The following is a 952,713-nucleotide window of genomic DNA, read 5'->3' as shown; positions in this document are numbered from 1 at the left end:
ACAAGTGAATATGAAATTTTACTTAAAAATTTCAGTTTAATAATTAATGTGTAATACTTTTCTCATTTAAAAGTTTCTCAAATAAATAAATTTTATTTTGTGATAATTTCGCATCGAATGATTAAAATTATCCCAAAAGTCAGGGTCAGCATTCAGAATGGTCAAAACCCCACTGAGGCCGTCATGTGAATTCGTTTTTTCCAATTAAATTAACCATCCACACCATCTGCTGATTAAAAGAGGACACCGCCAACTGAAATGAAATGAAAAAAACCGGCTTGGTTCTTTCTCTCACGAATTCTGCGCTCTGCTAATTAGACTAGCAGCCGAATTGCTTTCGAGTGAAATTGGCCAGACCATCATCGATTTCTTCATTACTTAAGTTACTGGTCGCTTTCGTCACGTTTTTTTACGCGCGTTCCTTTACATTTTCACCTTTTTTTATCGTAAACGCCGCTCTGCTGGTTCCAGTCCCCAATAAAGGAGGGCGGCTTTATTAAGCACGGACGCATTAAGGGTGCTATTGGGGCTGGCTTTTTATCATCAGTCGGTTGGTCAATATCCTCTGCTGATGTTCTCATTGTCGGCGTCGCACGAGACGAAATTGCACTTTGGCACACATTATAAATTTCCACCTCTGTGCTAAAATGAAAAAGGCTTTTGCAGCAAAAACGCAAAATTTTAATTAAATCTTCCTTTCGGAAAAATCAAACCCTGCTGCTGTGACCAAACGACTTTTTTATGATTTATATATGGTGGTCTGGAAGTGCGTAACACATGCTTTTAGCAGCACAAGTGTCGCGCGGTTGAGCGTGTAAATTTTCGCGAGACTGGCTGGTCATAAAAACGTGAAGGGTGTCATAAATTTTGCTGTGATTATTCAGCCAATTAGTGAGGCGGACTCGCGAATCCATGAATTAGGCCAAATGTATTAAAATCAAGATTTATTTCTTCAATTTTCAAAACACGATGTACAGGAAATTCAACATTTAGAGTTAAGTGCAAACAGTACTTCATCAATGTTTCGTTAGAGCAAAATACAGAATTCACAAATCAGCCAAAAGTACCTTCATTAGGAAGACATTTAAAATAGCTCTCAAGCAGAAAATTTTTAAGATAAAACTGTTCTTGAGTAAAACAACTATTTTTTTGAAAATTTATAAATTTGGTAAAGAGCAAAGTTCATAATAAATGTAAAAATTGATTGCCCGAAAAGCTCTCACTCCAGCTCTGCTTCGCCTTCAATTTGTCAGCAGGGGTGTTAATTGAGTGAGTGGTAATTGGCCTGAATTGCACCCCGCAGACATTTAGCGAGATGGACCACCCTTTGTGCTCTCGCCACCAAAGCCTCTCCACCCCACATCCAACAAGCACTCTGGTGCGTCCCGCAATTCCTAGAGAACGGCTGCAACAGATCTGCCACCAAAAATCATTCCGCACAGCCCACACGCTCCGACGGCACTTTTCACGCCGCTCATGAAAGTTAAACGACCTGTTTATTTAGCACTGCGAACAACCCTTCCAAAAATAATCAAACTCTCACGTGTAGACTAAAATTAAACGTTTTGCTGATGCCAAAAAATCCCAACGAAAAAATTATCGTTTTAGTGGTTGTTTACTATCAATGATATAAAATTGAGTTTAAGTACAAATGCGTAATTTAATTTTATATTATTTATTGCTCTTAATCTGATTCCGTACCTCATAATTTTCACATAAAATTTAAACTGACTTCAATTAAAAAATTTTACATTCTTAAAATTTTGAAATCTAGTGGGGTTTTTTATCTGGTTAAATTAGGAAAATTATAAGTAGTGTTGTGTGGAAAAGCAATTTTTGTAAGTAGTTGCGCAACGGCTGGCTTTGCAAACGCGCTGCGCGGGTCATTAATTGAATTATCCGGCAATTGGCTCGTTGGGCAAATTGATATTGGGCCGCAAACACACAAAGCCATTAAATTTCACACCCTCTTAATGTCTGATGCGGCAAAGCATTATTGCAGCAGCGAGCCAGGAGTGCACTAGCGGCGTTTTACTAAAAATTCAAAATTCGAATGCGGAGATTTTCGTCAAAAAGAGAAAATTTATTATTTCACCAAGATTTTTTTCAGCGACATCTGCCTGGGCGTGATTAATGATTTTAATGAGTTGTTGAGACGAATTCAAAGCGAAGTGATAAATATAAACAGCGAGAGCGAGCGCGGTGGCTTCTTTCAAGTTGATTAATTGGAGCGTGAGTCGAGGGGGCATTAGTCAAATTATTTGGACGCTAATGGACTGAAAAACCGAGTGGCGATCTTCAATTAACGGGTACCTCATTGAATCCGACTTGGGTCTCTCACTCATTCTGGCACTCTCTTTCGAAGCAAAAGATTCTGATTAAATCTTGCGCTAAATTTATTTATTTTTTCTTTGCAAAAATTTATTGCAGCGAGCTGTTTTAATTTCAGTGACACGTCTGTCGCATATGTTTCTGCACTAACGCGTATGAAACGCATACCATTTTTAATTTGAAGCAAAGTGGTGTGCTGATTTTCATTTCACACAACACCTGTGTTGTACGTCTCTCTTTCATTGCTGGCTGGCATTTTGGACCGTGGCATTTGCACCACCGTAATTATGACTGGTCGCAGTCAAGCTGACCTTTGCTTGGCATTTCGCAGATGAGCTTGGTGCTCGCTTTTTTCACCCCCTGCCTAAAAATGAAACTCGAAACTCCCTCCTTCTTCTTGGCATCCACTAATGAAGAGAGAAGCGTGGTGTATTATTTTTTATACATCAAGTCAATTTACGATAGAAGCCCCGAAAATGTAGGACGATGCTCGAAGCGTGTCAGAAACGTGGTTGAAGGGTTTCCGATGCCAATCAAATGGGGTATGAGTGTCCACAATTGTTCATCAAAGTGGAAAACTTGTCGTTTCAAGAGTTTTTTTAATCTAACGTGTGCTAACGTGTACTTGGATTGGATTATACCTTTTCATGCCATAAAATTCGTTTTTTTTTCAATTGTTTTGAGTAAAATTAATTTTGTATAACAAAAACTAAGGAAATTTCTTTTAAGCTCTTTCATTAAAATTTAAAAAATATGCATTATGTTTTAAAATTATGTATATTATAAATCATATCTCTTTATGGACATGAATGTACCACTAAACTTTAAATTTAAAAGAATGCAAAGAATGTAAAATTAAATTCTTTGGAACTTATATAGTTTCTTTAACAAATTTGTATTGGTGAAATAATAATTTTATGAAATAAATTTACCAATTTGAACAAAATTCGCAATTCAATATAAAATAAACTCTTATAGCCTACAAAATGAGAAATTAAAGAAGATCACTTTATTTTTCTGCTTTTATGAAACCAACCCTCCGATTTTTGTGTGCATTTTTCGGCGTGGACAAAAACCATCGGCACAAACGGGCCATTTAGCCATGCGTGCGTGAGTTCTCCGCAGCATAATAACACCAGCAGGCAAGCATATGTAAATGGAAAGGGGCTGTGAAAACGTTCGTATATTGTGCGCGGATGATGATATCCAGCAAATAGTGATATTTGCGGCGGTGCAGGTGTTTGCTCTGCTGTATTTTGCGGCGGATACGACCCATTTGTTTTTACTCATATTTCCCTGTGCCTGGAAAATATTGCTATCGAACCCGGCTGGCTGCATCCACACATGTAAAATTCACGGCTCGCAATGTTTTGAGGCGCCTCAGGTGGAAAAATGATTCCTAGACAAACATCAAATGATATTTTACGCGCGACCGAAGCCCGCCCGAGACTGAAGTATGGATCGTAAAGTTGGCATTTCACCATTATACGGCGTGTATGGGGAGCAAGATAGATTTTTCTTCAAGGACCAAACTGAAGATGGAAACAAATTTTTGTTCATTAAAAAATTTTGCAGACAGTGCATTAAAAACACGCATATATTCAAAGCAAAATTTTTCATACTTTAATTAAAATAAAAATAATTGAATCATGATACATAACACAAACAATACTTCAAAATTACTAAAGAAATTTTAAAATTAAAATAAATTTGTTATTTAATACATTGTGAATTTTTGAATGTACTTATATATAATTTTGCATCATTTCTCTAAGTGAAAAATGGGAAAAATGTTTGATATCAGCAACCCGCAACACAACAAAATACTCATTTTCGACGAAAAATTCATCAACGAGAGCTGGGAGCTTGGATTTGCAGCGCGGATTACGCAATTCGTATTAAGAACCACCCACGCGTGTAATTGGAAAAAATAAAGTCGCATCTCAGTCGGTAGTGTTAATATACTCTCCGCCACTCTCCGCATTTACACCTCCAAACAAGCCTTGCTCATTTTGTTCCCAGAGAGATTTTTCACACTTCGATTACAAGTCCGAGATTTGAATAGAGGGTGGCGCCGAGGGTGGAATATAGGATTAGAGACGCAACGGGGGTGGCATTTATATTCAGTCTCCTGCCGGAAATAAATTTTCAAAGGTCAAACTTTCGTTGAACTTGTGTGACAGAAAATTCAAAAATTGACGAATTTGATGGCGAATTTCCCCTTGGCAAACGGCGCCATAATTGCATGACGCGTAATTGCAGAGGGCACATCCTAGGGTGGTGCAGCATAGTATAAAGCAAGGGGGTGCAGAGAGGGATGATATTTTGTTTTATGTATAATAGATGATGTTTGTGCCTGCTGCTGCGGGGTTTTAATTAGGAACGCTAGTTGTGCTGGCGAGTCACGCGATTCACTGAACTACCTGACTGAATAAATGAGACAAACGTCAACATTAAGTCCTACAAGGACATGCACACAGGCGAGTATTGCTCAAACACTCTCAACAAATTTACGACTTTGAAAACAAAGGGCCAGAATTTTGCCTCCCTGCGCATAAATTTGGCAGCGCTGACATGATCTTTTATTGTTTTATGGTCGTCGCAATAAATTCAACTTTCATTGCTTTCACATTATTTGTCAAAACTGCTTTCCTCCGTGGATAAAAAAAACTTTTGTCTGCTCCCTTGAGAATTTTTTAGAGAAATTTTAAGATTTTATTTAATTTGTTCTAAAAATATGATACTTTTTTCTGCCCGCATCTGTCAGCAATTTGTCCGAATTTCAGCGGGCCAATAAATAATTTCAGGCCAGAATAATTTGCGTGAGGAGCGGACCAGAAAGATTTGGAAATATGAAAGGCGCACACGAGTCGGCAGAAATAAAAAATGAGGATCTCTTCCGCCGCCGCGAGCTTGAAAGGCCTTGAAAAAGAAGGATGGATGTTTATCTGCGAGGAAGCCGCAGCTCAAAGTCGCATCTGATAAACTCTGAAACCAATATCATCCCTCTTCTTCAAGCAGAATAAATTCATCATCGCCGCTCGAAATCAAAATTTTCTGCCCAAGCCCCAGCAACTAGACTCTAGGGAAAATTAATTTTCCGCGTGGCCTCCGTTTGTGACATAATCTCTAGCATCGCATGTGGATGCTGCGCATAATTAAGAGGATTCCTTATGCTTCATAACAGGCGAAGCAACAGGATTCTACAGAGGTCATAACAAAATATCTATGCAAAAGATTTTTTCAAAATATTTTAAGTGTATTAGAGCTTAAAATAAGTGGATGAAGAGTAAAGTTTGAATTTTAGTAGATATTGATTTATTTTTATATAAACTTGAAATTTTAAAAAGTGTTAACTTGATTTAAATTTATAGTAAATAATTAAATAAATACTAATAAAATAACATACAATAACGCCAATTAGTAAATTAAAATTGTATTCAAAATGTGTTCTCAGAATGCAAGTAAATGGCAGACTGGACTGAAGCAAAATTTTCTCTCATTGCAATGAGGACATTTGCCGCAGGGTAGACATATAAATTCTATTTCAACATGAAATAAAGTGTGATTTTTATTTCAATAGCGCTGATTTACAATTTGCCTCGCCGACAATACCTGTAGCAATTTTAAACAATCACAATAGTATGTCAATTGAATGTGTAATTACCAGCCCATTTCTCGATATGCTGTGCGTTTAGAGAGCGTTCAGAAAATAGGAGATAGGCGCGCAGACGAGCCGTGGACCAAATGCAATTACTTTCTGCTATTCAACAGAGTTGTCTGTTGTAGAAATAATTGCGTTCCATCGACTCATGGCAACAACAAGAGTTCCACAAATAAATTAACAAGAGAAGGCGGTGGTGGGATGCTCGACAATATGCTGATGGGGTATCTCAAATGTGTCTTATTGTGGATACTAGAGGGGAATATTATGCAAATTTGCTTCGTTGTCGTCGTCGCGCGCATTTATCGCTGCGGGCCTGTTTGGCGATATTATTAATTGCGTGCAGTTGATAATTTGTAATCCGAACAACAATGAATATTCATCGGCATCTCCGCTCTTGTAATGAATAATTATCCTCTCGTGATTATTAATTCCAGGTATTAATTACATACCACTGTCTAGCTGCAACAAGAAACCTCGGCGACTGAGCAATTGACATTTTTTTTTAATTTCTTCAGTCTGAGCGATTTTCTTGCTTTTTGTATTCAGACGCACTCAAGTGGAAAATTCAATAAATTCAATAAGTGAGCATCTTCTTGCGAAACGAGAAATGAATTTTGTGATTTACAGGCGAAGAGTGTGATTTGAATAACGGACGCTGCGTTATCTATCGCCTGCTCGGGAAGGAAGCCGTGCATTTTTGTCGAAAGAAGTGAGAAATCTCCGAATTAATAGTTTTTTTTTCACTTTCTTTTATTTTCCCGAGCGCAGACGTATATGCAAGAATTATTCACAGAGACATCTCTTATTCTGCCATTTTTCGGCGCCGCTCGTGCGAAAGTTGATTAAAAAATTTAATCCTGCAGTGAGGGATGAAGAGAGCAAATTCATTTCCTCGCCAGCCAGCGGCAAGGAAAGAATGAGAAAATGCATGCAGAAATATTCCTTGAGGACACCGTCGAGAGATGTAACGTTTGCTCTCGAGCTCGCATTTTAATGCATACCTAAGTGAGGCCCGCACCTTTGCAAAGTGTGCATTTACAGCCCCATCCTTTTACATTTCTATGAACTTTTACGAGACGTGTTCTTCGCAGTGTTTCTCAGCAAGCTGCAACCCCAGATGTAAAGAGATGTGAGCTAAAACTGTCATTGCCCGAAAAAAATTTATGGCTAGTAAAATTAGTGTATAAGTATATTATAATTATACATATATGACGTTTTCATAATAAAATATATAAAATCATCTGTGATGAATATTTAGTAATGGGGGATTTCAATTTGATAATGCATCAGTAATAAATTTGAATTAAAATTAAAATTATCTATTATCTGCAAACACTAAATTCCTGTTGACTTCAAAATCTGATGGAATAAAAATAAATTTTGTTTAAGTTAATTATTTGATTAAGTATTCATTTTTAATTTCCTAGCCTTCAAGTAAAATAAATTGCTTTTATAATTGAAGAGCGATTGAGCCTAATAGTAAATTTTTAAAAATTTATAGATGTCTTTTATGTATTTTGCTATTACTCGTAGTGAATGTTTCTAGACGTAAAGATTTTGATATTGCTAAAATAATGTTTTGATGATTAATAAACTGTTTGATTTTAACATTTTTTTTTTTAATTGTCAGATATTTATTTGAAATTAGCAGAAATTGATTAAAAAAAATGCAAAGCAAGATCAAAACATCATTTAATTTTATTATTATTATTTTAAATGTTAATGTGAGTAATAACATTTTTAAAACTTTTAAACTTTTGATAAGATTATGGCATTGAAAAACGTTTTAACGAATACCAGCTTTCATGGTATTTAGTTGCAAAATGATATAATACATGATAGTATTGTTCTAATACAGAGGCAAAGACTAGAGATATCATTTTGTCAGTTGATTAGAGTTTAGTTTGATAGAGAGAAGAACACGAAAATTACAGAATATTTAAACATCACAACTTTATATGATAATAATAACCCAGTTGGGAAAACGAAATTCATAATTTTAACAATTTAGAATTGAAAGTTGAAGGCACTTTTTCGTAATCCGAAACTGTTCGAAAACGAGGCACCGGTCATGCAGTTGTCCTCTCGCTATAGAAAATTACAGGCGTGTACCTTTAGAGGCCGATCTGAAATTCCCTTTGAACTTTCGGGCCAATTGTGCTGCCGGGAAAGCCGCCCGCTATTTTTCCTCGCATACAAATACTAGGGGCATAATGCAAACACGTGTTCACTCATTCCGTCTCTTATACCGGTGTATTGTGCGACTGTATAGAGTGGCTGTGTGCGCGAAACGGGCCTGACACTTTTAATAAAACAGCTTGTTAGTCGGCTGCGCGCGAGTTGTTTAATTCCCATCAGTGCCAATTCTCGATTCGTTCTTGCAAATTTCAGCAGACGCAGCCAGACACACGCACAAAGAGAGAGACACGCACATTGAAGCTTTTTTCCCTCTCGCTCCTCTTTGGCGCACAAACAAACAACTAGGCCCATTGGCGCGCACTCAAAACATTTCCATTTATTATTTCGCGAGTGTCGCCCGCTCGCAAATTGCAGATGAAAAACGCGTAAATATTTGCAGCGCGCCCAAAAGAGCTGCCCCCGTTTTTGTTTTTATTTTCACCCTTGTTGTTGTTGTTGTTTCTGGTGCTGGATTGAATGTTTATTTATGCGTTCTGCTGGACCTGTTGATGGTGCAGGCGGAAAAAACTCAGGCGCGGGACAATCAAATGAATGAATTGCAAGCTCATGCATTTATTTATGAGTCGTAGGCTCTTTTTCCACCAAAGGGAAGGGCGGAAAAAACGCTCTCAAGAGTTTGTGGGGATGCTGGAATTGGAAATTGCTCCAAGTTTAGCAAACATTAGATATCTTTCTGCAAGGAAATGGTGTGGCGAGGCGGGTAACTGGAAAATTTATCAGGAGAGAGGACAACGAGCTCGATAGTTTACATCTATTAAAACACATAATAGGCGTCCTTCAGCGCTGAGTTACACTTCAAACATTTATTTCAATTCTAATTTCAATCGATGCAAAAATAAATTATTCATTTCACGCTCTAGAATGTTTAAATATTTTTTAAATATTTTGCTTGCAAATTATTACATATCATACATCACAATTAACTATTTCATCAACATAGGACCCATAGCAGTATAAGATATATATCTTTTTACTTGTAGAATACATGCTATCTTACATTATGTAGTAAATTTTATTTTTAAAATAGGTATAAATAAAAACTTATTTGCATCAAATTTTATATAATAAAGTTGGTGAATAACAAATATATTTATATTTAATGATTAAAGAAAAAATTAATAAATTTATTAAAGTTTCAAATTAAAATTAATAAAAAAATTAATAAAAAATAAATTAGCATTTTAACAATTAACAAATTTTATTATATTGTTTAAAAAATTCCTTTAAATATGTAAATTTACTACAACTTTTATAAAAATATATAATTTTTTTTGTAAATGGATTTTAAAGCGTTGTTGAGTTGGGCCAAGTGCACTACTTGTTGGTGAAACTTGACATATTTTTATTTTAACTACTAACAATTAAGATTATGTAAATAATGAATGGTTTGTCACAATTTTTTTGCTGCTGGCAAAGTCAAATTAAAAATCAGACTCCAGCTATTTTTATTCTTATTGTTAGAATGCGCTTTTTTTTAAATACTGATTTTAATATTTTTTTATTATTAGTCATTAAAAACTATAACTTAACTGCTAAGAACCCATATAATCTATAATAACAGGATAATTACGCCGCATTTCAATTCATAGGTTGTGTGGCGAAATTGTGTGAATCGACAAAATTAGTTTCATCATTTTCTAAATAATGCGCGGCCAAAGAAATGTGTCGCGCGGGTGAGTCACTTGAAGCTGCCGAGCTGACTCGGGCGGACGAGAGCACGAGTGAATCATCTTTTTGTAAAGGGTTCGGCTTATTTGTTGTGTATTCACTCGCGCGGAGTCTATTTCGGAGCGCAGGTGAGCTCGAAAATCCGCAAAATTTATCATGTGCTGGCAGCTAGGGTGGTTGCGACACGCGACTCTCTCTAAAATTTGTTAGATCATCTCTTGAAGCAGACGCTGAGAATAAATAGGGCCACTGTTCGAGCAAACTATTATTTCAAGTACCAACTGGAAATCAAAATAGGTGCCAATTCCCAGAGCAGCTTTTTTATATTCAATTACACTTGCATGCAGAAAATGTAATTCTGCAGCGTTTTTGTGCTGACGTCAATTTGCGAACATTTATCTGCATTCTAGCCGGGCTCATTTGCATGTCTTGTTAGTAACACAAGATACGGCCCATGTGAGAATTGTATTGCAAATTGGACGTCTTCGCGAGATATGAGCTGCGCTGGAGCATCTCTTATTTGCATCCCGTGCCATTTTTATTGTGCGCCCCCGTTCGTCCTCCTCTGCTAGAATATAATGCGCCTTGGAAGTGTCACTCCGCTTCCCTATGGAGATAAATAATTCTAAAAAAAAAACTCTCAAGCTAAGCTTTAGCTCTGATCTCTGATTCAAGTTTAAACTCGATATTTCTATTTTCTGTTATGTCGTTGTCAATCTGACTACATAATCCAATAATTGGTCAGAGATGTTTTTCGTCTTGTGTTAATAAATCAATAATCCAACATAATTTGGTGTCCTTAGAAACACCTAATATGCCAATAGTAATGGTTATAGGTCTTGCTCTAAAGAAATACTGCTCTCACATTTCAATCCACATTAATTCCTTTATTCACTCACAAGTCGCGCAAAAATTTTCGGGGGACTTTTTAATTTTGTTTGTAATTATATAAAAAATATCTCCAAAATTATTCCTACATTCGTTTAAAACTTTAAATATACTTGCTTGAATATTTCTGACTTTTAATTTCTTTTATTAACTCGTCTCATGTTTTCGTACATATATAAATAATAAAAAAGCGATCTAAATTGGATAAAAATTCTGTCAAACCAAACGCCAAGCTCAAAGAAAAGGATTTTTGTATGCGGAAAATTTTTTTATGCTGATATTATGAGGGTTTCTTATAATATATGCTTTTGATAAAGTTCAGTACTTTTTTAAGTCATGATTTAATAATGAATATATTGAATGACGAATAATAATAAAATTTATTAAAAAAATTTTAATTAATGATTGAAAAAAAATTTGTGAAGTATCAACAAGTTTCTTAATGAGCTTTAAAATGATATTTTTTGTCACCTTTTGTTGAGCTTGGCGTTTGGTTTGACAGAATTTTTAGCCAATTTAGATCGCTTTTTTATTATTTATATATGTACGAAAACATGAGACGAGTTAATACATTAAGCGCCGTGCATTAAACGCTTTATGGCCGCATCATAAACTGCTCGTCTCGTTATCACCACGCAGATTATCTTAGGTGCTTTTGCAGGGTCAAAGGTTACACCAGGTCAAAGTCGCCGCTGGTGTGCAGAGCTTCGCCCACTTGCCGTCCGCGGCTAGCAGACACTGAGGCACCGCCTCTAGCTGAGACGGTGAAAGGCGCCTTCGCCAGGTACGGAAGAGAAAGCACCTTTTGACGTCACCAAGGAGGTCAATCCAGCGGTATGTATTCTACGCTTACATTACTTTTAATATCGGCGGCTCGGTGGTCTAGGGGTATGATTCTCGCTTAGGGTGCGAGAGGTCCCGGGTTCAAATCCCGGCCGAGCCCATCATCTTTTTACTCTCATCAAACAGTTTGAATAAATGGTAGCTCCATGTCTATTTAAACAAAATTATTTTTTTAAAAACTTGCATTGGTTAATTTATAATAATTTATTTTTAATTTTATTTAACAACAGTTATTTTAAAAGTGATAATTTATTTAACAAAATTTAATTTTTTATATCAAATAAATTAAAATTTAATGTATAAAATTATAAATATTTTAATAAATCATGCATTTTATAAAGTAGATTAAAGTTTTATTTAAAATAGTAGTTAAAGTATTTTTAATTTAATCAAAAATCTTAGGAAAAAATATAATATACACAGCAATGGGCAGAAGTTGAAACTGTGGAAATGAATGAAATGCTTGCAGATTTGAAATTAAAATTTGATCAACATGTACTCTAAATTTTTCTGTTTAACATCATGGTTGAGTGTTTCGTCCACGTTAGTCGCACAAAAGCAAAAATTCCATTTCCCCTTTCTCACTAAACTTTTTCCGCTTTTGTGCAACTGCAATGAAAACAAACAAGCACTCGCCCACAAAAGATCGATTTAAATATTAATGAGAGGCGAAAATTAAATTCATACAGGTATAGAGAGCAGCGCTCTCTGTGCATTTTAATTAATTCCGTCCTCAGGTGCTCAGGCGATATTAATTTAAATTGCTCGTGCAATTTCGCCTCCCCCTAAATAAAAAGCAAAAATCCCACTGCCATCCCCGAAAATAAAATTCGTTTGCGCAATTCCGCAGCTAATCTGCACGTAGGAAATTTGCATACATTTGACCCCTCCACGCTCATCATTTTTGGCTCGATTCGCACAAATGAAATAAAAAACTGGCACGGGTCAAAAAGCAGCACAAAAAAAGTGTAATAAAAGCAACATTGCAAAAGGAAACGGAATAAAAATATAGAGTTTGTTGTAAAAAAATCAAAATACACACAAGTGTGTACGGTCGTTTTGTTCTCGCTCCAGAAATGCTGGTCCCCTGGAGTGAGAGCAAGAGCGAAAGATGATTGAGAGCCGGAATTCAAAACAAAGGCGGGCAATAATCTCTTGATAGCGAGAGGAAAAACACGCAGAGTACAATGCGGGCAGAGTCGGAGAGTTGGAAGCTGAAAATTTAAATTTATTTATTCGGCGGTCCGACTGCGCGCGTCTGCATTGCTGTATTTTTTATTTTTTTATTCCCAGCGTATACTCTTGCGGGTACCACACACTGCTGCACATTTTAATGGCTATGTACCGCTTTTTCTCCTCTTTCGATACACACACGTCTTTTTTGTACATCTCACTGATACATGGGAGCAGCACTGTTGGCAGCAGCGACCATTGAATCGCGGCCAAATCTCGGCACAAAGTAGATCCTAGACAGTTTGCGCTTTGAAATTTGGTTTTTGAGAGGCTTAACGGTTCAGAGAAAAGGGACGAGAGCTGTAAATCTTATGCACGTATAGGCACACATTGTTTGAGGCGCAGAAAAACATAGGTTTAATTGCGATGACGGATTTTCAAAGGGCTTTCACGGCTGAAAAATAATGTTCTCATCAACTAAACTTGAACCTCGTCAAATTTAAAATGTATGCATATGCTCATTCTGAGAGGCTGACGAAACCTTATTTTTTGATCCAGTAAAAAAAAATTATCAATTTAAGTATTTAAAGAAAGGAGAAAGATTAAAAATTAAAATATAAAATAGATTTAATCAGATTTTTGAACTGCAATATTCATTCCACACAAGATTTAATATAAAATCTATTATTTACTTTCTTACGCTATTGGAATTGGAAGTGTTTGAGATGGACTAATTTCTCTGGTAATTTTTATTTATTCATTCTTTACATGATTAATTATTATTTTGTTAATAAATATAAACGATAATGTTATATTTAAATAAAAAATAATTATTGTTGCGTAAATGAATTTTCATATTGCACTATATTTTGGCTGGTTTCCAATTCGCCATTACGTTATTCGTTTACGCATTACGTTGTTCGTTTTGCCAAGGAAATCGTATAAGCCGTTTCCAATTCACCAAAACGATACACGTAAACGGAATCCGAGTACAGCAAAACGTAAAAGCGGTTTCCGATTCGCCAAAACGTACTCCGTAAACGTATTACGAGTGCCGACAGTGGTTTCCAATTCTCCAAAACGTAGTACGTTTACGTGCAACTCGTTACGAGCACCAAACGTGCTTCATACGTGATACGAACGTCGTTTTAATAAAAGTGCCACTTTTTGTTTCCGCTTCTGAATCATTATAATTGGTGCTTGTAATGAATTCTTAATTATCTCATCCATTTGAGTATAAAGTCCTTCAATTAGAGTTAATTTTCCACCAATCAAGTTAATTCGGTTATGGGGGTGAGCGGGGGTGAGTTGAAGGAAATTAGTTTTATGTCAAGTGCGTAACATGATTATAGGCTAAAATTTTGTGAGGAAATCAATGGTGTATTTGATTTTAATGAAAAATGTTAATTTCAACCCTTAATTAGCAATTAACTCAAAAACAAACAAATTGAAGTGCAATACATGACTTTATAGGGTAAAATTTGAAGCCCAAGCGATTGCCAGCATCAATTTTGCGCTATCAATTTAATTTCATCCCCTAAATTGAAATATAATGATGTTCACACAAATTTTAGAGCGAGACATGTTTAAATGGTAAAATTTGACACCAAATCGTTTGCCAGAAGTTATTTTGCTCTAAAAAAATAATTTCAACCCCTAATTTGAGATTATGTGAAGTAAACAACAATTTCAGAGCGAGACATGTATAAATGGTAAAATTTGACGCCAGATCGTTTGCCAGAAGTTATTTTGCTCTAAAAATTTAATTTCAACCCCTAATTTGAAATTACTCAAAATTAACAACAATTTCAGAGCGAGACATTTTTTATTGGTAGATTTCAAAGCCAGGCCGATTGCCAGGGAAAATTTGGAAAATTCTACTTACTTAATAAAATTTCATCCCCTTATTCGTAATATTATGGAATTAACAACAATTTAAGAGATATAGTTGCTTTATGTATGTAATTTTAATGCTAGATCGATTTTCAAATGTTATTTTGCACTTAATTTGCTTACAATTTTAATTTCAACCCCTGATTTCCTTATTTATTAACTTATGTTTGATTTTTTTAGTTAAGTATGGCAATCAATGTGGCTCTAAATTCGCTAAATTCAACTCATATCAACAAGTCTCGCTCTTAAGTTGTTGTTAATTTCATATAATTTCAAATTAGGGGTTAAAATTATTTTTTAGAGCAAAATAACTTCTGGCAAACGATCTGGCGTCAAATTTTACCATTTAAACATGTCTCGCTCTGAAATTGTTGTTAATTTCGTGACATTTCAAATTAGGGGTTGAAATTAAATTTTTAGAGCAAAATAACTTCTGGCAAACGATCTGGCGTCAAATTTTACCATTTATACATGTCTCGCTCTGAAATTGTTGTTTATTTCACATAATTTCAAATTAGGGGTTGAAATTATTTTTTTAGAGCAAAATAACTTCTGGCAAACGATTTGGTGTCAAATTTTACCATTTAAACATGTCTCGCTCTAAAATTTGTGTGAACATCATTATATTTCAATTTAGGGGATGAAATTAAATTGATAGCGCAAAATTGATGCTGGCAATCGCTTGGGCTTCAAATTTTACCCTAAAGTCATGTATTGCACTTCAATTTGTTTGTTTTTGAGTTAATTGCTAATTAAGGGTTGAAATTAACATTTTTCATTAAAATCAAATACACCATTGATTTCCTCACAAAATTTTAGCCTATAATCATGTTACGCACTTGACATAAAACTAATTTCCTTCAACTCACCCCCGCTCACCCCCATAACCGAATTAACTTGATTGGTGGAAAATTAACTCTAATTGAAGGACTTTATACTCAAATGGATGAGATAATTAAGAATTCATTACAAGCACCAATTATAATGATTCAGAAGCGGAAACAAAAAGTGGCACTTTTATTAAAACGACGTTCGTATCACGTATGAAGCACGTTTGGTGCTCGTAACGAGTTGCACGTAAACGTACTACGTTTTGGAGAATTGGAAACCACTGTCGGCACTCGTAATACGTTTACGGAGTACGTTTTGGCGAATCGGAAACCGCTTTTACGTTTTGCTGTACTCGGATTCCGTTTACGTGTATCGTTTTGGTGAATTGGAAACGGCTTATACGATTTCCTTGGCAAAACGAACAACGTAATGCGTAAACGAATAACGTAATGGCGAATTGGAAACCAGCCTTTATCGACTTGCAATGTACCTACATATGAAGTTTGCATCTGCTTTACTTTGCTTTATTCCCATTGTTACTTTTACAAAAACTAGACGTTCGCCCTGCAAATATATAATACTATTTTCACCCCAGGAATTTCACCCCTTCTGACTCGACTCGTTCGCTCTTCCGGTCGGCCCCCTGCCGATCAGCTTTATTTTTCCGATTTTCTTTCTTGCTCTCTCCCATGTGCCATTTCTTTCAATATTTTTTTTCTCTTTCTCGGCGCGACACGAGAAGTTGCAGTTGGAAAATAATAATTGGCAAGTCGAAGAGCCGTTCGGCGGCGGCGACCGCCTCCGAGGGCCGCCCCCGGGGACGGTGGTCCACCTGTGATCGTGCAATTTGTGCCATTCAAGGCAAAAGTCGTCTTGCCTCCCGTGGGAAAGACGGCGGAAAATAATCAGTCCAACAGAGGAGAAAAATCCACTCCAAAAAAAGAACTGCTAAATCTCCTGGTTTGTTCCCCGGCTCCACGTAAGTAAATTTGTCAAGCCGGAGATCAAGCTTGACAAATTAAAAAGAAAGAAATGTCCACTGGATCGCACCAGAGAGAAAACTTTTCTTATATAAAAACTGCGCGTTCAATTCAGTGTTGTTTATTTCAAGCAATCAAAAGTAATTTCGTTAATCCTGCTAATTATCAGTTAGTGGGTGTTGGTTGCAATCAGCGTTGAAAGGGCGCGTGTTTTTGTTTTGCGGTGCTGCAGCAGGGAGGAATTTATGGGGTTGAAAGTGTCCTCCGGATGGTGCATTTTCAATTTAGATAAAAGCCCGGCGCGGCTGCTGCTGTGTATTTGTAAGTACGGTTGCGCTCATGTCTCGGCGCGCAGTCACCTTTATTGGCCGCTGATTTAATTTTATTGCCCATCTGCTGCTGCGGCTAGCAGGTATTTGCACTTTCCAACGTGCACAACCGATCGCCGTCGCGGAATATCGCGTGGAGTTATGCGCCATTTGCATAAAACACAATGGAATTCCAAAACGAATGCATCAATTGAGTCTGGAAATCGATTGAAACGGCGTCGTCTGCAAAGGTCCAATAATTCCTGAAGGGGCAGAATTTTTTGTTTGGAAAAATGCAAAAATAAAAATCATGATTTCCATGATTGTTATTTTTCTATGAAAATCATAAATACACAATAAAAGCATTCTTATTTTTTAGTTTAATTTCATAATCCTTTTAAAACCATTTCCTCTAAAAAAGTTTGCAAGTGATCACTGAAGGAATTGACCGTCAGCTTATTTTCTCTGATTCTGCACTTTATACGGTTTTTACCTTTTGATCGAATAGACCAATCACGCCCCTAATTTTTCAGCATTCAAGTGACCAGAAGTTCTCTCAAGCAGAGAAACATTTCGTCTTTCTTCGTTTTTTTTTTTTGCGTCCCCCTGATGAGTGCCTCTCTGCAAGGTGTGCGAGTGAGTTAGTGCTAGTGTGGCGCAGTGTGATGAATTATAAATAATTGCCGCGTCGGAGGCTCTGCCGGTCAGTGGAATTATTTTTCTTCCTTCAAGCCGCTTTTATAAACTGACCGCGCGTGAAATAAAACCGACCCTGATCGAACGTGACCCCCCGTGCGACGCCACGTCAAATGGGCGCCCCTAATTCGCCCCATACACGCCGAGCACACGTGACCGAATTTCGTTTAATATGTGTCTATTTCTGCCTCAACGTGCGTCCAAGTGAAAATTGCAACCCTTGGCATTTATCAATTTATTCCACTGCAGCAAATTTACTCTCTTAGTTCACAATGATGAATTTACCAGAATTTTCTTCAAAATTTTTCTCGTGGTACAAACATTTGTTTTAAAGTGGCATATAGTTGAAAAAGTTTTGATACCATTTTATTGTATTTAAAATTTAAATTAACCTTATTAAAAAAGAAAATGAATTTTACTATCAGAAGTAAATTTAATATATTTAACATTAAACCTCATTTGTTAAAAACAATAATTAATATGATCGTGTCAAAACCAAAAGGGTTCTGTATTTAAAGTTTTAAAAAGTTGTTTGGCTTTGATAATGCAAAAGGAATAATTGATTTTTATTACTTTTAATATGTCTTCAGTATAGTAACTTTTTATATTTTTAATATTCGTTTTTAAAAAATTCATTTTTTTATCGTTCATGTTTAATTTCATTTTTACCTTCTCAAATAAATTAGATGTGTTGATTTTTATTAAGTGAGAGTGGAAATTTACATATACTGTAGTTGCCAGGAACGTCAACCTTCTCAAGAACGCACAAGACCTTTTCGATCGGAGGCTAATGACAATTTGTAGAAGACTGATTGTGCCAATTGACAGCACCGGCAGGCAGGCAGGCAGGGATGATAAAAGACTCGGCACAAAGTATGTGCTGAGAGGTAGCGCGTGATTGGAATGGCGTTTTAATTAGCGACTGTTTTATTGGAAATGTCTCTCGGGGATGTTTTCGAATGTTTAAATGCGCGCGGCCCTCCTTCTGCTTCTTCGGCAGCCGACGAATAAATAGATGAGGCACAAAAGACGCTCGAGAGCATCATTCTTCATCTGCTCATCAGCCCCTTCCCATAGCGTACAAGTTAAATCAGTGCTTCATCTTGAGAAAAGAGAAAATCTGGCAAGACTGCAATCAATTCTTCCGATCGCTCTTGTAAAATCAGTTTAAAAGTAAAAGCGAAAGAAAACATGAATGAAGTGATGGTCGAACGGAACACGAATGTTTGAAAATGCTTTTTGTGGGCAAAATTTTATGTAATTATCTTATATAGGGTAATTAACAAATTTTAAATTTCATTTTATTGCGTTTATTGAATAATATGAACAATTATTATCATTGTTTGCAATAATAAATTTGTGTTGTTATTTTTTTTAATATTATTAATAATTGTTTAATAATACAGTTTTACTTTTTAAAAATCATTAAAAATTATTAAGAAACTATAAATTTGGAAAATAATAATTAATTCATAATCAATTAAAAATGATTCATTTTATAAAAATTATATTTTTTTTTCTAAATTACATATGTTTTTTTCTATTTTTTTACAATTTATTTTTCTTAAAGATTGTAAAAAAATTGCTTAAATTTATATAAAAATCATTGCAGTGTACCTGCTTCTAATTGTACAATGTATTTTCAAAATAAACAAAAGTTATTTCTTAGTATTTGTATACAGCAATTTTGACCCTTCAAGTCATAAATGAGGATCGACTAAATCAATGATGCATCACGCATCACGTGCTCACGGACTGTGATTATGTGTTAAATTTTGCTAATTAAATACGTTCCAGGTATTTTTTTTTTATACATACGATGGTTTTCATTTGCTTTTAACTTCATAAAACTTGAAGGTTTTTCCGCATCAATCAATATTTTTTTGTCGAAACATAATTTTAAATTAATTAAAATTTTTTTAATTTCTCATATTTCTTTTACTGATGATGATACAACATTTACTATCAATAATTGACTGACGCCAGAAACGTATTCTTGCCACTATTAACCTTCAGTTTCAAATTCAAATTTGCAACTTTATTTTCATTTTATTTTAAACGGTGATGGCACATTATGTTCTAGGTGTTGCCCGTCGGGGTTAGGCCGGCCGCTCCAGAACAAGGCAAGAGCCGAATTCGCAAATTGGCGTCAAGATTGTTGGCCATCAAGGTGGTGCTCTCAACAATGGGGCGTGCGCTCACCAACGAGAGCACCGGAATGCGCGCGGCTGGGTGGGGAGCGGCGGCGCTGCGGTCGTCGAGGCCACCCCTCCGGGCGCCGAGGGTGCGTTTGGTGTGTCAGTGCGACACTCACCCCCTGACAAGGAGCACCTCTCTCGCCGGCGCGCCGCTCCGACAAGCACGAGACTCCGCTCTTCACTCGCGCAGCAGCTAACAGGTATGTCTGCGTTGTCTGCTATTTTCTCGCCACTGACTCACCACCCGCCAGGTGAATCACACCATTGTCTTCTTTCGCTTCACGCAATTCTGTCCGTCCGAGATGCAAATGAACCAGTACTTGGCAAAAACAAACTTTTAACACAACCGCGTCAACGGATTGCGATTGTTTGAATTGAACCGAATTTAGATTTTTAAACAGGTTCCGAGTTTAAATTAATGTTCTTGTTAAAATAAATCACGTTGGAAATAAAAGAAGCAAGGAAGAATCTAAAAATAGATGCTTCAGATTTTATATGGCTCATTTCCAGCGTGTCCGTTTACAAACTGCTTATAAAAAGTTGTTGAAAATTATAAGTATTATTATACAGTTAAAAAACTCTTTAATGCCAATTTCTGGTTAATTTTAAGTCATTTACTCGAGTTAAGAATTTAAAATGTAATTATATCAAATTTTACATTAATTTTATTTCCACTATTAGTATTTTTCAAATATCAATCGTTTTTAATTTAAATTCTAAAATTGTCTGATTTCCTGATTTTGTTCTAATTTAATGTACTTGCCATTTTGTAGTGAGTTTACTTATGCCAACTTTGATCATCAACATGACTTTTTTTCAGTTTGAATTTTAAGGAATTCTACAAAAGGAAGTTAGGTCAGAATTAATTAAATTTAGGATTTAGGACCAAGCTGCATTTGAAATAAATAAAATAATGAAAAATGTTAAAAAGTCTTAAAAGACTTGTCTCTCTACAAAAATCTTAAAAAATCCGGGCTTACTTTTTTTTGATTGGTTGAAAAAAAAATGATGTAAATATTGTCTGATATAGATTCTAAAAATAAAATAAAATTTCTATATTAACTACAATTCAGTTTTGAGGTAAACTTTTTGAAAAGAAATTAAGAAATTTGTAATCGATTTTCTTGCCATAATTACCTCAAAGTTATCGGATCAGATTTGTGGGGCGGAGAAAGAGGAACCTGTTGTAAAGGGGTTGATGATGACGACGCTTTTTGCCCCGGGGTGAATTTGATAAGGAGACAAAGGCCGGGTTGAAGACATTTGTAATAAATCTTGCACGCCGTGTCATCATCTCTTGAACCAACTACCAAGGTTCGTTGTCTCCCATCATTTGCAAATGCAAATTAATTAATTTCAATGCAAATCGATTTCAGAAGAAGACGGTGGAGCGAAATTACATTTTTACACTGTGCGAGACTTTGAAACAAATTTTTCTCTCGTCTCCATCGCACAGCCGGTCTTTTTCTTCTCGCGCCCTCGCCAAGTGGCAGAGATCATAACACACCGCCGCGCGATCGGTCCGAGCAAAGGAATATAAAACAACAAAAGACGTGTCTCTTTGAAATATCGGCTATTTTAAATTCCTCTCTCGGCTGATTGATGTTTATCGTGCGCTTTGTTTCTGCGGGAAAGTGAGCTTTTTTGGCTGAAGACCGCAGTGAGCGTAAATTACGCTTGATATAATAAAATGAAAAACTGAAATATTCTACAAATAACGTTAAGAATTAATAGCTTCTAATTTCAGCAGTGGGAACAGATTACTTTTTTTAAACTGGAGTTTTTACTCCATTACGTAGCTGTTAAGTTATTAATCAATATCATATCTATAAAATTATTACACCTGCATCAAACATGTTAAACAAAATTAGGAATTATTATCACATTTCATGATTATTTCATAGATCTTCGTGTCCCCTGAACAAATTTATATAAAATTTTGGTGCGCTGATCATAATTAAAATTTGTATACTGAGTTATGCGATGCCATACACAGGGATTAAAAACATTATTTCTGAAAATTATAATAATATTTTATATAAATAATCATATTATAAGATCTGGTAAATCTGGTAAATAAAAAAATAATAATAATATAATTATGTAAACACTTAATTATTTAAAAACTTAACTATATGTAAAAATAATTTTTTTACCATTAAAATATTGCCTTAAGCTTTTCCCAATAGATATGTGGAAATGCCGTCATGCTTACCATTTTCTATCTGCCTAAATCACAAGAAATCAGCTCAAATTGCAAAATAACTCGCGAGAAAAGCATAATATCTATTGTTTAAGGCATGAGCTAGAAACGTCTGAACAATGGCAAAATAGCAATAAAATTATTATATTGTATATTTTAGAAACAATAATTGGCGAGTTTTAATGATTATTTCTTAACAATTTTTTTCCATGGTATATTGGATTTGAAGTTGAGTAAATTACATCTGCATTAGGAAGTTGCATTTTCTAATTGGACAGGTGCCTGCAAAAAGTGTGCCAATCAAAGTGGTCAGTGGTGCGGTTGCCACTCGGACTGGCCGGTGCGGCTGTGATAAATCCATCGCAGCAGTGCCTGCGCCCGACAAATTAATGCAAACGCCTCGGATGCAATGCGTATGTAACCGCGACAATTATGCAGCTTCGGGATGTCAGGGGTGTTAAGTGGCCATCAGGGGTGTGACCGGCGGACGTCGTCGGCGAGAGAGAGAGACACTGACGCGGGATTTGTAATTTGTCAGCGGCGATGGTGCTGCGACAAAATAATGCCCAGCAAAGACAATGACGAGAGCTTTTATACTTTTTGCCTTTATTGCCGAGAAACGCCAAAAACACGCCCGTCCTCTCGTCCAATATATAAACACACACAGGCTTTTTTTATCCGCTCTCTCGGCCTAATGACCACACGAAGGAGAAGTAGTGAAATATGAAAGAATGCCGGGAAGAGCCGGCGCTCTCGGGCACAATGCAATAACTCAAAATAAACGCCGCGCGTTATATTCTTGTTGGCGAAATGGCTGTTTGCGCCGGCTGAAAAATTGCGTTTTAGTTACTAGAGGCCCCTTTCCGAATTGCGCAATGAGTCTGCTCGGGGAGTTTGAAAGTGCGCCGTGGTGATTTATTTAGCGCACTTTCTTTCCTTCGATTGCGAAAGTTTGTGAAAAATCGTGGACTAGCTCAGAAAACTACGGTCAAACTGAACAAGGAAATCTTTTGTTTATTTCTTGTTATTTCATCAAATGAACAATCGCAGTAAAATAGGCTATTGTTCCGAAAAATCCTCAAATAAATAAAATTAAAAAGATGCACTTGTCTAATACATTGTTCAATTTATTTATATTAGTTTTTATTTTACTTACATATTATATCACTATTTATTATTTTACTCTAAAAGATTGCTGGAATTGCAATAAATCAGGAATACTAAAGCCGGAGAACAGAATGGGGAAAATGCGGTAAAAATTATCTAATTCAATTGTTGAAGCTGCTGAATGATAGTTGATAAAAACTTGAAATGCATCGAAAAGTAATTTAAATTTCCTTAAAGTATCTAATTTTTTCATTTAATTGTAGGTGCAAAACATGATTAAAAATTCTTTGATTAGTCGTTTAGAATTCCCAATCAATAAACAGCTAAAAATTAGCACAATTTTTATTTCTCGAGTTAAAAAGCAAAATTGTTTTCAAATGAAATTTATGGAACCTCCAAGAGTATTAATTATGTATTTTAAATTTGTACGATCTGGGCGGAGATTGCCTTGTGGTAAACTTTATAAATTTCACTTGCAACTAAATCTCTAAGAAACGGCAGAGAATTTAACATAATATATCAAAAAATAGTTTTAACTTCTGTAAGTGATAAAAAATGTATAATATGAAAGCAATAAAAAATGATAAAATTTTCAGCTCTAAAGTTGCTTGTGACCTACCTATATGCCGTTTTAAGCCTTTTAATGGGCCACTGTGATATTCCATATCATCATCCACACCTTTACCAGCCACTCATGCATGAAAATGCCCGTCTGAATTTTAAAACATCCTGCGTGAAAAATAAAAACGCGCGTATATTATAGCGTGGCTGTTGAGCGGCGGACCAAAATTTTTACGGTCCCTCCGCGTCGTCAAGAGCGAGAGGCCATCGAATTCATTAATCTCTTTCGCATGCATGATGGTGTCAAAATTGATGGCGCCTTTGATGCGAGATAAAATTAATGCACCCATTCATTTTGGCGAGCAAAATATTCAGCAATGCATTTTTTGCGAGGCGAACAATATAATGGGGCCTCGGCGCGCTGCAAGAGAGAGAAGAGAAGAGATCTGTGCTCTCTTCTCCGGCATGCATGTACACCCCACGTATATAATGGGTACATACGCGGCGGTATTGATCGCAAATGGAGCATAATAAATAAAATATTTAAGGCCGTCCTATCTGTGGCAAAAATAAAATACAAGCCAGGCGGCAGCCACAAAAGGCCCTTCGCACCTTTATCTCCAGAGTAGCCCAAATGTGGCGGCGAACTACTTTTTTCGCATTCCTCCGGCGCACACACCGGTGGAAAGGTTTCCGTTTCCATTCTACGGTTCTCCTTCAAAATATTTATGACCATGCAAATGTGCCCAATAAGCGAAAATAGCTTTGTTTGTTTTTATGTGGAACCGTCGGAACGGATTTTTTTATGTATCTTGGTTTGAATAATAATTTTTCTAGTGAATTTTAACACTAGTATATTAGAAAAGTTATTTTTTATTTTACATTTTAGTCGGACCTCGGGAGTTCTAGAAACAAGTGAAACTCATGCTTCTGTTAAGAATTGGCTCGTGATTCTAAACTGAGGATGAAAATAAAAATTGGATCAACGCATCGTGTGCCAGGAAGCATAAACGTCCCCTATATTTTAATAAAACTGAGCGCAGAACAAATTTCTAGGATTTGTTTTGAGCTCTTGGATTGGCCGCGTGAAATTTCACCCGTTTTCAAGAGGCCGTCGCATTCTCTTCACTCACTACGGCCGCGTCGCAAAATAAACCCCAACTGGCTGGAACAATAAAAGAGAATTTATTTGAACAGTTGGTGGCGGGCCAGAAATAAAAAATCGCTCTCGGCCCGTATTTTTTGGGGGAATTCTTTGAAAATATAAAACACGTCGTGAGTCGTGACGAAAGAGAAAAATAATTTGCATCTGTCAAAAGTGAAGGATGCAGCAGTCAGTCCGCCTCGAAGATCGAATCTGAACGAGGACGTGAGTGAAAATGAAGCTCTGTCTCTTGGTGACACAATTCAAACGGAAAATTTTCACTTTCCACAAAAAGGTTTGAGAAAACGGGTCAATTTCGCCGCCGGAGCTGGAGTTTAATTAAATTGGAGAGCATGAATTTGAAGACGGGCAAAGTGTCCGCACCATTTCACTCTCATCCTGCGGCTCTGTACGTGAAACCACTGACCTATTTTGCCGTGAACGAGAGCAAGAGAGAAAACGACTGCCGTTTGCAATGGCCAACTCGTTGCGACTGTTTTAAATTGTAGATCACCTCTATTTGCTGGAGCAAAGTGCAAATTTGAACACACATTGTGGGTAGGAAATTGACATTGTTAAGTTAGACACGAGGTTACAAAAGGTTTAAAGTTAATTTAGTTTTAAAGTAAAATAAAGTTTTATACATATTAAAAATTTTAACTTTTTTTTAAATTACATATGGTTATTTTTTTAATCATATAAAGTCGTTCAATCATCTAAAATTATAAAAATTTAAAACCAAAAGGGAGTTCCTTTAAATTTATTATTTATATTATATATATATTTTATTTTGTAATTGGGCTTGGTATATAGGGTGACGTATTTAGGTGTCAAAAAATTAAGTTTTCAACTTTGGAAAAAAACCATAAAATTTTTATATTTAAATATATTATACCGGCAAGATTCCTAAGGTCACACCTCACTTTATACTTTTTTAGAGAGAAAGGAATCCAAAAATAGTCCATTCCTAAGCGGTAATTCAGCCAGAGCGCGTAATAAAATAACACAAGAAGAGAGCGGCTCGCCTTATGGTGCGCAGGGGTGCATTATATCATGAGCGTTGCTCTGGCAAAAAAGCGATGAAAAATTCAGCAGCAGGAATTGTCACGTATCTGCTGTGGTGGGCCCGTTTGTCATTAAAGCAGATGCATCCCCTAAATTTCAAGCTCCGTGGCTTTTTTCTACATGCGCCTGTTGAATAATTCCAACGTGATTTATCGCGTCGCGCCCACACATTCGCTGATCATTGGCGATTAATCGCGAACGAAATGACGAATTATTATGGGCTTGATCCGTGCAGATCGGCCGCGCTAATTATTATTCAGCCATCAATTATTCATTGCACGCCACCGGTTGCGAGAAACAAGGTAGAACCCAAATCAGTTCCAAATTAATTGCGCTTGTGTTTATTATGGGTGCTTTTTCATTTTCAGCTGTTATGCAACCGGGACGGCATGTGTGTCGAGCGGATTGCTTTAAATATCTCCATCAGGCGTCCGAAGTGAGATCTTGAAACCAGAACTATTAATATTCATATCACTATTATAATATTATAATTTTAAGTTCTAATGATATCATTTAGGCTATTTGACCGTGACGAATAATACTGTCCAAATTTATAATTTTCACACTTACCTAATGAAACAAAAAGTGTCATTAAAATTAAATGCATTAAATTGATTTAAATATTAAATAATTAATTTTTTTAAATATCACCTATCTGGACACTTCGACTTAAAAATTTTTTGTATTTTTTTATTTCTTGGAAATTGTAAATGAAATATTTATGAATTTATTTTTTTCTAATCTTTTAACTTCTTTTGTAAAAATTTCACCTTTCATTGTTAATCATGTATTCCCGCGAGTGCCCTGAATCTTAGGTCTCTACGTTTTCATCTTTCTAGGTTTTACAATCCAGCTCCTCTGATGGAATTAATGCCTCTGGCGCACATACAAAATTTAGTGCCGAATCATTAATTTTAGCGTACCTGATCCACCGGCTAATTAAAAAACGGGTAACTTGGTTTGCACTTGTGCCTGGGTAATCCGGGCGCAATTAATTTTTTGACAGACTTCACCTCCGGGGGCCACGATCCGACCTTGTTGTTTCGCAGTTGATCAAATTAAAATTCGCACTTTACGACGACGCCGCCGTAAAATATTTTACACGCGCGGCCGTAAAATCAGTCAAGAAAACCAACCGACTCGACCAAAATAAAGCTGGTGCCGCAAGATGAAGTGAAAAAATTTGCTGACGGAAAAGATTTTCTGTGATGGCTCTTGAATTGGAATTGGAAAGAGAGCTAGATGAAGATGATGCAGAATTCGCTGATAATGAGGAGTATGCGTATCACAAGAGTGCGCTACTTTCGGAAATAATGCAGTAAATAATAAAAAAATAATAAAATACATTCATTCTTATTAATTAGAACTCAAGCAAAAGCCTTTAACACTAGAAATTTTATACTTTAAAAGCTAAAATTAGATTTTACAAAATATTGTTTTACCTTTATTATTTAATAAATAATAATTTTTTTTAATATTTAATTATTCATGTTTTTTTATTTTAAAAATTAGCAAAATTAGTAAATGTTAATATTTTTAAAGCCGAATTTGATTTTATTACTAGACATACAAAAACTATTGATATTTTTTTTTATTATATAAAATGACTGCTTTTACCAGCAAATAAATTCTCAAAAGATGATCGCAAAGTTCCATTTTTAAATTGTTTTCCTTCTGCATTTTATTAAAAGAATAAGTAGGTAGATTATAATTATTATACTATAAATCAAGTAATCGAATTAAACAAATAAATTAAATTTCAACTAATTATGTTTTCTGGTTCAAAGGAGAGGCTGGTCGCAGGTCAGAGTGAACTCACGTGGCGGCGAGTTTGCCGCATGAGTGACACAATTAGGGTGAAAAATGTGGTGGTGTTGCCGAGAGTGCGCGTTGATTTACTGTCGCCTTGCGCCTCTCTCGCGGAGGTGCAAATAAAAATAGCCACTCTTCTGCGAATCAGCTGCCGAGTCACTCCGCAAGCGTCCAGACCGCGAGGGAAAACAATTCGAAATAATTTCGATATGAACGTTTCGGGGCAGCAGCAGCAGTTAATCCGGCAACAAATGGGAGCGGATCGCGGCGCCGATAATGACGGTGCCTCGCCGAGTGTGAAATCGCATTCCAATTTGCATCAAAACGCGTCTGCTGCCTCCGACGGAGGGTCTTATTTGCAGGGCCAAACTCGACTGATTAACGCCCAATTCAATCAAACTCGCTCTCGCCATCGAGAGACGAATGCTTGTGCGCCTCTCTCTATCTCTTCGCAAGATTTCACAATGTGAATCGATGATTGCGAGAGGGCGCCCCCTTCTTTCGTGTGCGCTTTCTTTCCGCCGGATTACGTTATACAATTATCCCCGCGATGGCACTTCATTATTCACGATATCCCGCCGTAATATATTTCCTCGTCTTGTGCAGCAAAAATAATTTCCGTTTCACAACTACTGCCAACTGACGCAGCCAAAAACACTTTCTCGACGACGTAACCCTCCAAATTGAAATTTAATTTTACGAGGGTGCTCAGTTTAATTCACGAGCATGCTAGCTTTCAAATGAGCACGTAATTTTATTAGAAAAATGTAAATCTCTTTCAAATTTTTGTCCAGCTACTATTCACGAGTTTAATTTTTAAATGTTTTATATAATTTTAAGTTAACTGTAAAATGAGTAATAGTGGCTGTAATTTTTTTTCATTTTTTTTTTTTTTAAATATGGAGGAAAAAACCATTTTAATAATTTTAACAATTAAAATTATTTGTTTGAAGAAGTTGACACTCGAGAGATGATCATGGAAATGAAAAAGTTGTAACAACGAGGACAAGCCTGACTTCTTCATTTCCAATAAAAATTTTATTGAGGAATAAATTAAACAGCAACAAATACAACTAAGAAAAAAAATGTGTACTAGCTTTCACCACGTGTCTGTAATAACCCTAGCAGCAATAAAATCACAATCTTCTCATCATGGAAGAGCTGAGTTAAATTAAATTCAACCAACGCAACTACATTGTTAACTTCTTCAACAAATAAACAAAAATTTCCTATTAATGACATGGAAAAAATACATAAACATACCTATCTGAAGAAGATGAAAAATATTAACATTGAACGAGTCAATCCAAAGATCATTTGCCTTAGTATGAAACATAAATAAAGTGTAAAAAAATTAAAGTGTTCTTTGTAAATGGAAACAAATGTAATAAAAAATACATAATATATAATAAATGTTAAAATATTTGAATTTATATAAAAAATAAAATATTAGATGTGTTATATTAATTAAAACTTAAAAATTAATCAGTTACGTTAATCATTTGTTTATTATTTTTAATTGCAATTTTATTTCAACTATTTTATTTATTATATACATATAAAAACAAATTTTAAAAGCATTTTTACTTTTTTTTAAAAGTGCCTCCTTTTTCCTAGCGGGTCGAAGAATTCATGAGTGACAATTATTATGCCAATTATTTTTATCACTAAACGATAAAAATATTTTATTTAACGAAAAAAAGTAGCCCAAAATATGTGAAAAATGGCTATCAACATCTTCTTAACGAAAAGTAGGAGTCCTTTCAAATTTAAATTTTCAATTCAGACAAAAATAGGGTGTTAATTATTGTAATTGAACTGCCAATGCTGTTTTTCCTATTTTTGAGAGCTTACAGGAGTGGTATGAACATTTACCAGAGAAAATAATATTTTTGCTCTAATGTTGAACTTGAAACTCAAGAGTACCATCTTGGGTCGCAAACGAATTTTGTTATTAGCTCATGAAAGTTGGGCGTCGAGTGTGTAGGTGCGAATGGCACTTGTGTCAGCCTGACAGATTGGCGTGGTAATGATTTGTTGGTGTCAGTCACTCGCCCGGCCAGCGAGGAATTTCCAATACGGAGCGGCAATAATTGCCGGTTATTAATAGCACTTGGGCAGCCGCGCGCAATAATGAATGACGTTTCGGGGGCTCTGCGGCTCTTCCAACTTATTTTCCACCAGCGAATTCACGCGATACCCCATGTTCCGGCTCTTTTTCGTATTTATTTATGCAGCCAGTCGTGCACGTTCTACACGGCCCCTCGCGCCGTCCGCCCGCGCTCACGCACCCCTCACATAAATATTTAAATATCCGCCTGCTTTGTTTGGGATTTCGCCGACAATCAGACTTTTTACGTCGTCAATCGATTCGAATTCATTTGCAACCGACTTAAATCAGCAGGCTTTACGACTGTTGACGGACGGCAACCATATCTTAAATTACTCGTTGAGGGCGAACGTAAAATTACTGTTTATTTTCGATAATTTTAATGCTGCTTTTATTTATTCCTTTTATCGTGTGCTAATATTTTTCCTAATTTAATCAACTGAATTGATTGTTTTGCAACATTTAAATATTTTACTACACTTAAAATAAGAATTGAGAATTAAACTGCTCTTTAATTGATCTGAAAAACATATTAAATTAAATTTCATGGAAGGCTTCAAGAAAAATCCGGAAAAATCAATATTCTTAATTAATTTCAATATTGTTAACTAATTCTTTCTGTATAAAATAAAAATTAAAATGAACTTTTGCAAAAACTCCCATCTTTGCCATCGAAATGTTTTTAAATCTAAAAAACTTTGAAGCAGGGGTTTTATGGGCCAATTTTAAGTCACTTTTAATTATGGAAATATAATATATATAATAAATTAAGTAATTAAATGTTAAAGGGAAAATGTAGCTTCAACCTTTCAAAAACTTAGGAAAATAAAACATTCCTCAGAAAAAAATTAAGTCATCCAAGTTGTAAAGGAAATTTTCAGAGTCTGTGCGTGCCCCAAGTGCGATTAGATTTCGCGGCGCGCAGAGACAAAAGGCAAGCAAATCTGGCGAATTCCGAACAAGGCGCGCGCGTGTCTGCTGCGCCGGTCTGACAGATTGAATTTTATTTATGTTGAGAGTCTCGAGGGAGTTTTTCGGCAACACAAAATCAAATTTCGCCGCCCCGTGCCTTCGTAGCACAATGATAAAAATACGTTCCTCTTCTGCAGACGGGCGGGCTAGGAAAATAAAATCATATTTCGTGGCCACTTCTGCGGACCTGCGATAAAAATGGGGGTTTATTCTTTTCGAGAGGGAGAAGCCTGAGGAAAACTGCGATTTGGTGCTGATGATCAAAACAGCTTTAGGGTGAGGGAGGTTCAGATTTTTGGAGGGGACCAGTTGAATCTACCATAAAAAGGAAAATCGCAAAATAATAATCTCGTTCGACATTCAATATATTTCATAAATTTATTGTTGATGGGAATTTGTGTTATCTTTTAATTTTTGAAAATACAAATTACGAGTTTAGATAGTTAAGAACTCGAAATAAGAACGTTCGTGGAAAACTAAAATCTACTTTATTCATCTTGTAAGGATTCATGGTGCCAAAAGTTAATAATCTCATGCTTTGATAATTAATTAATCTCCCATCAAGGGCCCCGTTTAATATGACACGCACTTTTACCATCCCTTTGACTATTAACTTGCAAAAGGGCCCATCAAAAATGATGCAATTAAAATCCGACAGAGGCGACGAGGCGAGAAAAGAGTTCAAAGGGCGGATATACTCGCTCGTCCCTGAGAGATAAGCAGCTAGGTTTGGCAATTACGGGCCGGAAAGTGATTTTCAGGCGCTATCACGCCGTGAGTGCATTAATTAGGCGCGATAATTAGCCTGCAGTGCGACACCATTTTTGTACTTTTTACGGCGATGGATGAATAAATTTTTTACGATCCGGCCGCCTAATTAGCAGGGGTGCTCGTAAAATATTGCACTTTCACATGCGAGCCTCCGTGGAAAATAAAGAAAAAAGGATCCCTCCTGGCTCGTAATGTGCTGTACGGTACACACCGGTCGCCCGCCTGAATTATTGCCGCATCAATCATTTATGCAAATCTGACCTCAAAGCAGTGCAAGTGCCGTTGGATTTCCTTTTCGCTCCACCGACGCGGAGAGTCTAGGCCATATAACTTTTTATTGTAGGTGGAAAAGGTCGAAAAACATTCTAAAAATAAGAAGAAAAATATTTTTAAATTAAATATGATTATTTATAAAATGTAAATTGAATAATTTTATTTCATCGATCAGATAACAAATTGAATTAAAATAATTATTAGAAAAGAAAAGATTTTAAAATGGATAAAAGATATAATTTTTGTCTCATAAAACATAAACCCTTTTGTTTGTTTGGTGGTTGCATTTCTGATCTTTAATTCAATTTAATTTTCTTATTATTGTTAATTAATTTTACAAAATGGTACTTTAAAATATGAATAGAGAAGAATTATTTTAATAAATAAATGCATTTTCTATAGAACTAGAAAACAATAGCATTCTTCTTCTCAGAATCATGTAATACATTGTCCCTTAACCCTGCAATTTCGGCCCCTTCTCTTCTGCGGAGGACAGCATAAGATTTTTCTCTCATAGCTCTCGTCAGTGCCGTTCCCAAGCGCTGCCCATCACTCCGGCACTGAATAATTAAATGAGATTCTCTCTCGCCGACCATGCTTTCCCTCTGAAGCTCCTCTCGCCAGCCACAAGCCACAAACATAAATTGTTGTTGCCTTTGAGTTTTGCCCGGCATGAACGGGCAAATAAATGTGCACATTTGCCGCGCGCTCGGCCCGCCCCGAAACGCGGAGAAGCAGACGAGAGAGGTCTTCTTTGATGGTGTGCGAATTATGGTGCAGTGCCTCGGGCCAGGTGTAACTGAGTTATCATTTAAGACGCGGCGATCCGGCATGACTTGGCCCCGGGCCGGCTCATCCCCATCCGCCCCTTTGCGCGCTTGCAAAGCAGAAAATTCCACTTGTTCCAAAGTTTGCGAGGAAGAGTTTTGATTGAAAAATTTTTACCAACTATTGTTAGCATGTATTTCATTTTTACTATTTACCTTCGAAATTAACTACAGAGAAAAATAATTTTCCAGAGGTAAAATTAGGCTGGATTTGATTACAAATACTTTTGATTGAAATAAAATAAAAGTATGCATGTAAATGTAAAATAATATGTCAAAAAATTATAAAAAAGGAGTTCTAGATAAACTTTCATTCCCCCCTTTATCTTTTATGAAAATCTAAGTCAAAATGTCTAAATTTTTGCAAATTGAAAACCTAGAGATTTAGGAAAAATTTATAAACAAGTACTCAGTAGACTGGAACGACGGAGAATTGAATTTAATTAAGAGGTATTAATGTTCTTCTCCATTCAAAAGATGAAAAGAGTAGAATATTTGATAAAAATTAAAAAGGCAATCTGCAAAAAGTTTTCTCGGTGAAAGTTTTCCTTTCAGAAATCTTTGAAGAGATGAGCAAAAATGATAATCAAATTTTCGCAACACACGATTTTTCGGTTCACTTGGAACCGCCCACTCAAAGCAAGGAGGCGGCGAGATCAAAGAAAGACGAGGGATGAGTGATTTATTTTGCCGAATCCACCGCGGCGCATCATATTTCTCTCGGTCGAGTTGAAAGAGAGCTCGCAGTCAGTTATAGGAGGCGCATCTCGCACATAACACAAGTTGCGAGCGTTTAAGTGTGTATTTATAAACAGACAAGAGAGAAAGAGCAGAAAGGGCTGCGCGATTCATACCTCGCTACACACAAGTGGCGCGTAAGAATGTATTTATTTTGGTCGCTCGCCTGAGAATGAGAAAATAAGAGGCTCTTTTGTGGGCCCATATTTTGTCTGGCGACGTTCTAAATTCGTCTAATGAGCTCTGCTGCTGGACGCTCGCGCGACCTGCTAAGTGCACCCGAAATACATTTAATTAGGCTGCACCCCAAAAATAATATTCACTTCATGCAGCAACAGCACCGGATTATTAATAATTGTTGAAACGCTCGGCAACAAAATGCTCTTGAGATTTATATCTGCTGCCTGGTCGCAATATTTCATCTTGGCAACTAATTTCAGTCTTTCATCAATTGCCAAAATGACAAACTGCAGCCTAGAATATGTAAAATTTTCCACCTAATTTATGGTAGAAACCCTCATATTTTACTTTCTATTTTGACAAATTTGTTTCTCTATTTGTCAAAATGGACTTAAACTATTTCAATGCTAAAAATAAAAACAAAAGTCATTTGAGAGATGGTTTTTTTTAGAGCACTAAATTGAGGAAGAAAACGATAATAATTCGGAAGGGCCACAATTTTTTTCAGGCTCAATTGAAAAGTTAAAAAGAGCTGATTTGGCTCAACGGTTCAGTGAAGTATCTCGCAGACGCACTGAAAGGTGAAAATTTTAAGCTTCTCCAGCCGTTTTCGGGCGAACGGAGAGTAGAATTTCCGCGAGTGCTCGCGGCTCCATTTTTTAAGCCGCTTTGCCGCCGCCAAATCCTCGCTGGAATTAAAATACCGAAGGTGCCTTGGAGGAATTTTCGCCCCAAAATAATAAAAAAGAGCGTGGTGCGGAGATGGATACGCGAGTTTTTTTCCCATTCTGATTCCGACGCGTCCGGCCACTGCTGGAATTGCGTCCTATTGTCAGCCCTGGCTTTTTTTATGCCAATGCTGATACGCAGGACGATAAATTGTTCATCACAGACGTTGCTGCTGCTTCGATTCGCCATCAAAACAAACACACGCGCGTCGACCTTTTTCGAATCTTCCTCTCTTTGTTTGTTTATTTATTTATTTGTCTGCACCTCTGCGAAATGATTCAAAACATCCACTAACTCTCAGCCGATGGACGGATACGGACCCAGTTGTTTTCCATTCTCTCGCACACCTGATGCTGATCAAATGCAGCAAAGAAAAAGCAAAAGCTGATGCAAAATTGAATGGCAATAAAATGACATTCACTTTCCATCGTTGTAGATACCCAAATTTAAGGAAAAAGTAGAAAAATTGTATTTTTCGTTCACTCATTTTTATAAAGCCTGCAATAATCTTTATTTTAGTCTTGTTTAGTATTGTCCTCTATTAAGTTTCCAAACATTTCTATTATAATTGTATTTAAAATTGGCATACAAAATCGATAATATGTGTTCACGCAATTTCGGTTCCTGATAATTGATTTTTATTAATATAATAAAACTATGTTTAATGATATGATGGTTTTTTTGTATATAATTGGTAAACTAATTTAAAATAATTATGCAAAATCTATTTAAAAATAAGAAAATATTTTATAAATCACATCAAATTTTAAACTGCATAAAATAATTTATTGAATTATTATTTTTTTTTAAATAATAACATACTTACCAATATTTAAAATACAAACTTTTGTGCATGCAAAAATTAATTTTTTTAATTTGTAATAATAACTAACTTTGTCTACAATGTTACTATTATTCAAATAAGCAATAATAATAATAAAAATTTCTAGTAATTTTGCTCTCAAGCAATGCAATCTGTGTTAATATCAATAAACATTATTTGCAACTAATATAAGTCATGTTGTTAATTTGTTAATATGTTTTTTTATATTTTTTTTCAATACACATATTGAGTAGTTCAACATGAAGAAAATTCTGAGTAAAAATCTAAACTGATTCTTTTGCTTTTTTTTTGCAATAAACACCAACTTCTCACCTAATTTATTTTAATGTTGGCAAATAAGCGAAACTTGGTGATTAAATTTTGGTTTCGAGAACTTTGCAATGCACTTAGCTCCCAGTTGAGCAGATTTTTTGGCTAGAACGGCGACGATCGATAAAAGGAGAGTGTAAGCCGGAAAGCCAGCATGGCAGTTTTGCATGCGAGAGATATGAAATACACGCAAGACAAACACACACGCGCCCGTCCGAGAGTAATCCAATTTGAGAGGCAGAGCAAGGAATGATGCAGCAGCAGCTCTGCTCACATCTCCCTCGAGTGTCGCGCGTGTGTTGTTTCGCTCACAATTGTAATTTGGCCGGCATTAAGCGCAATTTCGGCGCCTCTAATTAGACCTGTTGAGCGCAAACGGCAGAAACGGCGCGAGTTGCTAACCCAGAGCAGTAAGAAAGCCAACTCGGTCGCCCCATGCATATACAAGAGGGAGGAAGGTGTGCACGGCAAAAATTTCCGCGGCAACTGCAAAAGTTTCGAATCCGCTTTTTCCAAAGCGGCTTTGTTCGCTGCGCTGCTGCCAGCAAGAGGGAAAACTTTCTTTTCTTTCTCCTGCAGCGGCAGCAGTCAAGGAAGACACAATGTAAACAAAAGCAACTCACCTGACTCAATTATAAAATACAATTTCTGCCAAAGTTTGCGCCGCGAGTGAGGAGATTCCTATCCGCTGAATTTCACAAAAACAAGTGAAATTCATCTCTTCGTCTTGTTCCTGTTTTGCTTATTCCTGATATTCTTCAAAATATCTTGAAAAACAAATGTAGGTTGATTTAAATTTTCCACAGGTATAAGTTCAGAATAAAATTTTTAAAGGTATTTAATATTTGACATTTTGAAAATTAAATATATGAATTAGAAATTTCCACATTACGTTGGTTATTTTATTAAGGCAAGTACAGAATATATGTACATATTTTAAGGATTGTTAATAGACATAATCGATTCAAGTTTTTAGAACAATGGTGTGATAGAAATTTCCAAATGTCTTCCAATATTTGCTAAAAATAGCTCACATTTTTTAAAAGACTTTTATTTGAATATGCCAATAAGGACTCCTGAAAAGCAACAACAAGAAGAAAAAAAAACGATTTTCTTACATAATATTTAATCCTTTGTTTTTTTTTTCAAATGAACAAAGAATGAAACTAGAATTTCATGATAGAATATAAATTTTTTGCGGAATCTAAAGCAAAACGGGCGTGTAAAGCTTCTAAAACATCCTCTCTCGTAATGATATTGACATCAAAGAAATTATTTTTTTATTCGTCTCGCATAAAAGTAAGGTGCATAAAAATGATATCTCTGCCTCTCTGGTTGTTTATTACTTTCGTCTCCGCGCGCTGCTGATTCTCTCGTAAAAAATAAAAGGCACAATTTGTGCGGCCGTATACGACACGCAGTTTCACTTTCTTTCTGTGCAAGAGAGCGCAGAAGCTCGGCAGAGAGGAGATCCAAGCCCAGATTGGGCCACTTGGCTCTCTCTTTCTCTCTCTCTTGCACGAGTAATGACGAGCACTTTGTTATCAGCGTGCGCGATACATAAACATGCGCGCACCCGAAATAATAAACCGCCCGCATCACCGAATATCACATTTCTCTCTCTTCTCGGCATCTGGTTCTCTTTGGGTGCGGGCAGATGATGTTCAATTTCAGGAGAGCGAAAACAAGAAAAGCTTTCGGGAGAAAACACGTAATTTGAGAGCTAAATTAAATTGTATGAAATCAGAAAATCACAATGATCCAGGTGATCATTGCCAGAGAAATCACAGTATTTGGATTAAAAAAGCTAACTGACAAAAAGCATATGGAGAAAAAAAATACACGCTTCTGGATAGGAGAGCGATCAAAAATTTCCTCTTAAAAAGTAAACAAGGAAGTCAATCATGGGGTCAAAAGTTATTATTGACAAAAACTTGTACAAAAATAACGTTTTATGTTTTGTGCCAACAATCACACCGTGGCCATCAGTGATTCAAAGATGCTTTCCTATTCCAATTAAGAATATCTCATAATCGTAATACTGCACTGGAGTCGGATTTTTGGAAGGATATAATTATAAATGGACTTATTATTATTATTGTTGTTATTGTTATTGATTTGTTACATCACATTGTTTACTTGTTTTACTTAATTCTTTACATATTTTGAAATAGAAAAACTGACAGTAAAATTATACATATTGTATTGAACTTTAAATCAAGTGTTTATAAATCACTCTAATTTTTTTACTTTTGATTGATATAAACCAAATTTCAAAATACAAAACAATGCAGTTAGCTCCACACGTAACTCTTCGTTTAATTCAGGGAGTGGCGCAGGACGGTCCTGTTGTTTGCGTTCCGGCTAATTTGAAGGCGGCGTGCTTTCTCTCTGCCCGGCCGGTGCGGTTTGAGGGTCAGTTTAGTTTCTTTGTGCCTGCGAGATGAATAAAAATAATGTCCCGGCCCATTAATTACACGCAGGCAGTTTGTTTGCGGGCGCTGCGCTTTTATTTTTATTTGCCGCGTTGAGCAGCGGCGTGCGGTCGTCGGCCGCTCCGTTGGTGTGTAATTCGAGACACTGGCCCGAGCTAATACCCGGCATTAATCCATGCCAAATAGGAATTTGGTCGCTGCCTGTGTCGGCGTCGCCACGGGACAACACTCTCATCTCCCGGCTCACGGCACTCGTCAAAACTAAAACTTTGCTCTGCCTGCACGCAAATGAGTTTTGGATTTCGGCCTCGTCGCGTTTCCGACCCAGCTGTTTTGACGACGGCCGCCCTGCGTGCCTACGATTTGCCTATTAGAAAAGGCAAGATTACTTTCATGCTCATTTTCTATTAAATTTCATCCGAGAATTAGCTACTCTGATTTCAGTCTTTGAGTATGAACATGGTGTTGGTAATGAAATACGTGATTTTTTTGTTTCTTGTAAAAATTCATCTGCTAAAATTTCATCAGGTATACAAACGCAAATAAAGAAAAGAAAATGACAAGAAAATAAAATCAAATTTATGTTTAACATTCTTTGAATATGACAAAAATTAAGTAAAAAGCTATGTTGTTGCTTTCAAGATCGTTCGATTGAAAATTTACCAAAATTAATAATAAAATTGTGAAATAAAGCAGCCTTACGTAATTTCAAGACTATTAATTCAAACACACAAAAAAAAATTCCATTTTTATGTGATTTAACTGCATTAAAAACTATAAATTTCTCTACAAACAAATAAAAATAGTTCGAATAGTCTGAAGCATTATTGTTAGGTCACGAAAAATAATATTAGTTTTAAGATTGAGAGGCTCATGAACGTGACCTGCCCTCTGACAATGAGAAACTTAATTTGACAAAAAAATTCTAGTTTGGAAGAATGCATATATGTGCACCAAAATGGTTCTTATAACACCTATGGAACCAAAGTCGATTATTACTACATTTCCGGTAGAGCGACTCCAGAGACGAGATGTCGAATTGTCTGCGCCACGCACTTGGCAAAACTCGGCTAATGCACTCAATTAATCAGACTGACAGGCTAGAAATGAATGGAGGGCGTGTGGGTGCGGCTGAGTGCGTACCCGTGAGCCGGCGAAAACACCCTTTAATTAATCCGCCTAATTAGGCCCTCGGATCGTTTCTCCGCACAAATTCCTCACCTCTCTGTTCTCGCACCCAACTCACAAGTTCACTTCATTTGTTCCCACACCTCCCACCCATTGTCAAAACGGGTAGGCGCAAATAATAGGAGAACATTACAAAGTTATGGAAATTCAACTGACTTTATTACGATTTTTTAAACTTTATTGTGGAGCAAAACAAAAACTGCTCATTACACAGATTCATCACGATGAAAGGAATAAAATTGAATGCTCTGTATCATCAGCGGAATGAAACAAACAGCATTATAAAGTTATTCTTTTCCTAGTCGCCGAGCAAACACCAATCAGTCATCCGAGTGAACAGGGGCTTACTGAACTTTATTAAATTTTCTATTTGCACAAAAGCAGGGCGTCATTATTACGACCCTAGCCGAGGATCGATAAAACATATCAAATAAGTACACAGAGCATATGCAACCCGCCCGTCACTCACGCCGGTCGCTTGCATAATTGCCAATATCGCCGGCCAATATTATCCCGCCGGCAGCTAAGCCTCGGTGCAGTCGTGGAATTAAAGCTGACGCGAAATCAGGGCTTAATTTCGGGCCAGGGGTCAAATCCAATTAGGGCGCGACGAAATTGTCAGCAAATTGACAATCAACATTCGAGAGCGGGCCGCAGATCAGCTGCGCTCGAAAGGGTCGCCGGCAAAACTGCAGGGGGCGTGTGAATTTTGCATGCACTCGGTAGCCAACTTTTTAATGGGATTTCTGTAAACGCGTGAAATTTTGATGCGCAATTGTGCGAGTCTGGCAATCTCTCGCCACCGGCCCTTTAAAATTGCACGCCTTCATCAAATTTGGACGCGGCGCCGCTCCTGAGAATTTGCCTCATGAGATTTCCCTAAAGTCAAGGCAGAGCAACAGTTTTATTATTCGGATTTTTCTCCGCGCTTTGAATAAATTTTTGAGGTTTGTGTGAAAATTATTGAACCAGTTCATTTATGTTATTTTTAAATTCACATTTTCAATTTAGTTTGTTTTTATCAATTATTTGTGTCTTATACATGAACTATAGACTGGATTTGATGCTTTAATTTTTATTTTGTTTGAAGGGGGTCCTTTGATTTTCCTTATTACATAATATTATGTACATCTAATTTAGTACGAAGCGGAGACAACTTCCTCTAAAAATAAAATTAAGTTCAACACAAAAGGAATTATAGTTTCAAATTATGTAATATGTTTATTGTACAGTAGGGTAGCTCATCATATGTGATAAGAACCATCAAATCAAAATTGAAATAAGCTAGCTTAAAAAATTATTTTAACAACTTTATTTAAAATATTAAAAATTTTTAATATAAACATATTTATATTAATGATTGTTTAAATACTATTTAAAGTTTTTAAATAATTATATAACAAATAAAATATAATTGTTGAAATTAATTTATTTAAATACACATTATTATATGTTTTTATTTAAATTGCGTTTATTTTTTATTTTTATATATTTTGGTTTGCAACTCGCATACGTCCAATTTATAAATTATACATTTTAATATATTTTGCTTTGATGGCGCAGTTTTAATTTTAAATTTCAATTGGGTTAAGTTAAAACCATCAGCTTATTTGTTGGCATTCCTCTGCTACATCAGTCCTTTGTTTAACATGGAGTGTGTCCGACATAGATGCGCTTTATTCGCGACTTTTGATAGCGTCCATCCAGTCTGATAATTGGAAAGTGAAAAGAGAACTGCGCTGGGTGCCGTCCCTGCATTATTTCACTCTCTCTTTCTCCCTCTCTCAGTTGGGCATATTTTCCAGCCGTGTAGTTTCTGTGAGCGGCTTTTATGTTTGCATTGAGAAAAATTTATAGCCCTTTGTGTGCGTGTGTCAGGCCCAGTTACACTCTCTGTACGCTTAAAATTCAGCGCTCGCTGCGCAAATGTCGATGCGTAAAAAGGAAAGCCGTTGGCCGGCCACTTTTCTCTCTCCGAGAGGGCACTTGTCGCGCGGCCCTTGTCTCTAATCTCTGCGGCTGCACGGCCGATTTTTCAATTAATTTCCTCCCCGTTCAACAGCTATACTCGAGCTCTCCGTCGCACCCTTTTGGCACAGAAATTCTTGGTAGTATAAATTTTGATTAAAAAAGACTAGACCTATCAATTGCTACTATTTATTTAGCAATTTATACGTCATATTAAATTTTCATAATCTCTTAATTCATTAAAATTTGAAGAGATTTCAATTGAAAAAATTCTTTAAGCCAGTTAAAAAACAAAATTGGCAAAAATAAGCACATCTTGTATATTTTCATCCGAAATTTTCATAATTTTTGCTAGCACAAAACAGCACAAAAATTAATTTTTTTTAAATTGACTGAAATAAATTAATTTAAACCTCGCTTGAATTAGAAATGCAGTTTTTTTTTCATTTATATCAGTTTGACGAACTGATAATATTTTGTTGTTTTACTTAAATTTATTTGTAATAATTTTTCTTCCCTTGCAACGTTCTTTTGATAATTTTTAGTACTGGTTTTATTATTTTGTTGATTTTGTATCCGTTTTTACTTGATTAAAGTGGTGCAAGTGCAAATAATGTCAATGCATGGATTACACGGATTAATTATTGGTCGTGATGCCGCTTTTACTATACAAACATTGAGCACGTCGGTCAAGTTGGTTTCGACAGAACTCAACCCTAGAGCTCCGATGTCGGACGCATGCATCGCCACGCCGGCCACACACTCTTTGTCCCCGCGTCAATGAAAACAAAGCAGTTCTGGTTGCATACGTTGCAGGCGGCTAATTGGCGCAACCGGGACAATAATCAAACGAGGCCAAATGGCCAATTAAAAGTTGTTGAGCGCGTTTTAATTAAAAAAGTTGAGCGCGTACGTGTGTGTGTCAGTGCGATGGAGATGAAAGGAGCCAAGGCATTAACACAAAGCGCCGCGCACACACCAGACGCACGCAGAAATAAAAAATCTTCTTCCTTCTGCTCTCCCTGTCTCACCTGCAAACTTTTCAAATTAGCTGTCACGCGTTTTAATTTGCAGCTTTGTTTATTGCTGGGGTGCGCGCGAAACTCCTCTCACTTTTCTTTCTCTCTTTCTTTCTTATTTCGCACCCCCTTCTTGACAGACCACCTGTCTGAATGGGCCTCGAAATTTAAATCTCCTGGCTGCGCGAAGATGCAAACCAAGAGAAAAAGGTCCTTTTCAGGCAGCACAGCAGAGCGGATTTGGGAAATCTGACGCGTATTTCCTTGTGTGTCACTCTGGGGTGCAAAACGAGCACTTTTTAAGCAACAGGATTTAAAGAATTCCGTCTTTTCTTCCCTTCATTTTGACCCAAATAAATCGGAGAATTTTTGCGGAGAAAAAAGTTATCTTTTTTAACTGCAAAAATTTCTGTTTCCTTCATCCTTAAGGCGCTTACGTTTAGCACACACACACACACACGCACACACTTGCTGATCATAAAAAGTTTGTACAGTTTTTGTTATGACTGCTTGTAGACTCTCTCTTTCTCGCTGTACAAAGTGGCTGCTAAAGAAAAGAGCCTTTTCAAAACACGCTTGTCACAACATTTGTGCCGATCTTTTGTTTGAATTGCCACGCCTAGAGCTGTCTCAAATTTCTTCTCGTGGATTTGCCAATTAGTTGTTGCTAGAGGATTGAAAGAGGAAGAGCGAGCAGAAATACAATATTTATATTACAATATTTAATTGTTTCTTATTTTGCATAGACGGATAGTCTTTATTTGGCTCTGTTTACAAATAATATATATTGGGGGATATTAACATGCTAACAATAAGCTAGTTTATTGGAATTGCTGGTGCTCTTTTAGCGTGTAAAATATGTGAATATCGCACATTTTATTCATTCAACTATACCCCACGAGTTTTATTTAAATCAAAACTTTTTTTAATTTTGCAAACTAAATCTTATATCTTTATAGATTCTGAACCAATTATTATTTATTTCCGAATTTTTCAGGATAAACGGTTAAAAAATACAAATCAATGAAGTTATTTCATTTTCTCGAGCAGAAAGGTAAAAAAAGATGCCAATTTTCAAACTTAGTAGTTTTAACCACAAAGAAAAAAGGATATTAAATGTATAATTTAATTCTCGAACCAACTTCAATATCATTTTTAAATAAACAAATCAAGAACATTCAGCTTTAGTCGGTGCTTCAGTTTTTTGGGATGGTACTTGACAAACACAAATGTTTGCTTTTGAATCGCAAAGGTTTCCCGTTCTGCTCTCCTCTCTCTCTGGTTGAAGCCAAATCAAAGTTTGAAGAGCAACTCGCGCGTGGTCGCAAAAGGATTGTATTGTTGATGTTTTGGTAAACGCGAGTTTTGCTGTGTGATGTGCATCGGAAGAATTTGCCGATGCGAGTTTCGGCGAAAATTAAAACGTTCGTCGGCCGCTTGGCCTGGCTTGGCCGGGGAAAAATGCGAGGAATGGGCCTGGCCGCCGGCATTCGGAATGTATTGATCTGCAATAATGACATCAGCGGCGCGTTATTACGGGCATATTTCACGCATGCACAATGAAGGGATTAAAGTGCTCGTCGAAATAATAATGCCGCTCGCCCTCCACCCATACACATGCAGACGCGTGTAATTCCCTTTGTCGGCTGTTTTATCGCGCGCTGGCTGCTGGTTGGTTGGGCGCTCGTGGCCGCTCTGAGTGACTGCAAAATAAACCGCCACTTCTGGCCTTTGCACCCCATTTCGCAGCCCTTAAATCACCCCCGCCGCTCACACCCCCGAATATGAAAAACACGCTGCCTCTCTGTTTTTTATGCGATTTTTTTAACATTTTTTTGTTTGGTGCTTTTTCTCTGGCGCGTTGAATTGAATTAAATTGACTAGCGGGACTCAAAACGCAAAAGCCACGGTTTTTGCAAGCCAAATCAACAACTTTTTTTTATTTTATTATTTCTTTGATCCCATTTCTTCTTTCATTAAAGTCGCTAACTAATATAAAGTTTAAAAACATCATAATCTTTACTCTCTGCGTGTGCTGCTATTTAAAAAAATCATATTTAACTCATTTTAACATTGGCTGAAAATGGTAATTATCAGTGGAATAATTTGTTTTACGCAACTCATTTTTGATCTACCAAAAACTTAGCTTCATTTTTTTTAAAAATTTAAATTACAAAAAATTAAATTATTGAATTGTTTACATACAACAATGAAAAATTTGAGCTATATTTTTCACTTAATGTGATTAAATTTTTCAAACATAATTTTTCTTCTCGAAATTATCATTGTGCAAATTTTATTTTTATCATATAGCTTCAAGTAAACTGATAAATAATTGCAGTTCGTGTCTTAATAATTTTAATTGTGTTCCATTTTCCATATATCCCTGTTGTCACGCTTAACTATATCATCTAATAAATAATCTTTGTATTAATTGTAAATTTTAATTTAAGTTGAAACAAAGAGAAAAATATTTAGAAATATTTGGAAATCCTTAGCATCCAAGATTAAATAGAAATGATCAGAATAAAAATGAAATTATTGTAATTTCTATAAACTGTTTAGTGCTGTTTAGTTACCATAAGAAAAAAACTTTTTTTTAGCAAAATATGGACATTTTGAAATATTTTTACTGATTTATTGAATTATTTAATTAATTTACAAGTGAATTATTTTACCTCTCAAACTTTGCAAAATATTTAGTTCTTCACACTTACGTCACTAAGCAGTTCGCATTTGCAACAATGAGAACAACAATGCGTTCCTCGGTGCGGAACAGTGGTCTGATCTGGCACAGGTGGGCCCACTCAAGAAAATTATTCTGCTCTCCATCGCTCTCCTGTAAGCCGCTTACTCTCAATTCCACTTTTGTGAGGAGCAATTTTAGAGATGGATCTCTCGCTCGGTCGACCGCCGCGCGCCAGACGAGTGTTTTTACCAATTGTCGTCCAATTTGGAATATATCACTCGCACAACCATGCACGCTTTCAATTTCGCAGAAGAGAATTTGCTGCTTTTTCAACCCCGCCGGCACTCGTCGTCGGCGAAATGAGGCGTGGGTATTATTTTAATTATTCGCCCACCACCGCAGCGATGGGAAGCACAATGCGTCTCCGCTTTTCTTTTGGCAAGGCCACGTGTCCTCCTGTGCGAAATTTTGCGTGAAAAAGCTCTTTCGATTGTTCACTGACGACTGTGTAGGTTGAGCTTCTTGAAACAGAATCCTCAGAGTTGAAGTGAAGGAAATTTCCGTTGGGTGTCTTTTTAAAGTTATATATATAAATAATTTCTTTGAAGAAATTGACACTCGAGGAGATGATCATGGCAGTGTAGAGATCGGGCCTTTTTCCTTATTGTGAAAATTTTGTATTCAAAAACAACTTTTACTACAATAAATTATTACAGCTATTGTTAATTGTTAAAATTTTTTAATTGACACTTAATTGCATGAGATTTTTTTATTTTTGTAGAAAATTTAAAACTTTCCACATTTTAATTTTATAACAAGAATTTTATTATTTAATAAAGAAATAACTTCTTTTTAAATTTTAAACCTTGAAACATTAAACTTCAACTTGAGTCTTTATCAAAATGCTTTTGAACTCACTTTTTAAGTCATTCCTTTTATGATAAGTAATCAAAACTTCTTACTTTTAAAATAATCAGCTTCATCTAAAATTGCTGTCAAACGGTTAAATTTATTATTATTATTTATTTTTTTACTCATTTGGATGAGTTCATAAATAAAATAAATCAAGACTAACTATGTCAATTCAATCATCAATAACTTTTATTATTTTAAATTATGATTTTTTTGCATTCATACCAAGAGACTAGTTTATCTTTTGGACCGAAATTAGAAAAAAAAATCATGAAGCTGAGGTCTTGCAAGTTTAATGTTAGTGTTAAAAATAGTTGAAAATAAAAATCAGTAGCTATAAAAAGCAATTTCCTCTTTGCTGCGTTTATAAAGCAGTTTAAAGAAAGGGCTGCACGTTTTCGCGCCCCTCGCGCGAATTTCGGTGTGCTCGCCCGAAGCCATTGGCACGTTCGCCTGCTTGGTAATCAAAGCAGGTGTGCGAACGGGCGAGATCGAACAGGTGCAATTAAATCGAGCGATAAACCGTCCGGTCAGCTGGAATAAACGCGCGGCACACGTTTGTTAAACGCCGCTCATAAAACAAAACACGGCGCGTCCCTTCCATACAAAATAGAATACACCGCTTACTTTTGCCGCATCGCGCGCTCCGAGACTTTTCAGCGCGCAGGGCCAGATTTAAACTATATGTAAAACAACACAAGCCATAAAAACGGCCGGGCGAGCCGATCCAGCACAAATCCGAGCGCGTGAAATAACAATCGGCGTGATTTACGAACATGTGCTGAGGCATGCACGGCGCTGGGTGCTTTGCGTCCATCGGTCGCCGGATCATTTGCATAAAAAACACGCGCACAATGGCCAATTGATTGCATTGTGTCGAGATCGAATTATTTAACGCAATCACGCCGGATTATTGAGCCGAGCGATGCGTGATTTCGAGTACAACGGTCTGTCAAACGTCATTAAAGCGCGCATCGACTTGCTGGCGAGGGATTTTATTGCATTAAATAAATCGTACAAAATATTATGTTCAACATGAATGGATATTCAGTTTTATGAAATTTTCAAATTTTAGTTATTATTCAAAATGATTTTCCGGAGTGTTCTGCGGAAATTATTTTTCAAGCACTAAGAGATAGTCCTTGCATGCGCGCCTCAATTTTTCAAGTTTTCTATTATAATTTAAGTACTAAAAATAGTATTTATTAAATGTAATTAAAAAAAAATAATCTTTTCTAACAGTTACGACAATTAATTCCATATTATTCTAATCTTAAATTTTGGAAAAAAAAACATTTCAATTTGGGATAACATCAAAACATACACTTATTTGAGTGAAATGGTTGCAGACAAGGTAATTCCTTAAAAATATTATTGCAAACAATTTAAATTTAATGTATTTCAATTATTTATAATTTTCTAAATTTTTGCTACATTTAAATTATTTTACTTGCATTTAATATTTAAATTTTTTTATAATAAAATATTTTTGTTTATTAACAAGAACCATTTGTTATTAAAGACCAATTGTTCTCAGAATAATTAATTTATTTATTCTTATTTGCTTAAATAAATATATATTCCTGACAACAATCCCATTGTAAAACCAAACCCTGCTCATCAGCTCTGTTATGTTGGCCAAAAAAAAAGATGTCTACCTCCCAGAGCCATAAGGCCCCATGTCTCTGACGGCTGCTGTGTACCAACATAATTTCGGGACAAGCAGGGTTTGTGTAAAACGATTGATGTATTCATTTCTTCACGAGCGACCAGTTATATTTCATACATTGAATCATTCAACAACGTTATATAATAATAAATTATCATTAGGAAATAATTACCTCCATAAAATTTGCTATGCTCATATGCTCAGTACCAGGTAACTCCACATATATTATGTTGAATACAAATTTAAAGTCATATCATGGTTTTATAGTTATTTTGCAAATATATTTTTGTGCTATTTTATTAGTCTTCAATGGCAAAACAAAGAAAAATATCGTTTTTTGGCATTCTCTTCAAAATTTACAGAAAAATCTTTCTCCGGTTCAGTCTTGTAAAATTATTCAATATATTTGGTAATTTTGAGAATTTAAATTCATATTTCAATGTTTGAAATCATCTACATATCAATCTTAATGAAACCATAACTGCTGCGACTCGGATATTTGTGTTGCATCTCTAGCTTTGCAATTAGCGTTGCCATCCGTTTATTACAAATGTGTTGTTGAAAAGCGACGGACGGACAGACAAAAGACGAAGCAACCGGTGTGCTTGGTTGGTTTCTGCTCCTACCTTTCCAGCCGCGCAGAGTTGAAGTGACTATTGTGTATAACAACTGTTTTGGTTTTGCTGTTGACAGGTTGGCGGGGGCAGGGTGCGTGGGGGCCCTGCTGGAGGCCACCATGAAGATGAGCAAGGTAGGCAACCAGACCAACAGCCAAGACCCTCAGGCGGTCAACTCGAGGGTCTTCGTCGGCAACCTCAACACATTCCAGTGCAGCAAGACCGACGTCGAGAGGATGTTCCAGAGATACGGACGCATTGCAGGTGAGAAAATAGGACAAAAATTGTTTAAAAATTTAATTTTGGTTAAAAATCCAACATTACAAGTTACAATGTGACTCTTGAGGTTAAATTTGTTTATTTGTTTTCGTCTATTCCATAATTCCATTGATATAAAAGAGTGTTTTATGGTCAAATATTTTTAGGGCTGTATTCCGTGCAATGATTCTATTTTAGTACCTTTCTGAGCAGCATGTGTTGCATTTTACTTAATTTTTATTTGGATGATCTCATTCACTCCTATATACTTAAGAGTTCAAGTAAACTGGCATTTTGCTGTCAGTCAATCGTAAGGCATGAGATATTTGAGCATTGTAATCTCTGAAAATGAGTGTTGAGAATTCTTGAATGCGAGCCAGGAGTGGAACTCGTGTCGATGCAGATCATTTAAAAGGGCCGCAGGGCTTTCAGAACGTATTAATTAGAGCGAACGAGACTTTCGCCTCCTTTTGTTATTGCAAAGTTTGATAGTTAATTAGGTCTATGATATACTTCCAAGCGGAAAAGTTACAAAAGTTAGGAAAACTCAATGACGCAGGAATACAAATAAATTTGGTTTCTTTACTCAATTTTAGTGATCAAAATATGTTTTCAACTGTAAATAATGTTGCTATAAATTTTACTTAAGAAAAGAACTAGGCCACAAATAGAGAATTAGTTCTCTTCCGTTTTTTCTTTTTTTTGCACTCGCCATTTTCCGCAGTCATTTATTAGTTCCCATAAGCCGCATGTGATAATAAGTGCAGCGCACATGCTGGTTAGAGGAGACTATAGAGGAGACGGACGAGTATGCGAAGAGAGCCGGTTTTAATAATAAAAATTTATCGATTCAGGACTGATAAGCAGGCGGCGGGATTTTTGAGCCGTTTTAATTAAAAGGGGCAGGAAAGTATAAGCAGCTTAGAGCATTGTTTGAAATTGGCTGGCTGATTGAAAGCGCCGAGCTAGGTACGTAAATATATTGTATATACACGCATAATAAATACACGGGCGCATACGGTAGGGATTAGCGGCGGGAAATTGAAAGTGCAAGGTGAAATTCGAAAACACGGCCAGGGCAAACAGATACACCCGGGAGAGCACGCCAATATTGGCTGAGCAAATTTTATTAACCGCGCGGTGGCGGGCGAGAAAGTGCAAACACTCGCTCAGATTATCTCGGCTCAAACACACACACCAAGCCATTTGTCACACCCCGCGCGCGCACTTAACCCGGCAGCCCCCGAAACCAACCCCTTTGGCTTCTTCGGCAGGCGTTCGCAGCCGACGCGCGTGAATTGACAAGACAAACCGCAGACACGCTGTCTTACGCCGTTCGCCGCCAGAATGAGCCTAACTCGCCCTTTGAACTGTCAAACTCGCAGGGCCGACCCTTAGCACGCGGTGAAAAGTTGGAAAGTAAATTTCGCGCGAGACGAACCAAATGCTCGAGCTTCCCGTTTTAATTAGTTTTTGCTAACATTACTTTGCAGAAACTTGACTCTAAAATTTTAGTTGCTTTTGCGTTATGAGTTACTAGGTGGTCTGAGATTATCATTATCAGCTTTTTTTAAACAATTAAAATTTTCTAGGTCTTTTCAACGCGACATTGTGTTAAGTAATCAGAAACAAAATTTTATTCAAGAAATGATTAAGGATGTAAATAAATTAATGTTCAGGAATTGATATATTAACTTTTTTTTTAGACAATCAATTTCCTAATATTTAATTTTTGGACATTTCAATGTGCGAACCAATTTGAGACGCTCGATAGCTATAGCTCTAAAAGTTTAGTTAATGTTGATAGTTATTTTTTATTTTCAAACGAGTATTAATTTGTTTGTAAACGAATCGATTGAGTAACTTCAAGTAAGGAAAGAAATAAGGCTGACGCACAATATATGACAATAAAGTCAATACAAAAACTAAAGTGAAATGATTCGATGGTTTTTAGTTTGTTCCTTTAAAACAGATCATCAGATGTAAATGATTTAGGGAAATACAATGGAAATTGATATAATCATCATCGTCATTTTTGAAAGCTTCAAATCGTTTGGAAAAGCCGGAAAAGCATTTGTATGCTTTAATAAAAAAGGCAGCAAGATGGAAAAGCGACCAGATTTAACAAGATTTTATAAAAAATAAATAACTTTTTTTGTTAAATTTAATAAAATTTATTTTCTCTTTTCTATTCAGATTAATCTTAAAGCCTTACAATTAATGTTTTATAATTATGTATCTATTTATTCATTTTTAAATTTAGTGAAGTAATTTAATATTTATTTTATTTTAGTTAATTTATTTGCAACCATAACATATTTATATTTAGGCTTTTTTTCAATTAATTAATAATTCTAAGCCATACTGGTGAGAGACTAAATGTTAATTTTGTTTAAACTGATTCCACATGGGTGAAAAATGAGTTTATTACTATTAAGTCAATAAGAATATGTTTAAGCATACAGTCTAAAATGTTAACAGCATGTACTCAACTGTATTTTTTTTTTCTGCGTAAAATCGACCATAGTTACAATCAGTAAACACCACGTTGGATTCTCTTGCAGCGCGTGGCTGCCGCTGGCATATGTGTTGATAAAAAAAGACATTTATCAGCTCGCAAATTGAGGGAGCTGGAATCAATACGACGGAGATATTTGTTGAGCCGCCGAGATGTGATTTGTCGATACGGCGAAATTGAATCCAGCAGCCCTGCATCACTCACTCTCCAGCTCTCGGCGCAGGATTTGATTATTTGATTCGCCTCTCTCCTCCCATATGCATTACGCGCGTGTGTGCGCCTGACTCTTTGTTTGAATGATTTGCATAATAATCCAAATGCAGCAGCCAGATTGATCGCCTCTCGGCACCAGGTGATTAATTTCACTGGCTGCGCTGGAGTGAAAAAATAAATTTTTCTCGTCCTTGGAACGCGCGGTGAAATGCTCAGCCTCAATCAGTGGAGCGAAAGATGGGTGGCCTTTCATTCATCCCTGCGTGTCCTGCGAGGATTACGACCTATCGCACCCTCAGACTCTTTCGCTAACAAGTATCTCTCGCTTCTGCACCAATCGTATTTCTATGGCCACATACAGACGAGCACAAGTTGCTCGCTCTCATTCCTGACGCCGCTTCAAAAACTCCCGCACCGATTTATCAATCACCCTCGAACACCAAAGATTGGAGGTGGCGAGATTTTTGGGAAAGAAAGTGTCATGGGAAGGTCATTGAATTTGGGAATTTCTCACTTTGATTGGGAGGTGAATTAAATATTAAATTAATGGGCTGAAGACATTACACAAATTTGGGATCAAAAGTTTTTGATTAAAAGATTTCTTACATGCAAAAGAAATTTAGAACAATTTCAACTAAAGACACAATACATGCCTTCTGAATAATTAACTAATATTCTAATAAAATGCGATGAAGAAAAATGAAATAAAAATCACTCAAAATTATATTTATTTACATCTAAATTTTTTTTAAATGATGACGACGAAATTAAATAACTTAAACGATTTTCTGATAAAAGTTTCCATTTCTTTGACTTTGATTTTATTACTGCTGTTAATTTTCAATTTCCAGAATAAAAAATTATGATCAGAATTTAAAAAATTCTAGTAAAAGAATGAATTTTTTTATATGTATTTCTCACTAATTTTCTTTTATTTTATAAATTGAAGTTTGGATTCACAAGGAGATCGATCTTCTTCGTTTTCCGAATGTCTGAAAATCTCTACCATGTCCCTCTATGCTGAAGTTTGGATCCGGCAACATTAAAATGAATTTTATATCTCTAGGAAATTGATAAGAAGGGGATGAAAAAAATCTGTCGCAAATCGTTCTTATTATTGCGAAGCTCATTTCGCCGAGATCAGCGAAAACGCGCTCTTTCTCGTTTTGCACACACAAAAAGTAATTTCGCGTGTTGCGGTTTTTTTAATCTGCAAGTGCCATATAAATTTCTGAACTCTCTGCTCTCTCTCAGTGGCGAGAAGAAGTGTCAATATGTGCGCTCGGGAGGGAAAAGTCTTCGCTCGCGCTTCTTCTTGTTCGTCGTCGGCGGCTCGACGCTATTTGGTTATTTCCTGCTCGCTCGCGCTGGCAGGTTTCTCATTTTAATATTTGGCCCGCCGCTATATGCTCGGTGTGTCTTATTAAAGCGAGTGAGGAAATTGAGTGCGCCTTATCTCACTCACTGCATGCTAAACATACACTTGACTTCACTTAGTCCCCTGGAATTATGCAAACCAGTGATTGGCACACTGGCGTATGGTCGGGGCGCCGCCACTCACCACTCGCTCTCCATCCCCAGTCGCCGGTTTTAACCCTCGACACGAAAATGAGAGAACGTGCGCGACGCTGCGGCAGCCAAATTGGAGCGGATGAATTTTGGAATAAATTTGTTAGCATTAGTCAACGCTATTTTTTTTCTTTCTGCATTCAAACGCTAGAATTTAAGTTTTACGAGAAACTGTAAAATTCTAATTTGTTCTTTTTTACTTTTTTTTTAAACATTTATTCAAAGAAATTTCTTTATTTTCATGAATTTATCCTAAGTGCTAACGATTTTATTATTCGGATTAGCTAAAAAGTTTCTTTTTTAAATTTAGTCCCAGTTTTCTGCTTCTTTGAGATGATGCCTTTAGTTTCGGCATATCATGGATGTTAATAAAATTATTTGAAAATTTGAAACTAATTTTGAGATATGTTATTTTATAATCAAGAATAAAATCTATTACGCATGCTCGTGACATTGCTGAATTTATAGTATACTGATGGCTAGAAATAAGTGGTAAATTGTTACACAGACACATTTCTGAAAAATAACAGGAAGAATTAACCAAAAATGAATATAAAAGTTTAAATTTTTGATTGACATCTTTTTGTCGTGCCGTCAGCTTAAAATTAAATGAAAATATAAGTTTTGCATTGATTAAAATTTTAAATATATTTAAAAAATAACTTTAATTAATTTTACCAAATAATTTTTACTTTTAATTTAAATTCATTACAAGATTTTAAAAATTAATAAATACATATAAATATTATTTTTTTATTTCATAATTTGCCTACCCTTGTGAGCAGAATAAACAACAACAGTAATAAGAATGAAAATTTGTTTATAAATCTTACGCGAGACATTATGAAATTATTGAAATATATTTAAAATAATAATCGACGGTCTTGGCACAGGAGGTTGTACCTGGGTATCACGTATTTATATCAAATATTTGTTTTGATAATTATCCACTTGAAGATAAAAAAAAATGCGATGATTAAATATATGTGACTATAAATAGTACGCATAATTATGTATATAGGGTAGTGTGATTTGTATTTTACATTAAAAAAAATTTTTACAACATGATGCATTTTGATAAATATTATATTTTATTTATAATAAATAGGATGCGAGATTTTTTTATCACACTGCATAGCTTATAATTTAAATTCAAACAATTTTAAACAAATTACAAATTAATCAATAAGGTGCCCAAATAATTCGTAGAATTATTCTTTGTTATGACCTGTTCGGACGAACAATGTCGCCACACCATAAAATATGAATGTCAGGTGCATCTTATTAGGATAAGCGGCTCTGTTCTGAGCAACAAGCCTGGCGGAACAAACCATTACACTAATCCGCGTTTTAAGAACTTGCAATGCCAACCTTCCAAGCCCCTGCCTGCACCTCGGAGCGGCCAAAAGAAACAAACAGCCCCTCATCGAGGGCCCTAGTAAAACATAACTCTCTCGCTTCACCTATAAATAAAAGCCGGGACTGATTGAAAAATAAATCGTACAACGCTTTTGGCGCGCGGTGTTTGCAATAAACGGGTCTGCATTACTCAGCGGATTGAATCACAGCCGGTGATAAATGCGCCGGCAGTGTGTTTGAGCGCAATAAAACAGCGAAAACGCGGCCGACTGCCCGCGGCCGCCTGCAAGAAACGGCTGCATTAGCCCTGTAATAATGCTAATAATAACCCTGGTAATAATAATAGTCGAGCAGAGCAGCCACGACGAACCGAGAGAGTAACAATAACTGGCGCGCGCCGAACACCAAGCCATAAAATATCCAGCAGGACAATTGTCGGGCCGGATCATTTGCAGAGATTGATGTGCAAAATCACCCTCCGAGCTCTGCTGCAGTGCATGCGTATCTACGTACATGGGTGGTGTACATACGCCTCCCGTTCTGCCAGCGCCAATCGATAAATATACTTGCAATTAGGCTGCGAGAGAGATGTGTGCGAATGTCGTCACCCAATTCACACGCCAAAATATGCTGCAGGCAACTTTGCGAATAAATTTGAAACATTATTGAACGATAGAAAACTATAATTGCATTTAAATTTTTTCACCAAAATTTTGAAAGATGAGGTTTTTTTATTTATGATATTTTTTAATCGTCTAATTTCGGTTCGGATCATATTGTTAAAATTGAAAACACGCGCAATTGAATTCAAAACTATAACATCTGCCGATATCTGCTAAAAGGAAACTCTTAACAATAAGCAGAAAAGTTCATAATAATAAAAATATATTCAAAGAATAAAACTAAAAAATGCTGTCAAAACTTTAGTTTATACGCTCACTAACAATATTACAAAATATTTTTATGTTGTCGAAACTCACATCTATTATTTATATTTTATTTTAATTTTTTTCTTTTAAAATATTTTTAAATTTTATTATAGATACTATATTAATAAAATAATAGCTTTTTAATATTTTTTATTGATTTCATTTTTATCATACATAAATTAAAACAAAAGTTATAACAAATTATAACTTTTCCTATGCTGCTTTTCAGATATATTTAAATTAGCTTATTAAGGGCAATTTTTGGTAGACAACATGTTGAGGGAGCAGGGTTGTTCAAATCAAATATCAAATTGCTCACATGTAATTTAATTTTTTAATAATGACAGTTCATGCGAATTACACTGATTCAAAACTTGACCACAACAATTGGTGTAGTTATCTTAAAATTGAATTGAAATCCGTAAATTTTAATTAAATTCATGAATTTAAAAAATTTTTGTTAACGATTCCTTTTGTTTAAAATGATTGGGTTTCTCGATTTGATAATTTTGTAATCATTGCTGGTTTGGAGAATAATAAAGACATAAATTGTTTGCTCAAACACACATGCTCAACAAAATTAATTTTGAAACCTTATAGGAGATGTATTGATTGTTTTCACGCCACAGGCCGACAAGACTTTGTCTTGGCCTGACCCTAAGAAAAATAATAATAATAAAATAAATAAAATACGGTTGGGGAAAAATCAAGCTAGAAATACTATAAATTATGTGCAAAATCATTTTAAAATGTTTCCCTATTTTATTTTCAGGCATTTCGATGCACAAGGGCTATGCTTTCGTCCAATTCACAAACCCTTTCGACGCTCGCAGTGCCTGCCTGGGCGAAGATGGACGGACAGTTCTCGGACAGATTCTCGGTAAGTTCTGTTTCATTATTTCCTTTTCATCAAAACTCATTTGTTTGCCCCTGTTTCTTTTTTCAGTGCCAAAACTTTTCTGTTTTTTTTTCTCTCTCTTCCATTCTTTCTTTTACTTTGCCCTCTCTCGCCGAAGTTTGGCGAAAGAATTTTTAATTTGGCATTAAAATATTTGCAGCAATAAAAATTCCTCGGGTCATGCCAGTCTCTCTCTCGGCCATGCTGCAGTCGAGTGTTAGTTGTGCGGAGAAAAGCAAGGGGTGTTCGTTCATCGGGGCTCTTCGCCCTTACTTAACCCTGTTCTGCACGCCAGACTCCGCCAGGCACCCCCTCCGCCTTATTGCCGCCCCCAATTAACGGCGGCGAACACACAAACTTTGCTTTCGCTGCTCATAAAAACGGGGAACATCATTTTTATTTTAAAATTATTTGCAAGAAAAAAAGTAAAAGTCTGCATGTTACTATCTTGAATGCTAAAAAATTACAGATTTTAATTTAATTGAAAAGTAAAATTCTTTACAAATTCTTATCCAAACGTTTTTTACTTTTTTTTTAATCACAAGTGTGGAAGTGAAGAAGTCAGTTTTTATTTAATTTCAGCCACTTCATTACCTCATTTATGGCTTGAACTGCCTTTTTTATCGGTGCTTAATTTGTCCAATCACCCGCGAAAATCGCTCGATCTCGTTGATGCGGAAAGTTCCCATAGTCGAGACAATAATTTGGCCCCTTCGCAGCACGGCTCGCCCCTGAGACGATCAGACTCCATTAATTTGAGTTTTCCGACTTGTAATATTGGATACGTGCCCCGACTGCACGCGGAGTAAAAAGCGTGCGCACTCCCCTTAAATTATCAACACATAGAGTAGTTGTGCCGCAGACCGGGGTGGGGGTGCTCGAGGGATGATACTCGGCCGGCCCTTTTACGAGGCACGCAGCCCGCAACACACAAATATAATATTTTCCCATTTCTCGACGGCGCGCCCCGCCGCCGACATAAAATCGAGAGAGCATTTTTGCCACCCTTCTCGCCTTTATGTGCTCGAGATGCCTTTTAAATGGGCTCCTCCGCTGCCTTTAATGGAAACTGACTTATTTAATAAGGGGAAAACATTCTTCTTACTTAATTATTATTATGATTTGCGTATAAAAGTGTGCTTCCTTTTTTTGTTATAATTTTGATACGTTTCTGATTAAATCGCGCTTTGACGGGAGCAGGATGAGTTTTGGAACAAAGAGAAGTTCACTCCACTCGAAATCGTATTCACGCGTTGAAATAAATGGAAATTCTCCGGCGGGCGTTTTGAATAATTAATTCGCTCCGTGTTCTTGCATGGCAAGTCTCGCGGGAAAAATTAAACGCGGCCTTTCTCCACGCGAATGGGCGTTTTGGGGCGAATTTGCATGTGGAGAAAAGGCAGCCCTTGACCGCTCGGTTAGCGCTTTGATCTCGGACCGACCAAAGTATTGGCCGCATTTATTCCTTGTCAGAACGAGGCGGTTGCGCTTTTGTTCTTTAGCAAAAAGACGTGCTCATATATTTAGGTCTCACTGCTTCTAACTGCGGAATGCGTTAGATGATTTGCGCAGTATTGAAATTAAATGTTGGGAAGATGAGTATGTAAAAAATATCGAATTATATTATTTTAATAATTATTGGAAGAAGAATTAGGGTCAATGTTAAATATAAAACTGCAGATTTAAAAAAAAAACAGTCAGCATGTTTAATATTATAAGTATTTTATTAATGAACACACAATATAAGAAAATATTTTTTTTTCGCATAAAATGAAAATATGTAATTGTTTATTTACCACAAGTGTAACGGCAAGAATTTTCTTTTCTAGCATAATTTTTTTCGAAAATATTTCAATTTAAACACAATAAGTCTGCTACATGGGGTCAACAAACCACTTAAAGAGATTTTAGTTTTAAAGATTGAAAAAATCAATATCCATATCATATTTTAGGTAAAAGAGATGATTATAATTTATTATAAATGTTTATTAAATAATTATTTTTTTCTATACTATATTTTCATTCAAACAGGGCAGAGAATCGCATTTGTTTAATATTTAATTAAGTAATAAAAATTGATATTTCTTGCTGCTGATGCTACTGTTAGAACCCATCACCGTCACTGAAATTGACTTCAATTGCATTCGTCTTGGTTGCATATATTAAGTTAATTGGTCTACCACAAGGAAATATTCTAAATGTAGTTATGTAAGTAAATATTAAAAAATCATGTACGTACAAAACTAGAAACATTTTATTGAAAATGATTCATTAATTTTTTTAAAGGCTTGCTATAAAAAGAAATTAATTTTACACAATATTTGTGAGATCCTAAATTTTAATTTTGAAATTAATTTATATCAAAATTAATTTAATGCAGGCATCGGTTTCGCTATTGAAAGAGAAGTCATTAGAGATGCTAGAATTTTTTGAATGGACTGATTTTTGTGTGCATCGCCTCCTCTCTGTCTGCACAAAGCATTCAAAGCATTTTTTCGCATCAACGGTGGTGTAAGTTATGCAACCTGTTCGTGTGCATTGATTTCCAGCTTGATACAAAAGCACTCTCTGGACGCGCGAGCAAAAAGGAAAAATATACCGCGCCGCGATCGAGCGTTGCAAAACGTGCACGAATATTTATTTCACCCCATTCAATTGCGGGACTGAAATCTTTCCATCAGATTTCCCTCCATTTTCATTTCTTGCTGCGTTTTTTCCTCCATCCCTGCCGGTCTCTTTTCTCCCATATTTTAACGTTCGCTGCTGCTTTTGTGCTGCGTTTGATTCAAATTCCGCGGAAAGAGAGTGAAAAGAAAGAAAGACCGACCGACGAATTCCTTTTCTTCGCCGCCTTTGTTCCACCGCACCCGATGAACACTGTGAATAACAACTCGGCGCACTTATTCATATTGAAGGAACACGCAGAAATTTTCACCAAAGAGAGAAAGAATGGAAAAAAGGGAGTGCGTGCGTATGTCCTCTCGTGACCGGTGCAATTCACATAATTATTATTCGCCTCCTCTGCGTTCCATATATAGAAGAACTAAAATTCTGATCGTAAAGTATCGGTATATAAAACTAAATTAAATTTTTCAGAAAGTTTTAGATTTAAAAGTTTTATTATAGCTGAATTAAACAATGTCTTTCGAAAAATAAATTAATAACAATTAATTTGATTGAAATATTTCACACTAACCGATCTCGAGGTTCAATGTTTCCTATGTTATGAAGCGTATTTAAAATTATTTTGACAAAGTGTAAATATTGTAGTATGCTTCATAGTAGTAAATAAATTTTTACTACTTTTAATTTTATATAAACTGTTAAAATTAAATTAAAATAAAAAAATATATTAAATATAAATAACATCAAATTATTTTATTTATTTATATTTTAATTTTAAAGATTAACATATTATAATATTTATTTAATTTTTTTTTTATGAAATTCTAATATGATAATGATAAAACAAAAAATAATCAATAATTAAGTAATTATTTATATAAATATATGGTTATCAATACACTGAATGGTAACTTCAATGCCATTAACAAATAAATTTTGTTTTCTAAAAATAAAGAAGGAAGAACTAGAAATTTAAGTAATGAATTATAATGCCTACACTAAAAAAAAAAAAATAAATAAATAAAATAAAATAAGTAGAAAGTGATAAAAATGAATGAAGCAGCGTCAAGCTGTTCAACCACACAGAGACGCAAAATTTTTTTGCCCATTATCCAGACTGTGGCGGAAGGAGCATAATAAACAGGGCATGCATTTAATTATTCAGCCCATGTGGTGCACATTCGCTCTTGAGCAGTTACAAACCAGCTTGCTCTCTCTCGGTTTGTGTGTGTTTACAAGGAGTGAAATATCTCAGGCCGGGTGGGCCTTAAGGTAACAAAGTGCGGCAGCCGAGAGCTCGGTGCGTGCGAGTATATTTATGCCCTGTTGGTATGCTGTAAGGTTGGGCCGTAAAAGTGATGCTAATTAAGCTGCATGCGCCAAGAAAGAGAGGCCAAGATTTTGAGCCTGCAGTGGAGAGTGAATTTCATTATTATTAGCATTACTGTTATTATTATACCGGCAGCACACGCGCCGCGCCTCAGCGGAGAAGCGAGACCGCAAAACACAAAGGTGAAATACGGCCAGACATCTCTGCGCGCTGCTTTCTTACCTGCGGGCCAAAAGCTGGTCGAATTCCTTGCTCTCGTTCTCCATCCTATGCTAAGTACACACACGCAGACAGACTTTATTTAAATATATAAACTGCGTGGCCGCGGGCTTTCATTATTTCTGGACCACCCTCGAGAGGAGCCTCATCGTTTGCGTTGCGTGAAAAATGATGGGATTTTCCTAGCCGGGCAACTTTCGCTGAAATTTTAATTAGGTTTGCCTTGCTTCATACTACGCATAAACCGCTCTCTGCCGGCTGTTTACTCAAAAGGAGCCGCAGCAATTTCTAATCCACCGCACTTTTGCAAGGAGTAAATTCTGTTTCGCAGGCAGTTTAATGAGCTCAAGCTGCCGTTAAGAACTATAAATTTTAAATGATTTTCTTTTTAAATTTTTTCATCAATTACTCAGTACTTAAATCGTCTATATTGTCTTTAATTAATATAACATTTTATCAATTTAAAAAATCTAATTTTTTGAAATTTAATCCTGTGAAATTTTCAAGAAGTGGGTGAACGCAATTAATTATTAAAATCGAGGCGGATGGGGTCTTTTTGATCTCACCATCAGAAGTTTAAGCAAAATACGCTCAATCAAAGCATATTTCCAAAAGTTCTTAACGTACATTATGTCTTTTTGAAAATTTCCCTTAAATTAAATTCAAATAAATAATAAAAGAAAAATTTATGAAGCCATTTGATATCATGTGAATAAACAACCTGAGCTGTGTGAATCAGTACAAGTCAGCTAATTTGCCACTTAAGATCGCCGTTGCGCTTTCCTTGTTCAGAAACAGGCGGCACCCGCTTTTAAATTTGCGCAACATTTTAAGGGCTCCCTGGCGCTCTCACATTATTCCGAGAGCGTCGTTATGCTCTCGCGAAGAGAAGCCACGATTGTGCTCTTGAGATAGCAAATTAGGTGCAGAACTGTTCTCGGCAGCCAGAGGGTGATCTATTTATTTATTTGTTATCAGATGTTGGCACAGTCTGCCTCCTCTTTCTTCTTCTTCTGCCGCTTCTCTCAAACGCTCTATCTTTGAATACTTGAGAGCAGCGGCGAAGAACACAAGATGACGCACGTACCGGTTTGCTAGAGCTGCTCAAAAAGATGCTGTGTGTGTTTTGTTGGCTCAGTTCTTTTCACACGCCGTCGCTCAAAAGAAGCAAACGAAAGCAAATTCAATCTGCAAACGATACACAGCCTGCTAATTGCTTTTGCAACAAAGTCAATTTCAATTTAAATGCTTCGCTGCGAAATGAGAGAAGCTCTCTAGCTTTTGTTATCATCAATGGAATCAATTAAACTAAAAAACTTTATCTATATAGGTGGTAAATAGATTAAAATTGAAATAGATGAATGAAATTATATTTTTAATCAAATAAACTGGCAAATTATTGTGACAAAAAAAATTTAAAATTCGGCATTCATAAAATGAATTTGTTTTCATTTTGCTTCTATTTCACTGGGACCTCCAAATTATAAAAGAACGTAATATATTGTTGATTTTCGTGATACAAACGTAAAAATTATATGATTATTTTTATATTACCAAAGGATTTTAATTCTGAAATCGCTTACAAGTTTAAGTTTCTTAACAAGTAAGATAATCGAGGCACCAAACAAACCGCAAAATTATCGGAAAAGTATCGCCTTATTGAACTCTGATATCTTTCCTTGCCATAATTCAGAGGAAGATGCAGTTCATCCTGGCAGAGACCGTTCGTGCGAGCGGTTGCACACGTACGTTGTAAAAGACCTACCAAGTTGGAGGTCCGGGGAGGAAGCCGAGAAAATAGCAATTATTGTTGTTGGCAGGCTTGAATGTGAAATATTCGCCAAGTTTGCCCCCGAGATGCTCTTTCGCTCTCGCTTCGTCCGACTTCCAAAACTTTGACTCTCCGCCTGACTGGACGGCAAAACGCCGCCGCACATTTCATTACATTAGGCTGCACACGACTTGTCCCGCCGCCTTTATTGTAATTGCCACACACGGCCGACAACACATTTTATGGTAATTTCCTACACCTAATTTTGCCGCCGTGTTTATCCCCTGCGGGCGTTGCTGCGCTGATTCCAAATTTAATCGCCTCGTAAAGTGCTGTTGGACGCACATTGACTTAAATTTCCGCTTTCCTTCAATTTTCCTTTTGGTTATTATCAAAATTGTAGATTTTAGCTGAGGTTCAAATTTTACTTTGAGCAGTTATTGTATACAGTGTTCTGATTTCATAACTAAATTTATTAAAAAATAAAAGTGATCAAATATATATATTTTTTTAAATAATTTAAAGTTAAATGACTTTAATAAGAAGAAAAATTTGAAAGTAGATAAATTTGAGCACAAACATTAAAATTTGAGTTTTGCCGCTAAAATGGCTTACTTATCTCAATTTATTTAATGCCATAATATTTTGTGTTTAATAAATGAGCTATCTTTCTCGGCAGGCAAGGATTTTTTTCTTTAGTCGATAGATTATGTGCGACAGCGAAAATCAGTCAGGCGCTGATTTATACGCGTGGCGTTCTCGCCCGCCACCGCGCTGCAGTCATAAATAGTCATTTTTATGTGACTTGTGTGTCTGCCAAATAAATATTGCTGCTTCTCGCCCAGGTGTAAAAAGCCCCTCCTTATGCTTGTTTATTTACTCCTGCTATTCTCTAGAAAAAAATTTATCACAAAGCCGATTTATAAAACAAAGTTGGCTAATGTGTTCCCTCGGCTGGCAGCGCGTCTGTCGCTCACTTTTTTAGTATATGTCGTCAACTCAATTAAAGTCGACCGAAGGGATTTGCGCGGTGAGCAGTCTTTTTTAATGAGCGCCGCACCTACTGGGTGTCGATGACCTCACGCGTCGACCTAAAAGTGCAACAAGCGGCTAGACTGGCGCAGAATTTTCTCTCCAAAGTGATTAAAATTTGTTGCGAGTGCAATTTTTATACACCTTTAAATTTTAATTTGGGTATTTATCACAAAATATTTTAAAATTGATAAAAATAATAATAAGTACGTTTATACTTCTTATTATCTTGGAAACATCTCTAGAATTAATGTAATTTTGTGATGTTTACTGAATATTTAGTTATTGGCAAGGTTTTAGACAGTTTTAGTTATCATTAAAATTCCTAATCACTCTTTTTAAGATGCTTTAAATATTTCCTAAAACGAACAGTTTTTAAAGAGGAATATCAGAGGCCAGGAATGCTGCATAAATAAGAAGGCAGGCGCGAAGAGCCGCATGTTTATTTATTAGCCGCGGAATAGAGGAATGTTGGTCGTCTGCCAGCCTGGCTAGTCTGTCCCTCTTTCTGGTGCAGCGTTCGCTCCTTTCGGAAAAGAAACACCCATTGATCAGCTGCACTCTCTCACTCATTCATCCGTCCATTTATTTATTTGCTCATTTGTCCGGCCATTTATTTATCCCGGGGCCGCCGTAAAAAGGGACACGACTCGAGCATTAGCCCAATCAATTAGACCCGGCCCGCGATGACGTGGCTCGCATTGTTTTATTCCTTTCGCTCTCTCACTCTAGTTCGATTAATCGGACCGCCACCGTAAAAGCAGCAGTGCAGATTCGAGAGAGAGATATAAAATGTAGGCAAGGGACGTAAAAATAAAATAAACCACCCGCAGCAAGCACGGCCCGACAATAAAAAATGCGCTCAAAAGCCACGGTGCCGGCGAAATACCGAAAATATCCTCTCTCTCTCATCCTGTTTGCCCTCGCGCTGGTTTGGCTTTCTTTGTTTCGACCCTGCAGGCTGAAAATCTGGATTTGTGACGCCGAATTTGCGGCGCGCCTGCCTTTTTTGTTTAATGTATAATGAGGTCGGAATCGATCTTTTGCGCGCGGAAAAAATGCGAAGCATGTGAAACTAGAAAATAAAAATGCTTTTCGGCGATTTATGCGCCAAACAGTGAGGTTTGTCAAACAATACTATTTATAACTGCTCAAAATATCTATATATTTGTTGTTTTAAATTTGTATTTAATTATTAAAATATTCAGTCCTAATACTTTTTGCATTTTTACATGCGAATAAAAATTATATCTAAAAATAAAAAATATAAATATTTTTGTGCAGACAAATGATTTGATTTAAGTTTTATATTATATAAAAATATTTAACTAGAGAAAATTAATCAATAGTATATTAGTTTTCTGATGGTCAGTTTCTACATTTTTGATACCAGTTTGCAAAATTTAAGCGTTCCCCAAAACCGGAAGTTTCTTTTCACCTCAGCAGAGCAATAAACTTGGCCATCTCACTGGAATCTGTCTGCCGAGAGCCCGACGGCACCAGGATGCACTGACGGTGTGTGCCAAGGGAACTAACTACTTATGTAGAATAGCATTCTCACCTCGACAGATGCACTTCGGGACGACGGCACCAAAACAAACAAATCCGAAAATAAAACATCCTTGACGCCAAGTGCCTTCCAGTCACGAAATTGTTTTAAATAGCTGAACAACGCCTCTTTTAATTTTGGTTTGGCGAGAGCGACATTAACATTGTGACGTGCGCCTGGCGCATTGCCGCTTATGCAACCCGCTGAGTGCATACGCCGAGCGGGCTGCATACAACCAAACGCCGCTGGTCTTCCCCCATCGCCAGTCAGGGCTATCGATTTTTCTGCAACGCAACGAACGTGCAGACGAGCATAAAATAATAAAAAGCATCACCATAATCATAAAAGCTGATGTCAAAGTTCTTTAAAAGAACTATTGATATTTAAAGACTTATCTTTTTTGTAATGAAAAAGAAGGCTAAGAAATACAAACAAAAATGTTGGTAAAAAACACATATTTACATTTGAAAATTATTATACAAATTTGCAATATTTCTTTTGCTTTAAAATAAACATGCTGCTATTTTAGTTCTTATAATTTTATTCAAATCTTTAAATGGGAAATTCAACTTGTATTCATAAAAAATAACAACATGTTAATAATGAAATTGTAGATAAGCAAAAGCGGTGAAATGATTCCAATATTTGATTTTCTAAACTGAAAACAAGGAACTAAAAGTCCTGGGTGAATTATGCCCATGTCGATTATTGCGAGGTGTCAAAGTTGTCCTTATTTCTCAAATAAAAGTCGTTCTCAAGGAAAAGAACAACAAGTCCAATATCAATTTTTTTCTCCGCAAAACTTGGTACGTGAGTGCGAGAGGACACGGCAGAACGTGACGAGATCAAAACGGACAGATCCTTTTTATATTTCCTCGGCTCTCCTCTGCTCCGGCCGGTTAACGCGAGTTGTAAAGTTGGCCGCGTGCTAATAGCAGGTTTTATTCGGGCCATCACGTCTAATTTCCAGCCTCGTTTTATCTGTCTCGGCTGAATTGCCGATAATTGGGCAATAAAAATTAGGAGCACACACAACTCGGCAGCAGCATTTCTCGGGGACGGGCTGTAAAGTTGGCCGGTCCTGTTCGAAAAAGCTATCCATCGGCTTGGTCGGACCTCCCAGGGGCCCCCAAAGGAAAAAAAAGAGCGCGTACAAGTTTAATTGGCCTGCAGCTCAAGGCCAAATTAATAATATCGGGCCACCTGCAAAAAGTTTTTCAATTTCTCGCAGCCGAGTTGTGTGTTTATGACGCATCAGAAACTAATTTAAGTTTTAAATAACTGCGACTACTTGATTACGCGCCGACGAGTGCCGGCCTCGCCCTGCCACCCCCTTGTTTTCGCTGCTGCGAAAACTTTTTTATGTGGCTCGCCCGCTTACTCGCTCGCTTCATTCGCCGGCGAAACACCAGCAAAAATCCGAAACGACAAAAACACACGCCGGAATTATGAGAACGGAGGCGTCTTTTCCCGCTTTGCGACTTTTAATGTCGCTCGAACTGACACAAATTTATGCGGAAAATTGCCCGGCGCGCGTCCAATTCCGACGGCGAATTTACTAACTCCGTGCACGATCTCCCTCCCTTTTCATACCATCCGCCTTAAAAAATCATTATGGCGTGTATGATAAATTTCATGTTTTATAATGATTTAAAACTTTATAGTTCTCTTCTTCTCACAAAATGCCGTAACAAATTTCAATTTTAAATTAACGAGATGTAAATTATTTGTTCTGTAAAATATAATAAAATTTCATTATTTGTAAATTTTATTATATTTGATATGATATATATCATATCATAATTATAAAATTGTTTATTTCAGTTTTTTAGTAATTGTAGAATGTGTAAAAATGTTATTCTTCTTTCTAATTGGTATTGGCACGCGTCATTAAGCTTAACCTAGTAAGCTGTTTGTCGTTTCACTCCTTTTTTTATTTCCGACGAGAAGCCAAAGAAGTAGAATTTGCTCTTCTCATTACGGCTGGGGTGTCATCCGGATTGCGGCTGCTGCGGCTAACCGGAGGCTGCTCAAGGCTGGCTAATTACGCGAGCAGCTGCTGCTTAATTGTGCTGCTGCAGTCGCGCAATTTCGCAACTGCAGGATTAACAGTTCCGCACGAGAGACTTAAAAGGGATTAAATTTGTCGCCGTACACGTAAATCACACCGCGGGTTCAATATCCGTCTTCAGTTTTAACGAACCAAAAGCTCGGGGTCTCTAATTAAAGCTACCACCCGGAATAATGTTTGACTTTCGAATGCGAGTGGAGAGAATATTTTCATTTTCCGACAAGCGGCAAATCGCATGTTGTGACGCTAATTGAATAAATTGCTGCTCTGCGGATAACAACCCGCGTACACGCCCGTGCCTTTTTTCACAGGGAACACCTGAAGATTTTCCGAATGCAAATCATTCCGAGTTTGTCGCGCAAATTGGAGACCGTCTTGGAATTAATTTCAGGTTGCAGTACGGAGTACTTCTTGCTTTTAAAGTGGATTGCAGATAATGCGGCAGTTAGAATATTGTGAATCTCTCCGTAATTTATTTGAATTATTTATAAAACAAAATCTACATATTCTTTGATACAAAGTTTACTTGTTTATATCTCAAATTTTTAAAAATTTCTCACGAATTGGTGGTTTATGCACTTTTGGTGAAGAATTCATCTTGAGTTGATAAGTTGAATCCGCTTTAAAGATTGCACGTCTTGGTACTCTGACAAGCAGTAATAACGGTACTTGGAGCTGGTGCGTTCTTCCCACGATAATGACACACGACAGTATATTTTTCTTGAGGGGGCGATAATGGGAGAACTGGAGCGAATCGATTGGATATAAATTGAGCCAATCCAAGAGCTGAGGACAATTAAGCAAATGACTAAAGATTCGTCTTTAATGCGACATGAACGGGTCATTAATTTTGAATTTTGTGCTCCATTCCGTATCATTAGAAATAATTATCTCTAGCTGAAACAACAGCTATTAGGAACTTATTTTACTAATGCATTATTATTATTAAGGAAGATATGGATTATTAGGTTTTGACGATATGTTTGATTTAATTTGATTTTGAACAATAATGTATTTTCTCTTACACACAGCATGCCATTCTTCAAGACCTCTTATCAGATTGTAGTCTTTTATTATTATATATAAGATATCAAATGCACAAAGTTATAATTATTTGTTTTTATTTATTGTGCTTAACTAGTTACACTGAAACAGAGTTTTAATATAACAACTAAAATTTTTATCTTTAGTTTAATAAGATTCTGAAAAAATATAATAAATAATGCAAATTATGTTAATTAAAATATTAAAATTATTAAAACATTAAAAAAAAGGTAAAAATTTATTATTAATATTTTATTTTGTGTTGTTAGTATATAAAAACTTTAAATGTAGAAGTAAAACATGACATCAAAAGAAAAATTTCTAGTCAAATTGTGAATTACTTTTCCATATTGAGTGAAATTAACCTAGATTCTTCTTTACCTAAAAATAATTGTGCTTCAATTTATATAAAATAAATGAAATAAAAATCCAACACTCTCCCTCTCATTTTAAACACCTGCAAGAGATAGGAAGTTATTTTCCATCCACTATTGACTCTGGCAGTGAAAGTCTCACAGCCATGTCGAAACATCAGTCCACGCACGCCGAGCAAACATTAAACTACGAAAGCAGCACTTAAACAAAACTTGATAGAGATCGATGAGCCCCACTTACGTGCATGCGATATCTCCGGTCGAAAAAGAAGATAGTCAGAAAGAAGGTGCCAGTGAAATTCGAGAGTTGCATGGTCGGCCATTAATTTTTACAGCGGCGGGCGAGAGGGCATAAATTACAAGTGCGTCAGTTCCGATGATTTTCGGGTTATCTGCCCGTGGCCTTGATTAGGCCCAGACATGCGAACAGCCCAACTGTGGGAGCATTTGCATAGGTCTCTGGCTGATAACACACTGCTCTCGCAGGAAGTTGTAAATTGCAAGGGGAGCACACCATACACACGTATCTAATTACAAGATAAAAACATACGCTAGAGAGGGGAGAAGAACCCTCTCATTACTCTTACTGGCGAACGCTCGTCTATGTGTTTATGTTTGCATTAAATTTGTGCTCGCGCAAGATGCACACCTTTATCTTTTGGCTTTACGGCTGCGATCTGTTTTCACGTCACCCCTTCGCTGCACACGACGATGCGAGGTGTAATTGATAATTTGCAGGTGGTGATTCAAATCGATCAGGAGTAGAAATGTGCTGCTTTAAATGTTTTAGTTTGATAGATTGACAAACATGAAACATCACAAGTTGTTAAAAATTGAATATTAATTCTCCTGAAATTATTAATTAATTTTATTTCCTTGTAGAACGTTAAAAAAATTTGCTCATTTTATTTGTTTTCCTTTTTTAATTTTAGGATATTTTCCATTTTCTATATATTAATTTTAGGACACCTTCTTCCTTACCAATTAATTCAATCTGTTGATATTGTTTAAATCGTTTGGACTTGAAAGTGGAAAAGTGTTAATTTTTCCCTTTTTTATTGTTTTATAATCACTGCCCAGTTTAGATTTTGGCGTTTTATTATTTTTACTTGGAGAAACTTAGAAGAATATTTTCCAATGGAGCTATTGAAGAAGCTCTGCAAAATAAATAATTTGTAATTCTCTTACAATTTAAAAAAAAAAGATAATTTATTAATTAAACTGGAAGTTGTCTTATGGTGGTTGTTAAAAGTCAATAAGTTGTGTCAAATTGGATGAAATAAATTCTTCGAATGAAGCCATTCATCGCCTTCGCTGAATCATCTTCCCAATAACCGTTTGTGTGGTTTCCTCCTTCTCCCCACAAATTTATTCCTGACGCTGTTTCTGTTTCTTATGTATTTTCGGCGCTGAACACAAAAACGACGCCTCGGCCTTAATGCGGCATAAGTGCGCACATAATTCGCTTTCCTCCGCGCTGCTGAAGCCGAGCCAAGCCGAAAATAATTTTCCCATTGTCTTATCTATCACTCTTCCGTAAGCACGTTTTGGCTCCGTATTCCCTCTGCGCGTTGTGTGTGTTTTGTTTTAGTGGCTCCACTTTTTACAATTTTGCGGTATCAGCAGCACCGCCATCGCTGCTGCCGCTGATTTTATTTATGCGCTCATTTTTCTATCTGATCCGCAGCCGCTGCCAAATAACAATAAAATAAAAACTTACTTACTTTGCAGCCTGCGAAATATATTAAAAAATGAGGCGCTGGCTCCCATTTGGGAGGAAAAACTTCTCACTCGTCTCTCTGCGTTATTTTTATTCGAGCAGCCATCTGCTCGCTCTGCGGGAAGACGTCGCTCCGCGCAGATGAGAAAAATAATTCGCCGCTTGCACTCAATGTGGCTTATCTTAAAAAATTAGCCTCATATTTTAACGCGCCGGCAGCAAAAGGGAAACGCGAGATCTAGTGGTGGTGGATTTTTTTTTCGGAGCGCCGCCATATCCTTTTCGTCGCGGACTGAGTGACAAGTCCAAATTTAGACGACACAACACCTCATAAAGCCGCTCATTAATTATCAAGCCAACTACACTCGCTCACCTAAATAAATTTATTGCTCCTCGGCCAACTCGAAAATAGCACATTACTAATCTGCCCGTCTCAAATGCATGACTTCGGGCAGAAAAAAATAAATTCATATTCGAGCAAATGAAATAAATTGAGAAGATGGACGTTCTTCCGTTCAGAGTTTAGAATGGTGAAAAGTTTTCTGGGGCGCATTTGAATCGCTCTTGCTCTACTTGGCATGATTCCGTACTTCCCCTGTAAGCTTCGACCAACCGAGATCAGACCGGAATAATATTGTTTTGCCGCATCAAACTGACTCTGTTGTGCAGCAATAGAAACTTGTACTAACATTTTTATTAGACTTTTTCAAGAGCTTAAAATTACTGGAAAGTTTAGATTTTTCCAAATGAATAGTTAAAGTTACCTAAATAATATAATATTAAAGTCCCTGTATAAATTTAAATAATCTAGAATGCACTTAGCAACAAATAATTTTATATATTTAAATTTTCTTGTCTTTAAACTGACGCTACTTATATTTCCTTATGAAAAAAAATTGAGTGTGAATTTTTTTTTAACATCACTACTCATTTTATTCTTAGTGGATAGGAAATTTTGTTTTAACAATTTGCTTTCAGTTTTAAAGTGAAGAGTAATGTTTTTAAAAGGCTCGGTTAAGCTAAAATGCAAATTCACCCCTATAACCTCTTTTTGTACACGGTTTGTCTGCTTTGGGTCCTCTTGAGAAGGAGTTTGGAGTTAGGAAAAACGCTGCAGCTCCACTTGTGTTTCCTCCGTTATATTTTTTGCGAGCTGACAATTGTCTAAATTGTGTCACACAGCCAGCTCTCCGGCAATAAAATTTAAATGCAAATGCGCGCCGCTACTTTCTTTCCCTCGCGTTTTCCTTCTTCTCAGACGCTCGGTGTGTTTGTGCAGCCGGAACGTTGTTTTGGTTTTAGTGTTATTATCATAATAACAGCTCGCTCGCCCGCTTCCCAAATTTATTTATTTGTCAGCCAGCGCAGCGGTGCAAAATTGAATTCCAAATTGCGCCGCAAAATGCCCTTCTTTAATCCCAGGTAAAGTCTTGGGGAAATGGAGCTTTTCCTCTTAAATCTCTTCGCAAAGTCCCGGGGCATAAAAAGTCAGCACGCCGAAGCCGTCACCACCACTAGTGCTGCATTTATTTTCAACTCTGGCTGGCCCACAAAATCAAAACAGCAGAACAAACACCATCATCTAGACCGAGCAGGCACTTCTTTCTTAATAAATCCTCGACGAAAGCCACCGGCGACGAAGGAGACGCACGCTCCAGCTTTTCTCTAATTCGTTCGAAAACAGAAAAAAATACCATGAGCTTTCTCGTTAAAACAAATCATGCTTTTTCTTACTTCGAGACTCAAGAGCGGAGATTCTTATTTAAACGGGTTTTTTTTCTATTCAACAACCCACATCATAAATACACATGTTTCATTGCTGATTTTGGGGATTCTTTAAGTTTAATTCCTGAGTTTTGTAATTATTACTCATTTAGCTAAAAAAAAAAAAAAAAAAACGGAGAATTTAGAATAAGAATGTAATTTTAGTTTCAAAGTGCGACATGTTTTAATTTATATGTACATACTAATACTAGAGCAACAGCGAGTTAAATTTATAAATGCTTAAAAAGAAATAACATTGCATTGCATCACACAATATGACATTTTGAATAAATATTTGAATAAAAACAAATAATTTCAATAATCTAAAAAAATTAATAATGTTACAAAATATTTTTTAAAGTATAAACCGGTTTAAACTATTGTTTTAAATTTATGTTTTAAATGATATAAGTAATGAATATAAATAAAATATCTTATACTACAAAATTTGAATTGACTAGCACAATAAAAATACATTTATGTTGTGTTAATTTTTGTTTCAGATGTGAACATGGTGGCTGAGCCCAAGGCGCACCAGACCGGCCGCAAGAGGCAAAACAACGCCAAAACGGGCAACGACTGGTGAGTTTTGGCCCTGAATAAATGATGCTGTTTGCCGTAGTTGATTCCTTATTCTTAACCACAACAATGGCTGAGCAGTGAACGCGCGCAACAAAAGAGCCCGCTCGAGTAGCGGCTGCATTGAAATATGCAAAAGAGCGGCGCTCATGAATAAAACTGGCGCCGCAACAAAGCCCCCGAGTAGCATTGTTGCCGCACACAAAGCCGCGCTCATTGTTATTTTGACCCCATCCGCCAAATTTGTTCGTTCGCCGTGTGTATGTGAGTTTTCTCTTTATTTTCTCTCGAAATATCAACTTACCTTCGCCGCCTTCACGGCAGCATGGCCCCATTAAACATTCACCACGTATGCTCGCAATTTTCTGCAGCAACAGTTGGTTTTATTTGTTGCGATTTTTATGAGTTCCAAGAAAAGGGATAAACAATCAAATGTATTTTCCACCGTCGGTACAAAGAACCAACAAAACGTGATAATGGGATTTATTCGTTTTATGAGTAAAAAAAATTGTATAGAAAATTTAAGAAATTTTAAAAGAATAAATGATAAATTAATTTTGAAAATTCACACAACTAATTAATTGGGGCAACCTGTTAAAACATGCGTTTAAATTAATGGAGATGAGATAACATTTTATTTAAAATAGCGATAAGTGATAACAACATCTACTTTTGAATAATATTGAATAAGTAAAGATGCTAAATATTTTTATTCATTTTGGCATAGAAATACGGTTTCCATACATGGGTGATTTTGTAGGTAATCAAATAAATTCTGAAGAATTTTAAATCTATTATAATCAATAATTTTTATGTTGGATATTGATTTTATATTCTTCTGATTGTTTTGTATTCAATTTTTGAAAACAATTTATTTGAAAAAAAAAAAAAAAATTGTTGGAAGAAACAGCAAACAGCACCACCAGCAATAATTTTGAAAAATTTCAAGATCATGAAGACCCATCCTCCGCCTCGGTTGACTTAGGTTGATTGCAATAAATTTTTGTGCATCAATTTTTACTGTCTTTAAAAATCCATAATATCAACGTTTTATAAAAACTAAAACTTAAAATCGTTAATACCTTCAACCTGTGTATGACGCTGATGAAACGTGACCTCAATTTTGAAGAAAACCATTACGCTTTTCATTGTTTAAAAAACAAATTCATGCATTGGTATTAAAATATTAACAATTTTTAAACAGAATTTTGGTCCTAAAATTTTGTACCAGCCTATATTTGGATTATCATATATTTCGCACAATTTTTACTATTTTTCTGAGGCAACACACTCATTTCACCTCCGCACCTTTCCTTTTCCTCTGCGTGTTTGACTTTGGTATCACCTCGCTGCGTACACACGTTTGCCATTGATTCCGAATCGACCGAGGCCAGCGTGCCGAAATGAATATGTAGTGCGAGAGCACAGGTGCGCAAATCACACCTGACAAGGTATGCTCCCGAGATGACACACGCCGATTTTGTTGAAAGTTGGTATGCAACTTGCACTACCCTTGGGTGTTCTGGAATGGCTATCAAAAGTTGCCCAATTTCACAAGGGAGGGTAGTTTACATTAAAACGCATGTTAAAAACTATCAAATGTAGGCAACAAAAGCGTCCTCTGTGTATATAATTTGCCTACATCTGATTTCTCCAATGTAATTCAAATTACATGGAGTTTAAATGGCAAAAATTAAACAAGGAAAATTGGGCAAAAATTAATGACCGTTCTGGGGTACCAATGGGTAGTAGAAGTTGTACACCAATTTTCATTGAAATCGGGGTGTGTCATCTCGGGAGCATACCTTGTGAGCATAAATCTCGCCGAGATCAACTGCTCACCAGCAGCAGCCGCCCATTCTTTTTCGTCATTCCGCTATCGCGAGCGGAAAATTCACTCTCATGGAGAACTTTTGACTCCTTCCAAATGTTGTACTTCTTTCTTCCCTTTCCTCGTCCGGAAATTTTTTCTTTTCAATTTATATTTCGCAAGTAAGGAAATTCTTAGGCGGCGTCTCATTTTTTTTTCTCTTTTGTCACGTGTACTGCAGAAAAGGGGAGCGATTGGAAAATTATTGATCACCAGAGCTGTGTGTTTACTTTCAATTAGCCGAATAATTGAATCCATTTCGTCGGTGCAGCGCAGAACTAACAAAAATTCAGTGCTCGCTAAAATCACAGCCGCTCTTCTCCAAGCTTGCTTTTCTTTTTTAAATTTCAGATATATATTTCTCGGATATTTTACTCCTGTGACAAATTGATATGGCGACGCAAACACAAACATTTGACAAGACACGCGAGCTAGCAATATTTCAAGCGGCTGCTTTTGTGGGTTTATGAAGCTTTCAATGCCACTTTTCAAAGTTCGGGAAAACAAAAATCCAAGGGTTGTTTGATTAGTCATTTCGCTTTGTCTCTTTCTCCTCGGCGATCGGAGCAACAGTTCCGTCGCTGGCTGAGCCTCGTGCATATTTACTTTTTACACTTTAGTGCCTGTTTTCACGCATGATACGCTTCGAGCCTGACTGAGAGAGTCAATATGCAATTGATTTTCATCGAGTGCCACCACCCGAGTGGAAAAAGGAGAGAGAGAAAAAGCGCAGGGTGTGCTTTTACCCCGTGTTAACACCACCCCATTCACCCCTAATCGAGCCATTTTCGCAGCCATTCATTCTCGCTCTCACACTCTGCTGCTGCAGAGATTCAAACGACGAATAGCATGCACGCCCAGCTAGAGAGTGAGGCACTCAAAATCGCCTTTTATTCATCGTAATGCGGCGGCGAAATTCAAAACGATATCGTTTCGTTCAACGAAACTAATTTTATGTCAGCAAATCTTTCCCTTTTTAATATTCTAATAAAATATATAAATGTGTTTTGAGAATTAATAAAAAAAAAATCATGATTGAAAGTTGATAAGCTAAAAACTTTTTTTTAAATTAATCCCTTAATATTTGCCTTATAAAACTGATTATAATAGAATGCGTAATTAGGACATAAATAATGCTTGAATTAAAATATTGTTGCAAAAGGACACACAGTTTAATGATATCAGATAGAGTATATTGTTATTAAAAATAAATTGATTTTAAATTAATTCAGTACATTCAAATATTTGTTAAAATGATCTTCAATATTTTAATATCATTCTTTTCAACTTACGCATAAAACACAGTTTTTTGCGGTTGGATTACGAAATTCTAGGGTTTTTTGTTAAAAGTTGTATTGTGTTTTAGTTTTGAATTTAATTGTAAGATGATGATGTTTCGGTTGATTAATTCCAGTTGGCTGCGAGCGAGAATAAAAGTTGGCAGCGGGAACACGCGACGCGAGTTGTGTTTGTTACATAACCTCGCTACACATAATATAAATATTCGTACACTTTTGATGCGGCGCGAGGGTGGACGAGTGAATGGGCTGCGCCGAGAATGAAACGAATAAAGTGCCGGCAGCGGTGGAAATAAAATGGATGAGCCACTTTTATGGCAGTGTTGCGCGCAGCTCGAAAATTAAAACTCATTGTTTGTTAAATAAGCAAATAAATAAGAAAAGTGGAGAGTGGGCTCTGCAGGAGATAAGCGTTGTGCAGCAGAAGGAAAAGTAAAACAGGCTTCTTTTGCACCTCGTTTTATTCGCGTTTGTTATCATCTCTTCTCTTTTAATGTTTATACTTGCACGTGCTGAGATTTGTCACTAGAGTGTGTATTTTCTGCAGCATTGGCCGCTAAATTGCAAAATTCCGGACATGAATTTTCATTATTTTATAAGACCCCATCAGCTTTTTTACTGAAAGTAGACATAATTTAAAAGACCTTTTAATCGTGATAAAAAAAAACACAAATTGGACTCCTAAACTTCGAGCCGAGAAATGCACCTTTGCCCGCCAAATGAGACAAAACCTGAAGATGATCGGAATTTGGTTAAAGCAGTAACTTTTGGTTAAAAATATTGAAAATGGTGGAAAACCGATACTCAATTTAAACGGGTGTGATTTTAAATCACAAATTTGTCAACTTTAATTCACATTGAAGAACAGTAAAAATTTGAAGGTGTGATTTTTTTAATAGCTGAAAAGAATAAAATTTCTATGATGAAGATGAAAAATTAATTTCCTTTTGAAATGTAAAATATGATACTTAAAAATAATTTAATGAATAAAAAGTTTCTTTCACATCTCCACACAATAAGAATATGTAATCTAATTGAATCGTTTCAGCTTTCAATAAATAATCTATTTATGTTGTATTTTTGGTATTATAAAATATTCCTTTCTCATCATAATACCTTTAATAATTTGTTTTCCTTCCCTTTCCTTTATGTATTATTTTCGTGTCCCTATGTTGTGTCTTCGGCGCTGCTTGACCAGCCAAGAAAGCACTGGAGCGCGGTGAATAATTGATGGCGCGGCTGCTCAGCTTTCTGGTCATGCCGCCGCACCCCAAGGTGTTTGCGCCGCCACTGATTTCGCTGGCCATAAAAACTGCTTGCTTTGTATCACCCTCTGCTCCGCTGATAATTGTGATTCGGGGCAGGCTGCACTTCAGAAAAGAGCAAACACGCCGCGATTCAGTTTGTGTAATTGCCGCGACGTGTCCTGGAATAATAATATATGAATAATTATCATTTCATTCTCGCTGCGAGCGACCAAACAGAACGAAATAATGATGCCGCAAGTTTACTGAACATTGTCTGCTTTTTCTGTTGCAGGGACTACTATTACGACAGGTGAGTGCCTTTTTGACACGATTTGAGCACGTCGGTGAGTAATTAAAAAAATTGTCTGCAAACGGATGCGACGGATGCAATTAAAATTTCCGTTCGTTTAATGTGTGTTCGTCAAATGCGAAAGCATTTTGAATGCTTTTATAGGAAAGTATGAAAGAAAAAACTCCAATTAATACTAATTAAGTATGGATTAAATTCAAAACTTAATACATGCCAAATTCAAATCAAAATAATTGCTGATGATTTAAGATCTAGCTTTTTCAGAAAAAATAAACGGCACAAAATAATCTTTTCTAAATTCAGTAAGTGCAGTAAATATAAGTAAATAATATTTATTTCGTTCATTTATTTCACTCTAACAAAAAATTGATCGTAAATTTAAAATAATTGAATTATTGAACTTGAAAATGATAATAAAATCGTTATATTTGTTGTTTCTTAAATAAAATTAAATAGAATTGAAATTTTCACTGAATACAAAATTAGTTTTGAAAGTGCAAAATTTTCACTCTCATAATTCATATTTTGTACAATTTGAGTAGATTGTAATCAAGGCAACGTCACTTTCCAACAAGAGGGCGTTAATGAAATGAGCGTTGATTAAAGTGGACGCGGCCGGCGCCGACCACCAGATTATCGCGCGCGGATCATTCCTTCACACTGCGTGGAGATGAATCTCACGCGTTCGTACACACAAATCTCGGCGGCCTGCTTATTAATTACTTGATAATATAATTAGCGGAGCCGCCGGCGTGTTTAATTAAAACGCGGCGGTGGCCACCGCCATCAACCTACACGGACTCTCACATAGCACAGGGATAATTAAAATTCCATCCATTAATAATTATTAGGGCGTGCATGAAATGTTGCACGTGGTGCGAAAATCCGGAATTATTAGTTGTGTCCCCAACCGCGATTATCATCAATCTTGGCACTGGCAGAAGGAAGAGAAGCAGATACATAGCGGATTTGGCACTTCTGTCGTGATATCACGGTGGTCTTTCATAACATTCGTAAATCTTAATTAAGATCATTTAATTTTTTATTTCAAGTAGTTTGATTTATTTTTACAAGGGGAAACTAAGAGTGTAGAATAAACGTAAGAAAATATTGCTATTCTCAAGCGAATAATTATTAATTTTTGTTCATAGCTCTGATAGAATTGGTTAGTAATACAAGTAAAAATTTGTAATTTAGATAATTATCACAAACATATTTTAATATTATATTTTAATTTGATTTCTTAAATTATTTAATTAAAATATTTTTAATTATGTTTTAAATTTTAAATAGTTATTAAATTCTATATTTCTACATTTTATTTTGGCACATTTTTTTTTTAAATTTTGCATTCAATCAAATATAGATGAAATAATAAGTAAAAGCCGAGATTGATTATGATTATTTATAATGTGAGTAGAAGCTCTCATTGCACAGAAGTAATATCTTATATTTCACTGACTAGAATGATTTTATTAAGAAAAATGAGACTGCAAATTAATTCAACTAAAATCTGAAGTAAATTTCTTTTGTTTAATTAACCATGTGGGCTTTTAAAAAGTTGGAGGAACATGGCAAGAAAGAAAATTTGTAGTGAAAGAGAAATTGTATGTATAGTCGGTAGCAGGTTGGTAGTACATAAAGCGAGAGTCTATTCTATGTTCCAAGTTACAAATTAAATTTACGAGCTACATCATCTGCGACCGGTCGGCGCAGACAGGCAGCGACGGCGAATAATTCGAAGAGACCGAGAGTCACAGCGCGTTAGTTGTTGATCCCAAATTGGACATGAGCGATTGCACGCGCCGCCAAGTGCGAGAGAGAGAAAGAGCTTTTCGGTGCGAACAGGGTGGGCCAACGAAAATAGTGCATCGCGGTGATTGATGGCCGGTGTTTATTAAATGACACGTGAAATTCGTGGCTGTCGCGATCAATAATTAAGCACGCACTTCTGCAAGTACACCTATGTGGCTGAGCATACGTTCGTGCGAGGGACGGCACACGGGAAATGACTAGGCGTGCAGCGAGAGAGGGTGCGTCGCGCCAAATTTCCATGCAGATGACGTCATATTTACATACATATGAGCCAGAGACGTGCACGCTCGTTTAATGGCACTTATCGTTGCCGTCGTTCTAGATCAATGCGAGGGAGAGTTCCCTACAATTCCTGACACAAGAAAGAAACTTTATTAAAAGTTGAATATTCAGAAATATTTTTTATATCCAATAAACTTTCGTTGTTTAATAAGCCACAAAGGTATAAATTGTTATTAATTAATATTAAAAAATAAAGAGGCAAACTGAATTTACTTTAATTTATCATATTTAGAAAAGAATACTGAAATGAAGCAGTTTCTTTTTTTTATTGAAATTTATTTTTTTAATAAAAGATAATATAGAAGATTTTGAATTGAAATGTAATACTAATATTCTTTAACACGGTTTAGAAGCAAATTATTGTAAAATTGTTCAGAAAAAAAATGATATTAGAGAATCTACTGTTGAAGGGGGAAAAGTTAACTTTTATTTTTTTATAGACTTATGAGCATTTTCCACTTTCCAACGGATGTAAAATGCATATTGTTTTTCACTCTTTCCTTCATTTGGCGAAAAATTCCAGCGTCAACGAAAGCCAATGAGGAATGCACGCTACAAATGGATAAAAAAATCACAAACACGCGCAGCGCCTTTAATCCAGCCGAGAGCGATTTGCCTCTCAAAGAACCGCCCCCGCCGCATGCACATACTGTCCGTGGCTGGGAGCCGAGCGAGAGAGAGAGAGCAATAAATAATCAATGTGTCTGTACCTGTTGCTGGGAGCCATTGAGATGAGTATTTGTGCTGCTGGATGGATCTGCTACCTACGGTGAGCCGAATATCGCCCGCAAAACCGCACAAACACACGCCACAATGCCGCTCTCGCTCGCCACTCAATCACGCTGATTTGATTTTAATTGACCCCATCGCTAATTGCACTTTGATTAAAATTCGCAAATCGAAATTGCCGAATCGCTCGGCCTCCCGATTTGATCGCGCAAATTAACGTGAGTGTGATGGCCGTTGGAAATTGCTTGCGTTAGCAAAACTCATCAGTCTCATCTATTTTTAGCAAATCCACAAGCACATATTTGAGAAAATGAGTAATTACCACAATTAAATTGTTATCCCTCAATTACTTATAATTGCATAGATTATTGACCTATTATGAGAATTTCTATTCACTTTAAATACATCAATAACGTTTATGAAGCAATTCCATTTAAATAAATAATAAATTAATAATAATTGAATGTTTTAATTTTTTGTATATCGAACGAGTGCTATGCAACCAGCAAGGCAGCATAGATTTGCAAGTTGCCTATAGTTTGAAAATTCAGGTGCCAGAAATGCGTGTCATTAAATTCATCTATTCTAAGATGATAAAAAGCACTTTGATATTTAAATTATTTGTATTAATTATTTATTTTCGTGATTTTGAAAATTCATTTTTATTCAGAAAATTTGCTGCATTATTTTAAATTTAATTCGATTAACTTAAATTTACTCATCATTAGCTGTGATAAGTTTAATTGATTACAAAATTAAATTATTAACTTTTTGAATGACAATTTAAAAATTTCTAAGAGACATTGTCATTCATTTTCTTGGTTCATATGAAAGTAAGAAGAATTCACTTTGCTGCAAATGTGCAATTGTGTCCATTATACCCAGTGCTGCAGCTGTCACTGAGATAGGCAATTTGCTTGACGTAGATGAACTTCTCGGTTGCGTTCACCCCTTTCATTTTATATCCCGTGCGTTTTCGTTCGACAGCCCGGAAAAAGCCAATCATTCAATTTGCCGGCGATTTGCGGGCGGAATCGGTGAGTTATGTTATTAGGAACGAATTGCTGATTTGCCCAACTGCTGCACACGTTATTGAGATTTACGGCCGCCGAGCGAGTGTGTTACTTATTGCTTATTTATTTATTTATTTGTCCGTTGCAGAATAAAAAGGGCTCAGTTTGTCTTGCCGAGAAGCCAATAATGCTCCGGGCTGGCAAATAAATTTCAAACGGTCCTGCATTTCTCAATCGTCCCTCGGCGGAGAGCTAGAGGCGCATCCTGCCTTGGGTGCACCAAATGACTTGGGGGAAATATTTTTTACGAAAAATCTGAAATATTCAAAAGCAATGAAATCCATTTGGTAATTCAATTATTATTATTATTTAAAGAGACAATTTAAATTATTCCTAAATTTAATTTGATAAATACGTGTTAAAATTTCTAAAAATACAATACAAATATGATTTTATATTCTTCTCAACTTTCAATTACTAAACAGTAGTTTTTTCAACTTTGAAGATCTATAAAAAAAAGTCTGATACTCAAAATCCATACCCTTCAAATTTATCCTCAAAAGTAGATTCCTATCACCTTCCCTTGATATTAAAATTGCACAAAACAACTAAATTTAGACAAAAGCCAATGTGATGCAAAGGTTAAATAGTACTCGTTTGATCATGCATTGTGCTCAGAACGAGCCGCAAACCAAGACAAACAAACACCCCATCGGAGCGCAACAATGATAAATGGTGATTCGGAAATGCGATTCGTCTGTAAGTAGTGTGCAGGTGTAGCGCCCCCACCTCTGGCGTATCCGAGTGTAATCAAGTAATGGGGAGTGTAATTGTGATTTGTAAATGCGGTGGAGGCAGCCGGCGCGCATTTAATTAGGCGCTACATGGATTTTGAATCACCAGAGGAGCCCCCGCGCGCAGTAATTAAATTCACGCAGGCAGCAGCGCAGACCGGCTCATTTGCGCTCGGCGAGGGCGGAATAATAGGCCATATTGTTCGGTGAGGGAGACCCTTCAAAATCAGAGCCAGTTTGACTCCTGCCACTTAGGCAGCAGCCTGCGCTTTTTTGCTCGCTGGCTCATCGATTCATCACTGGGCGGCAAGAAGTGCGCCCGAATATATTCAGCACACCGATTAATTTTGAGTGATTAATTGAACGCAGGCAAGCCGCCGTTGTACTTACAAATTGTCAGAGAGAACTATCAATTAGTCAAACATAGCTTCGGCAATGAGGTAGCTTTTTGCTCCTGCGAGAGGAAGAAGACTTTTTTGCACCACTCATGTTTGGCAACTTAGCTGAAGAATAATTCTTTTCAAAGATAATTGAATGTTGAACTAGTGTTTCAAATACCTGACAATAATCGGATTTATCATAAGATGTATGAATGAAAATAAATATATTTTCAAAACCCAATAATTTTATAAAGAAAAATTATTATTCTTCTTAGAATTGTTCAATAATTTTAATACAATAAGATTCTTAAATGCTAAAAAAACTAAATTAAAAGTTAATAATTAAATCTAAATATATATAATTCTGTAAATTAAAAAAAAAATTAAACTATAATATTTTATTTCGTCTTAAAATGTTGTACTACTAAAAACATAATTAAAAATATTATTTTTAGTAAATACTTTATTTTTATATTAGACGTGTCAAAAAAGATTAAGATTCTTAATTTAATAATATATTATGGGATATAGAAATCTGTTTAGCTTTAATCTACTTCCATTTTATGGTTGAAACACTGACAAAATAATTTCATTCTATAGATAGTTGTTCTCTCCTTATTTCAATAAAAAAAATGCATTAATTTTCATTTGAACGAGAAAACTGCAATTTCAGATGCTATTATTCGCATTGTAAGGAAATTGAGCTGCATTCTGGATTGAATTTGTTATGAATGGAGAATAAATAAATTAGTATTTTTTTATACAGACTAAAGTGCCTCCAAGAACTGGATGCATGGCTTGTTCAGAGCGATTTCTATTCTCTGCTGCAGCAGAGTATCAAGAAAATGCAATTTTTCTCCATCACTCCCGTTGTAGTTTCGCGAACGTTGCACTCTCTTGGTGCAGGAAATGGACCATTTTGCTCCGAGTCGTAAATAATGCAGCTTTTCGCCACCAATCCGATTGGTCAATTTGCGGTGGTGCATCAGGTGCAATTACCAAGCAATTAGGACCACAATTACTCAGCCAATTACGCTCATTGTTGCCTCTCGCAGAACTCAATTAGAGCACCAATCGTTCCGAGCAATTAGGCCACGCGGCGGTCGAACACGTTTGGTCCGTTTGTTTGCTTGACTCTTCAGCACAGCGCACTCGTTAATGGCACGCTTCACGGATTATTATCTCTTAAAACCCGCCGTCTCAAACAATCAGCAATGGAGGTGATTATCTCCCAAGAGCTCAGGAGCAAAATAATGGCGAGGGCGAACCATTAATTTATCTACAGATGACTGTCGAAAAAAAATGATTGAATTCAAACTATTTAATATTATATTGATCTTGAAATTTAGTAGATGTGCTAATTAAAGAATTTTTTCAATTCAAACTATTCAAACGTTAATTGTAACGTCTGAAAGCTGATAATTCGATAAAACGTATGTTTAATTGATTTTTATAAAATTTATTTTTTTCTTAAACCTACTTCAAAAATTTCACTTGAATTAAAACTTGTGTCGATTCAAAAGAAATTGAAGCAGAGGAAAAAATTAAATTGATAAATATTTCTTTTTTCTTTTTTTATAAAGCAATATTTTGCCAATGCAATTTATTATTAATAAACAATTATTTTTAACATTAACATTTAACAATCTTATTGTTTTAACAATTTCTTGCACCTCTCTAACGTTTTTTTTTCTCTTGGAGGAGTAAACTCGAGTTGTCCGATATCGTATTTTTAATGACACATATGCATCAAAATTTCACTTGCAAAGCAGCGGCTCTTTCATTCCTCCATCCGTCCGTCCGCCGCCGGAGTCGGAAAAACAAAACCAGAGCGGGGCCATTAATAATTCAGTGCAAAAAGTGCATCGGTGGCTTTGGCGCATGCATGCATATGCATGCAGTGCGGTACGTGCGGAGGTGGGCGCGAGAATTTGAGCGTTTCATTTGCATGGCCGCGACACAGAGCCGTGTGTGGAAAAAAGCAGACGCTGATTAGGAGGGCATGCATAAAAGATGAAATCAGCGTTGGCTCGGCTCGCCAGCGGAGAGTAATGAGGTTTGCTATTTCAGCACCTGCCCTCTCACGTTAATCAGGCTGCAATCACACATGTGTCAGGTCAAAGGAGTAACGAGTGGCGCGTTCTTCTTTGTTGTCTCAAAATTTCCGTTTGTTTATCATTATGCTGGGTGGGCTGCAGGTGATTATGTCGAGTGCAAAACACACAATCATGCAGCTCAGTTAACGACCCTTTCGGCGCAAAAAGCCCCGAGAATTGGCCTCGTCTCTTTTTCTCTCCCTTTCTTCCCTTTTTCGTTTCTTTTCTCTCTTTCTTTTGCCCCCGGCCTTGGCTCTTGAGCACTCTTAGCTGAAAAATACTCTCGGCAATACGTACACTTTTACTCTATATACGTGACTGTCTTGCAGTTGCTCCAACTCGAGTGGAGTTGTGAAACACTCGCCGTCTCACCTTCCGTCTGTATATAGTCCGAGGCGATGAAGAGTTAAGCAGTTTTGCAAGTGGTCCTTTAAAAATAGAGCTCTCTGCTCAACCAAGTGAAAAAATACACAGTTGTTGCAACCGTCATTAGCAGCAAAATTGAAAATTTGAGTTGATTTTCTGTGGAAGGCAGTACCAGATATATATTTTATAGCAAATATCACCTTTCAAAACTAATGTGTATATTTCTAAAAGAAAAATTAATTAATGTAAAATCATTATCAATTGCTCTGCAATTTTGATTCAGGAATGGCAAGATTTCATGTAAAGTGTAAAGGATCATAATTTCGGCCTTGATTTGACAGTGAAAGCGAATAATAATATATTAACCATTAACTAAACATCAGCTATAATTACACATAAAAATTTTAAGTCATCTAAAAAGACTAAAACAAAAAGTTTCAACTCTCTTTTGTTAAAGTATATACAATAAAATTTAAAAACAAAACAAGAGGGTATAAATTATAATTTTTTTTAATTAACTTAAATTTAGTTATTATTCAAGTATTTTTATATTAATTAATATATTTGTTGATGTACTTAATTCTTTTGTAATGTACGTTTAAAGAAGTTCAGAAAAATCTAATTTAAAAATTGTTAATGGAACATAAATTTGTATACTCACTTGCTCAGATCATCTATGAACATTTCTTAATAAATAAATACAGTACACTGACCCATGTAATGACATTAAGATTTTGGTAAGGTTATTGATTGTAATCATTATAACATATAAATATAATAAAAATGATTAATATAATTAAGGTTATTTAATAGTAAACAATTTTAATTGAAAAGAATAGGAATTTTTAGAAAAAACGGCACCACCACTAACAAGAATTTTGCTTAAACTTCCGAGATCAAATAGATAGCTTGGATGACTTTTATTCATAAATTACTTTTTATAAATCTTGAAAAGTTTAAAAATTTTGAAGAGCAAGTATCACCCACACTTGCGCAGACCTCACGTGTATTTTTTACCAAGAACTTGGTGTGCCCAAGTTGCTGGATTTTCTATTTCATACATACAAGTTGTGTTTGTTTTTCCATCTGCAATGAGGCGTGCAGGTGAAGATGAACAACACGCAGTACAAACAAAGCACACTGTGCGCAGACTGGCAGTTTGCGGCACAAAAACAAATTGCTCCAGCTGGAATGCGTAATGGGCGGTGCGGGCCAGGAATTTTGATTCACTCCGTTTTCGTCCCGGCTCCTCTCTCTGTAATTGCAGTGCATAATGAGCCAGGAAGCGTGCTGTGCACTCTCCTCGATTTAACGAGTCATTTGCACTCGGCGCTCATCAACTCGCCGCTCAAAAATGAAGTCACGTCCGCCTGCCACTCTCGCTCCAGTTTCAATTTCGCCGGCGACTTCAAACAAATGAGCCTTAACTGCTGCTAAAGAAAAAAACTTTTTACTTTCTTTGTCAGCGGCTGAAACAATTGCAGGCCCTCAACTCCAAAGGCCCTTTTCCCGAGTTCTCTCTCGCAATCAGTAGCGTTTCTTCCGCCACTAATTGCGCAACGTGACACTAATTGCGCTGCAATAACAATTGCAGTTTGTTTCCTTACTACATTCTCTGTTTATTTTGTAGAATTCATGCTGTTGTTTCGTTTTTCTTCTTTGTTTGCAGCGGGTTTGCATTGCAGTTTTTTATTTTTAGATTTATAAGTGCTGAAAACTAGTAAAGAGTATGGCAAGGCAGCTTTTCTATAATAAATTGTTTTAGTGATGCTTATAAGATTTTTCTTTTATTCTTTTCTGGAAAGTAAATAAATACTATATTTGGTGCCTGCTTGTTTATGGATTTAAGTGAATTTTTATTGATACGTCTCGCTATGGGTAGTGGTTGCTTTTGTTTTGTACAGTATTAATAATATTATTTTTGCAACTAAATTTTTTTGCAGAAAGAAAAGATTCAATTCAATACTTATCAGGGTTATTCCATGTTCCCTGAAATTTTAACCCACTTTTTATTTCATAAGATACTTTTAATTATTTTATTTAATCATCCATCTATTTCTACAGACTAATTCTGTAAAATATTTCCTAAATCAAGGGAGAGATTGAAATTTATAAAAATTTATTTACGATTAGAGATAAGGATAACACATGTATGGCCTGTTTAGTGTGTTTCACAAAATTTATTTAAATAAATTATTTTATACGTTTTTAAAATCCAAAATTCATTAAATTTTAAATTATGGAAATAATAAATTTTTTAGGACTAAAAGTAAAAAAAATTATGAATCAATAGTTTTCTATCCTTACCATTGCCTAGTATGTTGATAAAAGTGTTAATCAGAGATTATATTACCAAGCCTGAGTTCTGGCCTTGAGATTTAAATGTACATTCAGGCTGTGACAACTTTTTGCCTCGTGCAGGAGCAACAGATGGGGGCTGCTGGTCGCGCGCAATCAAATTAGTGTGCGGCGGATGTGTCGCGCGGGAAAGAATGAGTGTCGGTGGACATGAAAGGCAGCACTTAGGGCAATCTTCAGGGACGAATCGCAGGATAAACATATGCACTTAAGGCGTCCTCGAGGGACGCGCCGGCCGCTGTCTCATTATTGATCACGTTGGCCGGCAATCGCAATTCCGTCCACCTCCCTTGCTCGCGTCCAGGGAATTCTCTCTCTGCTCGCGCACTTGACGGAGCTGCGCCTAAATAAAAAGACAAAACAAAAAATACACACGCTTTGTTCGAAAAGTTTGAGGAAAATTTTGTTCTAAAATCTCCTCTCCACCACCTGCTTCTATTTGTATACCGAAGTGGAAATTCGTGCCCTCTGGTTCTCCGACTTGCCATTTGTGGATTTTGTTTGCTGCTAGTTTTGTTTTCGAGAATTTATGTCGGCTGAGGTGAGGCAGTTTGCAAGTGTTCAGCCCCTGGGGGTGACTTTTGCCTGAGTTTTGCACCACCTGCGACCGAACCGCCGGCCCTTGCTCTCTGCCGGGCCGGGGCGGAATCGTAGGCAATTAGACTCGGATCGAGGCTCAATAACCGCAAATGACGAAAGTCCTTAATGACGACTTAAAATGAGTTAGTGCGTCTGCCGTGGAACTGATAAAGTACACGCACGCACTTCGCCCACCCGCAGAGCTCGAGGGCCAGGAACCAGAATCACTTTATTTTGAGCTGGTCATTCTGCAGAATGGGCTCGGAAACATTTCATACAAAATTTTCATTGCGAAACTCGTTCAATTTTGGGTAATCAGCTTTACTTAAGTTCAATTTAATGCCAAAAATAAATATTCAAAGGAGACAACAAATTTTTTATTGTGTATTAGTGTTTTATTCATCACCTAGCTGAATAAATTTTCCTACAATAAAACTTTGAGGATTTATTTTATCAGCAACCAAAATACTTTTCAAGCGAATTTTAGAGGCTTAAATCTTTTAGGAAATTTGACTTCTTTATGAAATTTTTGAAGATCAAAATATCAATTTGGATTGGAACATAAATTCCTTTCAAAGAATCGTCTTGATTTATTCATAATTTTCCAATTCTTTGGAGGAAAAAAATGATTCCACATTTCTACGATTTTGTTTGGTAATGTGACGAGCATAGTTACCAATATTTATGACGCATTTTAGGCCAGTATTTTAATTTTTCGGTAGTTAGTGCTGTAGTACTTTATTTTGCATTTTGCTAAACAGATTTTGAATTTTGACCTTTTTGTTTCAGCTACTACGCGAGCGCCGCGTTTGGTTCAGCGGCGCCCGGGGGCGGCACGCGGCTCGTGCCCCCACTCAAACGCCCCCGACTGATGGTGCCCCCCGGGGCCAGGCCCATCTTGAAAGCGGCAGTTTCCGCGCAGAAGGCCCCCGCGTCGGCCTCCGTCGGACAACTTAAAACTTACAGTCAGTATTTTTTTTCGTTGATTTGAAAGATTTTTGTTCTGCAAAATCAGAAACAAAAGCAGAAGTTTATTTCGAGACATTTGAGAGTGCAAAGTAAAACGTGATTGATGTTGCGCCGCCAACAGCACTCGCTGAATATCACAACAGAGAGTTAGTCTGAGCGAAATAATAATAATATCTTGCATCGGCAGCAACGCAGCAGGCTCAATTAATTAACTTGTCAGGCTTATCTCTTTGTAATTTAAATCAGCGGCTGGCGTTTTGTTAATGCAATTTTTTATGCGCCCCTCGCGTTTCACGGCCAGCTAATTAATTGATCGCTGGCTGGCGTGTCGCACGAAACGATATAAACAATAGACTCCTCTTTCTCTCTCTCAACTTCTTTGAACTTCTGATGTCAAGTGTTATTCAAAACTTTTTTCGGGCCTCTCACGATATTTGGTCGTTTTCGCAGGCAACCCAGACATCCTGATCTGCGGAAATTGCAGGGAGATGTTCACCGAGTTGCAGGAGTTGCTTGAGCACAAGAAGACCTACTGCAAGCTACGGTTCACTTGCAAGTGCAGCCTAATTAATGGACTTAAGCCAGGTAATTGTCAAAAAGAATTCAAATTACGTCTTATTATTAATCAAAATAAAAAAAATTTAAAATATTTTATTTAGATTGTTCAGAAATCAGATTGATTTATTTTTCTTTCCGATTGCAAAATTATTTAGATAATTTTTAATTGGGATATTTTTACTGCAGCTGGCGAGTTGTTCAATGGGGCAAGTGAGACAGAAGGGTCAGGGGTGGCGTGTCTGTTGTGTGTGCAGTGCAAGGACGCGTTCCACAGTCCCTGGGACCTGATGGTGCACGTCCAGGCCGCGCACATGCTCAACATCTACGAGCTTGGTGTGCCTAACCGAAAGGAGTCTTCAACCTCGCCCCCGCCTCTCCAGGAAACGCCGCCCCCACCGACCGCCGCCGTCTGCCCTTTGGAAACACTCAATGATGATATGGTGAGCAAAAATATTATTTTAAGACAATATTTAATTGTTGCATTTACATAATTAAATTAGATAGACCGTTTCAGTGTAAAATAATTATTTAATTTTCACAGAATCCAAATTTTTTTAAATTTTTGTTTTTCTACAATATAGCAAAAAAAAATGCCAGTTTTCTGGTTGAAAATTTGATAACTAGTCTCGATTAAGAAATTATGAAGTAATTTTAAATATCAATTATATAAAAAGTGTGGATCTTATTGTTAATACCACTAGAAAAATTTCCATTACACTCTTGCCACGCCAGAAGTAATTTTGCGTTGTGCAGGTCTTGCTTATGCGCTCTCTCACAAATTGAAAAACTAAACATAAGAATAAGAAAGGTGTGTGCAGTAATGAAACGGCAGGTGCTGCGCGCAGTCGGTTGTTTGCGCCTGCTGGGGGTGTAATATAGTTTGCACACACACATACACATGACAAGAACGATTTCACCCGAGTGATTTACCTTCATTATTTCCTACTCCGTCAAAGCGAGTGTAATTAAAATGCGTTCTCCTCCGATCTGATCTTTCCTTCAGTCGCTGATTCGCGATTAACGATGATGAATAGATTGGACGAGTGATAGAGAAAAATTGATTAAATTAAAACTGCGAGCGCCACGCCCCGGATTAATCAATCAATCATCGGAGGTGTGGCAGGGGTTCGCGCACTACGGATATGTACATACTGATATTATTCCATGTAATGTCAGCAACTTATCGCATCACTCATCCATCAACACGTGTTCAAACCCATGTGACTTTTTGACGAATCGACTCCTCAAATTTCAAAATTTCTTACCATCAGGAAAAACTGACAATGTGATCCCATCTACAATCTAGTACAAAATTTTTTGGTGTGAAAAATCGGGAAAAAAATTGATGTGAAAATTTGCATAATCTCTGATATCATTCAAATCAAAATCATAGAGATCATCTTCGTGCGTGTTTGTGCGTAAAACCTTCTTCAATAAATTTTTTGCTCATTATTTTAGTTCTTCAGAGTAATTTTATATTTATTGCAAATATAATAGGCAACACATTAAACCAAATTTTTAAGATTATTTCCCTTTTAGTTAAATAAATTTTAGCTAAATTAAAAATTTAATTAAACCGCTAATTAATTTCATTCTTTTAAAGCAAAGTCATATATCAACCATAAAAAAAAACTACTGAAACAATGCTTTTGTGTGCTCCGAGGTGCACTGTGCCAGTAAAGGTATTAAGATATTTTCAATTTTATTTACAATATCAACTCCCTCTCCGGTTTATGAGGATTCGATCTCTGGCCATCTGCCCACCAAGTAAAAGAGTAAATAATTCATTTCGCACTGGCACGCCGCGAGGTCTTTTTCTTTTCTCTTTCCGCCTGACGTGAGCGGAATTTCGCGAGTGCAGCTGCAGCATCTCGGTCGGAATATAAAAATGAAATATACAAAAACGCACACACATGTGTGTTTTCTCCGTGTAAATATGAGTGTGCAATCGTGCTCGCCCGGAGGCGGGGGTGGCCGGGGGCGGCCGGGCTCTTTAATTAAAGACAACGACGGGCTGCATTTGCAATTTAAACCACCATTATCGCCAACTGCCGCCGCCGCCACCGCCCTGTGCGCACCAACAATATAAATGAATACTGCCTGCATGCTTACACACGCTCATTGACTTTGGTGTGCAGCGGGATGACGGCGACGGTGCTCTCTGCTGGTGCCGGGGGCGGCAAAAAGTCGGAAATGGGCTTCTCCAGCGGGAATCTCTCGCTGATGAGAAAAGCGGGCTGAAAATGCTTGACAATCGTTCCAACCTCGTTTCAGATTTTTTTCACTCAAAAAGGGGAGGAATGTTAAATAACTTTTTGGGTGAGAGCACAATATGGAAAAATGGAAAAGACACAAGTGGTTATTCGATTCAATTTTTATGCCAATTGATTTTATTCTGAACAAATTTCTACTGTAAAAAGGGATTTAAAACTTTTCAAATACTTGGAATTCTTTTTTCTTAATTTCTAAATAAAATCAATAATTTTGTAAAATTTCAAATTTGTCTCTTCTTAAGAGAATTTTTTTTCCTTATTATCAAAATAGATTTAGAATAATATTGTTTTTGGAAATCAAATATTTTTAAAGACCTAGAACAATAAGTAACTATTTTTACGGTCTCTAGATTTTAAAAGAAATTTGAGGATTTTCCCCTCTAGAAGATACTGTGCGTGTTTCAGGAGGGAGGTTCTCCAAGGGCTGCGGCCGAGGAGGCGGCCACCCCGCCCGAGGGCGCGACCGTGGCCACAAGCATTGAAGACTTGGACGACGACGACGACGAGATGGAAGAGGAACTGCTGAACGATTTGCACCCTAGGCGCACCAACAACAACATAATCGATCCGAAAGGGACCCTCGAACCCAAAGGACAGCTGGAACAGGCCCACAAGCAGGCCCAGCAGCAGAACTGCATAGTCAGGGCCGTTCGCCTGGTAAGCAACAAGTTTTTCTTTGCCTTTTATTATTTACATTTGAAATTTAAAACCTGCTGAATTTTCTAATTTCATTAGGTATTTTTTTTTTTTAAATTTTAAATACAACTTTGTGGCGGTTAATAATTATATTAATTCAACATTTTCTCTAGAAAATTATATATTAAATTTATTCTTTGATTTGACCAATTTATTTACCAAAGAGTCTTCTTTTTGTGTTATAGAATGTGAATTTGTCCGAGGCACTGAAGTCCGAGCCCACTCTGGTGGCCGTGGGAGAGCAGGAGTGATGGCCTGAGGCCGTCGCTGCGGCCGCCCACACATATCGGCCGGTGCGTGAGCGAATCGAGACATTCGCTGTGTGATACTGCCAACCCACCAGGCGGCCAGAAGGCGGCCATCGAAGGCGGCCACTCCACTCAGTTGTTGCTTCTTTTCTGAATAGCGCGTCCTTATTTGGTCATTTCTGTTTTCTCTGTTTGTTTTTTGTTACCCTCCGTGGATGAGAATATAAATAAGTATAGCGGGCGAGGGTGTATTTCTGTCTCATTCGCCGCCGCCCGCCCATAATTAATAAATATATTATCTCTCTTGCTATTGTTTACCTTTGTACACTTTAATTAACCGAGCAGCTTCTTCTGTATTCGATTAATATCATTATTGACTATGTATTAATCTGTATCTTGTTATTGAGTCTCTCCGCAGTTGATTAATTTACCTTTCGATAATTATTACGGAATTGGATACCTTGGTCAGTGTACAGATCTGTAGTCTTTAATCAATGTTACCGACAAAATCTACTCTAATTATAAACTGCAATAAAACTACACCAGAACTGCATTTTATTCAAGATGACACTCCTAAATTTTCTAATCAAATGATTTTCCATGTCTTGTTAAATAAACAAGAACTTATTTGTACATAATTGAAAATCAAATTATTCATAAATATTTCAATTTTTTTAAATTTTCTTTGAAAAAATCAGAAATTTTTCACCAGAATTTTCTTGATAAATTATAGAAATGCAATATTAAAAAAAAAAGATTTTTCCGTTCAACTCTTTTTGGAAATTTTACCAAATAAATGACTATTAACCTAAATTGTATATTATCAATTAACTTTTATTATGAATTATTATGAAATTATTGTTACATTTTTTTTAACAAGTCAATTTAAACTGAAGGTTACTAGCTATAATTAGATTCACAATCAGATCAGCTGGCAATAAGTCGAAGCACAACGCCATTCTCACAGAATAATGGGTCGTTTCGTTCAGCATACGAGGGCACAAAGCTCGTCATTTTCAAATCACGACGTGCGAGTTAATTGCCAGTTTAATACTGCCAGCCGAGTCGAGAGATATAAAAAGAGAATTGTGTGAGAACTGAGTGCAGTGCGCGCCCATACCATATCCAGCAAGGGCAAATTCAAACGTAAGAAGAGGCAATTAATGGGGTCGAGCCCTCGGTGGTGCAAAACTGGCGTGACACGTCGAAAAGCCACCCCCATAAATAACCCGTCGCTCGTCTCCTTTGAGCAGAGGGGCGACTTCGGGACACCGGCCGGAGAGCGCGCCGCCGAGAAGTGTGCCGGGCCCTCGGCAATATTTTGCCAACTTTCAACTTGCAGGATGAATATATGGCGAACCCGGACTGAATTATGGAGGGACGACAGAAAGGCATTATTATTCATTCCTGCTGCTTAAATGAACTTTAAATTAATAAAGGTCTATATAAATAAACGTATTTTTATAATTATTTATTACTGTATTTATAAAAGTTTTTTTTGTTTAATAAAACTTTATACGAATATTTTAAATTTATTTATTAATTATAAATTTTTATGTATAGTTATTTCTGTTTATTTATAACTATGTATCAGATGGAGATTTAATAAATATATATTCCTAAAATTTTTTTAAATGTATAATTTTAGTTCTTGAAATTTGTTTCATTATATTCTCTGACAACTGACATGTAATATCTTTACAGCACTTCCAGGAAGTTTTTCACGGCTAATTATGAAATAATTAAATATTAATAATATGAAATATGAACAGAATAATTACACTTGAATTTTATTTTTGATATTTTTGATTGGAAACAATAAAGTCAAATTCAAAATAATTATATTTAACCACGCGAATTAATTGTGTAAATCTTACTAAAGTTCCTAAATGGCCTTTTTAATTGTAAATTGCGTTTACTGCGGTCGAGTAATAAAATAAACGTTGCGAGACGAAATTCTAAAAATTGCGTCTGCCCACCCCGCTCGCGCTGTGACTTTTTATGTCTTCATGCACGCGCAGTTTTGTAGGACAATATTTCAAGGGCGTCGCTCGCACGTTCGCAATTATATGCATAAAAATGAGGAGCAAACAATGGAAGGGCATTTTATTATTCGCACCCGGGATCATTTTTATCGCTTTCGGCACATTGTGTTAAAATTCACGCCAACACTTCATGCAAAGCCACAAAAGTAGTGGTGAACATTTATTTATTGGCCACAATTGCGGCCCATCAGCCACTTTCAGTCAATTTGCACTTCAAACAAAATGCGGCCGCCGACTCACAAAGAGCACAAGCAAAAGAGCACCCCTGCCTCTGCGGTTTTTATATTTAATGCAATCATTTCGGTGTTGGCGCTGCTCGGTTTTCACACTTCATTAAGCACCAGCAACTAAAAAAACTCTACCAATTTAGAAGCAAATAAAAATGTGAAATCAACAAAGCAAACTGAATTTTTTTTACATATTTTTATTTGTGTCTGCGCTTTGAAGGTTGAGAACTTTGTTATAATTTTTTTTTCTCCAATGAATGTGAATAATTTGAAAATGTTATTGAATTTTTCGAAGATAAAAGTTAATGCAATAAAACTGAACTTTTTAAATGTAATTCTTCATAAGTATATCTTAATCAGGAACATATCAAATGAATTTTAGAGACTAAAAATGATCTTTGTGAAATTGATTCTTCTGTTTATGATTGTCGCAGAAATTATTGAAAATTATATCAAAAATTCAATAATTACTTAGAACATAAACCTGCCAAAAACTCTTTCACAATCTTGAAGTACCTTCCATGGCTCGCTTTAAATTAATTACGATCTACTGTATTAATTGAAAGATACCTTCAAACTGTAAGAAAGGTATATTCGCCACAAGGGTAATCAGTAATCTGCATGCGTTGATTGCATTGCAGTCAAGGACCAGAGGAGCTCTTGTCTTGTTTTGAACACATCCCCAAGGAGCAGCCGCAGGGGTGTTTGCAGGGCGATATTATTTATTCAGGCGGTCATGCATCGGCCATTCGGCGCCAAGACAAGACACAAGTCATTTCCAGCCGACGTGCACCGCCGTATCGGCTGCTGCGACTCGATAAATTGTCCCGGCAGGGCGTCCCGAGGACACGACTCAATTAAACCGGCGGCCCACACGTTCTGTACCCCGTGCAATTTACGACCTCTCAATAACGACGACCCGCGTTTACTTATTCACAACTCCTTGCGCTAATTAATTGCTTCTCAACTTCATTACTGCTCTTGCTGCTGGACCGACACGCAACTTTTCGGACACATTTCGGCCTGCCCGATATAATTTATTCAAATTTTACGATTCCATAATAAAGAGGAAGGTAAATTATGAGTCTGGTAACGTATGGGATTTTGTAAAGAAGAAAACTAGGGGAGAGGAAGTTATTTGGTCTTTAATCTCTAATATGAGTCATATTTACACCCAGAGACGTGGTAATAAATCCTCAGAAAAATACTCACACATGTAATAGAAAAGCAAGAATTTATGTAACCCTTTTCATCTGATACTCTTGGTCAAATGGCTTGATTTCTTTTATATATTCAAAGTGTCTTTATTAATTTATCGGAAGGCAATTACTGCCCAAATACATTTAAAAAATAATCAATTGAAATCATGGGAAATTCATTATTATCCAGGTCAATTATTTTTTTAGAAATCTACTTTAATAAACTGACGTTATCCACAGAGATGAACTGAAACAAAATCATCAAATTTCCGAAACAGCCAATTTCCGGTTTGGCAAATTGGAAAATAATTGAACGGCCACGCATGCACCCCTTGCTTTTAATTCTGGCCGCGCGATAACGAGCGATCGCATTTCCGTACTGAGAATTGCGCCCTCGCTTCATTGTACTCCTCAAAATGGACAATTTCCTGTTTTCCAAACAGTACGAACCCGGCGCCGGTCAGAAGTGAGAATGGGAAAGGAGCGTGTTGGCCGGGGACTGACGTGCCAAAGCGGAATTAAGTACAGATTTGTGGGAGAGCGACAGTTGCTGCCGGCCTGATTACAATTATTATCTCTCTCACAGTCAGTTGGCACCGCCAGTCGCCGCCGTACCAAATTTCCGTCCGCTCACAAAAAGTACAAGAAGGAAAAGAGGCACATAATGCAATTAAAAGCGTGCTTGATAAATAAAAGCGCGAGATTTGAAAGGCGAGAAGAAAGAGAAAAGCCGTCGTCAAGTCCGTGTTGTTTTTGCCGCGTTTTATTGCGACGGCCCTTGAGGCGCAATATGTCTCTTGTTTCTCGCGCCGAGGCTCAAATTGGAAATGCGACACCACCCTTTGACGAATCAAATGCGATCTCGCATCCACTTACCATCCAGAGACAAAGAAAGAAAGAGAGAGACATAATTTATTTGGGCTTGTGTAAACGGCAGGCGCGAGTGAGCGAAGGCTTTGATGCAATTTCGCGTTTGGTATCCGAGAACCATGTTGGTGTTGAATTTCAATTTTGACTTTTTACATTTTCCAGAAATTGAGACATTTGATATTGAAAAGTAAATTTGGATTTGTTGGAAACATTGCAAATTTAGTGATGCTATTGAAAAAGAGGGGGGGGGCTTATTTGAGCTAATTTAAAGTTTAAGAAAATATTTGAATCAGAAAAGACCTTCACGGGGGGGGGGGGGGGGAGGGGGTCATAGAAGTTTCCTCGTTGATGAAATTGGTTTTAATTATTATGAAAATGAAAAAAAAAACAGTAAAGCTTTTTTAGTTATGAAACAGAGAGACTGTCGCTCAAAAGACCTTTCTTTAACAACTTTTTATTTTAGTAGAGAAAATGTCCCGCACGTGCCCTCTTTTATACAAATTTTTAAAAGAAAATGTCACGCACAAGACCTCTCTTTTAAAACTTGTTATTTTTGTTAAAAATATTTTTATTTATTATTTTTAACGTTATTTTTCATATTGTGTTTTTACTGTTTGAAAAAAAATACATATTATAATTTAATATAAATGAATAAATATAATTTAGTTTTCATATTACATATCACATTATGGTGTAGTATCGTTTAAATTATTAATCTTTAAAAATTCTTAAAGCAAAGTTTGATTCAGAAATTGTAGATCTTACTCTAAATGAATGAAATAAATATTTTCTCCGTGCAATGTAGTTAACTGTATTTTATTTCATAAAATCAGTTTATAATGCAACTGATGTTCTTTATTTTGTAAACTTTCCACCACTAACTGAAATAATGGAAAGGGGGAAAGATGAAAGATCTTTAAAATAAATCCACCTTTTTATAAATTTCCTTGAATATTTTACGATTTCCCCTTTTATTTTGTGCCTTCCAATGTGCATTTTCCTTAATTCCAGGCAAGATTTTTGCTTCAAGAGGCAAGCAAATAAATTCCTTTCAGAGAAAAGTGAGTCTCGCGGCGGCAGTGGAGAGGCGAGTATTATGAAATATTCTTCACTGGCAATTCCAGGTCCACCCATAGATATAAATATCGCGTCCTGCGGAATTCGTCCCTTGAGCCCGCTGGAAAAATAAGTGACGACGAGCCAGAAGTCTTTTCGCGGCCAGTTTTCCTTCTCCCTTTTCTTATATTTATTTTTTTCCGGAGCTGTGAGTGTGTGTCGCACGCGGGAGCCTTTTTTATTTTTGAGCTGCTCTCTCCGCACAAATCTGGCACTTTTTCTTAAGCCAATCTGGCAAATGCCGAACAAATTGCTCGCCACAAATCTTCATCTTTCGGCAATCCCGGCCGCCGGCAATTCTTTCTCATTTGTCCGCGAAAGCAAACACAGGTGACCGAAGGGGTGGCTCTTGCTCTCCCACGACCCTACGGTCTCTCTGCTGTTTGACTTCTCCGCTTTGTGTATTTACATGTGTGCCGCCCTCGCCGCTTCTCGGAGGAACACAAAGGACGATGGGAAAGAATCAACATCAATACCTCTGCACCCCAATCATACGCACATCATCCCTTAAGGTCACCGAGTGGAACTTTCTTGGGCAATTTCTGTTCCTTTTGAATTAAATACTCTAAATTAAGTTCATTGCAGTTTCCATGGCCTAGCGATTTATCTGGACTTAAGGGGTCAATTTTACTGGGATGCAACCAATCCGTTATGAGTTCCTATCAGAATAAAAGAGGGTTAGAATAAAAGAATGAAAATGGAATTGAGAACTTCATGGAGATTTATTATAATCTGAACTGTCGATTGCCAATACGAAAGCCTGGATTGTGCTATAAAACGCTATCAAATATTTGCGAAGAGCATCCTTGTGATGGAAATTTGCAGTAAAAATGGAAATATTTTTCATCAAGGAACGCCAAATAATATAATTCAATTGTTTTTTTTTCTTTCTATCCACTTTCATCCTCCCAATTTTGATTTTCTTCTTATTGGTGACAATTTTATGATATCAAGATTCTTAATATAAACCCCATTTTTAGGCCACAGTGCAAACTAAACAGCTACCAACTCCCACGTTTTCTTTTTTTGTATTGATAATTATTTTTAAATTTGCGAGAAATTAAAAAAAAAACTGACAAAATGCATCTTTTCTGCAATTTGACCTTTCCACTGGAGTTTATTGTATTCTCACTGATTAAATTATTTGGAGCAAGATTTATGTTTTCATTTGCGAGGAGCGGCGTGTGCGTGCCGGGGTGTGATTAGGGCTGTGTTTTCCGAGCCACACCCTGTGTGACTCTGACTTGTCCGAACGCGGCCTCGAGTTCTACAAAAGCAGCCGGCTTGTAATGTAATAACGCTTCCTTCCGCGCACGGACACAGATATAGCAGGCCGGCCATCAGTCCGAATTAAATGCAGCCGTGCTGATAAATGTCAGGAGGCGGATCATCTCTTCTCTATTTCTCTCTTTGTTTTTTCGCTTTGCCTCGCCCTCGATATATCAGCGAATAAATATTGACTCTGGCCATTTGCGGGGAAAAATAACACACTCATCAAAGTAAGGCGGCACTCGCGACCGATCTCTTCGCCGGATAAAATTATATTTGATTGGGGAAGAGATCGACAGCAGCAGACTTCATCTTCTTCTATCTCTCTTTCACCGGCCGGAACTAACTCGCAGCGGGAGGGCAAACAAAAACATCGACTCTTGCTTTGACTTTTCAACTCTTCAACTTGACGCAAATTGATTGGCCGCTTTTAGCTCAAAAGAGAAAAAAAAGAGTCTTTGTTCCCGAAAGACGTTAGACTTTTTCCGTAAAAAAAAACACGAGGAAAACAATGAACCTTTCATTTTAATCGATCCCCTCCGCATTTGAAATTCTAATCACCTGCTTCATAATTAGATAATTATTTCATTTTAAATTTTCATTTTGTCGAGGAGAACAGTTTGTGGTCGAAAGCGGATTAGAATAATTATATTATGTAGAAAATTGAATATTAAATGTTTTGACTTTCAAAAAAATGTTTTTATTTTATTAAAATTGAATTAAATGATATTGAAGCGATCCTGAAATTATCTAAAATAGGCAACTTGCGCAACAATTCAACTGAACTTCTTCGGGGCTTATGAAGAAATTTTCCTTGTTATATTTTGATCTTTTGTCCCTGTGGTTGGTGCTATATTTGTAAAGAAGAGATCATAAAAAAACCAACCGTCTTTTTCTGCAGGAAGAAATTAAGAGGAGTGTCCTGTGAAAAATTGTTCGCTTGACTGCACCAGTTGAAAAATGGTGCCCGAGCTGCAAAAAAGCGATTCCCTGTGGGGGCCGTGTTCATGTATATTTTGTAAATGATAAATCACCAAAATCGTCTCCCGAGGGGGAAACTCGATCGCGTCATTTTTAATTAGATCGGGCCACGAAAAATAAAACCGCTCGAACTCTCGATGGGCTGCAATTCGAGCTGCCGGTTGCATGCGTGTCAATTAATGGCAAAGCAGGTCGACAGCCTTTTTAATTGAGCCTCAGAGAAAAAGACGGCAGCGGCCCTGAGAGGAAGCGCAAAATATTGGAGACATTCCTCACCACATTCCGATCGCAGATATGAAGCCATTGGAATTCGGCTGTTTATCAAATTTTATTTCACCTCTCACTGGCTCATTTTGCCGATGGATTTTTTCCAAGCAATAAAACAGACGTCTTAAATGAGAGTAGAGTGGCTAAAGTTCTTTTTTTTATTTAACTAAAAAATTGTTTGAACGCTTAATATTCAAAAACACAAGTATATAAATAGATAACCTGTCAAATGTATAAATATAATTTAGTGCTTTTTTCCGATTTAGTCTAATACAAGATTAAAATTTAAAAAGTTTATAAAAAAAAATTATAAAAATAAATTGCAATTTAAATAAAAAAATTTTGGAAAAAAAATATTTGAAATCTCACAAAATTTATTTCCAAAGAAATGTGACTGTAGCAGAATGTTAGTTAAAATACTGTTTTTAGTTACTCTATTTTGTCTTGGGAAATGGATGCTCTGTATTTGTCGGGGAGTAAATATCAAGTGAGAGCCGCTGGCGTGCCAGATAAAATTCCTGCTGGGTCCCTCGAGTAATTGGGAAATACCTTTTGCCAGCTGAGCCGAAGGGCGCGCGCGTATAAATAAAGTATTTGCCCCCGACAGAATCACTCAATTAATTTCAATGACCCAGAGACTCTGACGCCTCCCAAGGGAATCTCAAGTACTCAAATATCACGGCACACCGGCTTCATAAGCGAGTATTAACACTTGTGGAGTTCCACGGCAAGTCGCAAATCACCATGTAAGATAGTTAGTGAAAAAAATTAAAATCTTTATTGTTGTGAGCCCTCTAGCGGCAGACAAATAAATTACTTTAGTCTTGATTTTCCTGCAAGAACACGAGTTGTTTCACTTCAGAAGTCCGAGAGATTTTAGTGAAAAAGTCAGGGTAGAAACCCTCAGGGCCATTAAGTTAGGGCCAGAAGTCTTCGAGACTAAGTAAGAAACATTCAGGGCTGAACTACAGCAAAGTGGCGACGAGTCTAAGGGAGAAATAGCAAGAAAACTGAACCTCGTGTGGCCGCCATCATCGTTAGAGAGAATTCGCGTGTGTGGAAGCAGGATTTAATCGTTGAAAATCAAGAAAGCAAGCGGTCATCCGGGTTTTCCCAGGGTATTTATTGAATCCAACATGAGTGATAAAGCGAAAGTAATTGGTTCATTTGACCCCAAAGGGGTTCTGTCATTCAGCCAGTACCTGAGCAGGTGGAAGTTCCATTTCGCTGTGAAGAAGGTGACAGAGGACGCAGACAAGAAGAACATGTTCGTTGATCATCAAAGTGAAGAAGCGTTTGAGGTCTTCTGCAAGGTGAGTGACCCTGAAGGGATTGAGGCCATCACCTTTGCGAAGCTGACTGAGAGGTTGGCAGTTTATTATAGACAAACAGAGCCGCAGACTATTGTCTATAAAAATGAGTTTAACCAGAGAGTCCAAGGACCTGATGAATCAGCTGCAGTATACCTAGCTGAGCTGACTAGTTTGGCCAAGAAATGCAAATTCTCAAAAACGGATGAGTTGCTAGTGCCCAAGATCATTTCAGGGTTGCGAGACCTGCGGCTGAAGCAAACGCTGCTGGCTGAAGAGGATGCAAAGTTGACTCTAGATTTTGTAAAGACAAAGGTCCTCGCACATGAACGAGCTGAACTGACCGCAAAGGCTCTTGGGCTGAGTAGCTCGCAGGGTACAGTGAACAAAATTGGCCAAGAAAAAAAGTCCCAGTGGAAAAAAGGTCAAGGTCAGCAAGGTAGTGACCAAAAGCAGCATGGACAGGTCACCTGTTTCGCCTGTGGTAAAGACGGGCACAAATTCTTCAAATGCAAGGTCAGAGACAAATTAACCTGCAAGAAGTGCAAGAAAAAAGGGCACGTTGAGCAAGTGTGCAGAAGTTCTACTCAGAAGGCAGCGCACCATCTGGAGGACCAAGAAGAGGGAGAAGATGAGGCCAGTGGAAGCGATGGCCAAGAACAATTGCAGGCAGTGACAAATTACCTGCTAAGAGTGGAGTCCACAAGCAAGCCACCAGTTTCAGCAGACCAGAAGCTGATGTTGGAAATTCTGCTGAATGGCAAGCCCTTGATGTTGGAAGTGGACACTGGTGCGACATTTTCGCTCATTGGACTCTCCACTTATGATAAATATTTCCCAGACAGAAAAGCGTTGCTTCCAAGCAATGTGCGGATGAAGGCGTGGGGTCAGCAAGGGGAAATTAGGGCAGCAGGAAAAGTTCAGGTGAAAGTGACTCCAAAAGGTGGCAAGCCGGTGAACCTTGAACTGTTGGTCATGGAGCAGAGTGGACCTTCGTTGCTTGGGAGGAACTGGTTCAAGCAGCTAGGAATTGCAGTGGAGTTGCCCATTATTCTGAAGACAGTGGACCTGAAAAAGGAGCCACCTGACCCTGAAAGACTGCCGGAGATCTTCAAGATGACACAAGTGCCGCCAGAATTTGAAGATCTCAAAGAAGTTTTTGAACCGGTGCTGGGAAAATGGAAGGGAGAACCGGTTCACATTCCGCTCAAGAAAGGAGCTACACCGGTGCGGCACTCCGCCAGACGTGTGCCGTTCGGACTGCAGGAGAAAGCGAGTGCTGCAATTGATGAGTTAGAAAGAAGAAAAGTCATCGAAAAAGTGATGTTCAGCGAGTGGGCTACACCGGTAGTGTATGTGGAGAAGGGGGAGGGAGTGCGCCTGTGTGCTGATTACAGCGCCACCGTCAACCCTTTGTGCTCAGCAGCTGATTTTCCGCTACCCACTATTGACAAACTGCTCGCCGAGGTCAAGCCGGGGTGCTTCTTCACCAAAATTGACCTGGCAGACGCATACTTGCAGTTCCCTGTGGATGAAGCGTCATCGGAGGTGCTCGCAATTGCTACTCACAAAGGTACTTACAGATTTTTGAGATTGCCCCCAGGGCTCTCCGTGTGTCCCCCCATTTTTCAAAAGAAGATTTCGGGATTAGTTTGCAAAATCTCCGGAGTGATTGTGTATTTTGATGACCTCCTGATTTTTGCATTTACCAGAGCACAACTGATTCAGAAAACAAGAGCAGTCCTGAAAATTTTTATAGAAAATGGGCTGAAAGTGAAACTGACCAAGTGCTCATTTTGCGTTCCAGAGTTGGAGTACTTGGGATATTCCTTCACTCAAGAGGGGATCCAGCCCAAGAAGGACAAGCTGGAGGCGCTGGAGAAAATGCCACCACCACAAAGTATTGAAGACCTTCGAGCCTTGCTAGGGTATTTCAACTACTACGACAGATTTGTTCCAAACAAAGCTCAAATTCTTTTTCCGGTCTACAGGTTGTTGAAGAAGGGCGTTCCATTTGATTGGACCCCTGAGTGCCAGCAGTCTATGGACAAGATGACTAAGTTGCTGGTCAACTCATTCAGCTTGGCGTACTTCGACCCAAAGAAAAGAATTCGGTTGGCCTGCGACGCCAGCAGGAAGGGGCTGGGCGCCGTACTGAGCCAGCTGGAGGACAGAATGGTAGAGGTACCAGTTATGTTTGTGTCACGAGCACTGAAGAAAAGTGAATTAAATTATTCGCAGGTTGAGCTGGAAGCACTTGCGATTGTCTGGGCCGTGAAAAAGCTGAAGAATTACTTGTGGGGACAACAATTTGAAATTTTGACGGATCACAAGCCGCTGCTGGGGATTTTTGGCAAAGGAAAGTTAATGTCTGATGACCTCTCCAGCAAGCTGAAAAGGTATTGCTTGTTCCTGAGAGAATATAATTTTGAGCTGAAGTTTTGCCCTGGAAAAGAAAACTGCAATGCTGATTGTCTGTCTAGGCTGCCACTGCCCGTCCTTGAAGATGAAGAGGAGGAAGAGGAGGCTCGAGTAGCTTTCTTGCAGGCTATCGAGTTGCCGCAGAGCCACATTTCGCTGCAAGAGTTGCGAGAGTTCACTGAGAAGGACGAGCAGCTCAGACGTATTCAACAGAAAATCCTTCAAGGTACACATCCTGATAATTTAACAAGTGAAGATGGAGAATTTGGAAAAAGGTGGAGAGATTTGAAATCCACTAATGGTGTGATTACCTTTGTAGGAAGGGCAGTGATTCCCCGAGACTTGAGGAGCAAAGTCTTGGGACTTCTACATTTGAATCATTTTGGCCAGACGAGAATGAAGACTTTGGCCAGGACGTACTTTTGGTGGCCAAACATGGACGAGGAAATCGAGCAGGTTACGCTCTCGTGCATGCCTTGCGCCATCACCAACAGAGCGCCATCGAAGGCGCCCATCATTCCGTGGTCGGTGCCCCATCGTCCATGGAGCAGAGTGCATCTGGACTTCTTCGAAGTGGTGCATGGCAAAAGCTACATTGTTGCAGCTGATGGACTCTCCAACTGGATTGATGCCGAGAGAACGAACAACTTGGAGACTGAGACGGCTATCAAGTACTGCAGAAAGCTTTTCCGAGTGCAGGGCTTATGTGACATTTTGGTGTGTGACAATGGGCCTGCATTCCGAGCTGAAAAGTTTAAGAAGTTCTGTGAAATGAATGGAATTGAACTAATTTACTCTCCTCCGTACAGCCCCCAAACTAACGGACTTGCAGAGAAGACTGTGCAGACTGTGAAATATTTCTTGAAGAAAGTGCCTGAGAAAGAGTGGGAGCTAAGACTGGACAGTTTTCTGTTGGGACACAATTCAACTCCAAGTTCTGCACTGGGAGGAGTGTCACCTGCAGAGTTCAACCTGGGTCGACGACCGCACACCCTTCTGGACAAGACTCGTCCAGCGTCGGCTGTCGTAAACCAAAAGGCAGCTCGGGACAAGAAAGTGGCAGCTGCCGTGGCAGAAAAGCCTTTGAAGTTGGTGCCAGATGACCAGCCAGTGGTCCTCCGGAGCTACCGAAACCCTAAAGTGAAATGGGAAGCCGGAGCCGTGGTGACCCAGCTGGGTCCTCGACGAGTGCTGGTGGAGACAGAGGCAGGCTTGACTGAGCGACACACTGACCAGATCAAGAAAATCATCAGACCTGCCGAGACACCGCCAGAGCCACCTCAAGTGGTCCAAGAAGTGCCCAGAGTCCGCCCCGACGTGGCCCCTGATCCTGTCCTTGATTCGGAGCAGAAGGATGGACCGAATCAGGGCCCCCTGGGAAGTGGATTGGCGAAGAGCGAACCACCAGACAAATCACCAATGTCGGTGCCGAGTCCCACTCGAGTCCAACCAACTCCACCTAGGCGCTCTCAAAGAGCTGCCGGATTGCCTGCTAAATTCAAAGATTTCATTGTGACCAAGAAATAATTCAGTTAAGTGAAGTGAGAAATTAAATTTAATTTTGTAAAGCAAGAAACACATCAAGAAAATAATACTGTACAATTTCCTGTTCGAACTTCTAAAATTCGTCAATAACTTTTCAAGTAATTGAATTAAATTGATTTCCAATTTTTATTTCCATTCTCATTTGCATATTTGTTCAAATCTCAGGAGGGAGGTGTTGTGAGCCCTCTAGCGGCAGACAAATAAATTACTTTAGTCTTGATTTTCCTGCAAGAACACGAGTTGTTTCACTTCAGAAGTCCGAGAGATTTTAGTGAAAAAGTCAGGGTAGAAACCCTCAGGGCCATTAAGTTAGGGCCAGAAGTCTTCGAGACTAAGTAAGAAACATTCAGGGCTGAACTACAGCATTTATCACATTAATTTTTTTAGTTTTTAATTAAAAGTTATCAGATCAGATTCAACAAAAAGAGAATCTTATAAAAATATCATATAGTTTTATAATTCTTACAATTGGAGTTAGTATCATTTTCTAAGCCCTTTCATGTCCAGAAAATCAATAAGTCAAATCAAAGTTAGTTTGAGTGAGTGAGTCTCTTATTTTATTTCTCATCGGTGTTTGTAGAAACGAGTGGCCTGCAAATGGTATTGACTTTCACCCTCAACAATTGACGTTTCACCTACTTTGATCGGTCTCAGAATGTTTGACTTGGCCGACCAATTAGACGGACAAGAGTGGCCTCCTCTTTTTCTTTCGGCGCCACCCCTGTGCTTCTCTTCATTATTCATGGCTTTCTTTCGATTTTCTCGTCGGAATCCGGCTCAATTTAAGAATGCAAATCGGCTCGGAGGAATTATTTAATTTGATCCGCCTGCGGGGCAGAAAAAAAATGCAATCTTCCTTTCCTGCTCGCTCACGCGGCGGCGTTTTCTCTCTTTCTCTCCGTCTTATTTTTTCCCTCCTGCTCTCCGTTTCCTTTCGTGCAGCACCAGCAGCAGGATAATCCAATTCGGGAGGTGTGAATTTTAATAAACCTCTCTTCTGGGCGCTGAAATTGCAGACGCTTTGTTTTTCGCAATTTGTCTTGCGCCGCCGAGGCACTGCTGCTTTTTTGCGAGCGTACAACTCGCGGCCGTTTTGCAAAAACTCGGAATATTTTCTAGCGTTGGCAAATATTTTCAGCGAGAGAGTTGAGTGGAAAAAATATTTGAACAAACCCATGCAAATATCCGTTAAGCGCTGACTGTCAAAATATCGATGAAAATCAACTTTGATATGGATTTTTTTTATTATTCAAGAAAATCAGGGGTAAATATTTTTATCAAAGATTTTTGAGGATTTATTTTGTTTTATGTGATAAAATTTGGAAAACAATCAAGTGAGTTTATATCTGGAGTACTTAAAATTAATATAAAAATTTATGGAAAATTTTAATTTATATAAATTACAATTAATTTTCTTAATATTCCAAATAAAAATATCTAAAATCATAAAAAAAAATTAATTGCTTCAAGCCTAGAGAATTTTAAAAGCAAAAATATTTATTGCACAATCATTATGCAAAAATCAGATTTAAGAAAAAAATTGAACTTACATTGTATTATTTAAGAAATTTACATTTTATAATTATTTCAAAGAAAAAAAAAATTGTTGTTTTCCGTGCTCACTTAAATCAGCTTTGAAATCTGATGCGTAATTTTGTATTCATACTTGCACATTATTTTTATGGTGTTAATCGCAGGCCATTTGTCAAATTATTTGCAACTCCGCTGCACTACTTGTTTGCTTTCATGCGATCCCCTGCTAGCGCGCAAAGTTATGCAACCGGTGCGTTATCTGTGAGGAGAGGGTTGCATAAGGAGTTATTATTATGGACTCGGCGAGGCCGAATCGACCGTGCCTTATCTCTCGAAACGAAAAAAGCTGCGCACTCTTCGCGGTCTCTCTGCAAATTATGCTTCCGTCTCTCTTCGCTCCCGACGATCTGCAGCAATAATACTTATTCGCTGTGCAAAGAGCGTTAGTGGATGATTAATCACTGCGAAGTGCCACAGGATGGTTTTAACCTTTGAACACACACCATAAAGAACCACCACAAAACTCCAATTTCATCAAGTTTGCCGAGATTTGCTTTTTATTAAAAAGTATTTGAATATTTTGAAATTTAAATTCAAAGGTGAAAATAATTTGCAAGAAAAATTTGTTAAAAAAACCGTCTCCCTCCTACACTAGCTAAGATTGAGGATGCCTCCTTAAAAAGTCGCTGGCAAGATGCTGTGAGGTGTAATTAATTTGAGGGCAAATCCGTGCTGCTGCATTTCGAGCCGGAAAGGAGCGGCGCGAGAATTATTCAGCACCACGCCTGACTCATTAATCACGTCGAGCTAGCCGAGTTATATGCATAGTATGAGAATCGAGTCCTCGGCGGCCCAGATGGCGGGCCGAATCAAAATCACACTTGCCACTCAGGACAATCCGATTTGCCCTCTTGATGCCTCTCAATTCCACACGACGGGACACGCGAGAGCGCGCCGCTTTTCAACAGAGGCTAACTGAGTGCCTTTGAAATCGAATTTTCTTGTAATGCGACATGATTGGTTTTGTTTGTCCTCTGCAGTTTCAACTTTTAATTCATTTTGTATTTTACAAAAGGGCCAGAGAAAATCACGTAGAAAGCTTAATTCATTATCAGTAAATTTTAGTTGGAAAAAGTTTTTTCAACATCTACATACGCATTAAATACAATAAAAGTCAATAAATATCATTTACAAGGACTTCAAAACTGTATATAAAATTTTACAATTCACTGCTCAATTTTAAGATGAATATATCATATATTCACAACTTTGTAATTAGATAGCTTTTTCGTAATCAAATTTTTCATTACTGTATTCTAATTCACAAACTTTTCGGCACGACAAAAGGCGCGAATCGCATGCAACTGCTGAACGTTTAATTTACTCTACCGGCGCGTTTTAACTGCAGAGAGAGCATAATAAAATGGGGTTGCATGCGGACTTTTTGAGCAGCAGGAGAGAGAGAGAGGAAGGCATTTGAGTGATGTGTTTTGGCTGCATTGCCACGTATGCTGGCCGGGGCGTTAGTAGTTGTAATGAAACGAACGTGCAGAGTGTATTTTAGCGGAGCGAGAGAGAAGACATGGCATTATATTGTGTTTGGTATAGTGTTGCGACTTCCTGCTGCAGGCCCTAATAATATGTATGTGCAATAAGTCTGGTGCGTGACACCTCGCGTGACCTCACGCCACCGTTCCGTCCGGGCATTCACAGACAACCCTTTGGCATCACGAACACAATTATCGGCCAATCTGCGCCAAAAGACGCCCTCCTCGACATCTGAGGACACCGCTAAAGCACTTCCGGCCCCCTTTGTTAGGGGTGCAAAACACGCCCCCTTATCGCCGGCCACATCTACGCCAAACAAAATTAGCATTTTCTTTTCACGCTCTCGCCGCACATGCAGAGGTGTATCGGAGTTTTCATGTTAAGCATATACACACAATACGCGGAGCGGCTCAGCGGGAGATGCGGAGAAAAAGCAAAGAAACCCTCTATATCACGTCACTTCTTTAAAAATGATAATTAGGCCGCACTGACAGAGACAATCAATATTTTAACTATAGCTGAATATTATTTTTGTGTGTACTTAAATAAAAGGAAATAATAATTAAAGGATTGGACAAACTCTATGCTATTAACAATAAGAAGAGCAAAATTCAACAAGTAAAGGGAGCATAATTTTTATAGTTAAATTCTTCAAACAATTTTTCCAAACCAGGATCAACACTAAAACGCTTTTATATTTTTTCTTTCAAGATTTATTTAAAATATGCAACCTACACACCGTGTGTGTTAAGTGAAGATTGCCTAAATTACGATTTTTTATTAATTATATCTGATGTGAATCTCACTTGATTAGCGTGTTTCTAGCAGGCCATATCTTTCCCCAAAAGATTATCACCACCTTCAGCCATTCTCTCTGTTGGCTTGAGGCATAATTTTAATTTTTCTGAACTTCATTTTACATTCACATTTATTTGAATTTCGAAGCTTCTTCCAACTTGACAGCTTTCCAGTGAGCAATCTCTCTGTATTCTCCACACAAAGCGCCAGGCCAAGTCCTCTATACCTTCACATTATATTAAATTTAGCTCAACTTTGCTAAACAATAAGGCAAGCACCCCTAGCTTGAACCGGAAGACAACGATTCCTTGAGACGCAGATCGGCTTTGCGAGAGAGAAGTGAAGCACAATCACACTTGGTTCTCTTCTCTCCACAGGTGCCTTTTCTGGATTTCAGTCTAAAAGCATTTCCTGGTAATCCAGAGGCACACGCTTGACTTTTTCTCCCTCGTTTTTTTTTTTTTTTTGCTGCGGTTAGTTTTCGTCTTTTTCACTCCTTTCAGCAGTCAGACAGCGAATCGATCAGGCTAATTAGCGACGGACCTCCTTGAGGGTTCGGCAGCCTGCAGGTGCAAATCCTTTGTTTCCGCTCTCGTTCGCATTTAATTAGTGGTGCTTCGGCCACAGATTAAAAATGAAAAAGCAGCAGCAGAGATGAGAGGGAAAACGCGCGCGCGAGCCTGCCGGCGCAGAGATGACGTAAAAACCCGAAACAAAAGAATATTATTCATCAACCATCAACTCTCGTGCGGCGCTCTGCCGGATCAAAAATTACATTTCAAGAAATACAAAGGAGGGAAAGGGCTCGCACTTTGCCATCTCTCTTTCTCATCCCTCTCTCTTCCGCCGTTTATTTTGCTTTTCGCCGTCACGCTCGGATGAAAATTTACTCACCCGCCGGCGGCGCCGCGTTTGCACGCAGCCAAAACAAAATTATATATTCCTAAAGCATTCGGCATTCGCAAGTCTCTGGCAAAGTTTACCTGCCACAAAACTTCTGACCTGCCTATAGCATATTCTCTTTCAGGCTTAGTGATATTTAGTCTGAATTGGATTATTAACTGAGAATATTTTACCACTCACGAATGAAATAAAATACTCTAGCAATTTCCTCTGAGGTAAATCAATTAGGAAACATAATTTGAAAGGAAAGTGGTAAATTTTTTTTTTTTATAACAAAAAATACAATAAATTTTTGTTTTTAAAGTGTGGCTAGAATAATATATCTGTATTCATCTAATCTTGATTATTCTTACCTGGAATCATGAGTTTTATAAATGATTGCCACAATGTATCACGAAGGACTTAAAATAACTGAAAAAATCATATTTTCTTTCGTTTTTATTTGTTGTTGTTTGTCTTTTCTGACTTTATACCGTATTTATGCACTTAGTTTTGTGATTTACTTTAAGCAATGTGTAAAATAGAAAAATGTGGAACGAAGTCCGCAAAATATATATATTCATACCATGAGTGTCTTCGGCAAAAAATTTCAGCAGTCTTCAATTCCTCTCTGACTCTTGACCTTCTGACTAATGTAAGAAGCACACAGGGTAATGAAATTCCTCAGCAATAACAATTTATTGCCTTGGCCTTCCTACAGAGCGCTTAAGAGAGAGACAGATGGACGTATAGAAATATTTTCCAAAGCTGAATTTCGAGAGGAGCAGAACAAAGGCGGTCGGCAAATGCAATTTGGCCGTTGGCTGCGAAATAAATAAAGAGAGCCAGGGCCAAATCAGGTTAGGCGAATGCAATTTTCCATTTCATATCTTGGGCAGCCGGGCGTGATTAGATTAGATGCGGCGCGTGTGTGTGTGTGTATATGTGCCGCGGCGGGCCAAGCATACTATATAGGCGAATCCCCGCCCGCCTCTTTGTTTAATGGAATTTTTAACCTGCGTGCAGCCTCACCTGAGGGCCCACGCGCTGCCATATTTAATTCACCGACCCTCTAATTTATTGCCTCAACCGGCCTGACCTGATGCGACCCAAGATCGACTTCGGCGCAGAGATTTGGTTGTTACGCTCGGGAAAATTGCCGGCAAATCGAATCGAATTGCTGACGAGGAAAAGGTAAACCTTAGAATGAGTTTTCAAGATTTGATTTGGCACCCCATCGACAAAATTGCTTTTTCTTCCAAGGGTCAAAATGGTCAAAGTTGTAAATATTTAGAGGATGCTTAATTATTGTTTCAAAATCTGTATTTATAAATAAGAAATATATTATGAAATCAATTTCCAAGAAGCAAAAGAAAAATATAATAAAAAAAATACTATAAAAAGACGTAATTTCCTTATGCTTTAAAAATCGAGTAGACTAGGTATAGTTTTTGAGTTTATGACGGGCTCTAGTCAGTATTTACTCTGATTTCTCTCTTACTTTAATGAGTAAACAAAATCAATTAAAAAAAAATTCTTTTTACTATAGTAATTAATTAATTATAATTTTTGTCTCATGTAAGTAGCACTTTTTTTAATAAAAATTCTCATGTTATGAAAAAAAAACACAACTTTCACTCTCTTAACCCCCCTTTCCCCTCCATGACCTTTTTTGCTCATTTAGCTAAATTGAGTATGATTGCAGCGTCCTCAGTCTTTTAAAATGTTAGTTCATAGGTTGGCTTTTAAGAGAGCCGCCGCCTCTGATGTGGCTCTGAATAATTGATTGCGCTACAATATTCGCGGAATTAAAAACAAGCCTCTTCTTTTAACCTTTTATTGCGTTTTTTTTTCAATTTGCGTTCCCGGCGCTCTTTGTGTGCCGTTTGTTCTCTCAGCTTGCTGGTTGCTGCGAGGGAGAGCTAAAGTTGCTGTAAACAATTTGCATGTAATGCAAGCTGAATAAAACATAAGTCGGCTCTCCCGAGGACCATACAAAGAAATGTCCCCGGCATGCATTTCGCTGCTCATATTGTTTGTGTTCTTTTACACACCTCATGCTCTCGCGCTCGGCTAAAACGCCTCTCTAAATTTGTAATGCATCGTGTGCTCTTGCAACTGCCTGTGTGAGCAAAGGGAGAACACAATAAAAAGGAAAAACGCCGTCTCCAAATGCTTTACACTTCAATTGAGAGAAAAACAGATGCTGTTGATTCTCGATTAAAAGCGTTAAACTCTACTTTACTCGCTTGAATTCACCGCAACAGGTTCGATGACAAATAAATAAGTTCGATAATTGCACATGAAAAGGAGCAAATATTGCAATTTAATCAATACACTTCATTTTTCTTTCTTTATGCTAACGGTTATTACAAAATTGATGAAATGCAAACTGATGGATCCATAAAATTAGGTGGGAGCTTCTTGTCTGTCAACCTTCAGTCCGCGCCTACCTTCTGCTGTAGTATCTTTCGCGCTCATCGCGGCTGGCCCTCTCCCTCCTGTCCCTGTCACGCTCCCTTCTGTCCTCCCGGCGGTCAGAGGTTCTTCGAAGGAACTCGTCCACGCTTCGATCATACTAAAACAATGAGAAATTTCATTAAATACATTTCAAATTTAGTTAGACTGTCTTACAACATGTGAATCATAGTCAAGCCTTGAAGATCTTGAATAGTCTGGAGGGCTGTCGTAGTACCTCGGTGGAGGTTTGGGTGCAGATTCAAATGGCGGCTGAAAGAACAGTGAAATTCAATACCTGCTGAGATTTTCATTTCTAGCAAACTTACAGGAGCAGGATAGGGCAAAGGTGCAACTGGAGCTGATCTGTGAAGTTCTTGCATATAGTAAGAGTAAGGAGAAGGCTGGAAAAATAAAAGAAAATTATGTGAATTTATTGAAAGGTCAGGAAAATTCAAATTTTAATGGTAAATGTAGGAAATAAATTTTTCTAACAATTTTAATGTATTTGCAATACGAAAACTCACAGCTGTGTAAGATCTGTCTGAGAATCTAATTGGAGATCTGTCACGCATTTCTGCTAAGTCCACCACTGCCAAGTCTGGAAAACAAACAAGAGCTACAAAGTGTATCACTGCACAAACTAATCCCATCTCTCTTATAGTCTTGACTAATTCTTATGAAAATCAAATTAATACTTGCGACTTTTTTTAATATCATAAAGGCTTTATATAATATTTATATCACTAAACAAAATTTCTAAATATTTAACTTGCCAAAAAAACTTTCACTCTTTTTTCATGACTCATTTAGATCCGTAAATTACCTCGAGCACCTCTACGAGGTCTGTAATCATCATCGTCATACCTGCTGCCTCTGCGCGGCATCCTAAACACACAATAGAATGAAAATTGGGTCAAAGGGCACCAGGTGTGACAGAGAGAGATGGACAGAAGACTGCGGGAGGGCCAACCGGAGGCTTACCCTGCTTTCTGCGGGGTGCACCACACAACTCAAAATCCATATTTTCTTTCTCATATTTGAACAACTCAATAACATTCTAAGCACCACCAAGTCTTTTTCTTTTTGCCATAAAAGTCAATTTTTTCAAACCAGTTCTTAATTTGTTTGCACTGAGTCCGCACCTCCCAAACTCCGCAGGTCGGCCGCCGCCGCCGCGGCGCCGACCGAGACGGCTGCGCGGCGGTGCACGCCTCATCCGAGTTTCCAGCCGCCGAGTCTGCACTTCTACGCTGCCGCCAACACGTTTTGAAGCTGCTTTTGACTTGCGCAGGATCGGAGTCATGTCGATGTTGGGATCCTCTGGAAACAGCCGACAAAGCTCCTCAGCCACCCTTGGCTCAATTTCCTAGAGAGAAATGTCATATTTATTGCTTTATTCTTTAATAACATTTAAAAAAAAAATGGCATGGTAAAAAAATCTTGATTTAATAAATCAATAGCTACAAGACTAACAAAATAATCATGTGAACTATTGTCTTCCACCTACAAGTATATACTTAATAAATCAGAATTTTCCAAGGAAAATCTGGGAATTTAAATTGCAGTAAATTATTACCTGTCCATCTCTGCCAATTTTGACAGCCTTGCTATCATTCCAAGGGTTGTAAAGATGCAATGTTTTACTAAAAGGAAGCTCCTTCCTAAAATTTTAATTTTTAGGACCTTAAGCACCCTCCTGCACCGCTCTGAACAAGCAAAATACTTTACCTGCAAATCCAGTCCACATCAAAAACCCCTCCCAATGCCTTTGCTGAGAGCCCACTAGGTAGCACCCAAGAGACCGGAGCAACGTCTCTCTGTGATTCAGTGGCCAGTCGGGCAAAACCTTCAATGAAAAAGATGTAATATAATAATAAATAAAATTTAACTAAAAAAATCTCACCTGCAAATTTCCCCGATTCTTTGACGGAGTAAACAAGCAAGACATTCCTTGATTCTCGAAAAGCTTGATTAAGTTTAGTCTCGTTAATAGGTAGGGTGGACCAAACACCCTTGGCTTTGGACAGAGCAATGTTCTCTGCATTGTTGCTCTTCATCAAGAAAAATCTAGCACCTCTGAACAAGTAATTCAGCTTTGTGGCATAATCTAAAAATGAATTTAAAAAAAGAAAATTTAATATGACTGCAAACAAAATCTGATTAGCTACCATAGGATTTTGAAGAGACTGCTGTCCTTTTGGGCGAGGGGGTGCGCCTTGAATCAACCACTGTAAGTGATTTAAAATTGCTAAATTAAGTAAAAATGTTTGTCTTTACAATTTTTTTTACCTATGGGACTTCTTTTCTTTGATGGTGGAGGGCTGCCTTCCTTCTCGGAGAGGCCATTGTTTTTCCCAGACCGGAATGAACCTGCTTAGGGGTAAAATAAAATTATTGTTCAGCTAAAAATGTAACATATATTGTTTAGTTTAAAATATCATATATATTTAAAAAAGCAAATTATGTGTACCAGAAGAGAGTGAATGCTGAGATGCATTAGAAATTTCACTCCTCGTATCATAGTCTTTAAGAGTGTCCTCGTCCTTCAGGTCAAGGTGGTCGTTCGGAGACAGTTCTGCCTCCAAAGCAGCGTCAGCCGCCTCCTCATCCCCAAAAGAAGTAGCTTCTGCTAGGGAAAACTATGTCAATTTGTGAAAACCAATAATGAATTGGTGCGCACCATCGGCCTTATCGTTTTTCAACAACAGGTCCTCCTCCGAAGTATCCAGGTTCTCGGACACCGCCTCTAAGGCGACGTCCATGTCTGCTGATACTTCCTCTCCCTCCAGGTTGACAAAGTTTCGCAAATATTGTAGCAAAAATAGCCGAAAATCAGCTTTCGGTGTCACACAGTAAAATGTACGAAAAGTGCTTATAAACAAGACAAAGACAAACAACGCACGTAAATCGAAATGCAGACCAAATAACCGGTTGTACAATTGAAATCGGTTATGAACATTACAATTATTTATATATTTTTTCAAAATTTCCCCAATAATTTTAATTAATTTCAGTTAAATCGAAGCTATTTTGCCAATTTAATGATTTAAAAAAATCTTAGCTTCAAATAATCAGAAGGGAACAAAACGTGAGAACGCGTGAGAATAGTGAATTTGTAGAAACCGGTTTAAAAGTGCCACACCTCTACTTCATTTGTTCTCATATTTGAACAAAAAAGTGAAATTTGCGCGAAAATATCTGAACATTAAATATTTAAAATTTGACTTAAATCAAATAAATTTTTTTCAACTAAATACCATTAAAAACTAGATTTTCATTCTGCTTTTAGGATTATTGAAAAATGAAACTATAGAAGTCTGATTCTTTCTGTTTTCACATACCCCGCCCAAAGTTGAAGATATCATTATGAGATTTTCACCACTTCACCATCTTAGTTTGGAAGCGACTTTCCTAAATTTTTGACTGAAAATTTTCAAAATTGCGGGTTTTGCGGGACATTTTGGAAAAACAAAAAAACGTGATTATCTCAGCTTCTAGTGGTCGTAGAACAATTTTCCGGGTACGGCTGAACTCGTCTCAGCAAGATTTACAACTTTGATGTTGAGCGTAAATTTTTAGGTCAAAGGTCAAGGTCATTTTTGGTGACCCGAAATTTTCAAACTCAAATTTGGAAATGTGCTGCATGATGAAAATCATTTTTGAGATTGCCATTCGATTCATCATGAAATTTTACATAATATATGTCAAAATTGCGATGTTGATATTTTTAGTTTAATTTAAATAAAAATAAGAATATTAAAAAATGTGGTTTTTCGCACCTCGGCAGGCAGTGTCAACAATATAATCGTCTGTAACTTTTGTTCTGATGATTTTAGGTACAAAAGAGTAATGACCAATGTTAATCTCCACTTCAAGACCAATCGATTGGTGTGTATGTCAATGACCTTTGGTGACCTTGAGGTCAAAGGTCACTCAGGTCGGTGACCTGGGGTCACGCGACTTAAATGTGTGATACGTACTTAGAAAGGTCTTGTCAAGAGGATAATTTTAGTCACCAAATTTTTTACTTTACGTCTACTACAAATCGAATAATTATAATTTTTCCTAATTAAATGCAGTATTTTGCGTGAAATGTTTTGGAAATTAGAGATTACTTGCTTTATAGTAGACGTAAAGTAAAAAATTTGGTGACTAAAATTATCCTCTTGACAAGACCTTTCTAAGTACGTATCACACATTTAAGTCGCGTGACCCCAGGTCACCGACCTGAGTGACCTTTGACCTCAAGGTCACCAAAGGTCATTGACATACACACCAATCGATTGGTCTTGAAGTGGAGATTAACATTGGTCATTACTCTTTTGTACCTAAAATCATCAGAACAAAAGTTACAGACGATTATATTGTTGACACTGCCTGCCGAGGTGCGAAAAACCACATTTTTTAATATTCTTATTTTTATTTAAATTAAACTAAAAATATCAACATCGCAATTTTGACATATATTATGTAAAATTTCATGATGAATCGAATGGCAATCTCAAAAATGATTTTCATCATGCAGCACATTTCCAAATTTGAGTTTGAAAATTTCGGGTCACCAAAAATGACCTTGACCTTTGACCTAAAAATTTACGCTCAACATCAAAGTTGTAAATCTTGCTGAGACGAGTTCAGCCGTACCCGGAAAATTGTTCTACGACCACTAGAAGCTGAGATAATCACGTTTTTTTGTTTTTCCAAAATGTCCCGCAAAACCCGCAATTTTGAAAATTTTCAGTCAAAAATTTAGGAAAGTCGCTTCCAAACTAAGATGGTGAAGTGGTGAAAATCTCATAATGATATCTTCAACTTTGGGCGGGGTATGTGAAAACAGAAAGAATCAGACAGAATGCATTTTTGAATTTTAAGAAAACAATCATTTGCATTTTTTTTCCCATCCAACTCACTAAATTTAATATGGGCTTTCTCTGGAGTATTCCCACTTATGCTGCTTAAATTTTGCATGATTCATCACTCTCACTTAGTCAGAATCAGAAAAATTACTAGGATATCCAAGACAAAATAACACACAAAGTTTCATAATAATTTAGTTAATAATTCATTTTTAATCAGCTTTTAATTTAAGAATAAATAATTTAATCATTATTAGATCATTTAAGGCATATCCTGCAAAGTACAAAATTGACATAGCTCAAAAATTTAATGCATTTACAGATATTAAAGGTTCTAGATTAAATTTGGTCTGCAACTTTCAAAGCAAAGTGCAAGTCATCAGGGTTGACATTGAGAGATATCCTTTGCTTGAGTCCAGCTCTGTCTTGTGCAGCCAGGATTAAGCGGAATGATGCTAGACGTGCACAAATTTCCATTACTTTGCTGCTCGTAAAGTCAGTCACTCCTATCGGTGAAGCATTTTTAAAAATCTCAATCAACATCACTGAAGCGAATTACCATGAAATAGTCCTTGAGCTTTCATAGAGTTTTGTACCTCGGACAAGGTTGTTTCCTCCACTCCAGTTCTTTGAATTTCACTGGCTATACAGTTCAGGAACAATTTTTCCAAGGGGCCAAGAATCCTTTTAATAGTGAAAGTTTAAAACACAATATTTTAAACAGTGATGTTATTACTTTATAGCAAGAACAGTTGGTGTTTCCAGCATCTCTTTTAAAGCCTCCAAAACATGTGTCATTTTGACAGCGGAATTGTTGGCCAACTCAAGGGACCGGCGGCAAATTTCCAGAGCCCTTCTTGCATCACCGCTGAGTGAAGCCACTTTCCTAGTTTTAAAAAGATATTAACTCATATAAATAATACTCATTTTTGTTATGTAGGTACCTTGCTACTAGCTGCCTGGCATCACTTCCAAAGTCACCTGATTCTCCAAGTTTGACTTGAACTATTTTTTCCAATTGATCATAGGTGTAAGGGCGGAAGGTCAGGCGAGTCAACCCCTGATAGAAAAAATACACCATGATTTAAAGAAGAATAAACATTTTAATCAATTTACCATTCTGCTGGTGACTTTTCCCTGCAGAAGTCTTTCTGGAAGATCCATTGTGTTGGCAATCGTCAAAACTATAAGCCTGGACGTTGCTTTAGTTGGCCAGTCAAAGAGATGGTAGACAACATCTTGCTTTCGGGTGCACAGCATGTCCAACTGATAAGTTTTTGGTAAATAAGATCTATACTTGTAAAATAAGCCTTATTACCTCGTCAATTATTAAAATAGTAGGCGGCCGCTTCTTGTCTTTGTTGTTGAAATATTTGGTCAGACTGTCCAGGGCGATTGACGCAGTCATATTGCTCCGTTCAAGAAGAACTTCTGCCATGCGGCAAAACACCTGTTGTGGCTGAGTCAACTCCATGCCACTCACTTTGATCAGCTGGAATGGCATTTTATGATGAACAAAAACTAGAATTGCTTTATCAAAAATTACCTTGTAATCAAGTTCGCCGCTTTCCCTCCTTTTGGACAGATTTAGTAAAACTTGATTGACTGACGCTGTTTTTCCAGTGCCTGGAAGGCCACTAATGTACATGCACCTAAATGTAAAAGAAATACATGTTATTTGCAAGCAAGTTTTTGTTCATTACTACCCTCCGGTCAGATCTTCTATCCTGGACTCAATAAAGTCTTGTATATTAGCCATTTGTTCTTCCCTGCCAGGCATTTCTTGTTCTTCAATGGCAGTGCTTTCCTCTCCAACTTTCACATACTTAAAAATTTTCATTAAGCTTGCATTTGGTTTAAATTTTTTTTTTTTTTTTTATTAATTACCTTTCCTCTAGTTCTTTTAGGAGTTGCTGGAGCTTTGCTGGGAGTAGATCCAGACTTGCGGGTCCTTCCTCGGCTCACTTTGGGGGTCTGAATTGACGTCTTGAGAGCAGGTCTGAGCTGCTTCTTAGGGGTCTTCTTGGTTGTCTTCTTAGGTGTCTGGTCACTGCTGCTTGAATCGTCATAACAGACTGGTATTTTTGCTGAGCGACCTCGTCTTCCTGGAGTATCTGAAACAAATTTGCACAAAAAAAATCAATATTTTCTCAAAAGATTTTTTTATTTCCGGCTAGTGCTTCGTTTTTAAAAATAGTATAATATAATTTTTCCAGGAAGGAATTTCTCAAAGCCAAGGAAACAAACAGGTTATGAAAGTGAATAACAAGTATAACTTCTGAACAGAGGCAATTTTATTACCTGTTGTAGTTTTCTTTGTACTGCGCTTCACTTCTTCTTCACTGACCGCTTCAATCCGTGGTGCCATGGACACCCTCCTTTTACTTGGAGTCCTTTCCGGTCTAGCAATTTGCAGACTTTTTCTCCTGAGACTTTTGGATGGAGATCCTTCTGGTGATTCTGTTTTCTTGTTGGGAGTTGACTTTTTCTTCTGCGAACTTCCACGTTGTCTTGGTGTTGAAAATCCAGCTGTGGTTTTGGGACGACCTCTTTTGCCTGACAAAGGGGTTTTTGGTTCATTTTTCCTCGGAGATTTTGAATCAGCGGTTCTTGTTGATGTTGCAGCCACATTCTTCGGAGGCCTTCCTCTTCTGATTTTACTTGGCGTGTCTTCAACAGGAGTGTCTTTAGGTTTTTTGTTAGCAGTTGGAGTTTTAGGTTCCTCCTTTTCATCAGCTGATTTACTTGTTGTTGCCACTGCACTATTTCGGGGCCTTCCTCTTCCTCTTTTGCCCGGAGTGTCTTCAGATTGAATGTCTTTTCCAACTTTTTTTGGAGATGCTGTTGAGGCCATTCTTGAGCTTTTCTCTGGGGAGGAGAAAACTTTAACCCCTTTGTCTGGAGAACGAATTTTCATCCTCAGGCTGCCGTCCTTGGCGGGGCTTGCAACCAAAGGCCTTGTAAGTTTCCGACCATTTATTCGTATCTCGTCTATCACCTTTGGAACATGTTTCTCCTTTCTGCTCTTTTTCCCTGAGACTATTGGTGAGCTTGGCACAACTGGGGCATTCTCTGACATTTCTTTGCTCTTGGTACAAAGTATAGCAGGCACCACTTTTGTCTCTCCAGTTTCCTCGTCAGAATCTTCCACCTCACTGGCAGTCTGGTCGCTGTCATCGATTGCATCAAACAGGACACTAAGCTTTCTAGAAACTCTATCTTGAGCTGGTGTGAATTCTGAGGGCTGATCACAAAAGTCCATGGGAATTTCTTTGGCAGAAATTGATACATCAGGTGATTCATCGTCACTGCCATCTCTTGCGACTTCATTGAAAAGAGAGTCCATGCATTGGCAATCAATTCTTTCAAATTCAGCATCAACTTTCTTCATATAATAATCAATATGGAATTCATTGTCAGTAGCTGATGCCTGAGAAGCACTACGAGTTGTTACCTTTGAGCTACAATCTGCTGGCCAACTGTTCTTCCGTGGACTGGAAATAGAGTTTGAATGTTTTTCACTCTCTTTGGAATGTTCATTTTCAGCTTCCGCTTCCTCCTCTTCTGAAAATTCCATCTCCTCAGCCTGGTCTAATTTTTTGTCACGAACAGTTTTTCTCTCTTGAAATTTGTAGTGCTGCTCTTTGTAGTCAAACAGAGCTTCGGCCAACTGTGTGCTGAGGTCCAGTGAATTGTTTGAACTCTTTTCAGAAGGTTTAGATTTTACAGGTGACTCACACCCATGGAGTTCACGCATTTTTCTGAAGAGCGTCTGGTTCATTGACTGGAATGTTGTTTGTAGTAGACTCGGGCCTTGGCTTTCCTCCTGCTGAGATTCCACTTCTTGTGGACTGCCAAAGGGAGTTGCGTACTCTTCTGACGTAGCAGGTGACGGAACACTGTTTCCAGGTTTAATCACACGACATTTGGACCCAATAGGAGCTCCTGGAGGTCGAATTGTTGGTACAACAACCTTATCTGATGATGTTGATGATGCAGATTCTTTCTTGACTCTTTTTGGTGGCAGAGTCTGACTTACATCAGAAAAGACTTCTTCAATTGCAATGTCTTCCTCTGGAAGATAACAAGCAGACTTTGTATGGCTCTGAGAACCTGCTAACTTTATAGTTAGAAAATGCTAATTGCTAAGCCAAAAATAAACACACATAACTTATACTTTAATTTGTTATTAGTGTTTCTACAGTGTATATTAAAGAAGAGCTAGATTTAAAATTAACTCTTATATGGTTATTAAGTAAAAAAAACTTTGGTTACCTTCAGTGGTTCCATGGTTTGATTCAACTTCAGAGATGCGATTTTCTGCCTCTTTGTCATCCGTTGGTTGTCGGTGAACCATTAAGTTATCTTCCATTTGTAACAATGATTTAACTACTCCTTCCAACATAACCTTACGTCGATTGGTGCTAGAAGCGTCCTCATTCACTAGAAAATAGGTAATTAGAATTTTAATTGATGGTATATTGATTAAAAAATACCATGGACTTTTTTAGCATTATTGACAAGCAGGGTAGACTGTTTGCGCTGGTTAAGCTTCGAAGGAGTCTCTTTTTTATCTAATCTGAGACTTATCTTTCTAGCAGATCTTGAAGGGCTTTGAGCCTCCAGCCTGTTGCTAGGGCCATCTGAATCCGAATCAGACATAGTGAAGACATTCCTTCTGATTTCCAATTTTGGCCGCTTCACTTTCTTGCTAGCAAACTTTTGAATGTTCGATTCTTTCACAAATCCTTCAGAATCACTGCTTGAGAATGGGTTTGATGATCTCCTTTTAGTTGCTTTTGCCACTGGATTCAGAATTTTGGTTCCTTCTTCTTGGTCAAGGCTTGGCTTGGGTTTCTTTGCATTGGGCGAATTTTTGTTTGCCCTCGGTGACTGCGTTGAACTTCTAGAACTGAGGTGCTTACTTTGCTCCCTTACAGGTGTTGCAACTTTCATTGGAACTCTGTTCTCGGGTAAATTGCTGTCAGATTCATCATCAGATTCTGATCCGCTAGTCAGAATCTTAGTTGATATATTGATTAGCGATTTGTTCTCCTTTTTCTCTGCAATTTGGGCATCTTGACTGAATTCGAACAGCCCATCATCTTGAGATTTTGTTTGCATATACAGAATAGCAGCCTCTTTCACTTTCAACAACTTTGAGCGTGATTGAGCAAAAGGTTGTGTATCCTCATCCTCTTCAGACTCGGCAGGCACATTGGACAAAAGCACCGAGGTGGCTCTGGTTTTATCCTTTGTAGTAATGCCTCTGCTCATAGGCTCATGCAAATTTTCAGTATTATTTTTTTGGCTCCGGATACTGATGAAAGTGGAATTTTCAACGACCATATCTTTTCTAGTCTCTCCTTCGTCTTTACAAATGGAATCTAAAAAAGATACACGCAAATTAATAGAAAATAAAAAATGTTTGAATCGATACATGATTGGCCTTTGAACTCAGTTCTATTCATTGTTAAAAGTCAATAATTAAAATAATTAAGTGGGAGAAAAATTGAAATGTTGGTTCGATAAATTACCATTGACAAAACTAAAATAATCTAAATGATCCTTAAAAACTTTTCTTAACTTGAAACAAATTATTAATTCTTAAGACTATTACAAAATGATATCTTTAACATAAAACTAACCTGAGTGTGACGTAAGTTTCCTAGGATCATAGAGCTTCTTTTTCTTGGACTTTTTAGGCCAGAAGGCAGGATGATCAAAAGCGGTATTGCCCTCATGTTCAGACTCAGAGTTTCCTTTTTGGGTGGCTGGTTTCTTTTTGGGGTTTCTTTCAAGGGTGGATTTCTTCTGAACAGATGAGACATTCTTAGGATTTTCCTCCTCATCATCTTTTTCCGAAGACAAATCAAAATCTTTAGACGCTTTTTTTGGAAAAAATTGTGTCTTCTCAGACTTGTCCTTGTGATCAATTGTCTCACTAGTTGCCGCAGAAGCATTTTTGTTCACTTTAAATTCCTTCACAAATATCTCATCATCTTCACTGGATTCATCGGAATCAGGAGCTCTTGACGGTTTATTATTCACAGCAGGTTGATTCATCTTCGACTTACTAACACTTGACTTCTGACTCTGAGCCACACTTTTAGTTTGGGCTCTACTTTTTGAAAGCAACTTCAAAGACTTTGCGTCATCCTCCTTGGAATCATTTGAAATGGAAGGCTTTTCAGCATGTTTCTTCATTTCACGTTGATGTTTGTGATAGCTTCTTGTCTGGATAACGTTCTTTTGAAGTCTTGTCTCAAGGTTGTCCTCGTCTTCAATTAAGACAGGTGTTCTTGTATTGTTTGAAGTAGATGGTGCCAAGTTGTCCTTGTTTGTTAGTCTGTCACTGCTTTTCTGTCCAGTCACACTTGCTGATTTAGAGTCTATTGTTGAAGGTGGAACCGAGTCAGTTTCACACTTTTCCTGAAATATATTAAAATAGGTGCCTCAATAATAATCAAGAAACAAGCACTGTTTACCTTCAAGGTTTCATTGATTTTTGCTGCATCAACAGGGTAGACATCATTCTTCAGGTCAGTTTGTTTTAAACGAGGAATCAAGATTGTTTTATCATTTTTGTACACAACATCAAAGCGCTGGATGAACTCCATTCCAGACTCTTCCAGTATCTCCATTGGGTCATCACGAAAGTGGACTTTAACAAACTGGTGATAATAAGGAACCATTAAAAATTAAGTTAAACCAATTTAAGATTTTTCCAAACCGATCTGACAGCTGCAATTTGATGATAAGTCACTGCACCATAGATAACTGGAGATCTCCTATCCAAAATTACGTCCTTTGAGGAAAAATCTGGAAATCTGAAGATTCTGTCCTTGGGAGGAGCAATTGGTAATCTTTTGAATTCTTCACACATGGGGTGGAACCAAAATATCAAAAGATATGGTCCTTTTTCTATAAAAAAATAAATGCACGAGCCATTATTAAAGATCAATCTAAATTTCAAAAGGATTTTTACCAGTTTTTAAAATCCTGAAGATTTGGGCAAATTTAGGTGGAGGAAGATTATCCTCCGACCCAGGAACTTGAAGCCTTTCAACGTCTTGCAACTCAACAAATGAACCAATGGTAATCTTCATCTTTTTCAGAGTAAGAAACCTGCAAAAGTTTTGTTATTAAAACAAATGGAATTTAATATTACTTTATTACTTGTACTGCTGGAATTGTGCGAATGCATGATGGTACAACTTATCAGTGACGGGGACCTCTGAATGATAGCGATATGAAGGGCCATGCCAGCTGCTTGTTTTAGGCATTTTTGGGCTGGTTTCTTGTTTTTACTTTATGATCAAAAGCTAAACTAATAATTAATGGACGTTGACGATTTGTATTGAATGTTAAAGTTTGTGTATTTTCAATGGCAAACCTGTGTTGTGCAGTTGCTTTTAAGCAATTCTTTGCGCGCGCAAAGAAGAGAATGCCGAATCGCCAAAGATTTTGTTTGATTGACTTTCCATCGTTTAGCAGATTTGCAGACCAATGCAGTTGAATTGAATGCCTTGCTCGCCCCTTTCGCTACTCAATCTTGAGGTAATTTCCAGCAATTTTAAGTTCTCAAAACTAAAACAGCGACAAAGCGCCCAAAGCGGGACGAGAAAAAATAACGGCGAGTTGAGTTCGTATGTGGTTGTGGTGTGGTGTGGGTTGTGGGAAAAAGTAAATGGGATGGGCCGAGAATCTCGGGAGGAGTGCACTGAGGAGTCACACTGTACTTTATTATGATGTTTATGTTTTGTAAGGAAACGATATTTTTTGTATAGGTTTAGTAAAGTTTTTAAATTTTATCGTTTTTAATTGAAGACTCTTTGGTAATTTTTTATTTAAAAACCGAGGGATTTTCAATTTCAAAACTTTAAATGGAAAAATACTTAACTCTTTTGTCAACACTCCTGTTAGGGCAGGAGAAAAATAATAAGAAAATTGATGATGGCCGCCCTACGAAATACAAGCCTCGTGCCGGTGAGGTTGATAAAACACGGATTATTCAGCCCTGTTGTGAGGAGAGCTCGGGCAAACACTTTCAGCTCGCTTGTCCAACGATGTCAGCCGACGTTCAGCTACCTTTCGTTCACAAATCACATCTCTTCAAAATTCTACAGCACCACCAAAGCCACCACCGATGCCAAAGGCCTTGCCGAAGAAATCCTCAAGTCCCGGCTGCAGGCCGATGGTGGCGGTGGAAAGGAGCAAAAAGACGAGCAGAAACAGGAGACCGAAGAGGAAAAGAAAAAGCGAGAGGCCGCCTGGAGGACTATGAAGTACACTTTTATCGCTTTCGGTGTCACATTCACCAGTCTCGGCATTTGGGTGTTAGTCGAGTGTGGTATGTTTGGAGCCCCAGTAAATTTTCTCTTTTATCTCAATTTTCAAACAAAACGTTTTAGGCGCCCCGTTAAAAGACCCTGATGGCAATGACATAGAAGACGAATACAGTGGCATGCCAGTCGTCCAGCAATATATTGCCCGATCGTGGAGAGAGTTGGTTTCATACAGAAAGGTTTGCATAATTTGTTAAGTTTCCTTAATATATCACTAAATATCTGAATTGCTGCAGATGATTCAAGAACCTTCAAGAGACAAACTGCTCCCCGACCCTTTAACTGAGCCCTATTATCAACCGCCATACACGCTAGTCCTTGAAATGACAGATGTTCTTGTCCATCCAGATTGGACAGTATGCTTGTTTTCTGTAGTAACTTGAATAATTTTAATAATGCCTAAATTTAGTACCAAACTGGCTGGAGGTTCAAGAAGAGGCCCGGCGTCGACTTTTTCCTTACCCAAGTTGCGCCTCCTTTATTTGAAGTTGTTATTTACACTGCTGAGCAGGGCTTTGTAAGTGATTCTGATTGTTATTTTGCAATGTGATACTGAATTTTTGTGTTTTACCCTCAAGACTGCATTTCCCATTCTTGACGCATTAGACCCACACGGTTGCATTTCCTACCGTCTGTTCAGAGATGCCACCAAGTATGTGGATGGACACCACATCAAAGACTTGGAGAGTTTGAACAGAGATCTGAGTAAGGTCATAGTTGTCGACTGGAACGACAAGTCCATCAAAGAAAACTACAGCAACGCCTTGCTGCTTCCTAGGTGGAAGGGAAATGACGATGACCAAACTCTCATTGAGCTTGCGGTCTTTTTGAAAAGTGAGCTGAATGCTTTTTTTCAATTTTGGTTTTGCTTATTAAAATTTAATCTTGCAGCAATTGCTACTTCGGAAGTTCAGGATGTCAGAGAAGTTTTGAATTACTATCACCAGTTTGATGATCCCTTGGAAGCTTTTAAAGAAAACTTGCAAAAACTCCAGGTATTATAAATTTGACGTAGTTATTATGTTCTGATTTTAATAAATACTTGTAGGCACAAGAGGTAGCAAAACAGCAGCAGCTAAGTGAAGAAAAAAAGAAGAGCCCGCTAGCAAATACTTTCCTGAAAAGAAGGTAGCACCAATGAAGTTTCCCGGAAATATAGACAAATGAACATACTGAAGCCTCACTTTTTCCATCTACTTAACTTCTCGACCTTGGCTTTCTCTGCAAATATGGCACCTTGGTCTGCAGCCTGTGATTGTAAGAGAAGGCAGGAATTGCTTTTGCTGCTGTGTGGCTGACTTTAACGTAATGCTTGGCAGCAAATTACAAATTTCAATTCACTGAAATATCCTGGAATTAAAAATAAAAATGCTCATTTCATTGACTCGCAATGAGCTTTAATGTTATTTATTTAAATTTTTTCCAACAGTAGAGGTGACCTTTCTTTACCAACAATGAACAACGTACATCAGTCATTTTTTTTTAAATTTGTACATTTTCTAGAGATTTTAGATACAGGATAATTATAATATATATTCACAGTTGACATGTAATAATGATAGTGAGTCTAACCGTGTACATACTAGTTGGAATGCAAGACATACGTTGAAAGTTTGAACAAACTGTCAAAGTGAATTTCCTTGACAGAGGTTTTATTTTATAAAAATGCTCTTTGCAAAGAGCTTGTGAATGTTTGCTGAACTTGCAACAACACTATAAATTTTTAATATCTCTGTTGTTCCATAAATGTAGAGGAAAATTGATTAACTCGCATATACCAGTGGGGACTTTGGTAGTTGATGTAAATAAGTGCTGATAAGACTTAGAGAGTGGGACATTTTAGAGCAGCCTTAGAGAAAATGTTGTAGAAATCAAAGCTGCCTTTTGCAATTTCAAATTCGCACACACATAAGTATTCTGGCCCTGAATCTAGAACATAGGGGCTGAAAAAAATTGTAATCCAAAAGAATCACTTTTTGGCTTGCGTGGGGTTCCTCAAAACTCCTGCTTGTGTCAGTTCAACTTGAAAGATTTGACAGCCGGTTTCGGATGCCACCTGAGGTGCGATAGTCTTTGAATGACCACTTTTTCCATTAGCAGCGACGCGGCCATCCACAAGGGGCCGTACTCAAGGGTAATGAGACCGTTGATGTTGTAATCGAACGCTGAGTAGTCCCACGGGCAGGCGTTGAGAGAGCGTAGGACAAAGCCGGACGAGTACTCCCAGCAGTAGATCCAAACTAGATAGACGAGGCCGCGCCATGGCCAGACCAGACCTCGGGAGAGCATTTTGTCGGCCAGGACTTCCATGACTAGACCGGAAATTCCGTAGATGGGAAGGGACCAAATGTTTGAACAGCCTGTTGATGAGAAAATTTACATAAGATTTTATTTGCGTGGATGACGAGTGTTGGGTAATATGATATACCTGCTAACGTCCATTTCTGCATCAAGACAAAGTCCCAAGTGGCCGAAAATAACACTTCAATAAGGAAGCCATGCAGAGCATAAACATACAGCCTGTCAGCCACTGTCAAAGGAGACCCCATCGCGACGCTCATCCTGAAATAAAAAGTAGTTCAGCCCTAATTAGATTTTTGTAAGGAAACTAATTGCCTAAAGTAATAAATTCTTGAACATTTTTTAGCAGATCTCTGCTAGTTGTTATACCCTTTTGCTCATTTTTTCCATTTAATTTTTTTTTATTAACTTCATTGATTCAAATAAACAATTATTTAATAAAATAATCTTAATTTTAAACAAATATCAACATAATTATTGAAGATCTGGAGCATCAAAAATGAAAATAGAGCCAATTATTGAGGCTTGCTTATGTTCACTTAAATTTTAGATTGCCATGATTGGATGTATAAGGGACTGTATTGAAACAGACAGTTGAAGAAGATTGGAGATTTAAGATCAATTTAGGCTATAATATGTTTATAATTACATTTATTTTTATTTTGGTAATAAATATTTTTATATCACGCGGCAACTAAAAGCAAAATCAGTGTTAACATTTATTATCAGCACCAGCAGTAGCAAACGATGAAAATGCGTGCATGCAAAAGCACTCTGCTGTTATTGCCTCTTTCATATTATTACATGTGTGCGGTCGTTCGCATTAATATTATCAATCGTCATATCCGTTGCATTAAACAAGCTTCATTTATATGTGCCTTGACATTTTTAACTTTACAATATATTGATCCTTGATCGATTGGAATTTTTTAACGTTAATTCTGCTTTTCAACAGGATCTCGTCTCTATTAGGGTTTTATTAAAATTTAAATTGAATTTTAATTTTCTTTTCTTCTCTTCCGCAGAACAAATTTAACAAATTAATATAATAAACGTGGTTGGGACAATGACTGCGGCTGCTGAATGATTCATTGTGACTTATTATTGCAACTAATGCAATGAAGCCACAATTGAATGCATTATCTTGTTGTCCCAATTATGTTTAGTTGCATGGTAGAGAAGCAGGCAAGTGCAGAGCGCAGTTTCAGAGGCGTATATAGCTGAGCGCAGCAAAAAGTTTAATCTCTCTACTGGAAATTAAAGACTTATCCGTTGGACTTTTGAATAGAAAAAAAATGAAGATGTCAGAAGACCAAGGGAAAATACCGTCTTTTAACGTTGCGCAACTATTGATACAAAAAATGTCGTATATTTTTATACACAGCTTGATTAAAGTCTACATCACTATTTTTTATGCACACTACACTCAGCTATTTATACAAATTTTGACGACTTTTGACGTCATATAACAGGTGCTGCTGAAATAAGTTCCTATAAATGTATTCCTACACTTTTAGCCTATGAATTTCTAGCGTGTCACATCCTTCGAGGGCGAAAATCGTGTAGATCTCTCACGAAGCACCCACCCCCAGACCGATCTATGAATTAGTTATAATAATATCATGGTATGGTGTGCACATAAAAAAACTAATAAAATTTTAACCCATCTTCTATGAATATCAAACCTTGGTACTGCCTTTTCTCTTTTGATGTGAAAAAACACTACTATTTTTAAATCAAATAGGAATAAAGGCTCAAAGATCAAAGACGAAACTTCAATAATTGTACTTTAGTTAATGATCAATTTAGACGCTGCAGTTTTTGCTTCTGTTTTGCGGTGAGCTAACTGATCATCTTCCGTTCGTCAAGTCTGCGTTTCGCAAGATATATATCATACGCACACTTGCTGGTCATTGCTCTGCGGTGTTTGCCCGCAGGTGCTCAAGTGCGTTTTTTTAAAACGGCTGACTACATATTATTATGCAGTACGCAGCACTTTTATAAGGATTGCTGAGATTTAAACAAATATAATACATTAATATGCGCTACGACTTGCGACTATGTTCAATTATAATCTGCGTGGAAATTTGTGATGAAATATTAAAAACAATTTCTTTTAAAAAAAAAATCATTATTATTAGAAATTTAGCATATTTATTTTTTTTAAATGTAGAAATTTTTTGCATTTTCCTCCTTTAATATTCTCAAATTAATTTGAATGTTTAATTGAATGAAAAAAAGCAAACTATATCTTTTGATTTATTTTAAATATAGCACAAAAATATATGGTGATGCAATGACGGAACATTTCATTGTTTGAAATTTCTGAGATATTTGAATGAATAAATGAATTAAATTTTTTCGTTAACTTTACTATCCTTTTTGTATGGTAGTTTATTACTCATTATTAATTATTATTATGGAATAAAATGAAATTTAAATCAAATTCTGATTTATTCGTCTTCTCACGGTTTTTCCAAGTGATGAAAATTTAACTTGCCGTGGCATTTTCTCTGATAAGATGTATGCAACCCGCTACAAATGCGAGATACGCGGGTTGCATCTATCGCTCGCAAGGGGTGCACGCGTCAAAACGACCTCGCAATAGACACACATGTGTGGCTGCAACTGTAAATGTTGCGAAATTGCGAATTGCGCACCCAGCAGGTCACCGCGTGTGACGCTGCAGCTGACTTGGTGCTTTTCTCTCTCAGCACAGCGTTCTAATTCGGTGATCAGCAGCCCTCGTCACATCTCCCTCTCGGCAAATCGATACCGACAGGGCTGCTCTGCTAGTTCCCGCATAAAATCCAAAGCGAAAAAAATTTCTGCACACGTACCTAAGTAATAAATTTGGCGCCGGAGGACACTCGCACGTTGGCTTGTTTTGGTGTCGTCTCGAGTTGGTGTGGTGCCGACCTAGGACAGCAGCTTTTATCGCGCAGTCGTTCGCCGGCCAGTGGCACCGCGAGCCGAGCGACTCCTCCGTCTCTCTCTCGCCCGCCGCTTTTCCGCCGCAAAAATCGTTCCGCCGCCGCTCTCGGCCTCGCGAGCCGCCGCGGCGCGAACGTCGCTGCACTTGCCGTCGCAGAGCCTAGATGGAGGATCGAGTATCTCGCTCGAACCATCTCTCCATCTCAATGTCGCACTTCAAAGCTCTGCTATCTCCATCTACCAGAACTCGCTTTCTTAAAAACCTGCTGCTGAATGAATAGATAATGAAAAGCAGGTTGAAATATTTTCTTAAGCAATCTTGAAAAGTGTAATATTTAAACGAAAAAAAAAATGAATTAATAATGAAAGCAAAGTTAATGTCACAAACAGAATAAAAAAAAAAAAAAAAAAAAAAAAAAAAAAATGAAAATTTCTGAACAACTTTTAAATTAGTAAATTGTGAACACTGCTGAAAGCTGAAAATATGTAGAAATGGTAATAAAATTAATTGGGATTTAGATAGTATAACAGAGCAAAAATTATCAAAAAGCTTATAAAAAAAACAATAATTATTCAAATAAAATACTGACTGCCGTAAATTGCTTATTTTACTTTGAAGTTTATGAAGAAAACAATTTGCAAATGAGTATGGTTTGCACTGGGCGATGCTACTCTTTATAAATAAGTTGTTTTGGAATAAAAAATTTAATTGATTTCAGTTATAAAAAAACGTAATGCATATTTGAATTATTACGAATTTTCTTTTAATCTAAATTTTAATTAAAATAGTTAAATGATAACAAAAATTCATCTACTATGTAGATAATGTACAAATTCTGCCCCATTTGTTCAAAATTACATTTTATTTTTTAATTTTTTCAATTTTATAAGACCAAACCTTGGCCTGAACAAAAATTATGAAAAATATTAAATTGAATGGTTGTTGACAAAATGTTGAAATTTTTTTTTTTTTTTTTTTTTTTAATATTGTAATCATAAATTTTTTATTATCAATGGGAAGAATTAAATTTTTTAAGTCGATCACACTTCAAAGTTGGATAAGCATAATAATGCTACCAGAGGGATTTGTTTTAATTTTTTTTTTAAATTAAATTTTTAATAAAATAATGAAATACCTGAATTTGAAACAAAACTGATGATTCTTTCAGTTTCTTTTATAAAAAGTTAACCAAAGATAAAATAAGTATAATAAGTAATAAGATAATTTAATAATTTTTTTCAGTCATGTGGTAGTTTAAAATTTCTGTGTGTGATTTATTTTTTATTTATCTTTGAAATTTATTCACGAAATTATTATTTTTAAACATCAAACAAAATAAAGCACTTAGAATGCCACTTCACGCATACAAGTTGCGACTTGCGACCGCCCTGGGCACTCAATAATTTGTTAACAATTGGAGCAAGTAGCGTGTTTTGTCACGCTGCAGCCACACTGTGTGCGCCTCTGATTATTGTGGTCTTGACGAGCACCAAAGTTTTGGCTCTCGATGTAAACATTTTTATTAAGCCGAGTTGACACTTGGCTCTTCTCACAATTCAACTCGCTGACACTTTGTTCATCGGCAAAACCCATCCGGAAACGAAACTGACGTGAATGCTTATTGCCAAATATTCAGCTTAAAAAAAACGCGACAACCAGCTAAAAGGAATTATTTGCTGTGAATAAAAAAATATAATATCATATGACTGCGACTATTTAATATTTAACGCCCACAAATTTTGGTCTCGGGGCTGACAAAGCCGACGGCCGTAGGATCCAAGTCTATGATGGTGAGGGTCACGACGACATCGCCCAACTCAAGTGTCCACGATGGAGTACCGCATGTCACGGGCGACTAGCTCGATTTTCTGGAGCAGGCGACCCGCTCGCTCGGGGTTGATGGCCTGGTCGCCGACTATCGTCAAGTACTTGAGTTTTTTGGCGAACCCGAGCCGTGTGGGCTGCACTCGGACCGACTGCCCGGTGTTGACGCGGAGTTTTTCCAGAATCCTGGGGTTCATAGCCGCTGCCAAAGGTCCTATGTTGTTGTCGCTGGTTTTGACCACGCAGTATTCGTGAAGTTGTGGGTTCTCCACTGAGTACACTTTCACCACAAATTCCTCGACATTACGGCGCCCAGGAAACAGTGCATTGCGATTTTCTACGGCAAGGAAAATGGAGCCTAAAAAAAATCAATTTTTAAAGATGTAAAATTATGATGTTCAGTTTTAGTTATTCACTTACTGCTCTGGTCGTGCAAATACTTTGATTTGATAGCGCACAGTTCCATTTTGAGAAATGTTTTAATCGTGTTCGTTTAGATTCCTCTGAATTTAAAATTTGAAAATAGCTTAACAATGCAAATTTACAACAAAGCACTTATCATGAGCTACACCTTTCAAATTGTTGGGCCTCTGTGTATGTCTTGCAAGAATCAAAAATATAATAGAATTCATAAACGCCCGTTGAAAAATCAGTTAGAATATTAAATGAAATAAATATATTTAAGACTCTGCGTTTAACAACTTGTTGGCCAGAGGTGCTGCCGTTTCTTCGCATTTTATATTTTTGATCCTTTCTCCTGACTTGATTTGTGATAAATGAACAATGATACTATATAGTTTAAGATTAAATTTAATTTTAAAATAAACATATTGATTCTAGAAATAAATGAGTAAACAAATGAATTAAATTTGAGAGTAATTTTAATTGGCATGCCCGCCAAATTAAGTAGAAAATTGCCAGTAGTTGCGAGACAAGAAAACAGCGGCCACGTCCGCGAAGAGGATGGTTCGCACACGGCAGCTCGACGACAAAGTCGGAGACTTCAAAATCAGCAGCATCATCAGTTCATCAGACAAAAAAAATTTGGTTCCCTTTATGAATACTATAAGGGTCTGCTGGATCAGACCTGACGTGCAGGGTGATTTTTTTAAGAAAGAAAATGTAAATTAGAAAGTTTTGCAGCAAAAGAAATTTACTTTCTTTTTGTAATTAGTCATTTTGATTCCATTATTTTTATACTTAATCAAAAAGTGGTTTAAAATTAAAATTTAGTGTTTTTAATAAGAAAATTTTTTTAGAATTTTTTCAATAAAGCCAATCGATTGTACGTCTAATTTTACTACTAGATCCAAATTTTTGTACAAAAATATTCAGCGGTTACAAAATAATCAGTTGCAAAGGTCATGAGCCTTAATGAAGGCCGAGCGGCACTTTTTGGTTAATATTTTCTAAATAAATAACCGCTGAACATTTTTCCACGAAAATTTGTTTCTAGACGTAAAATTAGACGTACAATCAATTGGCTATATTGAAAGAATTCTAAATTTAAATTTTTTTTATATAAAACACTAAATTTTAATTTTAAACCACTTTTTGATTTAGTATAAAATATTGGCAGCAAAATGACTAATTACAAAAAGAAAGTAAATTTCTTTTGCTACAACTTTCTAATTTACATTTTCTTTCTTAAAATATCACCCTGCACGTCAGGTCTGATCCAGCAGACCCTTATAGTATTCATAAAGGGAACCAAATTTTTTAATGGCATACTAAGAAAAATATTGCTCAATTCTTCTACTTTCGTTGTGGAAATTTCCATGGTCTAATTAAACGTGATATAATTATTTATCAAATTTGAGCATAAATATGCACCTCAGAACCGAGGCTATAAAGTGTGATGCTGCCGCCTCATCAACACGGGGGCGCCACTGTCGCCGAGCTACTCTTAATTGACGAAAGCGCCTCTAGTCAATTGAAAGTTTTTTAACAACAAGATTGTTATTCTACTCAGGTCATTAAAAAATATATTTTTTTTTTTTTTTTTTTTTTGTGAAAATTAGTAATAAAGACTAAGGTGAAAATTCTAAAAAGATGGGGCAGTAAAACAATAATTATACATTATCACCTTTATCTCCCAAGAATCGTTATCTCTCGCGGCAGCGATAATTTGCCACATTAAAATTTAATAAGAAAAGAGAAGTCCAATCGTGGTACGCGCAAGCAGCACGTGGTTTTCACAGATAGTGAAAAGGAACTTTAAATATCCTTACTCAAGAGATTGCGAATCAATAATTCACCGCAACAGGTAAAAATTTTAGTTGCCAAGCATATCAAATTTTATGATAAATCAGCAAGCAATCACATTATAAATTATAAATCAAGTTATTATTTTTCAATTCTCAAGAATCTTATAAAATTTCTTTACCTGTAAATAGTTTTTAATTAAGTAAAAATATTAACTTATTTCAGCTACGCAATGTAAATTTCGCCTTTGAGAAAGCTCATTGCTTTTCATTTACGTCAGAGTAGCGCACACAAAAGACGACGCCTCAAGTGCACTGCTAAGCCGAGCATTCTCAATAAACCTCACAATGTCATAACAATTAACATGCACACAAAATGAAGGGGTTTCCCAATCCCAATATAGAAAGAAGTAACGTCATAAAAGTTGAAAGTGCTCAAAACCGTGATGGACGTGATTTAACCGAAATTTGTTTTAAAACGAAATGCGTATGTAGCATTAAAACATTTATCTGATAACTTATTAGTATCATGAATTGTTTGTATATAAATTGACTTTTATATTTATAGCGCATTATTATTCCTTTATCAAATTTTGTGTGCAAATTAACAGGGTCGTGTTTATTTTACATGCATATAGCGCTGTCAAAATGAGGCAAGGACATTATGACTACCTTAATGTTCAATTGGCTCCATTGCTTTACTTTCGCGTGCGTCATATGTGCATACCTACAAGTAAATTTTGAGTTTAATTGATACCGAGTGTTGTTTTTGTCACTGTTATGCTCCCCTCCTCCGCCCGCGCTGTCCGCACTCGGTGCCTTTAGGATGATCGAAATGCATTTCATTTGTGTCATTCCCTAGAACCCCACATTTCGGTAGTCTTTCTCAAGTTGAGCAGCCGGACTCACCGAAATTCGTTGCGCTGCCTAAATTTCTTGCTGAAAAGGTAAGAAAGCTGTATCAGCCTGTGAATATTTAGCATTTTTATTATGGACACTATTTTAATTTCGGGTTTTTCAAATAATTTTTTTAATAACTTTAACTTTTTCAAGTAATACAAACTATTTTGTTGTTGTTTGTTAGATAACATAATTGCTGTGAGGCTTCTTGCGTTGCATTGTTAATTATATTTTATTTTCGGCAAGGTCACTGTTCACAAGTAAGAGTTTTGTAAGAATTTTGAAATAGAGGTAAATTAAATCTCATCTCCAATTATGTAACTATAACTTAACCAATTGTACTTTCATTTATTAGTGCAGAATTATATTGTTAATATGAAAAAAGGATACAATTAATTAGTAATATCTTGTTAAAAAAAAATAATACTAGAAACATTTAGAACTTATTCCTGCTTTTTAATTTTCTTTAGAAGAAAAAAAATTTAATGCTGAACTTAATATAAAAATTTATTATGTTATATTATCTTCTGTTTAAATAAACTTTGCAAGTAGTAAAAATTGGTAAATTAAATAATTCTCACCTCTTTAATATTTACCTCAGATTGCATCAGATTGTACTGGATCAACAAAATGGGCCAAAAATATAAAATTTCTCAAGAAACAGATTTAAAAATCGGGTATTATAAAAATTATTCTCTAATTATTTTGGATTTATAACATGATTTTCAATTATCCAGCAATTCCAAGCTCTCGGAAAGTCATTTAAAAATAATCGATGATTCTGATGATGAAAAATCAAAGAGTTTCTTTGTCAACTGGAGAAACTCAAAACTAGAATCATCCAACAAGAAAAAGAATAAGAAGGAAGGATCCCTTCCGCCAGTTTCCTACTTCAAACTGGTTTGATACGTTACAATTTTTTTAGACCCTTATTTTACTATAAAAATTAATTAGTTCCGATTTGCGTCCACTTGGGACTTACTGTGGATAGGGGTTGCCTTGGCGGCGGCAATGGCCACAGGCGCTCTCATGCCTCTCCTGATTGTCCTTTACGGCGAGTTCACCAACGTGCTGGTCGACGGAGCACTCGAAGCGTCGCCAAACGTCACCAGACAGTACAATTCCAACATTTTCATCACCTTCGACGAAAAAGGGGCGCCGTCTTCGGACGATCCTGATTTCATGACGGCGGTGGCTACGTTTGGTATCAGTTGCTGCGGCCTCGGCCTCTTGCAAATGATCCTCGACTACATTTTCGTCGCCTGCCTCAACTTTACATCAGAAAAACAGGCAAATATAACAAAATATTAATTAAAAATTTTCAAACAATTGAATGAAAAAATAGCACTTCCATAAAAAATTAAAGTATTGCAATTATTACAAATAAAAAAATTAAAATCCCTAGATTTTGAGTATCCGCCAGGCGTATTTGAGGGCCGTGCTGAGGCAGGACATTGGTTACTACGACACAAATCAGACCGGAGATTTCGCAAGCAGGCTGACTGAGTAAGTTACTCTCAGACTATTCACTAGAAAGACCCTCCTCAAGGGATCAATTCTATCCAGAGACCTAAAGAAACTGCAGGACGGAATCAACGAAAAGCTTGGAATGTTCATCTTCCAGTTGTTCTCGTTCATTTTTTCCATCGTCCTGGCGTTTCTCTTCGGATGGAAACTCACCCTTGTCGTTCTGAGCAGCATGCCACTGCTGATTGCCTCCACTGCTCTCGTAACAAAGGTATGCTTAAAATAATAAATAGGTAAACATGCTTTAAATTAATTATAAGATGCAAGCGTCTTTGACTGAAAGAGAGCTCAAAGCCTACGCGTCTGCCGGCGCCGTTTGTGAAGAGGTGCTGACAGCTGTCAGGACTGTGATGGCCTTTGGAGGAGAAGAAAAAGAAACTAAACGGTTTGTGCTATTTAATTAATTTTTCCTTCGTGTAATGAAATAATTCGCTGCCCATTATTATAAAATTATACGCTGGGAAAAAATGATTAAAATTTAAAAATAAATTTCATTGAAAAAATAAATATAAAATTATTTTTTATACATTTAGTTATGCCCAAAACTTAATTCCTGCTCGGAAAACGGCCATGAAGAGAGGCGTCTACACCGGAATAGGAAACGGCGTAATGTGGTGTGTCACTTTTGCCTCCTACGCCCTAGCCTTCTGGTACGGTGTAACTTTGGTCCTAGAGAGCAGATTAATGGAGGAACCAGAATACACTCCCGGCTCAATGGCTATAGTAAGATTAATTTTAATAAACTAGAAAAAAATTGATGCATTTTTTTAAATCAGGTATTCTTTTGCGTTTTGTATGCCGCCACAGTTATCGGCCAAGCCGCTCCATACCTGGAAGCATTTTCAATGGCCAGAGGAGCGGCGGCGATGATCTTTTCGGTCATCGACCGAACACCTCAGATCGACAGCCTCTCCGAAAAGGGCCTCAAACCGAGCAGCATCATGGGAGAGATCAAATTTCTAGGAGTCAACTTTAGCTACCCCTCGCGGAAGGAAGTGCCTGTGCTGAAAGGGCTCGACTTGAAAGTGAATCGCGGCGAAACAGTGGCGCTGGTTGGCACCTCTGGCTGTGGAAAGTCAACTTGCTTGCAACTGGTGCAGAGGTTTTATGATCCCGACGAGGGACTGGTATGATTTCTTTTTTAATTGATAGAAACCTATTTATTTATTTTTTTTTAAATCAGATTGAAGTTGATGAAGTGGACATAAAAGAATTGAACATAAGTTGGCTCAGGAGCAATATTGGAGTGGTCGGACAAGAGCCAGTTTTGTTTGATGCAACAATCGCTGAAAATATTAGATACGGAAATCCGAATGCTACTTTTGAGGAAATAAGATTCGCTGCAAAAGAATCCCAAGCTGATGACTTTATCATGAAGCTCCCAAGTGTAAAAATTCATTAAAAAATTAAATTTGGAATGTTAAAAATATTTTTATAGAAATATGACACGCTTGTTGGAGACAGAGGAGCTCAGCTGTCAGGAGGTCAAAAGCAAAGAATCGCCATTGCCAGAGCCCTTGTTAAAAAACCAGCGATTTTGCTCCTGGACGAGGCGACATCAGCCCTAGACACAAGCAGCGAAGCTCAAGTCCAGCAAGCTCTGGACCAGGTATTTTTAATTAAATCTTTTTATTTTGAAAATAAATTTTTTTAAGGCGAGCAATGGAAGAACCACAATTGTGGTGGCTCACAGATTGTCAACGGTGAAGGGAGTAGACCGGATTGTGGTCTTCGAAGGGGGCAAAGTGGTGGAGGAAGGCACCCATAATGATCTGATGGCCAAGGGTGGTGCCTATTACAACTTGGTCGCAACTCAAACTGAGCACCAAGCGTCAGACCAGAGTATTTTGTCAGAGGCAGTTAAACGAGGTATGTACCAAAAATAAAATTATAAATAAATGCGCTATATTTTTTTTTTATCCAGAGGAAAATGAGGTTGATGAAAAAGAGAGGAAGGCAATCGCATTTAGCAGACAGGAAAGTATCCTGGAAAATAATAAAGAGGAAGGCACATTAGGATACCCAATAGAGGTTTAATTTTCATGATAATTTTTAGAATATAAAAATAAATAAAAAAATCCAAATAGGGTGATCCTGAAGATGTAGAAGCACCAGTTTTGGCGATTTTAAAACTGAACAAACGCGAGTGGAAGGAAATAACTTTTGGTTGTATTGGAGCTTTCATCGTCGGGTGCAGCATGCCTGTTTTTGCAGTGCTTTTTGGAGATGTTTACGGAGTCCTTTCCCTCCCCAACCCCGAGGACGTCAGAGAGGGCACAGACTATTTTTCACTCATGTTCTTACTTGTTGGCGTTGTGACTGGTGTGGGAGCATATTTACAAGTAATCACAGATAATTAAACCGTTAGTAGTAAAATAATAATTAAATTCAAATTAAGATGGATATGCTGAATCGCGCTGGAGTGAAAATGACAATGAGACTTCGTGAAGAGTGTTTCGCAGCTATGCTGAGGCAGGAGATCGCGTGGTTCGATGACCCCAAAAACAGCACTGGTGCTCTTTGCGCGAGACTCTCTGGAGATGCTGCCAGTGTCCAAGGGGTACGCAAACTTGAAAATCTAGGAAAATTTTCTCATCAAATTTTATTTTAGGCAACTGGGTCTCGAGTTGGAACTGCCGTCCAAACATTCGCCACTTTGGCGTTAGGTCTTGGACTCGCTTTGTTTTTTTCCTGGAAATTGGGACTTGTGACCGCTGCTTTTGTGCCCATAGTTTTCTTCGCCGTTTATTTAGAAGCGAGGATTCTAAGAATGCAGAATGCCTTTGCCAAAACGTCTCTCGAGAGAGCCAGCAAGGTAACATTTTTTTATCTAAACTATTTTAGACCATTTAAAACCAATTTTAAACAATAAGATGATTACTCTCTAAATTATTATTTCATTAGAAAAAATTATTTATTTTGTTTTTTAAGCTTCTTTCGTGAAACAATCACATTTTTATAACTTCAGGTTGCAACCGAAGCGATTGGAAATATCAGGACGGTGGCAGGTTTGGTGAGAGAAAGAGCCGTGATTGAAGAGTATTCAAACCTTCTGAAGGCGCCTCACGCCAAAGCAATGCGAACTGCCCATATACGAGGCCTTGTTTTTGGATTTGGGCAAACCATGCCTTTCTTTGCTTATGGCATTAGTCTTTACTACGGCGGGTGGCTAGTCCACTACGAAAAACTCCCATACGAAAACATCATCAAGTGAGTAAATTGATATTAATAATTATTATTAAAATTTAAAACAGGCACACTTTTCACTATTAAGTTGAAAGTCTCAGAAAAATCATAACCCTTTGAAATAAACATTTTTCACAAAATTAATCATTTTTGTGAGCAAATTTTATACAGACGATTTTTTTCATTTGATAGAAAAATTAGAACAATCTATTTTAAATTTTTTAAACAGAGAAGAAACATCGAATTTGCTTCTTTTAAGCGCCTGCGATAATCCGATTATGCAGCCCGCGCGATAAACCTGCTTTACAGTATGCCTACTTTCCAGGGTGACAGAGGCACTTATTTACGGCACCATGATGCTCGGCCAGGCTCTCGCTTTCGCGCCCGACTTCAACCAAGCCAAAGTTGCTGCAAACAAAATCATGAGACTCTTGGCAAGACAGCCGAAAATTTTCCACACTTCGCATGATCCGCTCTCCGAAAAATCGGTTTGAAATAAAAATAAAACAAAATCTTAAATTTAACAAAAATAAATTCTAGGCTGCGATTGGTGACGTCAACTACAACAACGTTGAGTTTGCCTATCCCTCGAGACCGAACGTCAGAGTCCTTGGGGGAATGTCCTTGCAAGTGAAACCTGGCCAAACAGTGGCGCTTGTCGGCGCTTCCGGCTGTGGAAAATCAACCTGCCTGCAACTCCTGCAAAGACTTTACGATCCACTCTCAGGCACCATTGTATGAATTAAAAATTAATTTTATGTTTTTCCTTTTCCGAAACGCAAAATTTTAGAAACTGGATGAAATGGAGGTGAGCAATTTGCCTATTACTAGGCTGAGGGCCCAGCTCGGAGTGGTATCGCAAGAGCCAGTGCTGTTTGACAGGTCTTTGGCAGAAAACATCAAGTATGGGGACAACGCCAGGGAGGTCAGCATGGGCGAGGTCTTGGAGGCGGCCAAACAGGCCAACATTCACAATTTCATATCCAGTCTTCCAAACGTAGGGAAAAATTTAATACGACGACGAAATGAAATTTATTCTAAATAAATCAGGGATACGAGACTCGTTTGGGAGAAAGGGGTGCCCAGTTGTCCGGTGGCCAGAAGCAAAGAGTGGCCATCGCCAGGGCGCTCGTCCGCAACCCCAGGGTGTTGCTGTTGGACGAGGCCACTTCCGCCTTAGACGCTGAGAGTGAAAAGGTATTAATTTTATTTTTATTAATCTTATATAATTAATTATTTTTATTTAGGTGGTGCAGGCGACTTTGGACGATGCCCGCCGTGGCCGAACTTGCATCACCATCGCGCACAGATTGAGCACTATCAGAGATAGTGATATGATTTGTGTGGTTGAAAAGGGAAGGGTAGTTGAATCGGGAACTCACTCGCAACTGCTTGCCCTCAACGGTGCCTACAGACGGCTCCACGCCTTTCAAGAAGGATAAATAATTAAATCTATCATTTTACATACAAAAAAATAAATTTTTATTCTTGAACGCAGTTGTACATTTTTTTTAAATTCTTTCACCCTTTTCTTTTTATCATTGAGTAACTTTAATGATAACTTATAACTTAATTTAATGCACAATTTAATAATGTTTCAAATAACTGATATTACTTTTAAACAGTCTAAGATAGTATTAAAATATTTGCGCACGTGGCTAATTAGTATTTTTTTATTTTTTTATTTTTGTGTTTTGAGTTAAAGAAAGTCTTAGTAGGCGTAAGGAAGCATTTCCTGATGTGCACACGAACTGCAAATTTTCATCACAAAGCTTAATGTGAAAATAATTAACATGTTCTCTTTTCCCTGAAGGCTTTAAAGTTTGAGGAAGCTGACGTGGTTGCGTTCTAATCAATTTTTCATTATCCTGGTCAACCCAGCACCTCAGATTAATTATAGTACATACATTTAACCAAATCAAAAAGGCAACCAACATTTTCCTCGGTCACTTGTGATAACCGCAATCTTTTCCACATCAGTAATTAACAATAATTCAAAAACCATTACTTTCTTTAATTAATTAGCCGCAGCTCTCGACCGCGGGAAGTTCAGATAATAGTTTGATCTGACGTATCGCGGCTTTTAACCGATCAGATCAGCGTTTTCCCTATAATTAAAAGTAACTTGCTCCATCCCGTCGTCGTCAGTCAGGCTTTGACAACTACAGAGATGTTTTCTCGTCAGCGCCTTTTCCTGCTTGTAGCAGCGGCTGCCCAGATTGCTGTTGCGGCTGATCGTAGGTGAGTTATCTTTTAATTTCAAATTAAAAATAAAATATCAAATTCATTTATTCATGGTGATTTTTCTGTGCAGCCGACGAGGTTCACCATTTCAAACGGAGGTAGTCGACGCGTCCAATAAATGTTGCGAATCCTTGGTATGCCTCTTGAAAAGTTGTTAGACCCCTTTTTTTAATTAGAGCAAACTTAAATTATTAAGAAAAACGCCACTGACAATATGGATGCGTACCTTGACCAGCTATCAGGAACAGTGAAAGCCCAAAATAAAGTAATTCAGGTGAATTTCCATCTTCGTATTTTTTTTTTTAATTTAAATTTATATTCCTATCAAAAGGATCTGAAATCAAGTAATGATGGCACCATCTTGAAATTGGGCAAACTTGAGACGACCCTTGCTGCAGTTCGTCAAGACTCCGACCTGAAGAGTAAAAAATTCTTAGAAGAACTGAGCAAAATCGTTGCTAGTCTGCAGAAAAACGTAGTTTTTGAAAATAATTTAATGAAATTTGTTTTCAAATAAATTTTTTTAGGACGCCAATCTGTCCAAGGTGCCAGAACTGAGCGCAAAGTTGACAGAGCTTTTCAACAAACTTGAGCAAAAAACTAAAAGCGACGCGGAAAAATTCAGCAAAATTAAAAACGTAAGTAAAATTGTTCATATATATTTACAAAACTTTCAAAATTTTTGATTCTTAAGTCCCTGAAAAATGCTGAGGAAAACTTGAAAAATCAATTAACTACAGAAAAGCCGCAATTAAATCCGGTAAGAAATAATTATTTTAATGACACAATATACCTATTACAATAATATTATTCTTTAAAAACACTTTTATTTCAGACGGAGCCTAGTTTATTTGGTAAGTAATTAAAAGATTTGTGTTAAATTTGTCACAATCTAAGATGTAATAATTAAATGCAGATGAGTTTGAACGTATTAGGCTGAGCACTGGAGAGTACTTGTACAGTCACGGCGCGGTAAAAATTAAGAGGATCAAAATAATTAAAACCAATAACGGGGCATATTTTTAGGAAACCTGGGCTGATGCTCTCGCAATCTGCACAAAATTGAGCGCCCAGCTGCTGATTATCGAGTCCGAAGAGCAGATGAAAGAGGTTGCAAGGAACTGTCCTGAACGGAATTGTGAGGAAATCAGAGATGAAGTCAATTAAGTTTTAATAAATCCTCTAAAACAATGCAGCGGCCTATTGGGTTGGCGCCTCGGACATAGGAAAAAAATTCGGACAATTCACCTGGACCAACGGCAAAAAATTGCCTAAGTCGAGCAATCTCTGGGACAAGGTTTTGTTTGGTGGACAACCAAACAACATGCAAGAGGGGCAGGAAACTTGCGTCAGTGTTGAAGAGTTGGGCAAAAAACTAAACGACTACAAGTGCTCAACCACCAAGCGCTTTATTTGCAAATTATGAATATGATCATACTTGCCAATATATTTAAAATAAAAATTAATCAAAGTTTCACTGGTAGAATTTCAATAGTCAGCATAGTCAGCATAATTATTAAATTGAATTTTCTGTTTCCATCTTGTTTTTACAAATATTCGCTTCTCCTTGTTTTAAAAAAGCATTATAAACATTGTTCAATATTTTGATTATCAAAATAAAATGTTTTCTATTGAAATCTTTAATATTTTTGATCGAAATCTATGTTTTATTTCATGAACCTTGAAATTTATTAATTTTAGAGATAATATCATTTTAATGACATAATATTAAACTTGGCGAGAATAAAAAAAATCATAAGAGTTTAAAAACGTGGAAATTCTAGAACCTACAGACATTCCTAATATGCAAAAAAAAAACGTGTCATGTGCTGTATGACAAGGATGATTAATTAGTTTTTGGAAGTGTCCAGGATGATGGAAATCATTAATCAAGAGAAAAAACGGAAAAAAAACTATGGTTACCACTAAATTCAGCCAAAACGTATCCATCTATAAATATATAAAAAATTAAATTGATATAAAACACTAAATCAGTTTTCTTGACAAAATTTGATCTCTGTGAATTCGGTAAAGATTTATTCATGCGAAATAAGTGATTCGATTTTTCGCCGTTGAAGAGAATGGGGTGAGCACTTGGCAAAGGTCGGGCAAAATGAACCGCAGGACCGACCCTGCTTTTATCATAGGGAGCTGCATTTGAATAGCGGAAGAGCGCGGAGAGCGAGCGGCATTGTGGTTGAGAACAAAAATGAGTGCCCGGAACGGGAGGAGGTCGGGCGGGCGGGCGCGCCTCTTCCATTTTCCGTCGCTCTCTGCTGCAAGAGAGTGAGTGCCTAGCTGCGAAACACAATGCGTTGCGCGAATGATAAAAAACGAGCTGCGAGAGCGCAATAAAGAAAAGAAAAAGGCCAAAAGCGACGCCGAATAATTCACTCTGCTTTTACTCAAAACCACCCACTGCTTCCGCCCACGGACACATTTGCGCCCCCCTCAGATCCTCCCTCGTAATGCTGAATCGCAATTTGGCTGCGTCATTTTAAATATGAATTGATGGATGAGGTTTAACGTTATTTCCAGGGATGAAGAAAAATGAAACCAGCCGTGGAATTTTGTTTTACGAGATGTATAAAAATCCACGAAATACAATCTTGATTTATTATTCACTCTTTTAGTACATAGGCGGAGAACACACAATAGTAGCATTTTATTAAATCAGCATCATTAGTTAAATTTTTTAGTGGATTTGAACAGCAACTAAAAATACTGGCAATAGGTTTGCCAGCCTTAATATTTTGTTAAAAACAGAAAACAATGTGGAAGTTTGTTTAGGCCAATCAGATTTGTGTATAGCAAGATTGAAGAAAAATATTCTGTATAAGTACCTGAGGGCCTATTAGCTTTCAACCAGAAATATTTTTTAGCTGCCCTATGAATAAAATTATATTTGCACTTGGAATTAGTCAATGAAAAATGTAATTCAATTTTTAACTTAAACTTTTAAAATTGGGTTGCGCCGTTGATATCTAATTTAATTTCAATCCAAATGTGTTCAAATCCACTTTAAATACACTTGCATTAACCAACAAAGCATGCAGTTTAACAAACAGACTGAAAGACAGCCAGGCGCTCAGTTGTTTTCAATTTAACTATATGGATTTTCATTAGGTTGAAAATTGAAATAAATAAGGGGCATTATTACATTTACATGGCACAATACGTTTGGAGCCAAAAATACGTTGTTCTGGGGGTAGGCCTTGCTGTTTGCTCTGCTCCTTGTCGTATACAGTCTCCTTTGAACTACCATCTACAATTTCTTTCCTTTTAGACAGGCCCTATTTTTTGGTAAATTCCTTTTTAAGTATTAATATTAAGTATTTTTAACCAATTATTCATTGTTATGAAATTCTGTTACACTTTTTAAAGTCTTGTTGCACTCTTTTTTAACGAGTATATAGTATAATTATTATATAAATTCAAGCTTGCAAGAACAATTGGCCCATTTGACTAATTGGAACAAGCTGATGAATTTTAGTTTTTCTTTTCAATTTCACACTTACGATTCTGTAACAAAATTCAGATTCAAGTGATTTTTAAAATTCAATTAGATCAAATTAGGCCATTGATTACACAGTAATTGACAGTTGCACCATTTTAATTTGAATGTAAATTTTGAAGAATGCAAATTCTATGTCACGACATCTAGATGTTCCGGAAAGTCTACAACAACTACTATGACGGAGAGAGAAAGAGAAACACCGTAACAATTTACGTCATTTGAAATCTTTGACCAATATTGCAAAATCACGAATACATGTCTTGGTGGTTCACAAAGCCAAGCTGAATATTCAATATTATATTCATATTATTTACTCCAACTAGCGATTTCCCAACTCAAGGGCGGGTTTTGTTTGTTGTTTTTTCGTCTTCCAACATGAAATTGTTTATGCAACATTTTTGCAATGCAAATGAACAAACGAGGCCCGGTCAATAAAACAGGGTTGCGACGCGGCTCGGTACTGAAGTAATGGAAATGAGCGCATGTTTAGTGATTGTTTAATTAAGGCCCCGTCAAAAAGCAACGCATTCTTAATGTAAGGCCTGCCACGAAAATAAAATTCGATTTTAATGAGCCTCCGAGGACCGCGGTGAATAAATTATCATCTGCTTAAATGTCTCCTTCATTCTATGTCGGAACTAACAATAAACTCTATATTTAAAGGGTCCGAAATGTTATTCATCAGTTTTATTTTTAAGAGGAGTCAAACATATTCTAATATATTATCCTCAAATTTATTTATAAGCAAAAAATTATTTCAATTCTCCCGGAAATAGAATAAAGGTTCAACATAAAATTTTGATTTCATGATGGTTTTTGGACCCTTTTTGAGGAAAATTCATGGCACAAAATTACTTGGAAAAATGGGTTCCGGGCAAAAAGAAACCCAAATTTTTAAAGTTCAACAGGGGTTTGTTCGGACAACTATTTCAAAGCGCAATATGTTGACTTTTCTTTCGTCAACAACCGTAAATTTTTAGCAATCAATAAGTTTCAAAATTCGTGTGGCGGATTTTTCCGATGATCGAAATCGTCCTGCCTTTTTACAACGCTAACACAGCCGAGTCGAACGAATGAAGCTGCAAAAAATGTAATTTTTTTCTCTCTCTCATGAGTATAAAAAAGTAGAGGGTGTGTCTAACTGGCAAACTAGCGAAGCGCGAGTTGGTCCAACGTTATTTTGCAATGGAAATGGGCAAGATTAGGGGTTCACTCGTCCCAGAGGCAGAGCTGCTTCTGCCGGACGGGGTACTCGAACAGGCGGCACTTGCGACACGTCTTGATGCCGCACCGGTACGAAACCATCTTGCCGCTGCTGTCCTTGCTTTTGCAGAACTTGAGCCCGCACGGATACCAACCGATGCACAACTCGAGGTGGCAAGTGCAGTGCCGCTTAGTGTCCGACACGTGCGCGCACCTCGGCGCCCCCTCGGCCCCCTTTTTTGGCACCATCTTCAACAGCTGCGTTAGGTCCTTACCTGCGACAGAAAGGACAAAAAATGAATATCTTCAGGTCAACTTGAGGGTTTTTGCATGCTGCGTTAATGCAAAATTGAATGAAATATTGTAATAAATTTTGAATATGCATGGATAATTTAAAAATGTTGTGTTCTTTTAGAATTCTTTTTTTTTAGAACTCGAAACGAATAGGAAAATTGCATAATATATGGTTTATGTTTGCTGTCCAATTAAAATCACCTTAAGAAAATTAGTTGCAAATTGTGTTTATTGATCTATCACAAAGGCAATTGCTGCCCATAACGGGATACATCATTTATACATTAGTCTATGCTAATTATTTTTTAGATTTTTTAATTGTTGAAGATTTAAGGCAAGATTTTCAGTAACAAGCAATTGTTGGAAGAAGAACGTTAATTTTAAGAGGAAAAGAAGAATGGATAAAAATAAATAAAAAAGTACTAAAAACTGGTGCTTTCAAAAATTGAAAAATCTTCCTGAAATATTAGTAACTAATAAATAATATTATATTTTTTTCTTGAAACTATTAGTAATTTTTTTATTTTTTAGAATATACTCTGATGTACTCGTCAATGAAAGTAATTTTTATATTCATTGCAACTCCAGTAAAAAAAAAAAAATCGAAATATAACAATACATTTTCAATTTTTAATATTATTTCACAAATAGAAAAATTCAAATTTTTTCCAATTTTATGAAAAGAAACGCTATGAAAATCCAATCTGGAAGTCCAGAGGGTCAGTCAGGGCTATTCGTTCTGTATAATACAAAGTTTTAATTCTGTCGACATTTTTTTTTAAACACATTCAGTGGATGAATATTTTTTCCATTTAACTTTTAGGTCAATCATGAAATTCCACATTAGCCTAGATAAGAATGTAAAAAGAGAAGCTTGGAAATGCTATCAACGATATATTTTCATTTTTATCTGATGCATCAATCTCATAAAATTTGAATGAGCGTCGTTTGTTATTAAAAAAGGAACAAAAGAATCCTCCCTTCAGCGCACGTTTCATATTAAAAGTCAGCTTTTCCCGACGCCACAAATTTTCATTTTTCTGTTGATTTTTCCGGAATATTTTTTTTTATATATACCCAAATTACTTTCTGATATGCAAATCCCAGCTGAGGCAGCAAGTTTAACGAAAACAGCAGCCATCGGCATGCATATGCATGTTACTGCTCGGATTTACACAAGCACGTGTCCCAATTTGAGGAGATAAAGCCGGTCAATCTGACTGGCGGTGCATTTTGAGCCAGGATAATGAGCACGCACGTCTGCAAAAGGACGGCGGAGGAGCGCAGCCTAGACATCTGGGCGTCGTGCCACCCGGTGTGAGGCACGTCCAAACGAGCAAACGCTCCATTTCGCGAGAGGGCCGCCTCGTTGTGCGTGCTGATTAATTAACGAGACGCTAACAAATGACAAAAGCGGAAGGGTAAACAGCGTTAATGGAACGCGCACGGCGCATTCGCTCTGATGAATCGTTTTGCGGATAAACGGCTGCAGGGGTGGCTCTCATTCTCATGCCATCGTCCCACGCAATTTTCAGGCCCCATACCAGAACAAACAAACAACTCATAACTGAGCAAATAAAGTGGGCGCAGAGGGAACAAGGTATTTGTTGGAACCACAATTCATCCGAATATAAATGCACGAAAATAAATAAATCGTGGGCGTATTTATAGAACTGTTGAACAAAGGTAGATATCGATTCATTATACACCGAAAACTCTTAACTCTGCAAATTTTGAGTTCTGATTTCTGATAAATTGTTGTTTCTTAAATCTTAACTTTTTAATTTAACTCTTGGAAAAAATTCATTGGTTTATCGATTTTTTTTAATACAGTTTAGTCTCAGTTGCATTTTTTTTAAGCCATTGTTTAGTATTTTACTGAAATTTTTTAACATAACGCCACTGTTTACTTGTGGTAATGTGATACATATACTTATTATTTTACTCGATACTCTTCTCAAATTTTACCCAATATGTATCCCCATATAATATTTCTTTGTAAAAATTGACTAAATTATTTTTATAGTAGAATTTCACGATCGAGGGTTGACTTTAAATTCAAATCACCATTAAATATTATTGTATAATTCAAACTTGCGACTTCTGAGAAATCTCAACTTATGACCGAAAACAAAAAAATTGCTTAAAATTATTATTACCTTAAAATTAATAATAATAATGCAAAATAATTCTCTTTTATTTCAATAAATTAAAATTATTGATGTAATTGACTGATATGAGGAGAGCAATATTCAGACATAGAATTTTTCAAACTTATAGTTGGTTTTTTATCTCGTTTGGAAAAAAAATGAAAAATTTTTTTACCTGCAAGTTGGCTCCAGATGCGGAGGTCGGCAAGAGGCGCGTAGGTGGCGTCCTTGGCCTCGGCGCAGACGGAGGGCAGCAGTGCCGAAACGCTCTTGGCGCCGGCAAACAGATCAAGGAGGCCGTCCATGGACGTGTTGTGTCGGCCGCGGTCCTCCTCGGGGGTGCGCACCGTCGACGGGTTCTTCTGCCGCAACTTTGCCATCGCGTCGGGGGAGATGAAGCCCTCGGCCTTGTCAAAGTGCGACACAAAGCACATGACCTGGTACTGACTCTGGCCGCGCTCCTCCTCGCCCAAAATCAGCGCTTTCAAGATTTCCACTTGCTGCAAACAAATTTGTAAAGTTTCCATGTAAATATCTTATCCAAATGTATAGAAATTTAAGCCAATTTATAAAATCAATAAAACATGAAGTATTTTGAAATGAGGAGCTAAAATATAGAAAGAAGACTAACGTAAAATTTTTGCGAGACATTGAAACACAATGATTTTGAGCAGAACTGATTACCGTTCCTGAATTCTTGCATTTCATCACATTAAAAAAAATCCTCAAATAAAATTTTAAAATTCATTTTAAGATCCGTAACAAAATATTTCCCGCAAGAGATTGACAATTAATTTTTTAAATAATTTTTATAACTTAGGTGTTATTGTAGTAGTGTCCTGAAAAAATAAATTTGCACCTTCAAATTAAAACATTCTCATAAGATAATGTATTAAAATACAATTGAAGCAAATTTCAACTTTTCATCTTCTATTAGATGATATTTGTTAGAATTTCTTCATCCAATTTTTGTGCTTGAAGTATTAGCTCTACTTTTTCCGCAGTTCCGAATCCAATTTAGCGGGTGTCTGGGCAAGTCGCGAGTGCGCGTCTCTTTTATTTGCATTTGCACGTCAGCGCGGCTCAACAAAGAGTCGTGTGTGTGCAAAGCCTTTTGCTCCAGAGCAGCGACGGGCAGGCAGGCAGGCGAGGAAGGAAGGTTGAATCGATCCGCGCGTTCTTTGCTCGGCATGGAAATTTTTACGTCGGCCCTAAAAAACGGACGCGCAAAGTTTTCGGGGCGCAAAGTGTCGTCGCTCGTCTTTTCGCACTTAACGAACGAATAAAAAGGCTCAGCTCTCCAGCCGCACATGGGCCCGGTTGGCTTCGCAGGGCAGAAAGAAAGGCACGCAGGCAGCTTGCTTATTCAGCCCGTCGAGCACCTACGTGTTGCGGCTTGTCTGAGTAAACAAAATAAGAGACGCGCGCTTGTGAAATTGCCACCAGCAGGGCCGACGGGCATCTGCTGAATTTTTATAAGCCACACGCTCTTGCAAAGCAAGAAAAAGCAGCAGCCCGACTTTTCGCCATTCTGCGAGACACCGAGATTTACTTTCGGCCGCCGGCACGTCCTTTCGCCGTCGCTCAGCATGTGTAACCGCAACCCTTTCTAACCAGGGTCTGATGGCAAAAAATGTGTCTCTTTTTCGCACAAGATTTGCCATGCAAAACCTTGCAGATTCAACTGTCAGACTGTCAAGGAGCCACAAACATTTAACATTTATGTGAGCTTTTTTTATAAGTTGCACCTAAAGAGAAAATATTAATTTGAAAATCAATTAATTTAAAATTTACTCACTTTCCAATAACAAAAATTAGTTTTATTGTGAGTCTAAAAATCATGTTAATAAAAATAAGAGTTCAAAACTTGGACAAAATTAAAAACGTTTTATGTGAGGCAAAACAACAGGCATCAATTTAGGAGTAAAATGAGACAACAAATCTTCATTTTCGTGCTTAAAATTTTTTTTCTCATCCTATTAAGTTTAAAACAAATTTAAGTTTTTGCACAAATTTAAGGAATCTAAGGAACATGTTCAATTCAATAAACGACAGAAAATGAAATAGGAAGTCGGGAAAAATATCACTTTTTAAAATTATTTTGCCTAGTTTTTAAATGATACTAATTTCCAGGCATGGGAAAATCAATCGATCTATTTTTCAGGAAATCTGTGAAAGTTTCCATTGTGGACTTTGGTTCCAGGCTGAATCGTGAGGGGTCGCTCGTTCGTTGCACGCGCGTTGATTCTCAGCTTCTGATGGCTTTGTAAATTATTGAGAAAGCCCATGAGAGGGAGAAGAGCGAGCAACAAAGGCGGCGCCCTTTAATTCTTAATGGCCGTGTAGCTCTTCCATTTTACATCGACATAATGTCTTTCTCTCGTTCTACCCGCCCGCCGTTCTGCGAGAGGCCCAACAGCAAATACAAAGATATACCCACTTTTATCTGCCGCACCCCGAAGACAACTTCCTTCCTGTCCCTCTTCTTGACTTTTGCCATTCTCCTCAAACAGAGTGGTCGCCGGCGTCTTTTTGCGCCGCCGTGTTCATTACTTTTGCGCCGTCCAACTTTGATACGGCCTCCAGAGACTCTCAAAGTGCAAAGAGAAAAATAGATCCGCAGAGACGTAGGAAGTAAAAAAAGAAAGAAAGGGTACAGAAAACTTGCTTCTTCGGCTGCAGATCATAAATTTTTATTCGGCCCACTCGCATAAATCGACCAACCACCGCTCGTGGGAATACAATCTGTATCTGGTCAAATTTCAGGCACGTTTTCTGATCATCTAAAAGCAGCAATCTGATGCTGGCGTAGAATATGATATGAGGACTTTTGTCGTGTTTTTGATCAAACAGAATAAATCAATACTATTCTTTTCATTCTTTCATGGACTCCCAACATAAAACAATATTTTTTAAAGAAACAACTTTGAGCAAGAGTAAAAAAAATATAATGAATTATAATTTTTCAGATCTGTATATTGGTGAGTATTTCTATTCATAACTATGTTTTTGTACTTTTCAATGTTTTTAATTGGATTTCTATTGAGTTTATGCAAGATATTGTGTTATTTCAAATGTATTAGAATTGAAAATAAGTAAACAAAATTTCATTTGAGCACTGCCAAAATGAAAACAAGGTTTCCGAGAAAGAGGATGTTGTTTAAATAATTATCAACGCTCCCAAGAGGAAATTCCGCAATACCGCAGGAAGTCGCTGCGGAGAATTTAGGCGGGTTAATTTTTGCATAATTTTTCCGTAATGAAGTTGAGCGGAGGCTGGCGGGCGAGATGTTCGTGCGAAATTTCATTATTTCTCGATCAGATAGCGCGCGGCAGCAGCGCGCGGAGAGGCTCCTTGAACAAGGCCGAGCGATTTCACAGCGGCAGACACTCACTCGAGTGCTTGGGGAAGCAATTATAACTCGGCTAACGAGACGCTTTGAAAGCAGCCAGGGTCCCGTCGCGTTTTTTGTTCGCCACTTCATTTCCCGCCACCGCTTTCTTTTGCAAATAATTACAGCTCCGCGCCTCGTTAGCGTATCATAATAACGGGCCTCCCCACCACCACCAGCAGCAGCGGCTCCAATTACTATGGCATCCGGGGGGACGAATTTGCGGGCCGGAAAATGGCCTAATTGTCCAGCAGCGCAGCGAACCGACCGGAAAGCGAATATGAAAAGGGCTTTTCGTGGCGCGCGGCCCATTTGCCTAATCGGCTTTTAATTATGTCTGTGCGCGGTGGCGATCGACGGGGTGGGTGGTCGCCGCCCGTGAGAAATCTTCATTAGAGGGAATGGGCGTGGGCGCGGAAAAGCAAGCGCTGCCCGGGGAGTTTCGCACGCGCGCGACACAGCAATATCCAGATTAAATGGGCTCGCGAAAGCACTCGAATCGTTATTACGCTCCGTGAATTTTAACAGAATGAGATAAGAGAACGCTTTCAATTGCTCTCATGCAGAGAAGTGGAGTTTCGAAATAAATTGATGAAAAGGGGTAGGACAATGCTGTTCGAGTGGAAAAGCGGAGAAAAGTTTGCATTTTCCTCGCTATAACCTCCGGCATTCATTTCGCGAATCGTTTGAATTCAAAACGTGGCGGTTGTAGGAGAAAAGATGGTATAGAATTCAACAGACACGCACAGTTGAAAGAAAAAAATATATAATGATTTCGTATTTTTTCTCTTTCTAATTAGCGATTTGAACATTTTAAATCAGAAACTTTTCACCGTCTACGCAAGTTGAATAAAATATAAAAAGTTTTCAATGATGGCAAAGTTTGGAATTAATATTAAGATAAAAATACATTTTTTTATCTCTTGAATCTTTACATTGAAGACGCAGAAAAATATAAGTAAAAGGTGGTTTAATCAACTTTTAGAAACTTTTTAATTTCAACTCCGTTTAATTATTCATCACAGTTGGAGAGCAGAAGAGCTGGAGCAGAATTTTTAGTGAGCCAGGACGTGCGGGCTGCATAACCGCTCGAGTCTGCAGGCGTTCCCTGGTCGCAGCTTCCCACGCAGGATGGTTCTGAACGCGTTTGCAGCAACGCTCGCACAATTCTCTTTGAGCCGAGGTCGATGCTGGTCACGCAGGTCAAGCCGATTGCATACTCAATGACCATTGAAGGGCTTAACGTGCGGCCGTGTGTGAGCTTTATGTGAATATACAATTGGATGGCCTTTTTATAAAAATTCTGTTAGTGCTTTGCATACAGCCTGTACCAGGAAATTTTTCCATGTAATCAAATAAAAATATTTGTATATACTTATCTGCCAAAATTAAATCCTAATGAAAATTACAGCAATAAAATATTTAAGCTACCATCCAGTCTGTACAAAAATCCGCCGCAAAATCTGGTTTCTAAACCGCAGAGGGATTATATGTTTTTTGCGGCGTACGCTTGTTGGACTAATGAGCAGCAACAGAGGCAAATTTTTAAAACCCGGGGGGATGCGTGGTGGAGGAATGACCACTAATAAGCGATTCGTTTTGCTGAGTTGGTTTAATGAACACTGGAATCCCAGCAAATCTATTTTCAACCTAGTTCAATGGATGAATGACAAGTTGAATGGAACTTTGTTGGAAGTTTCTCACGCAGTTGTTTCTTGTCCTCGGAGCTTCAGTTCTAAAGTTAACTTAACAGCTTTAAAACAATTGAAATTTCTTTTCAATTTAATTTACTCTCATCTATTGAATAATTGGAGTAATTTGAAACATAAAAACTTGTTTTTTAATTTAAACGCAGCTTACACATATTTTATGGGTGATTTTTTTTTTATCCAAGATTGACATTTTACTTTTTGCCTCCATACCTAGAACGAAAAATTCGGCGAATCCATTAAAAGCTCAGCAGTTTTCCGTGACGGTGCAATCGCCTGTCAAAACGACGAGACGTGCAAATCTCGCCTGAAGCCCCAGTCAAAATTTACACCGTCGACTGGTCACGGTAACGATTCTAGGAGCGGCTGTTAATCGCGGCTTGAATGGAAACGGGAAATCCGGGCTGGCACCGGTCGGCCGGCCGGCAAGCAGGCAGGGTTGCTTGTCAGCGGGAATCAATTTGGCAGCGAGCGCTGTTCATTTCTTGCCGGTTTGGCTTGGCATGCGTTCAAACGGGCCGCCGCGCAAATTGAATGGATGCGCCCCGATCGGTTTTAATCAGCCGGATCAACAGAGCGCAAGTGGAACGAGGTGTTGCGGATTAGGGCGCGCGTTTCTCTCCAAACAGGTTGGTAGGTTGGTTGGCACGCGAATTATGGATGGCTGCAGGCGCTGCTTAAATGTTTGAAGACGCCGGTAGACTGGCCGGGGCTCAAAGGCACTCGCTCGAGTGCTGTTTGCTCACAACTTCTTTGATGCCATACCTTTCCGCCCTACCTGCATGCCATGCATAATTCACGCGCGCCCCACCGCTTGTTCAAACTTTTCCACTCAGACAGACAAGCGATCGGGATCTGCCGGCAGGCGCAGACCACCATCTCCAAATTAAAATTTTGACCTCGCGCCGCGTTTGTGACGGCAAACTTTTGCGGTCGGTTTGATTCGTGAGGTGCAACTTGCACGCTTGCGGCTGGGGATGATTGATTTTGAGGTTTGCCTTTGCAGATGTGGGTCACTGAGCAATAGTGACTGAATCTTCATCACTCACTAGGAATTTCCTTACGAAACATTTCCTTATTTGTAATTATCTTGATTGTGTTGATTATTGAACTTTTTGAAGTTTTATACTCTTCTATTAAACAAGATTAATTCTAAGATTATTTTCAATTTATAAAAAAACATGATGATGTATTTGGGCAGAGAATGCCGGGTGAAACATTAATAAAGACAATTTGCAACTAAATAAATTGATTTTGAACTCAATCACTATTCAACTGAATTAATTTCAAAATAAATTTATTCAATTAAACACCGATTATAAATAATTGTGAATTTTTGAACAATCATAATTTGCATTTATTTGAAAAAAAATTATTATGATTACCTATCTAATCTAAAGTATAAATACATAAATAGTAGCTAGAAAAAAAAGAAAATAAGAACCCCGACAAAATAACTGATATTTAACTGGCCTAAATTACGTAGAAGAAAATCTACTAAAAGATGAGTTTATATATAATTTTGTGAAGTTACCATGCAAAAAGTTTCCTGTAATTTAACTTCCGCACGAAAACAAGGTAAGCGCCGGGAGCAGTTTTTGCTTCCGAAATTGAGTTTTTGCCCAATTGCATCAAGGTCTCAATTAAAGTCGGGCTTCCGTGCGGCAAAATTAAGTCATCTCACGTCAGAAAGCCGTAAAAAGGAAAGAAAACCGATCGGCCTCCTTTTCACTCGGCCGGCTCGTGGATAAAGCGGGGAAATATATCGAGGGCGCAATTTGATTGTGCGTCGAGCAAAAGTGCTTGCTTGCTTTCCAGCCGGGGAATAAAAGGGCTCGAGAGATCCAATTATTGGCAGAATTCTGCTCGGTGCAAATTCGTTTTATCCTCGAGCAGCGCGAAATTCGATCAAGTAATCCGAGGGCTGTTGCTTTTCTTTCTTTTCGTTCGACAGGGAACTGGAGGCGACTTTCGAGTCTTCGGGGAGAAGAAAAGAGACGGCGGCCTGTTGTTGGGCTGAAAAGTACATCTCAATGTGCAGTCAGTAGTGTGTGTTGGCATTGCCGAGTCAGTTCGCGTATATTTATCGATCGCGGGGCGCGCGGGCGCGGGCTCCACTCTGCTCCTCTTTCCCCAGACTGCCTTTTTCTGCGTGTAATCGCCCTCGCCTGCTCTCTAATAATATGACTACTGTTGGTTGCTCGTTCGTTCGTTCGCTAGCCCGTCCTTTCTCTTTCTTCTCCACTGTAATCGGCCGCCGGGGCAAATTGCGAACGTGCTGATAAAAAATTGCTCTCCTCCGCAACGTCGGCGAGGGAAAAAATTCCATATTAAAAATAACGCACGCTCATTTCTGCGCCTCACGGGAGCCAAAGTTTCATCTTCGCCGACAAGACGGGGAGGCCTCTTTAATATTTTACTTTGATAAAAGCGCCGGCCTTTTTCCCAAATCGCGACGTCTTTTCCTTGATAAATTATTCCGGAGCCCAAGGTGCTGCCAAAGTACGGAAATCTGTTTTCCTTTGTAGTCTCACGCTCGATCAGTCTCTTTGATCCGTCAAATCGTTGTTTTCCTACTGTTTCTTTGGGCGCCTGCCAGCCAGAAAATGGAAGTCTTAAAAGAACTAGCGGGCTACATCTCACAAACAATCTACAATTCTTGCTTTTTTTCCTTGGGAAGGAAACTTTTTATACTTTCTTGACTAGCAAAAGGACAGAAACACACATTTCATCAAAATTTTAATATTGTATGCGGGGAAAAAATTAGTGCCTGATATAAAAGAGATATTGAAAGGAAAAAAAGTAAAGTAATTATTTCCTCTAAAGATGTACTGATTTTAAAAAGCTTGTATGTTAAATTACATTTGTCTTACTAAAATATTATTTTCAAAATAAAAAACGGTCTCATATCAGTCCAATATACACAATTTTTTTAAGTAGCAACTTATTTAATTGGGAAAAAGAGCGAATTCATTGAGCCAGATATAAATTTTGATTAACAAGGGAACAAAAAGTATTAACCTTTCAATGAAATTAAAATATTTTTATATAAATCACTCCACTTAAAATTAAGACTTCAGCTTTTAACTAACAAGCTAAAATGAATGATCCTTGGAATGATTCATTCTTTTTATATTAAAATCAATATTTAATTAAGTGTGTATGTTTTCTTGAAGGTAGTAAATTTTCACAATAAAAGCGACCCAGCAGCACTTTTGTAGCCCATAAAGCATACAAAAAAGCCTTTAAATTTCGTAAAGTATTCCCCCCACGCAACTCACTTTTTGTTGTGTAAACAAAAAAATGGCATTGCCTTACAAAAGGAACTTCTCGATCGCGGTGTTTACGTTTCATCAGGATAATAAATCAAAACGAAATCTCAATTGGCGGTGGCGCGCCGGCAATTTAGCAATAATTTATTCCGAGATAATTTATTCACGGACAAAAATACCCATGTCGACGAGGTTTGATTGGATCGGGGCCGGCTGTGGAGGAAACGATAGCGCGTTTTCCAAGTGCTCTCGCCCCCGCCCGCGGCTAGGGTTGAGAAACGAGAGAAAAGTCGCGTGTCGAGCGTATTATAGCCAGCAGCACAAATAAGAGATTGGATCTGATCAAATCTCGCTTCCGTTGCAGCTAGCGAATAATTCGATTTGAGCGCAAAAACGCAATCAAATAAATAATAACACGGAACGCCGGGATAAACGGGTCGCGTGCACACTCGCTTTTTGCATGTGAAAGGAAAATGCCTGGACGCCCGCCCGCCGCTTTGCCGGCGAATATTAATAAAATATGAATGAATGAAAGAGCAACTTACGTTTTTGAAGTCGAGCATTTGGGTGACGAGGGTGCCGTCGGAGCGCTGGAACTCGAGGCTCACCCACTCCTCGCTCACGTTCGCAGCAATCGTCTCTTGCAAAACGTCGCCGCCCTGGAACAAAAGCAAAGAAGGAAACCATGAAACTTTTCGCACCAAAGTTTTTTTAAGAAAGGAAATATCAAACTTTTTTTGGATTTTCATATGGTATGCTCAAAATTTTTTCAACAATTCATCTTGATTCATCTTATGCAATGTAGTTTTTAAATATTCTTTACCTTAATTTTGGTTAGAACTCCGTGTCCGTGGCCAAAATTTCGTGTTATTTGAATTATCTCGGTCCATATTTTGTAATGCCTTCATTTTAACAAAAATATGTTCAAATTAAGATTTTGAAGAAATTCATTGTAAAATTTGACACAAGAAATTTTCATTTTGAATAAAAAGTTGAATAAACTAGCAAAATTTCTTACTATTGATGCAAAAATTCCAAAGTGTTTTTTATTATTATTTAATTTTTAACGACATTGTAAGAATTGTTGTTATTGTTATATATTTTTTTAAATGAATTATATAAAATTTGTCAATCGATAAAAAGAAGAGCAGTCCCAAAAATTAATCAATTTTCAAGAGATAAATTGAGTTTGTATTAATTTTTATAAATTAAAAATGGAATTATTTGAATATAACAAAAATATATTACATAAATCGAAGGAAATAAAATGTCCTTTTTTAGTAAAATCGTTATAGTTTTCGTCCTTCCCATGACAAATGTGTCACTCTCACGGCTTTATTACGATCAAGATAACGCAGAAATTTTGTGTTCATTTATATTCAGCGGGTGGAAAAGTGCTGGATGTTAACGTGCGCGTGGAACAAGCGAGCCGAGTTGTAATAACTTGATCGAGCAGGGAGGACAATGGGCGCCGTAAAACGAGCGGCGAGCAAGCAAGTGTTCCTTCTGATCCTCTTCTTTTTGCACTTTTCCTTCTTTTTCTCTTGGGCCCGAATTTACTGCCGTCGCTCGCTTTCCAGCTCCGCCGCGAAGAAAAGAAAAGAAGGAAGAGATAAAGAATGAAATTCAAGATCGTGACCGTATTTATTACTAGAGCGGCGCCATTCATCCTGCTGCTCAAAAAATGCAGAAATACATACATTGGTATAAAAAAGTGCTCAGCTGCTTGCCAGTGATGAATTTTATTCCGCTCGAGACGCATCAGCTCCGATTTTTATACGGCGAATAAGAAAATCTTTGGGCGATTCAGCAGTTTACGTTTCTCAATATTCTGGCCGATGTGGAGATAAAAAAAAGGAGAATCTTAAGGCTGAGCAAGAGGAAATTTATCAGGCTCACGTCAGCGTATAAACTTCCAAGGGTGAATTTGAATTTCTCCGTCTGCTTAGAGATTAACCTGGGACGAATCAATATGGATAAAAAAGTAGATTATGTCATTTAGAATTGAGTTACTGGAGTCATGAGATAATCTCAAAAACAAAAACTTATAATTTAATTATACGTAAATAATTAGGACAAAGTTTCAGGTGGTTTTATGATGCCTGTTCGATATTCATGCGGAAATGTTTGATCGACTCTGTTTGCAAGTTGCTGTTGGCCCTGTTGCAAATGTAATCCGCTGGAAAGTTGTTAGCGTGGAAATTCACCTCCGACGCAATTAGCTCAGGCAAGATCTGCTGCGAAGAAGTGCCGCCGCGTCGAGAGCAAAAAGGGATAATCCGGTTAATCTGCAACACAACTCGGAGCCCATGTACTTTTCTCGCGCCTCCCCGTCTACCTATGTAGTGATGTACATGGGGCGTACATGGCGCCCACGGACGAGCCGACGGTACATGCAAGTTTGTTGCGAGCATCCAATTGCATTAGGCGAGCTAATAAAATTAAGCGGGGCGACAGACGCTGAGCCAGAAAGTACTACATGTTGCAGCTCGTCGACCGGGGTGGGTGCCTGGGCAAACCAACGGTCGCTCCGACTTGCGAAGAGAAGCGCCGCCGGCTGGATTATGTACTTTTGTATAATATCCAACGTTATTTGCGCGTTACACCGTTTCATTGCGCCCATTAAAAATTATCAACCCGCCCGGGGCGAATGGGACATTACGCGAGCGCAAAATTATTTCTTGCCTCGCAATTAAATGATAACCATTATAATGAAAACAAAGTGCGATTACAACCACCACCGGCGATGGTTAGATATTTCTAAAAATACAACCGTGTAGATTCATGAAATTAAACTAGTACATTTTGTCTACTGTTCCATTGCATGATTTTTTTATGAATAAATGTTTTGTGTTAATAAAGAGTTCAATGAGCAAAAAAAAAGGGAAAGAATTGACTTTGATTGCCATCAGAGTGACATAAAGCAGCTTTTGTGCAAACATAACTTTTTTTTGTTGATTTTTTATTCCATTCAAGAAGCGCCATAAACGATTTAAAATAAATGGTATTCATTCAAAATCAGCAAATTTAAAATAAAAACTTCCAATCCAGGACCAACATTAATTGAAATCTTTTTTGACGCAATGCATAATTATAATTATTATTATATTAAGTACCAGTTAAATTGCATTTTAATAAATACAGGGAAATTAACACTACTTCACATTTCCATCTATGCGAAAATTTCCAAAACCAATCAAGCGATGCTCGAAAATCTGTTCAAAATTTTAATTTCTTGCAAAAAAAATTGAAAAAAATCGTAAAATTTGTTATATAGTTTTTTTTTTAATTTATATGTAACTAAAAAATATTAACGTCTCAAAACTACATTAAATAGATTAATTTGTATTTTCTCGCAGGGAAAATGTTTTTGTTTTGTTTTATAAAAATTGAAAATGATGTAAGCAAGTTAGTGGCAAATCAATTTGTAGCTGTTGAAAATTATTAATTTTTCCTTAATATATGTGAATTATGAATTGAATAATTTATCAAATATAAGAGAAATAATTATTCAATTAATTTTCACGACTTTCAAGACAAACTTCTGAATATTATTTATTGAAAATTTCGAGGTCAAAATACTTAATAATCAACTAAACAGTTACGAGCTCATGAAAAATTAAACAAAATCAGCAGGAGTAAATAAAGAGAATAATTCCGTGCAATGATTTCCCAATCGGAGCCTAATTTAATTAAAATCCGGCATTGGCACTGAGATTGTTGATAAAAATTAGCTGCCCATCCCATTGTTTGCTTTCTGAATCACCATCCGATTGCTCAATCAAATAAACTCAATAACACGGATCACGGCCAAACGTCGTGACCTGACCTGAGATTGAAGGTCACCGTTGCTGGACGGTCACCTGGAAGTCGTACGCACCTGGTTTTTCACGTTGATGAGCAGCTGGGGTGCGACACCCTGGCAAAGCGCCACCAGCAGCCCTGCCAGCAGCAGCCACCACGAGGGTCGCATTCTCGGGCCAGTCGGTCGTTCAAGCCTCGGACAAGCTTGCCATGGAGCCTTCTGGTTGCAGGAACGACTGCCACGGCCTGATCTCTCTGAGCTGTTCCGTACACCTTATGATTCTGCTCCGACCTGCTCCGACGGGAACGCTCGCTGATCGCTCACCAAAACTCTGAGCTCTGAGTGGCCTTGTCCGCTACTGCCATCTTCGGGGACGGCCGTGAAAAACTTTCCCCTTCGCCCGCAAAGAGGCGCCACCGACAATAATAAAGAAATCACGAAAATCATAAACGGCGAACACTACATTATTTATCAAGCGGAAAATCCATTTTAGCAAATTTATTTACATTTCTTGCACTTATTTTTCGTTGAACAAATTTTTGCGCCACTTGGTTAAAAAATGTTGGCCAATTCTCAGCGATTCCGAGTGGTAAAACTGCTTGCAAGTTATTCCTCCACTGATGCGGCAAACACAGGTTTGATTTAATTTTTATTTATTTTCATTTTCTAATATGAAATCACAGATTTCCGAGTCCTCGACCTGAGGAAAGGAGCCGGAGGCGATGGCTTGACGTCTAGAAGCAGATTTCAACGGCGTTCCGAGGTGGGACCGCAACTGCTGCCTCCTCGAGAAACCCGCATGCCCATTGACCAGGACTGGCCCAGTGTGTGGCCAGGACCGAGGTCATTCCACCCTGCCTCGGTGCCTCTGCCTGTGCGTCAGGGCTACCCTGCCAGGAGACTAGATGCTCCCCCAGGCAAATACGCCAACGCAGAGCTCATGAAAATTCCCAACTTCCTCCATCTCACACCGTTGGCTGTCCAAAGACACTGCCAAGCAATCAAAAGTAAAATTCTGTTGTTTGATACTTTTGTCAAATTAAATTTAACTCAAAAATTGTATTCAGAGTTCTGCACGCCGTGGCCAAAGGTGCTTGAAAATGACGATGCCTGCGAAAAACATTTTCCAATCGAAACAACAACCTCTGATTACTTACATTCATCTCCTAGCATTAGAGATCCCTTGGGAAGAATAGTCACGCTCCAGGTACTTTTAGAGTCTCAAAATGTGTTTTAAATTTAATTATTCCTCCTAATTAAATCAGGTCAAATTGTCGAGTATTCCTGTGGAAGGAAGAGCCAGAGACAAGTTTCTGCGGCTCATTAATGAACGATATGATCCAAAAACAGACTTGGTGACAATTGTAACTGACAGGTGCCCAACAAAGAAGCAAAATTTTGACTATGCTAATTTTCTGCTCACGGTCGTCTACCACGAGTCATTGGTAGGAGAAATTTCTTTTAGAAGTATATTCAATGACTAATTTTCAAAACCTTTTTCTGCAGAAAGAGGAGTCGTGGGAAAGTGAAAAGTGTACCTTGGACAACGAACTTTTTGATTGGCAGACTAGTGCATCTAGGGTGTCTATTGAGCAACTTTCTTCAAGAAACAAAAATCTGGAGCCTGAGCATGTTCAACTCTACTCGGAAGCGCTTACTAAATTGATGGACAAAGGTATGAATTTGAGAGTTAACAGATTTGAAGTCTTTAATCTGCTCACATCCAATGAGTATACAAATATACACTAACAGCTGATAATTAACTTATTCCAACTTGAAAATATAAATTCACATGAGACAACAAAAGGTACTTTTGAGAAAGGTTTGCACTAAATTAAAAAAATAAATTTAGGGAGCTTAATAGTTCAAGTCAGTTTCAACAGTCCAATCACAACTTTTGCTTCCTAGAATTCAGAGCAATATAAGAAAAGAAAAAAACTTTGAAGATCGTGTCTACGACAAAGTGATTCAATTATTTAAACCAGTTAGCCTGATCATCATAAAATTTGATTCATAAAAATTATCCTGGTGGATCTTTTCAGTTATTCACATTCAGTCATGGTTTTGCAGGTGAAGACCAGGAAACCTTGGCCGACTATAAGGAGCGCACGCTCCGCATGTTGGGTCACTCAAGAAACTGAGCAGAGACGTTCCGAGAGCACTCGCCCTTGCTGTTGAATGTGAATTTGTAGTAGCTACCATCGGCGCAGACCACTGGAAATAAAAAAAAATACAGTGTAGTGAATTTTACTTTTTCAACGGAAAAACGTCATTTTATTACCTATTACTGAGTTGGCCTCCGAGCCAAAGGCGCACATGCACTGAGTGCTGTTTGGCACCTGGAATTTGCAGAAACTCCAGCTCGAGCTGAAGTACTTTGGCAAGAATGTTGCTGACGCCAAACTGCAAAATCAAAAATATTTGGGTTTTTTTAATAGCAATTAGGCAGATAATTAAATCAATGATTTTGTCTCAATAGGAAATTTTTTAAACTGACCTAGAATGTTTATTCTGCTTTGGATCTTCCACTGCAAAAATGTGAACGGTGCCATGATCGCTTGCCACACAGATGAGACTCGAGTCTTTATTGAAATTGATACTAGAATACAATGAAACATTACTTAATTGAATATTCATACATGGAAAATAGAATATATTACCAATAAATATTTGCTGCGTTGGCCCCTCTCCGCAATTCATTGACCATTGTCCCTGTTGCTGTGTCAAAAACCCTGATCAAGGTTCCCTGGAAGAAATAAATTATTAGCCACTTTAAGCCCAGCTCAAAACATAATATCCTATGAATTACTTTTTCAAACCCAATTTTTTTAAGGTTATTTTGTTATATGGTTGTAAACTAGAAACCTGTTCAAAAATTGTTTTTTTATTTAAAAATAACCTTTTCTGAGGCTGTTGCTAGTCTGGTGCCTTGGAGATTAAGCGCGATGCAGCTGAGGGGCGTCTCGTGGGCCGAGATGTCCATTGGCGGACTGTCTGTGTTGGCAAGGTCAACCAATTGGACGTGGCCAGTTTTCCGACCAGGAAAAGCCAGAATGGAGTTGCTCGAACTTGGGCACAAAACGCAGAGACCACGAGGATTTGGACTCGTCTCAAAGACGTGGACCTGCTGCGGACTTTGGGTGAAGGTGTAGACTTTGATGACACCTTCGAGGACCACAACAATACGGTCTCGTCGGAGCCGGACACCTTTGACGGGCGCACTGAAATCCAGGGAGATGGCCGCCTCCTTTTTCAAATCGTCCCAAATTACCACTGCAAACAAATTATTGAGCAAAAATGTATTCATAATTTTGACATTGAGCGCATACCCCTATTAGGAGGGTACTTTGGTTGGAGGCCGCCACCGACCAGCGCCACGTAGTTGCATCTGAAGAGCATCTCGACGTGAGCGAGGCCGCCGTCGTCAAAGTCTTGTCTCTCTTTTTCCTTCAAAGGGTCGCAATTGAAGACCCTAAAGCCGTTCCGCATGCCGCACGCGAAGCAACCTGGGAATTGGATTGTTAAATTGGAGACTTCAGCAAACTTAACGGCAACTAACCTTGGTCCTGGTTGAAACCGGCAAACAACAACCCGGATACCCCCTCATCGACGACGTTCATCTCAATGAACCATCGGACGCAGAACTTCTTGGGAAATACGGTTTGTCCTCAAAGTCGAAGGTTCGGGACAGGTACGCGGAGTCGCGGAGACAGCAAGCCGGAACAGCTGGGCGAGAGAACCAAACACTTTTCGCAACACCCACTAAAGCTCCAATCAAATTCAATCTTGCCCCGGTAAAGCGCGGGTTAACTACAAACGTGGAGTGTTTTGCAACACGTGGTGCGGCTAATCGGCTATATATTATAAAAGTTATCCATTTTACTAAACTTTCCTTCTTTTATAATTTTAAAGAACAAAATTATACATTTCCTTGGTACGCGTTGTACCATCAATAATATAATTATTGAATTTTGAATCTATAAAATAATATAAAAGTTTTAGAAACAATAATTGTAATTAGATTATGGAGAGGAAATTGTGGGTAAATAATTTTAATATAACTAGTTTACAAATAAAGTGCACACAAGTAAGCTATTTTATTTTTCTGAAAATCCAATATAATAACGTAAAGTACGTAAAACAGGAAAAATTATTTAATGCAAATAAAGGATGCAAAAATGGAGAAAATTGCAGGTCAAGGTTAATTAACATATGAATACATAATCTTTTTTTTACTTTTCACAAATTAAGTTCTTGGTGGTATTGCAGCTGAAATCGTACAGTTTTGCAGTATCAATTTTCAATGCACCGCAAGTTTCCAATCCTTCGGCCGCATTATTTGGTTGCCCTCCGAAGAACACCTTGTCCCAAAAATCGCTGTCCTCGGCAGGGAGAGCACGTCCATTGAGCCAAGCAAAATCTCCAGTAGACCTGCCAATATCTGAGAGCCCAACCCAGTAATATTTGCCTTCTATTAAAAAAAGAAAATTTCAATTTATTTCTTTGATAAATACTATAAATAGTTAGAAAATATATATACTGTCATTCAAAAGTCCTGCTGATGACACATCTTTCAACTCATCAACATCCTCAAAAGTCGCGAGCGTGGCACCCAAATTGACGCAAGTTTGATTAGCTTCTTTCCATGTCACCTTTAATTTTTGAAGATAAAATATGGTAAAAAATTAAAAATAGCAGTCAGTAAAATTATTATAAATACCGGAAAATAGCTGAACATGTAATCACCCTTAGGCAATGAGATTACTTTGAATTCCTCTGAAATGACAAACGACTTTATTGATACTAAATTAAACAATAAAAAAAATTGTTCGATCTGCATAATTTTATTTACTTTCACACCTTCTGTTTTTGGATGAGAAGCATCCTCTTTGGTTGGCTCCTGTATAAAATTGAGTGTTAAGTTTTCTTTTTATTATTTTTCCTTACATCATTTTGAACAAACTCGGCATAATCGTACTCTCCTGGATTCTTAGACTGTTTTTTGTGTGTTGGAATTTTCAGAGCGTCAATCGCCTTTATTTAAAATATATTTTATTTGTAGAGCATTAATTTTAAATAACTTTTACAAACCTCTTCAATCTTCTGAAGATCATCTACAAGCAGATTGCTCTCATAAAACTTAAGTTCAAGTTCATTTAATTTCCCATTTGCTGCGTTAAACCACTGAAGAACTCTCTCCTATTTTTTCAATAATGCTTATAGATTTTTAATTTAAAATTGTAATTTTCGTCTAACCTGCTCTTTAGATTTTTGGAGGATTTGTTTCACGATTTTCTCGTAATTTTGATTGATAAAAGCAGATTCATTTCTCAGTTCTCCAACTCCTAATTCCAGTTTTTCAAGCGAATCTTTCGATTTTGTGTGAAAAATCCCCTAAAATAATTTGATAAAATATTTGTATAATTGTTTGAAACTACAAGGTTGTAAAAAGGACCTCGATGATGGATGTGTTGTTGCTGAACCTGAGCGCAAAGTCATCCAAAGCCATGGTGAAATTATTTGCCGCGCTTAACTATCAGAATAATAATATGACTTCGTAAATTTTTTTTATAAATTCACGCTAATAGCATCACCATTAATGAACAGCATGTTTTGACTTTTGCAGTGACATAATCGTACTCTCCTGTTGTTGACCCTTTTTTGTGAGCTTGTGTTTGAATTTTCAGAGCGTCAATTGCCTTTAATTAAATATATTTCATATTTTATTTGTGGAGCATTAATTTAAAATATCTGTTACAAACCTCTTCAATCTTCCGAAGATCATCTACAAGAAAATTGCTCCCATTAAACTTAAGTTCAAGCTCATTTAATTTCCCGTTTGCTTTGTTGAACCACTGAAGAACGCCCTCCTAGTTATTCAACGCTTAGAATTTTTAACAGAAAATTGTTATTTTAGTCTAACCTGCTCTTTAGATTTTTGGAGGATTTGTTTCAAGATTTGCTCGTAATTTTGATTGATCAAATCAGATTCATCTTTCAGCTTTCCAACCCCTACTTCTAGTTTTTCAAGCGAGTCTTTTGATTTTGTGGCAAAAACCCCCTGAAATAATTTGATTTTTAATTTTAATAATTGTTTCAAAATAAGAGGTTGAAAAAAGGACCTCAATGATGGATGTGTTGTTGCTGAACCTGAGCGCAAAGTCATCCAAAGCCATGGTGAAATTATTTGCCGCGCTTAGCTATCAGAATAATAAAATTTGGATTTGGTAAAATATTTTTTATAAATACGCTTTTATAATGTATCACCATTAATGAACAGCAATTTGTTTTGACTTTTGCAGTGACATTGTATTCATATATGATATCAACTGGCTCAATCTCGTCAAAAGGCGTATGCCTGAGAAACATAATATTTCTGTCAATCCAAAAATAAAATAGAACAAGAAAACTCACGTATAAACGTCCTCATAGATATCATCATAATAGTCCTGTTTTAAAAAAAAATGAGTATAAAAATATTAAATATGTGGAACCTAAAATAATTAATTGACCTCGGCAGTGCCAAAATGACTGGCCAGGAGCAGCAGGAACGAAAACGCCAAAAAATTTTGGAGCATGATTGATTGCGTACCAGCTACGAGCGACATTTTCCTGACACTAAGGAAACTATTAACAAAACTTCATCAGACTCATTATAACTTTCATCGGTTCTTTTATCTTGAACCTTTAACCTCACGTCAGAGTAACCACATCGCATAATTTTCCTCGGTCATTTACCGCATGAAAATGATTAAACGCACCATTTAATTAGAGGTTTTTCGGTTTAGTCTAATTACTTGGTGATAAGAGGCAGTCATTAAAATAAATCACAATCTTTTTTTTTGTATTATTATTCAACAGAAAAACTATTAAATACCATTAAAACATTCATGGTAAAGGTGTAAAATCACATTAAAATAGAGCAGGAACAGATCGGCTGAAGCGGCTCTTGACAAAACCACTACTCACTTATTTATCTGCAAATATGCAGTGCCCTTATCGAACAATTATCTAAATTTTAATTAAACATGCAACAGAGATCCCCGCGTTACAAAAGGGACACGTAGTGTTGATATTATGTTACAGTGGCAATTAATTTAATTGCAGTTGAGCTTAAATGTGGCCTCATATGGCATGTATATATTTTATTCGTTGTCCTACTGGTGCAATAAATGATTATTACGCAGTATATATAAATTCTTTGTTACATTTGTTATTAATTTCCCTCAAAAATGAAGACATTCATGAATGAAAAGTTGCATTAAGTAAGCTGCATTATTAAATTGGGAAAAATCTCAGTGCTCTAAAAAGATCATGTAATAGTTAAAAAATGTCTTCCAAGCCGAGAAGTATTATTGATTCCAGTATATGACTGCAAGCCAAAAACATTCCTAACTCCCCAATAAAAGAGAAAATATTTTTTTCTATGATTAAGTTTCAAGGAAGTGAAAGACCAGATGTTAAGCAGGGGACTAAATTTTGGGCAGCTTGGGCATCACTACCAGAGGGTTAGTCTGGCTGAGGTACTTGCGTCCGTCCGCTTTGTAGTCGAATGAGCAGTCGTGGGTCTCGGCGTAACGATGGGTGGCGCAAAACAGTCCCGAGCACCGGCACGTATGGCTATTTGTAATGTTGAGTCGGCGGCGACACACCTGAAATTTTAACAAAGAAAATTTTTTACGACTTAAAACTTTTTTCAAAAATACAAAATAACAAAACAAAAAAAAAGGTTTTTGCGTTCTCCTAAAAAGAAAAAAAAATTTTTTTAACGAGTTGAGCAAAGCTAATAGTCCTTTCAGACTATTATTAAAACATTTGCTCAAAAAAATTTTTTTTAAGTTTAAATTAGTTTAAATAATACTAATTTACTTTTCTATCCTTATAAAATAAAATGCAATTAAAATTATAGACACAATTTAATTATTTTTCATTTTATGTTGTATGCAAAGGTCCCTCCCTACCTTGCATCTCTTCTTAGCTGGTGGCGGTGCAAGGGAATTTGGCTCCTTGGTCACCTCTTTTGTCCATTGGCGACGTCGCACTTCTCCCAGAAGCCGGCACATATCTTTGGCCTCTTTCTGAACCGCCTGGTTCAGATTGTGGCCAACCACGTACAGCGTCTCAGGACTTGTTCTTGGCCTGTTGTCCAGAACGAAGTGGTTCAGGTGGATCTGCTTGACAAGCGACGGATTAGTTAAAGGGTCGGGGTTGGGAGTAGTGAGCTTCTGAGGGCCAATTGGCGGCAGCAGGGGTTTGTGATTGAAGTCGGACGAGGTTGCTGTTGGAGTTTCTGCTGGCGCCTCTAGCTGGCTATTTAGCTTCTTGAGCTGAAAGTTGAATTTCACAAGGATTGTGAATTAATCATAATATTTTGAATATCGTAGATAAAAACCTTCTTCTTTAGAGACAGCAGCTCAATTTTCTGTTTCAAATCCTCGATTTTGCTCTTTGTGATGGCGTTCTGCATTTCCCAAGAGTCAGTCGACAGGGCAGGCATGATCAAAGGCAAACGTTGGTCATCTCCGAAATCACTCGAATTACTTTCCCTGCAAAAATTGACAGATTTGAATATTGTTCCACTCTCAATTTTAATAGCCTTACATAAGCAGGTCAGGACTAGGCCAGTCTTCTTTCAGGGGAGAGAAGCTCCCGTCGTCATTTTTTACCATCTTCAGCAGGCTGAGGTACTCGCCCTCTTGCGTCAGCAAAACAATGTGGCTGCCCGAGGGGACTGGCTCAAAATCCCTTTTTAAAAAAAAAAATGGAAAATTTTACTTTCAATCTGCTTAAAACTTTGAAAAACCTACTGCTCAAAATCATCTCCGCTGCAGGCGAGTACTGGAAGTCTTTTAGTTGAGATAGGCCCTCCTCGCAATGACAAAACCAAACGCAATTTGGAACCATTTTTCAGACCGCACTCAGACAAAGTTGCAGTGTCGTTTTGCAGCTCTTTTAAATTGTAGATTAGGTGCTGGTGAGCCACTGGTATTCCTAAAAGGAAACAAAAAAATTGAACATTTTTAAACTTTTATACCATTTTCGGAATGACATTTATAATACTAAAAAATAAAAATCAAGAAGGATTTGTATAAATTTGAGGGAAATTTGACCTTTAAAATAGCCGCGAGCCAAAGATTTGAGGGTCAGATTGGCATAGGCCAAACACAATCGCGATTAATAGGTGGAAATAAAAATGAATGCCGAGAAATAAAAGCGAGATGTTTCGTGACTGCCCAATTATCGGTGGCGTGGAATAGTATTAAAGCGTGTCCTTGACCAAACGAAACGCACCCTCAACGTGTTGGATCTTCGATTTTATGGAAAGCAGCGTCTCAGAGGGCGAGGCGGTCATTTCGAAGGCCGTTCCTGACAGCGTCTCGACGATGATTTCGATTTGCTGGTGCTTGGAGGCACCAGGTGTGCCGGGACACCTGCTGGCCCGGTAGTTCAAAGGCTTCCTGCGGCTATTGCTTCTTGACATAATGTCCTCTCGCTCGCGACAAATTATAAAAAAAAAAACTGGTGTCCTTCGTTATTCAGACGAGCTCATCCTACCTCGGCTCGGCCCGTCAAACCTGCGATTATTTGCTGAAAAAAAGCAACGATCGAAACGAATTTATAGATTTGCAATCAGGAAAGAACCACGGATGGACGTTACCTAAGAGTGAAGGCGCCGTAATCAGGGGTGGTGGCGGTGGTGCTCGGCGAACGGCTCAATGCTAATGCATTTTGTGTTTTATTATTATTTTTCACACTCCCATATGATCGAGCGGGGTGCGGGTGGGGATGCGCAGGGGCCACGGCGCACGCGCTTTTGCCCGCGGCGCCCTTTAGGTACCTCATTAGTTCACCATAGCGGCGGGCACGTGGTCGTCCATTAATTTGTTTTTCAAATCAAGGAATTTCTAAAAATTTTCTGCAATAAATTCAGCGTGATTATTTTGAATTAAAAGCTCTTCTAATCTAAACTGTTCTATTTCTGTCTGCAAATTACCTTGAATTAAGTGTCCTAATATTTAACGAAAATTTAAAAGACGGCGTGAAGTCATAATATAAATTTTTTGGTTTTATTGGTGTTTAATTCTGTAATTAAATTTTTTATTTTTACAATTATCAAAATTTGAAATTTACTATGCTATATATTTTTCATTTTTCTTCACAAGGATGACTCTCGCAAATATAGAAATGCTGTACGTCACACTTATTATCGTTCCACAAATGGTTGTCTGCAGCCGAAATCTCTAAGCAATGCTCACTCCCAGATTGGGCGTTGTCTGGTTGACCTGGAGCCCAGTACTTGAAGCCGCTCACGGCAAGTCCCGTCGCCTCCCAGTAAAAATTACCCTCGTGTCCCAGGTCAGAGCCCGACGTCCAGAAAGAATCTCCAGGTCTTAAAACTATCATGAACCGATTCAATAATATCTCCAATTTCCTTTCATTATAAATTAATATGCGCACCGATTTGCTCCAGCATGGCATTGTTTTCCTCCGCACTTTCAATGCTCAGCAGCTTCATGCCTTTTGATCTGCAATCGTTTTTTGCTTGAACCCAGCCAGCCTTTAATAAAACATGTTATTAGGCACGTGCTATACAAAAAACTTTTACACGCACGTACCATACTAGTTGAAATCTCATAAGTTCCATTTCCAAAGGTAAATACTCTATTAGCTGCTCCTTCTAAACATTTTTAAATAGCACTATTTCAATTATTTTTATTTTGCATAGGAAATTCATCTTACTTGTCAATCCCCTAGTTTCAATCAAGCTCTAAAAATTCCAATAATCAAATTATCTCTCAATTATAGTAAGAATTAAAAATAGAAATACCGATTGGCCAGGTATGAGTGCACAGCTAATAGCAGCCAAGAAAAGAATTTGTGCTTGCGCCATTTTTTCCATTCGTGTCCCTATTAACACTCTCATATGCATCAGTTAGGTAGGAAGAGTAAAGTAAGATATTTTTTAGATAAGTGGTATTTGGCGAGAAAAATTGAGTGACACTTGAGAAAACTTTAAGATTATAATAGGGGACGTGTAAATAACATTATCAGCAGGATTGCTTTTTGTGAAAAATCGGTCAAGAGAAGAAGTGGCAATCAAAGCAGCTGAAATGTACTCTATAGTTAAATTTGCATTTCTGTTTGTAGCAGTTCAATCAGTGGTAATATTTAAATTTTTTTTCTTTGTTTTTTTCTTGTTAGCAGCTACGTAATTTAGCAAACATTAAGCATTTTGTTAAAAATTTCACATTTTTTTCAGGTATCTATACCAGCGAACGGCAAGTTTTAATTTTAAATGGAAATAAAATCAAAAAAATTCTAATAATATATTACAATTTTAGAAGATGAGAAGACATTGGATTTGCGTTTTGAGTATGGCAATGCCACTTACCTAATTTCGTCCATGCGAGTAAAATATTATTTGTTCTAAATTATGGATAATGCTGGGATAATGTTTTGCTTATGAATTTTAGCTTGACTGGTATCATGCCCGAAATTATTGCAAAGTTCAGGGAATGGATTTGGTAAGCATTGAGTCCGTCGGAGAGAACAGTGCCGTCATGAACGCAGTTAGTAAGTAATTAAAAATATGAGAAAAAAAGCTTTTCATCAAATGATTGCTGGGCATTCTTACTTTCAAAGGTGATATGTTGACTGAGTCATTTTGGATTTCCGGCTCTGATCTTTATCAGGAGGGTGCCTTTTACTGGGACTCGACGGGACGGGCCATTGGGCCCTTCCAAAATTGGGCCCCTAACGAGCCATCCGGCGATCGCAATGAGCACTGCGTCGAGCTTAACATCAACGTCAACCACTTGTGGAACGATGTTAATTGCGATCTGGAAAAGCTTTTCATTTGTGAGATGAACCCTTGCGTCTGATGATGATAAAAGCTTCAAGCTATAATAGAAAGAAAAAATAATATAATATATAAAAATATTTCCGTTTGTAAAAATAAATAAAGTCTTTTGCATTTCATTATGCCTATATTTTCAATATATATTATTTCCTTTTTTATTTTCAATAAGCAAGCAGGCATATTTTGGACAAGCTTAATTCCTCTATTAGAATCAATAAGATTTGCACTTAAATGCGACACATATTTGGGTCATAGTTCTTGACAAAAATGATTCTAAAAATTTCCAGGGCAAACAGTTGAAAAGTATTTAGTGCAGGAAGCATCGCAGTTTCCACCGCCATAATTTTACTTTTTGTATAATTTTTCCCTTTATTGTGTTAAGCGAGTCTCGCCCTCACATCTTGCACTAGCAAATCTTTATGTGACGTTAGATCTTTTTGATCAGTTAAGACTAAATTAATATTGATTACATGGAATATATATTTTCTCAAATTAAATGCACGGAGCTAATTAAGAAATTTTTCTGTGGATTATGGGGAATCCAATTAATAAAAAATATATTCATGCTCCTTGAAAACTTTCAATTGAGTAACAGATGGCAGAGTCGCTGTTAAACTGCACTTTGTTAGTGAGAACGCCAGCAGGTCAGTGACTTGGACTTCTAACTTGCGCGTCCAGACAAAGAGAATAATATGAGAGTGCACCGCTTTTCTTTTCTTTCGTTTTCTCTCTTTCTCTCTCTCGCTTGTCCGCGGAAGAGGCACGATTTTTACGTGCGAGGAGCGCAATACAGATCACAAGAGAGCATTGAACTAAACTTTACTTGCCGATCTGCACGACTTTTGTTTCATCCAAGAACCCCTACATCAAATTTCAAGCGTTTAAATCTCCAAAGGCGTTTTTGTTGTTTGCTTTTGATTAAATAATGAAATTCTTTGCTGTCATAAAAAGTCGAAATTGCGTGCTGCCTATTTCGGGTTTATTATCATTAGAGCGCCTGTGTGTCGGTGATTCACTCGCCCGCCTTGTGTGATGTGCAGATTGACGAGCATCCTCCCACTCTGATATTACGCGGCGCACAAAAAAGTCTCCGCGAACACAATCGCGATTTTTTGCTCTTCATAAGGATGCTGCGTACTCTGAAATTCTTATAATTTAAATTGCCACTGAAAGAACGAGAGCAGATGAAAAAGTGTAAATTAAATTTACTTGAAAATCGCATCAAAACTCAACGGCTTCATGATCAAGTGACTATTTTTTGCTCATCTTAAAACGTTCAAAATTAGTTACATAACAACATAACTCTGAACTACCAGCTTTTCCAGGAAGGAAGTAACTGAAGTACATATTTACAAAATTAATTTATTATTAAAAAAATCACATAAGATTAGAAATGATGCATATAAATAAAAAAAAATGAAATAAAATAATTAAAAAAATTTTTTTTCCTATTTTTAAACACTGTGGTAGTAAAAATTTTAATAAATAAATTTATGCAGTTGCTAATTTTTTTTCTTTACAATGCAATTGGAAAAACTGATAGCGCATATTTAGAGGGTGGGTGGTTGTCACGGTCTGCGGCTCCGCGACGCACACCTGCAATTCTGCCACTATACGTACCTTTGTAATATTTTGCTCACCGCCGCTTTTTAGCTTTTTTTATTCAGGGTGCTGTGCTGTTGAGCGTCACGAATTGCAACCGTGCGTCGGCGATGGAGCGGAGGGGTCCGCGGGGAGGGCCGGGTTTCCAGCCAACTTCCAGCGTTGCCGGCCGCCAAACAGCCGAGCCAGCGAACGCGAAACGCGAACAGTGTCGGTCTGCGCCTTGTTTGTGATACTCGCCCGCCAGCTGAAGCGCCGATCGCGGCTGGATTTTCGCGGAAAAGCGGCGAGAGCAGCTGATTTTCCACTGCCGGTGAGTTGATTTCGGTTCGCAAAAGATTCCTCTGCGTGATTTTTCAATAAGCCACTCGCAAATTTACCGCGTTTTAACACAAAGTCGCGCGATACTTCGAAAAAAACTTCTTTCGCTGCACGCCAGCTGATTCATCTACAGTGATACCGCCTTTTTCATATTTATTTACTTGCCTCCTCAACTCTTTAATTCCAGTGCTGATTCATAATAATTAATATTGAGGTATTTTTTATTTTATTGCGTTTGACTTTTCTACTCAATTCTATGATTAAATTAATTTTGTATTATATGTTTAATTTTCCATTGTCCTCAAGTACAAAAAAATATTTATAAATAAGCGTCTCAAGTTTAGCTAAAACATAATTAAACGCCGTCAATTCATATCAGTTTAATAGTTAATTTTGAATTATTTATGGAGCAAAATAGTATTTGTTTGAGACAAATTTTCTTCTACACATTAATTTCTGAACATATAATTTTGAAATTAATATGATAAATTATCAATGCTAAAAATGTTATTAAAAAAAATTGTTTTTGTCGGTTCAATATAAAATATTTATATTATTGGTACAACTAAAAATTATTTTTTTTTTAGCAAGAAAAACGGTATAAATTTGAAGTTGAGATTAGTGTATTTTTTTTTAAATTTTAATTCAAATTTTTAACAAGGAACAAATGTTGAATGAGAAACAACTTGTTAAATTTATAAATTTTAACAAATAAAGCAGCACACAATTGTGAGTTGTTTAATAAAGTGTGTAATGAAAATATTATTTTATTATTTTTAACTTTATTTTACTTTAAATTTGAAATGCAAAAGTGTTGCCATTAATTTAAATCAAACGTTAAAAGTACGCCTTTATTTTTATCGAAGTTAATAAAAGTGGTCGAAAAATTCGGATTAATCATCAAATTGATAAGTTTTGATTTCACGACTTCAATAAGCTTAAAATTTATCCCATGGTTTAATTTGGATGCTTCAGAATAATTAAAATTTAGCCTCCCATGGTGTTGATTAGCATCAACAATTACTGATTAGCATTGAATAGGGGCACTACTGGTAATCAGCAAGCAATTATCATCATACTCGGCTCTGCTCTTTTCATCTTTAATCAGGGGCCTTGAGGTGTCGATGAGTACGCGTCTGCGGAAAAATTCCCCTCGCAATTATGCAGAACCGACAAGTTTCCAATTCAACGCACACGCTGACAAATAACGAAAAGCAGAGTGCAATTACCGCTTACTTGTACCTAATAATAAGTATGCTAATTGCGCGTGAACCTCCGAAACAAGAGCAGCAGCTGCTCGGTCTCTTCCCTCTCAATGCAGATTTATTTCTCGGTCGAGGGCACGCGCGACTTACGAAATACCGATCTGAAAACGCGGAAGCGACACTTGCACGAAAAAAGTTAAATGCAATAACCCGTTACACTCCTTGCAACTCATTGCAAGGCAGGTAAAGATCTTCCGAAACCTGATTGCAACCGTATTATTTTCGAACTGGACTTTCCTCTTTTTTTAAATTCCGAAAAGGTCATCGATGTTCAGAATGTGCTGAGCACGGTTTATTTCCCTGGCAATGAATCTCTCGTCGGGGCGAGAAATTTTCATGAAAATCGGTGCCAGTCCTCGCGTTTCCGGTTTCGGCGCCGTTTCCGCTCCACGCCCCCGCTGCCGTGAAAACGAATCACCCTGACCGCTCCACCTGACCCTGAACACTTGGTCATCTCACTAGACTTAATTTTAGGGCAAGTTTTCAAACTCTCTTTTTGATCCTTGTTTAATAAAATTCATTAGATTATATTCTTTATGTACGATAATATAATATTGCTTAACATGGGATGAAAAACAAAAGTTATACATGCAACATTGGGTAGGAAAAAATGGTAAAATATAGGAAGTTGATATCATACTAAATAAATAGTAAAATCGGTTTCAAAACTCAGCAAAGTTCAGAAGGAATTTTTACTTTTATTTATCTTTTCAACTGTCGTCAGCTCCAACATGACTTTTTACACTCCTTTTTCTATTTCACACCTGAACAGTTTTTTGTGGAAAGGATTAGTCATGCACACACGGAATGCTGTTCGCACTCCATCCTGCTCGGTCAAATACTTTGTTTTTCATTTACAAATTTTTGTCACTCCGGGATTCCCATGCAGTGCATCAATCTCTCTGTATCTCCTTCTCACCGCCATTCGTCGAGTCAAAAAAGTATATAAAAAAAATTAGTGCGGCTCACTTTCTCCGGTCGGTAGCTCGGCGCCGACGAGAATGAAAAATTTGCACGCTGAGTTGGCCACGGCAACAATCCAAGCACATCAAACTGCCGCTTTTTACTTTTTCCTCGGCTGCATCAAAACGTATCTAGAAATGTTGAGAGACGCGTGAACTATTTCCAAAACCACTTCTATTGTTAGAATTTATTATTCCTTCGCACCTCAAATCGAACGGCCGTTAGATGCGTAAATTGCTGCTGGCTCATCATCGGTGATTGTGCCGTGCCGACTTCCCGCCGCAAGGGTAATGACGATCATTTCACTGTTTTCTTTTTCCTGCAATGCTCATTCTCACGTGGGACCCTGCACATATAAAAAAAAACTCCGCGGCCCCGTTTACACGAAACACATTTGAAAATTTTTACAGCGCCTTTCCTATATACTCGGCTCGATAATTGCTGGTGTGGAAAATTATGGCAGGCAAATCGCGGTACAAAGAGAGACGTCGGGACACACTTTTGATTTTGTAACCAATTCACACTTTGCACAATAATCTGCCCGCATAAGCCTCTGCAGTAATTCATGGGTGTCAGAATGGCCTGAATATTTTTATTCGATCAGATCATATTTACATTTAATTTAATTTTATTTCACTTTTTATTATTAATTTTATTCTAATTTCAACAGTAAATATTACTTCTTTCTAAGGAAGCATCTATTAAATTACACCTAAAAATATGTTTAACTATTTTGTTTCTTCTGAAAGTTATGTTTAATTATTAACTCTTCTTTCTTTCAGAAAAATTTTATTATATTTTTAAATCATTTTCAATCTATCCAAATTGTGTGTTTAAATTATAGGCCCAATGAAATAGAAACAAATTGCAAAAAATAAAATAATTGTCTATTAATTTTTTGTGCTCCTAATCTAGGCATATGGCAAGGATAGCTTAACAGCTTATGAAATGAAAAGCTCTGAAATAATTAATTATCTTTAGTTTTGAAGTGTGGTCCTGGGCGTCTTTTTACATTCCAATCAATCTGTCCTGATAAAAAAATGTCCTAATCAGTAGCTTTCAGATCAATTACGCGCGTGCGGTCCCCAATAAACGTTTAATGTCGTCACATTGCGATAACCATTTTTCTTTGAAATCCGCCTAAAAATTCTTCCCTCCCCAATATTCGGTTGACGCACACACGCCTTCTAATCAGCCATCGTGTGTACACTATTTTTACTGTTAATGACAGTGTCGGTGAATTCTTATGTTTTTACGCAAAAAGAAATTCCATTCCAATCTGATTTGCGGTTTTGTGGCGGCGCATCACTTTCTTCGGCCGAGTTTTGAAATGAGCTCTTATCATGAGAAGCACCTAAGATACATTATATTGTTATTAAACGCCATTTTCGCTTTTGAGAGGAAATTGAGCTGCATAAATATATCATCCGTTTAAGATAATGGGTTAATTTGGTTCCAAACGCTGCCCCTGCATTGCAGGATGCACGCTTTGCTGGAGAAATTTCTCGCTTGTACATTTCATATTAGAGGGGTCGTGTTATCAAGAATCAAATTTAATAGTCAGGTGCAGTGATCTTATTAAAAAAGAAAAGTGCAACTTATTTCTAAATGTAAATAATTTTGAACCGAAATATTGTGGAAACTTTAAATAATGTTCATTTAGAAATTGGTGAAAAATTAAATCTCAGAATGTTTTGCCTCAAATTTTGTTTATTTTTTAATTGAACTAAAAAAAATCTTTATTAACATTCTAGCTGTTTCTATATCCCCAAAACTGGAGAATGCATATTAGGCTGCAGAAAATTCCACACACTTGTAGAGTGAGCCGCGCTCGCGCCCTTTTTTGGACCAGATGAGTCACTTATTCAGGCTCCTGACTCCCATTCAGAAAAAAAATCGACCTCACATCAAGTTATCAGCATGGTCGTTGTTAATTTTGTTCTTGGAGTATAAAAAAAATCGCTGCGCCTGTTAAAAGTTCATTTCTCGCGCTTCGAACGTTCATTCCCGTCAAGTCACGAAAGGGAAGCCGCACAAGGTTTAACCTGATTAGCAGGGTGTTACGTGAGCGAGAAATGGAAATAACTGTTACGTTGGTTCATTCGCTTTTCAGCCCCGGCGTGACCACGCTTCGGCGTGTGATTTGTATTGTGTGAGCAGCAAATTTTCTTCTTTCTTCCGCTTTGTTCACCCAAGCGTTTCGCGTGCCGTTTTGGTAGAGTCAAATAAAAATACGCCGCTCAAAATGTTTATAAGCAGTTTCGAAAGTATAATTTTATCACTCGCACCTCCATGCCGTAATCAGACCGCTTTAATTAACTACAGTGGTTGACAAACTTGTTATTCGCGTGCTACAACAAATACAAATTACAGTCTGTCCGCGATATCCTACCGACTTTTCGTGTTTTTGGGGGAGGAGCCCAATTTTAGGAAGCTTCGCGCGGATGTGCAGCTGGAATGCATTCCAATGCAGTGAGGCCTGCACGCGTGTCTCCTTTTGCTACCTTGCTTTAGCCTCCTTGCTCAGGTAGGCCGAGCTAAACCGGCACTCTGTGAGATTTTGATAAATTTTAATTTCTAACTTTGGGTGAATAGATGATCACAAAACTACTATGGGTAAATATGTTTTTTCAAAATTTAAATAATGCGGTCTCACATACTTTTTTCAGAATTAAATTATTTTATTTTTTATTAATACTTGAAGGTATTTATTTTTTAATTTCCAGTTGTTGATTTCCATAAATATTAAAATTATTTTTATTTTATTATCTTTAAATGATGATTATAATTATTATGGTGCTGAACTGGTGCTGAAAAAAGGAAAATGAAGAAACTCAAATTAAAATAGGAGTTTATATCCATTTCTATTTTATCGTTATTAAAATGAAAAAAAGGAAAAAATTGTTTTTTTTTTCAAATTTTAATTAATTCTAAGGATAAAAGAAGTTTTAACTTAACAAAAATATCTACTTTGAAAAATTATTTTTTGAACAAATGTCAGCATTTTAGTAAAATAGTTATTAATATTTTTTTATTTTTAAACAGACTGAAAACTTTTGAATCAATCAATGTGGTACTATGTTTGTAATATAAAAGTCAACATCGTAAAATAATATTGTAATACTGAATTAAATAATAAATAAAAAATAATAAGGCTAGTTATGCCCAAATTATCCAGGGTTAATTGAATATTTAAATTTTTGTGATGCAAAAATATTAATTTTTGGGTCATTTAAAATTTAATTCCTCAATTAGAAGTCAATATTTTGGTACGTATTCCAGCCTTTATAGCCGAGTTTTTCTCGCACATAGTTTCAGTAAAACCGTGTAAAAACCATTAAAAAAATAATTATTTATGGTTTGAAAAAAAAACAGAAATTTTAATTTTTTTAAGCCTCTATATCAATTAAAGTCATTTTTTTTTAAATTTATATAATTAATAATATTTTTTTGTTCATATATACTTCTCATCTATTCACCCAAAGTTAAGAAATTAAAATTTATCAAACCTACAGTGTGCCCGTCTTATTGTTAGCTCGGCCTACCTGAGCAAGGAGGCTAAAGCAAGGTAGCAAAAGGAGACACGCGTGCAGGCCTCACTGCATTGGAATGCATTCCAGCTGCACATCCGCGCGAAGCTTCCTAAAATTGGGCTCCTCCCCCAAAAACACGAAAAGTCGGTAGGATCATGGGTAGGATATCGCGGACAGACTGTACACTCTGACGCGGTGCTCACAATTAGATTACAAAATGATTTTTTTTAGCACTGAAACATATTTTTTATCATTTATATTTTATTGCATTCAGAAATCCGTAAAATACCGTCTATAAAAAACATTGCAAAAATAATAATAAAATTTTGTAAATCAACCTATATAACTAGAAAGAAACAACTTATTGCATACGCTCTCAGTGGCAACACCATTTTTTCGCTTATCAGTTGATGAGCTCATTTCCAAAATTATCTTATCACCTGATATTTGAGCGACTGGCAGACCAAAAAGTCGTACATTAGTGCTCCCTTTTGAAGTGCAGCTTGATTATTCAGGGAAAATTTTCCGTCTTGTCCGCAGGCATGTTTGAGCGGCAGAAGGTGTGGGTGCCTGACCCGCAGCATGGCTTTGTCCAGGGGCGCATCCTCGACCTGGGTCTGGACGAGGCCACTGTGCAGCCCTTTGAGCGATCAAGGAACGCTTTCGTCTGCGGCCTTGACCGAATTTACCCGGCCGAGGAGGATGACAACAAGGAGGTGGACGACAACTGTAAGTTCCTGCCCATTAAAAACGATAAATTACTATTTTTTAATTCAACTGATATAAAACCACAATTTATTTTAATTATTTTATGTTTGAAGGTGGTTTGATGTTCCTGAATGAAGCCACCCTTCTGCACAACATCAAACTCCGTTACAGCAAGGACAAAATTTATGTATGTTATTGATAATCTCTTTATTTTAAATTAAAATTAATTTTGTAAATGAAATTCTAGACGTATGTAGCCAACATATTGATTGCGGTCAATCCGTACATTGAGCTGAAGGGACTATACTCAAGTGAGACCATCAAAAAGTACAAGGGCAAGTCCCTGGGAACAATGCCACCTCACGTTTTTGCCATAGGTTTGATTCAAATCTGCTAAAATATGAGCTATTTTTAATTAATAAAAATTTTAGCTGACAAAGCATTTAGAGACATGAGAGTTTTGAAGCAGTCGCAATCCATCATTGTTTCCGGCGAATCTGGAGCTGGAAAGACAGAGTCGACTAAGTATTTGCTGCGGTACATGTGTGACCACTGGGGCTCTTCTGCTGGACCGATCGAGCAGAAAATCCTTGACGGTCAGTTGGCTATAAAATTGATGGCCACCATAGATTTAAATAGTACAAGTGGAAGTGGAATACTAAATAAATGCAAAATATTTTGTAGCTAACCCTGTTTTGGAGGCTTTTGGCAACGCCAAAACGACGAGAAACAACAACAGCAGTCGATTTGGAAAATTCATCGAGGTTCACTTTGACGCAAAGCACCAAGTGGTTGGTGGATTTATTTCTCACTACCTGCTGGAGAAGTCGAGGATTTGTTTCCAAGGCCCTGAGGAGAGGAACTATCACGTCTTCTTCCAACTCTGTGCCGGTGCTTCTGATAAACTCAGGCAGCAATTGCACCTTACCAAGCCAGATGACTTTCATGTGTGTTAAAAATTGTTAATATAAATTTTGCCCAAATTTCATTTGTTTAAAATTTTTAGTATTTGAGGAATGGATGCACTCAGTATTTTGTGAGCGGCAAAAGTAAACTCAGTAGCAGTGTACTGAGCCAAGCTCATCAGGCCAAAGGTGGGCTCAAGGACCCAATGTTGGATGATTCCAACGACTTTATCGAAATGGACAAAGTAATTTTTTTAAACATTTCTCAATTGTTATAAAAGACTTCCAATTTCCTTTCAGGCTCTGTCTCGTTTGGGCCTGCAGGAACAGGAAAAGTTCTCCATTTACGCAGTTGTTGCAGCCGTCCTACACCTTGGGAACGTTTCCTTTGAGGAGAATCCTGAGGACACAAAAGGTTTAGGTTTTAATAGGTATAAAGTGAAAATTTCAAATAAAATAATTTTTAGGTGGCTGCCGCATTTCTGGCTCCTCCGAAAAGGCACTGACCCTTGCAGCTGGTCTCATTGGTGCTGATAGAGAAGAACTCCGGCAAGCTCTTGTGTCGAAAGTCATGCAGACTAGCAGAGGGGGCGTCAAGGGCACTGTTATTATGTTAGTTTTCCTATACCCATGAAAATGAAAATAAAGTAAAAACTTTTTTCCTTTAGGGTGCCTTTGAAGGTTTACGAGGCTAATAATGCGCGGGACGCATTAGCTAAGGCCCTTTACAGCCGCCTCTTTGATTACATTGTTGGCAGAATCAACCGAAGCATCCCCTTCAAAACGTCAAGCCACTACATAGGTGTGCTTGACATTGCTGGATTCGGTTAGTTTTTCTCTTGCTAGTAGAAATTTTAAATTTTTAATCAAGAATATTAAATTTTAGAGTACTTCACTGTGAACAGCTTTGAGCAGTTCTGCATCAATTACTGCAATGAGAAATTGCAACAGTTTTTCAACCAAAGGATTCTCAAGGAGGAACAGACTTTGTATGAAAAGGAAGGTCTCAATGTCAAGAAAATTGAATTTGTTGACAATCAAGATTGCATTGGTACCTGAATTTATTGTCATTTTAATTAAATACTAAATTGTTTATTGTAGATTTGATTGAGGCCAGGGGCAATGGAATTTTCAGTCTGCTAGACGAAGAGTCAAAGTTGCCAAAGTCAAGTGGCAGCCATTTCACCACTGAGGTCCATTCTCGTCTAGGTGGACATTTCCGCCTTGCTCTTCCACGAGCTTCCAAGCTCAGGTAATTTTGTTTAAGCTAATGCATTCAAAATTAAACAAAACCTTGTTACAGGGATCACCGTGAGGTGCGAGATGATGAAGGTTTCCTGGTGCGCCACTTCGCAGGTGCTGTTTGCTACCACACAAGCCAGTTCATAGAAAAGAACAATGATGCTTTGCACGCCTCTCTTGAAGGCTTGGTCCAAGAGAGTCAGAATCCTTTTGTTCAGAACCTATTCTCCAATGCCTCTCAAAGTCAGCAGAAAGGAAAACTCACTTTCATCAGCGTCGGCTCCAAGTTCAAAACACAACTTGAGGAACTCATGGAAAAACTTCGAAGCACGGTAAGCTGAAATGATTTTTTTAATTGTATCATTTTCACATAACCATATGTTTTTAGGGGACCAATTTCATCAGGTGCATCAAGCCCAACATTAAAATGGTTGACCACCAGTTTGAGGGGGGCTCGATTTTGTCTCAGCTCCAGTGCTCAGGCATGACATCAGTGCTGGAACTGATGCAGCAAGGCTTCCCATCAAGAGCGCCTTTCTCTGAACTCTACAACATGTACAAGAACTATTTGCCACCCAAGTTGGCTCGACTTGATCCTAGACTTTTCTGCAAGGTCTATTACAGAAAAATATTTTTTCTATGTTTATTTATAAAAATTTATTTTAGGCTCTCTTCCAAGCTCTGGGTTTAAATGAGAACGACTTTCGATTTGGATTGACGAAGGTGTTCTTCAGGCCTGGCAAATTTGCTGAATTTGACGAGATCATGAAGTCAGACCCTGAAAATTTGGCTATGCTGGTAGCCAAAGTGCAGAAGTGGCTGATTCTGTCTCGTTGGAAGAAGGCGCAGTACGGAGCCCTTTCTACGATTAAATGTAAGTTAATAATTTGTGATATATTAGTTTTTCTTAAAAATCAAATTAAATTACATTGCAGTAAAGAACAAAATCATATATCGAGCAAAGAACTTGGTGGTCATCCAGAAAACTGTTCGAATGCACTTGTGCCGCAAACAGCACCAACCACGTTACCGTGGCATTGCAAAAATCAACAGCCTCAGTTCGATGTTGACTCGTATGGAACAGTGCATTGGCCAGATGAAGAAAGACAAAGAAACTAGTGCTGCTGAGGTGACCAAGCTGAAAAAGGATATGACGGCCGCCATTCAAAAAATCAAGGTCAGTGCTCTCATAATTAAAAAAAGGTATTTACATTTTGGTGTGAAAGTGCAATACTCACTGATAACAATTTTTGGTTCACACTAGGCTAATCCAAAGATAAAGCCATCTGAGGTTAGCTTGCTGCACACTCAGTTGATGAACCAGGCTAACACTTGCATGGCAACTGTGCAAAAGAGAGTTGAGACACAAAAAATCGCTGAGGAGCAAGAGAGAATTCGCAAGCTTCAGGAAGAGATGGAAAGAGAACGAAGGCGCAAGGAAGAAGAGGAGCGCAAAAAGAGGGAGGAAGATGATACTAGGAAGAAGTACATAATCATTTTATTTTTATTTTTTAATTTTATTGAGGAATTTAAATTTGAATATACTTGCAGAAAAATGGAAATGGAGGCCAGAAGGAAAATTGAAGAAGAGGAAAGAAGGAAGCTTGAGGAGGCTGACAAACGTCTTGCTGAAAAGCTTCAAGTAATTAAATTTTTTCACCATTTAGTAATAGTGTTAAATGTATTTTTTGTTTAGGCTGAGATGGAAAAGGAAAATTCCAAATTCAGGGAGCAAATTGAACAGGAGCGCAGAGATCACGAGTTGGCCTTGCGATTGGCTCAAGAAACCCACAGTCAGGTCGAGGATATTTCGGCGCCTGTCAGGAGGTAATTTTTTTTATAAATCTCATGCTTCAAAGTCAATGTAAATAAAATCAAGGAGAGGGAATTTTTTACAAACCGAGCACAAAAATGCACTTTTTGCAATAAATAATGTTGAGAGGGACAATTTTCACAGCAATTTACTAAATTAAAGGAATAAAATAAGTTTCCTATTATACATCATATTAGTGCTTCAACTTGTGGGTAAAATGTCTTGTTTCTTGTGAGTGTGCTTTCTGTCTCTGACTGTGTGGTGTCTCAATGTCTGTCCACAGCTCGAACAGGTTGGCTGATCCCAAGAGCCCCAACAACTTCAGACTCAACAGGTAACCAATTCTTTAAGAGAATGTCTGTAGCTTGTTGCAGTTTTGTACATATGTTTAATTTGTTAATAGTTTTTTTTAATCTTTGGTGATAGGCAATCTTATCAATGACCATTCCTCATATCGCATATATTTGGCAAAATGTTTAATTCCTGGACTTTAGTCAACTTGAAACCAAGCCTCATTGTGGAATAAAATTTCTTTTTGGTCTTGATTTTTTCCTCGAGTGGCAGCGCTGTATTTTGTCTAGAGACATTTTTCCTCTTACAAAAAGCATTACCCTTTTTCATTCCATGATCTCTTGTTTTTTTCTCATTAGTTTAAACAGAATGGGGCAAAAAATGTATTTAGTTACTCTCAATTAGTGAATTAATGTAAATTCTAAAATGATAATTATCTGGAACAGGTCCGAGAATGTTAGAGCGCAACAGGCGGCCAACAAGGGCAAGTACGACCTCTCGAAGTGGAAGTACTCTGAGCTGAGGGACACGATCAATACCTCTTGTGATATTGAACTGCTTGAGGTAATGTTTTTCACCAATTATTTGCAGATAAGAGAGTAACATTGTAATGACGCAGGCGTGCAGGGTTGAGTTTCATCGCCGCCTTAAGGTTTACCATGCTTGGAAGGCCAAGAACAAGAGACGTAGCACCATGGAAGAGAACGAGCGTGCGCCTCGTTCCATCATGGAACAAGGTCGGAATTATTTGCTATTTTTTAATATAAAAAATGTTTATTGAGTGTCATTATCTAAATTTTAACAGCAAACAAGCCTTTGCTGCATGTGAACAACAATTCTGCTGCCAGAGTGCCCATCAACACTGAGCAGCACCGCTTCTTCCGCATTCCTTTCATTCGGCCAGGCGCTGGTGTCCAGAATGACCAGAACCACAAGAAGGGCTGGTGGTACGCCCACTTTGATGGACAGTACGTTGCCAGGCAGATGGAGTTGCACCCTGAGAAACAGGCCATCCTTCTTGTAGCAGGTCAGTTTTTATAGAAGTTTTTTTATTTCATAAATCAATTATAAAACGGATTTGTAAAAACACTCAATTTGGGATGATTGTTGTCCAGGGGTGGATGACATGCAGATGTGCGAGCTCAGTCTTGAGGAGACCGGGTTGACCCGCAAGCGAGGCGCTGAAATCCTCGAGCACGAATTCAACCGCGAGTGGGAGAAAAACGGCGGGTCTCCCCACAAGCCACGCGCCAAATAACACCATTTCTTTTGAACCTGGACCGACCCCTAGTCAGCTGCTTTCAAACTCAATTTTTAAATAGCTGGCGGAAAGAATTTTCTTGTAATATTTGGGGCGCCACAAACTGAGCATTCATTTCCACCAATGTCAGCATTACTTTTTTGTCGTTTTTATTCCAAAGTTGTGGCTTGTAGTGAGCTCTGAGCCTTTCTTCGTATGAAGGTAGTTTAGAGTGTCACTTGATTTTTGTGAATTAATTTAGCACAATAATTAAATATTAACTTATATCTGCAGCTTAGAGAGAAAGAAAAATTTATTTAAATTGATGTTCAATAGTTTTGATTACTGAATGCTTAATCCATGTTTTGTGAGTTTTAGAATAATTGTTGATTGATTCAAATTATCTACTTAGTTGTGCAATATTATTACTTGTTTGTTTTTTTATTTTATTTTTTAGATTTAGCGTTGGGAAGAATAGTGTATTTGGAAACTATGTAATTGAAGCGTCCACCGTTTTTGTAGTGAATTAAATTTATTTGCACGTCCAATGAACAAAAGCTTTATAATTGCATTTTACTATTTTTTTTCCATTTCACATAGATCTTTGGTTATAAGTTTAACACAAGCAGGAAAGATTGTGAAGGGGACGCCGAGAATTGATTCCTTTAAGGCTCAGATTATGCGACCAGTCCAGTCTGAGGAGGGTGCCTCCGCAGGGTGGGTTGGGCGCGGAATCAACTCAGCAAGCGGCCATAACTCAAAAATTTTCATCTGATGTGGCCGCTTTTGAGTGTATCAAACGTGGTTGTGTTTGCTGAGGATAGGTCTCAGCAACAGACTCTTAGTCAGCTTCGAGAAATGAGTTTGGATCTGTAAAAAAAGCAGGTTAAGTGTTTGAATATTCAAATCGGTCAAAAACTCTCTTTAAATTGGTTATTTAATTGATCAGTTTTTTTTAATTCGCAGTCCAATTGGATTTTGCTTTATATAGATTTGGAAAGGTTTATTGATATTTTTCTTCTAAATTGGAAGCGAAACAAAATGAAATTACCAAACGAGAGAATGTAGTTGGTATTTACCACACTGTAGAAGAGACAGTGGGTGGGCAACTCGTCTTCACCATTGGGGCAGTCACGCATGTGGTCGCACAGTTGAAATTCTGTCACACACCGCCACTGTCCATTTGTGTCCGGGGTGGGACAGAAGAAGCCTGGACTGCCCTCTTCAGTATCTGGACATTCTGTAGAAAAATAGGGAAAATATCATAAGAATGCTGCAATGAGACTAAATTTCAAAAATTCTTTTTGCACTTTATTTTTATTTAATTATTTGGTCAAAATAGCAATCATTATAATTTTCCTTAGTAAATGGACAAATGGAGAGCATTTAGTAAATTAAATTTCGAAAGGCAAGAAAATTTTTACTGTTAATGGAAAATATCCTGGGATCAGCAGCACAGAACGCCTTTTGTTCTCTTCTCTGTGCGCAGTGAACATTTAATTTGGTCAAGGGAGGACAAAATCGAGGGCTAATCGTCGCCGGTCCTATTATTCGCGGCAAATTTTGCGCCAAATTAATTGCGCGTTTGCCATCGTATCCGAAATAATGGGTTGAATGGGAGCGACGAGGCACGTATACGTTGCTCGCGCACCCAGAGGTCTGCCCTCTGAGAGAGCTGCTTGCCGGTAGTCGGAAAACGAACAAAAAGAAGCGAGAGGAAAATGCAAAGTGCGTGGGGGCATTTTTCTTTGGGGCTTCTCATCAGCTAATTGAGTTAAATCCGCGCCACTCAAGCAAGAAGATATGTATCATAATGTTTTGGAAACATGATTGCAAATTAATTGAGTTATAGCGCCGCGAAAGTTTGAGCTCTAACTAATTGGTGCAGCAACTGCGAACCATTTTTCCGCGTTCATCTGATTCCCCTCGAACAGGATTATTATTATTTATTACATTTTTTCCAATTAAAATTTAAATAGTAGATCGTCAAGTGCCTGTAGCTTAAATCAAGAAAATAAAAATATCAAAAATAAAACATTTGGTACAACTTTTGTTAATTGAAATTCCGCATACTGGTGCGTAGATTGCAGGATTAATTGTCTTCGTCTAAAGAATACAAAATGTGGATTGCTTACTAGATTGTTACGGTAAATAATTCTGGGCAATAAATCAATGAAAAATTCGGCTTTTGATTTAATTATTAGGAAATTTTTTAAACTGACATCAGGCCGGCGCCAAGCATGAGAGAAGTTTTCCCAGGAAGCGCCAAATTAGCGCCAGTCTCTATTCAATTTCCTGCCTTGTCTCTTGCTTTGTAGGCAAATCAATTTTTAACCCTGCCGGGATCAGTTTTATTTTTTAATTAGTTATGAAAATATGAGAATACATCATTTCCATATTTTTTAAGGCATTATTTAATTATTGAACAACATTGTATTCCTGACAATCCTCACTGACAATAATTTCTAAATGATCAGAGACGCTTATAAAATTTAAAAATATTTAAAAAAAAGATGATGAAAATGAAATAAATCTTTTCTGTTATTCACTCTACTCATCTACTGCGTTTGTTTGTAATTTTAGAAGGAGAGAATCAAGTGAAAAAGAGTAGTATAGCATCGTTAATTTTTGTGTGTATTTTTTAAATAATTAAAACTTGATCTTGAGAATTGGAAAAATCTCCACACACTTACCTCCAGACCGTAGCCAAAATAGGTATTCGCTGTAAGGATGGTGTTTTGAGTGACGTTTTTCATCCTGAACCTCCTCCTGGTCGTCATCTTTCTCTTGCTGCACGCGCTGCACCAAGCCAGGTGACAGTAGAGCGCCTAAATCTGGCATCGAGGCTTTGGAAAAAATCAAAGGAAATTAAATCTATTTCACATTTTTATTCTTCACTGAAGTAATGAATAATGATACAAAATATGTATACACAAAATAAAGCGGAAATCGCTCAAGAATTTAAGATTTTTAATTATGGTCTCGCTAGGATTGAACGTAATTTACTAGTAAAAAATAAATTATTCTATACACTTTGTCCAAACAAATAAAGAATTTCTGCCATACCTATGCTTCGCTTGGCCTTTGACGACTCGGAGGTCGCAGGGGTTGAGAGGCCCCCGATGAGCAGCAGCGCTGTCAACACCACCGCCTCTCGATGCATCTCGCACTGACACAACAACCCACCCCTGGCTGCCCGCTTTATACCCCTGAGGAGCACGCGACAGCACCCCACCTGTTGGCCCGCCCACGTTGCTATGGAGGCAGCGCCGCCTCCGGTGCCCATTCAGCAATTGGGCATGGGCATCCCTTACAACAACCAGTAATAAGCAATTTTTCAAATAAATTTTTTTAACGCAGTTTTTGATATTAAAATTTTCTTTGTTTTATCATTCTTAAAACAACAAACGCAAAAAATGAGTAATAAATATTTATTATAAAAAATATCCTAAATATTTGGGCTGACGTAATTTTTTGCGTTTCAGTTTTTCTTTATTAATTTAGCCTGTTCATTGGCGGGCGGGTTGATGTGCTGCAAAAAAGAATTTGCGCACTGACAAAGGACTTTTTTCTCTCTCTATGCATAACTGTTGGACTCCTGGCCTACCATGCTGTGATCGCATTTAAATTCTTTTGATACGCACCTAATGGAGCAGCGGCCTTTTTTGCATCTCCCTTAGCTTTCCACCGCTGACATGATACTCGTACCTTTTTCCACTCGCTCCGGAAAAGAAAGGAGCCAGGTAAAATCTCGAGGGGGCAAATTTCGACTCTATTTTGAGCCACCATGTGAGTAGGCGTTGTTTTTTTTTTGTAAAGGAGGAAAAAAGGAAAAACCACTCATTTTCTTTTCATTTCAGAATTTTTTATTAAAAAATGTCAGCACTTCGCAAGTCTTGTGATTTTTTCACAAACATAATTGTTTAAATGCAATTTAATTCATGTCTTACTTAACACTTAAAAATAAGTTTCAAAATTGATTTGAGCAATAACGTTTTTATTGAAATATTTTGGGGAGAGCGACAAATATGTATATTTAATTTCCTATAGCACACTGGCGATTGTTCCCATCATCGTCCTACACTTAAGGGACTGCTCTTTGTCAACTATACAATTATCTGGTGAAGTTTTTTTTCTGCATTTTTACTCTGTCAGTTCTCTGTAGTGATTGGACAAGCATAGTTCTGAATAAAAATTATTTAATTAATATTTGTGATGTTTTCATAGAATCTTGATCGGTTTGGCAAATTATATTCTCCTTCTGTTCACATCCAGAATGCCACTAACAATGACAAAATCGTACAAAATAAAGCTTATACAGTATTTATTTAATTAAAGGCACGTTGGAATATTAAGTATTTTGGGAGCGATTCAAATCACATTCATGACTAAAATAAATAAGAACACACTTTCTCATTTAATTTAAATATATCATGATTATTTCTAATTTGTTTTCAGATTTAATACTTACGTTGTAAAATGTGCTGAAAAAATAATTAATTTTGATTTGACCAAAAAGCTATAAAATGATTCTGTGAATCGCTCTCAAATATTTTAAATAAAACTATATAATGAGCGTAACAAGCACTGTAGTTTGTTTCAGTAACATTACAAAGTATATAATATAATGCAGGACTAAATTTAATTACACAGTTTATTTTGTCCGCATCACTAATCAAAACTCTAACTCTCCAAACATAAAAGTTTGACTATAATTGTAAGGAAATCTGCTCATTTTTTTCCACTCGCACCCCTACACCTGGATCGAGTTGTCATCTCTTCATATATTGTAATTATTAGTGTCAAAGTCCGACCCGACACTGATTTCAGAATTTCGGCACTGCGGTTCACGTTGATTTTTTCCCGCGGTACAGGACACCCGCCGCACGTTGGCGCTCCTGTCTCGAGGGGATTGAGTCAGTCTTTGTTCAGCTCGGATTGTGTCTCCGGACTTATTGTTGGATGACGAATTTGTGCCAATTTTCCGTCGCAATCAGTGGTGATTTCGTGATTCGTGTTTCCACTACTTGCAAGTGGTGCCAGGAGGACTCCAGCCGCCCATCAGACGTTGCAGTTCTTGGGCGACGGCGATGCTCAGACGGTCCTGGTTTGGTCCGGCGACCACCTGTGGGCAAAAACAAGCTGCGGCGTCAACACAAAGGTATGTAATTATCAGTGGTGAAGGGTTGATTGCGATCGTTAGGCTCCTATTGAAGACGAGGTGGTAAACAAAAATTATTCTATTGATTCGTCGTTGATTCTTCAGTTCCATATCGGTCTCGAAAATTTGTAACGTTTTTTTAGCTTCAGACCTTATTTAGCTTTTGGAGTGTGAATAACATGGTTTGATTGAGGGAAAATATTTTACTATTTGTTTTGCGTGGGTCACGAGCTCAATTTTATCGATTTGAATCCACATATCGTTTACATTATTTTCAGACAGAAAATTTTTATGAATTTAAAAAAAAAATTATCACTATTTTCAAGAGTAAAATATGAAATGGAATTAATTTTATTCTTGCTGAAATTTTTTGTTTTGTTAATTTATGATAGAAAAATTAATTTTCAGTTTGATAAAGAACTAGATCGACATAAAAATTTTAGTCATTGAAAAAGTAAAGATAGCTGATTTTTTTTATGAATATTTTCAAAGATTTTAAGTTTTTTGTCATATTCTTAACACATATTTTGGAGGAAAAAGTTTCCAATACTAATTTTATAATTTAATTATGCATCTAAAATATTTCTGAAAATTAAATCCAAGAGATCATTTGAAATTTTAGTAGTTATTTGCAAGGTCAATTTGGAGAGCCACCGTTAAATTGTATTATTTTATTTTTTTTAGTGTTTAGATAAAAAATTTCATTGATTTATTTTTTGAAATGTTAAATTTTAAAACTAGATTACATATACATTAATCAATTAATTGATTTAAAAGGAAATCTTATTTAAATTTAATAAAAGTTTTTTAGTTTTTTAAGATAAATTGTTTAAAAAATTTAAGCTCCTCAAGTTATTATCTCTGGCAATTTAATTTAGATACGACTTTGATTTAATTACAAATTAAGATCCGGAACTTATTATTTAAACGCCCAATATACATTGAAAATATTTTTGTATGATCTTAAAGTTTATATAAATATAATATGTAAGAGTTAATCGCACCTGGAAGCCGAGTGGCAGACCCTGCGAGTTGAAGCCGATGGGCACCTGCGTGGAGGGCAGGCCAAGCGTGTTGATGGCCATGGCGTAGAGAACCCCTGAGGTCTTGACGTACATTTCGTGGTGGAAGCCGGCAGGCGTGGGGTGAGTGGGGTAGAGGAGGACGGCGTCATCGCCGAGCATGAGACTCAACTTCTTGCTCAGGGCCTCGTTCTTGGCCAGGTAGTGCTGGAACTTGCCCTTCGGAATGAAGCAGTTGACGTCGCGCAAAAAGTAGAAGGCCAGCGTCGAGAAGGCCAACTTGGACAGGCCGAAGCAAGACTTGAGGATCTCCACGTACAGGTTCAGACTCTGCTTGGGGTTGTACGGGTTGTTCAGCAGGTCGGGGATGCCGTCCATGCCAAAGAACACCGCCGAGCTGATCTCCAGCGATTGCCCGAATTCTTTTAGCTTCGCCTGCGAAATTTCAATTTAGTTATCATCATGACATGAATTTTTAATAAAAAATCAAAATGTGTACATCTGGTACATACTTTGTCAATTGCACCTTACACAATTACTTTACCAATTGTTGAAATTATATAATTCTGCTGCGGAGAGAAATCAATTTGAACTTTGAATTTTTTTCTTGTTTTGCTCCGATCGGCTCGAGTTTGTTGTTTATATTGAAGAGTCATTCATTTTTTTCCCATGAATATTTGAAAGATTAGTTAAAAACCTGCAGTTCCCTTAAAAATTTATATTGGTTTAGCTTTATAAGCTCTCAAGTGTTATTAAAATCAACATAAATAAATTACTTAATTTATGTGGGTAATTTTTTGGCACATGCATAATACTGTAAATTTGTAAATTATTTCTTCACGATTTAGTGCACTTGAATTTTAATTTTTAATTGGTGTTTTTTTTTCTTCAATGTGGGTGGGCTTTTGAACTATTTTGGACTTCCAACCTTCTCCACGTAGACATTATGCTCCTTCCTCAAAGCTTCAGCCGAGTTCCTGATGCACTTTTTGATTGACTTGTCCACTGGCAGCACAGCCATCGAAAACCCTGCGTCTTCCATGTAGTAAACTCTCAACTTTGATATGTCCACCTGCACAGAAATCACTCAATTTCAATATTGAAATTTGGAATTGTCACTTTTTTTGTCATCTTCAGATTTGATTTCTTTTTGTTCAGCCAAATCTTTTTCTATTCTATACCCACTTTTTCGTCCAGTCTGAGCTTTTTGGCGTTTTCCCCTGAGAGAACTTTAACCATAGGGTTGAGGTCTTCTGCGTATCTGGCCATTGGACCCACCACAAGGTACTTGAGGAAGTTCGGGTCTTCATCCACATAGGGATAGTGGCCCATAATAGGAATCACTCCTGAAAAAGCGGAATTCAAAATGTCAGTAGAAGTTAAAGGTTTAAAAATTTGGGAAAAGATTTTTGGACTTTGTCCATATTTTATTTATACATCGCCTCATTGCTGCTTTTGTATCAGGGGCAGGACTCTAAATAAAAATTCAAAGAACTTCAAACAAGAATTTCAAAAAATATGGAACCAAGAAGCAAGCGGTAAATAAATTGCTTACAAACAAAGCAGTAAAAAAAATATTTAAAATAAAATGGCAAAAAATAGCTATTTGAAGGATTTTGATCAAAATGCCACATACCAGGGGTGGGTTTGTGACCATAGATTCCATTATACATGGCTGGGATGCGGATGGAACCGGCAATGTCAGACGCGAGGCCGATCACCGAGCCCGCGGCGCCAATTATGGCCGCCTGCAAAATCCAAAAAAGTCAGAAATTTTTAACAACTAACAAAAAAATTTATTCTTGAATCTGAAAATTTGTGCAAATTAGTTTAAATTGTTCATTAGTTGATACAAGACCTCGCCGCCTGAAGAGCCGCCTGAGGTCCTGCGCGTGTCGTAGGGGTTGCTGGTGGAGCCCATGACCAGGTTGTTGGTCTCCCAGCTGAGGCAGAGTTCGGGAGTGGTGGTGATGGCCAGCACGATGGCGCCGGCCTTTTTCATGTTGGCCACGGCGCCGCCGTCGCGCTCAGCACGACGACCCTTGCGACCCACAGAACCCACCTCGTAACTCATTCCTGTGAAATATCACAAAATGACAAATTAAAAGTAGCAATGAGGAGTATAAAATTGAAGCAAATTGTGAGTTCCTTTTTACATTAGGAATCAAAATTTCAATTATAATTATATATACATTTTTAACAGGTCAATAAATATCATAGCTTTAACAACAAAAAAATATCTTCTTTAACATTTAAATTATTGACGTTTAGAGAGCTTTATTATTAATTGTATAAAAATATTAGCATTTAATCATAATATATTTCAAACAACTTGTCATGGTCAGAGATAATAAATCAAGAAAAATCCACGCTGTTTTTTTTACAGTAAATAAAATAGCAGTTTTCCTCCTTTTAATTTTGATTGATAGCGGATTTTGTAAGGTTGGGGACCCAATATTTTTTTGTTTCTCAGATTGCTTCACGCTTTCATTTGGAAGTTAGAATGTAATTAAAACTGTCTGGTCAAGCTACGAGTTACTGGATAATTTGAAGAACTCATTTTGCACACTCTGTTCTCGCTCAAGGCTCAACGCATTGTATAATTGCTTTGCGTTTGCTACAACTTGCATGAGAGATTTGCTCAAATTGGATAATGAACAATATCGTCTCAAAGCTTTTTGAAGCATAAGGATGACGATTTTGGCATGCGGGGCCTAAACTCCAAATAATAGAATGTGCAAAATTGATGCTACCAAGAAAATATAAAAGAATTAAAAAACTGAAATGATTTATAATTGCACTAAATTTGCACCTTTTTTCATTCCACTTAATTACAATAAAAAAAGTATCAAGTATTTTGTGTTAAAAAGAAATATTTAATTTAGTTCATAAAATAGCAAAATCTCTTGGCCTCTTGGCCTCTGAAAGATAAAATTAAAGGCACCCATGCCAAAAACTGATTAACTTTTCTTTATATCCCTGTATAAATTTAGGTTCCAATATCCTTGATAATTAAAATCCCAATTTTAATAAAAACTACCAAATTATGCAAATTTCTAGAAATTAAATAACAGGTTAAGAAATCAACAAGGTAGAATTAAATGACAAGTCAATTAATACAACGACGTCAAACATAATAAATTCGGTCATCCGAGCCAGAAAATACGGACCTTGTTGGCCAACAACACTAAATTATCTAATGCTACTGAACTGTGACGTCACGGAGAACCGGTTTTGTGCCGTATCGGAGTAGCTTGTTGTATAATATGAGTGCATTGGCTCTCTCGCTCTCTCACCTTTGACTGAGCAGCTCTCTTTGACTGTGAAGGGCACACCGAGGAAGGGTGTTTCGCGCTCCATCTGCTCAGGGCTCTTCTGGCCGGAGGCGACCAGTTGGTCAACGGCGTCGGCCTCCTCCAGGGCGGCCGCGATTCGCGCCTCCACGATACAGTTGAGCACAGGGTTGACCTCGGCAATGCGTCTCGCGTACGCCTGCACCACGGCGCGGCTCCTCACCTGCGGCACACAAGGAAGTCAAAATTCAAAAGCCCCTACAAGGCTGGTAATAAATCAAATCACAATTCAAAACCGTCCACGTTGATGAAATTTATTGAGAATTTACGCAAAAATGAGACAAAATATCATGTTAAAAAGACAAAAAGAAAATTTGGCAACAATTTTCAGGCTATTTTTTTTATAATTTTAATAAAACTTTCAATATTTTCTAGACAATTTGAAAGTGACCTCTATAATTATCCCTGAAATAGGTCTACATATAATTTAACTTGACACTTGGCTTAAATTACAGGTAATTTTCCCCAGGAGTTGATTGACCTTATAACAATAATTGAAAAATTGTGCCAGAGAAAATTAACCAATTATTTAATTAGCTTCACCAATTGGTTCCAAGTTTTCCTGGTTTGGATTAGGCGTGATTTAATTTTTTAATATTTACTAATTGTTGTTCTGTCAAAAGGGTACTAAAAAAACTGTTTTTGTTTTATCGTTATTTTTGTTTTGATTCGTGCCGCGCGGTTGAAAGTTTTAAACGCGAAAAACAAAGTGGGTGCGAATGTGTTAATTCGCCTTGAGATTTTGTGCGGAAACGATGCTGCTAAGTGCTCCGGGAGACAGGAAATCTATCTCGTGGGCTGCTGTCTCCCGCGTAAATTGTTGCTCCTGTCAATTCTTCCTTTCCTTACATAACAGCAAATGTCAGGGTCTGAAAAAAAGATGTTGTCTCGCGACGCCAAGGCTACCTTTTAATAGAAGCGCGCGACTTTTTTTTTCAATCGAAATTTATAAAAAGGAAATAAGAAAATTAAAGAATCCATACTTCTCCCTGAGCTTAAATTAATAACTAATAACCTTCAAGATATTCAAATTTTAGCACTCGGAAGGCAGTCCACATTAAATAATTTGTGTTCTTAGCACTGCTCATCATCATTTCTTATGAATATTCGGTTTGGACATAAGTTATTTACCTAGAACTAAATATAATATGGCTCAAGAAACTGAAAGATTTTTATTTAATTGGAAGTTGCCACCAAAGAATTGTAATGCCATTAAAAATGCCATCTCAAAATCTGCTTGATAAATTTTCTTTTGATTTAATATCGACGTTTGATTTTTGAGCAAAATAATATATGATTTTCAAAAATTATGTATTAAATTTGACTTGACCTCATATATACGTTTAAAATTAATAAATTCCCGTTTGAAAATAAATTATTAAAAATTTAATTGGTTCTGTCCCAGATTAAAAGAAAAAATTATTGATGTTGCAATAAAATTGTGCCGTTGGAGTAATACAACAATGCAAAGTGGAGGTTAATTGACAATAGCGTGCCAAGCAAATAGAAAAACTATTATAAGTATTTGCTTAGCAGACGATTGTTTTTACTCAAGTGCCTTGCAAAGGTAATTTGGGTCAGGAGTGCTCGACGAGAAATAAAAAACCAAAGAAGAATCTCCAGTTTTCCGCGGGCACGTCGTTTGTTCTTTTGATTGCGAAAAGAGCCGATTTTGGGAGGCGCCGACTTAGGAACGTGAGTGGCTGGCAAAAACTTTCATTTTTTCGCTTGAGCATCTTTGCGTGCTGCCGGCGACCCAGCGAGTCAATGAACGAACCACTTTTGGTTTGGCAATCGTTGATAAACGTTCTAATTAACTTTGTTTCAATTCAAAACATTTTACGGGGTAATAAAGATTTGTAAATTTGTGCAGTTCAGTCTGCGATTTTCGGTGGCAACAGCCGGGAGGACCGAAGGGGATTTTTATTTTTTATTACCTTTCGCCGCACAGGCATGTGGGCCAGCCAGGTGATATAACCGCGTGCGTTTGCATAATAGGCATCAAACTCGTCAGACGAGCGTTGGCGAAAAGTGCAAAAATTTATAGTTTGGCTGCAACTTACCTGTCCCGTTCGGATTTTGCGCGCTAATTCGACGGCGCTCATGAAGACCAGGGGCTCTTTGATGGGTGGACAGGGGGGTGCGGGTCGCAGGTTGATCAGCCAGAAAAGCGGCCCCGTCAGGATGCGAACAAGCGACTGCACGGCCGCAAACACCCTGAGCAACACCTCCATCCCTGAAAATCAACGAAAGGTTCAAAAATTGCGAATTTTAATAATGACGTTCGAAATCGCCATCGCCGATCTTTAATATGTGCAATTTTTTTATCTCTGCTGGCCCAATTTTTGCAGATTAGATCACCATCAAGGCTGCTCAAGTACGTGGCCCGTGACCTTCATATTATGCGCGATTCCTCACGCTAGAAAAGCTTCTATTATAGTCTTGTGTCTATTTATAAATTAGAAACTCGTTTACATATTTTACACACAACTCAGCTACTAAAAGCTATTTTTATTATTTGGTATCATAATGATTGAAGTTTTTCATGCCAAAGTTTGTGTTTTCAATTGGAAAAAAATTGAGCTGTAATAATGTAATAAAAATGATGCAAACATCCAAAGAAAATAATTAAAATCTTTTAATAAATAAATTCTTAATTTGAACTAAAGTTTTACAATGGAGGAATGAGTTAATGATAGTTTATAAAACTGAGTGAATTAAAAAAAAATTCAAGGTTTTATTTAATTAAGCCTCAATAATTTAAAATCATCTTTAATGGAATATTGAAAAGATTTGTATATTGCTCAATTTAATTCATCTATAAAATAATTTTTAATTGAATTAAATGCAATGGAATGAAAAAAGCTTTAAATACTATTTTAAACTGGAAATTTTCACCTTGTACTAGCTAAATTCTCAGACCTAAAATTCTTCTTAACCTAATATAAATTTTTAAAGATGAATTAATGCGACATCGAATCTTCTCTAACTTCTAGAGGAATTTCAATTTGCAACGTTTTATTTTTAATTAAGTAACTTTTGAAACCAAATTATTGCACCTTCACAAAGATACACAGTTTTGTGTCATCTATAAAAAAAAATTTCAACAGAAATCCGCAGATTGTGCGTGCGAGTTTTGTCTGCGAGTGCGAAAACAAAGAAAGCCATCGAAAAACGCGAGCACCTGCGACATTGTTCCGAAATTAGAGTTAATTGGCTCGACGCAGGAGGAAGTAAGTTTTACTATGCAATTTCCGAGCATAAAACACACATTTTTATCTCTTGGAGCAATCAGATTAAATAGACTTAAAACAAGACGCTTAATTTGATTCGCCTTGATCTTTAAGGAAGCAAAAATTATGCACATCTCATGATTTTTAATCAATTTAAAAGTCAATTCTTCAGAGCATACGGTGTACGAGCGGCAGTATTGGATATGAATGTGCTGATGCTCTTCACCTTGAACTTGGACCGCGAGTGCAAGGGAGTACTTGCTGTGCATTTACATCGAACAAAAACTTGATGCAAAGTCTCGTTTCATCTTATCTAACTCCAAACGATGGTGTGTAAACACGCTTACTCATTTCTTGCCTCTGTATCTGAAATGCACGACGAAAGGTCGAGAGTGCGGCCGCGAGCGTTGATCCCGAAAACGTTGCGCAAATTATGCACTTGTTAAAATAATGTCTGCATTCCTTCAAGACGCTTGACTAAGCAAAGAAAGAAACAGGTTCCGATTGCTCAATTTGAAACTTAATCAGCTGTATCTTAAAGTAATTTAAAGCCGCATCAAACAAGCACTTATTTGAAAATAAAAAAGAATTGTTAAAATTTAAGATTATTTTATAGGGAAAAAACAATAAAGATTTTTTTTTTAAATCTATAAATAGGAAAAAATCTTATAGAATAGAATATTAAGATTTATTAAACAGTTTTCCTGGTATGATGATGCAATATTTTGAAGAAATGTTTATCTTTTCATTAATTTTAAGCGTTTTTCTACAATCCACAGTGATTCATTCCGGAATTCACGCGCGCCCTCGCTGAATGCAGTGAAAGTGAGTGACCCAGTCCAGCCAAACCCAAATAGAGACGCTTTGACGCAGAAAAACTTCTAGATGCCTTTTTTCACACCAGTACATTAATGAATATTATTTCCAAATAACATGTATTTTCTTTTTTTCTTATGAGAGGTAATTTATTAAATTTATTGGATAAAATGCAATTATGGACTTTTTGTTTAACAATTTGTAAATAAGTCTATTTTGTATATAGCAAAGTCTGAAGTCAAAAGATTGAGCCCTTATATGACGTTACTAATTTATAGCTGATTAAAAATGAAACAGTTGAATTAAAAAAAAATATTAAAATGTTTAAACTAGTTAAATAATTTTTTAATATCAATAAATATTGATAGCTCAAATTCTTCTGCAGAAAATTGCAGAGAAAAAATTAGTAACAAAATTGATAATTTTTTTTTTTTTAGATAATAGGGGAATTTTTCAACACTTAAGAATATCATTTAGATTTTTCGTCTTTAAATTGCTTGAAGGTACCAGTTCCTATGATCAAAATATTTAAATGTTGCACCAGGGCTCCAATTGAATCTGTAGTTTGAATTTCACGGTTAAATAAATTTGATATCAATGCGTTGTTCGCAATGCATATTTTGCGGCGAGAGAGGAAAGCTGGCGATTGTTGTTGCGAGTTTTGGAAGTGCGAAGACCTTCAGGGCTGGCCGCACTCTTCGGAGAGACCCACAAAAGCTCCTTTTTTTTGGGTTGTGCAAAACTGAATAATAATAATCTGCCGGCGCGAGCGAATAATGCAAGCGAATAACAACATCTCGCTTGCTGCTTACCAGACCAAATAATTATTTCAGAAAAAAATAACCACGAAAAAGGCAGGGTTTCAAAAATGTATTCTTTAATGTCTTATTTCTGTGTTATTTCTTCTCTTGTAAAGTTACTTGTTGTTTCCTAGTAAAAATTAATTAATGCTCCACAGCTATTCTCAAAGAATTTTGAGTGCGTTGCTTGTGTTCTATTGTAAAAGTGTGAAATATGGCTGTTTAATGAAGCAATAAAATTTGATGGGCTATTAGCTTTTATCGAGCCGCACGACTTTCTCCCAAAAATAGACGCGTGCTGGCGTATTATTGCTCTAGGAAGTGGAATTTCGATCACTTCACTTTTCGAGTTTGCACATTGTGCACATCTACACCCATAATGCATCCCAAAGTAAACACGGAAGTACAGCTAGATGTTAGTTTTGAAAGTGAACAACCTAAATATTATGCAGCGTTAGTCCAGCCCCAATATTTGACTTTTTCATTTTTGATTCTCACAGGTGTGCGCGCTTAAATAAATGCACAAGGCTATTTTCAGAGACCGAATTCAAATTGATTGTAAACGCTGACGTGACAGGAGTAAACCCGCAAAACATGTTTAGTGCATGTAATTAGCAGTACTAACGAGAAATAGCAATCATGATAAATATCATGATTCAGCGCTTTGCAAAACAAAAAAAGAGACAAGTTTTAATTTTTTCATAGTAGCACACTCAGTGGTGTACAATAAATTCTTTATTCATTCCTTTAATTAAAATATTTATTGTTTTGTTTTAGAATTAAAAATCAAACGCAGTTCACTACCTTCTCCAACATGTTACGGGAAGCCTAATTTTCTTAATTAAGCCATTATGAATATTTTGAGTTATTATTTGTTTCTGAATTGTATGAGACTTATATTAATTCTTTTGATCAAAATCAGCACAAATTTCAACCTTCATGAAGTTACTTTAGGAAATTAAATAAAAATTGGCTCACTCAAAAATTTTCCTTTTGAATAATAACAGGCATCGACCATTTGTACAGACATATATAGAGTACCATACACGATTTTCCAATTGTGATAAAAACTGACCAAGTGAGTCACATCCAGACAAACCATTTTTATCTTCAAACCGGTCGGGTTTCCAGCAGCCAAAATTGCAGAATGTGTTTTTGCGCAAAATTGAATATAGTACTCACCCTTTTGAAGAAGTGTCTAGCGCTTTTTACAAGAGTGCGTTTATTGCGATTAATTTTTCAATTGGACGCAGTAAAGCTTGCGTCTGTCAGTCTGCTGCTCTGCATTAGATAAACGCAAATAGACCGATGCAATAAGTGCAGCAAATTATTATAATCTTCGATAACAAGAAGTTTATGCCAAGATGTTTTCATTTATTTAAGCTGACGTCATATCATAATAATATATAAATGCACCGCAAATCACATCTTTTTTAAAATCACTTGGTTCTTTTCACACAATGATTCATATATTTTTATAATATAAAATTGAAATTTCAATTTCACTCACTCGCTCAAGGTCAAAGTTGTGTTTGATTTATTTTTTTCAGAAAGTGTGTATTTGCTTAATTTTTTGTCTTCCATCTGCCATTTCCTTTTTCCGGCAAGTGTTAAATTTTTTTACGTTTTAGTCTTGAAGCTGCAATCAAAATTACGATTGAACGTTCAATTTTGTCTCAGGGCCGACCCTCCTCTCACGAAATCCACGTGAATTTTAAACAGTTGAACCTACAAAACCATTTCAGAGTGGTTCCGCTCGTATTGAACAGATAATACGTTTTTGAACACAAGATTCGCGAAAAGGTCAACAAATTAGCAGGCCTGTTCACCTTCATTGGTTTTTTCGGCACGTGAATCGCCACGCTCTGGGCTTCTATTAATTATTACTTTATTTTCCTTTGTGCCGGAATTAACCTTCCCACCTGTTCGGGCGTCCCTCGGTTTGAACGAACAGGCGATAAATTTGTTCAACCGGTGTTGAAGAAAAAATTTAACAACAAACCCGTCGAGTTTGCGAAAGGTGATTGAGGTCAAGTGCAGCTGTAGGAAAACATGCTCGTCAAAGACTCGATGCCCAAACAGTGAAAAATTTAGCCGGTCGCGTCACTCTCGCCTCAACTCATCTTTACCCTTTTTCAAATCCGACGGCAAAGATTTATCGTCGGTCAAGGCTCGCGAAAACCCGTCAAGGCGAAATGAAAAAAATCGGATCGACTCGCCACCATGTTATGTCAATGCGGAAAGAGAAGATTTCGTAATCGCTCGTCTGCCCATGAAAGGTCAGAATAGGTTTGTTTGGGTGGGTATGCGAAGATGGTGATTTATTGATTATTGTATTGTTAAATACAAAGTTGTTTTAAGATAAGACGGAACGGACAAAACCGAAAACGAGTTTGTTGCTGTTAGGAAGAAATAGGACAAGATACTCATTTAACAGAAGCTAAACAACATTCACCTGTTCAGTGATTAAAATGAGGAAATTTATTGATTAAATAATAATTTAATATGATAGATAAAACGCTCCAATTAATATCTTTTTTTTTTAAATCATGCTAATAATTATATTAGGTAACTTATAAGTTCTTAATTAAAGTGTTTTGAAAGGTTTGTTTACTATAAATATTTCAATATTTTGTATCCTAAATAAAGTTTTGATAATCAGCAAAGGTTTTCAATTTCTAAGAATTTATTTTTATATTTAAAGCGTTATTATTCAATTGAAATGCAATTTTATTTTCAAGTCTCACATTATTTTGAATTCCTCAAGTAATTTTTTTCCATTGTAAATTCTAAAGTCTAAAATGCAGAAAGCAATTGAAAACTTAATTGCATGGGATTAAACTATAAAGTGTGAAACTTCCGGCAAGAAAATAATAGCTGAACCATAGACATAAATATTGCCAAATTTTTGTAGGTGTGAAAATTTTCATTACTGCAAGCATTTACGTTTGGGTGGGCTTGGTCCATAGCAATAATAATTCCTATGGCAGTTCCAGTTTGGTGAGCGTGCTGTGTGCAGCCCGCCGAGATTAAAGCGCGGCGTAGTGTTGCGCGCGCGGGCCAAAATTACACAACTCCTTTGGTGCAATAATGTTTTAAAAACACACGCGCTCACTGCCGGGCTTGCCTACTCCTCATCTTTTTGGCCGGTGATCCATCCATTATTCAACGAGAAGAATTGCGGCGAAAGACGTTTCGTAAGCAAATAAAATGATGAAAAATGACAATCAAGATTGGAAGGAAATTAGGTGCAAAAATCACCTTAGAAATGAAATCGGCGTTTTGTCCAAAAACTGGGTCACTTGAAATTGAAAGGCTTTCGATCGTTACGGAAATAATACAAAGATGTATTCATTCTTTTTAAAGCTATTTGATATTTTGAAGATCAGTAATTTGATTATTTTTCTTTTTACTTACTTGATGGGGTGGAAAAAGGGGTGCTTCAGAAAAACAGGGTTGTCTCAGCTTATTTGTTTATGGAAAATCCTTGATAATAGGACAAAACCAAAATGCACTTTCCAGAACCGGGTCCTTTTGTTGTTCGAAACAGCACTCGCGCCCGCCGAATCGGTTTTCACAGGCCAAGTCGCGAGGTAAGACTGGAGAGTCCCCACCTGAGCTGGGACTCCCTTGCTCAGGTATCGCGGAGGCGCCCCACTCTACTCGCACATTTTGAACCGCATCTTCGCCGAATACCCTTTTTGACCTACCATGACCGCAAAATCTGCAAAAAAAGTTGTTCAGCTTGGAGCTCTTCTTGTTACAAATTTGATCTCCATCGTTTTAATTTTTTGTGCTATAGAATTTGTATGAAAATGTAATTTTAAGTTATAATAAGTCAGCAGGAATCCCCTCTCGGCTGTCAAGAGACTGACAGGTTATATAATTGCTCTTCTCTTCTTCGTTGCGCGCAATTACGCTAATTACCGATCATCAAAATTTGATAATAAAAAAAGACTGCAGAGGCAGAAAAATAAAAATACGAATATTTGCGCCCTTTTTAATTTTTAGAAACCTCTAGTTGTTCTGTGGTCAATTACGGATTCCCCAGCCTTCAATTTTTATATGCGTCGTTCGCTTTGATTTTTTTTTGTATGATAATAAGATGGATGTAATGTGAACTGCAAAAAATGCTAATGATCCAATGCCAAGTTCAGCATAGTTGGCGTCGCGCTTTTCGCAAAGTCACCTTTCTTATCAGATTAATTTACCAAATGCAATCGGCATGTGTTTGTTTTTACTTAGCGCGGTGCTTGCTGGTCTCAAAGCTTAGAGAGACACGCACGTGGATTTTTTTGCATACTTGTGGTATTTCAACCGGATTTTCCTTACGATGACCCTAAAACGTGAATAAGTAGAATCATTCTTTTAAAATTGAAACTTAAAACAAAAATTTACAAATTTATAGTTTCATTTATGTGATGTATTAATCTTAGGTTCCATAATTCTTATCAATCAGCGCATTTCTGAATTTCAAGTAATATTATTACAGCTTTTTGTACATAATTGATTTATTTAATATTTTATATAGAAGTAAGAGGCTTGAAATAGCTTTCACGTCTATTTTCAATAGAAATAAACAAAAATTCCATAGCTAATCAATAAACAATTCAAATCTTCCTGGCTGAGTTTTAATTAAAATATCAGTTTGTATCTCGAAAAAAGCGACAGATTGCTTTATAATTTTTGAATTTATAAGCGAGAGGGAGGTGGAAAAATGATTTATTTAATGTGACGTTGCAATCAAAGAAATCGAATCTTTATAGCATCCGGATGGAAATTGTGTGCAATGCAAAGAGGCGTTTGCATGGTCATTTGAAGGGCAGCAGTTCGTTTGCTTTTGTTGTCGCAGTGTTGCGTAACTAGTTTTTTGTGATCTCTTTATGACGCACGGTGCAGCGTCGTCTGGCACAAAGGAAAAAATATCAATCTCGGCGGTTCTTTCCTCCTCCAGAGCGCGCGAATGCAAAAACATAATTTCATCTTGTGCGCCTCACACAATGCACACACTCCACAATCACATCCTGCTGCTAATTTTTTTTTCCAAAAAGAAAAAAACCCTTACGTCATTTCATGTTTTGACGCCCTTCTGCTGCGAGCCGTAAAAATCAACCATGCGAAAATATATTTTATGTTTTTTAGCGCTCCAAACAAAACGTGTTAATGATACGAAATATAGTCTTGGTGGTTGGCCGAAAAAATCTTTGGTCTGAACACTGAACAGTTCTGAACTTGACCTTTCTACCTGGAAAATGATCACATTTGATTGCCGTTATTTTGTCCCCAATCAACTTTAGCGCAGCAAACGAACACCATTCACAAGCGGGGGGAGCGATTGAAAGAAAACAAACTTTATATAGTTAACGACGACATTTATTTATTCACTTTATCGTCAGTGCGTGAAAACACTTGTATTTATGTAGAAAAATAATAAATATCGACAAATCAGGCACACACGTGTCTGGCCAGGTACTTTATTTTTCACCATCCTCCACTCACATGAGACCATTTCAAATCTATGCCTATTGAATATAATAATAAACGAGCTACTGAATTTTCGATAATCCAATCCAAGCCAAAATATGACCTCTGATTGGAAAATCAACATTCCGCGTTCGTGAATTAAAATTTTCTGCCAAAGTGACCAAGGGATCGGCACCACCTCGGCCACAAACAATTAGGCAATCAAAATTTTTCTCAATATTTAAAACTTCACGTTAAAAATCTTGAGCTGCGGAATTTTTGAATAGAAACTCCAATCCAAGCCTTTGGCCTCTGATTGGAAAATCGACAATCCGCCCTCAAAACAATAAAAAATCCAGTTGAAATCTCAGAGGGATCGGCACCACCTCTGGCTTTTGCGACTGGAATTAAAATTTAAAATCATTTTTACTTTAAATTTAAAATTCGGTCCCATGTTCTAGAGTGAGGAGGAGGCCTTGAGGGTAACAGATCGCCCTTGCAGGTTCAGGTGCGGCGGGCGTGTTTCTCACACAGTCTCCTTCTGGTCGGCAGGGGGAGGCGTCCATCCTCCGAAGGCGCGTTCAAGTTCTTGAGCAACGGCGATGGTCAGTCTGTCCTGCAGAGGGTTCGCGGCCACCTGCAACAAAACAATGGGTTTGACATTCACCTCGAGCCAAGGGCATTGATGAAAAAAAAATATAGTCTGATGCGAGTGTGATTGATGGTAAAGTTTGTTTGAGCTGTGATTTTTTGCCGGTGCCGCCAGCAGCGTCGAGTGATGGACCAACTCAAGGAAATTAATCGAATTTGCGCGGCAAAAAACGAAAAGGCGAGCAGAGGCAGAGATAGTTCCTATTACCTGGATGCCGATGGGCAGGCCTTGAGAAGAAATGGCGACCGGACAGTTGGTTACTGGCATCTCGGTAGCGTTGAAAGTGACCAGGTAGGAAACGTTGAGGAACTTGTAGTAGATCTCGCGGTGGAGGAGTGCCGGCTCGACGAAGGACGGGAAAAGTACCACGCCGTGCTCGCCAAGTTTTTCCTGCGTGAAATCAAAAATTTATTTATTATTTTTACTTCTTAATCAATACATTTTTTTCCTAATTGGAGTAGTAATGGCTTGAATTTACAACAAGCAGATGTCTTTAAAGCGCCCGATATCAAAAGAGATTCGGACGCCACGGCAAACTCAATGCAGTTTATAAATTACTCAATAATTTTAAAATTTCTCCTTTTAATTAAAAAAATTATTTAACATTTTATAATTTTAACCAAAAATTATAATGATCCATTTTCTGCGTATTTCTTTTATCACATTTTTAAAATTTTTATTTACAAGCCATTCTTTGTAACTGAACCCATAAAGGATTTATAAAAATTGTTTAAAATTTTGATCACATTCGAAATGATCTTATCTGGGTGTATATCATGATTAGGTGGAATATAATAGTAAAAGTTAAATATTCCACAACTTTTACTCTCCGATCATACATATTTTGCAAAATTAAAATTATGTTTTTCAATTTAAGCACGAGAAATCCAAAATTTCTTAATGAATTTGATCATTTTTGATCAATATATAATTTTTGACTGCCTCACTTTGGTCTTGGTCTCTTGAGATATAACCACCTCCATTTGATTGCTTCGTACAGATCAAACATTACGAAATAAATAACTTTTACAATTTTGGTCAATATCTAATACTTAATGGGTAATGCTCAGTCACTTCGTCATTTATTATTTAATTTAAGTAACAGCTATTAATACTGCTAATCTTCAAACAAACGAAGTTTCGAAGGCTGTGATCTGTCTGCGTATTTGGGCAGAACATGTCCAAATATGACAAGTTTTTTATTTGAAGAAAAAAAGGAGAACGTTGTGTTTACCATACCATATCACGAGCGGTGAAAGTCAAGGCCAAATGTTAGAAATTATATAACACACAGATTTTTATTGCATTGACACCTGCTATAGCATTTTGCAAATAATGAATTCATCGACTTGGAGAGGCTTATTTTAGACAATTTTAGTTGGTCCGTTGTGATTAAATTTCGATTACCTGAATGCGGACATGAAAGCAAAATTTGATTCCAAGGCAAGAATCGAGAAAATGTGGCGAGAGGAGCAGCAGGTTTTCTCAGATATCTAAAATTTGGCCTTGCGTTTGGACCGAAATACCTCCATAAAACGTATGTATGTTTGCAGAACCAGTACATACACAAGTACCTTCGAATCCCCTCTTACAATAAATAAATTCTTTTGCATTTCTGTCGCCGCCGCATTACCACCGCGTGACGGAGCTTTTCTTCTGACCGACCGCAAAATTTTTTACTTTGCGCCAAAAGCGAACGGTGTTGGTATTAGCAAAAACACCAGACAGATCGATGGATGATGCAAATATTGAAAAAAAGCATCAGTTCTAGACGTATACGTAACCTTGACATTGTAATAATAATAATTTAGCATTAATTTTAATATAGTTTGTAAAAAAGTCATAAAAAAGTAGGGACTCCAAAAAAGCATTGTTTTCATCCAAAATAAATTCGTTTATTTGTAATTTTTAATCCATAAATTTAAAGTTAAGAGACAAGAAAAAGATCACTGCTAGATGTTGAATTCTCAAATAACTTTAAATAAATAATTATGTATTATCATCATTCTTAAAATTCAAGAGAGGCACTGACTAAGAATTTTGAGCCAAACTTTCCTGAATCGTCTAGATATGTCAAATTTCTATCTAAAATTTAAACGCTAAAGAAAGAAAGTATAATTATATATTCCCTTCAGAAAACAAACTGCAATGAAGTTTGACAATGAATAGCAATGAGTACAAAGACTTTGATCATAAATGCTTTAAGTGAGATTTTAATCGGCGCATGTCGCAAACCAAAATAAATGGCGAACAATGCAGCAGCTCAAGGCGGCGGATTGGTTCTCCACCTCTTATTATTATCATTTATCATCAGATGGCCTAAACAATGGAGAAGGTGAAAATTGCGCCGCATTTTGCAACAGTCTCGCGTGTTCGGGGGACCTATTCATTAGAGAGGCTCGGCCGTCCGATGGACGCGCGACCTTGTCAACGCTGCACCTGATTTGCTATTAATTTCTTCATTAGAGCTCGATGGCTCCGTCAATCTTTTCTCCAAATTGTATATAATATAATTGTCCCTCTGCTCCTAACAAAACTCTGACCCGACACGCGGAGTGTGTTGAGCAAGACCCCTTGTTTCAGAGGGCCACGGCCTGCGGCCTCGGCCGTTTTAGTGAATCGCGCATTTCGTACCTTGAAAATAGTCTTGATCCTCTGGTTGGCCGCAACCATCTCTCTGAAATCCTCCTCGGACACGCGGTCGGCGACGCGTTTCAACATGCCGTACAACAGGGGTGGAAATGTGTAGTCGGACATGCAGGCGAAGTAACGCACCCACTCCCAGGTCACACTTTTCCATTCCTGAGAAAAAAGAACAAATAATTTATAACATTTTCAATTACAAATTGAATATTGTTAAAAAATAAAATATTGGAAAATATTTAAAATGCATAAAAATTATTCTAATCAATTAAAAACGTCAAAGTCTCTTATATATTACTAAATATTTTGGGAGATTGAGCAAGAATTGGATAAATTAAGAGTAAAATATTGCTATTTTCCATTAAATTAAAATTGCAGGAATTAAAATTAATGTTTGATTTTTATAAATTAATTGAAGATGAGCATAGTGGCTCTCTGCTTGCAGTTTAATTAATAGTATAGTCGTCAGTTTTCAGCATTCATCAAATTCTTTGCTAAACCTGCGTTGATCTGGCGAATTAGCCTGAAATTGTGTAAATGTTGGACCACGACGACGACTGCAATCAAATGAGCCCATATCAAACCGCTGCCTAGAGCGATATTCACAAAACTGCCGTGTCGCGAAATGGGAACACTCGGCGCTGCAAACTCTCAGGGGTCACAACGAAAACTCGTTTTCATTCCAAATAAACTTAGTAATTTTTTCTTAATTAAACAGCATACCTTAGAGCCGGGCTCGGCCTGGAACATGCACTCGACGCCGTTCATTTTCAGCAAAATCGTCGACGCGATTTCGAAAATGTCCTTCAGCTCGTCTATGCACAACTGAGCAAAGAAATAAAACCATAATTAAATATCAATCAATCTGATTAGAGTTCAAAGGAAATTAAAACTAGTCGCACCTTTTCAGCCTTGACGCCGCAAGACTTCTCCAGATGGTTCACAGCCTTCCTCAGGGCGGATTTGACCTCGGGGTTGAGCGTCCTGGTGAAGACGCCGCCGTCATCCTCAACATAGCAAATGCGCATTCCTTTCAGGTCCACCTAAAATGAGTAAGTACAAAAAATTTGTTTTTATTTTAGGAAAAAATTCAATTAAATTAAATTTATATTTCTTAATTGAATAAAAAAAGACACCTTATTTCAAGTTTCAAAGTCACGTTCTTCAAATATACGTCAGTTATTTTCTGTTTGCTATAAGTTCGCAAATATCTCCGGTTTAGAATTTAAATCGTCGATTTAAAATCGAGATTTTTTTCTGAATTCATTCTAAGTTAGTGGAGAAAAATTTCCTATTTGAAAATAAAAAAATGTTCATTTACAACCGTTAAGATCTACATCACGTGACATAATCTGATAGAGAATTTTTATTGCAGAGGAAAATTAACTAAAAAATTAATCTCTGCCTTTTATGGCTTTACAAGAAATTACACATTCAAAAACGGCTCGTAAACGCCAACGACTTTTTTATTGCCAAGGCGTGTTAAATTGCGGAAAATCCGTCGTGTGCAAACGATGCAACAAGCGCCGAGGGCGAATGTATTTCGGTGCCTCTCCTTATCTAGCATTACAAAAGAGCAACAGGTGTGTCCGCCGGTGCAATTTTCATTTTTTAGTTCGCCGATCAATTGCTCTAGATTAGGTTCACCGTCGAGATGATCACAATCTGGGCGAGGGAAAATTGCGACAGAAAAACGCAAGAAAAATGCAACGAATTTGCTTGGAGAGATAGAGAAAGTTCCACTTTCGTTGCCATGCAGCTCCAACAGAAGGAATATTATTCTGCGTTGTATAATAGAGGCGGCACGCTAGACAAGATCATGCGGTGCCGGTGCCAGTGGCGTAACATACGAGGCGCGCCACCCGAAAAACGCTTTCTTTCGTCACGCCTTGCAACGCATTGACACTAATACCTTGATTAATCCTTTTGTCCATCAAAATGAATTTGTGCAAGAGCAGTGATTCAATATCAGTTTGATCTTTTTTAATGCAACTCAATCAATAGAGCACTTGGAAAATTCTGAAGTATTTTACACAAAGAATAAATTTCCAGATTTTCTTTTAGCATTATATTGATGAATTTTAAATTAAAAACAAAGACAATTTTTTGAAACAATTGTGAAATAAAAACAATTTTGCAATTTAAATAATTGAATTGTATGAAAAATTAGTATAATAAATATGATGAAAATAGCTGATATTTGGAAGAATTGAAAAAAGTACCTTGCGGTCCAGGTTGAGTGCGGGGGCGTTACCTCCAGCCATGACTTTCAGGGTAGGTGCCAAATCTTCGGCGTACCTGCCCATCAGAGCAACGCTGAAGAATCTGTCCCAGTTGGGGTCGCTGGAGCTCGGGCAGTGGCCCTCGTTAGAAACGAATCCTGCAAAAAAACCAAGGTTGTGATTCTGAATAAAAGAAGTGCCTAATCAATCATTGTTATATTTGGTTCCGCGCCACGTGAGGAAAAGGCGAAATAATTAAGTATTTTCAACTGCTGGCGTTCAAATCTCCGTCGGAATATACTGACTCGTCCTCACCATCATGCACCAGCTTTTAAAACCCTCTCATCTTTGAGATGCTTTTGGCAATTCAAAATCATACAGTTAATTCACGCAGCTAATTAATCAATTAGGAGATTGGCACGTTAATTGTTTTGCAAATAGAAAGCAATATATGGTAGTAAGAGAATGCAATTAGTGCAGAGTGCAAAACTATGGTAGTATATTATGATTTGAAAAATCGTGTTTGATAAATTAAATTCATTAACGGAGCAGTTTCATTCATTGCAGCGATTCATTTCTTTTCTTTTTCAAATAGTTTTATTTTTTATTGATTAATTTTAGCTCTTTTCATAAAGAGCAAACATTATAGAAGGACGTAAAATTTTATAATATTATAATAACCTATGGATTATATCTTGAAACTTTCTTTTGCATTATGCAAATATCACTAAAAGCATGTAGACGTGTTGGAACAAAAGTACCGAAACTAAAACTCTTTCACCGCTGACGAGATTAAAATCAGATTAACCACGCGTGAATTCGTAAACACCATTATTTTCCAGAAACAGCAGCTTCCGCGATTTTATTCGTTCCTATTCAAGTCCGAGGCAATTAAGTTGCTAGCCCATTGTTTCTGCCGCACAGACAAAAAAAAACTGCACGACGGCAAGTTCAAGGACGGCGTTCTCTTTTAAACCGCGTCTTCTGTGTTTAAATCATAATTTCCCTCGTGCAATTATAAGCGCATCAGGTTAAAATTACTCTTTTTAACATTAACTCGTGAAAACCTCGACCTTTAGGAAAAATCAAACTTAAAAGCCTGAGACTTTTGGTGTGTATGTAATTGTATAGGAAGTAAGTGGTCAATAAATTTGAAGGTGCAGTGGCCGGGGGGCGATCGTTCATGTAATGCTCTTTTAAGGTGCGACTTGGAACAAATTCTTCAGCAATTTGCGGAAACCATTTGCTTGTAAATTTTAAACTGAAGTAATGAGCGTCTTACCTGGCGATGGTTTGTGGCCGAAGATGCCGGTGAAGGCGGCGGGCAGTCGCGCCGATCCTCCCACGTCAGATGCCAAACCGACCACCGAACCCGCCGAGGCCAAAAGGGCAGCCTGAAAAACAAGTTTCTGTATCATTAAGTCACGATCTTCATGTATTTATTTGCAAGACAAAATATCAAAACAATTGCTCTTCACATGAATACTTCCTCCAAGGTCTTCCATATATAGACATGTTCTAAAGTGGTTTTAATGAAGCTAAAAAAAATTGTTCGATAATTTAAAAAAAAATTATTCTGTTATCATGAAGCGTATCAATTTTTTTAATGTTTTTTAAATTTCTTTAAATAATTGAATCTAGAAAAAAATAAGTTTATCCTTAAAATGTTCTGTTAACAATTGCTCATAAAGTCTGCGGACTAAAAAGATTTTGAAATCCTTGTAGAAATCTCCTCTTTTAGGCAGGAAATCGTCTAACTTTTCAAAACCCATACCAAATCCTACATTATAATGCAATATTATTCGGAATAAAGGTTGTTGTGCTCTGGGCGATGCAATTAGCGAAGTGTAGTTAAGTAACTTGTTTGGTCACTTTTTAACCATATCAATTTGACGATTTGGCGGCGCCGGGACCGAAATAAATATTAAAATGTAATCATAGCGTGTGTGAGACCGAAAAAAAATGCATTAGATGTGTGGCCAAAAGTGTGCCAAGGTCGTGCACTGGTCACCAAATTATTTCTTCACTGGCTCGTGTAGAGGAACAGCCAAGTTCAACCCAAAATTCAAGTTTTTTTATCATCGAGATATATTGGCCGCGTAATTTGCGTACGAGTTGAGTAAGTGTGCCTTGTTGGCCATTCAACCGTAATATGCAGCGATATGGAAGAAAGAAAAAAAATTGCCAGAAATCTAATGAACCCCGACTACCTTGAAGAGAGCAGTCACCCAAATTTCCCAGAGGAAACTATATTTTTAATTCGTTTATCCTCTTAACGTGAGCAACATTTTCCCACCAAAAGAGTTTGTCAATCAAGCGGAATGCGCGATGAATGAATGCGCCAAAAAAGAGAAAGCGGTGCTCGAGCGGCCTCTGGTGCTCGTTCTCCGAGCCCAGGGTTCCTTCGGTTTTCTCACCTCGCCGCCGGAGGAGCCACCGGGCGATCTGCGCAAGTCGTACGGGTTGTTGGTGCGTCCGGTGTTGTTGTTGTCCGTCTCGTAGCACATGCACAGCTCGGGAGTGTTGGTCACCACGAAGGGAATGCCACCGGCTGCGCGCACCAAGGTCACGGTGTGAGCGTCCTGAGATGCGATTTTCGGCGCATGGAGCTTCTGGCCAGATGTGTTGCTCAGCCCTATTAAATAAAAATTTTATTACTTGACTAATAATTTAATCTAAGATTTCAATTTTCAATAAATAATATCTTTTTATATTGTATTGAATTTATGCACTAATTTAGAATTAAAGTATTCTTTTTTCATCAAATTGTATTCTGCACTGCAATAAATAATTAATTTTGTTTTACCTTGGACGGCGATGCTTTCCTTGACAGAAAAGGGTACTCCGAGGAAGGGAGTTTCCTGTTCCATTTGCTCAACGGTTTTCACCCCTGAGCGGATCATTTGGTCCACCTGCTGGGCCTCCTTCAACGCGTCTTCGTACCTCTCGTCGACAACGCAGTTGAGCTGAGGCTGCACCTCTTTGGTGCGCGCGATCACCGCCCTCATTACCTCCTCGCTGCTCACCTGCAAAATAGGGTTGTTCGAGGTTAAAACTTTGGTGCCGCTCTTTATTGAACGAGTGTTTACAATTGAGTTAGTATATCTAAAATTTGTTTGTTACTTTTTAGTTTAATTTCATTTAGTAAAAAGACGAAGAGATTTTTTTAAAACACACGATTGAGGGTTGATTCGTAGTGATTTGAATTAAAATCGGCTTTTCCTCGATGGGTTTTAAGAGTTGTTTATTGCTTAAAAGATCATATTCAGTGTTTAACAAAAGACAAACCGCTCACAAGACCGATCGAGGAAGAGCCGATTTAAATTCAAAATCCCCACGGATCAACTCTCAATCGTGAAATTCTTTCACGATTATTTTAAATAACAAATTGACAAGGACGATTATTTTATTTATCAATTTCACTTTTATATTCTTGTTTTTTTTAGTTTTTTTTTTATATAATTTATTCTATGAGGAAGAATATGTTTTTCCTTGTTTGCAAATTTGTGACCGAAGAGACGATAAATAACGTTGAGAGGTGTAAAGGGTCTCGACCGTGGCAGGAAACGTGCTAGCTAGGAAGTGACACGGCGAGATTGAAAGCGAATGAATATCAAACACACTCAAAGTCAATGGCGTGCAGATGCAAGGGACTTTGTTCTTGATGCACGGCTATGTTTCATTCTAAGTGGGAGAATTCAAACGAGGTTATTTGTTTGTGTCAACCAGTGGCTGCTGCTTCTTAGTTTTATCTCCGGCAAGGTCACCTTAATCTGCACAAGACCCTTCCTGAATTAATATTTCACAAGTCTTTTGTCGTTTTACAACCTATTCTAAACTACTTTTAGTTTATTGTTTTACAACGTTTCGATTTTATTTGAATGTTTATGTCTAGCAATAAAACTAACAAAAAAAGGACGCGTCAATTATGAATGGTCAGTATTTTCTTACTTTAGTTTGAAATTTTTGTGTTTTTTTTTTTTAAATTTGAATAAAGAAGTAAAATTATCTCTATTTATTTATTTATTTGAAATAATCTAATTGGGAGTTTTCTTACCTGTTGAGTTCGGATCTTCTGCGCAAGCGTGGTGGCGCTCTGGAGCAGGAGGGGGTTGCGGATGCGCGGTAGGCTTTTCGGTCGGCGGAGGCTCTTGAGCCAGATGAAGGGTGAGGCCATCACGGCTGCCATCCACACGAGCAGCCACAAAAGTCGTTTTGCGCAAGCGCTCAGCATTTCTGCAAACACATTTTCCTGGTTGATCAAAAGCACAACGTGCAAACCCAGGCAGTTGCCCATTTTTTTTAGTCTCGCGCTCCGAACGCAAGATACACTTTCGGACTGGGCTCGCTGCCCAGAAGGACTCACGCAGGCGCCCCTGCTAAAGCACGCCTTGCCAACTGGCGACGCTTCTGATTAAAATTAGCGATTAGCACATTTCCAGCAGCAGTGGCATTGTTTGTTTTGCAAGAGAAATATGACAAAAAAGAAAGACTCGTCGCTCGACCTCTGCCACTTTATCACGCCGGTCGTGTCGATGCAACTCCAATTAAAAAGCGAAGAATGCTTTTGCGAAAATGTGAAGAAAATTGTTGCTTTCTGCCTTTGTAGTTCATGCACGAGGCAATTTTACGTCACACCACGTGCTCAGTCTATCAAATTATCTTGCTCCTCAAGAGCCAGCGGTGATTATCAATTCTGCCGTCGTATTTTTTTAATATCATGAAAGAAATTCTATGTATTATTTATTTTTTATGCATGTGAGGTCAGCTCATCTTTATATTCTTGTTGTTTCTCGCCAAAAGTGCGTATTTCGAAACAAGTTTCATTCCATAATTTTCTCTTTTTCAGCCTAGACAACGTTGTAATAATACAGATTATCAAGATTGCAATAATAGTATATCACGATTTTTGCACGAGTGGATTTAGTTCTTAAGTAATCCATAATCCACACTATTCTTTTTTTATTATCTTTTTTCCATTCAAAATTGAGTTGATTTAACCTTTTATTATTGAATTTGGCAAATTATAGGCTTCAGTTAATTTTTTTCACTATTCTTCAATTAAAATAATTTAAAGCGGCTATGCTAAATAAATGAAATTCTGAATGTTGTATTTTTCTTTGCCGAGTCCTATTTTTGCAGATATCCTCCTCTTAATTGTTAAGATTTCATAAAACCGTATGATTTAATTTATATATTTTTAGAAAAGGAAAGACTCCGCCAGGAAGAACAATGCTTAATGCAGCGTGCAATTTGATCTGGTTTGCATTGAACTTGGCAATCGAATCTTCCAGTGCGATGAGCAAATTCATTTCCCTGTTTGCAAACTTGCTCGACCGGCTTAGAAGTAACACCGCTGCATATAATTAATCCGTCCCACTTGCAACTTAACGCAGCAGGAACTAGAATAATTATATTTATGTGTGACACATCATCGGGCGGTGATCTTGTACAAGGGCACACACGGCACAGCTAAAGACCTCATTTGTCTAGGCAAGCAGCTATGACCACTTTTAGTGAAAGGGGGCGCGTAAACAAGGGCTTTCTAATGCAAGTTTGTAGCACTATCATCAGAATATAATTTCTTAATTTAAAATCGTAACGTCCTTTTTGCACTTTGTGTTTTACATTAAATAATTTTCTGTTCAGTAGCCGTGATTTTAATAATTATGAGCGTTTCCGAGTGAATTTGAAGGGCGATTGGACGATTTTGGACTAGGCAGAACCTGTGTATGATTTTTATACATGTTTGAGAGGGTGCCCAGGGGTGTCCACACACAAATTTTCAGACCTCTAAAAAGGGGCGTTTCCCAAAATTTCGGGACTTGAAAAATGGGCAAAAATTATTTTGGATTTGCTATAACTTTGGAACGGATAAAGTTATATTGACGTTCTCAACTGTTCCTGACGTAACTTTTTACGCTGAACAACTTTGCTGTTGACACCAAAGTTGTATTGTTAAGGGAAATGTCACTTTCAGGTGACCTCTGACCAAAATATCAAATTTTGACAGGGAACGCCCCCTTCGATTTTTTTCCAGGTATAGGAAACAATGTAGCCCATGAAATTTTACATCACATATGTCAAAATTAGAACAAGGTTATTTTTTGTTTTCGAGTAATTAATCGTTGAATAAGAAAAAACGCGTCCGAGGAGGGTCGAAAATTTTGAGGTTATTTCAAAAATCGAAGGAAACTGTAAAAAATCGTGTCGTGTATGTTGCTTTTGCCTTACTTGAATATTTATGATACAATGGAACATTGCTGACTTGATTTAGTTATGTTTTTGTTAATTCTTTAATTTACCTCTAAATTTTCGACCCTCTTCGGACGCGTTTTTTCTTATTCAACGATTAATTACTCGAAAACAAAAAATAACCTTGTTCTAATTTGGACATATGTGATGTAAAATTTCATGGGCTACATTGTTTCCTATACCTGGAAAAAAATCGAAGGGGGCGTTCCCTGTCAAAATTTGACATTTTGGTCAGAGGTCACCTGAAAGTGACATTTCCCTTAACAATACAACTTTGGTGTCAACAGCAAAGTTGTTCAGCGTAAAAAGTTACGTCAGGAACAGTTGAGAACATCAATATAACTTTATCCGTTCCAAAGTTATAGCAAATCCAAAATAATTTTTGCCCATTTTTCAAGTCCCGAAATTTTGGGTAACGCCCCTTTTTAGAGGTCTGAAAATTTGTGTGTGGACACCCCTTGGCACCCTCTCAAACATGCATAAAAATCATACACAGGTTCTGTCTAGTCCAAAATCGTCCAATCGCCCTTCAAATTCACTCGGAAACGCTCTTATTTAATTTTCTATATGAAAAATTAACGACATAAAAGTTCGAGCTAAAATTAAATCTAAAATAAATCATGGTAAAATTTTAATTTATTTAAAAAATTATAAATGTATAAAAACATTAAAAATGCTAATAACCTTAAAATAAATAAAAAATAATTAAAAATTTTGTATAAAATAGTAATAACCTTATTATGCGAATTTTAGTTTATTTCTATGTAATTTGAATATTTGAGTGCAAAAATGTTGAATTCATGAACCTAATCAATTGAATATCAGGTAGTAAAAATAAAATTGTGACCTACCTTTTGCTTTAGAATCAGACCTTTTGGTGTAGAACAGCATTTTGTTGATTTTTAGTGTGGTTTCACAGAATAAGTTAATTAAAATAAATTATTAGAGAAATATTGATTTCTGCTTGCACTCTGGTTTTCGCTAATTTTTGAGCCACCAACAAAATAGTTGGTTTGCTCTCGTCTGCTTTCGACGTCTTCTCGCGAGAAACCAGCAGCACTGAGTGCATTTTCCTGCTGTGCCGCTATTTATACCTTTAGCTCAGGTTCTCAGGGCACCTGCAAGGTCACCTGTCTCTGCTACGCTTGCTCGTCCATTACGAAAATCCAACAATTGCCACTATTGTTGGTTGTTTATATTTTTGATCGGTTGTTTTGGTTTGTTTATGTTTTGTTTTAACAGGAAGAATCAAATAAAACCGTGACTTTTATTAAATAATTTATTAACTATCATGATGGTACTCAAAAGAAGTAATTCACTTTTTTGTTTAATTGCCATGACTTATAAAATTCGCATTAAATTCGCACAGACTTTTTTCTTACGATACCGTTTGTTGTGGATGTGAAATCAAAGTATTCTCATCGGCTGCAACGATGTTTCAATTTCAAATGGCAAAGTTACACATCAATAATGGTAACATTCAGTACAACAACAGCATAAAGATTTTCTTTTGCGGTAATTCAACCTTAAGAACTCCGACATTACCAGGAGAAGAGCGAAAACATTTATGTAATTGAGAAAAAGATTTTTTCGGAAGAAAGTGAAATTAATTGCAAAAAAAGAAAACAGTTCACGTTAAAAAGGTCACATTTGAGGGAAATGTGCTTTCCTCGACATTTCATTCTGTCGGAAATGCGTCGTGGTTTGTTTATAAATTAACTTATTTACGCGTTTCATATTTCGGCGCTCGCCATGGACTAATTGCTTTCTAACCTCGCGACTGCACTTGATAGTTGGAGGCCCTGAACTTGACTCTCTGCTTGTGAATGTAAATAATAATTAACAGGGAAATTTCCAAGAAACAATTAATTGTTGATTTCAAGCGTTGCATAAAATTCAATCAATTAAATGTGGCTTCATTAAGAAAGAAAAAGAACAGCAGAAAAATCAGAAACTTGTTTTGCAGTTGAAACGGAAACGAAAGTGCAGGTAAATAAACAAGTTTTCGCAGATCAGCTCACAACTAGCATTACCAGTAATCATCTCGATGATGCGATAGCTATTAAATAAATTGCAGAGTAAAGAGATCATCTTATAAATAAGGTACTGAAAAATACTTGTGGTCTTTTATTTTCTCAAAGAAAAATATCTAAAAAATTGGTGAATTCTAGAAAAATTAAAATTTTAGTATCTACCTTAAAATATAAATTATTTGTGAAATTTTGCTAGAAAACTATTAAATAGGAGTTCAAAATTATTGTCTTTGTGATCAAAAAATAAACACCATTTGCAACTAATTGTGAACACTTAAAAAATAAGCAGGCTTTAGCATTTTGTTTTATGTAGTTTAAATGATCAGTTAATTTTTATTTTTAAGAATAAAAAATAATTAACCTTTAGCCACAATATTTTTTTACTCTCATTTAAAGTAACAATTGAAGAGTTGTCTTTAAAAATATAAATTGGAAATAATTTTCATGGGCCAGTACAACCAAGTTGAAAAGTTTGCTTATTTATAGTTAATCCAGAGTCAAAGGCACGAAAGTATGATAGATAACATAGCAGTAAAAACGTACTTTTTTCTTAACTGTGGTGTGCAGTAATGCAGGCGAATCTGGCCGCTATCAGTGCGATAGCGCTCCAGCCGAAAGTCCTGCTGCTGGCGACGGGTGCGAACAGACTAACATCGTCTCGTCTCAGGGTATCCCTCGTCAGGTGCCCTGTTGGCGGCAAGGTCGAAGCCAGTTCGCTTTTGCACGTACAACAGGAACCGTCTTACCGAGAGTGGAGGCAGAAATCAGTAAATAAAAACCAGTTCAGCCTGATAGACGAAGGGAAGCTTCTTTGAACTTGAAATTTACGATTAGACCTGAGCGAGTTTCCCATATCGCGCAAAAGGAAGTAGATATGAATAAAATTATGATTTCCGAGAAATGAAAACACGTTTTAATTAATGGCACTAGTATGTCAGCTCCAGACTGAATTTTTTTATCCTTCAAATAATAATTTTTGAAATGGCTTTTTTGTAAAAAAATTAATAGAAATTTTAAAAAAGTTGAACAAAATTATTAAAAAACAATTATTTTTTAAAGCACGCGTAATATTTTATATTTATCAAGATAGATTAATGGATGAAAATCTAAAAAAGAGCGAATATTCGAGAAATTTTATTTTTATGAGCCCGTATTTGTTTGTAATTTTTTTAATAACATATCATTTGGGCGTGTTTTGCGTTGCGTAAGTAGGCTGTTGGCCTTGCTCGTCCAAAAAGCCGGTGCCCTTGCTTCCACGCTTCTTCGTAGTAAATCGAATCATCGCTAGTTTGTATGAATGCGGAAGAGCCAGAATTCAAATCAACACCCTCTGCTCCAATTGGTGGTGGCCTCTGGCGCTCGAAACGCAAACACAAGGGGCCACTTCTAGCCCAGAGCGAAGCAGCTTGCGCGATTTAATCTGATATTATCCGCGGAGGTTTTTTGCCTCCAACGCACGATCCTTCCTTCGCACCTGCTCGAATGCAGAGCGTGACTTTTTCTCGCCGAAACCCCTGCCACGGTGGCCCCTCTGCAACCGGCGCTGCACGCATTTTGAGCGGGTTGCCTGCCGAGTCGGTCCGCAGGCGCCCCCGCGCTGATGAAAATGCGGGGAGCATTTATTTGGAGGAAATGCATGCGTGCGGCGGCTACGGGTCGGCCAAATGGATTTTCATTATTTAAGGGCTGGAGTGACTGTTGAGAAGGAAATTGGATATTTTGTCACTGTGGAGTCGGTGATTTCATTAAAAATGGAAGCTAAACCTGAGAATGCTGATTTCTAGTCGTTTTTATTTTGCTATAAAACACTAAAAAAATTACAAACAATTTATTCAATGATTAGTATTAAATCTAATGGAACGTTTTTTAAATTGATAAAACTTTGTTGTAAACATTCTGATTTCAAAATAATGATTTAGACTAAGCAAATTAAGATGTTATAAATGTCAACCAAAATTTTTTTATAATATTGTTTAGTCACATATGAGTTAAAATAAACACCTGCTAAGACGGGCAAATTAATAAAAAATTAATTATAAACCATTCTAAATTATAATTGTCTGATTCTTTCTGTTTTCACATACCCCGCCCAAAGTTGAAGATATCAATATGAGATTTTCACCACTTCACCATCTTAGTTTGGAAGCGACTTTCCTAAATTTCTGACTAAAAATTTTCAAAATTGCGGGTTTTGCGGGACATTTTGGAAAAACAGAAAAACGTGATTATCTCAGCTTCTAGTAGTCGTAGAACAATTTTCCGGGTACGGCTGAACTCGTCTCAGCAAGATTTACAACTTTGATGTTGAGCGTAAATTTTTATGTCAAAGGTCAAGGTCATTTTTGGTGACCCGAAATTTTCAAACTCAAATTTGGAAATGTGCTGCATGATGAAAATCATTTTTGAGATTGCCATTCGATTCATCATGAAATTTTACATAATATATGTCAAAATTGCGATGTTGATATTTTTAGTTTAATTTAAATAAAAATAAGAACATTAAAAAATGTGGTTTTTCGCACCTCGGCAGGCAGTGTCAACAATATAATCGTCTGTAACTTTTGTTCTGATGATTTTAGGTACAAAATGGTAATGACCAATGTTAATCTCCACGTCAAGACCAATCGATTGGTGTGTATGTCAATGACCTTTGGTGACCTTGAGGTCAAAGGTCACTCCGGTCGGTGACCTGGGGTCACGCGACCTAAATGTGTGATACGTACTTAGAAAGGTCTTGTCAAGAGGATAATTATAGTCACCAAATTTTTTACTTTACGTCTACTACAAATTGAATAATTATAATTTTTCCTAATTAAATGCAGCATTTTGCGTGAAATGTTTTGTAAATTAGAGATTACTTGCTTTGTAGTAGACGTAAAGTAAAAAGTTTGGTGACTAAAATTATCCTCTTGACAAGACCTTTCTAAGTACGTATCACACATTTAGGTCGCGTGACCCCAGGTCACCGACCGGAGTGACCTTTGACCTCAAGGTCACCAAAGGTCATTGACATACACACCAATCGATTGGTCTTGACGTGGAGATTAACATTGGTCATTACCATTTTGTACCTAAAATCATCAGAACAAAAGTTACAGACGATTATAATGTTGACACTGCCTGCCGAGGTGCGAAAAACCACATTTTTTAATATTCTTATTTTTATTTAAATTAAACTAAAAATATCAACATCGCAATTTTGACATATATTATGTAAAATTTCATGATGAATCGAATGGCAATCTCAAAAATGATTTTCATCATGCAGCACATTTCCAAATTTGAGTTTGAAAATTTCGGGTCACCAAAAATGACCTTGACCTTTGACATAAAAATTTACGCTCAACATCAAAGTTGTAAATCTTGCTGAGACGAGTTCAGCCGTACCCGGAAAATTGTTCTACGACTACTAGAAGCTGAGATAATCACGTTTTTCTGTTTTTCCAAAATGTCCCGCAAAACCCGCAATTTTGAAAATTTTTAGTCAAAAATTTAGGAAAGTCACTTCCAAACTAAGATGGTGAAGTGGTGAAAATCTCATATTGATATCTTCAACTTTGGGCGGGGTATGTGAAAACAGGAAGAATCAGACAATTGCAATTTTAAGAGTGGATGGATTTATCAGTGAACATAACTTAAATAAATCAGCTTGAAAATATAAATGCTTTGCTTCAAATCAAAATTCGTTACAATAATTTTAATTGATTTTACAACTAAAACCAATATGATTTAAAACCCAATAACTTATTTTAATTAATTCAATCTTATTTATTTGATCTTAACTTATCGCTAATTTTGGGAAAGTGAAAATCATGTAACATGTTTTCCGCGGAACACAATTTTGGATCGATGAGCTTAAAAGCTGACTGTGAATACACAAAATTAGTTTTCCCCATTTCAAGGTATTTGAAAAGCGAGAGCCACTTTTGTCGCGTCGCCATACAAAGCCTTTCTCTGGCGGTTAGTTAAAAAGCTGCCGGGAAATTTCGTTGTGTGGTGCGAAAGGGGCAGGAGGTGGAGCGCGAGAGGCACTCGGGTGTGCTTTATTCAAATGTTGCGTGGCAGGAGAGCGCGAGCAAAGAAGAAGTCACGTTGCTGGTGCAAAAGCAGCCGGTCGGTCGGGCCCGCTGAGAAAAGGAGACACAAAGTTTATGTTTCGCACGCCTCTTGTGAATCAATAGAGAGAGAGAGAAAGAGAAGGGAAGGCAGGCAGGCAGGGGTCTCGCTCGAAATAAGATTTCTCCTCCAGAGATAAACTGCGAGAGATGAGTAATAATGCCGCCACCGCCGTCCCCCGACTCAACAGCATCCCTTATTCCGCATCAACCCCTTGCGTGGCGCCAACTCGGCCAATATTGCGCGGCGCGTGTCTTGTTGCTGCTGCTCTTGCCATTCCGCGCACACACATACACTCTCTGCCCTCTCCATCTCTCCTCCGCGCTCTCTCTGCGCCCCGTCAATTAGCATTCAAACGACTACCCCGCACAAATCACCCCCCATTCAACAAGCAAATTTCGGGGATTCTGTAATCAAAACCTGCAATCACGCTCAATGACGCTGAAGTAAATTTGTAAAATAAATCAAATTTAAAAATTTAATATGATTCAATAAATTGCCAGTTTGAAATCAGAAAAGGGTTATCTAGTTGCTATAAATATAATTATATAATTATTTTAAATTTAAAATAAATTATTTATTAAATAATTTTTACTTTGAAGAAATTTTTAATTTCTAATTATTAAAATACCTTATTTTTTATTGTTTTGGAGCTGGAAAATATCTTTATTTTATTATTATTATTATTATTATTATGATCCTGGTAATCACCTTTTTTTTTATCTTAATAGCTGTTTAAACCTCAAACCGCTTATCACTTTCACTTCTTAGAATCTGCGCTCTAAGCCCGTCCATCATACTCGGAAGTGAAACAGCGTGAGCAAAATTGGGCGATTAGGTTTGGCCGGGTGAGATTTAAATTAATAATTAAGAGGCGGCGGGGTTGCTGCGAAGTGTCCGACCGTTCTGCGCGAGTGCACGACGGGGGTGACCTTTAAAGGCCAAAAGCAAGTCGGTGGGTGTCAGCGGGGGTTGGAGATGGGGCGGCATCGCCATGGCAACCAAGCAGCGGCGGAGAGGGTGGTGGCTCTGGGGTGGGTGGCTGCGAAGATGGATGGCTGACCACAGCTATGCCGAGGCAGGTATTAGGGCCCGCACGTGATAATGCGGAACTGGGCTTGCGCTCTCCACCCTTAGAGAGTTGCAAACCCTTGCTAGTTACATGTTGAATTTGACAATTGATTGCGGCGAAAGCAATAGTAATAATTTTAAACGCATATTTCCATTATTGGTATCAAAATATCTAAAGCAAAAGAAAAAGTAGAAGTCAATCAATTCAATTTTAATTTAAAAAAAGTTCTTTGCAATCCAACTGATGTAGAAATGTAAATTACCTGAAAAACATACTTTTATCATTTACTTCAATTATTTAAAAAAAAAATCTAAAAATATTGGTTGCACTTTTTTTTTTAATAAAATATATTTTATCGTATAAAAACAATATAAAAATATTAAAAATCTTTATTGCTTACTTCATTTGATGCCATAAAAAGAGAGTTACTTGATTCTTGATTTCCTGAGCTAATTGGAGTTTATAAGTTTTTGGTGACAACTCTTCGCCTCCTTTGCAGTTCTCTAGTCTGTTTTCGCAGTGATAAACTCGCAGCGTTTAGTGTATCAAAGTTCTCTCCGGTGGCGGAGAGGGAGCGGAAAAGAAGAGAGAGAAGAAAGGGAGAAGCCGCCACCGCCTTTGTAACTTTATTCCTAATCTGCTTTTGCAAATAAAATAACATCACACCAGCAGCTTGTTCCTTTTGAGCCGCGCTTGCTCCTCTCTCTCTCTCTCTCTCTCTCTCTCTCTCTCTCTCTCTCTCTCTCTCTCTCTCTCTCTCTTTTGCACCCCTTACAACGCAATGTCCCAATATCTTTGACTCTCCCGCTCCGTTTCGCGTCGCGTAATCGCGATTTCTCACCGCACAAAATTCGGTCCGCACGGTCGATGCAGCGCCCCTTAAAAATTTTTACAACGTGACATTATGCTAAAAGGCAAAGAAGTGCGCGGTGAGATGATATTGATTTTCCGGCCGAGGAAAAGCGAAAGTGATGGAAATTGTGATTTCTCGCAGCAGTGAGCAAAGTTTGCAGGGGCGTGGGAATTTGGGCTCTCTTACTCTTGCTTCAAACAAGTGGAGACCCTCACCCCTTAAGGCTGACGCGTGCGCTGCTGGTTGCTTACTTTTGTTAGTGATGCTGTTTGCAGTACCGCAATTTCTACTTACAATTAGCCCCGCCCCGTTGTGTGGAAAAATTACAGAAAATTTGTCGATTAACGAATCTTAAATTTTATTTTCTTTTATCCTGGCATAAATAGGCAACAGATTTTTCAAACAATAACATTCTACATTAAAAAAGTTTACTGTGGACAATATTTGCTATTTTAATTATGATGCAAATTTCAACAAAATAAATAATATTTTCTGCAAATGATTTTTTTCATCGCTTACTTTGGCAAGTAGGATTTTTTTTAGTCCCCTTGTTGGAATGTTCCTTCTGGTGGACCTGGCGGGAATTGTCCACCTTGTTGTGGCGGTGGCCCCTGTCCTCCTACAAACACGAATTGACCCTGCCCTGGTGGTCCTAGCACTTGTTGAAGGAAAAATCCTTGAGGAACTTGTCCTGGAAATCCTTGTATTTGTCCAAAAGGTACTGGGAGAAAACCTGGAGGAAAAACAGCTTGGCCTGGTGCAAACAATGGAGGAACCATTGGAATTAATGGTTTGAAGAATGGGTTCAAAAACGGCGCCTTCAAAGAATTTAGGTTTCCGATGGTTTGATAAAGATTTGACAAGGCTTGTGCGTTGATTGCTTGGTTGGCCAGAATTTTACGCAGCAAGAGGCTTTGAGCGTCTGCTGACGCCGTCAGCAGCAAAGTCCACGCAAGTACCTAAGTGTGGTAGGAAATGCTTTAACCAAACCATTTAACCGAAAATAAAAAAACTCACCAAGATAGCCCTATGTAGAATCATCTTGTGCCAATGGTAGCAATGAGTGGTGTTAAAAAAACATACACAGCTCTTATATGCAATTTTCAAGCAGCTTATTTTCTTACAAAAACGCGGAAGGGCTTCAGGGCGTGACCATTCATAGAATCATGACGGTCCTATCTACATGGTTTTATCTTTAAATTACCAAACAATGGCATATTACAGTTTTTGTTATATTATATTTATTTTTCATTTAATAAATTATTAACATGCATATTAAGAATTGTATATTTAACCTGATATGATGATCAATTTGGTCAAACAAAGAGCTAGAGAAATTGGTTTTTTTTATAGAGCTACAAAAAATATTCATTCAAACATTTTAAGTATACATATATGTATATTTTAGATGAAATCAATATGTATTCATAATCCAGGCACTTTTGTAAATTTTACATTACAATTTGCAGCTCGAAAATAAATTAATTAAATGTATAAGAAAAAAATCAAGTTTTAAGAATTATTCAATATATAATTTTAAAACTTCAAATTACAATCTGCATGCTTTTTTTATTTGTTTTGGTACAAACATCCAAATAACTGAAGACCCTTTAGAACTGAGGTCATTCTATATTGCATTCAATTTCATTTCTCTGTTATCTGTTATCTTGTATTATACATTATATCCTCTTGCACTAATTTAGCAAGGAATATCGGCCATCTTTACATTCCTGGTGGGCCTCTTCCGGGGGGACCTTGCATTCCAGGTGGGCCCCCTCCTGGCGGCCCCCCTCCTGGGGGACCTTGCATCCCAGGTGGGCCCCCTCCTGGTGGGCCTCCGCCTGGTGGGCCTCCGCCTGGTGGGCCTCCGCCTGGTGGGCCTCCGCCTGGTGGGCCTCCGCCTGGTGGGCCTCCGCCTGGTGGGCCTCCGCCTGGTGGGCCTCCGCCTGGTGGGCCTCCGCCTGGTGGGCCTCCGCCTGGTGGGCCTCCGCCTGGTGGGCCTCCGCCTGGTGGGCCTCCGCCTGGTGGGCCTCCGCCTGGTGGGCCTCCGCCTGGTGGGCCTCCGCCTGGTGGGCCTCCGCCTGGTGGGCCTCCGCCTGGTGGGCCTCCGCCTGGTGGGCCTCCGCCTGGTGGGCCTCCGCCTGGTGGGCCTCCGCCTGGTGGGCCTCCGCCTGGTGGGCCTCCGCCTGGTGGGCCTCCGCCTGGTGGGCCTCCGCCTGGTGGGCCTCCGCCTGGTGGGCCTCCGCCTGGGGGGCCTCCGCCTGGTGGGCCTCCGCCTGGTGGGCCTCCGCCTGGTGGGCCTCCGCCTGGTGGGCCACCGCCTGGTGGGCCTCCGCCTGGTGGGCCTCCTCCTGGTGGGCCTCCTCCTGGTGGGCCTCCGCCTGGGGGGCCACCGCCTGGTGGGCCTCCGCCTGGTGGGCCTCCGCCTGGTGGGCCTCCGCCTGGTGGGCCTCCGCCTGGTGGGCCTCCGCCTGGTGGGCCTCCGCCTGGTGGGCCTCCGCCTGGTGGGCCTCCGCCTGGGGGCCCACCTCCTGGGGGACCTTGCATACCAGGGGGACCTTGCATACCAGGGGGACCTTGCATACCAGGGGGACCTTGCATTCCTGGAGGACCTTGCATTCCTGGAGGACCTTGCATTCCAGGAGGACCTTGAATTCCAGGGGGACCTTGCATCCCAGGTGGGCCACCTGGTGGCCCAGGAAGAAATGGAATAGTTTTGATTGATTTAAAGAAAAGTGGAACTGGCAATTTAATTTCTGAGGGAGGAATTTGAACTTGTAGTGCTTGACTTAGTCGATTCAATCTGGCGATTGCATTTGCCGTGAGAACTTGATTCGTGAAAACTTTTTTCAATAGGATTTCTTGGCCGTTCAAGCATGTTGCCAAAAGCGCCGTCAGCCAAAGGAGCTGCAATAACATTTTTTTTGTAGTTGCTACAAAATACCTTTTGTGGTTAAATTTAAATTCTTAATTTTAATGACTCACCGAGATGAACATCAAAAGTGTTTAGAATTGCTATGCTTCCACTGTGCGTACCATTGAGCAATGCTGTATCTATTTTAAAAGCATGAGAATATATACCTGACAATAGTGGAGTTGTTTATCTTTGCTCAACAGGCGGAAAAAGTAGCGACTGTATTTTTTAAGTTTACAAACTTTTGAACTGTTGTTAGATTTTATTACGATAGCTTTGTTTGCATTTCGAAATGTTAAATTTCTAGCTATTTCTTGCCATGAATGAAATTCTGGAGTAAATTAAATTTTAATTTGATTTGTTTTCACATTTTTCTTATATAAGATTTTTAAATAATTTTAACAATAATATAATCATTAAGCTTTTTCAGTATTTATTTTTTAATTGTTAATGTTTTTGAAATGATGCTATAAACCAGCATTCGCGTTGAAACTGAAAGTAGGCAAAAATGGTAGGGTCGGTACTGTTTGGGCATTGATCATGAAAAATGGTAACGTGGGCAATAACATCATTTGCCCATTTCCCATCATCATCATCATATTTCCAGGGGGCATCATAACCATGGCTGGACCAGGCGGTGGAGCGGGTAAATTTTGAGTGAGCGCTGGCAAAATTAACGCAGAAAGGGCGTTCAAGGCTATCAATTGTTTACCAGGGTCAAAAGCCTCTGCAGTCGACGTCATAAGGACTAACGCTCCTAACAGTACCTATAAATTATAAATATTTCAAATAATCATAGTTAATTCAATGTCCATGAGAAAATTAAAATAAAAAGGCGAGGCCTTATCTTACAAAGAACATTATCTTGAATGAACTGAGTTTCTTGAATGAACTGGAAAGTAAAATGCGTGCGTTATTTTATACTCACGCACTGACTTCCTTGTTTTAAGTGTTACAAATTGAATAAATATATGCAAATGAATAAATTAACAGACTAAAATTATGAATTATGAGCAAGATTATTTCCAATCTACTAATCCTATTCATTAATTGATTGAACTGTAGCATTCAGTAGAGAGAGGAAGTAATTTGACTTAATTATAAATCTATAAGATAATGAAAGCATGAATTGAATTTCTTACACGCCACTTAATGAAAGGCATCCTATATTTATAAACCACTTTTGAACAAGTAACTTGCGAAACTGCTGAATTCGCACGTTTCGACTGCTGATGTGGTGAGAGTGAAATTTATTTTAAAATTTTTTGCTCATTACGCTTTTTTAAAAGTATGTGAAAGAATTTCCAAACTTTCTGTAAAAGCATGGACGGCGCTACCAAGAAACCGGATTTATTTGAAGTGAGCGCCCAGATATGCACAACAGACTTTTTTTGTAGAAAAAAACTTGACTTTGCATAACATAACAGTCCTGTTTATTTTTTGATTCGTTGCATTGGTTGCTCGAGCAGCGTTGGCGAAATAGGTGCGGGGAAGGCGAAAGGGTGAGAGCTTTGTTGTTCTGTTGATCTGCGAGCGCTGATTGCGAGTCAATCAATAATTTTCACAGCCTGTGTGTCGCCTTTTGTTTGTTTTGTAGCGACGGCGGCCGCTTTTCGCGTGCTCGTTATGCGAGTGCCTGTTATTTACATGGCAAACGCCGATATGACATTATGGGAAAATTTTGGAAATTTTTATTTTTATTTTTAAATGTATATATAAATTTAAAAAAATCTCATCATTATATCTGAAAAATTTTTGAAATTAAATTAATTGTTTAATTTCAACGTATTATTTATTTTGATAATTGAAACCAGATTAAAACTTAAAAAGAACACTTCTTATGTTTGAATTAAACGAGAGATTAATGTAATGCATTAAAATTTTATAAGTTGGTCGTTTTAGAAATATGAAATATTTGCCAAAGATTTTGTGATTTACATGTTTTTGAAAGTTATTGTTTCCTTTGCTTTCATTTTATTCTATTTGCATAAAATATAATAACAACAACAAGTTATATTATGAAATATTTATTTATTTCTTCAAAAAATAAATAGTAACAATTTCATTACAAGAGCAAATATTTAGAATCTAAAAAGCTCGCGACCGTAGGAGCGGCCAGAAGAGAGTCCTGCCTGGCCTCTGCGTCCCTCTTCGCCCTGGCGTCCGGCGGTCTGCTGGCCACCAAATCCGCGCCTAGCCTCCTGTCCGAAGCGGCTATTTTCCTGTCCAAGCGCCTCCTCGTTGTTGCCTCTGCGCTGTCCCTCGGCGATGTTTCCCTGCTCGACGCGACGACTGCCCTCCTGTCTGCCAAAGTAGTTCAAATTGAACCTGGAGTAGAAATCGCCACCACGACGATTTTCCTCTTGCCTACCAAAGCCGCGTCCGGCAGCACCAGCCTCCTGTCCGGAACGTCCAGCTTCCTCCTGGGTGTTGAAACCGCGCTGAGCCTCCTGTCCGATGCGTCCACCTTCTTGACCAACACGGGACTCTTCCTGTACATTACGTTCAGCTTCCTCCTGGCGACCTCCTTCCTGTCTGAAACGTCCAAAAGTCTCCTGGGCGTTGTAACCACGCTGAGTCTCCTGTCTGACTTGTTCGCCTTCCTGTCCAATACGGGCTTCCTGAACATTACGTTCACCCTCCTGTCCAGAACGTCCAGCTTCATCCTGGGCATTGAAGCCGCGCTGCACTTCCTGTCCTACGCGTCCGCCTTCCTGTCTAAGACGGGCACCTTCTTCTCCATTACGCTGACCCTCCTGTCTGAAACGTCCAACATTCTCCTGGGAGTTAAAAATACGCTGCGCCTCCTGTCCGCCGAGTCTGCCTTCCTGACCAATACGGGCACCTTCCTGTCCGAACCGTTCACCCTCTTGTCCAGCACGCTCGGCCTCTTGTTCAAAACGGTTAGTGTCTTGTCCTCGCTGGCTTTCTTCCTGACGAGCAAAGCCGCGCTCAGCCTCTTGTCCGAAACGACTAGACTCCTGTCCGAAACGTCCAGCATCCTGACTGAAGCGGCTGCTTTCCAGCCCAGAGCCACCGAAGCGACCGAAGCCAAATCTTCCACCCTCCTGCCGGTCGCCAAAGCCACTACTTCCAGCAATGTCTTTCTGTAAAATAAACAAAACTTAAATTTTTATACTCTGCAGTTTAAAAAAAAAATGATGTTATTGGTTAATTATTTTTATCAAACTTAAAATTGATTTGAATTAAATAAAAAAACTTACCCTGAAGACGTAGGAGTACGACTTGCCGATCGGCTCTAGGATGAAAGCGCCGTGGACGAGGCAGACGGAAACCGCCAGGAAAGTGAAAATCTGAAATTGATTTTAAATTTATGAAAAAATTTGAACTTAAAATCGTAATATCAGTCTCCATACTTTAAATTGGTGAGCCATAATTGAACTGATCCGTTTGACGATAAGTGTGGAAGTGACAATCGTTGGGAAGTGACCGGCTTTTATACAGTCAACTGGAGCAACGTATCGGCAGGTAAAAGGTCTGTCGCGTTTATTTTTAACTCAATCACAGAGGTCGGTCTGCTTGTGCGGTGCCTCTTTTGGGAAGGAAACAGGTGCTTTGCTGCAAAACATACCTGTCGATGCGTAAGTGCTCTTGCTATATTTTTAAACAATTGGGTCACGCATTTCGCGTTGCACGTCATTATCCTTGACTATTTTTGCACGGGCCAAAGTCGCCCTATAAATTTGACTACGGAAACTACTTTCTCAAAATTTGTACAAAAATAGCGTATTTGTATAAAAAAATCTCCTTATTGAATATGTGGCAACAAGTAAGTTTGAATATGCGCTGAAAGAATCCAAGTAAATAAGAAAAGCATTCGTCCCTCTTTGATCGGGGATGACTCACCCCTGTCTGAAGGGGTCGTGGCCGTAAAGAGAGAAAACTGTAAATCGACCCTCTCGGAATGCTGTGCAGGAATGTTCAAAGGACTCTTCATATTGCACTGGACACAAGCACCTCTCAATTCTCTCAATATAGAAGCATAAATTGCCGGAGAAATGCATACAACATTTAAATTGAAATTATAATTGTTATCATAATATCATTAATTATATTTTAGAGATAAAAAAATCAATGAAAAACTAAAAAAGAAATAAAAATTAACAAAAAACCAATATTATCATCTTTCCTACTTAACAGCGTTAAGTAATGACAATTATCAAGAAATAATAATTACATTAAATTAAAATAATTTAAAAACATTCAATTTAATCCAAATTTTTTATTATTAATATAAGAAATATCAGAACGATATAATGCCTTTTAAACAAAATTATTTAATATAAGGACGTTGTCGCAGGTAATCCTCAATAATTGTCAGATGATAATATTCTTAAAGAAGAATGGAGTGGATTTCCATTTATTTGATATTATACGTAATTATCTGCGATATTGTATATTTCCAAATAATAAATTTATATAAAATGAAAAAGTTTAAAATCGAGTAATTTTTTTATTGATTTTTTTGTTTTTCAATTGCATTCCTTCTAAATCACACCTCATTAACGCGTAAAGTAATGGAAAAGTCGTTCGAGCAGACGTTTGAGCTGCCAAAAGGTTTGCGCTTTTTAATTGCTGGCAGCAGCGTTTATATCAACCCGCAAATAATTAGTGCCGGGAATTGAGTTTAATTTCCTTAAGTCTGCCGCTCTGCACAGCGCCAACGGCGGCGATTTCTTCATCGCTCGAGAAGGCTCTTCGGTATTTTTTGCACGTAAGTGTGGAGAGTGCAGAGCGCGCGCGGGAATAATATCAAACTCGCGAAACTTTTCCACCCCGCCATTTTCCTCCTCTCTTGCTCGCTGGAAACGCTGTAATGCGTTTCGGGGAGAAAAGAAGAAAAATAATGGCAGCTAGTTGCGGAAAAGCGGCGACGCTCGGCTCGGACGAGCAACAGGATTTATTTATTTTGCGCGTTGCCCGGAAATGCTGCGAGGGGCGAGAGCGGAAAAAAGGTCTACGACTTCATGCAGCAGCACCTTGGATGTGATCTGGTAACCAAATGAGCAGCCCCAGATCAATACGCCCTCCCTCCATCCCTGCGGGGCGAAAAACTACCCCTTCGGCACCCCTTACCACCTATGAGGCCAAGAGGGCATTAGGAAAAGAAACGTGGAGTTTTAATTAATTTGATTAAGTTTTATTCTGTGGAAGTGGGAATATTTGTTTATCATAAATTTTTTGCGTTTTAATAATTAGAAAAACTTAAAATGAATACATGTTAGTGAAAGAAATATATATAAATAATACAAATTTGAGAGTCAAAAAATTAAATCTCATCCATTTCATCCAATAGTTTATACTTCTTTATACACTATTTAAATTATTAAGTTATTATCTTAGGTTTCAAAATATCTTAGAGAGTGTTATATTTATTTAAAAAGAAAAAATCTTGGAAAAAGAGCCTACAAATAATAAATAGTAAGTAATTTTATGATATTTAAATTTATTTTTTATTTTTTCCAATTATTATGATAACATTACAAAGTGATTTTCAGTAATTATACATTGAAACCACACAAGTATCAAGCATGCAGATTCAAGCGATGTAAGTGATTAGTGCGCAACAAGCATGCAACTTTACTAGCGTCCGAGTCGAGCCGGTTGCCTAACACAAGTGAGAGCCTCTCCATTTTTCACGTTTAGCCACTTCAATCAATTCTCTCCTTCGGGGATTTGCGAAAAAAAATCGCCCCCTCTCAAAATGAAATATTCGTCCGGCAGGGAAATCCATCTCTTTGCCGCCTTATTAATTTCCGGCGGCATAGGAGACCGCGCAATCCAAACGGTTGTGGTGTTTGGAGAATTTTCAGTCTGTTTTTGCCGCTCACTCTGCTCGACACTGCGATGAATAATTGGGCAGGCACCGCCGAAATTAATTCCCCGCGGAACGCGCCACCAATTGAACGAGCGCCGCACGCACACGTATTCGGCGCCATGAATAAATTGGCAAAATCACAATCACCGCCCCTTCCGCAAAATTAGTGCTGTAAAATCTGTCCTGCTGGTATAGAGAAATTCTCGGTAGCAAATTACACACAGCTAGTATTGTTATTCCTCCTAACTAACTCTTAAGCTCGGGAAAATATTTTCCAAAATATGTATCAGAGTGTGTAAATTTGTAAATTGGAATTTTTTAACTTGCCTCTATCCTGTTTGGTGAAATTTCAAACAATTTTGTGTAAATTAGAACTCAATATAAACCATTTTCATTCATTTCACTTAATGAAAAAAATTATTTGAATGATTAATTAAAACAACTCTTATACAACCGGAATAGCATTCTTGTTCGCCCGGTTGCATAATTTTGGTGAATGTTTGTTTAATTCTAACTATTTTTCAATATCTTTTAATAGGGGAGTTTGTTCATTGAATGCATTACCGCCATCGCTAACCCCTTTTTTAAACCCCAAACTGTGAAATACGAATGATTCACCCTTTTCAAGACCCCCATCTGTCGCATCGCGTATGAAGCGGCCGAGTGAAGTATGTGCTTGTGGAAATAAATCACTTGAAATCGTGTGAGCACCTGCGCAGTTTGTATTTCGAAAGCACCTTGTTACTGTTAGTCAAAGGAGCCGCTTTGATTGTCATTATAGTAAGTGGGGTCGAGACAAATGTGTCGATTAAAAGTATCAAATCATTTGTTTGGAAACCGCATGTAAAATTTAACTATATTTTCCTTCTCCAGGCCAAGCTAAACTGAAGGAAATAAATTATCTAATTTAGCATTTCCTTTGATAAAATTGTTTGCGTCAGAAGCTATGAATTTCCTTGAGTCCTTTTTATCCCTATATAGATAACTACATAATTATCTAATAGTTACATTTTTTATTTTATTTTTTTCTTTTATTCATGGAAAGTGAACTTTAAAAAATATTTTTTTTTTGTATTGTTAAATATTGCTGTCCAACTGCAAAACGGTTTATTTTTTATTGATAATGTTGCACGCAGGTTTATTTATAAAGCATAAATTTTTTGTTTTGATTACAACTGCCATCGTGCTTGGCGCCTCACTGTGAATCTTTCTGTCCCAAGGACCAAAACACTTGAAAACAGACACTCATTTTTATTGTTTTTCAAGCTTCTTTGTGTTTTTTATTTTTCTTCTTGAGTTTCCACATTTCAAAGGAGGGCAAGGAAAATATCGTCTCAAAAATGCACATAAATTTCCAAGCGCTAGAAATTAATTCTCGGCCGTGGCAACAAAAAGTTCATATTCATACATATGTTTCTCTCCTCCTACTCATCCTCTCTTTCTTGCAGAGGATGAAATTTTCATTTGAGAAATGCTGGAAGAACGTCGCCGTCCGTTTTGGCGGAAAATTTATTTATTTATCGGCGGGCATTACGAGATTGAGTAATAAAAATAAATCACTCTTTATTACCCGAAAACATTTCTTCTTTTTTCCACGCACTATAGCTGGAGAGAGTAAAAAGTGCCGCTCGAATTACTCTCCTAACTCGGCGCGCGACCCGGGCGGGAATCAACAATAATGGACTCTTTCATTATTTACTCCTGATCTTTCCGATCAATACGGTTCGGGAGGCAAACCAAGTGCCAAAATTAGCCAGAGATTGAGTCAAACTGCGGTGGAAATTTCTGCGGTCTTCAACGCTTAATAAATTGCAATCAAAAGTGTGAGTTTACACGGCAGTTAGGGTTATGGACCAATTAAATTTTATTCCTGCCATAAACAAGTTAAGTTTTCTCCAAACTTGGGTCATTTTTCGCCGTAAAGTTAATAAAATTTAACTACATAACAAATTTCAATCTGACTCGTATAAATGTGATTAGTAAAAGATTTATTCTCTGAAAAAAATTGCACTCTAAAACAACAATTTTAGAAAAAAAAGGCTGCGAATTTTATGGACGAGTAACATTAGTGCTATTTTATTTATTTATTTATTTCGTACCAAAATAACGTATTTCAAATTATAATTTTCTATTAAATGCTGAAACTCATAAAAAACTATTAATAATTGAATAAAATAATTAAAATAATCACTCATCTATGAATTGTCATGTTTTAATCAACAAACGCAATTTTATTTTAAGTATTTTGTTATTTTATTTGCTGAGTTTTGTCATACGTCATAGCAGAAATGACAGGCAGTTTAGTTAGGTGCGTCCAACGCCAGTTTCCACAAATTTGGTCTGATGTCGTCTGTGTACGCTTTGTGTTTCTCGCTCCTCTGTCTCTATTCATTTTTATTTGTGTATACGTATTTATATATTAATTGTCGTTGGAAGAGCGATTATTCACTGCTTCTCCTTTTGTGGCTGTGGCTTTTTCAAGGTGTGTCTCGCTCCTCTCTCTCTCTCTCTCTCGCTGCCTATATGCCCGGCATATACATATATTGTTATTATTTAAACAACCTGAGCGGCAGCAGAACAAGAAAGAAAGAAACCTCTGGCTCTGATACTCTCCATGGGAGCTTTTGGTGCCCTCGCGCAAGGTCAAATACTTTCTTGATGGGTGCCACGCATTAATTCGAGTTAAAAAAATCATTCTCTCTGTTTATCTTCTCTCTTTAAATTATCTCGGTAGTTAATGAAAGGGAAATTTTTCTGTAAAAACGAGCAGAGAATTTCTGGCAATGAATCCACTTAAGACAAATTGATAAGACTTTGAAAAATTCCTCTCGTTTTATTCGCAGCTGAAACGGTTGACTTTAGAAATTAATCTGAAAATTGTTGAAGTATAAAAGTGTCTCTCTATGCGTGTTTATCTTTGCTTAGGGATGAGTCAGTCGGGAGATCGGAGAGCGATGATGTTCCAATTTTAGCACTCGCAGCTCTGCTGTCTTGAAGAATCCATCTCTATCTGTTTTATTTGGGGCCTCCACGGCGCGGCCAACCGCTCCTCTTCCACCCTCAAGATGAGAATTTTTCTCTGGCTGCTCGCATTGTACATATATGTGAGCGGTTAGAAAATTTACTGAGAGCTGCACCCGAAATAAAACCTCGGCGAGACACGCGCGTTTGTTTTACAAATTCAGTCTGGAGGTTGTTTCGTTTCTCAAGAGAGAAAGCGGCCAAGTAGGAATTGTGCGCGGCTGATTTGATTCTCTTTGATTTGGGCATAATTGCCCATTATTCCAATGAGGAAGGGTGAGGCAATTATTGTTTGGATAATTGCGACTGTCACTTTGTCAACCTCGCGAGTTGTGACATAAAAAATTAATTCCCTGTAGATTTATTGTGTAATGAGATTTTGCCAGTCACAATAATTAATTTATCTTAACTTCAGATCTTTGAATAGAAAAGCACCATCTATGGGTACAAACAACAAATAATCAAACTAAAATATTTAACTTCACATAGTACAATTTTTGTTTCACATGAACATAAATTAATAAAATTAAATTGTTTTGTTATTTTATATAATTATTAATTAGAATTAAATTTACTTCATTTCAATTCTTAAAATTTCATTTTTCTTTTTTTAATTTGTAAACATAGTAATTAGATTTAACTTGTTTCTATCTCTACCCAATCAGCCTAGAATTGAGTTTGTTAATTACAGGTCCCTCATCTTTTTATAATTTTTGCATAAATTTCACCACAAATGATCTTTATTTGAAAGATTTGGATTAGCAACATCACCGTTAGTAATTCATCAATGCACTTGATTTATTTGCTCTCCCTGCCCTGCAAAAAATGATCTGCCACCACTCGGCGTTTATGAAAATTACACGTCAAGAGTCGATGATTATTATTTTTTTAATAATGGTAATGTGCGCACATACTGCGCGCCTCATTAAATAATGAAAAAATGGCGGATGCAAGGCAGGGTCGGGATTATCGCTTTTTTTACCCCTTCGCCAGAGTGACGCAATTTTACATCGCGTGCAAATCGAAACGGACCGGCTTTTTGGCACTCACGAAAAAATAAATTGCATTTTGAAGGTGACGTGAATATGTTTGCAAAACGCAATTACTTTCGGGGGCAGCCAGTATAGACAGTACTGAAATCAATCAATCAAATTATGTGATTTTCTTCGTTTGAAGTTGAAAGGGAAAAAAATAATGTTTTGCCTGGTTTGGCAAACTGATGTTATAGCATGGCAAGGTCCTGGTTTGCACATTGATGGTCGCAGAGAAAAAAGTTTAACGAGAGCCAAGGATCAGTGTGCGGTTTGCTCTTGCAAGAATAAGTATTATATGTAGCAACTGAAATTATGTAATTTATTTTTCTAATACTTAGTGTTCTTATAATTTCACTATTAAAATTTCTATATTTAAAATTTATTAATATTTCTTTAATTTTACGAAATGCTAAATTCTACTTTTAAATTTTTCATTTGCACACATTGATTAAAAAATTTTTTTTTGATAATATTAAGAAAACGATAAAGATCAAGTTTATTTACTCATTTTAAATTTCCAATGAAAGTTAAAATTGATAGGCAAATTTTCAACGTTACTGCATGTAATTTTTAATTTATTCGTACAAAGAAATTTAAAATTTAAAAACACCCACTCCTGCAGCGAAATAATTAATGTAATGAGCCGTACACGCTGATATTTTCCGCTGGATACAGAAACGTCCAGTGCAAACAATTTAATCAGAGTCATAATTCCCTTTTAACGCTCGGTGTTATTCAATCCAGAGCGTATTTCCATTTCGGTTTGCGTTTCAAATCCTCTCTGCCCTCGGTGCTCTTTGTCTGTGAACAACACGCGTTTTAATTTCATTTCCGCGCGCAATTAAGCCAATAACAACTCTGAAAACGTATACGCACATGATGGTTGCGTTTGTATAAATTAATTGCATTTTCCCTATCTGGGTCGTCAAAGCCAAGGGGCAGGAGTTTTTGTTTCCAAGCAGAATCTCCCCTAATCGCGCCTCTCCTGTATAGACGTTGCTTTTCTCACTTGCGTTTTGTTTGTTTGCATCCAGGTATATATATTTTGAACAAAATAGGCTACGCGGGGCCGCCGAGCAGAAGAATGAAAGAAAGAAAAGGCCAGCAAGAGGCAGCAGTCAATATTCTAATGAATGTATCATCTCAGAATTATCTGCAGCTAATTTGCATGACCGGTCCTTTGGCTCCTTTATCCGAGTCGACCGACACGGCGAGCGTGTGCGTCACTTGCTCGCTAGCTCTCGCGCTTAATTTTCGTGTTTGTACCTCCGGAGCTCACATTTACAAAGCACCGCTTTTTGCTTGTCCGCGTCTCTTCGCCTCGCTACCACTTAGGCGTTCGAACCAGAGCCATTTGGTGGCTTTCGTGACACGTGCTCCTCAATGAAAATCCAGACAAAGGGACCTTCAAACTGGACGAAATAAAGTAACAACATTTTGAAATTTATTGTCTTGATTTCTTCAAAGTTGGTTCGATTGTAAGCTGATCTTTTATACTTTGGAATAAACAGATTTGCATTACAAGGGGGGACAAAAATTTGGTCCCTTGGAAATATGTAAGCAGATATACATCATTGATTGCCCTCCTTTTAATTTAAACTTGCAAAAGGTACATCATTTGATTTTCTTTCACAGCTATTTATTAAACGATGCTCATAATGATTAAAAATATCAAAAAATATACTCCTAAGTTGAGTGTTATTGGGTGTTATGAAGAAATAAACAATTTAATTTTGGTGTATGGATTTGATGAACAATAAATGAAAGAAGCGAATGGGGATTCTTTAAAATATAAATCATCCGTTTTATTCTGAAGATTATTTCTTAATCCTTCTTTTAAATACCTAAAAAAAATTCAGCTAAGAAAATCATTTCTTTATTGATTTTTATTATTTTAAAATAACTATAAGTAAGGCTGAACGTTTTACAATTAGTCTATTTTTAAGGTCAAAATAGTCGACTATTTTTAGTCGATTAAAAAAATTAATAGCCTCTTTCACACTATTTTAAAGCTTTTTTTCTAGATTTTGAAGCAGTACGAGCTATACTTTGACTGAGACCTCAATATTTAAGTAATACCATGTTTGGTGCTAAATACGAGCGGAGCAAAAAACTCAGCTATTGTGCCGTAAAAGTAAGAGTTAAGGCTGCTCTTTCACACTATTTTAAAGCTTTTTTTCTAGATTTTGTAGCAGTACGAGCTATACTTTGACTGAGACCTCAATATTTAAGTAATACCATGTTTGGTGCTAAATACGAGCGGAGCAAAAAACTCAGCTATTGTGCCGTAAAATTAAGAGTTAAGGCTGCTCTTTCACACTATTTTAAAGCTTTTTTTCTAGATTTTGAAGCAGTACGAGCTATACTTTGACTGAGACCTCAATATTTAAGTAATACCATGTTTGGTGCTAAATACGAGCGGAGCAAAAAACTCAGCTATTGTGCCGTAAAATTAAGAGTTAAGGCTGTTCTTTCACACTATTTTAAAGCTTTTTTTCTAGATTTTGTAGCAGTTCGAGCTATACTTTGACTTAGACCTCAATATTTAAATAATACCATGTTTGGTGCTAAATACGAGCGGAGCAAAAAACAGCTATTGTGCCGTAAAATTAAGAGTTAAGGCAGCTCTTTCACACTATTTTAAAGCTTTTTTTCTAGATTTTGAAGCAGTACGAGCTATACTTTGACTGAGACCTCAATATTTAAGTAATACCATGTTTGGTGCTAAATACGAGCGGAGCAAAAAACTCAGCTATTGTGCCGTAAAATTAAGAGTTAAGGCTGTTCTTTCACACTATTTTAAAGCTTTTTTTCTAGATTTTGTAGCAGTTCGAGCTATACTTTGACTTAGACCTCAATATTTAAATAATACCGTGTTTGGTGCTAAATACGAGCGGAGCAAAAAACAGCTATTGTGCCGTAAAATTAAGAGTTAAGGCAGCTCTTTCACACTATTTTAAAGCTTTTTTTCTAGATTTTGAAGCAGTACGAGCTATACTTTGACTGAGACCTCAATATTTAAGTAATACCATGTTTGGTGCTAAATACGAGCGGAGCAAAAAACTCAGCTATTGTGCCGTAAAATTAAGAGTTAAGGCTGCTCTTTCACACTATTTTAAAGCTTTTTTTCTAGATTTTGAAGCAGTACGAGCTATACTTTGACTGAGACCTCAATATTTAAGTAATACCATGTTTGGTGCTAAATACGAGCGGAGCAAAAAACTCAGCTATTGTGCCGTAAAATTAAGAGTTAAGGCTGCTCTTTCACACTATTTTAAAGCTTTTTTTCTAGATTTTGTAGCAGTTCGAGCTATACTTTGACTTAGACCTCAATATTTAAATAATACCATGTTTGGTGCTAAATACGAGCGGAGCAAAAAAACTCAGCTATTGTGCCGTAAAATTAAGAGTTAAGGCTGCTCTTTCACACTATTTTAAAGCTTTTTTTCTAGATTTTGAAGCAGTACGAGCTATACTTTGACTGAGACCTCAATATTTCAATAATACCATGTTTGGTGCTAAATACGAGCGGAGCAAAAAAACTCAGCTATTGTGCCGTAAAATTAAGAGTTAAGGCTGCTCTTTCACACTATTTTAAAGCTTTTTTTCTAGATTTTGAAGCAGTACGAGCTATACTTTGACTGAGACCTCAATATTTCAATAATACCATGTTTGGTGCTAAATACGAACGGAGCAAAAAACTCAGCTATTGTGCCGTAAAATTAAGAGTTAAGGCTGTTCTTTCACACTATTTTAAAGCTTCTTTTCTAGATTTTGAAGCAGTACGAGCTATACTTTGACTGAGACCTCAATATTTAAGTAATACCATGTTTGGTGCTAAATACGAGCGGAGCAAAAAACTCAGCTATTGTGCCGTAAAATTAAGAGTTAAGGCTGTTCTTTCACACTATTTTAAAGCTTTTTTTCTAGATTTTGAAGCAGTACGAGCTATACTTTGACTGAGACCTCAATATTTCAATAATACCATGTTTGGTGCTAAATACGAGCGGAGCAAAAAAACTCAGCTATTGTGCCGTAAAATTAAGAGTTAAGGCTGCTCTTTCACACTATTTTAAAGCTTTTTTTCTAGATTTTGTAGCAGTACGAGCTATAATTTGACTTAGACCTCAATATTTAAATAATACCGTGTTTGGTGCTAAATACGAGCGGAGCAAAAAACTCAGCTATTGTGCCGTAAAATTAAGAGTTAAGGCTGCTCTTTCACACTATTTTAAAGCTTTTTTTCTAGATTTTGAAGCAGTACGAGCTATACTTTGACTGAGACCTCAATATTTCAATAATACCATGTTTGGTGCTAAATACGAGCGGAGCAAAAAAACTCAGCTATTGTGCCGTAAAATTAAGAGTTAAGGCTGTTCTTTCACACTATTTTAAAGCTTTTTTTCTAGATTTTGAAGCAGTACGAGCTATACTTTGACTGAGACCTCAATATTTCAATAATACCATGTTTGGTGCTAAATACGAGCGGAGCAAAAAAACTCAGCTATTGTGCCGTAAAATTAAGAGTTAAGGCTGCTCTTTCACACTATTTTAAAGCTTTTTTTCTAGATTTTGTAGCAGTACGAGCTATAATTTGACTTAGACCTCAATATTTAAATAATACCGTGTTTGGTGCTAAATACGAGCGGAGCAAAAAACTCAGCTATTGTGCCGTAAAATTAAGAGTTAAGGCTGTTCTTTCACACTATTTTAAAGCTTTTTTTCTAGATTTTGAAGCAGTACGAGCTATACTTTGACTGAGACCTCAATATTTCAATAATACCATGTTTGGTGCTAAATACGAGCGGAGCAAAAAAACTCAGCTATTGTGCCGTAAAATTAAGAGTTAAGGCTGCTCTTTCACACTATTTTAAAGCTTTTTTTCTAGATTTTGTAGCAGTACGAGCTATAATTTGACTTAGACCTCAATATTTAAATAATACCGTGTTTGGTGCTAAATACGAGCGGAGCAAAAAACTCAGCTATTGTGCCGTAAAATTAAGAGTTAAGGCTGCTCTTTCACACTATTTTAAAGCTTTTTTTCTAGATTTTGAAGCAGTACGAGCTATACTTTGACTGAGACCTCAATATTTCAATAATACCATGTTTGGTGCTAAATACGAGCGGAGCAAAAAAACTCAGCTATTGTGCCGTAAAATTAAGAGTTAAGGCTGATCTTTCACACTATTTTAAAGCTTTTATTCTAGATTTTGTAGCAGTACGAGCTATACTTTGACTGAGACCTCAATATTTAAGTAATACCATGTTTGGTGCTAAATATGAGCGGAGCAAAAAACTCAGCTATTGTGCCGTAAAATTAAGAGTTAAGGCTGTTCTTTCACACTATTTTAAAGCTTTTTTTCTAGATTTTGAAGCAGTACGAGCTATACTTTGACTGAGACCTCAATATTTCAATAATACCATGTTTGGTGCTAAATACGAGCGGAGCAAAAAAACTCAGCTATTGTGCCGTAAAATTAAGAGTTAAGGCTGATCTTTCACACTATTTTAAAGCTTTTATTCTAGATTTTGAAGCAGCACGAGCTATACTTTGACTGAGACCTCAATATTTCAATTATACCATGTTTGGTGCTAAATACGAGCGGAGCAAAAAACTCAGCTATTGTGCCGTAAAATTAAGAGTTAAGGCTGCTCTTTCACACTATTTTAAAGCTTTTTTTCTAGATTTTGAAGCAGTACGAGCTATACTTTGACTGAGACCTCAATATTTCAATAATACCATGTTTGGTGCTAAATACGAGCGGAGCAAAAAACTCAGCTATTGTGCCGTAAAATTAAGAGTTAAGGCTGCTCTTTCACACTATTTTAAAGCTTTTTTTCTAGATTTTGAAGCAGTACGAGCTATACTTTGACTGAGACCTCAATATTTCAATAATACCATGTTTGGTGCTAAATACGAGCGGAGCAAAAAAACTCAGCTATTGTGCCGTAAAATTAAGAGTTAAGGCTGCTCTTTCACACTATTTTAAAGCTTTTTTTCTAGATTTTGAAGCAGTACGAGCTATACTTTGACTGAGACCTCAATATTTCAATAATACCATGTTTGGTGCTAAATACGAACGGAGCAAAAAACTCAGCTATTGTGCCGTAAAATTAAGAGTTAAGGCTGTTCTTTCACACTATTTTAAAGCTTTTTTTCTAGATTTTGAAGCAGTACGAGCTATACTTTGACTGAGACCTCAATATTTCAATAATACCATGTTTGGTGCTAAATACGAGCGGAGCAAAAAAACTCAGCTATTGTGCCGTAAAATTAAGAGTTAAGGCTGCTCTTTCACACTATTTTAAAGCTTTTTTTCTAGATTTTGTAGCAGTACGAGCTATACTTTGACTTAGACCGCAATATTTAAATAATACCGTGTTTGGTGCTAAATACGAGCGGAGCAAAAAACTCAGCTATTGTGCCGTAAAATTAAGAGTTAAGGCTGCTCTTTCACACTATTTTAAAGCTTTTTTTCTAGATTTTGTAGCAGTACGAGCTATACTTTGACTTAGACCTCAATATTTAAATAATACCGTGTTTGGTGCTAAATACGAGCGGAGCAAAAAACTCAGCTATTGTGCCGTAAAATTAAGAGTTAAGGCTGCTCTTTCACACTATTTTAAAGCTTTTTTTCTAGATTTTGAAGCAGTACGAGCTATACTTTGACTGAGACCTCAATATTTCAATAATACCATGTTTGGTGCTAAATACGAGCGGAGCAAAAAACTCAGCTATTGTGCCGTAAAATTAAGAGTTAAGGCTGTTCTTTCACACTATTTTAAAGCTTCTTTTCTAGATTTTGAAGCAGTACGAGCTATACTTTGACTGAGACCTCAATATTTAAGTAATACCATGTTTGGTGCTAAATACGAGCGGAGCAAAAAACTCAGCTATTGTGCCGTAAAATTAAGAGTTAAGGCTGCTCTTTCACACTATTTTAAAGCTTTTTTTCTAGATTTTGTAGCAGTACGAGCTATACTTTGACTTAGACCTCAATATTTAAATAATACCATGTTTGGTGCTAAATACGAGCGGAGCAAAAAAACTCAGCTATTGTGCCGTAAAATTAAGAGTTAAGGCTGCTCTTTCACACTATTTTAAAGCTTTTTTTCTAGATTTTGAAGCAGTACGAGCTATACTTTGACTGAGACCTCAATATTTCAATAATACCATGTTTGGTACTAAATACGAGCGGAGAAAAAAACTCAGCTATTGTGCCGTAAAATTAAGAGTTAAGGCTGCTCTTTCACACTATTTTAAAGCTTTTTTTCTAGATTTTGAAGCAGTACGAGCTATACTTTGACTGAGACCTCAATATTTAAGTAATACCATGTTTGGTGCTAAATACGAGCGGAGCAAAAAACTCAGCTATTGTGCCGTAAAATTAAGAGTTAAGGCTGCTCTTTCACACTATTTTAAAGCTTTTTTTCTAGATTTTGTAGCAGTACGAGCTATACTTTGACTGAGACCTCAATATTTCAATAATACCATGTTTGGTGCTAAATACGAGCGGAGCAAAAAAACTCAGCTATTGTGCCGTAAAATTAAGAGTTAAGGCTGATCTTTCACACTATTTTAAAGCTTTTTTTCTAGATTTTGAAGCAGTACGAGCTATACTTTGACTGAGACCTCAATATTTAAGTAATACCATGTTTGGTGCTAAATACGAGCGGAGCAAAAAACTCAGCTATTGTGCCGTAAAATTAAGAGTTAAGGCTGCTCTTTCACACTATTTTAAAGCTTTTTTTCTAGATTTTGTAGCAGTTCGAGCTATACTTTGACTTAGACCTCAATATTTAAATAATACCATGTTTGGTGCTAAATACGAGCGGAGCAAAAAAACTCAGCTATTGTGCCGTAAAATTAAGAGTTAAGGCTGCTCTTTCACACTATTTTAAAGCTTTTTTTCTAGATTTTGAAGCAGTACGAGCTATACTTTGACTGAGACCTCAATATTTCAATAATACCATGTTTGGTACTAAATACGAGCGGAGAAAAAAACTCAGCTATTGTGCCGTAAAATTAAGAGTTAAGGCTGCTCTTTCACACTATTTTAAAGCTTTTTTTCTAGATTTTGAAGCAGTACGAGCTATACTTTGACTGAGACCTCAATATTTAAGTAATACCATGTTTGGTGCTAAATACGAGCGGAGCAAAAAACTCAGCTATTGTGCCGTAAAATTAAGAGTTAAGGCTGTTCTTTCACACTATTTTAAAGCTTTTTTTCTAGATTTTGAAGCAGTACGAGCTATACTTTGACTGAGACCTCAATATTTCAATAATACCATGTTTGGTGCTAAATACGAGCGGAGCAAAAAAACTCAGCTATTGTGCCGTAAAATTAAGAGTTAAGGCTGCTCTTTCACACTATTTTAAAGCTTTTTTTCTAGATTTTGAAGCAGTACGAGCTATACTTTGACTGAGACCTCAATATTTCAATAATACCATGTTTGGTACTAAATACGAGCGGAGAAAAAAACTCAGCTATTGTGCCGTAAAATTAAGAGTTAAGGCTGCTCTTTCACACTATTTTAAAGCTTTTTTTCTAGATTTTGAAGCAGTACGAGCTATACTTTGACTGAGACCTCAATATTTCAATAATACCATGTTTGGTGCTAAATACGAGCGGAGCAAAAAACTCAGCTATTGTGCCGTAAAATTAAGAGTTAAGGCTGCTCTTTCACACTATTTTAAAGCTTTTTTTCTAGATTTTGTAGCAGTACGAGCTATACTTTGACTGAGACCTCAATATTTCAATAATACCATGTTTGGTGCTAAATACGAGCGGAGCAAAAAAACTCAGCTATTGTGCCGTAAAATTAAGAGTTAAGGCTGATCTTTCACACTATTTTAAAGCTTTTTTTCTAGATTTTGAAGCAGTACGAGCTATACTTTGACTGAGACCTCAATATTTAAGTAATACCATGTTTGGTGCTAAATACGAGCGGAGCAAAAAACTCAGCTATTGTGCCGTAAAATTAAGAGTTAAGGCTGCTCTTTCACACTATTTTAAAGCTTTTTTTCTAGATTTTGTAGCAGTTCGAGCTATACTTTGACTTAGACCTCAATATTTAAATAATACCATGTTTGGTGCTAAATACGAGCGGAGCAAAAAAACTCAGCTATTGTGCCGTAAAATTAAGAGTTAAGGCTGCTCTTTCACACTATTTTAAAGCTTTTTTTCTAGATTTTGAAGCAGTACGAGCTATACTTTGACTGAGACCTCAATATTTCAATAATACCATGTTTGGTACTAAATACGAGCGGAGAAAAAAACTCAGCTATTGTGCCGTAAAATTAAGAGTTAAGGCTGCTCTTTCACACTATTTTAAAGCTTTTTTTCTAGATTTTGAAGCAGTACGAGCTATACTTTGACTGAGACCTCAATATTTAAGTAATACCATGTTTGGTGCTAAATACGAGCGGAGCAAAAAACTCAGCTATTGTGCCGTAAAATTAAGAGTTAAGGCTGTTCTTTCACACTATTTTAAAGCTTTTTTTCTAGATTTTGAAGCAGTACGAGCTATACTTTGACTGAGACCTCAATATTTCAATAATACCATGTTTGGTGCTAAATACGAGCGGAGCAAAAAAACTCAGCTATTGTGCCGTAAAATTAAGAGTTAAGGCTGCTCTTTCACACTATTTCAAAGCTTTTTTTCTAGATTTTGTAGCAGTACGAGCTATACTTTGACTTAGACCTCAATATTTAAATAATACCGTGTTTGGTGCTAAATACGAGCGGAGCAAAAAACTCAGCTATTGTGCCGTAAAATTAAGAGTTAAGGCTGCTCTTTCACACTATTTTAAAGCTTTTTTTCTAGATTTTGAAGCAGTACGAGCTATACTTTGACTGAGACCTCAATATTTAAGTAATACCATGTTTGGTGCTAAATACGAGCGGAGCAAAAACTCAGCTATTGTGCCGTAAAATTAAGAGTTAAGGCTGCTCTTTCACACTATTTTAAAGCTTTTTTTCTAGATTTTGAAGCAGTACGAGCTATACTTTGACTGAGACCTCAATATTTAAGTAATACCATGTTTGGTGCTAAATACGAGCGGAGCAAAAAACTCAGCTATTGTGCCGTAAAATTAAGAGTTAAGGCTGCTCATTCACACTATTTTAAAGCTTTTTTTCTAGATTTTGTAGCAGTACGAGCTATACTTTGACTGAGACCTCAATATTTAAGTAATACCATGTTTGGTGCTAAATACGAGCGGAGCAAAAAACTCAGCTATTGTGCCGTAAAATTAAGAGTAAAGGCTGCTCTTTCACACTATTTTAAAGCTTTTTTTCTAGATTTTGAAGCAGTACGAGCTATACTTTGACTGAGACCTCAATATTTCAATAATACCATGTTTGGTGCTTAATACGAGCGGAGCAAAAAACTCAGCTATTGTGCCGTAAAATTAAGAGTTAAGGCTGATCTTTCACACTATTTTAAAGCTTTTTTTCTAGATTTTGAAGCAATTTCGAGCTATACTTTGACTGAGACCTCAATATTTCAATAATACCATGTTTGGTGCTAAATCCGAGCGGAGCAAAAAACTCAGCTATTGTGCCGTAAAATTAAGAGTTAAGGCTGCTCTTTCACACTATTTTAAAGCTTTTTTTCTAGATTTTGAAGCAGTACGAGCTATACTTTGACTGAGACCTCAATATTTAAGTAATACCATGTTTGGTGCTAAATACGAGCGGAGCAAAAAACTCAGCTATTGTGCCGTAAAATTAAGAGTTAAGGCTGCTCTTTCACACTATTTTAAAGCTTTTTTTCTAGATTTTGTAGCAGTTCGAGCTATACTTTGACTTAGACCTCAATATTTAAATAATACCATGTTTGGTGCTAAATACGAGCGGAGCAAAAAAACTCAGCTATTGTGCCGTAAAATTAAGAGTTAAGGCTGCTCTTTCACACTATTTTAAAGCTTTTTTTCTAGATTTTGAAGCAGTACGAGCTATACTTTGACTGAGACCTCAATATTTCAATAATACCATGTTTGGTACTAAATACGAGCGGAGAAAAAAACTCAGCTATTGTGCCGTAAAATTAAGAGTTAAGGCTGCTCTTTCACACTATTTTAAAGCTTTTTTTCTAGATTTTGAAGCAGTACGAGCTATACTTTGACTGAGACCTCAATATTTAAGTAATACCATGTTTGGTGCTAAATACGAGCGGAGCAAAAAACTCAGCTATTGTGCCGTAAAATTAAGAGTTAAGGCTGTTCTTTCACACTATTTTAAAGCTTTTTTTCTAGATTTTGAAGCAGTACGAGCTATACTTTGACTGAGACCTCAATATTTCAATAATACCATGTTTGGTGCTAAATACGAGCGGAGCAAAAAAACTCAGCTATTGTGCCGTAAAATTAAGAGTTAAGGCTGCTCTTTCACACTATTTTAAAGCTTTTTTTCTAGATTTTGAAGCAGTACGAGCTATACTTTGACTGAGACCTCAATATTTAAGTAATACCATGTTTGGTGCTAAATACGAGCGGAGCAAAAAACTCAGCTATTGTGCCGTAAAATTAAGAGTTAAGGCTGCTCATTCACACTATTTTAAAGCTTTTTTTCTAGATTTTGTAGCAGTACGAGCTATACTTTGACTGAGACCTCAATATTTAAGTAATACCATGTTTGGTGCTAAATACGAGCGGAGCAAAAAACTCAGCTATTGTGCCGTAAAATTAAGAGTAAAGGCTGCTCTTTCACACTATTTTAAAGCTTTTTTTCTAGATTTTGAAGCAGTACGAGCTATACTTTGACTGAGACCTCAATATTTCAATAATACCATGTTTGGTGCTTAATACGAGCGGAGCAAAAAACTCAGCTATTGTGCCGTAAAATTAAGAGTTAAGGCTGATCTTTCACACTATTTTAAAGCTTTTTTTCTAGATTTTGAAGCAATTTCGAGCTATACTTTGACTGAGACCTCAATATTTCAATAATACCATGTTTGGTGCTAAATCCGAGCGGAGCAAAAAACTCAGCTATTGTGCCGTAAAATTAAGAGTTAAGGCTGCTCTTTCACACTATTTTAAAGCTTTTTTTCTAGATTTTGAAGCAGTACGAGCTATACTTTGACTGAGACCTCAATATTTAAGTAATACCATGTTTGGTGCTAAATACGAGCGGAGCAAAAAACTCAGCTATTGTGCCGTAAAATTAAGAGTTAAGGCTGCTCTTTCACACTATTTTAAAGCTTTTTTTCTAGATTTTGAAGCAGTACGAGCTATACTTTGACTGAGACCTCAATATTTAAGTAATACCATGTTTGGTGCTAAATACGAGCGGAGCAAAAAAACTCAGCTATTGTGCCGTAAAATTAAGAGTTAAGGCTGATTTTTCACACTATTTTAAAGCTTTTTTTCTAGATTTTGTAGCAGTAGGAGCTATACTTTGACTGAGACCTCAATATTTCAATAATACCATGTTTGGTGCTAAATACGAGCGGAGCAAAAAACTCAGCTATTGTGCCGTAAAATTAAGAGTTAAGGCTGCTCTTTCACATTATTTTAAAGCTTTTTTTCTAGATTTTGTAGCAGTACGAGCTATACTTTGACTGAGACCTCAATATTTCAATAATACCATGTTTGGTACTAAATACGAGCGGAGAAAAAAACTCAGCTATTGTGCCGTAAAATTAAGAGTTAAGGCTGCTCTTTCACACTATTTTAAAGCTTTTTTTCTAGATTTTGTAGCAGTACGAGCTATACTTTGACTGAGACCTCAATATTTCAATAATACCATGATTGGTGCTAAATACGAGCGGAGCAAAAAAACTCAGCTATTGTGCCGTAAAATTAAGAGTTAAGGCTGATCTTTCACACTATTTTAAAGCTTTTTTTCTAGATTTTGAAGCAGTACGAGCTATACTTTGACTGAGACCTCAATATTTAAGTAATACCATGTTTGGTGCTAAATACGAGCGGAGCAAAAAACTCAGCTATTGTGCCGTAAAATTAAGAGTTAAGGCTGCTCTTTCACACTATTTTAAAGCTTTTTTTCTAGATTTTGTAGCAGTACGAGCTATACTTTGTCTGAGACCTCAATATTTAAGTAATACCATGTTTGGTGCTAAATACGAGCGGAGCAAAAAACTCAGCTATTGTGCCGTAAAATTAAGAGTTAAGGCTGCTCTTTCACACTATTTTAAAGCTTTTTTTCTAGATTTTGAAGCAGTACGAGCTATACTTTGACTGAGACCTCAATATTTCAATAATACCATGATGAGGTGCTCAAATGAGGTGCTCAAATGAGGTGCTCATATGTGCACCTGAAATGAGGTGCTCAAAAGAGGTGCTCATATGTGCACCTGATATGAGGTGCTCAAAAGAGGTGCTCATATGTGCACCTCATATGAGGTGCTCAAATGAGGTGCTCATATGTGCACCTGAAATGAGGTGCTCAAAAGAGGTGCTCATATGTGCACCTGATATGAGGTGCTCAAAAGAGGTGCTCATATGCGCACCTCATATGAGGTGCTCAAAAGAGGTGCTCATATGTGCACCTCATATGAGGTGCTCAAATGAGGTGCTCATATGTGCACCTGATATGATACCATGCTAAATACGAGCGGAGCAAAAAACTCAGCCAGCCTCCAGGGGTGAGGGGTAGAAAAATTTGTCAAAAAATATAGCTAGAAAAAGATCTAAATGATTTGTCCGAGATTTTTAGATGGTTGCCAAAAACCATTTTTTTTTTCACTTGGAGCTCAAATTTAAAAAAAAAAAATAGACTTTTTAGCTTTTTTAGTCGGTTTTAGTCGATTTTGACCCTAGCTTAATCGAAATTGCATGATTCGTTCTCATTTCATATCCCTAACATCCTGCGAAGATCAGAAAAAAATAGTTGATCGACTAAAACGCTCAGCCCTAACTATAAGCCTGATTCCATATGTTCATTATTCAATAAAATTACAAGAGTCAATCTAAAATTCGAGACCACTCCTGACTTTAGGTTTTCAATGTTTTAAAGTAGTCTTGATCTGATAAATCTTGGAAATTGTTATTCAGCACTTTGATCCATTCAGCATAGCAGCACCGGCCACTCGGGCCCAGAATGAACAAATCGCGCAGAGCCGTTTTTGTCCCCGAGAGCGAGCTTTCAAGGCGAACAAGAAAGCCATCCGAAATGTACACACACGAAATGAGAATGAAAAAAATCCTTCTCGGGCCAGACTGGTGCTGCTGCTGTTGGAACACAACATATTAAATGTACCCGTTTGCTGCCGTGCTCCCTTCGGCCAGGATTCTGTTTCATTTTCCAAGTATTGGGTTGCGACTCGCGAGAAAAGAGTTTTGTGAAAAAAATAATCTTCTCGCTCCGTTTTGTTTCGGGGATTTGAACGCTCGGCGGAACAGAAGAGAAAGGAATTAAGCTCGGACGTATCATTTATAAAAATATATGCAGTGGTCGCCCCTCTTGAGAAGTGCATGAGCCTTCTCGAAATGCAGGTTTGTGCGCACATTATCTCGCACAAAAGTCGACGAGCACGTGCGCATCAAATCAATGAAAGGGTCATTTGATTTGATTCATTGCGACCTAAAAACTTCATAAAAAGAAGTGCGCATCAGAAATTGTTTTGTGCCTATTTCAAAAGGCGCGTAGTTTCTTTCAGAAAAAAAATACAATACCCAGAAGTTAAAAAAGTGATAAAAATCGTGGATATTCAGCAGCTAGTTTTATGAAATGATCGAAAAAATTCATCTTTATCCCAACACACACATAAATTTTAACTCCTCTATATTCCGTTTTGCCAAAAATTTATTTTCCAACACAGATTTTTAGCACTGGTTGTTTACATAAACAATCGTGATCTGAATTATTATAAATTGCGATTAATTCTAAATTTAAACTAATAATAAAAAATATGGGATTTCTGATAATGTGAGACGTAATCCTTGAATATTGTTAAGCGCCCCCGCAGAAGATTAGCCAATCAGATTATAGTAAAACGGCCGGTTTTTCTTTCTCGCACTCGTCAGATTTCCTTCTGGAGCCGCTTTTTTTCAATTTCACAATGCTCGAGTATATTCTCAGCTTGTTTATTTATCCGAGTCCTTATTTGCGCTCTCGTCCTTGTCAGTCGTGGCGGCACATAGCGTTATTTTCCCCGAGAGCCGTGTGTGCATGTGGATGCGAGTGCTCCATATAATTAGAACGTCAAGTGACGAGAGGAAGAAAAGCACCCACGTGCGCCTTGTCAGTCGAATTAGATTTGAAAAGTATTCGTGCCCTCTGGAAACAAACGCTCCAGATTTGAGGAAAGAAAACTTGTTTTAATTAATTTACATACGCACAATGTATGTGGATCGGGTGGGTCGCCGCTGGGGAAAGGTCAGTTCTGGCGGCAGGTTGGCCATCCTGGCTGTCGGCTGCCTTTTAAGGAAGCTTCGCCTCGTAACATTTTATTGCTGCAACAGTTGCAAGGATAATATTATTCGCATGTCGCGCCAGCAGCACTAATTGTCTGTCGGTGAAGTCAGCGATGATCAAAGAAACGGCGATCTTGATCAAATCGGGCACCGGGGCACCCACTCGATTGTAAAAGTTGGAAGAAATAAGGAAATCGAGAGAAATACAAGATGGCAATAAATTTTTTTTTTACATTATTATGAGATTTAATGAAGATTTTTTTTACTTCTTATGAAATAGAAATTTTTAATTCCTATACACACAAATTAGAACATTATTAATTTTTTTATTGATATATGAAAAATGATTTTTATCTGGTTTCAATTGGAAAAAAATGTATTTATTTTTTAATTTTATTTATTAATCAAATTAATACTTTCCGTTTACAGTTTTAAATTATATTTCACTCTAGTGAAATCGAAACAATTATAGTAACTTTGTTGTAGTTTTTTTTTCCAGATATCAAGAATGCATTCTGTATTTCAAGTACGTTGATGACAATGATGACCCCTTTGACGACCTTTGAAATTTTCAAGCAGTCCGTGTTTGGCTGATGAAAGTTGGTAATTTTCTCAAGATCCATTTTACAATACCCGAGAGTGAATGAGGAATTAAGTATATAAGTAGTGAACCTGTTTGATGCTGCGTCAACAACTAGACGTGACTCAAATCAATAAAAGCTGCGGCAGCAAACGTACGACTTAATTACAAGCGAGTGAATCGGAAAGAAATACGAAAACATCAACACAAGAGCGCGTCGACGACGAGCAGATAAAAATCTCAAAGGCTAATTGACCGACTCGAGAAAAAGAGACTGCGCCGCGCGTAATTGAGTTTTCAATTGAGCTTTTTGCCGGACCCAACGCACTCTCGTAGTTAGAGGCGAGACAACCTTGACAGCGATTTGCGGTTTCGTTTTTGGACACCGAGAAGGGCGACTTTTTGCCACCGTATAGTTGTTGCGCCGACAAATTTGCGAGACAAATATTGTAATTTAATATTGAGTTGTATAGTCGGCTGAATGCTCTTTAAGTAGCAAATAATTCCTTTTCGCCAGTCAAAATCTAGTTATAAAAATTGATATTTTGAATTTAACACCTATATTCAAAAAGTTCTGAAACAGTTAAATGAGTTAAATAATCTTCAAGACTATAATTGAATAATTAAATATCATATAATATATAAAATAGAAAATTATCGTTTGGAATTTTTATATTTTAAAAGTTTTATTTCATATTATTTTAATAGCTTGTGGTGTGACTGAAAACTTATAATTTACATCAATTTGAATATTAATGATGGATAAAAATGTTATTTAAAAAAATTAAACATTAAAAATATTTCCTTGAATTTGATATCAAATCTGTGAAACTGTAAAATTTTTATAAAATATAAACTTCCGCTTCATCATCAGCCTTCCAGGAAAACGGAACGAGGAAAGGATTATTTGCGTTCTCCGTAGGCGAATTTCGAGAAAGTAACGTAGCGGGGGTGGGTTTGGGCGGAGGGTGGGGGTAGTTCTTAATGCGGCTGTAAAAATGCAAAAGGTGGTGCAGGTCAGTGCGCTGGCTGGCTGCTGCGGGGGTGGGAGGGTTAATTGCGGCTCTCGCTCGCTCTCTTGTGACCCACTGAAGACGAACAGGGTGCGCTGGTGCGAGGGGGTGCGTGACGTCACTCGCGCGCGCATATTGATCGGCGCCACCCCACCCGCGCTCTGCAGAAAACGAGGGAGGACGCGCGCAGACGGTCGGAAGGACGGATGCGGACGGGGACAATCGATGATGCACCCCCGCCCCCAGACCGGCCGCAGACGAGCCAACCTCTGTCCATCTGCGTGTCAACAGGCGCCCCCGCCGCCGTGCCACCCCCGATAATCAATCGTGCTGGCGGAAATGAATTTGTGTGTGGGTTGACTCAAATGATGAGCTGGCTTGACTCTCAGAACTTGAAAGCGGTATAGATTTTGGCAGAATTATTTAGCAATCGATTAAAATCCAGACTAGCACATTAATTATATATTGCGGTATTTAAATTCGCACGATAATTCAAGATAAATTCATTATTTTATTTCAAAATTTCTTAATTTTTGGAAATATTAAAAAATAAAATTATTTTCTTTTTAAGCTTTACAATATTAAAGTTCTAATTAACTTCTAATGAAAACAATAAAAAAAAATCTCTGAAAATATTCAGTATGCACTTCAAAATTGCAAAATGTGTCTTTTGGTTATCATCCCAAATTTTAAACTAAGCAAAAAATTTAAGATTTCTCTTTAAAAAACCATTGCTTGAAAGCATTTAAAACAATTATTCTATACAAATAAAAAAAAATGAATTATTCAAATAGAAAAAGTACAAATTATTTCATGCTTACAACAAAAATGATATATTAAATAATTGGGAAATAAATTATAAATGGTTATTTTTCAAATTGATTTTGTACGTATTTTTACATATCATCAGATGTCATAATTTTTTTGTTTTAAGTTTAGAACTTACAATTAGACTAAGCTTTTTAAATGTGATTCTGTTTTTATTATTATTCTTAATTCTCTGAAAACTGTTGTTCTGCTGTTTAAAATAAATACTTAACATTTTTTGAATTTCTTTTCATAAATAATGGGGCTTTTGAGTGTGTAGATTGTTTTCAACTTGGGGTCGCGGTAATTCCCGCACATACAATCGTCTATTTGAAGCTCCGCTTGTAAATCTGAAAGCCTCTCCGTTTTCAGTGTGAAAGAGAGCTTTGCAGTCAATGGAGCTTACACAGGGAAAACGCACTTTTAATTGGGGAGGCCCTTCATGATGGAATCCGGGCGATTTACAAACAGAGCGTTTGTCACTCGCATGCAAGACGAGAACCGGGGCCGGTGTGTTTTATTTTTAAAGAAAGAGAGACACGCCACAAACCAACACATGTGTGCGCACCCACAACATTTCCTTTTACTCTCCCGCAGCTGGAAATCAATCTTCTAAAAATGGAAATAAATTTGTTAAAAAATATGACTACTGATTTTGAATAAGACTAATTACTTTATATTTTATTGTTTAATCTTCATGAAACTTCTGTGATTTTAATTTGGTTCATTTTGTTGATCCCTGCGAGCTTACATTTGGCGCCACTTCCAGCGGTTTCGAGAGCATCAATCAGCAGCAACTCGCGCCTGTGGAGGGTGCGAAGGGGGTTGCCAGCACGGGTGGGTGGCCGGGGGATGATTGTCACTCGCTCGCTATCCCAGCTGTCAGACGGTGAGCTGCATAAAAATGTGTTATTTTTTATTTTTAGCAGGGACACAACCTCCATAGATTTTCCTCCCTCAGCAGATTTAGAGACCTTGTCAATTGGTGCGGTCGGGATTTTCCTTCCGGTCTGTATGCCTTGTCGCGCCGCAAGATAACGATTATTATCCTCAAGACCTCAAATTTTAAAACCAAGTTTAAAGTCTCTTTAAACTCAAATGCTTTCATTCCTTCCATAAATGTTCTAAAACTACGTTTTTTTTTTATCAGATTGAATATTAAAAATTTTTCAAAGTTAAACAAATCATAGCTTTTACTGGATTTTACATGAAGCTTTTAAACTTTTCAAATATAATTTTTTTTTTTAAATTTAATGACAAAGCTATTTTAAATGTATTGTATAAATCTGTATTCAACCATGAAGCAGCGTTGATGTTTCATTTAAAAAAAAAAACTAATTTACTAATGCCAAAAAGTCAATTTTTATAGTAATTCTCTTTTAACTTTCTATTTATATTACTTTTCTAAATTAAAGAAACCTTTAATTAGAATTTACAAAAAAAAAGATGTTGGTAACCACACTTTTGATTTAAAGTCATCTAGTTGATAAGAGAATGAGCTTTTAGTGACTGAAAAAAGTTGCATTATAATTTTCAATAAAAACCAAAAGCCATAATTTAATGTTAAACTTTTTTGCTCTTTTTTACATTTTAGATGAAAATCGTAGGTTGGTTATGAAAAACAGTAGGTGGCTGATGGACGACACTGTGGAGATTAAAAACATCCCATAGCTATTATTTGTCGAGGATGAGGCCGAGGCCGCGTGTGCCGTCGCGTGGGCTCAGAGGCCGATTATCAGCAGCTTCCTGGTAGTTTTATTTTATGGAACAGCCCAAGAGCATCTTCAGCTGGGCCCAATTTGATGCATGTTTCAATGAGGAAGTTGAGAAACAATCAAGGGTCAATAACTTGCCGGCTATTTTCCCTTGACGCGGGTGCATATAATTTTTGTACAGCTGCTTCTGTTTCTGCTGCAGTTTCTCGACAGTGACCCTGAACGCCCAAAAGCATGCCTGTGCTCGCACGTAGGTAGGCAGGCAGGGGTAGTTGTTGCAGGGGGGAGGGTTGGGGTTGACGGCCGAGTGCAAAGAAAGAGTTCATCGTCCCTTGTTCTTCATTCTTTCTTCGCCACCCCTCTCCCTGAAGCAGTTTCCCCGCGCGCCTCTTCCTGCCTGCTGCAGAATTAACCTTTTGAACAAGGGGAGGCAGGCCAGTCGCAGCAACAGGGATGATCGAGTCGGTCGTGATTTATAAACAGTGGCAACAAGTTGCATTTTACCAGCATGCCCAGGGACAAGGTAACCACCATTAGGAAACTCATCACCGTAGCCGAGGTAGGAATTTGGATTTTTTTTCAAAATAGTTTGAACTTTTTTTAATTAGTACTGATGTTCCTTGCCGACTCATGTTAAAATTAATTTTGCAGCAAGATACTTCTATCGATATTCCTACCCTGACTTTTTTTTTCAAAATTCTAAAATTTTACTTTATTTATTTTTAAAATTTGGAATTGCGAACAATAAATAGAAACCCCATGTAGCACGTGGCCTTTTTATTCCAGAATTTAAAACTTAAACTTTGATAAAATACTACAGGCATGGAAGGGTGTTCAAAGTTTGGCTAACTATGGAATTTTTTATAGTACTTTAATCAAAATCTACCTTTTTACACATACATATAGATATTCAAACAGTCATAATGATTGTAAAATTTTTATTCAAATTAAAACTGTAAAAACAGAAATTTTTCCGGCTTTTATTTGTAAATTATTTAAAACAATAATTAACAGCAACGTTCTATGAGTGAATTTTTAAACTTCGTGAAAATCAGTTCCAAAAAAATTTATTGGCATATCACAGAGGCATTCACTGATCGTAAAGTGATACGTCGATCGGTATTTCTAAGTAAATACATTTTGATTTCATTAAGAAAACAAAGGAAAATTACAGATATTTCTTTTAAACTATTTTGCAGCCCACAATTATTTTATTATTTTTAATAATTAATATAAAATAATTAATGCTTTACTTTGCAAGGATATTTACTAAAAAACAAAACAATAATTTTATAATTTCTGAAACATTGTTAATAATTTTGTTATAATTTTAATAATATTGTTCTAATATGACTTTGCTTTTGTGGCCTTGCTAATCATTTCATTGTTTCAAGATTTTTTTTTTAAATTAACAGAAAATTAAAAAATAAAATATTTAAAATATTTTATGCATTTAACAAATTCTTTCTTATAATAAGAATAAAAATGGTCAGTAGTTGGCCTAAATTTTGCCAAATACCGCAGTGGGCATAAATTTTTGCTGTTGGGTGTTTCATTTTGATGTGCAAGAAGTGATAGCAGCTTTTTGTCCACTTGCGTTCTCCTCCGGCCATAAATTTCTTTCTGGAAAAATTTGCCGCCGGCCGAATTTCGTTTCCGCTCATTGCAGGAAATTAAATTCGCGCTCGGCGGGAAGACTCGACGCGAAATGAAATATATCGCTCGCCGAGAATTTGTGTGTTGTGCGGAACCCAATCTGAAGGGAGAAGCCATGCAACTCGCGCGCGCGCCATTTATCGCATTTTGAGTCTGCAATTAAAACTCGTGGGACGAAACGAGCCGATGACAAAAGTCACGCCTCGCGAGCAAAACCCCTGAAAGCTGTGGAATGAAAAACGGCAGACAGACACGTCGCCTTCCGATTTCTGCAATCCGAAACCCAAAACTTTCCGCTGAATTAATCTGCGCGACTGCAGCAGCGAGAGAAGTGCCACAGATCCTTTTAGTTCGTACCCGTCCGTCTGCACATCATTTTCATAAACGTCCTTCTGAATTTATCAACAGGAGCTTGTATGTTTTTTTTAAAATTTGCATATTGCAAAAAGTTGCAGAATAATTGTTCAAAGAAATACAATAATGTTATCCTCTTACATGATTGCAACCATGGATTTATTTATGGAATTTGATTGAACAGATTTTTGTATTTATTTTTATGAATTGTAATATATTTTTACATCTGATAATATGCTAAATTTAGTACAATAAATATAATGCAAATAGTTTCAAATTATTTAAAGTTACAGCTTTTTGATTGTAACCAATGAAAAATAATGATAAACCCCGTCTATGCTTCAGTGATCAAATGCTTATCTGAATTAAAATAAATACCTTGTCAAGTTGGTGGATTTAAAAAATGTTTTATATATTAAATAAATAACCATTATCACCATTATTCCAAGCCTCAGATTTATAAAATAAATATAAAATAACAATGATATTTTTGTGGTAGAATTTCACGATCGAGGGTCGATTTATGGTGATTGAATTAAAAATCGGCTTTCCTTGATGGTTTTTGTGAGTTGCTTATAGTTCAAGAAAATAAGAGCAGGATATTGTTTTCTCTAAACAAATAAACAACTCACATAAACCCATTGAGGAAAATCCGATATTAAATTCAAATCACCAAGAATGGCTTCAATATTCAATATTTTGCGTTTATAAATTAAATTCTAATATGTTGGTTAAAAATATGATATTTCTATTTTGATATGAGAAGGCTTACTTTTTAACTTCCATTAATAATTTGAGCCTTGATATTTAAATCGTTTTTGAGCAACTTAATCATTTAGTTCCTTAAATTTCTACAGAGAAGTTCTTGATGGGACAAAACCCACCCTTTTGTTACTATAGGTGCTATGTGGCTGCAAAAAAACTGAAAGCTCATTCGGAGAGTGCGTGAAAAATCGTCACAAGAGGGTTGCATTTTTTCCAAGCTCACGCTTTCCATGCTATATTCTGAGCGAGCTATGCAGATTTCCAAGCGTGTTTTAAGCACATGTATTAGCGCGCAAAAAGCAGTTTGTTTCTGCTGAATGATCCGCCGCCACTCTGTGCTGAAATGTGGCGTGTATCAGAAACTGGTTTGCTCGCGCGGTGACTTACAGACTTACACCGTGACTTGCACACGGGGGCTCATTGAAAAACTTGAGGCTGCGGCTCTCGGCGCTGCACCAGATAAAATAATATGCACCTCATGAATATTAAAAGCTGACAATAAGAATCGACTGCGCACATGCATAATAATAATTGTCGGCTGCATGTGCACCACCGTACCGATTTGGCTCCTTTGCTCACCACACACTAACCAACTTCTTTGTGCAATTTTACATTGGAAAGCTCAATTTTTTGGTATTATTTACCATTTTTTGGAAAAGAAATATTCCTATAGTATTGGATGTAAAAATGAAATTTTGAAACAAATAATCATGATTTTTAAATAATAGAAAAATTGAAGAGATCAATTTCATACATATCAGATAATGGTAAAAAGAGAAGTAACGGAACAAGACTTATTTTTTAATTTACGTGATTCATTAAAATTCCTTAACTTTTTAACATAAAATAAAATAAGAGCAGTTTAGATGAGCGAAACTGTACTTTGAATGAAACCAAATATTCAATTACAATTTCTTCCAATATAAATCAAGCAACACAATTTAAATTCTAATCGTTTTGCAATTGAATGAAAGGCATTTCAACCCTTTACAAAAATTCAGCCCCAAGGGCAGAAGGGCGCAATCTGGGAAAATAATCATCAAGAGTCGATTTGCGCCGGCGAAAACACGATTACAGGTCAATTTAAAATGGGAATAGGGGGAATGAGTGTTTGCCAACTAAGCGTGTGAACAGGCGGCCCACGGGGTGGCTACCCCTAACCTGGCCGCCGAAGCACCCCTCCGTGCGAAAATCTGACGAGCACAAGAAATAGTATAAAAGAAACCAGGAAAGTCGGCCAAAAGCCAAACTGCTCTTGAGCAGCCGCTTTTTTCATCATAATGGGCCGCTGCTTGTGGCGGGGAGTGATTTTTTTCGTCCGATTCCATTTGTTGTGCAAATGTTTTGTTCAATTGGCCATGTGGAATGTCTCAATACAGGCGGTAATAGTCCCTCTAAAAGAAAACCGTTTAACTTAAATCCTGCTTTTGAAAAAAATCAAAAAGAATATATATTTTTATAACTTAAACTTTGCAAAAAAAAGAAACAAACACAAAAGTCAGTTTTCTGCCAAATTTTTAATAAAATCAAACGATCTTACAAAGTAAAAATTGGTTTCTAATTAAATTCGAGATTATAAACCGCTAATAATCAAATTCAATTAATCAAACCTATAAAATGAATAATAATTAATTATTTTCTGGTGTTTATTATTTCTAAAAAAAATTATAAGATTATCACACTTCTCATGTGGCAATGCGTAAATTTAAATTTTACGGATGAAACAATTTTTCCCCTAATTCTTATTGTTTCTATGATTCTGTAAAATTATTAAATTTCATTACTTTTCCTTCATTTACAGATATTAAAAAGTAAAGATAAAATTAATTATTTTCTCGATCTTAACTTTGTTTCCATTAAAAACAATTTTTTTGCGGTTACAGAAACTTTCCTGCTCGTTTTCCGCCCATTCGGCAGTTGTTATCACTGGCAAAATAGAAGTTGGATTTTTCGTTATACATACGGATGTGTGCGCGCGCGATCGGTACATTATGCGTTTGTGTGTTCTGCTCTCTCTATGCATTCGGGAAGCGTCGTCTGGGGCAGCGGAGGGAGAGAGGGGTCGGGGCGGCCCTTCCCCTCCGCGAGCCGCCCCCGAGCCAGAGCTGCCTCTCCGGCGGCGCTCTAGGAGTGTTCCACCGACCAAAACATACCGGTAACCGTATACCGCGGTATTTAGGAATATACCGGTATTGATTATCGGTTTCTTTGATTTTTTTCGGTACGGTAAGTTACCGGTAACTTACCGATACCGATTTTTTCCGACGGTTACCGTAAGTTACCGTTTCCAAAAAATAAAAATTTTTCGCTACGCATTTATTTTTCTTCCTACGTAAGTAGGGCACAGGCCATCCGATGTAGATACAAATTAGCAGGCTGATTTCTAGAGATAAATTACCTAAGGATAACATGAATTTCTCAAAATTGCCTACTTTACAGGGGCTTTATTGCCTTTATTGGAGATTTTCTTTTAGATTTTATCGAAATCACACACCGCGCTCAAAATTTATAATACAGATCTGATAATTTCAAATTATATAATATTTATTTCTTCTATAAGGGAACGTAACTAAATTTTCATCAAATAATTCAGAATTGTGGATTTTACGGGACGTTTTGAAAAAACAAAACATAAAATTACAATTCTCCTTGGTTACTCATCAGGTTACAAGTTACTGTTGGTCGTAGAAAAATATGGGTATATAGTTGAACTCGCTTTGTCGAGTTCTCCAACTTTGCCACTGATAAAAAAAATAGTACGTCAAAGGTCAAGGTTGGTTCTGTTGGCCTTGGGTGTATCATATCTGCATTATCTGCAAGACGTTTTGAAACTATGAGTTTTTCATTTGATTTCACGTAAATTTTAACATAAATTGTTTCTTTTAAGGCGAAGAAAGGTTTTTTGAAGTAAATTATTTATATTCAATTATTGAAAATGTATAGTTTTTTTGTTCTTGATGGAGCAAACGATAAAGAAAAATTGTTTTCTGTGCCAGAAAGAAACGAAAATATTTTTTGCATTAAAAGAAATTGTTTTGGATTTTTTAAATTATATAAAAACTTAATAAAGTATTATTTCCTCCTTATTTTTAAAATAATTTGTAACTCGATTGCAGGAGCTAAACCAAAAAAAGTGAATATCGAGAGCAATCGAGGGATAGATTTTTTATCTTACAATGAAATCTGCATGTCCAATTGTCCATACCTTAAAATTGAGTCTTAATTCTAATTCTAATTTTTTTCATTCATCGAAATAATTGAAATTATCATTAAATTATATAAAGTTAACTTGTATTATATGTTAAATACTTATATTTTAATCTTGCCTACTTGAGATTGAGAAAGCCGTACCAGCCGGTTGCTGCTAATGACACACGCAATTCCTTTTACTCTAAACGAGACTAGACAGCAAAATTTTTTAATTCCTTTATATCTGTTTCCTCCTCAAATAGTTACGTTACAAAAGAAACCATGAGTCACAAATTAGACTACTGCAATGCCGGCGTCTCGTCATTATATTTTATCATTTAATTGTTAAGTTGTGAGCTCAATATGTGGGGCAAAATTTATTTAAGCTGGAACCCATGAAACAATTTTATTTTCACCTTAAATAGTCGCAATAAATAATATCAAATGCATGAAAGATAATATGTATTACAAACAAAGTTTCTTTTTTGATTTCAATGGGATATTGAGATGAATTTATTAATAGAGCTAGATCTCAATATCCCATGTTGAATTAAATAATTTTAAAAAAAAATCCTGAGTAATTCTCTAGAACAGAGCATGAACATATTTGCAAAAAGAAAAGAGAATTCGTTTATCTTACAAACCTCACACCCTGTCAATATACAATAATACTGAATATTCTCTTTTTTATTATTTTAAATAATTTCAAACTCACCATAATATTGAAATCATGATTTCATACAAAAGGGAGAAAATTTGGATTATCTTTTGATTTGATTATTATCCTTTTGGTTATTCGTTTCATTGTTTTTTCACAACAGTATAATATATTAAATTTTCATCTTTAAAATACAAATAAACTTATGTTTCTAAAAGCCGGAGGAGCGAAATATCGCGTGTGAATACCCATATTGGCCATCGCTTTTGAATATGCCCGATTCTGGTTACTTACACACGTTTATTATTACATTGATGTGATAAAATAAAATAGTATCTTTATAAAAAAAAACAAACAAAAAAAAAACAAAAAAAAACATAATTATATAACAAAGGCAAGTTTTTCTCTTTAATTTTATTTATTCTCAAAACATCGCTCAAATATGCGTATTAAAAAATCACACCCACCCTGTATATGCACTCTGCTTGTGTCAAATCAATTTTATGTATACATCAGTATATACGTGAAATGTTGATGGTATAATTGATATATAATATATGCATATATATCAATTATAAGAGCGCAGTGAGTACTGCACAGACTATATATAGCAAAAATTTTCGGCTCGCTTTGCTCGCCGATATAATTATATCAATCTGACAAAAATTTTGCGGCTCGCTTCGCTCGCCGATTTATAAATACCGAAAAATTTTGCGGCTCGCTTCGCTCGCCGATTTATAAATACCGAAAAATTTTGCGGCTCGCTTCGCTCGCCGATTAATAAATACCGAAAAATTTTGCGGCTCGCTTCGCTCGCCGATTTATAAATACCGAAAAATTTTGCGGCTCGCTTCGCTCGCCGATTTATAAATACCGAAAAATTTTGCGGCTCGCTTCGCTCGCCGATTTATAAATACCGAAAAATTTTGCGGCTCGCTTCGCTCGCCCATTTATAAGTACCGAAAATTTTGCGGCTCGCTTCGCTCGCCGAAAAATTTTTAAAAACCGTTTTACGGTATCTGAAAAATATACCGGTATATCCGATATACCGTAACCGGTAAAAATCCGGTAAGTTACCGGTAACCGTGATAAATATACCGGTTAAAAAGTTACCGTCATATACCGGAACTTCCCTACGGCGCTCATTCGCATTCGTGTGTCGCGCGGCGAGCAGCTGTGTTGGTCGGTCGGTTGTGTGCGTCGAGTCAGTGTCAGTGTGTCCAGGTGTGTCTCGTGTCCTGCGGTGACAGCCGCCTCCGATGAACAGACGCCCCAACCGCCTCCGACTCTAAGGTAGGACGTCAACCACGAGTGCAAAAAAATCAGACAAATCTATATGCAAACCTGGCCTCTTTGGCGTTTGTTTTCAATGGTTTGTTTTCACTGGGGGCGGCACCGCCTCCGACACGTGCGTCTTCAACCCCCCCCCCCCCTAGGGATGGTTTATAAATTAATTGTTGTAAATATTATGATGGAATAACTTGTATTATTCAAGTCAGTAGAATCAAAATTAAACACAGATCATTAAATCACATGAATTGACTTTCGGAAATTCAAAATCACGCTAAAAAAATTCCTGTTGAAAAATTTTCAATTCGTTTAATATTTTAGGGTTTGTTTTGGAACCGTGGAGGGGGCGTGGTCGAGGTGCAATTAAACGTGCGCCACTTAATGAGCCACTTTTCTCGACACCTGACGGCCTCTCATTCATTCATTCGCTAGGCAGGCATTTTACGCACACACGCAAAAACTCACTCACGTGTGGGGCGCATCCGAAAAGCCCTTTGGCGCGCTCCACCATCATCCGAGACCTGTGGAACCTCTGCCAGATTGTCTTGTGTGTGATCGCAGCGCATCCTGAGACGCACGATATTCAAATAGATCCGGCTCGCCGTTTGCCTGGACAGCTGTTTAACCCTTGTCAAGACGGAAATTGCGATTAATTGAATTGTCAAGTTGAGAATGTAATTTGCGTTGAGGAAGGATCCTACAGTATGAGATTTTATTTTCCCTAGACAAGCTGTAATCGATTTCTGATAAATCTTTTAATATTTTTTCATAATATTTTTCTCTCCATTGACTTGAGCTCTTGAATCACGCAAAAACTGAGTTCCCCGTGGATTAATTAATTACACCCAATCGAGTTATGATAAGATAAATTAAGTGTTGAAACAAATTTGCTTCGTTGCAACACTTTTTAAAATTATTTTTTATGTACTTGGTACTTAAAATTAGAGCTTCGTGGTATGTAGTCTAGTGTAAAGATTAAATTTCAATGTTCTTTGGCCAAAAATGATGACTTTGAAAATCCACAGAAAAAAGGTGTTCAAAAATGTACATTACAAAGAGAACAAAAATAATGTCTCTGATAACTTCCACTCTCTACAGTATATAACTATAAATAATTTAGACCAATAGATTTTTTCTCTCCAAAAATACAGTTTTTTTTTAAAACATTCTAGTCACAAATCTATTTAATCATCGACAAATTTAAATTAAATTATTAAATAAAATTAATAATTAAAATACTTCAACAGAGAGAAAAGTCACATATATTTCTGTATTGTTCGGAGAGATAAAAAAATTAATAAAAGCTGATTTGGCAATTGGTTGGATAACCAATCTGGAATCTATTTCCTGCTGCGTCAAGCATCAGTTCCCAAAGTTTCCCAAGACGTTGTTCGAAACTAACCAGCAGCAATGCTAATTCACGCTGCGTGTGCTCCCTGACCTGAAACGGCGCGAAATATAGATAGAAAAAAACTGCAGAGTGTGTCAGCAACTCCCTCGGCTCATGTATGCGTTTCCATTCCGCAAATGCATATATAATAAACGAGCCGATTTTTATTAGGAGTTTTTTCTGCACCCGAGAGTGCAGCAACAATCAATCGGTGGGTCGGCCGCGTTTTCCCAGAGTCGCTGCTGGTCGTGCAGCTGTTTGAGAAAGAGTGACGTGAGGCGTGGGAAACGCATGAGTTTCAGGGGCGGCCGCCGCCGCGCCGAACGAACAAGGGTTGTTCCCAGCGAGCTAGGGTGCCGGCGAGACACACACACGCAAGGGGATGCTGGCTGGCTGCAGTGACTCAACCAGCATCACAATATTTTCGCTCTCCTCCGCCGCCGCCTTTTGTGGCTGTTTTCTCACAAAGTATTTATTCAAATCGGTGGGGAGAGCATGGCAGTCACTTCATATTCGAGAGCTGTGCTGATAAAATAATTTCCATCGTCCTTCCTGCTTGCTGGATTTTCCGTTTGATAAATAATAGACCAACTGAGATTAGAGTGTGTGGTGATAATGCTCAACCGTCAAGACTTGATCTCTGGTCTCTGGGGAATTGTGAATTTTTCATTTATTCCCAATCAAATTTTTACTGTAGGTTAGTTTTGTCGGAACATAATAATATGATCATAAAATCGCTCATTTCCCGACAATTTTTTTTTTAATCCTATACACTCTTTTTTTAAGTTATAATATTTAATACAAAATTTTATTGTTAAAATAAACATTCATTTCAAACTAAAATCATGCAAATCATTTTTTTTTTACATTTTTAATTCTTCTTTATTTGTCCACATTGTTAAAAATACATTTTGTAAATTTTTTAAACGATCTATTTAAAAAAAATTATTGCTGGAAAAAAACGGCACCACCAACAGCAAAAATTGTTGCAAAAACTTCCGAGATCAAGATTAACTTCTGTAGAACGTTTTCAAAGAAATATTACACAAATTATTACGCTATTGATTATGATTTCATATGAATTTTTAGCAAATCTCATTAAGTTTCTTACAAAACAATAAAAAAAATTCCTTTGTTAGTAATACTTATTTTGTTAGATGCCAATAACTATAAATGTGATTTAATGTAATATTAAAAGGAACTGTCTTTCATAATAAATTTTTTAAATGCAAATTAATGAATCTTTAAATTTTACGGTTATGCCAATAACATTTTCTCTAAAATTGTGGAAATTTAATTATTCATTTCAAAGTTCCACTCTTTCAAATGTGGTTTTTCCAATATTTTTGTTCTCCAAAACGCCTTAATCTTAATTAATTGGAGTTTGGAGCTAAACAATTTAATAAACGCACTTGAAAGTAAACTGCATTTTGTCAATTACACGACTGCAGATTTTGACTTTTTCCTCATTGTTGAGACTTGCCGTGCCGACCTGCCCCCTTGTTCAGGTGCGCGTGCAGGAGATCATTTGGGGGTTGTTTTGGATTCCGGAGAGCGCGCACGGCGGCGGCGGCGGGTGTTTGGTGCGGCGGCGGCAGCGGTGGCGGGCGAGTTGTTGAATTTATGGTGCCGCTTTTGCCACTGCAAGAGGGGTTTATTGATCTGCGGAGGGAGCAAAGCAAAGCCAAGGCATGACCGACCGCCTGTGGTTCACTCTCTGCGAGTGCCTTTTGCACTGCCATTTACTCTCTCGTGCCGCTCGCTCGCTGCTGCTGCCCCCGCCGCCCCCTCTCGGCTCGTCCGCCCCCGCCTCCCCCGCGGCCCTCCGCTGCAGCCAAGTGAGCACCGTCGCCGAGCCAGCGAACCGACCAACTTTCCGCAACTTTTCCTTCTTTGCAAATTCGTCCCGGAATAAACTTTCTGATAAGCGACACCTTCTCTCAAATAGGGCCGCAAGTAAAAGAACCAAAGAGTCCTAGACCAAAATTTCCTTGCCTGATGCGGTCGAGTTTCAACAAATTTCTTTCTTGACCAAAAAGACCAACAAAGAGTTAAAAAAAACTGTAGGAATTCAACTGATTTTTTAATAATAATTTTTTACAAGCTTGCATGCCAAATTTCAAACAAGTCTAAAATATTTTAATTTGTAAAGAAATTATAATTTTTATTAAAGCATATTATTAAAAATAAAAAAATTAATTTTGAATAACTCACGACCATATATTATGAGCTTAAAACTGTAAGTTGGATCTGTTTTACTGATATTAGAAAAAGTACAGTTTTTTTCCTTCACGTCTGAGTTCATGTCCATATTTATTTAATTTCAAAGTACTATTTTAATGTGCTTCATTTCCGCTTATTACGTGACGACGCGTGTGCCACCGTAGAGAAAATAGGTCAAACAAACTCCTAACAAAACAATCAAAATATTTACTTTGAAATTCATCCTTTGGCTGAAAAGGGGAGCGCTCGAAATAATTCGCGGTGGCATTAATGGAAAAAACTTCTCTCCGAAACAGTTGAGCAGAGAAACTTCCTTCTTCTTTCTTTTTTTTCTTTGTACGCGTCGAAACAGGGGTTGATTTTCTTATACGCCGCCCCAAATCATCGTTGGGGTGAGATTGCTCACCCCTCGGCTGCACGCACTCGAAAGAAAATAACCACCCCTCCGCAGCATACCTGTGCATCCTGCGCGCTCATATTTGAAACCGAAACTTTAGCTCGCCCCATTATAAATGCTCGGCAGCAATCAATCGAAACCGAAAGCAATTTCGCTCTGCGGTTATCGAGCGGATTAATTAAAAATAAAGTTGCTCAACCGCTTGACGGCTCATCACATATATGTTATTGCAAACATGACGAATCCTTGGCGGCGCGATCGAAGAAGCAATTGCTATTATGATCATTGCACTCAGAGAAATGTTTAGTTGATTTTCAACTAAAACCTTTAGTTGAGCTTCAACTAATGCGTTTTAGTTGATTTTTAGTTTTAAGCAATAAACTCAACATTTATTGAAACTAAAGCCGAGAAATTTTGTGACTTAATACAAATAAATTATTTAGTTCCTGAAACTCAACGTTTTATTTGCTATGAACAAAGCTTTATTTCATTTGACTAATGTTTTAGTTGATGTTACTAAAACCAAGAAAATTCGAGCGTCAAAAAAAGCCCACGCTAGCAACTAAATAGTTTATTTGTGGTAACTAATCTTTTAGTCAATGTAAGTAAAAAAGACCAAAACGCCTCCTGTCGGACGCGTCGGTCAAACTTGCCGGACCACAATTGTAAATACACTTGTTAGTGAAACATGTAGTCACAATAGTCTCCTGGATTAATCTAGAATAATCATCTCATAATCAAGCCATCAATTTGAAAACCATCGTTTGCAACATTCTTCATGTATTAAGGAATGCGCCGAGCGCATTAAATTTTGAGGTGAGTTGATTGTAATCGAAAAATTTTGAAATTTTGTTTGTCGTTCCCACTGGTAGTTTTTCAATTGTGCAGTTGGGGATGAAGTTAATTAAGACTCTTTAAAAATGGGTTAAATTATTTTCAGATTTAAACGTGAAGGATTGATCGGACCAGAAAAGGAAATGATATCATTATATATTGACCCTGAGAGCGCTGCCCTGGCTAAACCATATACATCATTATACTTCAATTAACAGCGATAAATTTCAAAACGGTAAATTGAAATTTTATCAACTCTGATTTCCAAATATTAATAATAATAAATTATTTGCAGTATCGGCAAGACAGCTGAACTTGGGGGATTTCAAGATATAGCATTTTTTTGGCGTGGAAGTTGGAAGTTTCATTTAGTGAATGTGTTAAGTGTGGACACTATATATAGTTTTTATTTTTGTATACGTCAAGACAACATGAACAAAAACCCCTGGATGGATTCTGCATATTGCGTTATTATATGTGAGTCAAAATATTTTTTTCTCTTTTCCTCTATGTTTACCTATCTTGCAATAAAGACTTTCGAATTTACCAAACTAGTATGTTTTTTCTTGTAAAATTGAGCCCCTTCAAAGAAATAAAATAAGAATTCATATCAACTAATGAAGAAAAATCAAAACAACTAAACATATTAGTTAAAGCGACTAAAAAGACCCTGCAATGTTTAGTACAGTCAACTAAAACCGACTAAAAGATTTAGTTAGGGCAACTAAATAAGCGAGTTAAATTTTAACTAAATAATTTAGTCGCAATGAATAACCATTTGAGTTGGACCAAAAATGACTAAAACCTTTAGTTGCAAGAACTAAATTTTAGTTGGAACAACTAATCATTTCTCTGAGTGTGTGGATGCACCTGCTGACCTCAATTATCAAATGAGTACCACGCAACAATCGCACGTATGCACGGCACATGCTCACAATTTCAAACCGACTCTTAACAATTCATTGAAACTGTACCATTACCAAAATTAAAAGAGAAAATTTTAAAGAATTAATGAAAAAAATTTAAATTAATATTAAATAATTATAATTCTTGCATTATTTAAAACGTAATTTTAAGCAGATATTTTACATAAAGTGACTATTTTTTTTAATTATTACATTAAAAGAAATTTTATTTATTTATAAATTATAAAAATTTAAACGACTAAAAAATGTATCATATTATAATTTCAAGCTTAATTTCTCTTAGACGTGGATAACTGCATTTCTAATTTTTATATAGTCTTCTTGAGCAATGTATTTTGCATGTTTATCAAACAATTAATAAGTCCTGTAGCTGTCTTTACCAGTTATTCATTAAAATGAAATTACATTATAAATTTATTCAAACATTTTTAATATACACACAATTCCAAACAACAATTGACGATAAACTTTTAATTCAACATCTACCAATCCTCTCTTTTTCTTAAAATAATATTATTACACATTAATTGTCTTGATTTCAGTATCATTTTTCGCCCTCTTTAATTTTTTTTCCATTGCTCTTTAGTATATAATTTATTTTTTGTTGAAATCTGCTCTGATCGCATTCTCAAGGCTGACTAATACTCTTACAAATAATGACAGGAGTTGTTTATGTTGTCACCTGGTGTGGCGCGGTTTTTGAAACGCTCTCATGGGCGACAGGTGAGATAATAATTTCTAATTTGCCTACGAAATGTGAAAGTGTCCGCCGGAGTGCAACAACTTTGCTTTGTTCTCCAAACGGCGGCAGCATCTCTCTTGGATGAAACTGTGTTTGCGTGATTATCTTAATTTTGTCTCGCAACGCCTGGACATTATTTTCAACAACTCTCTCTTGCATGAAAATCATCCGAATTAATTCTTCAGTGTTTTTTTATGCGGTGGCACAATGAAACGGAAAATAACGCGCGGAGAGCACTCTCGCGCGGGTTTGTGTTGGCGGCGCCTATTTCTAAAATTACCCGCGCGCGCGGCCATGTGAAAGGGGTGCGCTGGCGGCCGCGAGTATTTTGGGCAGGAACGCCGATTATTTCGGTGTGACTTGCCTTTCTCACCAGCCCCGCCGCACTTGAAATACCACCACAGCCTCCTCGAAAACGTTTTCAATCCATTTTCTTGACTCGTTGACTCCCACTTCAAATCGGGCGAAGATGCGGGGAGGACTAAAAATAACAATAATAATGCGCACTCTTGAAAATTTGGGCTGCGGAGATTTCCTTACCATTTTCTTTTCTATATTAAAACTGTGCAAATTTTTTCTCTCACATATCGGTTTCCTCTGTAGTTTTAAATTAAAGCAAGATGCAATACAAATTTGCATGAAAGATAACAGAAAAAATGATTGCCAATGATTGAGTTTGCCGACAAAATTTGATTTGAAAACGAGAGATAGGGAAGATTGTGCAATGCATATAAAAAAAAAAAAAAAATTGTGATTTGATTAAAAAATAAAGTTTGAAGATAAAATCCCATGTAATTTGAAAATTTTTATGAGAAAAATTATTACAAATTCCATAAAATAAATCATTGCAAAAATTATTCCATGTATAAGGGAGCCACTAATACTGGATTTTGTCTGGAATTTTTAAATATTAAAATATTTTTTTAATTTAAAAAAATTTAAATAGTTAAATAATAATATAATTAATTATTCACTAATCAAATAAAAATATAAGAGCAAAGATTTGAAATTCATCTTCTGTCCTCTATATATAATTATTCTGAACAAATATGTGACATTGAATGACCTGTCCCAACATTTGAAGCGGTTTTGGAAGTGCAGGCAGGCGAGACGTTTGAATGTTTGGATGCAACGTTTGACGTTTCGGTGTCAACGAGGCTCGACGGCAAATTTGTCGCCGACTTGTGAGGATTAAAAGGGTATATGCGTGCGTTTAGCCAGTGGCTCGGGCAGGCCAACTCACTTTGCTCCAGCGCAGCAATTGATTTAGGAGGGCCGTGTTTTGACTGCGGGCGCGCCGCGCTTAAATATCAAGAGCTATGGTGAGATTAATTAATTAATCGCCCAATGAAAGAGCAAGGTGGCCGCGAAACAAGCTGGCTCGCTCGCTCGCGTTCGCCACCAGCGCGGCGGCCATTTATTTCTCTGGCTGCCCTGCCGCCCGCTAATGTGCCAGCAAATCTAAAAACAACATGCGCGCACTCAAAAAAGCCGCTCAACACCCTTGTTCTCGCAATTGGGCTTCATTTTCCACTTGTGCCAACAAAATCTGAAAGAGAACCAGGGAACTAACTAACTAACAACGGGTGTCTTGCTCATCTGTAATTTGGACATGGCTTTTAGAAACTTTGAATGTTTAGAAACATTTTGCACACTTAAACATTTTTTTCTTTTCTTTGATTTCTACAAAATAATTATTCCTTGGTCTGCTACTTAATTTGATATAGAATGATTTTCATTTTAAATTGGAAAACTTTAAATAAATCGGTGTTACTTTAAAAACGGAATTTATTTTTAAATGTTTACTTAATATTTTATTTCTTTGAATTTATTTAATTAATAATAAAATTAATTTGAAGGGACTCAACTCAGCAATTTTAAAACATATTTGAAATTAAAGTTTGTAGTTTTTCAAAGCAAAATAACACCAACAAAATTAGACATTGACGACTTTTTTATTGTTATACTTATGTGTCCACATTGTTTTGAATTATTGAAAACAATTTATTTAAATAAGGAATTGTTGGGAAAAAAACGGCTCCACAACTAGCTATGGATATTGGAAGTCTCTAATATCTAATAAGTCGTCTAATATCTATAGACTATAGCAAGAATTTTGCTAGAACTTCCGAGATAAAAAAGACCCCATCCGCGGCAGTGAGCCTCGATTGACTTGGTTTTTGTTCTTATCACGGATCACAAATTTTGCCACAAGTATGCCTTGAATTATATATTAAATTATGAATCTTAATTCGTTTCAGAAGACAAATCTGCTTGATATCTAATTTTTTTTATTCTGTTCTTTAATTCATGCAAGTTTTTGTTCTACTGAAAAATGAGTCAGAAAACGGGGATTTACGGTTTGCGCAAATAGCCCTGGAATCGTGAGCGTTGTAAAAATATTTCAAAATCCGGATTCTCATATGTACAGCATACTTTTGTTTCTTTTTATTTCACCGTTCGGCCATTCAGGTTAACGCAAAGAGGGCAATTGTTGCTGCGAGGCAGCAAAAGAAATGTTGCGGCTTCAGCTAATGAGCGTTGAAAAGACAAAGAGCGCCGCTTAAAGTTTCAAGAGTTGCAGATAATTAGTCGCCGATAGCCACGGCTTAGTAATTGGACCCTTCCTTGGCACCTCTAAGCCAAACCGCCGAGTTCCTTTAAAGTAATTTACAAGAGGGATGGAGCAAAAGTTTTCCTTTTTACCGCATTATTCTCCAAATATGCATGCAAAAAATTCTAAAATTTTATTTGATTTTTATTTTGCACAATTCATACTTTTGAGCATGAGAAAATTGTGCTGGCAACAGCCAAAAATTGTGTCAGAGTGAAGCGATTTCCCGGAAAGTTTTCAAGGGCCGGCGCGGCTAATCGATTTAGGAAGCGGCCGCGCGCGAATTTATGTCACCTGCAGCGGCCGCGGGCGTCACGTCCAAATAAATGATTTCCTCCGCGTTGCGCTCTTTGCCTCGCACAAAAACCATCATCAAATAATAAAAATGTCCCGCATCTCTCGGTGGCGCGGCGGAATTCTCGCTTGGTGGGCGGGTGGGGGCGGCGGGGCAGCAGGGGCCACGTGCTCCTTCCTGAGGAGCCAGTTGGCCGGTGGCCAATCACCAAGAGCACCCCATCATCGGCAAAAGATGTCCGCGCGGCTATTATAAGAAGAGGAATTTATTCAAACCCCCAACGGGAACCTCTTATTTTTAAATGCAGCAGCCCAATTTGGAGCCAACCGAGCTGGAATCCACAAACAGACACACACACACGCGCCTGTCCGCCCGCTAGGTGCTATAAGTTGTTACAAATCCTGCTTGGGCTCTCCAGCAAAGTATATTCGCGTCTATTTCCGTTGCGCTGACCCAATACAGCTTTTGCCCTGCTCCGAGACACGCACGGGTCACTCAACGGCTGGACCACATGCGAAGTCGTCACGTCATGAATCTTCAGCAGAAAGGCTAATATTTTGAATATTTTGAGCCAAGTGTTATCTAAAGAATTTATCAGATACATCTTCATTTTTTGACATTGCCGTGCAGGAAATGTTTACGGATTAGATTTTGTTTTAAAGATTAAATTTAAAACAGTTATAATTTGCACAAGTTTTTTCAATATATATGTTAAATAATAATTTTTAATTTTTACACAATCGATAAAAAAAATTTAAAGAAGAAATATCGCAAACTTAACTTTTTATTTTTATTTTAAAATTAATCTTGCAAGATTTAAATATTGAATGAAGTTTTATCATAATTTAATAGTTACAAAATAATTTTCCTTTAGTTTTTTAGATTAAAATTGCGTTTAAAAACCAGGCAAAATTTTAGTATAAAATTAAACACTGAATCAATAATTTTATTAACATTTAATTTTATTGATGGTTTTTTTTTTCAATTTAAAATTTTCGAAATCAAAAAATATTTATTTTTTCATGTTTAAGGAATTGTGTACCATATGTTGACACTTTCTCATTCAGGATGTAAGAATGGCGAAATCAATATTTATGTAACCAAAGTCTGTTGTTAGCGAAATGGACCACGGGGGGAGTTTCCGGCCAGGGTGCTAATTGAGCCGCGAGCCGAGGCGTATAACTCGCCGCGGCTGTCAGGCGGCGGTTTTGTTTGAGCAAATTCATCCTCGGCTAACTCATTAGTTACATGATGAAACTATCTGCGCGGCTATTACGAGGCAGCACACCACTTTAATTTTAGCCGCTGCCGCCGCGCGACCCAAGTGATGAACTATTGCTCGGCTGAGAAAGAATTAAAAAGAGAAGAACGCCGCCGCGCCGACGGCCGCCGCCACCGCCTAGAAAAATAAATAATAATGCTAAAAATTTGCAGCCAGACTAAATTCGCGAATTCTGTTTCGCTCCCCCTTTTCATGACGAGCGCTCTGTTGGGTTCTTTCGAAATAAAATCAGAGAGTGAGGAAAATTGTCTAAAAATAATCGCAGACCAATTTCATTTTATTTAATTTTTATCGCCCTGCTGGGAATCGAATCGTTTCCGCCCCACCAAAGAATCACACGGCTAGAAAATAATCCGCCCCGACCTGCCTCAAAATTAATCTGGTGCGGCAGCGGCTGCTGCTGGATCGAAAAGCTGCACGACCTGGATTCCTCCCTCCCTGATCAAAGGGCGATTCGCCGCGCTTCACGCGAACCGCGAATTTTACTTGTCCAACCGCGCAAAGAAAATATTAAACCGTAAAAGAATTTCTGTCGGTGTGATCTGAAAACACTGAGGGAAAAGTTATAGATCTATCGGATTGGATTTGGGCTGGAGAGGCGCCCCAAGACCACCCACGTTTTTCAGCAGCCGCATGTGAGAATAAGAACTTCTGGTTAGATGATAATCATGAACCATTTGAGAAGCTCTTATGAACACTTGGGCCAGATTTAACCTTTTTCAATTCGATTTATTATTGGTTATTTTTTCTTGTAAGATTAATTTGCATATTCTGCAAATTTTCGCTTATATCAAATTGGAATTGTTTTTGTCAACATTTTACCAAGTTTCATTATTGTAATTTTTTGCTAACAATAAGATTTTTAAAATGAATATTGTTTACACGTAATGATTTAAAAAATTAAATGTCTTTAATTTAAATTTATAATCTCTCAATGGAACAATTTTTAAAAGTATTACATCTAATTATTTTGGAACTGAGCATTTTTATTATTGAAAATTAAAACAGGGATAAAAAAAAAGGCGCCAATGCTTGGAGAGGCGTTTGCTTGACCGAAAGTCGAGGGAAAAGGTCGAACACTTTGGAGTAATATGGATTCATCCTTGGGAAAACGAGTCAATTTGTTAAGTAGACGTGAAGAGGGTCGGCAGAGGTGCAGCTCGTCTCCGAATTTCCGTTCCTCCACAACCCGACGCGCAGACACCATTAATAATATTAATTCCAGAGATGCCGAATTCGAGACGGCTTGCCCAGAAAATACTTTTTTACGCTCCTCTCCGGCGCGGATAGAGAGAAAGAAAAAAAAGTCCTCCCACCGACGTGCACACACAAACACATTATAAATACACATTTTGAAAAGGAGCAGACTGATTGTGTCTTTGGGGGCTTATCTGGCCGTTTAATCTCGAGCTGCGCCGCTCAATGAAGAAAAAAACCAAACGAAGAAGAAGAAAAGCAGAGGAACGGCGGTGCGGCCGTGACGCAATCATTTTGTATCGTGGAATGTCGTTATGGATTTTTCAAAAGGGGAGGAATGAAAAAAAGCTGGTTGCTTTGTTGCTCTCATATTCTCGAATATTATTCAATCCTTGCTTCTCGCTCTTAACGGAGCATTTTTCCGATCTGGACCGATCTGCTCGTAAATCTGTCGGCGCGCGAGAAAATGTTTCAATTTGTTTAACTGATGTTCTGTGTGGGAAAATAGATCTCTGGGCGCCCCCTCTCTTTCTCTCTCAATCTCGTAAATTAGGACGAAAATAATCAGCGCGTCAAAGGAGTTGCTTTTCTGCCTTTTGGACCCGAAAATAGACGAGTGTGGTTTTATTTTCATGAACCCGCTACGAAATCATTTGTTTTCTTCTCATCTCGAGGGATTTTCTTCAGCTACACAAGGGGTGGAATTATACACTTTTTATTTTCACGCGAGGATTCGTTTCCAACTGGTCCGACGACTGGTGGAGGAAAAATGAATCGGAGGCTCACCCCTATTCCGTTCCGGCGGCGCAGCACGTGCTGCAGGAAGTCGTAAACGACACCAAACGCGTCGTCGTCTTCAGGTACAACACCCCAAAGGGTCCGCTTCCGCTGCCGTCGCGCAGACGATACCACTTTTTTCCTCTTCGCGCCGGGAGGAAAGCGGCCTGCTTCTGATTAGTCAGATTTTTTCAAACTCGCGCTAGCGTCGACACAAAGAACGCGTTTTGTTTGTGTTTTGCGCTGAAGCAGCGCAAACGACGCGAATCGGACCGAAATGCTGGACGATGACTCATCTTTCTGATTGAGATTTTAATAAATCTGTTGAAAGAGAGCTTTTTAGTATTTTTTTTATTCCTTTTCTATAAGCTTATTATGCAAGGATTTGTATAATCAAACGCTTTATAAGACTCAAACATTAACTCTAAATAATTTAAAACCTAAAGTTATTGTTTCGCGCTACAGAAAAAAACAAAATTAAATTTATTTTGGTGACTAGTTCGCCGTTTTTTTTTTTTGGAATGGTTAAATCTGCCAAAAAATTGTTTAATTTATCAAAGCAAAATCAGCATTATGGACACATTTACTGCTTTCTAAAGATTTATTTGCATTTTGTATGAAATTCCTCCGAACATCATGATTTAATTATTATTATTGTCTTTATTAAACACAAATGTGTACAACGTCATGAATTGCTGGTCGAAATCAATAATAAATCTAAATTTAATTATAATTATCATTTAAGTTTTATCTTTATCTTGTGTAGCATATTCGGTTAGAGATTTTACTCTTTTAGAACAATTAAGGAGGTGATACTGGGAAATCTCCTTTTCATCACAGAGTTTACATACACAATTTGCTCTCGCAGTATGGAAAGTTTTATCTTTACAAATACAATGATGGAATCCGTGCATTGCAAACCGGGTTTGAACATGTCTGTTTTTAAACAGAGGCTTTTTCCAATTATTATTTAACATTGCTGGTGTTTGGTATATTTCATCGTTAAAATCTCTTTCTTTTCTCACCCGAATATGTGTTAGAAACTCATCATAAGCTCTGGTATCACTTAAATTAAATGTATTCTTAATTTTAGTTACAAAAGGCTCTTCATCATCAATCAAAAGATACAAGTATGAGCTTCTAGAAAATTTGCTTACTCCTAAAACTTTTTTGAAATATCTGGTCATTAAATTTTCATAAGTGACTAAGTCACACATTTTTAAATGCGGCCAAATTGCTTCCACGCCATATATAGCCATGGGCACAAATTTAAGGAAAAATAGAGATTTAGCACACTCAAGGGATAGATTCCTCAAGTTCCCACCATAATGCATAGCTGCGAGTGACTTTTTACATCTTTCTGTTACATGTTTTGAAAAGGATGTGCCACTTTTCTGAAAAGTGACACCTAGATATGAGAAACTGGATACAAATTCAATTTCTTTTCTTTCACACATTATATTATCTAATTTTCCTTTTGGCCCTTTTCCTTTATTTGTAAATTTCAAAGCTTTTGTTTTGGATACATTTATTTTTAAACTATTTTCAGAGCAATAAATCAAAAAATTTTCTAAAGCTTTTTCCAATTTTTTACAGCTATCGCTTATAAAAACCATGTCATCCGCAAAGAACAAAAATTCTACTCCTTCAATTCCCTCGAATATTTTAATTATGTCATGAATATAAATATTGAAGCAGATTGGACTAGAATTCATTCCTTGTTTAAAACCATTTGATTGGACAAAAAATTCCGATAAAGAAACTCCATCGTCTAGCTGAATAAAGTCTTTTTCTAAAAACTCTGAGAGCAACAAAAGCTCATTTTTTGAAAGGATATTTTTATTAATTAATTTATGCAAAAATAATTTTCTATTAGTCAGGTCGAATGCTGATTTTAAATCAATAAAAAGGGCATACTTTTTATAATTTTTCTCTCCCATATTTGTGGATATTAAAGTTTGAAAATGTTTTATTGCATCAATTGTGCTCTTACCCGGCATGAACCCATACTGTTCCTGTGGAATGAAATCTCCGAGTTTTGCTAAGAGTCTCGTTGCCATTATTTTATCCAACAATTTACATACAGTGTTGCACAATGAAACCCCCCGATAGGAATTTAAATCATCAATCTTGCCCTTATTTTTATATATCATTTTCATTTTAGACTGTTTCCACTGTTTCGGAATGGTCCCAAGCTCAAGGCACTTGTTAAAAAGGCGAACAAAAATTTGAGGAATTAAATCAAAAAGCGCCTTAATATGCTCGTTTGTTATCAAGTCTGGGCCTGGAGACTTTTTATTTTTTAATTTCTTAATAGCGTGGTTAATTTCTGCTTCCGAGATAAGTTCGCAAGTAAGATTTTGGTCGTAGTTTTCTAATAGTGATTTTAAGTTTAGGCCCTCCTCTGAATTAACTTTTAAGTTGTCTAAATTCAGCATTTTGTGCATATATTCTACACATTCCTCCAGTGGTATAGAAAGTTGAACTTTATTTAATGTTACGTCTGGAGGTGGCCTGTTTTTGAGGTGTTACAAGGGCGGCCACTTGCCGGCCCTGGCGGCCTCTGGCCGCTTGTAGAGTGCGGAGAACGGAATAACACGTCCGGTCGGTTCGGGTTCCAAGATAATTCTGACCTTTATTACAGTGTTACCAACGGTACAATATATACAGTAGTCACCAACATAACATCTCCCGCCTAAGATAAAAACTCAATTATTTTATTTTAAGACAATTAAGAAGATGTCATGCCATCAATCAATCAATCAATAATTCAATTTTGTGAAAATTAATGCACAAGATTTTGGTTTCAAAAATGCAAATTGTGAACCACTTTAAATTCACTCTTGAATTGGAACTACAAATTTTACACTTTTGAAATTTACTTGAAATTTTGAATTTACTTTCAACTTTTGAATTTTCAAATTTGCTCTAAACTTTCTCAACTCTGAACTCTTAAAATCCTTCTCAATCTCAAATATTCACTGAACTTATTTTCACCGAAAAATGTTCACGCAATCTGGATACGGCCTGAAATTCCAGTTGCTGCTTTTCTTCTTTTTCTCTCCTCCTCGTCTCAGGAATTTTCACCTCAGGCTCTTGTTCGCCTGGCACTTCTTAAACGACCCCTGAGGAGATCCCCTCAACTCAGGTCGAAGGCTCGAGGATGCGGTTGCACCCTCCGAGTCACTCACACGTTGGCCAGAGAAGGCGGCTGCCTCCTCCTGGCGTCTCTCTCGTACGAACGACAGCGCCACACGTCCTCTGTCTGGTGGCCGCTGGTTTTCCCTGGACTCAACTTGCCCTTCACTTTCCTCTTTCTTGCGCTCAGCAGACTCTGCACTTGAAGACAAGACTTGGCTCGTGGTCTCTCTCCACTCGAACTCACGATGACGAGCCCAAGTCCTCCTCCTTCCTCCTTTCCCTTCTGGCCCTTTTTCTTGAAGGTGACGAACACGGTGAGCTTCCCACCCTGGGAGAGCTCTTCACTGGGTCGCACTCTGACCCTTTTCGGCGACGCCCTTCTCTGACGCCCCGACACACACCGTCCTCTTCCCTTGTCCGAGGAACGGCTGTCACGCTTCGTACTCTGCGGCAGGTGACTCTGCTCACCCTTCTCTTGCCGCTGCGAATTCGCTCGCAAACACTCTGGGCCGCGGGTCTCTTGATCGTATCTCGTATCTCTGGCCGAACCGACTTTCACACTTGGCCGGCTGGCCGCCTCGACTTGAAAATGTCTGCTGACGCTCACCTCGTTTATGGCTGATGTAACGCCCGGCTTTTCGCAGCCTCACGCGGAGAATTTCTTCTTGCCCGACTTTCCTCCCGCCGGAAACTCTTCGTTGGCTCCTTCGAGGTCTCTTTTGGTGCCGGACAGGTCCGCCTCCGGACACCAACCCAAGCCAAATTTTGGGGAATCACCACACGCTGCACGTGGTCGCCGTTCTCGCACTTTTCTCGCTCCGCTCACCTCTTCCTCCTTCACCGAAATTAGTTTTTCCTCGTCGCCATTTGTTACGTCTGGAGGTGGCCTGTTTTTGAGGTGTTACAAGGGCGGCCACTTGCCGGCCCTGGCGGCCTCTGGCCGCTTGTAGAGTGCGGAGAACGGAATAACACGTCCGGTCGGTTCGGGTTCCAAGATAATTCTGACCTTTATTACAGTGTTACCAACGGTACAATATATACAGTAGTCACCAACATAACATTTAATTCATCCTGAGGTTGCCTCAGAAACAAATATGATTTTTCTTGTGCTGCTAAAATAATGTTTTCTTCTATTTTTCTCTGGTGTTCTTGTTTTTTGCAAATAATCAAAGTTTTATATTCTTTACGCGCGCATTTAAACTGTTCAACAAGGCGTAAATTTCTAAAATTTCCCATTATTAACTGGTGATATAATTTTAAAACTCCATTTCTGACAATGAAACATTCTTCGTCAAACCATATCTTACTTTTACGGTTATTTTTTCTAGGTACTTGTTTACTCTCATTAATAATTTGTAAGATGTGCAAGTAAAAGTCTTCTATATTATTGCTATCCAGAAGCATATTTAAGTTGACATAATTGTTTTCTACTAAAAATTTAAGTCGGTCAAAATCAATTTTATTACAAATTACTTTTTTAGTGTTATTTGTAGCCTTCGGGAGTTTGCATTCTAATAATGCTGTGCACTCCACTGGGTGATGGGCTTTAATTAGCGTTGTTTGGTTAACTGCTAAGTTTGAAATGTAGAATTTTTTACTCAAGAATATTAAATCAATAGTACTTCCATGCAAATTATTTCCGTAAGTCCTAATCTGAGTATCATTAGCTAATGATAGCCCGAATCTTTCTGCCAATTGCAATAATGTTTCCCCCTTTTCGCAGGATTTGTCTACTCGGCAATTAAAGTCTCCTAGTAAAATAACATTTTTGTCGTAGAAATTTTCGATTAAGTTGAATGCTTCTAAAATCTCATCATAAATATCTTGTGAACTCATCTTTGGATGAAAATAGCATAATACGGTAATGAAATTTTTAAAATATGTTATAATAGTACAGTCTTTGATGAAAAATTCCTTTTCTATTCCTCCCAGTCTGTTATTAAAATAAACTGATAAACCCCTCTTAGGTCTTCCCCCATCCCCTTTACTCCCTAATAAGTTTACAGAATAATACCCCGGAATGTTAATAGTTTTTTCGACACAGAAAGTTTCGGTAAAACATAAAAGATCAAAATTTTTAAAATAATCTGAATAATTTAAATGTAGCTGTTGCAAAGTACCACGAAGGCCTTCGGCATTCCAAAGCATTAACTTTAAATAAAGAACGTTACTATTACTATTTTCTTGGGTTTCAAGGGTGTGGGGACTTAGGCAAAATCCTCCTCGTCCGATGTTCCGGGTGGTCGCAGTGGCGCTTCGTCGTCGGCCTCGCCGTTGACTAGCCGGCGCTCGATGTCTTCAAGCGCCCGGAGTCGGTTGGTTCTGGGGGTGAGTGCAAGCTGCTGCGGGGGCTGCGGTAGGGCGCCTTGGGTACGTGCCCTCGGCGGCTGTCCTCTTTGCTGGTGGTCGTTGGCTCCTCTGCGCCAGTGGCTGCCAGGCGTGCGATTGGCGCGGGCGCGCCACCACTGGCCTGGACGATTGCAGATGACAATGTGTATGTCTTGGTTCAAGAAGACATCCCAGATCTGCTGCTCCATCCACTTGTCCGGGAGGCCGTCGGTGCGGCAGCCCATTGGAGTTATGGCCAACTGTTTGACGCCATTCTTGTGGCACCAGTCAGCCAGGCCCTTATAGCCGGCCCTGTAGTTCTCGACGAAGTTGCCCATGGTATCTTGGAGGCGCTCCGAAGACCTCTCTTTGCAGATAGTGTGGAGCAGTGTGGCCTTCGGAAATTTGTTGTTGCTCATTGGAACTGGAATAACGCAGCCGGGGGCACCGTCAGCATCGTACGGAAGATTTACCCATCCGTTGACGTTGCGAATGTGGTGGGCGATACCTCGGCCCATGTTTCTGTCCCCGCCGATGGCATGTGCCACAAACGGGAAGCCCAGGCGGAGGACGTCAGCGCTGCGCCACTCGACCCTGCACCGTGCGTTGGGTGGTCGGTTGACGCCGCGCTTTTCGATGGTGGCAGCCTCGGCCTGGAACTTGTTGTAGGCTTCATCGTGTTCGACTTGCACCGGCAGTTGGTGCCACCTCATCCTTCTGTCTCGAGAGTCTCGCCCCGGGTGCTGTTGCGGACGTTCGTCGCGCTGCCGGTGATTTTGGCCTTTGCTCTGATGGCCGCCTCGTCGTTGTTGGGGGCCGCGGCCGCCGTCAGTCTGCTGGTGGCCACCTGGGTGGCTACCGCGACGCCGCCGAGGGGTGACGGTGTTCCAGTCATCGTCGTCTTCAGTTCCGGTTGTTGTTGTTGTCGGCGCCGCTTTGTTTTGCGCGCCGTTACTTGGGGCGCGCTGATTGGTTGCTACGTTTTGAGCCGCTTCCTGATTGGTCGCCATATTGGATTCTGAAGAAATGGCGTTGGCCAAGGCTGGAAAATCGGAAAAATCGACGGAACAGGCATAATTCTGGCGGATAAACCTGAGCACGTCTGATCTCAGTTCCGTGAGCTCCTTCTTGACGTCAAAATACCCCTGCTGGAGGCTCTGGACGGTGAGAACGACCTGGTCAAAGGAAGGCCGCTTCCCGCCAAGGGGTGGGAATTCTCGCATGTCAACATCCATACTCAAATCGCAATTTCCCATAAACTGCTGGACCTCGGGCGGATCCTTATCAATATAATCACAAAGCGATATTTCCTGCACAATTTGGTACCAAATTTGGCACCGCAAGTCCCTGCAAGCGGCTGAAATCTGGCGGAAGTCAGGAGGGTTCGCGGAGACCGACCTGAAGTTCAATACTATTAATTTTTTTTAATAACATATATTTCTTTTTTAATATTTGCAAAGCGCGATCTTTCTGAAATTTATAGATTTGGAATTGAAGCATTTTATTTTTTTAAATGCTTTTTTCTGTCACTAGCAGCATTAATAAGAGAGTCAAAATAAAAAATTCTTTCGATTCAAAATTATCCTTTCCTACTCGATACGTTTCCATTATAGCGATGAATTTGATTTTCGGCGCCTGGCGTCTCTCCCATTAGCGTGCACAAACTTCACATGATTACACAAAGAGTGGCTAATTTGAATATAAACAGAGTGCGAAGGGCGATCGCACGCGCGCGTGGAGCACAACAGAAGGAGTTAAGAGAGCAGCCGGCGTTGCTGAAGAAAGGGTTAATGCGGAGCAGATTATTGATCGATTTTCCCGCACCTCCGCCTATCTGAGTGAGTGAGTGCGGGAGACCCGCCCACCCCGCCGACCGTGCACTGCACACCCTGCACACTCCCACCTTGTGAATTAATTATTTCGCCGACCGGCTGCCGAGCTGATAACAAAACACGCCGACTCACTTTTCCAGCAGCTCGAGCGGCGCCGGCAAAACCAACAGCGCCGATGCCCTCCGGCGCTTTGACCTCGTTGCCCAAATTTCCGACTTTTCGCCATTACGCGCGCGCACGTTATTAAAATTTGATTCGCGCTCTATGATATTATACGGTGCCTCGTAATAATGAAGTTCCGAAGGCGCAAGTACTCTGTTTGCTCGGCCAAATTCTGTTAACCTCATTGCCCATGAAAGCGTATGTTAAGGTGAACTTTCAGCACACAGACTTTATTAAAACGGCTGAAATTTTTCGATTTAACTCTTTGCAAATTTATATTTGATTTTTACAACAAAAAAAAAATAAATAAAGAAATATAAATAAATAATTATTAAGTACTTGGTTTAGCAGGAATTTTTTTTATATTAAGAATGCAACAATGATGTATGCAAATGGTAAATTATTAATTTTTGACCAAACTATAAGTATACAATTCTATTTTAAAATGCTGCATATGAAAATTTGCCACGCAATGAATTATAAGTTTTATCGTTAACAGGCACCCCTGGCCCTTTTCCCCAAAAATCAATGCAGCCAACTTTGAACTTAGTGGATAATGCGAGGGAAAGGGTGAGTCGTCAGAACTGGGTGAATTTTGTGTATAATTTGGTTTTGCGTCGCGTAATTGGTCTCTGAGTAGCCAGTGTGTCAGGTGTTTTGACTCGCACCGTGACGACGGCGAGGGTGCGGGGACTGGCACCAGCGACCGACATCAATACGGTCACGAGATATCACTGCCTGTGATATATAAGCGTGTGTCCTCTCGTTCTCCGCGGCATCGATCTCCACCCGCCCGCCGGCCGAAAAGTGTACAAACTATTATTCGGTCGCGGGCAAACAACTCATCTTTGCCGCGTGCCGCGGCTTGGAATCTATTAATAGGGCAATCGATTTGGTGAGGCTCATTTTTCACGAGAATCCAGCGGTGCTGGGAAAAGATGGAGCACCTCTACTTGTGTGTGTTTAGTTGCATGCCGAGAGTGGTTGTCAAGTGGAGATTGGAAAAAAAGCAGAGGGTGTTCGCGCCATACGCCGCTCATAGCTTTCCCGCCTACTCGATGTTCACTGGCGACGACTGGAGTTTTCCGTTGTTTTTGCGCACAGTTTGCTGAGCACATTTGAAAATGCGAAATCCAAAAGGCACTTGTTGTTGAGAGACTTCAAATATACAAGCTTTATATAGAGTTGCAAGCAGGTTGATCTAAACTCGTTTGATTTGCTGATTTATTTAAGACTAAAAATCCCTAAGTTCTCACTTCTCACTGGTATTAGGTAAAAAGGCGAAAGATCTATCTTAGTTTTAACTTCATCTTTGGACCGGTCTACTACAAGAGTGCACAATTTTCGGCCAAATTCCATTTTAACCTATGGGTTTGGAAATGCGGAACTCGTTCAGAGGGCACAAATAAAAATAACTTTCATTAAAAAATAACTATTAATTATTAAATACCATGAAATACTATTGTAAGAAGAAATTCCATTTATTTAGTCTTTCCTACAAAATTAATAATTTTTTTATTTTGTATCTTTAGAGACCACATAATATTTATTGATATTGTAAAAATTAAAACAATATGCAAGTCATGAGTAGAGTCCTTTGGAGAGTGGCTTTCTGAATTTTTTATTCTTGCTTGGAAGTTTGAATAAAAATTAATTAAACCATGAAAACTTATCTGTCCCAAACAAGTTATGGCATTTCCAAATTCCAAACCAATTCTCTGCATATTTCAATTAAATCTTCCAAGAATTATTTATCCTTTTTTTTAACTAATACCAATAACTGATTGAGAGTGACAAGTTTATAAAAAATTAAATACAATAAATCACTAATGATCAATATATTATAATAAAAAAATTCAATTCAGAGATATTGATACTAACTGAAATTGTTATCACTTTCGATCAAATTTGTATTCTGTGGTGTACTAAACGTAATCAGGTCTTTCATAATTATGATAAAAGGGTATCAACAGTGAATAATGAATTCAAATTTAGAGATTTAAAAAATTTTATTCCGTTTTCATAGATCGATTTTTTTCATAAGTTACAGTGATGTTGATTATTCATGATTCATCTGAAGATTTTATTTTTGAATTTTATTCTGGAAGTAGCGCTTGCGCAGCGTGGACATTGCGCATCTTGTCCACGGGTGGCTCCAGCAAAGTTTTGAACACCGCCGGCGCGGAATGCGGCGCGAACGTTGACCAAAACAATCCGAATGCCGCACGGTCGCTGAATTCGGAGCAGATTTGCGTCGCTCACTTAGGGTTCGTTCCGCGAATGGATAGTGGGTGCGAAAAGAAAAGGGACGAGGGAAAAAAGCTGCTGGCGAGGGATGACAAAGGCTGGAGATTGATCTTTTGCAGGCTCGCCAGGCAGGCAGGCAACCCTCGCCGGTCGGTCGGCCGGTCGGTCGCGGCAACTCGGCACAGGCAGTCGGGTGTAATCTGGTGCTACTTCTCGCACTGACTCTATTGCCCGATCAATAGCACACCCAAATACTCACTCACTCACAATGCTCTCTCTCTGCTCACTTTACGTGCTCAGCCGGCGCTTCTCGGTTTGCCCGCCTGCCTTGCCTGCAAACTCGTTATCGTTGCTCGCTCGCTCGCTCGCTCCAGCAGCAGCCGCTTTCCCATTTTTCTTCCAGCGGGCCTCCCGACCCAACTTGCGGCTTTTCCCCTCCGATGCAGAGAGCCCAAGTGCGTCTTGCTACGAGATGCTTCTGTCGCTTTCAACAAGCACATAAAACTCTCAAACTAACATAACCTATTCAAGACACCAAATTTATTCAATCATCTCAAATTAACCTTTACAGGTCAATTAATTACTTAACTAATAATTTCCTGGTTCTTAATTATATTCTTGTTTTCTTCTTAATTGTTTAATTTAATAAGACTGAAATTTTGAAAATATTTTTTCAACGCAGAACACATTGTATTATTTGGTTAAAGTTAAAAATTACAAAAAATGAATAAATTGTCATTTTTTTCTGTTTGGAGAACTGTTTGCGATTTTTATATGTTTATAAATCTTAAGCCAAGCTTACCAGAGTTAATAAAATTGGTAATCAATGCATTATTTAAAAAAAAATCAGTTGCTGAATTTTTTTGTCAATATTAGATTTAAAAGTTGTAATCTGACGTTTTATCTGCACTCTGCAAGATTTTCCTGAATGTGGTTTTTGTGCTTCCGCAAGTTAAATAATATCTTTCTATTATGCGGTCGCGCCGGCCTAAAGTGAGAACATTTGATTTATTTATAATGGTTAAATTATATCTCTTGTATTTTAAAAGTAAATTTTATTGGGTTCGTAATCCAGGGGAACTTTGCCACATATACTCATCCAAATTTAATTAAAGCGGGTGAAAATTTAATTTGAATTAAACATTTACGTAGAGACCTAAGCTTGGAAAAGAAATTTGCATCAAATGAAAATAATTGATGTTAAACTTGTACATACACTAATAAAACTACATTATTTGCTAAATTCATTTTTTTTTTAATTTTAAATTCAACTTCATCTCAAATTAATTTTTAAAATTCTAGTGTAATTTTAACATGTGACTGAATAATAATGCAAACAAAAAATTTTGAGACCATTATTTTCCTTATTGCCACTTTGTATTCTCACAATCACAGTTACACGCCATGTGGATGAGTAAAGCTTTCCTTTTTGCGCGTCTCTCCGCTTTTAAAAACCGTGGTGCGTGAGAACAAAAGTTTTTTCCCTGAAAGCCGAGTCCTTCTTTGTGCGTTCAATTAATTAAAGTCCATCGCTCAATGAGGATGACGCGTTGGCCGTTTTTAGACAGACTGGCGTGCTGACTTCATTTTAATTGCTCTCACGCATTCATCAGCAACCAGCAAAAAAATTATATCGCTCTCCTCCGCAACTCCATTCGCAGCTAATAAACTTGCATTGACCCTTTGCTCTCTTTCTGTTCGCAGGTGCGTACTTTATATTTGGCTCCGGAGCAACCAAGGGCGACGCCAACCGTGCGGTGTCAAAACAGGCGCAGTGAGCTCTTTGATTGTTGTAATCTGCTTTGGGGGGCAACAAGTGCGCGCGCGACAATTTTTAACCCTTCCGCATCTGTTGCGCGCGTGCGAACCACCGCGTCCGAGAGAGATAAGACAAAAGAAGGCCAAGCCAGGGGTTAATTTCCACGGCTGCAGATTCGAGAGTATTTATTTGGTATCGATTGGAAAGACGGCGCCCTCGGTGGTTCGGAAGAAAGATAGGGCGGCGTTGCCAAATGGTGTGGCCATATATTTATCCGGCTGTCCCCCATCATGTGTGTGTTTTTATTGAAATCACGCATTGTGCTGAGCGAGAAGGGCCACTTTGACTCGCCCACCGCGACGGATCCACTCGAAATATTGATTTCTGAAACCCCAAATTACTGACTCGCAGTAGAGGCGCTTCTTGAGGAAGTTCCGCCGCCACCGCTTTTTTAGTCCTGGACTTGCAGCAAGAGGCTGCCGCTTGGACTTTTTGGCCGCTGGTGATTTCTTACAAAAAATTGAAAAAGGCTTTTAAGTATAAGAAGTGTTTCTTGATGAGAAGTATTTTCGCCGAATTTAATATTCCGATAACAATTTATTGCTAGATTTAATGATTATAACTTTTTGTCAACCTATTTCTGGGAGGGTATTTAAATTAAATTGAAATAGAAATTATAATTAATATATCACTTTTATAATACGTTTCTAGATTTGGTGTTTGGAAAACAAGAATTTAATATTTCGTAAATATTAAGTGTGTAATAAAACAATATTCTATTACAAATTTTATATTCATTTAACAAGATATTTTAATGTAATTTTTTTTTAACACGAAATAAATATTTGAAAATTTTATTTTGTTTTTCAAATCTCATTGATAATTTTATTCTTTTTATTGCAAAATTCACGATACTTTGAACTTCTCCTGATTATTTTATGTATTCAGGTACTATGTCTGTATTAAGTACTGCATACGCAAGTGCTGACAGAATTAAATGGCTTGTCTGTTAACTCTCATTCCTCTATAAAAAAATTGAAGGGGTTAAAAGTCACCCTTCCTCCCCTCGCCTTTCGCAATTAACAATCCAACTTTAATCAAGGCGGAGGAAGAGTTGGGAATGAACTTTCTTTTCTTTCGTCCCTTTCTCTCTCGCGCGAGTCGCGACAAAAATGCCGCGTCGTCTCTCTTCTTGCATCGAACGGGGGCGCCGAGCGATGATCCCCGCGCGCGCGTGAAATCAACCCCTTGAGCGAGTGAGTCGCTGGTTAATCTGTTGACGCAGCCAGAGGGTTGCAGATGAGATGATTTTCCGGCCGCTTCTTTAATTCAGCTTGTGCCCCATTAACGCCGCCATGCAACTTCCCCTCGCGCGGCTGCAGCACGTGCTGCGAGGGGCAGCAAGGGGGCGGAGGGGCGGCCACCCATGTGCCCCGACGCACCCCATCTGTCTCTCGACGATTCGCATGCAGTGCAACAGCGTTCGCGAAAATGATGAGCAATTGAAATGAATCGAAAGAGGAGAGAGAGAGAAACGGAGGAGTGGTGTTTGCGCCACAGAAGTGGAAAAGTACAACTTTCCAGTGATTTTCGTCTCGCCCTCGCTCCGTTGCCAACCGAACGACGAAACTTCCCCACGAATTCGACTTCCTTATTTGGAGGGTAGCTTGCTAGAATAACAGGAGGGTGTCTGAACGCAAAACTTCTGTCATGAACTTTGCACTGCAGAAATGAAAATTGTCAAAAAATACTTTCTAAATATCAAAGTATTAAATAAAATAAAATTAGCATCCACTAAACTTTTTTTATACATGTTTTTATAAATTTCTAGGGTTTCACAATTCAACCAGATTATTGAAAATACTTCAAATTCTTAGAAAGCAAACTTTCATTTGGATTAAATTCCTAAGGAAGTTTCATATGGATCAAAAGAACAGAGAAACCTTATTTGTGGTTTAAACACTAAGTCACCAACACCAACTATTTGTTTATTTTGTTTATTAGTGTTATAAATTTATAAATAACAAAGGTCAAATTTATTGTTTAGGCTAGTTTAAATGTTTTTATATTAATATATCAATTAATATTTAATATATTAATATTATTAAATTTGATTTTTACTTATTAAGCCAATTTTCCAATTTTATTTTTAATTAAATTTAAAACTAACTCTTCAGCCATCGACTCGAATTAATTTACAATTCTAGAATAAACTTAGCAATTTCACTGATGCAATACCCTTAAAAGTGGAAAATTACAAATTTGATTAAAGTTGGCTTAGCCTCACTGTTTCACCATTTCCAGTTTTTGCCAAACAGCCGCTCGTCCGTTAATTTCGCAACGGTCATTTCCATAATAGCATGCGAATATATATCGAAGTGGCGCGGAATTGTTATGTTTGACCGGTCGGTCAGCAGTCGGTGGGCCTCGCCGACGAGTTGATGATTTTCCGCAGCAGCACACCACTTTTGGCCAGATTACCGCTCTTGCCAGGGGGTGGCGGCCAAGGGTGGGGGCTGTTTATTGGCCGACTGAATCACACACACTAGCTCGCGCAAGGCAATAAAATGAACATGAAACTCTGCTCTCGGCGGCGTTGCTGGCTGCTGTCAAAATTGCACCCTCCGAATAAATTATTCCCGCACACACTCACATACAAATAAATACATATCTATCCGTCCATTTATATATCGACGAAGAGAGAGAGAGGGACGAATAATCTCCCGGTTATCCATTATCTGAATTATTGATTGCCGCGAACCAAACTAAAACATTCTGTTGCGTGAATGTGCCAAAATCAATATCAAATATGACGGCCTGAAATCGAAACCTCAAAATTCGTAAATTAATAATATCATTTCGCTTCAGAGGGAATATTTTTTCAGATTATTAATTTTGTTTGCGGTAATTTTCACGGTTGCGAGACACACAGGAAACCCCCGAGTGGCAGCTGTTTTCACCACTTTTGTCCGATTAGAGGTGGTTTTATTTCCACCTCCCTCCCCCTCACCGCTCTCTGCGTGCTGTGTACGTAATATTATAATGCACTCAACCATTATTATGTAATATACCTGGCGAGAATTTAAGAGCGGTTAATTTGCCAGCACTATCTGATTTCCCAATAAAGTGCACTTAAAGTTCCGCCACGCGGCGCAGAGGAAAAATAATTTGAGAGACGATAAAATCTGCTGCGAAAGCGCGCAGACTCGGCAATTAAATTACTTATCTCGGCTTGTTAACACTTACTTAATTTGCGTGAACTTCGTCTCCAACGCCCTGATTGTTATCAGCGCTGGATATCTGAAGCTATTGCTGCTTCTATTTCTTAAAAATTGTATTCCAAATATTATGCGAAATGCATTGACAATAATAAATTTAAATTTTTTAATTTGGAATTTGGTATAAAGTAAATAATAATGAATAATCAAATTATTATAATTTAAAATAATAATTTTTAGTTGAACTTTGTTCTATAAACTTGGTACGCAAAAAAAAAATGGGCAAATTCAATAAGAATTTTATTTACTTAGCCAATTATCCGTTTTTATAATATTTAAATTTTTTGTTTTATTCACTTTCAACGCACTATATAATTTATTGGCGAAATACCTAGTTTGCTTTAAGGCATAATTATAAATTGTTGGTATCGCATATTATTGTTATTGCCAATGTTTCTGACAAGCCTCTGGTGATCAAATTGAAATTTGCGGCATAAAAACTTATCTGTATTAATAATTAGCAAGTGCTGGCTTTCGCTGCTTATCCTTTCACTTGAATGCCACCGAAAATGCCAAACCTTTCACTTCGAAAACAAACCCAGTCGGTCGGCTGCACGTGCACACAAATGCATTTTGGTGCATTGCCGTTGCTGCAGCGGCGAGATCGGGACAAAAGATGGAATTGCACGCTTTCGCCATATATATGCACAAGTATAGGTTTTTTTATTTGACCTGCTTGGAAGCCAAGATGGAATTTATTTTATCTCGACTGCCAGAGATGAAAAGAGAGGTAGCCCTGTAATAAAAGCGCTGTTGACAACCGCATTAGCCCGACCCTGAAAAAAGGTGCGCGCGCCGTAAAATTCGCAAACATGCTGACTGCTGGTGCCGAGTGACCCTCACGGGATCAACTTTGAACCAGGAGTGTTGATACGAAAACTGCTGACTGCGCGTCTCGGAGCTAATTATTTAATTGACCAATTAATTAGAAATTGATTAGGTTCATTAAAGTCGGATGATCTCAGAGAAATGAACTGTTGCACAAAATTTTCCATTAGCCTCAATTTAATTACCAAATTGAAAAAAAAATATTTAAATCTTTTGATGCTAATTTTTGGAACAGCATTTTTTAACCGTGTCATAAAATATTTTTAGCGTCTCATTAATTGAATTTAATAAACTATAATAATTTTATAACTATTTATTCTTCTCGGTCAATACAAATTTGATGTCAAATCAAAACAATATTGGTTATTTATGGGGTTAAAAACTTGAATTTTATTTTGAAATCCAGTTTTAACCCTAAAAAATTCAAAATACATTAAAAATAATTATGAGAACTTTTTCTGCTCCAAAATCGATTTCAGTTTTGACACTCTATTATCAATAAATAAACCAGTCTGGACTTTTTTTATTTATTTGATCATTTCTTCCAGCTGCCAGATAAAAGTTTGGCCTGATGTTTTAGGAGCTGCACAAAATAATGAAGTAGAAATCGATCCAAGCAGTCACTGGCCCCAAATTAAGCCGTCGAGCCGGACTATTTGTCTCACGCTTACTTTGGAAAGAAGCCTGCGTGTAAATTAATTAAACGGGTGGGTGGCAGGGGAGGGTGGCCTGACAGATGGCCGCTGATCGCCGGGAGGGGGTGGCCGGGCTTCCCCCGCAATGATGTATCAACACCCCGCGATTAGACAAACCATCGCCACCCATCGGCCCTTTAAACGCAATAATAATAATCTTTTCTTTTTGATTACCGAGAGCGAACTTTGTTCACCGATTTCACGATCACTTGATATTGTTATAAATTGTGTTTTATTTGGCCGAGGCCTTTCTGCGGTGACAATTAGGCGCGGTTGCCAAGCCGCACAATCGGAATAATGAAACACGCCCACGCTCTTTGGGAAATAAAACAAGCTATTATGAAATCAGAGTGCGTGAACGACGAAACCCGAAAGTTTCTTTCCATGCAAATCTCCTTTGATTACTTTGTGAGGTCGTTGACCCTTCACCCAATGAGTGCGATTCGACTGCCGTTGTTAGCTGAAGCAGAACTATTCCTTTTTTTTTAATTTTTTTTTTCTAATTCTTTTTGTGGCACGTATAGGCTTAATGAAACGGCAGCGGCAATTTTGCGGGCGTCGGAGCTGAAATGTTAATTAGCACGGGCGATGCAGCAAAAGCGGCGGCGCCTCCCCGACCAGACTCGGGTGCTCGTCATCCCTCTCTCCACTCTCTCTCTCTCTCTCGCGTAAATATCCGCCAACCATCCGTTTGTCCGCCGCGTGGAACATTGCGCGCCTTGCCTGCCTGCAATCCATACGCTCCGATAGGGGAGCCCCGCCGCGCGGGCGAGCAACCACCGCACGCGTTTTTTGCCACTCGCGCTGCGTCAGGGTGGGGGAACCGGCAAACAGGGCCGTCTGCCTTGCAGGGTTGGTTCTTTTCAATTTTTTTTCTTCCAAGTTCCGTTTGGAATAATATACAGGAATATAGAAAACGATGTTCCAAAATTTATAAATAATCACAAATAATGCTGGAAAACTTAATTTATTTAGAAGTTTCAATAATTTGGAAAATAATTAATAAATAATTGAAGCAGAATTGAAGTTCTGCTATTATCACAGTATCAAGTGGATTTAAACACATAAAGTGAAATGAGTCATGACTTAACAAAGGGTGTGGGAGAGAAATAATGAATCGCAAATTATCAAAATTTAGAATGTTAGCTATAGACTATTAAAATTTGCCATAACGTCTTACTTATTAACCACAAGAAATCTTAATTAGGCAGAATGCTTCAATAAACAAGAATCATAAATATTTTTGCTTCTTCTGCTTTATTTGTAATTTTGATAGAATAAAGTTGAAGTATAAACGTGCTGCTTCTACAAAATGCTAGGTTAATGTGGTTAAGGTTAATGTTATAATTTGTTTGCTAATTTTCGTTATACTGTTATCAATTAAATAAGTATATTGTGATTCTTTATTCTTCCCGGTCAATACAAACAAGTTTTAAATTGGGAAAAATTATATGACATGTAGTATTATCGCCACAATATTCTCTTACTGGGACAATTCCATATTTCAGACTAAATTTTTACTTCCGGATTATTTATTAGAATTAAATGCAGATTAGTCCATTTTGATTTAATTTTAAACCGGAAAGTATTAAACAAAGATTGCTGATAATAATTTCAATTAGAAGCTTCACACGCTTAATATAGATGAAATATCTTATCGGTGATCAAAATAATATTTTGCACAACAGCCCGCCAGCAAGAAGGTCCCGACGCCGGCGACCTATCTGGCTGGTGGATATGGCCAAGTGGCTTGTTGAAAACGGCTCTGGCTGCTCACCGTGAAACGAGCCGAGTCGCGGTTGGTGGAGCACCCTGGTGGCGGCCTCGCCAAGCTGCGCGCACCCACGATTGAGCGGAGCAAGTGCCAGCGGCGGAGTGAACAATCTGCGCGCTGCCTACCTTCCAGGCGCACCACTCGTTAGCCGCTTATCGGATTTCTGGAAGCTGCACTCGGGAATACACATTATAAATCTCAACCTTTCAACATTTCATCCAGAACATAATTTCCTCAGTACTTTGATTCAAGAAGTTGTTTCCTTCAACTCGAAAGTTGTGCATTTTGAGGTCGGGGCTTTATAGTAGACCGCATCTGACCCAATATCAAGAAAGACAATTTCGCCGGCGCAACTGAGCTCTCGGGCGAATTTATCGCACTCGATCATTGCGCGGCACTTTTTGGGTCACAAAACGAACTCTCTTGCCGCTTTCGCGGGGGGCAACGAGGTGCAAAACATTGCGGTCAGTTGATCGCGGGGGACGCCGGCGAACCAAAAAATATTTATTTTGTTGACGCTCCTGTTAACAAGGGGCAAGGCAACAAAAGGAATTTTTCCAGCGGCGACGCGCGGCCGGCCGAATGGGGCAGGACATTTCTTTCTTTCTTTCGCTGCTCCTGCCTGCACCAGAGGGGTGTTTGTTTAGCCAAAAGAATATAATGTTGTGAACGCGCAGGGATTGGAGAGAGAGCTGCTTTTTGACACAAAGAATGGAAAGCATAATTTGCTCTCAGCGCTGTACCCGAAACAAAATTCATTGTGTGGCCCCTGGAAGAAAAATAAATCGCCGGGTCAGTTCGGCTGCGACGCCCAAACTTTTCACTTGGTTCCTCTCTCGCGCGCGCGTGAGTGCGTGTCCGACGATCGAATTGCGCGATACCATTTTTTAGGATTCAAATGATCAGCGGCGACACGGGCCAGCAGGAGGCGAATCCGCCGAGCGCCCGCTGGGGCAAGGCCATTGACATCGATGCCGTGAGTTTTGTTCTCAGCTCGCCAATCCTTTATCAATTATTCATCCTCAGCTTCAGAAAATATCTCTGGTGCCAAAGAATGCCGAATTTATTGACATTTGGGCAGAAGTTCATTGAGGACAACAGTTGTCAAAATGAAATTTTTTTATATCAAAACATTCCTCATAGTGTGCTGAACATTTCTCAATAAAGAAAAGCCGGCGCAAATGAAATGGGAAGTAATGAGAGTTGAAATAAAATTAGGCGTTTATTAACTACTTTTAATGCATACAGATGTAAAAACGCCACCTAGACGGGAGTTTCCTCTTAAAAAACCGTCACGCCACATGTAGTGTATTAATGAACTAGCATAAAATGGGACAATTTTATCGATTTAAGGCATTTAAGGGCGATATCTTTTGGTACTCTACAATCCTGATTGAATTTTGAATTAATTGATTTTTGCAAAACTCCCACGTGAGGGGAAATTGCACGCACACCACGAACCAGACCACCCCACAAACCGGCAACTCGGAGTTGGGCAACCCCCAAGATTAATTTTTGCAGGGAGGTGCGAGCGAAGCTCGCAAACGCACATGGGACTTGGGGCACCCCACGAACCGGCAACTCGGAGTTGGGCAACCCCCAAGATTAATTTTTGCAGAAGCCGCGAGCGAGGGGTGGAGGCGCAGCGAGGTCGAGGACGTGGGGAAGGCCGTGCGGAGGGCGAGGACAAAAGGGCGGCTGTGTTCGTGGGGGGGCTCCGCAGGAGCCCCCCCACGATCCCTGCCCTTTTGTCCCGCCCGGAGCCGGCCTTCACCACGTTCTCGGGCGAGCGCGCCTCCAGCCCGAAGCTCGCAAACCCACAACGTAGTTGCCCACAAAAGGAGTTGTCTGCAAACGGACTTGTAAGCAATAGAAACATAGATATTTGTACTTTTCATTACAAAAAAATCTGATTTGATGTACCTAGCGACCCTGAGCTGAAGTGTATCCTCTTTTTTTAGCTTCAAATTGTGCGGTAAATTATGCTGCTTTTTTGGCCGTCACCCTTAATTTTGGAAATATTTTCGTGATTCACAAATCGATATTTTCGTAAAATCGTCCCTTTAAATGCGACGTCCTTGCTCTTTAATTCGTCTTTCATCCGCCAGGCATCGCACACGCAGCCTCAGTGCTGTGCATAATGGCAAATAACAATGGGAATTTTCAAATTTAATTTCACGATTTTTTTTACTTTCGGAACGTTTGCGCGCACAAATTTCTTTTGGAAACTCATCACAATTGGCCCCTTTTTCTATAGAAAATTTTCATTTCAAAATTTACAACTGTTGTCCTAGGTAGCCTTGTACCTAATTTGATTAATATTAATTTTCTTCCGAGTCTCTTCGCAGGGGCAACTCAAAACGTTGGCGCGCATATTCAAATTAAGGCCTTTGTTTCATTAGTCATGCGTCTCCCTTCCACTTTCTTTGTAGCCAATAACAATGAAGTGAGGGTGAAATAATCCTCAATCATGTACCATAGTTCTGAATTTATTTTTATTATTATAGATTGCTCTGATTGTTTACTTTTTCTGTCACGAATTTCAGTTGGCCTTTGTGAAAAGAAAAGATTCCAAATTATTTCATATTTTCGAACAAGAAAATTTTATTTTTCTTTGAAAATTTTGCTTATTTGTAAATTTTTTTTTTTTATATATATTTTCCATTTTCTCTTTTTAAATGTCACCAAAATTACCATACTTGTGAAATTTGAAACTGACTCTTTAGAGAAGAAATTTTTTTTTAAAACTCTTATTATGCTCCTTCAATCGTTCTTTTATTTTTCTCGCAATTTGCGAATGTAGCAACCAAATGTGAACCCTTTTACAGACCAAGCGGTGCCTTACATTAAGATTCCCCGTTTGTCACGTTTTTTCCTACGCTTCTCTTTATTTTTCGCTCCGTGAGAAAATGATTTCTGGGAGGCATCACTGTCGGACAAAAGATGCTCGCTCGCCTCGGCTCAGCTCGCTCGGGCTGCCAGCAAGGAGCAGCCGAAGGAGTTTATATAAAAAAAAATGATATTCGGCAGAGGAGAGGAGTGAGTGAAACATCCTGTTAGTGGGCACATTACCTGCTCGCTCTCCGAAATTAAAACATTTAGAGGGGAGAGAGAGAAAGAAAGAGCATCTTTCCTCCTCTCTCGTTTGCCTCGACCGCTCTGCAGCTCTTCGAACAAAAAACTGCTCCTCTCTTGGAATATGTACAAATATGCGCGCATGAAATTTATTATTTGATACCGACTAACAGCGACTGCGGCGTGACCAAACATTATTACAAGATCGGCCGGCAGAGTCAATATTGGCGCTGATCTCCGCATTTTTTGTCCGCTTAATCTCCAAATTTACTCGCGTCCACACGCGTTTAATCGCAAACTCACACAAAACGTGCGCACCTTTATTTGGCGTTTCGCTCGGCGACCAGCCTAATCCTCGACGAAATGAACCTGAAATATGATCTGTACAGGATTATGGAGGATAAATAAATATTTATTTATTAATAGAATAAATGAATTTAATGATAAATTAAATCTTAATTTAATTCTAATAATTTCAATACTTAAAAAGATTAACAACAAAATTTTTTCCAATCTAATGTTAAATATTGTTTAAAATCAATTTTTATTCAGCTAAAATTAATTTTTTTTCCAGAGATAATGAGCTTTGCAAAGAATTTAGTTTGGGAGTGGAGTGAAGGCGGAAAATTCGAGGTGGTTTTTTGGATTGCCGCGGGGCAAGCGGAGAGAAACCCGTGCACATCTCTCTCTGCAACTCCCACGCCTCCACAATACCGCTGACGAGAGCCAGTGCAATCACGCTAAATAGGATGGATTTCTCTTTAATAACAACGATCCGGAGCGGCGGCCGCTTTTTTCTCCGCCGTCTCTCGCCGGTATATTCAAATGAAATCGTCTCTCGCTCACTCGTTCATAATACAAAAATAACAAATTCGTCCCTCCCTTTCACCCGGCACACACACAGCTCGAAAGACAGACTCCCACCTGTTGTTCTCGGCGCAAACGTGTGTACTTCTTCCTCGACTTGCCAATCATTCATTTGCATTTTACGATCAAACACTAACACCGAATCGATTATTGCGTTTTCGTGATTCCGAAATTGCCCCTTTGTTTCCGCCTTTCAGTTTGAACTTTTTTTGTTCTTCGCCGCGCGCAGCGTGGAAAAACATGCAACTCGTTGAGAATTAACTTTGGCAACAGGTTTTGCTTTTTGCGCCCGGACCTGAGATAAAATTCAAATCAAGAAGTCTGACGGGGTGTTGAGGTAGGCCGCGCAAATTCGGCCCACTAATAGCGCAATTCGTCGTTCGGTGCGAAACTGAATGAAAGTTTCTTTCTCTGCGCCTTGTATGTAGAGAGTGTAAATGAATTGTGCTGCAGCGCAGCAGTGAGTTATTGGGCAACTGGATCGAGCGGCGAGAGATTTGCGCTCCACTTTCACTGACGCGGCCGCCGAGTCCTCCCTCTGCAGTCACTCAATTCGGTTGCTCCATTGTTGACCTTTCCTTTTCTTTCTGCGACAGCTTTATTAAATAACCACCGGCCGACTTAACTTCCTGCATGTCTTTACTGCGTACTTAAATTTCACTCCGTACTCAAAAATTTCAATTATTGAAGTTTTCCAACTGATCATTTTTAATTTGCAACCAAGGACTTTCCCCTCTCACAATTAATAAAAACAAATGAGAAATTGCGTGCGATTATTTTATATTTGATTTTTGGATATTTATAGAGAAACCTCATTTAGCAACTATTTTTGGATAAGTAATTTAATTAAATTGAATTCTAAAAAAAATCATATTTGTAATAGAGTCCAGAACCTTCTCAGAGACTTGAATGAACGGTTTTCAATTCTTCTCTCCCATTCTCTTGATGTTTGCAGAGTTTATAAAAAATAATATTTAATCGTGACGAGTGTCTGATTGACGTGATGCTTGCAATGCGCCGGTTCTTACCCTGAAAGCCGGACCCTGAGATACACCTGGCAAGGGCACGCTCGGTGCTGGCGTCCTCTGTGCCTTTGTTTCATTGCGTGGAATAAATAGGCTATACTTTATATACTTTTTCATCGCGCATTGCTTTCAAACAACTCTTTCCGCCCCGATGCGAACAATCAACAACCTCTGAGAATGCGCTGACTTGCTCCCAAGAAAAAAAAGCAATATAGAAAATCCTAGTATTCTTAATCCAATTAGCTGCAATTAATTTATGCAAACAATTATTTTGTATTTTTTCAGAAATCAAAACAATTTATTTGATTTTTAAAATTAAAATAAATTTTAATTCTATATTCCTATCATCAATATTTAGACTTATTATGGTGTTTGAATGAACAGTTTATCGTGGAAATCCTTCTACAAACTAAAAATTATTTTGGAATGGGCCTCAAACATCTTCAGGAAAGACATCTTGCCCTTGGAACTAAGAAAAGCCCCCAGGTTTCTTATTTTTTCATTGAATGGGGCCTGCGTATCTTTCTTTTTTTTTATCTTTTATTGTGCGTGCATATCATACGGGAGGACTGTGTGCCGTTTTCAAGAAGGCTACGGGTGCAAGATGTGATGATCACCTGTCTGACGTCCCTGCTGTGTCTGTTTGTCAGCTGCCCCCTCGATCGCAGCTCCTTTGGCTCGAGCCATTTTTTTCTCTTTCTCGATCCACGTCTTAACAAGCGGGGCATTATTTTTCACCCACCTGGGACGATTAAAGAAAGAAAAGGGGATGCACGATACAATATTATAGAGAGCTGCTGCGGTGGCGCGCCTCCATCCCCTCAGACCTCCGACCGCATTCCTCTTTTCTTTGCCCACCGCGCGGCGAGAAGCAAATATCGATTTCAGTCGCGCCTCTTTATTCATTCTAATTGCTGTTTCCCGTCAAACGCAACCACCATAACCACGTGTCAATTTGCAGTCCACAGAAAACTGTTCAAAACTGAATTAAATTCGTTTTGAAATGAAACAGAAATTAATGTATTAATGAATTTAGTAAAAGGTGATATTTTTATGTTATTTATGGTCTTCTCTGATGTGCTCTGACGGTGGTTTTCATTTTACCTTCCACGTATTTATTATTTTCCATTTAAGTACACCGGCCCATCTTTTCTCTCGGCGTAAACCAGGAGTTGGGACGCGACCCTGATGTCTCTCGGGGGAGAGTTTCCTTCTTTACGTGGGGGTGTTCTTTCATATATTTTTTTAAAGGTCGCGCGGTTGATGCTGAGGTATGCGCTTGGCCTGGGAAACTGACGAGATGTCAGTTCCCTGCTCTTTGCTGCTCCTTTTGTCGCTGCTCAAAGCGAGCCCCAATAAAATCACAAAACGCTCCTGCTTCTTCTTCTTCTTTCGCATTCACCACCTGAAAATATTTTCCTTATTACCCTGAAAGAAGAAGAAATTCCTCCCAACTTTATCTCTGCTCGCTTTGATCGTAGCGCCTCAATTTTTCCAATAAGAGCATTTTTTTTGCTCCGCAGAGACAGATTTGAACGCTCAATTTTTTCTGCCTCAACCAGACCTACCTCAACTCTAAGAACACTGACGAGGGTTGGCCAGGCACTAAATCATTCTGAAAGCACCCTTTCTTTCTTTTTTGCCTCATTCGAGTCGGTCATATAAAATTAATATGGAGTTTTGTTCACCCTTTGCGGTCAGGTGAATCTCGCGGGCAGCTGCCTATCCCCATCAACATATTCCATGGTGGAAATATAATAAATAAATTTTAGGCATTCACGCGATGGATGGCGCAGGTGCCTCCCTGCTTTTGTTCCAGTTGCTTTTCTCTCGAGGCGAAATTTTCTCTAAATGTGAGAGAAGTGATGACTGCGGAGAGATGAATTATACCAAATTATCTGGCGGGCTGGCGGAATAGGCTGTTAAATAATTAATTAATTAATTATTGACTAATTGCGATGGTATAATGACCCTTGTGCCTTGTTGATTGAGACGACGTGCTTGATAAAGAAGCTGAGCGGTGCGGCCTCAAACTTGTTTACATCTCTAATTGATTGTAAATATTTATCAGCCACGCGACAACGATTTTATCGCGAGCGTGAACAAGAGAGAAAAGTCAAGGTTTGCAAGGGCTGAACGGCGCTTATAAGCTTGTTAACTGTTTCCATGTCGTTTACTTGGATTAACCCTTAACTAAAGTTAAATTCAGTGGAATCAATTTTTAACTCTGATTTAAATTGAAGGTTATAAAATAAAACAACATAATATGTATATTTTATTTAAATTAATAATTTTAAAATGTTTTAATTTAATTTTACATGCTTATTATACTGACTATATCTTAAAGAACAATGCCATTATCTTAAATGATATGTAAAAAAAATTCTTCAAGACCACTTAAGATTGAACTGCGACCTGCAACATGAGGTCGGAAGGTCAGGGTCAAGACCCCTCAAATACTAATAGAGATTTTAGAAACATTATTGAATTACCATTTTGTACAGCTTCTTATTCTTCTCTCAATTTTGATTTCAGATTTTGAGTCGCTTGGATGAGAGCGAGGGGTTGAGTGGCCCCGAGCATCAACAGTTTAACGCAGGCGGGCCCGGCAGCAGGGCCACCAGCAGAGCGGCGGCGCCGCGGAGACGTCGTGGCTGCTCAAAGGGCGCCGACGACGGCAGCGGCGGGCTCCGCGCCTCCACAATTATGCACCAGCAAATCTCGTCCAGCACGATGAACAGCAAAATGGGACCTCAAGGGTTAGTACCAATTTTATTTTGAGATCATTTTTTGCCGAAGAAAACTTACTTCAAATTTAGACAATAAACTAGACATTTTTAAATTTAGATTGATACTAAGAGGATTGAATTAAAATAGGACATTTGCATTATTTGCAAAGGAAAACAAATTTTCCCAAGCCAATGCGTACAACAATGAATTTTTAAGTAATGGGAACCGCTTCGTCTCTCATCACGGCGTTCGGTCATTATTAATTAAGTTTACGGCTTACTTAGCGAAAATTTTTGTGTTGCTTCTCTAACCAAAGATTGGTTCTGTGTGAGAAAAGCCCACCGGGGAGGGAGAGAGAAATCTGAATTGAATCTCTCAATAAACGTGAGAGACAAGACAAATAAAGGCGACGTGTTTCTGTGGTGTGTATACATATATAAAATAATAAATAAATGCAAATCGTGGGAGAGAATCGGCTCGGCGAAAAAACTTGAGATTATTCTGCTTTCTCACTACCGCTGCGATGCACTCGCGAGCATTTCGTGCATGCGCGGAACAAATTGCATAAATAGAGTCGAGAGAGCTGCACTTATTCTTTTTATATTGGAGCCGCTTGCTGACCTCGATTGTGACCTTTCTGCACTCGGCGGTGGCGGCGGCGGCGCTCACTTCCTCGTTGCCAATACGCACCGGCCGGCGGCGCTGCCGGAGAAAATAATATTGAATACATCTCGTGCACTCGCGGCAATGCTTTTCTTTCACTTTTCGTCACCACGTCAATCAAACCGGGAAGCTGCACGCCGCGTGAATGGATTAAATTCGCTCCGCAAAAGCAGCGGGCCGGTTTCGAAATCATATACAATATACCATTTTAAAAGCCTTTTAAAGCATTTAAAAAAAAAACTTCACTTTTTATGTAAATATTTGTGCTCATTTGCGCAAAACTGATAGATAAATATCTTTCTTTTTTGTTAAAATCTTGGTCAGGCAAATTTGAATAAAATTTGTATATTTTTTGTGTAAGTTAAATTTAAATATTATTGAAATTATAATTTTTTAATGATATTGCTTGTTTTGCTGATTTTGATTATCTGCAAATATCACAAGAAGCAAATGAAAAATCATCAAGTAGTACAAAAAGTGGTGATTTAAAACGGTAAAAAAGGAAGTTTGAGATTTTTATCTCCGGTGTTGATTTACTGGCCACCGTTCACAACTCAATTTCTTTTCTAAATCAGTTTCGGCATCCAACACAGAGCCAACAAAAGTTCTGGAATTTTATATAATTAATTATGAAGCGCGTGAGAAAAGAATTCTTAATAGATTCAAAGCAGTTTGTTTGGAAAATTCGTCGAACGCATGCACTTGCACGTGTAGGGGGCCGCGGAATGCGTGTAAAGCTTTTTTTCCGAAATTAAACCGGCGTCGCCGCAGATATACACAATCAACTATTGTTTTGACCTCCATGAGAAAATGCAGTCAAGCGCATAGTGCGCTCTAGCTGGCTGCCTCCTCCTCCTCCTCCTCCTTGCTCTCTTTAGAGGCACATACGAAAATTTTGGAGGCAAAAACTGCTGCTCATTTTATTTAGCAGCCATCCATACACGATGTGAATCTTCTCTTGGGCGCTTTTTATTCATATTCTCATCGGTGTGCTGCTGCGAATAAATAATTCATTGTTGAATTCACACACACCAAACAACAAGTCTTTGTAAATATACACTTTTGGCCTGTCTTCTTTTATATATTATTCCCTCCAGCAGAGGGTAATTGCTCGCCAAAAGGAGAGGCAATTTTCATTTTTTGACCCCTCTCGGAGCGCGTCAATTACTATCATCCGCCTCGTGCGAAAATGACGCGCCTCTAGATTTGTCGCAGCAATTTGAAAAACAAAAAGCAGTTCGTCAGGAAAAAATGTATGATAGCTTCATATAGGGAAATTTCACGCGTGAAAACATCTCTGCCAATCGATAACATGCCAAACATGGCCCGGCGCGGTAAGTCACACCTCATTTCCTTACCCTGATGCAGACCCTGAGCTAATCAAGGGCACTCGCAGTGATATTATAATAATATTGCGCGCTCCTTTTTCGTCGGCGTGGCGAGCATGACCACTCCATAAACCAGAGGCTGCAGGACTTGTGTGGCAATAACAATTCAAATTTGTTAAGCTAAACCGTATTGTATACTTATTTATCCAGACACTTTCATTAGTAAAAGTTTTGTTCAAATCAGATGCAAATGAAAATTATTTTTATAAAAATTTTACTTTTTTTATAAAATAAAATGTTTCAAAAAATGCGCAGACTCAAATTGCTGTAAAAGAACTTTAATATAAAGAAGTAAAAAAAAATTCCAAAGAACCAGTTTGAAGTCCAGTGATCACATGGTCAAGTTTCTCAACAACATAAAGGCCGCTCGCTTTTCGCATTTGTGAATAAATTCTTATCAATGAACTTTTTTATCGAATATTATAATGTAATGAAATAATAAAAAAAAATTAAACAGGAATATTCATTAAATAGAGGTTTTTAATCTGAATAGGAGACATCTAATGAAACAAAAATGCGTCTGCTGCTGGGGAGCGGGTTTTAATTGCCAGATCACATCCCACGCACGTCTCGAGTTGGTCGTCGTGTCCTTCGGCAGGTTTGAGGGTCGGGCGTCCCGATTCCGGGCTGCTGGAAACCGGAGCAGATAATGCTTTGATTGGGCGACGGTTTGAGTGAGTAGCGTGCCGAGTACCGATATTTGATCGGCGGCATCGCGCGAGGAGCGTGAATAGTTGGTCCTTGAGGCCAACGGCGTCAGGTGCCGTTAGGTGCGTACTCTCAGCCTCCTAGGTGCCGTATTAGCCGCAACACACCGCAATCTGCTCCACAATAATACTTTTTATCAAGGGCACTATTTACGCTGCACCTCAATTACCCAAATCGCTCGCTTTCTTTCTCTCTCTCCGCGGCTGCAGCGGGGTCTCTGCTCTCTCAAAATTAATAGCATGAAAAATAAAGAGAATTAATAAATAATTTTCCCCGGGGGCCGAAAAGCGTGACGACTCGGTTTTCGTTCCTTGAGCCAACTGCTTTATTTTTCTTATTAGAATAAACTCGGTGTAATTAAGTTGGTCGGTTTTCGGTTGGATTTGGCACACAGGAAACCAAGCCGGCAGCAAGCTGTTATATCACGAGAAAACGTATTACAAAAAGTACGAGCGCGCCGGCAATGTGTTGTCGCTCCCGAAATTAAGGCACACCTTTCACAAACGGACCGACCGATCGAATAATTTGTGCGATCGGCGGCGGCGACAGGTGAGAGAAACGGGCGAGGAGCAGACGCGCATTGGCAGATGCACCCGCCACGCACAAATGCTGGGACCGATGGACAGCACGCGTCCGCCCGACACCGCAGCCGCTTCTTTTGCCCTCGGCACGCGACCCAAAAGGACCTGGTTAGAGAAAAACTAATCAAATACATGAAACAAGACACAAAATTTAACCATATTTATTTACCAATTTTTGAAAATGCGTGCTTTTTATGTAACATTCAAATTTTTAAATCCAGAAAGTGATAAAATAACAAAAAAACACCTGTCATTTATTTTGGGTCATGGATTTTTTGATCTCTTTAGCCTCTGTGCTTATGTGTATGTGCTAACAAAGCGAAGAAAGGCGCACTTATTCATTGCGGCGCCGAGTGGGAGGCGTTAACCAGCCTATCAATTATCTCGATCGAAATCTATTTTATACGCCATGGCGGGCGTGCGAGCAAGCAAGTGTGAATGGCGCTGCAACTTTTTTTATTTCCATTCATCGCCCCGGCTCAAGCCAGAGACAACTAACACGCCCCGCGAAAATGAGCCGGTGACAATTACTCGTTTGCTTTTAATGTAGGGGTTGTGTGACGCCCCAGGGCTAAGAATAGACCAGCTGTGGGGGGATACATAACTATCTGAAAATTTCAGACTTCAGGCACGTTTTCATAAAAAAATTGTCCTTTGATTTATTTCGCTGAAGTCTGGTGCCAGCAAGGGTGGCTCGTCTGGAGCCATAAGATGGGGAAGCAAAAGGGTGAGAGGGGTGATCGACCCGTGGAGCGTCTCGTTCATAAAACATGTCCCAAGGGGACGCGATCATTAATTTTGCAAAACCTTGTGATGAGATGAGGAAGCTCAAGTAAGCAGAGACAGATTGTGCCATTTTCTTGGCGCTTAAATTAACAGCAAAGTTTTAAATTAACAGGGGGAGCATCCAAAAAATGTGGGAATTGCAAAATTCACCCCCACATAAACCCCATTATTTATCAACAGATATATTTTTTATTTAATTTCATTTACTCATTCATTGAGCAGCAAATAATAATAAATTATTTGATTGGTTTATAATAATAAATAAATAAAATTTAATAAATTTACTAAACAAAATTTCTCATTGTCAGTTTTTAAAATTATTCATTTTTTTTTTAAATCAGAATAAATCTTGTTGATGAATAAATAATTTTAATTTTAATGCGAGACAATTTTTGTTTCGAAGGAAATTTTTCGTCACCGAATTTGGCAATTTTCAAACTCATTGCACCGTGTCAGGCCAAGAAAGCACCATTGTTGGCTTTGTGTTGAAACCCAATGAGCACGAGCTGCCGCGCTTTTCATTCCCGCCGCGGTGGATAGATAAAAGTTGAGCAAAACTTGTGGGTATTGCTGGTGAAAAACGTCTGAGAAGATGTGCCAATTTTGATAAGGCTAATTCCGAGTTGTGAGTGTGTTTGCCTTTCTCATGGCAGAGAAAAATAATAATTGCGACTCCTTCGATCCCATCGCCGCAAAATGTACTTCCAAGTACGGTAAATTTTTCGAGAGCGGTGGCGGCGAACAGTTAGTTATATAGAGATGGTTTGTTCCGCGATTTGGCGGCTAAATTCGCGCTTCATCAGGTGCAGCGGCCGCTCGGCCAGAAAATCGCCAATATATCGGCACGGTGATCTGCTCAATTTATCAGTTGCAAGTCTTGAAATTGCGCCTTAAGCTCATGGAGTATAGAAATTACAGAAAGATTAACAAATTTATGGATTAAATATTGCGGGTTAATTTCGGCGTTCCATAAATTTTTATTATTATTCAAGCTGTTATTGTTTGAAATGCTTTCTTGTTTACAAAAATGAAATTAGTTATATAAGGAAAAAATTAATAAAAATTTACTCCAAAAGATTTTAAATATTTTTTTTTATTAATTAACAGAAATAATTTGCAAATATCATTTATGATGTACTCAATATTTTATATTTTATTTCATTTTACAAATTATCTATATGCATTACATATTGTATGAAAGAATCTGACATGTTTTATGAGATTTACTTTAAAATTCAGGGCCATCAAATCGGTTCAGGGTTGAATTTAATGGTAAATTCCACATGTTCAATGTTAAAAGAATTGTAACCAGACTCTAATTAATTTGACCTGTGTGCAAATTTCATAAATGTACAGAACAAGATTTCGTGTGCAGATTATTTCTTCAAACAAAATATAAATTGGCTTTTGTCGCTTCCGGAGTTGTCAGCAGCTGATTTCACCAAGCGTTCTGAAATCGACCGGAGGAAGCTCTCCATTTTTTTTTTCATAACTGGAGTTTCGCAGTGTGCACGCCGCGGCTGAGCGTTCGTTTAACAAATAAAGAGAGAATGGATAGGCTGGTGCTGGCGCGCAATAAATTCATATTGGAGCCCGCGGGCAACTTTTGACGGGAGGTGCATATTCATTGTTATAGGCCTCTGATCACGGTGATTTCTCCTCGATAATCATAATAATAAAGTAACGGTCGCCGCTTTGCCCGTGTACTTTGTGGAATTAATAGGATGTGCATTGACATTAATTCGCCGCTCGCTCCCGATTCGCGAGAATTTGCGTGCAGCACATCTGCTGACCTGGAAATATTGGTCCACAATTGACAAATGAAATTCCAAGGAGCTCCGAAGCAATTAAATTTTGATAATTGCTTTTTTATGTTCCTTTCGTATTAAATTTCTTAAATTATTCAGACTAATTTTTAAGAATAAATATATTCATCACACTCTTCCATATGAAATATAATCAAAAGTAAAAAAAGCACACATTTATATATTTATTCCACTCAGTGTTTGCTTTTTTAGAAGTGGAGCCGAAGGGATTCCAAAATTAAATCAGCACCAAGCAAACAAGATAAAGGGCTCAGCGAGGCTCGTTTGAAGCAGCGCCGCTTACGTTTGCTGATAAAATTGTTTTTATTCAGATTTTTATTGCCGCGCGTCCGCGATCGAAATTTAAGCGTCTCGGCGGCGGCGGCGGGGCCACGCGGGTCCATTCATCAGCGGCGGCAGCAGCCGGACCTGAGCCTCGCTCGGAGCGGGCAGGCACCTGAACCTGAGCTGTCCTCCGTGGCAGCCGCTAGGTGGGGGTGACCGAACACAAAAAATCAAACTGCTCTCGGGAGCATTGTTATTGGAATTGCTGTGTTGTCGCTTCTTCTCGGCCTCTACTCGGGTTTCCTCTCCGCCTCTCGGCCGCTCGCTTTTCACGCCGGCCGAATATTTTATTCTTTTTCTTTCTCCGATCGAGTGAGCGAGCAAATAAAACGAGACGATAATAATATTGAGACGCGCGCGTCACCACCGATTTTCGTCAGCGTGCGATAACGCTACGGCCCACACCACCCGCCCACGCCTGACCTCCTTCCTCCCTATCAGATCCATAGCGTGTACGCAAATTCTATCGCTTCCTGCCACAATTCGATTAATTCTCAATTTATCCTTTTCCAAAGGAAGAAGCGAATTTGTATCGCGAATTTATTTGATTCGAGAAATATAAATCTTAAAACGTGATAAATCTTATTTTCTCTCTACATTTGTTCAAAAACGTAATAAATCAGACTTTTGAATTATATTTATATTATTTTAAAATCGTCATCGCTGTTTATTGACGCTGACATTTTTTATTATTTTAAATTATCTTGTATTTAGTTCTCTGTTGATTTGGATTCAAGCCGAGATTGCCCAGATTCAGGGCTAATTTTTACCCAGCTCGGCGTTAATCTCGTTTGCGAACAAGCGAAGGAGAGGCAGGCATCAGGTGCCTTCCTTGGAAAAAAAATAACAGTGAGTTATGTGTCTGCGAACAGGCCGAGCTCGATTATTTTCCATTGCTGCCGGGACGACGAGAGCAAAGGCGTCCGTCACCAAGGTCGTCTGCCTGTCCCTTCGGTGGCCTCCCCTCCGCCACCCTTAAGAGAGCGGGGGCGAGGGGTGTCATGGTCAGGGTCCGTTTTTCAGGGAAGGCCATAAATCTTGGAGCAATTTTGTGCGTGAAATGGGTGCTATGCCCATCATCACCCGTTCGGTCGGCACGCAGGGAGGGGAAGGGCGGCAGGCGAGGAGTGGCCGTGCGAAGGTCAACGCCAAATAAAGCGCTCGAGGAGAACTAACTAACCTGTGCATATGAGATCGGTATTCGCGCGGGGGAGACACTTGTTTCTGCGCCGGCCAGACAGATCACTCGCTCGCCCTGCCTGCCCATTCGCAAGGGTCGCTCAGGGGAGGGGGGGGGAAGGGCGGTCGGCCCGTTTGACGGATGCGGCACGAACTTGACCTCTCGCTGCGTTCCCACGAGAGCCTCTCTCGCGAGAATTCCTCAGGTCCCTGATCCGCCAGGGTACGATTTTTAAGGGTTGAGGAGGAAAAATGGTTTCGTCATTCCAAATCAAAGGAATGCAGCGAGATGTCGGTTACCTTGGCACCCCTCCCCTGCTCCAGGCGCGATCAAGGATGGGTGATCGACTAGTTCTTTTTTTATTTATTTTTTCTCTCTCTCTCGCCTCGCCCGCATTAATAATAATTACGCACGTAAGAAATCAAGCCCAATCGGTCGGTCATTTAAATTTAGTCGGTTTTCTCTCTCGGCGAGTTCAGCAGGTTGTCTACCTGACGAGAGCGGCCGGCCGGCCGGAGATGCCGATGGACCGGCGGAGGGGGGTTGGGTGCCTTGCCCTTACGAGCCTGCCTCCTACGCTGCATCACGCACTACGCGCGGCCGAATATCACCATATTAAGCGCGCCTTTTGTCCTAAATAGATCTTTCTCTCTCTCTCTGGCTGGCTGCATTGTTGAGCTGGAAACAGTTAGTTCGGTCGGTGCACCTCCTTTTCACATTATACATTTAGTGTGTTATGAGAGAGAGATTTTTCTAATAGTAATAACCAGCGAGATGGATGGAATTTTATTCCATTTCAGGACGCTTTTAATAACTACGTGTGTACCCAACTGACTAATTTTCTTGTCCAACAGCGGTTGCTGTCGCATATTTACGAGGTCGACGCATTCCTTGTTCTAATTGCTGTTTGGAGAAAGAGTTGAATATATTTTGGAGCACATTTCTTACTATTCCTGATTTGCTTTTTAATGTTCTCCATAGGTAAAGAATGATCAGCGTTGAGTTTTGGGTACTTTTTTAAGATTTGACGGATGTTGAGAGAAGAGTAATTACTTTGAATCAGATTGTTCTCCTTAGATTTTGTAATGAAAATTTAAAAAAAAAAAACTTTGGTCAGGATTGTGATGGTAATTTTATATTTTTATTGTATATAATATACGTGTTAATTTAATTAAATGATGATGATATTTTAAATAGTTTTAAATAAATTATGCGACTCTATTGATTGCATCATTGGTGATTTGCATTTAGTTTTTGGTTGGAACCAATTTTGATGCCGTTGCGACGCAGGGCTCGGGCGTTTGAGATTATTGAGTCTCAGAAGCCCACCTGTTGGACTCGATACGCGTTTGGCTTGGGGATAGATCGAGTTAGTTAGCGCTTATGTAAGCAAGAAAGCAAGCCGGAGCAAGCGGCCAGCAGCGAGTCTCGAGAAGAAGACAGAGCGCGCGAAGGTGATGCCCTCCCACTGTCGAGTGGAAGGAATTCAGTGGTGTCGGCGACCCATCCGCGCGCAGCCATATCGCCGCTTTATTGTCGAGAGTACACATTATTTCATCTGCTTGTTGTTCATCAGCAAGTGTTCTCGCCCGCCGCCGCCGCAGCCAAACGAACCGAGCGAACGAACCGCTCCTTCTTCTTCTTTATATATATATTTTTTATTTTAAAGCAAGAAAGGTGAACTCTCTTGTAAATCTCGTCTCTCAGCCGCGGCTCTTCCCCCGGATCTCCCTCAAAATAATAATGATCAAATGTGATCTCATCTCCGTTCTCGCAGCTTCTCTTCGGATCACACGCTCTCTCTAATAAAATAATGCCCACCGAGGCGATTTATACGTTAAACCGAATCGGCGGCGCATGTGCGAAATTTGCCTTGTCTGATTCTCTTCTCATGAATAAACAAATAAGTCTATTCTAAAGGGTTAAACAGAACAAATTTCACGTAATTAAATGAAAATCCAACTGTCATTTTATTGCGCAAGGATATATCTTTTTCTGAAAATTTAAAACTTTATTTATTTACTATTATTTTTATTTTTAGTTTTTCATTTATTGGTAATTATTATCTTTTTTAATTTTTTTCTTTTTGTATTGAATTTAGTAGAATTAACAATAATAATGGAATTATAAATAAAGTGATCTTTTACTTTTTTTTAAGTATATATCTTATATTTTGATTTTTCCCCCCAATCATTCTCTTTTACATGCAAAAATCTGTACTACAGAAACCTATCTTACTGCTGACTTAAAGCTTAGGTTACTCTTTAAATATTCATTATTATTATTGCTATTAGCGCATGAATAATCGGCGCCGGAAACGGGGTGGAAGACAGGAAGGCCCGTTCCTTCGGTGGCCACGGACAATAATGGCCGCGCGTGTGCTGCTTACTGGGCGGAATCTTTATTTTTTTTTCATCTACTGCCGGTAGCCCACCCACCTCATTAAATCCATAATAATTTTCGGTGCGCATCGCGTGTAATTTGAATTGGCCGAAAATCACAGTCCATGCTGACTCTGATGGCGAACCTCCTTTTTGATATATATGGCAACAGAGCCGAGCTGACTGAGTATAAAAAAACGCCACACACAATCCTGCTGAAATAAAAAGCAGCAGCTTTATATGTGTATACGTTTGATTGTGCGGCGATCGAGTGAGAAAACGAGCAGCTACCCACACCACGCCGCGCCGCGCGCACCAGCCAGCACTCGACCGGCCAAAGCCAGCGACGCTCCATTGACTGACCTTCACTTGACTCATCATCAGCAGCCGCTAATTAATTAATTGGACCGAACCACCGCTGCCCAGCTTCAGGGAGGCGTAGTGCAAACTGATGAATTGGAAAAATTCATTGTATAGTTTTATGTTAAAAATATATCGAATATATTTACATTACATTATGCAGTGATAAAAATTGAAAGTATTAAAAAAGCATAATATCAAAAGACAGAAATTTGTAAGGTCATTGATATTTTCATTGAATTAGTTGATATTGTTTCCTTTTATACAATAAAAAGGAAAAATTTATCAAAATAAACATTTTAAAATAACCTATCAAAATTAATGAAGATAAAATCGAATCTAATTATTTCGTCAAGTTTATAAACTAACATTATCTAACTTATTATTAACACTTAAATTCTTTTATTATCAAAATAATTCAGGTTTCTCTGTTCAAAGATGTTGGACTCATTCTTAAATTATTTTCAACGGAAGTCTCTTGACACTTTTTGGCAATCGATTCGCCCAGCCTCATTTTAATTATAATCGCGAGTCGCTTTGTCCGCGAGATGATTCACCCCTTTTCAAATAGCGCAGACTATATCTTTCTCACTTGTCGGCGGCGGCGACTTCGCAGAAGTGCGTTCGTTTCGAACCGATTGCCCAAGAATAAACACGCGCTCGGTCGTGAGATACAGCGAAGCGAGTGCGCAACACAAGTATGCAGCAGCAGATCGGGGCAAAAATACAAATGGCCGGACTCTTACTTGTGGGTAATGATATTGAAATGAGTGGCTGCGCTGCTTCTTATGCAGCGCAGACCATTCTGAAAAGCAGATTTTTATCACACAGCCTCGGCCTCAGCATTAACAAGACTCGAAGAATCTCTTCTTCTTCTTCTTCTTCTTCTTTTTCTTGCGCTCCGCATCGTAGTCGTCGGCCGCCGCCGCCGCTTTATTTGCACGACTCGAATGGACTTGTTGTGTTCATGACCCCTCATGCAGCGCCGGCCGACGACGACGGGGATAAATTTATAAATGCATGCACTCTAAAACGCAGCACGACTGCATTTACTTACGAGCACCACTTCTTGCAACTTTGCTACCAACTCAATCCAGAGAATGGCGAAAAAAGATTAACCCGGGTATATTATCTGGATTTCAAACTTATGCAACCCCCTGACACTGATAACAAGCCGGTTGCATAACTAGAAAAATGTGTAGGTTCAGAATATGGAGGAAATAATTTAGATTAATTCCTAAAATTATTTAATGGCTTATTTTTTAAATCACTAAAGATTTGATAGTACAATTAATATTAAAATAAGTGATGCTGTACAGTGGTAATTATAGATTTAAAAAAATTGTAATTCATTGAAGCTTTATTAGTGAGGAAATTTCATTCTTTTCTGAAACTGGATAAACGGTTTCCGTTTTAATCTACAAAAATTGTTACCCCTCTCCAATAAGCAACTGTTGATCAACCCTTTGCGCCTAGATTTATCGAGAAGAGCAGCTGCGAGAGGGTCGTCCCTCCTTCTTTCCGAGCACGCGGTTCGCACTCGGCTTTTCTATCCTTCAGTCCGTGCCACCTCCATATGATATGCCCATACCTTGGCTGCACGCGCCCGTCGCGCCAAGACAAGGGCAGGTGCTGCCGTTTTTTACATATTTTTTTTCTCCACACCGTCCCGCATTGAAGCATTGTGCGGTGGCGAGATGGAATTGAGCAGAAAGAAATTGAGCATCTGCATGCCGCCGGCAGATGGACCGAGCGCCAGAGCGAGTGCGCGCCCAATTTGCTAGCACGTGCATGTGTTGTGTATTTGACACCGCGAGATAGTTTCGCGCCGCACAGTTTGTTTCCGTGCAGTCTCCTCCGAGTGAGAAAGAAAGAATGAATGCCGCCGCCGATCTCGTGACGCCCGGGCAGAGATTCGCGGCGGCTACTTGCGTTTTCCTTCTTTCTTCCTCCCAACAAAAACACCTGCCACCCTCGAAGAGCCGAAAAGGACCACTCTCGGCTCGTCCTTGGCCGCGAACACACAACAAAAAATTAAGATCCACGCAAGCATCGGGATTGTTTCTCGGCCGATATGAGAGGAGCAGAGTCGGTTTCGCGCAGAGGTGCGAGGGAAAAGGATACGGCGCCTTTCTGGGGAGGGCGGCCTGATGTCTATTAATTTGTCTAGACATCAATCCTTTGCATTCCTCTCCAGGGGAGCTCAATAATCAACCCGCGTGATTTTTTTATGCGTCCAAGGCAGCCACCACGGTCAGGTATCGGCGTTTTATAAAAAGTGACCGACAAAGAGAGGAAACCTCTCAACAAAAAAAGGAAAGAAGTAAAAAAGAATTGAAAAAATTACAAGACCGTAATTCACAATCTCCTCCGATCCAAAAGGTGAATTCTACCATAATATACAATTCTATATATTTCCATGAAAATTATAAAGACAATTAAGATTTTGTTTTAAAAAATTTATTGGTAAAAAAGATATGATTGCAAAAAAAAATTAATGTATGCCATTTTTAGTTTTAATTTTAAATCTGATTTAAAAGAAAATTTTTATATTAAAGGTTAGAATAGAAGGATGAAATATGAATAATTTTAAACAAAATCATTCCATTTACTCTAAATTTAAAATTATTTAAAGATTAAAATATTTAAAAAAAATGGAGTTGTAAAAAATTGATATTTTAATTTATTTAAATATCTACAATTATAAAAAAATCTTATAAACTTGAAATTTTTTCTTGTGAACGAAATTTGCCTTGAAATAATTTGAACATTTTAAAGGCAAGTTATATTTGTATCGTTTTCATAAAATTCAAAGCCTTATTTTTAATTCATTCACATTTTTACTGATTAGGTGAACATGAGATATGGGTTCGAATGGAAAATTCCGGAAAGGTGCGGAGTGGAGGGCCTCGCGACTTTCCAGGAATGGCCGTAAAACGGATCGAGAGGCGAAGGAACAATAAAATTACGGCGGCCAGGGATTAGCGAGAACGAGTAAGAAAAGTGAGGAGGCGATATTTATCTGCGAGAGGGGGACTCGTTCGTTCTTGCATCTTTCTCTCTCTCGCTAGTGCGCGAGCATGTAAATAAGCGGGAATAAAAAGAAGAAATAATAAACAAGTAACCTTCGCGAGAGACCTCCAAGCAGGCGAGCGAGAGAGCGCGCCGGCGAACTCGAAATAAAAATGCAAAAAGCAGTGAGCACCATATTTACTCATTTATATTTATTGGAGGTGCGTAGCGCTCGTTCGCTTGCTGCCTTTTCTTTCTCGCTCGATCTGCCTCCCACCTGCCTGCCCGCCCTGCGCCGACAGCCGCAGCCATCCTCTCGCTACTCAACAATCGCACAAATCTGACGGAGAAACCGAGGAATTTTTTATTATTGCTGCTCGATTCTTGCTCGCGATCAGGCCAAGGTCGCACGCGCTTCGATCGGCCACCGTCAGTCGACCAACTTGAAAATTATCATTTCGGCCGAACTTCGAAAGACCACTTTTGCAGAATTTCAGCTCCGGCGGCGATCGCATGCAGGTCAAACCTCATTCCAGCGCGCCGCACCGAAACCGATTCCGCCATGCAAATCGGCGCGCGCGGCAATTGCGCAAAATTGTTATTGCACGAAAATAGGACGGAGTTCCTCATTCGAGTGCCCTATACCATTGGAGAGCGCGAGTTGTTTTGCTCGTGGGTATATATTTATTCAGAAATATGAATCTCAAAAACTCTTGGCTACGCAACAGTTTTTTCTAGAAACAATTTTTAATGAAAATTATTGCTTTTTAAACAAAAATTGAGAATAAAAGCTTTTGTTTCAATATTTGTGTGCTTTAATTTGAAATAAATTAAATGCATTTTTTATTTTAGCACTCAAAATATTATGTTTTATTACTTTTATGAATATAAAATGTTAATTCATTGAACTTATAGAACTCTCAAATTTTCAAGATTCTGTAACAGAATCATTTCACATCTATCGCGCTTGTCAAGTCAATTTAATCTACTTGCAAATATCCATCAATATCCATCTCCCTGTGATTAAGTTGCCGAGGCATTGGATCCACTTTGCATTAAACGTACCGAAATGACGTCAGCCCCGCGCGCGCACTTAACTTTGCCCCAATTACGTCACAATTAAACAGAATATCGCCCCCAAGGTGAGGCTGCCGCATGCCGCCGACGCCGCAGCAGCAGTTCTGCTGCTTCTGTCACAACATTAAACACCTTCTTATCATGAGCCAGCAGCGTTATCGGAGATTTGCTCAGGCAGCTCTCGCTCTCTTTTATTGCACTATATTCGCACTCTCTCCCCGCACTACGGCAGCCCAATTTGCACAACGAACAAACAAGACGCGCGTGCATATAACGCACATAATACATTCAACGTCAAAGTCTTCGAAGACTCTTGTATCTGTTATTTCAGAAAAAAATTGGTGTTTATTAATTTCACTTTTCAGTTTTTATCAATTTTTTAGACTGGAATAAACCAGCTAGTTTGAAAAAATAATTATATTTTTGCAACATGCATCTTAAAGGGATAATTTTTTTCAAAATTATAAATATGCAAGAAATATGAAACTTACAGCATAATATATCTCAATGATTTTTTTTAGCATTAATTATGAAGTTTAAAATTTTATTTTTTGGTATGTAAAAATATTCTTTAAGTTTTTATCCCTGTTTTCCCTTCCCCTTTCTAGACAACAGGTGGTTTATGGAAAATTTTGGGGAAAAATCGCAGCATAATTTCTTTGCCTTGAACCACTAATTTGCATTTGTATATTTATTGCTATTTACAGGCTTTTCAACATTTTTGAATGCAAAATATAATTTAATTTGAGCAACGAAACTATGTGGAGCTTTGTTGTGAGCTCAAGCGAACAACTGCACGGGCCAGCAGCAGCTGATTTACCAACAACCTGGTGCAATCTGCGTGCGTCGCATGTGTCTGTCGCGAGCGCGAATTGCTCTCAACATTCGAATGTGAACGTTGCGACCTAGGTGTATAGAAGATTCGCGGCGCGTTGCAGCCAATGACTTTTTCAAATTTAGATTTGGTCGGTGCGCCTGCCAAGTGCTGCTACTGCCGCTTCTTCTTTTATTTAAATGCCGTTTGTTTTGCAACGCAGCCGAGCGATTCCGCGAGAGAGAGAAGCGCGCGGCTCGCGAACGGGGAGCTGCGGGGTTCAATATTTCGGCAGCGGCCGCTTTATTTAGAAGAGCGTGAGCTCATCAGGCGCGGGATCAGCGTAAAAACGGTCTATTTGGAGCGAGGAATAAATGCGTGCGAGGGCGACGATCATCGCCGCGCTCTCCGCCGCGCTTATTTATAGAAGATGGACTTCCAGAGACCTCCGGTCCAGTCGCCCCCCTTATGGCAGACGGACGCCAACCCCCTGTAGGATATACGCCGAGATTTAGGTCGCTCATGTGCGTGCAGCGCGTGTGCGACAAACTCATTCACCTTCAACGCAAATAGAATATTATTGTGAACATATCCTAGTCCCCAGATGCACTCTACAATTAATTCTTAATTAATGCGGCGACGCCAGTCCAGCGCTGGCTCCAATCTTTCCTCACTCCAAGATCTACATTTATCTTGTCCTATTTCATCCCTCTTTCTACAAATCTTTATTCTCCTCTCCTCCCTTTTTAAAGTCTTTAAATTTTGGCTCCTCTGCTATAATCTTCCTCCCTATTTAATATTTTTAGGGGTTTAGGAGACCTCACTTGTCTCCCATTCCCCACCCATCAAATCGTCTCACTTCCTCTGTCTTAGTTGAGATATTTACAAAAAATTGTGATTCTTCTCAAAATAAAAATTTAAATGCATGAAATCCTGGCAGAAACACGAAGAACAAAATATTATATTGGAATTGACAAAATGATGTAAATTTGTGGATTAGTTTAAACTATAATGGCTTATGATATACTCTTGGAAGAGCAAATCTTCTTTGTCCTGAACCTGCTTTTCCTAATTTATAAGATAAATCTTTGCTGAATTTGAACTTTCAAAGAGAAGCTGAAACTTTTTCGCAGTCTCTCGTCTCTCTGCGCTGGGCCGTCATTCACCCGACGTGCTTCTTGCTCTGCCGTGCATGGGAACGAACTCTGCTGTGCAAAATGAAAAAAAGTATTCGGGTTGCGCGCAGCGAACAAGATTAATTGTTGGCGGGTCTGGTGAGTGCGAACGTCGTCGTTATCTGCAAAACGCTATCAGGCGAGCCGCCGCAAAAATAATGCTGCTATAGGCTATGGCTCTGGTAACCTTCATGACCTCATTCTCGATGCTCATCACGCGTAAGTCGTGATTTTTCAATGCGCGGGACACGACCAATACGTTTGTCTTCGGCGCGGAATCGCACAGTTTTGATTGAGTTCAGAGCAGGAATCCGGCAGCCTTGAAAATGGTCATTTTTCGTCCTGCCGAGTATCGGGAAAGGCCATTAGCGGCGGTTTGCGCACGTCAATTTCCACGTGCCAATGGAAATGCCCGCCAAACAGAGGAAATGAAGGGTCCCCGATCGCTAATGCCGTGCGCGAAAAAGCAATCACGGAACAAGCCCCCGTTTTCTGACGCGTTTAGTTTCACACTCGGATGGGCCGAGATCGGACTTGTTGCTTCTGTTGTCAGTAAGTAACAAAATTAAATTCGCACTGGGCCAGAACATTGATCAAAGTAATTTCTATATATCTCTCAATTCTTTCTTAAATCAAAAACCAAAATTGCATCTGCCCAAAATATTAAATTATTTCGGAATACCGAGAAAATTTGTCAACTTCTGTTAAGCGTTTTTAGACTTTCTAATTATTTTGTGACTTTTATATAATTGTTGACTCTTAATAACTAAGCACTTTTTGTTCAATATGATCTGATTCCAGACCTCAACTTTTTAGTTCCCGTTTGCTTAGCTAGGGAGACACTATCGCTTGAGTACTAGTCAAAAAACAGTAATGAGTTTCCTTTCCCCGCTTTTCGCACTAATCGAGGCAGGAACTCTTTGTTTCTGAAGTTATTCACGGTCGAATCGCACGGCAGCGTTATAATTTTTGACCGCGAATGCTTTTTTACAGGTGGAAGGAATTCACGGTCGAATTTGCGTGGTGCGCGGAGGAGGAAGTTGGCTTTTTCTCTGTTGTATATGTTAAAACAGAGAAGTCTGACTGCACTCTCATTACATAAATGTGCCATTTCTGCGGATGTAGTGGCCGATTTTGCTACTTTGACTGATCTGTTCCGTTATTAAAATTACAAAGCAAGCCTCCATGCAAAAAGAAAGAAACACTTGTTTGATGAATATAGAGGTTTCCATATTTTTTATTCCGTTCAGTGCACTGTGTTAACAGCTAGGTGAAAAAAACCAGCGACCGATTCCCATAGCTTCTAATTTACAGTAGACGAAAATCCCCCGACTTTCGGGCGAAAGAGGATTATTGTGTCTGGCGATGAGGGCGCGGACGGGCAATCATACTATTTCCTATGTGTGCTCCATTTGTTTGTGTTCGCCGCTTCCGGCCGGCGACTTTTCTCACGCGTTTGGATCACAACTCCAGCGATTGATAAAAACGGAGGAACCCTATATATGAATATGCATGCTAAAAGGCAATTATCTTGTTCTGGGCCCGCCGACGAGCCGATTATGAAATTACCAGACCAGCACTGCAAACTGACTTTTGTCGCTTGATACTCGTCGCGACTTTCAAGTGTGTGCCCTGCAGACCCGAGCGTAAAAGTTTCCGCTTGAGGCTGCTTAAAAACATTATCAGTAGCATGATAAGCGAGGTGCCTACAGACTAAAAAAAATTCTTGATAAACGCACCGAACGCACGTGTATAGTAAAAACCGTCCATTTAAACACAGATTTGCGCGTTATTTGTTGCATAACTTATAAAATAATTATTTTCATATTAAATGATTTTTACTGTTTCAGTAAAATTCTTGCTTTGATGATTTTAACATTATTAAACAAATAAAGAAAAACAATAATAAAACTTTTTGCAAGTTTCATCAATTAAAATTTTAATTTAAATAAATCTTATCACCTTTGATAATTAAATCTTGTTAGAACTAAAAAAAAAATCGTATTTCTTTTGTGTTTGAATTAAAGTTTTTTTTTAAATATGCAATGAAAATTGTAGTGATTTATGCTTTTTGTATTTAGCTAAATTTACAAGCAGTTTTGAAATGAAAAGAGAGATTCTTTCCCGGCCACAGTGTGATTGATTTGAACTTGATCTGCCATCTTGCCGGATTTCAGACTGATTCCAGTTCGCAGAGTTCTGATTTTTCTTCAGAAACAAAGAACAATCACGACCGCTATTAAAGAGCAATAAGGTTAAAGTGCTGTTAACGCGGCCGAGGGAGAAGCGCGCAGGAATTTCGAGCTGGCGCAATTTGGCGAGGCGGCGTAAATAAATAAATAGCGGAGTGACGCGCGCGCGGCGGCGCACACGGACATTTATTTTGAATCCTAACTGCTCTTTAGAAATGCACAATATATAATAATAGTAATAACAACAAAACACAAGGAGGCGGCCGAAATGCGAGGAAAGAAGTAACACACAAATCGTATATCTGCGCGTCCAAGAGTCACGATCTGTGCAGTGCGAGGTGCAGCCGCGGTGCTTTCTCTTGACGCGCATCACACGCCCCAAATATTTTCTGATTGTTCACCACGTTCTCCAATGCGAAAGAGGAAAACTTCATATTCAAATTTTTCAAGTGTTCCTTTTAAGGAGAAAAAGTGACAGCGCTAGTCATTGTTAAAAAATAATCGCCTCAAATAGACTGAAAATAAATCATTTAAAGCTAATTTAGTTTATTATTAACAATTGAAGAAATTAAAAGAATAATAAATGCAATTATATCTAGCATGCATCATGAATGAGATTTGAATCCGTACACCATTAGAATCGCTGTAAATTTGAATAATCTGGAATTAATTTTAATTGTAATGATCAAGATAATAAGAAAATTTAATTTTATTCTTGTATAAAAATCAAAATTTTTAATTTTTTTCTCCCTTAAAGTATTTTTTTCTCCAAATTTTAATGAAAATTAGCTTTTGAATGGAAACAATTCATTAGACGCGTTTAGAATTTCGTGTTGAGAACAATGGTACGTGCTGTCTGCCGGGACGTATGTGCACGATCGACGGGCGGACGAGGGTCGCCCCTCCCGCCACACGGCGTCCCCCCTCCCGCGGGGCCGCCGAGTCGCTCGACCGCCAGCAGTCTGGCCGCGACCTCGGTTCGGAAAGGACGATACACGTGCATACGCAAGGATAATATCACAGTTTTCCAATTCAGTGGCCGATTGATGTTCGGTGCTCAGTGCGAACAGCAAAGTGCAGTGAAATGAGTGTCCAGACAGGGCGGTGACCCCGGCCTGACCTATGACCCCTGATGACCCAGCTGCTCAGACATATCCCTCCAGCGATGCACTATGCGCCATTCGCGAGACAGTGCCCCACAGCCGCCAACAGGTAGATTTAAAAACACCCGAAAATACCAGAGGATTTCAAATACGAGTTTATTGTTAGTTTTAAAAAAAGGTTGAAGAACGAGCCTTTTTAACCGCTCTTGATTTCCATTTTCCTCAAACTGATAAAAGCTGGCGTACATTATAATGTCCAAAATAGGCTGCCACAGAAGCGGAAAACGCACAGGTGCCGCTGATAAAAGTAATTCCTGCATTGTAGGAATTCTTTTGTAGAAAGAATTACTGAAAGTTCAGGAAACTGCGGCCGGCGAATCAGAGTTGTACCCGTGTTTTGCCCAGCCACGAGCAAAAGAAATATTATCAGCAAACAACTCTTTAATCACCCTCTTTTCTTGAAAGTTATCAACGGTTGGCCCTTTCCGGCTGCAATTTTCCTCGTTCATATAAGTACACCGCTGAAAACTTTCCTCATGAAATAAAAAGGAAGGTCTTCAAAAATCTAAAATTTAAAAAATTAATATTATTCTAAAATTCGTCTAAAATTAAATATTCAACTAAAAAAATGTCAAGGTATTTTATTTAAACGTTGCACGTTAATAAATGAAAATTCTGATTTCTGTCAGTAAGTCGAAGTAATCTCTGGATTGAAAATCCTTTTTACTTTCCTCCCCCGAGCGTGTCCTTATCTCGCTGCTGCTTATCGGAAGCAAAAAAACCCACTGATAGGAACCGCATCAAAAAAGATCGGCATTGACATTGAAAGGGAAAGTGATTTTTGTCTAAAGTCGCGGCTTCGAGTCCCGATCGGGTCGGTTCGACTTGGACTGTTGTCGGGTAGGACTGTTTGTCTCGAGTCTCACGTGCGGCTTCGTCTTGTTTCAGGGAGTGGTCGCCAGGCGGCGGCTCTGCCCAGCAGCTCTCGGTGGTGACCACGGTGTGGGGTGTCACGGCCACCAGCCAGGCCGGCCCCCACCACACGACGGCCGCCTCTTACGGCGGTCCGGCCGCCTTTCCCCAGACGGCCGCTGGAGGCGGCCACAAGCCCGGAACCTTCACACAAGGCTACCACCACAGGCAGCCCACGCAACCGCACCCCAACAATGGGTGAGTAGCAAATTTTTCCTCTCGCAATTAATTTCTGATAAGAGTTCAGTTATGTCTTTATTTAAAAGACAAATTTAATGTGAATGATATAAACGTCTAAAAGGATCCAAATATATTTTAAAAAGAAAACTTAATATTTTCTATCCCTTATTATAATTTTTTTAATTTCATTAAATTAACACCCTGATTTAATTTGTTTTTATATTATAACATAATTATACAGAAAATATATTGAAAAATCAGTATTATCCATATAACCGTGGAATTCTAACAATGCCATTAAGTTCAAAAGTCGCTTTATTTAAAAAATAAAACAATAATATTTATTATTATATTTTTATTATATTTATTATTATTTTTATTTTATTTATTATATTTTTACAATATAATATTAATTAATAATATATAATAGTAATACTAATTAAATAATGATTAAATTAATATTTATAAATCAAAGCAAGTTTTGGAATAATGTGAAATTATTTCATTACCAATTGATTAATTTGCTGCATTTAACCACCAATGAGTTATTACACATTTTAATTCATTCGACTGATGATAATATATTCTCATTTTTAGCAATTCGTCACAAGATTTGATTATTTTATTTTACATAGTAAAAGATTTAATTGGTTCAATTTTTTGATAATGTTTGCAAATACCATTTCTATAACCTTCCGATGAGCTTATTTATTTTAAGGTTTAAACTGAGACAACTTACATGAAAAAAAAAGTCTGAACGTGGGTCTTATCGGACAAAAGGCAAGTGGGCCTTGGCGAGAAAGCTCCTCTTTCTCTCTCGCCCGCGGAATCGTAATAATTATTGCGCTACAAGTACTCATACATTTGCACAAATTCGCGGCCCGGCGTGCGAGGCCGTGCGAGAGAAACCCATCGTGAGCTTTCCACTCGTTTTGACACGCTTCTTGCCCTTTGCGCGAAGAAATGCCGTCTTCTTGGTCTTGGCCGAGAAATGAGACTCTTTCTTAATTTTCACCACGCTCCGACCTTTAATTCGTCTGCCAAATTGAAATCAATCCATAAAAATTTGCAGCAATAAAAGAGTGCAAAATTTGTTCTCAGGTACGGTGGAGGGCCTAACGGTGTGATGAGCAACCCTCACATGGGCCCCAACCCTGGGGACGCTTCCGGGGCGCAGTACGGCGCCCCTAACTCGGCGCTCAGCACGGCGGCCATGGTAGCGGCGGCCACGGCCACTGCAACGGCCACCGCCAGCGTTGTTGCTCTGCAGGAACGACAAGACATGAGCCAGCAGTATGCCCAGGTAAGAATTTATTTTGAAAATAGTCTTATTTGCTACATAAAATTCAAGTAAAGAACCTTCCTGTAGATTTTTGTGTCATATTTGACTGATCGATGTTTTTATAAATTTTTAAAAGGGTATTTTTCCCAACTCAAATAAACCTAACTGGCATGTCCTTATAATTGAAAATTAAGTATATTCTGTCAATTTTTTAATTCTTTATATTAATTTATGACATTTGTATAACGAGTATTTCAAGCTTCTTTTCATAATTTTTTTTTTTTTAATGCAATTTTATTTTGTCTTCATAGATTTAAGTAGATGAAAATACAGTTAATGATTTTCTTAAAAAACTGAAATATCCCAAATCAATTAACTATTTTTCTATTTGATTTTTCCTCAGTATTATTTTAATTGCACTTATTATTGAGTAATTTTGTAATGCAACCTTGCTGCATTAAATGTCAATTAATCTTGGGTAATGTAAAGTTAACCTCTTTTCAATTCTCTTTCAATTAGCAAGTCAGAGTTTTGAAAGCAGCAATAATTCGTGTGTTGTGCGCGCGCGGTGTGATTTGGCGAAAATTAGCAGTCGGGCATGAAAAAATTAATTATTCATTTTGCAATCGAGCGGCGGCGGCGGCGGCTAAATAGTCCATTGGAGCAGCTCAGCCGATTGCACTTGCGAGATTTTTCAGTGTTTAGGGAGTATTTGAGGAATGATTATTGAGCACAAGGCCGCCGTACGCGCGCGGGAGAGCACCAAGTGTGCTTTATGGCTCTTGCGAGAGAAAGTGTGACGCAGACGAGACGAGAGCGGCTCTCTCATTGTTTATCAGTGGGCTTTATTTAGACGGGCGACTGCCGCTCGCGACCGCGCCAGAGAGCAGCGCCCGACTCCACCCACGCTCATGCCCCTCAAGAGGTGCTCAATTAATCAAAATTAAAATAGACAGAAAAAAATAATATTTATTTACTGTAATTAATTTTGGATCAACAATGTATCAAGTCAAATATGAATTAAACGCTTTCATGAACAAGAATTTAGCATTTGAATTCAAATAAATCTTAAATTACCAAAATTCATTAAAATGCGATTGGAAACAAAGAATTCCATATTCTGACATTTTATCTTTGGTGTCTTTTCATTGGGAAATGTCATAGATAACTTTATTATTGCGATTTAATGAAATATTTTTATCAAACTAAGAGTTGAGTGGTTAAAATTTAGAAAATTCATGAGTTTAAGTGAAGCTACAATTGAGTTTATGGTTGTTACAGATGCACGGTATGTCGCATGGACAGCAGCAGTACCCAGGCATGGTACAGTACAACCAGCGCGGCATGCCCATGGGCAACCCTGGCATGGGTCCCAACATGGGCCAAATGAACCCCGGCATGATGATGGGCAGCCAAGGCGGATCGATGCCTCAAAATCCCAATATGATGCAAAATATGGCTGGAAAGATGGCCATGCAGGTGAGTGTTGAGTGTCTCTTTTGACAAAAAATTGTTACATTTTATTTCTCCTTCTAAAATAATTGCCAAAAACTAAAGAAACAACAACTGAAATCAGTTTTTGCAATATTGAATATCAATTATTAAATTAGAACCAAATTTCAAATGGTTCAATTGTAATCAAATTAAATATTCTTATTTTAAAATTTTTGAAATTTGTTTATTTTTAATTAATTCTGGCATTAACCATGGTGTTTCTCATTCAAGCAGGGTCCACAGAGTGGTGGTGCCATGTATCCTGGCACCAACCCCCGCCGGATGGCTCCTTACCCCTCGGCCGGCATGCACATGTCCCAGAAGCGGCAACAGCAACAGCATCAACAACAGCAACAACATCAACAGCAGCAGCAGCAACAACAACAACAAATGGCCGGCCAGTACCCCGGAGGCTTCAACGGCGGCCCCCAACACTACCCCTTCCAGCAGCAGCAGCAGCAACCCCCGCCGCAGCAGCAGCAGCAACAACGGTTTCCCAACCAGTACCCTCAGGGCCATCCCCAGACCCACCCTCAGGGTCATTCCCAGGCCCATCCGCAAGGTCATCCTCAGGGCCACCCTCAGGGTCCTCCGCAGGGCGGTCCAGTCGGACAGCAAGGCTTCGGCATGAGCTCTCGAGGAAGGCAAAGCACACCCCCTTACCCCCACCAGCAGGCTAACCAGGGCTACTTCAGCGGCGGCCAAATGGTAAGTACTAAAATTATTCACGCTATTTTTCAAAATCAAAAAGTTAATTTTTGCCTGATTTTTTACTGATGAGAAATCAATCATGTTTCTATTTTATTTTAATTAAATTAAAAAATTGTGCCTTAAAAGTGCATTGCATATTTTTATTATAATTTCAATGCTCTCCTTTAGGTGAGTAACGGTCAGTACAGCCAGTACGGGTCGCAGCAGCAAATGAATGCCCAAATGGCAGCGCAATTAGGGCCCCAAATGGGACCACAGATGACCCCGCACCCGCACCCGACGCCGCAGCCCCATTCTCAGCAGCAGCAGCAACCACCGCCACAACAGCAACCTGTGTTCCAGCAATTCCAACAGGAAATAAGCCAGCGCTCTGTCAGCTACCAGCACAGCCCCATCCCCGGCAACCCGACGCCCCCTCTCACCCCTGCCAGCAGTTTGCCACCCTACATAAGCCCCAACCAGGACGTCAAACCCAATATTGGGGGTGACGTCAAGCCGGTCAGCGACATGAAACCTCCCCTTCCTGTGCAAAGTGAGTCCTGATAATTATTTTGTATTTAAATTGTGACATATTTAATTTTGAAAAATTTATGTATATAATAAAAATAACATTTTAAATCCTCGACCAGGATATAATCATATAAGACTACATCAAAAATTTTATTAGAGAAAAAAATGAAATTATTCTTTTTACTAATTCACTTTCTAATGTGATTGTTGATTTTACTTCTTGATTTTACTTTCAATAAAGTAAAATTTTACTAAAAATCAATATTTTTCTGCCTTGCTTCCATCATATTTATAATTTTCACTAATTTCCTACAAATTTTGTGCGTTGTTTTAGCAGACGATGAACTGCGGCTGACTTTCCCGGTGCGCGACGGCATCATCCTGCCTCCATTCCGGCTGGAGCACAACCTGGCTGTAAGCAACCACGTCTTCCAGCTGAAGCCAACTGTGCACCAGACGCTGATGTGGCGCAACGACCTGGAGCTGCAGCTCAAGTGCTTCCACCATGAGGACCGGCAGATGAGCACCAACTGGCCAGCGTCGGTGCAAGTGTCGGTGAACGCGACGCCACTCAACATTGACCGCGGCGAGAACAAGACCTCTCACAAGCCGCTGTACCTAAAGGACGTGTGTCAGGCTGGCAGGAACACAATCCAGATCACAGTTTCCGCCTGCTGCTGCTCGCACCTCTTCGTCCTGCAGCTCGTACACAGGCCCAGCGTGCGCAGCGTCCTCCAGGGTCTCCTCCGCAAGCGGCTTCTCACCGCCGACCACTGCATCTCCAAAATCAAGCGCAACTTCAGCAACTCGGCCTCGAACGTAATGGGCCCGTCCGACGGCGTGGAGCAAACTGCTCTCAAGGTAATGAAAATAAAAATAAATTTAATAAAACGCCCGATTAAAAAAAAAATATCTTTTCCTAACTGTTTGTTCTCATTCAAAGGATTCAAAATAGATCTAAATTAAATAAGCATTTTATTAATTACATTTTAAATAAAAGAATAATCCTAAATCATCAAGAATGTATTAAAATCTATGTTAAAATTTCTGTTAATAGAATTTGCATTAAAATTATTTAATTTTTAACCAGTCAAATTAAATGCCTGCTAATTTCTTAATTATTTATTTACAGGTCTCACTAAAGTGTCCCATCACCTTCAAAAAGATTGTGCTGCCAGCGAGGGGCCACGATTGCAAACACATACAATGTTTTGATCTCGAATCGTACCTGCAATTGAACTGCGAGCGCGGCTCGTGGCGATGTCCAGTGTGCAAGTAAGAATTTCTAAATTCTAAAAAACGGGCATGTTCTAATGTGTACATTTGTTACTTTTAGCAAATCTGCACAGCTGGAGGGTCTGGAGGTGGACCAGTACATCTGGGCCATCCTGAGCAAACTGGGGCCCAACTCGGAGGCAGACGAAATCACCATAGACGCTCAGGCCAACTGGAAAACGGCCAAGAGCAGCAGCGTGCACGACGTCAAGGCTGAAAACGAGTCCGAGGATTCTTGCGGCGCCAAGAGGCACAACAAGATGATGTCTCCAGGCAGCCTCACCTTACCCACCATGAACAACTGGGAAATGCACCAAGTCATGTCGCCGTACATTCCTCCTGATATGAACAGTAGTGTTTTCAGGATTAAAATTTCCCAGAAGAAAATTAATAAAAAATAATTGTGTTTATAGGTATCGCCAGTGGTTCCATGATGAACAGCGCACAGTCAGGCTACAACTCGACAAACATGAACAGGCCTGGCTACGAGTTTGCAGCAGGTGGGCCGAGCAGTGCCGGACAAGAGTTCGGAGGCCCCCTGTCTCACCTCAGCGAGTCGGTCAGCTTGCTTGACCCGCTCAACGCCATGGAGAAGAGTCTCAATGACCAGGTTAGTTTCTATAAAAAAAAACTGTAAAACCGATATTTTATTAAATTTGAGATGAAATTCACCTAATTCAATAATAATTTGTTGTTTAAATTGCTATACCTCATTATTTTTGGAACGGCTCAATAATAATTGTATCAATTTTGTTGCAGATGCCGCATACACCTCACACTCCACACACACCAGGGGCAGTGGCCAGCACGCCTGGTCAGGCCAACACCCCCGGAGGCGGTAACAGCGGCCCACCAAGCGTTCCACCAAATGACCCTAACCTGTCGAGTGGCGGTCCTGGCAGCAACAACACATCTTCAAACGCCCTTCCGCCGGCAGACTCAGAAATCCCCTCCGACCTCAATTTTGACCCAGCGGCAGTAATCGATGGAGAGGGCACTGGCCAGGAAGCACTTAATGTGAGTAAAATAAAAATCAACGTAATATCAAAGCTATCATTTATTGATTCAGAAGGCGTAAAAAAATATAAAAATGTTTAAAAATTAATGACTGGAGAAATAAAAATGTTCTGTTTTTAAACGATCAATAACATAAGTGAGATACTGTGAGATTTTTCAATTGCTTCAGAACAATCAGAACGTTTTCAGTTTCTATTTTATATTTTGTAAAATTTTAAGTTTTGCTAATTTCTATTTCATTTTGTTGGATTCAGTTGTTGCCGGACAACGTGGTGGACCCAATGGAGTTGCTGTCGTACCTGGACCCACCAGACCTGGCGACGCCGCCGTCGAGCGGTGCCAGCAGCTCAGGAGCAAGTGGAACGCCTGGTGGCACCACCAGCGACGACATCCTTGCCCTCTTCGAGTAGACTGCCCCTGAAAATGGAAACAAAGAAAGAAAGACTCGCAAGTGCGCGCGCTATCTTTTTGACTCTGACCAAAGCTCCTACTTCTTCTTTTATACCTGCTGTGTGGACTTGCTCGCTCGTTCTCATTCAGTGCTTTTCTACCTGTACATAGCGCGGCCAGTAGTTCGGTGGACACTTCAGTAGCAGACTCTCTTCGTCGTTCTGCGTCCGGCCCGACTCGTCGGTTTTTCTCTCGAAAAGAACGAGGTGTGATCCGAAAACCATCTTCGGCTCGGTGCCGGAATTTGAACGCCTGCGTGGGCTTGTCTGGAACCCAAAGTGTGCTCCCCCTTTATATTTTGACTTTCATATTGAAAGCTTAGTTCCTCTTTTGAATCTGATGTTCAAAACGCAAGCCGGGAAATAAAAACTTGACGAAAAGTACAAAACTCGAATTCGCATTTTTTTCCTTCAGTAAATTTTGGTTCAAGTAGCAAGAGACTGTTATTCATAAATGTTAATTACTGTGTAATGGGTCTTTTTGTTTTCGACTTTCGTCCGGCTTGCACAGTTCGTTCAACCTCTCCCTTAAATGTTGAGCAACTTTGGGCGCCGCAGCCCCTCTCTTATCATTTTCTGTCCTTCCGAAAGGAATGTGTCCTCGTTAGTGTATAAAAATATATATACGAGAGATGATTTTATTTGAAGAACAGGGATTACTTAAATAATAATTTGACAAGTGCAAACCAACTAATCTTATTGCCATTGTACAGAGAGAGGTCTTGTCTGTCTGTCTGTGTTTGTTGATTGTGTGCTGTTTTTTGTATATTTTGTGTAAAGCCAGTCAATACAAAATGTGATATAATTATTTCAATGAGACGATTATATATTTTTGCGAGAGGACTAATTAAAAAAAAAACACTTAAGAGAAAGCAAATAATAATTACGACTCAAGCGCCGAGTGTGTGTTTCCAATAAACCTAACGTGCAAGAGGGCCTTAACATTAATCGTTAATTAATTTTGTTTCAATGCAAATATAAATGTGTACTGAGCTCCAATGGCAATGAGATTACCACTGACCAGGTTGATTGCTGTGTGCGCTCCGCACTTGATAATGTTTCTCATAATGTGTAACTTTGTTTGTTGAACGTCACAAAAATTCAAAAGTACAAATTTAAACAAAAAACGGTTGGACAGAGTGGCTCCTAAGTGACAACTTTCGAAGGCAATCAAAAAACAAATCAATTAATAAAAAAATGCAACTGCGAGAGTCACTCTGTCACGTTGGTCACAAAAACGTTTTCGGTTTCAGGGTTTTGCATTTTCTTTTTGATTTTTTATTTGGCCAGACTCTCATCACTTTTTGGTGTGAAGCACGTTCTATTTGTCCTCGTCTAAATTTTCAAGTTTTTTTCTCCGTAGCTCTACATCTTCTCAGATTTTATTTTATTCACACTAGAAATTATTTCTGTAAGATTTGTGACCAAAATCGGCATTGTGCTGTATAATAAAAACGCAACTTATTGTTAGAAAATCAAAGCTTGTGCGGCGCATGGAAAATTGATTTCATACTTCATACATAATTATACCACCGTTTAATAACTTTGATGGAACATAAAGAGAGCACACCCACGCATCTACTAAAACATGAGAGAAAATATTTGTAACAACGTAAGATTACGAAATATATATATTTATTAGCAAAAAGAGAGAGAAAGAAGGGAGAAAGCAGGAAAAATTACTTATGAGAGAAAACTTCTAAAAAAAAAACAAATTAAATGCAGAGATGTTGATCAAAAATTCCTTTTTATGTGTCAAAGTGGTCTAAAATAATGTTACGAAGGAATAGCCTCCTAGACTCTGAGTTTAGTGCAACACAAAATAATTAAGCATTAATTCTCATTCTCATCCATCATGATGAAGCAGTAGAAAAAAGCGAAATGACGGAAATGAAAGGTCTTGCAGAATAAAAATGATTTGTCGGAGGAAGAGGAAAATAAAAATGAATGAAAATCTGTAAATAAAATACGAATGAAATTCTGAAGAGTGTATATCTTGCAAAATAAAAGTGAAAAGATTATATTGTACATTAAAATAAAAACAAACACATGTCCTACGAGAAAAAAAAATGAAAACTAGATCACCAATCAACCAACCACAAAATCATGTATAAAAATAAAAAGCATTAAAAATAAAAAAAACGTGCCGTTTCTTATTAAAACAACTCAACCTTTGAACATTAATTCTAAAAATTTAATAGCTAAATAGAATTATGCAGACGGATTTTTTTTTCACAAAAATTCAAAAGCAATTTAAGTTATGTTCCTTACCACTAAACCTGAAATTTAATGCCCTATTATACATATTATATAATATAGGTTTTATTTGTTTTTGTGCTTATGAGGAAAATGGATTATGGAAGTCTACAAATCAAGATGAATATTTTTTGTATTATTTGTCTTATATAATATGCGTAATTCACGATTAAAAAAAAATTAATTTGAGAAAAATAATTAGCAGAAATAGTTTCACAACCAGCAGAGGTCTAATAAAGCGACACCTAATAAAGAGGAAGAAAAAAATTAATTGAATTTTTCTTTTTATTTCATTTTGAAATCATTTGAAAGAAAGTCAATTTTGCGAGCATTGAAAGACAATGAAATTTTAACTTGATTGTTATGCCTAAAATTAAAAAAGACGATTGATGGACAACAAACAACAACTAAATTTTAATTTTCCATTCACATTTAATTGTTGAAAATTGCTGAAAGATTTTCTGCTTTTATAATTTTGCATTTTCATCGCGTTCGTTGCGGTCTGACTGTTTAATTCTCTCGAGATCTCTCTGGCCGCGGCCTTGTGCGTTGCGTACGTGCGCCTCCGGTTGCTGGCTGCGATCCTGCTCCCTCTTCTTCCACCTCCTCCGCGTTCTTTCTTTTCGCCGGCCGCGAGAAGAGAGGAGCGACCGCGACCGAGCCCCCAAGCAGCCCAACTAAAAATTCTCTCCCTCTCTCTTCTGTCGCTCTTTCGTCCGCGAGAAGGCTCGCTCGTGAGTTGTCTTCATTCACTTGCTCCTATTTATTTTTTTCTATTTGCTAACACGTCCGCGCTAAGTAATCGCTAATTACCCAGCGAATGCAAATTAATCATACACTTTTGCCCCCTGGCCGATTTTCGCGTCGGCCTCGCGAGAATACGAATTGATTTGTGTATTTTTCTGCCTCCCAAGGTCTCCCTCCCGCACTCAACCAAGATTTTCTCTCTTCACATTAATTTCACAAGAGACGATGAACGGACTCAGGCATCTCGGCTCCAGAGGGGTGAGTTTCTCTCCCGTTGATTTATTTTTTATATTTTTCACTCCACTGAAATGTTTTGCTTGGGCAACGTATTAAGCAAAAACTTAGGCGCCCCCAGCAGGCGCCTAAGTGCTCAACAACTGTTACTGGGGCGCTCAACCCCAATCAACACGTATATTGTACAGTCATTACATAATTTAAAAAAAATTCCACAAATTTAATTTTTTTTCTTCATATATTTAAAAGGAAAACTCATCACGAAACAAAAATTACTTAATAATCCGCACTAATCCTGTTATATAATTATTTTCATTTGACTGTTCCTGATTGCAACCTATATTTTGGAATAAAAATTAATTGAAAGCTTGTCCTGAAAGATAACAGTGCGGCGGCGTGGTGTCATAATTCTCATTATCTTCAGCGAGCGCTAACAAATTGCAGACCCCTATATGTATTTATTTAGAAACAGAACAAGCCACATAGCAACCTGCAATCTCTTTAACAGAAATAAATATTTCGCATTTACTATAAAAGCAGTTCAAATTCCACCTGACAAAATTTTTGCTAGCTCTGCACATTTTTGAATCGTGTTTCGTCTGCGCGAAGTTTATTCGCGGGGCGCTGGCGAGATTTTTAGCCACGCGTGTAGAGTAGAGCTTCTTATTTATTTCCAAGATCAAGGTCGCAAGGTTTTGCTTCAAGTTCTCAACTGTTGCGAAGGCAAAATACTAAGCAGACGAATAAGAGATTTCGAAAAGTTAAAATTTATGATAACTTTTTTACTGATCAATTAACTTCAAATCATGCACTCCAGATCCAGAGGTTATCAAAACTGCATTAAATAATTATTCAGAGAATTATTTTAGACATGAAATTCACAGTATTTCATTTCTGCATTTTGTGTCCCATGAAATTGATGTGAAAGTACAAAAAGATTAATAACACGCACAAATATGAGAATGCTTTAACTTCAGCTTTATCTTCCTAATTTTAATCCTCTCCCTATCAGCTTAATTCTCTTTCAGAACATATACACACAATAAATACTGCAATATTTTAATATATTATTATTTTAATTTGTCACAAAATTCTGCAAGAAAAATAAATGGAATTATGATGATTCCAGACTGCTCTCCTCGTGGGCAGGCGGGCTGTGAGCGGCGCTCTGGCCAAGAGGAACAACCACACCGTTGAAAAGGGCGCTCCACTCACCCACTTCACTGATGAGGAAACCATGCTCAGGGATACAGGTTCGGAAATGTGCAATTTTCTTTTTTGATCCCAATGGTAGTTTAATATAACTCGATGCAATTTTTAAACTTGAAGTTTGTTTACTGACGTTAATGAAGCTGTGATAATCGGTAATAATTTCAATATGTGTTCTTGAATTGGCAGTGCGCAAATTGGCAACAGAGAAAATTGCTCCGCTTGTGAAGAAGATGGACGAGGAGGAGAAGATTGACGAGGGCGTGCTCAAGTCTCTCTTTGAGAATGGAGTAAGGCGATTTTTCAATGCTCACTCTTTAAACTGTTAAATGTTTTTGTTGGTTTTTGTTATAATGAAACTCAGTTTGTTGCACAATAATTCTTTTTACTTTTTTATATATGCAGAATGTATAGGATAAACAATCAAATTTAAATTTTAAATAAAAATAATGATTTTTTTTTTAAATTTATTCTAGAAATCTAGAAATATGTTGAAAGTTTAATTATTCTATTTATTTCTTAATTTTTAAGTTGCACTGGATTACTAATACTACTTTTTTTTTATAAAAGATTATAATTAATTTATTTTGTATTACTTTATAGCTGATGGGAATTGAGGTACCTGAGGAGTACGGTGGCACCGGCGCCTCCTTTTTCTCCTCAATGCTGGTCGTTGAGGAGTTGTCCCGCATCGACCCTTCAGTGGCTGCTGCCTGTGACGTCCACAACACACTCGTGGTCAACCTGATGGCACAGCTGGGCAACGAGGAGCAGAAGAAAAAGTACCTGCCGCGCCTCTCGCAGGACATGGTTGGCAGCTTCTGCCTTTCAGAGCCTCTTGCTGGCTCTGATGCCTTCTCCCTCAAGACCGAGGCCAAGAAGGATGGAGACCACTTCATCATTAATGGCGCCAAAATGTGGATCACCAACTCAGACGTCGCTGGGGTCTTCCTTGTCATGGCCAACGCTGATCCTTCTAAGGTCAGTTATTTCAAAATTAAAATATATGGAAGTTTTTAGGCTTATTTTTTTTTCTTTGATAAATTTTTCAATTCATTTTCAGGGCTACCGTGGCATCACTTGCTTCATTGTGGACCGTGACACGCCAGGCGTGAGCGTTGCCCCCAAGGAGAGGAAGCTCGGAATCCGCGCCTCCGGAACCTGCATGGTCCACTTTGATGGCGTCAGGGTGAGTCCCTCGTTTTAGGCTCTTTAGACGAGATTTTAAATATTTTCTGCAGGTCCCAGAGAGTAACATTCTTGGCGAGTTTGGCAAAGGCTACAGATATGCCGCTGGAATGCTGAACGAGGGCCGTATCGGCATTGGCGCTCAGATGGTTGGTCTGGCCCAGGGCTGCTTTGATGCCACCATCCCATACACACTTGAACGCAAGCAATTCAAACAGTCGATCTATGACTTCCAGGTTGGAAAACTTTATTTTATTTAGGTTTTTTAATTGAGATATAATTTTTTTATCTAATTAAACTTAAATTGAACATCCAATGAATACCAAAATTGGTAAAAATAATTTTTCCTATCTATAAATATACTTAAAATAAAAAAAAAAAAATTATGAAAACCTTCCTTGGAAGATGAGAAATTTCAAAAAATCAACATGGCAAGCCAATTTTTTCTATTGATATGTATAATATTATATAGAAAATCTAGTTATCATGAAAATTTATCTTTTTTAAGGGCATGCAACACCAAATTGCCCAAGTGCACTCTGAGATTGAGGCTGCGCGCCTGCTCGTCTACAATGCTGCCCGCATCAAGGAGGCCGGTCTGCCCTTCATCAAGATTGCATCCATTGCAAAGTATTTTGCGTCAGGTCAGTATCATTACACCAATTTCGAGGCATTCAAATTAAATTAAAAAATTTTCCTTACAGAGGTGGCAACAAAAGCGACCTCTCGCTGCGTCGAATGGATGGGCGGTGTTGGCTTCACAAGAGACTTTCCCCAGGAGAAATTCTACCGTGACTGCAAGATTGGCTGCATCTACGAAGGCACCTCCAACATCCAGCTCAACACTGTGGCCAAGTATCTCAAGCAGGAGTATTCTTAAGTAATGAAATTAACAAAAATGTATAAGTGCCTTGCGAATTTTTGACGACTGTTCGCAAAACCTGCAAAAAATTGAAGCCTCTGCATTTGCCTCCTCTCTCTTTTAGTGAGTTGAGTGTTTTAGTCAAACTTGCCAACTAACGCAATAAATCAATGAAATGAAACAAGATGCCATAAAAATGAATTATTAATAAATATACTGATTGTTTAAGAGGAAGAATCTTATTTTGTCTATGAATAAAAAGTTTAAGAAGAATGTTACTATTTTTAGATACTCTCTCCTTATATCAAAATATGAATTGAATTGTATTGTGCAATAAAAAGGATAAAAAGTGCCCTAAACAATTGATATTTATATATGTCCTGGGTTGAATAAAAGTAAGTAATATTTAGTAAATAAAAAACTAAGAATTCAATTCTAATAGTAATGTAAATAATGCAAAATAATGTAATGTTCTATTTCTGCGATTTGATAATAATTATTACATATTTCATTTCTTTAGCATACAGGCGATGCAGCAAAATATCGGAGCTTGAAAATCCGCGCGTTGTTAGTTTCAAATTCTGCCAATCCCAACTCCTGATTCATCCAATCCAATGGCTAGACTGGGCCAAACCCCCTTTAATGCAGTAAACAAAATTTTTTTATCCGCAGGTTTTTTTTCTCAATAAATTTGCTAAAATTTCAAAAATGAGCTCCGATGTATTAAAGATTTCAATCCATTTCAGGTAGGTCTAATTTCTTGTTAATATGCGAGTTTTATATTCCAATTCAAACATGAATCGTTGCAGTGGCGGTGCAGAAATTTTGTTTGACAACATAAAGAAACACGAGCTAAGTTTACAGAAGGATGACCTGACATGTAATTATTTTAATTGGTTATTATCGCTTCTTTTTAAAGCCAGAGTTTAAATTGATTTTCAGGGGATCTGAGGAGGTTAATCTCATGGATACGGGACAATAAAATGAAGAGTAGGCAGGAGCTATTTGCAAAAGGCGACTCAGTGTAAAAACAAAAACTTTCGCAGAGATTTGAAGCTCAAAATTAATACTTTTCTTTTTTGCAGGAGGCCTGGAATTTTAGTTTTAGTCAACGACACTGACTGGGATCTACTTGTAAGACTTGCTCTGAACGTGAGACTTTTAAAAAAAAATGCTGATCTTTAAATTTGCAGGGGCAGACTGATTACGAACTTTGTAATGGAGACGAGGTTCATTTTATTTCAACACTACACGGAGGTTGACTGTCCAAAATTGGTTGGGAGGGCATTGATTCATTTCATCAAATTTAGATGATAAGCAATTGATTTGTTTCATATTTTGAATAAATTTCCTAATATTTTGTAATCAATTAATTTTAAATCCTATGCATTTTTATATTTATTTGTAAACTCAAAATATTACTCTAGGAATATATAAATGAACATCACAAAATATTGTTACAATAACAGCGACAATTTTAGCTTTATTGTTTTTTTACTTATTATTATATATTTTAATCCAAAAACACTTAACTTACAAAGTGGAACCTAGTCGTGCTTCAAACCTGCGAGAGCTTGATTGTGAACCTTGACGACTTCTGCATCAACCAAGTCCTGCAGCAGTTCACCATTTGAGTCGAAGAAGCATGCCACAGACTTTGTCAAAGAAGCCTCGGAGACATTGTTGGTCCTTCCATCAGTGCAGGTCAGCACCAGCAGATATTTGTCATCATACCTAATTACAAAGGAAGAATTAAATTTTGCAATGATATAATTTGTAAAATTTATTACTTCTTGATGTACGAGCTGGCCTCCCACATGTTGTCAGGCTTGAAACCAGCAGGATCTTTCTGGGTGGCCTTGACGAAGATGCCCTTTTCTTTGAAAGTTGTATAAAGAGTCAACAGACCCATCAGGATGAAGTACGACGCCACACAGATGATCAAAACAGGCCTTTAAAAGTCCACTATAACTATAAATTTCAGGAAAATAGAAATAAATACTTAGACTGAGGGAAAGGGTAGAGGAAATCCCAGAGCATGGCAAACATGGCCACTCCGACGGCAACACTGCACATGGCGAGTCTGCCGTCCATTAGGGCGTAATTCTCTTGGTAATCAAACTTTTTCTGAAGAGCCTTTACAATGCAAAGACATATTAAATCTCAAATATTAAGTACACAAGTATAATTATTACCAATTTGACAGCATCATCCAATGAATTTTTGACAGCGCATCCATCCCACTTATTAACTTTAATAGGCTGAAAAATACAATTTTTTTCAGGTTTCGCAACAACAATTAAAAATAATAAGAGTTTGAATTTGCAAAAACGGTTTTGGAGTTAAACGTTTAAAATAAAAAGTACGATCAAGGCTGAATTTATGAATAAATTATATATCAAACCTCCTCTATGAAGATGTCGTCATTCTTTAAAATATAAAAAAGTATTCTTGAAAATGAATTAATAATAATGGTATCATCAAACCTCCTCTTTGATGATGTTGTCCTTTGCTGGTGCAGGTTTGCTTGCCATTGTTCGTCTCCTAGAGAATTCACCAGGATAAAGCCGACTATCCAAATATAGCGTCAATCAACCTAGAGAGAAGTTTTGTCATTATAATTATACTTTTAATTTATACCGGTGGATAAAGTTTGAATTTTTTTTAAACAAAAATTTAAAAACTGAAATCTGTTATTGTTTGGTTAGTTGTCATACCGGCTGTTTAAAAACCAGTTTACAGACGCCAATAAATATTTTTGGTTGAAAATCTAGCACCAAATCATGATGTGGTTTGAATAAGGAAGAACGGGTTAAAATTTTCTCAAAAAGATCGCACCAATCAAGGGAAGAAAAAGAGATCTTACGGACAAAAAGAGGACGTGGCGGCTTCTGAACTGGACACTAAGTTGTTGGACCAGCAAAAGGGGTTGGGTGTTGTGTTTGGATTGGCTCTCACTTCCCCTGTCGGCTCACGACTCTCCCCTTACCCCCACCTCTAAATTTGGCAATTTTTGTTACATTTTCCGCCGCTGGTTGTCGCCTCGGCCAGATCCGCCATGGCCATGGTCATAAACAAAGATGGCCGTCGCCGCCAAGTTAATCTAATCGGCCCGCTCCCGACTTTTTCGACGTCAATACGTCTATAGTTTGAAGTCGGCCCAAACTTTTCTTTTCTCTGGTTTCCTGTAGGCTGGAAAGTGCAGTGCAAGGTTGGAAGTAGCGCGATTCTGACTTGCGGGACACTTTGACCGGTAACCGTGTTTTCTCGGGCTGATCGTGCATCCGCAAGTTTGCAGTGCAGCTGCGGCCGTGCGGCCGACTCAGCCCATCTACTACACCGTAATTTATTATTTTGCCGGTGCAGGTTGAAAACCAAACCAGGTAAATGCAAATTTTAAATCTTTGCACTAAAATTCGCCCCTATTTATCGATCCCTGTGTGATTTACTTAACCCGCTTATGGAATGGAGAACGGGGAACACAATTTTCATCCGCACGTGGTACAGATACATTAAGCCGCCCTACGAAGTAAATTAATGCAAAGAATTTTCTCTGCTGATTTGGAAATTATTGATCTTAAAAGACTTTGCATAGCTATTTCATTTTTTCGGCTCTTAAATTTGATTAAAAATTATTGATTATCTTCCAATGCAGTAGGGTGTTAGTGATTGTGTTCGTGGCTAACTTCAGCGTCATTGTCAGCCTTGACACAAATAATAACAAGAAACAACCTGCTATTAAACTAATGAAAAACGTTAAACGCCTTGTCTTCATGAAACGTTCTGAAATAATATTGCTATTTTTCTTAAATCTATTTGTTTTACTTTAATAATATAAACAAAATGTTACATTTTTAGAGACAAAATGCCTGCTTCGGTGAACGAAAGCATTTCGGCCTCGCTGCAAATGTCCATCTGGTCATCGAACAGCAAACTGGCCGCTTTGGAGAACGGTGGCGGAGAGTCCCTCATCCAGCACCGCATGGCCTCGGTAGCCAAGATGGTGCCTGACATTGCCTATGAGACTTCAAATGACACCTACTACTCCTCCGTGCTGCAGAAGCTCAAGGCAAAGTACAATGCCTCCGAGTTGAGCAGTGCGCCGGCTGCTGTGAGGAACGGTGGTCCAGAGCCCAACAAGGACAATGTTCTTGCTTTGCCGACTCGAACGCTCTTCCAAATGGATAAGGTGCAGATGGTCTGGCAGGCAAATAAGATCTGCAAAGTTGGCTCAGGCTTCTCTAACGCTGGCAACACCTGCTACTTGAACTCAGTTTTGCAGGTAAATTATTAACTATAAAATTTTGATTATTTTATGATTATTTATTCTTATCGGCCAATAGAAAAATTTTAAATCGGGGGAAAAAAGAGATGCAATTGTAAATAATAAAAAGTAACCTTTACAACTTCCTTTTTAGGCTCTTTTCCACATCCCTCCTCTCTTTAACTGGCTCCAATTTGGAGATCAAGAGCACCAGAATTCCTGTGCTACCTACAGTGAGTATACATTTTAATGTTAGGTGGCAAAATAATAAATAATTAACGAATGTTTTATCAGGAAACTGCGGCCAAGACTGCATTGTCTGTTGCATGGCTCTTACCCTGAAGAACAGCCAGGTTAGGACGGGTGATTCAACAAGACCTGTGCTCATCCTAAATAAACTAAGGAGTGAGTTAATAGAATATTAATCTAATTTTATTTTTAAACGCTTCATACTTTTAAAATAAATTTTCTTTGGAGCGCAGAATGTATCATTTATAAAGTAATATGAAAATTATTAATTTTTAAAGGAATGAGATGTAACCATGCAAGCTTTAAAATAATGTGAAAATTATTTGCAGCAATTTGCAAAAGGCTTCAAGTTGGTCATCAAGAAGATGCAATGGAATTTCTCAGATATCTACTAGAATCAATGGAAAAGTCGTACTTACAGAGACACAATGGACTGAAGTAAGTCTTGTTAATTTTTGTGAACTATTCCTTACTTACAATCGCGTAACTCTTTCAGGCTTGACAACCGTTCAAAAGAGACAACTCCTCTGAACCAAATATTTGGTGGCTACATCAGGACAGAAGGTGATTGATTATTATTATTATTTTTTTTTTCAAAAATATAATATAAATAACTGACTTGTTGCAGTCACTTGTATGTCATGTCATGCTGTAAGCACCACCTTCCAACACTTCCTGGACCTCACTTTAGACATCACCCGAGCAAATACGTTGGACAATGCCCTGGACAACTACTTTGCTCAGGAGCGCTTAGAAGATAACTCGTACAGATGTGAGAAGTGCAAAAAGAAAGTGCCGGCAACCAAGCAGTTTTTCGTGGAAAGACCACCTAATGTCCTGTGCATCCAGCTGAAAAGGTTTTTATCAGAATCTGAAAGGTTGAAATTAAAAAAAAATATATTTTTTTCTTCAGATTTAGCATAGAAGGAAAGAAAATAGGAAAGAAGATCATGTTGAACGAAAGAATACATCTTCATAAATACAAGCCGAGGGCAAACAACTACCATCACAATAATTCCGTCTATCGTTTAGTAGCTGGAGTAAACCACTTGGGTCACTCCGCCCATTCAGGGCACTACACAACAATGGCCTATGCCCATAACAACAACCTGTACATTTTTGATGATACCTGTGTAAGTTTTGTAATACAAGTTCTATGGTATGGTTAATAAACTGCTGTTTTTATTCCAGGTTCAGCAGCAGTATCAAAGAAACTTTTCTGGCACAGATGTCTATGTGTTGATGTACATTTTGGAACCAAAGAAGCAGCTAGCCGGACCGTCTAAACCTCCTACTGCAGCCTTGTCCTCGCAGCCCATGAACCAACACATGTTCATCCCTAGTTCGCTTTCGGCTCCTAAGCCAGTCAAGTCATTCACACCTGGAACGATTCCTGCTCCGAAACCTGCAATCATCTTTTATCAAAAAGAGAAAATCATTCTCCCTCCAAATCAAGCGTCAAACAAAGTTGTTTTTAATCCAAACCATCCATCCAAAAATTTGGTCAACACCTATAGTTACAACAATGCAGAGAAAACAAATGGCTCCACTAACAAATCTGAAGGGTAAGCTGCACATTTTTTTTATTATTTTTTAAGTAGCTAATAATTTTTCTTAAATTCAGACTTCAAAACAGTATTTCAAAATCAGTCTCACGTCTCCCAAGCTTGCCAGTTCTTGTTCCTTACCAAGATGACCATTCAAGCGATGAGCATGAAGATGATAATTCTAGGACCACTCCAACTAAATCAAAGCCAAATCCTGCACCAGGACCTTTGTGTCCAGAAGCAAGCTTGCCAAAGTCTGCTCCCCGAGTTGTGGAAACAAAGTCATCCTCTTCCGAAAGTAACCCAAGTGCAGTAAATGGCTACCACTCCTTACCACAAGTGGAGCCTCCTAAAGATTCTCAGACACGTCCGAATGTAAGAATTAAAAAAGAAAGCTCAATTTTTGAATGAAATAACACTGTGAATTTCAGGTCAAGTCAACCTCTTCTTCGTGGAGTGTATCGTCTGCTGACAAGACACCTCCCAGTCAGACAACCATAAAGGTGTCCACCAATCCTAGTTGGGTAGTCACAGAAGCTCAAGCAGCAAAGGCTCTTGAAACACAGAAAGAGAAGCCCAAGGAAAACCTCAAGAGAAAGTAAGGGTTTCCTTTTTTTAATACCAGTTGTTTTACAATTTATCTTTAGGCATGACGCTATTGAGAATGAAGAAATGGAATGGATAGAGAAGCCAAAAGACAAATTGAAAGTCGACACTAATGCTAGTAGCGACTACGTCAACACAGTCAGCTCAACCTCTGCGTTCAACAAAAGTAAACAGCATGATTATTACGGCCCTTTGCTACCGGGTTCCATTTCCTCAGTAACACCTAAGCATGGTCTCAAAGGATATGGGGGTGCTGATGGTAAGCATTTTTTTTTTTGTATAATTTTTTTTCCGACTTTTGCCTGTTAATGAAGTATTGTTATTGATTGTTCTTAAATTTCAGTTAGGTCTTGGAACGGCACCAAAAGTAATATTGATAAGCAAGTCAGTGAAGATTTTTGGATGAGAAAGAGGGATGAGGAAAAAGATAATGATTATGATGAATTTGATGGTGGAAAGGTAAGACAACTAGCAATAAAATTTTTTCACTTTATCTAATATTTTTTTACAGAGGAAGAAGTTTAAGAGCTACGATCAAGATCGCCAACACTCTCACCATGAGGGGAATAAATTCCAGAGAGTGGCAGATTGGAGAAGAAAGGAGGATCGGGACTTCAACAGGCATTACGACAGAAGTTATGACAACGATCGACGGCCCTTCAAGAAGTACAATGGTGACTTTGACCGAAACAGGTCGCATGGCTCGCATCAATCATATAGGGGAAACAACAGCAGGCCCTTCAATAACCACTATCACCGTGGAAACAACAACCGACACGACAACAGAAAATTTGGTCACAAGTGGCAACGGAACCATCATTTTAAACGTTAATTGAGAGAGAAAGTTGTATATTATCCTCCTATATTGATAGATAGAAATGTGACCCTGTTTTAAGGGCCGAGTTGTTGAGTTTCTTAATGTGATTCTGAGAAAAAATGCAGATATTTTATTTCTGTTTTTGAAATTAACAAGGCTTGTCTGCGATGAACTTGGTTGACAGTTCTTGTGTCATTTCTTTTCGGGGAACACTATGTTGTTCCCTCTAATCTATTAAGATGATGATTGTAAATACTTTTGAAATGTACTATAAAAATATAATCAATTATTCGAACTATTCATTATTAAAATCTTTTCATATATAGGATACACTGACTTTAATTTTATGAAAAAATACCACCATGTATAAATCATGGTTATGGTCATTCATGAAACCAAGACAATCAGTCCCATAATGAAACTCCACTAACTGCAGCAAAAGAAATTTTTAATGATTAAAATAATCCTGATTTTGAAATAATTTGAATTGAATTTACCTCACAATTTTAACTGGTGTTTGAAACAAGCATTCATAAAAAATTATTTAAAAAGTTAATACTGTACCAATCAGCAGAAACACAATGAATTTTTAAATACAAATTAATTCATTTTACATAAAATATACCATTTTCTCTTGGGTGGCTTTACTATTTCACTCTCTAATCAAGATTGACAAGATTTCTTTGCTCTGCAGTCCGCAAGTGGAATGTTGTCCTGAGGAGAAAGCAAATAAAGGATTACTTCACACTAGCAGTGATAAAACCTGTGCTCAATTATAACTTTTGGATAGGGGAGTCACACACTGCACCGCCCGTGAAATAATAGCAATTTGCAAACGGGAGCACTTTCTCTGATCTGACCAGACTGCAATCACGTAATCTGCAAAACTAGTTTTTATGACAGGCAATTTATATCATAAATTTTAATATTGCATGCATCTTTAAGAAGAGAAAAAAAACTAGGATGTTAGGTGCCAACTCAGCTATTTTTTAAGAATTATAACACAATCGAATAAAATAATAAATTTAATTCTTTTATCAAATGAGTATATAACACGTTGTAAGGTTTCCTTTTAATAAAATTGCATTTTATTTTTATTTTTTATATAAAATTGGTACTTTATTAAAAATATCCAGTAGTATAAAAATCACATTTATAGCAATATGTACAAATCAGACTGATTTTGTTCTGGCAATTTGATGAGAATAGAAGACACAGGCCAGAAGAAACTTTTAACACAATTCCACGCTGGTGAATGAAAAGATGGAGATGGGGGTAACATGTTTTTGAATTTTGAGAATGGACCATGGGAAGTGGCCCTGCTTAAAAAAAAGGATGTCTAAAAGTTTCAGTTGATGCATGTAAGCGCGTTGACCCTCAGACTTGGGCTTTAAAGAGCTGTTTACCACCAGCCAGCGTGGAAGTCCTTCTCAATGAAGACGGGCTTCTCAACATAGACGGGGACGGGCACCTTAGAGATAATGTGGTGGTTGACAGTGTGGATGTGCTGGGGCACGTGGATGATGTGATGCTCACTAAGAAAATACAATCGATGGTAAATATGAAGTTTTAAACAATATATCAATATAAATTCATGGTTGGTAGCTGAATATATTAATATAATTTTTTGACATTTGGATTAATTTTAAAAACAATTTATTTGCAAATAATTTATATTTTGCATAAAATAGGAATTTTAAATATAATTTAAAAAATTATAAAATATGTAGTGCTGACTATTTAAAAAAAGATATTATTGATTTGAATTATTTTTTATCTTCAATATAGTGATAAGGGTACTCACTGCTTGGGTCCAAAGAAAAGGGGGTTGGCAGCAGCCATAGCGACGGCGATCAGGACCAGGAGGACCTGAAGTACAAATTTTAAAATTTAATAAAAATAAATATTTCACTTAATAATGAATATTTTGTACTCACAATGAATTTGACGGAAGCCATTGTTGTTTGTTGGTTTGTGATTGCTTTGAATCCTTTGAGCACACGATTGAGTGACTGATGGCAAACGCAGGGCTGGCGCAGGTTTTATACCTTGGACGCGGGGTGGGGTGGTGCTCGGTGCTCGCGGGTTTCTTTTCCTGAGCGGTGCGTAAGTTTCGCAGCTCGTCGCGCGGCGATCCCGCGAGCAGAATTATTGCAGGTTGCGTTTATGACATGCGGTCATTGGGGCGTCGCGAGTACCTTGATGTTCGCGGCGTTCGCGCCGCCGAAAAACATCAACACGTACGCGCGGCTTCTGGTGCGAAAACGCGATCGAAATAAATGGTCGCTTCCTTCCATGCAAAAGTTTGACACTTGCTTAAAATAGTGAGAGTTTCTGTGATTGCGTCAGTGGTTTTGCTATTGTTTACTTTTCGACATGAATGCTCGTCCTTTAATCAGGTGAAAAAACTGCGTGCCAGTTTTGAGCTAATTTTTACGCCAACCATTTTTTGATTTTGCCAATTTGTAAGCAAGAAAAAAATATTTTAGTTTTCCGTTACATATTTTTATTTTAGAAAATTCTAGAAATTTATTCTTCGTTAATCATTATTTTCCCATGACAGTCCGTTTTCTCGGATGTCTATGCTAAGAAATTGATAGCCTCGATGGACAAATTTATTTTCGAGGAGATCACATTTAAAGTTGTCATATTCAATTAAGTATTTTCTATGACTCCAGCTGCCAAGATGAAAGTGAAAGATTTTGCATTTATTATATAATTTTTTATTGCTCACCTGTTTGAACCAGAGAGGCTTGCAATTTTTTAGTTCGTTGCACAATCAGCAAACAGGCTAAACATCTTATTTGGCCACTGGGTGTTTTTGCGCGCGTGTACCTTCTGCTCTCATTATGCAAATAGTTGTGCCGCATACAATTAACTATCAGGCGTGCATTTTTTGCACAGTACCCAAACACTCTGCAGAATAAATTGTCTGCGGTTACGCGCACAGCAGTTGAAAATATTTTTAAAAACAGTTCCACAACATGTTATTGTAACATGTTTTGAAAATTTCATTGGTAAAAATAGAAATTTTATAAGCCACTGTAAAATAGATAGATTCTTCAGGCGCAAATAATTTTTTGGGGCATTGAGGCTTTGCCGCAAGGAACGGAAAGATAGGAATTAGATTTATTGGTCTCATAAAAGTGTTTTCATGTTTTGCTGCAAAACCTCCGATTGTAAACAAGCAATAAAACAAGCGGATTTGATTTATTAGAAACAATTTGTATTACTTTAAAGCGCATGGGATGTCTCACAATTGTAAAAAAAAAATAAATTATAATCTATATTCAAATGATATTGTTTTGCTATGCTCATGATAAAATTCAGATTCTCCATATATAGTTTTTAGTTGCAAATAATTTTTACCAAAAATATGGTTAGGAAATAATTTATGCATATAATATAATATTTTTATCTAACTGCATTATTAATTACATAGATAAATTTATCAAATATGTAAAATAATTTTTCATGCAAGGAAGTGCGTGATTCTTCAGTTTATATTTTATTCGAAAACCATTTCGTATTGAATGCATTTCTCTGGTAGCTGGACGTCTCATTATAAAGCTTTCCTCAAATGCGGTAACGAGAGCTTTTAAATTAATGTCTGCAATTACAGCAGACGCGCACGTAACGCATCAAATTACATCAGCACATCATGTCATACATTTCATTAATAAAAGATCACCAAGGTATTGCAGCCTGTAGGAAGAGAAATTTATTTTTGAAGCAATATTAAAAAGAAAGGAAAAATTCAACATTCCTCTCTGGAAATAAATAATTTCAAAGTAAAAGAAAAGACTATTTTTGTTTGACATTTTAATTCAATTTAATTTAAAATTGTTTTTATTGTTTTATTTATGTACCGGGGACTTTACTCCATGATTTTTTTCCCAAATAATTGCGATTTTTTCTGAGCAATGTTAAAAAATTCTAAGAATGTGATTTTGCCCAAACTTAATTATTACCATAAATATTTATGGGGCATCATGTACAAGTTAAGCTGCTTTCAATGAAATAGTAATTTTCTGTATCATGACCAGTTGCATTAAAAATGCACGTATTTGCCTCAGGTTATCCCTCCCGAGTAGAGAATCCATTTCCGAGAGCACACCAGATCGGGTAAGAGGCAAGTCCGATAGAAAGCAGCGCTCCCTTTTCCAATAAAAATCGCTATCCCGGCGGTCGTCGTAATTTAACTCGATGCGCGTAAGTCCGTTTACCATATTACGAAACAGTTTTGTTTTTTGTGATGAGAGAGCCGCGCCACACCGGAATCAAAAAAGTGAAATGCAATCTTCGGCTGTTATTTAACACTTTACGAGGCTCATGTGTTTGTTTTGCCGTGGGAATGCAATTAAGATTGTAAAGCTCGCGCGTAAGGAAGTAAAAAGTGAGTGCGTTTTCACAGCTGGACACTCGCGCAGCCTTCCCGTTAGAGATGCACACGCGGCCGGTCAGTCGGCTGGTGCAAGTGGTGCACGCAATTTGCACACGGTAATTGCTGCACGCGGTTTATCAGCTGAACGATCCGGCAGTTATCTGATTTTACAAATTAATTATCATATTGTTGCATTTGTCTACTTCTCACGAATTTTGGAGGAAAATTTGTACTATTTTGCAATTTGGTGTACTAACTTCAATTTTGCTGTTCGTGATGTTCCAACAATGAAAACATCAAAGCATAGAAATGTTTGTTAAGATATTTATTGAATACTGTAAAAGATTTGTTTATAGTTAAATTATAATGAAGTCAATAAAAATTTTAATAATTGAAATAATTTTGGAAACGTCGTTTTATTTTTCATTTGTCGATGATTAAAATGGAAAAAATTAATGGTTTTTATTGCCTAAAATGTAAATATTATAAAATGATAAATCATATTATAATAGTCTATAAATCGATCAAATGTGCTTTCTTCATCAAAGCAATTTCAAACATTTTTCTAAATAATATGAGAAAATAAAAATAAATTTTTGTTTAGCTTATTTGTGACTTGTAAGTAGTGCACAATAGTGAATTTATGGATCCTTTTATTTACCAATAAAAAATTAAAAATAATATTTAGGAATTTAGGATTCATAATTAATTTTCAACCAATTATAACATGTTACATTTTTTTTTGATGAAAGAAAGAAGTATTCATTTTACTTTTTTTTACAAAAAGAGAATTTATTGTTGCAATATGCAATTCTAAAGGCGTGAATGCAAACACATGTGCGGGAGTCAAACACGCATGCTATTTTGGCTGACGGATTTGCCATGTATTTTAGCTTTAGCTAACCATTTGTTTGCCCTATAATTATGCTGTGTGAACACACGCACGTTCTTGATGACACATCCCGGTGCCAATTAATTTGATTTACAATCCATGGCGCGAATAATAATGCAACTGAATTACGCCGAAAGGACACATAGTGAGAGGGAACGCACGTTATGAACACGAGCCTAAATATCGCTCTTGGCTGACGAATTAATTAATTGAGCAACTAATTAAGCCGCACATTAAACAATTTCTCCGCGCGTCAACTCGATCCCGCGGGTGAAATTGCAATAAAAAAATATACATTCGTCGCCGCAAATTATTGAAAGAGAACGCGTGTGCGGAGTGTAATCGTCGCCAAAACACAGTGTAATTGACGTTAACTGCGTTTTTATGCAAATGCGGTGGCACTTGGCTGAGAAATTTAATATTTGGCATTCCCAAAATGCAGCAAGGAAGCGTACGAATGTGCCCAGCTTTCCAAATTAAATTATTATACTTTGAAATGCAGCAGACATACAAAAGATGCATTTTGTTCAGGAAGAGGCCAGGTGCCGTATAATTGCTTTCATTTCGTCGTTACTTATTTTTGATCGCAACGCACGTAACTTGAAATTACGACGAGCCCATTCTTTATTAAATGGAAACACGCCTGTCTGCTTATACAATGGATAGGAAACGTATTTTCGCTCTCGAATCCGTCTGCCTACGAGAGGAAAAGTTTGACTCGTCTGACCAGTCCTGCTGCAAACGCCACGCCAGGTAATTAAATCCTTATTGAATGCGTTCCTTATTATAGGATGTGAAGCGGCGGTTCCGAGAGCAAGCAAAAGGGCGTTCGTCTCCACGCTGCACTTGTTACGAGATATTTGCAGAGTGCATATACGCTGCACCAATTCCGGTACTTGCAGTGAAAGTGGTCTTTATTCATTTCTGAACCTGCATTTCCTTTTGCATCAAAATCAAGAAATACTCACAGAAATCGGTTAGGTACCCATCGTGTTTACAATTGCGATACTTCTAGTATACTTTTAGTATTCATCACGTCTCGCGGTCTAAAACGCTTATTTTTCGGTCCCGCACGCATACATTTGCAATACTCTAGGTTTACTTTTGACAGCTCGCCTGCTGCGCGACCCTTGCCGGCCGCGCTCTAAAATACATGCGTTTGCATCCCTCCCCCTCCTTTCTTTACAAAACACAATAGTTTGACGAGCAGGTATAAAAACCCTCCCTCATAAGGCCCGTGTTAAACAGGTATACAGTTTTTAAAAAGTAAAGCAAGTGAATAGCAAAAGTATAGCTGAAGTATCGCAAAAGTAAACACGATGCGGATCTAAATTTTTTCTGTGAGTATTAATACTGCCATAATTTTCTTTTAATATTACGATCTCTTTCCCCTCATGGTTTTTATTGTAAAATAAATGCATTGGAAAAATGAAGAGGAAAAATAAGATAATAATTTAAACAATAAATTATTTTTGTTGTAAAAATAAATTTTAAATCTTCACAGCGTAGAATTGAAAAGAAATCTGTAGCTGTAAATTTAAAAAATAAATTAATATTTCCAACACAAATTAATATTTTTGAGCATTGGTTTTCTCCCCCAGTTTCTGAATCCATGTTAAATTTATTTAGGAAAATATATATGCAATTCAGATTATTAATTTATTATTTTGTTATTACGGGAATAAAAAGCAGCAACAAAATCAATATTAAATGTTGAGCAAATCCACCATCGTCTGTAAACTCTCTTGTGTGCATGCGTAACAAATAATACATTATGAAGTAGAGTCTCTTTGTATTATTTATTGCATATACGCACGTGTTCTAATTCATGTTCGTCATGCGTGTCTGTCTATAACTTTGACAAACGGCGGCAGCGACTATGTGTTTCAAACAGTACTAACCGCGGCGCTTGGAGCCTTTATGTCTCGCGTGTATTATGTATTGCACCGCCCGGTTTTATTTGGGATTTGCGCGCTACATTTGCATACGTAAGTGCGCTTTCGAAATCTTTGCCGGCATAATGCACGAAAATGTGGGTTTTAAAACACGGAACCTTTGTCTCTGAGGGCATTCATGAGATTATGCAAATGTGGTGTGCGGATCCATAAATGATGAAATCATTCTAACAACAATAAAGCTACTTCTTGTTTACGATACATTAAAGAATGTTGAATTTCTGTTTTGTTTAGTGTTTGTGAATTAATCAAATTTGAGAAACTATGTATCTGATATGGGGTAAATTTATTAATCTATTGGCGATTTATTTCAATATAATAATATTCTCTCAACACAAGTTTTCGATCATTAGTCATTAGCAAACCATGCAAAATTCATGTTTTTCGACCAATTCAATTTTTTTTTTTTTTTTTTTTTTTTTTAATAAAAATCTAAAAAGATTTAATTCTGAAATTTTTAAATGTTGACTACATGTTAGAATTTTTGCAGCACATTCAAAGGTGGCATTTTTTTTAACATATGATTATATATGACCTCTCGAACACTCTCGAAAATGACGTTGAATTCTTAGGCTTCAAGAGAGAAGAAAAAAAAACATCTCATATGGTTCTAGTTGTACATTTCTGTATTTTTAATAGAACCCGTGACATCCAATTTTAAAGTTGAAAGTAAAGTTGATGCATTTTTCAGGGAAAGTTTTTGATTTTTCAAAGTTTTTCTACTCATAATTCCACCAGAGTCTTATTATTGTGTATTCTTTTCACCTACTTTTGTGTAACTAAATCAACGACCCCTTGCCAACTGACATATGTGCTTTTTTATTAAAAAAATTGAAGTGAAGAGGTCAATTATGATTAATATTTTTTTTTAGTAATACTTTACTTCATAATATTTAAACAATTTGAAAAACAGATTTTCGCCCTCTATTTACAACTCAAAATTTGATTTTATTAAAAATAATGCTGCATACTATTTTGGTTATACAACATAAAATTATTTATCGGCATTTATTTGTATGCTTGTACTTTTTTATGTCGATGCATGATTCCGCTTTTTTTTGTACAGTGTACTTTTTTTTGCGTTGTATGTACTATGAATGGAGAATAAATAAATAAATAAAATAAATCATAAATTTAAAAAAAAGTTAACTCTTTATTTGCGTGATTACTGATTATGAATATAATATATGTCTTCACCTCACTCTAATCTGCAGCTTATGCAACACTCGTGTCACAGTAATAAAGCAGGTTGCATAGATTTCCTGATTTGTATATAATATCTCATTATTCTCATTGGCTGATATACTCAGCTGAGGCTGACCAATAAAATTGTGAATTTTATATAATTTAAATCAAATTCGGCGCGAAGACCAAAGAAAAGAAACGCAGGCCGATCAGTCAGAGCATGTTATCTGTGGCCGATTTCCACCGATTTCCAACAAATTTTGATTTCGGTGATGGATATTAAGACTTTTTGACATTAAAATTCGATTAACGATGAAGTAGCCTGACAAGTGACACATAAAAAACGACATGAATGTATTGATTCTTGAGCCGCATAAACGTAAATAAAAGTCGAATATATAATTTCAATGAAATATTCCCGATTAAGTTTAATGAAGTGAGGGCTTAGCTGGAATTTTTCTAATGTGATTTCATGTCTCATTATCAATTATAAAAATTTAAACAATTTATACCAGGAAGTAATTTAAATCCTCATTAATAATGCTACACTATATATCAGAATCGGAAAGCTAATTGCTGCGGCACAGCACAAAATTATTATGCGCATTTAGGTGAGTTCACCTGCAGAAGTGCAGCATTTATAGTGTTTTACAAAACGAATTATTTTGTTCCTCTTTGCGTCACTGCCATGGAACGCGAAAATGCACCAGCCCGCTTCGCTGCAAATGCATTTCATTCCATTCCGTTTGCAAAATAGCGCGAGTCGTTCTATTTGTAATTTAATACAAATTATTTGTTTGCATTGAGGAGACATCAGCACCGCCGCTGAGCAGGCGAGATTTCATTCAAATATTATTCAAAGCTTAAAGCACTTTTCACACGCTCAGCACAATTCCACTGTGTGATACTATTAGCTTTTTGTTGTGTACAGTGTTAACAATTTGCCGAATAATTTACATTCCTGTATTTTATGGCGAGGTGGAATTAAAATATTCCAATAGTACTTATTATTGCATTTGCACTTTTTACTTTTCTGGTTAATTTTTTTAATTTTTTAGTATGATACATATAATAGTTTTGAAAACAATTTTAATCCAAAAATATTTCAATGATTGATTATGTGCTTGCAAATTAAGGATAGTTCGTTTTCGTCTCACAGAGTGTGTGTCTCGGGTGTAGAAGTGAAGTATGTGGGTTGTTATGTACGATTGTCATATGTAACAAATCTGCATGTTAAACACGAGGTGAACTTTTTAGATTACACTCCTCGACTTTGTTTTTATTGACTGGCAACTTTTAAATCTGGTGCAGACACCCAGAGAGTGATAAAATAGCTCAAGAGCGAACGACGCGAGGTTGAAATAAAATTATGCCTCGGCTGCAATAAAAGCTGCATTATGTAAGTACACAGAGAGCAGAAGCAGTAAAAGTCGAGCGTCTGCTGCTTGTAGAAGCAGCAAGATATAAAAATCTCTTCAGTTTCACTCGTGAGTTAAAAAATATATCTGCCACTGTAAGCATCTAGACTGCATTTTTGTTTTTAAATTAAAGAAATAAGATATTTCAATCATTTCTCAATTTCTTTGCCACTCGTATCATTTCAAGTCATTTGAAATTAGATATGGGTCTACAAAAACGACGTTTTGTATACCAAAGCAGTTAAGTTAATTTGAAATTCATTTGCTTTGCGTTGAGCATTTAAATGAGGATTTAGCATTTGTAATGAATAGCACAGAAAAACAATAAAATATACTTGATATTTTAAAATAATTCCTTAGAAATTAATCATGTAATTAAAGATCAGCCCATTTATACGGAAATTTTTAACAAAGATGGTATTTTTCTCAGATAATATTTTATCAACCGGGATTATTATTTGGAAAAAGGATACGCCAGTTTCTTTCCATTTGCAAGTGGAAGTAGGTAATTCACACACAGGTCAAAGATCCCATTTTAATTATCTCCTGAACTTGAGATAGGGCTTAAGTAATGCTCAAGTTTAATGAAAACGTGGTAACTACCATTATCCTGCTATTATATCAAATTCAGAGCGTCGAGTTACCAAGTTGGGACGTCGCGGGGCTCGGGGGCTCCCGCCAGCTTTCAAGAGCTAAAAAACGAAGAAGGAAATTCCTTCATTCTTGAGAAGGAGGAGGTTTGACGCTAGTGATGGAGCTCGAGTTTCATTATCGCGCTGCAACCGCCTCTCTCTCTCTCTTTATTGTCCTTCATAATTCAGGCCCAGGAGTGCAATGCTCCGACCAGAAAGTGACTTTACATCCCCTAGAGAAACATGCCGGCGCACACATTTGCGCTCGAACAGGAATTGCAAGGTGCTGGCTGGGGAAACAATGGGCCTAATAACGCAGAGCGACGTTTTCCAAGACGCCAACGGAGGTTGGTGTTTTATTAAACGGAATTATTCACTCCACTTTATACAAAGTGGGCTTTCAATTAAGCCTCACTCGCCCCTCCAAAAAGATGACGAGTGCTCCATCGATCAAAAATAAGTTCAAGTCTCTACTTCTCATCTCCCAAATTGATTGAGAGCTTTTCTCGCGCGGGAGAGAAAGCTCTCGTCGCATTGATTATTGAAATGGTTGATGAGACAAACGGAAAGAGTTCTTTTTAATTGATTTTTGCTCCTCTGGCCTTTGACTCCAGAGTTGTTGGTGCGCTCTGTTGGATGTTAATAATAAATCAATGTGTCTCTCTTCTTATTCAGCACATCTAATATGATGGGGAGCAGAATGACCATCAGAGTATTTTTTAGATCTAAAATTCCGTAAAATTCATTCTTTTTTATCCCGCTTTAATTAACAATATGGATTCCTCAATAGTGTTTCTCCGTAAAAAGAAACAATGGAATTTTTTATGATTGATCTCTATTTTATTTTAAATAATTTTATTTTAAAATTTTCCCCACTGTGGTACTGTGCACTTGCTTTTAAGGGCGTATTTTTCGTGTACATTCTGCTACATACTTTTTTGCTGTCCAAAGTGAATTTTGGAGCACATCGCATACCGCATCAACTCTTCAACGCCCCACTCAAAGATATGATTTTTCCGGCGATTTACTTTTTACGCACCACCAGCAGAATTGAAGCTGTGCGATTTTTGTGAATATAAGCACGTGAGACGGAAAAAGAAGGAAGGAAAGCAACAATTATTGTTTCCCCTCGGGGGAAAAAATCGCGCTGTCCCAAGCTCGCAGCGTCGACGAGAGCAATTTTTATCTCGGCGCTCCTTGAATAATTATTCAAAAACGTTGAGCAGGCAGTTCTCTTTGCCTCTTGGTGCGAACCGCAGCTGTGCAATTATTTTCAAAAAAACCTTTCCGCCGGCCGCTGTTCCATTCATTTTGGTCGCGGGTGCGCGTGAGAAACATCATCAGCAGAAATTTGCATACAAAAAAGCCCCTCGCAATTTGTGGAAAATATCACCGGCTCAGTGATACCTGATGCCCCCAGCAGAAGATTTATTTTCTACCTCTCAATTTTCTGCTTTTGCTAAAGTTTTTCTGCTCATTTTAAGTGCTTTACAGCACAAAACATCGGCATCAATTATTTCATTTTGGACCTCCTTTTAATATAAACTTTATGTTAAATTTCGTCATTTTGGCGCATTTTGAAATTATTTAGAAATTGTGGAATGAAGCTTCTGTCATGATGAAAGAGAAACTAATTATTTTCACTGGTTTTTACGTCACGTTGCAGCTGGACTAGTTATTATTATAATTGTTATTTATTCTTCTCGGTCAATACCTTTTTTTCTTTAATTGGAGTGATTTAAAAATAAAATAGAGATGAGGCTTTCTCAAATTTGAATTATAAACATGCATGGGATATTATGTTCATTTTCAAAATTGGTATTTGAACTGCTTTTAACAGAATTCCATCATGTGTGACGTTGACAACAATGAAGTACAAAGTTAACAAAAATACACCATATTGTACAAAAAATTTATTTGATGGAATTATATTAAAAATGTATTTAGTTGTTTTTACTTTTTTTCAAGTTTGTCTTTGTCAGCGCGTGTCGCGAGATTTTCCTGGATCAGCAGTTGAAATTATGAAAAACCTTTTGTGCTCATCTTGCATGTTGTCGTGCCCCCTTGATCTGCGCCGAGTGTGTAAGACGCTACCCTTTCATGAGCTGCGAAACTCGCGCCTCGTTAGTCACAGGTAACAAACACCGGCGTCAAATGAAAGCGAAACTCGCAGGGGCTCGGCGGCGAGAGACGCAATATACACGCGACATCCAAACACACGCATATGGAGAGGCATTAGGGTTACATAAAGAGGGCCTCTTCAAAGTCGACGACTGGAGGCGGCGTGCTCATTACCATAGGCCGGCAGCAGAGGCGAATCGGGCGCGATTAGTTTGTTTGCAGGCGCAGACAAAGGCTATTGATTGAGCCGAGGGCTTTCGGCGTGCCTCGGCCAACCGGCCAAAGGGTTACGTTTGTGAAGAGAACGTACGGCTCTGCATTGTCTCCTTGGCGATAAATCACCCGTCGCCGACGTCGCCCGCGCTGACGTGTCGGACCCCCGTTGTCCTGGGCCTCCCCTTTCTTCTGACCAAGAGGCGAATTCCGCCCCAGCAAAGCTGTGCGCCGGACAGCGAATTACATTATGCCGAGATTAATTAATTAAAGCTTGGAAATTAGTCAGACGTTGGATTTATTTTGATAATGGTCGCGGTTTTCACTAGAAATTCAATGTCAGGTTTAAAATTTAAATTTCAGTATACTTTTTTTAAACATCTTTTAAATTAAATTTATATACAGTTTTTATGGCCATGAAAGTAAAGAACCTTAAATAATTTTTATTTACGATAGTAATATTTCTAATTATTAAAATTGCATTTTCTTTTTGAATGAGGCTCTTCCTCTTAATTAAAAAAAAACTTGCTTAAATATATTTTAGTCCATAGACTTTATCGTTTGCTGCAGGGCGGACTTAAAAATTTATCACGCTCGACAAGAAGGGTTTACTGAATAACTTCAAGCCGTTTCTTGATTGTGGTTTTGGACCTCAATGAAGAAAGGAATCCTCCCCAACGCAGTCAATTCATCTGGTCACTGCTTAATTAAATTCCATCTCTTCGAGTTCCATTCACCATCGCCACCAAATTCAATTCTTCTCACCCCTTTGTGTCTAAAATTTCTAACTAACAGCATAAGATTTCAACTCATCCACTTTAATTCCTGTAAAATTAATTTGCAGAGACCTTCTCCGAATCTTTGCCCTGATCAGCATAATCAATTTTTTTTGTCCTCATTAGGGCGAGCGCTGGCTTTTCTTGACGTTGATAAATCCACCCAAAATTAACCCGACTTCATTTGCGAAAAAGCGCAAAAAATGTCGAGATAATCCAGCAGCCTCGGCGGACGGTTTTAATATATTTTTTTTCAGTGCTGTAAAGCAGCTCGTTGCGGGAGGCACTACTATATTAACTTTCATTGCTTCCCGTGCCAAATTTGGCGCGCGTACTGGAGAAAAATTGCCACCCTGAATGGATCGGCTCATTTGCAACATAGTCCTAATGTTGCCGTATATTTTCCAGCCCAAAGAGGAAATTTTATCATTCCGCCGGCGAAGCTCGGAGAAAGTGAACAGCCCTTACTTGTTTATCGCACTTTATACTTCGCGCTCGTTATTTTTAACGGTCTTTTTTCCAGCTGATGAACAAACATGCACATCCATCCATTTGTTTGCTAAGCGGGGAGATAAAACTGTGGCATTAAAAAGGCCCTTGAAAATTCCTTGCTCTGCCCAACCACAAGGGAAATTTAAAAGAAAAAATCCGATTACATATACAATTTCTAGAAAAGTGCGAAAATCGCTCTTGTGAGAGTGAATTTAAAATGCAAAGCACGCCTTCTTTCTAATTTTTCTAATCGGGTTTGCTTGAACTGAACGATTCACTTCAGGTTAAGCTTTGGAGCACGTTTCTCATTGGCAGCGCATGTTCATGCAAAACAGGTCTCTCTGTGCGATGGTGATTAAAACTGCACCCGACGCGCATATTGATAGTTTTATCTGGCTGGAAGCATCCGGCAATCTGCTTTCCCTGTGCACTCCGCGTCGTTTGTCAGCGGAAAATTCTGCTGCTGCTGGGAGCGCTTTTTCCGCTTTTCTTTTTCCTGTCGTTTCCCGGCAGCTACGTGTGTGTTCTCTTCGCGCCAGTTAATTGCATACACACGTCTTTTTATCCAGAGATGAGATGAACAAAATGTGTTTGCCAGCACTCTTGTTCTCACTCAGAGCAAGAGCACTCAAGTTTTAAAAACAGATTTTTCTCTTTCTATGGTGACCTTCGTTAGTTTGTCTGTAAGCTAGAGCTTATTTTTTTGCACCGTCTTATAAATTTACTTATTCATACTACTTTTTTTTACTTATTTATTTGTTCACGATTTTCGCATTTTCGCAGGGAGTGTATTTAAGTCTTGAATCTTGAAGTTTGAAATTCATATTTATTTGCTTGGAAGCATTTATTTGAAATATATTATCATTGTTTATTCTACTTAATTAAGTCAATGTAAGTTTACATACAACATATAAAATAAATTTGATTATGTGCATCAATCTTTTTATTGGCTGGTGACCTTTGGTTTCAAAATTTAAAAAAGTATTAAAAAATAAAAAATAAATTTATAATTAATTTTCAAATTTTTATACATTTTGCTTAATTTTTACGTTTACTTTCATTTCATTAATTTACTAATGCATAATTATCTAGTTTTTTATAGAAAGATTTTTTATTTAATTTCTAAACCATAAATCATGCTGAAAGAGTGAAACAAACATAATGCTAATTAATAACAAAATTAATTATAATTATTATTTTTTAAATTTAATGAATTTAAAAATGCATTAATACATAATATATAATATATCATAAAATTAATTCATTACATTATTGCGTATTATATTTTTCAAAATTCTCATAAAATTTGGGAAAAAAGTATCCTTGTCCATTTTTTATATAATGTTGTCAAGTAAAATAGTTTGAGATTATTTATGCCCAGATTAAAAGAATCTAAAAAAAGTCATGGAAAGAGCTTTAAAAGATACCGCAAAATTAATTCCCAGAACAAGAAATGAGATTACGGCTCAGCACTGTAATCTGCCCATAATTGTTTCAGGCCGGCAGCAGCTCCTCACGTTAACTACATGGTCGTCCGTCGTCTCGTTCTCAACTTCCTCTGAGAATGTAAAATATCATAATGCACAAAGTTGGAGAGCAGCGAACTTTGGACGAGAGAGCGGGAAGATATTTTCTATCCTCTTATAATGAAAGAAGCAAAACTGCAAGGCAGAAATGAAGACGCAAAAAGGGCTATATAGATTTTCTATTAAAATACAATGCGATAGTGCAAAAGAAATACATAGATGACCTTTTGACGGAAGATTCAAAGCATTGTTAATTAATGAAAATTAAGCGTTTCTGAATAGAAAATATCAAAACTCTATAGATTATATTAAGAAAAATAAAGAGAAGTGAAGTTAAAACGACTGTAAAGAAGCTGGACAAAAATTATGAATTTGTATAATAATTTTCACAACAATACTAAATTAATTGTTTCAGTTTAATTTATTATTCTCCAAGCGAGTGAAGGAAGAAAATTTGATAGGGAGAAAAATAGGCACACAGTGCTTATGAACAGCTCACTGAGCAGATTTTATATTATCTAATTTTTAATTTTTCCCAGTATCAATAAAAATTTTGTAATTAAGTCAAATAGAAGATGGGCTAAAAAGATCATTAGCAGCATTTTTAGGTTTATAAGATTTTTTCAAACTTTCTTCGAGCAGATTTATGAAAACCCTCTTTGCTATTTTATGCAGGACTAAAACTGCGAACAAAGTTGATTGAAGGCATGTCTGCGGCTGACAAACTGCGGATTGATTGACGGGCGCGTATTTTAAAATGAGCGACGTTGAGAATTCGTGGAAAGATCAAACAATTGGGCGAGCGATAATGAGTTGACAAAACAACGTGCGTCGCCCTGCGGCAGGCGGCTGTCGACGGCAAGTCAGTCCTTCGCAGGCGCGCACTGCTCCGTGTTGGCGGCCAACGGGGGTTGCATACAAGCGCCGTCGTTCAGTCTCGTCTCACCCTCTGGTGCACTAACTTCGCCGCTCTTCCGCGATCCGGCGAACCCCCAACATTTACGCAGCAGACAAACTTCTTTCTCGCGAGACTGACCATTTTGGAAAAAACGATCCGCAACCCTAGGTAGGAAATATCTTTTTTTTGTCAAGTTCTCATTGGATATTTTAATTACTGGCACGGTAAAAAAGTAAAAAAATATTTTCATTTCTAATTAAAACGTTTTTAAGACTCTCATATCACATCCTTTTTCTTTAACTTTTATTTCAACTGATTGAAAAATATATTTTTATCAAAGAGAAATTTACCTGAAATTTGTTTCAATTTGAAAATTATAAAAAGAGCTCACGATGAAAATGGTTTAATTTTTACTTTCAATCCATGCTGTTTTCCAAATTTAAAAAAATCTTAACAAAGAAAGCAGTATTGAATGTTAAGTTACAATTTGGAATGAAAATGCAAGCAATCACAGTTGAAAATTTGATTTTAATGTCTCACAGTTTTTTTTTTTTACTGATTGTTAGTATGTTGTATCAGTTGAATAACTTTTCTGTTGATCAATAGCCAAGAAACTTTAAGGAGCTAAAATATTAGATGTATTTTTTATTTAACTAGAGTTGACTTTCATAAGCCCAGTAGGTCATAAATCAAATCGATCAATCAGCTGGTAGGACGGAGTAAAAAAAATTGCGTGGGTGGGACTTGAGCATCAGACTTATAAACTGGCTGATATCAACACTTCAATGAACCTTGAACCTGAATAACCGATGGATGCCATAAAATCTTTTCACAAACTTACTCCTTATATTCTGATAATTATACTATTATGAAAAATTGCAGAAATGTTAAAACTATAATTTAAATTTTTGTAACAATACTAATTGAATATATAACAATTGGTGTAATGATCTGTACCATAATATTATCATTTCAATTGTATCAGTTATGGGTTGGTCATTTTTTGCGGCACATGTGGAAGTGTTACTGCACAATTATAATTAGAGCTTTAATTATTCAAATTCATGCAGGTGTGTCGCCATCTCCCAATAAACTATTTACGAACCCGTTCTCATTACTGGCGGCTCATGGAGATATTGCGGTCTTGGGTCATTGTATGGTGCACATTACGTCCCTCTCCATGCAATATTGATTGAGCCGCCGAGACTCTCTTCGTGGTGCATGCAATTAAACTTTTCTAATACCAAACCGACATGCAAATGTTAAGGGTGCGTTGTGAGGAATAATCTCGGCGCTTGGATTGAATCAAAAGTCGACTTTGCATTGCAAATGAGCACGGATTTTGCTAGACCATATTTTCCGAGAGTGAGTTTTATTTCAGGGTTAATGAGCGCGAGCGCGACGAATGCCGCCGCGTGGAGTGTTTTTATTATTATTACGTGGAGCCGGTCGGTATTGAATTATTATGTGTATAATGCTGCGCGACTCAAGTGGACGAGACGACACTTCTAAAAGTGCGGCGTTCGCTAAAAAGTCTTTTGTACTGCAATAAAGTGTGTCAACCAGGCACACCGAACTCTTGCGTGCCAGCCGCAAACACAACGACACAACGTAATCGCTTTTCAATTTGATTGTTGGATTAATTGATTTGGAGTCTTGATAATGTCGGTTGTTTTTCAAATAGAAATTTAACTTACTATTGAAGTTGCGTGTTTCATAAGATTGTAATTTAATTTTCAATATACTTTTCATGATAATATATTTTTCTTCACAAAAATTCTGCAATTGTTTTCTTTAAAAAAAAAAACTTTCAACTTCCGGCAGTTACAATTAAATCATATAAAAAATAATTTCTAACAAAAGCAGAAAATTAAAAGTTATTTTAAATTTGTTACCTGCATTTTTTTATATTTTATTGTAAGATGAATAAAACTGGCTGGGTGCAAGTACAAAGTTCATAACGAGGGTTGAAAGCAATGTGCTGTTAACAATTAGAACCATTAGTCGGCGGAAATATTGTCCCAGTGGCGGGAGAACATGCCCAATATCATGAGTGCGCTCGCTCCGTAAATTAACTCTGAGATTTTGTTGGCACCGAAGTTGGGAGTGCAGGCACAACTTGGGCTGCTGCGATTATGAGATGTCTAGACGCTCATGATTAGCCCGAGCGTTTGTTTCAGCGCTTGCAGACCCGTGTGTCGTGCGAAGACAAATTGCCTTTCCAAGTTTTGATTGAAATCCGCGCGTATGCAAACAAGCAATGAGTGCATTCAATAAAATGCAAATAGAGCAGCGAGTGTTTGCACGCCATTGCTCATGACAATGATCGGCCGCTCTCGCGATTTCATTTCGCTCTGGCCGCGTGCAGACAATTAGGTTGTTTGCAGGCACAGACAGAAACACGCTGGGCCCTCACACATTTAATTAGCACCGGGAACGAATGCTTTCTGATGGCTTTTCGAGGGCCCTCGGCAGTGCCGTTTTGTTTGGACAGCGGCTTCATGACGGCCAATAAAGGGTTGATTTATATACGCCCACTCGTTATCGGCCTCGTTACTGTCCTTTTTCAGCTGGGGAAAAAGTGGAACGCGTTTCCGTTACGAGAAACCAATTATCGACTGCGGTTTGGAAAATGCCACTTTGAAATTGTGGTTATTAGGGCCATTCAAAGGTTCCACCAGATGCAAAAAAGTTAGGAGTAATCAATTTTTTAAATTGAAAAGCCTGTTAAAAACGGGCTTGATTTTATTGGTGCACACGTGCAGAACTGTTCAACTGGGTAGACTCATAAACTTACAATTTAATTCTATTTCAAACAATGTCTCTAATTCTAATATTTAATATTAATTCAAGAAGTTTGCTAAGGCGGGACTTCCAACTCTATATCAAGGCTGAAACAGCCCTGCAAGAAATGAAACCAGGGATCTAATTCTGTAAGCTTTTTCGTTTCTATTTCCTATTTCCATTTCTATATTCATTTTCCATTTGCTTACCCATTCTATTTCGTCGCCTTTTTCGATTACGACTTCTATTTCGCAGCCTATCCATTTCCATTTCTAATTCGTCGTCAATTTTAATAGTTGAGCCATATTTATATATATATATATATATATATATATATATATATATATATATATATATATATATATATATATATATATATATATATATATATATATATATATATATATATATATATATATATATATATATATATATATATATATATATATATATATATATATATATAAATAAATATATATATTTATTTATATTTAATTTAATTATTGCATATGCGCTTAAAGTAATTTTCAAATGATTTTTAATATACCCAAGTCAATAAAATGTATAAAAAATTATTTGAATAAGGCGTTTAGTCAAAAGTACCTCAGTGTGGGCGGAAATTGTGGTACCACAGTGTGGGCGGAAATTGTGGTACCACAGTGTGGGCGCAAATTGTGGTACCACAGTGTGGGCGGAAATTGTGGTACCACAGTGTGGGCGGAAATTGTGGTACCACAGTGTGGGCGGAAATTGTGGTACCACAGTGTGGGCGGAAATTGTGGTACCACAGTGTGGGCGGAAATTGTGGTACCACAGTGTGGGCGGAAATTGTGGTACCACAGTGTGGGCGGAAATTGTGGTACCACAGTGTGGGCGGAAATTGTGGTACCACAGTGTGGGAGCAAATTGTGGTACCACAGTGTGGGCGGAAATTGTGGTACCACAGTGTGGGCAGAAATTGTGGTACCACAGTGTGGGCGGAAATTGTGGTACCACAGTGTGGGCGGAAATTGTGGTACCACAGTGTGGGCGGAAATTGTGGTACCACAGTGTGGGCGGAAATTGTGGTACCACAGTGTGGGAGCAAATTGTGGTACCACAGTGTGGGCGCAAATTGTGGTACCACAGTGTGGGCGCAAATTGTGGTACCACAGTGTGGGAGCAAATTGTGGTACCAAACAGCGCACACGATGAATTAAATAATATAAAATACATGGTTGCTAATTTGCTAAAAAAAAATATTATAATTGTATTTGAATTCAACCAATTTTTAAGAAATTGATTTAATTAACTTTGTGAAAGGAAAAATTATCTTGATCCCCCCTAATTATGAGCCAAAAAAAGATTCGATAAAAATGGGGTGCAAGAGACATATAAGAATTATAAACATACATTTTCATTAAAAATTAAATAATTCATATAATTTTATCAACCTGAATATTAAAAACCATTCGAAGAGCACTGTAAGCATAGGGAATAATTAAATTAAATATAAACAAATAAATGGCTCAACTATTAAAATTGACGACGAAATAGAAATGGATAGGCTGCAAAATAGAAGTCGTAATCGGAAAAGGCGACGAAATAGAATGGGTAAGCAAATGGAAAATGAAATAGAAATGGAAATGGAACGATTCTATCTTACAGAATTAGACCCCAGTTGACCGCGAGTTTTTAACAAGTTTTTTTTTCTTTGTAAAAATTGAAGCCATCCAATTTTTATATGATAAATTTACATATGAAAAAGATTTTTGACAGTTTCAAATCATTATTCTTTAAATTACACCTGTAACGAAAACACGTTTTTATCACGAGAAAAACTGGTATTTTTGATACGAGTTATGTAAAATCTGTTCTCGTTAAAGAAATACCAGTTTTAAACAAGTTATAAACTGGTAAATTTTTAACAACACTTAAAAATATTTTTACAAATCAGAAAAAAAATTTATTGTTAAAAAAAATTATTGACGTTAAAAAATAAAAAATGAAAAATTGTGAAATACTTTTTCAGTAAAATTTTTATTAAATAACATCTCAATTTAAAAAAAAAAATATTTATGTGATAAAAATCTACTTAAAATTAATATTGAGGCAAGAATGTTTTAAAATTAATCTAAAAAAATTAATTTATAATTTCCTTATTCAACGGAGCAGAGCTTTGTAGGTGAGGTCGAGATGTGGCAAACAGGTGGCAAGCTCATTTTAATTAAAAACTAGTTCAACATTATTTGCAAGTCAGCTCTCAGATTAAGAAATATTTTTTTACATATATATATTATAAAAAATTTTCTTATAATATAATTGCAATATTATTTAAGCTTCTGAAAAAAATAATATGGTGTGTGATTTATTTTTCAAACAATTTGACGATAATTTTAGGGAATAATTTAACTAAAAATTAGGTATAAATTAAATTTATAAGTAAGCGTTTTCATCAAATGTTAATTTTTACTCAAAATTCATTAAAGTAAATTTCTTTACCAAATATTTTAATTTTTTAATTAGACGATTAATGTTGTGGTAAAATTAATTTTTTAAATAAGTGTTTTCATCAAATAAGCAAATTTTTCTCAAAAATTCTTCATAGTTAAATTTCTTTCATTTTTTATAAAAATTATTTTTCTTTTTAATTTTGACAATTAGTTTTGGAAATATATTTAAAAATTAATTTTGTAACAATTTAAGTAGGAAAAGTGTCAGAATAGAGAAATGTGTCGTGTGTTTTGAGCGTACCCTTCTCGTTGAAGGTCGTTCGAGAGACATCGAGACATCTATAGTTATTTTTCGCTTTATTTTTCACGTAAACGCTCAAAACACTATTCTAACCAAAATAATTAAAAAAAAAAATTTAATATGTAAAAACATTTTTCACAGAAGTTGTCAAATTTGGAATAAATTTTTTGATGTAAAAATTGTAATTAAAAAATAATTTTTGAGAAAAAAATTTATTATTTGCTGATAACACTCTCGTTATGTATTAATTATATTAATTTTAGTAAAAATAGTTTCACAGCGTTATGAATTGTAGCTGCCGACTTTAAATTAAATTCACCCATGTGATCGTGAAATTCTACTACAAATTTAAATAAAAATAATAATTGTACAAAAAAAATAATTAGTAAATTGCATAATAATGCCAATGTATTCGGAAATTTAATCAAAGAGCAAAGAGTAGAGCGTTTCACAAGCGCACGCACCGCGAGATAATTTTTTTTCAAATTAGAGAACTTTTCCTTAAATAGAAGTTGATTAAGTGGATTAAATCTCTTCTATATATTATTAATTTAGGGCAGGGTATGTAAATTTAGAAAGAATTATGAGCCCCAAAATTTTAATAATCTGTTAAATTAATTTGTAATAATAATTATTTTTTATCAATTGATATATTTCTTTCCATTTTTTAATAACTCATTACTTTTTTTAATTAAATATAAAATTAAATGTATATTTTATTTTCTCTTAATTTTTTTTTTAATATAATTCATTTTATTAAAAAAAGCTGAATTAATCATTTTTTTTCTAAAATTTATTAGACTAATATTCTTTTAATATATTTTTAGGATCCGGATTTTTTTTATAATTTGCAATATTATTATTGTGTTAGGAAAAGTAGCTGATAATTTTTTTGGTAAAAATATTCTCAATTATATAATTTTTATTACAAATCTTAAATAAATCCTTAAACGACTAAACGTTCTAATGTATATATGCATCTCGAATCATATTGTGAACGAAAAAAATTTTGGTAATATATATACGCAACAATTTCAAGGCCTTGATGTTACATCTCATGGTCTAATGGTTAAAGCTTTGTCACAGATGCAGAAGTATCCAGATTCGAATCTACCCTCAGGCAGACTTTTCACTTGATATACAATGTCTACGTCATTCATGATCAAGTTACAAAGACCGCGACAAATTGAAAATTATTTTTCTTTTGCGTTTTTTAAACATTTTTTGGCTTCTTTTTTTTATTGAAGCAGGCGAGTCAGTCGAGTCAGTCGCGTCAGTCGAGTCAGTCGCGTCAGTCGCGTCAGGCGAGTCAGTCGCGTCAGGCGAGTCAGTCGCGTCAGGCGAGTCAGTCGCGTCAGGCGAGTCAGTCGCGTCAGTCGAGTCAGTCGCGTCAGGCGAGTCAGTCGCGTCAGTCGCGTCAGGCGAGTCAGTCGCGTCAGTCGAGTCAGTCGCGTCAGTCGCGTCAGGCGAGTCAGTCGAGTCAGTCGCGTCAGGCGAGTCAGTCGCGTCAGGCGAGTCAGTCGCGTCAGTCGAGTCAGTCGCGTCAGTCGAGTCAGTCGCGTCAGGCGAGTCAGTCGCGTCAGTCGAGTCAGTCGCGTCAGTCGCGTCAGTCGAGTCAGTCGCGTCAGTCGCGTCAGTCGAGTCAGTCGCGTCAGTCAAGTCAGTCGCCGGTGCAAAACTGTTTGATAAAATTGTATAGCTTGTGAAACTGTGACTGAGGGGCAAAGATATGCAACATGCTGCGTTTTGCAGTTTAACAGGTTGCATAACTACAATTGTTTGTTTCTAGATAAATATCCATACCATTATTTTTCTCAATCTCTGTGCAAAATTACGTGAAGCTGATGATCTTTAATCATTTAAAAATTTCTCTCTTTGTTAGAATAAATGGTATTTCTAGAGATCTGTAGCTTCCTAAACCTAGATCAAAACAGTTTATTTGAAATTGGTCTGATCCTACACTTTCCATAAAGCCAATATAGTACCTTAAAAGAAATAGTTTGGTTTAGTTATCGCGATCAATAAACATGAATTTTCCATTTTTTGGTATTGTCAGTTTACATAGATTTAATTATCATACTTTTCTAGTATTTTCATGCATCTCCAACCTTTTAAAATAGAGGAAATTGCAGAAATTAGAAGAAAAAAAAACTTAACGCAATAATGGAATTTGTCTCTTTGCATTCCACGGAGCATACAGTGGAAATCGTTGTTGTTTTATGCCCCTTGAGGTACTTTGGTTTGTTTAACAAAAACAACCGCTTTTTCTCTCTTGACAAATTCCCCATCTTGTGCCGCTATCTGATGCGATGAAATTGTTGAGAAGCAGCAGAGTGTGTGCCAAACGCCGTGTCTTTGTGCCAGAGAGCGCGAATCTTTTGGCTTTGCAGTGAGTTGCGAAGCCTTATTCAAAGTTTACGAGGCGGGCGGCGTTTGTTGTCGGAGAGAATGATTCTCGCGGCTGCTGCGGCCTGGGTCGAGAAATAAACGCATTACCAAAATATTTGTATTTACAGCTTGCGGGGTTTCTTTCGCCAGTCGATTTAGACCGGCAAAATTTTGTTTACGAGTCTCGGAGGAAGGCAGCTCGCTTTGCCAGATCGAATCGTGCCGTGCAAAGAAGGAAAAGGGTTGCCCAGGGCGTTTTAATCAACGGAACAATCGTGGTTATTGCTCGCCTACTGAAGTGATGATGAAACCGAGGCGATTCGTCAGTCGACCACTACGTCGTGATTTCATTGGAAGGTTTAAATTAGACCTCAAATATTTCGTCTCTTCTCGCCTCGCAGCAGAATTCTAATCGCCTTTTCGTTTAATCCGAGCTGCAATGGTCAAAGAGGACAAGAGGCAGATCGGAATGTTGGAAGAAGGTGACGTTGAAAAGGATTCACATAAAGAGACATGCAAAATTTCGTGATAATCAAATATTTTTGTCTGAAATGCATTTAGTTGATTATTTAAGAATCATAAAATTTTACAGTCAAAATCCTTTTTTTAAATTGATTATTGAATATAAAGAAAAAAACGATTGTCATAAAATTGAAAAAAAAAATTAAATTAATTAAAATAAAGCAATTTCAAAACATATTTAACTTGGCTACAACTGGTTTGCGAATAAATATAATTTTCTGTGTCAAAGTTTTCAAAAGAAATATTTATGAAAAACAAAAAATTAATTTTAAATTTAAACTTATCAGATGTTGACATAGTTAATTATAACATTTAAAATTTAGGTTTTGACGCAAAGTTATTATATTTTGTTAAAATTTTAAGTAAAATATTTTAGTACGTAATGAAAATTTAAAAATTAATGAATTTAAAATTGTAAACTTTTATGGAAACACTCATTTTAGAATACAACAAAATTCCTACCGTGAAACTGCTAATGGTGGTTCCCATTACGCAAAGGCGTTATTTGTCTTTTTCACTTTTCATGCTAATGCCGGTTAATGCAACTTTCGAAAGTGGCGTCGCGCACTAACTTTTTATCCTTCTTTTCCCGCCCCTATTCGCTGGGGGGAAGCTCGAAGATTTTCTTTCGCGTTCACAAGGGAGTTTTAATTACAAGCGTCTTCCCTCAGCCGCACAATTAATTTTCACGAGATTCTGCAGAACACGACGCCTATTTCCTGGATTTTCATCATCATCATCACCATCTAATGATAACAAGGAAAATTTCCATCCATACTACAAGTTATTTTGATAACTTTCCTCCTCTGAAGGTTGCAAACACATAACCACTCACGTAAATTATTTATGAATCGGATAACGAAAGTTGATTTGAAAAAGGAGGTCGTAAAATCGCGGAATAAAATAAGAATAAAAGGACGGCTTGGTGAAGGCAGAGGGGAAAATTGCTTTCCGCCGAACGCCTTCTTCTCCTTCTTAACCTCAAGATTTACAAGTGAATAATTTATAAGATTGTTTGTTCCCCGTGAAGAGGCTCGTTGAGCGTCTGCCTTGGCTGTTGAATTGAAAAGAGCGAGCGCCCTTGTTATTATTTTGGCACAATATGCGTAACCTGAGGATCTACGAACACGTGGTCGCGGTCTTTTGACCTACTCTCATTAACAATATGATTTCAATCATTTTCTTTAATTCATCTTTTTCAATTGTATAGCTAAATGCTGGTGATTAAAAAAATTAATTATTAAACTAGATTAAGTTTTTAATTAATTTAAAATTTAAATAAATCTGCTATAAAATATAAAAATGTAAAAGACTTTCCTCAATCCCACAAATGCACCTAACATCATAAAAATCATCTTTAAAAAAAAATAAAAATCAAACCCTGCAGAACATTCAAATTATTTAATGTTATCAAAACTCTATATTAGTGCAAAATTTAATAGGAAAAATCATTTAATTTGCCAGAGGTCTCTTTGAAATTGAAAAACACAATACTTTTTCTTCTTCTGAAAGTTTCAACATCAGATTTTGTGGAAATTTCATGTCGATGAAATTTCCAAAGCGGTTGTTGACAGGTTTTGACGATGTACACGAGTGTGTCAGCGAGCAGTGTTGTTTTCGGGGCTCATTATCCGCGCCTGCCACCATGGGAGGATGCTGGCTGAAAAGTTCCGTGCGCGATCATTAAACATGTAGGTGGCAGCGAACAAAGTCACCGAGCCCATTGTGCAACTCGCAATATTAATGAGGCGCTGCAAGGTAACGGTGGAAGGACGAGCACTTGCCCCCTTTGCAACTGAAATTGTTGCTCGTTGCGCTGTTATTATTATTTTTAATTAAGCAGTGCATTAATTATTCACGAGGTGGTGTGCCCTAGACAGAAATTCATCCTCGTCTAGCATTCAGCTGTCTTCAAGAACGAGAGAGCTGCCTTAATTGGACGCCTCTAACTAGATAATTATTTCTTGTCTCCGAAGTTCTGCTAACGATTGTTTTGTTCCTTCAAGTAACATTCAAGTCAGGGCTTCATAATTATCCCTCATTGCCAATAAGATAATTAATAATTTTCATTATAAGAAGGAAAAAATCAGTGGGAGGAAAGTAGAAACATTAAATTTTATGATAAAACATAATTATATAACAGTATAATTATATTTAACTTATTCTAATTATCATTAACAACAACTACTGCAATAAAACAGTTTTATTTGGAAAGTAAAACAAATCCATACTTTTACCTGCAGTCAAATAATTTGGATAAAATAGAGAAATTTTCATGTATTAATTTATAAATAGTTTTTGGTATAATACGCTTAAAAAAATTGTTAAAATGACCTGTAAGAATAATGCTATATTTTGCAATATATTTGTAATTGCTTAAAAACTTAAACCAATAAAAATTTTATCATTTTAATTTAAATTGAATTTTTTTTATCTTTGATATATGTATAATGAATGATCAGCTGGAATTCTTTGTTTCCTTTAATGCGTTCGGAGAACACACTGGCGCCCATTTCTCCTTGCCCTTGCCCATTCAAAGTTAAAACCAAGAAGTTATGTGTGACAGAAAAGTACTCCTCCACCTCGGAGCTGGTCGGCGGCGTGTTTCGCCACCAGAGCCATTAGAGTGAAGAACTTAAGAAGACTGCTTTTTTGCCCCTCTGCTGCGAGTGAGAGAGAGTGAGGTTTTCATCGTCGCTGGCAAAAGCGGCTTACATGCACATCAGAGGGTGGAAACCCGACTATGATAATGCGACCGATTCGGAATGGCGACTAAGATGTTTCAAGCTCTTAATTGTTCTCGGCCTTTGTCATGTCCCTCTCGCTCTGTTTCGGCGATTTAGCCGCGAAAACAATGCCTGCGCGTAAATAGGGTTCTCTGCTCACCCTCTGCACGCCGGCAGTGGGGCCAAGTGATACAAAAGTGATATCTTCTGACGGGCTTTTACTGGAAGCACTCACACTGGCGGCGTTCCCACGTTGCTCGACAATGTCGTGTCGACACTATTGGATCGCAAAATCCCGTCTCAGCTTGTTTGTTTGAAAACCTTTCTTGAAGGAGAACATAATTTAGAATCCTATTATCTGAAAACATTTGAATTTTTTTTAATCTGTTCAAAACAAAACAATTTTTCTCTTTTCGGTCTATACGTTTGTCAGAAATAAATATTTCAGATCAAAACGAAATAAATTTATTTAAAATGAAATTTTTTTCTATATTATAAATTCTGGAATAACACTTAATACTTAGAACTTATTTTCTATAATTAAATTATTGAAATAGAGTTTGAATTGAAAATGAAAAAAACTATGCTAGCGTTTAAACTTGCTCTCAACAAGTAATAATTATTAATTTTGCAGTCTCTGCTCGGTTTTCTAAGTTCGTCATCCCTCTCCTTTTTGAAAGAAGTAATCACATTGCACAACTTGGTTCATAATTTCTGAATGCGCGCACTAGAGTTGTGCGCATTGAAGAGTCCTTAGGAAACTTAATTAATGAAGACCGTTACATTTCTTACAGAAGGTATTAAAATAAATAGCGCCAGTACATTCTGCGTAGAATCAAATTAAATTTCTATGCTTTTTATCGCCTGAACTCTTTGCAATGAGGTCAGCCGACAAAGAGTGAAACTCCAGCAGCTACACTTCAAAAGAATCGGAATTATATTTAGTTTCTCTTGCGCTGGCCCATAGACGGTAAAAATATCCTGCCAAGCTCGTTTCGCGAGAAATCGATCACGGAATAAAATGCTGCAGCGGATAATGAGCGAATTGCGTGTCAACGTGGCTTTGCAAAGGGAAGTGTAAAAAAGGTATAAAACATAAAAATCGATAGTCGTGTCCTTCAAGAATTACTTCTGCGTCTCTGAAAGCAAATTGCAAAAAATACGCTGCCAAAATCTGAGGTCAGCGCGTGCCTAGATGGCAAATTTCGCCACAGGCTTGGCTCGGCACTTTTTCGTTACAGCAACTCTAGACAAAGAAAGCAGACTCGAGTAGAACTAGAGCCTATGGAGAACTATAGGGATCCCTATTCGCATGAAAATGGTGTCGTTGAAGTTGCAGTTAATTGATGGGTGTTGTCAGTGGTTGCAGTTTATCCAGCGACTGCAGCCATCCATCTACGCGGAACATGATTAATCGCAACTAATTAAAATTTTGCCCCGCTTGCATTTGGATTTGTAGTGCCTGTGAAACCAAACAATACGGATTTGCAAAATGGTCTGCAAACAACCTTTCACCATTACAGTCAGTCTTGGTTTCAATGTCATTTTGCTTGCAAGATTTTAAACTGCGATTTTGAATAATTTAAAATTTTGAAATAAAAAAATCACATACTCAATGAGAGCTTCCTGCGGTAATGATTACTTTAAAGTTTAAATTAAAAACTTATTTCCATCAAAACTTTAAAAACTTTTGCGGTTTAATCGAGTGGAAACAACCTAACAAAACTAATGAAGCCACTAATTTAGCCTAAGTGGACTGAATTTAGTGCCAGCCAGTGTCAGGTATCTAAACACAAACAAATTTATCGCATAAACTTTTAGTTCGGCTCGATGGGGATAATTGCCGAGGCAGGCTTATTGCGCTTAATACGGCCGAATATCCCATGCATGAACAGGACAAACAGATTTAGCCACCCTGCCGGCGCAAAGTGCTCGGGTAAATTTTCAACTCACCTGCATGTTTGTATTGCTTGTTTGTGTCCTCTTGCATGTGCTAACCCCGGTTCCGCTGCTTCGCGTGTGTTTGAGCTGGCCACGTAATTCCAGGACCATCATTAATTTACTGGTGGAGAGAAATACAAGAAACGGGGGATCTTGATTGGACACACACTCGAGTCAATATATATCTATTTTTTCAGGCCAATATTTTTTGTTTAGAGAGTTTTTATTCTTAATACATTTTTGAATTAAAAAACCATTGAGAAAAAACATAATACCAGTGAAAACATCATTTTATTTTTGCAATTACTCAATTTGAAATGAGTTTTCCCACAGTTATTATTTTTTCAACTTATATTTTTCCAGTTTAATTTATATTAGAACACAAATCTCTGAAAGACTTGAAATCTACACAAAAAAATTATATAAAATTTAATAATTCTGTATCCGTTGAGATTAAACAGTTAAAGATAATTAAGCTATGAAGCTAATGAAATTATTCTTGCCAATCTCTCATTTTTATCTGTTTTGCCATTTGGTCGTTTAATTGAATATTTTAGAATCGATCAAATTCATGTGATAATGCTTTTAGATTTCAGCTAAACGTTTAAAAAGTGGAACCAGCAGAATATTTTCTTTCAAAAAATATTATAGCAATTCAAAATATAACTCGTGTTTTCTGCCAGAAAATTGTGGAATTTTTTTTAATCGACTGTGGCTATAGCACAGCTTGGCTGCTAGTTTGCCTAACATTCAAATTCACCCAACGTAAAGAATCACGCAAAAGCACTTCTTGATTATTAATCCGTTTGACTCCTTCTCCAGAGGCGAAAAGTGCGCTTGTACAAAAAGCAATAAAGGCCAGATGAATATTCAACGGCCAGATTTCGTCTTAATCTTTTATTATTATGCTAACCGAATCGGAATTTCATTGAATTTGCATGCAAATCAAGTTTTCTTCATCAGCCAAAGAGCAGCGCGAGATTAATTTCCTCGCGGCATCTGGATCCGGTGTCCCCGCCGTCCAGTCTGTTTTTGAAAGGTTATTCGCCGTTCTGGACGTTCTACCAGGAGATTTCAAGTCAAGTTATTACACAAAGGCAGGGGTGGCAAACAAAGGGGTTGTTTGTTTCGCTTCTGTGTTGCTGCTGCTGACGTTATAAATTCTCCTATTACTGCACGTTGCTATATTATTTTCATTAAATGCGAACGGGGTGCGCCGGCGGTGTAAATAAAACTGCCATAATAAGCAGCTTGACTTTAAATATCGACTACATGCGAGGAAATTCTTTCACACTGTATACACGCTGGAGTTGAAAACAAACTTCAACTAATTTTTTATGCATAAAAAGTTGCTCTTTACCATTTTTATTTTAAATTTAATCAAATATAATGATGCTGAAAAAAAATTATATAATTAGGAAAATTTTCATCAATGGTTGCGCTTATATAAACACTCATACTTATATGTATGTCAAAAGGTGAGACAAATTTTCACTGAGAATAAAATCCACTTATATTTTGTCGAACATTTAGTTTCATTTTAGAGCGACTAATTGTAAAAAGTGAAATGAGCCAAGGGTGCAACATTCATTACGGTGAAAATTAATTTAGGAAAAATTTGGCCAGACACGTGTCAAATTAAGGCGCAGTGTGTTGTTAGGCTACCCGTAGGTAGAGGTCACACATTTTGGCCCCGGATAACCAACAACAGGCATAATTAATCCACTCATCTCTGCGCTCGCGAGCATTAGCACGCGCATAATGCGATGAAAGCCTACGCGGGGGCAACAAAAGCCAAACGGGTAGGACAAAAAGCTGCGTACCTAAATTTTTAATCAGGAAAAATGAATATTACACGCGCGTACGCATCCTGAGCTGAGAGGGTCTTGCCTGCTTTTAATTGCAGCGAGAGAATTAATGAGGCCCGATGGTTTTGGCACCAAGGCTGCACAAGGCTGCTTGCCCAGGGTTACAAAAAATGGTTAAGGATAGGTCTACCAATTTATTGTTAATATTAATTTTTTTTGCAAAATAAATTTTCATGTGAAATTAATTTATTTTAAATTAATTCAAATATATAATTATATATAAGAGTATTATAAATAAATTATTATCATTTTTTATCAATTTTTTAATTGTTATATAATTTTTGTTGAAATTATTTTTTTTAAATTGTATGATAAATATTTTCTTTCCTATCACTGTTTTGTAAAGTATTAATAGTAATTTTAATTTCTTATATGTAAAATCATTTATAACATGTATTGCAAATACTGCATACTAGATATGAGTTAGGATTTGAACAAAATGACCAACAGACACACATTAAAAAAAGGATACGCCAATGAATCATTTTGCTTTGGCATGCAGTGCGATCTTTTGTTTTAAAAAAGGAGGTGCTGGATAGCCACGCAGCATCGTTTATGTGCGGTTTATTATTGCACAATTCACGGCGCGCGCTCATTATTTCTGTCGCCCTCCATTCTTAATAGCCGCCCTCCGCCCATTATTAAATTACGCACTCCGATGCGGTCGCCCCGCCAACAGCACTCTGCGGTAATAATAACTGGGATTATTGCAAATGCCATCCAAGAGTGGCCGGCGAAGCTAAATTTGCATGCATTGGCCCTAATTCAATGAGCGCTGGCTTGCGTATGACTGAGTTTCGAGTGGATCGTAATTGCAAGTAATTATCATTGTGTAATTTACTCTTGCAAAAAGAGCTAGCAGGTGGTTTTTCTTGCTCGACACCAATTTAAAAAAATATGGAAGTAACTATAATAATTTTTATAGAAGGCAGAGAATGATTAAAAAGCATATTTCTAAAGTAATAAAAAAAAGTATTAAACATTTTGAAATTATGAAATTGGAATAATTTTAAATTTTAACCCTAAAAAACGATTTATTACAAATATGAGACTGTAAAATTTTGAGTACTCACATCACATGCTCCCTTAAATAATTAAATATTATATATTAAGCAATTAAATCTGGACAAATGGCTGGATAAGTCTCAGCTGCTAATAAATATATCACAAGCTTTATTTAAATGTCCAATCAAAAAGCTTACCGAGTTGAAATCCATGGGTAAATATCCCGTTTTTGGGCACTCTGCATAGGGCAGTTGTTTCAGTCAATTCAGACCTGATCATCATCAGCTGATTTTAATTATTTCTTGAAAATTGAAAATCTAATTTTTTTTATGAAAAATAAGGAAACGTTTTCCCAGTGGAAAAATAGTTAAGCCTTTTTCTACTGTTATAATTCTCAATTTTATTCAATTGAACGTTTTCCATTATTAAATTCATAGTTATTCCCAGAAGACTTGGTTTTTCTCACTGCCCTTTTCTTCTTTCGTTGCAGTTTCAAAGAAAATTAATTTTCCCACTCCTTTCAAACTCGGTCTATCATCAAAGAAGAAGTTTTCCCGTCGCACAAAGAAAACAAAGAGGTGGTTTCCGAAGCAGATTAATTTTTCTCCGATCCGCCTCCGGCCTGCTTTGAGAAAAATGTCTCCATCGCTTGGGCTTTATTAAAAAGTCGCTTGCTTCAACCCAAGTTTCCCTCTAATTCATAATAGCGAACGCCCTGCGTGAACTTGTGCTTAAGAATCAGCTTCTCATATAAAGTTGATAAGAAACTATTCAGCCGACGCAGTGACGCCGCGAGCCTCGTTTTGGTTTTCGTCGGCGCTAAATTCCATGTAAAAATTGCAACGAAGAAAGGCGGGTGGTAACAGAATAAACTCGGGGTTTTGCAACTGCTAGAAAATACGAAAGTGAGACGCAAGGCAAAATCCAGCGTTCTCTTTTCCGTCTTCTCGCCGCGCATTTTTATTAAGTAAAAAAACGCCTCCGAGCTCCGTAGCCGTCGGCACTGGCGGAGAAAATTTAGCATTCTTTTGATAACGCGGCGACGGGACGTGTAGGAGGAAAGAGGGGGTTAATATCAGCAGGTGCCCTCCGCGTTTTTAGCAAAGGTTATATTACGCTGGAAATAAAACCACGCGCCTTAATCCGGCCGGGTGAATTCAAATGAGAAAATTCCTGCGTCGCCCCTGAGCAGTGAGGCAGGTGTGGGAATTTAATTCTTATTTTCACTTGCTGATAATTGGCCCGCCTCTAAAGCGACCTAGTTATTGCCGACTCGAGAAAGCGAAAAGAAAATAAGACAGATGAAGATTGAGTCGCGCTGGGACGGAGATCAAAAAGATAGTCGGCGAACGACTCCTTCAAGCTCTGCCTGAATTGCCCGTGCATGTATAATTGTTGCAATTTGAACCGCTTCCTTTGCTTCAAAGCGCAGAACGCGATAATTAAAGGTGGCAGAGGTCGTTAATCTCTTGACTGAGAGACACACCAATCTTTAAACTGCTCAATCAATAGATGGAAGGAGGTATTTCATCACCCCCTTAAGTCTTAAACAACTTCAAATATAAGATCAAACAAATTTTGAATGATAGTGATAAAAAGAAATTTTGCCTCAAAATAAAATTTAAAGACACAAATAGTTTATATCAGAAAATTTAGGCTGATAACTAAAAAAAACGTTATTATGTTAAATCAAATTTTATTTAAATTATATGTTATAATGTTATGAAACTTTTCAATTTAATGTGTTTTTATTTAAATCATTTAATACAAATATTTTCTAAGAATGTTAACTTATGATTTGTCTCTATAATAATAAATAATTTTCATTCTTAAATAAAAAGTATAATAATTATTTGTAACCTGTAAATTTAAACCTACGATCTCTTTTAAAGAAGAAGACAAGCATCTATGTGCTTAGGTGGTAGTTGCGATAATTTATATACTATTTTATCTTTAAATCTAACCACTATATAAATTTATTTTCCACACAAACTACGTAATGATTAAATTTATAATCGTTGAATTCATTGAAGCAATATGCAATAATTTTGCTTTTTTCAAGATCACCTCGGTTTGCTGGGAAGATTAATGAGATTAGAGACGACTCAAACTTTTAAAATATGCAAATGTACGTTGGATTTCCCGATTAATATGCAGCAGCTCTTCTCCGTCTCTATTTAACCAAGAAATCCTTTATTTGATTTTATCAGAAACTTCTCGTTTCCTGTATAATCAATTTAATGGAACCTGAAAACGTTTCCAGAGCTGATCTCGCATGCAAAGCGAAAAAGAAGACTGGCTTTTTGAAGAAAGAGAAAGTACAATGTGGAGAGTTTTGCCCGGCTGTGCTCGCTCTTCTCATACTCACCCTAACAATGTGTCAGTCGTGCCGCAAAATAAGAAGAGATAGGAAGAGAGACCATAATCTCTCTTCTTCTTCCAAAGCGCAATTTGCGTGGAGACGTACAAAGAGCGGCCGAGTTTCATTCCGGGAGTGAATGAAAAAAGAAAAGAGCCTTTGGAATGCGCGAGGAAGCAAGATGGGTGAAAGATCAAATATTGAAAACGCACTTCTTTTTTGCCGATGAGACTCCATAATGGCGCAGGGAAGACCAAAGAATGGCTTTTTTATCAGAGGTGGCGCAGTCGGAAAAATCTTAAGCAGAAATATAAATATATTACGCTGGCACGAGAAGAAGAGTGGCAGAAATTGAATTTAGTGGCGCGGCTGGTTATAGATAGGGAGTGAAATTTCGGCGAAATTCTTTTCGCGGGACGTCAGAGCAATATTAATAACTTGGTGCCGAGTCTTTGATGCGAAAGGGCAGAAAAGAGTGAACATTTTTAATATTTTTTGCTTTGGAAGTCAAGTGGTGCTCTTCGCAGGAGCACTCGCGTGGAAACATCTGGCTTTGAGAGCAATATTTGGTTTCTGCTTCTCTTGTGTTTGCCCTGACGATTATTTCTGCAATGAAGATGCCCGCGATATTACTCAGAATTATCAACACTGCAAGAAATGAGTTTCCTGGACATTTATATGATAAGACAGTTAAAAATGACGTTTTTTTACTTTTTTTTAGCCAATTTTGAATGAATTTATAAATAATAAATTTGATTCCCTTTTTTGCTGTTAAATTTAGAGGATATAATAATCACTTATCACATCTAATACATCAAATTTGGAATTTTCAACTAGAAAATTGAATGATCGTAAGTTGATTGCATAATTTGTAGTTTGTTGCAAAAATACAGGATATTACAATTTTCATGACTCATAATGTTTCCTGCATAGGCAGTTAAGGTTTTCCGAGAACAGTAGTTAAAATGTGCAGAAAATTAATGACTTTTCAACTGGTTTGATTTTTCACCCATAATTTGATACTTTACAAAATTTGGCACGCTGAATCGATTGGCTATGCCAAAAAATTCCCAAAAATATTTTCTGTTCTAGCAAGTGAACTTGAATTTTTATTCCTTTTTTCAGCGGTAACAAATTTTCCAAAATAAAATGACAACTGCGAAATAAGTTTCATTCATTGCCTTAAAACTATTTCACAGTGATTATTTATTTAAGAAGTTTCTTTTTACAAAAATTAAGTATTAGCAAATCCTTAAATATTTTATATTTATATTACTGATAAATATTTGGAGTTCTAAAATATTATGTCATTGCATTCAGAATTAAAATTCCTTTTCTGCCATTAAAAAAAAAATAATTTAATCGGGGAGCGCTACCTGCAGCAAAACATTGAACTAGGAAATCACGCCCCTGTTGTGCTTTGAATGAGGGGGAAATTAGGTGGGCGGAGTCAGTAATTGTTTACAATTTGTTTATGTATGTCATGTGTCGCTTTTCTGTCCGAAATTCGATTGAAATGAGGGTTTTCGGGCGCAAATCAAGAGAAAATCTGGTCCAGCATGGCGACACGCATCGGCCGAGTTCAGTTAAAGCTTTATTTCCAGCTAAAGCATCAGGTTTGTTTCAATTTTAACCCAGCTTTTTATCCTCGCCAAAAGTATCAAATTTTTCCATTTTTAAGGCAATCGATTTTAGCATAAAACTGATTTTAACTGAAAAACACAAAAATCATCCTGTACAGTCGTTGGAATCCTGCGTTTTAAAGTGTCAATATTTCCTTCAAAAATTTCAATTGCGTGGCGATAATGCAGCTTCCTTATGATGATTTGTACAATATTTGGAACTGTACAATAATTTATCCAAGAACCAAATTAAATGTTGATTTTTTTTTGGAATGATATAAATATTTTTGAAGTTAAAAATATTCTATCTTGATATCTAAACTAAAAGTTATGTTTTCCTCATCAAAATTTATGAAGCGTCAACGGTTGAATAATTGGCATTTTCAATTTGAGTGAAGTTTGGAAGGTTAAATCAACACGATCTTTCTATATATTTACTTAATTTTCCATTAAAATTGATGGGTTCTTTTCCAGTGTTTACTAACAGGCTTTTAAAACTGTGCCCACTGCTTTTCAATGAACTCGATGTTAATTAGTGACGCGGGAACCGCGCGGAAATCATTTGCAGCCGTAATCTGCTTGCGGTGCCAACCACGACCTTTTACCGCGAATTTGCATTGCAAATGGAGGGATCTATCCTTGCATCGTTTTAGCCTAGGCGAAGCAAACAAACCGACGCTAAGTCGAAACAGCAGACGACGTTTGTCTATCTTGCAAAATTAAGCCGCACATTCAAAAGTCATCGTCGACGTCATTATCTGGCGCGGGCGTGCCTGTTTCGCTGTCTCATTACGGATGCACTCGAAAGGCCTTCCGCAGAGACAACGATAAGCAGCGCACAAAGGCTAAATACCAACTTGCAACCCGGCAGCTGCTGCACTCAAGCCGAGGGCAGAGTGCATTCCCGGAGTGGGTTATTTCACTCCGACGTGTCACACGCTGGGTTATATTTCCTCATGCAAATTCAGCACCCTCCCTACCGCCTCTGATAAGAATGTAAGAGGAGCTTTCTTCGATTACACGCACAGCTTAAAAGGTCTCTCGCCTCTCTTGGACTGCTTTTTGCTGCGGGTCTCGTTCCGTCTTCAAGCCGGAGAAACTTTTGGACGTTGTTACATTACAGTTTATCACACCCAAGGAAGCACTGTTCTGAGAACTACTTAAATTTTGCTCCACAATCGGACTAAAATAATTGAGCAAAAAGCCAAAGATCCTTTGTTAAAAGAAAATTAATACTTGCAACCATAAAACAAAATTAAATAAGAAATTATTACGTTACAACTATTTTGTTTTACTCATTTATGAGGTTAGAAACATTAAAATCATAATTTTTTTATTTTAATGTAATAATATAATTTATTATTAATTATATATATATTTTTTACTACTTATTTTTTACCACTTAAACTATCATGTCAAAAAATTACAATTTAAACAGTATTTTCTGATTTAAATTTTCCACTATAAATATTGTGCTTCAATGTAAGGTATTTTAACACTCTACCAGTAGATGCTGATTACTACCTTTGGAAGCATTGGAGATAAATTATATCTATATTAAATCTATAACAATTTTTTGAATAAGCTAATATTTGTAACTATCAAAAAATATAATAGACGTGACACGTCATCACGTTTCGGCAAATTCTGTGGTTTTCATATTTTTCCGTGTGTTTCAGCTGGCCGGCCATGTGGTCGGGTGTGCTGCTCGTGCTCTGCGGGTTGCTGACTCCTCCAGGGGCCCACGGTGAGTACTTATACCTTGCTTCCTATGCGTGAAACACCACCCTCGCCACCACTCACCGCACATTTCCAAAAGCGTCAGCAGCCCAAATGATTAAGTGCCGCGAAAGTCAGCAAATTCTGTGTGAGAGTTAGTGAGTAGTGAGGGCTGGTGGGTGCGCCCGGTAATAATCTAATAATAATGTACGTACCCGCTCCGTGTCAGCAGCCTGCTCATTAAACGAATCCGCCCTCTCTCTCTTTCCCATTCACTGATTCTGCAGAGAGCAACACTGCGGCAGTTGAGCACGGCGGAGCTTTTAGGACAAAATACACCAAGGTTGTAATTACGGGATCTTAATAGCTAGTTAACGACAGCTGTTTTTTTAAACGTTTGAAATATAAACAATAGTCTGATTCTTTCTGTTTTCACATACCCCGCCCAAAGTTGAAGATATCATTATGAGATTTTCACCACTTCACCATCTTAGTTTGGAAGCGACTTTCCTAAATTTTTGACTGAAAATTTTCAAAATTGCGGGTTTTGCGGGACATTTTGGAAAAACAAAAAAACGTGATTATCTCAGCTTCTAGTGGTCGTAGAACAATTTTCCGGGTACGGCTGAACTCGTCTCAGCAAGATTTACAACTTTGATGTTGAGCGTAAATTTTTAGGTCAAAGGTCAAGGTCATTTTTGGTGACCCGAAATTTTCAAACTCAAATTTGGAAATGTGCTGCATGATGAAAATCATTTTTGAGATTGCCATTCGATTCATCATGAAATTTTACATAATATATGTCAAAATTGCGATGTTGATATTTTTAGTTTAATTTAAATAAAAATAAGAATATTAAAAAATGTGGTTTTTCGCACCTCGGCAGGCAGTGTCAACAATATAATCGTCTGTAACTTTTGTTCTGATGATTTTAGGTACAAAAGAGTAATGACCAATGTTAATCTCCACTTCAAGACCAATCGATTGGTGTGTATGTCAATGACCTTTGGTGACCTTGAGGTCAAAGGTCACTCAGGTCGGTGACCTGGGGTCACGCGACTTAAATGTGTGATACGTACTTAGAAAGGTCTTGTCAAGAGGATAATTTTAGTCACCAAATTTTTTACTTTACGTCTACTACAAATCGAATAATTATAATTTTTCCTAATTAAATGCAGTATTTTGCGTGAAATGTTTTGGAAATTAGAGATTACTTGCTTTATAGTAGACGTAAAGTAAAAAATTTGGTGACTAAAATTATCCTCTTGACAAGACCTTTCTAAGTACGTATCACACATTTAAGTCGCGTGACCCCAGGTCACCGACCTGAGTGACCTTTGACCTCAAGGTCACCAAAGGTCATTGACATACACACCAATCGATTGGTCTTGAAGTGGAGATTAACATTGGTCATTACTCTTTTGTACCTAAAATCATCAGAACAAAAGTTACAGACGATTATATTGTTGACACTGCCTGCCGAGGTGCGAAAAACCACATTTTTTAATATTCTTATTTTTATTTAAATTAAACTAAAAATATCAACATCGCAATTTTGACATATATTATGTAAAATTTCATGATGAATCGAATGGCAATCTCAAAAATGATTTTCATCATGCAGCACATTTCCAAATTTGAGTTTGAAAATTTCGGGTCACCAAAAATGACCTTGACCTTTGACCTAAAAATTTACGCTCAACATCAAAGTTGTAAATCTTGCTGAGACGAGTTCAGCCGTACCCGGAAAATTGTTCTACGACCACTAGAAGCTGAGATAATCACGTTTTTTTGTTTTTCCAAAATGTCCCGCAAAACCCGCAATTTTGAAAATTTTCAGTCAAAAATTTAGGAAAGTCGCTTCCAAACTAAGATGGTGAAGTGGTGAAAATCTCATAATGATATCTTCAACTTTGGGCGGGGTATGTGAAAACAGAAAGAATCAGACAATACAAATTTTAATTTGTAACCACTGCACTTAAAGGGTGTTCTCTCTAAAAAAATGTTACTTCTTTGTGTTTATTGACAGACATGTGGGAAAATATTTTTTTTACAGATAAAGTCATTATAAATTAAATTATTATACAATGATCTTCATTAATTATGTATTCAATCGCTTGCCTTTTAAATTTTCTGATCTTTTACCTTGTTCTTATTATTACCCAATTCCATTTTGAATCTCCTCAAAGTGCAATGATTATTTTAAATTAGCAAATTAAGTTAAATTACTTAGGTGCTCACTCTTATTTTGATTTAAACCATAGATTTTGCCTATTTTTAATTTTTTTCAAAATCAAATCTTCATAATGGAAATTTGAAATGAGTCTTGTTGAAAACGCATTCCTGAAAAAAATCAGCATATTTCACATAAAATTGATAGCAAAATTTATAGATATAAATATTTTTTTATCTCCATCTATAGATAAAAATCCATCCAGTGTCTTCTTCGCTCCATTTGAATTTCCGTGGCCGCGCATATTTTCTCTCGGCCATTGATTTTAACATCCGTAATGAAAAACGATCTGATCGCGCTTCGGGTTGCATTTTTATATTCGCAAACAAATCAGGTTTCATGGGCTTGGCATCAGACTGAAGCACTCGATCGCCGTTCTATGAGGTGGAAGTGCATTAAAACTGAACTCGATATTGAATGTTTGACGAACCCTCATTATTTTGATGCAAACATTTGGCGGAGGGTGCAATAAATTTTGTGGTCGTGCGAAATCAACGTCAAGCCCTCTCGATTTTCTCTCCTCCACGTTTTTCGGCGGCGCCATTATATTTCGTATTAGGGAAAGAACTATGGGGAAAAGCCTCTTTCTAGCTCGGCACTGCCAATCTCGGTTATGGCTGGGTATTTTTATTAAGCCACTTGACATTTTAGATGGCGGTTTGAGAGGATGAAATTGTGTTTTCCGCTCCGAGCCATCTACGTCGCCTGTATATATTTCGTCCTCCTCCTCGAGTGTGTAATACAAAATATCACCAGGCTGATTTTTTCCTCCTTGTTTTTTCGCTCTACAGCACAGACAGAAAGTCGAGAGGAAAAGTTTCTGTTTGTATCACATGCGTGTATCTCTCTGCGGCGACCGTTATTATTAAAATTATGGTGAAAACTTTTAGGCTGGTGCGCGCGTGTGGCATTTCGGCTGCCAGTTTGCACCACGCATTGCTTTGTGATCGTGCAGGCGCCGCAAAAATTAATAAAACACTTCGCCCAGAAAGATCGTTTTTAGACCGCAAAACATGTGGTTTGCTGCAAACTTCACAGGGTTGCCACTGCCGCTAATTAAACTCTCGGCCAACTCGTGAGGAAATTACACCAAAATGGCACTGAAATATGGAAATTTGAGGAAAGCACACTCACCATTAGAACTTTGGGCGTCAGAAGTACTTGATTTTAACTTCTCTGCCTAATTGAGAGGAACAAATTTGATTCTAAAATATAAAACAACATTTTGATGTATTTTACACAAATTTCCACTCATTTTTTGTAAAAATGGCAAGACATTTTTACAAATCAATCCATGAATACTGCAACGACAACAAAGTTTTTTTTTAATACTTATTTTGAACTGACAATTTTAATTACCTTTTGACCTGAAAAGAGCTAATAGCTCAAGATTTAATTGCCTTGAAACAAAATTGAGCTCCAGAGAGAAACACATAATAACGTGCCCTCTGGCCTGTTGAAACAAAGGGCCTCTCATCTTCGCACAACACTCACTTCCTGACAGGCAGAACATGATACAATTCGACGTGTGGATGCCAAAGATCCGCATAACTTGATTTGCATCAAATTTGAATGCTAAAACAGCGCCGGCTTTTGCCAAATATTCATGCCACCATGTACATATAAGGATGTGGCGCAGCTCTCTTGTGAAAATGCGAAGGGAGGCCGCTCTTGAAAAATTCGCTTGCTCGGCAATATGTAAACAAAAGAGGCAACTTTGCTCTCCTTTTCTGCGTCCGCCGCAGTAAACAACGACGAGAACAAAAATTGCGACGCTCGCTGTCATGGCGGCTCGCGATGATTGGGTCCTGGTCAGCAAGCGCCAGAATATCCATGCCAGCCTCCTCGGGGGTTTCGTTTTTTATATGCGAATGTGTAATCCTCGCTCGAATATATTGGGCCTTCTGCCCCAGGGATGTTGAAGGGAGACGTGCCTTTGGGAAAATCAATAGACACTATTTTTCTAGGAAAAGTGTGAAAATGGGTTCATCCAGACCAATGTAGAATAGGTTTTATCATTTTTTTTCCAACTTTCTGACTTCCTACTTTTTAAACTAATTTTTTTCACAAAATATTCATATTATGAATCATTGTAAAGAGAGTCAAATTGATTTTATTTTATTTTTTAATAATACAATGAATACATAATGTACGTATATTTAGCATGATTAGAGCAAAAGAAAAAAATATTAATTTGTCTGGGTTTCTCGTTCCATCATTCCCATTCATATTCATATTTTGTTGTTGTTATAATTGAACATTATATTCGTATCTTTGTTATGGTTGTTTATTCAATACAAAACAAGTCGGTGGAGAAATTTTTATTTTTTAGTATTTTTGTGTGTTGGAAATTTTACCCGTTTGATTAATTCTTTTTTCTATTAATAACTACAACCAACAATAAAAAATATAAGGTAATTAAGAAATTAGAAATGTTAGAAATTTTGTTATCCCAGCTTTTAATCCTTCAAATTACTCTTTTTTTTTACATAAATTGCATTTTTAAGGTTTTATAATTTTAAAATGTTAGTACTCCCGTTTATAATTACCCAGTGCCGCAAGTTCAATATTCTTCTCGTAAGTAAATATATTACATGCGTTTTAGTAATTAAAAAGTTACATGGTTATTTTGGAACATATATTTTTTGAGAGCGCATCTCCCTGCAAGATTCTTTACTTGCTTTCCCCTCTGAGAAAAAGTCAAAGTCCCATGTCGTGCTCCTCTTTTCCTTCGGGCAAGAGACCGGCCGAAACAAGGTCAAAAGTTCGACTCCCAGGGTCATTTTTGTGCTAATTGTGAAAAATGAAGGAGAGAAATGAGTCCCCGCTGCCATTCGCAGGAGCATCGCCGAGGGTGTCGTGAGCGCTGCACTAAACTGCTCGAGCCGCCCTGCGTGCTCAAGTGAAAAATATACAACGGCCGCACGAGTGTCAAGGGATGCATCAGCATGTGTTGTTTGTTTGTTTGCACTATGTTTCGGGACGCGGTGCACGGTTTTATTTTTATTTATTTCGCTCCCCCGTTTCTTCTGTGCCGCAGCATCTTTCGACTGCGACTCTCTTTCGCCCGCGCGTAATGAGATTTCTCGCACACCGACTCTCGTCCCCAGACACTTTGCATATCTCCGCGTGTCGCTCTTGATGCATGTTTCATTCGGCGGCCGGGTGCACCAAGCGGATTTGCATTATTTCCCAACTCGGAGAAGTGCTTTACTTTGGTATTGTTGAGACAAGTGGCGTGGAAACGTGAACTTTACCATCTTCCCTGGGATGGAATTTTTCTGCTTGGATTGCTGCAAAATAAATACAGGATAATCTCATTCTTAATCCTTAAAACCAAACTTATTTCGTTGATTCAGCAAATCATGGATAGTGATGATTAATTTGATTAATGAGTTATAATTTAAATTTTGATTTAAAAAACAGAAAAAACTATTTCAACAAATTTCACTTATAATGTAAGCTACAAAATAAAATAAGGAAACAATTAAAATTTTGTTTTTGATTTTTAATTTTATTTTAAATAAAATAATAAATCATTTTTATTATTAATATTTTAATAATTAAAAATAAGTTCAATCCTTTAAATTTTAGAATCACCAATGATTAGTGACTCATTTCCAACATCTTCATAAATGCTTCAATTTTTAAAATTAAAAATAAAACTGTTCAACAGTTTTTATCAATAGTTTTGTTCTTCCAAATATGTTTTGATTATGTATCTTTGAATATTTTATTCCACTGACTATAAATTTAAACCTATGCCTGGAAGGGTTTTGCCTCACTCGAAAGTTCCTATCCACTTGAAATCCAAATTCAACGCTTTATTCATCCATTAAATGGAATATAATTTCTGCTTAATCAAATCACCCCAAACTCGTAATCCCCTATTTGAAAACCCTCGAATCTTCAAAGCGTCGCGACCCAACCCACTGATGTGAGCTAATTAATGTTCAAAACTATTTTCGGGTCAACCAGCGTCAGAGGAATCAGCAAACAAAGTGGAAATTATGCGTGCGAGCCTCTTCACTGCGATGCATTATTAATCCAGCGCGTTGTCGCAGGGGTGAATATTCATCACGGCATCTTTTCAAGTGGTCGGCAGACGGAAGAGTTGCGGTCTCGTAATCGCTCTGCGGCTCCTGCAGCATAATCTGATTGACGGACGACGACGGTCGGGACACAATGGCTCGTAAAAAACTCAGGCAATCAGATTCACCAGCGCTGTCTGCTATTGCATCACCAAGCTATTGAAATTCTCCCGCAAGCTCTTGCCGGCGAAACTTAGGCGACCCCTTTTTTACTAGCAGTTCAATTAAAATTGCGTTGCTCGCTGTTGATAGAAGAAACTGGATTCTAGCAATATATATTTTATAATAATAGATTGGAATAAATTCACAAATCATTCAATAAAAATTAGCCTTTTCCAAAATGAGAAAAATTTTCGCCGTTTACTTAAATTATATATGCAATGGATCAAGTGAAAATGAACTTGTAGATATGATATGATATTTATTTCCGTTTATTTCCACTCGTTTTAATCTATAAAAACCTTTTTTGACGGACACTGGAAACAGCTCCATTTTATAAAATATTTTGCATTTCATTTTCTCTGTTTTCCATGTCTTTTTTTCACACAAACTTTGTTTAAAAATGCACTAGAAAACGTGAAAATTGACGGTCGTTGTGTCAGTTTGAATGGGATTCGAGTGGCGCTAGAAATTTCCCTCGGGAATATTACGAGGCAGTATTTCCGAGGCATCGAACCGTTTGGTTTTTTGGTCAGAATGAACAAGAGCCTTCATGCAATATATGACGCGGTCGATTTTTCCGCCTGCATGAATATTCCATGCCGTATAATTCTCTTAGCAAAAATTAATCCCGCAAACAAGAGGCAGCCCGACGCTTTGTTGCCCGGCGCGCTTAGCATGTTTCGCGTGTACGGTGCAAAATTTACGAGTTGGCGCCGCTCCGGTATATAAAAAGATTTAGTATTTTCATTATTATTCGCGCCGGGTGCTGCGTGGGGTTAAGTGCGCTCACACACCTGCACGGACAGATAGGGCTACTTATGAATAAACGGCGCCCGGCCGCTCTGGCGAGTTCATGCTATTGACCCAAGGCGCCGACGTTTTCGCACGGCCGTGCGGCCTTTCAAGAGGGTGCTTTTCTTTTCTCTTGAGTGAGGAAAACAAAAGAAAAAACAATGGGAAGTAAAAGTAATTTTACAGTTTTCCAAGGATGAATTCAACAAAATTATGTTTCCAAAAATTGTAACAAAGAGAAATGGAGAAGTAAGAAACATAAATTTATAAGGAATTTAGTAAATTATTTGAATTTTTTTAAATGCGTCAATGGTGTTACATGAATATTTTCCATGAAAAATTCTTATTGAAATACATATTATTTTTCTTAATCATCCATAGCTTCTCGCTTATTGATAATTACTCCTTTAATAATAACTTCATTCAAAATAGTTTGTGCTATTTAAAATTAATTAAAAAGAAATAATAAATTTAATAAATAAATAAATTGTAAATTAAAAAAATATATACGTATAAGCTCTATTAATCAATTTTAACTATAAAATAAATTAGAAACTGTGGACAAGATTATTCTTTGAATTAAAATGAGTTACATATATTTTTTCCTTATTGTTAGCTTTGTGAATCTATTTCACAACTCCTTGTGACCAATTTGATCTTTTACACACTCTCGCAAGAAAATTTTAAAAATATATATATGTTTGTGCGTATTTATATTATTTTTTTGAATAGTACTACCTCTATTGGTGCACAATAAACTCTATACTTGGAATGAAACGAATAAAAATAAATATGAATAATTTCTCCAGCTGAAAATTTCAATTACGTGATTGGTAGGTTGTAATTCAAGTACCTAAAAATGTGAGTCGTTAAGCGTTTGAAGACCTTTTAAAGCCATTTATTACAACAGAAATTTTACCTTTCTTGGTTTAAATGGACCACAATTTATAAAACTGCACTGCTCACAATTCCGATAAAAGAATAGAGCTTGTCAAAAGAAATCGTCCGTCTGGAGATTTATTTTCCAGCGGCTGCCAACAAGCTCCTGGTCGTCGCCCTGTGAGAGACACCACTCTGCCTCTTTCCACATTGTGCAACACGTGCTGTAAAAAAACACAACGCGTCACAAAATGCACTTGCAGCGGCCAGTCGTGCGGAGTCTAGAGCACATTTGCACTCACGGGTACAAATTGTGCCTCTCGCGCGCAGCATGCGCCAGCCAGCAGTCTCCGGAGTGTGATTTATTTTTTTCTCGGCCGTGGAGAGTGCATCGCTCGTTTGTTCGGCTCTCTTTCTCTGATCCATCTCTGTTTGCATTTCCTCCGCACAAAAGAAGAGCCTTCGCATTCGTTGCACTGACGGCGGGCTGACCCAGATGCGGTGATGGATGCATGCAATCTGCGTGACACGCCGGCCGCGCCGGTTGCATAAGCACGCCTCGCAGTTAACCATTAATTTCGGGGGTGGTCGGATACATCGCAGATTAATCACGTGACGGCCGTTTATGTGCGGGTGAAAAAAAAATGTAAGGGTTGATGGTAAAAGATATATTTGGTGAATTATTGGCACGCTGTTGTAAAAAATGAGGACTATGCAAACTCAGGAAGGCCGTAAGCCAACAAAGGGGCAACGTAACATTTCAATTTTGTTGCATTTTTTTTTTTAGCTTTTGAGCATAAAGTATAATGAAAGTTATTGATTATTGGTAGTAAATGTTCATGAATTAAAATTTCAGAAATTTCAACCTCATGAACTTTAAATATTTCAAAACTAATTTTTTGTTTGCTCCAAAACACCCCATAAAAATTATTATTTTTTAATTAAATATAAATCAAATGAGCGCATAACAATAAAAACATATTTCTTATTAATTTTTACAATGAAGCTTTGAAGAAATAAATAATGTTGTTAAATTAATAACGATAAAAAACAATCTAAAAATATTAAAAAATTTATATTATTAATAGTTAAATTTATTGTAATACTTGCATTTGAGGTGTGCTGGGAATTTCACATGTGTAGAAATCCAAGCACTTGTAAAAGAAAGTTAATAAATCCTAAGATGAAATAATAATTCATCTTGAGGAATTTTGATGATGCTTTGCAAATTTAACTTTTAAATTGCTACCAAGAAGAGATCAGGAATCATTTGGGCCACAGCCAAAAAATCTGGGTGCGAGTTAAGGGATTTGAACCTTACCAGATAAATTCCACCCTACTTGGCGCGCGAACTCTTAGAATCAACAGCAAAAATAAATTATCCTTCCACCGCGCGAGTCTTCTTGTTAAAAATTATTGGCGGGAATAACAGACCACCGGTCCTATTTTGAGGGATGCACCTTTGCTTCTGAATCTCAAACTTTTAATGCGAAAACTTTTTGCCCTCCTTTATGTACTACACACAGCTGAGGGAGAAATACAAAGTTGCTCGTGCAAATAACCGCAGTAAATATTGCTGTCTATTTATCTTCATGAAGCAGCAGAGCCACAGACGGAATCACAAAGCGAGTTAAAGAACAGCCCTCGAGCGTTTGAAACATTCTTCACTCAAAACTACACAATTCAAGGCGCGTGCGGACGCTAATGAAGCGAATACCCACTGCTTTTGTACACACAAATTATCAATTCGCTCAATGCCGACGATCAACAACCGGCCTTTTATCGCTAATTTACAGAGCTACTTGAATGGAAAGTAGCAGGAGGACAATGCAAGATCGATAACGGCCCGCGTTTCGAAACTATTTGAGCCTGCAGCAGTCAATGTTCGTGCCAATTAAAGCAGACGTAATTACAATTGAGATGTAATCAGACCACGCTGCCGATACACGTTCCGCTCCGATGACTTGCAACTCTGCTGATTCGTGTGATCGATTTCTCACAAACAAGCACTATGAAATATTAAAAGGAAAAGTTTTGGGCAATATACAAAATTAGCGAAATTGCTTGCCTGACTTTTAGCTACGGTTAAAATTTCTAATGGTAACAGTTCCAGCTTGGCAGGGCCAGAGAGAAAATGAGCTTCAGGCTGATCCACACGTTGAGCAAAATCAGCTGCGTCATGCCGCTGAAAACCAACGCTGAAGGATTTTTAGAGGAAGACAGAATTTTTCTAGGGATCAGCATATTTTGTTTGATCCTGGCGGCAGTCGAGTCAACCTACGCTATCTACAGTCTATTGTTGACCATCCTAGGTAAAACGACCTTTCACCACGCAGAAAAAGTCAGCGCTATGTTGTCAGTGCTTGCGAAAATGGTCACCTTGGCCCAAATCACCGCCATTGGTGCAAAACTGATCATCGGCCGGAGGAATGTGATTTCGTTGGTAAATAAACTGACGAAGGTGACGAAAGACCTTTTTGGAAAGGGGAAGAAGATCAGCTATGAGGTGTTATTGGTGAGCTTCACCCTGAGCAGCGCTACTTTGACAACATTCTTCGCCTACCTGAGTCCGCTGGATCTTACAGTGTCAAATTCAAAGATGGTGCTGGCCTATTTTGCAGTGTCGCTCATCAAGTTTGTAAATTGTTTTATCTTGTCTGGGGTAAATCTTCAGTTTTGGGGATTTTGTCAGGTAATGAGTTGTATTAAAATATATTAAAATCATAAAAATACCATATATTCACTTTTACAAACCAATTTATTAAATTAGCCAAAAGCTTGGAAGTTAAAAGCACACCTAATTTTTTTTTCGATGAAATAAATCTTTTTTAATAATAAATTTCATTATAATTGTATCTAAACCTGAAATTATACATTCATTTCAGAATTATCAAAGTTTTTAATATTTTAGTATTATATGTGAAAAAGTTTTGAAAAAATTTATCCTCTAAATTATTAATTTTTGATAATACACATGAATTAAAATAGCGTTCCTTTATTTTAAAATTAGGTAATTAGAGAAGGAGTGAATGAGATCAATGACCAGCTTGAAATCATTTGTCAAAATTTCAAAACAAAACAAGTGGAGAAATACGCGCCCATTATGGAAAAATTGGGTTCTTTGCGCGTGCATCGAAGTCGTCTTTGCGAAGCAGTCGACGAACTAAACCAGCTCCTCGGCATCTGCGTTCTCCTAGCACTCATTTTCTACAACATTTACATCCACGTGGTGGTATACCTGGTGCTCACTGAGGTGATCGACTTCATTTACAACATCGCCAACGAGATGGACTTCGGCACACAACTGGTGTGGCTCGCGATCGATATTCTCTTTATCTCCACTTATTTCCACGGCTGCATCGCAACTTCCCTGGAGGTTTGTTTGAAGGAAAAATATGACCGACTCAATTCTCACACAATCAATATTTTTTTGTCTCGTTTTCACCGTTGAATCTATTTACCAATTTGTTTTTTGCCGTAGATGGAAAAAACGTCGAAAATCCTAAGCAATATGTCACACTCCCTGCCAAGTGGCAGGCTGCGAGACAATGTGAGCAAAAACAAAGTTCGTTTCTTTCTCACGCACTTTTTTTTCTTTCTTTCTGCGCCGGCAACCTGCAGGTTTATTGGTTCTTGACGGAAGTAAACTCGAGGCCAATTATTTTCTCGGCGTGCGGTGTTTTTCGCATTGATCTGCCGCTGCTTTTTATCGTAAGTGTCAAACGGATCCGGTCCTACTCGGGTCATTAAGAACTTTTTTGCGCAGTCGGTGGCTTCTTGCGCCGTCAACATGGCCATTCTGCTGCAGAACTTGGATTGAGAGGGTGAAAAATGGGCACGCCCGTCCGATGCAAGAAGACGAAGAAGCCTCCGGATCGGAATCAGCATAAATGAAATTCAGATTAGTTTATTGGATTTTCTCATAATGTGCGGCAGCTATTGAATTACAATACTTTTCCAAGAGCTTAAATTAAATAACCCAAGAACGCAAATTTCAGTATAATAGGGAGAGCTGCTAAATTAATATTTATATGTGCGTGATTTGAAAGTCGGGAAGCAGAAATACGAAACGGACGCGAAAAGTTGGATTCTGCATATTGGATGGCGAGAGGACGACGACGTTCGCCACCAAGCAGTCAGTCCTCTTATATTTTATCTTCTCTCTTTCTCTCTCTTTCGTGCGCCACACATACAAACAATCTGCTAGCTGGCAAAATGTCGACAATTCCTTACGATATGAATAAAACATAAAGGCGATTCTCTTCTTCTTTTTTTCCCGTTGTGCCGCCTCCACTCATATTTTTCCCTTTCTTTCTTTTTTTCTGTTGTTTCCATTTCGAGATGCAAAATACGTAATGCTCGGATAACCAATCATGTCGAGGCATGTTTGCATTTTAAAAGCTGTGATGTCGGGAAAATTCTTTTACGGCTCCATAAAACCAACAGCATACTTTTTTCTATTGGCACCCCGCGTCCGTGCTTAGTTCGCTTTTTCGTGAGTGTCCTTTGCTGATTTATGAAAATTTCTCACAAAGGACGTGTGATAGCAGGGGTCGTCTTCTGATGAAGTTGAGCTGCTCCTTTTTGGCAATGCGCAATTGTCCAATATCAAAGCGGAAACTGCTCTCCGATTTTATGAGGAACCATTCATGCCCATTTCTGATACGTGCAAAGCACCAGAGAACCTAGAGGTGATAAAACCTTTTTTAGCATCATGCGAAATCATATAAAAGCTTCTGTGTATTTAAAAAATATTTCACACTTTTTATTACCTTTATCATAATAAAAAATGAGCGTAAATTTTAAAAAAATCCCCATTTTTCAATTTTGATAAATAGCTCATTTTTGAAAAAATTAATTGTATATTTCACATTTCTGTCTAAAAAATTTGTTCAGATCCTTCTTTAAAAAAGAAGAGGAATAACATTAAGATTATCTTCAATGGACTAAAATTCGGTCAGACTCTTTAAGAAAATATCTAGTTCAATTTTATTTTCTCCATTCCCGGTTCTTTTGTGAAAGCTCGTCGTTTTCCGCCTTCTTCTTCAGGTGAATGCGAGTGGAAGGCCAAGCGGCCGTTGAGTGCGTCTAGATAAATTATTGCACCCTCCAGCATAGTTTTGTCTGTGGCAGAATGCGGGACAAAATGGATGGCCGACCGGGCACTTTATAAAACTGCTGACTGAAATTATCCCCTCTGCTGCTCGGTGGACCGCTCGCGCCTTGGCCGACAAAATAAAAGGGGTAGTTGTTTGCACTGCTGTTTGTTGTTTGCTGATAAAAGACGTGCCGGCTGTTATCTCACCTGGACGCAGAAAGGAAAGAAAGGGGCATTATTTTTTTTCGCGCCGACGCACGTGCTTCGCATTTCCTCTGCGAAGGCGATAAAATCGGCCGCCAACTGGACCTTGAAATAAGAAAGCAGAAGGGCAAATAAATAAGAAAATATTTATGCAAGTTTGCGAATTTTGATAATGTAAATCATTTTCAGAAAGGTATATAAAAATTTGAAAACAATAGAATACACATGATTTTGGATTTTCCCCCATTTATTTTCAGCTACAGTATTTTTTTTATTGTTTACGAAAAAAATCGTTCAAAATTTCCATTTTCTTTTTACATAATTATTTTTAAAATGCAAATAACATGATGTCATGCAAATATTGGTTTGCGTTTTAATTTAGGCTTCACGTTACTTTTTTGCATTGATGAAAACTAATTTCAGGATTTTTCCTGCTTTTCCAACATATTATGTGATAGCGTGTGGGATTCCAGACTTCGCCTGATGAGTGTTTATTTTCAATAATACTTGTTTGGAACAAGTTCAATTAAAACCGCAGACATATCACATTACACATTCACATGTATTCTGCCATTCAACTAACAAAGTTCCGTCCAAGCGGACTAAACAAACTGTGGTTCCCCATGAATTTGTACAAATCTTTCTGCACGGCTAATTTTTTGAACACAACCTAATCATATTAGCCGAGGATTGGTATGTTTAGTCGAGCACTCTAAATTGATGGAAATGTCATGTTGCTCTCAATTAACATGTAATTATCGGATATAGTAAAACTACATACATGCGCATAGGAGAGTTTTACTACAAAATTAGAAAATCAGTACTACTAATAATTGTTTTGGATTTTTATTTATGTTAAAATTTTGAAAATTTTTAAGTATCATTTTTATGAAATTTAATTGAATAAAAACCATAGTAAAATTATGAAATAAAAATATAATTGTATAATTTTTTAATTATGGATCTAATTAATTTCATAATTTATTTTTATTTATTCAATTAAAAATTTAATTGTATTTATGTTAAAATTTTAAATATTTAATTAATTTTTGAAAGGTAGTCTTGTTACATAAGAATTTTGTATAAATACCTAAATCCATTTGCTAGTTAACTCTTATTCAAAATAATCATTCATCAAAAAAAAGTTTTTTCATTTTGTTTAAAAAAAAATTATAAACGAATGGGGCGGCAAAACAATGGAGCCAAGAATAAGGTTAATCTTAATTTAAAAAAAAATTAAATTAAAATTAAATTGCTCTTTTTTCCATGCCTTCATCAAAATACTTTTAAAAATTAAATAAAAATCTAACAATAAAGTGTTTGTAAAATTATTCTTTTCATTTAAAAAATCTTTGTTTCCGCTATCAATGAATTCCCGTGAGATCACTACATTTCCGCTCACTTGTTATATCAAAGTGACATTATTTTCTGTTTCACAAGAGCAAAGTATAGCTCTCCATAGCATGGCAATTGAAAAGAGGCGATGGCGTATTAAGTTACGCTGTCGCGTGTTCGTCCTGTTGGAAAACAGAAATCTCGTTTTTCGATCGCGAAAAGCGAAAACGGCGGGAAAAGCATGATACGTCAGGCCGAGCGAGTTGAAATGTTTTTCTCCAGCGGATAATTTCAATTGACAGCCAAAATTGATCAAATTCCGGCGAGAGTCGGAGTGGTGAGGCAGACGATCCAAACACACTCACTGGGAAATATTATTTGAAACGATCCATACTTGGCAAAAATGTTGGTCCGCAGCAGAGGGCGGACGGGAAAAGCTGCTTTTTCCAACGCGATATGAGAGAGCGGCGCGCGTCACACACGAATGCCTTTCATCGAATTTGCGCCATTTTTATCGTGGAATTCCGTGCGACTTTTGGCAAAGCTGCAACACCTATGGTTTTGAATAGCTTTTGATTTTAGCGATATTTCTGTTTTTGAATATGTATTATATACAAAAGCAGATATTTTTTCATTCATTTTGTTTTTTTTTTTTAATATATCGCAATGATGTTGGTAAATTGCAAAGCACCAGAGTATATTTCAGCATTTATGATGAAAACGAGCTTTTTGAAAGCTACCACTTCATGAATTGATTTCGCGCGAATGTAAATTGAAGCTAAAAGCTCTTTAGACAATTTTTAATTGCTGTGTGCGTTACATGTTTTCTGCAGATGTATTAATATTTTATTAAAATCAAAAAGAATAATTTTTCCTTGTGTTTTTGAACTTCTGACTTATTAGTATATTGGTTTGAAAAATATATGTGTAATAATGCTGAGGAAAATAGTTTATTTTGTATTCAAATACAGAATATTTACTGTCTATATTTATGAATATTCAAGTTTGCAAGAGAAATTGAGAAGGCGGCTTTTTCAAATTAAAATTATTTTATTTCAAATTAGAAAATAGTTAATAATATTTTCTATTTAATTCCACAATATTAAATTAAAGAAAGGTTTAAATTTATTTTTCAAATCAATTGATGTTGTATAAGCAATATTCTAAGAATTAACTTTCTCGCGAGCATCATATTAGTAACCATACAATTTCAAAACGCTTAATCAAAATCAAATTTGTATTCTAAAATTTCATTAATTGCATTCATTTGGGATAGAATACAGCTCAAGAACACAGCGGAGGTTTTGTGAATTAATTATAGAGCCCTTGATTTGATTACAAACGACCTGGAAGGAGCAAAATCTCTATGTGGGTGTTGCTGTTTCTCTTGGTCGCTGTCGTATCAAGTGCCATACGTTTCTGGCTAAAATCCGACCGTTGTGACAAGTGAGCGGGGTCAAAACGATAATCTCTCGTCCGACATCGACGTCCACTTGAGGGTGGCGCACATAATATTGCATTCGCTCGCTGGATTTTCGCTTTGAGAGGAGCGCTGAAACTCCCCAAAGATTAGCAAGAGCTTAAACACAACTGCTCTCCCAGTCAGTCAGTACATATAGACACGAGTGCGGTGTTTGATGAGCAAACAACTGAGTGGATTAGATGAGGGCGACAATTTCTATTTGCCTTGTGCCTCCACATGCTAATTCAACTACAACAAGCAGCAGCCGCGTTGCATGAATTAGACATGAGAAGGGAAGTATGGACCGCCTAGAAAACTGGTCAGCACGATTCACATTCACGACGATTTCAGTATAATCTCAATATTTAATTATCTTAAATTAATTAAATTAATACTTTACTTTCTTTATTTTATTTCTTTTCTTTTAATGTGCTTTCTGTAAGATTTTCTAAAGAAAGTATAAAAGTGCATAATTTTTCTTTTTAACTAAAATTTTTCAATAAGAATAGTATTTATTTAAAAAAAATTGCCCTCTTAAAACATTAATTCTCTCTTCTGACGAAAAGATATTTCTAGACGTCCCCTCAAAACGGAGAAAATATTGAGGTTGCTCATAGTCGTTTTGATCCTGAAGCTTCACTTAAATAGTCATGACGTATTTCTTTTGTATTGATTCAAACCTCATAAATTTTGGATTAGGTTTAATCCACTTTTCCTTTCAAGAAGAACAAATGAATTATTTCTTACCAAAAGTTTTGGCGAGCGGGTTCTAAAGCAAATAATAATTTCCTCCGGCCGCCGGCCAGTCCCCTTCTGTGATAACACCAGCAATTTCCTCTGGAAGCATCATTAAAGAAATTCTCAGAAGCTTGCTAGAGAAGAATGGATGCTGTGTCTCACGGCATAACATCATCTAGCGAAAAAGTTGGGAGGGACCGAAAACTTTCTGCCAAAAGTAGCAAGCGAGTGGCTTATTAAAAGTTTCTCGTGTGGCAGCAGACCGGACGGATAAATGCAAGGCGACGGCCGGATTCGGAAAAGCATTAATAACGAGAGAAATCGACGGTTTGATTTATCGGGCGAGTGTTGCGAATATATTAGAGGCAACTTTTAATACAATATTGGTGGACGGGCGTCATTTTTCACGGTGACAAAGTGGAGAGAGATGCACGCGGACAAATGACGTTGCCACGGTTGCTGGCAACTTTTTCATTTTTTCCGCCACCATTTGTTGTAGAAGCGATCATGCAAAATGCGGCTCTTTCTGCAGAAAAACGCACCCTGCCGACATCAATCACCCATCCATTATTCATGCCGAGGGGTTATCTACCGCAAATTTTGTTTGTGCCTGAACGTAATGGCGAGCATCTTTTGGTGCCCGCACGGCTGCGGCTGACATGCGTGCGTCCCTTTAATGTACCCTGCTTGAATCCGCAAAAAATAACTAATTTTTTTGCCAATACGCGTGGCCCAGGTTTATGTACTTCAAGACTAGATAACGTCAGAAACGATTGAAATAAATTATAAATTAGTTAAGAGGCTGTTTATATAATTGAAAGATCATAGTAATAATTAATGAGTATCTATATGCACCAGTAAACAATTATGTGTGGATTTGTATGATAATACGTCATGCCCTGTTGTAATAAAATAATTTTATTCTCTAATCATGATTATTTCTCAATTTGCCCCTATGCAATAAAAATATTTATTAACTAATTGATTGTGTACAACCAGAATTGAAAATAAAATAACAATTTTATTTTAAATAGCACTATTAAAACAAATTAATCAATTGCTATAAAAATTTATTTATTATAAAACCTAAAATAAAAAAATCTGAAAAAAATTAATAATTTTTAAGATATATATATATTTTGTTTTTATGTTTGAATTTTTTGTCAACTATTTTTTTTTTTATTAGAAAGAAAAAAACTTTATTTGACAATGCAAAGAAAAACAAGATTGATTTATTAATATTTTACCACATATGTATCTAATAATGATGATATAAATATTTTATATTAAAGCAAAGGAATAATCACTAAGACCAAAAATTAATCCTATTGTCTCGAAAGCAATAAAAAATATACAAATTAAACTGCTTTTGGTATCAACTTGTTTGTTCACACAGTATACTGAACTACGCCAACATTGTACAAACTAAAAACAACATTACTCATCGAGTGGTTCGTTTTGTCTTGTTTGAACTGAAACTGGAAGCTGAAGATAAATAAATCATATGCGAGATCAAATGTCCTAATTAATGCCGTGCTGAACAGAGTATAAATATTGCCTTTTCTCGACCGGCGAACCTCAAAGCCGTTATGTATATGAACAGCATGAAGAGCGCGAGCTAAAACATTCTGAACGTTTGCACTCGTTCGCCAGCAATATATCTTTGATCTCTTATTCTTAGAGGCCGCGAGTGCAAATAATATTGCCGCGACTAGAGAAAAACCTTTTCTCTCTCATCTGAATGAGAGAGAAACGTTGCTTGCATGCTCTGGCACAGAAATTAAATGAATGCTGTCTACTTACGGATTCTCTCTGATGATGCTCCGTAATTAACTTTTTCTCCGCAACGACCAATACACTTATAAATCAGCCTTGTTTGACGGTTGCTTAAATCAATTCGTTGAATTCGTTCTGCTGAAAAAAAATTATCGAGGTATTTTATTTATTTATATGGAAGAAAATATCAATTTATAATTTACACTTTACGTTGTTTTTGCCGCTTTAAGCCGATTTGATTATGAAAAGAAATCCACTTAGCAATAATATAAGTGATCCTGACATGGTACTTAAGACGATTTAAATTAATGCTATTTTTCAGATTAACGCACTTCCAGTCAAAATCAATTTGAGAATTTTTGTATTAATTAGCGTGCTTGACGTTGCTTGAAATCAGGCAGATTCATGAATATTCATGTAGGCACAAGAGGCAAAGTTAAACGGCTCAAACTTAACGAGAAGTGTCACATCTTTCAAAAGCAAACCCGACGCGTGAGTTTCTAAACTCTGGATTATAATTCTTGGAGATACCCACTTGCAAAAGTCTGCGATTGGCAACTGATTGCTCCAAGTAAGAAATACAATGAGAGATCTTCATGTGTGTGCACGAGCAGATTTCTTTGTGACGGGTGGATACAGTGATTTTAATTAATTCTCTTTCAAAGATCGCAACGCAAAATATGAATGGCCCCAATTTGCGAATTGAAATAATTAGGCCATATTTGTGTGCACTCTGCGAGTCGGCGCTAAACAAGCACTTGCCAAATGAGCTTTTTACCGTGATGATTTAGAGTGACATTTTTCCGCTGCTCGCCTGTTTGATAAATTACGACATAGAAAAAGGGGCAGGAGAGGAGGGAGGAAAGTCTCACTAATTGTTGATTAGATTAGGTCCTTAAGCCAAACATTTTTATTCAATTCCAGGGCGTTTTTTATAATCTTACAAGGAGGAAAAGGAAATTATAAAATTCATCCATTTTTATTAAATTTTTGAGGATTATTATCAAGTTTGATTAAATACTAGTTTTGCTTTATTTTTCCATAGACTAGAAAGTTAATTTTTATATAGTAAAATAATTTTTTAATTAACTTCTCGTTGAATACTATTGAATTTTTTACTGAACTAGATTTCATTAAGATGAGAGAGCGGTTTAAGGAGTTATGACTTTTTTAACTTCGTCTACACTCTTATTCTCTTTATTGGACCTTACTTGGATTGCTCGAAGACAAATTTAATGGCAGGGGAGGCTCTCGGGGATTAAATTACATTGGTGTAGACGCGTCGTCGAAGAAACCCTCGTTGTTTTTCATTGTTATTTGCCCTATCAGCGTGAGCCGAAATTGACGACCGTCTCGTGGACTGTATACGCGACCGTTTTCAATCTCAAGACGTACATGTGCTGATGAAACGACGCGTCGTTTGTTTAATGGCGGAAAGCCGATCATCGCCAGTAATTAAAGAGGCGGAACGGATTCTTCGCAAATAGAAATTTGTGCAGAGTAAAAAATGGCGCACCACGCACCATTTAAGTTGAGGAAAACAATTATTTATTTTATCGTGGTGAATTTAGTCGGCTTATCTTAGCAAAACTCAGAAGCAAAAAGCACTCTCCATAAAAACAAACAAGCAAACAAACGAATGAGATTCTAAGCACATTTCTCGCTGATTTAGCAGTCTTGAAATCGCGTCAAAAGGATTTATTCATGTGGCACACGCGGGATTTGAAGCTTGCGTGAATTTTTCCAGGCGGCGCCCACCCAGCTGGCGGTCCGACAGCGCGGAAAATGGCAGGCACAGCATTTTTATCTCGCCAGCACCGCGTACATTCGCGTATCACGACGTAATAAAACGACGTGCCTATAACTGTTTAAAGGCTGCTGTCCCATTCCGCAAGAAAAGACAAAAAACAACGTGCACCAAGGCTTTTCACGTTTATTTTTACGCATCGTTTCGCAAAACCTTTCTAACAAGTCGGTAACCCTTCATGCTTTTTTGGTAAAAAAAAATCCTTACGTTATGAGAGAAGAATAAATAATATCTTTTTTTCTCTTTGACTTAAAATTCAGCATTTTTTTTGTTTAATTACCATGACTTTCTAAATCCTTGCTAAGCCAATTACCAATTCCATTGCAATTTGCTATGCAGATAATAGTGTTCCCTGGTGAGAAGATAGCGCGAGAGTCATTGTAAATGCATTAACTACTTGTTGTTCTGCGCTCACCGCAGTCTTGCGCGCGCGATTTTCCAGCTTCATAATGGAACAACTTGCTAACTCTTTATCAATTGTTTGCAAGAAAGAACCATAAGATTTATATCTAGTTCTGAAACGCCGTTTTAGTGGCCGTTAAGCAAAACTTTCGTTGTGACATCAAAAGAATTAATATTTTATTTTTTATCATTTTTAATCATTATTAGAATGGCAGCGATTTAAAAATTACGTTACCTTTTAATTTAAAACGAGTTAAAAATCTTTTTTAATTTTGTGTTTTCTTTTAAGAATATGTTGACAGGAAATTCAAAACACTGCATAATCAAGTAAATAATATATCGGTCTGTATTTTTTTATTTTTTTTTTTATTTTTAATAAATCAGTTTTATTAACATTAATTATAATTATTTAATAGTAATGATAGATACATTTATAATAATTATTATTATAAATTTCAATTTTATTTTGATGATATTTTAGGTTACTTTTTATTAATTCCGTCTTTTACCAGTGTATATACACATATTAACAATATTTTCTTTATTTTAATCTAAATATGAGTTATCAAGGATAGATATAGACTTCATATTTTAATAAACCTTATGGTAAATTTTTTTTTATTGCACTTAGGGGATTCTCCAAACTCTGATATGAAATGTGAAATTATTTATAATTCCTGAATAGTAAGTTTAAGAAATTCCTAGTAAGAATGGAAGCAACTTCACAAAAATACAATAAAGTATATATGCAAGTTATTTGCAGGCTGACTCGAAAGAGAAGCAAATACAAAAATCAGCTAAATAATATAGTTTGATACCGATTTATAATGTAATTCCCTAGATCAATATCACATCTAACAAGTTGCCTTTCCCCAATTAATTCAAAGGGAACGAGGCTGCCTGAGCCGAAAAATACAGGAAATACTCCCCAGCGGACGTCACTCAAAAGTTGTATTAAGGGAGTGGATTACAAGGAAAGTCGTATTAGGGCCAATTTATGGGGCTTCCGTGTGCTTCTCATTGCTCTTGTGTTGGAGAGAGAAAGAGAGAGAAGCGAACCTGAGATAATAAATTGTATCCTTATCCATCATGTAAGCAAGTTGCAAGGGGCGGTTCCCAAAAGCGGCAGCAGCAGACTGTCCGTAATCCCGCGTGATTCGGAGCTTTGCGAAGTTTCCCTGAAACTTTTCAACCCTTGAACTTTGCAGTTGCATTCAAAAACTTTGCCCAGCTGTTTCGATGCTCACTCTAAAACTCGTCACAAGTAATTTTCATTTTTCCATAACTTGCATGAAATGTTCACAGACTGGCTGGTGCAAGACAATCCCATCCCAGTTGCTCAAGGAGCGTAAAAGAGCAGAATGCCAATTTATTTTTCGATTCGCGTTTTCCCTTCAACAACTCTATAAGTGTGTTATCGGCGAGTGAAGTGACGCGCGTATTTATTTTCCTCAGTCGCTACCGTGGCGCTCGGCACTTTTTTTCTTCTCTCTCGCCCTCCGTTCTCCGCAAGAGATGATGAGTTTTGAGATGTATAAAGTTTCTGCATCAGTAAATATGAAAATTTTATCTCGCAGTGTGGCAAGCGGCAGGAAAAAGCCGAGAGAGAAAGAAAGGAAGAAACCCTCTTATTCTCCGCGCCGAACCATTCGAGTGAAGCGAATTGCGCTCCGGCGTAATGGCTAGAGAAGAATCGCCTTTTCTAGAATAGCAGCTCTTTTCCATATACAAGTACGTCCCGCCGGAATGCCCGTAATTTCATAAGAGCGCATATTGAATTTTCAACCGAGAGTGCTGCTTAGCGGGCAGACGAGACGGAATTGCAGTAATAGCCTCCCTCTGTACTTTCCGATGCACTTCTTCGTCTTGCGGATTTCTTTCTTTGCATGCTGATTACGACCATTATTGCCCAAGAGAGGTCTATAAAGTTTCCTTGACAAGTTGTCTTTAAAAATAGTGGATATATTTTAATAATATTGGTGTTGTTTTGAATTTTAATATTAAATTATAAATTATGAACAGGCAATTATTGTAAAATGAGTTCATTTCGCAAAATCCAAAGCATATTTCTGAGCGTTTTATCAAAAAATTCCATCCCCTCTTCTTTTTCAAGCCATTATTATTCTTGCAGTATTTACAATAGGATGAAAAATCCTTTTTTTTTCAACGACTTTTAATTAATAACAAGATAATATATTTGCAAACTAGTAGTTTTAATAATTTAAAAAATGTGTGATTTCATTTGCATTGTGGTTTTATTCTATCATTTTAAGAAAAATTAATATAATTTATTGAATTATTTTTCCATTTCAAATTTGGAGCTGCTATTTTTTTTTTAACTTTTTATTAACAACGTTTAATAGAAAAATATACATTTGAAACGTCAAAAGAGAGCATCGTTCGTATTAACAGAGAGCAGCGGAATTTTACAAAGAAGAAAATCCTTTGAACTAAATTAACTAATCCTCCAAAGTCAACACAGCGCTTGCAAACGCACAGGGATATATAAACACAGTTGGCCGGCGAAAAGAAAACAACCCGAGGATAAAAATAAATAAATCCATGTGATTCACGAGCCATAAAAACCGCCCGTTTGCTGCGTCTGGGCGCTTTTCCGACTGCAAGCTTTGCGCCGGGTCTAAACATAAACAAACAGTGGATAGACGAAGACAATTTCACGGCTCGACTAAGCACGCAAGTAGGTCACATTTGAAGTTGCGGAAGGAGGTGACATTTGCACCGTCAGGCCAAAACGGGCGCCGAAAATCGATCCCGACGGCCCGCTAGCGTTTGGCGACAATGAGCCGCGCGCGTTCCATCTCTTTAATTTCCGTGCATGCGTTTTGTGCAGCAAAAGCAGAGGCACCGCCGAGACTGGCAATAAAAGCAGATGATCCGCTTGTTTGCTCCTCTCGCATTATAAAGTGCCCTCGCCGACTGTAAAGCCATGCAGAGCTTTGCCAACCAACTCTTCTATTTTTTCACTCCTGCGCTGGAGGAGCGACGAGGAAAATCAAATTTGGCCAAACGGGTGCAATTTGATTCGGAAAATTCGCGTTCATTATTTGCTTCCTGCCTGGTAAACACTCGGAGTAAATTTGATCAATCTTCGTTCGCGCGCCGCTGCCTTCGCCTCTGCTTTTTTCCTCATGAAGGAATTCTGTCCGTATAAATTGTGAGTGGTTTTGGGTACACAATTGAAAAGAAGCAGGGTTTCATTTTAAAAACGCTTTCCTCTTTTTTTTTTGTTCGTGGGTGCTAAAGAAACCGTGAATGTGAGGAGGAGCGCAATATTCCCTTTTATTCATACAAGACTTCTCAGTTTGAAATATTATATATTTTAATTTCCAACATTTCAAGTATGGCTTACAAAACGACATTTAATTTCTTTGTTCGCTACTTCCTTGTATGCTTTCCGCAGGAAATTAATGGAATGTCTTGTTTAATTTTAGTAAAGCTTGTTTTTGTCTCATTTTATGCAAGCAATTAATTTTTACTGTTATTTTAAAGTAGAAAAATCTGATTAAAATTTGAAATAAAAAATCTATAAAAGACGGAGATTAATTTCAGGAGAATAAAATATTCTTTAGGTCGACCTGTTGGTATATTATTTTCATTTATTTCCAAGCGAAAAAGTTATTTCTGGCTCTGCCTCTAGTGAACTCCGCCCTGCTGAGAGAAAAAGAAAGAATTTAATAACTCATCATCAAAGACTCGTCGGACCGTCCTTTATTTTCCACCACGTCCTCCCTTTCGCACCTTCTCCCACCCTGCGAAAGTTGATTGCAAGTCTCGGCGGAATAAAAAGTTGGCGGGTCTCTCTCGTTACTTTCGCATTTCGCTCGACGCCTAATGTTGCAAACGACAAGAAAATGGGCGCAGCGTCCAACTACTCCAACTTCTTTACATCTGCTGGGCGCGAAAAATGTCAAAACAAGATTGCCGACCCTCGAGTTGGAGACCTACCGAACGCGTGCTCTTGATAGCTCAAATTTTTTGCCCATCGAAAGGACACGAATTTTGTCGATGGGTGGATTATCCCGGAGATCTCCTGGGCAATTCGAGAGAGTCCGTAATCGCATTAGGCGCCCGAGCGCTTTTCTGACAAATTGCCTTTTCCGCCAGTCATTATATTTTTATTCAATTACACACCGATGACTTCGTCAGTTTAATTCGCCGATTAAAAGCGCGGTTTCCCCTGCTTATTGGTGTAGTGAAAGTATTTTTTTACAACCTTCCGGCACCCCTCGTTAGGGGCGGTCTGTGAACTAATTTTATGCGCGAGGAATGTAATTAAAAACCGGGAAAAAATTACACACCCTCTCTCCTGAGACGCGCTGCACAAAACACCTGCCCCTAATGAAACGAGCAATTAAATAGAACTTTGGGCGGCCGGAGGTAATTATGCGCTTTTTTATTAAATGTGTCGGGTGTGACGCCAACACTGCCTGCTTGTCAACAGGCCTTTTCCACCTCTGCCTCCAAGGATAAGCCTGACGTGAGCGGGAAATGAGAGAGGATTGCGTAATGTAAAATACTTTATGCAGATTTATGCAACAGCCGTTGACTTCATGGACAATCATTTCTAGCGATTTTTTTCTTATTTATCATATTTCTCTCTGGGCTAGGCCGGAAAATTTTACCTGTGCTTTTGATAATTTTAATTTAAATTAAATAAAGACATTTATAAAAAAGTAAAATAATTTTAAAAACTCATCAGTTCAAAATTTTACTAACTAATGTTTTTAACCACTCAACTGATATTTCATTTCTTACAGATTATTGGTAAGCAAAAAAATTATATAGGTATCTCAAATTGTAATTATAAATAAATTATATTCTTACTTAGAATTTATTAAAATTTAAATTTCTTTACTCGAACCTAGAAGGAGAGCATATTATTGAGGCAAAATAAATTGGAAAAATTGATTAATCAGATAAAAGACCAAAAATTTATAATTTTTATGAGTGCGTTTCATAATCAAGAGTCAAGATCGACTCTCTTGTCGAGTTTTGAACGCAAGCAAGTTATGGCACGAAGACGAAATTAATGTGGCAAGGGAGGAAGTCATCGACCGTTGCTGCGGTGCTGCGAAATAACGCGAATCAAATAAAGTGCGCCGCTTCCTCAACCAAATTAAACGCCAAGGTGGTTAGCGAGCTCATTAAAGCCCCCCACACACACATCCCTCTTGCTTCTTATCAGCAGCAACCACGTACATGCAGTGCTAACTGAAGGCGGCTCAAATGCACTGCTGTCCGTGCCTCTCGTTAGCAGCTCGAGAAGTTTCGCCGTTCGCCAGCCGTAAAAGCCCCGTGAGTCGGAGCAGAGAGCACTACAGCTGCTAGTACAGCGAGATGGCTAATAACTCGCTGGGTTGTTACACACTGCATGAGTGAAGTGCAAATATCGTCGGTCACAATTTGAACTCGGAACTGCAAGAGGCACATAAAATATGATTTAATCAATTTTAAATGCGTTGGTTAAAAAAAATTCAAATATTAGCAATTTATTATGCGCCCAAAGTGAATTTGATATATTTTATTGTCAGTTTTTCCCAGAAAAAATTGACTATTTTTAGTTAAAATTTAGAAAAACTATTTGCAGATCTAAGATATTTATTTTAAAGAGAAATTTCACAATGAAAAGAGCTATATTATTTTAAAGTTACAAGCAATTCATTATTTTATGATTTTTTTAAATTTTTAAGTTTGAAACATAACTATTGAATTTTTGCTGGCAAGATAGTTTCATGTTTGAAGTTTGAAGGCAATTAGAGTTATAAATTCGAGTGGTGCTTCTCTGTCTGTACAGAGCTAATCAATCTTCAATCACCACGAAACTCGAGATCAGCCTGTCCAAATACTCGGAAAATCGCGATCGCCTTTTCTAATCTATCAGACGCGCCCAGACCTCTCATCCACCCTTTGATACGCAAGTTTGAGATTTCGCAACGCGCTAAGCCGGCGTGATCCACTTATTCAGACGGTCTCCCTCGCCGCCAAAATTTGATCTGCCCCTGGCGGGCGCCACCACTCTGGAGAGCTATCGGCTAACACGGGCCGCTGTAATTTGGTTTCCCGTGTCACGCGAGAGCCTAGCTTTCGAGCGGCCCTTACGGACATAATAATTCACGACCAGCAAAACTCGTCTGGCTTTGCTGGTCACGGAATAATGTGGTGGCGCCGACAGAAATAGCTTGCATTCCGTGACGACGACGCCATATCAAATAATCGCCACCGTCCATTGCTTTTCAAACCGTGTCCGAGCGATTTCTCTTCTTGTCAACGACGACAGGAAGGGATGTTGTTTGGTCTTTATTGTTACTGCATCGAATGGACAGCTGGCTTTCGCCACTCCCGATATCTAATACATGCGAGATGAAACTAAAAAGCTACTAAACAATACAGGCAGCGTCAAAATTTTTCCCATTCCTCAAATCTATTTTGAGCAGTTTAAAAGATGAGGGTAAAATCCAGAACATTTTGGCATATTTTCTCAAATAAATCTTTCATCATTAAAAATTTTCATAAGTTATTTTCTATTTATACTATTTAAAGAGGGTTTAATAAACTTTGTCCTAAATTCCAAGAAGTTATGGCGTACAAAATTTATATTTCAAACTCTTTTCAAATGCAACAATAACTTTAAACATAAAAAAAATCAAATTAATATTTACAGTTCTAAATTGAATTAAACGTATTTTTTTGCTCCGATTTATTTATTATTTTTATAAAAATAGTGATTAATTTTAAAAATAACAATTATTGTATTTTTCGTAAAAATTATCAATAATTAATATATTATATTTATTTTATCATCAAGGCTATAATGTAAAGAATAATTTCAAATCAAAAGTTGAATGATTTGCTTTCACAATCGTTTTGGCTCTATTAAATTCATTGGTATATTGATAAAAAATCAATTTATTAACTCGGTAATTAAGTCATTAATATTGCATATTTTTGCAGAATCAAATCTATTATCTACTTATTATGGTATGTGCAAAACGGAATTATTATTAAAATGATAAAAAAAATTGCATGCATTAAACTAAAGATTAACGTTTTCTTTATGCTCAACGATTTCAATGAGGAAAGGTGAAAGACATTAATATATTATTAACATTTAAAAAATTATTAATTTTAATGTTAATCAAAATAATATTATAAATCTTGTAACACTGGTGCCTCAGATTTTTAGCGTCTCCATTTCCTAATATTGACTCTCCGTTAAGCCGTACACAAAGAGGCGCTTAATTAATTTCTGTCTCGCAAGGAGCTGCGAGTTTATTTTTGGCAGACGGATGGAAAAGCAAATTATACTTTAACGCTGCGGGAACGAGCTGCCTTCACTGGATAAACACACACGACTCGCGGCGGGCGGAAACAAAGCAAGATCGATAAACAGAAACTTCCAACGCACTCTCAAACGCAAATGGAATAAAACCGACAGCCAGGCAATTTCAATCCGCATAATACTCGCAACCCTTTTCTTTTCACCTGCCCGCCGCTGGAGCTGAAATTTTGTTTCGGAAGGGGAGATAAACGAAGAAAGTCCCTCCGCCTGCTAAAAGATGCAGCAGCCCCGCGAAATAATCTTTTATCTGCAGCATAAATAAATCTCCTGAATTGCTCTCTCGCACTTTATGCCCCAAACTCGGCCGGAATGCTAAGCGCCACCGAAACACCAGCAATAAATTGAAAAATTCCCGCGGCCCATTCATAAATAATGAAAAGGTGGTTCCCAGCTGCAACGAGAAGCATTTCCGGCCCCGATCACCTCGCAACTTTTGAAAATTTGATTCTTTTATTTCAAACTGGGGTGCTTTCCAAAAATATCGTTTCAAACTGCCATAAATTATTTTGTAACAAATCTTTCTACAACTCAAAGTCATAATAATATATGCAATCAGACACAACTTTCAAAAATTTAGTTGTAATGGATTTTTTTAGATCGTTTTTTCTTCTATTGTAAGATTGGTATCACATAATTAACAATGATTTTGAAAAATGTAAATATACATCTTTTTATAAGGAAATTTAATACTTGAAAATTTATTGAAGATGTTTAAGATTATATTAAATATATGTATTTCCCCCCACAAAAATGAGACATTCATGAACTTTATCTTTTGCTTTGGCAATGCAAGTTACCACTAAAAGCCAAGGAATTCAGGCTGCCTACTTTTTAAATATGCAAGCGAGAGGCTATGCTTTATGCTCCATCAGCCCCTGCAGTTTTGCCATAGTTTGCAACCACAGGGGGCATTCCAAGCCAGTAGTGCAAAGTCCTTTATACTCGTATATTTACTATAAAGCGCTTTGTATGCTGAATAATTTCTACTCAAAAGAAGTAGGTTAAAAGATTTCCACGTTGATTGAATAAGAGAAAAAATCCACTCTGAAGTAATTTAAATGCTATTAATTACATTTGAAGGTATAAGAGCATTTTCAACTTGAGTTTGACGTCCGCAATTCATTAATATTAAATTTCAGATGCAAATGGTGTTTTTTTTTAATTACATAAATACCTGATAAATTAATTTATTCATTCTATCAAGAATTATTAATTTTTAATTAATGATTTTAAATTTTGTTCGAATTCTGATTCGCAGGTGCTAATTGGCAGGGCAGCGGCCACGCGTCCCAGAAGCACGCGGTGGCTGGCGAGGACGCGCTAATCACGTGCCTGGTGAGCATCGCCGACTCGTCGAGCGAAGGTTTGCCAGCGAACGGCGTGATTTGGGCCAAGCTCAAGACCAGTGACGGTGCAGGTGCGAAGAATGGCGAGGACCGCAGGGAGATCCTCACTGCGGATACGACAAGGGTCACCACCGATCGCAGATTCAGCGCCATCCGCAGCGATGGTAAGTTTCTTATTTTTCAGCTAATTTAAATCGTAAATTTTTTCGACAGTAAAAACTTTCGGTGATAAAAGCTGGAAGGCATAAATATCGAGTTGGTAATTAATACACCGCCCGTCGACAGTTTTGAATTGCAAATTGATCCTGTGCGCGCTTTTTGGCACGGTCTGCGAACGATTGGGAAATTAATACGATTTGCGCGCCAGCAGAGTTAATTGCATCAAAAGCGTTGAATTCGTTTCCTCGGATGAATGCCTTTCAATCAGGCCATTCGTTTGCTAAAAAAGATTTCATGGTCTTGTCAAATGCGACAGATTGATTTTTTTATTATTTCATAATGTACAAAAGTATGAAATTTACACAAAGAAAATATATCTTTTACAAAATACTGGGGATTATTGTAGAATTTTTCCGAAACAGGAAGAAGTCTTTTTAAGACAATGATGTAAGAGAAAAATAATTGTATTATTATGTATATGAAATCAATTATAAGATTATAATTGAATTTTAATCCTAATTGCAGTTAATTTTGAAAGCAAAACATTTAAATAAATATCATATCATTTAAATTGAGTAACAAAGGAATTGGAAAGTACTTTTTTTAATTTTTTATGTTAAATAATTAATTTGGCACATAATTGAAACAAATAATAATTTATTTTGCTGCCAGTTTTTGTGCCAGATGAAAACATTTTAGTTTGGCCATAAAAAGCAGTGAAACAATGACCGCAAACAGCTGCCGACAGAAAGAATTGAGCGCACACGTATACCAAATTGGCCTAATGGGAGCGATAAATTGCGGAGCGCGAATTGGCGGTACCGCTTGGAGCGACGTGCGGCCGACTTTTCATTCGCCGATCGGCAAATAAAAAGGATAAAAGCGTTGCCATTTCATTTGCATTCAATGGTGTGTGTGGTAGAAAAATCAATTGTGAAGGCAATGCCCAGGAAATAAATAAGCAACGCCGTGCAAATAACAAAAGCAATGCCAATTTTGCGTTTACAATAAACATGTGTGGCGGTTTTAAACATGTCCAGTGGTGGATTTGAAATTTTAGGCAATAAATCTGCTCCAGCTGCGTTTGACCCGGCCACGGTTTCCAGTTTGGGTCGACGGCCAATTTCACCGCTCGCGCTTTGTTTTTAATTGGAAAAGTGGTGAGGATTATGGGATTGGAATGGAAGGGTTGGAATTTTATTGCCAACCGCCTGCAAATGGCGACAGTTTGTTTTCCATACAAATTATTCCCTCCTGATTTTGCATCACTAAACTTTGAGGAATGCACTGGAAATATTTTTGAAACATGAATAGCCAGAATTTTTTTCAAAACTCGTTAGTTTGAATGTCCATATTAATTATCATTATTAAAATTATATGCGTCATAGTTTCAAAAGAAATAAACTTGTTCTGATTTGAGAACCGTGTTGCTTAGAATGAAATGATGAATAATACATAATTATATACATGGAAAGTATTAAATTTATTATTTGTCCTGACTGGAAAATTATTTTGGGTACGTTTTCTTTTTCAATTATAAAGATATTTTAAAAATAATTTTTTCCTCTTAATTGAGCAAGTTATAAAATATAAATTGCGTTATTCGTGACAAATTAATAAACACAATAACTCAAGTAATGGCATGAATTTCATAATTTTCTTGGCAACTGCAACGTTCAGTAAAAATTAACAAGAGTTTTGTAACTTACAGGGAAAGTCTCCCAAAAACGTAAATGCAAAAATGTGATTGTTTCTCAACTTTTCAACGCCTGGGAAAGCTTTCCCCGAGTTTAATTTAAACTTCGGTGAGATAAAATTTGCACTTGGAAGTTTAAGCCGCCCCTGTGAAACGGTCTTTCGCCTAAACTGCCAGGCCCAGCAATCGACTGCAAAAGTGCCTCATTCGAAATAAAAGCGGGCGGGTGTTGGAATAAATCGGCAAATAGGTTTCGTTGGCGGATCGTCTCGGCCTTAATGCCGCCTTAATGCCCGGAGAGAAGCCCTTGATTAATGCGTCTTTGTTGCCTTTGCAGAGGGAGACCACTCGGTGCTGGTTATCCGAAACGTGCAGCCCTCCGACGCCGGCATCTACGTGTGCGAAGTGTCCAAGGAACAGGGACCCGCACGCTCCTTCCACGAGCTCAACGGTGAGTACTCTACGAAAATATAAAGAAAAAAATTCTTTCTTCTCACGTGGCGATTTCGGTCGCAATCAGAGAGGAGGAGCGTCTGGGAATTGCAGGGAAACGGATACTTTGGCAGCGTGTGGAGATGTCAGCGCGTCACAATTTGATTCCCCACAAAAACGCTGGCAAATTGATCGGTCGGCAGGTTTTATGTTTCGTAAAGAACTTCGGCATTTGAAAAATATTATGTAAATTTGTAGTTTGCATTAGTTAAACATAATATTTAGATTCAATATATATTTGATTTTACATTTATTTTAAAACATTCACATTATTGAATCATTTTTGCCTATAAAAATATTTTCAATCAAATTTTAAATAGTTAAAAAAAACGGCAAATTTATAGATTAATTTTGTCTCTTTTGTGCTTTCTGCCAAGTCAAAATGTGAGATTTAATTATTATAAAATAATGAATACCAATTATGCCAAGCCAATATTTCCAGTTTACAACAATTTCTTTTTAGGTTGAGCGTTCTTCTTTCAATCTCATTAATTGGTCACTTGCTTAATTATAATGTACAGCCTTGCATATTTTAAGGTTGCAAGTTTGAGGAGCATTTATTGCATTTCACATTACTAGCCTAATCCCCATTCGTCTGAATAAAAAACGGTCTAGACTGTTTTATTGCTGAGCAAATAAATATAATCCGCCATCAATCAATATGCCACCGCCGCGGTACTTTGCCCCCAAATCGAATGTTCCCTCCTAGCTGCTTCTTGGTTATTGAATCAAGCCGTGATCAAGTTGTTCTGTTGTTGATGTCTGGTCTGGATACTCCATCTTAAATGAAATAAAAATTGATCCCCGTGGCTCGCTCCTCCTCACAGCTTGTTTCTGTTTACTGCGAAAATTCCTCTGGTCGTTCTTCTCATTTTTTTCTTGCAACGTGCCGAGAAAATAAAGACGAAATAAAAACGTGCCTTCTCGGTCGCACGCGCCTCCGTTTGAAAATGAATAAATGGCATTGTTTATGCTCGCAGTGCTGGAACTGCCTCAACTGCACAAGAAAAATAATAACGACGCCTCAACGGCAACACCCACGGAGGCGTCCAGGGTGGCCAGACACAATTTCACCGAGTGCTGCGTCCAGGCCGACGTGTCCAAGAGGTGCCTCGGCTTCTGCAACCTGCAGAACATCGTCGAGGGAAATACCGGCGAGGACGTGCATAACTGTGAAGTTGACTTCCCGCACATCATTAACTGCATGGCAGGTAGGAATTTTAAAATTATCTTAAGAATCCAGAATTTAATTCAAATATTAAAAAAAAATTAATATTTAACAATAAATTGTTGAATTCATTTCCTTGGTAAATTATATAAAAAGAAACACAAAATATATGTATTAATTTTCCATGATTTGATTTGATTGCTTTTTCAGAAGTGAGCAAAATTTGGCACGCTTTACAAAAATAACCTTCTAGATTTATTTAAAATCTATATTAATTGATGCTTATTGTTAGCTCAAAAACATATCGCGGTCATAAAATTAATTTCTTCAATTGACAAGATTTTAGTGAAAATTGAATTTAAATACCTTTAACCCTTGGACTCTTGAGAGATGCCACACAAAAAAGAAATTTCCCAAACAATAGAGTTAACACACAGCATCCCGACGGAAAGGAGAAGTGTCATTTATTTTCAGCAGATCGATTGGAAGTATAACAATGTGCATTGAGCTGTCGCCCGTCACTTTGTCAAATGCGCGTGCGAGAAAAGAATTCGGAGGGACACCATCTGTCCAATTCTCCGATTCGGCTGATCAAATCGATTGAGCCCTTATTGGAAATTCTATCTCTGTGCCGCGGAGAAGTGGCGGCGGCGAATCAGCCAGTCTGTCAATTTTTGCCACTGTCGGCTCCATTAGCCCTCGGCCGGATGAGAAGACACACAAGGGGGAGGCACTCGAGCAGCAACAGCCCAAAATTAATCCGCCAATTTTCCTGCTCAGTTCACCTCGCCGCCCTGATTTAGTCGCGAGAGGAAGAGACAAATCAGACATTACATCTACATTCAAATTGTATTGCATTTTTTTTTTCTTGACAAATGTCCCATGGCTGACGTTTTGATATGAAATGAAAAAAAAAATCGTGCATTGATTCTTCAAAGAAATTTTTTCCGACTTTTATCAGATGGCAGGGACCACACGGCGTGCTGCGCCAGGGAGGGCGTGATTGATCTCTGCATCGACGTGTGTCGCGGAATTTATACACCCACCTCTGATAAGATCAAGACGCACTATTCGTGCGACGAGTACACCGAGAGGGCTTTGGCTTGCGTCGCTGAAGGAGTTGGTGAGTTGAACTAGATTTAAAGTGCAGCACAACACAGGGCACATATTAATGAGCGTGAAATTATTATTTAATAATTATGTTTTATAAAAAATTATTGTTACTTTTTTAATCATTGCTTAATTACATAAAAACAACATGAAATTTATAAACCTTAAAATAACAGTACAGTTTTTAAATGTTTTTTTAAATAATAATTTTTTGTTTTAATATTTAATTTATAAAGTTGTTTTTAAACTATAACAGAAATAATTTTATTTGTTAAACAAAAGATATTCATAAAAATTTTATGTTGCAGTAGAGTAGTAATTAAAATTAAAACAAACAATATTAGTGCTTTGCAGTAATTAACCATTCAGGATCAGGAGTTCAATATTTGAAGTGGAAGTATAAGTATTTATTCATTAAAATTTACAACATAAATAAACCATTAAGAGGCCTGGGTTCTTTTGCCAAATTTGCTAGCTTTCATAAAATTTATTACGATCTTTTAGAAGGAAATAAACAGTTTATAAAGTTGACAGATCTGTCTCCTACAAAAGAAAGCGCGTCAAAAACAACCTTTGCATAAAAAATGTGCTTTTAATCCACTATTCCCCCTCTTTTCGTGCAGTTGTATTTTTTCCATTTCTCCCCATCTGTCAAACGCATCTCGCCTTTTTTGGAAGGAGACAACAGCAAAAAAGATGGGGATCGTCGGCGCGCACGACTGATTGCTTTTGCTTGCAGAGATTCTTCCGAGCACGCCGCGCCGCGTCAGAGTGGAGGCGCTGTCAGAGCATACGCTACAGGTGTCCTGGCGCTTTCCCGAGCATAACGCCGACTCGGTCACGCAGTACGAGATAAGTGTGCAACACGTCACTTCGTTCGACCCGCCCAAAACCACCACTGAAAGCGACGCCGTCGACGTGTCGGCGCTAACGCCTGTGCCGACGCAGGGGCCATTTAATCTCCAACTCAAAGTATGCAGACACTCTCATGACCATTATAAACATTAAAATCTTTTTGATTCAAAAAGTTTTGATGAATATCTAAAAATGTATAATAAGAAAACATGATTAAGTATAAAAGAAGTTTAAAACCAGAAAGAATGAAATTCATTTTCGGATAGTTTCTGAACTGTAAAAAAAATACTTAGGGGTCGTATAAAAAAAAATAGTAGTAGTAATAAATTTGAAAATTATCTTAATTATTATTAAATGCGTTGAAACAAAATATAAACATAAATAAAATTTATTTTTATAACGATTCATTTCTTTATTTTCTTCAATGAAATAATTTTATTTTATGACTCTCATTCACATTAAAATAATATTGATACTAACATAGTAAAATAAAATCAGGTTCCAGCCACTTACAATTCGAGCCTGATAAGTTCTCTCAACCCCTTCTCTATGTACGAAATCGCGGTGATTGCGGTCAACAGACATGGCAAGAGTCTCCCCTCCCCTGCGATCCGCACTTTGACACTCGTTCCCGGTCAGAAAAAATCCAAATCTCCAACATCAGGAACTCTGCCACCTCTTCCAGATGTGAAAAAATGCTGCATCGAAGAACACAAAGTGGAACCTAAGTAAGAACAATTTACTTTGTGTAGATTTATATTGAAAGCTATTTCATTGCTTACTGAAAAAAAAATAAGTATCTCCTCAGAGAAAAGACTATTTGCTTTGAAAATGCTATATATTATTCTCAAAGCTGTGATTTCCCAAGCTCGTGGATAAAGGGATGGCACCAGACTATTTATTTTTTTCTCTTTTTCTCACTCGCGCAAAACTCTAATGCACTTCAGCAGTAAAAACGTGTTGGAAGTAATTCGTGTCATTGCGCCGAGGCTAAAAAAGAAAGAGATCAGCGCCTGCACGAGTGGCAACTAGGCAACCGGTGCCGTCGATGTGCGCTGCGAATTGCATACTCGCGATATTAAAAATTCATTTCGAGCACATCATGGTCGGAGTGCAATATCCATAAATTGCCCGTGACACTTTGCTGCCGCTGTTCATAAAATGGGAATGACACCGGCACTTCTACTTGCATCAATCGTTAATTTGCTCTGCTTCACAATAGTATAAAAGAGCTCGGGAATAATTTTACATTTTACAGCGAGCTTTATTATTTCTGTGATGAAATGCAACTCGGCTGGGTTCACTGCACTTTTCAGTTGCAATGAAAAGAAAATGTTAATTAATAATTATTTTTTGTTTTTTATCAGATGCGCTGAACGACTTTGCAACCCACATCTGGAGGAGCTGACCGATCTTTCAGAGCTGTTCGAGTGCGCGCCATATGCGACTGCTGCCTTGCAATGTCTGACTGGCGGTCAAGACCACACGGCCTGTTGCAGAGCAAGGGGTGTTCCTGACCCCTGCAGAGATTTTTGCAGGGCGGGGAATGAAACGGTTACTTTTGACTATTCACATATCAGGTTAGTTTGTTAATTAATCTTAAATTCAATTGGAAAATAGTCAGTTCAGATTAATTTTTTAAAGTAAATTGAACAAATTATATTGAGCACTTAAAAAATCGTATTTTTTATATTTTATACTTTCAAAAAAAAAAAAAAAAACTAATGCAGGTCTTACATTTTTTACAATTTCCTAATTTATTAAAGCTTATATTTTATTATTAAAAGAAATATTTTTTTACATGATAATTTTAAGAATTTATATATTTATTTTGCTTTATTTGTTATTTAATATATTAAAACATTATTTTACTTTGCAAAACAATAATTATAAAAAATTATTTAAAGAAGAATTACTAAAAATACATTTATATATTTTGTATGGTAAATGTCAGTTTTAAAACTTTAGTATGAAAATGTATTAATTCTTGTTCATTGAGTTTAATAATTAAGGTTATCAATTGTCAGTGACACTTCCTCACTTCCACCGATTTAAAATAATTGTTGACTACTTTTGTTGCAGATGTATTGAATACAGTGACATTTACTCGTCGTGCCTCTTGCAAAGCTACGGAATTTTGCCCAGCGCCCCTCTGGACATTCAGGTGACCAACATCAACCACGATTTCGCCATCATTCACTGGTCTGACCCGGAGGTGCTACCGGAAACCATCCACCACTTCGTCCTGCACTACCACAAACTAGACCAAACCGCCGTCGACGACCTCTTCGTTTTCCGAACGGTGCTCAACGTCAAGTCGCCCTATCTCCTTTCGAGGCTGAAACCTGACACCAGATACGAGGCTTATGTCCAGGCGGTCAACGAGCACGGAACTGGAGAACCAAGCCAGAGGATCGTGTTCACCACCCTAACTGAAAAGATGGAGGAACAATTAGAACAGGTCAGATTAAAGAATTTTTTTTTTTTTAATATTTTTCTTTAAATATTGCATGATTATTTTAGGGCAACTTACAATTTATATAAAATAAAATTATCCCAATTTTGGTGCTACGAGGTGTAATTGAAGGGCGTAAATTTATCACGTTGGGGCAAAATAAGTTGCGCTCACTTGACCCAATTACTAGCCATGAAGCTGCGAAATGATTGATGATGTTGGCCCGCCGGGTTAGCGCGGCAGATTAATAATGTGTGCCCTGCAAACAGATTGGCTTGCTGTTTGGCCAGGCGGAGAGCGTTATTTAAGTTAATTGGTGCCTGGAAGTGATGAGAAAAAATGAATCTGGTAGCTCTTGGGAAAATTACTCTCGTGCAGCATTTCATCTGGCTGATTTGCGGAGCGTGGGATTGAGGGTTCATGGAAATTGTGATGGAATTCCAAACAGCCCTTATTAGCTTTATGGAGCGTGAGGGGAATGAATTTGTACCCACTGGCTTATCCATTTTTGGCCTGGAATCTCAATCAAGCAGATTTCGCTTAAAAAGCCTGAAATGAAAATAGTAAATGTTTTATCCCTGAAATTCCAAAATTTCTTGTTATTGGATCTCAAAGAATGCCCCATCAGCAAATATAATTTTGGAATTTCAATTTTCAATGTAAATGCCATAATTCTAAAATTCACAGAATTAATTAAAATGCGCGTGGGTCCAGAAATATAAACAACCCTGATATGAACTTTTTATGTGCTTGTCTTTAACCGAATATATGTATTAAAAAATACATATTGAATTTTCAATCAAAATAGAATAATTTTTATTCTGGCAGAAGTAAATAAAAACGGTAGATATTTCTTTCAATTCAAAACATTCTGAGCATTTTCACAAAATAAATGTGTGTGTTTTTTTTTAATGAAAGATAATTTATTATTTTATTACAAGTCCAGCAAATTTCCGAGGAAATTATCGGCTGTTGTTGTTGCCTTTGTTGTGAATATTTAATTATTTTCTTCTCCTTTCATGAGAAACAATAAATCAACAATTTTCACAAAATTGATACACTTAAAACACATCGCAATTTTTTTTTACTCCAGTTGTTTTCTATTCAAATTTGTATAAGTTTGGCTTTTCTTTTCTGCAGGAAGAGGTGGTGGACATCTATAACTCAACCGAGTGCTGCGTTTCGGCTGGCTTGAGTCCACTGTGTCTGCCCCTGTGCTCGTACGACGCGAGCATCCACGACGTGCGCGCCCTTTCGACGGTGTGCGCGCCCTACTTCCACACGCTGCTCCGGTGCGGCGCCGGCGGCCGAGACCACCAGGTAGGCGCGAATTTATTGCCTCACTCGTTTCCCAACCAAAACCATTAGCCGCCTCTTGATTAATCGCTCTAATTACCGGATAATTGGACGACCCCCACACACAAATCATCCAAGCAGCTGTCGACAAGTGTGCATGCGGTCAACATGTCCACCGCAAACCTCTATATTTTGCCGATTATTACCCTGACCATTTGAAAAGTGAAATCTCATTCTAGCTGTGTAACTATGCTGGTGATATTAAGTTTGACAGTTGAGGGAAAAATATATATTAAAATTTATTTCCATTTTTCTTGTTTCTAATTACTTGTTAAGAATATTAATTATAAATTTTTAGACTTTTAAGTTAATTATAAAAAGTAAAATTTAGTAATAATAAGTTGTGCCTGGATAAGCAATTTTACTTAATTAAAAATGCTTGTCGCGTATCATATTTTAAATTAATATTCTTAATCCACATGAGTCTCAAAATTTATAATTTAATGTTCTAAACAAGTATTTATTGCAGAATAAGAAAAACGGAAATGAAAGTTTTCATTTAAATATTAAATAAATTTTTCAGCGGTTGTCAATTTTTAATTCTATTTCTCTAAATTTTTTCCATTCTATTATTTTTCAGAGCAAACGTGAATTTTAGCTTGTAAGTTAAACGCGCAGTTTGAAGTTTGCATTCATGCGTTACAAGGTCATACACCGTGTATATTACTTCCGACTTGCAGCCGAGACTGCTCGCTGGAAATTGATTTGGAGCCGCGTCGTCACATGTCCCACACAATGGATTGCGGCCGCCGCTAGCACTCCTTCCAGGCAATTAATGGGAGGAAATTTCCATCGGCGTTTTGTATCGTAATGTGATTTTTATGTCGGCGCAAAGCCATAAAGCCGTTCGTTCCTCTCTCTGCGTATCGTAAAATCTACGCAGAGATGCGCCCCGGCCGAAATGTCCACCATAAAATTCGCAGAGGCTGATTTTTTTCTCCACGCACCTTTCCAGATGCGGATCCAGGGCTCGTAATTCAAATTTTATGTCGTCGTTCAGCTTTGACCGTCGCGTTGATTGATGGCTGCACTGATGGAAAATCAGCCCTGTCAAGCCCTTTATCAGACACAAATCCATTTCCGTCCTAACTGGGCCCCATTGTAATCAGATCTGGGCTTTTAGGGAAGAAAAAAAGTGCAACAATAAATATTGGAACAGAGCAAGTGCATTGTTAAATTCAAATGCAATATGGCAATTATAATTATTATGTAATTTTAAAGTTTCAATTTTTTAATATATCTATCATTTCAAAATGACCTTATAAAAAATTTTAACATGTCTCTTTTGTTTGAAAACTTTTTTTCTGCGCTTAGATAATAATGGAAAACGCAATCTCAATAAGTCAACTTTCCGAAGCCAATTCACGCCGAGCCAATTTTGATTTACTGCTGCTGGCACACAAATTTTCTCCCCACCAGGGCCAAGTCGCGTAGTTTGGTACAAAGGAATTATCCGGTGGCCAAATCGAGCCCGAGAGAAAGAGCCTCCTACTTGCTTTCCACTCGCACGCCGAGTAAGTCGTAAATTTCTTCCAAAGTGAGTGCGCTCACCTACGAAATTCGGTTCACGTTCGAGGAGGACCCAATCGATAAATCGTCTTCCACCGCCGCGTTTATTCAGCTTTTATAAAATGAACGCCTTTGGCATTCTCGTTCCATTAATTTTTAAGACTTTTAAAATCGCATAAAGAATAAATACAGCTATTAGTAAAAAAAACGTAAATTTCAATTTAACTGCAAAAGTTTTCTTGTTCAATTGCTCTCTCTAGGCGAGAAACGATTTTCCAGCTCATGACTACCCTAGTGCTAAACGTGCCTTACTTAAGACCATCAGCAAATTGCTTAAACTTGTTCGTCTGTGTTTGGGGTCTTCGGGAAAAAAAGACCGTCGTCTATACTGAAGCGCTCTTCTTGCGAAACTTTGATTGCAAGCGAAACGGCTCATTGCTTTGGAATGGCTTCTGCCCAGAACAATACTGCCGCTGATAACCCCCAATACTGTCCGAATAAAAGTGCCTGCAATTGTCCTTTGGTACAATGCATTCGCAGTTTGCGGCGGCCGTAAATCGCGTGCCGTGCCAGCTGCGTCTCCAGCACACCCCACTTTTCGCCGCACAAGGCTGATCATTATCTGCACTCTCCGCATATTTATTCAAAGCTCTCCTTTATTCATGGAACTGAAAAGGTTCATTAATCCTTCCATTCGACTAGATGAATTTCCTTCTCGCGATTCCTCATTTTGTTAACAAGTTGAAATTCCGCAGTAAAGGAAATTATTTTTTTTAGCTTAGTTCTTCTCTCACTAATGAGATTTATTTGCTTTTTACGAATTAAAAAGCTCCACTTTCAATGTTATTTAATTAAAATTCAGAGTAATTTATCAACAAGCCTGCTCAAATTTTTCCCAGGCATGCTGCAAACGACGAGGAGTTCCTTCTAGATGCCAAAGTCTTTGCTACGGCATCTTGGAAGACTCGATTCCCTACACAGCAGCTATGTGCAAACAGTACGTGGGCAACATCATCCAGTGCTTTGAAGAGGGTAAGTTAATTTTAAAATTATTTTAAGAATCAAGCACACCCCATTTCATTTATAATTATTATTATTTAACTAATAATTCTGAAACTTCAAACTTGTCTTTAATATTTTGCATAACTGATTTGAGCAATATAAATTTGTAAAATTTAAATAAGGTTAAGTAAAGGAACTTAACCATTTCTACGCAACAAAAGGCATTAATAAATTCAAATGCAGAATCAAGGTCCGCTCGTCAGAAAATTTTTATTGTTGTCGAGCTCTCTGATTGGGTACAACTTTTCTCTTAAATTAATATATTGTTCGATAGTCGTGTTTGTTTGTAATGAAATATTTTAAATATTGCTTATTAAAAACATTATACTTAATAGAGCTTATAATATTAAAGTGCTAAAAAAAATTAACCTTTTTTAATTTTTATTTTTGTTTCAAACAGGCGCAGGAACTCTTCCAGGGCCCGTTCGAGAGTTGCACGCACTTGAGGTGACCAACCACTCGGTGAGCCTGACCTGGGAGCAGCCGGAGGAAAACGCTGGCCCAAAACCGACCGGATATGAAGTTCGCTACATAGAAGTGAACGACAGCGCCGAGACGAGGGAGCCAAAGGTTAGCAAAAGACCCTTTCTTTATTTTTAGAAATTTTATGAGTTTCAATGGTTGGCCGACGAGACTCGGAGCGCATTAATGTTGATGGAAAGTATCAGCTTGAAAAAGTGAGATTACGTTCCGGCCGCCAGCTTGATGGCCGGCGGGGGACAACTTTTAGAGGGGAGAAAGAAATTGATTGGAAAATTCGCTCATAATGTATGACACGATAAGGAACAAGAAGAAAAAAGGGTCGTGATATTCTCTTTGGCTTGTTTTGGCACCGCTCTCGACAGAGGAGAGAGACACGTCAATTTGCGGGCGCCACAGCACCGACAAGTGTCGAGATAGACTTTGGGAAAATTGGGAAAAGAATCAAGAAGGGCTTTCGTTCCAGAAAAAAAAGTGGAGACAAGAGAAGGTTTTTCTCTTGCTTGTTATTATCTTCAACACAAACCGCTTAAGTGAAACTAATTTTATTTAAAATTTATAAACAGGAATGTTTCAGTTTGAATTATTGTAAAAACGTAAAAATGCATTTTTATCAGATATATAAATATTTAAAATTATTTAAATATAATAAAAATGTTAAATTAAAATCAAATAATTTTATTGCTTCTGTAATTCACAAAGTTTTATAACGTCATTTTTTGTGTGACAATCGCCATTTATTTTAGTTTGTGGGTCGTACGTCATACGTAATCTATATATTATTATTGATTTTTTTTACAAATTTCGAAACCCATTTCGGTGAGTGACGTGTGTATCAATCTTTTTGCTCGTTTATTCGCGCTACACCCGACGTTGTTAGTACCACGCACGCATCCGTGCTGCGGAACAAAGTTGCGGCTTTTACCCTGTCACATCCATTGTTTCTGATTTGTATTTCTGCCAAGAGCCGACAAAGGCCTCGTGATGCTGCCAGCACAAAAAGAGTTAATTTAAAGTGGAATAATTGGCTGAAATCTGGCGCTCGCTGCATAGCTGCCGCTGCTGTTTTTATCGAAAGAGCACATGGCTGGCTGGAGCGCGAGCTGCGCACACAAAGCGTTGTAATGACACAAATGAGCCTGTTAGCCCGCCATTGTGTCAAACGGGGAAAATGAGTTTCGTGCTTCAGCACCGGGAAAGTGCTCCGTTCGGTTCGCTTTCGGGCAAAATTGATTGCCGAGAATTTCTGGTTCGAACACATAAAATCCGTTGAAGCGTCAAAGAGGAGATACAAAAATTACGAAATGCAAATTATGGTCCACAGAAACTTTCACAAACCCAGAAGTTAAATAATGTACTTTTACAAAAAATCAGAAAATGCTGTCTCTTAAAAATTATTTTACTATTAATTAATTGGATCGAGTAAAATAGGAGAGATTACTCAAAGTTATTTAAATGTTTTGAAAAGTAAAATTTATTTATTACCTACAAGCTAAAAATTAAATTTAAAAAAAAAATTGTCTTTAATTTTAATTTTTAATATATTATTACATTTTAAGATAATTTTTTATTGTTTATCAAATTAACCAAAATTTATAATTTTTTGAGCCTAAATATATTTAATTGTCCTTTGCTTCTTATAGAAAAAAAGTTATTTTTTGTAATAATTAAATCCACTTAATAAAAGCCTATGAAAATTAATAAAATGCCATGGAAGCAAACTTTTAATATGTATATCGTTGTCTTTGACTATCACAATTAGATTATTAAAGCTTTTTCTAAAACCTTTTATAATTATCGCAAAAAAAATGCATTATATCAAAAAAGCGTTTGGGGTCCAATCTGTAGCTTTCCTGGCAGACTTTAGTTGGCTCTCCGCGTTCTTTGAATAACGAAAGCCAAAGCTTGATTCCCAATAGGCAGGCCTCTGTTTCGAATGGCTGGCTCTTTTGTTCTCCAACCCGCTTCTTCATTCACCACTCAAAATTCCATATTACACAGCATCTCTGTGGAACGTAGGCATTAATAATTAATTGCGACGCTTTCATCTCTCTTTTTGCCAGCGAGTTTATAGTTGAAAGAGGGAACAAAGCCCATCACTGCGCATCAACAGCATCCGCGCTTCTTGTGCATTTTCTCCGCACTTTTTGCTACATCTTTCTTATCATTTCCCGCCACGTCAGTTTTTACGTTTGAATTATTATATCGTGCAATATTCCTCAAAGGGAGAATAAATTAATCGTGCGCCAGTGAAGTTGTAACAAATCTCTGCGCAGTCCTTTCTCCTTGCTCTCTCGCCAAAAAGAGAACGATGAGTTATGCGACGAGAGATAAAAAAGCAGCTTTTGCCGCCCTTTTTTTCAAATCTCAATGGTGCAATTAAGCTCTCGGTGCAATCGGATTAGGCCTTTGTCTCCGGGTCATCGCGATGGAAAAAAGCAAATTCGCGGAAAATCCACCCTTTTGCGAATAATATTCTGCCGGTCCTATTCAACCTGCTGGCTGGGGAATAATTTATCTGCAGGGACTACTCTTTTGTGTCGCTCCTTAATCAATATAAATGATTCTTTCCTGCGCAATTTGGCGGACGGAGAGAGAGAAAAACGGCGGGCGCCAAGCACTTTTGCTGCTCGATCAGCAGGGAATCGAAGGGCGCTGGGAAATAAGTTTCTCTTAACTCCCTCTCGTTTTGATTGACGATTTTTATTAATGTGCTCCAAAAAGGGTTCTCCCGCCTCGCCATCCGTCATACTTCTTTTCCCAATCTCAGTAGTTAGTTCATGATAGAGGGAGATGTCTTTTTTTATTTCTTCTCAAATGATAATCCTTCACTCTGATATCTGATGAAACCTTTATCCATGGATAGGAATTGTTTGTGCAGGTGAAAAGCGTGTCGAACACCAGCGCCACCATCGAGGGCCTCGTGCCTGGAAAAGTTTACGACTTTTACGTTTTGTCAGAGAACGAACATGGAACATCACTGCCATCGGCTATGCTGAGGATAAACATAACTGCAACAGGTAAAACTTCTGATATGTATTTTAGCCCAAAATAACTGCTACACAAAAGTATTTCATCTCAATTTTTAAATTATATGTCAAAAAGTTATTTTATTATAGTGAAATATTATGTAAAATTAAATATCTTTTATTTTTTCTTTTTAAAATTTTATTTTTATTTAAATAATTTAGAATTATTAAAAACAGACAAATTAAATAATGTATTTTTAATACTTTTTTGAAAATGTAACGGGGATATAATCAAAGTTTATTAATTTATTATTTTTCTTTGCTTCAATTTAAATAATTATATGAAATGGAAGTTAAATACACTTTGTTCATTGACCTTTTTGTTAAACATGGATTTTATTGCATCATACAAATTGAGTTTTTTATGAATATATTTTTTCCAAAATTTTTGCAGATGTCGGTAGTGGATTGGCAGGGATGACCTCATCACCGCGCGGACTGTCGATCGCAGGCCGCGGCGCCAATTTTCTCACCCTAGCGTGGCAGCCGCCGTTCGTGAGCCACCCGTCCGACCCCATCAAGTACAGGTAGGCCAACTTTTTAATCGCCCGTGCGGAAAATGCACGCACGGGTCGTAACAACCGCTCTTTTGAATGGAAGTGCGGTGTGTGCGCAAAATATTAATCAGCGGCCGTGAATGGCCTCGATAAAAGACCTTTAACAAAATCGGTATGCTCGCTGCGTGTGCCTCTATCTAATATCGCGTGCCTGCATCAGGCGCTCTAATCACGACTGGCCTTCTGTTGGGAGTTGAAAAAGATTTTATTGATAAAAACAAAATAATGTAACGTTGGACTCCTGTTTAACTTGTTTGGGGTCAACATTGTTTGAAAAAATTTTTGGGTTTAGACAAAAACTTTCACTGTACAACTCGTACATATTGTTTTACATAAAGATATGGTTAAATATAATAATTATATTTTATGAAAACAAATTCGAGAATAAATATATTACACATTTAGTTAAATATTTTTTTTATCAAGCTGTATCAAGCCATGGTGTTTCTTATTAATTATTTTTATTTATAACTTCATTTATTGTAATTACTTGGAATTGCATTTGCTATACTTTTTTGTTAGGTCTGGTGTAAGACATTTTAATTTTGTAGTAAAGAATTTTCAATTAACGACGGCGCCGCTTGCAAGCTATGCAACCCGCATTGCAACAGAGCGGCACAAGTTGCAGTTCTCGCCTTGCACGGAATTCACCGCATGAAATCGCAGTGACGGAAGTTACGACTTTCAACGCTGCATGCAATTCCTTCCTCTCAATCGGCTGCAAATTGACTCGGCTTGCGAGTCTATAAAATTAATCCGCCACCGACGGCGTCACTTTTCCAGAGCAGGTCAACAAACTAATGCGAAGGAGCAAACAGCCATTAAATGCAAAATTAACTCGGCGAGGGTGAAGTGAGGCTCTTACGCGATGAATTTTCCCATCTCCGAATTTAATTATCAGAGCCGGAATGTGTTTGCTTGCAGTGTTCATTACCGCGAGAATCTACCTGGCGAGCAGCGCGTGCCTTGGATCCGCACCAACACTTCCATCACTTCAGCCCTTCTGGAGAATCTCAAACCCAATACCCAGTATCAAACCCGTGTTGTTGCCATAACGGATAAGGGCTCGAGTCTGCCATCGGAGACGCTGCTCGTCTGGACTGACCCTGCCATGCCAGCCATTGTGGAGGTTTGTTGTTGTTTTTTCAATATTACTTTTCAACGTCACTATTACTTTTAATAATCTGAATCCCAAAATGAGGTAATATCCATATCACTACATATTAAGTTCTAATGTAATTACCCTACTTACTATTGAGTGATTTTACATCTTATTTATAGTATTATTTAGTACATAAAAAAACCAAAAAATAAAATTTTCAGGATAACACTTGACTCATCTCCCATTTTTATTTGCAGTTGTGCAGATAAAATTGTATTGAACAGTAAAATTACTTAGTAAATTAACTCTATATTATGCAACATAATGAACTTATTTGTTATTAAATACTTAAAAAATTTCTTGTATGGAGTAAAATACTTAAATTGATAAAATGAGAGATACTAATAATTAATAAAACAATTTTAATATTTAATTTTTTGTGTAACATACTTTTTAATTAGAGTTGATATTCTCCAATTTTTTATTTAACGTAGAATAATGTTAAAAAGTGACACACTTATAAACACTTAAACAATAACAAAGTACAGAAATTTTGGCTGAAAAATTATTTATTTAAAAAATCATTGCTAATTGATTGCAAACTTTTACTGGTGGCAGGATTTGCTAAATTGTGGCAGGAGGCGCCTTTATTTAATTGGTACTACCGACAGAGAGACACAGACCGCAGCTCCCTGCCAACTTTAAATTGGTGCGATTTGCATTGGCACTTCGCTCGCGGAGTGCATTCACGTGTTAATTGCTCTCAGCACATCGGCACGCTTTTGACGTGTGCAATATTTACAGAGGCACACACTATACACTTTGATTAATTACCCGCCAGCCGACACGAGCGAAAGATCCTCCTTTTCACTGACTACCTCTGCTGAAATTCGGTTTAATTGCGTCTGGCATTATCTCCCGCAGAGTTAATTAACACACGGCTGAGCACGTTGACGTCTGCAGCCGGGATTATCGCAGAGAGAAGAAAGGGAAATTGCGGAAGCAAATATTTAGACAAGATATAATATGGCCTGTTCATATTTGTTTGCCGGTTTTACTTAATCTCCTTGAGTGAAGATTGAAGTGCCGCGCGCAGGTGTTGCTTGTTGCTTTTCCGAGCAAAAACGCGAGACATTTTTGAAACTTTTTCTTTGAACACGCGCTTGAAATTTCAGCGACGCGGATCAAAGGAAAAGAGAAACGTCGAAGCGGAGCCCCGGCGTGCTGCGGTCGCGCTTTTCTCTTTTGAATATGTATGAGAAGAAAAAGATGATGAATGTTCGTGTAAATACATTTTTGCATTTTCGGTGCGCCTGTGTGTCTTGCGTACATGTGAAAAAGAGAGGAAATTATTCTGTTCAGGCGAGGGGTGTGGGCGGACGTGTAATGTACGGTGGACGGAAAAGCCAGCGTTTGAAAATGTCTCTGATCGCGATAAAAGTATTGCACGGTCTAAATGTCCACGGGGACTCGTCATTTTCGATCCGCGCTTCCACATTTTGCCCGGGGACATAAAAAGCATGCAGGCTGAGTTAAAACGAGCCGACTCTGTGGCCTTTTATTGCAGATAACTCCCGCCACCGGAGAACAAATGTTGATGATGTGGCTCTGGGCTATACATTTTTGCGACTTTTACGTCTTCAAGGACGAGACACTTTGATGTCACTTGGTAATGCTCACTCTAATCTTGGGCAGAAATTTTTAGGCTTCAACCGTCTAAAGAAGCTCAATAATTTTCTGCCCTGTGAAATACGTCTGTCTTCTACCGGAAGCCAATAAGGGTGTTAATAATTTTTCTGTTGAATCACGCCCATTTTTAGTATTTAATCTTTCTATTTGATGAGTAATTGATATTTGTTTTTGCTTATTGCTGAATTCTACAAAAATCTTTATTACTCAAAAGTTAACTAGTCTCATTAATTGTTATTTTTATGTAATAAATAACTATTATTTCTAATAAATTCTTTTTCCTATATATTTTTTAATATAATATTTCAAATCATTAGTTTTTCAGAATTTTTCAATAAAATTAATTAATATTCACAATTGTTAAAAAGTCTGAAAGATTCAAAATTAAATCCAATGAAAATCAATCACCATGAATTTTTAGAACTTAAATCGAACGCGCTGGCCAAACCGGATCAATATTAAAAGTTGGATTCTTGGTGAAAATTATGAATTTAATTTTTTTTTTTTTTTTTTAAAGATAAAAGATTTAAATAAAAAATTAACATTTTTTTATTAATAATTGCCGAACCTTGGCCTGATAAGTCTTAAAATAGTAGTAATTTATTATATTTTAAAATATTTTGATTCGTAGCAGTTTTACAAATAGAATTTAATTTAAAAAAATAATTTCCCTTGTAGACGTTGACCTGGCCTTTTTCAAATGGTCTTGAAGATTACGGCTGAGATGTGTTTATTTGTAATATAATTTTATTCTTCCTTTGATTTTGTCTTTCCCTCGGTACTGCCCTTGAAATTTCGCGTCTCCCGAATTTGGTTTCTGAACGACTTAGTGCCGAAACTCGCTGGCAAAGTCGTAAATTCAACTAACACACAGGTGGAGGGTGCAACCCCTTTTCGTAATAAAGCTGGGAGATTTAAGACCGCGTTTGCTTGCTTGCGTGTGAGAGAGAATAACGCTCTTGGCCATTAATGTGTTTCAGCCGCCGAAAATCCAGCCGGGGGCCGTGGTTGAGGGCGGCAGCATCACGGTGCTGTGCATCGCCCTCGGCACCCCCGCGCCCACCGTCTCGCTCTACGTGTCCGGCAAGCTGGCGCACTCGGAGAAGGACACTCGCCACTTGGTGGTCACGCTGCACAACATCACCAGGCACATGCGGCAACTCTCGTGCTACGCGGACAACGGCTTTGGCACCCCCATGCAGGCCTCCAAGAGGATCGTCGTCAACTGTGAGTTGCCCTCCCCGTCCATTAATATAGGGTCCCTGCCTCCACTCGTTAATTATCTATCAGGGCTCGACAGGTGCAACACGCGTATAGATTTTAAGCGGCTTTCGCGTGTGCTGTGAATGAGTTAAGCCCATTCTAATTAACATCTGCGTTTACTTCCATATTGACGGAGGTTTTCAGCAAGCTTAAACAGCTTCATAGGAAACCCCAAATTTAATTAAATATGTTAAAGCTTTAAATTGGGGAATTTAAAAAATATATATTTTAGAATGATATATATGATATGTTTGTAATGTTGCAATTATACATATTTTTACATACATCGAGGTTAATTGAAATCAAAAATATAAAATCAGTAACAAAAATAAAAACTAATATTCAAATCTAGATTATTTATTATTTTAATTAACCGGCATTATTTATTTAATTTGTTAAATCCTTACTTTTTTCCGTCAATTTCAGACAGTTTATTTGAAAATCAAATTTTTTATTTTATTAGGAGTAATATATTTTGTTTGTAAAGGTTTATCTCTACGAAATTTTTCATTTCTGTCTTTGATTGTGTGACTGATTGATAATTTAACTATGCTAAATAATCACGCGTCATTTAAAGTAAAATTTTATAATACAAAACACCCATTTACTATTAGATCCACCAACTTTGAGTGCCTCGTCCGCTCCCTCCCTTTCATTGAAAGGCGGCACTGGTGTGCTGGAGTGCAAAGTTGAGGCGCAACCAGAGCCACAAACCGTCTTCTGGAGGGACGCTGGCGGAAGGGTGCCCGTCGTCCAAGGAGGAAGATTTGAAGTCACAGTGAAGGAAGTCAAAGGGGTGGGTTTTTCTAAGCGTTTTACTTTAGCATTGGAGTTAAAGTAATTGATCCAATCAATATTAGGTTCCTGACACCAAGGTCATGACCCTGACAATTAAAAATACGCAGCATGAGGATGAGGGCGAGTATTTTTGCCACGCTGAAAACTTTCTGGGGAGTTCCACGCAACCTGTGACCCTCAAAATACGCCCAGCAGTAAGAAATTTTTTAAATAAAACATTTACTTATTTAAGTATGTAATATTTTTTTTCTGAATAATTTCTAATTTTGAGTTTAATTGATCACAAAATCCCCTTCATTTAAAGGAATCTCTGCCGATGAACGCAAGCAGTTGTTGTGAAAGTCTGAACGTGAACTCTGCCTGCCTGGACGCTTGTTCCGCCGGCGCCTTTCTAGACCTCGATTCCGTCCTTGACCAGCCCGAATGCGTCAACGACCTACCCAAAATTATCAGATGTGCTGCAGGTAATCTTGGATTCTCTTACATTAATTGGGCATTCGTTAAATGGAAAAAATTCAGATGGATCCGATCACCGCAGTTGCTGCACCCAACGTGGACTGCCCCAGAGTTGCCTGAATTGGTGCCGGGGGGAAACAATGGACATTTCAACTTCGACCTCAGCGTCAGCTCCGAATAATCACAAATTCTGCCTGCTCGTTTACGGCCAGCACATTATGGCTTGTTTCCAGCAAGGACAAGGTGCATACTCTAAAAAAATTACATTAAAAATCAATTATTTTCATTGATAATTAGACGAATCAAAGACGAATCTTCGTAATATTACATTTTGCTTAAAATTTTCATTTTTTGTCTGATTATTATTTCATATATTTTTCTCAATTTAGTTAAAATCATCAAAAACAAAACATCCATTCATCAGATCAGAGCTAGTTTGGAGTTTTAAATTAAAAATTTGAAGATAAAAAAAAATATACTCACAACGGCCTGCGAATCCCCTCTGATTTTCAAAAGTTTTCAAATCATATAAATTGCAACTACCAATTTTAGACCGACTGCCTGGGCCACCTCAATCACTGAAGGCAATCATGATCGGTGCCAATTTCGCAGACATCTCATGGGAACCGCCCACCAGGAATCCAGACGCAGCCCAAACTTACAGGTATGCAATTTGCACAACACACAGAGGCATAGCAATTTGCTTTGAGTTTGACTTGATATGTCTCCAACTAACTAACCCTAATGAGAATTGTGCTCATCGCTATCAAACGTTTCGATGGCGACTGCGGCTTTAGTTGCTTTGTACATCAATTGATGATGGTTTTCGACACGCACTGCGCCGAAAAAGTTCCCTTTGATGGATATTTGCGTTTGTTGCTCCTTTCGGTTGATATACGGCCCAAATAAACACGAGCATGGGCTTATAATCATAGCGTCCTCCGACTCAAATCCAGCATCAAATGCATGCAAATGAGCCCGGATATTCCATTCAAGCCGATTTCGATTTGGCCAAAGAGAGACGCATCCTTTGAGGGAAAAAGCTCTCTCGTCTTTTTGAAAAGAGATCTTTGCCAAAGGTTCTTTTGACATGAACAAATCAGCTCATTTTTGTGGCGGATTCGCAAAAGTTGGAAATAAGCTGCATTTTTTTAGGTATTTGATTTCAAATAGAAAATTCCACAAAAATGAATTATATTGAATTTTTTATTGGGACGGTACTCTTTGTGCTCCTTAAAAGTTATAATATTTTTATTTAAGGTTGATTTTATGAGACTGCTTTCCATTTTAACTTTTTTTGAACGCCAAATTTTTCCCTTATTTCATATTTTCCTTCATTTTTAATGTGTTTCAAAAAAATAAAAACACCCCTTTTTAATATGCAGGGTTTTCTGGCGAGAGTTGGGCTCTCGACTGGCTATGAAAAATGACTCTCTAACAACCGAATTGCGCCTAATGGGGCTCAAGCCGGCCACTTTCTATGAGTGTGTGGTGAAAGCAGGCAACCAGTACGGCACCAGCATGCTCTCCAAGCCGGTCAGGTTCAAAACCAACACTGAGGACTACATCACAACGCCATCCAGTCTTGGTAAAAATAAAAAATAAAATGCTAAAAAGGGCGAACCCTCCAAGCACTTAAAACTTTTTTCAGCCGGCTCAAGACTGGTCGGGGTCGCGTGGCCTGTGGGAATTGCTGTGGGCACGGCGTTGATCGGGGTCGTGGCTGTGCTCGTCGTCCTGGCCGCCGCATGGCTGGTCAGGACCAAAAAGGTGCCTTCGAATGCTGGCGGAAGGGTGGCGTTTGAAAACCCAGGGTACTTGCGTGAGCTGCACATGGACAATATTGCCTCAGTAAGTTAAGATTAAAATGTTTTTTTTTTTAATTCTACAATATAGATAAATAATCAGGGATATGCATTATGCAAATTTTTAGCCTCTTGGGAATTCTAGTACTAAGTTAGTGTTTGAATATCCCCTATTATAATATTTAATATTATTCAAAAATTATAAAAAAAATCTTTAAATATTTAATATATTACAATTTTTATTTATTTTTCAAGTGGATTCATATTTATTCAATTTTACAATTAATTTGATATTTTAAAATTATTAGAAAATTGTGGGGAAAAAGTAGTAGTCTGCTCTAGGAGACTTTTGAATAATTAAATTAATTTAAAATTTCCTTAGCTCTTTTGTTGCTATTCTTCAAAGTAATAAAACGTAAAAACGAAATTATAAAGATAATTATTTGCAATAACTTGGAGTTTAAATTTAATTTAAACTATTTGCATTGCTAATAAATTTTGACTGAATTTTGTATTTCATTTTTTCTGCATTGTATCCTCCAGGCTGTTGGGGATGGACAAGTGAGCTGGCGCCAAGAAAGTCTGCAAGTGGCCACAGTGACTGGTGAGGAAGGTTTGATCAGCGAGTTGCAGCACAGGACGGCGCAGAGCCAGCATGGCGACTAGTTGACTGGCGGACGAGGCAATTCGTCCTTTTAGAAAGAGAGACAGAGAGACAATCAGTGCCCTTATTACTACATTGCTCTCACGCACCGGGAGAGCGAGAATTGTGAGAAAAGACCCAAGAAAAGGCTGTTCTATCACACAAGATTTTGTATATCAAAAACACGGATATTATATAAAGAAATAGAGTTGTTGCGTAATCTGATTGTGAAAAAAGAAGGAATTTTGGTATTTAACACTGTCAAGCATCTGTTCTGTACCCGAGCAAAATGGAAAAAATAATATTTATATGAGGAATCAAAATGCTGAGCACACCCATGTTGAAAGAGTGAACGACCGCAATTAACTTGTGTAATTTATTGTGTAAATAATATTTGTTGAAAGTATTTAAATATTAGAAAAATGGATATTGAATTCTCGTACCTTCAGTCCATCAGACAATAGACCTCTGAGTATAAATTGAAAAGCACGCGCTGCTAGAAAATCAGTTTTAATTGTTGTGCAGGCGTATATTGGCACTAATTGTTTTGATTTTCTACAACTAATTTGGAATTTAATAACCACGTCATAAACAGGCCACACACCATACAAATACCAACTATATGCTGATAAGGGCATTTTGTAACTTGCAAAACTGTGTATCTCATTTTTCCACATTCCTGCTGTTATTTTTGTCAGAAATAAAGATTTAAGAAATGTTTAATATAAAATTGTAATGCGTGATTAATTGGAGAAAGGTTTAAAAATTAAAATATTGATTCTTTAATACTTCATTTTATTTTATCTTATGCTTCAACACAAGATGTTTAAGTAGGCGTACAACTTTAATTAAATGCAACGAAATCGGCAAACGATGCGTCCTGCATCTTCATAGAGATATAGTAAGTGTCCAGCTCAATGATAAATCATCCTCTCTGAGCCCTGCGCAGCTAGGCCAATGCATATTATTTTACTTCCAGAGTTTCCGAACATGATTTTATTTTTCATTCCTGATGAATAAACAACATAATTTCCAAAAGCGAACAAAACGCCTCAAACACGCAGAGGCGGTGACATATATGTATATATTGAGTTAGTTTCAACATTCATATTAGTTTCCGGCGTCTTTCCAACAAATTTCAAAGCACTTAATACAATTGCAAAAAGATTTATAGGAACAAAAGTAAGAGAAATTGCATGATAGGTTGTTAATTTATTCTAAAAGCTTAAGTAAAATTCATTAAGTTAGCCTTCTGAAACTGACAATTTACGATTTCATCTTCAAGATAGGCACTTGAACAGTCTGGATTAAATTAAACACAACTATATTTCTAAAATTCTGCGTACAAAAGCAGTATAAAATTATGTTTTGTTTTGCAATTCATTTGCGCTTGATCAGACTTGTTACACCAGTCCAATTAAGCTTGTAAATTTTGCATAGCAACTGTATCAGTGCATTGAATATATCATATATTTTTGGCATGATTTTTTAACTTTTCTTGTGACAATTAACGATTTACATTAAAATTTGGTAGACACTCTACTCTTATATGTAGAGGTCAAATTATTAGCACCAAAATTATACTTCTCGAATGGATATCTTTTTCATAAAACAGAAAAAATGTTGAAATTTAACTTTTGACCTCTACAATAGTTGTGGAACAGAAACATACAGGTGTGCTACGGGCTGAACTGAACATGACTAGCTTATAGCCTCTTCGATAGATAAATTTTGACAATTTTTTTCCCATAATTAACATAAATTATATAGAGCCCAATTTGGTTTTCAATACTCTCAAAACGCAAACGAGCCTGGCAAATCCATTGTGGGGGCTCCTCCAGTTGCAATTTTGAGAGAGGCTATATTATACTTTTAGTAGTAATCTACATATAGGAACAATAAGAAAGGAGCTTGTCAACAGCTAGTACATAACATTCTCAATATAGACTAATCAAAAGCTCTAACAAAGGAAATTTCCATTTCTACACGTCACAGATTTATTTTTCGTCAAATATTGTGCTTTTTTTTCTTAGAAATTTCGCACCTACGTCATTTTGGAAAAATGTAAAAAAATGGCACCATTTCAATGCGATGTGTATGTGTGTCATGGACGCCATAATTTTCCCTCTCTGAATACAAATTTGAGAGCCAAAAAGAGAGTCTGGAGAAGTTTTTGCTACAGAAAATTTGACAGCTCCTTGTGTTTTTCAAAGACGAAAACTCTTCAGGAGCAATTTATAATGGATAGGAATTTTTTTATGAGAACGACTAAAAAAATCTTTCTCCAAACTCTCAAAAAAATTCAGCAGAGATCGAAAAAAGAGTGGGTGGAAATCATGCACTCAGTCGAAGAGGCAGGCGATCAGAATAATGAAATAATCACACGTTTTGGAGCAGCAAATGGGCTTTTCTGACTTGGGCTGCTTGTCCTGCTGTTGCCTCTTCTTCTTGGCCTCCTTGGTGGGCTTCTGTTTGTTCCTCCGGCACGGCCACCACCACCGCCAGCACTTGCTCTTTGACGACTTGCAAGGACTGCCCTCGCAACTGCCAGGGTACTGATGGGTCTTGATCGGGAGGTAGTTCGGAGAGCAAGGAACTCTCGGCCGCGCCAGTTGCTCCCATTCGATGTAGTCCAGGGGCTTTAGAACAGCGGCGTCTTGCGTCCACGGATTGTTGCCAACCAGGCGCACCAACATTGTCTTCTGCTCCTCAGCAGTCAGCAGAGGACTCCTAAGATAAATTAACATAAATTTCAGACTAATAGATAATAAAAAATAAAAATAAATAGTATTAAAGCACAGGGAATTTTTGAATAATATAATTTATTACATAAAAATTAAAACAGATGCAAATTTTAACTTATTTAAATCAATTCTGCAAAATTTTTCAATTTTTTATTTATTCCTTCTGGCTTTTTATCTCTAAATTTTAATTTTCCCCAATTTAAAACTCCAAAACTCGCAATTCATATATGCAGCCTGCAAAACATTCCTGTGTTGCAGGTTGCATAACAACTTCATCTTCAGTCAGCTAGGGACTCACCTCACTGGTCCTTCTGCAAACTCCTGAGGGCTGAGCAGAAGCAGGCGTGCCACCTTTCCACTGCAGATGACGGCAGATCCTCCGAAGGCCTCTTGCAGGTGTTCGGCGGCATGTGGCAACTTTCGGCGTTTGCATTCGCACTCGGCCCATCTTTCCACGGCGTTAAAAAGGGACACTTCAGAGGTCACGGCAAAACTGTCTCGGCTAATGACCGCCAGAAGGGACTCCAGATCCAAGTCCTCCAACTGTTTCGGTCGGAAGAGTTTTATGTAAATAAGGTGTTGCAATTGACAAAGAAGGAAAAGAAGTTTCACCTGCTCGAGTGCGAGGACGTCGTTGGCATGCTGGTCGATCGTCTGCAGGCAGTTGTGCCGCAGCCGAGTGCTCGCCTCGCCCATCGCCACGTTCCAGTCCGAGTTTGAGCGTCGGCCACCATCACCAGCAGTGGCCATCAGGGACCGTCTGCGCGGACTGTCCATCAGACGACTGCCTTCGGTCTCGTCAGCCTCCAAATCTTCAGCTGGGGGCGCTGTTGGTTCCAGCACTTCTTTCATCTGGAGAAAATTTAATTAATTTAAAACAAATAAATTACATTTTATTATAAAAAAATTAATTGATTTAAAAAAAGATTATCTATGAAGTTGTAAGTGCGGAGATGGATGGCGTACTTGACAATAAAAGCTGGTGGCCTGAAAGACCTCAAGGGCGCAGTCGGGTCGCGTTTGCACCTGCTCGTTGAGGAAGGCGGCACATTCCCACTCAAGGCCCGGGCACAGGTACTTGTGCGCCACGTGCAGAGTGGACAACGCGGTGGACAACGTTTGGAACTGTGGTGGATGACCATACGCATATCTGCAACAGGAAGTGGGAATTTTTTTTATCAAAAAGGAATATTTCAACTCAAATTAAATCATTGCAATTTATGAGAGTATAAAAATATATTATGCATTATAAGTAAAATAAATTAGCTTTAAAAAATTTATTCAATTAAATAAATTATACTGGAAATTTAATCACATAATAGTCCACATTACTCTCCTATCGGTTTATTTAATACACATTTGACATTTAATGTCATAATTTTATCAAAACAATTAAATTTCTTTATCCTTTATTGTATTTAAAAAGTAAAGAAAGTACTTAACCGGACCCAAAATTATTACTTTAAGAAAAAAAAGCGCCAAATTAAATACATTTTCTATATTATTAGTGGATTTTTTTTATAAATATACTAACCTAAGAAGACAATCAAAGGCGCGCGGTTCAATATCCCTGATCTCGATGGTGCTGCCCCTTTTATGGGCCAGAGGCCCAAACACCATGGCCCTCAAAACAGGACTGCAGGCCGCCAGCACTCGGCGGTGTGCCGTCAGGCGCCATGCCTGACCTTCGGGAGGACCAACCTCGAACTCGACATCTTTGCTACGTTCCTGTTGGAAGAGGCACTGGAACGAGAGCCTCTCGGCACGCAGCTCGCACTCACCCATCTTCACCTTTTCTCATCAGATTCTGGAACAAAAATAAAATTTAAAGTTAATATATATTAACTTATATTCTCTCCACTCTATTTAAAATTTTTTTAGTGAAAACCATCGTGTTGTCATAAATAAATCATTCTTTAAATGCTCGCGTTTTTCTGGTGCGTCACAAAGCGCTCCAGTCATTGAAAGTGAAAACGGAAGCCTCGGGCCAAATTTAGCCTTTTGTATTAGCAAAAAAGTCTCTATTTGCCATTCAAGTGGAATTTGAAAATTCACAGACCACTACACTGGGCGCCGCGGTGAATGGCGAGGCTGTGTGTTCAGCGCGCGCGGCCTAAAATAATAATGATCTTTGTGGCTCTAGTCGCGCGCTTTTAGCAGCGCGCATGAGAGACATCTGCAAAGACAGAGCGCTGTCACACAATTCGTCAGCACTGCGGATGGGAAACGCATCTTTTGCAGAGGTTAGCTATCGGGAGCCGCAAATAAATACTGACGAGGAAACTTTTCCAAAAAGTAATAAAGTCTCATTGCAGTAAAATTGAAATCGCAGCATGACGTCATTGAAACCATGCACAATCGATGATATAATTATAAGCAGAGTAAATGCGCAGCTTTATAACATTAATGTAAGTGGTGTTGAAGAAATATCATGAAACCTCAAAAACGCAATGACAAAAGTTGCCTCACATTGTAGAAAAAAAATCATTTTTTGATCATTTCAAAATTTTTAATTGCAAACAAAAATGTTGTTTTAATTACTTAAAATTTTAGTTCATTAATTTCATTATTCAATAATTTAAGTGATTGCACATTATCCCAATAGAAAATTTCTGAAAAGGATGACAAATTTTTAAATAATTTTTTTATGTCTTTTTTTAAAGCGCAATTGTAATTCTTGCAATTTTTTAAATTATTTTAACCCTTTACTTGCAATATTTTAAAATAAAGGGGGGCGAAATCGCAACGGTAGCGCAAGTGATGCGTATATATGCATGTTGTGCTATCAAGTGCTGTCGTTTATCATCATCTCCCTTTCGCCCCATTCCAAGAATGCAATCCAAGCAGATTTCAGAGCATAATATATAATATATATTATGCAGTCACCGCGGTGTGAAAAAAGCACGCCTGGTTACAGAAATCCTTTTTCAATTTAATGAGCCTGCAAAGGCATGAAGGTCAGTAACTTAAACTTGAACGAGAGTGTGTTCTAGGGTGTATTATTTCCAGTGTCACAAAACAAATTCCGACTGAGCAGAGAGAGCGCGAAATGCACTGGACCATTTGAAAGTCGTAAAGAGAGAAGAGAAAAAAACAATTAGCGCCCGCTCGCGCTAAAAATGTCACGTCAATATTGTAATTTAGCATTCCAATAGGAGCGGAGAGCCTGCGAGAAAACGCAAACACATATTTTATTTTCCTTCCTCTGTAAAGTGTGGGAATATATTTTTCCCAAGCTCAATGAATTATGCAAAAAAACACTGCTTCAATTACTTGCCGGCTGGAGTGTTTAAATGTTTTCATCTTGCCAAACGATTTTTGTTTATATCACGCTTAAAAGTTTCAAAACATTAGAGGATGTAGATTGAATTTCAATATTTTGTTTTCTGATCAGATACTGTAGCGCTTATTATTCGATCGTGAGCCGCTTCCTGTCCAAACGAAATATATAAATAAATGCAACAAATTGAGAGCGCGGTCCGATCGTGCATTCTGTGCCGCGCGGCCTTGATCGTTTTGATGCAAATGAGCGTTTGTTTGCCACCGATTTACAAAATGTATACAACACTGCACGACAAGAGTGGCGGTTTATGCGTTTGAATTATAATTTTCCTTGTCTCGTGTGTGACAAATTTATTTTTCAAACGAGATTTGAAAATTAACATCGTCTATGCAAGAGACCTTGCTTTTTCCGCCAGCACAGTTTACGGGTCTTTTGTTTCAAAGGAAAATAAACACGTCTCATTTCGCAAAATCCGCCGTCGCTATTTTCAAATGACGTCTGCTTTAGAGGAAAAAACGACTTGCCTTCAGAGGAAAAATGAGCCTGCACAGCACCTAAGGAGCAGATTACGTTTCAAAGTCGCGAAAGCATTTTCTTTTCTTTTTTTTTACAAAACAGCTCAGTAAGAGCAAAAAAATTAAAAATCTAACGTTTCATAAAACATTTAATGGATGGCTAAAGGTCACATATTTGATTTTATTTCAGTTCACGCTTGGAGAACTGCAGAATAATATGGCACCGGGAAATGCATGATTGACTCGCACACAGGGTCAGCATCACGCTTGCTGGCCGGGAAACCCAATGCTCTATTTTTAAATCCGTGCCCAAGAGCACAGCACACGCGGTTTCCCAACCAACTCTGGCCAAATCAAATGTTGGCGTGCAAATTATTTAGAGGCGCCCAAATCAAATACAGTTTTATCAGCGCGCATCTCAAGTGGTGCTTTTTGGCTGCAACGCCAAATTGATTTACGACGTGCTGCTTGCACGCGAGAGCTTCTTGTTATTGCTTTCATTATTTGCCTCGCGCCTGACGTTTGGTAATAAATTGTTGGGCCTATTCAACCAAACTGGAGCCCTGGTCAAACAAAATCTGCAGCGTGCTCAATGGCACGTTATTTTATTGCTAATGGAAACTGGAGCTCTTTTCAAAACAAGGGTTTAAAACTTTGAAGCAGTTGAATAAATTTCAAAAACAATCTTAGATAATTTTTTATTCTCAAAATGATCAAATACTAACAGCTGGAGTTATTTTTGAAGTGGGTATAGAAATAAAATATAACAATAAATCCCTTTCATTATGCTTTAAATTAAATTTTAAATTTATAAAATCACAAAGAAGAAGTAAAACAAAGTAAACAAGCAATATAATTCACTTGTCACTATTCTTGTATTTATGATAAGATAATGCTCGCAAATAAATTAAATCTGCTGAAAATCAGAGCAAGATTGAGCAAGATATAAAAATGTCCGTGCGTGGTCATATAATTGTAAAGGACTTATAAATGTGTACTTTGACAATCAGTGCTTAAGTTTAGTCTAAATTTAAACAAAGCTCCTCCTATCATACCTTATAGAATTGGGTTATCCAAATTTATCAAGCCAGAGATAATCATGAATCCCACAGATAAGATAATTTTAAGACAGTAGCATACATTAAATATTTCACTAACCATAAGTTTCTGTTTTATAATTGCAAGATAACCTACTCTATATTCATTTGAGATTGTGGAATGGATAAATTTCAGCCCAAAAATGAACTAAAATAATTTTCTGAAATATACTTTTAATGAAATCGAACTGACAATTAATATTTGACGTCAGTTTGAAGAAACGTTTTGTAATAAGAATAACGAACCGAGTAAATAATTTTTTTGATTAGTGACGCTTCGCTTTTTTTTTTTCTCTCCAGCACATATGCAACATGATTTTGTCTAGCTGGCAAGCTATGCGCATGTGACAGTCATTAATAAAAACTGCTTTTTGTGTCTCAAATTTAATCCGGCGGCGCATTTTTTAATCTCGGGGACCTAAAAATAATACCAAGTTGGTAAAAATAGCAGAGGCAGTTCAGTGAACCAGCTCTTGGGGTGCTCTGATATTTTAATTGTCTCTTTTTTCGGCTGGACTCAAAAGTCTCGCTGCCGATCACGTGATTTTGTTTTTAAAAGAGTCAGTAACCCGAAAGAATGAAGAGCCGGGGTGGAAACTGGATTGAACGCACCAAAGCCCACTGCCCTAGACCTGCTGGTGTCACTTTTTCCTCCTACGCTCTGCAAATGTACGGCAAAAAGTAGCAGCGTGTGCGTCAGTTTCGTGAAATTCAACACCACCCCTTTTGCAAGGAGGAGTCGAACGACGGCAAGTCACTCTGCTTAAAAAACAAAAACAAAAGGGAGAAAGATTGAAAAATATCAAAAGTTTTTCTACAGTAAATATTCGTTTTGTGAAAAGATATTTGTACATAATCAAAGTAAATAAAAAAATAATAAATGGATTAAAATTCTACGATATACTTTTGCAATCTGTAATTCCCATACATTTTTTACATCAAATCACGTCGAAAGTTATGAAGAATCAAATTTAAAATCATAATGATAATAATAAGGAATCAAAAGCAAGGCTCTTGTTTTCTTTAAATAAATAAATAATAATATGGATCGAAATAAATATATCCTTAACTCCCAAAAAGAGCCGCTGAAGTGAAATTTTGAGATTAAAATATCAAATTTTTTTTTAATATTTGGTTGCATAATTTTGTATGATTTACAAAATTTAAATGTACATATAAATTTTACATGGTGTTATTGAATTATTTATAGCTCAAATATTTTTATGACGCTTATTTAATATAAATATTGATAGATAATTATTATTTTAATAAAAATGATCAAATTTAACCAATCTCCATCTGACGCACCTTTCTATTATGATGCTTCTCATCCCCAGCTGGTGAAGTGCTCTCCCCACACTGCTCTGACACTACTAAAGCAAAAGTCTATTTTCAGTTCGCGCTCCACTTTGGCTCTTTCTTTGGCCACTCGCGGACGGCAGGCAGGAGGATGGAGCATTTCAAACAAATTCCAGCTGGCTCTGCAGCCTCCTGCCAAATATCCGCAAGTTTAAAGAGCGGAGGCCAAAATTAGAAATGACCGGCGGGGAGCACCGCGGTCGCAAACGTGCGCTTCCTCTCGCCGCGGCACTCGAACAAAAGCAAACAATTAATAATATGCTGGTCACACGCGGCGACGCCAAATACGTTATATTTTTCAGATTTCAATCTGGCATGGGGTCGAAAACATTTCCATAAATAAATGTGGCTTTAAAAGATATCCCTGCCAATTGTGAAATGTTTTCTTTCTTTCTTTCTTCGCCCGGCAGCGACAAGTACAATGCACCCTCGTTCAGTGCGGGTTGACTAAGGTTAAAGGCGCGACCGGAGCAGCTTTGTGTGCGAGGAAAATAGAAACACACCCAGAAACGAAACAAATAACGTTGGCCGACCTTCGAAAGGCACACTCAGGGCCGTGCTCTGTTCTTGCGATTCCTCCCCTTAGCATGAAGGGTAGCCTTGGTACTGCTTAAGTGCACATTTGCCTACTCAGCCGATTCAAAACATTCTGTTTTCAGCTCATTGATTTTGCATATCTACCTAACCAACGAGTATTATTTTATTCATTGAATTATTGCTTCTCTTCTTTTTTCATTTTTTGTCTACTTGCCTTGAATTAAATTAATATAAAGCTTGACAACTTAATCAAAATATTTTTTCAAATTCAAAATTAATTTTTACATCCTTCTCTTGAGAAACAGCAAAGAAATTATTTTTAAATGTTCTCATTCATTTCATTATTGTCAAATAGGCTTTTGCGCAATTCAAGTTGGTTGAACTCTTCATTTCTTTCAAAGTAAACCAAATTTACAAGAGATAAATTTTGTGAATTGAATGTTATCTAGATAAGCTCTCTCTGCGTTTTGGAACTGTGCTCAACCCTTTTCCACAAACACACCTGGGCTATAAAAGGATCAGTCTGCGATATTTTATTTTTGGATCGGCAAATATCCAACGGAAAGATCAATATAGGCGGGCGAGTTTTAGACATTATGCAAGCCGTTCGTCAAATGCAAGCGCTTCCCTCACGCGCTTACTTGGTCTCGGCGGATCGATGACACATCGCGGTGAAAGAGAGGAAATCAAGCTTGATAAGAAAGCCAAACAGGACAGAATATCAAGGAGAACTGGCCAGATACAGAAAGTTGCTTATTCGCCAGCAATCTGCTTTTTATTTTTCGATCGTTTCCGCTTAAGGACAGAAGATAAACTCATTCCCTTAATTAATCTTAAGTCTTTATCAGCTTTGATTTATATTTTTCATTTGTCTGTTCAATAATCAAATGCTATAAATAGTTGTTTGATACAGAACTGCTCATTTGATAAAATTGATAAGATTAATAATAAAATTTAATTGATTGCTTTACTGAGGTGTAGTTTGCAGCAAAAATAATAATCAGTTTTTTGTATAAACTGTTTTTTTTTTAATAAAAATTTAAACTCCATATATGGGGTTTAATTTTTTCATCTATTAGTTGCATACTAGAAAAGCTCATTTTATAAGATTAATAATATAAGCCTTACTGACAACAAATTGTGAGAGGTAACAAAAATCATGAAAATTGATTACAGCTATGACTATATTTTGGCTCAATATATATGAAGTGCCAGGATAAAGTTTTATATGAATTAATATTATTGAATTTTATTGTACGCCTGAATGAAGAAAATAATAAAATTAATTAACGCATGATAGCATTTTGCGTGTGAGCTTATAAATAATTTTGATAAACATATCTCCTGATCAATAAAACCCCCAATTCGTTGCTTGCTTCACCACTGCCCCAGATGCACCAAAACTGCAGCCACAACATTATCGATCTGCTGGTGCGCTGCCCTGGAGCTCTGTTGTTTGTCAACAACCTTCCCCTTTACATTAAAATAGCTGCAATGTCAGCTTCTTATCACTATTGAAATCCTGGGTAAAAGACCATCCCTCGTCAGGAAAAGCCTGGCTCCAAAAACGACTCACAGTCAGGTCGCGGTGGTTACCTGTCAAAGGTGGAGCGGGTTGCACCAGTGGCCCAGTGAGCGGCGGTCGGGTTGGTCTCCGAAAAACGGCCGAGCACCGACTGAGCGCTCGGACGGACCTGCGCCCCGCCGTCTCTCTATCGACCCCAAGGACGGGTACCAACATGGCGCCCCACGCGATCGATTCTCTCGGCCGCGCAACCCCCGCCGCTCTGTACTATGGTGCCACCACTCCAAATCGCACCACTTGTAGAGGAACCGCGCCAGGGGTGAAAAAGTGCAGAGTGTTGCTGGAGTTTCAGGCTTTTCAGCAAATTTGACAATGTTGTATGCGATGTAGTTAATCGATTTGGAAATTTTATTTTGCAATTAAATATTTGGGCTATATTAATTTTTGATTTTAAATGCAAAACAGTTTATTTTGAGATTAAATAATAATGAAATATCACGTTCAATCTATAAGTATTACAATATACTTTTTTTAAATTAATTTTAGCAAAATACACATAATTATTTCTATTAAATACATACCTTTTAACTATCATTTAAACAATGATGGTTAATATGTCAAGCACCAGACCGTATGCTTTTTAAAAATTTTTAAGTCGTTGAAATTGTACTAAAAAATATAATTTTATTATCAGGAGTTGTGATCAATTTAATCAAATAAGAGTTAAAATATCAAAATTCTTAAGTTGCATGTCAACCAAATATATTAAATTAACAAAGTAAAAAGTAATAAAAGTTGATTGATAAAAATTATTTGCAGAAATAACTACTGTGATACAAATATTACCACGCTATATTCTCATTGATTAAACACCTGGGATAAAATAAATATTCATGGTTACTTACAATATCAGGCAGTTTTATATGAAGCAACGACCTTTATTGGTTTGTTGCTTCTCAAGGGCTGCAAAAGTGGAACTGCGAGGAAAGTTTGTAGCGCGTAGCCCTCTTATATCAATAGTATTGGCCCCCTAATAAATGAGATTATTTGCCCAACGGCTGAGAATTTCGCCGGCTTCCCATTGGCCACTCACAGATATCAGTACTGAAAATGAGTTTCGCGTTCCACCTATCTGGCAGCGTTTAGTTTCTCGCGGCGTCAGAAAAAGAAATTTCTAGGGACGATCCAACAAATAAAAAAAAAAAATAACCAAAAATTTTCAAAATTAATTCGTCATCTTCTACACAATAAATATTCCAAGGGTCGGATTGGCGCCATGTCGTGCGTAAATATGTATGATTAATTTGCATTTCCAGTATGAGGAGATATAACGAAAGGAAGTGGCTTTCAGACGAGCGACACGTCAATCCTTTTTAAATGAACAAACTTTCCACAAAGGCCAGCAAATAACCTCGGCATGTCGGATCCCAAAAAATATAAAATTCCGCATAGATTGTGGCTGTAAATTCCGACTGAAAAGGGTGCGAGACTTTTTATAAAGACGATCAGACCATCTGTTCGATCTTCCTGCACACAAATTTCTCTCTCTGCTATGTGAAAAGCGGCCGTAAACAATTTTCCATGGTGCAAGAAGAGCGACCAGCCCTTGTAAGTCCCATAAAAAGTGACCTGGCCTGCATAAGCCAAGCATGCCCGATGGAGAAATTGAATGCCGACTCTCTCTATATATACATATCATATGCGGACGTGCTGCTGGCAGGTATCTCACCCTGCACGAGGGGGGTGCAATACATATACAATGAGGAGGGTGGAAAAGAACAACATTCATTTTCAGGCTGTATATACCGTTAAACAAGAGCATTGTGCAAGGAGTATTTTAAAGCGTACCACGAAAATAGCTGTAATGCGCTTGGTCCATCGAAAATTCTACTAATTTCGATGTTGACAGCTGCACGCTTACGGTTTTCACTTCTCACAAGTTCATTTGCTTTTAACATTATTTATTTGTTTGACAAACTGATAATTTTCTAACTGAAAATTCATATAAATAATAATTTCCTATAGCAGTTCCTATAAATATCTAATAAATAGAAGTTTTATAAGCAACCCAGAATAATTTGCAGTAAATAAAAACAAATTTATTTTAAAATTTTCAAACAGGCAAATGATCAAAATTGAAATTGTATTTATTAGTTAAATAAAAAACTTTTTGCTTGAAACTTCTAAAATTATGGTTTATAATTCTTTTCAACGACACCACAGAATAAGTCTTTTGGAATAGACAAAGGAGGACGCTGATGAAAGTGATTTTCATATTTAAAAGCAAAACTTATTAGCATTCAAACCGAAAACTCTCAGTTGAAATTCAAATGAAGGAGTGACCTTAGCAGCTCAAAATGAAAAAGCGGTCAACCCTCTCTATAGAAGTCACAACACGGGATTCAATGTCAAAGCTCAGCAGGCAAAAGAATATGTTTTGAGATGCGCATAATGGCCTTTTGAAATGCTAAATTGATTGTTTTACCCCAATTCTGAGAAGGACCCGTTGTAGTAAAATAGTAAAACTGGCCTCCTCAGCACGCCCGCTTCTTCCGCTGAACTGTTACTCCTCTGTGCTCACAAATAATAAATAGGCGAAACCGTGTCAGAATAGGGTGGAGAATTGAGCCTTGTTCCCCATGTGGGTGAAAACAGAGACATTTTCACCCTGACTTGTACTACAACAGAGAGGAAAAAAAAGCAGTCTGGCTGCGGGCAGTAAATCAAATAGCGAGACGGAAGGTCGCGAGATTTTTATAATGCCATGACCCAGCAGCACTATTGGGGCTTCAAATTTAACACTCTTGTACACATTGAATTTTCACAGATGTAAAATTATAAATCAGCTGATAATTCAAAAATTCAGGCAAATACAATTTTTAAGTCCTTGAGCTTATGATGCTTAAAATAAATATAATTATAATTACAATCATTTTGTTGATTTTTGTTAAGTGTTTGAAGAATAAAATTTAAAATAATCTAATAAGACTCATATTCTCAAAACAAAAAATTGTTCAAGACACACTTTTTTGTACTAATTGTAAGCATACAAAGTGATCAAGAGTGATATCTGTGAATAAATAAACTGCAATAATGATAAAATGATCGTGGATAATTGTCAAGATACAAAGTGTAATTGGAGTACGACGAGGAAGTTATAGGGCCAGGGTCGCCTCCTAACCTTTTTGCAGCAGCTTTACTCATGTGAAAAGCGGCGAAAAATTCTCTGATCTGCTTACAATGCGTGCAATCACATTTACGCTGCCAGTGGAGCGTTTCAAACAAGACATATTTGTGCGGTCGGTTATTTTTCGATCGAGCGCCTTTTTGTCAATTGCATGGTGCGGAATCTCCGCTTGAAAAGTGACAGGAACAGGAATATAGTTTTGTGAAGAGAATCGGGGCGCTCGGGGGTTATATTTGTCACCCCCGCCGTCCAGAATATAATGAAATGTATTTATTGCTCTTCAGAATGACCTTGGAACACCTGCCTTGTGCGGCTGAAAACACGCTGCAGCCCAAAAACCCTTTCCCTTTCGGAACGAATTTACTGGAAATTCACAACTTAATTCTCTTCCATGAAAGCGTATTTTCATTTTGAAAACGTATTTTAACTTCGAAATAAATGATGTTTTTTTTAATAATTCGGAGGCATTATATAAATAATTATTTCATTCATTAACAAGTCACACTTAAAATATTTATCTAAAAATATCGCGATGCAATGCCAATTTGAAATTGTTTTTTTTTTGCGAGCTAATGAATATTTCCTTATAGCAATTTGCTCCAGTCTAGATTATTCTTCTTTTGGGCTCTCTAATTCTTTATCCAATAGTAACCCAAACCATCGGATAAATAGCAGGTAGCTAGAGTGAGTAACAAAATACTCGTCCATTATATTGGATTGCACCCTCCCATGGTATTCCTTTCAAACATGACAGTCAGACCTTTTCTTGGTCCATTTCTAGTGAAAATGCTGCACATTATGTTATGCGAAACACAATAAGCTACCTGACTCCCTGCATCTCTTTTTGTCATCCACCTATTATGGACGACACTGCGCCGTTGGAGATCAAATGTGTCCAAGAGTGCAGCAAAACAAACCAAAAAGGTATATTTTGATCAATATCTGAGATAGCCCTTGACTTGTTTTCTACTTCAGCAAATTTGAGGGAATTTCATTTTTAATGAATAACAAGCTCAGATGGATAAAATATAATTATGTTAATTTAAAGAAAATTAAACAAATAAATTCCGAAAACACAAAACAGCCAAGCTCTTTTTAAGAAATTAAGTTTTTAACGCTTTCGCTACAGAGGTTATGTTTTAATTTCATTTTCTTCCTTATAACTTTTTTAAGGATCAAACAAAATCGACAGATAGTTGTCCGTTATAATGTTGAACAGGTCAAGACGCGCCAATTAATTATCAACCGCCGTTGCTGGGAACCGGTGTGTCTGAGCGCCGAAAACTAACACCTGTCTCCTTTTGCTATTGTATGTATATGAGAAGGGGTGTGCGAAAGTATAGTCAGGGGCCATCACGTTTATTATATTTCTTTCTTTCTCCCCGCCTGCACCCGGCGCTTGCGAATTCATCACGGTAAAAACCAGGCGGCACTTCCTGTCGAGAGTCGCTTTTGCGATACACGCGTCCGTTTCTCCGGTTTTTATTTTGCTGGAAGCGCCGCCGCTACTTCGGAAGTGGCCGCAGTGCTCTCTGTATGATGACTTTGGCATGGCTTCATTTAAAAAGTGTAAATGTGATACCGCAGCACTAGCAGTAGCAGCAGTCGGTGCAAATTTTCAACTCAGACGAAGGACAGCTGCATTTCGCAATTGTGCTACGTGCGGTGCATAAATTTAAAAATAATAAGAATTCAAGCTTTTTCAGTCTTCATAGAAGCTTCATTTTTTTTAAACATATTAGCCTTAGAAAAAAAATATATCTCCAAATTTATGTCAAAAATTTAAAATAATTAATTTTTAAACACTATTAATATGACAATAAATAAATAAATAAAATTTTCAAAATAAATTATTACAAATATTTAATTTCTTTAATACTTGTTTTAAGGTTTTAAATATTGAATAAGTACATTAAAATATTGAATAATTTTAAATGTTGTGATGGAACAACAAAGTATATGCACGGAACAATAAAAATTAGGTGTTCATCCATTGTTCTTTCTCTTTTTTTTAATTATTACTTGAAATTTATTTATTGAAATAAATTATAAATACTTAAAATTTAAGTAGCCTCAAACTTTTTACGCATTTTATTCAAACTCCAGGAAAAACAGGTGGTCAAAACATGAGCAATTATTAAGCTTGCAGCAGATCTTGGCCGGCCATGAAGCCAAAAAGAATCATGAACGCATGTTCATAATTTCCGCATTTTCAAGCACTTTTTCGCTCTCCTCCACGACTCGGGTCTTGTGCGTCTCTTGGAAAAAGCTTGTTTCTTGCTATCCGCCTCTTTTAGGTGTACTTTTCAACGTAATATATTGTAAATTATATGAGCAGTCGCAACTTGTCACACTTGAGACTATCCCTCACCAGCAAATATTTGAATTCTCTCTCAGCGCGGTGGGCTTATCTGCCGCGCGTTTATTTTATGATTGATGGCATAATTTCGGCTAAACAAATAATACCTCATGGTATGCACATCAAATAAATCAAAGACAAGTTTCAAATTCTGCAACACGCCAATTCTCATGAAAAAGGGAAAATCAGAGTAGAAAATGTGCGTTTACATAAGTTACTGTTTAATGCTCTTATAAAAAAATTAGGGAATTGAAAAAAATTAGCTGCAAACTCTACGTAAGAATAGCACTTATGTGTTCATTACGGTTCATTATGTGTTGCATTATAGGGCATTAATTATGCGATTGCTTTCTGCACCATTGGCTTATTAGCAATTGAACAAATTTAAATAATAAGAATAATAAGATGCAATTTTATTTCATCGCTTCTATTTGGTCTCAGAACTGAATTTTTTTAGGAAATATTTGGCTGAAGTAGATTTGCTAAAACAAAAACAAAAATCTTTCTTGAGAAATACAATAAATAAAAATATACTATTTGTTTAGCTAAAACTTATTTCCCCAAATTGTTATAAATGTGCACGTGTGTTTCTGTTTTAATTAATGTCTTGCACAATTTCAGTAAAATGCGTCAAAACCTTTTGATATTTATTTTTCTATAATAATGAGATAATAAAATAATCGTAAAAAATAAATAATAGAAACCTCCTTTTTTTACTTGATGATTCAATAATCATAATGCCATCCAAACAAATTGCAAAACTTGAACAAATTTATAATAAAAACACAGTATTGACAGAAGAGATATAAGTCCCCCAACACAAAAATTATGTTAAAGATTTTAATTTTATTCATCAGTTGATCGTCTTCGCTTACAAAAAAGCTGTTGGCTCATCTTTTGATCGAAAACCCACTTAGTTTGGCCGAGCCAGACTGAGTGGCTGTAAGTTGCGGATTTTTTTTATAAACCTGATAAAAACATTAATAAAATAATTATTTGACATCAAATGGCAGCAAAATTAGAATCAAATAAACAAGACTGTCGTTTGAAGAGGCTTTCCATATTATGACGAATGAATGCAACACTTTTTTTGTGCTCATATGAAAGACTTGCATTCACTCTTCAAACAGACTCAAAAAATAATAATGATAATGGAATATTATCAGCGTAAGGCGGCTCTGTGTCTGTGAAGTCTGGAAATTCCCTCAAACTCCTCCGACAATTTTATGGCAGGATGCGAAAATTTCAGCACCTCTTTCTGTCAACGGTTTCATTCCAAACGTCATTTTGTTTGGTTTTCTTTTGCAATTGGCGCGACAACCACATTATTTGTCACCAACTCAAAAATAGCTGAACAAAAAATCACGCGTTCTTATACTGTATAATCTTTATGGTGTCTGGATTTCCGTTCTCGTCAATTGCTTGCTCTATATGCACGTCACACGCACTGCAGTGGAGTATTAGTTCTATTTAAATTCCGCGCAAATGTAACCAATTATTTCGCATCTGTTGGTTCATGATCCAACGATTGGAGTGCACAACAAACCCCTTTAATAAAACGTGAGGGTTGGCGTTGAGGTTATTGACCGAAAGCAGAGTTCGGCGCTAATGTAATGGAAAAGGTGCACGCCATGCAACTGCTTTGTCTCGTGATGGCGAAAGAGTGAGGGGTGTCATGCTAATCAAGGAGAGAAGGCGTGAGACATTTTCTAACTAATCGTCAATATAAAAGCAGATTAATAAAATCTAATTTTTCAATTAACGACGGTGTATAGTTGCAAATTTATTTTTTATTTTTCATTTTGTTGAAAAATAAACATAAAATGGTCTCATAGTCAGGTGAGATGCCACCTCTTTCGCCTAAAAGATTGTATAATATTTTATCCTATATATTATATCAATCAGTGTCAGCCCATGCCATCTTTCATTAGATTAATTATAACAAATCTTTTATGGAGCATAAATAGCACCATATATAAATTAAACAAATAAACAACAACAAATCATCTAAATCTTTTCTATATACAATATCGCTCTATACACTAGAGTTTAATCCATTTTAAATTTGAAATCCATATTTTTTTTATTACAATTATTGGAAGTTTTTTTTTATATTATTACATTTTGCTTCCGTTTTGTGTTCTGCTCCTTTTAAACATAAATGCCATAAATGCACAGCCGCAGTTTGATAATAAAGTTCTATGAAGGAGAGCGGAAGCTTATTTGTGTGATATGAAACGCCGATTCAGCCATGAATTTTTTATATAATATTTTGTAACATATATGCACCTTTAAACCATCATGAATTCTCAACTCAAATTGCATTTTTATATTTGATAAATCAAGATACAAAATATGACATGGAAATAAAGTATAAAATTTAAAAATTATTTACTCACCCTTCTGGTGGTTAGGAAATCCAAACAGCCGAAAGGTCGCCTTCGGTTGTTTGTCGCAGAATCTGAAGTTTTGGGATAAGCAGCAGCGGAGTTGGGCTGAACACCCAGTGCTCATAATAGAGAGCGGTTGTATTGTTCCGCGTCCGTCCGCTGGGTCGTCCCAGAAGAAACTGACTGCTGGATTGCTCTTGCCTCTTCTCTTTATGCTATGCTGGCTGCAGTGTATTCGTGTGTAATGGGAAGGAGAACGAATACAAAACAACCATGTGTGGAGTGGAATAGTTTCGGTAACCCATAAAGCCGCTGCGCGCAGGCGAAAAATAAAAATTTATCATTTATGCCATTTATGGAAACTTGTACACGGCGCCTTCTAGTTTTAAAAATTGAATTTAATGTAATTGCAAATAACTTCATAAGATTCATGGTGATTTTAATTTAAGTTCGGCTTTTCCTCAATGATTGTGAGAGTTTTTATTGTTTTAAGGAAAAACAATATCCTGCTCTACATGTTAAAATTCAAATCACCATCATGAATCAACCCTCGGTCGTGAACTTCTAACAAAACTTCAAGATTTTTACATTAATATAGAAAATGGGATGAGCAATTATTCCAAATTTATCTTTATTTTTCGTATCTTTTAGGAAAATCTTAATTTCAAATTCAATCTTCTGGGTAATCTTCTGTTACCAGTTACAACAAAAAATAAAATCTGATTCTCAACACATACTTTTATACTTTTAAGTAAGCGCTGTTTTCACGAACATATTTTATTATTAGGGGTAAGTGGCCGTGTGCGAAATCATTATTCATTGTTAAAATTTTAGTACATATTGGATATTATCAATCATTGAGAGATTGCTTTTACACACTTTTAAAAAAGAAAATTATCAAACAAGTAAAATAAAAAAAAAAATAGTGAACAAAACGATAAAAAATAAATAGCATATTAAGAATATAGAAATGATAAATCAGATCATAGTATAAAATCTAACTTTTTTATTTTTAGTAAGCCGAAAAGAACTGGATTTTTGTTTTTGTATATTTTATTTAAAGCCCAGCACTCCAATCGCACTTTATAAATATATTTGTAAGCAAGTAATGTTAAATCAAGATTAAAATGAAATGTTAAAATTGGTTAAAATGGTAAAAATTATTTACTGTAAGATCGTAAGATGTATCAAGATAACATTAATGGATTTACATGGAATAATAATTATTGATAATTGATGTTGCACCAAAAAATCTGCAAACACAAAAATCCACGAGGAGAAACGAAAAGGGAGACACACAAAGATCTTGGCAAGGCAGTGTAAGTTGGCAGTGTATTTGACAGCGGGCAGCGCGTGTGCGTTCTTCCCGCCACTTTTATTCAAACTGTTAAACTTTGAATCCTTCACTTACGAACACAGTTTTTAGGGCTTTAATTTTAATTTTGAAGATTTGATCAGATAAACTTCACATATCTGATAATATAAAATTTTTAAAGCCTTAACTATTTATAAAATATCTCTATTAGGTATAATACAAGGATTGAAAAGGCACGATTCGGCTAACTTGACTAGAGAGTCATTTGTTTTTCTCGCTCACTTCCGGTAAACAGCAGCCGTCGATACTCACGTGAAAATGGTAAATTCTCTATTTTAATTTCTCATCATCCATTGATGGAAAGCACTTTTCATTTTAATTATTCATTAGATATTTTATTTAACTCTTAATCTTTGAAATAACTGCCGTCGATTGTAAATTTTTCTCAAAAATATCCATCAAAATAAGCATCAAAGTCGGTGTCTGTAAGACCCTTGGATCAGTCTGTTGCTTTGTTGTCATTCATGTTAGAAAACGAGTGATTACAATTTGAATTAATGCAAATTAATATTTTTTAGGCAAAGAGAACGAAGAAGGTTGGAATCTGCGGAAAGTATGGCACCCGTTATGGTGCCTCACTCCGTAAAACGGTTAAGAAGATGGAGATCACCCAGCACTCCAAATACACTTGCTCGTTCTGCGGAAAGGTATGATTGAAATTCACAATTCACTGAATATGCCCATTACAAAATTTCAAGCCCTTCTGATATTTAATAGCACATATTATGTAGTTGATTAGTTGCCACTCCACACAGAAAATATAAATTTACTCGTCCAAATTGGATTTGATAGTTGCCTTTTATTCCGTCTGTTGTGCGTGGTTTTTGACAGAAAATTATTCCTATTTTTTGTTGAAGTTTGTTGACCTTAACCATTTTTTCAGGACTCGATGAAAAGGAGCTGTGTTGGCATCTGGTCTTGCAGGAGGTGCAAAAGGACAGTCGCTGGAGGCGCCTGGGTTTATAGCACCACTGCTGCTGTTTCTGTCCGCTCCGCAGTGAGGAGATTGCGTGAAGTTAAGGAACAATAAATATAAAATTAATATTAAATTTAAAAACTGTCAGTTTTGTTCATCCACAAACACATAATAAATTCAAGGTTCATACTAGTTTTCCCTTTTGTCAGTTTGAGCAATAGGTGCTATATAAAATTTAATTCTTCAACGTCCGCATTTTTTTTAAGTGCTGTGGACCGACAACCATAATGAATGCTTTTTAAACGAGCTACATTATTTTTATTATATCTGGAATCGGTATTACAATGTTTAACAATTTTTGAATTTTTATATTTGATTATAAGAAGCAAGTAATTTTATTGAGATCTTCAGTTTAAGAAAAGAAGTGTTTCTTTATCCAAATTCCAGGGAGCTAAATAAGTTGATTGATTTCTGTGCATTTAGCATTTCAACATTTTATTCAACACCTTGAGGATTCTATTGCATTTTTTTGGTTGGATACACTGAAAAGAGAAACATCCCTCGAACATATTAAGTATTTTGAATGTTTTCTGTTTCAATTTTTCCAGGTTAATATTTACAAAAAATAATTAAAGCCAGCTGATATGAGTGATTTTTATGACACATTAAACATACTATGCAGCAATGGCATACTTCCAATCAAAACAGCAAACATGAGTATTTTTCAAGTATGCCCAAATAAAGTTTTTTACCACAAGAGACAACACGCTACTTACATGCTCAAGGAAATACATCCACTCAAGTATAACACTATCTCTTCCCATTCTGCCTTGTACAAGATTGGCAAATTGCGGCTACGTACGACACTAAAAAAACTTATCAAACAAAATAATATAAAAGCTCAGTAGATAAACATTATAAATCCTAACGAAGTAAACATACGAGTCTATGTAATTAAAAACAAAAACTCAATCGAGTTTAGCAGACTAGCAATTCAAGTCTTTTCACAAGTCCGTCAAATTTATTTGTCCTTGGTTATTCACTTTGCACTAAAACTCACTGCCGAGCCTGTGGAGGACACGGCTGAATTGTACATTCACCGAGGTCCTGCACTGACCTCAGCAGTCTTTCTGTCGACGCTTGCGGCTGCGACGATGAACTCGAACTGGCCACAAACATTGAAGAGTCTGAAGTTGGCCGTGGGGCAATGCTCCTCACCGGTCGAACTGGACCGGCCGCAGGTACTTTGAGTTTGGCAGCGATTTTGTTTTGCAGCACGGCTGCGCCGGTTGGTCCGTGCCGCAACACGTGCTGCTTAAGTTTGTCTTGGCGGGCGAAACTTTTGCCACACAATTCACACTCGTAAGGTTTCTCGCCGGTGTGCAGTCTGCGGTGCCGCTTCAAGTGAGCCGACCTGAAGAATGCCAGGTGGCAGAAATCACACTTAAAGGGGCGGAATTCCGAGGTTGAGTCTTGCTGGGGCTGTGTCAGCTTTGCGTCCTGGTCCATCTAAAATGATATGGTAATCAAGCAACCGATATTTCAGACTTTAAATTTAAATAAGGTTATCAAATGGTCAATACTTTAAAGACAAAACAATTATTGGAATTATTGTTGGTACCTTAAGGCAATTGAGCTGTTTTTTTTTTAATTTAAAAAAGTATTAATAACATTCACATTCAATTTATTGAAATTTAAAGAAAAATAAAGGAGAGGAATAGCAATGTAGAATTTTTTTTCATAATTAGTTCCATAAAAATTTAAAGAGCTTTGTTAGAATGATTTTTCACCAAATGCCATTTTTAATTTGCTACAAAACAATTTCAGAGCTGTTCCAGAGATTTTAAGATCTGAATCTAAAACATCAGACAAATTATAGTAGTATTATTGATTTACGGGTAGATTTGCCGGGTCTTCGTCTTCATCAAAAGCGCTGTCCAAATGGTGCAGTCCTTGAAATCCCAAGAGATCAGCTGTGGGGTCCAAACTAAAGGGTTCAGGTTTCACATCCACCATGAGTTGCTCGATCATGGAATTGGCCAAAGGTTTATTGGAGGATTTCTTGGAAAGAGTCACATCATTGTTTCCCTGCAGATAAAGCATTTAATTTAAAAACAACCCAATAATTAAAAAAATCAACTACCTGCAAAAGTGAGACGAGCAAATTATTCGAAGTCGAGTCCTTGGAGTCGGTGCTCAAACTTGAGCTGGCGTACGAGTTAGGTATGGGTAAGATTTCCAGTCCGTTTAAGTCATCATTGGGGAAGAGTTCCAGTCCAGGCGGGGTGTCGTCATCCTTATCGTCCATCTCCTCCACTTCAGGATCGAAGACCTCCTCCTCTTCGAGATTGCTCTCGTCTTGCTTGTCTCTTCCAAGCAACTTATCGGAGAGTCCTCGGACGGCCAGCATGGTTGCCGTTTCCACAAACGACTCAATCTCGTCCTGGACGACGTTCAGCTCGCCCTTATACATGTACTCAAGAACTTTCTTCATCTCGGCCAGGGGCACGTCATTCATTACGATGATAGGGTTGTTACAGGGGTGATCCCTCAGCAGGACGTCAAAGAACGGACTGCAGGAGGAAAGAATGATCTTGTGCGCCCTGAGCATACCACCGTCGCAGCATAGAGTGACATCCACGAACTTCTGCTCCTCCAGCAGCGCGTCAAACAAACAACTCAGGTTCTGCAGGTGGTTGTCCCACTTGAGACGGAAAACCTTTGACGAATTTTCCTTCGGCATCGCGCTGGTTACCCTAGGCGTGTCGCAGCCGCATCAAAAATCAGAGTTTGAGCCCAGAGAGAGTGCAAAATTGTCCGAAATTTCGAAAGTTTGGTCCTTACTGTGAGTCAAACCAAACTTGAACCTTGGAAAAAGCAATAGTGCCACACCCCCTTTTGACGTAAGTATATTTATTTTGGTTGGTCGCCAGCGCTGCGACGGCGTCGTTCACAAACGCGCCAGTAAACAACAAGACAAGTACGACTGTTTTGCGCGTCTGGCTTTTGTGCCAGCTTGTGCTGTCACTTTTGAGGTGTCTGGCTAAATATTTTTATTTGACCTCAAGAATTAAGGACTACTATTTTTTCATGTCGTAAAAACGAGACTAGAAATGCCGGTAAATATTCACGAGTTAACAGAAGGCTGGCTGGAGTTGGAAAGTGACCCAGGTTTGCATCTCTTTGTGATAATACATTATAACATTATTTTATGTGTGCGTGCATTTTACTGATTATTTAAACCATTTTTGCAGGTCTTTTCACACTTTTGTTGGAAGATTTTGGTGTCAAAGGAGTTCAAGTCGAGGAAATCTATGACGTGCAGCGGCCGATTGAAGGCCCCGTCTACGGTTTCATTTTCCTCTTCAGGTGGATCGAGGAGCGCCGCTCCAGGCGAAAAATTGTCGAAGAGGCGGAGACCTTCGTTCGGGATGATGATTCCGTCAACAACATATTTTTTGCACAACAGGTTCAATAAAAAAATAATAAATTATGAATTCAAAAAAGATAAGTTAAAGGAAACATTTTCAACAAAAATTTTTATTTTAGATGGTTCCGAACAGTTGCGCCACACATGCCCTGCTTTCGGTGCTTATGAATTACAATAACCTGAATCTAGGCTCAACCATAAGCAGGTTGAAAGAGCACACATCTGGAATGAGTCCTGAAAATAAAGTTAGTAAATATTAAAAATGTTAAAATTTAAATCTATCAGAAAATAATTTTTCTTCAGGGCTATGCAATTGGAAACGTCCCAGAGCTAGCAAGAGCCCACAATTCTCATGCAATTCCAGAGGCCAGGAGAATGAACGACAAGTCTTCGAGTGTCAGCACAGGACGTTTTACAGGGGAGGCATTCCACTTTGTCAGCTACGTTCCTATAGATGGAAAGCTGTTTGAGTTGGATGGGTTGAAACCGTTTCCAATTGATCACGGTATTTTACTTAAATTGCAAACTATGAAATTTACTTAATTATGATTTAAAGGGCCCTGGGGAGAAAATGAGGATTGGACAGAAAAGTTCAGACGAGTTATTACCGAGCGGCTCGGCATTGCCAATGGGGAGCAGTGCAAAGACATAAGATTTAATTTGATGGCTGTTGTTCCTGATAAAAGAATAGCGCTGAATAACAAACTAGAGCTGCTAAAGACAAATAGGTACTGTGATAATTATAATAATTTCCATAATTGAATTATTTATAAACAAAAAATCTAGGCAAATAGTCTTGGATGCTTTGAAAACGCTTGTCAGTGAAGCAAAACAAAATGCTGACAAAAGTAAAAAAGGTGACAAGCCTGGAAGATCAAGCAGAGGTATTTCGAAAAGTCATTTTGTGTCTAAAATATTTATTGATATGCTCTACAGACGTTGAGAGGTTTGACGGAGGAGAGGCACAGAAGCCTGTCGATTTCAGCACTCCCTTAACAGTTCAAACCTCACCTGCCTCCAGCACAGACACACTATCAGACATTGGCTCTGCGGGCTCAATGAACTCTCCCGTTCCTAGTAAGCAATTTCATCTTGAGAGCAAAATTTGTTTTCTATACACACAAAATGCAAAATTTTAGACTGGACTATCCAATCTGGCCAGGGGAGTCCAAATTCTTTAAAAAAGCTTGTAGTTGTCAAAGTTAGCAGTGGGCTAAATTTGCCTGGTATGTCAATAGCAATTTTACATTGAAAATTTATAATTTATGAGCCAAACATTACAATATTTTTAACATTTTCAGGAAAAAGGGTTCTGAGCGAAGCATCTGAAAGTTGCTCAGAAGCAAAAACCCTCAAGTTTGAGGAGTCGGAGGCCGGTCCGTCTGACAGCAATGACAGTGAGGCAGGAGGAAAAGACAATTCAATGACCAAAGTCGATCCAAAATTGGTGGCCAAATACCCTACACTTTTTGGGCCACACACTTTTGCTCCAAAAGATTTGCTGGCTCTTCTAAAAAATCTTGACAATGGAATCCAGCAGTGTGAGCAGAACATAAAGGAAGAAACTGAAAAGAGGAGGAAATATAAGGTTGCACTGAAAAAATTTAAAAAAAAAAATGCTGATTTTAAATTTTTTAGGTTGATGATTCGAGACGGACGCACAATTATGATGAATTTATCTGCACATTCCTGACCATGCTCGCTCACGACGGCAAACTAGCTGATTTGATTCAGGAAAACTTATCTCAGCCCAAAAAGCTGGGAGCAGCTTCTACTGGGAGGAGCAAAGGGTAAGTTTAAGCAAGCTATTGAGCAGCTTTTTACCTTTTTATCTGTTGAATCTCAGTGCACCAAAAAAATCCACTCAGTCGACTCAACAGTCAACAAGTCCAGGCACTGGAAAGCAGAGAGGGAGGAAGAAAAAGAAGAAATAAGGATTTATGAAATTAAGATTGTTGATTTGGTTACAATAAATTATATACACGGCACTTGCAAAAAAATTGGTCATTAATTTTTTTAATTAAATTTAGTTCTATTGCAATATTAAATTTTCCTCACGCTTTATATGCACAAGCAAATTGCTAACATAATTATAAGCGTGTGTTACATAGAATGTGTCGTGCGTAAAACCATGAGTTTTGCGCAATTTATTCAAGCATCAAGATAAATTTTCCGCCACTTATCACGAAATCCACGAAATTAGGTCATTATTGCCAACCACGCGGTTTAGTTCTGTCACTTTTTCCCATTAAATCATGCAAGTAATTCTGCAAAGCTAATTAAATTTCCAGCAGATATGTTCAATTTTGCTTCAACCATAAATCAATTGAATTTTTGCTGTAGATTGCTTAATCTTTACATTCTGAAGAATTGCTCCTGGTTTATGTTGGCAACACTGCAAAAGTCAATACAATGCGCGAAGAGCCAAACACATCCGTGTATATACTGCAGGACAGTTTGATGGAGTAAAAGTAAAATGTAAAAATCTGGCCTAAGCAACAGTGAATTAGATTTTCTAGCAGTAGAAATTAGCCGAAGTCTTCTCTTGAACCCTTGATAGGTGAGTTTTGAGGCTTATACTGTCGCCTATCCGCATAATCTGACCCCAGGACTAACGCCCTTTGCAGGATGCGTTCAGCTGCAGCACTATAGTACATTGACTGCGGAGGAGCGACCCGATTGTTTGAGTGACCCACGTCTTGTGTCCGCATGGCCTCTTCAGAGCTGAAAAAGGCGCCGCTGGTGGCCGTGCTGCCAGCCGCCGCCGTCTGTCCCTACTCGTCGTGCTACTGTGAAGAAAACGTTTGGCAAATGTGCAACCTCGTCCGGCAGCAGCACCCGTCCGAATTATCCCGCTGTCACGTGGTCTTTGTGTCCAACGAGTCCAGAATGGTGCCTCTGTGGCGGCAGAAGGCCGGACGGGAGGAGGACAAGCTTGTCTTCTGGGACTACCACGTGATACTTTTGTACCAGCCGGACGAGCGCTGCGTTGTCTACGACCTTGACTCGCAGCTGCCGTTCCCCACCTACTTCCACAAATATGTGACCGAGACCTTCCGCACCGACCAGATCCTGAAGCCCACCTACTTCCGGTACTTTCGCGTTGTCCCGGCCACCGTCTATTTGCAGACCTTTTCCTCGGACAGGAGCCACATGCGCAAACAGGACGGAAGCTGGACCAAACCGCCGCCCTCCTGGCCGTTGATCCAGAATGGCGACGGCGACAAGATGAACCTGGACTCGTTCATCAGCATGGACACCAGAAAGGGCTGCGGAGAGGTCTTCAGCCTCACTGAGTTTGTCAAGAAATTCTTCAAAGTGCCCGGAAGCGCCAACTAAGGTCAAATTAATTATGATATTTATTTATGGAAGCCTTCCACGTTATGGTGCTGAATTTCTTTGGTTGGAATTTTGTGAGCTTATCCATTGAGACGTTTTTATTTGTGCTGAGTTTAATGCATTAATGCATTTTATGAATATATTAATATGTTCCTACTTTTTTACTACTCGTCTGCATTAATTGAAAGAAGTGTGATGTAAGGTAAAAAGAGCTATAATCATTGATTGCGACAAATTTATCCCATTTTAATTAAAATACAAATTTTACCGCACGACGTCACAAGCCTGCCCCTTATTTTCTCGGCAGTCTGACCAAAAAGATCCAGCTGAGAACGCGCACAAGCAACCTGAATCAAATTGGAAAGGCCAAAATTTAAAATTTATTAAATACTTTTAAAATAATAACCTAATGCAAATTGCACTAATTACGCATCAAAGCACAAATATTTAAACAAAAATTAATGAAAAAACCTAAACGAGCTTCTGAACTTGGTTATAAATTCTGCAGCAGCGCTAAAACCATTTTAGCCAGCAGAGTTGCTGGATTTTGCATGGTAAAATTTTTTTGCAACACTAGCGATTTACGCGCATACATTAAGCGCAAATCCAATCAAAATGCACAGCGGCGTCTGTTTGCTTTGCAGCCCTGTGGCGAGGTCCTCTTCATCCCGCGTAATCTCGTTCCCCGCACAAGCGAGCGCCTGCTTTTAGTGGAATTATACAACTTGTGATACATGCCTGCCGGGCGGGCTTGCATATTTCGAGAAAATAAGGGGCTCTGTACGCGAGCATCTCGCACGCGAAATAATATATTACTGATAAACTTGCATAGAAAAAATTGGCATTTATCTCTTTCTCTATAAAATATAATTATCTCGCATTGCGCTTGAATTTTAAACATTTTATTTAGAGTTTATGCACAGTTTCAAAATTAAAACTCTCATCTATAGTGTTTGTTAACAAAACAAGGCAATATTTTCCCCAGTTTCATCTAGCGGTTGATAACTATTCTCTATATTATATTCCAACTAAAGTTAATCAACTATTAAAAAAATACATATACCTTCTAAAATATTGCAAGTTTCATCTTCTATAACATGGTTTTTGACTCTTGACAAGGGAATTTTTGACATTTACAAACAAATATATCTACAAATTATGCCAACTTACTAAATTTACCAACTCGACTTACATAATATGATCCAATCGCACTTGGTCTGCGTTCGTCACTTTCAAATTTCCACTAAAGCACCTATACCACCAACTTTTAACATACTATTCTCACTCTATTTCCAAGCTGCCTTTGTTCAACCTGACTAGTCCCCTGCGCCACTTAAATTTTATGTGCAGATTTTGGGTACGTTTCTATTAAATTCCCACGCTTAATTCATCCTTTGTCGTTCCAAACTCTCCCCATTTCCGCTACCGTTGTACCGTTTCTCGCACTATGAAGCTATACATATATATAATAAATAAACTGAATTCTACTCGGGCTATTTTGTCCTTTTTAATATGAATTGTATACTCAATATTATATTTACTGCTATTGCATCCAGCATAATATATTTGAAAAATATACATGTACACTTTATTGATCTCGTATTATATATACTGTATTGCATGATGGAACTGATTTACATTTAGTTGTTTACATTTCATAGAAGTGAAATTCAATAATAAAACATAAATATGCTGCTTTCTTATAAATTATGATATTGACAGACGCAAAATGTTAAGAAAAAAAATATTTACCTAACTCAAAGTATGAGAAAGCAAAAAGTTGAAACGGTCCTTTTTGAAGTGTCCTTATTACAGCAGTTGTTTTCAATATTTGATTTTCCAATGAATTATCACTTGAAAATTTAAAACAAAAGTATATTTCACGCATGGCGATTAAATAACGCGAAAAAAGTTACTACACCCTGAAAAAGCGTTTGCTTCGCAAATTCCAGTTATATACTAAAAATAAAAGAATGAAATATGTTATCAATACATACAAAAACAACAACTGTTTCTATAATTGATTGATGCTGTGCTTTATATTGAGAATTACTGAATATGAATAAAGTTTGTCGAAATTCTGATATCATTGTGTTTTTAAAAAGCTCCCCCCCCCCCCAATGAAAGGCGAAAATTGATCTAGTGTAGCGCAATATTTTTATTATCACATCACACATAAACTATAACTATTCTGAAACAGCTCATAGCAACACATTGTTTTTTCTATAAAGATTACAAATTGGGATCGAACACTCGAATTCCTACGAAAATTTCTCGCAATAAAACGCGGAGGAATGTTTGGTGTTCATTTAAGTGTGAATTTGAATAAATTCCTTGGTTCCATTTTTAAAAAAAAATTTTGAATAACATACGGTTGGATGTCTGTCACATAATTCAGAATCCAAAGATCTTATACATAAGCTGGTCTGTTTTTTACTCATTATATGTTATAATATAGAAATGTGTCAAGTGGATATGTTCAGATAACAACACTCGTTTCCACCATTTGTTTTTCATCGAAAACTATGGATGGCTCTTGCCCAAGCCCAACGGTCAATATATTATTATATATGTTTCTGTCTTCTCTTTTATGGAGATTTCCTGCTCTTTCAACAGTTAGATCATTAATCTCTCTATCATCCAGTTTACTTACTATAATATAGATTTAATTGATGAATCACACATAGGCGCTTTTTAAGTAAAAAATAAATGACATTCTCTCTCTCCACAATCCCGAGCTTTCCAACTCTCCCATATATTTTGCACTCAAAAAATCTTTCTTTTGTCCTCTAAATTAGTCAAAGTCGGTCCACTGAGCGCGTTTCTGTCACGAACAGAACAGGTCAATACTGTTGTGCTGCTCATTCCAAGGGTTTTTGGTGGAGTGGGACGAGGCCGTCGTTGGGTCCAGACTGATGGATCGCGGGGGTGGGTTCAGGGGACGTGAGATTGGGGTGGTTGAGGTGCTGCTCCTGCTGGCCGCCAGCCGGGCAAAACTTGAGTTCAGATTTTCAAATTCGTCGTCCTCAAAACACACCTGCAGACAAAATTTGAAAATAAAATTAATATCAAGTATTGGCGTCAATGTTTATCTACATTTTTTTCTATTCAAACACAAGAATAGTAATTCTCCTCAGATTTTATTACAAAATTTGCATTCAACTGTAAAACTTGACACTTTCTGTGATAAAATAGACGTTGTTTTTTTTGTCACGCAACTGCCATGTAATTTAATTTAATGCAAGTGCGCACTTACCCAGTTGGTGGGTTCCGTGCACGAAGGCACCTCCGACGAGAGGTCGATCAAGAGACTGTGGCTGCGACTTTTGGGGATGCCATCGCTCCTAGCCTTTTCTGAAAAAGTAATATAAAAGTGAGCTTAAGTTTGCAAGAAAAAAGTTTGATTTATGCCTTTGATGGGGTCGTCTTCGTTTTGCGTGTCGGAGGAAGAGTTGTCAGTTTTTTCTGGCAGCAAGTCATGCTTGGCCTGCGATATCTGCCAGAGCTCATAGGCCATGGTAAACGACTGAGCGATGGTCATGGTCACAGCTTGCGCCTGGAATCCAGAAACAAAAACACAAAATGAAAAAAAAGCAACCTCGGTTAGAAATTGAACCAATTGATTTCAAACAGTATTTCCCATCTTTATTTCTAAATTTTATAATAAAAGTTATTTTTCCAAACCTTCTATTTTCCATATCATCATTTCTATTTTCATAAATTAAGCTGCTTACAATGAATTAAAAAAAAATATATACTTAACTAATTTACATTCAATTCAAACCTTTTGAAATTAGAACAATTGTAAAAAATTTAATTATGTCAAAAAAAATGTGATTGCTGGTTTTGTAAACATAATTGTTTTGATAAAAAAAAAATTGCGTACCACTTTTCGTTTTGGGCACAGAAAAGCGTGACACTCCATTGTCTCGTTGCTGTTGGTTGCGATGAAAGCAAACACGTGGTCATAAGTGGCGTCAGCCGAGCAATACGATATTCTGAAATTAAAAAGTGATTTGATTGTTTAAAAATTATTAGAAAACATGAAATGAGTTTTTATATATGTACCTGTAGATGGAGACGTCCAAGTGGATTTCGTCCGTGGCGATGTCGACCATCCTGATGCCGTTGAGTCCGACCGTCAAACTCACCCTCTGCAGTTTCTTGCTGCTCGCCTTTGCCTGCAGCACAATAAATTTGGTGTGGTGAGAATAACGCTGGATATTGACTTTTGGCGCAAGTGAGAAAATTACATAAGTGCGTGAACGTTTGATGCCAGAAAATTGGTGTGTGCAGACAGGCGGAATTGGCGGGTTTAGGAAATTGGCGTCGCCTCTCGTTCAAGCGTAATTTATCCGCCTTGAGGCTCTGTATATAGAAAAGTGCGCAGCGCCTCTTGTTTCTCTTGCAAAATGTAAATGACGCGGGCAAAGAGGCTCGTTTAAAATAGCATGCTTTTCTTTGAAGATGGGCTCAAAAGAATTTAATTTCAGCTTTTATGGCCCCCAGGAAAATGCGGGAAGTTAAAGTCGGAAAAGCTTTTAGCGCTCACCATTGTTATGACGGTCTTGATGGCCTCAGCAGTGGAGCCTTCGCCGTTAGGGGTCTCGACCAAGGTGCTGCCCAGATATTTGACGTCGAAAGAGACGCCCTCAAGGTTGGTGTTCGATTCTTCTTGCTTGCTCAGCACAAAGTCCTCTGCGAGCTCTGGAAAAGGCACAAAACAAGAGCACCCTTGAAAATGAGGCTATCAAATTTCCACGTGCCTTATCGAACTAGAACTGGGTTACATCAAGTAATGCGAAAAACTTAAACTATAGGTAAATTATAGTTTTCGTGAGATTTAAAAAAAAAAATCTTATAGAGTTGTTTAATATCAATAAACACAATTTGCAACTAATAAGATTGCTTAGCGTATAATATGACGTTGTAATTTTATCTCGCAATGGATTAAAATAATTGCGAAAAAAATGACAAATTAAAATGTGATAATCGCGAAAAACAAACATTATGAAAAACTCTTGCGTCTTTCTTTGCTGATCTCACAAAAACTCGTCGCCGTTTGCAACGACTACGAATTGACCTAGTGATCTTGCGCGGCGCTCATTTATGTAAAAAGGACATCACGCTTTTGCGTGCGGAGCGAAGTTCACCAGAGATGAAGTTTCATCACATTTTTTGCTGTGAACGACGATTTTGTTTGTATCTCTTTTCCTTCATTCGCAGAGTTCAGCGCATTGTTTGTAAACATTGATGACGTTCAGAAGTGTCACTTGGAATAAATATTGAAATGTGCTGACCACGTGGTCTCCGTGTTTTATCGACCCTTGCCCTATCAACTTTTCTTGTTCCATAATTTATCCATGCATGCCAAGAAGGATATAAAAATGAAATTAATACGCATCAGACACGCTGAACTGACGATGATCTTTGCTATATATAAAAACAGTGTTCTACTATTTACAAATGCGGTAGACTTTTAATTAAAAAGGGTTCATTGGTCTGATAAGCGATCAGTATAATAAATAGTGAGACAAATCGATTAAGTCTGCAAAAGACGGTTTAAGATAAAAAAAAAATAGCTTGTTTCCTAAAAAATAAAAACAATATTTTTGGAATAAAATAGGTTTTAAGGGAACCAGCTACTCCAATACTCAAAAATTTCCAAGTAAAAATAAATATTAATAAATATGTTATACCTTCAATATAATTATGCAAATTATCATAATATTTGGCCATGGGTAAGACATTCTCACTGTCTGATCAATTTTGAGAAAGAGCCAATACTATCAGCCTTGGTATAGCGTTTATGAATTCCAAATTTAAATAAGTGGCACGCTCGTCCTTGTCTGCACGATTCAAATTATTACTATGTAAAAATTCACGTGGCAAACGCGGGACCAGCCTTGTTCGTGCGCCAATATGATTTAACTCTAAAAATAATCTCTGCCCTCGTCTTTAAAAGCAGAAAGGTGCATATCATTATAATACAACGGGAATCAGGTCACACAGCACAGATCTTTATTTTGGTTGGCGGGTGGAGAAGCAAGAGATGGACCGCGACGAGTGCTGGGATGTGCTATCGAAAATCGCCGGGGCAACGCACTGCTTTTGATTTGGCGCATTTCCCGAGGGAACCGGTGCGCATTGCCAAATTCTGCTGAGGCCACTTAGAGGGCGAATTGGCTAATTTCAGGCGGCCGAGTGTACCAGAGAGAATTCGACCGAGAGCGGTCAATAATTTGGCGACAAATTTTTAGCAGTGACAATTCAATTATTTTTAGTTTCAATAATGATTTTTACAATTGAAGCACAAAGTTTTTTTTTTTTAAATAAAAGCCGAAGTCTCTTTGGTTTTATAAAATTTGAAAAGTTAAAGTCCTGTAAAATTTTTATTTTCGATACTCGGTATTTTTATGCATCGTTTATTGCTATCGTATTGATTCAATTTTACTAATTTTATTTAGTTGAACTTATAGCTATTTCAAAATTCGTACAGAAACCAAATCACCCTGACGTATGCAGGAATTGACCTGCAAACAGTATAAAACAAGCTTGGATCTTTTAAATAAACGAAAGTCGAAAGCTGATTTTCGTTGACGGCCAAATGCCATCAGTCTGACAATATTTACAGTCTGAATGCTCGCGTACAAAAACTTGATCAATTCGAACAGCGAGAGCTTTGTGAGCAACTTTTTTGCTTCATTTGAGTTCTTATTTTTCAAGCCTCGGATAGCGGGAGAAATTAAGAGCGCGGCCTAATTGCTCCCGTATAAGATATTCTCAGTCTAAAAGCAAATGAAAATGAGCTCCATTTCGCGTCTCAGATACATGGAATTGAATTACATCCCGAGTTGTCGACTGATTGAATGCATAAGTAACAAGCCGAGAAAAGCAGAGAGCAGCGGTTTTGGGAGAACAATGCTGTAAAAAAGCACGCGCGCGCGTCTCTCACCGAATTTATTTACTCTGCAGTGCGCGTGTTCCCCAGCACTGATTTCGTGCAAGGACTTATTTATGCGCATAAATTTCCCTTAAAGAAAAATGACGACGCTGCGTGCGGGACAAGAAAAATGATACTTTCCTGTGACACGTCTTGAGTGCGGAGCTTGGATGTTTTGTTTTCGAGAAGATACTGTTGGCAAATCACTCTACGAGTGGTGGTAAATATAGACTTCGCGGAAAGAAACACCAAAATAAATATCTCCCTTAAAAAGCACGGCTCATGCTCGTGCTCTCGTCCATTGAAGCAAAACTCTTATTTACATTTTGGTAAAATTGAAGAATAGAAAATTCAATATTATTTTAATAGTTTGCAAAAGCGAGTGAATTTAATTTTACTTCAATGATTAGAAAAAATTGACTTGCTTTTTCTATCAAACCGTTCTCCTCTATTATTAAACAAATTACTCCCTGCGTATAATTAAACTGTAAAATACCGACAAGGTTTGCACCCATTAAGCAATTATAGATTGAGAAGTTGGAGTGTAATAAGAAAATCATCTCTGTGCACGTGTATACTTTCCTCCAATAACCAGCACCTTGAGAGGCAGATCATTATTATTTTAATCGCTCCGCCATTGAGCGAATGACCTATAAAAATCGCGTCTACTTCACTGTAATTACCCATTTTTAGTGCACGGCACAACAAGTTATTGCTGGGGTTACGATCCGCATATGAAATGAGTGTCCCTTTTTCGCTCTGCCGCCTTATTTTTTTTCAGTTTCAGCCAACTGATGATGGTGCGGTATATCACTCTCGAGGGGATCGTAATTGTTATTACGGCTGAGGCAATTACGATTTTGGCCCAAAGCTGTGCAATATAACAAACGAGGGTACCGCACGCGGAATTTATAATTTCCGTGACGTCAATGCCCGTCTGCTGTCCATAAAATTGAATTGGTTGATATAATATAAAATTCATAACTATAATTTCTCTGTAAAAAAGCCATCTCTCATTTTCGTTTGACAATCCACCCAGCACAAATGTGTGTCCGTACAGAATGCTATGGGCCGTGAATGGTTGAATGGAATTTCCTGCCATTTCGCTGCGTGAAAATTTCTTTTCCAGAGGCGAGATTTCTCAAGCAGAACTACACTTGCCACGAGTGAAATGGATTGGAAAGAAAAATACGGCGGCGGACGCGTTTACATTATGGAAAATATTCTGGGCACAACTTCTTTGCAGGTTATGGTTCGTAGAATTCTCTGCACATACAGCGAGAGATCGATGAAAATCCTTTTCCCAAGTTAAGCCTGGAGGCTGTTTTATGGCTGCAGGGGTAAAACAGGATCTGCGACCAGCTCCATCCGAAGCAACAAAGTGCATTCCGTGCAAGACCGCGCGGCGCAATTATCGACCAGGAACTTGTATAATTTCGGCAGGGAGTACAATGGCAAAGGCGCCGGATGAATTTGTGTATGATGCTTTGATGCTCCAGCGCTTTATTGTGTGTATTTGCATGCTACGAGAGAGTGCGGCTGGTTGTGGGCTCGGCGCCAAGTTGGAGCGGCGCCAACGGCGTTGGATTTTATTCGCATCCAATCATATCAACTCTCAAACGGGTCCAAAGATAAATAGAACGCCTGCTTTTTTCATGAGATATATCCAGAGGTTTTGCGAATTTTATTACATCATCCGCGAAATTGGTTTTTCAGAGGGATAAAATTTAGCACAGATTTAGTTGCTCAGCTTTGCTAACGACTTTCTATAATTATTTAATTACTTCAAATACTGTTGAGTTTTGTAGTACATTTTTTAAGAAAAATTTTAAAATCATTTAATTTCATAATATAATTGTTTAAAATTTAAATCTATGATTATGTTGAATATTCGATCAAATAAAAAGTTCATTCATATCTTTTAAATATAAATTTGTATATACAGTATCTTTGCTTTGGGCCTAAATGAGATAAATTTTAAAATAATTTGAATAATTTTCACAGTGTTATCGGCAAATTCAAAGGCAATCTCCAAAAAGATTTGAAATATTAATTTTTTTATTGTGTTAATATTATGATTTTTCACTCCGCATATCATACATTAATTTAATTTCCCTTGCCGAGGCCGGCGTTGGTTTTTCGTGATTAAAAAGTCGGTCGCCGCATACACTTTTATACTGTGTGAGAATTATTCATATATAACTTAAGAGCAAGAGATTTTCTTTCGTGCAGTGCGCTCAACCATCAACTTGATGAGGACGGGCAGATCCGCGAGTGCACAAAAACCGGAGCGCTTTAGTTTGAAATATTCATCTCATTCAGCAGGGCGCTCCTCCATTCTCATTCATGTGAGCATATGGTAGACAGCAGACGGAAAGAAAGGTTTTGCATTGTTTGTAATAAAAAATGCATGAGAAAAACGCCAACCCACCTCAAAAATTTAAATTTTAAAGGTACTAAAAAAGAGATGAGGATAAAAGTAGACGAACGTGTTATTTTCACAAGTGGACGTTGATTGCGTACTTAAAAAATTGACGTGTGCCGGAGAGTAATTTCATGCCCACAAATAAAGCAAATTGCGCAAAAGCTGCTGAAAACAGTACGTAATTCACGCTTTGTGGCTGCTTTTAAATTTTGGATCGATGTTTGTCAGCGCGAGGTCATGAAGGCATTTGTGCTAAAAATGCACAGCAGGTGCACACCCAGTAGGTACACCTGCACTAATTACACAATCTGCATTTGTCTTTCCTTTAAATAAACCAGCAGTTTATTTCGAGTGATGAAACTTTTATTTTTCAAAAGTGCGTGCGTTTGTAATAATTTATTTATGAAATGCATGTTTTGCAATTGTTGCGAATAGCGAAGCCAACAATGGCGAATAAAATTAATTGAATTTTAAAATACGGCTGAGTATTGATTAGTATGCCTGCATACGGCATGTGTTTGCGACGTCATCAAAGCGTAACAGAATATTTCACAAATCACTTTTATCAATGTGTCATTTAATTTTAGCTTTGTTTTACTGTATAAAAAGATAATAATAGCAATTATATAGATTGAATATAGACTTAAAAATTCACACTAACCTAAGAATTGAGATTTTGAATAATCAATGGCTTTGAGAATTTTTTATTATTATTGTGTTTATTTGTCCACATTTTTACAACACATTAGATTCAATTGATCATTTTCCTAAATAATTAAAAGAAAAATCACAACAACCTTAATATGATTTTGTTGGAAACATTTAGATAAAAAAATTCTCTTTAATTTAAAAGAATAAAATAAAATTTTTTAGTGTTCGCTATAATCAAATTTTTATTTTCCGTTTTTTACCAAATTTGAACAACAAATAATGCGAAGTTTACAAGTTTACGGTTATTGTCTATGACGACGCCATTAGTATGTCAAATTACGCGCGTTCAAATAATTTGCGTAGCAACAAATTTTTTATCATGATAGCAATAACTTCTCAGCTCGTCCTAGTGTGAATTAACTGCGAAGTGCGATGATAAGTAAACAAGAAAACAAGTAGCTCAGCAACAGCCTAATCTAAACGATCGTGACTGAGCCAGACCAAACAGCTGCGTCCGTTTTGCAATCTGAGAAAATTAGCATTGCGAATTAATTAAATTCTGCTGAAACGCGACTTGCGCGCTTGGCACGTTTTATGCATAATGCATCGGGTTTGAGCACGCGAGCAAAACTATGCACACGTCCTTGCCATTTTGCGAGAGATATTTAATTTACAAATTCTCATCTCTCAAGGGGATGGACTCAAGTCTCTATTTACAGCTGGCGCCGACCGGCAATGAGCGTAAAAAATAAATTACTCCGAGCGGAGAAAGTGCATGAAAACGAGTTTGAAAAACGCAAGTACATTAATTTCTCTCGGCTCGCGTATTTGTATCATTACTTGCTAGAATGAGACTCTCAAACACTCATTTCATGTTTTTACTTGTATGTAAAAGTGCATTTGACAATGAGTACTTGGGTCAGCGGTTCGAGATGCTAATTGGCTTCTTGTCTGTACTTTGAAAGTTTACACAGCGCATTGAGCAATTTTCAAAGGGCACAGTCGCAAGTGCGGAGTGGTTCATCATGCTTATGTACAGGGCGTGGGAACATTTCGGCTGTTAATGCGACTTTCATTGTCGGCGCCGACACGATTTTACCGCAGAGACTCTCACTCTCGAAGATACATAAATGCAAAAAGTCATTTTGTATTCATGCGCTTGGAAAGTTTAAATCAGTGAAATTAATGTCATAAATTATGGTTGCAAAGTTAATCATAAGAAATAAACAGCTGCAAATTTGTGGAGAGAAAGGGCATTAGCTTTTTTTCTATTTTAGAATACTTAAATCGGACATAATATTTTTTGCACTCAAACTCTTTTGTCACTGTTATAACTGTGAAACTCCTCGATGAAAAAAAAAACAGCAATTTGTCATATAATTTGATGTTGGACGACCTTTTCTGCAGCAACAGATTTCTATGTCCGGAGGAAACCGCCGCTCGTCGCTTTTTCCTGCTGGGTATTCTATTAAAAAGGCTTTTGCCGCAGCGCGCGCGTAATTTGCATGATAATGAAAAGTGCACAAAGGGGATGAGGTGTGCGCTCCAGCGGCCCAGATGGCACACATCAATAACAATTTGGGCCCCGGGAGCTCTCCAGCAGGAACCTCCCCATTTAATGCATCCGTGTTAATTAAAGTTGTGAACCCTTTGCAAAGTTCTGCAGCGGCGGAATTATTGAGCCGTCTATTAAAACGTTGAATAGACGAGTGGATCTATTTATGTCAGCACCGGCAATTTAATAAACCTGCTGCCGCGCGAGGAAGCTCTTTGAAAAGCAGCCGGGTTTAATCAATTTCCGCGCCGTGTGCGTTCACCGTCCTAAACTTTTCTGCGCGTCGTCGTCTCGCTGCTGCCGAGGCCTTATTGTTAGCAGCTTATTATTGGCCCAACTAACGAGATTCTTTGTCGCAGAGAGAGAGAGAGAAAATTTAATCTTGCATGAAAACGAGTGCATCTTTGCGAGAAACTAGAGTGCCGCTCTGTGACCGAATGCTCAGTGGTGCATGTTTTGTCTACCAAGTGGTTTGCTCATACACGAGAGGAGCTTGAACCCAAGGGCTCGATGTGACCTGATCTAAACTTGGCTTATATGAACGCAAGAACCAGTATAATGCAATACACAAGTAATAAAACAATAAATGTCAAATTAAGTCCTGTTCTGTTTCTTTTGCAAAGGTCAGACAGGGATTTAATTTGAAGAAAAATGACTGAATTTACAAATTATTTTTATTGCACGATTGTTTAAATTTTTACTCTTATAACAGTGACTGAAAATATATCATTTTATGTAATTCCGAGCAAGCAAATTTTTTAGCAAAATTTTTGACTGTTTCTTAATTAAATAAATAAAAATAAAACCTAGAGAAAAAGTGACTCCTTTCTTCTTTATTAGAGCCAAACTAATTGAAAGTTGATAATTAAACTCACCATTTCCATCAATTCCAGCAGCACGACAAACTTTCAGAATCTGATCAACCATCGGACGGTGCTGACCGCGGTGTCTGTCAGCGCACAAAATTAATTAGCTCCGTCAAATGCCACTGAACCATTAGCCCGGTGGCGCTTAATATATCGATTGTCAGAGCTAGAGCAAAAAGCGGCGCGCTGTGACATTCTGCGGTCGCCTAACTCGATTACTTAATTAAAGCAGAGCCGTCACAAAACGCGCATCTCTCGCAGTTTGATATAACTGACTGATGAGAGGCTGGTATTGATCAATAGCACAGCCGGCCTAGCGTGAAACTGGCCCTGTGTTCGGGCTGTTTGTTGCGAGGCACGCGCCTGGAATAACTAAATTTGCCGGCGCACAAAGGGCGTCTGCTCGTCTCGCACATATCGCACACTGCAAAAACTTTGATTCCTGAACACGATCCCGCTAGACTCTCTTCCTGCTCCAACTCCCATAAGAGGACGAGCAGCCCTTTGACTTATTCCCTGCAGCCAAGAGTCGGTTATCATCCATCCGCCCTTGGAAGCTGAAGCGGAAAATCGAGTACGTGCAAAAAACCAACGTTCCCTTTTGCTCTTCCTTAACATTGACTAATGAGTTGATGTTTGCAATCATTGCAAGAACTTTGACGCATTGCCTTTTGTGCAACAAAAATTGAATTAAACCCCCCCATTAAAACTTTTACAAGTTTCATTAACGATAACACGATAACATTAAATTCAAACTGTGAGTAATCAAACATGTTTATTTCCTTGATTGAATTCAGTCAAGTTTGAAAAGTAAAATTCGTCTAATTATTTTTTTTAGCGCAAATTTTTATTAAAAACTGTTTGCTTAGGTTATATATTTGGATACTTAAAAATTGTTCACTCCATCTATTTTTGGTTTTTGAACACTGCCGGCTGCGCACGTTTTCAACAAAGAAAAGCTTTTGCGGGAAAACTTATATCGGACGAGTAAAGGTCATTACCGGGCGGATGAAAATTCCTTCTCGTATGTGTTGCCGACGGCAACTGGAGCGAAGAAAGAAAGAGAACTCGAGAAAGGAAGAGTCTCTTTTGTGAATTCGCGAGCGAGCACAGAGGGCAAACCAACCCTTTGTGGTGCGTGTGCGAGAGGATCACTAAATCAGCGGTGCACTCGAGCGTCGGGGCGTAATTTCTCGGACTGGCGCGGAGAAAAGGCGTGGGGGTCGAACAGCGCGTGTCTCCTTGAATTATTGCAAACGCGGGGACTGTTTTTTTATTCAACCATGTTTAGCATGTTAAAACATTTTGGGAGGGCCGCCGATTTGTACTGGTATATTAATAAAATGGGCCGCGCTCCGTGCTGCTCTCAACAGTGTGCATTCGCTACTTCGATCCAATTTCGCGTTGCCATGGCGACCGCAGACAGGGCGAAGACCAAACCCACACACCGCCGTCAATGACTCCTGCTCCGTCCGGATCAGGGCGCCCTCCCGCCCGTTCTTTAAACTCTCCTGCCGGCCCTTTAGCCACTTCGCACAGAACGCGTTTTCACACCCCCGCGCCCCCGAGAGGATGCATTTCACCCCTCGCATCGTTTGCAAAGCGGATTTTAATTAAACCGGAGCTGGAAGATGATTAGAGGCAGCTCTCGTTTCTTTTTATTTGTTCCCCTGGAAGATCTGCCATTATAAGCCTGCTTATTATGCAAATTTCTTGGCCGCAAGGAGAAATAGAACGAATGAGAGCATTTGCAGCCCACAGCCTTGTCGGTTTGAAAGCACTTTTACACGCCAGGGAAAAGACACGTTTTGTGTTTTATATTCCAAAATATGGTAATTTTATCCAACTTGAGTTCTGAACTTCATGCCGTAAATCATCATAAAATAAGATAAATAACTCCAAAGCCAGAATAATTAATTTATGTTAGCAAATTCAAAACCTCACTCTCTTAACTCCACTTAACAAGGGCGTTTTGATCTTTCATAAATCGGTTCTTTTTTTAAGTGATGGAAATTTTTTAATTCTATTTCTCTGTGAAAATTCTTTAAATAGACTGACTTTATTGAGTTACTTAAAAATTAAGTTAAAATTAATATTCAAAATCGTACTCTATTCAAAAACTATATTTAGCTCTGGTTTAGCTTAATTTTAATGTGGAATTTTTAAAATTAGAAATAAACAGTACAAAGTTTTGCAATCTTTTGTCGCGATCAGTGTGGGTGTGTTTAAAAATAAATTTTTGTTTCATAGCATACAATGAATTGTCTCTTTTGTTCTCTTTCTGTATTGGGTCTGCGATTATGAATTGAATACACAGAAGTTCATTCAATATTTTATTTCCCTCGCGCCGCCACAAGATCCATTTTGGAGCGGCTTGAATTTTGCTCCAGCGCACCTCTCTCTATATATTTGCAGCACAATTATTTATTATTTATACCTCATGCTTGCAAGCGGAGAGACCCGTTGGCTAACCACACAACAGGTAGCAAACGAGAATTTGCATTGTGAATTTATTTATTTATATACACGGAGCGAATCTGGTTTGCGGATCTGAATAAATGGAAAAGGGAAAACGAGCTTTGCTTTCTAACAAACAAGTGACCGCAGAGGAAAGAGCTCCCCGGCGGTTGTGAGAAAGGTTAATAATTATTTAAAGGAAGTACTTTTTAATTATAATTGAAAATTATTATATTAATGGTGCTCCTTTTTATAATTGTTTCTCGTAAACCCTCGAGTCGTAAAGCACGATCCTGCTGCATAAACCAGCAGGCAATCAAAAACTAATGCCCTGCAAACTGTGGTGCGGGAGCCGGCAAATGCTGTAATTAAATCACCCTTCGCCGTGGTGGTTGTCGAGATGCCTCTTGGGCACTTCACGAAATTTGATCTGCGTTAGTTGGAACTCCGGACGGAAGGGAAATCTGACGAATAAATTTACGATTCCGCCGAGATTAACCGGTGATAAATAAATCCAATAATTGACAGCTGAACATGTGCGAACCAATTCCGAGGCACACATTGGACCCAAAGGAAATCAAAACTGCTCAAACGCAAAAGAACTCGTTTATCAATTTCTGCAATCAATGCCCTTTGGACCATTTTTGCAATATAGTCACATTGAATGCACGAATTGTGTCGCACTTTGACAAAAACTGGGCCGTCACTCGAGCGCCATAACGTGCAGCCGACGCAGAGCCTTGGTCAGTGTTTACCCCTTGACCTCAGCGGGGTCAGCCCAATTAATGCACTCAGTCTGCTAGTGATGCTGGTGACTTCAGTGCTGTGCATAAATGCTACTAAAAATAATGGGGAAAATTTTATGGAGCCTGCAATAAAAAAATAATTTGCCTTCAGAGTAACAATTTCGCGGAAGTCTAGCACATGATCCTCCTAGTGAGTTAATTACAGTAATTCGCTCAAAGGCCACTTCGGGGCGAAATCAGGCGTTTACTTCATTGCCTGCGGTTTTGCCAAAGCCACTCATTTCCTATGCAATATTTCAGAACTCAGAACCATCTATTTCCGTTAGGATTTGTCACGTTTTTGTAATGAAAAATTTGCAATTCACTGCCAGTCAAATTTCGAAATTAAATTATTTTGGTTTTTAGTGCTTTATTAACAAAGCTCAACTATTAAAAATAATATTTAAAAAAAAGTTTGTTATCCGTCAAAATTTTTAAAAATTTCTGGTATTAATTTTTTGTTTTAAAAAATACCGTACAAAAGATTAAGATATTTTAATATAATAGATTTCTTCCAATTAAATTTATTTTAATGATATTTTATTTCATCAATAAACTTGTCATCTTATTAGGAAAAACAAATATTATAGAAGTTAAAAATGAAGAACTGGATTTTTAAGAAATCGTGAAACAAACGTAGACTTTTAATAAGCAGTTTGAATATATTAACTCACTTTTGTGCTTAGACGGTCCTCGCCAGATGGACTTGAGGAATGACATCTTGCGTCCGGGACTGTAGAAGAGGCGCAATGCTAGCTGTCTGATTGCTGGTGGCACACTGAAGCGAAAGGGCCGTGCTTGCTCCTCGTGTGCTTCAATTCTGCCGTGGCGCCGCTCGCCGCCTCCTCTTTTCTCTCCGCCCAGAACGATTTTGCGCTGGCTGCCTCCGATGCGCGCAGATCCCGATGCTCCCTCTCACATAGCTTAGGAATAAAATAAAGAGCCCAGCCATTCACAAAACATGCTGAACCCTTACAACCCCCAACGTGCAGAAAAGCGCCTCACCCACATACGCCTACGTCGCCTTCGCAAATAACCCAGAGGAGTCCAGCGAAAATGATTAATTGGAGTACGTTTTGCAGGAGAGAGACTTTGATGGTGCTCATTAATCAGGTGGTCATCTAGCTAAAGGGCTGCTAATGTGAAAAATAATGACAATTAACAATCGCACAAGCGGAAGACCTCTCTTACAGCCTGTGGAGTTTAGCAGGAAATTTTTGACGTTAGTGAAAAGTGGAAAATCTAAATAATTTGGAGAGTTGATATCAATCCTGTTTTAAATTAATCTGCCGATTTTACAATGATAATTTTGTGGTTGTTAAAAGCTATAATTTCAGGACGAGGAAACTTTGTTAATTATTCTAAGTAAGAGCTGTTTGAGTCTGAATTCTGAACTTCGCCGCTTTATTGCCTCCCATCTTCACCTTCACCGCACTCATTAATCCTCTGCTCTTTCGGCGCGACTCTCAATCGTACCAAAAGAGAAGCCTCTTAATTCCGGCCCTATTAGCTTTTGAGCTGATTGCCGGGATTGTGCTCCAGCGAAGAGAGCAGAATTACGTCGAGTTCGTTTCTCGCTCTTCCACGAATTCTGTTTATGCTCCGATATATACAGGTTTTTGGTGCGCAGTTTGTTTGAGAATTGAGAACTCGCTGCGATGCGTCTCTGCGACTTTGAAATTAGCTTGTTTACATGGAATGACGTATTGCGTATTGCAGAGGATTTTTCATTTTTCATAATATTTTTTCGATTAAAAATCTTCTAATTTGAATAAAATATGGATTCATCCGATGTTAGCTAAATTAAAATTATTTATGAATAATTACAAATACAAAAGAAGTTCAAATTAATTCCAAATTTGCAAGAGATTAAATACGGATCATTTTATTCTAATTAATTTTAGTTTGACATAATTTGTTTTGTTGCAGTTCAAAATATATTATGAATATGTCGAATATGTATTTATAATTAATCACTGTGTACAAATATACTATTGATTGCAATAGCAATATTAATTGCCTATACAATAAATTTCGCATACACATGCAATTTATTTTTTAAGATCTCACAGTATAATAATTAAAAATAAGTTATTCGGCAAATATTATTTTAACTTTCAAAATAAAACACCCTCTGAATAGGCAAATCAAATGTCCAAAAATTGTCTTCATTATTCAAATAATTCATATTATCATTTTTTATTACAGTTCTTCGTCTTTTGTGAGTTGCGGAATCGGAACATCCATAATTAAGACTCACGGCAAAGCGAACGTGAATTGGTGTGGCGCAAATGTATATTATACTGGCACCGCTACTCATATATTTTGCATTTCTTGGCGCCCAGAGAGAAATTACTTTTCTTTCACTCATATTTGCTTTCCTTGTCGCCACGACGACGCTGTAAAATAATAATTACGCGCAGTGAGAAATAACGGATGAAGCGAAAAACACGTTTTTGTTGCTGTTTTTTTTTTGCACGTCTGCCCTCCGCCGCGGCCACTCTCTTTCCGCGGAATCACGTGTTCGCCGCATGTAATTGTGTGCCCAAATTGCGTTTGGTGCGCTCAGTACAAGGAGCAATATTATTATAAACAAGAGACTCGAGGTGAAGCCGCCGCCGGCAGCGAATGAGCGCGCGTGAGCCGTATTAATAATAAGGACAGACCTACAGCATGAATGGTGATGCGAAAGAGTCGGAGATTTCGTCAGAAACTTGACGAGCTTTGTTTTTTCCGAATTTCGCGTCCAATGCAAAAGCTGGTCTTCAATTCAACGCGTGTAAATGGATAAAAAATTACATATGACATTCCTTTGGAGACGAAAAAGGCAGAAACAATCGAATGTACGCGCGGTTCTGAATAAAAAAACTGGAAAGTCGCTCCTCTCTTGTCCTTGCAACTGCACTCATTGTCTCTTATGTGAAATTGCTCGAAAACTTTGTAATATTTACCAGGATATAACAAAACATGACTGTATAGTTGTTTGTGATATTATTCGATCCATCAAAGTTAAGACAAGTATAAATAATATAAATTAATCTCAAAGATTTTTTTGTCTGGTATCAGATATATTAACTTCCTTGCTAGTTGGTTCAATCATTTTACACCACAATTGTAACAAAATCCAGGGCAGCTAATTTATCATCTTGTCCAATGTACATGGAGACGATATTGGCAGTGAAATTGCATAGCAATTTTATTATAAAATTTGGTTCTAGTCACGTAGATACCTGGAGCGCTTTGTCAAAATGATACCGTCTGGCTTATTTGTAGCCAGAGGCGGTCGCAATTGAAGAAAATGATTCAGGCGCACTGACCGCCCAGTAAATAAACGCATGCTGCCGTCCTAAAACAGGTTTCCGTCAGGTCCTTGAACCAATCCCCACTGTACCAGATACAATCGCGCTCAATACCTAATTGTTATTTCATCATGCTGCCCTGGACGACCTGCAAAATAAAGTAGCATTTTTGCTAATAACCCAGTTACTTGCTCTTTTATTACTCTTAATTGCAATTATAGCTGGATAAAGAGAAAGACCATTACTCTGACTTTAAAATTGGTAAATTCCTTTTTACAGAGTAATGTTAGGTAAATACCTTTGCAGCAAAATTTACGATTCGAACTATAAGAGGATGTTTCATATTATAAGCAAAGCAAATGCAATATTTCATTCTGGACCCACAACATCAATTTATTTTCAGATTCCAGAGTAGTTTACTGCAGACCGCCACCAACGACGCGGTGGTTCTTGGCCAGGTAGTCGGCAAACTCGTGGTATGGAGCAGTGGCCAAAGGCATTTCCTTCCACAAGTCGGGCGTCAGGTAGGCGTAGGTCTTGGCGATGGCTGCATAAGTGGCCTTGGCAAAGTTTCCAAGGGTTCCAGTTGAGCCACGGGCAGAAGTGTAGCAATCCTCAATACCAGCCATGTTGAGCAGCTTCTTGGGAACAGGGGCGGACACGATGCCTGTACCACGAGGTGCAGGAATCAAGCGCACCAGAACGGAGCCACACTTGCCAGTCACCTGGAAAAAATAAAGTACCATTATAGCTTCGATATTACAGTGTCTGCTCATTATAGAAGTATTTTAATAAATAAAAATTATGATTAGAATCAATAAAAAATTTGAAATCAATTGTAGCTCCTCAGAAATGTAGCAGACGCCTGAGCAGTCCACGGAATTTGAAAGGAGCAAGCGTTTATTTTCGAGACCTATAGCACTAGCAAGCCATTTGACTGGACAGTGACTCTAGGCTCGCACAAATTTTACGAATCAGGGAAATCAAAATTACCTTGCAAGGGACTGTGTGAGGTTTGCCGATCTTGTTGCCCCAGTAGCCTCGCCTGACTGGAACGACGGAGAGCTTGGCCAGAATGATGGCGCCACGGATGGCGGTGGCCACTTCCTTGGAGCACTTGACTCCAAGACCAATGTGACCATTAGAGTCACCAATCGCTGAAATTTTAAGCACAATTAGCAAAATGCGTGAAGCTCAGGGCACTTTTAAAGAATTGAGTTAAAGTGATTCAGAAGTGGTTAAGGGGATCGTCACTTTTCAGAAACACGGACCAAAGAAATCATCAGGATCACTTGTAAAATTTTAAAACTTCTTTCTTAATATATTTAAATAATTTATGGGGCTAAATAATTAATTTTTCTTCTCACCAACAAAAGCCTTGAACCTGGTGCGCTGACCGGCACGGGTCTGCTTCTGGACGGGCATGATCTTGAGGACCTCATCCTTCAGCTGGCTTCCGATGAAGAAGTCAATGATTTCATACTCCTGCAATTGGTAGGAAAAGATATTTAGTAAATAATATCAGAGTGTCACTTTACTAAGAACAGTTTTCAAATCAGTAGAGGTTTAAGTTTGACATCAATCTCAGAAACACGGACCAAGAATCATCATTCAAATTTTGAGTTAATGTTTAAGGGAAGAAAACGCACCTTGATAGGGAGAGAGAAGAGGTAGATTTCCTCCAAGGAACGGATCTTGCCGTCACGGACCAGACGGCCCAACTTGGTGACAGGCACCCACTCCTTTTCGGCCTCCTTGCCGCGTCCGCGGCCTCTTCCGCGACCACGACCCCTAGGCCTTCCACCACGGCCACGAGCGCCAAATCCTCCTCTGAAACCTCCACGGCCACCGGCTGGAGCTGCGTCCGCCATTCTGGAAATTATATATAATGTTTTAATATTGATTACATAATAAACAATAATGAGATAACATATTCATTAAAATATGCTCAGATTTCTTAAATAAATACAAGAATCTCAAGGGTTAGGGATTAAAAATATATTTTATGATTAATGAAGATACAAATACAAACATGGCATGGCCGTAAACTGGCAGATGCAAGTTTCGACGAAAATAACGGAATTATTTTGATTAAAATTCAGATTTTATTGAAGAATGATACACAATTAGTATCCTTCCTAATTAGAGCTTCAAAATTGAGCAGAAAATGATCAAATTTGAACTACAACGCTTCATCTCAACATCACGTGCGTGGCGTCAACAATGCACGGCAGCGAATATCGAGGACCAATTTTCTATCTCAATTTTTCAAATTTGTACATAAAAATTTGCAAAATCTTTACCATCCACGCTTGAAGCAATTATTATCGTTCAAAAATAAATCAAATTTGGGCCAAAAAGGGCCATGATTGCAAAAATATTCGGGGATAAAAATTTCACTACGTCTCACCTGTGGTCAAAAGATGCGATGAATGTTTTCAATGTTTTTTTTTTTTTCGCTTTCCGCTTTCCTTTCAGTAGTTCCAGTCGGGTGCCGCTAGTGTCGCTTTCCAGCGAAATTCACAAATTAGGTTGGACGCCATCTGTTGTCTGTAAATGAAAGCTCGCTTAACTTTGGAATGAGGAGCAGAGTAACCATGGTGGTTATAAGCATTTTAAAAGCATAAATTCGTAAGCGCCGCACTGGTAGCAAGGAAAAGATGAACTGATATATTTTTTTTATTTATTTTTTTTTTGACATATTTTTACCCTTCCTTATCTCCTACATACTTTTTTATTTTTCTCTTTTTCATTGGTATTGTATTCTGGCGTTTATTTTTTCCTGTGTGTGCATTTTTGTGAGCACAAAGTGTGATTTCTCAATATTTCTATTTGGGATGTATTTTAAACGCTTAAAATAACAAATGATGACCTCTGATGATAAGTACTTTATTTATTTATTCTCCAAAAATGTAAATAAATAAACTAAGGTAAACTTCCAAATAATTCAATACTAACCGTCATAAATAAAATTTTACAAATATAAGTTACAATTAACACATGCAATTGTTGCAAATTACATTTTGTTTAATATAATTTTTGACAATAATGAGTTTATTGGGTTTATTGATCTAAAATAGAAGCAATCAACTTATTTCGTAAACGATAACGATTAACGTTATATACATAAATCAAAGTAAAAAATGCAATTTAATTTGATCAAGAGAAGAAAAAATTATAGATATTACAAATAATGAGCAAGTGGAAATAAAAAAAATTTGCAAAATTTTAAACAACAGTATTTATCTTCTACGTGTATCTTCAATATTATGCTTGAATTTTATTAAGTATCACAATATCTAAAAACTGGCAATAATGCATGCATGATAATATGGATATAGTACTATTTTTAACACAAAAACATGCGCGGCGCTGCTATTATTAGTTTTATTTATAGAAAACTTCACCTCTTCAAATAAGAAAGCGAAACCATTGAAGTTTCTTTTTAAATCTATGTAAAGAAAAAAATAGCTCCAGCTATACATTTATGAAGTATCTTATATACAGGTCAAGTGTCCAATCCAATAGAGGAACGTGCTCCACCCACACGCGCGCGTTTACATTAAAGGATATATAATTCCCTCCTTTTCCGTAGCTCTTTCTCGACCCCCTTCGACTCGAATTAGGAATATCGGCCGTAGGATACCTCCCAAGCGGCAAACGAAAAAGGGACTCTACACAAATTGATGTAGGCATTCCTCGATTCCTCGGACTGCTGCAATGCATGACCCTCTCATGCGCCTAACTACAAATTCTGGCCTGAACTCATTTTCAGAATTGGAAGGGCGCAAAAGGCGCAAGAGGGTCTTCATCTGCTGAAAAAAAGGATTTAGGACTCCAGCGGGGGCGAAGTCTGATAAGCGAACGCAGGTGTTTTGCTATCAATCATTTAGCCAAAGTGATGAGACGGGATAAATTAGCACTTTTGACGGCCGATTTGGGAAAAGGCGGTGGTGCAGTGCATCTGCTGCCTCATCTACGATGGAAACTGCCGGGGGTGTAAAACACCTACAGAAAGTAGTATTTTTCATTCAGCTTAAAATCCATAATGAATTGCCTTTTCTTGTATTTTAATCATTATATAGCTTTTTAAAAAGCTTAAAGTTCAGAGATTAACTGAATAATATGCATAAATACTTAATAATTAATTTGAACACACCGGAACACACAATTTAATCATTTTAAAGAAGCTCAAAAAATCATAATTTATCAATTATTTAACAACTAATTAAAATTTTTAATAAACATGATTTGAGGTATAAGAATAATCTCTATTCTATTTCGCGATCATCCATTTTTACTGCTGACGGTTCAAGGATGGTTTATTTCTTTAGTACTAAACATATAGTGTGAGGCCTAAATATATGATAAGAATTTAACCAAAAGAAAAAAAATATACAATAAGAATCATATGTTAATTTTGTTTTCCAAATTCTATTATTTAATTAATTTTGCATTTAAAATTCGGAAATTCAAGTCAACTTTGCTAAATTTTATGAAATTTTTGTTTTATGTGCTCCCCAGTTTCCAGTCAATCTAGTTCCATTGTCTTTATTTAAAATTTCCATTGCAAAAATATTTGGAATATTGATTATATGCAATAAAAAAAGACTCGATACATAATTATGTAGCAGATAATTTCTTTTAGACTCTGTCTTTTTTTTAGAAAAAAATTGCTTCCACATTTGTTCAGTTGTTTGTTAGTTTCGTTGGGAAAATAAACCATAAAAGTGGAAAATATGCAAAACAAAAATAAAATGTATAAAATGAAAATCTAGTGAAAATTTAAATTGTTGCGGAAATCTGAATAATTAAGAAAGTTGAGGAAAATTTGCGTTTTTAGTTTTTGAATCCTTGTGCTTGATGGCCTTGATGCCCTGCCGGAGAATTGTGAGGGGAAGGGGTTCTCGGCGGCGGCAGCGAGTGCCTGTTGAGCTCTGTACTCGCGGACGGTTCTCATTCTCATCCCTCCCCGCCGCCCCGCGCGCGCGCTCGACGCATGCACGGGGTAGAGCGAAGCACCTTTTGGGTCGGCGGCACGGCATCGGTCTTCGGCCAGACGTGTTCGGCACGCCGTGGGGCGCACCAAGTTGATTAGCAGCCGACACCGCTTCTCGAGAGGAGAGCCAGTGGAGGCGGCACGGCCCCCGCCGCGTCCAGCAGTGTGCTCTCGGAGGCGGCGGCCCTGAGGTCGGCCAGGGCGATTCCGCTTCGACACCGCCACTCAGGAACGCGCCACGAACGAGCATGGCGCGTCCGGTGCAGGGAGGATGTATGTGATCTTCCCGGCTGAGGAACTCATTAATATCTCCCTGGGCGTCAGTCCGTCTGAGAATAAGTCCGTCACTTTCAACAAGCGAGTCATGGCAGGCGAGGTCACCCTGAAGGAGCTCACCCACCCGGCCCTCAACGAGGCCCTCAAGACCCACAACTCGGTCACTTTCAAGCTCGTCAGAACCGGTGAGTACACATAATTATTAACACATTTAACTCCACAATTATTTCAATTATTTATTTTTCATTAAAAAAAAATTAATGTAATTTAGCAGACGAAATGAGTTTAATGGAATTCTCTAAATAACAGGTAGTAAACTGACTTTATATAAAGTATTAAACTTTGAGGTTTGGATTCGAATTTTACAATCAAATCGTTTCTTAATTATTACCAATTTTTATATAATTTCCATGTTGTTTAAACTTTCTCAAACTATTTATTATATTTTTTATGCTTGTATTTATAATCAAAATTTAAGATAATTTTGCTCAAAACACTATTTTGTCTTTATTTCCATTTATCGATGTTTTATAATTTTAAATTGTTCATTATGGAAACTCGAAGAAGGTAATTAATTAGGTCACATTTGAAAAAAAGACTGCTTCCTCCGGCATATAACAGCTGACTGAAATTAAATTGGGGATATTTATTATCTTCGCAGTAAAAACGCTGACAATATCAATATAAGAGAGTGTTTACCTTTAAGTTAATGATGAGCGCATGTCTGCATCTATATCTACAAGCAGGCTTAAGGCGATAGTCGTTTTAGTAAGCACTCATATTCCTCAATGAATGTAAACTGTTTTTTTTTCATCCATATGAGCTTTAAGCCAAGCACATGAAAGACACCAGCAGCTGACGAATTCGAAAGCACACAGCAAGGCGCAGTAGGGTCGTAAAATTTGATTTTGAGAGAAGAAGCCACTTACTGCTTTGGCAGATCAATTTTATGAAGAATCGCACGCCTGCCGGAAATACTAAAGAAAATATAAACACAAAAATTTAATTTTTTAGCATATTTCAACTTCAAAGAGCTTCCAAAAGTTATCGAAATTTTGAAAATTGAAATAATTTAGTGACAAAGTTTTTTCAGATTTTTATATCTTTGATTGAGCTTAAAAGGAGCAAGAAATATGAATTGATGTATTTTTTTTTAATCATTTACAACTTAATTAGAAGTCATACAGGTATATTAAATTAAAACTATAATGATTGCTAATTACTAATTAAATAAAAAACTTCAATCTTGGAAAGCTTCCAAATTCATTCCCTCTCTTCTCTCTAAAAAATTCAGCTGTAGATTCTTTTACATTACTCTCCATAGCCTATGAAATGTCACTGAGCGATCTTGAAAAAATTTACATACTCCGTAATTGCAGCAGCACACTGCACATTGTGCGAACGGCTGGCCATATATTCTAATTGCGTTGGGAAACAATCAGGCGCAATTTGCTGAAAGGGTTGCAAGCTTAGCAGAGAGTGAGCTGGAAATGCACCACAAATTGCGAACTGGCGATGCAAAACTCGATTATTCATCAGTGACCGGAACTGGAATCCAGCAGCGGCCGCTCAACCGCACCGCGAGATTAATAGCCAGGGGGTGGCATTATTATTTCAGCATAGGTGGGTGCACTGCGACGTGGGAGCTGCCGATAAGCACCCAACAATGCGCGTCTTGCACAGCTTTAATTTATCAGCACACACACGGCATTTGCGCTTCAAAAAGAGCGCCAATTACAGGTTGGCCGCGCTTATCTCGTTGGCGGATCGCAGGCCCCACTTGGATGGAGTTATTGTTGGCCGCCGCGCTGTTTGTTTATTTGTCTGTCTGCTGGTTAGCACCAAACGATCCGAGCTCTATGGGCAAATCACATGCAATAATAAGTGCGCCAATACAGCTGACCTTTTCATAGTTGACAATTAATATGCGGCTGTGTAGAATTGCAATGGAAACAGAATTAAAGGAAGGTGACTTTTTCATTTATATTTATCCATTCTACCAAAACTTTAAGTATATAATAACGTAAAAAAAGGGATTATATATTGTATATTTTATATTAAGGTGTAGTTTTATCTCTGGAAAGCAATATAAAAAATAGATTAGAAAACATGACCCATTTTGCCTCTCGCCTATACTGATTAACTACCACACATGCATCACAATAAAGAGAAGAAGAAATTGGAGGTAAAACTGTATTTAAAAGCAGTTATGGAAATTTAATAAATATATTTGCTTGAACTTTTAATCAATTTCACCATTTAAATATTTTTATTGTGTGTTCCGTTCATCTGTACACAAAAAAATAATTCTTTTGTGAAAGAGAAAAAAAAACTCAATAATTATAAGCTTTGTGATTGCTGATAATTTTCTCTTCATTAACTACTTTTAATTATGATTTGTTTTCTTTTATGCTAATTATCCTTGTCAGTTTTATATTCTGATACACTGCGTTTATGGAAAGTTCAAAGTGGCAAAGTAAAATTTACAGCACCTTGTATTTATATTTTTTCTTTATGATAAAGGTATGGTGATATAAATTTAAGAAAGAGTCGTTTAATTTAATTGTGATTGCATTAATTACTATTCTACCCACCACTGCTTAAATTTTATTTTCTAAAAGCACAGACTCCGCTTTTTGTACCTTTTACAAAAAAGCAATTAAATTCAATTATCATTGTCGAGCTGTGCGAGTAAACCGCGCTGGAATTTTAAACTTTGGCATAAATAATCGTTTTTCCCAGCACGCTCATAATGAACTTTTGCCCTCGGTGGCCCCGTCTCGCAATGAAAATCAAATTCAAATGTATGTAAGCTCGCTGAAAATTATGAAACGAGGCGACCACTCGTGCGTCGCGGGTTCTGCATAACCCTTTGCGCCCGCAGCAGGCTAAAAGTTGCCGCTGCCGGATTTTCCGCTTTGTTGCAGCGCGAAATTGGACTTTCTTTGCGCCGCGGCCGCGCATAATTGAATTCTTACTCAGTGCGTGTCTGCTAATTCCGAATTAATATTTCAGTCCAAAGGGTTCTCGCACGCAAAAGAGTTGTTTACTCTCTCGTGCGGGGTTGAGACAAAAAATACCAGAGCATGCAGACAATGTTATTCACCGTCTTCCGTCTCTCGCTCCTGAGGAAAAAAACAATTGCGAGCACGCATATGGAGAGCAAAAACTCTGACTAGAACGTTTCCTTTGCGCCGGTTGGTCTTTTTGTCGCATGGAAAATTTGCGCGTCTGCTCTTCAAAAGAGAAAGTTTGCGGAATAAGAGCACAATTCTTTTTGTTGAAAATGAAAACCCACAATGCCATCGACCTTTTGCAGAGTTTGAACGACGAGAATGATGCTGAATTTTTGCTCGTGGAAAAAATATGAACTTTCCAGAGAGTTCAATTAATTAGCGCGCGAATATGAGAACTCAACCTAATTGGTCATGGTTTAATCATATTTTAATTAACTTAATAACAAAATTTATACCCATGAATAATACTGAAAATTTTCTTTTAATTAACAATTATAGAAACACTTATTAAACTCCCAAAAAATTTAATGTTCCATATTTTGCATTTTTTTTCATCTTAAGTGGAAGATGACTTTTATATATAATATTAAATTCTTCTTTTAAAATTGAAACTTCCAATTATAGGCTCTGTCAAATTTTTGACGGAAAATTATCAAAGTTAGTGATTTTCCTCTGTACTTCAAAAAAATCCAAAGGAAACAAAAAGGTGAATTTTCTCCTTATAAATTTCGGTCATTGATGTGAATTATTTGCCTGATAGAATTGGCGAGTTGTTATAAAATGTGCATGGTGCTGTCGGACGGATGGACGGGCGGGCAGTCGCCGTGCGCGTGTTGTTTAGGAGGTCTGGTCTGAGCCTCTAGCTAGAGGCTGGTTCTATTCTAAGACTCGCACACACAGTTCGCGGCCGACTCAACTGCGTGACGTTCACTCGGCGAAATTATGTTAAAGCAGCGCGCGCGGCCCGCGGTTCTTCCTCATTATAAGCCCGAGAAGTAATACGAGGTGGACCTGCTGGCGAGTTTTGCCAACACTTTTATTTTATTTTACTTTTATTTAATACAAGCCTAGCTCATTTTCCCGCCATGATATAACTCGGGCAGTGTTGCAGAATTAGTCCCGAGTTGACTAACAAGCCGCTTCATTTAGAATAACGCTCAGTGACAAAAAGTAGCGCCGTCTTATATCGGTCCATCTTGATAAAGCTAAAATTAAACGTCGCGTCTCTACTCGCACTTTAGAGGGGCGTCAAAATTTTTAATTAAAAAAGTTTCTGTGAACACTCCAAAATTTCTTTCTTTGCAACTTTTGTGGCTTTTGTTTGCTCTCTCGCTTTTTCGGTTGAAATACCTGCCACCGGCATGAAAACAATCGGACCTTTTTCAGCCTTCCCGTCGGGCTCGTTTTTTATATCTTGGTACAAATGCGGAAAGCGGTTGATTTATCATGCAGCGAAGAGAACAGGCACCGCATTTCGGGTGTGCACAAAGTTGAATTTATATTTTTCCGGGCGCTGTTTGATGTCTCGCTTGGATTAGGCACCACGGCTTCTTCTCTCTTCCAGATGCACAAAAACAGAAAGGGCCCTGTTATTTTGTATGGTATTTATCTTCACAGACGTTTGATCTGGTAATCAGTGAAAGAGCCCTTTTAATTATTGACAGGTGCTCGCTCGCGTTCGATCGCTGATTCGTTTGACATTCACGTACGCACCGACACGCAAGCTTATTTTCCGTGTCATGCGACCCTCGGGCAGCCGTGCAAGTGACACCCACAAAGAGATCCGCTCGCGATATTGCCTTTCGGACGAATGATGACGCACGAGACGCGGCGAGATTTCATTTTGCGCGTGTTATTATTAGCTCGCTGTGATTGCGACTCTGGAATGTTTTCATAAAATGAATTAAAATGTGAAAATTTATTAGCTACAGTATCATTGAATTTGATTTATTGCAGAAATAATGTGAATTCCAAACTTCTATTCAAGAAATTAATATTTCTATAATGGACTTCTCTATAAAAATTTCTTCATTGTTAGAAAATATTTTATATAAAGAATATTAAAATTAATGTTTGTAAATCTCATTATAGATAAATATTAAGAAAAAATGTTATGAAAATAAAAAATTAATGTTATATTGGAAATATTATATTTTATTATCATAAAATGGAGAAAAAATTAACTTATTTTATAAATTAAAATTTTGTTTTAATTTTTGTATTTAGACTATGAATTCTTATTTAGATTTTTCTCTTAAAAATTATTTAAGTTTCAATGCATGTAATTCAATACAATTATACATTTCTTCAAACATTTTTTTCTGGAATTTACATTTTTTTTAACACAGGATTCATTTGTTTTTGTTAGTAAAATGTATTGAAATACCATTTCCCAACTGTCAGCACAAGTTTTTGTTGTATTCTCTGCTGAAAAAGGATACGATATCTCTTTGTTGTGAAAATTCAATACTTTTCAAGTCTCACGGTCGAAATAAAATCATCCGGAAAACAACAGTGACACGTTGGAGTTCCCGCGGCGCTTTGGCCGGAAAAAGCGGGGTGCGTTTTTCCGGTGCTTTATTATTCACACTTCTCCTGCACAAAGCTGCGTGCGGTGGGCGTTCATCATTATTAATATTGGTCGGCAAACATGCCCATTTGTTTGCTCGTCAACAGGTAATGCAAAGTGGAGGACTTTGCAAACGCGAAACAACCTCTTATTACGCAATTTCGTGGGCGTGTGGGGCGTGTGCCGTACCGACGTGGCAATCATAACAGCAGCTGCTGTATGGGCAACAAGAAACTTCCTGATTGCGAGTGGAAAAGCGCACGATGAAACTCTAGTAAAGCGCTGAATTGCAGGAGGCACGTTCTATTTTCGCCAGAGATTTCTGCAAAGTGCTTGATGATTGTTGAGTGTTTAGAAAAGAATCTTGTTTGCTTATTCTGGAATACACCCTACCCTATTGCGTTTAGCATCAAAACGAAAGTACTCTCTTCTCGCAACATGGCACTTCTTACACTTTTCAATATACAAAGAAATTAAGGTTCAAATGTAAATATTTTATTTTACAAAGCAATGATTAGATTAAAAAAGAAAAAAAAATTGTGCTTTTAATATGTATTTTGATTAATTCCACTATAAAAATGGCTCTCAACATAAAATAAACCATTGTGAAATATATTTTTTGACCAAAAATAGTAGACACTCGTCATAATCAAATAATAAAAAAAATCTGCTGTACTTTTATAGCGATTTTTATATGAAGAAAACATCAGAAAAAGAGAAACTATATTTAGACGCAATTATTGTTAATGGAGCTAAAACGTTCTAGAAACTACTTAATCTTAAAAATCCACATTGCTATTCAATTAAACCTCTTTTTTTAATTGAAGCGACCATAAAAAAACGTGTGCACCTGGTTTGTTCTTCGCACGAGGGGACGAAGATTGGCCTAAAAGTGGCGTTGAATCCAATTACAGAATCGCGCGAGCGGCAGCCGACAAGGGCCAACCTGTGAATGTGTGTCGCGTGTTGCCTGTCGGTTGCATTAGTTAGTGCTGCTCGCATGCTAATAAGCGAGTGGAAACCACACCACCATTTATTCGTACTAGTGCTTTGGACACTAACAGCCCAATCGATCGCGCGTTATATTATTCAAAATTCAGACCTCAGGGAGTCGTAACACAACAAAGCTGGCCGTCGGTCAACCCCAGCGAATTTCAAAACTAGGTCTTTTCCCTGCAGCTTACAATTAGTGCCAAACTCGCTAAATCGCGCGTTCATTAAAATTTCACCAACATTTGTACCTGTCCGGCCTTGTACGGCCCAAAGCGGATATTTCGTCCGGCCTAATGCGATTCTAGAGGTCTTGTGTGTGCTTCTCGCCCCCTCATGTGCTGTTCGCCCAATGACATCATTTTTTTGTGGCTGACGCGAGCCAGAGAAACACACACACACACACATTTACTGCTCGCACAATTAGTAAATTGTCTGTGGCTCCCAGCTAGCCATAATGATACTACATATATGCATATTATTATTATTATGTATAAATAAATCCTCTTTAAAACAATGTTTTACGTGGGAAAGAATATTTAATTTACTTGGTGTTTTTTCACCTCATTAAGAAGAAAGCACCGTTTGTAGTTTATGCTGGTCATCAAAAAGAAATCAAAAATGCCATTGAAATTAATCAAATAAAAACATATTCTGAAAAAGACACTGTTCATGGTGAATTGATTTCTAATTGTAAGTCCGCTTTTTCTTTATAGTTGTGAAAGATTTCACAAAACAATTTGAGGAAAAATTCAATTTCATTAAGTTTTGTCTGAAAATAATCTTAAAAATAAAGAATTAGCAAATGTAAGCTCTGAACTAATTGAATCTAAATAATATTTATATTTAGTGTTAATGCTAAGAAGTAATAAAATATTAATCAAATAAATTAAATTTTGCATCAAAGTCTGAACAAATAAGATTATATATGAAAAGCCATTATACACACTATATGCAAATATGTAAATGTAATTAAGAAAACTTATTGATTACGCACACATACAGCAACAATACAATAAATATTTGAAACTATTAACAATACTTTCAGAGCTATTGCAGATTCATTAATTCATTTTTGAAAACAAAAATGCATTTGTGAAATTAAAAAAAAAAACTTCCATATTCAAACTTTCAATTAGTTCAAACATTTCGTTTTTCATTGGAATAGAGAAGCGATAAAATATGAAATTTCCTTTTATTAAATTTTCCCGATCGACGTTGTTATATGATGAAAATTATTTTAATTTCCTATCGACTGCGACCAGTGCCATTCGTCTTCTGGGCGACTAGGGGGTTGTTCGAAGATGCCAATTCATTATTGTGCATTAAATTCCCCGGCGTGTGTGCGAATTCATCGACCGTCTCTCTCGTTCGCACTCTTTGAGCGAGCGGCTCAATTAATTAAGCCGAGTGCCGCCATAAATAATTGAAAACATAATCGGCACGCATCGCGAAAGTGCTCGCGCGGAGCCAAAAGGCCGCGCCGCCGTGATTTATCGGACGCCGACCGGCGAGTCACAAAGGCTGCCCGATTTTTTCGTCTCCGTGAGGCTAATATTATAATTTATGCCCCACTTTCGGCAAGGCGCGCTCTTGAAATTTTGAGCTGTTGTTGTTGTTTTTGGCAGCACAAACTGCATTTATTTCCACGTTGCAGCTGCACACGTTTCGTTTTCTCCTTCACTCGAACGTGTAACGAGTATGAGTGTGATGCAAATTACCGCTCTTTTTGCTATTTCAAGCTCTTCGTGGTGAAACCGCTCGTCCGAGAAGTGCCTTAATTGAATGACGCACCCGAATTATTTCCAGACACGCCAATTATTTAAGGGAATTTTCCTTTCCAACACGGGGGAAAAAGTGATTTTAAAAGTTTGGTTGCGCAAGCGCGTCTCATCAAAACACAGAATTAAGCAAAATCGAGTTTCGTTTGCACAAAGCGAGTCGATATCGAAAACCCACGTGCGCCTTTCTCCACCGGGGCAACAACTGTGTGTTCTTACTTTTTACATTGCAATTTCCATTTGACGCGCGAACCAGACTATATTGGATTTGTGTTGCCAACAACAATACACGGCCTGGCTGTTCAGTATAATCCTCTTACATTTGAGCGTGGGCAATGATTTATACTAACGATTGAGTGCCTGGCCAAATCTGGAAATTCAAAATTACTATATTGTGGATTTAAAAATCAGAGTTAGGTATGCCTGAACATTTTACTTTGTTTTCCTTATTTGGTTAAAATTTGTTACTACAATGAAATGAGTTAATTAAATAAAAAAAAAACTAGTAGTTTATATAATTTTGAGTCTACGACTGGTATTAAACTATTTATAAACATTTTATAAAATCAGTTTTTATCTATAAATAATAAATGTAATTTAATTTTAATAAAAAAATAGTTTTTTGTATTGATTTCAGATTTATGTTCAATAATACAAATTTGTACCCAAATATTCGTATTGAAGTAAAAACTTTCATCCATTTTCATTACTTACTTTAAAGTTAAGTTGATTAAAAATATATTTTAAAGTTAGAATGCACTTTATTTCAACATTGCACGAATTCTCTGATTGGATAACTTGATCTGGTTTTATGATTTAATTAAATTTTTAGTTTCTAAAGTGTCTTTACTGATTAATCACTTGGCAATTACTGCCAAAATAGATCATAAATACATTAAAAATTTATACCAATTTGAATAATACAAGCGGGGTAAATTTATACTACAGCTAAATGACTTACAAGTTCTAACAAAATTAAAATTTTGACTTTGAGATAGTCTTAGATAAAATCATTTAATGAAATATTAATAACTTTGGGCTTATTATTTTCTCATCGCTCAGCATCCAGCTGGAAAATAGGGTCAGCTAGGCACGTTAATTTCCTCTTCTTGCAGCCGAGTAGATTTTGATTTGGGGAAGGGTGAACGGATTGTGAAAGCTTTTAATTGCAAAGCGAACTCCCTCAGCGGAAAGGTCATTGTTTGCGATAATTAAAAGAGGGTCTCGTCGTAGCTTTTGTTGTTTTTACAGGCGGCCCGCTAAGCCCGACCAAAAACCATCGCATTTCGCTCGACGGCGAGAGACTTATGGTTTCATTTCGCTGCTCGCCGAATACGACCACAACTCCGGGGGCGGTTTGATGGGGATGCTCGTGAAAACGCGGCGCGATAGAATTCCTCCTCATAGGCCAGAGAGCAAGCACGGCTTTTCTTACATAGTGCGGGACGGCGCGCGCGAAAATTTAATTTCGTATCATATACGGTTGTGGACCTCTGGCGAACGAGAGCCTTTATTGCGAGGGCCATCAAAAAGACAATTTGCCAGAAAATATAAAGAGCGCCAAAGGAGCTTCTGACCTGTCTCACGCTCCACGTGAAAATTTGCACTTTCTAGGCAGAAGAAAAATGAGACGAGAAGTTCAGAGTTTTGCGAAAAAAGGATCAAAGGATTGTCGCCAAAACTGCACCTAGCGAAAACTTCTTAAATAAATTACACTGTTCTCATTAAAAGCCTTTTCTCTTTGATCTAATATTATATCTTTCATATAATTGCTGATTTGAAAGCAATCAATTTCAAAAGTTCAGTTGTTTCTAAAAGGACGTTGAAAAATGTTTTGATATTAAATTTGATCGAGCGCTTCCTTTACAAAACAAAACCGGCCGGGTGAAGGGCGAAAATAAAATTTTGGGCAAATGAGTCAGCAGCGGCGGTGCGCATAGGGTTGTTTAATGGAGGGCATAAGGCTATTATTGTAATTGAACGAGGTGAGTCTAGCGTATGGGATGACTAAGTAAAACTGAGCGTTGTTTGTTGTCGAGGACCGATACAAAGGAATAGGCCAAGTGAAGTCGAGAGCTTTAGGACGCAAATAGCCCCAAAGCAGCGCTCCCCCTCCACTCTCTTTCCCTCGTGATGGACCCTCTGATGCCAAAACCTCACTAAACTTGCGGAAACTCAAATATACAGGGCTGCTTGTTTTAAAATTTAATATCTAATATTTGTTATTAAAAATTATTATGAGATTATAATAAGCATATTATGATTTATTTTATTTACTTAATTTTTTTTATAATTTAAAACAATTTCAAAAACCACTATTTATAGTACTATTTATTTATTTCTCTCTTTGACTAATACAAGTATTATGGATAAAATACTCATTTTTTTAAATACATGTAAAATATTGTTAAATATAAATTGAAATAATTCCTCATCACTGCCTAGGTTAAACTTTAAAAAAAAGATAACTAACATGTGCCATGTGTTAATACAAAACGAAGTCATATAGTAAAATTAGATTACTAGGATTATTAAATTTCCCTTAAATATTAAATTGTATCACCATGATCTGATTTCTGAATGAAAATTTCTTTTCATACATGATACATACAAAATTGAATAGTCATTTGCACATATGATTAAATATTTTCCACTAATTAACCTCTCTGGCTTGTTCAATTTCCAGTTTTTTCTTTGCTCAGAAAAAAAGCAGCGACTTTTCATCTCTCCTTCATGCCAACCGATTTGAATGCGACCTTTCTGCTCTTTCGCCGTGCAGGCGCTGCTTTTTAATCTCTTTTGATGAATCCAATTATCGTGTAATCCGACGGTGCTCGTTTCCTCAAGTAGCTTCCGATTGCTTCGCCTGCTCTCTCGTCTCACTCGACTCATTTTTCGTCTATGAATTCGCGTTTTATTTATTCATGCGCGTCGTTGCGAGTGACGCACGGACGATATTGACTCGAAAAAAATTGGATGCCAAGAAAGGAAAATACGCACAGCAAATTTATTCAAGATATAAAAAAATTTATCTAATTCGTCTGGATATTTTTACAAGCCTGTTGAATTGCTCAAAGGCGTCTCGCAAACAGTGCTTTTCAATAATACCGTGTATTTTTCTTGGCTTTTTTAAATTTCCTGAAAGTGTCTAGAAAAAAATTCTCATTTGATTGGCGGTTTTGACTTGCAAATTATATTTGCTTTTGGACTAAAAAAAGTCAATTTGCATTAAGATCTGCCTGTGTCCTTATAAATAATAAATTATCATATTATCTTTGTAGAAGAATTTCAAGACTGAGGGCTGATTTATGGTAAATTTAATTCTAAGCCAGCTTTTCTTGTTCTTTTTTTTTACCTTTTTCTTCATTGAGAGATACAAAAATACCCTGCTCTTCATTTTCATGTTTCAGTCATAACAATTATATTATTTTGACAAAAATAAATGCATTATTAACATTAATTAATATTTTATATTCAAAGTAAAAAGAAATGATAATCAAAAAATTTAAATCATCGCAATGAAGGTTCTCAAGGTCCTTATAGAGAATATTTAATCTTTTACAAAATATAACAGACTTTACAATTATCTGGCTCCGGAGTTTCAAAATTCAAAAGTATATTCCTTTTCCTTAAAAATTACTAAGTGCTACTTTTAAATTGAAATTAAGTTGACCATTTAACATCCTACAATGTACTACAATTCCAGATTAATTTTATGATCAGCTTTCCTACTGACAATAAATATTGGTTGGAAATTAAAATAAACAATTCTACTTTTGAAAGCTTTTTCAGCCATGGCTCATCACCGCAGTGCAGCTCAATAACGACGCACGCTGCACACTGAACAAATAAACCTAAACGCATTTTCGAAATGCACGCGCGGACCAAAAAATTCTCATTTATGGCGGAAGTTGCGCCACGCGTTGAATATTTCAGCACACACGCACGTTCTTTTTTACGGCCGCGCGCCGTTTTACGATCAAAACAAGACAAATAAATAGGCGTGTTGCGAGAATCGATCCGAAAGTGAATTAAGGCTGGTGAGGTGCATTAGCGGCGCCGGCGAATTGATAACAGGGTCTCTTGATTGCTACTGGAGAAGGAGCCGTCCGGTCGGCCAGCGGGGATGCTGCGCGGCCATTAGGGCGACAAGGATCATTGTTTATGGCCGCGCTCATCACGCGCGACGTGTGCGCCTTTTCTTCGTCTCACCCACAAGACACGCTAATTTATTTCTCACAAGCAGACGCCACAAATTCTCTCGTGTGGAAAAATAAAATGAGAAGAGAATGGGGTTGGAAGCAGACCCTCGAAATAAATAAACGGCGCAAAATGGGCCTTTGTCTCGCATTCCGTCTGCGGCAATTATTGGATTTTTATCCTCAGAGGCTACAGGATTTATGAAATTGCCAAGAGGGTTGAAATTAAATTGAGAAGCACAGGGAAAACTATGAAGTCACAGGCCAATTAATGTTCTTGTTTTATATTAATTTTATATTGGACACTTAAGGAACAAAATTTTATGTCAGTTTAATTGAAAATTTTATTTTACTGTAGTTCTTTAAGTTATGAACTTAAAACTAATCTTTTTTTATAATTCCCTTTAGTTTTTTACAGGATTATTTTTTTAATTTTAATAACGGCTTGAATAAAAAATATTTTAAAAATTACTAGTATAATTATTCATAAAAACGTGCATTTTATTAGCTGATTGTAGAAAGAGCCGAAAGAGGAGGTGAAAATTAATTCTTCACATGGAATGGAATGCCCAAGCTAATTATGTTATTTATTCTGAAAAATAATATTAATCCATACAAAATATAGAGCATTCAAATCAAACAACGTATAAGAATTATTAAAGAAAAAACACTCTTTTTCATGTAGTAAAACTGCTGTGACAGAACACACCATTTCTTATCCGTATATTTTTTTCTAAAATAAATCATCACTAATAACACACAAATGCCATACAGAAAAATGAATATAGGTATGCCTAAAAATTTTCTACACAATACGCAATTTTTTTCCTTTGAAAAATTCTCTTTCATAAAGAATTAAAGACAACTTATTAAAGTTTGCTTACTGCTTTGCTCTATTCTCGCAGAAAACTACAAAGCTTGATTGAGATATTTCTAAAAAGAAAAGTCAGAGTAATGCTGTTTCTCTGTACAAGTAGCGGCGCTATTCTCTTGGCATGCAGGCAAAGCTAGCATGCAATTTCATTTCGGAGCAACTCAGCTGCTGCTGCTGCGACCAAGCTTCCAGGCGTGCATCCGGAAAATGCATTTGCCAGCGAGCGACACTTATATAATTATATATTTTCTCTGTGCTTTGTTTTTGCAAACGAGCGGCGAGAGCGAGCCAACAGAGAAAACCCAGACAAGGCGCCACCCGAAGCAATTCAGACCAGCCACTTTGTCACTCCCTTTTAATCCAAATTAATTCAGCTGCGTGACTTTTGGCAGGGATTGAACGAGTCAAGGCTTGGTACCTATACCGAATCGACAATTTCGAACTTTCTCGGCGAGCCTCATTCGCAATGTTAATTTGGTGAAATTGACTCACAATCAGTTGAAAGACTGGGAAATAATACACATATGAAATCGTTTAGACCGCAGTTTGTTTTTGCACGTCCGCGAGTTTACCAAAGTTCGTCCAGCTGCGAATAAATGTGGAATCGGCCGAAACGAAACGGTCCCTTGACGGAGACGTTTATAAGCTGCAGAGCTCGTAAAAATCCCAGCATGGTTTTTATTTCTATACCCTCTTGCCATTCCGGTGCCCCAGATTCTGTTGCAAAAATCAACACAGCCAGTCGAGCGTAAACCTGCATTATTAATTTACTTCTAATTGCTCCGGTGCACATAGAGGAACTTAATAAGCGCAGCTAACTTTTAACAACGTTTGTTGATCAAGTTTTAAGCGCGTCTGAGCTGTAATTTATGTATGGCTGAAATAACGCAAACACAGATGGGTGCTTCATTTGAGATTGATACCGCGGTTATTCATGCAGTTGCTCCTGAACAATTCTAGTAGTCTTGTGTGTTAATTATTGAGCTGCAATTTGAATAAAATGTTGAACTTTCACAACTAGATTTTATAGGGTTTTTTCAGCGATACAAAAATATAATTAATTTATTTTAGTGTATTCTAGTTTCTTCAATTAATTGTATAATACAAATTAAGTAATATATGATCATAAATTAAGGTTTATTCAATAAATTTTTATAATAATCCACATAAAAATTCATTTATAAAAATGATACAATTGAGAGTGTTTGAAAATTATGGAAAATTAAATTTACCCAATATAATAGGGAATGAACTGACCAACCAATATGAGCATTTTATAAGAACTGAAAAAAAATACAACCAGCCTGCAGGTTGTAAACAATAAATTGTTTCTCTGTATGATATTATGTATCAATATTAATATTGCAAGGAAGCGTGGTCTGTTCTTTTTTTCACGCTCATCTTGTTTTCACGCCTTTCTACCAACATCTCTTCAAAACATCAAAGAACTCCTGCTTGTTATCAACGTTCAAGGCTTTCCTTCTCATCAAATGATGTGCAAAAAATGCCAAAACACCTGACGTGTACTTGAGGGTGTGCGCCTGTCGCCTTTCAAATAGTAATATGCCTAAAAGCAAAGATTCCTCGTTTCGGGAGAATGTGCTGACGTCGCGGAAAAGAAATTTTTCGAACTGACACACACTCACAACAGCCACCCGCGCTCATTCCGAGGAGTTGTTGCTCTCTGCAAATCAAATTACTTCCGCCCAGAATATACACGCGCAGCTCGACTAAAGTTCAAATTGAATTACACTCGCTCGCTCACTCACCATGTCAAAGGCTTGTATTATGTTTCGTGTGTGCCAAAGGAAAAGAATGAGATGGAGGGGCGGAAACACTTTCTTTTTAAATAGAGATGAAACTGGATTGAGGTGTAATTGTAATTATTGAAAGCACCTTTCATGCTTTGTACTTTAAAAGAACCTTAAACTTTACTGGCGAGTTATTTTGAACGGTTAAATTTAAACAAAAAATCTCTCTTTTTTTTAATTTAAGTGGCCACAAATACGATATTGCGTTAGTCAACAGAGGCTCACTGCAGCGGATGAGGTCTTTTTGATCTTGGAAGGTTCTGCAAAATTCTTGCTAGTGATGGTCCCATTTTGTATATTATATAATTCATTTCTTTTTCTAATAAATTTTTTTAACAATTGAATTTAAACATTGTGATGTAACAGTTTGGACAAATAAACAACTAAAGTCTAATTAATTTTTTTTATAATATTCGCAACCAATTGACTTCAAAACCAATGCTTATGATAATTTTTTATATCAAGTTACGAATATGTACTAAAAATATTTTGAAAAATTAACGCCAGGCAAACCTCGAGGTTCGCCTGGTTTCAATTTTTCATGAAATCCACCTCAAGTGTAAGCGTTTAATTCAAAAATATTTTATTTTTAATTTCAGAAGTGCTATTCTCTCAATAACTACAACTACATGGTTGTTGAAAAAATTCTTCAGTGCTTTCACATAAAAAAAAAAAAAACAACAACAACAACAATAAAAAGAATTTTCTGTCTGCCTTCAATAACATTTTTTTTTTTAATATTTTATAGTAAACTAAGTGAATTTTTAATTAGATCAATGCAATTGACGTAGTTACTTACAAAGAAATAAAGAAAAAATTCCGTTTGTAATATTCAGAGAAAAAGAATATAAAATCTTACGCGCATAATGCATCATAATTGATTTGTCGTCTCTTAAATTAGAAATTTATCATATTCTTTATCTAAAAAATATTCAGGCCACTAAAAATCTTTAATTGTGCAAAACCTTCCAAATGAATCATGATGGTGGACGTTTTTTTAGATAGTTTATATTTCATATATCGTTTTTCCGCACAGCAATTTTACGAGTGTTCAGCTTGCGAAAGGTTCAAAGAAAGAAGCTTTGGCGGTTTCGCCAGCTTTACTAACTGTCAAGACCGCACGATAATCAAACAGCCACACCGCCATAAACTGAACAGCTTGCCCTGGATGCTGGATAATTAGCACTCTCAATATATTCTCAGGCAAGAGCCGAATTTGCCTTCCTTTGTCCTTCGATAATTTGCAAACGACGGCCTAATTGACGGGCTCAAAGCAGCGGAGACATGGGCGCATCAGTCCGTAAATATGTATGGGAAACTATCTCTGAGAAAATTTTGAATAGCAGAGCATCAGGCCCAACGCACGCCTGCTCCCTTCGGCTTGCTTGGCCGCGGACCCGCCTCTGGAAATAGAACGAATGCCTCATTTATATTAAGATTTTAACACGCGCACACCTCACTTTCTTTCTCTCTTTCTTTTATCCCGTGCGATAGAGTCTCCCACAACAACTTATGCGCAGGGCAGGGTTGAGGATCGCCGGATCACAAAAAGCAAAAAGCCATAGAACTATTAAAATTTAATTATAACAAGGGACGCCACCAATCTGCAGTCATATGTGGGTTTGATTCATTATAATAATTGAATAAAAATTTTCAAATTAAAAACTGCTAATTAGATATATTCATATTGGACACAAATAAGCTAAATTGACTACGGATTTCTTAGAATATTTATTATAAAAGACTGAGGAATGTGCCAATAGAGGTAAAATGAAATGAACCTTCCTAAATATTAATTACATTTGATTTATGGTTTTTCTGAAAGGCACCCCCAATATCATTCGGCCGATTGCAAAAACCGAGTGCTTAGAATTAGTCTATTCTTAAAATAAGTGAAAAGACTTTGAGAATCCTGCCGCGGAAACTGATATGAAGTAAAGTGTGGATTTAAATTTTCACCTTTTAAGTTGTAAGTTGTGTTCAATTGGGTCTTCAATAATGACCTTATACTTATTATGGTTTACCTAGTGGAATGAGAATATTAATTCTGAGATTTTTCCCGCACTTAATGTGCTCATTTCATATGTTATATGATATATTTGCCTTTTAAAAACCCAGTATTTGAACTTTGAACTTACATAAAATTATTCTCTCATCAGCAGTGGTGCATTATTTACTTTTCAAAAGATATTGACACTTTTCTTGAAAAAGATCCTAATTAATTGATCTGTCCAAAGCATGTCACGTGTCTTCTACTTGATAAATGCTGCAATTATGTTAATTTCAAATTTAGGTCAGCGCATATGTAAGTGGCTGTGACAGCGAGCGCAGTATTAATTTGGGCCCCACTCGGCGCTCATAAATTAATCATCAGCCAATCCGAATGGCGTAAAAGAGTCCTATTAGCAGTCCGAAGTGAGCGAATGGTGCGATGATATTTTTCTCTCTTTTGATGCACACACGCGGTGGGAAAGCATTCCATCACGGCTCGTGTATAAATCTTCATCCGTTCTCTTTTCACTCTGCGTGTGCTGGAGAATGATAAATTACCATTCAGGAGCGAATGCCATCAGCGAGAGATGATATTCGGAAAGCCTTTTCCTCTCTTTCTTTCTTTATTTCTTTTCCTTCTCTCGTGTTTATAATTTATTTCGCGCGCGCCTCTTCTCTGCCGTCAAGAATAAAGTGAGACATAAAAGTTTTTCGCCACGATACTCGACACAAATAATAACAACAGCAAACTTTTATTGCCGCCTCATTGGCCACACCGTTTCTTCTCACAACATTATTTCTTTTATCGCCGAAACACTCGTTTTTATTTCTTCTCTCAAAGCAAACTTTTCCAACGTCGCGTTATTGAAAAATAAACCAGAAATTGTTTTGTTTTTCCTACAATGACCGAGTTTCGATTGTTGCCCTTTGACTTTGGTCTGCATTGGATCCGTCGTTGATGGGCAATTAAAATGCACGAGAGGCCACACACTACTGGCAGCGGACTATTAATAAAGAGCGGTTTCAAAACGTGTTCCTGGCGAGAATGCGAAGGCTATCGCTTATTTACTCTCTTAATTGTTTGCCGACTTGAAATGAAGCGTTGGTGAAAAACAGCCCGCCGAGCCAATCGACCGGTGTTAATTGATGCCCTGCCGAATCATAAAAAGTTTTCAATTACAAGCGAAGCAGGAACTCGTCTCCACTTCCAATCAGTTGATAATTAAAAGTGGTGGAAAGAAACTCATTAAAGATTCTGATGGATGTTTAAAAAAACCTAAGACAAATTTTGATATTTTGATTTAAGTAATGCACCCGTTTTAATTTATTGATAACTGAATTAACACAGTAAACCCACAATATAAAAAAAATCGGAAAAAATATTAACCTTTTAACAAAGTATTATAATTTTTTTAATTATTAAAATGTATTATGCTGTAATAAATTTAATGGTAGGTATTTGAGACAGATAAGTTTATCTGCAACAACAAAAAGTGAGAGAATAAAATTTTGAAATTCCTTTTTCCGAGAACTCCTCTTCTTGAAATACAACAATCAAATCAGGTTGTATAATAGGGCCCCATACATCTCTTTCTATTTTATTTATCCTTTGTATCAGACACAGACATTAATCTCTCTCTACAGAAAAGCTTCCTTTATTTCCGAAAATAGTGAAGGACGTCAATAAATTTCCAGCAGACGCCCACCAAAATTTATATCCCGTTGCAAAAAGTTTCGGCCGGAGGTCCTTTCGCGAGCCCACGCAGAAGCCCGAACCATCAAAGGTGCTCACCCTTTCGGCGTACAAAGTAATGATGATGAATAGAGGTTTCGCAGAGAGGCCAGACCGACGCTCGCTCTCAGATTTCTAGAGAATTAGTCGGCAAAGGGCGATCTGAAAAAAGCCACCGGTTTAATCAAACGCATATTTGCGGGCTTCCGCCGTCGTCGCAGTCGATGGGACACGCATAGCACGGTCCCTCAGAACTATTTCGATCGTCCGCGCCCGGAGAGACAGAGAATGAAAGACGAGAGAAAGTTCAGAGACCTTTTCCTTTCTCCTTTCATATCAAAAACGTGTCTATCGAATGCGATCGCACGAGAATTATTGCGAGAGACACCCAGTCAGTCAATTGTGATTTCCTGCGTCGCACCGAATTCAATTCATCCTCGCTCTATACTTCGTGGCGGGACATCGCTCTTGAAAATTCACTGCACCTCGCTCAGCGTTTCTCGAGGGTTGTTCAAGCTGCGGTGACTTCTTCTTTTTTGCTAAATTTAGGACGGCACTCTTCTAGCTCTCCGTGCTGACAAGCGTGACTTCTGACGAGAGCATTTGCAAAAGACTAATTACGCAGCACACCTTCTTGTGTGGTTGTCACAAGAGAAGCCGTGAAGTTCTGGTGAAACAAAAAATAATAATTTTTCATGCGAGCGTGCTGCAATGTTTTCTCACTTACCAAGGTAAAGGTCAAGTGCCGATGGATATGAATCTGGATGTAAATCACATTTTAAACACACGCGCTTAAAAATATATCTTAGAGGTTAAAAGCCCGCCTCCGAACATAAAACAATTAAAACAAAAGGAAAGAAAAAAAATCATACAATTTCTGATTTTCTTTATAACTAAAAAAATTGTATTATAAATAATACTGCCTAAAATTTCTTCCATGTTAGATCTTCCTTTTTAAATATTAAAAAAGACAATTAAAAAAAATTCAGTAAGAGCTTAATCATTATTTCAACATCACGTTTTTAGCCCCGTTCTAACCAACGCAACTCGATTCCCTGGCTGAAAACAGCAGGTTTGAAATCCCCAAACAAAACACAGCTGTGTTTCGCCTGATAATAAACTCTAATTAAGGATTCATTAGGTGAGGACTGCGGTGGGTATACATTATATGCGCGCCTCTAACTCCAGGCTGAGAAATCGGCACAGCATCCCCTTGCTCAGAGCGTGGCATCCTCATCTGCTGCGCTTAACATCATTGTTATCCCAGAGTTTCGCTGCGGGCTCCGATTGTCGGAACAAAAGCAACTCTCTCTCAATTCCTTTGAGATCGGCAGCTCAATCACTTTTATCCTACAAAGTTACAGACGACACATGAAACTAATGCTCTCGTGATCTAGATTTTATACCCACACGCGGTCAGCTACCTTGATAAAAGTGTCCTTTCAGACGAAAAAGGCTCAGGTGGCCAAAAATGTGCTACTTGGGCGTGAAAGGGAGCGAACACAAAAGATAGCTAATAACTTCTAACAATATGAGAGGATTTATTTTTGGCTCGTTTTGTTGTCAACTACCTTGCGTGGCAATTCATTCACGCCGTACAATGGCAATGAATGGCAACGCACATTCTTCTCTTTTTATTGGTTATATATTTTGTTATTAAATTTCTAAAACAAAAATGTGAGATGTGATTTCATATTAATTTTGAATAGTTGTTCTGAAATTGATATTGAAAGTGAGTTTATAACGCTGTTTTCAAAAAAAATTCTTTTTTTCTAGAAAGCTGAAGGTGGATTTCATGGGAAAAAAATTATCCCCATTTTAATATTGAATTTCAATAACAAATTTATTTCCTTATACGTGCCAAAATTGAATTCAAAAACAACATACGTATTTATATTATTTTTTCTCAGAAGTAAGGAATAAGGAATATTTTTGAACTCTATAATTTAATTTTTAATTTTTTTTACTGCTAAATAAAAATATTTACTCATGTAGAAATTTTCTGTTCCAGGTGAGTTGCTTTCCAGAATCAGACTTTTCCTTTTTGCCGCAAAGTGAGTAGGACGGTCAATCGATTTTCGAGGTTGCCTCTCTCAAATCCAATTAGCACCCAGCTACTAATTGATAGCAGAAAGGGGTGCAAAACTTTTCTTTTTGTTAAAAAATCGTGCACTGAAAAAAACTCGGTGCATGCACGCAAACTTTGTATTGTTTTATCGGCTCTCTCGTTGAAAAATCCAATGTTTTGACGCAAAAATGCAGAGCCCGTCTGGCGATTTGTGAGGAGAGATAAAACGGTGAAAAATAGCGCGACCAACCGCACCGCTGCAAGAAGTAGTATCAAAAATACCGCCGCTCACGCTCCAACCTCTGTTAATTCCGATTTTATTTTTTACAATTGGCGCCGTGCCCACGGCGGCGGCAACCGAAGAGTGGGAAAAATCCCCCGACGAGAGGGCGTTTGTATCGCGAACGAATGTTTGTATATGTGTCGGATGAACGCGCGCTCGAAAGGAACAAAGAGTCGCCCGCTCGCAACATTGGCATCGGAAACATTTACTTTATCCGCGCGTTGTTTGCGTCGCCGCCGCCGAGAACAATTACAAATGCAAATGCGGCTCTTCTTTTTTAGCAGTGAAATTATGGCCATCGTTAATTTCATTCCCAGCCTTTTTCACAAACGGAAGCGGAAAATTTAGTGTTTTAAGAGCCTTTGTACAACTTGGCATGGAAGCGGATAAATAATATACTGTTGAGTAAAGAAAATGCTGGACCAGTCAAATTTTGAGAAAAATATGGAATACATTACTCAGATTGCTCTTCAGTTATATTAATATATCAAATATTCAGTAATCAATTGGTCATTTATAAATAAGTTTTGTGTGAAAAGAGTTTAAAACGATGCACATAACATTTTTTTTATTAAGATATCAATATTGTGTATATGTTTCGTAATGTAATTAAAAATAATCATGTAAAAATTTCAAAATTATATTTTGTAGTTATCTAGTTATTATATTAAAATTTATTTTTCACAAAGTTTCTATGCATTAATTAAGTAATAAATGAAAGGAATTAAGTTTGCAATTTTATGAATTTTGCTAAATTTCAGCTTACATAAATAATTAATCCTTTGGAGTTTTTGAATTTGAAGTTGACCTTTCCTTGATGGGTTACTTTAACTTTGTAGATCAAAGCTCATGGATTATGGCTGCAGTCAAACTTCTAGAGTGGGATGTTGTTATCACCATCTTATGAAACAATAAAGGACTGTAAATAACCTATCCAGGAAAAGTCGAAATTAAATTCAATATAGCGTGAAATTATTCTGAAAAAATGATAACTTTTTACCGACGAATCTTATTGAGGTTGTCAAAATTGGAAAATTTCTTAATAAATTTTACCACATAAACAATGTATTTGTAACAATGTGGGCAAATAAACAATAATAAATAATTTCCATTCTAAAAAAGCACTAAATTCTAACTTCCTTTTTCGAAAGTAGGCAACCGGTGCGACACAAGTACTCGGCGTATTGCATACCCCTACTTCGGTGAAATGATAAGTGATTTATAACGAGCGGTTTGGTCGACTGGATGTCCGCCCGAGGTGCATTTAGCACGGGTGCATACGTAATGAGACGCCCCAGTACTTCACGTGTACCTGGGTCGACCTACAGGTGTATCGATCGGCTCTCATTGTCATTGCGGCGCGTGCGGTAGTGCCTTCGTTTGGCACGCGGCTGGAGAGTGTCTTTGAAAAGTTAGTCTCGTTTCCCGGCAAATAATAATGCAGCGAAATGTAGGCCAGGCGAGAGTACACACCTGCGCTTTCTATTCTGCTCGAACACCAGCGGTCGGGCACGTGTGTGCGTGCGCGCGACCGGTCGACCGCAGCAAAGTGCGTGGCGGAGAAGTAAGGGTCGATCGCGCTGCCCTCGTTCGTTTTAATAGATTGGGCGAAAACGCATTATCGTGGCGGGCCGAAAGCAAATTAACATTTATGGAGATAGAAGAAAATGTGTGTCGCCGCCACCGTAATCCATCCAACGACTTCCACCGCAGTCTTATAAAAAAGAGCAATTTTTTTTATAAAACATTATGTATCAATTTTATATTCTTCAACTCTTTAAAACTATTCAAAAGCTTAACGTGAAGGTTAAAATGATCAATGTTAACATAGAAAATTAGTTAAGAATGTTCTTTTTAATTGAATAAAATTGAATTATTTTAGGAACATAAAAGCTCTAAATTCACACAGAAGAATTATTTAATAAAAAAGTATCTTAAAAATTATTTAAAGCGGGTTAAAAAATTATTTAATGAATTTTCCTGTGCTTTGAAATTGTAATAATAATCATTATACAATGGTTTTATAAATTAATTTATATATTACATTTTAATATTGGTTTGTAAAGAAGGAAAAGTAATTTTCTTTGAAGAGTGCAGAAGGAATTCAAAGAAAGTAATTTTTAATTTCAGTTTTATTAAAAATTTTATGTGATTTTTAATTAATGTTTTAGCACGGATTTAAAAATCAGATCAGGACACAAAAGCCTGAACTTGATATATTCAAATGTACATTTTGTTTTGCGTGCGCAATTAAATTAAAACAGAGTCGCGGCTGGGAGTTCCTGGTTGTGAATAAAATGCTTTGTTCCCCTCGGTTTCTCCAGCTCGCTCGTTTTCACCCGTGAAATCCCTCAGCGTCTCACAACAGAGAGGGAATTCGTGTTTTGCAGCTTGCAGAAATAATTATTGCGCCGAGACGTCTCGGTTGTTTCGCACTCACTCTCGGCCGGCGAGCGGTTTCCTGCAGCTAACCCGCACCGTTTCTGCCCCCTCGTCGCCGCACACCTGTAATTAGGCACAAAGCTCTCCAGACCAGGTCGCGAGAATGATCTCTTCAGCCGGCGTAATTATTTCCCGACGCGAACCTAACCAAATTTGAAATACAGCAAACCGCAAAAGTTCCAAAGTTACCTCACGGAACACGACCAAAAAATCGGAGGCGAAAATTGAAATATGCCAGCGGGCGGGCGGGCGGCCGACCGACCTGACAGCTCTGAATCGACACAAAAACTTGCCACCGCTGCCAAACTTTTGCTGCTCCCCTGTTTGCTCTCCGTATTTAGCATTTTGAGGAGTAGAGAGAATTCTCTGGAAGCGTCACGCCTCAAAAGCATGACCGTAGCGGCAAATTGGCCCTCTCGCTGGAATTGACCTTTTGAATCTTTAATGGAAAATTATACGCGTGTATTGATCTAGAAGTTTGTTTTTTACATAGAACATTTTTTTGGTTTTTCTCTCTCTTTATAGGTGTACTCTTGTGATCAAGTAGCAAAAATTAATTTCATTTTCAATTTAAAATATGTAAAACATTTAAACTTAATTTATGTAACGAAATTAACGTTTTGCTTTTTTTACTGGTCGTATATCAATTCAACTAAAATATTTTCCATATATGTTAATTTTCAGTAGTTGGTAGCTCCGAGTTCCTTCAATCGTATCTATCTTGACAATAATAATATATCTGATGGTAATTTGAAGACTGTTTATAAAATTTGGAATTATATGAAATTTTGTTGGTCTTTATTGTTCTTTTTTACTTAAATATTGAAATTTTTCATAATATGAAGTGCTCCTTTTAATTTTTTTAATAGCTTAAAAAATTTCTTGTATAAGTCTAATTAATTTTTTTGTTAAATGACATTAACAAAATATTATTTTATTCCTTTAATAAAATTTAAAAGTGACTTACTGTTTTTAACATTTTCTATAATGTCTAAACTTTTTGACTTACTTCGACAGCAAGTGTAGAATGAGTATTGGGATTATACACGATTACACGTTCTCGCTTTCTGTTTCTTTTTTCATTTTGTCTGTCGCACGCGCAGCAACTCTCATTTCCAAGCGACACGCTAACAGGGCTTTAGTAGTTGCTCACCTGGCGATCGCGCTAACCATTAGTTCAAATAAACGTGTGTGTAATTTTGGTGGCATGCCAGCTGGAAAAGGAGGGCTGCCGTTCAGCCGCTGACACTAACACATGCACTAGCAACAGGTCCGATTTTGCTCGAGCAGCCTCTCTTTCCGCGCACTAATCCACCCTCACAGGCGCCGATTGTGTTTAAACGTACCTGCATGCCTGCGGCTTTTGAAAAGTGATAAGCACTCTGTATTAGGTTAGCATCTCAATTGATCTCAATTTTAAATACAAAATTGATTTCATTATACAACTTTGCAAATAAGAAGTTTCCAAATAAAAACATTTTATTGGAGATGATTTGCACGAATCCAGCAAAGTAAATAAAATAATTAAATTGAATTCGTTAATTGTTATGTATTGGCTTCAGCGAGATATTTTATAAAGTTTTCAATTTTTAGTGATAAATTTAGGTATATTCAGTATTAGGACTAAAAATTGTAAATAGATAGTCACTTATTTTGAAACTCAGGTTTCAACTCAAAATCAGGACTGCTCGCTGATTCATTTGAATGTAATAATATTTTTTAATTCCGTTCGTTAATTGTTTCATACACTTCCAATCACTTGCGTCCGATGCCAGTTTTGATGTGCATCAAATATTTAATAAGATTGACACACGTTCCAGTTGCTGAGAGTTGGCATCGGCGAGATATTTTATAAAGTTTTCAATTTTTAGTGATAAATTAAGGTCTTTTCAGTAGGACTAAAAAATTGTAAATAGTCGCGATAGTCGCTCATTTTAAAAATTATTATCTCCAGGACTACAGTCCAATTTGGGACTGTTCGTTGATTCATTTGAAAAAAAAAATAATGTTTGTTCAATTCCGTTCGGTAATTTTTTCATGCAATTCCAATCACTTGCGTCCGATGCCAGTTTTGATGTGCATCAAATATTTAATAAGATTGACACACGTTCCAGTTGCTGAGAGTTGGCTTCGGCGAGATATTTTATAAAGTTTTCAATTTTTAGTGATAAATTATGGTCTTTTCAGTAGGACTAAAAAATTGTAAATAGTCGCGATAGTCGCTCATTTTAAAAATTATTATCTCCAGGACTACAGTCCAATTTGGGACTGTTCGTTGATTCATTTGAAAAAAAAAATAATGTTTGTTCAATTCCGTTCGGTAATTTTTTCATGCAATTCCAATCACTTGCGTCCGATGCCAGTTTTGATGTGCATCAAATATTTAATAAGATTGACACACGTTCCAGTTGCTGAGAGTTGGCTTCGGCGAGATATTTTATAAAGTTTTCAATTTTTAGTGATAAATTATGGTCTTTTCAGTAGGACTAACAAATTCTAAATAGTCGCGATAGTCGCTCATTTTAAAAATTATTATCTTCAGGACTACAGTCCAAATTGGAACTGCTCGCTGATTCATTTAAAAAAATAATGTTTGTTTGATTCCGTTCGTTAATTGTTTCATGCAATTCCAATCACTTGCGTCCGATGCCAGTTTTGATGTGCATCAAATATTTAATAAGATTGACACGCGTTCCAGTTGTTGAGAGTTGGCTTCGGCTAGATATTTTATAAAGTTTTCAATTTTTAGTGATAAATTAAGGTCTTTTCAGTAGGACTAAAAAATTTTAAATAGTCGCGATAGTCGCTCATTTTAAAAATTATTATCTTCAGGACTACAGTCCAAATTGGAACTGCTCGCTGATTCATTTAAAAAAATAATGTTTGTTTGATTCCGTTCGTTAATTGTTTCATGCAATTCCAATCACTTGCGTCCGATGCCAGTTTTGATGTGCATCAAATATTTAATAAGATATACACGCGTTCCAGTTGTTGAGAGTTGGCTTCGGCGAGATATTTTATAAAGTTTTCAATTTTTAGTGATAAATTAAGGTCTTTTCAGTAGGACTAAAAAATTTTAAATAGTCGCGATAGTCGCTCATTTTAAAAATTATTATCTCCAGGACTACAGTCCAATTTGGGACTGTTCGTTGATTCATTTGAAACAAAAATAATGTTTGTTCAATTCCGTTCGGTAATTTTTTCATGCAATTCCAATCACTTGCGTCCGATGCCAGTTTTGATGTGCATCAAATATTTAATAAGATTGACACACGTTCCAGTTGCTGAGAGTTGGCTTCGGCGAGATATTTTATAAAGTTTTCAATTTTTAGTGATAAATTAAGGTCTTTTCAGTAGGACTAAAAAATTTTAAATAGTCGCGATAGTCGCTCATTTTAAAAATTATTATCTCCAGGACTACAGTCCAATTTGGGACTGTTCGTTGATTCATTTGAAACAAAAATAATGTTTGTTCAATTCCGTTCGGTAATTTTTTCATGCAATTCCAATCACTTGCGTCCGATGCCAGTTTTGATGTGCATCAAATATTTAATAAGATTGACACACGTTCCAGTTGCTGAGAGTTGGCTTCGGCGAGATATTTTATAAAGTTTTCAATTTTTAGTGATAAATTATGGTCTTTTCAGTAGGACTAAAAAATTTTAAATAGTCGCGATAGTCGCTCATTTTAAAAATTATTATCTCCAGGACTACAGTCCAATTTGGGACTGTTCGTTGATTCATTTGAAACAAAAATAATGTTTGTTCAATTCCGTTCGGTAATTTTTTCATGCAATTCCAATCACTTGCGTCCGATGCCAGTTTTGATGTGCATCAAATATTTAATAAGATTGACACACGTTCCAGTTGCTGAGAGTTGGCTTCGGCGAGATATTTTATGAAGTTTTCAATTTTTAGTGATAAATTATGGTCTTTTCAGTAGGACTAAAAAATTTTAAATAGTCGCGATAGTCGCTCATTTTAAAAATTATTATCTCCAGGACTACAGTCCAATTTGGGACTGTTCGTTGATTCATTTGAAACAAAAATAATGTTTGTTTAATTCCGTTCGTTAATTTTTTCATGCAATTCCAATCACTTGCGTCCGATGCCAGTTTTGATGTGCATCAAATATTTAATAAGATTGACACGCGTTCCAGTTGTTGAGAGTTGGCTTCGGCGAGATATTTTATAAAGTTTTCAATTTTTAGTGATAAATTAAGGTCTTTTCAGTAGGACTAAAAAATTTTAAATAGTCGCGATAGTCGCTCTTTTTAAAAATTATTAACGTTTGGCTTACAGTCGAAATTAGGACTGCTCGCTGATTTGTTTAATACAAATTATTTATTCTGTTTTACATTTGCTTTTCAATCGACTTACATTTCTTGTACAACCGCAACCAGCATAACTAATATTTCTCCGTGAATTTATTTAAGGAGAGAACAATTGCTGCAAATAATTTAATAATATTATTTACGTAATAGCAGTTTTATTTTCTTTTGTGATTTCAAGAAACTGTGTTAATTGACTAATGTGAGTTAACAGCAAGAGACTCTCATGAGCGCTGAAGAGGTAAAAAAATTTCAACACCCATACAGTTACAGTTCTGTCTTCTAAAATTTGTTAGTTCAGTGTTGCTGTGGATTTGAACCTAGTTAATCTACTTTTTTAAATGTCAAAGGAATTAATTTAAGTAACTCCAAATGTTTGTTTCAAACTTTAAATAACACAACTTGAGCTAATGAGAGAGGAAAATTCTACATAAACTCTGATTTTAATACTTTCTTCGCGCACGCCTTCATTTAAACTTGATCCGACCGCAACGAGGAACATGGAATGAAAGATTTTTCGCGCGACGGGTGGGCATTTTTGTGAAAAGAAAGTACCGCAGGTGGTGCAATTCGTTCGCGTCACGCAGAGGCCGTCTGCGATCTCGGATTATTCGCACAAAGCGGGCGGAAATCCAATCCTAGGCGTGCCTCGTCGGTGTCGGCGAGGATTACACGCAGAGCATTCCGACGACGAGTCATTAACGGGTGCAATTTAAACGTGCCTCGGCGGCCGTCGGAACTCAAACAAGAGAAAGACGACCCCGAAAACAAACGGCGACCGATAAGCATCGGTCCCGTGTTTATCGAGCAATTTGCTCTTTAATGGTCGCATGTGCGTGAATCGGGAAATCAATTTTCAATTAAAATGTCGTTTGGCGCCATGGCGGGAACATAACGAGCTCCAAGTTCCACATGGCACATAATTGGTTCCCAAAGCGGCCTGTTGGGGCAAGATTAAGACTTTTATCATGTATTGTTTGTGTGGGTTTGTATCTGCAAAGCTTTTAATTAGTCATTATACGGGAAAAACTGGGAAAAACGAAATATAATAATTTGAAAAATTCTGGAGTTTTCGGCTTTGAAATATTTCCGCGATCAGAAATCCATCCAAATATTTACATTAAAGGCGTTGGATTTTCAAACTTTCCGTTGAATTAATCCTCTCAAAGCAGATTTCTTCTTTCCTTTTATCTCTCTCCGTTTCTTCGTCCGCAATCTGTGCGCCACTTGAACAAACTTCTTGCCTGAGTAGGAGTGCGGCTCGCGAAGAAACTCCGCCACACTTTTATCATTCCACGTTCGTCGAAATGCGCAAAGAAAAACGACGAGGGCCGGCGAAACCTCTTTGCCTGATTGCTCCATCGCACTCGCAAATCAATGTTGATGTTGCCGCCCTGCTAGCTCTCGAAAAATAAACAGGCCAAACGAACACTTGGAGCAACAGACGAGCAGAAATAATTACGCACTTGTCACGCGTCGCCAACCGGCCATTGAGCACGCAGTGAGTGACAAGAGTGTCAAGCTTCTTCGCAGTTCAACAGCTCTTTCGTCCCAACTCGCAAAAGTATAATAATAAGGTCAAATTTGTTATATAAGTTTGCATACTACACATTTTTGGGTTAATTTATTAAAAAAGCTTTACGTTTTTCACAAAAAGGGTTGTGCAGTAACTGAATTTTAAAGTCTTTATTGAAAAATAAACTTTTATCATTAAATTTAATAAGTCTCATCCACCTAAAAAGTACAAAATATATTTCAATGAGTGGTAAAAGTTTATTAAAAAACATGATTAAAATTATGTTTTTTTTTTTTTAATTTAGCACTTAAAATTTGCAACTTCAGTTTCTTTCTTCCTTTCTTAATATTTTATTTTAAAACGGCATTTTTTTTTAAATTAACAATCATGCTTGAAGATATTGCGGGTAGCGAGACTCTTGCCCGTTTGATGCCCGCGGCAACTTACCTATGACATTTCCAACTAGCAAACGGTGCGTTTCGGTCGAATAAATCTGCTAGCTTTTCGCTTTGACTCCAGAGAGAGACGCGAAGATGTTGAGAATAATTAGGCCACCGTGCTGCTCTCGTCAAATATTAATTTCCGAGCGCAGATGGGATGCAGCAGCCGGTACGTGTTTATTTGCAATTTGATAATTCGCAAACTCGTAGGCAAAGGTCGTTTGCGAGTGTAGCGTGTCTGCATATACAAGTACGCGGTTTGTTTTAAAAGGTGGCCCGCAAATCAAAAGTGCGACAGCTGACTCAACAAAACACGCCGCTGTGTTTGCCTAAAAGTGTGTGGGACGAATGAAAACTGTATATGATCGTATCTTTCGTCGTCAACTAGCAAAATTTTGCTGGAGACTCTCAAGATGTGCATTGACGAAAATTCAAAATGATGAGAGCTGGCCTGGCCATGTATATTTGAGCAAGTCACTTATAAAACAAGAGTTAATTAATTCCAGAAAAAAATTCTTTGTCAATGAGTTAAAATTTTAAATTTATTTTTCGTTTGCCATTGGCGAATTATTTTATTTTATTTTAGGAGAATCCAGATTATCAAAATTTATGTAAATTCGTGTAGAAATTTAGTTTACCGCTTTTTGTAGAATATATTATTTTTTTTAATGAAAGCATGCAGAAGATATTGTAAGAAAGTTTCAAAGAACTTAGCACTTACATAAGTTCAAATAATAATTAATTTTGAGCTAGTTCTATAAATTAGGAAATTCCCTGAACTCGGAATTTTCCAACATCTGCAAGTTTCGTTGCTCTTCTTATTATTAAAGCCATCATTTTTCATCACAATGTAAAGTTTGGGTAAAATGATTAAGCTTTTAAATTATTATTATTTAATGTTATTTTGTTTTGCGTTCCAGATTTATCTCTTTCACTCTAATCTGAAAACCGTAAATCCGACCGCAAATAATTGGTATTAATAACTCTAAGGTCTTTGGAAATAGCTTTGGCGTTCTTATGGGCTTGCAATAAACGCAAAAGCCCATTAGGGATTTGATCCCAATGTGTGCGTGTGTTTACGTGCGAGCCTTCAAAAGCAAACTTCAAAGCGGAAACCGTGAGTAGTTAATAGGGTGGATCCTCGAGGGTGTAGCCGGCTCGGTGGTTTTAAATAAGCCCCCGATGCATGGATGTCTTTGAATAATTCGCTTTTCGGGCAGGGCATTACTTATTGAAAGCAGTGAGGGATGCGTAATTTGACGTGCAAGTGACAAATTCTCGCTGCGACGTGGGACGAAGTGAGCGAGGACACTGCTGGTGATTCGAGAAATTGAGCGAGCAGCAAAAGAGAGGAAAAGTGACAGTGCAAGCACCGAAATAAATAAAACACGTCGGCGGCGACAAAGCGAGGCAGCGGAATTTCTCTTGGCAGCGGTTTTGTCCTCTTAACTATTGTTATTGTCATTGCAAATAATATGAGAGAGGAGAACTGGAGAAGCAATCAACAAGAGTGGAAAAAGAAAGGGACTAACTTCCTTTCAAAAAATGAAGTTCGAGAGTTCATAATCTTCCAAAGAATGAAAACATCAGAAATACTAATATTAAAAAAATAATTTTCAGAGTGTGAAATTTTAAATTTACATAATTTTTAACTTTTCAGAGCAAAATAAATTTTATTTTTACAAGCGTTATGTCCTTTAATTTTAATGGAAATTTAATTTTGTAAAAAAAAATATTATTTTTTCGGATTTCTGCGCAAATTGCTATATACTCTACTTTTTATTTCTTAGATTTTATTAAGGACACCAAATTTGTATTTCAGTTTTAAATAGTATTCATCAACTCAAGTTACTCAAGAATATAATTGAATTTCTAACAGGAGACAGAAATAAAAACTTCCAGAAAAATAACAAGTAAAAAACATTCTTACAAAATTTTCATTCATTTAAATTTGATAGTGTTTGCAAGTGATTTTCGCCATTGTTACACTTTTTAATCATGTTCCGGTTCAGAAGTAAGGTGACTATAATTATTATTTCAAAGCGAGAGATAGTAGCGCAAGCTTCGTGCAGCATCCCTTTTATTAAGAGAGGGTTGCACCTCTCAGCTGAGGGCACCCCTTTCTCCCTGACCTGCTTTTGCACCACCTACGCCTATCCAGCACAATGCAGCTCTTGGCACAGAAAAACGCGCTATTTCTGCGCTGCTCTCTCGGCTGATGGTGCATTAGGCTGCTGCATAATTGAGGCGCACTTAAATAGGCATATACTGTATCCTATCGATTTATTGTTAATTTCATGCGCGGCTTTAACGATTTCGCTGAAACCATTTGTTCGCGCGGAGATAGAATTTAATGTCGTGGCCGAGAATAGAGTTATTACTCGCGTTTTATCTCGCACCACTATCTAAACACATTTTCGTGCAAACCAAAGCAACACGCTCTGTGAACATTGATATTTTTAAATGGTAATTAATTGCATTTTGATTTTTTTTCCATAACAAAGACGAAAACGAATGCCAGGGAAACTGAAAACTTACTTTTAGAATTTCAGCCTACACACATGGAAATAATAATTTGTAAATTAGATGTGTGTGCTTTTTAAACATACAAAATTAGAATAATGTTATATTGTGTAAAAAGTTCAAAATATTTCGTTGAATATTACATTTATTTCGCCTTAAAACTCAGAAGCGGACGAATGTGTTATGCAAATTGTATACTGCATCACATTTTCCTTGTTTCGCGATAGAAATCTGAATAAATAAATATGTAGGAGAACAAAGGAGGAAACAAACATACTTGCACGCACATTGACGCTTTGAGCACGAATTGAGCAAAAAGACTGCGACGACGGAACGTCTTTTCACTACGAACATCCGCTAAATAGAATATTCAATGGCGTTCATGTGAATGAAGAATAAGCCTATACCAAGAGCAGCTCATCCCTTTTCTCGCCCCCGAGGAGACACTTCCTTTTTGGAAAATGACACGCGCCTTTGCGAATCCTCAAAAACTTGCAAATGGAATTTCCTTCTGCTTTCTGATGCGCTTCTTTTGATAAATTCAGTTATCCGAGAACGAGGATGAAACGAACGCTGCTCACTTTTCTACCTTCAGAACACTTCCGGCTTCAGAGAATTATTTCCTGTCATACCTTCTCAGAACAGCGCCGGCAGAATAAGAATGAAACGAATATTCACCGTCACTCTTTTAGTTTTTCCACAGCTTTTCCTGGTTGAAAATACTGAAGAATTTCGGCTCTTTCATTTCAATTTCTCCAAAAGTAATTAAATTTTCAAGAATAATTTCTTTACATTCCTTATTAAAATTAATCTCAATAAAAGATGAAAACTTAAAATATCCGATTTCTTTTTAGTGAGAAACAAATTGATGCTTTCATATCAGAATAACCCCCTGTGATATGCTTTCAGCTTGTGACACGTTGAAAGGAATACATTTTTCCCCAGTCATTTCCAAAAAAGGCAAAGAAGGAATGAGTGACGGAGCGAGAGGGTAGGATTTCTCATCGTTGGTGCTCGCGGCGAAGATAATATTATACCTCATTTGGCAAACTCTCTTTTTGCTCAAATCGCATTAGATGACAGAATCTCATATCTGGGTATAAAACAAGTCATTTTAAGCAAAGGATGAGGGCATTACGACTGCGATTCTGCCTAGTATAAGTTCAAATCATGACTAACTTACATTTGTTTACTTTGTAATTTTAAAATTATATTATTAAGCATGTCTCAAAAAATCCTTTATTGAGCATCCCGAAAAAAAATAGCAGCTAGTAATGGAAATTTTTAGAAATTTTCCGCATTGAAAATAGGAACAAATGAAATGTGTCCTAAAAGTGTTGGAGTGGAAAAAGCAGTGCAAAAAAGACAGGATTCCATTTTTTTTTCTTTCCGCTTTTTGCGCATGACGATTAATTAAATTTTGGTCAACAATAGGGGCCCCGCCGCCGAAAAACGAGAGACTGCGCCACGCCAACTAACTCACTAACAGCAGGCGCTGGGCAAATTTGAGCCGCGCGCGCGGCGGGCACCCGAGGAGGGCACTCGAAAAGGTCTGGATCGATAGCGAGGCAGGGTGCAGGGCAGGCCGTGTTGCACGCCTAGCACGGTACCAACACACGCCTCGCTCGCACCCCGACGACGACACACGCATTCAATTTTAGCCGCCTGCATTAAAGATGAGTCGCGCAGCCTCAAGTAGCTGGCTCGAGAAAAAATAAGAGCGGAAAAGTTTTTTGTGGAAAGCCGCTGCCGCGTGCGTGGCCCTGTGGCCCAGAGTAGCTCCGACGCGGGGCTTCTTTTCCAAGGGAAATTCTCGGGAACCTGTTGAATCAGCCGGCCGGGTTGCTGCACTCCGCCCACGGTCCCGGACCACTGGCCTCGCCACCAAATTTTAAACAGAGAAAAAATTTGAAATATTATTTTTTATGTTCAGCAATTTTTACTTCACTGAGAACATTTTTAATATATTTCCAAAATTAATAAATCTCATATCGTATATTTAAATATTTTCCAAAGGAATAAGTTGGCATTCAAGGGGCAAAGCTATAATTATCAATTATGATAAATTAATAAAACCGGCTTTTCCACTCTTTATAGTAGTTTATATTTTATACTGTTAGTTATCAGAAAATAGCTTGCAATAATTGTTTTAATTATTTATTGCAGCTTTAATTCATGGGAAAATGATAAATACAAGAATCGGTAGTCAAAATTTAAACGAAAAATAAACAAAATATTTAACAATTGTTTTTGCCATTTTTTGGATTCAAGATATCTAACAATAACAAATACAAGTTTAAACAAGTTGTAAATTTAAATCCTATAAACCAAACCAAATGTTTGTTTTTGACCATGATTTAATATAAATTTGTTAATATTTCAGCACATGAAATTGATTTTTATGCCAATTTTGAAAATTTATTCTATTTCCCGACTGAAAAATGGAACTCTTTATATCTCTTTAATAGTTAACTCCTCCCCCCAAGAATACAGCTTTATTAAAAAGTAGTTTGAAAAAAACCACAAACAGGTTGCAAAGTTAAGTTCCGCATGTGTCTGTTGTACGCGTCACGCGTTTCAAAATAATTTCCCAAGCATGAGTCGCTGTAAAAAAAGTTGGAAAAGAAGGAGCCCGCGGCGAGATGAGACGCAGCTCATCGCGTAATAAATGAAAGTCGCACTGTAAGAAAAAAATGAAAACGTTGCTTATCTGCAGTGAATAAAGATAATTTCCACTCGTTTTGCAACACAAGAGAGCCTAGATTGAACATGATGGTTTAATTAAAAAGTTGTCTGAGCCTTTTCCTGCAAACGACGCCTGCAGAGATGAAACAGAGACGCAAATAGGTACTCGGCAGTTCGTACTGCTGAGAGAAATGCAATTTTTCCGAGTGCCTCACAATTGTCTAGAGTGCGTGGTGCATGTCGCTGCGACCCACTTTTTGAGTGCTGCATGTGGTTTCAGCCAGCAAAACCAGAGAGGGAATCGGTTGCTCGCCGAGAGCAGCGTCGACCGATTTGCATTGCTGTTGAAGAGATGCAATTACTTAAATGCTTATTATCTAGTAGATATAAAAAAATAATCATAATCTTTATAATACTTAAAATGTTTATTAGATATATTTTTTTTTGCAATTTTTTTTTTTTTAATTTTTTTTGTATAGAAATCAATTAAAAGTAAATGTTTATTTGTTTATACCAGCAATTTTTCAGGCTCAAACTTTTCATTCAAATTATATTTTATTAATAATATTCAAGCAAAATATATCATCATGTTAACAATTTAATAGTAAAATATAATGCTTCTGCTTCTCTAAGCCTATCAACTATTTAGTTGAATCAGTTTACATATAAATATTAATTTTTCAATTTATGGTACAATTAAATTTCCAATTTAAAAATAAAGTTTACCAAGCGTTGATAATTTTTTGCCGATGCATGAATTCCGCTTTTTTTATACAGTGTGTAATTTTTGTGATGTACCATGAAAGCAGAAAAATATTTAAATTTCCTGTTTGAGATAAAAACCAGTTACCAATACTGAAGTTGCAAAAAAAAAGCTGGAATGACAACATTTATTTTACATATTGTGCCAATGTTTTAATGGTTAAATTCTTATAACTCAAATGCCCTTTTCTCTTCTACGTAAAAAGTCTGCTGAAATTTTGACTTTTGTTTAGTGTCAGTTTTTGTTCACGATCGGAATTAAGAGCACGCAGAAAAAAGCGTCAGAGGATGGCGCCAGTCAATTTGGGAGCGAAGCCTCGGTGGAATTAGGGACCCTCGCTCTGGCTGCAGTGACGAGTGGGTATCTCTGCTGCCACGGGCGACAAATAACGAGTTTACTCGCAGAGTGAGTGAGAGAGGCGAGTCAGTGCAATGATAGAGCAAACAAAAAGCTCCACAGCCTCATCAGCAGCCCTGTAATGAAATTATTTCAGAGCGCCCCGCCGCATTGATTTTCGTTCAGCACAGAGAGATGGAAAAAATTACACTCCCGCGAAGGCGACAGAAGAAAATCAAGCAGAGGAAATGGAGATTAATTGCGGGCAATTTGTCACGGCGAGGTGAATTTGTACCACCATAGAGAGTGCAGCAGAAGCCGCGCGGTGTGCACTTCCTTTTAGCCTTGTTAAAATGCAACCCACGCCGTGTCATGCGGGGCGACAGATATGCCCAGAGAGGGGTTTTCACCTTGGATTTTCTTCCTACCTATTTGTCAAAAAAGTAGGTGTGTCTTCAAGGATTTCTTTAACGAAAAAAGAAACTGAAGCGTGGCCTCTTTCTTGAAAGAAAATTTTCAAGTGTGCAGACCTCTCAAATATTTTACAGTGGTTTAAAAAAAAACACGTTTCCATAAATTTTACACTTTTACAAAATATATTTTACACTTAATTTACAATTTTAAGTAAAAAATCAATACCATATCTTTAGAAAAATAATAAAAATAAAATAAAGATGGAAAAAGTGATAAATATCAATTTTATTGAAATACTTGTGAAAGTTAAATCTTTTATTATGTATTTTATCCATTATTTTTATTAGTTATTTGTTATTTTGAAATCACATTTCTATTGAATATTTTATTTCAACAATACTGATTACTTTATTTATATCAAAATTTACAATTTACTTTTATTTATTTCAAAATTCATAGCATTTTGTTATTGTATTGCTACTGTTATGTAAATATAGTTGTTTACTTCTACAATATAGTTGTGTGAATCAATTTAAATATTTTTCTTAGTCTGTATCATTATCAAAGGGAGGATTTAAAATTTTATATGTTTATCTATAAGAAAGTAAAACTCAATAATGGTATATTTTGAAGGTGCGTGCACGATGATAAAATAATAAATAACACATTTCAAATAAAATTTAGCCAAGTAGGGTTTGCAAGGAGCTTATCAAGATTGTAACAGATTGCTCTATAGACACTCTTATAATAACCACGCTAATAATTTCTGAGAGGCAGGTGAAAAGACAATGCAACTCAAATACCATAAACTAATCCAAATTGACGATCGGCTGAACGGTGATTAGAACACTGGCGAACACGTTTCCAGCAATCACCGTAAGAGCTTAATCGTGCGCAATCTCTCGTTAATCAAAACGCAAATTAACAATTCAATGGCTCGTCTAACGGCTGCAGTGCGCTAATCGCACGCGCGATTAATCAAAGTCGCCGATCACTTGCGATCAAAACACCGACTGCAATGCTGCAGCTTGCGCAAATAGTAAACGTTTGCAGCTGGCGCATATTTTTCGTGAATTAACACGCCACGGTTAATGATGTGTCGCGCTTAACGACACCTTTGGCCGCCGTAATTAACGCCCCGGCTGCGCAACCCATCAAAAACTGATGATTATGAATTGAACCGGTGGCGGATCAAAGTGTGGGTGAAGCAAAGCAATGCAAAGCTCGCACTTTCAAATTAATGCCGATTTATTCCTGCTAATTTATTGACATGGATTTTTGGCGGGCACAGGTATTAATGAGAATTGCAATCAATAACAGGCAGACTACATAAATATTTTGATTGTATTAAAAAATTTAAAAAATTTTACCTCATTTTGAGATGTGTTGTTTTACTTGTACATAATTTTTGCATTATAAAAAATACCATTTTTTTTAAAGTCACATTAAATTATTAGTAGAAACTAAATTTAAAATAGTTAAGTTAAATAAATATAAAAAAGTCTTGTAAATTTTAAAAATTCATTACTATTTTTTTTTTTAAATAGAAAAAAGTGACTTAATAAACAAAAGTCATGTAAAATTGAATTTTTATTAGCATATTTTATTTTCATTTATTTAAAGAATAATAATTTGCTCAAAAACACAGCTTTTTGTTTGCTGCACACAGAGTTTTCGTCTGTGCCGAACTGGAGATCTCGAAATTCCACAGTGTCGAAATCAGCAGAAAAGCGCACTCAAGCTAAAGCGCGGGGCAAAATCCAATTTAACTGCCAGCGGCTTGGCGGAGGAATTCGCGAAAAGAAACCACTTCAAGTCGCAGCGCCTCTCTTACCTGCGCTGCAAACAAATAAACGGCTCCTTTTCGCCGGTGTGCGACATTCTTGCTTTGTGACACACATTTTTCCCCTTTCATTCCACCTTGTCCTGTCACAGCGACGCGTTGTGTCTTTTCCATACGCGTGTGAGTGGCACTTCAACTCAGAGTGAATCACGCGGAAACTGTCCTGTACGCGCATCGTTGCTTTGGGGCAACAAGCGAATCTGTGCAAAATTTTGGTGAGACTCTTTCAAGCAATCAAATATTCATTCCTAAACTTTTTGCAGATTCTGAATATTTTTTCCTCGGTTTTGAAAAATACAAAATGAATCTTAAAATAAACAAGCCAATTTATTTAACAATGCAATATTGAAAAAAATTTCATTTTAATTTTCTAAGCAATTCTAAGCAAGTTTTCAAATAAACTAATAACAGTAAATAAGCCTTCACAAAAATTGTTCCTAATTTTTATTCTGTCAAATCAACCTTAAAATCTCACTCAATTACTGGTATGAAATATTAAAAAATTCCTCAACAGATAAAATTTCTTACTTCCATTGGTTCTTTAATAGAAATTTAGCTCTGCATTGTGAAAAGCTTTTGATTCTGAGAATCGATGCTTTCGAATCTCATCGAGGAATTCCAATTTGCCAATCGCTCTTGGTTCATCTCGTCTTTCATGAAAGTAGGGTCTGCAAGTTCTCGCATCAATAGCTCGGCTGATCTCTTTCAATCCGTACTTTTTGCGGAAAGAAACGCCAATAATCAATTCTCATATCAATCGCATTGGACGCGGCCGAGACGTATTTTTTCCCCGGCCGTGAAGGAGAGGAACGTGCTCGTTAACGCCACTTGATCATCTCCGGCGTTAATTGAGGGCCGCGTGACGTCGGTAGAGAAAAAAGAAAGTCTTACGCAATTGCCGAGATCACACAGAATCGAGTCTTGGTGATAAATGGGCTTTGAGCTAGACAATGTGCAGAGTCCGCACAAAGATAATGAGCTCGGCGGGCGTTATTATAATGCAGCATTATAACTCCATGATGGATGACCCTTGGAATAAAAGCAATCGCGTGTCACGATATGCTCGAGAAAAACAAAGGAGACGCGATAGGAAAGCAGGGTAGATAATAAAAGCGCGTGTCAATACGGGGAAAAGCACACTTTCGCAATCGCGAGCGAGACGAGATGCATGACTTGCGACATTTTCCTCCTGTTCGTGCAACTTTCCCAGCAAATAATGAGGTCGCCAGAGTCTATTTCTGCACTTGTGCTGGAAAAGTGCGAGGTTGCGCTTCCCTCAAGGCAAGGAAACTCACCGAGTTGATTTTAAAAGAGAAATTATGTTTTCGGTCTCGAAGATAAGGATTTGGATTTGGAAAAATCCCCTTGCTTATATTCCCGAGAGCAAATGTTGTTTTTCCCTCTCGCTCGAACGTGCAAAAGAAAATGCAAAGTATAAGGGCAAAGAAGCAGCTTGCACTTCTCTTCGAGCCAGATTTCGGAGAGATAAAAGTCGACGGCACCACTCGAGCTCTTCCCAACGCCCCTTATCGCTCATTCACACAAAATTTGCCAGCGACACGATTCCCCAAAGCGAATAAAAGTAAGATAAGCAGCCGGGCTTTGGTCTTCTCTGCGGAATCTGAACAAGCTCAAAATTTATTCTATGGCAGCAAAATGGAAATTCTCTTTCAATAACAATATGTAAATGGAATTGAGAACGAAAAATTACTAACACTATAAGAATATAATTAATGAATATTAAAAAAAATTATAACATTAAAAAATCTGCGTTCACTATTGAAAAAAATTGCAGTCGTGGGTTTAATTTGTTTGTTCAAATTTAAATTAATATTATTTTTGCTTAATAGGGATAAATAAAGTAGATTTGGAATGTAAGAGAAATTATTCATGCTTTTTTTTATTCAGCAGAGATAAAAGCAGGAAAGAAATTTTTGCGGAGGAATTACCAACATTAACTTGGTTGATTCATTTCTGCCTTTGGAATTCGCGACCTGCGCGTGTTGGTATTTAATTAACTCAGTTCAAACATTGACTTTCTTCACGTTCAATTATGGCGCGCGGGAAGCGCTTTTGCTACAAATGTTCCCTTTGGATCAAAATTTTCCTTGGGAATTATGCTTTTTAATTAAATACACATTTCAGACTGGATTCTTTGCTCTTTCCTGCGAGGGACCCATTAAGGTTTTATAATTAATGTTGTCCCTGGAGATGACTGATGAGGCTGGTTATTCTCAAAAGGACTCTTCTGCTCTGTTATAAAAAAAAATTATTCCCTAGAGAGGAAAAATTTTATAAAAGTTGTCATGATAATTAAAATGCATTTTGCGGGCCTCAAAGGTCAAGGGTTGAGATTTGGAACGCACGCGATGGCCAAGGCGTATATTTTTATCCAATGCATGTTGACTGACAGTCTGTGTTTGCGCTTTGGACAAAGAAAAAACATTACCCGGCCTCCGGCCACACACGTAGGATTGATAATGGCTCTGCAAACAACTCGGAACACATTTAATCTATTTTCTGGCGTATTGACCAAAACATAAAAAGTAGCCTGACAAATAAAGGCCAAATGGCATTAGCAGCCGTTTGAAGCTGCGGGCGTTCACCTCCTCCTCAACAGTTACAAAATTGAGACTAATTATTTTGCTTATTTGTTGCAGTTTCCGACTTCACTCAGCAGTTGAGTCAAATTTATGAGCAACATGCTGAGGAGTTGCAGCATCTGGTGGAAGGATTTCGCAAGAAAAATGCTGAACTACGGAAAGAGAGGCAAGTTTTTAATATTATAAAGATCTCATCCATGAAAAATTCAGACTGGCAAGGAATGTTAATGTTAATTTTTTAAATAAGGGATAAAAACTTTGTTGCCATATGTTTTTTTTTTCTTTTTTGCCCACCTCCCAGTATTTCTTGAAATTTTCCAGATTTTCCGCATGTCTTGTTTAAACTTGTTCCTTTCGGCCCGCAGGCCTGCGTGCCCGAGCACCGTATTCCACGCCTGGGAAACTTTGCTCCAAGAAGTGGAGATTGACTCGCAGGCCCACAGTGACATTGCCAGTATACTGGGCCGGCAGGTCTCGCGACCGCTGCTGGAACGCTCATTTTACCGCAAAATACAATCCAGAAAAGTGTTCACTCACCGAGAGAGCTACGACACCATCCTCCATAAAACAGAAGACATGTTGACCAAGGTAGAACAAAAACAAGACATAATTTCAAATGTTGACTCCAAACTGTTGAGTCAAAATGAATGGTTGATAAACTGATGTGAAAGAAAAACAAATTTTAAAGGTTTAGTGAATATCTTTCAAGGTAGAACGGCCTCCAATAATTTCAATAAAACAAGAAATTTCAATTGAAAGCTTATTATGGTATTTTATTCTTTATAAAAAAAATTGAAATTAATTTTACCAAACATATCTTTTATCACGTTTTATAAATAAAAATAATTTATTTCTCTGAACTCTGAACCAAAATTTGAATTGAGTAATTTTTACATCATCTTTCACATCAGTTTTATCCCATTTTTATTATGTCAGATCATTGTCTTCCATAAATCAAATGTGCACGGCAAAAGGAAACCAGACACTCTTTTGATCGCAGGCCAAATTTCAGTGGTTTAATGAAAACGTTAATTTGCAGTGAAAGAAAGAAAGAGCTTAGGAGCGAAATCGTTTAGATTCACGACTGGGCGTATAAAATAAAAAAGGATTTGTACGAAGCGAGCTCTTAACGAGCACTTTGCTCTAGCCCTCTCTCTCTCTCTCTCTCGCCCGCCAAAACAAACGATCAAAGCACGCGCGTCTGCAGCTCGTTGGGAAAATCGAGCCAGCCGCTTGCACGGAGCTTGATATAAATATAATTAATTAAGACTGTAATGAACAAATGAACGTGCACGCCAGAGAGCAGAGAGCACTTTAGCAATTTGCCCAAATCCCCCGTTTTGCAAACGAGAAACAACACAACGAGACGCACCCCTATACCGTATCGACCCCCGCGTGTCAATCACTTTTTCGCCATGAAAACAGGCTTTATTGACGCCTTGACGGCTCCGCTGTCACACTGATGTCCGCGTCGTGTCAGACAGACAGTGGATCACTTATTCAAACTGTCAAACGGGCATTAAACCGGAAAGTATGAACAGCATAATATCATTCTGGGAGGAACCGATGGACAAAAAACCTTAATATATTAGAAGCTTTTGTAAAAAAAAAAATGAAATCGACAGCAGGAAAATAATATAATAAATGGCGCTTGCTTTCAGAAATACTGGAGATTTCCGTTACTTACTTATATATAAATTATTTACATTTGGAACTAAATTTTTTTTTTCAAAATATTATGGGGTTGATTTTGAATCTTCTTCAAACCTATGAAATAATAATTTTCAATTTTTAAATAATTAATATTTTATGAAATTAATTTAGATTGAATTATAAAAATTTCTTATTTTTTCACTTAACATTGCTTTTATTGCCGACTTTTTTGCATTAAGAGTTTAAAGTTCGTTGTTTTTCTACAAATTGATACAGTAACTTATGATGATATTTTTATTCTAACGATTTTAAAACAAATTTAATCTCTTATTTTTCTTCTTATATATTATCAGATAATTGATGTTCTCAAATCGTTAAATATTTTCTACATAAAAAAGTAAGAAGCGATGAAAATCTACACAGCGTGCTTTTCGAGTTGAACTTTTGGCGACGAAATTGAGAGAGAAGAGAGACACGTGGATAGGCAGGTTGCCGGCGGAACGATCCATTACAAGGCGTCTGATCCCTGTGGACCTCCGGAACGGGAAACGCGCCTCATCCAATTTGCATATCACGCGCCCAGACGCGTGAGATTTAATTAACTGTTGACTGACTGATTTTCGAGGCGAGATTGCTCTTGGGAACAAGAGTCGTGAAAATCAATCGGCTACGTATAGATTGGTCCATGTGTTGGATAGAGAGAGGAAACGACGACGCGAATGCTGAGAGATAATTGGACGAGCTGTTTTCAAAATAATCCATTCAGTGCAACTGACAAGTTTTTAGAGGAGGAAACGAATCAGATAAATCTTATCAGAACTAATTACCTCCAATTTTCTTAACGTCATTTATAGGTATAGAGGGAGCTAAAGTTGGCTCGGAGAGGATGAAAATTTATTCAATTATTGCCATTCAATTTAATTATTGGTTTTTTCACTTTATTTAATTAAGTCAAATCTTAACATAATATTTTTCAGATTTTTTTTTTAATTTACAATAAGTAAAAAATAAATTCACTTTGAAATATAAAAACTATAAAATACTTAATTTATTAAAACTCCCATGAACTCGGTTTTTTGCCATTATCCTAAAGAAATTTCATCTCCTCTTAAAATTAGCTTGATGTATCCTTTACTGCACGTAAGTTAATCTAAAAAATTTATTAAAGCTTTATTTATTGCAATCTTTCCAGAAACAGTTGAGATATGGGATTATTATATAACCATTTAAACTCTCTAGAAATTATATTGTCGTGTCTCAAATTGATAACATCCTCATCAGCATCAAGTGACTGAACTTGGTAATTCACATTTGAGTGCTTTGATACCCTTTGCCGTGCGCATTTTGATTGAATTTAATACCGGAGTTGAATAGCGGATGATTCGACTAACGTTAGCTTAATTAGCTAAACCAACAGTGGTAATTTTGAGGAGCCGCGCGTTCCTCGAGTGGTGCGCGGTGCCAAAAGCCAATCAATATCGAGGAACGCGTCTCCACATCCGAGGAGGCTTTTGCCCGTTGGAATAATGGAAAATTCGCGGTTGCAGTGCCGACAAGATTACAAAGCCGCATTCCTCGCCTACATGTCTTCGCCGAGCAATGCGGCCCTGGCCTCCTACTTTGACGCTCACAACGCCTACGTGCAACAACTGCACGCCACCAACGGCATGCTCGAAGAATACAGCCAGCAGATCCTGCCCCAGCTCATGCAGGTGAGTTTCGCACCTCATTTAGCCCCACCGCCGCGCGGTCAAAGGTCACGGGTCACGCGTGCTTTACGCCTGCTTCGGCGACTTCGTGTTTGGACAAAAGCACCCCGGTGACCTGCCTTTGGAAATTGATTGGCCCATTGTGTGTTTGCCCTCTGCTGAACCCACGTAATTCGATTTTTTACCATTACTCTTGTTTGTTGTTTGAGTTATCCCTAGAGGACTAATTTACCCTTAAGGTGGTTCAATTTGAAGAAATAAACAACTTTCCAATTTATTTCATTTCTTTACAAAATAAATTATAAATATCAAATTATAATGGGGTTAAAAAATCGTGCTCTTAAGCATGCAATTTTTGTCCAAGAGGAAAAAGATTACCTTTAGTTACAAGTTTACAGTCTAATCACATAAATTTTTAATATTTTTTTTTTTATAAATTTTCAATACGCCAAATAATATAATCATATCTACAAAAAATTTATATGCATTTAGCTGAATATTTATATATTATCTTGTTATATTTTTATAAATACTTTTTTTATCATTTTCTAAATTTAATGATTAATCTTATGTATTTATTAATGCATAATTAAAAGTGGCTAAATATTAATTAATTAGCATCTTACGTCGTGTAAAAATTAAATGTAAATTTTACTGTTTTTGGAATTTGGAACTTAAGAACCAATCTAAAAAACATTAATTGTATCATAATAGTAAACTGTATGAACTCCATTGCTTCGGCCCATAATATGTTATATGCTGGAACATGCGGAAATATAATTATTCCAGCTTCATCCTACGCTCCATTTACCTGTTTCCTAATTGAAACTAAATTTTTAAATCGCGTGTTGCACCAAGAAGGAAAACTTCCGGCTCTCCATTTCAGTTCGTTGGCAGCTTTAGTGATGAATAATGCAATAAACCCCTAAAACTCTGATCTCACAGGCACTAAACTATACATATGTGTGTGCGTGCAAAAGAGAAACACATTCGCTCCCTAGCTGCCGACGCCAGTCTACTAATGCAAACATAGTGCACCTCGTAGCTAATTCAACATTCAAGAGCGGGAGCGTCTCTGTCGAAAATAATGCTCCTGCGCTGTCAGCAAAGTCGTCAGCAACACAATCAACCTGGCAATAATAATCCAAAAGGAACTTTCGCCCCACCGTGAGCGAGCATGAACTTACTTTTCCCAAGTTTACGCAGAGAGTGAAAGTGTGTGTACGCAGTTTGTCTTGCTCACGTGGTTGTCTAGTTCAAATTCATGATGCGCTTTTGTCAGATTCCAAAACTGTGTTTGAGTAGAAAGATTAATTATTATTATTATTAACACAGGGGTTTTGTCATTAGGGGCAATATTTAAAAAAAGGAACATGTTTAGCCTTTTTTTAATTATTGGTTGAAAAAAAATTAAATAAAATTACAAAAAAACTTTTTTAAAGCAATGCAAACATATTAACCATGTCAGTAAATATTTATGCGTTTACATCAAGCCAAAATTATTATTGTATTTTTAGGTGGTTGACATTCGCAATCTCAATGTTCAGCTTTCTTGCAACACTTTGTTAACAAAATAACACAAAATTATGTAGCTTGAAATTTCAGAATAATTGATTGGTCTTTGATGTTTTTTGATAAATGATCAGCTTTTATTGCAGTTCATTTCTTCAATAAAAACAAATATAAACGTTTGTCAAAAGAGGGGCAAATTCGTTACGATATGTCAATTATTGACTCAAAGGAGAATATTGAATGCTGAAAATGTGGGGGCGTTTGTATTTCCGAGTTGTTGCTTCTCAAAGAGCAATTTTCATTTGATCCCTGCTAGATATAGGCAGAGGGCGGAGCGCCGTTTGTAGGCAGCCAGCGCGTCACTTTTGACCGGCAAATTGCCTACCTTTGAATAATTCAATAGCGCAAGTGGATTTACCAGTGTTGTTATTTTCCCTTTTTTGCAGGAGCTGGAGGAAGTTTACTCAGACCTTTGTGCGATGCTGGCCGACTCTGTGCTCCAAGGAGCGGAAATAATATCAACAAGGGTGAGTAGCACGCGCGTAGGCAAATTTCACAACAGCTTGCTTTTGATCCAATATTTATTCTCGTAGTCCGTGGAAAAAGCAAATCCTCTCAATGCAGGGATAGAAGATTTTTTTGTTATTTTTCCCTCCTAAATTTCATAAAGTTGACAAAAATTATTAATTATTATAAGGTGTTGTTGTTAATCGCTCTGTTTTGAAACCATTAAAAATCTTTATGAAAAAGCCGCAAACTAACCAAGTCATCAGCAAGTGACGTATTGGTATTTAAACTCATCAGAACGTTTAATTTTACGTATTTTTGGCGCTTACGCTGCAAGCCATAAATCATATTACAGGCTGAGATTTAATATATGGCGTTTAAATGGAGCGAGAGAGGAATTTTTGCAGCTGAACATGCCGGTGTGACTGAGTGCACTTTAATTACCTCGTAAATTTGGGTCGCACCAGTTGCCAGCACCCTTCTCCTCACTTTTTTTTATTGATTATCCATATTTCAAGCTTGACATGAACGTAATTTTCGAGTTGGATGCATCTTTTGATGGAGAGATGAGGATGCCGCTTTTTATGTGCAGACACTTTTACGCACTTTGTAGGGGCGAGTTATTTTTCTCCTTTTCCGGACTGAATTATTTAAAGAACTTTTTTAGGGCTATTTAAAAAGTTTATTACAGAGAAGCCCTGTAATTTCAAACTTTACAGTCTCAGTTGGAGAGTTGGAATTTAAATTTTAAAATTCAATTTAAAAAAAGTTAAAACAACGTAAATATTTTTTATTAATTTAATTTTTTGATATTAATAAATTTTCAAAATTTGAATTATTGAACATGTAATATACCATTACTTGTCTACCTTATAAAAATTTTAATTAAAATATTCACCTGATTAAAAGATTATAATTCTCATATAAAATAATTAAGCAGACTAATTAAAGAGCAATCATCAATATAAATTCAACTATTTAATTCACACGTCTATAATTTAATTAAGAGCAATGGTCAATATATGAGCATTAAGGATAATGAGAGATGAGAGAGGAGAAACGCTGAGAGATGGGACGACCGCACGGCCGAGTACCTGCAGGAGCAGGTACCTGAGAGAGACGCCGAACAATAGAGCGCGCCCAGCGCTCACCCTTATAATCTGCCCTGACCACACGCAGAAGAAGAAGAAAGAAAAGAGTGCGTTTGTGCAGATGTTCGCGGTCTGGCCGTCGCCAGATTTCTCTTTTACAACCATCCGTAAATAATATAAGAAAGAATGTATTTCTCTGAAGATGTTTTTCGTGTACCTGAATTTTAAGCAGGAAGCGCGTGAGAAAGAAAAGCGCAAACTGCACGTAGGCCCAAAGGAGGTAAAACCCACCCTCCTGAGGACCGACCAATCAAATGTAATATAAACTAGCCTCGCTCGCTGACCAACTCTGTGCAGAGATTTTGTATTAAAAATAAGAAGTAGCACTTCGCTCCAAGCAGCCCCCGAGTGCACCTCGCTCGGGAGTTTATCTCACTGTAATTGTTTTTCATTGTAAATTGATTGTGCGCGCATTTCCAAGTTATCAGGCTCGATCCTTGAACTGAAACCAGTGAACATTTCTAATTAGCCTGATTTGTGAGTTTGAGAGACTTTTCGGCTCGGTTTCGGCTCTCGTCACAGGTTTTCGGGTGGTTTTCCTTGTGACACTGCGAGAGCGGGGTTTTGCCAAGTTTGCCCACCTCGTCTACTCCAAATAGACGCGCAAACGCCCCACCGGCCACCCTGAGCAACCCTGCGCCCTTCCGAGGCGCCCCTGAGTAGCTGTGACGTCAGCGCGGCCCTCCGGCCGCCCCGAAGCAGCAGCACGGCAACTCCAGCAGCAGCCCCTGCTTTCCTTCTCTCTCTCCGCCGCAGCCGCGGCGATGTGTAAGAAAAGTGATTGAAAACTCTCGATCCGAATTGCTCATTTGATCATTGATCTATTTTGCTCTTATTGCTCTATTTTGATTTTATTGATAAATATGACGTGTATTTAATTTCATTTGACAAAACAATAATAATTAATTCAACAGAATTAATTAAACTTTTCTCCTGCATTTTATTTATATTATAAGTGGATCCCGGCTAATTAAATAAATAATTTAGTCTCTTGTTTAATGCCACAAAAGCCACAGTTTTTACCAGAGAAATTAATAATCAATAATATTTAAACGGGAGTAATTTGCATTCCTACCTGAAATTTAACAGGTAATTAAAGTAATTAACATTAAAACTCCCATTGAATTAGAGGCATTACACGAGATTTTGGTCCTCCGGGCCGGATCCGCTCTTGCTAATTAATAAAGGCGGGAATCAGCATTTCAATAATAAGATATTAATTATTGCAATTTTGATATTTCTCCCATCCGCCCCGTCGGATCTTCATCTCATTACATGAGATTTTGATCCTCCGGGCCGGATCCACTCAAAATTGGGCTGAGTTGGGAATCAGCTAATCAAAAATAATAATTATAATCATATTAAATTTTGATACAATTTCTATCTGAGCTGTCGGATCTTACTCTCATAACTCGAGATTTTGATCCGCCAGTGCTCGTAAACAACAAAGGTGGCATTTGCCAAACTTAATGAATAATCCTAAAATTTGGAATTTATTTCAAACTTCCAGTCCTATCCACTTCACATTAACGAGTTTTGAGCAGACTCTGACTTTCTCTCGTTTTAAATCAATTAGTGGGAATTAGGAAATCAATCTATTAAAATGAGACGAACACGGAACGACGAATATATACACCAACAAGTGCAAGCGACGCTTCAAGCGCAGCTTGGCTCTGTTGCCAAACAATTAAATAACACTGTCACAAATCTCTTTTCTCAGTTTACTCAAAACCAACAAAATAATCAAATAACACAACCACAGCAACAACCACCAACAGAAAATTGCACACAAAATCAAACTGAAATTATCACCGCGACACCTCAATTAACACCAACACTGACACACACCCAATCGGGCGCGCAGTTTGCGCTCTCGAGACACCAATCGTTGGCTCATTCGGGTTTTTCTGGCGAATTTTATAGACCAATGTCTTCTGCAAACTTTGGCGTTTTTCAAAGTGACGAACCACCGACTTTTGAGGAGGAGAAAATTGCACCTCCAGTCTTTCTTCGGAAACTCGACGAATATTTCCATTGGCAAAATATTACAAATGACCGAATGAAATTGAAGTGCGCCGCCCAATGTTTTAGTGGGAAATCCAGGGAATGGGTGGCAGGCAACTTTGAGTTTGAAAACTACGACCAATTCAAAGATAGCTTTTTATCGCGATTTTGGAGTAATTCGGTTCAGAAACAAAAATTCGAATCACTAATTTTCAATGAAAAATTTCCATCAGAAGATAGAAATGAGACTTTTTCTCAATTCTTTGACAGACTAATGAGTAGAATTAAAAAGTTTAGCCCTGAAATGGAATTTGATAGAATCATTTTGGGCCTGGCTAAGTCATTTCAAAAGGGAATATATGCAGGATATCTACTGAGCATCCAAAGTAGTATAAAAAACACTCAACAATTATATGAAGCATTGAATAGCTTTGACATTATTCGGGAGCAAAATGAACGAGAAGGTTCAAATGAATCAAGGGAAAATTTTGCAGAGAAAAATACACCGGCAAGTAATTCTCAAGGAAGTTTAACAAAAAATGATTTTTCTGGAAAAACAATAAGTCCATCAGATTTAACAAAATCAACTCGACGATCAAAGAAACGCAGCAGAAACAACAAAAATCTGAATAAATTCTTGAAGAAAAAGGAATTAAAGAAAAAGGAATAAATTTAATTAAATCACCCAGATCTTAAAATTAAATTCTGGGTGGCATATTAATTATTGAAAAAAAAAGAGAAACAATTTAATATTGAATTAAAATTTAAAGCAATTAACTGTTTGCTCCGCCTCTTCGTGGGTGTTGAGTAGCTTCTTGGAGAAATAATAATATAATGATAATTCGTTAATTCAAGTGACCACGGTTGATTTCATAATCAATTGTATAAATAATCAATTTTATAAAAATAAATCGCTCCACCTCTTCGTGGGTGTTGAGTTGACCTTAAATTTCATTGAAAAGTCCGCTCCACGGCAAGTGCGTGTAGAGTGGCGCTCGTTTTCGCTCCACCTCATCGTGGGTGTTGAGTTTGAATCCAAGCAAAAAATTTAATTCTGGTTAAGCAAGCCAAGGAGCCCAAATTGCTAGTCCGCTCCACGGCAAGTGCGTGTAGAGTGGCGCTCGGTTTCGCTCCACCTCTTCGTGGGTGTTGAGTTTGAATCCAAGCAAAAGATTTAATTCTGGTTATGCAAGCCAAGGAGCCCAAATTGCTTATAATAATTATTCTGGTAATGCAGGCCAAGGATCCCAAACTGCTATTAAAATTTTATTCTGGTCGAGCAAGCCAAGGAGCCAAAATTGCTACTTAAAAACCAAATATTTAAACATAATGTTGCATTTCTGATATTAATCAGAAGGAAAACAACTTTTTAAAAATTTACGCACACTAGAAATGTAGTGTGTTTGAGAAAATGGTTTGGTGAAATTGATGTGAATTTGCATGAGTGTCAAAATGGCATGAGCTTGCTTGCACGTTTGAGGACACTAAGAATGTGTGATGAAGAGTGCGAAAATTTTAAAACACCCTGTTTTAATATTTTCGGGGTGGCATGTAATATACCATTACTTGTCTACCTTATAAAAATTTTAATTAAAATATTCACCTGATTAAAAGATTATAATTCTCATATAAAATAATTAAGCAGACTAATTAAAGAGCAATCATCAATATAAATTCAACTATTTAATTCACACGTCTATAATTTAATTAAGAGCAATGGTCAATATATGAGCATTAAGGATAATGAGAGATGAGAGAGGAGAAACGCTGAGAGATGGGACGACCGCACGGCCGAGTACCTGCAGGAGCAGGTACCTGAGAGAGACGCCGAACAATAGAGCGCGCCCAGCGCTCACCCTTATAATCTGCCCTGACCACACGCAGAAGAAGAAGAAAGAAAAGAGTGCGTTTGTGCAGATGTTCGCGGTCTGGCCGTCGCCAGATTTCTCTTTTACAACCATCCGTAAATAATATAAGAAAGAATGTATTTCTCTGAAGATGTTTTTCGTGTACCTGAATTTTAAGCAGGAAGCGCGTGAGAAAGAAAAGCGCAAACTGCACGTAGGCCCAAAGGAGGTAAAACCCACCCTCCTGAGGACCGACCAATCAAATGTAATATAAACTAGCCTCGCTCGCTGACCAACTCTGTGCAGAGATTTTGTATTAAAAATAAGAAGTAGCACTTCGCTCCAAGCAGCCCCCGAGTGCACCTCGCTCGGGAGTTTATCTCACTGTAATTGTTTTTCATTGTAAATTGATTGTGCGCGCATTTCCAAGTTATCAGGCTCGATCCTTGAACTGAAACCAGTGAACATTTCTAATTAGCCTGATTTGTGAGTTTGAGAGACTTTTCGGCTCGGTTTCGGCTCTCGTCACAGGTTTTCGGGTGGTTTTCCTTGTGACACTGCGAGAGCGGGGTTTTGCCAAGTTTGCCCACCTCGTCTACTCCAAATAGACGCGCAAACGCCCCACCGGCCACCCTGAGCAACCCTGCGCCCTTCCGAGGCGCCCCTGAGTAGCTGTGACGTCAGCGCGGCCCTCCGGCCGCCCCGAAGCAGCAGCACGGCAACTCCAGCAGCAGCCCCTGCTTTCCTTCTCTCTCTCCGCCGCAGCCGCGGCGATGTGTAAGAAAAGTGATTGAAAACTCTCGATCCGAATTGCTCATTTGATCATTGATCTATTTTGCTCTTATTGCTCTATTTTGATTTTATTGATAAATATGACGTGTATTTAATTTCATTTGACAAAACAATAATAATTAATTCAACAGAATTAATTAAACTTTTCTCCTGCATTTTATTTATATTATAAGTGGATCCCGGCTAATTAAATAAATAATTTAGTCTCTTGTTTAATGCCACAAAAGCCACAGTTTTTACCAGAGAAATTAATAATCAATAATATTTAAACGGGAGTAATTTGCATTCCTACCTGAAATTTAACAGGTAATTAAAGTAATTAACATTAAAACTCCCATTGAATTAGAGGCATTACAAACATAATTACAGCTGCTTTCCCGCACGGTGCTGCCACCTGGGTCGCATTTCCCACATTAGATCGTCAGTCGGTGAGGCGCGTAGCCAGCCTTTTTTGCTTTGCTGGAATTTACTATGTGTACATGTGTGGGTTTTAATACAAAAGCTCAAAAGGGCGTCTAGACGTTCATATTTGTGAGATGCCTCGAATTCCATCAGAGACACTTCAATATTTTATTCAAATTCAAGCTTACAAAGGCAAAATGTGTCTTCATTTCATCCTTTCTAGTTTCCTCCACCGAGCTTAAATATAATTGAATGAATTCTGCGAAATCGAGAAATCCAAACGAGGAAAGTTTATTTTGGCATCACCAAATTCATTTGCCTGTGAGCAAAAAATCCATGTTTCGCAACCTCTCTCCGCGTTTCTTATCCATTGTTTAATTAAACCACGCGCCTGAAGTAAGCACAGAGAGGATTATTTGCTTGTAACACGGTGTGTGTGTGTGCAAATGTCTGTTGCCCAACGCGTTAGCAGTTCATTTGAATGCAGCCGGGGTGTAACGAGAGTTCATTCGGACGTGTGTGTGTGTGTCCGCAGGCTGTGGAGCAAGGGCGGCGGTACGACGGCCTGAGCGCGCTGTGCCGCGGGGTGTCTGGCCCTCAAGACTTGGCCCATTTTGTCAGATCTCTGCAGGCGCCGCCTCCGACCAACAACAAACACAACTTCTCGCCTCCGCAGCCGCCCCAGCTGCCGACACCGAGCGCCGACGAGGGCGGCGAAGCGGCGGCTTCTTCATCCAACGCGTCCAACACTGTGAGTTTTTTTTACTTTTAAAATGAAAAATATTTTTCTTAACAAATTACTTAAAATCATTATAAGTAAAAGTGATTTTATTTCATTTTCTCAATCATAATTAAAAATATTTAATTTGTATCATTATTCCTAAAACATTTTGTAGATTTCTTAAAATATAATTTCATATTCAAACTAGGTTCTGACATCGTAAGCTCCAGATTTAATATCACCTTTTATAATAAATAAAATTTTTATTTTAATACATAATTACATATATTTCTTCTCAATTTGTGCGAGTTGAAGTTTAACTCTAAAATTATGATTTTTTTCAATAATGAAATCATTATTTATCTCATTTATAACAATCAAAAAAATTTTTCTACAAAAATTCTACCCTGCATGCGTAATAGAATAAATAGTAATAACTTATATTAATATTTAGTTTTTTTTATTTTAATTTTTTTAACAAGGCATGTCGAATAAGAAAGTTGCCTGTACTTTACTTTGTGTCCACTTTAAAAAAAAAAGAAAGTTTTCGTATAATTGTCATTGAGTTTGAGCAGCTTTGCTTGGTCTCAAGTGCTGCAAATGAGAGATCATTATCCCTAAGATCTCTCCATCAGCAGTCTCCTTTGTCTGCCGTTCGTCGACCGGCAGATGAAAGGTGCAGAGCGGAGAGCAAGAATTTTGTTGTTGTAGACAAGAGTGCGAACGCTCGCTCGCATCATCTCTTGATTGACTGACGCGCAATTTATTTTGACAGGCGCCGATTTTGCGTAACGAACTGACTCTGGAGCGGTTGGCGTCGATTCACCCCATCAGACCGCGCTTCGACGCCCTCAAGAAAGAGGCCAATGACCTGGAAACGCAGATCAAACAACTCACCGACGCCCTCGACAACCTGCTCAGGATGCAGCAAAGGTGAGTTTCGATTTTTCTCTTTTGTAAGACTCTGCTGGCAAAATTTGCTAGTATCCATTTTGGTGAAACTTCTCCTCGGAAAAGCCTCATGAATTTTTCATCGCCGTGCGTTACGCGCCGGGAAACAAACAGCGGAAGCCAACACAATTTGCATGAAACGCCGTCACCGTCAACAACAGTGCAATTAAAACTTTCTCCGCGCGGGGGCGAACGAAATTTCGAAATTATTTTCCACCTCGGCGGCGCATGTGCTCGCGGCCTATGTTAATGAGCAGACAAGTGCAGAGCGCCGAGTGCAATTTTTCCGCCCGTCCTCGCCGCGCGCGGCTTTTGCAATTAAAAGAGTAACCTACTTACGAGCGCACGCCTCCGGCTGCACCGTGGCTTGCAACTTCGACTCAGTGCTACAGGTCGCGAGGATGGCATAGGTTTTCCATGTCTGCATAATTTAGAGCAGTGCATTTGAAATAAGAAGTATGTTCAAAACTATGAAAAAATATTTTCATTAAGTGTACGCTATCATTGAAAAATTAAACACAAAAATTTAAGACACACCATTTTTAAATGTTATTTATTACAATTAAAAATATAATCATGCATTATAATACATTTAGGACTATTTTTATACTATAAATTATAATATTCTTAATGATAAAATAATAATAATATATAGAAAATTATTTAAAACCACAGAGTGCATGCTGCAGATACAGAATTTTTAACAATAATGAGGTCTTTTTTGCTATCTAATAGTTTCTAAATTGAGCTCATCAATAGGTTTAATTTTAATGCATGTATCTATAAATATAAGTTTTTTCTGAATTATTAATTCTTTTTATTAAATACCAACGGTATACAGACACATACATGAATATTAATTGTTTATGCATATAATAATAGTAAAAACTGAAGAGGTAGTAATTGCACTAAACTTTCATAGAAGCTGCTTTAGTTAGTGTTAAGTCACTCTTTTTACATTCGAATAGGTGATACATTCCAATTTGTTCACCACATTTTATACATTTACAGTTTTTGTTTGCTGCACAGTGGTAATCTTTATTTTCACATAACAAATGATGAAAACCATGGCAAGCATACCTCGTAAAAAGGTGCCGATCTTTAAAGTTAGTCTCTTTCCATTTATTTTCAGTCATTGCAGGAGTGTTGTAAAATTGTGGGTCGATTTCTGCATTTGTAACATTTTTTACATTTAGGAAATTCTCGTATTCAGTCGTGTTAGTTAACGAGAATGTATTACAGAGATCAATAATGAGTAAATTTGTACATGCTAATTCATATGCATATCTCGATTTTGTATATTTGGAAAGACACATAAGCTTTTTTAAAAATCTTGATTTAACAGTCTCAAGTTTAATAAGGTCATTTTGGCTTAAAAATGGCCAAATAGCCTCAATTCCATAACTAGCTATTGGTGCTATAGCCAAGTTGAATAGCTTAATTCCTGCTGAAATTGACGATTTTGCTAGTGAGTTTAGTTTCGAGATTGCAAAGATTGCAGATTTGACTCTCTTTTCAATATGTTTTGTAAAGGTATTGCCTGATGATTGAAAAATGACTCCCAGGTAGGAGAATTCTGCGACAAATTCAATTGACTGACCATTTATCATCAGAGAATCATCTTTTTTATATCTGCCTCGACCCTTATTTCTAAATTTTATAATTTTACATTTTCCTAAATTAAGTTGAAGTTTTCTTTCTGCAAGAAATTTTTCAATTTTTACTGAATTTTTTCTGAATTATTAAAATATATTTGTGTATACGCATCTTCTACAATTTCTCAAAAAAATAAAAATCATAAATTCATACAATCAATAGATTGATAAATTTATATTCAAATAATTGTTTGTTTATGGGAGATCTGCACGGAGTTTTCAATTTCCTATTTAAAATCTCATTAACTTCGGTGCGAAATTTTAATTTTTAATGTTTTCTTTGCATATTTTAGGATTTTCTCCCCTCCCCATCTACTTTAATTAATTAAAATATTAAAATTTAGTTACATACAGGATTTCTGTTGAGAATATGATTCAATGGATTCTATCTTATGGAGAGATTTGAATCCAGAACATCATTGAAAATCAGTGAAACGTAAATTTTCTCGATTCTATCTGTAGAAACATTATCTTGTGTGAATGCACATAGCGGCAATATGAGATGTTCCTCAGAGTGTACTTTCCTCCTTCCGATATGCTCTGATGCAGGTGCACACGACATAGTTGATATCGTTCCCGCCGACGATGGGCAAACAAACTGATCGAGAATTCCTTTCAGTATTATGTGCTTGCACTCATGTCAGCTGTCAGTAGACAGTGGAACAGATTTGAAAGGGAGAAAAGCTTCTAATATAGATCTTCCTTATCTCCTATTTTAATATCACCTATTATTATTCAAAACTTTTGTTAGAGAAGATCTCTTTTTGAAATAATATCAACTATGATAAAAAGCAATGAAAGATGTACGGATAAAGAGGGTTCTTTTTAAATTTTGATATAACATTTATAATTCGTTTTTCTAATAATATGTATTTAAAAGTTAAAAGCGATAGTATAAAATGGCAAGATTTTTAGGATCGTCATTATTTATAAATTATACTTTTTGCATGGAAAAATATGAAATATGATTCATAGTCAATTAAAAATAGTATTAATTTAACTATGACTGAAGCTGCATAAATTAATGTTTGTTGGATTCATGCATATTATTTTTATTGTGAACACGTCCATACTTATTATGTGAGTAAAAAATTTCATTTTTATATTTTTAATAGTTCAGATAATGCATTTAAATTATTTTTATCTTATAATCCAATAACCTTTATTGCAGAGGGCAAAATCTATTTTTGTTCGCATTAATCTAAAAGAAAAGAAAAATAAATGCTTGTTGAAGGTTCTTGATATATTGAATGCATTTCTCCCTTCAATATCGCAGATCGAAGAGGCAGTCCCACTTTTTTCAGGGCAAAGTTGAGATGACATTTGTGGGCATAGTGCACCGCAAACAGCATTCACAGTGTGGTAATAGCTCGGAGGTGCTGTACTAAAAGCACATACGCAACGAGTCACTTTGACGTGCAAGTATTGAAAGGAAAGTGAGTGCACACGGGCGATCAATCATATTGGCAAGGAGTACATGTGCACGTCAAATAAAAAGCAGACTTGTGTGCCCTCCCCATTCGCTGAATCGCTGCACAAGGACATTTCTGCGGCTGAGATGCAGTAGGAAAAAATGCGAAGCTCTGCTGGCGACAATTTTAATCTGCATGCAAATCCACTTTTGCTGCGGCAGGAGAAGAAGGGAAATTGCAACTCACCAGCAAATGCGGTTATCACTTAATTACACGCCTTGCCCGAGAGATGAGATTAGGAACCTGCACGCTAATATTATTCATGAGACAGAAACTTGTAATAACACGGTGCAATTAAAACAACAGTTCACGTTTTACACGTGTATGTAATAATATTGGAAATTCATAGGGCTTGTATACTTATCAATGGATCACTCTGAATATTAATAAATAAAATCTAACTTTTCTGTACGATTTTTGAAGGGTTTCAACTACCCAGTGATCATGTTGAAGTTCATTTGTTTCAATCCGGTAATTTCACAATTATTATTGTTGTTTATTTGTCCAAATTGTTACATCACATTGTTTACATAAAATTGTTGAAAACATGTATTTGCAACCTTCAACAAATATCGTCCTTCGGAGAACTTTTCAAAACACAATTAACTTTCAATATTATTAACATTACCATACAACTTACATCATATTGTTAATTGAGTTGTGTGACTTTGTCAAAGGAGTGTCAACATAGTTTGAAATCAAGTTTGATCAAACATGATTTTCTTGCGCGCACTTCCTTCCGAACTCTCTGGAAAATCTGCTGCAGCTGCAAACTGCAACATTATATAGGAAACTCTAATATGCAGAACGAGAACACCTGCAGGGAATAAGGGAAACCCCTACGCTGGGCTTTTACAAACTGCGCCTATTTATTCATACCGCAACATCAAAACATACCCCACGTTTTTAGGCAAATACATTTTTCATGTGGGATTTATAAAACATGTTTCGGGAAAACCTTTTTTCTCAAATCAGAAAATTATTTTTTTTAATACAGCACAGCATTTTTTCCAAGATTCATAATTGAAAATATCACGTTTGGATGAAGGGCTTTACTGAGTGTAATATTGTAAAGGATCAGAAAATAAATTATTACTGTCGAAAGACAGATTTTGAGATTTTTTCTGGTTTCGCGCGCACTTACCGCGATTTGGCGCGGGGTTGGTAAAGTAATTCGGGCGCTGCGGCTTAATCAGCGGCTTAAAGGTGAGGCTTCCTTCGCGTCCCTCGGGAGTCGGGCGGTGCGCACTTGCCTGCTGCACCTGCCAGCCTCGCGCCGCGGATCCGTCGGAGCCAATCTGGCTGGCAGTTCGCCGCCGGAGCTGCCTGCGTCGACAGACAATCTGCCGCTCCGTCGCCAGCCCGGCCAGGGGTGGAACAACCGCCCCTTCGCTGACAGGTTGGCAACTCTCTTATTTTCTTAGCTGCCGAATGTATATAAATATTTCATTTGCGCCTCTCTCGCGAATTTCCTCGAGCCGATTTTGTATACTTTATTTTAAGAGCCCTCTGGGTGCTCGTTCGGGGAAGCTTTTTAGGCAGGAGGATGCCGACAACATCTTGTTATGCATTTTTAACGCGCGGCAGTTTCACTGTTGTTGATGGTGACAAGCGAATTTGCTTTTTTAAGAGCTCGTGGCGATATTGGATCTTTATCGCACCGTCGCGTGCCATGAAAAATTCATGGCGAGTCAACTTTTGGCCACTGTTCTTGGGAACACTGAAGTAAAAAGTAATGAACTTGCGGGGAAAATAGAATATCTTTTAAAGTAAAAATTAATTTTTTGGAAATGAATTTATAATATAGGCCAGGAAAAAAGAAAATTATTAAAAATAAAATCCAATAAAAAGTAAATTTTTAGTAATTTTTTCATGTTTTCCAAATAACATGATTGATTGAGATTTTAAATATTTCTTGTTCCTTGTTCACTATATGCAGTATGTACAAACTTTTATCATTTGTTATTATAATTCAGCACAATGAAATTATCATTTTACCATTTTTGTTATCAAAGAACCTTGATAATATAAGATTGCAATAATACTGAAAGCATCACGAATCGTGATTTAAAATAATATTGACGTGAATTATAAAAAAGAAATTTTTTTCCAAACGAGCAAAGAAATCTGCTCGCAGCAGTAAAATGAGAAGGAAATAGTATGGACGAGTAATAATCGCGTGTTTTTCCCTTGCCCATGGAACAAATGCAGCACGTCAGTCAAGTGTGCTGCTGGAAGTTTGTTTGCCCATTTCCCTCGGAGCTCCGTCTCTCGCTTGTGTACGTAGCTTTAAAGGCTGTTTGTGTTCACAGGAGTGTCGAGTCGAGTCTGTTCAACAAGGCTAATGAGCTGCAGGAGGACATCAGTCTGAAGAGGTTCGACCTGCGGGTGGCGCAAATTCATCTGTCCGCAGTCAAGGCCCAGGTCAGTTCCCCCTTTTCCTTTCTCGATTTTGAAAGAGAGCATCTCTTAATGCAATTTGGAGGAAAGATCTGACAATGAGAGCGGCGAGAATGAAAAGGAAGAGCCTTTCTTTTGTTCTTTGTGTGAGCCTTTGTGCTCGCGTCTTGAAGCAGATACGTAATGCATTCAATAAGCAACAGTTTTGCTTTGGGTGTTTCTCCGAACTTGAAAGCAGCCAGTCGAAAAAGCAAAATTAATTTTCTCTGTACACTTGCCGCCGTTTCCATTAGCACTTGAAGTTTTCGTAAATTTGCTAAATTTACTGAAGCAGAAAGCTCATAAAAATCTCCATAATTAAATTAATGACTAGAGAACCATTGCAGCCCTTTAAAAAATATTTATATTAGTATTTAAAGCAACTAAATTGGTTTGATATTGATAAAAAAAATATGTAGGCGGATGTGGCCACTCCTGAATAAGCAGAATTATAGTTTTTTGTTTATTTTTTAATAAAATAATAACAAATGACAAGTATTCATATTTTAAAATTTAAAATACATATTTACAATGATTACTAAATTCCATATAATTAATAGGGGTACAGAAAATGTGAAAAATATACAATTTATTTTAAATTAATTGCAAATATTGCTTGTCAAATTGTTTACTTTGCTTGAAAATGACACTTTGAAAATCTAAATCTCGATGATTTTCAGCCGATGTATTTCCGCAAAATATAAAAATTCAGGATTAATATTCAATGGTATGTCAGCCATCAATCCATCATTCACCGATGTCTGGTTAGTTATTGAATTTTTGTCCCCCTGCTCTCGTTTTGAAAAGATTTTCGCCTCTGGAGTTTGAAGCACAATGGTGGTGAGGCAGAAGATTGATAGGAATCGCTGTTGCCCGTGAGCGAAAAGAGAGATGTGGCGAATCACGAGTGGGCTGCGGTACCGCCTCTCAAAGTGCAATCTCACCCCGTAAAGTGGCCCTGTCCCATGTACTGATTGCGAGCTAGGGGTTGCGGTGCTCCATCCGGCAGGCGTCACCTGCATAATTCGCGCTGCTGCTCTATGTGTTTCGTACAAGGTTTGCGACGTGTGTTTCACTCCAAAGGTGGATAATAAATCAAGTTGCCCCTGTTCTCCATGTTCGGTCAAAACTCTATGTAATTGCAAAATTTGTAGACATCCTCGGATTTTTATAATTTTAATTTTTTGATATTTTTGAAAATGAAGAAGATCTTTTGACACGAATAAATATTTAGCCAAAATATTTTTTGTAGAGAAGTTACTTACGGATTTTATTAGTGAGGGATTTATTCTAAAAATACGACCCGATTAATTTTCATGATTATTTTTTCCATTCCATTTGCATTGATTTGAAGAAGTCAATTTAAAAAAAGGAGCCGTTCCTATTGAAGTTGACAAAATTATCAATAAGCATCTCAACTTCAAAATTTACGATCTATGGGAAACTTTTCATTAAACGTTTTTTTAGCTTAGATGTCGTAAGATCCTAATTAATTTTTATTTAATTTATTCAAATTTTAATTCAACAAATGCGGAACTAACTAAGCTAAATTATTAATTTTCCTTCAATTCTCAAATAGCATTCTCCAATTTAAAAGAAAAATATTAATATTATCTTGCAACCTTGAACTGCTTACTTTCTTAAAGCAATATGAATTGACCTTTCAATTCTCATGCCCCAATAAGCTGTGCTCGATTTTCGATTTGCGCAGACAAAAATTGTGTGCAACGTATAGCAAAAGTGAGCAACGGCTTACGCCAAACCAATCTTTCGAGGAATCCATTTCCAATTTTGCCGGCGCGATACAAAAGTAGGGGGAGCAGCGTCTGAGAGTAATCACTTGGGGGTGGGCATTAGGCACGCCTCGGGGTGATCCTTGGTGTGCCCATAGCAACGTCAACGTGAACAATCGATCCCTGCTCCCTCTCATCTGACCTTTTTGACTCGTGACGCAGTTGGAGCCCAACGAAAATACGTTTACTAACCACATAGTACGCCCAAGGTGCAACGTCGTTCTCACGTGCGCGCACCACGACCGACACATAGTCGCGGCCTCGGGAGGGTTGCTGGTGGTGAAGGAGGCGAGACGTCCCGCTTTATGGGACTGATAACTGACGGCGGCAAAAATATGAATTAAACATGACTCTTGTTCTAGCTACGACTTATGGCTCTGGATCCGTGGATGTATTCCATAAATTATTTAGGTAAAGGGCAAATCAATTTGAAACAGTGCATGGAATAAAAATCCTCCTTTATTGTATTTTTATAAGATAAGAGAATGGAAAAAGGATTTAAGATTAAAAGAATTCTGATTTGTTTAGCTTCATTTGCTGGAATTTGTAGACCGTGTAATTATTTTTAACATACAAAAATGTGGATCAAGTTTAAGAGTTATCACAAAATATAAATAATTTAAAATTCTAAATTTCTCAATGAAACTTTCTCTCTGTTTCAAACAAGTAAGAGACACTAAGAGAGTAGTTTTTGGGAATTATTATGTTTAAAGTTAGGAAAACTGGTTCTGACTTTCTAGCTTTGATATCAAATGATTATGATAAATTATCTAAAATCAGCTAAAATCACCTTAAAAGGCATACTTTTGATGTAAAAATATTCACCTATTTGACTTTTTCAACCTTAACCACCTACTTATAATTGCCTCTTTTTGTAGCTGGAAAAAAGTAGTGCTTACTTCGCCCATAAACATCATCAATTTTTCCACGCCTAATGACCAAAACTAGTAAAGCCATTTTTTAAATTTTTTATAAATTCAATTCAGAATATTTTTTAACACTTTCAGTTATCAGTCAATTAAAAAAAAAATGCCTTTTATTCTGCAAGACAAGAGAGAGATTTTGAAAATTAAATTGAGCACCACGGAGCTAACAGACTCTGACTGAGCCAGCGCATAGCATTATTTGACACACATCAAACCAGATTCTGGCGAAACTGTGGCAAAGGATCAAAGTTCGAATTCGCTGAAACGAGGAAAACCACCGCTCTCTATCATAATAATAATCCGTAGGCACACACGCGAGGCCGCAAAAGAGGATGGCAGGCAGCGAATTGGGCTTTTGCGAGATGTTTTGGTTCGAGTAGGACAAGCAAGCATCGCGCAGCCCCCGAACGACGACGAGCCACTTGAACAGGCGACCTCTCGTTCGCTCGGTGCCATTAGCGAAATCATCGCCGCCGCATTTGCATATTGAACGGCGCAGTCCATCAGTGGGAATTTTCAACCGCCTTTTTCCCGCTCTCTGATACGATTGTCATGCAAAAATGGTAATTTCGCTGCGAACACTGGCTGCGTCATCAGTTTTCGAATTGAAACGTTCGTGACGTCACCAGCGGCAACGTGACTGGGAAAAGCGGTTTTTTATTTTGCGAAACATATAAAGGGTCGGTTGATCTCCCGCGCCACTCCGGGGACTAATAAAGCGCGAGTTTTATTCGCTAGTGGGCTCTGTTTCCGCCGCGTCAAAACAAAAAGGTATCGCGCGATATGGCGAAAAAATGCGTGGCGTGGCGGAAAAAATTCATTACGGCTGCGCCGCGCTTAAATTACTCAGCGGGGTTACTGGAAAAGCAGGCAAGAGTGCCGAGTCAGCCAGGCAGTTTGTCAACTCTGCATAAAAACACCGACTCGCAATAATTTTCGCACAAGTTTAGTGACAGAACTTGATTTATGTACTCTTGCTAATTAGTTTCCAGAACATGAATTAAAACTGTTTTCATACAGCGTTTATTAAAATTTTTAGTATTAAGGAAGGCTCACCCAAGCATAGGAGAACAAATTTTGATAATAAATTTGAAAAAAAAATTTTCAAATGTGTTTTGGAAATAGCATATGTTTAGTACAGAAAATAAATTGGTAAAAATATTTGAACTATTCTTATCTAAATCATAATATAAACATTTATCTGGTAATTGAAATTTAATTAATGACTCTGATTCTTTTAATTGTATTATAAAATATACGCTACAAATTAAAGTTATTATTTAGATTTAGATCATTTGAATCATATTTTCATGTTCGGTAATCTTAAAATAATTGCAAATTTAATTTAATCATGACTCATGACTCATTTGCTGCCCAAATTCTTCAGTCAAATTCATGCACTCGGAAAATGTAAAAATTTTCAATATTCATCCATACATAATTATTATTTGAGAATTAGTTTTATTTAATTTCGCAAGTTCCAATAGGATTACGTGGCTGAGTTTTTTTTTACAAAAATAAAAATGATCAAATATCCGCTGAAAAATTCCCGCAGAGTTAATCAACTTTTATTTACAAACGGCATCACCGAAAAAGGCGGACGAGTTGATTGCCTGATGGTTTTCGTTTCGATTGCACAAAAAATAACACACACCGGGCAAACTTTTCCATTGATTACCTCAATCTGGCCGATTCGCCAGAGAGCGCGCCTGAGGTTCATCCATGCGTATAAAGTTTGCCGACGCTCCCTAGAATGACGAGAGGAGCAGGGATTCTGTTGTGCTGAAAAAGTTAAAGGTCGAGCCGATAACTTTAATTCAAGATGCAGCAAGAAGCAAATCCGATTCAGCAAGCACTGAATTTGTTTAGCAATCAGAGCACACCGGCGATGGGAAATCTTTTGCACTTGCAGTATGTAGCGGAATCAATTTGCCGCTTCAAAGAACCAAATCAAGCGAAAGCATCTGCCTCGGAATCGGGTCAGTGACTCTCGCCTAACTTTCCACATGCCAAGACCGCTGCACGAGAACTGATCGAGTTTCTATCAAATGCAAATCACGAATATTAGTAGCTAAGCAAACAAACAAAAAATTCAATAAAAAAAAATGCATTCTTAGATATTGAGGTCATGATCATTCTACTCCAATAGGCAGGTCAATATAATAAAATAATAAATACATATTTTCTGGCTCTAGTTTGTTTAACAGTATTGGAAGTTTCATAAATAACAAAATAATTTAATTTTAAAAATGGCAGTAAGGAAAAGTGTTTATCTATTCAAACTGGGAGCAAACATTGTCTCATTTCAATCTGTAGATGCTTCAGTTTATCTTCAACCTATAAGGTTTTGGCTCATCAGATATGCAAAATTAACAAGTTGAGGGATTCTTGTATTAAATTCTAAGCGGAATATAGGTAAAATATGTGTGCAAATTGGCAGTCGTATCGCTTGATTGGCGGGAATTATTATTATAGGCAGACTTAATCCAAAACAGCAATCTCGAAACTCATCAACGTAGATAAATTTTCTTCAAAATCGCTTCATGATAATTGAAAATTTATAAACAGTTCGTTTCCAAAAAGTTAAGCCCGGTATCAATTTTTAAAATCCATCTTGATTTTCAGTTAAACTAGGAATTCATTTGATCCATGAATAAAAATGATTGTTATAGAATTTTGATCTGCTTTCCATTTCATTTTTCATTCAGTTCCCTAGTTAGCCCCGTTTACCATTTACGGTCTTAACTGGGAATGAACATGCAGTTAGCAATGTCACATGTGTGTTGGTTTGCAGTGCCGTGCAACCTGCAGGGCAACCCAGCTGGGAGTGTAATTAAAATGCTGCAGCAAAAGTCCAAAGTGCATATGTGATGCAGCCGCATTTGTTTGTGCTCAGAGAGGAATTGAATTAATTAATCGCAGAGATTGTTTCTGCAACACGTATCCCCGTGTGTTGCAAATATAAATAAAGGCCGGCGCTGCTCTTGACATTTCGAGCGTCTAGAACGGCTGCGGCCTAGTTGGCACTCCAGCAGGTGCTTTTGCATGCCTAATTTGGAGGCTGACAGCCCTTTGCATGAAACTTGTCACCCACACTGCTCTCGGCGCGGCAATTTTCCGCTTATTCGGTGCAAAATTAGCTTGTCGAAGTGCGCACGAGCCGTCTCTAGAATTAATTCGCGAAACCTCAGCTGTCATAACTTGGGATTTTAATGACGTCTTTGCTGCTACGTGGAAAAGCGGAGCGGCTGTAAATTGTATTCCATACTTGTATCTACCTGTCTGACAAGGGTTAGACAGACACATTGAAAGCATATTTAACTGCTATGATTTAACAAAAACATTGTAATATTTCAATCATGCAATTTTGATCAGGTATTGAAATATATGTATATCAAATCAAATTTAAAATTTTTACAATTATTATAAAATAATTTTTAGTAAAACGATTCTAGCTGCATTGACGAAAATAAATTTTAGTATAATTTTAATGTTTTTCATGTATGCACAATAATATAAAAAAATTTAGTAAAAAATCCAAAAGACTTCCTGTAAAATAATCAAACGTTTTTTATTGCTGACCAAAATAAAATACCGGATAAATTTAAAAGACACATTTTGTGTTGAAAACATACATAATTCTAATGGAAGTTAAACAAAATGTCGGGTTTATTTGATTGTAAAAATTTTAATGGAGTTCTGGAAACTTTTGCTCAACTCCTTTCCCATTAAACAATACATATGTAAATCTCAATAATGGACCCCATGATCTACCCAGTCTTATCCATCAATACATTAATTTGTTCATGGAAAGCGTGCCACCGCGCCCACGCATTCCTGTCAGCGATGGAATGAAAAATCACTCCCTTCCATTCATCAGCAAGTATATGTTTGCAGTGAAAATCGATTGCGGAACGAAATTTGCCCTAATAAACGAGCGCTAGGGGGTAGTAAAGAAAATTGGGTGTTATTCTTACTTCTTCTCTCTCCGTCGGAATCGTAATGAGCAGCCGCGTAAATCAAGCGGAAGCACTTACAAGGAATATTTTTCGCTCTCGGAGGTTGGCGAAATATTTCAGAGGCGCCCTATTTGGCCGTGGGGCTCAAATGGGCGTGCGAGATGAAGACGTACCGTGACTTACAGGGCTAATAGCACCTCGGCTAATGGCCTGCTGGCTGCGAACGCGAGAGAAGCACCTTGATTTACAACTGAAGCGAGAGAAAGTCGTAATCAAGACCAAACTTAAAGTTGGTTGAATTGATTTTTCGTGGGCCTAGGATTTAATAAACCTTTTGCCTTGCGTACATGTCACGTGCGCGAATGACAGAGGGCGAATGCAAATTGCGAATTAACCAGTCTGCATGAAGCATATTCATTTTCGGCCACTAGTCGCAGACTTGTACATTTTCGGATAATTTTACGACGCAATTGAGCTCCCGACGTGACTCTCGGTGGAAATGTTTGGACCGAAATAGCGATACTATACCCTGCGGAAATTTATTGAAATGCTCAGAGCATGATTCGAATCGCTGAGTCGGCCGAAATGTGAAGTGTGTAAGCGATGCCAATTTGAAGTTAGTGGAACGACCCCACCAATTTTACGACTCTATAAAGAGCGCATTATAATCTACAAAGTTATCGTTTATCGAAATTCTTCAAAGGCAGTTCAGAGGCATGCAAAACATCACAAATTTATGTAAAAAATTTATATAATTTGGCAAAAAATAAAAACACTTGTCAGGGCCCATTAATTTTATATGACAGATTGTTTTGTAGATTTTTAATTAAGTTTTAGTTTAAAAGGTTATTAATTAGGTTTGGAAGGTGACGCTGCCGTTCTAAATAAAATTCTCCACTTCAGAAATTATCAAGCATAAAAAATTCAAAAATTTGTCGGTCTTGGCTGATTTTATAAACAAAATATTAGCGTCAGGAAACACGCTCTGGCATTTAATTGAATTATTCATCGGCTTCAAAAACGTCAACCCGAGAGCGGAGCGTACGGGGTGGAGAACGTGCCGCGGGCAGCGTGCCTTGTTGTGCGCCTGTCCTCTCGGCAAGTAGGCTCGGCCGCGGACCGCCGCCGCCGCGCAGGTTGCCTAGCGAGCTCAATCAGTGCCGAAACACGGAGCTGCTCGCTCGTTCCACAGTTCTCTCTCATTCCGAACTTGCAAAGAAAATTAACTTTTGTATCTGATCGAATTTTAAGATGTCCTTCTCTAGAAGTAAGTGGTACCTTTTCTTTAACCAATAAATTTTTTTATTTTGTATTTTATTATACAGTATTATGAAAAGACTTCATTTTCGAACTTTTAATTTACAATATTTTTTTTCATTATTAAAAGATTGATAAAAATTAATCCAGTTTCTGTATAGAAGCTTTTGGTTGCGTTTTGCAACTGTGCAATGCGGTATTTTTAATAGAAAATTTAATTTAATATAAGGTGTAAGTTCTTCAAACCATTTTTTTGCTTTTATAAGGTCTGCCAGTTGAGGCGCAAAAGACTCGCAACGTGACTTAAGCAAACATAATTTAAGCACGCACGGAATGAGCTCTTTTAGGCAGCTTCTTAGAGACCGTGTGGAAATTAATATTTCTTCATTATGGATTCAAAGCACAAAGCCAACTTTTTCAACAAGATGGGCAGAATTTTTACCTTTGACGAAAACCTTTTTAGGAACTTTTTGATTTGAATAAGGGTGATATATAAAATTTGTGTAAAAATCATCAGTGAAAATGAAAAGATAAATTATAAATATTTCCAGTTTAAGAAATATTATGTTATATTTCTCAAATTTTTTTTTGGAATCATCAAAATAAAATTAAAATTCATTTTCAGACTAAATTTTTAAATCGCAGAGAATAAAGAGATATCTTTCAAATTTATTGAAACCTTTATTAATTTGAAAACTCTCATGTGTAAGCGTAAAGCAAAGGAGGAAATGTCACGTCGAATTATCACGTAGTCGGCTAGGTTGTAATTGAATCTCTCTCGCGCCGCCAGAACGTAGTCCAACTTGGTTTGCAAGTCAAATTTACGACTTCTGTGCTAAAGTTTGAGATGCGAGAGACAAAGGACGATCTCCGTCTGCAATTTTATTCAATTCCAGAGATTCGTGTCCGCGTGCGACAATCACGATATTCTGACGTCACCGTTTTGATCAGCATGCAAATATCAGCAGCATGCGACGTCAATTAGTGATAACTGGGACGAAGGCCATTTCTTTAATTGCACTCCGCATATATGCGTCCCTGCTCTCCCGTAGATTGCCCCTATTTTTAGCCCACCATTTTCTTGATTACCGGCAATTTTTCCAACTTTTAAACAAACGCGAGCGAGTTGCATCTCGTTATCCCATTTCCTTTGATGTACATTTTCGCAATCCGGCTTAGCGCCGCAGTCCCACGGTGATCGTGTGCCACTCTTCAAAGTGAGAAACTCGCGCTCTCGCATGAACTCAATTTCACTTTATGGGTCACAGCCTCACTCGTTTGTTCTTTTACAACCTGGAGAATCACTTAAGCTAAGTTGTGAAATCATTGTATTGGATATTGGAACGCTTAAAAAAAAATTCCTCCTTGAATTGTTATTGAAGAAACTAGTTCAGAAATGTTAGATAAAAATATGCAGAATGCTGAATTGCTTATGTGTATGTAAATTGAACAATGAAAAGGTTATAGGACATAAAAATGTTAGGAAGGGGGAATAAGCATAATAAAATTTTATAAAATAAATGTAATAAAGGAAATCAACGTTTAATCTCTTTTTTTATTTTAATAATATTTGAAAAATTTAAAACAAAATTTATGTTTTATAAATTTCACAAACGGCCCTTTATTATTTTCAATCCAACACTTAAATGCACCCGAAAAGTTCCATTGTGCATGTGTTTTTTCTCTTGTTGCAGAAAGAGTTGTTCGCCGCGAAGGTGGAGAGCGGTGCCGACACTTCTCGCGAGCGTAAAATGTCATCATCGTCAACCGGAAGCATGAAGTCCAAATGGTTGAAGGCTTTCAAGAGCCTCAAAACTACCTCTGGAGGGGCAGCTGCGGCTCCGAAAGAACCAGAAAAGTAAGTAGACACGTTTCTCTTTTTTCCTTCACGTAAAGTACTCTCGCATTTTCTCACTATTGACGATTTTTAACACTTTTTCAGTAGCAATAATTATTTTTAACCCACAACAAAACCCACAGAACATTGGAGTTTTTCGTGCAAAACAAATGTACAAATTTTTGGCTTTTTTACACAATGCAAAACTGCACAATCGTGTACAGGACTATACTTTGTTCTTGAAAATAATAATTCCGCTATGTTGGGCCGGCAGCGATTTGGTTTGTCGGTCGGTATAAATAATGCATCTCGCGGGAAGTAAGGGAACTCAATTTTGAGCCGACAACCGCTGCTTAATTACGCCGGCCGAGAAAAACAAAGGGCGCCTCGCTAAGTGTGATTGTCAACAAGCTGCAGCCAATTCAACTTTGTAATTTGATTTTCCGCGCCTCCTGGGAAATCGCGGTCTGCCTCAGCCTGAGAGACTCCAACTTCCCTCCCCGCTAATTTTCCACGGTTTATTTGAATATTTTGCGCTCGTCCAAAGGAAAGCCGGAACACCGGAGCAGGGCAGCAGCTCGGACGAAAAGAAAATCAGTCCGTCAACTTCCGCCTCGTCTTCAGGGTCCGTTACAAAAAAGCCACCGATTCGTCCAGGCCACTCTAAAATCAGCTCGTAAGACGAATTTTCAATCTTTTAGACATTTTAAATCTCGGTATTTAGGCTAGTTAGTAGATTTCGTTCAGAATAAACCCTTTTTATACTTTTTAAAAATTTAGAGATTAAAACATAGGACCATTTTTTACCTCCCGCCGACGGATATCGATCCGCGCGACGGTTTTGCACCTGTTCGCAATTTTTTATTCATGCACTCGTCGCGTGATGATGGTCGTGCGCGCTCCATATAATTGCGACCGGAATTCTGAATGCCTGCTGCTGTTTTTCCTCTCTTACACTCTTTGAAATTCACGCCAGAGTTCTCGGAGCCGCTCAGATTTTCCTGTGCGGATGGGTGGACGGGACACAATAACGCGCTTAAATTTTCGCGCACGTCTCATTAGCTATGCGTGTCGTCAGGTGTCTTTTCGCACATCAACGGGGCAAAACTTTTCCGCCAGAATTGAGTCAAATTATTTATAACGACCAAAACTTTTTCTATCATAAATTAATTAAGCATTTTCTCTAATATAAAAAAAAGACTTTCATTTAATTAGTTTATTATTTAGATACATTTTTAAGTAAATACATTTATTTTTATCCATTTTATGAGTGAAAAACGTGATGATGAGATCGTCTGAAAGTTAGTTTTTAAGATTACACTTTTAACTATAGTTTTATGGAATTTCAAAGTTGAAGTAATAAACTAATTTAGTTTAAAGATTATGTTACCATGTCAGGTACACTTTTAGCCCCCAAGCTTACTTTTTTCGCATCATTTCCTGTAACACGTATCATGTTTGCGTGTTGACGTCACATCGTTATTTTCGGTCAATTTTTCATCAAGGGTCTCACTTTTCCTTGGGCGGCTTAGAGAAACGACACTGGAAACCGTCACAAAACCAGTAGACTTACAGTTTTTAGAATTTCCCTTTTTTTAGAAATAGTATATTTTGAAATTGGTAGTATATTTTTTTAGGAGACTTACACGCTCATAATCAATCAGATCCTGCCAAAAATATTTGATATAAGCTAAAGTGCGTGTATCTGCATTTCAGCAATTATTTTTCCTCGGGAATAATTTCTAGATTACTGCACCTTAGGTAGGGTTCCGTTTCTCCGACTGACTGGCAGTCCGCATCCTGTAAATACGTTGATTGGAACATTATTAACAATGAAATTTGCTTATTTTTCGTGATGTGGAATTTGATAATTAGCATTGTACTAGCGTATATAGTTGATCGAATTGTTATTATTCCACTTAAAATTAATATTAGTCCTTGTATATTATTTTCATGTACATTTACAATTCACATGCAAATATGTATTGATTTGTTTGAACAGTACAATTCCGATTAATGAAATGCTGAGTGCTTCTCCCCATACGCTGCATAGACCAACACCACATCAAACAAAATATTCATACCACATTAATTTACATTCATATGATGAAATTTAATTACACACTCCGTTAGCCAAGCATTGCGGCGTAGCTATTGATTTGCAGAGACCAATAAAAACTAAACAAAAAAATGTCATCAAGCCCCATCATTTTTTCAGAAACGTCTCCAATTTCAGATTCAGTCAACACCAGGCAGAACTTTCTAACGGACACTAAACACGCAACACATTTTTTTTCTCACTAATTGTAAAATTGCTGCTGTAATTTTTCTTTGGAATTTTTCATTCACTCATAGTATTGTATTGACGTGTGTTTCTCTCTTTCTCTTTTTCGTTAACTATTGAACCTGGCAGAAAGAACCAAATGTACCATGCCGTTTCCGCCATCATGTCGATGAGGTAATTTTTTCAAGTAGTTTGCAGCGATTATTATGTATTAACCAACAAAAACAAACTCTGTGCTGCCGCTTGCTTACCGCTTGATACTAAAAAAAAATACTACTGCAAGTCTCTAACTTACGATTAGGTAGAGCAGTTCCTAATATAGAACACTGGAAACGAATTTTAATTCCTTTGATAGATATTTTACATAGTTTAGAGTGGACGCTTTGGTGCGACGCGGATAAAATGGAGCCGCACCGAAGTCGACAAACCACGTGCCTGCCTTGATATTCTAGTCCCGAACCGCAACCGCAGTCAATATTATCTGAATGTTAATTTTTATTACCATAATCAAAAAACAATAAAATGTTTTGATGAGCTCAAACAATTTAATTTATCAAATTAAAGAGTTTTTTAAGTATCAAAATTAAAACTGTTTTGTCTTCTTTTGGTGGGATGATTTCAACAATACTCAAGCTCAAATTGACAGTTTTTAGAATTTCGTAATTTTTGTTGGCAGCCATACATGTATTTGTTATAACGGGTGATGGCTTCCGTCGGGAACTAAAAAATACTGATGTGCTCACAAACATCTGTCAAAAAAATTATTTTCTGCGTATCGTTGGAATCGTCATACTGAGGATTACTGAGGAAACACAAAAAAAATCTCATTTTCACTAAATTTTACAAATTAAACTATTTTTGCTCGTTAGATAAATTTCTGCATACATGAAATGTGAACTAAACACAAAAATGTAATTAAACAAACTTTTACTTAAAATCTGATAAAACTTCTCCCCTTCGACCTCAAATGTGAAACGAGATCAATTTTTTTCAAGCACCCCTCGGTACAAGATTTACCTTTATTGGTTTAATTAGCGAGTGGCGTGATCGACCTACTTTTTAAATACAGATGTTATTTCTTTCTCGACACTCTGCTCGTTGGAATATTATAAAAAAAAATGTTCAGTTACGAGAGAACCAAAGAACAAACTTGACGCCGCTTTCGCTCTTTCTTTCATTTGTGTGGCTTCTTGAGCAAGAGTCTTTCTCGCTATCTTTGCATTTCTCCAGCTCAGATCACCGTGCGGGGCTTCGCAAACAATTGTCGCACGTACCAGTTTCTTGTTCGTTTTAATCGCAACAATTGAGATTGCGCTCGGGCCAAACGTTCTCGCTAATTAATACACCTACCGTTGTTGCTTTGAGGTCGATGGTTTCACCCCCTCCCCCTTTTATGCACCCTCCCGACTGCTGACACAATTATGAAATCGGATCGATTAATCTCTCTCTCTCTCTTTCACTGTCACCACGTAGATTGACTGATTAATTCAAATCAGAATACATTTTGTAAATTAATTGCTGTGTGTGTTATTTGTGATTTTTCCATTCCTTTTTGCTCTCACCTCTCTCTCGTCAATCCATTACTTGAGCACTGTCTGTCACCGATTTTGGTCTCCACACGATTTACCTGCACAACATGTATTGAAGGTTCCATACTTTCGCACTTTATTTCTAAGATTAATTTATTACTTCTCCGATTTTTCTTGCAATTTATTTAAAATGGTAATTTTTCTGGGGCTGCTTTTCCACATGCGCCGCACGGAAATGCTTTTTTTGTACACAAACACTTCATCAAATCATGATTCATGATTATTGTCAATTTTAATTATTTAATTTAAAAAAAAATTGTCAAAACCATCTAATTTGTCACTTTCTCAGTTAATATTTAATTATTTTCAAAATATATACATTTGTATTCCCTCATTTTAAAAAAATGAGAGAACCAAAATTCAAGCAATTATTTTGCATTGAAAGTGTCACTTCTTCCACAATGTATATTATTGAAACTGTTAGTTAGATATTTTTAACTACAAACTTTTTAATTAAAAGTATTTAGCAAAAGAATTTGAAGCATTAATTATAAGAGTGAAAAATACTTTTTTTGCAACTTGCTGGGCGTCCAGGGTGTTAGGAATCTTTTTGCCGCCACAATCAAGCCCGAGCCCATTTCCATCGGCTTACAAACGACCGTTTTTTCCCATTTTGCCGCGGCTGGCAGGGATTAGGCGCCAACAATAAATCAACGACCGGCGCAGGCCAATTAAAGCAGCCTCAGAAAACGCTCACTTTGTATGCAATAACTAACGAGTGCGAGCCAAGCGGGCGAAACTGCAAGATTTAAAAGTCATTCCTCGCTGGCTCGCTCGCTGCCCTTGCAAACAACTAACTGGGTCATTCCCGTCTTTTGGCTCGCGATTAAATATTTTTTGCTGGCTCGCTCATGCATACAAATACGGCCATATTTCGTGGCCTGCCCAATTTGTATGCAGATTTGATTACGACCCCCGTCTTCGTCTCCAGAGAAAGAGACCATCGTTGTTGTTTCCACTCGGCGTGGCACTTTTAATGCTTTGTGCAATAATTATTCTGAAATTTATATATTCAAGTGTGTTTGTGTACACCTATTCTCTTGTAAATATGTAATAGATTTTAATATTTGCGTGTGCGTTTTGTGTAAATAGCGTTGGGTTTCTTATTTACTCTGCTTGAAGTGCCGTGTATTAACGCGCCAATACACGCTAGAACAACCCGTTCGTTTCAGCACCACCTTTAGCTCCAGACAGACTTCAGCCTCTTTTTTCCTTGATCTTTTCTTGTGCTCGTCCAAAAATCTCATATTACCAAGTGTAAATCTTTGAAACATCGTCGTATGGGTCTCGTGAGAATTTTCCTCATAATATAAGATCTGGAAATATAATTAGCTCTTTATTTAGTTAAATAATTATGCATTATAAATGTAACGAATTCAGCTTATTTGATTTATTTTAAATTTAATTATAATATTATAATTTTTTTAATCTTTAACTATGATAAGCTTTTAATAAAATTAATAAGATTAATCTACACATATTTATTGGAGGTTATAAAGAAATGCAGTTATAGATTTAATTGATTTTTGTGGCTCAAATTTAACTTAGCTGTGACCTTATTGAACAGGTCTCCGCCCATTTTTTATTTCACGTGAGCGAAAAGAGCTGCTCGCAATTAGAGTCGTTAAAACCCCACCCATGTTGGAAGAAGCTTCCATTACATTTTTCATATTTTCTTCTTCAATCTCGCTCAGTCTTTTTTTGACGCAAACGTCAGAAGCACGTACCGCACGTCGTCTGACGCTGGTTGGTATTGTCACACAATGTTTTGTCCTTCGCCAGAGAACGAAAAACGAGAGCTCATACGCAGCGATGTTTCTTTTGTGTGACGAGGAAATTAAAACGCGTCGTTTGTTATGACAGGAAAAACGGGAAGGATGCAGCTGGACTGGCGGGTGCACTGCCTGAGAGTGGCGCTCACCTTTTCCAAGAATACACATACAAGAAAATTACGCCGTGTGACGTCTGCTCGCAGGTGTTGAGGGGTGAGTTGTAAATTGAGACCCACTGCCTCAGATGCGGAAAAATGACTTACAAAAAGTTTGGATAGAAAAAGCACCAAAATGCGTTAATATAACATTTAATCTAACAATTGAAATTTTTTCTGAAAAGTTCTAAAAAAAATTCTTATAAAGAATACAAAATTTAGTTTGCTTTTTCACAATTTAAAAAAAAAAATTGTGAAGTTTCATCAATCAAAATATTTTCCGAGCCTCAAATTTGATTGCTAATGATCCATTAATAATTTTTGCAGTATTTATATTTTTTACATATTTATTTTACGGGTGCGCGCGTTACGAGTCAAAAAAATCTGCCGCATTTGACGAATCGTGATTAATGATCTAGACGACGCATGACAATCACACACGTGATGTCAATCATTTTACCGCTGAGGTCGAAAGTGTTTTGAAAACATCATCGCGTGCCCAGGCAGGCGGGTAGGCAACCGGCGGAACGATACGTCCAACGCATTGCCTACCTCGCAAAAGTGGAGCGTGGAGGCGGAGGCCGCGCGCGCTCTCTCTTTCCCGTTCCACTTTGACATTTAGAGCAAATAATAGAGTAATGTTTTGCCCGGCACGCACACTATTACGCTGTTTAATTGGGCAAAAGCTTTTTAATTGGAAGTACGAAGATTTAACATATAAACAAAAATAAAAGAAAATATTTATAGCAAATAAATTATAAACTTGACGAACTTTTATGTATTAAAAAGTTCATTTTAACTTAAATAAATATGCAGCAAAAAATATCATACACGCATAAAATACAGATTATTATGTTGTTATAATTTTATTAATTTTTTTTTTATAAATAAACTGTTGGCACAATTTGTGATGCGTAATAATGACAAAAACTTAATTAATCAACCGAGGCTCACTGCGGCGGAAGGGGTCTTTTTTTTATCTCAGAAGCTTTAGCAACATTCTTGCTAATGGTGTTGCTGTTTTGTTTAGCAATACCCTTTTTAATTAAATTGTTTGCATATTTATTTGAATGTAAACCATGTATTTTGCAACTATGTAGACAAATAAACAACAAAAATAATAAAAAATTTAAAGTTTTCAATAAAATTAAGTTTTAATGTCATTTTTAGCATAAATTTTTTTAATTTAACTAAGAAATTAATAAGCAATAGTTTTAAATATTTTAAATCCATAAATATAAGTCATAATTAATTGTAAATATAATTTCTGCACTTCTGATTAATAACGTGATTTTCGTCTTTTTTTTCTTTTATATTTTAAATTTCCTTCTATCAATCTGTAAAGCCATAACATAATATGTTTGCTTTTTCTTTCAATAGTGTTTGATATTCCAATTGGTTTCATTTGTAGGTCACACTCGTCAGGGCCTAAGATGCCGTGTGTGCAAAATGAACGTTCACGTAGACTGCCAAGACAACGCCAAAAGTTGCCAGAGCAAATCGCGGCTGCTGCGGAGGCAAAAGTCAACATCCGAGATCGAAACCAGGGTCAATCAAGAGCCGCCACTGGATGAAGAAAGTGAGTACCTCCTTCTAAAAAGGTGCCGCCAAGTTCGCGAATTTCTTAATTTGTCGTTTCTTCTTCTCTCTAATAACTCCCCAGAATTTACTCCTGTGAATATATATAAATTTTTTCTCTCGATTTACTACTAAAATATAACGACGAGTCCACTGATACGATTAGAGAGATTGACTCGCTTTGTTGTTGTGCAAAAAACGCAGGAATTAAGCCAGATAGACTGCTGCGACCCCTGTCAGGCCCTGCGTGTCCTGAATCTCCATCAGGGGTGTCGCAAAGATCAAAACGGCGTTCCAAGAGACAACAAAGCACTCTAGCCGGTAATGTGTTGCTTTTCGCGCGTTCGTTCGTTTTCCGATTTGCAAGAAACAAAATTACTTCGCCATTTTTACTAAAACACGGTTTTCTCAAGCAACTACTAGTCGCAGAATGAACAACCAAAATCACTTCAAATCTTATCTAATTGGCAAAACTAAAATATTTAAAATTAATTTTTTAGGTTTTGGTTGTGGAATGTATAAAAAAATGCTTCTGTAGAAAACATCATCAACTTTTGTACATTTGATATAGGTTGGAGTGGACTAAAATTCATCTCATTTAATTTATTAGTTAGATGAAACACTTTTCAGCTTCATTTTTTTTTTGTCATTAGCTGAAAACACATCTCTGCCCTGTCGCAATTAAACATTTCTTCTTAGTGAAATGGAATATAACCAAACTGCACTCTTTCTCCTCTCTCAGTAATGACAAATAACTATCGGGAACGCGTTGAAAGTTAAAAGTAATGAAATATTGGGAGATACGCAGCAACAAAACTCAAACCACAACACCTAACCAAAAGTATCTAGTCTCTCTTCTAACAAGGTATGCTCCCGAGATGACACACCCCGATTTCAATGAAAATTGGTGTACAACTTCTACTACCCATTGGTACCCCAGAACGGTCATTAATTTTTGCCCAATTTTCCTTGTTTAATTTTTGCCATTTAAACTCCATGTAATTTGAATTACATTGGAGAAATCAGATGTAGGCAAATTATATACACAGAGGACGCTTTTGTTGCCTACATTTGATAGTTTTTAACATGCGTTTTAATGTAAACTACCCTCCCTTGTGAAATTGGGCAACTTTTGATAGCCATTCCAGAACACCCAAGGGTAGTGCAAGTTGCATACCAACTTTCAACAAAATCGGCGTGTGTCATCTCGGGAGCATACCTTGTAAGAGAACGTCACAAAATCACCCCCTCTTTATTTAGTAATTATACGCATTTATATATTTTTTTAATTGCCAAAAAATTAATTTACGAAAAACACCCTGCCCTCTAAAATAATAATTATTTTTTCTGGAAAGAAACCAAACAAATTCGCTGCTTCGGTTAATTAACGATCAGTCAGCCGTGTATACTAACTATCTAAACGTGTGCGTTTGTTCTGACACAACCCCCGCTACCTTCTTGGTGTATCCTCTGCTACTTGTGTTGCTTCACCCGCCTCCTCACACGCCCCGTACGTTGTCGCCCCGATAGAACCGCAAGAGGTAGACCAGACCTACCAAGTGCTGAAGCAGGCCGGCGAAATCAGCGGCGGGGGCCGTCGAGGGCCCACCCCCACCCCTGAAACCCAACTGCCGCCGCCACAACTTCAGCCGCAGCCTCCGATTGTCGTCCCCGGGGGCTCTGGGGGCGGCAGCATCGCCAGCTCACACTCGTCGAGTGCCGCCTCGTTGCACAGGAGGCCCCCGTCCTACATGGGCAGTAGGCATGCGTCCGTTCTCACCGTCAACGCACCCAACCCTGGAACCGCCTCCTCCTCAGGTCTGTCTAGTCACTTGTTGCCACGTCTCTATCTCTTTCCTTCTCTACTCTTTGCTGTGATGTCGCTGGAATTTGGAAAGACTATGAAATTAAAAAAAAAAAATGATAATTTTTATTCCTTTAATAATTTATTAATTTCGTCATATAATATCATTTTTGTCTGAAAAATTTCAAATTGGTCACTTTTTCAACAATAATATAGTAGAATACAATTTAAATTGGTACGGAATAAATGTAGGAAATAAATGTTAGAAAGATTACAATTTTTCCAAGCTTATCTATATACAAAAATAAAAGTAATATAGATCAATGATAATTTCCCTCTGTATAAAAATTATTTTTTTAACTTGCATTGTTGTGCACCTAAATTTAAATTAATACCAACATAAGCAATTCCGAGACAAAAATGGCCTTAGCTGACCAATTTTGTATATTTTTATTAACAGCTTTATATGGAAAATGGAAATTTTATTCATCTTCGTTTACATCTCAAATTTTAACGACATCGCTCGAGCATGTTTCCCTCTTCTGTCCTTCGATTCCAAAAGTAATTTCGTCTATCTTTGTACAAATTAACACACTCCTCACGGAAACACGAACCAGTCACAAAGTTCAATACACTCTTTGTTACTTCCCGTTTGAGTCAAGTCAATCTCTTCCTTCACTCTGTTTTGATATAAAAATAAGTCAAAATACACCACATATAATTAATCTCACCAGCAATTCTTATTACATTGTTCCCGTTTTTTGCAGCATATATCATATTCGCCGTTTTCTTTCTTGATTCCCGCCTCATAAAAGCGATCGTAAATTGTGTGTTTTGCCCAAATTGATTTCCCCTTCCCCTATCATATACTCGAATAAATGAGAGCTATGTGCAGACGAGTAATTGCCGAGCCAGTTCATAGCGGACACATTAAATCTCTCACAGCAATAAACAAACAAAAGTTGTACAACACTAGAGCAGGGGGCGTAATTGCCTTTCTTGGGCCTGGCAGACTTGGAGGCTCGCAAAATTGCAATTTATTTTCACTCGCGCGCACTGCAGAGCCATATGGTTTGTTTTTTATTTCGTAGATTGCTTCTAATTGGCCAATCTAATTTCGTCCTTTTTAATTTCTTTGGAGCAATTTGAGCAGTTTGGCTATTGTAGCGAGTTGAGTAGTAGACAGACAATAATTACAGTCTCCTCTTACTTACAAATAGCAATTATACTTCCTTAAGTAGTCACGGCATGTTTTTTCTCCGTCTATTTACGACTCCACTTTCTTGCATCAAGACAGTAACTTCTGGCCTTTCATTAGCTTCAACGATTGTTCCTTTCTTTTTCTGCTCTGTTTGCAATTTCCAATCAGGGTGAAATAAAAAAAATTATTTTATTTCAAATGGAGGAGCAAATGAACGGATAATTATATCATACTTTTCTTTCTTTCGAATGAGCAAATTCTTGTGTAGATAATAAATTCCCCGCGGATAAGGGCCCTTTAAAGTGCCCTTGCCCCCGAGGAAGTAGTTAGTGAGCTGTTCCTTTATGAGAGTATTAACACCATCAGCCGAGTCCGTGATGGCCGACAATATGTCTCTGGCTTCTGGCACCGTGATGGAAACCGCCACCAGCACCAGGACCCGACGCCGTCTCTTCGCTGGCATGAAGAGTCTGTCGGTGTTTCACAGCCGCGCCAGCCACGAACGCACCCCACCTGGACACGCGCACTCCAGATCCATCTCTCTACCCGAGAGTAGGCCATCAACCTTCTCGCTTTCTATTTTTTTTTATCTCTATCTCACTCTCTTCCTCTATACGTTTTCTTGAATAGTCCTTCTTAACGAATTTTAAAATTAAAAAAAAATATTAAGAATAACTTCTGACTTTCATTTACAGAGAGGACTATTCAAGTTTTTTTTATCTCTTGTTTTTCTTTTGTCTTTCTCCGATTTCTCTTTCTTTCTCTGTGGTCCTCCACTTTAACTCTCCACCTCTCTGACCAAAAGAACGCGCCGCCGTCCCCTCCACAACCACACAACCCATATAAAAATTAACGTACTTGTAATTGTCGCTTGTTGTGCTTCTTAACCGTTTGCTGTCCCGGATTACATTCGAATGTCACTCACTCTCTTCCGTCTCAAACGTCTCACAAGATGTGCGTGTGTGGATCTTTGTCCGAATTCGCATTGTATAACATAATCGTGCGTGAGTTTGCATGCGAGATCGACTGACTGTCGAAACTGTGAATAATCCGATCGGTTGCTGGTGATGTGCCTGCTCCCAGCAATTTGCGAAACGCCATCTCCTCACTTTAATACAACCTTGCTGCGTGTCCCATGAGGTCAATTCGACAGGGAAACATAATTAATTAAAATTCCCGTCGCAGAAAATTGAAGGAAAGCAAGCGAAGGCAAAAGTTCCTCGAGCGACGGTCAAATTACTAAAAAAAAAATGAAACACCAATTTGGGGATTTTAATTTTTATGTTTTTATTTTTTTACCATTACATCCCTTTTTTAAATTTTTGTAAATAGCATGGTACAACTTGAGAATAATTTTTAACTCGCTTTGATTTTTACGACTACTGACTGCTGAATTGAGTTGAAATAAAAATAAAGAAATAAACGATAATAGACTAGCGCATTAACAAGTGGAGCAACATGAATAATTGAAAGGCGCTCTATTATTCACACAGGCCTGAGAACCACCCCACGTACAATTGAGCCAGGCACTGGTACCAGACCGTTCGGACAGCCTCTGGTACTTAGTCCTAGCATCTCTGAAAACGGTGATCTGGTTGAAGAGGGTAACTAACGCCATAGACAATCTAGCACTCCTCCATCAGGTCTTCTCTGCCGCCACCGAACCACCCTTCTCTCCAACCACCCAATGCTACATTTAATCTCGGAATAATAATTCTTTTGATACAATATACGATTAATTTATTTTTGAATGATGGACGATTTTTACCCTGCTCGTGCACAGCAAAGTATTATCTCACTCTGTTTCTTTACTCTTTTTTTAAGAACTTGTTATATAATATAGCATCATTTTAGAACATATAATTTTTATTCTCGGTGCATACATCCATAGTTTTATATAAATATATAATTTTTGATCCTTGCAAAAGAATAAAAAGCCTTCACCTTTCCACGTCGCCTCTGACAAATTCTGTATTTTGCGTATAAAATTATATAAATATGCATATTTTTCCCTGATCACTCTATCCCTGTTGGAAGATCAATTGCCACTAGAGTATTTCTGTCTCTCTCTATCTCGAATGCCAAGGTAATTATTTCTTAGCCGCATGAGTCGGCATGGGTTGGCCACGAGTGACACCCCTTGACCGAAAGTTGTTGGCCTGGCAAAATCTGACGTCTGACCAATTGATTCCGTTCCCAATTTAGACTCCTCGTAACATCGATTTCCCGAGGGCGCGTTTAGAATGAAAATCGATTCGGAGGGCAAATAAGGGAAATTCTCACGCAGATGTCAGCAAATTTGCCGCAACAGCTGGTTTTAACTTGTTTGCAAATTGATTGATCCACTTCTCCCGTCATGGTTTCCGCAGCATGGTGTTGCCAAAGTTTGACCGGCATTGCGTATTCACAAATTCGAGGAACGGCCTGAATTTATTTTGGTTTGTAAAGTGCTTGCGTTGTGCCTGCCGTGATGTTTGAACGCGCTCGCTCGCTGATATTTTTGTTTTGTTTTCCTTTTCAACACGCAGCCCATCACGGAAGAGCATTGTTGGTTTTGCAAAAAAAAAATCGCGATAGTAGATTTTCATATATCTGAGACGTGTTATTTGACGTGAATGCAGCGCTCGTCTCTTTCGTTCTCCTCTCCCATTACATTTTTATGATTTTTTGTACCAATTTTTACTCTATCATTTTTCTGGTAATGCGGTTGCTCAAATGTTTATCTTTGGGGGCCATATGTGCACACTTTCGTATGTGGCAGGGTCCGATGGGAAAACCAATCAATATGCTAAAAAATCCGCTCGACAAGGAAGTAAAGAAAGAAAGTTGACCCGGAAAGTTTTGATTGGCTTTTCCAGCGGGTCTCTCACTGTGCGTGTGCTCTCCGGAGCGCAAAGTTCGCGGCATGAATTTTTCCGTGCTGCTCTACTTTTCGCTCCGGTGAGGCGTACACGGCTGTGTAGTTGAATGAAGAGATATTGTGGGGAGATACGCCTTCACCAATAATGCAAGACGCAATTGTTCTGCCTCTGAAACAATGTTAATTTGGGTCTGTCTAAACGGCTATAATTTTTTAACGGTTTGCGCTACCCTCCACCCCCTCCAGGGTTGAAGTTTATTGTATTAGGAATCAGCAGAATTCTTAATCATAAATACAGAAAATATTATCAGCTTAATAAGTTCAAAACTTTTTCCTATCATCATCTTAATGATTTATTCAGCCGTTTGAACGTTTCCGTATCAAAAAAAAAAAACATGGAAGAAAAAGCGTGTCTGGCGCATTTTTATTGGCGCGTCTCCTTTCAAGTTCTCTTTTTGATAGACCAAAGCAAGCAGTTATTCTGATTTTCTGTCTTTCTCCCTCTACTTATGTAGCCGCTGCGATTCCGTCTTCTTATTCCCCCGTAAACCCTTACTATTCGAGCCACTACCACCAAAACAGCCACCAACACCACTACTATCAGCAATTACAGCAATACCCGCCGCAGCCTAACGCGAGGCACCAGCAAGACTTGATGGTGATGGCCAATGGGGGTAGAGTGCCCACCACCGGTAATAACCAAAAATCCAAACAAGCTAGATTTTTACAAAAAAAAAAGAGATAATTACACAAAAAGTTGCAAGTAGTTGTGCTTCTCCTGGAATCAAAACCCCAACAGTAGTGTTGTATTATTGGCAAGCAGCTATAGTTGTGCAAACTCAACCCAGTAGACAAGTCGTGTTTTTTTTTTACTGAAAATTTACTTTTTCTGCTGCTGCTGACCAATATTTTGGAACTTTTTCTTCATTTTTGACACTCTTCTTAATTTCCATCTGTCTCCTTTTTGGTGCATGTTTTGTAGTTTTGATTTTTTTAGATTAATCTCATGCAAACCTCGCTTTTTTAGGGGAGATTTTTTAATAAAATAGTGTAATCTTGGGTACGAGTCACTAGACAATGCGTCTAGGCATGAGTCAAAATCAGCACATACCTCTCATTCTGAGCGTGACACACACAAGATGATAACTTGTTAGAGAAAACACACAAAGAGTTGGACACACATGAGTTAGGACGATTGCACCCTCGTCCCCGATCGACCCTCCCCACTTAGGTCAGCACCCTCACGACTTAGGACAGGTGAATGTCATTCCCAAATAGGGAGCTGATGCTGGCTGCAACTCTCTCAACATGTTTTTCGTACTTTTCATTATGATTTCCAGAGATGTTTTGTGGTTTTGGATTTCGTTTATCATTTCTCGAACGAGAATTTTATGATCCAATTGTGAATGCTCTTTGTTGTACCCTTTGAACATGCTTTGTTCCATAGCCTGCCGCTGCCCTGGATAACACACTCTATTATCATTCACGACATTGTGGCACACTCTCGGCTCGGACGACTCTAAATTGATCCAGCAGAAATTGGCCCCGTTTTCAGCAGCCGGAGTGTGTGAACAACCCGTGCTGGAAAACATAAAACTCGCGGGAGAAACGCTCTTTATTAAAAGCAAAATGCTCTCCCTCGAGTTTGAAACCAGCCGGAGTTTTTGTTTGTTTTCAGTTTGCAGTGCTGTTTTAGTTTGGCATTTCTTTTTTTTCTCCACACAAACGGCCCGACTGTAAAAAAATCATCATTCTCATCAAGCAAAGTGCTTTCAATCATTAGCGAAAAGATTTTTCATAGATTGGCACAGTAGAGTTGATTGATCTCGCGGTTTTTGTACAAAGAAAGCCCACTGTAAAAAGCAACCTCTCTGTGAGTGTTTGTAGTTTTAATCACTGGTTCTCTCCACTCCAATTTGCAGCTCCACACAGTCCACGCAGACACAAGTTGAACCTACGCATGAAGTCCCTTTCTCTGGACTCGCCAGAGTCCACGGAGCATGTCCAGAGGCGACGACACGTCGAGTGCGGACCGTCCAGCCAATCTTCGTCGTCGCATATCCAGTGTAACTATCAAACTTTCCTTTACAAAATTTGAAAAGAATAAAAAATAAATGGAAAAATCTATCAAATCTTAGTGTACATGGGTAAAGAAACAAAAACACAAAAATATTACTATAGACGATCAAAAGAAAAGACACTTTTAAGCAATATTTATTTACATAATTATTTCATAAAAAAGTATTTAAAAAAAATTTACCCTTAAAACTACCACTAAGGGAAAGAAAGAACCACTGTTGATGCAATTTGCGGTCAGGCGGCACAATTATGTATATACAGCATCTTGTGTCCATGTTTCTAGCGCACACCTCCACTTCCAACACCACGCACCACAGTTTCCCTAGGCGACACCGTTTGTCTCGAAATATATCATGGTCAAGTATGAAGAGGCAATATCATGATATCGTGTGGCCTTCTACCCTGCAATAAAGTAGAGCCACCGCACTCCGATCCGTTAATAATTACTTTTTGCTCTTTGTTTCATCGACCCCCTGTCAGTCCACCCCAAAATTATTTTACTTCAATTTATTATTTTCTTACCCTTTTTCATTTTGACATGCTTCAATTTGAAATTTATCGTTTCAACCAAGTAGGTCTTCAGCCTCTGTGATAAAGCTTCTGCTACTAATTAAAAGCTTAACTTTTGAAATAGATTATTATACTGTTTGAGCATGGACTTAATCAAATAAATTAAATTTAGAATTTTATATAAATTTTATTTTCATTTGTGAAAAAATGCTGACTTTATTTATTTTATCTTCTTCAATTGAATCTGTCCTACACATATTATAATGAATTTTAAAAGTGTTCGCCTAGGATATTTTTTAATTTAGAAAAATCATTGTATATCTTCCTTTTGAGAGAAGTGAGGGTTTTACTATTCGGAACAGTTTGATTTGTAACAGCTACCATTAATCAATGTACCTTCGTTAAACATTTGACGCTAACACCTGGTGATTGCGTTAATTTGTGATTGGCTTTAACTATATTTGCTGGCAGTTGTCAGCCGTGCGCCAGCTTTAAACTGCGGACGTAGATCTAGACGCGCAGTCACTCACTAGCGATTAGTTAGTTAGTGTCGGAGAGCAGTTTGACCAACAATCGAGTCGGATGGACACAAACTAATCCACTTGTCCGCGGGATGTTTTGCAGCTCCCTCAAGCCCTGTTCACAACCGGCGCCTGCTCAGCGCTCGGAACATGCGGATGAGCTCCGTCGAGCTGCCTGATGACAACGAGAAGTCGCTTAGTTCGGCCAGCACGTCACCTTGTCCATCGCCGGTAAGTCATTAAAAAAAATATTTGAAAGTTCTCTAATTAAATTTCAAATTGATTTTTTTTTATTTATTTAATAAATTATTATTAAAATTATAAAATATATTTTTACTATTTATTTAACATATTTTTAATTGATTCTCATTTAGTAAACAACTTAATTTCTACCATTCAATCAGAATTTTAGCTTTATGACTAATAATAATAAAATTTTATACTGATATTTGTTATCACCAATATATGCCTTTAATCAAATATGTATGTGTAAAGTAATCAGAGCAATTTGCTATCAAAACGGAATTTAATCAGAGTCTATTATTTATTTAAATTAATTTTTTTAAGTACAACAGGCAATTAGAACTGTTTTTGTTATGCACGTTTCTTTAAAAATTAGAAAAAGTTTTAAAATTTCCAAATGATCATGAAGCGAAAAGCCACAGTAAGAAATCAATCACTTTCAAATTTTATTCGCCTTTTCCTCAATTTCATGGCCAAGTCTTTGATAAATAATAGCACCTCTGCTCAATAATATTGCCTCGCGACTTTTGGTGAACAAAGAGGAAGCGAGACAGCTCTGCGTCGAACCGGCGGCACTGCTTTTCTGTCTGGAAAATTCAATAACAGCTCCCGCGGGGCGGCAGCTTTTACTTGGGCCATATGAAATAAGCAAAGTGTACTGTTACGATTTTCTGACACTGGATCCAAATGTTTCAGAAACCTCATCGACTGCTGCCGACCAACCTGTACGTGGTGCTTTACAACTTCAAGTCACGCCACCCAGACGAACTTGACCTCAAGTGAGTAAAGTAGTTTCTGCTCTGCTGCCGAAATTAAGATTTTCGCTCCAATCTAAAGTTTCTTCGCCCGCTTTACGGCCCATCAAACGTTTATTATGCTTTTGTTGGCACGCATACGCGCGTGAAAACGGTGTAGATATTTTTTGCCCAGTATTGATTCCCTTACGGCAGAGTTAATTTTTCTTTCGGCCAATTTCACGCCGCCCGTTCCGCAGCTCAATTTTCCGTCTGCGTCTCGCGCATTGTCGGCTGCTGATTGGTTTTGCTCAAATGTTGCCAGGGCTGGTTACAAAGTCACGGTGATCGACACTTCTGACGTGGACTGGTGGCGGGGAAAGTGCTTGGGCAGGATCGGCTTCTTCCCGTCCAAGTACGTTATCCGTCTGCAGCCCGGTGAGCGGCCTCTGCAGGTAACGCACAACCTGCAGGTCTCCGACGGCGACAATGGTCTCATGCTCCTCAGAGATCAGGTTGGTACAAATTAATTATCATTAAGCGTGATTAAAAGTAGGATTTTCAGTTATCATTCATACCATGAATCAGCCAGTGAGCTTAAAATATTTTTACTTTGAATGATTTAAAATTCTAAGGAATTTTAGTTTTGATATTTAAAAAAAAAGAGAGAACCCTGATTTCTCTTTATAATTTTTTAGCAATTTAATGAAAAAATAAGCTAATTTGAATTTGTTTTGTGATTTAATATAGGAAAAGGATTAACAGCCACCACAGAATTTCCTACAAAATGTTAGCCGTTTTCCCGTTGTTTAATTTTTTTAAAGTGTAGTCAAATATTGAAGTTGGTGGATTTTGTCTAAAATTTTATGTGCCCCGGGACATAAATATGTTAAAGAAAAATCCAACAAGATATACTAATTTAAACGAAAATAGCTAATACTGAATAGCACATCCATTCTAATTAGGTTGTGTAATGTTTTTCAAATTTTTTCAGCAATTATAAATAGCTTTTTGCATTACCGAAATTGGAAAAACAAATATTATTAAATATCTATCAATATCATTTTATCTACATATTTTCCTCTAAAATTCTATCTCTGAGAAATCTCCCCAGGGTTTATTTTAGAACGAGTCACTTAACTGATCCATATAAAAAAAGCGAGTACCGCCTCGCTTGTCTGCAAAATCTGTGCTCCCACGTTCAGCCGGTTGCATAGCTCCCGAAGCGGACAACGAAAGACTCGGGATGATTGAAAAGCGAGCGTGGCGTGAAAGGAGTAGTCTCGGTGTTCAAGCGAGAGCATGGCGATTTTATTTTTCGCTAGGGTACATTCGCCTTTTGTGCGACCTAAACCGAGTTCTTTTCATAGCGCCGAAAAAGCAGCTCGTGAGCTTTTGTCGGAGGTGCCGGCGTTGATTTTATCAAAAAAGAAAAAAAGAAAGAGTTTTGCTTGCCGGTTTTTCTTCATGAATTTTTCTGTTTTGCTCAGATTGTCATCCAGATCGGCGAGGAGTTGGACGGAATGGTGATGATTCGCAGCGGCGACAACCGCCAGGGCGTTTGTCCACTGAAATTCCTGCAAGAAGTGTGACACCCTTGCGCACCCTCTTTGGCGCTGGCAGCCACAGCGGATCCCCGACTCGATGTCCCCCTAAGTGCTGCACCTCTCAATGTGATGCTACTTCGTACGCCACCCACTTATTGCACTTGTGTCTGCTGAATAGTTTTTGCTTTTTCCAAACGATTTTCTGTTCTACGCAAACTTACGATTAGGGTGTAATTTCTCGCGCCGCGCTCTGCTTCTTAATTTTTCTCCAACGACAATCAAAACTCGCAGCTTTTCTATAATCTTGTAAAAATAGCCTAGGTGGACATTTTCCACCGCAGACGAGAAAAAGGAAAAATTCAAAATTAAAAACTCATTCTCGTCTTGTACCGATTAGACGGAAACCTTTTCTAAAACTGAGGAATTTGCAGGATTTGCAATCAACAGGGTGACACCAGGGTGACCACTTGAATAACTAAGCTACTCTTATTATTAATTATTTTCTATTTTGAGAAATGGAGGAATTGAAACGCTTTAAATTCGGTTTTAATAATTAAAAGCAGATGCCTCGACAGACACATTCACAGGAGCTAAACGTTGTCGGGTTTATTAACTGTATTCGCTGGAAAAATAGACTATCTCATTCGTATTATGCTGCTTATTTGTGTGCATTAGTTGTAAAACAAAAATTTTAAATGATCGATTTTTCCAGATTTATAGTTTAAGACTCAGAAATTAGACCTCCCTTTGATAAATTTGTAAGGAAGCAATTTAAATAAATGAGGACTAGGTTTACTTTAGGTCCTTTCAGATTCTTTTTAGATGCAATTAATGTGATAAAATGCAGAATCTTGAATCTAATTTCTGAGTCCGTTTTATGAATTGAATTGATTCACTTTGTTCTATATTGAACTATAGAAACGCGCGCAGTGTCTGCACTCTTAATCTATTTCTTGTTGACTCCTGCGAGAAATTAATTCTTTTAGGCCGTTGTCAAAAACGTAATGTGTCACTTCTAGAGCTATTTTTGTGCATGTTTGATGAAAAGAAAAACACTTTGGCGAAGATGAAAAATTATGAGTAGCAGAAAGGTGCTCTGCAAAAACGGGCAAATATTACAGAGGGAAATAATTGTATTTTGGTTCCGTTATTTGTTTACACTGTTAGAATAATTTTTTATCTTATAAATATCTTAGAACTAGAATCATTTGATTATTATGTTAATTTTCTTTGAGGCAAAATTTTGTTAATTGTTCATAAATAATTGATTATTCATTCGGTGCAACAAATGATTGACGTATAATATTATATATTTTTACATTCCCCATGACCTGATTAACTCTTTATTGTTATCTCTGTCTCTATCATTCACGCAAAAGTGACTCTTGCACTGGTCTTGTTATTGAACTATCAAAATATCGGCGAGGTGAATCCTTCAATGGAGCTTTCGTAGTGAAATGATATGGTATATCTCTCGTATATAGTGAAGAAAAAAATACAAAATTTTCATTTCAAGTTTTGCCACTTGATTTTGCGCGTTTTACCGCCGTGGACGAGAACGTCCGCGTCCCCCACGGCAAAGGATATAACATCAAGAAATTAAACAGAACGCGAACCTTCCGCCGCTGCTGCTCGTGTTTCACATTAATAGTGAGTAAAAATTTAATCAAGTATAAGAAGGAAAGAAATCGCGAGATGCACGTGCTTGCACACACTCAGATAGAGCGTTCGACTACTTGCTAATTAATGAAGGCAGCCCCGCATCAATTACATACTCTCCCTGATCAAATCAAATTAATTAGTGATGGCCAATCGTCGAAACACGCGCCACGAAGCTTTAAATGGGGCCAAAGTTGTAATACGATCAAATAAATATCATCCTTGATATAGCAAAAAAAATCAGCATCCGAGCAAATACACATAAAAGCAAAATCATCTCAGTAGCATTTTGTATTCGCAAATCATCAAAAGTGGAATTTAATTATTGTAACATGCTGAGGAGTTTTTAATCGCGACAGTTTTTCAAATTTAAAAATATATTCCTGCCTCATAACATTATGAGATATTTGATATAATTTCAACAGAGAGGCTCGTTGTGTATTTTCAGCCATATATAATTATATTAGGGAAACAGTGAAAAAAGCTTTGGTAAATTTTAATATTAAAATAATATGCAAAACAAGCAGTGCCGCGTTTCCTAATTTTCTACATGCGTAAAGATGAAATTTGATCAATAGTCGTTCGCGAAGCAGCAAAATTAGATGTGAAAATGATTGAAGCACTTTGCTTTTTTAATATTAATTATCTCGTTGTCATGCGCGACGTAGGTGTTATAATGAGGCACTGGAAACCGTGTAAAACTAAATACGAAAACAATTTAAAACGATAAAAAACTAAATGTTCAGCACTGTATGCCAAATGTGATCTTAATGAAAACGATAATCTATATAATAATAAAAATTACAATAACTAGAGTTGTTGATGGGACAAGCGCTTTAGCCAAGAGAATGATGGGTCCGTTTGAAAAAGAACATTTTTAGCGAAGCGCGTCGTCTTCCTTCAATGCCTCTATTTATACCCAGTGAATAAAATTGAAGCACATAGATGTCTCTCTGTGAATGAGAAAAGAAATCCCGATTAAATCAATATGTATATTCGTACTCGTCACGAAGCTGAATGTCTGCCAAAATTATTATCACCTCTCTTGCTGTCAATCGGGTGACGCACTCTCGTTTTAAAAATAGGACGCTGAGATAAGTAAATGTCGTTTGTATCGCAATTACCAGATCACTGTCAGTCACTGTTGTGTATGAGAAAAAAACTAATTAAATGTTCATTAAACGAAACTCACTCAAGAGCAGAGAGTCAATTTGCAACAGTGTAGTATATTAACGGGCGAATTGAAAATCAGATTGAAACTCTCTTCACTTAATTGTAAGTGGAGAATCGAAAAGTAAAAATTACGTGTTTTGATTCGGAAAAAAAGTGTCGTACATGTCTGAAAGATGAGAAAATTGTGACTTTATAGTTATTAAAGAAATTTTTTAATTCCCTCTATCACCACACTGACTTTGTTTCGAACTAAAAACGGTTGTTTTCCATTCTCTTTATTTGGTTTCCAAAGCAATGCGAGTGAATTATTAATTGTAATTATGTGCACAGATCGCATCTATTGTACTACTGAAGAGCATTGATTATAAAAGCGGGAGATTGTTGATACGCATGTTGATATTTGCAATAAAAATATTTTAAAATGGAAAAAATGCTTAGTTTTTATCCAAACAATGCTATCTACAAAAATAAATTAGAAACAAGAGTTTGAGCCGACGATAGAGAACTACATTTCTGGTTCTCCCTGGACCTCGATTGTCCGACTGTAGGCTGTCCGTGATGGCTGCACCTGCACACCGGTAGACAGCTCAACGTCGGCTCTCACGTTCCCAGTTCCAGACTGGACGTTCACCTTCCTGGACTGGTAGTGCATCACTGGTTGGCCATGGTTCCGAGTCTCTTCATACGCAGGATATTGACTAAAACATGTTAAATTGATAAGAAAAAAATCAATAAAAATTTTAAATAATTTCAAATTTTCTCTTAAAAGAAAAAATATAAATTTTCCCTGCCTAAATTTGTACATTTCTCACGACCAAAAAGTATTTAAAAATTTTATATTTGGAAGTCACCGCAGTTAAATCTTTAAATTATGTATTTTAATTTCAACCACCTCTGGTAGTGCTCAGGATAAGCGTGTCGCTGGTCTCTGTCATCGATCTGAGGCACTGGAGAGAGATCGGTTGCGGCCAAATCGGCGGCGGGCACTTGACTACCTTCCACCTGCAGCAGTTTCAGCAATTCGTCGTAGTCAGGCTGGCCGAACTCGGGAAACAAATTGCTGCTCGCGGGAGCGACTGGCACTTGAGAGGGCTGCTGAGAGGGAATCTCTGCACCAACGGACTTTGGAGTCTCCATAGGAATCATGTTGCCTGAATCAAATTTATATAAAATAAAAAAAAAATAGACAGACGAATTTTTTAATATTTTCTTAACTTTAACAAAATAAAATAAGCCATTATACAATCAGAAGGGAGAATTACCCAAATCATAATTTAATTTAAAATTGTGTATAAAATAGTAGTTTTATTTTAAATGAATATTTTTTTTTTGTCTTTTGTTTTAATAAAAATAATATGTATTGTTACCTGACTGGTCAACATTTCTGCCCATCGCCCTGAACTGCCTATACTTGTCTCCGTATCCACCACCATAGAAGCACTCGTTCACCATTTCTGCCCCTCCAACGATGATGGCATTCCAAGGGTCGTGGTGACCTCTACCTGCCCTGCCCTCGCCCTCTACCTGACGGCGGTGCCTCTTTTCTCCATGGTGATGCGGCCACGCTTCACATCTTTAAATGTAAATAATAAAATCAAGATTAAATTTTTTTCTGTCAAAAGATCCCATATAAAATTTTTTTTCATTTTTCAGTTGTTTTAATTTGTATTAATTAATAATTAATATAATGTTGTCTGTATTGGAATTATTTGATATTTACCTGAATACTCCACCGCCCATCTGCGATCTGGGCTTATCGATGGACAAGGTCGACGTGAACTCGCCATCAGCACCGGACACGGAGACGCTGAAGACATCCGGGAAGTTGGACACCGCGCCCTTGGCCACCACATCACCTCTGTCGTAGTCGTCCGGACATAAAGAGCGCAGCCACACAATATGCTGAGGAGAAAATTTTTAAATAAAAATGCGGATGGGTATTTTTCACATGTCAAAAGTTTTAATGCAGTGCGAGATCCGGGCACGCTTTAAGCACACAAGCTCTGCAGGTAGGAGGTGCGTATTTTTGCATACCTCCAGGGGGTCCTTGACGGTGCAGGTAATGGCAATGGCTCCTGGCTGCAGGGTAATAGTGTAACTGGAGCCGTAACCGCTTTTGTAGGTGCCGTAGTGTCCTGAGCGTTCGCTCTTCACCGGCTGTGCATATGACGCGGAAGTTTCCATTTTAGAGGGCTCTCTTGAACTTTTCAATAAAATAAATAAATAAATAAATAAATAAAATTATAAAGATAGAATTATTAATTTATACGCACTAATCAGCCCTTTTCTGAAGTGGTCTCTGTTGGTTTTCGTAATTATCCTCCTCATTTCCATACTCGTAATTCTCATCCTCATCTGTGTTGCCGTACATGTCATACTAAATATAAAATTAAATGCAATAAGCTATTTCATTTCAAAGAAGATTAAAAAATATTAAATAAATAAAAATAAAACCACCAAATAGTAAAAAAAATTCTCTAAAGTAAATAACGCAGAGTAAAATAAATAAAAGTCTTATTTAAATTCCAAATAAAAAAATCGTTGTTTGTACCTGGGACTCCTGTCCAGGGTCTTGGTGGTGCGGCCTTTCCTCCATCCGCTGCCTCTGGGCGCCTCTGTAGTAGTAGGCATCGGAAAAGTCGGTCCTTCTGGCCGCTGCAGCGTCGCGCCTGTCCACTCTCTGCAAATTCACAGAATGTTGTCTTCCGTGCCGACAAAATAGATTTTGCTCACAATATTCTGGGCCGCGCTGTTCTCCGAGCAGCACAAAAGACCGCTGACAAGACTGGCGACCAGGATGAACGTGCTGCTGCTCTGCACGGACATTTTCAACAAAATGAGCCGATGAGGCACCACCATCATCCTTTTATGCTCTCCGCCCTGTACGGTAATTTCATTCATGAGGGCGCCAAAGAAATTCCGAAGAAATGTGTTTTGGTGTCACAGAACGTTGCTCTCTCCAATCAAAACGGTCTAGCAGAAAATATTTTCCTAGTTTCTTTCTCGTAAATAATAGCCCGCTTAATTGCTCTAGTATTCTCCGCGTACAAGGTGGGGGAAAAAAGTTATTATATAAATTTTAATGCTTTTGATAGTTCATTTTATGAATAAATTTTAAAAAGAAAATATAATCTACTTTTTAAATTTTTATAATTTAATTGAAAAAAGTATACAATGAAATCAATTTTTTCATTTATAACCAAATCTTTCAAATGACCACAATAAATTTTAGTGTTTTCATATGGTTTGTTCTCGAAAATAATATTTTTGAACTTCAGGTTATAACATTTATAATTATTACAAATTAGATGTTTCCCGGAATAATAAAAAAATCTGCGTAACATTCGCTGTCTATGTCCATGAGAGACGTCGATTTATCTCTGCATTTACCACGGTCATTATTTTATTGAGCGGCGAATCGTGTCACGCAGGTTGCATACCCCGACTACCCCGAGACGTCTCTGACCGGTACCAACCCTAAGCTTAGGTTCTGGCCCCAGTCGGTCAACTGCTGCGGCTGAAAATGGGAGCCGTTTGCTGCGGCACCAACAAAAAAGCCCAGAACGTTCCTGGCTCTGCCCTGGACAGGGTCATTTCTCAGCAGGATCCTGACATTGACACGTGCCTCTTGTACAAATTGGCAAACTACAAGAAAGGTAGAGGTTCAATTATAATTTTTGCTTATTTTAGAAATATGTATTTGGACATAATTTTCTTAATTAACCGACTTAATAATTGATAATTAAATAATTAATTATTAATCTCTACAAAAATAATTGATAAAATGTAATTTTTTTTAATTTTAAATTTCATTTATAGGAGGAGAACTGGTTGACGCATTTAACAATGGTGGTCAGGCAGAAGTGGAAAAACTAATCAAAGAGCGGTACACCGTCTACCTCTACAGCGAGGGTAAAGGTCAAATCATCAACAGGTCCGAGTACCTGCGATGGAAATACCGAAATCAGGCGCAGGTATAGAACAAAATATTTTTTCTCAGTCTTAAGAATTGGAGTGAAATGTGAGATTACCGAAATGTGAATCGGCACCTGCATGAATTGTAACGGCGTGTGCCGCCCTCGGCAGGTGGTGTTGCCGATCGAGGCGTCGCTCAGTCCGCATGACCCCCTGGGAAAGTGGCAGGACCACGAGGCGTGCTGGCAAATGCAGTACCGCGGCTCCCTGGGGGAGGCCCTGCTGCACGTGCTCATCATCTGCGACACGAGGCTGCACACCAGACTGGCTCGGACGCTACTCAAGTTATTTCCCAAACTGTCTCTGGACGTTGTTGAGGGTGAAGAATATCTTGGTAAATAATTTTGAAATTCATATATATTCAAATTTCATTTGATTGCGGCCACCCAGAACAACACCCCTGGTCGCGAGTCACGACGGTCCAAAGTGTAGTTTGCATGCGCTGCAAAATGCTCTCAATTGAGGGTTTCTTGATAGGTTTAAATCTATTTATTGTCGGTATTTATTTATTGTCAGTATATACAACAAAACAATACTTGAGTAAATTATGTTCCTTTTTATCTTCGTCTGTTGTTATAATTTCTAAAATTCGCAATACACTGGCCTCTGATAATTCCATCTACTGTGAGGAGATTAAGATTATAAAATTAGAGTTTTTAGTCGTGCAATTAAATGAATGCCAAAATAATCAAAATACAGAGAAAGAAAAATATCTTGCATTTTATATTCGAGCAAAAAATTTATTTAAAACATTTAACAAGTTAATTTAAGCTGCAAAAAAAAAAATAGCCGCACCTCTAATAAAAAAATTCAAAAATGCTGAATGTAGCAAAAGCAAAAAAGGTTCAGAGTTGCTGAACAGCGCGGAGATTTTAGCCAACCGGCCACACCAGACACAGTCGCACTGTGTTGCTAACCTGCGCCAGTACAATGAGGACATTGAACCCTGTGTCCCTCGCGGGTCACCCAGAACGACATCCCCGTCCCGAAAGGCCAAAGTAGATCAGCTTGCTGCATTACTCTCGTTCAGGTTCTTCCTTTTTCAAGTTACTCAGTTCTTCATTATTTCGGCTCAGTTATTCAGTATTTCAGTTGTTAACTTCAGGGCTGCTTTCAACAAAGTGGCTTCAGATAGAAAGGGCCACTGCAGACCCAGCTTCGACCGAGAATGGCGAACCGCAACGCTGCCAACTCCTTGTCACCAGTCTCCCAAGTAGCTGGGATTACAGAAGTGCGCCACCACCTCCGACTGATACCGAAGCCGAAAATTTCACCTATTTATTTAAAGAAACTCACTTCGTCCAGTGGTTACTGATTTTGAGGATTTCCTCTTGAAAATAAATAAGAGTTTTATGATGAAAATGTCGAAAAAAGTGTCATTTTTGTCTATTTTTAGTAAAAAAAAGTTCAAATTTTAAATCCTTATCTTTGACTTTGTGAAGATTCGATCCTTTAAAACTGAGAGCAGCCAATTCAAGTTGTGCTTTAAAGCGCAAGTCGCGAATTTGGAAGGGATATCAAATGAAATTGTGCAATCCAGCCTTCTTTACGATTAGCATAATATAAGCCAATTCCGCTCTAATGATAAAGAGTTATTATGCGAGTATCAAAAATCAATGTCAAAAATACTGCAGTAGAAAAAAACGGAAGTGACAATGAATTTTCAGCAATTGGCCTGGAATAAGAAATAAGGTATATTCTTTTTTATGGCAAAAAAAAATAAAAGAAATGCGCCAAAAGTCAATTTAATTTGTGGACCTTTTAGCAATTCATAACAAATTGCGGCTTTCCTACTTTTATTGATAATAATAATTATAATTGATGGTGGTTTAAGAACATAATTTAAAGGACTGAACATTGACCTGAGCTTTCTTTTTTATAATTCAAAACAATATGATAAAGTATATATTTATAGCTTGTAATGTATAGGTAAAAAGACATATTAAATACAACGCCAAATATCCAAGAGAAATTTGATATTTCAACATTATTGAAAATCGGGAAGAGTAACAAAAAAATTACTCTATCGTCTATCGACCTCACACGTGAACTCCACGTTTTATCTCTATTAGGACCAAAATTGACTTACAATTTTTTTTAACAGTTTCTGTTAAAAGTTGAATTTTTTATCTTTTTTACATAATTTTCGTCAAAATGATTAAATGATTAACTTTCATGAAATATGGCAGCAGCCCGCAGCAAAAAAAAAAAAACAGCAGAATTATTATTTCTGGTTTTAATAAGAAACGAAAATAATTTTAAATAATTAAAAGTCAAATTTGAGGAAACCATTCTGAATTTATAGAAAAAAGTCCGCTTGAAATTTTAGGTTAACGTTGTAACTTTAAACTAAACAAATTATGTATTAGATTAAATTTTTCATGGTAAATGCAAGCATTTCTCAATGTACAATTTACCGTTAGCAACATACCACAAAAATAATCTAGCATGAAAAATCTAGCCATAATTTGTTATGCAATTCATTATCCAACATTCGTCACAGTTATTGAAAGGAAAAATATAAAATTGAAATGTGTTTTTTTTTTTTTATAAATAAATTTCCAAAGAAAATTCAGAAGCATGTGCAAAAAATATTGGTAATGGCGTCGTTTTTAATGGTTTCACCAAGCGGGGTGATACGAATTTTACTAATTTAATTTGTTGTTGATGCAGCAAAAGGATCAGAGTTGTCTGACACGCGGAGATTTTATCCAAGCGGCACACCAGACACAACCGCACTGTGTTGCTAACCCGCCCCAGGACATTGTGGGAATTGAGCCGTGTGACCCTTGCAGGCCACCCAGAACGACCCCCACGCCCCGGAGGGCCCACACAATCGTGATGCGTTTCTGAGGGTTACCTTTCTGCTTGCTGATTTTTTAGTGGCTTACAGTAAGGACCACTGCAGATCCAGCCCTGACTGTGCAAGGCGCACCGCAGCGATGCCAACTTCTCTTCTCCAGCCTCCCAAGTAGCGGGGATTACAGAAGTGCGCCACCACCTCCAGCTAGTTGATATTGGAAATTCACTAATATTTATACTTTGAAACTCACTTTTTGACGAGGTGACGATATTTGAGGATATCCTCTGGAGGTTAGGCGAGAATTAGGTGGTGCAAGTTATGCAAAAAGTGGCGCAATTCGCGTTTTAGTTGGGAAATCTGAATTTCCGAGTCAACCCTATGCCGATTTGATCCTTTGAAATCGTGAGCGGCCGATTCCGTTTCGTCTTTTGCGCGCAAGTCGCGACTCTGGAAGGGAGAAAGCGAAATTTTGCAATCCTGCAGTGACTTTTTTAGAGCATTTATGAGCATTAGTCATCGCGCACTCTGTGTCATTTGTGTAGCACCCATCCATGGAGAACACAAGCGACAACCGTTGATTCATTAAATATTTCAAATTTTGCTGCCAATAGAATTTCCTTCAAAAATTCTTGAAGTTAATTAATTTTTCCAATTAAAAAATTTAATCCAATGAATTAAAAGCTTCAATTTCAAAAGATAAATTGTAAAAAATAAATTTTTAACATTTATTTGACTTTAAATATCCAAAATAAACACAGAATTGTTTTCTACACATTTGGAAGATCAAAACCGTTTAAAAATATTTTACCTCCTCGTAGCATTTGGTTGTTCTTCTCACTCTTTCGCCATTGTCAGATCTATGCTTTGGATAGATCAAGGGAGTTTGAAATAAGTGGCTTATCAAATAATTATATCACATAAATATAAAAAGTTTTTGTGTCAGACATAAATGCGGATAATTTTTTCTTCATTTCACTTTAACGTATTTTTAAATTTAAAAAAAAAATAGTAAAATATTGTTAATTTCAGTTTTTTCCGATTCCTTAGATTTTCCAGTGTCATGGGATTTCCACGTATTAACTTTTTGGCAGTATTACATATTTCTGGCAGTATTACATATTTCTGGCAGTAAAATCGTCATTTTAGCTCCTCAATTTCAAATTTGTCAGTGAATTAACATAACATTAATTGAAATTCCAGGGGCTAGTGCTCTTCACCTGGCCATTGCGTACAACAACAGCGAGTTGGTGCAGGACCTGGTGGAGGCAGGCGCCAATGTTTCCCAGAGGGCCATTGGTGAGTGAAATGAGAGCTTTTAGAATTTAAATTAGATAGTTCTGCGATGATGCATGCAGGAAGCTTTTTCCTGCCGAAAGACCAGCAACGAGCCAAACCGGCAAAAAACACTGATTACGAGGGTCTCGCCTACTTGGGCGAATTTCCCCTCGCGTGGGCCGCGTGCTGCAACAATGAGAGCGCCTACAACTTGCTGCTGGACAGCGACGCCAATCCTGATGACAAAGACACTTTCGGCAACATGATTCTTCATATGGTGGTACGGGTTTGGAAAATAATTGATTTATTTAACCCAATTCTTCTTGTAATCAATAAAAGCTTCATTAGATAAAAATTTTAAACAATTGGAGTAATTTTATAAAATTTTAAATTTAACTCTTTAGGTTACGCTTTGGAGCCTAAACTTGTTCTAAAATAAATTTTCAGTAATTTTGAAAAAAAAAATCAAATCATATAAGCATTTGTAAACTCATAATTTGTAATAAAAAAGCAATTATTGTTCGTTAATTAAATAAAATCGTCATATTAAATTTTAGACGCAGACTTAATATGATATTATAATATAAATCTGTCACTATTTTTGGCGCAGGTGGTTTGCGACAAGCTGGACATGTTTGGCTACGCGCTGCGCCATCCCCGTCGACCGGCTAGCAATGGGATTGCCAACAACTCGGGACTGACCCCGCTGACCCTGGCGTGTCAGTTGGGCAGAGCCGAGGTGTTCAAAGAGATGTTGGAGCTCAGCTGCAGGGAGTTCTGGCGCTACTCGAACATCACTTGCTCTGCTTATCCACTCAACGCTCTTGACACTCTGCTGCCAAGCGGCAAAACCAGTAAAAAAATATATTTTTTTAATTGAAATCTGAAATTCTCAATTTCGCTTAAGGCAAAAGAAAACAATGTAATTTAATTTGATCAGTCAATCAGAATAAAAGTTTATTTTTACGTTTTAACATGAATTTTATTATAACTTAAATGTATTTTTTTCCTGCTTTGCAATTATATTTGCAACTAAATAATTATTTTGCAGACTGGAATTCCGCTTTGTTCATAATCCTAAACGGCACTAAGGAGGAGCACTTGGACATGCTAGACGGCGGCATCATTCAGCGTTTGCTTGAGGAAAAGTGGAAGACGTTTGCCCAAGTAAGGAGTAATTTCTTTATTTTTTACAAAAAAGATGATCTGACTGGTTCTTTCAGAGGCAGTTTTTAAAGCGACTGCTGATTTTGGCGTTCCACTTGTTTACCATGAGCATGGCCATTTACCTGCGCCCGGCGGAAAGGTACACGCCACTGCTCGGAGGCACCGAAGTGTCGGATATCATGCGCTACGGCTTTGAAATAGCCACAATAATGAACTGCGTGTCCTACGTCGTTTTCCAGCAGGGTCATGAAATTAAAAACCAAGGCCTGTTTTCCTTTCTCAAACAATTGGCAAGTATTTTTATATAACTGCAAAATAGGATTTTTCCTCTCAACTTCAAATATATTTTTTTTTATAAATAAATATAGAACAATAATTTTTATTATTGTTCTAAAAGTTAATTTAGTTATATAAATTTCAAATGAGGATTTTTTTTTCATTCTACATGCAATATTCTTCTCATTTATTGAAGTTTCTCCAATTTTACTGATTTTTTTTTCAGAGTCATGACCCGGCAAAATTGATCTTCCTGATTTCAAACTTACTGATTTTAACCTGCATCCCCTTGCGCATTCTCGGCAACAAAACCGGCGAAGAGTCTGTGCTGATCTTTGCCGTTCCCGGCTCCTGGTTCCTCCTCATGTTTTTTGCCGGCGCCATTCGATTGACTGGGCCCTTCGTCACTATGATCTACTCAATGATCGCCGGTGATATGTTCACCTTCGGCATCATCTACACGGTAATGCTGCTCGGGTTCTCGCAGGCCTTCTACTTCCTCTACAAGGGCCACCCTGGCGTTCAGACCTCCCTCTACTCGTCCTACCCTTCAACCTGGATGGCGCTCTACCAAATTACTCTAGGCGATTACACGGTAAAAATATAAAAAGAATTAAATATAAAATTAAAAAAAAAAATATGAAATTAAATCATAAATGGTATTAAAAATAATGAAAAATTAGCAAATAAAGAATAGATTTATATATATCTTATTTGTGTCCATCTGTATTTTTGTCCATATTTAGTATGCAGAGCTGGCGCACGTCACGTACCCAGCACTCGGAAAGACGATTTTTATCATCTTCATGATTTTGGTGCCAATTCTTCTGCTTAACATGTTGATCGCTATGATGGGCAACACGTATGCCCTTGTCATTGAGCGGAGTGAAAAGGAATGGATGAAGCAGGTGAGTAACTAAAATTGGGCTTTTGGTTGAGCGTCAATTTCAATTTTTTACTCTGAGCAAGTTCTGTGTGTTCCCTGCAAACTAAAGGAAACATTTTCAGTGGGCGAAAATCGTGGTGAGCCTCGAGAGGGCAGTCAATCACGAGGATCTGAAGAAATACTTGGAGGAGTACTCCATTTCTTTGGGTAAATCCACCGAGGATCCAATCATCGAGACAAGAGGAGTGATGGTGATCAAGAGCAAAAGCAAGACCAAAGCCAAGCAGAGGAAAGGCGCCCTCGCAAACTGGAAGGTGAACAAATTCGCGAACAATTTTTTTTAATAAATTTTAAAATTGATTTAAAATTATCCATTAGAGGGTTGGCCGAGTTACTATCAAAGAGCTTCACAAACGGAACATGACAGGCGAGGAACTGAACAAAATAATGTGGGGCCGCTCGGACATCGCGACCCCTGTGCGACACATTCCGGACGATCTGGAGGACGGCGACATTCACTTGCTGCCCACAGACGCATTGGCATCTGCTCTGGACACAATGGCCTTTGCTGCTGACCTGCCTCTGCCCACCAACACTTCAGCAGCCACCGGGCCACCCGTGGGCATTGGTGCTCACAAGGGATCGGCACCACCTTGTGAGCAGATAAAAAATTTAAAAACTTTTTAAATGAAATTAAATAACTGTATACGGCCACTTTCTGCAAACAAAATTAAATTATGAGTTAATTTTTCTTTTTTTCGAATAAATACCTTGCCACACAAAAATTTCAGCAATATTACTTTTTTATATTTATATATATATATATATATATATATATATATATATATATATATATATATATATATATATATATATATATATATATATATATATATATATATATATATATATATATATATATATATATATATATATATATATATATATATATATATATATATATATATATATATATATATATATATATGTATATATATATATATATATATGTATATATATATATATATATGTATATATATATATATATATATGTATATATATATATATATATATATGTATATATATATATATATATGTATATATATATATATATATATGTATATATATATATATATATATATGTATATATATATATATATATATATATATATATATATATATATATATATATATATATATATATATATATATATTTCCTTACAAATTAAAATATTTCTATTTTGCTATAGTGTTGATGGCTCTTGGCCAGCAGCAGATGCATGACGATGCTGCTCACGCCGGCAACCCTTCGTCTCCAGACCCTTTGCGTGATTTGGTTATCCACTCAGACCTGAGCCCGGAGAAGGCGGCCGCTTTAGCCACCCAGGCTGCTCAGGCCGCAGCCACGGCTGCACTGCCTGTCGCTCTGGGACATTCAGAAGCGGCCGCTGCGTCATTGACGGCCGCACCAAATCCTTTCTCTGGAATGACGACGGCCACGTTCGCGTTCATGGCGCCCACGAAAATGGCCAGTCAGAAGAAACTGTCACCACACGTCAGTTTGGACACCAGTGACAGCGAAGGAATAGGTGCATAGTATTGTCAAATAATTTAATCTCTTTTCTACTTTTTGCAAAGTGATAAATTTAATTTAAAACAGAGAGTAACATGAGGCACCAAAAAAAGTCTTAATTATACTATAAAACACTATAAAAATGAAAATTGAATGATGAAAATTGTAAAATTACAATAAATTTATGTTATTATTTATTTTTTTGACATTTTAAAATCTTTAAATAAGAAAAATTCGAGATAAAAACAATTAAACTTTCAAAGGTATATACTTTTATTTAAAAATTTATATTTTGTTGAAATTATCAATTATATGATGTATAATTATTACTTTTTTTAAAATCAGAGGGTCCGCTGCTTGGAAGGGCCTCCCGACTTCGGCGGGTGAGGAGTGCGGCCAGACAACGATTCTTTTCAGCCAAAACTCCAAAAATCACCCGCTCGGACTCAATCCAGAGCAACGACTCGATTTTCTCCGGTGACGGATTTGCCCTTTGGAGTTCGCGACTACCGGCAGGTACAAAATGAATGAATAAATTTTGTTTTAATTTTACTGAGAATTTTATAATAAGGTGTGGTGAACCCCACGTTCGCCTCGTCTCCGGATGAAGAGGCACAGCCAGAGTCTCGGCCGCGCACGGCGCACAACAAGGTTGGTCCCTCGGTGCACAGAGCAAGGGCGGTCAGGTCAGCCGGCGGAGACCCGAGCCGGCTGCAGCAAATCAGCTCGTGGAGCACCAGGGACATCGCCAGCATCAACACCCTGCTGGCCTGGGACCAACCGCCCGGCTCCAGCAGTCCACCCGAGCAGTAGATTTTTCGTTTTGATTAATTTTTTTTTAATTTTAGAACTATGCAATTCAGAAATACTTATTTGAGTAGGGAGATTTTCAAACAAAAATCTACAAATTGAACACAAATTGTCGCATTTTTATTATCTAAAACACTAAAATACACTGAAATTAATTTACAAATCGCAATATTTTTTTCTTAATGAAATATACACAGAATTGAGCTAGACGAATGTGCTCTGCTGGAAAAGTAACAAACAATTTTGCGGCACTAGAGCACACCGGTTTTCTCCTAAGACCGCATGACGAATTTTTGGACACTATGGACACGTGTTGTTATATAGCAAAAAGACGGAAATAATTTTGGTCGATCTTTCACAAGATTATAACAAACAAAAGTGCTGGTGTCTGGAATATTTTGCTACTCTTGTCTACAATGCGCGTTTGTCATTCTTTTTCCAGTCTAAGATTTGTTTCAATTGGTTTATTCTGCGTGTCCTGCGAATGTTGACATTAACTTACTAATCTACGCTACGGTTTTTGTATTATCACCTACGATTTATTCGATATGCGATTTCTAGTTTTAAACATTTTGTTATGTAGTATAGCTTTACGAAAAAATAGCTGTCGGTCGATACAAATACATTATGTTAAATAGGAAAAGAGCAAATTTACTGCTTTAAAATACAGCGCAATACACATTATATAGAAGAGTAATTATATTTAATTATATCATAATACACTGGACTAGTTTCACTGTTTCTTGCGCTTAAACCACTAAAGTTGTAGAGCCTAAAACTGTTCTGTTTATATTTAGTAAAGTTGTCAGTATTTCGAGTATTTCCATAAATGTAAATGCACGATGAAGATTTAAAAAAAATAATAAAAAATACAAAAATACCGATCCAGTTGTTAAAATACTTTTCCAATCAGCAAAATAGGTGAGTCGTTGAGATCGTGGACAGAGAAAGAGAGCGGCAAAAATATATCAGATTTTTCTTTAGATTCAGGAAACTAATGAAAATAATGAAGTATTTTTTGTCGAGAGTATTTTTCTTTTGTTGCAAAAATACGCAAAACAACCAAAAAAGGTGCTACATATTGTCATCTCAGAATTATTTGTGTATACTTTTTTCGGAAATTGGCTAAGCAGACTTTTCATGTTTAACAGGTGAAAAATGGGTTCCATGGAAAGACGGTTCAAAGGTGAGGGATTTTCCGCGGGGTTTATTTAGTGTATATTTCTAGATAATATACATAGCTCTTTTATAATAGTTTGTTTAAGGAATGCGAAGAGATTATTTAAATGGGAAATAAAAAAGGTGAATACTGGAGACTGCTGGAGACTAGGGAATGTCAAGGGAATTGCTATAATAATAAAAAACAGTAAGTTGAGGAACAAAAGTTTGAAAATAAAATTTCACTCTAAAACTGACTGAAATTACTGCATCTTTAAAATTTTGATCCTGAGCCGAGAGAATAACGGAGGAGTTTTAAAGTGGACAAAAGACCTAAGGGCTAAAACCAACCTTCCCTTTCAAGGACTAGTGGTGCTGTTGGTGCTCTCCATGGTGCTGCTCCTCAGTCTGGGAGGCACCGAGTAGTTCTCGTTGGCAGTGGCTGGATCGACTGGCGTGGTGCTCAACGCCAAGGGCGGGGTCCCCTTCGGAGGGATGGGTGGCGGCGCCGGCGGTTGCTGCGACCGCGGGCTCAGGATCGGTGGGTCGGAGGCGTCGATCACAGGGCCCCATTCGGCAGACCCGATAGACTGGTTCTCGCCGCTGCCATTGGAAATGTTATCACCGCCGTCCAGCGAATTCTTGTTGTTGGCCCCCAGTCTCTTCGGAGGCGCAGGCGGGGTGTACTCGGGTGGCCGCTTGTCAGGGGTGCAGCCACGAGGAGGCAGGGGTGGCGCGGCCTCACCATCTGGCCAAGAGTTGCGATGAGACTGATCATTTCCATTCATGTGTGGGCTGAGGGCTCGTGGTTTGCTCTTGCGGAGAACTGGAGGATGGTCTGCATCAATGCTACCCTCCCTAAGACAATAAAGAAAATGATGTTATTTAACTCTTAAAGAGACTGAAATTAAATATTAACAGCAAATAATTAAAAAATTATCAAACATTTTTACAATTTAAAATAATATATTGATTTTTTTACAATATTTTTAATGTAATTAATAGTTAATATTTCTATCAATGAAATTTCTAATTTGATTGTTTTTGTCATTACCTTGAGTGAGTCGGTCTAACGGAAGGCAGCGAGGTATATTCGTTTCTCGGAGAGCCCATTGGATTTCTGGCCATTTCTACTATGGTGTTATAACCGGCGGACTTTGGTCTGATATCCCCTCTGGCTGGAACAGGAGGGGCTGATCCGTCCCCATTCTCCTTTTCCCCAGGCTTTGAGTAAATGTCATCAGCTTCCATGGCCAGGTGTCCGTAGTTGCCTGACGACCCTGAGCTTCGACTGCAGATGCCATTGACGCCTTCGTAAGTGGGGTTGTTCTTGTCCACGGGCACGGGCGGAAGAGGCATGCTGGAATTTATCAGTTTCAGCAAATTTATGATAAAAATTGATAGTGTCTTACTGGACAATGCTGCCCATTTTGCGGTGGTAGCTGTCCGAACTCTGCATGATGTCCAAGTGGGGTGCCAAGTGCCTCAGTCCAGCCTTCATCTGACTCAGTCTCTCCATCAGCCGTCTGTGTAGTGGCTGAACTTCAGGTGGAGCAAGTTGGCCATGGACAATAAGACCAGCTTCCAAGTCATGAACCTAAATAATTAAAATAAGAAAAGTTTTAGCTAAAAGAATTAAATGCAGTACCTGATCGAAAATCAGGGCGCGAAGTTTGTAGACGAATTCGGAAAATTCAGGATGAGACGTGATGAATTCCGGTACGAAAAACGCCTCTTGGTACTTTGCAATGCCTCCCATAACGTTGGCATCAATTATCCCCTTTGAAAGTGAAATTCAGTAATACAACTTTTATAAATGATTTCACTTTACTTGAAGTCTCATGCTGAGTGGGTTGATGTTGAGACCCGGTTCGTTGGTGTGATAGTAAATTAGCTGCCTCAGCTCAGCATTAACATTTTCCATGGTTTCACAGGCAAAGCGAACAGGAGGAATTTCATCACATTTTCGCTTCGTCACCTCAAACCATCGCAGGATGCCTGGCAAAGAGTTGCAAGTCTCCAGAGTGGTTCTCTCAATCCATAAACTCTTAAATTTGCAAATAATTGTTTTTATTATCCTCAATTTTTTTTATTTCTATTAAAATTACCTTAAATTCATTGTCCTTGTGAATAGGACCTTTGTGGACTGGCCTGTCGGACTGGAACTTCTTGATCATGTTAACCTGGTAGAAACTGGCTATTTTTTCAGGGACTGGGAACATTCCCTTGGAGAATACAGACTCGTTGTCGGAAAGAGGTTTCACATTGCAAATTTGAATGTCTGAAAATTAAAAAAAAAAATACATAAATAAAGACTTTTCAATACTAAATGCTTGCGTACATTGTCCGTCAGAATTGACTATGTTGTCTTCAGGTAGGGTGTTTTTCATGAGTATCTGCGCTGATGGAAATTCAGTCTGTAGGCGTTGGGTAAAAGCCCCAATACGCTCATACTCCAGTCCACGGTATACGAAAACTTTGTTCTAAAAAATCTGGTTATTAAACAAAAATTTCTCGCAAAATTTAAATTACCCTGACAAAAAGTGGGAAACTCAGTCCATAAAATCCGACACGGAAATATTCAGGCTCAGGTCTCAGTTGCATCAAAATGTTATCAAAGAATTTGGCTTGTGTGTTAAGAATGTGGCTCAATTTTGAGTAATCAAAAAGTCTGTACTCGTAAAGTTCAGCCAGCTCCTTGCACAGGGGTATTCCTTGTTCCCAGCACTAGCAAATAAATCAGTTGAAAATTCAAATAAAAAAGAAAAAAAAATAGCATACCTTTCCCTTGTCAAAGTAATGGACAATCTTCCTGTAGATCATCTCTTTTCTTTGCCATTCTGGTTGTGCTGGAAAGTGTGGAGAAGCTGGCAAAGGATTCATGCCCCAGGTAAGCTGGTCAGCATACAGCTTCATGGTGAAACCAGCCTCGGAGAAGTTCTCGGCTGCCAGGTGAAGGTCGTGCAACTTATGGATGTATCGAATGTACATCTCTTTCCTGTCAATCTCGTTCTTGTAGAAATTCTGAAATAATTTTTTTTTATAATTAAATTTTAACTTCAAAATATAACAAGTCTTACCAATAGATTATAAGTGCAGGACATGCGCTTGTCCCTATTTTCGTCTCCTTGAATAACAGAGCGGTAGTCAAGAAGTCTTTCAAGGAGTCTTGTTACAGAGCTGATGAAAGCAGCTCCGCTGTCTCTCCATGCAGGGTCCTCAGATTGCACTCGATCCAATAAGCTACAGAGTAATTTTTGTTTAAATAACAAAATTATTTAAAAACTATGTTTGGCAAATTAATAATAAAAAGGTTCAGAGGAAAAGTGGTTTAGAGGTGCACTAAAAATAAAAACGCCATGCCAAAAGCAACAGAAATGTGATGTTATGAATCACACTTGATGTTACTTACACTGCACTAAGGTGCTCCCTAAAAGTTGCATGTGAAATGAAGTTGGCCATGAGAAGAATGAGAGGTTAGTAAATTGCGATTAGTATATTTCAGCTAAGCACCCTATTGCTAAATTTCTAGTGTTTGGCCTAAACTTTTGATATTTTCTCCAATGGAATTATAATATCTTACATTGTGTTGAAAAGCTGTCTGTACTCGTCGTCGCCTTTATTTTCGCTGATCAATAAATCTAATTTGTCTATCAGCTCTGACTCGACTTGCTTGAAATTCCCTCTAGCTCGCTGTTCGACCTCCATCATGTCAAAAAATATTCTCAAAGTGGCTTTCCTCAGCTCAGGTTCAGGTACTAAAGTGACCTCCATGAAAGGGCCAACCATGCTGGGAATAAATGCAATCTTGTGCTCGCCTGGTAAATAAGAATTTATGAAATTCTTGAAACAATACAACAATATTTGAACTTATTACCCAGCGTTGACCACATTTCCAGGATTTGGAATCCCATTACGACCCTCAGGTCTGAATAGCGAATCACCACCTTGTTCCTTTTCACTTCACTGAACTGCTCCAGCTGAAGGGCCGGCTGCGTTAGAAAACTGACGGCCAGGTTGAAATAATTGGTCCAGAGCTAAATAAATGGCATTAAAATTCGAGCTTTGTTCTGTAAAACTGAATATGTACCTGGTGATCAAATGCGTGTCTATCTGCCAAAAATCTGTTTGTCAGTGGAAACGAAAACTCCTTAAGGGCCTCGAGCATGACTAGATTGGTTTCTGCCTTCATCACAAACCAGTCTTGGGGAAACACGTCCTGTTTCACCAAGTCCCGGAAAACAAGGAACAAACGCAGAAGGAAATCTTTGAGTGGCTTTGTCGACTCTCTGGAGGAAAGCTCAGCCCAAATGAGTCGATAGTGCGACGTCTCCATCAATTGTAAAATTCCAACCAGACATGCAACCAAATAGCCCTAAAATTTAATAATCGTAAGTAAATTGGGTTAAGTTGCTAAAAGTGGTCTCTTACTACAACTGTGGCTGTTCGATCCAAAATAATAAGCACTGTCTGAAGGAGCATGTCCAAGATTGAAATGCAGATTATTTCCATGTCATGGTGCAAAACATTAGTCTAAGGAAAATAATTTTTTTAGAATAAAAATGCGTCAAAAGAGTTGAGATTTACCTTCCCTGCTGCAATCTGAGATTCTCGCTGCTTAAACAGATATGAAGTGATATCTGCCAAAATATCAGAGCTCAGTTTTAGCTCATTCCTTTGGGCCAAGTGGGGCCTCAAATGAGTGCAGGTAGCAGATAAAAGTAGGCTTCGGGATTCTAAAATGTTGATTTTGTGAATAAATAAGAAACTTCAAAACAAATTTTTATCAAACCGCTGTCATGGAAGAGTTTGCTTGTCACTAGATGCCTGATTGCTGTAAGCTTGGCCTGGGCCAACTGAGGAGGTAGATCGCGAGGAAGACTAGCCAACATTGCCGTTGCCAACTGGGTGCATTCAATTGTAGGCAAAACCTGCTGGAGCTGCTCATATACTGGACTGATGTTGGTCAGCAGAGAAATCTATGTTACAAACAATTTATAAAATTGTATTTTTTGAGTATCAGAAATTTTGTACTTGTGTTGGAAGAATAACTTCTCCAGGTTGGCTTAGCATTTTGTTAATAGCTGCAAACACACTAAGAAGGTCCTTTTTAAAGTTTTCCTCATATTGGCACCCGGTTGCTCTGGCAAAAAGCAGCCTGGACTGAATGATGAATTTAAAAATGTATTCTAGGGAACGGAATATTTTCTGGATGGGTTCCTGTGAATCTGTAGTCTGGGCTAAGTCTGCACTTTGCTGCACATGACTCAACAAGCCCCTGAAATGCGTGTGGAAAATTATTATCTTAATTTTTTGTTTTAATAATCACAATTACTTGTAAACTAATGCAGCAGCAAAGTGGCCTGTAATGTAGGCGTCCATGACTGGCTTGAAGTGCTCAAATTTTGTGTCTTCCAACAAGCTGAAAATGCTAACAAGAACGTGGAAAACCAAATAAGAGTGTGCTGTGGAGCTTCCGTCTTCGGTGGAGAACATGGAAAACAAGGCGTCCAAGACATCCTGCAAAAACTTGACCAACTCCTCTCCATTCAGTTTCAAAACTCCATCGAGCGCCTCTTTTATATTGTTAGGATGCGCTTTCCATTGCAGAAGAGCAAGAAGATCATCTACAAGTTAAATTGATTTTAAAATATTATATTGCCTTTTCACAATAAAATATAAAAATTCTACCATTTTGAGTTAGTTTTGTAGAGCACAAGAGAGTGCGGACGCAGACAACTTCTTTAGTGGACCGTCCGAAGGGTGACGGCACATCCTGGATGCCTGGAATTGGATCCCAAGCGCCAATGGGCAAGTTCAGATAAACAGCAGGATCCAGCCTGCCCTTATCTTCACACTTGTAAATGTAGAGTTCGTGGAGACCGTCATGAATAGTAGCGCCTCCGTCGACCATCAGCCGGAAGAATGAGAAGCCAAAGAGCTTCTTGTCAGTCTTATCTCGAGCTGAAATCAATTTTAAATTTGTTGGAATAAATTTGAAATTTTTTTAATTTACTTGAGCAGTGCCGGAATTCCAATCGAACATGTGCGCCGTAAAACCTATCGATTGGCACTGCCAGTCTGATTGTTTCAGCCCACCAGGGGGAATTGTGGTGATAGATCACCACCGACTGATAGTAACTGGAGCCATCCATTCCCGATGCACCAAACAGAGTGTCCTACGCTCCACAAATAAACTTTTAGAACCACAGTTACAATATTCAAGGAAAATACTTACATCTAGCAATTTTCCAGTGTTGTCCAGAACCAGGACAGTCACTTCAATATTTTTGCCTGTAGATTTTCCGCCCCTCTCAAACTCACCTCTCTCAAGAATCAGGTACAGGTCATTTCTAAAAAGATGGGATTTTTAATTTATTTCAAAAAAATTAAACTATTTTAAAACCTCTACCTAACATCTCCTGGCATAATGACATCTGCGAATCCCAGTTTTCTTGTGACAGCCATATTTTTTAGAAGAAGAGCATTGTCCTCTTTCACTTGAGGAAGTTCGCCATGCAGCAGTTTTAGGGAAACATCAATGCCTGCGAATGCCAACATTTACTCTAGAATCAAATATATATTTTTTTTCTCTCACCATAGTTGCCTTGTCCAGAGACGGGACTGAACTTATTGCTTTGCTTTTTGATAATGAACTCGTGCAATGTGTGAAAATCTTTCTCCTCGCACTGGTAGACCTGCGGTAATAATTCAAAGTCAATCACAAAAGCAATTACAAAAAGCACAGCGTCATGCCTTGAACGAGAATTCCTGGTCAAGATCTTGAGGAGTCGTCTGCTCCCTCTCCTTGTGGAGGAATTCGCTGATGTTGAGAACGGCCACACCGTACGGCCGCCGGTACAGTTGGGGCAATTTATGCTTGGCCGAGTCAGAGAGCAGCATCCGGCCCACCCGCATCACATGGGCCACCACAACTATGTCGCGGTTCAGGTCAGATGTGCCCAGGTCCTGTCAACAAAATTATTCTTTGCCTTTAAAAGACCACATGGGGCAAAATAGTTAAAAAGGTGAAAGAGTTACAAAGAAATAATTAAAAAAAAACATTTGCAAGATAAAATAATAATAATAATAATACTATTAATAATAATATTTTTTTTTGTAAAATAAAAATTACCAAATCCGAGTTTCTGCAAATAATTAAAATATTTAAAAATTTCAATCAAGTGTAAAATATTTAAGTTGACAAGCTCATTAAATTAGGGTTTAATTGATTATTAAAAAACTAATAATATTCAGTAATGAAATCTTACCGTGAAAATGGTGCAGTTGCTGTGCAGCCTCTCGACATAGCTGGAGAAGCCCTCCTTGGAGATTTTGACGAGGAATCTCTCACTATGGGAACACACACAACGCATTACTGCCCTGATCGGCGGCCACACCCTTGATAAGTACCTGATGTAGGCGGCTCGCTTGGTGTCGTACAGTGAGAAGAAGATCTCAATGTCCTCGCCCACGTTGAGCCGAAAGTCGCGCATGCAAAAGTACAAGTGGTGGGTCAGCACCCGCTTCAGCGCCCCGGGCCCCTCGCGCGGACGACGGACGGTGCCGCGCGCCTACACACAAAAACGCAATCAGACCAACCTTTAAGGTCGCTCACCAAATTGATTCAACTCACCGATGCACCTTGGGAACTCTCGGAACTCTGCACGTGCTGAAGTGGAAATAGCATTATTTGATCAATTATGAAAGTGTTCTTGTGATAAAGAAAATGTGCAAATAAATTTATTTTAGAACTCACCACTTGATGAAGCTCGACAATGCTCATTGTTGTCGGGTCCACCATTAGGGCGCCCACTCTTGGTACTAAATCCAGTCCAAGTTTTCTGCAACACAGATAAAAAAAAACATATTTAATTTGTAATAAAATTAATCTCGGCAAATGATTGCAACTTATAAACTTGATCAATGCTTTCTCTACAAAAAAAAACTAATTTCCCGTATATTTCAATAAAACAAAATACTTAAAATGATGTTTTAATTTTGCTTATACCAAAACAATTGAATACTTTGCTTTTTTATCATATTCTCTTGTGAATAATATTTCACAATTTTATATGATAGAGAAAAATAAATTCAATTAATAAGCTATAAAGTAGAATAAAATTTGTACAGTAAAAATGGTTGCTAATGTTTGTATGTTTAATGCCACAAATGTTTTCAACACTACGCTCCAGCAGTTTTGATTCTGACAATAATCAATCGTCTAATCCCTCATGCTTGCAGCTTAAATAAAGTGTTGAAACGCAAAGATGAATGTGGAGTTAGATCAAAATAAAATTCCTTGGTCATTCGGGCTTGAAACAATAAAATACTAGAAATAATCTTAATGACGTTTTCACTTTTTCAGCCCAGTTATTTATATGTCAATTCGGTAAACCGTCAATTCAAATTACCATACTACTGTATTGAAATCTGTATGTAATACAATTTAAAAAATAAGCTGTCCTTATTACTTCCATATTTAAATATTTTTTAACCATTTTTGGATTTTTTTAATATTTTTTTATTATTATTTTCTATTAATTTAATTTTCATTTCGTACATTTATTCTACTTCAGTTTAGTTAATAAAAAATTGTTTGAATGAAAGGCATTCTTTAATCGCAGCACCACGCTTGTTTCTTTCGGCACCAGACTAATTTTCGTATGGTTAAACGAAGTTTTCCGAAGGGTGTAATTAAGTCGGCATTCGCTGCTGTTTAAGGGCCGTGGCTAGTTAGGAGATGAAGCATGGGGGCCATTATTCTAATGTCGCTTGCCAGGGCTACTGCCGTTGCTGCTCGCCCAGGGTCCGTCCAAATGGGAAGGTATGCGTAGCGCGGTGGACCGTGCCCGCGGGCCACGAGCTGAGCCTCATCTCTGGGCTGACGAGAGCGCTGCCGAGAGGATGACGAGGTGGAATATTTTATCCTCGGCAGCAGCCAGACCGATTCTTCTTTTCTTTTTCCATTGCACTGCTCGAGACGCAGAGCGGAGAATCCGGTCTGCCGCAGAGAGTCTTATTTTTATTCTCTTTTTTAACGCTCCTCGCATGTGCTGGAAAATGTGCGCGTCGGTCACGATTATTGAATCAAAGCCGCGGGGATTTCGTTTTCACTGCGTCGTTGCGTTTCACGCAATAATCTATCCAAACAATAAAACCAACTGCGTTTTGGTTGAAACCGAAGCGCCGAAGAGAATAACCGCAGGCACCGCCACCAAATTCCAGCCGCTTAATTTCGAGACATGCGATCTTTTGGAAAAAATAAAACGTTTCAACAGAACGTGCGTGTTGTCACTTTCGACGCAGAATATATTCAAACTAATTCGTTCTAATCTTTGCAAAAAGAGATGTATATAAAAAAACCTTTGAGACGGAGGGGCTAACTTAATTGCTGAGACGCTTCGGTCGACATACGTGAGTTAAATATTGAAAACTCCCAACCTCGACCTGTCGCTTAAAAATAAAATATAACTTCCTATGTCGATATAAGGTCATTGCTCTCTAAAGGTATGGTTACATTATTTTACGATGTTTTCAATTTTTTGTCTCTAAGAAAGAGTGGCCAGTTTATTTTATAACAGATCAAACTGCACTTAAAAATTGGCTCTTTGAATTGAAATGATCGGTTGGTCATTTCCACGCAACCAACAATCCCGCCCTCCACAGGTTTCATCTTATGGCTCAGGCATTCCTGCGAGTGACTCATGCGTCCCTGCAGAAAATTTATGTAGCAACCTGCGTTGCTAAACTGGAAAACGCGTCTCGAAGCTTGAAATCTCAAACGAGACTCCTTTTCCTCCTCCATACTTTGGTACTCATTGAAGCGATAACTGATGTGAGGTTTCGGAGGTCTACTGGTCTTGGTAAATTGTATACATACTTTTACAATTTAAAAAAGCAAAATCGTAAATGTTTCTCCGTTAATTTTCAATTAGATTTAGGAGGTTTATAGTCTCCAATTATTCAAAGCAGATTAAACATGTAAAATTTGAACATTAGCAGTTTATTTGATAAATTTTATTTTTAATATTTAAATAAATTTAATTATACAGAACGACATAATTTCTTCAAAAGCAAATTCAAACTGTCGATAGATAGATAATATATTGATATTGCATTATTTCAGTTCATTTCAGTTTTTATCTCTCTAGCTCTTCAAATTCCAAAGACGTTTTCCCATAAAGATTTTTCAGCTAAATCAAGTTTTTATTCTCAATCCTCCTCAGCCATATAAGGTTTCCATAGCGATTCAAACTTGGGTCGTAAATCTAAAGCTCCAATTCGTGACCTCTTCCATTAGTTGAGGTGAAATATGTCCCGAAAATCTCCGTTAGCGCTGGGAAATTCTCCAACTCGCTCGATCGCACGCACACGCCTCGGAGAAAAAGGGCCATACCGATTAAAAACCGATGCACCTGAGGAGGATGCTGGGAATGTGCGTATCATGGAAGCCACGGCGGAGGGCGGCGAGTCGTGGGGCCCGAGTCTGGCCGGCCCCCAACTCGAATGACTCCCCAGGGCCGCACCTGAGCGCTCTCTCAGGGTCAGGCACGACCGCGCGTCCCCCTCCCCGCACCGGCATTCTTGACTCCCTGACTTTCGCACTCGCCGCGCCGCCGAGATAGATCGAGGACCCGCTTGCCTGCTGATGCTATTTCATATATTATGAGTGTGTGCGCGAGGATGATGATTATTATGTGGGGATGAGGCTGTGTTTAATGGCTTGTTCCCACGCCGCGCGCACCAAATCTCTTATTTTTTTTTATTCTATAAGGCTCTCTATATCTTTCTCATTCTGGCGGCGTGTTTTGGGTTTTGGAAAAAAATAAGCGCAATATAAAAGGATGGGCAAGTGATGAAGATCGAGAGAGTCATGTTTTCGCCCTGGGGCTGATCGTTGTTGGGGCAAAGTTATTTTCGGATTAATAACAATCGCATCTGCAGCCTCTCAGCGGGCTGCGAGAGTAATTGATGGCTTTCTGACAAAATGAATCTCGCGCCCAGGTGCGTGACAAACCTCCAAAGTAATGAATAAAAGCTTTTTTATAGTGAGACGATTTTAAGAAGAAAGGTGACGAAACCGGTCAAAAAGTTGTTGCCTCTTAGAGAGGCAGAGCTGGAAATGACATGAATTAATTAAGGGTTGCCTGCTAAATCAATTTACGTTGAAAGACGAGGAGTTGAAAAAGAGGAAAACAGAAAAAAAGAGAGATAGATAGAAACGGACAGACGAGAGAACCCTTTCCCCCACCATCGCTGGAGAGAGATGTTTATTAAAAGCACTGAGATTCCTCTTACCGAGAAAAAGGATAAAAAATGTTAAAAACAAACTGCTCTTGTTCGCCGGGAAAAGGTGTGTGACACTTTTTCGTGTTTGAACTAAGCGTCGTTTTGTTCAGCTTGGTATATCATGACGCTCGCAGTTAGATAAATTTAAAAGGGATTTCTTGTTGATTTGGCCAGAGAAAAAGCAGAGTGCAAAAAAATAATAAAAGTGCAAACTATTCCATTAACGGAATGGACTGGAGAAGAGTTCAAAATAAACCTATTGAATTTCCACAATTTATTGTAATTTATGAGTTGCAAAATTGATGCAAGCAAATTCTTAATTAAATAAAAAAAAATGTGTTTTTTAAATAGAACCATTTTATCAAGACTGTAAGGAAATTATTTAATTTATAAATGAGCAAAAATTTAAAATGTGCAAATGTTGACACACACAAATTTGCTATACCGAATTTTTCCTTTTATGAAACGTGTGACTTCATAAAACAGATTGTCAACACGCAGAGACGGGCAATTAATTTTCACCGTCGGTGAGAATTTCGCGTCGGGCAATTAGCACGAGGCATATTATGTTGGCGGTGCAAAGAGCCAAAAAGGCCCGGCAGCAGCTCCGGAGCAGAAGAAAGAAGAGGCAGCCAGACCGGCAGCACCTTTTGTGTAAAGAAAGAATGTGGCGGCGATTGGCCAGACGTCGGCACACCGGCCGCCGATTGGCCGCCAGGTGCGCCTTGACCCCGGCGACCCCGCGGGCTTCCATTCACCCCGGTTGGGAGCCGGCCAGAGAGTGTGGGTGCACACCCGCATCTCCCGGCCTATTAATGAGCCTGTTAATAAGCACCTTGCGCTTCTTTCCCTCAACGGAGAATCGATCCGGCTCAAAATTGGTTTTCAAATTCCTTTGTGAGATGAAATTGCTTCACTTCTTCTTCTTCTACTTGTTTGTATTATATTATGCTTTACGAGCGTGTGCAGCACGATGTTTTTCTTCTCATTGTGCGATGCCGTCGACGCGATAATCGCTCTTAGCATAAAGGAAAAATAATGAAGCCTATCATTCCAGAAAGAGCAGCCAAAAATTTACTTCAATAATCCGAACTGAACCTTCAAAGAAAGGAGCGGCGAAGAAATAAAAATATTATTTTCCTTTCTTAATATGAAATTATTTTTCAATCCATTTCATTTTTATTTCTACTTTTTGATGAGTTAATTGATTTTATTAAATATTTTAAAATTTCTGTAACGTTGTAAATCATACAATTAATTTTTTTCAATAAAAATTTGGAATTTTTAAGTTAAAAAATTAAATTTTGTATTTAAAAATATTAAGAAAGTTGAACAATTTGTAGAAATTTGTTAACCTGTAGTTGCTTAATCTAAAAACATTATTCAATTTAAAAAATATGTGTTAAGAAATTCCGTGGCAATTTTTGATGATGCTGCAGGTGTCATGTTTCCTGCACTGTGTGTGTCCCGGCGTGAAACCTAATCTGTTTTCGTCCACTTTCCTGTGATGCAACAACTGTCAACTCTTCCACGTTCGCGCCAATGAACTGAAAACCTGCGCCGTTTGTTTTTTAATTCAAGTAAAAATTGCTATATTGTATTTCAACTGAGCGAAATAAAGGTGCAGGTAGATGTGAAGCAGCGGTTCAGACGGCCGCCAGACATGTGGGCACCCACCACACCAATTGACACGTGGTGCCCACACTGGTTCGCGAATAGTCATTTCGCCACCTTTACACATTCGCAACTGGGTGTTGCTCGGCGCCGGAGAGAGGAAAAAATTCGCATGTATATATTCAGGCAAAAGAGATAAAAAATCAAAATCCGCTTCTTTGCGGACGCGCGGCAGCCGAACAATAAAAAGAAATACATATTTGAATTCAGCGGCGGCGGCAACAGCAGGGGGACCTCGAGTAAATCTGATAAATTTCACAAGCGCATGCAAATCGCGAAGAGAACCTTCGTTAAATTTTTTTCCTCTCTCACCGCTCTCGACTTTTTTTCTATTTCATCGCGGCGGCCGGGATTTTTATCCTTTCGGGCACCACCTCAAACTCAAACAAACCGGAGAGCAGGAAAATAAAACAAAAAGAGAGTGTGCGTAACCTGTGCATCTCATTTTCCGTTTTTATCTTCTCAAGATGAGCGGCGCCAACAGGCAAAAAGTCGAGCTCATAATCTCCTGCAGGCTTGACAATATACATTGTGAAATTTGCTTAAGTGCGGAAGGACTCTTATAAATGTTTGGTGTTGTGAAACCTGCCTGAGATTAAATGTGCAAAAAGGCATCCAAGGCGTGGAATTAATCTTACGGGAAAAATTTCAAATTTTTTTTAACGCGATATTTCGAATTATAAATTTTTTGTTGAAAAATTTTCTCAAAAATTCACCATACTAAATCATCCGGGATTTTTGATAAAATATCGTCATTTTTCTGGATTGGTGGTCATTTGTTGTTGTGATAAACTGAACATGTCTGTCATATCAAGATTTGAGTCTTTTTATTTTATAAAAAACGACGAAAACTTTTATAGAACTCCTGCGGATTTCGTAGAATCTTCAGAAGATTTTTTGTCGGTCCAAGAGATATATAAACTGTCCGCGCGCAGCGCAGAAGGAGTCAATCCAATAAAGAGTGGATAAAACGGCGGCGTAAAATATCAAAAAATGCCGCTAGGAAAAAAAGAGTCTCAGAAAAATGGAGAGCTAGCGTGGTGCCATAAAACTGGGAGTGAATCCACCGCAGTGAGAGAGATACATAATATTCTAATAAATCCCGCAGCCGTCTCTCTGCATGCACACAACAAACAGCCAACGGCTCATCAAATGAAACCTTCTTTGCTTTTTGGAATTTTTCTTCTCTTTGGGCCCGTTGTAAAATATTAACAACCGCGAGCGCGCTTATTATAGACGGAGCAGAAGATGATCACCGGCAGCTCTTTTTTTCGGAAAGATTGCGTCCTCGCACGCATGTATTTGGTGAACCACGCAATTCGATCCGACAGCCAAAACCTGATGCTCAGCCACGTTCAGGCATAAAAACGAGCGAGGCAAAAATAATTGTGCTTTTATGAAGCAGAGTGAAACTGATGCTCAGCCATTGCAAGCAGGGGGAACTTTGCAATTTTTATACAGCTGGGCGTGTTTCGCCTACAAACTCAACTCTAGGAGGAAAGATTTAAGCTGAAGGAAAAATATGATAATATTCAACATTTTTTTTTTAATATTAACTATGATTTCAGGAGCCTTAGCAGCCTAACAATGAAAAAGACGGACTTGTGTAAATGGAAATGATCTTATGATGAAATGTAGATTTATTCTTATTTTTTCCAATTTTTATTGTTTTAGTAAACCGACAGAAAAATATAAAAAGTAAAGAGGAAAAACTTAAATTTAACAATGTAAACAATGAAATAATTAAGTGCTTAGCTGATTTGAATTTTTTGTTAATTCTTGACATTTATGAATGACAATTAAAGAATTTCCATGCGGCGTAAATTTCAACTTTGGTCTACCACAAGGGAGCGGGTGAAAGGATTTGCCTTCCGGAATACGTAACAGGATACTAACATGTCATAATGACGAAAGTGAGTAAGAAAGTTCCAGCTGCATCATTTGGACACAATCAAATTCCCCACCGGTGGAGATGCTGCGATTTTCGTCTGCCGCAGTCTCGGCCAATAAAAATGAGATCATCATCGAGAAAATCTACATTAAGAGTCATAAATCGACCGGCCGGTCGGTCGGACCTGCTCCGTCTTTCTCTCTATCTCACGTAATAATAAATGATGGAAGCAATGTTGCCAGGTATGAACAGGTGTAAAAATAAATAACGAAATGAGCAAGAAAGGCAGCGGCGCGTATGCATGCGCGGCACTTCATGCAAGCACCTTGCGGAGGAAAAAAATCATCAGCGTTAGGGAGGAGAAAGAAAAATCCAAAGGAAGAATGGAGAGGCCGAGAGCCAGCGTTGTCAGACTAGAAAAAAATATATCATCATCATCATCTCTCCACAGCGCTATTTTATTTTCCTCCGCGGCTTTTAATCGCCCGTTTTAGTGCAACCTGCATTCACGCTTTTTGCTGCTGGATTTCGGTTCAGGGCAACGCAGGTAGATGAAACTTGAGCCGCGGTTTCCATCAAAATAAACTGAGTGAGAGATGGAGGCCAGAGCAAAAAAAATTTTTTTTTGTTCTGGGCATTGCAAAAGAGAACTTCAATTTTTCATCGGAATTTAGGTAATCAAAATTGGATAATTTAGTGAGTTCGATCCTAAAATAACCAATAGAGCTAAAAAATTCTGTAAGCAAATCATGTTTTGATCAAAATAGTTGATACATTTTGCAAGTATTTCGTCATAGTTAAATCAAGATTTTAAAATGCTTCAATTAAAATTTAAAAACATTAGGCGTGGTTTCTAAATCTATTTTTCTTTAAATTAATCTATTATATACAGTTTTTAAGTGCAAGCTGATGGGATCAAAGGGACAAGGACACTTTCTATTGAGATGTATGCAGCCGGCCTGCATTTGGGAACAAGCGTGTTGCATAACTTCCAAATTCCCAGGTTTCTGAGTGGAGTTCTCAGTGATTTTGATTTTTCGGGCAATTTACAGAGCCAAAATTGCTTTTTGAGGGAATTGCCCGGTGTGGTGGAAGGAAACCGGTGAAAAAGGTCGGTTGCCTTTGCGTGCAGCGAGTCCCTGCTTTCGGTGATGGAGGCGAGCGAAAGAAATCCCCACTCTGTCGGGCAGCCACACAACGCGCCTCGGCTTTAGCGGCAGCTCTCGCTGGAGGCACTTGGTTCGTTTTCAGTGAGAGATTCATCCGCTCGTAGCCAGCATCCAGCTCCAGCAGGAGGAGAATACCAAGCAGTACACATTTATTCAGCGCAAAACCTGTTGTGTTCACTTTTGGTTCAACAAGTGGTGGTGGTGGTGGTGTGGCGTGGCTGGTGCTTGGTCAGCTCATACAGTCTCCGATCGCTCTTTCGCGAGACATAATATGCCAGTGAATTTAGAATGATATAAGCGCGAGTCTCAGTTCTAAGTGAAACAACCCCGTGAAAAACACCGCACTTGGACGGAAACTGTTTGGATTTAACTGCGAGCGACAGGTAATTTTTTTCTCCTCCAGCTTCGGTTGGGGCAGGCAGGTGCGTCAATTGAGTGACGGCGGCGCGGATCGGTATCGATCGCAGCCATTAATTTTGATCCCTTTTCATTAAGTTACGTGCATTCAATATCATTTGGGCAGGGTGATTGTTGCGGGAATTGAAATCACCAGGGACGAATTTTCAGGTCGAAACGTGGCTTCTGCGGCTACTTTCTAAAGATACACCGTAATTGCGACTCTTCATGCATGATCATAGGGTATGTTGGTAGCAGAATCCAATAAGAAATTTTAACCGCTTAGAAAAATTTTCAAGAAAAATTTTATTTATTTCTCACTACTCGGAATTAAGAAATTAAAAGCGGCTAAAGGACATGAGGAAAATTAAACATCATCAAATGACTCAATCTTAATGATTCAGCAAAGCTACGGGCGGATTTGTTTGAAATTCCATTTTTCTCACTATAGCTGTTTTTAAAGTTTTGGAATTTTTATATTATTAGTATTTAATTTTTACATTTTAAACTTTGTATTCAAGCCAAGAAATTTACCTGCACCTCATATAAAAACACAACAAAAGAACCGTGTTTCTTATCACTTATCAGTCACAGACAATTATTATTGTGCACGTTTTCCGCCTCCTGCATTTTGTATGCTACTCGGCAGAAAAGCTACTTCGAAATACCACAGACGAGGGGACTGTTTTTTTCTCATAAACAGCTCCTGCTGCGATCCAGCTTGCCGGTGTGTCAAACGGCTTCTTTCTGACCGCAAGTGTAAAAATTATTAATTAACGAGCCCGCCAGAGAGAGAGAGACCGCTTTAAAAATAAATTAGTTGACTAAATCACTATTTCAATCAGCGTGATCGCGGTTTTTTGTTATTTTGTGACTTAGTGGTCACGCACGTGTTTCTTTTTCCTTATAAAGAGGCAAATTTAATGCTAGCTGAGATTTTCAGACTAATTCGCACGAGATACACCCATAAAGGAGTGGCGAAATGTCTGGCTCAGTTCGCAGATCTGATCGCGGGCAATTAAGTAATAAAATGATGTCCAAGCGCTTCTTTTTTACCGAGAGAGCAGCCATGTTTGTTCGCAGCAACAATCACGCACTTCTATCCGCAGGAAACATATTTTGGTTTACATGGCCACCGACTCGAAAAATCGTCACTGGGGATATTTGTTTACTTGTTAGTTGCCCACTTTCTGAACTATGAAGTGGAGCTCTAGAAGAGTACGGGAAAATTATATCGTTTCAGTTAGTTTTTTTCTTTTGAATAATATTTTTTAAATTAAAAATTGGATTTTCAGCGGTGAGGAAAGATGGCAGTGATTGGGTTGGCGTCGGCGGTGGCCGGATTTGTCAAGATTCGCCACCTGGTCGACAAGGCCGTCATCGACAACGCCATTTTTCGCATGCACTACAGAGTGACTTCGGCCATTCTGTTCCTCAGCTGTGTCATCGTCACCGCCAACAACCTGATTGGCGACCCTATCAACTGCATTGGCGACGGCGCCATCGACAGGCACGTCATCAACACCTACTGCTGGATCACTTACACCTTCACCATGCCCAGCCACAGGGACAAACCCATAGGTAAGTTCCCATTTCATTTATTATTATTTTTTTAATTTTTAATTTTCCTCCTTCGCAAAATGACTAAAATCCAACTCTGTCCTTGAAAACGTTGCATGTACAGTAAAAAAGAGCCATTCACACAGAGCGTGTGCTCAGCTGTAATATCAAACTCGCGCGAAAAGAAAGAGCTCGAAAAGGAAGTGAAATGATTAAGAAAAAAAACTGCTTCAAGCATGTTCATAGCAGAAAGTGGGTGTTAACCTCACCATAACGTGACCTTCACCAACCGCGGTTGAAGTCAAGTGATAACGGAAATAAAATTCAAATACTTTTAAGTAATTTGGAAGTGATCAGAGCATTTTTGAAACATTTGCAATTAAATTTCCAAAATAATCTTTAAAAAATATTAAATTTCGTATTCACATTACATTTTTACTGCGCCAGTTTTTAAATTATAAAATCCCCTTCCATTCTTTGAATACATAAATTATCGTCTAAAAAACAATAATAAATTCGACTAAAGAACACCAATCACGTCTGAGGCGGTGTTTTATTTTCTGAATTAACAGAGTCGATGGCCCGCCACCTTGTTCTAGCATCGGTGCGGCTATAACTTTATAACTGTTAGTTCGGTAGCTGATAAATAATGTATTGGGCTCGCTGCTGTATGTTTTATTTCGTTTCCTCGGCCGAAAACAGCGACCCCACATGCTAACACGACCAAGAACAATAGGCTCTTGCGGCGAAGGAAATGATGAAAAAATGCGCTGCACAGGAAGAGCATTAAAAAAACGTGAGAGAAAATAAAACAACGCGGACTACACAAAAGCGAGCATAACCAACGGAATGTATAATTTCTGCTGGCTGAGCTTGAAATTGAATCCTGTGCAATAATGATAATTAACCAAAGAATAAGAATTTGCATTGGAATTTCAAATTAGAATAAAAGAGTTATTCGACATTTGACAGGCTTAACTTGAGTTCAAGGTTTCAAGTTAACAAAGCGAATGAGGATAATAATAATAATAATAAAAGACATCTTAACACCATATACATCTTAATCTCATCTTAATTGCAACGACTTATTTTCAGGATCACACGTCGCCTATCCGGGCGTGGGCCCCGTAATTCCGGGAGAAGAGCCTATCTATCACTCATACTATCAGTGGGTGCCGTTTGTCCTTTTTTTCCAGGTAAAATTAAATTTTATTTTTAAAGTTTCAAGTGAAATTGTAAAACGCAATCACGTCCTTATCGCAAACACCATCGAAATTATTGAAGAGTCGCTGAATTTATAAATTTTTCACACGCGGCTCGATCTGTTGAAGTTAATTTTGGCGCCGAGACTGAAGTCAAGGATTTTTCAGGGCATTCTTTTTTACGGGCCGCACTACATCTGGAAGAACTATGAGGACGGCAAAATGCGCATGTTGACCGAGGGCATGCGAGGCCCCCTGTTCCACAACATCAACTCGGAGGAGCGCATATCCCGGCAGAAAAAAGTGGCCTCTTACATCACTGACTCGCTGCACACCAACAACTACTACTCGAGCTGGTACTTTTTGTGCGAGGTGAGTGAGTTGGAGCTTTCGTAGTCGTCTCTTGTGATGCAAATGACCCGGCCAGAATTGAAATGACCCGTCACTTAACGCACGCGCTGCTGCCGCGTCGACACACGCGGCTTCTTTTTAACTTTAGAATTTATTTTTGATTTGCAACCACACAAAGTTTCTTATCGAAATGATAAAACTCCGCTCCTTAATAGCAGGTGTGCAAGTGCGTTGTTTCAGAGAGAGTTCATTTCAAAGCGATGCACGCTCTCCTTTTGTGAAAAGCGGTGGCGAACGATCTTAATTCCGAAGCAATCAAATCAGCTCGTTGACCTATTAATAGAGCCAGATTATTTTAAATATAAATTTATTACAACGTAGGCCTTAAATGAATCTGAATTAAAAAAGTCCTTGCTTTTAAAAGTTGCATCGTGACCTTCCCCCTTTCCTCTTTGTACAAGAGGAATCATTTCAATTACTACGCAGCGTGGTGCATAAATAACGTGTCAGCTGCACGATTATCCTCAACTCACTGGCGGCTGTCATTGTTTTGCAATTGGCACCATCCTGTATGCTGAACGTGACAGGGGCAAAGGGCTCGTTCGCATCCCAAGAGGCGCCTGTCAGCCGCTTCCGAGACGAGACCAAATAAAATTTATTTCCATTTGCAGTTCTTGAATTTTGTCAACGTGATTGGCAACATCTTTTTCGTGAACCGCTTCCTTGGTGGTGCTTTCCTTGATTACGGCACAGACGTGCTCAGATTCTCGGAACTGGACCAAGAAAACAGGACCGACCCCATGATCGCCGTCTTCCCCAGGGTCACCAAGTGCACTTTCCACAAATACGGCCCTTCGGGTATGCAATTTTTTTTAATGAATTTTTCCTCAGACTTCTCTAAAAATTTGATCACCAAAATAGATTATAATTTAAACCATAAATAGGAAAGCAAGACTAATTTTAAAACTACGTTATTATTTCCAAAATTTATCTTTCTTTCTTTTTAGGCTCAATTCAGCGCCACGACACCCTGTGCATTTTGGCCCTGAACATCTTGAACGAGAAGATCTACATCTTCCTCTGGTTCTGGTTCATCATTCTGGCCGTGTTCACCGCCATTGCCATTGTGTTGAGCGCCGCCGTCATCCTGATGCCCAACATCCGCGAGGCGGTCATCAGGCGCAAGTACAGGCCGCTCAACAACGCCAACAACGTGCCCACCCTGGTGCGTAAGACACAGCTCGGCGACTTCCTGATCGTCTACCTGCTGGGCCAAAACGTGTCGGAAACGGTGTACTCGGAGGTGATGGAAGAGGTGTGCCAGAATTTGGAGAACAACAGCAACGGTCCGCCGCCGTCGGCGATGCTCTCGGCCCCACCCACCGCTCCCCCTGGACTGGAAATGTCCAATTTGTACCCCACTGTAGAAAAACGCACTGATGTCTAATTTTGATCAAATCTGTCGTGGCCATTTATTTCATATTAAAAGGGCGCTGCTATATAGAAATAATATTTTAAATATCAAAAATTATTCAGACGGCTGTCGTCTCGGAAAACTGACTGATGTGTCCGGCCAGGCCAATTGTCTTCGATTAAAATACCAACGGTGCAGTGCACTAGAGTATAAAGAATAATCTAGGTATAATTGATTTTTTTTTCGGTGAAGTATAACCGATTATTTTATTAAAAAAAAAAACTTAAATTCAGTCTTCTTTTGTAGAGGCGTCGGCGTGCAAAGAGAAGTCTTCCAGTTGATCTCAAAATTCTGATTTCGCACCATTGACCAAAATGAAGCTTTCATTGTAATCTTCAAACTGATATCAGTCATTTTTCCGCGCGCAGCTCGCAATCTTTTAATATTATTTTCAGGCCGCTTGACGCAGTGCAATTTTCATTAGAGCTTCTTTTATTTTGCGCTAAGCAAACGGCATGAACTTATACGTAATTAGCGCCCATGATCAATTTAGCCAGACGCGCAGCATCTAATTAACCCAAATGGAGCTCTCGTTTTGTTTATTTAACAATCTCTCTTGTGTCTACTTCCCAATCTGAATATATAAGAGTTTCAACAAGTAAATGCCATTTCTGATTAGCCGGTTCTCTTTCGTATTATTCGTAAATTTGTTATTTTTGTGTCGATTTTTAAGTTAAATTAATTTTAGTATTGATTAGGCAAGAACTGCGAGTTGTGTTCACAATCCTTTGGAGCTAAAGTAAAATGAATGTCGTCGTGTACATAAAAATATGGAAGGAAATTAATCTGTACGTTTGGTGGGAAAGAAATTTACGGTTGTTCGGCGCCATTTCTCGCCAGACAACTCTAACGAAACGATTGTGATTTAGTGATTAGAACGCGAAGTAATAATTGAATATCATGTGCTTAGGTTAAAATGTTTAAATCGAGAGTAAAAATCAATCGATTTATTTTGTGCTGATGCTTGAAAATTTCTATGAAAGATTAAATCATATTTAATTGTATTTCGGTGCGAGATGCAAATAAAATTGTTCAGCAGCTAAAGACTAAGCAAACTGCCCTTTGATTGCCCGACAACTTAGTCCCAATAATTATTCTGCTAATCTGGATGCTGCATTTGCATAGCAAGTGTTTGTTAATTGGAGTTGGAAACTACACGAGCATGGGCGACTTCTGAAGTTGAGCACCGACCCAGACCACCTCTAGTTAGCACGCGATCGTTAAATAATTTCATTAACAGGCTACAATTTTAATTAGGACGTCTAAATTTAATTAAAACGTTCCAAGAGCTGATTTATCTTAATAATATTTTAAACCTTTTTATATTCTTGCCAAATTTTTTTTATAAAATTTATGCAGTCTATAAATATATCTAATTTTGCTCCCTTTTGGAACGTTTAACTTGATAAAACCCTTCTGCTCTGTTAGACAAGCAGTTTATTGGAAGTCGCGTAGAGGAAACATTCTAAAACAGCTTTAGCCCAACGAGAGACGCACAGGACAAGGCCTGCATACAAATTACCCATACAAGTTTGCTTGGCCAGCATCGACCTGTGCGCACAAATGCTCAAAAAAGAAAAGCTGCTGCTGAGAAGGTGAACGATCTTCTCGGCAGGCAACGAGTGGTAGCCCCATTTCATATAAGTGTATGTTTGACGCACAGTGAATAATTTTGTTTTGCAATAATTATTAGTCCTCGGGGTAAATAAATAATTTCTGACGCGAAAGGGGAAAACGTGCAGCCAGACAGTATTTTTAACGGCTAATTTAGTTAATTGCTAAAATTGAGCACTTCCTTTTTTTTTTTTGCTCCTGGCAACTCACTGCATAATCAACATTTAGTATATTTAAAATTAAAAGAATAAATTAAAAGTAAAACTTAAGGATTTCCTACCTGTTGCCCCAATCCACTTTGGATGTGATTTTCAGCTGCAGGGCTCTGACTTGGTCTTGAGTTAAGGTGCCGGTGATCATTTGTCGGCGCCAGTCCAAAAGCTCCCACATCACCTTGCGAAGGGTGGAAAATTTGTAAGACTCCCTCTCCTATAAAAATGGAAAAGGTAAAGAATAAAAAAGTTCAAAATGTTCAAAACATAAAATATGAAAATAATAATCCTGCATACTAAAACAATTTTAATATAAATTCATTTAAAAAGTGAGTGAATTAAGTTGCACAGAGGTATAAAAGAGTACTTTTAAAATATTTAATTGCATAAATTTTCATCATCTTTAAACGATAATTACTAGTTCTCATCTTTAAATTGGCAAAAAATTTTGCCTTTTTATTACAGTATTATACCTGGCAGAGAAAATCAAGCGTATTTAATTTTATTCAAACATTTAATTATTTTGTAGAAAATACTGTATTATTTTCTATAGAACAGCATAATAAGACATCTGCCGAATCAAAGAGGAACTAATCCAAGCGAGTGGCGCGTGGAGCGCCTCCTCGGCAGCCATCTATCGAGATAGCCTCTGTCAACGCTGTTTGCTCTCTCTTGCAAGATACTAGTCACAAAATTCACTCTGTTTGAACAGAGCCACTTACCAAATAGAGTTTCTTCCAAATGTGACCCCATTCTCTCAAGACAAGTGTAACCTCGTTGACCACAGCGTCTTCGAGGGGTGTCACCACCTCGTTGGCTCTGCAAACATCAAAATTCATTAGAGGCCCGTCGTGTTTCACTCTCTCGGGTTTACCCTTCATTTTCCACTCGGCAGGACTTGACGCAGACATATGACGTCGGGAAAATACCCTAGGAAATAAAATTAGGAGATGGTTATTGTCTTTGAAGCAATAACTGTATAAAAAAAATACCTTCAAGCTTCTGTTCTTTGAGCAAAATCCCCTGAACCATCCTGAAAAAAATTGATAGTAAAATTACTTATAAAATATTTTTATTCTTTAAAAAGGCAACAAACCTTCACACTCTTCCAAAATTTGGACAGTGTCGCCAATTTCCAGGGAAAGGCCATATCTTGTGTCACCTTCCCAATTGTAAACGGCTGAAACAAAAATAAATTTACCGTAAAAAATTTGTTGGAATAATATTCAGAGAGGTTTTGTGACAAGTGCAATTTTAGATTAATTTACAACGAATTTTTCAAAATGCGCGTGAAGTTGATTGGAGAGCAACGGCGAGCGCGTAATTGAGTCCGTGTAACTGCATGTGCTATCAATTGCTCATTAAATAATAATTCCTTTGACGAGCTCGCGTGCTCTTCAAACGTAATCGCGGCTTCATTTCAAGTTCAAACGGTCAGACAAAGTCTCAAAGGAAGGATATTACGAAATCAAGTCTAACAAGTCGCAAAAAGGTGAAAACCTCGACAGCTAAATTTGTATGACAAATGATTCAAAGAGGCCGTTGAACTTTCACCAACAGGAGTCCAAAATGTCAAAATCATGGCGCCTCCCGCATCATTTATCCCTTTTCGTGCTTTTAGAAAGTGGATTTTCACGAAAATTCTTCATGTTTTTTGCATAACTAGTATATTAGAGAGTTGATTTGGACACTTTCAGACTCATAACAAGGCACCGCAAAAAAGAGGCATGTGTTTTTGGAGATTAATGAATCTCTCCTTGGGTCTTTGGAGTGGTCATCGTTTGATAAAAAGCTTGTTCGAGTCAAAAGTGAGGGTGCCTGCTGCCACAAAGCAAGGTAAAAATAGAAGGACCGCGTGCTTTCGGTTAATATAATTAAGAAGACGCATCCGGTGATTCCGAGATTAACATAAAACCGTCCACGGGAATATCCTTCAGTCAACTCTAGTAAATAAATCTACTTTTTCCGCTTCATTTTTTCGGCACAAAGAAAAAGAAACTAATAAATTTTATAAAATGAGACGAGCAGTTCTCAAGAAAGCAGGAGAGATTCATTTCCTGTTTTTCAAAGCAAAGTAATTGACCTCATTTACACCCTTACATTTAATTTTCTAACGTCTATTTTACTTTTAATCTGCATTTCAGAGATTTTAACGTAATTCATAATCAATTTTTAATGTAAAGTCTGTTAGATTTTTTTTTTTTAAATATTTAATAACTGCATTTATTTTCATCCATTTCTCATGCATGCAGCAAACTATATTTTGCCATTAGCCTTGATAAATCTGATAAACTTCAACACTTCTGTTTTTTTTTTTTTTTTTTTTTAATATAGGTGCATTCTGCAACTCGTCTCAGAAACAAAATGACAAAACAAAGGGTCGGCGTGTGAAATTAAAGCGACACCATTTGAGTTACGTAAATATGGCTGGAAATGCAGCCAACCAGACTCGGATTTCAATGCCAGCTCGAGACTTACTCGGTTGGAGGCAGCGAGCGTCTCCACGAAGTTTTTCACTCTGCTAAAAGCCTTTTCGCATCTCGCCAGCCAGCAGGCTTGAAAGGAGTGCAAAGTAAAAGGGGTTTGTGTACGTTATTTTCCTTTTTGTTCTCTTTGACGTGTGCGTTTCTTTTTAAAATGAAAAGGTCGCTGGGACGAAATGAATTTTTCACTCCAACAAAGGAAAATTGAAGTTCTAAAAAGATTCATGAGAGCGATACAAAAAAAAAAGATCATGAAAAAAGTTGTGTTTCAATTATCATATTCCAGCTTTTGATTTAAATATAATTTTTTATCTTCAATATAAACTTTGGTTTCCTCCATTTTTTTTTTATTATTATTATTTTTTTTTTAGATTTGATTCGTTCAATTCAGGAATTTCATTTAGCTGTTCTGTTTGGGGTGGCCGGCTGGAGAATGAAAACTAGACCAAAATAATATGACCAGGCACGCAGACACCCGCGTGTCCATCGAATGTCTGACAAATAAACAACCCTTGAAATAGATCTAAGCCAAGACACTGATATTCCCATTCAGAAAAAAAACTAGCGCATCTCTGACTGAATGGTCCTTTGGCCATTTAAAAAATAAAAAATTCAAGTTTAAGAAATTTCATATTTTAGTATTTATACTGTTGTAACATAGGCTCAATAAAAAAATGTTTGGGTGAAGCAAACGACGTGTCGTTTTCATTGTTTCGTTTTGCGTTTTAATCTTCTCTGGCTCCTGAGCACTGCGGGAAGACTTTTGCTGTCACGCGTGGATGCAAAATTGGCGCAGAACCGCGCGTTGGTTATTATTCAGTGGAGTTGTTCGCGTTTATTTACTCGTTGCTCGATTCGCTCAGCTGCACCATTTTAATTATTTAACCCGAAAAAAGAATAACGAGGACTGCGTGAGTGCGCGAGTCGCAGGAGGAAAACAGCACAAAAGCTCTCGATTTATTACGCTTGGCAATTTCGCCATAACGAGAACGGAGCGCAACTCGCAATCCGCGTATATATGCGGAATTTGAATGTTTTATTTGTGCGTTGGACAATGAGTAATGCTCGGCGTGTGGTCTGTGTGCAATGACTCTTTTGTTTTGAAGTCAAGTTCGGCGTTGAAAACGGATTAGATGGAGTGAATAAACTTCAGTCTCACCAATTCAGACCAATCTTCAGTATGTCCAAAGTTTTATGTGGAGGTAAAATAATCTTTAATGTTAATTCAAATTTTTGTGTGTTGTATGGTAATTAAGAAAGGTTCAATATCTTCAAAATGTGTAAACTTGACGCAAATTTTAATCGCAGAAAATTCTTTTACAAAAAATATAAAATAAATTAAATTAAAAGCAACTAACAAATCCTGCTTACATTCCTCTAAATCAATTATTTTTTATTTCAATTTTATCATGAATTATTATATTTTTATTTCAGTTAAAAAAAAAGTGCAAAAGATTATAATCTCCTTTTTTAATTTGGATTTTTTTAATTGAACAATGTAGATTATAAATAAATATAATGATTTTTGATAAAAATGTATTTATAAAAAAATTCCAGACGGGTTAAATAAATAAAACCTGAAGTAACCTTTAAAAAATAAAATTTAATATGTTAATTTATTTATAAGTAAAATCCGCTTTTTCAATTAAACCCCAAGAATTCGGCAAAACCTAGGTAAGGTAGCGTGATTAATGTAAACAATGACGTGAGTTGAAACATTGATTACAACGCGTGTTTACTGCGGAACGCCGTCATTTGACAAGACAGTCTCATTTTCGTCTGGGTGGGAAACTCGCGCAGGAAGGACGGAGATGAATCAAAATCGAAACTGCTGGCGGCAGCAAAGTCACTTGAGAATGTACCTTTCAAGGGAGGAATAAAAGACTCGCTCTCCACACGCGAATCTGCAAACATTTCCGATCCGCAGGCGAGCGAAATTTTGTGCTCAGGCGCGGAGTTTGGAGATGCGTCGGGGCGGTTACGTCATTTGGCGGAGGAAGTGGCCATTGTCTGGTGTCCAATACTTGATGCTGATGAGAAAGACGGGGAATATTAATCTGAAGAGCCCCTCGGCAAACGCGGCCGAGCCGGCCGCGGCCGACCAACTTTTTTATCCTCTCTAGTCGCGAACGGGCGAGTGGCCGGCAGCACAAAACTTGAGAATCTTCCGCCGGTGCGATCGATTAATTCCTCTTCCTGCTGCCCGCGCCCTTCCGCGGACCGCGAGCCGGAAGGAACAATAAAGTAATTTGGCGGCGAAATCACCAAAATCAATTTTCGGGTGCGTTCAGCATGCGAATTTCGCTCCTCTGATGGTGAAATGATGCTGAGATTTTTTTATATTATATAATTTTCTCTCTTCAATATTTTCTACAGACCAGAAAGATTAATTCACCTAAATTATTAAAAAGTCATTAATTGAAAAAAAATCTTTTAAGAAGTAGGTCATACAATTAATTGTGAAATCATTTGTTCAATCCAACAAACAACAACCAATGAATTTTAAATATTAATTTTTATACTTCAAACTAAAATTAGCTTTAAAGGGCATTCATTTGTAAACTAAATTTTATTACAAATCAAATTTTAATAACGCCGTTGAATGTTAAAATAAAAATGACTTCCATATTCAATTATTGGTATTAAAAACTGTGATTTAAAAAATGCTCTTCTTTCAAGCGCAACAAAATTGCGTTAGGATGTCCGGTTAATTAAAATGAGCATGAGTAAAAAAGTTTGTATTTCTAGCAAGAAATGTCTTTCCACCCTTACAAGTTCAATCCTAACGCCACCAAATTAATTACGAAGCGAGACCCAGCACAACTTTTTCCCAAGTGTCGTGTGGAAAGGCTGCGTGATCCACTTGGGGACCGGCGACAGACATTAATTTAGGCGAACGAAAAATGAGGTTTTCGCCAGCGGACGCTGCGTGCCCGGAGGATCTGTTTTGCCAAATTGCAGCAACCGAGCCACCCTCTGGGGGTGTCCGCTCGCTCGCTTGCTCGCCCCTCGACATAAAATTGGTTGTGTGCGTTATTCATTGTGCCGGTCGCTCACAGCGACGAGAAAAAAGAAGCAACAGTGTTCGTGGGCAGGGCGACAAAAGGACGACACGACGTTCGGTCTTTTCAGCTCTTGAAGATGACAAGAAAAGTCGCAAAAATTTTCCAGGGAAATAAAGAACGGTGCGTGCGCGGAAAAAAGCAAGAAGGCTTTGCTTTGCTCTGGGAACGGATTGAAACCATCGCTTTCTTTGTGCTTTTGGGAGCTTGAAAAACGGACGCTATTTATAAATCACCAAATAAATATTGACAAAACAAAAAAACTAAATAAGCACAATTTTACTGGGAAATCAGTTTTTTTTTTAATTATTGCCAAAATTTTTATTCATCCTCATATTCCGTTTATAATTTATATAAAAAAAAAACTTGATTCCTAACCACTTATTTTTAACAAGTTAATTGTTTTTTTTTTAAATTTATTTGGAAACAATACATGATTTTTGGGACGAAAATATTAACTCTGAAGAAAAGTCTTAAAGACCCATTTATTCATATATATTTAACATTTCTTTATGAGAGTTTGATTCACAGCAGCTCAGAATTTATACTTCTTGAACCAATCTCCAGCTGCTAAGGCATAAAAAAATGAATCCTCACGACGTGTCTTATGAGTCATAAAATCTGTCCCCACATCCCTCAATTCCTTCAGTCCCTACCGACAAATCAAATCCAAAAATAAAACACCGCCCCTGCAAACGATATTATTCCTCATTGAGAAAAATTTCCCGATCGCGAATACTGATTTTGACTTTTAAAATTCATAAAAAAAACGTGGCCTATAGGTTGAATAAATTAAACTCTGTTTTTATCACTTTAGTAATTAATTAGTATGCAGCAACCCCTTTACTGTGCACCGACCGAAACAAAATCTTCCTCTTTCTGTTTTTCTGCTTCCTGTCTTTGTTAAATTTCAGCTGCGCCGGGTCGAATTTAATGTTTTGCTGCGAGTGACGCTTGGCAAGGGCGGAATAGTAATAATCGTGATATGCTCTGAGAGACAAACGAGAGTGGCGGCAACTGCTCCCCCGCAGCAAACCCTCATAACGTTCTTTACCATGAAGTACACCAGTTTTTTTTACTCGCAATATAAAAAAAAATTCTGTGTCAAATCAAAGCAAAAGGAATATGTCAAACGTCACTTTTTTAAAATATAGAAAAAAAATGATAGCTTTTTAGATAGTTCTTACAATTAGTATTTGAGTTAATAATTAAAAAATCAAAAGTTATTTATTTGAAGTATACAAATAGAATAATATTTAAAATTAATGATAATTTTTAAATATACCTAACCTTCACCTATTATTGTTTACATATTGCTCGGTGTTGCTCGGCTTCAAATTTGTTTTCAATGCTTAATTAATAATTAGTCTTTGCCAACATCAATTATTTGCACTTTTGAGCTTTCTTATAGTTAGATTTATCTTTGCAAATGGAACTTTCAAATTTTCTAGTTCAGTTGGTGTTCTCGTCCAAGTGGAATTTCGTGTAATCATAGATTCAAGCTTGGCCGCGATACAATGGACCATATTCTCGCAGCGCTTCGTCAAGCATCACTCGTGTAAATAAATAGTTAAACCGTCGCTCTTGTAAACAAAGGAAAAGGAGCAGGCGATGGTGCTCGAGCGCACAAGTTGCCACTGCCAAGGCGCTAATTATCACACTCCTTTCTTAAACGCCGTGAGCGCAAGATTCACATTTTCCGCGTGGTTGACGAAACTAGAGGAGCACTGCTGGATAAATATGCTATAGAAAGTAACGTGCCTTTCAGATAGTGTCAGGTGCTGGGGTGCATAACTACTCCGGAACATCAGAAGCGAAACTGACTTGAGTGCTCAAAGATATAAGAGCTTATGAGGTATAAAGTTAACGGGCACTTAAAAGGGAAAGGAACTAGCAGCTCTTCTGTGGTCGATGTATAGTTTTAAAAGGTGGTTTTGATATAAATTTTGTATCTTTGAGCATCAGTGCTTTAATTTCAACATTAAATCTATATCTATAATGACTGAAAATGACAAAAAATCTATCAAAGCATTAAAGTGAAAAAAAAAATACCACAAACAATGATTACTGTTTGAAAATATTCCTAGAAACAAAAATGAAGAGATCGAATATATGCACCAATAATTAACTGTAAGAATTTTCTGATATAATTTATATTACTAATTACTAATTATTATTATTTTGCAGTAGAATTTTACAATCGAGGGTGATTAGAATTTAAAATCTACAAATTTAAAGTCTTCTCTCGAACACCGCCGAGAAAGCTCATGAATTATGACTTCAGCCCGCAGCCGAAACATGAGTAGAGCATGATATTGTTTTTTTCTTAATCAATAAACAAAACACAAAACCCATCGAGTAAAAAAGCCGATTTAAAATTCAAATCACCAAAAAATAAATATTCTTTTTGCAAATTATTGTTCAAATAAAATTATTTTGATTGTTAATTAAATTTTTCAACAGAGAAATTTTATTAGTGGAACATTATTTCATTTTCCTGATATATTCATTTGTTAATCAAATTGCACACTCAATACCTCTCCCATTATGAGTGGCCACAACTTTGACAAAATTATACAGTTTTCCGCGTGCAAAGCATTAGCGAATTATTCGCCTTTTGTACGCGGAACGGCACGCACATCGTTGCGTCTGTGTCGACATAAATTATTTCGCAATAGCTGCGCGAGTGCCACCGCACCCATCCCCAAGCTGGGGGCGCCAGATTAGCCGCTCACAGGCGCGAGGGCGAACCGCCGGGGAGGAATTTCCATCTTTGTACGGGAAAATGCGCGCGGCTACCCCTGAAAATGGCACGACGGGTGTGTTGTGCAGCTCAAAGTCTCAGAGCGAAACTTTGCTCGTCGAAAACCGACCGCACTATTACGCCTGGAATTTGCATCTCGCTCTGGGCTTTGCTCCAATGACGGACAACACGGGTGGAGAATATGTGATGGAGTGGTTCGTGGGCTTCACTAAAGATAAGCGTGACGAGAGCTGGTCAGGGCAAAGCTTTCAAAGTGTGGTTTCCTATGGCTACCAGAATTTGCCAAAATGATTTACTCCATTATATAAAAATTTTGAGATTCGGATTATAAAAAAAATTTGAGATGGATGTGCAAGACAAGTGTCATTGTCAAGCTTTGCTATTATTTAAGCCAAATTCAAAAGCCTTATCTTTGTGTAATAAATTATTCCATAATAAATAAATAAATATTATATTTTTATTTCACTTATTCTATACTTTCTATAACTTTTATTGATATAAATTGAAAATTTTGTTAATAACAAACAAAATTCAATTATAATTTTAATTTATTTATTTGCAAAATTAATTTCTTTTTCAACCAACTTTCTAAAATTATCATTTACAACATACTTCTAAGTACTTTGTAAAATAAATAAACAATTTGAAGAAAAAAAAACCAGAATTTTAATTCTGCTTTATTTTGTTTGAAATTCAATATAAATTTAAATCAGTTAATTTAACTGCAGTTTAAAAAAAAATAGCTAGATGATTACTATACAACAAAAAACAATAATTGTTTTATCCTATTAAAAAATTTAAAACATTGCCTTTTGGTCGATCTGCTCTAGCTTTATTTACTAAAGCCATAGTCTGCCTCTATTATGGTCACTTTCTCCTTTCGATATTTGGCAAAGCAATCCATCTGAAAGGGAAATCAATCGCAAAGTCGCGGCCGAAAACAGGTTTTCTTCCTGCGCGAAGAGGCGGAATCCTCTCAGCCGAATTGAGAGGGTTTTTTGTCAGGGGTGCATCTCGCCAATGCGATGTAATGTAAAGCGTCGTGCTTTCCCTCTCGGTACTGCACTGCTCTCTGTGCAGAGCGAGAGAGAGCAAGGGGGATGGATAAATATGGTGGTGCGCGCGGTGGGTGCTTGCGCTCGCCTACCCTACTCTATTGATTATTGTTGGCCCTCGCGCAATAAAAGACTCTCCGTTCGCAGCCGAAGGTTGGCAGCTGCAGCCGCGAGAGATGCACCCATCGAGCCGAACGGTAATTTACGCGATTTAGATGCACTCGCAGCACACCCGGGTGCGCAACACGGCTCCTTGTTTGTTGTCAGACCAAAACATCCGCATCGAGCTAATCAACAGGAATCAATTTCACCCGCAACCCTTGTCATGCCTCCTATGTATTCAGCCATGTCGCTGCGCTGAATGTTGATTCATAAACTGATTTGATCAATGTAAATCAATGGGGGAATTTAATTAATTCTTATTAAATATTGAAACAAACACTTTACAAATTTGTACCAATTTTATTCCCTAAGTTTAAAACAATAATAATTATGCCTTTTCCAAATTACTTTTCTAGATAAATTTAAATTTTAAATCATTCTAAAGATTCTTTTCATGTTATGTCAGTAGAAATTTTTTATATTGATTATAAAGTTTATTAAATTTTCAGCAGATTCATTTTACTAAATGGTCACACTCAATGTGGTTCTGTGGTTTTGTGGCTTTTCACAAAAAACCATGTAACCTCAAAACATAATGAGAAGTTTACTTTTTGATATATCAAAATATAAAAAATAAATTATCTTATTTTATTATTTTAAAAACAAAGAACTATCTCGTGACTTTTAAATAAAACGATTTTAATTAAATTTTGCCTGCTTGACCTGCTACTAAAGTTTAAAAGAGAAAAACATTGCGAAAACAATCTGCAGTCCCACAAAATCGCTGTAACTTTTATAGATTCTTTCCCCCCCACACCTTATATATACTTTTATGCCTATTTTGTTGGCGAGTGTAGAAATTTGTCTCATTTTATGACCGCTTAGTTTGGATCTTTTTCTGTTCTGCCGGAAGCTGAGCACACTTTCCACCAACAACACGTCCTTTGTTCCAATTGTTCCCTACTGCAAAACAAGTCCCTCTGGCACCATAAAAGTTTATTTCTGGAGAGCTGCATGTACGAATGCGTGCGCGATTTGCCTAATTGAGCGGACGAAGCAGAAAATATTGAGCAGCTTTTTCAAAGGCCTTCTTTATTGTTTTCCAGTCAAGCTATACACAAAATTGGTTTACCCGGCCGTGCGTTAAATAAGAAGATCCCTACTTTTTTCATCACGGAGGGATTTCGCTCGGCTGGAGCGGCGTAAAAGGCTCAAGAGCTTAATAAGCGCACTGCCATTAGCATGCCGGCGCAGCGCCTTGCTTAATTCACAGATTGGAATTTATATCTTGGACGGATGGAGAGGTTGTTGAAAGAGCAAAGAGTATAGAAAATTTTGTTAGGGACCTCCCGGGACCACCAATATACAAGTTCGCAAATTGCAAAGCTATAGAAACTAGGAAGAAATTTCACTGTGACTTATCAACAAAAACGGTGATTAAATTAGTTCCTATTTTATTAAATGTATAGCTTCATCAAGCATAATTAAGTTTACCTCATTAATGATTAAGAATAATTTAATATTATATTTTAATACATAATTTTAATTGAATGGAAGCAATTTTTAACCAGGAACAATGCATTAAACATAATGAAAATTAAGCAAAAATACACTTATTAATCAATGTCATTATAAAATAGCTGCTGGTAAAAATAAAATTTTAAAGAGGCACCTCTATTTTACTTCTCCCTAGGAATGTTCTTCCTCCAAATCTTTTAATTTTTTTTTTTAAATCTAGGACGACTAGGACATTATTTGTAAAGAATAAGCTACAGAAAAAAGGCGAAAATTAACAATAATAATAAATATGAACTAAAAAAAATTTGTTTTAATGTTTGTTTTTTATCATTAATGCCGATTAACTCTTTACTTTTGGTTGAACGGATTTGAGGATAACTGTCTGTCCATTTGGAGGTTCCGGTTGATGAGAGGCACACGCACAAGCCTCTGATTAAGAAGTCCATTAATTTCCCGCCCGATTCAATAATAATCCGTGCTTTGGCGTGTTAGGCAGTCCATTAGCAGAATCAGGAACTCATTTGGTCGGAGGGGTCAAGTGAAAATTCATGGGACACACAAGTTTGCCTCACCCTCTGACATGGCGAGTGCAATTATAGTGAGCCAGCCGCTATACTTCCCCCTCACTCCATGTGTGTGTGTGTGACTCACACGTCTTTACACTACTGTTAATTTGTATTATTAGAGCATGCGTGTCCTCAAGCAAATATTGATTTTTTTTCAACAATTTTAATTCAAATCTTAAAAGATTGGAATAGGGTTAAACAATCTTAAAAAAAAATTGATTCTGGAGGGAAATGTGACGTTTAAGGACTCCTTATTGACATAGTCAAATCAAGTCTTTAAAACAATGGTTTGTTAAATCTCCAATAATTGCCCAAAATGGCTTCTATTGTTGTAAAGACTTGATTTGACTATGTCAATAAGAAGTCCTTAAATTTCAAACAAATGTCATTTTTGACACAGCTGCTAAAAAATTATATATAATAGTTATTCGTTCCTTTTTCTTTTTGGTGCTTGAATCAACAAGGAAAATACAAAAACTGTTGATAAATAAAATTTGTATTTTTGGCATTGGTTTGCATTTACAAAAAGTGGCAATTACTTTTGACACTTTTTCTCTTGCTCCACAAATAAATCTATAAAATGAATTAGTCAAAAAAGAAGACTATAGCCAACATTAACCCTAACTATAATTAATAATGTTTATTAACGCGTTGAGTCTTTGAAAATTTAAAGTATTTTTATTATTCTGTGTATGATGTTTGCTTAAATTTTTGGTGTAAGACAGATCTGTATTATCTGTAAGTTAAGGACTTCTTATTGACATAGTCAAATCAAGTCTTTACAACAATAGAAGCCATTTTGGGCAATTATTGGAGATTTAACAAACCATTGTTTTAAAGACTTGATTTGACTATGTCAATAAGGAGTCCTTAAGAACTATTTTTTTAATGAATGAAGTCATTAAGACAAGTAATGATTTTCTGAAGCATCATCTCAGCAAGCAGTGATGACCTGAGTCTATAGCTCAAACTGAGCTCAAAGGACGTCACATTGTGCGCCATAGTCATTAATAAAGAAGTTAGTGATGTCCCTCGTGAATCACGGCTCAGCAGACATAGACCTTGATCAAATTGTCCTGCTGGCCTGAGGTCAATGCTGAGGTCACTTCATTGGAATGCTACACAATTTTTTTTTCAAAACATCTTTAAAATTTTCAACAAGATGCAATTCGTAAAACGTGTAAAACTATTTAAAGAATTTTAAATTGCAAATTGAATATAATAATTATTTAAAATACTCACTTGTTTAATTGACCTTTATTTCTTCAAAAAGTGAATTTATAAAAAAAAAAAAAATAATATTCATAACACAAGAGATCGACAAATTATTTTTGAATAAGGCGAAAGTTATGATGTGTTCCATTAATTAATTATTAATACAACATCTTGACAACCCTTTCTGTTGACAAAGGGTGGCCGGGAAGAATTTGGAATTTTTACAATGCTTAAATTTGAATTTCCGCACGTAATAACAGAGGATTAAACCTGTTTTAAATAGCCGGCTTAAAGGTATTAACGTCGAGCATAATAACAACTCAATAACAAGCCAATATATGTAGACAATTAATCCGGAGTTTAGCTGTAAAATTTATTTTATATGCCACCCAATCAGTTTCCAAAAGAGATGGAATTTCTCATTGGGACAATCCGTCAGAAGAAAAATATTGCACGCAAAGAGAGAAATACACAAGTCACGCCTCCTCGAGCTCTCGCCGCTGTCAATGTCGGCGCATTTTCGCCGATTTCTACTCACCGACGCCGTATTTCTTGTTCTTCGTAGGCACCCACATGTCAGCCGATGCTTCCGAATCCAATTGGCACGCACATTTCACACGTTTTATTCGTAATCCAGTGTCTATTTACTAATTAACATCGCTGCGATCCGACAGCCAGCTTTCAAACCAAATACTATTTTTTCACTCCCCGATCTCCGCCCGCAATGCTCGCCGACGATTCATTGACGTTTTCAGAGTCAGAGCCCGCTCAACAGAGAGCAGCACACAACGGTTTATATAAAACTGAGGGGAATAAAATTATTTGTATTGTAATGATTTTAATTGCAAAAATATATTAAGTATTAAGTAGTATAATTTACGCAAATAATGAAGTATTTATTTTTTTGTTATTTAAAATTAGTAAAGATTTGAAAAATTTCAATATTTTTGAAAATTTCTCTTTCTAAATTATGTGTAAACATACTGATTAAGAGTGCTATATTTATTAAATAATTTACTTTTGTTTTCAAGCTAGCAAATTTAATGAAATGCTACAAATTATCTTGTTAATAACAGTAATTATTTTTATTTGCCATATACATAACAGACTGGGTTTTGTGTGTCATGAGTTAAGCCAATCAAATCTTTATTTTTGTCAATTTCAAAATTAGATATTGAGGAAAATATCTAAATTAATTATTTTGAATGTCTGAAAATTAATCTTCTTCGGCAAGCTCGCATCCTGAAGTTGAGTGTGACATATTTACAAAATTAGACATTCTCTACCAACAGTATTTCAAGTTGATGCAAATTAAAAATTATGCTGAACCAGACGTGGCCAATCACGCCTAAATGAGAGTGAACTAAGGTAGTGGCTACACCTGGCGAATGCACACTGGTTCACAAGCGTGGAGATTTTTCTAATTAAAAGTTGATGGACTTGCCAAAGTAGGCAGACAGGTTGGCTTCCCTCAGCGCCTCTGAGCAGGTCTGAAGTTTTGAAAGAAAATTTTATCCAAGGTTAAAATTAAAAAAATTAGAAACTTACAGGATGTGCATGGCAAACTCTGGCAATATCCTCGGCAGACGCTCCATACTCCATGGCCAAAACAGCTTCGTTGATCATCTCGCCACCTCCCTGAAATAGTATTTTGTAACAGCAGCCAGCACATTTTAGTTCTTATAACTCACAGGTCCAATAATGTGGCAACCCAAAATTCTGTCCGTCGCCTTGTCAGCCAAAATCTTCACAAAGCCGTCGGTCTCATTGTTAGTCTTTGCACGGCTGTTGGCAGCAAATGGGAACTTTCCAACTTTGTATTCAATGCCCTGTTAAAAATAGAAAAATAAAAAATAATAAAATGGAAAGATTTTGCTGTGAAAAATTTACATCACTCTTGAGGTCCTCTTCTGTGCGTCCAACCCAGGCTACTTCAGGATGTGTGTAGATTACGGAGGGGATGCAGTTGTAGTCGATGTGCACTGGGCCCCCAGCAATACCCTCTACACAAACAATTCCTTCATCTTCGGCCTTGTGCGCCAACATAGGGCCGTGAATGCAGTCGCCAATGGCAAAGATGCTACAATTTAAATGATGTTTATTTTTGTAAAGGAAAACTTCTCAACATACTTGGGAACAACGGTCTGGAACCTAGAGTTGACAGGCACTCTTCCCTTCTCATCTCGCTCGATTCCAATTTCCTCGAGGCCAAGGTTTTGAGTGTATGGCCTACGGCCAACACAAACCAGCAGAACATCACATTCCAGCTGGAAATTTTTAAATATAAAACAAACATTTCTTTCACAGTATTTAAAATACCTCTTCCTTCTTCTCTGGGTCCTTGACGTTCTCAACAGACACCAGGACTTTGCCTCCCACCTTCCTTGCGCCAGTCACTTTGGTGCTCAGCTTGAACTTGAGGCCCTGTTTAGTAAGAATTCTCTGGAAACCCTTGGAGACCTCTGCGTCGATACCCAATCCTCCTATTGAACCAAGGAACTCGACAGCAGTGACTTCAGCACCAAGTCGAGACCAGACAGATCCCTGTTATTCAAAATTTTTAATCATTTTCTAATTGAAGCTTAAACAATTTCCTACCAATTCCAAGCCAATTACACCAGCACCAATAAGAACCAGCTTTTCAGGAACTTTTGCCAGCTTCAAAGCTCCCGTGGAAGAAACGATTGTCTCCTCGTCAACCTCAATGCCCGGGAAGGGAGTGACTTCAGAGCCAGTGGCAATCATGATGTTCTTCGTGCGAACAACCTCGCTGGAGCCATCCTCTTTCAAGGCCGTTACTTCATTTGTTCCTGTGATTTTTCCATGGCCATTCACCAAGCGAACCTAATGAAAAGTAGGCTTGGAAATGGAAAACAATTTAATTTTATGTCAAACCTTATTTTGCTTGAATAAATGAACAATTCCACCCGTAAGAGCTTTGACTGCTGTTGCCTTTGCCTCCATCATTTTCTCCAGGTTTAAGGACAATCCAGAGACTGTACACTCTCGTTTTAGAAAATATTTTAAGTAAAAAGTAATTTCATACTTTCAATTCCTCTGTTCTTCAGGTCGTTAGTGTGAGCCATATGATAGTAGTATGAGTTGTTGAGGAGGGCTTTCGATGGAATGCAGCCGACATTCAAGCACGTACCACCAAGTGTTGGATTCTTCTCGATACAAACGGTCTAAATATTATCAAATCACTGGTTAAAAGTTTGATTCAAATTTCAAATGAGATTTTCCCTACGTTCAGTCCCAGCTGAGCAGCCTTGATTGCAGCTACGTAGCCTCCGGGCCCTGACCCGATGACAACCAAGTCGGCCTCCTCGCCGCTCGAGTATGCTCTTCTCTGCATGGAGACCAGAGGGACCAGTCGGCCGCATTGTGGAGGATTTGTCTGAAACAGTAGTGATTTTATTAATCGGTAATATGAAATGAGCCCGCGAGTATAGTTGTTTTCTGCTGCTTGAGTGATAAAATTTGGTGATCAAAGTCAACAGGGTCAGCTGATGAGGACATCTCGTTCTCCTCGTCGGCTATTTATTGAAGCAAAAATACGAAAATATTAATCTTATACGAAACTTACCCGCAGGGATAGACACACGGTTTTTAAAAAGACTTGGCTCATGTTGCTGAACTTGTCAAAAATTTTTGGCTAATCCCTGCCAAATCAAAATTTTGGCCGAAGGTGAGCTGCAGGACAAAAGACAGAAATTTACTTGCAAAGTACCAACATGACAGAATTTTCAGAAGAATATGGCAGAGCTGCCAACATTATTGGGAGGCTTAAAATTAGAAATAATAAGATAAAGATAAATACATAAATTACATTTAAATTAACAACTTCATACAAAAAAATCATTAAAAAGTATCTCATATAAACAAGGGAAGATATTATTTCCTCTATAATATGTAAATTCACATTAATTGATTAGAGTTTTGATAAACTATAAAAGAAAAACAATTTTTCGAAAATTTTCAAAGTTAAGAAAATATTTTTTAATTTCATTAAAATTACAATTAACTGGTTGATTTTGTTGATTTCATAAGTCATACATGTGTCACTGTGTATGTTTGGCATTACCAGAAGTGCTGCGGAAGAGCACCAGTCGGGGGAGGAAAAATAAAGCCCTTGCAAGCCTTTGACAGAAACATTTCGAGTCTAGAAATAGGTCCACTTGCTACATTGGGTGAGAGCTGTAAAAAAATTAATTAATAACTATTTTGAAATAAAATAAAAATATTAACCTGTTGAATAAGTGGGAAATAATTGTTGACGATGACAATAAACATTTTGTGGAATTGCTTTTGATATGTAGAACACAGCAAATGCCCTGCCACCTCCAAGCAAGTCAGAAGAATTGTAGCCGATATATCAGGTCTTGGGTCTAGAATTTTGTAAAGATATATTATATAAAACAGTGCATAGGGAGTAGGGACAAGCAAAAGTGATAATACAAACCAAGATTTAAGAGTGATGCAAGCCATGTCCAAATTTTGGCAAGCGTGGGTGGAGGTTGAGATGAAATGTCTCGAGGCAATTTGGAGATAAGTATTGCAAAGAATAAATGGGCAGTACCAGTCATCCTTTTCAAATACTTGTCTTGTGGCTCTATTTTTCCATCCTCATCATATTTATACCCCAAAGATCTAAAATTAATCATAATTGATTTGAAAAAATTATTTTTTAACAAAAAGGGATGTACGTTACTTGTAATAGTTCTCGTCAGATGAACCTGCAGGTCTAGGGGAATAATACGGAACAAGGAATGGGCACTTTGTGTAAAAATGAGCTAACAGCAAGTCCCCAAATTCAGGGAATTCGGACCATATTGTCAATGCTACAGCTGCAATTGCAAAAGCACTATCAGGTTTGCTGGAAACAATCTGCTCTCCTTGCTCCTGCAAAATGTATTTAAAATGTTATGTAAAAAATGAAATCCACAACTTACAACTATTCTCTCGGCAAGCAAATTTGTGCAGTAAGCAATTCCTTGTGGGTGCGAGTTTGCAGATATTACTGTGCCAGTAACCTCAACTGTTTGGCCTCTTAACACAGCCTGAAGACGTTGCAATTTGTCCTTTAAGTGCGAATTACTCACAGCAGATATAGCATTCAACGGTGTGTTAACCGATTTCTGAAAAATAAATGTTAATCAAGATAGAAATATCACTAAAAACATACCTGTAGCTGGAATCTGAGCTTTTTCATCGACTGATCCGTTTCGAATGGCTTGACGAGGTTCAAACGCTGCTCTAAGAAAGCTTGCAGCCTAGTCAGTTCAGCTAAGTTCTCCCTTGAAATAAAACCCTCCAATCCTTAAAAAACAATAGAATTTATATTAATTTAGAACCAGATTCTGAAATTTTATAAAACATATTTACCAGTTACTGTAGGCTTTTCTTGCGTTGGCTCTAGTGCTTTTGGAGTAGGAGCAACAATTTCTCTTTGTAGAGGTCTTACAACATTCTCTGGTGGTTGGGCAGCCTGTACGGGTTCATAAGCAGGTGGAGTTGCAGGCTCAGCCTTCACCTCTGCAATGACTGGTCGATTGGCCTCTTCTTTCACCTTTTTTATACCCTCTGCAAAAATATTCTAATTCATAAGAAGTGAAATGAAATTACATTTATTAAAAGTACCCAATTTTCCATTAATTGCAGAAAAACCCGCCTCTAAGCTTTGGACGAGTGCTTCTGATGTTGTCAGATCCAAATTGCTCACTTCTCCAACCTAATTTGCCATTTAACAAATATTGACAATGTCATCTACACATTAAATTAAATTTTTTATTATCTTACTTTGCACTGCTTGCTGAGAGTTTCCATCATACCTGTCAGATTTTTAATTGCAGCCACTTCTTGTGTAATGGTGCCTCCAGAAATAATTTCATCCCTAAATGGAAAAGCCCTGTGAAAATTGTTTCATTAGCCTGCCTACGAAAATTTTCATTTTACTTCAAAACATCTGAAAGCTGCTGGTACTTTTCTCTGAACTTGTGTTGGTTGGAGACGATTTTCTCGAGCAACTCTCGTTTCGCTTTGAGCTCTTCCCGCTTCCGTAAGTCGAATTTACTTGCGTCATCAATGATCTTTTCAATTTTCTTTTCCTGCTCCACGTTTTTCTTTGACTGAAGCTGTAGGACAAGAGCTGTTCGGTTGCGCTCCAAGTTTTCCAAGCCCTCGGATTCATTCTGCAAAGCGGCCTCTTCCTCTCGTCGCTCCTTTTCTCTCTGCTTGGCTCGCTCTTCCAGAGTAGCTCGAATTGCAATCGAGTACGCCCTCAGCTTAGCAACTCTGTTTAGCACAGCATCCTCCACGTCTCGTAGTCTCTCAAGTTCCATGTTTTCCAAAATTCGCCTTTGCACTGAATCTGCATCATCTGCGTCTGCATTTTTCAGGCTTGTTACCCCTTCAAATTTATCGTCAAGCTTGGATGAGGAAAGAGACTCCACAAGGATGCTGCTGCTTGTTTTGATCACATATTCCTGCAGATAATAATAGATATTATTATAAAAGTAGAGAGCCCCAAATTATTGTAAATAAATATGCTTGCTAAATTTTACCTCTTCAACTTTCAACTCCAGGGCCAATGTCTCCTCTGCTCTCTTTGCTTCGCAAATTTTTGTCGCCTTTAGTAAGGCAGAGAGCTTGATTTCTTCGCAAACTGCTGAGCCTGCTTTCATCTAAAAATTTTTATTTTATTTTTATTGAACGTATCAAAATAAATTTTATAAACGGCTCACAGTCATACTCCGAGTGATTCTCCTTCCTGGCGTTTCCAATTCGTCCATCATTGTACTAAACTATAACGGTTCAAATTTTTAAAACTGAGAGGTTTCCGTTGAAATAAGTTAATGAAATTTTGAAATTCTTTTATATAGCTATATAAACAGCTAAAATTCTAATAATATTAACGATTTTCTGCCTTGTGTCTTCTCATCTTATTGTTGTTTTGCTTCCAATTTTTCTGGAAATTGTTTCTATGTTTCTCTTCTCTGATTGGCCAGCGCTTGTGTTACTCCAGCCAATGAGCTGATGTCATTTAATTTAACTTTGTCCAACAACTGGCGGGAAGCCAGCAGATGGCGGGAAAATGATTTTGCTACAGAACAAAATTCTATAATAAATGTAATAAAAGTCACATAATATTTTTACAGAAAAGTAGATATTTAAGGTGCGTGAGAGGGGCCCCAGTTTCTTCTGAACCGACAAAAAATGAAATGTTATTGAGGGCGGGTTTTTAAGGTCACCCGTGCCATAAGTAATAAAATGCTGAGCATAATAATAAACTTTATAATAATGAGATTTACATATATTATATGTAAATCTCATTATTATAAAGTTTATTATTTATCTGATTTGTATCATATTTCACTATTTTTATTAATTTTGATGAAAATTAAAATACCTGCTTCTCTACCAGATAATTTGATTATTATTATCATAAGAATGGACTAGTGTATGAATTTAATTAAGTGTATGCAATCAACAGAAAAATAGCAATGTCAATTATAATGCACAAATTTATTGATAATTTATTTTTTATTATTTGACACAAATAAATTCTTGAACCTGAGCCACACACAGTATGCGTCAAACACAAACATGTACCCTGAAAATTGTTATCGATAAGTTTATTTTAATTAATTTGTCGTAATATTCAGCTTACTTGCAGTAGTTCCAATTATTTTGTGAGCATCTTCATAATGTGGACTAAGCTCGCTTTTCACTCTCTGCATCCAAGCAGCCAGTTTTGGGCGATTTAACCCTGGATTATAGTGCACCATTCCTGCAGAAAAATCAATTAATAATTTTCCCAGTACGTTTAAAAATTATTAGTATAGAAAAATTATTAGAATAAGTCTTATTACGTGGTTGTTCAATTTCACATGCACCAAGTAGGTCAGCGATAGAAATTTTATCTCCCGCCAAGAATGGTCTGTCTCGAAGCCATATGTTTTCAATTTTGTCAAGAGTTTCATTCATCTGCGCCAACCTCTGCTTAATTACATGCTTATTTGGAGGGCGACCACTTAAAATTGGCAAAAGGATCTATAATGCATTTTCCTTAATTGAAATAATTAATAATGGATATTTAAACAATCTTCTTACCTTTTCCCTGACATAGAGGAAGCAATGTGCTCGTGTATTTAAATGTTGCCACTCTAAGTACTCATCGACTCTAGCTTGCAATTTACTGTCCTTTGGGTACCAGTGATCGGGCACATTATTTTCACGACAAAAATACCTCAGAATTGCTACGCTGAAAAAAATTTCAGTTATTTGCGATAAAAATTATTAATAATTGGAGTGTAATTCCGTAAATTCTACATTCTATTCCGATAGTCCTACCAGGATTTAGCATTAATGAGAAAATGGAAAAAATGCTTATCACTGGAGAACTACTGACAAAGATAAGAATATCCCACATTAATCATTTTTGTTTCGATCAATTTAATTTAATTGGTTTTTACCTTTCAGTCAACTTAAATCCATTATGATCAATGGCAGGCACTAGGCCAAATGCATTTACATTTGCCTTAAACTCTTTTGAGCGCTGTTCACCTGAAGAAAATAAATTATTATAGATTTCTCAACCCAGTGAACAGATAAAATTTTTAATACCTTTGGCCAGGTTCACACTCTTTGCTTCAAAATTGATATGATTCTTTTTCAAAAAGATATACAGCGCCCTTGATGGCTGCGACATCAAGTTGTAGTAAAGTTTTAAAGACATTCTGACGGGCCTCAAATTTTGGCAATATTGTTATTATGGTGATCCAACAGTAGCATAAAATCACTTAAAACTAAAAAATTGATACGACAAACAAAATCATTTTGATAAGAGCTGCAGATGAACTACTAAAGGTCCAAAGTCATTTTTAGAATTTACCATCGGCAACGGCCCGGCCCACTTATTAACACAAACTTCCTACGTCTCCCCCTCGTGGAGATAAATTGAAGTTTTAAAAATATAAAATGCGCGTTGGTTATGAACCATATATAAAATTTAATGCTTATAACATTGTTGTTGGCTGCTTAGTGCTTATTCATTGAAAAAAAAACTGAAAATTTTAATTTTTTTATAACAAATTATATAGCAAGCATAACTTTTATTTACTGTACCACACAATGCAAAAAAAACTATTAATAATACAACAATAAGAAATTTTGGTATATAACACAATTAAAATGTATAAAAAAAATATATATCAACAGCTTTGAATCAAAATTGTGAACAATTACAATTTTGCGCCCCCTTCTCCTGAAAAATAGATACAGCTCTTAAAGTTTTGACTTTTCCGATTCTTCTCCGAACATCTTACTAAAGGACGAGTTGCTAGAATCTCCATCGTATTTGCTCATAACTAGTCGCACAACCTTATGAGCCTCCTCATAGGAAGGACCGATTTCTTTTTTCACACGGTCCATCCAGGCTGCAAGGACAGGGCGGTTTGCGAAAGGATCGAATCCAGCCATGCCTGCAATTTCATTATTTTCTGTAAGTATATTTTTAAAAATTAACCATTTTTAAAATTTACGTGGTTGCTCTATTTCGCAGGCGCCAAGAATATCTGCAATGGAAATTTGGTGGCTGTTCAAGAACGGAGTGTCTTTGAGCCAGATATTTTCAATCTTATCAAGAGTCTCGTTCATAGACTTCATCCATTTGTTCAGGTCTTTCTCAGTGGGAGGCTTGCCTGTCATAAGGGGCATCAGAAACTGAAAAGAAGAATTTTTTTTAAACGAAACAGTTAATTATTATTATTATTTATTTATTATTATTATGAAACAAAACAGTTAATATATAATTCAATGAATTTTCACCTTCACTCGGAAGTACATGGCACAGTTTGCCCTTGTGTTGAGATGCTGCCACTCTAAGTATTCATCAATCCTGGCTTGCAATTTTGAGTCTTTTGGATACCAATGATCGGCAACTCCTTTTTCTCGGCTCAAGTATCTCAAAATAGCCACACTACAAAAATAATAATTAATGTGCCAACTCTAGCTTTTAAAATATTATATAATATTATTATAAAATGAATTTAATTCTTAAAAAATATTATTCGTAATAAAAAGTTTACAATATAAATTGTGAATATTTTAATACAAACCTTTCAGTGAGCTTGAATCCATTGTCATCGATGACGGGCACCAAACCAAAGGGGTTGACATTAGTTTTGTACTCATCAGAAAAGTGTTGTCCTTAACATTTTTAATTACAGACAAAGCCCAAAAAATAAAATTAAAAAAATTACAAATGCACCTTTTTTTAGGTCAATCCGTTTAGGTTCAAAAGGGATGTTAGTTTTCCTGAGGAACATGTACACAGCCCTTGCAGGCTGCGACATGAGGTCAAAGTACAATTTCATAGACATTTTACTTTTACTTCGTCGTTTTTATCCTGTCATGAAAAAAAGAAATGTGAATACAGAGAAATTTAAAAAAAAAAAAAGACAAATAGGGTGTTTCAGTTAATGTACTCACAATCAGTTTATATTTTTCAGAGATTGTGATTATGTTTGTTCAAGTTTGAATTAAAATATGCAATTAAAACTTGACCATTTCCCCAAATGACCATTTGATAGATTACGATATGAATTAATGACGACGACTGAAGACTGAAGAGATAGCACTGATAGCAGCTCAGAGCACATATCTCATTTTTCTCATATCTCATTAAATATAATACAGTGTATGTACGCCGCCCTTGTATGTATGAGGTGACTTAGAGGCGACTTTAAGATTTCATCTGAGGGCCATGAAAATTGTATTTCGGCAAACAGTATAATTTAAACAAAAGAGAGAAATCAAAAATGGAAAAAAATTCTTATTTATATTTACTGGTCTAGAGCGAGGCGGACCTTTTTCCACGTGAAAAACAGCAAAAAAGGGCAAAGTACAGCAGCAGCAAAAATGGAGGGAGAAAGAAAAATTAGAAGGAAACAGATTCACTAGCGCACAATAATGGTTACTTGATAAAAAAAATTAAGTGGCTAAAATTTTAAAATAACAACTAACAACCTGATGATAAAGACGATGATAAACAACAAAGACGAGGGGGGCGTATCTTTTTCTGCAGCACGGATGGCAAGCAGGTTGCATAGTTTTGTTTCCTGCAGGCGTTTATAACACATGCGTATGTTTTTAACTATAATATAATTATATTCAATTAATTATCAAATTGTTATGCATAAATATAGTACTGCTAACAATAAAATTAAAATACTGAATCAAAAAAAGCTCAAACAGATCTCAAAACTCCTAAAGTGATAAAAGGATTCATGAAATATGCACCTATAGTATATAAATTTAATTATAATTATACTAATTTTAATGAAATAGCAAAGATAATTAACTGGAGCAGATTTTTATTTTAACAAAAACAATTTAATATTTATTATAATAATTATCTTCTCAACTAAAAACAAAACAAAATTCACTTTGCTTTAATTGGGCAGGATATTTTTCCTTATTTTAAAAATTACTTGCAGATTAAAAATAAAAACATAGATTTTTACATATCCAAAATGCCCAACACATTAATATGTATGCATCTTACAATTCACACAGCAGGTGGTAGCAATTTATATTTAGACGCGCGATTAACAAGCAGACAGAGCGCAGAACGTTTATTTATCCGAGTGCATATCTCAGAAGCTTCACATATGCTATTCTCAACGGAATGCTGGAAGTTAAATACGGACAATACGGTATTGATACTTTTTATGGAGCTGAAGGGCTATTATATAGCCGAAAAATGTAACAGGCAAATAAAAATCATTTGGAGTTAAATAACAGAAGCAACTAGCTCAAAACGGACTTCTTCCCAGAGAGGATTGTTGTCAAAGTTTGATGTCTCGCGTTTGCGCTTCTTTTACAACTGAAATAATTTAGATTTTCATGAAACACCAGCTCTCACTTAATTATTCAGATGCAATACCTTGACAAAGTCAGCATCTGGGGAAATATCCCAAGGCAAGACAAACAATCTTGATGGCAGAGGAGTGCAGTGTGTTGAATTATAATCCTGCAAATATCTTCGTGCCTAGTTTTAAAAACATTGCCGTAAATTTAATAACAATTATTATTATCTGATTATGTTTTACCAAGAATAATGTTAGCTGAATTTTGGTGAGCTCTTTGAAATCAGCTTCCTCACCAATCATCATAGGGTACTTGCTAGAGTACTCGGAAACATATGATGCCAAAATAGACGTACACAGATCTTCGTTAACATTGAATTTCCGAAGAAGTGACACTAAAAGAGAAAAGAAATTGTAATTTACAATTAATAACAACAAATTGAATGCATACATTGCTCAGCTGGGTTCCCAGTTGACAGCCAATCATGCAAGACATCCAATGCTTTGTCTTCGACTAGACGTGGGTAACGATGTTGCAAAACCTTGATGACCAAATTGTTTCCTCGATTTGTTGCCAGGATGTCAGGACTGTGCAAAAAAAATTAATAACAGATGTAGAAAAATAATATGAAAGTAAAAATTTCAATTGTTACAATACACCATGTAATCCAATAAAATTGAGAAGCTTGAAAAATAAATAATTTATCAACTTACTCAATCGCTATGATTTCATCCTGAGTACGCCTAAAGAATAGGGTTGGCCCAGGGTACCGTGAGAGCTGAGCAGCATTGTTGAGATTCATGTAATCACGTACAATTCTTTTCACCAAAGGTCCCCAGCTACTAGGAAAACGAGCTTGCGCGAGAGGAACCACGTCATCAAAAGAAGCGTCCACAATCTAGTTATGGGACACAATTTAAGTAACTCATATCATTTTGGTTTCATTTTCATTGCAATAAAACTAACAGCGCCTTTCACTTCAGGGTAATTCATTGAAGCCCAGGAGAGCGCGTAACCACCAATGCTCCAAGCAAACAGAATGATGTTCTCTGGCTGGAAGTTGAGTTTGTTGATGGCAAATTGCATGACTGTGTCCATCCCGTTGGCTACGTGGTCAGGATAAGGTGAGCCCTGCAAGTTTTCTCAGTTTTTAATTTGATTTCTTGCTAATTAATTTTTCTCACCGAACTCCAGCCAAATCCAGGGTAGTTCCAACCTAAGACCGAATATCCACAGCCAAGAGGAGTAGCCATTATGCCAATTTCGTAAAAGCCTGCATTTCCTTCACAGCAAATAACCAAGATGTCTCCGTTGTCATGCCTTTTAAATTTTTGTAATAACCATAAATTAAATAAATATTTGGTTAATTCTTTACTACCTTTTCCTCCGGTCCACAAAGACTGAGTCGAGCTCGTTACCGTCCCGAGTCAGCATTTTAAATCTGTCAGCCCTGTTTTCTTCTATCAACTTTGTCCGTCCCTGAACAATGGCATTGTCTGGGGATTCCAACTGGTTAAAAAATAATTCTTAATTTTCAAAATACAACCAACCTATAAAGAATTGGAGAGTACGAATACTGCCTGGGAACATGAGCTTGTAGCCCACACCGTGTGCCACCATGTAACCAATTGTCTTGATTGGTAGCGACAGAATATTGTCCAGCAAGCTATTCGAGTTTTGAGAACTGGTTGTGTTGAGGAAAATTCTCTGCTTCGACTCGTCCCTTGAATAACAAATAATTTCGAAACTGTTTGAAACTAACGTCATTGGCAATTATCCTTCCCTGGTCAATGCCAGGTTTTTATTATTTGAGAACAGCAATAAATTAAATTTGTAAAATACCCTTCAGTCTCATTCCATCTGAACTCAACGGGCCATGATGAGAAGTCAAAATCGTACTTTAGAAGCGTTCTCTGAAAATAACATAAGCCATTATAAATAAATTGTAAATATTAATTCCTGTATTTGTAACCTTGTGTGTTTTCATATCTTTCTGAGCCTCTATTAGTGTTCTCAGGAAGGAGATGTAGACTTCATTGGTGGAACGGCCAACTGCCCTGAGGCCGTAGGAGGCAGCAAGCAGCAGCCCAATTCCAGTGAGAGCCACATAACATTTACGATAAAGGGCAAAGCCAATGACTGGTATTGAGATCACCTTCAGGTTCAAGAGAACCCAAAACTGCAATAATACGATTAATTAAAAATTATGGGCATCTTTCATTATTTATTTGTCTATACATACCGACTTAATCACAACGTCGCCCCATCTTTCAAGCAGCTTTGGTTCATAATTAAAGCCCTGCAATATAAAAGTTAATAAATTCCCTAAGGTTAAATGTTATGACATCAAGGAAAAAAAATAGCAAAAATTTCAGCAGATTTGATTCTCCTGTTTTGGTAGCTTCAGTTTATATTTCGAAGACAGAAATTTAAGAATTTATTTCTACTACATACATAAATCGCATACATAAATCTATACAAACACACGAGACTTGTCACTGATTTTGTAAAATCTTTTATAACCCAGGATTTGCGTCGTTAAAAGTTGCTGAGAGTGGTGATGCAGCAAATTTTTCCATGCAAGTAGGGATAGAGACTAATAATTGCACTTGAGACTGGTTATTCAACATGTTAATGATAAATAGGTTCTGAAACTTTCACTCTCAAATCAAGACGACGAGTGCTTTCCACAGATTTTAGTTTTTGTTACCTGACTGGCGGCCGTGGAGTGAATTCGGTACAGACGCGGGCTGCTCAGGCATTGTATCAAGATTTTAAAGTAAACCGGAGCCATCGAAGAGGAAAAAATATTGCGGATCGGAGCCTACTCTTCAGCCATCGCCAGTGAGCGAGCAATAGAAATTTATCAACAAAGGGGGCGGAGCCAAAAAGTTTGCAAAACACAGCTGGTCTGGAAAACGATAATACAGTGGCAAAAGTGTCACCAAAGATAATATTTATTTTTGTGTTATCAAAATTTAATTTTTTTCGTCGTATTGGTCTAACTCTGATCAGCGTGTTTTGCTATTTAGTCAAAATTTGTCGGAGAGGAAAGAGTGCGCGAGTTTTCGAATAGTGGCGCGCGTTGTGTTCGTCACTTGTTGGATTTTAGTTCGTCGCGGCTCCGCGCATTACGATCGTGACATGGCGTCCGAGAAGGAAGTTGACTGTTGAGGACTCGCTCGAACCATTGTTTTTTATGAATTTTTATTATTTCCACCGCCATAATAAGAGCCGAGTACATTTAAAAGATTCTTGCATTGATGGTAATGCATGCAAGGAAACCCCAAAGGATCAACGATGGGTACGCCCGGCGAAATTGCTCGCCCAAAATGCACACTGACACAAGCCCCGACATTCGCCATTGTTCCGACGTCGAAAATGGACGTCGACGAATTTTTAATTTTGCCCCCGAGTCCCTCTGCACCTATTTAAGCGTTCGCTTACACTCTCGTTTTGTGTTTCAGGTACTTCGAGAAGCACCAGACCCATCCGTATCAGGTATGCGGGGCCTTCAGGTTGCCCCTAGTCGCCCGCCCGCCCCGGTCCACTGACACAAGTGACCGCTCGAAGAGTCGCGACCCCGCATTGTTTATTTGTCAATTAGTCCCATTAACGAGCTGTCCGGCACAAATAATTTGTCCTGAAAAGTCTTACTAGTTGCCCAAGAGTATTAGACAAAACAAATTTTGATCCCGCCTATTTTGGTTTCCTTAACCTGGAGGATTCAAATTCAAGATAGCCTCGAGCAATTCTCACTTGGACGCGAATGTAGAAAAAAAGACGAAAACTTTTTTTGTCCACCTGCCAATCACATAGTTGACTTCAAAGACAATCTTCATGACGTTTCGTTTCGATTTTTATTTTAGAATTCCAAATACGGAGGTTCTAAAAGCTACTCATCAGACAGATCCTATGGGCATGATCGAATGCGGGACTCCCCTAATGGAAACTCGTACAGATCTGATAGTCCAGATTCACAAAGTCCTAGAGAAAGAAATTATCAAAGTAAAAGCTCCTATCTGCAGAAAATCAGGGACAAGGAGAGAGATAGTCGAGACTATAAATCCTCGAGGGACAAATATTCAGGTAAAAAGCTTCAACATTTTCGCAAGTTTATTAACAAATTCTAGAACACACAATTTTTATTTAATTAATCATACAAATTAACTACTAGTTAATCGAATGATTTTTTATTCAATATTTTTCATTTTAACAACATATTTTTTAATAATCTATATTAAAAAAATTGAATAGCTGCTTTTCTTACCTTTTAATATAATATCCAATCAGTAAATAAAATTTTTGTTTTTTACCCTTTTGGGAAATAAAATTTGTATTTTCAATAAACACTTATTTTAAACATTCTTAGTTATGGGAGGCTAATTTTTGCAATCAAAGAAAAGATGTAGTTATGTATTTTAAATACGCAAAGAATGTTATCAGAAAAGAAATTTTATCGTGTGAAATATATATATTTTTAATAACACTTATTTTAAATATTCATAAATATGGGATTTTTAATCAAGGAAAGTATGTAGATTATGCTTTTAAAATATACAAAGAAAGTTACCTCAAGCAACTGCTTGTGTAAACATTCAAAAAGTCATTTCTATATCCAGATTCAAGATCATCTCCAAAAAGAAGCAGAGACAGTCGAGATTCTGAATACAGAAGCAACCATGACCGAGGCTCAGACGTGAGTGACAGAAGAGTAAATTTAAAACAAGCACCTACAGCTCATGATTGCCAGGAGAAACGTGATGACCGCGATCGAGGGCCCCGAGTGGGTGATTGGTCGGAACACATCAGTTCATCAGGCAAAAAGTATTACTACAATTGTAAAACAGAAGTATCTCAGTGGGAAAAGCCGCGAGAGTGGCTGGACAGAGAAAGGGACAGGGGCAGGAGTTTCAAGGAGAGAGACACTGACAGGGATAGAGGATATAGTAGCAGCTCGAGAAGTTCAAGTAGGACAAGTAAGTTATGCCCTTCAGTAGTTACCTTTTGGAAAATCAGAATTAATTCGGGTCCGCCAAGATGATGAAATCCAAATATTTTGTTGCAAGCGCGGCTGCTTAAAATCCCCTTAATTTATAATATTTCCATTTAAAATCCCCCTTCACTTAAAGTATTCTGATTGTGTGATGTGTTAAGATGAATGTTTAGACTTGTTAAAATTTTTTAATTTCCTTACGAGGTTATAAAATAAATTATTGCAATGATTTGAGTCTTGTTGTAAACTCAATCATTTAATTCTTGAAAAAAAAATTATTTAAATTTAGGATATTTTTCCTTAAAGATTTACTTAACAATTTTATTTTTGTAGCACATGATAAACATTCCAACGCAAGGAGTAGCGGCAGTAGCAGAGACCAGAAGAGCAGTTCAAGTCGCCAGTCTGATAGGGAAAATTACTACCAATCTTCAAGAGATGATGAGTCACACGAAAGAAGAAAACACACACTTGATGGCAAGTTCTTTTTTAAAATGAAATTCATACCAACATACAATCTCAAATTTTTTTTATCGACTGAAAAGAATAAATAATAATAATATAAAGCAAGGGATAATAAGTTGGGATTAATTTATTAATTATGTCTATTCGTGTATATTCTTGCTTATCATATTATTTATCTAGTTGCAGAAATAATTTTTCCTTGGGTTAAAAGTATTAGACTACTGCGAAGGCTCCCTTAAAATCAATAATACTAAATTTGCTAAACATTGTAATTATTTTACCTAAATGAGTTGCTGATAAGTTTTTATCTTTAGAATCGCAAGACATGGATATTTCCCCAGGAGACAGCACACCAACTTCTGAGACGTCGTACTCACGCACGACTCCTAACACGGCTGCCTCGGAGCACCCACATCACTCTCATTCAAGATTAGGTGGCCACCATGCGACATCGTCTGTGGCCTCCTCCACCCCAGCAACCCCTCAAAGGGGTTTTCCAGGAGGAAAGCAGCACCCCGCTCCTCAGCAGGTAAGTTCTAGTTCCCATAGTGATGCACTTCTTACAAAACAGCGTATTACTTAATTGAGTAAAAATCCTTGTTAAATTTTATTATCGAGAAACCAATTAAAACTTTAAAGTTACTAATATAAATTTGAAAAGGAGCAAAAAGTAACAAGAAATTGAATACAGTATTTAGTAAAACAAAACTTTGTACAGTTAGTCAACAATGAAGTAAGGGTAAAAGTTAGAAAAGGTTAGCTGGTAAGCTTTGAATAAGCAAAATCATGATCATAGTCATGTTCAGATTATTATTTTTCTTTAGATTGTTCTGAATTATGTGAAAATGTTTATTTTAAAGCACTTTCTGAAATTAATTTGATTAAACATAAGTTTTTAATCAGTTTCTTTGCCATAAAATTTTCTAAGAAATTAGCAATTACTCTCCATCATAAGTTGACTACTTTTTGCTTCCGAAAAAAGAATTATAAACTTTATTTCCATGATCAGCCACACTTTGATGCTGAGCATTTTAGCAGACCTCTGCTTGTTGTTGAATCTTTCTGCTCACTTTTCAATTTTTTTCTTATTTTTCTTTTTAATTATTTGAGTTAAACAATAGCAACAAAGAGGCTAAAAGCAAATTTTTTCAAATGACAATAGTTTTATTGTGATTTTTTTTCTTTTATAAAACCCGAACAATTGCTGGCGCAAATTGCTTTTGTGATCTCGTCAGAACTCAAACTTGTTAGTTAGATTCTAGTAAGATACTTACTAAAAATTCAATGTTAATTCATATTCTTTCCCAAAATAAAGATCCACTGAAGAGCTTTTATTTAATTTGAGTTAAATTACTTTTAAATTCCCCTTTTTCTCTCCATTCATTACTTTCAACTGAAACCCAAATTAATTAAATCACATTCTGTTTATTAATTTGAAAAAAGAATTTGCAGTTGAATAATGAATATTTCTTGTATTCTTCAGGCAAGTCCATCTTCGACACCCACCTCAGCCTCCGCACCGCAGATGTCACTGGCCAGTTTGCCACGACTGCTCTCACAAATAACAGCCGCTGGCTCCAAGGGGCTTGGAGATCAATCGGAGCTGTCACCGCAAAAGGCGTTGCAGACAATTCAGACGGCTCTGATGCTCTCGCGGCAGGTCTCCCTTGAGCAGCCCAGCTTCGACGCCAACAACCACCATGGCCTCAATGCCCTGTCATCAGCGTCAGCAGTCGGAGTTGCTTCAACATCGGCGCCACAGCCTCTAAAGGTGGACACGAGCAGCGGGGCTGCGCCTGCCGAGGGGCCGCCTACGCCGACCCACTCAGAGTCACAGGACTACCAGGACCCTAGAAAAGGTGAGATTATTATCAAGTATTTGAATTTTTTTTACTGATTTGCACAAAACAAAGATATTAAACGCAAATTTGAGAGAGGTTACTTCCCCAAATAACTATTTTTTATCTCTGAAGTAATACACAAATTTAAATAGAAGTACAACCAGTTTTGTTAACCATGTGTACTTTCTTTATTTAATCCAATTCAACCCTCTCTACTATCTTCGTTTGAGAGATCTATTTAAATATTATATTTAAAATATTTGTAATCAAAGAGTTAAAAATTAGGGAAGAATACTTTGCCAAAATTATTCAGTTGGTGCCAAAAACATCCCTAAATGTTGTGTGTATTTCCATAGTATTATTCCATAGCAAATTTCTATCATTCTAGCTAGGCTAGCAAGGTTCGTTATTTGTGGATTTATGTCATTCTCTATCGGAACATCTAACTATTTCTTTGTAAAATATACAGTTACATGTACAAAAAGAAGTTTAATACTAAAAATTTTACCCATATTGATATGCATAATTTATACACACATTTCCAAATTATCAATTCATCTCAGTATTAATTTACTTGCAGTATGTTTGAAATTACTGAATTTTCTTATTGCTCTGCTAAGAACCATTGTTTTTCTATTAGTTTTATTGCATATTATTATATTATATAGTTCATATAGTTGTTGTCGCAAAAAGAAGCCCCACCTGTAGATATTAAAAAATTTAAAAAGCTGCTTATTCCTTTGTTGTACAACCTGGTTTATTTTATTTTTCAGCTAACAGTCCTCCAAGCAGCCTGAGTTCACTGCAGAGTTTATCAGGGAGCAGCACACTGCAAGCGTTAAGGCCGCAGGGTCCGAACCTCACGCCCAGTTTGGCGAATTTCTACAGAGATGACCTCGTGAACCACGTCCGCGGTATGCCAGCGGAACTTGTGGAGAAACAGGTGCGTTTGTGTTGAAATGTTAAAAATATTTGATTCCAAACTTAACAACAACAAAAATCAACCACAGGCTCAGAAGCTGAATGACGAAGCATACATTCTGGGCAGCCTTCATTGTACCAAAGTGTCCGCTGAACTTAAAATGGCGCGCTCAAGGGTCAGGCAGACGGAAATTCAAGCAACTTTGCAAGAACAAAGGTAGATTATTTGGATTCCACGTTGATTGGTTTTATTAATTTTTGCATTGATGGTTTCAGAATTTTGTTCCTCCGTCAGCAAATACAGAACCTTGAGGAGCTGAAGTCACAAAACTCTTTCATGTCGGACTCATAGTGGGAAAATAATTGGAATGGAAGCGGAAAAGCTCGCTCGACGGGGTGGATTTAGAAATTATATATTCAATTGGGGTGGTTGCAGCAGCTAACAGGAAGTGGCGACAATTGTTCTGTTCCTCTGAAATGCAAATCCTAGCACTAATTGCTGGTTTGTGATAATGGACAGTGAGAAGAGTAAAAACGCGCGCGTGAAACTTCATCATCGATCATCACTGACTGTCTCTTTGGACTTTGCATTGCATATAATTTTATTTTTTACACTTGACCAATTCAACAGTGTCCCATTTTAACTTGTGCTCCTGATCGTTTTTGTCGTGCAGAGAATCAATCTATTAATCTACTAATCAACCAGTTTGCCTCAGTCAGAAGAAAAATCCGTTACTAAACTTCAGATTTCTGAATTCTGTTTTGATGGTTCTGCAAAAGCGTGAATTTTCTTGGTTCTTTGGTGACGCAAAATTTGCACGAGGTGAACAGCCTTCGGGAGTTGAAATTGTTTCTGTCTGCCTGGAACTTTTAAGGGATGGCGCGACTGCTGAAAGTAACAGCAAGAGAGAGAGAAACCGAAAGGAAAGCGGCGGATTCATTGCATTTAGATTAATGTTATAGGACTTGCATATAATCTTAAAGATAAAAAAAACAAGGCTTTTTGTAAATAATTAACAAAAGATGAAAAAATTTAATCGTAATTATTCGCGTTCGAAACTTCTCAAACTATAAACAAATCGCTCCCCTCTCTCTTCTCATATTTTCTTCTCCATCAGCCAAATTCAATAGACCCAGTTTGAGAAGTTGTCCGACCCATCATTATTTAGATTGAGGTGTCCAAAACAACTTAAAAAGGAGAACAGCAGCAAACATAAATGTACTCGTCGCCAACAAAGCTGTAGATATTCTTTTTATCCAAACTTTTGTCGATTCGGTTATCATTGTAAATAATAAAACTGCCTAAAAAGCGATTTAAACTTTTTTATTTCATAAAAAAAAAATACTGCTAAGGTTGACTAGTTATTTTCATGTGATGTTTTTAAATTGTAGTCAGAAAATACAAATAAATTACAGTCAAAGGAATAATCTTTCCCTGGTCAATGAACTTTATTTGGATTATACTTAGCGTGAAATAAGCAAAATACGAAACGACAGGTTTCCATATGATTCTCCAACTCTAAACCCTTGAAATGAAAATAATTTGAATAAAAGTTAAATTTTAATGAAGATTCTGTTAATAAAAGAAAATATTAAATGAGAGCGAAAATGAGCAGACGTCTGGTCTTATCGTCGCCCCATTCACTTTAGCAAGCAGCGAAAAGGGCAAAAGTTGAATCAGACAGAACTGGGGCGGTCGGCGCGGGGGTGGGAGTGGGGGTGGCTGCGATCGATACCCATGGCGAACGCCGTCGGAAGCTGCGACTGGTTGTCAGGCAGCTCAGTTGTTGGCCCACTCGTCGCCACAGGTGCTTTTAATTTTGCGGCTTTGTGAACAACCTTTGGACAGGTAAATAGGCCTCGCGTCATCAAAAGCACTAGGCTAGCGTAGATAATTATTAATTAGAGAAAAAAGTATCCCTTTTCGTCCGGGAAAATCGACGCAGCTGACTCTCGTTTTCTGCACGTATTACTGACTGCGGGGGCGTAGATTATGGGTCACTTTTCAAGGCCGAAGGTCGTGACCACATGACTATTAACTTACAAAAAAGCTATCTCGTTTCGGTAAAAAAATTCAAAGTCTAAACTGGATTTTCATAATGTATCTCAATGTGTCTATTGCTGATTTAATTCGAGATAATTATATATTTTTTTAAAGGTGTATAATATATAATTTTTTTTTAATTTCAAAGTATTTGCCAAGTTTAACTTTTCTATTCTTCACTATCTGGTGATATCTGATTTTTTCTGCTGCCTCCTACAGAAGAAAAAAAATTGATTTTCATCATTTGTATGTCGTGCATTAATTTATTCTGAGTTAAATCCGGCACGAGACCGTTGCTTTATGCCGGCTTATCTGCGAGCGCAGATGTTTTAAATTTCTGATTGTGCTGGTGGTGGCGGAAGTTTATATTTATTTATCAATGCTGTTTATTACTGCGACTGTTGGCACTTGCCGTGCTTCGATTTTTTTACATTTTGCTTTGTGTGCTTCAATTGGTAAATAAAATTAAACATCACATATTTCAGCAAGAAATCAAAGTCTCTGAAGGTAATACGAATATAATTAACAAAAACTTCAGCTAAAATTAAAATCCTATTAATTTATTATATGTTATGATGAATACTTGCTATGGATTAAATTAAACAAGCAAACAAATAATAATTCATGTGATATACTTGTTAATTTAATTCGACTTAGCTAATAATTTGAAAAGAATATATATACTTTAAAGCATCATGTTTCTATATTTAGCAATTTTTATTAATTGTAAATCGTTCCGGGTTCCTTAGGCTGTGCGTCATTCCGCTTTTGACCCTGTGGCTTTGCGGGTCTTCCAAGATGATAGGGACGTCGCTGCACGAGTTCGAGTGCGCCCGTCTGATGACGAACGCATTCCTGGCGGTCGTCCTAGTGGGCAGGTCGTTCCTGGCCCTGCCACTGCTGCCCGTCTTCCTGCGCTACCTCGGCCTGACGGCGCTCGAGGCGGGTCTCGTTTGCGCCGCCCAGGCCCTCGTCGAAATGCTCCTGACGCCCGTGTGGCTGCTGGCGGTGCGGCGCTCCGGCCTCCGCCGCCGGGCCCTCATTGTTCTTGGCCTCGTTCTTGCAGCTGCCCTTCACGTTTGTCTCGTCTTTGTGCCACCCTCCGGCACGCCTCAGGTCCTTATTCATTTTTATTAAAAAAAAATCCTTTAAAATCATCTGTATAATTTCTTGCCAGAAATAATTTTTCTTCCGCTTTTTCTTATTTTTTTTTTCAAATTCATTAAATTTTGTATTTAACAATTCAAAATTAGTAAAATATATTAATTTGCAATAAAATTTCAGGACGTGACTCACTGCCTGGCAAATTCGAACGCTACAATACCCCCTCCAGTGAATGGGGTGATGGTCAGGGCGGCCACCGAGGCAGCTACGTCTTCCCGGCCTCCAACCTACAAAACCTTTGTCCCTAAAAGACCGCTGACCTCAAAGGCCACCCCTGTCAGTGCCACCGAGACCGCTAGAACATTGCCAACCTCAACGACCCCTACCATCATACCCTTCGTGGACACAACCCCATACTCTGTACCGGCAAGTGAAAATCAGCAACCGTTGTACGAGGATGATTACGGAGGTGGTCAGCAGAGTTATCCTATGCCTGCTATTCAAGGTAATAAGTAATAATTTCTTGATCTTAATAAGAAAAATTTAATTGTTAGATTGAAGTTTACAATCTCTTGATACTAAATCATTTCAATTTATTTAAAATTAAAAAGCTCAAAAGATTTAAATATCCGTTAACATTTTATTAAAATATGGCCTCCAGTCCAATACAGATGAATATGAATTGAATAAAAATTGAGCAGCTTTTTCTTTAGTAGCGTTGTTATATTTGAAAGTACAATTTTCGCTTTTAAATTTTCTTTTCTTGTATAGAATAGAGTATAATCTAAATGGAAGATAATAATTTAGCAATTGAAGATTAACACAACTTGTAATTTTTTTATGATTTTCTTCTAAAATACACTATCAGCCTATTTATGCAATCATTTTTACAACCACGTCAAGCAGGTTGCATAAAGTTTTATTTTACTGATTGTGAGATATTTTATTTCTGCAGATCCACAAACGAAGCGGCGGCCGCCGATTTACGACTACCACTATGCAGACTACGCCGCCGAACCAGACTCGTCTTGGCGCGGCCGTCGATTGGCCTCAGTCGTGGCCGTCCCACACCTGCCCACCTCGCCAGTGTTCAGAGCAGCATTTGTCCTCTGCTGCCTGGCGGCCGCTTTGGCCTGTTTGGCTGAGCCGGCCGTGGCCGCTCTCTGGCGCCAAAGGCTTGACGACGCCGAACACCTTGAGTTTAGTGGCGAGCACGTGGCCTGGGGGCGCCTTCTGGGTGCCATCTGCCTTGCAATTCTGGCTGGTGCTATGGCGTGGGGAGCACCCTGTTTTGTTGCTCGGGGACTCCACCAAGAGGTTCATAATTCATTCAAATTAAATTATATTAATTAAATTAATTAATTATTAGTATTTATTTATATTTTTAGAGTTAAAAATAATTCATAATGAAATTTGCAAACTTTCATTTTTTAAACATTATGTTTTTGCTGCTTAATAAAACAAAATATATTCTCAAACAATTTCATTATTTTAAAAAAAAATGATAGACTTACTTCTTTTGAACAAAAGTAATATAATTTAATATTTAATTTTATAAATGTTTTGCAAAGCTTTTTTGTTAAAATGGATAAAAATAATTTGCAAAATTAAATGGATGTAATTTCCTTTGCAGGTTTTGCACCCTTTAGCATCAGCAGGTTCTTACGGCGTGGCCGCCTTTCTTGCTCTGGTGCTACTTCCTCTACCTCCTGGAAAATTGGCTGCCCCCATCAAACGCACTGCCCCCGCAGCCCCTTTGCGCCTCGTAGCTCGCGGATTAGCGGCTGGACTTGCAGGTCTAGCCTTTGGCTCTGGAGTGACTTTTATGCTGTGGCACGTGGCCGAACTGGAGGGATTCTCCTTCAACTATGAACTGCTTTTTGGCGGATTCATGGCTGCTGAAGGTCTTGTGGCTCTACCTGTTCTCTCTTGGGCTAGAGCGGCACCAAATCCAGGTAATTTCAGACTTGAATTTTACATCACTTAGTGTGATATTTATAATCAGTGTTGTATACACATTTCTGACTTAGAAAAACAAATAAAATTTTTTTGCGAAATATTCAATTTTTTTGGGCCCTAAATTTAAACTAAATTATGTTTCTTCTAATTTTAAATTGATGATAATAAAGATAAAATAAAATAAAAAAATAAATACCCAAATAATATAGGATTGGAGCTTGCCTTCTGCAAGCTCCATAAGGGCACAGGCCGACAAGACACTTTGTCTTGGCCTGACCCAAAAAGAAAGTATTTTCTAAGTGCTTTTGATTATTATAAACATTTTAGCAATTTTAAAAACTAATACACAATTATAATTAAAGATAATTATTCGTTTATAAAAGTATCCAGCTAAAAATATTCCAGGTGGTTCGTTTGAGAAAAAGGGCCATCTTTTCTTCACGTTGACCTTATTTTATAAATAAACATAATTATTTAAGTTAACGGGAAAATTCAAATTTGTTTCAGTTGGTGCCTCGATTGGTCTGTTGGTTTTGGCCCTTGAGTTTGGTTTGGCGCCTCTGCTGATCACACCCACGCCAGCACCCCTCCTGGGCGTTCTCCAGGGTGCAGGTGGTGCGCTCTTGGAACGCTCCCTGGGCTCAGGTTTCGGCTCGTCGTCTTGGCGCTTGGGTTTGGCCATTGGCACCGCTGCCTCCGGCGCCTGCTTCCACTTTGTGGGCGCCAGACCAACCCTCTGGAGTGCGGCCGTGGCCGCTGTCGTGGCCGCCCTTGCTGTCATCATTGCTGGAAGGTAGGACCGGCTGTTTTTCTTTTACTTTTACTTTTGAGCATCACTTGAAAAAATTATGATTTCATAATAATTTATATTTCCCAATTGGGTAAATCAAATTTTTTAAACAATCCTATAAATTTGAGATTATATATATGTAAGTATTGATCTTTTTGCGGATTGTGTCATTCTTGAAACTTTTAGGGCAAATTTCATGGTCATTATTAACCTTTCCGGTCTTAAAAATAGGCCCTTGGGTATAATTCCATAAAACACGTAGTTTCCTCACAAAATGTCACTCGCACAAGGACAGATTGGTCGTCTGAATGACGCACTCGCGCCACAGCTTCGACCTCCGATTGCTACGGCCCGCCACAATTTTATGAAATTCTATACAAAAAAAATCTTAAAATTTTACTCGAAAGAAATTAACATAGTGAAACGACGGGCGTTGTTCCGCTCGAACGTTGTCGGAAGGAGGCGCCCTCCACTCAAAAGCGCTCAACTAAATGAGCAGCACCGCCGGAAAGGTCATTGACCTTCTAAACGGCGCCCACTCAGCTCATCAGGGTGGCCCGAACCGCCGCTGGCCCATACGAGTTTCGCTGCTCGCCCGGCAAAATATTTCACCGTCATAAATAATGCCGCAACTCTTTGAACACCAGCAGCCTTCAAACAAAAGCAGCGAAATAAAAATAAATACACACAGCAAAACACTCGGGACCAGAAGAGAAGTGTCGTTTTTTACTAAAGAGAGGTTGACAGTGGAGCGGTAAAAATAGAAAAAGCCTTTAAATAGCCATCGCGTCAATTAATACTCATTTCACCAATAAATTATTCAATTTGAAGGTTGTCAACATTTTTCTACATATTTAATTAAAAAAGAACAATGGGTGGTAATTAACCGAGTGGTAAACGAGTAGAACTGGAAATGATGTGTTGGTTGTGGCATGCGAGCGATTATTTTATAATGCCCGTCTCTCCTCCTCCTAACTCAATTAGGTCACGACCTTTTTATTGAGCGCCGAGCAATCGCATGCCATGCGAGTTGTTCAATGCAGCGTAAAATAATGCGATCATCATCACGAGAGAGTGGAAAAGCGCGCCAAACGTCCAGGGGAGGAAAGTCGGTCAGATGCCTTAGCGGCTGATATATTTATATATGGGGGTGCAATTTCCTGCTCGCTCACCGGCCGGAATGAGGCAGTGGCCGAAGCAATTTCTTGAACCAACACAGGGGGTCCTCTTTTATGGGCACCCGTTTTTTCAACGTTAATCCCTTCGGATTAAGGAAGGATTAAAAATGAAAGTCCAAAATTGTGCAGTAAAAAAATCGTATGCAGTATAGAAATCTGCTTTATGGAGACGAAAATAAATTACTAAATAATTTAATAACGCAAAAGTATTAAATAAACTCCAGGTATATTTTCTAAATTTTAGTTGGCGAATAAGTTATTTTGTCCGATCATTAGCAATAATTAATAATTTAGCCACTTTTGTTCAGAACAATTTTTCCACGAGTAATATGAGTTTGTTGCTTTTTTTCGGAGCTGCTGTTGGAAGTTTAATCGGTTGTGCTAACGTAGGCGTGTCGCGAGTTCATTTCCATATTTTCATCCGCTACGGGGAATAGAAAAATATATAATGGTATACAGAATGCATCGCGCACATTCCTCTCTCTTATATATATTTTATTTCGGCGCGATGATGAATGGTTGTTGGTTATTTTTTTATGCTCACGCCCCTTCCTTCGACGATAATTATCAATGAGAGGCCTTTGAGAAGAGCTCAAAAATGTGACGCAATCCGGCATTAGAACCGAAAACTTATTTTGAACAAATTTTCCAGCACTTGCACTTTCCACTGAAATTTTATATGGCGAAACCAACGAAATGATAAAAGAGCTAGGAAGACGAGCCGCACGCAACCGGTTCTATATAAAACTGCTACTCCTTCTGCATAATAAAACAAAATTAGTTTGCTGGATCACGCCCAAGAAAGACAGTACGAAATAAATGTAGACGGCCGTGTGAAGCCTGTCGTTCTTAACATCTTGTCATTCGGCACACGCGAAAAATTTTGGCGCCCAAATCAGTCTTGGTCTCTGCTCAGTATAAAAGGAAAAGTTTCTCAATTCTCCTCTTTAATCGCTTACAGACTCGTGTCGTTGTAAATCAAATGCTCTTGAGCCGTTTTCGTCATTAAAATATTTTTATATTCCTTATATTCCATCTTTCGTAAGAGCTCTTAAAAGAGTGCGGCTCATTTATTCAGTGGGAGGCTGCGAGGAATGAAAACGTATTTCACGCCAGATGCACTCATTTTGCTGCTGCGTTTTAATTCCGTGCGAGTTGCTCCGCGGTTGGTTCTCTATTTTACACTTCGGTCAACTTGGGGTGTAATAAAAAAGCGCGCAGCTTATATTCGTTTGCGGGGGCCTCCGTTTTTTCGGCACTTAAACTGGGGAAATGAGTCGACGGTTCCTGCAATTGTACTTGTTAGGAAAGAGACTAACAGAGCTATAAAATTTTGAGAACCCAATTCAGTAAAATTTAATTGCCTGCAGAGAGAAAAGAAATCTTAGAAAATCACTGTATTATGGAATATAAAATATAAATTAATAATATTTAAATAAATTGAAAAGAGTTGAAGAGAAAAAAAATTATATATACATTCTCTTTACAATAGTGTTAAATTTTAAAATTAATTAATGAATAAGTTGCAAAAATTTTTTGTCAAGAACTATCCATTATTTAAAATTGCTAAAGAAATGGGTGTGGGGGATAAAATTAATGTGCTTATTAATTATTATGCTGATCAAAATACTTCTTAAAAATTATTGGCGCAGACAGCGATAAAAAATCCTTTCTACTTTTCATTGACAATTTAAGGACCTGAAACTGAGATTTTTTTTATTTTATCAAACAATATATTAATGGTAAGCCCTAAAAGCCCTTGAGCTATCCTGAGGCAACGGCAACATTTATATCGACCTTTTTGGCAAGTTTTAACATCGTAAAAATGTTTTGTAGGCATAAATATAGCCATTGTCCAACAATAGCCCTAGGTTTTTTAATCACCCCCATATTGTTCTTGCAAGCGTAATCATTTCTCTTCTTATAAATTTATTTGTGAAACTTACAGCATTTTAATATATTGAAATATTGAAACTTTTAAAAAAAAATTGGGAAGTACAGTTTTAAATACTTTATTTTTAATTATCAGTTGAAGGAGTTGAAGAAACTTTTGTTGCAATTTGAATTAATTACAAGTGAATTCCTTACTCCGATTCTACGTTTGTAATGCCAAATTTAGGAAGGCGCGGCACGTTTCGGTCGTAAAGTGAATGGAAACGACCGAAATTCCTTCCACCTGTAGGTGAATTAATCCTGCCAACCAATTCAACTTGAAAGGAAAAGGCCCCTCGGAAAGGGGGAGATTCACTTTCAACCTGCGAACCAAAAAAAATCCACCTGCGCTGCCATCCTCGCTTTTTAATTTCTCCCATCAAAAGCATGACCGTTGCCCGTGCGTCAGGTGGAGAAGGTAATCCCTGAGTTGATATACCTGCGGCCTCTCGGACCGCGTGCCTCCCCTCCTGCCCCCGCTGCTGCGCCGCCGTTCTTCGGAGCCAGTTTTCCGAGTCGCGCGCTCCGTCACTCGCTCGCAGTCAGTTTGGCTTTTGGCGTCGTCCGAGATGTTTTGGTGTTTGACGACGATTTTGGTCTTCGGGGCCTTCCCGACGGCCCTCTCGACGCCCGTCAACTTCACCGTCGTGTACGAGTGGTTCAAGCTGGACTACGCGTGGCAGACGGACGGCGGCAAGGCGCAGGCCCTCAGCCTCGGACGCTACCAGCCCGAGCACAACGCGCCAGGGGCGCTCGCCGTCCTCGGCTCCAGGGTCTTCATCAGCGTGCCCCGACACCTGCAGGGGGTGCCGTCCACCCTCAACTGGCTGCCGTCCATCTACGCAGCGTCTGCCTCCCCCAAACTGCACCCCTTCCCGTCGTGGGAAATGCAGGTATATCAAAAAAATCATAGCTACAAGGAAAAATCAATAATTGCTTCCGTGCTTCTGACAGTTACATTCAAATCAAATGCTTCAAACCGAAAATAAAAAGTCTTTGAATTTGCAAGCGTTTAAATTTTAGCTGGCTCTTTTTCAGAAAATGTTAAATTCTCACTTATGTTCATTGTTAATTTAATTGCTGACAAGAACAAAGGGTCAAAGTAAACAAATCGTTTGGATGATCTGGGATGAACAATCGCCACATTAAATAAATGGTTTCTACACGCACAAAAATAATCAAAGCTGCTCACTTGCAGACCTTGAACTTTCAGGTCAAATCATTTGCTGATTTTATTAAGGTAAAATAATATTCGAGACTCCACCAATATCTATGTATAATTGTATACTAATATTCTCTATCATAATCATAGCCGCTGCGAAAGAAATAGAAGCGTTTTGACTAATAATTATCTCAGACTAAAATTTTTAAGAGGACGTAAATATTTAATTTGTAATTAAAAGAAAATGTTAATGAAATGGGAATAAGATATGAATGTATCGTCAAACCTGGAAAGTTAGTGAAGCGTCTGTGCTATGCTTAAAAAGTATATGTCGGTATATAAAAAGGCACAAAGGTGACAAAGACAAGAAATAGAGGAGTGGCCGTACAGGAGAAATAGCTGCTCAAAGAAGGGGCCTTTTATAAAAACCGTTTCAAAGGCGTGGATTAATACACCTTAAAATGGTAAAAAATAAGCGAATGTGTTTAATTTGCATAAACATGCATTTCAAAAAAGTTCATATGTATTAAATTTCTTGAATCCGAAAAATTATTAACTTTTTTGGTGCGTTTCAGTAATTTTATACATAATTTAATGAATAATTATATAATGACAGCTAGACTGTCTCAAAAATTATCAATACATATCCAGAAAAAAAGTTGAAATGTTTTGTTAAATTCTTGCAAATTCACTGCGTCAGCAAAATCAATTTGAAGCAAAAATTAAATTTTAAAAAAAAAATGTAATATTTTAAGTTTTTCATTGCAAAACTCCTTCTCTCTAGACCATTGGAAACTGCACAGCCCTGCAAAACGTGATGGGCCTGGAGGTGGACTCCCATGGCCGCCTGTGGGTAGTGGACGCTGGCCGCCTTTTCATGCGCATGAACCTGCGCCGACCCGAGTTCAACAAATGCCCTGCCAAGTTGCTGATCATCGACCTAAACAACAACAATTCCATTCAAATGTCCTACGAATTCCCCGACGACGTTGTATCACGAAACTCGAGTCTCCTGTCCGATCTCGTCCTGGACAAGACGTCCGACGATTGGCTGGCGTACATTTCGGATGCCTCTGGACACATCGTGGCCTTCAGCCTGAACAAAAAGAAGTCGTGGCGTGTGCAGCATCCGTCCATGAAGCCGGCGACTCCCGAACACGAGCCTCTGCCCCTGGGACGCGACCTGGGCGTCAGCGGACTCGCCCTTTCACCCCTCAAGGACAGGACCTTCCTCTACTTCAGCACTCTCAGCTCCACCGACGTGTACTCGGTGCCGGTGTCTGAACTGAGGGCTGGAAGTGAGGAGTTGACTGTGAAGACTGTCGGAAGTAAATCTGCGCCCTCCAGAGGCATGTCCATGGACAATAAGGGCGTCATGTACTTTGGGCTGCTTGGAAAGCAATCAGTCGGCACCTGGGACACCAGAAATTCCTTTAGGGAGGAAGTTGTATTTGAGGTAAAAAGTTAAAATATTATGTATATTTATCAATTTTTTTACTTATATTGCATAAAAAAATCTTTAGCAGGCTTGTATTTATTTAATTTTATCAATTATTATTTATAGTTATGAGTTAAAATTATGAATTAAATACAAAGAGAATATGAAACTTTTTAAATAAATCTTAATATTATTTTACTATTTGCAAAATATTAACTCCTGAAATTCATTGTTAATGTATTTTTAAATTTCTAATTTTGTTTTTCTCAAACGTAGGACAAGGAAGTGCTGCAATGGCCGGACACATTCGCCTTTGACGCTTCAGACAACCTTTGGCTGGTGGCCAACAGACTGCAGGCTCTCCTGCAGCGCAAGCTGAACCTGGAGGAGCCCAACTTCCGGCTAGTCCGGGCGGCAGTCGGCGCCAAGTCCTACATGTACCAGGATTGGATTTCCCAGGACACCAATTCGGCCTCGAGTGCGACCACAACCATCGTGGCCTCTGTGCTGGCCGTGGTGGCCGCCGCTTTCACACTTTAAGAGGTTAAATGATTTGTTTCGCTTGAGGTGTCAATAAACTAATTTGCATCTGGTTGTGGATTTCTCAATTAAACAGTGAGAATGTGTGAAGGCCGCACTCATAAATCGCGAAAAATATTGTGACGCTGATAGTCCTCTCGCTCTACGTATGTGTCCGATAAATAATCCTCGAGTTAAATATTTGAAGAGGGAAATGTGCTAAGCGAGCTAATAAGCGCGGGCGCCAAATGACCCAGCGCGAGAGTTTGTTTGTCGGTCACATGAGCAAGCGCGCTCTTGCTGGCTATTTCAGTGGCGATAGCCTCACGTTAATTATCGTCAATTACGCGATTTCTCCGTATCCCAACCCTGCGCAACAACGGCTGGCCGCTAATCAAAACCGCCCGCGCGAATGATCCAGCATAAAATATTCCATCGCATGCATTGTACTTATTTTAAAATGAGTAATTTATGCAACCGATCGTGCATGCGAGAACTTATTTAATGGCTCAAATAATTGCTCTTTGTCATGAACGCCGAGTGCTTTTGCGCAAAGTTTACAACTGAAACGCAGGCAGGTGGCGCTTCCATTAGCGGAATCGTGTTTTTGGCCGCAAATTTTTCGTGCAAAGCTCTCTCATGACGTTCATCGTCATACCGGCCTAATTACAAAGGCGGATCCCCAAAAAAGCGGAAGCTTACTTGAATAATTTTTTCCATTGTTTACGCGCGTGAAAGATTTACTGCGCTTAACACGCTTCTCCCCTCTCGAAGGCAAATATTAGTGTACCCTGTTTACTATTCCAATTACTAGCAGGTAGTCCTACTTTACGCCTGTTTATTTTCCTCGCACGAGTTTTGTTTGCGCAGTTTTATTTTTTCAGATGCATTCTGGTTTTCGTTCTGTCGGTCGTAGTGCCTCGGCCGGTCTATATTTAAGCGATGCTCAAAAATAAACCAAATTTAATCAAAGCAAAACACGCTGACCCACATTGGGCCATTGATAATTAACAAGCAGCGGGCGGAAGATTTTAAAAGTGACACCATCTTTAAGAACAGACTTATTGGTTTAATCATGACTCGTTTCAAAAGATTTTGAAACTTTGAGGATTAAAAATAAAATAAGACACTAAAAATAAAAAGTTTGGAAAATGTTTAAGATTTTCAACAAGCAACTATTAATTTTGGGTTTTGTATAGGGAGAATTTAAAATATCGTTATTTATTAGTTAAATTTAACTATTGGTTTTTCAATTTTTGGACTAGAAATTATTTTCTAAATAAATCTGATCTTCAATGCCAAATTTTGAAAGTTTTTATGTCCCCTCCATTGGAAAAAATATATTTTTTTACATATCAAATTTATAGAGTTTGTGAATATTTAAAAAAAATATATATGAAATATATTTCATTACATTATCACTAATTTAATTTTCAACGATGCTCAAAAGTAAATATTTTAAGTGTTTTTCTTTGTCTATGGCTTGAACCCAATTCTACCGAGTGTTGTATTTCAACTAATTTTGGATATTTATCCTCATTCAGGACACCCCCTGTGAAGCACCGCCGTCGTACATACAACCAACTGCTGCTCTCGGACACGCTGGAGGTGCTCAAGCCAGAAAACTCGGACTCTGAGGAAGGAGAAACCGACTGGCTGGAGCGCGCCCTCCGAGAAGAAGGCCCGTCGGGAGCCCCTGTCAGCTGAGCGGTGCAATCAGTGCGCGAGGACGCTTGAATCGTTCACTCTGATAAACGAATAATTATGCAAAAGAAAGAGAGAAAGAAAGTATGGATGCTGTGAAAAGAGAATTAAAAAAAAATGCGCCAGTGCAAAAGTAATCTGAGATATATATGCTGTAACTTTATGTTTTTTTGAGTACAAGTACTAAAAGTGAAATAAGTATATTTTGCTGCTGACGTTTTCCCACAGAAAATTGTTTCACATTGGTGAAATAAGACAATTAAGTGGGAAAAGAGCCTTAGAGTGTTTAATGAATTCCCTGAACATGCTGAGAAAAAGATTTATGGCAAATAAAAAATAAAAAAAAAATGGATAAAATGTATTTTAGACGCTATATAATGTCAAGTGTTGTTGTTTAAAATAGCAAGTATGTAATATTGATAAAGAAATATCAAAGAATAAAAATATCGATAGTTTGTTAGGAAGCCTAAATCTGCTGAAAACACAAAAGGCGCTTTCTTCAATATTGGGCCCAGGGTCCATTAAAAAAGTCTACGCTCAGAAATGAGCGTCCGATGGTAAAACAAAAGAAACGGTTTATTGGATGCGCAACTGATAATAAATTAACATTGAACTTATGAAGGAATATAGCTTTTTATTTAGTATGACTCTACAACTTTCAACTTGAAATCAGCAATGATAGAAATCATAAAACAATACTGGGAAATCAGGAAATGGCAGAGACTTTTGAATAAAAAAATAAAAAGGGGGATTGCTTGAAAAATAATTTATTTTAGTGGAGTTGTCAATATTATATTTTATTTTCACTCCAAGGAATATTTTTTTTATTATCACGCACGCATTATATAGCAACAACGCCAACAACAGGGAGGCATATCACAAATCTTATCAAATCGCATTCGCTGACCTCTGATCATATTTTTTTTTGTACAGTGATCAGCAAGCACCAGTAAGCGAATTTCTTTCCCAACGACTGTTTGCTGCTTTAAAAATGGAATTCTCTGCTACCGATTTAGTTTTAATTTTCCGTACATTGGTATTTTTGCTGATCCCTGTACTATTTGTGCTCTACAATACTCACAAGGATCCGCGAATTTGGAAGATGCTGAATTATTTTCAGGGACCAGCGACCTACCCTATCCTTGGCAACGCTTACAAGTTATTTGGATTGAGCCCTGTTGGTAAAAAATTAATTTTGATTGAAAATTTAATTTCTATTGTTCGATTGAGGCAGAAATTTTCCAAAGGATTTGTGAGGACACACGGGAGTATGGAAGATTATTCCGCGTTTGGATTTTGAGCACGCCGCAAGTGGTAATTGCCTCTGCAAAATACGCAGAGAAAATCCTGCAGGGGATGCAGCATCACGTCAAAAGCAATAACTACAAAATACTCGACAGTTGGATGGGACAGGGTCTGCTGACTGCAAAAGGTGTTCCCAATTCTAATTAAGTAATACTTTCTTAATAAATTATTACTTTTTGTAGATAATATGTGGAAAGTGCACAGAAAAATTTTGACTCCAGCTTTTCATTTCAACATTTTGCACGAATTTTTGCCGATTTTCAACAAAAACTCAAAAGTGCTGGCAGAAAAATTAGCCAAATTTTCTGACACTGGAGAGGACTTTGATATATTCGACCACGTTTCACTTTGCGCCCTCGACATCATATGTGGTGAGTTTTAGAAGAGTGCGAAATCAGTTACTTACTAGACATTATGCAAAATATTTTTTAACTCTCAGAAAGCTCAATGGGCACTTCAATCAATGCGCAAACACTGAGTGACTCACCGTACGTCAAAGCAATCAAAGAGTACGTGTATGTCGCAATGGAGACTGTTGCTTAATTTTTTGTTTAATTTTATCAGACTGAATACTCTACTGGTGAAAAGATATTTCACTCCTCATTACCGAATCAACTGGATATATGAAATGTCCAGCCTAAAAAGGGAAACGGAGCGATTTGTAAAAATTGCAAACGATTTCACAGACAAAGTTTGTTTCAATTTTAATCTCTTTCACACGACTTTCACATAGGAATTTAAATTAAATCAAAGGTCATCAAAGACAGACGACAGTACCTGCTCAAATTCAAGAAGAATGGGGTTGAAAATAAAAATGAAGAAGAAGGTAAGAGAAAAACCATGGCATTCTTGGACTTGCTTTTGGCAGCACAGGAAGACGGCGAGCAATTCATGACTGACAAAGACATCAGAGACCAAGTCAGCACTTTCATGTTTGAGGTTAATTAGCTTTTGACAGCGTCCTCATTTTAAAAAATTGATAAAAAAAAAAACCCAGGGTCATGACACTGTGACCACGGCTAGCTGCTGGACTCTTTTCATTTTGGGCACTCACCCTGAAATTCAAGAAAGGGTGGTCGAGGAATTGCGTCATGTTTTTGGTGATTCGGGCAGAGCGCCAACAATGAGCGACCTGGCCGAGCTCAAGTACCTTGAGAGGTGCCTAAAAGAAACCTTGCGGTTGTACCCTAGCGTGCCCTTCATTGAACGACAGCTGAGGGAAGACCAACCTTTCGATAGTGACAGTTAATTGAACAATTTTATTTGAGTATTTGAAATAAATTTGAAATGATTTTTTTAGATGGAATTATTGCGCCGGCAGGAGTAACAACTTCTTTCAATATTTTTATGCTTCACCGAGACCCTGAACACTTTCCTGACCCTGAAAAGTTTGACCCTGACCGTTTTTTGCCTGAGATTTCGCAAAAGCGTCACCCTTATGCCTATTTGCCTTTCAGCGCAGGCCCTCGTAACTGCATTGGTTTGCTATTTAACAAAATATTTTCAATGGCCCATTTTCATTTTTCTCCCATTATTATAATTAGGACAAAAGTTTGCGATGATGGAAGAGAAAATAGTGGTGTCTTCAGTGTTACGACGATTCATTGTAGAGGCGGCCCACAAACCTGAGGAGGCCCAATTAAAGGTATTTTTGTGTGAAATGTTTAATTTTATCTTGCATTAAATTATACTCCTCAAAATCAGGTTGGCCTTGTTCTAAAACCGGAGAATGGACTGAGGATAAGACTACGCAAAAGAGCGGCACAAGATGCAAAGCTTCGTATATCAGTTAATTTATAGCATATAGCAAAGGCTTAATCTTTTATTATCTTACCCCAAAATCTATGAGCAATGCAATAAGTAAAACGAACGATGGTGAAGTTATAAAATCGAATCGTTTCTGTAAAAAGAAGAGTTGTTTTATTGTTGCTCATTGATAAAGTTCTGCTTTTGCATTTTTACTACTACTGGAAAAAAATATTAAAATTTCTTGCTACTGCGACATAAAAATATTAAAAAGCAAAATATGATTTTTGCAATGGACCAGCATGGGACTTTTAGGCTGGTTGTTTACAAAAAGATGTGGATTAAAAGCGTTATTTTTATCTACGGCCTTCACCTTTGAGCCCTGGCTGCTTGGATCTTGTCGTTGTGGCGCAATATGTTTGAGCATGTGAATGGACTGCCAATGCTATAATAGAAATGATAAGGATTTAAGAGATATAAAATTTAAGCAGTCTGGTCAAAAGTTATAGATTGATTGAGGAGTTTGCTAAGTGGTTTCACGCTGCCAACATGGACGGAACAGTTGCCTGGCTAGTCCCGATTTTCAGAAATGTCCTTTTCTTCGTCGTGCCGCTGGTATATCTGTCAATCCAATGTGCAAAGAAGTTCAAGTTCATTTCAGCGGTTGAGAAAATACCGGGGCCAAGGGCATGGCCCTTGATAGGAAATGCTCCGATTATGATGAGACTCAACTTGACAGGTTGGATAATCAACTAAATATTTTTTCTTATTCTTTCAAGCTCGATTGATTAAAACACTAATTTTCAAAGCGAATTTGATGCATGATATTGATTTTATCAATGGGAGTCTATTTTTTCTGGAAAAAATTTGTTTCAATTATTTCATTTTTCCCCCAAATAACTTATAAATAATAACAAATATGTTGATAATTTAGCTTAAAATTGATTTTTTTCAGAGATGTTTGATTATGTTACTCGCGCAGTTTTTAAAGATTTTGGTCCTCGCATTCGGTTTTGGCTTGTTGATAAGCCTCATGTCGTGATTACAAAAGCGGCAGATTGTGAGAAAATTATGCAGGGAATGCAGCATCACATGAAAAGTCAAAACTACCACCTTATGTTTGATGCTTGGATGGGAGAAGGTCTCTTAACTTCAAATGGTCGGAAAAAAATTAGGAAATTTTAAAAATAATCCCAATATTGTGCATTAGATGATAAATGGAGACTGCAAAGGAAAATCTTGACGCCGGCTTTTCATTTCAACATATTGCACGAATTTCTACCAATTTTGAGTAAAAACAGCAAAATTCTAATCCAGCGGCTTGGTGAAATGCCCGAGGCAAAGTACGGAAAAGATTTCAATATCTTTGAAAGCGTGTCGCTATGTGCATTGGACATAATTTGTGGTAAGTTTTAAATTATTGGTGTTATCAATCAAGATTGTGCTAACAGATATCTGCAGAAAGTTCGATGGGCACCGCAATCAATGCACAACAAAGCTCTCAATCACCTTACGTGCAAGCAGTTAATAGGTGACTGTGCGACAACTGCGACAACATAATTATATAATTCTTTGTTTCATTCTTCGTTTACGTAGGCTAAACCATCTTCTAGCAAAAAAATATTTCACACCCATTCAAAGGTTCAAGCTGTACTACAACTTTTCAACGGCCAAGAAAGAATTGGAAGAGCAGCTGAAAATTTCCAACGAATTCACTGACAAAGTTGGAAATAATATTTTATTAAAAAGAAATTCGAGAAATTATAGTAAAAATATTTAATAGGTCATAAATGAAAGGAGACAGTATCTGAAATCGCTCGACGAGAAAGGCGAGGGCAAAAATGGGACGGTGGAAAAAAGAAAACACCTGGCTTTTCTTGACATGCTCTTGCGAGCCCAGCAGAAAGGCGAAAAGTACATGACCGACAAAGACCTGAGGGACCAAGTTAGCACTTTCATGTTCGAAGTTGGTTCATCAAAATCTAACATTTTTCCTAGAATTAATCAGTAAAATAAATTCAGGGTCACGACACAGTCACTACTGGCACCTGTTGGGCCCTTTTCATGATGGGTACCCACCCTGAGATCCAAGAGCAGGTGGTCGAGGAGCTGGACCAAGTTTTCGGCGACTCAGGACGCGAACCGACCATGAGCGACTTGGCCGAGTTAAAGCTGCTCGAAAGGTGCATCAAGGAATCCCTGAGGCTCTACCCGAGTGTGCCCTTTTATGAACGACACATCCGTGAAGACGCGATAATGGATGGTTAGAAATAAAAATTTTAGTGCTATAAAAAAATTAAGATTTTTTTCCAGATGGAACTGTCATTCCTGCTGGTTGCAGTGTCGGTTTCTCCGTCTACCGCATTCATAGAGACCCTGAGCAGTTCCCAGACCCTGAAACTTTCAACCCTGACAGATTCCTGCCAGAAAACTCCTTGGGGCGCCACCCCTATGCCTACCTCCCGTTCAGTGCTGGACCGAGAAACTGTATAGGTGCATATTATTTTGATCGCAAAATAATTTAAAATTAATGGTTATTTTTTTAAGGACAAAAATTTGCTTTGATGGAGGAAAAGGTAGTGATTTCGACTGTTTTACGTAAATTCAGGGTTGAGGCTGCTCACAAACCTGAAGATGCAGAGCTGCAGGTACCCTAATACCTTATACATTGAGATATGCAAACTTTATTCTGATTTTTTTAGATGGCTCTGGTTCTGAGACCCAAAAATGGACTAAGAATAAGGATTTTTGAAAGGTCGTCACACCCTAAACTGGCAGTTAGAGAGTAAATTTATACACAAGCAAAATTGCTCAAAATGTAAAATGATAAAGAAAAACAGCAAGTGAAAAAAGGCAGAAGTTATATTTTTTACGCTACTTTTTTGTCACGTTGCTGAGGTGTTTATCTCTTATTTGAAAGTTTTAAATAATTTTTAATCAATAAAAAACTACTCTCAACTCAATGTTATCCATTTTATGAGTGCTTTTTAAAGAGCTTTTAAAGAGTTTTGACAAGATCGAACAACATTGACGCACCCCCGTATTGCAACGTGCTTGACTTCAATGTTGAGCATGTTGCCTATATGTGACCACTGTTGTTAACAAATAGGGCACGTCGCTCAATAATTTAAAAAATAGAAAAAAATACAAGGCTCTATTAGAATAGAATGATAAAACAATAGTTTGTAAACAACCAATTAGTAGAAATTTGACTTTTAGACTGATACTGTTTTATAACTTTGAAAAATACTTTAATTAAATTGATTGATTGATTCAAGATATAATCCCTGATGTATTTATGTCTCTTACGGAACGAACAAGCGTGTTTGAACCCTATCAATACAAAAAGGGTGCAGAGAAAACATTGCTATGAGATAAGAACTTTTCATAATATTTTTTAGTCTTATCGAACGCCGTTTCAGCGTATAAAAACCGCAAACTCTGATCACTGTAAGTAAAACTTTGATAGGTCTTGAGAGGGCAAAATGGAATTGACGTCTGCAGCGTCCTGGTTGTGGCCCCTGATCAGAAATGTTCTGCTCTTCGTCGTACCTGCCGCCTACTTGTGGCGCAAATCCGTCAAAAGGCTGAAGTTTAGCGCCATCGTGGACAAAATTCCTGGCCCAAGAGCATGGCCTTTCATAGGAAATGCGCCCCTAATGCTTGGTCACGACTTAACAGGTTTGAGTAATAAATTACGTTGTTATGAATTTTACTGCTTTTAATTTACTTTATTTTCTTAATTCCAATTGAATTTTTTCAAAGAATTTTTCCAATATGTGTGTACAAATGTGGTGGAGGAGTATGGACGGTTGGTACGTTTTTGGGTCGTCAACAAGCCACAAGTAATTATCACCAAGGCGAGCGATGCAGAGAAAATTCTGCAGGGAATGCAGCATCACGTTAAAAGTGAAAACTATCGCATTTTACACGGTTGGATGGGCGATGGACTACTAACTTCAAAAGGTTGTAGACATAATTTGGAAATTATAGAGTTTAATTTTGGTGATTTAGATGAAAAGTGGCGGGCGCACAGGAAAATTTTGACACCAGCATTCCACTTCAACATTCTGCATGAGTTTCTTCCGATTTTAAACAAAAACAGCAAAATTATGGTTGAAAAACTGAGCCAAAGTTCTGAATTTAAAACGGGAAAAGATTTTAACATTTTTGACAGCGTCTCTCTTTGCGCTCTGGACATTATTTGCGGTATGTGCATTGACCGTTGCACTTTTCTGATATTATCAGATCAGCACCTTTTTTTCAGAAAGTTCAATGGGTACAGTGATAAATGCACAGAGTCACTCCAATTCACCTTACGTTCAAGCGGTAAACAGGCAAGTCATAATATTTTGAATTTTTATCTCCATTGTACGTTGATTTAAATCATGCCTTTTGAGATTAAGTAATTATGCTCGAAGGACTAAATTAATATTTCTTTTTTTTACAAAAGGCTCAACACGCTATTAACCGCTCGTTATTTTTCGCCCTTTTTGCGGTTTGACTGGATATTCAAGTTTTCCAGCATGAAAAGAGATATCGATCAGCAATTGAAAATATCTGATGATTTTACAGACAGGGTAGGATTTTTTGAATATTTGTATTCTAAGCAATGATGAAAAAATAGGTTATTCTTGAGAGAAAGAAGTACCTTAATTCGCTCAAAAGTGACGATGCTAGAATCGAAAAGGGGGACAAGAAGAAAAATCTTGCTTTTCTTGACATGTTGCTGAAGGCACAGGACGAAGGTGGACAATTCTTGACTCACAAAGACTTGCAAGACCAAGTCAGCACATTCATGTTCGAGGTTTTCAGAAAATAAATAAGTGATGACAAAATAAAGGAAAACTAAAAATGCAGGGTCACGACACGGTGACAACTGCCACCTCCTGGGCCTTATTCATGATGGGCACACACCCTGATATCCAGGAAAAAGTGATCGAAGAGTTGGACCGTGTTTTCGGTGTCTCAGGGCGGGCACCGACGATGAACGACCTGACAGAGCTGAAGCTGCTCGAAAGGTGCATCAAAGAGTCCCTCAGACTTTACCCAAGCGTGCCCTTTTTTGAAAGGTGCATCCGCGAAGATGCAATCCTCCATGGTATCGGAACTTTTCAAAAAAATTTCTGATTCAAAATTTTGTATATGTTCTAATAATTGCAGATGGAACAATAATTCCTGCCGGGTGCGACGTCTCTTTCATTGCATATAGGATTCATCGAGACCCGGAGTACTTCCCTGACCCGGAAAAGTTTGACCCTGATAGATTTTTGCCTGAAAACTCCCAAGGCAGACATCCATACGCCTATCTACCATTCAGTGCAGGCCCACGGAACTGCATTGGTATGAAGACGAAAAAATGATTTCGTAATTTTTAATTGTTTACGGATATTATTTAAAGGGCAAAAATTTGCTCTGATGGAAGAAAAGGTTGTGATTTCAACTGTTCTCCGCAAATTCAGGGTTGAAGCTGCTCACTCGCCAGAAGAAGCAGAACTTCAGGTATTTAAGTTTTGACAATTGTGCCCGATTTAATAGATAATTTAAGTATGATTTATATGATAATGCTGATTAACATTTTTCTAACTCCAAACAGGTCTCAATAGTTCTCAAACCAAAGAACGGGTTACGCGTGAGATTACTTGAGAGGTCATCCCATCCCAATCTTCATGTGCAGAAAAGCTGATTAATTGATTTCGCACAGCTTATTTTTAAATAAAAAAGGGCATTCCAAATTGCAGATATTCTGCATCTATAAGTGACCGAGTGAATAATTAAAGCTCCTAGTTAGTACTTTCCCGACTTGGATAGCACACTTGGTTTACACACATTAAAAGTAACGGAAGGCGCTCTCGCCACCCTTAAATGACTATTGAATGTTTGCTTTAAAATGAATTGGTCTCATAAAAACTATTTTAGATATATTGAATTTGCCATGTATTGCGTATTATTATTGTTTTAATTTAGTATTAGGGTCTTAAATTTAGTAAACTAAGTAAATTTTAATGAAAGATTGTATTTTCTTATAAATTGGGATTCATTTTAAGTAATAAAATTGATTATGTGAAATAGTTAAATTACTTTGATTATTTTTTTTCTAAACGTAAGAAACAAACACGATTCAATATTAATATACAAAAAGAGAAGTCTTTCAAATCACAGACAGAATAATATATCTTACTGCGTAATAAATATGCAGAGAGCACCCTAAGTTATAGAAAATTTTGATCATCTAACCTTTAAACAGAAGAATATTCATTTGTCTGCAAAACATATTCCTCCGTCATCTTTGTCCACTGCAAACTGCGATGCCAAAGAGCATCAGCATTGGTATCGTTCATGCAAAAATCACTTGGCCACTCTTCTTTACAATCTCTGAATTTAAGAAAAATATCGTTAGTTAAGCAATATTAGTGTCTGCTAGTGGTCGACTTACCTGATATAACATCCATTAGCAGGCTGAGGACAAATAATTGCATGGAGAACACTCTGCGCCCCCTGGACAGGTCTTTTGACAGTCAGAAATCTGATGGGCCACAACAAAATCTTGAGCAGAGGGTTACTCAGCAAAGGGAAGTTCCGAAAAATCTTCGTCTCCACATTTCCAGGATCAACATTGACTGCGGACACACCATCAACGGTTGACGCCAGTTTGAGCGTCAAGAGATTCAAGCAGGCTTTCGAGTGGCCATAAACTTCAAACAGACCAGCCTGCTTGGGGATGTCTAAACTTGAGCAAAGTTTGTGGGCCTCAGAAGAGACATTTACAATTCGCCCGTTCTTGGCCATACTCGGTAGCATTTTCAGCGTCAAAAGAAACGGTCCTAAAAATATAGATTATTAAACAGATAATTTACATGGTTATAATGAAAAATACCCAAGTAATTTGTTTGGAAAGTGACATCAAACCCATCAGCAGTTGTTTGCAGAGGAAGGTAAAAAACCGCAGCATTATTTACAAGCGAGTAAATATCAAATTCACCTGGAACATTTTAATTAAAAATTGAGTTCCCCAGCTAAATTAATTTTGATATTTTACATTCTGAAAGAAGGCCGCAGAACTCGTTGATGCTCTTGAAATTTGTGAGGTCGAGAGGCAGAGCATAAACCCCTTCGTTATGAGTTTCTTTGGTTATTTCGTCAACCACAGCCCATGCAGCTTTCATGTCTCGACAGGCCAAAATTACTTGGGCGCCTAAAAAATAATTCAAATGAATGAGCATAAATAAAATTTGAGCTATTATTGAAAACAGCCCAATATTATAAGATGGTGAAAATATAAACCTCTTTTAGCTACTTCCAGAGCTAAAGCTTTCCCGATTCCACTTGTAGCACCTGTGATAACAACAGCTTTGCAGTCCAATCTTTGGTTGCACCGGCAATTCATGCCTCCAAAGTAACGCCTATGAATGAAATCATCAATTATTTTGTCATAAAAAAAGCAATATAAAGTAATTTTTTGTGATCATTAAACATACTTAAGTGAAAAAGCAGCTGCTGCGGCAAGTGTGAACAAACTGGACCAAAATAATTTTGACATATTTTTCTCCGTGTCCGACAAAAAAGATATTTGACGCATACGCATGTGGAATAAATTAATTATTGTGTTTACAGTTCAACTTAACAACATTATGCGCAGCTAAAAATATACAAAAAAAGTGCTGATTGGGTCAGTGTACAGTGTACATATTTAACTAGAGTGCATAAACAAATTCTAAACAAAGAGAACAATGAGAAGCGCAGGCAGAAAAACTTGAGAAAAACAAAACAACAAAGTAACTTTACTGGCGAGTTCCTCCTTGGGCGAGTTCGGCGAGTTCAGTGCAACTTTTAACACATGCACCACCTATTAGTGGCTAATCCAACTAAAAACCAATATTCATTGGTTGAAAGCAAAGTAAAGAGTGACAGGCAGCGACACGTGTGAAAAATCACAAATCAAACAGCCTTTAGACTGCTTAGACATTTTATGAAGAGGACAGAAGAGGATCCTTGCGGCTTGCACTTGCAATTCCTTTCCTTGCGCCGCTCGCGCGATTATAGAACTTCTTGCAGATTATAGATGTGATGATCAGAGTAAGTAGACATGCATAACATGTATTTTTTGTATATTTTATGTGTATGCGAATACGTAACGCACATTTTGTGTTTTGTGATAGATATAAAAATGTAAAAGCCGCCATTTAGTATTATTTTATGCCATGAAATAATTTGAGGAATTCGCGCAGCATTTTACTGCGTCGGCCAAAACGGGTGCGATTTTTTGCTTGTCTGTGCCTGTTTGTGTTTGAGTTTGTCACGAGGCCGTGCGCAAATGCGCAGGCAGGAATTCCAATCCTCCATCCAAAGTCATACATTTTTTTCCATCTCCACTTCATTTCATTGCATTATTTGCAATCTTGTTCTGATTTTACTGTACCAGACCAGAGCGACGCCACCCGATCGAGTGATTATTACTCAACACGTAAGCTACGCAAAAAGGCTCAAAATTCTTTTTCTTTCAAGGCAGTAGATTAATAGATTTTGCTGGAAACATACAGAAAATACGTGTTTGTATGCATAAAATGTACACGATAGGTATGGGGCTAGTTTAATGTAGATGTAATTGGATGTAATCATGTGCAATTGTGCACATATTATGCGTATTATGATTTTTAGTAATAATGTACTGAAAATTTCGGAAATAATATAAAACTATTTTTATGCGAGCGTTTATGCGCTTATTAATCGATTGCGGGTTTTTGCCTTTTTCCAGTCCTTTCCTCCTTCCTTTTTTTCTCTGTACCCCTGTACCCTGCTGATAAAATTGCGAAATGATGCTTTATACGGCTTTATAGTTTTCCCCGTTTTCATATTACCTTTAATTAATTAAAATTATTATTTTTCATTTATAGCGCCCAAGACCTCATGGAGTTTAATGTATATGTATAATTCTCATTTTTCACTGCAGGCAAAACAATCAAACAATTTTGATTATATAGATTACGTAATTTACCTTCCTTTTTTCCAAATTTTGTGTCAAAATCAACAATTTAAAATTTCATTGATGCATGATGCATCTTAAAAAGGTTAAAAATATTAGCTGCATTATATAATCGATATAATCACATAAATTATTTAAATAATAATGTTACATAAATATTGTAAATGAAGAAGCATTTCTGAGAATTTCCTCATCTGCAGGTTACGCTGAAATTAAGCTGAGCAAAAAAATGATCTCAACAAAGCAACAACCACTATCACCTGCCAAGGCTGTGAATATGGAGGTATATAATTATTTTTATTATATTAAATTACTGGTTTTTTTGTCGCACTCTTCTGATGAATCTTTTAAGGAATTTTTAATATGCCTTAAAAAACTACTTATCATTTTTTTTTTGCATAATGTCCATTCAGGTTGGATCAGTTCAAAATGTTGTCAGAAAGCTTCAGTTTACTGAAGAAGCCAGCATGACTGGGGGACTGAAAGAGAAATTGCCAGCGGCTTATTCTGTCCCTAAAAATAAGGAGAACCTCCTCCCAAACTCTCCTGCCAAGTCGAAGCCTCAGCTCATGTTTCATGATGATGCTCAGGTATGCATATAATTTAAGGCTTATCCACAATGGGGCTATTTGTACTCGGTAGCTGGCGGTAGCTGGCTGCAATGCTTCTCTCAAAGGACCCGCTTCCGCCAGCTAGCACTTATTTAGTGTTATTGCTGGACCAACCTAGAGTATTTATTCTCAACCATATATTATGCTCTTAAAAATTTAAAACATGTGATTTTTAGTTGAGCAATGATAAGGAAAAAACAGACAAAGTGAAGCTGACAGCAGAAGAAGAGTTGCAGTTGCGCAAATTGCAAGAAGAGGAACTGGAGAGGCAGAGAAAGCACGAAGAGAAACTTAGAAAAGCCAAGGTAAAGTTCAAGTAAAATTAATTATTAAAACTAAATAAAAAACTTTCATTTTGAAAATTATAATATCCAAGGAAAAACAGGAGAAAGAAGAAACTGATCTTAGGCTGAAAAGACTGGCCAAGTTGCTCAAAGAGAGCGAGTTCTTTTCTAGCAGCATTGCAAAAAAGATCGAAGAGCAACAGAAACCAATCCCAAAAAGACAAGGAAGGAAGAGCAAGACAGAGCAATTGCTGAAGGATAAGGTAGTATAAAATGAAAATAATAATAATAAAAGTTGGAATAAAAACTAATCTGTAATTTTTAAAGGCCTTACTTGATGCCAGAGATGCTGGTGGAGAAGCTTCCCCTGAGGAGAAAGAAGGAAAAGACAAGTCAGAATCTATTGGTACCAAGCTAACTTCGATGGGCATTGAGGTCTCCATAAAGCAGCCATATTTGCTGGAAGGTGGTTGTATGAGAGATTACCAGATCAAGGGATTCGAGTGGATGAAGGTTATTTTAATAAAAATTTTGTTTTGAGCGGTTTTGAGTATCCATTTTTACTAATTTAAGGTTCTGGCTGATAATGGAGTGGGTGGAATTTTGGCTGATGAAATGGGTCTGGGCAAAACTATTCAAACCATTGCCCTAATTTGCTCCATGATTGAGAAAAAGGCCAAAGGACCGTTCCTTGTTATTGCTCCGCTTTCAACTCTGGCCAACTGGATCAGCGAGTTCAGCAATTTTGCTCCAAGAGTAAGTTTTTTTATTTCTAATAAACTAAATTTGTGCTTACACAAATATCTATCTATATTTAACAGGTGCCAGTGGTGATGTTCCATGGCAATCTCAAAGAGAGAACCGACATGGTTAAAGAGCTTACCAAAATCCACACTGTCAAGTGTGACAGTTTTGTGACCAAAACTCTGCCAGTGGTTGTTACTTCATATGAAATTGCTTGGATGGACAAATCTTTACAGAAAATCAAGAACTGGGACATAGTGGTTTTAGACGAAGGGCATAGAATCAAAAATATGGAGTGCAGAACTGGCAGGTAAATGATTTTTATTCAATCATTAGTCAAACTTTATGTGTGCATTAAATTGCTAAAAATGTGTCATATCATATATCTTTTAATTAATAGAGAAGTAAGGAACATTAGAAGCAAATGCCGTTTGCTGCTTACTGGCACACCTCTGCAAAACAACTTGAAGGAGCTCTGGAGCCTGTTAAACTATCTTGTTCCTGATGTATTTGCTGACCTCTCTGCATTTGAGGATTGGTTCAAAGTGAGAGACTTGTGTGAGGAGTATGGTGACAAAACCGAGGCCAACAATAGAATTGTTGAAATGGAAAAGAACAATCAAGTCATTGCCAAACTCCACAAAGTATTTTTCAAATTCAAATATTTTAGTCAATTTATTTTATATATGAATTTACAGATCCTGAAGCCTTTCATGCTTCGTAGAACAAAAGCTGATGTGGAGCTGGGACTGCCACCAAAGAGAGAGATCTTGGTTTTCACCCCTATGACTGCCATGCAGAAAGAACTCTACGAGCTCATTCTACACAAGAAAATTCATGCTCACCTGCTCGAGGAAAAGGTTAATTGTTATAAATATATAATTTATGATTCAATTTACTCACATACAACTTAATTTAGAGAAACAAAGTAACAATTGACTTGAATGACGACCTTCCTATTGCCTGTAGACTCCGAGACAGACAGCTGACGAAGGGCTATAATTTTGACAAAATGTCCTTTGAAGAATTGTTAGTTTTTATTTATTTTTTATCTTCAATTATCTTGATAAAATGCTTTGATTCACATACATTTTTAGTGAAGTTATGTATAATGCCAACTTAAAAAGCCATGAAGTGGAATCAAAATCAACTATGTCTTCCTTCATGGTGAACTGTATCAAGTTAGGCAAAATTACAAGCATTAACCCTAGTGCTGCCAAAGTTGATTTGAGGAAAGTTGTCAACCACCCTTACCTCATTCAAATGCCACTCATTCCTGGTACGAAGGAGCCACTGATTGACGAAGACTTGATTCAAAGTGCCGGCAAAATGCTAGTTCTCGATGCAATGCTGGCCAAATTGAAGGAAAGGGGTCACAAGGTATTTAATTTAATTTTGACCTGATTGAAAACTGTAATTAAATTTTTTTTGCTTTGAAAATTGATGTTTTTTTCCGACAAGTTAAACGTTTCATTATTCATTTGAGCAGCGCACAAACCAATTAACTGCACAAAAATATCTCCAAGTCTATGTTCATGTGTTGCCCGCAGAACACGTCAAGTGTCATACATATACTGCTAAATGAATAATGTCCGAATATATTTCTCTAGGTCTTGATCTTCTCCCAGTGGACCTCTGTCCTAGACTGCATTGAAGATTTTATGTTGATGAAGCATCACACTTACTGTCGTCTGGATGGAACAACTGCTGTTTCTGATCGTGTGGAAAGAATTGCTAAATTCAACACTGACCCCAGCATTTTTGCCTTTCTCCTCACCACAAGGGCTGGAGGACTCGGCATCAATCTCACTTCTGCAGACACTGTCATCATTTATGATAGCGATTGGGTATGCCGCACATGCTTCATTTCTCTTCTCAGATTTATAATTGATTCTAATTGTTTAAATATTTTATTTCTCAGAACCCTCAATGCGACATTCAAGCCCAAGATCGCTGCCATCGCATTGGGCAGACCAAACCAGTTGTGGTGTACAGATTGACTGCTGATGGCACTATTGATCGGCGTATGCTTGAGCGAGCCACTGGAAAACGTCGTCTGGAGAAAATCATCATGCAGAAGGGCCAATTCACAGGAAAAGGGAAGAGTTTTGATCTGAAAGGCGAGTTTTCTCCAGAGGAGTTGCTCAAACTACTTAACTCACAAGATTTCAGCAGCAAAGTTCAGTCAAATGGATATGGTAATTATAAGCTATATTTATGAATCTCCATTCAACACAAAATCTTTTGCATCACTCAATACGTAACACTGAAAATACATATTGTGAAGAATGCTGGCTGGAGGGATAAATGGAGAAATGGCTTTTTGCTAGCAAACACCGGCCGCTAGAGTCATTGGTCAGGGGGACTACGTGTTAAGTTTTTGCCACGGATACGCCTTCCACAGCGGTGGAAACTGTGCCGCAGTACAGTCCCGTAAGGCGGGTGGCGTGTCATTGCACGGTTTGACAACGCGGTAAGAGAAATCGCCTCGCGTCCAAATTTTGCTTTTGCGGGCGGCTGTAGAACCCGTAGTTATGCGCGCTCTTGCTTCAAAGTCTGTCACGCCGTGGTCACTTTGAAAAATAAATAAAAAGTCGGTGTACACAAAAGCTGTATTTTGACGGGCATAATATGACCTTCTTGCTCCTTTACTGGCAGAAATGAAATTATTTTTAATAAATCTTAATTCTGTATTGCTATATTTATTTTTATATTAATGTAAAAATTTCAATTTCAGTGTTTACGGATGAGGAGTTGGATAAGCTGCTTGACAGGAGTGATATGATGGGCCAGAGCATGCCTGTGTCTCCTGTCAAGAAAAAATCAAAGATGTTTTCCCCTGATGCTGAGAAAAAGGAAATTTTCAAAATGGTCGAGTAATTTTTACTCCTCTGCTGAGTAACCCTTTACATGGTGTCCACTGTCCCTATTCTTTTTCAATTCACACAAAATTTTCTGTGCTTTTGGTAAAAATTTTATTTAAAAAAAATAAGAATGTAATAAAAGGATTTCTGTACTGGAAGTTGTAAAGGGTATGAAATAAGAATTACTCACTATTTCTGTTCTAAATAAAAAGCTTCAAGTAATTGTTGTGCTGCCTCTCTATTGATGATGAATGCATTTCAAACTTAATTAATATGATCATCATAAAATAAAATGATAAGCATAACTTTTTATTGTTTAATTCACGTTTCATACTGAAAAGATAAAAAAAAAAGATTTGAGGACGAGCAGAAAGGGTAACAAATATCCAGGTTGGCTAATAATGCCCAGAATTAAGAGAATCTGCACATAACCTATAATATGCAACTTTATTATCCCAGGTAAAGCAGCCCAAGACTTTAGCCATATAAGGTCCTTAATAGTAGGTCAATAGTTTTATTTAATTAAGATGTTTTAGAGTTGTCCAATGGGAACGGGAAAATTATTAACCCCCGGTGAGACTATGGGAAATAAAATCATTCTATTAAGCAGGAAAGGTATTGCCAGGAACTGTACAGACCTGGGGGACCAGGTAGCCGATGAAAAATTGTTTGCACCACCAACATATTTTTTAGCAACATGCAAAAAATGTCTTTTGCGAGCATTAATTCGCTTGTCTGTATATATATAAAAAAATGTTTAAATATATCAAACTCTGGTTTCTGGACAAACACATACATGAATTTTGCATTGTAATAAATGAAAATACTTTGCTCTCATTTCAGTATATGATCGAATGATTGAAGAGATTTTATTCAATTTAATTCAAATTCAAAACGTGCTTTGACACCACCGTACACAACATTAAGAGTGCCGATTTTCATTAAAAAATATTCTTGTAAGCCCCCTAATTATTATCATGCTTTACACAGAGTTGAAAATTGAAACTTTCTATGGTCTAGAGCAATGATTGCTTCTCCTCAAATTGTAATAGTTTTGACAAAAATCCTAACCTAGCCTAAAGGATCATACATGTCACAGTTTTCATTCTTGGGTGATGTAAACTCTTCAATTTCATCAGGTAGTTCTAAATCGTCTGGCAAAGGTACCTGTCCGACAATGCCTCGACCATAGCCAAGCCTCTGCTTAGTCAGCCCTATACCAAAAATTAAAATTATTAGAAAATTTAAAATGATAATTTTTGTCAACCATAAGCAATGAGATGCTTACATTTAGAATTTGAGACTCCTTCCTCTTCTTCACTGTCTGCTGCACTTTCCACTATTTCTGGGGTCAGCAAAGCACTCTCGACGGCTCTCTCAGCTCTTGGCCATGCCACATCTGCGGTGTTTTATATTTTTAATTGTTTGACTTTGGAGTGTAAATTATAATTTTAAAAAATTGATTACAATCAATCAGTTTTAAACTTATACACTTTTAATAAAATTTTGTTTTACTTTTTATTAAAGTTAATTTAAACAGGAATTAAAGGTTCAAGGTGATTTTCAAGCATACCTAATGACTTCCTCAATTTGATCTCAACACAGCGGCCTCGAGAACAGTGCTGGCTATCATTGGGCAAAACATAACCAAAGAGGAGCATGTTGAAGCAATAGGCACGGCCTTGACAGTAGCACCTAAAATTCGCTATAGTAGAAAAATTAAAAATAAGAAACCTTAACGAACTAACGCAAAATCTAGGCGCTCTGGAGTTATCCTGAGGTAATAGTCTTGGACATCGATAAGCTGGACACGCAGCCGAATCCACTGGGCTGTTTGGCTCCATAGAATGTGCGAGTCATAGCAAGTCGAAATCAGCCGCGGCCCTTCATGCTTTTGTTGCACTTCTTTCTTTGAAGCAACAGCTTCCACGTATTTCACCTTTGGTACAACAGCTTCTGGTTTTCCTTGAGGCTGTGGTATAGGTGCAGAAAACTTTTTCAGACGCTCAAGTTGTTCCTAACAAAGTTAATATGCACATTTTATGAAGTATATGTAATTATCACGTAAGAACTTGTAAAAATGCATTTTTGCATTTTAAATGGCTTCAGCATGTTAAATATACAAAATGAAAACCTTCTCAAATTTGAATTCTGAAAATAGACTAGTAAGCTCCTCAATGTCTAATTCAGATAATTCATCTGGAAGATCATCTGCAAAAATTTAAATGTTACAAAATAATTGCTTTTTGCTTTCGATTTTGTTCTACCAAAAATGGACTCATCGTCACTTCTAGATGACGATTCCTCTAATAAATGGTTTTTGCCATGCTCGTCTGTGTCAGCTTCAAACTCATTATCAAAACTAGCAAGGGCTATTTTTGGATTATCTGTGTCAACTTCTCTCAGAACTTCATCACGAAGTCGAACACTGTAGCACCATCCACGTGTCACTTGGCTCTTGGTCTTATCCAAAACCTGTCAACAGGTGAGAAAGCTCATAGAAAATCAGATAAAAATTTGTATTTTGTATGAAGCTATGTTATACCTCAATACTGATGGTCTTTTGGTTATTTCGAAGAATTTTACCCAATCCCTGTTCATCCACTTTTGGATTTTTCTCCAAAACACACTCAATTGCCTGTAAAATCTTCTTCAGTGGAAAATCTAATTTTAAGCTCTTTATTATAAAACCTGGCAGGGCAGTTGTCGGAGCAACTGTGATGGAAGAGGCAAAGTTAGGCGCAACTTGACAAGATCCTCACAGCCGACATCTACAAAGAAGCACAAAAACTCCTGCTCCGAAGCTTTGCTCCTAATCTGTGCTCGGTGCCAACTATTTAAAAAGTTATATAAAATTATTGTAAAGTATGGCTAGCATACGTGTGGTCACGTGGGTTCTTGGCAAGAATGAAAGTTCCTTCGTCATTGGGTGTCGATTTCCAAGCCATCTTTTCCTGTTTATTCTGGTGCTCAGCTAAGCGGTCCAGTAGGTGATCCAATCTGTGCGTAAAAATTGATAGATCCACGAGACTTGAAGATATATTGCAACTGACAAATCACTGAACTCAGCAGGCTGCACAAAAACCTTATTTAAGGACTCATGAATAAATGACACTCTGACTTCTGACAAACTCCCACAGGTTAGAAAGGCCCAGTCGGCGCAAATGCTTTCCTTGCCATCTGCTGGCACTTTTGTAATTTGTTTGATCTCTGCGAAGGGAAAAAAATTTAGTAATAAATAAGGACAAAAAATACAGGCCAATATTATTCTCTCTATAAGAAAAAAAAAAATGATCACCAATTTTTGGGGGCGCTGGCAAATCAATGTTTGCCTGCATACAGAGGTTCCTCAGATTACTCAAGTGTTTTACATTCTTGTCAGCTACATGGCTCTGAACAAGACGGGCGCCAAATGAAAAGATTCCGACTGGAACAGCGCTCTCAAGGACACACTCAAGAGGTTGAAGCCACAGATTATCAGCAAGGCATAAAGCAATCTAAATCAAAGCAAAAATGAAATAAAAATAATTGATCTTTTTCAATGTTTGAATTCAAAATTTATGTTGAATAATTATTGTCAAAAATTTTTATATCAAAAATTGATAATCAACCTTTTAAATTAAATACTCATTAAATTTTATTACCTTTCCTCGAAGTGAATATTGGCTGGAAGATGATGCGTTTTGAAGCCAAGTAGCAGTCAGCTTGGTGGCGTTAGAGCCCCATTCGGCTTGCTCCTGTTTTGGAGCCACATTGCTGATATACACATCAACAACACTCTGAGGTACATCACGCAAAACCTTTGGCAGGAATAGCAGTTGAGACACCTAAAATGTCACATATTAAATTACTTAATTTTATTCAACATTGTTGCAAGTAAAAATTAGCTTACATTGCATACTTGTCGCCAGCCAAGTTCAAGCGACTTGACCTTGACCTCCAGTGGCTCCCGATTTATATTGCTCATGGCCATCACACTTTCAATTCGTACACGTTGGAAGACATCTGGTGCCGACTCAAATGCACACACTAACCCTGGCTGAACACTACCCAGTTGATGTGTCCTGGAGATACACAGTAGAAATATCAGTGTTAAAATTCAACAGGATAATGTATATATACATTTTTACATAAAATCTTATAAAAAAATAAAAAACGGAAATATTGAAAAATATAGTTTTTAGAAGAGTATTCGTTTAGAAACAGGCAGCCTACTATACACTATATTATTGAATCTCAAATAAAATAAATTATTTATCAAATAAGCAGCAAAAGTTATTTAGGACTTAACCAGCTTTCTTTATTCATATATTGTAAGATCATACAATATAATATAATACAAAAAAATAAGGAAGATATTCAACTTTTTATGCTTTCTCAAAAATAAAAATCCATCTTTTATCATCATGGCTTTGTCATCAGGCGATGAACTTCTTTCTGACAAACTTGACACTCTTAGGCTTAGCAGAGTCCTGTGTCAGGGTGTCCGCCAGGGCGTCACTGAACAACTTGCTGTTGACCATTGGGAATGTTGGCACCTCACCAACTTCCTGCTTATCTTTGACCTCAGCAACTGGTTTGTAGATGCTTAATTGGCTGTCCTCTTGAGAGCAGTTCATATCCACCAATGTCTCTGTATTTCCTTCGGTTGAAACACTGCCTTTGGAGAAACTCATATGATGGCTTCTGTTTGGGGCATGTTGAGGACTTGGTAGGCCATTGTCCAGAACTCTACCTTCATCCTTACTATGTGTAAAAGAATGCACATTTGAGACATGACGACCTTCATTGCTTCTATTTTCATCCTCCTCTTCTCTTTGCAGATAATTCTGACCAGGGCGGTTTCCAAAACCTCCAGACGAGCTACCCTCATTAACTCTTGAAAATGGTTTGCCCAACTGACGGCAACTTTCAGATCTTTGCAGGCCAGCATATCTATCATTTGGAAAGTTTTCTTCCTCAAACGAACCTCTCATTCTTCTACGCAGGTCCCTTTCAGACCCCATGTTATTTGACTGCACAATCTTCTTACTTTGAAAAGTGAGCCTTAAACCTTTTTCAGGAGTCATGTTGTATACCCTGACAAGGAGGTCAGAGTCTGAAAGTTCTTTCTCAATTACATCCCGCACCATTGTCCACTGGAGACGGTCATTTCCACAGCAAATTCGTGGCATGGCAATCCTTGTGACCCCAAATTCAAGACACACTCGACGCAGCTCACGCAAACACCGACCCAGCGCCTGCAGGGTAGGCGTGCAGAAGCGTGACTTTGGCTTGGTCACTAGGCAGAAAATGTAGCGGCCGTCTGGCAGCAAAAGGTGGGCCACCTCGCCGACGTCACGCTGCTGCTGCAAAAGCTCCGAGACACCACCAAAGTGTTGTCGGAACTGTACTGCAATGCCTCCACTCATAAGCATGTCTTTGGCCACACAGTGCACCAGGGAGTCCTTGCATGAGAAAAGATTGCCCTCCAGCTCAAGCATAAGCAATCGGCCCTTACTCCGAAGCAGGCATTGATGACTCTCTTCACTGTCCCTGCGTTTGACACACATGCACATTTCACAAAAGCAAATAACTGTAAATTACATAAACCTAAAGCATATATAATAAATATCCCATGGAATATATATTAAATTTAAAGCCTCTGCAACTCACACACACTTCATATTTTCTATATAGCATACAAAATTTAATACCCTTGCTTTTAAGAAGACAGATTATAGAACAATTATTAAAAAGAAATTTAAAAATATAATAAATACTTTAATGTATAGAGATGTTAATGTAACTCAATAATAAAAGTAAATTGTACTTCTATATAGGTAAATAAAAAAATCCCCATGGCAAAAAAGCACCAAACAAATGCATAATTATTGTATTAACTGACCTTTTCTCAGCATCACTGAAGTACTCGCCCATGTCCATAGCTAGCAAGGCATGCTCATTGCCACTGTGTGTGGTAATCTGGTCCAGCTCATCCTTATGCTCCAAAATACGCGCCGAGATGTGAGTTGCGTCATGCACTTGCGCCACCTGCAGCTTGACTTCTCCCTGACTGCAAAATGTTTTATTTATTAGATAAAACACTATAAAACTAGCTTAAAACAGTTTACAATACATATATCAAACAATTTATTACATTGGCATAAATGGCGCAGGCTTGTCCGTCTCATTGAGTGAGTGGCGCTCGGCGCACAGATTGAAGTCAGCACATCTTCCAAATGCGCACACTTTAGGGCAAAGAATATGCAGGTGTCTGTCTTTCTCCATTTTTGCTCGCATTTCCTGCACAGAAAAAAAGGAATTAAAATGCAAATTAAAATAAAAAACATTGTTTAATATACAGCTGCACAATGAAATTTCCTTATAATTTACCTATTGCAATAGTTATTGAAATTAAATTACCTTCACTTTAGCTTCAAAGACTGCAGGAACATTGGCATTCATACGTTCTTGAAACTCCACCAACAACAGCAGTTGTTTCTCATTCTCATTTGCATCCAATAGCAAGTGTACCTCTGGCTTGTGCTGAGAAAAATGTGTAGGCAAATTAAATTGATTACAGCAATAGATCATTACAAAAAACAAAAATTGATAAGAGCAAATTACGTTGCTTGTTTTTTTTTTTATTTAACTTTCTTTGTCCTAGTTAAAAAAATTTTACTTAGTCGTAGAATCAATGAAAACTTGTGACCAAAAAAATTAATAGAAAAACTAAATAAATAATATTGTTTTTTAAAATTTCTGTATTGACTGAGAAGAATGAATAATAATAACATAATTACCATTCCATTCTGCAAGCTGTCCATAATTGCAGAGTGGCGAAGCATGAAACTGTGCTTGGATTTTGCCATAGAGAAGTGGACAATCATATCTGCATTTGAAATACAGAGGAAGGGCAATACATTGTCACAAGTAATCAAGAGAGGTTGACGCCCAGCCACCGTCATCTCATGCCACTGGTTCCTCCAGGCTATAATAGACAGCAAAAATAAATTATTGGTTTTTCAAAATATTAGAAATTGTGTTTTTAATCCTATTATACCGTTGACTTTGGCATTATTTTCAGTGCTGCTGGCCACAATGATAAGCTCTTCCAAAGAGCCGCCAAACGAAGAATGCAGTCGCTGTGTTTCTTCAAAGTCTCGGCAGCAAACAATAATTCTGCGCTCGCCAAGTCTAGCAGAGAGCAAGGTAGAAGCAAAACGAATTCGTTCTTCATGATCAGCTTCACTCGCATGCATTTTTGTAATGCAATGCATATGTGGACGGATATGTCCAAATGAAAGTAGCTCAAAGCCAGAAGCCACAATGGTCACAGGTGTGGCTAGCATGCTGCTAGTGGTGAATGCCTCTAGTTCTGGGGTCCACTGGCGAGCAGTTACCACCAGCTGAAGATTCTCCATGCTACCACTTTCCTCTTCACACAAGGCCAACATATTTTCCACCTAGAAATGTATATAGTTTAATTACTTTTTAAACCCCCATAAATTTAAAAACTCGTTTCACAATTGATGTAAGATTATGTTGAAACTTTTGATAAATATTATTATTGTTACTCCAATTTAATATATCTTTAATTTGAGACATTTATTTTTCCATACCTCTTTTTTGTACTGTACTAAAAGTATGTCTGCATCATCGAGCACAACAGTCTTGACTTTTGTTAGATCCAGTGCCATCCCTGAGCAGAACAATGCAACACTCTCAAAGGCAGGCATTGTGGTCACAAGTACATGACAACCATTCAGCAGGGAAAACTAAAATTGTGCTAAATATATTAAAAACACACTGACCCCAACATCTATTTTAAAAATCACAGCAGCTTTTCTTAGTTCCTCTTCACCGTTAATCATACAGATTTTAACCCTAGAGAAGTCAGATCTCCTAACAGGCTGCCTGTTGATGGTGGCATCAGTCACCAACTTTTTAAGCGAGTCTTCGAGTCCCTCGGCCTTTAAGGCCGACGAACAGACAATCAGCACGCTTGGACCAAACAAATTGAAATTCCTCTCCTAATTTGATAATCAAATTTTAAAATGTAATATATTCTTGTTCAGGAAGGAGCACTTACAGATCTGGGAATAGCCTGGTAAATGAGATAACTGGCAAGAGGTGCAGCAAATCCAAAGGTTTTTCCTGTTTCGTGACTGCCAATGGCCACAACACTGCGACCTCTTGCCACGGCACGCCACATGTACCTTTGGAGGTTTGTCGCAGCAACAAACCCACTTTTCTCAAGAGCCTGGATACAATTGTTCATATGAGCAAAGTAATTATTATTTTTTAAATAATTTAACTATCAAATATTCTGCTCCTATATATTGCAAGATATTCAAATAAAATTAACTCTTAAATTTTTATCAACCTTGAGGACATCTGTATGAAATGGTGCTGCACTGATCACAGAGATGGGCTTCTCCTGTTGGAAATTAAGAACCAGCACTGGCATATTCTTCGCGTTCACCAGAACATTGCAAAGCTTGTTGCTTTTTTGACAGAAAAGTTGAATAAACAAAACAAAAATTTCTCTTTAAGCTTTATTAACTAACCTCTTATCTAGCCCATCCGTACTGAAGATGTCAGCAAATTGCTTTGAAAGCTCAGACACATCATCATCAAGTGCAAGGGCCTCTTGGGCCTTGCACTCTGCCTGTTGCCGTCGTCTCAACTTACTTGGACCCCAGCTGAATTCAGAGCTGTCCTGCTGGGTCTGCTGCTCCTCAAGCTCTGTCATCCTGAGAAAGACCTCTCGATACTTGGCCATATTAAGTGTAGGCTTGTTGACCTGGTCAGCATCAGCACCCTTCCGAGGAAGACGAGCTGCCATTGGCACGAAGTGAGGGGCAGGTTCAGCAAGGAGCTTTTGTTTCTCCACGGTGTTCTAAAAAATGGTTATGTATTTTCTTAAAATTAACTCAAAAGTTCAAAATTTGCGTAAACCATTATAATTGGTCTCTATTAAGCTATATAATTATTATAGTTAATATGTAACAAAATGTGCATTGTTAGATTTTATAAAGTATTTGAAAGAGGTTAATTATTTTTATGCACATAAATATATAATAGGATATTGTTTTTTCATATTGTAAAACTTACAGCAGGAATATTGAGGACGTCTATCCCACGGAAGCCTTCCTTAAGATCTTCCAGTAGACTCTTGACACCATTCTCATGCTCTGTAAAAAATTAATACAAATTACAGACCCAAATTACTTTTAAGTATAATATATTGAATTTACCCTTTTCAAACTGATCAGCATTGTAGAGCGCATATTTTCTGTCATGGATGTATTTGTTGACAGATTGCGACTCCCTGTTTGAGCCATGCACATACAATTCACCCAATATGTGCTGTTCCTTGCTCCTCAGAGGCACAAATGTGAGGAATATGCCTGCGTCTAGTAACTGCCGCACTTGGCCCTCCACTACTGGCAACCACGTTTCAGACCTCCTGAATGAAGTAAAATTCTTTTTTATTAAAATGTATCAAAATACATTAAAAATATAAAGCAGAACACCAAAACAAGAGATACTGTCTCTTTAAATGCCCACTTTTGAAAAATTTTTTAATTAAAACAGCAAAAAATACAAAATATTAAGTTTAAGCTTGAAGCCTTAACTGCACAATATAAATATAAGAAAGTTAACAAAATTTTGTCTGCCTGGACTAAAAAAAGTATTATTCCGTTTTCAAATAATAATAAGTCTTCAAATATGTTGCTGACCAAACCCGCTGAGTTGACTGAATGCTTTCAGTCAACTCGGTACGTTTGGTCAACGACATTATATAGCTTTAAATTTACCGAGGCTCATATTTGTCAGTCTCTTCACAATGGATTATTTGCGCTGGCAAGAGTCCGTAAAGTTGGAACAGTTTGACCTGAGGCCACATGTCAAGAGCCCAGTCAGGCAAAGGACGCAACTTTGGTGCTTCAACTGACAAGTGATGGCCATAGTCGACAAGGAACACCTTCGCTTCAACGCCACCATTCTTCTTGATCAAACCAACCACCCTGCCGCGCACCCATGACTCGGATTGCTGCTCCCTCACTCCAACCAACTGAAAATCATAAAAATGGTCCAGAATTAAGAATTAGTAATATTTACTCTGTGATTAATTTTTGGTGTGGGAAAAAATACATGTATAAAGAGGGCAATAAAGTTTTATAGAACTGCAAATGTTAAAAATAGAATTTAACTTTTCTATTATCTTAGATAATATTGCTTTAATTTTTCCCATGAAATAAGTAAAAATTTGCAACAACAACAACAGCTTTAAATGAGCAGACCATTTTGGCGAAATTTGAGCAATTTTTCAGCAGGTTCAGGCAATTGTTTAAATTGATTGATCTCTGTCAGTTTTTCAAGAACAGAATCTATCCTACTACTTATCATTTGGCGTGTCGAGTAAATAAAAAAGTGTACAATGATTTCATAGTACTAACGTAAAAAAGAGCCAATATTTTCCATAATTCCGAAGGGGAAATTTCGGAATTAGTATTGTATTAACATTTAATTGGAGTGCATTGGAGTGCATGAAAATATTATGATGCGATTTTTTCATAGTGCATCAAGAAAAATTTATTTTACCATAAAATATTTCCTCATCCTCATCTGTATCACAATGTTTCAAAAATACATAACTTCTTTAGTCCACACAATTCGCGCATAATTGTGAAGAGAAAAGCAACTTATTTGTTCATAATTTCTACGCAATGTAAAAATTTATGCAGGTTGCAGAAACTAACTTTATTTCTTGAAAACAATCGCAAGACGGTGCTTTAAAATGTCAATTACACATTCCAAATCACGTAAGCCTCTTGTTGGAAGTGTAATAACCTAACGAAATCCTTAAATTTCAGGTAGGTCTCAATAGATCTCAATATGTGGCTTGTCAGCCGATATTTATAGTTTTCACTGGTTGTCAACATAGTGTAATTTCCAGTTAAATTCACAATAATTGTAATGTCAGAGCGTAATAAAGTAATTATAGCAAATAGTGATTAATTTTCAAGCGCAGCAATAAAAAAATGAATTTTACAGAGTGCAACTTAAAAATTTTGGAAGAAATAATTACAAAATATTACAGACATTATATTTCGTCAAAAAATATTGAACGAAAAATAATGGTTCAGTGTTCAATAAATCAAAATGTGTCAAAATGGACAGTGAAATAGAGAAAAAATTTACCGATCCAAGATTAGGCATGAAATTTTCGTCGGCTCCATCGCCTTGCTCGAAAACGTCTATCATGCGGTGCTCGAGTTCAGCCAGCCGAAAGGCGTCTGCGTTAGATAGCCCTTGGGACTCCTGATGGCTCTCGTGGTCAATGTAGCCCCAGAAAAGGGTTGGGCTCACCACTTGACCCACCTGCACCTTCCACGAACCTTGCGAAGGCACCACGCGCCCCAGCATATTTGCGTCAGAAAATGATTTGTCCTGAAAAAAGAAGTTGCAAATTGGATAATGTCGCGAAGAGTGTGTATTAATGCATGCTCATTTCATTAAATAAAAGTTTTCAAAGATTTTTGAGTCGAGTGTCGATTAAATCAGAAACTATACTCGCTTATAGCAATCCGCAAGAGCATTAATTTAGGAAAAATTGCAAAAGAATAAGATTTTATACATACGCACGCACAAGAGGAGCCAAATTGTGTCGTCACTCGTCGGCGGCGTCCTCCAAAATCTGCTCACTGCTGTGCAAATGCGAAGGAAACATGCGCCGTGAATGTTACAATATCAGACAGCGAGCGCGTCAAGAGAAAATTTGACGCCGAGAAACCTACAATCCCTACGAGAAACAAGAACTAACTTGCTACACTCGAGCGCAAAAGAGAAGAAGAGAGGTGGCGTGGACTGGCTATAATGTGAGCCTGTGATGAGGAGAAAGAAAAAGTGGAAGGAAATAGTATTGAAAGAAACAGTAAGGAGAGTAAAATAGTTAGGAGGGGCGAAGGGGCGGGACTATCTGGGTGACCTTGGGCCCAGTCCTATCTTTTAACATTGAGCTGGGCCATAAGCCACCTCCTCTTCGCCTCTCCTATCCTATTTTACTCTCCTTAAGAAACAGCGCAATAGTAAGTCAGCAACAAGAAGTGGTCAGCATTTCTGTAAATCATGCTGCAGCTTGCATAAACATGTTCGCAGTTAATGGAAGATGGAGGGCTTTGAAGGAAGAAGCAAGCTAAAGGAGAAAACACTCGAGAGGAAAAAATAGTTTAAATAAGAAACAGGAGAAATAAAAATATTAAATATAGAATTTTACACAAAATTGAAACAAACTACTTGCAAAAATATGCCTATAATAACAATTATAACGTATTTTGTTTGTTGTACATTTTTACAATAATGACATAATGATGAACTTGAATTATTTTATGAGTGGCTATTAAAAGGAGGACGTGAGCAGACGTGAGGAACAATTGTGTGACATTATGGCTGATGGCAATTCTGAATTCAGATATTTAAATTCACATAATAAGACACATAGAAAAATGAAATTTCTTGATTAATGTGTTATGTAGTATTAAGGAATGGATTATGGATTTGAAAGTGGATAAATAAATTGTGAGGAAAATAAAATAGCAAGGACATTTAAATAGCCATGACCAAAAGCCAAAGTATAAATCATATAAATATTTCATATATATTATTTTAAAAGCACTGCTAAGGCTATAATACGCAAGATTGTAGCGGGCCAGGCATGGCATTATTATGGCAATATAGAATTATTCCATTTATTTTATAACTACTTACTATATTTTATAATGAAGCATATATTTTTGTCTTGTTTTTTCCAGCTTCTTCAGCGGAAGTACATAAATATCCAAATTTTTTAATATCAATTTCTTTAAGTTCAAAGAGCTTTATAATTTTTATTTTAAAATTTTTAATTTACTTTAAAAAAACAATTCATTTTATAAGATTTCAAAATGATTATGACGATTATGATTTTGGAACTGATAAATAAATGCAAATTTTTTCATTATATTGCTCATCATAATATTCATAATGAAATTAATCATTTCCAGACTTAATTCCAATAATTAAAATCGCGCAGTTTACAATTATACAGAAATAAGATTATCATTCAGTTTTATTATCTCATCTTTCCATTTTTTTAATTAAATATTTAATTAAAAAAATAAATGAAATAATTATTTTGTAATGTCGTAGTCGCGTAAGAAAAATAGAAATAGATCGATATAATGACCCACTGCCATTGGCGGCATTGACTCTTGCAAGCAATTTTGGTTTTTTGGTTTTTGGCTCCGCGGCTGCAAATTGCTTGCACCGGGAGAGGAGAGAGATGAAAAAATGAAAGCCACCAGATACCAGACTTTTCGCGCTTCTTTTGGCCACCGCTTTTGCGACGTTGTGACTTCTACATGTCAGGCGTCACGTGAACGAGAGACAAAAACCATGTGATTGTGTTGTTTACAAACAGCGGCTGAGCTGAGCTATCGGGTTCAATTTCAAATTCATTTCATCGCGGTTCTATCTGTCCTGTGTTCTCCTGTTCTGTTATTTTGGTTTACAATACTCAAGATTGTTATATTTTGTATTCGCAATACATAACTTAATCTCCCAATTCCTCTCAATTGCCTCAAACTATGACTTTTGCACTCCGCGCCTTTTGGGTTGTCAGCCCAAATGAAGAGACACCTGTATTTGACAGGTTATTTTTCAAATTCCATACTTTTAAACTTTTCATGTGATACATTTTTTTTATTGCAGAATTTTCTCTACTGTCGAGTTGCGAGCAGCACAGACTGAGCGTTACCAAAAACTCTTTGAACCCAGAGAATTTGTAAAAGCTGTTCTTATTGAGACAGGAATTCAAGAATCTGGTAAGTAAACAAAACATTAATTTAATTATTTTTAAAATAATGAAACTAAAATTTACTATATACTTAGAGGTTTTTGTGCAGAGCCGAGACAGTTGCGACAAAAAATGCACTGTTCCTGCTTTCAAAATTTCCTCCACTGGCCAAATATTGGAGCCTGTCGTCATCCTGCAGCATCGGGGGCTGCTTTTGTGCGCTCTTCCTCTGGCAGAGGACCATGAGAGGTTAATAAAAACAGTTAAAAATGTTTTGAAAATATTTTTTAAATTTGTATTCTATTGGATTTTATTTATAGTTCTGTTTTGGAAGTGGCGCAAACTTTGGACTGCTTGCATTTGATAGCCGAAAGACTTTCTGGAGATCTAAGTCAGGTGAAGAAAAAATTATATGAGAATAAACTTCAGACCTATTTTAAATTGATAATGAAAATGTGTAAATTGCAGAGAAACGATCTAAGAATTCAGCTGGCTAAGCTGATGGCTGTCAACTTTCCTTTTGGAAGACCACAGACAGAAAGTGCTGTGCTGACTGAGAGGGTCATTGCGTCCACTTTGAAGGATATGCAACAAGACAAAACAAAAGTTGCTATTTGGAATCCCGCTCCTAGCTCGAAAAATAAAAACAATTTTGTAGTTCACATTACAGAGCAAATACATTCCATTAAGGTCTTAAATTGATTCATTCCTTCCCTTTTTGTGTTTAAAATTTTGGTTAAAGAGGGACGAGGTCATAGCAACAGGGGTGATCCATGTGACGACCAACGAAATCTCGGAGATGCAGCCAGAAGTCACCATGACTATTTTGCACCCAAATCCACTCGACATCATTTCCTTGGCACCTCGCGCTAAAATAGAAAACACTTCTGACAGCAGCACAACCATCAAGTTTAATCCGACGGCTGGGGTGAAATTGGAGCTGGCACATTATCAGACCATCTGTTTTGCTCCGGTAGAATTCATCATATCAGTATGTTGTATTTTTTAGCCTTTAGTTACGTTGATCTCAATAATAAAATCAGGAACAAAAACTGATTGTTCAGCCCTCTCGAGCAACTTTGCAGAGGCTGGAGCTCAGGATTCCACTCGAAGGCAGAAAGTTTCAAATTTCCTTGGGGACTGCTTTTGAAGAGGATGGCGGTTGGCTCAAGTGGGACATCCCAGTTGCGAAAATAAAATCAAAAAGCGCAGAGATTGAGATTTATGCTGGTTTGCTTGGGGCAAGAATGATCAAGGCGGAGGTATAAGAATTTTACAAATTTATTTTCCCTATATAGTTTTTTTAGGTCTTTTTTAAATTGAGTTCTGATTTATGCTGGAGTGGCCTCCGCATAAACCAAGGTGTCATTCTGATTAACGAAAAAGCGGCGAAAATTAAATTCTTAACAGGTAAAAGTCTTTCTTCTGCTGCTAGTAATAATAATAAAATAAATCTTTTCAGTTGCTGAATCCATTTCAGGCAGCTATTTTATTGCATCTGCACAATAAAATAAAGACAAGGATGGATGTAATCTCTGATTGTGTGATTGCAATCAGTGTCGGAGGTCGGAGAGTGATTGTGAAAAAAATTTGCAATTAAAATTTGTTGTCAAAGTAACTTTTTTCATAGGCAAAATCATACTTGTCGTTTGGAAGAACTTTTTGAATTTTAATTTACAATATAAAATTGTATAAAATAATAATTTTAATCAATCTACTCTTTATGGTTGAAATTTGTGTATGGTATATTAATTTTATCTCTCTTTTCACGTTTATTTTTGTACAAAATAAATGTGCGGGCCAGGTTGGCCAACACAAAGGGAGAATAATAATTAAATTAAACTCCAGAAGATTCTTTTAATTCGTATATTGTAGTAAGGCGGTGTTGTACATTCAGGATGTGTTGGTATTAGAATCGGAAGTTGAAATTCGAATTGAACTGTAAAAACATAATACAATCAGTACAATGAATTACAAACATGTTATTTGAGTATTGGTAATTTGAGTGGAGGCGCCGGCATTGCTCGGCCGGCGAACAGTTTTAGGTTCGGCGTTTTGGGTTAAATTCACTGGCGGGGCCGGTGATTATGCACTTATTCACTGGGCGGGTCATTTTGCCGTCAAGGGAAATTGCACAGAAAGGTTCTTACCCCATAAGTTTGGGTTCAGGCGAAGGTTTGTTGAGTGAGCGATTGAGACGCGCGCTCCATGGCTGGCTTGGGGCGCGAGAATAAACGTGGTTGGGCGGGGCTCACATTGCATGGGAGTGCTGCAGGGTGCAGCACAGGGTGGTGGAGTGGTTTAGTCTTGACTAAACGATTTGTAGTGGGCAGCGGGAAACCGCTGACCGCTACATAGGCCCCCACTTGGAGACCGGAGGTCACTCTCAGTATGTTTCTCTCGGTGAGGTGTCTCTTGGCGAGAAGGTGTCTCTTGGCGAGAAGGTGTCTCTTGGCGAGAAGTTGTCTCTTGGCGAGAAGGTCACTCTTGTATAGGCTGGAGTGAACGAGGAATTTGAGGCGTTGGACTTTTGCTGAGTCCAAAAACAGGAGAACTTGGAAGCTCTGTATGTTGGTTGATTCCAGCCGGGGGAACTTGGCGTGCTGGAAGGTCGTTGGTCCGATCAGCTCTTTCAGGTGTGTCCGACAGGGTGTGTCCCCAAAGGTGACGAGAAATAGCTATGTCTCGTTTGCGCGGTGGGTTGCAGGTCACATATACTTGCCGTGTCGGTCCGAGTTTGAAGGCTCGTGTCGGCGTCGCTGATGTATGCTCTGATTCAGACGAGAGTTCTGCATAAAACTCGTGTGGAGCAAAATTGTGAGTAGGTGCAGCGACAGTTTGGAAGCGCGGTGCAGTGTTGTCTGACGGCTTCTGAGGAGAGGTTCGATCCTTGGTAAGTGTAGGTTCGAAGGACACTGGAATGATGTAATGCTCGTTTAAGAGGTTTTCAGGACAAATTGATTTTGAAAGGTTTATGCCCTGTGTTTGTGTTGCGTTTATGATATTTACGCTGCTGTCCAAAGATTTGGCCTTGGCGGTGGCCACGGTTGCTTGCATGTGAGGAGGCGTGGCTGCTGACAGCATTGGTGTTGGCGGTGTTGTGACGGCATCATGGCGAAAGCTCGTCGTTCGGCGGTCTGCCGAATGTGTATGTTAGTTCTGTCACTCGATGGCTTGATTTGTTGAAGGCGATTCTGCGTTGAAGCATCGCGTTCGGTATCTTGTTCGGGGTCACCATTTTGTGCGGGCCAGGTTGGCCAACACAAAGGGAGAATAATAATTAAATTAAACTCCAGAAGATTCTTTTAATTCGTATATTGTAGTAAGGCGGTGTTGTACATTCAGGATGTGTTGGTATTAGAATCGGAAGTTGAAATTCGAATTGAACTGTAAAAACATAATACAATCAGTACAATGAATTACAAACATGTTATTTGAGTATTGGTAATTTGAGTGGAGGCGCCGGCATTGCTCGGCCGGCGAACAGTTTTAGGTTCGGCGTTTTGGGTTAAATTCACTGGCGGGGCCGGTGATTATGCACTTATTCACTGGGCGGGTCATTTTGCCGTCAAGGGAAATTGCACAGAAAGGTTCTTACCCCATAAGTTTGGGTTCAGGCGAAGGTTTGTTGAGTGAGCGATTGAGACGCGCGCTCCATGGCTGGCTTGGGGCGCGAGAATAAACGTGGTTGGGCGGGGCTCACATTGCATGGGAGTGCTGCAGGGTGCAGCACAGGGTGGTGGAGTGGTTTAGTCTTGACTAAACGATTTGTAGTGGGCAGCGGGAAACCGCTGACCGCTACATAAATAATTATAAACAAATAAAATTTATTCTTTAATAAGGACTTGTTTCCGTTCACCAACCTGGCCAAGGCAAAATGCTGCATGGCAAATTTTATGGACATTAAAACTGAATTAATTATTTACAATGCTGAATCCAATAATGCACGTACACAAGCGTCGTCAGCGCTGCCTATGCGTAAAGTGTGAACTATTTCAAGGAGGGGAGAGCGCAGGGAATTCAACAAAGGAGAGGCAAAGACAGAAAAGTACCGCCAAAACCTCCCCCACCGGGCCGAACCGAGAACCAAACATCTGATCAAACCAAAGTTGGTGTCCTCCGGTGCTGGTGGCTGGTGCGATCATTAAGCGTCCAACGCGTCCGTCCAACAGTCACACCTTGACCTGGGGCGATCTGACGCTGACGGCGCCGCTTTCTGACCGACCTGGACCTGACGACCCGAGACACGAAGAGCGGCGCGACTTTCACATCTGCACTTCCCGCGCTCTGTGTGAGAATTTGAAGAGGCTTCGCGGCAAGCGTGTACATATGTAAGTGAAACGAGCTTTTTTTGCTTGAAATTTTGAAGTTCCTTTTTTATTCGGGCTTTCTATAACCACGGCAACCGCAGCTTTGCCATCAGCCATCAATATTTCCGATCAACATTTCCTCACTCAACTGTCATTTGCACGCCTTTGTTGTTGTTTCTCGCAAAGGCGTAAGCATGAAGAGATCTAATTATAAATATTTTTTCTCCATGGAAGCAATCAAGATGCTTGCATTTTAGATTATTGCCAGTTACGCCTCCCGCTAATAAAATATTTTATTCTCTCGGTTTTAGTTTAAGAAAAAGCTTGCCAAGATTTACTCTGGAAAACAAAGCCTGGTCCCCTGCGGAATTTACTCGTAGAGCTGCTTTTAAATCGAGGAAGATTTGGATTGGAGGTGGAAATTTTGTGGCAGAAGTGCATCGTTGGCTAGTAATTAAATCAAAAAGTTTTGTAGATTTTTCAATAATGTTTGTTGTAATTTAATTTTTGCAGCTTTCCCAGCATCAAATCACATGCTTGGAACGATTGCGCTCAATGGAGCAATGATTTCCTGCGCTACGAAACGGTCCTTAAACGATCTACCAACTGTTCGTCGGTTGAGTGCCATTTCACCGAACCTGTGCTTGACCTGCCTCCTCATCTTGTGTCCACAGAAGTGGCCCATTTCTCTGGAAAACTGCTACTGCCAGTGAGACACTGTCCAGTAGAAGATGTATGTTTCCTTTAAAATACCACTCAACTTTTGAAATAAAAATATTTTTGCAGTGTGGAGGACAATTGGTGGACCATGTATTGGTCTCCAGACATGTCCTGATTGTGGACCACTGCCTCCCTGGTATGCCCAGGTGTCAGGAAGACCTTCTCAACTTAGAAATCAATGGTTTTATTCCTGAAGAACTGCAAATCACACAGCAAACATACACCCTGTTTGGAGTTGGTACGTCTTTTGCATCACGGAATATATCTTAATAACAATTAAATTTTATACTGTAAATTTATATGGAATTCTGCAGCAATCGTAACATAATTTTTAAATAATAATGTCAATTGACATTGTTTATTTAATTTAAATTATTATTTCATTTAAATCTATATTTCACATCTATATTTAGTTGTCCGGGAGACTGAGGATGTCCATCATATTGTTCCAGACATCAATCATGGCCCTCAACCAGAGATGGCAAGATTTTTGTATGGAGAAACTATTGACGTCAACTTTCCCTGGACTTGTCATTGAAAATGTAGCTGATTCCTCTCCGACCTATTTCTTCCTACATCGTGAAGACGGAATGTGGTGGAAAGTGTGTGGAGAGGCCACTAGACCTCAGAATGAGCGCACTCACTTTGTGCCCACTCCAGACTTTCTGTACCGTGTGCAGTACATCTACTACATTAGAAAAAAACCGATTAATGTCAATGAATAAGGTATTCAATTTAAAGGGTCATTATATATTTGTTTGAACAGGATAGAGAGAGAGGTTTTTAAGCTCACATGTTCTTTCTTAATCTGCTGAAAACGTAGAATTTTGCAGTAGTGCTCTCGAGTTTATTTATGTTCTTTGCCTGCACAAATGTGTAACATAATTTGATTTGTTACTGATAAGCGATAATTTAATTACCATGTAATGTTCCGTATCTGATTTTGAAATTTATTAATTTGCCAGCTCTAAAATATCATAGTTTCAACATAATAGTTCTAATTTTCATGAACTTTTACGTTATTTAACACTTTAAGTAAATGATACAAAATAGTCTCCGAGAAAACAGTCCAAAAGTATGAAGTTTAATATGTGACTGAGGAGAACTGCTGAAAGTGGAAGGAGTCCAACTTAAAACTCTACATATTATGTATATTTGTAACTACCTTGGATCTTCCATCGCCACTGATCTGATTAAATTTCAACCGTACGTCTGCTAACAAAAAAGATGTTGTGCTCTCCGTGTTGATAGTTAAATTTTAAGTTCCTGAAAAGGGTTTATTTTAAACAAGGTATTTGAAATTAATGTAAATATGTGCCAAACTCTCATTTCCATCATATAACTAATGTGACATCTTGGACTCAAGGATCAAGTGTCGATTAACATTTATTATCTGACTTTTAAGTACAGCTTTAGTTTTAAACCCTAGATGAACAATTCCTAATTTTCATTGTGAGTTTTGTTGCTGAAAACTACCATTCCATTTTTAATTTATTTCACATATTGTATGCAATTAATATGTATACCACACCTCCATAAATAAATGATATTGAGTAAAAATAAAAAAGTTTGCTTTTGGGTCAGCTTGGGTGATTTTCTTTTTAGTGTATTAGTTCTATAGCTCTTTAATCTATACTTGAGACACTCGTAATGTTCAAGATTCCGAACTAAGACACTGTCTGAAGTTTTTGCGGGCTTATTAATAATGATTCATTTAAAGTTAAGCATAATAACGTATTTGTCCAGCTATTACTTTTGCTGGAGATATGGATATAATGGATTATTAAAAAAATCAAAGTTAATCTGAAATGTCTTACATTTCATTAGAATATATAATGCTATCAACAAAACACCACCAAAAGATAATAATTATATTATTCATCGAGTTCCACAAGTAATCTGAACTAATTAAAAACTTCTTAACCAAGGTTCGCGCATCAGAACAATTATAAATTTTTTCGATTGTTGTTTGAGCTCTCTGATTGGGTGCAAGTAAAATTGCACCCAATCAGAGCGCTCGGCAACAATCAAAATTTTCTAATACGCGAACCTTGTACTTGACTCATTTAAAAGGAAAAATAATGAACTTTTTATGCAAAAAGTTTTTGAATGGCTTTAAAACAAACAGTTATCAAATCAACTATTAAGGAAAGAATTTGGGAAATCGAAAATAAAATATTGCTTTTACGAAGTTTATTTTACGTACAAAATGGAATCAACACAGTCCACCACTCACTCCGCAATTTTATTACCTGAATCTTGATTACATTTCTGTTTTTAACAAAATCATGGAAATCTGAGAGTCAGTTCCCAAAAAAAAAAAAGAAGTTAAAACAATATCCCTTTTAATAATTAAAAAAAAAATGATTGTGTGTATATACATACAGAATTATATGTTGAATTTTCAAAGTGGCACAGCACCACTTTACGTCCTACAAACAGCGAAAGAAGTCTGGAAGGATGCAGGGTAAGGGGCATCATTCAAAGTTCTTCCAGGGCTGGGATGAGGGCAACCTTTCGAAAAACGCGATGAGAATACTTGGCATGCACCGTTTTCATGTGATCTTTTGGCAGGCCCTTAATCCAAGTATTCAAACGGGCAGACAGATCGCGGAAGTCATCCAACTTGTAGCCTTAGAACCAATTATAAAAAAAGATAAGTTTAGTTTAAAAATTCTAGTGCCATTTGTATTAAAACTTTAATATAAATTAATTTCACCTGAGTAATGCTGCAAGGGCTTGGTCCAAAGAGCAGCTTGGGCAGCCTTGTCATAAGGGGCTTGGACCATGCAGGTGGCTAACCAGAGGGCGGCAGCTGCGATCATAGAGTCTGATTCGCTGGAGAATTGAGAGTCCATCAGTGAGGCTTCCAGGATATAGCGGGCCAAAGTCAGCAAGTCCATGTCCAAGGAGCAGGCCTGTTTCAAGAAAATGTCCCATTGCTATTCAACTGAAGTGTGAAATTTAAAACATACTCGGCTGTAACGTCTCAGGAAGCGGTAGCTGAGAGGGGCGCCGAGGTTGAAATTAAGGGCGCAGAACAGCTGTTGCTGCATTTTGCTCAGCTCGGACGCTGAAAAGTCGTTGTCGCACATCTGCAGCCAGTCCGATGTTGGTGGCGGAAGTCGCTCCTATTTTTCATCAAATAGAAAGAATAAAATATTATTTAATTAACAAAAATTTTGGGCTGTAAATAGTTTAAATGTATTATAGAACAGAAATATGTGAAAAATGAATGATTAACTTTAATTCGCTAATTTAAATTACTTCCAAACTTTAATGACGAACAAAAAGTCCAGAATAAATCAACTTACATCATACTGGGCTGCCAGAAGCAGGGAGGCACATGCAATTAGGCGCAGACGGTTTCTTTTAATTGGCAGACTAGGCGTAGGGTGCTGCTTGCTCGGAGGCTTTGGGTTGGACAGATAAAGGTCCATGTTCTTCACAGCCAGGTACAGTGTTTCATGGTTCAGTTCGAGTGTCTCCTGCACTTCGACCATCCAATCAACCACCAAAGCCCTGATATCGTTGCTTATTTCCCTGTGCTGGTCCAGGAAGTTCGGCTTAACTTTATAGAAATCCTGGAAGATGAAATTCATAACTAATTCAAAATTATCACAGATATTAGTTTTTGCATACCTCTCGAGACTTAAGGTAGGAAAAAATATAAGGTGCGTAGTCCGGCACAGAATAAGTGTCTTTGGACGTCTCCTGGTCGTAGTCGAGGACTCCCAGTGGAGGAGTTCCGGGTGTTGGAATGTGGGGCACCAAGGACCGGTCATTTTCAGAGGCTGAGAGGAAAAGTTCCGACTCCTTGATGGACACAGGTGGGGCCGAGCTAGCTCTCGTGGGAACTTTTACTTGGACAGCCTCGATTTCAGGTTGCGACTGAACCTTAATTTCACTGCAAATAATTAAAAAGAGAGGTCTCTATAAATGAATTATTTATAAATTTTTAAAATCTTACAGATCGTCAAGTGCAGACATGTACAGCGTTCCATTTTGGACATCTTCGTACACTGTACCTTCCTCCGTGATGGTTGGAGGCTGTTGCTTCACTACCGCAACCTTCAGTGACTTGTACTTGGCCAGGGTTGACCTTTTGTCCTTGCCATCTGCAGTTTTCTTACTTCCTCCAGGAATGTGAAGGCGTTGAATTGCCTAAAAATTAATAATGATATTTTATGGTGATTCCAATAATTCATGATACTTTTAAGAAAAAGGAATTTTTTTTTTAAAAAATTTGAAATAATAACTGTACGTACGTTGGTGACGTCTGAAAATGCAGATCTTTTCAAGACCGGTCCGTGCGGCAACTGTGAGGGCGAAAACGCCGACTTCCGCTTGCTAATCCTGAGGGCAACTTCGTCTCGGCCAGGGTGATCCATGGCCCGCAGGTTGTACTTCTTATCGGTGGAAGGCTGCATATTTTCGCTGTCGAAAAGTCCCGGCAAGTGGGCCGACGTGGAGTTGCGAGACGAAATCTTCAGTGGAGGGTTGAGCGGCGCTTCGCCGACTCGTCTTCGGCCGAAAGGCAACATTTTTCGTCCGAAATCTAGATCTTTCCCTGCTGCAACTCGAATCACTAAAATTCTCACAACAATGCAACCGCTCTACTTCTAATTTCAACAGTAACCCGCACGGTAAACAGTCAAAACAATAAATGGTGGATCAGTGTCTTGTCCATTTAAAAGTTAAATTTCCCAAAACATGTTCAGACTTGTCGCGGCAACTGCTAAAAGTGACGGTTTTCTCCCACCATTCGCTCGATTCGCTCTCTCTGAGTGCTGCTATTGGCTAGCGTAGGTTCATAAAAAACATAAAGCCAATGAAAGAGCTCCAAACAAAATCCGTTGAGTGCAATGTATAATTTTTATTCAAACTTCCCGCTGAACATCATTTTTGGCCATCTGTTGTCGTAACTCAAAATTACTTACAAAGTGTAAAAAGAGGTAAAAAGTAAATTTTCCACTAGATGTCAGTACTTCTTAGTTTCTAGTTTGTAAATTTTTGTTTAATGTAGTAAAATTACGGAAATTAAACAAATACACACACGCAAGCATGAGACATCATAATCAGTAAAATCACCTATATTTTTTACTATTATACGGCTATAAAGAATAAAAAACGTATATTAATTTAATATTTTGCACTAAGCCTCCAGCGTTTTTTGCAGTACTAGAGCTTTTTACTTTATTTAGTGGTGATGAAATTTGTTTATGGATTTGACGATTTTATTAATTATTATAATGAAATATATAATAAAGAATAAGCAATAAAATATAGCTGGTTTAAAATATGAGTGTGTAAATGAGTACAATTTTGGCTTGTGGAAAAATTGTTGCCCCATACAGAAACGTACAGAAATAATCCAGAACTAACTAAGGACGCAATATACTAAGGGATTTTATTTATTTACAAGTTGTAACCATTTGTTTTAAAACAAAGCTTTGTGAGCAGTGACTACAATAAATTGTAAAAACTGATTGGGATTATTTTTGCAGAGAAAAGAAATATATTTTATACAATTCTAAATGATTGAATAATAAATAAATTTTGCTATTGGATCATATAAAAGTAATAAAAGTTTGAGAACTTGCATGGAAATAATAATCTTTCTTATCTTCTGCTTGCTTTAAAAAGATATTAAATAATTCCTAAAAGTGAAAGATGAAAATAAAATTATTTCTGGCAATTGGCAGGTGAGATTATAAGAAGTGCGCTGCTTTTTACTGCCTTTGTACGGCGGCTGTGCGCCTATAGAGTAGGATGCAAAGCACGCGTAATAAGCTGAAGAGAGCAGAGTGGGATTTTGGGTTTTAGAATCGTGGCAGGACCCATGGACCGACCGGTCGCCAGCTGCCGTTTATCATTATTTATGTGAGGCGGCACGGCCTCCCCTGCCGCCTACATCTGCCGCCGCCTTTGAGGAACGTGCAAGAAGTGATGCTGGCTGGCGCAGGTAGTGCATAATATATCTTTTGATAAAAGAGCCCGAGCAGCTGCCCATTGTTCGCCAACAGAATACTGCCGCCGGCAGAAGCGAGACGTGTGTGCCTTACGCGCATTGGTATAAAATTAAAAGGTACACCCTGTTGAATTCTGATTTACCTGCCTGCCTGCTTTTGTAATTTGTACACAAAGAGGCAGATGTGAAATTTCATCAGTAATCCTAATGGATCGCGTGTCCTCCCGTTCATTTTAATTCAAAAGTGAGTAGCATAAAGTATTCTAGTGGGACCAGAAACAAAATTTTATGTACTCAATATAATGCACAATGTTAAAGATTTTTTTTTCCAAATTTTAAATCAATTAATTTGAATGATAGATATAATATAAATTAAAAGCTTACTTTTTATTTTGTTGCTAGCAGGATTTTTTTTAAATTTCTTGTTTTGTCTAGATAGTTTTTTTTTTAATAAAATAATCAATTCTTGAACACATTGAAATTTGATCAATACAAAAAGATTGGAAAATTTGCTAAAACTAAATTCAAAACAATTAATATAATACTGAGCTATCTATTTATATAAATATTATTAACCATTTGTGTTTTTGGAAAAATAACTCAAATCTGGAGATAAAATTATGGCAGAAATTTCAAATCTTTATGTCTCATTCCCTTCAAAATTGTGTTCAGTCATTTTTGAGGAAATATAACATTAATAGATCATTGTTTTTTATTTATCTGGCGCTCCGCTCCACCCATTAATTAGGGTCGACTCGCAGGCTTGCAGGAATGTGCCGAAGTATGCTAATAAAATAATAATTGGATCTGCACAGGCCGGAGTTCAATAGTCGCACGCAGAATGTTGTTTGCGTCGGGCTAGTGCGGTGCAGCTGGCGCTGAGGAATTGAGGTTTGCCGAATACAAGGCGGGCGGTCCAGCGCGCGACGGCACCAGAAGGGACTCGCGGAGGAGAGGAGAAGAGCAGGTGCAAATTTCCAGCCTCCGCCCCTGACGCTCTCTATCTGCTAGGCGCTCCTTTCCAAAAAAGCAGGCAGGTGTCCCTTGCTTGCCCTGGCTTGCCCCAACTGCTCACTTCGTCCAAAGCACTATATTCCCCATAAAAAATCTGTTGAGGATTAAGCAAGTGGAAATCGAGGCCGTCACTTGTGGCGTCCGAGGAGGAAATTAATAATTTTTAGTGACAGCAGGCAATATATATTTGCTTATTTTTTTAGCGAATACATTCCTTAAAAGCAAATGCTAATTAAAATGGCAACAAATAACGATTGAATAAAAAATCTGATAAATTATCGCTTCCTCATTGAATTCCTTTGTAGGCTTATTGAATAGTGTTTAAATTTAAATTTTGGCCACCGTATTTTTCCATTATTAAGGTCTAGTTTATTTGACCTCTTTCCAAAGTTAATTTAAAGACCTTGGAACAGGGCTTGCTTGCATAATGGTTAAATTTAAAAATTGGCCACTGTATTTACCCATTATTAAGGTCTTGTTTATATGACCTCTTTTCAAGTTATTTTAAAGACCTTAGAACAGGTTGTTAGTAATAAGTGGTTTAATTTGAAAATTGGGCACCGTATTTTTCCATTATTAAGGTCTGGTATACATGACCTCTTTCCAAAGTTAATTTGAAGTCCTTGGAAAAGGCAGAACAGGGTTTCCTTGCATATAGTGGTTAAATTTAAAAATTGGCCACCGTATTTTTCCATTATTAAGGTCTTGTTTATATGACCTCTTTCCAAAGTTAATTAAATGACCGTGGTTCAGAGTTTCCTCTAACAGTGGTTAAATTTAAAAGTTGGCCACCGTATATTTCCATTATTAAAAGGTCTTGTTTATATGACCTCTTTCGAATGTTAATTTAAACACCATAGAACATGGTTTCCTTGCATAGTTATTCACACACTTCAAACTAATCTTGTTTTTTAAAAAAAGTAATTAAGACCTGAGGATTAATTATCATAATGCGTCTGGCGCTCCATAGTCGAAAAATTCAAAAATATACACACACTTCAAACTAATCTTGTTTTTTAAAAAAAGTAATTAAGAACTGAGGATTAATTATCATTAAGCGTCTGGCGCTCCATAGTCGTCAAATTCAAAAATATACACACACTTCAAACTAATCTTGTTTTTTAAAAATAGAAATTAAGACCTGAGGATTAATTATCATTAAGCGTCTGGCGCTCCATAGTCGTCAAATTCAAAAATATACACACACTTCAAACTAATCTTGTTTTTTAAAAATAGAAATTAAGACCTGAGGATTAATTATCATTAAGCGTCTGGCGCTCCATAGTCGTCAAATTCAAAAATATACACACACTTCAAACTAATCTTGTTTTTTAAAAATAGAAATTAAGACCTGAGGATTAATTATCATTAAGCGTCTGGCGCTCCATAGTCGTCAAATTCAAAAATATACACACACTTCAAACTAATCTTGTTTTTTAAAAATAGAAATTAAGACCTGCGGATTAATTATCATTAAGCGTCTGGCGCTCCATAGTCGTCAAATTCAAAAAAATACACACACTTCAAACTAATCTTGTTTTTTAAAAATAGAAATTAAGACCTGAGGATTAATTATCATTAAGCGTCTGGCGCTCCATAGTCGTCAAATTCAAAAATATACACACACTTCAAACTAATCTTGTTTTTAAAAATAGAAATTTAGACCTGAGGATTAATTATCATTAAGCGTCTGGCGCTCCGTAGTCATCAAATTAAAAAATATACACACACTTCAAACTAATCTTGTTTTTTAAAATAGAAATTAAGACCTGAGGATTAATTATCAGAATGCGTCTGGCGCTCCGTAGTCGTCAAATTCAAATATATACACACACTTCAAACTAATCTTGTTTTTTAAAATAGAAATTAAGACCTGAGGATTAATTATCATAATGCGTCTGGCGCTCCATAGTCGTCAAATTCAAATATATACACACACTTCAAACTAATCTTGTTTTTTAAAATAGAAATTAAGACCTGAGGATTAATTATCATTAAGCGTCTGGCGCTCCATAGTCGTCAAATTCAAAAATATACACACACTTCAAACTAATCTTGTTTTTTAAAAAAAGTAATTAAGAACTGAGGATTAATTATCATTAAGCGTCTGGCGCTCCATAGTCGTAAATTTCAAATATATACACACACTTCAAACTAATCTTGTTTTTTAAAAAAAGTAATTAAGAACTGAGGATTAATTATCATTAAGCGTCTGGCGCTCCATAGTCGTCAAATTCAAAAATATACACACACTTCAAACTAATCTTGTTTTTTAAAAATAGAAATTAAGACCTGAGGAATATTTATCATTAAGCGTCTGGCGCTCCGTAGTCGTCAAATTAAAAAATATACACACACTTCAAACTAATCTTGTTTTTAAAAAATAGAAATTAAGACCTGAGGATTAATTATTATTAAGCGTCTGGCGCTCCATAGTCGTCAAATTCAAAAATATACACACACTTCAAACTAATCTTGTTTTTTAAAAATAGAAATTAAGACCTGAGGATTAATTATCATTAAGCGTCTGGCGCTCCATAGTCGTCAAATTCAAAAATATACACACACTTCAAACTAATCTTGTTTTTTAAAAATAGAAATTAAGACCTGAGGATTAATTATCATTAAGCATCTGGCGCTCCATAGTCGTCAAATTCAAAAATATACACACACTTCAAACTAATCTTGTTTTTTAAAAATAGAAATTAAGACCTGCGGATTAATTATCATTAAGCGTCTGGCGCTCCATAGTCGTCAAATTCAAAAATATACACACACTCCAAACTAATCTTGTTTTTTAAAAATAGAAATTAAGACCTGCGGATTAATTATCATTAAGCGTCTGGCGCTCCATAGTCGTCAAATTCAAAAATATACACACACTTCAAACTAATCTTGTTTTTTAAAAATAGAAATTAATACCTGCGGATTAATTATCATTAAGCGTCTGGCGCTCCATAGTCGTCAAATTCAAAAATATACACACACTTCAAACTAATCTTGTTTTTTAAAAATAGAAATTAAGACCTGCGGATTAATTATCATTAAGCGTCTGGCGCTCCATAGTCGTCAAATTCAAAAATATACACACACTTCAAACTAATCTTGTTTTTTAAAAATAGAAATTAAGACCTGCGGATTAATTATCATTAAGCGTCTGGCGCTCCTTGGTCGTCAAATTCAAAAATATACACACACTTCAAACTAATCTTGTTTTTTAAAAATAGAAATTAAGACCTGCGGATTAATTATCATTAAGCGTCTGGCGCTCCTTGGTCGTCAAATTCAAAAATATACACACACTTCAAACTAATCTTGTTTTTTAAAAATAGAAATTAAGACCTGCGGATTAATTATCATTAAGCGTCTGGCGCTCCTTGGTCGTCAAATTCAAAAATATACACACACTTCAAACTAATCTTGTTTTTTAAAAATAGAAATTAAGACCTGCGGATTAATTATCATTAAGCGTCTGGCGCTCCATAGTCGTCAAATTCAAAAATATACACACACTTCAAACTAATCTTGTTTTTTAAAAATAGAAATTAAGACCTGCGGATTAATTATCATTAAGCGTCTGGCGCTCCTTGGTCGTCAAATTCAAAAATATACACACACTTCAAACTAATCTTGTTTTTTAAAAATAGAAATTAAGACCTGCGGATTAATTATCATTAAGCGTCTGGCGCTCCATAGTCGTCAAATTCAAAAATATACTCACACTTCAAACTAATCTTGTTTTTTAAAAATAGAAATTAATACCTGCGGATTAATTATCAATAAGCGTCTGGCGCTCCATAGTCGTCAAATTCAAAAATATACACACACTTCAAACTAATCTTGTTTTTTAAAAATAGAAATTAAGACCTGAGGATTAATTATCATTAAGCGTCTGGCGCTCCATAGTCGTCAAATTCAAAAATATACACACACTTCAAACTAATCTTGTTTTTTAAAAATAGAAATTAAGACCTGAGGATTAATTATCATTAAGCGTCTGGCGCTCCATAGTCGTCAAATTCAAAAATATACACACACTTCAAACTAATCTTGTTTTTTAAAAATAGAAATTAAGACCTGCGGATTAATTATCATTAAGCGTCTGGCGCTCCATAGTCGTCAAATTCAAAAATATACACACACTTCAAACTAATCTTGTTTTTTTAAAAATAGAAATTAAGACCTGCGGATTAATTATCATTAAGCGTCTGGCGCTCCATAGTCGTCAAATTCAAAAATATACACACACTTCAAACTAATCTTGTTTTTTAAAAATAGAAATTAAGACCTGCGGATTAATTATCATCAAGCGTCTGGCGCTCCATAGTCGTCAAATTCAAAAATATACACACACTTCAAACTAATCTTGTTTTTTAAAAATAGAAATTAAGACCTGCGGATTAATTATCATTAAGCGTCTGGTGCTCCATAGTCGTCAAATTCAAAAATATACACACACTTCAAACTAATCTTGTTTTCTAAAAAAATTAAGACCATATTTTTCCATTATTATAGGTCTTGTTTAAATGACCTCTTTCCAAAGTTAATTTTAAGACCTTGGAACAGGGTTTCCGTGCATAGTGGTAATATTTAAAAATTGGTCACCATATTTTTCCATTATAAAGGTCTTGTTTAAATGACCTCTTTTCAAAGTTATTTTTCAGTCCTTTGAACAGGGTTTCCGTGCGTAGTGGTAATATTTAAAAATTGGCCACCATATTTTTCCATTATAAAGGTCTTGTTCAAATGACCCCTTTTTAAAGTTATTTTTCAGTCCTTGGAACAGAGTTTCCGTGCGTAGTGGTAATATTTAAAAATTGGCCACCATATTTTTCCATTATAAAGGTCTTTTTCAAATGACCTCTTTTCAAAGTTATTTTTCAGTCCTTTGAACAGGGTTTCCGTGCGTAGTGGTAATATTTAAAAATTGGCCACCATATTTTTCCATTATAAAGGTCTTGTTCAAATGACCTCTTTTCAAAGTTATTTTTCAGTCCTTGGAACAGAGTTTCCGTGCGTAGTGGTAATATTTAAAAATTGGCCACCATATTTTTCCATTATAAAGGTCTTTTTCAAATGACCTCTTTTCAAAGTTATTTTTCAGTCCTTTGAACAGGGTTTCCGTGCGTAGTGGTAATATTTAAAAATTGGCCACCATATTTTTCCATTATAAAGGTCTTGTTCAAATGACCCCTTTTTAAAGTTATTTTTCAGTCCTTGGAACAGAGTTTCCGTGCGTAGTGGTAATATTTAAAAATTGGCCACCATTTTTTTCCATTATAAAGGTCTTGTTCAAATGACCTCTTTTCAAAGTTATTTTTCAGTCCTTGGAACAGAGTTTCCGTGCGTAGTGGTAATATTTAAAAATTGGCCACCATATTTTTCCATTATAAAGGTCTTGTTCAAATGACCTCTTTTTAAAGTTATTTTTCAGTCCCTGGAACAGGGTTTCCGTGCATAGTGGTAATATTTAAAAATTGGCCACCATATTTTTCCATTTTAAAGGTCTTGTTCAAATGACCTCTTTTCAAAGTTATTTTTCAGTCCTTGGAACAGAGTTTCCGTGCGTAGTGGTAATATTTAAAAATTGGCCACCATATTTTTCCATTATAAAGGTCTTTTTCAAATGACCTCTTTTCAAAGTTATTTTTCAGTCCTTGGAACAGGGTTTCCGTGCGTAGTGGTAATATTTATAAATTGGCCACCATTTTTTTCCATTTTAAAGGTCTTGTTCAAATGACCTCTTTTTAAAGTTATTTTTCAGTCCTTGGAACAGGGTTTCCCTGCGTAGTGGTAATATTTAAAAATTGGCCACCATTTTTTTCCATTATAAAGGTCTTGTTCAAATGACCTCTTTTCAAAGTTATTTTTCAGTCCCTGGAACAGGGTTTCCGTGCATAGTGGTAATATTTAAAAATTGGCCACCATATTTTTCCATTTTAAAGGTCTTGTTCAAATGACCTCTTTTCAAAGTTATTTTTCAGTCCTTGGAACAGGGTTTCCCTGCGTAGTGGTAATATTTAAAAATTGGCCACCATTTTTTTCCATTATAAAGGTCTTGTTCAAATGACCTCTTTTCAAAGTTATTTTTCAGTCCTTGGAACAGGGTTTCCGTGCGTAGTGGTAATATTTAAAAATTGGCCACCATATTTTTCCATTATAAAGGTCTTGTTCAAATGACCTCTTTTCAAAGTTATTTTTCAGTCCTTGGAACAGGATTTCCCTGCGTAGTGGTAATATTTATAAATTGGCCACCATTTTTTTTTCCATTTTAAAGGTCTTGTTCAAATGACCTCTTTTCAAAGTTATTTTTCATTTCTTGGAACAGGGTTTCCGTGCGTAGTGGTAATATTTAAAAATTGGCCACCATATTTTTCCATTATAAAGGTCTTGTTCAAATGACCTCTTTTCAAAGTTATTTTTCAGTCCTTGGAACAGAGTTTCCGTGCGTAGTGGTAATATTTAAAAATTGGCCACCATATTTTTCCATTATAAACGTCTTTTTCAAATGACCTCTTTTCAAAGTTATTTTTCAGTCCTTGGAACAGGGTTTCCCTGCGTAGTGGTAATATTTAAAAATTGGCCACCATTTTTTTCCATTATAAAGGTCTTGTTCAAATGACCTCTTTTCAAAGTTATTTTTCAGTCCTTGCAACAGGGTTTCCGTGCGTAGTGGTAATATTTAAAAATTGGCCACCATATTTTTCCATTTTAAAGGTCTTGTTCAAATGACCTCTTTTCAAAGTTATTTTTCAGTCCTTGGAACAGAGTTTCCGTGCGTAGTGGTAATATTTAAAAATTGGCCACCATATTTTTCCATTATAAACGTCTTTTTCAAATGACCTCTTTTCAAAGTTATTTTTCAGTCCTTGGAACAGGGTTTCCCTGCGTAGTGGTAATATTTAAAAATTGGCCACCATTTTTTTCCATTATAAAGGTCTTGTTCAAATGACCTCTTTTCAAAGTTATTTTTCAGTCCTTGCAACAGGGTTTCCGTGCGTAGTGGTAATATTTAAAAATTGGCCACCATATTTTTCCATTTTAAAGGTCTTGTTCAAATGACCTCTTTTCAAAGTTATTTTTCAGTCCTTGGAACAGGGTTTCCCTGCGTAGTGGTAATATTTAAAAATTGGCTACCATTTTTTTCCATTATAAAGGTCTTGTTCAAATGACCTCTTTTCAAAGTTATTTTTCAGTCCTTGCAACAGGGTTTCCGTGCGTAGTGGTAATATTTAAAAATTGGCCACCATATTTTTCCATTATAAAGGTCTTGTTCAAATGACCTCTTTTCAAAGTTATTTTTCAGTCCTTGGAACAGGGTTTCCCTGCGTAGTGGTAATATTTAAAAATTGGCCACCATTTTTTTCCATTATAAAGGTCTTGTTCAAATGACCTCTTTTCAAAGTTATTTTTCAGTCCTTGGAACAGGGTTTCCGTGCATAGTGGTAATATTTAAAAATTGGCCACCATATTTTTCCATTATAAAGGTCTTGTTCAAATGACCTCTTTTCAAAGTTATTTTTCAGTCCTTTGAACAGGGTTTCCGTGCGTAGTGGTAATATTTAAAAATTGGCCACCATATTTTTCCATTATAAAGGTCTTGTTCAAATGACCCCTTTTTAAAGTTATTTTTCAGTCCTTGGAACAGGGTTTCCGTGCGTAGTGGTAATATTTAAAAATTGGCCACCATATTTTTCCATTATAAAGGTCTTGTTCAAATGACCTCTTTTCAAAGTTATTTTTCAGTCCCTGGAACAGGGTTTCCGTGCATAGTGGTAATATTTAAAAATTGGCCACCATATTTTTCCATTATAAAGGTCTTGTTCAAATGACCTCTTTTCAAAGTTATTTTTCAGTCCTTGGAACAGGGTTTCCCTGCGTAGTGGTAATATTTAAAAATTGGCCACCATTTGTTTTCCATTATAAAGGTCTTGTTCAAATGACCTCTTTTCAAAGTTATTTTTCAGTCCTTGCAACAGGGTTTCCGTGCGTAGTGGTAATATTTAAAAATTGGCCACCATTTTTTTCCATTATAAAGGTCTTGTTCAAATGACCTCTTTTCAAAGTTATTTTTCAGTCCTTGCAACAGGGTTTCCGTGCGTAGTGGTAATATTTAATAATTGGCCACCATATTTTTCCATTATAAAGGTCTTGTTCAAATGACCTCTTTTCAAAGTTATTTTTCAGTCCTTGGAACAGAGTTTCCGTGCGTAGTGGTAATATTTAAAAATTGGCCACCATATTTTTCCATTATAAAGGTCTTTTTCAAATGACCTCTTTTCAAAGTTATTTTTCAGTCCTTGCAACAGGGTTTCCGTGCGTAGTGGTAATATTTAAAAATTGGCCACCATATTTTTCCATTATAAAGGTCTTGTTCAAATGACCTCTTTTCAAAGTTATTTTTCAGTCCTTGCAACAGGGTTTCCGTGCGTAGTGGTAATATTTAAAAATTGGCCACCATATTTTTCCATTATAAAGGTCTTGTTCAAATGACCTCTTTTCAAAGTTATTTTTCAGTCCTTGCAACAGGGTTTCCGTGCGTAGTGGTAATATTTAAAAATTGGCCACCATATTTTTCCATTATAAAGGTCTTGTTCAAATGACCTCTTTTCAAAGTTATTTTTCAGTCCTTGGAACAGAGTTTCCGTGCGTAGTGGTAATATTTAAAAATTGGCCACCATATTTTTCCATTATAAAGGTCTTGTTCAAATGACCTCTTTTCAAAGTTATTTTTCAGTCCTTGGAACAGGGTTTCCCTGCGTAGTGGTAATATTTAAAAATTGGTCACCGTATTTTTCCCTTATTAAGGTCTTTTTTAAATGTCCTTATATGAAATTTTATTTGAAGACCTTAGAACAGGGGGTGTCTGTGAATTGTGGTTAAATTGAAAATTATTGCTCTTATTGTTGATAATATTAATCATTTATAAGTGCGCGTATAGATTTATCGATTTCTCCGATTTTTCATTATTTTTCTAATTACGGAATGGTTTTGTTATGATTATTCACTTCCGATAAGTTAAGTAGTTTGCGACACCTTATAATTTTTTTTTTTTAAATGGAAAGAATAAATGATACTTATGAATGACTCGTATTGTATCCACATACACTTATTTAAATACGATAGTTTTAACAAGCATTTGGTTGATAATTCTATATAAATATTGACAAGAATTCTTCAAAATATTTTTATTTCCTTATTATCTCGTTAAAATCAATGCCGCTGGTATCCGTTGCGGTGGTCTGGTCAGGTATAAAAAAGCGAATAATAAACAGCAGGCATGCCTTCCACCAGCATCACACTAAATTTTACCGTTTTCATTAAGAAAACAATTTTTACTCATTCAGAACAAGGAAATGCGGGCGACCTGACCACTCCAACGTACAATCTCCAAACATCTTTAATTCTAATTTGCATATATTAAACGCATTAAAAAATTAAATGCAAAAATTTAACACGCGCATCATTTAGCATGGTCAATGTGTATCATAAATTTCGCGTGCAACTCTAGATGGTCATGCTTTCATATTTATTCAAATTTTTACAACCTGCAAGATGGTGCTGTAGATTTAAACTGCTTCACCACTTGCGTGTAATTGCAATTTCTTGGTGCGAGTGTGAATGAATGCAACTTGCCGCACTTGAAATTAATGCAAATGCGCGCATTTTTCCTCTTGACACACTTCTTCAAGTGCCTCGTTTCCCTGCAACGATTTTCGTTACGTGAAAAGTCCGTCTTAAAGCATAGCAAATAAAGCAGTATCAGATAATTTAATTTTTCCCCAGACCATTAAAAAGTAAGTGTCGAAAAAAGTAAACGAATTGCATGATTTCTAAAATTTAGTAAAATCATATTTCAATAGCAAACACGCATGCAAAAATTTAATTTGGGAATTAACCTGGGGAAAAACAAATTTTATAAATATTTTGTTTATTTTAAAATTTCATTGAGAGGAATAATAAATCCATGTTAAATTTATATTATAATATTTTAAAATTTATGTACAGTTCATAAATTTTTTAACGTAGTAAATTTTATAATGAATTATTTATTATATAATAACAAAAGTTTAACCGCAATTATGTGTATGTATTAAATAATGCAATTATGTGTAGTTGTATTAAGATTTGCGTAAGATGATAAATATCTATATTTCTATAGAAATTAAAAATTTATGATAAATTCTTGTCTGGAGCTTGATATGGTTTATTCAAATTTTGAGTTTTCGGTAATGTTATAGTACGCGCGACGTGTTTTTTCATAAGTTGGCAGCACTTATGCTCCCTAAAAGTATCACGTCGCGCGTTCGATAGTGGTTTTACGTCGCGCATACAATAATGGTTTTACGTCGCGCGTACAATACTGGTGGCGGTGTAATTTTTAAGGAAACCGATTTAATATCCCGATTACCACGGAAACCTCTATAGCACGCGCGACGCAATTCTTTTCCTACAATCTTAATTAAGGGGACTGCTAGGAAGAATAGGGGCCCTTGGGATGGGTTCAGAATGGGGCAAGACGACCTCTGGAGGGCCGTGCGCACCCTTATAGCAGGCGCGACGTATCACTATGAGACGCGCGACGGTCGAAAAGCGAACTCCGGAGGGCGCTTTTCACCATCGTCAGAGGCGCGACGCATGGTTATAGTACGCGCGACGTATGCTTATAGAACGCGCGACGCACGGTTATAGTACGCGCGACGCATGCTTATAGTACGCGCGACGCACGACTAATTAATTATTATAAAAGGTGTTGCACGCGGCCGGAGTTGTGGGCACCCCACGAACCGGCAACTCGGAGTTGGGCAACCCCCAAGATTAATTTTTGCAGAAGCCGCGAGCGAGGGGTGGAGGCGCAGCGAGGTCGAGGACGTGGGGAAGGCCGTGCGGAGGGCGAGGACAAAAGGGCGGCTGTGTTCGTGGGGGGGCTCCGCAGGAGCCCCCTCACGATCCCCGCCCTTTTGTCCCGCCCGGAGCCGGCCTTCACCACGTTCTCGGGTGAGCGCGCCTCCAGCCCGAAGCTCGCAAACCCACAACGGAGTTGCCCACAAAAGGTGTTGTCTGCAAAGGGAGTTGTGGGCACCACACTTTTTGCTTTCTAAGCCCTTTTTGCAGACAATTCCTTTTGTAAGCAACTCCGTTGTGGGTTTGCGAGCTTCGGGCTGGAGGCGCGCTCGCCCGAGAACGTGGTGAAGGCCGGCTCCGGGCGGGACAAAAGGGCGGGGATCGTGAGGGGGCTCCTGCGGAGCCCCCCCACGAACACAGCCGCCCTTTTGTCCTCGCCCTCCGCACGGCCTTCCCCACGTCCTCGACCTCGCTGCGCCTCCACCCCTCGCTCGCGGCTTCTGCAAAAATTAATCTTGGGGGTTGCCCAACTCCGAGTTGCCGGTTCGTGGGGTGCCCACAACTCCGGCCGCGTGCAACACCTTTTATAATAATTAATTAGTCGTGCGTCGCGCGTACTATAAGCATGCGTCGCGCGTACTATAACCGTGCGTCGCGCATTCTATAAGCATGCGTCGCGCGTACTATAACCGTGCGTCGCGCGTTCTATAAGCATACGTCGCGCGTACTATAACCATGCGTCGCGCCTCTGACGATGGTGAAAAGCGCCCTCCGGAGTTCGCTTTTCGACCGTCGCGCGTCTCATAGTGATACGTCGCGCCTACTATAAGGGTGCGCACGGCCCTCCAGAGGTCGTCTTGCCCCATTCTGAACCCATCCCAAGGGCCCCTATTCTTCCTAGCAGTCCCCTTAATTAAGATTGTAGGAAAAGAATTGCGTCGCGCGAATAATCGGTTTCCTTAACAATTTCACCGCCACCAGTATTGAGCGCGCGACGTAAAACCATTATTGTATGCGCGACGTAAAACCACTATTAAACGCGCGACGTAATGCAAGTGATGCCAACTGAAATCAGGGATTTTGGGAAACACGTCGCGCGTACTATAACATTACCGAGTTTTCAATTATCTTTATATATCTATATAAAATTGCAATCGCAGCCTGAAAATATTTCCAACTGAAAGTAAAATTAATCATTCATTTAAATCCTCTCTTATGAGCGCGTATAGCGAAAAACAATTCTCAAGAGGCGGCGCATCATGATGCAAAAAGGGTCTCTCGCGGAACACGCACTCCGCTCAAATTCTCTTGACATGACACAAGTAGTGTGTCGGTGCATTATTAAAAAGGACGATTCAAGCCCGGCTTTGGCGCAGAGTGCCCTTCCAAGTGAGAGCGTCGACGCGCGCGGCGACCAGATAAGCATAATGCAAAGGGTTAAACAATAAACTCACTTGCTCGCCGCAGCAGATATAACAGGGGTCACGCTCGGATGCCAACATATTATATTCGCAAGGGGTGCTGATGAGAATGGAGCCAATGTCGTTTAGGGCAATAATAATTGAGGTGCAAAATAGACGCGCTTGGTCGCGCACCGCCGAGCTGCGGCAGATGGCTCGCGCTTCTCGTTGTTCGTCTGCCCCTGTCTGATGAGCGCAGCGCACCTAGAGCTTGTATGTAATCATTATTACAGTACTCGTACATGCATCAATTGCGCCTGCACCGACGCGGAACATGAATAGTTAGATAAGATAAAGAGCAGATGGGCATCGGCAAAATATAGATGTCATGCTTAATTAATTGGAACCGCAACTCACGAAATATAACTACGGAATTTTTAGTGTTCAATTGTTCAATTTTTGCAGTGTAGCTCAGTAAGTTGCCAATAATTACTAAAAACTAATTTTTTTTTAATAATTTTGATTTAGACGAAGATTGGAAATAAGAAAAAAATTCTTTGACGTAATTGAAGAAGAGAAAATTTGCAAACAGTTTCATCTAATTTTAATTAAAAATAATGTGATGTTAAACTTTTTTTATTATTAAAGTTTGTTGTCTTTTTGCAAATTTTTAATTGTATTTCTTTATAACATTTTTCTGCAACAAACTGTAGTTACAAAATTCAGCCGAATTCCGCCAACAATAATTGAAATTTAAAAATTTTCTTTCCCTATATTATCATTATTATATTAATTTATTTTAGGCAAAAAAAAGTATGCAATTTGAAGATCAAGCTGTTTTATGTGGACTTAAGCAGAAGTTCTCTTTGCAAACCGTAAAACCATTAAATAGGAATCTTCTTGGGTCTCTACAACTCCGACGCACGCGACCGCAACGGCTAATGGTCTCGACGTGCAGTACGTTGAATCCGCAAATTAAGCGCATATGCAGCGGCGCCGGCCGCAGAAGCACAAGTTTGTAATTCGCCAAACAGCAGAGGCAAGTGGTCCGCCGGTGCCAGGGCGAACAGCACTCGCGGGAACTCCCAACATGATGTATAGCACCATGTTCTCCGGGCTGCATTTGTGCCTTTTATACCCGTCACCATGTGCTGCTGGCTGTGCATGTAATGTCGCGTGTGCTGGTCGGGCTGCTGCGGAAAGCCGGGATTTGAACAGAAATGAACTCGGCAAAGCGGCGGCGGCGGGCGCACCTGACTTTTGATTAATTCACCATCTGTATTCGCGCGAATTATTCACACGCGCGCCTAATGGCCTCTCGTGTCGTCCGCCCACAACCCTTTTGTGTTTTCGCCGCCCAGTCTGCAGGAGGAGGTTGACAGCAAATCGAGTTTCATTGGCACCATTCCCACCTTACAAAAGTGTCAGCCACGTGAAAAATTCATTCTGAAAAGGCTTAGAAATCTCATCAACTTCAACGTCATTTGAAGCCAATTCTCTTGTTATAATGTATAGGGGTAGATTGTATTCTGGTGTCCCACAACTGTCCAGTTGATAAATCTGCGCTAATGGCATAATTCCTACAACCTTCAATCGATTTCTGAGGTCGAAATTGACACCTATGAGCAAATTAATGTATTTTCGAACAAAAAGAGAGCTACTGGTATTTTTATCAGTTTATCCTCCATGAATTGCACCACAATTTCTTGCTTAAATTTAATCAATTTATTGGGTGATTTTTACTTTCAAAATAAGCAACAGAGCGCAGCATCAAATTTTGCATCATGTTTTTTTTTTTAATATAATTTTTCTCTTATGAAAAAACATACTTCAATTTTGTCATTAAAATTGGTAAAGTCAAGCATGAAATAAAATCTCCGTTAATTTTTATTTTTTATCTATATTTCGCAGTTTATTTTAATTATTTGCATTTTTGACCAATCATATAATAGCAATTTACAAATATCTATGTTAAAAAACTTCTCTTCAAATTCACACCAAAGCATGTGTAGCAACATTCAGTCCTTTATTGAGACGTAATACTTAGAAAAATAATACAGCAGCAATGGTGGTGAGTGGCGGCTCGTTCAAACGAAATCATCGTAAAAGCTAACATGTATTCACTTTAAAATTACATTCAGTCATAAATAATTAATGCTAAAAACGTACAAACTACAAGTGGATTTGCACTCTCTATATATGCGCTGAGTGAAAGAGAGCAGAGACAACAACTTTCTATAATATAGTATTAATGCTTTGTGAGACGCTCGCTAAACCTATTGAGGATTCGCCCGAAGCACTCTCGACTTGCGACTACAAGACACAATTCAGCTCGGCTACTTTGCATTCTCGCTTGCGCACACTGAACTTTGTTTAACACTCAATTTAAGGCTGATTAAACATTCATATTTTGTTAAATTTACTCTTGGTGATAAGCTCATTATTTGTTAACTCCTATTGATAAATTAATTAAGAGAATGATTCAAGCCAAATTGGAAAAAGTCGGTGTGTTGCAGTTTTAAACGCTAGTGGGATTGACTTAAGAGAATTCTAAGGATATAATTTTGCATCTGATTAAATTTTTTATTTTAGTTGATCTCATAAATTTCCAGAGCTGGTTGGAATCACTCTCGTCTGTTTCAAAGGACCAAAATTTGCAGTTAAAAACTTGTGCAAAAGTAGCAGCCTTCTTTGGCCGCAAACGAGGCGCGTGGACAGTTTTTTTAAAAGCGACAGGTTGGTTGGTTAACATAAATCAAAGTTGATATGACTCAAGGATCAATCAAATATAATTGAGTGAGTGACTAGAGGAGAGCTTGATTTTGGGGATTCTGCTTTACCGCTCGTGGCGCTGGTTGTTTTTGTTGGCGACACAGCCGGCTCTCCGTCGCACCTTCATCTCGCTCCAGGCGACGGCGATCCACTCGTTCCTCGAGCCGTCGAACCACGTCAGGCCGAGGCTGTAGCGGCCGTTCAGGTTGACGTGCTGGCAGTGCGAGAACCACCAGCCGCCCTCGTAGTTGGCGGCGCAGTGCGTGTTGCTGATGTCCCTGTCCGAGTCGATGGTGCTGAACTGCATGTGGTTTTGGTACTCGAACGCGTCGCTCGCGTTGCCCTGGTACCCATTCACCCACAGCCGGTAGCCGTCCGCCTCCGAACCCACGCTGAACTCGGTGTACTCGGCGAACCAGTTTTGGCCGTAGATGTCGTGGATGTCCACGCGCAGCGACGAGCAATTGTCCGCCGTCAGCCGACGCAGAGCCGCGTTGCCCAGCCAGAATTCACCTGCAAACACAAAAACAGAACAAATTTTTAGAAATTTTTTTGATTAAACTAAAAAAAAGTTAAAAGTTATAAATTTTGTAGAGCTAAGAAAATTGTTATTGCTGTTATAAATTTTCTCTCAAGTTTCAAAAGCACATTATTCAAAATTTTGTTTCAATGGAAAAAAAAATAAAAATAGGCGCATTAAATAAATATAATTGAATTGGAATTCTGCTTTTAAAAAATTATAAAGAATGAATATTTTACAGAAGAAAACAAAAATTATAAATATTTAACTTTTTAATTTTTCTTTGCAATTAAAAATGTTTATATATATTCAAAAGCTGACAGATTTTTAATCAAATTACAGAAGATTTAAATTTTTTTATAAAAAGGTCCTCAAATTTAAGGAATTATTATAAATAGATTTTTTTTTGAAAATAATGTAAAAATAATGTGAGAAGCTCATTTTTTGTCACAATTGAGCGAATATGAGAAGTTAACAATTTTCTGGTTGGCCGGCAATATCCTCACTGCACCAGTAAATTTCTTGAGCTTCAGCAAAGAGAAATGAGGCACAAAAATCTCCACGCAGATCATTTTTCCGCGCTTTCATTCGATATGCGATTTCCTCTCAGAGACAAATTGCTCGAGGTAAAAACTTAATACCCCACGAAAGTGCTCATTAACGCTTTTTCTCCGAGCTTTGTAATCCATTATGTAAAAAGTTGGTTCTCACAACATTCTTCAAAGAGAGGCCAGCACGAGGGCTGCTTTAATACGGCCTCTCCGCTGGCTACGTGTGGGTGGGTAGGAGGTATGTGTTTGTTTGTACTCACCACCTGGTGAACCGAAGCCTGTGCGGTACTCGGCCCAATCACGGTTGAACTCCTGAGTGCCGTCGGTGCGGCGCTGAATCACAGTCCAGCCGCCGGCGCCGCTTTTCTGGTCGCACGACGCCAAAATCGGCGTCTCGAACTGCGTCTCGATCGCGTTTTCCACGGCCAGCGCGCGTTCCTCCGGGGCCAACGGGGGTGCGATCAAGTATTGACCACTCGGCCCAGACACCGCCTCGCAATCTGCAACACCAAAATTCACCTCGGTCAATTCCAATCCTTGCGTGCTGCGCCAATCACGCGTGAATCATTAATGAGGCGAAAAATTTATATACACTCATATAAACCCGATCCCCGCGAAAAAAAAAATCGGATCGAGTTGAGTCTGGCTCTATCGGATTACGGACCGTAAACTATGTAACGTGCAGTGTGGAGCAAGATAGGAAAAATTCGCACGCACTTGTATGGAAAAAGAGGCAAAGAGAGCTGAAATTCGACCTTTCGGAGATAAATAGTTAAAATATAGTTGATGGGTGACTCGCGTGTAATTGAATTTTTGGCCCTTTGCCGCGCGTCGGTGCCGAGAGAGCAAAATTTCCGCTTGGCATGGCGAAAAGCAACAAGCGCATAGACACAAAAAACGATGAGTTTTGTCCGCTTTTGTAAAAAAATTTGAGCTTAATGGCTTCGGCTAAATTTTGACTGGGCTGAAAATGGACTTTATGATTTATTTTAAATTTTAAGTTATTTATCTCTCTCGCAAAACCAAAATCCAACGTAGAGAAAATTATAATTAACTTTTTTTTAATTGAATTAAATTAAATGTTTTTATAATTTTTTTAAATGCAAAATAATTGTAATAAATTAAAATTAAAATTTATTTAAAAATTGCAATTTTTAATTGCACTATCTATATGCATTATCTATTTATCTGCAATAAATATTTACATACTTTTTTGCGTTTTTATTATATTTAGGCTCATTAATTCATTGGAAAAAAAAACAGAAAATGAACAAATTCTCTCACCTCTAGGCAGTGTTTGCACGATATGCCAAAATTCCTTCTCGATGCGGCTGATGTCTCGAACCACTCTTTTGACGGATCTGTCCGCGGACTGCTCCGAATTTGGCTCGTCCATCTGCAACAATAAAAGACGCACTTTAGTAAAATTGCCTTCCACAAAATGCAAGCGTTCGTTAAGTCGGCAGCGCCGACTAAGTGGCGGCTCATTTGCAATTTAACCACCCGCACATTTGAGTGCAGAGAGCGTTTTAAGGAGATTAGTTTTTAATTAGGCAGAAAGGCGGGCGGCCGAGTCTAATTCGGCTGCTTGCGCGAGAGAGCCCTTTGAAATTCCTCTCAGCGGCTCAATTTGGCAGTTTCTTCTTTGAGATGCAGCACAACAATAACGACCGAGAATGAAATATATATATCCCTCTGTGCTAATGAGAGGCGAGGCAAAAAATTAGAGCCCTAACGACGGGAGATGTGCTATAAAAATTATTATTATGTTCCATTCCAACGAGAAGCAGCGTCTAAAAAAAGTATACAGAGCGCTTTGCCTGCCGACAAATGGCGTAAGCGAGACGATGATAAGAATACGCCCGACGAATTGCGCGCCGATCTCATCAAGAGTTTATTACGTGCTCTTTCCAAGCCATGGCAAACGTACAAAAGGGAAAATGCTGGACCATCACACAAACACAACCGCTCGTTTCAAGCAGCCATGTAATGAAGTTATTTTTCCACACAGCGATGCAATAAAAATAATTTTACGGCCTAACAAGCCCAAACTCCTGCCATTTTCCGCGCTAAAAAAAGTCGTAAAATCTGCATAATTTTTAAATCTCGTGAGGTAATTAAAAATGAAACGAAAACTACAACCAAGCGAGAAAATAACAAGCTGTACGTACTATAAGCCAAAAGAAAAGATCAGAATCAATTTAATATTTTATTAATTATCTCTTGACAATTATTAGAGTTTAAGAAAAAATGGATGTTTACTCAGCAAAATCTTATAATGTAATTTATAATATAATATTATTTAAAAAAAAATCATGTAATAATAATTTTTCTGAAGTTTTTCTTCTACTGATGTGAAATAATTCATAACTCATTTACTTGACTAAATGCATTTTGAATTAAAATCAATGACGCGTGCCTGATTAGTGAATGGCAAAACTCTGCTTGATCGCAAACAAGGTAACGCGCGTGAATGACGAACCGGCTCCGAATTGATTTCCTGCTGTGGAGCGACTCTGCAAGCCTCTCATTAAGCAAAGGAGCGCACGTGTCAGCTGCTGCTGGGTTTGTAATGTATGATATTTTTAATACAAGTGAACAGGTCTATGAATTCCTTAACAAGGTCGGAGGCTGCGAGTGTTGGGACGTGGCCGGCGGGCGCAAACTGTCGCTAATTGGCCCTCGGCCTTGGATTCGCGAATAATGCGAAAAACAAAGCCATCGCTCTTTTTCGAAACACCTGCTACGCGATTATGTGGAGAGGTTGTTAAATCTGTGTGTGTATGTGTACTCACGAGAGAAGATGCTGACGAAGACAGCGCGCCGTGTTTAAGCACCGAGATGAGAGCGCGATTTTCATCCAAGCCGTCTTGCAGGCCCGACACCAAATCCATTAGGTTTTTTAAGCTCTTGCTCTGCACCTCCTGCAAAACAAACACACATTTCCATGAGAATAAAGCCCGCAAATATTTGCCGCGCATGATATATTCGCTCACCGTTTCTTACGAGATTAAGTGATTAATTAAAATGCGCCCGAGAGCAGCAAAAAGCGCTGAACATGCAAACTCACTCTCTTCCGCGGCCCACTTGAAAAGCCATTATGCGCACCCGGCTAAAATATTAAAGGGTAGATTGCTGCCGAAAAGCTCAGACAAAGTATTTTTTAGCCTCAATGCTGTTTGCTCAAAAACTCGAGACGAAAATTATTCATTATTTTAGGAGAGCAAATCAAACTTCTAAAATTAACTCTTCTTGTTGCTAAAAGTTTGAACCTTTCAAATCATCAGGTTTTTATTAGCGTGCTTTTGACTAAATTTTTTCCACCCAAAGTTATTATCTTTATTGATTTTATCTAAACAAAGGGGAAATGAAATTATGAAAGGTAAAAAATATCAAGAAACACTGACCTGATTGTCCTTGGCCACCTGCGCATTGGACGAGGTCTGCGCCAGTTCAAACTCCATCTTGGTGACCTCCTTCTGCAGTTCGGGAATGGCCGTGTCCAGTCTGCTCTCCAGCAGGGCCATCTGTTCCTTCAACTGGGCATTGCTCTTCTGCACTTTGTCGATGGCTGCCAGGTCGCGGCTGACGTTGAAGAACTTGCGGGCGTTGGTCCTGCTGCCACTCTCGAGCTGGGACACCCGTTCCAGCAACTCCTTGTGCTCGGACTCGCGACTCGCAGACTTGGCGTGCGACCACATGGCCGTCTTCAAGTGCTTCTCCACCCGCCGCAGCCGACGCTCCACGTCCTTAGGCGCGTGCTCGACCACACTCTCAGCTCTGTTTTCGGTGGACTGCGGTTGAAGTTGCTTTGGAGACATTTTCAAAACGGAGCTCCATTCCGACTGAGCAGTTTCGAGCTGAAACAGAGAAATACACATTTTTAATAATTTTATTTTTGAAAAATTATTTTAAATTGCAACCAACAATTAAACAAGACCAATTATTCATCACTAATTTATTTCATTATTTTAATTTTAATTATTAAACATAATAATCATCACTTTTTCTTCCAATCGTAGCAATACAATTAACAAAAAGTTATGCTCCTAGTTTTCAAGCAAGTTTGCTTTCCTTCTCTGACAGCCAATAATTCGCTCTTATAATAATCCTTGCATCATCATGGAGCCTTCAAAGTCGGCCAACGGTGTGATTGAATGCAGTGAGTGTGTTTGGTTCACATTCCCTCTCCTGCAGCAAGCAGACCTTTCTCAACCCCAATCATCTCAAATCCCTCGCTCTGCACCGACAGAGCTCACCAAGTTTCACAAACTTTGATGGTGTGCATCTATCTCCCTCAGCACTCATCATTTATTCACCAATATCGTTGCTATTTTATTACAATTTCCATCTATCCATCCACCTGATGATAAATATTGCAACGGCAAAGGCGCCTGCAATGCTTTGATGCGCTGTCGGTCGCGCGGTGCAGCTGCTTCAATCAATAATTCCATCGTTAGCAGCTCTTTTCCAGCACACGCTGCGATGCACCAAGTGAAATAATATTCTGGGAAAAGTGTCTCTTCGTCAAATTAATGGCAGCTTTTTTACTTCAGCTTCATTATTCAATGATGAAAAAAGTGGACCACCGTATTGGATTGTAATTAAATGATGTAATCTCCATTAAAGGTTAGCAAAAAAGTAAAGGAGCGTTTTTGCCTTTTGTGCTGTACTGCCGCCGCTTTCTGAATTACGAACAATGAGTCGGTGAGTTGAATCCCATTTCGGTCTTTTTTTATTCCACTCCCCCCGGCGGGATTCACAGGCACAGTAGTCAGCATAGTCGGCGATGGACATTTTGATATTTAAAACAATGAGTTTCGTTTTTACAAAAGCAGAAAGATGGCTGCTGGGCAGCGTCCGACAGAGGGAACAAAGCTCGGCTGAGGTATATAAAGTTTTATTCTCCGGCGGCCTCACAGAAAACAAAAACGAGACGAGAAAGAGAGAGGATATCCAGCCAGCCAGCGCTCTTTTCATTTTACGACCTCGCCTTTGTTCTGCATGCTTCGACACAAGCCTTTCTGCAATTCCGGTAATTATTCAAATCTGTGAGAGACTCATCGGCCTAATAGAGAAGCCTTTTCCTTTTTTTTTTTGTTAGACAAAAGGAAGGCGCGCGGCGCCGTTTGGCATCCATCGCTCAACTCGGAACAGCATCATGCCGTCACATCAATATCGAAAATGTGCACCGCTTGCACTTTTCGTTTTGTACAACCAGCACTCTCCGGCGAGTATCATTTGTATCCTTCCTTCACAGAGCGCCGAACCGCGATGATCAATACTCAAAATAACGAGAGGGAAGCTGGACTGTGATATATACGCACACTTGTTTCTATATATAACTTTTTTATGCGTTCTATTCATCAGTTTTTCCACAATACGCATCAGAAAAAATTGAATTATGAAATTTTGGAATATGCCTTTAATGATGATTAATCTCAGATTTTATGTGTTTGAATTCTAAATTAATTTTAAAATTGGCCGAAATTTTAAGAGATGATTCCAACTTTTTACTTTTTCGTTCTGATTTTAAAATAAAAATATTGAAGTTTTCTTTATTAATAATAATTATGACTGTCTTAAATGTGAATTTTGAACCTCTAGAAAGGTGTCTTTTTTAGAGTCTTGATTAATGCAAAATTTTTCATTGCAATCAAAATTTCAAAATTTGAGCATTCCATTCTATTCACAAGTCGATTTTGTCAGGTTTAATAATTTAGAATTGCGTCTTCAGCAACCATAGTTGATGACACAATGAAATTTAACTACTTGAAAGTATACAGAGTTTGTGGCGGGTCTTGAAAGCCGCCCGTGCCGGAAAATTTAATAAAGGAGCGTCTTTGAGCGGCAAATTTATTAAGGAGAGCGTTTCTCGCAATAAATTCTCATTGCGACGATATTGGCGCAGATTCCTTAGCGCATTCGTAAAATAAATTCGGCTTTCCCCGCGCATGTTTCGGGACTAATTCAGATCTAATTTATTATTTTCATGCCTCGTTTCCATATCTTATATCGCGAGAGTGCCGCGCTTTTATTGCATTTCGAGTCATAAATTATGGGACGGGGAGCTTGCAGCGCCTTAACTCTGTCGACGGCTTTAAATTTATAATATTCCGTGCCGCCGCCTTCCTCTTTATGCGAATGAGCGGAGGAGACTTGTGTGTGTGTGTATATTTTCCAGCGCAGCTGTAGGGTCGGTTGTGTGGCGCAGTGTGGTGCACACGCAAAGATTTAATAAAATATCACTAGCTGCATCGCATGGCACCGCCTGGCTGCCTGTTTGCCCGACAAACGCAAATGCTATTATTTATTGCAAAATACCTCCACAACACATCACGTGCTTGGAACCAGTTGCCCTATTTTTTACATTTAAAAATAATAAAAAAAAGCTCTGGATGATAAATTGCAAACGAGCTTTCAGAGTGGAATTTTTTCATTTGAACAAGACGTCTGACATGATAATGGATTCTCGCCGGGCGGAAGTTCAGCTTTATTGCACTACTTGTTGAATGCTAAAAAATTTCATACACTGTGTCAGCTTTATATATAAGGTTTCCAAATTCAAGCCTTTTTCGCGTGAAAAATAAATCGCGAGGCAAAAGTATAAAACTTTAACATTCTTCTTTTTTGAGGCGAAAGCCAAAAATTTCAAAATAAAAAGCGACTGCGTTGAATATATTAAAAGGGCATGTGGGAAAAGCAGGTGTCCGTTGTTTGCCCAAAGTATAAAACTCGCATTAGAGCGGCCGGATGTGAGAGACTTGGACGAAACTCCAGCGTGTGGGTGTTGGTAGAGAGAGAGAGACGGCCTATTTTCGGGAATTTTTCATCAGGACGGTGCCCTGGGGGATAAAAGTGGTGCTGTTTTCAGCTCGTAAATTTTGCGAGTCAAAATCAACGAGGGCGATTCGAAACTTTAATGGACTGTAGAGGAAGCCATTAAACTTTCCTTATTAATTTTTTAATCAAACGTTTTACGCAGTTTGCTACAACCCCCGCAACAAAAATACTAAAATCACGGAAAACTGCTTGACTTTCTGTCATGTTGGGTTGAATTTTAGGTATATGGATGTGAAAGTAAAAATTAGTATTTTTTAAGAGTTTGTTTTTGATGAACTTTGGAACCGATATTGTAGCTTCCGGTCAAATTTAATCAAAACATTGCCAGCGAGATCAAACGCAGGCAGGTTCCATTATTCAAAATCATTAAACACGTATATGTCAGTTCAGCGTATGCTCATTAATTCACATTGCACGGTAAACTCGATTGGAGCGTATGAATTAGCTTAATTATGTGTAATTCGTGATGGTTTTGTTGCCGCGAACTCGAGAGCACATATTTGCCTTTCAGCGAGAGAGCTCTCGAGCCGCGCATTAGGGTGCAGCAAGAGCTCTCTCTCTCTCTCTCTCTCTTTGATTCATTAACTGCCTGCTCGGCGAAAAGTCACTTGCGGAGCAGCAACTTTGCTCGCGCGCCAGGAAAGATGGATCGTCGGTGGGAATTTCATCAGCATGCAAAGCGGCGAGTCGTCGGCTCACGGAGAGCAATAAAAGAGAATTAAGCGGCGGCACAGCGAAATAATGCCATTATCGCGGCAGATTTGTACCCGGTCGACGAGGAGGTCACACTGCAGGGCGCGCAATGTGGGACACGTCAAAGGCAGGAAATTGCTTCCGACCTCCAGCGATATGTGGACAAAACACAACAAGATGCGTCCCTCAGCTAGGCGGCTCGTTAATTTCACTGGCGGCCGCTTAGGCAAAATAAATTTTCGCTACATATATCACAAATCTGCGCGAATGCGAAGCTCGGAAAAAAAGAAAACAGCTGAATTGCAGGGCTAATTGGACTGCTCGTTAGAGGCAATGCGCACCGAGAGGGCTAATTAATTAAACTAGAGGCTCGTCAAAGGGCGGCTCGTTTGATCGGCGCGAGACGCAGTTTTAATTGAAGTCTCGTCTGCAGACTCTTTTTGAGCGTCAAAGAAGATTTTCACAAAAATCTGAACCACTGCGAGTAAAAAAGTTTAATATTTTGCGTCTGCCAGAGAAGATAATTAAATGAAAATCGAGAAAGTTTTGAACACAGAAATTATCTAAAGACAAGTTTGATGCCATGAATTGATTAATGAGACCAAAGTTTTGTTTCTGCTTATAAATATATTTTTTGCTTTTACATTTTTGCTCAGATTTGAAATTTAGAAACACCTATAGACATAGACACTTTTTTTAATCTTTGAAATTTCCATACTTATTTTTGCTGGGCGCTTTTTTCCCCCCAATCAATTTCCATCCATTTTTTCTTGCATAAAATTTTTGAAGCATCTTGTCAACAGCCAAAATTAGCAGCCGGCAGCCAGAATTTTAAGGGGCCATAAAGGCGGCAGATTGATTGGTTGTGCGCGGAGCGAGACGGTACGGCGGGAGGATGCCACCTGCCTGCGAGAAAGATGTAGTTTAATAAGCCGCGCTCTTCTTCCCTGGGTAGCTTCGTCTCGGAACGTAATTTTAACAAGTTGCCATCAACGTTGCCACGTGAGCCGCTTCAGAATTATTGTGCGTGCGCAAAGGAGGCGACGCTAATGAGGTTTTTAATGAAATTCCGCACTTTCGCGCCACTACGTGTGCGACGTTAATGAAGCTGGATGATCTTTCGCTGCGAGAACACGATTGCGAAACTTTCTTGCGCTTTGTTGATTCGAGTGTGTTTGCCCTAGTTCGCGGAAAATCGCGCCGTGATTGTCGCCGTATAAAACCGGCTGAGAATATTAACCCCGTTTGGGATTTACATAAGCAGCAGACGTGAAAATTCACGTCGATTTGCCTATCTATATACAGACCGAATCGATGGGTATGCCGTGCATGAAAGGGCTGCCTTTTTATACCTCTCGGTGTTTCGTGTTATGTCAACATATTCTGCTTTTCCAATGCCAGTCGGCGCGGCACGGAGGCAGTCGATCAAAAAACTCGCACGCAGAACTAGAGCGCCAGTCTGCCTGCCGGGAGGGCGAGGAATCCATACAAAAGTCAAAAAGTTTTCTTTCGAAAGAGTTGGATGGAAAGCAACGGGGTGTGTTATTAAACGGCTGAAAAATATTCACGGAACGCGAGCGGAAAACTATCTCGGCTCGTGCCAATTTTCATTATTAGCAGGAAATAAAAGAACGAAAGTCTGGCGAGAAATTTATTTTACATTCAAACCCATTAAGGGAAAACGTGCAAAGCTCAGCTCCTTTTTAATTCTCGCCGCATTAGCGAAATTGAATCGTAATTTTATATGGGCCACTTTCCCATCCACGGCTTTTTTAACACTTCTTTTATTTTCTTTCATCACCGCGCATATAAACTCACTTTCAAAAGGGGTTAATGACGAGGCGGCTCCTTTAAAACTCGGTCTCTTAAACTGCCGTGAAAACAGTTTATGCAGCCGCCGCGTAATTAGTCGACGGCGGTGGGCCAAAACGAGCAGGGGATCTTCTTCGTCTTCTCTCCTCGGAGAAAAGGAAAGGAGAAAAAACGGCAACGTCGACGGCAGCTGCTGCTGCCAAAAATTGTTACCTGCGCGCCCGCCGTTCTCCCTCTCGACTACCTGCTGCCTGCCTCTTCTCGAAAACTCCCCCTCGAGCTGTTTTCGTTCTCTGTGTGATACTCATACTTTTTATTTGACGTACCCACACCAAGTGAGCAGCAAACCGGGGGTGCACGAAAACACACTCGCATATAATGCGAGGGCGATTCAATTCTGCCAAGGGAAGAACTTTACCCAAGTCTTAAGTAATTCAGCCGGTAGATAGCAAAACTTTGCGCTGTTGTTTGCAAAAAAAGGGAAATTTTTTGTCCCATTGCCCCGAGCAACATTGTAAATTGCATTCTATTTACGTCTGTGAAAAACGAGAATGGAATAATGCACGTTTAAAAAGATCTTTATGATTGTATAAAAATTTAAAAAATATATAGATTTAAGAATTAAAAACTTTATTTTTAATTTAAATTTAAAGTAATTTATTATTTAGTCAGAAAGTAAACTTGAATACACTCGAATAAATACAATAATTTCAATTTTAATGAATGAATTGCAAAAATCTAACTCTGGGTTTGAATAGTCCTCACTTAATAAAGCGTATCAAGACGCAAAAGTGGAAGTGGCTACTTTTTAATTAAAGCTTCCATTTGAGGGTGCCGCTTTGGGGCAAAAGAGAAAAGTGGCCTTTCTGGTCTCTCTACCTGGCATAGATTATTTGGGACCAAACTCTGCACAGGCCCGCGAGCTGTTTGCTTTTAGACACAAAACGCGAACGCCGCCAAGGATTCAATTAATTGAGTGACGGAGGGCAATATTAAAATATACATAAGCTTTGTAAATATCGACCCATCAAGCCCCGGTTCAACTTTGGGTAAGAAAAAGAGAACCGAGATAAGTTTGTGGCGATCAAGCTCGCTTGAGCTCTCACGCTACATTGGCGCATTATGACGGGGGCAGTTCTGGATGGAAATCTGAGTTATTTGCGAGCGCCGCAGAAATGGCTTTTCTGATTAATCCACTCCGCATGCACACACAACAAACGTGTGTGGGAAGAAGATGAAATTTTCTTTGCGGCCCCTCTGCAATCTGCCGTCTCTTTTATTGCCCCTCAGCTTATGCGTGTGATGTTTTTGGGGCGCTTTTGTGTTGCACAAAATACGACACGGCCTCCCTTGCTTGCTTGGAATTCTTAGCATGCTAAAAAAGGCAGAGCCAGCGGGGAGCCTTTTGTAGCATGAAATTTTCTCATACGCCACACACTAGACGCCGCTCACCTGCCCTCGCTCTTTAATTATACACAAAAAGGTGACACTCTCGCACCGGCGCAACTTACTCAGGCATTCCGAGACCCTCTCAATGGTAGGGGCTTAATATTTTATAATGCCGAGATTCTTTGATTTACTGTCACAAATTCTCTTTAGAAAAACCTTTTTCATGCATTCCTGCTGGAAACCAATACTTTTTACTTTAATAAAAAAAATAACGTGAAATGAAATAAACGAGGATGAAAAAAGTTTAATTAAAAAAAAATTAAAATTCAAGCAATTTTCCTAAAATATTATGTAGTAAAATTTGATTGTTCCGGCAATTTACTTTTAATTTTACACATAATTTTCTATTAAAATCATGCGTTTACTGAAAATTTTATGTTTTTAAGATAATTTAAAGAATTCATTGGAAAAGTTAAGTAAAGAACTTGTTGACCAACTCAACATAGCAATCAATAAAAAATAATGCACAGAATATTCAAATAAAAAATGCCCCTTTTGATGAAGGTCTTGGTTTTTTTTATAAAGAGCCCTTTTCTCACATCTGCGGCCGTCCAACTTTCCGGAAAATGAGACTCGCATAATTTAGATACCCCACAAAATTCCGGGTGCCTGTCGGAGTGGAAAATTTGTTCCCCTACCTGCACTCGGAGGTTGGCGCAACTGGCGGCGCAACTCTGCGCCTTGTCTCTGATGTTGCCGATTTCCTCGACGTTCTGCTGGTTCTGCACCGTGTTGAGTTCGGCGTCGCGACGCATCGCCTCCAAATCGGCGCGACAGCTGTCCACGTCGCTCCGCAGCTGGGTCACTTCGCCGGACAAACTGGTCACCGACTGTGAGTGCAGGTCACTAGCGTTGTGGCTGGCCAGCAGTTCGGTCTGGATTTCAGCGCGGATCTGCTGCACAGCGCTCTGCAACCACTGCACCGTCAGGTGGTCGTTGCGTTGCTGGTTGTTTGAGTTCGGCTGCTGAGTGCCGGCCGAATCCTTAGCATTTGTAATTTCTTTCCTGAAAAACAAAGGAAAAGGGAATTTAATATTTTCATTTTAATTTAGCTTCAACGTGAATAAGGGTAATATTAAGTTATTTCCTTAATAATAAATTATATTTTAAATGAAAATTTATACAGAAAAAAAAATTGAATGAAATAAATTGATATTTGAGAGAAAAAGAAACGAGGTATAGATGTTGCGATCTTCCTTCAAATTTTAAAAATTGTAATATTGAGTCTGTTTGAGAGACTGCAACTTTTAAATTAATTTATAGACTTGTCTTGCAAACCATTTCAAGTTTAATAATAAATAAATAAAAAATCCTATAAAAAATATGGAACATAGTTTTAAAAATTTCAAATAAAAATAAGCAAATTTTATAATTGATGGTGCCTTTGGGTCTATTTTTTATGCCGCATTGCTGGAAATCAATAAGTTCGCCTCCCTCGCGCATCAGAGCCAAATCAATTATACGGTCCATCAGATCTTTCATTGCTCTGTTTGCCTTCTCGGAGCGCGAAACTAACCACTTTCCGACTTTCCCGCGCTCAAAGAACTCGCTCCGGGCTCGCAAAGTTTCTCCGAGCTGCGCAACTGGGGACCATTGTCGTGCACATTTGCATGGGAATCAACATTTTTCCGTGCCGATAGCTAGCTCCGTTTTGCTCTCCGCCGAGAGCGTTTCGAAATAAAATCATGCAGCACTCGGGGCAAAAAGAATAATTTTCGCAGACCGTGTTTGCGTTGCGCGTCACAAAGACGACGAACCAGGCGGGTAATCCCCCGCTCTCGGGAGAGATTAAAACTTGATGCTGCACACACACACGCGCTCATCTTTACAGCTCTCAGCCGGATAATATCCTCTTTAACTTTTATTATCCACATGCAGCCGCCGGCTGAGGCGTAAAACTTCATTATCGCCGTAATTTGGCCCGGAAAATTAATTTTTAATTCGGGTTCGGAACAAAGGAGTTAGGCAATCCGCTCGACGCGGCTGTCGTGCGGGTCTGCCTTTGTCTCTTATTTGCAGGCGCCATCCGTAATAAAGAAGGAACGTGGGAAAACAAACACGACCGAGTTCGTCTGCGTGAAAGAGGGAGGCACGTTGTAAAAAGTATAAAATGCAAAGACAGAGAAGCTGCACGACTATACTTTATAAAGAGAGAGAGACGAAGGAACAAAACCAAACAAACACGCTCAAGATAGGATAGGGCTTCCCTTGGCCTCCCTTTGTTGTGCCTCAAACACATTATAATGCGCCTCGACGAAATTTTGAATTCGCCCCGTTTTATTTATAGTCAGCATTGTTTCCTCCTCACAGAGAGGAAGTCGACAATAAATTCAGCTTATCAGTGCCAAAGAAATAAGAATTCGACCGTGTATACCAAAAGCGGGGGAGTTGAAATGCGACCTGCCTTTGTGCGAAAGCGTGCGAGAGAGTAGAGTGTAATCAAATGTCACGCTGACTGGATCAAATTAATTCCGCACAGAGTGCCGAGCTTTTTTGCTCGTTTGTGTGCGAGTACTACATTCAGTGACGGTGCTTTTAAATTTTGATAAAATAAAAGCACGGTCTGGTGGAAAAGTACATGTGTGATTTAAATCGGAGACAGACTGGAGCTTTTTAATCAAATTACTTTTTCATTTCGCGGACATGCGCATATTTCAGAGTTTAAAGTTAAAACCCCTACCATTTTTAGGTAAAATGGGGAAAAATTAATAAACGGATTACAAAAAAAATTATGAATTTTTCAACATTCATTTTCAAATATAGAGAACGGAAAGGGAAATAATTTCTCTGTTTCTAGGAATTGTTTAGTTTTCCGAACGATTGCCTACGTCAAGTGCACACTACAAAGTACTGACGAGGAAAAGTCGCGAATGTACATGCGAAAGAATCAATATCCCCGTGTCGAGGAAACTCGCACGAACATACATATATTTATGGATAATCTTGATATAGTGCACGAGTGTGTTTGCGTTGTAAAATGTAACAATGTGAGGGGCATACGTCGGTGTGTCCGGTCGGTTGGTCGAGTGGTGGCCGTAATAATGGCGCGGGGTAATTTTATGGCGCGCCATTACTTCACGTATACGCTTTATGTGCTCGGCCCGTTATTATCGCGCAAAGAAATTCGATTCGTCCACTCTTTGGACGGTCGAACCAATTTATTCTTCTGCGCCATTTACCACGAGAGTGAAAAATCCGTTGCGAAAGAACAAAAGCAAACAAATTGCCCGGGTTAAATTTTATCGCAGCCTCTTTGTTGGCGCCCATCTGATAACTTGCTTAGTTCAGAAAGGGTTAGGAATTATTATTCGCTCTTTATAATTGAGGAAAACTCATGACCCAGTTATGCGGTTTATCCAGCCAAAGCAGCCATAACGGATATTAGACCATTAGTTATTTGAAGCTTATAACTCTGGTAGGAATTCCACACAAAATATACATTGTATCATAGTGTAATTGTAATAAAAATTTTTTTCTAAAAATAAAAATAGAATAATGAAAATAAATATGATTGTAAAACGCAACTAAATTTTAACAGTTTCTAAATTAAAGTGCATTCTTTAAACCAATATTATTATTATCAACCAAGAAGAATAAATATAAAAATAATATTTTTATAACAAAATGTATTTCAATAATTGCAACAATTTTTAAATAAGAAGACAAAACAATGCATAAACAATTTTTTATGCTAAATAAATAAATAAAACTTTAAATTTATTCTACTTTTTGATAAACTTAAGAAAATTTCATTATTGAATTTTGAAGTTTTTATTTACAAAAAGGTGAAAAAAAAACATTTTCTGAATAAAAAACAGGCATGCTGTGGCAAATGTACCGACCTGAGATTCTCGATTTCCTCCCTGAGCGCCGTCAGTTCGATCTGGTTGGCGATTTTGATCGTGTCCAACTCCTTGTCCAGCGCCTTGCGGTGCTCGAGCAGCGCCTTGATTTGCTCCTGCAGACCAGTCTGCAGGTTGCTGCTGGCGCCGCTGAACTCGTCGTCGTCGTTGTAGAAAGGCACCGACAATCCGAGCGCGGCGCCGACGATCAGCGCCGCGAACAGAAACACGCCACTTGTTATTCGCAGCATCTTGCGTCCGCACTGTGACACCGACTTTCGCAGACTGCGCCGGCAGCCGCTCGCTCGCCTGCCAAGTATACTCTCGCGGCTCCACCGACGCACGCATGCGCCGCCGCCACCGACCTGAAGAAAAAACGGCAGGTGGTCTTCGACAGGCTCTCCCCTGCCTGGCCGAGAGAGAGAGATGCTTTATGGCCGGCCGAGAGCAGAATTATTATTCGTGTGCCTGGCGCGTGCTGTCCTTCTACCTCCTCTTCTTTCTTTCTTTCTTCATCGAGAGGCAGATGATGGACCAACGACCAACGTTTGTGCGGAGGTCACCTAGGCGTAATCGTCGCTTCTTATTTTATTTATTACTATGCCGGCCACCTGCACGTGTACAACTTTTTTCTCTCACTTTATTGCGCATGAATTTAATTTTTCGGCCGCTCCTTTTTTGCGTCGCTGCCCAGTGGACGCGGCAGGTGCTGTTTCTTGTGCAATTGATACTTGATTGGGAGAAGCAATTTGGAATTTTGATGGCTGGTTTTAAAATTTTTACTTTGTATTACACTCTTGCGGTGAATTTTAAAGTGCGGCAGGTGCTCCGTGATGAACGGCAAATCTTCTCAACTCAACTTCTCTAGCTCCTTTTATGGGGCTTTTATTTTATTTTTTGCTAGCATAAGAAAAAAATGCTTCTCCCATTAAAAAAAATATAATAATTAATTTAAGAAAAAAATGTAAATTTTGAAAAATTGAAAGAGATTTTTGTTAACAAGAATGATCTTAAAATTTGATTTAAATTGTTGAAAAATTAAAATCTCTCCTTTCATTTTGAACTGTGAACATGGACCATAAAAATATCAATTGATCTCAAAATGTGCATAAGCAATAGCAACATGTAAATGTAATGAAAAAATTAAAAATTTCATTTTCTTTGTTTTACAATTTTTTGTATACAGATAAAAATAAAATACCATTTTTCAGGCATATTAATAAAGTTGACATTTTGTTTTATTAATAAACACAAAACTTATTGATAATTTTTCCAGCTCTTCTGTTAATTGGTTTTTCCTTATATTATTTTGTGCTTCAAAGTCTCTGATATCATATTGATATGGAATTTATATTGTAACAGTGTTGAGGAGGCTTTTTTGTCCTAATTAATATTATAAATTTTATCCATAATCTATACAATAAAGGCTTGGCACGTTTAGAAGAGTCGGCAGGTGGCGAGAAAATTATTCTCGGCGGTCATCTTCCCCCAATTAATCCCCTTGGCATGTAGGGCACCCTCTCTGCTCGTCACGGTGAAAACAAAATCCATATATCCGAGCTATGGGTGTGAGCTATCGTGATTTCATTAGACCTGGGTGTGGTACGTTGATTCATTTTCACTCTCGCTCGCCGACATCATCGGCATTTGTTATCGCCAACCACAATCTATTTGATTTTCTCCTCGGCGCTGCGGCGCTATTATTATTATGAGCCCAGCAAGAAGAAGCGCCCAAAGAGTGGCCTGTCATCATCAAATTAATAACATCACGAAAAAATACTTATATAGACTCACGTCGAACTGTCGCGGCGACGGCGGCGTTTTCCGATTGCAGTCACGCAAACCGATCCAATTCTCTTTTTACTAAATTTTTACATTTTTCTCCAATAAATTTTGATTGATTGTCAAACGCTGCAAGTTTTTGTCATGCACGGTGGTTGTTTTATAATAATAGAGGGTGAAAAACTTTTAACTGTAGTATTGACAAGCAATTGAATCTGCTGCACACAATTAAAAAATTTAAATTTTCTAATGTTTTTTTACTGAAACATGAATTTTAAGGGCTTGGTTTTTAAATTTTCATCAAAGAAATAATTAATTTTTTGTTTCATTTTATTCAGTTTTACATAGAGTAAAATAATATTACCCAAAATAAGTATAATAAAATGCCATACCACATTAAGAATTTACTCTTTACTTGCAAATGATTTTTTTATTATATCTCCAGCCATTCTCTGCTAAAGTATAACAATTGGAAAATACAAACTAATTAAAAATCACGAGAGAATTATTTAAAATTAAACCTTTTGAAAATTAGAAAAATTAAAACAACTTCTTAAATTGTATTGCAAAATTTAAAATTTGAAGACCCGGACCCCTACCCATCATTTTAATTTTGCAAATAAAAAAATTTATTGGACCTTCCAGTAGAGAGTTCTTCAATATTTGCTTTCAAAATTTATGATTAATTTTATTGATTATAACTGGCCTCATCAATTTTTTCCAACACAATGTAGTAATAAATTATAAGACACAGAAAGTTTTATCCTTAAATTTCTCACTGCCCTTGAAGTATTGCAAAACATTTGCTCACTGCGCCATCGTTGGCTTTTTCTCGTGAAAATTTCATTCCGCGGCACACAGCTGCGGTTTCAAATGTGGCGCAAAACTACCCAATTTGAGAATAATCAGCTGCAGGAGATGAGTTTTTTTCTTCTTTTTATCAGTGAGAGAGAAAATAAGGTGTTGAAACAAAACACCGTCTCATGCAGCAAACAACTTGCGGTGCTTCTTCTCTAGACGAAGTTTAAGGTAAAGCAAGAGAAACTTTTTTGTAACAGCGCCGAATGTTTTTGTCCACTTCCTGTTTCTCTCGAATTGGAGACGGAAACATATCCGCTTCCCGCAGAAGAGAGAATAGGATAGGGGTTTTGCTGCACGTGTGTTTGGCTTAAGTTCCCTTTAAAAAGTGACCAACTGCCTCTCTCTGCGTTTCCTCCCCTAATTATACACGCGAGTAGTGAATGCTAATCAAAAGCGCAAAAGTTAAGCGGCGTCCTGCACTTTACGCTCGGTGGCACACGGTCTGTTATTTTGCGTCGGCCAATGTGAATGTGTGTGTACGGTGCGTTCAACAGGCTGACGGCTGACTGACTTTTTGCCCTTTTCTCCAACGTCCACCGCGCTCAAGCGGGATGAAAATAGCATACGTAATTTCTCCTGCTCGAATGGAAACTTGCCTTCCGTGACAGGAGAGCGACATTGTGTCTGAACATTAAAAATTGCATCTCTGAGCTGGAAAAAAAATATACATGTGGAGAGAGAATAATTTATGCGCGTGGTCCTAACTCAACGCAATCCATGTTTAGGCTATGTTTCTTATGCGGGTACAGTTAACCTCGAATATAAATCAAAATAAAACTGGATTTAAATTTGCATTATTTTCATATATTGAATTCTAAGAGTTACATAAATAATAATCCAATCAAAATAAAAAAAAGTATTAGAATCATAGAAATATTTATTTAGAATCAATATACAAAATTTTGTGATAAATTTATCTAACTGTTTCATTAATTTCATTTAATGATAGAATTTAAACAAGTCCTTATGCTTATTTTGCCATTTATATAATAGCATACTAAATTGATACTTGTACACAAACACTTTTTGTGATTAAATTATATTAAAAAATTAATTTAGAAAATTATTCTGCATAGAGTTAATACTTTTTTGGGTGAAAAGAGCCCCAACGGCAAAAGTAATTTTCCTCTCCAAAGCCTTTCGTTATTAAGGAAATGAAAAGAAAACATGCCAAGGCAAAAGCATTCGGGAGCCCAAGTTTCTTCAAAGACGAAATTCTTTTCACCACAGCTCCTTCTTCTTTTCGCTTTCCGCCCAAAAGTTGCCTTCTTATATGTGCTTGTGCGTGTACCAAAGCAGTTTCGCACTCTGTGAAAAGCTGCTAAGTGTTTTTCGAGTTCTCTCGGTGTGTGTTTGCAATTCGGCCGCGCATTCCGGCAGGACACACAAGCGAGAGTGTAAGGAGCAAAAGCCCAAGTGCGACAATAATTCTGCCAGCGCAGCCGGCGAGGAGCTCGGTAATTCACTTTGGGACCGGGCCGAGTGACAAAGAAGGCAAAAGGATTCGCCGCCGAGCGCTCTTGAATTCTGCTGCTTTCCTGCCCGCCGACTTCTCTTCCTCACCGAATTTTCTTCTTCTCTAGCTCGGCTCTCCTCGCACAAAGAAAGGAAGATAGCGGGGGCGCAGAAAATTCCTCTGGGGATTTCAGAGGCGCGTGTAGGAAAATCTATAGTTATACATTTGTCGTGCGACGGCGAATTTCCAACATGCAAAATAAACACCGCACAACAAAATGCGAGAGCAAAAGTGCCGAAAACGAAAGGGTTGCGTGCAGACGGCGAAATTATTAACAAAAAGCAAACGACGTCGTCAGTGTTTCACAACTGCCCCTTTATTGTTCCTTTTAAAGGCTGTTTGCGTCATTCACCAAAATATACTGCATTGTGTGCTACGGGACAAATGGACTATTAATTCTGAAAAACAGACGTATGCTAACTATAAATAATGAAGTCTATTTCAATTTTTATTATCAGCATATCGTGCTGATAAAATTCTTGATATCAATAAATTATTTTTCACTCAAAAATGATCTTCTATAAATAGAAAATTTCTATTGTATTAACCACTAAGTAAGTTCGCATTTTCATGAATAAAATTAATCCAGAAATACTTCAATCAAACTAAATTTATCATTTTGAATTTGATAAATTTAAGTTTTAATATCTTCATCATATTTTTATTTATATATTTAGTTATTATAATTTTAATACCAAATATAAGTTAAACTTGAATTAATGAATATTAAAAATAAATTTAAATGAAAACAGTTTAAGATTTCAAAGAAATAGTAATTTCAAATCTAGCTGCGAAGATAAATTAACTTTGCAAATTTTTTTCTCAGAGGTCTCTTCAAAAATGAGAGAAAATGCGGAACTCAGCTATATATGATTTATTGTTGATCGATTGACTTTGCAAAACTATTTCACCTTGACTTTCAGATAGGCAATCAAAATTTCGCAGAAAAATTCGCCCCAAGGATTTGATCACCAAAAATTTGGAAAGTTTTCTTTTACAATTCAAATCGCGAAATATCTAATCTTGCTTTTCACAACAACAACAAATAAATTTTAGCCGACAGGGCAGGCGGAGCTTTTCTGCGGCTCCTTTTCACCGAATAAATTTCATCTCCGCAGACGACGCCGCGTAATATATTAAAAGAGAAGAGTGTGCGGTTGGTTTTGGCCGATGCTTATCTCGAATCAAGCAATCAAGGCAGAAGAGCAGCTGCTGTTCTCGGATGCTACTCTCGCTTCATCCTGCTCTTTTTTATTTTTTATTCCCCGATGATCTCTCTCTTTATTCGTGCTGCGCTGTCGGGCCAACCGAACTTGGCTAGAAAAAATGCTCAGGCTCGATTCTCTCACCTGCCGTCGCCTGGGGACCTTTTGCCCTAGCGAGGCCCAACCTTCGGAGAACTCCCCAGACGCGATCCGCTCCCACCGCTCGCTCCATCAAACGCCACTCTCGATGTTCTTTTTGGCAGAGACGCGCGATGCATTGAGATCGAGTGTCGTTACAGCGGTAATGAGCGGATGAGTCTGCGAATGGACCAGGCCAGCAGCTTCACCTGAGCCATTACGACGGGTTTGGACATGTGTGTGCTGGTATAGTCAGTGAACTTGAGGGCTATAAAAGGTCTTGTTTTGAAAACTTGCCAATAGTTGAATGAAATAATTGTATTTTAGAAAACATTGGCTAAAACAAAACAACAGAAAGAGGGACTGTAAATATATTTTATTTCTGGTTCAATTTGAATATTAATTTTAAATAAAAAAGCCTCAACTTTCTTAAAATAAATTTATCAAGAACCCTCTCTTCTCTTTTTCCGATTTAAATATTTTTAGTATTGACGGAGAAGAATAAATAATAATAATAATGATAAATAATCATATTGAGTTTTTTCCCCCCAAAAAGACTATATTTTAGTTTTTTTCCGTCTGACCTTCACGTCCAGCAAAAGAAACATGCACAGACAGGACCTACTTCCCTTACCCATAATTAAATTCGCTCTATATCACTTGACATAATCAAATTAGTTCAATTTCTGGTCCGTGCACGCACTGCACGTTTGCAAGAATAAAGTAAAAGAGCAAGGCGCCAGTGGCACGACCCGGCTGGAGAACGAGAAAGTTGGGCAAATCCAATTAGGGTCGCTAATCTGACGAGCCAGAGCCCTTTTTAATCCTGCGCCACAATGCGGGGCTGCATCCCTTTCGCAAAGAAAAACGAGAAAGTAAGTCGGCCTGCAGCGAAAAGTTCCACTGACCGGCGGCGTCGCGTTCAACTGGTGCAGCGGTCCGACCTAATAGTTTTCGCAGTCGCGAGAGGATCATCTAGATGGTCACCCTCGCATTACGACACCCGCAGTCTAATGACTAGACTCATTTTGGAGGATTAGCTGCGAAGGAGGATTATAGTGAGATTTGCGGCACTTTAGTTTCCTTCCAAGTCCGTCATTTAAAAAAAATGCTTGTTCAATTTTTTATTTTTTAAAGTTTATGATTCATAAACAATGAATATGATGAATAAAAAAGATATAGTTTGTGTGTGTTTTAACAAAAATAGTAATTTAACGCATTAAATAAATACATACATATTCAAATACAGTACAAAAAAAAAACACATAAATTATTCATTTTGTTTTTCTTTTGCAAAATACCAAAGAAGAATTTTTAACCATTATGAAGAGTATTACAAGTTGAACCTAAATCCTGTCTTATTTTTCTCATTTTTAAGCCACATTTTATTGTTATATTATAAAATTATTATTTATATTGAAAAAGTCGATCATTATTTTAATCTCGAAGATATATAATATTTGAATATATATTTTTATTTATTTATTTTTTTATATTAGCTTCTATTTCAAACTGAAACGGAAATTATTTAAATGAATGAAATAAGCAAAACAAATTTTTAGGGAATGCAATTCTTAATTTCGGGCTATACTTTGAAACAATACAAATTTGCCCTGGGAAGGAATATTCGTGTGCTCTTCAAATCAAAATACGAATCGTATATTTGCAAACGATTGAGATGAAAGCCGCTTACACTCTCGACGGAATGTTTACACTACGTAGTGCGGGTTGGGCTCGGATTGGAAAGGGCCACTTTCTCGCCCTAGCTTCTCTTCACTTTTATCCGCTCGAACTGATAAGACGCAGGTCGGTTTTGTTGTCTTACTGGGCGAAACCGCGGCGGTCGGTCGGTCGGCCCAAGGCTAAGGAACCTCGAGAGACGAGGCATCGATTTTAATTTCCGAGCTTTTGCTGGCACTCGCGCTGCCCTTTCGCGCAAAGTCCGAACTTATCGTCGGGCCGGCCGGGGTGCGTTACTTTTGCAGCGAATTATGGTCGTTATGTAGCGTGCAGAGTTGGCACCGAATCTTTTTCGCCCATGGCACGAGTCAGTTTTATGTGTCTGCCCATAGTTTATTGCTCTGCTGCTTCTGCTCGCCGCTCAAGATATTATTGCATGCCCACAATTTGTTCTGCACAGAGAGAAGCAAGAGCGCCTGCTGGCCAGATTTTACTCAGATTCAGCGGGGAGTTGCGCCCAATTACTTATTCAAGTGGATTTATCAGCCTCATACACACATTCATATTATACACAGAACACAGAGAGGAGTAAAAACAAAACTAGGGCACACATTTTATGGGGTGGGAATTTTCTTGTGTGCATAAATCAGCTTATTGAAACAATAAATTAGAAAATGTATCTTCATTTATTCTACATGCTTGTTATTTTTGATGCAAAAATTTAAATAAAAATCAAATTTTTTCTAACTCGATAATAATTAAAATGTATAGTTTAGCAAAATATTAAATTATGATCACTAACCTAAAATTTTTAGACATTTTTTTACTGCCACTTTAAGTAAATATCTTTTTCCATGATATACCAAAACAATATGCAATTGATTTTCCTCTGGATATAATAAAAATTCAATACCAGCTGGAAAATTATTACGCAATAAAGAAAATCGAAGTATAAAGTTGTAAAAGGAAATAAAAACTGCAATTCAATAAGATGCGAAATAATATAAAGCAACTTCTCAACACTGAATATATCGTGGCGCGCGTGACCGTCTGCTGACCGAATATAGTTTCTAAATCGAGGCAATTGACTGATTATGGGAAATAAAAAGACCAAGCGAGAGGGAAACACGCGGCGGGGCAGTAAAAAAGTTGACGACGAGGGCACCATTATTATTTTACTCAGCTCGTGTAAAAAGCACTTTGCACGATTTCTGCACGATCAAGTTCTTTTTTCTTCTTCACGTGTATTGTGATGTGTGTCATCATGCTCAAGACGAGGACTGCAAATGTCTCTCTCGTCCTGCGGTGCAGCTCGGAGCCGAGACCATTCCATTTGCATTATCGACGTGTGCTAGGGCCACACAATGTCAGTCAGTCAGTCAATCAGATAGCGCGCGCGAGTCGAGATTACAAAGTTTGGGCGGCGTGATGGAAATGCCGAGATATTATTCCGCCGGCGCCCATTTCCACCGAGGCTCATTTTCCGCACCGAAGCAGGTAGAGGCTGGAAAACCACTTTTGCGTGCGTCTTATCTCGCAGCCATAACCGAACTTTGTGCCAGGCCCCCTGATCTACTAAACGAACATAAAATTGCTTCATTTGGCCCCCACGATGCAGAGAAATAACATGCTGCCGTCAAAATGCAGAGTTTTCCAAAGCTCAAAAACATAATTCGTCTTGAGTCTTCACCACTAGAACCTCACATTCTGGAAAGATAATTTAAATGTTAATTTCGTTATTAAAGAAAGTGATAATATTGTTGGAAAAAATTTATATTGCAAAAAAGCTATATTATATCGTCGGCTACGCGGACAGATGGCCAGTCCGTCGCTCCGCTTTTTGACACAAATGGCCACTAGCCATTTGCGCCGTTGGTACAAATGGCCACTCGACAGCTTTTCCAATTTTACAGGAGAAGCAAAAAACTGATTATCTGCGAGAATGTTCAGATTTCAGAATCCACTTTTTAACTCAGGGTTAAGGATGATATTGAAATTAAATTAGTGAAAAAATTATTCCAAAAAACGAAACATCACCGCTGATATGAAAATAAAGGCGAAATTGGAGCCTCTGCTGCGGAGCGGCTGGTTGACGCAACAGTGGCGCCCCGTCAGTCGAGGTGTCGCGAAGAATGCTCGTTGTGATAGACGTTTGCGCGAATGCAATATTTTTTTAGAACGCGTTAATTTAAATTATTTAAAATTTCAGTGTTGATTCATAATTAGATAATTAATTTTTTGATTTGCTAGTTTAAAATAAATTCCGTCTGGGAGAGGAGTTATTATTGTTTCCGCGAGAATTTTGTTCCATCAATTTTAAAAATAGAGAAAAGCTTAAAACAATATAAACCTTTATAGAAAAATGTTGCCAATTAAATTTCCTACAATTTCTTCCATTGGCTTAAAGGCGTCAGAAATTTTTTCACTTATGTACGGAAGGCTAAAAGTCAAAATATTATTTTTATTCATAGAATAAAATTTTTTAGAATTTTTTTGAGATAGCCAATCGATTGGAAATTTAATTTTAAATCTAGCTTCCAAATTACACCAAAAAACATTGAACCGTTTTTAAGTTGCACTTTGCTTTCTCGTGAGCGCTCTGACGGCACCCTCGTCTTCAAAAGCAGTTTGAAGGGTGATCACATTATATTCTTATTTTAAAACGGCTCAATATTTTTTGATGAAATTTAATAACGAAGGTGAAAATTTAATTTCCAATTGATTGGCTATCTCGAAAAAATTTTTAAAAAAATCTTATGCTATAAAAAAAATATTATTTTGACTTTGAGCCTTCCGTATGTAAGTGAAAAAATTTTTGACGTTACTAAGCCAATGAAAAAAATTGTAGAAAATTTAATTGGCAACATTTTTCTGTTTAGGTTATTATTTTTTATAACTTTTCTCTATTTTTAAAATGGACGGAAAAAAATTCTCGCGGAAACATTAATACCTCCGCTCCTAGACGGAATTAATTTTAATCTAGCATTATCAAAAAATACATGATTAAATTGAACTTCATCGCTGAAATTTTGAATATTTTAAATTCACGCGTCCTAAAAAAAAAGAAAAGATTGCATTCGCGCAAACGTCTATCACAACGAGAGCATCCTTCGCAACACTTCGTTTGATTGAGTCCGTCCATTTGAATTAGTAATTAACTAATAATGAGATTTTACTTCTAGAAAATTGTAAAATATTTTAATATTTATTATACATTTTTTCAAGATTTTTTTTATTTTAATCATTTTTTCCAATTTTAACATTAAACGCATTAAAAGTATTTATTCATATTATCCGGCGATATGGGAAACCACATGAGGGGGCGTGGCTTTCATGGCACTTCTTGCTTGCGGGCTCAACAGAAGAGCCATCTACGGGTAAAGTTGGTACTTTTAGCGTGTGGGCTGATGCATTTTGACTTTTTGAACATATTCGCGCAGAAAAAAAATTTTTCTCCGGAAATGCGAATTGGCCATTTGTACCAACGGCGCAAATGGCTACTGGCCATTTGTGTCAAAAAGCGGAGCGACGGACTGGCCATCTGTCCGCGTAGCCGACGATATCATCTCACAGTCAGGTTTAAAAGATTTAGGACATTCATTTATTATAAACATATTAACTGAAAATCCTGATTATTAAGGTTTGGCTATAAAATTAAAAATAAAAAAGAGAAAAATGTGTATTACAATTTTTTACTTCATTTTTCATTGCATTGTTCAACCCTCTAGAGAATAATAGTTTATATGATAAACATTTATCATAAAAAAAGGTCAATGATATAAATGGGCAAAATTATTCTTCATTGAAACAAATATATTAATCAGATGTTTGAAAATATTTTTGAATATGACGACTATGGGCGCCAGAAGCTAAATAAGAATTAATCCTATGGATTAAATTACTTTTTTCAAAAAACAAGATTACTTAGTAGCGCGTTAATATTTTGGAATTTGACGACTATGGCGCACCAGAGGTTAAATAAGAATTAATCCTATTTTTCATCAATTTATTTTTTTTGATACGGCGCTTAAAATAGATTGTAGAAACTTTCGTAGAACTTTTTTCTTTTTGCACTCCCTGAACACAATAAAGGGAATTAAAAAATGCAACATACCACAAAGTTAATTAATTTTTATTTGTAATAATTATTTTTCATCAATTGATTTTTTTGATACGGCGGTTAAAATAGATGGGTGAGCGTCAACTTTCATTGAACATTTTTATGTTTGCGCACTCCCTGAAAACGATTAAGAGAATTAAATCATACCACTAAAATTAATTTACTTTTGTCCCAAGAAAATATTATTCTTTAATAATACGTTGCTCGCGGAAGGTGAACTAAATTTGATTGCAAAAAAATTCCACTCTTGATAAGAGTGGCGCGCAGCAGATTCGTTGCATTTCTCATAAATACATATTATATGATTCAGTATTCTTGTTTGGAATGCTGAAGTTGAAATGAATTTAGGCTTGAGGCAGTGCTCGGCAGCCACCTTTGTCTCACTAGGCCCACATCTTTAGCGTACGAACTACACAGGTTTTATTTCGTAAGTGACAAACAAAAACCCAAAACGATGGCTGCCACAACCTTGACTTCTGTGGAAAGGACTATGGTAAGAAATTATTTAATTTATTTAATTTCAATTAGTTGTCGGACTAGTCGATGGTGAATATTTTTTGTCGTACAAAGTGCGGCACAATTGGTTTTCTCTCTCGCACGGTTTCTCCACGTAAAATCGGTCCTAAATTCTGATAATGTGCTTGCTTTCAATTCAGTGAACGAAGAAATGGAAAAAAATAATAATAAAAGTAAGGCTGATTGAATTTAACACTCTATTTTCCGTCAAAATTAGATATCGTTTTTTCAAAGATTATAATTTTTCATAAAAATTAAAAATGCTAATTATATCCTTGAGCAGCATAGTTTGCAATCATTTTACTGCTTACTTACTTACTTAGTCTTAATAAGCGGTATATTCGCATTTTAATGGAAAGCAATAGCTCGATTTTTAAGAAATATATGCTGTCAGAAAATGCGTTGCACTAGAATATTTTGCATTGCAATCAATCTTTAACCTTCGCCACGGATCACACGCAAAATCAAATAAAAGGCTTTGCACACATTTTCAATAACTGGTGTGAGCAGCTCAGTTAATAAGTTAGTGGTCTCATAAATAGAAGGACTGACGTTCAAATCCGACTACATGCTAGTATTTTAACTTTTGTAAAGAACTCCGGCTGAACAAATTTTTAATGTTGCTCATTGACAATAACAATTAAAAAAATTTTTTGCCCACTACATGCAATCGATAGTTGGCAGAAATTATTTAATGGCTCATCTAATGATGCCACATGATGCTATAATTTTCTTTTTCAGCCTGACGAGCTTGACGACTTTCCAGAGGAGGAACTTTTTCGCAAGTGAGCCAAATTTTGTTTAATTTATTTGGAAAAAAGCAAGAAATATTTTTTAAATTTGTTTAAACATAAAAAATACGTATTGCGTGGATTAGATTTTTAGGAGTTTTTACAACTTAAAATGCAAATTTATATTGGTCCTAACAGAAAATATATTGCGAAATTCAAATTAATTTGAGACCGAATTATTATACCTCATACACAAATAATAAATTTCAACTCTTTCCATTGACGGTTCTTTTTGTTAGAATGTAGTCTGACTGAGCTGAATTTAATAACATTATAATTTGTTGATTTTTAATATGCTATTTTACCTTTTTCTTTTATTTATGATTTAAGCTTAAAAGCTTTCACAAATATTATTTCTATTATTTAACAAATCAAACTGTTAAAACAAGCATGCGTGCGTGAGGGCACGTGAGGGTATCAGGGTATGTTCTTTTCGGAAATATATGTTTCGAGCATAAAAAGTTATTTTGCAGTTAAAATTAAAAGTATTAAATATTTAATAAAAAATATTTTCAATGTGAAGACCAAAAGTACAAAGGACAAAAATATCTGGACTATTGTGATTTAAAATTAAATTATAATGTGCTATGGACTTGATGGATGTTTGGTACTATTTTGTGTATTTTTGGAGAAGAGAATTGCTTTGAAACCTCGGTTACAAAGAGCAGTAATTCAAAGTCGACCATAAACCTGACCAGATGAGTGTGTGAGTCCCTTAATTTAACAAAAAGCTCTGGTGCCTTAATTTTAATTCTACCCACAAGACAGTATTTCCAAAAGAAGTAAAGAGAGTGCACAAAAATGTGCTAATATGTCAACTATAGGCCTTGGCTGCATCCCTTGTCTCCGGCTGCACCACTCTACTACCCCAATTTGACTAACAACACTGTTCCAATATCAATTTACACACATGGATGGAAACTAAAACAAAGCTTTATTTAATATTAATAAATAATTTCTCACATTTTTAATTGAAGAAAAAACTTTTTTCAGCTTCCTGAACAAAGATCAATATCAGTTCTGCGTGGAGGTGATCAAATTTTCCTGGTGGCAGTCCACCTTTTGTCTCAAAGAGTTCATGAAGTTTGATGCAACGTTCCTTGCAACTAACTGCTTTTGCAAGATGGTAGACGAGAAAAAGAGGAACGAAAGCGCAGCCATGCTACTTCAAGTGGCCAAAGGCGCTGCCGAAGGAAAAATAATTGGCGAACATTTGAAGTGGAGTAAGTTGTAAAACACTATCAATTACTTTATCAGTACTGAAAGCAAAATTATTCAATAATTAATTATAATAATAATAAACAAATTGATATGTGATGTAAAATACACACGTATATGATTAAATACAAAACTTTTTAATAACTTCCTTTTCTACCACTTTCTACCTTATACTTATTGATTATTCTAATTAAGAATTAAGTTTCAAGTCTGGGGCAAATTAATTATTTAAATTAGCAATTTCTTGATTTTCGTGTGTAGTTTTTTTTTAATCGCAGAGCTACACAGTACTTTTGCTTTTATAATTTGAAAATTTTATCCTCATTTCCGCATTTTCGAAAATTTTTCAATTGTTAAATGTTGAATGGAATTGGAGAATAAAAATAATAATTTAATAAAAAAAAATTAAGATATCACCATAAGATGCGCTTCATGTGAAATATCGCGACACTTAATCCCGCACTCCCTGCTCCAACGCTTTTTGCAACAAATTTTCACTAAAAATTGTTTTTTTTTTTTACTAAATTGTGCCTACTAATTTTGCCCAATCTTTCTTTCTTTTTTTTGGCCGGTAAATTTAAATCTCCTACTATAAGTAAAAGTGATCTTACAATCAAAAAGCAAAAAATTTAACCAAATTCTGCTTTCAATTGAATCTAAAGAGCGTCGATCTTGCTATTTCTTCTCTATAGTGTTGCAAAGATTGAAAGAGATCTACGACGAAAAGAAGGACCAGACATTGGAGGACATAGTGGACAAGGAGGAAGAAATGAACCGGTCGGAGGTCGACGAGTTGGACAAGGAGGCCGATGAAGGTGAAGAATCGGACCAGGCTGATGAAGGCAAAAAGTTGGAGGAGGAGGAGGAGACTAATGAGGGTAACGAGGCCACCAACGATGATGACGAGCTTGAGGAAGAAAACACTGAGCCGGCCGACCTCTCTTTCAACCATGACTACATTGTTGAGCACGGTTTGTCTTTAAAAATGAAAAATTGTTTAATCAATTTTGTTAACGAGTGAAAAAATTTTCAATAGGTGGGCCACCCATATTTCTCACACCTGCAGAAGGTACGAATTTTTCTTCTCCAATCTGTAGCAAACAATTATGAAAATTTTTCAAATAAGTTGGATTTAAAATTAAATTTTTCTTTTTAAATAGAGCCACTCGTTGACCTACCGGAGCCTGACAAAACACCAAGAGGTAATCTGTGAAAAGTAGTGAAACTGGAATATAAAAATTGTTTTTTGTTCTCTGTAGAGGTGACCCGTGTGTGGGAAAATCAGCAATACCTCAGCAATTGCGCCTGGTTCAGGAGAGAGGATGACAAATGGGTTTTCGTGACCTCCCGCTGCGTTTACAGCTCGATTCTCAACGCCATTTTCGAACTCATCAAGCTGGTAACAAAGCCCTTTGACCTCTGCTCGAAGAATCCGTAAATTGACCTCTTTATGTTTTGTGCAGGGCCATCGAGACTGGGCAAAATCCGTGATCAGGGAAAACAGCCCGATGGCTTTCCATCACTTCATCTCGTTGGCCGTCGATGGCGAAAAATCAAATGTAGACTGTTTCCTCCAGTACCATTCACTGCGGCTCGTTGAATTCTGGTGAGTGAAATTTTATTTTATTATGCAATTCTTTTCTTTCTTTTTTAATTTTGTTAGACAATTAAAATGTTTATGCGTTTATTAAAAAATTTCCAAACCAACCAATTTAATTTTCCTTAATATTTCAAATCGGCGTTTGAGAAAAATTTCATGTCGGAAAGATATTTAATTAGTTTTCTGAAAAAGTTTGCAACATAAAAATTGGAAGTGATCAGCGGAGAAAAACGTGTGCTCTTTGCTTTATTTTGTGAACATTTTGCATTTTTCTATTTTGCTCCCGGTTTCAGCAAAGAGGCCAAAGGCCTTGTGGTCCATGGTGAAGTGGCACCCAATGAGCTTATGGATCAGTTAAAATGGAAAGCTGGTGAACAAGTGCAGTACTGCAACAGGTGCAAAATATTTAGCAAAACGGCCCTCCACTTTGTTGAACTCTCTCAGCTTAATCAACTACGAGTTGGAAAACAACCTAAAGCCTCTGCCTGCCCTCGGGTAATTTAAGCAAAATAAGTTAATATATATGTATATATGTGAATTAATGTGATTTAACTTGCACACGCAGTGCGATGGAAACCGCACTGCCCACTTGCGACTCAACCAGCTCGGCTTTCCAGTGGCCGTACCTCAAAGTCAGGATGATCCAGTCGAAATCGCCAGCATCTTCCAAGTGGGAGCCAAGTTTGCCCAATTTGATAAACATATTTATATGCAAGATTTGTTATCAGGAACGGATAATTACGGAGAAGATCAGAATTGGAGAGACCCGGTACCAGGTCCGAGCGGCAATAGTGACTTACGACGAAAAGGACAACCAGAGGCATTGCGTTGCTTTGATGCCGCCCGAAAGAAGCCGCTCCAACAACCCTGAATTGTGGTCTGTTTTGGACTCAAATGAGCCAGACAATGCTCAATCCCTTGATAACTATGCTGCTAACTCAGGAAGACTCAATCTGGTGTTCTACCTCCGTTGAGACTCTCTGTCTGGTCCAGAATCTTGTGATTTTTCCCCAGCCTGCTCTCAACTGCTTGGCGCCGCTGGCTGAGGGCTGAGGTCTCTCGTACAAATACATTTTCGATCAAATTCACAAATTGCCCGGATCTCGTTTAAATCAATTGCATTTGTAAAAAAATTCACACCAAATTCTTAATGCTTATAAATGAAAGTCACTGTCATTGAAAAAAAAACCCGCTAAAATAAGTGAACGTTCACAAAGGTCAGGGCCTGCCTCTTACAGAAGTCATATTGGAGTAATTTTGGGCAGTCAACCTTATCTTGTTCACTTACCTTATTCTTTTTGTTTCTCGTTTCCCGACCATGCCAACAAACACCAAAATGCGCGTGCCATCCACATCAAATTCATACGTCACGCACCCCAGTGTGGCACCTCGCCCTTCACCGCAGGGAAGAACCACTTGTTGGCTGCAACCATAAAGAAACGCAAGCTAAAAATTACTTTTCTGATTATTTTGACAAAGCTGTCTTTTCTACTGGAGTCTGGTTCTGTAGATAGAATCGTTCCATTTCCACTTCTGTTTCATTTTCCATTTGCTAACCCATTCTATTTCGTCGCTTTTTTCAATAACGACTTCTATTACGCGGCCATTCCATTTCCATATCTATTTCGTTGTCAATTTTATTAGTTGGGCCATTTATTTATTTATATTTAATTTGATTATGCTTACAGTGATTTTCAAATGGTTTTTAATATTAAAGTTCATACCATTATGTATTCATATAATTATTATTAAATTTATTACTTAATTTTGATGAAAATATATATCATAATTTTTATACTTTGTGTGATTCTTAAATAGGTCTCGGTGGGTCTCAGTGGTCTTGACCGGTCTCGGTGGGTTTTAGGTCAATATAAGCAATTTTTTCAAATAATGAAACAATTTCGTTGCGTCTAAAATAATCGGTCTCGGTGGGTCTCGGAGTGTCTCAATATATTATAAAAATAAAAAAATAATAAAAATTTGAAGTATAATTATTTGTCAAAATAAAAGTTTTTCACTTTGGCTTCTTAATCCTCTGGTACGGATGCTTTTATATCACTCGGTTAAATGCTTTTAGCCTCAGTAGACACATTTCAGGAGGCTAAAAGCCCGGACACATCATAGTTTTATTATTTCGGTTTTTAATATTGGAAATTATAAAACTATTTGAATTATTTAATTTTGAAGGAAATTGTATGGCTTTTATAATTTGCATTATTCTTAAATAAGTCTTTTGCACCCCCTTATGACTCATAATGAGAGGGGATCAAGGTGATTATTTCTTTGATGAAATTAAATCGATTTCCTAAAAAATTGGTTGTACTCAAATAGGATAATAATATTTTGATTAGAATTATGTATTTTATATTATTTAATCTGGAAGATCGATTTGACTGTTTCTAATAATGTTTTGGAAAAAAATATAGGGTTGTTTTAGCTTTTAAAAAGTACTTATTCATTAAAGGTCAAAAGACCGCATGAAAATTTAAACGAACCTTAATATTAAAAATATAAATGAATAAATATTTAAATAATTTCAAGAAGCGCCCAGATGGGTTTTGCATAATGGCTCACCTGCTGCTCAAATGGCAAAAAAAGTTGCGCTCACTCAGAATATGAAAATATGATATTAACGTAAAACTGAAAAAAATTTAATCTAAAATAATTAAATTATAATTATTCTACTTTACTCCCTTTCGCTTCTAAAATCACTGGGCAGGACCTGAATTTGTCAAACTCGATTGAGTGCTTTCAGCTTCAGAGAACTCCATTCAGGCGGCTATTAACATGGCAATTGCTCAGAAATATTAAAAGTTTTAAATCATTATTCTCAAAATTCTACTTTTCCCCTTCCGTTCTAAAAACATTGGTCACGACATGAATCTTTCAATCAATTGAAATCTTTTGAATTAAATCTTTTTTTTTTTAATTATTCACTTTATGTACTACACACATGAAAGAACACGCAAAAATACATTGTATTTACTTTAACTTTCAAAATATTGGAGGTTTGCTTCTTTTTAAAAATTGCTGACGTAATTCGCCATTTAATTTGTCAAAAGTCGAGTTGTCCAGCATAAAACATTGTGTCTGGTAGAGTAGAGATAATAATAATAATTAATTGGAAAGAAGCAAAGATAATATGTTAGATTAAATTGTTTATTAAATTGTTCATAAAAAAAATCACCATGAACCCCTCTAATTATGAGTCATAAAAAGATTCGCTCTTAAGGGGGTGCGAGAGACGTATTTAAGGATAAAGCGAACTATGCCGCGACTGTTTTTGAAAAAATTTGATTATTTTTTGCATTTATTTGCCAAACGTGGCAAGAAACGGGACGAGCGAGATTGCAGCGTAAAACTGAGGATGGGGATGCGTGCGCATAAAACGGAGACGACGACAAGCTCTCGAGCCTCGCCGGGCTCACCGCAGTTCTTTGGTTGCGTCGCCTTTCAGCACCTGTCAGATTCGAATTTGATGAAGTAAGTGTCACTTTTGCTCCTTATTTTTCTTTCATTGTGATCATTTTTAAGAGTTTGTGCGTAATTTTTCCAATTTTTTTCATAAATGCAAGGAAAATATTTAAGCGCTCTGTGTTTTTAGGCGTCCGGTGGCGCGGTTGCTAGCTTGAATTTATTAAATTATACCGACCGACGAAAATAAATTGAGGCTAAACTGCATTTTTCTCAAATTAAGCACTAAAAAAATTCAATTATTTAAATTATAGAAGTGCGCACATTTTTTCCCAAACCGGGCGCATGCAAGAAAGGCAGTGTGCCTGTATTTGGCAGAGGAATGCGAATCACTTTATCCACCCAAATACGATTCGCCAGTTCGCCACATTTCAATCGAGATTTATCGTGGCCGCGGTCGTCGATATGCAACCAGTCTTGCATTCGCTGCGGCGAATAGTTGGACTGCGGCACTGATATTAAGCAAATTGCTCACATTCTCATTCCCTTTCTATAGAAAAAATTCATTTTCCTGCCCTCCTAATGAACTCTAAAATTCCTTAATCTCTTGGACTGCTTTTACTTTGGATTTTGAGATTTTGTTTGCATAATGCATATTCGGAATCGCCGTCACAAATTGATACCTGGATAGATTGCGTATTAGCAAATTAGTGCAAATTTTTCTTATCTGCTTTTAAAGAAATCGGCACACGTGATTACACAAAAGAAATTATAATGTGAATAATTTACTAATATAGTAAAGTCAGCGAGCAGTGCGTTAGTTAGCTCATCGACGATATTGTTAGAATTGATTGTTGTTAATTTTTAATCTTTTTGGACAGATATTTAAGTTTTTATTACATAATCTTCCTTTAAAATTTCCAAATTGTTAAGTATTGCCATCAATTTTAGGAATCATGCCAAAAACAAGGGATACAGCCTCTGCTGATGATACGCTGTCTTCAGACGGCGTCGAAGAAATGGTATTTCAGGATAATTTTATATATATGCCTGCGAATTTCTAATGATTTTGCTTTTAACACCAGATAACCGATTTGGCAAAACAGAGGGCCAGACAACAGGTAGTAATTCAAATCAAGGTCTCTTAATTTGCACACCACGCGAGCGTTAATATTTTTTTTTGGCGAGCAAGAGCTTTTTCGAAGAGCGTGGAAAAAGAGCGCTCTCAAAAACATATTAGAAGTGGCGCCTTGCGTTTTCGTTTTGATAAAAAGCGATCACCATATACATGAAAATGGCCCACTGCGGCTTCATTCTCGGCTTTTACTTAGGAAGCCACGACTGGCACGTAATTTGCTCACCTATATTTCGCCGCTTATTATTTAAAAAGAAATAAATTGTCAATCAATGCTGGCTGAGTTGCAATGCCTAAATTCCGAAATTCCTTTATTTTTTATGGGGATTTTGCTTTGCAGTTTGAAAAATATTTTTTCATATTTGGACTCCTGCTCAAAAATTGGTTCCAGGAAAGTTTGAATTTCAGCTCTACGATAATAATAACAAAATGTACTAAAATTAAAAAGATTTTTATGATTGAATAAATGAAAATTAACAACTTTGCGGCCAATTGTCGTAGAGTAAAAATCCAAACTTTCCTGGAACCAATCGTTAACTAGGAGTCAAAATATGTGAAAATATTTTTCAAAATCTCAAGTAAAAAACATTTTTAAAAATAAAGGAATTTGGAATTTTAGCATTGTGACGCAGACACCTTTTCTTTATCCGTGCACAATTTTTGTCATGTAGTTTTTCCGTTCATAAGGACCAGCGACGATGTAAATGTTTTTGTATGAAAAGAGCTTTAAAAGATGCTGGCAAAAAAAACCAATTGCCAGTTTAATTCTTTCGAGCTCAGTAAATAAAATTTGAGCCAGACATAGATTTATATTTTGATATATCATGTCCGTGATTTTGTCAAGCAAACAAAAAGCTCTACTTCGGTGGTGCCAAATTGAAATCTCTCAATGTGCATCACAAATATTATAACTATATTTGATTATTTACCTAAAAGTTCGCCAAATGGGCGGCTGGAGGATCTGCGACAGCAGCGGCTAAGGAGGCGGCCGGTGCCCCTAAAAAGGCGGTGGCCCGAGCTGCGGCTAAGACCCGTGGCGGAACAGCCGCTGGCGTTGCCTCCAATGAAAAGGCAAGATGAATTTTATTCAAATTATTTTACATTTTTTTGTACAATTTTTATTTCGTTTTAACCAAATATATAGTCTGTATTATGCTGTATTATAATTATGATCCAGTCAAGTTTCATCCTCTTTTGAGCGTGAATTTGATTTATAAACTGATTCTCATTTTGAACAAATTGCATGTGCACCACCCGCAGACCGAGCCTCAACCCGGCAATCAAGAGGTAAGATACAAAAAATACAAGTAAATTGTTAAGGGCACAAAGAAGGTGCCATAATTGCCACCGTTTTTTGCTAAAATAACGTATTTCGTCATTAGCGCAAGTGGGTCACCACAAAGATGGAGATGAAAGAGTTGGCTGCTGATCTCAGCCGCAGATTTGTCCTCAAACAAGGGAAGACCGATGAAAGCGGCCAAAAGGCGCTCCTCGAGGCTGTCCTCCAAATATGGGACACGCGTGACCAGCCGTGAGTCACAATTTAATTAAACATTTTTCAACAATATCCAATTATCAGTTACGTCAAATCAATTTTGTCCTTGACATCTTCAATTTCAGGCCGCTGGAGAGTCCAATGATTCATCGTCTTAGAGTCATTCACCCTTTTTGCATTGATAATATCCAATAGATAATGAAAATTCTTAACAACTTTTACTTCCAAATTTAAATAAGCTAAAATATAACGTACTCAATTTAGCCCAAAAAAGCCTAATTTTATTATTTTTAACTCTCATATCCCCCGAAGATAACCATTGTCAGTCGTTTGGGCGCTCATATTTATTATCATTGATAATATTTTATTTTTCAAAACTGCTCGTTCAAAATATCTGAAAATTTACGTACTTATGCAAAATTACATGCCGCATCTTGAAGTAAATTAAAATTGCCCCTTGCCACGACCTTAAGTGCGACGAAGGGTTTCACCATGAAACGCGCTGCAATTTGCACTCAAGCCGCGATTTCTTCCGCACTTCGAGCGGTGCCTTCGTGGCTCGAAGGGAGGAATTAGAGCAAAAATCAGAGAGCGATCAGTCGGTTTACGTTTGCATACCTCTCATGCAAATACACAGGACACGTGAAACAAGCCGAAATTCCAGTAAGGATGATTCGCATGCCAGAGGCATGATCAAGGGGCTTTTATTTTTTGTTTCCACAAACGCGCCTCGCAGGAGCAAGATGGCGGGGAGGAGTTAATTATTTTCTATCCTTCGCGAAATTTAATGTTTCCAAGGGTCAGCCCCTCCTGAGGGGTGTAAGGATCTAGGGTACTTACGCCTCTTGATAAGTGTGCATTTGTAGGTTCCTTGTTCGTTGGTATAAAGCCAAAGCACCTCTTTTTCAAAACACCCTCAACCTTTTTTGCCTCTTGCCATTTATTTGCTTTTACTACCACTGATTAATTAATACTATCGCTGACCACGCCCCCTGAACAAAGAAAAATTTAATACATTTATGGCAAGCACTGGAGGGTCTCCGTTTGTCAGAGGCGTCGATTTCTTACGAATAATGTTGCAGGGTGAGTATTATTTATTTAAATTCTCGCGTCTTTTATTTAAATTGCCCCATTGTTCGATTTTCTGCCTCCAAATTTTCCCCTAAAAATGAGATACAGGCGAATTAAAAGCATGTGTGCAACATCGCCCATCGCCTCCTTTTATTAGCCTATACTTGAAATTGCCAATAAATCCGTTTTGGCAGCAACAAATTTAAATTTATTGAGAAAAACATTTATTATTTTGAAAAGAAATTCATATTTTTTCACTTCAGTATAATTGTTCCTCGCTTCTGAAAACTGACGAAAAAGTTCCTCCTTGCAGATATTATCCAAAAATATTTAAATATAATTTTTTTGCTCTGTTCAATTTTTGCATGGAGACGAGTTTTCCACCGCCGTGAATCTTATGACTGGCTCCGAGATGCTTCAATTTTACTAAATTATTTTCTCAACGTTTCCTATTTCCTGAAGAAAAAGAGAAACTTGTAATTGTAAGACATTAATTTTTGGATTCATTAAATTTAAATAATAATTTATGTATCTTGAAAAATGTTGATGTTTAGGAAGTTAATTAAAAGATAAGCAAACCTATAGCGAGTCAACAGACCTGAGATGCCCTCGGAGTTTGAATTTGCGACGGATCGAACTGAAGACCTTGGGCGTGCCTGCGGAGTTCTTCAAGCTGGAAGAACTGACCACCCTGGAACTGAGCCACAACAACCTGAGGGAGGTTTCTGCCGCAATGGAAACAGCCAGGTCACTGCTGGTGCTCAACCTGAGCCACAAACAGGTGCAATCAAAGGCCAAAAGCAACATGATTTTCATTTTTGTCCCTAATTTCAGCATTGCTGGTGTGCCAATGAGCGTCTCACCCTGGTCTCACCGACCGCTGCCCCCTGAAACCAGAAGACTTTGATCCTCAGCCACAACCCCCTTGGCCACTTCCAGGCTCAGGTATTATTTTGCGCTTGATTTAATGAAAAGTTTGGTATTTAGGCAACTGCCCTCGCTGCACTTATGCTGGCGGTTTTGCACATGAGGGCAACACAGAGGACCCTGACCAACCAGCCAGCCTCGAGTCGATGAGCAGTTTGGTGCAACTGGACCTTGCCCAAAACGGCCTTCCGAGGCCTTGTTCGCGCCGCCCAAATCTGAATAGACTCAACTTGGCCAACAAAACAGACTCACCGATAGGCTTAACAACATGCATAGGTACTTTTATCGCATTGTTCCATTGTTGGTATGATGCAATGTTGGATTTTTTGTTTTGCTGCCCTGGCAAAAGTCGTTTGTTGTTTTGAATAATTTTTCAGCCACAAAATTTCACAAAAAACAAATTTTCAGCCAAACGTCGTGTTTGGGAAGAATGTGGGGTTTGTTCAGGCACTTCAGGCCCAGTTCGCTTTAACCGGAAAGCAACCTGGCCATCAAAGGAGGCCAGTCCATTCATTTTAATTTACATAATACACATTATCAACACATTTTTCGAGTATGACCAACACAAAATGAAGTTTTTTTTAATGAGAGATTTAAATTAGTTTTGATTAGACAAACTGCTTTAATTTCCTAAGTTGATATGTAAATGAACTTTAAAATGACTCAGAAATGATTTAATATCAATTAATGTCACTCGGCCCGTCTTGGACCTTTTTTAATGTTAATTAAAAAATTCTTTCCAGGAAAATTTAGATGACGGTGATTTTGATCAAAGCCGGGCTGAACCTGAATTCGGAGGCAATGCAGAGGCTGAGCTGGTTTGGTGATCCGACTCGCCTTCGCGCCCTACTGCGTCAAAGCGGTCTCGGTCATATTGGCTGCCCACTTAATCCTCCAAGTCCCCCTCGTTTGGGTTCTGCTCATGGGAGGCGAGTTGAAGGCTATTTACAAAATATGGATGATTTTTTTATATCAAAATTTATTGTATTATGATGTTATTAGCGGAAATTATAATTTAATTATTTAGGCATTATATCATCTGAAAAAAAAATAGATTCTTTTTTCAAAAAACAAGATTATTTGTTAGCGTGTTAATATTTTTGAATTTGACGACTATGGAGCGCCAGAATAAGAATTAATCCTATGGATTAAATTACTCAAATTATTGTTTTACTTTGAAAATTTTAATGCTTTAATAACTTTACTGTACCCAACTCACCTAGATGTGTCTCATTTAAAATCTGATGAGAATTGTTGCATTTTTTTTTTTCAAATAAAAAATAAAATTTATTATTTTTTTGTATACTTAATTATTGCTTTACAAATTTCTTTGTAAAATATTTTAAACCAGAATGTTGTACTAAAATAAGTTTGAAATAAAAACAGAAATATAACTACTTCATTTCTGTCTCTTCAAAATATCTTGGCAAAAAAGTGAAACTGAAATTTACAGAACTTTGTCAACTCAACGCTTCTGATATTATTTAATGGTTTTTTTTTAATTCTTCTCGACTTTGCTCCCAGCTGAAATTATAGCCCGAGGAAAGGTTGTTCTCAGTTGTTTGTCGGGGAGGCAAGATTATAAAGTGTAACGCATCTCGGCGGTCTCTGTTAGTTTTGGTCCAGAGAAAACTAGGAAAGGCCTAGAGTGCGCGTGCCACATAATAAAAGATGGCACGCTTGCCATCTGCTATCGCAACATGTGCTGCAGACGCGCATGGATGGCTCTCTGGATCTGCTGGAAAGCACTCGAACGTTTTTCTAGCTGATGAAATTTGTTCGGGCTGCAGTTAAGTTTTATATCCCGGACTGTTTACGAGGAGATGCGTCAGCCATGGGTATATAAGATTGCAAGATTTGGCTTTTTTATTTTGTGAGCCAAAGGAAAATTATGAATTTTGGACTGTCGTAATAAAAAAATTCTCATTTTTTCATCCGACCCTTAAAACTTGACCTAACAGTACGCTGTGGAAATAATCCACTACAGAGAGTAGAAAATTTGGATCTGATCTATTTTAATAATAAATGGATGCTGAATCAAAATCAACCAAATTTATAAATACCAAAGTTATCTTTATTAAAACACATTTATAATAAACAATTCGTGCAAAACAGATCATTCATTTATGTTCATATCTTGTATAAATATTATGTTGAATCGAGATGTAAAATTTAATTATCATGTGAGGTCCACAATGAAAAAGGGAGCGTGTGGCACTTTCTTTCTTTTGAACCAGAAAACACTGACCGGTTCAAATTTTACAATGCCAGCAATGATGTGTTACCCCTTTTTCACATTTTGATAATTATCATTTAAATGTTTTAGTTTAATTTTTTTTTCATTCTCAAGCATACCCAAATTGCGCACATTTAATGACAGAATGTTGGTCGTTCGCTTAACAAACATTAGAACTTTTCCAAATGATAAGAGTTTTTCAAAACATGTACGGTGTAAATTTTGACAAATTCAATAGATTGTAAAAAATGAGGTTATCCTGCTGAACACGACAAGAATTTTAACTCCAAGAAAAATTTGTTCTGATTAATGTAGAAATCAATTTAATACTTTAATGCTTTAGAGAGACTTCGTCTTTTTCAGCATTGGAGTGCCTCAAGTAAATCGGAGCATAGTGAGGGGCGCTTTGGTTATCGTTGCACTTTTAACATGTGCAACCTGCATTATATTTACTTCAAATTTGCAAGAGCGCTACGCAATAATTATGTTATAAAACCCATAATAAATTTACATTCAACAGGCGAGCTCATATTCATTTCCAGAATTTTAACCAATTTCTAGCTTTGCATTTTTGAAGGGGCATAACAGAACACTCGCAGATTCTCCATGTGTAATTGAAAACTTCCTTTGCCTCGTGACGATAATTCTAACTCTCTGGAATATGTCCCAGAATTATTCATTGTGTCTAAGTTCAACATTGGTCTACACTTGTCAGTCGCGATAGTAGCCTATTGAGAAGGCACCGGTAGATTTTTTCTTCATAAATCCTCAATGCACCTAGAGGGGCATTTGTAATTGTTGTGATAATACAAATAATACTCGTTTATGAGGGCCATATCAACGCAATGGCTATAACAATAAAATATGGCCTAATCCACCAGAGTGCCTGCTTTAATCAGGCTAATTATTTTGTGAATAATATAATAACAGAGTTGCAGTTTCGAGTTTTCAGTGTTAATCTCTAATTACAAGAGAATATATAAAAGGCAGCATAGAACAAAATGGGAATATTTTTATGATTAGATTGTTTTTTGGGATTTACAGAACTTGAATAACAAAGGGAAATTATTTTGAACTTGGATAAATCACCCTAGTTAAATGTGAAAAAAAATGTGAACTTCTCATTAAGTTGATTATTGCTGCTACTTTTATACAGTGATTTGGGATCAACGGAATAGCCCAAGCTCATATACATACTGTAATTTTTACGTTCAATACAAATTTCAGGGAACTTTACATTGCTGTGGATTGTTTCAAATTAATTCTTGATGATAATTCGGACAAACAAAATACAAAGAGAAAGCGTATCCAGAAGTTAAGCTGGCCAAGAGATGAAATTTTATATTGGATTATTTTTTCTCATGACCGCACTTGTACAATGAATCAGTTTAAACATTATCAAATATTGTTGTACTCAAAAAACATTCACAAAACCAATTAACGATGGACAATTCATATTTTCAACATATTGATACTGCATAAGAACAACATACAAATTTAAGGGCTTCTAACATATTTGCAAGCTTTGTAAAAAATTAAACCACATGTTGTTGTATCACAGTTGTTAATTGTTTCAGAGAAGTTTCCTCAATAACTATGAACAATTAACCAATATTAATCATTGCACTGTTCTACGAATTTTGCCTCCTGCCCAAGAAGCTTGATTCCGAAGTCGGAAGGTGCTTCTCTCTTTTCTAATCTATCAACCATTAACAACCCTCGCCTTGTTCAAAGGTGCCGTAAAATCTAAAATTTAAAGACAGATGCGTTTCTTTAACTGTAATGCCAAACTAAATTGCACGACAAAAGAGAGGAAGCAGAAACCCTGCAACCTAGCAAATACATTTTCACTCGCAATTTCACAAAAGTACGCGTTTTTTTTTTTTATCAATATAGCAAACTAAATGATTAAGTTTTGAATGCCATTTTCCTGCTTATGGCACCCGTTTTAATACTGACAGAGAGTGTCAGAATTAATCTCTGAGGGATGCAGAATGAATTTACTGATTGCTCGCGATTAAACAAAAATTGTGGATCTTCAGCGAGAGTGAATCTCACATTTGGAGGGACGAGTTTTGTAACAAAAATGTAGTTATTGTGTGTAAAAAGGACAAATAAATTATTACTTGCCAGTTAACTAAACAGGGAATTGTAATAAAAATAACTGAGGAGCTTTAAAAAAAAAAAAAAACCATAATGTGGACAGGCCGCATAGAAGTCAATTAGAAGAGGACCCTTGAAAATTTTACTGAGATTGCACATTACCCATAGAATTTGTTGTAATACTATTTTCAACTCCCCCCTTTTAACTGACCCAACACATCCTTTAAAATGAGAGAGAGAGAGAGAGAGAGAGACGGAGATTTATATTTCATTAAAGTACTAAACCCGTATACAATCATAAAAGCTATATAGCGCATTACAAAATAAATAATAATAATAATAATACGTAGAATATACATAATAAAAATCTATCTGATGCTAGCCAAGAAGCAAAAATAATCATTTAAAAAATACGCTAAATACAAATGGAAAACTGAAACAAGGGAGTTGCAAATTATTGTAAATGGAGCATTTCAAACAGATGACAATCATAAGAAGTAAATTATAATTCCCCGACATATGTTTGTACTGACTTAATTAAGTATTGGCAGCTGAAATTCCTGTCGAGCTCAATATAATGTGAGAATCATGCACGGCGGACAGGATTGATACTGACTTGCGCATGGATATTACAAAAAACAAAAGGTACTTAGCAGTCTGATATAGTGATCATAAAAAAGATGTCTACTGGGATTATAGAAAACATGCTTGACTAGTCACTTAAAATTGTTGTAAGCATATATAAATTATACTGTCTATTGATTCTTTACCTTCCAGTCCTCTGTGACTTAATAAAATAATGTAAAGAAGGTTGAATGTGGTTAAGTGAAGAATGTATTAAAATAATCGAGTACTGCAATAGGCTCAGGAATGACCCAAAAATTCTGACTTGCACTATAGATATAATATACAAATATTTTTGGTTTAAATCTTTCGAGAACCCAGTCAAAATCATCAGGGGGTTTAAGCAAATATTGAGTCAAAACTATCGGGGGAAAGGGTTAATTGGCAGCAGACTGGCTATTGTATGATTTGACTTTAGGGACAAAATGAGGTATCAGGTCAGGCCCATCTAACATAACAATACAATATCAGCCTCTGGGCCTGCGGTGCGCTGAGAACTCTGGGGATGTTCAGTACGTAAATAACAGTAAATTGAGTTAATACATTAATAAATAACTGAATAAAAATTGTGGCAGGGATTAGAGGTGGGTGGAACATGTTGCCTGAAATGTAATCGATAGTAAGAACGAAAAATAAGTGTAAGAGAGGTAAGGAGGGATGAGTATTCCAGCTCTAGAAGTACTGTTTGAGCAACTCTCAGTTCATCCACTTGCAACTTAACAAATATGACATTGCCTTTAACTTTTTTGTGGCCTTTTAAGTAAAGAAGAAGATAGAAGAAAACACAAATTCAACGCGGCACATCAAGATGCTTTGTACTGGTGACAAAAAATTTTGTTCTTCAGGTAGCACGCGGTCGGAGCAACTAATCTGGCCTGTTAATTCATGTTTTTGTTTTGTTTCTGTAACAAAATTGACATTTGAACCTCAAGTTGCTCCTTCTCTCTTCAGCTAGCCGCAAGAGAAAGGTGTAACAATTTTCCAACGGATTACCAAGAGCCGATAAAATTAGCAAGGTACTCAAAATTTAAATCTACAACATAGACCAGTTTACATACAAAAAAATCAAATAAAATCGTTTGTATCTGTAGATACTCTTTGTCAATTATATCAATCTTGTATGCCTGTTCAGAACTGACGCAGTTCTCTAGAAGCAAGCCATCAACAGCATTCAACATCACAACCCAATCACATAAAACGTAACAGACATATCGTCTCAGATAACCAACTCATCCTCAAAGAGAAACTTAATAGTGTACTACGATGATTGTACTTCATCTCAATATATATGCAATGCTAATTTGTAATGATGTTTAAGGCATGACAACTTCTCCTATCATATCAATTTCGGCGTCCGGAATGAGCAAATTTGCGGTTTCACTAAAAATTTGTCCAATCTGAAACTGGCAAATTTCGCAGAAATTATTAAGAGTGCCAGTTGTAAAAATCTGCTCAATCCATCAGCCGTTATTTAACTTTTAGTTTGAAACATGAGGCTTCTACTGCTGGTGTGTTTTGCATTATCCAGGGGAGGGTGGACTTTCGACGATTCTCTTCTTCCAGCAGGCACCTTCCCTATGTCCATGGACACAAACTCAAATAAGCTTGTCCCAGTTGAACTCTTCCTCGTGCTGCCTTTCGTAAGGGCCGCTTGCCTCTTGGTGGACGACGCGGGCATGCTGCTGCGGGTAATCATAGTAAATGGGTCCCTGCTTCAGGCAGTCCTGCTGCGGAGGCAGGCCGCTGTAGTGCTGTTGCTGCTGAGCTGGGACCACGTCGGGCAGGTCCCCTTGCAGTTCGGCGCCCGGATTGACCCCGAACTGAGTGAGCATGCCCGTAAGTACGGCCGACAGCTCACTCGAGTCGGACACGCCCAGTCCGTACTCGGCGGCCGGGTCTGGACACCCTGCCTCGACAAGGGCCCTCGGAGGCACCATTTCCTCCGGGGGGTAGTGGGGGTGCGGATGCATGGGGTGGTGCGGCGTGGGGCCCGGGGGCACCCGAGGGCCGCAGTCACCCCGCCAGTGGCCATTCATCATCGAGTGGCCAGGCGCGTCCGGAGGCCACTGTTGGTGCTGAGGAGGCATGGAGGAGGCCCATTCTGGCTTCGGGTGGTCTATCGACATGCCAGGGGCGTTCTTGAGCTGCTTCTGACTCACCGTATTGTAGTCACTACTGTTACTGCTGCACTCTGGACTGTACGGAGATGCCTAGAAATTGATTTAATTATTTAAAATTACTTCAAAAAATTATAACAAAGCAATATTCTATCTGTATGTAGTATTATTTTTCATCATTAAATTAAATTTGTAAAATAATCCTGACTTTATAACATGTTTGATATGAAATATTTTCCATACAGATAACATTCGATACTCACTCTCATAAGCTGAGAGTTCTTTCTCTTTTTCGAGAACCCGTCGTCTTGGCTGTAGTTGTAATCAATCGCCCAGTAGCTTCCCTTTCCAGGATCGTCTTTTGAACGAGGAACTTTGGTAAAGCATTTGTTCAAGGACAAATTATGCCTGATTGAATTCTGCAAGATTTCACATGGAATAAGGTAAAGTTGGTGTCACAGGCTAGCAAAAAACGAACCTTCCAGCCAGTCCCTGCTTCTCTGTAGTAGGGAAAGTGGTCAATGATGAATTGGTATATCTCAGACAAAGTCATCTTGTGTTTTGGTGCATTGCTGATTGCAAGTCGAATCAAACTTGCATAGCTGAAACCAAGAATGACCATTATGGAAACACAAATTTATTAGGCAATCCAACTAACAAAGATCCCTTTTTTAAAATTATTCAAAATAGCCAATTTTTGTACGTAGATTTTGGTTTAAGCAGGTTTAAGTATTACTATATTTCTTTTAAATTTGGGTTCTTCAAAAATTGTTTTCAAACCAATGACGATGACTATAATTAAAAAAAAATTAGATTTAATATTATGAAATATCATTCAAAATAATTTTAGCTATTGAATTTTGAATGAAGTTTTAGAAAATAATTTTGGTCGCTCCTAGTTACAGTAAGAGGCCTATAGTAGAAATCTTATTAAAATTAAATTCATAAATATTACTTTCACACAAACTTTCACAGTGCATAGAAAAACCACAAAAAATTAAGCATTTTTCTTATCAACTTCTAACTTCCTTCATAAATTGATATGATAGGACAAAATACAAATGACCCTTTCTTGACGGCCTATGTAATTTGACTTGCAAGATTTGAACTGAACAAACCTATAGGGCGGTTTGCCGTCTTTGACCCTATTAGGCGAGGAGGAGGCTGCGTCTTTGATGGCATTGATGGGTGCTATCGCTTCAGGAGCTGCAGCTCGCTGAGCGTTCATGCACGGCAGCCAGTCAATTGCTGTCAGGCTACGATCCAGTTCGGCCATCTCTTGTATCACATGATAAGTAACATCCACGGCAGAAACTGACCCTTATTGCAGTCCTCATAAATCCACACCTGAAATTCAGCAAGTCAGTTAAAATCTAGGTCGCTCAAAAAACTGGCTGTGGAAACCACGGGAACCCCGAAGCATTGACCGGGAGTTATAACAGAGTTTAAAGTATCACTCTTTCTTGGTTTTTGGAGACTCCAATTGTGGCTGAAACCACAATTGGGCACCTTATCAGCGACAGATTAGGGATTAGGAGGTTCCGTTTACGGCGGGGTTTTTGTTGCCACCTAGTTTGGCGTAAATTCCACAGGCAAACGTTTGGAATTGGAATTAATTTTTATGTACTCTTTCTCGAGACTCCAGGGTGCTGATTTGCACTTAATTTCGAATAAATACCGTGTATTTTCATCTGCACAATTCAAATAAAACAATAGAGGACACGCAAAGTGCAGGTGTAAATAAACCAGTTTTTAGACAATTTCGCGAACTTGGTGGACAAATTTCACTGATAATGAACTGATCACATATCACTGAACTTCACAAACATCAATTTTTTTGGTTAACTTGCGAAATTTTGGCAAATTTACCTTCGAAATATAGATTCATTTCGATAATCATGACAGCTGATGCACTCCTTCCTACTTGCTCCACTGATGGAAGCCACGTAGTGCACTCAGAGCCCTCTGAAGCGATTTTGAGAACTAAAATCAACAACACCTTTTCGCCAAAATATATATAATACCACCTCTTCCAAAAAAGATTTAAGACAAAACTTACATAATGTAATATTTTTACTAAGTACATAGTTACATAATATATAATAATGATAATATGCATTTTATTCACAGACGACAGACGATTCACTCAAAAAGCGAGAAAACAGAAATATTATACAAAACATAAAACATTATACATAATTATGCATAAAGAAAAAAGAAACGTGAAGAAACGGAAAAAAAATCAACGGGATATTTTATGTTTTCGTAAAAGAAATTAAATTACATTTACATGTTATTTTAATTACAAATAATAATATTTTGAAAACTAATATTACAGCCCAATTTTAAATAATTTAAAACACGCGCTTTTAAAGTGTAGATTTCTTCAATTGGAAGAGAGCGCCACTAGAAGGCCAGTGCCGTTTTCCACAACCAGAAAGACGCGGGCAAGCAAAATTTCGCCATCTTGGTTCGTGGATTGTTTGTGACTGCCACCTTCTCGTCCGCCGCCTCGTTGCTCGTACGCGTGTAATACCAGCGCAAATAAGAAACCATGGCTGATAACCAGGTAAATTATCGACGGAACCATCAGCTACGTCCATATTAAGTCAATCTGCAAAATAATCAAGCAGAACGCGTGCTGAAAACTGATTATGTAAAATTTGTAAACCATGCTTCTAGGATAACAAACCCGACGCCGGTCCGGGCGACAGCAACTCGGAGTACATCAAGCTCAAAGTCGTTGGCAACGTGAGTTGGTTGTTTCCGCTTTTCTGGGAAAATTCTTATGTGATTTGCAATTTCAGGATTCCAATGAGATACACTTCAGGGTCAAAATGACCACTCAAATGGGCAAGCTGAAAAAGTCCTACAGTGAGAGAGTGGTGAGTTAGCTTAGCACGCCTTTACTTTACACGCACTTTTCTTTGAAGAATTTCGTCGCAATTTTTCGTCCATTAAAAACACCTTCCTTTTGTATACATGCCTTTTGAATGCTGAAAATGTGGTTTTCTAATTTTCCAGGGTGTGCCAGTCACCTCACTTAGATTCCTCTTCGACGGAAGGCGAATCAATGATGATGAGACCCCTAAGCAGGTACATTTCAGCAAACACATCATTTTGTTAAAAAATCTCATTTCCACTTTCAAAAATTGCAGCTGGAGATGGAAAATGACGATGTGATTGAAGTTTACCAGGAACAGACCGGCGGCAGAATGAATTAACAAGATTAGGTGTTAAGTGTTCCTTATGAATGCCTTGCCTCCGGAAGTGACAATTTGTTGGGGTTAAATAGAAGCGGAGGAATAGGAACACGGTTGGACAATTTGTGTCTATATATTTATAATTTGGATGACTACGATCACTAGCAATAGTTCACAGAAAAATTAATCAAGTGTTGCATACCATATTTGATTCCATGGATTTGAGGTGAACAGTGCATTTCATCTTCTTTTCATTTGTACCCACAAATAGGTTCTAATTAAAATAAGCTCAGCTTTCTCATTCAACAATTATGAATTTAACCACATCCAAGACTAATGTGTAAACAAACTTCAAAAATAAAATAAAATTATCCTTTTATTAAAACAACTTAATGGTTTCTAACATCCTTGAAAGGCAAAGCCATTACTTGGTAAAATTTGTTAAAATTTAAATTATGGTTAAAAGAAAACAAGTGTTTGCGTAATATCTATACGAGTTTTATATTTTTAAAAGAGTTAGATGTAATATATATTACTGAAATACAAGTGCATGCAGTATCACAGAAAATTCCAGGCCCTGTCTTAGGGGCAGAATAATACAATATAACATTAAAATCCCAATCAACAACCAATATGCATCAACTGTTGTCAGACACAGTGGATTAACAACATAGTTATAAATCTTCAATCCAGGATAGTTACTTATTTATGTTCAGGGCCTTCACCGTGTTGTGTTTGACAGTGTTAATTTTGGTCGGCAGCAATCAAAATTAAATAATTATTTGACTCCCAGGTGTGTACAAGTAGATTATAAATTATAAGAATATCAGTATTGAGCATCATACTATTTTGGACACAGAAGCTGCTTGAAGTTTTGAGGCAGAATAGAAAATCATAATATGTGTATAAGCAAAACATAACAGAAAAGTAGCCCAATAGCTTAACAAGTAGACTGCTGTCAATGACAATCTCATTTCTGGCTGCATATGGTATAGAATTTTACTTTGCTCTTAAGAATCATTCTCATTTGGGGGTTTTTGGATCTGCGAGATTACAGGGGAAGGCATCCGAGCAGCCAGATATTGCATTTGAGCTACGACAACATCTGGACAATACCAAGATTTTAGTAACAGTTCTGTTGCAGTTATTGACTAACATGATGCTGAAAGAAATCTCAGCATCATTACATTATTCCCGCATATACATGGGAAGCTTAATGGACGGTTGGGGACTTGAAGATTCTTGCCGGGGATCACAGAGCGTCACGATGCCATACCCACTTCTTGTTTGTGTGGTCGAATCTGTGGGAGAGCCACTGTTGCTCCAGCAACTGGTACCTGCCCGGGCTCAAGTACAACGGCTTTCCTCTCCTAAAATTAACGAGATCATAAGAAAATGCAAAACTGCCTAGTAGCAAAATTTACTTGAGGTCTCTGTCTTCTTCTCCAAAACTGTCTAGATACACAGAGCCCCACAGGCAAGCTCTCTTGCCTCTAATCACAATAATGTACGAAGAAGTGACAACCAGGAACATAGCTGTGCCCGCGCCACATTTCATTGAGTGCTGAAAGAAGAAAAATGAACATTATTAGAATTATAATTTTTATTTTAACAGGTATTTTAAAGGTCAGGTGACCAAAAAATTTATGTAAATCTTAAAAAGAGATAATTTTTTGAGTTAAATTGTTGAATCTAACCTCGACTGCTTCACAGACATTTTGCTGTTTGCAGCAGTTTTCCTTGAGACACACCATGGTGCCACACAGCAAACAGACACTAGTCTCGCGTGGCACAGAGTGACACTTGACACACTGCCGCCTGTGGTAATACTGGAATATTTTGTCGTAGTTGTCTGGCAGGCGCAGCAGTCGAGGCTGATGCCAGCGTTGGTGGTGTTGGACCAGATTCCGAGTGGCCACTTGGCTGACGGCAGCCATTGAAAGCAGTTCCTGGCACCAACCGTCAACAATGGTTTTAGCCGAGAGAGTGACAAAAGGTGCTACTGTTGGAGTGGTTGGAGCGCCATCACCATGTGCCCAGTTAAGGGCAACAGCAGCGTTGAATTTACTCCATTCCATACCGTCGGTCACCAGTTCTAGGAAGTACACGAGTCGGACAAATTCCCTCTCCTCTGAGGCCACTTCCGGCAGCACCTCTCCATAGAGGTAGTGTCGAAGAAGGGCTGCTATTCTGAGGAATGGCAAGCAGTAGGCCTGCACTTCAACCTCAATTTCTGCTTTGTTAAACTCTCGGGCACTTTCGCCAAGTTCCGAGTCATCCATGAAAAGTTGCCCAGTGTGGAGCGAATTGACTAACAGAGAGATACAGCCTTCTAGGGTGCTCAGATCAACTGTGCTCAGGTTGTGGAAGTGCGCTCGCCATTTATCGGACAGGTTGCTGATTACTTGCAATAGGGACTCAAAATACAGAAGGTTGAAGAGGCTTTTGATGACACAAGTGAAGTGAGCTGAAATTAAAAATAATTAGATGCACATAATGTAATAAAAAAATAGTACTTACTCTGCTCCAAACGCATGGGAAGCAGCAGAAGAAATTGTGTAAGAAGGGCACTAGGGTCTTTTAACAAAAGAGGAACTTCCTTTTGCATCGTCTTTACAACAGCCTGGTCTGTTTGGCTGTTGACAATGCCAGCCACTTGCTGCCACGTCTGCCAAACCGGCCAAGTTGCTAAGTTTTTGGCATGCATGCCTAAAACATGCAGAAGCGGCACTGCGACAATTTTTGAGTAAAAAAATTGAAATAAATAAATTGAGGATAAACATACCTAGACAGGATCTTTTTGGTTGGGTAGCATGTGTCGAAGCAGCACCAGCTTCGTCCAAATTGGAACACAGGGTGCCTCCTCTCTGAGTTACGTCCACCTCCAAGTTAGTTCTCACAATCGAACTTACAAAGAGGACCAGACACTGCGACGTGGGAGGGTTGCCAACGTTGTGGTAATGGTGGAAGTGGCCATCAGTTATTTTGGCCATGTCCTCCATTGCCCTATTCATGGCTTCCTTGATCGGAGTTGATCTCACGGATGGAGGGTTTTCTTGCAGAAGGGTAGAAATTTCTGCAGCCACAGAGGGCATGCTGGTGTTGCGCGACCTGACCAAAATGGAGCAGTCACCCAATTCTGGCGAAAGCGGCAGAACAGAGTTAGCCAGCTGACGGCACAATGGGCAAGCGTATTCCCCTCTGCAGAGAGAAAACAAAATGAAAACTGTTTAAACTTGAAGAAAAAAATTAACCTTTCTACGGCCAAACTAGTTGGTCTTTGCTGACTCATTAGAGAATTGAGGTAAGCAAGAAGACAGTCCATGTGAAGGTGATGACCGCAGGTTTGCACATGAACACCGCTTTCGCAACCCAGGTTGACAGCCAACTGCCAAGATGACTGGAATTCCCAGACAAATAGATACACGAGAAAAATAAATCACATTTTTACTTACACCATCAAACTCTCGGTTGAGCTGAGCAACCCTTTTCTCAAATTCACTGCCAAAAGTATTTTCAATTGATTTTGAAAATTTGAGGCGATCTTCATCTGTGAGCGGCAGGATTTCTGGCTCTGGATTTCCTTTTCTATGCCCAAGCACACTGGACGCTTGCAAAAGCACAACAAGGCCCATTGGCTTTTCTTCCGTGCTTGGTGACGATTGGCCACAAATTACACAGTCATACTCCAAAGTATTAATTACAGTATTTTCCTCTTCTACCCAATCCATCTCAGAACATTCTGTGGGGAAAAAATTAAAAACCAGATGTCAGATTCCAACTAATCTGAACTGAAAATGTATAAATACCTGTTTCTCTAGCCTTTTCCATGAATTGCTTTTGTTTGGTGGCAAACTCTGCCATCAGCTTTTGCTGCCTCTCTTTGGCTCGCCTTCTCCGTTCCTCTCTCTCTTTGGCTTCTTTGGCCTCTTGTTCCTCTTCAGTCTTTGGCCAAATCCTAAGCTTTGTCTGCGCTATGTACTCGCTGCACATTGGGTCCATTTTAGCAATTTTATACAGGAGCTTAGCTATGAAAAATGGGCCATCCCCAATCCTGCTGTTGCTTGCAGGGTGGGGAGGGCTGTTTGGCACTGGCGCTGGAGGTTCACAGTCGTTTAAGTCAAATGAGTCAGGGACGCCACTCAGGATGGAGTGCAACTTGAGCAGTAGCGAGATGATGCTTTCACCCACATAGACCGCCTGGTATTTGGAACTTTCTTCTTTGCGCTTTAAATTTTAATACAAAATTATTATTAATTGTTTTCATGATTTTCCCTCAAATTGGTCCTATTAAATTCTTTGCTTGAAATACAAGCTTATAGTTCCAACACTTACCACCCATTTCCTTCTCTCATCTTCATCGTCAGATGAGGACGAGTTAGATTCAACATTTTCCAAGGCGAGCTGCATTGGAGTATTTTCGTTGCTGACGGTTTCACTACTGACCGACTCCAAAGCTCTCATACTCGGAAACAGAGCAGCTGTTGGTGTTGAAGGCGGATAGTAGGTTGTCAGTGCATTCACAGGCACTAGTTCATTTCCTGCCATCAGAGGAGGAAAGCCTCGAATGAACCCTGCTGGGAAGTTTAAACCTATAAATTAAAATAAATTAACATATCAGGAGCTAGAAAGTTGAAACTTCTACCAGCAGGGACGACTGCCATATTTGAATTATGAGGCACCTCTAAGGCTGCCAAATCCGCGCTCCTGCATTCATCCATTTCTTCAGGCAAACAGACCAAGTCTATCTGTGTTCTCAGATTGGCAGACAGCCAATCAGTATCAAACCAATTTTGAAAATCCAGATCATAAATTTGCTTCCTTTCTGAACTAAAATTCTGGCAAATCTGTGGATAAAAATAATTAAAGATCAAGATAATTACATTTTGGTTCTTTGCATACCTCTGTGGCCGAAATTTGCGGCTCAGTCATGTCAACTGCCATCTCCAAGAGAAACACAGCCAAAGAAAGAGTCTGTTCCGGAACGTTTGATGCTTTTAAAGCTCTAAGTAAAACGGAGAAAATGACAGCGTGCATGGTTTTGCATTTAAGAAGCTTCCTCGGATCCTCGTACGCTTCATCAACTGGAGAGGGTGTTCTGTATGGAGGCCAAGGTGTGGATTTCGATTTCATCTGTCCAGTTTGTCTTGCGCTACAAGTTCTTAATTAAGAACCAATCTTAATAAGCATATTGAATCCTACTATTCAGTAAAGTTGTCTAACGAGCTCTGGAAATCTCTTCGATGTACAGCTCTCAAGAGGATGTGAACAGGATCATACATGTTTTCCCAAACATGTGGTCTGGGAGCATACATGCCCTGCTGCATGTTACCACCTGCTTCTAGGTTGGGCTGTCTGTAGTGGGCAACCTTAAAAAATCAATATTGAATATCATGATCCTCTTGATATAAAACTTAAGTTACTTACCTCAGAGAGTTCACTTTCAAAGTCTCTCCCCTGAAAGTTTCCACATCGCTCAGGCATCAGCTCCAACAACTGACTGTGTGTTTTGTCACCCATGCATAAGAGAGTGACCATTTCCAGCTGAATAAGCGACGCATCAGTCAAGCCCAAATTGGTCCTCACACTCATCAAAACGCTGAGAAAAGTGAGGAAACTTTCCAGCATTTGGTCGTTGTGTTTTGATACAAAAATGTTGTTGGAGTGGTACGGAGACAAGCTGAGCCAATCCTTGACTTGGAAACTGGAAAAATTGTATTTGTTAAAAAAAATGAATCACTGCCTTTTGAATCATTTTACTTGTCCAAAACTGTCTGGATGAATGTTGAGGGAGGCAGCTGAGTGGCGCAGACCTGCAGGAGATAGATATCGGCGTCTACCATGGAATTGCAGAAGTTGCATTGAATGTAAGTCATTGCTTGACCTTTTATCTGAAGTCCATTGCGCACCCATTTTCCAGTCAAAATTTCGTAAAATGCAACCTGAGAACAATACATAACATACAAAACATTAATAATTTGTAGTTTACGAATACTCTTATCATAATTTTTCATTCATGAAAACTGGATTGATAAGAATATGTCAAATATGAGCGAAATGAATTAAAATTGTATTGCATTGTTGTATGTGAACTTTTTAATAATATTTACCATATTTATATGATTTTATGACAAGTTTGTTGAAATTAGATTTCATGACTAATTTAAAAGTAGCACGAAAGGATTGAGCTGGAATAAGAATTCCAGGTAGGAATTTTTATTGAAACATGAATTATCTTTCTGTTATTTCCTCTAGGAAAAAAGAATTAATTTTTAATTTTATCACACATTAAAAAATTAGATTACTTTTATTTCAAATAATTCGCAGAAAAATATATCCAAAAACATCATACAAAACGCTATCTTGTAAAAAATATTGTCATAAATATGTTGGTGTTTTAAACAATCTTCCAGAATAAACCTATCAAAACTCGGCGCAAAGAAAGTGCCGTTGTAATAATTATTATAATTAAGCTTTAATTGTAGTGAAATGGAGCAACGTTCGTCGACTAAAAATTAAGTCGCACCCTCGACAAAAGTGATTCATTCCAACGCGGCTTGATTGTGAGAAACCATTATTGAGGGACTGATTGAGAGCCTCTCTCTGCGGGTATAATGATGGAGCATCACGTCTTGGTGCTGCGTGTGGTGCTCAAACGAATTGAAGTGGAAGTGGACGAGGCCGTGACAATGGTGTGGTGGGATCAGAACGACCAGTGCATGCGCAGGCAGCCGCGGCTGCTGCCCGAGTCAGTCAGTGAAGTCAGTCGGTCGGTGACGAGGCACAATGGAGTTGCGGACTGCGATCTTTTTGCAGACGCTGCTCTTGGGGCTCGCGTCCAGCACGCTGCTGCCGCGGACGGCCGAGATATCGCTGGCCGATGCGCGTCAGGAGGTGCTCACCTCCGTGTCCGGCCTGTGGGCTCACCTGAAGCTCAAAAGTGACAGCGACCCCATGAACGAAATCCTCCGAGGATTCAACGCAGTTGACGAGAAACTGTCCACGGTCCACACGATGCTGTCCAGCGAGAGTCCGGGCACCGGCCTCTTCCTGGGCAACATGTGGTCGTGGGGCAAAACCCTGGCGGCCGTTCAGACGACCGACAGTCTGTACGAGACGGTCAGAACGGCCTTCAAGGACAGGCGCAACCTGCAGGAGGCGAGCGCCGCGGTCGTCAATCCGCGGGACGAGAGCAAGTCCGTCACGTCGGCGCTCGAGCGTCTGCATGACGCGTCCGTCGGGACGGAAGGCGACGAGGGCCTCTTCCAGAATGTGGTGACAGCCGTGACCAAGGTAATAGTTATGCGAACCGTTAGTGCAGGCAGCAGTGCGCGAAAGTAATATTTACGAGCGAGGACATATTTTTTGTTCCCGAATGATTTCACCGCGAATCATAATTCTTTTTATTCGATTATGAGATTACACGTGAAATTGTGGCCTTAAAAATGGAAAGCTCATTCCGTCACCGAGAGTGCGGCAAGAGATGCAATAATTTGAGTCGATCCGCTCTCCCGCTAGGTATTTCGCCGATGCAAATGGATAGAAGTAAATGTGCCGTCTCTAGAGACAAGTTAACTGCCCGTGGGTTCAAAGACCTTCCATTATAAAATAAATCTAATTGCAAGGCCGCAGTGTCAATCCCTTTTATTAATATTATAGTAAATGAAATATACACAAAATTGTTAAGGATAAGAGCAGCATTGATTTTTTTTCTTTGAAACGCAGGGTTCCCAAATGACACATTCCAGGAACTAAATTATCACATTCCCTTGAAATATAACTTCATTTTAAGATAAGAGAAATAGCTGATATTTAGAAAAAAAGCGGGAGTGCTTTTATTTTTAATGATTTTGTTTTCCAATTTGTAGGACTCGTCAAATAAAGTGTGCGGACTGGAGCAGTCGCCGCAACAACTTGTTTTCAACCTGTACAACTTAGCAGCGCTTACGGAGCTCAAAGGCTACGCAATTTTGCAGTTTTCTTGGATGACTCTCCAGCAATTGGAAAATGGTAATAGTGATTAATTGCTTCCGTTCTTTTCTACGCAGCTGAGTTAAATACAAATACGAGAAAATGATTCAACTCGTAGTTTCTTGTCCACCATCTTAATGTACGAAACGATTTTATTGATCAAAGGTCAAGGCTTGTTTGTGTGCAGCCTGACGGGTGTCTGAGCCCACAAATTAGAAGTGAAAAAAAAATGATAAGCGGGATTTTTTTGTCGACCCTGACAACATGAACATCCGCTTAAAAATCGTCTTAAAACCCCTGGAATGTATTACAAGTCAGGCTTATAACTTATAATTTATTGTTAGTGCGCGCATCAGTAGGCTGCAGCGTAAAAAAGTAAATTTTAAAATATAAATAAAAATTTAAACGGTTAAATTAAAGACGATCAGTAATAATATATATGGCAGTCCTCGCTTTTTTATAAAAATTTAAAAAAAAAGGAAAGTGTTACAGTTGTCTACGGTAAATTTTTTAAGAAAGTGGTTGGTCATACAAAAGGTAAAATAAATTTAAAAAAACTAAACAGACTGAACCACTGTTCATGCAGTGACTCGCCAAAAGTATTGAATAATTTCTAAAAGAAACAAAACATCTGAACAGATTTCACTTCGGCGTTGACAAGTAAACTTGTGAATCATCCTGATTATCATATTTCAGGAAGCTTCGTCGGCGAAGCGGAGGTGATGCGTGCCAAAACGGAAAAGAGGTCAGGCGAGAAGGCGCGAGTGGCTCGCGAGGCGATGCGAAAAGCGAGTCGGCAGGTGTGGCGGTGCGACCCCAAGAAACACGAGGAGAACGTCACCTTTATCCAGCTGACCGAGCTGCTGCAGGGCTACGTGCAGAACGAGGTGGACCTTAACTCGAAGGCGTCGTGCGGCGAGAACTGCGCCTACTACACGTACGCCAAGGTGCACGGCTGCTACCACAACCAGTACTGCAGCAAGCAGCGAAAGTGCAACGGACGCGTTTTCAGTTGCCAGTACATCGACGCGGACAGTTGGGTGTGTCCGTCCGATCAGCCCAACCGGCGCTACGACTACATTGAGTACGAGAATGGACGCGTACTGGGCCGTCCTGGCTTCTGCACCCGCGGCACCACCAAGGTGGACAGTTGGTGGCGCTGGCTTTTCTGGCATTGCTCCTACTGCTTCTGCACCTGCGACGACGACGGCCCCAACTCGGACAGGTACTTCAGCCTTCGTTCGGCTCTATCCAACTACACCGCTGGTTACGCCGTGGTCGGAATGAGGTTTGTATATTTTTTTTTAATGGGGAATATGATAAAAAAAAAATATCAAAACAATTTATTTAACAACTTTTTAACTTCTAAGCATGCTTAAGTTATTTTCAAATGCAATATATATAGAGCAAAAATTAAAATACTTTTCTAATGATTTTTTAGGTTTGTGAAGCTCAACCGAGTGATTCACCTTCAAGTACAACAGGCAAAAGTCACTCCAAGAGGTGGAGTGGACGTCGCTTCTGCCGAGTGGGTGGCAGTGGAGGCCTTTGACGTGGCGGCCACAGCCCCTGGACGCGACTACCACAAAATGGACTACGAACAGCGCGCCATCGACCTTGACGACCTTGTTGCGCCGCCGGGATACGTCCTCACGGGCATCCGTTTCCGGCGCATCGGCACGCACTTGAACGCCGAAATTCTTGCTAGCCCGATGGACATGGAGGCCGGCACTTTAAATGCGGACGCCTCCTTATGGATTGGCAACGACAATACGGACGCGTCCATCGACAACCCGAGGACAGGGGTCCCCCTCGTCACACCGGATATTCCTACGCGAACGAGTTTACCGTCCGAGACAGACTCCAGTTCAGACCAGTTCGTGACCTTCACGCACTCGGATATGAGCAAGGACGCCGCCCAAACGACGGTGCCCTTCTTGGACGCACAATCTGTGCAGACGGACCCGCCCATTTTGCTGTCTGGTGCGGGGGTTTATCACAAAGGACGCAGGGGATTCGGAGGATTTGTGGGGCTACGTTTGATCACCTACGACTTCAGCGATCTCCTCGGTGTCAACGATACAGATATGAATCTCAATAAATAATTTAATCGACCACTGACTGCTTTTACCGTTAGCTTGTATGTATTTGTATGCAATAGAGGTATGTAGGCAATAAAATATTTTCTAAGAAAAAAACTTTTTTGTCTCAAACGACGATGTTTGAAAAAAATAGCATGCGAGAGAGAAATAAAATGGATGTATCGTCCTACCTGCACTCGCAATGGGTGAATCATCATCAGGTGCAAAACCTCTGGCGGGGGCAATATCTCCTTCAGCGACATCTTCTGTTGCTTAATTGCCTGGCACATGAACACCGAGAAGTAGCGATGTAGCGGCAAGTGAAACGACACCTTGCATGTGTCAACCTGTGCAGACAAGATAAAAAAGTAAAAACCAATTAATTAACTTGCAAATGAAGCATGATTTATTTTATTATTTGATCGGCAAATAGCCAAAATTTGATTTCCAAACGAGAAAAGTGCTTCTCTGAAAACACAAAACGCAGATACGAGAGTAAAGGGCATAACGGTTAACAATGCGCCTGCAGAATATTGATTTAAACATTACCCACTCTAATAAATTGCATGATTCTATTTTTACCTCGCACGCCTCGCATACGTACTATCAATAAGAGACTGTATTTAATACCTCTCTAGGAAGGCCTACGTGTATACTACGATTGAAAACAGAAAACCATGCATAATAATACAAATTATTTTGTTACATTTATATGAAAGCTAAAAAATTTGAAAAGAATGGTAATTTTTAATGTACTCAACATAAAAAGAAAGCATTAAACATTATTTAAAATATAGTGCATTTCAAGTTGCCTTTTTCTCAATAAATTCAAAAATTAGTATTTTCTGGTATTTTCATAATCCTGCTCTGCATGGTTTTGCTGCGTGCTTCTTGGGCTGCAGCCATACCATAATTCATTGACTTTTTAGCTGAGGCTGATTAAATAATTTCCAACAACGACTAAAATAAACCAATAGATTGCTATTTATTTCAATATAAAGCAACCCATGATCGTCAATTAATTACGTTTTTAATGTAACAAACTTTTGATACTTGCAAATTATTAAAAAAAAATACTTCTTAAATTAACTGAAATGACTAGATTTTCCATCCTTTAAAGAAATGGTTTTAAATACAAGGGCACACAGCACACAGATCATGGTCTTTTTAGGACATGAGTGATCGATCTTTGAGCTGACTTTTGATATGCGATAAAGAATATAACTTTGACTACAACGCTTCTCGAATTAGGAGCAAAAAAAATTTATGTTGATGAAAACAATCCTGTAGTCAAAACAAATAATACCATCAATAACAATAGTGCCGATTAAGCAAAATAACCACATACCAAGAAAATCTTTATAGAGTCAGCATGTGTCAATGCAAATAAATGGAAAACATCCTACAAATAAAAATAAATATCTACTCACAGCACTCTCTGAAGTGAAGTTAATAGCTTCAAGCCACTCTTGGATGGCTGAAAGACAGTTCTTAAGGACTCTCTTGGTGTAAGGCATCAGTTCCGGGTCAGTAAGGTGGGACACCATGGACCACATTGGATAGGCACTGGCCTCGAGCTCAGCAGAAAAGGCAGCATAGTAAGTATTGGGCTCAAACTCTATGTGCTGTGTTGTCTCTCTAGTGTTCACATTCATTCCTAATGGACAGATGTAATAGGCAAATTATTTATATTATCTACATTTATTTATTTTTTCAATTATACCTTGAAACATGGAGAGAAAATCAAACCACATGTTCAGGAGCGAGTCATCACTCATGAATTTGAGAGCAACGCCTTTGTGGGAGAGCACGTTGTTCAAGTCAGAAACAAGGGGCCAATAACAGTGGTCCTTCATGATTGTGCTAGCACAGTCCACAGCATAGTGAAAGTTTTTGTCTGCATCTACAGAAATAAAAATTGAGTTAACATTTGTATAACAATTATATTACTTATAGAACCAATAAATAATAACTAAGATTATATTATATTGTCGTTTTGGCTTACCATGCAATGTATTCTGGATGAGTATGTTGCTCATCATATATTTCAAACTAATGACCATCACATGCAGCAAGTGCAGTTTGTCAGCCATTCTCATGGCCAAGCTTTCATTGGAGAAAAGTTGAACGCTAACATGGACTACTCTATTTGAAAGTGCGTCTGGATCTGTTGACTTTTCTAACATCATGGATATCCTGCTGTAGTGAAGCACGAAAGCCTGAGTGAGACATTCCTATAGAATTTTGCAATTAAAATGCAACCACTGTTAACATAACAAAAATTATACTTTGTAATCTACGTCTGGAAGCATGTTAAGGAGAAAACAAACAGTCTTCTGGGGAAACTCGAAAACCACTGTCCAGAAAACGAGCTCTTCTAAAAATGTGTGGTGAACAAGGTGCTGCTGTAGAGACGGGCAATCTGCAAAAATTTAATATGATTTAATTTGCTTCCACGAACGTTTTGAAAGCTTTACCTTTATATTCATCGGGAGGTTCTGGGTTTGGCAAAGATTTGATGGCCTCCTCGTACACTCGTTTGCTCTCTCGCATGAACTCGGCAATTTCTTTACATACAGCTCTTGTTTCCACAGATTCGTAGTCAGTCAAATTTTTGTATACCTGCATTATAAAAATTAATTAAGTATGGCATTCATGGTTTCCATTTAAATATAATTATAAACTAGCAAAATTTTTATTGAAATATTTTTTACGTTGTTATATAATATTAAAAAAAAACAGATATAACATTACGAAATATATATAATTAGTTACCTGAGGATTGGTGAGAGCCCCTGTCATAACTTTCCTCATGGCTGCACCCATTGCGCTAAAGTCATGCAGCATCGTCAAAAATGCATCTGCGTCTTTGATAGCTTGCTTCATTTCTTCACTTGTCTTCACATGGCTGAATTTTTAAATCAATTTATAGCATTAATCTGCAAGTCAGCAGCAATTTTATTAAACTGACCTGTTCTGCCGAAGATGCTGAATTAGTCTGAGGATGATTCGTGGCATCATTGCTTCTGCTACACACATCAAGTCTCCAGGAGCTGCCGCTTTGTTTACTTGAGCCTTTGGGCCATGTTTTTCACAAAACCTGTAAAATATAATTAAAATTGCTTTTATTGTTTCATTCTTTACGGAATTCCAAGACATAGCAACTCAAGCGAGTGGGTAAAAAACGGAAGAATTTATCCAGTCAAAGCAGACTTCAAATCAAAATTAATCTTAAGTTGCTTTTTAAATATTTATAGTAAAGACCTTAATATTAAATAATGCTCTTTAAAATTACATTTACCGAGTTATTATAAGAGCACTTATGCTTTTACTATATAGTTATAAGCTCCCCTGACTACATAGCTTTAAAAAGGGATTCCTCCACTGTTGTAATTGTATGTAAATAAACATTTACTGTAACCACAATATTCACTTAAAGCTTTGACTAAATAGCTAAAGGCAGTAAATTACCCTGTCTCTTTCATGACCGATGTGTCGCCGCAATCGCAGGCGCCTCCAGCCTGACTGCGGAACATGTTAAAGTCGTGACCATCGTGGTTGCCCTTTTGGAAGCACTCGGAGCACAGGGACATGCAAGGGGATATGCTGCACGTCCGGCATCGATAGGCCACAAAGTTCGCCGTCCACACCAGGCCACAAGTGGTCGCATTGTCATAGCCGTGCACTGCAATGGAGAAATTATAAAATTAATTAAAAAAAAAAAATGTAAACAAAAAGATTCGCACCGATGGCCGAGAATTCGTCAGGAGTTCGCCCACCAGCCATCAACCATTTGCACCAGTCGATGGCCTCCCACTCATCAATGGGTTTGCTCGGCTTGAGGATCAGGTCAAGAAGCTCGTGAAGGTTCTTGGGGATGGGCGTTTGGGCGCACTCGGAGTGCACGTAGGTCGCCGCGGCCCGCTTGCCCTTTTTCATCAGCACATGAGCGGACGATGTGGAAGCCATGTTTTCCGATCTTCCGATATTCAGCACGCTTTTCGGTACCAAATTCATCGGAGGCTGGACACAGTCATTTTCCGTTCGGCTCGGACACCCGCTGATTGTCACCCTTCGTGCCTCATGGCAAGGCGAGTCAGTGTTGTCGTCGACGTAGTAATCGCGAGAGGTCAGAGACCCGTCCGACCGTCCTTCACGAGAGCGGCACGACGAATTCGCAGAGAGAATTCGCTTCCGCAACCGCAGATAATAGACTTCAAAACTGCGACGATCGAAAGTATTGCACTTAAATTTCACCTAAAACACACGCAACACGAAAATGTTGCAATTCACAGAAGCGAACGATCACCACCTTCTTAATTGTTAATAGATGGTAGGTCCGCGAGAGCAAAGATTAATAATCTAAAAATAGTACAGGTGGCACTTTCATCGGCGGACGAAGCCACGGAAACATGCACGACCCTCCCAAACAGAAAATATGCAAGGCATCGCAAGTGGGCAAGAACAACGAAAATAAAATCCAAAATGGCGCACAATTTGCGCGAAATTCAATTTTTCTATAGGAATATTAGGAATCAATGTAAATATCAAATTTCGCGGCTTCATCTAGTCGAAAATTTTTAGAAGATGCGAGAGGTGTGTGTAGAAAGGACGAAAGGAGACATCTGACGCCCTCTTCGAGAACTAAAATTGTTTTGTTTTCAATCCAGAAAAAAAGTAAGGATTTCTCCAAGAGGAAGAAAAATTGAATTTTACAAATTTTCTGTCCTCACACAAGACGAACGCCGATGGAATATGAGCAGCTGGGTTGTCTGAAGTTGGCTGGGCTCAGCGAAGTGAAGAACAACCTGAGGTGGTCTCCGGACAACAAAATCGCCGTGATCACGCGCAAAGGCGTTCACGTCGTGGTAGGTTGACCGAAAGAACGAGGAATTGTGGAAAGAAAAAAATGCACTTGTTCGCTCTGCTGTTACTTTTCTGCGCCGCGGTCTGCTCGTCGGCCAATGACATTACCAATGCTATTTTCGGCAACACGAGTTTCGGCAGTGTTCCTGCCGCTTTCGGTGACTTCAACTCGGACAAACTGACCGACATTTTCATTATTCGCGACGATGCTCGTTCTGTCAGCGTTCTCCTTGCAAACCCCAATGAGCCCATCATGCAGATGTCTAACCTGACCTGCCGCTTCTCCAAAGGTCACATCACCAGTGTCGTTCCTGGTGACTTTGATGGAGACGCAATGATGGACATCCTGGTCACCACTTTCAACACAAATGTCACCTCCGTCTTCATTCTTTGGGGCTCCCAGAACAACCTGCAGTGTCCTGAAGACGAGGAAAAACCGGTGCTCTACACCAAAGACCAACCTTTGGTCCTTGACTACAACCTGGACATGATAGCTGACCTCTTTGGGGTCAATGAGGAAGGCAAGAGGATGTTTTGGGTCTTCGGGACAACCCGGACAGCTCCTCTAATAATCGAAATGAATGAAACAAAGCTCGAGGAACGGAAGCTCCGTTACCCTCACTCGCACGCTTTCCTGGACCTGGACGGCAACTTTGTATCAGACTTGGTGCTCACTACGAACACCGGCTATGAGGTGTGGGCTGGACAAGAAAAGGGTGGCTTTAAATACAACTCGACTATCAATTACCCTGCAGGAGTTGATAAAGAATCGGTTGGCCAGAACCTGTTTCTCGATGTATACTTGAACAGCCACCTGGGACTGGTTGTGCCTGTTTGCTTTGGAGGCGTTTGTGAGAACAGCACCATCTTTGTCCACGATGGCGTCACTTGGAAAGACCTGAGGCCCAACTTTAAGGATCCACAAGGCAACAACTGGGGCTTCGTGAAGCATGTTGGTGGGAAATTCACAGACACCATCACCATTCGCGGAGGTGACTTCAATCTGGACGGCTACCCTGATTTGCTGGTCACCCTTCAGTTTCAAAAAATCATTCGAACACTGATACTTGAAAACGTCGAAGGCGCCAATGGAAGGACCTTTGCCGTCCAGTGGACATCCCTGGGATCCAGCAACTCAACCGTGGCTGGAGCGTTTTTCGATTTTTACCAGAAGGGCACCCTTGATGTTCTTCTAGTCCATCGTTTAGCCAACGGATCTACTGCGATGAAGGCGTTCAAAAATGGACTAGATTATGATGCAAATTTCCTGAAGGTATTTATATAAAATAATTCTAATGACTTTTTATAAATGTTAATGAAATTAAATAATAATAAAATATTTGAAAAAAAGGATAATATTATAAATTATTTATTTTACGTTTTCATGATTTCAGGTTATGGTCTTGACTGGCTTGGGTGGCCCTGGACCGCTTCCGTACGGAACAAATCTTCCTGGACCGAGGGTCTCCTATTTCACGGTGACCCAAGATGGCAGTGAACGTTATGGCTGTGCTGCCCAGTTGTCCCAAAGTGCCCACTTTGCCCTGCAACTTCCCTACTCCATCTTTGGTCTGGGCCGAACACCCAACTTTGTTGATCGAATGACCACTGGCTACTCGAACCACACCCGCGACTGGCTGCTGGTCATCCCAAATTCACAGATGGTTATTGTGCCGCCGTTGGGCGATTCGCAGCACTGGCGGATGCAACTCTTTGTCACCCCAAGCAGGACCATCCTGGAGACAATGGCCGTCCTGTTGAGCACCTGCGTCCTCAACGTGCTCATCATTGGCGGTCTCCATCTGAAGGAGAAGCGAGAGGACCGACTGGAGAAACTGCAGGAGGCTCACCGTTTCCACTTTGACGCTATGTGAAAAAATTGTCAATGACTGCTTTAAGTATATAGTCAAAAACTGCTGTATGCAGCTGTGATCAAGAATAATTATTATATACTAAAGTCCAAATAGGTCTAGGTGGGACCATTTTGATTTGTAAGAGCGTGACTAAATCTCAAGGATTTGTGTCAAAACGGTCCCATTCTGTGCACTCTTATTATAAAAGTTGAACAATATCTGTAAAGCAAGCTTTTCAAACACACGTTGTGTCACTGTGATACATTTTTAAGTTATAACTTGATCTGCTTGTAATATAACCCATAGTTGAAAGTAAAATTACTGCATTTGAATTATTTCAAACCACAAAAACAATTCTTTATTTTTTTAAGATTCTGACTTTAAGCTCTCAAGAAAACTTTATTATTAAATCTAGTCTCATTTCAAATTGTTTTGTTTTTTAAGGCCCCTCACGCCAATGTCAAGTCAGCAAAGGATTTCTCTCTGACGTCGACTCTAATTATTCCTCAAAATGATTTTCCAACACACAATACTGGTAAAATTAATATACCTGTTGTAAGAATAATCCATCTAATAAAATTGTATTCAACAGAACTTGATGTTGACAGCATTTTCCTCAACCATCCAGAACGAGCTGCCATTTATGAGATGGTTCTCGACCCCATGCTTTACAAGGGCGTTAAGCATACTGAGTCGCAGTTACCAGTTGCAATTCAAGCAGAGTGGGCACCTATCACCATAGACGGTTTTGACGGGTAAGGATTTTTTTTCGCAAAGTAGAATTGATTAAAACTTTGAATTATAAAGGCACATACTAGCCGTCAGAACTAGCTCTGGGGGAGTCTATTTGTATCGATTCAAATTAAACGAATGGCAAGAGTTTCAAGACATCTCTCATAAAAAGTATGAGTTGGCCGTCAAGTATTGGCACAACAGCTCAAATAATCCAGATAACTTGCGATCTCGAGTTAATGAGCTTTATGCAACAGGTACAATTAGTTTTATGATTTTTTGAATTATTAAAATTGACATCAAATGAATGAACTGTATGCAGCTCTATGTTGGGAGAGTGATGAGGCAGCAAAAGTTCTTACACTATGGGTCGCTTATGGGGACTGCACTTTGGTTTCATGGAAAATTGGGCTGGATGGAGCATCATTTAAGTCTATTGTGGTTTTGAAAAACATGACAAAAGTGACTCACATTGCATGGAACGGTAATTTTCTATATTTGTGATAAATTAATTATTTATCAAAATTAAAATATTTTTAGGCTTCTTGGTTGTTGGAGACATCAAGGGAATTGTCCATTTGAATTTCCCTTCTGATGAAAAAACTGTGGAATTTTGGACAGAGCAAGATCTCATTCCAGTAGAGTCATCCCTTATGTTTCCTTGCACCTCTGAGGGTTGGTTTCTCATAATTGTCAAGGGCAGTTGCATTGTAGCAGCACGCGTTAGCAGTGATGGGACAGCAGTGCAAAGAGGCACCAAAAACTTTGGTTCTCTTGGAATAACAGGTTTATTTATTTTTATTTACATTGATTTACACGTTGTATTAAAAATGATTAACGTAGGCCTTGTTCATTTGCAAAACAATGATGTTTTGGTATCTCACTTGTGTGGGAAAATTGAGGAAGTGTCTCTTACTTTGAGTGAGAGTGAAATTTCTTTTCAAGTAAAGACTTTGGAACACAAATTGAACACTAAGGACTGCAACTTGCATGGAATCGCCATTTCAAAGAATTCTCTCATTTATGTCGTTTCTCAAAGGTATAAACAATTTTGATTGAATATTGCTTTTCTGATGTATTATTTTTACCTTATTAGCGCATTCACTCCTCACGACCATTTGGTGCTTCGAGAGCCGTCACAGTTGGTTTTCTTCACTTACAATAATGCTCAAGCAATCTGGCGCATGTTGGAGGAGATCCAATTTTCAGAGTCATTCGTTTTGGAGAACATATGGGATATTTTAAAAATACTAAGGTACTTTTGCAACCTAATTTTGCTTTGATATTTAGATGTGCTTGCTTATCAACTAAATCATTCCAGTATACGTGGTGAACCCGAGGATTGGCAAAAACCAGAAAATTTGAATATTGTTGAAGAAATTCCCATTCTTCACAGAAGGTTGTTATTACAATCAATAGATGAGTCCAGAAGAGAACCGCAAACCCAAATTGCAAAGGATTTGGTGAGTGAAATTTGAGTAGACAATTTTTTTATTAATTTTTACCTAACACCTATATGTATAATTGCAGAAAAAAAGTCTCGAAAGACTTGACAAAAACATAATTGCAAAACAACTCCTTCGTGTGCTATCAAATCTGAAGCCAGATAGGTCAGATCTGGAGGAATATAGCAAACAGTTAATGACCAATTGGCTCAAGTTGTATGATCCAAGCAATGCCACCAATCTCACCAAAGAGGAACTGGCTTTAATAATTGGCTTACCAACGGGAGAGTTTGTGGAAAAGTGCAACATATGCAGCAATGATATCCTTTTCATATAACACAATTTTTGTATTAAAATTGTATTAAAATTTTTTTACAAGAAATATTTCTTAACTCATTTTAGCACATGTAATTTTTGATAGCTCTTTGGAAATGACCTGCGTAAAAGGGCACAAACTGCCTCGGTGTTGCTTGTCGTTGCTGCAGTGCAGTGAAACTCCATACAGGCTATGTAACGAGTGCAATCAGTATTGCCTATTGGATCCACGTAAGAACAATAGCAATGTAAATTTATTAAAATTGATTTCAAATTTCCAAATTTGTAGCATTCGAGTTGGAGCCAAGATGTATATTCTGTTATCACCCAATGATTGAGGAAAACTTTTTCAAATAAATAATCGTAAATATCTTTCTCAAAAATATATATTGACTAGAACAATTTCTTGTAAATTTCCACTTCTTTAGTACCAGTTTAGTACATGCATGGTACCAAAGACTGATTTTCTTCTTGGTTGTAATTTTGCAATTGGTGGCCTAACTTTGCCTGCCAAGTTTCGACATAGCTCGAGTGTTCGTTGGCCGTTGTCGTGGTGCTGCCATTTAAGTGCAGGGTTTGAAGACTAGTATTCAAGGAGTTGGCAATCAAATTGCAGGTTGCCTGGCTGATCCCTCTGGTTAGGGTGTGGGCAAATGCCAGAGGGTCGTTTGAACCTTGCGCCACGGCAGAGAGCGCAAAAATGTAGTTACTGGCCAGTCGAAGAGTCTCGATCTTTGAAAGTTTCTGCGAGTGACAAGCAACAGGCATGCAGCTGAAATGATTTGAACACTTTAATTTTGAAGACAAATCACTCTGGTATGTTACCTGCGGAGACGATCAAGGGCTGCGTTAAGAATGTGCATCCTGTGCCTTTCTCGAGCGTTGGCCTTAAACCTCTTGATGCGTGGAGAAGGAGTTTTGCACTGCTGCTCCATTGCTTCCGGATTTGCTGGAATCATAATGCAGACTGAGTGCTGGGCAGAAAAACACCAGTTTGCTGGTTTACCATATGCAACAGGTGCCCAGCTCAGTTGGTCACAGATGTTGATCCGTCAAAACGCAGGGCCCATCTGTATTTGCCCTCGGTTGCTCGTCTCGCATTAAACGTTAACAGCAAAGGGGTGAGAATTGGCGCTTATCAATGGCTAATGCGGCAGCCAAATATATTGACACAACTCTTTTCCATTCGTAGACGGGGGTTGATAGAGGGCCATATGTCACCTTATCAGGGTGTGATGGCACGAGCCTAGTTGCTGATAGTGCTTTTGATCAAACAAGGGACTTGTTTCAATATTTGATGAAAAACTCTATGTGCTGTGTTGTCTCTCTAGTGTTCACATTCATTCCTAATGGACAGATGTAATAGGCAAATTATTTATATTATCTACATTTATTTATTTTTTCAATTATACCTTGAAACATGGAGAGAAAATCAAACCACATGTTCAGGAGCGAGTCATCACTCATGAATTTGAGAGCAACGCCTTTGTGGGAGAGCACGTTGTTCAAGTCAGAAACAAGGGGCCAATAACAGTGGTCCTTCATGATTGTGCTAGCACAGTCCACAGCATAGTGAAAGTTTTTGTCTGCATCTACAGAAATAAAAATTGAGTTAACATTTGTATAACAATTATATTACTTATAGAACCAATAAATAATAACTAAGATTATATTATATTGTCGTTTTGGCTTACCATGCAATGTATTCTGGATGAGTATGTTGCTCATCATATATTTCAAACTAATGACCATCACATGCAGCAAGTGCAGTTTGTCAGCCATTCTCATGGCCAAGCTTTCATTGGAGAAAAGTTGAACGCTAACATGGACTACTCTATTTGAAAGTGCGTCTGGATCTGTTGACTTTTCTAACATCATGGATATCCTGCTGTAGTGAAGCACGAAAGCCTGAGTGAGACATTCCTATAGAATTTTGCAATTAAAATGCAACCACTGTTAACATAACAAAAATTATACTTTGTAATCTACGTCTGGAAGCATGTTAAGGAGAAAACAAACAGTCTTCTGGGGAAACTCGAAAACCACTGTCCAGAAAACGAGCTCTTCTAAAAATGTGTGGTGAACAAGGTGCTGCTGTAGAGACGGGCAATCTGCAAAAATTTAATATGATTTAATTTGCTTCCACGAACGTTTTGAAAGCTTTACCTTTATATTCATCGGGAGGTTCTGGGTTTGGCAAAGATTTGATGGCCTCCTCGTACACTCGTTTGCTCTCTCGCATGAACTCGGCAATTTCTTTACATACAGCTCTTGTTTCCACAGATTCGTAGTCAGTCAAATTTTTGTATACCTGCATTATAAAAATTAATTAAGTATGGCATTCATGGTTTCCATTTAAATATAATTATAAACTAGCAAAATTTTTATTGAAATATTTTTTACGTTGTTATATAATATTAAAAAAAAACAGATATAACATTACGAAATATATATAATTAGTTACCTGAGGATTGGTGAGAGCCCCTGTCATAACTTTCCTCATGGCTGCACCCATTGCGCTAAAGTCATGCAGCATCGTCAAAAATGCATCTGCGTCTTTGATAGCTTGCTTCATTTCTTCACTTGTCTTCACATGGCTGAATTTTTAAATCAATTTATAGCATTAATCTGCAAGTCAGCAGCAATTTTATTAAACTGACCTGTTCTGCCGAAGATGCTGAATTAGTCTGAGGATGATTCGTGGCATCATTGCTTCTGCTACACACATCAAGTCTCCAGGAGCTGCCGCTTTGTTTACTTGAGCCTTTGGGCCATGTTTTTCACAAAACCTGTAAAATATAATTAAAATTGCTTTTATTGTTTCATTCTTTACGGAATTCCAAGACATAGCAACTCAAGCGAGTGGGTAAAAAACGGAAGAATTTATCCAGTCAAAGCAGACTTCAAATCAAAATTAATCTTAAGTTGCTTTTTAAATATTTATAGTAAAGACCTTAATATTAAATAATGCTCTTTAAAATTACATTTACCGAGTTATTATAAGAGCACTTATGCTTTTACTATATAGTTATAAGCTCCCCTGACTACATAGCTTTAAAAAGGGATTCCTCCACTGTTGTAATTGTATGTAAATAAACATTTACTGTAACCACAATATTCACTTAAAGCTTTGACTAAATAGCTAAAGGCAGTAAATTACCCTGTCTCTTTCATGACCGATGTGTCGCCGCAATCGCAGGCGCCTCCAGCCTGACTGCGGAACATGTTAAAGTCGTGACCATCGTGGTTGCCCTTTTGGAAGCACTCGGAGCACAGGGACATGCAAGGGGATATGCTGCACGTCCGGCATCGATAGGCCACAAAGTTCGCCGTCCACACCAGGCCACAAGTGGTCGCATTGTCATAGCCGTGCACTGCAATGGAGAAATTATAAAATTAATTAAAAAAAAAAAATGTAAACAAAAAGATTCGCACCGATGGCCGAGAATTCGTCAGGAGTTCGCCCACCAGCCATCAACCATTTGCACCAGTCGATGGCCTCCCACTCATCAATGGGTTTGCTCGGCTTGAGGATCAGGTCAAGAAGCTCGTGAAGGTTCTTGGGGATGGGCGTTTGGGCGCACTCGGAGTGCACGTAGGTCGCCGCGGCCCGCTTGCCCTTTTTCATCAGCACATGAGCGGACGATGTGGAAGCCATGTTTTCCGATCTTCCGATATTCAGCACGCTTTTCGGTACCAAATTCATCGGAGGCTGGACACAGTCATTTTCCGTTCGGCTCGGACACCCGCTGATTGTCACCCTTCGTGCCTCATGGCAAGGCGAGTCAGTGTTGTCGTCGACGTAGTAATCGCGAGAGGTCAGAGACCCGTCCGACCGTCCTTCACGAGAGCGGCACGACGAATTCGCAGAGAGAATTCGCTTCCGCAACCGCAGATAATAGACTTCAAAACTGCGACGATCGAAAGTATTGCACTTAAATTTCACCTAAAACACACGCAACACGAAAATGTTGCAATTCACAGAAGCGAACGATCACCACCTTCTTAATTGTTAATAGATGGTAGGTCCGCGAGAGCAAAGATTAATAATCTAAAAATAGTACAGGTGGCACTTTCATCGGCGGACGAAGCCACGGAAACATGCACGACCCTCCCAAACAGAAAATATGCAAGGCATCGCAAGTGGGCAAGAACAACGAAAATAAAATCCAAAATGGCGCACAATTTGCGCGAAATTCAATTTTTCTATAGGAATATTAGGAATCAATGTAAATATCAAATTTCGCGGCTTCATCTAGTCGAAAATTTTTAGAAGATGCGAGAGGTGTGTGTAGAAAGGACGAAAGGAGACATCTGACGCCCTCTTCGAGAACTAAAATTGTTTTGTTTTCAATCCAGAAAAAAAGTAAGGATTTCTCCAAGAGGAAGAAAAATTGAATTTTACAAATTTTCTGTCCTCACACAAGACGAACGCCGATGGAATATGAGCAGCTGGGTTGTCTGAAGTTGGCTGGGCTCAGCGAAGTGAAGAACAACCTGAGGTGGTCTCCGGACAACAAAATCGCCGTGATCACGCGCAAAGGCGTTCACGTCGTGGTAGGTTGACCGAAAGAACGAGGAATTGTGGAAAGAAAAAAATGCACTTGTTCGCTCTGCTGTTACTTTTCTGCGCCGCGGTCTGCTCGTCGGCCAATGACATTACCAATGCTATTTTCGGCAACACGAGTTTCGGCAGTGTTCCTGCCGCTTTCGGTGACTTCAACTCGGACAAACTGACCGACATTTTCATTATTCGCGACGATGCTCGTTCTGTCAGCGTTCTCCTTGCAAACCCCAATGAGCCCATCATGCAGATGTCTAACCTGACCTGCCGCTTCTCCAAAGGTCACATCACCAGTGTCGTTCCTGGTGACTTTGATGGAGACGCAATGATGGACATCCTGGTCACCACTTTCAACACAAATGTCACCTCCGTCTTCATTCTTTGGGGCTCCCAGAACAACCTGCAGTGTCCTGAAGACGAGGAAAAACCGGTGCTCTACACCAAAGACCAACCTTTGGTCCTTGACTACAACCTGGACATGATAGCTGACCTCTTTGGGGTCAATGAGGAAGGCAAGAGGATGTTTTGGGTCTTCGGGACAACCCGGACAGCTCCTCTAATAATCGAAATGAATGAAACAAAGCTCGAGGAACGGAAGCTCCGTTACCCTCACTCGCACGCTTTCCTGGACCTGGACGGCAACTTTGTATCAGACTTGGTGCTCACTACGAACACCGGCTATGAGGTGTGGGCTGGACAAGAAAAGGGTGGCTTTAAATACAACTCGACTATCAATTACCCTGCAGGAGTTGATAAAGAATCGGTTGGCCAGAACCTGTTTCTCGATGTATACTTGAACAGCCACCTGGGACTGGTTGTGCCTGTTTGCTTTGGAGGCGTTTGTGAGAACAGCACCATCTTTGTCCACGATGGCGTCACTTGGAAAGACCTGAGGCCCAACTTTAAGGATCCACAAGGCAACAACTGGGGCTTCGTGAAGCATGTTGGTGGGAAATTCACAGACACCATCACCATTCGCGGAGGTGACTTCAATCTGGACGGCTACCCTGATTTGCTGGTCACCCTTCAGTTTCAAAAAATCATTCGAACACTGATACTTGAAAACGTCGAAGGCGCCAATGGAAGGACCTTTGCCGTCCAGTGGACATCCCTGGGATCCAGCAACTCAACCGTGGCTGGAGCGTTTTTCGATTTTTACCAGAAGGGCACCCTTGATGTTCTTCTAGTCCATCGTTTAGCCAACGGATCTACTGCGATGAAGGCGTTCAAAAATGGACTAGATTATGATGCAAATTTCCTGAAGGTATTTATATAAAATAATTCTAATGACTTTTTATAAATGTTAATGAAATTAAATAATAATAAAATATTTGAAAAAAAGGATAATATTATAAATTATTTATTTTACGTTTTCATGATTTCAGGTTATGGTCTTGACTGGCTTGGGTGGCCCTGGACCGCTTCCGTACGGAACAAATCTTCCTGGACCGAGGGTCTCCTATTTCACGGTGACCCAAGATGGCAGTGAACGTTATGGCTGTGCTGCCCAGTTGTCCCAAAGTGCCCACTTTGCCCTGCAACTTCCCTACTCCATCTTTGGTCTGGGCCGAACACCCAACTTTGTTGATCGAATGACCACTGGCTACTCGAACCACACCCGCGACTGGCTGCTGGTCATCCCAAATTCACAGATGGTTATTGTGCCGCCGTTGGGCGATTCGCAGCACTGGCGGATGCAACTCTTTGTCACCCCAAGCAGGACCATCCTGGAGACAATGGCCGTCCTGTTGAGCACCTGCGTCCTCAACGTGCTCATCATTGGCGGTCTCCATCTGAAGGAGAAGCGAGAGGACCGACTGGAGAAACTGCAGGAGGCTCACCGTTTCCACTTTGACGCTATGTGAAAAAATTGTCAATGACTGCTTTAAGTATATAGTCAAAAACTGCTGTATGCAGCTGTGATCAAGAATAATTATTATATACTAAAGTCCAAATAGGTCTAGGTGGGACCATTTTGATTTGTAAGAGCGTGACTAAATCTCAAGGATTTGTGTCAAAACGGTCCCATTCTGTGCACTCTTATTATAAAAGTTGAACAATATCTGTAAAGCAAGCTTTTCAAACACACGTTGTGTCACTGTGATACATTTTTAAGTTATAACTTGATCTGCTTGTAATATAACCCATAGTTGAAAGTAAAATTACTGCATTTGAATTATTTCAAACCACAAAAACAATTCTTTATTTTTTTAAGATTCTGACTTTAAGCTCTCAAGAAAACTTTATTATTAAATCTAGTCTCATTTCAAATTGTTTTGTTTTTTAAGGCCCCTCACGCCAATGTCAAGTCAGCAAAGGATTTCTCTCTGACGTCGACTCTAATTATTCCTCAAAATGATTTTCCAACACACAATACTGGTAAAATTAATATACCTGTTGTAAGAATAATCCATCTAATAAAATTGTATTCAACAGAACTTGATGTTGACAGCATTTTCCTCAACCATCCAGAACGAGCTGCCATTTATGAGATGGTTCTCGACCCCATGCTTTACAAGGGCGTTAAGCATACTGAGTCGCAGTTACCAGTTGCAATTCAAGCAGAGTGGGCACCTATCACCATAGACGGTTTTGACGGGTAAGGATTTTTTTTCGCAAAGTAGAATTGATTAAAACTTTGAATTATAAAGGCACATACTAGCCGTCAGAACTAGCTCTGGGGGAGTCTATTTGTATCGATTCAAATTAAACGAATGGCAAGAGTTTCAAGACATCTCTCATAAAAAGTATGAGTTGGCCGTCAAGTATTGGCACAACAGCTCAAATAATCCAGATAACTTGCGATCTCGAGTTAATGAGCTTTATGCAACAGGTACAATTAGTTTTATGATTTTTTGAATTATTAAAATTGACATCAAATGAATGAACTGTATGCAGCTCTATGTTGGGAGAGTGATGAGGCAGCAAAAGTTCTTACACTATGGGTCGCTTATGGGGACTGCACTTTGGTTTCATGGAAAATTGGGCTGGATGGAGCATCATTTAAGTCTATTGTGGTTTTGAAAAACATGACAAAAGTGACTCACATTGCATGGAACGGTAATTTTCTATATTTGTGATAAATTAATTATTTATCAAAATTAAAATATTTTTAGGCTTCTTGGTTGTTGGAGACATCAAGGGAATTGTCCATTTGAATTTCCCTTCTGATGAAAAAACTGTGGAATTTTGGACAGAGCAAGATCTCATTCCAGTAGAGTCATCCCTTATGTTTCCTTGCACCTCTGAGGGTTGGTTTCTCATAATTGTCAAGGGCAGTTGCATTGTAGCAGCACGCGTTAGCAGTGATGGGACAGCAGTGCAAAGAGGCACCAAAAACTTTGGTTCTCTTGGAATAACAGGTTTATTTATTTTTATTTACATTGATTTACACGTTGTATTAAAAATGATTAACGTAGGCCTTGTTCATTTGCAAAACAATGATGTTTTGGTATCTCACTTGTGTGGGAAAATTGAGGAAGTGTCTCTTACTTTGAGTGAGAGTGAAATTTCTTTTCAAGTAAAGACTTTGGAACACAAATTGAACACTAAGGACTGCAACTTGCATGGAATCGCCATTTCAAAGAATTCTCTCATTTATGTCGTTTCTCAAAGGTATAAACAATTTTGATTGAATATTGCTTTTCTGATGTATTATTTTTACCTTATTAGCGCATTCACTCCTCACGACCATTTGGTGCTTCGAGAGCCGTCACAGTTGGTTTTCTTCACTTACAATAATGCTCAAGCAATCTGGCGCATGTTGGAGGAGATCCAATTTTCAGAGTCATTCGTTTTGGAGAACATATGGGATATTTTAAAAATACTAAGGTACTTTTGCAACCTAATTTTGCTTTGATATTTAGATGTGCTTGCTTATCAACTAAATCATTCCAGTATACGTGGTGAACCCGAGGATTGGCAAAAACCAGAAAATTTGAATATTGTTGAAGAAATTCCCATTCTTCACAGAAGGTTGTTATTACAATCAATAGATGAGTCCAGAAGAGAACCGCAAACCCAAATTGCAAAGGATTTGGTGAGTGAAATTTGAGTAGACAATTTTTTTATTAATTTTTACCTAACACCTATATGTATAATTGCAGAAAAAAAGTCTCGAAAGACTTGACAAAAACATAATTGCAAAACAACTCCTTCGTGTGCTATCAAATCTGAAGCCAGATAGGTCAGATCTGGAGGAATATAGCAAACAGTTAATGACCAATTGGCTCAAGTTGTATGATCCAAGCAATGCCACCAATCTCACCAAAGAGGAACTGGCTTTAATAATTGGCTTACCAACGGGAGAGTTTGTGGAAAAGTGCAACATATGCAGCAATGATATCCTTTTCATATAACACAATTTTTGTATTAAAATTGTATTAAAATTTTTTTACAAGAAATATTTCTTAACTCATTTTAGCACATGTAATTTTTGATAGCTCTTTGGAAATGACCTGCGTAAAAGGGCACAAACTGCCTCGGTGTTGCTTGTCGTTGCTGCAGTGCAGTGAAACTCCATACAGGCTATGTAACGAGTGCAATCAGTATTGCCTATTGGATCCACGTAAGAACAATAGCAATGTAAATTTATTAAAATTGATTTCAAATTTCCAAATTTGTAGCATTCGAGTTGGAGCCAAGATGTATATTCTGTTATCACCCAATGATTGAGGAAAACTTTTTCAAATAAATAATCGTAAATATCTTTCTCAAAAATATATATTGACTAGAACAATTTCTTGTAAATTTCCACTTCTTTAGTACCAGTTTAGTACATGCATGGTACCAAAGACTGATTTTCTTCTTGGTTGTAATTTTGCAATTGGTGGCCTAACTTTGCCTGCCAAGTTTCGACATAGCTCGAGTGTTCGTTGGCCGTTGTCGTGGTGCTGCCATTTAAGTGCAGGGTTTGAAGACTAGTATTCAAGGAGTTGGCAATCAAATTGCAGGTTGCCTGGCTGATCCCTCTGGTTAGGGTGTGGGCAAATGCCAGAGGGTCGTTTGAACCTTGCGCCACGGCAGAGAGCGCAAAAATGTAGTTACTGGCCAGTCGAAGAGTCTCGATCTTTGAAAGTTTCTGCGAGTGACAAGCAACAGGCATGCAGCTGAAATGATTTGAACACTTTAATTTTGAAGACAAATCACTCTGGTATGTTACCTGCGGAGACGATCAAGGGCTGCGTTAAGAATGTGCATCCTGTGCCTTTCTCGAGCGTTGGCCTTAAACCTCTTGATGCGTGGAGAAGGAGTTTTGCACTGCTGCTCCATTGCTTCCGGATTTGCTGGAATCATAATGCAGACTGAGTGCTGGGCAGAAAAACACCAGTTTGCTGGTTTACCATATGCAACAGGTGCCCAGCTCAGTTGGTCACAGATGTTGATCCGTCAAAACGCAGGGCCCATCTGTATTTGCCCTCGGTTGCTCGTCTCGCATTAAACGTTAACAGCAAAGGGGTGAGAATTGGCGCTTATCAATGGCTAATGCGGCAGCCAAATATATTGACACAACTCTTTTCCATTCGTAGACGGGGGTTGATAGAGGGCCATATGTCACCTTATCAGGGTGTGATGGCACGAGCCTAGTTGCTGATAGTGCTTTTGATCAAACAAGGGACTTGTTTCAATATTTGATGAAAAATTATAAGATGTCAAGTGGCACCTGACAATTGACACCCAGCCCAAACACATCAGTCTAAAACTAGATCACCGCCCCTAGGCTCCGCAGATAGAAATAAAAGGAAATAGTTTGGAGGAAATAAATCTGTTTTCTAAACTTTATTCAGTTCAAAGCAAAATATTCTACTCATAAAATTATACAAATCTATAGCTTTAAATTCTCTCAATCGAATTATTTGAACTGCAGATCAAACTTTGGTCAGCAAAAGTACCGAAAGTTATTGAACAGCTAGTGGGCTTGATTTCTTAATCAGGCATTATCAACCAACAACAGATTAATTCGGATTAATTCTGTCTGAACGTCGATGTATGCTAACAGAAAATATATTATGTTGTAAAAATGCAATTTTAACTCTTTTTTTTCTCTTGCATTGAAATTGAGTATATTATCATGTTATAGGCTCTCTCACAATCGATTAAAGATTAAATAATCAGCTTGACTATGCAGTACATTGGGATATGTTTTAATAAACAATTAAACTGCTTAGTCTGAGGAAGATATTATAAGATGCAAGTATATCTGCGACTTAAATTGTGTTGGGGTGCATCCATACTTTGTATTATTTGGCAATCGTTGGAAAATTAAAATAAATGAAGTCTCCTGGATAAATACAAATGTTATATCACACCAGGATTGGATAACAAATTTTTGTGTGAAAGAAATAGGGATAGTTAAGATTGGAACATTTAAATGCTTAATATAGCCTGCATATTTAAATTGATACAGAAGTGGACGGTAAATAATAGAGAGTATACGGTGTAAAAAAATGCACATTGAGACGTGAACAAAGGACATCGATGACTAATTCCGCTTATCCGTTCGCTGCGGCTTGTAACAGGTTTGAAGCAGCAGCTTCCAGGTTCCAGCCTGCACTGCGCAGAGCCTCTTCACACTGAATCTTGGGAGCCAGTCCCAACCTGAAACAAGTTGTTTGTGTTTCAGATGAAAATCCATGGTAATGAGAAACTAAAAAAAATTTATATTTTCACAATTAAAGCTCCAAAATTTGATTTTCTTTTAATTATAAATAATTCATTGTATTTAAGTAACACTTGATTTAAGCATTTCTTTCAATGTTTCATTTGCTAAAAGACAATGATAACGTCAATTGTGAAAAATATAGGGCCTGTTGGTATGGGAAAAAATATGGAAAATATCGAAAATATAATGTTCTATAAGCAAAGGTTGCAACGATTGAATTGATCTTGGTCATGATATTGCTTTGAGCAATTGTCCCGGTTTCTGTCAATTGCCTAAATTGATTTAAAGTATCTCAATTGGCTTGTACAGAGTGAATGACTAAAATTCATCCCAGCCACAACACTAAAACAATCCAGACTTCAATTTTGTTAATTTCAGCTGCTCAAAATAAATAATATAGCACTAATAACAATAAAATGTGTTATTCTTGAAGCAAACCTTGTTAAGCGTTCCAGTTTGATGTGCCTAACAGCAGCCATAACATTTCCATCACTGACGCGCAGTGCAGTTGCTCCCTCCTCTTCAGCACCACCCCCGACTTGTTCTAACACCAAAGCTATTTTGCTTGACGACCCGCACAGCTAAAGCAAAAACATGCAAAATAAATATTCAAAATTTAAGTTACCACTAAAAGATATTTATTGGTTAAAAAGCATTTGAATATTAGTAAAAATAACTCACGAGCAATGAAATATGCAAAATTTTCTCACCTGATGCTCAGGTTGGTACTTCGGGGGCGCTGCTAGGTCACCGTGGGACGAGAGGCTTGGCTTCATCAAATTTGCAGCACCAGCGCATTCATCTGCACCAGCAAAACCTGAGAGACTTAGACAAGTAGCCCCTGCAGGAGCCGTTTTATCCCACGAATTTTTTACTTGAGAAGTGCTTTTGCTCAAGCTCTGGGGCGGCCTCAATTTGGGAATATTGTAGATCTCAAACTTCTCTTTGGTGTCCAAATTTGCAAGCAGCTCTTCCTTGCCAAGGTCTTTTTGTAGGTCAGTGAAAATCTGGCACTTCTTTGGCAATGAAAGGTTCTGGAAATCAGCCGTCAGATCGTAGTCAGATGAAACCGGTGAATTGAAAGACTGCCAGTCGTCAATGCAAGTGGCTGTCGTGGTCGTGGGCTCTAAGTTGAATGAAGCAGTCGAGTAATAACGCCCAGTCTGGACGTGAGATGTGTCAAATGGGTCAGGCGACAAGCGGTCAGAGTTATGAGAGGACAGGTGGGCAACATTTGCATATGAACGCCCTTGAGATAAGTCCAATGCATCAAAGCTAAAATCTTGACCTGGAAGTCCTGTAACTAAAAAAAAGTATACCTTACACTTTGTTTAAAAAGTTAAATAAGATTGACCTTAGATTATTAAGCTTAAGGAAACTATTTTCATGCTGATATAAGAGAGTCAGATATAGTCATATGCTTTCCATGGCAATGAAGCCAGTCATTTTATCAAATTAAATCAACCTTGCACCTTCTCATTTTAAATTTGGAATAAAAAAATTACAAACCTTCTGGTACATCGAAAGGTTGATCAATTATGGCAAGTTGAGAATTTGCAGGGACGGAAGACAAACTTTGAGTTGGCAGTCTTGGATCTTCGGACAGATCTATGAGCACCGCATCAGATCTTTGGACTGAACTTGGTGGTGGTGGCTGATGAGTGGGGCTGCTCACATTCGAGTAAGAACTCTCGTTGGGAAACTCGTTTTGGAATTTGTGATAGCTGTACTGCTGCTTCTGTGCTCTCTGCGTTTTCAAACTGCTTCCTGGCGAAAGTTCTGCAAAAAAATTAAAATTTTAATTTCACTATGGCTTTTTAGCCATGCACAAACTTTTTTTCCTTCCTCGAGCCTTTGAGTCACCGTCAATCCCTAGCAAGTCGGGTGGTTCCATTGGATTTCTCAGGTAAACCTCGTCAATATGAGAAGGACTTCCCCAACTCTGACCAAAAGCCGAGCCGTGCCCAGCGTGGATGAACGAGTTCTTGAGGGGTTTGCTGATGTCCTCTGTGCCTTTTTTTCTTAGAGGGTTTGCGAAGGCCCTAGGAAAGTGGCCAATGTCAAACGTTGAAAGGTTCTGGCCCTTCCACCAGTGGCACTCTGTCTTTCCTTCAATTATCACGATAGGGTCATCATAGGCTAGCTTCAGTCTGCCTTCCTCTTCGTAAGGTTGTGTTGCTCTCATCACAGGTGGACAGATGCTCAGGAAGTAATCATAGATCTCCCTAAAATGAATTAGTAATTTAACTTTTTCAATTCATTGCATTTCACAAAACTGTCAAAATAAAATGATGCTTATTTTCAAAGAAATTTTTTTCTATCATTCACCAATAATTTCTTCTTTTTATTTACTTTTCAAAAAATTTTATAATCTTATAAAAAATATTTATTAATTTACCTGAAAGTTGGTCTTTCTGCAGGTACCTTAGCCCAGCATTCTAGCAACTTCTGGTAGAGTTCGTCGCTGCAGGCATTTGGCTGGGGCAGTCTTTCCCCATCGATTTCAATCTTCCTCAAAATTTGAGTTCCGTTGAGACCCATCCAAGGGTCCTCGCCAAATGTAAACATTTCCCAGACAGTCACCCCAAACATCCAGATGTCAGAGGCATGGCTGAACTGCCTGCTTCGGAGACTCTCGGGGGCACACCAAGGGAAAGGGACTTTTTTGCGTTCCGTCATGATGTAGCAGTCCTCCTGTTGCGGCAAAACTCGCATCAAACCGAAGTCGCCAATTTTGAGAATTTCAGGAGAGGCAAGAAGAATATTCCTGCAAGCTAAATCTCGGTGGATGAACCGTTTTGTTTCCAAATAGGCCATTCCTGTTGCTACTTGGAGGGCATAGTCATGCAAGCCTAAAATAAAAATAAAATATTTCATTTAAGAAGCAGCATATTTAAATAAAGATTTAAAAAAAGCAAAAATTATAATTGTATTTCCCATTATAAAGGAAAAAATTATTTAAACAACATGTGAAATTTGAAAAAAAAATACATATAAAGGAAATTTTTAATTTTCAGATTAAATTACTAAATCAAAGTTAATTTTTACTTGTGATGGGAGTGTGCTGGCACTGCTTGCGGAGGTAGTCAAGCAAGCAGCCTAAAGGTGCGAGTTCCGTAACCATCATTTGGGGGTTGGACAAAACAATGCCAAAAAGGCGAATGAGGTTCGGATGGTCTAGCTGGTGCATGGACTGAACTTCTTTAATGAAGTCTTCGAGAGTGCCAGGCTGGCTGAGGGCGTCAGCTTTCAGAACCTTCACAGCTACTTGGACTGAGCGGTCATCAGGAGTGTTCCACGTCCCTTTCCGAACAACACCAAAGGAGCCATCGCCCAGCTTTGCACCAAGAGAGACGTCCTAGAAAAATGACAAAAAAAAATTATCTTCAATGACTTAAAAAAATAAGAGTTTTCTTTGCCTTTTCTTGAATCAGACATGTTGTGCTGACAGGCACATAATCGGAGGTGTTCGATGACTTCTTCAGGGAGTCACTGGATTTTGAATTTGTAGGAATCAACCTGTTCAGAATATTTTTCTTTCGTAGCTGAGTCTTCTTTTTCTTTACATGCTCCAGCAAACGGCGAATGCTGGGCCGACTCATACCCACTTTTTCCAGGTCTTCCACTTGAACATATTCAAAATGTTCAAGTCTTGTAATCTGCAGAAAACAAAAATTGGTCATAAATCGTGACAAGTCAGACATTTTCTTATTAATTTATCAAAAAGTCTAGAAAGGCGAAGAGCAAATTTAACTTACTTGGAGGTCGTTCCTGATTCGAGTGAAGAACTGCTCAAGCTGGACCTCCCTCAGGATGGAAATCAACCACTGCGAGCCCTCCTCTTCAGCAGACATCGCTGTTATGTCTCAAAATGTTCTCAGTAAAAATTGAACCTCGAGAAGATTTGTTCCAAGGAGAGAGCGTTGCGTCGTCAAACATACAGTTGAGTGGTTGTGTCATGAGGCCTTAATTGGGCCTTGAATTTGCCATTATCGCATCTGCCAGCTACGAAAAGAGTTAAAGAAAGGAATTAGCATGATTACTGTGGTGTCAAAAAAGCGAACAAGAGCGCGTACGACGAGAAATACCTTTGCGAAAACAGATTTTTTACCAGACTGTGCACCAGAATTTGTGCAGGTAAACAAGAATCAGCCGTTTATAGCACGAAACGAAGACTTCACAAGTGATTGGACGGTTTACGCATGCACCAGCCTTGTTTCACCTCGCACAGCACCAGCAGCAGCACCACCCGACCCGAGCAATGCCATTGATAAATACATACCATACATACATAGCGTTGTTATGTAGTTTACGTATGTACGTGGAGCAGCCGAGCTCAGAAGGGAGGTGTGTGCACAAATTCACAAACAAAAGTGGCGCGCAATTTCAGTTTTATAGTGGTAATGTATTTACGAACAAAATTGCAAATCGAGCAAATAAAAAAGAAACTGCTGATGGTGAAATTGATCAACATAATTATATACATAAATGTTATCTGATATTTATTTGCAAAATGCAGGCACTAAATTTAAAAATCCTTTTGCTCTTTTTTTTTAATTTTTGTACTAAACAAAGGGCAGGAAAAATAATATGTACTAGGAATTAAAACACATAAGAATTATTTTCAAGAAGTTTGATATTTATGTTAAATTCCCGCAATAGCTGTGTAGCATGTTGAAGAAAATATTCAATGATTGGCTGAAATATAATTACCATTTTATTAAATTTTGATTTTTTAATTTCCAAAATAAAATGTCAGTATAATATATTAACATTTTATTTTGGATTCGTCATATACTGGTAATTTTTTAAAGGATATCAATGGAGTAAAAACACGATGGATTTTTTTTGTTGACTATCCATGTTTTTCATCATTTTTATCTCTGCTTACAAGCATATTATGGATACATTGTATAGATTACATCGGATTACATTATAGTATAATATTATTATCATATAATTCCCTCTTTGTGCTAGAACTTGATTAATACACATCTTTATTAATAATATTAACATCCAGCAAAATATGTTGCACATCATGTAATTCACTCGCGTGTACCATTTTGTCGTATTCTGTTCTTCCGACGCATGTGTGTTGGTATATTATGTGCAATTGCGCTGCACGCAAGCAGTGATCTACTTCAATTCATGTCATGATCTACATTTATTTGCAGCTGTCTGATTGCTGAGATGCCTTTTAATTCTTTGTCATTTTTTTTTCTTCGGCGGTATATGTTTTATGTTTTGTGAACTGACTAATTATTGGGGAGAATAAAAAATAATACCTTCTAAATTAATACAAATCGAGCCGTCTCTGTCGCCACGAAAGAAAACACCAGATATTGGATAATAAGGCTTGACTAGCACAACGTGATTGGCCTTCAACGACACACAGGTATTTTCTTCCTGGTAAAATGATTAGCAGGTACAAATATACACAAATAATTATAGACAAATCGACACAAATCAATTGAGGACTCGTTCATAGTAGCAAGAACTGCAGAAGGGCGACAAAATGTACAGGTTTTCTCATTCTTGATATAAAAAAAACGTTCAAAATCAGCCACATCGTACAATTATTAATCAATAAGTTAACATGATCAAAGTCAACGCAGAGAGCTTGGCAACCCTCTAAAATTTTAAGTTAATACTTGAGCACCAATTGGATTGCAGGAGTTTTGGGGCAAATTAATACAAAATTCCCAATAAACTGGAAACTAATTTTGAAAAACGTTGAAAAAATGTGCTCCTTCTCCCTGCTTTTTCAAAGATTTATGGCAAGTAGCTTCTTCTCCAGAGAAAATCACTTGCGCGTGTCAAGCGGAGATTAATTAGCACAAATTAATAAATTGCAACTCAATGCATTAATTTATATCAACAATTAAAACATACTTAAATAAGAAAATGGCACAACCTCAGCCATAGCGCAGACAGTATTATTATAACTAACACAAAATTTCTATCAATCGAGTGTGTGTAATAGCATCTCATCAATACGTATAAAAATAAGTTATAGTCAATTCTCTGGTTGGGTGCGGTGTGTGTATGTGTGTTTGTGAGATTCGTAAAATGAAAACAATAGAGGTGGATAATAATAAGCGTAACTGAAGATTCTCAACTATCGTCATCTGCACTTGTTATATATCGTAAAATTAATTTTCTTTTGATACGCGTTTCTCTCGCTCACAGTGTATTTGCTGCGTCTCTAATCAATAAATAGCCTCCTTGTTAAGTCCATCAGTCTTGAGTGGGTGCGAGCACTCTCTTCTGCTTTTTACCTATGCTTCCGCGTGTTGACACCAGACATTCGCTTGCGGTGGTGGAAACACTGCCTGCAGCACTCGTCCTCCTTAGAGTTTTTTCGCCTACAGGCCGAGCAGTCCTTGCGAGTGCAATTCACTTGCCCATTCTACAAAATACACAAAACTCAATTAATTTTTAGTTAAATTGAAAAAAATAATGATGTAAATTAAAAGGGAATGTACTTGAATGTCTTGAATATTTAAAAAAATTTCGTTTTCATTAAAAAAATCTAGAAAATAATAAATCAAACCTTGCAGCGGCACGTGATGCACTTTTCTACACCGTGTGATGCAATCCTCGGATGCCACTCCTCGCCATTCATGTAGGGGATCTTTGTGATGTAAATGCATCCACCCTCGTTGAGAATATCTTGCGTCGTCTTTGGCTGGCTGTAGTCCCCTTGGACCGTCGCAGGAATCAAGGGATGGGATGTTGTTGGTGGACACACTTTACAGCAAGAGTTGGCTGGCTTGTACGCTTCACTCAAGGGACAGTTCAAAGGTGGACATCTCTGCCGGTCAAACCGTATCTGAAGTGAGTTTGCCTGTGGAAGAAAAAATTATTGAAGATAAAAAAAATCAAACTGATTGAAAGAAAAAAAAATAACTTACATCACATGTGCATAAGGTGCACTTGTCAAATCCATTGGGGTGCAAAAAGGGGTACCAAGTGCTCCCGGCGTGATGGAATAAGCCACCCAACTGACATCCTTTGGATTCGTCAGATGCAATAGACATGTCTTAAAAAAATAGAAACAAATTTAACAATCAAGTTATGCAACTGGCACGACTCTCCGGATGAGCGGGTTGCATACTTACTGTAGCACGATGGACAACAGTCGCCCTTTTTCTTGGTTGGATTTGGGCAGTTGGTGGCGGGACAAGGAATTGGCTCACACGAGGGTCGCCCATTTTTGCAGTTGCACATAGAGCACATGTCACTGCTGGCCCTCCAGAGGTCTCCCTCCTTGTAGAAGCGGCCGTCGTACAAGCAGGAGCGTTCTTGCATTGGTGAATCCTCGTCTTGTGGCAGATCATTGTCTGAAATGCGTGGCAGGCACGAAGGCGGTAAGCGAAGCTAAAAAATTAAAATCAACTTCGGTGGTCTCTAAAAAGATATCGCTAATTTTACCGATTCTATATGCGTCTGCAGTATGGAGGTGTTGCTCTTCTGATCGACCACATTCAAGAAAGACATTCCAGAGTGGAGTCGCGCCAAGTCAATGTCTTTCAGACCAATCGTAAAACCTTCCACAAGAGGACCGTAGAATTCTACGATTTTCTTTCGGGAAATTGGGGCGTTCGAAGCCATTACTGGGATGTCCTCCAAGTAAAGCTCTAACAATCGTTGTTCGAGGCCGTAGCCAGTGAGAGAAATCTGCAACAGAACATTTTTTTAATCAATAAATATTCAGGGGAGTAAAGAACTAGAATATTTTTCTTTTTTTTTTTTAGAAAAAAATTTTACCTCGTATAGTAAGCTGCAGTCCTTGTCAACAGACACCCAGGCCATTCCAACGGTGCCAGCAGGCGTCTTCTGATTCGGTCTCTTCAGCAGCAGGGGCGCGTCGACCAGGCGAGGGTCTGCGGCAGGGTGCATGGAGAGCCGCCCTTTGACCACGTTCTCCTTGTCACCCAGGGTGACACTGACGCTCAGCTCGCCGCCGTACAACTGCTCCAGTTCTCTGGGCGTCAACCTGTCGACGGAGCCATTGGCCCAGCCGTTTCTGAAACTGTCCGTCAGATTCTCAATGTCCTGGCGACGGCCGCGGCCCTTGCCAGCAATCAGGTGCAAACCGGTGAGAGGCGAGTCGAGATCGTCGAGACGCACGTTGTACAAGAGAGAGCCGTCCCGCGCCAAGTACATCCAGGACATACCTGCTGCGGACGTCGTCGCAGGGTGTGGGGAGGACAAATCGGCTAGGTCCATGCCAAAGCTGTCATCGGCCTCCACCGAGGACAGGGTTGCCTGGAAAATGTCGCAGCTCACGCGGACGGAGATGTCACCATGAAGGCGATACTCGGGGTGGTGCTTCGACTGGACACTCAGGTGCAATTTGCTGCGCGCCAGCAGTTTCAAATCTGCATTCTTGACTGCCGAGCGCACTTCCAACGTGTTCAATTCCTAAAAATAAAAATAAAAGAACATATGAAAAATTGGATATTTAAAATTTTTAAATAATTAATTATATTATAAGCATTTAAATTGAGGATAAAATGTCTTTTTTTTTGAAACATTAAACAACTCGAAAAAGCTAACTTAAATGAAATAATCAATCTAGTTCTGAAAATGAGATTTTAAAGTTTACTTACGTGGATGGGTTTGTGGATCCTGACAACCTCGTCCAAGACAATGTGTTTGTCGGAGGCAAGACGGACGATGAGAGGAACGTCGGCGACGTCGTCGGGAGAGAAGGCGCCGTTAAAGACAACGCTGAGGTGGATGCTGGGTGCACTGGAGGAGGCTGTGATGATGGCGGTGCCACCGACGCCCCTCGCCGGGTTCTCAGGGGCCGCCTCCAACAAGGACGAAAAGAGCTCCGTGTTGAGGCCCTTGTAGCGGGCGATCTGGCCGCCGAGGTGCCGCGGCTCGTCAACGATGCCTGGCGCCGGGGGTGCCACCGTCAGCAGGGCGATGTGCACTTTCTCTTCGCGCAGCATTTGGCGGTAAGAACGGGGAACGCGCCACCACACGCCGCACAACTTGCCGGTCACGTTTTGGTAAGTGTTCTCGGTCAGCAACTGCTCTTCGAGGATGGCCCCCTCGGCGCCAAGGAAGCGGATGGCCTTAGGCCGAGGCATGTCCGGCGAGTGCACCACAGAGTAGTACAGGTTCTTCTTGTGGAAGTTGAATCGCGCTGTCGCCACGGCGCGCGTGTCCAGTTCACGCTGGGACGTGCGTCCTGTTAGAATTGCTGCAAAACCTACACATAACAGAAGAATAAAATTTGAAAATTTTGAAACTTTTAGGTTGAAATTTTAAATTTATAAGCAAGTTCAAGTTCAATTTTTATTTTAATTCTGAACTCCTACATATTAAATCCTTTATTGTTAATTTCTTATTCAAATACATTTTTAAATTTGATTGCTTGTTTTCAAATAAAATCGTTTATAAAAGAAAAAAATGAAATGAATTCTTATATTAGAAAAACTTATGCTTGGAAGGAAAAATAAAATATTTCCTCCTCATTGTATAAGCTCTTTTAGAAAGGCGCTAAAATTCCATATAAGGACACCGACTTAAGGACAGAGCGGCTATTGCGCATCATTTTCAAGGCGAAAACGTCTCAGTCCAATGGCAGCGAGCGACTAGTGGAGCAATCGGCACAAAAAAAGAGATAATTTTCATCTAAAGTAATCGAAAATAAAGCAAGACGTTTTAATGTCATTATTTTATGCTCGGCGAAGGCGTTCCACTCCTTAAGCTAAGCGACGTTGTCACTGAAAAATTGCATGAATGGCGCCGCGCAGCAAAACAGCCGTTATTAATTAGGCATAGTTGACACAGCATCTCGCAGTCATTAAGAGTCAACCGGCGACGTTCAATATGCGCGTCGGCGGGTGAGCTTTATGGGCCAGGTTCAACTCCGGTTCTCTCACCAGCGCGGCGCCTCGGTAATCTCTCACCATAATCTCTGTTGCGCGTTATTATTTTTTTTTTCTTCATATAAATTTTGCCATCTCTCTCTTTCTCAAGAGGTCCATCTGAGGGGCAAATTTTAGAAAATAACTAGGGCACATCGATCGAGTCTATTTTGATCCGCGCGCGGGGATATGGCGGAAAATGATATTTCGAAACAAGGACGTACGGATTTTCTTTCTCTCTCGTCTCGGTGCCGAAATGCGACAAAGTGTACGCAGAGGCGGCGGAGGGAATAATTTGTCGCAATGCGAGATCAAAGTTCGCTCTCCTGACAGAAAACAAACGAGCCCTGCCGGCTCCATGCAGTCGCCGGTCGGCTGATGTCATCCCGTGTGCGCTTTTCGCGTTATCGCCCCGCCTCGGTGAAATCGGCGGCGGCCCCTCCAGCACCGCCCGCGCGCCCTTTCGGAGTCGGATTTCTGCGGAGAGGCCTCTCAGGGGGAGAGGGGGCCGAAAAAGTAAACGAGTCAGCTGCGAAGCGTAGGTGGAGGAGTGAGTGAGTGACCCTGGTGACCTTGGCAACGAGACCGAGCGGCAGGCGTGCGAACAAGTAATGAGCGCGCTCTACCCATTGATTGGAACTGATATTTGCTATTGTACATTAAAAGGTAGCGCCCAAGTTTATTGCACACATAGTCATGCCTTTGAGGTTCTTCTCACTCTCCTCGGCCATCTCGCTGGGGTGCTGGATGTCCTGTGCTGTGTCGGGACCTGCAAAACGTGCTTGGTGAATAACAAGTTTGTTAGCTGTTTCTTAATATTATGGACCCGTTAATTCTTTTGTTGTGCCGCCAAGTGCGAGGAGAAATTTCGCCAAGTATATCATAAATATTTATATTTTAAGCCGTGAATGTTATTTCTCCACTGAATGATTCATTCAGAATGAATCATGAAAGAGTTAAGGGGAAAGATAATCACATATATTTTATTGGGAAAATGGCACACGCAAAATGATTAATTAAGAAATATGGGATAATTCTTGATTGGATAATAATTATAAAACCTAGATAGAATATCTAGCAATTAAAACATTTTTTTCAATTCATCCAAGTGCTTTGAATATCTGATGACAAATTTGGCTTTAAAATTTTGATTTCTTGGATAATCCATACTAATGAACTTACTATGAATAAGGTCAGCTTCGCAAACTTTGCAACACCGACCGGGAAGTAGGACCGGCTCGTCGCAACTGGGCACGGGACACTCGTTTTTGATGTTCCTGCATTGACTGCGGGCCACAATTCGTCTCTTCTTGTGAACCTATAACCAAAAACCAACAAAATAAATATTAAAATTAACTTCATTTACTTTGGGGCCTACAATAAAAGTGAAAAATTATCCTCAAAATTTGCGAGTGAAATTTTTTAGCAACATTAGAATTGGGGAAATTGTTATTTGCAATGTTGCATACATGTGTATTGTGCTATTATATTGTTTTATGCTGATTTGGCACACGTGGAGCGGTCTCTTTTCAAATGTAAGTTTCTTGACTTGCAGACCTCCTCAAATTATCTTTTCGTGCAAGAGTATATATTCGCAGGCAACGTATCAGGATATTTGACAGTTTAACAGATCACCTTGAAACAGCGCGCCGCCAATTTCATTTTTACAACGGTCCTGCGATAATATGTATAACAAGCATGTTGGAAAAAAAAATTAATCACACGTGAGCGTTCTCGTCTTTGATCTATTTGGTCGTGTCTACGCCAATAAAATAGTGTATTTCTATCTTTTATATCTGGCCGAAGGAAAATAAAATCGTGGCCATAGAAAAAGAAATCAACAATCGACTAGATTAAGGCGTGTACATATATAAGTGGGCAGCAGTTTAAAGCATCGCTATTGGCGCCGCTTTATATCACCTGGTTTCGCTTTTGGCGAAATCAGTTCCGCCAGCGACGAGCAACAAATGTTGAAAAAGTGGGCAAATAAGCAAAGACGGCGTGATGTGTTTTTACGTTATAAGTGGATTGTGGAGTAGTAAAAATAAATATCATGTGAATGCGTGCGGTTTCGCAGTCGTGGAGGTCTCTCTTTCACCAGCAGCAGCACCAGGCAGCAGCGGTGTGGCCCAACGCCACGCAATGGGGGGCTATTCAATTCATTCGGCCGACGATTGATGTATCGCGAGTGGGAGCTCCAGTTCATTCACCACCAATTGCGCAAAAATCTTCGCTATTCACTTCCCGATTGATGTATCGCGAGTGGGAGCTCCAGTTCATTCACCACCAATTGCGCAAAAATCTTCGCTATTCACTTCCATTGAGCATTAAGGCCGCGTAAAAATAACACATATCAACCGTAATAGAAAATTGCCGTTTTATTATTAGAAAAAAAAGACAAGTGGAGAAACTGTGCCGTTGGACAGACGTGTCGTGCGGGTGGCATGTCTTGACAGGGGTGCTCACTACCAATGAATAGCCATTGAGACTTGAATAGAGTTCTTGTCAGAGACAGGCAGGATGGATTTTTTTTTTCAAAGTATTAAGGACCACACATGATTTCATTGATTGCAAAGCCAATATTTGAAAGAATTTTGACAGGGGAGAATTTTGCTGGAACAGATAATTCAGTAATCGCTTTGATTCTTTCAGCGAAGATTTGAAAGAGTCAAAAGCCGTGACAGCTGCTGGACGTCACTTTTGTTAAGTAGTTTGAAGAGCACAAGGAGGGGGTGAAGCGAAATTTTTTTTCCTCATAAGATAACAAACTATGATGCTCTCTTAAACATTATTTCTTCAAATAAAGCCTGTATGGATTTTGACCAAATATTCCAAGTGTTTTTTTTTTTTTTAAATTTGCATGCAATATTTAGGTTTGGCTAAAAATCATATATATATTTTTTACTTGCGTGTTTATTTATTTTTTGTAGTATGTATATAATTTTTAATGCGGCCGTGTTGCTAAATTGGATTATAAATTTACGAAAAAGGCATTAAGTCTGCCAAGAGAACGCCCCAAGCGGCGATTTTCATTCATGCATGGAGGGTTATACTCACAGGAACGCAGGTACAGCGAATGCAGTACATCACTCCAAACGGCGGGCCCAGATCTGCATTCCACTGTTGTCCCAGTTCATAAAGCTGCTTGCCGAACTGGCATTCTGAAACAATGAGAGAATAAGAAATAAGACATCAAGCTGAGAGAGTAATTGTGCAGCGGCGGGACATGTATTTCTGTGTCCATTTAATTTAAAAAGTTGAAAGTTTATCCGGCAAAAAAGGTATATACACATGCCATTAAAAAAATGGTCGATTGTAAAAAGGAAAAAGTTCTTCTGGCGGAGTGCTTGAAAATAAATCGTGTCTTGCAAAATTGTTAACGATGTGCAAAATTCGGTACGCAAAAATCACGAAGGCCATAAAATTTATGGCTGCATCATCAGCAGCTTATAAAATTAACAGATGAAAGAACCGACCGTCTTTTAATTTAGCAGTCGTGATTTTCGAAATGCATTTTATTCATTTCCAGCGGCAAAGGGAAGAAGTGCAGGTTATAATCGAAAACCGCCCACGATACACGTTGGCAGCAGAAGAGTGTCTGCGGCGGTCAGGGTTTGTGCGAGGAGAGGCGCGCGTTGAACGAACGCAGATTTGACTTTTGGCCAACTCGCAGCACTTCTGCCAGATCCGCTTCTCAGCAGTCAGACACTCAGACAGACGCCTCGAGCGCGTTACGGACCATTTAAATTGACTTCAAGTGGGGGAGAATTCAATTGGTGTGAGATTAAGATAATAATGACGATTAAAATTCTGATGCGGTGACATAAAATCTCGGCATTTATTTTTGGTTTTTCCTCGTAGCATACATGTTTCCCCAAATGGCAATGGAGAAAATAAACAAGACAAAGTTGAAAAATGCATTGATTGCAATTTCATTAAAATGATTTTAAACTTAATTAAATTTTCCACGATATTTTATTGTAATTAGTTAATTTTTCCGATTTATGCAAAAAGGGCGCTTTGAATTGTACCCCTCACTCTTAAAATATATTTTCAGATGCGAATGAAAGAAACATCACAATCTGAATAATTATAGAGTTATAGATCTCAAATGAACAATTTTATTTTTGTAAGTAGAATTTCAAGATCGAGGGTTGATTCATAGTGTTTTGAATATAAAGTCGGTAAAAAAGGATCGATTTAGTGGTATGTAAAAAGCCGCAATTCTTGTTAAAATGATTTCACAGCTCATTAATCATGGCTGCAGCCCGCCGTTGAAACATGCAAAGCAGGATATTGTTTCTCTTAAACAAAAACAACTAGCAAAACACATCGAGGAAAAGCCGTTTTTAATTAAATTCAAAGAACCAATAAACAATTTTAGGTCATTCTTTCTTGCTCGTCCTTGAAGTTTGCGATATTGACTGAATAATCATTTATCACATTTTTTCTCACAGATAACAAAACTTTTCTGGAGGTTTGTGACCTCCAATAAGATCTTTAATAAACAGCATAACACATCTCAAATTTGGCACTAACAAATTTAGGTCAATCTCGTAAATTGCAGATATTCAAACAGTTCATGCAGAAAAATAATAATTTTTGCGTGTTTTTTAAAATGTGAGGAAATCTGGTCAATTTGAAATCTAAAAATTACCCTTAATATTAAATTTATTTGAAATTATGGATTTAAGTACTAAATTCCATAATTGAAATCCAAGAGCTTGCCAAAAGTTTACTTAAAATTTAGAAAATCGATTTATTTGCAGAAGAAGTTGGATAATTAACTCAAGTGTGCCTGTTTCCGTAAGAAACCTTCTACAAGACCATTTATAACTGAAATTATTTCTTTTTCAAAAAGACCAAATTCAACTGAAAAAAAACCCCACAAAAACTCAAAAGATGCATTGAAATGATTGAAATAAATAAATAAATTTTTTTAGTAATTTATAAATTTATAAAATGATTGAAGATGAAAAAATTTTATAGGAAAAAATTCTCCGAAAGCAAAATGTTTCTTAATCTTTCCCCACCTTTCGTTTTCCGTTATTATAGCACTTTTTTAATCAAATTTGCAGGATGAATTTTGCAGACGTGTCTCATTGTCAGTGCGACAAGGGCACCTCGCTGAATTGAATAGCCCTCGATAATAAATATTATGGATGGGCGAGTGTGGCGCGCATAAGTCGAAATATGGAGCGAGAGGAGCAAGCGAGCACGCCAAGGAAAACGTTCTAATGGGAGGCGGCGTCGGACTAATAAAAAAATAATTATGATGATAGCTTTGTTTTTCCTGTCTGGCAGCAGAAAACTGCTGCGTTTGCATCGCGGTGTGTCTTAACGCGATAAAAAACAATAAAAGTGTGACGGAGAGGGAATTTTATCTTTCGCGTCGTTTTTTGAGGCCGAAAGCGATTTTCTCTGAAATTAAAAGGGCGATTAGTGCAATTATTAGCCGAGCCAACCGCGTGCATCGTGGAGAGAGAGAAAGATACAGCCCTATATGGGAAAGGACTGAATTTGGTTCGACCTTGTCAAGGTGTTAATGCCGTTGAGTCACGAGCGCTACTAACTTACCGCCGCTGCATGCACGCCCGCCAATCGGCTGCCAAGGTATAATCCGGCGGCGGCTCGTTAAATTTCATTCTTTTTTTGATAATGGAAGGTAAAATATTTATATTCAGGCTACACGCCGCGTGCAAACTGTTTTCTTCAACTGACCGTGTGAATCGGGAAAGGAAAACCTCTATCTCTCATTCAGGTTTGGAACGTCCTGACGGCGTTTATGGCGTTTTCTTGTATATGTTTACCTACATGAGTGTGTTTGAAATTGATAATCGAAGGCAAGAGGAGGAAAAATCGTTTAGAAAACAATCAAAACAGGAAATATTTGATGCACACCAAGTTGCGAAATTTTTATAAAAGGAAGTGAATTTTTAATTGAAAAATTGCATCGTCGTGGCAAAAAGAGGCGCAGCAAGCTTTTATTCAAATTTATTTTCGGCTTATTTAAATTTTCTGAAGGACACGTCAAGTTTTGAGATGAAATAAAATAATGGTGTATGAAACGTGTATGGAAAAGACAGAGAGACACTCCAACCGCGACAATCCCAACCGCGACGTTTTATTGCGGACTGCGTTCCCACCCATCACTCGAGGTCACCTGAAGGTCAAAGGTCAACAATGGAGGTGAATTGTCACCATTTGTCGAGCATTGCGCACAGAGTCGGCAATGTTAACAGATTTCATATTTAAAAATTTCATTCAGCAAAAGAGGTTTAGTGCATGCAGATTTTTTGTAAAAGTGCGTAATTCAATAATGAAACAGACCTAAAAGCGCGAAGAAACGACACTTATTAAATTAATTTCTCTGATTTCTTTTTATTTTTGATTGAAAATAATAAAGAGCAAAATATAAAATTATAAACAATAATGTTTGGCAATTTTTTTTATCAATGCCTTTTGACCGACAAATAAATATAATATAATGGTTCATTGGTACGACTACAAAATTCACTTCAGAAAAGATATTTGCAATGAATTTTTATATTTCTGTTCAATTTTCTTTGATGTTAGAGTATATTTATCAAAAAGCTTTGCAAAAAAATGTGGGAGCCAAGTTAGGAAAATTTATTAACGGCGATAAATATCATTAGACTTTCAGGTCGTTCCATTTTCTTAGATCTTTTCCAGGGCCGTAATACGCTGAGAGTGTTGGATTTCAAATCGCACATAAACTTGGCGTACCCGCTGCTGGAGAGACAGCAAGAAGTGTCCTCTTTACAAACTGCGCAACTGGCGCGAGACAAATTTAATGCGCTACCCTTGGAGCAAGATCTAAGCCATCAAAAGAGGCCAGCAGATCAGCTCGCGCTCAGCATTGGTATATTTTTGTTTGAAGTCTAGCTCTAGGTGTCGGACAAACGTCGTGCATCAGCAGACAGACAATCACACAGCCAAAGATGCTATCTGACAATTGGCGGCCGCATTTAAAACTTTTAATGTTTTGTTGCGTCACATTCAAGGGCTCTGCTCTGGGCAGGAGGTGCGTCCGCCGCGCGAATAATGTTCTCGCAGGGCTGACGTCATTGCCTGCCTGGGCGTGGTAAAGTACGCCTTTGTTCTGTCACATGGCGATGCCGGCTAACCCTTTTTGCACTCTGACAACTCTCCAAAATGAGCAGCGCCTGCACCACAATGGGACTGTCTGGCCGCCTGGCTGCGCGCCGCCGCCGAGAGAGCGCGAAACAAATATAACCCTTTGAAGAATATCAATTGTTGACGCGCGTCTGATGGGCCGATTAAAGAGCGAATATCAAAAGATCTCTCATGGGAGCTATGCTATTGCTAATTGTATAAGAGCACTTTCAAATGACAACCTGAAAATGATTCAGAGTCAAATTTTGATAACAAGGATGCAATAGTAAAACTAAAAGGACATAATTATTTACTTCAAATTTGGGCCACTGTGAGTGAAATATGGAGTACAATATATTTTAGCAAGCATTTTTGAATGAAAAATTAGAAATTATTTCCTTGATATAATTGGAAAGATTGTGTTTAGATATACTTTGATCTCTTGAATAGACTTCCGGAGACCAAAGCGACTCCAAGCCTCACGCAGGCGTAAAAGAAGAATTTGATTTGTGAGATTTTCAGGTTTTAGAAGATTAGAGGTTGCAAATTATCTCAATTAAAAAAGCATAAATCTAAAGAAAAAGCTCCAAATAACAACTGTATTATTATTTAATATTTTTTTTTTATAAAATTTGGAAATTCACTATCATGGAGAACGATTTATTGAAGTAAGAAATCATAACGATCCGAAACCCAGCAATATTGATCTCAAATTTGTAGTTTCAAAAATTCGTTGGCAAAAGAAATACTTCCACCACGGTCTTTGGTGGCTGCGCTGGAGATTATCTTGTTTTTCAAATACGTTGAACAGCGAACTTTTAACGGACTGGCAGGTGGCCAAAATTAAAACTTGTCAAAATCAAGGTCTCTTTGGCCAATGACGGATGGGGTGGGTTAAATTGTCACTCCTCGAGAAGTTTCTGTATTTATTCCATAGCACTTTTCGCCAACAAATTATGTGGTGCGTGGCGTCGGGGCCTTTGCAGGTTTTGCGAGAACTTTCCATTGGTGTTCGAAACATTTAATCTGTTTTACGGTTTAGAAATGCTCCTTTGATTGCTTTTTAAACTTCAAACCAATTAATTTTGAGCGGCGAGACTGAAATAGTTTTAGGGGGTAGGCAACCCGTCGGTCATCTCTCTGCGAGGTGTTTACAAGTGACAAACGTGCAGTGTGCGATTCGAAGCGCGGCGGCGGCGGCGGACAAAAAACACTTGCTCTCGAATAATAATAATTTAACTCAATTTCCTCATTAACTGTCGGCGCGCCGCGGGTCTGCAGCGAAGCGCCGCGACCACCGTCGTCTCTCTCGCTGTAATAAGCTCTCGCGCGCGCTCTTCCTCCGTCTGCCAACGCCGCGGTGGTATTTTTAGTTGACGACTAATTATACTTTAAGTAAACACCACCGCGCATACACACGTATGTACAAGTAGTGGTGCGCGCGAGCAAGCGAGAGAGCGGCTCTCTCGCGGTCGCGCCTACCCGCCGCTATTGCGTAGCTTGGCAAAAATTACTTCACAAGCCCATGGACCGACCGAGCAGCGCTGGTGGCACGTATATAATTGTCGTGCGCCGCTCGCTCTCGCGGGTCAGTCGCCGGCGTTACTTTTTTCTTTAATCTGTTCGCGTTTGTCGGTCGACCGCCGCCGCCGCCGCTTTTATGTAAAAATCGAGAAACGATCGCCGCGGCTTTTTTCAAAGTTTAAATTTAGCTGTGCAGGTAAATGACCTCTTATGAGAGATGCGGTCGGACGGATGAAAGGTCTGTGCGCGTGCGTGAGTGCGTGTCCCTGCGTGTGCGTGTTTGCAAACGCACGCACGCTAAGGTCGATTGGATCATGAATAAATTAATCAGGGGCCACTCAATAAAATTTTAACGAGGAGACTCGCTTCTTTGGGGGTTTCCGAGAACAGCAAGGAAAATTCGCGAAAAAAATTGTAAGATATAATTCAAAAGTTTCCAGTATATAACTATGAGTATGATTTATTAAGCCCTCAAAACTCGCGACTTTTTTACCATCAAATTCAATTGAATCTGAATATTATTGCGTAGTAAAATTAAAGTTGCGTTAATTCAAAAACAAACAAGAAAATTTGATAACAAAACTATTTTTGACTTTTTTAACAAAACTTTATGCTACAGTTCTTGTGAAAGGTTATAAATATATCCATTCATCTCGAAAGACCAACAAAGGCAGCCAATTGCAGCGCGAGAGTGAAAGATCATTGTCGTCAATTTGGTAGGGGGCCAATTTATACACGCGGTACCCTAATTGAGTAGTTCATAACTTCCGGTTTTATTGCCGCAGCGTGTCATCAGACATTTGTTGACGCAATCAATTTGCATTTTATTTTTCTTTTTTATAAAGCACCAATCAATGCGACCTCCTTGGCTTTGAGGCTTGCAAAACCGTGAAAGTTGTGTCTATTTCTCTGTAATTAACGGTAATACGATTAAATATTAGCTCATATAAATTAAATACTGTATAAGGTTTGAAAATTTATTTCCGTTTTTCTCGCTTTGCAAATAAAACAAAATTATTTATTGTTTTAAGTAAAAATATTCTGATCAGATCTTATTGTCTTGTTTTCAACGCAGTCTCGTCATGAGGCAAGTCATTATAAATTTTTTTCATTAGTTTAAACTTAAGTAATTTATAGGTCTGTTTATATTGTCTACCATAATACATTTTGATGATAAAAATTTTAAAGATGAAATTTTATGGCAGATTAAATATTGATTTTATTATTTTTTCCTGGGAAGCCCCATTAAATAATTATCAAAATAGTATTTAAATCCCGTTCTTCACCTCAAAGAAGTTTCAAAAGCCCTAATGGAAATGCCCGTTGCAAGCATTATTATTAAATTAAGGAAATTGGGGGGGGGGGGGGGAAATTACCAGTTTCAGCAAAGGTTATTTAAAAATCATTTTGAAGTTTTGGTACTGATGTTTAGCTGGAGGAAGTGCTAATAAAGGAATGTTTTTTTTTTTTTTGCAAACACAATTGTGGACAATTTGCAAGTCTGGCTGGCGTTTTCATCAAATGATATATACAGAGGGCAAGTGTGCGAATAGCATTTACGGCCTTTGACTGGCGGGCTGCCCCTTGGCGGAGAGCAGCGAGAGACGCGCGGCGACGGTGCGGCATTGGCGCCATGCAGACGCGCTTCTGCAAAAGGTGGGATGTTTTCAAGAGAGAAGAGAGACCTTGGCATTGAGAGGCTGGTGCACTGAAATTACAATTAATATGCCTGGGCGCCGCAGCCGCCAAGCACACACAGAGAAGAAAGACAGCGATGAGCAGGTATTTATGGAAATCGGCGAGCTGAATTTGAATATTGTGCGAGCCGATTATTTATGGATGGGAGGACACGGCACCGCGCCGAGTAATTATGCGACGCGATATAATTTTAGGGGCGGAGAGATTGTGCTGGATTCCCGGCAGATTGATGGGCAAAGTCCAAACCCTCCTTTCTTTGTGCTGCAGCGAAAGGCCCCTGCTGAGCGTGAATAGATTTCAAGGCGCGCGGTGTGAGTTGCAGGAATGCCGCGCAGATTTCATGCCGCTCAAATTCAACACCACGCATATAAGGCGAAAAAATGTGGACGATCTCGAGATTTGCACGTCTGCCGCCGATGAGAAATTGCGCGAATTTTTCACATGTCTCGTGTGTTTGCACGGGAAAGACGACTCAGCGCAAATATCGAAAAATTTATTTGATGAATTTTTTGCAGTAACAGAGTGTGACCCGAGTCTGGGAGCAAGAGCGAATGTAAATGTGGTATCTGCGTATTCTCCATGTTAGTTGCTCGAAAGTTGTAAAGTCGTGCACAGGTCGCCGTGTAAATTTTTTTTAGTGAGTGGGGAGCGGCATGAGACGCGTGGAAGGAAAGAGATTATATGTTGAGAATAAGCGCCAGGTTATCTCTGTGGCAGTGGCGAATTGGTATAGCATTTCTAAAATTACTTTAGCAAATGAATGGCCATTTATCGTGCAAGCTTTTCGTCAGACATGTAAATTGAAATAAAAATTGCACCTGAATAAAGTGTAGATCTAATTATATTTATAGTTGTACAATCAATATAAAAGGTGCCTAAAACTTTGCGCAATCTTAAATAATAATTTTATAACTAATCTTGATTTGTAAATTTTCAAAATATACTTGAAAATTTTATCAAATCCTATTTGTATAGAATGAAAATAGTTATTTATGCAAATATCGGCAAATATACACATTTAGAGAGTAACAAGTAATTTTATCATGAATTTGAATAAAATACAATTTTATTTATATACAATTTTGGGTCCTTTTTATAAATTTAATAGGGACTTAAAACAATCATGGAACGACGAAAATTTTGAGGAGTATATATTTACTGGTTTATAGTGTTGTTTGAAAACACTATCAAATATCGTGCAACTAAGAGATCTCCAATCAAGCGCCTCCCCGCCTTATTATTATCTCCCATCAGAACAGTATAATTTTTTAATTATACCTCTCGTCTGTGAGTAAATAAAGCACGATAAGATGAGCTGTCAGCTTCTGATGTGGTGCGTGATAAGAAACTCAAAAGCCGCACAGTTTTTTATTATATGAACATCACAAAAAAATAAAATAGAATACTGAATTCCTTTTTTTTAAGAATTGTATAAAACTCAAAACTCTCACAACAGCAACGAGCGAGATATTATAAATTTTAAAAGTCACGTTTACAATCACGAGTCTATATGTTACATGAAGAGGCAGTGGTGATGATTACACCAGGATTACGCCTTACTGTACTTGTTAGTTTATGATATCTTGTATACGGTTAGCCGAGGAGAACATTGAGTGCAACCGTCCCCTTTGAGCACTTCCTCGCTTTCAGAGATTGTTTGTTTTCAATTCACTCCAAGCCAAGGCTATATGATATTGAGTGCAATTTGAAAAAGTCGATTTGAAAAAAAGTGCAATCAAACATAATATGGCCTAATTTCATTTGGCGTGACAGAAAAATCTAGATAACTGCAAAGATTTCAGTGTGGTCGTGGTGATAAAACAACCAAATTCTTTGGAACAATAGAAATATAATTTATCTAGAGCGCATATATAGAGACATATCTTATCCGGGAGGCAAAATTGGACTGATATATTATTTGAATAGCCCTGATTTTAATTTAACAAATTCCATGCTACCAAGAATGACATATTGATATCACTTTTTTTGCTTCACTTTGTTGTTTCCTTTGAGCAAGCGATAAGAAGAGCAATGTGACGCTGTGAGCAAATATAATACTCTGTTTAATTGACAGCGTCGGAGGCTGGTCATTATCAGCTGTTTCCCGCTGCGCATCCTGATCTTTTTCATAAACCCTTTTGGTTACATTAAATTAGCTGTCAAATGGTCCCTTCTTCCACAATGCGCGGTCTCACAATGATATATACGGCGACTTGAAAGAGAGAAGACCGCGCGCACAAGGGCCGGGCAGTTCAGTTACCCCATATTAAAATGGACAATCCCATCCGCAGTCAGCAGAGATATGAATTTTTCTGAGCGCAGACAATCCACCAATGAAGATAAATCGGCTGATATGCCACATTCATGGCCTGCGATTCACTTCATCCCACCCTCAACCTGGGGCATAATAGTTTTTTTTATAATAGTCTTCATCGCTGGGCTCGGCAGCTTCAAATAAAAACTAAAGATAATATCAAAAAATCTACATCTATTGTTATAAATTTCAAAAGAAACTCTTAAAAAATTTAAATGATTTTTAATTGTACTAAAATTAATTATAATTTATGATCAATAAAAATTCCAATTCAAAAAGTGTACCTAGTTTTTTTCAACAATTTTTAATTAAAAAAGTTTTCCGTACTCGGTTGACACAAGTGGCTGTCTTTTGTGAGGAATCTACTGGCAATCGGTTTGCCCCCGGGCCATTGAATCAAAAGGTGAGTGTGTATTTTGTATCTCTTGTTTGCTTTTTTTCCGATTCGAAGGAGCTGCCCCATGACTGAGCCCCTCCGCAGTATTTCTTTCCCACAGCACGCGTCTCCTTCACTTGAACACAGCAGAGCCATGTGACGGTGACCTTACATGGAGAAGCACACACAATTTTATCATTTTTATTGTTCTCCGCGGACAGTACTATAACCCTTTGCAGCTTGTGTTGCTTTCCTTGAGTGCCTCCGCCGCTTTATATAACAAAAGGTACTTGATCCTCGCGCTCCGCATGCAGAAGAGAGCACGAAAACAATAATTGGGCGCTTTGGAATGGAAAAAAGAAGAAACTCTCCAGCCTTGGCGACTGGCAAAAAATACTTGTCGGTTACCACCCTGCGTGCTAATTGCGCCCAAAATCGTAATTTACAGAATCGTCGAGTGGGTTCAATTTAATTTTAAAATAAGAATCAGGGCAAGTTATAATCTCGAAACCAAATTAATGTTTATATTTTTTAAACAGGTTTGAATCCACTACTTTTTATAAGGACACGAGTGTTTTGATGATTTTGCAATTGAGCTTTGAAATGCTGACGCGATATTTTCAAGTAGCGTTTAGGGCACTTATCAGCAACTAACTCAATTAGCACTTATTTTGTGATTCAATTCCAACCGATGTTGAATTTGCTCAGAGGACATTCGATTTTCGCCCCATCAAAAACGCATCACATTGAATTGAAAGAGAAATTCCAATTTATATTTTCCTTCCAGCAAAAATTTAAAAGCCATTAGGAAATTTTCTTTAATAGTTTTATGAGCTGCTCCAAGCAATGTATTGTTGGCAAAACCAAACTCGCGCGCTGCAGGTGAAAAATATTAGGATGACAAAAGTTAGCTAAATAAAATGCCGGGTTGTCCACCTGTGCGTTGCTGCGTGAATTGAATTAACTCTTTGGAGTGAGGGGCCCACACGGGCTTATATAAGAAGTGTTATTTTCCAGACGGCCGTCGCAGGTGTGCGAGGTCCATCCCAACAAGGATCGTGGCATTTGGCAAAATTATGTCATTACCAGTTGAGTTGTGATGAATGGAAGAAAAAAAACAACACCTGTAATCTCAGCGAAGGGATATTTTTTACACAGAAAACTGAATGATCTTTCGCTCTTCAGGTGGTGTTTGCGTTTCGCGTGTTTGGGTGCAAGGCCTGCAAGTCCGGCAGCTGAACGTTAATTCCTAATCTTCTGAGAAGCAGCTTATTGGAATTGCACACATTCCCCAAATCCCATTGTCTGGCAACCACATGCAGCGCGAGCCGTGAGGCACTCCTTCCTTTTCCACCCTGGCGAGGAGGCAAAGCAGATTTCAGGCAGTAATGAGAAAAGAAGCTCCAAAGACCAGCATTCTTTGCCAGCTGCTTCACGCCCAAAATAACATCAGCACTCTCCAATTTGTGATGCCTTGGGGCCAAAGGAAGCTATTAATACGCGTTTTACGATGTGCGCAGAAATTGAGAGAGGAAATGCGTTTTTACCTCTCGCTGACTGACTGACTGATTGATTTTACTGCTCAAATCGAATCTGATATGGATTGCGTGACGTCAGAAAAGGGAATTCGGAAAACGCAAGGGCCAAAGTCTAAGTCCGGTCTAGACAATCGCAGAGCAATTAGTAATTCCAAAAGACCCACCCAATTAACTTTTGTGAGAAAAATTGAGATGTGCGCTCTAAAACGAAGCGGCGAATTCTGGCTCTCTCAATCTCACTCGGATTTCGCCCAAATAAAAACAGACGGCTGGCAACCCTCTGTCCCTCTCAAAACTTGGCAGCCGAGGCCAGTTTCGGTTTGGCGAAAATATTAATGCTCTTCCAGTGTAAAAATTCATCAGCCGAGGCCTACATTTAAATTTTAACCCTTTGGCACGCGCGTTCAAAAATATTATATATTTTCCCCCTTGGTCGCAACAAACTGCGTTTTAAAATACAAAGTAAATTTATATACAGTTAATTATGTTGATCGTCCCCGCGTGATTCAGAATTCCGGCCACGTCTCATGCATTTTAAAATTGTTCAAATTATTTGCATTTTTATTGTTCGTTTCGCAAACGCATGTGAGGATAACAATGTGAGAGGGGATTTGTGTGGCAAAAGCCCAAATCGATTGTTATTTATGATGACAAAAGGTAAATAACTATAAAATGAGGCTATTTCGATTCAGTTCGTCCGACGACGCCCGCTGAAACTTTGTCCGGCAAATTCCCTTGGCTGACATTGATTGTGAGGCTGCGCGCAGAATTTCAAGTCGGTCAGTCAAGTGTGAAGATATTTTATTTTTCAAGAGCCAAACCGCGTTTCTCTTCTATTCATCCGATGTGAGAATAACAAAAGGTGAAATTTCAACTCCAAGGCAGGCAGCAGAAAAATCTCGAATAATTTAAAGAAAAAAATCTTCTGGCAAAATGTATTTACTTTGTCCAAGGCCAGCAGTTTGCATAAAATTACCCTCATTATTATTGCCGCTTTTTAATTCTGTTTGCGTTTTATTATTATTAATTCTTATTTCACTCCGCCTGATGACTTTACATATGCGTAATTTTTCTAAATATGAAAATCATGTACGCGAGGATATTGTGGTTTAAAAATTGCTATTTGTTTGAAAAATGCATAAGTGGCAAAAGGAGGATACTTTTTTGACGTTTGTTTTTATATTTAATCATTTCTTTATCAAAGTTGCTTTTTTCTCGCAAGATGGATAATCAGGACACAAATATTTTGAGGAATTGTCAAAGATCAAAAGTTGTATAGATGCTCAAAAAATCGTTTGAAAAATAAAAAACAAAGGTAAAGTACACAATTAAAAATTAAATAATTCCAAATAATTCAGATTAATTATAAATTTCAAATAATTTTTAGATTTTTTTATCTTGCCGCCCTTTTTTAACCACTTTTTTTTGTACTGAAACTTAATGTAATATGAATAAAAAGGTCCTACTTATATTAGTGAATAAATAAAATATTTAAACTTGAAAGGATTCCATTAGAAAAAATTGACTTGTTTATTCAGTTCGCGTATGTATTCCACAACGAGCAAGATAAAAATAATACTTCAATAAAGTCAACATCGCTATTTTATTTTCGCGTTTTAAATTTTGGCTACCTCAAGCGTGGAGAACCAATTTATCTGATTCCTCTCGGCCGGTCTGCCGTAATCGATTCGTCTATACATAAAGGCGTTTATTTTAGCGGCGGATGAAATTGCCTAAATGAATAAGCGCTCGGACCGCCTGGCCTGCTGTGCCGCGAGAGATAAAACTTGGTGTGTGTCAGGAGAGGCAGTTTGTTAAACCGGTGACAAACTGTGGCGGCGGCCGCGAGCAAGAGCACCAATTTTATGGCTCTCGTGAATATTTTTTGTGTAAATTTGATTAGGCGAGCGGTTTGTTGCTTGTAATTTGTTGTACACGAGCAGTGAATTTGCCGCTCGCGCCGCGTCTTTCTCTCTCCATTCGTTCGAAGCAGGCAGCCGAGCAAGAGTCACCTTGTAAATATGTGGCTCCCCGTGGCTCGGCGGCTCGCACTCCATATCCATCTGCTGGCGTTTTAGCGTGCAAATATAAATGCATTCTTTGTTTCTGCGCGGCCGTTCGTACATTTAATCGATTCTTGCACAAGCGCATCCAAACAGGAACTGGCTCTAGAAACGCTACTTACACAAATACCATCAATTCCAGGCTAACTCTATATAATCCAGTAGCACAGTGAAGACGCTACCAGTGTATGTGACGAAATTTTTCAATGCCCTTCCAGACTTCAAATGGAGACTCGGGGTCACATTATAACTAAAAAAGGGCCAAGGAACTTTCGAAAAAGAAAAAATTTGAAAATTTGCATCGCGTGCAAATAATATCATTTGGTGTTTATGCAACAAAACTCAGAACTGAAATAATTCTTTAAAAAAAATTAAGTACTTTGTAAGGCTGGTTTTTTAGCTGAATTTTCACTCTGTTATATTGGGATAGGTCTCGGATAGGTGGTTAAATAATCGTTTTAGAATAATGAGGAATACATTTAATTGAGCTTGATAATAATTATCACATTTTCAAGAAAAAAATTTCAACGTTTCTTAATTGAGATTTGCTCAAGAATTAAAATTTGCTTTGGTCTTATGTTAAATATCTATCTCAATATAATTTTCCAATAGAAATGCTTGAATTCAAAAGTTAATAACACAATTCCTTTAGAGTTTTTGATTAAGTATTTAATTACGTTTCGTTTTAATGTTAACACTTTAAAATTGGCGGGAAATTTCCTAAACGTACCTTTAAATACTTAACTTCGGCTAAAATTGATTTGAGAAAGTGTCGGGTTAAAATTTTACGCCAAGACTGCGCTCTGTGCATATTAATTTGAATAAATTCTGCCGTTTTCTTTTTTCTCAATTGAACTTGCGAGTGAATATATGTGCTGCTGCTGGTATATAATAAGTACACACACATATATATTTTGCAAGTGGCGAGTTGGTTCGAAGGAGAGATATTGCAACGCGCGCAGATGTGACATACATGCAAAAAAACAAGAAAAAAAATAAAATGTACTGGCAATGCGAGTGTGTCTCTCTTTCGGCGTCATCGTTTAAACACATATTTACCAGATTAGAGCACACGGTGCGGCTCAAAAACGAGTCTCACGAGTTTAGTCAGGTGAGGGAAATGTAATCGGAAAAATGTGCAGACTTGCGAATTGGCTGGCGCCAGTGCTATCGCGCGCGCCTCGTTCGCCGCTGCTTTCTCTCCGCGCGCGCGGCCAACAAAAGCAACCCAACCCTTGGCACCAAAAACCAGCTATGTACTCGCTCAATTTTCGACCTGCTGAACCAATATTGCCGTGCATTCCGCACAACACCGCACACCACTCAACACAAAACTGCTAATTTTCCAACTGCTGCGCAAATGCATATTAATTAGTTGTTTTTCCCCCAATCATTTAATTCAATTTGAAGGAAAACAAAAATATTAATTTTCCTATTTTGATTTTTTCCTACCTGTGGAGATGAGGGTCCTCTTCCTGGTGGGCTCCTCCTGAATGAGAGGCGTGTTTTTGGTGCCGCGAGCGGCGCCAACGAGGCCCCCAGCGCCGACCAGGTCGTGCACCATGGGGCTGACGAAGAGGAGCACCAGCAGCCGGTGGATGGTGTTCACGAGCCACATCACTGCACTCGCTCGAAACACAATCCAAATTCATGCACACATTCGGCCGAGGGCAGACGGGCTCTCGAGAGACGTACGGACGGACGGACGATTCGGTCGGCAACGGATGAAGACGAACGAAGAAGTGGGAGTCCCACCGTCCACCGCGACTACTCCGACTGACTCACACGCTCTCCGAGTGAGAGAGTCGCGAGAGGAGCGGAGTGGGGGCCGCCGGGCCTATAGGGGACTCCGCCTTGTAAGCTTGCTCGGCACTGCAACCCTCTTCTTGTGACTTTTCCAAATTTCTTTTTCTCTTTTCCACACTTTGGATTTTGCCGAAAAATAATACATCAGATAAATATACGCACGAGATTCCGTCAAGGTACTTAACCACAAAAAAAAATTGGGAGATAAAATCGAGAGCCGCACGTTTAACTATAATTTCAGCACTTTATTAGGTGCCAGTTCGCTGAACGACCACGAACCAACAGGTAAATCAATTACCGTCTTGCAATTAGAGCGGCGGTTGTTACATTGATCAGGTTTTCAAGTTTTATTTCTTTTTTATAATCCAGTATTCAATACATTTTCTTGAATATATGTATTAAAATTATAACATTTTATTCTTGATTTAATTCCACGCTAACAAATTATTGTTGCACAATTTAAATAATAATAAAAAAATACGAATTTTACCTCTCTTATATTAAAACCCCCCGAAAAATAATGTAAAAATTATTTTGTGAATGACAAAACTTTTAAAAATTCGAAATATTGAATTATTATTTATTATTATTTTTTTGTGCGTATTGAATTGATTATTAATTATTGAGCCGTAAACTTTTTTGACAAAAATAATCTAGAGATTATTTTTGTAGAGCTATTTTAAATGAACATTGCCATTTTAACAAATTCATAATTCACAAAACTTTTACAAAAAATAATACTCACAAAAATTTATAAATTTGAGAGTTCATTTTTCTTTTTTTTGAAAATTAACACTTATAATTATTTTGAACTTGATTTATAAATTTTTTTGTGATTTATACAAATTATCTTGGAGGTGATGTTTTTGTTATAAATAAAATTTAAAAGGTGATTCTCAAATAATATAAACACCAAAACAGAAATGTACTATTCTATTTTTTTATGTATATTTGTACAGATCAACAGATGAGAGTCAACAAACTCATAAAATTTGTAACTTATGTATTTAGTAATGAAGCAAGAAAATTATATGTTTCATCCTCATTATTTATATTTTAAATCTCGCTTAATTAAGATAAATGCAAATTTGATTCAAATTTAACATTATTTTTTTAATTGAATTAATTTTGTTTATAAATTGTTGCACTGGTTGAAAGAATTGAAAACGAGAATACAATCACTTGTGATAGCAAAGATAAAATTATTGCATAACGCCCGCGGAGCGAAAAAGGTGTTTGACCGTTTTGTCATTGCGCGCGGCTTACGGACAAACAGGGCAATTAACATTGCGCCTCGCAATTAATTGGTTGGTGGTGACAAAATTCTTTGAAGTGTCAAGAGCGTCACAAAACGACTTGGGAATGCAGAAACGGCTAATGACGACTATTTTTGGAAATTTAATCTATATCGTAAACGCGATCTCTAGCAAACCACAATGCTAATCGCGCGCGCGACTTAAATAAAAGAGATGCAAAAACATTTATTATAAACCTGTTCTGTTCCTTTTGTAATGTTTGCCTCAAAATATAATCTATGATCGCTTTTGTCAAGCAGGATGTTTGATCTGTTCTGATGGATTGATCAACCAAAAAAACGACCTTCAAGGATATTACATTGATAAAATAGTAAACACAGATCTGATTCTTTTTGGAATCGTTCTAATTTTTATAAATAAAAAGATGTGTAAGAGGAAGTCATTTTTTTTTTTTTACTTTCCAAGAGGGAAAATATGCAGATTAGAGTTTCAAGGCTGGCCTGAAAATATACAATTTTCATAATAAATTTTGTTGCAGGCAAATTGTTAAATTAATTATATTTTGTATGTATATTTTGAAACATTAATCAAGTTTTAGCGAAGTTGCTGGAAAAAAAGATGTGGAATATTAACAACAGTAACAATAATAAAAAATAAATTATTATTCATATCAATCAATTGTAGCAATTAAATTGTATTGAAAAAACAAATTGAGAGACGTGTAATTGGTTGTTACATAAATTATCATTTCATTCAGTATAATTGAGAATTAAAGAAAATAAAAATAAACTTATTTGCAATTAAAATACATTATATTCACATATGGACCGAGCTGCAACGCAATTGCAATCAATCTTGGTAAGGAGCATGAGTAATTTGTCAATTGACCTTTATCTTAAAACTCTGAAATTCAAATTGGTCGAGTGGCGAGAATATTATACCAATAATGGAACTTGCCGTGCCTGTTAGAAGAGGTAGCCCTAGGCTCTAGTCCTAAAATGTGGTTCGGCGCCCAATAAAAGAGAGCAGCACAGTACGAAGCTCTAGCAGTGCACAAGGCACAAGCTTTTGCTAATGCTACAGCGTGTTCCTCGCTCAGAAAGCAAAGTTACGAATGATTATTTTTTGAGGGGTTAAAAAAGTAAAAAAGAATTGATAATTTAAAATATAAATGGCGGGGTTAAATCAAAGCTTGGTCAGTTATAAAGAGCTAAATAATTTCATAATAATAATTAAAAGTTACTTTACTTAACATTTTTTATTTTTGTGCTATTTTGCTTAATTTTTTATTTAAAAAAATTAAAATAATAGATTTCCATTCCTCTTAAAATAAAAATAATAAATGTATGTGGACGAACAAATAACATAAATAATTTATTTGAAATTTTTTATTTTTTTATATAACAGCTCGGATTTGAGGAAGATAAATTTATAAAATAAACATTTACAATTTTGTATATATTACGTATTATTTTTTTTTTTAATATTTCATGGCGTATACTTGAAAAGCTAATGAACTGATGTATACGAATTATCTTTCCTCGTTGAGCAGTAGGAAAAATTGATAGTAAAAGGTGCTTTATAAAAGCTTTCCAGGCTACGCTGAACATTGAAAATTCCACCGCCTATCGCTGATTACAACTTGAGCCGCCCTTGATTGGTGCTTTCCCCTCCAAGGCCGCTCCGCTTGGCAGGCTCGGGCAGCCAACAGGTTCAGTCCAGACAAGCCTCCTTGGACATGCGAAGCAAAGCACTTAAGCAGCCTTAATCAGAAAGTTCAGAGTTGGACAAACACGATGTTGATTTTCGCAGCAGACCGCTCGGGTCACAGGTCACGTCGTCAGCAGTGACTCGCGAGAGAGCCATAAATTGGAAGGCGAATTAGGCCGGCGCCGAGACGAAAGAGCGGATCAGTCACCACCGCGTCAGCTGGTATGCATGCTTTTTATTCTTTGTTTTCCCAAAGCTCGAAAGTTTGTTTGAATTTCGGCGAGGAAAAGACGCGAGCTCGGCACATCCGCGACCACACGCAAGCAACCGGCATCGCACTTTTATATTTCCGCTGATTGGCGCTAATTAGCGAGTTGAACGTTCGGTTGTTTCGGTCTTTTTATGATTGTGCTTGGCGTGTTCGCGACTAGGCAGGTGCTGCTGCTGTCAGGTTTGCAAAACAATAGCCTCAAAATACATAATTCTCGCCAAAATTCCTCTCTTCTTTGACTATCCCAGCTCAATTTAATTTTCATAAAATTTTAGATATGCAGTTGATGTCGAAATCGGACCGTGGGAATTCGCCGAAATTTTCCTTCCTTTTGGGCGGTATGTGTATTCTTCGCATAACATTATTTGTATTTAGCCCGAAGCCAATCAATTGAGGGGCCCACGAAACTGCTCAGATCAGAACGGGTGCATTCCGCACTCCTCCATTTTCGGCAACCTCCTTTTCAATTCCGACAATAGCTTATTATTTCGCTTTTGCCATTTTCGTGCTGCTTTAATCAGTTCTCAATTAGAAAAGACGAGATTGAAAAATTATCAGAGCAGTATTGTAGCGGAAGTTAATTCATAAATTATGCATGAAGATCCTTTTTACTGGTGCGCGATTAACAGACTGGAACTATATTTGATTGAACCTTAAACTGATCGTTAGGGTTGAAGACAATACGCAGTATTTCTTTGAATCAATCAAGAGAGCAAATATTGACAAAGAAGATTGAGAAATTCGATCGTCGTCATTAATTCAGAGCTCAAAATTGTGATCGCAGAATTCAATTGAAAATAATACATAATACGAATATTCCTTTATTTTATTTTAAGGTTTCTCAATAAATGAAAAAAAAAATTAATATAAAAAATTTAATGAAAATTAACAAAATTCTTGTTTGTTAAAATAAAAATTGCGTTTAATATTAAAATATTTTATTTCTAGTGAATTTTGCAAATTTTAAATCTTATGGATAAATTTCTAATTGGTTTTCTAATTTCAGATGATTCTTGATGGAAGTGAGAGACGCCGGTTGCAAAGTCGTAGCAGATGTTGAGTCCGTCGTCAGGGGGCGACTGCCCCCAATGCACCTACGGGGCCGGTTGCCACTCGCAGGGCAGGCCGCGGCCGGTGCTGCACTTTCCGCCGCCACCGCCCAGCACACCCCGAAGAAACGACCCCTTCCTCCAGAGCGCTCCTCTCGCGCCCGCCAGGACGCACCCGCCTCCGCCGCCCCCGGTTGGGCATCCCCATGACTACTCTTACGTCTACAACTCGATGATGGAGCAGCACCAGCGACCCAGCCCCTCCAGCAGGTGATTTCGACGCCAGTCGTTGTTTGTTCTTCAAGAGAGTTCAACGTTGGAATTTATTGATTATTTTCTCAATTTGCATTCAAGCACGCACGCCACGTTGACGCAAATACGAAGCTTGTTTGCACTCAAGTTCAGCTGCTCCTTTTATTGCATTTTTTTTTGCTCCTAGACATAATACTTGAGGCTTTGACTTTAAACTGGAATTCTTTTAAGATATGACTGAGAATATTATATTTCAAATTTTAATTTTAAAACAGAAAGGTTTTTGTATTTCTGGTAAAATTTAACACAATCATAATTACTAAATTCAAATTAGTGTATTGAAATATTCACTAATCAGAAATCAGGCATGTTCTTGCCAGTTTTAATTTGCAGGGTTTCCTAATTGATGTATCATCAGGCAATTACTTCCCAAAAAATCATTCATACATTATAAAATTGCAACTTAACAAATTAACAACGTACTTACTTAGCATAAATATTCTTTTGAAATTATCATTTTTGTTGTTTGCTTAAACACATTGTTACAAATACAATAATTGTCAATTTTAGAGAACGATTTATTTAAAAAAAGGAAATTCATCCTTCAAATTTTTTTATTTAAATTTTTAGAGAAGGACAGCTTATTATATTTATTGTTAATTGCTTTCCTAAAAAAATTTGTAAAAATTTTATTTGCATTAAGAAATATCATGAAAATCTCGAAAATCTTAAACTATGAAGTATTTTGCAACAATCATTATTTATTATCCTGTGTCTAGAAAATTGAATTGCTTTGAATCTTCAGTTTAATTGATACAACAATATGGTTTTGCCTTTACATTCAATATCAAGATTTTTGAACTAAACTGGCTAAGCTATTATAGTTTCAATATTTCATTAGAAAATAATAATTATCACAATTTGATATTTAATTTCAAATTTAGGGTAATCTTAATAATTAAATTTAGGAATTTAAAAAAAAATGGTAATTAGTTTTATTAACATTTAATATCAAATTTTATCATAGAGCGTAAGGGTATTTCAAAAATTTTAATAATTAATTGATAATTTTCTTTTCTGACCCACAAATTTGAAATCAAAGCCTATGTAGGCAAATTAGCCAATTTGTAAACACGATGACTCACTCATATTCTCCACTCACGTGTGCGTAATCCTGTTTTCAGATCAGACAGGCAGAGGTACATCTCCACATATGGGGTGGAGGAGAACATATACGAGGAAATCAGCGAGGCGAGGGGTGCCTTTGAGAATCCTTACAGTTTTGAGGAGCGCTGCTCGCGGCCGATGCCAACCAGTGAGGAGGTGCGGCAGGTGCAGCGCGGCCACCAGTGGGTGCTGGGACAACTCGACCTAGCTATGGAGACCCTGCTCATGCCTGGGGATGTGCTTCCGGACGACGACCCCGGCCTGGACGCCGTGTGTCCCACCGATGACCTGCTCACCCCGGACTCTGGCTTTCAAAGTGGCTCTGGCTATGCTCTGGGCTGGAGGTCCAACGTGTCCCTTCCGCCACCCCGCAAGGAAAACAGTCCCCTGTTGCCTGGACACCGCAGGTCGCGCAGCCTCAAGCAGGGTTTGGGGCTGTTCAGCAAGAGGGGGTGGAAAATGACGGGACTGGCCAAAGTAGCAGCAGCTGGAATTGGTGAGTACCAATTTTTTTCTTTAATTCACAACAACACCCAAATTAGTAGCAAAAAATTAGCAGCTGCAAAATTATAATTTTAATCTTCAGTCCGCATTGAGCAAAGTAAAAGGCTTAGCATAATATCTGCAAAAGAGGCCATTGTTGGGTTTTGTTAAATATCACGTTTCACATAGGGGCAGAAATTTACGGTAGGAACTAATTTTATTAATATGTCGATCTTCATTTTGTAACTGATGTGTTTTTACACTTATTTATTTTAATACAAAATGTATTAAAATATTCTTGCGCCAGGGACAAAATTACATGGTGGCCAAAACGTACTTAGTGTCAAGATAAGGGTAAAAACCTCGAAACAAAAGATTCTGGCATAATAAAAATAAATTTTCATAAAAACTTACAAATATATTAATCTCAATCAAACAGAGCTTTTTGTTATTTTCAAAACAAAATAAAATGATAAATTAAATCCACCTCACAGTGTTAGCTTTAAATATCAAAAATGCTTTTTTTTAATTATATAGTTTAATTATTTAAAATTCAGAGTAGAAGGACCATTTAAAGTGATCATTGAGGTCAAAATTTTCTTTGAATTTCCGCTGATAAATTTAATTGCCTTTCGAAGCCTAAAGAAGCTGATAAGCAAAAGAAAACGTTTAACTCTCTCAATGGCCAAGCACTGTCCATCATCCATGGAACTTCTCTGCCAGTACCATATAATTTTTGGGGTTTAACAGTTATCTCTGATAGCTCCAGTGCACATACTAATCATGCCTCAATTTACTTAAATATTCCCACAAAATGTTGAGAGTGCACTTTACAGTTTCAAAAAAAATTCCGCCGGAGCATCAGACAAATGAAATTCTTTCAAATGTTGCAATTTTGCATGCAGAGCAGACCGGATTTGCGCTATTGCATTCTTATTGCACCGATTGCACCTGCGTGCATATGAAATTCCAACTAACTGGCTAGCAAGGGGGATCATAAATGCAGGTGAATTTTATGGCGAAGCGTTTGATTGCACTATTATAAAAAAAAATTCAAAATGCATTGTTTCGAGTAAAATCGGTTCTCTCAAAGAAAAACGTTGGCATATAATCGTGATAAACTGACCATTTTTTTAAAGTAAATGCGCAGGTAAAAGTTAGATTTTGATCATAATAAATTATAAAATGACAGTGCTGAAATGAGAGAATTTTTTTTTTGTCAGAAAATTATATAAAAAGCATTGATTTAAAAAAAAATTAATTCAAAGTTACGCAGCAGATCTTGACGGCTTCCTTAGTAACTGATATTCGAATATTAACTTGCCAGAGTCACATCACACGTCACTCTCCCGTGAACATGGAAAAAATAACTACTCCCGTCGACGCACGATTTTTAATTGAGTCTCACGCGCTTATTTAAATCAAATGTAAATTATACTCTCTGACACCGCTAGACCATTTCATGGATATGCAGCAACCATGAAAAAGTGCGTTAATTTTTATAAGGAAATGAAAAATGAATAAAAAAGACTAGAAACAGCCAGAATCTAAAATTAAAATTTCGTGAAAAATTGAAACCGGGCAAACCTTGTTGCAAGGATTTTTCATGAAATCCACCTCGAGTGTTACCATTCAATTTATTGTAGTTCTATTATAAAAAAAATAATTTATTAATTTAAAGATATTATACACTCCTTCAATTTCTTGAATTATAGGATAATGCTTATTATTGCTTGTAATTTGAGAAAATATCCCTTTAATCACTCTTTTTTTCTAAGTTTTTAACCCAAGTAATTAATATTTTCCCACGTTTTATTGCAAAATAATCTCCACCCGCATCATGTGTATCAATTACCACACACAGAGGGGGGAACCAACATTGAGCATTCATCAAAAGTAATTGATGAAATTTCACAAAGTTCATATCGTCAATTTAGTATTACAAGAAAATTATGTTATACAAATTTTGCATAAGGTTTCTATTTAATAAGTTTTCTTTTTATAATTATACACAATTTTGCATGGAGCTTTTTTAATACTGGAAACGTTATTAAGAATTTAGGTTTTATCACAATTTTTTTAATGGTGCAGCTTTTTGTTAAAGATAAATTTTTAAATATTCAACGAAGCCAAATTAAACGCCGGTCGCGCACAAGGCAGGCACATTATTTTTGGAGAAAGAGTGCGCGGGCGGAAGGCAATTATCATGGAGCACGCTCGGCTATCTAGCCTCTACCATCTGGCCGTGCAGTGCACCCCGCACACTATCTGGGCCTGCACGGTCTGGCAACAGCTCACAGGAAGAGAGACGAGGGTGTCCTATGTGCCTTCAGGTACCTCCGAAGTGGAGGAGGAGAGGAAGGCAGGCTGGAACCAGACGGCGACGAATTCGCTCTCTCACCTGCTGGTTTGTTTTGTCTGCACGACGCATGCGTGGTGGCGGCGGCGGCGGCCTCGGCAGCAGCGAGCCAGTGTTTGTGTGGTCTCCGAGGAGGCTGGTGAGTGGAGAGTGATGTGCCTGCCCGCGTGAATTGGAATAATTACCATTGAAGAAAGAAAACTGGCGGCCACGGCGGACAACGCGCCAGGGGTGCTGGACCTGCTGTTCGGACCCCCGGTGCTCCTCAGACGCAGCAAACGCAAAAAGATCGTCAAGAGTTTGGAGGTGGAGGTGCAAAACTTGCTCAACAATCAGCAGCAACAGTCGAGCAGCTCTCCGCAGACGACGGCGCTCACCAGCATCGTGCAGGGGTGCAAGGAGGGCACCGCCACCATCGAGGAGGATGACCACAACAACGTCATCCTCATCAGATGTAAGCGGCAAAAATTTCAGTGCTCGCCCACGGTTGGGGTTTCCCTTGGCAATTTGGCTTTGGACGGCGTCCAAAGTTATCGCTAAAGATCTAGGGAATTTTTTTAAGCATTGCGAAGATGCTGTGCGGGTGGAATGTTTTAACTAGAGCTATTTGCGTCGCCAGATTCTCGGTAGGTTTAAAATTCTGAAAAGTTAAAATCAGCATTCGAGGATGGATTATTCATGCTCTTAAATTTAGAGCATTATTTATTGCTACAAGGAAAATAACAACAAAAAATTAATAAATAAATAAGTAAACGGACAAACTAATTGAATAATTACACAAAATTATATGATATAGAAAAAGACAGGAGAAGAATTATAAAAAAAAACTTAGTTCTTTTATTTGCCTTTGTAAAAAAATATGAATTAAGTTAAAAATCTTACTAATTGTTAAGTAAGTTTTGTTTAAAAAAAAAAATTTGGCACGTTTGAATCCTTAGTTTTAATTTTAACTTTAGGGGATTTAATACTAAAAATATGACGAATAAAAAAATAAAAAAGCTCCTACTAATTCCTCACTTGACACCTACGGGCGCTTTAAATCATCTAGATGGATGATTAAATAATTAATTGGAGTACCAGGAAAATTTAGGCACCACACAATTTATCGCACATTTTTCCCTGTGCGCTCCTCTCCCTCTCAGGAAGTCGATTAAATATTTGTTCCAAAGTTCAACAATGAGGGAAAGTGCTGCAAAATGAAGCAAAGAAGGACGTTTCTTTGTTTTAAATTTTCGTTTGTCGTCTTTTTTACACGCCCGAGTGAATTTTTAATGCACATGACTGGATTTGCGCGGATTATAAACGTGCAAATAAAAGTGCAAGGATGAGAAACCGCACTGTCTGAAATCGAAAGAGCTTTTTATCCATTGGTCGGTCGATGAACCTAATCATTAAACTCCCTTTTGATATGAAGAAGCAGCATTCAACACGTTCCTGGTTCCTCCCTCCACTAAAAAATTTTTCAATAGCCGAGAAAGACGCACACCTGATTTACCCTGTTGAAATTTTTTGTCGGCCGAGTTTTCTCTTTGATGACCGGTGCGTTATATTTTACTGCTCGTTTTTGTTCGCCCTCCTGGCCAGGGGTGTAAATCAGCTTCCAAGAAGACGCGTCTCTCCCGACCGTACGGCACCTGACGGGAGAGGGGCTCCTCGCGCATTCAGGTGAAATACAATACACGGCCATTGGTTGCTGGGCCCTCTTAGCTTTGTTCATTTATATGCCGCTGCTGCAGCCAGCATCCGATGCAACGCTGTAAAATCTGGCGGATCTGCAGCAAAATGATCAAACTTTTCCGTCCTCGGACAACAAACACTGACGTCGCGTGCTCGGAAGTGAAATTTTTGCGATTTCGGTCTCATTGTCAGGTGCACGGGTAACAGTACGGTGGAATGACGATGTGTGTCGCATTAGCATTGTTTTATTTATTTTTTATCGTAAAGCACAACGCGGTGCAAAGCGAGCAAGGCTGAATTCTTGTGACGGCGGCGCAGACGATAATAGGATAAACAACCCCCCGCTGATTATTTTCACAATTAAGCCTGAAAACTATTACGCCGTTGGTTTGTGATCGATATTAAACCGGAGAATGATATAAAAAAATTTAATTTCTACCTATTTTACTAATCATTATTAAAATAATTTTGAAGAAGAAAAAAAATACAAATTTGGCCATATTAGGTTGTGAGCTTTATCAATAATTACATTTTTTTATATTTAAAATATATATATATATATTTTTTTTTTTAATTTTTGTGATGTAAACTGAGACAAATGTTAACATTTTTTTATTTTAGAATTAATACTGGCCTGGCAGGGCTTCTGTTAATATGGTAATTTTACTGGCCAACCTCTTTTCAAATGACAAAAAAACGTAGATTTTGCATACAAAGGCATACAGTGCTGGCCGATGATGTAACTCTATTTGGCCATTTGCAGCTCTCAGCAGCACGGAAAAGTGGCCATCAGAGCCGCACTCAATTTTGTCAGTGGGCAGCCGCAGTGAAACGCAACAATAGGCGATAATATCTTTTTGAAAGAGTGCACCGGTGCTGCCGTGCCGAATTTTCGATCCGCGCGGCATTCACTGTGATAAGTCAGGCCAAAAGCAGCCGGGTGATATGCATAAAAGCGGCCGAAAACGTGATGCACAGTGCCATTATAATTTAGTTATAGCAGCCGTCGGTGCAGGATAACCCTGACTCTGAGATGTGGCCGAACTAATGGCTGTCCTTGGTCGAGAGGCTCTAATAGATTTTGCATCAAAAACTGAAACCATCAGGCGCAAGTATTTTTAATATGAGAGCATCAAAGCGCGTCTATTAATTTAATTTTACTTCTAAGATGACTTATCAATTAACTCTGCATAAATATTTAAACTGCTTGTCTTGGGCTATTTTATTTTAGAATGTTTTTACAAAACAGTTTTTGAAGAATATTATATTGCAAAAAATTACAGTTTAGTTTTAATTCTAAAAAAAATAAAGTGAAAAATGAAACGCCTTTTTAAAGTTTAATTAATATTAAATGTATGTAGGAGATTAGCATGTAAATTATTATGTAAAATATTAAATACCCAGTATAAGCAAAAAATCAGGCACATCTTCTGTTCTTGTCTTGCTTCAAGTGCCAGAAATTAAGTCGTTGAGAATTTTGACGTCTGCAAAAGCATTGCCCGTCCTTTCATCCACACAATTATAGAAGATATTTTTGAGAGCTTGGCGTTGTGACTTGTAGATTCGGAACGATATTTTATTTGCCGTGATGAAACTAATGACTTGCACTTTGCTCACATGTGACGCATCCCTGTTCATCCCAAAAGCTGCCAGATAATGATGAAAACCTTGTTATTTCTTATTTCTCTTATACAGGATAGAAGAGATCAAAGTTTGCAAACTTTTACAAAAGTGATACAAAAGTAAAATTACGCAAATATTTTATTACCATGTAATATTTTTACAAAAACTTAAAATTAAAATTGCCTACAGTTTCACGGGGTTCTAAAATTTTTTATTTTTAATTATTATTTTGGTCACTTTTGAAACCCAAAATTTATACAATTCGCTATAAGCACCACAAAAAAAAACGCTTCTACAGTTTCAATATTTACTTGGGACTGACTTTGTTTCTGAACAGTGGAAGCAGACAAAAAATGTATTGAAGTAAGGACAAAGTAGGTCTGTTTTGACACGCATTTCTTGTCTACGCCGCAAACAAATCGTTAATTTTTTTTGTTCAAAGAGAATTTTTCTTTAAAGCCGACAACTTGTCAAATTTGGCAAAAGGAAAACTGGAAATCACCATGCTAAGCGGCTTAAATGACTCTGGCAATCGTTGTCATTGACAATCTGCCAACCTCGATTCGCAGCGAGGCTGAAATCTCTGGTCACTGTTTAGCCCGGACGGTTCGCCGGTGGTCACCAAAGAGCGCCGGCCGCGGTGCGCCTCAATATCGTGCTGCCTTCATCGGCGCTTTCTCCACTTAAAGTCCCCCTTCTCCGTCTGCACGGTGCGGCGGCGGAGAAATCCACAAGAATGTGTTCGCAAGTCTCCGCGGATTGGTTGGCAAAGTGCGGTGTCGTCGCGAGTCAGTCAGTCAGTTGGGCACAATCAGCGAATCGGTTAGTGAACGACGGCATGCTCGCATTGTTTGCCTAAACCAAAGTTGTTCCACCTGGAAGGTTTCACCCGCGAGCACCCCCTATGACCCGCAAAGCTGGACTGTCTACAGATCAGCACGTCAGGTATTTCCGAGTGATTTTTTTGTTTCTTCCGCACTGCCACCTCCGACGATACCAGCTGTGACGGCAACGATTTGTTTTTAAATTTATCCTCTTCGTGGGGATTTTTTTATTGAAATCAAGTGCGGTGTTTGCGCAGTAGTGAGTCAGATGCGGAGTGACGATAATTTGGGCGCGGAATTGTGCGGAGCGATGCCAGCAGAGAGTGGAGGCTCTTTAGGGAAAAGTTGGCTCGCGATTTTATGAGCAATAAAGCGACCTCATTTATTATCCCTGTGAAGTAATTTCAAATGAACCTGCACCTTAATTGGACATTTAAAACCAAATGAGCATGACCAGACCCAGGAATTTTTATATTCAAAGGAGTAGAACCAAAATTCAAAGAAAGAAAATATTGATATATCTTGCAGTGTTTCGGTGAAGACTTTTGCAATCTTTTTATCTTGGAGAATTAAGTGGAGGGCAAACGGGCGTTTTCCGTTTAATTAACTGCTCAGATAAGGATCGGTAAATAAATTAATTCTTTTTTTTTTATCAAAGACAACGCATTAAAAAATTATGAAAATATTAAAAATGGGAAATTCGGAGCAAATAAAATTATTGCACAATATAATTTTGCCTTGTTGTGTTTGCGCGCGCTTGTGTGCGTGGGTGCTGGTGGAGGGCGCGCGTGGAGCTTGCGGGATGAGATCATCTGCGCTCTCGCATCACAACACGGGATCATCTAGCTGGCTCAGCAGCTGCCTTTTCTGCATTCATTCAGCCCCCGTCCCGTATGGACTAATTCTAGACAGCCTCCCATTAAAAGCGAATACCGCTCGTGCGTTCTGGAGACTGCGACTCCCTATCCGACGACGGTATAACATAGATTAAACAGCTGCTTCAAATTAGGTGCGTGCTGTGCGGGTGCGTGAATGCGCCCTCTTTCTCTGTCGCTTGGCTTTTCTCAGATAATATTGCATTACAAGAGTGTGCCATATAATCTTCATGGGGAAAGAATTTGAAAAAATTTATAAATAGACGAAATGCACGGGAAAAAGCGCGGCGGGGAGTTGCTTGTATGTATGTGGAATTTTATCACGCAGCAATATATGTCTCACTTTTATGTCTTCTCGCAAGCTAAAGTTGTGTGGAGATGGTGCAAAAGTTCCTTGAGGAAAACTCGATATATCATTAAGCAAATATCCAGATTCTGTGCGTGTTTCATGAAAAAGAATGTTGTTGATTACAAACATAGATAATTGTTAGGCCTAGGTAAACAATGACAGATGCTTCCATGACAAGGGCTATTCAGGTTTAACATGGGAAACTTGTCTTATAACAACTTGAATAAATAAATAAATATAAATAAAAAAAAGCTTTTCATAACATCTGAAAATAATCTTTTGCTAATTTAAAGGCAACGTTCAATTTTAATTGGTTTTAGAGGAATAAATATTTATATTTTCAATATTTAAATTTTTTATGATTTTTTTTAAATAAAAAAGTTCTATTTTCCTGAATTAATTTATTTAAATCCTTATAAGGAAGAGGCACTGATATAATATGCTATTCCAGGAACTTTAAAAAAGATACATTAAAAATTTCCTTGTCTGCTTTTTTGATTAAATTAACGATTAACAATAAAAAATTATCCTATATGAAGAAAATCAATGAAATGTGATAAAAGTCTTTTGGGAATTTTGAATTTTGTTCTCCTTATTAAAAATGTCATTCTTGGCATCGCAGGGAAGTTTACAAAGGGTTAACCGCGCGCACTTTAATAGACTTTGGCGTGAAATTAATTTGCTTACTCCATATTATGCCGCTAAAAAGTTCAGTCAGTTGATAATAACAAGCAAGGCTCAGCTGGCGCCACGTTGCTAATGGACAAACAGCCCGGCCAGTGCGGTGTGCCGTGGAAAAGTTGGTTAGAAATAAATTTCATGAGCGTGCGGCGCCAGAAACCTATTTTTTATTCTCGGCTTGCACATAAAAGCGTGCGTCAATAACAACGACGCCACCGCTTTTGGGTTTACTTTCACAACGCGCGTCTTGCTGTACTCATATTAACGCGTTTTCAGATGCCTCTCAGGTTCAGATTCAGAAATGCAGTTAATTACGGCCGAGAGAGTACGAAAGAAAAATGCGGCGGCGAGAGAGCCGGCCGGACGGACGCGCTGCAGCATCCGAATAAAAAACACAATGCCGCCGCGCGAGATTAAAAGGTGCCCTAATTATCCATGATTCGCCTCGGGGATGAGTGATGAGGTTAAACCTCTCTTTGCCGTCATATTAATACACCCAATGTTTTTACGGTTTTATTATAATATCCGTTTAGAAAAATTTCTCAGGCGTGCTATCAAAAATTAATTTTTCAAAACCTGACCACCTATTAAGAAAATGTGCCTGGAATATTTCGAAGAATATTATTTTACTCTGATGGGATATTCTTTGTGTTCCAATGCACGTCGCCGCGACTGCGAGCAGCCGTCCGCGAAGTGCATAATGAAACGCCAAACACCGAGAAATTACTCGCGCCCGCGATGACTCATGCTTCGTGCAGCTGAAAATAATATTTCCACTTGCAAACATACGCGATTCGCAAATGCTCTCACGTCAGCTGCCCATGCGCACAACTCGCCGTCGTCCTCACCCATCCACCTTGCTCGAAGGATGTACAGACTGATGTACTTTTAATAAATATGCAAATCCCTCTGCTTGGAAGGTGGAAAGCTCATTACAAGGCGCATACGGACTCAGCAATTTAATTTATGCAGTTTCCAGTGGCACTGCTCGGAGCCCCAAGCAGTTTATGCTAATTGAAAATTTTGAAATTCTACCTTTAATAAAATTGTCAATTGCTCTTATCTTAAGAATATAAAATTTTAGTTCAAAAACATTAAACAAAAATATGGAATAAAAATTAAAAACCGTTTAATTTGTAAAAATTTTTAATTTTCGTCACGACCACTAAAAAATCCTCTTGTATTTTTATGTGTAATAATCTGCCTGAATTATTATACCTTTCTCTTTAGCTTGTATATTTCAAATATGAATACAAGGCTCTTTTTGCTGCAAACTTTGAATTTGGGGCGAGCAAGAGATGAAATCTATGAACCTTTACAGAAACAGCTGTTCGAATCTAATAAATAAATGGCCCAAATTGTAATACACCTTGCAATTACTGGCATATAAATCAATAATGAGACCTGGTCAAGCCGTACACTTTTACACCAAGTTGTGTCCAGTCGAGGCCAAGGCTGAACAACCGCTTCGGGCCGTTTGTTGTTGGACATACGCTAAACGCATTCTGGCCGAAAGTAAAAACTGTTTTGCACACCCGTGGCGGGAGGCACATGCACATCAGCCGCGTTTTCTCTCACGCCGAGCGATAAATTGCGCCGCGTACAAACAAAACCTCTTTTGCGCTATACCAATAGCTGATAGGTGTGGGCACCTCTCCCTTTCAATTGTGCACCGCTAATCTGCAATGGTAAAAAGCAGCGACGAGCAAGAAAGAAAAAAAAAGTAAAATTATTCATCCGGTGACGCCACGTGACCATATCCGCCGTTGCACCCACTCCCTTTGCTTTGTTCCTGGCTTTAAAATCAATCCAACAAAAACGGAAGTTCTTTTGAAAAGCCTGAAGTGTAAAAATCAACCCTGCAAATTTCAAAATTAAAATAAATTAACGTTACAATAGACAGAGAAAACAAATTTCTTTCGTCAAAACTTTTAGAACTCTTGTGGTATTTATTAATTATGGTTTCCTCAAGGATCAGTTTTAAAATAAATAAATAAACCTTTCAATTATTCTAAGGTCTAAGGGACCTTTAAGATTTTGCTTGAACAAGGTTTTAGCGGCGGTGTTGCAATATGCTAATGTTATTATTGTACGGCGCGTCATCTCATTGTGTTTGAAAACGGAGGCGATAGTAAATAATTGCCTTTGTCCAGCACTTGTAACATTCTCGGATTTGCACTGGCAGCGAAAAGCCTGCTCGCTAATGAGCCGTGCTCATGTGCCCTTGTCCTCCCGCGCACAAACTGCACCACTCAACACAGCACTCCGCTCGTCAGTCCTTAAGAAATTAAAAAAAAATGGCGTGCTGTCGAGAGAGCTCAAACCCGCGCGCCTATTTTTCTCCGGCAACCCATTGTTCACGATTGTCGTTCAGGGGAGCGAGAGAAAAATCGGAGATGGACCTACCGCCGAAAACTCAGGGTTGCTCCTACCTGCGTAGGGCTAAGGGACAATGGGCGAGGTCGAGTTGAAAAACACAATCCCCTTTTGCTCGGCTGCCTACCTCTTGAGAGGTGATTTATGTGCTTCATAATATACCTGATGCCTGCGACGCAGCAAAGATAGAGCTAGAGCTGCACACAAGTGTCAATGCTACGCGTCTGTCCCATTTTTCCCAGAAGCTTTTTTCTCTCGTTTTTGAGCTAATGAGGGCCGGTCGACAAAAACCAAACTGCCTCTGGAGGAAATAAGGAAACACGAAGCGTTCAAGAGTGCGTTTAGTTGTCGTGTTCCACTAATTGATCTAAATCAGTCGTCGTACTTGCAGTCAGCCGGGGAGCGTGAGGGAAAAGAGCATTTTTACACGTTTTGGGCCACATCAGTCTTTTTTAGAACGGAGGGTCCCCCGAGATTTTAAAACTGTCAACAAAAATCCGCATGAGTATTCTATTCATAAGCTAAAGTTGAAATTGAAGAAAAAAAAGCAAAGTGGCTTACCAGGATCAAAGATGGTCATTAGAAATCAGGTGAAACTCATCACCACTTTCCTATTTTTGTTTTTGTTCTCAGGTTAGACCTAAAACTGCCCTTTTGATTCGCTTTGTTTTAATCTTGCTGCGGTTGTTAGTTATGACACGTGATGTCCTCTTACTCAGTAATAACTCATAAGTTCCGTTGCATCAGGCAGTATTTACAAATAACTTGCTTTCCTTCGCGACTAGAGCTGCGACCATTGAAGTACTTTTTAATGATGAAATGCAATCAAGCGCGAAAGCTTGTCTCTCAAAAAGGAATAATAACGGCTTTGTGGCCAGCACACACACGTTGAGTCCATTACTGGAGCGTGGTATAACAATGCGCTCCCATTATGAAAAGTTCCATTTCATTTTCGCGGCACCTTCTGACAAAATAAATGTATCTGTCCCGATGAAGAATTTTAACGAACAGAACAGATGTTTCCAATTTTTCTTTAACAGACTATTATAAATTAAATTATATTCGGATCAAAAAATGGAATTTATAAAAATCGAAAGTTTCAATACGCGCACGTGCTCATTCATCCAGCTCGGACGGTGCGTTGGAATTGTAGCAAGTGCAATGATCGAACACAAAAATGTGTTCGGCACCTGTGCTTTCACTATTTATATGCATTTATATATGCGTCTGCTTATGTGAATATATATTATGTTTAAACATTGGCGTGGCCTTGGCTGATTGTCAGTCTGTTTCGCCGGGCTGTTAAAATTGTGTGCAAAATGTGCAGCATCATTGCTCGCAAGCTATGGTGAGCGGAAGAAAAAAATAATGGAACGGCGCGGCGCTCCTTTAATGAATCGCGCCGCGCCATAAGTCCGCAGTCATCACCCTTAACTTCCCTGAAAATAGAATGACAACATCAAACAGACCTTCGCGGTAGTTGGCTTTGAAAAAAGAGCGTAGCAAACGCCGCAGAGCGCTCAATTTGCACGTAGACTTTAATTTTTATATAAATAAATTAAATTATCAGCGCCATTTCCAAGCAAATATGTACAAAAACTTTTTATTTGCCATTTATATTTCTCTCAATTTTTATTTCTATTTTTCATCTGAAAATATTATTTTAATTAAATTTCTATATTTTATTGAAGCGCTTCTTTTAAATGTGAGCTGATATTATTTAATGAATGAAACAACCAAATGAATCAGACTCTATTTCAAACATTTTGACGTCACTATACATTAGATTAAAATTTGAAAGACGCAGATCTCTCTGTGTGATGTGGGAGTAGAACAAATATTTTCTCCGCGGCTGCATTGTGCTGTTTCTCTTTCTGTGTGAGCGAGAGGCTTTTAATTAGAAAAGAAGCCGCAGCCTAAAAGGGTTGCTGCGGGAGTGCGCTGCGTTTTGATCAACTCACTGTACGAGAACCAAGGTCGAACGCAGCAGAATCTCTTTCTCGATCGCACAAGTATACGAACAACAAACGATATGGCACATGGCGCTCTCACAACAAGCATATGGCCCGTACGTGAAGTCTTGAGTAAACATCAGCAAACGTCGGCCTGCCCGTCGTTCATAATTACTTGCAGCAGCCACCACGTGATGCGCGTGGGGCGTTCGCTGCCATTGTTGATCGCTTCCAAATACATACATACATAAGAAGTACTGTACACACAGCCAGCAGACATGACACACAAATATAATTTTGCCGAGGTCGCCGAAATTAGCATGCAGCTCGCCCGCCGCGAACGCTTCCGCCAAACGTTAGCTATTTTCATTGCACTTCATCTCTCTCTTAAAAATTCAAAAAGGCCAGCAGATGCTCCCCTGCATCGCTTTTGGTCAATTCCGGCTTCTTTCGCCGAACGTGTGAGTCATCAAGTTCCACTATTGCAATTATCACAGCATCCGCAGACGATCCGCTGCTTGACGCATTTTTGTGGTTTGGCTGTGGTTAATTGCGGCGAAGCAGTTAAATGTCGCTTGCGGTCGTTTCAATTTTCTTTGGTTGAAATACGACTTAGAAATTGAATCCCAATGCAAAAATTCGCAAAATTTTTATTTTTGTGGCTTTTGAAAGTAAAAAATACGTCGCAAGAAAAAATATCTATCAAATTTTTTAGGGGAACATTTCAAATCCAGCATTCTCTGCCAGCTTAACTTTTCTCTAAAGAAATACAAAACTTAACATTTTTAGCTTTCCATCCATCTAAACTCTGTATAAGTCAACAGAAAGTACTGCCATTAAAGAAGTTCCTAACAAATTATCTCATGCACTTAAATTAAAATTTAATAGCGCAGCCAAGGTGGATGTCATTAAAAAGTTTTAGTTTATCATAATTTGAAACTTATTTTGAAGAAGATTTATTTTTACACTAAACATTAGTGAAAAATCCTATTTAATATATTACAACCTTTCACCTTTCAAAGTTACATTTTGACGTTGTAAAGGATGCTCAAGACTTCAAAAGGAGAAAGCTGGGCTATTGTATTAGCTCGTATTTTACGCTGTAAAATGTGATGAAATAATTATTTGAATCCGGAAGATTTGGGTTAAAAATCTCATCATTTCCTATTTATAAAATTAAGAATTGATCAATTTTCCACGTTTTTAAAATTTGAGTATGAAAAATACTAATACTATTTTACCTTCAAAGCATTTGTAATCAATCAAATAGAAATATGCTTTTTTTTTGGAACTACCAGTCAAAATATTTTTGGAAATAGTGATATGATATGTAAATAAAAATAAAATATGCTAATGTGGCTCCCATTTAGCGATCGTCGCAGTAAACTAAAGTAGAAAAGTTCACTTGAACCGGCCTCGGAAGCAGCGGTCAGAGGTCAAGGGTCAATTGTCTGCTCAATTTCGTCCCTCTCCCCGTGCACGTGACCGCGGCCACCAAAGTTATAACACCGACCGTCTCTCTCTCCTGTTGCAGATGAGCCTCATGCTCACTCGGGCTCGTGGGATGACTCGGCCCGCCTGTGCACCACTGGTGTCGTCGATTCGGCAGGCCCCGTTGCTGCGACCAACCCCGTCCTGCGCCAAGGCAGTTCCGAGGAGAGTTGGGGCTCGGCCGCGTCAGACGTTTCCTCTGGTGATGAGAGCGAGCAGAGCACCAAGGCGCCAAGCAGTCGCGGCAGCTTCGTCGCTAGCACCAAGTGAGCATATCAATTTTTTCCCTGCATCGCTGCTCCAGTTTCAAATTTCATTATCTATAGCTCATTAGGGAACTAAAAGCAGGATAAAGAGCAGTTTTGTTTCCAGTCTCTTTTTAAAATTAAAACTTTTATGAACATTAAATAATAAGAAGCAAATATTTAATGATATGCAAAATTTTTAAAAATGGTAAAATTTAATTCAATTTTTCTGAATGTAGTATTTCTTTTTTTAAATTAAAAATACTTCTACCTTAATAAATGAAAAATAATTCAATATTTTAGTACAAATATTTTAAATAATATTTAAATATTTAAGGCAAAACTTCTTTGAAATTATTTCAGCCGAAGTAATGGAAACATCATCAACAAAGCGTTGACTCTGTGTGAAAAGTGGCGAGACCCTCGGTCGAGTGGTCGCAGCACCTCGTCTGAAACCCTGGCCGCGTCAACGTGCACGCTGCCCGCCTCGGAGACGAGTCAGGCCGACTCGGGGGCCAGTCGGCTCTCGCGGTGGTTCTCTATCCGCAGGGGTAACCAGTATGACCTGGACCGGCTGCAGGCATCGGCCGCGGCCAAAATGCCTCAGCTGCCCGAGGAGGAGGAAGGAGGCGCCGGCGGCTTCACTTTTCCAAGGCGAATGCAGCCGCCCACTTTACCCACCCTTCCGCCCGGCCTCAGCAGCGAACAGGTCAAACGAAGACACATTGTGGCAGCAATTGTTCACAGTGAGAACTCTTACATGGCCACGCTGCAGAGACTTGTCAATGTTAGTATTGAAATATCGATTTGTGCTCGCTTTGAATAGGAAAATTCCATAAAAAAATTTGTTACTTTTTATGCAATAACACTTGAGTTTTTATTTTACTTTTTTGAGGAATTCCTTGAAAAATATTTTTTTAAATATTTTTTTTTTTTAAATTGAAAATGGGAGATTGAACACTTCATGTTTATTTTAGGACTTTAAAAAGCCCCTGGAAGAAAGCAGTCCTACTATTTTGAGCGCCAGCAAAATCAGCGTGCTCTTCTTCAAAATTCCGGAAATTCTTCAGTGCCACAACCTTTTTCGAGTCGCCCTTGCAGACGCTGTAAAAAACTGGGACAGAGATGAGAAGCTTGGAGACGTTTTTGTTGCCTCGTTTTCAAAGACGGTGGTGCTTGACGCCTACAGCGACTTCATCAACAACTTCTCAATAGCTATGGACTTGGCCAAACAGGAATCGAGACGCAAATCGGCCCTGGCTGATTTTCTCAAAGCAAGTTTTTTTGCAAATTTTAAAGTCAAAATTTTAACACATAAATTTGTAGGTTAAACAAATCAGCTCACATGACCGACTGTCCTTCTTTGGTTTGATGGTCAAGCCCGTCCAGCGTTTCCCCCAGTTCATACTCTTCCTGCAGGTTGGATTAATTTTCTTTTTGTGTTTAGTCAGCGCTGAGCATCCTTTTACTTTCAGGACTTACTGAAACACACTCCTCACGGCCATCACGATAGGATGTCGCTTCAGTTGGCTCTCACGCAACTCGAGTCATTAGCTGAGATGTTAAACGAACGCAAAAGGGAAGCTGAGCAGTTCCAGGCTTTCCGAGAAATGCTTCGACACGTCAGCTCAAAGTTTTCAGTACGCCCCCTGTCTGACAGCAACCGCTACCTATTGCGAGAGGACAATGTGACGCAACTGGAGTTCAACCAAGCTGGCCTTATAACCAAATCGAAGAGCAGACGCCTGCTGCTGCTCAACGACTTGCTGGTTTGTGTGTCTGTGGCACCAAAATCGGCCGACGACTTCAACAGCACGGAAAGACTGAGCCTCAAGTGGACCTACCCTGTCACTGATGTTGAAGTGCAGGACACAAGCACCTCTCTCACCCTGAGCAGGATGCTCACTGCCAGCCTTAATCGCGGAGGAAGTCTCAGGTAACTTATTTTAGCTGGAACAAAAATTAAACTTATTTGTTGTTTTTATATTTTGCTTTTTCAATGAACCGACTGTAAAAAATTTGATTGAAGGTCTGATCGAAGTAGTAGCAGTGGTAGAGGGTCAGGAGGAGTGGAAAACTTGTGTCAGGAGATGAACGACTTAATGCACGACTATGAGGCTGTCAGTCGGATTGCAGAAATCACCAACAGCCTCAAAGGCAACTACAAAGGACTGACTGTGGAGGGTTGCAGGCAAATTCTGGATGGCATTCAGACTTTGATCCAGCAGAAGGACGACGAAATATCGTGGGTCGACTCGTGTTGCATGCAGTTGACCATCAAGACCAAGCCAGGCAAGGAGGAGCAGTTCACATTCCAGACTGAAAACCCTAACATTAAGAAAGAGTGGAGTACAGGTTAGAAAACTAAAAGTCCGCTCTTTAAAATTTTTACTCATTTTTTTTTTTAATTTTAGAACTGAGGTTAGCTCAGCTGGCGCTAGATCCAAATAACTCAGCTGCTTGGGATATCCCTGAGCAGGAGAGAAGGCCTTCTACCAAAATGCCGTTGTTTGTCAAGGCCATTCCAGTCACAAAATCACAGCATCAAACTGAGGTATACTTTTGTGGTAAGTCCATTAGATCGAAATTAAATTTTTACTATGAATCAGGTGAGCTGTGGGTGTTTTTACACGGTGACAATAATGAAGCCAACAAGACGGCCTAGGCCACAAAGTTACCTGTGGATTTGTACAACGGATGGAGTGTCAAGCTACATTACGGTTTATCTGCAACAGCAGGCTGGACTTCGGGAACTCAGCTGTTTGCATCTAGTCGAGACAAAAGTGGCAGCCATGGAATTTGTTCCGGGTATTTCACAGGGTAGTGGACTCTCAGTGGACAGCGTTTGGCTTGGCACAGAGAGTGGAAGGTAAACGAGGCTGCCAGTCTTGAAACTTTTGTTTTAAACTGAATTTTTCTCTTCCAGAATCCTCATATATGCGGCTCAAGAGCCAGAAAGGCAGACAGAACTTGGAGATTGCTTCGGAGTAGCTGCAGTCCAGCAAATCCGCTACCATTGTGATCAGACTTTTGTCGCTCTTGCAAACGGGACAGTTCTTATGTACAGGCGCGGTTCGAACGGTGAATGGTGTTTGAGTGAGCCCCAAAGCCTGTTGCTTGGAACGGAGCCGGTCAGTGTACTGCTGCCCATCAACATCTGCATGTATGTGGCTTGCGCAAAGAAGGTGTGGGTCATCAACTCGCTTAATGGAGACATGCAGGTGAGATCATCTAATCGGCAATTATGAAATTTTTCAATTGTTTCCACGCATAAAATACACTGGCAGAAGTTTAGAATTTATTATTAATAGATTTAAATCAGGCCTGTAATGAATTCTAATTAGGTTGCGATGTTTATATTGGCCAATACTCAATTATTCTTTTCAACAGCATAAATTTAAAATACGGGAAGAATCAAATTTATAAGGTTCAGATTAAAAGATAAGCAGGCAATTAAATTGAAGTAGAATTAAGAAAATGCTGAAATTTACAAGCAACCTTATGTATCATTACTTTTTTTTATCACTAAAGCTGTTAGACTATACCAAAGTCATCAATAGCTTTTGTTTAAAAAAAATTATCTAAAAAATTTGTTTAATTTTGTCTCCAGAAAAGCTTCAGTGTACAACATGACCTCGGTGGCAACGTCAGTATGATGGCTCACTCTGGCATAGGCCTTTGGATCTCCCACAAAAATTCGTCCACCATCTGCCTTTACCACACAGAAACCTTCAAGCACCTGCAAGACATCAACGTTGCCTCGTACGTAACTCGAGGCCTCTCGGCTCACCACCTCAGTCCGAAAAGTGTCCATGTCACCGCCTTGCTGGCCTCCAAAGGGCTGCTATGGGTGGGCACCAACGTTGGTGTCTGTCTCACCATCCCTCTGCCCCGACTGGAAGGTGTGCCCATCATCAGTGGGCGGGCAAACATTTCTCACCATGCGCACTTTGGCCCCGTCACCTTTTTGCTAGCCCTCCAACTCCGCACCCCAACGGAAACCAGAACAGCCACCGTCCAGCCGTCCCTGAGCAGCTGCTCCTCCAGCGCCAGTTCGGATTCCGGGGAGCGCGGCCGCTTGGAGAAGCAACTCTCTGAAGGTGCCCTGCCTGCCCAGCCCGTTCCGAAGCTGAAACACCAACTCAGCAGTCCAGTGGTCATCCGCAGAAGGGTGCTAAGAGAGGACCCAAGCCGTCGGGCGTCTAAAACCCTGCCCAGGGGCGCCTTCTCAGGGCTGAACACAAGTCAGGACTGTGATGTCTACGGCCTCTATGGAGAACTGATGAACATTCGGGACTACGAAGAGGAATCGCCGTCCAAGACGGCTGTTGACTTTGAGGCGGCCATTAGGAAAAGCGGCAGCGACCCTGAGTTGGCCGCCATTCCTAGGAAGGTGAGCACGCTGGACCGGAGACTCAGGATTAACAGCAGCCGCCCAAGATCCCTCGACTTGTCCAACTGGTCTGTTGACTCAAGGTCATCTTCTCTGTACACATCTTCAGGGTCTGAAGACAGTGTCCAGGTGCCCAGCATGTTAGTGGCGTCCAACACCAAACTGGCCTCGTCCACTCCAGTGGCTGCGAGTGCGGAAGGTCCCAAGGCGGTTGCCGACACCCCAAGAACGGTGTTGACCCTGACTGGTGGTCGAGGCTACGTCAACTGTCGTCGACCTGAAAAGGGAGGCAAAGTGGCCAACGTGGCCGAGGCCAACAGCAGGGATGCACACATGGTGCTGTGGGAGACAAAGTTGTGATAGAGAAAAGTTTAAAAGTGGATTATTGCTCGCCGGTGCTCACTCAAGAATCCTCCAAACGGAGCTGTTCTGCTGTTTTACTCTTGATATTACCACTGCTATTTATTTCTCAGCACGGGGGAGCCCCCGACAAGAATCAAGTGAGCAGTAGTTCATATTTGTGTACTATGCATTTATCAAAAGTGTGAACTTTTGCTAAAGAAATCTTTGTTGTGCGCATATATAATTATGATACTGCTTTGAAAGTGAGCAGAAAATGTTGTTCCATTGTCTTGTATTTTATTAAAGCAAAAATTAGCTAAGCTCGTAAAGCAGCATTAGAAAAATTGACATAAATATTTTGCTTTTTATTTTTTGACCTAAGATATACATCAAATTAATTACTTAAGATTTATATTGTATTATCATACTATCCCTATTAATTTGAACGCTTAAAATTGCAGAAATGGATTACTTTATAAAATATTGAATAATAGAGATCTCCTTCCTCCCTACATAATTATTTACATAATAATAAATAGTGCAATAATGATAATATAATAATATGTATAATATTTCACATTTTTTACTCATAATTGAAGCAAGACTTGCAAAAACAACAGCAAAATAATTTATTAATTCTTTAGCCTAACGATTTATCATCAGAACCCCCAAGTCTCCCCCCAACCCTACCGCCTACCCTCTGCCCTTTATTAATTGGTAAAGATCGTCAAAGAAGGGTGATCAATAAAGAGTTAATAAATTTATTCACTAGAAAATGGAATCCAATTTTTAAATTTTAATTGATTATATATGGCTAATTTATAAAAATTTTCAAGTCGCAAAGCCTTGTCGCAGAGTTTTGAACAATCACTGCATTCGGGCTTTATTTTTTTCACCAATTCAGTTGGTACCCCTATAATTCTTTTAACTCCTTTGTGCACACCAGCTAATGTCGTCACAGTCGAGAACAAAACAGGAAGACTTCTCAAGTTCGCAATAAATTGACGCTTTCCCGGCTAGAAACGAGCATCCTTTGCAATTTGGGCAACTAGAAACACTCAATAGTTTCAGCGAGTCCTCAAAATTAAAGGTATTAGCATGATTCCACCTAATCAAAACCCTCCTTCGACTTGCTTATGCTGAGACGCTCATCGAGAGACGCGTTGCAGGTCTTGCAAGATGACGACGACCATGGACTCGGCGCATCGCATGAACACGGCTGCCCTGAAAAAAGTTGACCAGCACATGTTGCAGGTGATTTTCGAACTCTCTTCAGAAATCTCAATTACGTCCGAAGCCCACGATTTCATATCTCCAGCCATAATAATGCTACTCAATTCCAAACAGCTCGTCTAAAGCTCTATTCTTTAAATTCTCCTGAAATTCATAATACTTTATATTTCTGGTTGCTTTTGTGGTTGATTCCGAATTCTCACTTATTATATTTTGCTTTCAAAATCATTTTCTGCGTTTTTTTATTCTTAATCTTCAAATCTCTTAAAAACTAATTAAAACCATAAGCGGACACTTAAGTAGATTAAAGATTAAAGGTGGATTTCCTGCAATAATCCATTTACCTATTTTCATATTGTGTTATGAAATTCTGCATACATACATATATTTAATTTTATGCAGCCCTTCTTTACTCACATAATAATATAACTTGATCCTCCCCATGCTCTTCTAATTTTTGTGACTTCATCTAAAATTGAAGCTTGAATTGATTTGCAATATTATTAAATTTAAATTTGGTTCGATTTTCAGATACTGGACACTGCAACGCACGTTGCCCTGTACTCGTTTAACAATGACCAAAACAAGTGGGAAAAGACAGAGATCGAGGGTGCCCTGTTTTTGTACAGCCGCGACTCACAGCCGTCTCACGCATTTATCATAATGAATCGCCTGAACACAAACAACCTGGTCGAGCCGGTCAAACCAAGTCTTGACTTCCAAATAAAAGAGCCCTTCCTTTTGTACAAAACTGGCCAGGCCACCATTTTTGGCATATGGTTCTACAACAAAAACGACTGCCACCGATTCTCGCAGAACCTCGACAAACTGGTCAAGAGCCTCAGCAAGGAGCCTCCCAAGCAGAGGAGCGATGGCGTGGGTGGTGTTGACATTTTCGGCATGCTCAGCAAGGCTCAGGAAGACTTTAATTCCAAAAAGAAGGTCCTAAAAGTTTATTTGAAATATCAAAAAAGTTAAATTGGAAGATTGAAAAATATTTCTTCATTTAAATTTTTTTAATACATTTTTCGCATGGAAAATAATTAATTTTTTTAGTAAAATGCAAATCTTTTTTCAGAACACTTAAAAAATTTTATTTTTTTTTTATTGTTTATGCTGTGCTGTGATTTTTAAGACCCATATTATTCTTAAAGCCAAAATGTTCAAAGGAAGTTTTTTGATTGCCGTTTTTAGACAAACGTGGAGGCTCCACAGAGTGTGATGGACTTTTTCGCCAAGGCCGCTCCCAAAGATCCGTTTCCGGCACAGCCACCGCCCCCAGTGGATGTGATGAAGCCACTGCTGATGCGAATCATGTCCAACCCTGCAAATACTTTAGAGCACATAGAAAAGCAGCAGCGCTCCACCACGCCATCGGACGTCTCCAAGCAGCAGCCGCCGCCACCACAGCAGCAGCAGTCCTCTGTTCCTTCGTTAATTGCTTTGTCCTCTCCGGTGACCTCTTCCTCGGTGCCCGTCCTCTTTGGAACGCCACCCTCCGTGTCGTCCCTCCCTTCTGTGGTCGATATTGAGCGCAACAAAACTGAGCAGCCAGCGTTGTTGCCGCCAAATATGTTCACAAACAGATCTCAGGAGCCGGTCAGGTGGCAGGTAATATCATCTAATTTGCTTTCATAAAAATTGAGACTTGGAATTCTTGCTCAAAAATTATTTGATCACAACAATTCAATATCAGATCAAAATGAGATATTTGTAATAACTGTCCCGTTTCATAATTACCTCATTTGCAATTCAGGTTGGAGGAGAAATCTCGCCACATGATTCGACGCCAAAGGCAGAGCACGTGTTGAAGCCTGAGCCACTAACCAGGAACCAGTTGCTACAGGCAGTATCATACCTGATCAAGCATGACCCAGAGTTTATCACTAAGCTTCACGAGGCTTATGTCAAGTCGTTCAACGAGATGCTGTAGTTTTTGGTCAGTCTGTCGATTGTCGACGACGGTGCATTCCTCAGGACAGATGCACCATTTCACCCTACCAACCTATCTCAAGTGATTTTGTCCATGAGACCCAGTGTGTTTGTTGTATTATATATTTGACACTGCATCCAATCAGAATAAAAATCATGTTGCGACCTTTTGATCACTGGAAACAATTTTTTGTTTTTGATTCACTTCTAGGGATTTTTGGGAAATTAGAGCAGGCTGCTGGTCATTTGCTTGAAGCAACTTTACCGTTGCTTTTGATTTATTTCCTATTGTAGAAATATGACAGAACATGGATTAATAGAGACCATGACAAGTGTGTGTTTGTGTGTATTATGTTTTAACGTAATGTCTAGTCCACGCGACAAAATTATTTAGTAATAAGTAAATGTATATATATATTATGATTAAATTGCAAGGGGATTTACAAAATAAAATAACTCTGTTGTCCTACATTCAAATAACATAAAATTTTGTGTATAAACATAATTACTATGTTTGAAAACAGTCGAATTGAAATCTTAAAGAGAAATCACAAAGCCTAGCACAGTTGAATTTTTTATGAATTAAACATGTAAAGCAAATTTAGCATTGTCTGTGAGGCAACAGGATGCTATGGAGAGATCAACAGCACCAAAGTAGGGGGTTGAAGTATTTTTTAACCAAAGATTTTGAGAGTAAAAGCGATTGATTTTGTGCAGCAGAAACATGAGCAATCAATTAATTGGGAATGCTTGGTGTTCTCATTGCATTTGTGCTACATACAGTTTTGTTGGTTACGATGACTACTGAATAATTGAGAGATGCAGACAAAATTAAGAATCACCACAATGCTTTTCGGAAAAGCCGGCAGATTATTGAATTGTAAAATATCTACAGCATGAATGTATCTCATCCTATAATGAAGTCTCACAATCAGTAGTAAATTAAAATATTCGTCTCAATTAATCAATAACAGTCGAGTCAGGTGATTTTGAATTGCCTGTGTTTCAAACAAATTCAGGTCCACAATGCAGCAAGTCTGATATATATAAAAGTTTTAAATTTTAGAATTTCTTAATTCTTTTGCCTGCAGAAAAATAACCATGAAGTGGAATGGTTGCAATCAGGTATGGAAAATGCAAAAAGAAGCACTGACTTCACAGCAGGGTTCGGCCGATTTTTAGTCTATTTATCTCTGACCAGATAAAAAACTATTGTCAAAGACCATGTCTTCAATAGCTTTTGTCCTCGTAAAAAGCCCTAACCTTTCAAATTCTTGTATGTAAAAGTACTTTTGTTCTCATCAGTTAGCAACATAAGGAGCCTTACAAAATAACCTGAAACAGGGGTTAGAATATTCATTATAGAATAGGCGTACATGATCCCAAACGTCAAACAAACTAAAAAGGGTTTTAAAAATAGCCGGGCCACACAGCTATGCAAGTTTAAGTTTAAAATCAGGTTTGTCTAACCACCTTACCACTGAATCGAGATAAAATAATATATATCGACAAAATTTGCCACTATCACACTTGAAATTTGAAAGATAAACTTTCACGCAAAACTCATTTTTTTTTTCAAAGTTGATTAGTTTACTGACACTGCAAAGTTGTGTGCCTCCCTGTTGATATAGCCTAAAATTAAGATGAGCCTATGTATTTAATACATCAATGATGAATGTTCCCCTGATAAACTGCCGTGCCGAACCCTGCTTTGACAGAAAGACTAGGCTATGGTAGAGGGGTAGAGTTCTGTTTGTTTTTACACTCACGCGGTGATGGGTTGGGTGGGTCATCTACGCTGGGCATCACAGTAGAGAAACAATCGATACAATATATATTAGTGTACGTTGTAATCATAAAAACCACCTCAAAAACTGCACTTTGAAATAAAAATCAACTGGGCTTGAGATGTGTGCTGGTCCACTTGATTGTTCAGGCGCTTCCCTCACTCCGTTTGCTCTTCGCCTCCAGCTGCCTCGTCGAGGAGTGCCTCTTCTTCAGGGCCCACTACTCGGCTCAGTGGCTGGAAAGCTGAGCCCAAGCTGGGCCGAAGTTGAAATGTTGCTGACGGCTTTAGGGGGCCAAAATCCATTTTGCTGATATCTAGGGCAGGTCTCCTACTAAAAATTCCAAATCGACTTGGTCAGCAAAAAAGTGATTAACACAAAACCAAATGGGCTCACTTCTTATCCTCTATTAAGACCTTGGTGCTGATCTTTTCACATCCGTCGGGTGGTTCGCGAGCACAAAACCTGTTAATGTGAGGCGAAGTTCCCAATCTGTGCAGTTCTGGTGACGATCCAGTACTTCCCCCTGCAGAATGTAAAATTTGAGTCAGTGAACAATTATGAAATATTTGTTAAGAGAAAGGAGAAGGATCAAATATTGACAAATATTTGAATTCCCCCCCCCTTCCAAATACTTATTTTTCATCTTTCATATTACCTCTGGCTCCACTAGTAGGTCTTGAAAATTCCATGCAGCCCAAGACGACGGGCGAGATGGAGCCACATGATGGTGGCCCTGACGAGGGCGTGCTGTCGAATGCCGGTGTCTGCGTGTTGACAGACCTCGTCGATCGTAGCATCTCTGCCAGGGGTGCTTTGTGACCATCAGGTGTGGCTTGGCAAGCCTTAAGTCAGAACGTTTATAATCAAAATTAAAAAAGGCTAAAACTGAATTCTCACTTTATCTTCATCTTGGTGAAGGTCTTCGTCTGTCTTCAAGACCAGTCTCTCAATCTCTTGGTTTAGTCCTTCTATAGAGTTTCTCATGCGAGGCACTGCAGGTTTGGAGGCGCTTGGGATGGGGATGGCGGAGGCTGGGCTCAGGGTAGGGCTGCTTGGCAACACAGGACTGCACACAGAGTTGAGCTGAGAGCTGGACAGCACAGAGTGATCGGCTGCGAGCGGACTGCCTCTTTCTCTACTGCTGGAGCCCTTCTGTTGGAGTCTACAAGAAAATCAGAATTATATATAATCATTTTTTATTCATTAGAGTTGACATTTTTTTTTTAACTGGAAGTTGCACATAAAGATAAAGAGTGTTTAGGATCAGTTCAGTTACTCCTTATTAATAAAATATTATTATTTTCATTTTGTCGCACTTTTAAGTGCGAGACTGACTTACCTATGCCTAATGTATTTTTCTAGTTTGTCATCGTACGAGTCAACAAAACGACTCGGCCTTTTCTGTTCACAAATCCAGTCTTCTGAAGTCTGAAATGAAAGTTTTTAAGCAGTTGTTTATAATAATTTCAATTATCAAATACAAAATAGAAATTTAATTTAAATCAAAATTTCTTAAGATAAAAATAAATTAAGTGAATGTACAAATATGATTCATAATTTTCATAATTTCATTTATTAGGAAATAGAGCAACAATCGGTAAAAATAAAAAATTAGTTTGAGAAATGAAACTATTTATATACTTATATATTTATTTATATACTTAAAGAATTCTATTTTTTTTTTTATCTCAGCATCCTGTGATAAATTTTCTTATTTAAATATTTTAAGATGTAATTAAAATTTTGCTTCGAGGCTTGAACCAGGAACCCCTACAAAAAAGTAATTTTGAATATTATTCATTTCGTGCAGCCTTAAAGAATGGGGGAAAATATTATACATTTAATATTCGATAAAAAATTAAAGATTTGAATGGGGACGCCTAGGTCAGGGAGGCGGCCTATCCCAACCTGTGTAGCTTTATCTACGAGGATGTGCCCACAGTACATCCTCAGTCCCTCGGGCGGCCACTGGCCCTTGAGGTAAATTGCGTCGAGGGAAGCCGTGCGTCTCATTATCTTGCCGGTGTTGGTCTTGGGATGGTTAAAGGCGCCCGGACTACGCTGTCCAGAGCAGAGCAGCGCGTCTGCCGGACAGACCTTGGCCGCCGAGGCGGACCAGACGGGCGACGAGCAGGGGCTGACGAGTTTGATGCAGTTGTGCCGCAGAAGCGATGCCATCGGCAGGGTGGCCCTGATCGGGCCGTTGCCCTTGGTCGGCGACTGCTGCATCTTTGACCACGGACTAGTGATCCGTGTCTTCGGCCATCGCGCCGCTGCGGTGCCGAAAAATTGTTTTTCGGCACGTCAAGCACAGTGGCGGCGGAGGCGAAGGACGATCCCGGCGCCCGACGAATTTGGCAAAGCTGGCCGACGGCCGATGCTTGAGCCGCCTTGTAGTCGAATCGGAAGGAAGTTCGTTCCGTATGTCAAACTCGAATACCCAAAAAATCACGCATCTCGCGGAGAAATCGAAAGAAAAAGTGCACTCATTACCCACTCGTCTCCCATCAAACGTGTAGTAATTGTAAGGAGCCGACCAATCAGCGACCTGAACTGGGGTCGGCGCCGGCCTCGCCCACTTTCTTCTGTCACGCAGTCGATAGATAGCTCCCTCACGTACACACTTGTACACACTACTCGGAATTGGTTAAGGGTAGGAGCTTGTTGGGTAGGAGGAGGCAAGGGAGGAGGTTATATACATACAGCAAATTACTCAATTTATTTTTACCTGCTTTGCTACGATTCCCTTTAAGATTTTTCGGAGAGTCCAAGCATTTATAATTCTAATTTTTAATTTCCATTTCTTGGATGTTTGTATTAAAAATATACTTCTTCCATGAACATGAACGAACCGTCATGAACAACAGAAAACAGAAGTATGCCCATAAAACAAACATATTATATGTATAGGTAATTCTTATTTATAATCAGGGTCTTCAAGTCGCTAGGTTGATGTTGCCTTGCAAATATTTCTCGATTTTCTCATTGCTTGACAAATAAAATATTAAAACCAAAAAATAAAAGGTATCATAAATACATTGTATACATACAAATAATAATTTATTTGCATAGTTCAGTGATTATAATACTCAAACAATGAGATTTCTCTTTCACATATCAATTAATAATACTTCTTGCTCTTTAAGATTTCTGTTAGATTTTTGTAATCAACTTCAAATAATATAATTTGCAGCGGAGCCGCAATAATGAACACATGTCGAGGGAAACTTAAAAACAGAAAATTTCTTTCTTTATATTGGCTAATCAATTATTGATAAATTATATCCAAGAGAACACAATGACAAGAAGAATTTTTCTTTTAATTCATCAACTATGACCACACCCAGTTTAAAAAAACAACTACAATCACCGTCTCATGCGTAGAGACGTGCTGTTTCTTGTCCTCGCCCTGCATGTCCTTTTTTTATTCACCATCTTGCGCACAGGAGAAGTCTGCGCGCCTGACGGTCCACTATTCCCACTTGCCTTCTTAGGAGACTCCGTCCGAGCCCTTCGTTTTGGCGAGGGAGTCGCCGACTTTTTGCCAACCACTGGTTTCACTTTCAATTCTTTGGTCCCTTTTGTTTGCAAAACCTTCAACGCCACTCCGACATAGTTCTCTTCTGGCAGAGCTGGCTTGGCTTGCCTCTTTCGAGGCTTGTTGGAGGGCCAACCAGTCAGATTGCGTTTTCGTTTCTTGAACCGTCCACGACTTGACGAGTTGTTTGTCCCAGTTTCTGAGAGGGTGTCCATAGTGGAGCACTCGGAAACTGATTCCAACCGCCTTTTATTCCTCGCTAAGAGACCTAGTAGCTCAGGTTGGGTCAGGATTGGTTGCTCTTCTTCTGGGGCAGGGGGCTGGACTGTGAAGATAGGTTTGATGTCCTGGGTGCACCTACAATTATGGAAATCTTCAACAAGACGCAATGGGTCCAACTCTGACTTGAAAGCCACAGCATCTAAAGGAGCTGGAAACATACAACATAATTATTAGTTTTTAAATTCTTAATCAAATAAAATATTAATTTGATTTAATACTACTCATTGTCATACACATTATAATTTTTAGTTTATACCATAAATTATTATTGATTTTATGAAAACACTCTATGTAAGTACGAAAACAAGAAAGAATTTGATTGTGGGAGAAAAATATTGAATTATAAAATCTGCACCACCAATAAGAATCTAGCATTAATATTCCCAATATAATACAAATTTGCATTGCAAATTGAGAAATTTAATTTCAAATATTTAACCTGTTCTAGCAAGTTCAGCAGCAAGGTCGTCTCCCTCGGCTCCTTCATCTGCCAATGCCCTCCTGGTGGATTTTCTCCTGACCCGACCTGTCGGAGAAACATCAGGCGTTGCTGGAGAGGCTAACATTTCATCCAGAGTCTTGTCCACATTTTCAGCAGTGATCTCTGGCGGGGCAGAAACAGTTTCTGTCGATTCTGGTGACACGCCAAAACTTCGCCTCCTTCTTCCTACCAGATTGGAAAGAATTGCAAGTGTTGAAGCGTGACAGCGAGGAGACTTTCTGGGGTTTTTGGCATCTGCCACCAACTGCATGGCCCTGCTTCGAGCAGTGTACTTTTTCCTCTGAGCAGCAAACTTTGTCCTGCTTTTAGAGGCTGTTGCTCTTTGGAACTCGGGCATCTCGTAAGGAAGCACAAGTCGCTTCCGGAAGCGAAAGTCGTCAAAGCCTTCAAGAAACTCACACAGGTCGTCTTGCCGCTGGTATGTCGAAAACCAGGGTTCACTGAAGGGTTCTGTTTCAAAGCTGAAGTGCAAATCTTCAGCACACTCGGGAACATGGTCAGTCTTAGCAGTCTCGTGGCAGGTTCGGCGGCGTTTTGGATTATCAGCTTCCTCTTTGATGCTTGAAAGTTGCTCAGCCAGAGGTGTGGACGGCACATGATTTGCACATTCATCATCATACTCAACCTAATTATAATGAAATATTAGTAATCCATAAATTGACTTGATATGAACTGATCTTTTTACTCTTTTCCTAAGTTAAAATGTTATAAATAACAATACCTTATTGATTTGGCACAGGAAGCCACTTGAACGCAGCTTTGCGTTTTTGACCTCGAGCTTGTAGTATTCTTTGTTGTCCTCCAGAAGTTTCTCCTCTACAGATAGGCGTTTGCGTTTGATGACTCGACCTGAGCTGCATGAGGATTCCTCTTCGGAAGAATGCGTCTTTCCATTCAGCTCTTCAGTCTTTGGCTTTGATTCTGCTCCACCCATCTCATCAGATGAGTCTTGGCCTGAATCTTCGGAGTTTCTGCTACGGAGCCGTCGCTGGCAGCAGCTGTCTGGATAGCGTTTTCGCAAATTGTGTATAAAGTCGTCCTTCTTACCATTCGTCTAGGAAAATGGTTTCAATTTATGAAGGCTGGGCCAAGCATTATATTTAAATGCATTTACCTCTGACGACTCTTTCTTCGCTTTGTTTTCTGCTTGGCGGAGGCTGCTACGCCTCAACTGGCCATTACAGAGTGGAATGGGCAATTTACGCATTTCCTTCTCGTCAGTCTGATCCTGTGGCCCTGGTGCCACAGCCACCCTAGGAGACCTCCTCGGTTGACTATTATTTGAAAATTGAGCTTTTTTCAATTGAATGAATGAATTTCTAATTACCTTGACTTTAGCAGCTCCTCTACTGTTGAAGACTGCTTGATGAGGTTGTCAAGGTCCTCGTAATTGCTTAAGTCCTCTGTGTACGTTATGTGTGTGCTGCTCAGCAAATGTTGCTTGAGGTCGACGTAATCAACCTCGCAAATCTCGCAATAGCCCGGGTACAAGACCTCAGGAGCCTTTGCTTTTTCCTCAGGCTTTGGCACTCTTGACTTGCGGGTCATTCTGCAAAGTTTTCATTTTATAATTTCAACACATTTTAAAACAAAATAAATGTACCTTTGCTCTCCCTGCTGGCAATTTCCAGCTTTGGGAGCATTTCTTGAGTGTTCGACTTTTCCAGGTACAAGTTTTGGCGTGCTGAAGGGGCAACCGTAGTCCAAATTAATGGATGGCCACGATGCAAGACTCCCGTAAAGAGGCCGGTATCGCCTGAAATAATGAACTTTAATCCTGTACTATCCAAATTTTAATATTTTACTTGTTGATATCTTCTATTTTAATGAATGGACCCTTGAAAGGTCTGATTCTCAACGTTGGCACGTTGGTCTGAAGACTGTTTTCAATCTTCTCTAGCCACTTAGATAACTGCAAAGAAAAATTTGGTTATTATTAATTTGCACAAAACAGCAAAGCAATAAATAAAAATTGCAATATCTTAAAATAAATCTAATTATGTTTACTAAAGTTTTTTCGTTTTGTCCAACAATTCCTTTTTTTAAATAAATTGTTTTCAACAATTGATTGCAAAAAATGTTATGAAGCAATTTTGACTAATAACCAACAATAATAATAATAAAAAAATTGATCTTCATAATAACACAAGAAATTAAATAAACAGAAAGTAACCAAATTTACTTTTTCTAGTGGCCAAATTGGGATTCCCCATCTGCTAGCATTTTCCAGTGGATCAACTGAGCTCAGATTTGTGTGCTGGAGTTTGGCCTTTTCAAGCATGGCATCCGCCCGCGATTTCTGAGTAATTATTTAAATTAATAACATGAAGTATGATAGGTAAATTTGTGTTACCTGAGCTCGCCTCCTGCCCTCTTCAGCTGCAACAATGGGTGAGGCGGTGAGTGCCGATGGCCATTGTCCCAAAGCACAAGTCAACCTGCCCTCTGCGGTCCACTCAGGTCGATCGCTGACCACGTATTTCACCTCTTTGGCCAGAAAATCATCAACGACCTGCAACAACGGCGACGGAGTATGCGTGAGTGACCGGGAATTTGTTTCGTGGGTGACTGACAGCCGGCCGGTATGTGTGTGCGATGATAGGAAATGCTGGCTGGGGCTGCCGTCAAAGCAGCAGCGGCAGAAAATCCATTTCGCCAGCCGGCTAAACAGCATTGCCCCCATACAAACTGATCAATAACATTTAAGGGGCGTAAGGCGTTTGCCAAAAACTCGACCGGCGATTCAATGTACAAATTTCGCGGTACTTTTTCTCTTTTATTTTTTTCATTTCAGTTTCGGCAACTAGCGGTTCATTAGCTCTATCTGTTGAATTTGATAACAACACACACACGTATGGTATTTATTAGATAATGCCAAGAAGAGGGGAGGGGAAGTCACTCGAGACGAAAAGCGACCGAGGGGAAGTCTCAACTCGTGACGGGAGGGCGTTGAGCGGGAAAATGCAAGGGGGCTAGAATGCAGAAGGTTCAACGAACTCGAAAGCTCAAATAATACTCTAATTGAAGAGAAAATTTTAAATCTAAATATTAAAAAGCAAAAGCGAAATCGTGTTGAAAGTTTTGAGTCTGAAAAGAATACCGGTCTCGTTACGAGAACAGCGTTTTTCTCGAAAGGCGAGAGCGTTGTCATTGCTTGGGTGCCTAGCGGTGCGGTGTTGCCAGTGCTAACCCAAAACAAAATAATTTTTCAACATTACGGTGTCAGTCATTAAACAAACAACTCAAATCACGTCTGACACAATTTCCGAAAGGGGAAAATTGTCCGAGAACCGCTCGTAGGACAATTTCTCAGCGCCGTCCGGCGTGCAGAGACGAATTTAAAAAGCGGCAACGCCGGTCTGTATGAAACGTACGTCCGGGCAGCTTGTGTATCAAGCACACAACTGTTTCACTCAAGACCCAGTCAATTCACAGCGAAAATTACATTTTCGCTGGCTGCAGCAGGAAGCGACCGAGCGCACTGCACGGGGGAGTTTTTTTGACTCGCAGTTCTGATTCAGATATAAAATTTTGAGCCAGAATGTGTAAATAAATTTTTCAAAGATGGAAAACTTACGGCTCCCAAGGTTTTTAGCCTGGTCTCGATTTTCGCAGCTGTGGCATGATTTTTCAAGTCCAAATAAAATCTGTAGTCGACTAATGGCCTGGCGGTCCTTTTGATTTTCAAATCACCTGAAACGTAAACAATCGAATTAGTGGAAATAATTTTAAAATTTGGCCGAATTAATTTGTGGAAAATTAAAAACAAGCACCTGTTTTGATGTTGTTTATCGGTTTGGTCAGAGTTTTGCTGTCGAATTTCCTCTTCTTGGAAGGAGATACCATCACTCGGGAATTGGAATTATTTTTCGAGTTTTGAGACTTTCGTGGAGGCGGAGCAGTGCATGTTCCGCCTGACACCCAAGTCCTCGCTGTAATTGTCAAGAGTGAAATGGCTGGAACCGCTAGTCCGCCGTGGCCGCGATAACGCTCGGTCGAAGAACGATATTGAGCCGCATCTGCAGGTGCAGCGTCGACGCCCTAACGTGGCCGACGAACAATTTCTTTCTTGCTTCTCTCAACTTTGGCGAGCAGAGCTGCTTGCGGCCGTTGGTGGTCTCTTGCTTGATCTCGCTGCAGGCTTGCTTTTCGCACCGGAGACGCCGAAACGAGGGCGAGTCGGCCTTTTCCGCACTCCGCGCGACGCCACAGCTTCGCCCAGAGTCTAGAAACGCAGTAAATTGCCGAAGCAGCCGAGCACTAACATTCCAGTGACACAAGCGAGATCCATTTTTCTCTCTCACCTTTCATAACACAGCCAACCGATCGGCTCGCAGCACTATTCTCTCTCTCTCTCACATCTCACACACACACTCGGCCGAGTATGCGTATGCGGTGAAGCGACGGTGCTGCCACCTCGGCAGCCGTGGCCGCCAGTCGAGCGAAACTCGGTACCCCCGCCCGAAATCCCGAATCCAGTTTTGTGTTGAGAAAAGCCGGAGAGCCAACTGTTGGTGCCTGGCAGAGGGCGTCCGGCCGACATCTAGGGACCGCTTATTGATTTAATGTCGCACAGCCAGATATTTCTGCTGAATAAGCCTTTGTAGTATGTATTTGTACAACTCTGTGAGTATGTACTATGGATCGTGTAAAATTTTCAACCGCTTTGAATAATATCAAATAATATGACATGCCGGTTCATGCGGTGTTAAACGATTATGGAGCTTTACTTTTTTTAGATGTATGGCAATTAAAATATATTAATAAATTAATATTCTGGTCAAAAATTTACAGTTCGCGGTTTTTTAATAGAAAATTGTAAAATATTATTTTAGAAACCTAGAGAACATACCGTTTGCTACTCAAAAAGAGCAAGAAATTTAAAGGACTTTTAGATTCAGATTTCTTAAATTATGAAATTTTTTTCATCCAAACTTAGTTTTTTTATGTTTAATAGATTTACATGAAATTGACTGTCACAGAAGAAAATAAAAAAGTTACGGTGATTTTATTTACCTTGATCACTGCTGCTTTAAATTTTAATTTTTGGAAATTACCTTCAATAACTTTCTTATTAAATCAGATAAAACGATAATTTATAATTATTTAATGTTTTTACAGCATCCTTCCAAATTAATTCGCACGTATAATATTTAATATTCCACGATGGAGAATTGTAGAGGCGATGGTTTTGTTCACTATGGGTCTGGGTCGCAGTGGGTCCCTCCCAGTCTGCGCAGATAAAATATCACGCTCTCTTCCTCGCGCGCACTTGAAAGAAAAACAAAAGGGACTCGCAGTGGAATTAGATAATCATCAAGAATTTCTTGATCTATTTAGCAGGTAGATACTTTTGTCTGATGTAGAGATCGTAGACGAAAATAAAATTAATCTGTAAAATCAGAGCGCTCGCATGAGGTGTATTATATAATAATAATTCTTTTATTAAACGCGTTTGCGTACAACATGCACTGCTAGAGCAGCACTACAAAAAGAACGTTCATACACCAAGCACAAGCAGACACTGGGACTGAATTAAATTTTTTACAAAGATAATCACTAAGAAAAGTATTAAAGCTCCGCCAGTTTGTATTATAATATGTTATTTTTTGGGCAAAGAGTTTTTTTAATTTTGGGTCCCGCGGTTGAACAAAGACGTAGCGTGGTTGGCCAAATTTTCAACGCGTTTAACCAATCGGGTCAACGATAGTTATAAAATTCAATTTCGCCAACTTCTGTAGATAATTCTGAAATTATTGAAAAAGTTAATTTTGCTAGCAAAGAGAAATTTTTAACTAAAGGCAATTTGAAATACATTATATTTTATTATTTTTTAGTTTAAATCCTTTTTTTGTGTGATATTAATAGACATAAGTAAAATTTCTCGTTGCATTTACACTCGATTAAGTTGGTGCCCTTGGAATTGTTGATGATGGCTCGCGAATCGTAGATGAAACGCGCATGGTGCACGTTTGGCGACTGTTTTGCTAGAGAATACCCACTATCCTGAAGATTTTGAGCCTCTAATTTTGTAATTATCTTCAGACAGGTAGTTTTAATACGCTCCCTGAAGTACTAGGTGCACTTAGAGTCATTACAGGGGTTAAGTTCTCCGGACAAGTACAGTGAATATAGTCATTTTTTCCTTGCATGTTGTAACCGGTAAGTGACAATTTATTACCAAAATAAAAATATCAAGTTACAAGATTTTTTCACAAGACGTCGAAAAATATTTTATACCCCTTACTCATATGTAAATTAAGTGTCTCTCTTTGATTAAAGCTCTGAAGAAATGCCAGTCGACGAAGAGGAAAACGAGAACAATGATGAAAGTCCACCTGTGAACCAACGTGTCAACAACGGTCCTTTCATAAGTGACGACGAGGGGCCTGAGGATGGAAATGCAGATGATGACGCAGACGATAATGCTGCGCAGGATGATGACATGGAGGTTCCATCCGAGGATGAAGAGGAGGCTAGAAGTGACCTGACCCAATTGATTCGTCAGTGGGAAAACGAACATCAGGCTAATGGATACGATCCTGAGCCCATAATCAAGAAGTCTGAGGCTATTTTTTGTAGATCTTGAAATTTTTAAAATTAATTTATAATTTACTTATAGAATGGCTGAATTGATTGAGAGAGAAGTTGAGGCGTACCAAAAAATGGATCCCGACCCATTTGACGAGCGGCCCCCGTCAAAAATAAGGAATGGTCTTAACTCTGCTTACAAAATTTTATTTAGAAGGGACTCGCTCATTCACAAGGTGAGTCGAACTTGAATTAATGAAAAGTAGATCTGCAATTTAATTTTAATAGTTGGTCAATGACTACCTGAGGGAAACATACTGGAGCAACCAGAATATGGGCTCCAGAAATGACCAGAGAACTTACAACTTGAATGTGGCTGCGTGTCGACTTCTCCTGGGAATACTGCCTGGTTTGCAGTATGATTTTGTATTCAAGGTAAAATTGTGATGTTTTGCTTTTGTAATGCGTAGCACATAATTTTTATTTTTCCCCGCAGTTTGATACAATATCTCCAGTGCCAACATTCATTAAGTGGGCTGAAAAGGCCGACGAGCCACTTCGAAGCTACGCAACTGGGCTACTTGGAGCTTCCATGCACATGTCTGATGTTGCTGGTACTTACAGGTGTGTGAAAAATATAAAATCAAGTTAAAATCTGATGTTTAAATAGATAAATTAATAATTTGAATGTTTGAACTTCAGGGAAGAAAATTCTCGTCTAGTTCCTGTTATGATTCGACGTCTGAGATCCCTGCAAGATGAGTACTTCAACAGTCTCAAACCAAAGGAAGATTCAAATGGGCCTAGACCCTTTGCAGATCTTGGAGTTCCAGAATCACCAGACAAACTTTTAGTAGATAAAATTGCCTTGGGTATTTTATAATTCAAAATTGTTTTGTACATATAAACAATTCCCATTACTTTAGAACCAGTTAAACAAAATGGGAGCATATCTCTTCTCTCTCCACCACACATCAGTGAGGCACCTTCACCATCGGAAACACCGCCGTCAACCCCAGTAAAGCCTCATGAACTGGAATCGGGAATTTATCCTCTACCAGACACACCCTCTTCTAAGGCCAACTGTCTTCGAGTGACGCCTGCTAAAGTGTTGGGAACCAGGTTGAGCTCAGAAGGTCTCTTTGGTCTTGGCCGTAGTGTGCCGTCAACGTCTCATTCTGTAAATGAGTGCAGTAACTCCTCTTGGGCGGAAATGGAAACATTTGTCATTGGGTCATTCCAAATGCATCCACCCAACTTGGTGACCAAACAAATCTTAATATTGCGCTACTTGACACCTGTTGGAGAATACATGGAGGTAAGTAATAATATTTAAGTTATTCAATTCGATTCAGTAAAAATTGTTCAATTCAATTTTTATAATAGTACGTTGGACATGCATATGAACAGAATGCATTAGAAATTGTCATGAAGTACATTGATCTAAAGGAGCACCAGAATGCTCGATTGGCGTTTGAAGCACTGAAATATCTGGGCTCTTTACTTTGCCATAAGAAATTTGCAACCGAGTTCACCAACACTCAAAAGCTTCACTTCATGCAGGTAATAAATCTATAAATAGGAATGACAATCAAATAGCTAATAAGGCTATTTCAGTCTCTGATGGATATTCGGAGACCAAGTCTGGCAGCGTGTGGTGTTGCCCTGTGCCTTTACCACTTGGCATACTGTGAGGAAATAATGGAAAGAGTTTGCCAACTGCCGTTCACTATGATCCAGAAAATTATTAAGTAATTCAAATTGCTAAATATATCCTTCTTATTGTTAGTGACTTTTTAATTTATTTTTTCTTCAGATATGCATTATGGCTCTTGGAGTGCTCACACAATTCAAGCAGGTGTCATGCTGTTATGTTCTTCTACCTGGCTTTTCCATTTCAAATCATTCTTGAGGAATTTGATGCGCAGGATGGACTTCGTAGAGTGTTCAATGTTGTATGTAACTTTTGTTTTAAGCTCTAGCTGAATTTTTAACCAACAAAAATTGTAGGTCAGTACAATGGAGCTACTCAATTCTGATGATATGGGAATAGCAATGGATGACGAAGAGCACCACTCGGCCAGACAAACCATCAGACACGTTTTTGGTTGCTTGAAGAGATACTTTGAGACACATCTAGTTCTTAGGGCTCGTCAAGTAAAGAGAATCAATGCGTCAGGTAATTTTAGCATTTCATACTAGATAACTAGATTTATTTATTATTATTACTTTTTTTTGTAAACAGGCCAAACATTTCGAGCGAACACATCACCTTTTAAACTAATCAAACCAACGGTTTCTGAGATACAAGAGTATGTCAAAGTTTTGATGCAAGCCATGCATATACACGCAAAATGGACACCTGTTGACAAGTTCTTGGACCTTGGCGGAGTTGCACTTCTGCTTAAGGTTATTGCTTACACCTATGAGTGGAATTTTTCTGGACGGTAATTTAGATCTTGCAAGTGAAATTTGAATTATACATGATTTTTTCCAAAGAGGGGAGACTGTAAGGAATGCTCTCGACGTATTGGCGGTCTGTACTGTTATCTCGAGAGTCCAACTGCAGCTTTGTGAGAAAGTTGAGCTTCCTAGAGACTCAATTTCGTCCATGGGCATGAAACTCATTTTAGGAGCAGCAGAAGGTGAAATTGTGAATGACGCAGACGTCCAAAGGGCTGCACTCTATGTAATTTGCAACTGCGTTTGTGCGCCTATGCACAGATTAGGTCCATATAATAAGTAAGGAGGATATTTATTTTAATTTAATCCAGAATTAATTTACGTCTATTAACAGATTCACTGGAGGGGGGACAAGGAGAGGTCAATTGATGGAGGCAAGTGAAGATGTGCTCTCGAAAATGTGGGAATCCGTCAGGACAAATAATGGTATCATGGTGCTGCTGCAACTTCTGTCAGGAAAAGGGAGATTGACTGATGCTGATTCTCTGAGGATGCTTGCTGGCCAAGCGCTGGCTGGTCTTGCAAGGAGTGAAACTATAAAGCAAATAATTAGCAATCTTCCACTTTTGACAAATGGCCAACTCCAAAGTAATTTATCATAATGTTCTCTAGTCCTTTAGTCATAAATTTTTTTTCAGTTCTTATGAAGGATCCTATCCTTCAAGATAGAAGGCAAGAGCACGTTTTATTTCAAAAGTATGCTTTACAATTGCTTGAACGTGTTTCTGGGAAGCCAAGCAGCACAGAATTATCTGTTGCCAACATCCACAAAGTAAATCTAAAAAATAAAATATTGAATATTTTCATAAAAAGTTTTTGTGCAGGCAAGTGTTGTCGCGCAAACTAGAATTGAGTATAATAGAGAAGAGTTGAATCAGCTTATGTACCAAGACTTGATGAAGCAAGGGCTAACAAAAACAGCCAACATGCTTCGTATCGAAGCAAAATTACCAGATCCTAATTTAGCTACTCCCTCCACTTCTCGAGTTGTGCCTGCTAGTATTTTGACTCCATCAGCAGCTTTGAGACAAACAAGTGGGACACAAGCATGGGTAATATGCAAGCATTATTTCTTTTTATGTTTATAATTTTTGGGTTTTAGTCTCGGGTTGTAGGCTCATCTCCAGTGACATCTAGAAATACTACGCAGTCCCAAATTGACGTAAAAGAGGGTGAACAAATAACACCATTCAAGCTCTCCCAGCACTCTACCAGGTAAGGTTAAATTGGTCAATCCGTATAATTTATATTAATTTTAATTGTCGTAGGAAGGAGATGATTACCTTTGAGCATGTCACAGAGAGGGATCTTTATGAACAATCCCTAGAGCCGCCATGTCTAACGTTAGACGGAATAATCAAAGAGTTCTTGAAAAACCAACATGCACTCTGCAAGGATCCCGTTGCAACTTGTCCTAGATTTGACTTATTCAAGTAATGCTCAAATGGCTCAAACTTATTTTTAAATTCTGCTTTTATTACTTAAAACTTTAGGCCCCACAAATGTCCTGACCATCGTGGAATGGCCAAACTAGACAATAATTTTGCAGTGCGCTTCACAAAGAAAAGCACCTGGCCTCAATTTGGTGGTTCTGACTCGGCAAGACTAAACCGGAAGCTAATCCACTCAAAGTTTTGCCAGACAAAGTTTTTCAAACCTGGGAATGATGAAAGTTTTTACACATGTGTTGCATTTTCGGTGAGTATATTTTGTGAATCATCTTAAAAAATACTGAATTTTTTTTCAGCACTGCAACTCCATGCTCTACATTGGTACCTACGAGGGTGATGTCAGACCTGTCAACCTAGTATTAGGAGCTGTAAGTAAATTTATAATTTATGCCATTTGAAACTTGATATTATAGCACCAATAATTACGAATGAAATTTATATGAATGCAAATTTAGGAAGAGGAAATGCTGGTACAATGCCATGATTCTTACATTTCTCGGATTGAGCTGAGCCCTTGTGACAAACTGATGCTCACTTCGTGCACATGGCACAGACCTTTGTCTTGCATGTTCCAATACCAAATTAACAGTTGGAATAAAGTTTTATCCTTCAATGAAGATAGTCATGTCGAGTTCAGCAGAACTGCGCCGTACAACAGAATCATTGGCACAAAAATGGAATGTGCAAGAGTAAGTTAAAGTCTTTTTTTCTATCAAATGTACTAAATTTTTATTCAAATTTAGATTTATGACGTTGGGACTGGCAAGAAAATCTTGACTCTCAAACCAAACATGTCTAACAACTATACGAAAAACAGAGCAACGTTTTCACCAACTGACGAGCTGGTTTTGTCAGATGGTGTCTTGTGGGACGTCGGCTCTGGAAAGTCCATCCACAAGTTCGACAAATTGAATCAAACCTCGTCGGGTGTCTTCCATCCAAATGGCCTTGAGGTAAAAATAAATTATTAGTGATAATTAAGTGTCAATAAAATTTTAAATATCTTAAGATTCTGTCCAATACGGAAGTTTGGGACTTAAGAACTTTCCATCTGTTGCGAACTCTCCCTGCCCTTGACAAGTGTGACCTCCACTTCAACAAGACTGCTGATGTTATCTACAGTGTGAGTGTCGAATTCCAGAAAGAAGCCGAGGTTATATACGAGTCTTCCTACCAGACAACAGATGCTACTAATTATGCCAGTATTGGTATGTCCACCTTGATACAAATGTTTTGAAGTTGAAAATATCTTTTTAAATTTTCAGCCACTATTGATGTGAAACGAAACATCTATGATTTGGCTCTGGCTGACAATGGGTACCAACTTGCTCTGGTGGAAAACCAAGGCCAGTTTGAATCTGTCAATGAGTCATCTGTTAGAATCTATGACATTGGCCGCCACAGACAAGATGATGATGAGGTAAATAATATTCAAAAAGCTATATTAAATTTATTTTTTAATGAATTAAAATTTTAGGAGGCTGTTGATGACGAGGAGCCGATGGACGAAGACGACAACCAGTCGTCGTCATCTTCCTTGTCATCGGATTCGTCAGATCTTAGCAGTGATGATATCAATGATGGTGGCGACAATGATGACAATGACAACCAAGAGAACAATGCAATAGCAGCGGCAAGAGGTTAAGTTTTTATTATTTGATCATTCATATTTGTACTCATAAGTAAGCAGATATTGCTGCAGGTCTGGCTCAAATAATCAGGCAGCAAAATAGGCGCAATCGGCAACAAGACCAAGAATCTAATGATAGCAATAGCTTTGATGACTCTAATGATGAGGACTCTTCCGGCAGTTGGAGTGATAGTGGAAGTGAAGCAAGTTGGGTTACTACCTCTTCTGTTTCTCAGAACAGTGGCCGCAGCAACAGGAGGCACTAATTTGTCATAGATCAACTTTTTAAGTTGGCGATATTTGGTCTGAACTGATAATAATTCAGAAGAGCCATGCACAGAATTATTCAAACTACAGTGCTTTTTACCTATACAATGATTGTAAGTTTTATTCATTGTCCTGAAAATTCTGTAAATATTTTGTATTCTGAGATCCTATATATAAATTGCATTTTTGCTGTGAATTATATTTGATCAACAACTTTAATTGAAGCAAATTATCAATTGCTAATAGATTCATCTACTTTAAATATTGTGTCTGAATGAAAATTTTGGAATTGATGATCAACAAAATTTATTATTAAAAAAAAATAATAATCAATGACACAATATGTCGTGTCACCTCGCCTCTAGATTTTTTTGATAATTATATACTTAGCTAAGCTTTGGGTGCGTCCAGGAAAGATTTGAGGGTAAATGTTAAAAATTTTTCTTGAAAACATGCCATTCCAATTTTCAAGTATGTTGTTGGGGTGGTCAAGAGGCCTCGCTCACCAAATTTTCAAGTCAAAATAAGGGGTGCTTTTCCGGGAAATCAGATTTTTCCAAAAACAAAAAATATGGAATATCTTTGCTCCTGTTGAGAAATTATTAATGATCTTTTCATTTCCAGACGTAACTTTTTACGCCCGACAACTTTTCTGTTGACAACTTTTGCGTAGGTCAAAGGTCAAGGTCACTAAATTGCAAATTTCACTTTCTGACGCAATTTTCGCAAAGAAGCACCCCTCAGAAATTTTTTGCAGTATAAGAAAAAATGTAGCCCCAAGTGTGTAGAACAACATACTTGATTTCCAGAATGGCATTATTTTTAGTTTTTTAATTGATTTTAAATGAATATTAAAAAACAGTGAAAAATCGCTTTTCCGCAATAGAAAGTAATTTTAAAACAGCGATAACTCATTTTCTGTTAGAGATACGCAAAAATGTTATAGAACAAAAAGGATTTGTTTTGACTTCTTGCATCCAGCCATGTACTGTTTATACAGGTCAGGTCACTTGGGGTCATTGACCTCGGTGACCTGTGACCTTTAAGAGCAGTTTACTGAATATTTGGCACATAGTTAGGAAGAACTATTTTATGGAATGGTTTTAATAAGCTCATTTCCCACAAATTATTTTTTGAGGTCACAGGTCACCGAGGTCAATGACCCCAAGTGACCTGACCTGTATAAACAGTACATGGCTGGATGCAAAAAGTCAAAACAAATCCTTTTTGTTCTATAACATTTTTGCGTATCTCTAACAGAAAATGAGTTATCGCTGTTTTAAAATTACTTTCTATTGCGGAAAAGCGATTTTTCACTGTTTTTTAATATTCATTTAAAATTAATTAAAAAGCTAAAAATAATGCCATTCTGGAAATCAAGGATGTTGTTCTACACACTTGGGGCTACATTTTTTCCTATACTGCGAAAAATTTCTGAGGGGTGCTTCTTTGCGAAAATTGCGTCAGAAAGTGAAATTTGCAATTTAGTGACCTTGACCTTTGACCTACGCAAAAGTTGTCAACAGAAAAGTTGTCGGGCGTAAAAAGTTACGTCTGGAAGTGAAAAGATCATTAATAATTTCTCAACAGGAGCAAAGATATTCCATATTTTTTGTTTTTGGAAAAATCTGATTTCCCGGAAAAGCACCCCTTATTTTGACTTGAAAATTTGGTGAGCGAGGCCTCTTGACCACCCCAACAACATACTTGAAAATTGGAATGGCATGTTTTCAAGAAAAATTTTTAACAGTTACCCTCAAATCTTTCCTGGACGCACCCCTTTACCAAATTTTTCTACTGTAGCAATGTGTGCTAATTTTACTCTGAAAGGGTATCTTTCTTTTTTTTATTTATCATTTAGAATTGCTGAGGAAATTAATTTTATACTCTCAGCCTATCTAGTAATTCAGCGGGCAAATTTTTGAAATCTGTTAGTTCCAAGCGCCACCACCAAAACATATGACTTCTGCGAGGTGTCGGAAAACAAGTCCTTGCCCTGAAACCAAACCAAACTTCTGATTTTCGGCCAGAGACGGTCACTAGCAGAGCCGCAACAATGAACTACAAGTACTATGACACTCCGCAGGGCAAGGACTGTGACAAGAAGCTGCTCTTCTCCACCAAATATGCAGCTGCCGCCTCAGCGGTGTACACCTTCTACGATGTGCTCTTCATCTCCGATATCAAAGGCTATGGACCTACGATGGCCAGGTTCGCATTCAATGCCTTTCCCTTCGTTGGTGGTGCCGCTGCCTTCACAGCTGTGACCTGTTTGTCGGCGAACGTGCGCAATAAGGACGACTACTGGAACTATGTCCTTGGTGGCTTCTCGGCTGGAGGAGTCATGGGCGCTTGGAGGCAGAAGGTTGCTGTTGGATTGGGCTCCGGTGCCCTCCTCTGCCTTGCAGGGCTGGTGCTGCACACATCAGTTGTTGAGGGATGGGATTTCTTCCCCAAGAACCCAGCCCCTCCAATGGTGTCATCTGATCCCACCGACTTTAAGAACGACTATTCCTTTATCAAGAACGATGGGAAGAGAAATTGGGTGAAGCAGTAGAAGCCTTCCGTTTGAATGATAAATTATGTAGATGTAAATATGATTGAAGTAAAAAAAAATCTGTTAAGGAAATTAAACATTATTTATCTTTAATTTACATTCTGAATCACATTCTTTTCATAAAAATATTAACTGCTTTAGGAATATGTTAACAGAGAACTTAAATTATCTTATTTCGACAGGAGAATAAGGTCTTTAAGTATTGATTCTTAAGTACACTGTTCCTGCTTTTCGCCTGTAATTCAAAACAATTTAAAAAAAAATTAATTTAATTATGTTCATAACAATCAATTATTGTAGAAAGAACAATTCAATATGCACCATTATTAATATATTATATTAGTTTTTACTTTTACATACCATTTTGAGGAACGGCGTGTTTTTCGGTCAGTTCCCTTGCCTTCTTATCAAACTCAACCTTGTTGAGCATGTATTCCTGGGCCTATAAAAAAGGTAATTAATAACAGGTAAAATATCAGCGTTTAGCAATTTGCATGTTAAAAAAAACATTAATTGCCTTATAAGAGCAAATCTGACAAAGAATCTAAAATTTTTCTGTCAGAGTACAATCTACAGTAATTTTTAATTGTCAGCTCTAAAACATATAAAGAATATTTATTTTTTGAATTTAAAATATTTGAAAAATTGACTGCTACTTACAATGTCTGGCATGAGACTATCATTAGGATTGGCATGTTGGAGCAGCTGCCTGATTTCAAAAATCAAATCAACGAGCAATATCGAAGGACTCCAATCACCTACTGGTGGAGGTTTCAAGCTCTTCAGACAAATTCTGCCAGCAGAATCAACGTTGGGATGATAAATTGGCGTAGTGAATCGTACAATCGGCACACCAAGAGGATAGCTGAAAAATTAAGTTATTAATAAGTTGTTCATAATAAAATCATCATGGAAAATGATTTTTATAATTTTAAAGCATTTAGCTTAGCATACTTCTCAGGTATCTTGATTTCCAACTTAAACACTCCACTTTCAAAAGGAGTACCTTCGATCCCAGTAATACCTGAAATGCATAGATAGTTTTTGTATTAAAAATATTAAATGATCCAATTATCAATAATTGTTGAGTTAATTTAATTTTTTTAAATAAAAATTTTTAAATTCGTTATAAACAAAAAATTGTATCTCAACTCACTAGCTTCAAAGTCTTCCATTGAATCACCTACTGGGCTCAAGAAAACGCCAGGACGACTTTTCTTTTTCATCAATTCCATTTCTTTTTTTAGTCTGCTGAGTCTTCTGCTGGCCATGTTTTGAAGGCTAAAAGGCTGGAAATATTATTTTACAGATAAGGAATAAGGAGGTCTTATATTGTTAATAGAAAAACGCAGTGTTTTTTTTTCAAGTGAGATTTCACTAGGAGATTTAAATCTGATTATAATCTGACTGACATAACATAAATTCTAATCTAAAAGTTTATAAAATGTACTGAAAACTGCCTATTGACTTCACCAACGAACTTACATAAAAAATATAGGCACTTTTTGCCGCGGAACAACCAACAAGGGCACAACCAGGCACAACCGCAACATCAGCTTGATCAGCTGCAACGGAGTAGGATGTACGAGAAGGAGTTGCATGGAGGATTTAAAGCTTTTCTATAGCTGCAAGGCCAGGCCACCGCAATACTATCAAACTTTTTCGAGTTTTACTATGAATTGTACCAATTATACTTAAATTATGAATTTTGTTATTTAACATTTAAAATACAAAAATGGAAACAAAGTTCAAATTGGTGCTATCTCCTGTCTGTATACCATGCATCTGTATCTGAAAATTTAAAGTTTAAAAAGGCGCGGGCGTTGGGCACGGGAGACGGAAGTTTTACTATTTTGCCTATTTTGCGATATTTTGCTTTGCCATAACGTGAAATACAAATATGCGTGTGTGGCACATGTATTAATGAATAATGATCCAATTTTATATATAAAACCCGATAAACTTTTAACTTATTATATAAATATTAATTAATACATAATATAATATAATTATCATAACAACTTTAACGGCACTAAACTTTTAAATGCTTTTAATCAGGTTAGTCAATGTTTCCAGATATTATTACTCGCGTCATCACCGTGGCAGCGCCTTGTTTTATGTTTATATCTGGTGCATCTGGTGCTTCGGAACTTCAGATAAAAATGGGTAATTTTTTTACTGTTAATTTTTTTAATCTTATTTTAACATTATTTTTGAGAGAAAAATAAAAATAATCATATTGATATAATGTAATTTTTTTTCAAACATCCTATAAATAATTTTCAGTTTTGAGAATTTTTGCAATTTTGGTTAAGAATCTACACTTTTCCGACTTCTTGAGCTGCATAGTGCATACCATAGTATTATCTATAAATAACTAGAAAGACGTTAGGGGTTGCACTATAGGACTTATCTCTAATAATTATATGAGAGGGTGGCACACGGCAAAGAGAGGAGCAGATGTCGCCTAACAGAGAGGCGGCGGCACGTGCCCGTTGCGGGTCAGGACCAGCACACCTGGAGCTTGTCTCAAAGCACTCGCGATATCAGCAGAGCTAAAACAAGCGGGCACGCTCGCAGGAAAGCGAGAAGCGAAAACGGCGGCAGCTGCAAAAGCTTCCGAATGCGAAGGGGGGTTTTAATCGCGGGAGAGGTAAATCAAGAGTACGCACAACAGTGAGTACCGGCGGCGCGGAAGGAACAAGGATGTTGTAGGGGAATTTAATTTTTTTTGTACTTCCCCTCGACCAGAGCTGCATAGTATACTACGCGGTCACTGGAAACGTTAGCCTCTCTTGCTCGCTCGGAGACTCGAATGCGCGAAAAGGTGTGAAAATATGGCCATCGGAAGTCCTCAGGGGCTGCTGCAGAAGGAGCCTCGGACGCCGCCGCGGCCGTCGTCCAACTCGATCCGCTTTTCCCGCATCCACCCTGCACCGCCTCCGCTGCCCCCGAGACCGTTGTACTACACGCCGCGAAAGCTGCAGATCCCGACGCCGCTGCTGCCGTCGGCGTCCTGCAGCCCGCCGCCCACACCCTCCAAAAGGAGGGCCTCCTGGATTTTGACTTCGGCAGAGCCCGTGCAGTCGCCCGACTCGGCCCTCAACGCCGCCAGTGTGGTCATGCTCACCTGTGGCACCATCCTCATGTTCCTCTGCTTCTTGGGTATCGCAGAGGTAATTATTCTCCCAAATTCTGCGCACACTTTTTACTGTTTCAGTTTTAAAATTATATTCATTGATAAGTGTTTAAATTAAATGAAAAACAATGTATCAGTGAGTTGAACTAATTGTAAGTTAAAAATTCAGAATTTTTTAATTAAAAAAGGAAAATTGCATTATAATTATCGGAATACAAAAGCACTTTTTGGTTAATTGTACATTTATGTATGATTGATTTTTAAATGTTTTTTTCCTCAAAAGTTTCCTTCAAAACTTAATCAACACCGGCTATACAGCGTCCTTTTAACAACAACGCAGAACGAGGGGTTCTGCGGTCACGCTTCATGGCTGCACTAATGCCTTTTACAATTCTAGAAGCCTCCTCTTTTTTATATTTAAATTAAGCTTCTTACAGTTTGCATTTGTTATATAAAAATAATAGCAACTCAAGCTTGCTGTGTTATTTGAATTTAAATAAAAACCTTAAATTTGGAATAATTATTTCAAAATTATTAAAAAAGTGGCACTCGATAAAATAATCAATAATTCTAGAAATTTTTTTTGATAAATTCTGTTTAATAATGGTTTAGAAATATTTTGAAACTTTTAAAATAAAACTGCCTTGATCTCGAGTAAGTATGCAACACGCAGGTCATCAGCGCTTGACAAATTGCAGCAATGCGTTTGCATGCATGGGCTTATTTAATTGATTTGTGGAAGCTAATATGGTTACGTGGATATTATTTTTTGAGAAATTTATGCTTATATTAAATATTATGTTGACTTTTTTATGGCTAGGTAATTTATTTTACAAATTTAAATATTAGAAGAATTTCCGAGTGAGATTGAGGGGGTATTGGACAAAAAAATTACCCAATCTTCATAACATTATAATACATATATGTCAAAGCTGGTGTCCAGAGGGGCCTCCTTGCCAATTTTGAGACCTCAATCCAAAATTTTGGGGCGTGAAAAATAACCAGAGAGCTTTTTATTCAATTTTTTTTCTATAATACTTTGAAGAATCTTTATATTATTTTTTATTTGTTAATAAAATGTTAATTTAGTTATTCACTTTTGATTTCAGAGTGGTCGTCTGTATTACCTGGACTCGAGTCTGATTTGCGGCGCAACATATTTAATAATAGGCCTGTTGGGAATGCGGACTCGTTACTGGACCACTATGCCAAACAGAAATTTTGTCTCAGGTAAATGCGAAACCACCATCATGCTGGCGGCAGAATCGCTAATTAAACCGTCTCCAATAATTCATTGTCTGCAGGTTACATCGTGCTGGCCATTCTGAGTTTTTTGATAACGGCTGACATTTTGGCCATGCTGGTAGTGCGGGGCAGCAAGGCAGGTGGCAACTCGGTGACCGACATGCTTGGCGGCGCCGCCTGCGGAATCGCCCTTCTCACGGTCGTGGTGGCCTTCATCGGCCTTTGCACCACGAGGTGCTGCAGGCTTTCCCCGCCGGACAACAGAATCGGCCACTGTGCCGAGGGACTCACATTGTGAATAGCATCAAAAAGTCATTTTTAAAGTTAAGAGACGTTTTTAGTGTTAAAGTGCCTTCTTGTAAATTGCTAGATCTTATTCATATGAATCTATTTTCAATAATAAAGACCTAAAAAACATACTAAAATTTATTAAATTTTTCTTCGTAAATCCACTCATATTATTTGCAGCAAATACAAAAGTTATCAATAAATACAACAATCCCAATAAATTTAAGAGCTCATTTGTCTTTTAACAGAAGCGTAGATAATTATATATATATTTTTTTTTATAAAAATGATAAACCAGATTTATAATTGAGGGGTATCGTGGAAATTAACTGTTTTGAAACTAGCAAAGTAGTTCAGAAATATTGCACCAATTATATAACGCAGGCAATCATATTGCGCAATCTTGACGCGCTATGAGAATAGTGTGTCACCTCACCATTACTTGACATATTTAGACCGTGATCAAGGGTTTTTAATAACCTAAAATTGTACAAGCTAATGAAAAAAATGCTCCCGATTATGTTAACTGGGTGAATGTATCACCAGTAAATTGATAGTGATAAAATTATAAATAATTTTAGAGATTAGGGTAAAATAAACATTTATATTTGTTCCTGTGCGACTTCCTTATTGCCAAAAAAGGAAATAATCTTTATTTTGTCTGCAAAAGTAGCCGTTATGGAAACGAATCGTAAAATTTGTATGAGTCCATTCATTTGAATGCGCAGCCAAGGTAGCATATTTGTGCTCACTTCATGTGTGCAAAAATCGGGAACTGCGTAAGCAATTTTACACGTCTTCTTGCCAAAGTAAATGGGCTTTCGTGAAGCAAGTGCACATTACTCTGCACTTAATGACCTTTGGCTGTTCATTAGAGCGTCGCGACAAGATTTTTGAAGCAGAACTAGCATGCGACATTACCGCTTCTCCATCCTACCAACACTATTTTTCCCTCAAAACTTTGACATTCCGCTGTTTCATTCGCATCAGAACCATTTCATTGTGCTAGCGGGATACACGTCCTCAAGAAGGTAGGCAAAGCTTTATTCAAACTTTTAAGCAACAAAGGATAAGACAAGTAGTTCCTTTTTAAGTAAAAATAAATTTATTGTAAAATCATAGTTTAATTTTCAGCTAAATTTTATTTATTTTTAAATTATTCCTATTATATTTTGACTGGATGAATAGTTTCATTTTTATTTCTAGAATAATTATAAGAATTATTTTCCGTTGATTTATTTTATTTATAAAGAAATTGAATTATTTATGTTTCTACTCAAGCGGAAGCTATGAAGGTGAGATGGACACTGTGGTTGTTCCTTATTACCCACGCCTGGGCACGAGGAGGTCACTTTCGGGCCGAGATGAAAAATGCTCTATTAAATAGCGACCTGATGCCACCAAGTCTTCTGATCCAACAAACTCGAAGCTCAAACCCTGACATGGCCTACCTGGCCTCTGCAGTAAACGCGTCAACCGTTTCAGGAGCTTTGAACACCATGAGATTTCACAGGTAAGTCTGCTTATATTTAAAAAATTCATTATATAAATGCGGGAATTTTGCAGGAAAATGATGAACGAGTATCTTTGTCGTGGCTACATGGCTCAGGACATACTCGACCAGTTGCAAAAGGACGCAAATGAGGGAGTTGAGATCGAGCAGGAGGACCGCCCTCCAAAGGATAAGTTGCAGAGGAGAGGAGGACAAAGAAAGACCACCAAGCCCAATCCACTGCTCAAAGACGAAGGTTCCTCCAATTACAAAGATTGGCTTTCTAGGCAAGCAGCATTTTATAATTTTTTAAGTTAATAAATATACTAGACAATAGATTGAGATTATTGCTTAAATGAACATATTCAAAATTAATAATATAACAACCCAAATTTGATGCATAAATTTGTAGGAGCGCGGTTCTTGAGGACATTTATCGGCGATATGAACACTTGTCTGACGACGAGGAAGAAGAATTTGATCAGAGAGACAGAAGCATGGTTGATAGGGATGACGATTATGATGCGGAGGTGAGTTTGATAACGACACAATTTTGAAAGCTTTTGCAATAATTTGCGGCACAACTGTAGCAGATTATTGTGTGACGTAAACTGACTCTTTTAAGTTGACTTTTTGTTTGTGACTCGCTGAAGGACGACAGTTTTAAAATTTGCAATTTTCTTGGTCAAGCTGTCAAAATATTTTAATGGTCCGCTTTTTTGTAATAATATAATAATTCAAGTAATCATCAGCGTCATTCAAATGGATAAGTTTTCAGTTTTCTTCAAAATCTTTCAATCTGAAATTGAGCTCTGAACTTGAAAAAATCTGTCATACTGATACCTCCCTTTATAAGAATTAAAAATACCGAAGATTTTTTTAAGATGGTCATGATTAAATTTTGGTGACGGTGAAAAGTCTTGGTCCAAATTTTGCACTAGATTTTAAGAAATCCCCAATTTCGCAAGTTCGCTGAACGAGAGTAACTTTAAAAAAATCGGGCGGTGATTTTGTACGGTGTTCAGCGTTCTTTGTGACACACTGCACGTTGGCGCAGGTGACGGGTTGGGCATTAGAACAACCTCAACTTCAAACGAGGAATCCTCACGGGGCCAAGCAGGACCATCACACAAGACAAAACTACGACGAAGACGAACGCGACTTTGCCGACGAAAATTGGGACAACAGCAATCCCCACCAGGTGGCTGATTGGGAGTCGTCCGGACATGGACATGTGAGCGGAGGTAGCAGCGCTGGCAGCGGCTTGCAGCTTGGTATCGGAGATATGTACGATGTGGCGCTCACCGCAATTGCCATCCTAGCATTCGGAATATTCATACTGAACGTTTTCCTAGGAATATTACTTCCAGTGAGTAAAAATTTATTTTTAATTTCAAAATCTCACCAGTAAAAAAGGCAATCTGGAACATTTTGAAATAAAATTATAAACTTACAAATATAATTTACAAACGTATTTAAGACAAAAGCTCTTATTGGTTTAATTTAATTAAAAAAATTAAAAATTTAATTTTATATTTTTTGTCTTTGTATTATTCTACTTGTTAAGTTTCAAAATGATTTTGTTTCAGACTTCCTCTACAAGAACGGTGGTCATCTCCAACTTGACCCTGCCTTTCAGAAATCGAGAAGGAGAATCGGAAATACCCTTGGCTAAACTAAACGACGACGAGGACAAAACTCACGAGAGAATAGCGCGAGCCATTTCCGAAGAACCAGAGGAGTCGGAGGAGGGTGCGGCGAGACTGGTGCTTATCACCATAAAGGCTGCTCTTCGCGGTAATCCAAAGTGCCTCCAGTCTGCTCTGTGCGTAGGGAACAAAGTGGCAAGAAAATTGGAGGGTGCAGCAAAGCTGTGGGTTCCGGTTTGGAGGTAATTTCCAAATATACGAAATTTGGCGATTGAAATAAAAACACTGCTTTCAGTCTTGGCATGAGTTGGCTTGGAAGAAGAGGCGGAGGAAGTGAAACGCTTGGCAAATCTGTTTTATACGCCAGAGCGCTAGAAAATTTGCGCGCCTCAACGCTTGGATTGGCAGGAGTTAAATGCGGAGAAATTTTCCCACCATGTTAATGTAAAACTTGTAAAATTTAAAAATTAACAATTAGTATCTAAAAGAAGCAATCAAAAAATAATGTAAATTTGCGTGGACGACTGCAATAATTTTAATAGGCCTTAGTGTAGAAAATTTTACTTGCTGCTGCCCTGGCTGCTTTTCGGTTTGATGTAGTGGATTTCTCTGGTGATTCGCTCGTACTGGACGAACTTGATGTTGTTCTTATCCAGAATTCCTCTAGTGGCCACGCTGACTGCCGACGCATTGGGGCCCGCTTCGTAGGTGATGATCCTCTGCGCCCCAGCCGGCAATTCGATCATTTGGACGTCTTCGTCCGGATACTCGATGAGAGGTTCGGCAATGGTCAATTTTCGCGCTTCCTCTATTTGAGGCCGAGAAGCAGTTGCAGAAGTAAGAGGCTGCAATGGAGCCGGCTGCGAATGAATGGGAGCCGGCGCAGCAGGAACTTCCTCTACGTAGAAATCGGCAGGGACAGTCGACGGTGGTTTGGTCAAGTCATTCAGCATGTCGTAGGCGTCAAACAGGTTGCGGAATAAAACTTCTTCCGGCGCCACGACCTGCAGTTGTGGTTTTTGGTAAAATTTAGAAAAGCATCTCATCATTGTTAACATCAGCACAGTTATATTGTAATTTAATTTTAAAAATTAAAAAAAAAAATTAAAGTTGTCCAATTAAAAAAATTAAAACTGAAATTAAAAGTTAAATACAAAAGATACTGACTGGTTTCTTTTTGCAACCCTTCAAGTCGGAGTAATCAGGAAATCCATTGAGTTTGCTCCTGTAGAGCATGCGGACGGTGTTCCTCCTAATATCATTAGGGTCAATTTGCGTTGGCTTCTGTTTGGTTGCAAGTTGGGCGGCTGCTGCGATGGCTACATAGCCAGAATCAGCGTCCGAACTGGGCAGAGGGATGTCCGACTTGACAATGGCCTGTTTTAGTTCAAAGGGCTGCAGGTTGTATGCCTGGAGAAGTCTAGTGCTGAGGGCAGTAGTGTCCGTTAGGTCGTTGGTGTTGAACTGAGTGATGGTGGTTTTGCCGTCGTTGTAGCAACAGATCCAGCGGGTGCCATTGTTGAGCACCAGAAAAAGGTGCGGCCTTCGACCGACCTAGATGAAATTTTAAAAAAAGCTAGGAAAGGCTTGGGGTGGATTGCAAAGGCAATACCTTCCACTTTGCTGGCGGGGCGTCTAAGCAGAAGGCCTTGATTCTGGAGCTCTTTGTAATAAGCTGGCAGACTCTGACCATCTGGTCAAGGGTCATGGGTTTCCCACTCAAGATGGGGCCAATGTCGTCGGCAATTAAGCTGCTCGCTTTTCTCTTGCCTTTCTTTCCTCTCGCCATGTGTTATTAAAATCTTATCAAAAATATTTTTAAAAAAGGTCAAAATTTTTAAAGCTTCTTCTAACAATGCTGTTAAAATTCCTATTGTTGAATTTATAAACAGAAAAATAAAGTACCATCAACAATCAGATTAAATAATAATCACAAGGCCATTGTCAAAATTTTGTATACATAAAAATAGAATAGTTTTTTTTTTAAATAACATCCACAATTTTTGTTGTTGTTGTAGTTTTTTCATTTTCTAACAAAGGAAGAATAAAGAAATAAATACAAAACCATATTGATCAAGCTCAAGGAATGAAAATGCGCGATTTGATCAATTTTAACCGCTATAAAAAAGTCATGCTTCAAAGTAAAGAAATTTTAGACGAGTGTCATTTGCCTCTATGGAAAGGTCTTGCGTGGCTCAGTCAATTTAAAGGGCGATTTTGATAATTATTTCAAGCAGCAAAATAGCGGACCGGCGTGCGCGATAAGTTTCAAGAGCGACTTGCACTGGTGCTCACTTGGCGTGTCAACTCAGTTTCTCGAACCTTTAGTTGTCACTTCCAAAATGTTCTTTGCCACACGCACTTTGCGGAGTACTTTCGCTCAATGATGTCTTGTTGGATATTTTTTAAATTCGTCGGTAAGGTTTATATATTTTTTGTTTGATTTAATATTTTCTTCAGTTTTATCCATTCCTCTAAATGGACTTGTCCGAGGTAGTGGAGACGTTTGGACTGGGGTTTCTTATGTGCCGATCAAAGCGAGTAGCCTACCGGAAAAAACGGATTGGCAAAATTTTCCAAGTGATTTCAATGCCACTAACGCTACTAAGGTGGAGAACAAAACTTTGGTGGAGACGCACAAGAAGTTACAAAGGATCGCGAACATAACCATCGCCCAGTTCATCAACAACCACACAAGAAGAAATTTATCATTTAGTGAGCTAATGGAACTGAAGGAACTGGGCGACTCCCTGATGGATCCCAACTTTATGATCTCTAATTTTTTCAAAAAATCAAATTCGCACCTAATCACGCTTCCGTCAACTACAATGATGAACCTAGCAAGCGCAATATTGAAGAGCGACTTCATGCCTATGTCCATAATACAACGGAAAAAGCCGCAAGCGCCCAAGGATCAAAACAACAAAAATGAAACAATGTCTGAAAACAAGAACAAAACCGAGTTGGCGCTTACAAACGCCACAATGGACGAAGCACTATCGACTATGACTTTCCACAGGTAAACTTTCATTTATATGATTTTTATATATTACTGAAAAATTAATATTTCAGAAAAATGATGAACGAGTTTTTGTGCAAAAATTATATCGCTGAGAGTATTTTGCAAGCATTGGAAAAGGATGCAGCTATATTTGGTGATCACTCTGAGGAATTTTCTGATAGGCTTGGCGAACTCAAACCTGAAACACCAGATCCGCAGGCTGAAATGATCACGGATTTGGGCTCGACTAGATACAAGGATTGGCTGGACAAGTACATATAGTTTTAAGTCAAGATTTAGTTTAAAAATAAATTTTCAGGAGTTCCGAACTTACGGATATTTATAAAAGTATGGGAGGCTTTGATCCAAAACCGTACATAGTGAAAGAAATTAGTCCGAGTGACCTCCCCATGGATGACATTGACCATCACGCAGACAGAAAGAAGGGTGATGACGACGATGATGAGGAAGACGAAGATGAGGACGCAGAAGAGGATGAGGTAAATATTAAAAAATTTTATAGATTTTTTAATTTAATTTTAAACTTATGTCTTCAGGAGGAAAAGAAGCCAAGGAAGAAAATAAAAGTAAAAAAGAAAAAGAACAAGAAGAAAAAGCCCAAGCCAAAACCTGAAGAGGAGGACGATGATGGCATGGTCGAGGAAGAGGAGGAGGAAGAAAGCGACGAAGAAAATGATTCCGGATACAATGTTTACGACACGCACTTGCACAGTGCAAATGAGCAGTTTGAGGTCGTTGACAGCGGCTGGAATATCTTCAAATTTGGATTCATTGACTTCTACGACTCGGCACTGACAGCCCTGGCCTTTTTGACCTTTGGCATTTTCACCCTTCAGGTTTTCATCAACCTGATAACAAACGCAAACGCTCCACGAATGGGAATTTTGGTCAACAACTCAACCGCAGCGGCCCCAGTCAACAAACGAAGAGCCCTAGACTTGGAGCAAATCAACATTATGAGCACAACAGAAAGAATGTACGAGGCCTTTGCAGACAGTCCTCTGGGAGTCTCGACTGGCCAAAATAGATCTCAAAATTTCAAAAGCGACATGGCTAATTTACCAATCAAAAGATTGCCGAAAGTGGAAACCTCAAAAACTTTGAATTTCTCGCATAATCCAACGTTTGAAATCATATTTGGTTTGGACGTAACTCCTAGTGTGGAGCTCGAACCTGACGAGGAGACTGTGGATGATATTAAAAATCAACAGTCTCATGGACCACGCTTCATTTTGCCAGAGGAGGTTGTAGCCAAATTTGCACTGGTAACAATCAGGGCAGCCCTGAAAAAAGACGATCCGCGATGTGTGCGTGCTGCCCTTTGCAGGGCTAATAGAGCCACACTACAATTCGAAGGCCCCCCTAGACTGTGGCTACCAATGTGGAGGTATAAACATTTTGTTATGTAAATTATTCAGCTTAGGAATGCAAATTATTTTAGTGTCGGCATGAGTTGGATGGCTCAGCGAGCAGGCGGAGACCCTGGGAGCCAAGATGTGGTCACGGGAGCTCTTGAGAATTTGAAAGCGTCAGTCTTGGGACTGGCTGGGGTTAAATGCGAAAAGGTGTATCCGCCATGTGAATAACAGAGCTCAACTTTCCATATAAAAATGTAAATATCGTAAATTTTTTTTTAAATCAACAAGTGAATTTTTATTTCCTGGCCGAGAAAAAATTCAAAATCTTTTTTACCACTTTATGTTCAATGCATTCGGTGCCATTTCGACTGCATGGAATTCCGTGTGCATAAAAGTACTCACACTTTCGGCAAGAGCTACGATGTCCAGGTTAGAATCAGCACTGGGCCTCTTTGGTAACTCTTCTTTGTATTGATGCTCCAGATGAGCCAGAAGTTCTCGAGATTGGGACGCCTGGTCTGGTCGACATTGTGCACCACCGTTCAGGCAACCTTATAGTTCAGAAAAATTATCTCCACTTCAAAATTCAATTCCTAATTCTTTTATACCTCCAGGACATGCCATAACTTCAACGTAATCGTAAGGGCATTTCTTTCTTTTGATTTTCTGCACCAAATTTTGAATATTTCGAAAACCATTTGCAACGGCAAACCTCAGAACAACTTCTCCATCTTTTTCCAGGTTTAATTCTTGCAGATCGGGGTTTCTAAGATAAGATAGGATTAATTGGCCATCAAAACAATAAATAAGAAAACTTTTACCTCCCCGGAATATAGTTGAGATTTTCTGGGGTAACCCCAAACAATCGTTGACTTGCATGAATGAAAACATTTTCAGTAAAGCCACCAGAGCCTGAACCTTTGGGAGTTGACAGGTGATCAACTATTTGGTAGGAGCTTGAATACGGAATGGGGTCCAACTCCTCAGGGTCAAAGTCGAGCAGCGTCTTATTGTCATTATCAAACATTTGCTGAAGTTCAACTGGAATTTTAATAGAATTTTATTTTTAAACTTGCCATATAATTATAAATTTTAGAAACAAAAACAAATTTGAGAGGAAAACATACCAGCTGTAAGGACACAATCAACGTCTTTTCCCTCCTCGTTGGCAAAATCTGGCCTAGAAGCCTCCAGTTTTCGGTCGTAACATGACATCAGTGTGATGTGGTACATAGCCTTGTCAGTCTTTTTGAGCAAAGCCCCTGCCAATTGCTGAGGGGATTTGACAGTGCTCAGGTAGGGTAGCAACCACGAGCCATGTGTCTTCTCGACATAGCAAACCCAGCCGGGGCACGCAGAAACTAAGACAGGCACTTTTCCGGCCTGTTTCTTTTCGATAAACTCCTTTTGGCACTCCAGCAGCACCAAGTCTTCAGCAACAGACAAATCACAGACAAGGTTTACACCCAGAGACTTGAAGAAACCTTAAATCAAGGCAAATGCATTAATTTTTTATATAAAGAAAATTTTGTAAATTATTTAATAAATTTTGCTCACCTGCTATTCTTTTGGCTGCTTCAAGAGCACCAACTTTATATTTGGCTGCAACAGACAGCACAGCAGTATTTGAGAGGGAAACCAAAATTTGCCGCCGTCTTATTACTGGCAGTTCCATATTTTCCGTCAGGATTCGAAGAACTTCGGGCCCACTTTGCTGAGATACGAGAACGCTTTCCGCCGTTGTCACACAACCGCTGCATGCCAGACAATCAGTCAGCGTAATTTCAACCTTTTGTAGTTTACTTGCTCGGCCCTATAGAATCAAGAAAAATAAGAAATTTTGTAGGAAAAAAAATACAACAATGACACTCACATCAGCATTGATTTGCATGTATTTGCCATCCTTTCCAATTTGAATTGTCGACCTGCCTTCGGCTCCTGCTTTTACTTTACGATCAATTTTGACAGGCTTGATGCATTCCTGCAGAGGAAATTTATGATTAAAATGAATAAACTACGCAGCAGCAATGGTATTATGTTTCAAAAATTTGGCCGAACCTGAGATGGGGTGATGAAGTCGTCCAAATCGGCCAGTTTCAAAACGCCGCTAAAGCCAGAAGCGGCCATATTTCGACTTTATTTGATGAGAGGCAAAACAAGGAGTCCCCTGTTGAAAAATATAAGATTGAAAATATTAGAAAATGTCATTAAAATATATTTAAATAAGAAATTTTGTACCTGCTGTTGCTACAAAACGCTGCTCCAATCAAAAACAAAACCACGTGATCTGTGACGTCACGCTAAAAGCAGTCTGAAAGTTGTTCAGAGGGAAGTTTAACGCACGCGGCATGGTCACCACGACGTTAGGAAGAGTATAATGGTATGTACATAATGTACAGAATAACTAAGGGTGGAGTTAGGGCTTTCAAATTCATTATCATTATCAAATAATAAAAGTAATTTAAATAATGAATATAAATAAAGATTTAGCGATATTTAGGAAATAAAATTTATCATAATTCATAATCTAAAAAGGATTTCAAAAGCATCACAATACATTTTTTCCAGTCTGAAATTGGACATTACTTTATGAAGATTTTTTTTATAATATTTTGCAATAATTATAGTTTAATTTTTTTTTCTTTCTATTTATTTATTTTTTTCCACGGAGAAAAAGACAAATTACTAAAATTTAAATTATTTTACCTTTCGATTAAATTTGGGCTTGTTTCTGGTGTACCTCACGAAGTTACGCAGTTGAAGTTGCATACCGAAGCAATAATGGAGAACGTCCTTACCAATGTTACTAGTGTCAATAACACTTATTCTGGTCATATCATTGAAGTAAGCAATTTTTAAAATTCCCTTAATTGGTTAACTTAATTAGTTTACGTCGATCTGTTTTTCATTTATAAAAAATCGATAAAGGAATTATAGTATTTTGAAATTGAGGTTTTGGAATTTTGATTACATATAATGTCCTTAGATAAATTTAAAAAATGAAATCCGTTTTCCGTAGTATGAGTTTTATTTAATTTGATTCGACAATGAGATACGAAGTTAATAAATCTTAAACTATGAAAATTTATTTAAAATAATTATGTAGTTGATAAAAAGTAAAACTGAGAGTTTTAAATTTAATGAAAAAAATATATAATATAATCAAGTAGGACTCACATCAATACTAATAAGGGACTCTAGAAAAGTATGCAGGTTAAAAATTTGTCCGCAGCAAATTCTCATTCACTGGAGAGAGCTAAAATTTTAGGCTTGATAGTACTTCATTTCAAACACTATAATGTGAGATAAACTGTTGTGCGTATTAAAATTATAATGAAATCAAATGAAATTATTGAATATTTATGCTAATGTTGATATTAATTTATATTTATGCAATAATTTTTCCTCTTCGCAAACACAAGGAACGTTTGAGAAACTTGTATCCTCGAGTCACTTGAGTGTAGGGCGAAAGAGGTAAATTATGTTTGGGTAATTTTTCAATTTTCTTTGTTTTTTTACTCTATGAAAAAAGCGCGACACCAAACGTTGTGCAGAGTTGTGAAGCCGCCCTCGCACCAGGAGTCAGATTTCCAGGTTTGTCCGCTCGCAAAGGGTTCGCCTTTATCTGATGACACTCTTGCTAATTCACACCGCGAAACATAAAGCAGGTAGCACGCCTATGGAAAAGAGCAATGCCGTCTGTTTTTCTCTTTATCTTGCACGCAGACAGTAGGCAAAAAACCCAAAGCGCGTTTAAAAAGTATAAATAAATTTTAAATATATTCTAGCTGCGAAAAGAGCAGCAGGAAGGGAAAATGTTCTCTTGACTGATTATTATTTCTGCACCGAGCCTCGGCTTGTGTATATGAGATGCCGCAGGATAGTGCTTCACTTTAATGGAATACCGTTTATTTTAATTTATGGAAATGTCCATGAGGGAAGAGCAGGACCGCACGCACATATAAAAAACTGCACTCTTGGGCAATAAGATCTTTTTTCATAAGAAAAAAAACAACCTCTTCTAACCAGTTCTCATAATATTATAAGCCAATTAAATACGTACAACTCATTATCGGGATAAGAAAAATGTGTTATTACTATAAAATTCTTATTTAATGAAAAAATTGATTAATTTAAATATTTCTTTTTACTGTGTTATCTTTCTTTGCGGTTAGTTTTTTTTACATTGGGCAAATTTACTTTATTTAAAAAATAATAATAAATACCGAATAATTATAATAAAAGAGAAACAAAATTTACATTATGTGAAGTGATAAATAAATTAAGTTTCATTGAAATTGTATAATTTTATATGAAATTACATGCGGGTTTAAAATGAATATTTAAATTAAAATATTCAAATTTGGTTTGTTTGATAATAAACCTCTTTTGCTTTATAAAACGGTGCAAGTTTTGCAAATTTGTTTTTACTTTGAAATGAGTTTCAACGTACACCTTTTGTAATTCGACCTGTTCATGGCTTTTTTGCTCATGAAAATGAACCTTGTTTTTTTATTATTAATATATTTCTATTTATTTTTTTAACTTTACGTGCAAACAAAATGATCAAATATAAAAAGCTTAAGAACAATCAGATAAAATAATAATAAAAAATGTGTCTTTTATAGCCTCAATATCATTATACTGTATTTATCTGTAAAAAAATGAAGTTCAACTAATTTTATTTGTTTTATTGTAAGAAATAAATTTGAATTTTCACCTTTTTCTCCAGTATGAATGATAAAGTTGCAAATAATTTCTTTAGTCATATTAATGTATTTACATTTTACAATTAATCTCATTTAAAATAAAAACTGCTCCTAACGTCAATGCTTGTGCTCTATTATTTTTCTACAACGCCACCACCTACTCGGTAATTATAAACCCCTCCCAAGGAGGCGTGGTCTTTTACCTGGAGCTTTCCGCAGGGACGGCGGCCGGCGGCTGCGAGAGGCCACAGCAGAGCAGCATCTCTGGTAAAGGACCCGAGCGCACTGCTTTTTTCTTTCTCGATGGTCATAAGTGCGCGGCGCGCGGAGCCGAGCGGATCAAAAGCGCGAGATCGTGTATCGAAAAGTGCGATGATGTGTGTGTGACATGACACCTTTGTGCTCGTCTCCGCGGTTTCTTCTTCTGATGCTACAAAGCGGCCGGCCGCGTGTGCAGGCACTATGTGGCTAGAGGCCCGCAAAGGTCCCGACAAACCGAATCACCTCCCGCGGCCAGCGTCGGCCGTCAGTTGGCAAGTCCGCGTCCTCTGCGTCCTGTGCGCCGCCACCCTTTTGCAGACTGTTGGAAACCTCAGGTTATTATTTTTAATCTTACATAAATATATTGTATATAATTATCAGTCCTATAACTGCATTTGACCTCTTATTGGTCCCCATTGGCAATTTTTATACTATTTTTTCGTGAATGAAAAAGATGCAAAATAATTTTTTGCTCGCTAGTTTTTAGTAAATTTGGTTATCTTGCTCTTTTGATTTCTTAACAAAATCTTGAAAGTTTGGAGCTTTGGCTTAAATGATAGAATTGATGCAAGTTATAAGTTTGTGACAATCTTATTCGAATAAATTTTTTTAAACTTGAAGGTTTTCTTAGAAAATGAATGCTATTTTTCCAAGGCATTTGCGTTGTACTGCTTGGAACCTCTATTAATTGTAAGTGTAAAATACATTTATTTCAAATGTATTCAATATTTTATCCAATTAATCAACATTAGTTGTTTTGTAATGGCTCTGAAGAAAATTTGAAAGTTCCAATAGTTGATGTTTTTGTTCTGAAAATTTAAAACTCAATGGTTGCCAATCTTTGAGCAAAGTTATGGAGAATATCTTACGTTAGGATGAATAATTTTTATTGAAATTGCATATTATGGCCTCTTTAAGTTTTCATTTTTATCAATTAAAATTGTTGACGCTCTGAATTTATGATACAAATTGCTGCTGTTGATGTTTCCAAATATCTTATGCTGCATTTTAATTTTAGTTGTCATACAATTTTTTCCTCTTTTATTTTTTATTAGAATGTCTGATGGCGTTTTAAATCTTCAAAGAGGTGCGCCTGGCGCGTGCAATGGACACCTTTTCAGGCAATGCATTATCATGCGTAATGCGCAATGAATATTCATTAAGAGTTGCCAAACATTTTCATATATTCACGTTATTTTCTGGAAGTCTATATGATGGTTAATACAAAGTATGGAAACATCTCCCGTTGCCGATTATCGCTTGTTATACGACCCGAAAAAGGCGCAGAGCGGCTTAAGTATGCTTTTAGTCACTCCTCCTCATTACTCTTATCTGGGAATTCAATATTCATTGCAAATTACCAAAAAATCGGACAAGTCTGAAAAACGTTTTTGAGTGCTTTCTGCAATAAACTACGGCCAAAATCACCGAACGTCTTTGTTTTTTCATTTTCCAAAACAAAGAATGCTTTTACTGTAACTGAAGGCCGGCGACGCTCATTGAAGACTTTTCGAGTTGAGAGATTTTATCAAATGAAAAATGCCTTTACACTATTCCTCGTCAGTGCGCGGAGCGAGAAAAAACTTGCCCATCAGCTGTTTTGTCCCATCTACATAAAAGTGTGGAAAATTTCCGCGGAGGATCAGCATATAAAGATGCGGAGTGAGTTATTGAGGCAGCTATATGAATTTATTTCAGCATTTTTATATACCTGGGAATGGGAGCTACCGAGAAAAAACGTTTCCTCTCGAGGGGCAAATAATAAATTTTGGAGCAAAAAATATAAATAAATTTTATGTTGAGGAGAATCGCGTTTCGAGATGCAAACAAAGTATAAAACATTCGCCGGCGAAATGTGATTTGATCTTTCGTGTCTGCGCTCTCTGTTATAAATCCGACGGAGAGAGAGAGGAGACTGCAAAAATATATTTCATGCAGATTACGTCCGCGCCTCTCGAGTAAAAAAGAAGTTTCGTTCCGAGATTGCTTCATCGCCGACCCAAAGAGATTAATTGATAAAAGCGGGTTATGGAGTAATTTAATTAACTTATTTTTATGCGTGTTTTATTGGCGGAGAAAAACAAAGCAAAAGTGATTTGTGAATCTTATTGTAAGTTAAGGATCAAATATAAAAGGGACACATTATGTACTAATGGTTTTTTAAGCTCTAAATAAAATTGTACAGGAAAATCATACTCTTCTTTAGCCAAGATTCATATATAGAATTATATTTAAAAAATACAGTACAAAAAATTTATAAATTAAAAATAATGCAACGGTGCAAAGAAAAAAAATGCACAATCAAAACAAATTCATGCATATTTGATTCATTGTTAAAAATTATTATTTAAAAAAAAATATAAATTTGAATAAAAAAACACTAAATGAAATACTTAAATAAAAAAAGGTATTATTTTAATTAAACAAGTTTACAAGTAATATTTAAGCACTGTAAAAAGGCTGGTAGTTATAATTTTATTCCGAGCTCCCACAAAAACACATCACATATATCGCATTATTTGATTATTCCTTTCACAAATTGGCTGGGTTGCAGTTGAAAAAAAACTCGCCTCATCGCATAATATCTCCGTGTTGGTTGTGAAATAGGACTTCCAATTTTCATAAATCAATCTGCAGCTGACCATTAATGAATTCAGCGGCTGGCGGACGGTTGGCGGCGGCGGCTGCGGTGAAAGAGATGAGCAAACACGGCTTCTTTTTTATATACCTTAAGGGTGGGTTCAAAAGGGTCGCTTCTCTTTACGACCTGAGCGAACGTTCATTACCGTTCGTTGAAACTTTTATGGGTGAAGCATCGCGGTGATTATGGTATTTTTTCGCTCCAGGCTCTTTGGAGCTATCGTGCAGTCGATAAAATGGTCCATTCTGATTGAGCGAGACACGAAAACACTCTCAGCCCAGCCTCATTACAATATCGAAAAACAACCCTTCCCACGCTCCCCCTAAATCTATTCGATGTGCGTGCAGACGACAGCAGTTTGTAATATAAATCGCGACGAGATGAATGGCAGGGAAATTTCTGCTCTTCCAAAATGTGTATTTGCGTTTCTCTGACGTTGTCTCTTACGTTTAAAAGACAGAAACTTCAGATGTTTATAATTAAATGTGAATAGAAAAAATTAATTTTCTTGCAAATTTGCTAAGATTATTCTAGAATCATTAGAAAAAGAAATACCGGGAGTATTTATAAATTAAAAAGATACATTTTTTAATTGATATTATAAAAAAATTACTTTTAAAGTTTTTTAATACCGGTTTTGAAGCATTTTATTAGAAAATAAAAAATTCGACCACAGGATAGGGTGAGGCAATTGACAGAAAGATTCGGCAACATTTTTACTGTCCTTTTTTAGGAAACATACAACATTTGGGAGGAAACTGATACTATTTCTGCGATAAAATTCAAATGACCATTCAAACAGATGGCGCAATTAAGAGGGAGTCTTGATAAAATGAATAAGATATACGCTGTTTAACTTAGCTTTACAGTTCTCGGCACAAAAAGTGGGCTAAAACTAGAATTTAAGCTACGTGGGAAAAAATATTTTGTTTAAAAAAATAATCAAGTATGAAATTTAATTATTTCTGAACATGTCAAAAATACTAAAATTGTCCCATGTCTTTTATAAATAATTTCTTTTCGATTCAAAGTTATTTCTTGTGAAAAAGTTCAATATGTTTCAGATTCTTTGAGTTTTCCCAAAATCCATTGGGACAAATTTTCAACAAATTTCTTGCGTATATATATATTTAATCATAAAAGTTACAAAGCCATGCTCTTGATTTTCTCTTTTTCTCTGCTGGCTAGTTCGTTGTAATTAATTGAAATTGTATGGCCCAAAAATTGTTTCTGAAAGGCGCTGAGCTATGAGCAATCCATCATGGGACCAAAAAGGCTGCCGGTTCAGAAAGTAATTTACTTAATGTTTTATGTTAATTTGGTACCGTTTATTTTGAAGATAAATGGGAGCTGCCTCTTCACTTTGAAAATAATTAGGCTGGTATGCGGTTGGGGCACTGAATATTCTTCCTGTGTGTGTATGTAAATTTTTTGAAACTGCATCCTCTCGACACCGCTTTCCGATAATATAGCGAAAGCGAGTTTTGCTGTTTTTACAGGCCGCTTGATAAATAGGCTTAATAATATCAATTTTCTGCCCTTTTGCCTGTGCGCGCTAATTGGAAAATTGATTATGCCGGCGCACTTTATCCACACCAAAATCAGACAAGTCAATTCCAATCCTGTTATAATTAATAGCAGGCTGCTCGCTGGTGGTGATCGCTCATTAATTTTTTTCTCGGACCAGGTATGCTTTTGAGATGTGTGGGCCTTCGGCCGGTAATTAATAATATCGCAAGCGTCATATCGGCGGATTTTTGCTAATGACGGCACGTTTCAACACTCTCGACTTTCGGGAATTTAAATTTCAGGTCCCTTGCATTGCATAAAAACTCGATTGAAACTTGAGACTCTGCGCTCAGCCTCGCGTGCTTGAGGACCAATATGGGTGAAAAATGATAATTAACAACAAATTGCTTTTAAAACGCTGGCTGAAGGAGCGTATAGATAGTCGTATGTTATTGAACCGTTAAAAGCCCAATTTGGCAGTGGTCCATGTTGTATTGAGATGATTTTTATCGCGCCCACCACCGTGGACTGAACGAAACTCCTCTTCGTTCGGAGACACGTTTCGGTGAGATGGGTCCTCTCTGCGCTGAATGAAAGTGCTGTCAATTTATCTGCTGATCGTCTGTGTAATTGAGATAATTGTTTCACCAGCCATTTGGAATTGACGTCGATTAATCATTCTGCCACAAGTATGCCCACCTTTCAGATTTAAAAAGTTATACTTTTTTTTTAATTTCCCTTTATTTCATCCAAAGAATATATTATGCTTTTTTTTAAATTTAACTTTAATGATATTGGCGACTAATTGTTTCCTTCATTCAAACCCTCACAACGATTAGGTTAAGAGAGTTTTCGTGGCTTATCTGTTCGCGGGAAGAAAATTAGCCTCCCACTTTGCTAAAAGCCTAATAACTTTCAGGCCAGTTTCATTAATCAGAGCCGTTTTATTTTTGTACAAAGAAACTCATAATCATATAATGGATTATACTGTTGCGAAAGAAGCGACTGTGCATAAGATAAATATAGGCTAAAAATATTTAAAAGCTTTGCCGAGATAAACACCGTCATATATTATGCTGCGAGTTAATGCACCAATTCAACCACGCAGCTAGGACTTTTCGAATGTATTATAAATCACTCGGCCAAATGCTCTAATGAAAAGAATAAGGCAGGAGTAAATTCCTGACTCCAGCCAGCCTGACATCTCAATAAGGAATAGGAAAAAGAATAAACACACGGATTCAATTCTTTTGGTGATTTCTAGCCACTGCAAGATTTTGTTTGGAAACTTTTAACCTTGGCGAAAAAATAAGATAGACCGAGTTGTCTTTTGCCAAGTTTGCTGCAAGAAAAGTGGCTGCCGCTGTGCGAGGAATTTTCTGCTTGTACATAGCACTGGCAAAAAAATCGCTGAGCTCCTTTAATTAAATTGAAACAGATTTATTTATGGCTGGAGCAGCAGAAGAGCGCTTCGCAGGCAGATGAATTAACCTTGAAATGGGCCCATTCTCTGCCGAGCAAATAAATGCTGCTGCGCGCACACACACAGCCTCAGAAAGAGAATATCAGCTTTTTTTACCAAGAAGCGATCGATTGTAGTCAATGGGCTACTGCCGACCTGATATAAATAAGAATTTTTTTTTCACCCAGCTGAGTTTTGCAACTCACATGTAGCAGAAAAACCGAAGCCCCTCTTGAAGCTGATGGAGAGGAAGTGTCTGTAGTGATTTTTACATTCCCTTTATTTTGGCCAGATATGTATTTTGAGTGTTTGTGGTGGGCTTTAATCCAGGTGTAATCCGTTTTGCCAGATTTTACACGATCAGCACCAGCAGAGGCAGCGAAAACAAGTTACATTAAATTTTTGACATGTGGCCAAACAACTTCTCCGCGGGTCTTCGTAGACAAAAGAGTCCTCGTTTTTCATTTCCCTAAACATCGAAATGCTAAGATGCTTTTTATTTTCCTTTATTTTCTTATAAGGCATCCATGTTACATTAATTTTGAAAGCCTACAACAAATGTTTTCTAAATATATTTCAAAGAAAACTTATCTATTTAAAATACTTTAGATTGATACACTTGTTTTAAAAAATAAATTTCTTTGTTTCTTTGTTTATAGGTTTTGTTTTTAAGATTGCTATATGAATGCATCAGTAACCGCGGCATACTTCTTACGCCGTCTTTACACAAAACTAAAAGCTGCAATAAATATAGGGATTTGCCCATTTCTCCATTTCCTATATATATACACTGTCGAATGCATTGAAGAGCTCTGAGACGAACACTAATGGGAAGACTATCGTGTCTCATAAAATATTCTTTGTATAATGCAGGCTCTCATTGTTATTTTATGTAGCTTTTCAATTAAGTGCTGCTGTTTGCGAAGCCTTAATCTTTTTATTGATGGCAAAGAGAGCTTTATATCGGATTAAAAGTATCTGGTTGCATTGCACAACTGTTCCTATCAAGTTTCAATCTTATTGCAGCCCAATAAGAAAGCAAAATCAGAGACTAGGTTTCGTATAATTCTCATTAATTTATTCCTGTTTTATTTTTGTCATATGTTCAGCCTAATTTAAATTTGCAGCATGTTCGAGGGCAATAAGGCATACCGTTTTTAAGTGAAAACTTTTAAAAAATAGATTTTTTTATTATCTGCTTCAAATAAAATTAAATGGTGAAGTTAAAAGTGTCCGAATCCAAAAGTTTCAGCTTCATCAATTTTAAAGCTTGTAGAATAACGACTTACAAGACTGCTATTATAAAAATTATTAGATCTCATATCCAACCTGATTTTGACCAAAAGCAAGTCCATTGTAGTGGCAGCCGTTTTAACTTTCAGATCGCGTGACCTCTCTTGGCACTTCCGAGTCTTCAGCTATTTGGGCGCGCGTAACCTTTTTTGTCACGAAAAGCACTGCCCGCTCGATGTCAGCCGTATACCTTGAAAGCCTGTCATTATTGTAATAATGTGCCGACCGCTCCCTCGCTGCGCGCGGTAATCCAATAATAATTGTCCTCATCAAATGTTTATTATTCAAATCCACTTAACCGGTTCCTCCAAAAATATAATAATTTTTTCTCTCCCCAACAAAATAATCAACCTACAGAGTTTCGTCTGAGAGAACGCACACACTATCTCATAAAAAGGTTGCCTATGGAGAAAACGATACTCTCGATGCGCGAGTGTTTTTATTACAAAAATATTCATAATTTTAACACCTCTGCGTCCCATTTTGAGAAGAGGGATAAGCTCCAAAGGAAAGGGCCGCGTGTGATGAATTATTTATTATTGAGAGAGAGAGAAAAGGAGGACCTCGTTTCCTCATTCATTCTCACCGATAGGAGATTTTAATGCTGGTTCGAGTCGCTCGTCCAAATGTAAGAATTCGTGTTCGCCTCTCATGATCGCGTTATGTACTAACGATTGAGGTATAAATTTACACGAAACGTACTTATGTACGTTTATAGTAAATTTATACCGACGATTGTCGAGAGAGGCCTCTTTGATAAAGCAGAAAAAGAGCGACGTGCCGCGTGCTATGTGTGTGTTGTGCTGCGGCTTTGTTGACATGATAAAACTATTAAGACGCCTCAATAAAACACCGACGCTCAAACTGATAAAATGCGTTTTGTTTAATTAACAGTGCAAAGGATTTATTCATCGGGGCTGCTATAAAGATGAGGTGGATTTATAAACAGAATGATTTGTTTTATTATATTACTTTTCAAATCGCTTAGAAGGAATTTCGTGCGCTTAAAACTCACAAAGACTGTGCCTAACTGAAAACTTCTGTTTGAAATATCAAAAAAATAATAAAATATTTATTATGCTAAGATCAAAGATATCGATACAATGTGAAATTAATTTTTTTTGGGTATAATGCCCTTATATTAATCCAGAGTAATGCTTATTTTTCTTATTTTATTTTATTCATGATGCATGAAAAGCAGACGAAGTCTCCAAAGACTTTTACTTATGATTAAATAAATGGTGCTATACATATATTTTAGCAATCAAATGGGGATTAGATGAGAAATTCTGACATTTTTTCAATTATCTTGGGCTTATTGTCAGTTAGTAAGAATAACAATCATTACATAGAAATTTCTATCTATCTTTTGGAAAAACTTAAAAGTTTCCAAAACAAGAACAACTTCAGGAATACAAAAACAGTGTCAGGAATACTATCTAAGTCCAGAGTGGAAGAAATTTAAAAAAAAAAAATACATCATAATTTAATAATTTTTTAAACCTGCATTTTGTATTATGAAACTTCTCATAATTTATTTTGCATGATTGCCAAGAGCGGTTGCAGACGTCTCCCTATGTCTGCACTACGATGCCCGAGTGTTCTTTGAACAACGAAAAAAATTGAAAAAATATGGCCGTGCACCTCTTTGATATGTCGACACAAGAGAAAAATATGAAAGCAATGCACCCTAGTCTGAGCTCGGTTTGAAGTTCAAACCCTTGGTTCGCGAAAACGCACAGCTGCCTTTATAGAAATCGCCGCCGGCCAATTGCGAGGCTCCAATTTAATGGTCTCGTACTCCCGCGCTTGATATAATATGTGCACGCGGTAATGGAAGCCAAGTGCACAAGGGCACTTACAAGCAGTTTGATCCCCACGTTTTCACTCACAGCCGCGCACAGACCAAAGCAAAAATGGAGGCAAACCTCGCGTCCTAATTTATTGGCCTTTTTTGCTTTTCGCGGGGCCATTGAAAGCGCTTAAGTGAATGAAATGCCATTCCTCGTTTTATAAAAGGAAAAAATGTAAAATAAATTTGAAGGTCTGCGCGAATGTACTCCCGCACACAATTCGCGCGTATATTAAAACTGGCCCTGTGTGTATAACATCTGAAAGTCCGCGCGCATGGGGGAATGGCTTTTTTATTGCGAATAATTTATCTCATTTGCATGGAAAGAGTCCCGACGCGTCTCATTTTTATTCTTCAGTCGGCGGAGCTGAGAGATGAGCGTGCAAGGTGTCGTGCTTGCTAATTGGGCTGCCCATAAACCCTGCACAAGTTTCATATTTGGACCATTGCTAAACAGGTTATCCTGCAGAAGAGTCCTCTCTCGCGCACTCGAGACACATTAAAATTCAATTTTGCACTCGTCACGTGGACCCAAACTAGAACAATTTACGCATGGGCAGGCAATATATGTGCGCTCGATGGTTCGAGAAAAACTCTAATACAGACGCAGTAGCACCCCACAATCTCTGCAATCTCGAAGAATATGGTAATGACTTTGTAAAAAAGTCATCTCCTCGAAGATGAAATTAATTTTTAACATGCTGGCATTCGGGAAGCAACTCGGACCGCACACAAAGAAAATTACTTCTCTCAGATATTTTTATGCCGTCCCAGTCATTTCGCCTGGAAATTTATGTCCCTCTCCTTTTACTCAAAATCGCAGCGCGGTTTCCCCTCTCCATGACCATAAAATATTAAAGATGACCCAAAGAGGAACGCGTCTTCATCAATCCAGCAAAGTTTCTATTGTCGACCGCCCTTGCTTTGTTATATGTATATCTTGTTTTTTCCAACTTGAGAGTGGCTCGGCTCAACTGAGTATAGAACAGTTTCAAATGTGTTGATAATTTTACAAGACAAATGAAATTCATGAAACAATCAAATAATTTGTTTCAGGTTTTTGTAAAATTAATTCTGTGTGATTAATAAAACTATAAAATAATTTATAAGGAAAAGTGGAAAAACCTATTTGCATTTATGACGCTTTCTTTTGAAACTGATTAATTTAAAATGTATTTTGCTGTGCTCGTCTTGAATTATTTATTCTTGTCTGCCTCTGAACCCTCCTAAATCTCCAGCGTGAAGTCTTAATCTCAACACATACGTTTCCTTTATCCTTGCTTCGGCTAGGTGCCAATATCAATTTTGCCGCAGTGCGTGGGCATGCCTTAATTTGATAGTCCAGCACGCGCGTGGAACTAAGTCAGAGAAAGCAACCGCAAGAGTCGCGGCCGCACTATCCAGCAAATCACTATATATTTATTTCCAGTTGGTCCTAACAATAAACCATAATACAATTTACAATATTAGATTGAATGTCAAGAAAAAAGAAAAAATTTACTGTCTCTAAATTGCAGAAAAATTTAATTTAGGTTTTTTAAATTTTATTTTCTATATAGAAAGAAATATTAATTTTGGTGTTGGTTCTTTTATGAATTGCAGGGTCGTGTCAAGTGTTGTGGCTGCTCTGGGTGCTCATGTGATTTGCGCCCGCATTCCTGGCCTCACTCCGAGGCAAAGAGACTTGTGCCGGACCACACCGGACGCGATCGCCGCCGTCAGTGAGGGTGCCCGACTCGGGACACTGGAGTGTCGGTACCAGTTCCGAAATCAAAGGTGGAATTGCTCCACAATCAGCAGCGACGCTGTTTTTGGACACGTCATGGTCGTTGGTAAGTTAATATCCGAATAACTTTTGTAGCTCAAAATCCCTTTTGAATGTTGAGGTCGGTTAAAATAATAACCATTTAGAAAAAGTTAATCGAGTAAAAAACCGTTTTCTTTTTTTTTGCAATAGCCAAAATTCTTCCATTGGAGTTTGTGAGATCAAGGCAGACAATTCAAAGGAGGAAAATCACGATTGGAGATAAATTTTATCCTCTCTTTTCATTAAAACATGGAAGGGCTCTTAGAACACACTTGTTTGCAAAAGACCTCTTTTCATAACACGAGCCTATTCCACTATCTCCCTGTGATATAACCTGTATAATAATGGTCCTGTTTTATTATCCAATAAAATAGATGCAGCCTTAATCTCTAGTCAAACAGGACTTGCCACAAAACAACCAGTATTAGATAATTTGCAGTTTTCCTGCCGTGTGTTCTTTTTTTAAAATGATGTAATTTTCGGAGGCGCCTGTCTGAAGCACTTTAATGATACATTTCAAAAGCAAGTGCTGAAAGAAGCGGCTCTCGATAAAGAAATCCACCCTGTGTTTAGGCTTCGCAATTACGTTGTGTTTTGCGCTGAGAGAGAAGCGGATTATCATTAGCTGCGGAGCTTGTCATTAAATCGACAGACAATCCCCCCTTGATTTTTTTTTATAAGTAATGACCTGCAGAAAATTCCAAAGTAAGTCTGGCTGACGGCGCCCCGCTGCGAAAATTGGAAACAATTTCAACGCGCGCGGCCACAGGCAAGCCGCAATATCAGTTTGAGAGAGGAAAAGTTGTTTTTATATTTATTTTTCACTCTGCTCGTAGCGAGTTTGAAATTTACAACGCCTTGAGTAAATAATAATATGGCGAATGAAGATATTTTTATGTGAATAAATGAGTCCGATGGCTTGTTCTCGCCCGGGACTATCAAGGTGTTCTGCCCACCAGAGCCCATCTGATATATCCAAATTGAGCTTTGCGTATGATAAATCACCTGTCTCGAGGTAATACACCACGTTAATGCCTGATTCATTGCGTGTAGGAACAATTTTTCCGAGCGAAGGATGCGTAAATCACTATATGCGCGCCGCCATCCTATGTGTTGTGTATACAGATGTTTGAATGGATTAACACGCGCATTATGTATACTTGCTGCTACTCTGAGAAATTATATGCTTATTTCTGCAGCAGACTAAACTAACAGATGGAAGTGCACTCCTCAGACTGCGAGGGAAGCCATCAATTCCCATGCTGATTCTGAATTACACGTTTTGCCGGCAAGCAATAATAACTCACAATCAGCCTTGTTGCGAGGAGAGCAGTATTTTGGATTATTACACGCTATCTGCAAATGTTATGGGCCGCTCGATACATAACTCATGCAATGCTGCAAAATAAATCTGCGTATTGCCGTCTTGCAGTACATGCAATAAAATGATTCGACTCTTTTCATTATTTTCAGTCAAGTCGATTTAAAAAAAAAAAAAAATCAATTGCACTCCCAAGGATGAATTCTTTTATCATGCAAGGCTCAAGAACTTGAAAAAAAGTACAAAATATGATTTTTAGCCATGCTACAAAGAGACATCCATAATTATTCAGAAAATAAGTTTCAATCATCAAAAATTTTTATTTGAAGAAAGCTATCAGCATTTTTTGTTATAATTATCTAATTTATATTTATATATATTTAGTTTTATTGAAATTTAATAAAAACAATTTTGCAGCATTTTTAATTTTTTTTTTTATATTTTGGAGAAACTATCTTGTAGTAAATCAAATTTAAATGTCTGTTTAATCTTCCTACGCTTTGCAAAAAATATAGGCATGGTACAGGTGCTCTCAATTTCACAACGAGAACGATGTCATTTTAGCTTTTGCTTCTGATTCAGAAGTCTGAGAAGTGCTACCTGAGACTGTAATGAAATTTGTGTTTGCTTAACATGAAGACTGGCGGGGGGTCTTCGGCTTTGTAGGCACCGCCTTCGTCAGTATTTGCTATTGTTTGCCGCGCCATGTTTAGTGCACAAAATCAGAGCTTGGACTTTGCAAAGGCAAAGATTTCACGCTTTCACTTGCCCCTCCACTGCAATAATTTACAAGTCACTCCTGCAAACCTAGAAATTTTGCATTTTCTATGCTTTTTATGACACAAACAATTTAATATGGATAATTTAAAAAAGTTCAATTGCGTGGAGATAGAATTAATTGTGGTAAATTATGCTGATTGGCCCTAATTTTGCAAACAAGAAAATTAATTTAGTCGTGGAAGAATTATATTTTGCGGTTATATTTAAAGAGATTGGAGTTGAAAGATAAAATTAATAAATTGCTTCAGATCTGCTTCAGATTCTGAATTTAAATTTATATTTAAATTTGAATAAGGGGTGCCGAATTGAAATAAAAATAAACAGCTTTTCACATTCAACAGAACACTCCTTTTTTGCATATATTTCAAATTACTTCTGAAGATGTTATGCCGAGTGAAACTTGTAGAGCACATTTATGCGATAAGGGTCTGCAAAAAATACTTTTAAATAAACAGGGAAAGATGAGAGATAGTGCGAAAGAGATCACGGCGGCAAGCGTTGGGCGTACTTGAAAATAATTTGCAAAAACGTTTCCTGCATGTCGACTCTCTCTGAATCTGCCGCGCCACCTCGCAAAAAATCACTCCTGTGTTAATTTAGCACGGAAATCTGCGGGGGCTGTTAAAAATTTGGCTTGAAAAGCTTGCACCCGGGACTTGAGTCATGCCGGGCGAAATGAGAACAAGTGCGAGACAGAAAGGTGTTTTTATTTTTCCACATTTGCATACTGATTCAAAAACACAGAGTTTAAACTAAAGTATGTTCAGTGAAAATAAAAAAATACAAACATGTATTCAATATGAGAAAAAGGGAGACGAATCTCATTAGTAAAATTCGTCGCACTGAAATTTTTTCTACGTCGGCAAAGAAAAGCAAAAGCGCGCAAAATTTAATTTGTACAGCCTACACTTTTGTCAAAATTCAGATTGAAATAAATATCAGTATTGTGAAAAAGCTGTTGAACATTTCCCACCCAGAGCGAATCTCTCTGAAAGCGTGTAAAGCACTTGGGAGCAGATTTCAGTTATCCGCTGCGAGAATAGCGAGAGCAAGGCAAAGTGACAACCACGGTGATTTATTTGAGTCAATTAAAATGGTCAATAGTCAACCTCTGCAGGCAATTTATTTAATTTAAAACTGGTTGCGCTGTCAATTATTCTTTTTCTGTTATCCAATAAATTAATCACTTTCCTGCATGCTATTAGTCGATGTAGAGTTAGAAATCAGCAGTTTCGGTCGTAGCTCACTCAAAAATCCCCCATCTTGATTCCCGAGTGTCACACTGATGCACACATAAATAACTCAAAAAGCTTTTATGGTAAATTAGGTGAACCAAACCTCGTCTTTTCACAAAAAATGGAGCTGCAAAATATTTCACTTTCAATTTTTTTTTAACTCGTAGCGTGTTTTTTTTAGAGTATACCTTCTTTAGCTCCGATTGTGAAAGAGACTTTTTACAATGCGTGCAGGGTCATTATTGGCCCTATTGTCTGGCCCGTTGCTGCAGCGCGCATCTTTGATGTTTCCATTATTACCTGCGCTCTTCTTCTCATCTCCCTTCTCTCACCTGGACATGGTCCGAGCTCTTTTATTAGCTGCGGAGCCTTCTGCTGAGTAATTTGACCCCAGGAGATGCAGTTACATCAGCTGCTTAATGAAAGAAAAAAAATGTGTCAAGTTTATCGCACCCCATTTGAGGTTTTTGCTCCCTTGACCGATATTGGCGATATTAAAAAATTTCAAAAATGGAATAATTTGCAAATATCGATGAATTATGAGGACTCAAATGCTTTGAATAAAATTCAACAAATTACTTTTCCCTAATGAAAGGGTGCCCTTTGTGAACTGGACATGAATGAAAAAGCTTTTTATGGTTAAGAATTTTTAATATACCGAGCGCGCGTTTTGTTATATTACCTTTTATATATGCGAGATGAAATCCTTTGAAAGTGCCCTGTTATTAAATAATATGTATGACATTTATAGAGATCGAATAACGCGCTCGCAGACCCATGTCAGAGGGTCTCGCTCGTTCCTTCCTCTCGTTGCCGAGAGCAGCATCAATACAAAAGCAGCATGCTAAACAATGTACAGTCTTAACATCGATTTATCAAGCCACGATTTCAATTACAAGACAGATCAATGTTGTTATCTGCAGACTCCTGCTGGCTCTGCACAAAGTGAATATATGTGGAAAAGGAATTCCTGTTCTTATTATAACTCATTATTATATTCGATCGGGACCGCTTGCGTGCAGCGTCGAATCGGTTAAGGACCATTATTATTAACTGTACAAGGGCACGCTAATTTATTTTTCGGCCGGAAAGCTGTTTTAATTGCACCTATTATACGTATCATTTTGGGCAGAAAAACCTCATAAATATTTCATGTGCGGCGTGAGTGTATCAATTAACACTGTGCCAAGTAGTTTTCGCCAAAATTGATAAATTAATGCAGTTTTTACTGCGAGCAAAAATTAACTTCCCTACTAAAAGCATATTAACTGGGTGAATATTCATAAAATATGTGCTGGACGCATATTTTTCTGCTCTCCAGTGTGGCTTTTGCGAGCAAATTTCCCGAAACGTTAAAAAGTTTCAAGAAATTCTTTTGAATATTTTAAATATTTGTCTTCTGGATGATGAAAAATTCATCATTGTTTCTAATTATGGATACAAATAACTACAAAATAAAAAATATTATAATTTAATTTAACCACGTTTTAGTTTTAAGTACAAGAAAAATAAGCATATAGCAGTGGAATGGAATTTCATATGTATAGTCCATTCAGCAAAAGCAACATAAATTAATTATAAAATAATATAAACTAAAAAAAATGTTTCAGCATTTTCTTGTCTCTGCGCCTCTGCTTAAAAATGAAAGCTCGACTCATCAAGAGGAGAACACGGGGCCATTAGATAAATTTATAATTTACAAACTTGCCGATTCCCCCGTTAGAAATTGAAGATTCAAGCGGCTCCCACGCACACTTACCTCTCGCGCAGGATGACTGGTGGAACATTTTTTCCTCTATAGAGCGAGAGGAGCCAGTTCATTTTAATAATCGAGTTGGTTTCTCTTTCGAAATGGTCCGATTTACCAAAGGGCAGATGAAAAATGGACGCAATCTGTAACGCAGCCCGCAGGTGTCAACATGAAAGAGCAGCTCACGTCTTCATTGCTGCCGAGAGATAAATCTCGGCGTAGCAAAAACCCCTCGCTGAGCTTTGATTGTCCTCATCAATTCACCGCCCAAATGCCGTGTCGTAAAGGGGGCCATGGAAATACTATGGCAAAAATCCGCAGTGGCTGCAGCTGCGCGAGCAATTTGTCTGGAACGATATTGTTTAAAAGTTAGCAAAAACAAATTTAAAGAGCATTGCCGTTGAGAAAAGAGGGAATCTCGTTAAGTGGGTGGATTCTGTGCTTACAATCAGATACACGATAACCCTGTACTGTTGCATTATGAATTGTCGTGCTGAGAAAAAAGTAAAAAATAATAAGATTGTGAATATTATTTTATCGCCAAAAAGATATGAAGATAAAAAAAGAAATTTGGTGGAAAAAATCACGCAACTGACGTAAGAACATGTTAGAATGTTTGTTTAAAGTAAGTGCATAACAACTGTTGGATAATTTTAATTCATTATTACTGCTCTTTTGAAACCATAATGCAGAAAGCAGAACTTGGTTTATTGAAAGTTAATCTTTAACTTTTCCGTATTTTTATTGTTTGGAAATAATTTTTGATTTATTTAGGAATAAATTTAGATTAAATTTAAAAATTTAACTTACTTATCTTTCATTTTAATTTACTGTACAAATGTCAAAGGAAAAATGAGTTTATTCAGTCCTGCAGCTTGTATAAGCATATATTGGAAAAGTTAAAAGAGTAAAAATTGAGAACGACGTTGAACAAGACAATATTACAGTTCCCCCTCGTTGATGCCATTCTGCAAGAAATTTATGCTGCATTTATGCAGTGACAAAGCACTTGAAGTCGAACTGGAAATTCATGTGAAATTTATGAAATTGCTTGTTTCTCGTGCATGTAATGAGCGGCGAGAAATCATAATTCGACACATTGTGCGCGGCAAAGAATGGCCTTTAAACAACGCGCCCATTCATTAATTCCAAGCAGACTTCTTTATTACACGAGACAGAATGATAAAATATATGCACCGGAGTGAACTGCTTATTTTATTTAAGCGCACAAGCACACGCTGAAGTTCTTTAAAAAAAGTAGTGCCTGCTTTATTTTCTCATTCATGTAACTTTATTGCTTGGGTGTTTTTATCGTCGTCTCGTGTGCCAGCACTTGTTACTGCATATTATTATTTAGTCATTTGGACACGCGGGGAGGCATTCTTCGGGGAAAAGCATGTGTTGTAAGAAGTGCATAAAGGAGAAATTAATACATTTCCAAGTGCGTCTCTGGGAGTGTACGCTTGTTTGCTTGTTAACAGTGATTTAATGTGCCGAGGTGTGCATATTGGTGGAGAGAAAGAGAGAATTGAGTGTCCTCGTGCTGCGGTGTTGTACCGGCCTGCAAATTGAGAAAAATTTATACTGCATTTCGAGGAATCAAGCTGTGTTATTTATGGACTTTTGCACGCGCGAATCAGTTACATAAAAAGATTTACACCTCGTCCTCGCCTCTTGAAAGTCGAACTCGATATTTAACGACCTGCAAAAATTATGCGAATTCATTAAAAATGTTTTCCTAGAATTCCCCAGATCAATGAAAATAACTTGAAATTGGTTAAATAATTTAATAAATCATAGATATTTTTAATTCAATTAGAAAACAGAACAGTAACAAAAGTCAGTGAACATGAAATTCAGATAAAAATTTAATATTCTTATAAATTTTTTGTTAAAAATGCATCCTTCAATTTTTGTTCTTATTTGGTATTTTGTGTTCAGAACAAGTGTTTGAAATATAATCTGCAATTAATGTAGGTAAAATATTTCAGTGCAAAAAAAAAATAGTAACAAGACTCAGAGAACATGAAATGTAGTAGAGAAATTACACTGTGATCGGCATTTTGCGTTGAAAGGTTTAAAAATAATACACAATTATAAGCAAAAACATCACTAAAAATCCATTGCTGGAAAACCCGTTTTATATTTAGAGTAAAACTTGGACGAAAAAGGCAAGGGTCCAAGCAAGGGTGATTGTATCACCAAGGTTGCCCAACGGAGGGAAAAACTCTTCTTACAATAGTGTGGGGGCTGCTCTGTTCTTTAATTAAAAGAAATAATGACCTGAAAAGATCCATTCAGGAAAAAAATCTTTCTCAATTGAACGCTATCTCCCCGCATTGGATTGAAATTTTTATTAATGGCCAGAGAGATATCAAGTAACAAAGATTGTCGGTGCAGATTCCCACGGTTAAATGAAACAAAAAATAAACAAAAACTGCGTATTCATTAATGTGCCAGGTTGAATTAAACAAGGACAGGATTCGCTTAATCAATCGGTTCTGCGTGAAAATAAATATTTATGTACACTGGGTGATCATTTCACTTGCACCCAAAGAGAGAGAGAAAGACTAGCCGAGGGTCAAGGGTCGCAGTGGTCACGCCTTGGTTGCGCAGGTGTGGGCGCGACGGCCAGCGACAATATTGTGCTTCTCAAGTTTTCATGCATGCACTTGGGGCCACGGGACGCCCATTATTATTATCTCGGCCGCCGATCACGCGCTATGAGATGTTAATTAACGTCTTTGTACAATATTAAATGTTGTAGGTAGCGGCCGCTTAAGCAGAGCGTGGGTGAGCGGGCGGCAGAAATTTATGCTGCAATTATCTCACTTTGCTCACCGGCGCTCGCACTCCCAGCTTTTCTCGGTTTTGGAAACTTCGCCTCGCTCCTCAAGTGCCTCCTCTCGCACGAATTTCCCTACGGAATAGTTTCAAGTCACGACAACGCCGCAAGTTCTTGCTTTTCATATTTGATTAAAAATTACCTTATTATATCGCATGGTTTGCAAAATACTTGGTTTTTCTGATTTGGTAGTAAATACCTGAAAAAAATTGAATTTAAAAAGAAAGTAACAAAGACTTTTATTATTCAATTTGTGAATAATACTTTTTTTTATTTATTGACAATATTTTTAAATAGTGATAAATATTTATTCATCAGTTTAGAATTCACACAAAAAATGATTAAGCAAAATAACTATACTTAACTTGTATCAGAAAATGATCAGCTCATTTTAGTTGTTAGTACTAAAGATATTATTAATTTTGATAAATACAGATATTATTAATATAAATTTGGTACAAATTTCATAAAAAATCTTTTTCCAGCAAAAATATAATTATGTTTTGTTCATGATAATCTTTTATATCGTTTAAACTTTCTATGTATACAAATGAAGAATTTAATTTTTATTTCCTTGTTATTAAATCAAAGACGCATTTCCTTTAAAGGAGGACAGTTTTATGGACATCGTCACTCTGTTTAATCTTGGATTGTTCAAATGCATTATCACCTCACGTCGGCAAATATGTTGACATTAACACATCAGCCCTGAATTCAAAGCGGCAAGAAGTGTGCGACGCGAAATTAAGATAAAAACGCCTCTTAGTGCAAACATGTAAACGCGATTTGTTGCAAAACGCGCGCGCTCTCGCGCCGCGCAAATGTTGACAAATAATTCTAGTTTCCATACTTGTAGCCGCTCATAAGATAATTCCGCCGGGCTCTCGAGCCGCGGCGAGAGAGTAAAAAACGAGAGAGACGAGTTTCGCCATGCATTATAATACACACCACCATTCACCTATTTGTCACCCATTTGCGCCCACATTCCGAGAAGGCATTTTTCATTGCTTCAAATGGTCTGCTTCAAAGAATTTATTTTTTATTTTTATGTATCTTTATTTTTATTACACTACGGTTCTAAAAATATTTAATTTAGTTGGTTGCAAACGTGTCAAACAAACACATTATCAAATAAATTAATTAATGTTGGCAGAGAATTACAATTATTACTATTCTACTTTGGAAAATAGATAAATTAAGTTCAAGAAAGCTCTAAAAAGGAAAATCTTTACAAAATATCGCCAAATAGAGAAAAAAATGAAAATATCACATGATTTCTTCACAAACCTTTTGCTAATTTGCAACAATATTGAGAATATAACAAGATTTTTGTGTAGCATTCAACATACATAATATCAATCAATTTTTGAAAACATTAAAAAATTCAAAAGATTCTTTAATTTAAAATTTTTCAGCTGCAAAAGTTAATCTATGCTATTTTTTGTGAGATAAATTGTTTCTATTTTACTATTTTATTTATTTTTGTTCGCAGGAAGCAGAGAGGCGGCGTTCACATACGCAATCGCGAGTGCCGGCGTGACCTACGCGGTGACCCAGGCGTGCAGTAGGGGCAACATTTCGTCGTGCGGGTGCGCCCCGTCCCTGAGGGCCGGCATGGTGGCCTCTGGGACTCCCATGTCAGTGGAGGACGTGACGTCGCCCGCAGGCTGGAAATGGGGCGGCTGCAGCGCCGACGTTGGCTACGGTGTGCGTTTTGCGCGCAAGTTCGTCGACGCGCGAGAGCTCGAGGGTGACGAAAGGACCCTCATGAACCTACACAACAATAAGGCTGGCCGAAAGGTGATTAAATTGTTGATTGCAGATTGCTCCTCTTTGTCTCGTCTTCAATTCGTTTAAGAATTTATGCAATGATGCCTACACTTGTGTCAAGCAGGTTGCATTATTAAATCAAACCAACTTGAGGAAAAAGGACTAAGCCTTTTGAAATGTGATCTTTAAACCAAGGAATTAATTTAATTTTTGAACATATGAAAGAAATATTTAGTTTTGATTTGCAGCAAAAAGACGAATATGCATTGATTGATTAAAACTAAATTTTCATTTCAATTAAATCAGTTCTTGAATGAATAATATTTCATCTGTTTCAGGAATGAAATACATAATTTTTTGACCAATAAAAGATTTTTATTACAGCAATCAGAACGCTGCTTAAGCAATATGAACAATGAAAATGCATTATAAGAAAACCTGCTGGATAAAAATTCGTGCAACCCCAAATGAGAAAGTTTTACTGGTTACATGCTTCTCATTTCTTTCTAATTATTTCCTTTTATTTTAACAATTTATATATTTGGTTTTGATTCACGACTTATTCTTGATGTATCTCAAGATTTTTCCTACCTTTGCTTGTGGGATCTGTGTTTTTTAAGTAATAATTCATAGTAGAATAATTTACGAGTTTTCCTCCTTTCCTGCGTATAATAACAAAGGAAGCTTTCCAATTTCTCATTTTTTAGGAGTAACATCTCAATCAAGAAAATGATGGATGCAGCTGCTCGGCTAAATCAATTAAGCCTCCCAAAATGACTTTCAATTACGGCCAGAAAGCATTGTTCGTATCTCTGTGTTCGTTTGAGCGTGGGCTCTGCCGCCGGAATAAAAGAGGGCGAAAGGGTTCTCTTCGTAGAATTTTCCTCGGCGCTCATTTGTTGTTTGATAAAGTTGGCGCGGCCATAAAAGGACTCGTCACGGAAAAATGATCATCTCTTTATGCCGACGAGTGATTACAGTACACAAGACTCTAATTTATGATTTATGCCGCCATTCGACCGCGAGTTTTGAAAGTGAGCGACCCTATAATGTCTGCCGCTACATATTTTACGAGTATGATTGAAATATTTATGCGCTTGAGGAGGCGGCGTGTTGGTTTTGCACTCGCCCAACAGCAACTGCAGCCGCATTAATTCGCGATTCATGTCTTGTAATTTATCTTAAAATTTGAAAGGAAACACGCATACCGCGCGCTCACACCTCGCTTGCACCTGTTATATCCAGCAAATTGCACGCGGAATTATTCATTTTTGCTTTTGCATTTTATTGCGAGGCACTCCTTTTACCTGCCCGCGTGGAATCGCGATCTGCCAAGTGAATCGTGAATCATATTCAATATTTTCGCATTATGTCAACCTGGAGAAAGGTTTAATACAACATAAATAAAATAACAAAAAGTGTCTGCATTCCTGAAGGTTTACGTGGTGAGAAAATTTTCGTGCATGAAAATTGTCTTGGCTTAAATTTTCAATCTTCTAGGCAAAGTTTGGCTTTTAATTGTCATATGCATTGCGGTAAACAAGGAAATTGAGATAAATCTGTATTATTTCTAGGTGTGATTGTATCCGTAAATGAATTATTTTGATCATCTGAATATTATTTTCATCGGTTTTGTGCTCTCATCTCCCACCAATGAGAAAAAATGTATTAATACAAAACAAAACTGCAATGTTATATTTTACTTTAGACACTTCGCAACATTTAAAAATTATTTATGTTTTTTTAAACTCCAATAGTTAAAGAAAATTTATAACATTTTTATTCTTAACTTTCTCATTGTAAAAGCTGTAGGGGTTTATTATTTATATGAGCTATACAAAATTAGAATATAGAAGGCAGAAGATTTACATTATATATTAAAAGTGCAGGTACTCTAATATTATTTAAATAAATAAATAATTTGATATTTTGTTAAATGTTTTTAGAGGTTCAATTTTCTTAAAAAAAGAGTATTTTTAGCGTTCCAGATGATTCTAGATAGTAATAATTATTAAAAGGTCTCCAAAATAATATTAATGGTAGATCTGGAAAGTTCCAGGAGAGGAGCTCATGTTTTCCGCCCACAGATTTGTGTTGTTCCACACCATAATTGATTTCTAATTGGCCTGAGATTTCAAAATGCATTTTAATTCATCATTTGGAGCACACACGTGTGGCACTTTGGGAACCTCTTGGGCGCGCGATCCTTTTCCGTGCACTCGTTGCTCCAGGGCTTGAACAGATTAGGCTGCGAGAAGTGCAAAGGCGTGCGGCTGCCATCAGCAAGTCCAGTTGAGGACATAAATATTTATTTCGACTACAATCAGCTCACATTTCCATTAAATTGCTACCGCGGTGAGCTTGTAATAAATATCGCAGAGGCGGCGGAAAAAAATAAATAAATCGCACCGCCCGACCGAAACATAATTTAATCAAATTGTCGTGCCATAATTGAACGCAAATAGCTCAAGGGGGTGAATATTTTACGCGTGACTCGGATCCTCGGCTAATGTATGCAAGCAAGAGTAGGACACAGAACTAAGAGAGCAATAATTTAGCTCCTCAAGGCATATATGAGATGCGAGCAGCTTTTTTAATTTAATGAAAGGCGACGCGAGTCTTGAACCATTAAATTTTTTGAAATTAAAAGAAAGTAGCTTCCTGAAGATTTTTCATTTTTTAATTCACTGATATGAAGTGTATAATATTAAAATTTAAAAAAACTTTAGTTTGATGAAGTTGACACAGGAGGAGACGATAATGGAAGTGAAGAAAACGGGGCTTTGTCCTCGTTGAAAAAATTTTGTATTTTCATTTTGCGCAATGAAAGTGGTCGCAGACCGATACCGAAACTGGTAGAGCTGTTTTGTTTTTGAATAAAAAATAATTTGTCAAAAATTGCTTGTTGTCTTCAAACTTTTGTCACATTGTTTTTTTTAAATGCATTATTTAGATTAATTTTGAATAATTTCTCTATAAAATTAATTGAAGCCTAAATTTTTGTACATGTCAATTTCGAAATAATTAAAATAGCAACGTTGAAAGATAATTTGGAAAAATTAAAATGCATATAAAATGTTCATATATTAAAAAAATATAATAATTTTAGAAACTACCAGGTCTTGTCCACTTTGTCCATAGTACTCGGTCCCTGATTATCAATTCATGCGAATAAACTGTACGCAAGACACTGTGAATCTTGAGAAGTAATAAATGAATTGCCGCAGCACGTTAGCACGGCATTCTTGCTTTTCACCAAAAGCTACACTCTTAATCATAATATTTATGAAGACGATTTTCTCGGAAAAGAAAACCGCAAGCGCAACTCTTTGAAGGAACTACCGCGCGCGACGTGCGTTCTACTTAAATGTCATAATAAAACTCACTGTCGGCCAAACTTGTTATGTTAATTCACGTTTTCTTGTGTTATTGTTTTTTATTTTCTATCAAAACTTTGCAGATCACACGCCCTTGCACGCATACAACTGCTCCAAATATTTTTCAATTTGGATTAATTTTTCAATAGTAAGAACATCACTTCAAATTAAATGCATAATCAATTTACAGAATAAATAAATTTTAAGTTAGTCCATATTTGCGCTGTTTATATTTTGCATCAATTTGCATACCCGCAGATATTTAAATTTAATAACTTAATTAATTAACATGACGCATTTCATTAATTTTATTTTTGTATCCCTTGGCTTGACTAAATTAAGAAAAATAATTTATTCTTTTTTAATGTTTCCTCTTTTGAATTGGAATGGAGAAATTTTAAGGTAAAACAATTTTTTTTTTGTTACAGGCGGTTAAAGTTAATTTGCTGACCGAGTGCAAGTGCCACGGCGTGTCGGGCAGCTGTACCCTTAAGACGTGCTGGAAGACGCTACCGCCGTTCCGCAGGATAGGCGACTACCTGATGAAGAAATACATTAAGGCGCGCACCGTGCACGCCATCTCTTCGAGTCCGGGCAAGCGCTCTGGGCCCAACAGCGTTTCCTCGGAGCCATCAGGGCTCCACCACCACCAGGGCTACCCTAGGGCGGCGTACCTGGCCCTTCGGAGGCCCACCGGGGAGGCGTGGCCGCGCAGACAAGGCACCATCAGGCGGTCGCCGCCGGTGCAGCGCAGACCCAAAAGGGCCGAACTCGTGTTCCTCCACCAGTCACCCAATTACTGTGAGAGGGACCTTGCCAGGGGTTCCCTCGGCACTACTGGACGCACGTGCAACCGATCTTCCACAGGTTGTTATACTATAATTGTCGTTAAACTAAACAAAATTTCATATCATTGGAGTGAAAAAAATAATGTAATTATTTAATGCAAAAATCAAATTTCATCTAGGTTTGAGCATAGAAATAAATTAATAAAAAGGTTGAAGTTCATAAACATAAAAATGAATTAAAAATAAGTTTTAAATTTTTATTGTAATTTTTTTATTAGCGTAATTTCCTTTTTTAAGTATGAACAAAAATTTATTCTTTTTAAAAAAAATAATCTTTTAATAAATTATGCTGCTAAACAAACCTTTTTGATCGGCTTATTTGAAATTTATGAAACTTCTGACTATAATTTTTAATAAATATTGCAAATATATAAATAAATATATTTTTTAAATGATGAAAAATTATTTTTAATTTTAAGAAAATTTTATTTTTCTTTTTAACATAAAAAAAATACTGATTTATTTTTATGAATAATTAAAACTTGCGTGTTTAGGGACTGAAGGATGTGAGGTGCTGTGCTGCGGCAGGGGCTACAACACACACCAGTATACTCGCCACTGGCAGTGCCGATGCAAATTCCACTGGTGCTGCTACGTTGAATGCGCCAAATGCTCTGAGCGGACTGAAGAGTACACGTGCAAGTGAATTTTCAACTGTAAGAAGAAGAAGAAGAAGTGAACTTCGAATTGTGAACTTGTATTGTGTCTGTGCCAATAATCAACTCACCTAAATTTTATGTATTTAATATAATTATAATATTTATACTTCATTTTATTTACCAACGTTCAAATCAGTCTTTTCAATGTTTGAAATAGTGGATGATTTAAAAAGCTTGTAATTGTGAATCAACGAATGTTTTCTGTTTATTTTTTGATTAAACCAAACAGGAAGATTCCAGAACCCTCTATTTGCTAAAAAAATCTAATATGCAGTCGTTAAATTTGCTTCTTTATTAAATCGCCTAACTTGCGCCTAAATAAACAAAATTCAGCCAATTCTAAAACGGATGTTTTGATGCTCTTAATCCCGCTTTGAAAAGGAGAATTCATGTCAGCGCACAAACCAGGGAATGCGATCTGGCTCTTTACACAGGTAGTGTTACAAACAGCCCTTGTGAAAAATAACACGTCTTTATTTGGCATCAAACAACCCTTCTCACTTTTGCGGCGGTTGCACACACGCTGTTGAGCCGAGGTTGAATAGAGAGATACAATAATAAGACACATTGTTATATTGAAGCCACAAAAGCCGGCCGATGACAGACCGCGGCGCAACGCTCCTTTATTATTTCTCGACGCAAAGAATCATCCAAAGCAGCATCCCCTCTTTTTCTTTCCGCGGCGTGTGGAGATTTTTCCCTCGTCGCGTCCAAAAGAATCAAATTGCTCTGACAAAAGGCACATTCGAGCTTGATGGAAAAATTGTGAAGAGCAAACCATAAACATGCTGGAGCGTGTTCACAACTTCATAAATATAAACGGACAAAACCAATTGTATTCTTACAAAAAAATGTTTTTGGAAAAAAAAACCTTTTTGTTTTTTTCCCATTAAGAAAATTAAAATTAATCTGAAATTTATAGAAAATTTTATTTTTAGTTATTTATTAATAAATAAATTATACATTGATTATTTTTTGGGGGACTTAAAAAAATAAATATTCTTATACGCTATAAAAAATATGCAAAGCTGAAAATGAAATGAGTAAATCGAGCAAAAAGCAAATGACAAGAGAACTCTAAAGTTATGCAACAAGGCGAATTTTAAAGCCACGCAGGTTGCATATCTGAAACATTTCGCTACACAAAAATTACGGAAACTTAAGAAACTTTAGTAGAAAAGAGAAGGAAGGAGGACATCGTCCAATATTATTAACTGATTTTCTTCATGCCTAAAATTTAAGTTCTAAAATGTTTTTATTTTGCAATCCCAAAAGAGGGCCTTGAAAGATCGATTTCCAATTAGAGATAGAAACTGGCACGGCTCAACAAATTTCATATACATATATAATGCCAATTTTGACGCATTCATATCCATATTTATAATTATTTTCAAAAAAAAAAAAAAAAAAAATCAATGGAAAATAATTTTGATAATCCATAATAGAACACATTATTTTAAAATCCAAAAGATGCAGAATTTACTTTTTTTAATAGAAACAGAAACTCATTCATTAGTATATCCTATTTCATATAACGAAGATATTCGGCAATTTTCTTTGAAAGGGAAGAGATTTCCAAAATCCTTGATAGTATCTTTAAAAAAGTAAATTCAAACTCTTAAAGTTTTAGAGACTTTGGAGTATTTTTTTATTCTGCATAAGTGCCAATGAAAGTAATTAATTAATTAATTACCCTTATTCAAGATGTTGATCTTCAGAATGGTAACCGGAAAATCCGCCGTAGCTACGTTAAATTATATAACTATCATAATAATAAAGAGCAGATAGATTCGAGTCCATTTCTGAGAGTTATGCAACTCGACGAATTTAAATGCTAAGCAGGTTGCATACCTCTAAAATGAAACGGCGCTTCAGCTTCAGTAAAGAGATCGTGACGATGCACAATCAATCACGCGAATGATTCTACCTCTATTTTAAACAATTCTATCTATTAAGATGAGACTTGATAATATACGCGTACGTGTCACCACGATCACTGAATTATCATCTCATTAGTCTGAGGGGTCGAAGGCTGCAACGTGATATGTAAGTACACGGAATTCACAGCATTGATTGTTGTTTTTCCCCCAACAAATCGAGTGGCCGAGAAACTTACTGCATTTGAGCTGCTGCTCCGGTGCACATCACACATCACAAATAATTTTCGCTCATTTTTTAAATATTAGTTCTGTTAAGTTCCATACAGTTTTCTGATACAAGAAGACAGCATGGATGGCATTTTTATTTTTAGACAAATTCTTCGACTCTTGAATTTTTCTTTGCATTTGCTGGTGAGTTTTTATATCTTAACATATTGTTGACCAAGTTTTATAAATTACTTAATTGCCTGAACCTCTAGCTTATCGACCATTCATTAGTCGCAGGGTTAGAAAGTAATGCTGAACAGAATTGCAACCGGGATCCAATGTACATGACCTACTGCATCGCCCAGTGTCTAAATATCACTTCATTTAATGACATGCAACGCTGCACTTACAATAGGAAAACTGGTCGTGCTGTGATGAAGGTCAGTTAAATTAAAAAAATTTGAATAATGAATAATATATAATTTAAAAACTTTTTTAGCCAAAATGTTCAGATTGCCCCGTCTATGCGTTAAATGACAAGGAAGTAAGTTTTTTATAATAATGTCTAGATTTATTTTCAATTTTAATAAATTTTACTTATATATTAGGGTCAGCGCGTCAGATTGTTGTATGGACTAAGTATTTACTTGAACGCCACATTTGAATAAAAAGTAATCTAAAATTTAAGTTGAAAAGAATTACAAGAAAATATGTGGACTATCCATTGCCTACAAATTTTCACCGCCGGTAACATCTTTGAAATTTGAAAGAAGGAGCGAAAAAAAAAATAAGTTGGCATTTAGGTAGAATATCGAACTGCTGCCTACATATGCGGAATCACAGATACGAAGTTGAAGGCTTGGAGCCCAAAGTCAGCCCAAGAAATTCAATGTGTAATCGAAGGGCTGCGTGAGTTTAGCAAATTGTGAATTTTCATAAATTTTATTTAACTTGGATAAAAAACAGCAAAGGAACACGTTGCCAGTGGAAGATTGAGGATCCAAGCGTTTAAGGGCGGCTGCTCTCAAAAGTTTCAAATATGCGACTCGGACGAAAACCCACCTTTTAATACGACCTTGTTCCCGTTTATTCCGATGCAGCCAGCAAAGAACAACACTTGCTTGGTTGTAACTTTTTCTCTAGACGACAAAAAGGCGTCAAATCTTCAGTTTCGGGAGGAATATTGCCATGAACCAGCCCCTTTTATCTGCCTTACTAATGATGATTGAAAAAATATTAAAGAAGTAACTTTTCAGACAATTTTAACTCTGCAGTAAATTTCCAGTGCTCGTAGCATAGAAATTGAGGGAATCCCAATGAATATCGATCATATATAGTTTTGACGTGCTTTTTTATGGAAGGTTAGAGGATGGAAATTAATAAAAATGGGACTCCCTGTCATTACCATAATATACATATTGATTTTCTGCAATAAAAAAATATTTTGATTAAAGGCTTACTTTAAAATAAAAAATAAAATTTATTATACATTCAATTTTTTTAACCTCTCATTAGAATAAATTTGGATTGATTTTAAATCATATTACTGGAGAATTGGCTGCCAGCCACAACAACATACCAAAACTCGCTGGCTCAATCCTCAATCTAGAGAGGGGAGGCCATTTTTTATTTTAATTTTAACTATTCTTTAGTTGAAGCTATAAGAAATGAAAAATGAAAAAATATTAAATTCTTTGTACAATTTTTTTTACTTTAATTTAAATAATAAGTTTCAAAAATAATTTCAGGAAAACTTTTCAAAGACACCGCAGATTTTCTAATTGACAAGGTTTATTCTATCATATCTTTTAGGAGTACACAGACAAGATAAGCATTATTGTTTAAAGGACAACCTCATAATGAACACACATTCAGTCGTCAATTACATTTTACTTCTTAACGGCAAGAGCTAAACCTAGTTACATGGATTTTTCACCCACGCAGCTACGACTGCGTAGTAAAATAAGCGCATTTAAATTCATATACACAATTATACACGAAAATGGAATGCTGGTAATGTTGCAAAAACAAACTTTGGATTGATGCAATTAAAATTGCGTGGCATGTGTTTTGAGATCACAAGTTTACTGGCAAGTATGTATACGGAAACTAAAAATTCTTTTGCCTCACTAACAATCAGAACAGTGTGGACAGTTTTTCACTCAAGGTATATTATTTCCAGAAAATTTGACAGCTTTCAATTTTAGCACACCAGCCTTATAGCCTAGAATATCTTACAGCCTAGAAGTGCGAGTTTTTCATTTTAACAACTTGAGGTGGGTGACAGTGGAGGAAGGTCGGCGGTGACGGTGGCGCCGACGCACTGCACCAGCACCACCGGCTGTCCGGAGGCGGACATGACGAGGGGGGCGGGACGTTGGGGTCGCCGGCTCGGTTCTCGCCTCAGCAGCTCCTCGATGGAGTACGGGTTTCTCTTTGCGGGGGCCTCCTCAGGGGCCTTGTGTCCCCATGGGCCGGTGGTGAGGGAAAGGGGAGAGGAGCTCCTGGCGGTCACTCTGGCCGCTGCTGCCGCCACGGCGGCCTGGTGTAGCTGCAGAGCGGCCACGAGGCGCTCGTTCTGCTGCTGGTCGGTCGGACTGAAGGCCGGCAGGAAAGGCGAGCTTCTGCGGGCCACCGCTGCGGCCATGGCTGCTTTCAAATCTGAAAAAGAAAATTTGAATTTTAAAATTTTGTTCTTGATTTGGCACAATAAAAAGTACTTAGAATTTAATATGTGTGTTTAATTTTATTAATTATAAAAAAAAATATATTTGAAGTTTTAAAACATTCTTTTATTATATGTTTTTTTTTAAAGATTTTAGTTGCAAATTATTAATTTGAATAATAGGAATATAACACATTTTATTTGCCACTTTTTTAGTAGTTATACGGTTAAGAATTTCAAATTTTAATGCATGCTATTTATGTCATCGTCATTTCACATAATCCGCGAATTATTTGGGAACCCCTTTTCCCGTAAGTGCGGTTCCCAAATCAGCTACCGTTTCTTTCTCGATTTCTATTTATACCGTCGCGTCTTATAGCGGTGCGTAAGGCTGAGAAATTTCTTGTCTGCGGGCTGATTGATATCAGAGGGGGCCAGTTAGTTTGTAATCACGGTCAGATGAAGCGTGTAATTTATATCAATGAGCCGCAGGTGTTTCGGTCGCTAACGTGGGAACAGAGAAGACAGGCAGCTTTTAGCAAGACCGCGGCACAGATTTATCAATTATGCAAAAAGGAACAGGTTGATAAAATTCTTCATACTAGTTTTTTTTCTCTTCGTGTGTATTAGCCACGCACTCTGTGTCTATAATTTTTCTAACCAACCGTAGCAAAAGTCTGCAGTTTTTTTTTGCACACTTAATTATTCAGAGTGGACGCCCAAGAGAAAGCGTTTCCTCCACGCCACGATAAAAAGATAGTTTAAAATAAAAACTAAGCGTGAAAGATTAACGCGCACCTTGTGGCGTGCATGAATGAATAAAATGTTTGAAAGCGAAAAAATTATTCCCTAGAGACCTCCACCTGACCTTTCAGCTGCTCTGAATTGCAAAGGTCTGTTCATGAAACCGAGATTGACTGATTTGATTTGTGTGTCGTCAAAATTCACAAATAAAACATTAGGTTTATTAATTAGAAAATTCCCAACTTTACTAAAAGAATATTATAATTAGATAATATGCAGTAAAAAATTAACTTTATTAAACAAGAGTTTGCTAAGAAAATAAATAGATTTATTTGAATGAGAAAATTAAAATCAATTGATATTAAATAATATCAAATGAATGAAAAAATTTATAAAAGCCTGAAATAATTTGTTTGCACATGAGGCCTGTCATAAAAAATTTAACTAAATGAAAGAAATATTAAAAAAATTCAAGGAAATAAATGGGCAGATCTTATATTGTACATATAATTATCCCGGATTAATATTTTTTTTTAAGTAAATTATTATTACCTGGCGACGAGCTCTGTGGTTGGTCAGTGGACCTGGTCAGATTGGTCATGGGTGACCTGGCGCCTCCATGCATGGCCGCGAGGTCTGCGTCCGTAGTGGCGCCGGCGTTGCGGAGCACCCTGTTGATGGAAGACACGCTGGGGATGGTGAGGGGGTCGCACACCCTCTGCGAGAGCAGCGACTCCCTGATTTCCCAGGCGAACAGTCCAGGGTTCTCCTGTTTGAGACGCAGGATCCGTTTGACGACCGTGGGTGTGGCCACTTGCTGCTGAAAACAGGCAAAATCAGTCACACGGTCGACAAGATTCTTCGTCTTGAATAATTGTGGCCCGAGGGGCCGGCGAGTCAATTTAGCTGGCGACTCATTGGTTACGCTTATTACTACGGCAAGCAAGAATATTATGCCTCAAGCGGCACGTTTACAGCGTCAATTGCTGCCAATTTTCTGTTTCAGAAATGATCTGATTTTTTTTTTGTCAAAGTTTTTAATCATTTAAACTAGATTTCAATTGCATTTATTAATCATTTAACGATTTTATTGCTTATCTTCTCGGAGATTTTGTTAGTTTTTAGCTCAACTTTTTAATCACAAGACAAATTATAATTCTCTGTCGGAATTTGGCGGAGTTTTGTATAATTATTGTGTGAAGGAAAGGTCAAACTCGATAAACTGGACCTGCCTCATGGTGAGGGCACTTCAAAGGTGTAAAATATGAACTATTTCAGACCGGTTTGGGCGCAAAAAACATGAGCGAGAAGTGAATCTGTGCCTCGAAAGCGCACCTGTGTCTTTATTTGAACAGACGCCAACAGACACTTGGGACCGACTTAATCGCAGATTGTTCATAAATTGCATCAAATAATCTGATCGACGCAGGTGCGCATCACTCAAATTAAATCATTATCTCACTAACATTACAAAACAAAAAAACTTTGCCGAACACCCATATTGAATTTAAACGCTTCAAGAATGCGGATTCTTCTTATAAAACCAGCAAGTCAATTAATTTCTTTCTAAAACGAAGAGCGCACTGCACTCTTAATCAGCGGCCGCGATCTCCACTCTTGTCACACGGTGGTCGTAAAAGCGGTCTCTTGGAAAATAAATAAATAATAAAAATGTCTCCACGCCCAGCACATTATTCAGAGGGACGGACAAGTGGTGCATGTAATCTTTTCACGCGGCTCCTGTGAACGAGATTTGCATATTGTCACGGATCTTTTGGAATTTTCAGCCTCCAGCTCTCCAAACACAAATTTCTGCGTGACGTGTTTCTCTCTCATTTATAAAAATAGCTGAGTGACGCTTGAATTAAGACGTTTTAATAGTCAGAGAAAGCTTTTTTTTTTAGAAAAGTACAATTTTCAAATATTATTATTTTTTTTAAATAAAATTGATAGAAAATAATTATACTAATTATAAATTTTCCATCACATTCTTAAAATGAATCAAACGTTCTCATCAAACGCAGATTGAGAAAGTTGATCTGCGCTGATCAGGCGCTGATCAAACATGGCGTTTCCGCGTCAATCCTTGTCAAAATGCTGATTTCCATCGTCCTTTAATCATATTAAAAAGCCGCAGTGGCGATAAAACCTCATGTTCATTCTCAGAAAATTAAGTGATGATAACACGCCGGTCATTCTGTTACGACTTTTGACAGCGGTCTAGCTGCCTAAAATTCAATGGACCTTGAATATACATATACGCAAGCACCTGCGTCAACCTCCAAAGTGTCCGACGCGCAGAGAGGATTAATTAATCCGCAGTCAAATGTGAGCTGCGCCGCCGTGTGTTCAACTTTTTTCTTTCTTTCTTTGTTTATTTTAAAACTCATTAACACTATCAAAAAAGTATTCAAAACCGAACGCCCGTCTGAAGATACACGACCACATGCTTATTTTATTTTTGCAAGTCGGCGTTGATTACGGCAAGAAGTGTTAATTGCAGAGTACGTGCGCGCATTTATTACCTCGTACTTAGTTTTTGCCACTTTCAGAGAGAGAGAAAAAAATTAGCAACGAAATCTTGGCAGGTGGAGTTTCAGGTTTATTACATATTAAATCGTTCTGCAAGATAAATAAAATTCCATTAAAAAATTCAAAATTGCAATTAAATTTAATATTTTAACAATTATTTATTAATTTAATTATTTGAATTGTCGTTTTAGTTTAAGTGGTTTTCAGGGATGAGTTGATAGAGAAAAATTTCCCTGCTGAAGATGCGATAACTTTTGCAACAAAAAATATTCTACAAAAGCAGAATTTTTGATTTACTACCAGACGAAATGCCTAACTGTAGTGTTGTTTTCTAATCCCATTACCTCGATAGCCTCCACCATATCAAATACATTTAGAAGCAAACGAACCGTGACAAATTAATTTCTCACTGGACCAAATAAGCTACGTCGTCACTAAGCCCGAGAGTTTCTGATTTTAATTCATATTATTTTTTTGCCACAGCCAGCAGGTGTGTCCGTTCCTATAAGTGATTATTTGTAAATTGAATTTCGCCCATGCGAGCAATTTGCCAGCGGCCAAGTCTCGCATTTATTATCCTGCGGTATGTGTCTCCATCAAATTTGACAGCAGCGGCAAAAAGCATTTCCAATGAAATTGCCGCCGCTGTTATAGCCGGAGATAAAAAAGCTCAACAACTGTGTAATGAACAAAGAGCGGTAATGTCTCAATTGCAGGACAGGAATGCCTCGGAGTGTAATTGCCAGGCAAATTATCCCTCGCTGCGCGGGGACAGCAAAAATACTCAATAAATTGTGCAAATGAATAAACGGCGGCATTATGGGAAAGAGCAGAGCGAAATGAAATTCCTGCAACAGTGGCAAATAGCAAAAAAGGCAGGCGCTCAAGGCTGAGGGCAAAAAGGGTATGTCGTGTCCATGCAGTCAGCAGAGAGCGGCGACGGCACCTGCCAAGTTAATTTGTGCACATTATATTGTTCCAGCACGGCCCAATTTTTCCGCGTAAATCATCCGCTTCTTTCATTCGCGAATTTTTGCACGTCTCAAACAACATCTGTTGTGGGTTTAAAGTGAAAAAGCTTTTGCGTCGGGCCCACGGTACAATTACATTATTTAATTAATTGAGAACGTCTACTGAATAATAAAATGCAGAATGAAACTACCTCAGTACAATAGACCAAGAATAATGTGTGACATAGACAAAATTTTTAATTTATTTTTTCTAAAGCTAAATTTAATAATATTGATATAAAATGTGTATACGGCTGAATTAATTTAAATTTAATTTTTGTTTACTATTTGTATTTTTTATTGTAAAAAGCTATTAAAATAAAAACGATGATATTATGGTTCCTGCCTTTCCCACAGTCACTCATGTTGAAACTTTCAGGCTGGTATTTTGCGCCCAATTAATTTATTCCCAGATTAAACGTGTGATTTGAATTTTTTGGCTAAGGATGAGTTATAGTTTTCTCCATTAAATTTCACGCACTCCCTTCGCCTCTCCAGATATGTATGCGGGTACCCAAATTTATGCCTTTCCATTAGATGTGTTATCCTTCACTACTCTGCATATTATCCATATGAGTTTAAGCTCTTCTGCATTGCTAATAAATTCATGCCCCATGGTCAGGCGCGAGCCTTGTTTTTTGCCCGCTCGACAAGTTCGCCAATTAAATTTAAATTAATAAAACTTGCCGATTCTCCTGATAAGTCCCCTTGAAAAATTTAGATATAATAAAAATAGCCATCTCCCTAACCCATATACAAATTCACATCCGCATTGGTGAGATTTCTTTCTTGTAAAAATTAATCGAAATTGTGCTGCTCACTTTCCAAAGAAAAGATAATTAAAGGACGTAAGCAATATTTTTTTGATGCACTCAAATTAATCTCACCTTCCTATCATCCGACGTAAAAACAAACGAGTTTTGCGTGCGCACCAATTAATCTCGCTTTTCATCGCTGCACTCTGCAAGAGGCACTAATTAAAACTTAATTATCGATTAATAACACACGGACAATATTACTCTTGAGATAAGAATTTTGATTGCCCAGCAGCAGCAGCTGTAGAGTTTTGTTCAAATAAATCTCGCTTGGTCTGCGGGTGTTGTTATTAATAATTTTCCTAACGACTTGAGCAATTAATCATGAGACCTGACGAGAGCTCAGTTTTGGCATTTTTCACGGAAGGCTCGGCTGCACTGGAACCCTTTGCATCAAACACGCGCAACCAAATTCAAGATCATCTTTCTGGAGCCGAAAATGATGAAGAGCCCTCAGGGTTGATGGCATTAGCTTTTTTATTATCATTTGCATGCACGCGTCTCTGCCGGGCGCAGAAATATAGTCACGCTATCTCGGCTACAAGTATATTTACACCTGTCTGTTTAAAAACTACCATTCATCAAAACAACAAAAAATCTTCAAGTCAATTGAAAAGATTTAAATTTTTTTGTATCTGGTGTAAACCAATCATTTGCAGGACAAAAACTGGCCGGGCTTAATTACCAGCGTATTTCAAATGGTCAAAAATAAAATTATGCCCGAGTTTTTTGATTCCCCAAAAGTAATTGGCGTATTCGTCAGTGCGAAAAGTGCCAAGTAGGAAAGACTCCTCACTCATTCATTCGAAACGCAAATGAGAAATAATTGAGGCGAGCCACGGTTTGTGAGTTGAGCAATTAACTTAATTGATGCATGTGTCTGTTCGTTTTTTGGCAACGCTAATTTTTTGCGACCATTAAACAGCGTGGTTTCGGAAAATAAATTTGTTACACACCTTAGTTTTGGAGCCACCAATTGCGCCCGGTCTAATGGAGCCAGTCTCGTAGAATCTGGTCAGGATCTTGGACACACAGCCGTGGGACACCAGGAGTTGGCGCGAAATATCACAAGGACGCACGCCGAGGAGGGCCAGTTCGACGATTCGGCGACGGACACAATCTGGCAAAGGACGTCCATTGACGAAAACGCCGCCTAACTGGTTCACTCCTGCTTGACCTGAAAAAGGAAAACGTTTTAGATTTTGTTGATAAAAAAAAAATTAATTGATTTAATCAAATATATGATTTAGGTATGACTTGTTGCAAGAGAATAAGTGAATTGAAATGTAAAAATTAAATAAATTTAAATATAAAATATCATAATTAAATTTGAAATATTTAAAATATATTTGAAGAATTTAGCAGGGGAAAGGTGCATGTCAATTAAAATTTATAAGAAATAAAAAAAAATTGTTTTGACTATATCTGATTTTTTTTGCACTGGTGAAATAAATTCTTTCAGCTACTAAACAAAGTGAATAATGCGTTCCATTAAAAAGCATTTCATTTCAGAACTACATCGCAGATCAAATAAAGGAACACTTTTATTGCCAGCACGAGATCTGTATTATATTGGACTGTATTCGCCAAACCCGCGTGTATTAATGAAGAGCAGATAACATTTCAATCAAGAACTTGAACAGTCTTAAAAGCCGGCCAATAAAGATGGTATCAGCGAGCTCTCAATAAATTTCTGGCCCATATCATCAGCGATAAAGTTCTCTTCACGGTGGTTTATGATCCGGCCTGCAGCGTTCCGACCACTGCCTTGTCGATCGAAACACAATCCGCTCGTAAATCCGACGCACTTTGAGCAAATTATTCAATCAAAAAAGCACTTCCAGACAATCCGTGTCAATAAAATTGCAAGTAATGTAAATCTTTCACCGGGTTATAAAAATAATAAATCTAGGAAATTTCTGTGATGAAATTTTTGTATAAAATACAGAAAAATGAATTTGAATAATTATATTTGATTTTCTACTTCTTTTCATTGGATTACATGTACGAAACACCTGGGGAATATAGAATTATATGAAGTTTACAAATTGGTTTTTCAGGAATAGCAAACGTGTCATTTTTCATCCACAGACGCGAACGTGTGCGAGCCAACTTGTGATTATTTGCAGAAATTTGTTGAACAAATCGCCGGCAGTCTTTCCTCAAAAAGCCGCTGTCGCTCTACACATATAATTATAACACTCCAAGAAGTGCAGAGAGAGCTAAGCAGTCGCCGCGAGAGCCGATTTGTGTCAAGCATCTCATTAAATTTAATTATATAAACAGCGGCAGCCGAGAACAAAAGTGACAGAATAAATAAAAAGTAAAATAACACCAGAAGTGAGAGAGGGCGAGTGCGATAAAATTATATGCCTATATATCGTATGGTTAGGTGTTATTATAACTAAAAAAAATATGAGACCAAACAAAATTAGCTTGCTCGTCGTGGGTTATTTGAAGAATTTCCTTCGCTATTTGCTCCAAAATGTGCTAATTTTTATTATTGATGCCTTTGGAAACCTGAAAAAATTGTTTCTTACCTCCGAGGCTATAGGAAGAAAAATCTGTTCAGCTACTTGGTAAATGACTATTTTGATTTATCGGCGCGGACTAATTTTTATCCCGGCAACACTCGAACTACGGAGATTTATTATCGTCGGCGCGGCCAAACGCGTAATTTATCGTTTTCGATTTTACGCGGCGGCCAGCGGCGCGATTTGGCCCCACGACGACGTTTATTGAAACAGGTGTCAGACTAATTGAAATCCGAACATCCATCATTTTCAAGTGGTGCGGTCCGAGCGAATTTGAATCGCAAAAAGCGTTGCTTTTGACAGCACAAAATTATTGGCAATTCAGATTGGAGAAACCGAGAAAGCACTTTGGACTAACTTTAAGCAACCTTGTTAGATTCAGAACTTTATAATTGTTTTCGGAGAGCAGGTGTCTATTGAAAGTAACTTTTTGCAAAAACTTAGCAATACATAATTCATTGTTACATTTCCTGAAAGAAGTTTCAACTTTTAGAGTTTCAAAATAAATTAAATTTCATAGCATAATTTTTTATTTGTAAAATTTCCTGTGCTTATTTAAAAAAATGAAAGTTTTAAAATTATTTCATATCATTATATGAAATAAAATTAAAATGCTTGAAATTCTAGACTGAGCTGCTGGTTATGAATAAGTTAAGTGAGAAAACCTTGCCACGAGGTCAGTTAGCTAAGAAGATTTAAATAATTTATATTTCTTTTTGATGACTATTACCATTTTTATGTGTTCCTCTCATTTTACAACCGTCTCGTCTTCCTAGACACTAACTCTTTTGGCTATTTGATGAAGAAAAAAATGACTATGTTCTCGACACTTTTTAACACCGCGCGTCCGCAGAAAATCTCCAGAGATAATTTTTGCTCTACATCTATCTCGATTACTTACAAAGTCCGTTTTGTGTTCTCGTACATTTTTATTGCCCACGGACATATTAAAATGAAGTCAGGAGGATATCACAATACGTTTGTAGCCGCAGGTAATTACGCCTCTAATTCACCTGCTGCCGAATTTTCGCCGGTCGCGCAGCCAAATATCATTTAAACCACCACTTTTTTTCCGTGCGGCATTTTTTCGCCGCTCTTTGCCGAGAGAGGAAACATTTTTATTTTTATAAAGGCGCATGCACGGATGGCTCACGCGTGTGTTATTAAATTCTAAACACCACTTCTTATCTTGATTTGAGAATAATTTGTTTGAACAAACACACACACATCCCTCGGCACGCGTTTTTTTCTGGTTTTTCCTTCTGGCGCAAAAATTAGCGAAATCTAGCGACCGATGTAAGTAAATAAAACGCACGGTTTTTCTAAATAAAATGACTCTATCTAAATTTCCTCTTAAAAAATTAATTCTGCCAATTATCTCTTGGGGTTGTTTTTTAAATGAATGAACCAGGGATAATTTCATTGACGGGGAATTAACTTATTATCCCTAAAAACACTCATCTTGAGAGAAAATTTGAGGGGATTTGGTAAATTTTCGAGATGCAGCCACAAAATGCATGACTGTGTGGGGTTTCGGAGCGTTTACTATAATGGACTGCTAATTATAGCACGCACCGAGGATGTTCGATTAAAAAGCAAACACGAGACCCGCGGTCAATTATATGATAATCGCATTTTTTATCTGATTCGTTCATAATTGGCCGCTGGACCTTCACGGAATTCTCCCATTTTTTTACTTAATGCATAACGCCGGAAGAATTTACATAGCGACGAGATATCGACCCCCCACCCAATGGAGATTTTGGCCTTGTGCATGAATCTTAAGATTTTATTCTCCGCTGACAATTATCGCTTAAATATGCAGAAAATAACTGGAGCGTGGAACGGTTGTTTGAAAATAATTTACGAGAGGAGAATTAAACGCATTCTCAAGGCAGGTGAAAAAAAATATTGCAATCCAAATGACAAATAACTGTAGAAGGTAATTTTCAAATAATTGCCGCAAATAAGCATTCCCTTCGCTCCTTTTTACTCAAAGTTATCAATAAAAATATTTTTCTAGGGTCAGGCTGTGAGACGGTATCATTATTATTAATATCATATATGATTTCAATTTTGGGGAAATAGTCATCGACCGCGACGGTTTGTTTGCGCATTTCATTCCAAATTGGCCCTTCCGTGACTCGACAATGACTATCATGAGACCGCATCCATCCACGACCCGTTGTTTAATTTTTTATTATAGAAGAAGAACGCAACCACTTGTTGGCTTTTGAGAAATGGTCTAGGAGCAGAGTCGAATTAATGCCTTGCAGGCGTTCAATCTCATATTTCCGTGGAAAAATTTTGCTATCGAAATATGAAGTTTTATTACATCCTTCATATTTGCATTTCGCGGGGCATCACCTGCAAATCATTTCTCTGGACGGTCAGATCCAATGCATAAATTAAGCGGAATAAATTTGATTTAAAATATGTCCCTCTATATGCATAATGAATTTGCATCTCTTTAAGAGCCATTAAATTTTATGACCGAAAATTAGGTTTAATTGGGCTGAACTGTAATACACTTCAATGATATACGATCAATCGAATATCATGAGACGTCTATTTCGAGCCTATTAATAAGCTGCGTCCGAACGATTTGAGAGATGAAGTGTGCCGCCTATTAATGAAAGCAAAATGAAAAAGAGGCTATACGGAAAAACATTTATCAAATCACTTTTACTATGGCACACCTTCTTTGTAATTAAGGCACCTTTGGGAAGAACTAGGGCGATTAATTAAAATTGGCAGAGGTTTTTGATATTAAAAAATTTAACCTTTTGCTGCTTTTCCCCTTCTAAATTCCTCCTCCTTGAAAGATGGTTGGCTAATTAGCTTAAATAAAAAATTAAGAACATATTTATATATTCGCCTGCTGTTGACAATGACAAAACTAGCCAGAGATATAATCTGCTCTACACCAGCTGCAATTATACGTACACGTCCTTCTTCCTCAATAAGAGTTTGGAAAAAGTGCATTCGCGCTTTCCTTTCTTCCGGTCACACGAACAATGTCAAAATCGCCCCATAAGAAACAAAATTGTTGTATAATATGCTTGAGCTTGAGCTGGAAACGCAATGTGTCATCCCGATCGTAATCTATTCACGAGAGTGCATCGGCCCATTTTACAGCGAGCTCGCGGGCGAATTAACAAAACAACGCTTATTGTTGCGTGATAAATTTGAATTTTGAAAATGGTGTATAATAAAAAATAAAACGGAACTGGGCAGATGCTGCGTGTCTGTTCCGTGAGTGCTCAAAGAGCGCCTAATTTTGTTTGACCACAGAAATACTCTGTGCAGAGATGATTATCGTTGTTTTAAACGCGAGTGACAGATTTTGGTCACCAAAAGAGACCGCAAACCAGAGAGATGTGTATATAATTGTCCTTTCAACGGTGGACAACCTTGTTTGCGAGCCACCATTTGAATCGAATAGAAAAATGTTGCTTTTTTATATTCAATTTCGGTTTGTCCTCAAAGAGGAAAATGTACCAAGTAATTTATTTTAAGCATCGATCGACAATAAATAATCGCAAACTACTTAATTAGAGCGTCTCTCTCCGTCGGAGACAGACGAGGTATTAAAAATGGCGGTTTCAAACGTGCTCACCTAACGACTACTTGGGCAATAAAATTATGCTAATGCCGGTCTAGGTGGCTTTGCAAAGTCGGCGCAAGGGCTCTTAAATTATCAGACGCGAGCGGATGATCCTTCCTGATAATTAGTGCGCAGAACATTTCGATTGGGCCCGAGTGGCAGAGTGGTCGGCCTTGGCGGATTTTCGGCCAGCCCGGCACGCGTCCCTGCCAGAGATTGATGGCCTGATTTTGGCCGCCTCGTGCCCACCTGCCTGATCAATCGGCCGAATATTGGTCGCTGGGTCGCTTTTCCGTACATTCTTCGAGCGTGTGCCGCCTTCATGAGCAATCCGGTTTGCGAATGTTAAAACCTTTTGCTTCAAATAATTTACGTGTAGTGAAAAATTTAAAGCCGAATAAGGCTATAATTTGGAGCGAGCAGGTGGGTGGATTAAATAGAATTTTACCAAACGAGTTTGCGACATTTCTGGTGACTGATGTACCGGCTAATTCGATGTAATGATCATAAAAGCGCTTAAATTTGATTTGCGATAAATATTGCGAGCAAAGACCTTCAGACTTCTAGTAAGAAAAAATGAAAAATATATCTTTTGTCCAAATTTGACTCCCAAAAACACAGAACTAAAAAGAAATTTATTTTTAGGTGCAAATAATTTGATGAGAGAATATTAAAATGATTTGCAATCAGCTCTAAGAATTTTTATTTTATTTAGAAATTGTATTCCATGACCAAACAACTAAATGTCTTCCTCAAAATTGTATAAAGTTGAATGTTTATTTAAAATAGAAGGCAGATGTTAGAGCATTTTAAAGAAAACAATTTTGCATGCACTACAAAAATTTAACAATTTATACAATTTTTCAATTTACATTTCATTTTAAATTTGACGGATTTTTAACCTGACTTTTCTTTAATATTTATTTAACTGCTTTTTAAACTTCTAAAGAGAAGATAATAGAAGGTAATTGATGATGTGGTCATAATGATATAGTTTATCTTAAGTTGCAACTTTCTCCTATTAACTTTGTAAAAATTAATAAAAACACAATTGCAGCCTTTCATTGTTTTTTGTGATTATTTAAACTAAACGCGAATCTAGATCGACACTGGCAGTGTAAATAAACGATTTATTTACAATCGCACCAGTTTTGCATCTCAATAGTGCCGGAAAGTGCTGTGGAGAGAGAATGTTGTCTGTGTGTGGTACTTTGTCTGTCTCCTGCATCCTTCAGGTAAAAAGGCAGCCGCGCATCAAGAGCGGTGTGCGTGAGATCACGCTAGGCTCGTCACGAGTCACGAAATTGAGTTGTATTAAGGGCCCGCGTGTGTGTGTTTGCATATACGAAAAGTAAAAAAGGAAGAAAATGTATGTATATGCGGACGCGCACCACTTTGCTCGGCGCTCACGTCAGATGTCTATCATCTCCCATGTCATTCAAAATACAATAAAATTGTTCAGGAATTTGTTAAAATTCAAATGAATTAATACCCCCAGCAGCGGACGTGTTTTTTCTGCATGCGGAATAAATAAGCGCTCTCGCTCCTTGACCATAAAATGGCATTTGCGGGGATAATAAAATTGCATGTGAGCATATAGTGGATAACCGTCCCCTTAAGCCAAATTAGGGGATTTTGCATTTAACAGTTGGCACATTCACTGCTGGCATTTTAAAATCAAGTCTTATTCTTTTAGTTTCAAGTACAAACTTTAAAAAAAAATCCGAAATTATTTATAAAATACAATTTTTTTTACATTTTTCATATTATTTCATTTATCTATGTATATCAATTTTCAATGAAAACTTTTTAATATGATAAGTTAAAATTTTCTTAGAATATAGCTGTACCAGGAAACCCATGCAATGAATTCTATCTAATCACTTGGTATCGTCTTTGCTGCAAAATTGTAAAGTTTTTTCCTCTAAACTTCAAAATTTTAAAAAATCCTTAAATTGTGTTTGCTGTTTTTAAGCTTACCGATAGTTAAAGAAAATTACTAGAATGAAATTTTTGTAAAAAGTCTACCTGCGAGAATTTTTCGCTGTGCTCCCATTTGAAGCCGGCACTGGAGCAAAACGTGATGGCAAAAGTAGCAGTGGTCGCCCGCCGCGATATATCACATAAGTGAGGTTGGCGTTTTCCTTATCAGCGCGAATCACATTATGAGTGTGTCGAGCCGCGTGAGCCGAGCTATTCTCGCCTTGCTCGAGTGGAGTTTCGCATCAATCGGCGTTCGGCTGTGGTTATATTTGGACCAGAACCTGACAAGATTGGCATGAAACGAGCAAGCGGCTGATAAGATAAATTCTCGATGCGCCCGAGGTTCAAGTAGCCGCAACGCATCAGAGTCCATTGATAATGTCGATTAATAGTTTATTGCTTTTGCAAGTCATGTGTGGGTCGAGCGAAAATCGGCAACAAAGTGTTGACAACAATGGGGAATTTTTGCTAGCTTCGAGTGGCCACCGACTCGCAATGATAAAAAAGTGAGACGTGCGAAGTTTAGCTGTATAAAGTGCGGCGCGTGATCAATGAAGTGTGATGGATATTTTTTTATTCAGAGCATTGACGCGGTGATAAGATCCTAAGGTAGATATTTTAAATTCACGTGCTAATTGAAACAAACATTCTATTCTGTATTGTTAAGTAATACTGCTTTAAAAAAACAAAAAATTTTAAAGAAATGAACTAAATTTTTAGAATTTTCTTGATAAAATATATTTTTATTTTAATCTATATTTATTCAGACATATTTTAAATTAAATTCCTGAACTTTCTAAGGTCAATATATTGTTAATTATGATTGATTATAATAAAAATATTACATAAATAATAAATTCAATTAAATTTAAATATCTTATTCCGTCTTCTTTGACTTTATTGTTAAGAATAAACAATATTTTTTAAATTTGAATTACTAAATTTAAATTTACATTTTTAAATAGTGTACAATTAAAGTTCACGTGCCAGGGATGAAAGGCTCACTTACAAATAAGTAGCGTCTATATATGAATTAATCCATAGAGATTGGCAACACGGAATAAAAGCCGCTGCGGTAGGTCTTGATTGCACCGTTCCTCTTCTGTCCGACAAACTGCAATTGACCTGACATCCCACGCGAGAGTTTTTCCATTCAACGATATCTCCAAACCTCCATAAAAGTGGATTTTAGCAACGAGAAATTAAAGAAGCAGAAAATAATGCTGGCTAACCTTATTTTTGGCACGGCGTTGCGCGAGAACCGTAAATTGCACCTGACGAATGGTCTGTTGATGAAGAACTAACTTCTTCTAATTATCGCATGCAGCAGCGTTGAAAATGCGTGCGCTTTTTATATCCTTCAATTGCTGCAACCTCTGACCTTTCCAACTTGCAAGGGAAAGGCGAAATTAAATACATATTATTGAGCCATAGAGCGTGTGCAATTTGCTGCTGGGATTAATTTTTATGACTATGGATGAAATTTTTGACTGAGTGTGTTCTTCCAGCAGTATAGACGAGGAGTAATTTATTTCGTTCTCCACCGGTTAGGCAAAAGTTATATACCAAAAAAATAAAACGAGTTGGCATAAAAATGTTTGTTTTACTTCGGTTGTAAAATGTCCTACAAGCGTGGAGTTTTTTTCTCTCTCCCTCAAAACCTCATAATTCCGTTTCCGTCTGTTCAAATCAGATAGATTTAGAGCTTTTTACAAATTTACAGACGTATATGACAAAACTTACTTCAATTACATTTATATATTCAGCATGAACATACAGAGCAGCTAATTATATAAACTAATCGCTGCCCAGCGTGCAGAGTTTTATATTATTTTTCTGTTTGCTGTGCACGCAATGGGTGGTCTTCTTTGCGCAGACCAGCGTGAAATCTGTTGAGATTTGCAATACACGCTGACCGCAAAGTGTAAACTGCCAAGGTGAATAATTTACTCTCTCAACTCGACAACATCATGCTCTTCTCGCGTTTCGTTTGAGCGCCTCCGCCGATTCAAACTCTATAGCCGCCGCTACTTTCTCACAATCTCGCGATAATTTTAGGCAAATATGTAAAGAAATGAGAAGAAAAATAACCCAAGGATATTATATTCGAACTGTCAAAGGAAAATTCTTAATGAAGAAATACGACTCATTTAAGGAAAATTAAAAATAGCCAAGATAAATTAGGAAAAATAAATTTTTTCCATTTATTTAATGAAATAGTCATATTGGTCAATGTTTTTTTTTTTATAATTATTTTGACCTTAATAGAAGAACGAGTAATTCGTAATGGAATGCACATCAGGATAGAGAATGGGCAAAACGAAATTAAGTTTTGGCGCTTTTTTATCTTACCTGTGTGCGGCATGTTATTAGGGTAATCAAGACGAGACCGTCTGCTTTTCGCTGCGGCGGCAACAATCTCGCGATGGGACTCTGAGGGAGAATCTGAAAAAGATAGAGCAGCGAGGAATTCATTAATCGAGGCAGCGAACTTAAGGCTAGCACTTGTCATTAAATATCGCTTATCTCAAGCGCTCTGCTATAAATGAAACGGTGTTGCCACACGCGTCGATTTCAAAATATTGACGCACGTAAAGAGAGAAAGAGAAAAAACGTTCCGCCGGTTATTTATCACGAGTCAAAGTGCCTGAGAGTTTAATTGTTAATCTCCCAATCTGCGCCAATTAATATTGTGAACCGTCCCATGTCACAGGAATCTTAAGTATGTCGCTTTTCTCTCCATCACCGTTGGATGAACTGATATAATATTTATATTTGAAATTTGAGATTTTTATTTACGCCATGAAGATCTAGGGCCTACTTCAAATAAAACATAATTTCAAACACAAATAAAATTAGGCAAAAAAAAAATGCTAAATTGATTTATATTAAGTAATTATTAAAAGGGATTAAAATGCTGATTTTTATACTGACTTAGTTGGGTTAAAAAGTTTTCTTCTCCTTGATGATAACTTTTTGGTTATAACAATGTTTAAAGACTCAACTCTAAAATAAGTTAATAAAACTCCAGATTATAAATAAATTTGCATTTATCTAATTACCAATAGCTTGTCATTAATTTATTTTTCAAAAGTTAACATTTTTTGAAATCAAGAAATCTTTTGCACTGAAAGGTATCTTTCTATATTATTGTTATTATTTATGGCGCAGACAAGTGTTTTGAAATGCCTTTTACAATAAAAAAATATTGATGCCGGCGTAAAAAAATCACAGCCATCCATAATTGACGCCTTTTCGAATTAGTAACGATTAAATAATTTGTCTAATGATTGGGACTCGGACGCTTTGTGTCCATTTCGTCAATTAGCGACTGCTGTAATTTTAAGAGCCCGCATATTAAGCGCCAAATAGGAAAAAAGTTTATCCAGGAGCGTTAAGAGATCAGTCAAATCATCCGCAATCTCTTTACGATCTCCAATAGAACCAATCCAATAATGGACCACGGCGTACACCTCCGAGGCATCACTTAATTTTTTTTCTTAATCGGCTCCTTCGGTTTTTCTTTGAAGTGCCGATGAGGCGGCACAAGCATGCGAGTCCGGAATAAGCTCTATTTGAAGCTGGAAATATTATACACCTTTTAATAATACCGCAGATATGTATTTGTGGATATCCAACAAAAATATATATCTCAATTAGAGCGCTTAATTTTGTCGTAATTAAACGGCATTAAGTTGTTTATTTGGCTCCACGCTAACAGCACACAAGGCGTTCAGGGAATCAAAATAAAAGCATAAATTCTTGAAGTGCTGGAGAAAAGTTTTCCGACGATCAGCGGCAGCAGTTCGGAGATTAATTAGGCGAAATTTTGGGGACGTCATAAAAGGCATGAGAGCGGCCTCTGCTCCTTTGCTCTGAATTAATCGGAACTGGAACGCATAGCCTTTGATGTCGGTCCCTTCAGAGGGTCCGCAGCCGAGCACAACACGTCGGCCGCACGTTTTATAGCCTCTAAATATTTGCTGCCCTCACGGCTCTCTTGAATTTAAGTACGCGGAAATTAATGAGCCAAAGAATGTAACTGGCGGAGAGGCACAAAAGGTTCCTCCTTTGTGTTCAACAAGAGTGTTTGTTTGAGCCGACGCCTTGTCTACATTAGCAAACACTTTTGAAATTAATTAATCTTTAATTTCAAATCAATTCCTTTTAATTAACTCTATTAGAGGATCAATTTTTGATTCAGAATAAAAAAAACTCAACGTTGCAGTGGCTGCCACTTTAATTTAATTTTCATTATTTAATCTTGAAAAGGTAACGATTTTTGTCAATTTTTAATTTTACTTGAACACCATTTTTTTATTATAATTTGATGTCACATGGAGCTGATTCATAAATTATAAATATTTTAAGGTAAAATTAAAACATAGTTTGTAATACACATATATTAAATTCAAATTTTAAATTTTTAAATAATCTTATTAATATTTCGGAGAAAATTATAAACTTGTGAAAAAATTAAGTAAGTTATAAACAAACGTGTCTAAATTTATGAATTATTGTGTTGCTTACGTTCCACTGCACCCTTTAATTTAAATCGTGCAGCGTCTCACCAGTTTTGGTTTCAGTACTCGAGCCGCCCTGGGCAACATACAATGTGTGTATATAATATGTATTTCATTATTTATGGGCAGGCCACACGCGCTTTTGTGCTCTGAAGTGACCAGCAGCGGCAAAACAATGCCACAGGTATAATTACAGCCGCGCGATAAAACAACAACCCTGTGTGAGGGAGACGACTAATTGCTATAACCGTAAGAGGCGTTTGAAAAATAGCACCTGATACGCGATCTGCCCACGAAAGGCAAAAAGGGGTTGCATGCGTCAGACGGCGGCGGCTTTTCGAAATTTATAAATATATTTTATTGGGAGCAAAAGAGGCGCTTTACATTTATTCGATGGCGTGAAAAAGTCGGCGCAATAAATAATTTATATTATCGCGGAGCCATGCGTTTTTTGCGCAAAAGGTGTGATGGGTGTTGTAAAACGATTTAAATTATCGCACCCTGTTTTGGGCGTATACATAAAAAGCTCATTGAATTTTGTATATACGTTTATTTTTTGTGTGCCAACCCTCAAGGAGTAAAACGATATTATATACAATCTAGTTTAGAGGTGGTTGTAAAAGTAACCATCAGCGCAGAGAGTGTGGATGAGTTTGTCTCAGGTGCGCCGCAAGTTATGAAAATGAGCTTCTTAACAAGGTGTGAGCGGGCCGAGTGATATGCAAATTTTCCACTTTGGCCACTTACGTGACGGGCACTGAGTAAATAGTGTAAAAAACATACAAAATTCCTGGGAGACAAGCGGAGTGAAAACGCTGATTATTTGCGCTACTAAATTGGGCCCTCAAGCTCTTTCAACAACTCAATATTGACCTCTTCTTCATACATGTTAAATTAATAAAATAATTAAAATGATTGCGCCATTTTTAAAGATTTTTTTTTTTTTAAATTGAGATTATAATTCAGTTTAGTTCAATTCATTTTTGTCTTCAAACAAGTCAATTGCAAAAAAAATTTATTGAGAGAAAAGGCACACAGTGCTTTTGAATATTTCACCTAACAATAAGAATAAAATAAATCAAAATTATTGTCACTTACAGATTTTGATTTTTTTCAATAATGAAAATAAGTTAACTATTTGTCCTATTCAAAAATATTAAATAAGATTATAAATATGTGATTCTTGGCTGAAAAATAATGTTAAACAAAAATTTTTGTGTAGAAATTGTGTGCTTTTCACTTGAAGCTAAATAACATTATTAAGAAATATTCACAAATCTCCAGATTCAAGCCTTTCAGAGAGAGTTAAAAAAAAATCATGGTTTTCAAGTTAATCTTTCTCTTTGACCCTGTGTCGAGATTCGTGCTTAACTTGTCGAGATCGCATATAACAACTCTCGTCTGTGCGCTTTATGAGTGTTGCGGACTCGGACCGGGTTGCGCCGCGGCTCCCTAATTATAGGTTAAAAGTTATTACCGCGTAAAAGCAAGTAATCACCCCGCGCACACACAAACAATTTCTGAACACAATCACCCTTCTCGCGCTATTTTATCGCAATATTGGCATCGCCGCGACCGAAAAAACTTTCGTGTGCGCCGCGCGCGCGTCGGGGGTGATTTTGACAAAGCGTTGAAACAGCCCGCGAGCATGCAATATCTGCATTAATTAGCATTCATTACCCACCGACCGGGCTGCAGTTTTAACACACTGATTACACGGTATTAATCGCCCGAGAGCGTGAATAAAGCATTTTGATATAATGCCCACGATAAAAAGCTGTATAGAGAAAAAAGAACAAGGCACCGGCGTGCGGTGTCGCGAAAATTGTTTGTAATACAATTTCGGTGTGTGTGCAAGTTGGAAAAATCATTACATCACAGAGCTTTGGTGAAAAAGTTATTTGATAGTTAACAATTTGGCAAAAAAAGGAAAATTAATTAATAATATATTATAATTTAATTCATTTAAATAAATAAAAATGCTTTTGTTCCCAATAACAAAAAAAAAGAAATTGAAATATTATTTGCTGAAAAAAATTGCTCCAATTCAAGTTTTACAGGCAGCGAGCGTTGATGTTTCTTTTGGGAGATGAAAATAAACGCCTATTTCTCTTTTACAGTCATGCTTGATTTTTTTATCGCGCATTGAGGAAGCGACTGCTGCGTGCCTTAGCTGTCTGGAATCCAGAAGAATTAACCAGAGGCAGAGATTTAGGCGCCCGCTTTTCAAGAGCGCTCTTAAGAAAATTTTCTGTGCGATCGAACGCGTGGCGCGGAAGAAACGAAGAAAAAAACTCGTATACGCCGATAAATTTGAAGAGATTACGCGCACCTAAACAACAATTTCTGAGACCGTCATCCTTGACCCACAATTAAGTGTTAATGAAAAAAATTGACTGGTCTTATACCGGCTTCTCAACGCACTTTTGCCATACATTCTCGGGATATTCAAATGAGAGGAATATTTTTTAACAAGATGTAAAAATTTTGATCGAGAGAGGGGAATTAGCAAAACGTTTTTTGTTTCACTCACTTAAGGGAAAATTTACTGATAAGATTACTTGCTACTCTTTTATATAGTTATAAGCAAAAAAGGATATTTATTGGAGTTGATTACATATCTTTAAAAAATTAATATTTAAAGAACATAATTATTAAACAAGAGTTTTTATAATACAAAAAATGATTTGGATTTTATTCTAGAAATGAAATCCAAGGATTGTTTATAATTAAAAAAATTGATAAACAAAACGTTGAATGTTTTAGCTTTTAAAAAAGGTTAAAAAGCATTTATTAAAAAAAATTTAATCCAAAAAGCACAAAAAATATAATAAATTAAATGGATATTTCATTCTTTTTGTAATTTGAGAAGCGATAAAATTAAAAAAAAAAAAATATCCATATGTAACGACGATGAAGATGAATTCTAGTCTTTCCATTTTAAACTCCCCACAAAACCGATAAAAATTAAAAAATTTACAAAATCCTAAAATTTTTTGATATGAGACTGTATTTTAATCAGTTTTGCTTGAAAGAAAACTTTGCAATTGGCAAACTCACCTGATCTGCTTCGGAGGACTCAGGATTGGCGTGTGGCCGTCGTCAGGGTCTGCTCGCTGGCTAGGGAGCAGGAAAAGGGTGCTTTGCCTGGCAGCGAGCGAATCAAAGTGGCGTGTCGTTCTGGAACCCGAGTGTGAAGATGGCACGGTGGCTGGCGTGAGGCGGCAGCGTGGAGGCCGTTCGGCTGCCCCCGGCGGCGCGTGCCGGGGGTGGGGGGAGGTGGCGTGCGAGGGACGGTGCGCGTGCTGCGGAGCCGCGGCGTCGAGTGGCGTCGACACGGCGTTCGCGCCACCTCCGCCACCAAACCCCCGCGACCGCCAATCCGGCGAGTCGGAAGGCGGAGCACGAGCCGCCTATTGCCGCCGTCTGCGCCGCCGATCTGCCGCTCGACCGCTCGCTGCTGCTGGACCACCGCCGCTCCACCGGAGATGATGATGATGGGAGCATCAACGCTTGCCAAATAAACCGAGCGCGCATTTGGCAGCAGACGCTTTTGAAAAGTACAAGTAATTTCATTTTTTCTTGATGAATCCTTGATCTTTTTATTACTAATTCAATATGAAGGCTTTAATCCTCTTATAATATTACTTTTTGCCGAGTTGTGCAAAATTTGGAGCTGATAATGGCTGTGTGGAATGATAAGTGGTGCAGATATTTTTTTAGCTTATTTTGAACTTCTTTCACTTCATTCAGTTAAAAAAAATGGATAAATATTAAATAATAAACTTTTTATGCAATAATTTTTGACCCGAAGGAAGAGAGAGTCACTGAAAATGGAAAAAATAAAGGGAATTTTTTGCTTGAGTTATAAGCCAAAATTTATCTGACAATTAATGAACAATGTTCTCGGAACAGTCAGTCTGGTTCATATATACATTTTTTGCAATTTTGACGTTTGGTTAAAAATCAAAACTTATAAAATAAATCACTAGGCTTATTTTCTTTTCTCATCGCAAAAAAACTAAGAAAAAAATTTAAAATTGGTCTGAGCTCTGACCAATTTTAAATTTTTCCTACCTAGGTTGCACTAAAAGGCATGCTTGACGTCCAGTAAAAATAGCATAAAACTTACTTTGTGTTATGTAATATTCATTGTCAGAGTCAGAGATGTTAGCCAGTATATTTGAAACATTTAGTTTCACTGACTGAAAATACAGCATTCTTTCCAGGACCATAAACATAATTTTAGTGAATTAGTTTTTTTACTTTAGCTCTTTTTTGGCAGAGCAAGGTAATCTATTACAGTTTTGCACCTGGATCGTTCATCATCTTTTTTTTAAAATTCAGTTTCGTTAACTCCACATGAGCAAAACTAAAAAAGTGATAGTGAAAGATGATGTTGGGCACGGAGTGGAGATTTTAGGAATGGAGAAGTAAGAAGTGGCACGCGCGCGATTCAGCCAAGAGTCCTTGACGTCAGTCGCGAGCGCGGCTTAATCGCCACCAATAGGCAACTGGACCACTGCCTGCTCACTTGCAAAAAACCACTTGCGCTTTTAATTAATTTTAATACAGGACATGCCTCTTTAATTTCAATAGCCTGCGCTCAAAAATAAACTTCATGCGGCAAAGAAAATACACGGCGCAAATTTTAATTGTTTTTATCTCCCAGTAAATGATAAATTATATTAAAACTGAAAAACAAATTCAATTGTTCCCTATGTTAAGTTTATGAGACTTTGATAACTTAAACGTATTTTTTTATAGTCAAAAATAATGAGAGATTCTAAATATGATGAATCTACTTTTGAGCCGTATATCGATCGACTTATCGGTTTTATGACAGCAAAATTCTTAAAACCTGCAGGATTAATTCTTTTGATTGCACCTAGAAAATATGAACACAAGATTTCTGATTTCTTTAAAATTATTTCAAAGAATTCGTATTTATAATATGCAATTTCTTAAACATCATGTTATTGAAGCAAGCAGGGTTTGCGTTTACTCCTCTTTTGAAATGTTTTGTCTAAACCTTTCTGCTTATGACCAATTTACAATTTTCGTCAGCTTGACTTGAGAACATGAATATGAATAAACAATGTAATTAAATAAGAACATGATTAAAATGAGACAAATTATAAATTTTACCTTTCTTAGATTAACTTTTGCAAGTATCAAGAAAATTTGAAACTCTCTATGATAATGCAAGATTTACATCTTTCTTGACTCTTCTGAATTATTTTATTGAATGCGATAAAATGTTAAAATATTGTGGGTAAAATGTTATCACACTGTGGGATCAGAGATCGTACCTCACAAGTACGCACACGCGCGCGATTCAAGCTCGCGACTCGACGTAATTAAAATATACATATATACGCTATCTTCTACCCCTGATCGCAGAGGAGCGCTAGTCCACACCCAGGTGGTTCCATTTTTTGTCCAAAATAGGTGGGACTTGGACGGTACAAGAGCGGAGGCAGGTGCTCTCAGGGCAATCGCCCCCGGACACGGAGAGACACTCGACAACGATTATCCTCGAGCGCCGCAATTATATCGCAGCCAAATCAAGCCTCAAACAAGAAATATAATGCGCGGTAATAGAAGGCCACTCGCGAGCGAGCGAGCGAGCTCAATCTATTTTATCCATTTTTATATATATGTGGAAGAGAAGAAGCCGATGGAGCGCGCGTGCGGTTGCTTCTGCGGAAAAGGCACGTACGCTGCGTTTTCATGCAGCTTGACTTAATTAGTTTGTTTTGTTTCCTCAAAAATTTCATAAAAAATTTCTCCAGATAATTTATTTTATTTCTCGAGAAAATTGAATATTTAATAAAATTTTAAATTATATTTTGTCAAAAAATTTTCAACCTTGGCAACTTGCCTGTATCAAATTTGGTTACACTGTCAAGTGCTATAATTAATTCTTCTATACAAAAATCAGCCTGTAAGGACAGAACGAGGAGGCTTCCATTATTTAATAATATACACACACCCCTCTCAAGAATATGGCTCGCACGTGTATAGCCAAATTAACGATCAAATCAGCAGCACGAGAGATGGGGAATTACAGTCCAGATAGAAACAGAATCACGTGAAGCAGGTGATATTGCTTCCACCAAAATCTTTTCTGTTTTGCCGCCGCCGCAAGATGCTAATGAAAAAAAAAACCATCGTCTAGACAATAGGCACGCGGCCATTGCGAATTATGTTTGCTCCTTCAGTTTTTTTTATATGTGTGAATTACTTTATGTATTAATTAAGTCAACCACATCCTAATGTGTTGCAGATCAGTAAGATATTTTGTGAGAAGAATTTATTTAAATTTTCTGCTTCAAAAAGTGTTTTGCAAATTAAAATTTATATAATATACGATAAATTAAATTATGGAATTTTCAAATTATCCAAAACTGTTTGGAATTTTTCAATAAAATAATCTAGGCCGTGCCTTCAATTTAAAGCGAATTCTGCACAAATTTTTAACTAAGCAAAACTAATTTTCTTTCTATTATACTTTGCGATTTGATTTCTAGGCTGCAAATGAGGAAGGGAGGTACAAACGAAGTCATTAACTTGAAGAAGAGTTATGATTATACGACGTGCTGTGTGTATTAAATTGTACTCGCGTTCTACTCCTCCCTCTCTCTCCGTCTTCGTTCTCATTTAACTTATATAATCCTAGGTTTATATTATAGAGTTGAA

At 37.8% G+C, this 952,713-nt stretch overlaps 84 protein-coding genes, 3 long non-coding RNA genes and 1 other non-coding gene across 160 annotated transcripts; 42 read left to right on the top strand and 46 right to left on the bottom strand.

Moving 5' to 3' along the window:
• Nucleotides 1–11,624: 11,624 nt before the first annotated feature.
• On the top strand, nt 11,625–11,696 carry Trnap-agg (transfer RNA proline (anticodon AGG)). The gene has a single exon. It is a non-coding gene; the product is annotated as a tRNA-Pro (tRNA).
• An 8,020-nt stretch (nt 11,697–19,716) lies between these two features.
• LOC132197883 (uncharacterized) lies at nt 19,717–92,056 on the top strand. Its single transcript, XM_059621472.1, has 10 exons — nt 19,717–19,875; nt 47,894–48,081; nt 55,436–55,543; nt 71,564–71,642; nt 76,347–76,364; nt 87,566–87,741; nt 88,196–88,330; nt 88,490–88,743; nt 90,982–91,233; nt 91,458–92,056. The coding sequence occupies exons 2-10, from the start codon at nt 47,937–47,939 to the stop codon at nt 91,521–91,523; spliced, it is 1,233 nt and encodes a 410-aa protein (XP_059477455.1). The 5' UTR covers nt 19,717–19,875; nt 47,894–47,936; the 3' UTR covers nt 91,524–92,056.
• An 8,229-nt stretch (nt 92,057–100,285) lies between these two features.
• Nucleotides 100,286–105,004, top strand: LOC132198371 (uncharacterized protein K02A2.6-like). 8 transcript variants are annotated; one of them, XM_059622377.1, is made up of 3 exons: nt 100,288–102,377; nt 102,612–102,732; nt 102,796–105,004. In XM_059622377.1, exons 1-3 carry the CDS (start codon nt 100,631–100,633, stop codon nt 104,750–104,752), a joined length of 3,825 nt encoding a protein of 1,274 aa, XP_059478360.1. In that variant the 5' UTR covers nt 100,288–100,630; the 3' UTR covers nt 104,753–105,004. The 8 variants fall into 8 exon arrangements, with proteins under 8 accessions (XP_059478358.1, XP_059478355.1, XP_059478353.1 ...); XM_059622375.1 differs by having other exon boundaries at nt 100,286–100,612; nt 100,674–105,004; XM_059622372.1 differs by having other exon boundaries at nt 100,286–102,982; nt 103,046–105,004.
• A 6,823-nt stretch (nt 105,005–111,827) lies between these two features.
• On the bottom strand, nt 111,828–114,978 carry LOC132197996 (YTH domain-containing protein 1). 3 transcript variants are annotated; one of them, XM_059621659.1, is made up of 13 exons: nt 114,672–114,978; nt 114,462–114,620; nt 114,281–114,361; nt 114,160–114,219; nt 113,895–114,098; nt 113,720–113,837; nt 113,568–113,652; nt 113,134–113,357; nt 112,815–112,876; nt 112,516–112,589; nt 112,318–112,392; nt 112,166–112,261; nt 111,828–112,109 (listed from the first exon to the last, which is right to left on the bottom strand). In XM_059621659.1, the coding sequence occupies exons 1-13, from the start codon at nt 114,751–114,753 to the stop codon at nt 111,981–111,983; spliced, it is 1,449 nt and encodes a 482-aa protein (XP_059477642.1). In that variant the 5' UTR covers nt 114,754–114,978; the 3' UTR covers nt 111,828–111,980. The 3 variants fall into 3 exon arrangements, with proteins under 3 accessions (XP_059477642.1, XP_059477639.1, XP_059477641.1); XM_059621656.1 differs by having other exon boundaries at nt 114,281–114,364; nt 114,672–114,977; XM_059621658.1 differs by having other exon boundaries at nt 114,281–114,364; nt 114,462–114,617; nt 114,672–114,963.
• Nucleotides 114,979–117,023: 2,045 nt separating this feature from the next.
• LOC132197993 (uncharacterized) lies at nt 117,024–130,580 on the bottom strand. 3 transcript variants are annotated; one of them, XM_059621652.1, is made up of 20 exons: nt 130,337–130,578; nt 127,624–127,757; nt 124,244–127,555; nt 124,027–124,177; nt 123,836–123,975; nt 123,581–123,771; nt 123,336–123,521; nt 122,496–123,279; nt 121,344–122,234; nt 121,123–121,290; nt 119,149–120,921; nt 118,735–118,961; nt 118,554–118,672; nt 118,394–118,499; nt 118,166–118,339; nt 117,964–118,113; nt 117,792–117,907; nt 117,584–117,733; nt 117,407–117,531; nt 117,025–117,353 (listed from the first exon to the last, which is right to left on the bottom strand). In XM_059621652.1, exons 4-20 carry the CDS (start codon nt 124,131–124,133, stop codon nt 117,187–117,189), a joined length of 5,574 nt encoding a protein of 1,857 aa, XP_059477635.1. In that variant the 5' UTR covers nt 124,134–124,177; nt 124,244–127,555; nt 127,624–127,757; nt 130,337–130,578; the 3' UTR covers nt 117,025–117,186. The 3 variants fall into 3 exon arrangements, with proteins under 3 accessions (XP_059477633.1, XP_059477634.1, XP_059477635.1); XM_059621650.1 differs by having other exon boundaries at nt 117,024–117,353; nt 118,166–118,499; nt 130,337–130,580; XM_059621651.1 differs by having other exon boundaries at nt 117,024–117,353; nt 118,166–118,499; nt 124,027–124,172; nt 130,337–130,580.
• LOC132197997 (mitochondrial import inner membrane translocase subunit TIM50-C-like) lies at nt 124,357–126,579 on the top strand. Its single transcript, XM_059621660.1, has 8 exons — nt 124,357–124,407; nt 124,774–125,200; nt 125,262–125,374; nt 125,432–125,551; nt 125,605–125,712; nt 125,774–126,029; nt 126,087–126,190; nt 126,244–126,579. The coding sequence occupies exons 1-8, from the start codon at nt 124,372–124,374 to the stop codon at nt 126,325–126,327; spliced, it is 1,248 nt and encodes a 415-aa protein (XP_059477643.1). The 5' UTR covers nt 124,357–124,371; the 3' UTR covers nt 126,328–126,579.
• LOC132196282 (transmembrane protein 229b-like) lies at nt 127,209–127,744 on the bottom strand. The gene is made up of 2 exons (XM_059618822.1): nt 127,624–127,744; nt 127,209–127,555 (listed from the first exon to the last, which is right to left on the bottom strand). Exons 1-2 carry the CDS (start codon nt 127,742–127,744, stop codon nt 127,209–127,211), a joined length of 468 nt encoding a protein of 155 aa, XP_059474805.1.
• A 3,827-nt stretch (nt 130,581–134,407) lies between the features above and the next one.
• Nucleotides 134,408–141,569, top strand: LOC132197995 (ATP-dependent translocase ABCB1-like). 3 transcript variants are annotated; one of them, XM_059621653.1, is made up of 23 exons: nt 134,408–134,521; nt 135,322–135,406; nt 135,961–136,036; nt 136,097–136,259; nt 136,314–136,649; nt 136,765–136,865; nt 136,926–137,097; nt 137,147–137,271; nt 137,420–137,609; nt 137,663–138,013; nt 138,070–138,273; nt 138,325–138,495; nt 138,542–138,755; nt 138,811–138,917; nt 138,974–139,228; nt 139,285–139,446; nt 139,498–139,701; nt 139,855–140,096; nt 140,398–140,560; nt 140,613–140,807; nt 140,863–141,069; nt 141,123–141,269; nt 141,320–141,569. In XM_059621653.1, exons 3-23 carry the CDS (start codon nt 135,990–135,992, stop codon nt 141,512–141,514), a joined length of 3,951 nt encoding a protein of 1,316 aa, XP_059477636.1. In that variant the 5' UTR covers nt 134,408–134,521; nt 135,322–135,406; nt 135,961–135,989; the 3' UTR covers nt 141,515–141,569. The 3 variants fall into 3 exon arrangements, with proteins under 3 accessions (XP_059477636.1, XP_059477638.1, XP_059477637.1); XM_059621655.1 differs by lacking the exon at nt 135,322–135,406 and having other exon boundaries at nt 134,445–134,521; XM_059621654.1 differs by lacking the exon at nt 134,408–134,521 and having other exon boundaries at nt 135,040–135,406.
• A 598-nt stretch (nt 141,570–142,167) lies between these two features.
• Nucleotides 142,168–143,975, top strand: LOC132197023 (C-type lectin domain family 4 member A-like). The gene is made up of 10 exons (XM_059620047.1): nt 142,168–142,313; nt 142,387–142,450; nt 142,513–142,590; nt 142,648–142,791; nt 142,844–142,954; nt 143,011–143,076; nt 143,152–143,170; nt 143,233–143,288; nt 143,343–143,454; nt 143,513–143,975. Exons 1-10 carry the CDS (start codon nt 142,243–142,245, stop codon nt 143,740–143,742), a joined length of 951 nt encoding a protein of 316 aa, XP_059476030.1. The 5' UTR covers nt 142,168–142,242; the 3' UTR covers nt 143,743–143,975.
• A 909-nt stretch (nt 143,976–144,884) lies between these two features.
• LOC132196746 (out at first protein) lies at nt 144,885–162,012 on the bottom strand. The gene is made up of 4 exons (XM_059619592.1): nt 161,734–162,012; nt 158,399–158,512; nt 149,656–149,980; nt 144,885–147,311 (listed from the first exon to the last, which is right to left on the bottom strand). Exons 1-4 carry the CDS (start codon nt 161,824–161,826, stop codon nt 147,043–147,045), a joined length of 801 nt encoding a protein of 266 aa, XP_059475575.1. The 5' UTR covers nt 161,827–162,012; the 3' UTR covers nt 144,885–147,042.
• Nucleotides 162,013–162,062: 50 nt separating this feature from the next.
• On the top strand, nt 162,063–164,376 carry LOC132196745 (small ribosomal subunit protein mS35). The gene is made up of 6 exons (XM_059619591.1): nt 162,063–162,293; nt 162,342–162,665; nt 162,726–162,865; nt 162,924–163,103; nt 163,165–163,333; nt 163,729–164,376. Exons 1-6 carry the CDS (start codon nt 162,218–162,220, stop codon nt 163,797–163,799), a joined length of 960 nt encoding a protein of 319 aa, XP_059475574.1. The 5' UTR covers nt 162,063–162,217; the 3' UTR covers nt 163,800–164,376.
• On the bottom strand, nt 163,337–165,404 carry LOC132196744 (WD repeat domain phosphoinositide-interacting protein 3). The gene is made up of 7 exons (XM_059619590.1): nt 165,218–165,404; nt 164,988–165,164; nt 164,558–164,931; nt 164,319–164,404; nt 164,156–164,257; nt 163,940–164,061; nt 163,337–163,872 (listed from the first exon to the last, which is right to left on the bottom strand). The coding sequence occupies exons 1-7, from the start codon at nt 165,276–165,278 to the stop codon at nt 163,784–163,786; spliced, it is 1,011 nt and encodes a 336-aa protein (XP_059475573.1). The 5' UTR covers nt 165,279–165,404; the 3' UTR covers nt 163,337–163,783.
• Nucleotides 165,405–165,731: 327 nt separating this feature from the next.
• On the bottom strand, nt 165,732–168,620 carry LOC132197331 (uncharacterized). The gene is made up of 16 exons (XM_059620558.1): nt 168,536–168,620; nt 168,171–168,285; nt 168,073–168,107; nt 167,926–168,016; nt 167,781–167,858; nt 167,582–167,719; nt 167,421–167,528; nt 167,253–167,357; nt 167,114–167,191; nt 166,915–167,052; nt 166,750–166,857; nt 166,606–166,692; nt 166,519–166,558; nt 166,379–166,434; nt 166,199–166,310; nt 165,732–166,129 (listed from the first exon to the last, which is right to left on the bottom strand). The coding sequence occupies exons 2-16, from the start codon at nt 168,264–168,266 to the stop codon at nt 165,891–165,893; spliced, it is 1,509 nt and encodes a 502-aa protein (XP_059476541.1). The 5' UTR covers nt 168,267–168,285; nt 168,536–168,620; the 3' UTR covers nt 165,732–165,890.
• A 508-nt stretch (nt 168,621–169,128) lies between these two features.
• LOC132197332 (AN1-type zinc finger protein 4-like) lies at nt 169,129–171,471 on the bottom strand. Its single transcript, XM_059620559.1, has 7 exons — nt 171,317–171,471; nt 170,950–171,246; nt 170,466–170,649; nt 170,260–170,403; nt 170,051–170,204; nt 169,620–169,985; nt 169,129–169,310 (listed from the first exon to the last, which is right to left on the bottom strand). The coding sequence occupies exons 2-7, from the start codon at nt 171,137–171,139 to the stop codon at nt 169,131–169,133; spliced, it is 1,218 nt and encodes a 405-aa protein (XP_059476542.1). The 5' UTR covers nt 171,140–171,246; nt 171,317–171,471; the 3' UTR covers nt 169,129–169,130.
• Nucleotides 171,472–171,703: 232 nt separating this feature from the next.
• On the bottom strand, nt 171,704–172,920 carry LOC132197333 (C-type lectin 37Db-like). Its single transcript, XM_059620560.1, has 5 exons — nt 172,487–172,920; nt 172,399–172,426; nt 172,275–172,336; nt 172,117–172,216; nt 171,704–172,055 (listed from the first exon to the last, which is right to left on the bottom strand). Exons 1-5 carry the CDS (start codon nt 172,586–172,588, stop codon nt 171,805–171,807), a joined length of 543 nt encoding a protein of 180 aa, XP_059476543.1. The 5' UTR covers nt 172,589–172,920; the 3' UTR covers nt 171,704–171,804.
• On the top strand, nt 172,645–173,647 carry LOC132197334 (lectin subunit alpha-like). Its single transcript, XM_059620562.1, has 5 exons — nt 172,645–172,820; nt 172,919–172,937; nt 173,001–173,068; nt 173,133–173,232; nt 173,302–173,647. The coding sequence occupies exons 1-5, from the start codon at nt 172,770–172,772 to the stop codon at nt 173,538–173,540; spliced, it is 477 nt and encodes a 158-aa protein (XP_059476545.1). The 5' UTR covers nt 172,645–172,769; the 3' UTR covers nt 173,541–173,647.
• Nucleotides 173,648–175,296: 1,649 nt separating this feature from the next.
• LOC132196858 (myosin heavy chain 95F) lies at nt 175,297–187,972 on the top strand. Of its 2 annotated transcripts, XM_059619782.1 has the most exons (24): nt 175,297–175,433; nt 181,743–181,931; nt 182,024–182,097; nt 182,158–182,287; nt 182,342–182,506; nt 182,595–182,857; nt 182,917–183,060; nt 183,116–183,230; nt 183,283–183,427; nt 183,484–183,641; nt 183,702–183,866; nt 183,917–184,067; nt 184,119–184,389; nt 184,446–184,670; nt 184,724–184,931; nt 184,993–185,234; nt 185,322–185,542; nt 185,609–185,699; nt 185,754–185,884; nt 186,154–186,204; nt 186,608–186,725; nt 186,781–186,898; nt 186,967–187,188; nt 187,277–187,972. In XM_059619782.1, the coding sequence occupies exons 2-24, from the start codon at nt 181,745–181,747 to the stop codon at nt 187,417–187,419; spliced, it is 3,738 nt and encodes a 1,245-aa protein (XP_059475765.1). In that variant the 5' UTR covers nt 175,297–175,433; nt 181,743–181,744; the 3' UTR covers nt 187,420–187,972. The 2 variants fall into 2 exon arrangements, with proteins under 2 accessions (XP_059475765.1, XP_059475767.1); XM_059619784.1 differs by lacking the exon at nt 186,154–186,204.
• On the bottom strand, nt 187,899–191,047 carry LOC132196859 (uncharacterized). 2 transcript variants are annotated; one of them, XM_059619786.1, is made up of 4 exons: nt 190,468–191,047; nt 190,095–190,247; nt 188,453–188,641; nt 187,899–188,271 (listed from the first exon to the last, which is right to left on the bottom strand). In XM_059619786.1, the coding sequence occupies exons 1-4, from the start codon at nt 190,685–190,687 to the stop codon at nt 188,243–188,245; spliced, it is 591 nt and encodes a 196-aa protein (XP_059475769.1). In that variant the 5' UTR covers nt 190,688–191,047; the 3' UTR covers nt 187,899–188,242. The 2 variants fall into 2 exon arrangements, with proteins under 2 accessions (XP_059475769.1, XP_059475768.1); XM_059619785.1 differs by having other exon boundaries at nt 187,900–188,271; nt 188,481–188,641.
• A 415-nt stretch (nt 191,048–191,462) lies between these two features.
• Nucleotides 191,463–205,373, bottom strand: LOC132198091 (fatty-acid amide hydrolase 2-like). Of its 2 annotated transcripts, none has more exons than XM_059621857.1 (9): nt 205,204–205,373; nt 199,001–199,173; nt 196,881–197,100; nt 195,443–195,660; nt 195,221–195,332; nt 194,770–194,930; nt 194,513–194,656; nt 193,567–194,019; nt 191,463–192,526 (listed from the first exon to the last, which is right to left on the bottom strand). In XM_059621857.1, the coding sequence occupies exons 2-9, from the start codon at nt 199,169–199,171 to the stop codon at nt 192,425–192,427; spliced, it is 1,581 nt and encodes a 526-aa protein (XP_059477840.1). In that variant the 5' UTR covers nt 199,172–199,173; nt 205,204–205,373; the 3' UTR covers nt 191,463–192,424. The 2 variants fall into 2 exon arrangements, with proteins under 2 accessions (XP_059477840.1, XP_059477841.1); XM_059621858.1 differs by lacking the exon at nt 205,204–205,373 and adding an exon at nt 202,969–203,126.
• Nucleotides 192,353–334,667, top strand: LOC132198087 (zinc finger MIZ domain-containing protein 1-like). Of its 6 annotated transcripts, XM_059621852.1 has the most exons (14): nt 192,353–192,562; nt 211,455–211,596; nt 305,533–305,756; nt 326,246–326,467; nt 327,551–327,752; nt 329,013–329,210; nt 329,457–329,933; nt 330,105–330,468; nt 330,781–331,307; nt 331,579–331,721; nt 331,783–332,072; nt 332,135–332,331; nt 332,481–332,738; nt 332,993–334,667. In XM_059621852.1, exons 3-14 carry the CDS (start codon nt 305,704–305,706, stop codon nt 333,146–333,148), a joined length of 3,087 nt encoding a protein of 1,028 aa, XP_059477835.1. In that variant the 5' UTR covers nt 192,353–192,562; nt 211,455–211,596; nt 305,533–305,703; the 3' UTR covers nt 333,149–334,667. The 6 variants fall into 6 exon arrangements, with proteins under 6 accessions (XP_059477835.1, XP_059477834.1, XP_059477832.1 ...); XM_059621851.1 differs by lacking the exons at nt 192,353–192,562; nt 211,455–211,596 and adding an exon at nt 267,173–267,312; XM_059621849.1 differs by lacking the exons at nt 192,353–192,562; nt 211,455–211,596 and adding an exon at nt 298,867–299,006 and having other exon boundaries at nt 329,460–329,933.
• On the bottom strand, nt 207,145–221,692 carry LOC132198090 (fatty-acid amide hydrolase 2-A-like). 3 transcript variants are annotated; one of them, XM_059621855.1, is made up of 11 exons: nt 221,598–221,692; nt 216,824–217,002; nt 215,573–215,792; nt 215,184–215,401; nt 214,049–214,160; nt 212,767–212,924; nt 211,447–211,587; nt 211,268–211,369; nt 210,536–210,703; nt 208,109–208,291; nt 207,145–207,886 (listed from the first exon to the last, which is right to left on the bottom strand). In XM_059621855.1, the coding sequence occupies exons 2-11, from the start codon at nt 216,998–217,000 to the stop codon at nt 207,776–207,778; spliced, it is 1,590 nt and encodes a 529-aa protein (XP_059477838.1). In that variant the 5' UTR covers nt 217,001–217,002; nt 221,598–221,692; the 3' UTR covers nt 207,145–207,775. The 3 variants fall into 3 exon arrangements, with proteins under 3 accessions (XP_059477838.1, XP_059477837.1, XP_059477836.1); XM_059621854.1 differs by lacking the exon at nt 221,598–221,692 and adding an exon at nt 219,873–220,065; XM_059621853.1 differs by lacking the exon at nt 221,598–221,692 and having other exon boundaries at nt 216,824–217,128.
• Nucleotides 227,429–228,157, bottom strand: LOC132197523 (uncharacterized). The gene is made up of 2 exons (XM_059620864.1): nt 228,113–228,157; nt 227,429–228,054 (listed from the first exon to the last, which is right to left on the bottom strand). Exons 1-2 carry the CDS (start codon nt 228,134–228,136, stop codon nt 227,635–227,637), a joined length of 444 nt encoding a protein of 147 aa, XP_059476847.1. The 5' UTR covers nt 228,137–228,157; the 3' UTR covers nt 227,429–227,634.
• On the bottom strand, nt 228,818–231,017 carry LOC132196281 (basic proline-rich protein-like). The gene is made up of 3 exons (XM_059618821.1): nt 230,862–231,017; nt 230,081–230,776; nt 228,818–230,002 (listed from the first exon to the last, which is right to left on the bottom strand). Exons 2-3 carry the CDS (start codon nt 230,090–230,092, stop codon nt 228,818–228,820), a joined length of 1,197 nt encoding a protein of 398 aa, XP_059474804.1. The 5' UTR covers nt 230,093–230,776; nt 230,862–231,017.
• LOC132197189 (antho-RFamide neuropeptides-like) lies at nt 232,009–233,452 on the bottom strand. Its single transcript, XM_059620300.1, has 3 exons — nt 233,387–233,452; nt 233,234–233,323; nt 232,009–233,116 (listed from the first exon to the last, which is right to left on the bottom strand). Exons 1-3 carry the CDS (start codon nt 233,402–233,404, stop codon nt 232,091–232,093), a joined length of 1,134 nt encoding a protein of 377 aa, XP_059476283.1. The 5' UTR covers nt 233,405–233,452; the 3' UTR covers nt 232,009–232,090.
• Nucleotides 254,819–256,055, bottom strand: LOC132198092 (uncharacterized). The gene is made up of 3 exons (XR_009441959.1): nt 255,955–256,055; nt 255,204–255,321; nt 254,819–255,145 (listed from the first exon to the last, which is right to left on the bottom strand). It is a non-coding gene; the product is annotated as an uncharacterized LOC132198092 (long non-coding RNA).
• On the bottom strand, nt 299,778–300,337 carry LOC132197757 (uncharacterized). The gene is made up of 3 exons (XR_009441900.1): nt 300,222–300,337; nt 299,954–300,161; nt 299,778–299,878 (listed from the first exon to the last, which is right to left on the bottom strand). It is a non-coding gene; the product is annotated as an uncharacterized LOC132197757 (long non-coding RNA).
• A 1,382-nt stretch (nt 334,668–336,049) lies between the features above and the next one.
• Nucleotides 336,050–340,045, top strand: LOC132196508 (short/branched chain specific acyl-CoA dehydrogenase, mitochondrial-like). Its single transcript, XM_059619213.1, has 9 exons — nt 336,050–336,177; nt 336,358–336,448; nt 337,554–337,677; nt 337,823–337,923; nt 338,237–338,614; nt 338,697–338,822; nt 338,875–339,057; nt 339,330–339,465; nt 339,526–340,045. The coding sequence occupies exons 2-9, from the start codon at nt 336,416–336,418 to the stop codon at nt 339,699–339,701; spliced, it is 1,257 nt and encodes a 418-aa protein (XP_059475196.1). The 5' UTR covers nt 336,050–336,177; nt 336,358–336,415; the 3' UTR covers nt 339,702–340,045.
• Nucleotides 340,046–340,310: 265 nt separating this feature from the next.
• Nucleotides 340,311–341,063, top strand: LOC132197157 (ubiquitin-related modifier 1). The gene is made up of 5 exons (XM_059620256.1): nt 340,311–340,429; nt 340,493–340,563; nt 340,626–340,707; nt 340,769–340,817; nt 340,877–341,063. The coding sequence occupies exons 1-5, from the start codon at nt 340,392–340,394 to the stop codon at nt 340,943–340,945; spliced, it is 309 nt and encodes a 102-aa protein (XP_059476239.1). The 5' UTR covers nt 340,311–340,391; the 3' UTR covers nt 340,946–341,063.
• A 67-nt stretch (nt 341,064–341,130) lies between these two features.
• Nucleotides 341,131–342,696, bottom strand: LOC132197156 (signal peptidase complex subunit 2). Of its 4 annotated transcripts, none has more exons than XM_059620252.1 (7): nt 342,401–342,543; nt 342,170–342,279; nt 342,088–342,111; nt 341,879–341,944; nt 341,686–341,819; nt 341,474–341,635; nt 341,131–341,417 (listed from the first exon to the last, which is right to left on the bottom strand). In XM_059620252.1, the coding sequence occupies exons 2-7, from the start codon at nt 342,215–342,217 to the stop codon at nt 341,231–341,233; spliced, it is 621 nt and encodes a 206-aa protein (XP_059476235.1). In that variant the 5' UTR covers nt 342,218–342,279; nt 342,401–342,543; the 3' UTR covers nt 341,131–341,230. The 4 variants fall into 4 exon arrangements, with proteins under 4 accessions (XP_059476235.1, XP_059476234.1, XP_059476238.1 ...); XM_059620251.1 differs by lacking the exon at nt 342,401–342,543 and adding an exon at nt 342,550–342,696 and having other exon boundaries at nt 341,132–341,417; XM_059620255.1 differs by lacking the exon at nt 342,088–342,111 and having other exon boundaries at nt 341,132–341,417; nt 342,401–342,542.
• Nucleotides 342,697–342,739: 43 nt separating this feature from the next.
• LOC132197155 (ubiquitin carboxyl-terminal hydrolase 36-like) lies at nt 342,740–347,494 on the top strand. The gene is made up of 14 exons (XM_059620250.1): nt 342,740–343,066; nt 343,542–343,965; nt 344,102–344,180; nt 344,242–344,352; nt 344,526–344,634; nt 344,693–344,760; nt 344,825–345,053; nt 345,110–345,329; nt 345,388–345,761; nt 345,821–346,118; nt 346,175–346,341; nt 346,391–346,608; nt 346,693–346,808; nt 346,861–347,494. The coding sequence occupies exons 2-14, from the start codon at nt 343,549–343,551 to the stop codon at nt 347,179–347,181; spliced, it is 2,727 nt and encodes a 908-aa protein (XP_059476233.1). The 5' UTR covers nt 342,740–343,066; nt 343,542–343,548; the 3' UTR covers nt 347,182–347,494.
• Nucleotides 347,495–363,638: 16,144 nt separating this feature from the next.
• Nucleotides 363,639–439,473, top strand: LOC132196935 (Ig-like and fibronectin type-III domain-containing protein 1). Of its 2 annotated transcripts, none has more exons than XM_059619890.1 (25): nt 363,639–363,826; nt 385,286–385,353; nt 414,923–415,174; nt 417,203–417,316; nt 418,338–418,568; nt 419,487–419,648; nt 420,375–420,607; nt 420,989–421,218; nt 421,858–422,070; nt 422,573–422,951; nt 424,086–424,265; nt 426,710–426,842; nt 427,273–427,442; nt 430,234–430,372; nt 430,776–430,908; nt 431,863–432,067; nt 434,710–434,956; nt 435,607–435,788; nt 435,853–435,984; nt 436,095–436,254; nt 436,310–436,489; nt 436,799–436,910; nt 437,632–437,834; nt 437,898–438,097; nt 438,595–439,473. In XM_059619890.1, the coding sequence occupies exons 2-25, from the start codon at nt 385,296–385,298 to the stop codon at nt 438,715–438,717; spliced, it is 4,371 nt and encodes a 1,456-aa protein (XP_059475873.1). In that variant the 5' UTR covers nt 363,639–363,826; nt 385,286–385,295; the 3' UTR covers nt 438,718–439,473. The 2 variants fall into 2 exon arrangements, with proteins under 2 accessions (XP_059475873.1, XP_059475872.1); XM_059619889.1 differs by having other exon boundaries at nt 430,219–430,372.
• Nucleotides 439,474–439,476: 3 nt separating this feature from the next.
• Nucleotides 439,477–457,890, bottom strand: LOC132196936 (BTB/POZ domain-containing protein 1-like). Of its 4 annotated transcripts, none has more exons than XM_059619891.1 (6): nt 457,700–457,890; nt 442,973–443,245; nt 442,405–442,588; nt 442,051–442,290; nt 441,737–441,981; nt 439,477–441,424 (listed from the first exon to the last, which is right to left on the bottom strand). In XM_059619891.1, the coding sequence occupies exons 2-6, from the start codon at nt 443,221–443,223 to the stop codon at nt 441,037–441,039; spliced, it is 1,308 nt and encodes a 435-aa protein (XP_059475874.1). In that variant the 5' UTR covers nt 443,224–443,245; nt 457,700–457,890; the 3' UTR covers nt 439,477–441,036. The 4 variants fall into 4 exon arrangements, with proteins under 4 accessions (XP_059475874.1, XP_059475878.1, XP_059475876.1 ...); XM_059619895.1 differs by lacking the exon at nt 457,700–457,890 and adding an exon at nt 450,660–450,754; XM_059619893.1 differs by lacking the exon at nt 457,700–457,890 and adding an exon at nt 449,826–449,938.
• A 1,277-nt stretch (nt 457,891–459,167) lies between these two features.
• On the top strand, nt 459,168–460,122 carry LOC132197376 (large ribosomal subunit protein eL43). The gene is made up of 3 exons (XM_059620628.1): nt 459,168–459,326; nt 459,584–459,712; nt 459,949–460,122. Exons 1-3 carry the CDS (start codon nt 459,324–459,326, stop codon nt 460,093–460,095), a joined length of 279 nt encoding a protein of 92 aa, XP_059476611.1. The 5' UTR covers nt 459,168–459,323; the 3' UTR covers nt 460,096–460,122.
• A 312-nt stretch (nt 460,123–460,434) lies between these two features.
• Nucleotides 460,435–462,875, bottom strand: LOC132197375 (zinc finger and BTB domain-containing protein 14-like). The gene is made up of 3 exons (XM_059620626.1): nt 462,125–462,875; nt 461,878–462,069; nt 460,435–461,490 (listed from the first exon to the last, which is right to left on the bottom strand). The coding sequence occupies exons 1-3, from the start codon at nt 462,722–462,724 to the stop codon at nt 461,038–461,040; spliced, it is 1,245 nt and encodes a 414-aa protein (XP_059476609.1). The 5' UTR covers nt 462,725–462,875; the 3' UTR covers nt 460,435–461,037.
• A 50-nt stretch (nt 462,876–462,925) lies between these two features.
• On the top strand, nt 462,926–465,402 carry LOC132197374 (ubiquitin carboxyl-terminal hydrolase calypso). Of its 2 annotated transcripts, XM_059620624.1 has the most exons (11): nt 462,926–463,152; nt 463,236–463,450; nt 463,531–463,656; nt 463,715–463,916; nt 463,968–464,139; nt 464,198–464,295; nt 464,348–464,488; nt 464,551–464,637; nt 464,713–464,999; nt 465,050–465,201; nt 465,258–465,402. In XM_059620624.1, the coding sequence occupies exons 1-11, from the start codon at nt 463,095–463,097 to the stop codon at nt 465,343–465,345; spliced, it is 1,626 nt and encodes a 541-aa protein (XP_059476607.1). In that variant the 5' UTR covers nt 462,926–463,094; the 3' UTR covers nt 465,346–465,402. The 2 variants fall into 2 exon arrangements, with proteins under 2 accessions (XP_059476607.1, XP_059476608.1); XM_059620625.1 differs by lacking the exon at nt 464,551–464,637.
• A 418-nt stretch (nt 465,403–465,820) lies between these two features.
• Nucleotides 465,821–466,987, top strand: LOC132197022 (protein N-terminal glutamine amidohydrolase). The gene is made up of 2 exons (XM_059620046.1): nt 465,821–465,971; nt 466,039–466,987. Exon 2 carries the CDS (start codon nt 466,121–466,123, stop codon nt 466,748–466,750), a length of 630 nt encoding a protein of 209 aa, XP_059476029.1. The 5' UTR covers nt 465,821–465,971; nt 466,039–466,120; the 3' UTR covers nt 466,751–466,987.
• A 1,897-nt stretch (nt 466,988–468,884) lies between these two features.
• LOC132197021 (low density lipoprotein receptor adapter protein 1-B-like) lies at nt 468,885–483,338 on the bottom strand. Its single transcript, XM_059620045.1, has 7 exons — nt 483,107–483,338; nt 471,303–471,457; nt 470,819–470,931; nt 470,637–470,748; nt 470,162–470,306; nt 470,007–470,104; nt 468,885–469,787 (listed from the first exon to the last, which is right to left on the bottom strand). The coding sequence occupies exons 1-7, from the start codon at nt 483,150–483,152 to the stop codon at nt 469,578–469,580; spliced, it is 879 nt and encodes a 292-aa protein (XP_059476028.1). The 5' UTR covers nt 483,153–483,338; the 3' UTR covers nt 468,885–469,577.
• A 2,760-nt stretch (nt 483,339–486,098) lies between these two features.
• On the bottom strand, nt 486,099–488,234 carry LOC132196728 (small ribosomal subunit protein uS5). The gene is made up of 5 exons (XM_059619562.1): nt 488,142–488,234; nt 487,381–487,603; nt 487,099–487,216; nt 486,725–486,888; nt 486,099–486,456 (listed from the first exon to the last, which is right to left on the bottom strand). The coding sequence occupies exons 2-5, from the start codon at nt 487,600–487,602 to the stop codon at nt 486,148–486,150; spliced, it is 813 nt and encodes a 270-aa protein (XP_059475545.1). The 5' UTR covers nt 487,603; nt 488,142–488,234; the 3' UTR covers nt 486,099–486,147.
• A 2,492-nt stretch (nt 488,235–490,726) lies between these two features.
• On the top strand, nt 490,727–582,939 carry LOC132197273 (uncharacterized). 13 transcript variants are annotated; one of them, XM_059620442.1, is made up of 24 exons: nt 490,727–491,191; nt 532,276–532,384; nt 532,584–532,806; nt 535,419–535,583; nt 537,539–537,619; nt 544,331–544,546; nt 545,292–545,449; nt 550,907–551,018; nt 560,663–560,826; nt 561,353–561,481; nt 563,219–563,263; nt 566,542–566,663; nt 568,017–568,184; nt 568,388–568,504; nt 569,714–570,001; nt 571,555–571,740; nt 572,682–572,792; nt 574,564–574,740; nt 575,971–576,114; nt 576,411–576,488; nt 577,262–577,389; nt 578,098–578,180; nt 578,461–578,650; nt 579,626–582,939. In XM_059620442.1, the coding sequence occupies exons 1-24, from the start codon at nt 491,002–491,004 to the stop codon at nt 579,725–579,727; spliced, it is 3,486 nt and encodes a 1,161-aa protein (XP_059476425.1). In that variant the 5' UTR covers nt 490,727–491,001; the 3' UTR covers nt 579,728–582,939. The 13 variants fall into 13 exon arrangements, with proteins under 13 accessions (XP_059476425.1, XP_059476427.1, XP_059476429.1 ...); XM_059620444.1 differs by lacking the exon at nt 568,388–568,504 and having other exon boundaries at nt 490,728–491,191; XM_059620445.1 differs by lacking the exon at nt 561,353–561,481 and having other exon boundaries at nt 490,730–491,191.
• LOC132197276 (uncharacterized) lies at nt 582,929–589,626 on the bottom strand. Of its 2 annotated transcripts, XM_059620459.1 has the most exons (9): nt 589,543–589,626; nt 585,248–585,394; nt 585,066–585,194; nt 584,788–584,891; nt 584,549–584,717; nt 584,235–584,416; nt 583,882–584,087; nt 583,407–583,665; nt 582,929–583,212 (listed from the first exon to the last, which is right to left on the bottom strand). In XM_059620459.1, exons 2-9 carry the CDS (start codon nt 585,374–585,376, stop codon nt 583,020–583,022), a joined length of 1,371 nt encoding a protein of 456 aa, XP_059476442.1. In that variant the 5' UTR covers nt 585,377–585,394; nt 589,543–589,626; the 3' UTR covers nt 582,929–583,019. The 2 variants fall into 2 exon arrangements, with proteins under 2 accessions (XP_059476442.1, XP_059476441.1); XM_059620458.1 differs by lacking the exon at nt 589,543–589,626 and having other exon boundaries at nt 585,248–585,548.
• LOC132197274 (uncharacterized) lies at nt 585,931–596,325 on the top strand. Of its 2 annotated transcripts, XM_059620456.1 has the most exons (15): nt 585,931–586,170; nt 586,334–586,488; nt 586,601–586,823; nt 590,493–590,588; nt 590,648–590,847; nt 591,178–591,421; nt 591,619–591,734; nt 591,791–592,024; nt 592,237–592,605; nt 592,757–592,918; nt 593,019–593,210; nt 593,275–593,551; nt 594,147–594,485; nt 594,815–594,985; nt 595,041–596,325. In XM_059620456.1, the coding sequence occupies exons 1-15, from the start codon at nt 586,038–586,040 to the stop codon at nt 595,280–595,282; spliced, it is 3,153 nt and encodes a 1,050-aa protein (XP_059476439.1). In that variant the 5' UTR covers nt 585,931–586,037; the 3' UTR covers nt 595,283–596,325. The 2 variants fall into 2 exon arrangements, with proteins under 2 accessions (XP_059476439.1, XP_059476440.1); XM_059620457.1 differs by lacking the exons at nt 585,931–586,170; nt 590,648–590,847 and having other exon boundaries at nt 586,356–586,488; nt 595,041–596,322.
• Nucleotides 595,378–632,749, bottom strand: LOC132197271 (dedicator of cytokinesis protein 3). Of its 2 annotated transcripts, XM_059620440.1 has the most exons (35): nt 632,576–632,749; nt 620,369–620,452; nt 620,265–620,305; nt 620,147–620,202; nt 619,995–620,091; nt 619,341–619,489; nt 604,197–604,281; nt 604,074–604,109; nt 603,851–604,011; nt 603,709–603,790; nt 603,194–603,406; nt 603,036–603,135; nt 602,850–602,982; nt 602,676–602,790; nt 602,454–602,616; nt 602,129–602,401; nt 601,773–602,064; nt 601,472–601,715; nt 601,230–601,416; nt 601,025–601,173; nt 600,869–600,970; nt 600,528–600,812; nt 600,315–600,474; nt 600,021–600,255; nt 599,850–599,867; nt 599,518–599,680; nt 599,219–599,461; nt 598,970–599,164; nt 598,779–598,920; nt 598,546–598,718; nt 598,269–598,484; nt 598,086–598,217; nt 597,850–598,034; nt 597,492–597,797; nt 595,378–597,295 (listed from the first exon to the last, which is right to left on the bottom strand). In XM_059620440.1, exons 1-35 carry the CDS (start codon nt 632,610–632,612, stop codon nt 596,797–596,799), a joined length of 5,751 nt encoding a protein of 1,916 aa, XP_059476423.1. In that variant the 5' UTR covers nt 632,613–632,749; the 3' UTR covers nt 595,378–596,796. The 2 variants fall into 2 exon arrangements, with proteins under 2 accessions (XP_059476423.1, XP_059476424.1); XM_059620441.1 differs by lacking the exon at nt 599,850–599,867.
• On the top strand, nt 612,521–618,392 carry LOC132197219 (innexin inx3). The gene is made up of 6 exons (XM_059620355.1): nt 612,521–612,846; nt 614,155–614,440; nt 615,515–615,615; nt 615,790–615,993; nt 616,644–616,830; nt 616,980–618,392. Exons 2-6 carry the CDS (start codon nt 614,167–614,169, stop codon nt 617,417–617,419), a joined length of 1,206 nt encoding a protein of 401 aa, XP_059476338.1. The 5' UTR covers nt 612,521–612,846; nt 614,155–614,166; the 3' UTR covers nt 617,420–618,392.
• A 346-nt stretch (nt 632,750–633,095) lies between the features above and the next one.
• LOC132196452 (dihydrolipoyl dehydrogenase, mitochondrial) lies at nt 633,096–635,780 on the bottom strand. Its single transcript, XM_059619120.1, has 11 exons — nt 635,624–635,780; nt 635,285–635,434; nt 635,084–635,222; nt 634,933–635,033; nt 634,636–634,881; nt 634,357–634,581; nt 634,168–634,304; nt 633,928–634,117; nt 633,729–633,866; nt 633,586–633,675; nt 633,096–633,527 (listed from the first exon to the last, which is right to left on the bottom strand). The coding sequence occupies exons 1-11, from the start codon at nt 635,663–635,665 to the stop codon at nt 633,462–633,464; spliced, it is 1,524 nt and encodes a 507-aa protein (XP_059475103.1). The 5' UTR covers nt 635,666–635,780; the 3' UTR covers nt 633,096–633,461.
• A 232-nt stretch (nt 635,781–636,012) lies between these two features.
• On the bottom strand, nt 636,013–639,022 carry LOC132196764 (mRNA export factor Gle1). Of its 2 annotated transcripts, none has more exons than XM_059619625.1 (12): nt 638,781–639,022; nt 638,601–638,720; nt 637,993–638,522; nt 637,837–637,945; nt 637,678–637,768; nt 637,423–637,620; nt 637,223–637,356; nt 636,990–637,175; nt 636,749–636,939; nt 636,500–636,687; nt 636,286–636,425; nt 636,013–636,234 (listed from the first exon to the last, which is right to left on the bottom strand). In XM_059619625.1, exons 1-12 carry the CDS (start codon nt 638,829–638,831, stop codon nt 636,118–636,120), a joined length of 2,055 nt encoding a protein of 684 aa, XP_059475608.1. In that variant the 5' UTR covers nt 638,832–639,022; the 3' UTR covers nt 636,013–636,117. The 2 variants fall into 2 exon arrangements, with proteins under 2 accessions (XP_059475608.1, XP_059475609.1); XM_059619626.1 differs by having other exon boundaries at nt 637,837–637,930.
• A 512-nt stretch (nt 639,023–639,534) lies between these two features.
• Nucleotides 639,535–640,996, bottom strand: LOC132196499 (glutathione S-transferase theta-1-like). Its single transcript, XM_059619203.1, has 6 exons — nt 640,663–640,996; nt 640,512–640,602; nt 640,150–640,300; nt 639,909–640,089; nt 639,707–639,826; nt 639,535–639,649 (listed from the first exon to the last, which is right to left on the bottom strand). Exons 1-6 carry the CDS (start codon nt 640,772–640,774, stop codon nt 639,573–639,575), a joined length of 732 nt encoding a protein of 243 aa, XP_059475186.1. The 5' UTR covers nt 640,775–640,996; the 3' UTR covers nt 639,535–639,572.
• A 113-nt stretch (nt 640,997–641,109) lies between these two features.
• Nucleotides 641,110–643,118, bottom strand: LOC132196498 (glutathione S-transferase theta-1-like). 5 transcript variants are annotated; one of them, XM_059619199.1, is made up of 7 exons: nt 643,066–643,118; nt 642,886–642,905; nt 642,308–642,445; nt 642,156–642,246; nt 641,866–642,016; nt 641,580–641,760; nt 641,110–641,519 (listed from the first exon to the last, which is right to left on the bottom strand). In XM_059619199.1, the coding sequence occupies exons 3-7, from the start codon at nt 642,417–642,419 to the stop codon at nt 641,323–641,325; spliced, it is 732 nt and encodes a 243-aa protein (XP_059475182.1). In that variant the 5' UTR covers nt 642,420–642,445; nt 642,886–642,905; nt 643,066–643,118; the 3' UTR covers nt 641,110–641,322. The 5 variants fall into 5 exon arrangements, with proteins under 5 accessions (XP_059475182.1, XP_059475185.1, XP_059475184.1 ...); XM_059619202.1 differs by lacking the exon at nt 643,066–643,118 and having other exon boundaries at nt 641,110–641,302; nt 641,364–641,519; nt 642,886–643,046; XM_059619201.1 differs by lacking the exon at nt 642,886–642,905.
• A 276-nt stretch (nt 643,119–643,394) lies between these two features.
• LOC132196943 (phosphatidylserine lipase ABHD16A) lies at nt 643,395–646,800 on the bottom strand. Its single transcript, XM_059619911.1, has 13 exons — nt 646,619–646,800; nt 646,151–646,207; nt 645,881–646,087; nt 645,751–645,821; nt 645,459–645,631; nt 645,287–645,404; nt 645,093–645,228; nt 644,875–645,039; nt 644,622–644,806; nt 644,359–644,495; nt 644,151–644,302; nt 643,985–644,089; nt 643,395–643,924 (listed from the first exon to the last, which is right to left on the bottom strand). The coding sequence occupies exons 1-13, from the start codon at nt 646,700–646,702 to the stop codon at nt 643,919–643,921; spliced, it is 1,596 nt and encodes a 531-aa protein (XP_059475894.1). The 5' UTR covers nt 646,703–646,800; the 3' UTR covers nt 643,395–643,918.
• Nucleotides 646,801–647,032: 232 nt separating this feature from the next.
• On the top strand, nt 647,033–653,444 carry LOC132196942 (WW domain-containing adapter protein with coiled-coil homolog). 2 transcript variants are annotated; one of them, XM_059619910.1, is made up of 11 exons: nt 647,033–647,212; nt 647,376–647,409; nt 647,778–647,997; nt 648,531–648,607; nt 648,662–648,887; nt 649,238–649,381; nt 649,684–649,898; nt 650,853–651,228; nt 651,984–652,153; nt 652,221–652,348; nt 652,408–653,444. In XM_059619910.1, the coding sequence occupies exons 1-11, from the start codon at nt 647,172–647,174 to the stop codon at nt 652,481–652,483; spliced, it is 1,707 nt and encodes a 568-aa protein (XP_059475893.1). In that variant the 5' UTR covers nt 647,033–647,171; the 3' UTR covers nt 652,484–653,444. The 2 variants fall into 2 exon arrangements, with proteins under 2 accessions (XP_059475893.1, XP_059475892.1); XM_059619909.1 differs by having other exon boundaries at nt 648,531–648,887.
• Nucleotides 653,445–653,860: 416 nt separating this feature from the next.
• Nucleotides 653,861–666,613, top strand: LOC132198471 (uncharacterized). The gene is made up of 7 exons (XM_059622552.1): nt 653,861–653,980; nt 654,925–655,291; nt 655,460–655,784; nt 656,235–656,596; nt 656,913–657,234; nt 657,746–658,031; nt 665,802–666,613. Exons 2-7 carry the CDS (start codon nt 654,974–654,976, stop codon nt 665,962–665,964), a joined length of 1,776 nt encoding a protein of 591 aa, XP_059478535.1. The 5' UTR covers nt 653,861–653,980; nt 654,925–654,973; the 3' UTR covers nt 665,965–666,613.
• A 275-nt stretch (nt 666,614–666,888) lies between these two features.
• Nucleotides 666,889–675,089, top strand: LOC132196280 (uncharacterized). The gene is made up of 30 exons (XM_059618818.1): nt 666,889–667,142; nt 667,196–667,393; nt 667,449–667,637; nt 667,706–667,775; nt 667,831–667,957; nt 668,020–668,205; nt 668,264–668,510; nt 668,567–668,746; nt 668,811–668,911; nt 668,971–669,065; nt 669,504–669,751; nt 669,968–670,171; nt 670,223–670,417; nt 670,474–670,543; nt 670,609–670,735; nt 670,796–670,978; nt 671,035–671,275; nt 671,326–671,505; nt 671,560–671,660; nt 671,715–671,789; nt 672,492–672,693; nt 672,778–672,978; nt 673,027–673,221; nt 673,280–673,349; nt 673,466–673,592; nt 673,640–673,819; nt 673,873–674,113; nt 674,176–674,355; nt 674,414–674,514; nt 674,609–675,089. Exons 1-30 carry the CDS (start codon nt 666,953–666,955, stop codon nt 674,696–674,698), a joined length of 4,794 nt encoding a protein of 1,597 aa, XP_059474801.1. The 5' UTR covers nt 666,889–666,952; the 3' UTR covers nt 674,699–675,089.
• On the bottom strand, nt 675,072–676,820 carry LOC132198474 (retinol dehydrogenase 12-like). The gene is made up of 6 exons (XM_059622554.1): nt 676,491–676,820; nt 676,297–676,415; nt 676,052–676,207; nt 675,890–675,994; nt 675,449–675,836; nt 675,072–675,387 (listed from the first exon to the last, which is right to left on the bottom strand). Exons 1-6 carry the CDS (start codon nt 676,595–676,597, stop codon nt 675,252–675,254), a joined length of 1,011 nt encoding a protein of 336 aa, XP_059478537.1. The 5' UTR covers nt 676,598–676,820; the 3' UTR covers nt 675,072–675,251.
• A 741-nt stretch (nt 676,821–677,561) lies between these two features.
• Nucleotides 677,562–682,802, top strand: LOC132198470 (lymphocyte-specific helicase-like). Its single transcript, XM_059622551.1, has 15 exons — nt 677,562–677,589; nt 678,196–678,278; nt 678,409–678,585; nt 678,783–678,911; nt 678,983–679,153; nt 679,218–679,403; nt 679,464–679,646; nt 679,712–679,944; nt 680,035–680,278; nt 680,333–680,494; nt 680,554–680,663; nt 680,732–681,014; nt 681,245–681,481; nt 681,556–681,832; nt 682,372–682,802. Exons 1-15 carry the CDS (start codon nt 677,568–677,570, stop codon nt 682,512–682,514), a joined length of 2,640 nt encoding a protein of 879 aa, XP_059478534.1. The 5' UTR covers nt 677,562–677,567; the 3' UTR covers nt 682,515–682,802.
• A 514-nt stretch (nt 682,803–683,316) lies between these two features.
• On the bottom strand, nt 683,317–700,586 carry LOC132198469 (putative ATP-dependent RNA helicase TDRD12). 4 transcript variants are annotated; one of them, XM_059622548.1, is made up of 29 exons: nt 700,428–700,586; nt 694,132–694,197; nt 693,692–693,940; nt 692,305–692,561; nt 691,741–691,952; nt 691,598–691,677; nt 691,051–691,382; nt 690,867–690,987; nt 690,573–690,743; nt 690,319–690,513; nt 690,103–690,258; nt 689,544–689,946; nt 689,284–689,471; nt 688,904–689,026; nt 688,638–688,783; nt 688,386–688,553; nt 686,391–686,562; nt 686,143–686,325; nt 685,797–685,995; nt 685,552–685,708; nt 685,379–685,498; nt 685,190–685,331; nt 685,044–685,136; nt 684,766–684,973; nt 684,633–684,709; nt 684,247–684,515; nt 684,072–684,193; nt 683,787–683,897; nt 683,317–683,712 (listed from the first exon to the last, which is right to left on the bottom strand). In XM_059622548.1, exons 3-29 carry the CDS (start codon nt 693,914–693,916, stop codon nt 683,570–683,572), a joined length of 4,773 nt encoding a protein of 1,590 aa, XP_059478531.1. In that variant the 5' UTR covers nt 693,917–693,940; nt 694,132–694,197; nt 700,428–700,586; the 3' UTR covers nt 683,317–683,569. The 4 variants fall into 4 exon arrangements, with proteins under 4 accessions (XP_059478531.1, XP_059478530.1, XP_059478532.1 ...); XM_059622547.1 differs by lacking the exon at nt 700,428–700,586 and having other exon boundaries at nt 694,132–694,378; XM_059622549.1 differs by lacking the exon at nt 700,428–700,586 and having other exon boundaries at nt 694,136–694,378.
• On the top strand, nt 695,932–699,742 carry LOC132198473 (uncharacterized). Its single transcript, XM_059622553.1, has 9 exons — nt 695,932–696,179; nt 696,239–696,351; nt 696,419–696,572; nt 696,644–696,719; nt 696,792–697,013; nt 697,066–697,314; nt 697,367–697,585; nt 697,631–697,733; nt 697,786–699,742. The coding sequence occupies exons 1-9, from the start codon at nt 696,115–696,117 to the stop codon at nt 697,830–697,832; spliced, it is 1,248 nt and encodes a 415-aa protein (XP_059478536.1). The 5' UTR covers nt 695,932–696,114; the 3' UTR covers nt 697,833–699,742.
• LOC132198483 (uncharacterized) lies at nt 699,751–702,936 on the top strand. The gene is made up of 5 exons (XM_059622567.1): nt 699,751–699,767; nt 700,433–700,654; nt 701,147–701,366; nt 701,420–701,591; nt 701,767–702,936. Exons 1-5 carry the CDS (start codon nt 699,751–699,753, stop codon nt 701,889–701,891), a joined length of 756 nt encoding a protein of 251 aa, XP_059478550.1. The 3' UTR covers nt 701,892–702,936.
• Nucleotides 702,937–703,531: 595 nt separating this feature from the next.
• On the bottom strand, nt 703,532–706,250 carry LOC132196780 (G2/mitotic-specific cyclin-B3). The gene is made up of 7 exons (XM_059619646.1): nt 705,622–706,250; nt 705,324–705,517; nt 704,996–705,260; nt 704,668–704,937; nt 704,329–704,484; nt 704,073–704,271; nt 703,532–703,986 (listed from the first exon to the last, which is right to left on the bottom strand). The coding sequence occupies exons 1-7, from the start codon at nt 705,895–705,897 to the stop codon at nt 703,835–703,837; spliced, it is 1,512 nt and encodes a 503-aa protein (XP_059475629.1). The 5' UTR covers nt 705,898–706,250; the 3' UTR covers nt 703,532–703,834.
• Nucleotides 706,251–722,480: 16,230 nt separating this feature from the next.
• Nucleotides 722,481–739,956, bottom strand: LOC132196634 (protein scabrous). The gene is made up of 7 exons (XM_059619421.1): nt 739,066–739,956; nt 735,862–736,228; nt 727,834–728,286; nt 727,222–727,350; nt 725,711–725,822; nt 724,687–724,926; nt 722,481–723,868 (listed from the first exon to the last, which is right to left on the bottom strand). The coding sequence occupies exons 1-7, from the start codon at nt 739,314–739,316 to the stop codon at nt 723,420–723,422; spliced, it is 2,001 nt and encodes a 666-aa protein (XP_059475404.1). The 5' UTR covers nt 739,317–739,956; the 3' UTR covers nt 722,481–723,419.
• A 7,093-nt stretch (nt 739,957–747,049) lies between these two features.
• Nucleotides 747,050–761,499, bottom strand: LOC132197457 (uncharacterized). Its single transcript, XR_009441851.1, has 3 exons — nt 761,377–761,499; nt 755,781–755,915; nt 747,050–747,954 (listed from the first exon to the last, which is right to left on the bottom strand). It is a non-coding gene; the product is annotated as an uncharacterized LOC132197457 (long non-coding RNA).
• LOC132197454 (uncharacterized) lies at nt 750,129–756,210 on the top strand. The gene is made up of 11 exons (XM_059620751.1): nt 750,129–750,860; nt 751,625–751,668; nt 752,668–752,897; nt 753,585–753,863; nt 753,929–753,961; nt 754,053–754,094; nt 754,152–754,291; nt 754,356–754,498; nt 754,786–754,987; nt 755,058–755,162; nt 755,221–756,210. Exons 1-11 carry the CDS (start codon nt 750,822–750,824, stop codon nt 755,464–755,466), a joined length of 1,503 nt encoding a protein of 500 aa, XP_059476734.1. The 5' UTR covers nt 750,129–750,821; the 3' UTR covers nt 755,467–756,210.
• On the top strand, nt 757,834–763,910 carry LOC132197455 (uncharacterized). Of its 4 annotated transcripts, none has more exons than XM_059620755.1 (10): nt 757,834–757,975; nt 758,858–758,928; nt 758,992–759,027; nt 759,978–760,112; nt 760,302–760,328; nt 760,424–760,572; nt 760,662–761,619; nt 762,193–762,388; nt 762,442–762,810; nt 763,278–763,910. In XM_059620755.1, exons 2-7 carry the CDS (start codon nt 758,863–758,865, stop codon nt 760,729–760,731), a joined length of 483 nt encoding a protein of 160 aa, XP_059476738.1. In that variant the 5' UTR covers nt 757,834–757,975; nt 758,858–758,862; the 3' UTR covers nt 760,732–761,619; nt 762,193–762,388; nt 762,442–762,810; nt 763,278–763,910. The 4 variants fall into 4 exon arrangements, with proteins under 4 accessions (XP_059476738.1, XP_059476737.1, XP_059476735.1 ...); XM_059620754.1 differs by having other exon boundaries at nt 760,662–762,089; XM_059620752.1 differs by having other exon boundaries at nt 760,662–762,089; nt 762,162–762,388; nt 763,278–763,909.
• Nucleotides 763,911–764,586: 676 nt separating this feature from the next.
• On the bottom strand, nt 764,587–771,575 carry LOC132197099 (forkhead box protein J3-like). The gene is made up of 5 exons (XM_059620168.1): nt 771,484–771,575; nt 770,733–770,961; nt 770,093–770,216; nt 769,878–770,033; nt 764,587–769,707 (listed from the first exon to the last, which is right to left on the bottom strand). Exons 2-5 carry the CDS (start codon nt 770,888–770,890, stop codon nt 769,093–769,095), a joined length of 1,053 nt encoding a protein of 350 aa, XP_059476151.1. The 5' UTR covers nt 770,891–770,961; nt 771,484–771,575; the 3' UTR covers nt 764,587–769,092.
• A 453-nt stretch (nt 771,576–772,028) lies between these two features.
• Nucleotides 772,029–773,205, top strand: LOC132196676 (small ubiquitin-related modifier-like). Its single transcript, XM_059619476.1, has 5 exons — nt 772,029–772,183; nt 772,297–772,365; nt 772,422–772,499; nt 772,639–772,710; nt 772,773–773,205. The coding sequence occupies exons 1-5, from the start codon at nt 772,169–772,171 to the stop codon at nt 772,836–772,838; spliced, it is 300 nt and encodes a 99-aa protein (XP_059475459.1). The 5' UTR covers nt 772,029–772,168; the 3' UTR covers nt 772,839–773,205.
• Nucleotides 773,206–773,219: 14 nt separating this feature from the next.
• LOC132196666 (E3 ubiquitin-protein ligase Ubr3) lies at nt 773,220–787,310 on the bottom strand. The gene is made up of 24 exons (XM_059619462.1): nt 786,616–787,310; nt 786,341–786,554; nt 785,841–785,969; nt 785,645–785,777; nt 785,347–785,491; nt 785,158–785,291; nt 784,875–785,103; nt 784,593–784,772; nt 784,300–784,526; nt 783,061–783,216; nt 778,578–778,759; nt 778,245–778,521; nt 778,020–778,186; nt 777,720–777,969; nt 777,463–777,664; nt 777,153–777,409; nt 776,627–777,044; nt 776,273–776,559; nt 776,072–776,217; nt 775,603–776,018; nt 775,338–775,547; nt 774,515–775,284; nt 774,242–774,381; nt 773,220–774,187 (listed from the first exon to the last, which is right to left on the bottom strand). Exons 1-24 carry the CDS (start codon nt 786,884–786,886, stop codon nt 774,070–774,072), a joined length of 5,658 nt encoding a protein of 1,885 aa, XP_059475445.1. The 5' UTR covers nt 786,887–787,310; the 3' UTR covers nt 773,220–774,069.
• LOC132196671 (uncharacterized) lies at nt 779,547–782,999 on the top strand. The gene is made up of 4 exons (XM_059619470.1): nt 779,547–780,110; nt 780,686–780,827; nt 781,485–782,076; nt 782,230–782,999. The coding sequence occupies exons 1-4, from the start codon at nt 779,604–779,606 to the stop codon at nt 782,891–782,893; spliced, it is 1,905 nt and encodes a 634-aa protein (XP_059475453.1). The 5' UTR covers nt 779,547–779,603; the 3' UTR covers nt 782,894–782,999.
• Nucleotides 787,311–787,397: 87 nt separating the features above from the next.
• Nucleotides 787,398–792,492, top strand: LOC132196670 (uncharacterized). Its single transcript, XM_059619469.1, has 12 exons — nt 787,398–787,737; nt 790,033–790,123; nt 790,181–790,343; nt 790,396–790,577; nt 790,643–790,804; nt 790,861–791,106; nt 791,164–791,359; nt 791,417–791,575; nt 791,642–791,783; nt 791,851–792,087; nt 792,173–792,311; nt 792,370–792,492. The coding sequence occupies exons 1-12, from the start codon at nt 787,618–787,620 to the stop codon at nt 792,435–792,437; spliced, it is 1,905 nt and encodes a 634-aa protein (XP_059475452.1). The 5' UTR covers nt 787,398–787,617; the 3' UTR covers nt 792,438–792,492.
• LOC132196673 (T-cell immunomodulatory protein-like) lies at nt 787,731–789,892 on the top strand. The gene is made up of 2 exons (XM_059619472.1): nt 787,731–789,008; nt 789,130–789,892. The coding sequence occupies exons 1-2, from the start codon at nt 787,779–787,781 to the stop codon at nt 789,607–789,609; spliced, it is 1,710 nt and encodes a 569-aa protein (XP_059475455.1). The 5' UTR covers nt 787,731–787,778; the 3' UTR covers nt 789,610–789,892.
• LOC132196674 (E3 ubiquitin-protein ligase Ubr3-like) lies at nt 792,465–796,207 on the bottom strand. Its single transcript, XM_059619473.1, has 11 exons — nt 795,516–796,207; nt 795,241–795,454; nt 794,741–794,869; nt 794,545–794,677; nt 794,247–794,391; nt 794,058–794,191; nt 793,775–794,003; nt 793,493–793,672; nt 793,087–793,426; nt 792,906–793,029; nt 792,465–792,852 (listed from the first exon to the last, which is right to left on the bottom strand). Exons 1-9 carry the CDS (start codon nt 795,784–795,786, stop codon nt 793,368–793,370), a joined length of 1,494 nt encoding a protein of 497 aa, XP_059475456.1. The 5' UTR covers nt 795,787–796,207; the 3' UTR covers nt 792,465–792,852; nt 792,906–793,029; nt 793,087–793,367.
• Nucleotides 792,516–793,015, bottom strand: LOC132198482 (neurogenic differentiation factor 1-like). Its single transcript, XM_059622566.1, has 2 exons — nt 792,906–793,015; nt 792,516–792,852 (listed from the first exon to the last, which is right to left on the bottom strand). Exons 1-2 carry the CDS (start codon nt 793,013–793,015, stop codon nt 792,516–792,518), a joined length of 447 nt encoding a protein of 148 aa, XP_059478549.1.
• A 91-nt stretch (nt 796,208–796,298) lies between the features above and the next one.
• On the top strand, nt 796,299–801,392 carry LOC132196669 (uncharacterized). Its single transcript, XM_059619468.1, has 12 exons — nt 796,299–796,637; nt 798,933–799,023; nt 799,081–799,243; nt 799,296–799,477; nt 799,543–799,704; nt 799,761–800,006; nt 800,064–800,259; nt 800,317–800,475; nt 800,542–800,683; nt 800,751–800,987; nt 801,073–801,211; nt 801,270–801,392. The coding sequence occupies exons 1-12, from the start codon at nt 796,518–796,520 to the stop codon at nt 801,335–801,337; spliced, it is 1,905 nt and encodes a 634-aa protein (XP_059475451.1). The 5' UTR covers nt 796,299–796,517; the 3' UTR covers nt 801,338–801,392.
• LOC132196672 (T-cell immunomodulatory protein-like) lies at nt 796,631–798,792 on the top strand. Its single transcript, XM_059619471.1, has 2 exons — nt 796,631–797,908; nt 798,030–798,792. The coding sequence occupies exons 1-2, from the start codon at nt 796,679–796,681 to the stop codon at nt 798,507–798,509; spliced, it is 1,710 nt and encodes a 569-aa protein (XP_059475454.1). The 5' UTR covers nt 796,631–796,678; the 3' UTR covers nt 798,510–798,792.
• Nucleotides 801,357–802,251, bottom strand: LOC132196675 (neurogenic differentiation factor 1-like). The gene is made up of 3 exons (XM_059619475.1): nt 801,987–802,251; nt 801,806–801,929; nt 801,357–801,752 (listed from the first exon to the last, which is right to left on the bottom strand). Exons 2-3 carry the CDS (start codon nt 801,913–801,915, stop codon nt 801,416–801,418), a joined length of 447 nt encoding a protein of 148 aa, XP_059475458.1. The 5' UTR covers nt 801,916–801,929; nt 801,987–802,251; the 3' UTR covers nt 801,357–801,415.
• A 136-nt stretch (nt 802,252–802,387) lies between these two features.
• On the bottom strand, nt 802,388–807,687 carry LOC132196668 (activated Cdc42 kinase Ack). Of its 4 annotated transcripts, none has more exons than XM_059619464.1 (10): nt 807,588–807,687; nt 807,064–807,310; nt 806,725–806,964; nt 806,354–806,663; nt 805,704–806,157; nt 805,139–805,530; nt 804,815–805,084; nt 804,016–804,608; nt 803,744–803,886; nt 802,388–803,241 (listed from the first exon to the last, which is right to left on the bottom strand). In XM_059619464.1, exons 2-10 carry the CDS (start codon nt 807,157–807,159, stop codon nt 803,136–803,138), a joined length of 2,604 nt encoding a protein of 867 aa, XP_059475447.1. In that variant the 5' UTR covers nt 807,160–807,310; nt 807,588–807,687; the 3' UTR covers nt 802,388–803,135. The 4 variants fall into 4 exon arrangements, with proteins under 4 accessions (XP_059475447.1, XP_059475448.1, XP_059475446.1 ...); XM_059619465.1 differs by lacking the exon at nt 807,588–807,687 and adding an exon at nt 807,394–807,567 and having other exon boundaries at nt 804,016–804,602; XM_059619463.1 differs by lacking the exon at nt 807,588–807,687 and adding an exon at nt 807,394–807,566.
• A 433-nt stretch (nt 807,688–808,120) lies between these two features.
• On the bottom strand, nt 808,121–831,630 carry LOC132196807 (dorsal-ventral patterning protein Sog). 2 transcript variants are annotated; one of them, XM_059619701.1, is made up of 11 exons: nt 831,295–831,630; nt 816,250–816,353; nt 814,375–814,510; nt 813,893–813,961; nt 811,921–812,531; nt 811,076–811,732; nt 810,740–810,985; nt 810,427–810,685; nt 810,220–810,347; nt 809,859–810,152; nt 808,128–809,714 (listed from the first exon to the last, which is right to left on the bottom strand). In XM_059619701.1, the coding sequence occupies exons 1-11, from the start codon at nt 831,458–831,460 to the stop codon at nt 809,580–809,582; spliced, it is 2,805 nt and encodes a 934-aa protein (XP_059475684.1). In that variant the 5' UTR covers nt 831,461–831,630; the 3' UTR covers nt 808,128–809,579. The 2 variants fall into 2 exon arrangements, with proteins under 2 accessions (XP_059475685.1, XP_059475684.1); XM_059619702.1 differs by lacking the exons at nt 813,893–813,961; nt 814,375–814,510; nt 816,250–816,353; nt 831,295–831,630 and adding an exon at nt 813,417–813,872 and having other exon boundaries at nt 808,121–809,714.
• Nucleotides 831,631–834,607: 2,977 nt separating this feature from the next.
• Nucleotides 834,608–857,377, top strand: LOC132196662 (rho guanine nucleotide exchange factor 10-like protein). Of its 2 annotated transcripts, XM_059619456.1 has the most exons (14): nt 834,608–834,836; nt 835,161–835,223; nt 835,892–836,204; nt 837,371–837,849; nt 852,087–852,309; nt 852,652–853,075; nt 853,266–853,562; nt 853,615–853,707; nt 853,764–854,224; nt 854,318–854,643; nt 854,703–854,842; nt 854,898–855,157; nt 855,215–855,509; nt 855,899–857,377. In XM_059619456.1, the coding sequence occupies exons 3-14, from the start codon at nt 835,939–835,941 to the stop codon at nt 857,039–857,041; spliced, it is 4,407 nt and encodes a 1,468-aa protein (XP_059475439.1). In that variant the 5' UTR covers nt 834,608–834,836; nt 835,161–835,223; nt 835,892–835,938; the 3' UTR covers nt 857,042–857,377. The 2 variants fall into 2 exon arrangements, with proteins under 2 accessions (XP_059475439.1, XP_059475440.1); XM_059619457.1 differs by lacking the exon at nt 835,161–835,223.
• A 589-nt stretch (nt 857,378–857,966) lies between these two features.
• LOC132197257 (mRNA-decapping enzyme 1B) lies at nt 857,967–860,374 on the top strand. The gene is made up of 5 exons (XM_059620420.1): nt 857,967–858,113; nt 858,193–858,277; nt 858,788–859,198; nt 859,451–859,867; nt 860,013–860,374. Exons 2-5 carry the CDS (start codon nt 858,203–858,205, stop codon nt 860,187–860,189), a joined length of 1,080 nt encoding a protein of 359 aa, XP_059476403.1. The 5' UTR covers nt 857,967–858,113; nt 858,193–858,202; the 3' UTR covers nt 860,190–860,374.
• A 59-nt stretch (nt 860,375–860,433) lies between these two features.
• Nucleotides 860,434–864,514, bottom strand: LOC132197256 (protein FAM117B-like). Its single transcript, XM_059620419.1, has 6 exons — nt 863,887–864,514; nt 863,318–863,406; nt 862,876–863,140; nt 862,634–862,820; nt 862,372–862,501; nt 860,434–862,308 (listed from the first exon to the last, which is right to left on the bottom strand). Exons 1-6 carry the CDS (start codon nt 864,205–864,207, stop codon nt 862,134–862,136), a joined length of 1,167 nt encoding a protein of 388 aa, XP_059476402.1. The 5' UTR covers nt 864,208–864,514; the 3' UTR covers nt 860,434–862,133.
• A 498-nt stretch (nt 864,515–865,012) lies between these two features.
• LOC132196597 (protein chiffon) lies at nt 865,013–870,681 on the bottom strand. The gene is made up of 11 exons (XM_059619361.1): nt 870,074–870,681; nt 869,878–869,993; nt 868,654–868,812; nt 868,483–868,599; nt 868,106–868,212; nt 867,904–868,056; nt 867,628–867,849; nt 867,415–867,574; nt 867,022–867,354; nt 866,238–866,925; nt 865,013–865,946 (listed from the first exon to the last, which is right to left on the bottom strand). The coding sequence occupies exons 1-11, from the start codon at nt 870,144–870,146 to the stop codon at nt 865,345–865,347; spliced, it is 2,730 nt and encodes a 909-aa protein (XP_059475344.1). The 5' UTR covers nt 870,147–870,681; the 3' UTR covers nt 865,013–865,344.
• Nucleotides 870,682–872,236: 1,555 nt separating this feature from the next.
• Nucleotides 872,237–878,843, top strand: LOC132196596 (protein mahjong). Its single transcript, XM_059619360.1, has 26 exons — nt 872,237–872,462; nt 872,583–872,861; nt 872,923–873,067; nt 873,120–873,266; nt 873,328–873,455; nt 873,534–873,703; nt 873,758–874,149; nt 874,218–874,394; nt 874,449–874,582; nt 874,648–874,786; nt 874,842–875,010; nt 875,077–875,278; nt 875,331–875,573; nt 875,629–875,882; nt 875,933–876,066; nt 876,119–876,346; nt 876,397–876,509; nt 876,563–876,727; nt 876,788–876,992; nt 877,042–877,113; nt 877,201–877,434; nt 877,489–877,698; nt 877,755–877,953; nt 878,011–878,165; nt 878,223–878,385; nt 878,436–878,843. Exons 2-26 carry the CDS (start codon nt 872,593–872,595, stop codon nt 878,639–878,641), a joined length of 4,653 nt encoding a protein of 1,550 aa, XP_059475343.1. The 5' UTR covers nt 872,237–872,462; nt 872,583–872,592; the 3' UTR covers nt 878,642–878,843.
• Nucleotides 878,844–880,590: 1,747 nt separating this feature from the next.
• On the top strand, nt 880,591–881,274 carry LOC132196761 (NADH dehydrogenase [ubiquinone] 1 alpha subcomplex subunit 11). Its single transcript, XM_059619621.1, has one exon. It carries the CDS (start codon nt 880,699–880,701, stop codon nt 881,197–881,199), a length of 501 nt encoding a protein of 166 aa, XP_059475604.1. The 5' UTR covers nt 880,591–880,698; the 3' UTR covers nt 881,200–881,274.
• Nucleotides 881,268–883,065, bottom strand: LOC132196760 (ubiquitin-conjugating enzyme E2 T-like). Of its 4 annotated transcripts, XM_059619617.1 has the most exons (7): nt 882,685–883,065; nt 882,356–882,480; nt 882,154–882,223; nt 881,958–882,064; nt 881,860–881,908; nt 881,560–881,641; nt 881,268–881,434 (listed from the first exon to the last, which is right to left on the bottom strand). In XM_059619617.1, the coding sequence occupies exons 1-6, from the start codon at nt 882,798–882,800 to the stop codon at nt 881,587–881,589; spliced, it is 522 nt and encodes a 173-aa protein (XP_059475600.1). In that variant the 5' UTR covers nt 882,801–883,065; the 3' UTR covers nt 881,268–881,434; nt 881,560–881,586. The 4 variants fall into 4 exon arrangements, with proteins under 4 accessions (XP_059475600.1, XP_059475599.1, XP_059475602.1 ...); XM_059619616.1 differs by having other exon boundaries at nt 881,860–882,064; nt 882,685–882,999; XM_059619619.1 differs by having other exon boundaries at nt 881,860–882,064; nt 882,356–882,488; nt 882,685–882,818.
• A 796-nt stretch (nt 883,066–883,861) lies between these two features.
• LOC132197578 (uncharacterized) lies at nt 883,862–885,984 on the top strand. The gene is made up of 3 exons (XM_059620932.1): nt 883,862–884,375; nt 885,448–885,568; nt 885,643–885,984. The coding sequence occupies exons 1-3, from the start codon at nt 884,037–884,039 to the stop codon at nt 885,879–885,881; spliced, it is 699 nt and encodes a 232-aa protein (XP_059476915.1). The 5' UTR covers nt 883,862–884,036; the 3' UTR covers nt 885,882–885,984.
• A 628-nt stretch (nt 885,985–886,612) lies between these two features.
• LOC132197789 (uncharacterized) lies at nt 886,613–890,155 on the top strand. 2 transcript variants are annotated; one of them, XM_059621332.1, is made up of 8 exons: nt 886,613–886,902; nt 887,153–887,384; nt 887,438–887,650; nt 887,776–887,893; nt 888,421–888,732; nt 888,953–889,254; nt 889,308–889,456; nt 889,555–890,155. In XM_059621332.1, exons 2-7 carry the CDS (start codon nt 887,161–887,163, stop codon nt 889,453–889,455), a joined length of 1,317 nt encoding a protein of 438 aa, XP_059477315.1. In that variant the 5' UTR covers nt 886,613–886,902; nt 887,153–887,160; the 3' UTR covers nt 889,456; nt 889,555–890,155. The 2 variants fall into 2 exon arrangements, with proteins under 2 accessions (XP_059477315.1, XP_059477316.1); XM_059621333.1 differs by having other exon boundaries at nt 888,565–888,732; nt 889,308–890,155.
• Nucleotides 888,866–890,917, bottom strand: LOC132197790 (uncharacterized). Its single transcript, XM_059621334.1, has 3 exons — nt 890,625–890,917; nt 890,180–890,566; nt 888,866–890,016 (listed from the first exon to the last, which is right to left on the bottom strand). Exons 1-3 carry the CDS (start codon nt 890,799–890,801, stop codon nt 889,573–889,575), a joined length of 1,008 nt encoding a protein of 335 aa, XP_059477317.1. The 5' UTR covers nt 890,802–890,917; the 3' UTR covers nt 888,866–889,572.
• A 2,751-nt stretch (nt 890,918–893,668) lies between these two features.
• LOC132197788 (cytosolic iron-sulfur assembly component 3) lies at nt 893,669–895,680 on the bottom strand. The gene is made up of 8 exons (XM_059621331.1): nt 895,631–895,680; nt 895,451–895,559; nt 895,266–895,373; nt 894,950–895,205; nt 894,520–894,876; nt 894,214–894,433; nt 894,001–894,158; nt 893,669–893,943 (listed from the first exon to the last, which is right to left on the bottom strand). The coding sequence occupies exons 2-8, from the start codon at nt 895,517–895,519 to the stop codon at nt 893,723–893,725; spliced, it is 1,389 nt and encodes a 462-aa protein (XP_059477314.1). The 5' UTR covers nt 895,520–895,559; nt 895,631–895,680; the 3' UTR covers nt 893,669–893,722.
• A 2,699-nt stretch (nt 895,681–898,379) lies between these two features.
• LOC132197084 (protein Wnt-2) lies at nt 898,380–923,848 on the top strand. The gene is made up of 5 exons (XM_059620137.1): nt 898,380–898,697; nt 908,722–908,951; nt 918,350–918,657; nt 922,433–922,871; nt 923,347–923,848. The coding sequence occupies exons 1-5, from the start codon at nt 898,564–898,566 to the stop codon at nt 923,496–923,498; spliced, it is 1,263 nt and encodes a 420-aa protein (XP_059476120.1). The 5' UTR covers nt 898,380–898,563; the 3' UTR covers nt 923,499–923,848.
• A 1,797-nt stretch (nt 923,849–925,645) lies between these two features.
• Nucleotides 925,646–927,069, top strand: LOC132197509 (uncharacterized). 3 transcript variants are annotated; one of them, XM_059620844.1, is made up of 7 exons: nt 925,646–925,802; nt 925,890–926,038; nt 926,098–926,142; nt 926,207–926,237; nt 926,287–926,345; nt 926,402–926,507; nt 926,565–927,069. In XM_059620844.1, the coding sequence occupies exons 2-7, from the start codon at nt 925,937–925,939 to the stop codon at nt 926,825–926,827; spliced, it is 606 nt and encodes a 201-aa protein (XP_059476827.1). In that variant the 5' UTR covers nt 925,646–925,802; nt 925,890–925,936; the 3' UTR covers nt 926,828–927,069. The 3 variants fall into 3 exon arrangements, with proteins under 3 accessions (XP_059476827.1, XP_059476828.1, XP_059476826.1); XM_059620845.1 differs by having other exon boundaries at nt 925,871–926,038; nt 926,295–926,345; XM_059620843.1 differs by having other exon boundaries at nt 925,871–926,038.
• A 305-nt stretch (nt 927,070–927,374) lies between these two features.
• Nucleotides 927,375–949,197, bottom strand: LOC132196854 (paired box pox-neuro protein). 4 transcript variants are annotated; one of them, XM_059619779.1, is made up of 5 exons: nt 949,072–949,197; nt 943,841–943,933; nt 934,321–934,541; nt 929,560–929,827; nt 927,375–928,259 (listed from the first exon to the last, which is right to left on the bottom strand). In XM_059619779.1, exons 2-5 carry the CDS (start codon nt 943,851–943,853, stop codon nt 927,862–927,864), a joined length of 900 nt encoding a protein of 299 aa, XP_059475762.1. In that variant the 5' UTR covers nt 943,854–943,933; nt 949,072–949,197; the 3' UTR covers nt 927,375–927,861. The 4 variants fall into 4 exon arrangements, with proteins under 4 accessions (XP_059475762.1, XP_059475759.1, XP_059475760.1 ...); XM_059619776.1 differs by lacking the exon at nt 949,072–949,197 and having other exon boundaries at nt 943,841–944,038; XM_059619777.1 differs by lacking the exon at nt 949,072–949,197 and having other exon boundaries at nt 929,560–929,824; nt 943,841–944,037.
• Between the last annotated feature and the right edge of the window lie 3,516 nt (nt 949,198–952,713).

The sequence above is a fragment of the Neocloeon triangulifer genome, unplaced genomic scaffold (genome assembly GCF_031216515.1).
Source record: "Neocloeon triangulifer isolate White Clay Creek 2 clone unplaced genomic scaffold, ASM3121651v1 ptg000012l, whole genome shotgun sequence".
NCBI classification, from domain to species: domain Eukaryota; kingdom Metazoa; phylum Arthropoda; class Insecta; order Ephemeroptera; family Baetidae; genus Neocloeon; species Neocloeon triangulifer.
The sequence above is the reverse complement of the archived record's forward strand: the minus strand, read 5'-3'. Positions and strand labels throughout refer to the sequence as shown.

Excerpts from the sequence above, each read along its gene's own strand:
- LOC132197788 (XM_059621331.1), bottom strand. The coding sequence starts at position 895,519 with ATGGCCGCTTCTGGCTTTAGCGGCGTTTTGAAACTGGCCGATTTGGAC. Across the intron at positions 895,206-895,265 it reads ACATGCAAATCAATGCTGAT|GGCCGAGCAAGTAAACTACA; the intron begins GTGAGTGTCATT and ends TTGATTCTATAG. Across the intron at positions 894,434-894,519 it reads TGATTGTGTCCTTACAGCTG|TTGAACTTCAGCAAATGTTT; the intron begins GTATGTTTTCCT and ends TTAAAATTCCAG.
- LOC132197995 (XM_059621653.1), top strand. The coding sequence starts at position 135,990 with ATGGGCCAAAAATATAAAATTTCTCAAGAAACAGATTTAAAAATCGG. Across the intron at positions 138,496-138,541 it reads TCCAGCAAGCTCTGGACCAG|GCGAGCAATGGAAGAACCAC; the intron begins GTATTTTTAATT and ends AATTTTTTTAAG. Across the intron at positions 140,097-140,397 it reads CCATACGAAAACATCATCAA|GGTGACAGAGGCACTTATTT; the intron begins GTGAGTAAATTG and ends CCTACTTTCCAG.
- LOC132196745 (XM_059619591.1), top strand. The coding sequence starts at position 162,218 with ATGTTGGCCAATTCTCAGCGATTCCGAGTGGTAAAACTGCTTGCAAGT. Across the intron at positions 162,866-162,923 it reads GAAGAATAGTCACGCTCCAG|GTCAAATTGTCGAGTATTCC; the intron begins GTACTTTTAGAG and ends TAATTAAATCAG. Across the intron at positions 163,104-163,164 it reads TCGTCTACCACGAGTCATTG|AAAGAGGAGTCGTGGGAAAG; the intron begins GTAGGAGAAATT and ends CTTTTTCTGCAG.
- LOC132197331 (XM_059620558.1), bottom strand. The coding sequence starts at position 168,266 with ATGTCGCTCGTAGCTGGTACGCAATCAATCATGCTCCAAAATTTTTTG. Across the intron at positions 167,053-167,113 it reads ACAACACATCCATCATCGAG|GGGATTTTTCACACAAAATC; the intron begins GTCCTTTTTACA and ends AAATTATTTTAG. Across the intron at positions 166,693-166,749 it reads ATCTTCAGAAGATTGAAGAG|GCGATTGACGCTCTGAAAAT; the intron begins GTTTGTAAAAGT and ends TTTTAAATAAAG.
- LOC132196744 (XM_059619590.1), bottom strand. The coding sequence starts at position 165,278 with ATGAACGTCGTCGATGAGGGGGTATCCGGGTTGTTGTTTGCCGGTTTC. Across the intron at positions 164,932-164,987 it reads AAAGTACCCTCCTAATAGGG|TGGTAATTTGGGACGATTTG; the intron begins GTATGCGCTCAA and ends ATTTGTTTGCAG. Across the intron at positions 164,258-164,318 it reads AACGCAGCAAATATTTATTG|TATCAATTTCAATAAAGACT; the intron begins GTAATATATTCT and ends ATTGTATTCTAG.
- LOC132196668 (XM_059619464.1), bottom strand. The coding sequence starts at position 807,159 with ATGTCTGCTGAAGAGGAGGGCTCGCAGTGGTTGATTTCCATCCTGAGG. Across the intron at positions 806,158-806,353 it reads CCAGCACACTCCCATCACAA|GCTTGCATGACTATGCCCTC; the intron begins GTAAAAATTAAC and ends TTTTTATTTTAG. Across the intron at positions 805,531-805,703 it reads GCAGAAAGACCAACTTTCAG|GGAGATCTATGATTACTTCC; the intron begins GTAAATTAATAA and ends AATTCATTTTAG.
- LOC132197578 (XM_059620932.1), top strand. The coding sequence starts at position 884,037 with ATGGCCATCGGAAGTCCTCAGGGGCTGCTGCAGAAGGAGCCTCGGACG. Across the intron at positions 884,376-885,447 it reads GCTTCTTGGGTATCGCAGAG|AGTGGTCGTCTGTATTACCT; the intron begins GTAATTATTCTC and ends TTTTGATTTCAG. Across the intron at positions 885,569-885,642 it reads AAACAGAAATTTTGTCTCAG|GTTACATCGTGCTGGCCATT; the intron begins GTAAATGCGAAA and ends CATTGTCTGCAG.
- LOC132196675 (XM_059619475.1), bottom strand. The coding sequence starts at position 801,915 with ATGGAGCAGCAGTGCAAAACTCCTTCTCCACGCATCAAGAGGTTTAAG. Across the intron at positions 801,753-801,805 it reads GCCCTTGATCGTCTCCGCAG|CTGCATGCCTGTTGCTTGTC; the intron begins GTAACATACCAG and ends AAATCATTTCAG.
- LOC132196498 (XM_059619199.1), bottom strand. The coding sequence starts at position 642,419 with ATGTCTATGAAATTGTACTTTGACCTCATGTCGCAGCCTGCAAGGGCT. Across the intron at positions 642,017-642,155 it reads GGATTCAAGCTCACTGAAAG|TGTGGCTATTTTGAGATACT; the intron begins GTTTGTATTAAA and ends TTATTTTTGTAG. Across the intron at positions 641,520-641,579 it reads CTGCGAAATAGAGCAACCAC|GCATGGCTGGATTCGATCCT; the intron begins GTAAATTTTAAA and ends ATGAAATTGCAG.
- LOC132196859 (XM_059619785.1), bottom strand. The coding sequence starts at position 190,687 with ATGGGCACCGGAGGCGGCGCTGCCTCCATAGCAACGTGGGCGGGCCAA. Across the intron at positions 190,248-190,467 it reads AAAGGCCAAGCGAAGCATAG|CCTCGATGCCAGATTTAGGC; the intron begins GTATGGCAGAAA and ends TTTTTTCCAAAG. Across the intron at positions 188,642-190,094 it reads ATTTTGGCTACGGTCTGGAG|AATGTCCAGATACTGAAGAG; the intron begins GTAAGTGTGTGG and ends ATTTTTCTACAG.
- LOC132196728 (XM_059619562.1), bottom strand. The coding sequence starts at position 487,602 with ATGGCGGACGCAGCTCCAGCCGGTGGCCGTGGAGGTTTCAGAGGAGGA. Across the intron at positions 486,889-487,098 it reads CAGGTTCAAGGCTTTTGTTG|CGATTGGTGACTCTAATGGT; the intron begins GTGAGAAGAAAA and ends TTAAAATTTCAG. Across the intron at positions 486,457-486,724 it reads CTCACACAGTCCCTTGCAAG|GTGACTGGCAAGTGTGGCTC; the intron begins GTAATTTTGATT and ends TATTTTTTCCAG.
- LOC132196508 (XM_059619213.1), top strand. The coding sequence starts at position 336,416 with ATGAACGGACTCAGGCATCTCGGCTCCAGAGGG. Across the intron at positions 336,449-337,553 it reads GGCATCTCGGCTCCAGAGGG|ACTGCTCTCCTCGTGGGCAG; the intron begins GTGAGTTTCTCT and ends TGATGATTCCAG. Across the intron at positions 338,823-338,874 it reads TCCACTTTGATGGCGTCAGG|GTCCCAGAGAGTAACATTCT; the intron begins GTGAGTCCCTCG and ends TATTTTCTGCAG.
- LOC132197996 (XM_059621656.1), bottom strand. The coding sequence starts at position 114,753 with ATGGACGTCGCCTTAGAGGCGGTGTCCGAGAACCTGGATACTTCGGAG. Across the intron at positions 112,877-113,133 it reads CGACCTGCGGAGTTTGGGAG|GATGCCGCGCAGAGGCAGCA; the intron begins GTGCGGACTCAG and ends TTGTGTGTTTAG. Across the intron at positions 112,393-112,515 it reads CAGACAGATCTTACACAGCT|CCTTCTCCTTACTCTTACTA; the intron begins GTGAGTTTTCGT and ends TTATTTTTCCAG.
- LOC132197376 (XM_059620628.1), top strand. Across the intron at positions 459,713-459,948 it reads CTTGCTCGTTCTGCGGAAAG|GACTCGATGAAAAGGAGCTG; the intron begins GTATGATTGAAA and ends CCATTTTTTCAG.
- LOC132197257 (XM_059620420.1), top strand. The coding sequence starts at position 858,203 with ATGACGACGACCATGGACTCGGCGCATCGCATGAACACGGCTGCCCTG. Across the intron at positions 858,278-858,787 it reads TTGACCAGCACATGTTGCAG|ATACTGGACACTGCAACGCA; the intron begins GTGATTTTCGAA and ends TTCGATTTTCAG. Across the intron at positions 859,199-859,450 it reads ACTTTAATTCCAAAAAGAAG|ACAAACGTGGAGGCTCCACA; the intron begins GTCCTAAAAGTT and ends TGCCGTTTTTAG.
- LOC132197157 (XM_059620256.1), top strand. The coding sequence starts at position 340,392 with ATGAGCTCCGATGTATTAAAGATTTCAATCCATTTCAG. Across the intron at positions 340,430-340,492 it reads AAGATTTCAATCCATTTCAG|TGGCGGTGCAGAAATTTTGT; the intron begins GTAGGTCTAATT and ends GAATCGTTGCAG. Across the intron at positions 340,708-340,768 it reads TTTGCAAAAGGCGACTCAGT|GAGGCCTGGAATTTTAGTTT; the intron begins GTAAAAACAAAA and ends TCTTTTTTGCAG.
- LOC132197084 (XM_059620137.1), top strand. The coding sequence starts at position 898,564 with ATGTGGCTAGAGGCCCGCAAAGGTCCCGACAAACCGAATCACCTCCCG. Across the intron at positions 898,698-908,721 it reads CAGACTGTTGGAAACCTCAG|GGTCGTGTCAAGTGTTGTGG; the intron begins GTTATTATTTTT and ends TATGAATTGCAG. Across the intron at positions 922,872-923,346 it reads GTGCAACCGATCTTCCACAG|GGACTGAAGGATGTGAGGTG; the intron begins GTTGTTATACTA and ends TTGCGTGTTTAG.
- LOC132196854 (XM_059619776.1), bottom strand. The coding sequence starts at position 944,000 with ATGACAAGTGCTAGCCTTAAGTTCGCTGCCTCGATTAATGAATTCCTC. Across the intron at positions 934,542-943,840 it reads TAATAACATGCCGCACACAG|GTCAAGCAGGAGTGAACCAG; the intron begins GTAAGATAAAAA and ends TTCCTTTTTCAG. Across the intron at positions 928,260-929,559 it reads ACCACAGAGCTCGTCGCCAG|ATTTGAAAGCAGCCATGGCC; the intron begins GTAATAATAATT and ends TTTCTTTTTCAG.
- LOC132197021 (XM_059620045.1), bottom strand. The coding sequence starts at position 483,152 with ATGTCATTCCTCAAGTCCATCTGGCGAGGACCGTCTAAGCACAAAA. Across the intron at positions 471,458-483,106 it reads AGGACCGTCTAAGCACAAAA|AGCTCGCAGAGGACTTTGTG; the intron begins GTGAGTTAATAT and ends TGCCTTTTCCAG. Across the intron at positions 469,788-470,006 it reads GCACGGAACCCACCAACTGG|GTGTGTTTTGAGGACGACGA; the intron begins GTAAGTGCGCAC and ends TTTTGTCTGCAG.
- LOC132196282 (XM_059618822.1), bottom strand. The coding sequence starts at position 127,744 with ATGGGGTCTCCTTTGACAGTGGCTGACAGGCTGTATGTTTATGCTCTG. Across the intron at positions 127,556-127,623 it reads GCAGAAATGGACGTTAGCAG|GCTGTTCAAACATTTGGTCC; the intron begins GTATATCATATT and ends TCTCATCAACAG.
- LOC132197790 (XM_059621334.1), bottom strand. The coding sequence starts at position 890,801 with ATGGCGAGAGGAAAGAAAGGCAAGAGAAAAGCGAGCAGCTTAATTGCC. Across the intron at positions 890,567-890,624 it reads CCCCGCCAGCAAAGTGGAAG|GTCGGTCGAAGGCCGCACCT; the intron begins GTATTGCCTTTG and ends AATTTCATCTAG. Across the intron at positions 890,017-890,179 it reads AGGGTTGCAAAAAGAAACCA|GTCGTGGCGCCGGAAGAAGT; the intron begins GTCAGTATCTTT and ends CCACAACTGCAG.
- LOC132196452 (XM_059619120.1), bottom strand. The coding sequence starts at position 635,665 with ATGAGCCAAGTCTTTTTAAAAACCGTGTGTCTATCCCTGCGG. Across the intron at positions 635,435-635,623 it reads CCGTGTGTCTATCCCTGCGG|ACAAATCCTCCACAATGCGG; the intron begins GTAAGTTTCGTA and ends CTACTGTTTCAG. Across the intron at positions 635,223-635,284 it reads CTGCTCAGCTGGGACTGAAC|ACCGTTTGTATCGAGAAGAA; the intron begins GTAGGGAAAATC and ends GATAATATTTAG.
- LOC132196807 (XM_059619701.1), bottom strand. The coding sequence starts at position 831,460 with ATGTGGCTCGTGAACACCATCCACCGGCTGCTGGTGCTCCTCTTCGTC. Across the intron at positions 812,532-813,892 it reads GAGTGAGAAGAACCTCAAAG|GTTTTGCAGCAATTCTAACA; the intron begins GCATGACTATGT and ends TGTTATGTGTAG. Across the intron at positions 810,686-810,739 it reads TGCAGACGCATATAGAATCG|CTTCGCTTACCGCCTTCGTG; the intron begins GTAAAATTAGCG and ends TTAATTTTTTAG.
- LOC132197374 (XM_059620624.1), top strand. The coding sequence starts at position 463,095 with ATGCCGGTAAATATTCACGAGTTAACAGAAGGCTGGCTGGAGTTGGAA. Across the intron at positions 463,917-463,967 it reads ACCGTTTCCAATTGATCACG|GGCCCTGGGGAGAAAATGAG; the intron begins GTATTTTACTTA and ends TATGATTTAAAG. Across the intron at positions 464,140-464,197 it reads GAGCTGCTAAAGACAAATAG|GCAAATAGTCTTGGATGCTT; the intron begins GTACTGTGATAA and ends CAAAAAATCTAG.
- LOC132196760 (XM_059619616.1), bottom strand. The coding sequence starts at position 882,800 with ATGCAACTCCTTCTCGTACATCCTACTCCGTTGCAGCTGATCAAGCTG. Across the intron at positions 882,481-882,684 it reads AAAGTGCCTATATTTTTTAT|CCTTCAAAACATGGCCAGCA; the intron begins GTAAGTTCGTTG and ends CCAGCCTTTTAG. Across the intron at positions 882,065-882,153 it reads GAAATCAAGATACCTGAGAA|CTATCCTCTTGGTGTGCCGA; the intron begins GTATGCTAAGCT and ends TTAATTTTTCAG.
- LOC132196634 (XM_059619421.1), bottom strand. The coding sequence starts at position 739,316 with ATGCTGCGAATAACAAGTGGCGTGTTTCTGTTCGCGGCGCTGATCGTC. Across the intron at positions 736,229-739,065 it reads GAGGAAATCGAGAATCTCAG|GAAAGAAATTACAAATGCTA; the intron begins GTCGGTACATTT and ends TTTGTTTTTCAG. Across the intron at positions 724,927-725,710 it reads CGTGCAAACACTGCCTAGAG|ATTGCGAGGCGGTGTCTGGG; the intron begins GTGAGAGAATTT and ends TTGGTGTTGCAG.
- LOC132196780 (XM_059619646.1), bottom strand. The coding sequence starts at position 705,897 with ATGTTGCCTTTCGGCCGAAGACGAGTCGGCGAAGCGCCGCTCAACCCT. Across the intron at positions 704,485-704,667 it reads TTCTGGCAGCCCAGTATGAT|GAGCGACTTCCGCCACCAAC; the intron begins GTAAGTTGATTT and ends GATGAAAAATAG. Across the intron at positions 704,272-704,328 it reads TCCTGAGACGTTACAGCCGA|GCCTGCTCCTTGGACATGGA; the intron begins GTATGTTTTAAA and ends TTCTTGAAACAG.
- LOC132197455 (XM_059620755.1), top strand. The coding sequence starts at position 758,863 with ATGCCAAAAACAAGGGATACAGCCTCTGCTGATGATACGCTGTCTTCA. Across the intron at positions 758,929-758,991 it reads CAGACGGCGTCGAAGAAATG|ATAACCGATTTGGCAAAACA; the intron begins GTATTTCAGGAT and ends TTTTAACACCAG. Across the intron at positions 759,028-759,977 it reads AACAGAGGGCCAGACAACAG|TTCGCCAAATGGGCGGCTGG; the intron begins GTAGTAATTCAA and ends TTTACCTAAAAG.
- LOC132197789 (XM_059621332.1), top strand. The coding sequence starts at position 887,161 with ATGAAGGTGAGATGGACACTGTGGTTGTTCCTTATTACCCACGCCTGG. Across the intron at positions 887,651-887,775 it reads TACAAAGATTGGCTTTCTAG|GAGCGCGGTTCTTGAGGACA; the intron begins GCAAGCAGCATT and ends ATAAATTTGTAG. Across the intron at positions 889,255-889,307 it reads CTGTGGGTTCCGGTTTGGAG|TCTTGGCATGAGTTGGCTTG; the intron begins GTAATTTCCAAA and ends CACTGCTTTCAG.
- LOC132196676 (XM_059619476.1), top strand. Across the intron at positions 772,500-772,638 it reads AGTCCTACAGTGAGAGAGTG|GGTGTGCCAGTCACCTCACT; the intron begins GTGAGTTAGCTT and ends CTAATTTTCCAG. Across the intron at positions 772,711-772,772 it reads ATGATGAGACCCCTAAGCAG|CTGGAGATGGAAAATGACGA; the intron begins GTACATTTCAGC and ends CAAAAATTGCAG.
- LOC132196671 (XM_059619470.1), top strand. The coding sequence starts at position 779,604 with ATGGAGTTGCGGACTGCGATCTTTTTGCAGACGCTGCTCTTGGGGCTC. Across the intron at positions 780,111-780,685 it reads TGGTGACAGCCGTGACCAAG|GACTCGTCAAATAAAGTGTG; the intron begins GTAATAGTTATG and ends TCCAATTTGTAG. Across the intron at positions 780,828-781,484 it reads TCTCCAGCAATTGGAAAATG|GAAGCTTCGTCGGCGAAGCG; the intron begins GTAATAGTGATT and ends ATCATATTTCAG.
- LOC132196662 (XM_059619457.1), top strand. The coding sequence starts at position 835,939 with ATGTTGAGTCCGTCGTCAGGGGGCGACTGCCCCCAATGCACCTACGGG. Across the intron at positions 853,708-853,763 it reads AGTTCATACTCTTCCTGCAG|GACTTACTGAAACACACTCC; the intron begins GTTGGATTAATT and ends TTTTACTTTCAG. Across the intron at positions 854,225-854,317 it reads AATCGCGGAGGAAGTCTCAG|GTCTGATCGAAGTAGTAGCA; the intron begins GTAACTTATTTT and ends ATTTGATTGAAG.
- LOC132196936 (XM_059619891.1), bottom strand. The coding sequence starts at position 443,223 with ATGGGTGAGTGCGAGCTGCGTGCCGAGAGGCTCTCGTTCCAGTGCCTC. Across the intron at positions 441,982-442,050 it reads ACGTCCTCGCACTCGAGCAG|TTGGAGGACTTGGATCTGGA; the intron begins GTGAAACTTCTT and ends CGACCGAAACAG. Across the intron at positions 441,425-441,736 it reads TTTGCAGAAGGACCAGTGAG|GAGTCCTCTGCTGACTGCTG; the intron begins GTGAGTCCCTAG and ends AATTTATCTTAG.
- LOC132196673 (XM_059619472.1), top strand. The coding sequence starts at position 787,779 with ATGCACTTGTTCGCTCTGCTGTTACTTTTCTGCGCCGCGGTCTGCTCG. Across the intron at positions 789,009-789,129 it reads ATGATGCAAATTTCCTGAAG|GTTATGGTCTTGACTGGCTT; the intron begins GTATTTATATAA and ends TCATGATTTCAG.
- LOC132198091 (XM_059621857.1), bottom strand. The coding sequence starts at position 199,171 with ATGGAGGTGTTGCTCAGGGTGTTTGCGGCCGTGCAGTCGCTTGTTCGC. Across the intron at positions 197,101-199,000 it reads GCAAAATCCGAACGGGACAG|GTGAGGAGCCGCGCCGTGGT; the intron begins GTAAGTTGCAGC and ends TGTGTGCCGCAG. Across the intron at positions 194,020-194,512 it reads ATAATGTCTACGTGGAGAAG|GCGAAGCTAAAAGAATTCGG; the intron begins GTTGGAAGTCCA and ends GAAATTTCGCAG.
- LOC132196764 (XM_059619625.1), bottom strand. The coding sequence starts at position 638,831 with ATGATGGACGAATTGGAAACGCCAGGAAGGAGAATCACTCGGAGTATG. Across the intron at positions 637,357-637,422 it reads AGAAAAGCCTACAGTAACTG|GATTGGAGGGTTTTATTTCA; the intron begins GTAAATATGTTT and ends TTGTTTTTTAAG. Across the intron at positions 636,235-636,285 it reads ATTTCCCACTTATTCAACAG|CTCTCACCCAATGTAGCAAG; the intron begins GTTAATATTTTT and ends ATTTTTTTACAG.
- LOC132197155 (XM_059620250.1), top strand. The coding sequence starts at position 343,549 with ATGCCTGCTTCGGTGAACGAAAGCATTTCGGCCTCGCTGCAAATGTCC. Across the intron at positions 343,966-344,101 it reads ACTTGAACTCAGTTTTGCAG|GCTCTTTTCCACATCCCTCC; the intron begins GTAAATTATTAA and ends CTTCCTTTTTAG. Across the intron at positions 344,353-344,525 it reads CATCCTAAATAAACTAAGGA|CAATTTGCAAAAGGCTTCAA; the intron begins GTGAGTTAATAG and ends AATTATTTGCAG.
- LOC132196942 (XM_059619909.1), top strand. The coding sequence starts at position 647,172 with ATGGTAATGCATGCAAGGAAACCCCAAAGGATCAACGATGG. Across the intron at positions 648,888-649,237 it reads GAGAAGTTCAAGTAGGACAA|CACATGATAAACATTCCAAC; the intron begins GTAAGTTATGCC and ends TTATTTTTGTAG. Across the intron at positions 652,154-652,220 it reads CGGAACTTGTGGAGAAACAG|GCTCAGAAGCTGAATGACGA; the intron begins GTGCGTTTGTGT and ends AATCAACCACAG.
- LOC132197274 (XM_059620456.1), top strand. The coding sequence starts at position 586,038 with ATGGGAGCCGTTTGCTGCGGCACCAACAAAAAAGCCCAGAACGTTCCT. Across the intron at positions 592,606-592,756 it reads TTACTCTAGGCGATTACACG|TATGCAGAGCTGGCGCACGT; the intron begins GTAAAAATATAA and ends GTCCATATTTAG. Across the intron at positions 593,211-593,274 it reads GCGCCCTCGCAAACTGGAAG|AGGGTTGGCCGAGTTACTAT; the intron begins GTGAACAAATTC and ends ATTATCCATTAG.
- LOC132198471 (XM_059622552.1), top strand. The coding sequence starts at position 654,974 with ATGATAGGGACGTCGCTGCACGAGTTCGAGTGCGCCCGTCTGATGACG. Across the intron at positions 655,785-656,234 it reads TCCTATGCCTGCTATTCAAG|ATCCACAAACGAAGCGGCGG; the intron begins GTAATAAGTAAT and ends TTATTTCTGCAG. Across the intron at positions 657,235-657,745 it reads TAGAGCGGCACCAAATCCAG|TTGGTGCCTCGATTGGTCTG; the intron begins GTAATTTCAGAC and ends AATTTGTTTCAG.
- LOC132197219 (XM_059620355.1), top strand. The coding sequence starts at position 614,167 with ATGGCAGTGATTGGGTTGGCGTCGGCGGTGGCCGGATTTGTCAAGATT. Across the intron at positions 614,441-615,514 it reads CCACAGGGACAAACCCATAG|GATCACACGTCGCCTATCCG; the intron begins GTAAGTTCCCAT and ends ACTTATTTTCAG. Across the intron at positions 615,994-616,643 it reads GCTGGTACTTTTTGTGCGAG|TTCTTGAATTTTGTCAACGT; the intron begins GTGAGTGAGTTG and ends TTCCATTTGCAG.
- LOC132196746 (XM_059619592.1), bottom strand. The coding sequence starts at position 161,826 with ATGCGACCCTCGTGGTGGCTGCTGCTGGCAGGGCTGCTGGTGGCGCTT. Across the intron at positions 158,513-161,733 it reads TCATCAACGTGAAAAACCAG|GGCGGCGACGTTTTGCAAGA; the intron begins GTGCGTACGACT and ends CTTTTGTTCCAG. Across the intron at positions 147,312-149,655 it reads CATCTGGAGCCAACTTGCAG|GTAAGGACCTAACGCAGCTG; the intron begins GTAAAAAAATTT and ends TTTCTGTCGCAG.
- LOC132197276 (XM_059620458.1), bottom strand. The coding sequence starts at position 585,415 with ATGAATGAAATTACCGTACAGGGCGGAGAGCATAAAAGGATGATGGTG. Across the intron at positions 584,718-584,787 it reads CTTCAGAAAAGGGCTGATTA|TTCAAGAGAGCCCTCTAAAA; the intron begins GTGCGTATAAAT and ends TTTATTGAAAAG. Across the intron at positions 583,666-583,881 it reads CAGAAATGTTGACCAGTCAG|GCAACATGATTCCTATGGAG; the intron begins GTAACAATACAT and ends AATTTGATTCAG.
- LOC132197375 (XM_059620626.1), bottom strand. The coding sequence starts at position 462,724 with ATGCCGAAGGAAAATTCGTCAAAGGTTTTCCGTCTCAAGTGGGACAAC. Across the intron at positions 462,070-462,124 it reads TGCTCGTCTCACTTTTGCAG|GGAAACAATGATGTGACTCT; the intron begins GTAGTTGATTTT and ends CTTTATCTGCAG. Across the intron at positions 461,491-461,877 it reads AAGACCCGGCAAATCTACCC|ATGGACCAGGACGCAAAGCT; the intron begins GTAAATCAATAA and ends ATATCATTTTAG.
- LOC132196858 (XM_059619782.1), top strand. The coding sequence starts at position 181,745 with ATGTTTGAGCGGCAGAAGGTGTGGGTGCCTGACCCGCAGCATGGCTTT. Across the intron at positions 182,288-182,341 it reads ACCTCACGTTTTTGCCATAG|CTGACAAAGCATTTAGAGAC; the intron begins GTTTGATTCAAA and ends TAAAAATTTTAG. Across the intron at positions 183,642-183,701 it reads GCTTGACATTGCTGGATTCG|AGTACTTCACTGTGAACAGC; the intron begins GTTAGTTTTTCT and ends ATTAAATTTTAG.
- LOC132196499 (XM_059619203.1), bottom strand. The coding sequence starts at position 640,774 with ATGTCTTTAAAACTTTACTACAACTTGATGTCGCAGCCATCAAGGGCG. Across the intron at positions 640,603-640,662 it reads GAGTGTGAACCTGGCCAAAG|GTGAACAGCGCTCAAAAGAG; the intron begins GTATTAAAAATT and ends TATTTTCTTCAG. Across the intron at positions 640,090-640,149 it reads TCCTCTATGTCAGGGAAAAG|ATCCTTTTGCCAATTTTAAG; the intron begins GTAAGAAGATTG and ends AATGCATTATAG.
- LOC132197156 (XM_059620251.1), bottom strand. The coding sequence starts at position 342,217 with ATGGCAAGCAAACCTGCACCAGCAAAGGACAACATCATCAAAGAGGAG. Across the intron at positions 341,820-341,878 it reads TGGATGATGCTGTCAAATTG|GCTCTTCAGAAAAAGTTTGA; the intron begins GTAATAATTATA and ends TGCATTGTAAAG. Across the intron at positions 341,636-341,685 it reads TACCCTTTCCCTCAGTCTAA|GCCTGTTTTGATCATCTGTG; the intron begins GTATTTATTTCT and ends GGACTTTTAAAG.
- LOC132198469 (XM_059622548.1), bottom strand. The coding sequence starts at position 693,916 with ATGCTGGGGCGCGTGGTGCCTTCGCAAGGTTCGTGGAAGGTGCAGGTG. Across the intron at positions 690,744-690,866 it reads TTCATACAGATGTCCTCAAG|GCTCTTGAGAAAAGTGGGTT; the intron begins GTTGATAAAAAT and ends AATTGTATCCAG. Across the intron at positions 684,710-684,765 it reads TGACGATGAGTCCATTTTTG|ATGATCTTCCAGATGAATTA; the intron begins GTAGAACAAAAT and ends AAATTTTTGCAG.
- LOC132197273 (XM_059620442.1), top strand. The coding sequence starts at position 491,002 with ATGTATGTGATCTTCCCGGCTGAGGAACTCATTAATATCTCCCTGGGC. Across the intron at positions 532,807-535,418 it reads CAGAAGACATGTTGACCAAG|TGCCGACAAGATTACAAAGC; the intron begins GTAGAACAAAAA and ends TCGCGGTTGCAG. Across the intron at positions 572,793-574,563 it reads CGGTGATCTGGTTGAAGAGG|CCGCTGCGATTCCGTCTTCT; the intron begins GTAACTAACGCC and ends CTACTTATGTAG.
- LOC132196672 (XM_059619471.1), top strand. The coding sequence starts at position 796,679 with ATGCACTTGTTCGCTCTGCTGTTACTTTTCTGCGCCGCGGTCTGCTCG. Across the intron at positions 797,909-798,029 it reads ATGATGCAAATTTCCTGAAG|GTTATGGTCTTGACTGGCTT; the intron begins GTATTTATATAA and ends TCATGATTTCAG.
- LOC132196674 (XM_059619473.1), bottom strand. The coding sequence starts at position 795,786 with ATGAATTTGGTACCGAAAAGCGTGCTGAATATCGGAAGATCGGAAAAC. Across the intron at positions 794,678-794,740 it reads CAGCATCTTCGGCAGAACAG|CCATGTGAAGACAAGTGAAG; the intron begins GTCAGTTTAATA and ends TTAAAAATTCAG. Across the intron at positions 794,392-794,544 it reads GGGCTCTCACCAATCCTCAG|GTATACAAAAATTTGACTGA; the intron begins GTAACTAATTAT and ends TTTATAATGCAG.
- LOC132197509 (XM_059620843.1), top strand. The coding sequence starts at position 925,740 with ATGGATGGCATTTTTATTTTTAGACAAATTCTTCGACTCTTGAATTTT. Across the intron at positions 926,039-926,097 it reads CTGGTCGTGCTGTGATGAAG|CCAAAATGTTCAGATTGCCC; the intron begins GTCAGTTAAATT and ends AAACTTTTTTAG. Across the intron at positions 926,346-926,401 it reads CCTACAAATTTTCACCGCCG|GTAGAATATCGAACTGCTGC; the intron begins GTAACATCTTTG and ends GTTGGCATTTAG.
- LOC132198087 (XM_059621847.1), top strand. The coding sequence starts at position 298,929 with ATGATCAGCGGCGACACGGGCCAGCAGGAGGCGAATCCGCCGAGCGCC. Across the intron at positions 326,468-327,550 it reads CAACCGCACCCCAACAATGG|GTACGGTGGAGGGCCTAACG; the intron begins GTGAGTAGCAAA and ends ATTTGTTCTCAG. Across the intron at positions 327,753-329,012 it reads TGAGCCAGCAGTATGCCCAG|ATGCACGGTATGTCGCATGG; the intron begins GTAAGAATTTAT and ends TGGTTGTTACAG.
- LOC132198470 (XM_059622551.1), top strand. The coding sequence starts at position 677,568 with ATGCATAAAATGTACACGATAG. Across the intron at positions 679,647-679,711 it reads TCAGCAATTTTGCTCCAAGA|GTGCCAGTGGTGATGTTCCA; the intron begins GTAAGTTTTTTT and ends TATATTTAACAG. Across the intron at positions 680,279-680,332 it reads TCATTGCCAAACTCCACAAA|ATCCTGAAGCCTTTCATGCT; the intron begins GTATTTTTCAAA and ends ATGAATTTACAG.
- LOC132198473 (XM_059622553.1), top strand. The coding sequence starts at position 696,115 with ATGACTTTTGCACTCCGCGCCTTTTGGGTTGTCAGCCCAAATGAAGAG. Across the intron at positions 696,180-696,238 it reads GAGACACCTGTATTTGACAG|AATTTTCTCTACTGTCGAGT; the intron begins GTTATTTTTCAA and ends TTTTTATTGCAG. Across the intron at positions 697,734-697,785 it reads GAAAATTAAATTCTTAACAG|TTGCTGAATCCATTTCAGGC; the intron begins GTAAAAGTCTTT and ends AAATCTTTTCAG.
- LOC132198483 (XM_059622567.1), top strand. Across the intron at positions 700,655-701,146 it reads CGCGGCAAGCGTGTACATAT|CTTTCCCAGCATCAAATCAC; the intron begins GTAAGTGAAACG and ends TAATTTTTGCAG. Across the intron at positions 701,592-701,766 it reads ATACACCCTGTTTGGAGTTG|TTGTCCGGGAGACTGAGGAT; the intron begins GTACGTCTTTTG and ends ATCTATATTTAG.
- LOC132197332 (XM_059620559.1), bottom strand. The coding sequence starts at position 171,139 with ATGTCAAGAAGCAATAGCCGCAGGAAGCCTTTGAACTACCGGGCCAGC. Across the intron at positions 170,404-170,465 it reads AGCGGAGATGATTTTGAGCA|GGATTTTGAGCCAGTCCCCT; the intron begins GTAGGTTTTTCA and ends TTTTTTAAAAAG. Across the intron at positions 169,986-170,050 it reads TGCTGTCTCTAAAGAAGAAG|CTCAAGAAGCTAAATAGCCA; the intron begins GTTTTTATCTAC and ends TTCAACTTTCAG.
- LOC132196280 (XM_059618818.1), top strand. The coding sequence starts at position 666,953 with ATGGAATTCTCTGCTACCGATTTAGTTTTAATTTTCCGTACATTGGTA. Across the intron at positions 667,394-667,448 it reads GGGTCTGCTGACTGCAAAAG|ATAATATGTGGAAAGTGCAC; the intron begins GTGTTCCCAATT and ends TACTTTTTGTAG. Across the intron at positions 670,418-670,473 it reads TGCATTGGACATAATTTGTG|AAAGTTCGATGGGCACCGCA; the intron begins GTAAGTTTTAAA and ends AGATATCTGCAG.
- LOC132196935 (XM_059619889.1), top strand. The coding sequence starts at position 385,296 with ATGTGGTCGGGTGTGCTGCTCGTGCTCTGCGGGTTGCTGACTCCTCCA. Across the intron at positions 420,608-420,988 it reads CATTTAATCTCCAACTCAAA|GTTCCAGCCACTTACAATTC; the intron begins GTATGCAGACAC and ends AAATAAAATCAG. Across the intron at positions 424,266-426,709 it reads CCGGCGGCCGAGACCACCAG|GCATGCTGCAAACGACGAGG; the intron begins GTAGGCGCGAAT and ends AATTTTTCCCAG.
- LOC132197023 (XM_059620047.1), top strand. The coding sequence starts at position 142,243 with ATGTTTTCTCGTCAGCGCCTTTTCCTGCTTGTAGCAGCGGCTGCCCAG. Across the intron at positions 142,314-142,386 it reads GCTGTTGCGGCTGATCGTAG|CCGACGAGGTTCACCATTTC; the intron begins GTGAGTTATCTT and ends TTTTCTGTGCAG. Across the intron at positions 143,289-143,342 it reads ACTTGTACAGTCACGGCGCG|GAAACCTGGGCTGATGCTCT; the intron begins GTAAAAATTAAG and ends GCATATTTTTAG.
- LOC132198090 (XM_059621853.1), bottom strand. The coding sequence starts at position 217,063 with ATGGGCAACTGCCTGGGTTTGCACGTTGTGCTTTTGATCAACCAGGAA. Across the intron at positions 212,925-214,048 it reads CGGCCACAAACCATCGCCAG|GATTCGTTTCTAACGAGGGC; the intron begins GTAAGACGCTCA and ends GTTTTTTTGCAG. Across the intron at positions 207,887-208,108 it reads GCCTGCCCATCGGCATCCAG|GTGGCCGCGAACCCTCTGCA; the intron begins GTAATAGGAACT and ends GTTTTGTTGCAG.
- LOC132198482 (XM_059622566.1), bottom strand. The coding sequence starts at position 793,015 with ATGGAGCAGCAGTGCAAAACTCCTTCTCCACGCATCAAGAGGTTTAAG. Across the intron at positions 792,853-792,905 it reads GCCCTTGATCGTCTCCGCAG|CTGCATGCCTGTTGCTTGTC; the intron begins GTAACATACCAG and ends AAATCATTTCAG.
- LOC132198474 (XM_059622554.1), bottom strand. The coding sequence starts at position 676,597 with ATGCGTATGCGTCAAATATCTTTTTTGTCGGACACGGAGAAAAATATG. Across the intron at positions 675,995-676,051 it reads CTGCGGCCTTCTTTCAGAAT|GTGAATTTGATATTTACTCG; the intron begins GTAAAATATCAA and ends AAAATGTTCCAG. Across the intron at positions 675,388-675,448 it reads GCTAATGGATGTTATATCAG|AGATTGTAAAGAAGAGTGGC; the intron begins GTAAGTCGACCA and ends TCTTAAATTCAG.
- LOC132197333 (XM_059620560.1), bottom strand. The coding sequence starts at position 172,588 with ATGCATATGAGAGTGTTAATAGGGACACGAATGGAAAAAATGGCGCAA. Across the intron at positions 172,427-172,486 it reads CACTCATACCTGGCCAATCG|AGCTTGATTGAAACTAGGGG; the intron begins GTATTTCTATTT and ends TGGAATTTTTAG. Across the intron at positions 172,056-172,116 it reads TGCCATGCTGGAGCAAATCG|TTTTAAGACCTGGAGATTCT; the intron begins GTGCGCATATTA and ends GGTTCATGATAG.
- LOC132196666 (XM_059619462.1), bottom strand. The coding sequence starts at position 786,886 with ATGAATTTGGTACCGAAAAGCGTGCTGAATATCGGAAGATCGGAAAAC. Across the intron at positions 785,292-785,346 it reads ACCTCCCGATGAATATAAAG|ATTGCCCGTCTCTACAGCAG; the intron begins GTAAAGCTTTCA and ends AAATTTTTGCAG. Across the intron at positions 776,560-776,626 it reads GGAAAAGGCTAGAGAAACAG|AATGTTCTGAGATGGATTGG; the intron begins GTATTTATACAT and ends TTTTCCCCACAG.
- LOC132197997 (XM_059621660.1), top strand. The coding sequence starts at position 124,372 with ATGCCTTGCTCGCCCCTTTCGCTACTCAATCTTGAG. Across the intron at positions 125,552-125,604 it reads TTGTCCATCCAGATTGGACA|TACCAAACTGGCTGGAGGTT; the intron begins GTATGCTTGTTT and ends GCCTAAATTTAG. Across the intron at positions 126,191-126,243 it reads AAAACTTGCAAAAACTCCAG|GCACAAGAGGTAGCAAAACA; the intron begins GTATTATAAATT and ends AAATACTTGTAG.
- LOC132197271 (XM_059620440.1), bottom strand. The coding sequence starts at position 632,612 with ATGTGGGTGCCTACGAAGAACAAGAAATACGGCGTCG. Across the intron at positions 604,110-604,196 it reads TTGTCGAGCTTCATCAAGTG|CACGTGCAGAGTTCCGAGAG; the intron begins GTGAGTTCTAAA and ends TTTCCACTTCAG. Across the intron at positions 598,921-598,969 it reads GTTTCCCACTTTTTGTCAGG|AACAAAGTTTTCGTATACCG; the intron begins GTAATTTAAATT and ends CAGATTTTTTAG.
- LOC132197454 (XM_059620751.1), top strand. The coding sequence starts at position 750,822 with ATGGCTGCCACAACCTTGACTTCTGTGGAAAGGACTATG. Across the intron at positions 753,962-754,052 it reads ATTTCTCACACCTGCAGAAG|AGCCACTCGTTGACCTACCG; the intron begins GTACGAATTTTT and ends CTTTTTAAATAG. Across the intron at positions 754,095-754,151 it reads GCCTGACAAAACACCAAGAG|AGGTGACCCGTGTGTGGGAA; the intron begins GTAATCTGTGAA and ends TGTTCTCTGTAG.
- LOC132197993 (XM_059621650.1), bottom strand. The coding sequence starts at position 124,133 with ATGCCTAAAACAAGCAGCTGGCATGGCCCTTCATATCGCTATCATTCA. Across the intron at positions 123,280-123,335 it reads AAATCAATGAAACCTTGAAG|GAAAAGTGTGAAACTGACTC; the intron begins GTAAACAGTGCT and ends AATATATTTCAG. Across the intron at positions 118,500-118,553 it reads ATAGAAGATCTGACCGGAGG|GTGCATGTACATTAGTGGCC; the intron begins GTAGTAATGAAC and ends TTTTACATTTAG.
- LOC132196670 (XM_059619469.1), top strand. The coding sequence starts at position 787,618 with ATGGAATATGAGCAGCTGGGTTGTCTGAAGTTGGCTGGGCTCAGCGAA. Across the intron at positions 791,107-791,163 it reads TGGTTCTCTTGGAATAACAG|GCCTTGTTCATTTGCAAAAC; the intron begins GTTTATTTATTT and ends TGATTAACGTAG. Across the intron at positions 792,088-792,172 it reads GCAACATATGCAGCAATGAT|GTAATTTTTGATAGCTCTTT; the intron begins ATCCTTTTCATA and ends ATTTTAGCACAT.
- LOC132197883 (XM_059621472.1), top strand. The coding sequence starts at position 47,937 with ATGAAGATGAGCAAGGTAGGCAACCAGACCAACAGCCAAGACCCTCAG. Across the intron at positions 55,544-71,563 it reads AGTTCTCGGACAGATTCTCG|ATGTGAACATGGTGGCTGAG; the intron begins GTAAGTTCTGTT and ends TTTTTGTTTCAG. Across the intron at positions 88,744-90,981 it reads AAACACTCAATGATGATATG|GAGGGAGGTTCTCCAAGGGC; the intron begins GTGAGCAAAAAT and ends TGCGTGTTTCAG.
- LOC132196669 (XM_059619468.1), top strand. The coding sequence starts at position 796,518 with ATGGAATATGAGCAGCTGGGTTGTCTGAAGTTGGCTGGGCTCAGCGAA. Across the intron at positions 799,024-799,080 it reads TTTTCCAACACACAATACTG|AACTTGATGTTGACAGCATT; the intron begins GTAAAATTAATA and ends TGTATTCAACAG. Across the intron at positions 800,476-800,541 it reads GATATTTTAAAAATACTAAG|TATACGTGGTGAACCCGAGG; the intron begins GTACTTTTGCAA and ends AAATCATTCCAG.
- LOC132197334 (XM_059620562.1), top strand. The coding sequence starts at position 172,770 with ATGTACTCTATAGTTAAATTTGCATTTCTGTTTGTAGCAGTTCAATCA. Across the intron at positions 173,069-173,132 it reads ACCTAATTTCGTCCATGCGA|CTTGACTGGTATCATGCCCG; the intron begins GTAAAATATTAT and ends TATGAATTTTAG. Across the intron at positions 173,233-173,301 it reads TGCCGTCATGAACGCAGTTA|GTGATATGTTGACTGAGTCA; the intron begins GTAAGTAATTAA and ends TTACTTTCAAAG.
- LOC132197189 (XM_059620300.1), bottom strand. Across the intron at positions 233,117-233,233 it reads CGTACTCCTACGTCTTCAGG|AAAGACATTGCTGGAAGTAG; the intron begins GTAAGTTTTTTT and ends TTTATTTTACAG.
- LOC132197256 (XM_059620419.1), bottom strand. The coding sequence starts at position 864,207 with ATGCAGCAGTCGCCGACCAAGGGCAACGGCCCGATCAGGGCCACCCTG. Across the intron at positions 863,141-863,317 it reads GAAAAATACATTAGGCATAG|ACTCCAACAGAAGGGCTCCA; the intron begins GTAAGTCAGTCT and ends ATTTTCTTGTAG. Across the intron at positions 862,309-862,371 it reads GTCTTAATAGAGGATAAGAA|TAGGAGACCTGCCCTAGATA; the intron begins GTGAGCCCATTT and ends TGGAATTTTTAG.
- LOC132197523 (XM_059620864.1), bottom strand. The coding sequence starts at position 228,136 with ATGATTCTACATAGGGCTATCTTG. Across the intron at positions 228,055-228,112 it reads TTCTACATAGGGCTATCTTG|GTACTTGCGTGGACTTTGCT; the intron begins GTGAGTTTTTTT and ends TACCACACTTAG.
- LOC132197022 (XM_059620046.1), top strand. The coding sequence starts at position 466,121 with ATGGCCTCTTCAGAGCTGAAAAAGGCGCCGCTGGTGGCCGTGCTGCCA.
- LOC132197099 (XM_059620168.1), bottom strand. The coding sequence starts at position 770,890 with ATGGCCGAACTGGATCGTAGCCTGACAGCAATTGACTGGCTGCCGTGC. Across the intron at positions 770,034-770,092 it reads AAGCAGGGACTGGCTGGAAG|AATTCAATCAGGCATAATTT; the intron begins GTTCGTTTTTTG and ends GAAATCTTGCAG. Across the intron at positions 769,708-769,877 it reads AGAACTCTCAGCTTATGAGA|GCATCTCCGTACAGTCCAGA; the intron begins GTGAGTATCGAA and ends ATCAATTTCTAG.
- LOC132198371 (XM_059622370.1), top strand. The coding sequence starts at position 100,631 with ATGAGTGATAAAGCGAAAGTAATTGGTTCATTTGACCCCAAAGGGGTT. Across the intron at positions 102,989-103,045 it reads TGGAGGACAGAATGGTAGAG|GTTGAGCTGGAAGCACTTGC; the intron begins GTACCAGTTATG and ends AATTATTCGCAG.
- LOC132196596 (XM_059619360.1), top strand. The coding sequence starts at position 872,593 with ATGCCAGTCGACGAAGAGGAAAACGAGAACAATGATGAAAGTCCACCT. Across the intron at positions 873,456-873,533 it reads GATGTTGCTGGTACTTACAG|GGAAGAAAATTCTCGTCTAG; the intron begins GTGTGTGAAAAA and ends TTTGAACTTCAG. Across the intron at positions 875,279-875,330 it reads GAGTGGAATTTTTCTGGACG|AGGGGAGACTGTAAGGAATG; the intron begins GTAATTTAGATC and ends TTTTTTCCAAAG.
- LOC132196761 (XM_059619621.1), top strand. The coding sequence starts at position 880,699 with ATGAACTACAAGTACTATGACACTCCGCAGGGCAAGGACTGTGACAAG.
- LOC132196597 (XM_059619361.1), bottom strand. The coding sequence starts at position 870,146 with ATGGTATCTCCTTCCAAGAAGAGGAAATTCGACAGCAAAACTCTGACC. Across the intron at positions 867,575-867,627 it reads GAGGAGCTGCTAAAGTCAAG|TCAACCGAGGAGGTCTCCTA; the intron begins GTAATTAGAAAT and ends TTCAAATAATAG. Across the intron at positions 866,926-867,021 it reads TCCTGTGCCAAATCAATAAG|GTTGAGTATGATGATGAATG; the intron begins GTATTGTTATTT and ends CATTATAATTAG.
- LOC132196943 (XM_059619911.1), bottom strand. The coding sequence starts at position 646,702 with ATGGCTCCGGTTTACTTTAAAATCTTGATACAATGCCTGAGCAGCCCG. Across the intron at positions 645,229-645,286 it reads TTTGTGGACCGGAGGAAAAG|GCATGACAACGGAGACATCT; the intron begins GTAGTAAAGAAT and ends AAAATTTAAAAG. Across the intron at positions 645,040-645,092 it reads CTGGATTTGGCTGGAGTTCG|GGCTCACCTTATCCTGACCA; the intron begins GTGAGAAAAATT and ends GAAAACTTGCAG.